General features: G+C 43.0%; 6 protein-coding genes and 5 pseudogenes across 69 annotated transcripts; 7 read left to right on the plus strand and 4 right to left on the minus strand.

Moving 5' to 3' along the window:
- The first annotated feature begins 3,517 nt into the window (after positions 1-3,517).
- MUC13 (mucin 13, cell surface associated) lies at positions 3,518-64,765 on the plus strand. 2 transcript variants are annotated; one of them, XM_054246254.2, is made up of 12 exons: positions 3,518-3,605; positions 8,571-8,978; positions 13,049-13,171; positions 14,855-14,961; positions 16,836-16,891; positions 20,604-20,767; positions 23,647-23,766; positions 24,056-24,185; positions 24,828-24,865; positions 26,457-26,541; positions 29,566-29,764; positions 64,695-64,765. In XM_054246254.2, the coding sequence occupies exons 1-11, from the start codon at positions 3,554-3,556 to the stop codon at positions 29,762-29,764; spliced, it is 1,482 nt and encodes a 493-aa protein (XP_054102229.2). In that variant the 5' UTR covers positions 3,518-3,553; the 3' UTR covers positions 64,695-64,765. The 2 variants fall into 2 exon arrangements, with proteins under 2 accessions (XP_054102229.2, XP_002758776.3); XM_002758730.6 differs by lacking the exon at positions 64,695-64,765 and adding an exon at positions 31,172-32,506.
- ITGB5 (integrin subunit beta 5) lies at positions 51,595-177,280 on the plus strand. Of its 2 annotated transcripts, none has more exons than XM_002758724.7 (15): positions 51,595-52,028; positions 64,695-64,780; positions 77,406-77,610; positions 87,825-88,074; positions 98,398-98,566; positions 118,274-118,435; positions 119,923-120,018; positions 121,919-122,008; positions 130,888-131,022; positions 142,959-143,388; positions 166,137-166,359; positions 170,899-170,999; positions 173,878-173,997; positions 175,675-175,841; positions 176,512-177,280. In XM_002758724.7, the coding sequence occupies exons 1-15, from the start codon at positions 51,959-51,961 to the stop codon at positions 176,605-176,607; spliced, it is 2,400 nt and encodes a 799-aa protein (XP_002758770.3). In that variant the 5' UTR covers positions 51,595-51,958; the 3' UTR covers positions 176,608-177,280. The 2 variants fall into 2 exon arrangements, with proteins under 2 accessions (XP_002758770.3, XP_054102228.2); XM_054246253.2 differs by lacking the exon at positions 51,595-52,028 and adding an exon at positions 52,310-53,364.
- Positions 177,281-199,072: 21,792 nt separating this feature from the next.
- UMPS (uridine monophosphate synthetase) lies at positions 199,073-234,278 on the minus strand. 8 transcript variants are annotated; one of them, XR_013527582.1, is made up of 8 exons: positions 233,867-234,058; positions 221,593-221,746; positions 218,687-219,358; positions 216,384-216,559; positions 214,437-214,551; positions 212,185-212,468; positions 201,349-201,586; positions 199,073-200,591 (listed from the first exon to the last, which is right to left on the minus strand). XR_013527582.1 is itself a non-coding variant. In XM_002758725.7 (6 exons), exons 1-6 carry the CDS (start codon positions 234,020-234,022, stop codon positions 212,299-212,301), a joined length of 1,443 nt encoding a protein of 480 aa, XP_002758771.2. In that variant the 5' UTR covers positions 234,023-234,058; the 3' UTR covers positions 208,525-212,298. The 8 variants fall into 8 exon arrangements, 2 of the variants coding, with proteins under 2 accessions (XP_002758771.2, XP_017820666.4); XR_013527580.1 differs by lacking the exon at positions 221,593-221,746 and having other exon boundaries at positions 233,867-234,278; XR_013527581.1 differs by lacking the exon at positions 199,073-200,591 and having other exon boundaries at positions 201,022-201,586.
- LOC103788356 (huntingtin-interacting protein K pseudogene) lies at positions 222,019-222,511 on the plus strand (annotated as a pseudogene).
- On the plus strand, positions 230,764-231,563 carry LOC118147792 (large ribosomal subunit protein eL8 pseudogene; annotated as a pseudogene).
- Positions 234,279-238,120: 3,842 nt separating the features above from the next.
- KALRN (kalirin RhoGEF kinase) lies at positions 238,121-897,696 on the minus strand. Of its 50 annotated transcripts, none has more exons than XM_035274781.3 (61): positions 897,499-897,696; positions 831,266-831,501; positions 755,180-755,254; positions 747,975-748,089; positions 717,261-717,453; positions 711,822-712,334; positions 673,603-673,725; positions 645,197-645,388; positions 641,078-641,209; positions 636,798-637,028; positions 619,530-619,652; positions 585,171-585,362; positions 575,145-575,314; positions 572,037-572,211; positions 557,535-557,730; positions 548,105-548,271; positions 540,045-540,164; positions 533,330-533,521; positions 528,877-529,026; positions 525,632-525,746; positions 521,460-521,575; positions 520,843-520,965; positions 512,155-512,337; positions 510,785-510,903; positions 504,919-504,985; positions 504,230-504,339; positions 492,280-492,349; positions 489,345-489,434; positions 484,007-484,099; positions 478,577-478,688; positions 476,051-476,241; positions 475,512-475,613; positions 474,060-474,202; positions 470,562-470,664; positions 402,111-402,357; positions 332,428-332,711; positions 331,060-331,164; positions 327,633-327,728; positions 311,930-312,060; positions 307,500-307,566; positions 304,750-304,853; positions 304,498-304,567; positions 303,786-303,872; positions 302,916-303,008; positions 301,207-301,257; positions 300,238-300,315; positions 295,857-296,042; positions 295,314-295,485; positions 290,669-290,907; positions 287,755-288,008; positions 284,079-284,202; positions 282,869-282,928; positions 266,512-266,539; positions 265,861-266,032; positions 264,081-264,202; positions 262,514-262,645; positions 260,495-260,659; positions 258,427-258,505; positions 250,012-250,212; positions 246,171-246,309; positions 238,121-245,245 (listed from the first exon to the last, which is right to left on the minus strand). In XM_035274781.3, exons 2-61 carry the CDS (start codon positions 831,444-831,446, stop codon positions 244,700-244,702), a joined length of 9,009 nt encoding a protein of 3,002 aa, XP_035130672.2. In that variant the 5' UTR covers positions 831,447-831,501; positions 897,499-897,696; the 3' UTR covers positions 238,121-244,699. The 50 variants fall into 50 exon arrangements, with proteins under 50 accessions (XP_035130672.2, XP_078208031.1, XP_078208030.1 ...); XM_078351905.1 differs by having other exon boundaries at positions 287,755-288,005; positions 331,060-331,161; positions 533,330-533,548; XM_078351904.1 differs by having other exon boundaries at positions 287,755-288,005; positions 533,330-533,548.
- LOC118148158 (U6 spliceosomal RNA) lies at positions 563,064-563,159 on the minus strand (annotated as a pseudogene).
- On the plus strand, positions 695,028-696,560 carry LOC118147793 (transducin-like enhancer protein 7 pseudogene; annotated as a pseudogene).
- On the minus strand, positions 761,580-762,369 carry LOC100396613 (SERTA domain-containing protein 3). Its single transcript, XM_078351922.1, is given in 3 exon segments — positions 761,580-761,975; positions 761,977-762,196; positions 762,198-762,369. Coding segments are annotated over 3 exon segments (606 nt in total). The 5' UTR covers positions 762,251-762,369; the 3' UTR covers positions 761,580-761,642.
- Positions 897,697-992,964: 95,268 nt separating the features above from the next.
- Positions 992,965-993,077, plus strand: LOC118148214 (small nucleolar RNA U13; annotated as a pseudogene).
- Positions 993,078-1,000,748: 7,671 nt separating this feature from the next.
- On the plus strand, positions 1,000,749-1,018,287 carry ROPN1 (rhophilin associated tail protein 1). 6 transcript variants are annotated; one of them, XM_078351924.1, is made up of 7 exons: positions 1,000,749-1,000,962; positions 1,001,469-1,001,599; positions 1,006,666-1,006,784; positions 1,009,595-1,009,706; positions 1,011,021-1,011,182; positions 1,016,942-1,017,114; positions 1,017,951-1,018,287. In XM_078351924.1, exons 3-7 carry the CDS (start codon positions 1,006,669-1,006,671, stop codon positions 1,018,015-1,018,017), a joined length of 630 nt encoding a protein of 209 aa, XP_078208050.1. In that variant the 5' UTR covers positions 1,000,749-1,000,962; positions 1,001,469-1,001,599; positions 1,006,666-1,006,668; the 3' UTR covers positions 1,018,018-1,018,287. The 6 variants fall into 6 exon arrangements, with proteins under 6 accessions (XP_078208050.1, XP_078208051.1, XP_054101998.1 ...); XM_078351925.1 differs by having other exon boundaries at positions 1,000,749-1,000,871; XM_054246023.2 differs by having other exon boundaries at positions 1,000,749-1,001,599.
- Positions 1,018,288-1,025,843: the final 7,556 nt, after the last annotated feature.

The following is a 1,025,843-nucleotide window of genomic DNA, read 5'->3' on the forward strand; positions in this document are numbered from 1 at the left end:
GTACAAAGATGGAGACAAAATATTACTTTTATAGAAGCTTTTGAGAACGTGGCTTAGGGCTTCCTCCTACTGAATCCTTAACTTCTTGGGTACAACAATCCTGAATCCAGGTTCTCTCCTCAATGGGAAAATGCAGGATTTGAGGTGAGTATTCCCAGTTTATTCTGAAATTACTCACTACATTTCATTAAGGGCAAAATGAATAAAGATGTGCCAAGAGACCAGGAGTGTGGCAAGAATTAAGCTCCCTCCACATGTGAGGAGACATCATCCCTAAGGATGAAGCAGTTCCCCTCATGAAAGCTCTGTGCACATTGTCTCTGTCATCCTGCAGTGCTGAAGTCCAGTGTGGATTGAGTTAGGAGGGGGCATAACAGTGATTCCTGATTTATACTTTGAGGAATGCCTGACTTTCTTGCTGCCCATATTTTTCCAGATGATAAGGCCAGGGAAGAGTCAGGGAGCCAGATGTGTGGCAGTCCTCCATGCCTTCCTGGTTATACTTTTCATTCTATGCTCAGCAGAGAAGTCATATAGAGAGCTGTGGAAATATTGACACTGTTGTAATATGGTGGCATTAGCAGACATTGGTGATAGAGCACTGTGGGCACCATTCCCTTGATATCTTGAACCTAAGGCATAATAGGGTGTGATAGGCTCCTCCCGGTTTAGGAGACAGGATTTGAGACCCTGCATTTGAAATCTTGCAGCTATTTATATGACCCCAGGCCGCTTTTTCAACTTTTTCTAGAAAAAAGTGAATATAGTAGGTTAAAAATGCCACATAAAAATGGCAGAAAAGGAGAGAAGATTTGCAATATATATATAAAGAACTTTTACTATTAAAATCCAAGAAGAAAACAAATTAAACTTTACAATGTGCAAATTATTTGAAAAAGTACTTTATAAAAGAAGAGATATGAGTGGCTAATATGCACATAAAAAATGTTCAGCATCATTTGTCATCAAGAGATGCAAATTAAAACCAAAGTGAGATGCTACTACATACCCTTTATGGTAGCTAATATAAAGACTGACAATACTAAGTGTTGACAAGGACAGGGAACAACTGGAATTATCATATATTGCTGATGTAAAATGGCATAGCAATTTAGGAAAACCATTTGACCATTTATTAAAAAGTTATATACCTACCATACCTACTATATGATGCAGCCACTCCATTCTAAATATTTACCCTAAAGAAATGAAAGTTTATGTTCATACAAAGACTTGTACATGAATATTTATAACTTTTTTTTAGACAGAGTTCCACTCTGTTGCCCAGGCTAGAGTGCAGTGGCATGATCTTGGTTCACTGTAAACTCCGCTTCCAGGGTTCAAAGGATTCTCCAGCTTCACCTTCCCAAGTAGCTGGAGTTATAGGTGCCTGCCACCACATCTGGCTAATTTTTGTATTTTTAGTAGAGATGGGTTTTTGCCATGTTGACCAGGCTGATCTCCAACCTCTGACCTCAGGTGATCCGCCTGCCTCAGCCTCTGAAAGTGCTGCAATTACAGGTGTGAGCCACCATGCCCAGCCTTATTTATAATATTTTTATTTGTGATAGTCAAAACTAGAAACAACCCAAATGTCCATCGACAGATGAATTGATAAATGAGCCATGGTACATCGATACAGTAGAATAGTGTTCAGATATAAGAAGAAACAGATTATGAATACACGCAGCATGTATGCCTCTCAGTATGATTAGTCAAGCTAAAGAAACTGGCCCCCAAAAAACAAAGTACTACATCTGTATGACTCCATGTATATAAAATGCTAGAAAATACAGACTAATCCGTGGAGACAGAAAGCAGATCAGTGGTTGCCTGGGTTTGGGGTGGATGGTAGGGATGCACCACTGCAAAGGGACAAGAGGAAAGTCTTAAATGTGCAGAGAATGTCCTATATCTTGGTTGTAATGGTAGCTACACATGCATATACGTCAATCAAAACTCATTTAACTGTGCACTGTAAATAGATACAGTTTATTGACATAAATTGTAGCTAATGAAGCTAGTTTTCAAAGAAAAGAAAAACAAGCCTTTGTTTAAATCCTGGTGTCAGGAGTTATTCAAGCTGAGAATAACAGCGCAACATGATGGGCCTTAGAAGTGTCTTTGCTTTGGAAAAAGTGTTTCAATGGACCTCTCAACCAGGTAAAAACAAACCCGCATCTTATTCTTGAATGGAGACTCTACGACAATAAGGAACTCATCTGCTGGCGATCATACAAAGACATTTTGTTTTCATCAAGATCAGAGTTAAAATTTAAACCCAAAAGCCAGGCTTGGTGGCACACGCTTGTAATCACAGCACTTTGGGAAGCTGAGGTGGGTGGATTGCTTGAGCCTAGGAGTTCAAGATTAGCCTGGGCAACATGACAAAACCCCTTCTATTCTAAAAATACAAAAATCAGCCAGGCATGGTGGTGCACACCTGTAATCCCAGCCACATGGGTGGCTGAGACAGGAGGATCACTTGAGCCCTGGAGGCAGAGGTTGCAGTGAGCCAAGATCACACCACTGCACTCTAGCCTGGGCGACAGAGTGAGACTGCCTCAAAACACAATAAAACAAAAAGAAAGAAAAATTGAACTCCAAACTCTGGTGACAACTCACAAGGTGTCATTGTTTGTATTCCTCTGGCTGGGGCTGAACACAGTAGAGTTGTGGCCCTGGACATTAAAGAGGGAGAACTGGATTAAAAGGACCCAAATCCAAGTAGTAAAGCTGCCTCCTGACACATGGTGAGAGATGAGGGGCTGAAGAACTAGAGAGTGAGAAAGGGAACTGAGAGATGGGGACCCGCCCAGTGAGTGGGCAGGAACAGGGAGATCAAATTGGCTGTTCTAAGTTTTCTCTTTTCTCTACTTTATTGCCCACTCCCAACACACCAGTCACCCACACGACTTCAGTAGCGTTAGGTTAAATGCCGTGGTGTGATGTTTTCACATGGGAACTTTACTGAGGGGCTGTTCCCAGGTAGAGTCACAGAAGCTTAGAGATGTGATTACAGAGTTGTGAGAAGTGACCATCAGAGAGTCCCGGGATGGTGGTCCCCAGCATACAGTGACAAAAGTTAAGCAACTAATAGTTTGGGGAGACATGTAAGTCCTCTTTGGGGATTCTCAGAACTGTAGCTGGAGGAAAGTGGGTTTCCTGCACTCAGATGCAGATGAGTAGAGCACAGTCTGTTACTGAATGTTTAAAGGAATGGTGGCCTCCTAAAAGATGGCAGCTTGCAGACGTTTGAGGTATCAAGATATTAACCAAACTTATGCGCCACTACCTCACAAGGATATTTGAAATGTCCTGAGTTATTTTGAGCTTTGAGCCAGAAAAATGATTCATAAGGCCAGTTGCACCTCTTCTATCTCAAAAGCTCAGAAGAGCCCTATGATATATGGCCACATGCTAACTATAATTGCCTTTCTTTGCTTTGACGTCAATTAATGACTGGACTTTGTACCTGAAAGACAGTTAAAACTAAGGGTAGCTGGGGAAGGAAATCATTTCCTCTTTGGATTACCAAGCAAGAACAGCTAAAATGAAGGCTGTCACTCATCTTACTCTCCTTGTTCTCCTTTTTGTAAACTCAGGTAAGGAATATTTTTACATTTTAATTCTTCCAATCATGTATGTTATCTTTGAGATAAAAGCAGCAGGCCAGCACACAGCCTATTTTATAAATGAAGTTTCCTCTCTAGCTCTTCTCAAAGACACAAGCATTTTAGCCTGGGATAAAGATGGAGCAATAGCGAAAGTGGTCCATGGGCTGGGTGCGGTGGCGCATGCCTGCAATCCCAGCACTTCGGGAGGCCAAGGAGGGCAGACCTCTTGAGACCAGGAGTTTGAAACCACCCTGTCCAATATGGTGAAATGCCATCTCTACTAAAAATGCAAAAAATTAGTAGGGCATGGTGGTGGGTGCCTGTAGTCCCAGCTACTCAGGAGGCTGAGGCAGGAAGAATCGCTTGAACCCAGTGGGTGGAGGTTGCATTGAGCCGAGATGGTGCCACTGCACTCCAGCCTGGTCAAAAGAGCGAAACTCTATGGGAGAGCTGGGGGAGTGGTCTGTGGAGTAAGATTTGAGGGCTCAGCAAACCAGAGGTTTGTCTTTGAGAGTTCCTGAGGGCAGATAAGGACTAAGTAGGTTCCAAGGACCCAGTTCTCTACTAGCGTTCTGGATCCTCTCTCACGATACTCAGAGAACTGACCACAGGAAAAAGCCTCCTTTCACAAATGGACTTGAATTCGAGAATGCTAAACCATAGGGAGTAATTGTCATGTTGGCGTCGGACCTGTACTCCCTGTTCTGAGTTAGGAAAGGTTCTATGGGCCACTTGTGGGTGAGGCCATCAGTATACTGAGAGGTAAGGGTTGTGGGGGCTGATTGGCCCCCTAACATTTTGCTGAAAAATCACTGGCATGATTGATTAATAGGAGAAAAGGCATACAGATGTATTTAATGTGTGTACCCAGAAGCCCTCAGCATGAACACCTAACTTCCTGATGACATATAGAAGCTTATACACCATCTTGAAGTTACGGAAAGAAAGGAGGCTTTGATCTTGGTAAAACAAGTTACGGGAGAGGGGAGAAGAGGAATTCCATTGAGGAGCAATAAGTGATTATTAGGGAGAATAATTGGATTTGGGAGCAAAAATAAACTGTACGTAATGCTCTGGAATTTAAAGATCCTTGGAGACAGTCCTGATCTTGATAAAGGTCTGCTCAGGGTGGCTGCCTTCTCGGTCTTCTTTTCTGCAGTGGATAATGACGTACCAGGGAGGGGAACAGGAGCAACTGTTCTTCCTTGGTGGGTCAGTCCTTGCAGTGCTTGTTGACCTATAAGGGTTTTTGATTTAAAAATACTCATTATATCAGGGAGCTATATTTGGGGGTAAAATATTTTGATTTCCTTCAGGTTCAATGAGTTGAAATCTAGAAGCTTCTTGCATCAAGGAAGAAAGTATTTGGTAAGGCAGATATATGAAGAGAAATTTTTAGAGAACTGGAATGAATGGCATCAGGATTAGAGTTTTTTGAGAGCTGGTTTCAAGCTCTTAATGCAGGAAAGTTGGAGAAGGCTAGCTGCATGAGAGTGGAGGGCTCACCAGATCTCTCCAGCCAACCCTGGGGGCAGATGCCAGGTCCAAGCCTTCAGGACCAAGGAAGAATTGGTGAGGCTCATGTGACTTTCAGGAACCACTATTAAAAAAGACTTGACTTTTAAAAAAATGGAATAGAAGGGTGGTGGAAAGGGGAAGGTTGGCTGGGAGGGGTCAAGGAGATGAATAGAGAGGTAAGGGAATCAGGAATCATTGAGGCTCAAGGTACCTTAGGGGAATGAAGATGTTTCTTGACCCAGAGAACCCAAGGGGAAGGGCAAATGGAGGGACAAGCAGGGATTCAGATGGCATGCCACCACTTATTAGCTGTGGGGTGTCTCTGACCCTCAGTGTCTCCCTGTGCAACCGTAGAGGGGAAATCCCTATACTGAAGAGTGACTGCGAGGATTAAATGAGACAAAGGCCTGATGTACCAGGGATACTGCCTGGCACATAGTAGGGGCTTAATACGTGATTTCCCTTTTTGTCATGTCTGCACTTGGATCTGATTTCCTTTTCTTTTCTTTTCTTTTTAATTTTATTTGAGATGGAGTTTTGCTCTTATCTCCCAGGCTGGAATGCAATGGCCTGACCTCAGCTCACTGCAACCTCTGCCTCCTGGGTTCAAGCGATTCTACTACCTCAGCCTCCCAAGTAGCTGGGATTACAGGCACCTGCCACCATACCCAGCTAATTTTTGTATTTTTAGCAGAGACAGGGTTTCACCATGTTGGCCAGGCTGGTCTTGAACTCCAACCTCAGGAGATCCACCTGCCTTTGTCTCCCAAAGTGCTGGGATTACAGGAGTGAGCCATTGCGCCCAGCCTGGATGTGATTTTCCAACTTTGTTTTTGATTTTATCTTCTTTGTTTAAAAAAAGTTATATAAGTAATGCAGACCCATTGTAACAAATTCAAACAGTACAGATGTGTATGAAATAAACATTGGGCCTCCAATCTGCCTTCCCACTCATCTACCTCCAGATATATTAGTATTGACAGTTTTTGGTGGCTATTAAGGTCTGGTTTTGAATAAAATACTTATTTATTTAATTTAATTTTATTTTTTGAGATGGAATTTTGCTCTTGTCACCCAGACTAGAGTGCAATGTCATGATCTTAGCTCACTGCGACCTCTGCCTCCCAGGTTCAAGTGATTCTCCTGCCTCAGCTTTCTGAGTGGCTGGGATTATAGGCACCCACCACCATGCCCAGGTAATGTTTTGTATTTTTAGTAGAGATGGGTTTCACCATGTTGGCCAGGCTGTTCTCGAACTCCTGACCTTAGGTGATCCACCCACCTTGGCCTCCCAAAGTGCCAGGATTGCGGGCATGAGCCACCGTGCCCAGCCTGAAAAATTTTTTTTAAAGTTACTTTTTTATCTAACGTTAAGGATTTTGCAGGTGTGTGTAAGGAATCAGTACTGCAAACACAAGTTCCGTCTCAGATTCTGAGCAACCAAGGGCAGAAGTGTGTCTTGTACACCTTTACGTTCCTCCTCATCCCCGTGCCTTGCATAGCACCTCGACTGCAAGAACTCCTGCACGAGCATGTACTGAAATAAATGAAAAAATGTGCAGGTGACATTTGAAGTGCCTTTAACAGGCAAAACATTCCAGCTTGTTTTTGCTTTCTCTGAGAGATTAAGGCTGCATTATTCCACAGAATCTGATGGGTGCCTTTGGGAACCAATATCTCACAATAATGAAGAATTTAGATCTGGGAGAAAGGTGTTTGATTGTGACTTTCAACTAGCTTTGAATAAAGCAGTTAGTAGATGTGTCCTGGACAAGGGTGGTGGTTATGGAGTGTTCCCCAAGAAAAACAGGTCAGGGCATATATTTTGCCATTTAAACCGATGGTTTGTACCTCCATGGGCATTGTGCTATCCTTGTGTTGTTCAGAAGCTTTAGGACCTAAGGAAATAAAAAGATTAAAGCTAGTTTTACTGCATAGATGCCTCAATTCTGCTACCTATAGATTGAACAGAATTGGTTATTTTACAATTCCTCTTGGGTATTTTTACTAGATAATTTAAGCCTGGGATATCAGCTCTAAGCCGTCTTCCCTGAAATCTGTACAACCCTCAGATATAACACATGTATATACATAGGCACACGCAAGTATATTTTAGTTTAAAAAAAAAACATATTGTAGCTATTCACAGCAATGAATTGCTGTCAGCTTGGAATGTGACTCATTTATTAAAACTAATAGAGCTGTGATGGCACAATTGCACTCCAGCATGCATGACAGAGCAAGACCATGGCCCTTAGAAAAGAAAAGAAAATGGATCACTAGATCACTAGAGTTTACTACTCCCTGTGTCCAGGGGTTCCTAAAAGTTGTGAAAATGCGACTTTTATACCCATCATAGCTCGGAGGGCAAAGATCATTTATTCATCTTACTCTTAGACAACGTATCTAGAATTGTGAATGGGAAAACACTACTAAAATAAAATTTTGGAAGAAGTGTAATAAGCACTTAATGAGGTACTTTTATTTCATCGTTTTTTGAATTACCCAACCCCAACCTTTCCCTCTCTCAATCTAACAGGGTAATGAAAAATTGGGGCAGTTGCCTTGAAGTGCAGAAAAGACAAAAGGATTCCACTTCTGGGTAGTCACAGCGCCACCTTGTGGCATTCTCAGTTGTCCTCACTGAGGACAGTCAGGCATATTAAATCCAGATTGACAGTTCTACAACTATAGGCATGAGTAATATGACTTCTTGGTACTCAACTTAATAAATACTAACTCCTCTGCAGGTCTGGTGTGTCATGCCTGCAATCCCAGCACTTTGGGAGGCTGAGGCAGAAGGATCATTTGAGGCCAGGAGTCAAGAGACCAGCCTGGCCAGCATAGTGAGACCCCATCTCTAAAACAAAGAAACAAAATCAGCCAGCCATGAAGCTGTTACAGCTGCAGACCCAGCTATGTGGGAAGTTGAGGTGGGAGGATTGCTTGAGTCCAGGAGCTCAAGGCTGCAGTGAGCTATGGTCACACCACTCACCACTGCACTCCAGCTTGGGTGGCAGACCAAGGCCTTATTTCTAAAATAAAAAAAGATTAACTCCTTATTTGTCATATTTTTCAATAACATTTTTTCCAGTTTTGTCTGTTTAATTTTTAATTTTATTTTTTGTGGGGGTTTTCGTGATTAGAAATAGCCATGTATTTTAATTTTTAATGTAGTTAAATATATTCTTTTTTTTTTTCCAGAAAAGAATGAGTTGAGGCTGGGCATGGCAGTTCATACCTATAATCTCAGCACTTTGGGAGGGCAAGGAGGGTGGGTGCTTGAGCCTGGGAGTTCACGACCAGTCTAGGCAACATGGGGAAACCCCATCTCTACTGAAAAAAAGAAAGAGTTGGATACTAATTAGTATTAAGTAACAGCCATTAGTTATTCAATGCATTGTCACCTCAAACTCGGTATCTTTGTTCCTCCAGCCACCAGCCAAGCCAACTTAACTGCTGCTTTATTAACTACCGAAACTGCAACTGCGCTTCCTGACGTGGCTACAACTGATGGCAATGAAACTGATTTCACTGAAATTGTTAGCACAACAACCACACCTTCTTCCTCAACTCCTCTTTCATCCACCTCCCCCATCATTGATACAAATAGTTCCTTCACAATTCCTACACCTAACGCTACAGGCAATGAGTCAACCACAGATGCAAATTTACTAAGTACACCTGACATCATTTCTTCATCTCCAAGTGATGTATTCACCGCAATGGTCACTTCTAAAACACAAAGCAACAATGAAGTGTCCCCCTCCACAAAAGACCGTCAATCATCAGGGCCTTCCACTAGCACCACTTCACTGAGGACCAGCAGCGTAAACACTACAGGTAAGGGTGACTCTCTCCCCAAGGAGGGAGTGTACCGTTGTGGAGGAAGGGAGGTGGGTGTGATCTGGTGGGGTAGGCAAATGGGTCTAAAGAGGCCCAAGGTTTCCTTGGATATGAACTGTGAGCTGGCAGTCTGGGTCATGATATAGTGATGGCAGCGGCCCTAAAAGATTACCCTCAGTTTCCTTCTCTTCTCCTTTCCTTCCCTCCCATCTTACCTCAAGTTATTTGCTAGCTGTGACTTTTTTTTTTTTTATGAACTCGGGCTTTGTGAAAGGTATCTCTATAGCTTTCTTCTCCCTAGGGGATTTTTAGAAATAGTTTCAGCTTCTCTGAGAAGACCAGGTCCAAATAAGCACAGACTGTCCAGCCCCACTGGTCTAACTCTCTGGTCTATCAAAGGAAGAAGTCAGTTCTACCCTTAAGGTAAGATGGTGGCTGATCACAATGTGGAATTATTTGAGCCTGAGGGATAGAAGGCAAAACAATAGCAGTGTTCAAACAGTCCTAGGCATAACCAGGGCCACTGTCCAAAGGACAGATGCTTTGGGAACACTAAGAGATGACAAGTGACCTCAAGCAGAAATTAATGAAACAAGAACCATTTGCTTCACTTCCCCAAGCTCAATCTGTAACAGAAATCAATCAAGTTTATCAGTAAAGGCTAAATGCCCCTGTAGGTCATGTCGGGTCTTTGTTGTAACTCCTATACTACTATTTTAACATGTAGGTAGCCATAGCTAACATGAGCCTGGTTGTGTTCCAATAAAATTTTATTTACAAAAAACAAAACGTTGGTCAGATATAACTCGTGAACCATAATTTGCCAGCCCCGATCTAGAAGAATCATCATACTTTAGAGTGTGTAGAATCTAGGTAAATCCTGTCATTCTCAGATGGGAAATCTGGGACCCAGTGAGGGCCATGACTCACCCAGGGTCAAAGAACAAGTGGATGTCTCCCTACCCTTAACTTCTGGAAGCTTCCGCAGTGTTCTCTGATAGATTGAAGAAACGGATGGTTAAACAAGTAGAGCGCAGAGTCTGTATCTAAGGCCTCATTCCCTAAACTTCTTTCATGCTTGGAGGAGCCACTCCGAAGGCGGGATCCACTGGCACACAGCTCTCCTGGAATGAGGAAACGGAGCTTTTCTTTACTTTTTCTTTTTTTTTTTTTTTTTTGGCAGAGAATAATTTATTAGGCAGAGGGAGAAAGAGAGAGGGAGAGGGAGAGACAGCTCCCATTGCTACCATGGGAGGGGAATCCAGAGGGGGTAGCCCGAAAGGGAGGTTTTCTAAGCTATTTCTGCTTCACCATTGCTGCTTCGCCAGCTTTGCTGGCTGTCCCCTCAGAGTCAGGCTATCTCCCTGTGTTCTGGCCCTACCATGAACAAACTGTGGGGCATGGGGCAAGGCAGTTCTCTCTTGGCTTCAACTTACTCATCTGCAATAAGGCAGGGCTGAACTAAAAATCCACCCAAATCTCTTCTGGCTATAATGTCCTATGACTTCATCAATTTCTGGCCATGACACAAACTAACGCATCTGTCCTTCATTGCTGAAGAAAAAGCACTGAGAGTCATTTGTCTGGTGTCTCCAGAAGGAGATACATTCAGTCTCTTCCCTAAGATTTCCCAAGTCATCCTTGCAAGGTGGCTGAGGCTTTTTTTTTTTTTTAAAGAAGCCATTAATTTTACTTAGAAAACTGGTTCAGACCTTGTCAGAGGGGTGACCCTTATTTTTGTTTATAAGATACTGAACTATACCTCCTTTTATCCTAGTCAATTTTTATCTCTTTAAAAAAATGTTAATGGAAGCCAGGCACAGTGGCTCATGCCTGTAATCCCAGCACATTGGGAGGCTGAGGTGGGTGAATTGCTTGAGCTCAGGAGTTCAAGACCAGCCTGGGAAACATGACAAAACCCCATCTCTACAAAAATTAACCAGGCGTGATAGCACGCACCTGTGGTCCCAGCTACTTAGAAGGCTGGAATGGGAGGATCACTTGAACCCAGGAGGCAGTGGTTGCAGCCAGCCAAGATCATGTCATTGTATTACAGGCTGGACAACAGAGCAAGACCTTGTCTCAAAAAAATGTTAATGGAGTTTATTTTTAGAGAAGTTTTAGACTCACAGCAAGATTTAGATGAAGGTACAGAGGTTTTGCATATACTCTCTGACCTGACACATACATTATCAACATCCCCCACCAAGTGATGTGTTTATGACAATTGATGAACCTCCAGTGACACATCATTATCACGTACAGACCATAGTTTACATTAGAGATCACTCTTGGTGTTGTGCGTTTTATGAATTTGGACGAGTACGTGTATAATGACATGCATCCCTTCCCCTAGGATCACAACTCTAAGAATCCTTTGCACTTTTCATTCTTCCCTCTAACACCTGACAACCACAGATCTCTTTACTGTCTCCATAGTTTTACCTTTTCCAGAATGTCATAGAGTTGGAAGCATACAGAATGTAGGCTTTCGAGATTGGCTTCTTTTACATAGTAGTGTGCATTTCCCCTATGTCTTTTCATGGCTTGATAGCTCATTTTTTAGTGCTGAATAATATTTCATTGTCTAGATGTACCAGTTTGTTTATCCATTCACCTACTGAATGATATATTGGTTATTTCCACATTGTGGCACTCATGAAAAAAAGCTGATATTAACGTGGTTGTGTAGGTTTTTGTGTGGACATAAATTCCCCACACCTTTGGTTAAATCCCAAAGAGGCTGACTCTCAGATCTTCTCGTGAGAGTAGGTTTAGTTTTGTAGGAAACCACCAAACTTTCTTCTCGAAGTGGCTGTGCCATTCTGCATTCCCACCAAGCAACGATGAGAGTTCCTGTTACCCCACATTCTCATCAGCATCATTTTATTTTTAATTTTTTAACAAAAGTGAAATTGGGCCCTTGATTATGGAAAAAGCAGCTCAAACAGGACAAAAGCATATGGAATAAAAAATAAATCTCCCTCTCATCCAGAACCCCTAGGACCCAGAGCCCCAGTTTCCTTCCTCAGAGGCAACTTCTGTGGCCAATTCCTTGAATCTCCTTCCTGAAATTATCTATGCAAATATAAGCATACATATTTGTTTGTGTATATTCCTCCCCTTCTTTTATTCACAAGACAGAGCATGTTATACACATTGTACCTTCCATACAGCTTTTAAAGAAATCAGTGGTTTCTACATATAGGTTTGTAAGACTTTCAAGACAGCTCTCAAGGTTGTCAAACACATAAGCCGTTCTGAAATCACAGCTCAGAATCATTCCACTTGACGGAGATGAAAAAAACTACCAGCCAAGATCACCACTGGATCACTGACCTAACTCTCCTCCTCAGATCTCATGCCTTCTCTGGAGAGAGAGAGATGCTGCACCCTGCCTGGCCCGGGAATCTCTGCCGGCAGTGTAGAGCCCATTGCAGTGTTATTTTCACCATTTATTAAGTCACCCACTCAGAAAGCCAGAGGCTGGAGTGTCTTCTCATGGTCTCTTAGGATTTTCACTGAGTTAATCCTCATTCTCTTCTTTACTATCCCATTCCTGTTTTTATGGCTATGTCTCCCAGAAATGCTTACCAGAATATGACATCTAGTTTCTTTTTGGAGCTCCTCGGCTGTTCCTCCCTATACGACAATTATTCATACCTTTCTAAACACAAGACTTTATCTAGGATGTTGTGGGGAGCCCTACCTAGTGTTAGAGGACCATGCTTCACAGTTCGGGAGGGACTTTGAGATGTGAAATTCCTGACTCCTTGAAGTTAGAAGACTGCAGTCTCTCTTTCTCTGGGCAAGCCCTCGTGTCCACTAATCTCTGATCTTTACTACTGACAAGTATTATATTTGGCTCTAGAATTTCAGCAACAAACTCTGCAGAAACCTAAGCAAGCAAACATTTGTTTTTAACTTTTCCAACAGTGTGCTGTGGAATAACACAACTAAGAAATGGAAAGGGCCCAGGAGGGAGGCGTGAAGATGACAAAAGACGTTTCCAGGTGTCATGTATTGTCATTTCTCTGGATTTCTAATCTCTTTCTACTCCATCTAAGGTCCCAGCAATCCTTGCCAAGATGATCCCTGTGCAGATAATTCATTATGTGTTGAGCTGCATAATACACATTTTTGCCTGTGTTTAGAAGGGTATTACTACAATTCTTCTACATGTAAGAAAGGTGAGTTACAAGGGATGAACCATGGTTGAGCTCTGTATCTCATACCAAAAGTGGAATCAAAAACCCAAAATGATGGCAAAAAGAGATTCCAGAATATGAGAGAGAAAGAAAATGTGGAGGCAGGCTGGGCATGGTGGCTCATGCCTGTAATCCCAGCACTTTGGGAGGCCAAAGCAAGTGGATCATGAGGGCATAAGTTTAAGACCACCCTGGCCAAGATAGTGAATCGCTGTCTCTACTAAAATTACAAAAATTAGCTAGGTGTGGTGGCGGGCACCTGTAATCCCAGCTACTCGGGAGGCTGAGGCAGAGAATTGCTTGAACCCAGAAGGCAGAGATTGCAGTGAGCCAAGATCATCCCACTGCACTACAGCCTGGATGACAGAGTGAGATTCCATCTCAAAAACAAAACAAAACAAAACAACAACAACAACAAAACCCAAGAACATGTGGGGGCAACAAAGGCGAACAAAGTAGAGAAAAATGCTGTTACCTGGGGACATTGAAGCAGAAGAAGGTGAACTAAGACCACACAGTCCAGTAAGCCTAGGAGCCTGGTCTTCAGCTCTGTCACAGAAGTGTTTGCTCCATAGCATCATCAGACACGCTTCTTAGAGACATAAGAGCCCTTCAGCTCTAAAAATGGATTTCAGGAGTACATTTATACACCTGTGACATGATGATGTTTTGATTAGATCACCAGGTTGCAATGAAGGTCTGAGGCCTGAGTTCTGTTATTGTTTTTTTTTTCTGTTTTATGAATGAGAAATATCTTCATTTTCCAGAACAGCCAAATCTATAAGAAATGAATGCACTGCATTGCCCATAGGGGTTAGGGATATACGAAAAGCCCCCCAAATGCTTATATTTTTAGCATTAATAATCTCACTTCTGGGGATTTACTCTAAGTAAGTGACCCCAAATACAGAAGAACAGTTTGTGTGTGAAGGTGTTCATTGCAACCTTTTTATTTTCCTTTTAAATAATTAAAAGCACTAAATCCAACAACAACAAAAAATGATTACATCAAGGAAGGGGACATGTACTTCATAGAATATTATGCAATCTTTTAAAATGATGGTTATGAGAGCAGGCACAGGAGCTCATACCTTAATCCCAGCACTTTGGGAGGCCAAGGAAGGCAGGAGGATCACTTGAGGCCAGGAATGTGAGACTAGCCTAGTCAACACACTGAGACTCCCATTTCTACAAAAACTAAAAAATTGCCTGGGCATGGTGGCATATACCTGTAGTCTCAGCTAATTAGGAGGCTGAGGCAGGAGGATCCCTCGAGCCCAGGAGTTGGAGCCTGCAGTGAGCCAGTTGTGCCACTGCACTCTAGCCTGGGTGACAGAGCAAGATCCTGTCTCTCTTCTAAAAAAAAGAATGGCTATGAAGACTAGGCAACGATTTGGAAAATACTCATTACATAATAAGAAAAAAAGAAATATGGCATAAACTTGGAATTACAACAATGTAAACTGTGAATGGAGAAATATACCAAAATGAAAATAGTTGTGCTAGGTCGGGTGGGATTATGGGTAACTTTGAAAATATTTCCAGATTTCCTGTAGTGTCACTATACAATGTTGTGAATTCTAAAAAATAATCTATGTTTTAAAACAAAATGGAATTGACCCTCTTTGCATTAAATAGTACAGAAAGATTCTGCTTAACTTTCAGGAAAGGTATTCCCTGGGACGATTTTAGTGAAAGTTTCAGAAACATTTAACTCAGAAGAGAAAAATTCTGTGGCTTATCAAGACTTCTATAGTGAAATTACTAGCTTCGTAAGTATTTTCCAACTTTCCTTTCTGTAAAACATTCTTTGTTCTAACACTGAGTTGCTGAGTGTAGAGCTGGTCTTCAGGTGGTTCATGCTGGTACCATTGTACCAGTTGTTCAAACAGTGAAATGTACCCTTACTGGTCAGTAAACAGCAGCTGTCCTGAGCACCTCCACCGGTGCCACCCCTTCTTCATTGCCTGGGACCCTTGGACCTCCCCATGGTCTTGCACCTGGAGGCATGGCACCTGGCCTGGCATGGCAGAGGGCCTGAGGAAGCTTGGCTCCAGCCATACGATACCCATTGTGATATAAGCTATTCACACAGTTTTAAATGGACAGATAAAGAAATAAATTATTTCCTAAAATGTTGTTTCTTTTTTATATTCAAATTTGCATAAATTTTCATTCTAGATTGGCTTTAAAAAAATGTCTAGAAGAAGAATTACATCTGAATACCTGTTACCTGTTTTTCCCATTGTCAAAAACGATGGCATGAACAATAGTTTCCTATCGTTTAGATTCTTGTGATCGAGTGCACACATGTGAGCGAGCATGAAAGGACAGTGTCTGCATTCTGCAGCCACAGACGTAGTCCTGGGAGGACTTGAAGAAAGTGTCCAGCCAATACAGCTCAAAGTTCAGTGTGAAAGGAAAACATGTTAGCCTTAAATATGTCTTAGAAGTCAAGGTAGAGGCTGGGCATGGTGGCTCATGCCCCTAATCCTAGCACCTTGGGAGGCTGAGGCAGGCGGATTACTTGAGGTGAGGAGTTTGAAACCAGCCTGGCCAATGTGGTGAAACCCCATTGTTACTAAAAATACAAAAAAAAAAAAAAAAAAAAAAAGCCAGTCATGGTGGCAGGGACCTGTGACCCTAGCTATTTGGGAGGCTGAGGCAGGAGAATTGCTTGAACCCAGGAGGCAGAGGTTGCAGTGAGCCAAGATTGTGCTACTACACGCCAGCCCGGGTGATAGAGTGAGAATCTGTCTCAAAAAAAAAGAAAAAAGAAAAAAACAAGTAGTAGAGGTGGAGAGACTTTTTTTTAAAGCTAAAGTCTATTCTATGACAAGGTCTGTGTCTCTCAATTTGAAATTGTGTCACTATTAGAACTGGTAACATGGAAAACACGTGTCATGGAAATGATTTTGCAGAAGGTGCAGCGAGAGAGAGTGCTTCTGACCACACAGCCAGCCAGTACATGGCAGTGCCAGGATAGAATCCATGGCTGCTGTGTCACAGAGTTTGCCCTGCCCCTTTGCCATGTCACCTCTGCCCCGTGGGCCAGCTGGCAGTGACTTGCCCTCTCATCTCGGATCTGCATTCAAATTTGCCAGCTCGTGCTATTCAGTACACTGAAGACAGCAACGTCGATGCAGTCCTACTTCCAGGAAACCTCTGAAGTGCTTCATGTGGCTTTACTGAGCAATGGTCACTTAGCACTACATTCCCCAAACTTGTCTTTGAGTGTGTCACAAAAGCCCCCTCCAGTTACAGGCCTTGTGCCCTGGTCTTCAGAGATTAGATTAAAGACTTGATCTCAGTCACGACTTGATGTTCCTAGGGGAACCAGTGAGGGGATGAAGCATTCTTAGAGTTTCTGGGAGATTCCTGATCCAAAAGGGATCCACCAGAACTCGCTCGCAACCACTCGAGTTAGGAAAATAGAGACAACTTACTTTCTTCCAGGGCCTCTTAGCAGCCTATGTGGGGGCGGTCCTGGCTCAGGTCGTAAGAAGTCTCTGGGGTCCATTTTCTACCCAGCTGGATCCTGTTAAAAGCTAGATAGAGCATCATTTTTTTCTGCCCCATTTGATTTATAGAAAATGTTAAAAAAATTTTGCTTTTTACTTGTTACTAAATCTGTTCTCCTCCACAGTTTGAAAATGTATTTGGCACATCTGCTTATGGACAGACTGTAATTCTTGCTGTAAGGTAAGTTTGCTATGGACTGCTGGGGTACTTTGGAGGCAGATGTGTGTCAGTCTAACTTCTGAGGTCTGCATGTAACATTAAGGCCCTCTGTGGCAAGTCACAAGTTAGGAGGAGAGGGTCAGTCTCAGGCTGAGCACTGCAAAGGGGACGGTGTGCCTTGGCCCTGCCTCTGATGTCACACCAACTCTGGGTGGTATGTGGCCTGGGAAAGACAAGATTCTGTCTGTGATTGGCTGTGCAGCAACTTGTGCACATGGTCCAGGACATCATCTGCATCATCGGGATCTCTTTGTTTGGCTTGATCCTATGGCTGCAAACCATACCTAGTCAATCCCTGGAGTGTGCATTCCAGCAGGCCAGGGGCAGATTGAATGGCCCATGATCATCTCTTCCTCATATGGCAAGTGTGATGGGGACAAGAACACCCAAATCACACATCTGGCTACAGAAGGGTCGGTGGTAAGCTCTTTCTGCAGTGAGAACAAGCACTTATTGAGCACTTCGATATGTAATGGCAAGGGCTGGGTGTTATTTAGGGACATAAAGAGGCAAAAAGCAGTTCCATCTCAGCCTCCCCTGAAGCACATTAATACACACATACTCAGGCTGAGGAAAGAATGCTGTAAGACAAACAAAGCTAGGTAAGAAAAGCGGCCCTCATGTAGCAATGCACTATTTACATCTTAAGTCTTACTATTGTATTTATCCTTATAAACCATATCAAATCCTTTGTGGCTCACACCTGTAATCCTAGTGCTTTGGGACACTGAAATGGGAGGATCACTTGAGGCCCGAAGTTCAAGACCACCCTGAGCAACACAGTGACACTACATCTCTACAAAAAAAATCTTTTAAAAATCTTTGTGGAATAAGATAAAGAGAGAGAGGGTGTATGTGTGTATATATGTATATAACATTTCAGAGAGGCCTTTTAAAAGTGATGGGTTTCCAGCTTGGTCTTGAATGAGGGGCAAGTCTGGTTGGCAGTGAAGAGGCACAGTTTATATGGTAGAAGGCTGGCAGTCAGCAGACAGGTTGGGCCCAAAAGGAGAGGCTCTGAAGATGGAGGTGTACAGCAGACAGCTGCCAGAGGACTATGAATTGTTTCTGGGGCTTAGGTTTGGTTTAGTGGACAACAGCCAGTTCGTGTGTAGGTGATGCCTCGATACAAACAGGAATGGTGAGGTTGGAATGGAGTCAGCCAAAGCTGTGCTTGAATCCTGGCCTTGGCACTTCCTCCCTGAGTGACCAGGCAGGTGTTCTAACCTCTCTGAACATGTGTCACTGCATTGGTATAATTGGGACAATCTGATCAACTTCCCTGGGGCCTTAGGAGGAGTAACTGAGGTAACATTTGGAAGATTCCCTGTATGCAGTGCCTGGCACATAGCTGATTTCGACACCAGGGACCTGCAGTATGATGGAGAGCTGGTCCCACAGGGTCATTTGGGGTATCCCCAAAACTGTGGCACTCCTTTGATTCTTAAGGAGTTACTGAAAGGGAGCCAAGGGTGTTTGGAGGCAAACCTTCACCTGTGAGCTCAGAGGCATGGAGGGAACTACTTCCCCCACCTCAGGGGCCTCTGCAGGGCAAATGCAACTGGGGCTCACCTAGAAAGGCATTTCTTAGGCTCCAGCCCAAAATTCTCTCTCCCCTCTGACTCTCCAAGCTCTTTCCTACTGTAGCAACGTTGGAATTGGAAGGATCCTAAGAATTTCTCTTTAAAACCTCTCTTTGGACAGAGGAAGAAACTCAGGCCCAGAGAAGCTGACTGATCTTGGGCCACAAATGGACAAATAGTGGCAGGCTTGGGTCTGGACCTCACGTCTTAACTCCAAGCCCAGTGCCCTAGTAATTTATACTCAAGTGCACAGTGGCTCCAATATTCCCTTTAACTGTTCCACAGGTGTAATGTCTTGCCTCCTGAATTAGAATATAAACTAGTAGGTTCTCTAAATGAAGAAATTATGGATGGCATTTGCTTTCCTAGCCCCAGTGCAAAGCTATGCCATATATTTCAACCAATATAGAATAATTTTTATCAAGTACACCTGTCTCACTGCCTTTTACATTCCACTGCCACCCACCCTCCCCACACCAAATCCTGTCATGAATGAATTATGGCAGAAAATATTAAATTATTGGGCCGGGCGCAGTGGCTGATGCTTGTAATCCCAGCACTTTGGGAGGCCAAGGTGAGTGGATCACCAGGTCAAGAGTTCGATACCAGCCTGGCCAAGACAGTGAAACCCTGTCTCTACTAAAAACACAAAAATTAGCCGAGTGCGGTGGCAGGCACCTGTAAGCCCAGCTACTCAGGAGGCTGAGGCAGGAGAATCACTGGAACCCAGGAGGTGGAGGTTACAGTGAGCAGATATTGCGCCACTGCACTGTAACTTGGGCAACAGAGCAAGACTCTGTCTCAAAAAATATATATATATATAACATTATAATGCTGAAGCCCATTTCATTTTTTGGACTCCCTTTTGTGCCTAAAAGTTGAATTTCATTCATATCTTGGATTTTCTCGATTGTTCTGAGGACCCAAGATGGATGCAAACATTTCCTAAGGAGGTTGGCTATATTTTTAGGCTTCTGCATTTATTTGAGAGTCAAAACGAAACATGAGCTGGGCAGGGTGGGGTGTGCCTGTGGTCCCAGCTACTTGGGACACTGAGGTGGCAGGATCAGCTGAGCCCGGGAGGTCAAGACTGCAGTAAGCACTCCACCACCTCACTCCAGCCTGGTGACAGAGCAAGACCCTGTCTCGAAAAAAAAAAAAAAAGTCAAAAGGAATATAAAAAAAAAATTTAGACAGCAAAATATATCCTGAGGCTTAAAAGCACAGAGCCACACATCAGATAATGAAGAAGTTTTTAAAAGTCCTTTCCCCCTATCTCAGTGATTGTATCACTTGACTCTTTTTGGACAATGAAATAATTGAACTTGGCACAGCTGTGCTTAGGGCTCTGAACTGCAGTGCTGATGAGAAAGAGAGAGAGAGACAGAGATGGAGATAGAGACAGAGATAGAGACTGATGTCTCTTGTCTTACTCATGGCAGGCCCTTCATATTGCCCGTAGGATCTGGTAGTACATGCTCATATTTCCAGCAGCCCCAGTCCTCTTTGTGCCAGTTCTCCTTTAGGTCATGTGTGTCCAGGCCCAATCATATTCCCACTCTGAAGCTGCCTACTGACTTCCTGGTCGTTTCTGGGAGTGATCCAGGCTCTCTATGGCTGGTTACTGCTTTCTCCATGCGCAGGGAAGGACACGGGCCCCTCTGACTCTCTCAAAGAACCAGTCTGAGATTTAACAGCTCAGCGAGACCTACTCTTGCTGTCCTGTAGAAAGTGACAATTTCCCATTTCAGATGTTACTTGTTCTAATTCTGGTTAGCTTCAGGCTCCTAGATCCTTAAAATAATGTTTTGCAATTTTTCAAAAAATCATTATCCACAATTTTCCTATGTTTTCTCCAACAGAACACTGTTTTCACCATAGACTTCCCCTGAATACACATCAAATACAGACCTCCAAGCCTATGCATTGCCATCTTTTGGCAGCCCCAGCCTCCATATGTGGGCCCCAGTTGTAGGGACAGGACAGCAGGTCAGGACAAGGGCCAAGACATTCAAGAGTCTGGGAGGTAGGAAGACTTATTTGTTGATTCTTAGTTCAGTTCATTAATGACAGATGTATTTCACTTTTAGCACACCTCCGTCAGCAAGATCTGAAATGCGTGCTGGTGACCTGGTTGTTAATGTAACAACAGTAACAATTTTGACAGAAGCCACAAATGAAAATGAGGAGAGTGTGGCTAAAATGATTGAAAACGCAATTAGAAGTAACTCAGGAAACATTCAAAAGTATAATTGTAAGTATTGTATAATTTTATTCCAAGTTTTTTGTAAACGTTTTCATTCTATGTGAAAAGGGGCCAAGAACAAGAACTACATTATTGAACTGACAAATGTGTCCAAATTTCCTTTTAACCAATTCTTCTTCCCTTTTCCTGCTCACTTGCCATCTGCTTCTTTCCAACCATCTCCCAAATCATCAAACTGACCAGGGTGTTCCTCTCTAGGAAGGCATAAATAACCAGACAAATCACTGCTGGCCAGGGAGAGAAAAAGGAGAAACAACAGGGCTTTGTACCGAGTTAGAGCTTTACAAACGATTACCTGAAGTTTTATCCATGGCTGGGCACAGTGGCTCACTCCTATAATCCCAGCACTTTGGAAGGCTAAGATGGGCAGATTCTTTGATCAGAGGAGTTTGAGACCAGCCTGGGCAACACGGCAAAACCCTGTCTCTACAAAAAATACAAAAAATTAGCTGGGTGTAGTGGTGCAGGTCTGTGGTCTCAGCTACTTGGGAGGCTGAGTTGGGAGCATTGCTTGGGTCCAGGAGGTTGAGACTGCAGTGAGCTGAGATCACGACACCACACTACAGCCTAGGTGATAGAGCAAGACCGAGCTTTACCTGTACTATTTTCCCCTTTAGACTGACACACAAGCCCACCATGTAGCTGTAGCAATTTGCATTTGCTGTGTTACAACGGTAGTGGCCTAAAACATCCACCATTTATTTATTGCAACCCTAGAACTCTATGGGTCTGAATTTGGGCTGGGCTTAACTGGATAGTCTGCTGATCTGGGCCAGGCTTAACTGATCTCTGCTGGGCTCACTTAAGTATCTGCCATTAGCTGCTGGGTCAGCTAAATTGTTTGTCTCTGCTCCACATGGTCTCTTATCCTTACCAGACCCATCCAGAGGATTTCAAGAGCAGCAAGAGGACTTCCTGGTCCTTTCTGGGAGTGATCCGGGCTCTCTATGGCTGGTTACTGCTTTCTCCATGCACAGGGAGGGACATGCCCCCCTCTGTCTCTCTCAAAGAACCAGTCTGAGATTTAATAGCTCAGCAAGACCTACTCTTGCTGTCCTATAGAAAGTGACAGTTTCCCATTTCAGGTTTCCCATGACTTGTTCTCATTCTGATTAGCTCCAGGCTCCTAGAGTCAATGCACAAGTGTTTCTCAAGTCTCTGCTTGCATCACAGTTATAACTGTCCAGTTGGCTAAAGCAATTCACATGACCAAGCACAGCATGGAAGGGCCCTGCAGAAGGGGTACAGAAAGGTGTGAATAAATTGATGTCATGACTGCAGTCAGCCCACCACAGCGGTCACCAGAAGCTCCTCACCCCAGAAGCAACACATCGGGGCCAGTCCCAGGAAGAGGTGTTCACAGCTGGTTCTCAGTCCTGCTTGCCAAATCCAGAATCCTCTGTTGAGCCACAGCTTATTTGACCTTTCTATAGCATTTGACACAGTATCCTTCCCTACTTGGTATTACCTTCTTCCTGGGCCCCCATCTACCATTCTCCTAATCGCCTTCCTGCCTCCCTCACCCTTCTTTTTGCTCCTTCTAAGACTCCTTCTTTCATCTCTTAAATGTTTGCTTTTTTTCTTTCTTCTTTTTTTTTTAGACAGGGTCTCATGCTGTTGCCCAGGCTGGAGTGCAGTGTGGTGATCTCGGCTCACCACAAACTCCAACTCCCGGGTTCAAGCAATTCTCTTGCCTCAGCCTCCCGAGTAGCTAGAATTATAGGCACGCACCACCATGCCCGGCTAATTTTTGTATTTTTAGTAGAGATAGTTTTTGCCATTTTGGCCAGGCTGGTCTTGAACTCCTGATCTCAGGTGATCTGCTCACCTTGGCCTCCCAAAGTGCTGGGATTATAGGTGTGAGCCACCATGCCTGGCCGGAAAATACTTTTTCCTGTTCTCCAGCTTCAGTGTCGCAAATAGATTGTTTTCTCTGTCCCAAATTGAAGAATCTCTTGCTCTAGGCTTTTAATTAGAGGTATTTGCATGTGGTAGGAGGATGGAGGCTTAGTTACAGTTTGGGATGTTTAGTAGAGAGGAGCCATATCACTCTACCTACTCCTATTCTTTCCCCATAATCCATTCTCAGACTCATCTCCCCCCACTCCACCCCCACCCTCCACCCCCTGGAGATGGAATCTTGCTCTGTCACCCAGAGCTGTAGTGCAATGGTGTGATCTTGGCTCACTGCAACGACCGCCTCCTGGGTTCAAGCAGTTCTCCTGCCTCAGCCTCCTAAGTAGCTGGGACTACAGGCATGCACCACCATGCCCAGCTAATTTTTGTATTTTTAGTAGAGACAGGGTTTGACCATGTTGGCCAGGCTCCTCTCAAACTCCTGACTTGTGATCCACCCTCCTTGGCCTCCCAAAGTGCTAAGATTACAGGAGTAAGCCACCACGCCCAGCCCAGACTCATCTTTTAACCCTAATGCCTTCCAATCCATTTTTATTTCCTTATTTACTTTTATTTATATTTTGATGCAAGCTCTCACTGTTCTCAGGCTGGAGTGCAGTGGTGTGATCATGGCTCACTGTAACCTTGAACTTCTGGGCTCAAGTGATCCTCCCACTCCAGCCTACTGAGTAGCTGGGACTACAGAACTTGCCACCATGCCCGGCTAACTTTTAAATTTTTTGTAGAGATGGGGTTTCACTGTGTTACCCAGGCTGGTCTTGAACCCCTGGGCTCCAACGATCCTCCTGCCTAGGTCTTCTAAAGTGCTGGGATTACAGTGAGCCACTGCACCTGGCCCCAAAACTTATTAAAAGGCAAAGTATAACAGCAACGAGGTGGGGTAATTTTCACAAATTACCTTATCCATATTGTTATGCTAACTACTTTTTAAAATCATTTGTGCTTCTCAGTGATCGTTCGCTGTGATTATTACGGTTGTAAGAAGGCTGCGGATGAATGCATCAATAGTTTAGCATGTGAATGCAAATCCGACCTGCTAAGGCCTAACCCACAGAGCCCTTTCTGTGTTGGTAAGTATTTCACCTGCTTCTAAATGTTCTTCACAACTCCCTCTTTCTCTCCTTTTGCTTAAGTTTCCACATTCATTTCAGAGTCCAAGTGACACGACTTCTGACTTTAGACATACGGACCAAGGCTGGGACCTTGGCTAACCCAGGTCAGCTTCACAGGGGGCACGTCCATCAGCATCTCCTTTACCTAGAAAAAGCAATGTGAAAAACACTGTCATATTGTCACATGTGACTTTGGGGTTAAAGAGATTGTTTCTGAAAATTACCAAGAAATCATCCTGTTTTGAAGCTTCCAGTCTAAAGTGTCCTGATACCTGCAACGCAGAGCACAAGCAATGCTTAGTAAAGAAGACCGGCGCGGACCCTGAGTGTGTGTGCGTGCCGGGCTACCAGGCAGATGCTAACGGGAACTGCCAAAAGTAAGAAAGTCACTTGTGTTTGTCTCGCCATAGCTGGAGCTAGGCAAAGAAGATAGGCCTTGCAACACGTAACAGGTGTTGAGTCAGGAAGTTGGTAAGCTGGCTTAGGTTGGTAGAGACAGAGTGTCGTCGTCATCATTGTTTTCGAGCATTCTCTATTCTCCGGGAAACACACTAGGTAATCCCTGTCGCACAGCAGCACCATCCGGAATGTCTTAGTTTCCCATTTTCAGGTGAGGAAACTGAACTGAAAGGAAATATCCCCCAGCTCACAGGACAGCAAACAAGTGGCAGAGCCATATGGCACCGCAGCCTGAGAGGGTTCCACTACCCTCCTGGCCTCTTGGGTTCAGCTTTACCTGAACTGCAGATTCTTCCTGGAGCACGGAAGATGGAGTGTTCATTCAGTAGCAAATGAGCCTACGTGGAATGGCGTACCCCCCTTACCCTTCCAGAACCCTGTGGACAGTGGTCTCCTGGAAGAAGGAGGGTGTAAGGATGACAAAAGAAAGGGGAAAGGAAGCAAGGGAGGACAGAATGAAAGGAAGGTGGAAAGGACGATGTGGAGACTGGGGTGGGGACTCTGACGTGCTCCCCACAGGGGCTCTTGAACACTGTTTCCTATCGCTCACTGTATTTCAGGTGTGCATTTGGCTACAGCGGACTCGACTGTGAGGACAGTGAGTATGAAAGTCTTGCTGTTATAAACAAGTTATTAAGCATCTGAGAAATCAACAGTGACCACATTCTATATCCTGCCCAGTCCTTCAAAGTCTCTGTCCTGTTTCATAAAGAGAGAACTATCTGCCTCCAGTTGGTATTCTGGGTCCTGCACTGCCATGCCCACCCTTAGGTTATGGACAGCAGCCCCTCCGCCATAGAAAATAACAGACTGCAGCCCAGGAGTGGGCTGGTGCCATTGGACTTGCTTGAGACAAGAGGAGGGAGTCTTAGCATTATGTTGATTTCCTACATTAGCTTACGTATGTATTATCTGCTGCTACTAGAGATAAAAGACAAGTACATTTCAACAATTCTGGTGGTTATGGAAGAGCAGACCTAGAAACCAGACATTTAAATACTCAAATCCTTTTGTCTCAGAGCTATTTACTGGTTTGGGATATTTTGCTGCAAATTCAAATTCTGTTCCCTCCCATGCCCCACCCCCACCAGATTAAGAAATACTAACTTTAGATTTTCAATTATTTTATATTTAAAAATCTACATAATGAACTAAAGATCCAAGGTGGAGGAAATATTACTGTCAGTCTTCCTGCCAGCCATGAAGATAGTGATGGGTGACATTCACCATTTCTACTGTATTTTATTGCAAGGAATAATTTGCTAAGTCTTCCTTTGGAGTTTTCAGTTTCCACGCCTATAAAATGAGAGGTTTGGACCAGACAAACTTCAAGATCTTTCCCAGACTTGCTAGTCTGGCCCCATGAATCCACGTTAAAGGTGGCATTTGTGGGAGTCACATAGAAGGAAGAGACAAAGAGGTCTAGAGCAGCATTGCCCAGTAGAAATATGTGAGCTACACATTTTATTCGAAATTTTAGAAATTTCAAGTAAATTGCTAAAAGTAAAAAGATGACATTGGTTTTAAGAACATATTTTATTTAACCCATATATCCAAAATATTATTTTAACGTAGAATCAATAAAAAAATGATTAACCAATTATTTCACATTTTTTTCACACAAACACAAAGTGTTTGCAATCTGGTGTGTCTGTTACATTGTGTCTCATAGCTGCAGTCACGTGTCAACAGTGCCAGCCAAGGCCGAGTTAGGAGAAGAAAATGGGTGATAATGAATGTCTAGACTCTTCCCTCATTGAAATTATCAAGCCATTGGCTGACTCCTCTAGCAGTGACATTTAACTCCAACCTAATTTCTTTAGCTTACCAGTAAGTCGAGGTATAGAGGGCAGGCAAAAGCAGCAGAGGTAAGGAGGGAGGTGTGGCCGTTGATTGAGACCCCACTCCCCACCAAGGCCATGAAGATCCTGCCACCATCGGCCTCCTTTGTATTTACAGTCTTTTGTCTGGCAAGGCTGCCCTTTCCCATTGCATGCTGAAGACAGTTTAGGAGGTGTGAGGAGGGGATGCTAAAGGAAATAGGCCATTTACCCAACCTAGCCTGGAGGGTTGGAGACCAGAGCCTGATGGTCCTCACAGCTGGGAGTCCCCGGAACACACATACCTGTGCAGTAGACAGTTGGAGGTCAGCTTGTTGGGGGCTGTTCTTATGTTCTTCTCCCTTTCAGATTTTCAGCTGATCCTCACTATTGTGGGCACCATCGCTGCCATTGTCATTCTCAGCATGATAATTGCATTGATCTTCACAGCAAGGTATGGGAAGAAAGTGTCCTTTTTTTTTAATTTAATTTTTAAAAACAAACAGCAGTGGGGGTCTCACTATGTTGCCCAGGTTGGTCTCGAACTCCTGGACTCAAGCAGTCCTCCCATCTTGGCTTCCGAAAGTGCTGGGATTACAGGCATGAGCCACCACATCTGCCAGAAGTGGCCCTTTCCTGGGACACAGCACCACCAGCATGACACTCTCTAGTTTCCAACACACTCATCCTCTCCTGGGCAAGAGAAGGGGGATAAGGGAAGGACTTTCTAATACCACTGACCTTTTCCTTACCTTAATTTTCTTCTTCTTATATAAGCTATGCATGATCATAGAAGAAAATTGAGAAAACAGAGAAGGGGGTAGAGGGCGAAATTTACAAATCACTCACAAAACCCGCCATCTTGAGACAACATTTTGATCTATAACTTCCCAGATTTATTTCTATCTTTTAAAATATTATTATATATGTAATTTTGTATCTTTCGTGTTTTTTAAATGTTAGGTTGGGTTTTTTTTTTTGTTTGTTTAACACTGTAAGATGACATCTCAACCATTTCCTTTTGTCATTAAAAACTCTTTGTTAATGTAATAGTATTTTAACTCCACTGAAGTTGTCAAATACAATTTTTATCAGATCCTGCACAGGACTCTGCTACAAATGGTCTAAAATCAACCTCAACCCCCTGGGTTTTTAAAAACTTTTTAAAAGAAAGGTTATCTCAGCCAGGGTTGGTGGTAGCACCCCTATAATCCCAGATACTCAGGAGGCTGAGGCAGGAGAACCCCTTGAACCCAGGAGGTGGAGGTTGCAGTGAGCCGAGATCGTGCCACTGCACTCCAGCCTTGGTGACAGAGCAAGACCCTAACACACACACACACATACATATACACAGAGGTTATCTCTGCATGAGTATTTCTTAGCTTGGAGCCGTAAGGTCCCTTTTCTTTAAGGAAGGGGCAGTAGAATTCATTCATTCAACAATATTTAGATAGACTAAATGTCCCCCAATTAACAGGGAAGCAAATGCTGTGATCTCTTTTCCATTCTAAATGTGCCAAGGGGGGATCCACTTTGATTCTTCTTAAAGCTGCTTTTTTCTAATATTTAGTTCATATCTTATATTTTGGCAGAATAGGTATTTTTCCACTATAATGTGAGAGGATAAATAGATCTTAGGTTCTTAAAATATTTTGTTGTTGTTTTTTTCTTTTTCTTTTCTTTTCTTTTTTTTTTTTTTTTTTTTTTTTTTTGAGACAGAGTCTTGCTCTGTCACCAGGCTGGAGTGCAGTGGCATGATCTTGGCTCACTGCAACCTCCACCTGCCATGTTCAAGTGATTCTCCCGCCTCAGCTTCCCAGGTAGCTGGGAGTAGAAGCACACACTACCGCGCCTGACTAATTTTTGTATTTTTAATGGAGACGAGGTTTCACCATGTTGGCCAGGCTGGTCTTGAACTCCTGGCCTCAAGTGATCTGTCCGCCTCGGTCTCCCAAAGTGCTGGGATTACAGGTGTGAGCCACCATGCCCAACCTCCTTTCAAGTCTTTGAATTTGTTTTACTCATTTTACCCACTGAGGTGATTCTTAGATGTTGACCTTGCTTGAATGAAATACTGTATCTCAAATCATTTTCTCTCTTTGACCTCTATTTTCATTTCTAGAAATAATTCAGAAGCACACTTAAGAATAACAATATGATAAGCAAAATATGAATGAGGCCAGTGGAATTAGATGGTTATGTTGGATCACCATTGAAGTCCAGGTTTTGTAGTTACACAGAGCTCATAACCTTACATTTAGGGAACCTACACTGAATAAAATAATGAAATGTTTTATTTTATTTAGTAAGGCATCAAGTCTGCAACTTTTTTTTTTTTTTGAGACGGAGTTTCACTCTTGTTACCCAGGCTGGAGTGCAATGGTGTGATCTCGGCTCACTGCAACCTCCGCCTCCTGGGTTCAAGCCATTCTCCTGCCTCAGCCGCCCAAGTAGCTGGGATTACAGACATGCGCCACCATGCCTGGCTAATTTCGTATTTTTAGTAGAGACAGGGTTTCTCCGTGTTGGTCAGGCTGGTCTTGAACTCCCAACCTCAGGTGATCCACCCCGCCTCAGCTTCCGAAAGTGCTTGGATTACAGGCATGAGCCACTGTGCCCGGCTGCAACTTATTCTTTTATAAAAAACTGTTAGTATTCTTTGGTTATGCAACTTAATTTGATCAGAAATGTTAACAATTGAATCTGGGTGATGAGGCGTGTGACAGAGAATGCTGTTTTATATATATGTGTGTGTGTACGCATGTGTTATATATATGTGTGTGTGTGTGCGTGTGTGATATATGTGTGTGTGCGCGTGTGATATATGTGTGTGTGTGCGTGCACGCGTGTTATATGTGTGTGTGTGTGCGCGTGTTATATATATATGTGTGTGTGTGCACGCGTGTTATATATATGTGTGTGTGTGTGTACGCGTGTTATATATATGTGTGTGTGTGCGCGCGTGTGTTATATATATGTGTGTGTGTTATATATATATGTGTGTGTGTGCGCGTGTGTTATATATATGTGTGTGTGCGCGTGTTATATATATATGTGTGTGTGTGCGCGCGTGTTATATATGTGTGTGCGCACGTGTGTTATATATATGCGTGTGTGTGCGCGCGCGCGTGTTATATATATGTGTGTGTGTGTGTGCGCGTGCGTGTTATATATATGTGTGTGTGCGCGTGTTATATATGTGTGTGTGTGTGCGCGTGTGTGTTATATATATGTGTGTGTGTGTGCGCGCGCGTGTGTTATATATATATGTGTGTGTGTGTGCGTGCGTGTGTTATATATATGTGTGTGTGTGCGTGTGTTATATATGTGTGTGTGTGCACGCGCGTGTGTATTTCATAACTTACAAATAAATGTAAAATTAGTTCAAATTTTAAAAGTATTTTTAAAAAGAACATTAATATTTACCTCAAGGAACTTTCTGCCATTGTCAAATCCTAATTCCTCTTACTGATTACAGATCAAATAACAAAAAGAAGGATATTGAAGCAGAGAACCTGATTGAGGAAGACTTTCAAAATCTAAGACTGCAGTCGACAGGCTTCAGCAATCCTGGAGCAGAAGGGAGCATCTTTCCTAAGGTCAGGATAGCGGCCTCCAAAGACAGCCATGTGCACAACCCCTACGCCAGTCACAGCGTGCCCCGCCCTGACTACTAGGTGAGTCAGTGCACTTTCCCTTCTGCTTTTGGGAGTGAATGCACCAGGGCAGGCAGAGACCTGGTTGTTGGATCTTCAGTCCTTGGCTGCCCTGCAGCCTTTCTTTTTCTTTTCCTTAATTGAAAGAGAGAGATCAAAAAGGAAGCTTCCTGCTGTTGGAAGTAGCCACAACTTGGTCCCTAACTCTTAACATCTATGTGACTTTAGACACATCACTTAATTTCCCTGGCCTTCTATTTTCTCACCTAAAAAAAGGGTAAAAAGGGCAGGTCAATTTAGATACCCTGCTAAGGTCCCTTTAGATTACCAGCTTCCATGGATATGTCTCCAGAGATGATGATGATGCTTCTCAGGCTGTTTAAAGGCCTAGGTCCTCAGCCAGGACCAGGAAGGACATCGGATGTAAACATAGTTCTGTGGGATCCTTTTCACCAGACCGTGTGAAGGCAATGCTTTCCTTCCCTTCCACTTGAACTCAAGGCTACTCAATCTATTTCTTTTTTTAGTTCTATTGGTTGTTGTTGTTATTGTGGTTGTTTTGAGACAGGGTCTCTCTCTGTCACTCAGACTTCAGTGCAGTGGTACAATCCCTGTTCATTGCAGCCTCAACCTCCTGTGCTCAAGTGATCCTCCCACCTCAGCCTCCTAAGTAGCTGGGACTACAGCCACATACTACTATGCCCGGCTAATTTTGGTACTTTTTGTAGAGACAGGGGTGTCTGCCATGTTGCCTAGGCTGGTCTCAAATTCCTGAGCTCAAGTAATCCTCCCACCTCGTCCTCCCAAAGTGCTGGGATTACAGGCATGAGCCACAGCACTGGGCCTCAATCCATTTCTAAAGACATAAAATGGGATTGGCTTATTGGCTCATCCCCATAATCCTAGCATTTTGGGAGACAGGCTGGAGAATAGTTTGAGCCCGAGTTCAAGACCAGCCTGGGCAAGTAAGGAGAACCCATCTCTATCCCCCACCCCCAAAAAAACTTTTTTTAAAAAAGGAGATAAGGCTAGTTAGGCTGGCAATACTATATTTCTCTAAGGAGGGCTTTCAAGGACAATAGCTTGTACCCACTGGGTTTGATCATAGCTGGCACTGCTTAGTGTGATTGAATGAAATGTTGAAAGGAAGAAGGCTGTGAGAGACTTTTCAAAGAAGAATGACAGGCTGAGATGGAAAGAAGGAAGATGGTGAAGGAAGATGGTGAAGGAAGAAGAGAAAGGGGGCTGGGAAGAGATGGGGAATGGAACAGACGCGAGGAGAGAAATGCTAGGGAGAATACAGGGGAGAGCTGAAGAAGACAAATAACATTCATAAAAGTAATGTTAATAATTTACAGGTCTAAATGATCGCATATGTTTCTGTTAGAGTATTTTCTAAGAGTATTATCTCTCCCTCTCTCGATCTAGAATCATAAAAATGTGGAACCCACCGCGGCCCCCACCCACTGTACAAGCTATTATTCTGAGTGTTTAGAAAGACTGATTGAGAAGTGAGCACCAGCAAAGATCTGGCCGCCAGGGTTTTTCTTCCACCTGACATCTGCCAGCCTCTCTGAACGGAAGTTGTGAATGTTTGCAATGAATACAGCTCGCTTGCTAAATAAGAGTCTGTGACATTATATGCAGTAGATGCTATTAGCATTTGTCAGATCGGTGGTTTTTTTTCAATCAGTCCGGAGTAGTGAGACCATGGTTAGGGTTGTTTTTTACAGTTTTTTCCTGGTAGGGGAACAAGAACCATCTCCTGTCTGGGGGAAAGGTCCCCAGCATTGCTTGCTCCTGGGTGAGCACTGCTGTTGAGTTAAGTGACTTCATTCCCCTGGGAGACTTCGCATCAGCTTGGAGGTCCGAGGGGATGAGAAGAGATACCTACCATCTTTTAAGGGTCACAGCTTACTCTCTGAAAAGTCAGAATAGGGATACTGCTTCCATCCCTCCGATGGAGGAATTTTGGCAACCTTTGAACTGCCCAGAGCTTGCAACCTAGCCTCACCCAAGAAGACAGGAAAGAGATATATCTCTCAGCTTTTTCAGGAGGTGTGAGTGGGAATCCAGGAACTTCCTGATGCTAATTAGAAGGCCTGAACTAGAAATGTCCACTACGAGGTACACTCTACAGTTTTTTAAACACTAGGTGGTAGAGAGGACAGAGAGGAGAAAAAAAACATGACCGGGTAGAAGGAAGAGAGGGAAAGGAAACTGGGCTGGAGGTGAATTAGAGAGGAGGCACCTGGGATCCACCTTCTCCCTATGGCTTCCTCCTCTATCAGTAAAGGAGCACTTCCGCTAATCATGCCCTTCTGAAGTCTGGCTGGGAGAAGGTGTAAAAACAAAAAGCCCAGGAGTAAGAGCCTTATGTCAGTTTGAAACTGGAGACATGCTCTCCGGCCAAGAGTGCGAGAGGGAGCTTGTGCTGAGGAGTCCAGCTGTCCAGACTCAGGGTGTAGGTTGTTTTTGTAAGAATCAAAAAGAACTGTTTGAATGCAAATGCAAAAGTGTGTGCCATTGGGACCTCAGCCTTCCCTGGTGACAGAGGCTTAGCGTGGCCACCAACACACACATGCACACACGCACACGCATGCACAGAATGGGGCAACCACATCCAGCACAAGCTTTTACAAATGTTATTAGTGTCCTTTTTTATTTCCAATGTCTTGTCTTCTTAAAAGTTATTTTATTTGTTGTTATTATTTGTTCTTGACTGTTAATTATGAATGGTAATGCAATAAAGTACCTTCGTTAGATGGTGTCCTTTCTGTGTCTGGGGCTTTTTTTTTTTTGAGACAGAGTCTTGCTCTGTCACCCAGGCTGGAGTGCAATAGTGTGAACATGGCTCACTGTAGCCGCAAACTCCTGGGTTCAAACAATCCTCCCATATCAGCTTCCTAAGTAGGTGGGCTACAGGAGTGTGCTATCATGCCCAGCTAATTTTTCTTTTTTTGTAGAGACAGGGTCTTGCTATGTTACCCAGGCTGCATTTGGGGGTTTTGATAACGTACACAGCAGCTAGTCTCATTTTAAATAGCAAACATGACACACGGTAAATGGGAGTGAGTGACATCTGCTGTCCTTATTAGGGGTTATTGGATTACCAAGGTAACGTTCTAACACATAGTAGACATTTGCTTCTCCCATGCACATCCCACTCCTACCCTAAATGAAGCAGCCAAGCATTTTGGGTGGGGCTGATCCTACTCCCAGCTACAGAAGTTGGCCCTGATTGGTTGAAGCTAACCAGTAAAATCCCATGACTCCTTGCCACAGTAACTGACCTAAAAGTGAACATGTGGCATAAATGGATACAATTAGAATAAAGCCTAAACTTTGGTAGGAAGCTTGGAAAAAGAGAAACTTTCTTTTTCTGGGAAGCAGGCTTGAGGGTGTGAGGCCTTGAACTGCTTCTGTTTTGCTGGGTACAAAGCTGACATAGGGAGAGGAGAAGAGCTGAGAGAACCAGAGATAAATGGACCTGGCACCTTGATCAAACCATACCTGAAGCCTCTGGACTTTCCTCTGTTACAAGGCCAGTTTGAGTAGTTTTTTCCTGTTCTTTGCAGTCAAAAAATCCTCACTGATACAACTTATGTTTATTCTTGTATTCTCATGGCTAGATGGTGAATGACACACAAGAAATGCCCATGCTAAAGACATTGGCTATAAACCAATCAGTTAGCAGCAGCAGAGTTAGTGCAGGCAGAACTTAAAATTGGCTGATCACTGTAATTTGTCATCACAGACTTTATTTCTGACCTGCATGTTACCCCCTTTATATTTAAATATGGTTCTGAATTTAGTACTAGCATAAGACTATTTGAACCTTATTTCTAAAGAGGCCTTTCCCCCTTCACAATCCCCCTTTGAACCAGAGCATGCCAGCTCCTGTCGCTTCTCAAAGGTCCTGAGCCATCCTAATTCTGGGCTTCCTGGGCCATTCTTCAAAGGCTTCCATTACTATTGTTTGAATAAAAATAATCTCCTAAACATGTATATGTATAATATTTATGAAAATGGCTTTTTCATTTGCATTCAAAAAGTTCTTTTTGGTTCTTGCACCATATGACCTATAATTCATTTGTTTCTGCTTGCTGGTACCTTTGCAAAGGCTTTCTTACTGATTGCCCTGCCATCTTGGGGGACTGTCAGAGTGAACTTTGTAAGATGCAAATCTGATCGTGACATTCCCTTGCTTAAGCTTTCAGGGGTCCTCCACTGAGAAATAGAGCTCATAGAATAAAGTCAGACTGCTGGTGGCATGGTGCTCCTGACATCCAGTGACTGCCGCTGATTGTGCTGGCTTTGCCTCATGCCCCTCCCCATGGTACACTAACACTTTGGCTGCACCTGCTGTTTCCTAAACCTACTAACTCTTTATTATTATTGTTATTATTTGAGACAAGGTCTGGCTCTATTGCCCAGCCTGGAGTGCAGTGATGTGATCTTGGCTCATTGCAAACCCTGCCTCCCAGACTTAAGCCATCCTGTCCACTCAGCCTCCAGAGTGGCTGAGACTATAGGCACATGCCACCACACCTGGCTAATTTCTGTATTTTTGTAGAGACGAGGTTTTGCCATGCTGCCAGGCTGGTCTCAAATTCATGAGCTCAAGTGATCCACCTGCCTCAGCCCCCCAAACTGCTGAGATTACAGACATGAGCCATTGCGCCTGGCCAACATACCACATTTTGATGCCTCCATTCCTTTGTTCATGCTTTCCCTCCACGTGGAAAGCCCATTTCCTTCAACTGCCTAATGCCCTAATCTGTTCAAGCTGCTATTACAATATACCACAGACTGAATGACTTACAAACAACAGAAGTTATTTCTCACAGTTCTGGAGGCTGGGAAGTCCAAGATCAACTTGTCAGCCAACTTGGTGTCTGGTGAGGACCCACTTCCTCATAGATGGCCATCTTTTTACTATAACCTCACATGTTGGAAGGGACAAAAGATCTCTTTGGGGTCTCTTTTACAATGACATTTAATCCTCATTGATGAGGGCTCTACTCTCATGACCTAATAACTTCCCAAATGTCCCACCTCCTAATAGCAGCCTAGCTTTTCCTAGTTCTTCCTTTCTTCCCCCAGCACTCTCAAGTAGAATTGCCCCCTTCGTGTCCCAACTGGTCCTGTAATGAGTTCCCCCAGGGAAGTGGTTGTGTATGGTTTCTTCTCACCCAGCCCAATGTCCGGCATAGAACACGTATTAAATAATTGTGAAATGGGAGTGTAAAACAGCACTCCTGCAGCTCAACCTTGAAGAATATGTTCATTATCTTGATTGTGGCACTGGTTTCACAAGTGTACACATATGTCAAACATTGTCCAATTGTACACTTTATAAATGTAGTTTGTTGTATGTCAACTACATGTTCACAAAGCTGTTTTTTTCTTGAGTGGGAAGTGAACAATATGTAGAGCTATCTCCAACCTTGAGGGTGGCACCTTTTAGGCATAACCTTAAGACAGCAGGAGACAATGCGCATGTGACACTGCTGGCTCTCTGTATTAGACTGAAAGTCCTCTGAAGTCGGCTTTGGGTGAAAGAGCACAGGATGCCCTCCCTGCCCTGACAGCATGAGGTCTTAGCTGCACATTGGGACCCCCTGAGGAGTTTAGTTACTGATGCCTGGGTCCCATTCCAGAGCACTTCATCAGTCTAGGGCAGACCTGAGCCTCAGGAGTATTTAAACTCCTATCTGCATTTTTGGGGGGAAGAGGGGATAGTGTCTCCTTCTGCCACCCAAGCTGAAGTTCAGTGCCGTGATCATGGCTCACTGCAGTCTCTAACTCCTGGGCTCAAGCCATCCTCCCCCCTCAGCCTCCTGAGTAGCTAGGATTCCAGCTCCCCGTGCTTCTAGGTGCTTCTAATGTGCAGTGGAGTTTGAGAACCACTGCTTCAGGTCCCCAAGTTGAGATCACATCACATCATTTCCCATTCCTTCCCCTGAGAGTCTAGAAACTAAGAGTCCACTGTGGACAAGAAGCCTCAGTGAGCTCCAAGTCTCTTAATGGAGAAGGTGATAAGGCATCCAGATTGTGTCAACGCCAAAACCGCTTGAGACTGAACCTTTTTGTGCCATTTTGCCCCCAGACCTACTCCGTCCTCCTGTGCCTTTCTACAGATGGGCAAATCTCAGGGCCAGTAGATGGCACTGTCTCCTATGGCTTGCGGAAAACTCAACTTCTGGCAGTGCCTCTCTGGTTTGAAAATCATTAAATTTTATTATTTTTTTCTTATTGAGACAGAGTCTCGCCCAGGTTGGAGTGCAGTGGCGCGATCTCACCTCACTGCAACCTCTGCTTCCCAAGTTCAAGCGATTCTCCTGCCTTAGCCTCCCCAATAGCTGGGATTACAGACATGCACCACCACACCCAGCTAATTTTGTATTTTTAGTAGAGGCGCGTTTAACTCTGTTGACCAGGCTGGTCTCAAACTCCTGAGCTCTAGTGATTCAACCGCCTTGGCCTCCCAAAGTGCTGGTATTACAGGTGTGAGTCACCAAGCTTGGCACTGAAATCATTAACTTTTAATGCACCATTTCTAAATAAGTTCCTTGGACGTTTCCTTGGTCTCTTTATTCCTTGTTCTTTTGCTGGGGAAACGTGAATGTTACGCTGTTCACTCTTGTTGAGATATTTGCATCATTTTTACTGAATCATTAGAGATCATATATTGTCCTCTTTATTGCTCTTAACCATAAATAATGTTAATGTCATATTAATGGTGCATAAAATTTCATACAATTGTTCAGAGAAATCAGCATTTTATTTAGTGGCAATTGTACAAAATAAAAAAGGAGATAAATCCATTTTCATTGAAAAATTCTTCAGTTAAATAAAATACTAAATGCCACCCATGGGAGGTGAGGTGAGCAAGATCTGCCAGGATTTTCCCTGAGACTTTCCAGGAATTCCAGTTTGCCGTTAATTGACAATCCACAGTACAAAGAGCAAGGCTAGAGAGGAGGTTGGAGAGAGCCCTGGAAGGCGTATGGGTGTTCTTCTCAACCTCAGGGCTGTGAAATGTGGTTCTCTTATTCAAAGACGGAAGCCTGGGGCAAACCATCAAAGGCCTCATACTTTCTGTAGGTCTGGTAACTTTTTCCTGAGCCCACAGTCATGACATGTGGGCCAATAAGGAAAGTCTCTGCTACTTCCAGATGACAGAACCAATTTGAAAACCAGCAACAATAACAATATTTAATATATTATGAAACACTCCGTATATGCCAGACATAATTCTTGTGCCTCACACATATCGACCCCTTTAATTCTCACGATAATTGTGAAGTAGGTACTATTTTGATGCTTGTTCAATATTAGGGGAAATAGAGGCGAGTAACTAGTCTGCAGTCACACAACTAGGAAGTGACACAGCCAGGACTTGAGCCCAGGTAGTCCGACTCCATTGCCCACCTCTCTGTCATTTAATGTTAAAATATTAACAGAGGTAGTATATTTCAATAGTTAGTAGGGACAATGTGACATGTATTTGAAGCTGAGAGTGTTCTGTATTTACCAGGACCTCATGCCTGATGCAAATAGAGTGGTGGTTGAAACAAAGGCTTCATCATCCTGGAGCTCACAGGTTAATGGGCCTTTATTACTGAAAGTGCAAAATTCTTTACTTATGTCACTGTTCAAATTCCATTAAGTATCTTCATATTCTCTTCAGTAAAGTAACTCATCTAAAATTACCTGCAACATGCCTGCAGTTTCTCACTTTTTTTTTTTTTTTTTGAGACAGGATCTTGCTCTGCTGCCCAGGCTGGAGTGCAGTGGCATGATCATGGCTCACTGCAGCCCTGAGCTCCTGGGCTCAAGCGACCCTCCCATCTCAGCCTCCTGATAGTGGGACCACAGGTGCTCGCCACCACACCCAGCTAATTTTTAAAATATTTTGGGGTAGCCGGGCACGGTGGCTCACGCCTATATCCCAGCACTTTGGAAGGCCAAGGCGGGTGGATCACGAGGTCAAGAGATCGAGACCATCCTGGTCAACATGGTGAAACCCCGTCTCTACTAAAAATACAAAAATTAACTGGGCATGGTGGTGCGTGCCTGCAGTCCCAGCTACTCAGGAGGCTGAGGCAGGAGAATTGCTTAAACCCAGGAGGTGGAGGTTGCAGTGAGCTGAGATCGTGCCACTGCACTCCAGTCTGGGTAACAACAGCGAAACTCCGTCTCAAAAAAAAAAAAAAATTTTGGGGGTAATGAAGTGTCACTATGCTGCTCAGGCTGGTTGCGAGTCCTGGACTCAAGTGACCCTCCTACCTAGGCCTCCCTAAGTTCTTGAATTCTAGGTGTGAGTCACCACATCTGGCCTGCTTCTCATTACCCCAGATATGGCTTTCTCTTTGTTTGGCGGACCTCCAGCTTTTCTCTCTAGTGTGAAGGCTCTCCATTCTCTAATCAGCTGTGGTGTTCTGCCCTTAGGCGGTGATGGGAGGACTCTTGGAGGCTTCTTTCCTTTTGGTGGAAACAATAGCCTCCTGACTGGGTCCAAGTCAAAAATGAATCCCCACTGGACAGCTAGCCCATTTGCTGCACCTGAACTTTCTGTGCAGAGAAAGAAATAAAACTGTTTTTATTTAAACTGTTTTTAAATAAAACAGAGGTTTTATTTCTTTGGTATGTAGAAAGCCCTCAACAGAAAATCCTCTGTTTTATTTCTTTGCTATGTAGAAAGCCATTAATGTAAAAGTTAAGTCCCTATTTCAATGAAGTAGCATCCTAGAGCAAAACATGTCCTGGAATATGAAAGCAAATAAATAGAGTTAGGGCCAAGAGAAAGCATCTCTTAGCCAGCCCTGAGAAGGGGGTCTTTACCATTTCCTTCCTTTTTTCTTTCTTTTCTTTTTTGACATGGGGTTTCACTGTGTTGACCAGGCTGGTCTCAAACTCCTGGCTTCAGGTGATCTTCCTGTTTCAACCTCCAAAAGTACTGTCATTTTCTTAATGAAAAGAATTAACTTATAAAATGTCCTCTAAATGGTGCATAAGTCTCATTCCATAATAGAGCATCTGTTATTTTTAACTAATCATTTTTTGTTGCTGTTATCCAATCTCAAGTTAAACACGAACAATAATAATAATAACAACAACAACCAAACCTCAAAGTGTCAGTGCAAATAGGTATTTGGACAATGGACCCCACCTGAATATTCTAATCAAGCCACATCTATTATTGCTCATGTGTCTTCCTGGTAAGCCCCCTGCCCCTGCCCGCTTAAAGTGGTGATTCTGGTCCTTCCTGTTTTGTTTTCAAGGCCATTACTTCTCTGCATAAATCCAGTACAAAGCTAAAGAGCATGGAGGATTTTGCAAGAGAGATGTTTTTATGAATCAAGTCTGGTGTTACCGCACCTCATTTCTCCCCACATCACGTTGGCTTAGACTTGTCACAAAACCACACCCAACACCCCAAGGGAGGCAGGGAAATAGAGAAGAGCTGCTTGTCCAGGACGGTAGCACTTTGTGAACTGCTATCTAGTCTCTGTTTCTCTCCCTTACTTCACCTCACAAAATTTCCTCATCCTTTGAGGTCCAGCATAAACACCATTATTTACCTCTAACCCTGGAACAGTATTTGACACATGGCATACACTCAATAAATGCTTGTTGAATAAATGCATCATTCTACAAATGTTTAATTTTTTTTTTATTTTTTTTATTTGTAGAGACGGGCTCTTGCTATGTTGTCTAGACTGGTCTTGAATTCCTGAGCTCAAGCAATCCTCCTGCCTCAGAGCCACCCAAAGTGCTGGGATTACAGGCATGAGCCTACTCTCAGGGAGTTGAATAATAAGTCAGAGATTAATTCCATAAGCAAATAACTTCAACCTCAACTCTTCCAATGGAGGCAAGGACCAAGTTCTCTAAGAACATGCAGGAAGCCAGCTGTGGTGGCTCATATCTGTCATCCCAATACTTTGGAAGGGCAAACGGGGAGGATTACTAGAGCCCAGAAGCTTGGGCAACATACTATGTTGACCAGCCTGGGCAACATAGCAAGACCTCACCTCTCTCTCCAAAACAACAACAACAAAAACAAACAAGAAGAACATGGAGGAAAACATTCTGTCAACAGTCGTTCTGGAAGGCTTCACAACGGAAGCAACATTTGAGCTGGGTATCAAAAGATGAGTAAGAGTTTACCAGTCAGAAAAGATCAGGGATAGGGCATTCGGGGGAAGAAACACAATCTGCAAAGGTAAGAATGTATCTGTCTGTGACAGTGGGAGTAGGGGCCAGGCTGTGAATGGCCTTGTGAGTTGTTCAATCTGATTCCTGGTCTACTTCAGTATACTTGTCTTTCAAATATAACTGGTATACGTACTATCTCCTTTTTCTTTTTAAAAATTTTGTTTTTCTTTTTTCATTTGTAAAGACAAGATCTCACCATGTTGCCCAGGCTGGTCTCAAACTCCTGGGCTCAAGTGATCCTCCCGATCCTCCCACCTTTGCTTCCCAGAGTGTTGGAATAACAGCCATGAGCCACATGCATGCCCAGCTGCTGCTGCTTCTCCTTTTCCCTTCTTCTCCCTTCTCCTTCTTCCTTTGTTTTTCTAAAAGACAAGTTCTCACTCTGTGTCCCAGGATGGAGTACAGTGGTCTAATCATAGCTCACTATAACCTTGAACTCCTGGGCTTAAGCCTCTCAAGTAGCTGGGACAACATGCTTACCATCACTGTGCCTGGCTAAATGTTTATGTTTTGTAGAGATCAGCTTTCTCTATATTGCCCAGGCTGGTCTCAAGCTCTTGGTCTCAAGCGATCCTCCTGCCTTGGCCTCCCAGAATGCTGGGATTACAGCAGTGAGCTGCCACACTCAGCCCCCTTTTTGAGGTGACTAAAGCCAAGTTTGGTTTCTGGAAGGCTCAAAAGTCTGTATAGTCTAACATAAGAAGAACCCTAGTGAGCTTTGCAGGCATCATGTTTTATTTTATGGTTTCTGAAATGTTGGAGGGGACAATGATCAACCTCCACTGAGTCTGGGAGAAGAGGAAACTATCCAAGAGTCTTGGGTTATAAGGAATGAAGTATTTGCTGATCGATGATTAAATAATTGGAGTGTTTTAGCTAGGAAGCTGAGAGAGGCCTCTTGGGACATCCTTTAAAGAGGAGAGGTGATCATTTTCAGAGTCCATCCACAAGACAGGCCCACATAAAGAACATGTTCAAGCAGGCATTACATCCTCTATGTAAGAGTAGTGGCTTTCTGTAGAACAATTTTTAGTTGGTAGATCAGGTTATGTAAACTAGACCCTGCTGCCAAGTGCAGAACACATTTGACTTTACAAGTGGTAATTATAGAGGTCCCTCTGGCAGGGACCAGGCCCTTTGCTTTCCAGATGAGCAAACTGAGGTCCAGAGGGCGGCAGACAGTTGCACGGTTGCTCACCTAGTTGATGGCATTGAGGACTGGAACTCAATTCTGATCCTGGGCCCAGATTTCTCATTTTCCTCCAACTAGCAATTGAATATGAGGGGCTGTATTCTACAAAAGGGGCATCAGCTGCTGCAAACAGGTGAAAGCTGGGTCCTGGGCTGGTTGCTGATGACTGAGCCATGGCTTCTTATGTACCTGGTCCTTGAGCAGCTGCTCAGCCTCCATTTCCCACCCCAGTCCCAAACATGACACCCCAAGAAGGGTAGGGGTCCAGAAGCTTGTCCTATCTTTTGAAAGGCTGCTGAACTGCTAGCTAAGCACTGTTTTAAAGGCTACTAGTATACCTAAGACAAGGTAAAGGCAAGAGGACTGATGGTTCACACCTGTAATCCCAGCACTTTGGGAAGCCAGGGGCAGGAGGATTGCTTGAGCCCAGGAGTTCAAGACCAGCATGAGCAACATAGGGGGACCCTGTCTCTACAAAAAATAAAATAATTAGTCTAGTGTGGTGGCACACACATGGGCCTAACTACTTGGGAGGCTAAGGCGGGAGGATTGCTGGAGCCCACGAGGTTGAGGCTGCAGTGAGCTATGATGGTGCCACTGCACTTCAACCTGGGCAACAGAGTGAGACCCTGTCTCAAAAAAAAGGAGTTCCAAGAAACTGGTGCCAGGGTGGCCAAGGAAGAATGCTGGCTCAGCTTCCAAGAGTGTTCCCATATGCTGGTTCTTCCATCTTCAGGCATCTCTGTCCTTGCCTGGAGCTGTGATATTCTGGGCCCTCTGTCTTATCACTCCACTCCTATAGCATTTTTCCCAAAGTCACATCTGTGTAGACTAAGCTTGTTCATGTGGCCCATGGGCTGCAGGCCCTAGGATGGCTTTGAATGTGGCGCAGCAAAAATTCGTAAACTTTCTTAAAACATTATAAGATTTTGGGAGGAATTCTTTTTTAAAGCTCATCAGCTATCGTTTGTGTTAGTGTATTTTTTTTTTTTTTGAGACGGAGTTTCACTCTTGTTACCCAGGCTGGAGTGCAATGGCGCGATCCCGGCTCACCGCAACCTCCGCCTCCTGGGTTCAGGCAATTCTCCTGCCTCAGCCTCCTGATGGGCTGGGATTACAGGCATGCGCCACCATCCCCAGCTAATTTTTTTGTATTTTTAGTAGAGACGGGGTTTCACCATGTTGACCAGGATGGTCTCGATCCCTTGACCTCGTGAGCCACCCGCCTCGGCCTCCCAAAGTGCTGGGATTACAGGCGTGAGCCACCGCGCCCAGCCTTGTGTTAGTGTATTTTATGTGTGGCCCAAGACTTCTCCTTTCAGTTGGCCCAGGGAAGCCAAAAGATTGGACACCCCTGGTGTAGACCATATCTGTTCTGTGTCCCTTCTCCATCTCCTGCCCACTCCTTTATTCCTGGCATCTACTTAAGAAGTCTCTAAACATGACTGGTTTAAAATATAGTGTGTGTTTATGTGTATTTGTGTTCATTCATTCTACTTTTTACTGAAATAACTGGAAAGGAATCTATGCCCTTTAGATGATGTGAGAAAACTTCTAGAAAAAGAGGAACGCATTGTGATTGCTTTGCTCCAGTGGGAAGCGGGCATTTAGAGAGAGAATCCAGGAGAGTTTCCTCCAGGTCTAAGCTCTACTGACAATTTTAAAGAAAATTTTAGATAAGCAATATCCTATATGGGGGAAAAAAGAAAAAGAAAAAGAAAATAAGCATGGCAGATTTAATTGAAAGATATCACAACTTTAATTTCTTTTTTTTTTATTTTTCTCTCTTTTGTTTATTTTATTTATTTATTTATTTTTAATTTTTTATTGGATTTTAGGTTTTGGGGTACATGAGCAGAGCATGCAAGACAGTTGCGTAGGTACACACATGGCAGTGTGCTTTGCTTTTCTTCTCCCCTTCACCCACATTTGGCATTTCTCCCCAGGCTATCCCTCCCCACCTCCCCCTCCCACTGGCCCTCCCCCTTTCCCCCCAATAGACCCAAGTGTTTAGTACTCCCCTTTCTGTGTCCATGTGTTTTCATTTTTCATCACCCGCCTATGAGTGAGAATATGCGGTGTTTCATTTTCTGTTCTTGTGTCAGTTTGCTGAGGATGACGTTCTCCAGATTCATCCATGTCCCTACAAACGACACAAACTCATCATTTCTGATTGCTGCATAATATTCCATGGTGTATATGTGCCACATTTTTCCAATCCAGTCTATTATCAGTGGGCATTTGGGTTGATTCCAGGTCTTTGCTATTGTAAACAGTGCTGCAATGAACATTCGTGTACATGTGTCCTTATAGTAGAATGATTTATAGTCTTTTGGATATATACCCAGTAATGAGATTGCTGGGTCAAATGGACTTTCTATTTCTAAGGCCTTGAGGAATCGCCACACTGTCTTCCACAATGGTTGAACTAATTTACACTCCCACCAACAGTGTAAAAGTGTTCCTTTTTCTCCACATCCTCTCCAGCATCTTGTTGTCTCCAGATTTTTTAATGATCGCCATTCTAACTGGTGTGAGATGGTATCTCAATGTGGTTTTGATTTGCATCTCTCTGATGACCAGTGACGATGAGCATTTTTTCATATGATTGTTGGCCTCATATATGTCTTCTTTCGTAAAGTGTCTGTTCATATCCTTTGCCCACTTTTGAATGGGCTTGTTACACAACTTTAATTTCATTAATGGATTTGTTTTAACATAGTTCACGAAAGCTGGAAAATGTCTATTTCATCTAAAATATATAATTAAAAATCATTTTCAAAATTAACGTTTGAAAAGTTGCCCTCAGAAAGACGTAATAATGAGTATTTTCAGAATTCGTAATTAAATGTTTGTGTGTGCATCTTAACAGCTTCAGAGAAATACGACATTCCTGTGACTTAAGCTACATTTGCACATTAAAAGCAGCAACACTGAACAGAAACACCTATCCCTATGTTGAAAATTTCTGTCAAGACTTGTTTGTTATTCTGTTTCTTGACGTGAAACTCCACTCCCCTCAAACTTGGCAATGATCACTATGCACACGCTGAACCTAAAAATAAGCCATCAAACAAAAATTACTGAGATCTACTATATGCCATTACCATAATAGGCTATTTTCACTAACAGGGAACACAGTTTGCTCCCGGGCTTGTCGTATGCTTGTCTCCTGTTTTCATCCATCAGCTAGATGTCATCTTTGGGTCTGCCCTCAGTAGTCCTGTATTGGCTGTGAACTCTCAGAGCTGGCACAGGGATTAATTTTTCCTAATGAGGACCCTCATGGTGCACAGGGAAAGAAAAACTTAGGGCAGAGCAATTTCCCACAAAAAGAAATATAATTGGGTATTTTTCAAATAAAAAGTTAATCATTTTCATTTTATTTTATTAGACAAAGTCTCACTCTGTTGTCCAGGCTGGAGTGTAGAGGCGCGATCTTGGCTCACTGCAACCTTCATCTCCTAAGTTCAAGCAATTATGGTACCTCAGCCTCCTGAGGAGCACGCCACCACATCCAGTTGATTTTTGTATTTTTAGTAGACATGGGGTTTTGCCATGTTGGCTAGGCTGATCTTGAACTCCTGACATCAGGTGATCCTGACTTGGCCTCCCAAAGTGCTGGGATTACAGGCATGAGCCACTATTGTGCCCAGCCTAAAAAGTTATTCTTAATATTAAAGAAAATTATATACATGTGTCATAGACCTATCAATTTCTACAAAAGAACTTTGTAATACTCTGTCACCAGAGTTAGTCATTTCTTGCAGTGTGACAAATCCGAGGCATAACTACTAAAAGCAGAGCAAATTAAGTGTCTTATCTAAACTAAGGAGTATACTTGTAGAATAGTTGTTTTTCTGCCCCTGAACTCTTTTTCTTCCTGCATGCTAAATTACAGGCATGTGTTACTATAATATTTCTGACCTGGATTATAAATTGAATTGTCCAATATAACAAGTCATTTTGGGAGCGGGAAAATCTGAATCGTCAAACAGGAAACTTAACAAATCTGATTTTTAAGTTTTGTTTGGCTGGGCGCAGTGGCTCATGCCTAAAATCCCAGCACTTTGGGAGGCCGAGGCGGGTGGATCACGAGGTCAAGAGATCGAGACCATCCTGGTCAACATGGTGAAACCCCGTCTCTACTAAAAATACAAAAATTAGCTGGGCATGGTGGCACGCGCCTATAGTCCCAGCTACGCGGGAGGCTGAGGCAGAATTGCCTGAACCCAGGAGGCGGAGGTTGTGGTGAGCCAAGATCGCACCATTGCACTCCAGTCTGGGTAACAACAGTGAAACTCCGTCTCAAAAAAAAAAAAAAAAAAAGTTTTGTTTGTTTTTATAGGTAAAATAGACATAACATAAAATTTGTTATTTTAACTTTGTTTTGTTTTTTTTTTGGATACAGTCTCCCTCTGTCACCCAGGCTGGAGTATAATGGCACAGTCATGGCTCACTGCAGCCTTGACCTCCTGGGCTCAAGCAATCCTCCCACCTCAGCCTCCTGAGTAGCTGGGACTACAGGCACAAGCCACAATGCTAACTTTTTTTTTTTTTTAATAGGGATGGGATTTCACCATGTTGCCCAGGCTGGTCTCGAACTCCTGGGCTCAAACAATCCACCCACCTGGGGATTATAGGCATGAACCACCATACCTGACTCATTTTAACCACTTTTAAGTTTACCATTCAGTGGCATTAAGTACATTCACCGTGTTTTACAGTTCTTACTATCATCTATTTCCTCAACTTTTCCATTATCCCAACCTGAGGCAGGGCATGGTGGCTCACTGCTGTAACCCCAGCATTTCGGGAGGCTGAGGCAGGCAGATCACTTGAGGTTTGGAGTTTGATTGAGACCAAACTGAAAGTATTTACATATTAATTTAATTAATAGTTTCAATTCTCTTCTCTCTAGGGCCTGGTAATCTCTATTCTACTTTCTGTCTCTGAATTTTATATTCTATATACTTCATATAAGCGGAATCGTACAGTATTTTGTCATTTTCTACAAGGCCTATTTCGCTTAGCATGTTTTCAAGATTTGTCTGTAGTATAACAGAATTTCTTTCCCTCCTTCCCTCCCTCCCTTCCTTCCTTCTTTTTCTTTTCTTTTTTTTTGAGACAGGGCCTCACTCTCTCTCCCAAGCTGGAGTGCAGTAGTACAATCATGGCTCATGGCAGCCTCTCAACTTCCCCAGGCTCAGGTGATCCAACCTCAGCCTCCCAAGTAGCTGGGACTATAGGCATGTCACCACACCCAGCTAATTTTTTTTTTTTGAGACAAAGTCTCACTCTGTTCCCCAAACTGGAGTGCAATGGTGTGGTCTTGGCTCACTGCGCCCTCTGCCTCCCGGGTTTAAGAGATTCTCTTGCCTCAGCCTCCTGAGTAATTGGGACTATGCCAGTTACTCATAGTCCCAGTGTGGTGGCATGTGCCACCACTCCCAGCTAATTGTTTTTGTGTTTTTAGTAGAGATGGGGTTTTGCCGTGTTGGCCAGGCTGGTCTCGAACTCCTGACCTCATGATTTGCCCACCTCTACCTCCCAGAGTACTGAGATTACAGGTGCGAGCCACTAAGCCCAGCCAATTTTTGTATTTTTTGTAGAGATGGGGTTTCACCATGTTGCCCAGGCAGGTCTCAAACCCTGGGCTCAAGCAATCCTCCTGTCTCAGTCTGTAATCCCAAGTGTTGGGATTACAGGCGTGAGCCACTGCTCCCAGCTGCATGTCAGAATGTCAGAATTTCCTCTCCTTTCCTTTTTTTTTTTTTTTTTTTGAGACAGGGTGTCACTCTGTTGCATATCTCACTTTAACCTCCAGGTATAGCGCTCCAACTCTAGGACTCAAGTGATTCTCCCTCCTCAGTCTCCCTATGTTGCTCAGGCCAGTCTCAAACTCCTGGCCTCCAGCAATCATCCTGTCCCTGCCTCCCAAAGCTCTGAGATTACAGGCATAAGCCACTGCAAAAGGCTTTATTCCTTTATAAGGCCGATAACAGTCCATTGTATTATCTACTACATATGGCATATGGAGACCTGACACTTACGAGTCCCGCTCCTATACTACCTGGTGGTTCCCTGAGCCCCTTACTTGCCCAGACCTGCCATAAGCTCTAAATCCTGAGTGATCCAGCCTCCAATATCTTAAAACTGGTTTGGAGATGCCTTTTCTTTTTTCATCAGTTGATGGACAGTTGGGTAGTTTCCACCTTTTAGCTATTGTGAATAATGCTGCTATGAACCCCTGCGTACAGATATCTGTTTGAGTCCCTGCTTTCACTTTTTTGGTGTATATACCCAGAGCTGGAGTTGTTGGATCATATGATAAGTCTATATTTAATTCTTGAACTCATCATATTTTAAGACTAACAATAACAAACATAAAATTTCTCTGAGTTATTCATGCTCAAACCCATAGTCAAACTGATCCAAAACCAGTAGCCTCCTTGGAGTCCAGAAGCTTAGCAGTGATCAGACATGGAATGTTCCAGAAGTAGCCACAAAGGAAACTGTTCCAGTGGCTGTGGGGATGTTTTGCCTTGAGGTGAGCAATCAGTGCCTGGTGAATTTAATAAATAGAGAAAGTCTAAGCATTTGAAGGGCATCTCCACTCTCCAGCTTAATTAAAAAAGAAGAAGATGAAGAAGAAGAGGAGGAGGAGGAGGAGGAGGAGGAGAAGGAGACGAAGAAGAGGAGGAGGAGGAGGAGGAGGAGAAGGAGGAGGAGGAGGGGGAGGGGGAGGAGGAGGAGGAGGAGGGGGAGGAGGAGATAAGAAAAAAGGCATAAACCAGAAAGTAAAAGCTCAGATGTGTTAGAAAAGGCATCTCCAAACCAGTTTTAAGATATTGGAGGCTGGATCACTCAGGATTTAGAGCTCATGGCAGGTCTGGGCAAGTAAGGGGCTCAGGGAACCACCAGATAGTATAGGAGCGGGACTCGTAAGTGTCAGGTCTCCATATGCAAGCCTGGAGCCTGAAAGTCTGAAGCCCTTCCTGCCTCCGCTGATCAGCTGATTGTCTTCCACCCACTGCCTGCAGTTCGCCATTGTCCCTGATCTCCCAGGGGAGCTTCCCGGGACAAGCCCTTCACCCAACCCTGCCATCTTAACTGTTCTTATGATAATGTGAATACCTCTCACCCATCCTGCCATCTTACCTACTCTTCTGCCTCATCCCCACCCGCCATTGTAACTGAATTTGTGGTCATGTATACTCCTTGCCCCTACCCCCCACCACTGTAACTGATCTTACTCTGCAACACCTCTGCCCCCCCAAAAAACTACCCCAACCTATAAAGCCAATTCCCACCTTACCCCCTTCGCCTGTCCTTTCTTGGATTCGGCCCACTTGCACCCAAGTGAGAAATAAAACAGCCTTGTTGCCCACACAAAGCCTGTTTGGAAGATCTCTTTATTAAATGTATTTAATATTCAGTACTATTGGATGCAAATATCAGTAAGAATGGAAGCAGGGGCAGGTTTGACCGCAGAAAGTTTCCAGGTGCAGTTTAGGTAAGTGGTGGTCTGTATTGTGTCTGAGTCTGAGACAGATCAAACTAATATTTCAACAGTTTGTAAAACACCATAGTTGGAGTAAGGAAAGTGACACACAGAGGATCTGCTCCACAGGGCCTAGGCTTAAAGAATGCTGGAAAATGCTAATTTTTATGGTAGTTATTAATGCAATTTACCCAGTTTCTAGGACTCCACTCTCCTTCCATCTAATCTATCCTACACACCCCTGCCAGACAAATCTTTTAAAATCACCACTTGGGACACAACATCTCATAGCTCAAGCTCTTTCAGAGCTTTGATTGATTGACTGATTGAGACACAGTCTCGCCCAGGCAGGAGTGCAGTGGCTCAATCTTGGCTTACTGCAACTTCCTTCTCCTGGGTTCAAGTGATTCACAGGCCTTAGCCTCCAGAGTAGCTGGGATTACAAGCACCAGCCACCATACTCAGCTAATTTTTGTATTTTTAGCAGGGACAGGGTTTCACCATGTTTGGCCAGGCTTGTCTCGAACTTTGGCCTCAAGCTATCCACCCGCCTCGGTCTCCCAAAGTGCTAGAATTAGAGGAATGAGCCACATGCTGCTGGCCCCTTTATTTATAATCACTGCCTCGAAAACTGGGATAAGAGTAGCTCCAAGGCCACTGACCTGAGGGGCAGGTAGCTCCAAGATAAACCCAGGGCAGTTCCTGTAAAATGTTTAGGGACAAGCATTTTCCATCAAAACAAGCATGAAGATATTAAAGAATATGTTAACCCAAAATATCTGAGACTGGTCTCAGTAAATTTAGAAAGTTTATTTTGCCAAGGTTAAGGATGTGGCAATAATGGGAAGTCCTGATATGTGCCCAAGATGATCGGGGGGTACAGTTTGCTTTTATACGTTTTAGGGAGATACGAGATACCAATCAATATGTGTAAGATGTACATTTGTTCGGTTTTGTAAGACAGGACAACATGAAGTGGGGGCTTCCAGGTTAGAAGCAGATAAGAGACAAAAGGTTGCATTCTTTTGAGTCCTGGATAAGCTTTCCACAGAATAATTTAGTCTGGCTCAGTGAATCTGTATGTTCACACAAACAATAGGGAGGAGGGAGCAATCGGATATTCTTTTGTCTCAGATGAGCCTCAGAGGGATGGCTTTGAGTTCTGTCTGTCCTTCCTCCACAAGGACTTCCTGTAGGCAAATTGTGAGGGAGGTATGTAGCTTCTTAACTTTGTAGCTATCTTATTTAGGAACAGAATGGGAGGCAGGTTTGCCTGACATGGTTCCCAGATTGACTTTTCTCCTGGCTTAGTGATTTTGGGGCCCCAAGATTTATTTTCCTTTCACAAATACTATAAAGGAGCTTGCTATGGACTGCTGCATCTTTGCACCCAGGCACACTATACTGTACTTCAAGAAGTTTACTTCCTCAGGAATTGAGGCACCACCTTGTTAGAGTTTGGGAGGAGGTGACAAATAAAGGTTAACATCCAAACTCCTTAAGCTGGGCAGGTAGGACAGTTTTCCACTGGGCCCTCCAAGCCATTCTCCCACCTGGTCCCTGACCTACAAAGGTGAGACCCCTTTGTTCTTTAGCCCTTACTGCTTCCGTTTTAGCCAAGCCATGCTGCACTTTTGAACAAGGCATCCCAGCTGTCACTTCCTCCAGCAGTTAACCCCTCTGTCCCTCCGTTTCCTCAACTGGATAACGGTAGGGTTTATCGGGAGGATGAAATGAGTTAATAAGGGTAAAGCACTTAGAACAGTGCCTGACTGGCAGTGAGCTCTCTGTACGTGGTAGGTATTCTATTGTAACTTCCCCTACCTTCTCCCTCTTGACTACAAACCACTTGCTGTAGCCAAGCCAAACCCAAGGGATCTTTTGCGGCACCAACTCAAGAAGACCCCACCCCACTCCTCATTGGCCAATTCAGATCCAGCTCATACGTAAATGATAAATTGAAAGCCTGAGGACATGCTTTTGAGTCTGTTTGATCATGGAAACTGACAGGTTATCAGTAAGGAAAACGAAGTATAGCGGCATATTGGCCAGTCTCAAATCCCTGAAAGGTGCAAACGTTAAAAAGTGAAAAGGGGCCGGGCGAGGTGGCTCACGCCTATCATCTCAGCACTTTAGGAGGCAGACACAGGAAGACTGCTTGGGCCCAGGAGTTCGAGATTAGCCTGGGCAACACAGCAAGACCCCCATCTCTAAAAACATGTAAAAATTGTCCGGGTGTGGTGGTGCTCGCCTGTAGTCCCAGAGACTCAGGAGGCTAAGGCAGAGGTTCCCTTGAGTCCAGGAAGTCCAGGCTGCAGTGAGCCGAGATTGGGCCATTGCACCCCAGCCGGAGTGAGAGCGAGATGCAGTTAAAAAAAAAAAAAAAAAAAAAAAAAAAAGGTGAAACCTAGGTTTTACCTGTGCCTCCACGCCCCACTGTGCCCTCCCTTGCCCATCCAGAAGTCGCCTTGAGGTTCCACGCACGGGCGGCTACGTCCCACCTTGGGCGAAGGCCGCCGGCCGTGCGGCTTTGGGAGGAGGAGTGGCCCCGGCCCGACCCCAGTACCTGCTCTCCCTCTCGCAGTCTAGCAACTGTCTTTGGCCCAAGTAATATCCGCTCCCTTCCCGTGGCGACTGGGGGCTAAGCAACCCGAGCGGGCTCTACTCAGTGTTTTCGAGCCCCCCACGCCTCCAGTGAGCCGCAAGCGACTTCCACCTGGGCCAGTCCGGCCTCCGCGTCCCGGGCCGGTCCCCGCACAGGGCGGAGCTGGCCCGGCCCGGAGCTCGCCCCGCCCCGCCTCGCCGTAAGCTGACCGTGTGGCGGCCGGGCGGGGGCCTGGCAGGGGAGAGAAGGGGAGGAGAAAGGAGAGGAGGAAAGTGGAGCCTGGCGGGCCGGAGGGAGGAAAGGAAGGGGCGGAGGCGAAGGGCAGAGTGTGCCGGCGCGCGGGGGAGCCTCGGCGCGGGGCGCGTCTAGGAGCCCAAGTCGCGGCCGCGGAGCGGAGCCAGCCCCTCCCCTGCCTAGAGCCGACCGCCAGGGCCGTCCCGAGCCGCGACACCCCAGGCGTCCCGGCCCGCCAGCCAGGGCAGCCGAGGCCCCGGGACTCGGCCGTGAGCGCTGCGGGAGGGATGGTGGCGGCGGGGCGCGGGCCAGAGCGGGCGCCGTGAGCCGGAGCTGCGCGCGGGGCATGCGGCTGCGGCCCCCAGCCCTCGGCCCCCGCGCTCCGGCCCCCGCCCGCCCGCACGCCCCCGCGGAGTGCAGCGCCCTCGCCGCCGCTGAGGCAGGCGCCCCACCATGCCGCGGGCCCCAGCGCCGCTGTACGCCTGCCTCCTGGGGCTCTGCGCGCTCCTGCCCCGGCTCGCAGGTAAGCCGCGTCGCCCGCGGTGCCTAAAGAAACTTTGTCGCGCACACAGCCGCGGGCGGGCGTCTCGGAGGGGCGGGGAGCGCCCCCGGGGCAGTCCCTGGTGGGCCAGTCGCTTGGGGACAGCCCCGCTGGGCTCTCCCGAACTGCGTGCGCCAACCCCGGCGCGCAGTCCCGCCGGGCTGTCGGGAGTCGCCTGTCCCCTCCCGGGCTGAGGAGGAGCTTCCCTTCCTGTGTAAACAGCCCGGCCCGTCTGCTGACCTAGCCCGTCCGCGCCCGCGCCCAGGGCACGGGGAGGACCGCCACCAGCCCTGACTTAGGGCCCGGGCTCTCCGTTCACGGGCACAAAGCGACCCTTGTGGCCGGCCGGGGACAGGCAAGGGGGGGTGCTGCTGGTGCCCGGTTCTCGGGGAAGCAAGAGAGACTCGAAGCCCCAGCCAAAGCCCGGGGCCACCTCCGCTCCGGAGGGCTCGTCTCCTGAAACGCGGGGGCACAGGGCCCCGAGCGAATCCTGGAATTCGCTGCGCCTAGACCAGCCGCCTTCGTTTGAAGATGCAGCCCTCTCCCCGCCTGCTTCCTCCTCACCCTCACCCAGAAAACCGCAAACCCGAGGGGGAACCTGCGTCCCAAACCGCGGCCCCACCTGGGACTGTATCATATTCCTTCTGCCCGACTTTCTCCCGAGATTTGCACACACTCCGAGCCTCACACTCCCCTAACTGTGGTGGATTCTGGAGCCGAGGACAGGGGCTGTGGAAATTGCCTTAGCCCGACGCTGTCGTGGGTTGGCATCTGCGAGGATCCCTCGGTTACCTGCTCTTAGTTTTCGGCGTTGAGAGAGGACCAGACGTGGCAGTTCGGAGGCCCTCGAGGAAGGATGCACTTGTTTGGGATGCGGACTTTCTCCTTTCCTTTGGGAAATAAGAGTGCTCTATTCACTTTCCAGCCGGAGATACTCGATTGCTCTTGTGAGCCAAGTGGTTGCCTGGATGCCAGAGGGGAGGACTGTTCCCCCAGGCTGTCTCATTTACATGAAGGCTGTGGAGGTTTAGGTTTAAGAGTGGAAGAGGGGTCTGAGTAAACAAAAAATTTGTTCAGACCCTACTTAAAACGTAATACTGTAGCAAGGTTTTGTTTTTAGTTTTAAATGGGAAAATAACTCCAGAGCTTGGAGTAGATGTGTGGATTCCAAACACCCATCCGGCAGCCAGTGCCCATCATGGATATTTTCATGGGTCCCTAGGGAAAGCAAAGAGAAGGGAGAAGTATCCCGCAACACACGGGAATGTATTGTTGTCAACACTTCCCTGCTCCACAAGGACTTTCCTTTAGTTTGAAAGTAGGCACTTTTTCTTTTTTGGGGGGAAATGTTCCTTTAATACTTTTTAGTGATAATAGATTTTAATTTTGGCAAAATAAGAAAATCTGGCAATCCTATGTTAACCTCCCCTTCTCTTTTTCTGTTTCTTTTTTGTTTTTAAATCCTAGTTTTCTTTGAAAATCAGAAGTTTAGAAACTGCCAAAGGAGATGGCTTCTAAGTTCCTCTCCAGCTTGACATTCTGTAATTCTGATAAACAGAATTATAATAATTTCCAGTTGCAATTTTTTTTTTTTAAGTCAGAGTTTCACTCTTGTAGCCCAGTCTGTAGTGCATTGGTGCCATCTCGGCTCACTGCAACCTCCACCTCTCAGGTTCAAGCGATTCTCCGGCCTTAGTCTCTGGAGTAGCAGGGATTACAGGCACCACCAGCATGTCTGACTAATTTTTGTATTTTTAGTGAAGTCAGGGTTTTACCAGGTTGGCCGGGCAGGTGTTGAACTCTTGACCTCAGGTGATTTGCCTGCCTTGGCCCCCCAAAGTGCTGGGATTAAAGGCATAAGCCACCGTGCCAGGCCGCAAATAATTTTAAAAAAATACATTATTTTCCACTTGCATCGTGCTTTCTGTTTTTCAAAGTTCACATCTTCACAGTGATGTCCATTTTCTCACCTGGGCTCAGGAAGGAAGTGACTTGCCGTTCCCCTGTACTTGGATCAGGAGTGGTGAACCAGGGACAGGGTTGGTCCAGTGCCCTTTGTCCTATCTGACTCAGCGTAGGGAGGAGAAAAACACTGAGCATAGTGGTTCATTTGCAACTCTTTCGGGTTCCCTTTTCCCATGGCTCATCTCTCTCTTTTTTTTTTGAGACGGAGTTTTGCTCCTGTTGCCCAAGCTGGAGTGCAATGGCACCATATCAGCTCACTGCAACCTCTGCCTCCCAGGTTCAAGTGATTCTCTTACCTCAGCCTCCTGAGTAGTTGGGATTACAGGCATGCGCCACCACACCTGGTTAATTTTGTATTTTTAGAAGAGACGACGTTTATCCATGTTGGTCAGGCTGGTCTCAAACTCAGGTGATCCGCCTGCCTCGGCCTCCGAAAGTGCTGGGATTACAGGTGTGAGCCACCACACCCAGCCTCCGCCCATTTCTTTGACCACCGGTTTTGATGGTGGTAGTGGAGCAAGCCATGTCACTGGCCTCCAGAACTTGCTGCTTACCTCTTAAGGCCGTGAAGCTTCTCAGGGTTAGCAGAGGCTGACTCACATCTGTGTGATGTCTCCTAGTTTCTCCGTGTTGCTGAATTAACTTCAACATTCTGGTATTTTTTTTCTTCCCTCACCTTCTTCTTGAAGCACTACGGGTACTTTATTCAGGGTGTGTTTCTGTCTTGCTACGAGAAACATGATTTGAAAGAAAAAAACTTACTCCGAGAAAAGAAAGATGACCCTCAAGGCCATGCCTGCCTGGGTGTCCCTGGACCAGTGGCTGAGTGGCTCTCTCTGTTACTCTAACCTCACTTTCATCTCAGTCAGATTTCCAACGGGAAACTGACCTTAGGTTTCAGGGACTTATTTCAAACAAGTCCCTGGCCGGCTGACAACCCCTTCCCGACCCTACCAAGGGTTATCTCCTGCTCTCTCTATTAACTTATGGCCAAGAGACTGCAGACCGAACCCTAGGACCTGGTCATCCCACAAAACCAGGGCTCTCACTGAGGTGAGGCTTTTCCACACTGCCTTTGCCAAGACAGAGAGGAGCACCGTCTTGATTCTGCAACACCACTGGAATTATGTGTGCTATCACATTCATTTCTTTTTAAAAAGCAATCAGGTGTTCTTCTAGTGAACGCCCTGCACATCCTAAAAAGCTCTTTGTTTTATTTAGTGGACTCTTGTTGTCAGCACCCTTCCCCTCCCCCTCACCCCCTACCACATTTCCTGTGATCTGTGATGGGGTTGTTGGAATCTGGCTGTGTCTGCAGCTCTTCGTAGCTAACCAGGCACTGGTTTAGAGCTGACAGGACAATGAAATGCAAACAGCGCATCATTGGTCTGTAGACTGCTGTTTATCCTATGGATTTACATTTTAACTCCATCATCCTTGAGTTGGGGGAGCTTTTTATAAAGGGGATGGAGGCAGAAGAGGGCAGGGTTTAATTAGCTCTAATTAGTATTCCCCGCCTGCTTGTTCTCCATGCTTACTTAGCTACTGAGGCAACGGGGAATTAAAATATCTAAGTAGTTTGGCAAAAGGCTCTTTGTGCCTGTGTGCCCTGGTAACTACTTTTTCTTCTGCAGCCTGGCCATGGAAATATTCTGAGATGCTTTAACGATATCAGTAATGTGGGACAATTACATGCCTCTTAATAATAGGACCCCTTTCACATGGCAGTGTGCAGCTGGGTTAATGGGATAGGGTCTCTTTTCACAGGTATTTCCAGTTGGCTGGAGCTGAGGGCCTTGGAGAGCTGACTGCCATGGTTTGTTTTCGTTCTTTCCGGTTGGAATGGGATTAATGGCCTCTATAAATGTAAAGGAACGCTTTATTTAGAGGCGCCCATTTGTTTCTAAGCTTCTTGCTTCCGTTGAATGCAGGGTTTGCTTCCCGGGCCACTTGGTGAAAAGTTTGTTCCAAGACAGGCTTGACTCATCCCTTAAGGCTGAGGCTTTGAAGGCACTGCAGGGTAGCCTGCCCTCTGTTTATGTGATTCCCTTCCCAACTCCAGCCAGACGTTTTCCGAGCTAGTTGTCTCTTGTAGAGCTGGGATCTACTTCTGCAACTTGTTCCCTTTAGTTATTCTCAGCTCCCACTCAGAGTGATCCTGAAATCCAGCTCAAGTCAGATCATGTCTCTCTGCTTAAAACCTTCGAACGGCTTCCCAGAGTCCTGCCAAGCTCTGTGAACTCTCCTCCGACTTCCATGGCTTTCCTTCCATGCGTCCCAGAAAGCTTCCTTCACCACTTTCCCTTTGCATCCTTTGCTCCAGCAGCATGGGCCTCCCACTGTCCCTCCAGCATGCCAGCCGTGCTCCCACCGCAGCCCTTCTCCCTGCCTGGAATACTCTTCTCCAGGATATCTGCATGTCTTCCTCCACCCTGCAACCCTTTTCTTAGCATCTCCTGCTCAGCCAAGTTTTCTCTGGCCACTCCCAGCTAAAGCTGCAGCCTCTTCCCTATATCCCATGTTCTTTTCATCTGCTTTCCTTCTTTAATTTTTGTCCTTAGCACGCATCACCATCTAATGTAATTACATATCTTACTCACTGTCTATTTCCCCTAAGTAGAATTCTCCCTCAGCCAGGATGTGAGCTTCGTGAATAAGGGAGTCTTGTTAGGTTTATTCATCTCTGCATTCTCCGTGCCTAGAACAGTGCCAGACACATATTTGTTGAATGAATAGGGGATGAACCTGAGTCTTGGTAATTGGGAGGTGAAGAGGGGATGCATCCCATCCTCAATTCCCTGCTGCCTTCTACAGCTAGCTTTGAAGTCAGGTACTATGAATGTGGCGTCTTAGGAAGAAACATCCTGGGAAAAAGAGATTCTGTTGGAATGTGTCAGGATTTTTTTTTTTTTTTTTTGATGGAGTCTTGGTCTGTCGCCCAGGTTGTAGTGCAGTGGTGCGATTTCTGCTCACCACAACCTCTTCCTCCCAGGTTCAAGCGATTCTCCTGCCTCAGCTTCCCAAGTAGCTGAGATTATAGGCATGCACCACTGCGCCTGGCTAATATTTGTATTTCTAGTAGAGATGGGGTTTCTCCATGTTGGCTAGGCTGGTCTTGAATTCCTGACCTCAGGTGATCTGCCCGCCTCGGCCTCCCAAAGTGCTGGGCTTACAGGCATGAGCCACCATGGCCAATCTTGTGTCAGGATTTTTTGAGCTGGTGTGGAGGCCATTTGGTCCACTCCCTGAATTGTTTGCATGAGGAAGCTGAAGTAGGTGAAGTGACTTGCCCTAGGTCATATAACCAACAAGGACAGAACAATTCCTTGGATCTTTTATGCCCAGGATATCCTGTTTTCTTTTCCTGCATCCGTGGGTAGAGTAGAACCATCTCGTCCTCCTCCTGCTCTCATGGCCCATTCCATTAGAGAAACTAGGGGCTGCAGCTGGTCTGTCTCACCTGCGACCTGGTGAATTGCCCTGGCCTCATTTACCTCTGTCCCTGACACAGCCACAATGCTTAGTGCTCAATTGATCCCTCCTCTCCTCCAAGGATTTTAATGGCCTTAGAAAAACTTTATTTAAAATATTTTGGCTAGGCACAGTGGCTCACACCTGTAATTCTAGCACTTTGGGAGGCCGATTCAGGTGGATTTCCTGAGGTCAGGAGTTCGAGACCACCCTGGCCAACCCAGTCTCTTCTAAAAATATAAAAATTAGCTGGGCATGGTGGCATGTGCCAGTAATCCCAACTACTCAGGAAGCTGAGGCAGGAGGATCACTTGAACCTCGGAGGCCGAGGTTGCAGTGAGCTGAGATCACGCCACTGTACTCCAACCTGGGCAACAGTTAGAGACTGTTTCAAAAATAAATAAATAAATAAATACCTTTACATATGTACCTCTTTTTCTTTTCCTTTTTTCTTACTTTTTTTTTTTTGAGATGGAGTCCCGCTCTGTTGCCCAGGCTGGAGTACAGTGATGTGATCTGGGCTTACTGCAACCTCTGCTTCCTGCGTTCAATCGATTCTCGTGCCTCAGTCTTCTACGTAGCTGAGATACAGGCATGCGCCACCATGCCTGGCTAATTTTTTGTATTTTTAGTAGAGATGGGGTTTCATCATGTAGGCCAACCTGGTCTTGAACTCCTGACCTCAGGTGATCTGTCTGCCTCAGCCTCCCAAAGTGCTGGGATTATAGACATGAGTCACTGTGCTTGGTGTCTCTCTTATTTATATATGTTTTTTAGAAAGACAGAATCTCGCTCTGTCACCCAGGCTGGAGTGCATTGTCACGATCGTGGCCCACTGCAGCTTTAACTCCTGGCCTCAGTTGATCCTCCCACCTGGTCCTTGCAAAGTGTTGGGATTACAGACGATGTGCCTGGTCCTAAAGAAAAGCTTTCTAAAAATTTAGAACAATTTTAGATTTCCAGAAAAATTGAGAAGGTAGTGCAAAGAGTTCCCATCTACCTCACACCCAGCTTTGCCTATTATTAACAGCTTACGTTAGTATGGTACCTTTATTACAATTAATGAACCATATTGACATATTATTATTAACTAAAGTCCATCAGTTTAGATTTCCTTAGTGTTTACCTAAGTCTTTTCTCCATTCTGGGATCCCATCCAAGACACCACAAAACACTGAGTTGTCATGTCACCTTGGATTCCTATGGCTATGACAGTTTCTCAGTCTTTTCCTTGTTTTTTTACGGAAAAACAAGGAAAGTACTGGTCAGATATTTTGTAGGTCATCCCCCTCTTGGGATTTGTCTGATGTTTTTTCCCATGATTAGATAGAATTTGGAAGAGGAACATAGAGGTAATCAATCGCCTTTTTAAAAAATTACCTTTTGATAGGTAATATATTCCCGTAATTTTTTAAAAGTATAACTGAAAGTGAGAAGCCTCTCTTCTTTCTTGTTGCCCTTCAGTGCAGGATATTTCTGTGACCCCTTTTCCTAAACAGATTATTCCTATATAAGTCCTATTATAAAGCTAATAAGCTTTCTTATGTATCCTGAGGGTTTCTATGCATATGTTACAAATATCCCTCTTCCGTTTTTATTCAAAGGCAGCGCAAAACACAGTATGATCTTGCTTTTTATTTTTAACTTAGCTTCATGTCAGTACGGAGAGCATGCTCATTCTTTCTTTAAAGCTGTGTAGTACTCCATTATGTGAATTGCTGTTTTAAAAATAGAAGTCAGATCTGTAAGGTTGGTATTGTTGAGTGTTGCACAGATGTCTGATGTTCATAAAGGCAGTCTAGGATGAGAACTGCTGGGATAGAACCTTTCTAGAGCATTTTTGCATTTCATAGTAACATGTAGACATATGGCTGTTTAGTTGCAAGAGTCTATACTGGGACTCTTTTGTCCATTGTGTGACAAATGTGAGGGCCTGATTCAGGGTGGGGGGAGAAGCATTCCAGGGCATTGCCAACTTCAAGGCAGAAAGGCCATTCTAGCTTCTGTATTCACTTCTGTTACCCCACTGAATATTCTGGATCAGGAAATGCCAATTGCAGGTATATGTCTGTTTTAGTGCTAGTTGTCTGATCCTGGACCTCTGGGGTGTACAGAAGTGGGGAGAGCCTGAATGGAAAGAGGCCAACTAGGAGGCTGTGGCAGGAATTTAGACCAGAGGGCCTGCCTTGGGCTGTTGGAGCTGGAGGTTGCAGACAGGAAGGGTTGGCTTAGGATAAACATTTCTTGCATCTTGAAGGAATGACCAACCGGACGTGGTGTCTCCCTGGATGATTGATAAACACAGGGGTGAGTCAGTAAGTTTCAGAAGAACATATTTTTAGATTATAGTTTGCAATAAACCTTGGGCTTCAGAGACATTAAGCAAAAGAGATACAGGGAGTTGCCACTGAACTTAGAATAGTCACTATGCAGCAGCAACGAAGATGAGATGTGGCCATCGTCTGGGCTGCTAGTTCCTGTTTCTATGACCTGGACTAACACTCTGACATTTGTGAACTTCACTGTTTAGTTTTTTATTCATTGCTTCCTTCCTTTTCAAAATGCTTATTGGTGCCGAGTGACTCATCCAACAAAGTCCAAACTCTGAAATATTAATAGGTGGAGAGAGGAAAGATGCCAAGGGAGTGAGTCTGGCACTATACGTATCAGCATACAGCCTGTGGTTTTGGATCTTGGAGTACCTATCTGGTACCTGTACCTGGCACACTGTGAGTTCCTGGACATCAAGGGCTGGTGGATTATTCACCTGTGCATCTCTAGCATCCCCCAGTCCAGTGCTAAGCATTTAGGGTTCGTTGAATGCAGAGTTTCCTGGATTTGAATCGCTGAGTGAGCCAAGTGTGGTAGCTCATGCCTGTAATCCTAGCACTTTGGGAGGCTCAGGCAGGAGGATCACTTGAGCCCAGGAGTTTGAGAGCAGACTGGGCAACATGGCAAGACTCTGTCTCCACCAAAAATTAAAAATTAAAAAAAAAATTAGCCAGGTAGGGTAGTGTGTACCTGCAGTCCCAACTACTTGGGAGGCTAAGGTGGGGAGATCACTTGAGGCCAGGAGTTTGAGGCTACAGTGATAGCATTACTGCACTCCAGCCTGGGAAACAGCCAACCCCTGTCTCAAACAAACAAGAAATCAAAAAAAGAAAACTCACTGAGTGAGTGAATTCATTTAAAATTAGAAGGTTATCAGCACAGGCAGGTCAAGCTGCCCAGTAGGTTGTGTTCAGACCTTCTTGGTCCACCTTTGGGCCTCGGATGGCTTTTCCTCTTGAAGTAAGGTGAGACACGGTGGGTGGGTCCCAGCAGCACCAGAGCCTCCTGCTGCAGGCCTCCCTGGGTGAGGTCATTGAGGATGAGGCTGAGGATTCTGGCTTAGGGCTGGTGAAAACCCTTGTTCTCACCCCCTGTGGGCTCTCAAAGCTTCTCTTCCTTTCTTCCTAGTCTCTCAGGTTCTGGCTGTTCCTCTCTCCTCTTCTGTCCCAGCTACCATCCTTATCTCAATTGGTATTTCTTCCTTCTAAAGTCCCTGGGGTGACATGGTAAAGCTTCCTTCCCCACTCCACCACCTCCTGCACCCACTCCTCTCCCAGTCAGCAATTATGCCATTTGCAGTTTCTGTGAGTTTTTGCTGCTAGTGACAAAGGAGAGGCAGGGAGTTAAAATTAGCAAATTAGGGAAATGTTCCAGTTACAAGACATTGATTTTTTTTTTTAACCCCTATTTTGGCACTTCTTCTCTTTTACTTTCTGAATGTTTCTTTTCTTTTTCCAGCTTTATGGAGGTATGGTTGACAAATAAAAATTGTATATATTTGATATGATGTTTTACTATATGTAAACATTTGCAGTGATTACTGCAATCCAGCTAATTCACATGTTCTTCACCTCCTATAGTTACCTTTTTGTGTGTGTGGTGAGAGTGTTTAAGATCTACTCTCTTAGCAATTCTCAAGTATACAATGCATTATTATTAACTGTAGTCACCATTCTGCATCATAGATCTCCAGAACTTATTTATTCTCTCTGACTGAAACTTTGTACCCTTTAACCATCCCCCTTTCTCCACCCCACCCCCACCAGCAATGGCAACTACCGTTTTACTCTCTGTTTCTCTGAGTTCAGCTTTTTTCAACTCCACATATAAATGACATAATGCAGTATATCTTTCTGTGCCTGACTTAATAGTCTTCTCCAGGTTCATCCTGGAATGATTTGCTCCATTTTTTTAAGGCTGAATAGTTTCCATTGTATGTATATACCACTTTTTTAAAAATCGCATTTTCTTCATCTGTCTGTTGAATGCATATCTTGGCTGTTATGAATAGTGCTGCAAGGAACATGGGGGTGCAGGTATGTCTTTGACACACTGATTTCATTTTCTTTGGCTGTATACCCAGAAGTGGAATTGCTGAAACACACAGTAGTTCTAGTTTAAGGAATCTCAATACCATTTTCCCTAATAACTGTACTAATTTACATTCCCACTAACAGTGTACAGAGTTTCCTGGTTCCCTTTTATCCACATTCTTGCTAGCACTGGCAATCTTTTGTCTTTTTGTTTTTTTGGAGAAAAAGAAAAGAATCTTGCTCTGTCGCCCAGGCTGGAGGGCAGTGGTGCCATCTTGGCTCACTACAACCTCCGCCTCCCGGGTTCAGGTGATTGTCCTGCCTCAGCCTCTGGAGTATCTGGAATTACAGGCATGTACCACGATGCCTGCCTATTTTTAAATTTTATTTTATTTTATTTTTTAGTAGAGATGGGGTTTCACCATGTTAGCCAGGCTGGTCTCGAACTCCTGACCTCATGTGGTCTACCCACCTCAGTGTCCCAAAGTGCTGGGATTACAGGTGTGAGCCACTCTGCCTGGCCTGTCTTTTTGATAACAGCCATTGTAACAGGTATGAAATGATAGCTTGTTGTCATTTTAACTTGCATTTCCCTGATGATTAGTGATGTGGGACATTTTTTCATATATGTGTTAGCTATTTGTATGTCTTCTTTTGGAAAATGTCTATTAGGTCCGTTGCTCATTTTTCTTTTCTTTTCTTTTTTTTTTTTTTTGAGACAGAGTCTCATTCTGCCACCCAGGCTGAAGTTCAGTGGCGCTCTCTTGGCTCACTGCAGCCTCTGCCTCTTGGGTTCAAGTGATTCTTGTGCCTCAGCCTCTCGAGTAGCTGGGATTACAAGGGTGCCCCACCATACCCAGCTAATTTTTGTATTTTTAGTAGAGACAGGGTTTGACCATGTTGCCCAGGCTGGTCTCAAACCCCTGACCTCAGGTGATCTACACATATCAGTCTCCTAAAGTGCTGGGATTATAGGCATGAGCCACCATGCCTGGACTGTTGCTCATTTTTCTAATTGGGTTATTTGTTTCCTTAACATTGAGTTGTTTGAATTCTTTTTTTTTTTTTTTTTTTAAGACGGGGTTTCACCATGTTGGTCAGTCTGGTCTTGAACTCCCGACCTCAGGTGATCTACCCACATTGGCCTCCAAAGTGCTTGGATTACAGGCGTGAGCCACCACACCTGGCCTGATTGTTTGAATTCTTCATGTATTTGGATATTAACCACTTATCAGATGTATGGTTTGCAAATATTCTCTTGCATATAGTAGGTTGTTTCTTCACTCTGTTCTTTGCTGTGCAGAAGCTTTTTAGTTTGATAGAATTCCATTTGCCTATTTTCATTTTTGTTGCCTGTGCTTCTAGGATAATATTCAAAAATCATTGCCTAGTCCAATGTCAGGAAGGCTTTCTCATATGTTTTCTCTTGGCAGTTTTACATTTCAGGTGTTACATTTAAGGTTTTAATCCATATTGAGTTGATTTTTAAAATACAGTGTGAGATAAGGGTCCAGTTTCATTCTCTGTATGTAGATATCTGGTTGCCCCAAAACCATTTATTGAAGGGACCGGCCTTTCCACATTGTGTTTTCTTGACCACTTTGTTGAAGATCAGTTCACTGTAAATGCCTGGATTTATTTCTGGGTGCTTTATTCTGTTCCATTGGTCTATATGTTTGTTTTTATGCCAGTACCATGCTGTTTTAATTATAGTTGCTTTGTAGTATATTTCAAAATCAGGTAATACAATACCTCCACCTTTGTTCTTGCTTACAGTTGCTTTGGCTATTCAGGTTTCATACAAACTTTTGTGCTTTTGTATAAATTTTAGGATTGCTTTTTCTTTTTCTGTGAAAAACACCATTGGAATTTTGATAAAGAGTGAATTAAATTTTTACACTGGATAGCATGGACATTTTAACAATATTCTTCCAAACCATGAGCACAGGATGTCTTTCCATTTTGGGGTGGTTCTTCAGTTTCTTTTCTTTTACTTTTTTTTTTTTTTTTTTTTGATCTTTTGGGACTGGGTCTCCCTCTGTTGCCCAGGTTGGAGTGCAGTGGTATGATCATGGCTCACTGCAACCTTGACCTCCTGGGCTCAAGTGATCCTCTTGCCTTAGCTTCTGGAGTAGCTGTAACTACAAGTGCATACTACTACACCTAGTGAAATTTTGTCTTTCTTAGAGACAGGGCCCCTATCTTGCCTAGGCTGGTTTCAGACTCCTAGGCTCAAGCAATCCTCCTGCTTTTGCCTCCAAAATGTTGGGATTATTATAGGCATGACAACATGCCCAGCCTTGGGTTTTTCTTATTTGACCTATTACTAGATATGTTGAATCAAAGGATTTCCTCTATCTTAATTCAACATTGTATTCCTGGGATACATGGCTTCTTTCAGTGCACTGTAAATTTTGACATGAGAGTGAGTATTTGATTTAGGATTTTCTTTTTTTAAAAAATGCCTGAATAAAACCAATCTGTTCCTTTTTCTTTTCTTTTTTGTACTATTTTTGTCATTTTGGACAGACTAAATGTAAAGTGGCCTTGTTCTCTCTCAGCGAAAGAGGATTTTCTGAGTCATAGGGGAAATGAAAATCTAAGTGGGCCCAGCAGAAGAAATGGAAGTTCCTAACACAAATGTGCATGCTTGGTGAATGCTTCAAAAACTCAACGTGCAGCCTCAGCAAATGAGCCTTAACCTGCAATTAGCATTGGGACCTGCACCCTTCAGACTCTGAGAGGTCTGCTGTTAAAGAAGGACGTGATTCCCCCCACTTATTCCAAGGCCTGATCCATGAAATTTATAGCCATGAACTAATTGGTGCATCTTTATCTTGCTTTAAAGGTCTCAACATATGTGCTAGTGGAAGTGCCACCTCATGTGAAGAATGTCTGCTAATCCACCCAAAATGTGCCTGGTGCTCCAAAGAGGTATGTGGGTGGGGGAGGGGAGGACAAAGAAAAGAAATGTTGCGAGGGTGATGGTGAGGAGGGGGCAACACGACAGCATACCAATTCGCTGTACATAAAAACCCTATGCAGATTCTGTAAGCTGCCTCTTCCCCATCAAGCCAGAGCAATGACAAATCCAGGTTTATGAAACAATAAGTTAAACTGGGTTTCTTAATAGTGTGGAATGTTAATTCTATTTTGGGGAAACAAGACTTTCCTTCTCTTTTGTTTAGAAACCAGTTAGGATTCTTCTGTAGTATTCCGATCTCTGGTATAAGAACTCCAAAAGACCTGAGCTTGCGAACTGAGTTTGTTGCATAATGATTCAAAACCTATCTAAATGGGTGGCATGTTGGTGGAGGCCAGTCATCTCAGTGGGCTTACTTGAGAATAAACATTAGGAATTAGCCTTTATGTAATGATTTTATTTAAAGATAATGGCTTCCATTTCTTTAAGCCTTGTAGGAAGAGATATAGGTTTGGGACAATGTTAGGTTATTGGTACTGTTAAGCAATGTGGGCTGGGTATGGTGGCTCACACCAGCACTGTGTCAGGGCAAGGCAGGAGGATTGCTTGAAGCTTGAGCTCAGGAGTCTAAGACCAACATGGGCAATATAGCAAGACCCTATCTCTACTAAATAAATCAGGAAAGAAAGAAAGAGAGAGGGAAGGAGGGAAGGAAATGTAACGTGGTGGGCTAATCAGAAAATGATCAATTTCTAAATTTCCTGTCTTGAGGGAAATTTCTGGGTCACAAACCCTCCCTGTATAAATGCCCCATTAAGGTTATTTGTTAAAGAACCCATGACTTGCTGTTTAGGACTGGCTCAGTCTGCAACTCAGTGTGTGGTTCCTGTCAGGAGGACAAAGAGATGGCTCTCGGGAGACTGGGGTTATTCTCCAGCATAGGAGCCTCAGAGGTCTAGGGATTCCTTTAATTTATGTGGCTAAAAATGATCATGTGGGGACTCTACTAGATGTCATACGCTTGTACATCATACAGTATCTCTGATTCTCACAACAGCTCTGTCAGGTGGGTGTAAGACACTTGTTTCATTGATGAAAATCTGAGGCTCAGAGCAGTAAAGTGATTCACTCAAGGTCACACAAGTGTGCTAAAGCTGGAGTTTTAATCTGACTTCTGAGCCCAAGCGTTTCCCTCCAGACTACATGGCCTCTTGCTTGCTATGTGAACTCTCTAAAACATCAATTTTAAAACTTTGAGGGTTCTCAGTTTACTTTGAGAGAGGAATCTTTCCAACATAGAAACCTTTAATTGCATTTGTGATTAGTTGTACCATCTTTGTTATGACTCTTTTTAATCTTCCTTTCGTCCTGTGTGACCTGCAGGGCAGATCCAAGCTCTGTGGCTCCTGCCTTCCTCCTACTGTCATCTCTTGCCTGACGGATATTTAGCCAGAGGGAACCACCTGTAGATCCCCAGAGAGCCCAGCTTGATAAACCCCTGCTTGATCTTCCCGGTGTTGCTCCTTCTCCCTGGAGAGCCTTCCTGGCTTTTTCTTTTTCTGTCTATCTTTTATTCATTCATTCATTCATTTAGAGACATGATCTTTCTTGATGTGTCACCCAGGCTGGAATACAGTAGTACAGTTGTAGCTCACTACAGCTTCCACATCCTGGGCTTAAGCAATCCTCCTACCTCAGCCACCAGGTAGCTGGGACTACAGGTATGTGTCACTATGCTTTGCTAATTAAACATTTTTTTTTAGAGATGAGATCTTTATGTATTCCAGTCTTGTCTGGAACTCCTGGCCTCAAGGAATCCTCTTGCCTTGGCCTCCCAAAGTGCCAGGATTACAGGTGTGAGCCACCATGCCCGGCCCTCCTTTCCTTGACTGATACCTTTTTATTGTTTTTAAGATTCATTTCAGGCCCATTGTGCAGTGGCACACAACTGTAATCCCAGCACTTTGGGAAGCCAAGGCAAGTGGATCGCTTGAGCTCAGAAGTTCAAGACCAGCCTGGGCAACATGATGAAACTCCATCTCTACAAAAAAAAAAAAATTAGCTGGATATGCTAGTACATGCCTGTAGTCCCAGCTACCTGGGGGGCTAAGGTGGGAGGACTGCTTGAGCCCAAGGGGAGGAGCTGTAGTGAGCCAAGATCGAGCCACTGCACTCCAGCCTGAGCAACAAAGCAAGACCCTGTCTCAAAAAAGAAAAAAAAATCAGTTTAACTTCATCTACTTCATAAAGACCTGTGTATCTGACTGTCTCCATCTGTCCATCCATCCATGCATCCATTTATCTTTATATCTATTTGATATGAGAATGTAAGCTCCCTCCACTGGAGTGTTAGGGGCAGGGGACTGTCTGTTTTCCTCATTGCTGTATTCCTGAATGGTGCTTAGCACATAGAAGTTGCTCAAAGGATTTTACTGGGTGGCTATTTATTGTATGTCTGCTAGGTGCAGGCCATGACCACCTCTTTGTTCCCCTGTACTCTGCTTTTTTCGCACTCATAACCTCTTTCTGTTTAATTTGTTTTCACGCCTGTTACCCACTAAATCATCATCTCCTTGAGAAACTAAAGTGTCTTATTCGTTTTGGATGCTCAGTATCCAGCCAAGAATCTGGCAGGAATTTGTATTTGATAAAAGAGTACTGTTAAAAAGACATGGATTTAGAAAACCAAAGTTTCAGTCAGCTTTGCCATGATTTACTCTTAATTTCTTGATATGTAAAATGAAAATGACAGTTCCAAACCTCCAGCGTGACTGGGAGCGTAAAATGAGATACATGAGAGGACTTATGGATGGGGCTGATTAGCTGGGCCTCCTGAATGGCTGCCACTGTCATCCATGAGTATTTTCTAGTGAGATGTGGCTAGAAAATCCAGAAGCCTGGATCCATTTTTACTTTAAGTAGCTTCCTTCCTTGTGCTAGTACTTCCACAAGTCAGACTTCCTGATGCTGACAGTAAATGAACGTGTCTCTAGGAGCTTGTTATCACCCCAGCCCACACCTGGGCTCCCTGTCCAGCCCACTGGGCTTCCTCTCTGCTCATCAGGAGCCTCATTCTTAGCCAGAGAAATTCCTATGATCCCTGCCGTGGAACGCAGCTTCCCATCTTCTTTGGGGGTGACCTTTCCCCAGAGCATGTTTTAGAGAGCCAGGTTAGGAGAGTTCAGGAATGGTTATTCATTATTCATTTCTTTATTTGAGGCAGTGTCTCACTCTCAGTGTCCAGGCTGGAATGCAGTGGTACAATCATGGCTCACTGCAGCCTCAACCTCCCAGGCCAGGTGATTCTTTTACCCAGCTTCTTGAGTAGCTGGGCTTACAGGTGTGTGCCACCACACCTGGCTAATTTTTGTGTTTTTAGTAGAGATGAGGTTTCACCATGTTGCCCAGGCTGGTCTTGAACTCCTAGGCTCAAGTGATCTGCCTGCCTCTGCCTCCCAAAGTTCTGGGATTATAGGCGTGAGCCACCATACCTGGCCATGAATGGTTTTGATCAACCCAGCCCCTTAGCAAGACAGAATAAGTGTGGCTGGGTGCCTTCTCAACTGTATATCCCGGGACATCATCAAAGAAGTAATGAGCATATGGTGTGTGTGTATAGTGAGTGTTGCTGCCCAGGAGACAGCCAGTGAGGGCCAGGTTGCCAACTATGAGGATGAATCCCGTGGCACATTCCATGGGGATTCCCCTGCTCTAGATCCCATTTTCCCCCTATTTTACTTGAGGTGGAAATGGGGACTCCTTATCCTTGCATTTCACATCCCTTGTAACCTAATTCCACGGCTCCTGGCTCCGTCTCCTCCCACAGATACCATGTGTGAGTTCACCCGTGTGCTTCCCCACAACCCCCTGCATGGTGCTCTCGCTGGTTCTCTCTCAGTTGGCTCTGTGCCACATCAGCCCTAACTCTCTTGGTTTTGTTTTCTTTTTTTTTTTTCATTTTTAATTATTTAGTTTATTTATTTTCGACAGGGTCTTACTCTCTTGCCCAGGCTACAGTGCGGTGGTGTGATCATAGTTCACTGCAGCCTCAATCTCTCAGACTCAAGTGATCCTCTCACCTTAGCCTCCCAAGTAGCTGCAACTACAGGCCTATCCCCCAACACTCAGACAGTTTTTAAATTTTTTTAATTTTAATTTTTGGTAGAGAACAGGTCTCACTATGTTGCCCAGGCTGGTCTTGAACTCCTGGGCTCAAGTGATCCTCTCTCCTCAGCTTCCCAATGTGCTGGGATTGCAGACAGTGAGCCACTGTGCCTGGCCTCTTGCCTTTGTTTTCTCACCATGGTTTACCTGACTTACTTTCTGGTTTTATGTCCAGAGTTTCAGACTTACTTTCTGCCTTTATGTCCAGAGTTGCCAGACTCTCCACTACTCTGAGACCAGGATGTGTGGTCCTCTGCTTGTCCTGGCCTGTCCACACCACCCCTGCTTCTCTGCAACATACTCCCTGCCTTGTTCTAGACAGCCTTGGCCATTTGTTTCTCAGCTAACTTCTCAGCCACTTGTGGTGCTGTTTGTACAGCACAGCTTAAGATGCATATATATTAGTCCATTCTCACATTGCTATAAGGAAATACCCAAGACTGGGTAATTTATAAAGGAAAGAGGTTTAATTGACTCACAGTTCAGCATGGCTGGGGAGGCCTCAGGAAACTTACAACCATGGTGGAAGAGAAGACATGACAACTTCACAAGGTGTCAGGAAGGGGAAGTGCCAAGTAAACGGGGAAGAGCCCCTTATAAAACTATCAGATTTCATGAGAACTCATTCACCATCAAGAGAATAGCATGGGGGAAACCACCCCCATGATTCAGTTACCTCCACTTGGCCTCTCCCTTGACATGTGAGGATTATGGGGATTATAAGGATTACAGTTGGGTGGGACACAAAGCCTAACCATATCAACATACACAAACCCCAGCAGTTTATGATCTATTTTATCCATCATTTTTTAAAATGGATATTTTGTCTTCACCCTAAGATTGTAAATTTTACAACCCAGTCAGTTGTCTTGAGGAATGTGCCTGGAAGAGAGTGTGCAGATGCTTTCAAGGCAGGGCCTAGGGGTTGCCCACATTCTTCCTACTCACACTGTTGCCTAAAATCCAGTCACATGGCAATGCCTAAGTGCAGTGAGAACTGGGAGACTTGCTTTGTGCCCCAGAAGAAAGGGAGAATGGGCTCAGCGTACTGGCAGCTTATGCTCGTGTCACTTGCAAGAGGACAGTGGTTTGAGAGAAGTGGGCAAGGCTGAGGGACGAGTGCTCCCTGTGAGAACAGAAAGCAGGGTTGGGGAAAGCAAGTGAGGAGGCAAAGGCAGGGAGATTGCACTTAGGGCTTGTAGAGGTTGGGAGGTTTTCAGGGTGTGAATATGAGGCTCTGTGAAAAGGTGTGGCAGTGGGCAGTACCAGCTGCTGTGAAATCCGGGAGAGGACCAGGTTAGGCAAGGCCACCACGGTGGAGCTGAAATCTCACAGGGAGAAGAACAATGAGGACTGAAGTATTTCGATGAGTGGAAATGGGGTTGGGCATGGCAGAAGTCTAGTGAAGCCTCGGCTGGGGTGAGTGGTCTTTGCCTGGGGAAGTGGATGTGGAGAATAAGAAATGAAGCATCAGTAGGATTGGAGGTAGGAGCATGAGGAGGGAGACAGCTGAGAGGCTGGGAAGCAAGATGGGTCAACTGAAATGAAAAGAATCAATATTCAATCCAGCTCACATAAACTATAGATCCCTTAAAGAACATCTCCTTGTGGTCAGACTAAATGAAAGAAATAATATTGGCCTACTGTAGACACTTCATAAAAGATTTGTTCTATGAATTAAATGAGTCCATTGAAAGCTGGCAGAGGGATTTCTCCATCCCCCAGGCAGGGAGTATATGTGGCAGTGTGTTGTTGGTACACATTTTGGTTGTCATCAGCTACCTTGCCCTCAAATCCCTGAGGGTTCTGCTAAGTTGGGGCTGCAGGCTTGGCTGGTCATGTGGTCAGACCCTGCCGTATCCCAGCCGGAAAGGTTAGCCTAGGCAAGAAGCCAGCTCCTCGCCTGTGTCCACTTCTCCCCTGGGCTCTCTGCCTGTTTACTAGTTTGTTTCTTCCCTCTTCATCAAAGGGATTGGGCATACCTGCCTCCTTTCTTGCTTGGGTTTCTTTTGTTCAAGTGCCTACAGTTTCTCAAATCTTCTACTCTGTTTCAGAAACAAACAAGAATTTGTCCTTTCCCCCAAAACAATCACCTTCACTTTTTTAGAGTTTTAGCCTTCAGCGATAGTAGGCACTCAAATAATGTAATGTCTGGTCCGGCATAGAGGAACCTGAATGCCCTGGCCATGATGCTGGGCAGCTGAGTACCCATTGAGCACTAGCCTTGACGGCAGGAAAAGAGATCTTGATTAGCAAAAAAATATATAGGGGAGCTGGGTGTCATGGCTGACACCTGTAATCCCAGCATTTTGGGAGGCTGAAGCAGGCGAACCCGGGAGTTCGAGACCAGCCTGGCCAACATGGCGCATGCATATATATGTATATATTTTGTTGTTGTTTGTTTGTTTTTGAGAGGGAATAGATACGCGTGCGCGCACGCGCGCATGCACATGCACACACACACACACACACACACACACACACACACACACGGAGTCAGGTGTTACATTGTTACAATAAGTAGCAAACCTCATCTTACCCTCCATGTAACAGTGATGGTGGAGTGAGCGAGCATGGTGGCTTACAGTAAGTTGCAAACACCAGTGTTCTAACAAGTATTCTTACCACTTAATGACTAAAGGCAGCAAAAGACCAGGTCTGGTGGCTTATACCTGTGATCCCAGCACTTTGGGAGGCTGAGGCAAGAGGTGCTTGAGCCCAGGAGTTCTAGAGCATGCTGGGCAACATAGCAAGACCTGGTCTCTACAAAAAATTAAAACATTAGTGGGGTATGGTGGCATGTGCCTGTAGTCCCAGCTATTTGGGAGGCTGAGGTGGGAAGAAACTTGGGCCTGGGAAGTTGAAGCTGCAGTGAGTGGCAATCACATTACTGCACTCCAGCCTGGGTGACAGAGCGAGACCCAGTCTCTCAGTAAAAACCAAAAAGCTGCACAGGATGCTTCAGGTTTCTGTTCTCATTCTGTTGCTTTTCTCCTTTGGAGAGTTTGTTGAGGGCATTTCTAGAGACCAGGGATCAGTGCTTTGTTTGTGTGCGGTAACCTCTTCCGCGTGGAGCATAGGGCCATCTGCAAGCCGTTGTGCTGTGTCCCATTAGAAGCCCATCCTGGAGCTAGTTTCCATTTTTCCTTGTTGAGATGTAGAAAAGTCCCCCCTCCTTTTCTATGGATTGAGGCCCCTCCGTACCTCAACCTGTAGAATATGCATCTATCCTTGTTCTATCCCTGTTCTCTGCAAGAGGATATTTATCCCTCCTGTTTGGTAGGTAACAGATCTGTGTATTTGGGCAGCAGAGAAATACTGCCTTCAGAAGGATGGAATCTGTGTGCCCAAAGTTTGTTTTCTGCTGTGAACTTGGCAGTGGCCTTGGCTAAGATGGGAGGCACATGTGGCAAAGAGCACTGGATGTGGACCCAAGAAGCCTGGACCAGATGAACTTTGACTTCTTGGGTGAACTTAGGCATGTGGACCTCTGATCCCCACCTGTGGAAGCCAGGCCATGGCACCAGGTGATGCAGTCAAGGGCCCTTCCCCTTGGAACTTGCTACGTCTGACTCCTGGCAGAGGGTCCAAATGTCGGGTCTCTGGGATCTGAAGCTCTTACACACTCAGACATCAGGATGTCATTCATGTGAGGAGGATTTTCTTTTTCTTCAACTTTTATGTTAGATACAGGGGGTACATGTGCAGGTTTGTTGTATGGGGATATTGTACTCAAGTAGTGAACATAGTACCCAACAGGAAGTTTTTTGACCCATAACCGCCCCGCCCCAGTATTTCACAGTATTTGTTGTTCCCATGTTTATGTCCTTGGGTGCTCAATGTTTAGGTCCCACTAATAAGTGAAAACGTGGGATTTGGTTTTCTGTTCCTGCATTAATTAGCTGAGGAAGGAAGATTTTCTAAGTCATGAGTCTGCCTTTTCTCCAAGGCTTCATGATTTGAGTTGTCTGTATTTATTGAATTCAGAGCTTAGAAATATAGGTATCAAGACATTTTCTTTTTTTTAAACCTTAAACTATTAAGGATTAAGGGACATTTTCTTGATTTATGTTTGTGTACCTTGAAGGTCTTAGTCATTACAAGATATGTACCTGGTCTCTGTCATTTTGGTTTTCTCTCTTTAAATATGCGTCTATCCTTGTTCAAGATTAAAATATCTAGGAGTTGTGGTTCACGCCTGTAATCCCAGCACTTTGGGCAGCCAACCTGAGGTCAGGGGTTTGAGACCAGCCTGGTCAACATGGCAAAATGCTGTCTCTACTAAAAATACAAAAATTAGCCAGGCATAGTAGCACATACTTGTAATCCCAGCTACTCAGGAGGCTGAGACAGGAGGATCACTTGAACCTGGGAGGCAGAGGTTGTAGTGAGCTGAGATCGCACCACTGCACTCCAGCCTGAGTGACAGTGAGACTGTCTCAAAAATAAAAATAAAAACAAAATTACCTAGAAAAGAAAACACGAAATAGAGATGAAGCTCTTGGTTTGTTGCCCATCTCCCTCTGTTGAGGTCTGCGGCACTTTCAGTTCCTTTTCTTGGTCTACATGAACCTACAGCTAAAAATCAGTCATGGCTTACTCCTTCCTTATTGAGCCAAAAATAAATCAATCAAAAGAAATTAGTCACAGCTATTTTTCAGACTCCGTAAAAAAGATCTTCACCTCCTGGGGGAATTCTCCTATTGAGGTAGCTGCCTTACCCTCAGAGCTCCTATGCCTCATGGTGCCTCAGCTAGTGGCTCTGAGTCCCTAGATCTCTGGGTCAATGACAGGACTCAATATATAGGTAAAGACATCTCAAAGTTGTTGAGCACATCAGTAAAGCCATCTAGCCTGCCCCAGGTAGCAAGAAAACGAACTTTGACATTGATGATAGAGGATAGAGATGCACGGCACTAAGAAGAAATCTCACTTTGGTCCACATGGCATATGGGGTGTCCCTTGCTGTCTCCAAGGCTGGAGCTGCTGAGAATGGGAGTCCCTTTGTACCATCATGTTGCTCACTTGGTCTGCACTTCTGAGGTCAATGCAACCCTGCATGTTGCAGCTTTAATGTGATTAACGGTGGTTTTCACACTGGCAACCAGAGGACAGTGCAGGAGCCCATGATTCTTGTTGCTGGTGCAGCTAACTTCAGGGAAGCCTCGGGTGCTTTGGAGCTGAGGTTTATCACAACCCCAGCTGAAGAATGTTTTTAAGGAGAAACATGGGAAAGCTGCTACCAATGAAGGGCATGAAGAGGCCTTCTCCAAACATCCTAGAGGATAAAGAAGCCTCAGAGCTGCTACAGTGTGCACTTGGGGAAGCCAGCAACACTCTTAAGGTTGTAATTGGCACTGACCTGGCTGCCTCAGTTCTTCAGTTCTGGGAAATATGATTTGGGCTTTAAGTCTCCTGATGGTCCCAGCAGGTACATTTGGCCCTGTACAAGTCCTTCATCAATGATGGGTAGTGTCCATCAAAAATCTCTTTGAGCAGAATGTTGGGAAGCTCAGATGAAGTTCACTGACAGTACAGGTATCCCAGCAGTGGGGGATCATCTCAGGAGGCATGGAATTGTGTACCTGCCTCCTGCTTAGGTAAAGCAGGTTGGCTCCTTGCCCTGGTATATTCCAGAGTATAAGCTGGTCCAGACCAGCAGGAGGAGTGTCAGGGGTTCCCATCACTCTGAGACTGACCGTGCTTCCATTGCCATCCTGGTGGTGGGGCTGCACTGGACTGATCAAAACAAGTGCACCTTGACAAACAGAACTGGGCCAAGTATAGTCAGCTCCTCAGAGCACAGGGGCTGGATTGCAGGGCTCAGTTTGCCAGTGAGAAATTCAGAAGTTCACTAGCAGAGTAAGCACTGGGCAGGCAAGCTCCTGTGCTCTTCAAGCTCTGGAAACCTAATTAGACATCTACTTCAGACAGCTCAAGACAGCAGACCCAAACTGGTAGGGCCTCAGGTGGTTACCCCTCCTTTCCCCAACAGCTGTGCTTTTCTCTCTGCTTCACTAGAACTGATCTATCAGAGCCAAGCTTGACCACCTGGAACCCCACTTGGAAAGCTCTGCTTTTAAATTTAAGGCCAGAATAATATGTGTGCGTGTGTGTGTGTGTGTGTGTGTGTGTATGTGTGTGTGTGTGTGTACATATATATATATATATATATATATATATATATATATATATATATATATGTACTTGAGCTCCTGAGCTCAAGCGATCCTCCTGCCTCAGGCTCCCAAAATGCTGGCAGGAGCCACCATATCTGGCCAGAAAACTCATTTTTCTAATCTTGTTCCACAACAAGTGTTTATGGAGCCACTTATGGTGTAGTCCTGGAGGTTGTTGACAGGCAAGATCCTCAGGGATTTAATGCACAAATAAAAAACTGTTACTTAAAAAAAAGGACACCTAGAAAACAAACAAACATACCATAGGCTTAGGACAATACATCCGGTTTTACTTATTTAAAACCACTGCAGAGTCTTCTTGACTTCTTGTTCTTTTTTGTGTTTGTCTTTTGTTTTTCTGAGAAAAGCTCTTGCTCTGTTACCCAGGCTGGAGTGCAGTGGCACAATCGCAGTTCACTGCAGCCTTGAACTCCTGGCTCAAATGATCCTCCTGCCTCAGCCTCTCAAAGTGCTGGGATTACAGGTGTGAGCCACCACACCAGGCTGACTTCTTTGTCTTGAATTTTACAAGGATTCTAAAGGGCATTGTGTAGTTCCAGGATATCTGAGACCCTGAGGGAGGGTGCATTCCTCTGATTTTTGTGCCTCTGCCAGCAGTCTGGCTTCTAACAAAGTGGTCAAGGGATGCTGACTCACGTGAGGCTTCTGGCAAAGTGTTCCTGAGGGAAGAGGAGGAGATCAGTGTCCTATCTCCTCCATGAAGGCTCATAAGACAGCACTGGCCTCCTGCCTGCCGGAGGGGGTGATCTTGTTTTTCACATTCGCCAGTGAAAAGGTGCTCAGAGAGAAGCCTGGGCTTGCTTTGCCATTAAAATCCCTTCTGCCGGAAAGGACCTGGGAGGCTTCATGTTTTATAACAAAGTATAGTGTTTCATTTTAAAATTAATACTTTAAACTCCTGGTGTCCCAAATGAGGTTGGGTCATTCTGATGACCAGCTTCTCCCAAACCCAAAGAAAGATTTTTTTTTATCAGTGTGTCATTATCATACAAACAACAAATATAAAAGCAAAAATGTTTTCGTCCCTTTACTGTAACACCTCATTTAAAATTTTTCTTTCAAATTCTAATAAATATAATTCTATATTCTGGGGTTTTTTCCTCCTTAGTGTAAATGTTTTAAATTTTTTCTTAAACCCCGTAATTATTAGTAATGACTGTCATCTATTGAAGTGATATGCTATGTTATTCTTATGGTAAGGATTTAGGTTGGCAAGTTTTAAAGATTATATTATAAATAATATTATAATAGATATCACATAGAATGCTTCCTTTCTCTTTGGCTGATTTTCTTGTAAGAAGTTTCTTGGAGTAGAGCACTAGGTCAGTGGATATGACCTGTACTGCCATGTTGTTCTCCTGAACGATGATTTAGCATCCAGTGGCTGAAAAGATAATGAGTGAACAGCTCAAAGGTTAATTCTTGAATGCCCGGGGTAAGACTTTTCAGCCACTTATATGTCATCTTATTTGTTTAACTATATATTATTTCATTTACTTATTTATTTATTTTTAGAGATGTAGTCTCATTATGTTGCCCAGGCTGGTCTCAAACTCTTGATTTCAAGTGATCCTCCCACCTAAGCCTCCCAAGTAGCTGGGATTATAGGCTTGAGCCACCACACCCAGCAATATATAGCAACTTTTTAATAAATTTAACTATACAACTTTTGATCGTTTCCATTTCCCTTGCTAATCATGTAGGCAGTTAGGAGCATTTTAACCATCAAAATAAGAATGAAACTGAACATTTTTTTTTTTTTGAGACAGAGTTTCGCTCTTGTTACCCAGGCTGGAGTGCAATGGCGCGATCTTGGCTCACCTCAATCTCTGCCTCCTGGGTTCAGGCAATTCTCCTGCCTCAGCCTCCTGAGTGGCTGGGATTACAGGCACGCGCTACCATGCCCAGCTAATTTTTTGTATTTTTAGTAGAGACGGGATTTCACCATGTTGGCCAGGATGGTCTCCATCTGTTGACCTCGTGATCCATCCGCCTCGGCCTCCCAAAGTGTTGGGATTACAGGCTTGAGCCACCGCGCCCGGCCTGAAACTGAACATTTTTCTTATGTATTTACAGTTTACAAAATCCTTAATATACAGCAGCTCAGTTAATCCTTACAATATTTGGTGAGGCATCTGGGATAGGGATAACCATTTCCTCCATTTTCAGACAATGAAAATGGAATGTAGAGAATTTAAGGTGAGCTGGATGGAGATGTTTTCTGGAGACATCCTGACCACCTCCTGCTCTCTTCCTCTGTTTCCCTGCCTAGGACTTTGGCAGCCCACGGTCAGTCATCTCTCGGTGTGATTTGAGGGCAAACCTTATGAGAAATGGTTGTGGAGGCCAGATGGAGAGCCCAGCCAGCAGCTCCCGTGTCCTGCGGAGCCTGCCCCTCAGCAGCAAAGGTTCCGGCTCCGCAGGCTGGGATGTCATTCAGATGACGCCGCAGGAGATTGCCGTGAACCTCCGGCCGGGTGAGTTGCCCACAGTAAGGGCTGGGTGCTCTGGGCTCAGGAGGGCCCATGGGTGAGGTGGAACTTGTTAATGGGGCAATGAGTCAGGCCAGGCTGAGATTGGAGCGAGATGCTGATGGGGAGGCGAGGCTCAGACCTCAGGAAGCAGAGTATGTTCTTATCAATGTGTCTGTGGATAGCCTTCTATGGACAGAGGAATATCTTTGCTATTTTTAAACAATTGTGGTGAAATATACATAACATTTGCCATTTTAAGGATTTTTAAGTGTATAGTTCAGCAGCATTAAGTACATTCACAATATTGTGTAAGCATCACCACTATCTATTTCCAGAACGTATTCATCATCCTGAACAGAAAATCTATACCCATTAAACATTAACTCCTCATTCTCTCTTTCCCTTGGTCCCTGGTAACTGGCGTTCTACTTTATTTTTTATTTTTTAATTTTGTTTAAATCAGGAAGCAACTGATGGTAGAAATTACAGTCATTCAAGGTGTGGTGGCTGCCCACTCTACTGTCCTACTCTGAACTTGACTAACCCAGGTACCTGCCTGCAGTAGAATCGTCCAATATTTGTCCTTTGACATTTGACTTATTTCACTAAGTGTAATGTTTTCAAGGTTTGTGCATATTTTGGCATGTGTCAGAACTTCATTCCTTTTTCGGCTGAGTAATATTTCATTGTGTGGGTGTACACATTCTGTTTATTCATTCATCTGTTAGTGGAGATTTAGGTTGCTTCAACTTTTGACTATTGTGAATCATGCTGTGGTTTATTCTAGGAGGTTGCTGGTAGATATACTCTCTAGTGAATGCAACTTGCTCAGGAAACACGCTACTTTTAGGAAAAAGTGTTTTTTCCTGTTAGCAAATTCCATTTGAGTCTGTAGCATTCTGAAAGAGCACACTTTTAGAGTGGAGATATTTTGTTTTGTGACCCTGGGGCCTTGCAAGCCTGAGAGCTGCTTAAAATAAGGAAATGGTAATATAATTACTTATAATGTAATATAAAGAAACAGTTTTGCACATCTACTATGTGCTAAACACTTGACCTACCTTAAGGTAGCTATCTTTTTTTTTTTTTCCCCAAGATGGAGTATCGCTCTGTCACCCAGGCTAGGAGTGCAATGGCACAATCTTGGCCCACTGCAACTTCCGCCTCCCGGGTTTAAGCGACTCTCCTGTTTCAGCCTCCCTAGTAGCTGGGCTTGCACCACCACCCCCAGCTACTTTGTGTGTGTGTGTGTGTATTTTTAGTAGAGATGAGGTTTTACCATGTTGGCCAGGCTGGTCTTGAACTCCTGAGCTCAAGTGATCTACCCTCCTTGGCCTACCAAAGTGCTGGGATTATACGCATGAACCACTGTGCCTGGCCAGGTAGCTCTCATTTTACACATGATGAAACAACCTACTCAAGGTCTCTTAGTTAGTTGGTGGTGAATCCATTCAGCCCCAGGTCTTGTAACCACAAACCCATGATTGTTTCTAGTTCATCACTTTTATTATCTAATATTCTGGATATTAGAAGCCTCGCAATGTCAAAAGGTTGTATGTGCATGTGGCTAAATTGGAAAGTATCACACTATTGGGAAGGGGCAGATTTTTTCACATTTCACTGAGTTTTAGCCATTTCTTCCATCCCATGGTCTAGGAAACCATTGACAATAACTGTTTGTAGATGGTTTATGTAGATGGTTTATGCCTCCAGAGCACCTCATAGCAGTGGAAAGATCATGGATCTGGCTGGCTCTCTTGGGTTCTAGCTCTGGCTCTGTCCCTAGCTCCAAGGCCCTGAGCACGTTACTACATCTTTCAGCATCTTAGGGTCTTTGTCACCTTTGTTCCTCACAGGCATGTTCAGAGGCTTAAATGGGACTTTTTGTATCAGTGAACTTTTCAAAGTTAAAATTATGTTTTCAAAGAGCAATGGCCAAGGGTACCAGATGGAGGTTTGACTGGGGGTGCTCAGTACCTCAAAACTGTATTTAATACAGTGCTGCATGTGGTAAGCACTCAGTGAAGCTCATTGTTGTTGCTGTGGCTATCATTGTGTGGTCTGCACCATGAGTCTTTAAAGAGCTCTGAGTCATCATATAGTTGAGAAATGTTTTATTTTGTCTGTTTTAATTGTCTTGAAAATGAGAAACAAAAGAAGAGTGTAAGATGGCCCAGGACTTTTGCAAACCTTCTCACTGGAAGCGGCACTCAGCCTTTTTGTTTGGTGAGATACTAAGTTGAGAGGGAAAAGGAAGGGAACTCTTACAAAGCTGTGTGAGTGGGTAGAAAAAAGTAAGCCGAGGCCACGTATGGTGACTCACGCCTGTAATCCCGGCACTTTCGGAGGCCAAAAAGGGCAGATCACCCGAGGTCAAGAGTTCAAGACCAGCCTGACTAACATGGAGAAACCCCATCTCTACTAAAAATACAAAATTAGCTGGGTGTGGTGGAGCATGCCTGTAATCCCAGCTACTTGGGAGGCTGAGGCAGGAGAATCGCTTGAACCTGGGAGGCAGAGGTTGCAGTGAGCTGAGATTGTACCATTGCACTCCAGCCTGGGCAACAAAAGCGAAACTCCCTCTCAAAAAAAAAAAAAAAAAAACAGAAAGAAAGTTAAAATGTCAGCTATGCCCTGAGCCCTTATGAGGAGACATGGTTGGTAATGTCCTCTGGGGAAACAGAAATATCTTATGTAAACACAGGCGCAGGGTCAAGGATTTGGACCTAAAGGGAATATCGGAGTTGTTGCAGACTGTCAATATATTGGAACACTGTGTTGTATAAGAATAGTGTATTGACTAATGTGAATGCCGTATCTTCTTTTTCTACTGTAGTAACAGTATAACAATAACATGAAATTCCAGAAAATAATCCACTTTAACATAATAGTATTTTTCATTTTTACTGTATCCTCTGCCTTTATTTACCTCTTTATATTTTTCATCTACTTATTATCATAATGTATTTATAATCATGTGCTATTTTCATTCAATAATCTTTGAAAATGAGGACAGAATTCTCACCTCCAAAGAGTTGGTAGTTTCGGAGTCATCGTGGAGGGAGGTTTTGGCTTACATTTTTGGAACTCGTCATCTAGAATAGCTCTTAAAGCCTGTGGTGTTCTCTCCAAGAAGTAAGTATCCCTTATGGTGGCAAATCTTTACTCTTTAGGTAGACTTAACGTAGGAAAGAGTTGCATCACACAAATCCGAAGATGTTAGCACTTTAATAATACCAGTTTTAAAATCAGAGTTAAGGTGAGAGTGTGAGCAGAGATGGTTGGCTTGATTATCAACTGGCCTTTACAGCAGCCCCCATAGAAGAGTTAGAGAGTGATTTGAAGGCTGGGTGCAGTGGCTTATGCCTGTAATCTCAGTGGTTTGGGAGGCTAAGGAGAGAGGTTCAATTGAGGTCAGGAATCTGAGACCAGCCTGGGCAACATAGTAAGACGCCATTGCTACAGGGAAGACTAGGGGAGACTGAGGTGGGAGGGTCCCTTGAACCCAGGAGTTTGAGGCTCCAGTCTGAAAATAAAAACCAAGCCATTTGAGTAATGGTTTGACCAGGTTTGTATACAATTCATATTTATGCATAAAACTTAACATATGCTCAATTAAAGAAAAAAATCATTCCTATTTGGCATAGCTACATCTCCTGCTAAGCACTATGATATGGTTTCTGGTATTAGAAATAAAATGGAAACCATGACCCTATGTTTATCCAAAACCACAGAGTGGGTGCTGTGTGCAGCTGTGTCTTGTAGAAGGTGTCGACGTGGAGAGTCCAGTGCTGGGGTTCATCCATGTTGTAGCATGTACTTTATACCTTTTTATGGCCAGATAATATTCCACTGTGTATGTATAGATATACTACGTTTTAGTTGGTGGACATTTGGGCTGTTTCTACTGTGGGACAATTCTTTTTTCTTTTTTTTTAAATAAACCCACAGTTAACATCCTATACTTTTGGGCAATTATGACTAATGCTGCTATGAACATTCATGTACACACTACTGTGGGTACATATGTTTTCAATAATCTGGGCTCTATAGCTAGGAGTGGAATTGCTGGGTCATGTGGTAATTCTATGTTTAACTTTTTGAAAGACTGCCAAACTTTAAGCAGGATCTTGTGTAAATATAGGATCATGTTTTCCATTTTATTTCAATACTGAAAACTACGTGTCAGGATAAGAACCTTAGAAAATCCCTAACAAAGATCGTGCAGTCCTTTAAAAAGTACATAAACTGGAAAGTAAAGCATATTGAGAGTGGTCAAAAGCTAAAGGTGGTTTTGAAACACTGAGCAATTAGGAAGAGTTTATTAAAGTCATTATTGGCCTCAATCCTTTAACCTCCTAAAAAATGACCCTTTATTGGTAGCTTTTTTAAATTTTGAAATAATTTTAGACTCACAAGAAGTTGCAAAAATAACACAGAGATGTTCTATATACCCTCCTCTGCTGCCCTCAATGATAACAACTTTTTAACTTCTTTTTTTTTAATAAAGACGGGGTTTCACCACGTAAGTCAGGCTGGTCTTGAACTCAAGACCTCAGGTGATCCGCCCGCCTTGGCCTCCAAAGGGTTTGGAATACAGGCATGAGCCACCCTGCTGAGCCAATGATAACATCTTAATATAACCAGAGTATGGTATCAAAACCAGGAAACCGAAATGGTTACACTTCTATTAACTAAACTACAGGTAATTGGTTGCTTTTAAGTTTCCTGCCAGCCCCTATATTTTTCCTCCTGTCTCCTTCCAGGTTCTACTTGGAAGTAGCCATTTTTAGGTATTGTTTTTGCAATAAAGTACCCTGGGTGACAGTGTGTATAGCTTAAATAGATGAAGAAAGTCTTTTGATGATGAATGGATAAGGGGTTATTTTAAAGGAAGCTAGAAGTATAGAGCCCTGGGCTTGGAGGCAGACACTGTAGAAAACAATCATCTCTTCATGTGACTTGTTCCTTGGTTCTATCGGTCAACAGTTACAATTTTGAGGTGGGGAGGGGGTGCAGTACAGCCTGGCAGCCTTGTTCCAGACCAGCGAGGCAATACTTAGGCTCTAGATCTGAATTTAATCCTGGTATACTCATTGCCTTCTGCTGTAGTGATTGGAAGAACTGTCTGCTCATTTATGATGTATGTACCAGGGTGCTAATTTTCTGTTCAGTTGTAGTCCTGTTATAACAGAGTTGATTTTTATGTTTCCCTTCTTTCTTTCAGTTTCCAGCACAGAAGAGTACTTCTAGGGAATCAAAAACCACTTGCATTTATTTTGGGATGGCAAGGGTCTTTATTTGCTGAGGTACTACTTTGTCTTAACACTTTGAACAAAAATAAGTCTTAAAAGCTTTTGGCTTAAAGGCAGGAAACCTGAGGGAAAAGAAGAAAGAAAAAATAAATAAAAGTTTTAAAAAGTTTATGAGGCTGGGCACATGGCTCACACCTATAATCCCAGCACTTTGGGAGGCTGAGATGGGAGGATCACTTGAATTCAGGAGTTTGAGGCCAGCCTGGATAACATGGCGGGACTTTGTCTCTACTAATAATTTTTAAATTACCCAGACGTGATGGTGCATGCCTGGTTACTTGGGAGGCTTAGTCCCAGTTACTTGGGAGGCTGAGGCGGGAGGATTACTTGAGCCCAGGAGGTTGAGGCTGCAGTGAGCCATGGTTATGCTGCTGTACTCTAGCCTGGGTGACAGAACAAGACCCTGTCTCAAAAAAAAAGTTTTTGCTGGAATTCTCAAGTCACCTCTAGAAATGTTTGTCATCTGAAATATATACCTAAGAAAAAAGCCAACTTTCCACTTTTTATTAAAGGGAGGGCAGAGAGAAGAAAGATTTAAAAATGCATTTCAGATGGAATGCTAGTTGATGCCTGATTACATGGAGGAATCTGTACTTACAAACTGAGCAGTACAAAGATTCTGCAAAATGCAATTGGAGCTGGGTACTCTGGAACCAGGAACAACCAGAAGGACATGAGAGGGGCTGCCTGGGGAGTAGCACCTCACAGGTGCCAGGTGATCAGCTTCTCTTTTAAGTTTGCTGTTTCTCTGATCCTGCCCCTGGTCCTGAGGCTGGCAGGGATTACATGGAACAGCCCCAAAGAGAAGGGGCATAGCCACAGGGTACACAAGCCTGTAGAGACCCTAGGTGGAGAGGAAAGGAGCAGAGGAGCATGAATCAGGACACATGGGCTAGAATGCTGTCACCAGAGACAGGTGAGACCGAGACAGGCACATAAAAGCAAGAAGTGCTTCCCACTCTGCTGGGCAGCAAGAGGTGGCAACTGGCTTAAAGTCTTGGGTGGCACAGGAAAGCAGCGTGGCCGGGAAAGGGTTGGAAGGGAGGAGAGTGCTTAAGCGTGTGTGGTTCTGGAAGTGTACCCAAGGGTGGAAAACATACCCCAGACCTCCTCTCAGCAGAAAGTGCACTTCACATGCAATAATGGCTTCACCTTCAAGCTGCTAATGTTAGAGGCTTCCCTTTTTGGGGAGTTGTTGGTACACTGGAAACTTAATGCCACAGATTTGACCAGGAATGTCAGTCCCTCCATGATCTGCTGACAGAACATTCTGTCATTGCCACAGCCTATTCAGGGGTCTGTGGCATTTAAAATCAAGCATACTAGAGGCAGCAATAAACCCTCATTCTGAACATCAGTGATGTTATCATCTTGCTTATACCCTCTCTTTCTGGAAAAATGGGAGAGTATTTCTTTTTAACAACTGCAGCCTTCCATTGGAAGGGTGTGTGTGTGTGTGTGCACATGTATGTGCATATGTGTTTTCTTACTGATCAATTTCTCTTAGAACGTAATGCCAAATTTCTTGCTCCAGAATAGATAGTCTCTTAGGATACAAAGGGACCTATATATCATACCTTCTTTCCCTCTGCCTTCATGTCTGGAAAATTTGGGGTTAAATGTATATGCTCAAAGCTGTAGCTGTTGAAATTCAAGTTTCTGGCAGGATTTTCTATCTCTCTTTTTATCCTCACAGGAAATTGCTTTAGTAATTGACTTTTGGGAAAACGGAGGCCAAAGTTTTCTTTGTGTAGGAACATTTGTGTGGTGTTTATCTCCTTTAATCCCTACAATAGTTAATATCCTTCCCACTTGACTGATGTAAAAACTGAGCAGTGTGTTGAAGGCAGCCTGAGTTCTCCCAAGTCCTTGTGACCAGGTCTGGATTCAAACCCAGCTCCCCTGCTTCCAAGCCTCTGTCCCATAGATGCCTCTCCACCTCCCAGAATCCAAGCCCATTCTTTGTTTCCTGGTTCTAAAATGCCCATCTGTTAATTTCTTAGAATTCATAAAAAAGTAGAAGTAGATTCTGGATAAAATAAGTTGTAACTGAGAACTTGGGGAGACAGGTGGCAAAAAATGAAGAAGACCTGCGAAAAGATCATGGCATCAGGTGGAGGAGATAGGATTGCAGGCTCTGTCCATCTGGGGTCTGTCATCTGCCCAAGGGCCAAGGAGAGATTTTCCCTTCCTCAACTCTCCCCTCCTCCCTGCCCCTTCCTCACTATGATGTGGCACCCAAAGAGTCTTTTGGCAGGACCTGCTGTGTCTGTCTGACAGGAGCCAGAGACAGACACTGCAGCAATCTGGAATTCATTCTGGAAGAAAGTCTTGAACATTCCTGTTTGAGTCAGACTCAGATGATTTTAAAAAGTAGACTTATACCAATAGGCAACTCAAACTCCATCAATTCCTAGGCGCCTAGAACAATACACACAAAGACAAGTCAGGGGAAGCAGGCTCAGAGCTGCCACACTGGCTACAGGCAGTAATGATCATAATCATACTTCATCTGTGCAAGCCTGTACTGCTCATAAAACACTGCCCTCCCTCCTGAGCACATCATAGGCTTAACTGATGCTGTGAGTGTTGTTGTTAGTTCCATTTTATATTTCAAGAAAACCGAGGCTCAAGTTGCACTCCTATTAAGGGACAGAGCTGGAACTTGAACCAAAATCTTTTGATCATTTTATTCTTCATGGTCTAGTTAGTGAAACATGCCTTGTTGTCCTGGTGGGAGGAGGAGAGGGAGCATGGAGGATTGAGTTCCCTGCAAGTTCAAGAAGGCTTCAGTTTGCTAGTTGTCAGCTTGAGATGAAAGACTGGTTGCTCTGAGATGCTGCTGGCAAGTCAGGTGTAGGCCCGCTGGGCAGAAGTGAGGCCACCTTTGCTGTTGTGACTCTAAATACACAAAGAATCTATCCATATTTCAAGTATGTATAGACGGTTCTACTGCAGGATAAATAGGACATCTCTTGGCATTCCTGAAAGGTTAATAAGCCCAAGGCAGATAGAATGACCTGGTATGAGTTGAGCCTTAAAGTTGGTTCTAGGTGATTTGATTTTTTTCTTTGTTTGTTTGTTTTGAGACAGAGTTTCGCTCTTGTTGCCTGGCCTGGAATACAATGGCGCAATCTCAACTCACTGCAACCTCTGCCTCCTGGGTTCAAGTGATTCTCCTGCCTCAGCCCCCCAAGTAGCTGGGATTACAGGCATGCACCACCATGTCCGGCTAATTTTGTGTTTTTAGTAGAGATAAGGTTTCTCTGTATTAGTCAGGCTGGTCTTGAACTCCCGACCTCAGTTGATCCACCTGCTTGCTAAAGTGCTGGGATTACAGGCATGAGCCACTGCACCTGGCCAGTGAGTTGTTTTTATAAATTATGAAGATCCTTATCTGGCTGGGCATCGTGGCTCACACCTGTAATCCTAGCACTTTGGGAGGCCGAGGTGGGTGGATCACGAGGTCAGGAGTTCAAGACGAGCATGGACAATATGATAAAACCCCATCTCTACTAAAAATACAAAAATTAGCTGGGCATGGTGGTGTGTGCCTGTAGTCCTAGCTACTCGGGATTCTGAGGCAAAATAATTACTTGAACCTGGGAACTGGAGGTTGCAGTGAGCTAAGATCACGTCACTACACTCCAGCCTGGGCAACAGAGCAAGATTCTGTCTCGGGGGGGAAGAAAGGATCATTATCCTGGCCTGGGTCCTTGCTCTGACTTGAGCCTCTCTTTGAACTCTATAGGGTGAGACAGTAAAGACCACACCTACTAGACACTGGCTTTCCTCTTTGTTCTTTTCCTCTGAATTAACTCCCCTCTTCTCTGCCTGTTGGCTGTCTTATTGTAACTGGTAGACAAATCTAGGGTGACTTTTCTCTTTCTTCTCGTTTTCTTTTTTTGATGGAGCTAGAATCTGGAATCCATCTTCCTGTATTTATATATGAAGTTTCTGATGATAACGAGTTGTGACTGTGATGTCCCAAAACATCAAATATGCCCCCCAAACTAAATACTAGTCTGGTAAATGGTGAGGCAAATAGAAACAAAAACAGGTGACATGGCATAGGCATGTGTATTTTTGCCCATTGGGAAATTTTAAACAACCATCTTTGTTTCTCTGCCCTCCCTTGCCTTGCATATCTCTGTCCCCAACTTGATTCTTCCCCACTCAGGCCCATATCTCTCTTACACACATTTTCATCGCACTGAGTGTTTTGCTGGAGTTGGTATGTGGTTGGTGGGCTACTCTCCACCTAGTTTGTGTCCATGAAATTGTCTGGCTTACTGTCTGCTGATGACCCAAGGGTCCTTGTTGCTGAGAAGACAGAACACCACCAAGGAGCCTGGTTGTTAAGGAGTTTCCTTAGAAATGCTAAACCCAGGCCGGGCATGGTGGCTGACGCCTGTAGTCTTTGGGAGGCTGAGGTAGGTGGATAACTTGAGGCCAGGTGTTCAAGACCAGCCTGGTCAACATGGAGAAACCCTGTCTCTACTAAATATGCAAAAATTAGCTGGGCATGGTGGTGGACACTTATAATCCCAGCTACTCAGGAGGTCGAGGCTTGAGAATTGCTTGAACACAGGAGGGAGAGGTTGCAGTGAGCCAAGACTGTCCCACTGTACTCCAGCCTGAGTGACAGAGCAACACTCTGTCTCACAAAAATAAAATAAAATAAGAAATGCTAAGCCCAAGGTTTGGGAAGTAGAACCCAGGCCTCCATCCTCAGCACCATATTCCCTTCAGGTGCTTTACTTCCAACAAAATCTTTCTTGTGGGAGGTACACAATCACTAAAGAAAAGTAAGAGGTAAGCCAGCTTTGAAAGCAAATCCCATCACTCAGCCTTCAACAGGTCACACAGCCTCTAACACACGTGGCCGCTCTGTTGGTGCAGGTGACAAGACCACCTTCCAGCTGCAGGTTCGCCAGGTGGAGGACTATCCTGTGGACCTGTATTACCTGATGGACCTCTCCCTGTCCATGAAGGATGACTTGGACAATATCCGGAATCTGGGCACCAAACTCGCAGAGGAGATGAGGAAGCTCACCAGCAACTTCCGGTTGGGGTTCGGGTCTTTTGTCGATAAGGACATTTCTCCTTTCTCCTACACGGCACCGAGGTACCAGACCAATCCATGCATTGGGTAAGTGACCAGTTGCCCTTCTGTTGGGTACTTCAGGGTGGGAAAATAGAGTCGCAGGAAAATTTAGCTCAAAGAAAGAATTACGGAAGGCATGGTTAGGAGGGGTGGCCAGGCTTAGGCGTTTAATTCGATTAATGATGAGCACACATTCTCTCCTTTTCTGACATGTGAATAAGTGAATGAACTATCACAAGCGTGCAAAGATAAAATGTTCATAACCCCTTGATTTTCCTGCCTGCCTTGCACAGCACCATTTGCTCACATTAATAGAATTCAGAAAATGTCCTTAGGGAGTGATGGACCCAGATTATCAGGGAGGCAGGGGGCAGGGCAACTTAAACTTTCCCCTTGCTTGCAGTAACTTGGTAGAGATGCTTGGAAGAAATGAATTCAAAATTTGTTCCTGTTGTTTTTCCATAAATAAGTATAACTTATTCTCACAAATTTAAATTAAAATTCTGTTTAAAAGGTAAGCATTTTTTTCAACATAAGTCAAACACCTGAACTAGAAAAGATTTGACATTTTATTAGAAAACAAGTGTCTCTAACTGCTGCAACAAGTCTATAACAACAAAGTGTATCATGGGTCAGACCTGCTGGAAGTTTATTAGTCCTGCTCGTCAAATCCAACTGGGTCTCTTCATCCATGCAACTTCTCCTGCAAGCAGGAGACCTAGTGCCTTCCATCTTTCAGCTTTACCATCTTCCACACATGGCTTCTAAGGTCATGCTGCCTGGAGGACATTGCATAGGAGGATAGGCTTTGGCCATGCCCACTTCCACATGCTACTAGATGGAACAGAACTGAGCCAGGAGGCTGGGAACTGGTGTAGCTGTATGCCCAGGAATGAAAAGAAATAGGATTGGTGAATGGGACTCCGCCATGGGGTGTTTGTGTGCATGTTGGGGGTGGACTCCGCCATGGGGTGTTTGTGTGCATGTTGGGGGTGGACTCCGCCATGGGGTGTTTGTGTGCATGTTGGGGGTGGTGGTTGTATGAGGGGATTGCATTCTTCAGCCCATGCAACAACCTCTACTAGGTTGGTTTCTTTTCTTTTTAGTCTTTCAGGAGTTTCTTTAAATGTCAAGATCATGCAAGTGATGACAGTGAATGGCAACTTCCAACTTTTGCTTCCTCATCTCCACATTTAACTTTAGTGAGGGTTTGGGATGTAAAGTCCAAAAGAGAGTAGGGAACAACTAAGACTTAAGTTTTTACTAAGTGTCAAGCCTCATACTAAATATTTTCTATGGATTATCTCATTTAAACTCATAACAGTCTGTTGAGGTCTCTAAGGTAAGTATAAGCCAGATTTTAAAATGGGGAAACTGAGGCCTAGAGAGAAAAGCTTACCTAATGTTATACAAATAGCAAGGGGCAGAGCTGGAATATGAATACAGACAAGCTACTTTTAGAGTCTGCATGTGCATTTTTTTTGAGACCGAATCTCACTCTGTCACCCAGGCTGGAGTGCAGTGGCACAATCTCAGCTTACTGTAACCTTCACCTCCTGGGTTCAAGCCAGTTCTCCTGCCTCAGCCTCCCAAGTAGCTGGGATTACAGGCTCATGCCACCACACCCGGCTGATTTTTGTATTTTTAGTAGAGATGGGATTTCACTGTGTTGGCCAGGTTGGTCTCAAACCCCTGGCTTTGGGTGATCCACCCACCTTGGCTGGGATTACAGGCATAAGCCACCTGCACCCAGCCTGCATTTCCATTTAATATAATGCCTTCTTCCTCATCCAAATCACATTACAACAGATACTTTACCTTAGGCTAAGTAATAATACCTGCTCCAAAAACCACCCTTCCCCCATCCCTTAGGGGCTTACCTGAGGATAATGGTAGGCTATGCTATACTGCAGTAATGTACAATCTCCAAATCTCAGTGGCTCAACATAATGAAAGGATTTTTTGTTTTTGCTTGTGCAAAATCTGATGAAGACTGAGCAACTTTCCTTGGCAGCCCTCCAGGCAGTAACTCAGGGATCCATCTCCTTCCATCTTGTGATACCATTCTTATTTCTTGGTCTTCCAGTTGCCACCAAGGGGAAAGAGCTGTTCTTAAACCCCTGAGCCCTCCTCTCTCCACAAGTCCTCTTTGGTAGCCTTCAGAGCTCCCAGCTCCAAGTTGGGCTGGGTGATGGGAGCACATCAGTGTGTTGGTGGCATGGGCTCCTCTGAATCCCTCCAGGCCCTCCTGTGCACTCTCCTAGAAGGTGCCTTAGATCTTCTCCAGGGGTTGGGAACTGGCACTGGTGGAAAAACAATAACACAAGAAAAAGTTTTAAATACAAATGAAACTTCAAATTCTTTAACAACAAAGAGGCACTAAGCGTCATTATTTGCTGGGTTTAGCTTCCTCCGGACGACAGGTGGTCACAGGAATTATTACTTTGATCCTGTCTCCAAGCCCCTTTCAGCTAAGTCTAGGTGCCAAGTGTTTTTTGTTGAAGTTTTGCTACTTACCAGGAGCAGCACCATCCTAATGCAAGCCCTCACCAAGCCTTTTTCAATCCATCTGGAGTAGTGATTTTATTTGCTTCTTTTCACTTCTGTCCTAATTGGGCCCTTTCTCCAGACAGATACGGTGTGTCCCCGCTTTCATTCTTCCAAGGTCCATCCACTGACAGATTCTAGATTGGAAGCTGGCAGAGAATCAAGGGCTGGCTCCAGGCGCTCAGCATTTAAATATTCAAGGTTATGACACATTACTTATTCAGAGCTCGCTCCCTAAGCCCTCAAAGGCAGACCCCCTTGCAGACAGTAAAACTCTTGACAGTGAGTACAAGGCACACCGAAGCTGATTGTAAGGCAGGAAGTGCAGTGAAGAAGGAGAGCGTGGAAGGAAACCTCGGGCCTGAGTTATGCAAAGCTCTCTTCTCTAAGCTGGGAGGCACACGCAGTGCGGGGCACAGTGTGGCTTGGTGAGGAGGCCGAGCTTTATCTCCGCATGTCCAGGCAGTGCAGCATCCTGCATCTCCTCAGAGATTTCCCACTGCTCCTCGGAGAGAAGGGCACACTGTTGGGGGTGTAATCTGGCTGTTCCTGGGCCTGAGCCAGCCTATACATGTGCTTTGTTTGTCTTCTGTTAGTAGCACTGTGAGATAGTTACCAACATTTTTTTTAAATCAGAAAATCTAATTGAGAATAACTAGGATTTCTAGGTTTTTTTGAAAAACTAGGAGATCTGGGAAAGCTGGGCTTGGAGCACAGGTTGTTTGGCTGCCACAGTTCCTACCACTCCCTCTTGTCTTGCAGCTGGCCGGTTGCACCTGCTTCCATTCCATGCCTCGGCTCAGGAATGTTTGTTCATCCTTGTCAAACTATCCCTTTCCTCCAGCTGCTGTGGAAAACCACAGCCCTTCTTAAGCTCCAATGGCGCCTTCGGTTAGGTGTTTCTTTCCTGTGGTAGAAGCAGCGTTAGCCCCCGGGCAGTTTTAAGGAGATAAGGAAGTCAGGAGAAGGGATTTAATCACTGTGCAGGACAGCTGAGAAGAGAGAGCCAGTGTGCATGGGACTGCCCTACTGTTTGTCCCTCCTTCTTCTGCTCCCAGTGTTTCTGCCAAAGGATCCAAATCCTAGACTCATCCCTTCCCGTCAAAGACTGCACCAGAAATGTGAAATCTGAAGAAGTACCAGGGCTGCCATGGGAAGAAAGGCTTAGAGTAATTTAATCATCAGATTAAGGAACTGCTTAATGCTATTCTGAGTAATAGGTACCATTTCACTGGGAAGAGTCACATGATATTCACTGATATAAGGTTTGAAGGATTAATTTGGCACATTATTTCCAGTTCTGAGCATATTTTCTCTTGTTAGAGGTATTGGGTTGTTGTTGAAATACGTATCATGTAAAATTTTGTGCAAGTGAGATGATACCTTTCATCCCTATTTATATTTTTACCTTTGCGCATTTCTCCCAAGAAGTCATCCTGTTCCTTCACGACCTTGAAGGTGCTATTCCATTGTCTTCTGGCATCTCTCGTGGCTGACATTAAGCTTTCTGTCTGTCTAATCATTTTCCTCATCTCTGGTGGGCTTTAGTATTTTCCTGTGCTTTTCTTATTCTATAATTATATGCACACCAGTGTATCTAGGTTGGATTTTTATTTATATTGCTAAGGCTGGGTGTGGTGGCTCATACCTGTAATCCCAGCACTTTGGAAGGCTGAGATAGGCGGATCACTTGAGGTCAGGAGTTTGAGACCAGCCTGGCCAACATGGCAAAACCCTGTTTCTACTAAAAATACAAAAAGTAACCGGGCTTGGTGGCAGGCACCTGTAATCCCAGCTACTCAGGAGGCTGAGGCAGGAGAATTGCTTGAATGCAGGAGGCAGAGGCTGCAGTGAGCTGAGATGGCACCACTGCACTCCAGCCTGGACAACAAAGCAAGACTCTGTCTCAAAAAAAAAAAAAAAACAACAACAGAGAGTTCTCTCCTATGGCATATAACTTGGTCTGCTTGTTTAACCTGAGAGTACAGGCATGATCTCTCTTTGCTTATTTCCTGTCTCCTATTTTCTCTGATACTGTTCGATGTCAGTTGAAATTTCTCATATTAAACCTCATGTCTTAATTTTTCTCCCATGTTTTCTACCTTTCTTTTTCTCTCTTAGCTACATTTCTTCCAGTTTACCATTTAACTCTTCAACTGTTTAATCCATATACTGAAATTTCATTTTTGAATTTCAGTGACTATGTTTTTCATTTGTTTAATTTGTATTTGGTTCTTTTTTAGACCCTTCTGTTTTTCATACTAATTTTTTTTCCAGAGCCTTCTGTTTTGTTTTTCTAACAATATCCTATCTGGCTTTTGGTTTCTATTCTTTTCTCTCTTTGAATGTTTTAAATATCTTTGTTCTAAAGTATTTTATTTTTATTAATTTATTTATTTATGATAGAATTTCGTTCTGTCGCCCAGGCTGGAATGTAGTGGCATCATCTCAGCTCACCACACACACACCGCAGGGGCACAGTGTGGCTTGGTGAGCACGCCAAGCTTTGTCTCCCCACATCCAGGCAGCGCAGCATCCTCCATCTCCTGGGATCAAGTGATTCTCCTGCCCGAGCCTCCTGAGTAGCTGGTATTATAGGCATCCACCACCACACCTGACTAATTTTTGTATTTTTAGTAGAAATGGGGTTTCACCATGTTGGCCAGGCTGGTCTTGAACTCTTGACCTCAGGTGATCCACCCGCCTCTGCCTCCCAAAGTGCTGGGATTACATGTGTGAGCCACTGTGCCTGGCCTAAAGTATTCTAACTTATTCTGTTTCTGTTTCTTGAATTATGGATCCTTCAGGGGGATCTACAGCAGGTCAGTGTATTGGACCTACTGACATGCCCTCATGAATTGTTTCTCTTGTGATTTACAAACTTTTCACTAGTACATCTTCACTAGGAGGTTGTGGGGGCATTCCCGCAGAGCAGTTTTATGTTTGCTGCTGTCGAGAATCTCCAAGTTCACCTTAGGACGAGTTTTTCTGTTAATTTTTCATTTGGGGATTTCTTTGCCATAAAAGCAGTGTGTTCCAATTGCTCAGGCCTGGAGTTACAGTATTTTTGGGTAATTCATCTCACTCATGGTAGATAGTCAGCGTGCAACTTTCCAAGAGCAGTAGCTGGAGTGTTTCCCTTTCTGGCTTTAGTGGCACACAGCTCTTTATAGTGCTCGGCTTTGTGCAGAGAGCCCTATTCCAGTGTTCAGCCCTGTGCAGGACTGAGGCTCAGCATCTGTTTATGGTAGACCCTGCTCCAAGCCCGTGGGGCCTCAGTCAAGGCCTGACACATTGTTGGGGGTGGTCCTTGGCAAGAGTGCCTGCTCATTTCCCACCTATTCTTCTTTTGAGACAGAGTCTTGCTCTGTTACTCAGGCTGGAGTGCAGTGGTGTAATCTCAGCTCACTGCAACTTCCACCTCCTAGGTTCAAGTGATTCTCCTGCCTCAGCCTCCTGAATAGCTGGGGTTATAGGCACTCACCACCACGCCTGGCTAATTTCTGTATTTTCAATAGAGATGGAGTTTCACCACATTGGCCAGGCTGGTCTTGAACTCCTGACCTCAGGTGGTCTGCCTGCCTCAGCCTCCCAAAGTGCTGAGATCACAGGCGTGAGCCACAGCATCTGGCCCCCACCAATTCTTTTAAGTCCATTCATTTGGTTTTTTGGTTTTTGGCTCCTTCTCTCTCTCTCTCTCTCTTTCTTTCTTTCTTTCTTTCTTTCTCTTCCTTTCTTTTTTTTTCTTTTCACCAAAACCAAATACTTCTGAAAGGATCATTCATTTATTGAACAGTTTCCTCTTCATTTCTGTGATTTACTTTCTAAGCTTCCAGTCTGGGTTATATATTAAAAAAATTTTAATTATATTTTATCCAGTGGTTCCATATGATTAGAGTTAGAGGAGAGCCTTTCCATGTCAGCTTGATCCCTGATATTGTCCTGAGGCATTAGATTATTTTCTGGATTTGCCTTGGTCTGGTGTCTTCAAATTGGATTCACTTTTTATACATACAGACACTCCCTTGACTCTTTAACCATGTATGTTTTATTTTTTTATCTCCCTTGTTAATAATCCTCAATTTAGTACTCTGTGTGCATGGCGCTTATCTGGGGTCCTATAGCACAGACACACAAGAGGGGTGGGATAGTCTCCCAGCATGACCCCAAAACATCCCTGGTCTTCAGGCCACTCAGATGGCTGTTCTGGATAAAGTCAGATAACTTGTCACAGGTGACATCCTGTCCCAGTGACATGGAGACACGCCTGGGGTCTGTGTGACGAAGCTCATACCAAATCACCTTTTGGTATGAAGTGACTCTGGCTTGGTTATAGTCAATTCTCTGCAATGAAGGCTACTCTCTGGCAACTGCTTTTCTCATTGCTAACATCTTAACAGTCATTCTTTGCAGTAAAAATGTATCTGCTCATTGGTATTTTCTGTTTGCGGGAGTGAAAGGGAGGAGGTAAAACATGCTGAGCTGTAGCCAGTTACTCACAGCTTTCCTGGTAAAACAGCAATTATTATTCAGTGTTTTTCCTCCCTGTTCACAACGGACCTGACCAGGTATAACAAAAACACACACCTGAAATCCTAAACCATGGGCCAGAGCCACATAGGAGAGTGCAGGATCTTGGAGGAAGAGAGACGGGGAGAGTTTGGATAGATTTACTTCCTTCTGGGCCTGTTATCCACTTGCCAAGTAGCTGCAGATGGGACCTCAGTTCCTCCTTCCAGCTGGGAATGTAATATCCATGATTGTTCTTTTTATGACAAAACCAGGAGGTAATGGAAAGTTTGGGTGGCCCGAAGATAAGGTTAAAAGTGAGTTTCACCTGTCCAAGCACAAGGCGTTCATGAAGATTTCAGGAAAGGAGAAGAAAGAAACACAAAGGAAAGCCAGGCAAGGAGAGCTCATCGTCCCTCCTGCCGGCCTTTGCCTCTAGAGGGAGAGCGGCGAGTATCACAGGAGTGGGACTGATTCTCTGCAGGGTGGGCCTGTTGCTGGGGATGCTGTGCTGTGCTGTTGTGACTGTGTGGATGGAGCAGGGACTGTAGTCCTGAAAGGGAATGGAATGGCCCCCTACAGAGCCAAAGATTGCCTCTTTACAGAGGGGTGCCTGCCCAGACCTGCCCTGGTGAGGCTGCTTTTTGATGGCAGTTAAGGCAGGGTCCTCCTAGCTGTTTTCTTTCTCAGGCATGCGGCTTGAATTAGATTATAGAGCCTTTCCCTCAGGCCTGTTAGTGCTCGTTTTCCATCATTCATTTACTCTGAAAGAGGCACTTCCTTAACACAGTTAGACACCCTGCACAGTCTGGCCGAGCCTGCCTTCTAGGCTCCTCGCCCATCCTCACCCCTTACTCTGCACCGCAGCCCCAGCCACCTTCTGTCCTTGGACTCTGTGCTCCCTCCTGCCATAGGACTCTTGCACATGCTCTTCTTTAGCTGGGACACTCTCACCTCCTCCCTTTACTTTGTGAACCTATTTGTGAAACAATATAAGCTCTCTCTTCCAATTTTGTTAGCTCTAGATCGAGCTGAAACTCTTAGAGCTGTAATGGAAAGTAACTTCCTTCAGGAATGGGGCCAGCTGTAGTTTCCACAGAAGACTGAAAAGGAGATCACCCAATATTTCAGGAGAAAGGCTTGGTATTAACCTATTACTGATAGGACAAGTTTAAATAGCAGAATGGATCAAAGCCTTGCTATTAACCTATTACTATATGCACAAGTTTAAATAGCAGAATGGATCAAGCAGAAGAAAGGATATCAGAGGTTGAAGACCAACTTAATGAAATAAAACGACAAGACAAGAATAGAGAAAAAAGGATGAAAAGGAATGAGCAAAGTCTCCAAGAAATATGGGACTATGTGAAAAGACCCAATCTACGTTTGATTGATGCACCTGAATGTGATGGAGAGCATGAATCCAAGCTGGAAAATACTTTTCAGGATATTATCCAGGAAAATTTTCCCAATCTAGCAAAGCAGGACACTATTCAACCCCAGGTAATAGAGAGAACACCACAAAGATATTCCTCAAGAAGAGCAACCCCAAGGCACATAATCGTTAGATTCACCAGGATTGAAACGAAGGAGAAAATACTAAGGGCAGCCAGAGAGAAAGGCCAGGTTACCCATAAAAGGAAGCCTAATAGACTTACAGCAGATCTCTCAGCGGAAACCCTGCAAGCCAGAAGAGAGTGGGAGCCAATATTCAATATACTTAAAGAACAGAACTTTCAGCCTAGAATCTCATATCCTGCCAAAGTAAGCTTCACAATTGAAGGAAAAATAAGATCTTTTATGAACAAGCAAGTACTCAGAGATTTTATTACTACCAGGCCTGCTTTACAAAAACTTCTGAAAGAAGCATTATACATAGAAAGGAACAACCAGTATGAGCCTTTCTAAAAATATACCAAAAAGTAAAGAGCATCAACATAAAGAAGAATTTACATCAACGAATGGATAAAATAGCCAGTTAACATCAAATGGTAGTAACCCTAAATTTAAATCGACTAAATCCCCCAATCAAAAGATACAGCCAAAACCTAACAGTATATCCAAAGATACACAAAGACTCAAAACAAAGGGTTGGAGAAAAATTTACCAACCAAATGGAGAGCGAAAATAAATAAATAAACAAAAAGCAAGAGTTGCAGTTCTCACATTTGATAAAATAGATTTCAAAGCAACAAAGATACAGTGGTAAAAAGATCAATGCAACAATAAGAGATCTTAATACCCAGATACATAAGACCCATAACATCCATAATGAGATTTAGACTTAACGAGACAGAAAATTAATAAGGATATCCAGGACTTCAACTCAGATCCGGAACAAGTAAACTCAAGAAATATTTATAGAGTTCTCCATTTTAAATATACTAAATATTGATTGGCCATTATTAATACCCATTTTTTAGAATGAAGCAATATTCCTATTCTCTCTCCCTCTTTTTCTTCCTCTTTCTTCCTCTCCTTCTCTCCTTTTTTTACTTTTCAACATCCTAGTTCTACTCAATACATTCCTCTGAACACCTGATTCCTTGTGATTCTCCCTTCCCACTGAAACCTCCAATCCAAAAAAAAAAACCTATTACTGATATGCAATACTTGCTTCTTTCCCAATTCCAGATGTCACTTTCCATTTGAAGATGCTTAGTTTCTAAATAATTTTTATTGCATTTAGCAGAATTGGTAGTTTGTCAGTACAATATTTAGAAATGGATGAAGAAGCAGATAAGATGTTTTCATTCGTGTTCCATTGAGCATTTGTTCGTGTGCCTGCACATCCTGGTTACTGAGTGGGTTGACATGATGAGGTTATGTGATCCTGTGATCCTTTGTCACGTGGCAGCAGCAGTAGAATCGATGTAGAAGCTGGCTGCATGGAGTAACTCCACTTACATCGCCCTCACTGAACATAGTCCCCGTTCCTTAGCCCAGAGGACATTTCCTCACCATTCTGCCTAGGCTGGCCCACACCTTGGGTCCCACACATCTTTCAAGGCCCATTTCAAGTCTTCCTCCAATCACTTAGCCTACTATTATCTCTGTTTCCTTTGAACCATTTGCCTGTACCATTCATTTACAACTTGGCGTATGCTGCCTTGCCTGCAGTTTAGGGCTGATGTTTGGAGAGTAAGGACTGTGTTATTTATTTTTGCTCGCTGTGCCTGTCCTATGGGCATGTAGTAGGTCCTGGGTAAATATTTATTGGTGCCTCTCAAGGCACTCAGTGAATGCTTAGAACACTTGGTTAAGATTTACAGACAATGATGGAAAAGTGACTATTCTCTTCTTTCTCTCTAGTTACAAGTTGTTTCCAAATTGCGTCCCCTCCTTTGGGTTCCGCCATCTGCTGCCTCTCACAGACAAAGTGGACAGCTTCAATGAGGAAGTTCGGAAACAGAGGGTGTCCCGGAACCGAGATGCCCCTGAGGGAGGCTTTGATGCAGTACTCCAGGCTGCTGTCTGCAAGGTAACTTTCCTTTCTGGTCTGGACCCTGCACAGGGAGGTCAAGGTAGAGAGCATCAGTGGGCGTTGGTACTTCCCTGCAGGAGACTTCGAATGCCCCAGCATGTGGCTCCTGACCCCTCCAAAGTCAGAGAGTGAGCTCAGTGGAACCTCTGGGAAATCTACAGCAATCAAATCAGCGGGAGCTTGGGAATGGATTGGGCTGGTGTATGTCTCTGTGTCAGGGTGTGGTTGTGTGCAATGGAGTACTGTCTGCCAGAAGACAACTGTTCTGCATGTATACATTGGCTTTTTGGTTTCTTTTCAGGGGAAAAAAGTAAAGGTCCAGTCATAGGCATAGAAGCTTGTAGAACTTTCTGGATCAATTTTGGCAAACCTTAGAGATTGCTCTTTTGGGAAACCCAGTTGAAAAAGAATTGTGTGGCATCTTTGGTTGCAATTCTAGTTTTTTGTTTACCTCCTGCTTCTCTGTGATATATGAATCCAGAGGGTGGGCCTAGACTTAGATCAGAAATGAACTCATGCTCTGAGAGGTTCCAATCTTAGCAAAATATATAAATGGACTGTTGATAATAACGTAGTCTTAAAATAATTTTCTACTTTGAAACAACCCAATAACAACAACAGAAAAAAACCCACTCTTGAATTCACTATCATAACACATACTTTAAAAATGTGTGTGTCTCTTCCTAGTCTTTGTGTATACATTTAGACTTTTTCATAGTGGTCATCAATATTGTGAATAATTGGTAATGCTTTCTTGGAAATTCTGGCAGATTCCTCAATAGGTGGGGACTCTTTGGAGGCCAAGGCCGGTGGATCACCTGAGGTCGGGAGTTCAAGACCAGCCTGACCAACATGGTGAAACCCTCGTCTTAAAAAAAAAAAAAAAAAAAAAATAGGTGGGGACTCTTCCATTTGGGGAGGGCAGGGTCAGAGGCTAGAACTCAGTCTAGAGAGCCTGCAGCTGCTATTCACTTATTAATGATAAGCACTTAATTGCTCACTTACATAGTTTCTGACCTCACAGCTTGAGTCTGGTGTGTCACACAGACTCATGTTTCCTCTCCACTCAATCCTTGACAAGATGGGAAGAAAACTGCACTTGTCGTTTTTGAAATAAAAAACCAAAATGGCAGACGGAAATGAATAAGGAGAAAGTAAGATGTAAAGAAAGCAGCAGGGCCATCTGCTGTTCTCTTGGTCCCACTGTGGTTCTGCTTGTCACAGAGTCCGTGGGCCCCTCCTGGAGAAGAAGATAGCAGTGGCTTCCTGTCCAGGATGGCTGCAGTATGGCATCTTCCCAGCTGCTGGCCAGAGCCAAATGGTTTGATTCAGAAGTCCCTGGTGTCTTTTAGCAGTCTGAGAGAGAGCCACATGGAACATAGCTAGAATGTATTCAGTTCTGAACCTTTCAAATTTTCACAAAATAGTTTGTGACATTGATTCAGAAAGAAAAATTATTGTTTTTGACTGACTTTCAAAATTTCAAGATATTGACTGTAGGAGGTGTTTTCTCCACAGACATTCAGCCAAATTCTGTTCCTTGGTATGAAAAAAAATAGTGCAGGGAAGACATAGGATCCCCTTCATCTCCCCACCTTGAGGATTTTATGGATTTTCTTTCTTTGAGAGAGAAATTCTTTTTCTCTGAAGAAAGACCCCAATTACAGGCCTAAGCAGTGTCTGAGTATATTTTATTTAATTAGATAAATTGAAAGGGCATGATTGATCGCTTGGACCACAGTAGTCTTTGAGAAGCCATTTGATCTAGTCTTATGTCTATGGAACCTTCCTGTGCCACCCCTGATGGATGAACTCTTCAACCTTTTGAAAACTCAGTATTTCAAGACTCAAGCATTTCAGAGGCAATGCTAGCAGATTTTCTTAATTCATCATCTGGACCTGGCGAATTATTGTTGACGAATAGTCACTTTGTGAGCAAGTTTCGGTGTTGTACCTGTTCAGATTTTCTCTTATACCTCACCATGACCTTTACAAAAGGGAATACCTGGAAAGTTAATAATTGCTCAGAATTATGCAGCCGATCAGCCTCCAGCGTCTCTCTTAGACTTTTCTTTTCCTTTGTGCTGTCAGTTTATGTTCAGGTGCATACTAAGCAATTTCTTTCTCATTTGACATCACCTATTCATAATATATATCATCCTTCCTGGCTCACCACAGCCTTTTGGTAACAAAAAATTGTAAGTAGTTTATGGAATACCTTTGGGATAAAGACTATGCAACAGTCATACTATCTAAAATATTTAATGACTTGAAAAATATGTAAGAGGCCGGGCATGGTGGCTCATGCCTGTAATCCAAGCACTTTTGAGGCCAAGGCGGGCAGATCACCTGAGGTTGGGAGTTCAAGATTAGCCTGACCAACATGGTGAAACCCTGTCTTTAAAAAAAAAAAAAAGAAAAGAAAAATATGTAAGATATTAGTATCAGTTGGCTCTCATAGTAACTTTGTTCTCTCTATGCTCCTTCTAGGAAAAATTGTCCTTAGGGAAGATACAACTCAATGTTTTAACATTTTAAGAATTTTTAGAATAATACATAAGATAAAGATGGGCATGGGAAGCTGGTTATAAAACAATATGGACAGTATACTTCTGTTTTGCAAACAAAAGAAAGAAAAATGTGGAAAAGATTGGAAATTGAACAAAATGATAACAGTAGTTGTCTTAGGTGACAGGATTATATTTTTGATAGGTGACAGGCTTATTTTCTTCTTGGTGGCTTTTTGTTTAATGTTTACCTAAATTTCCACAGTGAATACATATGATTTCTTTTTTTTTTTATTCTGGAACAGTTTCAGAATAAAGAACGGTGAAATGAAACCCCATGCTCTCACTGTTCGTCTTTAATGATTAGGAACTCATGACCAGTCTTGTTTTATTTGTATTCCCAACTACACCCATATTTGAAGCAGGTCTTGGCTATCATTTGTAAGTCCTGAGGATCCCTTACTTTGTTTACTGAATGCTGTGCCTCCTCCTGATCTGCCCAGATTAAAGGCCCTTCCACTGAATCCTGCAAACAGTGGAACAGAGGGAGAAGGCGTGGAATTTTGTGCAGCTGGCTCTGTGCCTCATAAGGGCTGGAGATGGCTGGGCAATTCCCCGGCAGCACTGCACGCTCTACTTCCCCTGACCCTGCGCCCTGGTTGGAGCTGATAACAGGCCTGTCTCCCAGTGCCATAGGGAACACTTTGTCCTGGCTTTATTCTCACTCTGGTTTCATTCTCATTCCTGTTCCCCTGGATGGGCTGTTAGGTATCAACTTGTTGGGATTTAGGATATGAAATATTCACGTCTGACTTTAAATCCCACCTCTGTGGCTTGCTCTTGGAATGCTGTTCTTTGCAAAAAGAAGGGAACTACCTGCTTCTATTTAGGATTCATTTCATTTATGATAAGGACCCTGCTTCTATGAGTGGAAGTTTTGAGTTGCCTTATTTATCCCCTGCAGGTCACATTGCTATGAGAGGCCATCGAAGAGCATCCATAGCTAAGGGACACCTCTCTCGTCAAGGCAGGCATTTTTTCTAATGCACTGTTCCTGGCTGGGTTAGACTTGGAGAATGCCACTGCGCATAATTTCTTATCTTTACCCAGAGCCTATGATTGAACCTGTTTGTACTTTTTTATGTTCAGAATAATGGTTTCTCTGCCAGAAATTTGACTCTAAGTTGTTTACTCTGAAATTGTACAGGCAGAAGTGTGATGTGTGGTTCAGATTGGAAATATGTCTGCTTTTCTATTCTCTCAAAACAGGGAGTGCCCTTGGCCTAGGGAGGACAGGTGAGCAGTTGCCTGGAAGCTCTGGCTCCCAAGTTGTCAGTGATCACTTTGCTGTTCTTCATGGCTCCCAGGTTAAAGAAGTTGCACATTTGAGTTTGAGCTTGGCTGGGAACTTGCAGGCTGCATAGTGTTCTATGTGCTGCTTTTTCTGGTCAGCCAGAAAATAAGATCAGTGCAACCCAGCACGTTTCCCTATTTGTCTTCACTTCTAGAGCCTTGGCACTTATCCTTCGTATTCTTTAGACAGAGTTTCCATTTTAATCCTGATTCTCTTAATTTTGCAGCATGTGTTCCATTTTTATAGCATTTATGTCCTCTCAGAAATTGGTGGATGAAGAAGTCTTAAGGTAAATGTATATGTTGAATAAAATTTTGGGGGCAGGAATTGAGACCTTCATTTCTTCCCTGGCCAGAATATCTTATCTACAATGAAGACAACAGCCTCAGAAGAGCTGTGATTCTTGTTGGAGGATACTTACCAGAGTCCTACAGCATATTGGTAGGACTCCAAGGGTTGTTCCCATTTTATAGGGGTGGAAACTGAGTACAAGGATTAATTGCACTTAGTAAGGAGTAGAACCAGAATGTGAACGGGTCCTGTTGATTTGAAATCCTGCGCCCTTGTTATTACTCAGTGACTGTGTGCTCTGGGAAGTAGCAATAATGCACCATAGAGCAAGGGGCACTGCATTTATTTATTAAAAAAAATTTTTTTTGAGACAGAGTCTTGCTCTTGTCACCCAGGCTAGAGTGCAATGGCACAATCTTGGCTCGCTGCAAACTCTGCCTTCTGGGTTCAAATTATTTTCCTGCTTCAGCCTCCCAAGTTGTTGGGATTACAGGCGCCAGCCACCACAGCCAGCTAATTTTTCTATTTTTAGTACAGGTGGGGTTTCACTATATTGGCCAGGCTGGTCTCAAACTCCTGAGCTTGTGATCCACCCACCTCAGCCTCCCAAAGTGCTGGGATTACAGGCATGAGCCACAGCACTCAGCATAAAAAAATTTGTTTTTCATTTTCTTTTTTTTTGTAAAGGAGGTCTCTGTTGCCCAGGCTGGAGTGCAGTGGCGTGATCATGGCTCACTGCAGCCTTGCCCAACTAACATTTTTGTATTTTTAGTAAAGACAGCATTTTGGCATGTTGGCCAGGCTGGTCTTGAACTTCTGGGCCCAAGCGATCTACCCAACTCAGCCTCCCAAAATGCTGGGATTATAGGTGTGAGCCACTGCACCCATCCTATTTAATTTTTTATTTTAATAAGACATTCCAAATCTAGGAAGGCACTGAATTTAGAATCATGTTTTCCTGACTCAAGCTCTGCCTCTTCTACTATCGGCTGGCTCCATGGAAGCCAGTTGACTTCTTCAGGCCTCAGAGAGCATGTCTGGGAGATGCAGCGAGGCATGGGGCTGGAGGGAGGTGCTCCAGCCTGCCTTCCATCTGTGCCAGCCAGTGCCACTTCTTGCAGAGGACTTGGTCACAGTCCTGTCCCCTTTGCCCAGGGCCTTTGATTTTGCTTTTTTGTCCCTTTGGTTCAGGCTTAATTCTCAGACCCAGTAGGAGCTGCTGCAGCTACCTGTAAAATGTGGAAAATTCCCCAGTCCCAGAGTCAGGCACGACTTAGGGTGTCCTCTTGCCCTGTCCCAGCTCCCAGTTCCTGCAGAATGGACTTGGTTTCCTTTGACTTGTTGCCTGATATCTTTTAGACCTCAGACTTGTGGCACTTTTCCAAGCATGAGTTGAGAAATACAGGAAATTACCTCTCTTTCCTCAAGGGAGGCATCCCCCAGCCCTCAAACCTCTGCACCACCTGAAGGGAGGGACCTGCCACATGTTCTGCTTCTGGGCTCTCTGGGTTGTCTGTCTCAGCATGTGTGAGCTGCTTCTGCTAGCACATTGCACCACAGGTTTCCGGGCTTGATCCAGTGCCAGCTGCCTGCTTTTCTTGTGCTGCTGTGTCTTTGGGAAACACCATTAAAGCACTGGATTTCCCTGGGCTCTGTGCCTGCAGGTGCGCTGACCCTCCGCCCTGCGGGGTTGTTGTTGGACAGGGGTGGTGCGTCTTTCCCTTGGCTTTCTATGTGGCAGAGGGCTGTTGTTTCATGTGCGCTCCTGAATCCTGCTTTTTTGGTCTTTGAGGTGACATCTCAAGTGCAGGACTCCATGGTTTCCTTGCCCTACTCTCTGCTGTGAGCCATGTTGTGGGCTTCGCAGCCTTGCCGACAGCTGCTGTTCTGGGTTGAGTGGTGGGAACTGGCTGAGTCATAACTCAGTATTGTGAACAGGGCATGTGGGAGAGTTTGCATTTCTTTTTGCCCTCTAGTGTAAACCAGCCACGTGCCTGCCCTCCACCTGTGCTTAGGAGGTGTCTGCACATGCTGGTGGCTCCCTTCACTGACCAAGGCCGGGGATAATTGTCCCGGGAAAGGCTAGGAGGCCCCTTTGATGGCTGGGGATCTATTTCTCTACCAGGTGAGAATGTTAATTTTTTATTTTAAGTCAGAGGTTCCTTCTTGCTTAGAGTGTCCACTGGGAAAAGATGAAAGGAGGCAGGAATTTGCTCTTGGGCTCATCTTGCACAGCTCTCTGCTCAGCCTCTCTACCTGTGGCCTCTGCATTCCAGCCACAGTGACCTGGATGGAGTCCATTACTCTGACTCAGGCAAGGCCTTTGCACGTGCTGTTTCCTCTGCTTGGATACTCCTTCCCTGTATTCCTGTTTTCTTTGACACTCCTTCCCTGTATTCTTGGCTGGCTTGTTGCCTGCCTGCCTGCCTGCCTGCCTGCCTTCCTTCCTTCCTTCCTTCCTTCCTTCCTTCCTTCCTTCCTTCCTTCCTCCCTCCCTCCCTCCCTCCCTCCCTCCCTCCCTGCCTTCCTCCCTCCCTTTCTCCCTCCTTCCCTTCCTCCCTCCTTCCCTTCCTCCCTCCTTCCCTTCCTCCCTCCTTCCCTTCCTCCCTTCCTTCCCTCTCTCTCTTTCTTTCTCTCCCTTCCTTTCTCTTTCTTTCTTTCAATAGATTTTATTTTTTAATAGCAGTTTTAGGTTCATAGCAAAATTGAATAGAAAATACAGAATTCCCACAACTTCCTTTTAACTGCCACACACAAAGCCTCCCTCACCATCAGGATTCCACATCAGTGTGGTATATTTGTTACAATCAGTGAACCAGTCAGTGTTGACATATCATTATCAACCAGTCCACAGTTCACATAGGGTTCACTGTTGGTGTTGTACATTTCTGTGGGTTTTAACAAATGTATGACAACAGGTAGCTACCATTATATTATCACACAGAGTAGCTTCCCTGGCCGGGAAGTCCCTGTGCTCCACCTGTTCATTCCCGCTTCCTCACTCTGAATCTGTTTTCCTTTTAATGTGTTTCGGATCTCAGCTTTACTGTCTAGTTGTCAGAGAAGCCCTCCCTGATGGACTGCCCTGACTAGATCAGGATACCCTGGCTCCAGGCAGGCCCTTAATCACTTCTGTCCCAGTTATCATCTTATTTTTGTTTATTTGAAGCATTCCTAGAATGCCTGCCTCCCTTTGAGATAGTAAACTCCCTAAAGGCCGGTACTATGTAGTTTTTTTTCTCGTAACTGTATATTCCCAGCACCACACACTGCTGGGCACATAACAGGTCCTCATTAAATATCTGGTGAACAAAGGCTTCTTTCTCACAGGTGCCTTTATGCTTCTGAAGCTCAGTAATACCAGGTTCTTCTGGTCCCTGGATGGGACTTCCACCCTCTCATCCACCAGGTTGCCTCTATGGAATTTACAGTGCTGCATGCAAATTCATTAAAGCAGAACCAGCAGTGCTGTACTTGGTAATACTTTGCCATTCAGGAGGCATTTACTGGCTATCCAGTAAATGCTCAGTGGCAGGTATGGCAGAGAAAACTAAAGATAGATGATAAGTCTCTATCCTCTGGGGTTTTATTTGAGCCTGCAGATCCATTAGAAGGGAAATAAAACAACCTGTTTGGAAACATTAGATTGAACCATAAAAATTATTGATATTTAACTATTGATGATATTTGGTATTTGCCTATTGATTTTTCTCCGCCAAAAATGGAAAATTCGTATGGTTCAACCTAGAATTCAGATTGGACCCTGTCACAGAAAGCACATTAGAAACGTTATCCTGCACATTGCTGGGGTTTGGGCTCAAAAGAAACGTCCATATCCTGGTCATAGACCAGGATTTCTTTTTCCCAGGGGAAGAATTGCTACACTTTTGGCCTCATTAAGTTTAGCCACACAACAGACTTTTTCAAAAAGATATTTCATTGCAAAGAGCGGATGGACGTAGGAGAAATAAACTAAACAAAATGTGTTTATTGTTATAACGGGATGGAAATATGCCTGAATGTCAACACGATTCAGAATACCAAGCACAGAGGCCATGTAACCTTGTTTTCCCTGATGTGCTATGTTCGAATTAAGACTCCCCTGTCCCCAAGCTCAGATCTACTGTGGGAGCTGCCCACTGGCTGGCCAGGTCAGTCCACTTTCCCTCCCCATTCTTGCCTTGAAACCTGTTCCCCTCTTCCTCAGGGCTTGCCAGAAAGGTTGCTGGATAGTGTTTTGTTACTGCGTTTGAAAATGTCTCAAGTACTTACTGTGTACAAGACGTCCTGGTAAATGCAATGGGGAATGCGGAATTTAAGTAGCCATGGTGCCTGTCTCCACTGGAGCCACTCTAGTTGTAGGACTGATGTGTGTGTGTACGACCTAAGGCACAGCCAGAAGACAGACTCTGGAAGGACTGGCTCTTCCGACCTGTGGTTCAGTTATAGCATTCTTCTCTCTCAAGGGGTCATCCTGGTCTCTTGCTTCCTGGTGATGCACTGGTGCTGATGATGCTGTTGATCGCCACTGGCTGAGTGCTTTTGACAGCCAGGGTCTGTACCAGGCATTTAGCAGGGTTTCTTTCACGTACTCCTTTGAAGGCAGCTTTACTGTCTCCTTTGATGAGGAAACAAGTCTAGAAAGGTTGAATAACTTCTCAAAGGTCTTACAGCCACAAATGGCAGCACCAGAATTGGAAACCATATCCCCCTGCTGGTATGGGTTAACCTTGACATTAGAGTGTCTGCCATCTTTTGAAGTCACATAGGAATGGAGAAGTGGGAAGGGTGTGCTTCCAAAGAGAGCACAGTCCCAGTCTGAGGAACCATCACAATTACCCACATGACCCAGTTTGCCACTGGAGAATGATACTGAAACAGTCTCAGGGCAAGACAGTTGCTTATGCCACTTTTTTTCTGGAGCTAAGAGTTTCCTCTCTATCAGAAACAGTTATCATGTGACTCTGTCAGCCCTCAGGGTTTTCCAGGGAGGCTACTGGTACTGACGCAAGTTTAGCATGCCGATGGATATGTGAAATGCTTATCTTTGCCCCTGGCTTCCCTGTCTGTAAAATGGAAACTCCAATATCAGTCTTCTCATTCCTAATTTGGAGGGTGTCTCAGACCCATTGGCTGTGGTCTCTTGGGCTTTCTCAGACAGCACTGAGGCCAGATGCTGCTTTTCACGTGGTGGATCTCTTCCAGCAAGAGAGTGCCTGTGCCTGGTGACTCTTCTGTGACAACTGGGGCCTGTGGGCTGCATTGATAACAGTCTTGAGGGCCACTTCATTTGGACAACTGTTAATTTTAATTAGGCAGATTGACCATGGGATCAGAGAACCTAGAAAACTTAAAGCTACAGTCTCTGGGACAGCACTTTTATTCCGGAACTCCCTTGCGTTTGAACTAGCAAGTCAAGGTCAGTGAGCCAGCCTGTGTTCAGGCAGGCCCCACTTGTGTTTTCTGACAGCTGAGTGAGACATGGGCTTTGCTCAGATTCCCAGGAATTAGAGGTCCGAGCCTTCCCCTGCACTTTCCCATGGGGCGTACTTGAATCTGCCTGTCTCACTTTTCATGCTCTGCCATCATCCATTTGTGTAAATAAGTTACTATGAAATGGACCTGGGGACTCCCAGGCTTAACTTGAGCCAGTAGGAAGACTCAGCTGCCAAACACAGCCACATGCTCCAGGTCTAATTCAGAGCCCACAGGCTACTTTTTCAGCCTAGTTCCTCTGTGCAGGTCAGATCACATCCAGGGAACTATGGCAGGCCTGCCTCTGGGAGCTGTGTTTAAGACAGACATTGACAGCCAGAGAGCAGAGGGCATGAGTGGATGGTGCCGGGTGTCGGAACCACATCCTCTGAGGAGAGACGCCATGGGAAGAAGCACAGTAACTGACCTCAGATATCGTTATAGAAGAGGGAATAGACCCTTTGGCTATTCCAGGGGATGTACTAGGGTAAGTCATAGGAAAGTAGGTTGGAGTCCAGTGTAAGGAAGACTTTTCTTCTCTTTTCTTTCTTTTCTTTTTTGAGACGGAGTCTCACTCTGTCACCCAGGCTGGAGTGCAATGGTGTGATCTCAGCTCACTGCAACCTCCGCCTCCCAGGTTCAAACAATTCTTGTGCCTCAGCTTCCTGAGTAGCTGGGATTACAGTCATGTGCCACCACACCCAGCTAATTTTTTATTTTTAGTAGAGACAGGGCTTCACCATGTTGGCCAGGCTGGTTTTGTACTCCTGACCTCAGGTCATGTACCCGTCTTGGCCTCCCAAAGTGCTGGGATTACAGGCATGAGCCACTGTGCTGGGCCATGGAAGACTTTTCTAACAAGGAGAACTCAGCAGTGTGGCAATGAGTATGTGTGTGGGTCCCATACCCAGGTGCTGAGTGCTAGAGAAAAGATCTCTGCACTGGATGGGAGGCTGTACAAGAACCTCTGGGGTTCCTTCCAGACTTCAGGTGCTACATGTTTTCTCTGTTTCTTCTACCCAGTCACCCATTGGTGCTTTTGTCCTGTTGTAGCCCCTTGGAGCCTGTCTTCTCTGGTTCTCAGCAGCACACCCTCTGAGCTTCCCCCGTATTTGTCTACAGTGACCACAAACTCTGCTGTACGTGCTCATTTTATCTGCCAAGTGCAGCTGACTTTGAGCTGGTGTCTAGAACATCTCTTCCTGGCTCCTGTGGCTTCCCATGGAGCCACCTTACCATGTGGCTGAAAGTTAGGTGCAACAGAGGCCAGGGACAAATTGTGGCGGGTGTGGCAGAGAAGGATGGAAGCTGTTCTTGGTCCTCTGAGTGACCTTTCTTTTTTGTCAGACCTGTAGCCACAGAGTGTGACTCCTTTCAGCCCTAAGAAGCCAAATTGCCCCACAGGATGGAAGTTTGTGTCGTCAAACTAGTGAAACCAGGTCTATTATTCCCTAACCATTTGTTTCTCTTCCTGTCAATCCTTATGTTCTCTGGGGCCCAGATGTTGGAAGTGAGAAAGCCAGTGAGTCTGTCTTCCCTCCAGGGAGGAGCCCATTTTTGTTAATTTTCTCAGGGACTGGGAAGGGCTTGTCTTCCATCTCATTCCCACCTCCCCTTTTCATGGATGACTAAGAGTAAGGTCAGATTTTAAGGAACCAAGAGGAGGAAATGGGGGTCAAGAGGAGGCTGAAGGCTTGTTATTAGTGGGCCATGAGCATATTTTTAGGCACATGAAAGGAACCAGAGGAGAGAGTGACTGATGGAATAAATTCTCCAAAGAGGGTGGGGTTTGCCGGGTTGCATGTCCTCAAGGAGGGAGGAGCACTTCTTCCCTTGGGATGGTGAGATCAGAGGAAGGCTGGGAGGACACGCTAGTTTGTTTAGAGGAGAGGAGAGTGCTGGCTGAAAGGCATCCTAGGGCCTAGGACAAGAACTGTGAGATCCTGGGAATAGGTGGAGAGGGAAGTCCTTTTACCTATCTCTGTGGGAGGTGAAACAGGCGAGGTCATTCCCTCGCATGAGTGTGGAAGTGGGAGCTGGGAACAGACCTCGTGGTGAATTTAACAGTGAACAAAGAGAAGTTACAGGACTTGCAGCCCTGACCGGAGCCCGGGCTTCGTGCGTCTGCGTCCAGTGTGTTTCTGCCCCGCGCACCCTGACGCTTTCATCTGAGGCTCACGTCTATTATGTTTTGTGAAATTGGTTTTGTTTACATTTTGGCTTTACTGAGAGACATAGAGTAAAGTTCAGCTAAATAAGTAGATTTTCTCCTTCTGTTAAAAACTATTTTTTGTAAAAAGAGAGTATATTCAACATAAAAAATTAGAAAATGTAGATAAGATGAAAGGAAAAAACATCACCCATAATTCTGTTAATACAATCTAAAGATAACGTGCTTCTGAATTATAGACATAAGTGACAGTTTTTCAATTGCATGAAAACACTATGATGATAACTATTAATTACTATTTATCCCATACCAGGTACTGAGTAGGGTGCTCAATATGCACCATCTTGTTTAATTCTCTCAACAGCCCTATTTTATCAATGCTATTCTTATCTCCCTCTTATAAGCGAGGAAGCTGAGCTAGGGAAAGATTAAGTAACTTGTTTAAGATCACCAAAACAAGATAAGGCAGATGCGGGGCCTGACAGCTGAGCCCATGCACGTAAGTTCTGTGTGGATACTGCTATTAAATAAGAGTCTTTGGGCCTGGTGTGGCGGCGCATGCCTGTAATCCCAGCATTGTGGGAGGCCGAGGCCGAAGCTGGGACGGCTGGAGCCTAGGAGTTCAAGACCAGCCTGAGCATTGAGGTAGAGCTGATGTACAATGAGCTACACATATCAAAAGTGTACAGTTTAACAAATTTTGACATTTATGTACACTCACGAAAGCAACTCCGTGATCAAGGTAACAAACATCCTGCACCCCCAAAAGTGCATTTATGCCCCTTTGTCATTTCTTCCTCCTCTCCCTCCTGCCTCCCTTACCCCTAGGCAATGAATTTGCCTTCTGTCACTACACACTAGACTGCATTTACTGAAATTTCATATGTCTAGTGTACACTTTTTTTTGCCTGCCTTATTTCCCTTGGCAGTTACTTTGAGGTTCGTTCATGCTGTTAGTGTATCTGTTCATTCCTTTTGTTGCTGAGTAGTACTCCATCACATAAATACAGTTTATGTATCCATTCACCTGTTGAGGGACATTTGGGTTGCTTCTAGTTTTTGCCTCTTATGAGAGAGCTGCTATAAATGTTCATGTTTATGTCTTTGTATGGACATATGCTTTCATTTCTCTTGGGTCAGTAGCCAGGAGTGGGTGGTTGGGTCATATGGTAGGTATTTAACTTTTTAAGAAACTGCAAAACTGTTTCGCAAAGAACATTTATCATTTTACATTCCTACCACAGGGTGTGAGGGTTCCAGTCTCTACATATCTTTATCAACATTTGATGTGGTCAGTCTTTTAAATTTTAGCCACTTTAAAGGCATGTAGTAGGATCCCATTGTAGTTTTGAATTAATACGAGGCTTTTACATTGTTTAGTACGTGATAATTCATATTCCCTATAACAGTTATGTCACTCCACATATCAGTTAGTAAAAGGAGAAAAGAAGAGATGTAAAAATTATTACTGGTCCTAGAATAATAGTTACAAGTTCCCTTTATAGTACCTTTTATGTGTTTAATACTTTTTAATACATTCTATCTAAACATAGCAACAGCTCTGCAAAGCAGGCTTATTTCTATTTTACAGATGAAGAACTGAGGCTAAGAGAGGTGAAGTGGCTGACTCAGGGGCCCACAGTTAGAACAGAGAGAAGATTTGACCTCAGAATCTGTTCCAATGCTAATATACTCTGGCCCTCATGCTATATTCCATTTGTAGTTCATTGTTTTCTTTTTCGTTGTTGTTGTTCAATCCACTTTCCCACTATTGCTTCCTTCCCCAGATGTGGAATACAGAACTCAAGCCTTCAAAACAGCTAGCTCTGCCAGCCAACCCAACAATAAGGGAAATTATTTTTAATGTAAATACTCTGTGGAGTCACCACTTGTAAAGCCTCCAAGCCTGAAAGCCTGGGTGATGAACAAGCATGTCCTGACTCATTCGCAGCAGCCCAACCTCTGGGTTAACAAACCAAGTTTGTTAACACCATGTACGTAACAAGAGGCCACTTCACAGAAAACAGAATTATTATTCTCAGGCTGAGCCATCCTTTACTTGTGGAGCTATTTCCACTTCAGATGCAACCTTCCATTCAACAAACATTTATTTTGGATCCAGCAGCCACAAGTTGAGAGCCTATCATGAACCAGGCACGTTTATGAATTATCCCATTTATTACATGCACAGTTCCTCTCTGTATGTGATTGTAGGCAAGAGTTTGGTCATCTGAATCTGGCTTCTCTGGCCCTTGCAAGTTGATGGGGTGGTCACTTCATCTCTCCTAACACCAGTTTCCTTACCTATGAGATTGCAATATATTACCTATGTCACAGGGTTGTAGTGAAGATTAAGTGGAATAATGGAAGTGTACAATACATGTTTTGTATTATTGTTCCTGTTTTCCTGATAAGAAAAAAGCTTTTGAGATGTTGAATAGTTTCGCTGAAGCTGCACAAGTAATTAGGGGCAGCAAGAAAATTCGCATGCTCAACAGAAGGCACCCAAGTTCCACATTGTCCTGTCTTCTCACTGCCAACCTACTTTGTGTCCCCACAAGGCCCTCGAGAAGCTGGCATGGTGGTCGTGCCTGTAATCCCAGCTACTTGGGAGGCTGAGGCAAGAGAATTGCTTGAACCCAGGAGGCAGAGGTTGCAGTAAGTGAAGATCGTGACAGCATGAGACTAAGCCTCCCAAGTAGCTGGATTACAGGCACGACCACCATGCCCAGCTAGCAATTTTGATTTATTTATTTGTCGGAGTCTTGCTCTGTTGTCCAGGCTGGAGTACAGTGGTGCAATCACTACTCACTGCAGCTTCCGCCTCCTGGGTTCAAGCAATTCTCCTGCCTCAGCCTTCTGAGCAGCAGGGACTATAGGCGTACACCACCATGCACAGTTAATTTTTGTATTTTTAGTAGAGACCGAGTTTCACCATATTGGCCAGGCTGGTCTCAAACTCCTGACCTCGTGATCCACCCACCTCGGCCTTCCAAAGTGGTGGGATTACCGGAGTGAGCCACTGAGCGCTGCCTTTTTTTATTTTTAGTAGAGACAGGGTTTTACTATGTTGACCAGGCTAGTCTCAAACTCCCGACCTGGTAATCAGCCCACCTACGCCTCCCAAAGTGCTGGGATTACAGGCGTGAGCCACTGCCTTCAGCCCTTGCCTGCCTATTAAAGACAGTTTGGAAAATAATGGGAAAAAGAAAAAGATTGTCTGTAACCTCAACCTCAGCCCCAACCACAACCACACTGTGGGGTATTTTGTTCTCTTATCCCATAACAAGGGTTATACTTGTTTCTAAAGTAGTTTGTAATCACACTACAAGTATAATGCTAAGTTCATTGTTTTCGGCTTATATTGTAGATATTTACACATAACTTTATACTTTTCTATATTCTGATAGCCGGAGAGGAGATATCTGAGTTTACTTACCTTTTCCTGCACAGTAGGATATTCATGCCTTTTCCTTTTTCTCACTATTAATAAAAATAATGTTGTATGTATTTCAGATTACTCCCTGTGGATAGATTCCCCTGAAGTAGAATCACTGAGTCAAGGATAATTCACACAAAGTAAAATTTACCCTTTTTAGGTATAAAATCTTATAGCCACCCTCACCGTTGACATATAGATGATTTCTATCACCTTGGAAAGTTTCCCAGCATGCCTTTGTCATTTGTCTCCTCCCATGACCCTAAGCCACTTTGGCAACTACTGATCTGTGTTCTGTCCCTATATTTTTGTCTTTTTCTGGATACCATATGAATGGAAGTAGCCTTTCGAGTCAGGCCTTTTGCCCTTAATATAATTTTTGAGATTCATCATGTTGTGCTGTGTTATCAGTAGTTTGTTGCTTGTTCCTTTTTATTGCAGCATAGTGTTTAATTGTATGGATGTACTTTAATGTGTCTATTCACTACTGATGGACATTTGGGTTGTTTCTAATTTTTGATGACTGTATATAACATTTTTATAAGTATTTGCATAGAGGATTTTATTTGAGCATAAATTTTCATTTCTCTTGAGTAAATACCAAAGAGTAGAATTGCTGGATTGATAGTAAGTGTATCTTTAACTTTATAAGAATCTGTCAAACTTTTCCAAAGTTGGTGAAACGTTTTGTAGTCTCATAGGTAATTATGAGAGTCCCAATCATTCCACAGCTTTATCAGCACTTGATACTGCCAGAATTTGTTGGTTTGCCATTCAAATAATGATCTGATGGCTATCTTGCTGTGGTTCAGATTTGCATTTCCTTAATGATGAATGATGTTGAGGACCTTTTCATGTGCTTGTTTCTACCCATATCTCTTCTTTGGTAAATTGCCTGTGCAAATCTTTTGACCACTTTTTAAATTCAGTTGTTTGGTTTTTTCTTAGTGACTAATGAGAGTTCTTTATATATTCCATAAACAAATCCTTTATCAGATTTTTTTTCAAATATTTTCTCTTAGTCTATGCCTTGTCATTTCCTTTTCTTAACAGTATTTTTCAAAGAAGCTTTTGAACAAAGAACATTTTGTTTTAGTGAAACCCAGTTCATCCATTTTTTATCCTATGAATCACCTTATCTAAGAAATCTTTGCCTATGCCACAGTCACAAAGATTTTCTCATAGGTTTCCTTAGAGGTTTTATAGTTTTAGGTCTACGTTTAGATCAGTGATCCACTTTGAGTTAATTTTTGTGTGTGGTGAGAAGTATGGGTTGAACTTCATTTTTTTTTTTTTTTTTTGCGTATGGATATCCAGTTATTCCAGTATTCTCTGCTGAATTGATTAGATATGTGTGGATCTATTTCTGTTGTATCTATCCCGTTCCACTGATCTATGCCTTCTGTCATTGCATGGATTTTGTCATTACCACAGCCTTGATTACTGAAGCTTTGTAGTTAAGTCTTGACCTAAGATAAGTCCTCCAACTTTGTTCTTCTTTTCAAAATTGTTTGGCTAGTTTCCATTGCTTACAATGTCATGTAAATTTTAGAATCAGCTTGCCATTTTCTCGAAAAGGCCTTCTAGGCTTTTGACTGCAATTGTGTCAAATCTGTAAGTCAATTTGCGGAGAGATGGCATCTCAGCACCTTTGGCTTTTCCAATCCTGAAATGATATCTGTTCATTTATTAAGGTCTCTGATCTTCCTTAAGGTTCTTAATACAATTTGTCAAATTAAGAGTTGGTTTTCTGCTTCCTTGCTGGGGTGTTTAGCCCATCGCTTGCCCTTGTGGATAACAGATTCACATGTTTCCTGCAAAAAACTCCATTAGTTTACACTTTCTCTCAATTGTGCTTTACTTCCCAAGCATCTGGGCCCCTCTTTTCCGCACTCCATGGCTTATAATGCATTGCCTTATTTATTTAATAGGTTTTAACTCTTTATCAAAATATACATACAGAAAACTATATGGTTATACATATATTTTTGTATATAGTTATATATAGTTTATATGTATATACTATACATCTTGATAAATGCTCACAAGGTGAAAATACCAGGTCAAGAAACAGAACATCACCAGCACCCTGGAAGCCTCTTTGTGACCCCTCCAATCCTGCCTACAAGAGGAGTCATTATCCCAGCTCCATAGTAGTTCTGTTATGGCTAAGCATTTATTGCAGTAAGTGACCTTCTAGGCTTCTCACTCCAGGTTCCTAAAATGTTTCCAGCCTCCTCATTGTGCTTCTTTCCCTTCTGAGAGTCTGTTAGCACCTAGAATGCTCACTCCTGCTTCTGCCTTCTCCTTCCTTATTTCTTCTTTCAGCTTTCTTTAAATTTTAAAAAAATATTTATTTTTATGTATTCATTTTTTTTTTTTACAGACAGGATCTTGCTCTGTTGCCCAGGCTGGAACACAGTGGCATGATTATAGCTCACTGCAGTCACAAACTGCTGGGCCCAAGTGATCCTCCTGCCTCAGCCTCCTGAATACTTAGGACTATAGGTGCACATCTCCATGGCTGGCTATTTTTTTTTTTTTTTTTTTTTTTGAGACGGAGTTTCGCTCTTGTTACCCAGGCTGGAGTGCAATGGCACGATCTCGGCTCACCACAGCCTCCGCCTCCTGGGTTCAGGCAATTCTCCTGCCTCAGCCTCCTGAGTAGCTGGGATTACAGGCACGCGCCACCGTGCCCAGCTAATTTCTTGTAATTTTAGTAGAGACGGGGTTTCACCACGTTGACCAGGATGGTCTCGATCTGTTGACCTCGTGATTCACCCGCCTCGGCCTCCCAAAGTGCTGGGATTACAGGCATGAGCCACTGCGCCCAGCCGGCTGGCTAATTTTTAATTTTTAATTTTTTTTTTAAATATGGGGGTCTCCCTATGTTGCCTCGGCTGGCCTTGAACTCCTGGCCTCAAGCCATCCTCTTTCTTGAGTGGATGGCTCAAAGTGTTGGGATTCCAGGTGTGAGCCATCACACCCTTTTCCAGCTTCCTTGAAGTGTCCTCCTCATTTTTCTAGCTCAGTTTAAGTTTCCCCTGTGCTGGGAAGCGTCTCCCTCCTCCTCCTCTCCCTGGCTTCCATTAGCATTGGGCTTTCCTTCATTAACACTCCTGTCATGGTGTATTGAAGTTGCTGTTTCCATTTGACTGTAAGCTCTTTGAGGTCTGCAATTAGCTTTTCTGTGGACCCAGTGCCTTCTATGGGGCCTGGCATGCAGTAAGAGATAAGTGATTGAATGTTGGGTGAATGTTGAGTGTCTGGGAAACTGATTCCCTTTGCTCACAATAGGTCTCCTGGCTGTCAGTCCTCACTGGCTTCTTTTCAGACTTCTTTTCCTCCTCATGTTGGCTGATTCTTTTGTGATTTATTTATTTTTTATTTCCATGCTGTCCCTGGAGCCAGTGAGAAAATATCATAGCTCTTTTGGCTGTTTTATCCACCATTATGATGATAAGTAAGGAAGGACAATACCCTCTACTCTTCATCTGTTGTAAGAGAAATAGCTTTTAACCTGTAAGGTCTGTGAATCCAGTCTCCTGTTTCAATAGCAAGTGTGCAGCATTTAAATCCTTCATATCTTCATGCTGCTACCGACACATTTTGGGATGCCCTCTCACCATTACTAAGAAGACAGCCATATCCCAGTATTTGTTGCTCTGTATCAGGATCTAGCTGTTCCTAAATATGATGACTGGGAGTGTTTTTGTGTAGAGTTGGCACCACAGTGGCTGAATATGAAAAATGCAGAGTCCTTCCTTTACAATACAGACTGTATTCAGCTGTGCCTCCGTCTGAAGACTGGATAAATTCCAGATAGTGGAGCAGTAAAGGGAGAAAAGGGATCTCATTGACTTTAAACACCACCGTGGCTTAAGTAACGATTAGAGTGGTTTATATCTACCAGAATAGATGGCAGGTTTTACCAAACCCTAAGGAGACAATCCCACCTGTTGGTCATTTGAGTGCTGTGTTCTGATTGACTCAGGTCTAATTGGGAGACTGAAGTGGTCACTTAACCATCATCTTAGTCTAGCCCAGTCAACCAGGGGATGTTGATGGGGGAGCAGGTGGCGGGAAGGTTAAAGGTTGTTCTGGGGAAGGAAGAATAGCTGAGGCTAAAAGGGGAAGCGTCCAGGAGGAGCAGTCCTCAGGGGTCATTGAAAGGAGCAGATCAGAGTATGATGGGTTGGAGGGAGGGGGTTCCAGGTGCATGGGCCAAAGTGGGCAAAGGCTTGGACATGTATCTATGTGCATTTGGGCTTCTTCAGTCCAGGCTGTGTCTCTTCAGAGCCTCTGTGGAATCCCTCCCCAGTGGTTTTGTGAGTATGCCCCAGGTACACATGGCAAGGGGAATGCCTCTGATTCAGGCCATGACTCCTGGAGATGGGCCAGTGCCCTGCATGACCAGGGCAGGACTGGGCAGGAAGACCGGTGTACCCATCCACATTATGTCCTTCAGGAGAAGATTGGCTGGCGAAAAGATGCACTGCATTTGCTGGTGTTCACAACAGACGATGTGCCCCACATCGCATTGGATGGAAAACTGGGAGGCCTGGTGCAGCCACACGATGGCCAGTGCCACCTGAATGAGGCCAACGAGTACACTGCATCCAACCAGATGGTGAGTGCGAGGGACCAGACCCCCCACTCCCCGATGCATCTCCTGTGACCCTTGGTCTGAGTACTTACCCAGCCTTGAAACCTTCCTCTGGCCCTCAGTATTCACCGGCTTTCTGATCCATTCTTGGTGCTGGGTTTCATTATTCCATCTTCTCCACCTGGTTTCTGCATCCCCCTCATTGACTTACAACATTTCTCAGGGATTTCTATAGCTGGTTCATCTTCCTGCCAATGTGCATCTTAATGGGGAGTGTTTGGTTGGGATACAGGTGGCCCAGGGGAAACAGGATAGATCTCATGGTGGGGAGGGGATCTTAAAGGAGGGTGGATGCTGTGCTCCTGCAGAGGTCACAACTGGGATAGGAGTTATAGGGCATGACTTCCTGACTTCTAGAAATGGCCTCCCAGAGGTGTGAGTTGCCTGTCAGCGACAGGAGGAGTGGACAGAGGTGTTCTGCACGGAATGGGAGGTCCCAAGGACCTTCTACTCCCAACGGCCTGTAACCACAACTATGCATTTTAAAAGAATTTGCTCAAAATTTCGAACATTCATATACTAGACAGACCAGTAAAATGAACCCCACATGCCTATCACTCAGACCCAACAGTGATCAAGATCTCGCATACTTACTATGTAATTTTTCCTCCAAAATCTGCACCCTTTTCTTTCTCAAATCCATGCTGGTGGCCAAAGAGGAATTCTTCCCAATTTTCTTTCCTAGAGGAGCCCATTTTCTCCAGTTCAACAGGTGGTCAGTGCCTAAGCCTTCCATCTCGTCTAGGAATAATGGAATCTGAGAAAAGGACTGTAACTGTAGGACCTCACCAGATGCGGACTCCCATACCCATCAGTCCTCGAAATCCCTTAGGACACTGTTAAACTGCCTCTCACCCTCCTCTCTTCCTCCTTTCTCTGCACCACTGCCCCATGGCACAACTTTTAGTCCAGAGCTTGGCAACCTCCTCTGCCTGTCTGAGCCACAAGCAGGACCTGCGGGGCATGTTGGCAGGCCTAATTTTTAGGCATGGGAGAAGGAAAATAGGGCAAGGAGGCAGGGAGGAAAAGTTTTAGAGGACAGAGGAAAGAGGTAAGAAACGCTGATGGCAGAGGGCCGGATGTGGTGGCTATTCTCTAGGGTGTCCCCACTCAGCCCCTTCCCTGCTGAAAGGATGGAGAAACAGACCAGATATGGAAAACCTCCACTCATCACCTCTCCACTCTGAGGTGGGAGGAGTGAATCTAGTTTGGTGGATGCCAGAGGGTCCTTTCCTTGAGGGTCTCCTTTACTCAGCTCCTCAGTTCAGGAGCTGCCAAGGAGGCTTAGTTATTAAGGGACTCTAAGGGCCCACCTAAGGAAAAGGTGCTTCCATGGCAAATGCTGGCTGCTGAGTGTGCATTGGAGCCAGGCATGGTGTGCTCATGTGAGATCGCTTCTTTTACATTCCTTGTTAGGAATGTCACAACCTTGACTTTTGCCTTTGCCCTAGGACTATCCATCCCTTGCCTTGCTTGGAGAGAAATTGGCAGATAACAACATCAACCTCATCTTTGCAGTGACGAAAAACCATTATATGCTGTACAAGGTATGCTGGGAGGGAGGGAGGCTAGTGGTGTAATTCCGGGGGCCAGGCTGACCCTAAGGTGACTGGGAGATTAGAGTGTGGGGTAGGGTGAAGGGGGTGGTGAGGAGTGTTGACAACCCTGTTCGTATGGGGGAGATTCAAAGGAAGGGTGGAATATAGCCCAGTCTTGGTCTAACGGAAAATAATAGGAGGAAACCATTAAGCATTCGTATAGCAGTGTATACCTTACAGGAAATTTGAACATATAGTGTCTAATTTGATTCTGAGAAAAACCTTGAAAATAGCATGAATTCTCATTTTTGGGTGATGACATGGAAACAGAGAGAGGCACACTCTAATAGAGAAGGAAAATATAAAATGAAGACATGCACAAAGAAAAGTAAGGCATCTCATCAGGCCGCATCACTAATCCCAGTATTCCAGAGCTTTATGCCTGAGCCTGCAGACTGTAGGAGACCAGTGGGCTAGTCTGACGCTAGAATTCCCACAGAAACCAACAAATGAATAGTCCATGTATGGATCTGTTCTGTCTAAAGAAACTGTTCCTGGGTCACCTCAGATTATCTTCAGAAACTCCCCTCATGAGAGTGCTCCTTCCCACAGTCACAGACGAGCCACGTTTGAATTACAAATCTCCCCGGTGTGCTCATGAAAGCTGAATGTAAGCTCGCCTTTTTTACATGGCGAGGCAATGAGAACTTAATCTGGAATCCCTCTCTGCCCTCCACCCACAGAACAGCTGGCCATAGTTCCCTCTCCTTTTTGTTCTTAAATGTTCACAAAAGAACCTTTGTCTGATTGTGTTTTTCTGTTACTCCTCCTGAGGTTGTCACTGATAAAATGACACTTAGATTTTCTTGAGTTTTTTATCCTCCTTTAGTACAAATCAATTTTAGAAGATGAAACAAGGGAGAAGGATTGTCTTTCTTTTTTGTTTAGTGGAAGATAGCAGGATAAAGCCTTTTCAGGGCATGGTGGTGCATGCCTGCAATCCCACCTACCAGGGAGGCTGAGGCAGGTGAATCTCTTGAACCCAGGAGGCAGAGGTTGCAGTGAGCTGAGATTGTGCCACTATACTCCAGCCTGGGGGACAGAGAAAGACTCCTTCACAAAGAAGAAAAAAAAGCCTCTTCACTTACAAATAATGTTTTACATTGTTAGAGGGCTCAATTGCACAGACTGTATTTCCAGAGGGAAGAAGTCCACCTTGGCTCAAGCATCCTTCCTCAGAACTAAATACACCTTGCTTGGGGAGGGGGCCCATCCAGTCCCAAGGCAGGCGGAAGGCAGTGGATGTGTCTACCACTGTTAGAAGTGGCAAACTTGGGAGTTAGTACAGATGAAAGAAGAAAGGTGGGTACTTCAAGGCTGCCCCTTTGCCACAGGACCTCAGAGGTCCTTCGAAGGGCATCAGTTGTTTCTCAGCTTCCTATTAAAGAGAGGACCTATACTTGAGACCCTTGGAAAAGTTGCCCTTTTCACTCCTTCTAAACAGATTGAGCAGATCCTGAAAACTGAACCTGGGAGTGCCTCAGACCCCAGGGCAGAGATGGCAGGAAACTCTCAGGAGCTGTCAACCTTAAAGGATGGGCTTTTAGAGAGCTGTCCATTACCGTGGGAGGGGCGGCATCTCAAGACATTATCCTGTAGGGAAAGATCTTGTGAGCTCCTTTCCTGTGGATCTATGGGGCTGGATATTCCATGGCCTACTGCAACAACTGTTACCCCATGCCATTTCTTCTTGCCGTTCCCTGTGGCATCATCTTCTTCAATTCATGGTGGGAGAGGGTGGCAGGATATAGTGCTAGGAGCCTTTACTGGTCTAGCGCAGTGTAGCAAAGCTCACTGATGGTTGGCAGGGCAAAATGAACTTATTTCTTTTCTTTACTTTTTTCCCAAGAATTTTACAGCCCTGATACCTGGCACAACGGTGGAGATTTTAGACGGAGACTCCAAAAATATTATTCAGCTGATTATTAATGCATATAACGTAAGTCACCAGTCTCTTCCCCCACTGCCACCTGCACTCCACCCCCCTCCCACTGAGGTCCTGCAGCCGCCATGGGCTCAGGTGGGCAGTTCGCTGTGCTGCTCTGCCTGGCCCTGCTCCCCCATCCCCTTGAGTTTGTTGTCTTCCTCTACTTCACTCCGGGTCAGGGTGGAGAAGCCCATCCTGCATGATGCGTCTCCCTCTCACCTCTGCCATCTTGACTCTCATCTGCAGATCTCAGTGAGCCAGGGAGTAGCTCAGACTCAGGCTGGTGGCCTGGGAAGTGCTTAGGTTCTGACACCTTATGTGGGCCGCAGTGGTATTCTCCACCAACCCAGTGCCCAGGCTAACCCTGCCACCGTATTCCCCACGTGAAGGAGCAGAGCGTCCGAGAGCCACAGGCCCATGCTGCAAGATGTGAAAAGCTTGCACACTGAGCTCACCTCCCAGTGGCAGGACAGGAGTCCCTGAGGCTCATGGAGCTCAGTGTAGAGCTGCAGACTAATATGGGAGAGGAGGATCAACAATCAGTTTTTTGTTTTTAATTTAAAAATATATAGAGAGAGATGGGGTCTCACTATGTTGCCCTGGTTGGTCTGCTCTCGAACTCCTGGAAGCAGTCCTCCCACCTCAGCTTCCCAAAGTGCTGGCTCTACAGGCATGAACCATCACGCCTGGCCAAAGAATCAATGTTTTGCCTACCTACCTAGGATGTGGTTGTAATCAAGTCTTTTCAGAGGGTTTGTGAGTGAGGCTGTTAAATTTTATGCTGTTGTAACATATTATGTGAAGTTGGCCCTAATATATTAAGTGCAAGTTCTTATAGATGTGGTTTAGGAATCACTTTCACACTCCAAGCCATGCATCCACACACTCACCTCCCAAATCTTTCTCTTTCCTACCCTCCTTTCCCTCAATTCATAACACTCCAGAAGTACTTGACTCAGATCTACCTTCTCTCAGGCAAATGGCAGGCAGAGCTCTTGTGCTGGGAAGTGTGTGCCCTCTGCTGTCCCTTCCCTTGTGGGCCCAAGATGGTTATGGCATCCAGTGCCTACCCACCCGCTCAAGGGGACAGGTCATTTCTAAATTGGCATTCAGAGTAAATCTTCCTGTTAAAACTAAGTTATACACAGACTAAGTGTGGCTTAAGTAACATTATTAGTCCTAAACTTAGGTAAAATAGGTTTTTGTGGGGTAACCTGGGAACCTAACAAATCACTGTGGCATCACACATCTGTGAGAAAAGTCATCTTGCCTTCCCAGCAGTGACTGGTTACAAATGAGTATGTGGAGCCCAGCCTTCCCCAGTGTTGATCTTGTCCACCTGCCGATGTGGCCCTGTCTTGAATTACAAAGTACTGCAGCTAGGGAGAACCTGGGGCTTGGGGTGTGGCCAGCCCTGCGCTTAGTCCCCTGGAGCCTCAGCATCCTAAAGGCAGCCAGGTGGGCAGCAGTGAGGATTTTTGGCTTGTTTTCCTTCCCTTCCTTCGCTGTTCCCACCACCCCCATCTCCTGTTGTAGCCAAGGGTCCTCTTGCTCTCACAGATTCTGATATTTCCAGAACTTCCTGTTGTGAGAAACTGAAGACTTCTTTCTCTCCTACCCCAGCACCCACATACTAACATCCTCTTTTCTGTTCTCTGACCTTTAGAACCTCACCAGATCCCATAGGCACTTCAGAACCCAGAGTGCAGTGAGACAGAGTTTCCTAATTAACTTTACACTGTAGTGACTTGCAGATTCCGTGGTGAGTGATCTGGTTTACACTTCAGCAAGAAGGAGAACACCTAAGCTGGTTATGTGGGCACAATAGGTCTGCTGAAGTGTGACACCGAGAGAGGGTTTGGGATGTGCACCTGCATGAGAAGGAGGAACCAGGCCTGTGAATGTCACCCTCTTTCCTGGGGTGAGCTGTGAGCCACTTGGGTCTCAAACTCTGGACACTGATCTAAGAGAAGCAAAGCAAGAGCCAGAACCGCTGCCCTGCCACTCTCTTCCCTCTGAGGATGCCAGAGCTGGGAGACCCCATGGGGCAGAAGGGGCACCGCTGCTGGACCCACTTTCACAGACAGGGAGGCCACCACTTGCCTCCTGCTGAATCAGGGCCTTCGGGAAGACATGGCTGAAGAGCAGCTCATCTGGGCTTTTTGGAGTGGGGTGAAGTCCCTCTTTAGGGCTTTTGAGGAGGGGCCACTTCTTAGCATTTCATCATCAGCCACCTCCTGAGTTCAGAGCTCTGGGCACCCCAAGAGCTTTGGCTGGTGAAGGCCCAGGCCCCTAGCTCCTGGCGGCGGTGATATTGGATGGCATCATGGTGCACAGTTCCATAGACCTGGTTGGGCTGCCTTGCAGCAGCAGGGAAGACACACTGCTCAGACAGCGTCTGTGTGACTGGCGAGTTCTGCATGTCTCTGCACCTGCTGGGAGCGCTTAAAATCAGAGAGCAGGAGACTTTATTATCGGTTCCCTGCATGGGATCTCAAAAGTGCTTAGTCCTGAGCAGGATTTCTTATATATCTACATTCATTTTCTTAGTGGAAATTCAGGGACCCAGGGTCAGGGAGTGAGAAAGGAAAACATTCCCTGTGTGGTAAGCAGAGGCCAGGAGAGGAGTGGAGACCTATCCCTGCTGATGAGGAGTCAGGTGCGGGGATGAGTACAGGGAACAATTGTTCTGGGCTGGAACTGCTTTTGGAACCTAGAATGAATTCCCAGAAGAACTGTGGGAACCTAGCACTGTCGCTTGACTCTGCTAGTTAAACTGGTTCCTGTAAGTAAACATGTTGTAAAATAAAGCTGATGACTTACAAACGAACTTTGAAACTCAACACTTTTAAAAATGAGTGATTATGACCAGCCTTGGTGGGTCACGCCTATAAATCCAGTGCTTTGGGAAGCCAAGCTGGGAGGATCACTTGAGGCCAGGAGTTTAAAACCAACTTGGGCAACATAGTGAGACCTAGTTTCTACAAAAAAATTAACTGGGCATGCTACTTGGGAGGCTGAGGCAGGAGGATCGCTTGAGCCCAGGAGTTCAAGGCTGCAGTGAGTTATGATTGTATCACTGCTCTGGCCTGGGCTACAGAACCAGACTCTGTCTCTTTAAAAAAAAAAGGCAATGATTATTAGAATACTCTCAACAATAACTATTCATATCCAGTGGAAAACAATTGTAAAGTTAATTGACTTTACATGTTAATTGACATATAATTAACATATAGCAAACTATACTGATTTAACGGTATAAGTGTTGACCCAGGTATGTACCTGTGAAATCATCACCACCATAAAGATACTGAACATGTCCATTACTCCAAAAAGTGACCCCTGATAATTCCCTCCTTCCACCTCTCCCTTCAGGTGAAATTTAAAAAATATATGTTAAATATAAAAATGTGAAACTGCAAGGTATTTGAAGCAAGTTCAGTTGGTTGAAGCCATGTTAGGGGTATATTGGTGTTCCATGTTTATTAGAACCTGTGATACTGTGGCATAGGAAGATATATATATCTCCATATATATATATTTATATACATATATATCTTCATATATATATTTATATATACAAAGGTTTTTAGTGGCTTTGTATTAGAAACTAGGGGCATATAATATACATACATACATATATATATATATACACACATACATACACACATATATATGTATATATATATATGTAGATTAAAAACCTTTGTAGATAAGGACACTAGGATTATCTTTTGTTATATTTGGTCTTTAACACTGGTTCCTGACACAGTTTCTGAGACCATTGCCATTTCCTGGGTAGTAGGAGCATCTTTTGTTCTAATGAGGTGACTCTTCGGGTTGGGAGGGTGCTCCTGGATAGCCTCAGGATGGGGGCTGGTTGCCGGGGAACCAGCCATGTGATTAGAGAGTCGGAACATTCAGCCCCCACCGTATGACCTCTGAGGAGGTGGAGAGGGGCTGAAATTTGAGTTGATTCAGTAGCCAGAGATGTAACCAGTCATGCCTATGTAAACGCCTCCATGCAAACCAAGAAGGCCTGGGTTTGGAGGGCTTTGGGAAAGCTGTGGACAGGTTCCTGGAGAGTGGCACCAGAGAGGACAGGGAAGTCCAGCACCCTCCTCATACACCTTTCCCTGTTTCTCTTCATCTGGCTGTTCATCTGCAGCCTTTATCTCTTATTAATACATGGGTAAGTATAAAGTGTTTCTCTGAGTTCTGTGAGCCATTCTAGCAAATTGATGAAAGAAGGAAGGAGGATCATGGGAACTTCAATTTACAGCTGATCGGTTGGGAGTATAGGTGACGACCTAGTACTTGTGATTGGCATCTGTGGTGGGGGCAGTCTTGTGGGCTGAGCTCTTCACTTATGGGACCTGATACTATGTCCAGGAAGATAGCGTCAGAATTGTGCTGAATTTGAAGACAACCAACTGGTGTCCAGTAGAGAATTGTGTGGTGTGTGGCGGGAAAAAAATGCTCACATCTGGTGTCAGAAGTGTTGTGTTGAGTGGTGTGTGAGAGTAGAATAGGAAAAACAGTTTGGGTTTTTTCTTCCGAGTACTCGTCTTACTTGCTGCTGTCCTGGCCAGTGGGAAGGGCTGGGCTGGGCTGGACTTCAAGCTACTTGAACTTGCACATTTCCTGACTTTGATCCCAGCACAGGCCCCTAGTGCGTGTGGGGTGTGCCAGGGCAGCAGGAGAGGCTTTCATCAGCTCTGCTATCTTTTCACCTGCTCCACGCCTGGCCAGAGTCCAGTCACAGCTCTCTCCAGACCGCTTGTGTTTCTGTCCCCTCACTGAGTGGTTTGTGTTGGATCTCATGAGTCAGGCAACACATGACTAAGTGTGGGTGTTGGCTTTTACCTCCCCTAGAGTGCTGGCAGACCATGTGTGGGGACATTCTGGGCAGCTTGGGGTTGGAACATATGTAACAGCTGCAATGGCTGTGGTATTTGGCCAGGCTGAGGAGGGAGCAAAATGGAAAAGGTATGTTTAATTTCATGTCTTTGTAGAATCAAATCTGGTGTACACATCTGTCAGAGTGTGAAATCTTCAACTTGGATTTATGCATGTTTTCTTGCTGTGCCAAATTCTTTGCTGTGAGAAATCACCAAGTCATCCCAAGGGAGGTTGGCAATGTGGTGCTTTGTTCTGTAAAGAGTACTGGTGAGAGACTCCCTTCTAGAACTCAGCCGTGAAGCCCTGGGTCCACATGTGCAGAGGAGGCTGGTCTCATGTTGCACCCAGAAAGGCCTCTTCTCAGAGTGGGAGTGAACGGAATGAGTTGGAAAGCACTGGCGCTGCATGTGGACGGTGATATCAGAAGCTGTGGTGTGATTTTCCCTAGCAGAGCACATGTTTCTCTTTCTGTTGTTGCCATAAAGTCTGCTCCCACCCACTCCACAGCTGGCCCGACTTAAAGCAATTGCAGATGTGACCCAACCTGACCGAGTATTTAATAGCCTTTAAACTTCTGACGTTCCTGAGGTTGTCTTCTTTTCCTACCAGAGGACTAAGGCGTCACCTTGAGGGGCAAATCTGGTAGGAGTTAATGGAATTTTAGGAGTCACACATAAAAGTCTTCCTGCATAAGAACTGCACTTTGACCCTCTACTATATTTTTATACTCCATCCATTCATTTATTCAACAGATATGTACTAGCAACCTAATGTATGACAGGCATCATTCTGCACCTTGGAAATAAAATAGTGAACAAAACACAGTCCTGCCCTCCAGGACTCATAGTTTCTGGGGCAGAGACCCTTAGAACCAGGATACAACCTGACAGTCTCTTTCCAAAGTAACAGAGCCAAATTCCTTTTTTATTTTTTTTCAATTTTTGTTTTTGACCTCCTCTGTGGACAGAGAGCCAATTTCCAAAGAAAGAAGTGCATATGAGGGGTGTGGATTAGAGAGAGCCCTGGGGTGGGTAGAGAATGCTTGCGTCTGGTTCTGTGCAGCTGAGTGGCCCTGGGCCACCTTTTCCTTGCCCGCAGTTCCAGCTTCCATACATGAGAGGTTTGGGCTGCACCATCTCCACGGTTCTTGCTGCCTAAAATGTCTTAAGAGTTTACGATTCCAGAGACTCTGTGGGTAGCAGGAATAATACAAACTTCATATCAGAACATGGGACCTACGGCCTGAGTAGAACATAAGAGTTCGTTTCCATCTAATTAGATGCTGACTCACAGAGTAGGAGTCCAAGTCCCTCTTGGTTTTTCCCAAATCCTCTCCCAGATCCTCCTTGGGTCTTTTTTATTCTTTTTCTTTTTCTTTTTTGAGACGGAGTTTTGCTCTTGTGGCCCAGGCTGGAGTACAATGGCTCAACTCAGCTCACCACAACCTTCGCCTCCTGGGTCCAAGCGATTCTCCTGCCTCAGCCTCCCAAGTAGCTGGGATTTCGGGCATGTGCCACCACGCCTGGCTAATTTTGTTTTTACTAGAGATGGGGTTTTGCGTTAGCCAGGCTGATCTCCAACTCCTGACCTCAGGTGATCCACCTGCCTCAGCCTCCCAAAGTGCTGGGATCCACCGTTCCCAGCTCCCTTGGGTCTTTCAAGGGGAAGCTTGGGCAGACCTTGCTGGGGAACACTGGTACTTCCTTACAAAGTTTTGTTTGTGAACCACAGCAGGGTAGGAGAGCCCCATAGTTCAAGTGACCGTTCCCAGGTAATTTTTTACATGTCTTCACTCTTCAGCTCTTTTACAACATACTGTTTTATCTCATCCACATACTTATTCAGTTGTAAATTTATTTTTAAATATTTACTTTGCTTAAAAAAATATTTTCATCTACTTGGCCTGAGCCCTTAGCATCACTGTTAAAATATTCATCTGTCTACCCATCCCTGCATTCACTCATTCGTTCAACAACAGATTGTGCTAAGTCCCAGAGAGATCTATGATACAGCTGTTGGACTTCACAACGTGGTAGGGAAGACAGATCTGTAAATAACTAATCACAGGCAGCAGAGAGTGCTGTGTGTATTGAGTGGCACTTTTGTAACCCTTGGCCAGTTAAGGCTGGCAAGTTGCAAGAGGAAGTGGATTTAAGACAGATCTTATTTTTAGAGTTGTAAAAGCACTTAGATAATTTGTTGCAAAGGGAGAGACTGTTTTTTGCAGAAAGTATTTTCAACAAGCTGTTGATTTGCTGGAAAACTGCATATTTCACTTATTCAACTTTAGCACTACGTGCTCAGCAAAAAAGGGAAAGAAAGAAAACCCACAAGAGCAGGAGGCAAGTCTGTCTGCCATTCTCTCCAACAGCCACGCTCCCTGGAGTGCACCTGAGAAGGGAGAGGGAATCTGCAGGGCCGTCTGCAGAGGTTGGGGTCCTTGTCTCTCAAATGGGTACATCTTGCTATACTGTACGTTTAGTGTGTAAACAGACAGTTGTTTTAAATTTTTCTGAGAAATATACCTCTGAATAAAAGCTGCTTACTTCAGTCTCCAAAGTGACACCTTCTTTAGAGATTTTCAAGGACAACTTTTTTTTTTTTTTTTTAAGACAGAGTCTCACTCTGTCACTCAGGCTTGAGTGCACTGGCACAATCATAGCTCACTGCATCCTTGAATGCCTGGACTCAAGTGATCCTCCTGCCTCAGCCTCGAGTAGCTGGGACTACAGGTGTGTGCCACAAGGACAATTTTTTAAACTAATAGACATAGAAAATTTTGCAAACTTTTCAGCACCCAGGTCAAACACGCAGAACCTTAGCAAGCCCTAGAGGTTCCTATTGTGCCCTCTTCCATCACAATCCCTCAAGGGCAACCATTAATTTTGCCCGTTTTTGAATTTCATGTAGAGTTATAAAATATATACACCTTTTGAATTTTATGTAGTTATATTGTTATATTTGTCAGATTTATCCATATGACTACATGTCATATTTTGTTATTTCTCATTACCGTATGTTATTTCACTATATGAACATACTACAATTTTTAAAAAATCCATTCTATTATTGATAGGTATTTGAGGAATTTCCAGTTTCTAGCTATTGCAAGCAGTATTGCAGTAAACATTCTTGTCCATGTCTTTTTGGTGGCGCATACACTTCTGTTGGGTATAATCCTGGGTGAATGCTAGGTCTGAGGCTAGCCTTAGCTTTGGTAGATATAGCCTAATGGGTTTCTATAGGGTTGCACCAATTTACACTCCCAGCAGCAGGGTAGGAGAGCCCCAGTTGCTCTACATCCTTTCCAACACTTGATGTTCTTAATCTTCATTTTTTTCTATTCTGAAAGGTAATTTTGACTTGATCTTTGTTTGATTCACTGTCTTGAGAATACAATCCACACGTAAGATTGGATTCTCTCATTTTGTAGCTTCATACTCATGCATGGACCTCATCTGACTGGGATAGGTATGGGTGTGAATGATAGGGTGGATTCCTGGAGAAATTGCCTGCTGAACTGATTTTGAAGGATAATAAGGAGCCAGCCAGATGGAGAAAGGGGAGGAGCCATTGTGCAAAGGATCATGACCCTGGGTGCATGGAAAGGCCCAAAGTCTGGAGTGCACACGGCAAGATTGAGGAGCTGCATGTCTGAAGCCGAGGACGGGGATGAGAGGTGCCTCTGGAGAAGCAAGTAGGGGACAGAGCATAACCCCTTGAAGCAGATGTTATATAGCAGGTTGACCATTATCAACTTCTCCAAGCTCACCGAGGGAGATCTCAGGCCGGGTCTCGAAAGATGTCATGTGAGTGCAGAGAGAAGGGAAAGGATGAGGGAGGGCCAGGGAACCAAGCCAACTGGTTCTTCCCTTGGCTTGGGATTCCTGAGTTACAGCAAGCCACGTGGGCATCAGAAAACCAGTGTGGGAGCACCTCAGTCATAGCCTTTATTAAATAGTTGGGCTTCATTTTCTCTCTCTGTTCAGAGTATCCGGTCTAAAGTGGAGCTGTCGGTCTGGGATCAGCCTGAGGATCTTAATCTCTTCTTCACTGCTACCTGCCAAGATGGGGTTTCCTACCCTGGTCAGAGGAAGTGTGAGGGCCTGAAGATTGGGGACACGGTAAGTCTCACTCCAAGTTTGTATGAACTCTTGTTAGTATTGATCATCAGTCTTTGAGTTCTAATAACTTTGTGACTTATTAGAGTCCTTTCAGAATTCGTATTCTGTTTTCCACTTCAGCTTCCCAGAGGAGTCTCCTAAACCTGCTATGTATTATGTGTTCAGAATCCCAGGTGAAGTTGTTAAAGAGCCCAGTCAATAGGCAGCCCTCAGTGCATTGCCACCAAAGCCTTTCTCAAGTTGGCATTGTGACTTTGGTGTTTTAAATAATTATCTTCTTAGCTTGACACAGTTGTAATCGGGAGGAAGAGCACAGGTGGGAATCGAAGAGACCTGGCTTTCATTCCTATTCTTCTGCAAATTGCTCTGTGCCTTGGATAATCTGACCCTCATGTTTCTTTTCCGTAAAATATAAAGAAAATCACTCCCCCCATTCTGTTTGGTAAAATAGAACGGATGACTCTACAGCAATGGAGGACACAGACACCTTGTCCAGATTAAGTTTATTCAGATGATGTGTGAAGATGTGTGCCTATGCACTAAACCAAGGACTTGAGGGTGGGAGCAGGAAGGAGGATAGGTGGGTTATGAGAACACAGACACAGACATGGGCACAGAGGCCAGCAAGTAGTGACACATCCTCTGGAGGTCGTGCCGCTGGAAGCAGATTAGTGGACATGTTTAGTGCTCAGGAAACAGAAAATCAGTGAGGGATAATTCTCTTCCACCCTTAAAAGAATCTATTAAGAAACAGGAAAATTATAGTGACCTTACAAATAGATGGCTATGTCCTCTTGGCATTCATAGCACTAATGACGGCCAAGGCGGATATAAGCTGACTCATCCCCTGGCTTCATGGAAAGGGCTTGCAAAGACAGGGAATGGTCACGTGGCTGGTAGCAGTAGTCTCCTCCAGCTTTTCCACATTCCACTGTAGAGCTTTTCCCATCCCCACTTTCACAACACACAGACATACCTCTCACCCTCCCCAAATCTTACTGTGGTGCCTTGCTTTCCCAAATAAAGTTCACAATATCATATCGAAGTTGAGAAAATGAAAGCCTCTCATGACGGGCTACCAAGGCCTTTTCTAAGACACGTTGTTTCCAAGTTTCTTTTGCTTTTAACAAGCTTGAAAGAAGGGCTAATCAGGCTGTCAGACGATAAGTCATTACAAATGATGATGATTGATTTATTGATTGATTTTTTGGAGACAGAGTCTTGCTCTGTCACCCAGGCTGGAGTGCTGTGGTGCAATCTTGGCTCACTGCAACCTTTGCCTCCCAGATTCAAACAATTCTCATGCCTCAGCCTCCCAAGTAGCTGGGATTATAGGCTTGCACCACCACACCTTGCTAATTCATACATTTTTAGTAGAGACGGAGTTTCACCATGTTGCTCAGGCTGGTCTCAAACTCCTGGGCTCAAGGGATCCTTCCACCGCAGCCTCCCAAAGTACTGGCATTACAGGTGTGAGCCACCACACCTGCTCACAAATGATTACTTATGGCTTTGAACTCAGAAGACACTCAAAGAACAAGGTGACATTGCTGTAACAAAACTCTTGTTCCTATCTTTCTATTTATGGGAACTTTTTTGGTGCTTAAATCTCTACAAATGAAAAATAGAAATATAATTGATGCTGATCCCTGCATTGTTTAGCAATAATTAATATTATTTTACATCTGGTGGGAAGCCCAATCTCATCAAAGGGGTACTTCCAGTAAAATTTTACTGTTTATTTTTAATAATTGTCAAAAGTTGCAGTGTATTTATGTTGTTTTCATCAATTATAATAATTAATCTAGATGATTAAAAATAATTAATCTAGATGATTAAAAAAATAACCACTAAATCTTTGCAGTGACAGGACAGGATTTAAAGAGATAGTTATAAAAAATGGAATGAGGCAGAAATAGCCAAAAACCCTCAACAACATGTAAGTGAATTCTATAGATCTGTGGGTGGAATGTTTGGTACGGCATGTCAGGAAAGCCGAAGGATGGTGTGGGAAATATACCCAAACAAGGAACCCTTTACTTGGAGAAATAGGTATGATGGAAAAGAGATGGGAGAGGGATGGACTATTAATCTAGCATCCGCCAGATTTCAGGGAGGATCTCGACAATTTCTAATGACATCCTTAAAAATAAAGCAAATATTTAATAATATGTGTTGACAACAGCACAGTTAGGCAGATTTGTCACTCTCTGAGAGTGTTGATAATGCAGCCAGAGGGAAGTGTTGACTGAAGTTCCAATGTCTCTTGTCTTCTGTGTCATTGTTTTGGGTGGAACTCATAGAAGACCTGCTTATCAAATATGGGAAGGTCACAGAGCTGGAGAAAACAGCTTATCTTATAAAGCAGAAAAATGAAGATTTAAATGTATTTTTCAAAATTGAGCTGGATTGAATTAATGAAGATTAATGTCTGACATTTTAGTTCAGAATATTGCTAGGATATAGGAACTTAGTTTGATAGTAAAAGAAAAGCATCTGGCAGATTATAATGGCTCAAAGGCTCAATGCAAATCAACAGTGATTAAAAAAAAAAGTCTGCCGGGTGCAGTGGCTCATGCCTGTAATCTCAATACTTTGAAAGGTCAAGGTGGGAGGATTGCTTGAAGCCAGGAATTTAAAACCAGCCTGGACAATAAAACGAGACCCCCATCTCTATAGAAAATAAAAAATTAGCCGGGCATGATGGTGCACACCTGTAGTCTCAGCTACTCAGGAGGCTGAGGCGGGAAGATTGCTTAAGCCTAGGAGTTCGAGGCAGCAGTGAGCTATGATCACACCACTGTACTCTAGTGTAGGTGACAGAGTGAGACCCCATCTCTTAAAAAAAAAAAAAAAAGTAATGGCTGGGCACAGTGACTCACACCTGTAATCCCAGCATTTTGGGAGGCTGAGGCTTCAAAATGGTTGATTGCTTGGGCTCAGGGGTTCGAGACTAGCCTGGGCAACATGGCAAAACCCAGTCTCTCCCGAAAATACAAAAATTAGCTGGGCATGGTGGGGAGCGCTGTAGTCCCAGCTACTTGGGAAGTGGAGGTGGGAGGATTGCTGGAGCTCAGGAAGTTGAGGCTACAATGAGCCATGATTGGGACACTGCACTCCAACCTGGGTGACAAAGTAAGACCCTGTCTCAAATAAATAAATAAACAAACAAACAAATAAATAATATAAATATAAATAGCAGGCCAGGCGCAGTGGCTCATGCCTATAATCCTAGCACTTTGGGAGGCCAAGTGTTTGGCCTCCTGAGGTCAGGAGTTTGAGACCAGCCTGGCCAACATGGTGAAACCCACCCCTACTAAAAATACAAAAGTTAGCTGGGCATGGTGATGCACACCTATAGTCCCAGCTACTCGGGAGGCTGAGGCAGGACAAACGCTTGAACCTGGGAGGCAGAGGTTGCAGTGAACTGAGATTGCACAACTACACTCCAGCCTGGGTGACCAAGTGAGACTCCATCTCAAAAAATAAAATAAATAAATAAAAAGTAATGCCAGTTGAAGCTGTGTTAATAGAGATATTTTGAAACCTCACATCTGAAGTGCCTTGTTCAGTTATTTTTTTGTTTTTAGAGACTGGGTCTTGCTCTGGTTCCCAGGCTGCGGTACAGTGGCTTGATCATAGTGCACTGTAACCTCCAACTCCAGGGCCCAGGTGATCCTCCCACCTCAGCCTCTCAAGTAGCTGGGACCACAGACCTGCACCACCATGCCCAGCTAATTTCTTTGTTTTTTTTTTTTTTTTTTTTTGCAGAAACAGAGTCTCGCTATATTGCCTAAAATGGTTCTGAACTCCTAGTCTCAAGTGATCCTCCTGCCTCAGCCTCCCAAAGTGCTGGGACTACAGGCATGAGCCACTGTGCCTAGCCAAGCCCAGTTCTTTTTTGAAAAAGAAGAGTGACAAGCAACTGTCATGATGAATTGTTTAGAAGCTAGGAAGGGCAAAGGAACTAATGTTTGTTGATAGTAAGATTGTAAAGTCAGAACTCTTTTCAGATGCAAAAAAACTGAAGCCAATTTATGCTGTCCTAAGTGAAAAGGAGAAAGTCATTGTAAATATATTGGGGTTTCCTCATGGAATATGAAGCAGAAATACAGTTAGTCTTGGGAAGGACCAGAAATGATCTAGTCAGTGAGTGGTTCTGTGTCCACTAATTCCCTGTGAGGAAGACATTGTTATTCATGCTGACAGATGGGGAAGACTGAGGCACAAAGCATACAGGTACACAGCCTGTAAGTGTCAAAGTGAAAATGCAAAGCCAGGGCTTTCTGTTCTGAAGCCAGCTCCCTCACCACCTTTATCAGGCCTCTTGGTGCTCACGATTCTATTCTACCAAACCTATTTCAAAGGACTCTACCAGCGCAAAGTATGATCCTGAGGAACAGGAGCCTCCACAGGAGAGTGCCGCTGACTGAGCCCCCCTGCACCATGTGGGGAGCCCAGCACTTGCACACTGCTGACACAGCCTGGGATTTGAGGATGAGCATGACCTGACCCAGCTCACCCAGCTAAGAGGCAGTGAACTCACAAGCCAAACCAAGGTCTTTCTCCCTCTACACCAGGTCATCCCACTCATTCCACTCCCCATTACAGAGCAAATGGTATTTGTTAGCATGGAATAAGGATTTCCAATGTGCCCTGTCCATTGTGCCCCTTAACTGTGGTGGGGGCATTACTGCTGCGGTCTGCTTCTTATAGCAGCTTTATAAGGGAGCTATTCCTTCCCCATTTTATGTGTGAAAAACTAAGACTCAAAGTGGGGCCTGAGAAGCATGCCAGAACCCTCAAGCACCAGGAGCCAAGTTGGGGGCTGCTTCTGCGGCCATAGTGCATGTGTTTCCCCTATGCCTCACACACTTCGGGAGTGACAGCTTTGAGGAAGCATACGGTGGTGTCATGGCCACTTGTGGACGGACACTCTAGTGTACGGATTTTTATTTTTTGCTGGGATACCTCAGAAAAATGGGGAAACTGTCAGAACTTAGAAATCGATTTTACATGATTTTTCTTTTTTTTTTTTTTTTTTTTTTTTACATGAATTTTCAAATGCTTTGAAAATCTCAGATGTATCGAGATGGTTTTTAGAGCACACGAAGCGACACTGAAGGAGAAGGGAGCTTCTGCTCAGGCTGGCATGTTTTGACAGCTCTTCCTGTGGGATCGGATGGGCCGAAGCCCTGTGGGAACAGCAGGGGCCCTAGGCGAGTGTCCTGAGCTGGCCCTTTGTTTCTACTCACTGTCCTAGCGTTGTTGTCTTGCTGTCCAAAGGCCACGGTCACATGACCCCTGGTTCCACTGCAAGGGCTGTGGGGTTTTTGTTTTCTGTGGATGAAGACAGGCTGGCACAGGGCAGTGGCCACTCTCCTCCTCAGAACCAGACATGATTCTGTTCACAAGGGCCACCCAGGCCAGGAGAGGCAGCTCTTTTGCGGGCCTTGGAGGCAGAACTGGCTCCATCATTTGTAGTGCAGTGCACAGTGAAAATATGGGGTCCATGTTCAAAAATCATTAAGCATTCCAACACGGCAATCACAAAGCATTTAAGCATGGGCCCTTCTGAGTGGGGGCCCTCATGACCGCACAGGCATACAGCCCCAGAGCCAGTCCTGGCATGGGGAGCTGAGGGGCTTTTCCTTTTTGAGGAAAGAGAGGGGTCTGTCAGTTCCTCTGATCCCCAAGCCAGAAGGGGTGCACTTACAGCTGGGACTGGTCTGATTTTCCTAAGCCTGGTGCCCAAGAAGGAAAACTTTCCACCCCTTCTCTCCGGCTGAACTGTATGCAGAGCACTGACAGTTGGGCTCTGGCAAGCAGGGCTGCTACTGTGTGTGTGAGTGTTTCCCTCTGGACGTGTGTCCCAAAGTCACACATTTCAGAACTTGCCAGTGACTATGCTGACATCCACTCATGCTCGGTAAGTGTTTCTCTATCAAATCCCATGCTCACTCAGGATGTACAGATGAAGCTGCAGGTCAGGGACTTGGAGTCTGGTGGAGGAGTCAGCCCTGTAGAGGGTGACAAGTGCTGTGAGAAAGCCAGGTGTGGCACTGTAGGAGCCCAAGGACGAAGGCCCAGCACTGCAGAGGGGGCTGTTGGAGCCGAGGCCCAGAGCATCAGTAGGAGTTTCCCAGACATAGGAAGGGACGGTGGGCTGGTCCCATCAGTGGGCCTGCAATATGTATTATTGGCAAGGTGTGTCTGCTAGGATGTGAAGAGTATCGCCCTTAGGCCAGTGGAAAGCAGCTGATGGTGATGGCTGTTGAGGCAAGAGGAGTGGGCTGGGGACGGAGGGGAGAGAGGCTGGCTTGGGCCACAGTGGTGGAGCATACCTGCCAATCTAATGCGTCTGGCTATTGTCTGGCAAGTGTGTTCCATTCTTTGGTGGCAGGAGTTGGGAGGACTGTGGGCAGGTCAAGGGGTGGAGGCGGGGGTAGACAAGAGTGCTGAGCATAGCTGGAGGGTCTGGGGACTCTCCTGGAGAAGAGGTATTAGGAAGAGCAGGCAGGGTTCAGCTGTCATCAGGGATCTCAGTGTCTGACCTGTGGACGAGGACACGACCTATGTGAGGGGCAGCCTTGAGCCAGCTGGTGAGTGGCAGCCAGGTGGACCTCACCTCCTCATCATCACAGCTTCCTGCAGAGGTGGAAGGGGTGCAGGCTGTGGTTCTGTGACAACCCTGTGTGCTCTGGGTCAAGACAGATGTCTAGCAAGAAGCAGGAGAGGTGGCAGGGGCTGAGGGTCAGGGATGTCCTCAAAGAGAAATATGGCTTAAATCAAACCTTGAAAGCCCCGAATCCAATGACGTTCTCTTTCCCAGTGATTTCAGTTGTTTCCCTAATTTCCCCCCTTTATCCTACACCAACCACCAGGAGTCAGTTTACTCGGGAACTGGCTTCAACAAATCAGTATGCAAGTGGCTGGTTGTGAGGCTAGCACGGATATCCAGCACAAAGCAGCCAGTGAACCCCATCATGGGCTTCCCACAGCACCCCGTTCCTGCTCGTGTCTGCTCCCCAGGGCCCTGTAGCCTGTGCCCATCCCAGCTCCTTTTTTGTTGAGATCTGAGCAGATTTGAAATCTGCATAGGATAACCCTGGATTTGGTGGGTTCGGTGTGGGGGCTGGGCGGCCCTTTTGAAAGGGTGCATCTGGCCAGCAGCCCCACAGGGGAACCAGAAGCATCCCAATGAAGTTCAAATAACAAGCCCAGGCGGGAGGGCTGCTGTGTCTGTGACCTTCCTCTGGAATCTCAGAGCTGGTGAATGAAAGTCTCTAGGAACTGGTGAACCTTCAGTATTAGCTGGTCCTCAGGAATCAGGGGAGGGACTCAAAGAGGCCTCATTCCAGATGCCTTCCAGCCTCTCTGGATTCTTTCCAAATCCAGTAGGAAAAATGGAGCCTCTGAAAGGAGGGGTAAGTGAACAGATTTCCTTGCTGGTCCTGAAGTGCTTTTTATAGCACTTCCTGTGCCCAGCAGGAGCTGAGACCCAGTGGCTGAAATAGACAGAACATTCTCTGGTTATCAGGCATCTGGCTGCACTCCAGGCTGCACAGGGCCAGACAGATAGCACCTCACTTGGACTGAAGCCTTGTCTGGGGAAGGCCTCAGAACCTGCTTGAAAGCCTGACCCTCTTTGCTTGCCCAGCTGGGCAGACAGTGCATGAGTGTTTCTACATGCTGGTGATCGGGTGCCAGCACTTCAGGGGCTCCCTAACCTCCCACTTTTTCCCAAGCAAACACAGACATATCAGCAAGATTCATGAGACTTAACTCTCACTTTCATTGCTTTAACCCCAAGGCAGGCAAGTTTCCATGGGAGGTTATACTCACAGGTGTACACTCCACACAGTCTTTCAATAAGTAAATGTCCTTGGCTCTTGGTCCAGGTCATTCCTTTGTAGTCTATTCTATTTCTGACCTACACATGCCTCTGTGGGGCACAGCCTTTTCATTTAACAAGTCCAGTAAGTTGTAGCCCTAGGAGTACAGGGTTTCAGCTGTAACTTGAAGCAAGCTACAGGTAGCTTTAAGCATGTCACTGTTGTGGGAGCTTCAAGCAAGTAGTAAAAGGAGATGCAAGCAAGTTTCTCTCTGGACCTCAGAAGGGATGGATGGCTTCGGGCAGGCATAGTCCCCACTCCCATCCTGTCTACAAGCTCAAATCATTCTCAGCCCATGACAGAAAGATGTGGAGATGCCTCTGGCCACCATTTTGGGTATCACCATCAAGTGGTCCCTTTAGTAAGCCAGGTTGGCTCTCCTCTCATACCCTGATGAGGTAGAACTCATTGTGCCTTCTAGGAGCTGATATGTTAAGGAGGACACAGGTCCTGCTCTAGGCCTGGCCCCACTCCTCATCAGCTGCGTGACCATGACTAAATCCACTGACCCCACCAAGTATGTTTTTTTCTCTGATAAAATGAGGACTCTTCCTTCTGGGGCTTTTAAAAGAGATAATTGTGAAAATGTCCAGCACAGTGCCTAGTACATAGTAGGCACTTGGCAACTAGTAACTATTAGTGTGGTTTTTTTTTCTTTTTGAGGTAAGATCTTACTCTGTCATCCAGGATGTAGTACAGTGACATGATCACGGCTCACTGCAACCTCCTCCTCCCGGGCTCAAGCAATCCTCCCACCTCAGCCTTCTGAGTAGCTGGGACCACTGGCATGTGTCAAAACGCCTGGCTTTTTTTTGTACTTTCGGTAGAGATGGCGTTTTCCATGTTGCCCAGGCTGGTCTCGAACTCCTGGCCTCAAGTGATCCTCCCAATCTGCCCACCTCAGCTTCCCAAAGTGATGGAATTACAGGCGTGAACCACTACACCCAGCCTGTTAGTGTTATTCTTTAACCAATTTCAGTGTCCAAGTGGATTGAATCTTCTTTCCTTACCTTGAGAGCCTCCCTGTATCTCGAGACCTTGGAACTTAGCCTTGAATCTGTTGTTTGTGTCAATCTTTCCCCTTTGCCTCCCCCTATTTTCCCACCCCACAGAGATGGAAGGTGAGGTGGAGCTAGCCCAAGGAGTCTGCAGCTGGCCTGGTCCTCCCAGTGTCTTCTGACCCTGCACTCCTAGCTATCCTCAGCTCACTTGTCCAAAAGCATCTCCTGTTGAGCCTCTTGGCTAATGCTGAGTCCTGGGTGTCTGCTGTCAAGTCCTTTGAAACAGAAGTTTGCTGCCATGCAGGACTTGCTCCAGGACTTAGAGAGCAGGATGTGTCTTCCTGCTCAGTCCTATACCCTCTCCCCTTTCCCTGTGTCCCTAGGTGTCACAGCAACTGAGGGAGGCCTTTTAGAAGCAGTAAAGATCTCAAAGTAACAGGGATCTGTTACTTTGTTTAGAAACAGATATTTTTAATGTTCTCAAAAAATGAACATCGTGGGCTGGGCGCAGTGGTTCACGGCCATAATCCCAGCACTTTGGGATGCTGAGGCGGTGGATCACTTGAGGATAGCAGTTCGAGACCAGCCTGGCCAATACAGTGAAACCCCATCTCTACAAAAAATACAAAAATTAGGCAGACATGATGGCAGGTACCTGTAATCCCAGCTACTTGGGAGGCAGAGGTGGGAGAATCGCTTGCATCTGGGAGGCAGAGGCTGCAGTGAGCCGAGATGGCACCACTGCACTCCAGCCTGGGTGACAGAGTGAGACTCTGTCTCAAAAAAAAAAAAACAAAAAACATTGTTACCTGAAGATTGTCCAGTGAAGCAAGTGAATGATGACATTTAAAAAATTAGCTTTAATGGCCAGACACAGTGGCTCACACCTGTAATCCCAGAACTTTGGGAGGCCGAGGTGGGTGGATCATGATGTCAGAAGATCAAGACCATCCTGGTCAACATGGTGAAACCCCATCTCTAATAAAAATACAAAAATTAGCTGGGTGTGGTGGTGCATGCCTGTAATTCTAGCTACTCAGGAGGCTGAGGCAGGACAATCACTTGAACCTGGGAGGTGGAGATTGCAGTGAGCCGAAATGCATTTCGTGCCATTGCATTCCAGCCTGGTGACAGAGCAAGACTCCATTAAAAAAAAAAAAAAATTAGCTTCAGTCCAACCCAAATAATAGAATTAAGAATAGTAATAGCTGAAAGTGGTTTCTAACTCCTTCTGAGCTTCAGAATGATCTGAGGAGCCTTTAATAAAAACATTTGGACACAGAAGCAGTGAGTCCATTTGTGGGGTCGGGTAGGCTGGGCCTCTGTCCGTTTAGGGAGTAAGGGAGAACCCACCCCTGAGTAAGACTTCACTATCGTATTTCATCAGGGCACACCAGCCACCTGTCTGTGGGTTTTCATAGACTCCATAGTGCCCTGCTCCGAGGGCCCTGCTGGGCAATTCAAACCCTACATGGCTCTCCTCAGGGGAGTGAGGAGGAGAGGGTGGGGGAGTCAGACTCTAGTTCCTGGAAGAATCAGCCAAGCCTCATCCTTGATTTTCCTCCATCCTAGCCCTGTGGGCAGCTGTCAGGCATCCCTCCCACACTATCTGAAACCCAGCCAGGCCCACCTTGAGCCTGTTTCCTAGGCAGTCTGTGAGAAGCTCATGAGTTAGAAACACTTCCTTACATACTCTGTTTAAAAAGAAAAGGTCTGTTCCTGTGCATGGTGCATTCATCAGTCGGCAACTCTTTTTTAAGACCTCAAGAGCATGGGAGGATTGTGAAAGATGCAGCTGTGACAAGCACTCACAGAGGAGGAATTGAGGCGCAGGGGGTTTGGGCGTGTCTGAAGAGCAAGCTCTGGAGCCAGCTGAGTCCTTTGCCAGCAGGCACAGAGCCTTCTCTATGGCGGGCCAGGCAGGTGCTCTTCACCCAGTGCCCCATGAGAGGAGTGCCACCATGCCTCTGCAGCTAGCATCGTGCCTGGCACAGAGGCAGTGCCCAGGAAACATTTGTTTACCGAATGACTTTTTGTTGTTGTTGTTTGAGATGGAGTTTCGCTCTTGTTACCCAGGCTGGAGTGCAATGGCGCGATCTCGGCTCACCACAACCTCCGCCTCCTGGTTTCAGGCAATTTTCCTGCCTCAGCCTCCTGAGTAGCTGGGATTACAGGCATGCGCCACCATGCCCAGCTAATTTTTTGTATTTTTAGTAGAGACGGGGTTTCACCATGTTGACCAGGATGGTCTTGATCTCTTGTGATCCACCCGCCTCGGCCTCCCAAAGTGCTGGGATTACAGGCTTGAGCCACCGCGCCCGGCCCCGAATGACTTTTTAAATGAGCAGAGAAGAGGCATCTGCAGTGGGGCTGGGAAGAGGATAGGACAGAATAGAAAAGAAAGGGAGAACAAGAACTGTGTGAACTCAAGGAAGCCCTGTGCCTTTATGCAGAGGCTGGTTTCCTCAGGGTCATGAGGATGCAGAGATAATGAATGTTAAAGAATTCCCCTGGGCGGGGCGCGGCGGCTCACGCCTGTAATCCTAGCACTTTGGGAGGCCGAGGCGGGTGGATCATGAGGTCAACAGATCGAGACCATCCTGGTCAACATGGTGAAACCCCGTCTCTACTAAAAATAAAAATTAAAAAAATTAGCTAGGCCTGGTGGCGCGTGCCTGTAATCCCAGCTACTGAGGCTGAGGCAGGAGAATTGCCTAAATCCAGGAGGCGGAGGTTGCGATGAGCCGAGATCGTGCCATTGCACTCCAGCCTCGGTAACAAGAGCGAAACTCCGTCTCAAAAAAAAAAAAAAAGAATTCCCCTGTCAAATGTGAGCCCACCTGAGCATCCTCTTTTCCACGAAGTGTGAGAGTTGCTGGTTCTAAGGTCTCTTCCTACTCAGGCCACCTCGGTGGTTCTACCTGTGTGCACGGAGAGGGCTGGAGTTCACAGCTGCTCTTCATCAAGGGCCCTGCTCCTGGGTGAATGGGAGGCCTTGGCTTGCCACCGTCATCATATCCCTTCTCTTCCTTCTGCCCAGGCATCCTTTGAGGTGTCAGTGGAGGCCCGAAGCTGCCCCAGCAGACACATGGAGCATGTGTTCACCCTGCGGCCAGTGGGATTCCGGGACAGCCTGGCAGTGGGGGTCACCTATAACTGCACATGTGGCTGTAGCGTGAAGCTGAAACCGAACAGCACCAGCTGCAGCGGGAGCGGAACCTATGTCTGCGGCCTGTGTGAGTGCAACGCCGGCTACCTGGGCACCAGGTGCGAGTGCCAGGATGGGGAGAACCAGAGCGTGTACCAGAACCTGTGCCGGGAGGCAGAGGGCAAGCCGCTGTGCAGCGGGCGTGGGGAGTGCAGCTGCAACCAGTGTTCCTGCTTCGAGAGTGAGTTCGGGAAGATCTATGGGACTTTCTGTGAGTGCGACAACTTCTCCTGTGCCAGGAACAAGGGAGTCCTCTGCTCAGGTAAGTGTCACCAGCAATCACTTAGCTCTGAGCCAGGCCCAGATGCTGTTAGGACATCCTCCCAAAGCCCACCTTTCATTCCATGGTAGTAGAAAGTGTCACCACCATGGCTCTCCTTGGAGAAGACAGTGGGCAAGCCTTGCCAACCCTAGGCAGGAAGTGGGGACTAGTGTGTGGAATACAAAAGCAGAAGGCACTGCTATAAATTATGGACTCTGAGAGTTAGGGACCAGCCTGTGGGTCATCCAGCTTACTTCCCAGTTCATGCAGGACTGGTGTGCACAGCATTCCTGACAGGTAGAGATGTTCAGCCTCTTCTTGATTGCCTCCTGGGACAGGGAGCTCACTGGGGCTGGTAGTGGCCATCTGCCTCTTAGCTATTGGATTCATATCTTATTGCAGCTCCCACAACTCACAGCAAACCTGGTGGCTTAAAACAGTATACATTTATTCCATTACAGTTCTGAGGTCAGAAGTCTGAAATGGATCTCATTTGGCTAGAATCAAGCTGTGAGCGGGGCTGCACGCCTCCTAGAAGCTCCAGGGGAGTATCTGTTGCAGCCTTTTCCAGTTCCTAAAGGGCACCTGTATTCTTTGGCTTGTAGCTCCTTCCATTTTCAAAACCAGCGGAGTAGTATCTGCTTTTGTTGTCACATCCTTCTCCCTCTCCTGTGGACCCCTGTAGTTACAAGGGACCCTCAGTTGAACCCTGGGAAGTCTCCCCATCCCCAGGTCCTTAGCTTACTCACACCTGCACAATCCCTTTCACCATGTAAGGCCACACAGTGATAGGTTCTAGGGATTAGAATGTGGACATCTTTGGGGCTGCTATTTTTCCTGGCAGAATTCTTTTTTTTTTTTTAACTGAGATAGAGTCTTGCCCTGTTGCTGGAGTGCAGTGGCACTATCTCAACTCACTGCAATGTCCGCCTCCCGGGTTCAAGCAATTCTCCTGCCTCAGCCTCCCGAGTAGCTGGGATTACAGGTATCCAACACCACACCTGACTAATTTTTGTAATTTTAGTAGAGATGGGGTTTCACCATGTTGGCCAAGTTGGTCTTGAACTCCTGACCTCGAGTGATCCACCCAACTTGGCCTCCCAAAGTGCTGGGATTATAGGTTTGAGCTACCACACCCAGCCCAGAATTCCTCTTTATATTGAAGAGAAATTTGTTTCTTAATAACTTCCACCCAATGGCTCACATTCTTAAGTCCCCCTTCCACATGACAACCTGCCAAAAATCTAAAAGCTTATGTTTCTCTGTTCTCTCTTCTGATCTAGGTTAGACACCCCAAGTCTCTTCCTTCTCTGAGGGTGCTATCATTTGTGAAGAACTGAGCATGTTTCTTGTCATGCTGGATGATGAGGGCTTGGTCCATGGTGCTGCAGAGCTTTTGTTTCCTGTGATTTGGACATTCTGTTTCCACAGATGCACCCTGACAGTACCTATCTACCTACCTACCTACCTACCTACCTACCTACCTACCTATGTACCTACGTACCTTCCTCCCTCCCTCCCTCCCTCCCCTCCCTCCCTCCTTCCCTCCTTCCTTCCTTCCCCGCCTCCCTCCCTCCCTCTCTTTCTTTCTTTCTCTTTCCCTTTTTATTTTTTGGGAAGTCTCGCTCTGTCTCCCAGGCTGGAGTGCAGTGGCGTGGTCTCAGCTCACTACAACCTCCACCTCTCTGGTTCAAGTCATTCTCCTGTCTCAGCCTCCTGAGTAGCTGGGATTACAAGCACCCGCTACCACACCCAGCCAATTTTTTGTGCTTTTAAAATATAGATGGGGTTTCGCCATGTTGGCCAGGCTGGTCTCGAAGTCCTGACCTCAGGTGATCCACCTGCCTCGGCTTCCCAACGTGCTGGGATTGCAGGTGTGAGCCACCACGCCTGGCCCACCTTTTCTTTCTGTTAAATAGTCACAGAACACTCTTGAGCTTGTTTTTAACTGGGCTTCCAAAAGTTTGAGACTTTTTATTTGTTTTAATTTTTAGAACAGTGGTTCAGAGGAGAGGGACTTTTTAGTGTGTTGTGTTGGAGCACTGAATTTTCTGTATCTAAACAGAGGACTTTACATTGATTCCAGTTAAATGACGGGCTGGCAGTTCCCACTCTGGTATTGCATTCTGATTAAATACTTCAAAATTGTATCTCAAGTTTTATCCAATACCATGCCACCTGCAAAGGTAGTAAGTAAAACTGTTTTAGGCAGGGCTGTAGTTTCTTCTACACATTATTTATTCTGTGGTTTCTGGGGTTCTCTCCTTGAGAATGGTCTTCCAGTCGGGATGGGTGGGTTTGAAAGGAACTTAGGGTTCAACTGGGAAAGAAAGCCCACAGTGCCTCTGAAGCAAACCAGGACTGTGCAAGTACTCCACCATCGGGGAGGAGGAACTGTACCTCCACACAGGGTTGCACAGGTGTGGGTTAGCAAGGGAAGCTTCCTGGAGCAGAGCTTGCCGTGAGTACACCTATGGGTGCTGTGGGACCAGCATGTCTAAAATTAGAGCTGCCCTGGAAAGGGCGGGACTTAGGAATGTCATCACAGAGTAAAGCAGGTGGGAAAATCAGGATTCGACATGGCAAGCGTGCAACAGGGTCAACGCTTTCTCTATCAGAGTGATGATCAGTTGGTGTTTCAGCTGGGCGGTTCTGTCTGGTTAATAGAAAAAGTTTGGGTTCAATAGCGGCAAGCCTGGGCCTAGATCCCGTCATACCATATCTGCTAGTGTGACTTGGGCACAGAGTTGTTATAAGGAAAAAGAGATGTGTGTGAAGCACCTAGCACATTGCCTGGCACAAGAGGAAGACACTCCCAGTGCCGGCTCCTCTGTGAGTCAGTGCCACACCCTGCTGGGGACGGGTGCCCACAGCTGGTGCCCAGAGTGCAGGAGGGACCAGCCCTTCCCCAGACAGTCCCCGGGCTTTGCCTAAAAAATTCCAGGGTGGTGGAATGGAGTTTCCTTTCCTCTTGGTAGCCACAGTGAAAGCTCTAAGTAGCCTGGCAGTGTCTGTAATAGGCTTTTTTAGCAGTTTTTATCATAAAGAGATATTAGCAATCATGACAGTACTGTTCCCCCTTCCCCTTCAGGAGCCTGAAATTAACCCTCTGGTATGTCTTCACCCTAGAAGCCTGTGCGTGTCCATGCAGCCTGGGAGTAAGGGCTTCCAAGCCAGGTGCCGTGTGCACATTTCATCTCCACGGTTCATCAGGCTGCGACCTTGGTTGTCTTGCACTTTGGCTTTTCCTGTCTCATAAGATGAGCCAACACCACTTGTTTCTGCATCATTTTGAGAACTGAAGGAGAAGACAGAGAGGCATGTTGGATGATGCCTCTCTGTCTCTCTGAGACTGGCATTTCTCTGGGAAACACAAGATGAGTGGGAGATCAGGTACTAGTGACTCTCAGTGGGGAAAACTGGTCATTTTGGAAACAGGAATATTCCATAACTGAGTGAACTTTTTGGCTCAATCACCAGAACCCACAGTCCTGAGTTAATCTTGCATGACAGAATTCTGCCAGACCGCATATCCAAAAGCCCCCGCTGCTCTGTCTTTTTCTCTTTCTCTTCCCTTCACCCCATAGAATCCTGTGGGATCAGGAAATGCTCACATCATGGGGTAGAGAAACCAGAGGTTTGCCAAGCCCTTGAGGCTCCCAGGTAGATGATGCTTCAGGTTACTAACTTCCTGAGGTTGCAGAGATGGAATGTCTTTTTTTCTTCCCCACTGGAGAAGCCATAGACAATTATTAAAGAAAACTTGAAAAACACAGGGAAGTTGATGGATGTGTGGCCAGTTGGTGCTGTCCATCTTCTTGGTGACCAGGAGTAATTTGGACCATCTGGGAAACCAGACAATCAGCTCTTTTCACCCGGGCTGTTTCTTGTGCATCACTTCTGAAGCTGTGTGCTCATCAAGACCTTGCCACACAGCTGGGTGAGTAGCCTTAGGTCGAGAATATTCTGAGCAGTAGAAAGAAATTTTAAAATCATCCATAATTTCATCACTCTTATTTTAAAAGATTAGTTTATTTCCTTCTAAACTTTCTCCTAAGTTAGTGTATGTGTGTTTATGGCTGCATGCAATTTTGTATCATGTTTTTTCCCCTATAATATTATATCCTAAGGAGCACTTGAAGTCAAATTACTTTTAGTAAATTCTCAATGAGAACGTTTTGAGTGTCTTTCCATTGCACCCCCAACAAGCCTCCTCCACCTCTTCACTTTAAAAGCAACAACTAGTTGAAACATGACACTATCCAAGTCTTTCTGGAGAAAATAGTTTGTGGAGTGAGGTCATTATTGTTTGACAGTTTGGAAAGGACTTAAACTGAGCCCAGCTCCAGGAAAGACTTAATAACATATGTTCATGCCATGGCTTCTTGCACAGTGTTACAGCACCAGCCCTTCCTTGTCTCTCAAACCTTACAGCTCAGGAGGGGCTGTGAATGGATAGGTCAGGAATTCCAGTCCCTGGGTCCTTGGCACTTGTGGTCAGTGTGGGGCTCCCACTCCAGAACTGCATGCGTTAGTTTTGAGCTCTTGAGTCATGGCTACATCTGGAGTTTTTGTGGCAGGGAAGCCTGTTTCCCAGCCACCACTCTGCTCTTGAAGTTGCTGATTCAGAGACTCCCAAGCAGCTGACTTCAGCATTCCCTCACAGTTGTACACCCACTTTTCCCTGCAGCTTCTCTTGGAAGGAAATCGTGTGGTTGTGGTTTGTCTTCAGAGCGGGGTTGAGGGGTGCACTTGAAGAAGTGGCTGAGGCAGAGCTAGAGCCAGAATAGGTAGGGTCGCCCCAGAGAAACTCCTACTTCACTGGACTTTCTATCAATAGGAGGCTTACAGTCCTTGTCCCTACCAAGACAGGGCTGGGGAGAAGTGCAAGAGATTACAGGTTTGCAGTATGTTATCCGTCATCAAAATAAACAGTGAATCCTGCTGAGCAGTCTAGGGAAAAAAAAGAAAGAAAAGAGACAAAATGAACAGTGAACAAATCCGACTAAGGTCTGGAAGCAATTGAACAACTCTGTTATTTTGTGACACATTGTCACAGGAATGTGTGTGAGCTTGGGGCTCTTGTGTCTCCCCATAGTTTCTAGAGGCAGCTTGACTTAGAGAATGGTTCTGTCCAAAAACTGTCTGTGTGTGAGGAAAGCTTCCTGGGGCCATCATGAGGGTTGCTTTCCTTTTGAGTCTCGTATTGACTCTTCAGACTTTCTTTACTAATAAGTATGAGAAGCAGGGCATGTTCTGTTCATTTGTTTTTTAGTAATAGAAGATCCTTCTCAAACTTTGAGTTTCTTTGTTGGTTTCTATGCCCAAACAGTGTGTTTTCTGGGATTTGAGCTACTACCTTGTGGTACATTGCTGAGGTCAGTTTCAACCCAGATGCTTTCAGCCTTCTCTACACTTAAAATGACTGCACTGGAGCACACTGAATTATTTGCTAATGGTCAGCCTATTTCTTGGGTTCCACATAATGAGGAAAGTTAAATCAAATAGAAGGTAGAATTTTGAACAGAGCCCTTTTGGTCTCATGGCTGTAGGATCCCAAAGCACCTCAAAGTAAAAGGTCTTATGTCTCACCTTCATTTTACCCAGCATTTGAGCTGGGTAAATCTTTTATTACTATGTGGCAGGCAATTAGAAGTAAAGGGGCATCTATAGTTCTCTCCCAAACGTTACCAAAGAAAGGAAGCACAGCACTAGTAGCATAATTCCTAGTAGACCAGGGCCAGCATCCAAGCATGGGTTCTGGGTCTGGGCTAACAGTTCCCGGCAGACTTAGCAAAGTTCTGTTAACTCTGTCTGGTTAAAGGCACTCCTGAGATTAAGGCTACATTCTAGGCTTCTTGCCTCTTGCCAAACAAAACGCCCGCCATGGCAACAGTTATCCAGATGCAGTTTCAAAGTGTTTCTCACCATATCTATATTGTTTTCTTTAGAAGTGTAACTTTCACACTCAGTAGCCTGGCAGCCGTTCTGGGGCTCAGTTTGCTGCTGTATCTCTGTCATTGCAATTGGCATATTTCACAAGTGGTTTGCTACAGGACTGTCTTGAAGGTGACCTCAATGACAGAGGTTTCCAAAAGTACCATTTGTTTGTTTATTTGTTTTTATAATACAGACAGGGTCTCCCCACGTTGCCCAGGCTGGTCTTGAATTCCTGGGCTCAAAGGATCCTCCCACCTCAGTGTCCCGAAGTGCTGGAATTACAGGCGTGAGCTAAAAGTACCTTGTGAATGAACCTAGATTGGACATGTTTGATCTCCAGAAAAGGGACATCTTGGTAGGATCACCACCGCTGTGTGCCTCTGATAGGAGCACCTAGAAATAGCTTCAGGTTTTTTCACATACATTAATCTCTGCTCAATTTGTTGATGGTTACCCAGATGCTTTTAGCAAAAACAGGGATGCAAAATATATCTTCCAGAGAAAGGACCCCTCTCTCCCAAAAGAAGCCTCCAGGCGGAGCTTCAGAAACGAATGTAGCAATTTCCCTCACCTGGTAGCGTAGAAATCCTAAATATGTACATGACCATGAGGGCCAGGAGAGTCCTGTTCCATTTTGGAGTACTCAAGTATGATGGCTCTGAGAACAGAATTTGTTACAGATTTTTGTTTGTTTGTTTGTTTTTGTTTTTGTTTTTGTTTTTTTTTGAGACGGAGTCTTGCTATGTTGTCCAGGCTGTAGTGCAGTGGTACGATCTCAGCTCACGGCAACCTCCACCTGCTGGGTACAAGCAATTTTCCTGCCTCAGGCTCCCGAGTGAGTAGCTGGGATTACAGGTGCGCCCCACCATGCCCAGCTGTTTTTTGTATTTTTAGTAGAAACAGGGTTTCACCATGTTGGCCAGGCTGGTCTCAAACTCCTGACTTCATGATCTGCCTGCCTTGGCCTCCTAAGGGCCAAGGATTACAAGCCCTTAATCCTGCTGGGATTACAGGCGTGAGCCACTGTGCCTGGCCAGGATTCTTCAATAACTGTCATCATAAGGAATGAGACACCCGTGAGTGGAAGTGATATTTTGACAGGATACCATGTACAGGGTGGCTGAGGACAATGCATGTTCCTTGGGCAATGACAACACAGAAACCATGTCATCAACCAGCACAGAGATGTTTCTCCATGTGCCTTGCACAGGAGTACTGCAAAAGCCTTTGGAGGCCTCCTTATTGAATGGAAAGGAAATGGCTTTGGAATGAGACAAACCTAGATTTTTTATTATCTATCAAATAAGGAGGAAAAACCTACCCCAGAAGGGAGTTGCGAGGAACCAACAGGACAGTGTCTATAAAGCTCCTTGCACCAGGGACACTGAGTACATTTTTCTCCCAGGGCTGGGTGCAGTGGCTCAGCTATAATCCTAGCACTTTGGGAGGCCAAGGTGGTGGGTGGATTGCTTGAGCTCAGGAGTTCAAGACCAGCCTGGGTAACATAGCAAGACCCTGTCTCTACAAAAAATTAGCCAGGACTGGTGGTGTGTTCCTGTTGTCTCAGCTACTCAGGAGGCTGAGGTGAGAGGGATCGCTTGAGCCCAGGAGATGGAGGTTGCAGTAAGCAGAGATCACGCCACTGCACTCCAGCCTGGATGACAGAGCTAGATCCTATCTCAAAAAAAAAAAAAAATCCATCTGTTTCTAGCCACAGCTCAAGTTCACTTGAAAGGCAAAAAGGTACCAAAATGTAGGGCTTGATCCTATAATGAAATAATGCATCTTTTGAACTAGTCACATGAGCCAGCTGGGCTGCTCATCTCTGGAATCAGCCAGCCCCTTGCAGCTTGTGGTTGGAGAAACCACAGCTTTGGAAAAACCAGAGCTTAATAAGCATCTGATCTGAGACAATGTAGCTACAAATACAGAAACAATGATCTCTCATTGAAGGTCATTTTGTGCTAGGCAGGTTGCTGCATTCATCTCATTCAACAAAAGTTCATTGAGCATTCTTCATAAGCCAAATATTGGACTGGCTGCCAGGGATATACAGCTGGAGTTTCAGTCTTGAATTAATTTCTAAATTTTTATTGCTCCTGGAATTTTCCACTTTTTCTCTTGAAATTTTGTAGAAGTGAGGAATGGGAACATGAATCATCTTATGCTTCTGCCTTTACCATTCAGACTTCTTTGAGATCTTGAAAGACAAAAAACAGAGGGTTGGGAAGCATTTTTGAGAACCTGCCTTCTAGGTGCTCTGAGCTTAGCTTGGGAAATGGAGTTTTTCCCTGCTTTTGCTTGCTCAGATCCTGTGTCCAGAAACATCTTAAGCAGCAAATCACCTGTGATTCTGAAAATCTAAGCGTTGGACCTCCCCTCACTGTCCCCTTCCCTCTACTTAGGAAGAGAAGTTTGCAAACAATACTGTGCTGAGGGTTCTGTGCGTGCCTTTGAACTTCAGGCCTGGTCCTTAAGGTCATGAGGTTTGGCTTCTGAAGAAAATAATGACATTTAAAAAGCAAAGGAAAAGACTAGGAAGACCTCAGAATGCCGAAGATCAGATCTTAGTCATGTAGGCTTGAGGTGTGGGTGGTATTATTAGCCTTTTGATATTATAACATGTTGGAGAATTTCCCATGTTTAAACTTAAAACTGTGAGAGACCTCTGGTGGCTGAAATGGTTATTCTTAAGGCACCTTTTGTTCCATTTCTTAGGGGTTGAGCTGACACTTTGAGTTTGGTGTTGGCTTTAGGTGCTTCCACATAGTTGGTTATTCATTGATTTCTGCTGCTTAGTGCCTCTGGCGAGGTGGGGCAGGTCCAGATGGAGCTATGTTGATCTTTGGGGTGAGTGTCTGTCATGCTCAGAGCATTGACCTAAGAGCTCCACCCAGATCCAAAAGCTCCCTTGAGTCTGGAAGTTGCTCCAAGTCTGACCCACTCGAAGGTTTCCTTCCTCTTTCCAGGGCACCTTCCTGGGCTCTGACTGTTGCTCTCTGACCCAGAGGACGGAACCTGCTGTCACTCCACCCCACAGCCATCACCCCCCCAGTCTATCAAGTGAGTCCAGATGCCCCTAAGCTAAAGAAATATGCAACCCACGTTAGTATGTTACTTGTTGTCATGAAGTTGACCGTTAGCAATAGGCAAAATTATAATAATGTAAGGAGAATCTTTTTTTTTTTTTTTTTTAAAGAGACAGGGTCTTGCCCTGTAGGCTGGAGTACAGTGGTACACTCAATAGCCCACTGCAGCCTCAAACTCCTGGGCTCAAGCAGTCCTCCCTTCTCAGCCTTCCAGAGTGTTGGGATTATAGACGTGAGCCACTGCACCCAGCTGAGAATCTATTTTAATGGCCTTTTTGCTATATTGAGATCATTTCCTTGGAAACAGACAGGCTCATTTGTTAGTATTTTGCACTTATGTATCATGAGCAAGCCCTAACTGGGAGGATGTTTTTGCATTTCATGCCTTTCCTAGCAGAGCCTGTCCCACATGGTGTGACTCCTGTGCATTGCCTGCTTTGACCCTTCACATCTGGGGAAATTGAAGCCCAGAACCTATAGGGCTCCTTGTGATTTTTGATTATAGAGTCAGACTGGGAGAACCTTGCACTGCCTTTTGCAGGTAAACAATTAGCTCATTTCTACCTAAATCCACTATTTTTGATTAGCTTAAGACCCTTCCCACTACCCTGGCCCTTAACCCACATTTTTGAAGTCTTACCTTATAAGTATTCTTTCTCTCTGTCAAAATCTTAGGAAATATTTAGCCCCTGTTTTCCTAAGGGAGTTCCTCTGGGTTACGTAAGGATATGTCAGACACAGCGAAGCAGGTCTGAAGGACAAAGGTGGACCAAGTGATGAGCTGATGTGCTCATCATTTTGTGACTATGATCTCATGAAAGACACAAGCTCCTCTTAGTACTCAGTGGGTATCTGCCTGTTGTTATTGATGATGCTACACCTACAAGTGCACCTTAGCCTCTTCTCGTTTATAAAATGCTTTTGACTTGAACGATCTCATTTACTTGTTATTACTGTGCCAGGAGATTGGTGTGCTGTCACTCACCCTGCCCATGTGGGAGGCTAAGGCCGAGAAGACTGGCGTGTAGGCCCCACTCCCCACTGAAATTTTGAGCCAAAAGTCTTGACCCAAGAAAAGTCTACCTTCCCTAATCCTAGGGGGGCTGCTCTTCTTCTGAGCAACTGCTTCCCTCCATCTCATGGCTTGACTGGGGTCTGGGCAGCCAGGCTTCAGTGTGGCCTACACATGGCACATTCCAAACCACCTCCGTCCTTTGAGAATGCAGCTAGTCTCTGAACAGCGGCCAACCTGGGGTGGAATATGGGAAATGTTAACCAACCACAACACCATGACCATTTCCAGTTTGAAAATAGTAACCCTTGCATCCTGTTGCAGTGACCAAGAGGGTGGTGAGTTCACACTTTCCAGATGTGGTTGGCATGTCCCCAGAAGTGCCTGCCAGGCGGATTGGGCAGGTTAAGCCAAACCCGAGGTGTTGACCTGAAGCACCTCTGTTTCTTTTGGCTACAGCCTTCTGTTTTTCTTTCTGAATCAGCATTCTCAGGGTCCTAGAAGAGGACTATGGTTGATTTCACTCAGCTGGTTTTAGACTTCTTTGAAACTGGAAAGGTGACTTCATTAAAGAACACAGGATTTTTCCATCTCCCCTCCACTGCCTTCATCTCCCTGTGACACTGCAGCTGGGCATCAGCATTGATTTGGGGTTTTTTTGTCGTCGTTTTTTGAGACAGGATCTCACTCTCTCCCAGGCTGGAGTTGTGGTGACAGTTACCACTCACTGCAGGCTTTCACTCCCGGGCTCAAGCAGTCCTCCCACCTCAGCCTTCCAAGTAGTTGGGACTACAGACATGTGCCACCATGCCTGGCTAATTTTTAATTTTTTGTAGACATGGGGGTCTCACTATGTTGCTGAGGCTGGTCTACAGCTCTTGATTCAAGGAATCATTCCACCTTAGCCTCCCAAAGTGCTGGGATTGCAGGCATAAGCCACTGCACCCAGCTGGCATCAGCATAGAGAAATCAGGTGGCTAAGACCAGAAAGGCAAAGATAGCCTTTGAGACGGTTCTGTTGCCTTTTTTTTTGAGACGGAGTTTCACTCTTGTTACCCAGGCTGGAGTGCAATGGCGCAATCTCGGCTCACCGCAACTTCCGCCTCCTGGGTTCAGGCAATTCCCCTGCCTCAGCCTCCTGAGTAGCTGGGATTACAGGCATGCACCACCATGCCCAGCTAATTTTTTGTATTTTTAGTAGAGACGGGGTTTCACCATGTTGACCAAGATGGTCTCGATCTCTTGACCTCGTGATCCACCCGCCTTGGCCTCCCAAAGTGCTGGGATTACAGGCTTGAGCCACCACGCCCGGCCCTGTTGCTTTTTACAATGGAGTCTTAGCTTTCTAGCCAGTATCATCAACTCAGAAAGTTAATGTTGAGGTTTGGAGAACCTTGACTTAAGGCAACATCACCTTTTTTTTTTTTTTTTTTTATAGTAGTGGTATTTTGCCACTCAGATACAGAATGCCCCATGTGGTCCAGCTGATGAAGGACAAAGGGTGAGGGGCTTGTCAGGGCATTGCCTGTTGGGAAACACCATCAGCTGACTGCTGGTTTGTTGACAATATGCCACAGACAGAGGAGCAGCTGTCCCTGAGACTAAAGATGCAACATTGTTTGCGTCTCTAAAGAGCCTTTTGCTGGAGAAATTCAAACAATGTGCAAGAATAGTGGGGTACACAAGGCTGTGATTTCTGTGTGACTACAAGCATGTTCTGCCAGAGGAAAGATAATTCTTAATCAACGTTTTCTCACGTTACCCTGAAGTCTCTGGGTTTCTGGACATTTGTTAAGAATCTGAAATACCTCAAGAATCACATTTGCTCCTCAGGTATTAATAATACTCCTGTTTTTTCTAATGTCCAGCATTGGTTGTCTTCCCCCAGGATTTGAGGTTTGTCCTGACAATGTTCTCAGCCACAACCGACCACTAGCATGTTCTGAGCATCCTCTACATGCCTGACACCATGTTAGGTGTGGGGCACAGGCTTTGATTGTGTGGTGGATTTGTAGGCTGATGAGATGAGGCAGACCAGCAAACAAGTCCATCAGTGTGCTAAGTGATTCTGTAACTGTCTCTTAACTAAGTCTTTGGTCAGCTTTTGAACATTCCCAGGTCTGTTTAATCACCTTTTTTTTTTTTTTTTTATTGAGACACAGTCTCACTCTGTTGCCCAGGCTAGAGTGCAGTGGTACAGTCTTGGCCCATTGCAACCTCCGCCTCCTGGGTTCAAGCGATTCTCATGTCTCAGCCTCTGGAGTAGCTGGGATTACCAGTGTCCGCCACCATACCTAGCTAATTTTTGTGTTTTTAGTAGAGACAGGATTTTGTCACGTTGCCCAGGTTTGTCTCAAACTCCTGACCTCAAGTGATCTGCCTGCCTCAGCCTCCCAGAGTGCTGGGATTACAGGCATAAGCCACCATGCCCGGACTATTTAATCTTCAAATATTTAAAAAAAAAAAAAAAGAAAGAGAAAAGAAGGGATCACTCACTATGAGCTCCTCTTTCCTCCATAATTACAACCATATTCTTTTTTTTTTTTTTTTTTTGAGATGAAGTTTCGCTCTTGTTACCCAGGCTGGAGTGCAATGGTGCGATCTCGGCTCACCGCAACCTCCGCCTCCTGGGTTCAGGCAGTTCTCCTGCCTCAGCCTCCCGAGTAGCTGGGATTACAGGTACACGCCACCATGCCCAGCTAATTTTTTGTATTTTTTGTAGAGACGGGGTTTCACCATGTTGACCAGGATGGTCTCGATTTCTTGACCACGTGATCCACCTGCCCTGGCCCCCCAAAGTGCTGGGATTACAGGCTTGAGCCACCGCGCCTAGCCATATTCTTTTTTTTGAGAAGGAAGTTCACTCTTGTCACCCAGGCTAGAGTGCAATGGTGCAATCTTGGCTCACTGCAACCTCTGCCTCCTGAGTTCAAGCAATTCTCCTGCCTCAGCCTCCCGAATAGCTGGCATTACAGGCATGCACCAGCACACCCGCCTAATTTTTGTATTTCTAGTAGAGATAGGGTTTCACTATGTTGGTCAGGCTGGTCTCAAACTCCCAACCTCAGGTGATCCACCCAGCCTGTCAAAGTGCTGGGATTACAGGCATGAGCCACCATGCCCAGCCCACAGCTACATCCTTAAAACAATTGTCCATACTCGCTGCCTTCCTTCACTGCCCCGCTCTTAGTCTTTAACTCAGTCTAATTTGGATTCAGTCCCGTGACTCCACTAAAATAGATCTTCCCAGATGCCCTGTGACCTTGTCTGGATATATCTCATGGGCTCTCAGCCCTCATCGTACTTGAGTTCTCAGCTGTAGTGGACTCTGTTGACCATGCCCTCCTTGAAATGCTCTCTTTGCATAGTGGTTAGGAGTATGGGCTTCTGGTTAAACAGATGTGGTTTAAATTCCAGCCCTGCCACCTGCTTGCTGTGTGGCTTTGGATCACTTACTTGGCTTCTCTGTGCCTCATTTCCACATCTGTAAAAATTAGAGTAATAATTATACCACAACATAGCTTTATTACTGGGGGGACTCATGAATCAGATAAAATCCATGTAAAATGCTTAGATTCATGCCTAGCCTATTGTAAGAATTCCATAAAGTTTTACTATTATTAAGAGATTTTAATGACTTTTATCTCAGTGGAATTACAAGTTCCCAGAAGGCAGTAAACATTGAAGTAAAACATACATTTCTCTGTTGCACACTGACTAAGAATATCCCTGATCCTGTAAGACAGACAAGGCACTATTCCTCTTTTATTGGTGAGGAATGTGGGCCACTGCCCAGAGCTAGCAGATACGTAGGTGAAGTTGCATGGGAGCACCAGCTCAGAGAACTGGCAGGTCCGAGGAGTTGCACAGTGGAGGGACAAAGATAGGACCGAGGAGAGCAGGGGAGATGTTCCACCAAAGCTGAGTTCCAGGGATGGTTTAAGCAAGGGAGAGCTGTGCTTTCTTTGTGAGAGAAATAGCCTTAGTTGGCAAATTCTCCAGACTGTAACTCCTCCTGGGCATGATAATGCTGTGTTTACAGGCGCAGGAAACCTATAAAAGAACAAAACTTTTCCAGAGCAACTTCTCTCTTGTCCTTGGAGGTGTATTTAGTTGCTGCTGAGGTGCCGGGACCCAAGCTGAGATCCCTTGTGAGGGAGCTGGGAACACGACCTGTGCGTTTCAGAAATCTCTGTTCTTTACTTTTTCTAGAATTAAGGTCAGGGCACGGAGGGGAGAGGGAAAATAGTGGGATGGGCACATTCCCATGGGGACCAGGCTGGGAGACACCAGGCAGCACAGGCCGGGCGGGGACATATGAGGGCATGGGAGGACAAGGGGTCTGTTACGTAACCCCAACCTGCTTGTCAGCAAAGAGCCAGGAATAGCGCTTCTTAGGAGGGATTTCCCCCCAGGAAATCTTCAGAGCCCTAGACAGAGGCCACAGCCCTCAGCAGCTTATATATATGTTTGACCACAGACAGCCGTCCGGGCTCTGGCTGGCTCTGGTGCTCCAGAGAGGACTGTGGTTGACCCAGCATGTGAGCACCAAGCCAGTCTATTGCCGAGCTCTCCCCAGGTCTGTGTCCCCGAGCTCTCTCCCGCCGCGTCCCAGCTGCCCCATCCCGCCAGAGTCACATGCCCCCAGCCACACAGACACCAGCGACCTGAAGCACAGAAGTGGCTGGCTTGGCTTCCTGCTCTGCTTATGACAGTTGTTGGAGAGTTCCAGAGGCCGGGCCCAGGTTCTCACACAGAGTGGTCTAGGGCACACATGAAATCTGACTTTGGGTGATGGAGAAATTACCTCCTGTAGGTAAAGGCTTCCAGCTACACTCCTTCTATGTCTTTGAACCATTTCCTGTTTACATGGCTGTGTGTGGAGGGGAAGAGGAAGGAGGAGGGCATGCTGTCGGGGAGAGAGGAGGGTCCCCTGGGGGATGTGAGGAGAGTGGGGAAACATGGGGGGCAGGGAGCTGGGGACACTCTGAGAGGTGGAAACTGAAAGGAGCCAATGAGAGGAAGCAGGAGGAAGTGAGTGTGTGTGCAGGAGACACTGACCACGGGCATGGGGGAGGGGGACAGGCCGTGAGAAGAGAGAGAGGCGGCCCTCCTGTCTCAGGCTCTGAGCCCTGTCCTCCCTCCTCAGCCTTCTGTGAGCCAGAATGGACTCCCGGAGGGGATGGAGCTGCACGGAGGGAAGCCAGGGAAGCCACAGTACATTCCACAGCTAGTGGAAACTATTTTTGAGCCAGCTATGGAGAGATGATTTGTACCCTGAGGGTCTGACATCTGCCTGGTTAGAATGCTGAGCTGGGTGAGGAGGGGAAGAAGATAACTCCTCCTCATTTCTGCCCCATCCCAAGCTGGCTCCTTCCTTTCTCCAGCCCTGCTGTGTCCTACTAGCCCTCTGTGGTCACCCATGGCTGCCCTGGGCCTCTGCAGACCCAGAGTGGCGTTTGGGGGTGAATGGAGCAGTGGTTTTGTTCTGGGCCAGAGCTGAGGGTCCCCTGCCCTGCCTCAGAGGCCCCGCTGAGGGTCCCTGTACCCTGCTCTGGCATGCCTCAGGGAGCTCCCAGGCAGGGTCCAAGGGGTCCTCTGTGGTATGAGTCTCACTGCCAAGGCTCAGACTGGCCAAGCAGCTCCCTCAGGCCCTGAGTGTTTTCAGTCCAGGGTGTTCTTGCTTCGGACTGAGCATGGCCTAGGTAACCTTATAGGGCCCTTTAGCCCTGGAAGTCTCAGATTCAGGCTGAAAAAAAGGGTGCCCCTGTGCATCCTCCAAAAAGGTCTGTGCCATGCTCCCCGCACACCCCACCGTGATAAGGCAGTGATATTTACTGAGCCAGCACTGTTCTTTTTTTTAAGTTTTTTATATTGTACTTTAGGTTCTGGGGTACATGTGCAGATCATGCACTATTGTTGCATAGGTACATACATGGCAAGGTGGTTTGCTGCCTTCCTCCCCATCGCCTATATCTGGCGTTTCTCCCCATGTTATCCCTCCCCACCCTCCCCACCCCCCACTGTCCCTCCCCTAGTCTCTCCCAACTGACCCCAGTGTGTGATGCTCCCCTCCCTGTGTCCACGTGTTCTAATTGTTCAACAACCGCCTATGAGTGAGAACATGCAGTGTTTGATTTTCTGTTCTTGTGTCAGTTTGCTGAGAATGATGGTTTCCAGATTCATCCATGTCCCTATGAAAGACACGAACTCATCGTTTTTTATGGCTGCATAGTGTTCCCTGGTGTATATGTGCCACATTTTCTTTATCCAGTCTATTGTTGATGGACATTTGGGTTGGTTCCAGGTCTTTGCTGTTGTAAACAGTGCCTCAGTGAACATACGTGTGCAAGTGTCTTTATAATAGAACAATTTATAATCCTTTGGATATATACCCAGTAATGGGATCGCTGGGTCAAATGGGATTTCTATTTCTGGGTCTTTGAGGAATCGCCACACTGTCTTCCACAATGGTTGAACTAATTTACACTCCCACCAACAGTGTAAAAGTGTTCCTATTTCTCCACATCCTCTCCAGCATCTGTTGTTTCCAGATTTTTTAATGATCGCCATTCTAACTGGTGTGAGGTAGTATCTCAATGTGGTTTTGATTTGCATTTCTCTGATGACCAGTGATGATGAGCATTTTTTCGTATGTTTGTTGGTTTCATGTATGTCTTCTTTTGTAAAGTGTCTGTTCATATTCTTTGCCCACTTTTGAATGGGCTTGTTTGTTTTTTTCTTGTAAACCTGTTTTAGTTCTTTGTAGATTCTAGATATCAGCCCTTTGTCAGATGGGTAGATTGCAAACATTTTTTCCGGTTGCCGGTTCACTCTAATGATTGTTTCCTTTGCTGTACAGAAGCTCTGGAGTTTAATTAGATCCCATTTGTCTATTTTAAGCCAGCACTGTTCTACATGCCTTAGAAAGGTTAAGCAAGCTAACTCACACAATAGCCCTACCAGCAAGGCATTTTTACAAGCCCCATTTAAAAGCGAGGAAACCATACAAAGGGGTGAAACGGCAGCCACTGCTGAGAAATAGCAAGTTCAGGAGGCCTGGGCACCCTGATTCCAGAAACCCTGTGCTAACCACTGCACCCCCCTGTCCCCTTTTCCAGGTGGTTCTTCATATCCCAGCTCTGTTTTCCACCGCCCATGTTCCTTGGTGAACAGGCTCCTCTTCATCCTCAGCCTTATGCAGAACTCCCTGCCCCCTCCTTCTCCTGGGTCTGTTAGTCTCTGAGAGCACAGGGTAGGGAGAGGTTGGGGAGGCTGGTGACAGGCGGAGGGGGTGCCTCCCACACCCAGGTCCCACGTTTCTCGCCCCCCACCCCCAGCAGTACCTTTGGCTCTTTGCTTTGCATCCCCTTTGCTCCCTCTCCTCTTCTGAGGTTGTGCCATCCCTTAACCTCCTGGTCACTTAACCTCCTGGTCACCCCTGCATTCCCTGAAGACCTTGGTCTTGCCTCACACTCTTACCCTCTGCCCTGAGTTCCCTGTGGACAAGCTGTATTACATGTGGGTGTCCGAGTTCCTAGACCGTCTGCTCCAGTGGCACCCGCAGCAACACCAGCTCCCATGTCCTGATATTGCATGTGCCAGATAGCACAATATACTTGCAATAGCGCTGATGGTTCTGACAGCATTCCTGCAAGGGGCGCATTATCTCCACTGACACAGGAGGAAATGGGTCATCAAAGTTTGGGGACCTGCCCAAGGTGACCCAGGGAGCTGAACTAGCTCCAGCCCATGCTCTCAGTTTGTTGCAGCTGGTCACCGTGTTTCCCTGAACTCCTCTGCTGTTGGAATGTAAGACTTCGGCATCTCCCCATGGCCACACCCTAGCCCTGAGCCCAGCCTCTCCTTCCTCCCACTCCATCTCTACTGTGATCTCTTCAGAGTTTGCCATTCCCTTGATTCCTTCATTTCCCCACCCTGCCCGTACTTTCTCCTGAATCTCTTTAATCTGAAAATGTTCAAATGTATCCCATCTGCAAAATCCCCCATTCTCCTTGTGCCCCATCTCCCCCATCCCCACACAACTAGGTTACCTACGGGAGGTGCCTACACTCACTGTCACCACCTCCTCACCCGCTGCAGGCTGGATTCTGCCCTCACTGGTTTGTGGTGCAGCCTTGTAGCTGCTTTAGGATCTGCCTTCCTTGACCTCCACAGAGTGTTGATGGGGGCATTCCTCTCACATCTCCCTGGGCTTACAGGCCACTGGCTGCACTCCTTCCAGCCTCCCAGCCTGCCCCTTCCTCTAAATGGCCAGCATTCAATTTTATAAGAGGAGATGAGGGGCTGTGTCTTGGCCCATAGCCCACACAAGTGCTGTTTTGCTGATGGAAAGCTGTTTCTATAATGCTGAAAATCTGTATAAATAGACACATTTACAACTTCCTGTCCATTTGGCCATCGATCACTTTAACAAAGATACTAATAATAACTTGCATATGTAGCAATTCACAGCTTGCACAGGGATTTCACACATCCTTCAATATCCCTATCTATGTGTAATGAAAATATCTTTTCTGTGGGCATCATTAAATTTAACTCACTTTGCCAAGGTAGACGTTAGTTTTGTTTTGATGGAGGTCCTCTGAACACTGTCAGCCAGGATGTTATTCCAAATCCCCGTGATGGTGACTGATAGGTTATTGATCCTTGGGACAGGGCCAAATGACCCTGGTCGTTTTAATGACACCTGTTCCTCCTAGGATATTAGGAGAGGCCGGGCTGACCAGAAGATGCCAGCAATCTTTGAGCATGCAGGCTGAGGGAAAGGCAGGTTGAGGCCAACTGCGGGAGCTGAGACATTTGGATTAGGATAAAATGTGACCAGGCCTTTGTGGCTTTTGACTGTGTGGGTCAGGCTTTCTAAAGGAGTCTTGGAAGCTTGAATCCAAGGTGGCCAGTAGTTGTGACTTGATGGCCAGCTCCCACCACTTAGTAGAACCTACTTGGAGGACTGTGTTGAGGATTCTGAGGCCAAGCCCAGGCCCGTTGGAGAAGACTCCTATGAGGAGACGGTGATGTCTGCCACAAGTGTGGAGGAGTTGTGCAGAGGCTTTGCCATCGCTGCTGTAGGCTGTCTCTGAAAGGCAGGGAACTACCCAAGGTAAACTCAACTGGGACTATTATCAGAGTCACGAAGAACAAGTATTCTGGCGGCTTCAGCAACTGCATCAAGTGTGAAGCCTGCGGCTTATTTTCTGGTTTGGCTGTCTAGGGCTATGCTTTGCAGTCATCAAATATTGGAGGCCAAAAAGCCATGTAAATGAAGGTTTTTCCGATGTCCCATAGCCCCTCCATGGCTCCCACTGGCTCATCCCCAGAAGCAGGCTGGGCCCCACGCATTGCTGCTTTCCTGGCTGCTACTGGGTGGGCTCAAGGGTGGTAGGAAGCTTTCAGGAATGGCCAGCAGCTCTGGCTGTGTGTCCTGTCCCTCTCCAAGGAATGGTGGTGACCTCTGGTGAGTCACCAGCTCCCACCTTCTCTTACCCTTGACTCCTCCTAACTCCTCTTCTTAAGCCCTAGATTGGGGCACACTCAACCACCTTGACCTTGGGCTGTGCTGTGGAACTCTCAAGCCTGTAAGATATCAGACATACCCAAAGCAGCTAGGCTTCCCCACCCCCCAGCCATCCCGGGGGGAAGTGCAGAGCAGCAGGCACCCTGGCTGGCTCACTGCCCCTCTTCAGCCAGCAGGCCTTTACACAGGGAAGGCCAGTTACCTCAGCACACATGCCTCACCCCACGCCCAGGCCCTTCAGCAAAAGAATAGGCTACCTCCTCTCCAAACCCTTGACACTTTGGCATATTGTGCCATATTACATTTGGAAATTTTATGGTGCTGCCAACAACAATTGGAGTCGGGAAGAAAACAATGCCTGCCTGGCCTCTGTGCCATCTTTGTAGCTTGGGAATATAGCACTGAGCATGCCTCTTACTTTTTGTATGTTTGTGTTTATGGGATGGTATGATAGACAAGCCACTGGAGCATTCCAGAGCCGTATTAAGTATACCCCTGGCGTGCACCAGTGTCTGCAACTCACTGTAATGCATCTTTAAAAATACGATTGGTGGATGGGCAGACAGGTAGATAGACATGCAGTGATGCAATGTGTCACATGTGAAGGGAAGGTCTAGGTGGGGAGGAGATGTATGTGCACTGCACAGTCCTTTCAATTTTGCTGCAGGTTTTGAAGTTTTCCTAATAAAATGTTGGAGGGGAAATGATCCCCTGACAGTGAGCTATTTAAACCAGGCTCTTGGCCAATGTGGTCCCTGAGACCAGAGAGGGAGGGAGGTGGGTGGATTGGATCCATTTCACCTGTGAAGACTCCCTGTGGGGAGTTCCTGCTGCCAAGGCTCAGAAGTGGTGCTGGTCCCAGACAGGTAAGAGGGGCGGGGCTACCCTCTCCCTCCCGGGGATGAGCTGGTGCTGCCCATTCCCCCAGCCTCCGCTCTGGCGCAGTGGGACACCGCTCCTTCCAGTGGCTTACCCCTCATATTCCCGCATCCACGAAGTTAAGACTGCATTCCACAGCCACTTCCAGGTCTGAGTCTGGCTTTCCTCGCCTCTTCTGGAGGGCTTGCCATCTGCCTCAGTGCTGCCTGTGACAGGGGAGGGCACCTGCTCAGCACACATTTGCTGTGGCTCTGAGCCCTCTGGGTAAGCGAGAGGCTGTCTGAGCACGGGAGGGTTGGGAAGCTTGGCTGTCCAGATGGTCTTCCTGCCACCTACAGGTTCTGGACACTAGAGAGTGGACAGAACCAGGGAAAGCAAGGGCAGGAAGTTAAGTGGCAGGTGAAGAGGCTTTCTGGAGTTGAGTCCTGACCTACATTATTTTGTGGGTCCCACATGGTGGTGGTTCCAGGGAAGGTGCTGGGATCCAGTTAACAAGCCAGGTAGCTGACTCAGATATAGTAGTAAAATGTAAAGACTCCCCACCCCACCCCGCCTCTCCAGGTGGTGCTCAGCAAATGAAACTCTTCGTTGTATTAATATCAGCCTTCACATAATGGCATTAGGGAAAAAAATAATACAAAGTTGATTTTTTTTTAAAATGCCAGTTGTAGCACTGTGTTCTGCCTCTCACTGTGTAGAAAATGGAGAATACACTGTCAGGCCCTTGGTCCCTTGGAAGATGGCACTATCTAGTCTTCACAGTCCAGCATGCTCACACTCCAACACACACACTTCAACACACCCTCACACACACACACTCCAACATCATACACACTCAGACTCTCACACTGAAATAGACTCACACACACCCCACACACTTGCACTCCAACACACACTCTTGCAGCCTCAAACTCACACTTCACACACATGCACACTTGCACCCAAACACAAACATACACAAATACTTCCTCACGGACACTTGCACTCAAACACACACTCATACCCACACTCAGACACATGAGTGTGACACACACATTCTGCTGAGCCAAGTGATTCTCCTGCCCCTCACACCTTTGAGACAGTGCCTGCCTCTCCACCCTTGCAGACTATGGAGAGGACTCCCAAGGAAGGACCAGGACATACCCTGCAGGTTCTCATCCTGGCTGAGTGTGCTCATAGGAGGCAGTGGACCCTGGGATTTAGACCATGGACCCTGGAGCCAGCCTCTGGGTTCGGGCCCTGGCTCTGCTGCCACTAGCTGTGTGACTGTCAACCACTGCATCATCTTTCTGGGTTCACCCCTCATATAACAAGGACAATAATGCCTGCCCCATAAGTCGCTGTGCGGATTCATCTTTCTACGTGTAAGGTGCTCATACAGGAAACACTGGTGAGTGTTAGCTGCTGCTGCTGTTCTCAGCATCTGGTCCTAAATCATCGTCTCTGGGCTTGGGGTACCTGAGCAGGAATTCAGGAATTCCTAACCAGGACTCAGGAAGAACAACTGTGTTTTCTGCTGTGGCTGTAACAGATGACTGTAGATTTAGTGACAAAGCAACACAGATTTATTCTCTTATAGTTCTGGAGGTCAGAAGCCTGAAATCATTTTCACTGGGCTAACATGGAGGTGTCAGCAGGCTGCACTCCCCCAGAGGCTCCCAGGGAACATCCGCTTCCTGGCCTTTCCAGCCTCCAGAGCTGCATTCCTTGTGTTCCTTGGCTCTTGGCATCCTCCCCATCTTCAGGCCAGCAGCCAGCATCATGCTTCTGTTGTCTCATCGCCACCTTCCTCTGTAGTCCAGTCTCTTTCGGTCTCCCTCGCTCCCTCTCCGAAGAACCTCGGTGATTACATTTAGGGCCCACAGAGACAATCCAGGAGACTCCCCTATCTCCGAACCCTTAACTTAATCTCATCTGTGAAAGCTCTTTTGTGCTGTAAGGTAACACTGACATTCTGGGGATTGGAGTGGGAACATAGTTGGGGGCCATTATTCACACAGCTGAGGCAGGAGGAAGCTCCCCTGGGCCCTGGCCCTGTGGCCCAACTTGACCAAGTTCTGGGCCAACCTGGGGCACCAGTCTAGACCCAGCCTGGCTACACCAGCTGCCAAGGTCCTCTGCTGTCCCTTCATGCCAGTTCTAGGCCCTCTATCTCCCCAAATAGGCTCTGAGGGCAGAGTTGGTGTTCCATCCTCTGCTGAATCCCAGTCCTGACAGGTGGGGCACCAAATGGTTATGTGCTCATGTGTAAAGGTGAGCAGGCGCTGATGTGCCACATGTATCCTTTTAGGCCATGGCGAGTGTCACTGCGGGGAATGCAAGTGCCACGCAGGTTACATCGGGGACAACTGTAACTGCTCGACAGACATCAGCACATGCCGGAACAAAGATGGCCAGATCTGCAGTGACCGCGGGCACTGTCTCTGTGGGCAGTGCCAGTGCACAGAGCCGGGGGCCTTTGGGGAGATGTGTGAGAAGTGCCCCACCTGCCCGGATGCATGCAGCACCAAGAGGTACTGGTTTCACCAACAGCCCCACCTTACTTCTCACCCAGGCCAGGCCTGTGGTCCCTCTGGGCAGTCCTCAGGGCCAGCCAGCCTCCACTCCCCACCTCCGGAATCTCCCACCCAGCCAGCCTCACTGGGGAGCGGCACTCTTACTAACAGTAACTGAAACTGTGGCTTTCAAATGCTGGTTTCATAAGGGTTTTGTAAGAAAACAAAAACAGAACAAGAAATACAAAACTGCTACTCCATTCCTAAACATCTTTAGAAATCACAAGATCACAGAGTGAAATGAAATTCAGCTGGTGTTGGCACCAAAAACAGCACCTTCTCAGAGCCTTGAGTGTGTGCTACTGTGTGCTTTCACAAGAGAATACTTTCACAAGTGCAAGTCTTTTTTCAGATGAATTCAATCCCCCACACTGATATCTCCCAGACAGTGTTTCACAGAACCCCTGTGGGAAATGCTGACAAAATGTCATCAGGAAGTAAATTGGAGAGGGGCCGGGTGCGGTGGCTCACACCTGTGATCCCAGTACTGTGGGGGGCCGAGGTGGGTGGATCACTTAAGGTCAGGAGTTTGAGACCAGCCTGGCCAACATGGTGAAACCCCTTCTCTACTAAATATACAAAAATTAGCTGGGTGTGGTGGCACATGCCTGTAATCCCAGCTGCTCCGGAGGTAAAGGCAGGCAAATGGCTTGAACCCAGGAGGCAGAGATTGCGAGATGGTGCCACTGCACTCCAGCCTGGGCAACAGAGTGAGACTCGATCTCAAAAAATAAATAAATAAAGAAGAAGAAGAAGATAATTGGAGAGAAAGGCACCCGACCTGCATAAGGCATGCCGGAAACCACTGCAGTGGCTTTTAAATTTTCTGCTCCATTTATATAGATAATAGAACGTGGGCTCTGTGCTGCTGCTGAATGCACAGATTGTCTAGACCCGGGCCCCCACCTTCACTGACTCAGCCACGGCCTCCCATAGCTGTGCTGACCTCCTCCTGCTCAGCCCTGCAGGCTCCGCCACAGTGCTAATGAGAGGGAATTACAGAATGATGACCCTGGAAAGCAGAAGTGACATTTGCTCTTGGAGTTTCCTGGAGAAGCAGCTGTGTCATCATTATCCATGCTAAGGAGGCAGAGACACAGGATCAGAAACAAACCATAATACAAACGTCGCTTCTCTTTGGCTGAGGAACACATCTGTGATTTTTCTCTTGGCAGATTTCCCTTCTAAATGTCTGGCTCGGGCTGATAATGAAATGAGTTCATGCTCTCTGCGCCTCAGCGGCTGCTGGTCAGTCTGTGCTCAGAAACATTCTGGGTGGCAGAACCCCTGGTTGGACATTTGCCATAAATAATCCAGGCATGGGTAATTGAAAGCTGGCTGCAGATGGAGAGACAAGATAGACAGGGCTGAGTTTTAATGTGTTTAATTCGAGGGGATAGGGGAGAGTAAGGAAGAAAACAAACATCTGCTCAGACGTGCTAAGAGCAGAGAAAAAACAGATCCAAGTAGAAACAGCCCGGAGAGGGTTAGGACCCTGGATCTGGAGCCCGGATAGCTGTGGCTATCCCAGCACGGAGTCAGCCATTAGCCACGTTTTGTGCCTGAGGGAGGTGCCCCCACGTCCCGCAACCAGCCGCAGAACCTTTCTGAGTCTCTGCTCCCAGTCCTTGGGGCACACTAGGCTAATGGGGAGTGGGGGCCAAGCTAGGACAATACACATGGAACCCATTAAACGAGCCTTGCCTTCCTATGGAGCAGCGGGCAGTGGAGGATTGGCTTTAGATCAGCTGAAAGGCCCAGGGGGAACCAGCTATAGCTTTAAATGTTTAAAGCATCTATTTCCTAGAAGATGTGGACTTAATAATGTATTATTTATTACACAATGTCAAGGGAGCAAGGAAAGCAAAGAGATGCCATAAGAGAATGTCACAATTCCTTCTTTTTATCTTTTTTTTTTTTGAGACAGGGTCTCACCCAGGCTGGAATGCAGTGGCACCATCATAGCTCACTGCAGCCTTGAACTCCTGGGCTCAAGCAATCCTCCTGCCTTAGCCTCCTGTGTAGCTAGGACTATAGGCTGGCACCACCACACCCGGCTAATTTTTATTTTTTGTAGAGATGGGGTCTTGCTATGTTGACCAGGCTGGTCTCAAACTTCTGAACTCAAGCGATCCTCCCACCTCAGTCTCTCAAAGTGTTGGGATTACAGGCGTGAGCCATTGCACCCAACCTACTATTCCTTCTTACTTGTCTCTGGGCCACACTGACCCTCTGTCTCTTTCACAGCCTACTTTAAACTTTTTTTTTTTTAAACGAAGTCCTTTTTATGGTGACTTACATCAGTTTGTTTTTTCTACTGCTGCTTGTGAAGAGCCACCAGGTTTTGAATGTCCTACATCCTTTTTTTTCTGGAGGTTTCAGGGCAGCCAGTCTTCATTTTCTGGATCTAACCAACCACACTCTTCACTTTGGGTGAGTTCACTCTCAACCCCAGCTGATTTCAATTAACCTGCTCTCAAAGCAAAGTCTCTCTAAACAACTTAATTTTTTTAAAGAGCAGGCTTATTTTAGTACATGACTACAATATATTACAAGTTTCGACCAGCACATGGGACATACAAGTTAGACTGATATGTTCACATGGATACTGAGGGAATGTTTCCTGGAAGCGGCCTGGAGCTGTGGTTTGACAACAGAGAATCAGGTGGCAGGGACAGAGAATCCTGGCTGGGAGCGGAAGCAGCCCTCTTAGCCTTGTGCTAATCTGGGAGGCTGGTGGGGGTTGGGAGTGCAGCTGGGTCAGCATGAATGACTGAAGCTGGAGCCACCCCTTCCTGGCTCCCAGCCAGGTCTCAGCTGCCTGCCCTCTGGGCCTGTCACTGTCGGGAGAGTTAGTTACCATCTTGTTTCTAACTTCAGAATGTTTCCATAAAATTAGTCCCAGGAGAAGGGGATTTCGTGGACAAGTCAGGGATCGTTGAGCTCTTAAGCATATCAGAACCTCTTAGGAGGCCTAGTGTGAGAGGTGGGGCACCTGGCTACAGACCCTCAAGTCCTCTGTAAAAAGGAGATTTCATGAAATGGTCTCACAGCTTCCATCCAGCTCTGCTCTTCTACTTCACAGTTTCTGCACTGGAAACGTTTTGGTAGCTGGCCTCTGAATCCCACGGAGGTGATGATAAAGGCACCACATTGCATTTGCACATCCCTCTATATTTTGCCAGAGACCTTTCTGGACACACAGCCCCTTGGTACCCACAGGCCTGTGGAAACAGAGCAGCTGTCCCTCATGTAGCTGAGGTTCTGAGGTCACCCCCTGTACTCTGGTGGCCTCCCCAGCACACCTGGCTCTTGAGTCCTGACCCAGTTTTATAGGGGCCTCTCCTGGGGTCTCACCCTCCTCGAAAGCCACCAGTCACCACTGCGTCACAAAGTCCTTAAGAGCGACATGCCACAGCCCACTCCTCCCTGGAGCTTTGTGCTTACCATCCTATAGCCCCATCCCCCAGCCACCAGAGGAGCCGGGGACCTCTTCCCTTGCACCTCAGCTTTACAGCCCCTTAGGCACAGCTTAGCTCCCCACCCTGCGGCCTCAGGAATCCAGTTCTCCGGGATGTCTCCTATGATAGAGGGAGAATGCCTGGAACTTGGTTTTGACGATAGACCTATAATAATGACCACTTACTTGAATGTGGTAGTTCAGCATTTTCACCCGCTATCTGATTGAAACCATCAGGCTGAGGTAGGAGGAGGGGGGCTCAAGGTGTCACTTTTTGGCTGTCACCCATTTTCTAGAGGAGGTCCTGTGAAAGAACGAGGGTTCCCTGGGAGGAAGTCAGCACCCTAGAGCCTGTGCCAGGGCCTAGTGTAGACTGATTCACAGGTATGTGGGCAAGCAGAGCCCCAGGGGACCTGGCAGGTGGGCTCTGTCTGAGAGGGAGAAGAGGGCTAGAACCTGAGACTCTCTGGGACAGTGGTTCTCAGCCCTCAACATGCATCAGAATTGCCCAGGAAGCCTGGCCCTGGTTGTGTGGTTGGCCCAGGCACTGGGAATTTCTCTTGATAGCTCCCTGGAGAGTTGAATGTGAAGGAGGGTTGAGATCCCTGCCCTGGGTGATGAGCAGGGCAGGATCTGGGGAACTGGGACAATGTGGGGCATCAAGCTCTGGCCATGGGAGTGTGAGGACCTCTGGGAGGTTTTTTATCACCCAGAAACCTCTGGCTTGGAGCAGACTCCTCACCAGGCATTAGATGGACCAGAGTGCAGATGGATTTGGCTCCTGGTGTCAGATTTTGAAAGGTCTGCAACTTGACATGTAGGCAAGACATGCCACTAAACTCACACGTGTTCCTCCAAGAATGCTTGGGCTTCCACATAACAAGAAAGGCAGAGCAGAAACATTCCCTGAGGCTCAACATCTGTAGCTGGAAAGAAGTCAAAGCCTTCCCAGGTGCTGCACTGTCAGGAGGCTATGGACAGGTGTGAGGCTGTTCTACATTATCTGACACCCACCTTTATTTCCTTTTTTTCCAAAGAGATTGCGTCGAGTGCCTGCTGCTCCACTCCGGAAAACCTGACAACCAGACCTGCCACAGCCTGTGCAGGGACGAGGTGATCACGTGGGTGGACACCATCGGTGAGTGTGCCACCACCACCCGGGCAGCCGTGGTTTCTCTTTTCCCTGAGGAGGAGGGTGGTTTTAGCCTTGAGTCAGGAGGCACTGCCCAGGCTTCCTGGGCATAACTGTGGGCTCCCCATGAGGAGCCAGTGCTGGAACCTTCATCCACACGTGACGGGGATGTAGAATGGTGCAGACTTTGGAAAGCAGTTTGGCAGTTTCCTAAAGAAGTCAAACATAGTCACCATACTATGGTACCAGTTCCACTCCCAGGTATACAGCCTAGAGAATTAGGTCCATATGTCCACATAAAAACATGTCAGAAATGTTCACAGCAGCATTATTCACAATAGCCAAGAGGTAGAAACAAACCAGATGTCCATCAACTGATGAATGGAAAAGAAAACCAGGTGCAGTCTGTGTATATGATGGTCACTACTGACCACGAAGAGATGTGAAGTACTGATGCATGCCATGGCACCATGAGGCCTGACAACAGTGCGGAGGGAAAGAAGCCACGTATTCTATGGTTCTGTTCGTATGAAATGTCCAGCACAGGGAAAGCCATGGAGACAGAAAGGTTAGGGGTGGCGTGGTGCTGGGGGAAGGGAAAATGGGGATTGACTGCTAACAGGTGAGTGTTTCTTTCTAGAGTGACAGAAATATTCCAGAATTAGTGGGAATGGTTACACAACATTGTGAGTTCAGTAAAACGACTGATTGTACACTTTAAAGTGGTTTAAATGGTGGGAGGAAATTATGCACCTTGAAAGAAAATCTGCATCTCAAGCTCCGCTCATGGGCAGGCTTCCCCATCTTCATCTCTGGCTTCTGCAGACTCCTGGCTCCCAGTGCCTGTCTGCCTTGGTCCTGACTTACATCTTTTGTACACTTCCTTGTTCCCACATCCCTGGTTGTGACTGACTACAGTCGTGGCTTCTGAGGGATTTTTGTCTTTGAGACAGGGTCTCTGTCACCCAGGCTGGAGTGCAGTGGCACCATCATAGCTCACTGAAGTCTCAACCTCCTGGGCTCAAGCAAACCTCTTGCCTCAGCCTCCCAAGTAGCTGGGACCACAGGCGTGTGCCACCATGCCTGGTTAATTTTTATGTTTTTGTTTTTGAGACGGAGTTTCGCTCTTGTTACCCAGGCTGGAGTGCAATGGCATGATCTCGGCCCACCGCAACCTCCGCCTCCTGGGTTCAGGGCAATTCTCCTGCCTCAGCCTCCTGAGTAGCTTGGATTACAGGCACGCGCCACCATGCCTAGCTAATTTTTTGTATTTTTAGTAGAGACGGGGTTTCACCATGTTGACCAGGCTGGTCTCAAACTCCTAGGGTTAAGCAATGCACCTGCCTCGGCCTCCTAAAATGCTGGCATTCAGGTTTAAGCTATCATGCCTGGTTGCTTCTCAGTATCTGAGCTATGTATACACCCAACACATATTCACTGAGCACCTACTGTGTGCCAGGTGTCGTCCGTCTCCTTAGGAGACTGTGGGGAGTGGACTAGTCTGGTTCCTCACACGCCTGTCTTCCTTCCCCGGCTTCTGTCTTGCAGCTCAGGGCCTGGCCAACCTCAGGTTCTGCCTACAGACCCGGGCTGGTTGCCCCTAACTAGGCACACATGGTCAGAGAAGGAAAGTGTGTCTTCCTGTTGCCCAAGGACTGGTTCGCCTGGTTCACAGCAGTTACGGCCACTCATGCACAGCTGCTTCCCAACCCAGCCCTCTGAGACAGAGCAGCAGAGAAAGTTTATGTTCCAATCCATCATTTACCCTTTATCTTCCTTCTTCCAGGTTTTTTTCATACACATACGCTTACATGCTCACTCATACTCACCCAGCCCAGAAGAGAGCTGAGACAGGAAGTTCAGGCTTTCGTATCTGATAACCACACTAATCCATCTGCTTCCAGGTTACAGCTCGTTCAAGCAGCAAGGTTAAAAAGGTTAAAAAGGCAAGACCTAGAAAGCATTTCCCGCCCCGTTGCCCCCCGGGTTCCATTGCCATCGCTGCCACGTTTCCTCACCCCTCGCCTCTCTCCCGGGGAGCCTTAGAATGTAGATAATGCCTGGACAGGGGAAGGTGGGAAACAGCAGCTAGAGGGCAGGGAGTTGCTGAGGCAGCTCGAGGAAGGGACTTCTTAATACTGAGAAGGGAGGCTGGGTGTCGTCTGGGGCTGACCTCCACACTGGCTCACTTTATCTACAGGTGTGGGCACCACGGTGGGCACCAGCCTCTCTCCTGCTGTCCTCATCGCCCTGTGGTTCTTTTTGGTTTTGCATCCCAGGAAGGAGTTGCTGCTGCTTGGCCTCTGTGGTCAGCTCTCAGCCCCAAATAGCCTGGCCTATCTCCCAAATGTGAAGCTTCACTCAAGCCTCAAAGGGGGCTGGGATGGCTCTTTCTTTCTTTTTTTTTTTTTTTTTTTTGCCAATCAGTTTGAGCTTTATGAGGTTGCTCAGGTTAGCCTTGAACTGATGACCTCACCTTCGCGAGCGCCATGACCTCCGGCGGGAGCCACTTTGGACCCCTCTTTCTTTCTTTCTTTGGCCCTTTAATTTCCGTGGCCAATCCATTCACCCAACCCCACTCCGAAACCATTAAAACCTTCTGTTATTTCACATCACCCCTGACAAACACTTCAGAATCTTGGAGATCCTCTAATATGTTCCACGTGTCCCCAAAGCCATCTAAATTCAGCCCTGGGCCTGTATTCTTGGTGTGAGAAACCTGAACTCATCTTCAAAGGCCAGCCTCCCCTTAAGGCTTTCTGCCCACACCCCCACACCCCTATACCCCTTCCTTCTTACAGGAGCTCGGCTCCTTGCCCTGACTGTCAGTGGCTCTGGGCTGCTCAGAGAGACTCAGGCCACTTCCCTCTTGGTTTTCTTCCAGTGAAAGATGACCAGGAGTCTGTGCTTTGTTTCTACAAAACCCCCAAGGACTGCGTCATGATGTTCACCTACGCGGAGCTCCCCAGTGGGAAGTCCAGCCTGACGGTTCTCAGGGAGCCAGGTGGGTGAGGGCTGAGAGGGGCTCGGGTCACTCTGCCAGTTCTGATTTCTGGTGCCATTCCCTGCTCTGGGGCCCCTGCCCATTCTCTCCTCACTGGTTTTTCCAAACTCCAGGGAGAGGAGGGATACAATTTCTTATTTTTCTTTTCTTTTTTTTTTTGTTTTGAGACAGGCTGTCACTCTGTCACCCAGGCTAAAGTGCAGTGGTGCCATCACAGCTCACTGCAGCCGCAGCCTCCTTGTGTTCAGGTGATCCTCCCACCTCAGCCTCCTAAACAGCTGGGACTGCAGGCATGTACCAACACACCGGCCTAATTTTTGTATTTTTTTGGTAGAAACAGGTTTTCACCATGTTGCCCAGGCCGGTCTTGAACCCCTGGGCTCAAGCAATCCACCTACCTCAGCCTTCCAAAGTGCTAGGATTACAGGTTTGAGCCACTGCGCCTAACCAATACAATTTCTCATGAAGATCAGATCTAAGGTCACTGCTGCTCCACTCCTAGAGTTTAAAAGAAAGATGAATGTGCAGCTGGGGGCCCATTTTGGGGCAAAGCTCTAGGGCAGCATGAGTCAGGGCAATGGGAGTTATGGAAAGATAGGGCCTTGTCCCTGGAGAGGGTCTCATCTTGGAGGAGCACAGAGGTAAAAGCAACCACAGAACGAACCTACCCTGCACAGCCAAAGGCAGCAAGGAGCTGCTGTGTTCTGCAGGGAGGGGTACAGGGTGTCTGGACCACAAGGACTAGGCAGGGCATCACTCAGGTCATGGACCATCCAGCTCCACACACAGTCCAGGCTGGGCCACTGCTGCTTCTCAGTGTGGATTCCAAGGACAGTGGAGCGGTCAGTTCCACATTCCTGCTGCTGCCATGCTCAGCTCCCAGAACCACTGCAGAGCTCAAGCTTTAATCCAGATACCAATATTCTGCCTCTGCTTGGACCCAGCGGCCAGCAGCCTTTGCCTTGGAGTAATTGGAATTTCTGATATCACCCCTTACATTCTTCTTGGGGGTGAGGAGGCAGGAGTGGAGCAGAAAAAGATTTCCTCTCTTCACTTCACAGTGCTGCAAACTATTTTTCCAAATTGGGCCTAACCACATAATGTGCCTTACTGAGGCCAGAGGCAGAAGCATGGTACCAGCCTAGGATGCACGCCTGTAAGAATGAGGCTTTGTGTCCAATGCTGTCTCTGCGGTTCTTTGAAAATAAGCACATTTGCTCCAAAGGACTCCACACTAAAGGCTTACAGATGTTGGCCCCCAGCCCAGACCTTGTGGAAGTGGCTTCGTGGTACCTCCTGCCTGTTCAGTCTGCTCCTAGAACTATGTACATGAAAGCTGAGCGGGTCCAGCATCCCACACTGGAGACTGGGCAAGGCGGGGCATGGGCACTGACCATGAGGGGAAAGGCAGCCGTGCCCCTGGGCTCTCATCTAGACTTCACCACACTTGCTGTGTGACTTTGGAACAGTCACTGTCCCTTTTGACTCTTTCATTTTCTGTACATTGGGGGAAACTTCCTGCCCATGTTTCCCAGAAACAATGTGAGGATCTAAGGGAGAACCGAGGGGAGGCCTTTGAGAGGGGCACAACTTCATCTCCGAAATGCCTGCTGTTGGGTGGTGGGAGGGGCATGGGGATGCTGGTGGCTTTGTTTACCATGCTTCTGGTCCCCCAAGAGTGCGGAAACACCCCCAACGCCATGACCATCCTCCTGGCTGTGGTCGGCAGCATCCTCCTGGTTGGGCTTGCACTCCTGGCTATCTGGAAGCTGCTTGTCACCATCCATGACCGGAGGGAGTTTGCAAAGTTCCAGAGCGAGCGATCCAGGGCCCGCTATGAAATGGTAAGCCTGTGGAAAGTGGGAAGCAGAGGGGACTTCAAGCTTAGAGCCATGGCTGAATTCACTGCTACGTTAGCACTAACATCTTTGGCATTAAAAACAAAAAATCAATGCCAGAAAGGCTGTGCCCAGTTCTGGACAGAGAGAACTGCACAGCCCTGGTGCAGAGGGACCCGCACAGATCCCTGTTCTAGACCCAGGTCAGGAGGGTCATGGGGGCAGAGGCGCTGGGCACACCTTGGCAGGAGGAGTCTGACCAGTCTCAGAGAGACCACAGACCCACAGGAAAGGAGCTTAGATTCTTGTGGTCCATTACAGTACACACACCTACAGTCTGGTCACCCCAGGCTGACTGCAAACGCCCAAAGGACTGAGCACAGAGTCAGTGCCTTTTGAACTCCGGGCTTGGTTTCTGTTAAGGCTGGAAAAGACTTCAGAGACCTTCTGACTCAGCTCCTCCTTCCAGAGGTAGAGAGTGTAAACGTAGAGAAGGTGAGGTCTTTCCCGGGACACGGAGCTCTCCTGGAGCCCACGGCCATCTCCTCCCACCTGAGTGCTTTGCCTGCTGCTGTCACAGGGGGTTGACCTGGGAAGGTTTCTAGGGCTTGCGTCTGCCGGTTTCCGTGTGTGAGCTAACATGTATCCTCATCCTCTTCCCTGCCGTGTTCTGTAGGCTTCAAACCCACTGTACAGAAAGCCCATCTCCACGCACACCGTAGACTTCACCTTCAACAAGTTCAACAAATCCTACAATGGCACTGTGGACTGATGTTTCCTTCTCAGAGGGGCTGGAGGGAGGAACTCATAAAAAAGTCAGACTGAAACGCCTTGCATGGCTGCTCGACTTGATCACAGCTGCCTAGGTAGGCGCCACAGAGAAGACCTTCTAGTGAGCCTGGGCCAGGAGCCCCCATGGCCTGCACAGGAAGGTGCCTGGCCGTGTCACCTGGCTGCTAGACCACTGCCACTCCAGGCTGCATCCCTCCGAGCTTGGGATAAAGCAAGGGGACCTTGGCGCTCTCGGCTTTCCCTGCCACATCCAGCTTGTTGTCCCAATGAAATACTGAGATGCTGGGCTGCCTCTCCCTTCCAGGAGTGCCGGGCCCCTGGCCTGGCCAGACAAGAAGACTGTCAGGAAGGGTCAGAGTGTGTAAAACCAGCATGCGGTTTGGCTTTTTTCACACTGATCATTTTTTTATGAAATAAAAAGATCCTGCATTTATGGTGTAGTTCTGAGTCCTGAGACTGTTCTGCCTGTTGGCTGTGGCTTGCACACAGGTGTTGGTGATGGGGCTGTTGAGATGCCTGTCGAAGGTACTTCATTTGCAAATGTCCGTTTCTTCTCCTGTCTGTGTTTGTTTAGTGCTTTTGTAATGAAAAGAAACAAGATTGTTGGGGATTGAAAGTAAAGATTAAAACCAAAATAATTTGTGTTTGCCTGATACTCTGTGTATTTGTTTCTTTCTAAGCAGACTTGAAATGGTGCTTCTAGTGGGGATTGAAGCGGCGTGTACTTCCTCAGGGATGGGACACAGCCTGGTCTGATACTCCAGACTGGGTCTCATAGAGTAAGCATGAGGTGCTCAGGGCAGTCAGGGCTGTGCAGAGGAGCCTGGAGCAGGTGCCTTTGGCCTCTCCTAGCTTTCACTGACAGAGAGTTCCAGGCTAGACACCATGAAAACCTCTCCCTGGTCTCCCTCCCTTGTTCTGAGGTGCTGAGGCTGGAAATACATTGTGCAGACAGGAAGGATTGAGTGGCAGTTCCCACACAAAGTCACCTCTTAAACATCATTAGCACTAGCAGTTCCCTTCCAAGGCCTCCCCTCACTCCCAGAACACCTATGTCCCACACAGGCCCAATGCAAAAAACACGTTTGAGCTTTTTACCTGCAAAGCCATGAAGTCCCCTCAGGTTCCCATATCTGACATGGTTGTCTGATCCTCTTCCCTTATGCACAGAAGAGGAAAATGATTCTCAGAGAGAGGAAGTGGCTTGGCCGAATGTTAGGTTATGAATGACAGACTGGTCCAGAGACCCCATCTCATGCTGGCCGGAGGGCTAGCCGCCTTATTCCTGCCTGCTCTCAGAAAAGCTTTCGCTGATCATTTTTTGCCATTGGAATCACTTCAAAGTTATTATGTTTTCATTCCAAATGGATCTGTCCTCATCCCTGGACCAAATTCCCCTCACTTCATTTTGGCAAACTCTAAGTCAAATAGTCAAATGCCTGTCACTAAATAGAGCCTGTTCCCTGGGGCAAATACGAACAGACTTGAGTCTCCTTCATCTTGTGTAAATAGGATGAAATAGAGACCTGGTAACTTGGTGACACTGCCTTAAACCCTTTTTGGGATAAAGCCAAATGTAAACGAAAACATTAACATTAAATTTTGGCCTTGAGACTTTCTGAATTGAGAAAAATAAATGTAATTTTGGAAGAAACTTTGGGTTTCTCTCCTATTTAACTGTCAGTTTCCTGGAGACAAATCATTGACTGGCTCAGAATCTCATTTTCTATAAGCACATGCCATTCTGTTTTTCTGAGACATGATCTCACTGTGTCGCCCAGGCTGGAGTACAGTAGCGCAGTCTCAGCTTTCTGCAGCCTCAACCTCCTGGTCTCCTGTGATCCTCCCAGCTCAGCCTCCTAAGTAGCTGGGACTACAGGTGTGTACAATCATGCCCAGATAATACTTTATTTTTTGTAGAGTCAAGATCTCACTATGTTGTCCAGGCTGGTTGGTCTAGAACTCCCAAGCTCAGGCGATCCTCCTACCTTGGCCTCCCAAAGTGTTGGGATTACAGGCGTGAGCCACCGTGCGTGGACTGGGCACAACATTCTTGAGCCACAGATAGCAAAGGAAGATTTGTTCTGGTTCCACCTGATGCGGAAGGTGGGGGTGTTTCGTCTTGACGCCAGGGGAATGTTATAGAACCAGCGCTCACGGTCCTTTGGTGCCCTCTGCTGGAACTTCTTGGGATGAGCTGTTTGGAGATCTGACTCCTGAGATTCCGACCCAATGTATGATTTTTAAGGTTATCCAGCGAGCTGAAAGTGACCACAAAGACAATCTATTTCAAACGCTTTATTTCACAGCCCACCCTCAGATATGTACTTTTGTAATTTTAAGATACTTTTATCTTTAAAAAATACCTTAAAATTTCGGCCTTCGCCCAGGCACAGTGTCTCACGCTTGTATTCTTAACACTTGGGGAGACCAAGGTGGGAGGATTGCCTGAACCCAGGAATTAGAGAGCAGCCTGGGAAACACGATGAGACCCTTTCTCTACAAAAAAAGAAAGAGAGAAAGATAGAAGAAAAGAAGAAAAAGAAGAGAAGAGAGAAAAGAAAGGAAGGAAGACAGGAGGAGAAGGAAGGAAGGAAGGTAGGTCAGGGAATTCTGATTCTGTTTGGTTGACTAGTATTTTATTAAACTAAAGGAACCAATAGCTACCTCTTCCAGGGAAGAAATGTGATTTTTAAATTAGTTTAATTAGGATCAAAGCTTGAGGTGATTATCATGAAACCCTTGGGATGAATTTCAGGTGAGAGCAAACAGATGGGGAGACTGGCTGGGAGGACAGAAGGTCCTTCTCTGCTGGAGTGTGCTCTTTAGCTCCTCCCCATCCTGGAGGACATCCAACACCATGGTTCCTACTTGCTTCTGAGGACAGCCTTGTATACCCAGCTACTGTTATGGATTGGATTATGTCCCCCCGCAAAAATGCATCTGTTGAAGCCCTAAATCCCCAATGTGATAGTTTTTGGAGATGGAGCCTTTAAAGAATGAATTGCGATTAAATTAGGTACTAAAGTGGCACGCTAACTCAGTGCAGCTGGTGTCTTTATAAGACCAGGAAGAGACACCAGTGCTGCAGAGAGGAAGGGCTGTGTGAGGACACAGCGAGAAGGCAGCTGCCTACCAGCTAACAGGGGAGGCTTTAGGGGAACCCATTTCTACTGACACCTTAATTTTGAACTTCCACAGCCTCCAAAACTAGGAGAAAGTAAGGTTCAGTTGTTGAAACTACCCAGTCTGTGGTATTTTGTTACAGCAGCCTGAGCAGACTAATACAGCTAGTAATAAGCTGGCAGAGGGGGATGGGAGAAGAGGAAAAAGACACAAAGGCCTACAGTGACGGGTGCTGGGATGAGTCTCCGGAAGAGGTAAGTGTTATGCCTCTGGAGTGTGAGGTGCCTGAGGAAGCTGGGGGTTTGTCCAGCGTGCCCTGGAAATGCAGACAGGGCGTGCAAACGTGCCTGGAGCTGGGTCACTGCCTGCATGGAGGCTGTGAGCACTCAAGACAGCTGTGGTTTCCTCCTGGCTCCAACTCAGCATTGGGGCTCCTATGGAGGTCCCCCAACTGAGGAGCCATAGTTCGGTCTCTCCCACCTGACATCCAGCCCCAGTCCTGGAGCTCCAGGGCTCCAGACATCATGGTCAGGACCCAGCTCCTATTCAGGCCTTCAGACCCTCCAAGGGTGCAGAGATGGAGCTGGAGGGAGAACAGGAGAGACAGCTGAGCAGCACTCCTGCTGATGAGAAGGCTGTGCCTGAGAAACAGTTCTTAGCCCCCAGAGGCCCTGCCTGCTCAGTCTCTGCTTTGGGGGGGACCCATGGGAAGCAGGGAAGGACAGTCGTTGCCTGGCCAGCCCCATCTGACAGAGCCACCTTCAAGATGGGTTGGGTGATGTGTCAGTGAGAAGGCCTTCATATCCAATTTCTTTCTCTTGGATGTTAATGTCAGGAATCTCTCCCTGTGACTGATGCTTCATTCTGTCACACGATGGGGCCTGTACAAACGGTTTAGTATCTTGGTTAGGAAGTTGGGAACTGAATGCATTTAGTGGGCCAGACTGTTCATAACACAGGGACAAGAGAGAAAGAGCCTTGGGTTCTTAGTGCCACCCCTTTCTACCACCCCCTCCATTAACACCCCTATCCTCTTCCTACATTCCCCCTCCACACATCTCCTGATCCTTCTGATTAGATGCCCAACTACATAATATCTTCATTTTAAGGTGCCAAATTCTTGGTGCAGAAAGGCAAGCTATAAGCTTTAAGGGGCAACCCAACAGGGGCATCCACCCCACTGACCTTCTAGGGTAGGAGTTCTTGACTCTTTTGGCTCATGGACTGCTTTGGCATTCTAGTGAATGCTACAGACACCCTTGTCAGAACAGTGCCTATAACAGTGTAATAAGGAAGATGCTAAAAATCCAAGTCTATTTTTCAGGGTTATCATCTCAGTTTGATTTCAAAAACGCCCTCCCTGCAAGACTCATCATTGAAAGCTTCAGTGGTCCCACTCACATAGAATATCAGACCCCTGCGACTGAAAGCAAACTCCTCATTTGATCCTCACAACTGCCCACAAATACCACATTCAGGGAAGGTATTTCCCCATTTTACAAAAGGGGCGTTGAGAACAGTCACACTCTGAGTAAGGGTTGGTGAGACCCAAGCTCAAGGATCCCTTCTCTAGATTACTCTGCTCTCCACTTGATCCTGGAAAAAGTCTGTCTCTTCTTATCCCAGAATTCTGTGGGGAGTCATCTGAGTCTCTGTCTTGGGGGCATACATCTCTACTGAAATAAAATCAAGTGCTCTAAGAACAGACTAATATGTTATAAAATGTCTCTCCTTCCCCCTTGAATCTTTCTCTTTTGTCCTCATCACATGAGCAGTCTCTGGTATACACGTGGAGGTCAAGGCGACTCCATCTTGGAAGAGAATCTGCCATGTTGACTTCTGATTAACTCTGGTTCTGGAAAGGCCTCTAAGATTTCCAGTTTATTGCTCCTTGTGTAAGTGTAGGTACTTACTAAACAACCTTGATGTTATTGTATTTACCACAAGTACTGCCCTTAAGCAACGGTCCTACACCCCCATCTGAATCGCATCCATCCTTTTTCTCTGTGGTCTGTAGCCCTGGGTTTAGGGGGTAATAATGGCTCAGGGATCCAACAACTTGTCTCAACGCTGCCCAAGACACAGACATAGCTTCCATTCCTAAGTCCCTATTAAATATTTATTTCTGAAAAGCTGGATTTGTCAGCCTCTTTCTCTGACCTCTGACAACAGCACATGTCTGACAACAGCTGACATGTGCTGGTTGGCATTCATGTCCTAACACATGATCCTAAAACAGTTTTTTAGAAAACATATACTGAATGAAACACACGATCAGTGGGGGCTACACCCGGTGTGAGCCTCTCCAGGTGGGTGATCAGCTGCACTAAAAGCCCAGGAGGAAGAGGCCAGGGATACTTGGCTTTCCCTCCCACTCAGCACCTTTTCTTAGGGCTCTTCTCAGCTCAGCCCACAAGGACTGTAGGCTTGATTTAAGTTGGGAGACATCCCCCATTGGACGGCCCTTGAAGAGGGGAAGAAGGTAACCGAAGTGAGGAAGGGGTAATGCTGTAGTCCAAGAGGAGAGCACAGGGCCTTGGGGAAGTCAGAGGGAAGTGTTGACAGAGTCTCAAACTCTGTAAAATATTTGAAGAGATTTGTTCTGAGTGACCATGGCTCATGACACAGCCCTTGGTGCCCAAAAAGTGCCCAAGGTCGTCAGGGCGCAGCTTGGTTTTGTACATTTTAGAGATGCATGAGACATCAATCAGATACATTTAAGAAATGCATTGGTTTGGTCCAGAAAGGCAGAACATCTCAAAGCTTAGGGCAGGGGGTGGGGCGCGGGCTTCCAAGCTAAAGGTCAATTTAAACATTTTCTGGTTGACAATTGGTTGAGTTTGTCTAAAGACCTAGGATGGACAGAAAGGGAATGTTCAGGTTAAGATAAAGACCGTGGAAAACAAAGCTCTTTTGAAGCCTTACAGTGGCTGCCCCTAGAGACAGTAGCTCTTTCAGACTTCCTCTGGAGTGACTGATCTTTGACTCTGATACCGGATTGGCTACTTGGTCCACAACTTTGAGTTAAAGCACCCTCCTCCCAGAGTTTTCCACGGGCTTTTTGGACAAAGGAGACCACCTGGATTTCTGCACCTAGCCGGAGCAGGGAAACCCAGACAAAGAACTTTACGTTCCTGGATGGAGGGTGGAGCCAGGAAACTCTGGCCTTTGAAACCCCGCCCCTTGCGGACCCGGGAACAGTCCCTCAGTCCCCGCTCTGAACAAGAAAATCCAACTGCTGTTGGGATGCGGGTGTAGATCACTCTTTACTTCCTGCTGAATTGGGGCATAGAAGGGGCCCTACAGTTGAGGTTTCCTCCAGAGGGGAGTTTTCCAGGGGTGCAGGTTGATCCAGAGGTCCACGATAGAGCTCATGAGCCAAGGACATCCAGGGTTCCATTTGCAGGACCGCTTGTAGCCTCATGGCCTCAATTCTAGAAGAAACAAATTTGACAAGGTTAAAGATGAGAGGCCCAAAGGCCAGCAATAATAGAATGGTTATAAACGGGCCTAGAAGAGGGTAGAGCCAGGACAGCTAGTTGTTAAACAAGCTCCATTTCTTGAAGGTCTTTAGCCCTGCGTTTGATTGATCCCTGAGTTCTTTAAGACAATACTGGACTGGTTTACAAAGTAGCAGCATTCCTTTCCTAAAAAGAGACAGTTTGCTCCTTTCGCTGCTGTTAGCAGATCCAGGGCCCTTCTATTTTAAAGAGCCATGGCAGCTAAAGAGTTAAGCTGCTTTGGCAGAGAGAATCAGCAACCTTTTTTCATGTCATTATTTAACTCCTGAGATAGCCTGTAGTAAAACTGAGTAGAGATCGAGGTAGTAATTTCCCCAATGCCAGTACAAAGTCCTCCTATTATGCCGGTGCCCTGCTCTCCCCTCCCCACCACTATGAAAGGAATAATTGGAGTTTGAGTATGGTGTGGCCTTGGCAAGAGAAGACTCTGCACCTGAGAGTTGGTGTAAACTGTCAAGGGGGCGGGCACTAGGAAGGAGAGGAGAGCTATTAGGCCAATCCGTAGGGATAACCATAGAGCCAGTCGCAGATCCTGTTAATGCCAGGATGTAAGTTAGACTCATGAGTAGTTACTTTCCTGGGGCTCTTGCTGGAAGAGCAAACGCAGATCCTCTAATGGCTTTCAGGTGTGTGAAGGGTTGTTTCCTGGAACTTCAGGCTGTGGAGTGGATGGCCTATGATTTTCTTCAGGTGTCCAAGGCTTCAGCCGAGTGTGATGAATCCACAAGTCAATTCCCACCATCAGTAGAGAGAATAACTGAAAATGGTCCTTCCCAACATGGGCCTAGACAGGGAGCGTCTGAGGAGAGAGACTTAGCAAGCACTAGGTCTCCAGGGCAGAACAACTCTTTCCCCCTTTCCCTAGGGTGTCCTTCAGGTAAGGTCCTAAAGCTTGTTGGTACTTAGCTAAGGAGATTACATCTTTTATTAGATCTGCTGTTTCCTTGTCCAATACGAGATCATTCGTAAGAAAGGATTGTCCATAAAGCATCTGATAGGAGCTGAGTCCTATTCCCTGAGGAGAGTTTCAAGCCCTTAAGAGTGCTATTGGTAAATTGGAAGTAAATCACTCCTCAGCAATTGCATAGCATTCCACAGGTTTAAATGAAGTATTGGTTGGCTGCTTGTTTGTTATTTTCCTCCCTTATTCCTTCCTGTCTCCATTGTTAAGCACATTTATTGGCATAAAAGAGGTTTTTAATACCCATTTTTAGACTGCATTTTGGCCTGGGCAATAGAGGAAGATTTCCGTTCTCTCTCCCTCTTTCTCTTCCTTTCTTTCGTTCTTTTTTTTTCTTTCTTCTTTCATTTTCTTACTTTCTTCTCTTTCAAAAAAAAAAAAAAAAAAGAGTGCTATTGGTAATAGAGAAGGCCGTGGGAGGTGGGTTTCCTGTGTCAGTTTCTTTAGATGTCTCTCGAGAATTTCATTCATCTCTCCACTTTCCCCAAGGACTGAGACTTCCAAGCACAGTGGAGGTGATACTGTATTCCTAACGCCTTGGAAATTCCTTGGGTCACTGCAGCTTTGAAGACAGCAAGGGAGTCCTAATCTAGGGATTATTTCCTTGATGAGGACTTTTATTACCTCTTGGGCTTTTTCTGTTCTACAGGAGAAAGCCTCAACCCAGTTTGTGTAGGTATCTACACATACCAGCAGATATTGATATCCCTGAGACTTAGGCATATGGATAAAGTCCATTTGCCAGTCCTCACCTGGGTAATGAACCAGTCCTCACCTGCTTCACTGTTCCCAGGAGGAACTTTGCCATGTGCCAAAGGATTATTTATCTGGCATATTTCACATCTTTTGACTATTTGTTGGACAGCCTTGAAGAGACCTTTTTTCTGTAAATATAGATTTGGCCATTTGCTATGCATTCTCTATACCCATATGGAAGGATTGAAGTAGGGTGTTAAGTACTCTCCACCAGCTGGCAGCAGGTAGGAGTACTTTTCCCTCCTCAGTAGCTAGCCATCCTGAAGGAAGATTATGTCCTGGGAGATTGCCCACTCTACCTCGTGTGATGAGTATTGAGGTCTAGTTCCCTGGAGAGGGTTTTCCCATATTAAAGGTTCTTCTATACATTCTTGTCTAGCTGCTCTTTTTGCCTCTAGGTCAGCTCAGCCATTGCCCTCTGCTTCCTTCTCATCTCCTTTATGGTGACCTCGGCAGTGCAAAATTGATACCTCTGTGGGTTCTTGGACAGCTTATAATAAATCTAAAATTTCCTTATGATATTTAATGGGAGTTTAATATCATTCCTGCCGAGGTTAGGAACTCTCTTTCCTTCCATATGACAGCATGGGCATGCAGAACCAGGTCAGCATGTTTGGAACCTCTGTATATGTTTATTTTTTTCCTTTTCCTAATTTTAGAGCTTGAGTGAGGGCTACTAGTTCGGCCAGCTGGGCACTAGTTCCAGGAGGAAGGAAATTATTTTCAAGCACTGTTTGATCATTGACTACTGAATATCCTGCTTTTCGAACTCCATTTTCCAAAGATGAACTTCCATCAGTGTATAGGTTAAGGATAGGATTGGCTAGAGGAGTTTCTAAGAGATCCTCTCAAGCCGCATAGTTCTGGGCTATAACCTGCTGACGGTCATGTTCTTCGTCTGCTCCTTCCTCAGGAAGAAAAGGGCTGCACATGTGTGCAGCTGAAGTACAGGCCCTTCGAGCATTGAGGGCTGATATTTGAGTAAGCAGTTGTAGGACAGCCATAAGCCTCTTTTAGAGCCCAGAATTCCAGCTACCTCGTGTGAAGTCCCTACAGTTAGATTTTTCCCTTGCACTATTTTAACAGCTTTTGAGACCAATATAGCCGCTGTGGCTACAACCTGTAAACAGTGTGGCCAGCCTTTTGCTACCGCATCAGTTTTCTTACTTAGGTATGCCACCGGCTGTGGCATGGTCCTCTAAGTCTGTGTGAGAACCCCCAGTGCCACTCCTGACTTTTCCATAACATATAGGGGGAAGTCGTTCCCTGTAGGAAGGCTTAGAGCTGGAGCCTGCTGTACTGCCTGCTTCAGGGTTTGAAAGGCTGCCTCAGCTATAGGGTCCCATTGTATTAGGTGGGTGTTAGCTTTTTGGGGTTCCTTAATCAGAGTGTATAGGGGTTTGGCTATTTCACCATATCTGGGACTCCACAACTGGCAGAAACCAGTTATTCCCCTGTAGCTGTTTTAAGGTTTTTGGACAAGAGAAGGCCAATATGGGTTGGAGACATTTTCCATCAAGGGCCAAGTGCCCTTAGATAAGACAAGCCCTAGATATTTTACCTCTCACCTACAAAGTTGGGCTTCTGATTTGGAAACCTCATATCCACAATTGGCTAGAAAGTTGAGGAGGTCCTGGGCGGCCTGCTGACACTGGGTTTCTGAGTTTGCAGTTAAAAGTAAGTCATCCATATATTGAAGAACCAGGGTACCTGGATATGAAAAATGGCTAAGGTCCTGAGCTAGAGCCTGGTCAAACAGGTGGGGGCTATCTCAAAAGTCCTGGGGTAACACTGTCCAGGTGAGCTGAGAATTCTGGTCTAAAGGATCTTTAAAGGCAAACAGAAACTGGGAGTCAGGATGTATGGAACACAGAAAAAGGCATCCTTAAGGTCCAGGACTGTAAACCATTGTGCCTTTCTTGGTATTTGAGCGAGCAAGGTGTATGGGTTGGGTACAGCTGGTTATAAAGGGATCACAGCTTCATTAATAACCCTGAGAACTTGCACTAGGCTCCATTGTCCATCAGGTTTTTGTACTCCTAAAATTGGGGTATTATAGGGCTGTTATAGGACTTCACTAGACCCTGAGCTTTGAAGTTCCTTACAATATCCTCCTGTAGCCCTTTTTGGTGTCTGGTCTTAGGGGGCAGTGTCTTTGGTAAGGAAAAGAGGTGGGATCCTTTAGCCTTTTTTGAATTGGGCATGCCTTCTTTGCCCACCCATATTGTCCCTCCATTGTCCAAACCTCGGGATTAATTCCCTTTTTGAAATAATGGACAGCAGAGAGGAATTTCCTCTCTGATGATGTTCATATAGATAATGGCTCCTGCTCTGGCTAACAGGTCCCACCCTAGTAAGGAAGTGGGACTTTTGACATGATGAGTAAGGCATGGGAGAAGAGTATATCTCCCTAGTTACAGCTTAGGGGCTGGAAGAAATATCAGGAGGCTGCTTGTCCTAGAATTCCTCGGACAGTTACAGACTTGGAGGACAACTGTCCAGGACAGGAAATCAAAACACGGCCCCACCAGTGTCCGGGAGAAGACTGACCTCCTGGCCCTCTATGGTTAGCTTTACCCGGGGATCAATGAGGGTGATGGCTTGTGCTGGCACTTGCCCTGGGCACCCTCAGCCCTGCTGTTGGGTCATCTGGTTAGTCACCTCAGGCCCTGGGAACCTTCGTCCCCTGGGACAGTGTGCTTTCCAGTGATCCCCATGGCACAGTGGGCAAGGAGGAGGAGATGGTCCATTCCTCTGGGAACAATCTCTCTTAAAGTGTCCCAGTAGTCTGCAGTAGTAGCAAGCTCTGCCAGACTGGCAGCCAACCCAAGCCTTTCTCTCTTCTGAGCCCCTTGGGTCTGCTTGCCTGAAGGCCATGACTAGGGCTGTGGCTTTTCTCTGGTCCCTCCTGTTCCTTTCAGCCTGTTCCTCCTGGTCTCTATTATAGAAAACTGAGGTTGCTAGATTTAGTAATTATTCTAGATTCTGTTCTGGCCCCAGGGCCATCTTCTGGAGCTTCCTCATAATGTCCACTGCTGATTGTATAATAAAGTTGTCTTTTAGTATTAGTTGACCTTCAATGAAGTCTGGTGACAGAGGAGTAGACTTTCTTAAGGCCACCTGTAACCACTCAAGGAAGGCTGTTGGGTTTTCTTCCTTTCCCTGAGTTATGGTGGATAACATTGCATAGTTCATGGGCTTTTTCCTAGTTCACCTTAATCCCTCAAGTATGCAGGTCAAGAGGTGCCTACAACTCCGGTCCCCCTGTTCTGAGTCAGGATCCCAGTGAGGGACCATGCTAGGAACTGCTTGTCTACCTGTAGGGAATCTAGCCTTCTCCTCTGGTGTCATTTGGTCATGTACTTGGCTAAGGTACCAGGTGTCCCCAAACTCTTGAGCCGCTGCCAGAGCAGCCTCTCTCTCATTGCTGGTTAGGGTCTGACTCAGCAATAACATGGTATATTTCAAGTCTAATTCAAAGCACTGGCCCAGGCCCTGCAAAACATCTATGTAATTGTTGAGTCATCTAAAAATTTTCCTAAGTCCACCTTGATTTGCTTTAAGTCAGAAAGTGAAAAGGGGGTATGTACTTTGGTAGGACCAAATTCTCCTTCTACTTCCTATAGGTGGCAAACCTGGAGCATCCTAGTAGCCTGAGGTGCTTTGGCCACTTTGGCCTTCCCTGACTCCTCTTGGGTTATGGGAGCTGAGGAGACCTGGTCAGCATTGGTGGAGGGAGGAGCCACAGGGAGTCCTAAATATGGGAGTCCTGAGGAGGGTCCAGTAGGTTATAGGTTATAAGCCTTATATAGCTGAGGATTATCCCTTAGAGAAAAGAAAACTTGCACATAGGGGACCTCAATCCATTTACCTTCCCTCCTACAGAAAAGGTTGAATTGTAGGTGGTGTTATAATTTATACTTCCCTTAGAAGGCCAGGTTTCTCCACTCGGCAGAGGGTATCATGGCCATGCTGTTTGGCAGAAAAAAAAAACGAGCCACTTCTTCTTCAAAGATCATGGGTCAAATTAGTCCCAATTATCCAGGATACACTTTAAGGGTGATTTTTGCCTTGGGAAGAGTAGCACCCATCTGAAGTCGAACACAGGAATGCCCACATCCCTGGTTATTCCTTGCAACTGCTAGCCCTGGGGCATCCCCCAGTTATAGCACTTTGTAGTTTTCTTGCACCCTAGATGCATGATCATCTTCTGGCCAGCCCCCGGCCGCCCCCCAACCATGTGCTGGGTTTAATCACACTTACCGATGTCATGGGCACACGCTCATTGTCTGAAGGTCCTTATGGCCACCTTAAGGACATGGGGACTGCTGGGATTAGTGGCCCTGTACCAGCGCATCCTTGAAGAACTAGGCCAGTGAGGCTTGGGCAATAGGTGCCAACATTCCCTAGCAAGAGGTCAATTAACATAGGCCTGACCATAAAACTGCCCTAGGAGGATGAACTTCTTGAGAGGGGCCTCTAAACACAACAATCTTAAGGTCACAGCTGGCCGCATGGCTGAGGCCAGAACTACGCCCTCGGGACCAGGGCCTTCTCCCCCACCTGGCTCTCCATCATAGGAATATGCCCTAGGGTTGTGAGGCCTGTAATTATCTGAGCCTCAGACAAGGTCTGACTATGGTATTCTAGATGGAGAAGTTCTGCCATACAGAGAGCCAATTCTAGGCAAGACACATTGAACATCATTGGATTCTGGCACCACTCAGTTGGATTGGGAAATCGTGGGTGACAAAAACCAAAATGTCCTATAGCCTCCAGTGCCCACTGATAGATTCCAGTTCTGTTAGGACATAACCTAGCATTGCGGACTAAGGAAACTGGCCATGTGCCCTGTAGGAGGTCCTCATAGGCATAAGCCTGAGGGCACTAAGGGCAAGGGTCCCTGGACTGCCATCCCAAGAGCCTCATGTGTAGGAAATATCTTAGAGAAAAGAGCCAGAAAGAAGTTTGCATTACAGAAACCTGGACCCAGGAGGTTGGGGCCTGAAAGGCTGGGCATGGCTCACATAGGCAGCTTTTTCTTAAGAGGTTTAAGCGGGCCCCCAAACTCGACCAGACTGAACTGGGAGTTTGGGACTGCCCTTCCTCCTGTCGACCCTTGGCTTGGCCCAGAGAAAAAAAGAACAAGAAAGGGAAGCTGGTCAATGCTCCCAGTTCCTAAGAGCTGCAGTTTGGAGAGTCTGTTCCCAGAAAGCCTGAAGCCTGTGTTTTTGGACCAGCAGCTGCGCTTTTGAAAGGCTGGGTGTGGCTTGCATAGGCAGCTGCTGCCTCAGCTGCCTGGACCCAGCTGCTGGCTGCACAGGGCCCCACACAGGCCCAGCCACCTGGTGCTTTCTGTAAGCAACGCCCACCTGGCCTTGCGTCTGCTGCTGCTCCTCGCTGCCACCCCCTGCAACCAGTCTTAATCTTAACAAATTTAAAACAAGCAAAAGGACAGATTAGCAAGCAAAGGGGGTCCATTATCACTCACTGCTCTGGAGTCCGGTGTACTCCTGGCTGGCTTGCCAAAGATGTAACTGGGGTGGGGGCATCCCAAAGACACTCCCAGTTCCCCAATCCGAGGTTCTTAGCCTCTCTTACCCCAAAGAATGGGGAAAAGGGGCCCTGGAGGCATGGTGAGTTTGCCGTTCAAATAAATATTGTGGATGTAAGGGTTATTGTCTTGTAAGGTTTATTGCCGAGTTTAAAATGAGGAAACTGAGGCCAGCACAAGGAAATTAAATGCCAATTTATTTAATTCCCGGGTGAGGTTCTGTGGTCCCGGAGAAAGGGGCCAGAGAAGTCATGCCCGATTTCTCTCCGGCATGGGGGTTTTATAGGGAGTGAAGGCATTTGATTGGCTGTGGAGAAACAGGACGTTGATGGGGCGAGCTGCTATGGGTAGGTAGGCGGGGTTTTCCAGTGGTGGGCTAGGTGCGGCGTACAGAGTTTAGTGTTGAGTGCAGATTCTGGTGATGTAGTTTTCAGGTGTGGAGAGGGATGGGTGTATCCAAGCTCCCTGTGAGGCAACTGGCCTTACATTCCTATTCTTTTGATGATATAGGATGCCGCTTCTTTCTAGCTACTTCCTGCTGAATAAGGGTGGAGTGGGTGGAAGGGGTCAGTTGGCTGGTGCCTCGGTTGGGAGTCAGACATAGGGGTGAAGTAGCATCTGGTTTATGGCTACCCTGGAAATTTCCCTCATGCATGCCTGTTAAAATCTGAGGAAAAAAGGAGCTAGCATTAGAAGAAGACACAAAACAATAATGGGAGTGATAATGGGAGCTAGCCAGGTAAGCATGGAGGATTGCCACCAGTTGAGAGATGAGGCTGGTGCGCTCTGCTTCTTGCGGAGGTTCTCTTGGAGGCGATATTGAGTGTTGACATTTTCTTCCACAAGACCTGTTTCATTGATGTAATAGCAGCACTGCTCCTGGAGAAACAGACAAGTACCTCCTTTTTCTGCCATTAGTAGGTCTAGGGCCCATCAGTTCCGGAGAGTTACCTGAGCCAGCGATATGATTTGTCGCTCGAGGGAGGCTAAAGAGGTGGCTGATGCTTCGATAGCCACAAGGAGCTTGTCTTCCAGTCGAGCGGCTGAAGTGATGCTGTAGCCCATGGTGCCGCTCCCTATTCCAGCTGCTGCTAGAGAAGATGCTAAAGAGAGGCGAACTACTATCGGGAGGAAGACTGCTCATTTGCTCCGGTGATTAGCGGATGGTGTGATGAGGGATAGGAACTTGGCTTGTCCGTACACTTCTAACTGCGGGACTAGTGTGACGGGCCCACAGGGGAAGGGGAGGAAGGCATCAATAACTTTGGTTAGGGTTCCATTACACCAAAAGTAGCCTCCTGGGGGTGCATAAGGAAAGGATTTTACTTCTACCGTGGTGTTGCAACTGAGGCTGGGGCTGCTGGCTGTCCCATAGCAAAGAGAGATTTTGAGAATGTACTTTGAATAAGGGGATACCCGTTAAGGTGGTGTCAGGCCCCATGGGTGATTGTGACAGGTTGAACCCAGTCCAGAGGGGAACTGAAGCTAAGGGGGGTTTGTTAAGGGAGGCACATAAAAAGCAATTAGTGAAGTGTTTTGCTTCAGTTAAGCTCAACACTAGCATTAACCAAAAGAAAGTTTGGGGAGTGTTGCTCGAGGGCTTGAGTTGGTTAGTTAAGGTGGCCTCATTCTGCAGGATACTGTTGCTTAATGAGTTAAGTTGGTCTATTTCCACCAGCACAATGCGGGTATAGGACTGAAATATTAACCACGTACCGCTGGGGTGGCTGTCTGTAAACCTGGTGTATATTCTACCTGCAGTACCCTTTTCCCAGCGGGCATCCCAGGGATCGTGGATAAGGGACACTTCACCTTGGTCACTGAGGAAAAGCATTTTACTTGCTTTTGATGTCTGTTCTGAAGGTTCTGTGTATAACACAGGAAGCGTATGGGCATCCACCATAGGTTTTGTTCCACAAATAACAGGAATCTTTGGTTTGGTCATATAGGAAGCAGAGGCCAAAGTTATTCCAGGAGTTTTTGATAGTATTGGCCTTGGATTTTGGGAATTCAAGTTTTATGGCTGTCAGCCTGTGGGCTGGCGATCTGCTTGGGCAAGGTTTTGGGTTTTAATGGTGGGGCCTTCTGCCCAGGACTCCTGAAGGTAGAACCGCCAGACATAGTAGGAGTTGGCTTTAAGAGGGGACACCAGAAGGATTGTTAAGAGGAGAATTTGAAGGGTTAAGAGTTGATGGATAGGGGGTTATGGGTGAGGCAGAGGCGAGTGGGGCCCAAGGGTTCAGATTTCCACTGATTATTTTGGGGGGCCAGTTTGAGGTGGGACACATGGTAACATGGAGTGTGGCCTAGGAGTTTGGCTGCTGTGGGGGTGGTTAGGATAACAATGTGGGGTGCTGACCACCTGGGTTGCAAGGATCCTGGTTTGAGTTTTTGGAGGAGAACACTGTCACCCGGTTGGAGAGGTTTCACAGGGTGGAAGTCCTCTGGTCCTGGAACAACTGGGAGGGTGTGGTCTGCATGCTCCCTGAGTAAGTGGCAGAGGAGAGAGAGATAGGGGAGGTAGGAGGCTAGGGGAGGTGGCTGTACTGGGAGATTATGGGAGACCAGGAAGGGCTGGCTGTACAGCAATTCAAAGGGGCTGAGGCCCGTAGACCCCCATGGGGTGGCCCGGACTCGGCCTAGAGCAAGAGGCAGGAGTGTGGGCCAGGAGAGTTTTACCTTGATGTTAAGTTTGGCCAAATGGTCTTTGAGGATGCTGTGAGCTTGTTCAACTTTACCCAATGACTGAGAGTGGTAGGGGATGTGTAGTTTCCAGGAGATGTTGAGAGACTTGACCACCAGCTGGACTACCTGAGCTGTAAATGCTGGACCATTGCCTGACTGGATGTTTGCAGTTAAGACAAAACGAGGGATGATTTCCTGAATTAAGAGGGAGGCCACCATATCTGTGGTTTCCCTGGAGGTGGAAAAGGCTTCAATCCATCCAGAAAAGGTATCTACAAAGGTTAGGAGGTAGCGGAGTTTTTTTGTGCATGGGCATATGGGTAAAATCAATCTGCCAGTCTTGGGCTGGCAGGTGGCCACACATTTGGTGGGTAGGAAACTGGCCTTAAGCCTCCCTGAGATGAGACCTTAGAGCAAGTAACACATCCCTTGTGTACTTGCTCAATTGTCTGTCATAGGCCTGGTGAGAAAAAGAGGGGCTGCAGGAAGCAGTGCAATGGTTTGGGCCCTATATGTAAGGATTGGTGGATTCCAGTAAGAATTTTGGGGCCTGTTCCTGGGGAAGGGCGATTTTGTTGTCTAGGAAGATCCAGCCCTGATCAGACTTGGTCCCCCCTTTTAATATGAAGGCCTGTTTCTCTGATGGCAAGTAAATCGGTGGCGTGGCTGTGGTGAGGAAAATGACTGGAATGGGGGCTGGCCTGGTATTGGTTAAGGATTTTGCTGCTGCATCTGCCCTTTCATTGCCCTGGGAAACAGCATCCTGCTGGGCTTTGTGCCCTCGGTAGTGAATGACAGTAACTTCTTTGGGCAGTGACAGAATCTGTAGGAGATTAGAGATTTGGGTAGCATTGATTATGAGGGACCCCTTTGTGGTAAGGAATCCCTGCTCTTTCCAGAGGGCAGAATAACAGTGGGTAATAAGGAAAGCATACTTTGAATCAGTATAGATATTTTCTCACTTTCCCTGTGCTAGCATGAGAGCTCAGGTTAAGGCAATGAGCTCTGCCTTTTGTGATGTGGTTCCATCGGGGAGGCGGCATGCCTCAGGGGTGGCTAAATCTGTTGCTACTGCATTCACTGCCCCTCAGCTGTCACTATTGAACTCCCATCTACATAAAAGGTAAGGTCTGGGTTAGATAGTGGAAGGTCAGACAGGCCCTCCTGAGGCTTAGCAAATGCATCTATTAGTTCAGGGCAGGAATGGGCTGGGGAGGGGGAATGGGATGGAAGGGGAAGCAAAGTAGCTGGGTTGAGTGGAGAAGTGGGATGAAGGCTGACTGAAGGATTTTCAATAAAGAGTAGATAAAACTCCTGTAGGCAAGAGGGTCCTAGGTGAGCGAGAAATTTGTAAGAGAGAAGGTCGGTCAGTCGATGAGGAGAGAACACTGAGATAGACTGGCCTAAGGTAAGTTTTAGGGATTCCTTGGTAAGTTCTGTTGCTGCTCCCAGGGCCCATAGGCAAGGCTGCCATCCCCTGACTGTGGGATCAAGTTGTTTTGATAAGTAGGCTACAGGACGATAGACAGGACCTAGGGGTTGGGCTAGGACTCCAACTGCAACACCCTGTTTTTTGTCAGTAAACAAGTGGAAGGGATGGTTAAGGTCTGGCAGTTGAAGTGGAGGTGCCATGGACAGAGCAGTTTGTAGAGTTTTGAAAGCTTGTTTTACAACTCTGGGATGAGAGAGGGGTCCCGTGGGTGTGTCCTAAGCTGCCACATACAGAGGTTTAGCTAGAGTGGCAAAGTTAGGTACCCAGTGACAGAAGAATCCTACAAATCCTAAGAAGGAGAGAATCTGGTCTGCAGTCTCCGGGGGCTGCAGTGAAAGAAGTGCCTGCTGGCGGTCGGTTGTTAGGCTTTTAGTTTTGGGGGTGAGGCGAATGCCTAAGTAGACTACTGAGGTGACTGACAACTGTGCTTTAGAGGGAGATACCTGGTACCCCTGGGATCCAAGAAAGTTAAGGAGAGTGGCAGTATGCTGTTGAGACAGGGAGAGGGAGGGGCTACGAAATAATAGGTCATCCACATACTGGAGAAGGAGACTGGGTTGGAGGCAGCAGGAGCTAAGGTCAGCTGCTAAGCACTGTCCGAAAATATGGGGGCTGTCTCTAAATCCCTGGGGCAGGACCGTCCAGGTGAGCTGCTGTGACAGGTGGGTGTCAGGATTGGTCCAGGTGAAGGCAAAGAGGAAGTAAGACTCTGGGTGAAGGGGAATAGTAAAGAAGGCGTCCTTGAGGTCAAGAACTGTAAAATGAGAGGTAGTGGAGGGAATGTTGGATAATAGGGTGTATGAGTTGGGGACCACGGGGTGGGAGGGGTACCACCACCTCACTGATAAGGTGTAGGTCTTGAACTAGGCAGTAGTCGCTGGTTGACTTTTGGACCGGTAAGATAGGAGTATTGCAAAGGGAATTGGTGGAGATAAGGAGTCCTTGGGCTAGGAGTCAGGTAATGATAGGCTTTAGACCTTGGCGGTGGGTTTTGGAAATAGGAAACTGGAGATGTGAGGGAAAGTGGGTAGAATCCTTGAGAAGAATTTTAACTGGTGTATGATGTTTGGCCACTACAGGCTTGGAAGTATCCCATACTTGGGGATTAACCACATCAGGAGGAACGGGGGGGGGGGGGGGGGTTGAGGTGAGGAGTTAAGACAGGGCGTGGTGTCAGTTAGGAGTAGCAGTAGGAGATGGGAGGAGGATGGGCTTGAATGTGGGGGCCAGTGAGTTGGAGGGTGGCCCCTACAGTCTAAAGAATATCTCATCCTAAAAGGGGAACTGGGCATGAGGGTATGAGTAGAAAGGAGTGGGAGAAGGGGTGTCCCTCAAGGACACAGGCTAAGGGATGCATCTGGTTAGGACAGGAGGGCTTTCCATCAGTCCCTATGACTGAAACCTGGGAAGGCATGCTAGGCCCTGAGTAGGAAGGCAGTACAGAATAGGTAGCCCCCATATCCACTAAAAAGGAAATGGACTTACCTGCTACCTGAAGCATTACCCTGGGCTTGGGGGTCCTCGAGTCCAGGCTGTGTCAGTTGTCCAGAAGGCCGAGAAGTTCAGGTGAAGGGACTGCTTCCTGCGGACCAGCCTGCCCTCCACATAGAGGGGGGTAAGCCTGCAGCCCAGGATGGGCAGTCAATCTTCCAGTGTCCCATTGTCTGTCTGCAGCTTGGGCAGGGCCCAGGAGGTGGATGAGGACAGGGGCACTGCTGTGCCCAGTGTCCCTCCTGGCCACATTTGAAACAGGGCCCAGGCAGGGTCTTTGAAGAATTTTGGGAGGGTTTCGATGGACCCCCTTCACCAGATATTTGGTGGGTTGCCAGCCTCAGGGCTGCTACAAGAGCTTGGGTTTGGAGGCCTACCTTTTGCTGTAAATGGGCCTGGTGGGTGGCCTCAGCCTTTTCCTCTCGGCGATTGAAAACTTTAAATGCCATGTTCACCAGGTCCATATGGGAGTTTGCAGGCCCTCCTCAGCTTTTTAAGTTTCCTTCTTATATCAGCTGCTGACTGGGAGATGAAGTGGTTGGCTAGGACCATAGCCCCTGCTAAGGAAGCTGGATCCAGCTGGATATGGAAGATCATAGCATTAGTTAATCAGTCTAGGAAGGCAGCTGGGTTTTCATCAGGACCCTGAGTTATTTCCCTTAACTTGTCATAATTAACTACCTTTTTAGCTGCACTTTCATGCCTGCTAGGAGGCACTGTAGCATTTGGTCTTGACAGCAGCAGCCATCTTGACCGGTGTGATAGTCCCAATTAGGGTTGGCCTTGGGGACTGCCGGTGTGTCTACTGGCATTTGATTGTGTGATGTACCCGATCAGCATGTGCTCGGGCCACTGTAAGAATGTGCTCTTACTCCACTCATCTGGAGTAAGAGTAGAGAACAGGATCACATAGGTGTCATGGCAGGTGAGGTCGTACGCCTGAGTAAGGTAATGAAATTCTTTGGTATAAGCAGTAGGATTGGTAGAGAATAACCCTAGGTGTTTTTCAATGGCTGATAAAGACAAAAAAGGGAACGTGTACTCAGATAATGCCTTCCGCTCCGGCTACCTCATGCAAAGGGCAGAGGAGTGGGGGAGTCGTGAGAGTGGGTTCGAGCACTGACAGAGGAAGTCATATTAGGGCTTTGGGGAGGAGAAGAGGGAGGAGGGACTTGAGGCCTCGCATAAGGAGGGGGGTTGGTAAAGTGGGTGGGGCAGGTCTTCTGGTTTTTTGGAGAGTGCGGAGCTGGGCAGGGCTGAGGGCAAAGGCGGTGTTTTGGCTAACAGGAGCTGAGTGGAGGAACAAGAGGAGCAGAGGGCGGGTCGGGAGCACAGATGCCAAAAGGCCTGGACATAGGGTACCTCCGACCACTTACTGTTCTTTTGACAAAAGTTGTCTAAGTCTGTCAGGCACTAACGTCAAGTGAGCCCTCTGGAGGCCACTTAGACTGGTTGTCTAGGGGATACTGTGGCCAGGCCACATTAGAGAGGAAGAGCAGCCTTTTCTTTTTAATGGAAAGACCCAGTTCGGGTAGATTTTGGACTAGGCATCCTAATGGCGATTTAGGGTCTGGGCAGGACTTCTGATTGCCCATGGTTTACTTTCTTGTGGGGTAGTTAGGGGTAAGAAAGGAATATGGAAAGGCATTATACCCAACATGGGCAGAAGTACTCCTTTCCTGGGTGGGGGGGTGGCTGAGAGAACCTACAGGCTGCAATGATTATAACGAGAAAGAAAATAAAAAGAGACAGAGCTAGGGCTATCTGAGATAGAATCACATATAGGATTGACAGACAAAGGGTGGGTGCCCCCCCAATGGGAGATCAGTCTGATGCCTTCCTGGCCATGTCCCCAGAGGGATGTTTCAGGGCATCTTGGCTAAGGTGTACCAGTATAACCCCCGGGCCTGGTCACCTCAGAACTTTCAGTCCTGAGGTGAATCACCGTTATGCCTTATGACGTCCCCGTGGAACTGTGGGTTGAGGCCCACACAAGCCCTGTAGCTGTTAGGCCATGGGACTACACATAAACTCACTCACTCACTTGCTCAGGATTAAGAAGAGAAACTGAAAATACAGTTACTTAATTAATGGGAATTTATATGCCAAAGGGCTGATTTGAGATAGACGTTTTAGTACTGTAAGCCAGGGATTTGGTCCTGCTGTTAGGCAGGGCCTGGGTCTGCAAACAGGGCTTCTGAATACCTAAACCTCAGCTGCTGCTGCAGAGATGTTTGGAAGGCATCCTGGACTGCACTACCAAACACTGGAGAGGGTTCAGGAAGATGGGGATGTCTCCCTCAAATTCCTGACCCCCGGAAACCCCTCATGGGGAGAAGACAAGAGTGTAGGGACATCTTCTCTATGCTCAGGTCCTTGAGACGAGGCTGGGGCCCCGGGCCCATGGCGAGAAACGAGGAGTCCCTGATGCAGCCGCTATTATGAGCAGGGAGTCCACAAGATTACGAGAGGGTTCAGGAAGGTGGGGATGTCTCCCTCAGAATCCTGACCTTGAGAAACACCTCATGGGGAGAAGACAGTGTAGGAATGTCTCCTCTATGCTCAGGTCCTTGAGACGAGGCCGGGGCCCTGGGCCCATGGCAAGAAAGGAAGGAGTCCCTGACGCAGCTGCAATTACAAGCAGGAGTCCACCAAGCAGGCAGCGGGAGAGGCTGTGGGCAACAGAAATCTTACCTTGCGATGGAGCAGTTCCCTGGTCTGGCTTTGGGTGGAAGAGTCAGTTTCCCCCAGGAGGGGGTCTTACAACCCAACTCCCAGGTTTTGGCACCACTTGTAAGGGTTATTGTCTTGTAAGGTTTATTGCCCAGTTTAAAATGAGGAAACTGAGGCTAGCACAAGAAAATTAAATGCCAATTTATTTAACTCCCGGACGAGGTTCCATGGTCCCAGGGAAAGGGGCAAGGGAGGTTGCGCCCGTCTTCTCTCGGGCGTGGGGTTTTATAGGGAATGAAGGCATTTGATTGGCTGTGGAGAAACAGGATGTGGACGGGGTGAGCTGCTATTGGTAGGTAGGTGGGGTTTTCCAACGGCAGGCTATGTGCCAAGTGCAGATTCTGGTGCAGAGTGCAGAGGTGGGCGTGTATTGAGTACAGATTCTGGTGACGTAGTTTTCAGTCGTGGAGAGGGATGGGTGTGTCTGAGCTCCGGCAAGGCAACCGGCCTTACAGTGGACCCCAAGAGTTTTGTGGAGAAGTGATTTATTAGGCAGAGAGAGAGAAAGAGACACAAAGCTCCCACCCTCCTGTGGGAGGGGATCCAGAGAAAAAATCCATATAGGGAGGGAGCAGTGGGATTTTAACCCTTGAGTTATTCCCTCCCAATTCATGTTCTCTTCCAAAGAGAGTTCTTTCAAACTTCCTCTGGAGTGATTGATCTTTGACTCTGATACCAGATTGGCCACTTGGTCCACAACTTTTGAGTTAGAGCCCCCTCCTCCCAGAGCTTTAGGTGGGCTTTTTGGACAAAGGGGCCCACCTGGATTTTCCTACCTAGCCCACGCATGGGAAACCCAGACAAAGAACTTTATGTTCCTGGATGGAGGGGTGGAGCCGGGAAACTCCTGCCTTTGAAACTCTGCCCCTTGCTGACCCTGGAAGAGTCCCTCAGTATGACTTCCCAGACTCCTTAGATAGGAATTTGGGCAAGATAAAAGAAAATCAGAGTTTAGTCCTCAGAAGGAAGAAAGGATAGGGAGGAAAGGAGGTCAAAGACGACCTACGTTTGTTTTCCTTGAGCAAATGCCACAAGGCAAATTTGAACTTTTAGGCCATCTATTCAGGCTGCAAAGAACCCATAATTTTATGCTTTTTTTTTTTTTTCAAACTCAGCATCATCTCCACTTCAAGTATCTATTCAAGTGATGGCAGAAAACATAACATTACTAGGTTCCTGGTAAACAAGGACAGCATGTCTTATTAAATACCATCATCCATTTCAGGATCCTCCCCAAGTCTCACCCTGCAGGGCTGCTAAGTGCAGGGAGACAACCCAGTGTTAGGAGGTTGGAGGCAGGGCTGTGGAGCTGTCTGTGCAGAAGGGCCCACCCCCAACCCCAAAGACGTGGGTGTCCTCATGAGAACCTTGGTTTAACTGTCCATCTGAAATTTCCCACTGAAATGTCCTTACATGATGATGAAGACATCCAGGCCCACCAGGTCTGCTTCTCAGCTAACTCCCATTCCTTTTTCAGAAAGACAGAATTTAGCTTCTCTATGATGTCACCCTGGAGCCACAGGACGCTCAGGCTACCTCAGGCTCTGCCCCAGACACACATAGCCTCTGAGTCCACTGCCCTGCACTGAGCTGGAGTGAAGGGTCTCTGGATTTTCACTGGTCTCCTGGGCTTCCAATCCCAGCACTGAAAAACAAAACACAGGCCTCCTCTGCTGTCATTTCCCCACCCTTATTTTGGGTGTCAACTGCCTTCCTCCCACCTACCCTGGGATTCAGCCACAGCATGCAAGAGCCCCCACCAGGACCTGACTCTGAGGGGCCCTCTGTCTCTTGCCTAGAGGAAGGCTTTCCCCCTTGGTCGGAAGGAGAGGGCTAGGTATATGTTCTTCTAAACCAGACTTATGCCAAACCCTTGAACTTTAGAAGTTAAAAAATATTCTAATTATTTTGTTTCTTTTTGTATTTCTATTGTGGCCTTCCTTTCCTGAGGCACAAAGGCCAACTATGAACTTGGAAGGGCTATGGGAAAAACGAAGGGATTGCAGGGTAAGTCATACAAGGCCAGATTACAAGCGTGAAAGGCCTTAAGACCTAAGAAAATACAGCATTCTACATCCTGTAATCCAAAATAAAATCCGCATTTAATAAAACAGCGTTGACTATCAAATAAATGTAAAGAACTGAAACTGGCCAGGTGCAGTGGCTCACACCTGAAGTCCTAGCACTTTGAGAAGCCAAGGCAGGAGGATCACTTGAACTAAGGAGTTCAAGACCAACTTGGGCAACATAGTAGGACCTCTTCTCTATTAAAAAAAATTTTTTTAAATATAACTCCAATCCTGATTTTTCTGCCTTTTTGGTGTTTGTTTTATGTCATATTCTTCAAAAAAGAATGCCCTTCCTCATTCAGCCTTGGCTTTGAAGACACAATTCAAACCGACCTGTTAAGGATCAAAGGAACCAAGTTGCCACATCCATAGCGTTACTCATTGTCATTTTCAATGACTGACACTCAGTCCGCTGTGAAGTACAGGAGTCACAAAAGACCAAGCAGCTCTTTTGCTGAGAGACATCACTGACGCAGCCAGAGGTGATGGTTGGGAAGGCAGAAGGAAGGATGACTGGTTCTTGGTGGAGCCCAGCTTTTGTCTTCCTGGTAACCAGGCTGGATCCAAGAAGCTGCAGCATATGTTAAATGTATTTAGCTAGATATCACTGTGTAATAAATCACTCCGGAACTCCATGGCATGCACTACTAAGCATTTATCATGCTCCCAGGCTTACAGATAAGCTGGGGCTTTACTGCATTGGGCTGGGGTAGGCTCTACTCTACTTTCTGTCGCTCTTCAGAGGCCATGGGCTAACCAAGGCATGTTTTCCCCATGTGGTGGCAGAAGCCAGCAAATGATGAGCAGAAACATGAGAGTTTGTGCTCAGGCTCAGAATTGGTACTGAATGACTCCCACTCACCAGGTACAGGATGATAACTGTACCCAGGCCAGCAGTAGCAGCTAGCTTAGCCACCAGCACCCTCTGCAGTTGGCTCTCCTGCGGCTGTGACCCTGGCAGCTAGGTCTGATGACCCAGATGTCAACCGCTGTAACTGGTGTGGCTGTGGGCTCTGCTGTCAGGCACACACTGAGACAAGCCATCAGAGTGGCATCAGTGGAGGAAGTAATGCTGGGGCCACAAGGCCCAGCATCACTTACTAGGAACCTCAGGGAACTGAGCTGCATAGCAGCGGCAGCATTGCTTCTATGAGAGGAGTTTCTGGAGTGTGCCAGAACCAGGGTGACATAAAAATCTGTGAGGGTGTCAATGAGGTGCTGAAACAGTGTAGACTTGCAAGTGGATTGGCCTGACCAAGAAGTTCAAACTGGAGAGGTGGAAAATCAGCTCTCATGACCAAGTTAACTTAGTATAAAAATGTAATTGATGATGAAGGTATAAAGTGTAACCACCAGTTAAACTTCTGTCATTCGCAGCTTCCTTGCTTTGAATTGCAGTGGAAGATGCTGTTCTTACTCTGTAGTATTTCATTAGGATGGTGTAGAATTTGGGGCTGGGCAAGTGTTTGTGTGGCCAACACAATTAGCTGTTGTGATTTTGTTCTTTACTCAGAATATTGTCTTCCAAAAGAATAAAGGGGCAAAAAATTAAATATATCTACTCTTATAGAAAGGAGGTAAAAAGAATTAACAACAAAAATACCAAACTAAGTCAGGAGATGGAGATTCTAGTCCCTGCTCTGTCTGGAATGAGTTCTTAAACCTTGTGCAAATCATTTCTCAATTGGCCTCAAGGTCATCTGTGAAATGGGATGATGGGGTTAGATGAACTCTATGAGGCTTCTGACTTCACTTTCCTCAAATTCTAGATATAGTCACCCCTTCAGTTGCTGACAGGCAGATTCCATTTCTAGCGGCCAGTACTACCTGTGCTCTCCCAGCTTCCACTGGATGAGCCCTTTGAAAGGCACATGCTCAGTGCATGTCACTCGCTAGTGTGGACAGGAGCCAGAGCCCTGGGATACACCAAAAACATTCTTAAGTTCTTATCCTTGAAGTTCAATAATTTTACAGGATATGCCTAGGAGTATGTCTTTATTTGTAGCTCCCTCTTGGAACTCAGTGGGCCATTTTAATCTGCAGACTCGAAGTATTTTTTCAAACCTGAGTTTTTTGAATTAATTTTCCTCAATTATTTTTATGATTATTTCCTTTACTCCCATTTTTTCTTTTTGTACTAATACTCATGACTTTATCTGCTAAGCCTCTTATCTACTCCATCAATTCTACTTTGCATTTTTGTTTCAAATTTTGATATATTTCTTCCTCTTGGCCTTCCAGCCTGTGAGTGACTCTCAATATTACCATGCCTTTATAACTTTACCATCAAACTTTCAAATTCAGAAATTTTTATTTTAGTTCCCCAAACAAAACCTTGTAGTTATGCCTTCTTGTTTCCGTCAGTTTGGTCTTGGTAAATGGAGGGAGGTCTGTTTTCTCTGGCAGCTCACTTTCATCAGGGGCCACTGGTCCATCCATCCATTCAGAAACACTTGTTGGGCCCTGTTCCAGGGGCTGAGAACACAGCACTGAGCCCAACACAGTGGAAACCCCACTCTCTCTCCTGGAGCTTACACCTGTTGGAGGTGTTCTTTGCTTTCTTCCCTCATGTGTTGGGAGTTCCTTTGGAGCTGTTCTTTTGCCTATCCTTGGTTCTGTATGGTTGGAGGGGTGAATCCTCATGCAGCAGCAAACCAGTGGTTGCCAGGGGCCTGCAGACTGCATCTATGGCCAGCATTGCATTAACCAGAATGCTGCTGTCCCTCAGTCCCTCCAGAATCAGGAAGATCCATTGGTACTGAGGTGTATATAAACACACACACACACACACACACACGCACAAAATCTATGGGCTTATGTTCTACAGAATGCCCTGAGTGGCTGGAGAGGCCAGGAATGGTGTTCTCAACTTCATCAGTCTCACAGATACTCTGTGTACCCCATGGAGACTGTCCCTATATTCCGCACTAAGACCAGGAGTTACAATGCCCAGAGATCATGGTCTGTAAATATTCCTTGACTAAGAAAGGGTAAACTAATGCCTCCAAAATACTTCAATGCTGAAGAATAGTGCTCATATAGCCCAAGTTGTTCTCTGTCCGAATCAACTTGTCCTCTAAAGTTTTGACTCCAGACTGGGCTTCTGCTTAGGTAAAAGGCCTGCAGTACTGGGCTGACTCTTAAGAAACAGCCACATCTCTTGAGGCACCCGTTAGAAATGCACACACCCAGGCTGTTGGGCAAACCACAAATATGCTAAAGCAGAATCTCTGATGGTGTGGGGCACAGGACCTAGACTTTAAATAAGTGGCAGGGGCTGGGTGATTCTTTGAGAGCCTCCTCTCATTTTCCCTCAAGAAACCTAACAGGGGTCCTATAAAATAGAATTCATTAACAGGAACAGTGCCTGCATCCTGGAGATGGCAGGAGCCCACTTTTTTTTTTTTTTTTTTGGAGATAGTCTTGCTCTCTCTCTCAGGCTGGAGTGCAGTGGCATGATTTTGGCTCACTGCAACTGCTGCCTCCGGGGTTCAAGTGATTCTCCTGGGATTACAGGCATGTGCCACCACACCCAGCTGATTATTGCATTTTTAGCAGAGACAGGTTTCACCATGTTAGCCAGGCTCATCTTGAACTTGACCTCAGGTGGTCTACCCACCTCAGCCTCCCAAAGTGCTGGGATTACAGGCGTGAGCCACTGCACCCGGCCAGGAGCCCACATTTCTAAAGGAAGGACAAGAGCATGTGATTCTCAGCAGCAGGAGGAGGTAGACCTCAAGGCCACCTCACTGCAGAGGCAGAAATGTGAATGACCAGTGCAGTGGTTCTAAAGTCTGGTATCTGTGCAGGCAACTGTAGCATCACCTGGGACCTTTTTGGAAATGCAAATTCTCAAGCCCCATCCCAGAGATACCCAGAGTTAGAAACACCAGGGGTAGGACCGGGCACCTGTTCTGACAAGACTCCAGGTGATCTTGATGCCTGCTGAAGTGGAAGAACCACTGACATGTGGAAGTGACACCCAGGGAAGTGAGCATCTGAGACCTCAGCACATCACTCCAAAGGCCTCGCAACACTGAAGACACATAAGAGATTCTTGCAAGTTTTTGTCAGAAAATTCTCCTCCCCTTCATGAATTTTGGCTTCTCCAGTGTAGCCCCAAGGGCCAAGTCCCTTCGTGTTCCCTCTGGTCACTTTCTTGATAGGTGGTCTCTCTCCCACAGAAACAATTTCCCTGGAGATGCAGCACTGGGGACCTGAAGCTTAAATTGGACTTTAGAGCAGAATCTCTTGAAGGAATGTGAGTATGCTGGTACAGTCAGCACCAGGGTAGCCTTCACCCTGCCCTGCTCAAACACCACCTTGAATGTGGCCTTTCTCTTTATTATTAATGAAGGCTGACCTCCCCTCTACTAATGACAGTTGGGACAATTATGTGGGATCCTTAAGCAAATCCCCAAATGGAAACTTATACCTCCTGACTGTGAAGTCAGTCACAGGAAGCTGATCACTGGTGTTATCACTAGTCCATAATTGCTGCCTAGGTGAAAAAATGAGCCCAAACTCCAACTCCAGTCGAAATAACAGACAGATTATTAGCTCAGAAGCTGAGCTACAGTCACCTTCCCCTTCCTCACCTCCCCTCATTGGAGAGTGAGCAATGGCAGTTTTGGGAACCAGCCATGTGGATACCTGGACTGTCACTTTTAGGCTGGAGATGGAGAATGGCTAACATTTAGATATTATTTGGGCAACACATTAGACAGAGAACACAGGACACAAGAAAAGCTGTGTTGACTTTAGCCTCTTGGTGCCCTAAAATTTTTGTGTTACTGCAATTAAAAGATTAACAGGCTGGGCACAGTGGCTCACACCTGTAATCTCAGCACCTTGAGAGACTGAGGCAGGATTGCTTGAGCCCAGGAGTTGAGACCAGCCTGGGCAACACAGCAAGACCTCATGTATACAAATAATAAGTTTAGATGGTCGTGGGTGCATGCCTATAGTCCTGGCTACTCTGGAGGGTGAGGTAGGAGGGTCACGTGGGAGGTCAAGGCTGCAATGAGCCGTGATCTCACCACAGCACTCCATCCTAGGCAACAGACAGAGATCTCATCTCAAAAAAGAAAAAAGGAAAAAAGGACCTCTGCTGAGATGGCCGAATAGAAACAGCTCTGGAGTACAGTTCCCAGCAAGAGAGACTCAGAAGGCAAGTGATGTCCACATTTCCTAACGAGGTACCAGGTTCATTTCAATGGGACTGGTTGGACAGCGGGTATAACACAAAGAGGGCAAACCGAGGCAGGGAGGGGCACTGTTCTACCCAGGAAGTGCATCTAACCAGAGGCTCGGGGGCTCTCTCCCATTGCATTTGGGTTCAGATACTGCACTTCACCTAAGCTCTCTGCAACCCACAGACCAGATCTTCACTGGGCTGAAAAGTGCCCATGAGGTACCTGCACAGAGCTAAGCAGCAACTTTGGCCAGTGCTGCAGGTTGTCGGCACAGACCTAAGTAGATGTATTGGCTAATGCTGAGAGAGCCTGCAGGACAGAGCTACTCACCCCCCAGAAAGAAGGGGAGATGAAAGCAGGGAGTCAGGTGATATGGCTAGGCGGGTCCTACCCCCACAAAGCCCAGGCAAACTGAAGCCCTCTTGCTTGAGAGTTTCACAGCCAGCACATCCGTTCCAGCTCAACCCAAAATGATGGAGCTCAGTGAGGGGAAGGGCAGCTGCCATTGCAGAGGCAGGTCTAATCTTCCTGTGTGAACAAGAGAGACCAAAAAAATACACAGGAGCTGAACTGAGTGGCAGCCCAGTGGCACCTCCGCAGGCACACAGGGACAGTATCCTCCTCAAGCAGCCCTCTGTGATCAAAGCTAGATAAATCCATGAAGATAGAAAGAAAACAGTACAGAAAGGATGAAACCATCAAACACCAGAACGCTTCTCCTCCTCCAAGGGATCACAACTCCTCACCATCAAGGAAATAAAACAGGATGGACAATGAGTTTGATGAACTGACAGAAGGTGGGTAATAACAAACTTCTCTGAGCTAAAGGAACATGTTCTAACCCAATTCAAAGAAACTAAAAACATCATTGAAAAAAGTTTAGATGAAATGCTAACTAGACTAGAATAACCAGCTTAGAGAAGAACATAAACGACTTGATGGAGCTGAAAAACACAGCATGAGAACTTCATGAGGCATACACAAGTTTCAATGGCCAAATTGATCAAGCAGAAGAAAGGATATCAGAGACTGAAGATCAACTCAATGAAATAAAATGAGAAGGCAAGACTAGAGAAAAAAAGGAAATGAACAAAGCCTCCAAGAACTATGGGATTATATAAAAAGACCTAATCTACCCTTGGTCAGCGTACCTGAATGTGACAGGGAGAATAAATCCAAGTTGGAAAACACTCTCTAGGATATTATCCAGGAGAACTTCCCCAACCTAACAAGGCAGGCCAACATTCAAATCCAGGAAATACAGAGAACACCACAAAGATACTACTCAAGAAGCGCAACCCCAGGCACAAAATCGTCAGATTCACCAGGGTTGAAATGAAGGAAAAAATGCTAAGGGCAGCCAGAGAGAAAGGTCGAGTCACCCACAAGGAAAGACCATCAGACTCACAGCAGATCTCTCAGCAGAAACCCTACAAGCCAGAAGGGAGTCGGCGTTAAAGAAAAGAACTTTCAAACCAGAATTTTCATATCTGGCCAAACTAAGCTTCCTAAGTGAAGGAGAAATAAAATCCTTTATGAACAAGCAATTGCTGAGAGATTTTGTTGCTACAAGACCTGCCTTACATGAGCTCCTGAAGGAAGTACTAAACATGCAAAGGAACAACCAGCACTAGCCACTGCAAAAACGTACCAAATGGTAAAGATCAATGACACAATGAAGAAACTGCGTCAACTAACGGGCAAAATAACCAGCCAGTAACAAAATGGCAGGATCAAATTCACACATAACAATATTAACATTAAATATAAATGGCCCACATACCCCAATCAAAAGACACACACTGGCAAACTGGATAAAAAGTCAAGAACCATCGGTGTGCTGTATTCAGGAGACCCATCTCATGTGCAAAGACACATACAGACTCAAAGGGATGGAAGAAGATTTACCAAGCAAATGGAGAGAGGAAAAAAAAAAGCAGGGGTTGCAATCCTAGGCTCTGATAAAATGGACTTCAAACCAACAAAGATCAAAAGAGACAAGGGTATTATGTAATGGTAAAAAAAAAAAAAAAAAAAAAAAGCAATGCAACAAGAAGAGCTAACTATCCTAAATATATATGCACCCAATACAGGAGCACCCAGATACATAAAGCAATTTCTTAACGACCTACAAAGAGACTTAAACTCCCACACAATAGTAGTGGGAGACTTCAACACTCCTTTGTCAATATTGGACAGATCAACGAGACAGAAATTCGACATGGATATCCAGGACTTGAACGCACATGAGCTGAACCAAGTGAACCTAAGAGACATGTACAGAACTCTCCACCCCAAATCCACAGAATATACGTTTTTCTCAGCACCACATTGCACTTTTACTGTAAAATTGACCACATAATTGGAAATAAATCACTCCTCAGCAAATGCAAAAGAATGGAAATCATAACAATCCACACTGCAATCAAATTAGAACTTAGGATTAAGAAACTTACTCAAAACCGCATAACTATATGGAAACTGAACAACTGGCTCCAAAATGCTGACTGAATAAACAATGAAATGAAGACAGAAATAAAGATGTTCTTCAAAACCAAGAAGAACAAAGACGCAATGTACCAGATTCTTTGGGACACATTTAAAGCAAGGTCTAGAGGGAAATTTATAGCAATAAATGCCCATATGAGAAGCAAGGAAAGATCTAAAATTGACACCCTATCATCAAAATTGAAAGAGGAGCAAAATCAAAAAAATTCAAATGCTAGTAGAAGACAAGAAATAACTAAGATCAGAGCAGAACTGAAAAAGACAGATACACAAAAAACCCTTAAAAAAAAAAATCAATAAATCCAGGAGCTGGTTCTTTGAACAAAATAGACCACTAGCCAGACTAATAACAAAGAAAAGAGAGAAGAATCGAATAGATGATGTAATAAAAAATTATAAAGGGGATATCACCACTGAAGCAACAGAAACACAAACCACTGTCAGCGATTACTACAAACAACTCTATGCACATAAACCAGCAAATCCAGATGAAATAGATAAATTCCTGGACAACTACACCCTCCCAAGACTAAACCAGGAAGAAACTGAATCCCTGAATAGTCCAATAACAAGGTCTGAAGTTGAGGCAGCAATTGATAGCCTACCAACCAAAAACAGTCCAGGTCCAGACAAGTTTACAGCTGAATTCTACCAGACATAAAAAGACGTACAAATTCTACCAGAAGTACATTGTGAGTCTGATGGGTTTCCCTTTGTGGTACCATTCCTTCTGAAACTATTCCAAACAATACAAAAAAAAGGGAATCCTCCCTAACTCATTTTATGAGACCAACATCATCCTAATACCAAAACCAGGCAGAGACTCAACTAAAAAAGAAAACTTCAGGCGAATATCCATGATGAACATTGATGCAAAAATCTTCAATAAAATACTGGCAAACTGAATGCAACAGCACAATCAAAAAGCTTATCCATCATAATCAAGTAGGCTTCATCCCAGGGATGAAAGGCTGGTTCAACATAGCAAATCTATAAACGTAATCCACCATATAAACAGAACCAAAGACAACCACATGATCATCTCAATAGATTCAGAGAAAGTCTTCCACAAAGTTCAACAGCTCTTTATGCTAAAACCTCTCAATAAACTAGGTATTGATGGAAGGTATCTCAAAATAATAAAAGCTATTTATGACAAGCCCACAGCCAATATCATACTTAAGGCAAAAACTGTAAGCATTCCCTTTGAAAACAGGCACTAGACAAAGATGCCCTCTCTCACCATTTCTATTCAATATAGTATTGGAAGTTCTAGCCAGAGTACTCAGGCAAGAAAAAGAAATAAAGGGTATTCAATTAGGGAAAGAGGAAATCAAATTGTCTCTATTTGCAGATGACATGATTGTATATTTAGAAGACCCCATTGTCTCAGTCCAAAATCTCCTTAAGCTGATAAACAACTTCAGCAAAGTCTGAGGATACAAAATCAATATGCAGAAATCACAAGCATTTCTATACACTGACAAGACAGAGAACCAAATCATGAGCACACTCCCATTCACAATTGCTACCAAGATAATAAAATACCTAGGAATACAACTAACAAAGGATGTGCAAGACAACAAACCACTGCTCAAGGAAATGAGAGGAAACAAAAATGGATGGAAAAACATTCCCTGCTCATAGTTAGGAAGAATCAATATCGTGAAAATGACCATACTGCCCAAAGTAATTAATAAATTCAACACTATCCCCATAAAGCTACAATTGACCTTCACAGAACTGGAAAAAAACACACTTTAAACTTCATATGGAACCAAAAGAGAGCCTGCATAGCCAAGACAATCCTAAGCAAAAAGAACAAAGCTGGAGGTATCATGCTACTTGATTTCAAACTACACTACAAGGCTACTGTAATCAAAACAGCATGGTCCTGGTAACAAAACAGAGATACAGACCAATGGAACAGAACAGAGGCCTCAGAAGTAACACCACACATCTGCAACCATCTGATCTTTGACGAACCTGACAAAAACAAGCAATGGGGAAAAGGATTCCCTGTTTAATAAATGGTGTTGGAAAAACTGGCTAACCATGTGCAGAAAGTTGAATCTGGACCCCTTCCTTACACCTTATACAAAAAGTAACTCCAGGTGGATTAAAGATTTAAACCTAAGAACTAACACCATAAAAACCCTAGAAGAAAACCTAGGCAAAACCATTCAGGATATTGGCATAGGCAAGGACTTCATGACTAAAATACCAAAAGCAATGGCAACAAAAGCCAAAATAGACAAATATAGGATTTAATTAAACTTAAGAGTTTCTGCAAAGCCAAAGCAACAATCATTAGAGTGAACCAGCAACCAACAGAATGGAAAAAAATTTTTGCAATGTACCTGACAAAGGGCTAATATCCAGAATCTACAAAGAACTAAAGCAGATTTATTTCAAAGAGAAAAAAAAAACCCATTCTAAAGTGGACAAAGGATATGAACAGACACTTTTCAAAAGAAGACATTTATGCACCAACAAACATATGAAAAAATGCTCATCATCACTGGTCATTAGAAAAATGCAAATCAAAACCACACTGAGATACTATTTCATCTCATGCCAGTTAGAATGGCAATCATTAAAAAATCAGGAGACAACAGATGATGGAGAGGATGTGAAGAAATAGGAACACTTTTACACTCTTGGTGGGAGTGTAAATCAGTTCAACCATTGTGGAAGACAGTATGGCAACTCCTCAAGGATCTAGAAATAGAAATTCCATCTGACCCAGCAATTCCATTACTGAGTATATATCCAGAAGATTATAAATCATTGTTATAAAGACACATGCACACGTATATTCACTGTTTACAATAGCAAAGACTTGGAACCAACCCAAATGCCCATCAATGATAGCCTGGACAAAGAAAATGTGGCACATATACACCATGGAATACTATGCAGCCATAAAAAACGATAAATTTGTGTCCTTTGTAGGGAGGACATGGATGAATCTCGAAACCATCATTCTCAGCCAACTGACACGAACAGAAAACCAAACAATGCATGTTCTCACTCATAGGCAGGTGTTGAACAACAAGAACACATGGACACAGGGAGGGGAGCTAGGGGAGGAACAGCAGCGGGTGGGGAGGTTGGGGAGGGATAACATGAGGAGAAATGCCAGATTTAGGTGACAGGGATGGAGGCAGCAAACTACCTTGCCAAGTATGCACCCAAGCAACAATCCTGCATCATCTGCACATGTACCCCAGAACCTAAAGTACAAACAAAAAAATTAAAATAAAAAAACATAAAAGAATAACAAAGCAGTCTAGTCCCATGGAGAGATAGGAAGGATCCTCAAATGTGGAAGACCCAAACCTAGACAGGACTGTGGCTATATAACAAACACTAGCGTCAAAAAACACAAGCTTGAGAATGAACTTAATATAGTAACAATGCAGTGATTACAAATTACTCAGTATTTCCTAAAGACCATGCTTACACAAGCCCTGTGGAAGACTCCAAGCAGTAGTAAAGGCAGCTGATGATTTCCAGCCAGTAACTTTCAGGGGAACCACATATCTTCAATGTCTTCACAAAAATGTATCTGAAGCACTTAAACACCAAGTCTACTCAAATACGCTTCCCAAGCAGCTTTTCTGTACATCTCCGCTGCTTCCAGATGATTAGCTGCGGAGATTATGCCACGGCCTACGATGATGATATCAGAACCTCGTTTGCCAATAACTTCTTGTGGGTTATTGTACTGTTGGCCAAGGTTATCTCCTACAAGAAACACAAAAACTATTATTTAATAAAAATCAGAAAATCTGTCACATGACTTCTCTGAAAAGGATCCAACCAACTTTAAATAAAAATATGCTCCTAGGTCGGGCACAGTGGCTCATGCCTGTAATCCTGAGCACTTTGAGAGGCTGAGGCAGGCAGATCACCTGAGGTCAGGAGTTCAAGACCAGCCTGACCAACAAGGCGAAACTCTATCTCTACTAAGAATACAAAAATTAGCCAGGTATGATGGTACGTGCCTGTAATCCCAACTACTCAGGAAGCTGAGGCAGGAGAATTGCTTGAACCTGGGAGGTGGAGCCTCCAGTGAGCCGGAGATTCCGCCATTGGACTCCAGTCTGGGTGACAGAGCAAGATGCCCTCTCCAGAAAAAAAACTTAAAAAAACTGCTTCTATTTTCATTCCCCTTTTGTACAGCAAGTAGGTAAAAACAGAAGCTAAAGAGACTCACTGGGTAGGCCAGAGACCTCAAATGGAGAAAGATGCTCACCACCATCTCCTTTTCAATGGTAAAGTTTATTTTTATTTATTTATTGTATTTATTTTTTTGAGATAGAGTCTTGCTCTGTCACCCAGGCTGGAGTGCAGTGGCACAATCTTGGCTCACTGCAACCTCTGCCTCCCGAGTTCAAGCAATTCTCCTGGCTCAGCCTCCCGAGTAGCTGGGATTACAAGCACACACAGCATGCCCAGCTAATTTTTGTGTTTTTAGTAGAGATGGAGTTTCACCATGTTGGCCAAGCTGGTCTCGAACTCCTGACCTCAAGTGACCTGCCCACCTCAGCCTCCCTAAGTGCTGGGATTACGGGCATGAGCCACTGCACCTGGCCTTATTTATTATTTTTTTCAAGTAATTTTTTTCCCCAAAATCATAGATTCAAGTTGCCTTGAATATATACTTCCTCAATGTCAAATTTTAGATCATCTGTAGCTTAACAATATATTTTTTTGTTTGTCTGTTTTGAGACGGAGTTTCGCTCTTGTTGCCCAGGCTGGAGTGCAATGGCGCCATCTCGGCTCACCGCAACCTCCGCCTCCTGGGTTCAGGCAATTCTCCTGCCTCAGCCTCCCGAGTAGCTGGGACTACAGGCATGCACCACCATGCCCAGCTAATTTTTTGTATTTTTAGTAGAGACGGGGTTTCACCATGTTGACCAGGATGGTCTCGATCTCTTGACCTCGTGATCCACCCGCCTCAGCCTCCCAAAGTGCTGGGATTACAGGCTTAAGCCACCGCGCCTGGCCCAACAATATATTTAAAAAATGAAGTAAAATTCTTATGTTGCCAACAAAGTTTCAATATATAAAAAATACAAAAAAGATTGGCCTCACAATGTAAGAAAAGTTTAGCATACATCTCAGAATCACCACAATGCACTGTTGAGCACGTCTAACCTGACCACTACCATATACAAGAACCTTTCTGTCACAGCCCCATCAAGTGGTCACCAACTATGCATCAATCTTAACCCTTGAATTTTGCTTTTTTATTTTATTAAATTCTGCTGTTCTAGAAGCATTGTATTAAATGGCTTATTATCTTCCAAATCCAAGCTACTTTAAGTATTCTTAAAAGCCTAAATCCTAACTATAGTATCTAGTCTAAGAATTATGAGGGCTTACAGATAAGGGCTTACAAGTACAGAATATTTACTCTGTGCCAAGACAGTGTGTTAAATACCCTATATGTTCTCATTACACCCTCTTGATTACCTTATGAGGTCAATACTGTTATCATCCCCATTTTACAGATTAAGAAAATGAGACTACAAGAAGTAAACTGACTTGTCCAAAGATACACAGTTTCCAATGGGGTGATTCATTATTGTTCTAATCTAAGAAGGCTTCTCTTAAGCAAATGTATAAAAACATGCAAAGTATTTTGCCTGCAGTGGGCAAAGAAGCATTTTTGGAAGAGCCATGACCAGTGAAGAGATTTAGATTTACCTCTTGCTTCCAACTGAACTCCTGGAGTCAAGTGAAGAAATTCTGGTTTCATGCTTACTCGGGAACCAGAAATAAAACCAACAACAAATTCAGAGTGCTCCTCGGCCATTCTAACCTAAACGGAATGTAACCGGATATATTACAAGAAAACAGTTAATCACACAGAGTAAAAGTAAAAATATGCTCTATTTTTTTTTAAACTTAAAAAAAAAATAGACATAGGGTCTCCCTATATCACCCAGGCTGGTCTTGAACCCCTGGGCTCAAGGGATCCTCCCAAGTTGGCCTCCCAAAGTGCTGGGGTTACAGGTGTGAGTCACTGTGTCCAGCTTATGCTCTATTATCCAGTTAGAAACTTTGCTGTATTACAGACACCTTTTCTCATTTCATATATATAAACTCACTATATCTGAAACAGGTCATCTTAGATTGAAACCGTTATGAAACACATTTGCTTCATTAAAACTCTGAGATGACCCTTTCCCATCCTTTCCCATAATAAACCATACTTAAAACAAAAATCCTATACCATATGCATCTAAAGTCAACATGCTGCATAATTACTTCTTTCTAATAATGCTTGGTGACTCACCTACTTCCAGAATGGATCTGAGGTGAGTACTCTAGAATACATGATGATGGTATGAAACCACATTCAAGGCTGACTGACTACACAGACAGGGCACTTCATATCCAAAGGCTGCTGTCATGTAAAGAAAAGATACGCTTTCAAGAGCTTAAGAAATCTCACCTCTACCACTTTCCCTCTTCTATAACATCAACTGGTCTCCCCAGTTTCTATGCTATTATCTCACATTCATAAAAGTTCCCTTAGAAGGTCTGCCTGGCTTTCTGATTCGGTACTTCCCCGAGACCTAAGACTCATTTGATATATTCCTGCCATCAAGTACTACTGCCAACAAACAAGTCATGTCTTGTCCTTGAGCCAGACCCAGACTGCCAGAATGCCAAATATTAAAACTGACTCATGGCTCCTGTGCTTGTGAGAGTTGGGAAATCAGACATGTACAGTCAATTCAGGGATGGGGCTAAAATCTGACTGTAGAGCCACAGGAGTTCTATTAAGTCTCCAGATAGTCTTTGAAATAATATGAAAAAAATAGAAATCCGTTACTTCTAGAACTTTCACAAAGGATAAAAAATCATGGGGATTTTCTTGGGGATTTTTTTTGAGATGGGCTTTTACTCTTGCCAGGCTGGGGTACAATGGCATGATCATAGCTCCCTGCAGCCTTCATCTTGCAGCCTCAAGTGCTCCTCCCACCTCAGCTTCCCAAATAGCTGGGACTATAGGCATGTACCATCATGCCTGGTTAATTTGCTTTTTCCTTTTTTTGTAAACTTCTCACTCTGATGTCAAGCTGGTCTCAAACTCATGACCTCAAGCAATCCTCCCACCTTGGCCTCCCAAAATGCTAGGATTACAGGTGTGAACAACTGTGCCCAGCCCCCATACAATTTCTTAAAAAGTAATATTATATTCTAAAATATCTGACAAGAATAAGAGAAAACCACTGCATGTGGGCTGCTGTCATGAGAATGTGCATCTCTGTAGGACTCGGGAGATTCTGAGAAACTACATGTCTGGGAAGCTCTTACCTTTTCTCAACTCAGGGTGAGATGAAAAAAACAATTATCTTAAAGTCCTGGTAGATTTAGTAAGTGTTTGACTAATTATCTGGGTCTCAAAGTTGTTCTTGGAGTACAATACAAATTCCTAAAGTGTCCACTACACAATATAAAATGCTATTAACTATTAAGGAATTCTATCCAACTAGCATTAACATACTGTCACACTAACAAGAGTTGATTTTTTTTTTTTTTGGCAGAGGTTCCATAGACGCCAGATTAAGAGAGATTTTCTTGCCCTATAGCATACAGCATAGTAGCCCCTGCCTCCTCTTACCCTGTCCCTCCATCACTTACCGCTGCTCTAGTGTAGTCCCCAGTGGCCAGGGAGCCGGTGGAGCTCATTTCCGCAATGAGCAGGCACCCCCGATGCAAAGGCAGGCCCACTTCCTGAAGGCCTTTCACAACTCCTGAGCCTGGCACCACGTGAGCATTTACTAGATCTGCCCAGGAAGCTATTTTAAAGATACCTCCTAAGAAGAAGGGGGAAAAAGATTTTCAATTTTCAAACAAAAACCTCTAACCTCTTGTCCAATCAACCAACTACGATATAAAATAATCTTCTAGTAACATGTTAATGAGAGAATCACTTTAGGAACTTTAGTGATTATCAGCGGACCCATGGTTCCATCTGTGAAAAATTTATCTGTTATTCAGGTAAGCAGCTGGGTGAGAGATCACAATGAGGAAAATAACTTCCAAGGTCTGCACTTGGCTTATTGGGAACACTAGTAGGACTGTTTTTCCTTGCAGGCTGAAGCTCATGACCACATGTACAGCTCAAGCTATTAGAAAGGGACTCCAGTGAAGACAAACATTTGTTGACGTCAAGAATAACAATAATCTAAAATTCCTCACTGTGGCTCACGTCTGTAATCCCAGTACTTTGGGAGGCTGAGGTAAGTAGATTGTTTGAGCTTAGGAGTTCGACACCGGCCTGGGCATCATGGCAAAACTTCATCTCTACCAAAAACACAAAAAATTAGCCAGGTGTGGTGGCACATGCCTGTAGTCCCAGCTACTTGGGAGGCTGAGGTGGGAGGATCGCTTGAGCCCGGGAGGCGGAGGTTGCAGTGAGCCAAGATTGCACCACTGCACTCCAGCTTGGGTGACAGAGCAAGACCCTGTCTCAAAAAAATAAAAAAATAAAATTCTTGAAGATAAGTTTTCACTCTGCAGGGGTTTCTCAGCAGCTTTACTATCACTTGGTATTTCTATGTGTTCCTTAGGTCTCCTTAGCTATCTAATTTCAATAGGCCAACTATACTCCTTTTAAAAGTGGAAAGTAAAAGGCCTAATTTTTGAAAAACCTCTATGCAGACCTGAAGAGAGTTTGTATAAAACTCTTATACCAGTCAATTAGCTAAATTAAGTTGGGCAATGTGACGATATCTTAAGCATAGGAAGAAGTCACTTAAAGACAAATCTGTTGAAAAGAAATAGCTTCTGAATATGCACACATTAAAGAAAAGTTACCTCAAAGATGCCTACAAAAAATGTTAAATAACATCACCAATATCTGTTACAAGCTTAAGTGAAAAATGCATTAAAATACAGTCCAACCATAGTTGTAAAAACATAGACAGAAATTTACATAGAATAGGCAGTAGAACTAAGTATTTTTTTCAACCAACACATGCACTGTTTTATATAAAGAATGTTTATCAATAGAACTTTTTCTGCTACAAATAAATCTTTTCTTTTCTTTTTTTGAGATGGAGTTTCACTTCTGTTGCGCAGGCTGGAGTACAGTGGCACCATCTTGGCTCACCGCAACCCTGGGTTCAAGCAATTCTCCTGCCTCAGCCTTCCCAGTAGCTAGGATTACCAGCACGCACCACCACGGATGGCTAATTTTGTATTTTCAGTGGAGACGGGGTTTCTCCATGTTGGTCAGGCTGGTCTCGAACTCCTAACCTCAGGTGATCCACCTGCCTTGGCCTCTCAAAGTACTGGAATTATAGGCGTGAGCCACCACATCCAGCCAATCTTACCATTTTATACTTCTTTTTCATTGTGTCCTTTATGTGGAATTTTCATTCAAAACATCATATTCTGCCAGAGACATCTGTCATATTTGCTTGGCCAGACACACAACTTCTGGAGTCAGCATACCCATTTTCTTTAAGAAAACTATCCCTGCCTGGTTCTCACTTCAAAAAGGTCAAATAGGCATGTATGTGCCCATGCAACAATCCTGCAGGATGCAGGATGTGCACATGTACCCCAGAGCCCAAATACAATTTAAAAAAAAAAAAAAAAAAAAAAAGAAGGTCAAATAGAGTTAACAGCCTCACAACTGCAGAGCAGATTGTCCAGACTAGCTAATGAAGGTATTCTATATCCCAAGCTAGAGTGATTGGCTTGGGGTGAGCATGCTGAGTATGCCTACCTGAGAAAGAAGTCAACAGAGAAGAAACCAGAGCTGACAGATGGAGAGAAAGCAAGTCATGAAGACATCATTTGAGCTCCTGGATCCAACCATGCTTGACAGCCTGCTCTATGAATGGACTTTCAGTGACATGAGCATTTCCTTTTTTTTCTTCAGCCAGTTTAAGCTGGATTTCTGATTCTTGCAGATTCTTGAATAATACACTTACCTTCATACTGCTTTTTCACTGTGTTTCCTATATCTGCAAATTTTCGGTCTTCAAATATCAAGAACTCATAGCGTTTTGCCAGAGTTATCAACTCCTTCATCACATCCAGAGTAAAATCATTCAAAATATCTACATGAGTCTTGAGCATGCAGATACTGGGTCCTAAAGCATCTGCTAGCTGCAATAGCTCTCTGGCCTCTGAAACATCAGCAGACAGACACAAATTGGTCTCTTTCTTTTGCATGAGCCTGAGAAGCTTCGATGCAACTGGGTGGATCCTGGGCAGCTCTGCACGTGCCCCGAAGCTGAGTTCTTTGGGTGTTTCCTTTACAGAAAAGGGAGAACCATTTTGATTCGCTGCCACAAAGACATTCTCCTTAATAAATCTCTTCACTCTCCCAGCCATCTCAGTATCAATTTTTTTCTGCTGCTCGAGAATCTCCAGCATTTTGGACAATGTACACACTGAGTGGAGGCGAATCCCATGTGCCTGCAACTTGTCCTTGCCTCCCTGCTCTCTGTCCAATAGCACTATGGCATCAGTGACCTTCAAGCCCTCCTTCTGAAGAACCTCAACAGTTTCCAAAACACTAGATCCACTGGTGACAACATCTTCAATTATTAAACAGGTTTCTCCTGGATTAATAGCTCCTTCTACAAGACGCTTAGTTCCTAGAAAAGAAAAAATTCTGCTGATTCTAAATTTAAATAGATATGTATATGTGTATGTGTATACCAAACTTGCCAGTTACACATATAGTATATTTATAGTAAAACAAGTAAATTATTTTACATTATAAACACTGCTAAATGTGTTTTATGATCAAATTTTCAAATACGGAGTTTAAAAAAAATTTTTTTTGGAGTTTTTTTTTTTTATTTAAAAAAATTTGTTTTATCATAGAGATGAGGTCTCACTATGTTGCCCAGGCTGGTCTCAAACTCCTGAGCTCAAGTGATCCTCCCACCTCAGCCTTCCTAAGTGCTAGGATTACAGGTGTGACCCACCATGTCCAGCCTAAATACGGTTTCTTACAGTAAAATCACCTAGATCAAGGAAAGTTATGAAACACAGAATAATCCAATATCATAAATGAAATAATTCATTTTTCCATCTAAGTATTACAAGTTTACTATTCAAAATCAGCCAAACAATTGGCTTTTTGAAGATATAAATTCAGAAGGAAAAATATTCAGCAATCATTTAAATCCATTACTACAATCTAAAGAATGGTATAATGCAATGTGACTAAATATACACATCTCTACCCCAAATCCCACTAGAGACTATTTTTCAGATAATGTACAAAATGTAAATAAATTGGGGCTGTAGACTTTATAGACTCATCAAACCCCTTCCTCTCCTTGAATAATTGCAAGTTTAATTAAATCAGCTTAAGCTACAACACAAGACTGCAAGTACTTACAGTATATTTTAAAATGCATACTTTAATTCTAAAAACATTTTTTAATGTAAAATAATAAAATAGAAACAAGAGTTTTCTTATGGGCAGGGATTCATATAGAAAATTTTTTTTTTAGCTCGGAAAATCTCAGCTGGGGGTAGTGGCTCACACCTGTAATCCCAGCACTTTGGGAGGCTGAGGCAGGAAGACGGTTTGAGACCAGGAGTTCAAGACCAGCCTAGGCAACAGAGTGAGACCTTGTCTCAAAAAAACCCAAAAACAGAAAAATTAACGCTGCCCTTCACAGCAAAAACTCAATTAATATGTTTCTTTTTCTATCATAAAAACTTTTAGAATGCATCTGTAAAAGAAGGATGTGTTAAAAAAAAAAAAAACCAAACACTAATACCCCAACATAAACAAAAAAGTCCATTAATTCCTTACTATCATTAAGACTGCTTTTCAGGTTTTATTTATTTGTTTTTTGATAGTACTGCTCTGTCACCCAGGGTGCAGTGCAGTGGCGCATTCATACCTCACTGCAACCTTCAACTCCTGGGCTCAAGCCATCCTCTTGCCTCAGTCTCCTATGTAACTGCGACATTCAGCTAATTTTTTATTCTTTTTTTCAATTTTTGTAGAGACAAGGTCTCACTACGTTGCCAAAGCTGGTCTCAAACTCCTGGCTTCAAGCTATCCTCCTGCCTTGGCCTCCCAAAGTGCTGGGATTACATGTGAGTCACTGCGCCTGGCCGATTTTCAGGTTTGTTTTTTTAAAATAGGGTCTCACTCTGTCCCCAAGGCTGGAGTACAGTGGCGTGATCTCGGCTCACTGCAACCTCCACTTTCCAGGTTCAAGCTAGTCTTCTATCTCAGCCTCCCAAGTAGCTGGGATTACAGGGGCACACCACCACACCCAGCTAATTTTTGTATTTTTAGTAGAGTCGGGGTTTCACCACGTTGGTCAGGCTGCTCTGAAACTCCTGACCTCAAGTGATCCGCCCACCTCCGCCTCCCAAAGTGCTGGGATTACAGGTGTTGAGCCATGGTGCCTGGTGTGATTTTTGGGTTTTAAAGCAAGCCACCTGATAATCTATTGCCATGAACCCACAAAAGCATCTCTCTAGGTATTTACACTGTTTTATAAGAATAATTTTATCCATGCATTTCTTTTTTATGAAGTTTAAATACAAACCTACTGGGAAAATATGTGTTGTTACATTTTGCTGATGAGGGAAGAACTGGTGGGAAAAAAAAAGTTGGGGTTTCATAGATATAGTACCAGAAGAAGCACCTTTTATCAATCAATACAAAGCATTTCATCCCTAGACTCTAAAAAAAGGAAGGTGACTTATAGTAACAGGCACAATCCACCGGCAATAACAACTTAAAGGACTCAAGATGACTCTGGAAAAACATTAGTGCACAGAGGAGAAAAAAATTCTAATAGTATTATGTTACAGATTAATTAACTTAATGCTTATGTTACTTTTATTTTACCATAATCCTTTGTTTCTTTCCTTCTAATAAGCATTGGAATTTCATTGGTTGAACAAATAACTGCAGCCAGTGGCAACGCGGTATAAGGTACTCCACACACTGTGTCAAAACTGATCCCTGCATTTTGGGCCGTTTGGAATAAAATATCTGCAACCTGTAAGAAATGGACACACAAACTATGTTTTAACGATTTTAAATGGTGTATAAACATATGACAACATAACATTAAAGACAGTAATAACCTAGTGGGGTAAGTCTCAAACCTGATTGGAGAAAAAACCAAATGCCTATTTATTACCCTCTCTATAAACCCAATACACAAATATAAATCTAAAAACGTAAGAATGAACCTATTCAGCCAGATTTAGAATCTGTTCCAAAGGCAATCTGAGATGTGTTGGGAAAGCTCATGATGTTGACCCCAAAGACTAAGGATGGTCCCCTAACTTCCTGGTTTCCCTCAGGAACCCATTATGCTGAGTATCTAAACCTATCATCTTTTAGTTATATGTCCTGAAAGAAGTCTTCGATTAAGAAATTTCAGGAACTAGACATGGCGACCGAAGGGGATATGGAGCTGGAGTTATAGAGACTGAGACCAGTGGCCCAGAGCGACCTCCCGAGAAGCCACGGAAACATGACAGTGGTGCGGTAGACTTGGAGCTCGTCACCGACTATGCAGAGGAGAAGGGAATCCAGAGTTCCAACCTGGAGATGGCCATGTCTGTGATCGGAGACAGAAAGTCCCGGGAGCAAAAAGCCAAACAGGAGCATGAGAAAGAACTGGCAAAGGCACTGTCAGGAAGGAAGATCTGGAGCTGATAAGGACCGAGATGGAGCTATCTCAAGCAGCAACAGAAGGCAGCTTGGGGAACACATGGGCAATGTGTTAGAGGTGCTTATTGCCCTAACCAACTGATGCGTGCTTTCTCAGATATACCTACTGGATTAATTTATGACAATAAATTTTTTTGGTCTTTTATTGGAAAAAAAAAAAAAATTCATAAATATGGACCCTATTGTGTGAATTACTATTTTATAATCTCTCCTTTTCCACATAAATCATCAAAGTTTAATGTTAGAATACACATTCCCATGCAAAAGCACCTCATTTTTAAAAAAGAAAGGCAAACAATCACTGAGTTGCTTTGTGAACTAGATCGCAGCTTGACTCCAGTACTTCTAAAGAGTAACAAAAACTCTATGAATATTTTAAGTTGCAGAGAATGTAATTTCTAGTACAAAAAGTATTAACATGTTATCTCAGACCTGTTTTATCACTTTTTTTTTTTTTGAGACAGAGTCTTGCTCCATCGCCAAGTGCAGTGGTGTGATCTCGGCTTACTGTAACTTTTGCCTCCTGGGTTCAAGCAATTCTCCTGCCTCAGCCTCCCGAGTAGCTGGGTCTACACGTGTGCACCACCACGTCCAGCTAATTTTTGTATTTTTGGTTGGAATGCAAATGCTACAGTGACTGGATACCCACCATCTCCATTAAAAAACAAAACAAAACAAAACATGAAAGTGCTGGACTATGAAAAGTTTAAAACTTTTGACATCTTTTTCCAACCCATATTTTCACTCCACTGTGCACAGAATTTTACTCTAAATATGTAATTATACTTGAAAAGCTTTTCCTGATCCCTCTGTCACACTTGTCTATATTTATGTAAAATGAAAATTAAAATGGTAATTAAAAAATTTCCCATGACTGTAAGTCTCTAAGTGTCAAGAATTCTTCTGTAGCTCTCTCAGGTCCTTACTTCCAAGATGACAAAGAATTGTGCCAAAAAGGGCTGTGGCCACTAGTGGCACATTCTGCGTCCCACGCATGACCAAGGAAAAGGCTATTAAGAAGCCTGTCATGCAAAACATAGTAGAGGCCACGGCAGTCAGGGACATTTCTGCAGTGTGCATCTTTGCCTCCTATGTTTTTCCCAAGCTGTATGTGAAGCTACATTACAGTGTGAGTTGTGCCATTCACAGCAAGGTAGTCAGCAATCCATCTAAATCCCACAGGGACCAAACACCCCACCCTGATTCAAACCTGTGGGTGCTGCCTCATGACCCTCACCAAAGACCATGTAAGCAACTGAATCCTTAAGGACTGAAGAGAAACTATTCTCTGGAGGAAAATAAAATGGAAATTGTACTTTTTAAAAAAGAGAATTATCCTGTATATCATTACAATTATTATAAGCATATGATTAATTAAAACATGATTTGCAAATTTTGACAGAGGAGAAAAAACAGATTTGGAAAATGCATTTCTTAGTGGGTTAATGCTATCTTTCCTCTCCAATTACTTTATGCACACTAATGTACATATATATAGCACTGTAGTCAAATATCATTTATCACAAGGAAGTTAGAGTTTAGCATCAATTCTATTGCTTTTTGGGGTGTGTCGAGAAATCCTATTTGCATTAATAAGATGTGTAAAGGAATTCTGTCATATGCAAGTCTATATTTTGAACTCCTCCCCAATTTATCTCCAAAATGCACACATACACACAGACATACACACACACACACCCCCCCATGATCTGGTTATCAAAAAAACTTTCTCTGTCATTTAAAATAAATAAATCAATTTTTCACTAGAAAATCCTTAGTAATTCTCCACACTGCTGAGAAATATAGCAAGAATCTGGATGGTGAGAAATAGTCCAAAGTACTGCAACCTTAAATAGTCTGACCTACCTTCAATATTTTTATAATAACCACACAAAGTGGTGCCCAGTGAACATAAACCCTTAAGTGGGCTGAGGGAACTTACATGTCTTCTATCTATGCAGTCCAGTATGATAGCCACCAATCATATGCAACTAAAGTTAAAAATTCACAATGCTCAATAGTAACACGTGGCTAGCAGCAAAACTCTATTGGAAACCAATTATTCAGGGCACTCTACTCGGTGTAGTCTGCAGTTTCAGCCAGCACCTTGTTAGAAACGCACAACCTCAGATCCAGCCTCAGAGCTGCAGAACTGGATTCTGCATTTTAACAAAATTCCCAGATAATTCATATATACTCAAAGTTTAGAAGCACTGTGTTAGAAACCTCTAATTTGTAGAGAAAATTTCCTTATACTGACTAAAAAACTGCTTTCCCAATATGTCTACTTTCTGGTCTTCATTACTGCTCCTGGCCACACAGTGCAAAATTCAACTCCCCTTTCTAAACAGCCCTTCCAAGTGTGGAGCTAAGAGGAAGAAGCTGAGGCAAAATTAATATAAGTAGAACACAAATTTGTACCAAGTTCAAGGAGTGCAACCTGAAGCATAAATTTCAGTTGCCATTTTTCCAAGATGGCTGAGAGGAGGCAACACCAGAATGCAGCTCCCAGTGAATGAGACGCAGAGGGCTAGAGGACTTCACGATTCCAAGTAAGGTGCCAGGTTCCTTTTGGTGGGACTCATAGGACTCTGAAAATAGCCCAGGGAAGGAGGCAAAGCAGGGCAAGGCACATCCCCACCTGGAACGTGCAGCTGGCTCAGAGGGTTGGGGACTTCACCCCCTAGGTGCTCTGATTCAGATCCTGTGCTTACCTCATCCCTCATGCAACCCACAGTCCACGAGAGCCCTGCCAGATTGAAGGGCACTGGGGATTGTCGATGCAATCTGAACAAGGCTCCCATCTGGTGCTGCAAGTTGTCAGCATGGACCTAGGTGGAAGTTTGGACTAATGCCAGCAGGATGGAACAACCTGTCCCACAGAAAGAGGCAGAGTTGAGGGCCAGGCGTGGTGGCTCATGCCTGTAATCCCAGCAGTTTGGGAGGCCGAGGCGGGTGGATCACGAGGTCAAGAGATCAAGACCATCCTGGCCAACATGGTGAAACCCTGTCTCTACTAAATACAAAAAATTAGCCAGGCATGGTGGCACATGTCTGTAATCCCAGCTACTTGGGAGGCTGAGACAGGAGAATTGTTTGAACCCAGGAGGTGGAGGTTGCAGTGAGCCAAGAATGCGCCATTGCACTCCAGCCTGGGCAACAAGAGCGAAACTCCGTCTCAAAAAAAAAAAAAAAAAAAAGAAAGAGGCAGAGTTGAAAGCAGGGAAATAGGCCATAATGCCTAGCAGGCCCCACCCCCACAAAACTCAAACTGAAGTCTGCGCAGAGAGCTTGGCAGTGAATACACCAGTTTGACCCCAAGTGGGAAGATCAAGCTCAGAGAAAGAGAGACACCATTGGGAAGGTGGAGCTAATCTCACCTGCAAACAAACCTCAAGGGAAGACCACCCACCCAGCAACCTGACTGAATCCGAGGCAGATCAACAGTGCCTCTACAGGCCAAAAAAGATACAGCTCCAACCACTACAGAAAGGACGTCCACTCAGAGACTTCTCCCAAAATTACCAACTTCAAAAATCAAAGGGAAATAAATCCACAAAGATGGGAAGAAATCAGCACAAAAAGGATGAAACCATCAAAGACCAGAACACCTCTTCCCCTCCCAGGGATCACAACTCCTCACTATCAAGGGAATAAAACAAGACAGAAATGAGTTTGACGAATTGACAGAAGCAGGCTTCAGAAGGTGGGTAATAACAAAGCTCTCTGAGTTAAAAGACCATGTTCTAACCCAATGCAAAGAAACTAAGAACCTTGAAAAAGGGGTTGATGAAATGCTAACAAGAATGGACAACTTAAAGAGGAATATAAGTGAACTGATGGAGCTGAAAAACACAACACAAGAACTTCGCGAAGCATGCACAAGTTTCAACAGCCGAATTGACCAAGCAGAAGAAAGGATATCAGAGTTTGAAGATCAACTCAATGAAATAAAACGAGAAGGCAAGATTAGAGAAAAAAGGGTAAAAAGGAATGAACAAAGTCTCCAAGAAATATGGGACTATGTGAAAAGACCTAATCTACGTTTGATAGGTGTACCTGAATGTGACGAAGAGAACGAATCCAAGCTGGAAAATACTCTTCAGGATATCATTCAGGAAAACTTCCCCAACATAGCAAGGCAGGCCAATATTCAAGTCCAGGAAACACAGAGACAACCACAAAGATATTCCTCAAGAAGAGCAACCCCAAAGCACACAATCATCAGATTCACCAGGGTTGAAATGAAGGAGAAAATGCTAAGGGCAACCAGAGAGAAAGGTTGGGTTACCCACAAAGGGAAGCCCATCAGACTCACAGCAGATCCCTCAGCAGAAACCCTACAAGCCAGAACAGAGTGGGGGGGCCAATATTCAACATCCTTAAAGAAAAGAACTTTCAACCCAGAATTTCATATCTGGCCAAACTAAGCTTCCTAAGTGAAGGATAAATAAAATCCTTTACAAACAAGCAATTGTTGAGAGATTTCATTGCTACAAGACCTGCCTTACATGGGTTCCTGAAGGAAGTACTAAACATGGAACAACCAGTACCAGCCACTGCAAAAATGTACCAAATGGAAAGAACAACAATGCAATGAAGAAACCACATCAACTAACGGGCAAAACAACAAGCCAGTACTAAACTGGCAGGATCAAATTCAAACATAACAATATTAATGTTGAATGTAAATGGCCTAATTACCCCAATCAAAAGACACAGACTGGCAAACTGGATACAAAGTCAAAACCCATCAGTGTGCTGTATTCAGGAGACCCACATCACATGCAAAGACTCATATGGACTCAAAATAAAGGGATGGAAGATGATTAACCAAGCAAATGGAGAGCAAAAAAAAAGCTGGCGTAGCAATCCTAGTCTCTGATAAAACGGACTTTAAACCAACAAAGATCAAAAGAGACAAAGAAGGACATTACATAATGGTAAAATGATCAATGCAACAAGAAAAGCTAACTATCCTAAATATATATGCACCCAATGCAGGAGTACCCAGATACATAAAGCAAGTTCTTAACGACCTACAAAGAGACTTAGACTCCCACACAACAATAGCGGGAGACTTTAACACTCCACTGACAATATTGGACAGATCAACGAGACAGAAAGTCAACAAGCATATCCAGGACTTGAATGCAGAACTGGACCAAGAGGACCTAATAGACATTTACAGAATACTCCATTGCAAATCCACAGAATACACATTCTTCTTAGCACCACATCACACTTACTCTAAAATTGACCACATAATTGGAAGTAAATCCCTCCTCAGCAAATGCAAAAGAATGGAAATCATAAGTCTCTCAGACCACAGAGCAATCAAATTAGAACTTGAAATTAAGAAAAGCATTGCAAACTGCACAATCACATGGAAACTGAACAACTTGCTACTGAATGACAAATGGATAAACAATGAAATGAAGGCAGAAATAAAGATGTTCTTCGAAACCAACAAGAACAAAGACACAACATACCAGAATATCTGGGACACATTTAAAGCAGTGTCTGGAGTGAAATTTATAGCAATAAATGCCCACATGAGAAACAAGGAAAGATCTAAAATCAACATCCTATCGTCAATATTGAAAGAGAGGAGCAAGATAAAAAAAACTCAAAACAAGCAGAAGACAAGAGATAACTAAGATCAGAGCAGAATTGAAGGAGATAGAGAAACAAAAAAAACCTTCAAAAAATCAATAAATCCAGGAGCTGGTTTTTTGAAAAGATCAACAAAATAGACTGCTAGCCAGATTAATAAAAAAGAGAGAATAATAAAATAGATGTAATAAAAAACGATAAAGGGATATCACCACTGATTCCACAGAAATACAAATTACCATCAGAGATTACTACAAACTGCTCTATGTGCATAAACCAGTAAATCCAGAATAAATGGATAAATTCCTGGACACTTGCACACTCCTAAGACTAAGCCAGGAAGAAGTTGAAACCCTAAATAGACCAATAACAAGGGCTGACGTCAAGGCAGCAATTAATAGCCTACCAACCAAAAAAAGTCCAGGTCCAGACAGGTTCACAGCTGAATTCTACCAGATGTACAAAGAGGAGCTGGTATCATTCCTGTTCAAACTATTCCAAACAATACAAAAAGAGGAAATCCTCCCTAATTCTATGAGACCAATATCATCCTGAGACCAAAACCTGGCAAAGACACAACTAAAAAAAACTATAGGCCAATATCCATGATGAACATAGATGCAAAAATCTTCAATAAAATACTGGCAAACCGAATGCAACAGCACATCAAAAAGCTCATCCACCATGATCAAGTAGGCTTCATCCCAGAGAATGCAAGGCTGGTTCAACATACACAAATCTATAAACATAATCCAACACATAAACAGAACCAAACACAAAAACCACATGATTATCTCACTAGATGCAGTGAAGGCCTTTGACAAAACTCAAGAGCGCTTTATGCTAAAAACTCTCAATAAACTAGGTTTCGATGAAATGTATCTCAAAATAATAAAAGCTATTCATGACAAACCCACAGCCAATATTATACTGAATGGGCAAAAACTAGAAGCACTCCCTTTAAAAACTGGCACTAGACAAGGATGCCCTCTCTCACCACTCCTATTCAATATAGTATTGGAATTTCTAGCCAGAGCAATTAGGTAAGAAAAAGAAATAAAGGGCATTCAATTTAGGAAAAGAAGAAGTCAAATTGTCCCTATTTGCAGATGACATAATCATGTATTTAGAAGACCCCATCGTCTCAGCCCAAACCTCCTTAAGGTAATAAGCAACTTCAGCAAAGTCTCAGGAAACAAAATCAATGTACAGAAATCACAAGCATTCCTACACACCAACAACAGACAAACAGAGAACCAAATCATGAGTGAACTCCCATTTACAATTGCTACAAGGAGAATAAAACACCTAGGAATACAACTAACAAAGGATGTAAAGGAACTCTTCAAGGAGAACTACACACCACTACTCAAGGAAATAAGAGAGGACACAAACATATGGAAAAGCATTCCATGCTCATGGTTAGGAAGACTCAATATTGTGAAAATGGCCATACTGCCCAAGGTAATTTATAGACTCAATGCTATCCCCATCAAGCTACCATTGACGTTCTTCACAGAACTGGAAAAAAACACTTTAAACTTCATATGGAACCAAAAGAGAGCCCACATAGCCAAGACAATCCTAAGCAAAAAGAACAAAGCTGGAGACATCACACTAACTGACTTCAAATTATACTACAAGGCTACAGTAATGAAACAGCATGGTACTGGTACCAAAACAGAGATATAGACCAATGGAACAGAACAGAGGCCTCAGAAACAATGCCACACATCTACAACCATCTGATCTTTGACAAACCAGACAAAAACAAGCAATGGGGAAAGGATTCCCTGTTTAATAAATGATGTTGGGAAAACTGGCTAGCCATATGGAGGAAGCTGAAACTGGACCCCTTCCTTACACCTTATACAAAAATTAACTCCAGATGGATTAAAGATTTAAACATAAGAACTAACACCATAAAAACCCTAGAAGAAAACCTACGCCACACCATTCAGGACATAGGCACAGGCAAGGACTTCATGACTAAACATCAAAAGCAGTGGCAATGAAAGCCAAAATTGACAAATGGGATCTAATTAAACTTAAGAGCTTCTGCACAGCAAAAGAAACAATCATTAGAGTGAACCGGCAACCAAGAGAATGGGAAAAAATTGGCCGGGCGCAGTGGCTCACGCCTATAATCCCAGCACTTTGGGAGGCCGAGGCGGGTGGATCATGAGGTCAAGAGATCAAGACCATCCTGGTCAACAAGGTGAAACCCTGTCTCTACTAAAAATACAAAAATTAGCTGGGCATGGTGGTATGCACCTGTAGTCTCAGCTACATGGGAGGCTGAGGCAGGAGAATTGCTTGAATCCAGGAGGCGGAGGTTGCAGTGAGCTGAGAACATGCCATTGCACTCCAGTCTGGGTAACAACAGCAGAACTCCATCTCAAAAAAAAAAAAAAAAAAGAGAATGGGAAAAAATTTTTGCAATCTACCTAACTGACAAAGGGCTGATATCCAGACTCTACAAAGAACTAAAGCAGATTTACAAGAAAAAAACAAACCCATTCAAAAGTAGGCGAAGGATATGAACAGATCCTTTTCAAAAGAAGACATATATGCGGCCAAAAAGCATATGAAAAAATGCTCATCATCACTGGTCATTAGAGCATTGCAAATCAAAACCACATTGAGATAACTACCACCTCACGCCAGTTAGAATGGCAATCATTAAAAAATCTGGAGACGCTCTTTCTGCTACCCAAGATGCCAAAAGGAAAGAAGGCCAAGGGGAAGAAGGTGGCTCCGGCCCCTGCTGTCGTGAAGAAGCAGGAGGCTAAGAAAGTGGTGAATCACCTGTTTGAAAAAAGGCCTAAGAATTTTGGCACTGGACAGGACATCCAGCCCAAGAGACCTCACCTGCTTTGTGAAATGGCCCCGCTATATCAGGTTGCAGTAGCAGAGAGCCCATCCTCTATAAGCGGCTGAAAGTGCCTCCTGCAATTAACCAGTTCACCCAGGCTCTGGACCACCAAACAACTACTCAGCTGCTTAAGCTGGCCCACAAGTATAGATCACAGACAAAGCAAGAGAAGAAGCAGAGGCTGTTGGCCCGGGCCGAGAAGAAAGCGGCTGGCAAAGGGGACATCCCCACTAAGAGACCACCTGTCCTTCGAGCAGGAGTTAACACCGTCACCACCTTGGTGGAGAACAAGAAAGCTCATCTGGTGGTGACTGCACACGACATGGATCCCATTGAGCTGGTTGTCTTCTTGCCTGCCCTATGTCGTAAAATGGGAGTCCCTTATTGCATTATCAAGGGGAAGGCAAGACTGGGATGTCTAGTCCACAGGAAGACCTGCACCACTGTCGCCTTCACACAGGTTAACGTGGAAGACAAAGGTGCTTCGGCTAAGCTGGTAGAAGCTATCCAGACCAATTACAATGACAGATATGATGAGATCTGCTGTCACTGGGGAGGCAACGTCCTGGTTCCCAAGTCTGTGGCTCGCATCGCCAAGCTCAAAAAGGCAAAGGCTAAAGAGCTTGCCATGAAACTGGGTTAAATGTATGCTGTTTTCTGTAAATAAAAATAATTAAAACATTGAAAAAAAAAGGAAAAGAAGAAAAAGGAAAAAAAGAAAAAAATCTGGAGACAACAGATGCTGGGGAGGATGTGGAGAAATAGGAACACTTTTACACTGCTGGTGGGAGTGTAAATTAGTTCAACCATTGTGGAAGACAGTGTGGCGATTCCTCAAGGACCTAGACATAGAAATTCCATTTGACCCAGCAATCCCATTACTGAGTATATACCCAAAGGATTATAAATCGTTCTATTATAAAGACACATGCACACATATGTTCGTTGTGGCACTGTTTATAACAGCAAAGACCTGGAACCAACCCAAATGCCCATCAATGATAGACTGGACAAAGAAAATGTGGCACATATACACCATGAAATACTATGCAGCCATAAAAAACGAGTTTGTGCCCTTTGTAGAGACATGGATGAATCTAGAAACCATCATCTCAGCAAACTGACACAAGAACAGAAAAACCAAACACCGCATGTTTTCACTCATAGGCAGGTGATAAACAATGAGAACATTTAGGCACAGGGAAGAGAACAACACTCACTGGGCTAGTTGGGGGAGGTGGAGGGGAAGGGAGGGACATTGGGGGGAGTGGGAGGATGGGGAGGCATATGTATGTACCTATGCAACAATCCTGCAGGATGCAGGATATGCACATGTACCCCAGAGGCCAAAGTACAATTAAAAAAAAAATTAAGTTGCCCTGACTATAGGCTTTGATTACAGTAGTTACAAGTGGACTTTTAAAGCAAAAGAAGAGGCAGTTCCTATGTTCACCAATAATTTGCACTGAAATAACTGAAGTGCCACTAGGCATTTGTAGTCCCAGCTACTTGGGAGGCCATCAAGGCCAGAGGATCATTTGAGGCCAGGAGTTCAACACCAGCCTGGGCAATATAGTGAGACCTCCTCTCTACAAAAAAAATTTTAAATTAGGTGGGCATGATGGCACACACCTGTAGTCCCAGCCACTCAGAGGTTGAGTCAAGAGGATCTCTTTTTGTTTTTTGAGACAGTCTCCTTCTGTTGCCCAGGCTGGAGTGCAGTGGCTGGATCTCAGCTAACCACAACCTCCACCTTCTGGATTCAAGCGATTCTCCTGCCTCAGCCTCCTGAGTAGCTGGGATTATAGTAAAGGTGTGCACCACCATGCCTGGCTGATTTTTGCATTTTTAGTAGAGGCAGGATTTCACCATGTTGGTCAGGCTGGTCTCGAACTCCAGACCTCAAATGACCTGCCCGTCTCAGCCTCCCAAAGTGTTGGTTTTACAGGCATGAGCTACCACGCTTGCCTGAAGCAGGAGGATCTCTGAAGCCCAGGAGTTCCAGACTGCAGTGAACTATGATCACAGGGCTGCACTCCAGGACTCGGTGATGTAAGAGCCACCTCATCTCAAAAATAAAACAATAACACAAGCAACTGATCAGCTATACATTATTCTTTGTATCACAAATTCCAGGTACATGAATATAATAGGGGAGGCAGCTAGTCAGGGACAAAATTCCTTTAAATAATTGTCACCAGGGTTGCATGAAGGAGTATGGCCGAAGTCTCTCTGGGTTCTGATAAATTCTGCATACATCACATGGCTCGGATTGTTCTATTTTTCTTTTCTTACAAGTATTTTTCCAGCTACTGAAGTCTCTGCCCACCCACATTTTTCCGGTCTATATGCTTGTTTGTTTTTTGAGACAGGGTCTCAATGTCGCCCAGGCTGGAGTACAGTGGCACAACAACGGCTAACTGCAGCCTTGACCTCCCAGGCTCGGGTGATCTTCTCACCTCAGCGTCCCAGGCGTGCGCCACCACGCCCAACTAAATTTTTTGTAGGGGGGGGCGCGGTCTCGCCATGTTGCCCAGGCTGATCTCGAACCCCTGGGGCTCAGGTGACCCACCCACTTAGGCCTCCCAAAGTGTTGGGATTACAGTCGTGAGACACCACGACCAGCCGCAAGTCTAATTTGTTAGAGTTAAAAACACAGAATTCATCCAAGTGTGCTTCAGTGCCAGACAGGGTTCCAAACTGGGTTTCCCGACTTTTGCAAAACACGTGCAGTAAGCCTGTGGGTGAAAGTACAGACGGCTCTCTAAGAGCCCAACAACCCCTGGCCTCTGTGCTTCTCATGCTTACTCCCCAGACCAAGAGTAGCTCGGCCTGCCTGCTTGGCTCTTTTGCTCCCACTCACGGCCCAATTCCTGTCACCCTCTTACATTTCCTGGTCTTCTTTCCCGCCACCCAGCCCAGTCCTTCCCCTTCCTGGGCAAGCACCTGACTCAGAAGACGCGGTCGAGACACGATGCCCCGCAGATCGATGTAGATGGGGGAGGAGAGCCCGCTCTTCAGCACGAAGTCCCCAAACTTGAAAGCCTGCACGTCGTACAGACCAGTCACCAAGGGCCCCAAAGCTACACCAGCGGCCGCCATTGCCGGGCGCTGCCTGTTTGCTTCGAATTCCCAGGCGCACCGGGCCCCCGGCGCCCCGATGACGTCGCCCGCGAAGCCCCGCCTCTTCCGCTTGCCTCGCCGGCAGCTTCCCGGGCTTGCTGCAGTCACTTCTGCGTTTCCCCGGGCTCAAGGGTCGGCGGGTGGTAGCCAATCTACCGCCAATTTGTGCTTCTCCTGCTTTCTTCTGGATGGGGTCGCTGGGTTTCAACGCCTCGAACATCTGGTTTGACTGTAGTATCATTAAGTCCAACCTTCATGAGAGTTTGCATAAATTCTGCTCGTTTTCTAACAGCCAGTGCATTCTCGACTAGTTTTCTTAATTATCTCTACTCCTTGGCCTAGCATGTTATAATTTGCTAGTTATTAGCCACGATTTAACCCCCATGTTTCTCTAAATAGAATACAAGTTCTCAAAGACAGGGACCTTGACTCAATTCTTTTATTAACTTCATAGCATCTATTTTGTGAAAGTTTCATAGCAGTTTGCGCATAGGAATATATAGCACCTAGATCATTACAGTATTCGTTATCTCTTTTGTCTGTACTCTGCTTCCTGGTTTGGCATATCTCAAATGCTTAGGTAATAGGTGTAGAAAGGTAAGGGAGGGAGGGAGAAGAGTTAGAAACCATGAATTGATTGGTATCAGGGTTATCCAGGAGAGTAATATTGCTAGACAGTCTGAAAATCCAAATATATTTGGTCTTTACAAATAAATCCCTTAGAGAAGTTCTCCATTGTGTATATAAGGCAATACTTTATTCTAGTTTACGGAAAATGACCCTTAAATTCACATAAAGAATGAAATCTTGTCATTCACAGCAAGGTGGATGAACCTGAAGGATATTATGTGAAATAAGCCAAGAACAGAAAATCAAGAAAGATAAACAACAAATGTTGTCGCTTATATGCAGAAGCTAAAAGAGTTGATCTGATGGAGGTAGAGAGTAGAATAGTAATTACTAGAGGTTGGGAAGGGTAGAGGGTGGTTAAAGGATACAAATTACAGCTACATAGAAAAGATAGGTCCTAGTGTTCTATAGCACTGTATGGTGACTGTAGTCAACAATAATTTACTCTATATTTTCAAATAGCTAGAAGAGGGGATTTTGAATGTCCCCAACACAAAGGAATGATAAATGTTTAAGGTGAGAAATATATGAATTACTCTGATTTGATCACTGTACATTGTGTGTATTGAAATAGAACTATGTACCCAATAAATGTGTACAGTGATCATGTGTCAACTATAATACTTTTTTAAGAAAAGAGGAACAGATAAGGCATAGCAATATTGTGCACTGCAAAGAACATGAAGTTTCCAAACCAAAATATTTGGGTTCTAGTCTCAGCTCTACTTACTGGCTGAGTGATCTTTGGCAATGCATTTTGAGATATATGAGTCTCAATTTTCTCAAAAATAGCATTAAGATAATATTAACTTTCTTCAAAGATCACTATGAAGATTCAGTGAGATAGTTCACTCAAAAACACTGTATAGGGCCAGGCATGGTGGTTCACACCTGTAATCCCAGCACTTTGGGAGGCCGAGATGGGCAGATCACAAGGTCAGAAGTTCAAGACCAGCCTGACCAACATGGTGAAACCCCGTCTCTTAAAACACACACACACACACTTTATAAAAAGTTAGTAGGTGGCTAAGCATGGTGGCTCATGCCTGTTAATCTCAGTACTTTGGGTAGGTGGCTAAGCATGGTGGCTCATGCCTGTAATCTCAGCACTTTGGGAGGCTGAGGCAGGAGGATCATCTGAGATCAGGAGTTTGAGACCAGCCTGGCCAATGTGGTGAAACCCTGTCTCTACCGAAAAACACAAAAATTAGCCAGGCATGGTGGCACATGCCTTTAGATCCAGCTACTTGGGAGGCTGAAGCAGGAGAATCTCTTGAACCCCGGGCGGGGGGGGTGGAGGTTGCAGTGAGCCAAGATCGAACCACTGCACTCCAGCCTGGACAACAGAGTGAGACTCTTTCTAAAAAAAAAAAAAAAAAAAAAAAAAAAAAAAAAAAACAACTAGTGGAACATAGATTATACCAATTCATTTTGTATTCTCCATTTCATTTACTTAGGCCGAGTAAAGGATCTTGACTCTAACCAATATTTAGTCTTACAGGTTTAGGTATTTATCCTAAAGAGTTTCCTTTAATATAAAACTTCATGCAATAGTTCAGTCTAGAGCCTTTCCATGGACTTAGCTTTATACCGCTCACTGAATCCCTTGTATATTCTACTCTGATATCTATTTTAGACAGAGCTTGGGGGTTCAGATTATCATTTGTATTGGGGCTTTTGCTAATATTCCATAACTGAATTGGTCATTCCTCTCAACCACTCCCCGTCGAAAAAATACAGGCTGAAGTACTGTTATTTAATCATTTATTATTGTTTGGCCCACACTGTACAGACACAGGCACAGTGAAACACACAAATAGACATTAGTTTAAGTTATCTTCTAGGGCCGGGTGCAGTGGCTCATTCCGGTAATCCCAGCACTTTGGGACACAGAGACAGATATCTTGAGCCCAGGAGTTTGAGGCCAGCCTGGGCAACATGGTGAGACTCTGTTTCTTCAAAAAAATTAAAAAATTAGCCAGACAGTATGGCACACACTTGTGGTCCCAGCTACTGGGGAGGCTAAGGGAGGAGGATGACTTGAACCTGGGAGGTTGAGGCTACATACAGTGAGCTGTGATTGTGCCACTGCAATCCAGTCTGAGTGACAGAGTAAGACCCTGTCTCAACAAAAAATGTTACTTTCCAGTGAATGTCTTCGTGACCTTGAACAATCACCTAGATCCTGTGACTCAGTTTCTCTACTCCAAATGAAATGTTACTTCATAAGAATTTGTTGGGATTAAATGGAGTAATAATTACAAATGAGCGTTTAAGCTACATAGATGCTAAAATATATACAAATTCTAGATCTAAAAAAGCCCATAAGGGGCTTATGATTCTAATTCATCAACCTGATTCTGATTTCATTTCTAATATTCTTTATTATCTATATTTTCTCTTTTTTTTTTAAAGATGAAGTTTCATCTTCAGCCATGTTGGCCCTAGTCTTGAACTCCTGACGTCAGGTGATCTGCCCACCTTGGCCTCCCAAAGTGCTGAGATTACAGGTGTGAGCCACCGCACCCAGCCATATTATCTATATTTTCTCTAAGGAGATTGTGCTGATGAACCACTGTGAAGAACCCATGCTTTTGACAAGTGTTTCTCATTACAAATAAATGCAATAAAATCTTGATGAAATAGAAGCCAAATGTTAAAACATTTTTGACTTTTTTGGCAAAGTAAGCTAATCAAAACACTTTAACAGACTGGCTAATTGACAGTATACCATCAATCAGCCTTATTTACACTTGGGTGGCACATTTAAACTTTTAAAGCCTGATCATGTCTGCATAGGCTAACCTAGATTGCTGGAGTCCACACCAGAATGTATAAACCTGTGAGAACCAGCCCAAAATATCCTCCAAACATTCTAACAGTATTAGCACCTGAAACAGCCACCTGAGGCTTTTTTTTTTTTTTTTTTTTTTTTTTTTTTTTAAGATAGGGTCTCACTTTGATGCCTGGGCTGGAGTGAAATGGCATAATCACAGCTCATTTTAGCATCTACCTCCTGGGCTCAGATGATCCTTCCACCTCAGCCTCCCAAGATGGGACCACAGGTGTGCACCAACACACTCAGCTAATTTTTTAAACAATTTTTTAGTATGTGGGGTATTTGGGGGAGGTGGGTGTCTCCCTACGTTGGCCAGGCTGATGTCGAACTCCTGGGCTCAAGATCCTTCCTCCTCGGCCTCTCAAAGTGTTGGGATTTACAAGTGCTAGCCATAGCACCTGGCCCTGAGGTTTCCTTGGCATTTTTGGGTAAATGGCTTAGAATACTCCGCTGCTTTTTTTCTAAAATCCTGGGCCAAAAGTGAGTGTTGTAATAATTATGTGATATTTTTTACCTTTTCAAAGTCTTTCATATATTTGGAGAAAGAAAGAAAAAAATTACTCTTTTCTTTGAAGAAAGGTTTAATTAGAAAAAAAAGGACGACCATATAGTATCTTCAGTATAGTATATTTATAGGAATGCATAACATGTGAGATGTACATTTTGAAGTTTCATCCATAACTTATAACATTTACTGTAGCAGAAACAAGACAGCAGGTCGTCACTTTACAACATTACACATGAGTGGTTTTGACTTACAAATAAACTATTTACAACCTACCTTTACAAAACGACATTGTGTGCATACAAAATGAACAACAGCAGAAAAATTTAAAAAATAATAAAACAACCAAAAATCCAGAAGATACACTTAAGGCAGACCAGCAAGACACTGAAATAATTAAGGCTGTGGAATTCTTCTGCACCTTGAAAATATAGAGCTATTTATCAATACTGTGGAGTGATTTTAAATCAATTGTTACAAGCCTGGTGGAAGTATATACTTATATGTATATGTGTGATGGTCCCTATGGGGAAACCTGTCCACTTATGAATAAGGCCCTTTGTCTGAATGGCCAGTGAAGCCCACTCCAAATTCTCAAAAGACTTGGGGGCAGGGGTCACTCAAAACCAAGAGATGCCAATACAGTTTGCAAATTGACTATTGATAGTTCAATTATAATGATAAAGTCCAGATAAACAGAATAACCTAACTGATGGCCCCTTTATGTTTCACACTTTGTTAGCTTGGCTTTGTGGACATCAAAAGACGGCAAATTAATTCCCAAATGAGTGGAGTTTGTCTCCACAAATTAGCCCTCATGGTTTTGAATGGCCCTAAATGGTTTTCCAATAGAAAAATTGACCCACCTGGGCTGTCTACAAATGGATAGATTTCTGCATATGAGCAATAACATATACATACATATTATACACTATCTACATGTACAGATGTACATATATCCGTATTTTCCAACAGTTTGCACTTTGACCACTACTGTTCTCTGAACAGGATCTCATTCTGAAGAGTATGGTTAGTTTTCTTCACAGTCTTCTTCTTTGTTCTATTAGTTTTACTCACCTTCCCCATAGAGTAGGCTGAAGTTTGGCAGAAACAGAAGTAAAAGCACCAGGGTCAGAGAAATCAAACATAGAGATGACAGATATGGCTTAAGTTAGTAAGAGAAGATGTATGTTTTGTTAATTTCAGATTCCTAGAGACAGTCTTTGAGGTCATAGTAACAGTCTCCATAATACTCCGGAACGTGGACTCAATTCTTGATGGAAGTCAGATATTGATGGAAGCTCCTGTGCTGGCTATCCCTGGGCCAACAGATTAGCTTGGTTAAACTAAGCCTCAGGGGCTGATATTCCAAGAATTGTTATTTGCATTTCTTCTACCATGCTTCCTTTTCTCAGCTAACCTCACTATCTGAAATAGCAGTTATCTAGCTAAACTGTTATCTCGATCATTTGAGTAAAACCTAAATCTGAACACACTTTAGAATCTCACAGCAAATGGGCACATTTCTCACAGAAAATGCAATAGCCTGTGCGCATTAATTTCAGGCTTTTCATAATGTCCCTCAAAGATGAAAAGTTGCCTAGGAGTGACTGCTTTTTCCTCTCCTCTAACTTCTTTATATTTATTGAAGATGAGGAAAAAATGCCTTTCATAGAAAATATGTTCTTATGAGAATTCTGTGTTCTACTACTTCTGTATCAATTTTTTTATGTGAGTAATATTTCCTATTAAAAACATTTACTGCTATAAACAAATTTCAGCCCTTTTTAACCCTTTAGAATTAATGAAACGACTGAGAGTCTTACTATTTTTAGAAAATAAATATTAACATAGTAGCTTTCCTTTTCTGGATGAAACATGTGTGAGCTCTGTCTTCTGTAGGCTCACCCTGGGTTTAATCGTTCATCCTCAAATCATCCCTAGACTTTAAATAGTGAAGAAAAATCAAGGTGCAGTTTTATAAATAAATCCATGGAAAGGTCACATACTGTGTTTATCTAACCCAGACTCCACAGAGGTGCAACCCAGGAGAGAAAGGAAGGTCTACATTCCTCAAAACTCATCCAGCACAATTCATTGTCCACACTGAATAAGGACATGGTGAGTTTGAACTTTGCCCCCTACAAAGACCTCTTATTTACAAAATATTTCCTCCTCTATTAAATGCACAAGGCAAAGTTTTAGTTAATGCACAGAAATAACTAAAATTTAGTTTATATTATATTTACTTCCTCATATTCTCACAAATCTAAATTGCCATGCTCTTCTACAGAGGCAAGAAAAAAGTAATGCCTAACTCATGGGATCTAACAATCATGGGGGTTATGGGACAGCAAATATGCAACTCCTGAAAGACTAAGCCACCATAAAAAAAAGATTCAAGGTTTGTCCTCCAAAAATGACAGTCCAATTCATTTCTATGCATTTAACTTGCCTGTGCCTTTAATTTGCCTCTTATAATAGATTCCTGTGAGAGTGTAAAAAATAAATTGTGATATGAGAAGATGTTTTCTTCTTACTTTTCCCCACAGTGAGGAAAATGGTTGTCGGGTTCTTCTCTGTTTTTCCAGAGCATAAAGCTTGAGAAGAGAAGGTAGCAGCTGCTTTTGAGGGCATTTTACTCTTTGCACTTGCCATAAAAAATACTGGAGAAAACGGCTTATGGACATAAGACTTCATCAGCCCTCCTAACTCTTTTCGGTAGACAAGCTCTTAAATGATCGAAATTATAGGCTAAGACCAAATAACATTTAGACAAAGAGCACCTAATACTTCCAACTGAAAGCAATTTATAGAATTTAATCTGAAAGCAATTTGCAGAATGTAATCTCAGGAGTTTATACGTGGTATCTAAAGAGGTGAGTATTAAAAACCTGGAATGTTCAAAGTTACTATCAGTAAAATTCTCAGCACTGGCAGTGTGTAGCACTCTAAAAAATCAAAGTATTTTATAGATGTCCCAACCAAGGTTATTTCTCAACATTCCTGTAAGATTAATGTCCTCCGTCCCCATCCCCCAGTTCCCATTTTACCAATGGGGACATTTGGGGAAGAAAAAACAAAGACTTTCTGTAAGAAAGGATGAATCAGGAATAGCTGAAATTGAAGCTCAGAAATTCCTGGTTCCACCCCTATATTCAGATGTTTGCATTTACAAGACATTTTAAAATAAAGAAAAAATGCTGCAATATCAGTAAATCTAAATGCAATGAACATCTTTATCTCCTATCCTCCCCTCTGAAAGGCACTACTATTTATAAAGGCTTTGTGGATCACAAAGCTGTGAAGCTAGCGTTCTCCTCTGCTTCCTCTACTCCCCCTTACACTGTTTATGGCTGAGAGAGGCCTGAAGGACATCTCCACCATTACCATTTGTTTTCTTAAAAATGTTACCACATTCAGCTATACTTGGATATATATCTATTTAATTTGAACCAAATGCAAAAGATGTAGAAAATCATTATATTAATACTTCTTAAAAGTTATTATGGGTTGTCCCTGATCTTTTCATTCTTTCTGTGTCCCACCCTTATAAAACAAAACAAAAACCTCAGAACCCTATGCAATGAATATAAGCCAAGCAAGAAACTTGTGACCTTGACCTTTGTTTGTTTTTCTCGTTTCAGGTGGGAGTTCAGTCTCACTGTGAACCACCATCATTATGATAGAAGTGGACTATTTTCTCTTCTCTCCTCTCTTCTTTACTACTAAATCTCTCTGCCAAAACAGGAACAAGAGTGGTCCCTGATCCTTCTTCCCTAACCATGGTTGCCCTCAGAAAAACTTAAATTACATTTCCCAAGCCCATCGTCTGGAATTCCTTGTTGTTTCCAACTTGCTCTGGAGAACTCTTGAACCAAGACTACTCTCTTATCCCTGTTGGGAGGGACCAAGAGCTTTGCAGACAGGGAGCCTCCCTGTTAGTTTCCCTCTGTTATCAAACTATACAAAATATACACCCTTTCTCTTGGGACCTCTATTAAGTTCATTCTAGTCTAATGATTGTACCTTGGCCACAAAATCACTCTACTTCATTTCTAGGTCCCTCCTTTCCTGTCTTCTCACTTCCCCAGTATGTGTACTTGGGGGAATTCCATGCAACCCCACATTTGGATCCTCCCAACGCTGTTGTAAAAGCTGAAGAAAGCTTGGGTTCTGTCTAACGTTCTGTCAACTGTCCCCATAACGTAATTTCAACAACCCCCCCTTCCCCCCACACCCATCAGGGTCTGTGCATCACTGTCCTGGGCCCTGGCCTTCTCAAGAAGAAACTCGGCTTGTTATAAAAACTCAGACTGACTCAGCAGGGGGATCTTGATTCAGGTCATCCACAGTGGACAGAAGAGAACTTGCCAAGACAGACTTTATGGATGTTGGGAATCCTCAGAGCCTGCAGTCTGTCCCAGACAAATCCTACGGGCTGGGCTTTCCTCCTTTATGTGTATACCAGAATGAAGACATGTTTACTGAAAGGGTTTTAGTAAACATGTTTACTAAAAGGATTTTTAATAAAGATGTTTTAAAATTTTTAAGCATAATGAAAACATTTACTAAAAAAATTTACTAAATATGTTTTAAATTTAAAAAATTTCAGTAAACATGTTTACTAAAAGGATTTTTTAGTAAGTATGTTTTAAATGTTTATGTATTATATCATAGAGTGTTTGTACATACATAAAGGTTCAAATGAAGACCACAGGGGATAGTCAAGAGAGACCTCTGAGGGAGTGAGGCTTAATGACCCAGGGCCATTTGAAAACTAGAAAACAAATATAGTCGGATACAGTCGGAGTCGGTTTCCATATATTTGGTTAATCCCCAAAATACTAAGTGCTATCTAGTCTTATTGCTTATACTTTCCACTAAGGTATCAATCTATAATCTTGGATGGGATGAGGAAGCTGACTTTGAAACCAATAAGAAAATAAATGATGATTTTCAATTTTACATTTCCACTGTGGGAATAAGTGTTTTCTTTATATGTTAAAGTTCAGGCTTAGTTTCCACCATTTCTTTTTCATTTAGATTTGTAGTTCTGTTTGTCCTTCGTAAGTTCCCTTCTTGAACTTCGGTACTGTGAGATTTTAATTTTCTCTATCCCTTTATAGGAGCAAAGCAATGCCATTAAACCTGATTTGAACAAACACTTGAGTTACATTTTTAAAATCTTACTTGTATAATAGCAATTTCAACACACATTCTAGAAAACTAAGGATGGATCATGTACAAACACAAAAAAACAAACTCCCTCCCCCGCAAACAAACAAAAATAAAGAAAGAAAACCCATGAAATGCCCAGGTTTAATTTTTTTCCCACCAGAGGGAAAAAGAGCAGTTAATAGTAATCTTGTATGAAGAATATATACCAGAAAGCAGCATTGGCCTCAAAGTAAAATTAGTCCTTTTAGTTCAGAGAACTGTCAGTGGCTGAGTGGTGACAGGTATTGCAATCTCAGTTACAACCTAATGTTCCGTTAGGGTGATGTATCAGGTTTTGTTCCATGGCTTTAGAAAGGACTTAGGGCCAGGCCTTTAGAAGGCCTATATGGCTGCCTCCTTTTAGTAAGCACCCCTTAGCTTCAATAAGGAGTTAGAAATAAAGCCAGCCAACTTTCTGAAAGACTGTATTCTACAGCCGTAGAAGAAATCAGAAAGTATTGGTATGCTGTTCACAGGAACCATAGGAAAGGTTTCCATTTGCCCTTTTGTATGGATCTTTCATATTCGTTTACTTATTTCAAACCCGGTGTAGACACAAAAATACTCCCGCAGCTCATACTGTATTTGAACTCATTTCCTGGTAAGTTCAAATATACAAGAAAGCCAGAACTTATTTCTGGCTTTCTTGCCAGATTAACTCTGAGCTACCAGTGAATTTGCAGGTAGTGTTTCATACACAGAAAGAACCTATCTTAATCAAAAAACCTGTGGTTGACAGAAGAAAATCTTCTCATTCAAAAGGGCAACATTGCTTTCTCTTAATGCACAGGTTCTGGTAAAAGATTTCTATACAAGATTTATAAAATGCTCTAAAAAACTTGTCATCTCATTGTGCTTAGTCAAAACAATGTAATGCTTCGGTAATTAAATTAATGTCTTAACTGGAGCACTCGGTTACTTGTGATTGATTTAATATATATCTCTTTATATTAGAAAACTCTGAAACCTGAATGGGATGTATTATACTGTATGTGTATATGTATCCTATTAAGAAACTATATCTAAGTTATCTAACCCAGAATAGGTGATATACATGACATCTCCATTAAATAGAACTTTTTGCTTAAACTTTCAGCAAAGCCAGAGACATTTTACACTCTTGTGAGCTTAAGATTTGCCCAGTTAACCACTCATTTTGGAAGATACAGTTACAATTTCATAACAGCTAATATTGTTCTTATCCTTGCCCTTCTTCTGAACACTTCTGTGACCCTTTGCCTCTTTATTTCTTCAGAACAACTTTCTGGAAAGCTCCTGGATTGAGGGTGACTTTTACTGCTGCTCAGACCCTGAATAACTATTATCGAGGTTTAAGAGGTACATCTCTCAATTCAGAGAACTGCACGGAGTGAAATGACGAACAGAATTATTTACAGTCACATTCAGTCTTGCTTTGGTTCACACTGCACTTCTATGTGAAACCACAGGGGCTGGGGGATAGCTACGTCCCTTGGTTCACCCGGTTGACAATGTAGCTCTTGACATTGGGTATAGGCCGTACATCATTCTGGTGCTTGCGGCGTTCTATGAAGCATGCTAGGCGGGAGGTGTCCAGGGGGATCTTAGAGTAGCTGCCATTATGGGGCTGCAGCCATGGATGCTGTAGGCACGTGGCTGCTGTGGGCCGCCTCCGAAAGTCTTCCTGTAAGATCACATTGATGAAATCTCTGGCAGCATTGCTCACACCACAGAAGTATTCATGGGGAAAGCTGAAATCCACCCTGCATACGTTGATACATGTCTCCTCTTTGCTCTCATCCAAGAAGGGGGAGACCCCACTCAGCATGACATATGTCAGAACCCCGATGCTCCAGATGTCTGTCCCCAGGGAGACAGGGATGCCTTGGATGACTTCTGGGGCAGCAAACTCAGGGTTCCCCAGCAGGTGGTGAATGTGGAAGTGACCCGAGATCTGGACAGCATCCTCCAAGTCAATGAGCTTCACTCGAGGCACTGGAATCCGTAGGTCAATGAGCAGGTTTTCAGGCTGCGGAGATCCAAGAAGGCAGGGAGAAGAGAAGGGAAGTTCAGACCTCTGTTTTGACTACTCAGACCCCCTCATGAATTCAAACACGGTTATTGCTACTCTTTGACAAAGCCTACAGTGTATGGAAAATTCTCCATGCACTATCCGAAGTACATTGGAGACTTCAAACTATCATACTGAACTTAGAACTTAGTGCATATTGAGTGTGGTGGTACTTCAGAGACGTTGTTGGACATTGAAAGTCATGTCTTCTTAACTATGCTGCTTCTGCATTGAATCAAGGAAATAATAAATTACTCATTTTGGAGAACAAGGGCTTCTTTTTTAGCAGCATGGAAGACAAGGTGACATTTGTTGGCTTACTGCTATGAAGTTAGGTTAGGTAGGTAGAACTTCCCTACCTTCTCTCACACTGGATGCCATTGTGGCTCTGCTATATTCTAATTAATTCATGGATGATACATTTAAATTGTGTGACAACCCAGATTCTCTTTAATAGCCATAATGGGATGAGCGTGGCAGCTCACTCCTGTAATCCCAGCACTTTGGGAGGCTGAGGCAGACAGATGACTTGAGGCTAGGAGTTCAAGACCAGCCTGGCCAACATGATGAAACCCTGTCTCTACTAAAAATACAAAAATTAGCTGGGTGTGATGGTGAGTGCCTGTAATCCCACCTACCTGGGAGGCTGAGGCAGGAGAATTGCTTGAACCCGGGAGGCAGAGGTTGCAGTGAGCTGAGATCGTGCCACTGCACTCTAGCCTGGGTGACAGAGTAGGGCTCTGTCTCAAAAAAAATAAAATCATAATGTTGTACTCTAAGTAAATAAAAAATGAATTTGAATTTATATTCCTTGTGAGTGATGACTGGGAAGTTGGACTTGACCATTTAAGGTTTTCCTTTCAAGTTTCCCACTTCTCATTACCTTTATGTCCAAATGTGCAACCCTGCAGTTGTGAAGGTACTGCAGCGCCTCCATGATGTCTCGGATATAGAAAGCTACTTTTTCCTCCATCAGTTCATCATGATTCATAAGGTAGTCTAACAGCCGGCCATCATCCATCCTGAAAGTAGGCAGGGAAAGGCAAAGGAAATATGTTTGAAGTGAAGAAATAGAAAATAACTCATGTAAAAATCAGTTAAGATCTCTAAGCTCTCTCACACTCCTTGTTACACATGAAGACCAAATGCACAACACATGCACATTTTAGTTAGAGTCCAAAGTTAGTGTCATGTTCAGAACTAAAGCAAATATAATATATTTGGTGTACTGCAGGGAAGAAACCTGTATAATCTTGTTTAAGAAACATTCTCTTTCATTAACTCTAAAAATTGCTCACAACAAAAAAGTTGTGACACCCATTTAAGAGGTTAGATTGCTAAGTAAAGAAAGCCTTCACCAAGAGAGACTTCAGCAAAATTCTCATTAACCATAACCTAGTGGTCGCAAGTAGCCCCACATGTGTTTTGCAAAGTATGTCCTAATTTTATTTTATTATTAATTTTAGAAATGAGGTCTTGCTGTGTCACCCAGGCTGGAATGCTGTGGCACAATCATAGCTCACTGCAGCCTCGAAATCCTGGGCTCAAGTGATCCTCTTGCTTCAGCCCCTCATATAGCTGGGATTTCCGGAGGAGGCCACTGCACCTAGCCAAACTATTTTCATTTGTCAATTTTTAGTTGGGGAAAACAGTAAGTAGCCAAAGTTTGTTTTTTGCATTATTGATCCCCCCTCCAACTTTTTTTGTTTGTTTATTTTTGAGACATAGTCTTTCTTTGTTTTGTTACCCAGGCTGGAGTGTGGTAGCATGATCTGTGCTCACTGCAAACTCCACCTCCCGGGTTTAAGCAATTCTCATGTCTCAGCCTCCCAAGTAGCTGAGATTACAGGTGTGTGCCATCACACTCAGCTAATTTTTGTATTTTTAGTAGAGACAGAGTTTTGCCGTGTTGGCCAGGCTGGTCTTGAACTCCCGGCCTCAAGTGATCCACTCATCTTCGCCTCCCAAAGTGCTGGGATTACAGGTGTGCCTGGCCCTTGATCTTTTTTTTGAATCTTTTGCCTTCTGGGCAACTATTCCAACCTTGAGGACTGTGATTGAGAACATGGTATATGGAGCCATCCAGACCCAGATTTGAATCCTGGTTCTGCTACCTACCTGCTGAAGCCTAAGAGCAAGTCATTGCACTCTGTCTTGGTTTCACCAAAGTGAACCATCTTTTTTTTTTTTTTTTGAGATGGAGTTTCGCTCTTGTTACCCAGGCTGGAGTGCAATGGCGCCATCTCGGCTCACCGCAACCTCCGCCTCCTGGATTCAGGCAATTCTCCTGCCTCAGCCTCCTGAGTAGCCGGGATTACAGGCACGTGCCACCATGCCCAGCTAATTTTTTGTATTTTTTAGTAGAGACGGGGTTTCACCATGTTGACCAGGATGGTCTCGATCTCTTGACCTCGTGATCCATCCGCCTCGGCCTCCCAAAGTCAAAGTGAACCATCTTTAAAGTGGGTATAAGAATAGCAACAGCCGGGCGCAGTGGCTGAAGCCTGTAATCCTAGCACTTTGGGAGGCCGAGGAGGGTGGATCACGAGGTCAAGAGATCGAGACCATCCTGGTCAACATGGTGAAACCCCGTCTCTACTAAAAAATACAAAAAATTAGCTGGGCACGGTGGCGCGTGCCTGTAATCCCAGCTACTCAGGAGGCTGAGGCAGGAAATTGCCTGAACCCAGGCGGCGGAGGTTGAGGTGAGTCGAGATCACGCCATTGCCCTCCAGCCTGGGTAACAAGAGCGAAACTCTGTCTCAAAAAAAAAAAAAAAAAAAGCAACAAAATAATCGTTATTATTCATTATATTAATATAATGCATTAATATTTTCTTATAGTGGGTGAATATTACTATTCACCTACTTCATTATGAGGATTGTGCAAGGATGGAGGGAGATGATGAAGCATTTAAGCATAATTGGTAGCACAGGTAAGTGCTAAATAAATGATCGCTATTCTCAGGCACCCTCTGTCCTCTTACAGCAAGGAGTCGGGCAGTTATTCTTCAGTGTGCATTGAGCTGTTAAAGGCACATCCCAGAAAATGCCCATGCAGAGCAGCCTGATCCAGGGTCAGAAATGACTTTCAGTTGCAGCTGAAATCCTCCTGGCCAAGTTTCCCTTTTCCCCTCTACCGTGCTCCTTTTCACTGGTGTCTTCTGCTTTCCTTGACAGGAGCAAAGGCTAGGACCCATGCAAGCCTCCTTTGCTTTCCTCTGACCTGCTAGGGGTGAGGTAAGAGTGATCAGAGTAGAGTGGAGTAGGACTGGGCTTGTTAAATGTGTTTCCCTGAACTTCCTGGAGTGATTAAGGGAGCAATTAACAGCAGCACTACTCCAAGTGAGAGAGAATCTTAGCCACCAAATTCACCTTTAGAGAGTTTGGATAAGGCAGATGCCCACATCCCATCCTAGACTAGGGAATCCGAATCTCAGTTACCTGGTAAAGAAAAGCTCTCCCAGCAATTCTGGTGGCCACCTAAGGGGAGGCCACAGTCACATAATTGTCAGCATAAGTATGTGCCAAATAAGCATAACGTAACAGCATAATGAGATGCAGCACAGGGGTTAGCTCAGGCACTGCCTCTCCACAATCACAAACTTTCCCTGAGCTTCAAGTCCAACCAGGTACCTACGTTCTCACAGCAACCGTCTCCAGTGCCTGCCTGCCTGCCTGCCTTTCTTTTTTCCTTCCTTCCTTCCTTCCTTCCTTCCTTCCTTCCTTCCTTCCTTCCTTCCTTCCTTCCTTCCTTCCTTCCTTCTTCCTTTCTCTGTCTCTCTTTCTCTCTCTCTCTCTTTTTTTTTTTTTTGGACAGAGTCTTGCCTATCTTGGCTCACTGCAAGCTCCGCCTCCCAGGTTCAAGCGATTCTCCTGGCTCATCTGGGATCACAGGTGTGTGCCACTACGCCTAGCTAATTTTTGTATTTTTAGTAAAGACGTGGTTTCACCATGTTGGCCAGGATGGTCTTGATCTCTTGACCTCGTGATCCACCTGCCTCAGCCTCCCAAAGTGCTGGGATTACAGGTGGAGTCACCTCGCCCAGCCATATTCATTTCTTTCTTAGTATTTTTCATGTTATGTTAAAATCATCCATGTATCTATTGGTCTTCCTCATTAAACTTGTAACTCTTTGAGGGCAAAAACTATATCTTCCCCCTGACCTTTTTTTTTTTTTTGAGACAGTCTCACTCTATTGCTCAGGCTGGAGTGTAGCGGTGTGATTTTGGCTCACTGCAACCTCCACCTCCTAGGTTCAAGCAGTTCTCCTGCCTCAGCCTCCCGAGTAGCTGGCATTACAGGTGGTAGACTGGAGATGCTATGGTGGTCAATTGACACATAGAGCCCTCTCTTTCATTTCAACTCCACCCTGTCAACCAGCCTACTGTCAACAAGCTCTTCCCAAACTCCTGCCCAGCCCAAGAGTCCATAATAAAAGAAGCTAAAAATGGAAGTAAGAGAGATAGGGGTTCAAGTCCTAGCTTCTCCATTCCTATTCTTAAGGAGCTAGTTTTAAGGACCTCCCTTATCCCTATTATGATTTTTTAATCTTTGAAATGGAAATGACATTGATTATAAAATGGGGGAGAGAGTGCATGTTACATCAGCACTTTGCAATGATAGGACCTTGTATAAAACGTAACTATCTTTTCCATTAACTGTGGGCAAGAAATAACCTAAATGGATGAGGGCCACTTAAGAGAGGGGGCATCTGTACTTACAGTTCCAAAATCAGGATGTAGGATGTGGGGGACTCATAGGTGTCATGGAGAGTGATGTACTGGGGGTGCTGTAGGTGCTGAAGCAGGGCAGCCTCGTGGGCAGCCTGTTCTTTCTTCTTCATTTTTTTGCTAACAAATTTCACGGCCACATCTTTGCGGGTAGCTTTGTGGATGCATTTCTTTACTATAGAGAAACGGCCTCTGGAAAAACAAAAGGGAGAGTTTGCCAGCACTCGTCAATTAACTAGAAATATTTTATTCACGGATGTGTAAAGTTTTGTGTGAAGTGGTCAGACAGATTTTATTAGGAATCTTACTCTCCTATATTTTTAGTTATAATGTTATTCAGAAAATCCGTTTTTCCTTCTTTAGCATTTTAGGGTTTTGAGATGTGAAAAACTAATATTTTATATTATATATAATATAATTGTATTATAAATTACATTTTTATATATAACATAAGTCTTCTTTTTAGAGGCAGGGTCTTGCTCTGTCACCCAGGCTAGTTAGAGTGCAGTGATGTAATCACGGCTCACTGCAGCCTCAACTTTCCAGGCTCAAGCCTCTTGCCTTGGCCTCCCAAAGCGCTGGGATTACAGGTGTAAGTCACTATGCCTGATGTAACTAATGTAATTTTTTAAATTAAAAAAAATTTTTTTAAAGACGGGGTTTCACCATGTTGGTCAGGCTGGTCTTGAACTCCCAACCTCAGGTGATCCGCCCGCCTTGGCCTCCAAAGTGCTTGGATTACAGGCCTGAGCCACCACACCTGGCCTAATGTAATTTTTTTAACTAATATTTTTCTCTGCCGTTTTAATCATCAACAGCAGTTCAGTTTTCTAGGCAGAACATATATTTCTGTGAAATACAAAAGAGAAACAGCAATAATGTTAAAGAAGGAGGAATTCTACTCAATAATAATTTTAAACACATTTTTATTATTATTTTTCTCCTTCTCATACATGCCAGTTCTACTTCCTTCAAGGTCTAGCACAAATGCTATCTCTTTATGGGGCCCTGACACGATGAAAAGATCAAAGACTGTAGAGCCATTGCAAATTGGATTTTTTAAAATTTCAATACTTTTCTGGGGAACAGGTGGTGTTCTTTAAAGGTGATTTCTGAGATTTTGGTGCGTTCACACCTAGGAGTGTGCACTGTACCCAATACATAGTCTTTTATCTCTCACCCCCTCCCACCCTTTCCCCCAAGTCCCCAAAGTCCATTGTATCATTCTTATGTCTTTGTGTCCTCATCAGCTTAGCTCTCCCATTAAAAACATTTTTAAAGAGTCAATTGTTTCATTTTATGTTTGTTATATTTTTATTATGGAAAATTTCTAATATACACAAAAGTAAAGAAAATAGCAAAATTGATCTCCTATGCACCCAGCTTCAATAATCACGAACATTTTAATCGATTTTGTTTCACCTATCTCTTTTCTATCCCCTGCTTTTTTTTTTCCTGGAGTAGTTTAAGCAAATCCAGATAAAATGTCATTTCACCCATAAATACTTCAGTTTACATCCCTAGCGACAAGAACACTTAAAAATATATAACCACCCTGCCATTAGTACATCTGACAAAATTACCCACTCCTGAAATGGAATGGTTCTCAGATGCAGCTGTTGCCCTGTGGAAGGTGGCAAGAGAGCTCTGTAGGGGCACAGGTCAGCAATGGGGCAGATGAAGGGAGGGTCAATGAGGTGACAAGGCAGTGCCATCCAAGTCCTGCCCATGAGGTGTCCTAACCTGCAAGCAGAGGAGGGAACAGTCTGAAGACCAGCCCATTCCGCCAACAGAAATGGGTGTGTCATGGCTACCATGAAGATCATCCTCCTTGACCTGGCTCTGTGCTCTACAAGCAACTTTCTAAGTATACTTCTTTTCCCATCGTATATTTGAATAAAATAAAATAATGTGCTAAGGAGGCCAGGTGCAGTGGCTCATGCTTGTCATCCCAATGCTTTATGAGGCTGAGACTGTAGGATCGCTTGAGCCCAGGAATTTGAGACCAGCCTGGACAACATAGTGAGATCCTTTCTCTTAAAAACATTTTTTTAAAAAAAGAATGTATTAATCAGTAAAACAAGTCTTAGACAATTATTTATTATCTATCATTTTCCAAATATTCTTGGCACAGTAAACAAATATTTGTTCAAGCTGGCAGTTTTGTTTCACATCATAAATTAATAAATTGCCATCTGGTTTTTAACAGGACTCTCTTTGTGAGTTTGATTATTGAAGTCACTTCTTGCAGAGGAGTGAAATGTAGCGATGAAAACAACTGAATGCTGAGGCTAGCTCTCCTGAATTTAGTGGCTGTGTCAAGGTACTGGTAGCTTAATTTTTAGAAAAAGTTTTGTAATTGTCAAAGTTATGAAGCCCCATGGTCTAAAAAGACAATTATCGTTATGGGTTCATTATTAAAAAAAAATTCGCCTCCATTTTCCCTTTCCTAGAGTCTCATTCTGTCACCCAAGCTTGAGTGCAGGAGGGTGATCTTGGCTAACTGCAATCTCTGCCTCCCAAGCTCAAGTGATCCTCCAACCTCAACCTCCTGAGTAGCTGGGACTACAGGCGTGCACCACCACATCTGTCTAATTTTTTGTACTTTTTTTGTGGAGACGTGATTTTGCCATATTGCCCAGGTCTTGAACTCCTGAGCTCAAAGCATCCACCCATCTTGGCCTCCCAAAGTGCTGGGATTACAGGTGTGAGACATTGTGCCCTGCCTGAGAGGCAGTATAATACATCAATTTAATATAGTTTAGCAGATGATTGAAATACTTACTTCTATGACTCTCATTAGTATGCTTTGAGCAGCTACCTCTTGATTTTTCAGTTTTAGTTATTTCTGTTGACATCCCACTATGGAAGATGAAAGGTTAGCCTCCTTCCTCCCTCTGTCCCTGCCACATAACCACTATCCCCATCCACTGTCTTCCTAATAGAATTATAATCAACGTTCAGTGTCTACATTACGGCACTATGTCCATGCTATTCACAGTTGAGCCTCTAGGAAACCATGGATACTTTTCCTTTGTGTGATAGAATGCTGTCTTCAATCATTTCTGACAAAGAGTGCATGGGGAATAAATTGTTTGAGACTTGCATATCTGAAAATCTGTACTTATCCTACCTTTATCCTTGATTGTGAGTTTAGCTGAGTATAATCCAGTTGGGAAAATTTTTCATTCATGATTTTGAAGGAATTATTCTGTTGCCTTCTAACTTCTATTGTTATTGGTAATGTTAACTGTTAATGTCAGGCTGGTTTTGAACTTCTGACCTCGTGATCCTCCCGCCTCGGCTTCCCAAAGCGCTGGGATTACAGGTGTGAGCCAAGCGCCCAGCCTTCCTGAGAATTTTTAAAGATTTTTCTGCTTTTTGCAATGTTTAGCAATTTTAGATTGTATCCTGAACATTTTGAATGTTACGCTGTGAGACTCTGATTTTGCTAAAGTCTTCTGGAGAAGGTTGAGTTTGGGTTCATTTGTATGTTTTGGTAGGCATTCAACTTGGTTAGGTTCAGACTGCAAGTTCTGTCTCACCTTCTGTGGGAGGTGGTGCTATTGTCAGCTCAGTTTTCAAAGTGTTTACTAGGCTTTTAGGTCTGCCCCCTCGTGAGCACCACATGAAGATTAGTCTGAGACTAAACTGAGCAGTGATTTACATGGTAGTCCAGTTCTCAGAGCCTTGCAATATTTCAATGTGCCTTATACATGCACAGCTGGAAGGTGGCCCAGGATTTGAGTCATTTCATATAGAATTAGGAGATAATCTTTTGCTTTCTCCTGAAATTTCTCCCACATTCTTTACCTCCCACGGGCCCCTTTTTAAAGTTGTCTGGCCAGAAAGATGGGATTCCCTCGACGTTTAGTTTCCTGCACTGTCATCCCATCTCACAGGACTGCCCTCAGGGTGAGGCAGTGACAGTAAGGAGACAGAGAGAAAAAAAAACAAACAAAGCAGGAATTCCTCTGTTCTCTCCAGCTCAAAGGGTTCACTTTTCTTTGTCCTTTGGTCAGAAATGTGGGTTTTTCTTGGAGTTTTTGCTCTTTGTGCATGCTGCACAGCTCTTTGATTTGGCTCACACTTGCATCAAAGCTGGGGAGATAAAAGAGAAAAAAGGAAAGAAAAAAAGGGAGGAAGGAAGAAGAGAAGGAAGGAAAGAAGCGAGGGAGGGAGGAAGGAAGAAAGGAGGGAAGGAAGAAAGGAGGGAAGGAGGAAGGGAGGGAGGGAGGGAAGGTCGATCCAGTTTTTTCTTGGATGAACAAAGACAATTACACAGATACTTGAAGCTGGGGAGCAAATCTGGAGTCAGCTTATCCCTTGGGAATGCTGACCGGTTGCCGGTATACAATCTAAAAATGTAGCAGCACCAGGCCTCCAGGTAAGGATGCCAGGCTGAGCAATCATCAGTTTTCACTCCCTTCTGAGACACAGCTTCTCAAAAAAAAAAAATTTAGCCAATCCTTTCAATTTTAGCATCCTCATTCCACCTAGTTCCAGAGGTACTTGATGCTCCTAATACCTGAGCCTTTGGGTAATTCTGCTACAAAAATTACACTGGGACCCTTTGACCTCATGACTGATTGACTCAGGTCTTCAAGGTCATTTATCACTCTTCCATCTGTTTATTTGCATGTAATACTTTATTTTTGTCTTTTCTTCCAATGTCCTCTTTCTTATATGCCTACTTTAAAAAAATCCTTCATTGTAATTTCAATGAATTTTAGAAGGAAGTGAAAATGGATGCTTGTGTTCAACCTGCCATCTTACCTGGAGGCCTGGTACTGCTACCTTTCTGTATAGCAACAGGTACAGGCAATGGGGTCATCATTTCCAGTGACAATCCCCTGCCTTCTTTATACTGCATTGTTGCCCTTTTAGTCCATTCCTGGTTATCACGCCATACACAAGTGACCTCTTCTTCTGTGGATGTGCTGTAGGAGAGAACGTATTCCTTCCTGCACTGTGGTTTTTTACAACATATTAATTACCAGAGAGCCCCTTTTAACAGAATAGTCACATACGCCCAGAATTCCAGGTTTAAGTTTGATGAAGAAGGTTGGTTCACTTCCAGGGCCCTGGCACAGATATCTTTCCTGTGTCTCAAGTTAACATCTCCATGTATTATTTCAGCCAGATGCGGTGGCTCACGCCTGTAATCCCAGCACTTTGGGAGGCCAAGGCAGGTGGATTGATTGAGCTCAGGAGCTTGAGGTTATCCTGGGCAACATGGTGAAACCCCATATCTACAAAAAATGCAAAAATTAGCTGGCTGTGATGGTTCATGCCTGTGGTCCCAGCTACTTGGGAGGCTGAGGTGGGAGGATCACTTGAGCCCGGAAGGTTAAGGCTGCAGTGAGCAGTGATTGTGCCACTGCACGCCAGCCTGGGCAACAGAGTCCCTGTCTCAAAGAAAAAAAGAAGAAGAAGAATTTACATGTATTATTTCCAAGGATCTTCTGAAAATATGAGGACTATTCTTAGGAGAAAGGAAAAGCTTCAGGCTGTTAGATGCTTTAAAGCAAAAACATTCATTACTTTTCAACAGATAAGAAAATTGATCTTCCCTTTAAGAAACATCACATTGCTGGGCGCGGTGGCTCACACCTGTAATCCCAACACTTTGGGAGGCTGAGGCGGGTGGATCACGAGGTCAAGAGATCGAGACCATCCTGGTCAACATGGTGAAACCCCGTCTCTACTAAAAATACAAAAAATTAGCCGGGCATGGTGGCGCGTGCCTGTAATCCCAGCTACTCAGGAGGCTGAGGCAGGAGAATTGCCTGAACCCAGGAGGCGGAGGTTGTGGTGAGCCGAGATCGCGCCATTGCACTCCAGCCTGGGTAACAAGAGCGAAACGCCGTCTCAAAAAAAAAAAAAGAAAGAAAGAAACATCAAATCATCCATCTGTTTTAGCTAAAACCTGCCCTAACCTATGGCTAATAATAGCAAACACATGTCTCCCGGAGGAATTAACTGAGGCATCCAGGTGATGGAAAAATTTCATTTAGAACCAGCTGAGGATTTAATTAGCCCATTATTGGGGATCATGTTGAGCTTCACCAATTTCAATATAATAGAGCAAACGAGATTTCAGTTACTAGAGCTTATTTTGGACAATAATCGACATGATGAGAAACAACATACGCTAGTAAAACAAGCCCAGGCTTGGAGTTGGGTAGCCCAGAATTTTAATCCTGGCTCCACGCCTCCTAGTTGTGCGGCCTTGAGAAAGTTACTTAACCTCCCTGAGCCTGAGTTTCCTTTACTGAAAATATACTTCAGACCAGGTGAGATAGGTGGCTCATGCCTGTAATCCCACACTTTAGGAGACTGAGGTGGGAGGATTGTTGAGCTCAGGAGTTTGAGACCTGCCTGGACAACATAGTGCAAACCCCATCTCTGCAAAACAATAAAAATTGTTTTAAAAGTTTTCCAGGTGTGGTGGTGTGCACCTGTAGTCCTGGATACTTGGAAGGCTGAAGTGGGAGGATGGCTTGAGCTCAGGAGATTGAGAGTGGAGTGAGCTATGATACTGCCACTGCATTCCAGCTCTAGCAACAGAGACAGACCCTATCTCAAAAAAAGAAAAAAAGAAAAGACAATAAACTCAGCTGGGTTCAGTGGCTCAGGCCTGTAATCCCAGCACTTTGTGGGGCTGAGGTAGGTGGAAGATTGCTAGAGTCCAGGAGTTCAAGGCTAGCCCGGGGAACACAATAATACCCTGTCTCTCTGTATATTTTTTTTTAAAGAAAGAAAAATCTGTGCAAACAGTATCTTACAGTGTTGTATAGATTAAATTAAATAATATTGGTGTATTAAGCAGTAGAGCTCAAACAAATAAACAAAAATAACACTTGTATATAGTATCTGCTTAGTATCTGGAATACTATAGATACTGAGATCATCATTATCATCATCACATAACTTTCCTTGGCTTTTTTCTTCTGTCTGGCTACACAAAGAAGGCAGGCAAGGAGTGGTAGAGTTTGTTTTTGATGAAAGGTGCTGTAACGAAAGGCAGTGAATGACATTGTGACTCCTGCCCTAAGACACAGAAGTAAGGACCATTTTGGCTTCCTCTACAACTTCCGTCACAACCTCCCCACTTAAGAAGTGTTATGCTTCCCTGAGAGATGCCAATCAGAGATAGAGATGATGCCCATGGCCCATTGCTAGTGGGTGTTCTCTTATAGGGTGGATGATCTTTCAAGTGGACTACCCATGTTCCCTCACCCAGACCACCTGGAGACCAAAGCATGCTCAGGGATGGACCTCTTTTGTTTCTTTCCCATCAACTATTGTGTGGACCAGAAAATAGATTTAATTTTTCTGTTAAAAGTCGTATTTTTATCTGTTTTATTTTTGAGGACATACTAAATGTTCTCTAACCAAAATACTGAAAAGACAAAGAGATAGGTATGTATGTGTATATGTGTAGCAGGGGGTGGACTGGGATTAGAAATACTCATAAAATAATTAATGTGCTTGCTACATGGGCAGTATAGAGATCTATACCCAACAATTAGTGATTATACAGTCTTCTCAGGAACATATGGAAGTTTTTACAAAAATTAACCACGTACATAAAGCAAGTCTGAACACAAACCGAGCAATCAGTACCATCTAGATTCTGACTACAATGGAAATTAAGTTAGATATCAGTAATAAAAAGATACTTTAAAAACTCATATTAAAAAATTTCATATATATTAAAACATGTTTCCATTATAACGAGGTCAAAGAAAATTCATAGTTGAAGAAAATTACATATAACTGACTAAGGAAAATAGCGCATGTCAAAATTTGGGACCTATAGCTAAAACTGTACTTTGAAGAAAATGTTGGGCCTTAAATCCTTATATTAGAAAAGAAGGGGCCAGGCATGGTGGTCACGCCTGTAATTTTGGGAGGCCGAGGTGGGTGGATCACGAGGTCAGGAGATCGAGACCATCCTGGCCAACATGGTGAAACCCTGTCTCTACTAAAATACAAAAAACTAGCCGGGTATGGTGGCATGCACCTGTAGTCCCAACTACTTGGGAGGCTGAGATAGGGGAATCGCTTGAACCCGGGAGGCGGAGGTTGCAGTGAGCTGAGATTGCGCTACTGCACTCTAGCCTGGCAACCAAGCAAGATTCTATCTCAAAAAAAAAAAAAAAAAAAAAAGAAAGAAAGAAAAGAAAAGAAAGACTGAGAATTGATGAATGAAGCATCTGAAGCATCCAATTTAAGAAGTTAGAGAAGAGTAGAAAATACAAATAAATATTTTAGTTATTTTCTCTCTATGGAGAGAATTGCATTTGTAAAAGAAACAAACAAGTGACAACAACAAGCTATTATCCTTTTGTGATGTTGCTAGGGGTTCATGAATGAAGGAATAGAAAACCGCGTCATTACCTTCCAATTTCATTCAGCTCCGTGTAAGCTGAGTCAAAATTTTCCTTCCAAGAAATGGTGGCGCCATCAGCAGCAGCATCTTTGGAAGAGAGAGAATCCATTTACAATATCAAGGATGACACATAAGAATAAAGACGAGATTAACAGGAAAGCTCCAGAATAACCCCAAAGCAATTCTCATGACCAAATATGGAGTCTAACTCAGTGGGAAAATGCCATGATTCCCTGGAATGTTATTAAAAATCATTCAAGGGGAAACTGACATGACAGAGTCAGCCTCTCTCTCCTATCTAAAGAGAAAACTCAGGACAATCAGAAATGCGACTTTTGGATATTTTTAAATAGAAATTTGGGAGAAAAAGTTAAAGGGGGGAAAAAACACTTTGAAGGCCTAGAAAAGCCGGTGAAAATCAGGGATGTAAAAAGGATGCAGAGAGAGAAGAAGGGACGAGTTATATGGTCAAGAAAGGAGAAAAGGAAAAGATATTCTAGAAATTTCTCTTTCTAGCCTATGCCACACAGAAAGAGCCTGTCTCTACAAAAAATAAAAAATTAGTCAGGTGTGGTGGTGTACACCTGTAGTCCCAGCTACTTAGGAGGCTGAGGTGGGAGGATCGCTTGAGCCCAGGAGGTCGAGGTTGCAGTGAGCTATGATTGCACCATTGTACTCTAACCTGGGAGACAGAGTCAGACCCTGTCTCAAAAAAAAAAAAAAACAAAACAGAGAAGAAAAAAAATTCTCCTTCTTAACCCACTCTTCTCAGGCATTAATAGGCATTAATGTGCTTATCTGGTATATTGAAGGATTTAACTAAACCCACAATACATGCCTGAGTAGATTCTTTGGCAGTATTACCTTGTATGATGTGTCAATTCCTTGGCAATGATTCACACACACACATACATACACATACACACGCACACAAAGCATGCATATCAATACACATTTGTGTTGTCTGTTGGGGACCAACGTTCGCAAATAGCAAAACACACAGCATCATCTGGGGCTGGAGCAAGTTTGCAGCCTGGGAGGAGAGAGGTCACAGCTTGGCTCAGCTGACCCTGGAGCCAGTTCCCTCAGGTTTCTCAGAGCACAGCCTGGCTGAGACTGAAGGTGGCTTATCCATATTGAATTCTGAGGAAACAGAGACCCAGGGCCTAGGTTTCTGCATGAGTCACAGGCTCATGGGAACAAAGTCAGTGTCACTGGGAGAAAACTGGGCTGACAGCAGGGCTGGAACTGGAGAGCATTTCTGGATTCAGGTGGGGGCAGAGGTGACTTAGAGGGTTTCCCAATCCCCTTAACCCTAAGACACATGGGTCCATTATCTCCTGAGTAGTCCACTGCCCACTGCTCTTCCCAACACACACAGACCACTACCTTGCACTGCCCAAAATCTCACCATTTGGAGATTTCTTTAGAATAGCCAAGTTTTCTCTTTCAAAATGTCCCAGGATGAAGATGATTTGGGCAAAATAAGAACCGTATTTGTAAAATACTCCTATTTAGCTAGTTGTATGTGTATCTTAGTTGATTTTTCAACAAATCTACATAAAAGTATAACCATGTTGAAAAAAGAAATTCTGGGATGATTGGGGGTGAGGAAACAATGAAATCCTCATGTTGTACTGAAGTCTTCATCCAGGTTGCTTTTCTCTCCCCCATTTGAAGTGGGTAAGTCCCTCATGCAGGGAGGTATGTTTACGGCTGGCAGGGGTGCCCGGGTGTGAGGAGGCTTTGTATTACTGTCTCAGAAGAGGGGCAGAGAATATCCATGGGACTCGTGACTCCTGCCTGTAACTCTCCATTCCTGGAGACATTCTTATTCCCCGGGGAACTTGGCAGATGCAGGGGTAGGCATGGGTGCAGACCTAACATTTGCCCAAGACACTTGGAGCTATACTTTACAGAAACATTCTTATCAGGCCTCCAAAATGTGGCGTGACTGAAGCCACCAGGTGCCTCTTGCATGGTGGCCTGACATGTCAACGTGCCTGTGAGTCTGTGACAGGCAGCCAGGTGCCTTGCCCCCACTGCCTGGGGGACCGGGGCTGGGTTTGGACTCACCATATTCTGGAAGTCTCACAAAATCCGAGGGCTCGCTGGGAAGGCTGATTCCCCAGGGGTTACTGGCACTGACTCTGAACTGATAAGGACACCCGGGACTAAGGTCTTCAATGACGAGGTAAGTGTCCAAGGTCGAAGCCACCGACTGCTGCCAGATCTGAGAACCTAGTGCATGGTTTCCCAGGAGAGGGAAAGAGAAAAGCCAAAGGGACATTGTTTCAAAGACCTTCAGCAAACAAAGAAAAATGGACCCATTCAATTCAAGGGACACTTATGGTCACTGTGTCAGGCTCTGAAAGCCTGCGGGCCAACCGTGGCAGTTTGGGTTCAAGTTCCTAAATGATGAAATAAATGGTGAGAGGCGTGGAAGAAGCTGGCCTATAGATTTTGTCCACTTTCAAATGTGCAAGTGCCAGAGTGAAAAGAGATAATACAGAATTTGCAGGGGAGACATGGTAAACTTTTAATAAGGCCAGGGAGTATATTTTTAATAAAAAAAAATGAGAGAAAATATGCATTTGGAAATGGAAACAAAATGGAAATGAACATGTATTGAACACTAAGTACATGTACGATACTGTGGAAGATGTCTTCAACATAATTCTTTCATTTAACTTTCTCTCTTAAAACCATAGAAACTCAGTGAGGTAGACTGCGCTAATCTCATTTTACAGATGTAGAAACTGAGCCTCAAAAATATTAAACAATTTGCCCAAGAGAACTTAGTTAATGAGTGGAACTATGAACTGGATAATGCTAAGGTAAATATGAACTCTGTAAAATATGTCTCCCAGCTCACTATTAATACCTTTGTGCTGTCCTGGTAGACACAAGAGAGAACAGCTTAAGGATGCGGAAATAAATGGGTTTATAACTGCATAGGGCCTGCTTAATAAAAAAGAAGAAAGAAGAATTAAAATAATAAGCCTCATGGTAAGTAGAATAAAACAAATGTTTTGGTTCAGGGGATAGGGTAGCAAGCAATTGCTTTCAGTTCAGTTGTGTAATTCATAATGTGATTCAGAGTAATTGTGTTATTATTCTGAATAATTGTACTTGTGTTGTTAACAGTTAAGCTATCTGGCAGCTTCTTATTTTAACTAATTCTTGCTAACTAGATGGAAGCTGCAGTTGTTTCTAACTGCTGAAGAAATACATTCACTTGTAGCATGTAAATGTAACAAATTTTAACAATTTAAATTGCACAATTTTAAACTGTACAATTAAAAATATATATTATCTTAATTTTATCTGGGCTAGGGGGTATAGAACTCTGCCCATACAACAGTAGTTATTTCTCTGGGAGAAAGACCACAATTAGCAAAGTAGAGATCTGCGTTCTCGTGCTAGCTCTGTCTCTTACTAACTATAATCTTTTGTTTCTTAACTTTATTTAGGCCTTAGCCTCTTCTTCTGTAAAATGGGCCTGATTATCCCTGTCTGGGTGATGGAGCGTGTTAAGTAGGGATACAGGCACCTTGAAAGCTGCCCTGGGTCATAAATATGTCAGGGAGGTTTGTATCATCTTAGCCAAGACAGCTGCTCAACATCTGGGATCAGAAGGCAGCTGTAGTTTGACACTGAGGCCTCTGTGCTGAGTTGGAAGACACAGCAAGGAGCAACTTCTGAAACATGAAGAGGCTAATATGTTTATAATTCTGAAGGACCTCCTAGATATTAAGAGAAGAGAGAAAAAGAAGAGCAGGAGGCCGGGCGTGTTTACTCCTGTAATCCCAGCACTTCTGGAGGCTGAGGTGAGTAAACTGTTTGTGCTCAGGAGTTTCACAGCAGCCTGGGCAGCATAATGAGACCCTGCCTCTACTAAAAATACAAAGATTAGCTGGGTGTGGTGGTGTGCGCTTTAGTCCCAGCTACTCAGGAGGCTGAGGTGGGAGGTTGGCTTAAGCCCAGGAGTGTGCCACTTCACTCCAGCTTGGGTTGACAGAGCCACACCCTGGCTCAAAAAAATACATAAAAATAAAGGAAAAGAAAGAAAAAGAAGAGCAGAAGATAGTGCACCTTCCTCTCTGTACTCCACAGTGTAACCAGAAATAGTGCAGTTTCCTGTGCTGGAGGGGGGCAGCCAGCGGAGAATCACCGAGGTGCAGCTTCTCTCCTGGGCAATGGGGCGGTTAGGGGCTGCTGGAACACCTATGGAGACAGAAGTCAGGATCAGGTGCTATTTCTGCAGAATCAGGCATTTTACACCAAGGTATAAGGTCATCGAGGAAACATTCCCTAACCCATGTTGCAATTTTTTCCTATGACCTTCTCCACCAAGTGGCATAGCTTTCTCCAGGAGACACATCATGCTATCTGAGGATCTTCTTCGGGCTATACCCTGAAGTACTATACCCTGAAGATAATGCTTGGCCAGGAAATTAACATGTTGATGGGAGGTTTATGGTAGGCCACAGACACCTCTTAGCAAAGATTCGTTCTCTTCTCATTTGCCAGAATTTTAGTTTTGAATTTTTACAATGGACATTTTCTCCCCTGGGTTGCAGGGAATGCTTATAATGTTCATTTAAAATGTAGGGCCAGATGTGGTGGCTCACACCTGTAATCCCAGCACTTTGGGATGCCAAGGCAGGAGGATCTCTTGAGCACAGGTGTTTGAGACTTTATCTTTTCAAAAAGTTTAAAAAATTAGCTGGGCATGGTGGCACATGCCTGTAGTCCTATTTACTTGGGAGGCTGAGATGGGAGGATAGCTGGAGCCTGGGAGGTGGAGGCCGAGATGGGAGGATAGCTGGAGCCTGGGAGGTGGAGTCTGAGATGGGAGGATAGCTGGAGCCTGGGAGGTGGAGGCTGCAGTGAGAGGTGCCATGCTATTGCACTCCAGCCTGGGCAACAGAGCAAGACCCTGTCTCAAGAAAAATAAAAGTTTGACTAACACAAATTGATAGAGGCAGAAAGTAGAGCAGTGGTGGCCAAGAGGCACTGGGGAGGAAGGAATGGGGAGTCATTGTTTAACAGGTGAAGATGCAGTTTCAGAAAGATGGGAGATTAAAAAAGTTCTGTGGATGGATGGTGGTGATGGTAACCCCAAAATGTGGATGTAATTAATGCCACCAAACTTAATTTACACACTTATTTATATATTTTATTTATATACACTTATTTATATATTTTTGAACTGTATGTTTTAAAATGGTTAAGGTGGAATGGGCACAGTCGATCATGCCTGTAATTCCAGCACTTTGGGAGGCCAAGGTGGGAGGATCACATTAGCCCTGGAACATTAGACCAGCTTGGGCAACATAGTGAGAACCTATCTCTATTTGAATTTTTAGAAAATGGTTATGATGATAAATTTTATTGTGTGTGATTTACTGCAATTAAAAAATAAACGTTTTAAAAGGTATTACAGGCAACACAGTGAAATGCCATCTCTACAAAAAAATGAAAAAAAAAAATAAATTAGCGGGGCGTGGTGGTGCATGCCTGTGGTCCTAGCTAATCCGGAGGCTGAGGTAGTAGGATTGCTTGAGCCTGTGAAGTCAAGGCTGCCGTGAACAGAGACCATGCCTGAGCCACAGCAAGAGCCCGTCTCAAAACAAATTATTTAGGAATGTTTGACTACCTTGCACTTTGACTGTTGCAGATGTTGATGTGGTCCCGTGGTCATTTGTCGCTATGCAGGTATAAATCCCGCTATCTTGGGGCATCAGATTGCAGATCTTCAGGGTGATTTCTCCAGAATCACTAGGGACACCAAAAAGATGTTCTTTAAACTCCAGTGATGAGACACTTGACTGCTGGGTAAAAATCCCATAGGGTTGGCACATGGTGTGCTGAGCACAGAGTTTTGTGGCGAGCTCAGTCCCCAGTCTGTGAGCTACCTACACACCTTGGTGATCACCCTGTCTCCCTACATCGCCAGTTCTTTCCATTGAAAAAATTTTCTGGCCACACCCATCTCTCAAGTTTGTTATACATGAGGGATAGAATAAGAAATAAAATGACATAAGAATTAGAGCATGGTTTGAAATATATAAAGTCTTATGCAAGTTCTGGCTCACAGTATTATTAGTATTATTATCACTAGCAACTTTGTCCTAGAATATTTTCAGTTTCACAGATCGATAATGAATGATTGGCAAAAAAAGGAAAGAAGAAGAAAAATGTTTAAAGTATTTCAAATTCTATATGCGAGATCCTCAAAATAACCAGGTGAATTTCTAAGAAAGGGTAAATTCCATCACCTAAATGGTAATTTCCCCATTCATCCCAATATAAGTTCCAGGAACATCCCCAGGGGAGAACTGCTCTGAGACACAGAAGTCACAGTCAGCCATGCCCCTTCCCCAGGGTTATGATATACCCTGGAGCTCTTCATGATCCTCACCAACCACTGCCTCTCACACTAGGCTTCTTGGACCCACTGGTATTTTATGAACTGGCCAGGTGGTCTCTGCTGGGAATCCCAAGGAATGATGGTCTTTTTCTATTTCACATACATGCAAATTAAGTCAATGAATGAAAGTTTCTTGATTCTAAGGGCTTCTTCCACTAATGTTTCTTAAGCATCTAGGGCTTGCTACCACTTGTCCATTGTAAGCAACAGTACACAATCCAGTTCATAATCAGTAACGATAAATGTTGACAGGACGACTGGGAGGCAGTCAGCCAACTTTTGTTAAATGGACTTTTTGTGTAGAAGCATACCTGCGGCTTGATTTTCTATTGTGCATTTTGGAATGAGTCGTTTCTTTTTCTAATAACATTGTTCTTTGGCAAGGGATTAAACATCTCATTGTTTCACAGCATCCTGAAGGGCACAAAAAATTTCAGGATGTGCAGATTTGAGGACTACATTTTTACTGCAGGTCTGGAGCCTTCACCACTTCATCAGAAGTCTGAATCTTCTGACTTAGAGATTTACTTGGGGATCTGTAGGGAAAGGTCATCTACCAGGATGAATGTAAGGCAGTGACCATAAAAACTCTTCCTAAGTTTTCAGGTCAAGCATGGCACATGCTTGACCTGAGATATAAAGGTTTATGTTTTTCCCTATTTGTTTAATGAGGATCCAGATTGCAGTCTTTGCAAACCATTCTGCTGGTCCCAGGTATGTCTATGTGGTGCTGAGCGCCATGGGAAATGTGTGCTGGTGCTGCTGCAGGTGTCCATCAGGCTGCAGCCTGAGTGGCAGAGGCTGTGACTCTTGCAGCACTGAGTCCCCTCTCATGTTTAACTCAGTCTCTCTCCTAACCAAGGCCAAGCGTTTGAGCTAGAACAGGCTCCAGGGCAGCTCTTCTCTTGCAGAGCCCAGTCACCAGAGCAGAAGCTGCATCCTACATTCAGCCTCTCAGTGCTCTGCTAAGGGGCTGCTGGTGCTGGTGTTAGGGCAATCAGCTTACCAAGAGGAGACAGTGTATGTGGCTGAGCTGTTGTCAGTGTCAAGGATGTTCTGGTCTGGACCCTTCCAAGTGATGGTGGGCTTCGGCCGCCCACAGACTTTGCACTGCAGTATCACTGTGTCCCCAAGCAAGCAGGTCACATCCACCAAGGGCACAAGGAATTCTGGGGCCACTATAATCAAATCAACGTACATTCACATCATTCAGAGAAAACTTAGAACAAAACAGCCATTTTTTAACACATCACTCTCATTTCCCACCCATATCACATAATGATTCTAATAACCTTCAGCATAACACTGGAGAGTCATCTGGGTCTCTTTAAAAAGTATTAAAAAGTAATAACTATTTATTGTAGAAAAATTAGGAAATACAGACAAAAAGAAAAGCTCCATAATGTCATAATTCAGAGACAATTACTGTGAGCATTCTGGTATACATCCTTTTGGGCTTTATACAAATAGACTTCTTATAAAACTTGGATCCCATCACACATATTGCAAGTTTTAGTCTTTTTCAGCTAACAGTCCATCATAAACATCTTTCCTTGTCCATTAATACACAACTATATCACCATTGCTTCAATGCTAGGTTAACTATAATTTATTTAACCAACTTCCATGTTCCCAATTCTAATGCTTTTTAACTCACCTTCTTGGATGAAATTTGGATTTAAGATCTGAAAAACACAAAGAAACACAAAATTGCTTGAATCCTAAACTACTAAAACAGAACAAGAGACTTCACCCTATTGAGTAAAAAGAAAGTACAATTTAGGGAGGTGAGACCTGGAGCCCAACTTCCCACTTTGTTGTGACAACAAAGCCTCTCTCTCTCTCTCTTTTTTTTTTTTCATTTTCTAAAAGCTTTATTTATTAAAAAAAATTATTTATTTAACTTTAGGTGCCTACTATATCTGGCATTTCTCCCCATGTCTGGGGGCTAGGGGAGAGAACAAAACCTCCCTTTAGCAACAAATGGCACTTGGTTTCCTCTGTCTAATCTGGTTGTTCACATTCCTGCCTGGCAGTGTGCAGCCTCAGGCAGGTTTACTGACTTGGAGCTCTGCTAGCAGAGGCTGTTCTTTTTTTTCCCTTTATTGAGCCTTTTGCTGCAGCAGAGACCTTTCTGTCCTTCCTCCTCTCAGTTGCTTTTCTTCCCTTCACAGGCAGAAAACCCACTCTCCTGCTCATTACGCACGCAAGCAATGAGGTGGCATTGTTTCTTCTTAACATCACAAACTCAAAAATAGAGGACCTGAGACCTATCAAACTGGAAGGGTCATTGAAATTCACTAACCTAGTGTTCTCCTTACGAATGTCCTCTCTACCCTTCACCCATCCCCAGGCAGGGGAAACGTCTCTTCAAGCAGCTAAACACAGAGCTTCTCTGTTTGAAGGGGAATAAGAGAAGTCCTGTCTGTCTCTTCTTTCCCAAGCATGATCTCCTATAGCCCAGGCCTGCATGGGGCAACTTGAAGCCACTGACCCAACCATTCTATCCCTTTCCACTTCATAGGTGAGAAAATGAATACTAAGTGACTAAACCGACTACGTCCGGTCACAAGGCTGGTTCAAGGAAGACACTGCTAGGGCTCTTTGTATATACCATGCTGCCTGCCTCAGGACACCTTGGAGATTTCACAGCAGGGAAAACATTCTAGCTAACTAGCTGTTCTGGAAAGCTACCTCTTCTTGAGAAGAGGGTCACTTTCCCCCTGTCTTTTGTATTACTGCTAATTGTGCAAGTCCAGATTGTACAGCCTGGCATTGTTAAAAAAAGGCATGGGCTGGCTGGGCGTGGTGGCTCACGCCTGTAATCCAAGCACTTTGGAGGCCAAGGCGGGCGGATCACCTGAGGTCGGGAGTTCAAGACCAGCCTGACCAACATGGTGAAACCCTATCTTTAAAAATAATAATAATAAGAAGAAGAAGAAGAAGGCCGGGCGCGGTGGCTCAAGCCTGTAATCCCAGCACTTTGGGAGGCCGAGGCGGGTGGATCATGAGGTCAAGAGATCGAGACCATCCTGGTCAACATGGTGAAACCCATCTCTACTAAAAATTACAAAAAATTAGCTGGGCACGGTGGCGTGTGCCTGTAATCCCAGCTACTCAGGAGGCTGAGGCAGGAGAATTGCCTGAACCCAGGGGGCAGAGGTTGCGGTGAGCCGAGATCATGCCATTGCACTCCAGCCTGGGTAACAAGAGCGAAACTCTGTCTCAAAAAAAAAAAAAAAAAAAAAGGCACGGACTTTGGAGACAGGCTGAGGTCATCGGTTTTGTTTAATGTGATTATATGTTAATTACTTAATAACAGATGCTCCACTATAACAAGGGGATAAATAATACCTTAAATGAAATTATGTACATCAAGTGCTTAGTACAATGCCCAACAAATAACAGGTACGCAATACCTATTTAAAGAAAGATTATCTAATTTTAATCATCTTCCTTCTGCTAAGCAGCCTTATTAGAGTGGCTTATCTCTAATCATTCATTTGGTAAAATTCTTCTTTCCTTTGTAATGAGACCAGAAAACTCACATGCTTTACAAAATAGCCCAACTGGGGCCTTTGTCGTTATTTTCCTGTATTTATGCATATCACTTTGAACATGCATGGTTTCTGTGTGTTCTTCCCTTATAGAGGAATCCGTATAAGCCCTTTGGAAGAAAGATGTGGTTTCCTTCTTTGTTTCCCCTTTGCAAATCAAGTGCCCACTTATACCACCCAAGTTTTGCACAAAGTGGGCTGCAGAAAACCCTTGTGATGCCAAGTTCTGGGCTAAGTGTCCCAACTCGGGCCACTGCAATGCCCTCTGCTAGTCTCGAAAGACCACTTACACCTCTCCTTAGCCTGTCTTTAAATCAGTGGTTCTCAACACCTGACCCGGGCAGCCTTAAAAATACAAGAGGCCAATACCTGGGCCTCATGCCTAGAGTTTCTTTTTTAAATGGTGTGAAGTGGGGCCCGGGCATTGGGATTTTAACTCTCTAAAGTGAGTCAACATGCAGCCTTGTTAATAATGAACCTGATGAAAGCCCCCCTCTATCCCAGGGAACTGATCTTGAATAAACCAACTTCCTGCCTCAGAGGCTTTTCTGGGGTGAGGTAGGGGAGTGGATTAGAACATCTGGTAGGAGCTACACTTAAAAGAGTCCTCTGTGTGAAAAGATTTTCAAAGCATGGCATGAGGGAAGGATGGGAAGCGTTGCTCCCCTTGAGCTATTAAATCAACTATGAGGAGCACTGCACCACCTGTAGGGGACGCTAAAGAGGCCAAAGATTTCTCTTTCTGGTTTAGATGAGGCAGAGAGAATAGCATCCCAGTTAGTCATTTGACCATCAAAGAAAAGAATAATATTTTCTAAATGTTAATGGTGGTTACCTCAGGGTGGTAGGATTAAGGGTGGCTTCCTCTCCATTCAAAAAACATTAACAGAACTTGTCTTCTGCTCTAAGATCTGTGTACAGTTCTGTGGATAGAGAAATACTAAGACACAGGCTCTACCCTTGGGATTTATAAAACATCTTAATTTGGGGGTGACTGTTTTTTCCTTTCTTTTCTTATGTGGGCTTCCCAAATATTCTGCAGTCAGCATGTTTCACTTTCTTAATAATTATATATATATATATATATATATTTTTTTTTTATTGCATTTTAGGTTTTGGGGTACATGTACAGAACATGCAAGATAGTTGCATAGGTACGCACATGGCAGTGTGTTTTGCTGCCTTCCTCCCCTTCACCCATTAATAATTATTTTTGAAGGAAAATGGCACAGTCAGACCCACTAGGCGGTAAGCTCTTTAAAGACAGGGACTATTTGTCTGTCATTCACCTCTGTACCTCAGGCCCCTAGCCCAGGGTCTGTCACACAATGGTATTTAATAAACGCTGGTGAATACATATTTGACCTTTGACTTCATTTCAGACCTTCCAAGAATTTAGGACTGGTTCATAAATAGAACCTCAGAATAGGACCAAGAGGACCAATGTTATTAGTCATATACTCAGAAGACCCACTTCTGGGTATATGACCAATAATACTTGACTAGAGCTTGTTGGCAAACACAGACAGATGCAAACTTTTAGAAAATGATTTAAAAACAACAGAATCCGTAGCTTCTGAGAGGACATTCTTAGCAGCACGCTGCGCAGAAGAGAGCGGAAGCTCAGGGAGCAGAGAGAGCATGTAGTACCCAGACTCAAAGACCGACACACTCTCTTGCCTTGGACAACATCCTTAAGCAACTCCTGCCTCAGTTTTATCTGTGAATTGAGGATTAAAAATGTCTGTGTGGAAGGGTTGTTTGATGTAAGGACTCAATTTACTTGATGAAGATGAACTGAGTTGACCTTGGTGACGTGGCGATGACCGGGTGGGGAGTAAGGCAGACGTGCTCACTACCCTCGGTGGCCAACAGTCTCGTGGGAAAGATGGAGTTCAACAACATTTGCATTTGATGCAGCGCCTGACAGATGTTAAACAAACATGGAACATTACACTCCACCTGCTGCCCCCCACTCCATCAGAAGGACTCGGGGTGGACATGATTTGATAATGCTGCTAACTTGGTTCAGTGGCCTGTATTTCCCATCATGATGGGAACCCACAAGGAAGTAGGGCATGGAGTTCATGGCAAGAGTCTCACAGAGGAGAAAGCTGACAAAATGGAAGAGACAAGTGCTTATATGTGATACAATTTTAAGTAGGGCTTCATAAACCTACACTGTGGCACTTATAAAACCTACACTTTTATAAGAAAACATGCCAAAGTGCTGCTTAAATAACTTCTTGCCTTACTCCTCTTTTTCATCACATAACCCCAACTGTGCTAAGTATATTATTAAACAGACACACTGTTTAAAAAAGCAAGTATCGGTCAGGCGTGGTGGCTCACACCTGTAATACCAACACTGTGGGAGGCTGAGGTGGGTGGATCAGTTGAGGTCAGGAGTCCGAGACCAGCCTGGCCAACATGGTGAAATCCTGTTTCTACTAAAAATATAAAAATTAGCCAGGCGTGATGGCAGGAGCCTGTAATCCCAGCTACTCAGGAGGCTGAGGCACAAGAATCACTTGAACCCAGGAGGTGGAGCTTGCAGTGAGCCAAGGTTGTGCCACTGCACTCCAGCCTAGGTGACAGAGACCCTGTCTCAATAAAATAATAAAATAAAATAAAATGCAAATATTGGCCAGACGCAGTGGCTCCTGCCTGTAATCCTAGCACTTTGAGGTCAAGGTGGAAGGATTGCTTGAGACCAGGAGTTCAAGACCAGCCTGGGCAACACAATGTGTCACTAAGAAAATTTTTTTAATTAGCTGGGTGTGGTCCTAGCTACTTCAGAGACTGAGGCGGGATGATCACTTGAAACCAGGAGGTTGAGGCTGCAGTGAGCCACGATTCTGCCACTGCATTCCAGTCTGGGTGACAGAGGGAGATCCTGTCTAAAAAAAAAAAAAAAAAATCCTTTCTCTTTTTTTGAGACAGAGTCTTGCTTTTTTGCTCAGGCTGGAATGCAGTGGTGTGATCTCAGTTCACTGCAACCTCTGCCTCCTTGGTTCAAGCCATTCTTATGCCTCAGCTTCCTGGGAAGCTGGGACTATGGGCACACATCACCACACCCGGCCAATTTTTTGTATTTTTAGTAGAGATGGGGTTTCACTATGTTGGCCAGTCTGCTCTCAAACTCCTGACCTCAAGTGATCCGCCCACCTCGGCCTCCCAAAGTGCTGGAATCACAGGTGTGAGCCACCACACCTAGCCAAAAGCAAATATTCCTAATCTGAATGTAGTCCTTAGCAGAGACATTGGAGAGAAAGATTGCCAGTAAGTCTTCATTACAGGCTCTCCATCTGGAAGGGGGCTCATGGAAGTCTTTGGTCTTCATTCCTCCGCCTTTTGGCTGGCCCAGGTAAGGAGAGCCCACCTTGACAAAAGGTGTGGCTGATAATGGTAACAGCACCACTGATTTGGGTAGCATTATGTGGTTGGCATAAGCTACTCACAAAGTCCTTCATGTGCTCCTCCAAAACTTCCTCATGTGCAGAGCAAATGTTATGTATCCCCATTTCCTAGGTGAGATAGGGAAGTGAAGCGTTAAGATCACAGCAGCAGAGGACTGGATCTGAGAGCTCTTGAATTTTAGTCCACAGCGCCTTCCATCACAGCATTCAGCAAAGTGGGAGGGCCTTAGGAAAAGCATCGTGAAAGTTTGTCGTTGACATCAAAGGCCAATCTGCTTATCTTTGCTCTCCATCTCTTTCCCCATCCTATCACTACTCAGTCCTCTTCTTTAAAATCCTTCAGCAAGGACCAAGACCCTGGGCAAAGTCCACACTAATTTTTTTTTCTAACTTTGACTCTGGACTATGGCCATTAGAAGATTCCTCCCTCACTTTTTCTCTTTCTACTTTGAAGCAAATCAGAGTATGAACTGGAGGAGGATATCCTTCTCACACAGTAGACTACTTACCCATGTAATTGTCTATGGCTCCCTATGGACTACTGGGCCCATGAGGACAAGGACCATGTGGTTTTATTATTACTCTTTTATTATATTGTTAAATTTTTAATTTCTCTTTCTTTGAATTCTAATGGACCGCATTGTTTTGCTATGATTGTCTCCAAGCTCCAAGCTTAGCGTGATACCTAGCGCATATGTGTTCTGCTGATATTTGTCAAATCAATGAAAAGTGGTGGGATCATAATTTTGGGGAGGAGAGCTGAGAAAATGCCCTGCCATGAACTTGCCCAGGAATCTAATCAGTCGGTTAATGTCTGAGATGTAGCCAGTAGTGATCTTCCTCCTCTGCACTCTTCTAGGGGCTGGTACCTCTACATCTGTGACCACAAGCTGCCATGTGCCATAACGTCTTACTGAATTGTGTTTGCCCTACCAGACTTGTGAACCTTTTGAAGGTAGTAACTCTTTCCCATGTTTTATATACCATCAGTCGTGGTGCTCAATAGAACATCTTGCATATAACAGAAAATAAAATATTTATTGAATCAAATTAATTGAGATCACTCAATTAGTGGACTAGAAATTACCTTTCCTCACCACTTTGCCTAGCAGTCATTGCTGGTGCATGACTGAGGGCTCTATTACAAGACGCACCTTTTTCTTGAAATGTAATGTTTCCCTTTCTTAGAAACAGGTTGGAATTAATGTAAAGTGGTAGATGGGAAGGAGAAGAGAGCTGGAATCCAAAATAGTGGTCGTGGGCTTGGTATGGTGGCTCACACCTATAATCCCAGCACTTTGGGAGGCTGAGGCAGGATGATCACTTGAGTTTGGTTCAAGACCAGCCTGGGGAACACAGTGAGACCTCATCTTTACTAAAAGATAAAAAAACAAATTAGCTAGGTGTGGTGGTGCACAGCTACTCAGGAAGCTGAGGTGAAGGACTGCCTGAGCCCAGGAAGTTGTGGCTGCAGCTAGCCAAGAAAGTGCCATTGTATTTCAGCCTGGGTGACAGTGTGTCCCTGTCAAACACACACACACACGAGACGAAATAGTGGTCGTAGAGGAAAGATGACATTGTTCATATAAAATGCACATGTTCTCTCTCAGTGAGAGAATGCTGGGCCAAGTCCAAGACAGAGCTGGTGTAGACACCGTGGAAAAGAACTATAGGTTCCTAAAGCTGGTTTTATTTGACCAGCAGAGGGCGGCAGGTGGCAGCGCTTCCTCCCAGGTGAGAACGAGACCCACCACAATGTGATCCATCAGCAACTTCGTTTTCTTCTGGAGAGAAATCCAATCATTTTATTGTTTTTTCTTCAAAATGGCTGGGCAGTGAGGTAAGAAGAAAGAGTTACAGCTTAATAGCAACCAGCACTGAGTACTATAAGCTGAGCTTTGAGGAAATCTTGCGTCTATTTTCCTTGTCAGCCAATGTCTGACTGATTTTAAGACTTAAGAGTGAGGGTGAAATTCTGTCTAGAAAATGAGTTGTTAACCGATTCCAGAAGAAAGACCTCCACCCCATGTTTTCCAAATTCCTCATCATCAGTCGCAAAACATAGCTCAAAACTACGTATTGAGAACACCGAAGGAATAAAAATGGTCAAATAAACATAAATCAAATGCCCTAAACCCAGCTCATAGCTACCCAGAATATATTTATATATTGTTTCCTCTTTTTATTTCTTTTACACTTGTTTCATACGAACCTGTATTCAGAGTAGGCAGGAAAGGAATTTTAGACAATGAGATCTGGCAATAAAATAAAGATATAAGAAAAACTATTTTTAAGAATTTAGGTATAATATTATGGTTTGCAGGTTTAATCCTTTGTGTTTTCAATCTGGCCAAACTGGACACGAATTTCTAAATTTTTAGAAAACATTCCTACCTCAGCTTTTTTAAAAAAAATTTATTTTAGTTTTTAATTTTTTAGAGAGGGTCTCAAGCTGTTGCTCAGGCTGGGGTGCAGTGGTGCAATCACCACTCACTGTAGCTGCAAATTCCTAGGCTGAAGTGATCCTCCTGCCTCAGACTCCCCAAGGAGCTGGGACTACAGGTGCACACAGTCACCTGACTAATTTTTTTCTGTTCTTTCTAAAGATGGGGTCTTGCCATGTTGCCCAGCTGGTCTTGAACTCTGGGTCTCAAGCAATCCTCCTGCCTTGGCCTTCCAATGTGCTGGGATTATAGGTATGAGCCACTGCACCCAGACCCCTGCTCATTTCTGAATGAACATAAGACAAGCTATAATTTACAAAAAATGTAAATGCAACATAATCCCAATCAGCGAAAGACTTATCTCTGTCATCTAGTTCCTTTCTCCTCAAGTATTTTCACTCAGTTCTAAATGTTTTTCTTCAACTATGATTTTTTTTTTTTTTTTTTGAGACAGAGTTTCACTCTTGTCACCCGGACTGGAGTGCAATGGCATGATCTTGCATTGCCTCATCAGAGGCATTCTCAAGAAGAATGAGGGATTCTTCTGCCTCATCCTGCTGAGTAGCTGGTATTACAGGCATGCACCACCATGCCCAGCTAATTTTGTATTTTTTAGTAGAGATGGGGTTTCTCCATGTTGGTCAGGCTGGTCTCAAACTCCCAACCTCAGGTGATCCACCCACCTTTGCCTCCTGAAGTTCTGAGATTTCAGACGCATTGGTCTCCAGGAGTTAGGAAGGAACTGGAGGTGGGGGGCCGAGGAGGATGCAATGGTGGAGTTACAGTTTCTCCTTTTAAAATCACATTTCCAACCTATGCCATGATCTTGACTTTAGATAATGTCTTTATGTGTGAGTGTTTTGGAGTCTCATCCCTTAATTATTTGACCCTGATAATTCTCCCCAATCTCCTAAACTCCCTGAGTCCTTGGAGCTATATAACAGATCACAATTTGTTCTGAGGACCCAGTGCCATGGCTCATGCCTGTAATCCCAGCACTTTGGGAGGCTAAGGTAGGAGGATCACTGGAGGCCAGGAGTTTGAGACCAGCCTGGACAACATAGGGATAACCCACCCCTAAAATTTTAAATATTAAATATTTAAATCTGGGCATGGTGTCATGTCCCTGTAGTCCCAGCTACTCAGGATGCTGAGGGTGGGAGGGTGGCTTGGAAGGTTAAGGCTGCAGTGATCTGAGATCATGCCACTGCACTCCAGCCTGGGTGACAGAGCAAGACCCTATCTCAAAAAAAAAAAAATAAGTCCCGCCAGTGTTTGCATAGGTGCTGGTTATCTTCCTGAAGCACAGGATGAATCATATAGACTCTGCTTAAAACCTACGGCTGCTCCTTGCAGTCCATGGATCAGGCCCTGGCTTCCTAGCAGGCCCTTCTAGCCCTTTGTTGTCTGTCTGGTCTCAACCCATCTGCCAGGCTTTGTCCCTACAGCTCTTCCTACATAGCTAACCCCAGGTACCCAGACCATATACCTGCTCAGCATGCGCTAGGCACCCCCCACCTCAGGGCTTTTGTTCATGCTCTCTCCTCACCCTCTCCCTTCTCTAAGACTTGCCTACATCCTATTAGTTCATCCAACCCACACACTGCCACCCAGTGAATCAATGACCACACTCATAAGCTCCCTGGGAGACAAGCTACCTAAGAATACATAGCCTTGGGAAAGTCACTTAACCTTACCATACTCCAGTTTTCTCATCTATAAAGTGGGAATAATGGAATAGTACCTATGTGATGATGTTGTTGGGAGCTCAGGACAGAGCCAGTTACACAGGAAAGACTGCTAACTGCTAGCTACCATTATTGTGAGCCCAGTGCCTGAGTGGGTGCATAAATATCCACAGAATGAATAAAGGGCTCCGGGCAGGATTAATCAGTCCCTCACCATGACTGTTAGAGCAAGTTTTAAAGTCTGCTATGCAACATGGGTATTTAATTATACCTGCCTCCTTCTTATGCTTCTTAAGCATGGGAACCAATCTCACATTGCGAGTTAGCCCTCCATAATACTCACTGCAATTCCTTGTGTTAATCAAATTGTGTGAAATTGAACTGACTAGGAACTCAAATTGAGTAAGCCTACAGATGATCTTTGACAGCATGGGGGTGGGGCTGGGGGGTGATGGTCTTTGCTCCTCCATTAGCAGGCTCTTAGAGCAATTTCTGAGTCAATGAATGGCACCTTGTAATCTCATTAGTGTACAACATAAATGAAATGGATTAGGCTCCCAGTCTAGGGTGAGGGTGCCACAGAACACGCACGACAGGGTGTGCTAAGTGACTGTGTTGGCCTGAGAAACCAGTTCAGACGTTTCCAACCCATGTAATTGGACTTCCTTTCTTGGATGCTCTGGCCGGGCTCTTGAGTCATTGAGAAAGCGCGTGGGTGAGGCCAGGCAATTATCCCAATAGTCAAGGGATTTGAAAAGTTGAAGAAATTCTCCTAAAACAGATGTGGAAAAGAGGGCCTGAGGCTGACCCTTGTTAAGAACGTACTTGATGGGAGGCTGAGGCAGGAGAAATGCCTGAACCCAGGAGGCAGAGACTGCGGTGAGCCAAGATCGCGCCATTGCACTCCAGCCTGGGTAACAAGAGCGAAACTCCGTCTCAAAAAAAAAAAGAACGTACTTGAGCCAGAGTGAGTGGACTTTGTCCATAGCACATGCTCAGTATGGTCTCTCAAAGCACCACCATCAAGACCTACTCTTTTTATTGGTTGTATAACCTTGACCTCCCTGAACCTGTTTTCTGTAGGAGGGTGAGAAACTCCACCCTACTTACTTCACAGGGCAGTTGCAAGGAACAAAAAGCATAATAGATGTGGATCTGCTGTGGAAGATCTTATAATTCTCCTAGGAGAGGGAAGCAGCTGCTAAGCTCAGCTCCCTTCTCTTGGTGGTGGAATATAAATCAGTGCATGGAGAGTCAGAACAAAGCCAAGCAGAAGTCTTCAAGCCACACCATTCAGATACATTACAAAGAAAATATTTTGTAAAAATAAAATGACAGGAATGCGATGCTTCACTTTCTTTTCCTCCAAAGGGTTCTTTTCATGAAAAAATTCTTTTTATAAAATGCAGAAGCAGGCATCAGTGGAAATACACTGGGGATGCCAGGAGGTCGGTCACCTGGCTGGGGGTGGAAAAGTTTCCTTCAATCTGTCTTTTGAAGCTCTGGGATAAGGAGGCCAGAGCAGCTGATGTAGTGATGGGGGGCAGAGAGGTGCAGGGAGCCGGCTGGCTCTTCAGAGCTGAAGATAAGGTGGCTGGGGAACTGTGGGTTTGGGGAAGGAAAAAAGGGCCAGCTCTGGCTGCACCAACTTTCTGGAGCCAGGAGTGGACATTTCAGTTGAGTCTCAGGAGAAAATCTGCCCAGGCCTTTCCTGGAACACCCTCTGAAAAGTGAATTTCTGGGTAAGGCACAGAATCTTCCATTTCTTCTTCTGTTGTGATCTCAATGTTTTCAAAGTTGGAAGTGCCAGAGATCAAAGTCCTTTGCTAGCACCCTTAGACTTGCATGGTGCTCAAAGGGTTACATATCACTGCATAAACACCTGTATACTTGGAGCTGTACAACTTTCCAGGGGATCTTGAGGCTTAGAAAGGCTAACTGGCCCACATTAACATAGCCGGTTGTGTCCAAACTAGAGTCCAGGTTTTTGACTTCGGTTCCAGTTTTTCATGTGATATGGCCTTTGTGTGATTTTTGTTTAAATTACACTTCAGCCTTGGAAAGCCAAGATGGGCAGAAATGATATTCCTTTTTATTGAGCTGGAAAATGGAATGACACACTTATGCAGAAAAATTGGCACTAAGAGACAGGTCTCCTCAACTGCCAAGATCTGTGTTTTAGATTAAAACCAACCTGGAGATGGGGCACTCCAAGTTGCTGCAGGATGATATAGGTGGGGGAATAGTAACCAGGAAAACCAGAAGCTGCTTCAGAAACTAGAGCACCTTCTAGTTTTCAAACAGAAAAGCACAAGTTCCTGCGGCTCTGTTAAAGGTGAAGGGGCTGCAGGGATGGAGAGGAATAGGGCTTTCGTTTAGTGGTTCACTAAAGGATTTGTCTGCGATGATGTAAACGTTCTGGATATGGATGGTGGTGATGGCGGTACAACATCGTGAAGAGACTTAATGCCATTGAATCGCATACTTAAAAACGGTTGAAATTGTAAATTTTTGTTATGTATATTTTACTACAACAACAACAACAACAAAATAAATGAAGAGATTAATTAAATGTTTCCAAGGTTCCGTTGATTTCCATTTTTACTCCAATGGAAAATTTCCTCCAAAATCAGCTTCACCTTCCCAAGTGCTTTCTCTCTCTCATCTTTCAGAGCCCTCTCCTAGAAGATCCCAACACTGTTTTTGACTCCCTGAGATAAATATCTGGTGGTTGGTATATAACCGAGGATAATGTCTGCACTTAGTCTGTGTTGTGGATGAGACCAATACCACGTTGAATGGCTGGGGCAGAGGCGAAGTCTTTTTGAAATGACTTCTTACTCTGATGAATTGACTTTCTCTGCTACAAGAGGTATTGGGTTTTGTTTTGCTTTGGTTAAAATACATGTAATTACTTGAGCGTGGTGTAAAAACGGGCTGAGAATCCTTATCCTTGAAGGCCTAAGTCACAGAGGCTAGTTCATGTCTTTCAACCCCATCCTGTGATGCAAGGCAGGTGGCAGTTCTGGGGCTGGGGGGGCAGGTGCAAAAACACAAGCAAGCATTGACACAGTCCTCAGACAAGTTTTCAGAGGTGGAAACCTGTCTCACCTGGGTCCTAGGAAAAATCTAGTATAGCCCAGAAGCTGATCCTGAACACGTGGGCCTGGATCCAGCCTGGGGTGTCAGTGCAGACACCGGGCCAGAAGCAAGACTGAAGAAGCTGATGGGCAGGCACGTGGTTCTCAGCCCTACAAAAGGCACTCGGCAGTCTAACCTGTACTGGAAAAAAATGAATTACTATTAACCTGTTCCTAAGGCACCCTTGTGCTTGGTTTTCAGCTTGGTTTGACCCTTCTTCCATGTAGATACATCTCTTTAATGTATGATGCCCCCCTTTCACCCCTACCCAAAAGTTCAATCAGTGCAAGGTAAATAAGTAAGCCCAACTATGGATGATACTCATCATTTTTAGCACTTTTCTCCATGAGGTACAGTCACAGATCATCAGGAAACTTGGCCACGAGGGGATGGCACAGACCTAGAGCCAGTCTTGCAATGGTGCTGGTGTGGCATGTACTGCTGGAGTTGGGGATTGTACTTGAAAACATTCAGAAGCCGGGGAAGGAAAAGGATGTTAACATTAGAGCAGAATTACTTCCCTTTACATAATTGGGTATTCTTGGAAAGCTTTATAAATCTGATTCCTAGGATTCAAGGTGCTTTATTTTCCTCTTAATTAGCTTTCAAGGATGTGCCTATATATCTCTCCAAAACACCATGGTGGGACAAATGCCAGCCTGAAGGTTGCAAGCAGCCAGTGTGTAAGTAAAGACCCCAGGAGACTTCCCTTAAAGGAACTGTTCAGTCTACCCACTGAGAAAAAGTAAAGAATGTTTTGGTGACATCATTTCCCATGCAGGCAGGAGATAACAGCCTGTACATAGCTAGGACTGGGATCAACAGGCTGACCTCAGGTTAAGGAGAGTCAGTCAGTGGGGCAGGATTTAACATCTAGCACAGGGTGAACACACAGGGTGCATGGTCCCATTAGGTCAGCTGGGGTTCCAGGAATGGAGGCACTCTCAGCACAGGGTTCAGCTCACTAAGGGTACTGGACACACTCCCAGAGAGACAATGCCAGTTGCAGCATCAAGTTCAGAAGACAAGGGTGAGGTTGGGTGCCAGGCTGGGTCTGGAAATGATGCCCCAAATGATCACTTTAGTAGTAAGAGGCCTTCAAGTAGTGGCCCGCCCACCTGTATTTCAATCTGGATCTTTAAGGTAGCCTCTCTCTTCAGTATGCACTCCTGGCCGTTTTCTTCTTCTGCAGTGTACGTTGCAGTAAGATTCTACTTACATAGGCCTTGAGAACATTCTCAACTCATGTTGAACAGGTTGACTTTCTGTATCTTATTTATTTGTCTCTGAAAATGCCAAACTAGCAGGGCCAAGATGCCTGCTTTCCCTCTGGACTTGTTCATGTGCTCAAAATTAATTTGAAGCTGGCAACACATTCATAGAATCACTGAAGTTTAGGTCAGGTGCAGTGGCTCCCAGCACTCTGGGAGGCCAAGGCAGGCAGAGTTCAAGGCAAGCCTGGGCAACATAATGAAACCTTATCTCTATCCAAATTACAAAAATTAGTTGGGCATGGTGGTATGCACCTGAGGTCCCAACTACTCAGAAGGCTGAGGCAGGAGGATCCCTTGGGCCAGGGAAGCAGAGGTTGCAGTGAGCTGAGGTCCTACCATTGCACTCCAGCCTGCGTGACAGAGACTCTACATTAAAGAAAAACCCAAAAGACAATCACTGAAGTTTAGAAGGCTGTATATGGAACACATAAGGGCTGCATACACATGTACTGGGGATATTTGCAACTTCCAACAACATAACATGCCTCCTTGAGGTTCCAGCTACTTGAAAGTTTGTGCCTAAAGGAAAATTTGTGTCTCAACTCCTGTATTTGAAAACTTTTTGGACATGCATCAACACAATGTTTGGTTTTCCTCTGTTCGGCATGAATACACTAATGTCTTTGTTCATGCACTCCTTAGCACCTCCTGAGGACCCATCCCACGCAGCCCATGCAAAGGACTAAAAACCTTAGACAAATAAGAACCTTTAAAACGTGTTCAATTAGCAAAGTAAAGATGCGTACGTGCACACACATGCTTTTAATCTAAGTGCAGAATAGAGCCTTCAATTTTCTTAATGTGCGCTGCTAACCTGGCCCCACATCCCTCTGTGCCATTTCTCCCTACAGAGTGGGTACACCACTCTTCTCCCCCAGTCCACGAGAACTGGACAAGGGCCTAAATTGTTTCCTGGAACACAGATACCTGGCTTTTCCCTTGCCTCTGTCTGGCCTTCTGCTACTTGCAGCTGACGTCTATAATATGTGCTGGCAACACTTAGGTCTGGGCATACAGGTGCCATCCGGCATCTAAAAGCTGACAGGTGTGAGCTCCAGATTAGCAGGTGCTTATCCTATGAAATGCAAGGAAAACAGAGCCTGACATTTCCCCTGGCTTCCTTGTTCTCCAAGATACATTTAGGCTAGAAATGCCACATCCACTTTCTCCCATAGTGGAGTATATATTGAGCCACACCTACAGATTGATCTCTGTGACAATACTCACATTCACAGGGTACTATTCTATCCTGGGAGAACTCCCACTGTCAACTGCTTGCCTTGGGCCTGATTCAACTCAGTTGGCTCCCTCTGCAGCTGACTTACCAGTTTTTAGGTCTCATGGTCTCTCTTGGGTTTTGTGGTGGCTGAAATAACATGGTGCTGGATTTCTTTGGGATTAGGTCAAATTAGAATAAGAATAAAAGTCCATTTAATTAAGTGAAATGTTTGGGACTATACAAAGAAAAAGTTTTTCTAAGAAATGTTGTCTATTTTGAACTTAAATCTCTAAATTGTACCCATTACCGGGAATGGAGGCATAGATTTGGAGAAAAACATCACAATTTACTCTGAATGATAAAGTGGCAAGGAAAGTCAGCTCCAGGTTTGCCCTCATTGTCTAGGGTCTGTAAATTTATCATGGTTGTCAGTCAGTGGCAAACCACGTAAGAGCCATGTTTCTGTAACCCAACAGACTGGGAGTTGGAAGTGGAATGGGTATTCTTGTTGATACAGGCATTGGGTCCACTCCCACATCCCTGTAAACCTGGAGCATGAGAAAAGTCCCCTGGGCAGTGTTTTCATCTCACAGTCTCTGGAGAGGCCTCTGCCATGGCTCCAGGAGATGGGCCCTCCCCAGGGCTTCTTTCCCTTCACATGGTGGGCACAGCCACTGCTCACCGGCCCAGCACTGGGCTGAAGTGTGCTCTGGAGTTGCTACAATCACACCTCATTTGCTATAAATCAGCTCTACATAACAACCAGGTGCCATAATTCACCGATTATTTTGCTGGAACATTAACGGGGGGATAGAACCTAGTAGAAGAGCAAGATGAAGAGAATAAAGGGGGAAAGAAGAAGGGGAGAAGGGAAAACAAAAGAGGGAGAAACTAAACACGAAATGAGTCCTTGTCACTTAGCTGGGACTCACACACTCTTGATAGCACTGTTTTCTATGAAAAAATGTGTTCTAAGTTTCAAATAATGAAATTGGATATTTTCTATATAAAGCCAAAGCTGCCAAAGGAGAAGATATTTAGCAAGCATTCAAGAGAACAAGTTTTTGTTTTTTTAAAAAAATCTAGGTAGAGTTTTCTACAAACATTGTTTTTGTTTGTTTCTTTTTTAGCTGGGATGGGATACCCAGAGACCCTCCCCCACAACATCACAATTTATCATTGAATGGCTGGTCATTTTAGCAAGGTCACTGTCATAGACATAGCGAAAAAGGCAATCACTGTAGGAAATAGGACAACAATAGCTGCTTCTACCTCCATGCTAGTATTAGGGTCAAGATCATCACACTCTGATTCCTCGGAACTGTTCGTCTCCTTGATTGGCAGCATGAGGAAGGGGGAAGAAAGAGAACACAGTTAGAACACAAGTAGCTTTTGCTAGAGAGAGAGGAGAACTTCAGAGAAGCATGGGCAATGGGATATTGGGCAGAGAATAAACCAGGTGTTTTTAAAGTGGGGGTGAGAATCACCAGGGGCAGCAGCATGCTCTTTTCAGGGAGAGAAGGCCAGGGTTGTGGACAACTTGCTTATCTCATGGGAAACAGCAATGGAAGCATAATGGAGCATGAGCCCTGTCAAATTTAAACTGTTGTCTTCTGTGAGGCTGGACTTCCCAGATGAGAGTGAAGGAGAGCATACAATTTCTTTTCCCCAAGAAGGATGTTAGACTGGGTTTTAGTTGTTCTTACTTTGCTCAGGAAGGGAAACAAAGTAGATGATCAGGCAGATGATCACACATTATAGCACAAATAGTGATATAATAATCAGTGTCTAATTTCCATTGTCCAGAGGCAGATTGTTCCGGAGGATCCAATTTAAAGAAAGCAGATGAAATTGTTTCAAGATGGGGGTAAATAAGAGTCTGCCAAGCTTAGAATTCATGAGTTCAAAGTAGTAGATGGATCATTATAAAGAAATAATTTGGGCCTCACCAGTGTGGCCCCTACTGTATCCATGCATAGGGAAAGGCAAGTAAAATGGCCTGAAGTTGACATTGTCTGAACTCTGGGGAAAAGAAATGAAACTTTACTAAGGACACAGTGGCCCTTAAATTCCAAACCTCAGCCTTCACAGGGTTGGGGGTTTGGAAGGCATCTCTAATCGCTTTAACCTGTGTGTATTCTCAAACCTAGGGTACCAAATGGCAGCTTTGAGAAATTTAATATGAATAAAGCATCTCACATTTTTGAGAATGCTGCAGATAATTTTGCTGTAAAACATCTGCACAGTACAAAGAGAAAGGTATAAAAGAAAAAAAAAAGGTACTTACTTGAATCGAAGTTGCCAGGAGAAATAAAAGATAAAAAATAAATTGATCTTGCATGCAAAATCCTGCTAAACTACTCCCCCTCTGGTCCCCATACTGGGGGAAAAAAAGTCCCATCCACCCAAATTGCCTTGTGAGAATGCTGCAGGGTGGGAGTAGATGACAGGTGGGGACGCAGCTCCGGAATACCTTACTCACTTTAACAGAGACTTTGTTGCCCAGAATATCCTTGGGTTTACGAGACCCTGTGGCTTCATTTTTACCCGTGTTCTCCACTTCCGCCCGCTTTCTCATGCGTAGAGTATGCCATGAACATGACTTCCTGTTGTACCAAAAAATGCACCAATCAAAATGGTAGGTCAGGGACAGTGATGTTGTGGGCAGGCTGGGCTCACCACCCTTGGGTGAGTCAGCAGGTGAGATGCTCCATCAAGCCCAGGCTTCAGAGGCCTCAAACCTGCACACCCATGGTGGCTGGCAGCTGACCTCGCCTCCAGCTGGAAGTGAGCGAGGATGAACTCTGACCTCTCCTGGTAGATGTGCAAGGCTGACTGCAGCATTTGAAGAAAATACGAATGCTAGGTTACTAAACTCTAACAAGGGAGTTTGTATACCATACCCATGACGCCTCACAGGACTGAGGAACTCCTCTTGTGAAAGGCATGGTGGATGGGTGAGGAAATGGGGTGAGGAGTAGAACAGGAAAGACAAGGGAAGTATATTCTAGAATGCATATGCTACTGCCACTTTCCCAGGACCAGACACAAAGACCCAAAAGGATGATGCTGAGAGTTCCACCTCATGATTTGTACTTGGGCAGGGCCCCTCCCAAACAATGCTGATCAGACAGAATTTTCTAAGGCACTTGCTTAATAAACAGTTGAGCACCACTCATTTATCTGGATATTTTAGGGCAAAGAATTTTTCAGTCTGTATTTTCCGTATCACTCAGTTTTTGTGAGTATATAGCTCTTTCAGCCTCTAGAGGTCCTTGAGCTTCCCTGTTAGGACAAGACCTAATGTGTACTCCCAGGGAGGAGAGAGCAGCAATGGCTTTTCGATAGGCCTTTCATCCTAACATTTTTCTTCCCATAAAGGGTCCTGGGAGCTACTTCTTCATAGACCTATGAAGACAGGCCCAGAGCAGAGCTCTTACACTCCGTAAATACCAGATCTCAAAGACAGAGGTACCAAAAGCCAAGTCACAAGCAGTGTCAGTGACCCTGAGCACGCACCATCAGTTTCAGGTGAGGTCACAAAGCTTGAATGAAGTTCTATTCACTGTCTGGAATAAGTGGTGGCTTCCCTTCAGTATCTCCTTGTCAAAGGTGGGCCTATGCAGAGAGGGCTGCATGAGATGAGCCTCCATTATGGGAGAGAGGCAGGGGAGATTTAGGAAGAAGGAAGCTGCTGCAAAATACAGAGCATCTCCACAATACTCCACATACATCAGGGTTTTAAGGATATTTTGAGAAAGGTGTTTCAAAAATATTTATCCCCTAACACAAAGGTTCAACCTTCTGAGCAGGAAAAAACAGTCACAGTAATATTTTTGAATCTTTTGGGAAAGTGGACTCCTTCAAAAGCCCAGATCTTCTCTTGAACCTCCTAACTAGCAGGCTCCCTACTGTCCCCTGCCTACCAGCACCTTGCTCCAACCACTGTATCTGAGTGAGAACCAGCCATAGAAGCTAATCTTAGATGGCATCAGCCTATTAACTTCACACTTTTCTAACTTTACTCCCAAATCCACGTCCCTGGCTCCTTCTGAGAACAACTCGAGTCAGGGAGATCCCTGCTGAAAGGACTCCCAGGGCAGGCAGCCCTGTGTATGTATGCATCCATGTGGGGTGTGTTTCTACATTTATTAAACTCTCTGGGTTATTTAATGTGCTTGGTGAAAAACTAGAAATATTAACAACATTTCATGTTCAGAAGAAAGATTCAAAGTAGCGTAAGTGGCAGGGCAGGCCTGGTTTCACACTCTTCTTCCAAGAAGAACTCGTCATCATGGTTTGGGGAGCTTTCATCTCTGGGTTGCAAGCCTGGGGACCGATGTGGACACAAGGTTTCAGTGACGTTTATCCTGTAGGCATCACAACCGACTCTGACCCCTGTGGTTATGGCAGGCCTTGGGGATCATGTGCTGAGTGTCCTCCACTGGTAAATACTGACAGTTTCTTTCCGCCCATCGCTCCCCTCCTCACACACCCCCAGCCTTTGTGTAAGAGCTGTTGACAAGAAACCAAAATGACCCATTTGTATTCCAGTCTGTTTTCTTTTGCCCAGCCTGACATCCTTTTATCTTCCCTCCCATGGAAGGTATGAATAAGTGGCCAACAGAACCAAAGGTAGGGAGGAAGAAGTGTTTAGTGCATGGATATTTAGATAATACATCATTAAGTATTAGCTCTGTAAGTCCCTGATTAATAAAAACTTCAGTGCTTTGAGGGCCTTTATCCCAAGGCTTCCTAAAAGGCACCCAAAACATGTGTACTTAGGATGACATGCATGGAGGCTATTGTGCCCTAGGGGCCACTACGAATCTTCGGTTGGCCCTGAAGTTACCTAGTGAGGCCAGGGGGATGTCAGTAGCTGCTATCTCCTGACCTAGAGAGAGGCCCAGCGCAGTGCAGTTCTGCTGGTGTCACTGCTCAGACAGCTTGTGGGAGCCCCCTGCACTCCTTCCATGGATGACCATGCAGCATGGAAGGCAGAAGAGAATGCCAGCCAAGCACTGCCTTCTACTCTGGTCATTAATGTACGTCAGCACCTCAGGGCTGCCCAGTTGCTGGGAACCAGTTGGAGAGCATCGAATCTGTACCTTCCCTCATCTCAGAGATTAGGGAAAACCAACAGGGGCTGTTTAGGAGGAAAGAGCAGGGTCAGAGCTTTAGCAACAAAGGCACTTGTTGTGTAGAAACAAAATGCCAACGCATTCACCCAAGCCCTAAAATACAGAAGTGGGAGGAGGGGGAACAAGAGGAGGAAAAGAAGAACTGTTTGCACATTTGAAAGTCCAACATTACTGAAATGGGGGAAAAAGGGTCAACTAGTCTTTAACTTCGTTAAAACATGCTCATGGTGAAAATTTATTTTACATATTTAAAATAGTACATTTAAACTGATTAGTTACATTACAGGTACAACGATGAGCATCGTGACGCCATCATATTGCACAACCTGACTTCATCCATACGGGTTTCTTTAAATAGTGCAAAATACTTTATACAGGAATGTGTTCGGAAAGGTCTTTGCAACCAAAATAAGGAAAAGAAATATCTTACAAACTACTATGAACATGTATTCAAGTGATGGGTGGGGGGAATTTTTAAAAAGTTACAATCTGTACAGAAGAATTGCCACAGACAACCAAAAGTTCCCTCCCTTCTGGGAGGAGCAGCGGGCCTCTGACCTTTACAGGTCTGGCATTTGTGCCACGGTAATATTTTGGTGTCAATCAAAAATACATATATATATCAGTTACTTAATACAATATAAATAGAAGTCCAGTCCAGTGAGTCCTGTGGTGGGTCAAATGTGGCAACAGAAGGCACATCTTTTGTCACCTAGGGTTTCAGTAGGGTTCTTTTCTTATGAGTGGGGGGAAAAAGAGGGAAAAAGATAAACAGAAAATTACAAAATAAAAGGAAATAAAAATCACTGCCACCACCAACAAAAAAACGGGACCACTCCAGCCTGGATGCCCCACGCTGCGCGTGGTTCCAGCACTCAAACACTGGTTCAGTGGCACTGTTGAGAACAAGCAGCAGTAATTCCCTACCGTGTGTTTGTACTTTTGTGTTTTTTTGTTTGTTTCTGAATATTTTTAATCCTCATACTCCTCTCCCAGGGAAGCCAACGAGGCACTTACTTGATGCTCCCGTCACTACTTTCTGCTGCTGTGGCTTTGGTGAGGGGTGCCAGGATGCTGCCTGGGACCCAGCCCTCGGCGGCGGGGGAATGGTCGCTGGCAGGCTGGTACACCAGACACATGTTCTGCTGGTTGACGGCGAGGACCTGGACCACCTCACCTTGGCTCACACAGATTTCATTCTCCTTCAGTGCATAGTAATCTTTGATCACGGCCATGGACGAGGTCCCATTGCAGCCTCCCAGGTCATTCTGCTGGGTGACAAGGGTGAAGGACACAAACACAAGGATGCTAGCTCACATGGGCTTGCTTTGCACCCTACCTGGTGGTTCAAGGCCAAATCTCCCACTAGCAGGGTAAGCAGGGTAAGCAGCAGGCAGCATTCTCTCTTGAGTAATGACATAATATTAATAAATGTGCTCTGAAAGTGTATTTTTTAATAGCAACCTTAAGTATCAACAATATTATCATCCAGGGTGAATATGCTCCAGCACAGAAAGAGGTATAAACATACCTTCGACCTGGAAGCCCCTTCCTAGCATACAACCTTCCAGCCAGCATTCTCTGACAAGTGAAAGGAAGAACCTAGCACTGGCATAGGGATACGTAAGCACCTGGGCAGAGTGAGGTCAGGACAAGGGTCATGTCAGGGGTTATCATCCTTCAGTGGAAAGAACATGGATCGTTTGATATTAAATTTTTTTCTTTTTGAAAATGTGTTGGCTTTACTGTATGTTCTGACCCTCTTTGAGACAAGACTAAGAATGATACCTCTGCCCAATTCAAAGGCAAGGCCAGGACCTACATGCACCCAACTTTCTGAAGGCACCAAGTACCGTCCCCTACTCATTAATACAAGAGATGCTGCCTATGATCTTTTCATGAGAGTCTGCAGCAGGGCAACTGCTTCTAGGCAGACTTGCAACTCCCTAGGAGGCCTGGCTGCCTCATAGAGCATAGTAAGAGCCAGAAATTCTTCAGTATATACATACACATTCTGTATGTATATACATACATAATCTTACATATAGTACATACATATTCTTACATATAGTATATACATATATATCCTGTATGTATATACATACAAATTCTTCAGCATATACTTTTTTTTTTTTTTTTTTTTGAGACAGAGTTTCGCTCTTGTTACGCAGGCTGGAGTGCAATGGCACGATCTCGGCTCACCGCAACCTCCGCCTCCTGGATTTAGGCAATTCTTCTGCCTCAGCCTCCTGAGTAGCTGGGACTACAGGCACGCACCACCATGCCCAGCTAATTGTTTATATTTTTAGTAGAGATGCGGTTTCACCTTGTTGACCAGGATGGTCTCAATCTCTTGACCTCGTGATCCACCCGCCTCGGCCTCCCAAAGTGCTGGGATTACAGGTGTGAGCCACCGCACCCAGCCCGCATATACTTTTTCTTTTTTTGAGACAGAGTCTTGCTACGTCACTGCTGAAGTGTAATGGCAGAGTTATAGCTCACTGTAGCCTCGACTTACCAGGCTCAAGTGATTCTCCTGCCTCAGTAGCTGGGACAACAGGTGTGTGCTACCACACCTGGCTAATTTTTTTAAAAAAGTTTTATTATAGACGAGTTCTCACCATATTTCCCAGGCTGCTCTTGAACTCTTGAGCTCAAGCCATCCTCCTGCCTTGGCCTCCCAAAGTGTTGGGGTTACAGGCGTGAGCCACCACATCTGGCCTGATATGTTCGACAAAATGCCAAAGGGATTTCAACTTACTCAAAAAGGCAGGGTTGTTTTGTAAGGTGGAAAATCATTTCCAGGTGATGTGATGAAACAAGTTGGTATAGTTACTCTAACACAGGATTGAACTTGAACATCAATCATTTTTTAAATATAACCAATATAACTAATAATTTTGGAGAGAAATAAAACTATGAAATTGGAACATGTAGCTAAAAAGTGTGTTTCTATTCATAGAGCCACTGAGGCCTAATGAGATTAAAAGAAGAAACTGAGAAACTGAGGCCTAATGAGATTAACCACCTTGCTAAGGTTCTAAAGCAAGTGAGGCAGAATTGGGAATCGAAGCCAGGTTTGCCTGATTCTAATCTAGCATTTTTCCATTTCTCTCCTGTTCTACCTACCTTGCAGGGGCAGAATAGCTGTGTAGACTAGGTGTATGGTTGAGTCTTTGACTCTCCTTATGGCGATGTTTGAATTGTAGATTATCTATGAAAAACATTTAATCTAAGCAGGACTTCTGCCATTCACACGCTGATGATTGACTTCCCTTCCACATCAGCCAATGGATGGTGAAGAGCTGTGAACTTCTTTCAGTAGGCGCTCAACGTAGATCATCAGTAGAAAGGGTGATCTCTTTTTAAGATGTCAAGCACCACAACAGTGGCTTTTAGATCAAGATGATCCACACCACAACTATTCTATTTAGCAAAAATCATCCATTTTTTTTATTGCCAGAGGGAACTGGTATAACTCACCCCATTTACAGGGAAAGAAAAACATAATTGAGACTAGACTGTACTTACTGGGCTGTTCCTGCTCAAAGAATCAGCAAGCAGTAAAAGATGCTACTTCCTGGCCGGGTGTGGTGGCTCAGGCCTGTAATCCCAGCACTTTGGGAGGCTGAGATGGGAATATCACTTGGGGCCAGGAATTTGTGATCAGCCTGGCCAACATGGTAAAACTCATCCCTACTAAAAAATATAAAAATTAGCCAGGTGTGATGGGGTGCCTGTAGTCCCAGCCACTTGGGAGGCTGAGGCAGGAGAATTTGATTGAACCTGGGAGGCAGAGGTTGCAGTGAGCTGAGATCACGCCACTGCACTCCAGCCCGGGTGACAGACTGAGACTCTGTCTCTTCCTAAAGTAACTCCTGGGGCTGTGCCCTCATAGTGGCAAGGATGGGAATAATGAGTTGTCACTTACCTTGCTGGCTTCGAACTTGTCCCCAGGCTGGTGGTATTCAAACCCTGGACTGCCATTGGAGGTAGGTATCTTCAGGGGTGGCAGAGGTGGGTTATAGCTGGAGCCCTTTGGGGGCTTCTCTGAGCTCACAGGAGCAGAGGAGTAGGGCCTGGGACTGGCTTGGGGAAGCCTGGCAGGTTGAGACCTCATCACAGCTGTGCTCCTTTCTTTCCGCTGATACTCAATGGGCGACTGCAGTGCTGTGGGATAACAGCAGGTGGTTACTCTAAGCTTTGGGAATCCCACAAGGATTTGGAGGTCTCTTAGGTTTAAGGCTTTGTGTTAGATGTCATGTGGATAAGTGAGAAAAACACTGCCCTTGTTTTTAAGGCAATGTGAGAACTAAGACATCTACCTAAATAATAAAAATTAAAAAAAAATAGTGCCATATGTGAGGCACTAAGTGTAGTGCAAAGAGAGAGAAGGCTCTTTAATATGTGCTTGGTGGTGGTGGTAACAAAAGAGCTTTGGAAGAGAGCTGTGGTCAGACTCTGGCACTTGGGCTGCAGGAAGGAAGCAGGTGTGATGTGTTGGTAAGGGAAACAGGAAGTCGTCAGAGTGCCTAGGGCCTTGGGTCTCCCTGGAGGAAGGGGAAACAAGAAGGGTCTGGGAAGCGGGAAGTGCCATGGTGTGAAAAGTCTAGAAAGTAAGGCCAGTGAGTCTAACCGAATGTCATGACCGAATTCTGAAGGTCATGAAAAGTAATTGGATTGAATGAACTTTAAAGTTTTAAATTCAGAGTCTATCATCAGAGCCACATTTGAGGAACACTGACCTTGCAGTGGTTAGGAGGAGGGACTGGAGAGGATGAGACAGAAGGCTTCTTGTCGAATTCAGAAGCTGTGGAATAGTAACAGCGAGAGGCAGAAGGGCTAGGAGAGCGGGACCAGGGGGATGTGGAATGGATGAGGGCATGGCGAGGTTGGGAGAGATGAGACTGTGACAGCCTAGGTAGGAAAAGCAATGCAAGGATCGAGGATGGCTCAGGTTTGGAGACTCAGAGGACAGTAGTCAGTGGAACTCAGAAGACAAGAGAACAAGATGATGTGAAGGGGAAGACTGGAGCTTTGTTTGGTTGCAAGGTCTGAGAACTAAAGAGGTAGTACCAGGCAAATGGCATACAGGTCCAATTCTTTAAGAATGACTTCCAGGGTTGGCCCAATTATGTCATTTTTATCAGTTTGCACTGTAAAAACTAAGTGCGTTAACAGTTGGGGCCCAGAGAACTTATCAATTATAAGAATATTTCTACTGTGATAGGTACATACCTCAATAGGACTTAACATAGGGTCACACTTCCATTCTGTTTGAGGTCTCAGAAGGAAAGGCTGGCTCTGAGATGCCTGCATACATCTCTGTAGGTAGAAGCCTGGCTCTGGTCCATCATCACATCCTTGTCTCTTGCATGTGTTAAAGTAACAACAGGCCTGCCAGAGCACAGCCTCTCTCACTGGGGAGCATTTTGTGGGCATTAAGTATTTAGGAGATAACCTAATTTAGTAATACAGTTGGTCCACTGTATCTGCGGGTTCCACAACTATGGATTCAACCAACTCTGGATTGAAAATTTATGGGAAGGGCCAGGGACAGTGACTCATGCCTATAAGCCCAGCACTTTGGAAGGCCAAGGTGGGTAGATCACTCAAGGCCAGGAGTTCAAGACCAGCCATGGCCAACATGGCAAAACCTTATCCCTACTAAAAATACAAAAATTAGCCAGGCATGGTGGCATACATTTGTAATCCTAGCTTCTCGAGAGGCTGAGGCACAAGACTCTTGAACCTGGGAAGTGGAGGTTTGCAGTGAACTGAGATCATGCCACTGCACTCTAACCTTGGCGCCAGAGTGAGACTCTGTCTCAAAAATAAATAAATAAATAAATAAATAAAATATATGGGGGGAGAAAGGATGGTTGTAGTCTGTCAATCCATAAACTGTTATCAGTATAACAACTATTTACACAGCATTTACATTATATTAGGTATTATAAACAATCTAGAGATGATTTAAATTATACAGGATGTACATGTACATAGATCATCATATGCAAACACAATGCCATTTTCCTTGAGGGACTTGAGCATCGACAGACTCTAGTATCCTCGGGAGGCCTTGGAACCAATTCCCTGTGGATACCAAGGGATGATGGTATCTCTGTGATTCACCGTAATTAGGAGAAAGTTCTCTTGGAACTACATAAAGGTCTCAGTCATTGACTATGCCTAAAGAAATACGGTTCCAAGTTCTAAGTACAAAGCAGAGTTATAAAGTAGGCTTTATCAAACTGATTTTATGGATCAATTCCCATCACATGGAATTGTGATATTACCTGGTTATTTACAATGATTGTGCTAAAACATTTGAAAAAAGTATGCCTTCTTAAATAAGCTAAATAGCCTGTATTCATTCACCAGCCTCAATTTGCATAGCTTAGTCTCAGAATCAAGAAAACTGTGCATCCCTACAGGGTTTGTTTTTTTGGCTGATCTATACAGTGTCTTATGTCTGATCCTGTTTCTTTCTTCACTTTGGTTGCTAGGGATATCATAGTTAAATAAATGAGTGCCCTAACACTAGCATGTATACTGTATTCTGTGGTTCAAAACCTTAATTTGAAGTCCTATAGCTCTAGATTCAATTCCTGTTTCTATCACTTACTGTTTCTGTGACCTTGGACAAGTTCTGAGTCTCCTTTTTCTCATCTGAAAAAAGTAGGATGATAGTACTTACCTCTCCTTGTTGACATGAGGATTAAATGTGAAAAAACATGTCAAATGCTTAGCATAGTGCCTGGCACAGAACAAGGATTCAATACATGGGAGTCATTATTGTTATGTCAATAACTTCTTGTTTCAACTTATTTTATTTTTTACTTCATTTTTTATTTTGTGTACTTTATTTTTCTTTTGTCCCAGATTGACGAATTTTTAAATTCCTCATTTCAGCTTAGAATCTGTCAGAAACTCCTAACAGAATGCAATTTAAATGGGTGTACTTTATATATGAACACATTTTTGCATAAAATTATTTTATCAACAAAAGTGTTCATTCAAAGTTGTATATTCAGAAATCATACACCATATACAACTTTCACTACCATCCCTCAGGGCTGGGCTGATATTTAAGTTTAGATGTTTTAGAGTAAAATGAATCCTAGAGATCACTTAGTCTAGTTGTTTTTTACCAAAATATTTTGCAATTGAGGGCCAGGGGCCTGCTCCCAAAATACTTCCTGTAAGTGCAAAATTGCTTTGAAGCCTCATGTTCTATCTTAAAAAGTCATGGCATCCTGCTACATGATCTCCTTCTATTCATCTTTACACTGTGCTAAATCCCTTATCATATAGTGAAATTGATATTGTAGGGAGGACATGATATTTCCTGCTTCCAGGAAGACTGGCCCATCATGGTGCACGCCAGCATGGGCAGAGTAGTTCTACCTGAACTCTCTTTTTAATAAAACCAGCCACAAGGGCCAGAGAAATGTCATGACTTACCCAAGGTCCTCAACTCATATGTCACCTTTTATCTTTCTCTTCAGCATTCCGTTCCATTCTAGACACCCAGAAAACGCTGTTTGGATCAACTAAAGGAGTCTAGATCCTAGTACTGGCATGAAAAGCTGACACACCCGAGGGTGGGCCTGTATATATGTATGTGTGTGTACCTATGTGTGCACTCATTTGAGCACATATGGCCATGTAGTACTGCTCTCAGGACAGGGAGGAAGAGGTGATATACCCAACGCTGGTATTGTGTCTGTGTGTCTATATAGGCATATGTGCTTGCAGGTCTCCAGCTTTACTTCATTACTAATTACATTCTGCATTCATCCTCAAGCTCTATCTCTGCTTGGTTAGCTTCTGAGCTAACCAAGTCAGCAGAGATCAGCCACTAGTTTAAAACCGCACACCCCTTTCCGTGCCAAGCTCCGTGTGAAGAAAACCCCAGCAGGGGAAAAAAATAAAGAAACAAAGTAGCAACTCCATTTCACTCAAATTCACAGCACACATGAGGGAACTCCCGCAAGAGCCACAGAGAGCTAAGCCCTCTGTGTAACCACGAATTTCTTCTAGGAAGTTTCGGGATACTACAGAAATTTAGAGTTAGCAACCATCTCATTTAAAAGGAGTAAGGGTGACTAGCAACATGGCTTACCTAGGCTCTCACACTGTTGGGAGCAGAGGAGGGATTAGAACTGATTGGCTAAATTCCCATTTACCTCTAGTTAACACTGGAGAAGCTGTGAAAATTGGGAAAACACATGTCATTTCTAGCAGGCCCCTAAGACACAGATGATGTGCCTATCTCAGACTTTTACCCAAATCAGTACCAGGCAGTAGTGATGGCCACAGGACATACACCCTGTGACCTAAAAGAGAAATCTCTTCCATCGGAAAGATGGAGCTTCTTTTTCATACTCCATGTGTTCTACTTGTATATTCAGATTCAGAAGAATTCTAAAGTGTTTCTGAAAACTACAAAGATGGAGTTCCTTTCAAATGTGATCTGGGTTTATAACTGACCATGAGCTCAGACCCAAGGACGCTTAGAGATTGTGGAGTCCCCTGAAGTGGCCCTGCAAGAAACCAAGCCCAGGACCCACCATTCAAAAAGTCTCGCTGTGTTTCTAAGACTTGATTGATGTCCTGCACCCAGGCCTGCTGGATGTCAGCGTTGGCGGCTTGCAGAATGACCCTCTCGGAAGTCTCTCTGTTCATGAGTGCAAACTTGCAGGGATCATTGTCCACATTCTCCTCCAGGACCAAGTAATTCATCTGGAAGAAAACAAGTTGATCCTTTTTACATTTAAGAGATTTAAAAAAAAATCAGCAACACATTATCGTTCCTCAAAGTTTCTATTTCAGGACATGCTTCCAAATTTTGCCCTGGATCTGCAGGCCAGTACTTAGGTTTTTGTCTCTGGATGAGTGACTGATCCCAGGGAAACTACAAGATCATGCTAGAGACTGGCTCAGCCTGTCACTTTGGCTCACAGATAATCACTGTCATTCAACCTCCATGACCGAAGGTTATTAGGCTGAAAGATTTTCAGTGTTCTGGATGTCATCAGTGCCTTGTTTTAGGGAAGCACATCCCAAGAACTGGGCTCTTCCTTGCCGCTTCTCAACACCACTGGGATCCTCACCTTGATGCTCCTTTTGAACATGTAGCTGGGGGTGAGGGATCCCTTCCTGAGCAGTTCACTGAAGATGACAATCTGCTCAAAGAGGAACACGCGCCTCTCTTTGGTCCGGGACTGCATGCCCGCATCCAGGTCTATCACATAGAACGTGTCCTGTTGCAGCAGCTTCCCTTGAGCAGTCAGGGTGCCCTGAAGGAGAGAGGGGCTGGGGTGAAGTGAATGAAAAACAGGGAGATGGCCACTGCCCTCTGGGTCCACAGAACCTCCTCATCTGGGAATATGGACAACAGATCTGACACCAAAACTCTCAGGGCTCTAGAGACTGACTTAGAACCCACCCACTCATCCAAGGGCAAACCTTGGCCACTTTCCTGTTCACACAAGAGCCCTGGAGGGAAAGGGAAAGCAAGCTATGGGACTGCTGAGAAATAGCTCCAGGCAAACGCCGCCAAAAGGCAGGAAGTAATGTTATTAGCTGGAAAGTCATAATCCTGGCCCTTCCTGTTTTCTGTTTTTGTTTGTTGGTTTTTGTTTGGTTTTGGTTTTTTGAGAGAGTCTCACTCTGTCGGCAGGCTGGAGTGCAGTGGCACAATCTTGGCTCAGGGCAAACTCTGCCTCCTGGGTTCAAGCAATTCTCATGCCTCAGTCTCTTGAGTAGCTGGGACTATAGGCGCCTGCCACCACGCCCAGATAATTTTTGTATTTTTAGTAGAGGCCAGGTTTCACCATGTTGGCCAGGATGGTCTCTATCTCTTGACCTCATGATCCGCCTGCCTCAGGCTCCCAAAGTGCTAGGTCTATAGGTGTGAACCACCACACCTGGCCAGCCCTTCTTGTTTTTTATTGAAAGGACAATAGAAAGTGGGTGACACTTGGAGCTACAAGTGGCCTTCCTGTCCTCAGAGCTCTGAGAGCTGTGCCTGCCTAGCTCCTTTGCAGTACAGTCCAAGGACTTGGGGCATTCTCACGGCCATGAATCTTGAATTCACCTGTGTATAAGGGAAGTGATGAAGGCAGGTCCACAAATACTCTGATAAGTCACTCCCCTCTATTCTTCAATTATTTTAGGATGGGGAAAATTCTGAAATCTTAGTTTCTAGTTATAGGCCAACAGGTAGAGTTGGTACTATAGGTAAGTCCCCATATTATATAAGCTGGTAAATGCTTTTCTAGTTCCTGTGATTCTTCTAAAAATGACTCCAGGCCGGGGGCAGTGGCTTACCCCTGTAATCCTAGCACGCTGGGAGGGCAAGATGGGCGGATCACGAGGTCAATAGATCAAGACCATCATGGCCAACATGGTGAAACCCGTCTCTACTAAAAATATAAAAATTAGCTGAGCATGATGGGACGCGCCTGTAGTTCCAGCTACCCCGGAGGCTGAGGCACAAGAATCACTTGAACCTGGTAGGTGGAGGTTGCGGTGAGCTGAAGTTGTACCACTGCACTCCAGCCTGGGTGAGAGAGTGAGACTCTGTCTAAAAAAAAAAAAAAATAATAATAATAATAAAATAAAATAAAAATAAAAACAAATAAAATAAAATATTTCAGCTGCCAGGCCACCTGACACCCAGGTGAGGAGGTAGAACCTATTTGGTTTGCCAGTTTCTAATGAGATTTTCAGAGACATGTGCACAGCTTCAAAGGGAATATGGCCCAACTCAGAAAGCCTTCCCAGAATCTGTCAGAGCGCCTTGCATTTCTACTGCTTTGCAACGAGAAGACCTCGACATCAGAGACGGCAATCAGTGGACCTCCTCTGAAATGCAGGTCCTCCTGCTCCGGTGACGACTCTGCCCTTTGGTGCAAGTGTGGACTATTCTTTCCGTGTGATACCTTATTCCAAACACTACCCAGCAGAGGGGTCATTTTTCTGTTGTGTTCCTGAGAAGCACCTGCCCTCTGCTTGGATCATGGCTCCTTACTGCCAACATCAGCAGCCAAACAGGCTTATCTCTACCCTGGTCTAAAGTTAATATTAAGCCAGTGACCAGCTAGCCAGGAAAGCTCTATTAATATTACACAAGAATCTCTCATGGGTTATAGCTCAGTCAGCACCGAATGGAAAGCCAGAGGATTTGAAAATGGGATGGGGGGGGGGGAATTTAAAAGAGGAGGCTCTAAATTCTCTCAAGCCCAAAGCCATGGGCTGAGGGAATAGACACTTGCTCACTGTTCTTCCCAGTTGGCTGAAGGAACGCAAAAACCAGGTTCTGGTGGCTTGATGAAAACAGGAGACAACAGTGCTTAACTTAAAACTTGATTCCATGCATGTGGGTGCCCTTATATGGACACACACACATGCACATGTACAACACAGCTCCTGTGAACTCTAACTCGGGGCAGACAATACAATTAGATGCCACTCCTCCTGCCAGTGGTCACTTCCTCCAGAGACCCAGAGAAGCACAGCCAGACTCCTGTTCAGAAAACATGGGTCTTCAAGGCTGAAGTACAAAAGGGATCTCTTGGTTTGTTCAGAATAGCCTCAGACCTGATGTAATACCCATGGAAAAAGGACAAAACTGCACCCAGAACGACTAAGAAAAATGGTTAAGAACTCAGTGTGTGTCTATCGAGTAACCCTGCTTACGCTAATGCCTCTAGTCTACTTGAGAAGACCAAGAGCCTATGAAACATGCACATTAAAAAAAGAAACATCCACATAGTTCCTGCCACAGCAAAGAATGGAAACCAGACAGGGACATGCGGGATGGGCTGGAAGGGCAAGGAGGAGAAGGAAATTTGGCTCAAGACTGTCATGACTCCAACTCATGAATCCAAACTTAAATATACTATCCCCTAAATTACTCATATAGTGGTATGAGTATGAGTCAATTATATCTGTCTTGTATCTATTCCATTCTAGTTTAGCCAGAAAAAAAAACAAACAAGCCATTTATTTCTTAATTATCTCAAATTCTAGGAATCCCTTTGCCCCAAAAAGGAATAGTGAAAGCTTAGGTTTTAGACTGCTGGGAAATAAAAGATCCATATCTTTCTCTAAGGGGATCAACAGCTACTAGGTACCAATCAATAATTATCATATTAATCTTAAAAACATACCATATGTGGTTAATTTATTAGGTTTGGATATGAATTAATAACAGTTATTAGGTTTAAATTAGAAAGTCAATTTACTCTTCGAAGCTTCACTGTTAGGGGTTCAATTGTGTTTTCTCTCCTTCCATGTCCCTCATCAATTCCTTTGTTGAAGCCCTAGCTCCTAGGGTCCCAGATTATCAGCATGTGACCTTGTTGGGAAATGGGGTCTTTACAGAGGCAACCAAGTTAAAGTGAAGTAGTCATGAGACTCAGCCCTAACAGAATATGATTCACGTCCATATTGGAAAAAAAAAAAAACAACTTGGCCACAAACATAACACAGAGGGAAAGGGAATGTAAAGACACAGGAAATGCCATGTGAACATGAAGACAGCCATCTACAAGCCAAAGAGAAAGGCCTAGGACAGACCCCTCCCTCACAGCTCTCAGGAGGAACCAACCTGACAATACCTTGATTTCAGACTTCTAGCCTCTAGAAATGTGAGACAATAAATCTCTGTTGTTTAAGCTGCCCAATTTATGGTACTTTGCTATGGCAGCCCTAGCAAATCGGTATATTCACTTAAACAAAAATCTTTGGGACACAGCCATTTCCCTGCAGACTTGATCCCCCTCTTCAAATAAGAGATTGTATACTGTAATGTTTTAGAGCTTTAAGTATTCATTTAACTAATAAGCTAGAACCTCCCTCTCAACAAATAGGTGTTCCATTCTCCTGCTCAGCTCTACTTCTATCATATAGCCCTCCTGTCACTCACAGTCCCTGCATTTGTCAATCAAGAAGGGAAAGGAAGAGGTCACTAACAGGTCTAAACACTCATAAAGAACTCTGGGTCTTTCCCAGCCTGGAAAACATGGTGAAAATCTGTCTTAAAAAAAATATTTAAAAATAAGCCAGGTGTGGTGATGTGTACTAGAGTCCCAACTTCTCAGGAGGCTGAGGTGGGAGGATTGCTTGAGTCCGGGAGGCTGAGGCTGTGGTAAGCCAGGATTACACCAGTCTGCACTCCAGTCTGGGTGACAGAGTGGGGCCTTGTCTCAAACAAAATAAAACAAACAAACAAAAAACTCACTTTGGGTCTTTCTAATCTCCTTGGAATTCTGACCAAATGCTAATTTCTTATGACCTCCCTATTGCCGGACTTCCTAGAGAGATGTATCTTCCAGGACTGTGCACCAGAGGGGCCTGGGCATGAAGGCTTGGCGGTGAGTGAAGGAGCAGAGGAAGGACACAGGGCTTTGTGGGGAGGAAGCCTCAACAGCTCAGACTCCTCCTGTTCTGGAGAGAGCAGGTTTACACATATTCTTCAAGACTCACCTCAAAGCCCTGCAGACGTCCTAGATTCATCATGTCATTGCAACGTTTGGGAACAAGGCACATTAACTCCACTGCTTTCTGTGGGAAAGAACAGTTGTCACTCAGGAGGGGGAACAGCATTCAGGCAGGAAGCTCTTGGTAATTCAATGCTGGAAAACAGGGATTTCATCTCTTGTGGCTCCTTTATTCTAGGAAGGACACTGGTTATTTATTCAGCAGGATGCTGGTTCCTGCTGTCCACTCTCAGAGAGAGTGGGCCTTTCTCTTCTAGAGAGGGAGTGTTAGTGTTGATCCTCAGCACAGGGGCTCCATGTCAGTCAATGATCATATGTTGGGGGAATGTTACTCAGCCCCTCTTTTCCCTATGTTCCTGTTTTTGTTCACCAATTGCCTTGTCTTCTCAGACTTTCTTTCTTCTCTCTGTTGCTTCCTAGCTGCCCAGGCAACAGCTTAGTCTGGCTTGTGAAAATCTTAGAGGTTTTAAACTAAAATAATATATCAGAATGGTCTTAACTTCTCTGGCTTAAAATAATCCCATGGTGACATTGTCTCAAAGGACTTCACTTAAGTAGTCTACAGAGTTTGGATAGGGAGGTGAAAATGAAATACTTTGTATGTTTGACTCAAATAATTCTTGTCTTCATGAATAAAATTGCATACTGGGTTTTAGTGCAACTTACACCTAATCTCTGAAGGATATTAAAGGGTTACCCCTTCCCACTATGTGTCACTGCGAGCCAAAAGAACACCAGTGGGGCTAAGCTCTAGTCTAGCCCAGGACAGATTTCTCGAGTTCTAGAAAACACTGTTCATTAACACTTGCAGGTATGAAGCTGTTCACAGGGCCTCTTAGTGTCTGAGAGGGGTCTATCTGGATCCACGGTCCTCCTGAGACAATCTTTTCCCCTCTAGAGAGAGCTATCCAATATGGTTCCTAAGAACAGCAAGCATTACAAGCAGAAAACGCACCTCAATATCTGAACACTCCAAACCAGCCTTCTCACTGTATCTCAGGAAGTCCTAGAAAGTAGAGGAAGCAGGGAAGAATGTGGGAAGGGTTAAAATTAGTAAAATAGCTGGAAAAAAACTTATCATAAAAATACAGTAACACCCTGGAGACTTTCCTTCCCAGCAGAGGTGGCAATGGTTTAGAGTAGCTGAGAAATGAAATTATGAGTCATGTAAGATGTAATAACATAGAGAGAACTCCCAGAATATTCAAAATTTCTTTTTTCTTTTTGGAGGCAGAGTCTCACTCTGTTGCCCAGGCTGAAGTGCAGTGGCACGATCTTGGTTCACTGTAACTTCCACCTCCCAGGTTCAAGCGATTCTCTTGCCTCAGCCTCCTGAGCAGCTAGGATTATAGGCACCTGCCACCATGTCCACCTAATTTTTGTATTTTCAGTAGAGACAGTGTTTCGCCATGTTGGCCAGGCTGGTCTCAAACTCCTGACCTCAGGTGATCCACCTGCCTCAGTCTCCCAAAATGCTGGGATTAAAGGCATAAGCCACTGTGCCCAGCCCCAAAATTTCAATGTTATGGGAGAAGGAAGAGTGAGGGGGAGAGAGCATGGAAGGAAAGGGGTATTGTGACAAGAAAGACAGAAAGAAAAGTTAAGTCTTTTCTATTTAGCCTCCTAATGCCATGAGATGAATCAAGTTAAACCATTGTTTAAAATATAATTAGGCCGGGCACAGTGGCTAACGCCTGTAATCTCAACACTTTGAAAGGCCAGGAGTTTGAGACCAGCCTGAGCCATATAGTGAGACCCTATCTCTACCAAAAAACAAAAAGTTAGCCAGGAAGTGTGTTATGCAATTGTAGTCCTAGCTACTCGGGAGGCTGAGAAGGGAGGAACGCTTGAGCCCAGGCCTTTGAGGCTGCAGTGAGCTATGATTATGCCACTATACTCCAGTCTGGGGGACAGAGTAAGACCCTGTCTCAAATATATGTATATATATGACCCTATCTCAAATATATGTATATAATTTTAGGTATTGATTATCTAAGGTTTTTAAAGCCTTGCCTTTCCCTTTCTTTCTTCCTGTATTTCACTCTGATTTAATATTCTTATTATTTTTTAAAGTTATCAAGTCAACAATTGTGACAAAGTAAGAACATGAATTGAAGGCCGGGTGTGGTGGCTCATGCCTGTAATCCCAGCACTTTGGGAGGCCGAGGTGGGTGGATCACGAGGTCAAGAGATCAAGACCATCCTGGTCAACATGGTGAAACCCTGTCTCTATTAAAAATACAAGAAATTAGTTGGGCACGGTGGTGCGTGCCTGTAGTCCCAGCTACTCAGGAGGCTGAGGCAGGAGAATTGCCTGAACCCAGGAGGCAGAGGTTGCGGTGAGCCTAGATCGCGCCATTGCACTCCAGCCTGGATAACAAGAGCGAAACTCGGTTTCAAAAAAAAAAGAACGTGAATTGAAAAAAGAAAATCAAGTAACAACCCACCTAAAGGGCAGGGAGAACAGCCATGCAGTTTATCTGGAGGCAAAGCTGACAGAGTAACCAGCAGATGGATGAAAGTTCCCATGTCCCCACTACCCGTCCCACAGTTCACAGTCCTTTGGAACAGTGTGGCGGAGGCAGAACCCCTAGTTCTACTGCTAACCTGTTCTGAGCCCGAGGGAACCTTCTTCAGCCCTGACCCAGGCTCCCAGCTTCTTACCTTGAGGAGCAACTGGTATTTTGTTATTCTCTGAATGGGCTTAATGAGGAAGTCACTCAGTGTCAGCCTCTGATTTATCTCCTGTTTTACCTCCTGAAACACAAGAAGCGATATTAGCAAAAAAAGGAACCGAAGAACTGGGGTGCTCTGAATTAGGGTTCAAAGGCATGGATGTTTTCCAATGAAGTTGAAGAATCTTTAAGCAATATGAGAGATAAAATTGCCTAGATGACTGTTCACCTGTTATGAACAGCACATAATACACATCACCTTCTTCCTGTGCTTTTACAGCAAGTACTTCCACACCTTGGTCTTCACCCCAGTCCTGGGAGACAAGCTGGAAGAGCCTTATTCTCGCCACTGCTTCAGGGCAAAGGCAGGGAAAAGGGGCTTCTCATAGGACACACAAGCCTATGGAGCCTGGCCCTAAACGTAGATCTCCAAACACTCAGCTGAGCACTCTTTCTAAGTGATGGTGCTGCCCTTCTCCCAGCAAAATAAATCCTTACAGTCTAGACCAAGCAGAGACTAGGAAGGCTGCAAACCCCTCAACCAACAGAAGGCTCCTCAGTAAGCAGTCCCTGGGGGGACTGCTGGGCACAATCTGCTCCAGGGTCTCTTAAGAAGAACTGGAGCTTCTCAAACTGTCTCTGTGCTCAGGCTTATTCTGCAAATGGGGGGCTTCTCAAATCAGAACCGGACTGGGCCACCCCAGCTCCTCTCAAGCGAAGGTGCTCATGAGAATTTAGCTATGAAGCTACTTTCTCTGTTGAGGCAGCTGTGGATGGATGTTGTCTGCTATTTCTGAAAGTGGCTGTCCTGGCCTGAGTATTCCCCCCACCCCAATTCAGCAAAGCCTGCACAGCTTACCTCAAAGTAGGCGTCATACTCAGCAACGATGTACTCTGAGCGTGGCTTATTCTGACAATACCACACGTAGATGTGCAGCTTCCGCTCCTGAAAGAGCAGAGAGACATGTGGAGAGTCAGGCATCTTGTGTCTTTTGTTTAGTCTCAGAGTGCCGTGCTGGCCTCCATGTGGACAAAGGACAAAGGTGCACCTGGGGACACACCAAGGCAGCTGAGTATCAGGGATATAAATGTGGTGGGCAAGAGCCACTTTCCAAATCACCAAGAAGGTTAAAAAAAAAAAAAATACTCAGGGGTGAGGAGGAAGGTCAGTCAAGAACAGCAGAAGAGAAGAAATTGAAGAAATTTTATTTATTAACTTTCTGAGATGGGGTCTCACTCTGTCACCCAGGCTGGAGTGCAGGGTGGGGCCATCATGGCTCACTGTAGCCTCTACCTCCCAGGCTCAAGCGATCCTCCTGCCTCAGCCTCCCAAGTGGCTAGGACTACAGGCATGTGCCACCAGCCTGGTTAATTTAAAATTTTTCGTAGAGACAGGCATCTTGCTATATTGCCCAGGCTGGTCTCAACGCCTGGGTTCAAGCAATCCTCCCACCTTGGCCTCCTGAAATGTTGGAATTACATGTGTGAGCCACTGTGCCTGGCCAGAATTTTAAAGTGAATGTCAGTGAGTCTAGTGAAGGAGTGGGGAGGAGGTGATGGGAGACACTCACATGCTTAATAAAGAGCTGTGCCAATCTGTCTTGCTCCTGGATACACTTTTCCAGTTCCGCCAGGAAAAAACTAAAAGGAGAAAGAGGGTAAGAGAAGGAAGCCACATTCTTCAGAACTGTGTTATTTCTCAATAATAAGGTAAGTGACAGAAGACTCTCCCCCAAGCTCTACCCCTTGAGTCAGATGCAGGAAGAGGACTCAAGTCCTGGGTTCCCAGGACACTGGATCCTTGGGGCAGCATTCATACTTACTCCTTATGCCAGTCATAAATCTGATGAATATTTCCAAACACGATTTTGTCCTTTCCTCGCATATCCTCAGGGACACCCTTTTCTTCTATTCTCTTCATGAAGCCCTGCGGCAGCAAAGGCAATGGTTAGTAACATATTTTCACAGGAAAGCTTTCTGGGCCATGCCACATACCACGGCATCCCTGTGAGCCCACACTCTCTGCAGGAGTTTGAGGACAAATGCTTCTATCATTTCTCACTATTCAACCAGGCCTTTTACCCCCACCCCCCATGCAGAGCAATAGACAAAACTTTTACAAGTTTCTGGATCCCATTCTTTGTCTCCAGTTCCCTTAACAAAGCAGAGCACAAAGAAAACAATAATCTGTCCCTCTTCCTTCTCCCAATTCAAGTTAATCAGGTCTGTAAAGGCTCAGAACTAGATATGTCTGGCCTAGAAATAAGTCTTAATGGCTGGGGGTGGTGGCTCATGCCTATAATCCCAGCACTTTGGGAAGCCAAGCTGGGTGGATCACCTGAGGTCAGGAGTTCAAGACCAGCCTGACTACACATGGTGAAACCCAATCTCTACTAAAAATACAAAAATTAGCTGGGCATAGTGGTGGGCGCCTGTAATCCCAGCTACTCAAGAATCTCTTGAACCTGGGAGGCGGAGGTTGCAGTGAGCTGAGATCATGCCATTGCACTCCAGCCTGGGTGACAAAGTGACACTTCATCTAAAAAAAAAAAGTCTTAATATGTTACTACTTTAGACTCTATAAAATGTGATCATATAGAATTTCATTTCTGCTTTAAAATCAGGTTTTAAGGTGGCACAGGTAGCATTATCCCTATCTGACAGATGAGAAAACTCAGGCACCCAGTGTTAGATGATGACTTGTCTCATAATCGCACCACTGATGTCTCACTTCCCTGCATTTCAGCCTCCCAGTCTCCAGATTCTTTTGTCCGCTACTCCTGGGCTGGACTGCATATGGAAACTGTTGTAACTCTTCCACCCCGCAGCCCCACAAAAAGATGAGAATAACTTTCCATAACTTAGAATTCAGATCTTCTATATGCCTGGTTAATCTGCTTATCTAAGGTTCAGGATAAGCAAATACAAAACCCTAAGTCAGCAGATTTCACAGGATGGGGATTCAGGCCAAATGTAAGGAACCAGCGGGCAGTGTAGGCATTAGGCATAGAATTTTTAGACTCCATGTTCTTTCAGGATGATTAACAATAAGGCTCTAAGCTATCCAAATTATCCATTTACTTTCTCAGGCCTTTTTTCATCCAAGTGTCTAAGTTCTCTTAAGTGAATCCCTACAGAGTTACAGCTATTTAATGCATTACCAAGTTGACTCTCAGCTGTGGATCTATCAACCTTGCTCATTGGTGAGTTGTTCTTTCATCTGTCTTCTTGCTAGCTATAACACTTATCCTTAAAATCTATGGAAAAGTATAAACCCTACGATTCCACTAAAATTGTCCTGTTTGGCCAGGCATGGTGGCACGTGCCTGTAGTCTCAGCTACTCAGGAGGCTGAGGCTGGAGGATCACTTGAGTCCAGGAGTTCCGGGTAGTGCAATAGGGTGTCTGCACTAAGTCTGGCATCAATATGGTGACCTCCCAGGAGTGGAGACTACCAGGTTGCCTAAGGAGTGGTGAACTGGCCCAGGTTGGAAATGGAGCAGGTCAAAACTCCCATGCTGATCAGTAGTGGGATTGCACCTGTGAATAGCCACTGCACTCCAGCCTGGGCAACATAGCAAGACCCCGCCTCTTAAAAAAATAGGAAAAAAAAGAATGACCTGTTTGGCCAGGCGCAGTGGCTTCAGCCTATAATCCCAGCACTCTTGGGGGGCCGACGTGGGCAGATCACAAAATCAGGAGATCGAGACCATCCTGCCTAACATGGTGAAATCTTGTCTCTACTAAAAATACAAAAAATTAGCCAGGCGTGGTAGCTTGTGCCGGTAGTCCCAGCTACTTGGGAGACTGAGGCAGGAGAATTGCTTGAACCTGGGAGACAGAGGTTGCAGTGAGCCAAGTTCACACCACTGCACTCCGGCCTCGGCAACAGAGCAAGACTCCATCTCAAAAAAAAAAAAAAAAAAGGAATGACCTGTTTTATGCCTACATGGCTCATAGCTCTGAAGTCCACATAGATAAATACCAAAGAAAAGCTCTTAAGACAATAGCTTGGTCCCCTAAAACAAAGTGGAATGAGTTCCACTCTAACCAAGAGGCTCCCCAAAATGTTATAACATTTGCGTCCCTATTTCCCTTTAAATATCTTATTTCTTGGGAGGCCGAGGTGGGTGGATCATGAGGTCAAGAGATCGAGACCATCCTGGTCAACATGGTGAAACCCCATCTCTACTAAAAATACAAAAAATTAGCTGGGCATGGTGGCACGTGCCTGTAATCCCAGCTACTCAGGAGGCTGAGGCAGGAGAATTGCCTGAACCCAGGAGGCGGAGGTTGCAGTGAGCCGAGATCACGCCATTGCACTCCAGCCTGGGTAACAAGAGCAAAACTCCGTCTCAATAAAAAATAAATAAATAAATAAATATCTTATTTCAAGAAGAAAAGAAAAACACTGCCTACATATTTAACTTAATACCATTTTTTAGTTTCATTTCTGCAACTGCTTACACAGAGTAAAGTACATGTAACCATCAGATTAAAACACCTTGGCTTAGGTAGGGCCCAATGTGCTCCTGGTTGGATGACCACAGACCCACCCTACACCCTCTACTTACCTCCACCACAATGCCCAGATCCTTGACATAGTCTTTCTCTGTCTGAACCAGCTCATTCAGGACAAACCTGAGCAGGAGATTAAGAACAATGAGTGTTCCTCTTCATTTTTTAAGCCAAAATCTTCACTTAAGTTCACAGAAAAGTTACTTTGACATCTTTACAACAAGACCCCCTAAAACACCCACACTTATCTTCTGGGCAAGGTGCTTACGGATGCTCTCCCTACAGGAGGCCCTACTGAAGGGCTGAGGACACCAAGGCCAGAAAGGATTTCCCCGGATGACATGCAGCAGTCAGATGAAAAATGACACTCAGCACCTAGCATTCTTCTTTCTATTCACATCTTTCTTCCTCACTTACAACTGAACAATGGTACAGACAGAGGGCAGAAAGAATGACAACAATTTTGGCAAACGGAGTTCTGAAAGCTTTAAGGCCAAGGGGTGCACAGGAGACTCTTCCTTCATTTCAGTTCCACTCCTCACTTAACAAGAGGAGAAAGACATTTGTTTGATTACCGACCTGTGAGTCCTCCAAGGCACGAATAGATATCAAATGAAGCTTTTAAGATATAGAAGCTGCCATTATTCAGATAGGTTTCCATGGTAACTGGCCCGGAAAAGCCCCAGTCAAGGCCAGAAAAGACTGCAGACTTTCCAAAATCACACCTTTAATGCAGCACTGCCTTCTCCAGGTTGCAGGATTTAACAATTACAAGGACATTTGCTCTCTCGGTTTCTTTTTTGTTAATTCTTTCTACCATTTGCTATGTGCCACTCCCTTCATCTGGGTTTTCTCATGCTTATAATAAGGTAGGTATTATAAAGCCTATTTTATACAAATAAAAATGCAGAGACAGAAAGATTAGGTAACCTGACCACGATTACAGAGTGAGCAGCAGAGCTAGGATTTGAACCCAGTTGTGTAAGAGTCCAGAGACCATGCTCTTTCACAGCAGCCCCTGCCTGGTAAACTACTCTGACTGGCTCTTGGGAGTCCGCACAAACTCAAAACCCAAACCCAGAAACTCTTTGCTGTCTTCTGTCCAGACACTAAAGAGCTTGACATAAAATGTTAATGGTTGTGCACAGGGGCAAGGTGGTGCTGTGCAACCTACTGGAGTCAAATGCTTCCAATCTGATTTGAATGAGTTTTGCCTGGGACCACACCATTGCATTTTGGGCCCAAGTAGCAGAAGAGATTAAATTCTGAGATGTCAAAGTGAGACCCCAGCATCAGGGTTGTAACCATTTTGAAACCAGGAAGTAATTGTTCTGAAATTCTTGCTCTGTACAGCCCCAGAAGCCACCACATTCCTGGGGTCTGGGGCCTCTGGGCAATGGGGAGGAAGGAAGCAGAGGAGCACACGCTTCTTTACCAGTGCGCCCAGCACTTCCAGCAGCTCCCTCTCCAACACAGACAATCATGTGTTTTAGGCCACAGGAAGCAACTGGCAAGGCAAATAAAAGCATTTAACTATATCTTTACCATGGCCCAAGTTAAAGCCTGGTAGAAAGTGGCAAAAGAAAACCCACAGGAAAGTTAGAGTGAGAATGTGGGGCTGGGAGTGCCCTCTGGAGATGAAGTCTAGCTCTCTGTCTCCAGGAGATATTTTTATCCTAAGCTATTTGCTGACAGATGAGGGTTATCTTTGGCTTCTCAGCCTCTAGAAAAGGGAACTGTATTAGGAGCTGCTAGTGGACCTAGCATCTCTTCCCTTGAAGGGTTAATGAAGTACCTGGGGAGATCATGACATACTAAAAGACATTCTGAAAAGTGACATGAAGGATTTAAATTGCATGCATCACAAGGCAGGGCACAATTAATTGCCAAATGAATTGACAAGGCATTTTTTTCATAAGTTCTTATTAGAATTTATTTACAAACAAATGTTATTCTTTGGTCCAACTAAAATTATTTTAGCTACAGGTTAGAACCACTTCTAACCTCCTTTCACAGTGACAGGGGATAGCTGGCCTTCCACAGAAAATCCCTTAGATCCATTGCACTGGTGGTTCTCTCTCCTGAGAACACTTTTTCTCCATGGCTAATTCCTTACCTCCCCTGGTCTCCATGCAAATGCCAGGGCCATTTAAAGTTATAGCATGGCCTCATTTATTCTCTGAATCTCCCTTACACTGCTCTATTTTTTTTCTTTTTCTTGCTTCCAACAAACTACATAATTTGTTTATTAACTGATTTCTCCCACTAGAATTTAAACTTATGAGAGCAAAGACTTTTGTTGTTATCATTTGCCTTATTTACTGATGTATCCCACTGACGGTACATAACCGGTGTTTGATCAGTATTTGTTGAATGAAAGACTAAAACTTGAAGACAAGTAACTCCATTCTCAACTTCTTTCTTCTCCTGGAAAAATGACTACTTGTGTCCATCTTTTCTCCATGCAGGTGTCATTTAACCCTTTGATGTCCTACTGCCATCTTCTGGATTGAGTCTCGGTTCGCTACACCCCTCAGCCTCTGGCCTCACATATTTATAGTGAAACACCTGTATACCCACCCTTTCATCAGGGCCATAAAGTACAGCAGGATAGAATAAGGATGAGACATAGTAAGAGGAATGAGACACTCTAACAGCTGCATTTGCAAGACAGCTCAGGATGTGGAGAAGTGTGGATTTTGGCAAGAATGGGAAGAGGGAGAAGAGATGAGTAAAGTGGGCAAAAGAGAAAGTAAACTTTTGTGGTCTATTGTATCTGGGCAATGGCTTAAATGACTCCTAAAGGCCAGTTCAAGCTGCATGCTAAGAGTAGTGACTGGCTTTCCCAAGGTCACCTGCGACCTCAGAGGTTCCCTTTCTGACTTAAGCTTTGCTTTGGCTTGACGAAGAACTAAGACACCAGCTGCAACTCTGCCTCATCAGTAACAACAACCTGAGAAACTAAGGAGATTCAGCTTTGAACAAGTCCTAGGAAATTTCTCTTTGGGAATGGCATTTCTCAACCTCTATTCCATTCACCAACTTCTTGGGGCTTCCCCTGAGTACTCACAAAGTTGAGGGGGCAAATATGGAATTACAGGATTTACATGCTACTTGTTCATCTCCACTATGAAGTGATAGCCCTGCTTTCACGCCAGGCCTTCACTATGATGGTCTCACTTTTGTTTCCTAGGAAACAAAAAGTCATAGTCATAAATAGACACTTTGTACATTTCCAGGTAGCAGAAGGACCTAGCCTCACTTATTTTTGCTAGTTTTCATGTCTGTGGCCAGGCTAAAGGAGTGATGAATTTGAGAGAGAAGGGCAGGCTAGTTAACAACAGGGAGGGACCCTTCACACCTACCTTTCCAATTCTCACAACTACTTATAATCTCTCACATGCTGAGCTATGTCTAAGACTTATTAGTAGCTCTGCTTGCAACAGAAGCAAACTCTAGGGTTTTAGAGTCAAACCCTAAACAAGAAAACAAAAGTTGGCCAGGTGCGGTGGATCCTGCCTTTAACCCCAGCACTTTGGGAGGCTAAGGCAGGAGGATTATTTGAGCCTAGGAGTTCCAGACCAGCAAAGTCAACAAAGTGAGACTCCATCTCTACAAAAAAATACAGTAATTAGCCAGGCATGGTGATGCACACCTGCAGTCCCAGCTACTTCGGAGGCTGAGGCGGGAGGATCCCTTGAGCCCAGGAGGTCATGGTTGCAGTGAGCTATGAACAGGCCACTGCACTTTAGTCTGGGTGGCCAAGCAAGACCCTGTCTCAAAGAAAAAAACAAAAACAAAAACGAAAGTTTTGGAGGAATTCTGCTTTTGCACTAGTGGCATCTTGTATATTCTTGATCAGCTCAAATAATAGATTGACTTCATATCACATAGATAACTCTTGCATAACATGGATTTTTTTTTGCATTATGAATTATATTTTACCACTAACTATTCAAAGTGGAGAAGAAGTTCTCTTGGAACTAATCCCAGAAACAGATGCAACATTAAAACCTTTGGAGAAGGAGTAGAGACAGGATCTGCTTGGTGGTACAACAGCTCCTTCCTCTATATATAACTCGTACATTTGGGGATGTGATTTCTTGGGTGGCCTCTGTCAGACTTTCTGCCATGGCTAGAGATTCTCTGATTCTATAGGCCTTCAGTAATAGTCTCATGGTTTCCTCAACTTTGCCATTTTCCTTTTATCACCATGTTTTAAATTTCTAACAGGCCTATAGCCACACTTTGTCAGTAATAGCTACTATCTCACAGAATATACTTCAGCCTAAACTTCAGTCATATCAGTGCCAAAGCGGCTCAATATTTATCAGTACTATGCTGTACAGATCTGGGTCTCCTTTACATTGAATGAACGATGTCAGCAGAAACAGCATGGGGAACCCCTCTCTAATTCTCCCCAACCTTTGCCCCTGTCCACCACACTCACATGTGCACCAGGGAGGGATATGGGGAAGCCACTTACATCCTGCCTCTCAGGGCCTTGGCTTTCTGTTCTTCTTCCAGGTTTCTAGGGGGAGTGGGTGGGGCCATCCCCTCATTCAGGCAGCCTGCAGGGTCTTTCAAGCTTCCCCGGTACGAGCCTCCTTCTAGACTCTGAAAAGAGAGAATAAACAGCCTTAGAAAAGTGTACTTTGAAGAGTCATTTGGAATCCCTGTGTCCTCCAAGCCTAGCCACAGACAACATAGAAAATCAGTAGCCAAGGCTATTCTCACCAAACCACAGTGAAGCACTAGCAGACCAGAGACTTCATCCTCCTGCAGCAGCGAGCCCAGAGCTGCCACCTTCTCAGGCAACCAGGATGTACCTGGCACCTATGTGCTGCCAGTTTCCCAGACATAATGAAATTGTCAAAGTGACTATCTTAGGTAAGAGCTCCAGAGGTAATGCTAATTATTGCAATTCTGTATCAAATACGCAGTTAGAAAAGAGAACACGTTTTGAAAAGGGTGAATATGGTACTCTAGAGGGAACTAAGAGTAAAAAACCCAAATTTGCATCCCAGATCTGCTAGTCACTGAATGATTTATGTAAAATAGCTAAAACTGTTCCATGCTTCAGTTTTTCTGTTTTCAAATGAGAACTTCCCTCTCTACAGATTTCCAAGGAAAAAGCAGAGGTAATAGCTGTACAACCCCTTTGAAAAGTTAAAAACGTCCTATGATGATGAGATTGGTTTTTCCCTGGCCCCATGGATGGAACTGCCAATAATAAAAATACTAAAAATAGAGTCAATCTTAACACTTTTACAAGTGTCTTGGAAGAAGGATTATTCAGTGACATTTAGCATTTCATTATGCAAATTGACAGAAGCAATTCGGATACACAGTAAGGCTGGAGAGTAAGGTCAAGTTGAACAACTGTAAAACAAATAATAAGAGACAAATCTAAGATTATATTCTTCTTTATTATTATTATTTTACTTTATAGACAAGGTCTCACTTTGTTGCTCAGGCTAGTCTCGAACTCCTGGGCTCAAGTGATCCTCACGCTTCAGTCTCCTAAAATATTGAGATTATAGGCATGAGCCAATGCACCCAGCCAGAATATGTACGTATGCATGTATGTATGTATATACATATGCATGCATGCATGCATGCATGTATCTGTCTATCTGTCTATCTATCTATCTATCTATCTATCTATCTATCTATCTATCTGGAGAGAGAGTCCAACTCTATTGCCCAGGCTGGAGTGCAGTGGTGCAATCATGGCTCACTGTAGCCTTAATCTCCCAGGCTCATGGTTCACTGCAGCCTTGACCTCCTAGGCTCAAGCAATCTCACCTCAGCCTCCCGAGTAGCTGTGAAAGGCATGTACCACCATATCCAGCTAATCAGGTTTTTTTTTTTTTTTGTAAAGACAGGGTCTCATTACATTGCCCAGGCTGGTCTTGAACTCCTAGGCTCAAGTGATCCTCTCACTTCAGCCTCTCAAAGTGCTGGGATTACGGGTGTAAGACACCATGCCTGGCCCTAAACTGCTCTTACAAGATGCCTGTCTAAACAAGCCAGTGCTGCTAACAGAAACAGTTTCATTTAGTAATTGTTGGAAACATTAGCCCTAAGGTTAAAGTCACAAAGATTTTAAAAAGAGCAGTCCAAAAAAGGTAGTAGGAAGTAAAGGCTTCAGCCTAGCCTTCAGGGAGCTGCACTTGGAGTATTTGCCACAATGCTCTTAGTTGGTCTATTTTAACATGGACTAAACAGAGGTAGAAAAGAAAGGTCCAGAGAAATAAAAAGTGAAATGAGGTCCCTGATGGGCCATGGTATAAGAAAAGATGGAGAATATAAAGACTTGAATCTGAAAAACATAACACTAAGAAGAGATATCAAACTTCTTCCACCCCACCACCCCTAAACTGATAAAATGTACCAAGGGCTACACATGAATTTGTTACCAACACTAGAAACTGGAACTAAGAGGACAGGGTCTTCAAACTCAAGAGAGATAATTTCTTTTAACTTCAGATAAAGGTATTCACAGAAAATTAAAATTCAAGTAAAATTCAAGTAATCATTCATGGACATTGTTATATTCAGAGCAGCAGCATAGGCTAAAAATATGGAAAGGTCAAGAAGGGTTTAGTGAAATTTATAGCTACAGGATCTGTAACCTGTTATTAAGGAAATGAGAGTGTCTGGTGCTGAGGCTTGACAACCAAGCACACAGGCAGGCTTTCCAATGACATGTCTCCTGGTGCCATCACCAGAGACAGACTTCCGGGCAGATGAGTCCAGCTGGTGATTGATCTGATTACATGCCTTTTACTTCCCCTTTCTTTCTCCCCATTGTCCTGTTTCAGCCTTTGTTCTGCAGCCTGTTGAGTGTAGCACGGTGACTGCAATGCCTGGGAAACAAGTCTTGGTTTATAGACTCGCTTGACCATTAGATGTTGCTGAAATTCATTCACAGTTCCATCCCTTTGCCCTTAAAAGAAATGAATGTTTTCCTCTAGTGGATTGCTGCTCAGTGGTCTCCTCTGTGCTCCCGCCCCTTCCCAGGGTGACATCTCTGCCCACAGGCACTCCCATGGAGCATCCAGCTTTGTGTGGTCCACTTTCCACCTTTCTATAGAACAACGAACATCTGAGAAGTCCATTATGTCAAATGGGGAAATACATTCATCTCCTCCTACCTGACCTGTTCTATGAGCAAAGCAACCCAAGCTGTCTCTAGGGGAGGACCCTCTGGGATGGCAACAGTAAGAGAGAAGGACAAGAGAAAGAAAGAATTTGGCTGAAGCTACATGCTAGGTAGTCTGACTAAAACAGTGGGTTTGACTTGTAGTAAAATTCAAGAGTGACTGCCTCTGAAGACCTGGATACTGAGCCCCAGCTAAGGGCAACTAGGGTTGATCTAAAATTGTCTGTATTGTTCCTGAGAGAAAACAGGCAGTGGTGGCCAGGTTTCTGCCATAGTGAGGATTTCTGCCCCAGCTGGAGTTCAGGGGCCAAACAGTCTCAGAGGACAAAGGAAAAGGTATATGGGGATGGAGCAACAAATGTTCCCATAGTCAGTCCAAGGTTGGGGAATAGAAATGCAAATAGATTCAAATATGTGATGAAGAATGGAGGAAGGTCATCCGCATATTTAAGACGAGCACATTTCCTGGGCATTGGATCTCGCATCATGTACTCGTAACACGCCCCTCCTCTGGGTACCTATAAACACTCTTTACATACTCCCTGCACAGCATGCCTCACATAGTACTGTAATCACTGGTTTGAATTCAGGCAAATATTTATTGAACATCTACTACATGCTAAATATTTGCAAAGTGCTGGAGAAATGAGGATGAATAAGACAAAGCTCCCTGCCCTCCATAAGCTAAGACAACATGGGCATTGTTTTAGAGAGACCGGGAAGAACAAAAGGAGCAGGCGGCTCTACGGTGGGGTGGAGAAGGAAAGGAAAGACTTAATGGAAGAGGGAATGCTTGAACTGAGTAAGGATAAATGAAGAGTTTCACTGGATGTGCCAATGGGAGGACATTCCAGGCAGGAACAGCACTGTGAGTATAGGGTGAAGGAGCAAATGACAAGAGACAGCCTGGGAAGGTGAAAGCAGCCTGGTGTGGGCAGAGTACAGAGTGTGAGGGAAGGGGGTTGGCAAGGAACTGAGTGTTCTGAGAGTCTGGGTGGGCAGGTTTAACAGGAGAAGGTGAGGAGTGAAAAGAGAATCAGATCATAATGTAGGGATCAGATCATAATGAACCTTGTCTGTATGGCATTAAGAAGCAGAGACTTGGGGGAAACAATCCAAGATGGCCGATCGCTAACATCCCGGGATTGCAGCCCTCAGGGAAGGCGCGGAGAACTAGAGGACGCCACACTTTCAGACAAATTCTGGTCGCTCACGGAGCAGGAGATCCCCCAGTGGAGGAAACACACGGGTGGCCAGCGTGACTCTCGTGGCCGGTGCAGCGGTTCCGCCGGCACCTTGGTGCGGCAGCTCTCGGAGCAGAGTAAACAGGTTCGGAGGACCGGCCCGGGTCCCCAGCAGGACACCAGAGCCCGGCAGCGGCTGTGACGGCACCTCGGCGCGGGAGCGCTCGGCGCAGAGTAAACAGGACTGGTTCCCCTTCTGACCGAGGTTTGGAGCCCCGGGAAGGCAGAGTCGCCTACTACCGACACAAGAAGGAAGCCCGACAGGAGAATCCTGGGCAGAAAAGCACCATCAGTTTTAACGCCGCTGCTCTGGCCCTGGGAACTAACAACCTGGACGTCCACTCAAGAGACCTAATCTGAAAGTTGGTAATTTCAAAGACGGCAGGAGGATAAATTTACAATGACGGGAAGAAACCAGTGTAAAAAAGCTGAGAATACTCAAAGTCAGAACGCCTCTCCCTCTAAAGATGATCACAGTTCCACATCAACAATGGAACAAGGCTTGATGGAGAACGAGCGCATCCTGATGACAGACTCACTCTTCAAGGAATGGATAATAAGAAACTTCGGTGAGTTAAAAGACCATGTTGTAGCCCAACGTAAAGAAACTAGGAACTTTGAAAAAAGGTTTGAAGAAATCCTATTGAGAATAGACAACTTAGAGCAGAGTATGAGTGAATTAATGGAACTAAAGAATACAATACAGGAACTCCGAGAAGTATGCACAGGTTTAAACACTCGAATTGTTCAAGCAGAAGAAGGGATATCAGAGGTCAAAGTCCAACTTAATGAAATAAAACGTGAAGAAAAGATTAGAGAAAAAAGGATAAAAAGGAATGAGCAAAGTCTCCAAGAAATGTGGGACTATGTGAAAAGACCAAATTTACGTTTGATAGGTGTACCTGAATGCGACGGAGAGAATGAATCCAAGCTGGAAAATACCCTTCAGGATATTATTCAGGAAAATTTTCCTGAACTAGCAAAGCAGGTCAAAATTCAACCCCAGGTAATACAGAGAACACCACAAAGATATTCCTCAAGAAGAGCAACCCCAAGGCACATAATCGTTAGATTCACCAGGGTTGAAACGAAGGAGAAAATACTAAGGGCAGCCAGAGAGAAAGGTCATGTTACCCACAAAGGCAAGCTTATCAGACTTACAGCAGATCTCTCAGCAGAAACTCTACAAGCCAGAAGAGAGTGGGGGCCAATATTCAACATTCTCAAAGAACAGAACCTTCAGCCCAGAATTTCATATCCAGCCAAACTAAGCTTCACAACTGAAGGAAAAATAAAATCTTTTATGAACAAGCAAGAACTCAGAGATTTTATTACCACCAGGCCTGCTTTACAAGAGCTTCTGAAAGAAGCATTACACACAGAAAGAAACAACCAGTATTAGCCTTTCTAAAAATACACCAAAAAGTAAAGAGCACCAACATAAAGAAGAATTTACACCAACAAATGGATAAAACAGCCAGTCGACATCAAATGGCAGCAACCCTAAATTTAAATTGACTAAATCCCCCAATCAAAAGACACAGCCAAAACCCAATGGCATTTTACATCCAGACCTGTTTCACATGCAAGGATACACAAAGACTCAAAACAAAGGGATGGAGAAAGATTTACCAACCAAATGGAGAGCAAAAATAAATAATAAATAAATAAAAAGCAGGAGTTGCAATTCTCATATCGGAGAAAATAGATTTTAAAGCAACAAAGATATAGTGGTAAAAGGATCAATGCAACAACAAGAGCTAACGATCCTAACACCCAGATACGAGACTTAGATTCAATGAGACAGAAAATTAATAAGGATATCAAGGACTCGAACTCAGATCCGGAACAAGTAAACTTAATAAATATTCATAGAGCTCTCCACTTCAAATACACAAAATATACATTCTTGTCAATATCACATCACACCTACCCATAAGTTTAAATGAAACATTGATTGGCCATTATTAATACTCAATTTTTTTCAAAATAAAGCAATATTTCCATTTACTCTCCCTCTTTCTCTTCCTCTTTCTTCCTCTCCTTTACTTATTTTTTTTTTCTTTCCTTCTCTCAAAAAAAAAGAAATCAACTTGTAAACCTCTAGATCCAGGTCGGCAATGTCTCTCTCATTGCTTGATTTCCTTCCTTCCCTTCCCTCCTTCCCTCCCTCCCTCCCCGCTTCCTCCCTTCCTTCCTGCCTTCCTTCATCCCTTCCTTCCTCCCTACCGTCCTTCTTCCCTCCCTCCCCGCGTCCTCCCTTCCTTCCTTCATCCCTTCCTTCCTCCCTACCGTCCTTCTTCCCTCCCTTCCTGCCTTCCTCCCCCCCCCCCAAAAAAAAAAGTAAGCAGAGACTTGGCCAGGAATGGCGGCTTACCCCTCTAATGCCACTTTGGGAGGCTGAGGTGGGAGGAATGTTTGAGCTCAGGAGTTTGAAACTAGCCTGGGGAACACAGCAAGACACTATCTCTATTAAATTAAAATTAAAATAAAGAAGCAGAAACTTTACCTTCTAAGACTACTAATGGGAGGGTTGTAAGCAGGAAAAGACATGTTTTGATTTAAGACTTAGAAATGTCATTCTTGATGTTCCAAAGAAACTTTCATAATTTGGGACAATGCCTCTGATATGACAGTAAAGAGAAATAGAACTTAAACTTTAAGTATTCTATGATTATACTATTTTTAAAAGGGTCTAGGAGAAAATATACCAAAATTTCAACATTGAATATGTCTAGATGATGATTTATGTTTATACTCTTGTCATTTTTCCAAATTTTTCTGAATAAGCATGTTTCTTTTATTAGTCAGAAAAGAACTATTAATTAAAAAAAGAGAAAAAGGAAAAGAATACAGGTGCAGTGGCTCACGTCTGTAATCTCAACACTTTGGGAGGCCAAGGCAGGCGGATTAGCTGAGGTCAAGAGTTTGAGACCAGCCTAGCTAAAAGCACGAAACCCGATCTCTACTAAAAATACAAAAATTAGCTGAATGTGGTGACACATGCCTGTAGTCCCAGCTACTCAGGAGACTGAGGCAAGAAAATCACTTGAACCTGGGAGGTGGAGGTTGCAGTGAGGCGAGATCATACCACTGCACTCCAGACTGGGTGACACAGCAAGTCTGTCTCCAAAAAGAAAGAAAAGAAAGACCCTCTAGAAGTCACACAGAGAGATGCCAGACTAAAATCTGAGAGAAAATGATTGCCAACAGTCCAGGGAGGAGAGGATTTTGAGCATTAACCCTAGACACTGCAAGCTCCATATAAGGAAAACTGTGTTTGATCTCAAAGCCCGGTGCACAAGAGGACTCCAAATTAAATATGCTATGTAACTCTTGGAAAGAGATCAAAGCTCATGTGATGAACAGTGGGTAAGCTGGCTGGTCCACCTACCACACCAACCAGTCACCCCTTAGTTGCTCCTCTTTGATAAAAATTTGCACATCACAACTGTTAAGATGGCTATTATAAAAAAAATAAGAGATTGGGGTTTGATTCCCTGATGGGGAGGCAGCAAAAAAATAAAAATCAAAAGTAAGAGATAACAAATATTGGCAAGAGTGTGAGGAAAGTGAACCCTAGTACACATTGGTGGGAATGTAGATTTGTGTTGACATTTTGGAAAACAGAATGGAGGTTCCCAAATCAATTAAGAATAGAATTATCATATGACCCAATAATTTCTCTTCTGGGTATAGACACAAAGGTAATGAAGTCAGTTCTCCTTTTTTTTTTTTTTTAATTTTTTTTCTTTTTTTCAAGACGGGGTTTCACCATGTTGGTCAGGCTGGTCTTGAATTCCCGACCTCAGGTGATCCACCTGCCTTGGCCTCCAAAGTGCTTGGATTACAGGTGTGAGCCACCGCGCCCAGCCAGCTCTTCTTAAAATATCTGCACCTGCATGTTCATTGCAATATTATTTATGATAGTATGATATGGAAACACCTATTTAATAAATGGTATTGGGAAAACTGGCTAGCCATATGCAGAAAACTGAAACTGGACCCCTTCCTTATACCTTATACAAAACTTAAGATGAATTAAAGATTTAAATATAAGACCTAAAACCATAAAAACCCTAGAGGAAAACCTAGCAATACCGTTCAGGTCATAGGCACGGGCAAAGACTTCATGACTAAAGCACCAAAAGCAATGCCAACAAAAGCCAAAAATGACAAATGGGATCTAATTAAACCAAAGAGCTTCTTCACAGCAAAGGAAACTATCATCAGAGTGAACAGGCAACCTAAGGAATGGGAGAAAATTTTTGCAATGTGTCATCTGATAAAGGGCTAATATCCAGAGTCTACAAAGAACTTAAACAAATTTACAAGAAAAAAACAAATAACACCCCAAAAGTGGGCAAAGGATATAAACAGATATTTCTCAAAAGAAGACATTTATGCGGCCAACAAACATATGAAAAAAAGCCCATCATCACCGGTCACTAGAGAAATGCAAATCAAAACCACAACAGGATACCATCTCATGCCAGTTACAATGGCAATCGTTAAAAAGTCAGGAGACAACAGATGCTGGAGAGAATGTGGAGAAATAGGAATGCTTTTTACACTGTTGGTGGAAGTGTAAATTAGTTCAACCATTATGGGAGACAGTGTGGCAATTCTTTAAGGATTTAGAACCAGATATATCATTTGATCCAGCAATCCCATCACTGGGTATATACCAAAGGATTATAAATCATTCTACCATAAAGACACAGGCACACCTATGTTGACTGCAGCACTATTCTCAATAGCAAAGATTTGGAACCAACCCAAATGCCCATCAGTGATAGACTGGATAAAGAAAATGTGGCACATATACACCATGGAATACTATGCAGCCATAAAAAAAGGATGAGCTCATGTCCTTTGCAGGGACATGGATGAAGTTGGAAATTATCATTCTCAGCAAACTAATACAGGAACAGAAAACCAAACACCACATGTTCTCACTTATAAGTGGGAGTTGAACAATGAGAACACATGGACACAGGGAGGGGAATATCACACACTGGGGCCTGTTGAGGGGTTGGGGGATAGGGGAAAGATAGCATTAGGAGAAACACCTAATGTAGACGATGGGTGGATGCGTGCAGCAAACCACCATGACACATGTATACCTAGATAACAAACCTACAGGTTCTGTACATGTATATCAGAACTTAAAACTATTAAAAAAAAAAAAAAAAAAAGGAGATCCTGCCATTTGCCACAATACAGATGGACCTGAAGGACATTACGCTGTATGAAATAAGCCAGATACAGGAAGAAATATATTGTATGATCCCATTTATATGTGGAATATTTTTTAAAAGTTCAAAATATACGCAAAAATATATCCAAATAGAAAATAAAACAGTAGTTACCAGCAAGGTGGAGAAAGCAGCTGGGAAACTGGGACATGCAGGTCAAAGGATTCAAAGTGGCAAATCTGCAGCACGGACAGGTCTAGAGACACAGTCTATGTGAGAATCAGCATGAATAAAATTGTATTTGCAGTTTTTGTTAAATAAGTAGATTTGGCTACCTTTTAGGTACTAATTTTGACTTCCACCAATTAGTTAAATGTTATTTAACTAATTAAAATCTAAATTTTAGCTACTCTTGTCACACATATGCAAAAAAATAACTGTGTGAGATGACAGATATGTTCATTTGCTTCACTACAGTAACCATTCTACCATCTAGGTGTACCCCTTAACATCATGCTGTAAGCCTTAAACATAGACAATAAAATGTATATAAAAAATAACATACGGCCGTGACTGGCACTGTGGGAGGCTGAAGCGGGAGGGTTACTTGAGCTCAGGTTCAACACCAACCGAGGCAACAGAGCGAGACCTCGTCTCTGCTAAAAATAAAAAATATTAAAAAATCAGCTGGACATGGCAGGACATGGCAGGACATGTCCATAGTCCCAGCTACTCGAGAGGTTGAAGTGAAAGGACTGCTTGAGTCCGGGAGATAAAGGCTGCAATGAGCCAAGATCAAGCCACTGCACTTCAGTCTGGGCGATGGAATGAGATCCTGTCCCCAAAAAACTGAACAACAATAACTAAAACCTTATATAATATTCTCTAGACAAAAATATTAGATCTGTCATTCCTAGGCAAACCAGTGCTGGGTATAGGGACAATACAGAGTTGAAAACCTGAAGTCTGGATTTTCAAGGCCAATGACATTTCAGGGTTTGTTACGAGGTTAAAAAAAATGTTGTGGAGTCTGTGCATAGTGGCTCACCACCTGTAATCGCAGCACTTTGGGAGGCCAGTGCAGGAGGACTGCTTGAGGCCAGGAATTTGAGACCAGCCTGGGCAACACAGTGAGACCCTGTCTCCATAAAAAAAAAAAAAAAAGGTGGAAATCTAAACTTTTACCTTCTTGCAAGACCCTCAGGAATCTCTTCCACAGAAGAATGCTAGAAGAACCCAGTCCCTGGAAACATACACCTCTGCAATGGATATGATGGGGCCATTATTTTCTCCCATCTGGATTCTGAACTTTTGCTAGCTCCACCTGGCTATTAACAAAACAAGTTAATTCTTCTAAAGGACAGCAAAGCACACACACAAACACAGCCTGGCTTTGGCCATGTTCTTCCATGATCCACAAGGCTGACCCCAGGAGGAGCTTCTGCTATCAAAGCAGGAGAACCAGAGGGCGGGAAGTCTTGCTGAAGCAGGTAGGACACATTCTCAGGGTGCCGGGCCACCAAGTAGACTAAATGAGAGCTCATTCCTGACCAGTCTCTTCCATAAAGGCAGAGGATTATTAGCCAGCATCCAGTGGGGCCATCCTGAGCCCAGTGAACTATGCTGGTGTGCCACCTGATGACAAGAGCTCAGAGAGGGGCTCTCTTTCTAGAGGCCTGGTCTTTCATGCCAGGAATATGGTAGAATTCTAGGGCTCCAGACTTCAATTTAGAGATACACTGGATTCTCACATGGCCAGGAAGTTCTTGTTTCTCAAACTTGGGGAATAAAGCCAAATCGTATAGACTGTTAAGCTATTACCCTGAAATATTCACCCAACCAGTCTTTTTTTTTTTTTTTTTTTGAGACAGAGTCTTGCTCTGTCACCCAGGTTGGAGTTCAGTGGTGTGATCTCAGCTCACTGAAACCTCCGCCTCCTGGGTTCAAGTGATTCTGCTGCCTCAGCCTTCTGAGTAGCTGGTATTACAGGCATATGCCACCACACCCAGCTAATTTTTGTATTTTTAGTAGAGACGGGGTTTCACCATGTTGGTCAGGCTGCTCTCAAACTTCTGACTTCATAATACCCCCCTCCCCCCAACTTTGGCCTCCCTCCCAAATTGTTGGGATTATAGGTGTGAGCCACCACACCCAGCCACACCCAACCAATCTATCACTGGCAAATACTAAGTTTCCATGTGCCCAGCTCCATACCAGACTACGGGAGATAAGAATGACAGTTTCCTTTCCCTGTCCTCCACATGGCAGGTGAGATGGCTAAGAACTAAAATTTGCAGATGCTTGACTATCAGTTTACAAAGCCTACTCAATTATCATCATAACTCCCTTGGGATTAGATTTGGGTAGACAGAATCATCATCACTAATAAGTGAGGTAAAAGAGAACCCCAAGTAGACTAAATAATTTTCTCAGGACAACACAGTAAGTAGCAGAGGCAGGACTAAATCCTAGGTCTTCTGATTTCTTACACACTCACTGCCAGCAGCAACAGTCCACAGGTCTAGAAAAGACTTAAAAATCACACAGAGAAAGCAGGGGAGCCCTATTCTGGGCTTAAAGATAATACCTTAATGCAAAGCCCAGAAAAGTATGTTAGTTCTATCTGGGGAGGTGGGGGTGCATCCTTTCTTGATAAACAGAAGCACTGATTAAAGACCAAGGCTGGTGGTAAGACCACAGAAGGGTCCATTAATGTCCAGAAGGACTCGTGGGTGGGTGGTGAGTCTTTAGGAGTTTTATCTGCACTGTGGATAAACCCTGGTTTTGTTCCTTATCAGTAGGTCTTGTGCAGTGGAGATATAACTGTGGTATAACATGCAGAAGTTTTGGTATAACAATGACCGAGTGACCAAAAAGCAACAGGGGCAGCTCTGGGAGATAAGAACATGGGGGATTTCATGGCCTTTGGGTGGAGCCAGGAGGGGGCAAGTGAATTCTAAAGCAGAATTTGTTGCCATGGCTTGAGCAACCAATGAAGCAGAGAGACTTTAAGGACTCAATGAAGTGTAAGAATACCAGATGCTCCTGTAAGATGGACTTGAACTCTGTAAAGTGGAAAGGACTTTATAAGTTCTTCCTCATGTGGAATGAAAACAACTCCCACCCACAGGTCTAGGTTGTGCCCTCTGGAGTAAGAGAGAGTCTGCTCTTTGCAATTTTATTCCCATGGCAGTGCTTCAATTACTAGAAGACAGCTCTCATGTGTCTTCTCCTAACTTCTCCCCATACTTCACCTTGGCTTCTTCAAGTTTCCTTCAAATTACATGGACCACATGGTCTGGTTACCTCTTCTGGGCCCCTCAAATTTGTTCAAGAATGCTGTAAAAGGTTGAATTTAGAATAGACTACATTGGCCAGGCATGGTGGCTCACGCCTGTAATCCTAGCACTTTGAGAGGCCTATAGACCAGCAGATCACTGAGGTCAGGAGTTTGAGACAAGTCTGGTCAACATGGTGAAACCTCGTGTCTACTAAAAATACAAAATTTAGCCGGGTGTGGTGGTGTGCGCCTGTAATCCCAGCTACCCAGGAGGCTGAGGCACGAGAATCACTTGAACCTGGGAGGAAGAGGTTGCAGAGAGCCGAGATCATGCCACTGCACCCAAGCCTCAGTGACAGTGTAAGACTCTGTCTTACAAAAAAAAAAGAATAGAATACATTATTCACACACATCTCATGACGTGTGTGATCTGAATACCTTTCAACACTATTGCTTTGCTTCATCTGTACATTGTACTTTCATTAACCAAGCCTGTGATAAAACTAGCTATCTTAGCAGCTATCAGGAAGTTGTACTTAGTCAAATAAATAGTCCAGAGCTTTTATGGGCTATGGATCTTTTCTTCTAAACTGAAGAACTGATAAGGAATAGGACTAAGAGTCTTGAAGGTGAAAATGCAACTTACTGCTCCCAAGCATGGCTGAGACATTCTCAACCTAGTATTGTCACACTGCTGTCCCATGTGGGTAGGGAAGGAAGTGGTAAAAAGGACCAAGAATCAAATTTTGGTAGGAAGATTCTAAGAAACCAAACCACTGCTCCCTCTTTCCTTTCTGTGATGTGAGCTTGGTTGTACATGTTAAGTTAAAGATATCTCTAATTCTGGGCTTACTGTAAGTCCTCAAAATTAGTAACTGATGGAAGAAGTTAAATCCTTCATTATGGCAAATTCACCACAGAAAGGAAATCCATTCAACAGACATTTATTGAGCGCCTGTAAGAAAGCCAATCAACACCAATGCCATCCCTCATCCCTTCTTCTCTAGAAAATTTGCTTTGATGAGACTTCTGTATGTCTTTGCTTACCTGTTTAATACCTAACCATGTTTAATGCCATTGACAACCCAAATTAGAGGCCCAGGGACTGTCAGCAGTGCAAAGGTTAGCAGTAGAAGTAGGCAAAAGGTAATCCATAATATAAGAACAGCCTTTGGAAACGAGTGTTCATGAAAAACCCACTAAGTGTAAGAGACTTTTTTAAACTAATAGAGCAAAAAATAACGATATCCTAAATGACTTACCATCTAGCTACGGAGGAAAAATGCAAATGAAAACATTAAGATATTTTAACAAATTACGCCACAGCCTTAAAAGCTGTCCCAGACACCATGTGGCTTTATTAATTACCATGGGATTACAATGGAAATTTGGGCTGGGCTGGTCAGAGAAGACCTTGTAGAGAAGAGATTGAAGAGATTTGAGTAGGACCCTGAATGATCATTATATTCTAGATAAGCTAACACAAGAGGAAAAACATTCCAGAGAAGTGGGGCCATATGAACAAAAACTTGGAAGGAAGAAAGCCACGTGTGAGTTTGGGGACAGCAAAGAAAACCATTTGTTTGGAGCAGAGTTCATCAACCAGATAAAGAACTAGATGCTGAAAAGGTAGGTTGGAGAACAGGCTACAAAAATATCAGAATATTAGGTAAGTGTGGACTTCATGTATAGGCCAGTGATTCTCAAACTTTGATTATACATCCCTGTCATTGAACATAACTTTGTTCATGTACCCCAAAGCATGTAACTTATTTATAAATTCTACATCTATGCTACTGTACTATTATACACATAATAAAGCATACATGAAACCATTTTAAAATGATATAAAGAGGCTGTAATATTTTCTTCCCATACCCCAATAAGTTGTCCTATGTACCCAAGGGCACCCCCACATTGGAGACCACTACTTACATAGCCAAGAGGGAGGCAATAAGCAGTGCTTACGGAAGACCAGTTGGTGGTGGAGACAGACTGGGTGGGGAAAGAGCAAGCAGTGGCTACTGCAATAGTCCAGGAATGAAGGCAGGGCCCAGGCCCAGATGGTAAAAGAAAAAATGCCAAAAGAACGAAAGAAAGAAAGAAAAAGGATGACTTCAAGAAAAAAATTAAATATAACATTGGGAAAATGAAGAGGGTTATAAGGGTTGGTGTGGAGAGGGAGTGACAGCAAGTGAGCAGTCAGGGAGGCGTCTTTGAAAAGTCAATGTGGTGCCCGTAGGAGTGCTTAATTCCTGCTGGTAGGAAAGGGAGAGATGGAAGGAAAATGGACAGCCTTCAAGAGTTTGACACTAGTTATGTGAAACAGCAGGATTTGTTTTTTTAATAATTAGAAAGGAAAATTTAGTAGGAAAAGAATAAAATCATATGTATTAAACCCCATTTATATATCATATGCTGAGATATCTGAAAAGGAAGTTACTATAGTCAAAATTATTAGATAGCTTTCCCTAGAGAGCACACATCATTTTTCTCTAGTTCCTGGGCCAATGGATGAGAGCGAAAGAAAGGAAAATGCTTCCAACGGTCATCCTGTGGTGATACACTTAAATGCAAAAACACAAGAGTGGAGGAACAGCTCTATCCTAATGAGCTGTCCAAAAGGGGGCTCTTTCATCAGCATCATGCCAAAACCCCAAACCTGCTCAGACTTATCTCCTGTCCCTCCAATGGGCTGATGGGTCCATAAGACCGGCACAGGCTAGACAGGTTGCCAGTGGCTTATGTTCAGTTTTCCCCCTATGGGCTAGGCACTGGCTCTCTTTACTGTGGTGAGGTATCCACACAGTCTTGCCCATTTCCCTTTATAATCAGCAGTCTACTTTTGTAAGATTTTGCAAGCTGGAAGGCTACTTGAGGTCCTCAGATAAAATCTTCTGGTGCTTTCAAAGATCCAGTCAGCGTGTTCTGTGTCTCAGTATCACAACATACTTGCTTCTGGGCTAACCAAATACACGTCAATCCCTGACTGAACGCCACTTGCCTGTGGGCCACTGGATCAGGCTTGCAATGAGGTAAGTTTGTCTTGGATACTTTTCAACTTTCATCAACATTGCAACCCCCAAATGGTCTATTAATTCCCTATGCCCATTCCCAGACAAAGTCAAAAAGGACTCTGGGGTACAACTTTTTAGAAACCATCATAAGTTTTTCTTTTTAGAAACAATCACATAGGAGGGATGAGGACAGGAGGAAAGGAGAAAACGGCAGGTAGACGCAAGGCCGGAGCGGCTTGGAGGCGAGACACACACAGAACTGCCTCCAGGACGCCCACTTACCAGCTTGTTTTTGACCAACTTTTCTATTGCACTGACAAGGTCTGCAGCAGTAGGTACTTCAGTGGAAGCCTGCCGGGCTGCTAGCAAAGAGGAGGACTGCAAGACATCGGGCAGCAGAGGAAAAGCAGATTAACAAGGAAATAAGGAACAGTGATCAGGAATTGAAACAAAGTCCAAAGCTCAGGAAGCAAAGGAAAACATAGAACTTAGCTGTTTAGAGGGAAGAGATTACAGAGGGAGATGGGTGTGGGTATAGTACAGGCATGCCCAACCCCTCGTCAGGAATCTAGCCAGCAGCAAATGGATGGGACTAGGCTCTCCTTAGGCAAGCCTACAAAGGAGGAGAGAGGAGGAGTCACCGACTTCCCGGGAGGCCTACAGGCCAGGCTGTACCTACTGACAGGAACGGCTTGCAGGGCAAGGGCTACTGCTCTGTGGGCAAACAAGACTTTGGCCACTACACAGCTGCCCATTGCTGTCTCGGGGTATGAAGGATTCAATAAACCAAGCCTCAAGTGTGTCCAAAAAAGGGAAACAGTCCTTGCTTTACTATAGCCTTAGATACAGATCTTTATTATGTGTCAGGTCAAAACGCTAGGGGCAGGACTCTTAGAGACCAGCAAGCTAGATACTTCCTCCCTATATTCTCTTCCTCTCTCTTCCTCTCTCCCTCCTCCCCTCCCCCACATGCCCCTTTACCCCTCCGCAAAGCACAGCTGGCTCTGGTGAGGCCCCTGAACTGGAACACTAGGAAGTAATAAAAGGCTTTAGCAGGAGTCCGGAGGCAGCCAGGGACTATCCTGTTCATAGTAAAATGAGACGACTCCAGGCCCTCCCTGTGTCCCTCTTCCCCTGCACAAGCAAGAAAGACTTGTTCCTGTGGTTGTCTGGTCAATGGTTTGGGGCTTCCTGCTCACTGAGGGATGGTGGTTTTTTGTTTGTCTGGCTTTTTCTTCCTTCTTCTACCTGAGAAGAAACCGGGGAAGAAATGGTTAACCCTGCACAGCATGTGTGTGCTTCACTTCCAGCTTATCAGAGCAGAAGGCTGTGGTGTTTCCAAGGCCAGGACATAGGCTCCTTCAAGTTTGTCCCTGAGGTTAGAGAAGAGTTTCAAAAACGCAGCATTTGAAACTCTTTAAGTCTTTGCTTAATCTAAGTTGCTTTAAGTCTTTGCTTCTGAGATGGGAGGAAAAATAATTATAATTAAGGAAGACATAACAATATTCTTTTTCTCCTCTTGGGGGATGCAGGAAAAAGCTTAAGTCTGTGTGGAAAATCAAGTTATCCTTTTTTTGATCTAGTAATCCTACTCCTGGGAACTTATTCCAAGGACAAAAGTCGAAAGAACAAATCTCTATGGACACATTGATCTGTAGGTAGCGGTATCAGCCGTAGTAGCAAACAATGGAAATCCACTTAGGATGTCTCCAACAGGCTGATCGAACACATTATGCAACAGCAAAGAAGCAAAGTTTTCTCCCGCTATTAAAATTACAGCTAGGAAGAAAAACAATACAATTTTAGGGAATGGTAGTAAATAAAACATTGGACGCATCATATGTATATTATAATTACAAAAGTAAAACATACATGCATATGAAAAACATTAGAAGAAAACATGGAGAAGACAATTGCACAATATTACAATGGTGAACTTTAAAAAATTCCTTTGTCAGTATCTTAAAAATTGTTTTAATAAATCAAACTCCATTTGCTAGATGCTCTGAGGCTCATCCCACTCACAAACATTTAGAAAAACATACAGAAATCAAACAGGCAGCACTGAGGAGAGTTCATGTGTCTGAAAGGAGGCTGTTGCCATCTGCCCCATTTCCTACTCCTGGGAACTTATTCCAAGGACAAAAGGAAAGGGCTACACAAATAGGGGCAAGTCAGAATTCTCAGTTAAAAATTATCCAGAAACAATGTAACATCCATTTCTGTAAACAGGCTGTGTTTGAGGGAATTAGGGAGAGAGAGGGTGGTGACCTCATGCAAGCGGGGCCCTTCGATAGAGGGCTGTGTGGGACATGGGTGCCCTACTCCTCGGGCCATGATTGCTGTTTATAAAACACAGTACAAGTAGGCAGGGTCTCATTTCCAACTCAAGGTGAAGCACTAGCACTTCTGCCTCAGGAATCCAGGATGGTGGAACACAAGGCTTCCTACTATGTTTCTTCCCAACAGTCCAAAATCAAAGAGCTGGCCCTGAAGATGGGGGCCACCAATATCACCTAGGAGGGGCTACAACTAGGTGAGTCACATGATGAGGGCAGCTGCCACATCTCAGAGTCCCTAGATTCTGTCCTTTCAGCCTAGCAGAGAGGAAGACTTCGGTTAATGCCAGTGGGTTAACAAACCAAATGCAAATCAGAGAGAATAAAAATAAGAACTGAGGTGTCACCAGAAAGGACACATCAACAGACGGTGCTTTTTGAAATGCCTGCTCCATGGCATTACAGAGATTTGTTTCCTGCTTATATTTGCTGGGCCACCTCCTGGAAGGAGGCTGTCCCACTGCAGGGCAGAGCAATAGAGAACACAGGAGAGCCTGGAGAGACAGCTAGGCAAACCAAGGCATCCACCATCGCCACTGCAACAAAACGTCACTCGGGAAAGCAAATGGGAAGTGCTCTACAGTCAAAACCAGAAACCAACGCTTCCACATCCAGAGTCTAAGACAAGCAGCAACAACAAGGCAAGAAAAACATAGTGATGTGAAAGCAGAGCTGCAAGGAGACTGAGTGACAAGTGAGGGAGAACACAAAGCTGCCCCAAGCCTCGGGTTGGTACCTGCAAGCATATCTAACCTACACTTCTGCTCCAGAACAACTGGGATGATCACCAGGTGACTGGAGACACAGGGGCATCGATATTTCAAATACCGCTGAGCCTCTGTATACCAGTGAGCTGGGGAATCTTGCAAAGCAAAGTCAGGCAATTTCACAAATTAGGTTTGCCCACCTTTGTCAAAACTTTTCCTCATATAGTCACTGCAAAATCTGAACAACACTGGGCTTGATTGGTAGCTGCCATTAGTTAGAGTATAGGGAAAACAACTAACAGGTAGGTTGTACAGTCAGGCACGACAAAACAGTTGTGGCCTGCAACTACCTGGAATTGCTCCTTTTAGGATTTGCTGCTTCCAAAGACAGAGCCATTACCCTTTATCAACAGGACTGGACACCAGGAGATTCCCACTTTGAGAATTCTACACACACACCTCCTTCACTGTCTAGTATGAAGTTGGACCTCCAGGGTTGGGGAAAGGACACCTACCAAATAGACACACAATTAATATCACCATGGATTCATGTGGAAGAAGAGATCACATGGGAGACAGAGTATTACTACCCCCATCACACACAAAAAACAAAATCACGCAGTGCACGTTGCTCTTTTAAGTGAGAAAATAAAGAAGTTCTACCATTTCATCCTGTGTAGGGTCGTTGTCAAAAATCTTCATAGGTGGTGGGAGGGGTGTGTGTGACTCTTCATCCGGCTCATCTTCACCCCAACCTTTCTTGCTCTTCTAGAACAAAAGAGCAGCATTAGTTACTGTGTCACAAGCTAAACATGCTTATGGTTCTGGACTTGACATTAAAAAAAAAAAATACATAGGAGGAGAATTCCTCTCTCAACTCACTCCTATCATTTCATCTACAGTTTCCTCTTTTGTAACATGGATATACCTGCTTATTTCAAAGGAGAGCGAGCACCAATGCAGAACACACACATACCCCTCAAAAGAAGCAAAAACAAAAACTATCTGTCTTATCAACTAGCAAGAAAAGAGAAAGCTGGAAGTAGTCAGAGACAGCCTAACTTTTACATTTTTGTAGGGCTATGAAATCATAGCCCAAATGCTGCCAGGTTCAGCTGCCAATTCTCCAGAGGGAGAAATGGCAGGTAGCATCAAATCACAACAAGAGGGAGTCCACTTACACATCACAAAGGATTTCTTAGCCACATCAGTGATCACAGCAGGATTGTGTGCCAAATAAAACAGGCATCTTACTTCCCCAACCAAAACATATCCACTGTCTTTTGGTTACAGAATCTCGGCTTCGTCCAGCCTCACTCTGGCTATGGTCTCTCAAACCTTCCAGTGTGGGTGTTCCTGTTCATTAGTTTCCATGAAGGCCCACTTTATCACTGACTGACCCCCTGATTAAAGTTCTTTTTTGAGCTGAAAGCCGCCTATTGTAATCTTCATCTGTTCATCATAGTTATCTGGAGTAACCTGGGATGGTCTGTTTCTTTTGCTGTGTGGCACTACTTAAGAGACTTGAAAACAGCTATAATCTCCCAGCACAGTCCTGTGTTCAAAGGGAAATGATCTTCACTCTTTTATTCTAAATCTAAACAGGTCTAGCTGGTTTTAATGTAGTCCTTAGAAGAGGTAGGGAACTAATGACCAAATGACTCCCCTCAGGCCCAGGTCCTACTTCCTAATCTGGCAAATACTTTCTATCTGCTGCATGTCCTAGGCGATAGTCTCTAGATTGGCCATAAATCAAACTGGCCAATGTCGTAAGAATAAAAAAGAATCCAAATCACTTAGTCTCAAGATAACACACTAGTGGAGACTTGAGATGACCTAGGTCATGGGAGAAAGAGTATTACTACCCCTATCACACACAAAAAAACAAATCACGCAGTGCATGTTGCTCTTTTAAGTGAGAAAATAAAGAAGTTCTACCATTTCATCCTGTGTAGGGATGGAGACACAACCCCGAGGAAGGAGACATGTCAGAAGGCCTCCTGATGTACGGCTCGGGCCCTGTGTAAGTACCTCATCAGCGCTGTCTCCCTGAGGGGTTGTCTCATCCCCAGGCTTGGGAGATCCCAGGTCAAAGCTCTTCCGACCATCGCGAACTTTCTTCTGCTTTTTGATGTTTCCGTCTGCTTTCCCGCTGTTGAGGCGACGCACAGGACTTGTCAGCCACTTCTTAAGCGTGTTGGTGGAGCGCTTGGGACCTGGGGAACTGTGGATGGAGTTCAGGGAGGGCTGGGCCTGCAGGTTGGCCACAGACTCGGATTTGCCTCCATTTTCACTTGAGGAATGAGAGTATGTATCTGAGGAAAAGGGACAGACAGACACAGCCATGTCAGAGGCAGTGAAGGCAGGCCACCAACCTGGGAGTGAGGCAGCTCCATCCTCAGGAAGCTAGGGCTCAAGGCAGAATGTCCAGGCCAGCTGTAGACCCCAGTCCAGCAAACCCTCTCAAGAACAGCAAGAAAGCCAAACACTCACTCAGTTTTTAATGTATGAAGCACCATTCCAGGTACTATGGCTAGAGGAGTGGGCAGAAGACAGAGACTCCTGCCTTCATGGAGTTTACATTCTGGTGGGAAATACATATAATAGACTCTAACAACAAAATAAGCAAAATGAAAGGTATGACAGGTGGAGAAGTGCTACATTAAAACATAAAGTAGGGAAAGTGATTAGGGAATGCTGGGGTTGGAAGAGGGAGTGCAGGTTGAACAGTTGGTCAGGGACAGTCTCATGACATGACATGTGAGCCAAGGCATGGTGGTGGTGGTGGTGATGCCATCTGGCGAAGGGCATTCTAGGCAGAGAAGCAAACACAAAGATCCCAATGCCACCATGGAGTAAGCCAGGGGGAACAACAAGAAAGAAAGTCAGAAAAGCAGCCAGGAGCTGGGCCAACAAGCTTGTGGTGGGCCAGTGTTATGCCTCTGGTTTTTACCTGGAGTGAAAACCCACTAGAAGACTCTGAGCCAGAGTGATTCGATCTGGCTTATATTTTTTAAAATCATTCTGGTTTCTACATTGAGCGCAAGTGGAAATAGGAATACTGGTTTGGAGGCTACTGCACTATTCCAGGTGAGGGATGTTGGTGGTTTAGAAATAGAGTGGTCCCAATGGTTGTTAGAAGTGATCAGATTCTGGATATGTTTTGCTAGAAGGGCCAATATGATTTGCTGACAGACTGTGCACAGGATATGAAAAAAGAGTCAAGGATAATTCAGGTGTTAGGATGGGGTTTCTGAGATGCAGAAGAACATAAGAGGAACAGGATTGGGGGAAGGAACAGAGGAGTTTAGTTTTAGACATGTTTCAGATGCCCATTTGGTGCCTGAGTGGAGAACTGAATAGCAGCTTGCCATCAAGTCTGGAGCTCAGGGGAGAAAGTGCTGGTGAGCTGGAGATAATTGGGGAGCTGTCAGAGGAGAGACAGGGTTGGAAGCCATGAGGCTGGGTGAGATCAGCAAGGGGCGTGGATATGGATAAAGACAAAGAGCAAGGACTAAGCCAGGAAGATGAGAGGACAAGGAAGTAGCCAGCGAGGTAGGAGTAACACCAGGAGGGCGGGGTGCTCTGGAGGCTGCATGTGGAAAACGTCTTACAAAGGAGGGAGAAATCAGCTGTGTCCAATGCTACCTGATAGGTCAGGGGAGTTGATTGAAGAATGAAGTCTTAAACTTAGCAACATGGAGGTCGTTGGTGACTTTGAAAAAAGCAGCTGTAGTGGAAAGGAGGGGGCCACAGCCTAATTAGAGAGGATGCAAGAGCATGGGCTTGAGAAACAAGACATGGAGTATAGAGAATTCTTTGTGCTGTTTTAAAGGCATAGTGATTGGAGATCAAGAGTTTGTTTTGTTTTTTAAATCTCAGCATGTTGTTTGTAAGCTGTAGGCCATATATTGACTATTTGCAATCCTATAATGTGCTTGCAACAGCCTAAACATTTTATGTGGACTATCATTTTGTTCTCTGTATAACTCTATGAGGCAGGTTCTGTCATTATTCTCATTTTACAGAAGAAGAAACTGCAGACTTAAAAAGTTAACTTGCCTAAGAACATGCAGCTCATACGGGCAAGGTGAAATCTGAACTCCAGAGCCGACTTGAGCACTAAACTCCACTACCAGAGCTGGGTGTGGCGGCTCATGCCTGTAATTCTAGCTACCCAGGAGGCTGAGGCAGGAGAATCACTTGAACCTGGGAAACGGAGATTGCAGTGAGCCAAGATCACACCACTCCACTCCAGCCTGCGTAACAGAGGGAGACTCCATCTCAAAACAAACAAACAAGCAACACTACTGAGCCCTTTCATGTCTATGGCAGCCCGGTTCTCCAGGCTCCCTCTGAATATGGGGTTAAGAATGCGGGTGGAGGAAGAGCAAGTTTAGGGAAAGCCACACTGCCGTGATAAAATAGAAAGGCTAGAAAAGGCGAGATGTGGGCACGCAGGAAAAGCACATCAAGCAAACTTTAATTTTCCCTAAATCCTTGATTTCTGAATACTCATTAAACTCAGAGGAGATCAGCATTAGAATCTACCTACTTTGGCTTTATAGAATGGTTTTGAGTTTTCAAAAGAAAGCCCTTTAAGTCCATTTCAGATGTCTTCCTAGCTCTCACTCCGTGGGTATGCTGTTGTTGTTTCTATTCGTATTGAGAAAGCTAGGATTCCCCAATGTTCAAAAGTTGCACAGCAGCACAGAAGCATCAGCATGCAAATTAAGATCCTCAGTGAGAATTCCTAAGTAATAATTATGTCATGGAGCACCAATTAGGTCATCTATTCTAAAGATATATAAGACAGATTTTTATTTTCATAGACCTCTTATCTAGCTGTACACAGACATTCACACACAATAGTAGAGAGAAGCAGAGAGCGAAAGAGAGAGAGAGAGAAAGAGAGAGAGACAGATAAAATGAAAAAGCAAGATTGAGCACTCAGAATAAAGACAAATTCACAAGGCTGTATGTGATTAATTGCCAGAAGCCTGGTGTGGACTTAGCTGACAAGTCAGCAGAGTTCAAAGGAGGGTCAGATCAATGTAGGCAGGATTGATCTGAAAAGATTTAATGGAAGAGCTGTATGTCAATAGAAGGGTGAAAAAATTCCAAAAGGGAGAAACAGCAGGAACAAAAGCACAGAGGCAGGAATAATGAAAAGTTAGTTAACAGCCAATAATAGATCCTTTGGATGAAATAAAGATTACTGGAGAAAGAGAACCTGGATAGAAACATTAGTGAGGACATTCAATAATAAACCAGAGGAATATAAACTTTATTATGAGACTACTGGGAAATGACATGATAAAAAGGGTTTTTTTTGTTTGTTGCTTTGAATTTAACTAATCTTGGCAACTATATACAGCACAGCTCTGGGCAGGAGGAATTAGAACCCAGAAAGCCACACGATGGCTATATGCACAGGGAATACAAAAAAATGAATGTGAGACACCTCAAGGCAAGAAGTGAACCATTAGTAGTATCTGGGCAAATCAAAGGTGAGTTGTCTCTAGGTATGCTGCTGCTTCTCATCATCACCATGGTCTTGGGAGAATACCTGACCAGCTCCACCTCGCCCACACACAGGTCCCCTGACAGTGCCAGTTTGTGTACTATATTTAAATCAAACACAGGTCTAGGTATTTAAACAAATTATTACAGTGGCTTTTCATATCTACTCATAGACTGAGTCACCTTTTCCTGTAATGACTTTGTCCTAGACGTAGACTAGATGTCTAACCTGCCTGAGAGGCCCTCTGGCCCACATGTAGCCAACAGAGAAGAAATAAAATCCTGAAATAAGGTGAAAGGATGTGGCTGGGCATGGTAGCTCACACATATAATCCCAGCACTTTGGGAGGCAGAGGTGGGTGGATCACTTGAGGCCAGGAGTTTAGGACCAGCCTGGCCAACATAGTAGGACTCCATCTCTACAAAAAATACAAAAAAAAAAAAAAAAAAAAATTAGCTAGGCGTGCTGGCACATGACTAAAATCCCAGCTACCTGGGAGGCTGAGGCATGAGAATTGTTTGAGCCTGGGTGGCAGAGGTTGCAGTGAGCTGAGATCATGCCACTGCACTTTAGCTTGGGCAATAGAGCAAGAGAAAAAAAGAAAAGAAAAGAAAAGGAAAGGAAAAAGAAAAAAGGAAGGGAGGGAGGGAGGGAGGGAGGGAGGATGCTTTTGCTAATAGCCAGTTGTCTCCAGTGGCTACATCTGGCTGGTCTCATGGGCACAAATCTCAGGCTTTCTGAGCCTTGACCCTGCTGGAACTTTCTTAGATATTGCTAGAGTTTTGTGCATACTTTGGAAAACAACAGCAGAATATTTGTATTTGGAAGCATAAAATTGAGCTTCTAAAATTCTCTGGTATGAAGGATAACTCACAGGGTTGCTATACTCAGGGAATATTAGGAGATTGGCTAACTTGGTTGGCATCCCTTTAAGGAAAAAGCTGTAATCTTATCTCAAAAAATGCCTTGCTGGCTGTGGTCTTGGGTGTGTTGACATTGTTTCTGAAGTGTTTGGTATGGGTCAAACTACTGTTCTCAGAAAGCTGGGTGATAAACATCTTCAGAACACTGGTAATAGAAGCAGGGCCTCTCTGCTATCTTTCTGCTGATAAGCTTGCAGAAGCTTTTCATTCACAAAACCCCAGTAATTCTATGTGGCTCTACTGAATCCAAGCCTTCACAACTTATCAGCATATGTCCTGTCAGCAGAACTAGAGGCCCAGCCACATTAACTGTGCCTTGTGTTACCAGACAAGACAGATGACTAAGATTTCTGTTCCATGGCACACCACTGCCTGGTTTTGAGATTCACAAATGCACATTTTGAATGAAATTCCTCTCACCTGTTGTCATTTACTTCTGCTTTTTTTGCTTTCTATGAAAGTTAATGGCAAGAGTGTAAAGTACAAATTAAAAACCAAGAGTACTCTCCATTTTGTTGTTTCAAGTTTGTTTCATGCAAACAACTGGAGGCATGACATGATGGCCCAAGTAATGGGAATCTCAGAGCTGGAAGCAATGTAATTCATCACCTAGTCAGTGTCCTGTCTTGGGACAAGACCATTTCCAAGACACTACTTTAAATGCCTGGTTATAAAAGAATGCGGCATCATTTAGATTAGAAACATCCACTTAGTTAATCGCCTCTTCAGAGGGATGGGCATATTATGCTCATCCCATCTTTTTTTGGAAAATGACTGCCATGAGCTGCTGGAGAACTTATTCTACTGTCTTTCCAGATAAAACAGTTAAGTGACAGCTTTGGAACAAATACAACAATCCTATTGTTCTCTCATCAAATCATCCCAAGTCCAGGCAGGTATTATTTATCAGGATTCCCACCTTAGGAAACAGAAAATGAGACCATTTTAGGAAACTGAGGCTCATAGTGATTGGCAAAGGCAAGACTTAAACCCAGATCTGACTCCACCACACATGTATTTAATCTTATCTCTATATCCAAATTCTTTCCATGTATTCCTGTCACCTTCATCATTATTTTTAAAAAGGAGCATCAAGTTGTTTAAAGGTTTATATGTGGGAAAGCGATGGTCACAAATCAGTAACAAAACTAGTACGAGCATGTAGGCATCCCTAGGCCTATTCCAGGGCTCTGAAACAATGCATCCTCTTTAGCAAAGAGGCTTTAGAAACTGCCCGGACTAATGACTGACATTAAGTAAATGGGAAGACAAATGGATCCCTGGACACTGCAGATAATAAAGAGCCCCTAATGTCCTGGTATGTACAACTGGCTTTCTAGAACTAAATAAATATTTTCTGAAGATAATTTTATCATGAAATATTTTTTAAATACAGAAAAATATAGAAAACAATTGACATCTATGTACCCATCACCTAGATATAAATGTAAGCATTTTTCCATATTTACTTCAGGTTCTTAAAAAGTAAAAGATTACAGATATAGTTAAAGCCTTTTGTGTTGCCCAGTTGCAATCCTACTCTCTACTTGCCCTCCTCAGAGTTAAATTCTCTTCTGAAGCTGGTGTGTGTCTTTCTTATCCGTGTTGTTAGACATTTACTTTTAGGCAAATATAGTATTATTTTATGTTTTATATTTTATATGAGTATCATAATGTAGGTATCACTTTGCAACTTCATTTATTCAAAACTATTTGAGATTTATTCATGTTCATATATATAGATCTAGTTCATTCATGTTAATTTTTTTTTTTTTTTTTGAGACAGAGTCTTATTTTGTCATCCAGGCTGGGGTGCAGTGGTATGATCTCGGCTCACTGCAACCTCTGCCTCCTAAGTTTAAGTGATTCTCCTGGCTCAACCTCCGGTGTAGCTGGGATTACAGGAGTGTATTGCCTCTCCCTGCTAATTTTTGTATTTTTAGTAGAGATGGTGTTTTACCATGTTGGCTAGGCTGGTCTTGAACTCCTAACCTCAGGTGATATGCCCCCCTCAGCCTCCCAAAGTGCTGGGATTACAGGTGTGAGCCACTGAAGCTGGCCTCATGTTAATTGTTGAACAATATTCTTTCATAGGCTACTTCATAATTTTTGTAATACCTTTTCCTAATGATGAATTTTCGGACATAGGAGGATATAGATAAGACAGATATAGATAAATATATAATGGTACAAATCTGTTTGCATAAGTGTGAGAATTCTTCTAGGCCAGTGGTTCTAAAACCATCTGTGGTAAAAAATGAGTTTTACTTGTTTCCAATCTATTATGACCAGCACTTTTTATTTTTTTTTTAAGAAGAAAGAGATGAGGTCTCACTATGTTGCCCAGTCTGATTGAGAAGGGCTCAAGGGATCCTCCTGCCTCAGCCTCCCAAAGTGCTAGATTCCTGGCATGGGCCATCATACCTGGCCAGACCAATACTTTCATGAAATACATCACACTCTTGGATGTTGTGGAACTGTCAAAACACTCTCATTTTCTGCGCTTATCTCACTGTAGACTGGACTTAGTTCACAGACCTTTGCTGCCTGCAGGTCACACACTGAACAGCATTCTTTCACTCTAAAGCATAAATCTCCAGGTGGAACTGCCTGGCTCCACCACTGCGCAACTGTATGACTCTGGGCAGGTTACCTTGGTTTCTGTATCTCTGTATCTTGGTTTCCTCATCAGTAGGAAATACCTCATAAGGTTGCTCCTAGGATTAAGGAGTTAATAATTGTAAAGTATTTAGAACAATGTCTAGAGCCATAGAAGCACCATTTAAGCATTTAATAAATAAAAATTAATAAAACCATAAAAACCTCCCCTAATTCAATGGCTGACTTTTTTTCTGTGTTCATTCATTCCATCTGTGCGTTCTTCTACAGGCTAGTCTTGAGACATTAAGTGTCAAAAGTTTTAGCTTCAAAGTTCTATGTCTCATGAAAGCAAAGAAAAACCTAATGAACCAGTTACCACCCAGGGATAGATTCACCCTATTTCCAGTACGTAATCATATGGTAGCTCTTCAACCACTCTTAAGACCGATGCCTAAAATCTCTCCCTAGAATAAGGTAGGCTCGTCCTTTGGCTATCAGGTAATTGTCCCCCTCCCTCTCCATCTGGAAGTTTAAGCAGCACAAGTTATTCCCTGAAGATGTCACCTGCCTCCTTATACCTACAGGGGTATCCCTCAGAATGGGAGACTCTGAAGGACTCTATGAGGAGGTAATTGAACAACTGTTGAGATGATGGTCTCAGATACCATCCTGGGGCTAGCATAAGCATGTCCATGTTATTAGCCTAAGCCTTGGGGCAACAACTCCATGATTTCAGGTATTTTAATCACAGTACAGTAATCTCCTCCTTATCCATGAGGGATACAGTCCAAGATCCCTAGTGGATGCCTGAAACTACAGATAGTATCAAACTCTATATATATTCTGCTTTCTACACATATATACCTATGATAGAGTTTAATTTATAGATTAGGCACAGTAAGAGATTAACAACTAATAATGAAATGGGACAACCATAACGACATGCCAGCACCACTACTCTTCCACTTTGGGAGCCATCATTAGCAAAGCACAGGTAACTTGAACACAAGCACTGCAATACCACAACAATTCATCTGATAACTAAGGCAGCTATTAAGTGACTAATGGGCACGTAGCATATACAGCATGGAGATGCTGGACAAAGGAATAATTCAGATTCACATCCTGGGCAGGACAGAGTGGGATGGTGTGAGATTTCATCACACTACTCAGAACAGTGTGCAATTTAAAACTTATGAACTGTTCATTTCTGAAATTTTGCATTTAATATTTTCAGACCTCAGTTGACTGTGGGTAACTGAAGCTGTGGAAAGTGAAACCACAGACAGATGGGGACTGTTGTAGCATGTTTTCATACAGCACAGACAAGTGCTACCTGCTTCATCTGAAGAAAAAAGTCAAAATAAAGCCTCGGAGAGCCTGGGCACTGAACATATCCTAACCAGTCCACTATCTATGTCTAACGCTGTCCTTCTACTTAGGTAGCCTTTCATTAGTGTGATGGTTAATACTGAGTGTCAACCTGACTGGATTGAAGGATGCAAAGTGTTGATCCCGGGTGTGTCTGCAAGGGTGTTGACAAAGGAGATTAACACTTGAGTCAGTGGGCTGGGAGAGGCAGACCCACCCTCTAATAAGCTGCCAGTACAGCTAGAATATAAAGCAGGCAGATAAAACATGAGAAGACTAGACTGCCCTCATCTCCCAGCTTATATCTTTCTATAATATTTAATAAACTCCCATACATATATCCTATTAGTTCTGTTCCTCTAGAGAAGATACTTGCATATGCCAGGGGCATTGGCCTGTAATCCCAGCACTTTGGGAGGCTGAGGCAGGAGGATTGCTTGAGACTAGCCTGGGCAACACAGCAAGATGAAAGAAAAGAAAAGAGAAAGAGAGAAAGAAAGAGAGAGAGAGAAAGGAAAAAGAAAGAAACCTGTATAGACATTGGTAGAAACAGAATATACCAGAAATTTATTATATCTGATTTAACTCATTTAGAAATTTAATTTCTTGTTTTAAAGTTTCAACTCATATTTCAATGTTACACCTAAAAAAAAAAATGCTTCTGTCCTTTCTGCTTTAGTATAAAATTTGCCAAACTGTTCTGAAAGCAGAACACACTGCACACAAGTCATCAAGGAGTGCAAACAGGCCGGGCGTGGCGGTTGAGGTGAAACCCCGTCTTTACTAAAAATACAAAAAACTATATTTAATAAAAAATTAGCCGGACATGGTGGCACATGTCTGTAATCCCAGCTACTTGGACGGCTGAGACAGGAGAATCACTTGAACCCAGGAGGCGGAGGTTGCAGTGAGCCGAGAATGTACCGTTGTACTCTAGCCTGGGCAACAAGAGCCAAACTCCGTCTCAAACAACAACAACAACAAAACCCTAAGAGTGCAAACATAGGCTCTGGCGAATGCTTTATGGCTGCATCCACAGGACTGTCACTCACTATTTTTCTAATCACAAAATACTGACTTGACCTTTTTCTATTGACCTCAAGGCGATTGGAAGTAGACAAGGACTACACCTTCCAGGAGAAAAAGAAGATAGTTCTAATAGTTTTAGGAGATTAGTGTCCCCAAAGACCAGTAACAGTGTCTTTGAAAGGGGTAGGCTAGGACCCTAGACAGCAAGAATATGTGCAGGTGGCATCTAAGGATTCCGTGGATCGTGGGCATCCCAGATAAATGACTCATGAGACTGGCTCACTATTTTCTATACTGATTTGAGTAGCACAACTCAAAAATGAAAAACTCAGTTTCTTTCTTTTTTTTTTTTTTAAAGATGGGGGTTTCACCATATTGGTCAGGCTGGTCTCGAACTCCTGACCTCAGGTGATCTGCCCACCTCAGCCTCCCAAAGTGCTGGGATTACAGGTGTGAGCCACTGCGCTCGGCTGAAAAACTCAGCTTCAATCCATTCTTCTGGAGTTGAGTGATGGTATTCCAGCACACCCCAAAGGCATGTCTTCTATATAACACATCATGTGATTATTAAAAGACATGGGGTCCAGTTACTCCATAGAAGCATACCTGTTTTATCTAGATGCTCTATAGGTCTATAAATGTCCACCTGGTGTTCATCATAATATTGAATTGGAAACTTTGACTCCAATGGCTGAAATCAGAAGAAACCACAAAGATTTCTAATATCTACTAATGATTACCTTGACCTTCTGTTTTTTTCTTTTTTTTTTGATATGGAGTCACGCCCTGTCACCCAGGCTGGAGTGCAATGGTGCAATCTTGGCTCACTGCAACCACTGCCTCCTGGGTTCAAATCATTCTCCTGCCTTGGCCACCCAAGCAGCTGGGATTATAGGCACCTGCCACCATGCCCAGCTAATTTTTGTATTTTTAGTAAAGATGAAGTTTCACCATATTGGCCAGGCTGGTCTCAAACTCCTGACCTTGTGATCTGCCTGCCTCGGCCTCCCAAAGTGCTGGGATTACAGGCATAAGCCACCGTGCCTGGTGGCTGACCTTCTGTTCTTTTGTCTTGCTTTTAGCTCCAATTGTATGGGAATATTGCAAACTGATCCATATTGCTTTCATATGGCTTGAGTTGTATAAGGTCAATGTACTTCAATAAATCTGTCTGAAGGTATTACATATTCAAACATTCCTGTTTTCTCTGCTTTCCAGAGAAAATTTGCTTAATATAAAATTATAGAAATATCATATATATGTTTTTGTTCACACTGGAAATTGTATATCTAGAGAAGGGCACATGATGGGAAGGCCAAGGGTGAAAATCTTCTGGCTAACCAATAGACAAATGCATGTTTGCTCATAAGCATTGACAGCACAAGGCCTGCAGTATTATTAAATAATATGTCCTGTATGGATGGCGTACAATCGTACTCTGGCAAGTCTTTTAGCAGAACACAAGCTCCTGGTTGCATAGCTGAGGTCTTGAGGCTATGTATGACCAGGTCCTGGCCTGGCTTGCTTCTCAGCAAACCATCCGGTTAGTCATCTTGGTGCCTGGGCCACTTAGTGCTGGAGAATGAAGATAGCTGCTATGGAGACAGCAATAGGAAATGGGGGAGGGCTAGAAATACTGTTGCTTGACACTAGGAAACTTTTTGCCCTTGCAATTACTCTTACCATAACTTTAGACTAAACTTGGCAGATGCATCTTGGCTCAGAATATTCCAGCTTCCATCTCTTAGTCATCCTCAAGTCTCAAATGCATAATGCAGACCCCTGCCTCCCATTGACTATGCCAGTGCTTTTAGACCTAGTTTAGGAGTCTCTTCTCCAATGCATTCTTTACCAACTCATCTTCCTTTACTTTACCACTTTAGTCAGACTTAACTTTGTGTTTTTATAAATTTTGTAGAACTAAAGCCTTAAGCATTTAGAACACCTATATCTATTTTTCCCATTAAATTAAAAGTACAAAAGCGAGGGCCACATCTTAGTTCATTTCTACTTATTGTCCCCCTTCTTTTCCCAATACTGCTATTCCTATCCTGTCAGAATGTGTACAGAAATCTGAGCCACACAAATGATTCCTGATCCAGTGGCGTCCACACAGGGCAGGGATCCTTCTCATCTTCAGAGCCCACTGGGACATTGGCCCTCACTAGGAATATCTCCAACAGACAATCTCCACAGACTGAAAAGTCAGCATCTCTGGCTTCAAATTAGAAGTCTGCTAAATTTTGTTCTAATTCAGTGCAGATCTCCCTTAACTACCGCAGGCTCCTTCAGTGCTGTCCTCCCCACCACCCCTGGCCTCATGCTTTGGCTCCTGTGGAGATGGCATTAGAAGCAGAGGATAAAGTGAAAGTTCTCAACTGACTGTCCTCAAGGTCTCCTCGACCTCAGGTTTCCTGTGTGATCCTCTCTCTGAGCCATACACAGGAGGAAAGCCCTCAAAGGGCAATGAACTCCACCCACTGCTCCTAGATAAGCAGATAGATAACACAAGGCCTGCTCTGATATACTGCCATGCTGACTCACTGGAATCACTACCCCATCTAGCTGCCTCTGGAAGTTAAAGGCAAGAAAATTTTCACTATATTCTGAAGGTTGATATATGGGAACAGGCAAAAGTCAGTGAAAGCAGATCTGCTGCTCTTCTAAGAGTAAATATTCTAGATGTTATTTCAACATACACATCCATTTAATTCTGCTAGATTTTGCTGCAGCTTCTGGAGAGAAAACACATTTTTTCTAAACTGTGGAATATAAAACTTTCCCAAAAGACTTCTGAAGAGTTCAAAACATAACCATCAAGCCCAGGATCAGTGGCTCATGCTTATAATCCCAGCATTTTAGAAGCCTAAGACAGGAGGATCAGTTGAGCTCAGGAGTTTGAGACCAGATAAGCAACATAGCGAGGCCTCATCTCTACTAAAAATTGAAAAAAAAAAAATTAGCCTGGTGTGGTGGCGCATTCCTGATGTCCCAGCTACTTAGGAGATTGAGGCAGGAGGATTGCTTAAGCCCAGGAGGTCAAGGCTACAGTGAGCTGTGATTGCACCATGGCACTCCAGACTATGCAACAGAGTGAGATCTCTGTCTCAAAAGCAAAACCAAACCAAACCAATAATAATACTCGGGAGGCTGAGGCAGGAAAACTGTTTGAGCCTGGGAGGCAGGGGCTGCAGTGAGCCAAGATCACGCCATTGCACTCCAGCCTGGGTGACGAGAGTAAAACCCTATCTCAACAACAAAAAAAAAAAATCATATGACCCAGTGATCACTCTTTTGAGTACGTATCCAAAGGAAATGAAATTACTACCTCATAGAAATATCTGCACCCTTATATTCACTGCATCATTATTCACAAAAACCAAGATACAGCAACCATCTAAGTTTGCCAACAGACCAAAGAATAAAGAAACTGATGTATACATTTATATACATACACAATAAAATATTACTCCATCTTTAAAAAGAAAGTAATCCAGCCTGAGCGATAGAGTGATGCTGTCTCAAAATAATAATAATAAATAAAAATAAATAATAAAATAAAAAGAAGGTAATCTTGCCACTTGCCACAATATGTATGAACCTGAAGGGCATTATGTTAAGTGAAAGAAGCTAGACATAGAAAAATATTGTATGATCTTGCTTGTATGTGGAATCTTAAAAAAAAAAAGTCAAATATACAGTGATGAAAAATAAAACACTCGTTACCAAGGGCTGGAGTAGGGGAAGAAACAGGGAGATGTGGGCTACAGGATACAAAGTAGCAGATAGCTATTTACGTAAATCCTATAGTATCATGTCGTATACCTTAAATATATACCATAACATTTATTTTAAAATAAACAAGAAATGCTTTCTATTTTCAAGTGACAGTCAGCAAGAACTGGTGGATAAGTAGAAACTGAGATTGCCTGAACTCTGCACTCACCTATGAAGACACCACAAGCACAAGGAAGGTTATCTGCTTATGACACTGGCACCCATCAAGTTCCAAGGCTGGAGTGGGCACCTTGTCCCAGATTTCTCTCTCCACATGCAGCCCTCCCAAGCTCCATACCTGGCAGGTAAGTGAAATTTCCCTATAAATTAGGGCCGCTCCTGAGTCTATGGTATGTCTTAGGCTTTCCAACAAGCCCTTAATGAGTTCTGTAAGGCACTGTTAACTCTATCAGCTTACCTAGTAACATTTTCTCCTTTTCTTTTCAGATGGTATGAACATAAACAAGTTCAGTCCTAGTAAAAATCACAAAGAAATAGCACTATACAAATGACTGTACACAACCGAAGACTCTCCCACAGAATGGGTAAGGCTAACTTCCAGTTTTGCTCTCCTACCAGTGGAGTTTTAATTCACTAAGATTTCTGCACTGATATTTTCTTTCCATTCCCACTGTCACGCAGATAGTTTAAAACTATTTGCTTTAATTACATGACAGCTCCAGACTGGTCTTTCTGCCCCCGTCTTTTTCTCCTGTCCATTTGATGTATCTCTGCTACCATAGCAACTGTATCACTTTCTTCCAATCACATTCAAAACTTCATCAATAGAATCTAATTTGTCAGTCTACCTTTTTATGGTAGTTCCATGGTCAGGCCTGATCTCACCTTGCCAGTTCTCTGAGTTCCACTTTTTTTTTTCAAACTGTGGTCCCCAGACTAGCAATATCAGTATTATCTGGGGACTTGTTGGAAACGAAAATTCCTGGCCCCTACTCCAGAGCTAGTATATCAGGAACTATTGGGGTGGCTTAGTATCCTGTGTTTTAACAAGCTGCCCAAGTAATTCTGAAGCGTACCAGAGTCTGAAAACCAGTGTTCTCTAAGAACCCTTCACTTTAGCCTGATTCTTCAGTTCACTGCACTACGTTGCATTCCCCACTGCTCAGACACCCTTTAGCCTTTCGGCTTTTCTGAAGCTTACCGAGGACTTCTTTGTTGTAAGCCCAGCATGTTCTCCTTTTGCTCTGAGTACCTTCTTGTGCCATTTGTTTGGCACTGATAAATGCTTGTTTATATCTTTTATCTCCCTAAGGAAAGTCGTTGAGAAGAGGTCTCTTCCATTTTTGTACTGCCAGCACAAATTCTTTTTTTGTGAGACAGGGTCTCACTCTGTCACCCAGGCTAAAGTGCAGTGACTCAATGACAGTTCACCACATCCTCAACTTCCTGGGCTCAGGTGATCCTCCCATCCCAGCCTCCTGAGTAGCTGAGACTACAGGCTCACACCACCATGCCCAGATAATTTTTTGTGGTTTTTTGTAGAGGAGGGGTTTAACCATGTTGCCCAGACTGGTCTCAAACTCCTGGGCTCAAGTGATCCACCTGCCTCAGCCTCCCAAAGTGCTAGGATTACAGGCGTGACCACCATGCCCAGCCAACACAAATTCTTTGGTCATTAAATAGCTGGTGATGAAACACTAAGGACAATATTAGCAATATAACTATTAATATAGGCTAGCATTTCCCATGTTCCTTAAGAAGTTCTAAGTGCTGCCCAGTCAATTAAAAATGAGTGAAGAAAGCCACCTGTTTCTTTACTGCAAGACTTCTGGGAATCTTTAATATGCTAATGTAGATGACTGCAGAGGGAACATAGAGCATTTACCAAACTTCATTGAACTTGGCTATTATTCCCTAGATCTGGAAGAAAAAGGGTGAGTGAGACTCCTAGAGATGGTATCCTGACAGCAGGGTAGTCAGGCAAACTCAAAACCTGTTATAAATGCCAAAGTGGGAGCTAAGTTGCAGTCCAGCCCAGTTATTTTAGGCTTATGTGCTATCACATCAAGTATACCCAGAAGCCAGTGGGAAGCCTGGCTGGGATTCAACTCACAATGTGCCCTTCAGTAGTAACCTTAACCAAAGGTAACTTCAGCAGGCTTAATTATAGAGGCTGCCGGGAAGAGTTAAGCAGGTTGACTTTGGAAAATTTAAGACTGTAATTAAGTGCTACTTAACTGGAAATGTCACAGTGGAAATTCTCCTAGGAAACCTGAAGGAAGAAGCAAGGAGAGGAAACTGCATTTATGGAGGAAGTAACAGGTAGCTAAAGATCAAAGACTGCTTATTTTCAGTGTCCTTTTTTGGTAAACTATACTTTTGTGTGGAACAGGAAAGAAAGTGTGAAGGTTTAGGGTCTCTTGGACTTAAAGTAATAGGAGGCTCTACAGTCTTAATCTGTTCCTGCTTCTCCCAAGCACCTGTGTGCCAAGTGAGTTTTCTTCTGGATCTTAACTACCTGGCTTAGGAAAAAGCAGGATACAAACAAGATTGGGTTCAGTCTAAGCCACCTGACTAAGTGTTTCATCCTACACTTCCCAATTCTGCGCTCTTCACACAGAAGTCTCTCCGTGGTTCTCCTCTCTGGCCTCCTTACTACCAGGGGCACAGATTCAACACTAAGGATACACAAGCTAGGAAAATGAACTGCCTGGTTCACCCTGTGATGGGATTCATAAGCATGATCCCATCGGCATCAGTTCTTTTGTTTGTTTGCTGTCTCTCAAACACTGTTCAGAGCACCAGTTCTTTAAAACTTTTTATTTTGACATAATTTGAGATTTGGAGAAAGGTTACATGACTAATACAAAGAATTCCTATACACTCTTTACTCAGATGCCTCCAATATTAACATTTTACCATTTGCTTATTCATCTCTCTTTCTCTTTCCAAACTGAGAACAAGTTACAGAGAAGATTCCCCTTTATTCCCAAATATTTTAGTGTAGGTTTCCTTAAAACAAGGATATTCTCTTATATAACGACAGGACAATGAGCAAAATCAGAAATTTAACATTGATATCCTATTTTTTTACAAATATTTTTTCCAAATGTTGTTATTCCAACAACATTCTTCATAGAGAAAGATCGTATCTTTTATGATCTGCACATCTTTTATAAGTACAGGGAGTTATTTTGTAGAATGTCCCTCAATTTGGTTTGCCATGTGTTTCCTTATGATTAAATCTAAGGTGTGTTTTTGGTAGGAATATCCCCAAAATGGTGCATCAAATCAGGAGCCATACAATATTGATTTGATTAGACTATAGCGATGTTAACTTTGATCCTCTAGTGTCTGTCACTGGCACAATGTTCCAGTCTACTAGGTAAAACCGCATATCCACTTAGCCCTGCTGTTTTAAAATTCTGATATAATTTTGGCTTGCCTAACTCTGGTCATATATGTGACAAATTAACCATAAGTAATGTTTGAGCATAATTCTATGTGAAATACTCAACTGCATTCATGAAACAATTTCCTGATCACAAACATGAGAAGAGGATAATTTTTTACTCCATTGAAGACAGACTGAACAGTGTATAATGAAGGTGTATGGCTGGGTGTGGTGGCTCATGCCAGTAATCCCAGCACTTTGAGAGGCTGAGGTGGGAGGACTGCTTGAGCACAGGAGTTTAAGACCAGCCTGGGTAACGTAGAGAGACCCCATCCCTACCAAAAGAAGAAAGAAATTAGCTGGGTGTGGCAGTACATACCTATAGTTCCAGCTACTTGGGAGGCTGAGTGGGAGGACTGCCTAAGCCCAGGAGGTTGAGGCTGCAGTGAGCCATGATTGTGCCACTACATTCCAGCCTGGGTGACAAAGTGACAACCTGTCTCTGAAAAAAAAAAAAAAAAAGGCCAAGTGCAGTGGCTCATGCCTGTAATCCCAACACATGGGGAGGCTGAGGTGGGTGGATTGCTTGAGTCTAGGAATTTGAGACCAGCCTGGGCAACATGGCGAAACCTCATCTCTATAGAAATTAGCCAGGCATAGGGGTGCATGCATGCCTGTAGTCCCAGCTACTTGGGGGGCTGAGGTGGGAGGATTGATTGAGCCTGGGAGGTCAAGATTGCACTGAGCCATGATCGGGCTTCTGCACTCCAGCCTAGGCAACAGAGTGAGGCCCTGTCTCAAAAAGTAAATAAATAAATAAAAATAAAAGAATTTTAAAAAGAGAAAGTGGTAATTATTCTAAAGACTAGAACTAGATTTTGTTAAAATTTTATAAGCTGTGCTTTAACATTTTATTTTACAGAATAGAAGTCTAAAAGCTGATTTTAGCCTTTGTGGGCATACAAAAATTTATCCAGTTTAAGTTTTCACATGAAACACAGATTCCCAAGTGAGGATGCTGAAAGCTAGTCTGGGGCCAGGTTTATACTCAAGCCCTAAGTCTCTCCTATAGATCTGAAATTGTCACTGAATATGGTGTTAGAGGTTTTGGGGGAAGGCATAAATCCAGGCTGGCTCTGCTAACTACTTACAATATGTTACTACTAAATACAAGACGATCATCAGGACATAGAATGCTGACTGCTCTTGAGAATTGAGTACGGTAGCTGACCAGGAAAGACCAGAGGCTGAAATGGAAGTAGAATTCTAGGACCCTGGTAGACAAAAAGGCACTTCCAGTCTCACAAATCAAATTTAACAATGTTAAAGAAGAGAGAAATGGCAAGTAGGTGAGAGAGTACGTCAGTGAGAACCTTAGAATCTCATATGCTGGCTTCTAGTTTAGAAAACACTGGATTAGGTTACCTAACTGTTGCAGCAAGTAATAAGCCTTCAACTCAAGAGCTGGGTAGAAAAGCTGGATTTGAAAGATGCCACAAGATCCTGGAGAGGTCACTTCCCCATTATAACGAGTAGGTTATTTGCATAATTGGGACCAGAAACTCCCTTTAGCAAGCATCCCCTGACCTTTGGGCAGTTAAAACAAACTGAAATCTTGCCCTGTTACCATGAGCCTAATTCTGAGACTTACTAGCAGTATTTCAACTTTCCTTCAATCAGGAAAAACATCCAATGTACCCACTAAGCTGCTGGAGAAAGGGGCACTTATACACCTAGGGTAAGGGTCAAAGCTCAGATGTCTTCAGGGACCAACAGAAGGAAAACATGAGACGATGGATACAGAACAATCAGGAGAGGTATAGGCTGTGTCAGACTGGGGAGTGTAAGTCTGCTAAAGATACATTTTTTAAAAAAGAATGCAACCACTCTGCTGCCAAATAGTATACATCTGGGACCAAAGGCCCAAGGATTGCTACTTTGCCTTGCCTGCCCAGTGGTGGTAAGGCCACTTTTTCTTTACTATAGCTAAACACCCCGGCTCCATAATCAGCAATGATTGGTATGAAATGTCACCAGTACTACAGGTATCCCTGCAGACAGCCTTTGAAGGAAAAATAATCAGACTATTTCCATAAGAATGTCCTTTTCCCAGAAGCTTGCAGAGACCTTGCATCATTATAATGGCTCTTTTATTATTTAAGTGGGTATCCCATGGGCTCGATTTATATAACATTTTATATTTCAAGATATTACATTATTATTTATGCATCAACATGTTTGTTGAGTGCTTCCTATATGCCAGGAGCTGCCCCTGATGCTGGGCTATAGCAAGTGTAGGAGACAGAGAAAGTCGCTGACATTAGAAACTTGTCATTCTAGCTGGGATAGAGAGGGAGTCAGATAAGAAACTGACAAATGAATGAGAAAAATTTCCAGTAGTATTGAATAGTTTGAAAGAATTAAACTGGCTGGGTGCAATGGCTCATGCCTGTAATCCCAGCACTTTGGGAGGGTTAGGCAGATAGATCATGAAGTCAGGAGTTCAAGACCAGCCTGGCCAATATGGTGAAATTCTGTCTCTACTAAAAATACAAAAATCAGCTGGGCGTGGTGGCAGGCACCTGTAATCCCAGCTTCTTGGGAGGCTGAGGCAGAGAACTGCTTGAACCCGGGAGATGGAGGTTACAGTGAGCTGAGATGGCGACACTGCACTCCAGCCTGGGAGACAAAGCAAGACTCTGTCTCAAAGAAAAAAAAAGAAAAGAAAAAGAAAAGAAACTAATGGCTGGGCATGGCAGCTCACGTCTGTAATCCCAGCACTTTGGGAGGCTTAGGTGGGTAGATCACCTAAGGTCAGGAGTTCAAGACCAGCCTAGCCAACGTGGTAAAACCCCATCTCTGTTAAAAGTACAAAAATTAGCTGGGCATGGTGGTACATGCCTGTAATCCCAGCTACTCGGGAGGCTGAGGCAGGAGAATCACTTGAACCTGTGAGGCAAAGGTTGCAGTGAGCTGTGCCATTGCCCTCTAGGCTGGGTGACAAGAGCGAGACTCCATCTAAAAACAAAAAACAAACAAACAAACAACACACAATTCAGCTGACTAATGGGTTAGAGAGGGCCTGATGACTTCTTCAGAATGAATAGCTGGTAATGGTTTCTCCAGGAAGTGACATTTAAGCTGAGACCTGAATGATGGGAAGGAACCAGCTACATGAAGGTGGAAATCAGGTTTTCTGCCAAGGGCACAGACTGCAGAGATCCTAAGGCAGAAATGAGTTTGGGATGTTCAAGCTTCCTGAAGGAAGTTCTTGTGACTGGAGAGCAGCTGGTGGGTGAAGGGACATGAAATGCAGTTGGAAAGTAGGCAGGAACTAGAACCAGAGCCTTGCAGGCCACAGCAGGAAGCTGGACTTTATTCCCAATGCAATGGGAAGCCATTGGAGTGTTTTAAAACGGGCTGGGGTGTGGCATAGGTGACAATATGATTCATTTTCATTGACAATTTTTAATTTCTCACCACCCCATGTTATAGAGCCAGATAAATTTCCTCCCTATTAGAATCACCTTTACACCAAGAATCACCTTTACGTCTAGTGATGAGTACAGATATGGGGAGAAACAGCTTACTAAACACCAATAAATAGGAACCATCAGGATATTGAAATCTAGTCTCTGGATGAAACACTCCATATCCAGCTCACACAAGGCCATCCTACTCCTCCTTACTATATGCTCATGTTTCCCACACCCAACGTGTCACCTGATATCTCAACTTAATTCTTTCTGCCATGGTCTAGGGTGGGTTGACACAGCTTTAGGTAGCATTATCAATGAGATATGCTCCCATCTCTCATCTTCTTTTTTTCTCTACCTAGACAGTCCTTTCCCAGATCCCACAGAGCTCATTCACTCTCTTGCTTTGGGTCATTACTAAAAGGCTGCCTTACGGTATAGCCTTCCCTGATACCCTATTCGGAACTACAACACCCACTTCCACATGCTGCCACTCCGATTCCCTATCCCTGTTACCTTCTCTGTAGGACTTATTGCCGTCTAGCCAACTGTATTTTTTGTTTGTTTGTTTGTTTTTTGAGACAGGGTATCATTCTGTTGCCCAGGCTGGAGTGCAGTGGCAATGCATGGCTCACTGCAGTCATGATTTCCCAGGCTCAAGCAACCCTCCCACCTCAGCCTCCGGTAATTGGGACCGCAGTGTGTGCTACCACACCTGGGCAATTTTCTTTTTCTTTTTCTTTTTGTAGCCTACTATGTTGCCTAGGCTAATCTCAAACTACTAGGCTTCAGCCATCTTCCCGCCTCAGCCTCCCAAAGTGCTGGGATTGCAGGTGTAAGCCACCCTGCCAGGTCAAACCAATTGTATTCACCAAGTCTGCACATTTCCTGTATTATTTGCTTGGATATCTGGGGTATATTTGCTTTGATCCTGGAGGGATAGCTCCTCCCAGGGTTAGTTAATATCCAGAGAGAGATGACACCTTTCCTATGCAAACCCACCAATCCAGAGCCCACACCCCCAACTCTTTATCAAGCTTTCATTTTTGGGCCAATATCCACCTGCCCTAATCACCCCAGGACTAGGTACCAGACAAGTAGGAACAACCCCTTACCCCCTAGAGCCTTCTACAATTACTCAAACTAGCCAGTCCTAATCCTGTTTACCTTGCCTCACCTTAAAGACCTCAGCCCCCTAGTTCCTTCTCTTTCTGCCTGCATCCAACTTCAGTGTTTTCTTCTGTGGCCCGGTGTGGTACACCTCATCCTCTTGGAGAACTGTAAGTAATAGACTATCTTTTCAGTAGCAGTCGCCTCTTCTGTCGGCATGACTGAATTTCAAATTTCTATTAATATTAATGTACTATATTTAAAAATACTTACTATAAAATTTATTTATTATCTGTTGCTCCTACTCCCCTCACTAAAATGTAAGCTCCATGAAGGCAGGGATTTTTTTTTTTTTTTTTGGCCTGTTTTTGTTCATTGTTGTACTTCTAACAGCTAAAAGATTGCTTGGCACAGAACTAAAGCACTCAATAAACATTTGTTGGGGAAAAAAGATTTCATAGAAAGTGCATAGTAAATACGTTCTAAATATTGAATGAATAAAAGGAAGCCAAGATGCCTGTTTCTGTGTGCATGGATGAATACAGAAGCCAATGTAGAGTGAGGTGAACTTGGGATTTGAATTCCAGTTCTACCTCTTAACCTTTCTGAACCTGAGCGTACTCATCTATAAAATAAGGATAACTACCACCCACCTCGAGATAACAATACTTACTTAACCCAATAGTGAGAGGTTATTACGTGACAATAAATGACAATGACAACAATGACTACTGAATGGCAATGAACAGTATGTGTTGTAATACAGAAATGCCGGGGAGACCTCAAGCCTGCAAGACAGCCAGCCCTTATCCTCAGACTGCAATGCCTTGAGTCATCTGCTGGAATGGATTCACTCTCTTTTTCCTTCCCAGGCAGCAACAAAGGGAGAATGCATGTCTCTCTTCTAAGCAGCTCTAAAGCAGCTCTATGCTCTTTACTCACTTTTCTAACCTGCTGTTCCTCATCAGTCACAAATGCAGAAGCATCCTAGCTAGTGCAAATACATGTATACACTCATAGGTGTGTCTGACAAGCGTGAACACATGAGTTGCATGACATACTTAGGACTTCCACGATCTCAGGTCAGAGACCCCAGCACTATGAGGCTCACACGGAAGAGGGGATTTATGTGTTTCATAACATCACACACCCATTTCTTATGCCAAAGTAGGAAGTACTCCATGACCTCAACAAACAAAAACACTTAGATCAACAGGAGGACCTTGTTTAAAAAGTCAGGACTTCAAAAGTAATATGTAGTCATTATAGGTTAAAAAAAAAAAGAAGAAATGAAAAGTCTCTGTAATCCAACTATTTCTGATCTTTAACACTTTAGAACATTTCCCGAATTTTTGTGTAGCTGTGTACATGTGTAGCTGTAAAGCAGTATACTTGTTAAATAAATGAACAAAACTCAGTCCCAGATTTTCCTCAGTCCGCTGATCCTTTGGCTAAGTCTCAGGGCTCCAGCCTGCCTGAATGCTGCTAAGGTCCCTTTCATGGTACCTTCAGTGCTAGGCCAGGCCTCAGGCTCCCAGTGCTCTAAGAAAAGGAGTACAGTGAAAGGAGCACTGGCCCACACAAAGAACCCCATGTGTGATTTCCAGCTTAACTCCTAATTTACTGCATGATCTTAGGTAAAATCCAATCTTGCTGGCTTTTAATGTACTAATCTGTCAAGTGGAAGAACAACTCTAGGTCATCCTCTCCAGCACTTTTACCTTTAAACCTTGGAAATACAGAAGATTCAGTTATGTATTCTAAGCAGACTTTTAAATGCCTTTACTGCTTTTAATGGTGGAAGGGCCACCATTTCAAATCCTGCTTTTTTTTTTCCCAACTCTTAGGCAGGCCTGCAGCAGAGAAGGCAGCTCCCAGAAGCCAGAATTATAACCTGAGCTAGGGAGAAGCAAAAACATAGGGTCCGCAGATTATCAGGAGGGAAGGCAGGAAGGGAGACAGGACGCTGTAAGGTTTCCACTGACTTCCAACAATTAGTCTCTGGGTACTTGGGCTGTGGCTCAGCTGCCTTCTACTTATCACCACTATTCCTGGGCAGACAGGGCGAGGGGTGGGTCTCCAGATACCTGCTCATCATGGCCCTTGAAAAACTTAATATCTGTCCGAGAGCCTTAAAGTGTGAATTTATAATAAACATGTAAAGGCTGCATGAGAGGTTATAAATTTGTGGCCGGGCATGGTAGCTCGTGCCTCTAATCCCAGAACTTTGGAAGGCCAAGGTAGGCAGATCACTTGGGCCCAGGAATTTGACATTAGCCTGGGCAACATGGTAAAACCCTGTCTCTACCAAAAAAAAAAAAAAAATCAGCCAGGCATGGTGATGTGTGCCTATGCTCCCAGTTACTCAAGAGGCTGAGCGGGGAGAATCACTTGAGCCAGGAGGCAGAGGCTAGAATGAGTGGAGATCATGACACTGTACTCCAGCCTGGGTTACAGAGTGAGACCCTGTCTAAAAAAAAAAAAATTTAAAAAGAAAGATTATAAATTAGTAAAACTGAAGGGAAATGCTTAGATAACATTAAGTGGAAAAAAAGCAGCATACAATGTTAAATATAAAAACAACTAGCTGTGGATATATATTTTTTATCTTTATTACATGTATTACATATATAATGCACACATAGAAAAAAGAATGGAGGCTAGGTGCCGTGGCTCACATATGTAATGCCAGCACTTTGGGAGGCTGAGGCAGGTGGATCACTTGAAGCAGGGATGGCCAACATGGTGAAAATAAAAAATTAGCCAGGCATAGTGGTACATGCCTGTAATCCCAACTACTTGGGAGGCTGAGGCATGAGAATCACTTGAACCTAGGAGGTGGAGGTTACAGTGAGCTGAGATTGTGCCATTGCACTCCAGCTTGGGCAACAGAGTGAGAATGGGAGTTGAGTAAAGTCAAGGTTTCTAGGATTATAGGGTGATATATTTTCCTTACTTTGTCCTGTATCTTCCAAATTATCAGCTACAAGTATATATTACTTTAAAAAGTATATCATACATGAATACATGCTCGCAAAATTTCATAAAATATGTTAGAAGATTACAAGGTAGAAAGTTCATGTCTCTCTAACTTCTTCCCAGTTACACCCCAATACCCAAATCAATTCTACTGTGCTACCTAGAAGTAACCACAGTGATTCAGTGTATATCTTGGATCATTTTCTTTTTCTTTTTCTTTTTTCAGAGATGGGGTTTTACCACGTTGGCCAGGCTGGTCTCAAACTCCTGACCTCAAGCAATCCACCCACCTCAGCCTCCCAAAGTGCTGGGATTACAAGCATGAGCTACCATGCCCAGCCTATCTTGGCTCATTTTCAATGCATTCACCCACAGAGACGCACAGTTTGTTCTCACAAAAGGATGTTCATACTATGTCGTTGAACGGTTCTATACGAATTTTTTTCCCACTTAACAAATGGGAGATCTTCCTATGCTTGGATCTTCTATTTTGCTGTTTGTTTCAGATGGCTGAATACACCACTGTAAAACTATACTGCAATCATTCTCCTACTGGAAACAATGCCACTGCCCATCTTCTTGTTCGCCATTACAAAAATCATCACTTGAACATCCTGCAACAAATGGAGACCTTCTTTAGGGTACAGTAAGTACAAGAAGTGGTACTGATGGGTCAAAAGACATATACATTTTCAATTTTTATAGATTTTGTCAAATGGTCCTCAAAAAACAAAATCTATAGATTTTGTCAAATGGTCCTCAAAAAAGAAAATCTATCTATCCCACCAGTGGATATCTATTTCTCTATCTCCTTACCTAAAATTTTTTCAATCTGAATGGTAAAAAATAATCTTATTGTTTTTATTGGCATTTTTTTTATTATTAGATGTTATCTTTTCAAAGTTTATTGCCTTTTAAAAAGTCCTACATTTGCATATCGTTTGCCCTTTCTAAAAATATTAAGTTATTAGCTTTTTTCTTACTAATTTCTAAGAACTCTTTATACATTCTGGGTCTTAATCTTTTATCTATTATGTAGGTTACAAGTGTTTTCTCCTAGTCTGTCATTTGTTTTAACTTCTTTTATAGTGTCTTTTACATTTGCCTGAAATCCTTCTGAAATTTATTTTTATGTATAATGAGATCTGGGGATATAATTTACCTGACTTTAATGTTAAAGAAAAACACTTTAAAGTAGAAACTTCAAAGAACCTCTGCTTTATATTTGTCTTTTACGGTTCTCATATTTTATAAGCAAATTTATGGAATTTTTAAGGAGATAGGACTATGAGAAAGGATTAAGAAGAAGCCTTGCCACACATCACACAGCATGGGCTTTTTCAAAGCTAAGTGACTGCTTCAAGCTGTGCCAGCACTGAGCTTGTCAGACATATGAGATTTCAGGCTCTAGCTCTTGGGCAGTTTCCATGCTCCCTTGGGTCACCAATGAGGACTCCCATCTAAAAGAGGATAAACTCCAGTCTAAGTAACATGTAAGGCCAAATAAATGCCCCAAATGAGAGCAATATAATTGCCCTAAAGTATAATTCCCCTTGTATACACGCTCCAATCAATGTGACTTTATTTCTCTCTGTGTTTTCTGCAACTGTGAGCTTAAATTTCAGGATGTTTAGGTTCAATAAAATTTGCTGAAGATGCATGAATATGTGAAGTCAAGTCTTTAAGCCATTCATGATGAAGATAACCATGAATGTCAGCAGTGGACTGAAATGGTAAAGGAGGGTAAAGTTGGTGGTTAATCAGAAGTAGGTTTTTCAATAAAGCCTTCCTCTTTGAAGAGTTGCAAGAAGCTGTGACAAGAATAACGTTTTGATGTGTGTGTTGGGGTAGAGCGGATTTCACTCATGTGAAATGGAAGGGGTGGTGATGCAAGCAGATACAACTGCTACTCTGCTCTTGGGTGTTTTGACAAATCACACTGCCACGGGTGAAGCACAGTGGCTTAAAAACCTGGGTGCACATGCATTTTTATTAGATACATGACACCAAAAACCCCTAAGGTACTAAAGCTGTATAATCAGGGGACAGAAACCATATCCAAGACAGGTCTATGGAGCTTCAAAGTCTATATTCTTACAGTTTTACCCCATTTGGATAAAGGACCACAGTGGGATGAAACTATCTTAATGCACCTATTATCTCTCTCTCTCTCTTTTTTGAGACAGAGTCTCACTTTTTCTCCCAGGCTGGAGTGCAATGGTGGGATCTTGGCTCACTGCAACCTTTGCTTTTCTGGTTCAAGTGATTCTCCTGCCTCAGTCTACCCAGTAGATGGGATTACAGGCATGTGCCACCATGCCTGACTAATTTTTGTATTTTTAATAGAGACCAGGTTTCATCATGTGGGCCAGGCTGTTCTCAAACTCCTGACTTCAAGTGATCTGCCCGCCTCAGGCTCCCAAAGTGCTGGGATTACAGGCGTGAGTGACAGTGCCCAGCCAATGCACCTATTATCTCTATACCCACACACAGAAAGGAATTTAGGCCAGGCATGCTGGCTCATGCTGTAATCTCAGAACTTTGGGAGACCAAGGCAGAAGGATCCCTTAAGGCCAGGAGTTCCAGACCAGCCTGGGCAACAAGTGAGACCCTTGTGCAGTACAATAGTGTGATCTCAGCTCACTGGAACGTTCACCTCTTGGGCTCAAGTGATCTTCTAACCTCAGCCTCCTGAGTAGCTGGGACTTACAGGTGCACACCAGCATGCCTGGCTAATTTTTGTGTGTGTGTGTGTGTGTGTGTGTATTTTTTTGTAGAGATGAAGGTTTTGCTATATTGCTCAGGCTGGTTTGGAACACCTGGGCTCAGGTGATCTGCATACCCTGGCCTCCCAAAGTGCTGAAATTATAGGCATGAGCCACTGTGCCAGGCCTAAAATTTTTTTAAAAAATTAGCCAGCATGATGGCATGTCCTTTTATAGTCCCAGCTACTTAGGAGGCTGAGACAAGAGGATCGCCTGAGTGGAGTAGTTTGAGGCTGCAGTGAGCTATGGTCACATGACTACATTCCAGCCCGGGTGACAGAGTGAGACCCTGTTTCTAAAATAATTAGTTAATTAATTAAAATTTATAGCTGGGCACGGTGGTTCACGCCTGTAATCCCAGCACTTGAGGCTGAGGCGGGTGGATCACAAGGTCAAGAGATCAAGACCATCCTGGTCAACATGGTGAAACCCCATCTCTGCTAAAAATAAAAATAATTAGCTGGGCATGGTGGCGCATGCCTGTAATCCCAGCTACTCAGGAGGCTGAGGCAGAAGAATTGCCTGAACCCAGGAGGCGGAGGTTGCGGTGAGCCGAGATCGCCATTGCACTCCAGCCTGGGTAACAAGAGTGAAACTCGGTCTTAAAAAAAAAAAAATTATAAAAAGAATTAAAAAACATCTACTCCAAATTTTGAATCAGGAAAATGTCTGAAAATTTCTAACCCAATAGAATGGAAATTGTACAGTCATAATTGTACCCATAATTTAAGGGTCATAAAAATATTTATAGGGCTTTCATGAGCTCATCTCCCAAACCCATTTTCCAACATTAAGCACCGTAACTTTCAATTCTGTGCTCACAAGGTTATACAGAAACAACCTTTGTGGTTTGGGAAGAGCAATATAGTCAGATAGCAGTACCACGAGTGGCTCTTGTCAGGCTTGATGTGTAACCTCCATGCCCTCACTCTGGAGAACACACTACCCAAAGCACAGAGAAAGCTTAAAAACCAGGATAGCAGTCCGGACCATCTACTTGTTCAGCGTTCTTACTTTGCGGGGATTTTGGGTCGACCATCTGTGTGTTACCCCAACTGTTTCAGAGAAGGGATCTCTTAGTGATAGAATCCAAGTCCAAAGCATGCAATACAGAATCACATGTGTGGGCTGATGTTGTTCACTTCCCCTATGCTAGTGATGGCTCTGAGAATGACCTTCTCAAATAAGATCACCAGGCTCCATCTGGAGCAGTTTTTCCTAGCCTGGTATGATATATTATTCTAGAGAGGTGATGGGAGGGCATAGTTAGATACTATAAGGTAAGTAAGCACCTTCATTCTCCCCCTTTACCCCCATTAAATTCCAAGTCAAAATGAGGCAACCTTTAAAACAAAGGAACCCCATAGTAGCATATGAGAATATTGACTTTCTCTGAGACAGAACCCCAAAGCAGGGACACACATTTTTTTTAATACTAATTGGTAACAATGTTTTATGTTTTATTTCTCATATATATATATATATATATATATATATAGAGAGAGAGAGAGAGAGAGAGAGAGAGAGAGAGAATTGTACTTTAGGTTCTGGGGTACATGTGCAGATCATGCAGGATTGCTGCATAGGTACATACATGGCAATGTGGTTTGCTGCCTCCATCCCCCCCGTCACCTATGTCTGACATTTCTCCCCATGTTTTCCCTCCCCAACCTCCTTAGCCCTTGCTCTCCCTCCCCTAGTCCCCCCAATAGACCCCAGTGTGTGATGCTCCCTGCCCTGGGGACACACATTTTTAATATCCATGCTGGTGGGAGAGTTGTGGGGAGAGATGCTCCATTTCAAAAACGGACTGGGTCCCTCCCTACAGGCCAGACACAGCTTGGCCTTTAGGCTACTTTCCTCTGAGGAAGTTGACACCGCATATTGTCATGGCCTGTGGACAGAGCCAGAGACAAGAAGGAAGAATAGCTGATGAACATCTCAAGGAGAGCCACACTTCAGTTCAGTTCCCTGAGTCAACTAGTGGGCTCTGGGAGGTAAAATCCAATACTCTCACAAGGAGAGGACTGTGAATTTTAAGGAAGGGTTCAGGAGTGTTGACATAGGGAACAAGAAAATTAAGTGAGTCAATTAGAAGCTGCCAAGGCTACCAAGAGGAGGCAGGTGGAAGGAGACAGATTTCTGGGAGGGCTCTGATGACTAGAAACAGCCTCCTCTGGAGAGTCAATACTATTTTAGGAGACAAACAAATGTGACTGTGGTTAAAGATAATCACAGTCAGATGTTGGCAAAAGTAGACAAACATTTCCAGGCCTCTGCTATTTAGGGTATAAAAGTGTGTGTGTGTGTGTGTGCCAGGCAATGCTTGTGTTAAGAGCTTTGGCGGCAAAGGGTTTATATATGCAAATAAAAACAATATGCCACAAGAAAAGGCTGCTTCTGGAAGTGCTAACCCATCCCATGGTATCAGGCACATGATGTGGAATTGCACTAGATTCCACTGCAGTAATTTCAAAAAATCAAAAAAGCAAAAACTGGAATGAACTGGGGCCAGAAGAGCAAGTGAGAAGAAACCAGAACTCAACACACAAACAAAGTACTCTTGGGAAAAATCATTTAATCTCTCTGAGCCTCAGCTTTGTCCTCTGTGAAATGTATTAGGCTGACTCCCAAAGCTGAAGACCTAAGACGATGCTACAGTAACATACCATAAATTGCTATATGTTCATCCTTTCCATGGATATTCCATTCCTATCCAGGTCTCTATGTCCTTCCTGGTGCCATTTTCTTTGCCTAACTTAGACGAAGAACATCCCTCCTGACCCTCTAAGACCCAGCTCCGTGTCACCTTTCCACAAGGCCTCCCGTGAACACATCCTCCTCACTCCTTCAGAAGAGCTGCTGGTTCTGTCCTCTAGGCACATACAACAGGGAAGGCAGAGGGATATCAGTTCTTAAACTCATCACAGTTTCTCATTAGACTACAGGTCCTAGGTTGACACTTGACACAGAGGACATCTGTTGCAGCCTCTCCAGCATCCATCTCTCTTCATGAGAGCACACCAAATTTCACAGCTTTGTGAGTTGAAGCCCTGTCCTTGCTGAGTCTCCATCCCCAGAGTGGGTTCCACAATAAGAGAAATATTTCATTCAGAGGACTGTTAATTCAAGGATGGGCATATGACCTAACTCAGGGTAGACAGCACCAAGGAAAGACAATTTGGGGGACTCCTGACTTCTTCCTTCCTGCTGAACATGAAGGTCTATATGTGCTTTTCACTATTGCAAAAACTCTACTGCAAACTATAAATCTAACCAATCATATATTTAGCCAACATGTCGTTTCTTTTTGCCTAAAACTGGTATGCATGGTTACACAATACAAGAAGCTTTGATGGGTTGCTGACAACAAAATAGAAATTTCTTTTCTGTTTTTTTTGTATTTGTTTTTGAGACAGTCTTGCTATGTTGTCCAGGCTGGAGTGCAGTGGTGTGATCTTGGCTCACTACAATCTCTGTCTCCCATACTCAAGTCATACGGCCCCATCAGCCTCCTGAATAGCTGGGACTACAGGTGTGTGCCACCAAACCCAACTAATTTGTTTGTTTGTTTTTTCTCTAGAGATGGGGCTTCGTCATGTTGCCTAGGCTGGTCTCAAACAATCCGCCTGCCTTGGCCTTCCAAAGTGCTGAGATTATAGGCATGAGCCACTGCGCTGGCCAGAATAGAAATTTCTGAGCCATAAAAGGCAGATACTTACCAGAGCATAGCAGATAATTGTAGTAACTACAGGAATACATCCAAGATCATCAACTTTGAACATGAATACAGGATAATAGCATTAACTAAACTAATAAATAAATATAAAGGTCCTTAAGAGTGACCTGCTGAAGAATTACTTAAAAATCCAACACATTGGCCTCCTAGAACAGGGAGGAGACCGTTCATCTCTTTTTAATAAAAACTGTCACCGTGAATCAGCCGTAGTATCTACCAGATCAGCAACTTGTTTTGAACAGGGACACTCCCAGGGCTCAAAACCTGGGCAAAAGGCCAGTAGTTTGAGGCCTACGTTACAAGTCTGTTTCCCTTAAAAGTTCTGAGAAACAGTCACTAATCAACTCCCATCCTACATAATGGCTCATTTAAAACTATTACCCTGTAAGTTAGAGAAATGTCTGATAATGGGAAGAATGTTACTGTTCTCGAGCTAACACTTACTGAGTCCATTCCAGGTGTCAGGGAGCCAGGAACTACTGTAAGTGATATCTTCACGACCACCCTCAGGGATAGATGCCTGTATTTCCCCAAGTGTACAGATGAAGAAATCTGTTCATAAAGTTAGGCCACCAGACTAATGCCACACATGTAGTAAGCTCTAATGTCAGGAGGGGGACTCAGTCTGACCCTCCCAATCCGTGCTTGGTGCTTAGAGATCTGAACTAAAGACAGAGAATTGTCCATAAAAGGCTCTAGCTTACTTATAGAAAATGACACGTGAGCACGAGAGGGCCACCTGGCCCATGTTCCTTCTTAGTCAAAGCCCTGTTTGTGATTCTAGCCTGGGCACTTTCAGAGAGTGCTAGAACCCCAGTTTCAGAAGCTTTGGGATCTGGTTTTCCTCTCTACTTCGAGCTGGGGCATTTTAGAAAGACGCATGCACTCAAGGTAGCCTCTCCAAACCTGTCTCTAGGCTACTTCGAAAATATATGTTAGCAATCACAATCAAACAGAATAATAAAGATTGCTCTATTTCAATCATAATCTGATACTACTCTAAAGATGTCATACATATATAGTCACATATATGATATCATATACATAAATTTCATGGTATGGGATGCTAATCACAAACATAAATACAAATTGGAGGTGTGACTAAATCATAATGAGCTAAATGTTACAAACTAAATCAGTTTCTACGCTTTGCAGTTTCACTTTTTACTACCTGACTTGGCAAAGATATTCCACAAACAGAATTATAGACGCTGCCCTGTCCTGTTTTTGAAATACATACCCATTGATACAGAAAAACTCAAAGATGTGAGCCAGGCAACCAAACAAGAGCTGAAACCAATGTAAATAATGTGCAGATTATAGCCCATAAACCTAGGATCTGTGACATTGAGGGGTAGTAAAAAGACTTGGTAGCTATGTTAGTTCCTCAGGCGGGGTCCCGATTGCCCTATCTAAACCCCACCCCCACCTCACGCCTGTCCCCACGTATTCTCAGAGCACAAATGAAAGACAAAGGTGAGCATGTAATTGTGCCATCATGCTTGGCAAGAAGCCATGGTAATGACAAACCCAAGTGAGTACTTTACACTGAAAGGAAACAGAGTGGATGGAGAGTTTGGCTGACTTTCTCCAAGGGACCCAGCCATATTACAACGAACTCCAACAGTCCCTTGGGATAACTACACTTATCCCCACCCTGAACTCCTGCTCTTCTTCCCCTGGGGCTGGTCTACCTTTTGGGAAGCCTTGTTCACTTTCTCTTCTAACTCCTACACACACATCTCCCTGAGAACAGTCCAGTTTTGATTTTGCTCTTGCAGCCCCGGCTTGCATATGCTGGCAGAAGGGTCATAGTTTAAATTTAGACTTGACCACCTCACTGGGAATTCACTGGGAAACAAGCTGTGTGTGGAGCCCATAGACACTCTGGTAGAGTTGGCTACTAAATTCTAAAATGGAAGCACTAGTTGGTGGTGAGGCTATAAGTTAAATTGGGAAAAGCGGTAGAACTTCTAACCAAAGCCCAAAGAAATGGGAACTTCAAAATTAGAAAGGCTGGAAAAAACCTTAAAAGGTTATTAAGGTCTTCTGCTTTGAAGCAGAACCCAAGTAAACAAACAGGATTATCTCTGGTTTTTAAATCCCTTTGTGTTACGGGAAAGGATCATAGAGGCCACTGAGTACAATGTCCCAAATGTTACAGAAGCAGGTCGACGGCATTGCCCAAAGAGGGTCATGCAGACTCAGCTGAAACCTGCCAGCACACCCTGCATAACAGTTATCGCTGCAGGAGGCAGCAGCTGCGGATGTCAATGCCTCAGAACAGAAATGAGAGTCAGGTGGGAAAGGGCAAGATGGGTTGTGAAGAACGGGACTAAATCAGTTTCTATGCTAATCAGGAAGTAAGGGCTCTGGCAGTGATACTTTGTGACCAAGGTACAGGTTCCTTAGAGGTCCTTATAGACCAAAGAATGGCAGAAGAGCTCTTGAAGCAAGTCAGCTTCAAGCAAGGTACTAAAAAATGTGAGCATGATAAAGCTATCCAGCTTTATGCTTTAATTCCCTACCTTATGTTCTCCCATAGTAGTTAGCAAAACCTTTTGGAAATACTTTTTAAACAAATAATACCCACTTGGGGGCCAGAAGAGAGAGAGTAAAAAGACTCTTGGTAGCTGTGTTAGTTCCTCAGGTGGGGTCCCAATTGCCCAATCTAAACCCCACCCCCACCCCACGCCTGTCCCCAAATATTCTCAGAGCATCCTGTTCTTTTTCTTGAGAGTACTTAGAAATGTGTGTGTGTGACGCATGGCACGGTGGCTATGCCTGTAATCCTAGCACTGTGGGAGGCTGAGGTGGGCAGATGGCTTGAGCCCAGCAGTTCCAGACCAGCCTGGTCAACACGTTGAAACCCTATCTCTATTAAATACAAAAAATTAGCTGGGCATGTTGGCATATGCCTGTGGTCCCAGCTACTCTTGAGGCTGAGGTGGGAGGATGGCTTGAGCCCGGGATGTGGAGGTTGCAGTGAGCTGAGATTGAGCCACTGCACTTCAGTGTGGACGACAGAGCAAGATCAAAACAAAAACAAACACAAACAAAAACCACGTGTGTGAGACAGAGGGGGCAATGAGGGGAAGAGAGAGAGAGAGAGAGAGAGAGAGGCACCTATCTATGATACCCCTCTACACCATAAAATTATGACAGCAGTGCCTTGTTCCTTTTAGATTTCTGATTATTGAGGGGACCAGGAGTCAGGAGGCCTCTGGTAAGGCCCTGGAATACTCTGGCAGTCACTGACCTCACTGGACCTCCGGGAGGGCTTCATAAGACTTGATTAAATTAGAGGACACTGGTAATCCAGGTCTGGCTTCAGGTCAGTCTTGACCTTCCACCTGGCCACAGTCCCTTGGGATGTCTCAAGAAAGTCTTCCAGCCTTGCTTGGAGAATCCAGGCCATTGGAGTAGACCTTGATTTCATCAAGACCAGCTGGACCTCTCTCTCCTAGGCTCTGGAAGCCAGGCTGTGATTTCAGATGGACTCGGGCCTCCAGAGCAGCAGCTGTTCTTCCTCAGAATCCCTCTGGACATTTGTAAATAGCAGAAGCAAGTGGCCACCATGGGACAGATTTCTGTTGAATCAAACTGGGGCAGGTGGCTAAAATATAGTTCCAGGAACCTGAGAGTGATTTCCAATTCACAGGGGTCCCTGGCACTCCAGATTCCTTCCAAAGAGCTGGGTCTTCCCTCAGACTAGATCCAGTACTCCACCCTCTCTGCTCCCCGAAACATAGGGGACAGGACCATCCTACATTTCACTATCTTCTCTATAAAGATATATAAAATTTTCTACAGATAGAATAATATCATTTCACTCATTATTAAAAAGTAGAAACAAACAGGTGAAATTAGTTTTATTGTATTACATTTAACCCAGTTAACTCCAAAGTTTTTATCTCATATTTCATTTCAAAACAATAGCTGCCAATATCATTTCAACATACAATCAATATAAAAATTGAGATGCTTTATATATATATATATATATATATATATATATATATATATATTTTTTTTTTTTTTTTTTTTTTTTGAGACGGAGTTTCGCTCTTGTTACCCAGGCTGGAGTGCAATGGTACGATCTTGGCTCACCGCAACCTCCACCTCCTGGGTTCAGGTAATTCTCCTGCCTCAGCCTCCTGAGTAGCTGGGATTACAGGCATATGCCACCATGCCCAGCTAATTTTTTGTATTTTTAATAGAGACCGGGTTTCACCACGTTGACCAGGATGGTCTCGATCTCTTGACCTCGTGATCCACCCACCTCAGCCTCCCAAAGTGCTGGGATTACAGGCGTGAGCCACTGCACCCAGCTATATTATTTTTTTGTACCAAGTCTTTGAAATCTGGTGTGTAATTTACACATACACCCTATCTCAATTTGGACTAGCCTTGTTTCAGTTCCTCCATAGCCACAAATGGCCAGTGGTTACTGGATTGGACAGTGCAGCTTTAGAAAGCAGCTCTCACCTGTTTTCCTCTGCAGTCCCCTGAATATCCCTGCTGCTTTGCTCCCACTATGTCCTTGGCCCTTTAAAAACCCCTTCCTGTTCTTCAGTGCGTAGTGAGAACCCTGCATCCCCTGGGAGGTCCTCCCAGATCACCCCAGGCCACTACGCTCCCGTCAGCTTCTGCGTAATTATTTTAGTCAGCAATCTGGCAGGATCTCGCAGCACTGTTTCCCTATTGTCTTTTGCAACTGATTTTTCTTTTCTTTTTTCCCTGTTTTTGTTATGACTGTTACACACTTAGGGAATAGCTCCTAAGTTGGTCTACAAGACCCCTGGAGGCAGAGAACTATCTCAGGTTTTCTGTGTCATTAGTTTAATATCTATCTGCCACATAGTACTCAAATATGTGGGAATCAACACAACAAGTACTCAGCCTAATTTCCTGTTTGATGAAGGAATTAATGAAACCATCTGAATGTGATGGTTGGTACAAGTACACATAGACATCTATGTACTTATTTTTGTTGTTCGTTTTGTTTTTTCTTGAGACAGAGTCTCGCTCTGTCACCCAGGCAGCAGTGCAGTGCCATAACTCAAACTTGGCCTCACTGCAACCTCCATCTCCTGGGTTCAAGGATTCTCATGCCTCAACCTCAACCTGGAGTAGCAGGACTACAGGCATGCACCACCAATGCCCAGCTAATTTTTGTATTTTTAGGAGAGACGGGGTTTTCGCCATGTTGGCCAGGCTGGTCTCAAACTCCTGACCTCAAGTGATCCACCCACCTCGACCTCCCAAAGTGCTGGGACAGGTGTAGGCCACCTGAACTGACCCTATGTACTTATTAATGATGATAATAATACAACACCTACCTGGATAATAATACAACACTTACTCCTGTGATGCATGTAAATCACACACAGGCCAGGTGTGTGATTTACATACATCAACTCACCTAAACCTTGCAAAAACCCACGAAGAGATTCCGTGGTCATTTCTATCTTCCAGATGAAGAAACTGAGGTAAGCTGAACAAACTGTATCGTATGTGTAAATTACACACAAGATTTCAAAGACTTGGTACAAAAAATAAAGCATCTCAATTTTTATATTGACTGTATGTGGAAATGATATTTGGAGCTACTGTTTTGAAATATGAGATGAAAAAACTTTTGGAGCTATTGGGTTAAATGCAATACAATAAAACTAATTTCACCTGTTTGTTTCTACTTTTTAATAATTAGTGAAATGATATCATTCTATTTGTAGTATCATTCTATCTGAGTTTATGTATCTTACACAAGGTTACACAGGTAAGGAGCGGAGCTGGGATTCAAATTCATTCTGGCTCCTGAGTCCAAGTTCTTAATCATCATGATCTATTGCCTCTCATTCCAGAACACCACAAAAGATACTTTTAAATCCGCATATCAGTCTATATCCTATGAATTAAAGGGATCAGCTTATACTTTCAGCCAGGGTATTTCCTTATATAAAAAGAATTCATTCAGAAAATGTAAACAGAAGTAAACCGTAGGAGAGACATGAAATTCTTGGTACCAGAGGATGTTTCTCATAAATCCTCCTGAAACAAAAACAGTACTCTCTTCCTTTCAAAGGGTGTGAAACTGAGGGTACTTGGTAACAAGTTCTTGTAATTCCAGATACCCTTTGATTCTGGAGCTCTATTTCAAGAAATTTATCCTAAGGAAGTAATTATGGATGTCTACTAGGACACAATACATATTGTTTATCATAGCAAAAATTAAAAATAACCTAAAATAACCAATAGTTAAAACAGGGAGATTATTTCAATCAGAACAAATCATATTTACATGATAAAATGTATTATCTAGGGGTACGCTAATAAACCCGCTCTCTGAATAAAACAAAAAGCCCCAATTCACGGTGTCTCGTAACTTCTATGGTATAAATACTCCCATCATGGCCAATCCAAGCTACCAATAGTTTAATAATCTGCTCTGGAAATCCTATTTAACAATCCCTATCTAAGCTGAGCTGGCTCCAGTATACCATGGAATGCATTCATTAAAATGTAGTAGAAACTGTTTGATACGTTAGGTGAAAAAAGTTTGTAACACGTCTGTATCATATTTCTGAGAAAAAAAATACGCTCATGGAAAAAACAAACCAAAATAATGTATTTTGTGTTAATGCTAATTATCTCTAAGTGATATAATTTTATCTTCATTTATCTGTATTTTCAATTTTTTCCCCATTTATGTGAAATTTTTCTCAGAAAAAAAAAACCAAGGTTCTCTTTCTTAGTTGCAATAATTTAAAAATGAACTATTTTCCACAGCATGTCTCAAAAAAAAGAAAAAAGGAAAGAAAAATCCCTGGACCTGCTCAGTGAGATCAGCTGCACAATGAGAAGCCCCCAGGGTGAGAAGATTCCCAATACCTCATAACTAAGAAAAAGAGAAGGTAAATCCTGTGGGGAGGAGAAGTAAAGGCTGGTCATTCACAGGTCCTGCAGAAAGGCAAGGTGGGAAGTGGGCCTGGAGATAAGTCAGTCCCAGGACAAGAATTAGTCTATTTATATAATCTGATCCTGGAAAGAGCTATTTTTTAACCCAGGACTCTTCCTAGGACCTTCCCACCAAACTCTTAACCATTACATTAAATACTAATAGTTGTCAAGTTTAAGTCTTGTCTGCAATGAAACACGTTACAGTCATCAAAAATATCCTGGAAATGCATCCATAGGGAAAGATGTTCAGAAGATTAAATGAAAGCAAGTTATAAAAGCAGCATGTAAAATATGAACCTGTTTAAGTAAAAAGGGATAAACATCAGAAAAGAATATAGTAAGCGATTAGGTAGTGGTTGTCTCTAGATGGTTAGGATTATGCTATTTTGGTATTTTTGGTTGCCTAACTTTTGATTTTTATTCTGTAGTGAGCACAGTTATTTTTAAGAGCAATAAGGAGGCCGGGTGTGGTGGCTCACACCTGTAATTTTGGAGGGCTGAGGCAAGAGGATCACTTGAACCCAGGAGTTAGAAACCAGCCTGGGCAACATGGGGAGACCCCATCTGGCAGGAGAATGTGTGTGTGTGTCGGGGAGGGGGGAGGGAGTGGCTAATGAGGAAAACAAAACAAAAGCAAAGTAATCTTAAGCGAGAAGAAAGATGCAACAACCTCCCTTACTGGATCTTCAGGCTGCTAAGCTTGTGGAAGACACAGACAATTCCTAATTCCTAATTCCTACTCCCTGCCACTCCCGGGAAAGTGAATAGCAAAGGGACCTCTATCACTTCTCAAAGCAAGAATTCCCCAGGGACACAGGGAGCCTTCCGTTATGAAAAGCTTTTGCTGGAGCTGAGGAGACGGGGCAGAAGGTTAGGGGAGGGTGGAGAGAGGAAAGAGAAAAGAACAAATCAAAGAGAAAAAACACAAGGCTGAGAAGAAATCTGCCTTTTCCCTCCAAGTCAGCAGCACTAAGTCAGTAGTCCTCAAACGAGCGTGTACCAGAACCACCTGGAGGGCTTGTTACAACACAGACTGCTAGAGCCTACCCCTGAGTGTCAGGGTGGTGGCAGTCAATGGTGCCAGGGAATCTGTGTTTCTAACATCTCCCCGGGTGACCACACTTTGAGAACTTCTGCTCTGTCATTCTCTGAGTAAACAATGAAGAGAAGGAGCACTGCACAGATATGAGACTGAGATAAAAAAATTTGTGGCAAACCAAGTGTTTGCAATTCTGTTAAACAACAAGGCTTGGTTTCCCCTTTGGATGGGGGAAGAGAGCATCCCTGTCTCCACAGGAGCAATTATGACGACTGTCATGAAAAGAGAGAAGAAACTGAGAATATCCTGACAGCTGATTATACACCAGATGCTGTAAAAGAAGAGATACAAACTGGCAACTAATCCTGCCCTGGGAAGAGCAGATATCTGGAAACAGAAACGTTTTAGGAAGTACTGCTTTGACCTAGCAGCTGAAGGGGTTTCCCTTCCCTTCAATTTGACAGTTTCCTTACTGTGGTCACCAGAAAGCCAAGAGGAATGTGGAACAACCTGTTTTAGTAACTCTGATCTTTGCTCTTTCACTTGGCAAAAGCCGCCTGGCAGCCTTCTGGTTGCCTCACAGGTGTAACTAGGGTTCCCCTCCTTCCAGGAACTGTAACACAGATAGTTCTGCCAAGAGCAAAAGATGCAAAGGATATGCTCTATTAGTCACTGACTAGAGCAGGCAGGGAGGCAAGCCACCCGTGGACCTCACCTACAAGGGAGAGGGAAGACACTGGCAGAGTCTCAGTGAAACATTCAGCACTACGGGGGCTGGAATAATGGCCTGAGGGCAGCCGGTTATGATTTTTATCTGGGCAAAAATAGTCTAAAGAACGAGCAAAGCCTCAAACTTAAAAGATGTGTAGTAGGCCGGGCGTGGTGGCGCACCCCTGTGATAGCACTTTGGAGGCCAAGGTGGGCGGATCACCTGAGGTCGGGAGTTCAAGACCAGCCTGACCAACATGGTGAAACCCTGTCTTTAAAAAAAAAAAAAAAAAAAAGATGGCAATAAATATTGGCCAAAAAGAAGAAAAAAATGTTTCTGATGAGATTGCTAGCCAAAGTCAAGGCACAGTCAAGAAGAAACAATTAGCCTTTTTTTTGGAGGGAGGGGGATGAGGTAGGTCCTCAGGATCCAAACTTCAAAAGTCGGGTTGCTATTCTCTAGGTCTTGTACCTTGTGTTGCCCCTCACAGAAGGATAACTAGGGGATGCATAGGCTTCTTGCCAGTATCGTTTTTCTTTTTTTTCTTTTGAGATAGATTCTTGCTCTGTCACCCAGGCTGGAGTGTAGTGGCACAATTTTGGCTCACTGCAACTTCTGCCTCCTGGGTTCAAGTGATTCTCCCGCCTCAGCCTCCCCAGTAGCTGGGTTTACAGGCATGCACCATCACGCCCAGCTAATTTTTATATTTTCAGTAGAAACGGGGTTTCACTATGTTGGTGAGGCTGGTTTTGAACTCCCAACCTCAGGTGATCTGCCCGCCTCGGCCTCTCAAAGTGCTGGGATTGCAAGCATGAGCCACTGCATCCGGCCTCGTGGTAGTATCTTCTGTTGAATCTCCTTTTATGTAACACAACTAATTATAATACTAGAAGTGTTACATGGTTTTTTATTAATTTTTTTAAAAAACAAAATTCCCACCGTACATCTAGATCACAAGTTGTCTTCCCCAACAGTGACAACTCCACAGCACTGGGGCACCGCTGACAATGGTTTGAGCCATGGCCATTAAATTGCTTTGGAACTTACATTTACAGTGTTATCACCTAGTGGATCCACAGATATTTAGCTGCCAGTCCCCTGAGGATGGGGTCTCTGTCTAGTATCACAATTGCTGCTATGGTTCATAGCTGATCTTTTTTAAAGCACTTTATATGCATGGCATTGTGCTAGGCCCCTTACTTACATTGTCTTAACCAATCTTCACAACAGCTCAATGGAGTAAACACCATTATGATTCCTTCTTGTCCACTCTCCCAAGCACGTAGCACAGGGCTGGCATGCAGTCAGCATAAACATTTGTCAAGTAAATTAAAACACTGTTACATAAAAAGTGATGTTCAAAGATGGAATGACTATGAAAGGGTAGGCTTCAAGAACAGGGACATGGCTGGATGGTGGCTCACACCTGTAATCCCGGCACTCTGGGAGGCAGAGGTGAGGGGAGCGCTGTGTCCAGGAGTTCTAGAGCAGCTTGGGGAACACAGTGAGGCCTTGTCTCAAAAAAGGAAAGGGAAAGAACAGGGACGAAAAGTGGGGGGAAAGGGGACCTGAATTAAGTTCAACCGGAGAGAAAAACATGAATAAATATTAACAAAGAAAAGATGTACAAGCTGCTCTGGGAGAGACAGATGTGATGATGGACTCTGCCTTCTTCAGTCTTGGGACAGAAGAGTCCCTTCAAAACAGACCAGGTAGGTTTAATTCCAAATGGCTCCAGACAGTGCAGTCACCCCCAAGAACATTCCACAGTCAACACCCGATTTTCAGTTTGGGTACTATCTCTACCCTTCTCAGTTGGGTCAGTCCTGCCTCTGTTCAGAGGAAGACAAACCACATGCCCAGGAATGAAAAAGTTGAGAAAAGAGTATCAGAAAAGGATGCTAGTTCTGATCCAGCTACTAAGAGTTTAGATCTCCATTTTCTCCTGTATGACAGGAGGACGTGGAATTAAATGATTCCTGGTGTTCCTTCTGGCTCTAGTTTTCCATGATTTAGTCCCTTCTGAAAGAGTACTCACTGAAAGAGGAGGAGCACTTCAAAAAGATGGGCAATTGCTTCTTAGCCTTTTGGCTAAGGTCAAGTGCAAAAAGCTGGGCAATGTTTTTAGGGTAGAATAGAACAGTATCAAGATTCTCAAAAGGATTACCACAAAGCAGAATACTGACAACACCACTCCAGAAGGTGTGCCCAGTGTTGTATGGGCTCAAGAGTAAAATCCCCAACATTCAACTTGCTTTTTTTATTTTTAAGTTATTTTACATTAAAAAATAGACTCATAATTTGAATCTTTTTATCCCAAGGTAGGACTTATGAACCTATACCCTCTGGAACCATTGGGGCTACGTGCCTACAGGATTAGCAGTGATTGTTGGACATGCAGCTGTACCACAGGATGGATATTCCGCTTCAGTCTCCAATCTCCACCTCACCCCACCACCATCAGACACTCCCATTTCTACCAGGCTGTGGTTTGACTGGCAGTCAGTACTCTTATCTAGGCACTACTAATTGATACTGTATCTAGGTAATAAATGATACACCTATTACCTACCATTGAGTAGATCAGAGAATCAGACATGGAAAGAGAAGCATAGGATTTGGGTTGAAAACAATAAATATGTGTGCTACTTCTTCCCATATTGAGTATATCCCTGGTTGATTCTGCTGAGACATTTAATTAAAAAGAAAAGAAAGAAAGGAATAGAGTACATCCCTGTGAAGCAAAGAAAACCAAGACACATATTGCAATAGCATACAGCAGGCCCTCTGTATCCACAGGTTCTACATTCTTGGGTTCACTAAACTCTGATAGAAAATACTGTATTTGTGGGATGTGAAACCCATGGGCACAAAGGTCTGTCTGACTTTTCATATCTGAAGGTTCAGTAAGGCCAACTATGGCACTTGAGCATCCTTAGAGTTTGGTACCTGCAGGGGGTCCTGGAGCCAATCCCCTGTGGTTACTGAGGGACAACTGTACATGCTAAATAGTCAATTCCGTTTTCACCATCACAAAGGCACTTCCTAGAAGATGAAGAAATAAAAGGATACAGGTCAAGGGCCCAAGAACTTTATCCCCTGGATGGTGAATTTTTATTTTTGTTTTTATTTCTTTTTTGGATACAGAGTCTCACTCTATCACCCAGGCTGAGTGCAGTGGCACCATCATAGTTCACTGCAAACTTCAATTCCTGGGCTCAATTGATCCTCCCACCTCAACCTCCCACATAGCTGGGACTACAGGTGCATGTCACTACCCCCAGCTAATATGTTAATTTTTTGTAGAGATGGGGTCTCCGTATGTTGCTCAGGCTGGTCTTGATCTCCCAGGCTCATGGAATCCTCCTGCTTCGGCCTCCCAAAGTGCTGGGATTACAGTGGATGGTGAATTAAAGTCAAAAACTGTGAATGCCACAATGGTTTCTCTTTGAAGTCACCAACACCTTTCTAAAGGAACTTGGTGTCATAGTTTCACATACTAAACTCTGTTTATAAAATGGTCTATATTAATTTAAGGGCCAAGGAAGAGACATTTACCTCAAGTCCTAAAGTTGCTGGTGGGGAATTCTAGAACAAAATAGGGTAAAAGAAAGTTATATAGATAAAAATGACTTTGGATGCCCTGTGACTCCTCATAACCCTTATTCGTACCCCATGACATCAGAGTCAAGCAGGAAGCACTACCCATGTAAAGAAAGAATCGTAGAAACTGATCCTGCTCCCAGTGGAGTGATTCAGCTTGGGTAAGTCCCACCTCCTTCCTCTCTTTACCTCTGAGATGTTCAGGCGGCTGGACTATCTTAGTCTAAATGTGACGACACAATGGCACATGGGCTTGGGATGCAAGGACACTCAACAAACAAGTAAAAATAAACCCCATGCACACTGTGGGGTAGCAGAGGAGGATGGTAATCAGGAAAGGCTTTCAAAAGGGGACTTTTGTCCACATGCCTAAAGTTAATTAAAATTGACTAGAAACTTAAGTCTCTTGGCTGGGCATGATGGCTCACACCTGTAATCCCAGAGCTTTGGGAGGCCAAGGGGAGAGGATCGTTTGAGGTCAGGAGTTCAAGACCAGCCTGGATGACAAGGTGAAATCCCATCTCTACTGAAAATACAAAAAATTAGCTGGTTGTGATAGTGCACACCTGTAGTCCCAGCTACTCGGGAGGCCAAGGCATGAGAATTGCTTGAACCTGGGGGCAGAGGTTGCAGTGAGCAGGTTGTCCCACTGCACTCTAACCTGGGTGACAGAGGGAGACTCCATCTCAAATAAAATAAATAAAATAAGTCTTTATAACTGGCTTCTACCTAGAAAGGTCAGAAAAATCTCTGGGATCCTTGATCACAAATTTCAGTGCAATTCATAACTTAGTAAATTCCAGGTGATCTGAAATCCTTTCTAAACTGACCCACTTTTTCAGGCTTGAAGGACAGTCTAGCTAGTCAAAGCAATCCCAAAACCAACTCCCCACAGAGTGCGACATCAGTGATTTATCACCCCTTAGACACATGCATGCCATTATCTTGCTTTTAGTTGTTTTTCACCTTCAAAAAGACAGTTATAAATGCATTTGCCTTCTTTCTTCCTTCTCACCTGATATCTATTTCCCTTCTATCCTTGGTTTTCAGTTTTCCTGCCTTTCAACACCAGTTTCAAGGTGAGGAAGAAATACCATCTATCATCAAACCCCCTTGCTGTACTCATACTCAATAGAATCAGAAAGGCTAAGTGCAGTGGTTCATGCCTGTAATCCCAGCACTTTGGGAGGCTGAGGCAGGAGGATCACTTGGGCCCAGAAGTTTGAGTCCAGACTGGGTAACATAGTAAGACCCTGTCTCTACAAAAGATAAAAATATTAGCTTGGTGTGGTGTCACATACCTATGGTCCCAGCTACTTGGGAAGCTAAGGTGGGAGCCAGGAGAACCATGTTGCAGTTAACCACGATCACACTACTGCACTGCAGCCTGGGCAACAGAGTGAGACCCTGTCTCAAAAAAAATTTGGGGGCAGAGGCGGAGGGAAAAACACAAGATAGTTGCTTTCCATACTCTTCCAAATCAAAATTCAGTGAAATTCATCCATATTCTCCTCAAATGATATTTAAAGACCACATAGGTACTTTATCTAAAACCCCGATTCTGACCCTAGTTATGACAATTACACCCACTGAGGATTTGTCAGAGAAATTCCAGTATAGTTCACTTAGCTTCAAGTCAAAAATAGCAAAAACATTCCACTTCCTCTTGGTTCTTTTACTTTTGTCCTTTCCTCAGACTTTAGAAGGAGGTATTCTTTAAATCCCGCATGACTAGAAGCCAGATGGCCAAGGCCCCTTGCCTTGGGAACTGCAGCAGTGGGCTCTGAGTCATTGCCTCAGAGTAAAGATACTCAAGCAGCAGGAGACAGCCAAGTTCTCCCTGAGAGAGAAGGGATAGAGACCAAACAACCAGCAGCCTTTATCTAAAAGGTGGAGTGGGGAGGCTGCCTTTCCATTGTATTTTCTCTAAGACCAGAGGAACTGGTTCAGCTGAACAGGGAGGCAGTCAGTCCCTTGCTGGATACACCCTCCACTTGAGGACAGCTTCAAGACTCTCCCCTCAGCCCTTCTGGGTGTTGCAATTGGGCAAGCCTCTTCCCAAAGAGTCCGTGGGCTCTGGGCCTCAAACTCAGGCTCAACACAGACCTTATCTTTGCAATCTGCTTTCAAATTGATGCCTACAGGCTGAGTGGAGACTGTTTTTGGTTGAGGTGAGCCCGAGGGAGCCCCAGGGCATGCCCAACACCTCAGACTCCAGACCACCCAAGCCTAGCCACAGGCAGGAGTTTTCTTGTAGAGTGGCTAACTCACCTCCCACACCATCGTCCTCTGATGAGCCCATTTTTCACCTTCACACGTTTCAGATCTAGGGGAGTGAGGAGTAAAGCAGGAGACGGCCCCGGGTACCCACCTTGCCACCCTTCTTTCCCCTTTTAAACTGCTCTCATTGCTTGGACCTCTGACTGCCTCAGTCTTCATCTGAGGGTCACTGGCCTTCTTCAGCTCCAGTTCCTATGATAGCCACACGCACATGTCCTCTCCTAGCCACAGAGTCAGCAGGCAACGCCTTCACAGATCCCAGGCAGGAGGCTCCCAGCAGGCCCTGGAGCCAGCTCCCCAGCCCCTCCCCTGCATCACAGCCAGAGGGGAAATCGGGGCAATTCCCCAACAAAGCAAGAGTTACCCCTCAGGGCAGCTGGGGCTGTCACACATCTGGACCCAAGAAGCCAGCTGCAGGGGCTTCAGATAAGCACCACCCCAGCCCCCACATTCTGTCTGACAGGAAGCGGACTCCCAAGAAATCCTGCAGAGAAACCCTTCTAGGGGAAAGCAGGACAGCCTTCCAGCAAACCCACCCACTCAGATTCCCTTTGGCCATTTCCTGCTTCCTCTGTGCTTCATTCCTCCTTTCTCTCAATGCCCAGCCTTAGTTTTGAATGTTTCTGAATCAGACTGAGGAGGTCCCTGGCCCCTCACATTCCTTCTCCATCTGAATTCTGGTTTTTAGAGCTCAATACCACATGGTTCCAGGCTGTTGTAATTAAGTGCAGAGACTGAGACAATCTAATGCTAAGATTATGACCTTAATGACTTGGAGGAAAAGTCCTTCCGATTTAATCAATTCTGGTAACTTTAAATCTGCTCAGGCCAGAAAATTTCTCAGGGATATGTTGTGTGTTTGTGGCACAGAGGATGGTGAAGGGTGGCCTACATTAAGTTTATTCACCAGCAACTCAGCCAGAAAGTTCCATCAGGATTTTACATAGATGAGGATGGGATGAGAGACCGGGATATTGTAAATGGGGGTGGAGGCCAGAGCCCCAATAGGTGAAGGTTTCTAAAAGGGCAAATATCAAGTAGAGGCTATATTCTCATTTCTACCCACACAAAAAGTCTTCCCCGACTCTCCTAGTGTGTGTTAAAGTGACACCAACAGCCTTAGGAGCATCTGCTTATTCTATTTGGGAAGGTTCTGATTTCTTTTTCAGGAGAAGCTACCCAATTGAGAACCCTCCCTCTGTGATCCTTCTCACCCTCCGGTTTGCCGGCTGCTCTGGGGGAAATTAGGTGCTTCCTGCAAGTCTCTTCCACAACATTAAGATTAGCAGAATAATTAAATACAGTCCTAATTGGGCACAGAGAGAGTTCCTGGTTAATTAATGAGCCACGCTCCTGCCCAGAGCTGCAAATCCACGCTGGTCTGTGAAAACCCAAGTAGAGAAAAAATGTGCTACAGTCCCATAAGACAATTGTCACTTGGCAAAAATAGTTCCTGGTGTAGAGACAGGTGTCAGAAACATTCCTGTAGCCAGGAGTCACACCTTAATCCCGCAGCTGAGACCCATGTGTAAATGAGAAGTGAGGTACTTCTCCTCCACTACAGGGACACACGAGGCTCTGCGTCCCCTTCCCACCTCCGCGTCCGCACCCCACTCCCCAGCAGGCCGGCGCCCTGACATCCAAAGTCGCTGCTAAGTGACTTCCCAAACTGCAGCTCCGCATCCAAGTCAGATCCTCACCGCGAGCCAGCGACCGCGCGCGTTCTGCCTGGGAAACTGTGAAACAGATCACAGCAAACTCTCTCCCTTCGCCGCCCTCCCGTCCCCGCCCCCATCCCCATACCCCAGAGGCCTCCCCTGTCACCTTCCCTCGCGCCCAGCGCGACCAGTCTGGCTAAGAGAAGGCACCCAGGCCGCCGGCAGCCACTCACCTCTGCATGGGAAGCAACAGCAGCACTTAGCAAAGAGCCACCCCAAAGAGGGACCACGGGTGTAAGCCCGGTCGCCGCCCTTCATGCTGCCCCGACACCCCAGCGCCTCTGCATGGCATGGGGCGTCAGCCCGGGGTGAGAGCGCGGCGGGAAGGAAACTTCAGCGCCGCCGCCGGAGAGCCGGCTCCCGCGCTCGCTCCTGCCCTCCCCGCTGTGTTCTCCCAGCACAGCGGCCTCAGCTCTGACTTACTGGGATCCACAGCCACCTTGGGAAGCGGGGAGGGGCCGGGCGGGGAGGGAGGGCCTAAGGGGCGGAGTTCTAAGGTCCAGTTGTGTGCAAGAGACGATCCTTGTGCAACGCTGCCCGGCGCTGTGGGCACGGGGCACACAGGTGGAGTTTGAGCCCCTGGCACCAAACAGGTACTCCTTCTTATGTGCAACTTCCTCCCCTCTAAGGCCACCACAATGGGCTTCGGCTTAAAAAATACAACCAGATGAGGCCAGAGAGGTGAGAGAGGGGCAGCCTCAGAAGGTGCAAGACTCAAGGATGCTCTTTCTTCCTTGTAGACTCACTCGTTTCCTCCCCACAGCCTCCTCTGTATTGAAAACACCGCCCCAACCCCTTCCTTTCCTTCCGTGTAATGCTGATTACTAATAATGATAACAGTGCCTCATCTTGATTGACTCTCCAACTGTAACGATGTGAAAACACACTCTGGGTTTGGAATCAACAACCAATGATCAAAGTTCAGTTTTGCCGCCTGCTAGCTGTTTGACCTTGGGCAAGTCACTTTTATCTTCAGTTTCCCTCCCCCCCCAAAAAAGGTAAAATAATTCCCATATTACACAGTTGTAGATTTTCTTTCTGAAAACTCTTTTTAAAAATAGAGACAGGGTCTTGCTATGTTGCCCCAGCGAGTCTTGATCTCCTGGGCTCATGTGATCCTCCTGCCTTAGCCTTCCAGAGCATTAGGATTAGAGATGTGAGCCACTACATACAGCCAATGGTAGAATTTTAAAATATCTATGGATATCTGCCAGAGTTGCTGATTTAGTAGGTAGGAATTGGAGCCCGAGAATTTGCATTGCTACAAGTTCCCAGGTGGTGCTGATGTTGTTGGTACAGGACCACACTGAGACCTACTAAAGATTCGGACTTTTTCCTTGCCTATTTGGCATCTGTGCCCTTTTCTTTTTGTAATAGCACCTTGACTTGTCTTTGAGGAACCAGCCCTCCTCCCTTATCAGGCCATGTTTCTGGGTATGGCTAACAACCTGCTTCAGAGGTGAAGTTTAATATTTCCAGGTGAATGAGTGCCTACAGAGAAACTTTGAACATCTTACTTATGGTGCAAGACTTTCATTCACCATCCCCCCTCTCCTCCCCTCCAAATATGCCCAGTAGACCTATCATTCCTTTACTTGTATCCCTATCCCTATCTTTCAAACCTTTTCCACGTTTCAAGGCCAAGCTTGCTTTCCACAACCCCCTTGAAGCCTACTTGGACCACATCAGTGGGACCTTTCCATGAACCACTGTATTACTCACAGGGTGTCTCTCCCATTCCTTTGTGTCCAGCTTCAGGGCAAAGCGCCTTCTGGAAACACACAACACTCATAAAGAAGGCCCATTCATCAGAAAAAAGGGAACTTTGTGGGAGGAATGAAAAATAGAAGCTTGATCACCCAGGTAACCAATGCCTTCCTGGAAAGAAACATAGTCATGGGACAAGGCTTTTAAAAGTTACCAGGATTGGCTGGGCATGGCGGGGCGTGGTGGCTAACACTTGTAATCCCAGCACTTTGGGAGGCCGGGGCAGGCAGATCACAAGGTCGGGAGGTCAGGACCAGCTTGTCCCATATGGCAAAACCCCGTTTCTACTAAAAAATACAAAAATTAACCACCGTGGTGGCACATACCAGTAGTTCCAGCTACTAGGGAGGCTGAGGCAGGAGAATCATTTGAACCTGGGAGGCAGAGGTTGCAATGAGCCAAGATCATGCCACTGCACTCCACCCTGGGCAACAGAGTGAGAATCCATCTCAAAAAAAAAAAAAAAGTTTCCAGGATTTGGGGCTTTCTTTCCCATTTGGAACCATGATTAGATTTGTGCTTTATTTATCTATGTGACAGCCAGGCATGGTTGCTCATGCTTGTAATCCCAGCACTTTGGGAGGCCAAAGCAGATCACTTGAGCCCAGGAGTTCAAGACCAGCCTGAACAACACAGAGAGGCCCTATCTCTATGAATAATAAAAATACATAAATGAATAAATAAATGAGTGGGGCTTGGTGGACCATGCCTGTGGTCCCAGTTACTTGGGAGGCTGAGGTGGGAGGATCACTTGAGTCCGGGGATATCAAGCCTCCAGTGACTCATGATTGTGCCGATTGTGCCACTGCACGCCAGCTTGGGCAACAGAGACCCCATCACCCCCAGCTTGCCCTCCTCTAAAAAATATTTGCCAAGGCATCTGCCACATGGTTAAGATACCAGTAAATGATTGAAGCATCACCTAATGAGTAACAGTAGCTTACATTTATTGAGCATTTATATGCCAAGCAGTTTCCTCCATGTTCTCCATATATTACCTCATTTATCCTCATAAAAAACCTTGTCAAGTACGGTCCTCTTTTACCTTTGAAGAAACTGAATTGATGAACTATGATGAGGCTTTAATGGTTTAATTCTAAAGAGAAACTCTAAAAAGCTTCACCCCTTCGGAACAGCAGAACCTAAAGTCAAAAAAATCTACCCTCTAGTTCTACTACTGTCATCTCCCTGATGGTTTTCCCTGGCAAGGTAAGAATGTCACTGCCAAGCAGGAAATGTGCCTCTGGTGCTGTAACATATACAAAAACAGAAATGACAGTCCAAATAGCTCACATTGGCTGGTGGCTCTTGACCGTAATCGCAGCACTTTGGGATGCCAAGGTGGGTGGAATGCCTGAGGGCAAGAGTTCAAGACCAGCCTGGCCAACATGGTGAAACCCCGTCTCTACTAAATATATAATAATCAGCTGGGCATTGTGGTGCATACCTGTCATCCCAGCTACTCAGGAGGCTGAGGCAGAACTACTTCAACCTGGAAGGCTGAGGTTGCAGTGAGCCAAGATCGTGGCACTGCACTCCAGCCTGGGCGACGGAGTGAGACTCCATCTCAAAAAAAAAATTGCTCATGTTGCCTGCACCCAAGATTCCTGATTCACTGATCATCCCCTGATGATTGATCAGTCTCATCTTGGTCAGGCTGAATTAGTGCAGGATCCTTAATCCTCACACAGTTATCCTAGGTTCCAGTTCTGACCCACAACAATGAGCACTATTATTTAGTTCTCTCTTCTGTATCACCAAAGACAATACCTATTTTGTTTTTCTTGAAAGCCCCGACCAAAAATGTCCATACGATTTAACTTTATTTGCTTGTGATCTATAGTATGGATGCTATGGTCTAAGGGTCAATATTTGGTTTACCCACCAAATCCATCTCTTTTTACAATTTGAGGACATTATGATAGAAATTCAAAGATGCTTCAAATTTTAAGGGGAATAACCAGTTTGTTTTTTACTGAAATCTTCCCTCTTGGTTTTTGTGTTCAGGTAACACTGTATCACTTTTTTGTCGCAATTCTTTGCAAGAGATGAATGACATATTATCCTGCAGAAACTGGCTTGAGTTAGATGTTTGAGGAAGACCCAACTCTTACTTTAGAAATCAATACCAGTAGAGTAGTCTAATATATACAAAATGGATCCACCGGGCATGTTTCCACTAATACTTTTTTTTTTTTTTTGAGCAGAGACTCTGTCACCCAGGCTGGAGTGCAGTGGCACGATCTCAGCTCACAGCAACCTCTGCTTCCTGGGTTCAAGCAATTCTCCTGCCTCAGCCTCCCAAGTAGCTGGGATTACAGGTGCATGCCACCTCACACAGCTAATTTTTGTATTTTAAGTAGAGACTGGTTTTCACCATGCTGGCCAATCTGGTCTAGAACTCCTGGTCTCAAGTGATCCTCCTGCGTTGGCCTCCCAGAGTGCTGGGATTACAGGCGTGAGCCACCACACCCGGCCTCTACTAATTCTTATAATCCAGGAATCCATCCAACTCTCAATTTAAAGGCATAAAACCATTAGGAACCTCTTCCTATCTTAAGTTGGTAAGGTCAGTACGTTTTTGGCCATCCTGGAGATTGATTCTGGGGTTAGACACCAATAACCCAAGAGTCCCATTGCCATCCTCACATGCCTTCCAGAATGAGACTAGCCAATGTCTACAACCCAAGAAGGAAATCTTTTGTTTCTTTTATTTTCTTTCTTCTTCTTTTTTTTAAAATGGAGACAGTGTTCTACCATGTTCCCTGGACTGGTTCCAAACTCCTGGGCTCAAGCGATCTGTCCCCATCAGCCTCCCAAAGTGCTGAGATTACAGGTGTGAGATACCACACCTGGCCCTCAGGGAAATCTTGAACAACATGGGGACACTGTTTGTGGACCTATTCATTAATTCATCAAATACTTATTGAGTATCTACTCTGTATCAGGCTCTGTTTTAGGTACTGGGTCTACACTGGTGAACAAAAACAATTTCAGTCCTTCTGAAGCTAGCTACTAAGACAGACTCATCATGAATGTGAGAGAAAAGTGAATCCATAACAGATATGTGACCAAGTTTATGAGTTGAGAGGTTTAATAGAGGCCTAGATCCTCTAGCCCGCTGCTAGATGTTTTAATATTCTCAAGACAACTTAGAAGGGATGGTGAAGGATATGGTTTTAAGAAACATTGGTGCTGACAAGAATCAGGAGGGAAGCATTAAACAATTTTAGGCACTAGCATTTTTTTTAGTTTCTGGGGTGGAACCAAGTTTGAGACCATTGCTGCCTGAGTCTCCCCTCCTCCCCACACACCGTGAGATTCAGATCAATTGACTTTGGGTGCAACAAAGCATGAGTATTTTAAAAGTTCCCCAGGTGTTTATAACATGCAGCATAGCTTGAAAACCACTGGTACAGTATGATGGTTCTCAAACTTAAGTACACAACAGAATCACCTGGAGGGTTTGCGCAAACACAGATTATTAGGCTTCACTCCCAGAGTTGCTGATTTAGTAGGAGGAGTTGGGGCCTGAGAATTTGCATTGCTACAAGTTCCCAGGTGGTGCTGATGTTGTTGGTACAGGACCACACTGAGACCTACTTGAGATTCAGACATTTTCCTTGCCTATTTGGCATCTGTGCCCTCTTGTTTTTGTAACAGCACCTTGACTTGTCTTTGAGGAACCAGCCCTCCTCCCTTCTCAGGCCATGTTTCTGGATGTAGCTGACATCTTCCCCTTGTCCACCCTCCACTTTAAGGATGAGCCCATGACCTGGGCATGGCCAGGCAGCCACAGGGATTGGTTCAGATTTAGCACATGACTTGAGTTTATGGAATGAGTATAAACCTTGAGATCTTAGCAAGAACCTCTGGGAAAACAGCAATCTCTTTCCACAAGATTTCTAAGTTGATGGAATGTTAGCCTAAAGCAGCTGGGAGTATTTTGCTATAACTGTGGGAAGAAGCTGTCCGAGAGTGAAGCCAACATGGGAAAAAGATGAGAGAGAAAAGGGAGGTAGGTTTCTTGTGATATCACTTCAATAACTAGATGGGCTTTTTCCTAAAGCTTTCTTTATTCCTGGACTTTACCTGCACTTGACCTTCGTTTATACAATCCTTTTTATGTAAGCCAGTTGAATGTCTATCATTTCAGGGTTTTCAAATACCTATCTACCCACCCCCAAAGTTCAGACTCAAAACCCCTGAGCTATAAGCAGTGTCTTTAGAGTAAGTAGTCTTAATTTTCAACTAGATGGCTGAGTCTCATTTATATTTTTGGCAGACTATGTCTTCAGTGATACCTGTAGCCTAAGTCCATTTTACATGAATAAGGCTTTCTACCTACCTATGTGACCACTTTATGTCCCACTCTCATTTCCAACAACAAAATTTGGGATTCTGTGGATCCCAAAGAATTCCTGGCATCAGCCTGCAGATGTAGTGGGCCAGGCGTACCACAATGCTAGGCCTGGCATCAGGCACCAGTGTGACTGCCTCTCTCTCCACATGGTCCAGTAATACTGGACCATGACCCCAGGGACCTGTCTCTTCCACCAACAGATATATGTCCATTTTTTTTTTTTCCTTTAGGGTTTTTCTCTTCAGATGGACAGGAATAGAGTTTTACTAAATCACAACCATTTCCCCACATTTCTTAGTGAGAGCTCAGGATAGAGACAGAAAAAATAGCAACCATGCCCCAATTCAGGCCTAGAGATTCATGTGAGACCCTTCCTACTGTGACAAGTACTGAGACCTTTTATAGAACATAGGCTCAGTGAGCTGTGAACATGGTTCCCGGTGAGTGCAGAGGCCAAGCCCTGCTCTCCTTAGCTCTACTCCAGTCATTCTCTTGCTTGCCTTTCCTCACAGGGGTGATTCTCACTTCTAGCGCTCACCACCCCCCCCCCCACCCTAATTCTGATTCTATAGGGTTTCTGTTATTTTTTTAGATGGAGTCTCACTCTGTCACCCAGGCTAGAGTGCAGGGGCACATCTCGGCTCACTGCAACCTCTGCCTTCCAGGTTCAAGTGATTCTCCTGCCTCAGCCTCCTGAGTAGCTGGGACTACATGCCCATGCCATCATGCCCAGCCAATCTATAGGTTTTAGAAAGCTCTGCAGGGGATTTCAATGTGAAGTCATGGCTGAGAACCATTGACCTTGGGGCTCAAGGCCACTCACACTGTGGATGAGTTCCTACATTGTAGAGTTTAGGTAACACTTGGACACAAATGGTTTTACTTTCTCAAACTCTGAAAATCAGTCCCTTGACCCATTCTTCCATCACCTGCCATGCTCCCTAGTTGCTAACTGCAGGTTCCTGAATTCTCACCTTCCCTGTGTAGATTTCTGATCTATCAACTGCCTGATTGCTGATACCAGGATAGTTCATACATTTTCCCAAATTACCAAGCCCTGGCCTCCATTTGTGGCTATGGCTTAAACATCTAAGATTCTTGCCAAGTACTAATCATTTATTCAACAAATAATTCATCTTGGAACATTTACTATTTGCAAGTCACTAAGCTAACCTATATATGGGAATCTATCAGGAAAAGGTAAATTAAAAAGCCTGTTCCCTGAGAAAAGAAGGACAGGATTAATTCTAACAGAAGTTGGTTTAATTTTCTGTGGCAGATAAAAGAAATAGAGCAGGACTGGACATAAGATAGACGTTTCTTCTTTATGTGAAAACGAGGAATTGAGACAATAGTCATCAGTAACCAGAAACACTTCAGATTAGAGAAAGGAGGTACAATGTATACATTGTGTCTATATTTAATTTGAACTCCAGATATTTTAATTGAAACTCCAAATATGGTGGGTTTTTTTGGGGGGAGGGGTTATTTCTAGAGACAGGGTCTTGCTGTGTCATCCAGGCTGAAGTGCAGTGGTGCAATCATGGCTCACTGTAACCTCAAAATCATGGGCTCCTACCTCAGTCTCTCAGATAGCTGGAACGACAATCATGCACTACCACGCCTGCCTAATTTTTTAGTTTTATAGATATGGGGTCTCACTACATTGACCTGACTGGTCTTGAACTCCTAGCCTCGAGCAATCATCCTATCTCAGTCTCCCAAAGTCCTGAGAATATAGGCATAAGCCACCAAGTCCAACCCAAATATGATATTTTTCAAAAGTGTGTAATACCTTTGTGGGTAACTATTCCCAGGTAATATGTGTTATTTTGACAGTAATTTCTACAGAAAAAGTGTGCTTGCCAGAATCATGCATAGTAATCTCTTCTTCTTATCTCTGTTTAGTGTGGTCTGACCACTGCACCATCGCTGGCCCATGGGTACCATCATCCACCTGGTGACAGACAGCTCCTGGACTCTAATGACTGAAACATTACTGAGCTCAGCCCGTATGTCTTCACCTACTGGGCTTTAAATGTGTAGCTCTGCACTTGCCCACCTGACACCTGTTTGCCTTTTTCTAGCTGTCTCACTTATCCTCAGGAGAGTTAGGTCCCACCTCAGCCTGCAGTCACACTCTTTTTTTTTTTTTCAGGAAGTATTACTTATCACTGTCTGGTCTGAACCAGGTTCAAGGGACAGGGGGTGGTCCAGGCCATACTGATGAAGACTGTAGGATTACAGAGAGGACCCAGATGTCTCCCCAGGATGGCCAACATTCCTCTTCTGTGAGGACAGAGAGGAAGAGCTGCTGGCAACAAGGACGGGTTCCTGGATATCTGTATTGAGCAGCCGCCTGAGTTGGCCTGAGCTCAGGAGCAGATGAGCTATTTATCGAAGTGAAAGATGGCTGCAGCTGGAGTTGCTAAAAACAAACCACTCCAGGTTTTATCCACTTCCAAAAACGTTTACTTCTAAGTAGGTCAAAGTGTTCCCAAAGCAGGGCAGTAAGAGAGTGCCAGTCTATCACTCTGACCGTTTCAATTTAGGTAAGCTTACAATCGCTAAGTGTCCACTCTGAGGGATGGCATTTTAATTCTGCCAGTGCCATCTTCCCTCCTGCGGGCACAACAGCAGCTGCAGCAGCGTGTAGATTCACAGGCAACAATGAAGGGGTTTCTGATGAATCAAAAGGAAAGTGGATTTTGTCTTGCTTTAACTCAGGTGAGTTTATTGAAGATTTCCAATAATAGAAAGGATGTGCATCTGCCAATAATGGAATGTGGATAAGGACTTGCTCATCCTTCAACCAGTCCAAATAAATGAGAGGTATTTAGCCCATACATTCCCAGAGAAGACTTCCTCAGTCAGGACGCCTCGCATTGGAACATGACTCCCCATTTCCGTCCTCAGGCCCTCCTGCTAAAGCTTAAGCCAGTTCCCTCTACGGTTCTACGTGCTGAGCTGGTACTTCACATAAGAACTCTGCAGAGGTCCTTGATGCATGATCTGTCCTTCCTTTCTATAAATATTTATTGAGAACTTTACATGGCAGCCACTGTTTTAGATATTGAGGATAGGGCAATGAACACAATAGACAAAATCCCTGTATTTGTAGGGGGGATTTGCAGAGGAATATTAACGAATATATCAGGTGGTCATAAATGCAATGAAGAAAAGTAAAACAGAGAAGGGAGTATATAGAGTGATGGGAGAGGGTGGGAATTAGGGAAGACCTCTCTAACCAGGTGACATTCAAGCAGAAGGCAGTGTAACAGCAAGCCAACCAGTTATCTGAGGATCTGGGATATCTGGTGTGTTCCAGGCAGAGGGAAGAAGAGGTCAAGCCCTGAATGACAGTATGTATGGCTTAGCCAGGCGTGGTGGCTCATGCCTGTAATCCCAGCACTTTGGGAGGCCGAGGTGGGAGGATCACTTGAGGTCAGGAGTTCGAGACCAGCCTGGCCAACATGGTGAAATCCCATCTTTAAAAAAAAAAGAGTATGTATGGCTTGATCGGTGAATGGCTCAGTCAGGCAGGCTGTTCAGGTGAGCGGTAGACAGAATAATGCCCCCTAAAGATGTCCACAACCTATATATGTTACCTTATATGGCAAAAGAGACTTTGCAGATGTGATTCCATTAGGGACCTTGAGGAAGGGGGATTACACTGGATTGTGCTGGGGGGCACAGTGTAATCGTTAAGTATTCTTAAAAGCAGAGAACCTTTCCCAGTGTGGCCTGGGGGAAAACATTACGACGGAAGTAGGATCAGAGAGATGCAACCTTGTTGGCTTTGAGGATGGAAAAAGGGAACATAAGCCCAGGAATGTGATGGCTTCTGGAAGCTGGAAAAGGCAAGAAATAGCTTTTCCCTTCGAGCCTCCAAAAAGGAATGCGGCCCTGCTTGCTGACACCGTGATTTTAGCCCATGGAGACTTGGGTTGCACTTCCAACCCACAGCACAGTACGCCGAGTTGCTGTTGTTGGAAGACACCATGTTCATGGTAATTTCTTACAGCGGCAACAGGAAATGAATACATAGGCAATGAATCAGAGAACAGGCTCCAGAAGAGGTACTGTAGAGCCACTTTGCAGTCAGAAAGGACTCTGCTTTTACTCAAAGTGAGACAGCAGACACTGGAACATTTTGAACTGAGAAGGGTCTTCAGCCTGGGCTGCCTCCCTGCAGCTGGGGGCAAGCAATGGCAATCATCTACTGGCCCTCCTGTGTACAAAGGTGAGAAGCCAGATTCCTGTGGCCCAGAGGACTATGTGGAAAAGTAAGGCAAGTGAATGGAATTTTAGAATCAGAGATTCTGGCAGGAGCTGGTAGATATGGGGAGAAAACTAGACAACCCGGTCCTACCACAAGGGCAAAGCAAGGGCAGAGTGTTCAATAACGGCCTATAGTGTAGAGGGCTGGTATTCAGAGTGGCAATTAGTAGTAAACAGGTTTCTCATGCTTGTTTGCAGGGTTTGGGTTAAGGCTGCAGTTTCACCCCCACATAGATCCTCAGTGAGGAGTTGTTCTCAAGGAGCAAGTGACACAGGGAAGGCAATGTGGCAGTGAGAGGAGGGTCCTGACCACTCTGTCCTGCTCAGCAGCATCAGAATCAGAATCCTGTTGCTGAGAGCTCCTCCAGTCATGGCCTGCAAGGGCTGCTCCTCAAGGGCTTTGAAGTCCTCCCATTGCTGCCTTCCCTGAGCGGACAGGATGGGCACATCACAGGATGTCCAGACCACTGCCTTTCCTTCTCTTTTCCTCAAGCCAAATTCAGTGCATGTCATTCCTGGGTCCCTGTATTCTTTTAGGTGGAAAGTGCTTTCAGCTTAGCTAGCTGTAAGCAAGAAAACTGTACCATCTTTCCTCTGGGGGAACATTCTGTTTGCTGGGGTAACCTCCTCTCCATCATCTCCCGCTTCTCAGAAAGCACAGTCGATGGCAGCCTTTCTTCTGTAGGATCAAATTCTGAAGCTCTCATTTTAGCTCTGAGCTCCATCAGCTGGTTCATGTGGCTCCAAAAAGCATATTCAAGCTTCCGCCTGACTTCCCCTCCAGATGATAAGGGGCATCATCATCATGTAGATGTCACAGATTTACAGTGGGCACCAGCAGGCATGAAAACATGCTGTTGAAATTGGCATTTAACATAAGCAAAGTCTCAGCAGGCTGGCTACAAAAAGGAAAAATGCAGGATCTCTGCAGAGGGACCCAGAGAGACCAGCTCCTTCCCTGGACACCTGGGTCTTCCTGCTTCAGTTCTACCTGGAGGCAGCATGACACTGAGTTGTATTTAGAGAAGGATGTGGCCTGGCCTGACATATTCCTGTTTGAGGCTTTGATTCTAAGCCCTTTCATGTCCTAAATAGTATTAGATGGATATAGCCACAGGCAGGACATCTCAACCAGAACAAAGTAGGCCTGAGGCTGTTTTCACGAAACTCTTCTCTGTCCTACTCTTCTTTGAATTAAAGAGTGGTATCCTCATGTACACCCAGCACTGACAGTATCAGCACAGCCTCCATCACCCAGGTCAGCCCATCTCCTTAATGGTGTGGTCCCAATGTTACCTTCAGGTACCAGAATTAGTCACAGAAAGAGAATAGGTCATGGAGAGGTGCCAGAGGTACAAGTCCAGGAAAAACTTGAATTTTCGGCTCAAATACATCAGATTTTATCTCAATCCTCTGGGTTAAAGCCAAAATAAAGTTATGAGAATAAGTCATTATTTCCTGGGAAATCACGGAGCCAGATGGACATGCTGTTGGAGGACTGTGGAAAGGACCCAGGGTAGGTTACAAATAGAGACTGAGGGAAGGAAGTGGGTGCAGACAGGAGGTTATGCTGGGGCCTCTGAAAATCTATGGAGGTACTTGTAGTCCCAGCTACTTGTGGGTTGCTGAGGCAGGAGGATCACTTGAACCTGGGAGGTCAAGGCTGCAGTGAGTCCTGATCATGCTACTGCACTTCAGCCTGGGCAATAGAGTGAGACCCTGTCTGCAGGAAAAAAAAAAAAAAAAAAAAAAAGAAGAAGAAGAAGAAGAAAAGAAAGAAAAACCAATGGAAACTAGAAAGAGAACCTTGACCCCTTGAACAATCCTGGGGATGATTCAGGCTGGAAACACCCTGGACTCAGCCCTACAGATGTATAAGAACTCAGACAAAGGGCAGGCAGGGAACTTCACGTTAACTGACCACCTTTGGTGAGGCATAACTGGGCTAGAAAGTCGACCTTGTTGGAGTTTAAGTGCTATTAATCAATTTTGCAGATTTTTTTAAAATTAGAAGTTTTGGAAATGGGGTCTTGCTCCATTGCCTAGGCTGGAGTGCAGTTGTGCAACCACAGCTCACTGCAGCCTTGAACTCTTTCTTATATGCAAGCCATCCTCTCTCCTGTCTCAGCCTCCCAAGTAGCTAGGACTACAGATGTGTGATTATATCCAGCTTATTTCATAGATTTTAAGTGTCTTACCCAAGGTCATCATCTAGCCAGTAGCCAAGATTCAGACTCAGGTCTGGCATCCCAAGACTTGTGTTTGGAAACAGGGTCTCGCTCTGTCACCCAGGCTGGAGTGCAATGGCTCAATCACAGTTCACTGGAGGCTTGACCTCCTTGGCTCAGTGATCCTCTTACCTCAACCCTCCAAGTATCTGGGACTACAGGCACGACAATGCCCAGCTTTTTAAAACTTTTTCCTAGAGATGGAGTCTCACTCTGTTGCCCAGGCTGGTCTGGAACTCCTGGGCTCAAGTGGTCCTCCTGCCTCAACCTCTGAAAGTGTTGGGATTACAGGCCATCTTTTTATAGTCTAGTGCATACCAAGGTAAAGCCACAGACAACTTTTGTTTTATCCTAAAGAGCCTGTGCACATAATAATAAGACCAACCTCACAGTTTAAAAAGCACTTTTACTTAACATTGCCACCTTGGAGCCTCCCAGAAACTCTGTTAGATAGGCATTTTTATCAGCTTCCTTTTGCATAAATGTGGAAGTGACTTTCCATTTAAAATAAGTGGCTTCTCATTCCATACCCTGTCCTCTTCCCGGCCCATCTGATTCCCTGAGAACTAAATTCTCTTCTGTTTTTGCAAAGATTTGCCAGTACCCTTTAAAGGAAAACACAGTAGATTACAATACATTACATTGGGCCATTTGAAATTGCTGACATTCAACTTTTTTTTTTTTGAGATGGGTCTCGCTTTGTCACCCAGACTGGAGTGCCGTGGCACAATCTAGGCTCACTGCAACCTCTGCCTTCCTTCCCATTGCAGCCCTTCCCCCACCCCCACCAGCTGGGACCACAGGTGTGTGCTACCACGCCCAGCTAATTTTTTGTATTTTTGGTAGAGAAGGGGTTTCACCATGTTGCCCAGTCTGGTCTAGAACCCCTGAGCTCAAGTGATCCACCTGCCTTGGCCTCCCAAAGTGCTGGGGTTAAAGGTGTGAGCCACTGAACCCAGTCTCAACCATTTTTTACTACGAAAAAGGAGATTTCAGGCAGTCCAAACTAATAAATTGGACCTCAAAATGAAGATATTTGTGCTATGCTTATATGCATCAAAAATAGGATACTTTGGCTGGGCATGGTGGCTCATGCCTGTAATCCTAGCATTTTGGGAGGCGAAAGGCAGGCAGATTGCTTGAGATCAGGAGTTCGACACCAGCCTGGGCAACATGGTGAAACCCCATCTCTACAAAAAATAAAAAATTAGCTGGGCATGGTGGCAAGTGCCTCTTTTCCCAGCTACTTGCTACTGCACTGCCGCCTGGGCAAGAGTGAGACCCTGTCTCCAAAACAAATAAATAAACACAGGATACTCTGGTTAATCCCTTTAGATTAACAAAGGTACCTACTTGATACAAAGAGAAAAAAGCACATTTTTAGAAGTAGAAGGGATCCTAGGGGTAATTCAGGAAGACATGAATAAAAGGTAATAAAAATGCTACTTTAGAACAAATAGCAATATGAATGACTGTAGGAATAACTAGGAAAAAAAGGCCAGCCTGCAGGGAGTCTCTGAGTGGAAGGCACTTGCCTCTAAGTTCTGTGCCCAAAGAGGACAATAGATCAGGTGTCTGGGAGTAAGGAACCAGGGGGTACGCAAAGCCCAAGGGTAAGGACGGACTGTGAAGTTCTCAGATCCAAGGACGTCTGAAAGGACTATTAATCCATAAACACAAACAATCACTTTAAACAAGTCAGGACTGAATTTAATTAAAAACATTTTGTTCTGCTGTAAGCATTTAATAAAAGGATTTACAGAGAAATTACTAGGCTCTTATAGCTTAGAAAAGAAGTGTCTAACATTTTATCTGGAAATTGTATTACTTTCTTCTAAATAGGGATCAGAAAGGGAGGGAGAATAAGAATTAGCACTGCTGGATTTAAACTGGGAGCTTGAACGCGGGAGAACAGGAGAAATGGGTAGAAAGTATATGAATTTCAGTGCTATAGATGAAGAATATTCTAGCCATTCCAATTGCACTAAAATCCAACAGGCTTTCTCTAGAAGTAATAAGCTCCCAGTCCCTAGAAGTACTCAAGTAATGCTTGGCTAACCACTTGTCAAGGACACGGTGGAAGGGGTTCCTTTTATTAGGAAAGAGAGTGAGCCAGAACACTTTTCACCTGCTTTTCAATTCTAAAATCCCAAGAGCCAAAAGAAGCCAATGTTCTGGAGTGAAATTAAATCTAATCAAGAACCGGTTTTATCCAGTTATAAAAAGAGAAAGTTTCAACTCTAACTTTTTATAATTCTGCAAAATGTCAAGGAGCTCCTTTTAGAATCTTTCCATCTATCTTTAAACACACTTTTCTTCAAAAAGTATCAGCACTCAAATAAATTACAATATTTCTTATTCAATGCATTATTTTTGGATTTTAGTTATTCTTATCCAACAGTATTGTAATTTTTAAAACACACTGTACCACCTTTTCATTGCAAACATACTGTAATTCAGGTATGCTATTATAAAGGAAAATGTTGTGGGCTATTATGGAAACTTGTTCTCACCCTCATTGGTCATACTCTCATGTATACTTTTGCTTCTATGAGGAAGTGAGCTCTGAATCTCAAAGGACTACCTCATATCTAGTCAATTACAGATACAATCCTGTAAGAATGAAGTAGAATTGAAAGATCATACTTCAGTCCTGCAACTGAGGATTGTATGATGAAGTCGATCAGCAAATTGTAATTTATAACATGTCACTTCATACCTGAAATAAATGTTTAGTGAATGTTCATCCTCCAATTATTAGCCTCCCATGGTGAAGCCACGTTAGGAATTATGGAATAAATGAAAAACCTGAGGGTCATGCTTCTAACGCAGAATTATACTTAAAAGTAAGAGGGAGAGAGAGACCTTTGGAGGACTCTCCTGGTAGGCAGAGGAGCCTTTAAGTCCCTGGATTTGACAGCAGAAGGGACAGGAAAGGCAGGAAGCCTGAACTTTTTGGTGTTTTGGCTCCTGGCAGCAGAAAGTGTAGGGAACTTCTACCCTGCAGACAATCTGTTGAGCAGGCTGGACCAGCACCAGGGGTTGGCAGGCCACTATCAGAGCTGCACCAAGCCTGCTGTCCAGAGTGCTTCTTGGAGTCATTCTGCCCTCCCACCCCCACCGGGGACATAAGAATCTTATTAGTGGCAAAGCAACCACAGGACAAAATTTGTCTTTGATTGCTGCTACTCCTCCTAGAGAGTGGGGCATTTGAGGCCAGAGGTAAGAGGGAGTATGGGAAGGTGGGTATGTGTGACTATAATGGGGTTGATGCTCTTTAGATTCAGCTAGACTGGTTAACAAAGGGAGCCAAGTCAGATGGGAGAAAGAACCAAAGTGCCTGTCTCAAAGGCCTTCAGACTTGGGAGGGTATAGAACCGTGGTAAAGTGAGATGCTGAAAGATGGACAGGCAGGGACTCAAATTTAGGCCCACTGCTTGTCAGCTATGACTTTGGGTATGTTACCTAATCTCTCTAAGATTCAGTGTCTTTATTTGTAAGATGAGGAAAATATTATTTTTATTAGCATTAAAGCAACCCAGAACCCGGCCCATGGTAAAGCTCAATAAATGTTAGTTTTTATCAGTTGGTGCCAAACTTAACCCAAGTTGACAGTATCAAACTTGCCCAGCGTTCTCACGCTGTTGCTTAGCATTCTCATGCTGTTGCCCAGTGTTCTCACGCTGTTGCCCAGCGTTCTCAAGCTTTCTCCACTGTTTGCTACCACCTTCCACTGCATGGAGAAGCTGTTCCTGGGGCCAGGTAGGTGATAACAGCAGAAATCATCAGGAGGCCCCAAGGGAGAGGACTCCTCATGAACAAGCCAGGGGTGCCACAGGCTACTGCCCCTCTCCTCTAGAACAGCTGCTTCTGAGGCTCATGGGGCTTGGTTTCATAAACAGAGAGGTACTTCCTTACAGCTTCTCCAGACCCTCAGCCCAAGCCAGAGAAGAAAGTGCACAGGAAAAGGAACACAGGTGTCCTATATAGCCAGGTACAGAACAACCTAGACTGGTTATTGGAGTCTGGGGAAGAAGTACCCAGCACCAACACTTTTTAAAAAACCATCCTCACCCTTTTTAAGTGTACAGTTCAGTGGCATTAAGTTCATTCCCATTGTCGTGCAACCAACATCACCATCCAACTCCACAACATTTTTCGTCTTGCAAAACTGAAACTCTGTACACAGCAGGCACTAATTCCCCATTCCCTCCAGCCCCTGACAATCACCATCCTTTCTGCCTCTATGAAGTTGACTACTCAAGGTATCTCATTTAAATGGATCCTATAGTACTCGTGCTTTTGTGTCTGGGTTATTTCACTTAGAATGTCCCTAAGAGGCTGGGCGCGGTGGCTCAAGCCTGTAATCCCAGCACTTTGGGAGGCCGAGGCGGGTGGATCACGATGTCAACAAATCGAGACCATCCTGGTCAACATGGTGAAACCCCGTCTCTACTAAAAATACAAAAAATTAGCTGGGCATGGTGGCGCGTGCCTGTAATCCCAGCTACTCAGGAGGCTGAGGCGGGAGAATTGCCTGAACCCAGGAGGCGGAGGTTGCAGTGAGCCGAGATCGCGCCATTGCACTCCAGCCTGTAACAAGAGTGAAACTCCGTCTCAAAAAAAAAAAGTTCCTAAGATTCGTTCATGCTGTAGCATGTGTTAGAATTTCCTTCCAAGGCCCAATATTATCCCATTGTATGTATATGTTCCATTCACCTGTTGCTGGACACCGGAGTTGCTTTCACCTTTTGACCATTGTGAATAATGCTGCTATGAGCATGGCTGTACTAATTTCTGGTTGTGTCCTTGCTTTCAATTCTTTTTGGATACATGCCCAGTTGTTAGATGGCTAGATGATATGATAATCTTATTTTGACTTTTTTGAGGAATCCCATACTGTTTTCCATGGCAGCTGTACCATTTTACATTCCCACCAGCAGTGTACAAAGGTTCCAGTTTCTCCAAATCCTCACTAACACCTGTTGTTTTCTGTGTGTGTATGTTGGAAACAACAGTCATCCTCTGCAGTCATTGTGGATGTCATTGTGGTTTTGGTGTTGAAAAGATGTTAAGTATCTTTTCATGTACTTATTGGTCACTTGTATATCTTCTTCAGAGAAATTTCTGTTTAAGTCCTTTGCCCATTTTTAAATCTATTTTGTTGTGGTTGCTGTTGAGTTGCCAGAGTTCTTTATATAATCTGGATATTAACCCTTAACCCTTCTAATACAGCTTTAAGTATCTCCTAAGCTTGACACCCTGGGGGTGCTGAGTCCACAAAGCAGTAGTTCTCAACCCTAAGGGAACATCAGAATCACTGAGTAACTCTTTTTTTTTGAGCCAGAGTCTCACTCCGGCTCATTGCACCAGGCTGGAGTGCAATGGTGCGATCTTAGCTCACTGCAACCTCCAACTCCCTGGTTCAAGCAATTCGTCTGCCTCAGCCTCCCAAGTAGCTGGGATTAAAGGTGCCTGCCACCACACCCCACTTGTATTTTTAGTAGAGACAGGGTTTCATCATGTTGGCCAGGATGGTCCCAATCTCCTGACCTCGTGATCCACCTGCCTTGGCCTCCCAAAGTGCTGGGATTACAGGCATGAGTCACCTCGCTTGGCTGCAACGTTTTTCATTTTGTTTATTTCCTGAGACAGGGTCTTGTTCTTTTGCCCAGGCTAGAGTGCAGTGGCATGAACACAGCTCACTATAGCCTTGAACACCAGGCTCAGGCAATCCTCCCATCACAGCCTCCTGAGTAGTTGGGACTACTAGTAGTGTATGCTAATACGCCCAGCTAATTTTTTTTTTTCATGAAGGAACTTTAAAAATATACTGATGTCCACATCCTTAGCAGCTGGATTAATTGTTCTGGGTGGGTGTGAGGCAGCGGTATTTTTAGAAACCTCCTCCAGGTGGTTTCTAAAGTACACCCAGAGTTGGAAGGCACTGCTACAAAGGCTTGCCTCTTGGGAGGTGCTGCCCTCCACCACTTGCTGCTGTGAAAATGAGAAGAGACTGTGGAAATGGGGGACTAGCGCTGGAGGGCCCAATCCCAGTGAGAAGCCCTAAGATGTCACGGTGGCAGTAAAGTATCGGGAAAGGCAGCCCTACCCCAATTGTGTCACACAGCCCCACTCTTTTTCACCAACCCCATCATGAGGGACACCACAGACATATCAGGAGGAAATAGCCAACCACTGCTCCCACAGAAGGCAGAGGAGGGAAGGGCAGAGAGGAGCCCCAACACTACCAGAAGCCCAACAGGTGCTGGCAGCCCTGGTCTGTGCCAGCTTGGCCACAGACTTCCCTGTGGCTTTAGGAGGTCACCTTGTTTTCCTGAGCCTGAGCGTTTTCCTGGAAGACAGGAGACCAGGCTGGTGCAGTGGTTCTCAACCCTACCTGCACCTTAGAGTCACCTACGGAACACTTAAAAATACTGAGCCTCAGACCCCATCCAGAGATTCTGATTCCATTTGTTCTAGAGTGGTCTGGACATTGTCATTTGGAAAAGCTCCCAGATGATTCTCATGTGCAGCCAGGGTTGAGAACCCTGGTCTAGTGGATTATCAAGAACCATCCTGTGGTTCTTTTGTTTCCATTTCTGGGGTGACAGTCATGGCCGGAGCACTCACAAGGTGCTTAGCCATCACAGTCCATGCTTCACACAGCCTGTGAGAGTACTGACTTGGTGCTCTCTGCAAATGCTAAGGAGGCCAGCTCTCTTATAGCAATTGAAAAAGGAATTGATTCCAACCTCCCTGACACCAGATGAGACCATTCTGTCCTATTCCACAACCCCCGGAGGAACGTTTTATTCTCAATCTAGTTGTGCATAACTTATAAGGTAAAGTACCCACTGGAGACAAATTACTGCTGAGAAAAGAAAAGGCGGTTTGCCAGCTGGAATAGGAGAAGGAACAGCTTATTGGGTCTTGGCTAAGGCCAGCGCTCTGGGCACACTCCAAAGAGAGAGGGAAAGGGCTTTGAGGCTGTGGCATGTGCAGTGGGCATAAGGGCATAAAGAATGGTCCATGGAGAATGCAGACTTAGGTCCCCCCTCCTTTTTTTCTAGACAGGGTCTTACTCTGTCACTCAGGCTGGAGTACAGTGGTGTGATCATGGCTCACTGACGCCTCAGCCTCCCAGGATCAGGTGATCCTCTCACCTTAGCCTGCCAAGTAGCTGGGACTATATAGATGCACACCACGCTGCCTGGCTAATTTTTAATTTTTTTGTAGTGACAGGGTTTTGCCATGTTTCCCAGGCTGGTTTTGAACTCCTGAGCCTGAGAAACCCACCTGCCTCAGCCTCCCAAAGTGCTGGGATTACAGGAGTGAGCCACTGTGCCTGGCTGACTTAGGTCTTTGACTACTGGGAGTTGGGCACCTCTGTATCCGGAGCCCACAGGGATGAGAAGATAGTGAGACCCCACAGGTTGCCGTCTGAAGGCTCAGCATAACTGGCCTAAGCTTGGGGAAAAACCAACCTGGAAATAAAAAGAGCCAAGGAAATGGGTGAGAGGCACTGCTGGTACCTTTAAGAAGCCACGCTAGTTGGCAGAGTTAACTGGAAAGTTCTATGACAGCCTCCCTCCCAGGTCTGTCTCTTGCCTCTATTTTCCATCCCTGGTCCTCAGCTCCTATTTTTAGTTAAGTCTCCACTAATCTGTTCTATAGTAGAGAGAACCCCCAGTCCTGTGCAGTTCTCACCCTGAATGATTCCACCTCCCGCCTGGGGATCACAGATTAACTCTGACACTGCTCTCTGATTTTCCACCTTGGATTTCCTCCTGCCAAGCTGTACATGTGGCAGCCCCAGCAGCAGTGCACATTTACCCAGCCTCGGGCTAGGACGGCTGGGCCTAGGTCAGGAAGTTTCCAGTCTTCCCTTGAAGCTGAGTCCCTCCTGATGGAAACAACCCATACCTGGGGATCCAAGAAACGTTAGCCTTTCTTGGCAAATGAATTGCTGCGCAGATGGGTCTCTCAACTGGACTTGTGAGAGTGTGTAGTTATTTTGCTGGATAATCTATGGCAAATGATATAAGAGCAAAAACTTATCATGACAACTAAGGTGCATTAAATGCCAGGCACTGCTGTGTTTTGTCTCCATTACCTCATTTTACCCTCACAATAATCTACCCTCTGTGTACCTGTTCTCCTCTTGGCTAGACTTCAAGCGGAACCAGATTCCTGAGTTCCCTTGATTTTCCTCTTGTGCCCGCAATTTCAAATTCCCATACAACTTCTTGACACAGTCCCTCCTTAGTCCTCAGAGGACAGCGGGGAAAGCAGGCAATAACTAAATTGGGAGTGGACGGCACGAGGAGAATCGGGGGGTGTGGGGCGGGCGGCGTTAGCTGACATTTTTCTCCTGGTGGAAAAAACGCCCGGAACTTTGGATGTAGCACAAAAAGTGCAGCCTGCTGCTGCCATCTAGTGGAGAAAAGGAAGTCAGGCTTCAGAGGTAGACCAGATGGCAGTCCAGACACCAGACCGTTTTAAACATGTACCAAGTTCATGGCAACTATAAGGATACCTGCAGCAGGTCTCCATGCTGACTCTTGTCCCCATCTTCCTCCCTAGAATGATCTAGCACAGGTCTGCATAAAAGGCATCCCTGATGCTGATTATCTGGCCAGTTACAAAAATAAGCCCAGAACTAAGACCTGGCTCTGCATCCCTCGGCTTCCTCAGTGTAAAATGCTTGGCTGCGAGACCTCTGCCACCTGGACTTCTGAAGTCAGTGGAGCTCAAGCTCTAATGTGCATCATAGCCACCTAGAGGGCTTGACGGGCCCCACCAGCTCTGGAGGGGCAGGGGTTCTGATCATTGGAGTTTCTTTTTAAAAACTAAATTAAAAAAAATTTAATTTAATTTAAAAATTATATTTAAACAAAACTTTTTTTAAGGCAGGACCTTGCTGTCACCCAGGCTGGAGTGCAGCAGTGTGCGCATGGTTACTGCAGTCTTGTCCTCCCAAACCTAAGTGCCTCAGTCCCCCACTGAGTAACTGGGACTGCTCATGTACTACCATGCCTATAGAGATGGGGTCTCACTCTGTTGCCCCGGCAGGCCTCAAACTCCTGGCCTCAAGCCAGCCTCCCTCCTCAGCTTCTCAAAGTGTTGGGATTACAGGCATGAGACACTGTACCTGGCTTTTTTTTTTTTTTTTTTTTTTACTTTTTTTATTTTTAGAGGTGGAGTCTTGCTCTGTCAGTCAGGCTGGAGTGCAGTGGTGCAATCATAGCTCACTGCACCCTCATCATAACCTCAGCCTCCCAGGTTCAAGTGATTCTCCTGCCTCAGTCCCCCAAGTAGCTGGGACTACAGGCATGCACCACGTTGCATTTTTAAATTTTTGTAGAGACAGAATCTCACTATGTTGCCAGGCTGGCATCTGCATTTCTAACTGGTTTGCAGGGCATGCTGATATTACTAATCCAGAGACCACCCCTGAAGAACCACTGTCATGATTAATTTAGTCTCCCTGGTGTGAGAAAGTGAGTAAACAGGCATGTGAAGGGAACACAGAACACAGAGCTTCTATACAATAACAGCCAAGGCTGGAGTACTTCATCTGCTGAAGGCACATAAAGGAATCATAGACCTCAAACCCCAGCGGGCTGAGGGGAGGATCAGATCTGACTCCGTTGTGGCTCCTCCCTGGGTCTGCCTGGTGTCTCCAGGTCAGCATGAGAGTACCTGGTGGGGGGTCAGAGCCAGAAGTTGCTGTGGAGGGGGACTAGGTCAGTGGAGAAAGGAAGAGTCTAGGCCATATTTGGCCAAAGGTAGAAAAGGACTTTTCTGAATGGAGTGTGATACCCTGGGGAAGCTGTAAGAGATCTTAGAGGTTACCTTATTCAACCTTCACTTCTAAGATGAAACTGACTTAGGAAGGCTAAATGACTTTCCCAAAGTCACACACAGTCACTTAGTAGCTCTTGCTCTCCAAGTTCCCAACCCATTCTTTTCACAATCGGGTCCCAAAGAAACCCCACAGGGTCTAAATGGGTCCATGAGACAGGTTGCTTCCATGGTGGCCTTCAGTTAGAGTTAGGCCAGCGCTCATGGCCTCCTTGGTCTGTGCCTCCCACCCACTCTGTTCTCCTACCTTTCACCAAGGGGAAGAAGCAGTCCATCTCCACGCTACTTCGGGAGTGTGAGATGCACAGGGCACTGCTGGGGACCAGGCCCTCCAGGGGCGGGCTTCGTTCCGTGGTACGGACCAGACACCAACCGGGCCGCTCGCTGGGCCGCTCCAGCAGCTCCACCGTCTGCCCCACCTGGATGGTCAGCTCGGTGCTGTGGCCAGCACTGAAATCCTGGAGGACCACGGTCAGCTCACATCCACCAGAGAGCTTTGGTAGGTGGTGGTGGAGGGAGTAGAACAGGAAGGCATGGAGAAAGGGGGAGAAATATGGGAGAGGGTTGGCAAGAGGGGATGAAGGATGTGTGAGAGCAGAGGAGAGGAGGAAGAAAAAGGGGAAAAAGGGTGAAAATGGTGTGTAGGGTGGGGAGATGGCAGAAGATGAAAAGGAGAGTTGAGAACAGAAAAGAAAAGAAGAAAAAATGTAATTAGCACAGCGCTATTCAATCACTCAGGCTTTCTAGCTGCAGCCACAGTCTGAAGCCTGCCCAGAACCAGGGCTTTGATTCGAATTCCTCTTGCTTCGTTAGAGCTCATTAGTCCTTTGTCAAGCTTCAGCTAATTGTGCCATTAAACCCCTTCCCTGTATGCCCCTTTACCCCTTCCAAGGGTTCTACCCTGTGCCCTGTCTCTGCTCTGACTACCATCCCTCAGACTCCTATTGTAGGGGCATCTATTTCAACTCACCCCTCCCACTAGATTCTCACTAGTCGATAGGGAATAATGGAAGAGGGAACCTTCCTTCCTTCTAACCCCTGCAACACCTCCCATCCACATTCCTTACTGGAACCATCAGCCTAAAATTGAGGCTATGAGGGCTTCAACTCAAAGGCAGAAGTAAAGCAATGTCTATCTGGGAGGAGAAGAGCCTCAAAGGCTCAGCCACTGGGGACCAGGAGGAAGAATGAGAAGGGAAGAGGGGCCACTTCCCACTTAGGAACAGTCTCCAACCCCTCATGCTCCATGCTGGCTGTGCTCCACACTGGCATTTTCCTACTGCACTGATCCTAGGACACAACCAATAAAATGGGTTGACAGGAGCAATCCCTACTGGCTGAATGCTGAGACTTCTCACTTTTTCACCCTGGGGATTTGGCCCCACTTCCTCCCTTTCCTCTGGCTTCATATTTCCACAAGAACCTATTTGGTTATTAGTTTGTCTCCTAGAACTAAGCACAGTCTCCCTCTTGGAAGAGCAGCTGCACTTAGGGGAAGAGTGACAGGCAGGGAAGGGAAGGAAGGAGGAGGCCGAGAGGCCCAGCTTGCTAGCCTGTTATCCTCTAAAGTTCACCCCAAACAGCAGTTTGGAGGCAAAATCCCTGCCCCACCTCCAGTGAACTCGACTTCAGTCTGTGCATCTCTGATTTAAGCCTTCGGGGCCCAAATGTTCTGCACCAGTGCCCATATTAATGTACTAGTCCAAATATGTCGTGTAGCCATCTCACACATATTCTGGGAAGCTTCTGCCCAATGGCACACACAGTGAACGTCACAGTGAGTAGAGAATTAACAGTCCCACCAGGACCAAAAGTTCAGCATTAAGGACCATGAGAAATTTCCACTAAAGGGACGTCGATGTCAGAGGGGGCTTGAAAATGTTAAAATAATGCATCAGACTGATGCTGGCAATAAGCATCACCACCAGTCACAGGGCAGGGAGTCATAGGACCACCACTGGGATCAGATCAGGACATCTGCAGGACAGAAGGTAGAAGGTGGAAGGAGACAGAATAAAACAACATTTTTCCATTTAACTTTCCTGGTTCCACTAAATGCACAGTCCTCCCCGTCCCCTACCTGACTCTTCTGGTGCTATCCTCCTTAAAAACATCATATAGAGAAGGATCTTGTGGGATGGAGATATTTCGAATCTCTAGAGTGCTTTTACAGTTAGCAAAATACCTTTACTAAATTAATTATCCACTTGGTCCTCACAGTAACAAGGTGGTACTATCGTTTCCTCCTCATACATCAGGAAATTCAAGCTCAGAAATGCCAATATCAGTGGTTGGGCATTGAGTGTACATAAAAATAATGTAAAGAGCTTATAAAATGAAGATTCCCTAGCTGTTCCTTCTCTTGCTCCACCTCCCAGTCACGCATCATGATTCAGTAGGTCTGGGTAAGGGTCCAGGAATGCCTTCCAGTGCCCCAGACAGGGTCTCGTTCTGACACAGGCTGGAATGCAGTGATGCAGTCTTGGCTCACTACAGTCTCTACCTCTCTGGCTCAAGTGATCCTCCCACCTCAGCCTCCTGAGTAGCTGGGACCATAGGTGTGCAGCACCACACCCAGCTAATTTTTTAATTTTTTTGTGGAAACATGGTTTCACTATGCTTGTCTTAAACTCCTGGGCTTCCTGTTTCAGTCTCCCAAAGTGCTGGGATTCAGATCCCAGAGTGCTCTGTAAGAAATACATTTCATATTTTGACAAGAGAACATTACATGTGAATAGATATATCACTGAAACACAAGTTCCATTCTGACATTCTATTTTATGTTTCTCTCAACTGCTGTTGACATCCCACTAAACTGATTCCACCTCACTAATGGACTCTGTAGAATGCTGGCCTAGATGACTGAAATTCTTTCTCACGGAGAGACTCTCCATCACTGAGCTTCTGTGTCTCAGTGGAGCTGTTCCTCTGCGACAATGCCAGGGGCTCAGGGTCGTTTCTTGAGGCCAAGCTCACACATGGCCAGGGATGCAACTTGCAGCGGGCGACATGGTTGGGTCCAGGGATGAGCATAGTCCTTTTGCAGACTGTTAGAGCAGAAGGGGCCTGAAGCTCTAGTCGCAAACAGCCCAGCATGCCACCCAGATACAAGACCCACTGCCCCCTGGGACGGGTTACCATCAGACTGACCCATGGGCAGGACAGAAGAGGATAAAGAGCCAGGCTTGTGTCTCTACAATTCAAGATCCAGTTCCTGGAGAGAAGCCTGGATACGCCACTAGATGGCAGTGTTTGCCTCCTGTAGGCTGCCTAGTCCAGACAAAGGAACAAGTGGAAACATGATCAACGGACAATTTCTTCCACGCCACCCGTTATAGATAACTGGGCTCAAGCTTTATATGCAGCCTGAAAGCCATTATGGTTCAAATATAGGATACATATCCTGGTGTCCTTCACCTCAATGGCTTGATCAAGAAGACCAGGTCCCAACTCGACAAGAAGGAAATTCCAAAAAATGGCCGACAAGGGAGGGTGCTGGGGAAATGAATGAGTGAGGTGTCAGGCAGAGCTTCTCCTGCAACAGTCTCTTCGTATCCTCTCCTGCAGGGAGGCTGTACGGTGCAATGCTAAGACCAAAGTTATTCCTACTCAGGGAAATGCTGGGAGCTGAGTAGGTAGCACAGAATCTCAGCATGCATTCAGGTGATGTTTTTGATTCTTCTCTGATCTTATACACCTGCTTCTGGAATCTTCTCTCATCTTATTCCCTTCACTGTGTCCTTCCATTCCAGCAGTGAGTCCCTGCCTGCCTTTCATGCCTGAGTCTTGGCTGCCTTCCTGGAGCTCTCAGATATTTTCTCTGCATAGTTCCCTAGAACCCTGCCTAAAGCCTGCGAAGCCTTCTTGATGCTAATTGTCTGCCTGGCTTCCCTCCAAGTGCCTGCTGCTGAGTCACCATCTAACTCCTTGTTCTTACTTTCCCAGTCTCTCTCCTTTCTGAGCCCTGGCCATTCCCCGTGGGGCCTGTTCCCCTGCTGACCAATCCCTGGGAGGACATGGCCTCTTCCACCCTCTGTGATGTTTCCCAGTGGGACAAAAGTAGCTCCTCTGTTCTCACTTTCCTCTAGCTCCACATTGATAGCTGTGTTGCCTTCTTTTCAGCATGGACTACATACATAGGGGACATTTTGTAAGCACTCTTTGTAACTCCATCTGCCTTTTCAAAGTTCTCATTTACATTCACCAGAAATGATCACTTTCATTTGGGTCTATTTTTACATGATTAATATTTGGAGATTAACTGAAACTCCTTCTTGTATAAACTGTGTGAGCTAGATTGTCCCTATGAACTTTTTCAGGCTATGGAAAAGACACAGTTATTCCCTGATGGTTTCCCAATGGTATCCAGAGAGAAAGGCCAGGACGCCTGAGGAATTCTCCTGCTGTCATTTCAGAGCTTCCATTCTCTGAGGCAGCATAGCCTAGTGGTTTAGGACATGGACTCTGCAGCTCCTCACCAGCTGTGTGACCGACGGCAAGTTACTTCACCTCTTGGTCTCAATTTCTTCATCTGTCAAATGGGCATAAAGACAGCACCTACTTCATAGCTTACCGTGAAGATTAAATGAGATAATACTAAAGCATCTAAGACAGTGCCTGCAGCAGAGAAAGCTAAATGATTGTCTGAAAAATACATTCCGGGCTGGGTGCACTTCAGGAGGCCGAGGCAGGCAGATCAGGAGTTCCAGACCAGCCTGGACAACATGGTGAAAGCCTGTCGCTACTAAAACTACAAAAAAATTAGGCAGGCATGGTGGCACATAACTGTAGTCCCAGCTAATTGGGAGGCGGAGGCAGGAGAATCACTCAAACCTGGGAAGCAGAGGTTGCAGGGAGCCAAGATCATGCCATTGCTCTCCAGCCTGGGCATCTCAGTGAGACTCCATCTCAAAAAAAAAAAAAAATTCTGAAGATATTAGTGAATTATTATTTAAATTTGGGAAGAAGGGAGTAAAGAAGACATCTTAAACATCAATTTTGATGGCATGTGGTGTGAGAATAGACTGTATCAACTGTATATATAAATATATATATTATGTAAATGAATCCAATTTTTTTTCTTTTAAGTAATCATCATGGAGTTTTTCCCTAACTAGAAGAACTGACCCTGAAGCTGACTAGGGAAGGTGACTCAGAGCTCCCTCAAATCAGAGCTCCCTCAAATTTCCTGTTATGATAAAAACAAAGGCATGGCAGAACCAAGGTTTCCCTTATGGAAAATGAGGATTCACTTTTTTTTTTTCCCCTGCCAGCGCCAGGGAGAGAGGATTCACTTTTGCCTCTTCATTCTGCATTGCTGTCCAGGACGCTTCCATGTGAAGACGCTCCCTTACCCCTGGCACTGATACCTGCTCTCAATACTTGCCAACTGAGCCTTCCGATAACTGTGAATACTGACTTCTGACACTGCTTTGCAGAGCACTTGGATCTGATACTCCCGACAGAGGGGAGCTGTGCTCAGGAGTGCCCATCAGTTAAGTCCAACCTCTTCCTTCTCCCCTGGCTGCCTACCCACCAACTTCTTCCATCTGATTATCTGATTCCTCCATAACTCTTAGCCAGCCCAAGGCACCAAGTTCACATAAATTAACACTACATATGAACAGCCTCACAGGAGGCCAGAGCTGGCTGGCAAAAAATGCAAAGCTGGAGCATGTCTACTTGGCATGGTCTCAAGGGCACTGTGAAGTTCTGCCAATTCCTGGGCAAAAACTGTCTTTCTCTCCTCCCCACAACCCTCCCTGTACCTGCTGCTAATGCCTGGAATTCCTCTGTCAGAAAGTAATTTCATTTAATTAGGTAACATCCCTTACCAAGAAACACCTCAAAGTGGAGTATTACGATGGCCTTCCAAATGCAAAAAGATGAGATGCCTCACACGAGTGACATGCAGCTGTACTTTAAGGATGAAAATACTCAATAGCATTTTTGCAAATTAGGAAAATTTTACAACAATAACATACCCGTCCCCACACAGACATACTAAAATATAAAAATCTAACCAGTGGGAAGGGGGTGAGAGTTTGAAAATGACCTATTGGGTACTATGATCACTACCTGGGTGATGGGATCATTTGCATACAAAACCTCAGCATCACACTATGTACCTAGGTGACAAACCTGCACGTGTAACCCTTGAATCTAACATGAAAGTTGAAATTATTTTTAACAACCCAACAGGAAGGGAATTGTTAAGTAATTATGATACATCTACTATGTGTGTAGTTAATTATGCAGCTATTAGCTTATTTACAAAGCTTTGCAATAGCTTAAAGACTACTTCTCATATAAAGTAAAATTTTTTTAAAAAAGGACAAGATGTACAGTTGTATGTATAGCTGTGTGAACATCATCAACAACTTAGCAATCCTATTCATAGGAAACAGAAAGAAGATTCGTCAAAATGTGAACACTGGTATTGTCGGATGTGCACTCTGGGTGACTTGCTCTGCTTTCTAATCTCCCGTGTTGCCCAGTGTTTCTCACATAAGTGCTGTTTTATAATGAAAGTAATGATAACATCAACAATAACAACCTCTACAACAAATGAACAACGGTAATGAGGGAAATGCAGATATTTCAAGGAGGCATAATGCTTTGGGGGGAAAAATGGGGCAGTGGATGGACAGTTTCCAGGTTTGCTCCAGGGCCACTACAGAAGCTCCAGGAAGGCCCCTAACTGCTGATGATGCTTCAGCATAGCTGCTTGAAATCCTTCCTCTACTAAACCTCAGTCCCTGCCCTACTATAAAACTCTGAAGGGCTCTCCAGAAACTAGGTCCCTTTAAAAGAGCTTGCTGCTGTGCTTTTATCTTGAATTGATTGTAATTTTTTAAGCAAATGTGTAAAGCAATGTCTGGGCATTTAGGAACATTGTCGTGGAGTTCTGGGATTTCATCAATTTGTATGTTGGAAGCTGATGGAGCTGCCAGGTCCAATTAAGAGGCAAAGCCTACAATTTACTTTATCCCTTTTTGCTGGAACTGTGGTTTCTACTAACTGCAACTGAAGGAGCTATTTTGTTTAGTTGTTTCCCATGGTGTGTAAATGAGCACCACAGTCTCCTTGTCCTGTAGGTCTTGTGAACCGCATGGTAATTAATGGTGGGAAGAATGGAGGAGTGGGAATCAGGAAGCCTTGGCGCTGGTGCAGGTTTTACCCATGCATGACACTGAGCAAGCCCCTTCCCCTCTTCATACCCAAACTTCCTCATTTTTAAGATGAGGAAATTGGACTCCAGGGCCACTTCCACTTTTAATATTTGATAAATTGAGTAGTTTCTATATTGACTCTCTGATACACGGCACTATTGAATTTTCTTGAGCACTTCTCATTAATGTGTTGCCTTGTTTACTAAATTATTTGTTACTCTTATCCTATGTAAGATTCAAAAGAACAGAGCATTCTGTCTTGTTCACGGTCATGTCGCCTGAGTTTAGAGCAACGCCTGGCACACAGCAGGTGATAAATACCTGTTGAATGCACGAGTGAATGAATTCCATGAATTACTGTCTGATATGTAACTGAGATGCCTAGTGGTCTCTCCCATTGGCTGCCCACCTATTCCTATTAGTATCTTACAGATAACTTAATTTTTTTCCTGAGCCCCTTTGCAACCAAATTTATCTTGCCGTTTAATCATGTGGCTATACCTCCATGAATTCCTAAACTGGACTAAAACAACAGAAGGTGTTAGTGGGGGAAGACATAAATTTGCAAGAACAAAGAGAATGCGAGGTAGTGAATAAGAACACTTTTTTTTTTTTTGATGACAGAAAGCAGATGCAAGAATGATACTGACTTAGTAGAATGAGAAGATGAGATTCAAGTTCCTGCCAGTTATCTCCGACCAACCCTCAGAAAGGCCCAGGGAGTGGAAGCACCAGATGGTACTGAGGGTGGACCTACAGGTGGGGCTAAAACAGGAAGATGGGACCCCTAGATCCCTCTTCTATCCTATGCACACTTTTCTGAAAACCTGAAATTCAGTGAAGGCTTCAATGTAGAATGGAGAGATGGCTAGCATCCTTGTCCCTCTTGGATCCCAGAATACTAGCAGCCACGTATAAACATCTTAGGCAGATTTTAGAATCATTCATGGAAGAAACCAAGAGATGTGCAGATATTTGAATGCAGGCATTTAGAGATCCCTCTCTGCCCCCACCTTCAGTGTCCTGCCAGATCATTCCACAGTGAGAACTTTAAGTCAATGAGTTCCTTCCTTTACATAGAATATTGAGTCAGCGTTTATGCCTCATTCATAAATGTGAATATTCAGCTATAGATTACCAGACTTTTCCCAAAAACCTCTCTAACAGAGACCAAAATAAACAAACAGAAAGTACCAGGGACTCAGGGGAAACAAAATGCAATCAGGACAATAAAACATCAGTAACACTATAAAATCCTCAGAAAGATAAGAGAGGATATTGTATCCATGAAAAAAGAACAAGCTGTTACATAAAGGGAAAAAGTTGTAGAATGAGAAACAGCTCTTAGAAGTTAAAAATATTATGGCCAAATGAAATATTTCATGGATGAGTTGCAAGATCATGTCAAGGAAATTTTCCAGAGCAACACTGAAAAATGAGAATAAGAAAATATAAGAAAACTAGAGACTATATCTAATAAGTTCTAGACAGACAGAAAGGAAAGAAACAAATTGCAAAGAAAAAAATTCCAGGCTTAAAAGGCAGAAATTGCCAAATTGATACAATATTCCAAGTGTCTGGTATAATGAGTTTTAAAAAGACTCCCTCTAAAGCACAGTACCGGGACATACCGACAGTAAAAGGACATTCTACAAGTCTTGACAGAGAGAGAGAAGGAAACAAAATCAGGTAAAATTCAACAAATCAAGAAATATAATGACAGCGGATTTCAACAGAAACGTTAGAACATAACAGAAAACAGAGCAATTCCTTCAAAATTCTGAGTGAGAATTATTTCTAACTTAGAACTTTATACCTCAACAAACCATCGGTTGAGAGTAAAGATACAACAGAGGCATTTTCAGACTTTCAAAGTTTGCCTCAATATGATTCCATAAGTATTAACTGTTAGGATTATTATTTGCTGTCTCTCAATTTTTCCTCTTTTATTCTCTTTTTGTGTATGCGTGATTCTGTTAATGTGATATGGCTTTGGTCGGGTGCAGTGACTCATGCCTGTAATCCCAGCACTCTGGGAGGACAAAGCGTGAGGACTGCTTAAGCCCAGGAGTTCAGGACCAGCCTGGGCAACATAGGGAAGAAAATGCTGTCTCTGCAAAAAAAATAATAATAATTCTAATCTGGGCATGGTGGCATGCACCGATGGGTCCCAGGTGGCTGAAGTGGGAGGACAGCTTAGACCTGGGAAGTTAAGACTGCAGTGAGCCATGATCCTGCCGCTGCACTCCAACCTGGGTGACAGAGCAAGACCCAGTCTCAACAACAACAAAGTGACATGCCTTGGATCTACACAAATCAGTATTGATCCTTTCATTACTCTTTAAAAAAATAAGTCGATACAATTGAGATATGCCCCAACTACAAAATAGGCTTTGATTTTAGCAAATTATTCTTCTGAGCTTTACATGACAATATTTTAGCCAAAACAATGAAATATGGGCTGAGATAACAGTACTTTAAGGTGGATTCCTGACCTGCTGGAAGTTCATCTAATCCAATTCCCTTATTTGACAGATGAAGAAAATGAGTCCCCAAAAGAGAAAGGAATTTATTGTGTCTGGAAGACAGAACATAATAAATATTTGTTGAACAAATGAGTGAAGGAGTTAGTAAATAAACAAGTCAGGGATTATCTAACCCTTGAAATTTATAGGTAGAGATGCTAAGGACCCCAGCTAGAGGGTGACAGAGCCAGGAACACACTTGGGTTTTCAGATTCTAGGCTCAGAACACTTTTCAGTAAACCTTACTGATAATGATTGTATCAATCTAGAATGTCACAGAGCTCTAGGTCTGTGTTTGCACCTAGTGTATTGATATGTGGGTTAGTGTCAGATTGTATCAATCTAGAATGTCACAGAGCTCTAGGTCTGTGTTTGCACCTAATGTATTGATATGTGGGTTAGTGTCAGATTGTATCAATCTAGAATGTCACAGAGCTCTAGGTCTGTGTTTGCACCTAATGTATTGATATGTGGGTTAGTGTCAGTGTGGAAAGAGAACTTACAAAGTCAGGCTTGACAAAGCTGCAAAGGACACAATTGTAGCTGGCAGAGGCAGCTATAATTACAAACCACAGAAACCCGGGAACTCTCCTGGGCCTTAGTGAGTGTCTAACCTCCTACTCAAGGCAAGGCCCTTTCCAAAACATCTAAAACTCTCCACTTTATATAGCTGTTTTCTCCTAGTGGACAGCTGTGTTTTTAAGAACATTTTATTTATTTTTATAATTTCTATCCACTGCTCTTAGTGTGCCCTCTAGGGTAATACGGAACAAATCTCTTCAATAGAGCTTCGTATATGTGAAAACTAGAACAAGAATTCCTTAAGACTGGCTGGGCGCAGTGGCTCAAGTCTATAATCCCAGCACTTTGGGAGGCCGAGGCAGGTGGATCACGAGGTCAAAAGATCGAGACCATCCTGGTCAACAAGGTGAAACACCGTCTCTACTAAAAATACAAAAATTAGCTGGGCATGGTGGTGTGCACCTGTAGTCCCAGCTACTCGGGAGGCTGAGGCAGGAGAATTGCTTGAACCCAGAGAGCTGAGGTTGTGGTGAGCTGAGATTGTGCCATTGCACTCCAGTCTGGGTAACAACAGCGAAACTCCATCTCAAAAAAAAAAAAGAATTCCTTATGTCTTCTCTTTTCCAAAATGTTTCTTTAAATGCCTCTCAAATGTGAGGTTTCTAGTATTTCATCATATTCCCTAAATTTTCTGAATAAACATGAGTCTGTCACTGTCATTCTAACATGGAATACCCAGAGCTGAACCCAATGCTTTAGATATGGTCACCAACTAATCAGATGCTCATTGCTCACGTCTTGACACTATATTTCTGTCAGTGTAATCCGAGGGCCTTTTGGTCAAGTTGTTCTGCTGGCTTCCATTGAGCATGCAGCCCACTAAAAACCCCAACTTAATTCACAGGGGATTCTCAAGCCATTTCCTTACTTGGGTACCTGAGGCTCTTAACTAAGAGCATCTTCCTTATTTTATTATATTTTATTTTATTTTACTTTTTGAGACAGAGTCTCACTCTGTTGCCCAGGCTGGAGTGTAGTAGAGTGATTTCTGCTCACTGCAACCTCCACGTCTGGGGTCAAGTGATTCTCCTGCCTCTGCCTCCCAAATAGCTGGAATTACAGGCATGTGCCACCAAACCGAGCTAATTGTGGTATTTTTTGTAGAGATGGGGTTTTTCCATGTTACCCAGGCTGGTTTCCAACTCCTGGGCTGAAGTGATACTCCCACCTTGGCCTCCCAAAGTTCTGGAATTACGGGCATGGGCCATGGTGCCTGGCCTCTGCCTGTTCTTTATTTCTCTACTCCCTAACCTAGGCTTCAGAAAACATCTAGACTAGACACTGACTTAAGTATGTGTGAGAAGGGCAGAGCCATCCTCTCCTCAGGGATAGAAGAGGCAGTACTAACAACTGGTATTTCACCTCCCTTCTGTCTTCCTCTCATTGCCCCTGGGAACCCACAAAAGCTGTCAATAGAGATGAGGCTGGGAGGATTAACTCCCTGGCAATGAACTTTGCCTCTGCAACACTGACCCTTAGCCTGGAGGTGAATGTCCTATCTACAGGGAGGCATCTCCTGGCTCCTTTGTGCTTGACTGAGACTGTCTACACTGCTGTTTTGATTGTGCTTGCACCGGAAGGCATTTCCTGCAACCCTACAGTTTGGGAAGGAGGAAAGAACTCACAGAAATTACTCTGAAAATCCCAAGGCAACCTGCAGAAGAGGGAGGAGAGGTGGCTGAGTGAAACCTGAGATCAAAAAGAGCAACTACCTGAGACCAAAAAGAGCAACTCATGGTTAGAGGGAGGTAAGTTACAGGCTTCTCTGAAAGCCCCGGGCGTTCCTGCATATTGTCTACTGTATGGACTGTGCAACACTGGAAAATTGAGCTTCAGAGGAAACCAGGCCAAAGACTGGAGATGATTTTTACAGAAGTACAAAATGTCATCAAACCTCAATTATTCAGATGTGGGTAACCATCTCCCTTTCTGTGGATTATTGCGTCTGGAGCCAGACTCCTTAGGTTTGAATCGGTCTCCATCATTACTATCTGTATCATCTGGAGCAAGTTAATTAGTCTGTTTTTGGCTCATTTTCCTTATCTGTAAAGTAGGAATCATATTAATTCCTACCATATAGAGTTACTGAAAGGATTACATCAATACAGGCAAACTCTGATGTGCATTACATGCTCAGTAAATGTTATCTATTGTTTATCTAATCATAACTTGGCATGCACTTGAGATGTGTTTTCTTGCGCTGATATCTTGTATTGAGGAAGTACAAATCCATTTCCAGGGCTGGGCACAGTGGCTCACACCTGTAATCCCAGCACTTCAGGAGGCCAAGATGGGTGGATCACCTGAGGTCAGGAGTTTGAGACCAGCCTGGTCAACATGGTGAAACCCCCCGTCTCTACCAAAAACACAAAAATTAGCCTGGCATGGTAGTGGGTGCTTGTAATCCCAGCTACTTGGGAGGCTGAGGCGGGAGAATCACTTGAACCCAGGAGGTGGAGGTGGCAGTGAGTTGAGATTGTGCTATTGCACTCCAGCCTGGGCAACAAGAGCAAAACTCAGTCTCAAAAAACAAACAAAAATAAATCAATTTCCAAATCACCCTTAATAACATATATTGAGGTAATCTGGCAGACTGGAAAAATATAAAAAGTAAACTATTCCCAAACCCAGGTTCAAAGACTTAGTACCCTACATTTAGGCTATAATTCCCCTTTGTGGGGCCATGGGTGTGACTTTCTGCTCTTCCTATACTGGGGCCTCCTAGAGAAACGACAGACTGAAATCAGACTGGGAAGAGAATTCTTGAACTGGCTGCCAAATCAGGGTAGATAATACATGCTTATTTACACTGTGGCTGTAGAGTGGAGGTGGAGGGATCCAGTCACATATAGAAACCTGGCGAAGTAATTCCTGGAAAGAGGCCAAGCTCCCCTCTGGTTGACCAGGAAACTCTCATTGGTCTAATTATTGTTAGGTAATCTGGGGACAGGCAGCCTGTCTGCCAGGACTGGAGATGGGAAGAGAGGGTAAAGGCGGAGTACCTGAGAGGAGAACAACCTGCCTCAGTAAGGGGTCAGGCTGGGAGTGGGGTGCATTACAGGTTCATGTTCAGAAGAAGCAGCACATTCTAAATGCTTTGATTCTGAAAGCAAATACTCCAGGCCAGAAGAAATACCAGCAGACATCTTGTTAATTTTTCATCTTCAGACAGACTAAGATAATAATTAACATCCGTATGGCCCTTTATAGTTTATAAACTCTTTCACAGACACCATCTGATCCTCATAGATCTCAAAGATTGGCATTATCAACTGATTTTATAGATAAGGAAATGCAAGCTCAGAGAGGTGAAATGACTAGCTAAAGATTGCATTGTAGCTAACTGCAAAGGCAGGACTCCAAGCCTAGTGAATTCAGCCTCCTCATCCAGGCACTTATTCTTCTTCACCAGCCAGCTGCTGTGCTGGGCTTGGGGCACACAGCAGTCAGGGAGACAGCTGTGATGTCCCTGCCTGCACCACGCTTACAGTCTCTAAGGAGACACACACCACATGTATGCATGCCGAATGTGACAACAGGAGAAGTGCAGGATGCTGGCCCAGGGATGGGGAAAGGAGTCCCTCAGAAACTGCTTTCCTCTTCCCAGTGCTGCCTCGCCCCACTACTCCACTTGATACTGCTGTGGTTGTGTCTTCTCAGAGATGTTTATATAATTAGTTTGTGAGCCCTCCCTTGGCTGCAACAGTCAATAACATCTTCACTCCTGCTTAGCTAGGAGCCACCAGGACCCCAGAGCACCTGCCTCTTTCTGAGTCAGCTGCTGAGCTCCACCAGCATGAGGCCATCTCCAGCTGTCCTGGCACCACCCTAGATCCAGCACATGTGCCCAGCAATGAGTAGAATTGGCAGTAGCAACAGAAGAGGTTCCCAGCATGTTAAAGCATCTTCGTGTCAAGTTTTTGCCCTCAGCCAATTATTGTTAGGGTTTCCCCTTATCCCTGACCTTATCTTCTTCAGTTTAAAGACAGAGCTTTATCTATGACCTCATACTCTTTACTTGCTCAGGTTAACCCACTTACTGGGTGAGTCCTAATGTGATTCTCTGCTCTCAGCTGCTGTGGTTGGTTGGTTTTGCTTTGGGAATGACTGCTACTCCATGCCTCACCTCTGGTTCATGACATCGTGCCTCATTTATCTCCTCCTCCCTACCACACTGTCTGGATACCAAATATCATGACACGCCCTCTAAACAACACTTGCTACTGTTCCCTTGACCATGTGCATGGTTTATGATCCAGCTCCATCTTTACTTCTTAATTTTCAATTCAGACCAGCTCTCGGGGTGGGGGTGGGGGGGTGGGGATTCAAAGGCAGAGGTGTAGTGGCATGAAACAGCCACTAGAGGGAAGCAAAAAGCTAGGCTTTTCTAAAGGAAACAGCTGTGCTTGCTTGGGTTCCTTAATCAGAAGACTGGTCCCACAGAGACTCGCGCTGCCACCAGCCCGCAGAGGTAATACAAGACAAAAAAAATTGCATATAGAAGGTGGCACACATTGGAGCTCAATACATGTTTCCTGGATGAAATTCCTAGTTTTAGAAATGAGAAAGCAGAGACCAGGGCAAGTAATGGGATCTGATCACCAAACCAGGTAGCGTCAGGGCCCCGTCTTGCAGATCCTCTTTCCCTCACCCTGCACCAGGCCTCCTCTTCTTCCTCCCTCCTGGCTCCCTCCACTATAGCTCAGCGCAGATGAATTGCCTGTCCATCCCCATCTCAAAACAATTTTGGAGAAACTGGTCATTTGAGACTCTGTTCTCTACCCCTTATATCTGGATATATCACTTAGTCCTGCAAAGGTACTAAGGCGTTCCTTTGTCTCTTGGAAGCCCCTAAGCTCCTCCAGGTGCTCATCACCCACCTCTACCTTTCTGCAGATGTCTTCTTGTCAACTAGTCCTTCACTTGCCATTCTCCTCATAACACTCTCTTATTTCAGAATTCACATGCGCTCTGCCATCCTCATCCTGGCATTCAAAGCCCTTTGTAACACTTCCCCACCCACTTCTTCAACCCCAGCTTCCACTACTTGTCTATGTATTTTATGTGCTTGATCTCTTGATGGTGCCCCAAATGTGTTCTGGTCATTTCTGCCTCTGGACTTCTGTGGATGGGCAATGTTCCATTTCAGTTATTTCCCTTTTCCTCTCCAGACCCTGTCTTTCCCACTTACGGAGGACAAGCACGGCTCTCAATTCCCCACCTCTCTCACATTCTTGGACAGTGATCTCTACAGTGGGATGTCCCCTTCCTGGGACTACTTTTGTTCATCCTATACATTTTAACACTGAAGCAGTGAGAAGGGCATATTTTGGATGGCTTGTGTGTATATATGTAGATATTATAAAACTTGTGTGTATATGTTATAAAACTAAAACAGTATTCCTTACTTAGTGTACTGAATAGTCATTTTTAGGGTGGCTTCTTAGTTTTATCACTTTTCTCCTATTTTATGGCATTGTTTCAACAATGGGGCATCCCAAAGCTCTGTGTTTGGTGTTAGAAGGACGTGTGTGTGTGTGTGTGTGTGTGTGTGTGTTGGCTTCTTGGAGTTTTTTCCCTTTAAAAAAAGTATTTCTAGCCCATAATCTGCGTTTCAGTTGGTGGTGGTGAGATAGGGGAGGCAGAGGGAATTGGTACGTCTAGGAGCTCACTAGACTATCTCACAGCGATTCATAAGCTGGGTTTTGAACCCAGCAACCCTAAGTTTGAATTCAATTTCCACCACTGACTAGCTGTGTTACTGTAGAAATGTTAAAGATACAAGTCCTCTTTCTAAGCTTCAGTTCCTCATCAATAATATTAGCACACTCAGTTCAGTTCCTCATTCAAAAAGATTGAGATAAGTACCAACTTAATAAGGCTGCTGTTTCAATTAAAGATTATAAGGCATGGGGCCGGGCAAGGTGGCTCATGCCTGGAATCCCAGCATTTTGGGAGGTTGAGGCAGGTGAATCACCTGAGATGAGGAGTTTCAGACCAGCCTGGCCAACATGGTGAAACCCCATCTCTACTAAAAATACAAAAATTAGCCAGGCATGGTGGCACACACCTGTAGTACCAGCTACTCGGGAAGCTGAGACAGGAGAATCACTTGAACCCAGGAGGTGGAGGTTGCAGTGAGCTGAGATTGCACCATTGCACTCCAGCCTGAGAGACAAGAGTTAAACTCCATCTCAAACAAAATGAAACAAAAAGATTATAATGCATATGAATACCTGATACCTACTTAATGGCTGCTGTTGCTATTTGGTGTGAATGAGTCACTTAGGGCACATGGAATACTCCCTTCTAGACTGTCTGTCTGTCCCACTGTGCTGCTGAATGGCTCAGTGGCACTGAGCAGAGAGGGTTCAGAAGAATCAGTTTTGACAGCTGTAAGAGGTGGGGCTAAATGTTATGGAAGATAATTAAACTGTGGGTCCTATTAGACTATTGGGCTAGATTTAAGATTTAACAGCTCAAAGTCAAGATGGCAGACTCTCCAAAAACTGGGAAAAGAGGGGAATTTTATCCTCTTTTACAAATAAATCAACCGTACCAATCATGGATTGAGAGCAGCCAGATAGTTTCAGAGAAAGCAGAGAAAGTTCTACTTTTAAATTTTTACAATTCTTTCTTTCCTGTACCCCTTCCCTGTAGTTAGGAGTTTGGTAGCTAGAAAGAGCCAGGTTGACTTGAAATATGTCCTGGAGAAAATACTATAACAAAGAAAGTGATCAAGGACTTGGTGATGAAAGCCTAGGCCTTTGGAAACACCAACCACCCTCGCTGAGAGTTCCTCGTGGCAGTGCTTAGGTGGAGAGCAAATTCCTTAATATCTCTAGGAACAAACAGAACCTGGAGGAGCACTTGGGCAAGTTATAGAAAACCTGGAAATTGCCCCTGTGAGAAGGCTCCTATGCTCACATTTTAGCAAGCAAGGAGAAGAATGAGCTCTTAGCTACGGAGTTGGTCAATAGTATCAACCTCACAACATATTTGGTATATCTAAGAGAAAAAAAAGAGAGTCCCTTGCTTGAGCCAAAAAGTCTGTTAGGCATAGGCGTAGGGGGGGTGGTTGTGGGGTGGGGAGGGGCGCAACCATAACCAGCATCATGATAGGGGAGCCACATTTTGACCATCAGATACCCTTTCTCCCTTCCTGTTCTCGTGGGACTTCATCTACAGGCAATGTATTTGATTCCAATCTAGAGACAGTCACTCTGGGTACGGGGTTGGGCATGGTGGCTCACGCCCTATAACCCTAGCACTTTGGGAGGCCTAGGCAGAAAAATTGCTTCAGGCCAAGAGTTCAAGACCAGCCTAGACAACACAGCAAGATCCTGCCTCTACAAAAATTTAAAACTTAGTTGGCATAGTGGTATGAGCCTGTAGGACTAGCTACTCAGGAGACTGACATGGGAGGATTGCTTGAGCCCTGGAATTAGAGGCTGCAGTGGGCTATGATAATGCCTGTGAACTCCAGTCTAGATGACCAAGTGAGACACTGTCTCTAAAAAATGCTAAATAAATAAAACTTATTTTGGCCTGGCACAGTGGCTCATACCTACAATCCTAGCACTTTGAAGCCCAGGCAGGAAGACAGCTTGAGGCCAGGAGTTTGAGGCCAGCCTGAGCAACATAGTGAGATCCTTGTCTCTATAAAAATAAATAAATAAAAAGAATTTAAAATAAATTAAAATGAAATTTAAAAAAGAGGTGCTCCTCTCACGGTGCTTTGACCACCCCTTCTGGAGGATTTTGGTTGACTTCAAACCAGTTTGGTTTCTGAAAGGAAGAGACTGTGAAGAAAGTTCTCCTTTAAGGTTGACCTCAAGTTCTTTGTTCATTCATTCGCTCATTCATTCATTCAACAAATCTGCATAAGTACTCTGCCTCTGGATTCATAGCCAGGAAAGAATGTAGTTCCCAAATACCTGCCCCAAGCCCACAAACATGTATCCCCAGCAGATATGGACCAGGATGTCTCTGTATTCTTAAAGTTCTCTCATGGCTGAGACTTTCCTAAACTGCATTTTCACCAACCTCCCCAACCTGCTTCCCATCTCCCTGAAAAGCCTTCAGTAGACTCCGAGACCTACAAGAGAGCCTTCTGAGATGCTCCCTACCTTCCTTCAGCTGCATCTAAGATAGATCCACACTGGGCGCTTTTGGCTCTAAAACCATCCCCTATATCATGAAGGTGCAAGGTTTCCAAGGTGAAGGAGGCATTTTGATTTTGTACTTCTCTTTCCCTAACCCCCAACCCGACTTCCACAACAACCCTCTTCTATATTGGAGCCCACATGAAGTCATTGTTAAAATCACCACTGTCTGCCTTTCTCTCTCTCTCTCTCTCTCTCTCTCTCTCTCTCTCCCTCTCCCTCTCTCTCCCTCTCTCTCTCCCTCCCTCCCTCTCTCTCTCTCCATAAGGTCTTGCTCTGTCACCCAGGCTGGAGTGCAGTGGCATGACCATGGTTTACTGCAGCCTTGACCTCCCAGGTTCAGGTGATCCTCCCAGCTTAGCCTCCCAAGTAGCTGGGACTACAGGTACATGCCACCCACAGCTGGCTAGTATTAAATTTTTTTTTTTTTAGCTGGGTGGGTGGGCCTCACTATGTTGCCAGAGCTGGTCTTGAGCTCCTGGGCTCAAATGATCTGCCCACCTCCCAAATGACTGAGATTACAGGTATGATTACAGTGGCCATACCACTGACTGAATCACTAAGCACTTTGACAAAGTAACAGAATTGTCAACAAAAAGGACAATGGTGGTTATCTTCTTTTGAAAATGACCATTTTATTTAAAAAATGGGATTCATGGCTAAGTGCCTTCCTTTTTCCATGATAAGTTACTTTCCAGGTTTTCTAGTTTCTTCTGTTTATATTAAGGGAACTAGAACAAGGGAGACAATTTAGGGAAAAAACTACTGTGTGTGATATCTGCTTTCTCAACCACAATGTGTCTTTTTTCATTCAGGTGTGGGCGGGGTTATGTTCTGAGCTTGGGCTGAGAGAATTCAGAGTTAAGATAGTTGCTGTCCTTATCTAAAATAATGTTCCTTTAGAGAGCTCTGGGCTTTCTAGGACATCAGAGAAGCTCCATCAAGGTGAGGCTGCGGCATAAAGTCTCAGCCAGCATACCATACCTTCCTTAATGGGGATGGCTGAACAGAGGTTAAATTATTTTAAATTATTTTACCTACAATTAAGGTGGGATAGCCCCCTCACAGCAGGTGGGGCCCAACCCCCTGCCCTGGCCTGGAGCAGAGACTCCATCTCTTCTAGCAAAGGGCAGGAAGGAGAGGTCCCTCACCCCTGGGCTCCAGGACAGCCATTTCCCTGTGTAAGCTCCCCACACTGCCTACAGTTGTTGCCAGCAGCAATAAAATGGATTCTTGAAAGAAATCTCAGCATATAAAATTTGAGAAAAGAAAAATACCCTACATATCTGGGAATCTTGAAATTACAGCAATAAATTTATGATTCATTCCCTAGGCATGAAACTACTGTGTTACAGCCACCACCAATGCCATTCAATTTCCCAGGGTCTGATGTTGACCTGAGGCTTGCCAGCAAAGGAGGAAGAACAAGAGACCTCAATATTTAGAAGAGTTTTACATTTCTTATACAAAAAAAAAAAAAAAAAAAAAAAAAAAGAGCAAATGAAGACTGAAGAGCTAGCTGGTAGAGTAAAAGATGTAGGATTATTGGTTCATGTGCAGCAAATCAAATGTTAAGTAACATAGGGATCGTGGGAACCTTCCTGGTAGCATATATTCTTAAATACAGCAAGACTATAGAGAAAAAACATGGATATCACTCCTGGTCCTAAAATTTACGTGGGTTCCCTTTGTGTATAATAAAATCCTAACTCCTTCACGAACATCCTCTAGTACCTGTCTTTCTGATCTCACCTTCTTCCACAGCAACTACAATCTACAGGCCCAGCCACACAGTGGCTTTGGTCAGCTTCCCCTCTGCCTGGAGCACCCTACCCTCCAGTCTACATCTGCCAAGTTGTTCTGCCCCTTTAGGACTGAGCTGTTTCCACACTAACTGATTAATTATCTCATTGATTCATTGAACAAATACTTATGACACTTAGAAAGTGCTTATTATGTGCCAGGCCTCCTTTAGACACGAGATACAGCATTGAACACGACAAACACTTCTGCCCTTGTGGAGTTTGTATTCTTGAGGATGTAATCAAGATAATGGCAAAATAATCAAAATGCTGCATAGTGATGTGTGTGTGTGTGTATATATATACATACACACACACACACACACACACACACACGTGTATATATATATATATATTTTTTTTTCGAGACAGAGCTCTGTCACCCAGGCTGGAGTGCAGTGGTACAATCTCAGCTCACTGCAACCCCTGCCTGCTGGGTTCCAGTGATTTTCCTGTCTCAGCCTCCTGAGTAGCTGAGATTACAGGCACTCACCACCAAGCCCAGATAATTTTTGTATTTTTAGTAGAGACAGGTTTCAACATGATGGCCAGGCTGGTCTTGAACTCCTGACCTCAGGTGATTGGCCTGCCTTGGCCTCCCAAAGTCCTGGGATTACAGGTGTGAGCCACCGCGCCTAGCCCCCTTGTGATAAGCATTGAAGGGAAAAATAAAGCAAGGAGAGGGTATAAAATTGCCAGTGTTCATGTATGGTAGTGGAGTGGTTTGTGTATCTTCCGCAAGACTTTACAAAACCCCACAGCTACAGAATTATTTCCTTCCTTCATGTTTCGAATGCACAAGACAGTTTCCTTTATTACATACAGTATTTAACATAAGTTTAGGTAGCTCCATGACAGTATTTAACGGAAGCTTCCTTGTTGTTTATATTTTGGCTAGTTACAAACCTGGGTCATGCTCTACAACTAGAGTTGGGGTACCTAGAGCTCTGTACCTTCAAACCCCTGCTCCGAGACATGATTTACATGGAGTCTGTTCACTCAAATGACTGAATTGAAAGAAAACTCTGCTCATAGAAGTCAGATTCAAACGCACCCTCGATTCTGTTTCTCCCCCTTGTCTTTCTTTTCTTACACCGTTATCTCCTTGTTTTACCCTTTTGTTTGCAACAGAGGCTTTCTCAGTATTCTTCTGAGAAGACGGCCTCATAAATTAATTTCTCTTCTAATTACCACTGAATGAGATTATCTTTCATCAAGTAATTGAAAAAACCCTACTGATTTCTGATTGAAACTCATTTGTAAAGAAAATGCCATATTAAAGGAAACCTTCTATGGTGTTTTGAAAGTATGTCCACAAATTTTTTAATACTTCACTCTTCAGGGATTGGTGGAATTGAATTCCTCTCCCCTCTACTTGAGGGTAGGCTGGGTTTAGCTTCCAATGAATAGAATATGCATGACCTCTGAGACTAGGGGATACAAGGCATCACCCCTTCCTCCTTGCTCTCTAGTGGATCACTCACTTTGGGGGAAGCTAGCTAGCTGCCTTGTCATAAGGACATTTAAGCAACCCTAGAGAGAGGTCCGCAAGGTGAGAAACTGAGAACACCTGCCAACAGCCAGGTGAGGGAGCCACCTTAGAAGTAGATCTAGCCCCAGTCAAACCTACAGATGACTGCAGCTCCAAGCAATACCTTGACTACTGCCTCACAAGAAACCCTGGGTCAGAAACGCCAGGCAAAGCCAATCTTGGATTTCTGACCCACAGAAACTACTACATAATAAATATTGTTTTAAGTCTCTAAGTTTTGAAGTAATCTGTTAGGGAGCAATAGATAATTGAGTGAGTTCTACTCTAGTACTATCAGTGACATTGAGGAAGTCAATTAACCTCTCTCAGCCTTAGTTCCTCTTCTGCAAATAGAGGGAGTTTGGGTCAGAGGACTCTAAGGAGTGCCAGAGCTAACACCTTATTCTCTCTAAACAAAGCACTCTAGGAATAATGCAGTTTGGGTCAGCTAAGTGTAAAGGGTAACAACCTTCAGCTCTCTAGGCCATTTCTGCAGATTCTGACTAGGGGTCATCATCTGAACCCAGAGGTATAAGGTTTGTGCTGGAAAGTGATATTCAATTTAGAAAGGAATATCCCCAAATCCTCCAAATTGAATATTTTATGCTTCAGAGGGACTTATAGGAGGTAATATAATATGCTTTACATGGGTATATGGTGCTTCATAGTTGATAAAGTGTTTTCACATGTATCATTTCAATTAACCCTTATAAATCCCCATTTTACAGATAGAAAGTTGATGCTCAAAGTTGCTCCAAGTCACATGGCTACTAAATTCCAGAGTTGAAAACTGAACCACGAACTCTTTGTTGTTAAATTCTGTTTTCCATCACTTTCAGCTGCCTCCCTGATGAGTTACTCATTTTATTTTGATTATATTATTAAATTAAGCAGGCCAAGGACACTAACATTGCCAGAACCCCTTCTACAAGAAGCTGCCCTGCTTATAGCTGCTGACAGGGCAGGCCTGAGGCAGCAGCATCTTCTATCACATAACACCAGTTCATTCTATGCCTACAGATGATTGGACTAGGGTGGGCACTTGGCCCACGAAAAGCTACCCTAAAGTCTGACCAGTGACGAGTGATATGGCCTGGGACAAAAAATCATCTGGGTTATCTTTTTTTGTTTTTGAGACAGAGTCTCCCCTCTGTCACCCAGGCTGGAGTGCTGTCTCCATCTCAGCTCACTGCAACCTCCACCTCCTAGTTTCAAGCAATTCTCCTGCCTCAGCCTCCCAAGTAGCTGAGACCACAGGTGTGCACCACTGTGCCCAGTTAATTTTTGCTTTTTTTTTTTTTAAGTAGAGATGGGAGTTTCACCATGTTGGCCAGGTTGGTCTGACCTCAAATGATCAGAAGTGTAATCCCAAAGTGTTGGGATTATAGGCATGAGACACTGCACCCAGCAGATCTGGGTTATCTTGAGCGAGCTCTTTTCTTAACTAAAGCTGGTAGGACTGATGTAAAGTTAATAAAATAAAACTGTGTGATTATACAGGTCCAAGAATCATAAGATTTTTCTATTTTTTTAATTTTAATTTTAATTTTTTGAGATGCAATCTTGCTCTGCCACACAGGCTAGAGTGCAGTGGTGCGATCTCGGCTCACTGCAACCTTCACCTCCTGGGTTCAAGCGATCCTCCTGCCTCAGCCTCCTGAGTAGCTGGGATTACGGATGTGTACCACCACTCTAATTTTTGTATTTTCAGTAGAGATGGGTTTTCACCATGTTGGCCAGGCTAGTCTCAAACTCCTGACCTCAAGTCAGGATCCACCTGCTTCAGCCTCCCAAAGTGTTGGGACTACAGGTGTGAGCCTGGCTGAGACCATGCCTGGCTGAATCATAAGGGTTTTCTAAAACAAAACACATATACACGAAGACCTTGATGAATTCTGACAGGTAACAAAAACAGTTCTGTCGCCAAAGACTGCTTGTATTTTATGCCACCAAAACACAGAAAATAAGCTCCACTCCCTCACAGAACAAGCTGTGACTAGAAACTAACCAACTGTTTTTCAGTTTTTAAGAAACTGTTCTCAACTGTGCTAAAGAGGTGACAATCAGCCCAGAGTAATAGGCAGACCAATTACATAGCTCCTAAGCTCTGCTGCACAGCTAGGGAACATTATCATGAACCCCTCCCTAAATGCCGTTTGTGATGGACATAAACCAGTGCCTCACGTAAGGCTTTGTTTTGGTAAGTGGTGCCCACGGAGTGGCCCTTGATCTGCCAAAAAATTGACCTTCACAGCACCAGGACAGAGAGATACAATGTCAAGAGATCTGGACTAAAAATGAAGAGCCCTGGGTATGATTCCCAGCTCTGTGCCTTTAAATTTCTAAGCCACCATTTCTCCAGCTGTAAAACAGAAGGGTTTGACTGAAAGATTTTCAAGGTCCACTTCAGCTCTAAATTTGTGTATACATATGATTCAAAGTCTCAGATACCTGGCTATCCACCCAGCTAGCCATTCACCTTCCACCTATGGTAACCATGTTATCATATTACGTCTAAAAAGTCCCAGAAGAAAAACCAGAACACATGATCTAGCTACAAGACAGATTTCTTTAAAATCAGAGCTGTTCCAGGCCGGGCGCGGTGGCTCAAGCCTGTAATCCCAGCACTTTGGGAGGCCGAGGCGGGTGGATCACGAGGTCAAGAGATCGGGACCATCCTGGTCAACATGGTGAAACCCCACCTCTACTAAAAAAAAAAATACAAAAAATTATCTGGGCATGGTGGCGCGTGCCTGTAATCCCAGCTACTCAGGAGGCTGAGGCAGGAGAATTGCCTGAACCCAGGAGGAAGAGGTTGTGGTGAGCCGAGATCGCGCCATTGCACTCCAGCCTGGGTAACAAGAGTGAAACTCCATCTCAAAAAGAAAAAAAAAAAAAATCAGAACTGTTCCATAAACTATTTTATGTATAGACCTGGGTGAATGGCTACCCTAACATATATTTTTCTTCTAAAGGGGCCTGGATGAATGACTAAAAGTAAAAGGGACTTCTTTGCACAGCTCATTTATGACACATGCACTGATAATAATTTTAAGTATTAAATGTGGCTAGGTGCAGTGGCTTACACCCGTAATCCTAGCACTGTGGGAGGCCAAGGTGGGCAGAATGCTTGAGCATAGAAGTTCGAGACCAGCCTAGACAACAGGACAAAACCCTATAAAAAATACAAAAAATAATACAAAAGTTAGCCAGGTGTGTTGGTGGGCACCTGTAATCCCAGCTACTCAGGGGAGGCTGAGTCAGGAGAATTGCTTGAGCCTGAGAGATGAAGGTTGCAGTGAGCTGAGATCATGCCACTGCACAACAGCCTGGGCAACAGAGTAAGACCCTGTTTCAATAAATAAATAAATAAATAAATAGCTGGGTGCGGTGGTGCATGCCTATAACCACAGCTACTGGGGAGACTGAGGTGGGCAAATCACTTGAGCCTTGGAGGTCAAGGCTGCAATGAGCCAAGATCATGCTATTGCACTCCAGCCTGGGCAACAGAATAAGACTTGTCTCAAAAAAAAAAAAAAAAAGCCACAAAATGATACAAATAAAGCCATATGCACAAAATTATACACAATTCTGACTCTTGCCCCTTTTTTCTTTACTCCCTTCCTTCCTTTAAAAGAATCTGGAAAACCCAAGCCTTCTCTAGCTTATTTCTCTCAGGTTTTCCTTTAAAAACACCAGTGGTCATAGTCCTTTACTCAGCACCTCACTAAACCTCTGGGCAAAGTATCTGCATTCCCCTCTGTTTTGCTTTGTGCTGAGCCCTAGAGCTCACAACCTGCCGGGGGTGTGCAGTTGTGTCTGGTGGGTCTCAATGAGATGGGTGCTCAGCTGCTGCAAAAGTTAGATAATTATTGTCATGCTCATCCTTCCTAATGGAGCAACAGTGAATGTTTTAAAGCTCCCAGCCTTCTACCTCTCAGATGGGAGAGGATTTGGAACTTTGTGGTCTCCTGCAGAGGATCAATGCATTTTAGAGAGAAGATCTATCAGTCCCCAGAAGGCACAGAAAGCCTAAGTGCATGTGGGAGGTTGGCACTGCATTTTAATATCCCTGAAACAGGGTGGTAAGTAGATTTTTTTCCCCTAAAACCCTCTCAATATCCATTTTAGAGTATTTCTGGAAATCCCCATCTGACTGCTTCCCTCGGCTCCCCTTCATCTGGCAGGCTACAGATCATGTCCTCACAGTTGCATCTTTGGGAGTGACATGTGATGCCGTTGAAGCCGCACAGATCTCAGTGGCTCTCTCACAGTGAACTGCACCAGCCCCCCAGGCACCATGTGACAGCATAGTAGTGACGGCGGGAGGAGCACTGGGCTGTGAGTCAAGAGTCTGGATGGCCATCTAGTTCTGCCCCTATGTGGACAGTAATCATGGGCAAGCCATTGACTCTCTCTGGACCTGTTTCCTCATCTATAAAACAAGAGCTTCAAAAAAAGATCTAGAAGCATTCTTAAGGTCTAACTTTGTGTTCCAATTTGCAGCTTGCCCCAGGCAGAATCACAAGGTGAAGATGTCAAGACTCACAGTGGGTGTGTGGTGGGAGAGTTGCTCCAGCCACTGAGCTTTGTGGCCTTTTGGGGCCCCACTATTTGCTCTGTTACAGGGTTGTCATTCTGGAAGTATTCTGCTTACATCTCCACATTCATCTTTAATGTTACAATGCCCTTGTGAAAGAAGTGAGAGGAAGTCTGTCTCCCTTCTGCTCCACTAGATAACAGCTCTTAGGTTATCATTTAAATTTCTCTTTGTTCAAGTTTCTCTATGGAAAATTCTCTTCTCTTCTTTTAGTGTCATTGTGCCTCAGAATACTCAGCACTGCTTTAAGAACTCATCCAAATGTCAGCCACCTATTCACAATGCACACGCATAACCTTCTCCTCTGACCAACAACTACCACCCGGTGATAATTTCTTCTTAACTACTTAACTAAGACAAATAGTGCTCCTCACCATCTCTTGCTTTTGCCTCCTGTCTGTCTTTGCCTCTGTCTCTCTCTCTCTCTCTCTCTCTCTCTCTCTCTCTCTCTCTCTCTCTCTCTCTCTCTCTCTCTCTGGCTCAATATCACCTTCTTTGGTTCCTATATTAAGTCACTCAAAATCATCCTGCTGCGCTGAAAGAAGGCAGTGGTGAGAGAAGGTACATACATTTTTGCCTCATGGTATATGTACTTGTGCTTGTCAAAAGTCAAAATGTTATTTAATCTAACACATTTGCCCTTTAGCTTCTGTCAAAAACGTGAAGACAAATTCACTTCCAATACTTCAGTGGGGACTTTGAGGTTTCTCACAACCCTTTTGCTTGTTTCTTCTTCAATTCCTTACCATATTATCCTCTTCTAAACCCTTTACATTATTTGCAAACTAACAAACATCTCATGAACAGCGCCATTGCTTACTACTTTCTGAGAAAATAGAGGTCATAGAATGTGAGCATGTTTACCTTCCTTCTTCTATTCCTCTACTGCCCAGAGAACCAGGTCCGAACCCCTGAGCATACCACATAAGGTTTCTCAGATCAACCTTTCAGTCTTGCCTATGCATCTGCTACCAAAGGGACCCACCCTGCACTTCAAATCACACCTATGCTTCAGACAGAGCCAACATTTTCCCAACTCCTTGACTTTCATTCATGATGTTTTCTCAGCCTAGAATAGTTTCTTCCTTCTTCTCCCAAACCACACCTCTGTCATCTTCTGGAAATCCTTTTCTACCTTCAAGTCTAGTTCAAAGGCCACCTCATCCCCAAACCCCCTCTATAAGCAGCTCCTGTCTGCACCATCACCCCCAGCGGTTCCCAGTAATGTCTCCCCACCTTTTCACTCCAGCAGAATGATATCTGCACCTCTATTCCAGCACATTTTTTTGCCTTGGATGGAATTTGTCTACATTCCTGTGCCTTTCACTGGATTGAAAGTATCTTCACCATAGAGACTGTGTGGTTTTAAAAAATTTCTCTTGGACAGGTGTGATGGCTCACGCCTATAATCCCAGTACTTTGGGAGGCCAAGGTGGGTGGATTAGCTGAGGTAAGGAGTTCAGGACCAGCCTGGCCAACATGGAGAAATCCCATCTCTACTAAAAATAAAAATATTAGCTGGACATAGTGGCGTGCTTGTAGTCCCAACTACTTAGGAGGCTGAGGCACGAGAATTGCTTGAACCCAGGTGGCAGAGGTTGCAGTGAGCCGAGACTGTGCTACTGCACTCCAGCCTGGGTGATAGAGTAAGACTCTGTCTTAAAAAAAAAATTCTCTTATGGAGTAGGTTTTCAATTATTGTCAATTGGAATTTGCTGAAGTACCTGGAAAGTTCTGTACTCCACCTCATCATATATTTGAAACTTCTACATCCCCTGCTTCTTTCATGTGGATTCTCTTGTTTAATTTTTAAATTTCACATCTTTTTTAGTATTTTAATTAAACTCTCTCAAGTTCTTTCAGAAATAAGTGTTGAGTGTATATTTTAAATGCCTTTTACTGGTTTGTAACTTTGGACTTTTCACTGTGCCAAATCATCAATTTTGAGGAAAACATCTCATAACTCTTTAAAAATTGATCTGTCTTAAAATACATTTAAATGTTAGGAAGAAAAAATACAATGCTTTTTTATGATATATGGAATAAGGAGTTATGAGTCTCAAGGATACCTTTGCTATACGTTAACACTCTTCTGCACAAAATAAGTGACATCTTTTTCTGTACAAAGTAAGTACACAATGTGGAAGAGGGAACCAATTAGGTATGTACAATGGATTGTTACCAGCTGTTTTTCTGGTAATAAGAGATAGTATGGAGGCCAGGCATGGTGGCTTATGCCTATAATCCCAGTATTTTCGGAGGCGGAGGTGGGTGGATCATCTGAGGTTAGGAGTTTGAGACCAGCCTGGCCAACATGGTGAAACCCTGTCTCTACCAAAAATACAAAAATTAGCTGGGCATGGTGGCTCATTTCTGTAATCCTAGCTAATTGGAGGCTGAGGCAGGAAAATCACTTGAACTGGGAGGCAGAGGTTGCAGTGAGATCGCACCATTGCACTCCAGCCTTGGCTACAAGAGCAATACTCCCTCTCAAAAAAAAAAAAAAAAAAAAAAAAAAAAGATAGTATGGATGGCAAAGATTTCCAAGTGCCTCCCGGAGTCCATTGTGCCCTTATTTCTTAGTGATGAAGACTCATTTTGGGTGGCTGGGGGAGATACATCGTTACCAAGTAAAAAAGCACATTTCCCAGGTTCCCTTGCAGTTATTGTAGCCATATTATCATGCTCTGACCAATGGGATGTAACTCTTAGTGTTTGTTGTAATGGCATTTTTAATATGGGGGATGGCATATCTTCCCTTTTGCCCAACCTGCTCCCTGGAACAGCATACATCTAGGATATGAGAATTAGACTAAACCTGGGAATGGTGGAGGAATCAGTTAGAAGGAGCCGGGTGCCTGGTGACTTTGTGGATCTTCTTTACCAGCCCTAGACTGCTTACCTGCAGTCGTCTGTTATGTAAAAATAAACTTCTCTCTTATTTAAGCCAGTGTCACCTGGGGCTTTTCTTTTATATGCAGCCAAGCCTTCTGATCCTGATATAGATGACAGAGTCTTATGAAGGTAGACAAGGGAAGGTTGGTGATGTTTTTTAATCTCCATGTTTTTCTATTCTGATCAGAAGAGAAAAGAAAATTCACAAGCAGCTTGGATCAAAGAACTATGTCTCATTGACAAAGGAGATAGAGAGTGAGGGGGATGCTGGAGAGTGAATTATGAGCGCTCAGCCAACAGCAATGCCTGCGACATGCCTGCTCTGAAACCCAAAAGACCAGACAGATTGAAGCAGACTGAAGGGGCAAGTTTTCATATCAGGTCATGCTGTAGGATTCTTGGAAAACTCAAGTAAAGCTGGTATTAGCAAAGCCCAGAAAGTCTCTGCCTAAAAGAAAAGATGAGAAACAAGCTGTAAATTGGTGTAAGAAGTAAATACAGGGCAAACTTGGAGTGACTGACAGTGACTGAGTTTTGTGAATATATCTGCACATAACCTTTCTTTTCAAATTTATTCATTTTATATATTTTAATATATTCAAGAGTGTTTGCAAGTTGATAGTATAAAAAAAAAGTCCTTATAGGAGATATCCCTCTACCAACCTCATTGACTATCAATCATATACTGTTTTTTAATTCTAATTTTTATATTTTGTGAGACAGGTCTCATAGGCAGAAACAGAGCCATGTTTAGTCTAGGATCTATTATTCCCCACTACTCAGAAAGACCCTTCTGAGTATTCTTCCTGATTCCTTGTGAATCTGAGGTTTTTTACTCTGGCTGGTGGAAAACACGCACTCTACCTGTCCCTGCACAGACACCTGGAAACTCAAAGCAGTAGCTGGGGTATCTGTAGGATTCACTTGGTTTGTTTATTGTCTTTCAGGGATCACACTGTTCTTGTTGTCTCATGTCCAGTGTCTTGAAAATTATTGTTTCTTATATTTTGCCCATTAAAAAAATTGTTTTGGGCCGGGCACAGTGGCTCACGCCTGTAATCAATCCTAACACTTTGGGAGGCTGAGGTGGGTGGATCACGAGGTCAAGATATCAAGACCATGGTGAAACCCCGTCTCTACTAAAAAAAATACAAAAATTAGCTGGGCGTGGTGGTGTGTGCCTGTGGTCCCAGCTACTTGGGAGGCTGAGGCAGGAGAATTGCTTGAATCCGGGAGGCGGAGGTTGCAGTGAGCCAAGATCGCACCACTGCAGTCCAGCCTGGCGCCTGGCAACAGAACGAGACACTGTCTCAAAAAAAAAAAATTGTTTTGAACCGGGAAGTAAATCCGGTTCTTACGTCTCTATCTTGGTTAGAAGTAGACATCTCATATTTTTCTTCCTTATCACACCTTCCTCTCCTTCCATTTTGCTTATTCAGATACTCATACCTTTCTTTCACCCCACTAGACCTCCAGTTCACAGAGCCCATTACTTCCTCCCAATCCATCAATACTCTCTCTTCATCACTTTCCTTCACATGTAGCTTAGATGCCATGACTCATTATTTTATTTATTTTTTATTTTATTTTACTTAAGTTTCCAAGATACATGTGCAGAATGTGTAGGTTTCTCATATAGGTATACGTGTGCCATGGTGGTTTGCTGTACCTGTTAACCCATCATCTAGGTTTTAAGTCCTGCATGCATTGGCTTTTTGTCTTAATGCTCTCCCTCTCATCGCCTTCCCATGCCCCAACTGGCCCTGGTGTGTGTTGTTACCCCTTCTGTGTCCATATGTTCTCATTGTTCAACTCCCACTTATGAGTGAGAACTGTGGTGTTTGGTTTTCTGATAAATAAAGCAATTTTAACTAAAGTTCATATGTTATTCAGATCCCCTTAGGTTTTACTTGATATTCTTTTTCTCCTCCAAAATACCATTCAGGATGCCACATTACCTTTAGTGTGTCACTTTAGAATCCTCTTGGCTATGACAGTATTTCAGATTTCCTTGCTTTTGCATATATTGAGTTTTGGTAAGGTATGTTGTAGAATATTTCTCAACTGGAATGTATCTGATGTTTTTCTCATGAGTAGACTGGAGTTACAGATTTGGGGAGGAAGACCACCACACCATATCAAGGGTGCATGCTATCAATGTGACTTCTCACTGTTGATGTCTGATGGAGGTAACCTGTTGATAACCTGACTGAGGTGGCATTTGCCAGATTTCTCTGCTGTGAAGTTACTCTTTCCCTCCCTTTCAACTGTACTCTTTGAAAATTAGTTTCTATATACAGGCAATACTTAAAAGAGTGGGGAATTATGCTTCACCTCTTGGAGAGTAAAGCGCATGGCTCATTATTTCAGTAATGCTCTTGCCAGTATCCTCAATGTCCTTGCAACTCTCTGGTCACTTAACCCAGCTGATTACGTGACATATGCTCAGCAGTTTTCTGTTTTTGTTATTTTTTTTTTTTGACACAGGGCCTTACTTCTTCCATTACCCGGGCTGGAGTGCAGTGGTGCAATCTTGGCTCACTGCAGCCTCGACTTCCCAAGCTCAGGTGACCTTCACACCTCAGCCTCCTGAGAAGCTGGAACTACATGTGTGTGCCACCATGCCAGGCTAATTTTTTTATATTTTTAGTGGAGATGGGTTTTTGCCATGTTGCCCAGGCTGGTCTCAAGCAATCTGCTCACCTAGGCTTCCCAAAGTGCTAGGACTACAGGCATAAGCCACTGTACCTGGCCTGGCTCAATACATTTTTAAATGAATGGACAAATAAATGAGAGAGAAAATTGAGCATATATGTTAATTTCTGAAAACATCTTTTCCTGTATTTCAAAACTAAATAATTTTAAAATTAATTTTTATTTTAATTTTTAGTAGAGATGAGGTCTTGCTATGTTGCCCAGGTTGCTCTTGAACTCCTGGACTCAAGTGATCCTACCACTATGGCCTCTCAAAGTGTTGGGATTACAGGTATGAGCTACCATACCCAGCCATAAATAATTTTTAAAATTACTATTGTACAGTATCTATGTCTCTTTTATCAGAATAAATAATTATATATAAAATTAGGTTATTTATATATAAATATGTGTTTTTTTCCAATTCAACATTAGTTAGGATGTGTACTTATTTTTTCCCCCCATAAAAGTAATGGAATTATTGGTCAGAACTCAGCCAATAATAGGAAAGTATACAACCAAAAAACAAGGAAATTTTGACATCAATTTCTATTACTTTCCATTATTACAGATTAGGAAACAGTTTTTGTTTTGTTTTGTTTTGCTTTGCTTTGTTTTGGAGATGGAGTCTTCCTCTGTCACCCAGGCTGGAGTGCAGTGGTGCGATCTCAGCTTACTGTAACCTCCGCCTTTCAGGTTCAAGCAATTTTCCCGCCTCAGCCTCCTGAGTAGCTGGGACTACAGAGGTGTGCCACCCTGCCTAGCTAAGTTTTTGTATTTTTAGCAGAGATGGGGTTTCACCACATTGGCCAAGCTGGTCCTGGACTCCTGACCTCAAGTGATCCACTCACTTCAGTCTCCCAACATGCTGGGATTACAGGTGTGAGCCACCGTGCCTGGCCTAGGAAACAGGTTTGGATAAGAGATGCCTTGGCTAACATATTTTTCAAAGATCATATAGCTGATCAATAGCAGAATTAGGACCAAAGCTAAATTTCCTGATTCTAACCCAGTGTTCTATGCCATTACAGTGCTACATTTTCTTGCCCAGGTCTGCTTGTGTCCATTATCTGAATGAGATTTGCATTGGAATTTACCCTGGCAATGATACCACAAACTACGTAATAATAGAATAGCTAGGCTGGGCATGGTGGCTCACACCTATAATCCTAGCATTTTGAGAGACCAAGGTGGATGGATCACAAGATCAGGAGTTTGAGACCAGCCTGTCCAATATGGTGAAACCCCGTCTCTACTAAAAATACAAAAATTAGCCAGGCATGCTGGCACATGCCTATAATCCCAGCTACTTGGGAGGCTGAGGCAGGATCGAGGTCAAGAGATCAAGATCATCCTGGCCAACATCGTGAAACCCCATCTCTACTAAAAATACAAAAAATATCTGGGTGTGGTGGCATGCACCTGTAGTCCCAGCAACTTGGGAGGCTGAGGCAGAAGAATCACTTGAACCTGGGAGGTGGAGATTGCAGTGAGCCAAGATTGCGCCACTGTATTCCAGCCTGGTAACAGAGCGAGACTCCATCTCAAAAAATTGTGTGGCACCTCCCTGCTCACTCTCTCTCTCTCTCTCTCGTCCTGCTCCTGCCACTTAAGTTTCCTGAGGCCTCCCTAGAAGCCCAGCAGATGCGAGCACAGCCTGTGGAACCTGTACAGCCTGTGGAACCATGAGCCAATTAAACTTCTTTTCTTTATAAATTACCCAGTCTCTGGTGTTTCTTTATAGCAATGTGAGGATGGACTAATACAAAGATTAACAGAAAGCAAACCATGAGCTAAACATAAATAACCCTACTTCAACGTATAAGTTTGAAATTTACACACATACGTCTGTTAGGTAGAGCCAAAATTTGAAAATCTATTTGAGTTAAAGCCAAAATATAAGTATTGGAGTCCAAATGTAAATCATCTGCAAGTATGACTTGACGTTAACTGCTAAGGCAGTCATTCTGACACTCACCGGATATTTCCACCGTCTGGATATATAACTCAATTGCTTTTCCTGGCCTCCTTGTGATTGAGTAGGACCATGTGACTAGTTCTGGCCATTGGTATTGAGCCATTTCCAGGTTGCAGCATTTAATTGTGGGAGTAACAACATTCAGCATTTTCTTTCTGTCTAGGATGGTAACTGGCAACTTTAGAAGCTGGTCCAACAGCCAGAGAGTCCCTTGAGGGCTTATAATAAACAGAGCCCCCTGCTATGGATAACACTACATTACAAACATGTAGCGTTAACAAGAAACAACTCCTTGTTGTTTAAAGTCACCAGTATTTTTAGAGTTGTTACCATAGCAAAACCTGGCTTATCCCGACAGATATATTCACTTTTGTTCTTGACAGAATTGTCTTAGGGATGAGTATTGGTAGGAATCCAGGAACTTTAAAAGAGTGGCAGGAAAAATAAAGTTAAGAAAGGGAGAGAGTTATAATGGGGCCATACTAAGACAAACACAAATTGAATACAGTTATAGCCAAATTATTGAATTTTATTATTGTTGTTACTACTACTATCATAATTATCACTAGTAGGTCTTAAAACAACCTGGCTTGAGGTCAGGAGTTTGCGACTTGCCTGGGAACCATAGAGAGACCCCATTTCTACAAAAAAGTACAAAAATTAGCTGAGTATGGTGGCACATGTCTAGTCCCAGCTACTCAAGAGGCTGAGGCAGGAAGATCACTTGAGCCCAGGAGGTCAAGGCTGCAGTGGGCTAGGATTGCACACTGCACATCAGTCTGGGCAACAAATAAACAAACAAAAACAACCTGAAGATGGCTGCCATGACATGCAATGACTCATCTTCAGTGTTGGATGGAGATAAAAAGGGAGAAGAGATCATTCAAGCTTTTGGACTTCTCAGGATAATTCAATGGCGATTCCTATCCCACATGGTATGAATTATGTTCCCTATTTACATTTTCTTTTTCTCAAATGGACTATATGATTTTTCTAATTAAGGATATTTTATATTCCTTTCATGTATTTTTGGAACAGTCCTAAAGCTCATTAAAATCAAGCTGAAGACCAGCTTCACTTGCTACCAGGGAATTGGCATCAGACACCACTGCTGACCATTTCTTGGGCTGACTCACAACAGATGGATTGATTCTCACATTTTCATTTTCTGGAGCTTCAGGAATATTGAATGAGATGGGGATGGGGCAGGCAGAGAGAAGTGCATTTGCAGTCAACACTGTCTTTGAGACTTCGGAATTTCTCATTGGTAACCAACTCAGTGAAACAAACCAAATGAGGGACATTTTTCAAATCTGACTTCTCATAGCAGTTGTTTCTCTTTTTTTTTATTTGACATGTGCCCTGTTGGATTTATTCTCCTGTTCATTGTTCCTGGCCTTTGGTGCTTTCCTTTTTTTCAATCCTCTAATTTTCCATTCTTAATTAGAAATGGTCTACAGAGCCCCAGAAGTCAAGTAGTGCATTAAAAAAACTTGTGCACAATAAAATCGTGTTGAGAGAAGAGTTGGCATTTATCAGAATTATTTGAATTGTCAGTGACCAAACCACCCTGTAATTTCCCACAACTGGCTGTGCACCTGGGTTCCACTGTCCACTTTTATTATGGCCTTAGAGCTTCTTTGAAAATCTAGCAAAGAAGCTCCAAGGCTGTAATTTGTTAGGTCGAACAGGTCCTACCTGTTAAACTATCCTGGCCCTTGATTTTGGATTTGAGTTTTGCCTACCAGATCATGCATCAAACCTGTCTTCCATCCTTGCATTATCAAAAACCGGAACTCAAGCAGTATGCTCCTTGTTTTTGTCAAGTATAACATCATTCTGAAGAACTCCTTCTACTCTTCAGCAGTGCAGCAGAGGAGGTCCACATCTACCAGTATGGTTGCACTAAAGATGGGAAGTATTTCTCTCTGTGTTTCCGTACTCTAAGGAGACTGCACTTGCTGTGCATACTATGCAATTGTACTTGCATTACCTACAACGTGTCAGATACTAGCACAGGTACTGGGGATATAGCAGTCAAGATCACAGACAAGAATCCCTACCCTCTTGGAACTTATTCTGTGGCAATTACCAATTCAAGTACTAGTATGATTTGACGTGAATTTTATAAAACTATACTGGTTCTTTACCCAGCTAATGAGCTACACTTACATGTAAGTTCAAAAGTGTTTACAATCTATAGATGAGTCTGAGTCATGTTCAGAATTAAATTTTTATCAGGCTAGGACAAAAAGATGGTTGACCTATACAGGTATGTTTAGAGACCCCCCTGCTGAGCATAAGTGTAGATCCAAGAAAAGAGAAAACTAACAAATAACCAAGTAGCACGTTTGATTTCTCATAGCAACATAGAGAATGCGATTTTGTTTGCCATTACAATATTTGGCTATGACAAGACCTGAGTTGGAATGAGCCTGCCCCATTCAGCCCTCATCTGGAAATGAATTACTATCCCAAGAGTGTAACAGGAATTCCTGCATCTCTTCACTGGGTTCCCTGGGATCCTTTCCCGTTTGTGATAAAGCAAACTGAGATTCTCTCTGTCCTTGCACTAGTTACCACAGTGAGTCTCCAGGCAGGAAGCACCATGCTTCCTGCTGCTGCTGCTGCTGCTGCTGAAACCTTATCAAACTGGACTGAAGGGACCTATAGTCTGCTGGGAATCAGGGAAAGTAACCAAATGGAATTAATATTTTTAAACCTTTTAGGGACAAAACAAATAAAATACCTATCACATTACTCAGAATCTGCAATGCCCCTTTAAGCTTCCCTTGATTTATGAATAGTGTATGAATAATATGAGTTCTTGGCTCCCAGATTCATATAGAACTTGGAAAAAACCTTGATTTGTTTTTAAGAATCTCACCATGTGAACTTAAAAGATGTTAAACCACACCATAGATGAGGTCATTGTCACTTTGAATGGAATCCCAGTTCCTCAACCCTAGGCTGATGTCATATCAGAAAGGCTTCTCTTGACTGCTGGTAAAGGATGGGGGACTAGTCCGCGATTCCCACTTGATTTCTGGGGCACATTTCTGGGCAACTTCTTCACTCCAGTGGAGGCATGAAGACTGGGGAAGAGGCTATCTTACCTGAGAGCTCCTACTTGCTCCTAGATAAAACTGCTCCTCCCCAAGTTTTCATGTTTTTTGTGTGGAGTAATAAAGAGAGATTTATAAAATCTGTGTATGTTTCTTGAAAAACCCTCACCTCTCCATTTCCTCCAAGACTCACAGACTCATTACTGCTACCTGCCTTGAGATCATCTGGACGAATTTCCTAGTGCCCTGTAGCCCTGACTGTGCCAGTCACCGGATCTTAGTTTCTCCCTGCACTCCTTCCTCATCCCCTGCCCTCCATACATTGCTTTGCAGCTGTATTTTTCACCGTAGCATGCATCATCATCTAGCATTTTATATATTTTACTTGTCTATATTTCCACCAGAATACAAACTCCACGAGAGCAGGAATTCTTGTCTGTGGTTTTTGTTGCTTTCTTTTTGCTGTCTTGAATAGTTCCTGACACGTAGTAGGTATCTTATCTGTTGGATGAATAAATTAATGAATGTGATAGATACCCAGTACTTCTTGAGAGTCACTAATTATTAGCAATACATTCTTCTGTTTTGGAGACACAACCCCTTCATTGGCCTCTGGAGGAGGTATTAGCCAGTTCTATAGTCTCTGAAAATGAAGGGACTCTCCAGAACCCCAGTCATTATATTATTTTGGGCATAACCCTTTATAGTCCTCCTCATGTCAAATATTTACCAAAGATGTGACTAGTGGTGCTACTCTATCTAACCTTCAACATCCTTAATCCTCCTACCCCTGCTCCCATATGCATTTTTTTTTTTTTTTGAGACAGGATCTCAATCCATTGCCCAGGCTGGAGTGCAGTGGTGTGATCTTGGCTCACCACAACCTCTGCCTCCTGGGCTCAAGTGATCCACCCACCTCAGCCTCCCAAGTGGCTGAGACTACAGGTGCATGCCGCCATACCTGGGTAATTTTTGCATCATTTTTGGTAGAGATGGGGTCTTGCTATGTTGGCCATGCTGGTCTCAAACTCCTGGGCTCAAGTGATCTGCCCACCTCAGCCTCCCAAAGTGCTATGATTATAGGCATGTGCCACCCCAACTGGCTCCATCTGCATTTTTATAAGACTTTTAATCCAGAAAAAAATAAGTTATCCAGATTTTTTACTATTATGACAAAATTTGAGGTCTGAGGCATGTTGGGAAACTGGCAAGTAGTGATGATCTAAGCAGTCATCTTTGAATGACCATCACACTGACTGGGCTCATTATTTTTCACTTTAATTCCTGAATCATACACTCCTCAGAAGCCAGAAATGCTGGGTTGATGGCTTGATGGCCTCTCTTTAAAGGCTGTGCATGTGTGTAGCACTACAAGCAACATTTTGCTTGCCATTAAGCTGAAATGTCATCGCTTTTATTCTACAGCGCCAACCAATCAATCAAGCACTGCAAAGACCACCCCCAGCCCCCACTTTAATGACTATTCCATCTTCAAGCCTGTCTATGTGGCTTTGCAGGGTAGGCAGAAAGCACTTAGATCGTTTGAGTTGGCCTGGCTTTGGGGGTTATATCTGTAGCTCTCCTACAAGTTTATTTGGTTGAATAGCCCCAGAAATAACAAAACAAAAAAATATATATCAGCATCCTCAACAGCAAATGAGAATACAAGAAAGTCTGAGAAGTACAAAGCCTCCTATTTTCATTGCTAACTTCTAGCTGCTCTTGGAAAAGTTCAATCGTGCCAATCAATTTCATCAACCACTTGCTTTTCGCAGGGCCAAGATCCCAGCGAGTCCTCATGGATCTGTAGGCAACACTTACAGTGCTATATTTATGTGTCATTCTTAGAGTATGAGTGCCACCCCAATAAAATCTAAACCCTCTTCTTACATCAATTATTTTTTACCCCCACCCCCATCCTGGTACTTCCCTTTACTCAGATGCATGCTATAACAACCACCCAGCAGAACTCAGCACAGCCAAATCTAAAAACTCCATGTTGTAGGTATAAGGCTGATTAGAAGGTCACCATTAATAGGCAACAGAATCACCGGACATCCTTACAAACAGAATAACATTCCTTATTCCACCATCCCAGAAACTTAAAGGCAGACACATAGAAACCCCTTCTCCCATCACTGCTATTTCTGAACCCTTTAAATTCTAACTACGGCTACCATTATCCATGTCCACATTGACTCATGGTAGGCCTGGCTGTATTGTCATGACACTGGCAACTTTGATGGTCATTAGTAAGCCTGGATATAAGCACCTGTGCTGAGAAAACTCTCTCCAGGGCCAGGTTTGCAGAACCAGCAAAAAAAGTGTTCAAAGGACAGAACTGAGAACCAGCTACATATCTTTCCTGAACCTCTGGCTTGTCATTCTACTTTTCATGAAGCCCAACCTAAGAAAGGGTGTTCAGAGCCTGAGCAGACCCTCTAAGCTGCTGAGAGTGTGAAAGCTGCTAGACCTTCAGGTGGCTCCATACAAATAGGAGGAAGATGTGCGATATTCCTTAAACTACTTGGTCACCCTAACAATCTTATCTTTAACTCTGACTACATTTTTGGTTTTCTAAACTTGTCTTTCTTTCCGGATTATAAGTCTGAGATGTATTTAAGAGACTCATCCTCATAAAAACTGGCCTTTGACTCATTTCCTGTGCATATGTATTTGTGTACCTATATGCACATACACACACATTGTTGGATTAGGGTCTGAATCTTTCCCATGGGTTCTCTAATACTGATTTAGCTCATTGAATCCTCTGCATTCCACTCTCTCTCCCACAACTCAACCTGTTTTCTCATATGTTCAGTCCTTGTGTTGCAATGAACATTAATTTTTTTAAAGTGATAGTCATTTTCACAGCACACTTTGAAGTCTAAAGCTCAGCACAACCACATTCACACTGGATCTTTCATCAATATGAAACTTCTAGTCATCCAAGGCTTATGATCCACATATATCAGTTTCCATGGTCCACACATGGAATGTCTACAGCAGATATTGGATCCTATACTGCTCCCTACTTACCATGCTTTTGGGCTGCTGATGCATACCTATCTCTGTGTGTACTCAGAACTGCAGACCAGTGCTCCTTCCTCATCTCACTGTTCTCTTCCCCAGGTATATGTTCTTTCCTAATGGTGCTTATTTTATGTTGAAGCTGAAAAAACCTCATCAACTAGCTTTCTTTAAGTATAGAGTACAGAGAATGAAAATGGGGAACAGCTTGCATGGGACTGTAACCCACACAGAGAATACATCTGGATGTTTATGATTCTTTGTGATTTAGGGAGTGGTTCTATAATATGCCATGTTCTTTGAGGATAGGATTATTTCAAACTCATTTTTGCAGCCTGTTAAGTGGCTCTTAGAATTTCTGATACGTAGTAAATGCTTAATAAAAGTTTACTGAGTAAATGAATGGTCCCAGTGGCAGTACAGAAGGAAGATGTCAGAATAACAATGTATTGGGTGACAGAAGAGTGCAGATATAGAAATTAAACTTCTAAAGCCCTGGGCTGCTGGAGAGTCAAAGACAGTGCAGAAGTAGAAGGAAGACAGCTCTTTGTGACCCATAGGGTTCCTACTATGAGATTCAATGGGAGAGTTCACTGTCTCACCAAGATGAGACAGTGCAGACATGGAGAAAATGACTAGAAAGGACAAGAACTGGGAAAAAGAATCTTATGCTTCATTTCCATTGTGTGTGTGTGTGTGTGTGTGTGTGTGTTATAGTTAAGTACTCAGGAATGTGATTCACCAGCCATCAGATCTAACAAAATCTATTCTCATTTTGCTAGGTACTTTAGTGAAACAGAAAACTTTCAATTGTCTCTACTAATGGAATGAAAGCAATGGTACATATAATCAAATGTCTTTTCTGTTTGCCTTTGGAAAGGATCATGTGTGTTTTCCCCAGTAGCTTTACTTTCAAGTTCTAGCTTAGGCTAATAACAAAATGAGTTAGCATTTTCTTCATAAAATACCTGGTAGGAGAAGATCAGAAATGTGTTTATGGCAAAAGAAACTCATTCAGGGCCTAGGACATGCCTTAGTTAATTACTTATATGAATAATCTACTTGTAGCAAGTGGGATTCTAAACAGGGCAAAAGGCCAAGAGCAGCTGTATGTCCTGGATTTTAAAGACCCCAGAATAGATGTCCCAGGAGAAAGCTACAGTTAGTGTAATGACAAATGTCAATGGAGGAAGAAAGATGAACTAGGAGTAGGAGAGCTGGGATTCTTAGACTTAATAGCCCAAGAGAAGCCATATAAAACCTTTGTGTCTCAATTTTCTTATTTATAAAATGTAATAATTCATTTGCTCTGCCTATCTACTAGGTTAACTGGTCAAGGTAAATTGGTGGACAAAAGGGCTTATAAAAGTATTACGTTATGAAAATGTAAAGCATCGATAGACAAATAATGAAGTAACTGGTGGCACCTCCTTTCAGGACACATCCCTTGTCTAACTCCTCCATGCTTGGAGTCTTTGGCTGTGGCTTCTGAAACTTACCCCTGTTAAAAAAAAAAAAAAAAAACTCCAATTTTTAAATGATTCTGCTCTCTAAGGATAACTACTTTCATAATGTCCATGCATCCTGATAAATGGATGCATCATTTCTCAGATAATAGCTTCGTTTTAACAGGAACCTCCCAGCTATAATAGCTTAATTTAGTGGTTCTTAAAGTGCAGTCCCTGGACCACAGCATCAGCATTACCTGGGAATTTGTTAGAAATGTAAAGTTTTGTATCCACCCAAACCTTAATGAACCACAAGCTCTAGGGGTGCAGCCCTGTAGTCTGTGCTTTGACAAGCTGTCTAGGTGATTCTGATGTACACTCAAGTTTGAGAACTACTACTTTAGTGCCCCATAAAAAGTGAATGCTAGGAATTGAGCATTGGTACATGCTATGAAAAGCTTTTTTTTTCTTTTTCTTTTTCTGGAAGGAGTAGGAAGCAGCTTGTGGGACTTTTCAAATTATACAATATGCTGGCTATTCAGAGCTAGGCCCACAGCAACATGTTAAACCATGTTAAATACAGTCACACTTAAAGAGATATATTTATCACCAATTCATTTGTATATTTGTATATATAGTGAAAATGTATGTGTATATGTACATATATATACATATAATGACAGTGCATTTTCTCAGGAAGGTCTTATATATGTATCTGTATTAAATTTATGTACATATGCCTATGCATATGTACATGTGTATGTATATACACACATTTATTTGTCACTAAATAAAGAAAATGACTCAGTACATCATTTTCCCAGGAAGGTCTTTTTCCTGATTACCCTATTTAAAATTGCATCTCTACCTCTGGCACTCCCTATCTTCCTTTCTTATTTTTCTTTTTAGGATTTATCACCTCCTAATATACTGTGTTATTTGTTTTGTTTATTGTCCGTTTCTCCCAGCTAGAATGTATGCCCCATGAGGGTGGCCTGTTTTGTTCACTACTGTGTCCCTAGCTCTAAGAACTGTGCCTGGCACCTAGCAGGCACTCAGTATATATTTGTTGAATTAATGAGTGAATGAGCAACTGCTAAATCTGGGAGATGAGAAAGTGTTGGGGTCAGACCAAAACACTGAAACACCTGTAAGCACCCTTATTAGTCAGTGTCACTTTAGCATGGGAGCCTTGCCTCTCTCTGTTTCTGCTCTGGGCTCTGAGACAACTCTGCAAACAAGCTTTGATAAGTACCACCCTCAGGAATTTAGTTCACTATATTCTTTGATTTTCATTTCAAAATACACTGTCTGGTTTTCCTAAAAATGGGAACAGTGTCCTGATTGATCAACATGATTATATGGCTGGCTGGGGCTTGGGGGCAATCTATTATGAATATGCAACAGAATAGAGTGTGTCATATTGGTGGGAAAATAGTCTTAAGTATGAAAATCAAGAGTTCTGAGTTCTAGTCTTTATTGTACCCCTAACTTGCTATATGGTCTTGGGCAAATTGCTTGGGCAACTAGCATTTCTGGGTCTCAGTTTCATCAGTTGATCTCATTGATCTCCAAGGTCCCTTTCAGTTGTATTTATATATCCACTCATGTGTCACTTGACTACTATCTTTCTCCTCTACTGGTAAGCTCTGTGAGAACAGGGACTGTTTACTCACTTCACAATGCCCAGCACTTAGAGGCACTTGAAAAATATTTTCTAAGTAAACAAATCCCCATGAAAATCAAATGGTGATTTCCGCCTCATCAGCTCGTGTTCTACACAACCAAGGCACGGGTACATGGGTGTGTGCTGCAAAGACCCTGGCTGTTCAGGGATCCAGTCACACAAGGAGGAGCATCCAGAATTGCACAGTTCCTTGATGTGAACATCTTGGGAGGTGTGCAAGGAAGACCCCAGGCTGGGCACCTGGGCCATCAGCCCAGTGGCTTGGAAAAGCATGGATTTGGGGATGAGAGATCTAATTTGAATCACAGATCTGCTATGTTCTAGCTGTGAGTTCAATTTATCTACCTCTCTTCGTTTGGAAAACAAAGTACTACCTGCCTCTCAGGATGGCTGTGAAAATGGAAGGAGGATATCACGTCTTCCTGGTACATGGTGTCAGAAAAGTGCCCAGTGAAAGGAAGCCTCCTTGACTGGGTCTGCATCCCCTTTCCTTTGCGAAGTCTTTAAGCAATGAGGTTTCTAATGATGTCTCCTTTCCCAAAGAGTTGGCCTAAGTTTGTTACTAGCTCATGGGAGTTCCTTAGCTTAGGGGTCCCCAACCTTTCTGGCATCAGGGACTGGTATCCTGGAAGACAATTTTTCTATAAATGGGAGGGGTGAGGGGGTGGATAGGGGATGGTTTTGGTATGAAACTATTCCATCTCATATCATCAGGCATTAGTCTGCAACCCAGAGGTTGGGGACCCCTGCCCTAGGTAGTCTTGGCTGAAGGGACATAAAGATTGGGATAAAAAGTGTTTCTCAAAATAGCTACCTTCTGATATATATATATTTTTTTTCTCCTTTTGCTTCCAGTTTGCCTAATGAGATTTTGAGATTTGCAACTTGCTACAGCTTGATAGCAAAGGGTTTAATTTTATAAATAAAATTTAATCATTGATTATCACTTGAATGTGCTGAGGACTAGCACTAAAAAGAGCAAGTTTGAACTTTGCCTGTCTCTCTTTTTGGCTGCCTTTCTTTCTCCTGCTACCTCGCTCCCTCACTCCCTCCCTGGTGGAGTCAATTATGCTTCTGTTCCTGCCCTGCCCCCTCCTCTGCCTTCCCCCCCACCACACTCATCTTCTACCAATGATTATCTTTATTCTGAAAACAAATTCTGTTGCTAGGCAACCAGAAGACAAAATTGCTGTGGTTGATATGATTCTCATTAGTGCTGCAATTGCAGTGGTGCCGCCATCATGCCGGACACACGCTTATTGCATCTGTCCCCAGCTTGACAGATCTTTCCGGAAAGTGGGATGGGGTGGATTCTTGGCAGAGAATTAAGGGCCTCAGTACTCATCAGAAAGTATTTATAAATCACTGTATATCAACAGCCTGCTTTAGAATCATTTTATTAGAACACATTCAAGAAAGTGACATACGGAAAAAAGACAGCAGCAATTCTCGGTCATGCAAATGCCCGTGTTAAAGTTCTCCATTGGATTTAAATTCAAGTACAAAGACAGTCCTTTCCTGAGCCAGGTGCAATTCCAGAGAATGACACTTTGCATTGAGAGCACGTTTCCTTCAAAAAGTTCAGAACACTGAACAAGTCACATCCTCACAATAAGATTGTGAGATACATGGAAGTGTAAACTTTTAAGGATCCCTTTACCCTGCCCTCCCCCATAACCCAGCCAGGGAAGTAAGCTCAACTTCAGGACCCCTCAGAAATCAGGTTTAATCTATTGAAAATAAAGCAGTGGGCCTTTAAAAAAAGTTAGAAAATGAGTGTATATATGAAACGGAATCATCATCTCTGACTCTTGCCTTGGTGTGGGGTTTCCATGAAACTCTGTGTTTGGGGTTAGGACTCTCTCTTGAGTATGGTGGAAACTGGAGGACTTTAAAACCTTTTTTATTATGAAAAATTGCAAACATATACAGAAGTAGAGAGAATGGTATAATGAATGTCCATGTGCCATTATCTAGTTTCAGCAATTACCAACATCTGACCAGTTTCACACTTCCCACCCACCCTTAACAGGATAACCTGAAGCAAACAGGGGCTGGTTAGAGTGGTCTTTGAATCAGAGACCCAGGGAGGGAGTGAGGTTAGGGAGGAGCTAGAAAAACATGAAAAAAGTCTGGGTAGGCTGAAGCAAACAGAAAAATTGTGGAGGAAGTGGTTGTTGCCAGTGTTTGGGAAAGGATAAAGTTAAGCCTCATTTTTTTTACCACACATCATCCCTTCTTCCTCCCTCTTTCTCATGATGTGGGGAGGCAAGCTAGATTAGAATGATGGGTTTTTCCAGATTGGGGGCCACTGATAATAGAGATGTTCAGCCTGGAGAAGAACTTCAGAGACAACCATGTCCCTCTAATTAACCTGTTCACTCATGTTGCAGACCTCCAGGGAGCAGGGGCCTGGGCGTACCTGCTGTTCTGAGTGGGATCTGGGGGAAGTACATTGGGCCATGGGGCCTCTCACAGGTCCCTACTGCTCCACCATTTTAGACTTTGGAGAGAAGTTCAGCAACCTCAAATTGCACCCAGTAGAGAAGAAGGGAGCCCCGAGGGGTGAGCCCATGGCCCAGGTGGGGAGATTTTGCTTGGAACATGTTGTCCTCTGAGCAAAGGCTGCACCCCACACCAGCCCTGCCAGAGAAGTCTCAAGAGAGGTGGGTGATTGGAGTCCTGGTGGGAGGTCCCAACGGTGCCACGGCTAACCTGGTGAGCTGCAGGGACAAGTCCCAGGATGCGCGCTAAACGTAAGTGGAGAAAGGATCTCCAGGTCCCAGGTGCCACCGAGGAACAAGGTTGCCATCCTGTTAAGAAAAGGGCTGGGCTCTGTGATTTGCATATGACTTTGCAAAAATCTGCATGAGATCCCATAGCCCTTTATAGAAAACAGAGTTAAATCATCAGTGCAACCTACTGTATTTCCAGTAACCCAATGCACAGAGTGCAACCTAGCAAATACTCATTTTTTAGAAGAGGATATGGAGAAAACAGAGTGTATATAAGACTTTCCTTGGTCTGAAGGTTCAGAAGGAGCCCACCAAGTCCACAATCCAGAGAAGAATCACTGATGAACCACTTTTACTAACTTTGTTGGAACTCAGATCCACATGCTTTCATCCCATTAGACGCCTGTAGACCAGTCCTGCAGCAGCTTCCCAATGTTACATTCCAGACCCGTAAGCAGGAGTAGAGTCAGGAATAATAGAAATAGGGATGCATTAAATGTGCAGTCCTAGCAACAGTGACCATTAGTGTTTATTTTATACCCTTTATTTGTTTTCTTGTTTAAACTCCTTTAGGGTCCCTGTGCCCTAACCAGCAAGTCTTGCTATAATATTTAATTGGGAGAAAGAAACTGAGAAAAGTTTACCCATTTACATAGTACATCTTTGACAGTAAAGGACATAAAATTCATGATTTGTCTCTAGAAACTATGAGAGATGGCAATCTATAATTTTTCCAAGGCATGCAGTTGGTTTGGGCAGACTGCAAGGCTGGCTGAGAGAGTAAATTCCTGAGTGGGAGAGTGAATGAGTGGGAATCCAAGCTGAAGACCCAGCTTCCATATCCGGCATGGCTTATGCCATCTTTACCGGGCCATCTGAAGCAATGAAATCATTGTTTCTTTAAGAAAATTGACCTTTCCAAGAAGGTCAACTTGTAGCACTCTTGGAAGAGTGATCTATTCTAAATAGCAATGGCTCTTCACCAAGAGAGAAGTTCAGGATCAATTCAAGAGTAAAATCTCACAGACTCACATTGACTGGTTCAGCTCCATGATGTGAAAGGTTCTATCACACTTGCTGTATGGAAATGAGAAAAACAGTCTGCAACTCTCTTAGTAAGAACTCCAACTGGGCAAAAAACTGTTCATTTAGTGAGAGAAAACACTTCAGCATAATGCTAAAGTGGTAGTTACCCTGAGCTTTGAGGAATATAGGGTATACTTAGGATTCAGAGAGGAGATGCAATTCTGAAGAAAGCCAGGAGCTATGCATTTGTGAAGTAACTCACGGCAAAGGAACTGGTGCACCCACTGAGCCTACCTTTACCAGGGCAAAAATGGCTCAAGAATTTTAAATCACATTTTTCTGTGCATAATGTCATTTGCATGGGAAGTGGCATCAGCTGTCCTGATGAGTTAGACCCCAAATCATAATTCACTGTCTTTACCAGGTTTGTTTACAGATGTGCTTCAAGGCCTACAGAATTTATTTTAGTAGCAGGAGTTAATAGTCTTATAAATGCTAAGTTTGGCATTCTCTTCTTTATATGGTTGTTAAAATTCTGAAGGGACAGCAGTTTAAAAATATTTTTATTATTCTTATTAATAGCTAACATTTATTGAGTGCTTACCACATGTCAGACAAGGTGCTGAGTGTTTCACACGCATCATATCACATGATCTACACCACAACCTCATGGAGTGGGTAATACCATTACCCTCATTTTGCAGACTGAGGCGGAGAGAAGTCTTGCCCAGGATCATACAGCTGGCAAGTGGAGAGGGCGAGATCTGAACCAAGGTTTCTGTGACTTCAAAGCTGTTCTTAACCACTGTGCATGTTGGCTCTTTTAAAGGAGAATTCATCTTCTAAATAACACTTGGACATTTGTATGTTTGTGGGTTCTAAAAATCTTGGAAAGCATTCCTCACATAAAAATCTATCCTGTTCCTGAGGACCTAACCTGAAGTTTGCGTCACTTCATTATATATATATCCATTGGGGGTTAAAGAAAATTTCTTATCCCTTTTAAACCTTAAGCCATGATTATCTCTGTATACTCACAAATCTTTCTGATGATGGTTTGATGGGTGAGAAATAGAAAATAGGAGATAAACCCATGTAGGTGATACTGAACACTTGCTCCCTTAAGCCCTGAGAAAATACATATACCGTTATGCAGGAAGCCATTATTTTACACAGCTCCCTTGGTACCTCAAAAGAGTAGTTAACCTAAATATCAATGCATAGCTCTTAACTCTAAAAATGATAGTCATTCATGATATTATTGAGATGATTTTTTAAAAAATCTGTCCAAGGGCAAGGACTACTGGAACAAGTTGAAGTGGAAGTGTGAAAAAGAGACCACTAAATTTTTTTGAAATGCCAATAATTTCTCTTGTTTAGAAAACAGCTCTCAGCTTAGAATTCACAGATACATTTCATTTTCAATAACTCTATAGTTTGGCTTTCTGATTCCGTAGGCCAGTGTAGAGCCTGAGATCAACTTCTTGAAATATTTGCCTGGTAATACTAGGGGTCACCCGCCTTGGAATGCTTAGCATAGAGGTCTTTTTCATATGCCAACCACTCCAACATTGGAAAAGCTGAGTTTTGCAGGGTATCAACTACATTTTCACGTTTTCCAGCACACATTGTCCAGAAGCACTTGTCTTTGGCATTTTCCATAAGGGGCAAGAATCAATGAGACCCACTTGATAGGACAGTGGCTTTTATTAACCAAGCCTTCTCAGCATTCTTTTTCATGAGGGGAGCGTATGCTGAGATTTCCCCTATCTCCCCCATTCATGTACAGACCCCTTCATATAAATGATGTTCATTTAATATACTGTAGGCCCTGTTCTAATGTTAGACTCTTAGAATAAGAGCTGAGCTACGGTGAGATGTTTTGCATTCATTGGACATCCAGTAATAGAAAAATAGCCACAAAAGGAGAACATGTTTATTACATTACACCTTTTCTTATTCCACTAAGAATTTGAGGCAGGTATTTTGCAATAGATTTTCAAATGCATCTTCAGTTGACTATATGTTTCCAATGTTTTTGTCTGATTGATTAGAAAACCACGGAGGCAGGGATGTACTTGAATTGCTATTCGTATGGCTAAGACACAATAAACAGCCTCCTCTAAATTCCTGACTCATGCCATGCTCTGCTAGGCACAGAAGACAGTGACCGATTAACAGACAATACGTGGAACACAGAATTTTCTTGGTTTTTAAATTCAGATGTGTTTTATTCAGCTGATGAGAAGAGGGAACTGATAGAATTTATATTATTTGGGCCAAAATGTTGCTTTGAGTGTTTTTTGCCTGAATCATCCAATTGTTTTCTCTAGTGGACTTGGCCAGTGGAAGGCAGTATGTATAATGGGTATCAGAAATACCTGGGTTCAAATCTCATCTCTGCCACTTTCTGGTCGTGTGACCCTGGGTAAATTATTCAACCTCTTGGATTCACATTTTTCTCATCTGCAAAGTGAGGATAACAATACTTACCTTGAAGAATTGTTGCAGGAATGACAGGAGAGAGTACATGTAAAATGCCAGGCTCATATTAGGAGTTCAGTAAGAAAGGCAGTTGTTACTGTCAGTTGCTTAACCTCTGGAGGGCTTGCTTGCAGGCAGCCTTTGTGTTTTTCTCTGCCTGCCCAATTATAGCAGTGACTTCTTAGGGAAAAGCCTGTATCTCTTCCATTAGATGGGGTGGGGGATTCTGTTCTTGGCAGGGACTTTATGTGCTCTGTGTTCCTCCATTACCTACAGAGGAACTCTGCGAATACTATATTAACTGGTTTTAAAAAGGCTTTCTCCACCTCAGGTTTCAAACCAGAGCCCAGAATGGAAATACTGCTTAGCAGCCATCAGAATTAAAAGCTTGAGATACACAGTAACAAAAATATTTAATACTGCATAGGGAGAAGACATAAATTAAGACCATGAAACATGCTTTGAGGTCAGCTCTTTTCAAGGACTGATTTTGGTGACCTTCTTATTTGTTTTATCATGCATCCTACTCTGCCTGAAGGGTCTCCTTTTGGATCTAAATGTCTGGGTTTGCTGTTTATGCTGACCCTGGGACTCTTCTTCCCAAATTCTCTAAAGAGGTGCTGATAGAGAGAGGCTGGCTGAGCAATGCAGTGATGAGCAGGAAGGCCTCAGAGGTGATGCTGAGGTATGCCCACCTGTTATGCTGCCTCCTGAGTGACAGGCTGGGCACGCCCACTGCCACGCCCCCACCCAGTGCAAAGACATTAACCACAGTCAGTGACATTCAGTCTCTCTGTTTTTCCTCTTTCCACTTCTCCCTCGGCTCAGGGAACCCTCTGAGAGAACTCTGAACCTAGAAGTGTGGGAGAAATATCCTGGAAAATACTTGTTTCATTTCACTTTTTGTTTGTTTGTTTCCAACTGAGAAAGGTTAGAAATAGCTTCTTTACCTGAAAACTTTCCCTCTGTTCTTAGACTGTGGGAGAGGAGGGAAGAGAGGATAACCAGGTTGGGGGAGCTATCTTGGCCAACCTATTTGAAAGCTTGCTGCTCACGCAGTGGTAAATGCTTTCCCTAGTGGGTGCTCTCTGTGCTCTCCTGACCTGGGTCTCTGTGTCCCCATGCTGAGTCACTCTAGGAACCCCTCCCTCTGGAATCACAGAAAGTGAACACCAAATTGGAAACATGTCTGCTTCTCTCTACCACTGCATGTCTTTTCATGAAAACGCCTCATAAATTTGAAGGTGTATTTCAAGCTTTTCTTCACCTTTTCCACAGGTCTCTAAACTGCTGAGTTTTGGGGAAAACCCTGAAGGACTTCTTATCCCCTTCCTACTCCCCACTTCCTACCCCCTGGATTTTCCTTCTCTTTCCTTTCACAGACCAAAGCTCCTGACCTTCGCAACCAAACAAAGCTGCCAGTTCTTCAGCTCACAACCTTCACCAGTTCTGCAAGTCAGCCTGAATTCACTGTCTGACGCCTTCTTGAATCTCAAGGTTCTGAGAAGTGGATCACCCTGTTCTCTGCTGGGCACCTGCTTGTCCCTCACCCTTGGTACATGCAGAGGGTGGACCCCAGCAAATATCTGATAATCTTGTTTCTTTCTGGTCTTTAAAAAATAATCTATTAGGTTTTTGTTAAATTTATTATGTCTTATTGTAAGACATAACACAAGAACTGAAAAAACCACCACCCATTACTTACATTTTGGTGTATTTTCTTGATATATACATATATGCACATACATATATATGTACGTATGTATAGGTAGATAAGCACACATACAAACACATATGTGCACATACATATTCCCCCTTCATGTTTTTTTTCTATTTTTTTTTTTCCAAGACAGAGTCTGGAAACTGTTTCCAGGAGTTTGCTCCGTTGCTCTGTTGCCTAGGCTGGAGTGCAGTGGTGTGATCTTGACTCACTGCAACCTCCACCTCCCTGGTTCAAGCAATTCTCCTGCCTCAGTCTCCTGAGTAGCTGGGATTACAGGCATGCACTACCACATCTGGCTAATTTTTTGTATTTTTAGTAGAGGTGGGATTTCACCATGTTGGCCAGGTGAAACCACCTGCCTCAGCCTCCCAAAGTGCTAGGATTATAGGTGTGAGCCACCATGCCCAGCCATCCCCTTCATGTTTGACAGCAAAACTGGTCTTTCATATTGAGAGAGAACAGGAAGTAGGAACAAAAATAACTCCAGGATACAGCTCAGATAAGCCCTGTATTGTGCCAGCAACCGTCATGAGCTTTTGGAGGACCTGATTTACTAGTTTATGTCACTGGCCTGATGACCAGACAAAATATCCACGTCCTTGCCCCTTAAACCACATAGATGAATACTTCTTAGAGAGTATATGGGAAACACACTGAGGAACACACACAAATTCATAAATATACGCAAACCAGAGATATATACATAAAACATAGCATTCAAGTTATTTTTGTGCACTTTCTGTGCAAACCTACTTCTACCTCAGTGTGCTGCAGTAGCAATCCTAATCCTAACACACAGTACCAATCCTCAGCCTGTCTTCCTGGATCTTGTAACTCAGTGGTTGAGATTGTTTCCATGAGAAACAACAGCAAACCAGAAAGAGATACTGTCTCACAAAGTGCTGAGGGATGGGATTCCAGTAATCATTCTAACAATGAAGGCGTGTTCCAGCAATACTTTCCTGAGGTCAGAAATGTACCTATCAGGACAGATAAATAATTCTGGAGACACAGTGATGCAGTATAGTTTGGTAGATGAAAGTGATTGTGAGATCATTGTATGTTACTGAAGCTGATCTCATACACATTGGAAAACACACATTGGAGGAGACGTTTGTAGACTGCCTGAGACCCAGGGGAGAGGCAGGGGCAGAGGTAAGGAGCCTGCTCATTGGAGGCTCTAGGTCCTAGAAAGCTCTATGTGGTTTGGGAGCCATGCTCTTCCTCTAGAAACTCCCAGGAACAGACCTTGCCTATTACACAGAATATGGAGGAGGCTGAGGAATGTACTATCATGGCAGTCCTCCAATGGAAGTCACCTGAGCAAGAGGATAGAGAGTGAACGAGGGCCATGGTGTCTACAGACAAAGCTGTGGACAGAGTCTGAGGAAGGAGTAGATCAAGGATATGGTATAGGATGAATTTAGTTTCAGTTCTGTCAAGTAGTATCCAAGAGGTCATCCAAACAGTTATGTCACAGACAGTTGGAAATACAGTGCTGGATATCAGCGTGAAAGGCAAGGGCTAGGAATTGAGAATGTTCAACTTGTTAAGAGTACAGCTTTATGCTAAGCAATGTGGCAAGTACCAAGTAAATTCAGGGCAATGTATGCCCTGAATGTTAAAGAATAATGTTTGACTAGGGGTAGGGGAGAGGAGAGGGGCAATATTAGTGTAGGTGGCTCTGTGGGGATGGCAGGCAGGGCATGGATTAATGGGGAGAGCAGTGGGCATTTCCACATATGAAAATTTCCAGAAATGAAGAAGGCACAAGTCAGGCTGGCAGTGAAGATGGGCAGTACATAATTAGACAGTCAGTTGGCATTTCAAGAGATGGAAGCAGCAGGAGCAACACGTGACATGGGGCAGGGCAGTCAATGACCATTATTGACCATGTTCCAGGGGCTGAGCAGTAAAGAAACAGGCATCATGAAGACCAAGATGTGATTGTCAAGGAACTCACAATGTAACATGGGAGAAGTACATACAAGCAATCAATTAACTGATAAGTGCAGTCAGGCTGAAACATAATGATCAATATTCAACCATTTTGGGTTGACAAAAGGGGCAGTTTCATATGATTCAGTCGAATGTAGGTGCATTAAAGTGTGGGTGGGAAAACTGCATAAATGCCTTTGGAGATGGGCCTGTACTTATATCCTAAGTAACTGTGCTACGGAAGGCTTTTAACAGACAAATGAAATACTGAAAAAATGTTTCAGTGAGATGAACCTGTTGCCAGTAAAAAGGATAAAATGCAGCACAAAATCCCAGAGAGCAGGGAGGCCATTTAAGAGGCTACTGAAATAATTTAATTCAAGAGTAACCAGGGTCTGCCCAGGGCAGGGTGGCAGAAACTTTGAGAAATCATGCTCAGACTTGTCAGCAGACTGACTGTCAGAGAATGTGCCAAAAATGAATCCAGAGATACAAACCTGGGTATCTGGGAAAATGACGTTGATTTTGCCTGAAATAGGGAAGTCAAATTAGGTTCATAGTTTGAGAGAAAAGGAAATATACTGACACCAAGAATCAAAAACAGCAAGGCATCAAACTGGAAATGTCTAGCAAAAGTACTGCCAATTTCGTCACCATTGGGCCTTATATTTGCCTGCTGATCTTCTGGTTCTTCAGCAGAACAGAGCGTGCATAAGGGTGAGGACTGGCCTGTTTTGTTTCCCTGCTGGGGGTCTACCCTAGAACAGTACTTAGCACCTAGTAGGTACTCAGAAAAAAATACAGCGAATGAATGGGTAAGTGCATATGAAATTGGCATTAGAAGTAAAATCACTTCAGAGACACACTCTTGGAATTCTGATCATAGACATCAGAAGTGAGGCACCAAAAACTATTGTTGAAGGTGGGGGCAGTTCTAAACAAAGAAGATTCAGCAGAAGTTCAAGCACAGTTCTCATTGGGAGCATGAGATAACAAATAAGCATTAGATGGCAGAGGAAAAGGAGGTGCTTGACAATATGAGAAGGAGAAAAGGTATTGAGTTGATACACTGAAGGCAGAAACAAAGGACAAGATCCAGAGGCTTGTGGATGGGCTAATAATAGACTGTTTTGGAGGCTAGAGAATGAAAGAATAAAAACAATGATGTATCAAGGTGAAGATAAACGTAGTTCTATAACCATCTGCTAAAAAACAACAACGAAAAAAACCTTCAGTGTTTTTTTCTGTGTGCTACTCAATGAAGTCTAAATTCCTTTGAATGGTGTTCAGCATCTGCCATGATGTGACCCAGCCAATCATTCCAGTTTTACGTCCCAACCCTTAACTCACAAACCCTGAACTTCAACCAGGCATACTGACTCTTCATATTACCCCAAACTTATGCATATTCTCCTTTCTTCCTTACCCCTCGCTCTTGCTGTCTGGTCTATATGGAATGACCTTCCTACTTGCTTCCAACACTAATCCTGCCTAGATAAATTCTACCAACTCGATAAAGTCTAATGTGGAACTTTCTCTGATCTTCCCAAACTGGAAGCTTTGGTTTTCTTAATTACGTTTGGTCCCAGTTTCTAGATCTCTCGCTCTCTGTTGCCCACAATGCCAGACACATCACATTGTGCTTGTTTGTGCTGGTGTAGTACAAAATATAAGCGATGACCTCAGAACACACCCAGCCATATAGCACTCCTGATAGCTTCACTAAATAGAACCACACTATTGGAGTTAGTTCCTACATCAAGTTTTGCTTTCATAGCTTTTCTGTATCCTCCACTGCTAACAACAGTTCAGCCTCTGTGGCCATCCATGTACTTACAGAGAAGTAACTTTCTCGTCTTCCAAAATCCTTTGGGTTGAGTAACTAGATGACAAAGATCATAAGGATTACGTATAAAATTAATTGCAAGGCTTTCCTGTGAGCAACAGATGTTTAGTTTTGCTAGTTTCTTCCTAGATTTTGGCTGTTTGTCAGACATCTAAGATACAAAGCCAACAAATTTAACATCTTTTTTCTAGCATATTTCATGACTGCATCTCTATTACCTGCATATAATGTATAGAGTGAAATGTAATAAACATAAATTTTTAAAAGTCAACTTATTCCTTCATTAAAACAGAGGCATACTTAAGGATTAACATAAACTTGCCTTATATACTAAGTTTCGATGTTGGTACATTGTTCTATGGAGAAATGAATGGCGAACTGTACCTTAAAATACTAAATGTGTTGGGAGCAGTGGCTCATGCCTGTAATCCCAGCACTTGGGGAGCCCAAAATGGGTGGATCACTTGAGGTCAGAGTTTCAGACCAGCCTGACCGATATCATGAAACCCAGTCTCTACTAAAAATACAAAAATTAGCCAGGGAAGGTGATGTGCATCTGTAATCCCAGCTGCTCTGGGGGCTGAGGCAGGAGAATTGCTCGAACCTGAGAGGTGGAGGTTGCAGTGAGCCGAGATTGCACCACTGCACTTCCAACTTGGGTGAAAGAACAAGACTCTGTCTCAAAAAAAAATAAAATAAAATAAAAAATTTAAAAAAAATGTGAGGTATCACATCACATGAGTCTCTAACTTACCACCATGTTGTCTTCAGGATATCAAATTATTTATGTTTATCAAGACACAATAAGGAGAATGAAAAGACTTGCCACAAGGTGAAACATATTACATATATGACCAACATGAGTCTAATATCCAGAATATATGAACTTCTAAAAATGAATAAGAAAAGCCAAACAACCCACTGTACACACAGGTAAAAACTTGAACTAGAGACATTATAAAAGAGAAAATCCAAAGGCCCAATACAAATATGAAAAGATGTTCAACCTGATTAGTAAACACGAATTAAAGCTATAAGTAGATATCAATACACACCCACCAGATCTGTAGAATTTTTGAAGTCTAACAACACAAAGTAGTGGTGAGGATCTAGAGCAATGGAAAAGTTTATATATATTGGCAGAAATGTAAACTTGGTAACAGCACTTTGAGAAATAGTTGACATCTTCATGTAAAGTTGAAAATATATACATATATCCTATCACCTAACAATTTTACTTTTAGTTTTACACCCTAGAAAAATTCAAGTACACATGCACAGGGATAGGTATACCAGAATATCCATAACAGCACTGTTCACAATTTCCCCAAACATTGCATGTACAGAAGGGATAAACTGTGGTATACTCATACAATGGAATACTACATAATGATGGAAATGAATGAACTATACACATCAGCATGAATAAATCCCATAAAAGTAAGTGTTGAGCAACACAAGCGAGACACAAAAAAATATACGTAGAATGATTCTAGTCATATAAAAAGAGCCACATTGAGATGAACTTGTTTAGGTATACCTGCATAGAAGGTAAAATTATAGAGAAAAGTAAAGACACTATTATGCATGCAAGGAGAGTGGTCACCTCCAGGGTTGTGACCAGGGAGGGGCACAAAGGGGGATTCTGAAAAGCCAGAAATGTTCTATTTCATGACCTGCATGGTTTTTACATGTATGTTCACTTTATCATTACCCTTTAAATTGTTCAGTTCTGTTTGTGCATTTTTGCATATATATTTTGCATTTTGAAAAATTTAGAAAGTTCGACATAAATCAGATGTTTAGGAATATATTTTATCTATAGAAATAAGATGATAAGTAACATTTAATCAGATTGGTCCACAACTTTCATTTAGGAAATCTAAGTATGGTACATTTCAATAAAAATAATATAGAATAAATATTTTGGGGCCAACATTGATACAAAGAAGTAAAAACAGAAAGGAAGATGAACTTCAAGGCCAAGCTCAAATTTTGCTTCTGAAATAAAAGTCTTCTCTAGTTCCCAGGCTAAATTTATCTTTCAAAGTAAGTATGCTTCTGGTATAAAATGTAACATATTGGGTGGTAAGTGTGTATCTCATCTGGCACATTTATCTTTGTAACTTCTCTGATGGCTAGCACAACAACTGGCTTAAAGGAAGTGCTAAGTACAACTGTCTCACTTCATAAATACATATAACATGTACAGAGCCACCCTATCATCATATACTATCACATATTATCAATTGGGGTGCGAACTCAGAAGACTGGGCAAAACCAGAAGTTGTCTGATATACTCTGAACCTACGCAGTATCTGGTCATCAGTGGACACAGTGAAATTTTGTTGAATAAAACAATAAATTCAGTGTACCAATATACTTGAAATAATTTTCTATTCTGCCTCATTTCATTCTTTGGTGTTAACAGAGCTTTCTGTTTGGGCATGTATCAGTGGTAGTTCCTAGTAGTTTGCCCTCCAAATAACAACAAATTTCGTGGTTTGGACTTCATATTCCCGTTGGCAGTACTGCCTTAAATTTAAACGTCTGAGAATATATTCTAGAAGGTTTTTTCTTTTGAGATTTTTAAAGAATATTTTAATAAATACCATAAACATTCCGCTTTAAGAGCCTGTGTGGAAAAAGGCCTAAGAATTGTGACTGTTCTCATTTTGGGGGTGGTGGGATGAAGTGGGGTCGGGAGGTAAATAAGTTATAGATTTTGGGTTCCATGATTTGAAGTCCCTCTCTTTAACAAACTACACCCACTCCATATGCCTTCAAATCCTTTAATATGAAGAATTTTTCTTTTCTCAAACAATAATCTGAAATATCTCAAAATTGAGCACATTCAGGCTAATAGCACAGCAGAGAAAGATCTGACCAGAAAACCAAAGTGCTGTGTGTGTTTTCCTCATCACCGTGTCCTCTGTATCTACAATAGTGCCTGGCACATGGTAGAACCACAAAAAATGCCTGATGAATTAATTAGTAAACAAGATAAAAAGACAACCTATGTAAAAATCCCAAGTAAAGGAAAAGATAATGAATTTTTAATACCTTCTGTTGCTCACTAAGTCAATCTGTTTTCCACATGCAAATGAGGAACAGCAAATAGTAAATGAAACTTTAAAAACTCTATTCTTGCAGAAAGGACCCTAGCTAGCAGGAGACGGTACAGACACAGCAAAAGATAGAGCCTGGGTTTTCCTCCAGCACATCCTAACATTCAGAGAGGTGTATGAGTCCTTGCAGTTGCCACAGGGCAGAGAGCAATGTATATAGGAGCATTCACAAAGCATTCCTTAGCCAGGATCAGCAATCAGCAGGGGTCATGCAGAAAGCATCTCTCCTGAAATTCTAGTTAATGTGTACAACTCTCTGCAATTAGCAATTTCAAAAAGAACTAACTAGAGTCTTTAAAGAAAGAAAAGACTACCTGAACATTCTGAACATGTAAGACTCATTTTTTTTTTTTTTTTAGACAGAGTCTGGCTCTGTTGCCCAGACTAGAGTGCAGTGGCGTGATCTAGACTCACTGCAACCTCTGCCTCCCAGGTTCAAGTGATTCTCCTGCCTCAGCCTCCTGAGTAGCTGAGACTACAGGCATGTGCCCCCATGCCCGGTGCATTTTTTGTATTTTTAGTAAAGATGGGGTTTCACTGTGTTAGCCGTGATGGTCTCAATCTCCTGACCTCGTGATCTGCCCCCCTTCATCCTCCCAAAGTTCTGGAATTACAGGCATGAGCCACTGCAGCTGGCTAAGACTCAATTTTAAGTTCCTACAAATGGGAGAGACTGAAAACAAACAGCCAGCCGGATATGAAAACATGAGTGATCAACACAACCAGGGCCATATCTGCATGGGACATGGCGGGAGAAGAATGGGAAGGCTGATTAGTAGTAGGGCAAGGGTCTGGTTGAAAATAGGAGTGGACATCTGTCCTGGTCTGATCTATATGGTTCTGCATCTTCTTCTAGCAGTTTTCTCCCCAAAAGAAGACCTCTCAAGCCTAAGGCAGCCTGCCTGCTTAACTGGCATCTGCTACTGACTACTCCAGGAAGAAGCCCTGAGCCAAATGTTACATCCTGACTGTTTCACAAGGATTTTCAAACTTGTTTCTCTTGACAAAGCCAGCTTTCTAGCAACAGGGAAGATCTCACCTAGCACACCTGTGTATTCACCCACTCCCATCATCCATCCACCACATTGGTTGTAGCAGACAGGTTGGCAGTAGTCACCAGAAATAATGAAGTGACACTGAACTGTCAAGTAGGTGAAACCCAAGCAAGAATTTTCAATCCAAGCTCATGATCACAAAAAGAGTTACATTTCCCTACTTGGATGCTCAAAAAGATCTTTCCAAGAATTCTGTTATGGCCACAGACGACATTGTTATTATATACCATAGCACACAGGGTAAAGGGAGCTCCAGCCAAGGCAAAGCCACAACTTCAAAGCCACCTCCAGCCTGCCTCACCTACTCCCGACTGCTATGGCTCCAGAGGTTCCTGTCTAGCAAATTTTTGCTTAAAGTTTTTTTTGTTTGTTTTTTTTGAGACGGGGTCTCACTTCAGGCTGGAATACAATGGTACAATCACAGCTCACTGAAGTCTCGATCTCCTGGGCTCAAGCAATCCTCCTACCTCAGCCTCCCTAGTAGCTGAGATTTAAGGCATGAGCCACCATGCATGGCTAATCTTTTTTTTGTGTGTGTATATATATATATCTACTGTAGAAATAGGTTTCACCATTTGCCCAGGCTGGTCTTGAACTCCTAGACTCAGTTGATCCATCCATCTTGGCCTCTCAAAGTAGTAGGATTACAGATGCAAGCCACCATGCCAACTCCTTCTGCTTAAAGTTTTTAAGTTTATTTTCATGGCTACCAGAAGAGCTTGCCTCCAGGTACCACACTCCCAGTATCACTTCTAGTCATCCTGGAACTCAATTTTGAAGAACAAAATTTCCCATTCCTGTTTCCCTTACCATTAGTTTTGACAAGGTGGATTCAGTCATTTCATTCTGTATGAAAATAACTTTTCTCTTTAATTGATACAGAAGGAAAAAAGGGTAAGTGATATGTCAAAAGGTCTATGCAGAACAATCCAGTAAAATCCTTGCCCTGAAAGCTACCACTTCTCTATCTGCAGCCTCCCAGCTTTGCTCTCCCTTTCCCTCCCTCCATCTATGCCATCTTATTTCTTGTACTCCTTCTGCTGGCAGATCTGTAAGTGTACTCACTTGAGTCTTGTTTGCCTTGGACTATCTCCAGCTTATCCACTTTAACATCTTGGCTTGCTCTCAGATTTGCTTTCTCCTTCCACCAAAATTTTAATAATGAAATAGATTTCAGTTTGACTTGCGCTGTGGCGGGACTGAACTGGTTCTGGCAGCTCAGTCCTCCCAGGCAGCTCTGAAGCAGGGATAAGCCTTGCCACATCCCAGTACTCACTGCCAAGCTCTCAGAGCCAAACCAGAGTTTGCTGGAGAGGCTGGAAGACTCTGTCTAGGGCAGAATCACACTCCCACCAAGGTTATGATGTGAGTCACGAGTACTTGGCATCAATGAGTATGTGACAGGGATTAATACTTGCCACATGCCAACCCTGGAGCCCCTGGATTGGGCTATAGAACCACTTTGTAATTTACTTCGGGTTGCTATGGATTTGCTGGGGCAGGGTGGGAGGTGTTACAAGGACATTCGGTGTAGGGGGTGGGAGGGTAATAGTAGTGTTGGCTTTCTGCTGAAAGGCTAAACAAACTGAACTATCAAGGTTACTACCAAAGTACCATTTTTAATCCAACTTACCAGGAAGGAGACTGACTTGGTATTGAATCTTATGTCTGCTGTTAAGTGGCTCTACAACTCTGGGCAAGTCACTTTTTTTTTTTTTTTTTTTTTTTTTTAATAGAATGATGAAAGAGGGCTAGATGATCTCTGAGGTTCCTTTCCTCCCTAAGAATCCATGATTTCAAATTCCAAACTCACTCTGGATCAGATCTAGTCTCTGGTTACCCTTGTAGCTATTACATATATAGATCTATTTAATCTACTGGCAAATCACCTTTTCCAGTGTTCCCATTTCTGTAACAAATACTTGTATAAACCTGCAACAATTTTTTTTTTACGCAGATCCAAGTGCTTTGAGTACCACAAAAGCACTTCTGAGGTTTCCTGCAAGCTGCCTGTGTTCAGCAAACTACTCACTGGCTGCCATTTTTTATGAAACTGATTTGCTTTTGCAGACGATTGGCAATTTTAATGATGGGTTTCTCGAAGGAGGTTTTCAAGCTATGGAATATAAATCAAAATATTAAGTAAAATAATGCTGATATAAAATATTTTGCCCTGTGAACCTAGGTTGTGTTTTCTAGCGAAGTGTATTTTATACCCTTTGGTGGTATGCAACAGCTGGAAGCCAGTCATTTATTTGAGGAACTTTCACTTAGAAGAAAACCTGTGACTTCAATTCCTCATACTTTATCAATTTGTTCTGAAAAGCCCACACATTTGTACTGTGTTGAATGTCTCTGAGGAGAGGATGGACTTGTGCTTCTGGGAGGTGAGAGGGCAGCCAGAGGCGGGGAGCTGCAGGCATCCTGAGGACCACAGAATCCTCTCCTTTTTGTTGCCCTCTGCTCCTCCTCCTCATCCTCCTCCTCCTCCAACCACCTGCCCACCACAGATAAAAGTAACAAAGGATCTATACTAGGAAGAAAGTTTTTTTTTCAAACCTAACCCTGGACTTGAATTATTAAGAAAGCTAAAAAAAAAAAAAAATCACAATTTGGGCTTACAGTAGAGATGGAATTTTTCCTACTTTAGAATGACTATTGAACCCTTGAGAAAAATCAGCTATCTGGGATTTATCTAGCAATTCTAATCCTATATGCTATCAGGTATGGGATGTGACTGAGACTCAAGATTATGGAGCTATATTATAAAGCCCAAGTTTAGATTTCAGATATATCCACCCCAGGACCTGGTAACAGGAAGTACAATTACATATGCTTTTCAGGTATTTATTTAAGGGTTTGAAGTATTTTGTTACCAAATGGGAGGCAGTATAGTATCTCCCTAATGAGAAGTATTTCATGGGCCCCTCCAGCCCCACTGAGACAAAGGGCAGAGTAACAGAAGTGCTGAGGACTTTTTTCCAGAGACCTATCCCATTTTTCCTGCCTTTAAGATAGCACATTTAATGGGCTGGATCTCCAGTGTGTGGTGTCACTGCCCGGGGACCAGAGCTAAACCTAACATGCTGTCACAGTGACATGCTGGAGACCCAGTCTTGGATGGACCATCTTGATGGTTTTTAAGGATGTGTCAAGTGAAAAATATTACCATGTGAACTGCTAAGATTTTTATCAATCCTGCTGCTGCTGAGTCTCCACATTTCCAGAGGTTTGGTTTTCTCTTCAGTGGCAAAACACAGTGGTCTGTGACCCTTTGAAACTCTAGGGAGCATGTTGCTGCCTGTTTTCTTGCACAGGAGTGTCCTGCAGTCCCCTGAACAATGACCTATCCCAGGTCTTCTGTGCACTTTCATATAGGATCTCGGCTAGTCCTTCAACATCCCAGGAAGTAGAAATCACTGGCTTCATTGTACAGATGAGGAGACGAAGGTATGAAGTGATTAAAGGACCAGTCAGGTCATGTAGCTGGTACCCAGTTGGGGATTGAATCCATACCTGATCTCAAAACCCAACCCCTTTCTTCTATATCACATTTCCTCCCTGAAGCAGACACTACTGGCCCACCCAGATCCCTTTCCCTGCCAGGGTACCCATGTCCCAGCTCTTGTGCCTGTTGGCTGTTCACAGCTTAACAACTGACACAAAAGGTTGGCCTCCTTGACTTAAGGCAGGACAAACTCCATGCAATTCCTACTGCAGAGCTCTGGGAGGGACTAGCCTTCACTCCTTCCCCACTGGACCCTGCTTTCCTTTCCTCTTTTCCCCCTCAGGAGCACATCCTCAAATCACATACATTGGAATCTCAGTTGAAGACTACTTTTAGGAGATGGGACTTAGGGTGCTTTATTTTCAGCTTCTAGTTATCCTAACTCCAACCCTTTTCTCTGGGGTTTTTTTGTTTTGTATTTTTTTTCCTATTTGTGAACCCATTTAAGTAAAGACATTCCATTTTTACCTCAGTCATCTGTTCTCCAAAAGCACTAATCCCTATAGGGAAAATAATTTCTTACATCTAATTCAAGTCCTTTCAGTTGAAAGCATCAGCCCACTTTATCTCAGAGAAAAACCAAGCAGTCTTTTATCTCTGATGCATTTAGCAGAAGAATAGAAATGGCCATCCTTTCTCTTTCTGGTTTTCTACATACCAGAATATAAGCTGGAAGATGGCAGGGCCTCTTCTCTTTACTGCTGTACTCCTAGCAGGGAGAAAAGCATCTGCTGTAGAGTAGGTAGGGCCTCTGCACAGTTCATGAACGAAGCAGGTGGGAATACGCCAACACAGGAACTAGGCATTCCCCAGTGTAGGGAGTAATTCTTCTCTCTGGCTACTGCCCTTGCATCTAGTGGCCTCCCAGTGTGCAGATGCTGAAACTGTCAGTTCTGATGAATCAGGTAAGGCTCTGCAGGAGGTCTGCTCTCAGAAGGTTCTGGCAGCCAGGCTGCACTGCCTCTTGTTAACTGGCATCATGCTATGGCATGTTATTAAAGCAGCAGTGACACTGCAGGAATCCTTTGAATTTTTCCTTAGTTGGACCCTTACGATCTCTGACTCAAGCGTTCCTTCCCAACTGGTAAAACAAAACCTTGGTCATGAGCCACTGCATTGATATGATAATTCAGGGTTTAAAGACCACTGGGTTATCTTTGAAAACATCCAGGGTTTCCAGGTATTTCCCCGTTCTTCTTTAGCATATCACTATTATTAGCCCACATTGCACCTCAGCTCACATTAGCTTGTTACTGAAGTTCCTCTTCAAACCACACACCAGTTTGAGAGGTTTCAGCAGCATTCCTTCACTTAAAATTTTTTCAGAGAAGAGTACCAGAAAGTCAATTTCACTTCAATTTCCCACTCTCCAGCCAACCTGGACATGTCTGGAAATTTATAGTGATTTTTGGATGGAGAGTATCCGTTCTAGGATAGGCTTGTAATGTTCCATTCAGTAAGTAAGCATTTATTTTATGTTTCCAGCATGCCTAGGCTAAATGGAAAATGTATGTACTGGAACTATTACAGTGCAGATGATTGCTTTTCTACCATTAGCTGGAAATGATTCAGAAGATATCCATCATGTTAAACAACAAGATATTTGGCTGTCACCTCATTACTCAGCCCTGCTCAACTAGAATTCTATAATTCTAGATTTCTTCTAAGTGTGACTGCAAAGCCCCAAGATTTAGTAACACACATATAGTCAAAAGACTTTACAGTAGAATGACCTGTTCAGAAAAGTGTGAACTGACTCCTGTACAGAATAGGGAGGGGCTCAGACCACCATGGAACAAAGTAAGCACACCTGTTTGCCCCTTAGGGCACGACCGCTTTTGCATTAGACAGGTGTAAGGTAGAATCTAATTATATAGACCCATTTAAGTGTTGAACAAAAGCAACCCTGGGAAAGCTACTATTGCCATTTTAAGGCATCCAAATCGTGTTGTCAGTGTTAATGTAGGATTAAGAATATTACACTGTTTTCTCATCAAGAGAGGATTTACAGCATAAGAAAACAGTTCAGCTTCTCTCCTATAGGGAAAAGTGGTTGGATTTCCTTCCCTGGGGATGTTATAGAAAAGTCAGACAAGGAGGTTTCCAAGTTACAGACCCTAGGTGAGAAAAGGAGGAGGAGTGTTGGGCATTAGTCTTCTGTTCCCAATCTTGTCTTTTTAACAAGAACCTGGATGAAGCTACAGAAGATGCATTTATCCAATAATGGAGACAGATATGGCTAACACACTAGACAAGATAACTTGTATTCAGTACCTGCTAGAACGCTGAGATGGAACTAAATAAGGGAAAATCTAATAGACATAAAGCAGTCCTACATTCAGGTTACTAAGTCACCTGCCCGAATAAGAGCAGTCTATAAAAAAGGGCATGGAGATTTTATGAGCCAGCACTGGACACACATGCTAAACATGGTGCATCCTTTTAGGAATGATCTGCACATAGCAGCTAGACCTAGAACAAGGAGCCATGTTTACATTAGTTAGAATATATCTGTAGTATTATGTACCTTTTAGATGTATTTATATTTAAATGTATTTATAAAACTCATTTTATATAGACATTACATACTAGAGTAAATCTAGGTGAAGGTAACCAGGATGTGTAAGCATCTGAAAAATATACAAATATGAGAAACAGCCACAGAAACTGAGGACTTCTAAACAGATGATTTGGAGAAAAGATGTGACAAGCATCTTTCAACGCGTAAAGCCTTACGGGCTGCCACTGGCAAAATGTGGTACAATTTGAGCATTAGAATTAATACCTGATAGTAATATACTATAACTAATTAAATAATAAAATAACCCATGAGCCAATGCTAACAGCAAATATCTAAATTCTAAGGGCTAGCAGATGGAAAAGAGAGTAAAGTTCTTTTTAATAGACAGTTGAAGTTACATCACTTTAGGTCTAGTACAGAGAAGAACCTGTTGACAGTTAATAAAACCACAGGGCAGAACTAACTCAAGTATTTTTAAAGATCTTCACAGTCTGCTAAATAATTGTGCGCTCTTATTCATAGAATATAAACCTTTGCTTCCCCTCTAGTAAGAGTGGGAATTAACATTTACTGAATGTCTAATGGTTATCAAGCAAATATTTTACATAATCTTTCCAATAACTCAGTGAGATAAGTATTATTATCTTTGCTTTAGAGAAAAACAAAGGTGCAGTAACCTATCCAATCACAAATAGTGTCAGAGCTGGGATTTGAACCTAGGTATATTGAACTCCTTCCACCACACCACAGCATACATAACACACATGGAGTGGTTGCAGGAGACCCTGGAGCTGCCACAGCTCCTCAAGTTGGTGTGTCATGGCCCCTTAATGGTTATGCATTCCTTATCTACTTGGCCAGAAAGGGAAACTATTACTGTCATTCCTCTGGATTGTAAGAGGAAGACTGAAGTACTCTTCTAAAAGTCTATTGTTACATGAGTCTGAATTGGGTGAGATGTCTCCTCTCCCTTCCCTCCCACAGCCGCCTTTCTTTGCCTTTCTGTTGAATGAGTCAGTTTACGTGAATCAGTCCATTTTGTTATCTTCTGCTTTTTCAGAGACTGTTTACCTGACCATTTAGGAACCAGGGTTCCCTGGCCATCTAGTATAGTTAGGGGAAAACCTGACACTGCTGATAACATCTACAAATTCAAACATACCAAATGAGTGATTTCACAGATGAAGGAAAGTGCAGTCATAGAAGACACATGGCTGTCCTGTCGTCACTGTTTCGTGTTAGAAGAGTAAGAACATTTAAATTACAGTGCATAGTCCTAGACTGATCTTCCCTTATTTTAAAGTGTGACTAAGTCTAAGGAACTTTCTAGGTTTTGTGTATAGACAGAACATAGACTCTTCTGAACTTCTGTTCATCATGTCTCCTAAGGCCAGAGAAGGTAGTTGGGATTTAATCTTTCTTTAGCATTTGTAAAAATAAAATATTCATATCTCTATTTGTTTTCAGACCTGGTTTCAGCTGCCTCTTAATCCTGGAGTTTCCTGAGACCAGTCACTTTGTCCCCTCTATTTATCCATTTCACAAGTATCTCCTGAGCCCCTGTGTGCTGTGTGTCAGGAGTATGGCAATGAAACAGACAGACACAGCAGTTGCCTTCATTAAGGCTCAATGACCCGGCTCTAGAGACAGACATGAAACAGAAAATTATACAAGCAGAGATTCACACTCAACAAATAGTCCACATCTCTCTACAGCATCCAGCACAGAGCTTGGCACATGATAGGTGCTTCTACATGGATATGTGAGTGTTTCTGTGACATATGCAGAAAAACTGACCAGCTGAGTTCATCCTAGCATCAAGAACTCAATGCTTTGACTTTCAGAGTGGGGGAAAACATGAAAAATCAGATCTGTGTTCTAGTTCCTGCCTTTCCACTAACTACTAGAATTTTCTTGGGTAAGTCACTTAGTTTCTCTGAGCCTGCTTCCTTACTTGCAGAATAAATTCTAAGTACCAGGACCCCTCATTAATAGTAAAATGGCTAGCCCAGGTTTACCTACCTTGCCAGAAAGACAAGGAATAGCTGGAGCTGAGGTCCTCCTTAAACAAATGTCTCTAGCACAGGGGTCTGTGTCAAAGTCAGCTGCTGGGAAGACGGATTGGCACCTGGAAGGGATGAATTCCCTGGACCATGACACTAAGAGTCCATGTCTGAACACGGGAAACACTGCACTTGACTTACCACCCACTGACTATTTAAAGAGGAACGAACACGTTTTACACACTAGGAACACTAGGTTATATTTCTAGACAACAGGTCAGAGGAGACAGAAAATTACAGAAATGTTTTCTGTTTGTATGTTTTTACAAGTGGAAAAGAAAACTAATTTTCCATCCACTCCGATAGTCAGTAGAAAATGGCTTAAAAACTTGAGGGCAGTTGTAGGAACTACCTCTAAATAACCTTAAGCACTAGTCTAAAGCATGATTAGGGTGATTTGGCACCATCATTTCAGCAAGTTAGGGGCACAGTCCCCACACTAAGGTCTCAATGTTTTTTTTTTGTTTTCTCCTAGCAAGAAAAAATAGAAAAAATCCTAATGAATGCAGATCATCTTTAAAAGACATACCTATAACTTAGAAAACTAAAAGGAAGCAATGACACAGCCAGCTATCTGAACCTGAAGGAGCAGGCCAAAATACTAGGTCTGGATAAACTAGGGACAAATAATCTTTGGAAAACCAGAACTTAATTAATAATATCACTAATATGCAGCAAAAGATCATCTCATACTCTTTGGATTCTGGAGTAAGCAAAGGAGAGTAGGCTCAGACATGGACCCTTTCTTCCCTCTGCTACAAATTCCGGCGGTTGCATTCCTCAACTAGCTGGGACAAATAAGCAGAACCTTTGCTACAGTTTCTTGTCTTTTGCTTTCCCATCAGAGCTACTAACTTTTGCTTACTTGCTACAAAATGTTAGAAAGCAAGTGGCCAGGCTTTCTTACACAACAACTACATCCTTCATATACAACTGTCTGGTCCTCCTGTCTCTCAGCAACTGAGCCCCCGTAATCTGGCCAGAGGAAAGCATCATTTCCATCAGAGACTGATGCCAAGCAGCATCTCTGTGGCCATTTCCCAAACCATTAATTTTGGCCTAACTTTGAGATGAGCTCTTTTTAAATCATTGTAAGTTGAGCCAACCATAGCCACTAAGGTCTCAGGACACTATTCCAACTTAACCTCCCTGCGATCCATCCTCCAAGAAGGCATAACAGCCCAAGAAGCCCAGGTGGGACATCTCAGAAAGAGAAGAAACCTAGACTCCTCTACTACTCAGCCTTTCTACTTCTGTTAAACTTTCCCAATGTGAGAAGTCAGCCTCAACCACCGCAGTCTTCCATCCCCTCAGATCAGATCTCATGCTGGGACATACCTCCTCCAGCCCTGTTCTTTCCCTCTTGAATGGCACAAAGAGACAACTGTCTCCTGAAGGTAGGATCCATAGTGAGAGAAATTCTCTAGGGGTACCTCTCCAGGGGTGGTTGAGCCAACAAGAAGTCTCAGGGGAAGGAAGGTTAGGACTTTGTCCTACCTTGTCACTGTCCACTGTGTTCTGAGAGGTCCTAGAAGCAATGGAGATGGTGTCTGGTTGGCTGCTCCCATCCCCCTGGCTGTCAATATCCTCCACTCCATCCCTGCAGGAAGAAGAGAAAAAAAACAGGGGTGGGGGTGGGGGGAACCACTGTGGGTTTAGAGCGCACAAGGATTTCCAGCTGGGTGGGCAGAGCAGCGCCTTAGTACTTTCTAGCAGGGATTTGTCTAAAATTATCCTGCTAAAGAGAATGGCCCTATGTGATTTTCAGTGATGTCACTTCTTGCACTTAGTAAACACATAATCACTATGTTGATAACTAAATGCAAAATGACCCTCTTCCCCAAAACTTCTCCAGCCTATGCTGCAGAAGGGGTGTGTGTATATGTGAAAAAAGAAATGTGTGTGTGTGTGTGTGTGTGTGTGTGTGTATTTATATTACTGGGAATGGGTCTGTAACAGGCAGTAGGAAGATATATATCCTACTTAGAGCCTAGGCATCTAACCAGGTGATTAGGTAGTTTTCAATAATTACAAGTTCAGGGTATTCAAGTTTTTGTACAGACTGTAATTAGGATGAGGGTTCATTTACAGCTGGCCTACAAAGAAAACAGAAGTGATAAGATTTCTTTTTTTTATTTTTATTTTTTGAACAGAGTCTCATTCTGTCACCTAGGCTGGAGTGCAGTGGCGTGATCTTGTCTCACTGCAACCTTTGCCTTCCAGGTTTAAGCAATTCTCCTGCCTGCTCCTCCCAAGTACTTAGGATTCCAGGCACCTGCCATCGTGCCTGGCTAATTTTTGTATTTTTTTGTGGAGATGGGTTTCACCGTGTTGGCCAGGGTGGTCTCAAACTCCTGACCTCAGGTAATCCACCTGCCTTGGCCTCCCAAAGTGCTGGGGTTACAGGTGTGTGCCATTGTACCTAGCCAAGATTTCTTTTAAACTTGTGTTTCTTCTGTTCAAGAAAACAGATTGAGTGGAATATTGTCTCCAGGGAATATTATCATTGGGAAATTCCTGATATTGGACCCTCAACTCCTGGGTGTGGAGGAGGAATTTATTGCCTTCCTCTGGGTGAGTTTTGAAGATCTCATGCATATTTATAATGATTTCTTATCAATACAGAAGGCCAAGGCATTTTCTCAAAGACTGGAGAACAGACACAGGTTCCACAGCAGCTTTGGAGCCAGCTGTGCTTCTGAGTCTCAGCTAAGAGTCTCCTGAGTGCACTCCTGGCATTTAGACCCCTTGCTGGGCCCTGTACCATACAGCTGTCCCACTCCCATGTTCTTTTAGCTCTCCAGCTGTAGAACTGTGCCCCCATCCTATACCGAGCCCACAGCCATGGCCAAGAAGGACTGGATGCCTGGAAACTAATGAAGGCTGCAATGTCTGTGCCTGGAAAAGCTGGTGGCAATGTAGGGTTGGGGTTGGGTGAATTAGCACAGGAAATGACAGCTCTTCCCATGGGTGCTTTTACAGAAGACACCCTGATGATGTCTGTGGAGAACTAATGGCTTCAGGGGACAAGGAAACTGACAGCCTGAGAATCCTACCACATGAACAAAGTGACACAAATAATGAATTCACCTCAAAGGGTCTAAATGATTATGCTCTGGTGTATGTGTGAGTGTATGTAGATACGTGTGCATGCAAACACCCACGTATGTGCACATGTATACACACAACATCTATTCATCATAAAAAAGTATTTTTACCCACCCAGAACATTCTAAGTCAACTGCTCTCTCACCATCATTTGTGAGCCTAGGAAATGCCAATTTATTTTAATAACATAAGCCACACATTCGTAGGAAGGAAAATCTGCTGTAAAAGGAATTTATGTGACGCATTTCAAAACCAAAAATAAAGGACTTTTAGATCATCTGTTGTTTTGGATTATCTGGGTGAGCGCTCCCACCATGTGTAGACAGTTGAGAGCTGGCTGTACTTTCTGCTTCCCACTAGTATGGCCTATTGTGGGCCCTTCTGGTCTACCCCAGATGTAGCCACTTCTGGGGGAGGTGGGGAGCCCCCCTAGGAGTGTAGGTAGTATTCCCCAACCAATGCACTCCTCTATAAACTGTCTCCATATCCAGGAACCTAAGCTACTGTAATTAAAGATTGCCTGGCTATTCTCTGAAGAGTATGCCAAGGTTTCTCACCCACCCATCATAGGACAGGAGAAAAGGTGAGAGAAGAGAAAAGGGCATTTCCAAGATATGCATTTTCCATGTTCTAGAAATGCACAAACTCTCCTACTATAGGAAAAAGAGGCTATTGCCGGGTAAGTAACCCTAGAGAGCCTCACCTGAGTATCCTCTCTATGGTCCTAGACCATAATTTCTTTATAACTGTTTCCTTTCTAACTGCTTTATTAAAGTAGGGATTCCCTGAAGCATGACCTGTCTCCACTGCCAGACTTTAGTCCACCCGCTCCTTACCTGGACTCTGGACATAGACAACTGAAGTCAAAATGACCCCTCCCCCAGAATAGTAATAATTCGCCCTTGCAACACTGAGGAGGTAACCTTATCCTGGTCATGTAGGTCTTGAGGCTTCTGTCCTGTGGAAGTTTCTCTACCATAGTCACACCCTTCTTTTGGCTACCACCTTGCTCAGGACTGCTGCTGCTTCATAGGCCCTTAAATGGCTCCCTACCCTGCTTGTCCTGGTTGGTGTCTAAGGGTGAACTAAATCTTCCAGATTTATTCCATTCATGTACAGGGGAGGAGGGAAGAACCTGTTACCACCAATGACCATCTCTGCTAGAACCCTGGGCTTTTTTTTTCTTCAAAATTTATGTGAAGTTTTTGTATGCTTTCTTCGGAAGTGTCCCCCAAAAGACTTATAAGTGTAGGTGTCACATGGAGACTTGGGAAAGAAATACTTAAGAAGTCATCCACGGGTTTAGAGGAAACTGGGATTCAGAAGGGTCCAGAAAGATATAAGAAATATGTCCTTTTCTGCCCAATGACATTGCTTATCACAGGTGAGTGAAGGTGAGGTCTCTGGGGGGGGTTGCAGTAAGAGCTGCAATGAAACCACCACCCCACACATTACAGCACACAAAACCCTTTCACTATCTAATATCTAGCCAGCCCAGAGGGATACCCCACTCTAGGGCTCATCTCAAGTTCCCTTTCTTTGAATTCTTATAGAATTTATAATCCCTATAGGTGGTTCTGGTCTATTTCATTTGTGAGACATGACTATTAGATGGCTCTTAAGGGAACTGACTCATCTTACACTTCCTTTTATCTTGCAGCACCTAGCAGAGGGTTTGTTAAATAAGAGGTGCTCAATGAAGCCCTGCTGAATTTGACATTGGTGAGATGCTTAAAGATGAGATGACTCATCCTAGGTGGAACTCACAGGCCTTCCTGGAGAATGCCACCTGCAGGGCACATGCCCCTCCAGAAGCAAAGATTCATCCCATTCCCGCACCCAGAAGCCTGGGAGGCAGGCAGTGCTGGAGGGAGAGGCGCTGGTTACCTCTTACTATTGTTCCTCTGTTTGGCTGGTGTTTTGGGGAGCTGAAGTGGCTCCTTTAAAGCTCCTTTCAGGTGAATGATCCTTTCTTGAATCACTTCTCGAATGTTCTTGATCCACTCCTGCTTGGTTTCAATGTTGGAGGCCTGGAGTGCCACAGGGAGAAAGACTGAGAACCCCAACTCCCATTATCTTGCCAAAAACAGTTCTCAACCCTCCACCTACAGTTCTCATCCATTATTTTCAAGGATTCCAAATGTTTAGGGAGTTTTTCATTTCATACTTATGACTTTTCAATACTAGAAACAGGCTTCTTCAACTCCCAAGGCAGTGCTCTGACCTCAAGACTCAATGCAGAATTACTTGTATGGGAGTAACTGTCAAAGTATTTCATAACCCAGAAAGCACTGACCAATCCTGATATCTGCCCTGGAGCTGGACCAGTATCTGGAGGTTCCCCCGGGACAGGGATTAACACTTGGGTTGCTAGATCCTGGGAAGTTCTAGCGGGCACTGGGAGAGGCAGTATCTACTTCCCAATCAGTATGGATATACGTCAGGATGTTCACCTAGCATGGACACACAAACTTGTACTGACTAGAAGTCAACCCTGGGTTTGTGGCAAGCTAACTCTGTTAATTGAAGGCACTGCTATCATTTTATGATGATCCCATTTGTCTCGGTAGAATTTTTTCTGGTAATTCTGCCTCACAACAGGTAGCAGCTATGCTGGCAATTCGGAGTGAACAAGTGTGAAGATTTTGTCAGGGCTGGACCATCTTCTCCTTGGTGATGGGCACTTTCCTGACAAGTAAATGACTGCTGGGAGCTCCATTATCTGCATGATCGCTGCTCAGCCATGTTACCATCACTGCAGCAATGACCCAGAGAGCTGCAATGACTCAAGGCCGTCCTCTGGTGAAAGGCCCCTCTTGACATTTCTCTCCATCATTATGGTCCCCATGCTAATGTGATTTACTAGAGGTTTAAGAATGTAGGTTCCCAGGGAATAAGGCCCATATCCTGTACAGTTATCCCCTGCTACACTAGGCACTATACCTTTTATACAGAAGCTATTTAGGAAAAAATGTCAAATTAATGTGGAGCAAATCAAGGTGACTTTTGTCAAAGGGTCAATTGTTTTTTGCTATCTGAAGGAAGACATGGACATAGCACAGTTTAAGTGGGCCTTGCTGAGGTGGCCCTGCAGGCCACTCCCTGCTCTCTTCCCTCTTGATCATACATGCGCATGCACTTGAGGAGACCATGCGTCTTTGAGATTCTGGCCTTCATGACAGAATTTGTTTCTCAATACTCATGGGATGCTGCCATTCCCAAGAGAGGCCCATGGCTCAGTAGAGTCTCTGGGCCTTAACTTTCAGGTGTCAATTGCCCATCCCCCACCTTCTACTACCTCCAACCCTGGTCTTGTGCCTAGCAGAGAGCAGTACTTACTTTCAGCACTGTTTTATTGTCTGAGGATGGGGTGCGCCCAGACCACAAGGCAAATTTGCAGGGGTCGCCCTCCACGTGCTCGGTCACACCCAGCTCTGAGGTCTGTAGACAGGAAATGCCTGTGAGAGGCGGGGAAGGGGAGGGCAGTGGGGAAACTTAGGGCTGGGGTGGGAAGGGAAAGGCAACAAAGAGGAGAGGACCGAGGGAGGGGCTTCTGTCAATCAAACTTTAACAGATTGGATATTCTGTTCATCTACCCAGGATGGAAGGACCTACAGGCACGTGCCTGATTAGCAGGTACCAGGGAGGGAAGGTGAAGAGGGAGGTGCTAAAAGCAAACAGAAAGAACTGTGAACTCTAAAATGCAGACGTGGGAGGTGAGGGGGGGATGCTTTCCAAATAGGAGGGATTTTCATTTGTCCAGGATGGTCTTGGTGTGGAGGGCAGGGAGGAGATGAGATGAGTGTGTCCAGATCCCTTCCTGCCCATGGGTTCTATGAAAGCAGGGAGTCTTGTCTTACCCCACCTGCCCCACCTACCAGTAGCTTGTTCTTGTAAACATATTTCGTGTGTCCTGTAGAGTCTTTGATCTCCTTGCTAAAAACCAAGGAGATCTCAAAGAGGAACAAGTGCCGCTCCCGCCCCTTCCGGATCAGCGACTTTGGGTCCCACACTTGAAAGGCATCCTGAAGAATCAACTCCCCTTGCACGTCCAGGTTCTCGTCGAACCCTGAAAAACACCCATTTCCACCCTGTGGAGTTTCTCTACTGCCAGCCAGGGACGATGTTACACTCCCCTTTTGGAGAAAGGCCTCTCTTACTTTTAATCCTCAGTTCCTACAGGGTTTCTCTCCGCTAACTCCAGAGACTCCGGAACACTTCCATAGACATCTCTGAGAACTGCAATTAGATCTCTCCTGCCCAATTCCTACACCATGACTTTAATATACATAACTAATGTTCATGGAATCTCCCGCAAATGTCCTATGCAACCTCACATCCTCACACACTCACTGTTGGCTTCCTGTAAGGGCAGATGCCATAGCTCCTTTGTCCTCCATAGCTTTCTACTGTTCCTGACTTGCAGCTGTGAGTGGGGCTGAAGACAAACACTGCCTGACTGTCTTCAGCTCCTCTTTATTTGTCATTACCTTAATTCTTTTTTTTTTTTTTTGGAGACAAAGTCTTGCTCTGTTGCCCAGCTGGAGTGCAGTGGCATGATCATGGCTGACTGCAGCCTTGAACTCCCAGGTTCAAGTGATCCTCCTACCTTAGCCTCCCACCTCGTTGGTCTATACATACGTGCTACCATGTTCAGCTAATTTTTGTAGTTTTGGTAGAGACAAAGTCTCCCTATGTTTCCCAGGCTGGTCTTGGGCTCAAGTGATCCTCCCACCTTGGCCTCCCAAAGTGTTAGGATTACAGGCATGAGCCACTGTGCCTGGCCCGCCTTAATTCTTATTCCATTTCTAGAATTCCTCCCTTTGCACAAGCGTTTAACAGTTTATATTTACACCACTTTAAGTTTTTAAGAGAGGCTCTCAAATGTTAGTGTGCATAAGAATCACCTGGAGGGCTTGTGAAAACACAGATTACTGCCCACCCCCAACCTCCCCAGATATTCTGATTCAGTTGGTGTGGGGTGAGTCCACAAATGTGCACTTCTGATAAGCTCCCAGGTGCTGTGGCTGCTGGTGGTAAACAAACCACACATGGAGTAGCTGGATCCAGAGCATAGGTCAGGGACAGACTGGAGGAGCTGGGTACTTGCAGAGGATGACATCCAGGTTGGGGTGGAGGGGGAGGTACAAACAGAGAGGAAAGGAGTGGAGAAACTGTGTCAACAGGAATACATTCAGATGGTTCCTGCTCAGTCTAGGGAAAATAACCAGGGCTCCTTTGCTCTAAGAATTGAGGCTTCTGGTGCTAACGATGGACCAGAAGTATGGAGACCACATCAAGAGTATTGGTGGTACTGGCAGAGTAGGATGGAGTCCAGTAGAGAAAAAAACAGCCCATGCGCATACTTGCAAGACTATACACATTTCCTTTAGCACCCATTAAAAATGTAAAATCTTTTTTTTTTTTTTTGAGATGAAGTCTTGCTCTATTGCCCAGGCTGGAGTGCAGTGGGATGATCTCGGCTCACAGCAACCTCCACTTCCTGGGTTCAAGTGATTCTCACACCTGAGCCACCTGAGTAGCTGGGATTCCAGACATGTACCACCATGCCTGGCTAAGTTTTGTATTTTTAATACAGATGGGGTTTTGTCATGTTGGCCAGGCTGGTCTCAAACTCCTGACCTCAAGTGATCCACCCATCTTGGCCTCCCCCCAAAAAATGTTAAATCTTAACTCATCTAACAAATTCTGCCCCAATATGTCTGCTCTGCCCACTCATTTTGCAGTGTTAAGACCACTTTACTGGAATCTTACTCTATAGGTTTCTCATCCTAAGAAGATAGTTCCAGCTGACTGAAGTCTTATCAGAGTTTCTTGGCTGGACTTACTAACCTTCTAGAAGGACAAAATGCTAGTTGCACGAGATGTGAAGGTATTTAATGCCACTGAACAGTACGTTCAAAAATGGTTAAAATGGTAAATGAATGTTATATATATTATGCATATTTTACCATAATAACGGAAAAAAAGGACATAAGGCCAAAGATGGTATGTTTTGTGTGTCTATGTGTGTTTATGTGATCAGGATTTCTATTCATTGTGATGACCAAGGCAATGCAATGCAGATGCTATGCAGACTAGGAAGACTGCTGTGGGTTGGGGGCTCTCGCACACCAACAGTGAGAATGATGGTCTGTCCTAGACTCTCCCATGTCCACCTAACCTCCAGTGGCTTAGGCCTGGTCCTTCCTGGAAGCAGGGTGCTAGCCAAGTTGGTTCTTGTGGAGCCCCTCTCCTATGACAAGGGTCTATATAACTAGCTGTCCTTTCTTCTCTCTTCCAGTCTCGTACCTTGTCTAACTTCATGCCACTCCCTCCCATGATGCAAGCCATCCCATCTTAAGGAAGACCAGAGGCTTCCCCAGTGCTGGGAGGACAGCTACCTTCCAGCATGCTGACGTGCATGGCATCATTGGCTTTCTTTGGGACACTGAGCATCACTTCCAGGCCATCCTTGAGCTCCCCTTTCCCTTCTTCACAGCAAGTTAAAAGTTCCTGGGGAAAAAAAATTCCAGACACAATTAGGGACACCTCCCCCAGCTTCCTCCCACCACCTAACCCTTCAAGGAAATTACAGACCAGCTTCACTCTCTGTAATGGTTCCCTCTGAGCTAAAAAGAAAGTGAGGTGAGGTGGGGTAAGGGGTTATCTCCAAGAATTCAACCACTACTTTTCCCCACACTGAGCTTTCTCAGCCCAAACTAGCCCAAACTAACTCAATCCAACCTAACTCCCAAATTGACTGACCTATAAGTCAGCAACTGAGGCCTTCTCTGTCACTGGACTGCCTTCTTAGAGAGGCAGGACTACCCCGGCAAAGCACAAGAAGAGAGGTACAGTATTGTATAATCCAATAAAGAGACTAAAGAGAAGAATGAGGAGAATAAAGGGAAGATAAAGTGTGCTACACAGCACTTATATATCCCTGCAGGCCTACTGCGGACACGACACCACTTTTATTTACAAGCCTCTACAGCCTGAATGCTGGCTTCCATCTTACTGGGAACAATCTGAGGTTGGAGACTTAATAGGCTGATGACATTCCAGAATAATAAACTATTTTTAGATCATATGGATCAGGAATTCCTAATCTGGGCCAATAGATGGGATTCTAGACTATTTCATTGTCAGATGAGGTAAGTGCGATTAAGATAGATGAAGTGATTTTCCTCAGGTTATATAACTCTGTGGAGGCTACGCCGGGGCCTGAATTCAGGTATCCTGAATCCAAATCTGGCACTTTATCCACCACATCAATCCTGTGTCTCCTATATTCCGTCCCCCACTGAGACTTCCAGGGGCAATACCCTCCTTCTTTTACCTCCTGGGGAGCTGGGGAGCTGGGGAGCAAGTCCTTTCTTTTGTATTTCCTCATTGGAGACTCACCGTCACCACCCCCAAAAAAGATACATAGTATCTGGCTGGTGAAGAAAAGATCATTTCCAACTATCTGGAGAATCACAAGACCATTTGGAATGATTTTTGCTCAAATCAGAATGTTCACTTTTCATTTTTCCTATTAGGGTCACTGTATCTTGCTCACTTGGACACTGGGAAAGGAATGGTTAAGCAACAGATCTGCAAACTATACTCTCTCCTGGAGGGGGCAAGGGATGGGTGTTGAGTGGAGGTGCCTTTCCTAGAAGGAAGTTCACCAGATCAAATCTAGTAAATATGCTAATGACAGACCTCCTGACAAATAACCTAATGGTACTTGCTAGCAAGAGAGGACTTAACTAGGAAATGCTTTTTAATAGGATAAATGTGGTCTGTCTAGGGCTTCTTACAGTAAACAGTCCTAGAATCTGTGGCTTTAGAGACATGGTTCTCTGGAAGATGTCACATAAGCTATTCAACTATCTAAGTAAAAAGGGAATATCCTTAATGAGCAAATGGCTCTTTTCAAGGCAAGCCATACAATGTGACGCACATAATTTACAGACCTTATAGATCAGTCTGGCCACAGCATGTCCTGATGCCACAAGAAAGGACGTGGAGCTGCCCTGGTGGTCCTGGCCCTTTTCCCTGTGTCATCTCTGCCTTGGAATTACTCGTATCCTTGATGAGTAAAGCTTTATACTTGGTAAGATATCTAATTAGTGAGAGTCTGATGTAAAAATCTAATCCTTAGGGTTATCTTGGATACATTTCCATAGGGATAAGGGAGCTTTGAGTGTCCAAAGAAGTGTGCCACCTAGAGCACATGTTTGGGAGGGAGACGTGATCAGTTCTCAGCTCTGTCCTTGGCTCCAGTCAGTATGTTATCCTTGTTTGGAAAGTGGTATTTACTTCTGCCAACCTTAGATTCTCCCACCCCTTTCCTTATTTTAACCTTCCCAATCTTATTTTCATATATCATCAAAGAAAATCCTGAGGCAAAATGTAAGGGAAAAAACAAGAAATATGCTTCAGTTTGTGACAGAAAACACGAATTAGTTTAATCCTCCCTGCCCAAAACAATTTCGCAAGTCTACCAATCTACCATCAGGGTCAATAAATTTTCTCTGATCCTTGCTATACTTTATGATAAGGAGAAGTCTCCACATTTAATTTAGGATCCTTTCGTAAAGCCACAGCAGATTTACATGAAGAATGTTGAGCACCCTGATATAAAGTTTCTACTTTCATGCCATACCTAAAGTAATGAACCCCAGAGGATACTGATAATTCAATATACATTTATTTGAAATAAAACTGACTTCATGAAAATAAATCCCCTATTATTTATTTATAGGAAAAGCTCAGCAAACTGTTTTTCTCTTACTCAGCAGGCACTCTGCCACCAGCACATTTAAAAGAGACCAAAATTATATACTTCTTCTTTTTTTTTCTTTTAACACAGAGTCTCACTCTGTCGCAGGCCTGGAGTGCAGTGGCATGATCTCAGCTTACTGCAACCTGCACCTCCCAGGTTCAAGCAATTCTCCTGTCTCAGCCTCCCAAGTAGCTGGGACTACAGGTGCATGCCACCAAGTCTGGCTAATTTTTGTATTTTTAGTAGAGGTCGGGTTTCACCATATTGGTCAGGCTGGTCTCAAACTCCTGACCTCAAGTGATCCACCCACCTCAGTCTCCCAAAGTGCTGGGATTACAGGCATGAGCCACTGAGCCCAGCCTATCTTCTTAAAAAAAAAAAAATTTTATAACTTCCTCACAATCAAAATCCTGCCACTTTTTCTACTTCTTAGCAGCCTCCGTAGGCACCTCTTCCTTAAAACACTCAATTCTAGAACAAAGGTCCAGAGCCCAACCCTTCAACTGCCTTCAGCAAAACACAAGCCTATTCCGTCCTCAACTTCCCTCCCTTGTCTGTGCCATGTAACTCATCCTAGGGGGCTTAAACCTTACAGGATTCAAGGGAGAGGTAAAAGCCATATTTTTTAGAAATGCATCTTAGTTGATGTAAGACACTAGCAGTGTGGACAGGTGAGTCGGCATCAGTTTGTCTTTTTTTTTTTTTTTTTCTTTTTAAATTTACAACCCAACCAATTCTTGAAAAACCTTTGGGATACATACATTTACTTCTGTGGCCTTAGAGGCATAGCTCTCTTTAAAAACCATAAAAACTTTTATGGTTTTTAAAAGTCTATTAGCACAAGGAAAATAATTTTATTTTTTATTTTATTCATTATTTTTTGAGATGGAGTCTCACTCTGTTGCCCAAGCTGGAGTGCAGTGGCATGATATTGGCTCACTGCTGCCTCCACCTCCGAGGTTCAAGCAATTCTCATGCCTCAGCCTCTGAGTAGCTGGGATTACAGGCACACACCACCATGCCCAGCTAATTTTTGGGGTTTCACCATGTTGACCAGGCTGGTCTTGAACTCCTGACCTCAAGCAATCCACCTGCCTCGGCCTCCCAAAGTGCTGGGATTACAGGCATAGCCACCGCACCCGACCAACTAAAATAATTTTAAAAGTCCAAGCATTTAGTGGAACACGAAAGAAGACAATTATACGCAAAATTTGAGCTAAGGAGAGTCTGCTGTAACCAACCACAAAATTCAGTGCTAACTTTCGAATAGCCATAGGTAAACAAGGGCCTAAGCATCTGTCATTTAAAAATAGAAAGGGCACTCATTTTTCAGGAGAGAGGATTCCTTACACCTCTGTCCTGAGATCTCACAAGAATTTCTTGTGAGTCTTTATATAAGACATTTCAAAAAACAAAGAAGGGAAAGCAGTTTTGCCTGAACAGCTGAGATGTCAGCACACTCTTTTCTCACACTAGTCCTCATAGAGGCCGAGGGTGTGATATCCGATTGTAACACTTTAAGCTGTTTCTGCAGGGTTGGATGGCTGGAGTTCTGGAAGCAGATGCCTGTAGCCTCTTCTAGGAGATGAGGAAGCAGAAGAATTGGAGAAAAGACGCTGAAGGGAAATGATAGTGCATGGCTCCACCCTGACTCAGAGGACAGAAAAACCCACCAGGGCACAGGCTCCTGCACCTTCACTTCTCTGCTGCCCTCACGCCTCTCATCATGGAACCCTAAGTGCTAAGCGAGGGAGATTACATGGGCTGGGAATGGTGGAGTCACTCCAGTATGACTAGAATGGTGGATTTGAAATTAAACTGTTTTTCAGGTTCAGTGAAGCAAGATTAGTTAAGTTTTTGTAGGCATCTCTAAACATAAGCTGAATTACATCAGTTTTCCTCTGAAATTACACAATGTACTTATAACATATCCCCTACTATCCCTTTATCTTTGCATTAAAGGAGCAACCAGCAGGATATTCCAAATGAGGGAAAACTCTACCCCTAAACCTTGAGAGTATAGATGGGTGTTATTTAACTACCTGTGTCAATCCCCCAGGCTTTCTGTGGAAATGACATTATTTTCAGTGCATCAATGCGTTATTATACAAGAAGGATCAACCCAAATTACTTAGCGTTTTATATATTTGGTTATTTCACTTTTAAAGAAAATATTTTGAAGGAAATTCCAAATCTCTTGGTTGGCTCCAGAAGAACCCCTAACATGTGAGAACCTATAGATATAAGAATACCTTGTGTTTTAATATGTACCCTTTGACTATTTTCCCTCAAAATCTACATCATTTTGACATTCACAAATGCAGAGATTAAGGCAATGGTAGGTGCCACCCTGGCCTCTACTACCCAGGTAAACTAGCACTGCCTTTAGCCTTTTTTTTTTTTTTTTTTGACTGAGTCTCACTTTGTTGCCCAGGCTGGAGTGCAGTGGCACAATCTTGGATCACTGCAACCTCTGCCTCCCAGGTTCAAGTGATTCTTCTGCCTCAGCCTCCCGAGTAACTGGGATTATAGGCACACACCACCACACCTGGCTAATCTTTTTGTGTTTTTAGTAGAGATGGAGTTTTGCCATGTTGGCCAGGCTGGTCTCAAACTCCTGGCCCCAAGTGATCTCCCCACCTCAGCCTCCCAAAGTGCTGGGATGATAGGCATGAGCCACTGTGCCCGGCCAGACTCTGATCCTTGATTTCATCAAAAGCAGGGGCTACCAGCAGGAATCTGCTTCTGGAAGGAGGGACAAGAAAGCATCTAGGGGCCAGCCATTGCCTGAGAAGGCAATTGCTGTAAGTTGTGCAGTGGTAGGTAGATGAGAAAATGGTCACACTTATTCCTGCTCCCATTTCTCCCTCTTCTGCCTTAAAAGAAGCATCTGGAATTCCATGGGATAGGACAGCATTGCCAGTGTGGGCTGAAGTGCTGCTCTAGGTAGAAGAAAAGTCTTCAGGCGGAAGCATTCCCATCCTTAGGGGCCAAAGCTGGGACTCCCTTGGCCCAGGCAGTAGGCAATGGAGGGGGAAGGGGAGGAGAGGGGAGGTACCTTCAGGAGCAGTTGATATTTGGTGATCCTTTGGACAGGCTTAATTAGGTAGGAAGAGATGGAGTTGGCCAGACCATGCCGCTGCTGTATCTCCTGTAGGGATGAAAACAAGATGTAATTAGACACAGAGGGGCAGGTGTATGTGTGTGTGTTCTGAAAGGAGAGAGGCAGGAACCAGAAGAGAGGAAGAAAGAGGAAAAGGTAGGTAAGTATGAGAAAACGATCTTTGATAGGGAGAGGGGAGTAAAAAGAGAAACAAAAGAGACCAAGATGCATGTAGAGAGAAAATAGGAGAGAGAGTAAAAAGGGAGAAAGGTTAGAGAACGAAGCAGTGCATCAAACAAATAGAAATTGGGCAAAAATGGAGAAAAAGAATAGAAAAGAGAGCAATAAGGTAAATAACAGAGTGGAAGGTAAGGAGAGATGAAATAGGAGTGAAAGGAAATAAGCTTCAAAAAGGGGGGCAATTACAGGGAAGGCAGAGAATGAAGCTTCAACTTCTACTCTGATGGCTCCTGATGGGCCTTTCCCTGCCCTCAGTCTCCTTAAAATAGCACAAAGATGTATCTCTTTTATTAATACCATCCTTCTTTTTAAATTTAACACACCCCAACTTAGGGTCATCACTTTCTTATAAATGTTTCATTGTGATCAATGGCACCTACTTCATTCTTCAGGTCTCTAAGCTAGAAATCACAGAGTCAATTTTAGTAATTTCTCCGCTGTTATTTCTGGTGACAAATCTTTCCTTTCCATTTCCAAGGATATCACCCTCATCACTCATTCCCAGGCTAAGGCCATGGTCTCCAACTGCTGTTGGTGCTTCTAGTCTCTCCTTTTAATCTACTCTCTAACCTACCTCCAAAATAATCTTCCACTCCCCAAAATCTAGGGGTTATAAGGGTTAGAGAAAGGTATATTTTTGTCCCTGCCCTCAAAAACCTACAGTCTAGGTGAGAATACTCAACGCACATGAACTAGAGATCAACAAACGACAATAAGGGAAGTTGTACAGCTAATAAAAATAGAGAGAGGTTACGGGGGTTGGGAGTGACCAGGTGGTTAGCAGAGATAAGCCTCAACCTCACCTGGGGCTTAGAAGTGATGTGGGCAGAGGGGGTGGGTTAAGTAAAAGATTAGAAGAATGACATTTACTCACATCAAACACAAAATGTACTGGCTGAAATAATCATTGTATGGTTAGGTGATGTTGAGGATCACAACTGAATGGTACAGAGGATGAACACCCACCTTCTATAAGAAGTGAAAAAATATAGTTAGATATGCAAAGTTGGGTCATTGATGGGTTTGAGTTAGGAAAGAGTTAAGATATGATGGTAATTTTTTCAATAAAGCACCACAGATCTTAAAGAGAAAAAACAACCCAGGCATGGTGGCTCATGCCTGTAATTCCAGCACTTTGGGAGGCCGAGGTGGGAGTATCACTTGTGTCCAGGAGTTCAAGACCAGCCTGGGCAACATAGTCAGATCCCATCTCTACAAAAAATACAAAAATTAGCTGGGTGTGGTGGCACATGCCTGTAGTCCCAGCTACTTGGGAGGCTGAGGTGGGAGGATTACTTGAGCCCAGGAGGTCAAGACTATAGTGAGCTATGATCATGCCACTGCACTCAGCCTGGGTGAAAGAGAGACACCCTGTCTCAAAACAAACAAACAAAAAACAACAACAAAAAGAAAAAAACACATGAGAGATAGAGAGACAAGTTATGAGGGTATTGCAAAGGCCCGGGTGTAAAGACATAAAGTTACCACATGATCCAGCAATTCAAGTTCTAGGTATATACCCAAGAGAAATAAAATATATCCATGCATGAACAACCCAAATATATATCAACTGATAAATGGGAAAAACAACATGTAGTATATTCATACAATGGAATAATACTTAGACATAAAAGGAAATGAAGTCCTGATACATGAAACAAAATAGATGAACCCTGAACACATTATGCTAAGTGAAAGAAGCCAGTCACAAAAGAACATGTATTTACTCAATTTTTATGAAATGTCCAGGCAAGGCAGATCTATCTGCAGAGACACAGGTAAATACCATTGGTTTTTTGGGGGTGGGAGTTTGTGGTGGAGAGCTGAGGGGTGAGAGCTAAAGGATACAGGATTGCTTCATGGGGTGATAAAAGTGCCCTACAATTGACTGCAGGGATGCTTGCACAGATCTGCCAGCACACATAAAAAACCACTGAATTTGTACTTTAAATGGTCGAAATGTATGATATCTGAAATCATCTCTCAATAAAGCTGTTATTTTAAAATAGGTCCAGGTATGCAATGTAGGGGTAGGCTCTAAGCTAGAATTAGTGAGAATAAAGCATTGGGTAGAATAAAAGAGATATTTTCTTTTTTTAAAGATGGGGTTTCACCATGTTGGTCAGGCTGGTCCTGAACTCCCAACCTCAGGTGATCTGCCCACCTTGGCCTCCAAACTGCTTGGATTACAGGTGTGAGCCACCATGCCCGGCCAAAAAAGAGATATTTTAAAGATGGACTAGATAGGACTTGTTATGTGCTATGAAGAATAGTAAAGGAGAGAGAATAATTTTAAAAATTATTCCATTTCCTATCAGAAGTTATTTCTATCCCAGAAAGCAGTAATTTTGTCACCATTTGCCTCTTCCCCAGAGGTGTGTGGTTACAAGACTTGTTGAGGATGATGGGCAAAACAGCTGCAGCTTGACTCTCTTCAGGCAACTGAACCTGTGAGCTTATCTGGGGGTTTTGGCAAGACAGCACAAGCAACAATGCACCTTTGACGCTCTTCCCTCTCTGATGAGAAGCCCAGCTTCAGGAAGGCTGCATGTGGAGCCGCAAGGAAGGGGCCTACATCAGTCAAACCAAACTGAGACATCACACCCACGCTGTTCTCGCATTTAGGGTCAAATGTTCTGGATCATGTGAATGTGTAACGCTTTCTAGGACTTCAGTTCTCTGTGCTCTCTTTACAGTAATGGATATTAGGAGACTCCCTTTATTAAGGGTTTATCTCATTTATAGAATGAGGGCCTAAAGCAGATGGTTCCTAAATGTAGACATTAGGGAAACTCTTCTGATGAAATGAAAATAAGTTGCAAATATTATACCTTTTGGCAAGTTTTGAAAACAATGGGAGAGTTTACTCTCCTCCTTCCCCACTTCCAGGGAAGACTTGAAGAACTCCTACTGGACTGTTTTTCTGGCTTCCATCAGCTTTTCCAACTAAGGTAGAGGTTCACTAGGCACTACATTGGAAATGGGGGACAGGGTAGGAAATTTGGAGATATACCTAACTTATCAAAGCCTAGAAATTGGCTAGAAATGGAGACGTGAGGCATGTAGGACTAAGGGAAAACACAGTCTAGTGCCAGGCACTGAGATTTTTACAAATATGAATCAGGCATAAAGTCTCAAGGAACTCATAGGTGGAGGGAGATAATGAGTAATAAAAAGGTACACTGCTAACCTGCCCAAAGGAAAATTATTACAAATGCTATAACAAAGATACAAAGTACAAAGGAAAGGATTCATGCAGGAAGCAGCATGTGACCTTTAAAGAATAGGAAGAATTTAGGAGAGAGAGATAAAGAAGGGTGTGTGTATATGAGTGTGTGTGTGCGTGTGTGTGTGGTGTGGAGGGCACACAATCTATCTTAGGCAGAGAGAGCAGTGTGAGCAAAGATATGAAGCAGGCGAGTTTGAGGCACGCTCAGAACACAGGACATGCATGTCAGAAAAGTGCTAAGTGGAAGACAGGTCATGATACATTTAAAACTTCAGAAAGAACCTTCTGGATACTGTTCATGAATAGTCAACAGAAGCATCCGCATCCTAAGGGAAAAAGATTCTCAATCAGAAGTAATGGTGGTATAGAGCATCCAATATGATACCCAATATCAGGCCAAAGAAGTACTTTTCTTGGGTTTTTCTTTGGTACCAAATCTAACCCCAGATACTCCAGTGTGGGACACATAGAGCCATTTCCAGATTAATGCTCCATTAAAAAAATATGTGTGTTTCTTCATCTGGCTTTCTCTCATTAGAGTGTCATTTCTTTAATGAACATAAGACATTTGTAGAATCACTTCTGTTGAGGCAGTGCCAGGCTAGAAAGATGCTCAGGGAAGGTTTCTTTTGCACACCTGAGTACAGGAACCCTGTTTAAATGTCTTGTATTCTCCATGGGGCCTAGCCCATTACCTTGCATACAGTGGACATCCAAATACTTATGAAAAAAAATGAAAACATGAAGGCGCAAAGATAGATAACCTTTAAGAAGTTCTAAGTTTCTAGTTTGTCACTTCTGATATGACTACCAAAATGGCTGTCACTGCTACAGTCTGCCTCTCTTACTAAGGTAGGCAGAAAGATAGATAACCTTTAAGAAGTTCTAAGTTTCTAGTTTGTCACTTCTGATATGACTACCAAAATGGCCATCACCGCTATAGTCTGCCTCTCACTAAACTTTCTTTTTTCCCCAATTTCATCTTTCCTTCTTATTCATCCTTTGAATCCTGCAGAGGCCCCTTTGATTTTGCTTACTGTAAAGCCAATACATCATTCTCTTTGGGAACCAGCACTAGATAGACAGATCTCACCATTCACCAACAAGATTGTATCATCATTCCAAACCAAAAGATCTGACAAGGCACACCAGCCTCACTCTTCTCTTGGCTTCCATCATAGCAGAAGTGTTCAGTCCCGGCTGCATATCACTCTCACCAGAAACTAAAATATCCCAATGCTCAGGCCATAGTTGGGCCAATCATAGCAGAACCTCAGGCATGGGATTCAGGAATTAGTTTTTTTCAAAGCTTGCCAGGTGATTCCAATGTGTAGCCAAAGTCAAAACAATTGCATCAGAGAAGTAACTTGAGTGGACTTCAGTCACCCAGAGGCCTCCTTAAAACTCCAGTTGTTGGGCTCCCCCCGAGAGATTCTGATTTAATAGATGTGGACTGAGGTCCAAGGATCACACTTTTGGAAACACTACATTTGTGAGAGCTGTATATGAAGCAGAAGTGAAATATATTAGTCGACAACTGCATCACAGTGGGCCTGCTCTAAACATGTGCTTTATGGCTACCTAGGTTTGGTGTGGAGGCATGGAGACAAATTTGCCTCGTCAAAAATCACATTGGTTGACACAGGATGGGGTAAAACAAAATACAAGCATATACCATTTTTGGTTTTTTTTTTCGTGGTTAAGGTTTGGAGTGTCCAGTAAAGAAAAATTAGGAACAAAGGATAGCTAAATATCCATTATGTTAAAGCAGAGAAGCATTTCACCTGCTCATCAGCTGCTCAAAAATGGAAAACCACAGCTTACATCAAAGAAGGTGCCCGCATGCTCCAGGATAAGCTGGTTGGAATCAGGCTTGTTTTTACAGTAGGTGACATACATCTGAAATTTGTCTGCCTAAAAAGAAAAAAGATAGTAACAGATAAGCATACATTAGTTGATCCCTTCTGTCCACAATACTAAAGGCCCCAGCAAGGACCGTAGAGTTAAAACCCTCAGATACCAAGGGCTAGATTTTCTATGGCAAATGTTCTGTGCTCATCCGGTCCCCATGGTCCCCTAACAAACATGGAAATGTCCTTCTCCTGTCAGCATGTAGAAAAAGCTTCGGAAACTGAGCTCATTTTAATACTAGTTTGTGCTAGGAAGAAGCAGGAAAAGCAACTCATATATCCTGATCTATTCTGAAATTGGACAGAACTTAGTTACTGATTTTACTCTTTTTTAGATTATCTACAATTGTGCTCCCCATCTTGAAAAAAGACAGCATTTGCTCTGAATACAAAAACAAATAATGAAGATAAAGTACGTTCTCAGAGGTAGATCTGCTTGTGCTCTAAATGTCTCCATTGGAGAGAGGTAGAGGGACATGTTAAGCAACGATACCATCCCGAACTTCCCAGAGCAATGATGGGGGTGGGTGAGGGGAGAGAGATCAGAGTGACCCCCTGGGGCAGAGGCTAAACAATGGTTCCTAACCAGATTTTGTTACTTCAAGCCAGGAACCTTATGGCTGGGTGAAAATACGAAATGAATTTTCACCCAGCCATAAGGTTACTGGGAAAGGCATGTATATTTTGGCCACCAAATGCTTTTCTTATTTGGTAAAATGCTACTCATCTCAGAGCCTTTGGAACTTTGTGTTTGCATCCTCTTCTGAGACAGAAGCCCAAATATGTGTTTATTACAGCAGACTTCATTTATGCTAGCACTGTGCTAACAGTCTCACATGTATTCACTCATCTCGTCCTCATGAGACCTCCACACAGTGAATTCTATTATTATCCCCAGTTTGCCGATGAGAAAACTGTGGCACAGGCTGGTTAAGTGACTTCGAATTCCCACAGTTAGCAGGTAGCAGAGCCCTACCAGCTAACTGTGGGAATTCGAAGTCACTTAAGTAAGCAGGGTATCTGACTTTAGCCTTCTTGGTCTTAACCACTTTCTTTCAATACATTATAAACAATTTCTTCTACCCTTCATTTCGACATTACACTCATATATTAAGATTATGAGACTTAAGAAAGTCACCTTGGGATAATTCTTGGCAAAAGGTGAATATTTTATCCAATCACAAAAATTTTCTGAAACCAATTTTCGGGGCTGTATACTACCTAGGAGGTTATTCGTCAACCTGAGGAGATGATGATAAATCATTCTTATGACTGATTGTAAAGGAAATCCACAAATTTCATGAAACAAGATGCAAAAGTACCCCTTTACTTATGGGTCAATCTTGTCATTATGTTGGCTGTGCAAGGAATCATAAATTATTTATCAGCATTAATATGAGCTTTGCATTGGTTCATCTATTTAGAGGTAGAAAATGTACTAGAACAAAATAAGATGGTAGCTGAGCTTTCTGAAGAAACAAGAGTGCTTGAAAGCAAGCATTAAGAATTCATGAAAAAAAGCTTGTCTGGGAGTGAGGTCTTGAGTTGTGGGACTGGCTGTGATATTTATTACATGTCAGTGAACTAGTCAACCTCTTTTCTCATCTGAGATTTTCCCATCTTTAAAATCTAAAACATAAACCATAGTCCTGCCAACCACATAGGGCTGTTGAGAACATAAAGCCTCTGAATCATGAAGACACTTTGAAAGGTAATTAGCCCATTATGAGTGGAAGTTATTATCAGGTAATTATTAAGTAGTAGAACACCTGACCTTGGGGATTTCCATGTTTGCACTCAGTGTCCTAAGTGGACTTCGCAGGAGATATTTGCATTCATATATTGTACATGAGCCTGAGTTCTGAGTGGAGAGCCAATGAAGACTAATGTTTCAGTTTGTATAATTAGAACCTGGTATAGTCAGCCCCTTTCCTTGGCCCACGACAATAGTATGAAGGAGGCTGACCACTCATCTTGTGGGTCAGAATTGGGATGGATGCCCAAAAAACATTTTTCTGTATGAAAGAAGAAAATGTAACCAATGGTTAGGTGGAACTCAAAGGATAAACATTTGAGGAGATGGACACCCCACACATTCTCCATGATGTGCTTATCTCACATTGCATGCCTTTATCAACATATTTAGTCTGCCCCATAAGCATATACACCTACCATGTATCCACAAAATTAAAGATAAAAAAATGTTTTAAACAGTTAGGTGGCTTCCTAAAGGTTTGATTTCCTAATCCGAATCCTGTAACAATAGCAATGGACTGAGCAGTAGCTCCTCTGCCATGAGTGATAGTCTTGTTCCACAATTTTTCTTCTTCTTTTTTTTTTTTTTAAAAAGAGTTTTGCTCTTGTTGCCCAGGCTGGAGTGCAATGGCGCGATCTCGGCTCACCGCAACCTCCGCCTCCCGAGTTCAAGTGATTCTCCTGTCTCAGCCTCCTGGGTAGCTGGGATTACAGGCATGTGCCACCATGCCCGGCTAATTTTGTATTTTTAGTAGAGATGGGGTTTCTCCATGTTGCTCAGGCTGGTTTCAAACTCAGGTAATCTGCCCACCTCAGCCTCCCAAAAGTGCTGGGATCACAGGCATGAGCCACCGCGCCTGGCCTTGTGCCACTCTTCTGATCTCACAATTTTAGAAAGTTCTTAGACAGTTTAAGAGGGAGGTTAATCTTGATGTCTAAGAACTTTTCCCAAGGCTTCTCTCAGATCTATTCATGGTCTCTCGCAGGAGCCCCTGGTCCTGTGTGAGACTGGCAGTGACACCAGTCCTCAGGTCAGGCACTGAAGAGTGGTGCCACATGTATGGGCAGTGGGAGGAGGATTTCAGGTTGGTTACCCAGGTAACAAAGCAGTGTCCCACATCTTCAGGCAGCTGCTCATACTTCTCCAGCTCTTTGAGGAATATGCTGCAAGAGGAGAAAAAGACTGAATCAGACACCTCTGTGCAGCTGACCCCCCAGAGGATTGAACCGAGGCCAGCACAACCATAACTTCTCAATTATTTGAATATGGCTTCTCTACTGTGTAAGTGATAGATGGTGAGGTACAGTTTTTAATGTTGGAACTAATTTCATTAAAATGTATGTTAATTGATTAATTAGTGCTACTTAAAATAATATTCTTTATCCTGGGGTGAAAACATCTAGGGGTGAAAATAAACAATGAAATATTGTATTTGTGTTGGACTTTATCAGCAAGTATGAATCTACCTTTTTACACAAGTAATCTGAGCACATCATAAAGATTTTAAATAATACAGATATTTCAAAGAAACAAAATAAAATATCACATTATCCCAGAGATAAAGTAGAAAAAAATTCATCCTACACTTGCCTCTTTCTAATTGTTGGCCTCCGTCTTCCACCAGGAGCCAATTTGTACTAAAAACTATGTGTTAAACAATGTTTTATAATACAAACACCATTAGGAAAGAAAATTTAATGGGTAAAAAGTCACAACATATTCCAAAGCTGAATTGAACTACAACTGAATTATCTGCCAATGTGGTTATCTGTGCCATGGCTCCTTTCCATGTTAATAAACAATAAATAATTATACTGACTTCAAAATAATGTATTAAATCATTGGTTTGGTTTCAGAGGATATAAATTCTAATAAGCCAGCATTATTATTAGAGTGGTATTTGCTTTAAAAAACACAGAATTTTTCCAATAAAAAATAATGATGAGGCTTTGGGGATACATACTGACAGAAGTGGAAATGCTATGATCTTTACAAGGAAAAATTTGACAGGATTGATTAAATAATGAATGTGTTTATTTTTTGACTCTGCAATTTTAATTCTGGAAATTTTCCTGTAGTTACATCTACATATATAAGATGATGGATACACATGAGTATTAACGATAACACTGTTTATACAAGCAAAAGATGGTCTGTAAAAAACAAGGCATTTAAACTATGGTACACCCACAGAACTAAATACCATGTAGCTATGAAAAAAATACACAGCTGTCTATGTTTTCATATGGAAGAATTCTGGGAAAAGCTAAGTGGGAAAAGGTACAGAAGAATGTATAGAATATACAACTTTTTGTCTATATAGGGATGACATATTCTTATTTCCAACCCAATAAATGAATAAAAGACATTACCACAGGGAAGCAGGTGAAGGAACAGAATAGAAGACAGTGGTAGGTGATATTTCTCAATGTTTACTTTTCTGTCTAATTTTGATTTTAAAATTGTGAGAACGCATTACCTTCAAAACTTGAATTATAAGATATAAAGTGGTTCTGCTTAACTCTACTACTTACCTGAACCATAGAGGGGAAAAAGGTTTTTGACCAACTCTACCTAGCTTCTATTGCTCACATTTTGGCAGTATGTTATAATTAATTACAAGTGGTTATGGCTTTCACATAAGCGTTGCATGTGTTCCTCCTTCAGTGACATAGATGACGTTTCAGAGCTTAAAATTATATATGTGCAATTAAAAATGTTTGGAAGGTCCTATTTGCAAAGCAAAAATGCTAATGATAGTTGATGCAGTAATAGGTGACTTATTTTTCCATCTGTAATTTTTCTACAATAAATGAGCACTGCTTTAATAATAAGAAAAAAAGCCATTTAAAAAAATCTGGGGGACTCCCAAGTAGTATCCAGTTGGTGATCATCATCTTTGTCCTTATATATGTGATTTTAGAATATTCTGATCTGAATCATAGAGGAATTATAATGCAATTTGGGCTTCAGAAATGCCCAAATATGTAGTGCTCAAGGTCAATAAAGTGTCATATTTGTTGCTACTTTTTAAAGAACTACAAGTGGCTGGGTGCAGTGGCTCACACCTGTAATCCCAGCACTTTGGGAGGCTGAGATGGGCGGATCATGAGGTCAGGAAATCAAGACCATCCTGGCCAACATGGTGAAACCCGTCTCTACTAAAAATAAAAAAATTCGCTGGGCGTGGTGCCACGTGCCTGTAATCCCAGCTACTCGGGAGGCTGAGGCAGGAGAATCACTTGAACCAGGGAGTCAGAAGGTGCAGTGATCCCAGGATATGCCACTGCATTCCATCCTGGATGACAGAGCAAGACTGTGTCTCAAAAAAAAAATTATATATATATATGACACATTTAAACTAGTATATACTTAATATGACCATTTAAATGCAAATTTTAAAAAGTGCTATATAATGTTACAATTGAGGATCACACTTAAGACCCAAAGGGAAAAATATACTCTTTTTTTTTGTTGAGAAAAGAATCAATCTGGCTCATTATCATATATACACACACACAGGTACACATACATTCATATATATACTTATATATATTTAATTTAAAATTTAAAAAATTTAAATAATAGAGATGAGGTCTTGCCATGTTGCCCAGGCTGGTCTCAAACTCCTGAGCTCAAGCAATCCTCTTGCCTTGACCTCCCAATGAGCTGAGACTACAGGCATGAACTGCCGTCCCCTGCCTGGGCTCTTCTCCTTGAAGAGTAGTAAAATAAATGGTAAAACAGCCTGGATCAGGACATTCCACACAGGACATAAAATTGTTTTATTGTTTCAGAAGTTGCAAGGACACCCATCATGACTCACAGAGAGTCATTACTTACGACCCAAGAACAGTTGGCCTCTCACTTTAATTTGAAGTAAACAAAGATCATTATGTCTAAAGAATTGATCAGTGATAGAGAGAAAGAGTGCTAGTAATTTTATTTAAAATCTTACCAATTTAAATAGAGCAATACCCTGACTTTTGTGATAGCAGCTACCAAAAACCTGTGGGAAGATGCACAATTTGAAAAACCTCAGGAAACAAAAACACTATAACCAGAATTAAATGTACAGCTTATAATTTTCATGATCAATGTCTTTCTGTAAAATGAAGGTTTTAACAGCAGCTATTACTAGTTCACCCATCTACCTACCCCCAGGTCTCACTTTCTTCTCCTCCCACAACTAAGCACAAGTTAAAGAACCAGAGTTCACACTTGGTCACAGTTGCGAAGGGGTCTTTCCTTCCAAAGCCTCATTCCCCTCATCTTTAAATAACAACTTTGCCAAGGCAGATGGATCACCTGAGGTCAGGAGTTCGAGACCAGCCTGGCCAACATGATAAAACCCCATCTCTACTAAAAATACAAAAAATCAGCTGGGCATGGTGGAGGGCTCCTGTAATCTCAGCTACTCGGGAAGAGGCAGAGGTTGCAGTGAGCTGAGATTGTGCCACTGCACTCCAGCCTGGGCATTAAGAGCTAAACTCCATCTCAAAAAAGATAAAAATAAAAATAAATAACAACTTTGTGGGAGTGCTTTTAAGGATTTAGTAAATCCACAGGTAAAAAGAACCCAATCCAGTGCCTGGAAACACAGTAGACATTAAGTAAATAGTAGTTGTTCACGATCAGTGTTTCTCAATCTTAATAAACTCACATTCTCTTTCATAAACACATATATCTGACACTCTTCCCCACTCCTGGAGACACATCTAGGGGGAACTCCCTACCAAGCCCTTGCTGAAAAATCTGCAGCAGGTTACTTTCTCCTAAACTATATCCTGGGAAAATCTTGATAGGTTATTATGCAAAAATTGGATTCCACGGTGACCTATCACTTGTTTGGGAAATGTTGGGCTAAGCTGGTTTCTTTCCTGAAGAACTTCCAAAATTCTATAATATGATGAGTTACACTATAAACCACTGAAGTAAATACAATATGCAGTGCTTCCCAAACTTATTTGTGAGTGCAACACTTTTGGGGCGAGTATCAGACTTTGTCTCAGGAAACATTCTTGGAAAACTCTAGTTAGTGGTCCCCACACCTGGTTGTGCATTGCCCTCTGGGGTTACTATCTGGGTAAATGCATTGTTTAGAAAAACTTCCTGGGTAATTCCCACACATCCAGTCCATAGATCAGGATTTAAAGGCAACTGTCCTGGATTCCAGGATGCTTCCAGATGGCAAATCCTACCTCGGCTCTATAGGATTTAATTTAGGAGGAGAAAGGAAAGAATTTAAAAAATAAAACCTATTCAGCTTGTGTCAGGCATATCAATTGATAAGTCTGAATAAGATAATTATCACCATCTCAATGTAATTGTTGAAAGTGGCAATATTAAACTCTGTTTTGCTTCTTAATTTGAAACTTATGAAGATTACAGATTATGTAAGTCTGATCAATATCATTCCACTTATCTCAAATAGACATGATGAATTTAAAGTAAAGCATAACAGCTCACAACTCTCTTCACAAATGATGGAACATTTCACCTTAGCTGTTCTTTAGCAACAATCTGGCTCTTACCACTCCAATAATTACATGTAATAAATTGTGAAAGAATGAGCAAAGCAAGTCATTTGTTTGTGTTAATGTCTAGGGTTCTTTCAGAAAGGAACAAAACTTTTAAAGAAATGTCAAGATCAAAGCAATGTCATTACTCTATTAAATTATTACAATATAATATATTATGCAGTTACTTTATGAGGAAAATCCTTCCCTTTGGCTTTGTACAGAATCCCAGGAAATGAAACTGCTGGCATTGATTAACAGAAAGCTTACTGAGTTTTGTCATTAAGTATTATAGAAGCAGCCCTCTTCCAAAGGTACCGGAGTGGTTTTGTTATTCTCTCTCAAGGTGAATTTAGTCTAGAGTCTCACTGCTTCTGGGGAAGTGTATCCTTCATTGAGGGGCTCACAATCTTGTCAGCAAACAGACTTTACATCAAGGGTGCCGTCTGCATCTAAATGGAAATATCTGTTTGATGACCTTGTGCGTCAATGTGCATTTACTTGCTAGAATGCCAGAGGTGGTGATAAGGGGAAGGGGCCTGTTGTGGTGATGGGAAAAAGAGGAACAATGTGGAGCATACATTTAAAAATTAAGTTGGAAATGAGGCGGGGAGAAAGGTGTGAGGTTCAGGTATTTGCAGGAAGCCCAGGATGTTGCCTTCTTTTCAAAGCAAGGCTGGGTTACTGCTTTCATGCAAGTAGAGCTAGAGATTATGTCTAAAGAATCCAATAAGGCCGGGCGCGGTGGCTCAAGCCTGTAATCCCAGCACTTTGGGAGGCCGAGGCGGGTGGATCACGAGGTCAAGAGATCGAGACCATCCTGGTCAACAAGGTGAAACCCCGTATCTACTAAAAATACAAAAATTAGCTGGGCATGGTGGCGCATGCCTGTAATCCCAGCTACTCGGGAGGCTGAGGCAGGAGAATTGCCTGAACCCAGGAGGCGGAGGTTGCGGTGAGCCGAGATTGTGCCATTGCACTCCAGCCTGGGTAACAAGAGCGAAACTCCATCTCAAAAAAAAAAAAAAAAAAAAAGAATCCAATAATGACCAGGCAGATTCAGAGCCTAGAATACAAGAGGCTCTAGACTGTAGGGGCTAAGATAGCTGGTTAGCATATTGGAGCAGATATCAAACTAATGGAGAGTCATGTACACCCAGGGAAAGGTGCTGGCTCTGTCCCTTCATTTCACACTTGACACTTTAGCCCAGGTTAGGGATAAAGAGGAAAGGTCTGCAGGGCTGGACTCCCATTCGGCCCATCACACTCAGCCTCCAACCACAAGCAGCAAAATTTACCTTGCTGCATGGCTACCTGTTGAATATGTCTTTGCCAATATTTTCTCACTTTGTCTAATTTGTGTAACAAGATGAATAAAGCTATTTGCACAGAATTATACCAAGTTTAATGTTAAAATAAAATACAAAAGTTTTATCTTATACTTAATGTTACTCATCTCCATTAAGGTGCCGTTTAGCAAGCAGGCGTGGATGCTAAGAAATTAGTGTGTAAAATTAACAGACTTTGATACATCCAAACAAAATGTTTAGACTTTGTCTTGCTTTGGGTATTCCCCAATGTCTATAATATGCCCCAATGTTGACAGCTTACTGAAAATACAAACAAAAACACAGTAACAAGACCACAGCTACATTTGCATAGGGCTCCTCTGATGAGTTCTGCAAGTTACCTCTTCAAATGTGGGTTTGGGGAACCAAAGAAAAATCACAACAGGTCTTCCTATTCCTCTTTCCTTAACATTTGACTATTAAGAAAATGACAGCTGGATTCTTCAGCTGTGTCACTAATTGGTTTGGACAAATCACAAATCTTTTTAAGTTTCAGTTTCTATAGGGCAAGGGAGAACTATATTATCTTTAAAGATTTATTTTGGGGTTTTATATTTGATAATTCTATGATTTTCTATAAGTGAGAAACCACTAATATCAAAGGCATTTTGAGTGGGGGAAGAAGCTTAGAAAGCATAGAACATACACATTTTAAGCAAGGGTATGTGTGTTGGGAAGGGGTAGGAGGGGCAAAGAGGGAGGAAAAGGCAGCAGTAGTCTGGCACGGTGGTCTTTCCCTGGGGGCCTGAGCTACACATCCCCTCTCTCACCACCTGGTGGTGCCAGCGCCTCACCATGTGGCCATGGATCAACTGGGTAGCAACCAGAATTTTAAAAAAGAGGAGGAAGAAATAAAACCTAATACCGAATATCACAGTGCATCACCCATAATGCAGGTGTTGTTTTTCGAATTTTAACTTCCCTGTTATATATAGTAGATATGCATATATATATTAGGGCATAATGTACAGTCTTTTTCTTTGATTCATGATAAAAATGGTTTGAAAAACACCACCTTGCTCTTTCTCCTGCAAGAGGATTGTAACTCTGGGAAAGTCTAGGTCTTTAACCATCTCTTTCCCTCGCTCTCTTTTTCCTCATTCCCTCCCCTTCTCCTAGGGCTTCTTTCCCCAGATGGATCTACCTATCTACCTCCCTCCCTGTCTACGTCCCCTACTTATCTGCCTTCTCCCCACTATTGCCTCCCTCTTGCTCTCCTACTTTCCTCCTTCTTTACCTTTCCTTTCTCCTTATGATCTGCCCACTTCACTGTTTTCTCACTTATCCCTATCCATATAGCTCTCTCTCCTCCTTTTGTCTCTCCCCATATTTCCGACTTGTACTATCTCTGTAAGACATGGTTTGATAAGACACAACCTACCTGGGAGTGTGACAGTGGGACCTCTCTCTGCTTCCCATGAACCAGGATGGAGCCCCACTCCCAAACTTCCTATTGCCTCTCTCCAGCTCCCTGCTAGACTTCACCACTTTTCTCCCTTGCAGGGCCTTCGTTCAAACTTTATTCCATCATCAAGGAAGCCATCTCTGCCTGTAAAAATCCCCCCTCTTATTTAAATTCTATCTAAAACGCCCCCTTCTCCAGGAAGCCTTTCCTATTCTTCAACTGAGGCTATTTTCTTTGCACTCCATTTGTGCCCACCTTTAACCCTTATCACAGACAGGTATGTCCTTCTCAGTACTCAGAGGGCAGAGGCTGGGTTTGATCACAGGGTACCAGTTTCATCTCCAATCTAGTACATCTTTGGCCCAAAGGAGGAACTCTGGGAAGATGACCCAAATGTGGCTGTGGTTCAGTCTCTCATTGGAGTGTCCCTCCCTAAATTTCCCAGCCTTGATTCTACCCCTGCTGCTCACCCCTCACAGCTCCTGGCTGGCCTTGGCCTGCCCAGTGCTCCCAGCTCAGCCTCACACAGCTCTGGTCCTGTTCCTTTCACCTTAGGCAGGGAACACCCGGCTGGGAGGGCAGTGGCTGGTAGCCAAGGCCAAATCTAATAGTTTCTAGCCAAGCCTGAAGAGAGGGAGTATGCAGGAGGGGCTTCTAGCCTTGGTGGTTGGTCCCCAACTTGAATTTTTAGACCTTGTTGAAAACTGATTCATTTCAGGTAATTGTTGTAGGGGTGTGGCACAAGAATCACATAGCTCTGGGAGAAATGGGTAGAAATATTCATCAATTTTTGAGATCCACAAGGAACCTAGTTAACTATGAATTAAACCAGCCAGATGTGGCAGCCACCATTGGTGGTCTAGGGAGTGAGAGAAGGGGAGAGAGTATTGAAGTGGGAGACCAAGTCCTGGAATCCAACACCTGACCTTTAAGGAAAGGGGAGGGGCATACACTGGGCAAGTTACAGGTTCCTCTAGGTTTGTCTCTTTATCTGTAACCAATACTGTCTGGGGATCTACTTATGGAATATATTCTCTTGTCTGAGTGCTCCAGGAATGCATATAAAATGCAGTCAAAATAAGTCTAAGTCTTGTGTAAATAAGTAAATTTCATGATCTATATAGTTACTTCTGTAGGAAAGAGATGTAGTACAAAACGGGGAGAGTAAAGGGCAAAACGAAGTATCATTCCACTTCAATTTCTGTTAAAGCCAATGTTTGCAGGTATTAAATTCTACACATCAAACTGTTTTTAAAAGAAGTTTTGGTGCTTGGGAATTTCCCCATTCAATACCTATAAAAACAAAGGTCCTTGAGACAGATCACACACACACGTGCGTGCACACACACGTGCATGCACACACACGCATGCACACACACACACACAGAGCAAGAGAGAGAACTAATCCTGGTTGCAATTTTTCAAAGTGACACCATTTAGACAGATCAATACTATCTAGCTAAGATATGTATTCACCACATAACCCTTGGTCTAGGTGCTAATTTTCTAGTGACTTAGCTAATTAAGTTAGCAAGGTAGTGTAAATCTCAATCCTTTTCTCAATCTCTCAGTCACTCAATACGTCTCCCTCCTGCTCTCCCTCCCATAGGCTCTCTCTCGATGACAGGCACATAGCCTGAGCTATTCACTAGAAATGAGAGGAGCATGTTTCTGTTAGACAGTGCTTAATTGCAACTTTGGAATCATACAAGCAATTGGGGTTAAAAAGTACCCTTTGATTTTTTTATTTCATGTTGAGAAGTGACCGTTTCAGAGAAGTATTTTTGAAGAATAAATAAGTATTAGGACAACTATATGGTCCACCAGTAAGAAGCTTCCAAGAAACTGCATCACGTAGAAATTAAATGACTTTGCTCTTCCAGACGGTTCTTATAGTGATGGGGGAAAAATCATACCTAATGGTCTTTTCAGTTTTAGGACTTTTACAAACAGAAGATTAAATTATGACTTGAATGGTGTTAGCCATAAGTCTTCAAATTGTAATCTTATTTTTAGTTTACTCATCCATGCATTCACCTACCAAACAAACATTTACCCAATGGTTACTTATGTGCCAGGCACCTGATTATGCAGTGAAAGATGTTCTCCCCTCTAAGCTGTCCCTTAGTTTACAATTCTTGCATTTTGTAAGTTGGCTAACTGCCATTTTATGTCTTATTTATTAGAGATTTTAGAGGTGTTATATTTTCTTCATTAATCAAAATTTGCATGACACAAGTAGAAAGCATACATTATGAGTATAGTAAAGCCTCAGTCCACAGATCCTGTAGGAAATTAATATGAAGCTTGATTTTCTTAGATGTTTCCTTAAATTGTGGATAATTTAAACTATTAATTTATTTTTGGTCAATAGCTTTCTAAATACACTAGAGTTCTTTTCCTTTAGTGTAGAACATATTAATGACTCAAGGTTACCATTAATATTAAATATTATGCTATGCTGTAACACAGTGGCTGTATTAGGCCCTTTCATGGAATATAGAATGATTTGCATCAATACTGAGTAGGCCTTGACCACTGTGATTTCTTTGGTTCTATTGCCTATTGCTTTTGCAGTTTATCTGTCTTCTTTCCTGTCAGGTCTTACTTTATGTTGCTGGTATCTATCCCACTACTCGCTCAAGTTCTTGATTCTTATTTGCTGTTTTTAAATTGCTGTAGGCCTCCAAACTATATAATCAAGAGGCAAAGTGGTTGTTAGGGAGGATAGAAAGATGCTTCTATCAAAACGTAAGAACTTAATTTTTGTGACATCTCTTCTGGTTGTTGAGAGGCTAGTTGTTATTTTCTTCTTGTTTCTTCATAATGTTCTAAATGTGCTGGGTAGCAGTGTTCTTGATAGTTAGATTTATTCTGTATTTACAGCATAGGGCATTCTCTATGGTTTAATTTGATTTTTTAAAAGGATTTCTTAGAACTATATATTGTAACTGGTAGGCAGATTTTAAGCTATTTAAAAAACTACAAAACTATTTACCATGGCTTACCAGTGATATCATGACAGCAGAATAAGGCATGATTATGTTAGCTATTTTGTTACAAGAGGTCAATTTTGAAACATATATTAATTCCCCTTATAATATGATTGGCAAGTATAGAGCTCCCAGGAAGTGTATGCTGTGATATCTAGGTTTCCATATTTAGTCAGTTTGCTAAGAACATGGGGAAAGTGAGACTTGTTGACTAAATCCAAGAGACCAGAAGGCAGAAAAGTAAAGTAACATGACTTACCGTTTGCCAGTTCGATGTCTTCTCAGATATCCTGAGGGAGATGGGATGATACTGAGCTGGGCTCAGATGATGGAATTTGGGATCAATGGTCAAATAGTTTTATTGGGATCTTATCAATGATAAGCATTTCTATGTCTGGAAATTTCCAGACAAACCAAATGGATAGTGTTAAAATTTATGATTAAAAAACAAAAGACTGGGAACTTTTATCACATATTTCAGAAAATCAAAAGGTTGTTTTTACCCCTAAAGTTTATTGCTTTAATAATCTGACAAAGTTTGCATGTCATGGGAGCTACATACATTATGTTCTCTTTAAACTGATGCCATCTGTTGACATACCAGGAATTAATAACCAGGAGTTGATAAGAGAGGAATGACTCTCCACTCCTTATCTGGACCTATTACAGCCCAGGATCCTTTTACACCCAATTCTTGCTTTCCTCTTGGTCATTCTTAGCACAGGGCTATTCCAGAGCTGAGATACCAGATATGGCAGCCACTTGTTACTTGTGGTCTATTTACATCTAAATCTATTAAAATTAAATAAAATGGAAAATTCCATTCCTTAGTAGCACTGGCCGCATTTCAAATGTTCTTTAGCCACCCATATCTAGTGCTGCTGTACTGGATGCTGCAGATGTAGAACATGTCCATCAGTGCAGAAGACTCCATGGGACGGTGCTGTTCTGGAGTCTTGCCTCAAGGTGGCCGCTACACCTGCACACATGGTCCTCCTATCTTCAACAAGCCTACACAACTCAGTAAATGCCTCAGCTAGGCTGACTTAGCACTGCTCTGCAGCAGGGTCCTGAGAGAGCACTAAGACTTCATGCCAATGTTCTTCTTTGTGTCCTGAGATTCTCTCTATTTGTGTTACGTATTTTCATTGGTTAGTTATGTAATTAATCATGCCAATTTTTTGCTGATCCTCTGTTAACCATGGAACATACTGTTTTGCACAGCGTGGGAAAGATTCTTAAATCAAGTTAGAAACAATGACTTGTGAAGTTTTAGGGCTCTACGATTCTACTTATTCCAACAAAACAGAGTGTCAGTTGATGTTCTTCCCTCTAAGCTGTCAAGGAATATGAAATAAAATGAGGATGGAGGAAATATTTAGGTTGAAAGAAAACTTCGATGGAATTCAAAACCCCAAGACCACAAAGTGGAATTCATTAGCTTCCGATGAATTCTAACGTCAGGATTTCCCACAAGATGTAATGCGGAGATGCTACTTTTTTTTCTTCAAAGCTGGGTATTGCTTCTCAATGAGTACATGAGGATGCTGAGGAGAGATGGAGAGGATCACTGCTGAATATGTGACTTCACTCTCCACTAGGACTTTTGGACAATTACAGAGAAAGGGGAGTGAGTAGGAAAGAAGTCTGACAGCAACTGCCTTAGAACACTGACCAGGTAAGATTCACCTATCACCTTTGATCCACTTGTTGGGAACCCTGTTGTCTGGTATTTACAGCCCTAAGTGTGCACCTCTGAGACCCTCCACAAACCTACTTGTTATGGAAATCGTAGATCTCTTGGATGTTGCCAAAGATGATATGCTCTTTATTGAGGATCCCAGGGGGGATCTCCTCCACACCACTGGTCATTTCCCACAGGTAGGTCTGTAAGACAGTAACAGTTTCATCACTGGCAAGTCTGGCATGCCATATAAAATACAAACAAAATAAACAGGTGTTCAAACTTGTGGGGCAAGACTCAAACTGTAAATGCATGTAGAGGTGAAAAAGTGACATGTTAAGTAAACATAAGAGAAAGAAAAAATCTGAATATTTCATTACCCTGAACTTTAGCAAGGACACAAACTCCACAGTCTCTTGTTATTTATTAAATGTGTGTGGATTTGAGTATGTGTGTATGGCGGGGGGACAGGATGCAGATTTTCATGCCCAATTTAAATTCATTGACTGTGTCATGGTTTCATTTTGAATTGAAGTGCCTTATATACTTCTTTTTCCTGGGTCTAGCTCCAGTCTGAGAAAAGTTTAGACTTTCTTTTCAAAAGTACTTTAAACTCCCATGCAATTATTATTGACTTTAGGAGAAAGATTTCCTCTGGCTGGCTTTTTAATTCATTACTCTCTGGGAGAAGACCAAGAGCACCAAGTTCCAGTAGAGGACTTGATGCTGGCAAGGATGTCATTTTTCCAATACAGCTGTGAATGGATTACTGGAAGACTCACCTCTAAGCACTCATGTAAATCCCTTACATAAGCCTTCTCTGTCTGGAGTAGTTCAGCCATAATAAATCTAGAAGGAAACAAATGGCCTTTTAGTTAGTTAGAGATATAATGTCTCTCTTTGTTAAAACTTCCCTTCCCCACCCCAGCATGTATGACATTCTAAAATGTCCTATTTTTCTACTTCATCAACAGGTCTTTTCCTTTCTTCAAAATTCCTTTCCTCTCCTACAAGTATCTTCCTATGAGTCACTCTTAACTGTGACCACTGGCTCTACATCCCTTTAGCAGGTTTGTGCTCAGCTAGGTCCTTTTCCACCCAACTCCTGCTATTAATACTTGTGATTCTATGGTGATATTCATGTGAGTACAGGCATGCAGGACTGTTCATACTCTGTCTCACTAACTGGATAGCGTGAATCTCAGCTTTCCACATTTTTCTTACAGCTCCCAGAATGATGATTCCTGATCAGCAGAGTTTGTAGATGTATATCAAAACAGTTCTTAGTACCATAATATACCAGGTTTCAAAGCCAAGAAAGATGTCCAATATGCCAGATCAGGGGTTAGCAACTTTTCTATAAAGAGCCAGATATCTCTGTGGGCAATTCAGTCTCTGCCGCAACCACTCAACTTTGCTGTTGTCATGTGAAAGGAGCCCTAGACAATGTGTAAAAAAAAAAAAAGTGTGGCTGTGTTCCAATAAAAGCATTTATGGACACTAAAATTTGAATTTTATCTAATTTTCACGTTACAGAATATTCTTCTTTCGATAATTCTCCCAATTATTTAAAAATATAAAAGATAATTTTCGTTTATAGACTATATAAAATAGTTGGTGGGTCAAATTTTGTCTATATTTTCTGACCTCTGACCTAAATTATCCTTTTAGCTATTTCAATACTATTTCCAATGGGACTTGTTTACAGTATAAACAGATGTATAGAAAGCAAAACATGCAACCATAAGCACAGTATAAATTAATAGTAAGTGACTGCTTTTCACTCCCCAATAAAGAAAAGTGTGTGCTATGCAGCTTTAAAGAGAGGGTTCTCGGCTGTGGCTCACGCCTATAATCCCAGCACTTTGGGAGGCCGAGGGGGGTGGATCATGAGGTCAAGAGATCGAGACCATCTGGTCAACATGGTGAAACCCCATCTCTACTAAAAATACAAAAATTAGCTAGGCATGGTGGCGCGTGCCTGTAGTCCCAGCTACTCGGGAGGCTGAGGCAGGAGAATTGCTTGAACCCAGGAGGCGGAGGTTGCGGTGAGCCGAGATGGCGCCATTGCACTCCAGCCTGGGTAACAAGAGCGAAACTCCGTCTCAAAAAAAAAAAGAGAGGGTTCTCTTCCTCCTTGGGCCTCTAAAGAACACAATGTGCTTGGGCACTTGTTAAACTTACGGCGCTTGGCCTCATTGTGGCGTATTCTACTTTATTTTCATAAATTTTTATTAGAAATTGTGCTTGCCAACTGGCATATGAAATGTAATTTAGCACGAACTATCTATTTATGCATATGTCTTACATTTTATATATCAGTTTTTCATGCAGTTCATAATGAGCATCCCTATTTCCAGGTGTCCCACCACATGAACATTTTGAGAAATACTGTCCCCAAAGTGTCCCCTTTTAGAAATTTCATAAGAAATATTAAATGAGCAGCATCTTCTCCTGGACTTTTATCTTTGTGGGACTTTTTCCTTAAAGCAATATACATTTTCTTTCAGTTGCCTTTCTATTAAAATTGAAGCACCGATTCATCATACTAAGTGAAGTAACTCAGGAACGGAAAACCAAACAGTGTATGTTCTCACTCCTAAGTGGGAGCTAAGCTATGAGGACACAAAGGCATAAGAATGATACAATGGACTCTGGGGACTCAAGGGAAGGGCAGGAGAGGGGTGAGGGATAAAAGACTACACACTGGGTGCCGTGTACACTGCTCACGTGATAGGTGCACCGAAATTTCAGAAATCACCACTGAAGAACTTATTCATGTAACCAAACACCACATGTTCCCTAAAAACCTACTGAAATTTAAAAAAATAAAGTGCTAACTCAAAACTTCCCTTTTATAGAAGTTAATTAGCCACTATTTTTCTATTCTTTGAATTGAATTCTATTGGTAGAATAAAAAGTGTATAAGCTTTGGAGTCAGACAGATAGGAACTGAATTACAATCAGAGATAGGACTTGCCCCTCTAGTTCTCAGACTCCTTACTTATAAAACAGCTGATCACACAGAACTTAGGGCAAGTATGAAACAAGATCACATAAGCAACATGCCTAGTGCATGGTAGGTGCTCAGGAAACATTTCATGATTAAATGAGCTGTAGATTGCTATGAAACTAGGACAGAAGGGAGACCAGAAGGCACATAAACTGGCGGGCTTTGAAAACGTGTCTTTGATTGTATTGCCTTAGGTTTTCTGGAATTGTTCTTTTGCTTCCATTTGCTTCCTGCAGTTTTACCTGTCTTTCTGCACAATTCAGCGCTGCTATCCCCACCCCATTTTGCTTTATTTTTCATCCATCCTTTAATTTCTTCTGGCTATTTAGTGTCACAGAAGGAACTAAGGAGGAAGATCTGGCCAGGTGTAGTCCCCTCATTCCCCTCTCAGGTATGGGCTGAATTATGACCCCCCTGAAATTCATATGCCAAACTCCTAACCTCTAATACTTCAGATTTTAGTTTTATTTGGAAACAGTATCGCTGTAGTACCAGAGTTGCCCCTGAATCTAAAGACTGATGTTCTTATAAAAGGGGAATTTTTGATATAGGCATATATTCTGGGATTATGCCACATTAGCACAGAAACAGCCATGTACAAGCTAAGGAGAGAGGCCTAGAACAGATTGTCCCTTGTCTCCTCACTGCCCTCAGAAGGAATCAACCCTGCTGACACCTTGATTTTAGGCTTCTAGCCCCCAGAACTGTGAGACAACACATTTCTGCTCTTTAAACAACCCAATCTGAGGAACTTGGTTACAGCAGCCCTGACAAACGAATACACTCCCCATATGAACAAGCTCTGACTTCACAGAGCAACTTCAGTTTCTTGAGCTCCAAGGAACCTGTGGTCCTACTTCATCTTGATCAAAGAAACTACACAGAGCTTTTTAATCTTAGGACATACTATTTTTCTTTTCTAGTAATTCCCAAACAGAGTTTCAAAACATTCTTCATAAAGTCCTCCAGAAAACTCTGGATATGTGTGACTCTGTAACCACAATATAAAGGAAGCAGAGTGTCAAGAAATGGTTTATAAGATTGGCACGGTTCATTGTTTCCTCTTTCCAATGCCCTATAACTTTTGATTAGAGTGAAGTATTGGTAAACAACGCCCTACCAAACAACCAAAGAAGAAAAACGTGTTTTGCCTACCTGGAGTCAGGGCTTTTCTGGGAGTGGAGCTGAGATACTTAGAGAGCAGAGCAGGAATCTAATGATAAGTTGGTTCCAACTCACTAAATGAATTCTGGCCCCTATTCATTCTTATTCTGAGAAAACAGAGTTCGATTTATGAAAACCTCTGGCAACTTCAGATTCTTCCAAAATGTTTGAATCTCAGCATCCTCTCTCTACTCTCTTTTTCCCTATTTTCCTCTGCCTCATCTCCTCATGTGCTAGTGCTGCTGACCTAGGAGTAAACTTAGGTGGCAGCTTTACATTTAACATCTACAATTCACTCAGTGGACCAATTCCCAAGTATCTATTTCTTCCTTTTGAAATCTGAATACCTAGACCAAGTGAGGGGAGGGCCCGTCTGGCATTGGAATGCCTCCTAAAGCATGCCTTATTTTCTTCCGGCCCAATGGTATATCCCCTCAACTTCAAGTTAAGAGATTGATGTTACAGTCCTTACTTATTGTGTGATTTTAGATAATGTCTTGTCCTTTCCTCAAGGTTTCAATTTCTATATCCAATTATATTCTGTAGGATTTTCTTTTTCTTTCTCTTCTATTTTGAGATGGAGTCTTGCTCTGTCGCCTAGGCTGGAGTGCAGTGGCATAATTTTGGCTCACTGCAACCTCGCCTCCTGGATTCAAGGGATTCTCATGCCTCAGCCTCCCAAGTAGCTGGGATTACAGATGCGCATCACCACACCCAGCTAAGTTTCATATTTTTTTAGTACAGACAGGTTTTTGCCACGTTGGCCAGGCTGATCTTGAACTCCTGGCTTCAGGTGATCTGCCCACCTCAGCCTCCCAGTTACAAGCAAGAGCTACCATGCCCTGCCTGACTATGAGCTTTTCTTGATCAATAATTATGTTATCTTTATTATTCTCCTAGTCCTTTGATTCATACAAGAGAGTATAAAAAACTTCTTATTTTTAAGGAGTCTACAATCTAGTTAAAGAGGTATGCTTATGAACTGGTTGAATAAGTAAAATGGGAGTTGGTACAGAAAAGAAGTAAAGGAGTTTATAAAACAGATGGGCCAATGACAGTGGGAGTTGTAGATAAAGAATTTATAGAGGTATATGATAGGAATTGGATTTTAAAGAATTAATAGGACTTACAGAGAGCAAAATAAAACCAAACAGAAAAAAAGGAAGGGAAAAGAACAAACAGAAAGTACAGCATTCTCAATTACATACAACTTATTCTTAGACCTGAGAGGAGTCAGTAAAAATGATCTGACTGAAAGGTGCAATCTCAACTAGAAAGTACTTTGAAGTAAGATTGACTTAGGTGAGGCCAAAAGATAACACCTTGAGGAGTTTTATCATTATTCTGGGGGTAGAAGCAAACATTTAAAATTTGAAACTGGTGAGAGACATAATGGAAAGAAATCAAAGAAGATTGAAGAGTCAAAGCTGGATTAAATTCTGGCTTCAATACTCACCATCTGTGTGGTTTGGGGAAAGTTACTTGGCTTTTCTAAGTCTGACTATATGTAAAATGGGAATAATCATAGCTACTTGAGAGAAGTGATAGGAAGATAGAAAGAGAAAATGTATGTGAAGGCACTTAATGTAATGTTTACGACATAACAAATGTAGGTGCTTGTGGTAAGAAGAGTATTTGGTATTAGCAATAATAAAATGTTAGTCCAGAAAGGTAAACCTGGCATCGCTGTGCAGGTGAACTGGGCAGGGACTAGCACCAGGAAAGCTATGGGAAGTTTTTGCAAGTAATTCAGATTTCTGATAAAAGCTAGAAGGTTAGTGACACTATCAATGGGAATTAGAAAATCAGAAGGGAGAGGCTGTATGCGGTGGCTCATGCCTATAATCCCAGCACTTTGGGAGGTTCAGATGGGCAGATCACTTGAGATCAGGAGTCAGAGACCAGCCTGGCCAACATGGTGAAACCCCATCTCTACTAAAAATACAAAAATGAGCTAGGCATGGTGGTGCATGCCTGTAATCCCAGCTACTTGGGAGGCTGAGAATGGAGAATCACTTGAACCTGGAAGGGGGAGGTTGCAGTGAGCTGAGATCATGCCACTGCACTCCATTCCTGGATGACACAGTGAAACTCTGTCTCAAAAAATTAAAAATTAAAAAATATATATAAAAAAAGAAAATAAGAAGGGAGAATTAAATGTAGAGGAAAAGAAAAAATATTTGGTTTGTTCCATGTCATTTCGGGATTGTGAAGTAAAATGTGATAATCCATGAGGAAGGTTTTGTCTAGGAAGTTACTGATATATGAAGAGAATTCAGGTGAAGGGCAGGCTGGAGAGACTTAAAAGCCTTCAGAGGGAACCCATATTCTCAATGCAAACATTATGTCTATCTATCCCAATCCCTGTAGGTGGTCACGAGGACATATTAAGCTATCCAAAGGGACAAGTGGTGGTGAAAGCCCAGCATAGTCACTGGAAGCCAGCTAGCCGGGCGGAAGCCAACACGTACTCTTTCTTCCGGGCTGACTTCCGCTTCTCTTCATTGACCTCATGGTTGGCATCCCGCAGCTTGACCTCCCGATCCGAAAGGCTTGCGGGGATGATGTCCAGCTCCAGGTCCTTATTATCCTGCACATGGAGGGATCACAGAGGTCACCTTGTGATGCTATGGGAAAGCAACTCACTCGAGGTGAGGGAGGTAGTAAAAGGGGGAAAAAAGATAATGGAGAAGGATAAAAACATGAGGTCTCTTGCAGACTCACACCCATAAGCACTCTTCTTCATGGGATCATTATTATTTTTTCAAATAAGAAAGAAAGAAAACGTTCAGATCAAATGTTTAGGGTAAATATCCACAGTAAGAAAAAACTATAAACACATTTGATAATTAGTTGTCTATTTCCCCAAGGCCTTTGGTCCTAATTAAATCTAAACACACACATCCATAAATTAGTCTAAGACTGATTCTTAACCATTTAAAATATATGCGAAATAAAAACACATACAGATAAAAAAACATCATTCATTTGGCAAAAGAAAATAATCAAACCAAATATATTTATTTAAACAAGTGATTTCCCTTGGAAACAGAAAGCTAAATAACAGAACAATGGCTGACCTTTCTCATCACTCATCCCTGCTAATTTTAACCACCATTTGGTATTTATATTTGATGGAACTTCCTAGATAAAAACTCACAGATTAAAACCTGGGGGAGATATTAACTCTCTTAACTTTAGGTGGTTTGGCCACTTCACTCTCCAGGCTGCTCTGCTTCAGATCATGAGCCTATTTGATTTAAGAACTAAACGTCCTAGGATTAAATTGCCAGGCTGTATTTAGCTCTTAATTCACAGGTTACTAACCCCTATTATAAAGAATAGATTAAAAGTCCATCTGCCCTGGTTCATGGCAAATTGTACCTCTGTTCAGTTGAAATGTCAAATAAACCCTTGTAAAAATTGTACCCCTTATTCTTGAAAGAGTACTATTATATATACTGGGGACTCTAATCATTTGCTGATTAACATAATTGGGTAGAAGATGGCACTTATGAAGCCAAGATAAAGCTTTTATTTCTCAAAGTCAACAGTTAACACTATACAGAAAAAAACTGTTCTGTATCCATAGGCCCCAACAATGGCCAGTCAATTTTGTAACATATAGAGTACTAATCACAGAAGGCTGGAGGTTAATGGATCAGCAAGATCCACCCGGCACTCCCCACTAGAAAAGCCACACAGGGCAAGTCCTCTAGGGGTCAACAGTACAGCTCAGAAGTACTGCTGTGGAAACATGCTTTTCTTCCATGGTGACAAGGGCAGTGGTGCTGAAGGAGGTGAAAAGGGAGGATGTCCCAAGGCCAGTGCCCCTGCCTACCTCTGTGTTGACTCCCAAGGCTTTCTCCAGGGAGTACCGGTACTTCCCCATCCTCAGGGAGAAATCTCTGTAGTGCTTGTCCACCGTTGTCACCCATTTCCTTATCTCCGTGGCATGAATGTGGCCTTTTTCCACAAAGCTATCGGCCAGCTGAATCAGAAGCTTCACCTTCTCCTTTGTTTGCTGCCCCAAAAGATGGCCGTAAGTTATTGGATTATATTTATTCTCCTGCCCCTTCACCCCAAATCCTCTTTTTCTGTTCAGAGCATCCATAGATACCTCATAGCTGGCTACCTGGGTTTGTATCCCAGCTTTGTCATGATTAACTGGGAGATTTTGAGCAAGTTATTTAAACCCTCTGTGCCTCCATTTCTTCATCTGCAAAAAGGGAATCATAATAGTACAGTCGTCCCCCAGTGTTGCTGGTGGGGTGGGGGACTGGTTCCAGGACCCCCCATGGATACCAAAATCCAGATACTCAAGTTCCTTATTTAACAAATGTTTGCTTATAACTTACCCACATCCTTAGGAACACTTCAAATCATCTCTAGATTACTTACAATACCTAATACAATGTAAATACTAAATAAATAGTTGTTATTCTATATGGTTTAGGGAATGACGACAAAAATGTCTGTATATGTTCAGTACAGACACAACTATCCATTTGAAGAAAACATTTTCAGTTCATGGTTGGTTGAATCCTGTAGATACAGAGGGCTGATCCTACTTCAAAGAGTTGGTGTATTAAATGAGTTGATAAATGTAGGATTCTCAGTACAGTAGAACATAGTAAGAACTCAGTAAGCCATAAACAGTAGCCATTATTATTGATGTAAGAATCTCTTACATTAGTATGCTTTGCATACTAATTTGCATAATGTGTTACTGTTTCTGAAAGCCTTTTGAGATTTGACACATCCTTAGGAAGTAGGTGGAGGGAAGTGATGCAGGTCTCTTTGAACCACAGATGAAAAAAATCTGAGGCTTAGAGAGGCTTAGGGTTGGTCCAACTTCATGCTACCAGTAAGCAACAGAGCCTATTTGTCTCTGCCCTTTAGTTCCTACTTCCCTCCCTCCACTGTATCAGTTCTAAACATCATGTCAGTTGGCACATGCCAGGATCTAAATAAATATAATGAGCAGATTTAAGAGTTAACTCTGTCCCTGTCACTACCAGAATCTTGTCTTTAGTTTCCATTTGAGAGCAGGAGAAAGAAGTTAATGAAGCCACCATCTGTCACAGGACTAGGTAAAGTAGAACTCTGATGTTTACCGGGTTAATTTCATTTTTAGCAAGACTTTGTTCAATACCTAGTTGGTCAATAGTACTGTGTAGAGAGCTATAGGGCTGGGCTTGGGGGTTAAACAAAAGGAAAAAAATGTTCATTTCATACAGAGTACTTAAACAACTCAGGGCATTATATAATTGAATGTCAAAATGGGAGAATGTAGAGTTAACACTATAGGAATTTTAAAAGGAGGAAATGAAGGTGGACAGGCATGGGTAGGGAAGGTCTCACGAAGAGGCAGTACTTAAGCTGGGTAAGACATGGGAATGAGAGAGACAACCAACAACAGACTGCTGCTCATTTTTTTTTTTTAATCTCAAGTTTGGATTTTCAAACTCTAAAATTGCTCAGGGAAAGGAAAGAATATTAAAATACCATTCTAAGAAGAAAAATTATCTTTTGGACTGGAGGCAAGTAGGTCCAAGGTTTAAACCAGGCTAAAATCTAGCTAACAGGGAAACTGAGGCAGGACATCACTGGAGCAATAGGGGAAAAAACAAAAGAGCCCTCCTTTCTTTATTCTATTATCCTCACCCTACCTGCTCCTTCCAGGCTCATCTACAGCTCCTCCCATGAGAGACCAACGCTCCCAAGAAATGCCAGAAAAAGAGGGTTTCAGAGAGGCGAATGAAGAGTGCTCTGCCTGCTGCATGCATGGCCAGGGATCAGGGATCCAGCTCTCCAGGAGCTCACTCAGCATATAGAAGCCTCTTCTATCTCGGGACAGTAGGCTGGTACCTGACATTAGGAGATAAAGGCCAAGACAGCTTTGGTGTGAAGGAAAGGAGGTGGGTGTGAGGATAGCAGAAACATCTCCTCAGCCATGTAAAGGTAGAGTAATAACAGGGAATTGGTTAAGAGAGAATTAGCAGATTATATTCAAAATAGAATCTACTTAATTCTATCTAAACTATAATTACTCAACCCCTCTTTTTAATCATCTTATTCATGTGTGTATCTCCAGTGTCTAGGCATCCTGAGAACTTTCATCTTACTGCATGTAGGGTGTTTTTTATTTTCATTTTTCCTGAAAACAGTTTTCTTTGGCTTTATATTTACTTAAAACAAACATCAATTTTTTTTTTGAGACGGAGTTTCGCTGTTGTTACCCAGGCTGGAGTGCAATGGTGCGATCTCGGCTCACTGCAACCTCCGCCTCCTGGGTTCAAGCAATTCTCCTGCCTCAGCCTCCCAAGTAGCTGGGACTACAGGCGCGCACCACCATGCCCAGCTAATTTTTGTATTTTTAGTAGAGACAGGGTTTCACCTTGTTGACCAGGATGGTCTCGATCTCTTGATCTCGTGATCCACCCACCTCAGCCTCCAAAAGTTCTGGGATTACAGTCGTGAGCCACCGCGCCTGGCCCACAAACACCAATTTTTATGAAAAGTCTTGGAAATACATATTCTCTGCTCTTGGTAAAGTGACTCCACCTATGAGAAAGGGTTTTACAGCCAGTTGGTGGCAGCAGCCATACTAGGGCAGTTCTATCAGAGAAAATTATATCCTAAAGCATCAAAATTGTGATTGAGAGTCAACAAAGCAAATGGTTTGTGACCAAGAGTATTCTAGGTATGTGTAGGGCCTAGAGAGGCAAAGAGACAGTAAAATGAGCAGTGTAGACAGGACTTTCCCCATGTGGCCCCACTTACCTTTGTAGCAGCCCTGTCTCCACTTCTCTCCATTCCCTACACTGCAGCCGTGTTCAATGTCACATGCCCTTCCTGCTGTGATGAGTGGTTCCTGCTCATCCCCACTCTTGATCCAATGCCCTTTTTCCTCTCCTCTCCTCCTCACAAGCTAAGTGGGTGAGGCCCTTCCCAGTGGTCCCACAGTATCACATACATGCCTCTATTTTAGCATATAACACCTTATTTATGTCTCCTTCATTAGACCGTGAACCCTTAGGTATTACATCTTATTCTTTTGTGTATCTCCAGTGTCTGGAAAATAGTAAGCATACCATCAATGTTGTCTGAATAAACGAATGAGTAAATCTTGTGTTTGGAGGCGAGTAAAGCTAGATCAGCAAGAGTTGAAGGTTTTTTCTTTTTTTTTGGGAAGAAGTAGATGATAAATTTGGCCCATGCATTGGATAAGCCCACTGAGACACCAGCCATGGCCACGGTCCCCACTGGGGGTATTCTAAAATGTTTTCTTATACATAGATGATTGTGGTAGCAGCACATGCCCTGCTAAATGCCTGGTCACAGCTTTTGAGATCAGAGGTAAAAACTTGTCTTGTAAGGGCAGCCCATCAAGATGTAGCCAGTAACTTCTATCTAAGGTGTGCTGGCCTAAAAGCTATGTCTAAATAGGGGGTAAGAAATACTCTGGGTTAATTGAGGTTGTTTCCCTGAGGATTTAAACTGCACAGACAGGGATCTAGGTGATTGGTTGTGAGTAGAAGTGAAATCACAGAAAGCAGAGGGGAAGAAGAAAAAGGAAGCTGAGGGATAGAAATGGTAAACATTACACAGATTCTGGTCCTCTGCTCTCATACAATGACCAGATGATGTGACTGCTTGAGCTGCTCTTGGTCTCAGGTGACATTCCAGTTTTCATGTCCAGAGGTGACACTATGCCACATTTCTTGTTCTTCACATGGGGCTGAGTCACTGAGCTTTTTCTGGGTTTTGGGGAGGTTCAGCCATGTCGCTTCTCTCTTCTTTATTTCCACACGTGGCCATACAATATCTTTTCCCTTTCAACCTAAACCCATTTGAAACTCAAATCTTTCCTCCGAAGACAGTAACTTATATAAACTAGTATAATGCGGATCAGACTGCAGCAGTTCTTGAATGATGGGTTCAGAAATATGGACATGATCTTGTGGCCAGAAGGGAAACTTTGGGTACCATAATTCATCTGGGCCTGGAAATCTAGACCTCCCTTAATTTATGTTTTGCCTTTCCATTTTGAATTCTAGTTATCTGCTGGAAAAGACAGAGGTTCAAAAGAGGGATTTGGTAATTCTATTTTTTCTATTTATCCTTCTCTCTTTCCCTCCCACCCCTCTCTTTTCCTCCTTTCCTTTCTTTTTTCCTTTGGTTATAATCTTCCTCTAATCAGTGAGCCTCACTCTGAATAAACTTTTTTAAAGCCCTTTTGACTTCAGCACATTTTATAAGTCTTTTAGATTTTGTCTTCTTGATAGTAATCTTATAATGTCATTATAATCTTCCATGTTTGCCTTTTATTATTGATACTCCTTATAATGAGATCATCATAATATTGATATTGATATTCCTTATCAATGTATTTTTTTGTGACATGAATTTACTGAGCTCCTCATGCAGGTGAACAGGTTTCTTGAAACACATATTCTGATTCATTCGGCAGAGGACTGTTTGTTATTATACATAAAAGCACCAAAATTTTCCATCACATACAAGTTACATTCCTCTTAAGAGTCTCAGAAAGGCCAGGCATGGTGGCTCCGCCTGTAATCCCAGTACTTTGGGAAGCCGAGGCAGGTGAATTGCCTGAGGTCAGGAGTTTAAGACCAGCCTGGCCAACATGGTGAAACCCTGTCTCTACTAAAAATATAAAAATTAGCCAGGTGTGGTGGTGAGCACCTGTAATACCAGCCACTTGGGATGCTGAGACAGAGAATCACTTAAACCTGGGAGGCGGAGGTTGCAGTGAGCTGAGATCACACCACTGCACTCCAGCCTGGGTGATAAGAGTGAACCTCTGTCTCAAAAAAAACAAAAAGAGTCTCAGAAACAGAATCATGCCTGTCTTTTACCTGAACTGTTTAGATTCTATCTCTCTCCGTCTAAAGTACCATCTGACATCCCCAGTGTTCCTTTTCCTTACTATCTGAATCACAGGAAAACAAAATTTAGTTAGCTAAGGCTCCAGTCGTTTTCATTACTGCTTAATTTTTTTTTTTGTCAAGATGAATTAAGTCCAGTTTATCTCATGGCTTCTTTCATTTTCAGAGATGAAGTCAAAAGTATTTTCTTAACATTATTAGTTATTGGCAAATGCAAATCCAAACCACAATGAATACCATTCCATACCCTCTAGGATGGCTATATAAAAAGACACAATAACAAGTGTTGGTGAGGATATGGAGAAACTGGAACCCTTACAAATTGCTGATGAGAGTATAAAGTGGTATAGCTACTTTGGAAAACAGTTCAGCAGTTCCTCAAAAAGTTAAACATATAACCCAGCCATTCCACTCCCAGGTATGCACATAGGGGAAATAAAACATATGTTCATGCCAAAATTTGAATATAAAGGTCTATAGCAGCATTATTTATAATAGCCAAAAGCTGGAAACAACCCAAATGTCTGTCAACTGATGACTGGTAAACAAAAAGAAGTATATCAATCAAATGACATGCTATTCAGCAATGAATAGGAAAAAAGGATTAATACATGCTATAAGCATGGATGAATCCTGAAAGCATTAGGCTAGGGGAAGTAAGCCAGTCACAAAAGACCTCACATTGGATGATTCCATTTCTATGAAATGCCCAAACAGGCAAGTCCATAGAGACTGAAAGCAGGTGAGCAGTTGCCAGGGATTGAAGGGAGTAGGGAATGGAGAATGACTGCTAATGGGCTAGGAGTTTCTTTCTAGGGTAATGAAAATGTTCTGGAACTAAACAGTGGCAATGTTTGCACAACCTTGTGAATATAGTAAAAACCATGGAATTTGAAAAAAAAAAATAATAATCTAAAAACGTTTTAATTTTAGAAGAAATGGAATTCTTCCAAATGTCATGATGACTAAGCTTTTCAATCCCCATGTGCCTTGACCCCGATACATTTTTAAACCCATAATAGGAAAATACCATTTCTATTCTTTTAATGGACTGTCTATAGGCATACCACAACATGAATATTATGTTTTCCTTTTTTCTTCATCCAAACTCTTTTTATTTCATTTTTATTCTATTTGTAAACTTTTATATAGAAAGTATCTTTTTATATATAATGTTTCTTCTACTTGATCTGTTCCTTTGGATCAGAGTATCAAATTTAATGAACTCCATTGCCCTATTCAACCATAAGGGCCACCATATGTATTCTCTCGTGGTTAAAGGTCAATTTGGTTTCCATTTCAAATTCATTTCATTGGTTATAAAGATTATAATCAAAGACAGCTGATTAGAAGAGGTTTACCTTTGGAAAGTGGGGCTAGGGTGGGACAGGAGGCTGCAGCCTCTAATCAGAAGCTCCTCGGCTGGGTTTGTTATCCTATAGATAGTCTGATATGAATAACCCTGAGATTTGGGACATAATAGCTATGTCGAGAGGGACAGAGAACATAGAAAGCCAAAGTAGAAGATTAACATAAAATCTAAGTGAGGGGGAGTGAACCTACTCAAACTTCCTTTTTCCCTATATTCCTGAATGGTTGTAGCCTCCCTTGAATGTGTAAGATGCAGTCAGGTAACCTAGGGAACTCAAGATGAATAGTGTGGTTCTTGTCTTTCAGTATCCTGTTGGCTTATACAGGAGATAACATTGCATAGATTACTGGAGGAGAGATGGTCTGTGCCAGGTGAAGGGTTATATGGACAAGGGCTGCAGTGCAGGGACGAGCCAGGACATATCCTGGTATGTGGGCAGGATCATAGAGGAGGAGGCTCTAGACTGGAAACGGGGGTTCCTCTTAAAAAGACAAACTGGAGGGAAGGATAGTGTATTCCAGGCAGAGAAATGTATGAAAAAGGCACATAGACCAAAAAGTATATGATATATCTCTCAGAGAGCAAGAGAATACATCCATTCAGCTGGAGCATAAATCCTGAATAAAATAATAATTGAAGATAAAGCTAGGGAGGTAGGGTAGCACAGCTGTAGAATTGTGGAGCATTATCCTAAAGGAATTGGAAAATCATTAAAGTTCTTGATCTGGGTGGTTATATAACCAAAGTACCATTTTAAAGATGAACAGCAATGAAGGGCAGGAGGGATAGGAAGGAAGGAAATGCCAAAGGCATGCAATCCAATTAGGAACCTACTACAGCTTAGGATAGTAGCTATGTGAATGTGAAAGAGGAGAAACCTATGAAGAAGGTTACAAAGGAAGGATGAATAAAATTGACTGAATAATTCTCCACATTACCACTTTGATTACGGAAAGATTTTGATCCTATGAAATTCTGGGTATCTGCTGTGATCCATCCTATGCTGACAGAAACACCAATGGATCTGATACTATTCAGCCTGTTAATGGCTCATTATCGACCCTATTTGAAGAGGGGTGGATAGAGCCAAACTTGTTAATTCACAAGCCATTTTAATTTGGATTTGAATAGGGTTCTGTGCATCTGCCACTTTCTTTGTGCTGTTTGCTTTTTGCTGGTATTGAAATGAGTCTCTTATCTGAGCTAATAGCTTTTCACATTAGGGAAAAATGCCCAAAGCTCACAAGGATGCAAGGAAAGCCTCCCCAGTATTGAGAGTCCATAGGATAGGATTCATAGAGTGGATAATCCCTTCTGAAATATCAGTTCAGGAATGAGGCTAAGGGCCTAATTTTGTCACACCAAACTAGAGAAACATTCCTTATAGTGTCCGAGGGATCTCTTGGTAGGATATGTTTCCCACCTTGACCTCAATGAGAGCAACCCTCAACCTGGGGTTGAGTGTCTGCTATGTGTAGAAGAGATATAGAGTGTCTGCCAAAGAAGAGATGCCAAAAAAGGCTCCTATGTGGCAAGGAGCCCTGTGTGGGAGATGAGGACATGGCAGAGGAATTTGAGACAGATCAGATTTTCATTCAAATCCAAGTATCCTCAGATCAAATCCTGGCTGTGAAAACATGAAAACCAGGTTTCCTTCTATTACAGCCTTCCCCACAATCTTGGTAAGAATTGGTATGTACATCCAGCTCATGAGCAGGTCCCTGGAGAGCAAAACATGTAAGGATGTACATACTAGCTCATGAGGAGGTGTGAGGCCAGATGGAAATAGCTCAGAAAATAAGAAATTCACCTGTTTGGGGTACCCATCGTTACTGGCCCTTCCAATAAGGTGGACTTCCCAAGCCACTCAAATTGCAAGAATATGTGGATATGTGCAGTGTTCACATGCACATGCAACATTTTTATGTAAATACATCCTTTTCCCTGATTTGGTCTGAAAGAATATGGCAAATTCCAGAACCTGGAGGATGAAGATGAATATTTGGAAGCACAGTGTACAGCAGTTGACTTTCTGCATACAGCTGCTCTACCCAGCAGTGGCATTTCTTTGGGTATTCAGGTTTCTAAGCAGACAATCCTTTAGGACATTTACATGCTTCCTCCATCCCCACTGTGACTGAGCATTTTTGCTTACAGAAGCTGTCTTTGCTTCCAAAATGTGAAACTGGCCAGAATGAAGAGTTCTGGGTGGATTTGGGAAAAGGTTTGGGATGTTTCCTACCTTGGCAGGCACCCTGAATTCCCCATATTCTTTCAGCAGTTCCTGAGTCTCCTCTGTGGTCTCTCCAGCGGAGGTATGTGTTGAGAGGTAAAATTCACCTGTTTCTTGGATCCAGTCCAGTGCCTATGGGAGGAAACAACCCATCCAGTTCCCGGAAAGGCAGCTGTCAGTAGGAAAACATGCCATACTATAATGAAGGTTATTGTTGGGACAACTTAATGGACCCAGGAAACACTGACACAATTTGATTGGTATGTAATATGGGAGGTTTTTTTTTTTATGATTGAACCCTCCCCTGATTTGGAACATCCCACAAAGAGAGGGTCTCCTCCAGTAGACTGGGGACTCTTCTAGGCTAGGCCTTATATCATCCACGAATTAGGGGCATAGTGGGTGATCTAGCATTTCTTCACATCTCCTGGTACCAAACTCAAAACAGAAAGCTTGGTAAATGCTGAATTGCTGACAAGTGACAACCTACTTTCTTTTCCTCTTTACTTTCTCCCTCCTATCCCCAATATGCCTGCTGCTGTGGCCCTTTTCTGGACTAAGCCTTGGTGATGGGCCTCTGTATGCTCTAAAGAACTGAGGTAGAGCCAGGGAAAGCTTTGGACCACCTGCTTAGCGCTGCGCTCGAACACCACGTATTGCTGGCACTGGTCTAACCGACGCTTCTTCAAGGTCCAGAAATGCAGCACACGATTCTCCCTCTGCAGGAGCTCACTCAGGATGGCTGTGGGCAGAGGAGATGCATCATGGTCACAAGAGGCACTGAGCAAATCCAAACAACCTCTTCAGCCCCATGGCCCAGGTGCCAGGTGACCATGACTGTACTTCAAGCCTCCTCCCCATGAGACTAATACAGCATCAGAAGAAAGGAAGCAAAAGCTGGATATAGAAATGATGTCTTAGAACGGAGCAAGATCGAATAGACTAGGGGGAGAGCCAAGTGATGAGGGTTCCTTCAAGTAAGGTGGGAAGAATATGACAGCAGTGACTTACAAATGACCCCGATTCTCTTGATAGCAAAATCAGTCCTCAGTTCTAAGAAATCTGAAGAAGGGTCAGTTCCTAAAATAGCAATTTATTCAACTGGCCCCCAGAGTACAATGAGCATGGGTGGACCTTGACAGAAATCTTAGTCATTCTTAAGGACTCACTGGAAGAGAGGCAGAAGACTTACAGTGGAATGAGGGCCAGTGTCATTGGCTTGACAACCCACATCATGAACCATGTTCTTGGACCTGCCCAAGAGGTTGTGCACACAGCACTTTTAACAGCACAGCCTCAATTTAAACACTTCTAAATAGTGGGCATAGGGAAGCTGTGTTGGAATTATATCTTCATGTTTTTTCTGGGCCCGTGTTGTTTTGGATCTGATCAGAAGAAAAGCTAAAAGTGATGTTAAATGAGACAGTATATGCAAGGCATACAGCACTGCAAGTGGGCCAGGGTTAGGTATTCAGCCCATGCTATTTCCCTCTCTACATTTTCTTTTGTTTCAAGAGTAGCTGCGTACATGGGTAGATGTCTTAAGTGTTTTAAATAGTATGTTCTATGCTGGAAGCAATCAAATTAATTTTATTATATCTTCCTCCTGCTTCCTGCTAGCCATATTAGATGGTAACAAAATAAACCATAATAAGCATATGAATAATATTTATCACAAACTCAGTATGTGGAAGACACTCATTTTTATAATACCCCACAATGCATGCACCATTATTATCCCCATTATACAGATGAGAAAACTGAGATTTAGAGAAAGCTTTTGAGAAAGCTCAGGGAAGGTAACTAGCTCAGGGTCGTTCAGATAGGAAAGGGAAGAGTTCAGATTCAGGTCAGACCTGACTTCAGAGCCTGAGTTATTAGTCACCTTGGTCTCCCACATTACTGGGATTATAAAGTTTCTGTGCTTTATGAAGATGGAGCTTTTGTTGATTTTATATACTTTTCATATCCCTTCATCCCTACCTCCCTGGCCAAGTTTGCCTTTCTGAGGATAGAATCTGTTTTTCGTCTTTTAGGCTGAATGCCCTTTTTTTTTTTAAGAGACAGGATCTGGCTCTGTCACCCAAGATGGAGTGCAGTGGTGCAGTCATAGCTCCCTGCAGCCTCAACCTCCCGGGCTCAAGTAATCCTTCCACCTCAGCCACCTAACTAGCTGAGACTATTGGCGCATGCCACCGCACCCGGCCAATTTGTATACATTTTTCTGTAGAGATGGGGGTTGCACTATGTTGCCCAGGCTGGTCTCAAACTCCTGAGCTCAAGTGATCCTCTTGTCTTGGTCTCTCAAAGTGCTAGGACTACAGGTGTGAGCCACTGTGCCTAGTCTTTTGTGGGTCCAATTATTCACCTTTTCCTGTATCTATGCCTTTATCATGTCACTTTTTCATTCCTTCCCAAAGAGGCAAGTACGGTTTCTCACTCCCCAGTTGATCTCTGGCTTGGCCACATAACTTGCTTTGGCAAATGAGCTGTTAACAGATAAAACACAAGCAGGGCCCTGAAACATACTTGTAGACTAGACTTTGTACCTTGCATCACCACTATAGGAACTCCTCCTGGAACTGCTGCCCCTTCCACCCAGGTCCCAAAATAAATACATGTGGAGCAAACAAGACCTTACCTGGAGTGAAGGAGCCAAGCTAGCTAGACTTACAGCCTGAAGCACAACTGCACTGCTGAGCCCAGCTAAGATGCTGCTCCCCGGCCAATGCGCAGCCACTTGAACAATATATGCTTAAAGCTGGATATCATTGAATTTTGGGGTTGTTATGTAGCTATATATAACAACCAGCAGTATAAAGAAGCCAAAAATATGTGGCACTGGCTTTGAGTCTAAGTAGTAAGTGAAAAGGGAACTGATATAAAGGTAGTATAGGTCCCTGCTCAGGTGGAAGCTTCAACTGGGCAAGGAAGGAGTGGAAACCCATTTTCTCTAGTCTTTATATTCCCTTGCCAGAGGTTTGCTCCCTGAAGCTCCCTCTGTGGTGTGGCTAAGGGAATCAACCTAGATCAGGCAGAAATCCTCATTTCAGGATTCTTTTTCCTCTCTCTTCTTGAAAGCTTTCACATGGGCAACAACCTCGTCTTGCCTCCAAGAAGATGTAGGCATTTCCCACTGTCTCTGGGTGCCTGTTATTCTTCAGCCTGCAGAGGTGTAGGTGGGATATGTGGTCTCTCAGTAGGCAGCTGGCCTCACCCAAGCTCCTGTCTGGATTTGGAAGCCAGAACATATGCTTTCAAATGTGCTAGAAGGAGAAGTGACATAATACCAGCTCCCCACAGGTCTCCGACCACAAATAGAATATCACATTTGGAAGAGGAACTCTGCTCCTTCCTCTCTGTAGGGAACTTTGATTCTAGATTTAATTCTTTCCAATGGCCTCTGTTCTCTCCAACTCTTGAGCTACCTGAGCAAAGAGGGAAGAGCTTCTTAAGCAGACCACATACCCTACTCTGTCCATGGTGTCTCCAAGCCCATACCACTCCTCACTCCAAGTCGGCTTGGGCTCCCTCTCTAGCCTCACGCTCCAGAGTTTTATTTCTCTGCCTTGGCAAGATGACATTTGCTAAACTCTTTACCCACTCAAAGACTAATTTCTGCATGGTCAGAATAATTTCACAGATAATGATTTAAGTTTCACGTGGTCAGATAACAAGCAATTGTTTAAAGTCACGTATTTATTATCAGAGACTTTCTAGAATTCAGAGAGATTATTAAAGATTATGTAGAACAGCACTTATCTAAATTTTATGAACACACAAATCACCTGGTTGGTAAAATTGGGCAGTTCTTACCAAAATGCAGCATCTTTGTTCTTTTTTGTCGTTGCTGTTCTTTTTTTTTTTTGAGACAGGGTCTCATATTGCCCAGGCTGGAGTATACTGGTGCAAACACAGCTCACTGCAGCCTCCAACTCCTGGGCTCAAATGATCCTTCCATCTCAGCCTCCAGAGTAACTACAGCTATGGGCATGCCACCATACTAGGCTATTTTTTAAATTTTTTGTAGAGACGGGGTCTCACTATGATACCCAGGCTGGTCTTGAACTCCTGACCTCAAGCAATCCTCCCATCTCAACCTCCCAAAATGCCAAAATTCAGTTCTGACTTAGTAGGTTTGGGTGTGGCCTGAGAGTCTATGTTTCTTATACTCTCCCAGAGATGTCAATGTGGCTGGTCTGAGAACTACAATTGGAGTAGCAAGAGTTAGATGCTCCCCTCATTTTAAATAAGAAATTAAGTTTTAAAAGGTTTAATCAATCTGTGACAAATCCGGGGTTAGCATTTGGTTTTAGGATTCTCAGTCTACATTCTGTTCCTAGGCTATAAGATACCCTAGTCTTGTGCTGTTCAATTTATTAACCATGAGCTACATTCAGTAATTTACATTAAATTAGTTAATATTAAATGAAAGTTAAAATTTGGTTCCTCAGTTGCACTAGCCACATTTCAAGTGCTCTATAGGTGCTGTTTTGTATAGCGTAGATACAGGCAATTTCCATTATTTCAGAAAATTCCACTAGGCAGTGCTGCCCAGACTCTAAGACAAAGGAAAATGCTTGGGGAAATTTTATCCTTGTTTTTGCATTCCAGATCTTGTTGCATGTTTAAAAATTAACCATGAATCACTACTGCCCACACCATCCCACATCACACGCTTTCTTCTCCAAGGAGAAGCATCAGGAAGTTTGAGATTGTGTGAAAACTGGGTACATGGAAGATTTCAGGGAGGGGCTGTTGCTGCAGTGACTGGCGGCTGGGCAGGTCTCTCACTGACCTTTCACTTGTTGCTCGGGTCCCCGAGTGTGGCTGGCGACACTGGGCATGCTGACGTTGTTCCTGTGGATGTACTTGAGAAACACCTCAGCGTTCCGCCGAGCCAGGGTACAGGCCTGAGAAAGACAAAGCTGTAAGGCCCCTGTCCCAGCAGGTGGCAGATGTATGGAATCCAAGACACTAGAGAAGGCATACTCTCCTTTGACATTTTCTTTTCCTTTTTTTTTTTTTTTTTTTTGTTTTGTTTTTTTGAAACAGAGTCTCATTCTTTTGCCCAGGCTGCAGTGCAGTAGCCTGATCATAGCTCACTGTAGCCTTGACCTCCCAGGGTTAAGGAGTTCTCCTTTCTCAGCCTCCTGAGTAACTGGGACTACAGGCACCCACCATCACACCTGGCTAACTCTGTACATTTTTTGTAAAGTCCAGGTCTCACGATGTTGCCCAGGCTGATTTTGAACTACTGGGCTCAAGCAATCTGCCCACCTTGGCCTCCCAAAGTGCTAGGATTATGGGTGTGAATCATGGCACCCAGCCTCTCCTTCTACTTTTTGGGAGGCTCAAGAACTCTGAAGGAATCTGGAAGGAGCAGAGCTCTGAAAGTCACCACTGCTTCATGGAGACTATAATTCCAATTTATGGAGCTAACCCTTCTAAGCTTTCCTTTTGTCAAGTGAAGAATTACTCCTTGCGTCTCTGCCTGTTCCATCTCAGATAAAAGAAATCAGCCATCCCTTGTCTCGATGTTGACCAAGCATTACTAACACTTACTCTTACCCTACTTTTCCTCAGACACCAGAATGCCTCTTACACGACCACTGGTGTAAGTCAGGAAACATAAACCTACTTTAAAATCAGTGTGACTTAGACTTGAGCAAGTAAATTTGTTAAACATATCTATTAACCCTACATTCCAAAACTAAACAGAAAGCACCAACATTTTTCAAACTTATTTGCCCATCAAGTCCCCCTCATCTAAATATCACTAATAAGCATCCTATTGTTGAGAAATGCCAGTCTGCCTAAAGAATTAACAGCTGTTATATCAGCTACTCCATTTATGATTCATATTGGCTGTGGGGGACAGAGAGAGGGCTGGTCACATTCTCCTTGTTGTACTGATGGACAAGACTGAAGCCCAGAAAGGGCAGAAGTCAGAAAGCAACTCAGATGTAGGATCTAGGATGACTGACAGTATCTCTTGTTCCTCTCAAGCCTAGTATTTTCTGGATTTCTCTACAAAGCAGCATTTTGTTTTCTGTTTGTAAAGTAATAAATACTAGCATACTAATTTTTAATCTATAGCTTTCAGGACTAAATTATCTCTAGATAAAACTGTGAAATTTTATTTTATATTTTTCTTCTACATACCCTGAAGTGTTAAATTTTAGAACCTTATATTTTCCCTCTGATCCTACAAATTATATAATTAAAAATTATTATACAATTAATAGAAACATAATTATAAAATTTTACAATTTTCTGGTTATATTAAAAAACCAGCAACAAAGGCATCTGGGGATATCTGGTACACAGACGCCTGCTAGTGAGTCCATGACCACAGAGGCTCCTGGATACAACAGCTTAATGGTGGTCTTAGCCTAAGGGTTTTCAAATAGATCAACTCATGAATACAAATAGCTCATATTCTATCTGTTGGTTGGGCATATAATTCCCACAGTGATAGGGAGCTTCTCACTATGGTTTTAGGGACATATGGAAAACATCGGACCAGAGGATTTTCTTATTCTTTCTTCAAAAGAAACATTTTCTTTTAATTTTATGAAGAAATACTTTTTACTTCTATTTGAGACTTTTTTTTTTTTTTTTTGAGACGGAGTTTCACTCTTGTTACCCAGGCTGGAGTGCAATGGTGCGATCTTGGCTCACCGCAACCTCCGCCTCCTGGGTTCAGGCAATTCTCCTGCCTCAGCCTCCTAAGTAGCTGGGATTACAGGCACGCACCACCATGCCCAGCTAATTTTTTGTATTATTAGTAGAGATAGGGTTTCACCATGTTGACCAGGATGGTCTTGATCTCTTGACCTCGTGATCCACCCACCTCGGCCTCCCAAAGTGCTGGGATTACAGGCATGAGCCACCGCGCCCGGCTATTTGAGACTTTTATATGCTCTACTTAAATTGTTTCATTTTAAACTTTGCTTTTTAATAGAAAAAAACTTTCAAAAATCATCATAAGCCCTGCACATAAGAATTTCTATTTAGTCTTATTAATAAGAGCTGATTACTAAAGGTTCTGACCAGTACAGGTGCAGATACTGGATAGTTGGTAGGAGGGCAGGGAGAGGCCAGCTTAAAAAAATAATAAAAATTAAGCTCAAAGTCATGGTCAAGTAGAGAAAATCCCTAATAAAAGAAAGGCAGTTAATTACAGAATGGGATAAAATCAGTGGCAACATGTCAGGGTATAAAAATGATCTCTTCTATTCCCAGAAACCTGAAAGGAAGCAGAACATGAAAGCAAGAAATCTGACAGCAAATGGAGCCTTTGAATGAGCTTGAACACAGAAGAGAGGAGGCAATCAGAGGAGAAGATCAAAGGCTGGGGCTCACAAGGACTTCCCACACCAGCTGACAGTCTGTGCAGAGCAGGCCTGTGCTTCCTCCCTTGGAAGGCAGGGCTCTAGAAGAATACCCAGAATAAGGCATTTTTCTCTTAATACAGAAGAATGAATAGTGTTATGTGTATTGGTAATTGCTAGATTGATAAATAAATAGGGCAGCCAAATTCATTTCTTTAATTCTTACCCTAAATTTTGTATCTTCCATTTATAAAATATTTTAATCGTGTTTTATATTTAAGCTTATATCTTTTCAATATTACTATAAAAATAATTTAATTAGCAAAACACAACTGAATGAAGCATGCCTTTTTCTCAGTTAACAATATCCATGGGATATTGGGATATCTAGATTGCAGCAGATATCCCAATTATTGCCTAACTACACAAAAAGTGATTGCCTAACTATACAAAAAGTGCTAAGAGAGAAATAAATGTTGGAAGAATAACCTTTCACCCTTTCACATTAAACAGGCAACATCTTCACTATACTCCCTTCCCCCTTTAGAGAAGAGTCAGAAAAAAAGGGGGGGATAGGAAGCATGTTTGAAGCTCTGTGTGTTTGTGTGTGTGTGTGTTTGAGTGTGTGAGTGAGAGAGAGAGAGAGAAAGGATGGAAGAAGGCCAAGGCCAGGAGTCTGAGCTCTTGCATGACAATGTGCTCTGACCTTAAGAAAAGCCTCCTTTTGTTCCAAATGTTTGCTGATGAGTGGAATGACATGGTCGATCTCTGCTGCTGGTCCCAGCTTATCTCGTCCACCACACCAGTCCTCATCTCTTCGGTATTCTTGCTCTAAGCTCTCCAGGACACTACACACCTAGTGGATCATGGAAGAAAAGACTCAGTAAATTAATTAGGCAGTATTCTCTGAGGACCTTCATCCTATAGAACCCTACACATGTGACATTTTTCATTTGAAGTTTAGTGCCTCTGAGACATCTAAGAGAAGCCCAGGAGGCAATGACAGTCCTGTGTCTGAAACCTGGGAGATATCATGACTGGAGATATGGATTTCAGAATCTTTTTTTTTTTTTTTTTGAGACAGTCTCACTCTGTTGCCAGGCTGGAGTGCAGTGGCACAATCTCGGCTTACTGCAACTTCCACCTCCCGGGTTCAAGCAATTCTCCTATCTCAGCCTCCCAAGTAGCTGGGACTACAGGCGTGCGCCACCACGCCCAGCTAATTTTTGTGTTATTAGTAGAGACGGGGTTTCACCATGTTGGCCAGATGGTCTCGATCACTTGACCTCGTGATCCGCCCACCTCGGCCTCCCAAAGTGCTGGGATTACAGGCAAGAGCCACCGTGCCCGGCCCAGAATCATCTTTTTATGAAGGTTGATGACATTACCTAGGAATAGTGGGTAGATTAAGAAAGTAAGACAGTCTACTATCTTTGGAGTTTCAGTGTTTTTATGTATTATATTGTTATAAACTCACAATAACTATAAATTAGGTAGAACAAGAAATGAGGTTTGGAGAAGATACTTGACTTGTCCAACCAACTGTACTTGTCCCATAGTAGCCTCAAGCAGAGGCAAAAGAGGAAGTTGCCTATGTTGTATGGTTTATGGGTCACAAGTGAATGTCATCTCTTTCCTTCCCTGGGGAAAAATGTCTCAAAAAATCCAACCATAAGACATAACATCTCCAGGACCTCCATTATAAAATACACATTTCCTGCGGAAGGATAATAAATTTGGGTTAACCTAAAAGACAATTAAGAATTTTTAGTTCTAAAGATGCTGAGAGGTCATGCTAAGTGACCTTACAAATGAACTCAGAAGACAGCAAAAGCATTTTGAAGGGGGTTTGGAGGGAAATTCAGACTGGGTCCCATGGCGTAAAACCCAAGGCAGTTTAGTATCAGGACCTATGGGAGGATGCAGAAAATTGAAACTCATATTCCTACATAGCCATCCCTCCTCAGCTGTGGGTTCTACATCCATAATTCAACCAACTATGGATTGAAAATAGTCAGTTAAAAAGTACAACAATAAAAAATAACACAAATGGCTGGGCGCAGTGGCTCACACCTGTAATTTCAGCACTTTGGGAGGCCAAGGCGGGCAGACCATGAGGTCAAGAGATTGAGACCATCCTGGCCAACATGGTGAAACTCTGTCTCTACTAAAAATACAAAAATTAGCTGGGTGTGGTGGCAGGTGGCACCTGTAGTCCCAGCTACTCTGGAGGCTGAGGCAGGAGAATCACTTGAACCTGGGAGGCAGAGGTTGTAGTGAGCCAGGATCGCACCATCGCACTCCAGCCTGGGCAATGGAGTGAGACTCTGTCTCAAAAAAAATAAATTAAAAAAAAAATACAGTATAACAACCATTTATATATAGCATTATTTATAATACTTAAGCATTATAAGCCTAATTAATATAAGTATCTTATAATATTTAAGTATTATAAGTAATCTACAGATGATTTAAAGTACCTGGGAGTATGTATATAGGTTATACACAAGTACTATGCCATTTTATATCAGAAACTTGAACATCTGAAGAGTTTGGTATCTGTGAGGGGTCCTGGAACCAATACCCCATGGACCATGGATATTGGATTTCCTTCAATAGACTTTGATTACTTGTTTGGATATGGCAGCAGAGAAGAACAGCTAGGACTATCCTTGGCCTTCTCTGAGAAAATCTTTTGATGAAAGATGTCTTTGATGTCTTGTTTTTTCTTTTTTTGAGATGGAGTCTAGCTTTGTCACCCAGGCTAGATAGAGTGCAAGTGGCCCGATCTTGGCTCAAGGAAACCTCCGCCTCCCAGGTTCAAGTGATTCTCCTGTCTCAGCCTGAGTAGCTGGGATTACAGGCAACTAATACCACATCCAGCTAATTTTTGTATTCTCAGTAGAGATGGGGTTTCACCATGTTGGTCAAGCTGGTCTCAAACTCCTGACCTCAAGTGATCTACCTGCCTTGGCCTCTCAAAGTGCTGGGATTATAGATAGGAGTGAGCCACCGTGCCTGGCCAGATGAAAGATACCTTTGGATGAGCATTCACTGTGTTATGAACTGAGCTAAAAGACGTGCTAAAAGCTGTCCCAGAAAGAACACCCTCATAGCCAGACATGCTTCTCATGTCAGAAGAAGATCTGTCACTGAACTTGAGGTGACTTCTCTAGTCCCATCTCCAGCACCACACCTTTCTTTCTGTAAGGCCTGAGATGTGCAGGCAGGCTCATGTTTTGAGATAAAATAGCTTATAGACATGCAAAATTTTAATAAAAAGAGTACTTGAGATCTGTCCCATGATAGGATTGAACGTAGGACCAAACAATTTGGGAGTTAGAAGAAATGAAGAGCTTATTAGGTATAAATACTTTAATTTAACATGTGAGGAAAAAGAAATCCAGAGGGGTAAAGTAACCATCAGCAGGGTCACTTCAGGGTAAAATTTCCTAACTCACTCCAGTGCCCTTTACCATCTTGATCCATCTCAAATTAAAATGTGTGTATAATAATAGACAGAAATTAAGCCTCATTTGTTTCCATATGGATATTCAGTTGCCCAGCATCCTTTGTTGAAAATATTTTCCTTCATTCATTGTTTTGTCAAAAATCAACTGACTGTATATATGTGGATCTATTTCTATAACCATTATTCTGTCTCATTGTGTTTATTCTTACACCAACTACCATTGTCTTGATCCCTGCTGCTTTAGAATAAGTCCTTAAATCAGTCAGTGTGACTTGTCCAACTTTGTTCTTCCTTTTCAAAATAATTTTGGCTGTTCTAATTTCTTTGCATTTGTATTATTTGCATTTGCATTTTATTTCCATATAAATCTTAGAATCAATGTATCAATTTCTACAAAAAAAAAAAACTTGCTGGGATTTGACCAAAATTAGGTTCAATCTATAGATCAACTCAGGAAGCTCTTTATCATCTTAGTCTGCAGTTCCCCTCTTCTGTGGCCATCAAAGGAGTCATCCCTCTGAAACAATAGAAAGTACTGGGAGAAGGGATGGAAACTCTAACGCTGGCTACAGGGACCTCTGATACACATGTTATATTTGCTCCAAGGCAGACTTTCCGATGGTCCCTGTAAGTCACCCAAGGAGAATGATTCTGATTTATTCAGAGAATTCAGAGGAGGAAATCATTGTACACTGAATAAAATTACTCCCGTTTAAAACCTCTGTTTCATAAAAAGAATTCCCTAACAGCATCCAAGTCATTGAAACAATCCTTGTAGCCCTATGCATATTGCTGTACAGACTGAAGGGAAACAGGCTGCATCTTTATGGCCCTGCTGTTCAGCTCCTGCCTTTTCTCCCACAGCAGCACCATCTTACCAGGTATGTTCCTAGTTCCCCAATGACAGAGAGCTGTGTTTCCTCCAATAGACTGAGGGCCCCAGGAATGAAAGAACCATGTGTTTTTCAAGCAGTGCATAATGCCTAACTGTGATAGATTTAATTATTGTTCAGCAACTATTCATTCTCCTCTCCTAACCTTCATAGGAGGTATTGCTGCCTCACTGATGTTGGCTTGGCCATGTGACTTGTTTTGGCCAATCAGAGGATAGAGAATATGACACAAGCAAAAACTTGAAATGCACTTGTATGGTAGATTTTGGATTCTTTCATTCCTGCCTTTAACTGTAAGTGTGCCTGAGATGGCTTCAGGTCAAGAAGGACAAGAGACATGGTAATGGATCTAGACCCAATCTGTAGCTCAAAGCCTAGTTCTACCAAGCTCAGCCAAGATCAACTGAACCCTAGATAATAAGCAAAAAAAATAAATGCTTACTGTTTTATAACACTGAGTTCTGGGTGTTTTGTTACACAGCACTATGGTGGTAACAGCTAACTAATATACTGTCAAAATCGAGAATTCAGTATACACCCAATTTCTATTTCAACATCTCCCTTTAGATCTAATGAGTTTGAGAAATTTATGAAAAACAAATCACAAGGTCCAGTGCTCAAATGGAAAGGATGATAAGGAAGCCAACTGTGGTGTTTCCAGAAACCATTCTTCGTATGTTAGTACTGAGAGGACTGGCTTCTCGCTGACCTAAGGACTGGACATTTATATTACAAGGCAGAAAATAGCCCTCTGTCAACCTCAGCCCCACAAGCCCCACAGCCCTTTCCCTCACCTGTTCAGAAGTTTTGTAAAAGGCCACAGAGGCATTGACCAGTTTTAGCCGGTCTTCCATCTTCAGCATGAGCTGCTGCCAGTGGAGGGCCACCTTCTCAGCACATTCCCGGATGGCATCGGCATCGTAGTGGCCGGCCTGGAGCAGCACCTCGGCTTTCTGCTGTACCTGCAGGGCGCTCTGGTGCGTCTTCTGCAAGGAAGTGGCATGAAAGAGGGACTGGGCACAAGGGGAGGAAAGAAAGGTCCGTGGGAACAACCCAGGCATGGTATGGGAGGGGGTGGAGTGAGGCGTGAGTGGAAAGATGCAGAGAAGTTAAAGAGCTTTAAATGATTGATCCATGTTGTCATGACCATTAATACATTATTATTTTTAAACATATTACAAAATCATACATTTTTATTAGCTAATTTCTCACGACCCTAACTCCTGTCCCCATTTCTTTTTCCTTGCAGCACTCTAGATTTTAAGGACGTTGCAGTTTCTATAGTAGAAAAACAGAAGTTATGTATCAATCTGCTCCCTAATTGGCTCATAAATTAAATTTCCTTTACAAACAGAAAAAAATTGTACATTATGCTTTCACAGGAGGTTACTACCACAGTCCCATTTTATAGATCAAGTACAGACAGCACATGAAAAAAAACCATGTAACACAAATCTCAGCTAACAATGCAATCATTTAAAACATTAATAATCAGTTGAAAAGGATTCCAGCTAAAGGAATAAATTTGGCAGGTTAATAAAGCCAGAGAGTAACCTCCTACATTATCCCTTAATTATTTACCAGGAGGGCACAAAAGTGCAGGAGAAAATTCACTTCAATGTTATTTACACGTGTGTGTGTGTGTGTGTGTGTGTGTATGTGTGTAGAAGGTCTATTTTCTTTTCTTTTCTTGTCTTTTTTTTTTTTTTTTTGAGGCAGGGTCTTGATCTGTCACCCAGGCTGGAGTGCAGTGAAATGGTGCAATCATGGCTAGCTGCAGCCTTGAACTGGGCTCAAGAGATCCTCTTGCCTCAGCCTCCAAATAGCTGGGGAGCTGGGACTACAAGTGTGTGTCTCTACACCTGACTAATTTGTTACTTTTGGTAGAAATGGGGTCCTGCTGTGTTGCCCAGGTTGGTCTCAAACTCCTGGCCTCAAATGATCCTCTGGCCTCAGCCTCCCAAAGTGCTTGGATTACAGGCAAGAGCCACCACACCTTGCCAGAAGTTCTATTTTTTTTTTTTATGCTTTCTGATTTAAGCTAAATATGCCATGTGTTCTCTGAGTTTATATTAACTGTAGGAGGTGGGGAGAACTAGGGTGGCAGGGAGAGAACCAAATGGAATTAAGAATTACTAAGACAAAATACTGATGTGAATGATTCATATGAGAATGTTAGAGTCCTAATGACTTGAAAGAACTACTATCATTCCAACCTCAACTGTTGGGATTGTTCCAGACTAATGGTATAGTACTAATTTGGCCTTTGCACTTTGAGAAAATGATAGTTCAGCTGGCAGTGAAAAAGAACAGCTAGAACTCAGTAACTTACTCCAGAATTATTTTCTACCCTTCTTCTTGGGCAGCAATTCTGGACAGTTCCCAAGAGCTAATCCACTCTGCACTCCTTGTGTGTCTAAGGACAGCCTCACTCATTTTCACCTATACCTCTCCCTGATTCCCACCATGATAGCCCCTCACCCTCATTCCAGATTGCAGTCTACGCATTCTCATTTACCTTCTCCAGTCTATCCCCCACCTCTGGCTTCTCTTCACTCTCTCCTGAATCTTTATTCAGAGTTAGCAATGTTAGCATGACCTCCTCTTACGACCTAGACTCCTTCATTGCCTGCCTGTCCACTAAGTCAGCCCTCAATCTCGATGACTACATCAGCATTGGGTACCTAATTGCTGAATGGGGCTAGAGAGAGTAAGCTAGTGGGTAGAAACGATCCACTACAATCCCTGGTTTTCTTTCTTTGTCTTACTTATTGGCATCATTTTCTTTTCCTGCCTCCTAAATGTAGAGTATCAAGGTCAGTTCTCCCACCCCTCCCACCCACTGCTGCAGAGCTTGCATCTATTCCATTGGTTTCTATTATCTTCTCTTTGCAGATAATTCCCCAGTCTATGTCTCTTGTCTGACATCTGACTCTCTTCTTTAGTTGCTCTCAGATGCAAGGGTGAGTTGCCTGCACAGATCTCACCCTAGTAAGCAGCACTGATTCAGTTGATTTAGCTGTCTGTCCCATGTCAACCTGGCAGAAAGAGGCATTCTGTAAAAGTGACCTTCCCGGAGAGAGGAGGGGCCTTTGCCAGTGCATGGGAAGGGCTTCACTGCTCTATTAGAGCCTCTACCTCCCCCAGACAGCTTCTTAAATTCCACAGCTGAAACTAAACTCTTCTCTTTAAAACAGTTTTCCCATGGTAATCTGCCACTTCTGTTGGCACTCCCCTTCTCTCTCCTCCTAGGATTACAATCTTGACATCATTCTTGCTTGCCGTTCCCCTCTCCCCAATCCCAGCCCAGCCCTCTCCACTTTAGACACAGACTGGTGTGGTGATGACCTAATGCATCTTCTTGCCTTCCATTTCTAATCCAAAAATTCATTCTTGACATCTTTAACAGATCCCTTTAATTCTCTGTAATGGAAAGTACTAGCATTATGTAACTTCTAACATCTTTTCCAGTTCTAAAACTCTCATTTTACGCCATAAATGTCACTACCTTCTCTCAGTTCAAGTCTTCAGTAGTCTTCCCATTGCTAGTCCAAACTTTGGAGCCTGTCATTAAAAGGCCCTCATTGCAACACGGTCCCAAACTACTTCTATAACATGACCCCCAATTCGTTCCTTACAAAAACCCTTTGAAAACACACCATGTACTTTCTTGCTTTTGCTACCTTCATTCTTCCTGCCTTTAATGAATGTCCCAAGTCTCTCCCCAGATATGTTCCAGCTTTCCTTTGAGACTCAGCTCAAGTCTACCCTCCTTAGATGAGGCCTTTTCAGACAGCCCGAGACTCACAGTAAACCACCCTCCTCTGAACTTCTACGTCACTCATCTAACACTTGGCTGATTCTCCTTACGTAGACTGTGACACTCTCAAGGCAAGGATGGTTTGGAAAATCATAAGCACTGTGCGTATGCATATATTTTCTTGTTCTCTCAACATGACTACAAGGTGGATATTATTATTCCCATTTCACAGATTAAGAAACTGAGGATCAGCTGGCTAAGTGACGTGCCCAAACATGTACAACCCAAAGAAGTAATGAAACCAGAAATAAGACTCATATTTGACCCATCTCCAAACCTGTGCTCTTTCCACCATATCACATCATTTTATCTCTAGCAATTAGAACAGTATCTATAGTATCTCATTTAAAGGAAGGGTTCACCAAATGAACATTAACAATTATGATAATTATCTGGCCTCTTCTCAATATCTAAAATGAGCATATAATTGTTATCATAAATTAGTTACATATTTTTCTGTGACAATGGAGAAGTAAATCTTGATTTTCCTACAATATATGGAAATATATTATATACATAAGATATATACAAATGTTCTTTCTTACGTTGAAACTCATTATCATGTAACAGTCCTGGGACCACCTTCCCCCTTTAATTTCCTAAATGATAAACTCTTATCCATACGACATAATCTTTGTTTTGCTAAGCTTAACTCATTATTTTGCACTTATTTCCGCTCCCCATTAACTAATCCTATTCAGTGCTACATTCTTAAGACATGGATTATCAAGGACATTAATATTTAGTAGGAGTACTCGGAAGAAAATGGAACTGAATCAACTGAATTTATTATCCAGTTTTAACTACTTCTGCTGACATAATGCCTATTCTTAAAATAGGATTTCAAAGAACGATAGATTTTGAAGTTCACAGTTCATGAAGATTCATCAGCTACATCTTGGATACTAACAACATTTCTGGGTTTGTCTGACAAAGCTAAGTTTCTTTCAAATGCTCTGTACTGATTTCCATTCTGAATGGCTCTGGGGAAGACTTCTTGAAATCAAGGCTACTTCAGGTAAAAATCCTGAACTTCCTTAGAAAGACCAAAACCTTCAACCTGATGGGGTCACTCAAGATATTACAAGTTAGCAAACATCGTGGTTTGCCCATCACAGTTCTAGTATATGCCTATTCTTCTGGCTTAGTTATTAATAATTCTCTCCCTCACTTTTAAAGAATCTCATTTAAAGAATAAATTATATGATCATCGCTTTTCCAACTTTTTAATTTTCCCTGTGGAACCCAGGGTTCTTTCTGAGGGTTCAAGAAGTCAAATTATGCTCCCCACCAAGAATCACTGTAAAGGCCTCCAGTAACACTGTCAAAATAAGTTAAACCAAACCCAACTGCTATCACTACCTTTGAAATAGCTTATATCTTCTCTGGCATATTTTCCTTCTGATGGAGAACCTAGTCTGAACTGACACACTTAAGAAGAAGTGCAGGCCACCTGGAGAACAAGCATATGTGGCAATTCTAGTTCTGTTCCCTTCATTGTTCTAGCCAGCACAGACTCTGCCTACCTTTCATTCCCAATATCTTCCAGAAATCCTAACTGCTCTGGCATGCCTTCTCCAGACCAAGTGGCCTATATCTCAACATCAACTCCAAGAATATTTGATCAAGTGGTATCCATATAGAAACCCAGAACTGATTAAGAGGTGTTCATGCTTAGTGAGCCTCTATTCTGTAAAGATGCAACAGCATCTACCACAAATGAATACATATTGCATATGTAGTCATGTGGGATGTAGTCATTTCAAGCACTATGAATACATTTACCCATGCTTCCTCACAAGCTCATTGAGATGCTCAAGGGTGTTATGACACTTGGTCTTACTTGTCCACCATTGGATTAAGACAAACCTTTACCTTTTCATTCAAGATAAATAAAGAGGAGGTATGGCCAAGAGCTGTCTTCATTCTACCCAGCATGCCTCATAACTGTGCTATACCTCTAGTCTGATTGCTCAGCCTTCATTTTCTTCATTGCTGCTTATGACTATGGGAACTGGACCACTGTGTGCCCGATTCTTTTTTTGTTTCTGAGACAGGGTCTCACTCTGTCACCCAGGCTGGAGTGCAGTGGACTGCAACCACTCAGCTCACTGCAACCCCCACCTACTGGGTTCAAGCAATTCTCCTGCCTCGGCTTTCTGAGTAGCTGGGATTACAAGCACCCACCACCACACCTAGCTAATGTTTTTGTATTTTTAGTAGAGACAGGGTTTCACCATGTTGGCCAGGCTGGTCTTGAACTCCTGACTTCAAGTGATCTGCCAATCTTGGCCTCCCAAAGTGCTGGGATTACACGCATGAACCACCATGCCTGGCCCCGATTCTTGATTATAACCCCAATCTTACTTTTTCTTTATAGTGAATACATCCTAACACTGTGACATTTGGGTGTGTCAGTTAGCTACAATAGAGACAGCTGATGATAATAAAACTTACTTCTTCTGGTTAATTCCTCCTTAGAAAATGATTTGCTGATACTGTGTGCACAATATAAAGTTGGTTTTTGAATCTCAAATCCCAGACAGTTCTTGTAGTACTAATAATGGTTCCTAAGAAAATATCATGCATCTTAACACTATGTTTATATACCCAGGATAGTTCTAGGAAATTAAATGGCTGCAATCAATCAATACTAGTTTAAAAATGGTTAGCAATCAGTTGGATTACTGCATAAAAAGACACAGGCAATTAAAATTTTATTGTTTGCCATCATTGTTGTAGAAATGACTCATTAACAATCTTTTTTTTTTTTTAGTAAAAGGTATTAACCTTTGCATTTCTTACACACTCAAAAGTGGGTTAAATTCTATACTGAACCATAAGTAATGAATGTCTTCGAAGTTCTCATTCTGTCTCTTTTCCCACTGGTAATGAACTTATTTTATTTTTAATATAGTTCTCATGTCCCATTTCCTACTCTTTTTCCTACACCACTATAAAGCAATCAGTTCAAGTCTCTCTGGGAAGGACAATGTCCCAGTAAAAAAGGATAGTTAAGGGTACTTAAAACAAAATTTATATTAGATTACCATAAATGAAGTTTTATTTTTAAATAGCCTTCCAAATAGTCCCTGTTGATTAACTTCTTCTGGTTGCAGTTTATTTTTAAATATTGTTCTACCAGCATGATTGAACAACTACTTTCAGCAGGGTAGACTACATCTAGTGCAATCTGCTCCAACAGTCACGATCCTTGTTAAAAGGCAGATACACATGATATCTAAGGGTTACATGTAAATCTAAGGTTTAAAAATAGGATCCTAATTTATAATGACGTTTGCACTTGTTTATCCTCAATCCTGAGTGATCTTGACTGGAAATGACTTCTAATTTTTTAGTTTTACATTTCCTCACATGGTACAAATCTAGAATGTATGAAAAAAAAACTAATGTACCAGTGGCCTTAAAGGTTGAAGGTACAGATATGTAACAAAGATTCTCATACGAAGTGTGAATACTTGTATTCTAATACCAGGCCTCCCTGGGGGATGAACCCCTGCATTTGCTTCCCCATCAATTCCTGGGTAAGATGAGGCTCCCTGGACCATCCCACTAGAAGGGGTACAGCCTTCACTGCCTGAAGGGACACCCATACCTGAGACTCACTCTGCCTGAAGTACAGAGCAGAAAGGGGAAGAAAGGACAGTGCAGCCAGATTTGGGTGTTACCTCGATGGCCAGTTGGAACTGCTCATGCTCCCGCTGCAGCTGCTCTGCTTCCGACAAAGAGCTGGCATTGACCAGGCTGGCGTTCAGCATTGACTCTCCATTGCGGATCCATCCCAGGACCTAGGGAGATGGGACACGCACACAGGTGAATGGCCTTCCGCAGCTTCCCCAGAGCTGTTGACTCCTTTCACCGGGACTTCAGTCAGAGAGAGCTTACTATCTTTTATCTTCTGTTGGAGAGAGACAGGAAGGGTCTCCACAATTAAAATGGTAATTCCCCCAATCTTACTGAGCACCTGGGCCATGAAGTACTTATTTTTTGTACCAGCTTCATTCCCAGCTCCACATCACCCTTCTGTCGCAATTTCCTTACCCACTTAGTTTAAACATTACTTAACCTGGTTGTACTGTATGGATGTCTAAACTTCTTTCTGGAACACAGAATGGTATAAATAAATAAATTCCATCTGTTGGCATCCTTTTCTTTTTTATAAGGTCCCATTCAAGTAACAGCAACTTTGTTGTTACAAATCTTTACAATCTCTTCTTCATCTAGTGCAAGCATATCATTTTGTATGTACCACCTTTATGGTATTCACCACAGACTTCTGGTTCTGTTATTTCAACCTATGGTTCATCCTCTCTTGAGAACACAAACTTCCTGAAGTCTGGGACAATATATTAGTCATATTTTAGTCTCAGAGTACCTGGCACATACTTTGCATATAATGGGTGTGGTGTAGTAATGTTTTTGAAGTAATGGAGAATACCTAGGTCACCTGAGCAGTGAGTCTGATTTCCTCTACCTTGCAAAATAACTAAGAGTAGGCAGGTTTGAATTTCAGTAGGTAAACAACCCAAAAAAGGAGACAAGAGAAAGAAAAGCAAAATAACAGGAATAACCCATATTCTGGATCAGAAAAGGGGGAGCAAGCTGTAATACAATTGACCTACATTATTTAGAAGCCATGGGTAGGCTGAATGAAACTTCTATGTGATGTTAACAAGCACTGGGAGAAAGAAAACTCAACAAGAGATTATTAGGATAGAAGAAGAAACAGCTGACACTGTCTAGACAGTTCTAGGTGAAATGGGGATGTGGCAATTATCCAGCTAATAAAGTCAGAGCAAATAATGCAACTGGAAGAGTTAGGCTCTGAAAACCTACCTGGTGTCTGGTCACCAGAACACTGTCAAATACTCTACTTATTAGGGAGTCTGAGAGTTTGCTTAAAGAAGAAATAAAAGCTATTCTGAAATTTCAAGATCAGTAAATACCACCCATATGTCACCTCATGCCAAAGGAGAAGACATCACTATGTGTTTCAGATTTGCTTTCAGATTTTCCTCCCCTCTGCTTCTTCACATTAAACAATTAGAAAATACCAAGCCCATTCTCATGCTCCATAACTCATAGGCACCTCTCAAGTTTCAGCTCTGGGCAAAAAATGACTCGTGCCTTATTGTACATAGATAACGTCAGGGCATAAATCCCACTGAAGCTGGGCTACTTGGATTGAGACATTAATTCATGGCCAAGATGGCAGATTGTAGATGAAATGCCAATCTGTAAAGCAATTAGTTACAAGAAATAACTGCTCAGAGTGTTCACATGAAATCCCTGTTGTCACTGGTGGACTGTGGCTGGCTGACTAGAGGTACTAATGTTTTTGAAAAGTTGCCTGTAACTTTGGGGACATGCATTCATAGACTGCATGCCCAAATGCCTCATTTCTTTGGAAAATGGAGCTCACAAGGTCCCTCTGCCATGATTCATTGCATTTGGTTTGGTCTGAACATGCATTTGAGGCTGTCAGAGAAACCATTTCTCCAAGTACATCACACATCAACGCCCATGGGACAATATGACTCTCTTTGGGCCTCTTCAGTTTTGTTAGAATATTTTTCTCTCCAGTTTCAGCCAACAGGAAACATGAGTTATAGCTATGGTGGTGGGATCCCTATTTACCAGCTTTTCATTTAGAAACATCATGGGTTTCAGTACCTACTTTTTAAAGTACATTGCATCATTTCCCTGTTCATTTTTATTTACTAAATGCTGTTTAAAAAGGCATCCCAGGACTTTAAAGTGGGAGATTTGACTTTAGGAAGCTAAAAATGCATGGTAGTTTATATCCATGGCTTAGTTCCAGGGTGGGACTGATCCGTATGAATGAGTCAGTCCCAGAAGTAGAACTGGCACGGTAGAGAAATAACATAAAATTTGGAGTCAGATTATCTGGCTTTTTTTTAACATACCTGGCAAAATCACTTAACCCCTCTGAACCTCAGTTCTGTCATCTGTAAAATAAGGATAATTGTACCTTCCCTTTATGCATTATAGGGTTGATGCAACAATGTGTACAATGTAAAGTCTGATGATTATGATGGTACTGGTGATGATTTTTAGTTTGGAGCAAAGCTGGGTAATAATGTGATTATTTATACCTCTCTCAATGAGAAGAGAGATTTATTCCAGAATCTGTATGAGCTTATTGGCATATTCTGATGTGATGTAGCTTCCTTAGCTGCTTTGTTATCATTATTCTTTTACTCGGATCACTGATAACCCTTGTTGGTATAATTTTCCATTACTACTGTTTGTCATCTTCCAGGTTCACAAAACTGGCTAGTTATTCTTCTGTGTGCATACAAATGCGTGCAAGTTAATAAATATCATAATTAAAATGAGAAAATGCTGATTCTACTAATCTTGAGCTGTGTGACCTTGCAAATATCATTTAAGCTCCCTAAGGCTCAGTTTTCTCATCTGTAAAATATGAACACTTTCCTTATATAAGGCACCAGGTAAAGAGAAAAGAAAATAATTAATGTAAAATTATTTTTCAAACCATAAAATGAATATTGACATTGATCAATCATTTTAGGCAACAATTTACCCAATGGGCTAGATGATCTTTAAAGATAATTTCCAGCTCTAACATTCTACACTTCTTTCAAAACCCAAAGAGTGCCCCTATATCCATAGGGTATCCAAGAAAATCAGTTATGTAGAAATGAAGGACTGAAAGAATATCACTGCTTAGAGACTTAAGAGCTAGGAATAAAAGAGTTCAGCTCAGTCTGAGCTTGAGGGGGGAACTGCACATGCAGATCTATTGCTTCTTCAGGCCAGGGAAGTTCAGCTAAGTCCAAGTCAGAAGACTGGATTTGAGTAAGTGGATGTGGATGTCCACAAATGGTGATGCCATTTAAGCTGGGCAGACTGAGCCTTGTAACTATGTAGGCTGGGAAGCCACCCATAGATGGCTATGTTCTCAAGGTCATACCTACAGCAAAGCTATGAGGCTGTACTTAAGGCAACTGACTCTAAGGACCGCTATTGTAGATGATTTATCACAAGGCATAGTTGTTTCTGAAACTCTAGCCACGGGAAAAATAATCAGCTCTTCAGATGGTAGCAGGGAGCCCGTCATATGTCCAGTGTTGCTTAGTTCTAAAAATCCGTGGTCCATGAGACTGCACATGTTCATCCTTCACGGTTTTATAGATTGTGGCCATATGTCCTCTTAATTATCTCCATTTTGAAACAAAAGGATGGTTCTTGTCCTGTTGGCTGCCACTCTTTTGGATCTACTACAATTCCTCTCTTTAATATTCAGTCAACAGAACCAAACACACTATTCTCCACAGGAAAATGAGGACAGGCTGATATTTTCTCCTTTGTCTTAAATGTCCATCTTGATTGTATGCAAATTTTGGCCAGCATTTGGTGCAAAGAAGCAAATTAAGCCAATGTCTTTAGTAATCAAATCAATATAACTTATTTCCTCATAGCTTAGAGACACAACATTTTATAAATCCATTTTAGCTTATTTTCCGCTAAATGCACTACTTTGCAGGAACACATATGGAAGTTCATTTAGTTTTATCCTCATTAGATAGGTCTTTCAAATCTTTCTGAATTATCTAATAGATGTGAGGTCATCTTCACCAGAGTAGTAATTTTCCCGGTAGCTATCAGAGCCTTCTGTGGGGTTTGGAGAATAATTTGGCATTGTGTGGTCTAGGGATCTGCACCATGGTCTGTAATTATGGAGTGGTTTTCCTTCAAGGTCCACCATTTCTCTAGGGGTGTTTGATATAAAGTCCTACATAAACCCTCAGAAAGAAAATCAGTTGCATCAATCAGTTTCATTTGTTCTGAGTCCATGAACATAATTTTTAGTTTAATATCTATGCCTTGCTTTTCAGTGCTTCAGTTTAACATAATTTTGGTAAAACTACACTTAAGGTTATGAGGAGCCATGATCAAATTTAAACCTTTAATCTATGACCTCTAATGACGTAGTTGTATCATAATCCATTATTGTCCTCTTCCTTTCTGCCCCTGTTAATGGTATCTCAATTAAGGTGTCCTTTTCTTTCTTTCTTTTTTGAGACTACATTCAAAAGAGACTCTCAAGCTACTGTCTAAATTTAGCCTCACTGATCAATACTGACATCTAAATTAACTCCCTTTTTCCAAGAGTCAACAGCTTCCAAATCAATATTTCCTGCTCCACCAATTTCCATCAAACACAAGTGTCTTCTCTGAAACTGGATCAGAGGACTCCCTAAGGAAAGGGCCTACACTGACAAGGAAAACAAGTCTGTCTAATGAGGCATGGTGGCTTAACCAAGCAGCAGTCCCTTAGCACCTCGAGGGCCACTGCCCTTTGCAAAGGGTTTGGTAGGTTTCCTGAGAATCTGATTTGAGCAACTTTGTAGTCCTGAACTACAATCCTACGGTGTGTCATTTTTATCATGGTAGGGATAAGGAATTTTCCCACCCCCACAAAAGAATTCCTTTTTGTCTTCCCATTCATGAAATTATAAATGGGAAAGTATATAGATATTAGTCCACCCCAGATTATTTATATAGAGACAGTCTAGTTCCCCATTTGAAAAAATACTTATCATCAGCCCAGTCTCCTCCTATACAGAATGTGTAGCTGGAGAATGAATATATTTCTATTTTAATATCAGCCAAGGAAAAGAGAATTAGGGAGTTGACTCTACCACTGATGCTGGAGAAAAATAAAAACCAAGAACAAAAGCAAATTAATATATTTCATTTCAAAGTCAAATAGGAATGATTTTTCTGTTATCTGTTTTGTTCAGATGGTCATTCCTACCACCTTCCATTGATGGGAACTACCAAGTAGGAGCAACAGAGGACTCCGATGACTTGCTGGAGCCCTGCTGACCTCAGACAGGTACCACCCTCTCCATCAAGCTTAGGCCATGCCTGCTCCTGTCTTCTCAGAAATGGTACTGCTGCGGTCAGGAAAACCTCAGACCGTTCAGTTAGAGGGATTTTTTTCTTTATTTTATTTTTTCTTTATTTTTAAATTTTGAATTGATAAACATAATTGTACATATTTATGAGAAACGTGATATTTTGCTACAGATACACAATGTGCAGTGCACATTGTAACTGGGATAATTATCACCTTATTTATTTGTGTTGGAAACATTCAAATTCCTTTTTTTAGCTATTTTTGAAATGAACAATAAATCGTTGTTAACTATGGTCACCCTACTGTACTATACCACACTAGAACATATTCCTCCTAACTGTAATTCTGTGCCCATTAACCAACCTCTCTTTATCCTCCCCTCCTTTCTACCCTTCTCTACTCCTGATAGCCACTACTCCACCATCTACTTCTATGAGATCAGCTTTTTTGGCCCCCACATGCATGTGATATTTGTCTTTCTGTGCCTGGCTCATTTCACTTCACATAATGTTGGAGGGCTTTTATTTCTCCTAGGACCACATGGCAAGACTTGTGGCCAGAAGAGGCAAACTTTAGGACCTTGGATTTAGGAGGGCCTGGGCTAAAGTTTCAGCTAACTAGTCAAGAATCCTTGGGGAGCACTCATCCTATGGTACCTTAGTTTCCTCATTTGAAAAGCAAGCATAACACCACTTCTCCCCATGGGTATGTTCTCTTAAAATGAGATCATAAATGAGAAAGTACTTCTCATATGAAAACAAAGTCCAATCTCAACTACTAAGTTGCAGAATGTGCATGCTCATTACTGTTCTGGGCCTGCTAGGATTTCCACCAAGCCCTTAAAATAACAGTTCTCTCTGGAGACTCAGATGTGATCCCAGTGTCATTAAGCAGAAACAACCTGGAGGGCAGCACTGTAACCCCACCTTGCTTAAGGCTCAGGAATTTAATCTGTGCTCAATACAGATCTTTAGCATGGCGTGGGTGGGCTGTGGCTCAACACTGATTGGAAGAGATGGGGAGTGGAGAAAATAGTTTTTTCATTATAACAAATAACAATATGATAACTAAGACATAGACATTAAAGCAAAGAATATCCTTACTATAAGGAATCAAGCAACAATTAAACAAAATAAAATGGTTTTGGCCCTCATGCTAAATCAGTAGGCTTAATTCTAAAAGTGCCAGCATGGAGAGGTATGGTTTTCTGAAGAAAATAGGTAAAAGCTCTAGCAGCTGGTACAGACAAGAAAAAAAAATGTTTAAAGGAAAGATGTTTCTCTGCTTAGGATGGTAGAGTGCGGCAGAAAGGGGCAACCACAGGAGTGATGGGAAGCCCTCCGTGACCCGTGGAAAGCGGTGGAATGCTCTCTCCTCAGGGTGACCATGGTCTGTTGACCTCCTAAGCTTCAGTGGCCTAATCTATAAAATGGGAATAAAGTCTACTTCAGAGAACAGTTGTGAAGACTGATGAAGATGTGTATAACAGGCCCACAGCACTCAACAAATGGAACTATTATTATAATTTTACTTCTTTAATGCACCCTCCCACATGGTCCAAATAGTAATTAAAACAATTACCACTTAGTCTGTTCTTTTTTTTTTTTTTTTTTGAGACGGAGTTTCGCTCTTGTTACCCAGGCTGGAGTGCAACACCGTGATCTCAGCTCACTGCAACCTCCACCTCCTGGGTTCAGGCAATTCTCCTGCCTCAGCCTCCTGAGTAGCTGGGATTACAGGCACATGCCACCGTGCCCAGCTACTTTTTTGTATTTTTAGTAGAGACGGGGTTTCACCATGTTGACCAGGAGGATGGTCTTGATCTCTTGACCTCGTGATCCACCCGCCTCAGCCTCCCAAAGTGCTGGGATTACAGGCGTGAGCCACCGCGCCTGGCTATCTGTTCTTCATATGTGTACTTTTTGTTTTTTTTGAAACGGGATCTTTCATTGTCATCTAGGCTGGAGTGCAGTGACATGATCATAGCCCATTGCATCTTCAAACTCCTAGACTCAAGAGTTCCTTCTTCCTTTGCCTCCCAATTAGCTGGGACCAGGAGCATGCACCACCACATTCGGCTAATACTGAAAATTTTTTGTGGTGTCTTACCATGTTGCCTAGGTTGGTCTCAAATTCCTGGCCTCAAGTGATTCTCTTGCTTTGGCTTCCCAAAGTGTTGGGATTACAGGCATGAGCCACCATGCCTGGCCTGCTTGGTCATTGTGTGTATGTTCCCACAGACTCCTAGAGATCTAGGTATGTCTTTGGATAAAATGTCTAGCATAATGCTTCATCAGATAAGTTACTTTTTCTTTCTGAAATCAACTTTAATATGGTGAGAAAACTTTCCTATAATATTCATACACACTTTGAAAACAGTGATGGTAATTGCTACTAGTTATTGAATATTAACTATGTTTCAGGCACACAGGTGCCCCAAATTAATTAGCCTGACTCTATAGCCTATATATGTATATTGATAAATGATTTGTATATTTCCCATGGAGTGCTTGACAGGATTGAGGGCAGAAAGAAAGAATAGATTCAGTGACTGAGGACAACTCTGGAATGGATTGTTATATAACAGATAAATCATGCATTTGTTCTTTGGGCTATCGCGTCATTGGGTTTATTTGTTACTGCAGCCAAGCTTTCAGAAACTAATACAAGCAGTCCTTAATTTACCTATTTTTGAAGTGCTGGTTACTTAAAGGGGGACCAGTGGCTCTGTATGCCCTACTTCATACCAGGAGTAGGTCCAAGGTCAGGCTCAGCTGGCTGAGAAGCCCATGCTGAAGGAAGAAGGCCAGGGCTTACCTGTTTGACTTCAGCCTGGAGGTGCCGTAATTGGAGGCACTGCTCTAGCCGCTTATGAGTTTGCTCTGCATTGAGCTCCAATTCATGCTGCTTCTCATGGAGAAATTCCAGTAACTCTTGTACCTGGGCTGCCAGATCAATGTCCTTTTCACAGATCAACTCAATTCCTGATTTAAAAACATGTAAATAATTAAAAACCAGCTAGTACCATGAAGGCTACATTTCCTTCAATATGTAAAAGAAAACTGGAATTCCAAACTCTAAACATTCCTCTGTGAAACTGGGTACCACAATGGGCCCTTGTTTGGGATACTAAGATTATGACATCTCTTTTGTATTAATTAATCCTTTGCTTAAGAATTCCTTTTCAACAGCTGATCAGTTCCTTATCATCAACAGAAATTAGAGTTATCTAGAGGTTCATCCCTAGACATGAAAGCACCCAGCAATTCCTGCTGGGGGATTTGCCAACACCCAGAATATTCACAAACAAGCCTCTAAATCATATTGGAAAACAGAAACCAAACCAAAACACTGTCTCAGTACTTCTGCCAACAACACACTTTTTTTTAGCTGGTCAGATATAATTTATCATTAGATGGTAAGTTCACTCCAATGAGAGTAGATGTACAATAGTGATTTTTTAAAATTCCTTTTAAATTCCCTGCAAGTGTTGCACAGGTACAGTGGTGATTTTATTAGCCAACTACTTAGGTCCTCTAAAAAAGGAATTTTTAGAAATATATGCTAGCTCTCATATATTATTTATAAAACTCAGACAAACACACCTAATAAATATAACCCAGCAATACCATGAGGATAATGAGAGCTTATTCATTTAAAAAAAGCTTCATGTTGAAGTTGTGCCCACACAAGGCGCGTTTGCTCATTGTTTTTCTACTGATTTATAATTAGAGTAAGCTCAGTCAGTCACTGACAAGTGTTCCCAATGTTTATGTATAAACATCCAACATTAATAAACTGTCAACCATCTAACCTACAATGAAAGCCTTGAGTCAATATATGCCAGCCAGAAGCTGCGGCCCCACTTGTTTACCTCCTTGTCTTACTTTTCCTGTATACTTTTCCCAATTCATGAGCACAGGTGCGCACACACACTTCCTCTCTTCACCCTGCCAGTTCTCCTACTTATACATTATCACCAGCAGGCCTAAGGTAGCCTTCATCAAATGAATTTCTGCCTCGGAAATAAACAAACAGAGAGAGCAAAGGAACTGCTTTAGTAATCAAAGTCATTCTCTTCACTGGTAACTTGAATTTGATTTCTTACTTGGCTCTCAAAAACTACATGAAAAGTATACTAGCTTTGATTCCTTACTTGGCTCTCAAAGACTATATGAAAGTGTACTAGCTTTGGAACAGTCCTGAGTTGGAATCCTGACCTTGGGTAAGCTACCTAGACTCTCAGAAGCCTCAATTTTCTCATATGTAAAATATGAATTTACATACCTACCTACCTCCTAAACTTGTGGTATTAAATGAGAGGATTCATGTAAAGTATCTCACATACACACATACTACTGTGTATACATGGCACACAATAAATATAGATCATTGTTCCTTAGACGACCTGTGGCTTTCCTGACTCCTGACTCTCACCTTAAACGTTCAACTTTCTGCCTTCTTACATTCATACGCTCTCTGTTTCTAACTCTCTCTGACTTGTTGCAAGTTGTGACCCATGTTGTTTCTTGATTTGGATTGTCTACATGTTTCTTATTCAGCCTTGCTTAGATCCTTAGCTCTGGGAAGGTCCTAACTCTGGACTGCTTGCTTATTCTGATCCCTGAGTCCACCTGGCTCTGCAACTTCTTAGTTCTGTCCAAATCCTTTCCCTGGCTCCTCATCCAACAATCTAGACCCAATGCAGCTTTGGTCCTGATGCTGGCACTTTGTCTAGGATGCTGAAGAATAAGATCCCAACCAATGATGGGGTTCAGACTCAAAAGTCCAGCAAATAAGTCACCAAAAAGGTAGTGTACTTCCATAGGGAGCCTGCCAATCTCAACATATAGCTACCTAAAAAATAAATCCCCTTTAGGAGATTTCCTCATCACTCTAACTTACACCATCAGAAATGCATCACTGCCACCACCAACACACCTGCAGCATATAGTCGGGGGAGTATAAGAAAAGTCTGTACATGCTAAGGGAAATTCATCTCTGGAGGCAAAAATAGTGTTTTATATAAGGACAATATGGGAGAGTGGGAACACTTTTTTTTCTGGTGTTACATGGTAATAATTTCAGTATCTTTTCATGTTTATTTTTTGTGTCTGTTTCATAATTCCAAGTCCCAGCTCCTGAAATATCTGTGGGAGACAGAAAAGAACGGCTTGTTCTTTTGGCAGCCAACTCCTTCCAGTTACTATTTTTAGTTACCAAGGGGATGAGGTAGAGCATCGCCTCGACTGAAATAAAAAGTAGGAATACAAAAATGTCTACCTCTGCAGTGCCTGGCAGAGTACGATGACCCCTGACCCTTATCTTTGCTTTCTGGAAATGCAATTTAAGATCCATCTACAGAAGCAGACGCTCTTCCTCACTTCCAGTCTCAGTGTGGATTTGTTGCAGCTCATATTCATTCTGCATGTGTCTCTGGTGTTCAGGATGCTGGGCTTGGGCAAAATGTCTTTCTAAGTGAGCCTCATGGCTCACCTCTGCCACACTACATTACTTATCAAAGAGGATAGCCACCTACTCAGGACGCCATCCAGGGCAGGCTCCCAGCATGTCCTGAGAGTCATTCCCTGCGTTTTCATCCATCTAATTTGATGTTGTTTTATGTGAGATGAATGTAGGAAAATAAAATGGATGAAGACAATGCTTATTGCACCTCTGCACTCCTTAGCAACATATCATGTTGTGGACGGAATAAATGCAAGGAGCACGAAGAGTTATTCCAGCCACACCTAGAAGAATAGAAATTATCCCCTCTCCCACTGCCCCCAAACACATTGATACGAGTCCCAGTCAAAGCCCATCAAATAGTAAGTATCTGTCAATCAGCAGCAGGCAGTTTAGTTGTGTTGACATTACCACTCTCAATCTAATGATATATCTATTTGTTTTTCTTAGAGGCTATCAGACCCGCGAAAAGACATGTTTTCTCTTTCCATCAAGTAGTGGATATATTTGTGATGAAATCACTTGTCAGGCTCTTCTTAAAAAGTTCTACTGAGACTTCTTTCTGTTGTGCCCCCACAATTTCCTGGCCCCATACCCCAGTCAGAACACTTCCATTGATGTTAGTTCCTTATTAACTTGCCCATGTTGTCCCAGGAAAGCTGGACTTCTGATGCTAGGGCCATGTCAGTCTTATCCATCTCTGCCTCTTTAAGCCTTAGCACAATGCTTCACTCATATCACCCAATAAATACCTAATCAATGAACAAATGAGCCTCTTTAGAGAACTAAGGTCATATGCTGTGGAGGAAAGTACCTAAGAGCTTGGGGGAAGAACAGGCTTAAGTTTGCTCTGCATGCTGTGAATGGTGAGACTCTGGGCTCCTTCCCCTCTCTGAGCCTGAGTTTCCTTGTCTGTAAAATGGAAATCACAACGAGGACTTTTCAGGATGTTGTGAGAACTATGTGATATTTAATGTATACAGTGCCTAATATCCAGTAGGCTCAAATATTCATTTTCTCACTTTTTCCTCTCCCTCTGAGAAATTGTAATGAATACACTTTGCTGATGGAACTACTGAATGGCTTGTACGAAATGTAAATATAAAATCTTACTGACAGGTGTTTATATACTTGCCTACTGTATATCATTGGAAACGATAATGCTGTTAGACTAACTCTCTTAGGTACTTTCCTCCTGGCTCACATTAGATTCAGCTGAATAATTTTTTTTTTTTTTTTGAGACTGAGTTTTGCTGTGTCACCCAGGCTGGAGTGCAATGGTGCAATCTCGGCTCACTGCAACCTCTGCCTCCCAGGTTCAAGTGACTCTCCTGCCTCAGCCTCCCAAGTATCAGCTGGAGAATTTTTTTAAAAATCGCCACATCCTGACCACACCCCAGACCAATAACATCAGAATCTCTGTGGCTGGGTCCCAGCTGTTAGTAAGTCTTAAAGCTCCAGGGGTGATTCCAACATGGATCCAAGATTATGAACCACTGGATAAGATGGTAAAATAGCCAGAAACATGGGGAAACAGATACAGCTTCTGCTACACTCAGCAGAATGCTCTTCATTGCTGTTTGTTTAGGGCTCAAAGTTACAGCTAACAATAAGCCTTAGTTTGCGTTCCTTTGTTGCCAGATGGGGGTACCACTTTAATTTCCTCAAGGAGAGAGGTGACTGTGGTCTAGAGTAAGATTCAGATATTTCTGGCTATGCTGCCCCTACTTGTAACATGTTTCCAAAAACTGTGCTCTTTAACTATTGGTATCTGCCTTGGATACAGAACATCTTCTTTTCTCTTTTCTCTTCCTCTCTGCATTCCTCTTTCTGTGTCACTACCTCTACCTAACAGTTCAGAAATCACTAAGTTCGTTAATGAGGTTTTTAGATCAGTGTTCTCAACTCTGGTTGTACCTTAAAATCACTTGGGAAGTTTAAAAAAATCTGGGCCCATTCCAGACCAATTAACTAAGACTCCCTGAGGGATGGGGCCCAGACACTGGTATTTTTAAGAAGTTCCCCAGGTGATTCTCAATCTACAGCCAGGTTAAGAATCACTGTTTTACATCAAGGCTGCTTCTTCCCCTCCTCTCAGCCCTGCAAGATCCACATTCCTATTAACCCCAGAGTAGCTTCCATTTTGGAAACACACACACACACACACACACACACACAGACACACACAGATCTTTTTTCTTTCCTTTTTGACACTAGTAAAATTTTTTGTGTTCCATTATTTTTACCTACATCTGTTCCACCCACACTGATGTTCATTCTTGATTAATTCAGCAAACATTACTATTGAGAACTTGTTAGGCACAAGACACTGGCTCTGCTAGATGCTGGGAATGTAAAGAAGGAAGAAAGAATCCTACCCTCATGCTACTAGAAAAACTAGTAACTTCAAACCCAAATAACTTCAACAGAATGCAGCATGTGCTAGAATATACTAGTTGTCAAGCTTCACTGAACCCTTTCCACCCTCCCATGTTATCCCACTTCATCCTCACATGACCCTATGTGGTAAGGATTCTGATGATCACTACTTTTCAGAGACTGGCGAACATGTACAAGAACATGTACAGGTCCTAAGAGGTGAGGCTGGGATTTCAACCCAGGATTTCCTCCTGATTTTGTGTTCTAGCCTCTAGGTTCAAGGGGAAGAGTGATCCTTACAAAACTTAGTTTAAGAATTTATTTATTTTTAAATGTAGAGGTTGGGCTCTTCTCAGGCAAAGTAAATTTTAAGCATCATGACCACGGACTCCAGAGATATTTATTTCACTTGCAAACCTCGTATAAAGAGAGAATTTGATGCTTTGAGTAAATCGCAAAAACAACATATCCATAGGGTACACGTCGCTCTTGTTTTATTCCTGAAGTCAAGTGTAACAGTCACATGGTCAGCTCTCATGGGAGAGAAGAAGTATGTCCTGGTCAGTGAGGGCAGTTAGGCTGAATTATGGAAAGTAAGAACTGGAGGGAACCTTAGGAATCAAGGCCTGCCACACGAGACAGAAGAAGAAACTAAAGTCTAGAGAGAAAGAAAAGGGACTTCCAAAATCAGACTGCTAGTTGCTGGTGGAACTGGACCTTGAATTCAGCCAGCGTATTTCCCCCAACTTCTTTCAGCAAAATCTACCACCTCACAACTTGAGGCTCAAATAGATGATTCCATAGTGAGGAAAGAACAATGAGCAAATTAAGAAGCTGTTCCTATTTACCCTGTTCCTGTGACTAATGTTAAGTTAAGCAAAGGCTGTTGCTTTGGTTAGAGTTGTGGGCACACCAGAGGGATTTAGTAAAGCCTGGCTCAACATCATAACCTTCACCTTTGAAAAGCAGCATACAAAAATTCCCTACTTCCATTTGCTACTATAAAATCAAAGCATAAGCCCTGCCCTTAATTTAGCATGAAGAACTAAATACCAAAAAAAAGTCTTAATATTGCTAATTGTCTTTTTTCTAAGACAACAGTTTATTTTACCTTTAGTCCAAATACAGTCCATTAAACAAAGACTATAAATGCCCAAGCCATTTATTGCCTCAGTCCTGTGTCTCTGAAGTCTTACATTCCTTAGCCATTGGGGGACAAGGCCCACTCTAAGCCCACTTACTACCAGGGTGCTGACGTGACCCATGAGGGCAGTTAGGCTGAATTAAGGAAAGTGAGAACTAGAGGGAACCTTAAGAATCAAGGCCTAACATACTAGACAGAAGAAGAAACTAAAGTCTAAAGAGAGAGAAAAGGTACTTACCCCTTACCCCATTCCCACCCTCCAGCTCTGGTGTGAATCTACCCTCCATTTCTCTGAGCCCAGAGATGAGTTAGATGCCTCCGCTGCAGAACCAGGCATTCAGCCATAAGACAGGGAGTGAGCATTCCTAAAACCCCTGGATTCACTCTCTTGAAAGCCTCATAGGCTATGCCAGACTGAACAGGTAGCTCTGGTAGGAGCAGGAGAACAGCCAGTCTCAGTAAGAGGCACAGAAGAGGCCCATCAAACCTCTTCTAACAAAGCTTATTTGTAGAACAGGATATTGTGGGGGTGGGCAGCCCATATGCCTGGGGTGTTTTCACCCACTCAGCCCTCATGGTTTAAGTGGATGCCAAGCTCAGCCCACCTCAGTCATAAGCAGTCTTCAGGAACTTCCAGCTCCCGACAGTGTTTCTGTTACTATGGATACTTGGCTCTTGGGACAGAGGTTGGCTTGCCCATGGTCACGTCAGCACCCTGGTAGTAAGTGCTGCAGGTTTCTAGGCAGACAAGGCTCCTCTTCCTGCTAGACACAACCACCATGAGGGATGAAGGATGAGCATGCCTGCATAGCTTCTCTGCCCGTCTCTCTGCTAGATACTGTGTCTGCATTCTCTTATGGTTCCCAGTCGTAGCTACATAGACAGCCACAGAGAGCACCATGAGGGCAAGCCATGGGTCTAGATCCCAAGTCCAGGTAACATTCCCAATCACAGAGAAAGGATTGCGGTTTCCCCTACTTCCCTAATAAGGTACAATCCGTGTCCTAGAACACTGACTCCCAAATTTTAATGCACACATGATTTACCTGGAGATTTTGTTAACATGTATGTTCAGATTCACAAGTCTGGGATAAGGCCAATAATTTTGCATTTCTAATCTGCCCCCAAGTGATGCTGGTGCTGCTGGGCCCAGACATGCCAGGTCAGTGGTGCATAAAATCACTTGAAGGGCTAATCAAACCACAGATTGCTGGGCCACACTCTGCTCTCCCTTAGACTATTAAAGCAACACGGCCTTATTCACGAATCCACCCCTCACACCAGCTTTGCTTTGGAATTCTTTGACCCTTAGACTATTTAAGTAACATTGCCATCTACTCTTGTGTACACAGCTTTAAGGGCATGCTCTGTTTCAATGCCTATAGCGACAGCAAAGGAATCTCAGCAAACATTTAGATAATTCCATAGTGAGGAAAGAACAATGTTAGGAGATTCTGATGTAATGGGTTCAGGAATGGGCCCTTGAACTTGCATTTCAAACATCCTCAGGTGATGCTAATGCTGCTGATCTGGGAATCACATTTTGGGAGCCACTGTCTGGGTCATTCCACAGATGTCGGCTGCTGTGGTTTAATTGCCATGATTAAAAGCAGTGGTTCTTGGCCCTGAGCACACAGTTGAATCACCTTAGGAGCTGTTTGCTGTTGCCCAAGTTCCATTTAGAGGTAGTTAAATCAGAATAGCAGGGCATGGGGCCTGGGCACTGTCATTTAAAAAATGTCCCCAGACAGACTGCAAGGTGAGTAGCCCTTCCTGGGACTATATAGAGCACCAGCTGCATACTTGTTAATAGGCCTGAGTTTCAGCTGCCTATCAACAGGCCTGGGTCTCAGAGGCAGTCTGTTCACAGCACAGATGAAAATTCAAGGACAGACTACGCTGAAAAAAGTGAACAGAACTTACTAGACTGTCTCTCCTCTGGTTAGGAGTGAAGTCCCTTTGAATGCTGGTTTTTACTCTTTCAGGTCATTGAAAGAAACACAATACTTAAGTTCAGTAAAACCGCTAAGGTCCCCCTGACAATCTCAGGATTTCCATATCCTTCGGGATAAGCAGAAACATGGCCCAACTATGTTTTAGAATTGATGGCTTTAGCTCTTGTGTACCTCGTGCTGGACAGTGAGGAACCTGAGCCAACAAGGACCCAGGTAGGAGGGCAGGGGAATGGATGGAAGGTAGAGATCTGGGCTCTAGCACTCCCCTGGGATGTGACCAGCCATGTGACTTCTTTTCCTCTGGATCAGCAGTTCTCAGGATCACCATGGTGCTCTCTCATCCTAACATCAAAGGCTGACTTGGGGAGTGGACTCACTCATTTGTTAGATAAATTTTGAATAAATCTTGAGCAAGAAAAGAAGTTAAATCTGAGTAACTCAGCTGTGTTTTTCTGAGAAGTTATACAATTATATGATCTTGTCATAAATTTTTGTTAGAACTGCTTATATTCACCCACAGACCAGTGATTAAAAATTGAGGAGACTGAGAAACAAGAACAGGAGACAAGAAGATAGCTTGGGAGCAGAGGATAGGGCTAGAGAATGTATGGTGGCAGCAGGGGTCGGGGAGCAAAAGAGGAAACCACTACACATGTGAGTACAATCCACATGGATGTCTGACTGCTTCTGGTTTGCTTTTCCAGGCCACCATTTTTCAAAGTAATCTGTGCTATTTGCCATCATCGGTTCTCTCACTCTCTCTGCAGACCAGAAAACCCTGGCCCTATTCCCATCTTTAGCATAACCTAACTGGATAACCTTGGGTATTATTTCAGCTCTCATGGCTTCCATTTCTTTTCTTTTTTCATCTCACTCTTTTGCCCAGGCTAGAGTGCAGTGGCATGATCTCTGCTCACTGCAATCTCCATCTCCCATGTTGAAGCGATTCTCCTGCCTCAGCCTCCTGAGTAGCTGGGATTATAGGCATCTGCCACCACACCTAGCTAATTTTTGTATTTTTAGTAGAGATGTGGTTTCACCATGTTGGACAGGCTGCTCTTGAACTCCTGACCTCAAATGATCCACCCGCCTCAGCCTCCCAAAGTGTTGGGATTATAGGCATGAGCCACCACACCTGGCCTCGTTTCTCTCCTTTTATTAAAAAAACAAAGAATAAAAAATCCCTGTTCTTTGTATCTGTAGGAATAAAATGAATAAATGATGTGGCAGTGCTCCTTGCAGGCTAGCTGGTATTCTCGTTTTCATCATCTCCCCTGCCAGGAGAATGAGTGAGGTCACCCACCTGATGCCTGGACCTCCATGATGTATTGGTGCAGATCCTGGCCCTGCTGGATAACCTCAAAGGTCATGTTGTTCATGGCTAGCTTCCGTTCTGTGTGGCGCTGCAGCCGCTGTTCTGCCAGGGTTAGGTCCTCTGTGTTGAAGTCATTCATCTGCCGAAGCAGGTCTTCATTCCAGGCATCTAGCTCTGCTGTCACCTGTGAGGGAACCACTGTCATCAGCACAGGCTCACTAGGTCCATGAAAGATGGTTAGGTTAAGGCTCACGATTCCAAGCCTTATTCATGAATCTACCCCTCAGATCATTCTCTGCCTTGGGATTCTTCAACCTTAGACTACTGAAGCAACACTGCCATGCACTTTTGTATACATGGCTCCAAGAGTGCTCTCTAGGTGTTTCAATGCCTATAGTAACAGCAAGGGAACAGGAGCAAACATTTATATTATGAATTATGGCTTATAAAATTTCTGCATACTCCTTGCTGTTCAGTCCTCACAATAACTTAGTGAGGCAGGCATGGTGGAGATCTCCAGGTCCATTTTCTAGAAGAGGAAGTTGACTCTCACATAGACAGATGAGGTGATTTTCCCTGCTAGAGAAGGACAAAGTTCTTCTATTGATTCAAAGACTTTTTCTACCATCCCACAATTGTAACTGTAACAATTTTCATAATTAAAGAGGTCCCCAGTAATTAAGTAGTGAATCTATTTCAGAAACAGAAACTGAGGGCTAGAAAAGCCTGGTGAATGGCCCAAAGTTACATAATCAATTAAAGACTTGGTGCCTATGAAACCCAGGGGTCCTGCTCTGGTTCCTGAGTTCTGTGCAGGATTCTGTCCTTTTATTACAAAGGCTGACACCTAAAAATAGTGACTAAACAAAGTATAAATGTGTAGCATTACCTCCAGAAATTCAAGCAGATTATAAACAATTGAAAGGCAGTAATGATTCTAATGAATACTAAAGCATGTAATGAATGGAAACATTGCCCTAATAGCAGCTTGCTAATTGTTCGTTTCTCTACACCTTAACTCACATGGCTTCACCTGGTCTGCTCTCAGTTCTCTGCAAATGGAGACGAAATCCTACACTTCCTTTACAATCTCTGCAATCACCCACAGACTAGGAACTCAGAAGCACTGAACTAGATAATTCCACCTGTGTGAATCAGAATTAAAACGGTTAAATGTGGTTTTCAGATCTGTTATCTCATGCTACCCCCATGACAGCCCTGTGAAGATGATAGCATGGGTACTGTCATATTCTTTTCTCAGAAGAGGAAAGTGTCACTCCAGGTCACACATTCCCAGGATGGCCCAGGCCATCTAAGCATATATCCCAGGGCTCTAGTTGAGTGGTTTTCATGATTCTGGGTCTCATGCCAGCTCCCATGTGGCATAACCTTCCAAATTATCAAACACTGCTGCTCCAGAAGCGTCAGGAACACAGGGAGACAGAAGATAGATTGAAGCAAGTGAGAGCAATGCTCTTATATCCCATGCTGGGGGCATTCACACTGGGATGGGAAAGCCAAGCAGCCCCTCACAAGGGGCTGCTGTCTGGATCACAGAATTTCATTTTTTGTCTAACAGCAAGACCTTTCTTCAAGCAAAATAGACACAGATTAAATTGTACTTGCTCTCTTTGAAGCAGAAGTAGGGAAACTGTGAAAGTATCACCCTCACTGCCCTAGGTTCTCACTTCATACCCCACATCTTTTCAGGTCAACTTAGAGAACTGCTGAGCTCAGCAGGAAAACCCAGTATTACTTTTTGTGGGGAGTTGGGGGATCTGGAAACCAGTGGGTTGGCAGGCAAAGTAGGTTTTTGTTGTAGCCCTATCTTTGAAAAGTACTTCATTCTCTAACTAAAGAAAGGGGTTAGACTGAGGAGACTAAAGAGATTATTTATAAAAGATAATTTAGCCTGGCTGCAGTGGTTTGTGCCTATAATCCCAGTGCTTTGAAAAGCCAAGGTAGGAGGATCACTTGAGGCCAGGAGTTCAAGACCAGCCTGGTCAATGCAGTGAGACCCTCTCTGTACAAAGCAAATAATAATAAATTAGCCAGGCATGGTGGCATGCACCTGTTGTCCTAGCAACTTGGGAGGCTGAGGCAGGAGAACCACTTGAGCCCAGGAGTTCAAGGTTGCAGTGAGCTATTATTATGCCACTGCGCTCCAGCCTGGGTGACAGAGACCCTGTTTCTTAAAAAAAAAAAAAAAAAAAAGCATAATTTAAAGTATAAGTAGGCTTTTATAGAACTAGGCCTGTAAATATCTTTTTCATTACTGTATTTTAAAAACTAAAGCATAATTTACATATAAAATACACATATTTTAAGCATTCAGTTCTGAGTCTTGACAATTTTATGCACCCGTGTAGTCATCGCCAAAAATAAACTATAGAGCTTTCCATCCCCCTAGGGAGCCTACATGTATCCATTTCTCCCCTCCTCAACCCACAACTAGGTATCACTTTCTGATTTCTATCATCATAGATGTAGTTTTGCCTATTCTTAAATTTCATATGAATGAAATTATACAGAATATTGTTTTTCAACTTCTGGCTTCTTTTGTTCAACATGTTGTATCAACATTCATCCATGTTGCTGTATGTACCAGTAGCTCATTCCTTGCTATGGCTGAGTAGAGTACCATTGTACAGATATGGCACAACTTGTTTATCCACTCTCCTGCTAAAGAACTCTTGGGTTGTTTCTAGTGTTTGGCTAATATGAATAAGGTTGATGTGAAAGTTCTTATACATGTCTTTCTGTGGACACAGGTTTTCATTGCTCTTGCATAATAACTAGGGGTGGAATTATATATAGGTCATAGGGTAGGTGTATGTTTAACTTTATAAGGGAACCATCAGAGTTTCTCAAAATGATTGTAATATCTGACATTCCCAGTAGCAATGTATTCAAGCTCCGGTTGCTCTACATCCCCACCAACATTTGCCATTATCGTTCTATTTAATTTTAGCCATGCTAGTGGGTGTGAACTGCTATCTCATTATGGTTTTAAGTTGTATTTTCCCGATGACTCATGATGGTGACAACATTTTCAAATGCTTATTGACCATTTGTATATCTACTTTTTTGTAGAATGTCTTTTTAAGTCTTTTGCCCTTTTAAAAAAACTGAGTTAATTAACTTTTGATTATAGATTGGTAAAAGTTCTAAATATTTTCTGGATGTTAAGTTCTTTGCCAGATAATATATTTTCCAATAGCCCAAATCACAAATTTTAGTCCATTTTCTGGCCTACAAACTAAAGGGAATTAGAATAAAACTAAGACAACAAGCATAAAAGGAAGATCCTGCCTTTTTCTTTTGATTTTAGGTTTTGTTTCCGTGAGACTGAGTCTATGATGTATCTATTTGTTGCAGTAAGATCCGAGGAGTCCAGTGGCCAGGAATCTACGGAGTGGAAGGTGCTGACGGTCCTAGTGAGGGAGAACAGAGTCAGGCTGGGAGGCTTTAGTTAAGAGTGATCTCAGAGGTCTGGGTTCTTGGGAATTCAAATCTAAGCTAAATGTGAAGTATGTCCAGGATTCTACATCTGGTGCTTCTATATTCTTTCCTCTCGTCTCCTTACCTTTCTCCACTCTCATCACCTGACACCATTGGATTGAGGAACCCAGGTCTGTTGTGAATCCTGAAGAACAAGAATTTCCAGGGCCTCCTCCAAAGGCTGTCCTCCCCGGGTCCACAGGCTCTCTCCTTTTTCTGTTGGACTCCCCCTCCCTTCTCTCCCCAGGAACTGATGCCCACAGCTTTCAATTAGTCTGATTTGTGTGTTTTTAATGTATACTGGAGTTTATTCTCTCTCCTAAGTATTTCCTGTTTCCTTAAGGAATGTTTTTTCATTGGGTTCTTCCTTCCTACCTTCTTTGTGGGGCCAAGGCTGGAAGACAAGAGGGCCTTATTTTTTAAAAAGGAAAACAGTTGTTTTCAAACCTGAAGTTGACCTTATTGCTAATAAACAAACCTAGCTTTCCAGCCTTACCTTGTGTTCTTATGAATCAGTCAGATGGTTTACTTGTTGATGCTGAGAGCAAGTTCTGCCCTCTCCAGCCTTCTTCACTGGTCTAAGAGCCCTGAAATGCCCTTGTCCCTCCTCCCAGTCTGCTCAAGCCCTGACTACCCTTCAAAGTGAACCCTCTGGCATGAAGAGCTTCATGACAACTCCCAGATCCAGATATTTTTCTCTGACTTATCTAATAACATAGGTCATGGGTTAGTTTGCTAATGCAGAGAGACACTACAGAAAAGAAAAGCCTGCACCAGAGAGTGTATTTAGTAAGTCCATTTGGAGAGAATTTGTTCAGGTTAGAAACTAGGGCCTGAAGCCAGTGAATAAAAGATGAAACACAAGGTTCCCAGAGGGTATTCTGCTGTCAGTCAACCTATTCTGCTTTCTCCTTCCACTCAGCTACCTCCATCTCAGCTCCTGGCCTGCTCAGTTCCCCTCCTGCTCTAGTGGCCTCTGTCTCCCCTACTCTCCTGAATTAATTGGAGAGTTAGGAAATGATGACTTCTTGGACAGGTATATTGGCAATATTTCTATTCTAACAATGGCCTACTCTAGAGACATCAATAAGAGAAATCAGAGAAAGAGCCAAAATTTAAAAAGGGTAAGAAGCAGCGGGAAATGGAAAATGGGAAGTCTCACTTCAAAAAGAAGGGCAAGGTGTTCCGGCCAGATGAGATTCACCAAATACAGTATTCTGCCATCAAAATTTGCTCTGTAGGAGTTGGTTTCACAGTCACTTTGAGCTCTGTTTTCAGAGAACCCTCTCCATTGGTTCCTCCTGTTTTCTCAGTCTTCCCCAGTATTTATGTGTAGAGAAAACTATAGTCCCTCTTCACCAGATGTTTTGATCTGTATTTGCCTGAATCACAATTCGCCTACCCCTTTTGTTCCGTACTTCCTGTGGTCTATCCACTTCAACTCTTTATCACCTGCAACATTGGAAATCTCACTGTGTAGTTCTTTCTTTAGATCAGTGTTTTGATGCTGGTGATGATTATGAAGAAGATATGATTGAAGAAGACATTTTACTTTGTATTGTGCATTTATTATGGGACAGGCAGTGTGTTAAGTGTCTGATCAACTTTATTTAATCCTCATAGCACTATAGGAGGAAATGAAAGCACCGAGAAATCATACTTTTTCCCATGGTTTCAGAGCTGGTGGTGGCAGAGCTGAGCATTTAACGACCAGATCCAGTATTTAATGACCAAATCCAGCACTCTTAACCATGGGGTTACATGAACAAGCTGCTCCAAGAATTGATTTTCGGGGATGGCCTTCTTTTTACTAGTCTCACTTCAGAAAAGTTCCAGTTTTACCCTTCCTGTTTACTCTTTAAAAAATGAAGTTTTCTTCACTTCACATGAGCCTTTTAAGTTAATCACATATTTTTGAGCAGAACAAGAAATTATGTGTTTGTGGCCTTAGATAAATGCCAGGGATAATTTATCCTTGCAAGAAAACACACTGCCTTCCTCCAGAATTTTTTTGTTTTAATTATGGAATGCTTCATGAATTTGTGTGTCAGAGGCCAGGCTAATCTTCTCTGTATTATTTCAGTTAAGGGTATGTGCTGATGAAGTGAGCACAGTACAGTATATTTTTAAAGAGTATGATAATTTCTTCTAAAAAAAAAAACTGACTGCCAGATTGCTCAGTATAAAGGTAATATTAACCTAACTAGATTTCTCTGGTTACCCAGAGGCCTTTGTCATAAATAGGAGAAACATCTGCAATTTTGTACTGAGACTAAAATTGCAGCACATAGAAATGTGATCTGTTCCCCACACAGGCAGGGTCTCTGTAAGGCAAGAGCGAATGCCTTTGACTCCCATAGCAGGTGCTCTACATAAACATTCAGGGACCTCCTAACAGGACTCAGTAATAAATCAGAAGAGAAACAATGAGAAAGAATAAGATGGGATGTTTAACTGCTTAAAACCTGGAAGCAAATATGTATATAAAAGAAAACATATTATGAACAATAACAACAATGCTGACTACAGTGTATTAAGTGCTGATTAACTTCCAGGAGCTTTGCTAAAATGTTATGTGTTAACGTATTAAATACTCACAGTAACCCAACAGGCTGGGAAATATTATCTCTTCTCCATTTTTCAGATGAGGAAACCAAGGCTTCAAGGACAACTTGTCTGGCTGGGCACAATGGCTCATGCCTGTAATCCCCGCACTTTGGTAGGCCAAGGCAGGCAGATTACCTGAGGTCAGGAGTTTGAGACCAGCCTGACAAGCATGGGGAGACTCATCTCTACTAAAAATACAGAAATTAGCTGGGCATGGTGGTGCACACCTGTAATCCCAGCTACTCAGCAGGCTGAGTTAGGAGACTCACTTGAACCCAGGAGGTGGAGACTGCAGTAAGCCGAGATCATGCCACTGCAGTCCAGCCTGGGTGACAGAGTGAGACCCTATCTCAAAAAAAAAAAAAAGCTGGGCGCGGTGGCTCACGCCTGTAATCCCAGCACTTTGGGAGGCCAAGGTGGGTGGATCACGAGATCAAGAGATCAAGACCATCCTGGTCAACATGGTGAAACCCCATCTCTACTAAAAATACAAAAAATTAGCTGGGCATTGTGGCGCGTGCCTGTAATCCCAGCTACAGGCTGAGACAGGAGGATTGCCTGAACCCAGGAGGTGGAGGTTGCAGTGAGCCGAGATCGTGCCATTGCACTCCAGCCTGGGTAATGAGCGAAACTCCGTCTCAAAAAAAAAAAAAAAAAAGGTGGTGAAACAGGTTTCAAACCCAGGCAGACTACCTCAAAATACTACACACTTGATTACGGCTCTACTGTCTCTCAGCAAAGGTGATTATATATATTATTAATCAACACTACATATGATGCACATGTTAAGATTCAATCTCATTCCAACTACCAGTAAGAAGGAAGAGTCCATGGCATTTTATTGTGATGGGATGCCATTGACATACCTGGGCTGTCAACTGCAAAACGAGCATCTTTCTGTTTTATGACATCATTAGTTTTGTGAAGACGAGGAAAGTGGAAGACAAATATTCTCCACTGGCCTACAAATGCTGGCTGATAGGGAAAGACATATCATAGCTGAAGAGACCATCTCATTGCATGGGAAGAGCTATTTTATCTGTAATGTATTGATGTAGGTTGCCACAATGAAACTAAAATAGCTAAAGTACCATAATCATTTACTCTTCTTGTTCAACATAGTGTTGAGTTCCTCGCTATTAATCAATTCCTAAAATAATAAGATTAGTGAATTCTAAAGCAGATTATTTAAAGTTATCATAGCATTTCCATGTTTGAGAAATATGTATAAACTCTCTGAAGAGTTAAAATATTTATTTAAATAGCTAAAGACCTTTGGGGATATTGTAAGAAATTTCCAGAAAAGGAAAGGGACTTAGCAGTAATGAAATCTACTCAGTTGCTTTTAATTTTTGGCAAAATAATGTGAGAACATATTGCAAAAATGCTGTAATTGATGAGTTCCAATGTTCAATTACTTAATTTCTATACCAATTGAATAATTTGGATAACTGGATAATTTTTATGGCCAATCTCATGTTCTTTTCTTCTCTATCATTATGATTAAAACTGATATCCTTGATATAATCACAACTGTCAGTTAATAGGGTTGAGAGGGTTGGTCATTCCTTTTAATTGTTTTGTCCATACCTTTGCCTCTTATCATTTTGAGATGTGTGGAACTCTATTCTCCTTTTAAAAGACCTCTCTTTTGTTGAAGAGCTCCTATAACGTATATTGCTCACTCATTTTAGAACCGAGTTATGCTTGAGTGTCAGAATGTTCCTTTCCCCCCATGTAAGCTGAACAGTTTCTGCTGTAACCTTACTAGAAAGGAGGAGCATACGGTGTTTGAACCTTGATAATGTTACTTGAGCTCAGATCCACAGCCCCAAATCCACCCCATTACAGAGCAATCTAAAAATTTCCATGACGGATTTTTGACAGCCCTACTGAAAACAGGTGACTTGCCAGAATACTAAAGCTGTGAGAATAACCTTGATTTTTTTTTAAAAAAGCACGATAGTAGAGAAAACCTCCTAATGATCCCGAAATTAATTTGCCAAAAAGTCTAGAGGATACTATGAAATAAATATTTTGTGAGGATTAGGTTTACTTTATTGTATTCATTCTACATGTCCTTCCCAAACGTTTTGGGGGTACATTTAGAAAATGTGACAGTGATTACTAGGAAGAGTCTCAACTAGATCTTGGCTTCTTTCTTGATATAATTGCTATGTTGGTAGATTTGGCATGCTAGAAATGTGGAGAGCAGCAAGGCCTTGCAATCTCTAATAGTATTTGTGGAGGAAAAAAAGTGGTGAAATTGGACTAGATGATGGGCCTTTAGATGATCCACATCTGACAGTGATTATGCAGACTAGTGGCTCTGTGTCCCCAGAGAAGAACCTGTAGTGACGCACCAGAGAGCCCTGTCTTACCTGCCCAACTTTTCAAACAGCCAAAACATTTATTGATAGTAATAATAAATTAAATTTATATCTATTTTCATAGGCAGAAGAATGGTGCAAAAAAAAAAAAGAAAGAAAAAGGCTAAATTTGAGTGACAAAATAGAAAAGCTTCTTTTTCTTTTTTTTTTTTTTTTTTTTTTAAAGTCAATGTACTGGAAACACTTACTTTGAAAGTGAGAAAAGTCCAGACAAGACAGGTGATGTCACTGAAAAGGTACCTATCTCCTGGGCTGCACCAGAGCCAGTGTTCTTAATAGGACACATCCAACCCTGTTTGTGAGCCAGGCTAGGTAACTAGGGTTCGTTCAGCAGAGAGTGACCAACAGAGTCAGTGTCTTGAGATCATGTCCTGTCCAGAAAGAGGTGTATAAATAGGGGATATACAGCGCAGAAGGCTGGCACTAAGGAGAAATCATTATAAAATTTTTGTAGAAATAGCTCATACTATCTCACCATTTTTCAGGAATAAAGATCTATGATAAGGATTTTCGAATATTTTCAAGGCTTCCAAATAAGAGGGAACAGACTAGTTTTGTTTTTTTTTCCCCAGAGAGCAGAACAAATGTAAAAGGTGGAGATTTTGGTTCAACACTATAGTGAAATCCTGAGCTCCCTCTTTTCTTCTCCCTTCCCTGCTAAGCCCCTTTCTGGGCTCTGGAGGTACTCTGTTAGAGGCTGGATGGCATCCTCCAGGGATGCCAAATTCTAGCCACCAGACTCTCCATGGGCATCCTAAGAATCTGCCCCTTCCAGTGTTCTCTGCAAAGCAGGAGGCTCTATCGTAGAATTCTTAAATTGTATGATGATCCTGTTTCTGTGTCTCCCTGTTATGTCCTCAATGTCCAACCTAGTTTTTTGGTATTTAAGTAGGTGGTCATCAAATGTTTACTGAGTTGAATTTCTATATAGGTAAAAGGCTGACTGAATGGTCTCTTTCTAATATAAAATGCTAAGGGCCTCTGTGTACAACTAAGTAAAGAGCTGAGACCACCAGTAAATTGTAATCAGCTTATCTTCTATAGGCAGAAGTTTCTTCCTTGAATACCATTTCTTCCCAGCTGTAGCCTAACCCCTATTTGTTTTATATCAATCCCATAGATTTAGAATTGGTATATCATTCCCTACTCAGGTCAATTACTCAGATAAACTTTCAGGTGTATTGAGCACACTTTGCTTGCAATTACACAGAGATTACAAAGAAAGACCATAAATGTGGCCCTTATTTTTCGCAAGTTCCTTGTCTATAATACCTTTCTTAGTGTCATTTCTAGGACTTTCCAACATGAGTGTGGCCACTGCAGAAAATGCCCAAAATTATCCATCGATAATAGAGAGAAAAACTGTTTTGATAGTTTAAATATGCATGTATGCATATATATATTATATTGTGCACATATATTTTATCAAGTCAATACAAAGTATATAAAATTTCCCAGGATTTTCATTAGTAGGCTGGTGCTGGAGTCTCACTCTGACCACATGGCAGATGGTTCTGTGTAGTGCATGAAAAAGAGGACTCCTCAGGGAAGGTAGGAGTATCGCAACTCAGTGGGGCTGACTGTGGCTCATTTGTTCATTGCTTTCAGCTTATTTCAAATTACTGCTTTTTTTTAATGTGTCCAGTTAAACAGATTTATCTACTATCTAGTTTTAACTAAACTAACCTTCACAAAAAGATGCAATGAGATTCCTGCAAAGAAATTGCAGTTTGAAGATAATACTAATTATGAAAGCATAAGAGAACTTTGAATTCTTTGTCAGCCTCATATGGGGAAAGGCAACAAGGACAATCTAATAAGATCTGTCAAGAAAACAGGCAAAAAATAATTGGAAATTATCAGAAGACTATTTGAAATATGGAACCCACAACTTCTAATGAAAAAGCTAACTAAACCTCTCCCAAAGAGCATGTTGAGTTTTGAAATAATTAGCCAGTGACTGAACATTTTTATAACTTAAAAATGAACAAATATTTATATGTAGGGGGTTGTAAGTTCAAAGACATTGAGAGGGTACACAATCAAAAATGTTTGGAGACCACTGGCTTATTCTTGCTTCTGAAAATATTTTCCATTTATTTCTGATTATCCTAATTGTAGAAAACTTGGAAATGCAAGAAAGCATCAAAAAAAAATAAGAAAAAAAATCACCCATATTATTACCACCACAAAATAAACATTTGTATCTGCTGAAATGTCTCTTCTATCACAACCAGTTTATATAAAATATCTTTCATAGAGGTAGGCTGAACCTACAGGGAAAACATTACAGAACATGTTCCACTGTAGGTCACTTTGGTCTCAGCTATGGTCCTGGTGTCGAACATCTGACTAGCAAACTTAGGATATTTCACTTTAAGTGGGGGCACCCTATCATCTCATTCCAGGTTATAATGTGAGCACCATTATTATTGAGTAAAAAGAGATTGGTGCAGCAACCCATGTGCTATCCTAATGATTACATTAACTGGTTCATCTGGGCTCTCAGTGATACAGCTAAGGAGTCACTCTTAGATGTCTCAAATGCAGGGTAGCAGGCCTCCTCCAGTGTACAGTAATCCCAAGGAATTTGGAGCATGTCTATCAAATGCCTTCCTTTAGGAAAGAAACCACACTGTAGGTCCTATAATCACAGATCCTGCCCTGGCTTATGTCAGCATCGACATGCCTCTCGTTACCACCCTCAGTTTCACAGTCAGAAGCATCTCTACAAGTTTGTTCTTCATCGCACAGTGAGACATAGCTGGTATTTGAATAATCTCATCACCCTCAAAAATAACTTCTGACAATCTGACTTGAAGCAGAACTTTTCCATAGGTTTGGCAGGATTTCCTGTTCTAAGATTAGATGTAGCATACTCCCCAAGCTTTTGGGCCTCCCCCACAAGACAAGGGAACAAGACCCCTTCTAAAATCTGAATGTGATAGTCTACACCAGAGGATATAAAATCCCATCATTTTTTTTTTTTTTTTTTTTGCGATTGAGTCTCTTTCTGCTGCCCAGGCTGGAGTACAGTGGTATGATCTCAGCTCACTGCAACCTCTGCCTCCTGGGTTCAAGTGATTCTCCTGCCTCGGCCTCCCAAATAGCTGGGATTACAGGCATGTGCCACCATGCCCGGCTAATTTTTGTACTTTTAATACAGACAGGGTTTCACCATGTTGGCCAGGCTGGTCTCAAACTCCTGACCTCAGGCGATCCACCTGCCTCAGCCTCCCAAAGTGTTGAGATTACAGGCTTGAGCCACCACACCTGGCCATTGTGATTTTTCTCTCCCTTATTTTATGAGGCCTTCACACTCTTGCTCTCCTGCATACCAGGTTGTCCAGTTGTTATCCAGTACTTGGGGCAGGAAGAGGGATTTTTATATAAACAAAGACTGAAGAATGCAAATCCCATAATCTGTTTATTTTTTATTTTTTTCTGAGACAGGGTCTCACTCTGTCACCCAGGTTGGAGTGCAGTGGTATGATCATAGCTCACTGCAACCTCCATCTCCTGGGCTCAAATGATCCTCCCATCTTAGCCTCCCAGGTAGCTGGGACCACGGGTGCTCACAACCACACCCAGCTAATTTTCTGTATTTTTGGTAGAGATGGAGTTTCACCATGTTGCCCAGCATGGTCTTGAGCTCCTGAGTTCGAGTGATCTGCCAGTCTCAGTCTCCCAAAGTGTTGGTATTACAGGCGTGAGCCACCATGCCCGACCCCACAATTTAAGTATCAAATTCCTCTCTTGTAACATTTAAGCCAGATCCAATTTTAATGTATTTGATTTAAACCCACATTTTTAAAAAGGATATTTTCTCCATATGTTTTGGATTGTTTGTTAGGAGCGGAACTGGACTTGCCTAGAATCAGTCCAAGCAAAGACACCCTTATGATGCCCCCAGCTGATGTCAGCAGTGTAGCCAATGCCAAAGCAAAGCTAACTGGTCCGTTGCAGCACCGAACCAGCAACTTTGACTTCCAGGCTATAGCCATCTTTTCAAATAAACTTAATCCAAACCCTCAGATGACTTCCTCTCCCTTAAGCATGTTTTGAAGTAGACCTGGAATGACAGGAGAGTAAATAAGAAGTACAATTGCAAAACCCCGACACCTGCTAACATAATTTCCTCCCTGGATACATTCACTTCCAGAGGGCAAAATGGAGCTGATGGATGATTGCAGGACTGCCTTGAGCTACTTTAATCAACTAAAACTGTATTTATTTCTGTCCATCTCAATCCAAATTACTTAAGAATAATGACCCACATACCCTTTCTTTTTTTTATTACCTTGTTGCCCCACCTTTACAATGTTCACTATATACGCTCTTCACTACATGTCAATATCTTTATTTTTCCACTGGCATTTTTCAAAACACGTTTTGATACTACTTGCCACCTGAAATCCTGAGAGTAGATTCAAAATAAATAAAAAGTATAAATAAATTCACCTAGGTTATGAAATCAATTGGAAGCATAGTTAAGATCTAGATTTAAAGGCTTATCTTCTCCTTTGTTCCAGGACCTGTCCAGAAAGCACCTTTTAGAACATGAAGTCTTTAAGCGAGAAATTACAAGAACTCCCAAGGAGGCAGGGGTAGAGATGTGCTTCTAAGACAGTAAGGGACAGAAAGATGAATACCTTTACAATTGCTTTTCTTTTACATTTCAGATTCTCAACATGAACATTTTTGGATCTGGGATTAAAGCAACAGGGAGCTGTTCCCAAGACAGTCTCTGGCACTGAGTTGGATTAGGATGGGATATTGGAGCTTTCAATATATTAAAAAAAAATAATTTTCCTTCCAAAGCTGTTCCATTGAAGTTTCCACAGATATTATTGGGAAGATCATTCTCCAGAAACCCTAACTCCAGAGAGATGGTTGGAATGGAAAACAAAGTTAAGAAATGGTGGGTGGAAAGTTGGCTTTCCCTCCTACCATACCAGCCAGGAACAAAGAGAAGACATGCCTTTAATTTAACCCTTTGCCAACTCTGAAAAGGAAAAAGTGCCTTATGTTAGATATTCCTTATACCACAGAAATCGTATGGACGTGGCTACATTACTAATTGATATGATAAAGGGGCCATAAATATACCAGAATATGTGATTCCAACCTTCCAAAAATGAAAATAAACTGAGGAGTTTATGAGATGAACCAACAAATGGTCATATCACAGGCTTACTTTCTTAGTAGGTAGAAATCAAATTGCAGATGCAGGTTCCCATTCCTGTGACACCTGGCTTCTTAACTGCTGTGTGATTGAATCTAATGTGTGATATATATTATCAGCTCTAAGGCGGCCACCTAATTTTAATGTCTACCCATTCTTAAAGCTGTGAAATTCAATAACTCTACTCCAATCATCAAACTACCAGCTCATAGTATTTCAGGAACCATAATACCAAGTAAGAGTCTAATGGATAGCAATAAAAAACTTCTTGGCCGGGCACGGTGGCTCATGCCTGTAATCCCAGTACTTTTGGAGACCGAGGCAGGTGGATCACTTGAAGTCAGGAGTTCAAGACCAGCTTGACCAACATGGTGAAACTCCATCTCTACTACAAATACATTAGCCAGGTGTGGTAGCACATGCCTGTAATCCCAGCTATTCAAGAGGATGAGGCAGAAGAATCACTTGAACCTCAGAGGTGGAGGTTGCAGTGAGCTGAGATTGCACCACTGTACTCCAGCCTGGGCAACAAGAGTGAAACTCCATCTCAAAAACTAAACAAAACAAACAAACATTTCTCAACGAAGTAATCTACAGACAGTAAGTAAAACAGAGGGGCTCTGCACAGCATTGGGGATGAGAGGGACTGTAAGGAATATGTCATAATGGACTGGGAGTTCCTTGCATTCTAAAAATGCATGCTGGATGCTCTAATTTCCTTAGGCTACTGCCCTGTCTCTGGGGCAGTGCCCTTGGCCAGGAAGCACTTCTTGGCCCCTCTCCACCTCCCCTCCTGGCCCCCAGTACCTCGATGGTGTACTGCTCAAAGATGCGCAGTTGCAGGAAGATGTCCAGCTTGATCTTCCGCTCATGGAACAGCTCTTCCATCTGCACCTGGGCATCATCAAGCTGCTGCAGGACTGACTCAATGTGGCTGATGGAGCTGGTGTGGGGTGTTTTGTTGTTGGACACAGCCGAGTCCCTGTGGCAGAGTGGGAAGAAAAAAGAGAGGGAGAGGCCTTGCCATATTAAAAGTGACAGAGAAGAAGGTGGACCTTTCTCATCTGAGCAAGGTGGATGTGAATCAGTTGAGTCATTCAATCAACAGACATTTATCAGACTCCTACTGTGAGCCTGTTGCTATCTGCTTAATGGATGAACCAAAGATACATGCATCCTTTTTTTGGGTTCACGAGTCTATTTCCAAGACTAGATTTTTTCCTCAAGCAGAATTGTGAAAGAAAAAAGATGAAAAATGTATGAGAAAAGCTCTACAACACATAAAATATCAGAGAAATGGAATGGTTCCACATATATATGTAGTCTAATATGTATAGTTTCAATACACACACATATACATCTATCAAAATACATACAGATGTATTAAAGGCATATTTTAAACAAATCTTCCTAGTTTTACTTCTCAGACTCTTTGTTAAAACGGATGATGTCATGGTTGTCAAAATTGTAAGCATGCACTTTATAAAGCTATGCTAAAATTATGGGGTTATTCTACTAAACAGGCTCAAGCCATAATTAGGAAAGCATAGGATATGGAGCCTGCAAACCTGAATTAGGTCTCTGCTCTCATACATTTGGCAGGTGGCCCTGAGAAATCACCACTCTGAGCCTCAGCTGCCTTATCTGTCAAGTGGACTTAATAGTAGTGGACTTAACAATTTCTGCCTCCTCATTTCACAGTTTGCTTTTAAATAAGAGTGCACACAACCTAAAAGCAGTAACATGTTGTATGAACAATTATTAATCCTGAAAGGACACAAGAGCAGTGTCAAGTGCTGATCAGGAGAGTAAATGCTAGCTCATAAGAAGCTGGGACAAACAACAAAGGTTGCAAGGAGTTTTGATTTCGGGGTTTGAAGAAATGGATGAACACAGTCAAGTAATAGGAGGGGGTGTGACCTCCTCTGAGCAGAGAGTCTATACACAAGTAGTAGGGAGAGGTGATGCCTTATAGAGGGGAACCAAGAGATAAACAGATTGATTTGCTCAGCAAAATGAGGTGATGGTAACTATAATGGGAAAACAGTGGAAGCTAAGAAGTTTAGATTCCACAGGGCCTTGAGTAAGCTAGAGCCCTAAAACTTGAAATAGGCTGGCACATTCATTATCTTGTGACATCTTAGCTTCTCACACAATTTAAGGAGTCAGAGGACAAGGGCAAAATAATTTATTTCCAATCATCTCATCAGCAGGCTTTCTGAAAGCCATGTCCTTTTAGCCTGTGTTTGTCTCAGAAGCAATGGTATCTGAGCTCATTCTGTCAATGCCCACTAAGCACCATTTACTTATTTTTCTCTCTGACTTGCCTTGATGTCAGAGGGGAGCCTGGGCTAGAGTCAGATTAGTGGCACAATGAATGGTCATCAGTGGCTCTTGGTTATATGCCTATGGCACTCTCTGAAACCCATGGAATTTAATTTTACCGAACAGGCATCACCCACATTGTTGCATTTGCCACTGTCAAGTAGCCTTATGCCCTTAGGCACTGTGCAGGTTTACAGTTGTTAAGAACAAGTGGCATCTCCATAGGCCTAGCCCCACAGAAAGTGAAGCCAGCCAAGCCTGTGAAAAGTATTTGAATAGATGACACAAAGCCATCACAGAACTCTAGAGCTGCCAGAGATCCCGGAGTGAACCCCTTAATGACACAGATGAAGCAGCTGAGGCCCAGAGAAGTTAAATGACTGTCCACTATTTGGAATTTTCTTCAGAAGCAAATGACAGTGGAGTTTCCTAGGGAGGCAGACAAAGCTGTCATGTATTATATATTCATCAAGATGAATTAGGGGAAGAAAGAAAAGAGGCCATCTTGTTAGTATGCAATAGGAGGATTTGGAGCATCTCATATGCATGTTTGGAATAGAAATTATTAATTTCCAACAGAAAAACATGCCAGGGCCTTCTAAAGGTAATTTCTCATTGTTTATTTAATTGGACAACTGGTTTTGGGGGGAAAAAAACCCTCTCCAATTGAAGTAATTCCCTCAGGCCGTAGGGCCGGCCTGGGACTTGCTGATGAGATTATTTCTGTCCAGGGCTGGAAGAGGTCCCAGCACTCAGTGATTTTGGGATAGGAACAAGTCCCTGTGGGCAGGCATCATTAGCACCATCAAATCCTATTTATACAGCACCTGGGCATGGGGTTGGTTGCTGGGGGCTTGCTTTAGGCCTCATGACACTTTATCTAAGGAGCTTGACGGGGGCAGAAAACTAGATATTGAAATGGAAAGGAGTCAATGGCCTGGGTCATTCTAAACAAATGTAAGATTTTTAGACAGGATTTGTCTCCTTAGTTATGTTTGTTTAGGTTGATGCAGAAGGAGTTTTATTTTCTGGGCAGCAAGGAATGGTGAAAGGTTATAATTGGGTAACAGGGAATCGGTAGGACAACACCACACTTTTTCTACGTCTTCATGGGTCCAAAGTCGAACATCAGCAAAATGCTCCAATTTTGCTGACTGAGGCAGTGGAGGTCAGAGTTTAGCCTAAGACCCAACGTCAGCATTATATTCCATAATGTCTATTTCTCTGCATGAGCAAATATGCCCTAATTCTTAATGATTTTTTACTCGTTAATTTTTTTGTCTTTTGTTAATTTTTGTTGTATTTATGTTACTGATTGCTGAATAACATCCTGAATGATAAATAATGCTTTGAAATATTAAAGCCTTTCCACTTAGTATTCATTCTAGACTCAAGTTGGGTATGGTGCAGGCATTTTTACATATTACAGATAAAGAAACTGAAGCTCACACAAGACCACAAAGCAAGATTTTGCAGAGTCAAGACTGGGACAGGACTTATCTCACGTCTAGCCCGAGGCATTTCACACTGGAAAACTCTGCCCATGCTGACCTGGCCTCGCTGGGCTCCCCCAGGGAGGGAGGCGCTGACCTGAGCTGCTGGATAAGGTCTTCGCCTTCCTTGATGACATTGAGCGTGGCATCTAGAGTGGCAGTCTGCTGCTGCTGGAACTGCTTGATCAGTTCCTGGACTGCATCCACAGAGTCTGCACATACATCCTCCAACATCTCCTTCTGAAGATCTTCCATCCATGTCCACAACTGTAGAGAGAAAGCAGAGACTCCACTCAGGGCAGATGGAGAGGCCAGGGCTGGGGTGAGGGCAAGGAAGCTAGACTGGAATCACCCAACTTACTCTCAACCAGTCAGTGCCATTCTCATGAGCACACCTATGGGTCGGTTTGTGTTTTTACATTTATATTCATTACCAATCTTTGCTAAGTTTACTCCACTGGTGTTGGCCTTCCATAATGACAGGAATCACCCCTGGCTTAACTTCCCTGTGGTTCAGGGAAACCTACAGGTGTGGTCTTAGAGCAAGGCGATCAGTTATTTTTGAGACACTTGAAGAATAGGAGACTAGAATGAACGAATATTATTTCATGTTTCAGATAGAAGGAAAGGGAGCAATGTGCTCTGTGCACATTGATTCTTAGAAATGTGTCATGATATTGCAAATACACAAAGAATGCAGTGCTCAATAAAAACTAAATGCACATTAATTGAGCATAATCTGTACATATGCCATACTATTTTGTTCCTTTTAAAATTGCTAGATTGGTTAAAAAGTTGAATGCTAAAGATGTGGCTTAGCACATATACACCATGGAATATTATGCAGCAATCAAAAACGATGAGTTCGTGTCCTTTGTAGGGACATGGATGAACCTGGAGAACATCATTCTCAGCAAACTGACACAAGAACAGAAAATGAAATACTGCATGTTCTCACTCATAGGCAGGTGATGAACAATGAGAACACATGGACACAGGGAGGGGAGCACTACACATTGGGGTCTGTTGAGGGGAATAGGGGAGGGACAGCGGGGGGTGGGGAGTTGGGGAGAGAGAGCATGGGGAGAAATGCCAGATACAGGTGAAGGGGAGGAAGACAGCAAATCACACTGCCACGTGTGTACCTATTCAACTATCTTGCATGTTCTTCACATGTACCCCAAAACCTAAAATAAAAAAACCCTTAAAAAATAAAAAAATAAAGATGTGGCTTATCTTAATTTCAATAAATATGAGACATTTTCCCATGTTATTCAAGATGATAAAATGAAACTAGGTATTACTGGCCAGACAACTTTAAAAGAGTTAAGCATAGTGTTTTGAAAAAAATAAGCACTGGAAATGATGGGGAGTTAAAATGAAATTACTAAAAAATCATTTATTGATAGCTTTTCCTCATCATACTGAATACAGTGGCCTGCCAGAGAGCTTACTTTTGACTGCTTTTATTGAGAATTTTCAGAAATGAGAGAGAGGAAGGTAAGTCTGACACTTGCTTTGAAACCAGGAGTCTTCACCTGACTATCAGGAAAGATAAGCTCAGGGCTCTACCAGGAAAAAAAGCCAGTAAAGAGGGAAAATTGACAGATGGAGTCAGAAGATGCAGATTTTGGCTTCTGTTCCTCCCATTACTCGTGGTGCATTTGCACAAATCACTATACCCTTTGATCTCCATGTGTAAAGTAGGTTGGGGAAAGCATGGAATAAAATGATTAGTTTCCATCTAGTTCTAACATCTTAAAGCCTTCCCTGTTAAAAATGTAGATAAATGTCTACCTCAAGAACATTATTTCATGGAGTTAGTTCTTAGTATAGTAAATTATAGTATGGCCTTTTCAATAAGGGAAGATTAAAAAAAATAAATAGAGACAAAAATAGCCTTCAAGATTTTGGACAAGTTATTCTGTGTTCCTTAGATAAAGAAGCCCTAGATGTGGCAGAAGAGGTTAACAGGAAGATTAATAAGCTTTGGAGGCCATAAATAAAGTATAAAGAATGTCTTTTTTGATGGGGTGCGGCCAGAAAGGAGGCCACCCCCTTAAAAAATATGTCTTTTTTATAAAGGTGAGACTGCCTGAGCCTCAGTTTCCCAATCTACAAAATGGGAAGAAGAAGATTTGCCCTGCTCACTTTGAAGACTGTGAGGGCTGAACTAGTTCCTTATGATTAATGCTTTAAATAAGCATTAATACTTATGGAGTATTAACATAATACTAATTGGAATATTAATAAGCCTATAGCATTTTACTGATTGCTATAGGGAATGCAAATTATTATTTGACATCCCTGACATTTATCAGCTTGCAAATCTGGTTTAATTAGTCCTGTTTATTTCCTTTCCAAATAAAACACCAAACAAGTTTTCCAGGCCATATAAGCTGGGATACGTGTTGCTGTAAGTGTGAATATACTAATTTCAAATCAGCATAAACCAGGAAGTATAGGATATTGGTAATGATAGCTTAATGTCACTGCATATTTTCTGGCAGTAGTTTTGTCTAGAAAGAAAACACATTTTCTAAGTGTACTTAAGTCTTTAGGGAAGAGGTGATGGATTCTCTGAAAAATTACTGTACAGAGAGGCAGTGTAGCATAGTCTTTAAGAGTTTCAGGGGCCGGGCACAGTGGCTCACGCCTGTAATCCCAGCATTTTGGGAGGCCAAGGCGGGCAGATCACCTGAGGTCAGGAGTTAGAGACAAGCCTGGCCAACATGGCAAAAACCCTGTCTCTATTAAAAATATAAAAATTAGCCAGGCCTGGTGCCAGGTGCCTATAATCCCAGCTACTCAAGAAACTGAGGCAGGAGGATTGCCTGAGCCCAGGAGGCAGAGGTTACAGTGAGCCAAGATCTCAGCACTGCACTCCAGCATAGGGGATAGAGCAAGACTCTGTTTCCAAAAAAAAGTTTCAAATCCTAGTTCTACAACATATTAGCTATATAATCTTGAGTAAGTTCCTTATTTTCTCTGCACCTTGGCTTTTCTTATCAGTAAAATGGAGATAATAACAGTGCTTGCCTCCCAGAGAGTTGCCATAAAGATTACAAGTAAATTTATGTGTGTGTGTGTATACAAATAACTTATTTACCTTACTTATCAACAGTTCCTGACGTATAGTCAATGCTGTATCAGTGCTACATATTATTACATTTAAAAGATATTTTTAGCCTAGACAATATGGTAAGATCCAGTCTGTATAGACATTAAAAAACACACACACACACAAAAAGCCGGGCGCGGTGGCTCAAGCCTGTAATCCCAGCACTTTGGGAGGCTGAGGCGGGTGGATCACGAGGTCAAGAGATCGAGACCATCTCGGTCAACATGGTGAAACCCCGTTTCTACTAAAAATACAAAAAATTAGCTGGGCATGGTGGCGCGTGCCTGTAATCCCAGCTACTCAGGAGGCTGAGACAGGAGAATGGCCTGAACCCAGGAGGCAGAGGCTGTGGTGAGCCGAGATCGCACCATTGCACTCCAGCCGGGGTAACAAGAGCGAAACTCCATCTCAAAAAAAAAACAAAAAAAACCCCACAAAAATTAGATGGGCATGTTGGCACATGCCTGTAGCTCCAGCTCCTTGGGAGGCTGAGGTGGGAGGACTGCTTGTTCCCAGGAGGTCAAGACTGCAGTGAGCTGTGATTGTGCCACTGCACTCCACCTGAGTGACAGAGCAAGACTCTGTCTCAAAAAAAATTTTTTGCTGTAATCCCAACACTTTGGGAGGCCAAGGTGAATGGATCACAAGGTCAGGAGTTCAAAACCAGCCTGGCCAAGATGGCAAATCCTCCACCTTCTCTTAAAAAAAAATACATATATATATATACGTATATATGTTGCAAGTCATCTCCAGTTCCCACTAGAGGGCAGAGGGAAAGTTTGAAGTACTCCTTCATTTTGGAGTTTGTATAAGATCAATATCGAATTTGGTTCTTCAAGCTACTAAGTTGTGTTGGGCTTCTCTTTTCTGTTTTTTGCCACTTTGTCTCAGAATGATTGAGGAAAGCCTAGAAAATGTGCTAAAAGAAAAACAGATGTGAAGAGAGAAAGGTGAAATTGTGGACATGGAGTACACAGTCACTGCCTGGTGGCAGCAACTTTACATTGCAAACTCCTAATTTTGAATAAGCACCTCTGAGGCTTAGCACTGTAAGGTAGATAGAAATAAAAGTTGGTGTGCTAAACCATGAGTAAAGGTCAATAGCCCATTTCTTGGGATGTAATTTTTCTAGCTCTCAGTATCCCATCAGTTTCCTCTGTGTATGTCCCTCTGATTTAGCCCTGAAGAATATGCTTTGAAAAGAGTCCAAATTAGAGGGACACTTCTGCTACTACATTACTGATTATTAAGCAGTCAGTGAGACCCAGCCAGAATGATCTTTTCTGTCAAGCTACTATAAGCCAGTGTTTGCTGGAACTAATTAGGTAGAATCACGGAGTGAGTGTGGTAGCTTGGCAGCAACAACCACATGTATTTTCTTCCCCACTGTCTTCCGTCTTGGTTTCTCTCCTTTGGGTGATCCTCTTTACCCTCTGCTTAACTAAGGTTGAACATGATAGCACTATACATTCTCCATCAACCCACCTCCTCCCCAGAAAGAAAAATCCCATGTTTCATCCATTTCCAGACCCTTTCTTCTTGATCAAAATGTATGTGTACTATGACCCATTCTTTCAGGGTACTGTTCTCTTCTTCGCAATGGTTGCTTACTCCATATTAACATATGCATGTAGATGGTTTTGTGCATTCTTTTTTTCAGAAAACACATGTGGTAGTGGCCAAAAATACCTACATCCAAAAGAATGGATCCAATTTGAGAATTTCTAGAACCTTGACAGGAATAGAGTTATAAAGGAGCTTTTTCATTCTCTATATCAGATTAGCTCTAATAGTGAACCAGTGAGTTCAGGAAGGGCCAGCCCATAGACCCTCTCCTACTTGCATAGTGGGGCAGCCTGAGAAAGGACAACTGAAAACATAGAAAGGAAGGGGACAAAAGAGGAAGAGCTAGGAGGTTTGTAGGAAAAATAATGAGGCTTACAAACCAGTGGTTAAGGGAAGAGGTCATTTTATTTCATCACTTTCTCCTGCTGATTGGCTGTTCCATTTGCATGGCTTGGGCAGCCATTGTCCTGACAAAACTGATTCACAGCAATGGTATCAACAATCTTTAAGGATGTTAAAAGGCACACCATTTCCACAGGATGAATATCCTCCTCCCTCATTTTGAAAAGATAATTTTTCCTTGGCATCAACCACCAGGTTGTTTCTTAAATAAACAGTACAACAGTACAGCAAGTGAAACAGCGGATGAGGCTATTTTGTTCTTAAGGCCATCATCCCTCTTAAAGACCAATTTAGTTTTGGTTCCAGGGTGGGTAGGTAGAGGAGCATGTGTATATGGGAGTGCCTGTGGTGTGTTTGTACCTATTTGAGTAGGAAATGGTGCGGCAGAATGATTCCACAAGGTGAAACAAAGAAGTGGGTATTGAATTAAGCTAATAAAGAGCAGAGGTTGGTTATTTTGCCCACACTTCTTATGTAACTTGACTTATATTTATACTACAAAAACATCCAGAAATGGATATTTTGCAAGCCAAGCGACTGTGGCATTTCCTTGGAAACAGAGCAAGAAAAGAGAATTCTGTGATGACTATTTCTGCAGGGCAGGTGCTACAAATGCCATATTCCTGAACAAAGAGAATGAGGACTTGAGTCAATGCTTCTCCCTACACTTGCCCTAGCCCTCATGGCCCCAGGCAAAAAGAAGGTATTTGAAAATTCAGCACAATTTGTATTAATAGTAGAGGCTCTAAATGTATAAGAAAGTCCCAAGTACATGTTTGTCACCTTTCTTGAGTAATTCATCTCTATAAGTAGGAATGAAAAGTTTTGCTTTTGAAAAATAACATTTATTGGATTGTCCCTGATTATAAATTTAAAATATCATTCAGAAAAACTTGAAAAATGAAAAAGAATTGCCAAAAAGATTAAATCTACAAAAGGGGCTTTTCATAACACTCTTAAATTGTTGGTATATTTCCTTCTAGACCTTATTCTATATGTCTTATTAAAATTGTGGTCATATCGAATGTACACTTTTTATATGTTATACAATAAGCTCTTCCCCATGTCATTAATGATCTTTGGCAATGTGATTTAGGATGACTGTGTAATATTTTGCTATATAAATGCACTATGATTTTAATGATCACCCAATGTGAAATATTTAGATGGTCTCTATTCAAGATGATGACTAACACTGTGATGAAATAGTTAGACATTTTTAACCCTCTAGGCTCCTACAATAAATAAAGAATTCACAAAGCCAATAAGATTAAGCAGACTTGAATTTGCAGAAGAAATGAGCCTGGAGGTTATCTTTTTATATCTTCCTCCTGTTTCCTCTCTGATCTTAATTAGAATAAATCTTTTGATGTGGAAAGCTGGCAAAAGTAAAATTATGAACTTTAGCTGGGGGAGTCATAAAAAGTCTGGGTTAAATCATTTATGAAGGTGGATATTCAGTTCACACCTAGAAATCTACAAAAGGGGCTTTCATTCCATGAAAACTATAGATTATGATGACATTTTGTTACCAACTGGCACCAAGACAAACATTCAGCAAATTTTTATAGGAAGGAAGAAGTAGAGAAAGGAAAGAAAGGAGGAGGAAGATAGCCATAACGAGGCAGAAATGATCTATAACAATATTTATCAGCAATATCCAAGGCCACTTTTGTGAAGCTGCCTTTTCCTTCTAGCCACTCTATTCATGGTAAGAGGGAAAAACAGGCCAGGTGTGGTGGCTCACGCCTGTTATCCAAGCACTTTGGAGGCCAAGACGGGCGGATCACCTGAGGTCAGGAGTTTAAGACTAGCCTGACCAACATGGTGAAACTCCATCTTAAAAAAATAAATAAATAATAAAATAAAAAAGAGGGAAAAACAACCATGGCAACTCAGAATTCCCTAACAGACTACTAATCCTGTCTTGAATAAAAAGCCAGAAGTTTGGCTATAGAGTCAAGAGGAAGGAGTCAAGAGTTAATTGACTCAGGATCAAGTAGGACCCACACTTGGTGATGTTTGAGAGATGATGAATCCTGAGAGGTATTAAAGAAAGGACTGAAAAACCAAACCACAGGAGTTCTTTCATGAGAGCATTCAAGGATGCTCATTTCTGCCTCCTTAATAATCCATTTCTGCCTGCTATTTATAGGCCCTAAAGGAAAGCTCCCATCGGCAAGTTAGATTTCCCACCCAGCCCCCTTTATTTACAATATATGGAGAGCTCAAGTCAAAGAACTGGAGAAGATTAAAATGTGATTGAAAAAAAAAGAGGGCTCTTCCCTCTTTTCTCTTCTTCTTTTTCTTTTCCTTTTCATAGGAAAAGAAGCATCAAAATATTGATTCAGCATCTCTATGTATCAGACACAGTAGTATCTCTATCTACACATCTAATGCCACCTGTGTAGTACACATTTAGCACTTCCAATTTAGTGAAGGAGAGAATCACAGCTCAATGTGACAGTGGCACCAGTGACGGAGGAATGTACAGTGCTCTGCTTTTGTCTGGGTGGAAGTTGGAAGCACCAGGGAAGAATTTCGAGCAAAAGAAATGATGCCTGAGTTGAGTCTTTGTGGCAACGGAGAGAAAAGCACGACCTTTAGAGTCAGAAAGACCTGGGGTCAGTTTCTATGCTTACTACAAACTAGCTATAAAGCCATGGGCAAATTAGTAATTTTTTCGGAACCTTGGTTTTCCCATTTCTAAAACTAGAATTTTTAAAAGTGACAATTATCATGGCTACCAACTAGCCAGCTAGATAGCCTAGCACATAGTTTGTGCTAAATAAATTTCAGCTCCCTCTCTTTCTTCACCTGCCCCCTGTATCACACCACTCCTTGTAGTAGTATTTCACATGAATGTCACTTTCTAGCTGAGTTTCAGTGAGGAAACAAGCCTCAGGTTCAAACAGGACCAAGCTTAGCAAGATTTGAGAGCTATCCGGGAAAACAATAGTCAGTAACTTCATCCCTGACCATTTCTGCCTCCCACACCCCCAAACCTGGCAACACTGTATATTTCTCAGCCAAGATCTGTCCTCCTCATTAAGCCCCTGATTTGGGGTTTATAAATGTAAAAAAGAAAAGTGAAAGAAGGAAGAACAGAAAAGAGGAGACAGTAAAGGATAAAAAGGAGAGCGTAGGTAATAGGAAGACAGGTAAAATCTCTGCTGTACTGCTGAGAGAGGCTGTACCCTTAGACAAGTTGTTTTTTGAGGCTTAGCCTCCCCATTTAAAAATGTTTTTAATAAAATCTATCCCATAAGATTTTATTGGTATAGATAAAATCTATACCAATAAATTTTATCTATTTGATAAAATGATATGTGTGAGATGATATGTGTGTCTGGCAAGTAGTAGGAGTCCAATTAAAAAACTCATGTAATATATTTTGAGTGCTTACAATAAGCCAAATCTTAGGCTAGGTAAATCACCTATACTACTTCAGCTTAATTAATATTATTATTTATTATCAACACAAAGAAGAAGAGAAGAATGGAATCTTGTATTTACATTAGAACCATAAGGGGCCTTAGGGCCACGAAGTCCAACTGCATAATTTTGTAGATAAGGAAACCCTTAACTACAAAAAAGGCCAGGGACATAGTGACTTGTACAAGCTCATATGGTTATTTAGAAGCAGAATCTAGTCTAGAATCCCAGCCTTCTACCTCTGTGTATACAAGGTGGGAGATGTAGCTGGAGCAATTCCTGGAAGCCATGGTCACTCTTTTGGCAGTAGTAGTTCCATGAAAACTGACCTGATCCACCATTTCTCCATGCAGCCAGCACCCCCACAGCCCTCATGAGGAACATGACTCCTGTTCATTCATACTCCATTCTGTCACCCACAGGCTCATAATTAAAAGGGAATACACATGACTTTGGTTTCTGAGACTTTCACTAAGAATTGGGTGAGCCACAAGCAAGCAGACAACCAGGCAGGAAACCCTGGATTAATGCTAATCCCCTTGCTTTATAGATACTCATCAGAGAGTGGCTACAGGTCCCGCAGAGAGGAAGCAAAGCCAGCTTCAGGGAGCTTGCCAGCCCTTCATCTGCCCGGGGAATCTCAGTTTAGAGAACATTATCTTTCCATGTTTTTCTCTGATAGGCATTGCAATGATTCACATTCATTTCCTCGGTGTCAGAAAGGACTGTGAAGCCGTAAAAGCTAAGATTCTTAAGGCATTCCCAATATTAAAATTCAACTTAATTAAGTAGGGCTATTTTTTTTTTTTTCCTGAGCAGCAATCAAGCTTTAATTAATACTCTATTAAAGTAAATTCCTTGGGGGAAGGGGGATACAATCATGCATACACCTAATGAGTTCATCTGCCAAGGGTGTTATTATAGATGATGCTAAATATGCCTCCTTGCTGGCCACTTACTCAATTTCAGCATGTCCCCTGTTAATCAGAAATGAAAAGCAATCATAGGTTTGCTACCGTCCTCCTCTCAATGAGGCCCCCCTGCCCTTGCAGCAGCTTAACGTAAGCTATCCTTCCTTCCTCTTTCTTCACTTGGTAAATTATTCAGGTTGGGCTTCAAGCCCAGCCAGCTTCCTTGGTGGAGGGCATCTCTGTCCCCTTTCAATGCCTGTCACTCCACATTCAGGCAGAGTGAGGACCAACTTTAATATCACCCCGCCACAGTGAAAGGAAACAGCAACCAAGAGAAATTAGGTGTGGAGTGGGAAGAGAGTCTCTTACATTTCTTCTTGCGGTGACCATTGCTCTATCAGGGATTCCCACATTTCTCCAGCTGCAGATTGCATGCTCTAGCAGTTGCCCCAAAACCCCTGTCTCCATGACCGCTTTTCCTCACTAGATATTATGGGAGGAAATTTTGCCCCATTCTGAGAGACCTAAATGCAGGTTATCGGGAACAAATTGTTAATATTACCAAAGTTAAGAGGTTAGCAACCCCAAGACTACCCAGGACCCTGGTCAGACCTTCAGGATCATTTTACAAGGAAGCCGACCCGACCCTGGCAGGACCAAATGCCCTCTCTCCACTAGCTCCCCTTACCTCTTTGGTGTGTGTGTGGAAGGAGACAGACATGTCCAGGAGAAGCTTCCGCTGCTCCACCCTGCGCACGAAGTCTTGGATGCGCACCTCCAGGTGTCGAGCTGCCTTGTAGATCTCCTCGGGGTCACATTCCCCGGTCTGAGCCAACTGCTCCGCTGCTTCTAGGAGCTTGTCCGCATTGGTGTACGTATTCTGCCAGCAACAACAGTGAGACAAAGTCAAGTTGCAGTTGCGACTTCCAGCAGCCCACCCCGGGGCTCCCCCGAGCTGAAGCGGAGGGCGTGGGCGCTGAGCCGACAGCTCCCTGATCTGGCACTGAGGCGCGGTACGCGGAGCTGGCACACCGCCTCTCAGCAAGCTAGCAGCCTGCCTGACTGCTCTGCACAGGCGGGCATCAGCTAGGTGCCTCATCCACCCCTGGGATTTCTCAGAGGTACAGTGTCCCTAGAAAGAAGTGGGGAGAACTTGGAGAACCTCCATACCCCAGATGCTCCCTATCCCCTGCTCTCAAGAAAACCCATCACTGCCCTCACATCTCGGGCTGTAACTGCCAGGATCAGAAATAGCACTCCGACAAAGATGGTCTGTATTTCTATGTGAGAACACCAGAAAAACAGTAACTGGGAGACTCGCTTTGCTTTTTCCCTCAAGTTCCCTGTAACTACTGGTGTTTATCTTTTTGGAACAGAGCAATTTCTTTGGAGGGGAAGGGATCAGCAACTCTAGGGAGCTGACAGAAGGCAGCCGCCACAGCCAGAGGGAGGAGATGCAGACAACTCCCAGTGGGCACAGGGAATGTTTGTAGGAAGGTTGGGGAGGAATCTAGTGATTTTGTTCATCATAAGCTACTGCACACACACATACGCACACATAATCGTTCAACCCCCTATCTGTACACATCATAGTATTCTCCAAAGCATTTTAAAAGGCAACTAACTTGTAATTATTATTCATTAGGATGGGAGCCACTGTCTTTAGAATAGTTACTACATTATATGCCACAGATACAGCTTTTCCTCAGCAGGCTTCTCATTTTGGAAGTCTCCTGATATGTCCTGACTTAGATCTGGTGACTCAGGTGTGCTATATTACTTAGTATCCCTAGAGTTGGCACAGAACTCTAGAGTGGCGAACAAGTAGAGCAGTCAATACCAAACACAAAGTGAGTGGATATTGAAATGGATTCATGAGCAATGACTGTCTGGTGCTTTGTTTGCTTGTCTGTAAGGAGTGTTTTAGACTCATTTGAAGACCTGGGTGTTATGGACTGACTTGTGCACCCCATTCATATTCACATGTTGAACTCCTAACCCCCGATATCTCAGAATGTGAACTTCCTTGGAAACAGGATAATCGTAGATGTAATAAGTTCCATTAAGTTCAAGTCATAGTACAGTAGAATAGATCCCTAAGCCAATATGACTGGTGTCCTTATTTTAAAAAACAAAACGCCATGTGAAGAGACAGATATTCACACAGGGAGAATGCCATATGAAGATGAATGAAGAGATTGGGAGATGCATCTACAAGGCTAAGAATGCTAAAGACTGCCAGAAAACTACCAGAAGTTGGAAAAAGGCACAGAGCAGTTTTCTCTCTCATATTCCTAAGAAAGAACTAACTCTACTGACACTTTGATCTCAGATGTCTAGCTTCCAGAACTGTGAGAAAACAAATTGCTGTTATCTAAGTCACAGTCTCATGGTACTTTGTTACGACAGCCCTAGGAAACTGACACTCTAGGGTTGAAACTTTCAGAGGCTGTGGAGCCAGCCTCTTGATTGTACTGGCATAGGACCTGAGGAAGATGGGCAGGCAAACACTTGTCTTGGCTTCTAGGAATTTGTAGAGAGGCCCCAGGGGATCCATAAGGAATGCTGCTTGAAAAGCAACTTCCCAAGGCAAACATTGTTCCAATGCTGGTGAGACTGAGTTGAAAAAGTCATCTGCATTGTCCCAATGCTTGAAAGACAGGATTGAAAAACGAAAATCATTTCACCCCAACTTGGAAATTCATGTAAAAACAGCAGCTTCATATAAGGAAATGAGTTTTGCCACTGGGTTAAAGCAAGATATGTCAATTCTGGAGAGCAGATGAAGGAAGTCATGACAGAAATGCAGGGAGACATGGGGGATGACAGGCAAGGGGAGACCTCTAGGGCTGGGGGTCAGGTGAAAGAAAGCTCTTATGGGACTGCCTGCGATTTCTAGTATATACACCCACAGCTGATGGGAGAAAGATATTTTAGGAATCCCTCAAATTGTCCACCTTAAATTCTAGAGAATCTCAGGATTCCCCCACCAAAAGCCCCAGAGATTGTAAATTTATATTCTGTAGACAATAAAATTTGTGGCAAAGCCAAAGTGAGCTTGCTTGCAAATTAGGTTTGGGTCCAATAAGAAATAAGTAAAAAGCCCAACTGAAGTGTCTGCTACATGTAAGGTGATCAATTTGTCTAGTTTGCCCAGGACTTTCCTGGTTTTAGCATAGAAATTCCTGTCTCCCAGAAATCTCAGTCCTGGGAAAACTGGGATGGCTGATCACCATAATACATATCCAATACTGTTAAGTACCCCAAAAGTACAGATATATATATATATAATGTATTTTGTCTCAAAGAAAAATAAAATCATTCTTGAGAGAAAGAACATGACAATACATAAGCTGGGGCAAGCAACAAACTAGCAGATAATTAGGGGTTAAAATTTCTCAATATGATATAGATGCTGAAAAAAAGGAGTAAAAACTGAGAATAATGGTAGCTAATAATTATTAAATATTTTCCACATGAAAGGATTGTTCTAAAGGATATTATGCATATCATCTCCTTTAATCCTCACAATAACCCTATGAAGTTGGTGCAGACATCATACCCATTTTACAGATGAAGAAACTGAGGAACAAAGAACTTCTGGCCAAAGTCACATGGCTAGTAAGTGACAGAACCAAGATTAAAACCCTGTTGGCAGGCTTCAGAGGCCAAGCAACAACCCATTAAACACCCTGCCTCTATACAAAATACAAGCAGGAGCCTGAGGATGGGTAGGATTTAGCAGAGAAGGAGAAGGGCTTTCCACAGCCAAGCCTGTCTTCTTTTTGCACCCAGGTACTCTGTATTTATTCCACCACACAGCCATAACCATACTTTATAGTAACAATGTGTCTCCATGGTACCTCCACACTGGTCTGTGAGCTCCTTAAAGGCAGGTTCTGTGTCTCATTCCTTGGTCCCCCAGGCCAAGCACTGTGGATGGTATGTAATAGGCATTTACTAAGAGTTTGCTGAATAGACAAGACAAAAATGAGTAGACCTGTTTGAATAAGTTGAGTCAACCTGACTACAATTGGAGAGTGGCAGGAAATCAGGTTGGATAAGTCAGTGAAGAGCTATGGAACAATAAAGACACGTGGAAAGGCAATAGGGTCAGTGTTAGAGCTGGGCTTCCAGCTCTGTCTCTGCTCAGCTGTCTTCCCCATTACTAGTAGAAAGAGCTTCTAAAATTCAGATCCGGTCACAACTGTCTTCTTAAAACTGTTCAGTGGCTTCCCACTGCCTTTGAGGTAAAATGTCTTGGCATGGTATATCAAGCCCTTCTTCATCTGACACTTATTTTTTCCCTGCAGCTTTAACTCACATCACTTCCCCACAAACAGCCTACGAAGTAAATTACTTGCATTCCCCAAAACACTGCACTGAATCTTGCCTCTGTGCCTGAGATGCCCTTCCTTTCAAACTTCTATTTACTCTTTAAGACACAGCTAGCACACTGCTTCTTCCAGGAAGTCCACCCTCATATCCTCTTCTCTCCCAAGGCTAGCTCATATACCCTCCTCTGGGCTGCTAGATTGATCTGTACCAACCCTCTCCATGGTACCTCCCACTTTCTAGTGTAAATGTTTGCCTCTGTTATCTGCTTAGGGGCAGATAATGTCTTTCATCTCTTTCCCTTAGTGCCTGACACCTAGTAAGTACTCCATAAATATTCAGTAAATAAATGAATTAAAGAATATACCAACCTCCACCCATCTTAATATTCAACTTGCTCCTCATCAACTACCTGGTACAAGACCTTTCATCCTAGAATTCATGTTCAATTTTCAATTTTATTTGGCATATCTTACCTACTGGCACAACCTTGAATTGGTATATCCTACCTTCTGGAACAGCCTTAAAATAGAAATGTGTATGGAGAATATCAACTAATGTATTACCAAAGCAATACTTTGGCTCCTGTCAATGCCCCCAAAATGGGGCAATGATCACAACAGGCTTCTGTTCACTTTCTGACCAAATCAACAACAGCTTTTGACCTAGGGCCAGAGTCTGACCTTGCTCTGAACATAGTTTCTAGACATTCTTTGGTTTCCCAGCCTCCTAATCTCTGCCTTGGACTTGACCCCTTATTGACATTTCTCAATGGATATGTAAAAAATGGGTTATGAGTGCTGGGGTATAGATGCCTCAGCTGTTGGAGCTTTCAGGTAGGACCTATGGTAGACAGAGCCCGTGATTCAGAGATAAAGGCCACACGGATGGCTGTGGTTCCTGTTCTTCCCTCTCCAACACCCCATGACTGTGCCAACCAGGTATGATGCCCTAGATAATTCAGTCCTTAAGTCTAACTTCAAATGCTCTATTGAAGCCTTGGCCCATTAATTTTAGCTTTTCTCCCCAGGGAAGAAACAGAACATTCTAGGATAATTTGTCTCTAAATATACAGGAATTCCAGCAATACAAGGTATGTTTTCAGATTCTCTAGGCTGAAGCAGAGAAGGAGGAAGCAAGCTTTTTAAAGGCAAGGAGTGGGAGAGTGGCTTCCCACTGCCTTTGGAAACACTCAAGTGTCAGGTCTCCATATGCAAGCCTGGAGCCTGAAAGTCTGATGTCCTGCTTGCCTTGGCTAATAGTCTCCCACCCCCATCCCCGCCAGTATGGACCATTGTCCCTAATCGCCTAGTGGAGCTTCCCCAGACAAGCCCCTCACCCCACCCTGCCATCTTAACTGTTATTATGATAATAGTCTTATCCCACCTGCCATTGTAACTGAACTTATGGTAATGTATACTCCTTCCCCCTAGCCCCACCACTGTAACTGATCTTACTCTGTAACTTTCCACTGCCCACCCCAAACCTATAAAACCAACTCCTATCCCACTGCCCTTTGCTAATGCCCTTTTCTGCCCTAGACCACCTGACCCAGGTGAATAAACAGCCATGTTGCTCACACGAAGCCTGTTTGGGGTGGGGGGGGTGTCTTCATTCAAAACGCCTGTTTTCAACAGTAGGTAATATGAAGTGAGGATTTTTGCTCTCTATGCCCTGGGAATAAGGAAGAATGAGGCCTGAAAGTCACCCTTACAATTCAAAAGAGGCAATGTAGACTGAAGAATGAGACTACCAAAGGACCTGGAGAAAGTCCCCCTCACAGCGATCTTTATTTCAGGCTGGCATGGCTGAAACCAATAGGTACTGAGATAAAAGGAACAAAATAAATAAGCATTAAAGACAAAGGAGACACCACAGTGTAGGCACTGGGGAGGGCGACAGTCAAGATAACACCCAAAACCTTACATTTGCATAGTACTTTACAGCTGACAAATATATTTCACCTTCCTTCCGTATACTTTGAGGAAACTACTTGAGGCTAGAGAAAGAACCACCTGAAAGAATTAAAGATAACAGTGCCTAGCGCTCACACAGTTAGAAATAGCACCTGCTCCCATCAGTCAGCCTAGAAAACCTCATGATTCATGGGATGCTGGATGGAGTATCCAAAAGGGTCAGAAAGGTAAATAAGTAGACTTAAAATGAGAACTGCTCTGGTCTTGCCTAGTAAATTTTAAGACAAAGACCTCAACAGATCAGTTTTTTCCCATGTAACTTTATTGTGTCTCACAATAAAGCTTAAGAACATTTATAGGAATACAGAAATATCCACAACTGACAAGGTAAAACTCATGTCAGGTATCTAGTAAACAATTACCAGGCATGCACATAATCAGGAAAATCTCACCTATGAAAAGGAAAAAAAATCGATCAATGAAAACTGACCCAGAACTGAAATAGATGTTAAGATTAGCAGACAACTATTTTAAATGGTTACTACAGTTGTTTTTCATATGTTCAGAAAGTTAAGACAGTTTTTAAAAAATTTAAAAATCCTTGTACTTCTAAAGATGAAAAACATTAGGCTGTATTAACAGTAGGTTAGGCTTTGCAGAAGATAAAATGTCTGAACTTGAAAACTGTAATAGTAACTATTTAAAATACTGAGAGAAAAAAGAATTTATTTATTTATTTATTTTTCTTTCTTTCTTTTTTTTTTTTTTTGAGACGGAGTTTCGCTCTTGTTACCCAGGCTGGAGTGCAATGGCGCGATCTCGGCTCACCGCAACCTCCGCCTCCTGGGTTCAGGCAATTCTCCTGCCTCAGCCTCCTGAGTAGCTGGGATTACAGGCACGCGCCACTGTGCCCAGCTAATTTTTTGTATTTTTAGTAGAGACAGGGTTTTACCATGTTGACCAGAATAGCCTCGATCTCTTGACCTCGTGATCCACCCACCTTGGCCTCCCAAAGTGCTGGGATTACAGGCTTGAGCCACTGCGCCCGGCCAAAAAAAGAATTTTTTAAAATAAAGCATCTTCAGATAGGCCAATGTCCATGTAATTGAGATTCCCTAGGAGAAGAGGAGAGTATTGGAAAAGATACCTAAAGAAATAATGACCAAAAGATTTTCAAATACAACAAAAATGATTGAACTCAAGAAACCCAACAAATCCTCAACACAAGAAACACAAAGAAACTATACCCAGGAACATGAAAGTAAAATAAAGTGGCAAAAAAGGGAAAGAAAAGAAAATCTTTAAAGTAGACAGAGGAAAAAAGACAAGTTATATACAGAGGAGCAAAGATAAGGATGACAGCCGACTTGTTACTGTAAACAGTGCAAGCAAAAAGGCAGAGGAGCAACATCTTTAAAGTATTAAAAGGAAAAAAAAAACTCTTAAACTAGAATTCTGTGCCCAGCACAAATAGTTTCAAAAACAAAAGCGAAAAAAGACTTTTGCAGATATACAAAGATAAAAGAATTCTTCACTAGCAGATTTACAAGACAAGAAGTGTTAAAAGAAGCTCTTCAGGAAGAAAGAAAATGGTATTAGATGGAAATACGGATCCATATACAGGAATCAAGTGCACTAGAAATACTATCTACAATAAGTTTTTTTCTACTTATTATGTGAATCTATTTAAAAATAATTGATTGTTTAAAAACTAATGATAACAATGTAGTGTGTGATTTATGGCACATTTATAAGTAAGATATATGACCACAGCACAGAGACCAGGAAGGGAGGAATGGAAGTATACTATTGTAAGGTTCCTATACCATATGTAAAGTGATATAATACCACTTGAAGTTAAACTGTGATAAGTTAAAATACTACAAACCCTAAGACAATCATTAAAATACTAAAGAGTTATAGTTGATAAGCCAACAAAGGAAGTCAAATGGGATCATAAAAATATTAATCAAAAAAGGAGGAAAAGCAAGAGATGAAACAAGTAGAAAAACATAACAAGGTTACAGATTTAAATCTAAACATATCAGTAATCACATTAAATATAAATTGTATAAATACCACAATCAAAAGACAGAGATTGTCAGATTAGATAAAAAAGCAAGTCCCAATTATATGCTGCTTACAAGGAATGTACTATAGATACAAAGACCAAAGTAGGCTAAGAATAAAAGGCTAGAAAAAGATGTAGCATGAAAACACTAGTCAAAAAAAGCTGGGTGGCTATATTAATATCAGACATAGTAAATTGCAGAGTGAATAATATTACCAGGAAAAAATGAATAATACTATCATTTGATAATGATCAAGGAGTCAATTCATCAAGAGGATGTAATAATCCTAAACATTTATGCCTCTATTAACAAAAGTTCAAAATATGTAAAGACTGATTAAACCTACAATGAGAAATAGAGAAATTCATAATTATAATTAGAGATTTCAATGCCCTATCTCAGTAATTAACAGAACAAGTAGATAGAAAATTAGTAAGGGCATAGATTTGAATACTCTCAACCAAGTGGCCTAACTGACATCTACAGAACACTCTATTCCCACCCCAGCAGCTGAATGCATATTCTTTTCAAGTGCTCACAGAATATTTACCAAGATAAACCATACTTTGGGCCATTAGAATGAGTCAACAAATTTAAAGAGATGCAAGTCATACAATGTATTTTCTCTGACTATAATGCAACTAAATTAGAAATCAATAATAGAAATATCACCAGAAGAATATTCACAAATCATTGGAAACTAAATAACACATTTCTAAATAACCCATAGGTCAAAGAAGGCAGCACCAGTGAACCAGGTGTCCATAATATGCTAAGCATTGTGTTAGGGTATTTATTGACATTATTGAGGAAGGAGACCCAGGCATCTGGGATCACCTTCCCCTTGACTTACACAATGCATTTCAATAGAAGAAAAAAGCAGGCCAACTGGCGCCTCCTGGTCCACCTTCCTGTAAATAACACACTTGGTATTGGGGAAACTTTCCGGAAGATACTGTTTTTACTTAAAACAAGATCAAACCCCCACCCCACTCCTCCATCCAGAGACCAGAGCCTTTTCACATGTGATTTCTAAAACTGTAAACGCGAAACCCTTTCATATGTGATTTCTAAAACTGTAAACCAAAACCCTTTCATATGTGATTTCTAAAGTTGTAAACCCAGAAACCTTTACACATGTGTTTCCTAAAGCTGTAAATCCAAAACCCGTTTCACTCGTGATATCTAAGGCTGTAAACCTAAGATTCTTCCATGTGTAATATTTAGAGTGTAAGCCTATATAAAGGCAGAACCTTCCTTTGTTAAGCAAGCTGGGTTTTAGACAAATCATCGCCCGGCTCCCGGCCGTAATAAACCCCTTTTCCTCCCCATTCGGTGTTTGAGAGCTCTGTTTCTCTCAGGTGCTCCTGCTACATTATCTCTAAGCTTTGGGATCAATCATAAGATAGGGATCATTAATTTCATTTGTCAAATGAGCAAACTGAGGCTCAGAGACATAACATGGTTAAACAATGTTTTACAACTAGAAAATGGTAAGCCAAGTCTCTCTAACTATAACCTTCAGTACTTTTCACTGAAACATGTTCTTTTCCAGAACTCACTATGAAATCTCCAGCTCTTCTGCTTTTTTATTACTTTGAATTACATTCACTCTTAGGCCTTTGGTTTTTAAATTATGACACTGTAATTGTACATGTGTAACAGCCTCTCTTTTTTCTTTTGCAATACACTTCTTGGGTGTGCATGTTGTCTTCTAAAGATAATTGTATTCACCTTAAGGCAAAGAGTCCATCTTACTCATCTTTTCTATGTCAACTATTCATCAGTATAACTAGTGAGCATAGTGCTCTCATTTCAAGTCACTCAACCCAAAAATGCTGCAGTTTGGCAGCTTGTCAGCAGGAAGGTGTCACATTTCCCAGTTCTATTTAGCACTGGGAATATATTTGCCATGTAAATGAAGGTTAGGAGTCCAGGATGAAATTCAGTTGAGCACATAATTATGTTTAAAATATAGTACTGACATATTAGCACATTGTCTATGATTAAGGAGGGTGATACAGAAAACTGTTTTTCAGTTTTCATCCTGGAACACCAGGAATATATTTCCCCTCCATCTGCTGGCTCTTGTAGTGGGGAAGGGGATGAACTCCGGCAACGGCAAAGTGGTCTTTAGTGGGAAAAAGTAGGAAGGAACAGAGGAAACTACTGCTGGGTACCAGTGATAGTCTGACCCACCACATTACAACCACTGAAAGCAAAGTATCTTCTTTTTTCTTGCTGTTGTTGTTTTTTGTTTTTTGAGTTGGAGTTTCACTCTTGTTACCCAGGCTGGAGTGCAATGGCGTGATCTCGGCTCACCGCGACCTCCGTCTCCTGGGTTCAGGCAATTCTCCTGCCTCAGCCTCCTGAGTAGCTGGGATTGCAGGCACGCACCACCACGCCCAGCTAATTTTTTGTATTTTTAGTAGAGACGGGGTTTCACCATGTTAACCAGGATGGTCTCGATCTCTTGACCTTGTGATCCACCCGCCTCGGCCTCCCAAAGTGCTGGGATTACAGGCTTGAGCCACCGCGCCCGGCCGTATCTTCTTAGGTACCCTGAATAAGGGAACAAATAAGTTGCCTCCATTAGAACAACTTTATGTCTAAATAAGGAATGTCTAAGGAATATCCTGACCAGATGCTCCTTAAAGTTGAAGACTATCTATATAAATCTTCAGTTACTAACTGGGACTGATACTAAAAATAACTATTGCAGGTGCCAATACCTCCCAACACAAGTAGTTTTGGTGCTGAGATTATCTCTGGGGATTTAAACATGAACGTTATCACATTTACCTATGTAATCATCACCCTGTCCATTCTCACACATCTCTACTTGCTGGAGACTATTTTTCTTTATATCTAAAAGGCTTTAGCACCTTTTCCTATAAAAGGCATATTTTTAGAATTCCACATTTTTTTTAAGTTTTATTTTCCTACAGTCTATGTGTTTAGGAAAGTACACAGGCCTAGAAATTGTGAGAAAATTACAGTAGTTGTTCTTTGCTGGGGTGTTCTCTTTCACTGATCCCTTTTCTTTCTTTCTCAATAACTCTTCATTTACATATTATTGCTTTAAAGGACCTTCAAAATATTCCCTCCTGACTATAAACTAGAAGCTAAATATCTAGTCATTCTCAGGCAAGAAAGCAAAATAAATAATTATAATTAACTATTAACATTTTATCCATTTAACAACAACAACAATAAAATACCTTGTTTGTGGATTAAAAGCAAAGTCAATCCTAGAGGTTGCCAATACAGGACAAGGTATAATTTTATAGGTAACAGCAGGTCCAGACTGTAAGAAAAGACCAGCCCAGATTTCAGAAAACATTGTCACCCTCTGGGACCTGAAACATAAAGCAGGGAAAGACTTTGTCCCTGACCACTCCCCACGTAGCCCACTAGGGAATAGGGAGCTGTGGAAGGCAGAGTCAGGGCTATAAGCTGGGCCTAGGGAAACCAGGACTTGTGCTTAGAATGGGACACAAAGAAAGAGGTAGAGAAGGTAAGGAGACTAGAGGCCAGAGGTTGGCCCAGAGCTGCTTTCTGGTACAAACCAGAAAGAACAGTATCTCTATAGCTGAGCAGTTAGGAGACCAAAATGAGGCATGCACTATGCAGACACAGAGCTCTGAAGACTGAGGAGGAAGGCTTGTTCCTTTTCCCACTAAGCAGGCCCCGGATGTAGCCAGCTGGCATTCATATTGCTGCTGGGCAACAACCCATCACTCCTGGAATTTGATAACACAATCTCCACTCCTCTGGTCACTTACCCTAACTTCATTCAAATTGGCAAAACAATGAAGGGGGACATGTAGCCGCAACAGAAGAATGCGGACAAAAATATTTTTAAAGTGAAGAAGAGAGACTTAAATATTCAGATGTGGATACATAGAATGCCCAGTGGTCCTGTCCCAGCAGAAATTCATTCTTGCATGGAATTCCTGAAGCCGAAGAAACAAGCAGTTGGTGAGACAGCATCCCCATGGAATAGAATAAGGCTGCCTGCTGCAGGGTTTGGCAATTCAAGAGTCCTGGGGGGAAATGTACCTACAGCAATGTTCTCTCTCAAAAGATGTAACTTTTCAGCATTGCTGTTTTCCTGTTTTCTATATTCTATGTTTGGCTGGCAGTGGGAGGGAGTGGGTGTGAGAGAGAGAGAAGACTGGGCTTTGGAGAGACAAGACAGTTGGCTTCAAAATACTGCTGAAAACTGTGGGGCTTGTGGATTTATTTTTCTCTCCACTTCCATTCCTAAAGGAGGAAAAGAAGAAAAGGTTATTCCTGACATGGAAAGTTGGGTCAGATGATGAAGTGACAAAATCAGAGGGTTTGGCCCACACTGCTGCTTCCATCCCTGTTACCACAGTGCTCTTCCAAGTCCTTTCACTGTGATTTGGTCACATACATCTCTGTGGCCTCAGGGTTTTCCATGTCTATATGCATCTGTAGGGAGCCCACAGCCTCTGACATAAGAGCAAAGGTCCCTGACCCTTTTAATGATGATGCTCTGCTCCCTTTCTGCCTTCTCAGACTCTAGAGTCTTTCTAGCTTAGTCCATTCATGCTGCTATAACAAATGCTTTACCATGGGTGGCTTATACATAACAAATTTATTTCTCACAGTTCTAGAGGCTGAGAAATCCAAGATCAAGGTGCGCAAAGATTCAGTATCTGATGAGGGCTCCAACTCCTGGTTCATAGATGGTCTTCTCACTGTGCCTTTACATGGTGGAAGAGACTAGCTAGCTTTCTAGGACCTCTTTAAAAGGGCACTGATCACCTCCCAAAGTTCCCACCTTGTAATACAATGACATTGGGAATTAGGTTTCAATATATACATTTGGAGGACACAAAAACATTTAGACCACACGCTATTTGCCCTGGGTTTTACCTTAAACTCTCTGGGCTTGGTCCACAGATTATGTGGAACAGAGTTACTCAACAGTAACACCATTAGCGTTTTGCATTGGATAATTCTTTGCTTGGGGGGCTCCTGTGGGTTGAATTCTGTCCCCCAAAAAGATATGCTGTAGCTCTAACTCCAGTACCTTAGAATGTAACCTTATTTGGAAATAACGTTGTTGCAGATATAATTAGTTAAGATGAGATCATTCTGAAATAAGGTAGGCCTATAATGTGATATGACTGGTGTTCATTCATATAAAAAGATGTCCATGTGAAGATACAGACATACAGGGAGAGTGACATGAAGGCTGAGATTGGAGTGGTACAGCCATATGCCAGGAACAGCAAAGCAAGTCACCGGAAGCTAAGAGAGAGGCCTGGAACAGATTCTCCCTCCCAGTCCTCAGAAGGAACAACCCTACTAATTCTGCAATCTCAGACTTCTAGTCTCCAGAACTGTGAGATAATAAATTTCTGCTGTTTTAATCTACGTGGTTTGTGGTACTTTGTTACAGTAGCCACAGGAAACAAACATGGGCTGACCTGTGTACCAGAGAATCCTTAGCAGCATCCCTGGAATCTACTCACAGGATGCCAATAGCAACCTCTTTCCCAGATGTAATAATCAAAAATGTCCCCAGCTACTGTCAGATGTCCCGGTGGGGTAGAAGTCAGGGGTAGACAAAAATTGCCTTTTAGTTGAGAACCACTGTTTTAGACCAGAAGACTATAGAGGAAGCCTTATTGAGAAAGATCATACAACTGCCCCAGCTCACAGTATTTTTCTGATAATCCTTCAGATGGCAGAAACCTTAAAGAATCTTCTAATCCTGTGGTTTTCACTGGACAGGGGGAGGAGGTTAGGGGGTTGAGGGCCAAGGGGTATTAAGTGATACATAAAGGAGCTTGGAGGGACAATGCAGTGCCCAGGCTTCGCTCCAGGTTATGTAAATTAGGATGGGATAGGGGAGGGAGTTGTGGGAATGTCTGGCAGCCACAAGTTTTAAAAGCTCCCCAGGTGACTCTAATTGTAGCCACTCATCTACCATTGAAACCGCTCATCTAAGGGAAGGGCTCAAAGCTTGGGCTGAAATTCCAACATGAGAGAAATCTAGTCTTTTGCCTTGAAATGGATCAGAACTTAGGACAGTAAAATATTTAACATTTTGTCAGTTTAAATACAGTAACTGTGGGTTATAGAAATGAAAACCAGAAATGACCAAAACATTCAACAATACAGAATGGTTCACTACACTATGGTACATAACACATGATAGAGTATTACCCATTCACTACAATTATGTTTTTGAAGAATATTTAATGACTTAAATAAATGTTCTTAATGTAATATTAAATGAAGTCAGAATAAACCAAAGTATGGTTCTAATTTTATTATCAAAAAAACCTACTGCTGATAATGATAATGATTATGCTATTATTTGATATTACAAATAAAAAAAAAAGAGGCTTAAAAATGTAAAAGAACCACAGAAAGCTCACATAAATAGTTGATGTTGATCTGGAATTCACATTTGTTTGATCCCAGGCAAAACAATCTTAGTATTTTGCTTTCCTAAATGGAAATTTATCAATAAATATTAGCAGTGATTATGTCTGAGTGATACTGGAGATAAATTTTCTTTTCCACTATTTCCTTGTTTCCTAATTATTCCATGGTGAACATGTATTGATTTCATAATTAGGAAAAATGGAAAAATTCAAATATAAAAACTACATGCAGGGCATTGTTTAGAAATTATTTCAATGAAGAAAAGGTGGTAAATATACACAATGGAGTACTATTCAGCCATAAAAAAGAATGAGATCCAATCTTTTGCAAAAATGTGGATGGAACTGGGGGTCATTATATTAAGTGAAATAAGCCAGGCATAGAAAGACAAATATCTCATGTTCTCACTTATTTGTGGGATCTAAAATTCAAATCAATACAACCTAGGGACGGACAGTAAATGAATGGTTATTAGAAGCTGGGAAGGGTAACAGGGAGTTAGGGGAATGGTGACAAAAAAATAGAAGGAATGAAAAACACCTACTATTTAATAGCACAATAGGGTGACTATAGACAATAACAACTTTATTGTATATTTTAAAATAAACAACATTAGATTGTAACTCAATGGCTAAATGCTTCCCCATATTGTGCTTATTTCACATTGCATGCCTGTATCAAAACATCTACCATTGAAACATGGTACATCATAAATATATAGACCTAATATGTACCCACGAACATCTAAAAATTTAAAAAAAATATTTTTAAAAGAAATTATTCCAAAAAGTAAGCAGAAATATTTGTTTTGCAAATGTTTCCTTATTTTTGTAAGAAGAAAGATGTGTAAGACTATTGGTAGGAAGGTAAATTAGTATAGCCATTATGGAAAACAGTATGGAGCTTCCTGAAAAAATTAAAAATACAATTACTGGCCGGGTACAGTGGCTCACGCCTATAATCCCAGCACTTTGGGAGGCCGAGGCGGGTGGATCATGAGGTCAAGAGATTGAGACCATCCTGGTCAACGAAGTGAAATCCTGTCTCTCTCTACTAAAAATACAAAAAATTAGCTGGGCATGGTTGTGCGCGCCTGTAGTCCCAGCTACTCAGGAGGCTGAGGCAGGAGAATTGCTTGAACCCAGAAGGCGGAGGTTGCGGTGAGCTGAGATCGTGCCATTGCACTCCAGTCTGGGTAACAACAGCGAAACTCCGTCTCAAAAAAAAAAAAAAAAAAATACAATTACCATACAACCCAGCAATTCTGCTACTGGATATACATCCAAAGGAAAAGAAATCACTATGTTCAAGATATGTCTGCACTCTCATGTTTACTGCAGCACTATTCCCAATGGCCAAGATATGAAATCAACCTTAGTGCCCATCAATTAATAAATGGGTAAAGAAGACAAAGGGTCTTAAAAAAGTTCATGGGAAATGTGTATTATTAAAAAAGAAACTATGCATGGATTTCAACTTTTTTACACAAAATTAAATTTATACTAACTTGTCATACTGTACCTGAACAGGATGTAGTTTGAAGTACTAAGAAGGATAAGACATCAATTTCAAATAGCCCCAATCAGAGCAACATGAATTCTGCTAAAATTGAGGCAAGGATGAACACATCAAATTTATGGCAAAGCTTGAGTGGAAGAATGGTAAAATTATTTATGCTTTACAAACACTTTACGGGGACAATGCCCTAATGGAATTGGCACTTTACAAACAGCTAACTCACTTTAAGAAGGAATGAAATAATTTTGAAGATGAAGCCCATAACGGCAGACCATCCACCTCAATTTGTGAGGAAAAATTATTCTTGTTCATGTCAGTGATTAACAGCAGAAATGATAGCCAACACCATAGACATCTCAGTTAGATCAGCTTACAGAATTCTGTAAGTTGAACAAACTTTCCACTCAGTGGGTGCCAAAATGGTTGCACCCAGATCAGGTGCAGACAAGAGTAGTTTTTAATGAAGACTGTAAACAAGCATGATCAAGATCCTGAAGTATTTATTTGGAAAATTGTAAAAGAAATGAAACATGGCTTTACCAGTATGAGCCTAAAGACAAAACACAAAGCAATGGCTACAGGGAGGTGGAAGTGGGAGCCTGTCAAAGCAAAAGCAGGCTGGTCAAGAGCAAAGACCATGGCAACAGTTTCTTGGGATGTTCAAGGCATTTTGCTTGTTGACCTTCTGGATGGCCAAAGAATGATAATATTTGCTTACTATGAGAGTGTTTTGAAAAGAATTACCCAAAGCTTTAGCATTAATATGCCCAGGAAGCTTCATCAGAGAGTCCTTCTCCACTACAACAACGCTTCTGCTCATTTCTCTTATCTAAACAAGGATTTTATTTTTTTATTATTAGAATTTTGATGGGAAATCATTAGGCATCAACTTTACAGTCCTGATTTGGCTCCTTCTGATATCTTTTTTATATCCTAATCATAAAAAAAATCTTTAAAGGGCATCCATTTTTCTTCAGTTGAGAACACACATTGACCTGGTTAAATTCTCAGGACCCTCAGTTCTTTAGGGATGGACTAAATGGCTGGTATCATCACTTACAAAGGTGTCTTGAATTTGATGGAGTTTATGTTGAAAAATAACATTTATATGTGTATATATATATATTTTTAATTATTATTCCATTTTCTATAAACTTTTTGAAGTGCTGTCTTTATATATATATAAATGTATTACATTATATATATATATAAAATGTAACACTATTCATCAATAAAACACAATAAAATGGAAGGCTATTCAGCAATAATAAAAGAGATCTTGTCATTTTTCACAACATGAATTGACCTATAGTATGTTGTGCTAAGTGAGATATGCCAGGCACAGCAACATAAATACTACATGATCTCGCTTATATGTGGAATCTAAAAAAGTTGATCTCACAGAAGCAGAGAGTAGGAATGATAGCTAACAGGGATTGGGATAATTGGGGTTGCTGGGTGGGGGGTCTTGAGGCAGAGATGTTAGCCAAAGGATACAAAATTTCAATTAGATAGAAGAATAACTTCAAAAGATCTATTGTACAATGTAGCATCTATAGTTAACGATATTATGTATTCTTTCAAAATGCTGAGAGTAAAGTTCTCTCACCACAAAAACAATAACTATGCAAGGTAATGCAGCTCTTAATTAGCTAGATGTAGTTATTCTTCCATGTATATATACTTTAAAACAATATGTTATACACAATAAATACATATATACATGTTCCTGTTGATTAAAAATAAGAAATTTAAAAGAAAAAGAGAGAGATGTGCAAGATAACTGATTACCTTAGGAAGGTGAAATTGGAAAGTGGGAGTGGAGGAATAATTAGCTCTTTATTTCACATCTTTGCAATGTTCCACTTGTTATTACAATAAACAGGACTTCCTCCAAAATTTGAAAAACACTAAAGAAATTTTAAAAGGGAAAGATAAAGATTCAATATATTTTTGTCAATTGACAGGTGAAAATGTGAGTGCATTCAGAAATATAAATGAATTTCATTTCAAATACATTTATCTTAGAGATGAGTGCATTTCCTACTTATGTAGATCCTGAAGACACTAATGCTTGATGAAGTACAATAAAATATACAATCACAAAACATGTAAAATGTGTCTGTAGCCCCAATCAGACATTTCACCTTTCTCAGTTTGGATTTTATGACACTGCTTATCATAGCTTAGAAGAAACATATTAGTATGACATATATATGTAAAAAAAAACTCATTAAAAATAATTACCTATGAAGTCCTATAAATCATTCTCCCTGTGTACAGTGCTAGCATCAGTTACTCATAACCATGAGTTGTTTTCCTCAGCCGTCAGAAGTAAGAAACATGTCAAATTTGAAAGTACTTAAAATTGAGGCAGGTGCTCCAATAACACCCCTAGAGCCTATGTCTGAAGTGGCCCTGCAACTTTTGGTTGAAAGCCTTCCTTACCACCGTCATATAAATATCAAAGGCCTTAGAGCTATGGCATAGAGCTAACAGCAGCACAGAATGACAGGCAGGGGTCTGGACGTTGGGTTCCTCCATGTGTGAAACTGACAAGCTGATGTAGATTGAAATGCTTAGGGTCTTTTAAATGAGAATTAGCAACACAAAGGTAGAATAATGCAAAGTGAAAGGGTTAACAGGTAACACTCAGGTCTAGAAGAATCATCCTCTCTCCTCTAGTCTCACTGGTTCACTCTAGGATTGGGTTCTCAGCATGGCTTTAGAAAGCCGAGTCCTCTTGTACCTCACCTTCCCTAGGTATACTGTTAAAATCATCATCATCATCATCATCATCCAGAAGAAATGTAGGTGTCAGGCACAGGGCTGCTCTAGAGACTGATTAGGCCCCATGGAATGCAGATTAGCCCTAGAACCATACTGTAGTGTTGGGATAGACCCAACAGTGAGTAGAAAAAGAAAAGCTTAGCTTCTGCAGTGGCTCTAGGGGTGTCTCTACTCATGATTGGGATTTGTGGACATTGCCATAGGTACTCCCCTTATTTTTAAGGGGGTGAATTAATAGTTTAGAATTCTATCTATATAAGGCATGGATTGAGAGATTTGCTATAGGACAGACACTATACATCCATTAAGGACTGTTCACCATGCAGTGTCAGCCAAAACCCAGGGCATCTGGGACCTCTAGATCCCCACTTTCAAAGCAGAAACATGTTCTTCCCATTTCCTTTCCTTAGGAGATTAAGTGAAGAGACAGCCATTGGAACATTTCCTCAGAGCAGAGAAGCTGCAGGAGATCAAAGTCTCCCCACATAAAGCTCTTCAGGGAAAGGGCAGAATCCAAATAGCTGAAGACTAGACCACGAGACAGAGAAGGGTCATGAGGTTCAGGCTCCTATCTCATCATTAAGCTAATTTTCCAAAACTCTTGACTATTCCTGACTTTCATAGGTTAAGAGCTATCTTCTATGACCACAGACTATACCCATAATTCTCAGTCACAAAAGCCTAGACAAGAACAAGCCCATCCTCAATATGAGAAAAAGAAAATTTAGCAATAATGTTATGTGGACAGTGACATACTAAAACAAAAACAAGCTGGCTTGGATGCAGGATCTAGCTAGGAATAAATAATTTCACAGAACCCTCAAAAGGTAGATATAAGAAGCACTGTAGACCCCCTTGCTGTCTTGAAATGGGGCAACACTGCTTGCTATTGAGAGGTCACTGGGCAGGGCTGCCCATTTTTCTCTGATTAGAAGGGCAGGGAAAAGAAAATGACATCATTTCCATTTACAATTACTTTTGCCCCCAAAGTTCTACTGACCTAAACTTATATAAACAAACATCAGAACAAGGGAGAGATTTTGCTCATTAAATCATTAGCTTTAGCTTTAGAATGTGGAAAGCTTCCCGGGTAATACTGCTACGCATGGGAATCTGGCCCTCAAACAGTGAAATAAGCTTGGGGAATCAAGAGTTCATTTAAAGTCAGACTGGTCAGCACATTCCCTCTCTTGGGAAACTCCTGGGACGGGACAAAATCATCAATCTCTACTACATCTTTAGTTCTTCTTTTCTGAGTGTGTTCCAGACATGATCTCATCCACTGTCACCATATTCTCTGAATGATAATGATGGTAATTTACATTTTCTCTGTGCTCTAGACTTAAAGTACTTTTAAGTACATTATCTTACTGAATGCCTACTTCAACTAAAATGGAATAGATATCATTCCCATTTTGTAGATGTAGAAACTGAGTCTTGGCAAGGTTAGGGGAACTGTACACATGGTAGCTCTGGCCTCCCATCCAAGTATTCTAATACCTGTATCCTCACTGGATCTTGTTGCTTCCCACAAGGAAGAAGGCAAGAAGAATCTGTGACTCCCATTTTGTTGATGGGGAGGTTGTGGTACTTATTTTTCAAGTAATCTTTGTACGAGGCATAGAATGAAGAAAGGGAAAATCTAGGAAATTATCTTTTGTTCAGGTCATCTGGCACCCTGAAGTCATGATGAAATGTAGTTTCTTGGAGTAAATCCCAAATTTTAAACTATATATATTTTTAATTCATTTTTTATTGACATAATAGTTGCACAAATTTTTTAGTAATGTGACATTTTGATACCTGTATGCAAGGTATCATGATCAAATCAGGATAACTGGGATATCCAAACCTTAAACCTTTCTAACTTTATAAACTTGCAAAGTTTCATCAGAGTGACAGCTACAGCAGGTGGGTCAGACCCAAGATATGCATCCAAAAAATCCTTTTCTCTTAGATGTATATTTTGAAGCAAATGAAACTGACATTGGGAATCCCCAAGACACTAAAGAGTCCATAAGTCCAAGCCTCATTAAGAAAAAAAAAATGAAACATGTCTGTCATATGGATTTAGAGTTCCCTTTTTAGTCTCTTCCATGGCTTCCTTCCCTTGGTGATATTTTATTTTATTTTTTTGGAGACAGAGTCTCACTCTGTCACCCAGGCTGGAGTGCAGTGGCACAATTTTGGCTCACTGCATCCTCCCCATCCCGAGTTCAAGAGATTCTCTGCCTTAGCCTCCTGAGTAGCTGGGGTTACAGGCACCCACCACCACACCTGGCTAAATTTTGTACTTTTAGTACAGACAGGGATTCACCATCTTGGCCAGGGTGGTTTTGAACTCTCATCCTAGTGATCCACCTGCCTCTGCCTCCCAAAGTGCTGGGATTATAGGTGTGAGCCACTGTACCCGACCCTCTTGGTGATATTTTAAAATTCTAGGCAGGTGATGAGCCAAAGTCCACCAGAGCTATTTCAGTCCACATTTGGCATTGTTGAGGCTCAGATATATTGTGCAAAAGAGCCCATGGTGTGAAACACCATGGAGATATGTAATTACAGCTGAAGTTGCCAGTATTTTGTTTTGTTGGCTCCTAGATTGCGGTAGGACAGCTGTACCAATCTCTATTTAAATCCAAAGGGCAGTGCCTTGGGCTAGCTGGACATATGCCTTGTGCATCCCAAGACAAATAAAGGCACCAATCCTAATGAGGCTTGGATGTCCCCTGGTATCTGCGGGAGGCCATAAGATCTCAGCTCCCTCTGCCTCAAACCTGGCTTGATTTCCAGGTGGAATAACTCAGATGTAATGATCTGTTCCTGTCATAACTTGGCAGTGGGCTTTTCTCTTGTTAAAAATTTATTCTGAACAAAAGTGGTTTATGAAAATGCCTCCAGTTGCTCATTGGCAGAAAAAAAGACAGATCTGCCTGGTGGGTTGCTCTTGTTGGTGATGTGTGTTTATTTTTTGGTTTGCTTAATATACTGCTTAAAGCCCTTTTCCTCAGGGCTCTTTGATGCTGGTTCCCTTTCTTCAATGCCTGCACCAGCTGCCTCGTCTACCCACATGTTCTCAAATCTCTTACCCTTCAGCCCCCACAACCTGATTTGCCCCCACTACCCCCACTGCCACAGCCAGGAAGTACTCAGGGAGCCTGGAAAGCACTGCTTACCTTAAATCACACCTGGACCAGAGGTAAGGGATGGAGGAGAAAGAAGATGAAGGAGGATGGAGGAGGGAGGAGAAGGAGGAGGTGGAGAACGAGGAGAAGGAAAGAGGCTACAAATGTTACTATTCTGAAGCTCTCTCCACCACCACCACTGCCACCTTCACTACTCTCCACCCCCGCCAGTTTTATGGACTCAGAAGGTCCTCGTAGCCCTGTAATACATGCACACCTACAATAAGGAACTGGAAAGGCTTGGGAGGGTTCTTGCAAATTGCCATTCTCTCAAGTTTTCTCTCGGGGAGAAATTCTGAATGCTTGGCTTAAACCCAGCCCTCTGTCTTCAATGCTAATGTTGCTTCTCTTTACACACTTAAAACTGTACCAGGTTTTAATAGCCTGTAAGTTATTAGAATCCGGAAAATAATATGAATTTTTAATATTAAAAATACCACCAGCAAACAAAAATAACATTGTATATATGCATCTATTACCATGGCTATATCATTAAGTGACAAAAGCTGGTTACTAAATGTATCCATATACACATAAACAGAGGAACAGCTGGGAGAATAAACAAAGTATTAGCAACTGTTAGACAGACAACCAAGTGGGTGGATTATTTCTGTTTCTTTTTGCTTGTCTGTATGTTTTATATTGAAAAATATGCAGCTTTGTAATTAAACAAAAAAAAAGACAAATAGAAATAAAATAGAAACTTCCCTTAGAAAAAAATCAAAAGGAAGATTGACTAAGCCCAGTTTTTTTTTTTTTTAATTCCTCTGACTGTGTGTGTGCTAGGTGTGGGCTCTGAAGTCAGCCTACCTGGGTTCACATCTCGCCTCCTCCACCTGACTGATCCTCTCTAAGCCTGATTCCTCTTCTGGAAAATATTAACTGTAACTCTATAAAGCTGTTTCAAAGATTAAGTGAGGTATTCCTTGTAAAAGTGTGCTTTCAATAAATGGTGGTTATTATCAGTTATTCTTGTTTGTAGCATAGGTTTAAAATCTTACAGATACTTTTCCAAATCTTTTCATGAAGGCAAAATAGTCTTGTGGAATTTGCATACATTCCTCCTATATGCAAATTCATGACATGCTCCCTCTTCATTCAGAATCAACAAATGCTGGCTTCCCCAGCAGCAAACACACTCCTGAGGTCCATCCTGCTCAGAGTGTCATAGAAACAAAAGAAATGGGGCAAGGAAAGGAATTTGATTCTGTTTCTGTTAATCTGGGCAAGTTGACCTGTGTTGAAATTAATTATTGGAAAACATGGTAATAAATGGTTTGCTTTCAGAGTCAATACAGGGCAGACAAGAAAGCTTTCCTCTGGAATGGCTTTCCCTGTTTCCTTTGTAAACCATGCCAATGCTCTCTGAGAGACGGTAATTTTATTCTTCCTGTTGGTGTGTTACTCTCACCGTACAAGGTAAAGTATGTTGTCACATTTGTGAAACTTGAGTGATTACACTCTTGGTACCCCTCTGAGGAGAGCCTCTGGGATGAAAATGAGGACCCCGCCAGGCCTGATCCCAGAGATATCGAAGTTATTTAGAATCAAGAGACTCCACAGCAGGGTAGTTGACAGCCTGGACTCTGGAGCCAGAATACTAGGGCTGGAATCTGAGCTTCACCACCCACTAGGTCTATCAACTTGAGCTACTCATGTAGTCTCTGTGCCTCAAATTCCCTATCTATAAATGGGAATTAGAAATGTATATTAATAACTTATGGGATAGTGTGAGAAATAAGAAAAATAATTAAAATAATGCCCAGCACATTGAAGGTACTCAGTAGGTGGTTTTATTAATATGGTTGCTGTTATTAAGGCCATTTCCTTGTCAAAAAGAGAAGGAAAAAATGGCAACCAGTGAACATGCTATATTGAATCAAAAGAAGTCTGTGACTGGAAGAGTTGTCCTGGACTCAAAATCAGCATGCTGAATACAAAGACAATATACAGTACACCACTTCTGTCTAATTTTTGTTTTGTGGTTGCCTTTCAGATCTCTTTGAAGAAGGCCAATCTTACTCACCTGTAACAACAGTGAGTTTTTAAAAAGGAAATAAAATAAGACTTCCTTACATTTCAGCTAACAGAGTGAGAAGGTTAAAGCCTTCTCTGGTTGTCAGGCTCAGTGTGATGATAATGATCCCAGCTGGAAAAATCATGGAAACTTAGTGGGGCTAGAAAAATGGACACAGTAAGGACTGCCATTTGTTCTTGCCAAGAGTGGTTTCCTACAGCTTCATCTGAAATTCTTTTTTAGTTTTCTTTAGTTAAAAAAAATATATAAAAGAGTTCAAAGAACTCACTCAAAATGTGACTCAAAAGATGCTTCCTCTAAAGTGCCAGATTCTGGGCTGGGGCTATTCAGGGTGACCCCCAACACAGGGCAGTCTCGCTAATCCTATCACGATAGTACTCAGTTATATTCCAGGTTATGCGGTTCTGGAGCCTGTGTTCTTATAATATTCATCTGTTCTACCTCTCTTGTCATTCTTAGAGTTGAGAGGGACCTCAGAGATCATCTGGCCTGATATCCGCCCAACAAAGGCATTTGCTCCATACCACTCATTCATTTATCTTTCAAGTGCCCACTGCATGTCAGGGTCACCACTGTGCTAGGCATTGGTTTAAAAAGACTGGGACAAAATTACTGCTCTGAGGAAAGTCACAGTCCAGCCAGGTAGTGAGTATAGCATAAAATTGATTATGGCACTGTGGTAACAGAGATGTGACCAGAGTAACTAGGTGACTAGAAAAGGGGCATCCAATTCAAACCAAGGAGGCCACTGAGTGCTTTCTGGAAGAGGTGATACCTGAGAGGAGTGTTTGAAGGTGAATAGGAGCTGGTCAGTTAAAGGAGTGAGAAGGATTAAGGAGACAGTATTGAGACTTGAGAGCATGGCATGCTCAGGAAAACTCCAGGACAAGAGGAATACAAGCTGGGATAGAGGGAACACAGGAAGGGTAAAAGGTAAAGCCAGAAAAGTAAGGGGCAGGTCATAAAGGGTTTATGTTATCAAGAGTTTGAACTTTATCCTGAAGGGAAGCCATCTATAGGTTCCATAACCAATGAGGATCATGACGAGATTACATTCGAGGAAAACCACTTTTGTGGCAATGTGAGGATAGATTTAAGACAATGCCGGGAGTCAGGGAAAACAGAAGGATATTACAGTATTCCAAGCAAGAGATACTGAGACTCTGATCTAAGGCAGTGGCAATGGGGGTGGAAGGGAAGAAACAGATGAAAGAGGCAGCACCAATAAGACTTTGCAAAAGGCTCAGTGACAAGGAAGTGCAAGGGAGGAGTCAAGAATGACTCTCAAGTTTCTGGCTCAAGCAAGGAGGTGGTTGGTGGCCTTCACTGGCACGAGGAATGCAGGAATAAGAGTACACCAGAAGGGGTGGGAGGCGATATAATAAACTGTGGACACATTGAGTCTAGGAACCCTCTGAAAATTGCAGTGGAGGTGTCCACAGAGCCAATGGGTTTATAAATAAGGAGCCCAGGGGGGAAACCAGAGATGAGATATGGATTTGGAAGCTGTCAGAGTAGGGGTGGCAGTTGAGACCTAGAGAGAGTCTAAATTGTTCAGGGAGTGTGTTTAAAGTGAGAAGAAAAGACCTGAGAAATAAATCCTGGGGGAAAGGGAGAAGAGTTTAATCAGGACCAGCCAGAAAGTCATAAGGAAACCAAGAGAACACGATGTCAAGGAAGGCTTGGAAAAAGAGGCCTTTAAAAGGCAGAAGTGGTTTATAGGATTAAATGCTTCGGTACTGCCAATCAAGATCTGATAAATGGCCAGGCTCCGTGGCTCACACCTGTAATCCCAGCACTTTGGGAGGCCAAGGAGGGCAGATCACCTGAGGTCAGGAGTTCAAGACCAGCCTGGCTAACATGGTGAAACCCTGTCTGTACTAAAAATCCAAAAATTAGCTGAGCCTGGTAGTGGGCACCTGTAATCCCAGCTACTCGGGAGGATGAGGCAGGAGAATTGCTTGAACCTGGGAGGCAGAGATTGCAGTGAGCTGAAATCACTCCATTGCACTCCAGTCTGGGCAACAAGAGCGAAATTTTGTCACAAAAAAAAATCTGTTAAGTGTCATTTGAATTTAGCAATAAATAATAAATTAGGCAAATATAAACCAGAGTCTTCTGTTGAAGTCTCTGCTAAGATTAACCTCAGTGGGCCAGAGAGAACAAAAGCTCAATGGCAGGGGTCAAAGGGAATGGAGGAGGTGAGGAAGTAGAGGTAGCAAATATAAATTGTTCCATCAAGAACCTGCACTACAAAGGGAAGGAGAAACAGAGGGTAAAGTACGTTCAGAGGAGGTGTTCTTGGTGGCTTGTATTTGTATTAATTTGTTTTTAAGATGGGAGAGGCTGGGTATGGTGGCTCATGCCTGTAATCCCAGCACTTTGGAGGCCAAGGTGGGTTGCTCCTTGAGGTCAGGAGTTCGAGATCAGCCTGGCCAACATGATGAAACCCCCTTTCTACTAAAAATATAAAATTTAGCAGGACGTAGTTGCTCATGCCTGTGATCCTAGCTACTCGGAGGGCTGAGGCAGGAGAATCACTTGAATCTGTTGGACAGAGGTTGCAGTGAACCGAGACTGCACCACTGCACTCTATCTTGGATGACAGAGTGAGACTCTGTCTCAAAAAATAAATAAATAAAATATATTTTTTTTAATGAGACAGACTTACTTGAGGGTGTTTAATCCTAAGGAAAAACCTAGGCTTGTCTCTATTGAAAAACCTCCAGTGAGAAGCGGCACATTGCATCACAAGGCACTTTAATCTGGTTTGGACAGCTCATAAAAAAGCGACCTGTGGTTAGAAGTTATAACTGAATTAAGCTAAAATTGGCTTCACTATACCTTTTATTCTTATTTTATCTATAGGAAGCCATCAGTTATCAAACCCACCACCCCACCTTCCATAAAACACTCTTTACTTGAAATGGAACATATCCAGTTACTTCAGCTTCACAGTCCTGGCAGCCTTCCAACAACTGTGGTGTATTTTGTCAATATCTTTTTAAAAATATATTTTCCAGAATTAGGCATGATATTCCATATGTGATCTAAACAGTGACAGTATACAAAAATTATTTATCTGGTTTAGATATATTTTAATTTATATTATCACTCAAAAGCCTTTAACATTCCTCTCTGCTCTATGAATAAAGCCTAAATCCTTGCATCTACAGGTCAAAGTTCTTGGGAGTTTAGACACAAACTACATTTTTTGAGCTTTTCTACAATGATTCATATTCTACCACATAGAATTGCTCTAACCTACTTAACTGATTTCATTTACAGTGTCACGAATTTTTCCAGGAAATTCCAGGGAGCTTGAGGATTCCTATTATAAGCATAGTTTTCCTTGACCAGAATTGAAATAATCTCAGAACAGCATTTTCCATATCTTCCATTTGATGAAGTAGACTATGGTCTTCTCCAGTAACATGACGGTTCATTTCTGTGTTTGTTTTATCTTCATATTATTTCTGCATAGGGTTCTACCCACAGGTTTGTAGATTTCATACAGATGTGAAGTATCCTGATACACTGTCACTCCTCCTATTGGAACAAGTCCCTTCAACAAAGAGTATTCTATTGCCATTTTCTAGTTATGAGCTCAATATCCTGAAGTCTCAGAACTACCTATTATATTTAGCTTTTTGTGTTAAAAGTTTAAGTGCACTACTTGTTACACATGATTTTTGTTGGTTTATTTATAAAGAAGCTTAAAAATATTGTTTGCAACCTGTATTCTTGGTAGGTACTTTTTAAATCTAAGGTTATCTAAGCACATTTTATTTATATCACACTTTTTCTGTGTCACCTGTATAAAGCCTGACATATCCGGTTTGGCTTCACTGTGTTAATTTTCTTCCTCAACTTTAAAATTCATTTACATTTTTCTATATAGATCATCAAGGTTTCTGCCAATGTATATCCTTCCCAATCCTTACAAGATGCACTCCATTCCTTGCCAGAAGCCCATCATCCTGGCCCTGTAGAACACAGTCCAGAAAACTTTTTAAAACACCATCTACATAGGCAGGCATTTGTTTCTCAAAGCTTCCCTTCTTTGCTATAGTTACTGCCATCACATGGAATGAGAGATAGAAACACCACCTGTGCTTTCAAATCTTCCAGTTTGTTACTCAGAACTTAAGTCATTAGGAATAAAGCCCCAATTTCTTCTGAATATCCTATTTATTCCCCAAAGGAAGCAGCAAATGTGGATGACAGTTCATGGGGTTAATAAAGGTTCATAGTAGGCTCTCTATAATATCCTGGATATTGGCTTCTGCTCTCTCCCAATTTTCTACATCAAATACCGATAAAGTGACCTTCAAAACCCTCAGTTAGAAGTAATCCACAAGATGTAACATTTTTTCGTCCTGAGTGTGATCACTAGACTTGTCTCTCATCAGCTTACATGAGTAACTTCTCCCTAGTGCTCCAGGGAAGGAAGGTTCTGAATCCACCCCAATGGCAAACATGTCATGCAAGATCCCAAGGGCAAGATTGTCCTTTATTTCTCTGCTGCTTCACATCCCTCCACTTGCCCACTTCATGACATTAATTTTTCTGCATTTTCCTGTATGCCTTCCTCACTATTTTTTTTCATTTGCTTAAGAATCTTTCAGCCTGGCTAAGAAGCTGGAGTGTGAAAAGCATCTATTTAAGTTCTCCCACCTTTTCCTTCTGCTTGTATTTGCAGCTGCTATAATTGGTCATCATCTCTGGCAAGAAGAGAAAGAAGGAACTTTTTTGAAGGTCACCGCCTCACTGCATATTAATTGAATTGCCACATGAACCAGCTTTCACTAGAAATGCCCCTTGAAAACCCTAAAAGAGCAAACATATGTCTCCTTTCTTGCTATGGAATTTCTTAGAGGGTTAGAACATGTTTGATACATTTTTTTAAATTAGGTTTTGAGTTCTTCAAGACAGAAACTGTGGAACTCTAACTTTCCACAGTGCCCAACACAGAAACTTGATGGGAAATGAAAACTGATGAGGGCTATTGTTCAACTCTGAGGGCACAGACTTTCCATCTCTGTGGATTACCCTATTTTATTTTGCCCTTATTACTATGGTAGGTTTGCTGATTATATTCTGAGTAACTTTGGCGGGCAAGGTCACTAAAATGCCTTCCCTCTATTCTTACCTATTTTGACCCCAAGTCTCAGAATGACTTTTTTAAAGTGTTCTAGTCAAGTTTGATGAAAACAAACAAACAAACAAACAAACCACAAGGGCTGGATAGGGAAACAAGTAACCAGAGATTGAAGTTCTTAATTATGCCCATGTTCTTCTATTTCTTTGAGTCTTTCGTTAAATTGTCTGCTCTTTCAAAAATGTTACACTAATGCTACTTAATATGCCTAGCTGCTTAAATGTGATTTGGTGCTTTGAGACTTTAGATAATATATATTTGAATGTAAACACTTGCTAATTTTTTACTAAATTAGCGTGCAGAAAATCTGGCATTTCAGATAATGAGGCCATAAAGCAGACCACTACCAGAGCAGGCACAGCTGTTATGTAAACCACAGGCACTTGAGTACTTGCCTACCTCCTAACAGCAAATATCTCAGGCCAATATAAAGTACCACATTCTATTCTACCACCTGGGCAGATATGGACACATCTATTCCCTGACAGCCAACCTATTATGAGCAACTCCATCTTACACTTGTTTATACTCTTGATGACACCTAATGTGCCACAAAAAAATATGTGTCTCTTAAAAACTGTTCTACTCTCTGGCCTGAGTCCTTTGGTGAGATTATAGGCAAACTGAGTCCAGTATTTGACCTAAGGACCAGGAGGGGTTACTGCCAGTGCACAGACATGTCTTCTATTTGAGCACATACAACCTCAGCATCTTGGACTAGAAACCTGTAGCCACAGACCCCCTGAAGTATTCCTTCCTGGACCTTCACTCTGAATGTTGGATTCCTCCCTAGGGAGGCTGTCATGACTGCAAAGCCTTTCCCCAGTCAGCTCAGCTTCTATGTTGACTATTCAAAGAGTGCCACCTGCAGGATGAACTGAGGACTCAAATATTTAATTCATCTTCAAATACCACTTGAAGAATTTGTTTAAAATGTGTTCAAGAGCTATTAAACACAAAAGTTAAAGTTTAATGAAGGATAATGGATTGCCACATAAATTCTTCAAAGTTATCATTTATGTCTATTTTAATAGCTGACTTAAATGTCTTTACTCCAAAGACTGACTACTGGTAAGAATCACAGATGACTTCACTATCCCAAGAGTGGAGATGTATTTGTTCAGAGACTTTATACTGCCTCAACCCCTCCCTGTGGATAGCCATTTCCTCTGCCACTGGCTTGCTTTTCCTTGCAGAAGGACAAATTTCCAGGAGCTGTGACAGATGCAATAGCTCTCTTTCTGCTTTGATTCAAGACACTTTTTTTGAACCTAAATACAAAGAATGGGTGCTCAGAATTCCTTTCTCATTACCAGCCTCGAGTAAAGGAATCCTAAATGATAAGGCTAAAAGAGGTCCCTTCACGGAATCATGACCCTTTAGAGTATTGCTCATAATTTACCCCAGCCTCCTACCCCATGATATCTACAGCCTTCCTGACCATATCTCAGAAACAGCAACCCAAACAAAGAACAGGAGTGTCCATGCTTTGGCTTTCTGTCATTGCTCTTCTTACTCAAGAGCTTTTCAATTCCTGATTAAATCCACTCCTCTTCTCCCAATGGCCCTCACTTAATTGAGAGAAGAAGCAAGAGACAAAGAAAACCCTTTCCTGCCTAGATTACTCCGTTTTCACCACCTATATATGGCAATCATGTTGTACAGAACAAAGCAGGTCTCAGGCAGGTTGACTATCAGTAGCAGCCTGCCCGAGACTGCCTTCATTGTGGTCAGCATTGGTTTTCCTACGTAAACTAACAATCCCAAGATGCTGGGTAGCTCCATCCCCCAGAGTGGGGATGATGGAATAAGGCAGGATTAATTCCCAGTCTACAAGATCCAGCTCTGGAGGTTAATTTCAGGGTAATGGGATGGCTCATGAACCCTAGGTAAAGGGCTCCCTTTGTAGCTCACATCTGCTTTTCTCCTTTCTGGAGCAAACACTTCTCCTAAAAGCATGAGCCTTTTGGAAGTTAGAACTCTGTCTTCTCTTTCAAAAAAAATACAGTCTTATGAGAAAACAGAGTCAGGGGAGATGTGGATTATGCCAGTTGATTACTCATTGGAAGGACCAGAGAAAACTCATAATGGATGTCAAAGAAGGTGGCAACATCCCCACCCTCACCCGCTTTGTCCCACACTTTCCATATGCAAATGGCCACTCAGAAATGAATTTTATGTCCAGTTCCTACACCTCAATAAGGAGGGACAGCATGGAATTAGGATAAAAACATGACTCTGGAACCCAACAGACCTGGGTCTGAATCTCTGCAGAGCTCCTGACAAGCTGGATGACTTGGGCACATGGAAGAACTTTCTGAGCCTCAGTGTTGCCTTCTATAAAACAAGGTGAATACTGTCTAGCATTCAGGATTGGTATAAGACAAAATATATAATGGAAACAGAAGCTCTCAAAAATGTGTCCATTCTTTAGTATGAATTTAAGTTCATGTGTCTTTGTTGCTGATGGCAAGGCATTGTCCCACTTGAAAGGAATATCAGGCACCAGTGAGAAAGTGGAGAAGCGGATGGGCACAATGGGACTAGGATGGCCATGGGCCTGGCTTGATTATAACAAAATGCAAAAACTGTAGCCTATAACCAAAACATGGGGCTATAACTAAGGTTGACATTGCCTCTGAGGCCACATGAGGTAGAGGGAAAGGGGAATTGAGCTGGGTCAGTGCTATGGGTGGCTTTGGGAATGTCCTTTTTAAGTGAGGAGTGCTGAGCCATAGGACAGCCCACAGACAGAAGCACCAAAGCTATGGGATGGCCCTATTCCAACAGACCACCCCAAGTACTACAACCTCCACTCTTAGCAGTCAGGGGATACAAGTGGCTATCTCCCATCCTTTGCCCCCTAACAGCCTAAAGAGGACCCAGGGTGCATGGCCACCCAGATATTTTGGGTCTGCGTTGCATCTTGTCCATCACAAGGTACATCAAGACCTGTGACTATTAGAATGGCAAAGTCTACCTCATTCTGCAGAAGGTCCTCATTGGCTATAAGGATTTCTTTTTTTATTGTGGTAAAATAAACAATATTTTAGAATTTTAACCATTTTAAAGTGTATAATTTAGTGGTATTAGGTACATTCACAGTATTGTGGTGCAACCATCATTATCATTCATCTCAAGAACTCTTCATCTTGCAAAACTGAAACTCTGTTTCAATTAAACCAGCTGTGTCCAATCTTTTGGCTTCCCCAGGCCACACTGGAAGAAGAATTTTCTTGGGCCACACATAAAATATACTAATGGTAACTGAGGAGTTTTAAAAATCACAAAAAATTCATAATGTTTTAAGAAAATTTACAAATTTGTGTTGGGCCACATTCAAAGCCATCATGGGCCACATGTAGCCTATGGGCCACGGGCTGGATAAGCTTGCATTAAACAATAGCTCCCCATTCTTCCCTTCCCCTCAACCTCTGACAACCACCATTCTACTTTTTATCTCTATGAATCTGGCTACTCTAGGTGTAAATAGAATCATAAGCTATTTGTCCTTTCTGTGACTAGCTTATTTTACTTAGCATAATGTCCTCAAGGTTTATCCATGTTGTAGCATTTATTAGAATTCCCTCCCTTTTTAAGTCTAAATAATACTCCATTACATGAATATACCACATTTTGTTTATTTGTGCATCTGTCAGTAGACACTGGAGTTGCTTTCACCTTTTAAATATTGTGAACATGGGTGTATAAATATCTATTTGATGACTGGGCATGGTAGCTCCTGCCTGTAATCCCAGCACTTTGGGAGGCCAAGGTGGATGGATCACTCGAGGTCAAGAGTTTGAGAGCAGCCTGGCCAACATGGTGAAACCCCATCTCTACTAAAAATACAAAAAAATTAGCCAGGTGTGATGGCAGGTGCCTGTAATCCCAGCTATGCTGGAGTCTGAGGCAGGAGAATCACTTTATCCCAGGAGGCAAAGGTTGCAGTGAGCCAAGATCACATTGCTGCACTCCAGCTTGGGCAACAGAGCGAGACTCGGTCTCAAAAAAAAAAAAAAAAATCTGTTTAAGTCCCTGCTTTCGATTCCGTTGCGAATACATGCTGAAGTGGAATTGCTGGATCTATGGTAATTCTATTTGTAATTTTTGAGGATCCACCACACTGTTTTCTACAGTGGCTGCACCATTTTACACTCTCAGTGCACAAGGGTTCCATATGAGACTTTCTTTATCCCACAGGTTGGGTCCAGTCCACCTATATTCCCTGGGCTCAGGTTGCTGCTGACATGGTCTTTCTGGCTCCTGTAAGGCCTTTCACTTTTCAGCATATACTTGCAGCTTCCCTAAAGATACAGTAATGCTCCATGACTTTCCTGTTCCTGCTTGGTTGTTGATGGGCCATCTCTTTTTGCATCCATAGCACATAGTCTGTCTGGGGCTCAATGCCTCCCTGGGTGAGGCCTAGGGCTCTGCATAATGCCCAAAGTAGGACCCACATTGAGGGCTGTCTGCCTGGTGGGACTGAAGTCAGCTCTGGCTAAAGCGGTGATGTGGTAAAACCTAGCTCTGTCATCCTCACTCCTTCAGCAACACCCACCCCTCTGTCCCATAAGGGCACCCTCCCTGCCTTATTCTTCATCATTTTATTTTACACGGCAGCTGATCACGCCTGACAAAATAACTGGAGAGCAGCATTTCATCTTGAAAATGAAAATTTTCAGGATCCATCTGGAAAACTCCCCAGTGGAGAAATACAACAGAGTTAGGACAACATTTTTGAGGTAGAGCCTCTAAACAAAAAGACTTTGAAACAATTACACTATTAGACAAATGATCAGGACCTCTCTCATACAACATATTTGTGTAAATTCAAAAACAGTGCCCTTTTTGGATCAGGTGTGCAGCTCAGCTAAAAGATCGAACATTACATAAATGGCAGTTTAAATATTGGAGAAATGACACCAAGGCACGTTCTCTGTGCACATTCTGCCCTGTAATCGCATGGCTGGTGAGCAGGTGCCACCTATTTCTCCAGGTCCTGGAAGGTATGTGACTTTGCAAGTAGAGCTGGGACTGATTTTTAGCTCTCACTCACTGGCAGTGACAATCATAAGCAGTAGCCCTGGGTTGATGAGGAATCTAGAAATGTCATTCCCTCCTGCCAGCACCATCTTGTGGACAAGGCATTTTTAGATCACACCAGTTGGAAGATTTTTGAAAGACCATAAATGTGGGCATCTATTTTACCACTTATCTAGACTCCAAAAAAAGACAAAGGACTCCTTGCATCAGGCAGGAAGACAGCCCAACAGCCACAGGTTATCAACCCAGCATGCTTCACCAAACACCAAAGCTACAGTCCTGGACGCACACACAGATGCGCGTGCACACACACACACACACACACACACACACATGGCATCTCACCTGAGCCGCCTCTTCAAAGTCCACAGGTTATCAACCCAGCATGCCTCACCAAACACCAAAGCCACAGCCCTGGTCTCCCTCATCTAGACACACACACACACACACACACACACACACACACACACACAGCATCTCACCTGAGCCACCGCTTCAAAGTCATCATGCTTCTTCTGCAAGGTACACACACCACACACACACACACACAAACATCTCACCTGAGCCACCTCTTCAAAGTCATCATGCCTCTTCTGCAAGGCCCGGGCTCGATGTAGGGACTTCCCAACTCCAGTGTGTTTGCTAAGAAAGGCCTCACCATGGTTTTCAATCCAGTCCAACACCTGGTCAGAGAAGGATAACAGCAACAATGACTTCCTAGCAGAAGAAAAGATACGTGACAACATGTGCAACTGCTAGAGTCCTAATCACTCCCATATCCCATCCCTATTGAAAAGCAGAAGTTCAGGTGGACATGTTCAATCCACTGTGGGTCCATGTGATTTCATTACTGTCATTGGTAATATAATAGTCCTACCCTTAACTAAATTCAACTTATCCTTTTTGATTTCCAGATTATTCTTTCCCTACTTTCTCCATTTTCTTAGTTCATTATTTTAAACAAGCTACACAGACCATCAGGCACAGTTTAACCCCCTCACCACTTCTACCCAATGGTATAAAGATATTGACAGGAAATTAGGTAGCAAGAGTTTGGGCAGTATCTTTGCCCTCATTACTCATCCATCACTTTGCCATAAGAATACCCACAGCAATGGTGATCAGTCATGGGGATCCTGTCTCATTGTGCTCCTGGGATTCCCCTTCCTAATCTTGAAAGAAAAGTCCAGGGTAGTCAGTCCCCAGTTGAATGCTCAAGATATCTGACCACTAGGACAACAGCCCCCTCTGGCTTCTTTCCATCTCTCTCCTCCAATCAATACCAACCAACCAAATAAATTAAAGTATTTGCATCCTAAGTCCTTTAGTATCTGAGTCTCTTGGGAAGCAGTGGAGATTTCATGTTCTTCCAGGCTAAAGATCTAGTGATTTGGCTTTAAGACAGTTTCCTTGATATTTAGAGACTTTGGAAAAGAGGAGCCTGGGCAATAGAGGAGTGAGAGAGAGGGGATGCTAAGAAGGGTAGAAAATAAGTTTTTCTGAGGGGCACTTGAGAGGCAGGATGGAAATCTCTTAGTAAAAGCCTTGACGTGCAGAAAGGACCAAAGCCTTTTATACTTATTTTGCATTCCTGCAGATGGCCTAACAAAAATGTATGCATCCCAGAGATCACTTTTTGATCTCGAAGAGTTGTTGCTCAGTATATCAGGTGGTCACAATTAAATCAGAATTACAATGTGAACACACTTGTTATAGCTCCTGCTAAAACTCAAGCAAGCTCACTAAATGCCTGCAATATTAATCATGAACTAAACATTTCGTTAATGATAAGCTAGCCTTTCCAGATTTTGTAAGAGCTTACTGGAAAATGACTTAGATGAACTAGGTCTATTTAAAAGGATGCTTTAACTCATTCCTGTGTCTCAAAGGGATTGCCCTGTAGCAAACAGAGGTAAAACCAAATCATTCCAAAGACTACACGCACAGGAGTTCTCTGACATTTGGGATATTTTAATATCTGCAGTGTGCAAAGTATGGACATTTTCAAAATCTTTGGTGACAGGATCACAAAGCCCACATCATGATTGTGCTAGTTCAGAAAAAGGAACATATGAACATAAAAATGAGGCTTAACAAACATCCACTTAATGAAGACAGGTGGAGTAACTGTCCATCACCATGAGGAAAATAAGATTTTTATTAACAAAAAATGAATTTATCTAAACATTATCTATTGAGATTTTAAACACTTTATGAACACTTTATATTCTGACTATATATATATAATTTTTATACATATATAATTTATATACATATATAATTTTTTTAAGTATTCCAGAGGCACAACCCTAAAAAGAAATTGTGGTAGTGCTAGATTTTTACCTTTTGCAAACACTGAAAATGTGGCACTGAAAGGAACTTTACATGTTCCTCTCTTAGAAGAGCCTATGTTTCTCTAGAATTACAGCAAAACTTCAATCAAAAAAATCAGGAGAATGTATTTTTACTTGGCTTGCCACAGTTAGATCTCACAATTCTGTACTATAACAGGAGTTATGAGCTCCAGCATGCAAGGTCAAAGGTAAATACTTCTAGTCACAAAGTTTTCCCTATATTATGTGCCAAGTCTAGTAAAGTTTTAGAATTTTAATGCATAAACTTCCATTAATCCCTTTTGAGAACAAATTGAGGTTTGAGGATAATTTTCAGCATATAAAAGAACTACCAGTGGTCATTTATAAATGTATTGGAATTTATAACAGATTTTTCAGACTACATTTTTTTAAATTTAGTTTTGAGCAATTAAGTATGACCTGCTTGTCTGGCAATGTTTTCATGAGTTTATTTTATTTCACTTTTAATCTCTAGCTTTAAGAAAATTGGTTATTCTAAGGCAAATTGGTTGAAGAGGAATATTTTTCACCTATTAGTTTACCCACATACAGTGTTTGCACTCCTCAAAAATGATTTCACAACTTTAAAATATTTTTTAAAAGGCAATTTGTTTCCTTTTTAAGTTACTCCACTTTCTTTAAAATGTCGATATATTTTTGGTTACTGGCACCTAGTTTTACTTAATTGGCTATGCCTTCATCACTTAAAAACCTATTTCTGGGCCGGGCGTGGTGGCTCACGCCTGTAATCCCAGCACTTTGGGAGGCCAAGGTGGGTGGATCACGAGGTCAAGAGATCGAGACCATCCTAGTCAACATGGTGAAACCCCGTCTCTACTAAAAAATACAAAAAATTAGCTGGGCACGGTGGCACATGCCTGTAATCCCAGCTACTCAGGAGGCTGAGGCAGGAGAATTGCCTGAACCCAGGAGGCAGAGGTTGCGGTGAGCCGAGATCGCGCCATTGCACTCCAGCCTGGGTAACGAGCGAAACTCCGTCTCAAAAAAAAAAAAAAAAACCTATTTCTTTCATATTTGAGAGGCTTTTTACTTCATCTTAACATAACTTGATTGCTCTGTGATGTTATGGTACCATCATTTAGTCCAATTTCTACCATTAGAATTGAAGCTGTAGGAAAAATATGTGCAATCTAGACAAAAGTTCAGGAGCTATGCAGAAATCAATATAACAAATCAAAAAGCAAATACTTTAGGAAATTAACAAAATGACTTTAGTAATCCAGTCTGAAGAAGTACTTGAGGCTAGATAAACAGTCAATATATGAAGTATTGTTAGATATTCTAATTTTTGACTATTTTTTTCAGACAGTTCACTTAGAGCCATTGTTGTGTGATACAAGTGTTTAGACCACATACTGTCTTGACCCTGATTCCACGTCCTGAACCTCGGAAGTACAATCTGACTTTCCATGCAGATCCTGAAAACCAGAGAAATGTGTTCCTGAGCAGTCACCAACAGTGCCTGACAATTGTATTACACACTATAAATGTATGGGTGGCTTCAAATTCTGGATATTTGTTGGTTTCTAGTGAGTTCCATTAAGATGAACCAGGCCGCAGAATCTGAACATCACTGGTTAAAGAATAAATTTTTCTTTTTTTTTTGAGATGGAGTTTCGCTCTTGTTACCCAGGCTGGAGTGCAATAGCGCAATCTTGGCTCACCGCAACCTCCGCCTCCTGGGTTCAGGCAATTCTCCTGCCTCAGCCTCCTGAGTAGCTGGGATTACAGGTACGCGCCACCGTGCCCAGCTAATTTTTTGTATTTTTAGTAGAGACGGGGTTTCACCATGTTGACCAGGATGGTCTCGATCTCTTGACCTCGTGATCCACCTGCCTCGGCCTCCCAAAGTGCTGGGATTACAGGCTTGAGCCAAATCCTGTACCCTACCTAAGTACAAGTACCCATCAAGGTACTCATAATCTTATTCCTGAATGATTTATCCTCATCTACAAGGCATATTTAAAATACTCAATTGCAAATCATAGTCAGAGTATACAAGATGACAGTCATTTATACCTATTGATGGCTCTGAAGTGGTATTTGAACATCTCCAACTTGGGAGGTTTAATCTTTTTGTTTTTGTCTGAAGGGTCCTCAGGCAGCAGAGAAGCATATGTGGGTATATAAGTATTAACATATTCAGATATTTATTTGATAGTCTTATTGTGCCCTAGTGCCAGGCACTATAGCACCTCTAGAGGTGGGGATGCAGCAGTAAACAAGGCAGGCATGGTCTGATGCTAGGAACTCCATCTTATAGGGGTAACAAGCACTAGACACTAAATCACACAATTCATCATTCATTGCAAAGGTGAAAAGTGTCAACAGCCAAATGCATCTTCGCTGGGGAGTCACGGAAGCCTTCTTAAGAAGAAGTGAGGTTTAGCTGAGATCTGAGAGAGAGTAGGATTTAACCAAATTAGGAATTTAAAAGACCAGCATGGCTTGCACCAGGGATAAGTATAAAATGGACCCCAAAAAGGGCAGGAACCAGATTGTGGTAAACCCTGACGTGCTGAAAGGGAGAATCCAGTGCTCATCCTAAGAGCCACTGAAGGGTTGCAAGGAGGATAAAGACTATTTCATTTTTAGTTAAAAATTATTGGTCTGACTGGCAGTGGTTCACACCTGTAATCCCATCCCTTTGCAAGGCAGAGGAGGGTAGATTGCTTGAACCCAGGAATTTGAGACAAGACTCAGCAACATGGCAAAACCCTGTCTCTACAAAAAAATACAAAAAAAATGGCCAGATGTGGTGGTGTACACCTGCAGTCCCAGCTACCCAGGAGGCTGAGGAGGGAGGATCCGCTGAGCTTAGGAGGTTGAGGCTGAAGTGAGCCATGATATCACCATTCCAGCCTGGGCAACAGAATGAGACCTTGTCATAAATAAATAAATAAGGCTCTGCTTGCTTTGTGGAGGATCAAATGGGGAAGGCAAAAGTACAGAGGGGAAAACAGGAGGCAGAAATTATGACAAGAGGTGATGGTGACGCAAGCAAAGCCAATGGCAGTATATATGGATAGACAGATTGGGGGAAAGAACTGCCAGGACTTGGTCATTGGCTAAGGGGGAGATGGAGAGGTAGGTGGTAAGCCTGCCTCCCAGAGGCATGTCTCGAACAACTGAGTGGAAGGTAGAACTAGTAACTGGTATAGGCACGAAGGAGTTATAAGGGGTAGCAAAGACATAACATTTTTTTTTCCTTAAGATTTTTTTTCCCTTTCCATGCTCATGCTCTTGCTTTGAGTATGAGCATGGAAAGGGATACTCAGGGGCATAAATGTCAGTGATTTGTGCCCCTAAATTTGAATGGGAAATAGTACTCAATAATAGTCAATCAGATTCCGGAAACATGTGCCTTTGGTTTCAAAGAAGGAATTTATACAATAAAGCTTAAAAATAAATTATAAATTGTTAATCTAGCTGAATCCCAATAATAAACCAGTTAGGAATATCAAATCCACTTTAAAAACATAACTTCAAACTAAGCATCCATCAATGGATGACTGGATAAAGAAAATGTGGTATATATTTATAATGGAATACTATTCAGCCATAAAAAAGAATGAAATCATGTATTTTGCAGCAACATGGATGGAACTGGAGGCCAATATCTTAAGTAAAACAAGTCAGGCACAGAAAGACAAATATAACATGTTCTCACTTACATGTGGGAGATAAATAATGCATACACATGGAGGCAGAGTGTGGAGTGCTAGACAGTGGACACTGGAAAGGGAGAGGGGTTGGTTGATGAGAAATTATCTAACGAGTACAATATATGTTATTGTATGGGTGATGGATATCCTAAAAGCTCTGACTTTACCACTATGCAATCTATGTATATAACAAAATTATACTTGGACCCCGTACATTTATACAAAAATAAATAAATAAAGGCATACCCTCAGACTTAAGTGAAATTAACCCATGCATTCTTGAAATGGCTTTTCACCGGGGTAAAATTTTTGACCAGTCCCTTACCATGACATACAAAGTCCCACATGCCTGGCCCTACCCCCTCTTAACCCTACCTCAAATGAATTCCTGCCTCACCCCACAGCACCCTAAAAGCTGCTTCTCATCTCCTAAGCTTTGCTGTATTTCTCCCTTCACTTTCCATATCCTTTCCTTTCGTGTATCTACTTCCCAGGCTATCTCCTACTTATCCTTTAAACTCTGCCACAAAATCATTGGCTATGGAAAGCCTCAACTCCTTAATAACCCATCTGGGCTGGAGTGGGTGTTTCTCTTCTTTGATTCTGTTCAAACCACAATTATTGCCCACAGGCCTGTCTCTCACACTAGACTCCAACCTCTTTGTACTCCCAGGATGCAGTGTGATACTCAACACAGAGTGGTTGCTTAGTACATGTTTAACAGAACTGAACTCAAACTGACCTCTCTAACACAGAACTTTGGAGTGAAAGACCCCTGCTCTGCACTCTCACTGTAACTCTATCTCAGTCTGCACTCAAAGTTCTCTCTCTGTGCATCTCCACCCTCTCCACTGCCCCACTTGGCAGGTAGTTAGTTCCTAGAGGAAGGTAAAGAGCATGGGTTTTTCACCACTTGTATCCTACCCTTCCTTCTCCTCTACCACACAGCATCCTTGCCTGCATCTTGCACTCTAAAGATACACAATAACTGTTCATAGCCATGAATTGCCAAGTGCATATGTGGCTGAGGTCCCTGCCCTGCTTATCTTGAGAGGAATTTTGCCAACTCATTCAGGAATGCCATCATTAGGGATAACAGTACAGGTGAGCCCAGGCTCCTTGCCACTACAGCAGGTAGGCGGTCTTTTTTTTTTTTTAATTGCCATTTTAGGTTTTGGGGTACATGTGAAGAACACAAAAGAAGGCAGGCAGTCTTAAAACAACTTGTAAGGATCTTCCTTTCTCCGTCTTGACTTTTCAACCAGAAAGTAGTCCTTTCTCAGAACAGTCTTTTCCAAAAGAGACGTTCACATCCTGAACTAGATTTGAAAGCTAACCTAACAGCCATTATGCATAATTCCCTAATCACCCCCTTTCTTCCTCATCTAATTGTGTTTATTCCAACCAGCATTCAATCAAGATGCAATGCCTTTCAGCACAGGAGACAGTCTAACTGCCAAGGAGAGGAAATTTTTTTTTTTTTATATGAAGTCTTGCTCTGTTGCCCAAGCTGGAATACAGTGGCGTGATCTTGGCTTAGCAAAGCCTCCACCTCCTGGGTTCAAGCAATTATCCTGCCTCAGCCTCCTGAGTAGCTGGGATTACAGGCACACACAACCACACCTCGCTAATTTTTTGTATTTTTAGTAGAGATGGGGTTTTACCATGTTGGCCAGGCTGGTCTCGAACTCCTGACCTCAGGTGATCCACCTGCCTCGACCTCCCAAAGTGCTAGGATTACAGGTGTGAGCCACCACACCTGGCTGGAAAATGTCCTTTTGAAGAGAACTATTAACAAACAATCTCTGTATAGTAGCCATGAAGGCATCTGAGCTCATGGAAAACCACTCAGGTCTTAAGGACTTTGTAGGTACCATTCCATGAGCCAGAACCTCTTCTTTTTTTGGAGACAGTCTCACTCTGTCACGCAGGCTAGAGTACAATGGCACAATCTTGGCTCACTACAGCCTCCACCCCCTGGGTTCAAGCAATTCTCATCCCTGAGACTCCTGAATAGCTGGGATTATAGGCACACACCACCACACCTGGCTAATTTTTTTGTATTTTGGTAGAGACAGGGTTTTACCATGTTGGCCAGACTGATCTTGAACTCTGAGATCATGTAATCCACTTACCTTGGCCTACCAAAGTGCCAGTATTACAGGCGTGAGCCACAGTGCCCAGTCCCAGAACCTCTTATTAAACAGGCCCCACTGCTCATTCATTCAGCTCTCTACTAACACCAGCCATCGCCATCACCAGCTATCGCCATATGACACATGGCATACTTGCTTGGTTTGGGAGTTGTTTTATTTTCACCCTCTGACTGTAAGCTCTATGTGAACAGGGGTTTCATTTGATTTGCTGCTGTGTTCTTCTCAGAGTATTTGCTGAATAAATGGGTAAGTGAATAACAAATATAATTTGAAAACTTCCTGTGCGAAAAGGACAAAAATCATGAAAAGAAATGGAGACTTTTGCAAACATATGTGGACTCAGAATTCCAAGTCTCTGATCTCTCACCTGGCTCTCTCTGATAAATCATCTTATTTGAAATATGTTACTCAGCTTGTGTCAAAATTTGATCCATGGAGTAAAACAGCAAGATGCTTGATATTTTAAGTAAACTGAAGAATTCCTCCGTCTTAATTCCTCCCTCTCAGCCCCTAGCTTCCTGCCCACTTAGAAAGCCATTTTTCTGAGGTAAATGAAGGAGCATTTATAAGCCATCAGGCATCTGCAAGACATTTTAATCTGTTAAAGGTTCAGGTACACACAGTGCGAAGAGCACTCTGGAGAGTCTACCTCATGATTCTTTCTGTCTCCTCACACAGCACACTAAGAACTAGTCTGAAGGGGAGCAGCTCCTATGCTGCCTGGACTACCCAGCTCCCCACTGGTTACAACTGGAGAGCATGCAGGTACCACTTGAAATGCCCAGTTACTAGCAACTCATTTTCCGTCCCCTCTTTGGAACAAGTATGATCAAAATAAATGTCTTGCTATGGCAGGAGAAGCCATTAGCTTTCTGAGAGGGCTCAGTGGAAACTCATTAGCAGATGTACAGACTACTTCCTCTGAGAGCTGCAATCCTGTCTCCTGGCAGACTCGATGTTGGGTAGAAGCCAGCTGAGGGTCCAGAGACCCAAAATCTCAGCTGCCCCCAACCTGGGCGCCTCCAGCCCCAGCCTGACTGCACCCATCGCCTCCCAGGAGAGTGGAGGCTGGATCCTCCCGCCTCCATTAGAGAATCTCCTCTGCCTGGTGCCTTGCTGCCTGTTTCTGGAGGTGCTGTACTTTTTAACACTAAGGCCTCAAACTCTTGTCAGCAGTTTTGAACTTTAGAATGCTTACTAATCACCTGGGGTTCTTTTTATAGTATGGACTCCACTTCATTCCCAAATTCTGAATCAAGAAAAATAGAACAGGGCCTGATGATCTGTGTTTAAAGAGTCCTCCACTCTGCCCAGATGATTTTAATGCAGGGGTCCAAGGACGACACTTTGAAAAATATACTTATATATTCACATGTGATGCCTCCCTCATTTTCTATAACAAATGGGAAATAACTTTTAGCCATTTTTTTTTCCCGAAAAAAGCTCTCAAATCTACACTTGCCCCATTACCCTTGTTCATGCTCTCTGGCCACACACCATGCCTATGGCTTCCAGTCTCCTCCCACCCCAGCTCAGCCCCAAACTGGCACTAGATTTCCTCAGACCTTTACTCTGATTACATGAATCCTTCAACAGCATCACATAAGTAATCATGTATGAGTTCTTTATCCTTTAGCCTAGTATTCAAGGCACCAGAATTAGCATGTAGAGATCAAGGACATGCTCAGGATAGGGACTGTCAGAAAAAAGATACCCTGGATGGTCACTGTCTTATTACTTGTTAATGTAACAATAAAACAGGAATTGAGGACATTGAACATGTTAAAAATTGCTGTGGATCAATAAAGCCCTGAGGTTCAGTATCTCCTGGCAAGAGACTTCTCACTGCCTCCCCAGGCCCCATCAGCCTCCCAGCCCTGCCAGATGAGGTGCCCAGGTCCTTCTTTGGAAGGTGCTCACCACTGAAGAACCACTCTTCAGTCAGGACAGAGGTTGCATTCACAAAATCAAAGTAAATACCAAAGTAAACATCAAGAGAGAAGCCCATGGTGGGAAAAGGAAGAGAGGTAAAAAGGAAAGTAGGGCAGAGAACAGAGTGGCTGGGGTATAAAGGAAATGGGGAACCAGGAAGAAAAGGCACTAGAAGCCCATGAGGTTCCAGTCAGGAAGGGTGTGAACATGCCAGAGGCAAAGCCTCTAGCTCATCCCTGAGCCCTGCAGAGACTAGAGAACACATGGGGAGGACTGGAACCCATAGTCTTCGGTACTAGCCTCCTACCACAGGGAAAGGGATGGAGTGCTTCCTCTAAGATCAGGGACACTAAAAAGGCATATGGGAATGTTTCCCTCCCTCTCTTCATTTCAATCGGAAAGCAACCCTGACAAGCAGGAGCCTCCCTCTCGATCAGTACCAGCTCAGCGGAGTCTCAACCTTGTGTTCCTTCTGGGCATTCATGCTTCCCAGAGATTCGCCTAATACCTACTTGAAAAATATCTGAATGATTAGATTATCACCATCAAAAAAACTTATCTGAGAACTTTAAAATTGCTAATTATGGCCATGGGCAGATGGATATTATTCAAGATATATACCCTGCAAAGAATAGCATCAGTAACACTAAGTTAACATAATTATAACTGTGAAAAATAAATGAGAATGTAGTGCCTCTTTTGGGGAAATCTGTGTTAGTGATAAATAGCTAGAGAAAGTATATGAAAAAGGTTTTTGGGTATGATAAGGACTACCTTTTTGAATCTAACTGGACAGGTAGTTTGAGATCAATCTCAGCTGTCAGCAGCTACATGATGTTAAGCAAGTCTCATCCTGTGGGACCAAGTAATTTATCAGGATATTTGGACCAGAGATACTCTGGCACTAAATTATAAATCTCTCAAGGGCATGATCTGTGTCTCTATTCCCATCACCCAGCATAGGGCATATGGTATAGTAGAGAGGCTAAGAGGATGGAGTTTGATATTAGGTGAACTTGGAATTGAATCCCTGATCTGCCACTAGCTGTGTGACCTTAGGCAAGTTTACTTAACCTTTCTAAGCCTTAATTTCCTCATCAGAAAGACAGGAACAAAACTCTCATCTGCCTCACAATGATGGAACATTAAACAAAAGGCAAGTGAAGAGATTAGATATTCAATCACATTTACTCATAAAGATGATGAATCCTGAGCTTTGAATAATATAACTTCTAAAGACACATTTAATTGTAGTAACAAAATCTCAGGGTTGGAATCCAATCATCCCTCCGATATTTGAATCCTCTTCTCAATGTACCCATCAAGTAATCTGTTGCACATATGGTTCCCCCATGAGTGCATTTCTTGATCCAACAAGGTGCAGAATATGCCCTGACCCTTTCCTTTTTAGATGTTTTAATCCTTCTTTCTTATAGGAAGGGGTAGTTTCTAGATCTGACATCATTCTGGTTACCTTTTTTTTTTAATAACTAATCATTTTGAGAGCAACCTGAAGTGCTCATATTCTATGATGCAAAACTGTCAACTGGATTACAAAAAGACCAAACTGGTTTAGTATAATTAAGAGATTATAATCATTGGAGCTAGTAAAAGATTGACTATTTGGAATTTTTAGAAAATTACAGTCAAATCCCTTTCAGATAGTCTTTGGCAAACTAGAGCTGACATAGTAAAAGCTGTAATTTTCCACCTGAGGGTTCAGAGAAACTGAAGGAAGCAAGTAAAATCTATTTATAGTACAGGAACAATGGACTTTAAATGAATATTAATTTTCATTAATTCAGAATGGAAGTCACCAAGGCAGATATATTCGGACATCACTGCTCTTCCCTAGTTCACCTGACCAGACTGCTTAAAAACAAGACATAGGAGCCTCAAATGTGTCACTGACCTATTCACTCCAACAAGACCACTCGCTACCCCTTCAGCCTCACCTCCCATTATCGCTGCCAGGAGTAGGTGTCCGGTTTGATTTCTTCATCCTTGTGCCCTGCCTATAACTTAGTTCTCTGCTTTCTGGTCTTTCCCAAGAACATCACCCCCATCTCCCTGACCCATGCTCAAAGGACTGGTACAAAGCCCACCCCAACTGGAAGGAACTCTCTCTGCCCTGAATCCAATAAGCTCACTGTTGTTTTTTTGGCTCTGAACACAGATAGCTGTGTGCCATTAATATATCCTAGGGTGTATGTGTCTACTCTCAAAGGCAGAGACCATAAACTTCTAGCACAAAGCTGTACATACAGAAGGTGTGCCAAAACACTTTACCGACGTGTTCTTTTTTTAATTCTTTTTTACTTTTTTGAGATGGAGTCTCATTCTGTCACCCAGGATGGAGTGTAGTGGCACAATCTTAGCTCACTGCAACCTCCGCCTCCCAGGTTCAAGCAATTCTCCAGCCTCAGCCTCCTGAGTTGTTGGGACTACAGGTGTGTGCCACCATGTCTAGATAATTTTTGTATTTTTAGTAGAGATGGGCTTTCACCATGTTTGGCCAGGCACGTCTTGAACTCCTGACCTCAAGTGATCTGCCCGCCTCAGCCTCCCAAAGTGCTGGGATTATAGGCGTGACACACTGTGACCGGCCTCTGTCAACTGGCATATTTTTTATTTGTTACAGGAAAACTAGAATTATTTTATAATTTAAAAATAGAGGTTGGGGCTGGGCACGGTGGCTCACACCTATAATCCCAGCACTTTGGGAGGCCGAGGCGGGTGGATCACGAGGTCAAGAATTCGAGACCATCCTGGTCAACGTGGTGAAACCCCGTCTCTACTAAAAATACAAAAATTAGCTGGGCATGGTGGCGCATACCTGTAGTCCCAGCTACTTGGGAGGCTGAGGCAGGAGAATTGCTTGAACCCAGGAGGCAGAGGCTGCAGTGAGCTGAGATTGCGCCATTGCACTCCAGCCTGGATAACAAGAGTGAAACTCTGTCTCAGAAAAAAAAAAAAAAAATAGAGGTTGTGGGTGGGAGGGTTAAAGTCAAACTAAAAGACAAAAATATGGAATTATATGATTTAAACAATCAATGGAGATTATTCCTATGTTTGTGTTTTATTTGCAAATCCTACCTACTATCTAGCAAAGAGTGTTGTCCCTTGGATTTGCTGTCAGATAGACTCATTCTTGAGAAAAATACAGAGTGATGAAGAAGGGGAGGCAGTCCAAGGTGGCCTGCCTGCAGGGGATGCTCTGAAAACAGTTGCTCTAGCTAAGGAAAGATAGAATGAAATTCACATCTCCCAGAAAGAGCAAGAATCTAGTGACTCCTTGTTCTTTCCTCCACAATTCAGGTCTATCTGGGCCTAGAAGTAGTCCTTTTACATACATGGGAAGATAGAGGAGTTAGGGGAGAATGAAAAACAGATGGTGCATTGGGATTCCTTGCATCCAATACAGGAGCACCCAGATTCATAAAGCAAGTTCTTAGAGACCTACAAAGAGACTTAGATTCCCACACAATGATAGCAGGAGATTTTAATACCCCACTGTCAATATTAGACAGATCAATGAGACAGAAAATTAACAAGGATATTCAGGACTCGAACTCAGCTCTGGACCAAGCAGACCCAGTAGACATCTACAGAACTCTCCACCATAAATCAACAGAATATACATTCTTCTCAGCATCACATCACACTTATTCTACAATTGACCACTTAATTGGAGGTAAAACACTCCTCAGCAAATGTACAAGAACAGAAATCATGACAAACAGTCTCTCAGACCACAATTCAACCAAATTAGAACTCAGGATTAAGAAACTCACTCAGAAACCCCACAACTACATTGAAACTGAGCAACGTGCTCCTGAGTGACTACTGGGTAAATAACAGAATTAAGGCAGAAATAAATAAGTTCTTTGAAACTAATGAGAACAAAGACACAATGTACCAGAATCTCTGGGACACAGCCAAAGCAGTGTTTAGAGGGAAATTTATTGCACTAAATGCCCACGGGAGAAAGTGGAAAGATCTAAAATTAACACTCTAACATCACAATTAAAAGAACTAGAGAAGCAAGAGCAAACAAATTCAAAACTGGCAGAAGACAAGAAATAACTAAGATCAGAGTAGAACTGAAGGGGATAGAGACACAAAAATCCTTCAAAAAAAATCAATGAATCCAGGAGCTGGTTTTTTGAAAAGATTAACAAAATAGATAGAACTCTAGCTAGACTAATAAAGAAGAAAAGAGAGAAGACACAATAGACACAATGAAAAAGGATAAAGGGGATATCACCACTGATCTCACAGAAATATAAACTACCATCAGAGAATACCATAAATACCTCTAATGCAAGTAAACTAGAAAATCTAGAAGAAATGGATAAATTCCTGGATGCATACACCTAAACCAGGAAGAAGTCAAATCCCTGAATAGACCAATAACAAGTTCTAAAATTAAGATAATAATTAATAGCCTACCAACCAAAAAAAGCCCAGGACCAGATGGATTCACAGTCAAATTCTATCAGAGGTACAAAGAGGAGCTGGTACCATTCCTTCTGAAACTACTCCAAACAATGGAAAAAGAGGGACTCCTCCCTAACTCATTTTATGAGGCCAGCAGCATCCTGAAACCAAAACCTAGCAGAGACACAACTGAAGAAGAAAATTTCAGGCCAATATCACTAATGAACATCAATGCGAAAATCCTCGATAAAACACTGGCCAACAAAATCCAGGAGGACATCAGAAAACTTATCTACCATGATTAAGTCGGCTTCATCCTTGGGATGCAAGGCTGGTTCAGCATATGCAAATCAATAAACTTAATGTATAACATAAACAAAACCAATGACAAAAACCACATGATTACCTCAACAGATGCAGAAAAGGCCTTTGATAAAATTCAACACCCATTCATGCTAAAAACTCTTAATAAACTAGGTATTGATGGGACCTATCTCAAAATAATAAGAGCTATTTATGACAAACCCACAGCTAATATCATACTGAATGGGCAAAATCTGGAAGCATTCCGTTTGAAAACCGGCACAAGACAAGGATGCCCTCCCTCACCACTCCTATTCAACACAGTATTGGAAGTTCTGGCCAGGGCAATCAGGCAAGAGAAAGAAATAAAAGGTATTTAAATAGGAAGAGAGGAAGTCAAATAGTCTCTGTTTGCAGATGACATGATTGTATATTTAGAAAACCCCATTGTCTCAGCCCAAAATCTCTTTAAGTTGATAAGCAACTTCAGCAAGTCTCAGGATACAAAATCAATGTACAAAAATAAGAAGCATTCCTATAAACCAATAATAGACAGCCAAATCATGAGTGAACTCCCATTCACAATTGCTACAAAGAGAATAAAATACCTAGAAATACAACTTACAAGGGACATGAAGGACCTCTTCTAGGAGAACTATAAACCACTGCTCAAGGAAATAAGAGAGGACACATACAAATGGAAAAACATTCCATGCTCATGGATTTACAAACAAGAAAGTAATGAACTGATAGGGTCTTCATTTCAGAAAGGCTCTCATTTTTAAAAGCATGATGTAGAACAGCCACAGGTGTGGTTTTATACTTTTTCTTAGCTTTAGTTCAGATGTCGTGGTGGCCACAGAAAAGTCAGATCACAGCAGTTCCCTGATGGTTGAAGTCTGGAATGCACCCTCCGCTTGGGAAGGCCTTTCACCTACCCTCCTGGCAGCCCCTCTGCAGCTCTCCAGAGCCCATTCTAGGACAACAGCTGTAAAATCAGCACAAGGGTAAAGAGGACACCATGGATACAGCACAATTCATGGTCCAGATCATCTCTGAGAGTCATGGAGAATTCACTGAAATAGCAACGCCTCTCCTTTGTGCCTTCAGAGGCTGGCACCTCACTCTGTCTCAATCACAGACTGCCTCCTGTGGTCTCCTGTGCTCAGGAATGATGTATTCATCAGGATAGCTCCAGATGGCAGGAGCAGGCAACTGATTCATTTACCTCTCCACTCCCAGCAAGCCCCACGAGGGCTTCAGAACTGCAGCCAGCACGCCAGTAGTGCCCATTTCTCCTGGGATCGAGGTATTTCCTCTGATGACTCAATTGATGCTCCAGTCAGAAGAGGACTCTGCAAAGGAGTTATGGCAGCCCAAGAAGTGGGGACATACCGGAAGGCCCATCTGCTCCTGGGACTGATTGCACAGTGACTATCCTCCTATTCACAGGCTGTCACAGTCAGTGAGATAAGAATGCCAACTCTCTCCACTCTGCCTGACTACTTCAGGCAGCCAGCACCAGAGGCTCCTCTAATGACAGCTGTGAAAGGAACCAATACTCCAAAGACATGTACAGTTGCTCTCAATTTTCCATGTGTATTTCACTACACTGGAAATATACAGTGGATTATGTTTTATTATATAATACAGTAAATATATTAGATTATACTTGGATTATACCTGGTTGATACCACAAAAGAATGAAAGAAGAGTGAATTATTATTTTATATGTACAATCTTGGAGTTGCATGGTAGCCACAGAAAAGTCAAGCAAGTGTTTGAACACAAGTGCGTCCACCCCAGCAGCTCCTCTGCAGCTCTGCAGAGCCCATCCTAGGACAACTAAGCCCATCCTTAGTTCTCCCATGGTGAACTAAGAGGGAGATGACAGTGAGCCTCGATCTCAGTACCCATCTCCCAACCAGCTCCCCCAACCCAGTGTATGAGTCCTCCAGCAAAGGTCCCAGGGTCCCCCAGAAGACAGAAACAGAGAAAGTACAAGGAGGAAAGAATGAGTAATTTCATCTGAAAGGGCATTTATAGTAAGACTCTCCTTTTGTGGTCAGAAACAAACCATATCTTTATTATTAGTGGTAAAGGAAAAAGCCAATACTAATGTCGTAATACAAAAAAAATTACATAAAGTCAGAAATAACCTGTAATCATGAAACATACACTGAACAACAGCCTATGTTTTAAATCTGATTTTCCTGGTCCAATCTTGTCAAGGAATCCTCTGAAGGTCCCTGTACCCCACTCCACTCCCACTCTGGCAGGCCACCTGCATTCCAGATGGACCATATGTGGGGTCTAAGCCTGACAGTGCTCGGATAGCCCTGTACCCCTGGGCTGTCTATCAATCATCGCCTGAGTGTGGATCAAGCTCACCAAAAGAAAAATGTGCCATATTGGCCCTAACCCTAACCCTCACCTATACTGACACTTTGGGAGGCCAAAGAGGGCAGGCCACATGAGGTCAGGAGCTCGAGACCAGCCTGGCCAACATGGTAAAACCTCGTCTTCACAAAAATACAAAAATTAGCTAGTGTGGTGGCACATACCTATTATCCCAGCTACTTGGGAGGCTGAGGCACAAGAATTGTTTGATCCCAGAAAGTGGAGGTTGCAGTGAGCCAAGATCATACCATTGCACTCCAGCCTGGGCAACAGAGCGAGACTCTGTCTCCAAAAAACAAAACAAAACAAAAGAAAAATGTGCCATATGACTATAAGGAATTGCAGTTCCTGAGACTGAATCTCCCTTTCCAACACTACATGGTGAGAAGGCAAGTCTATAAAGTCACTTAGGCAAGAAACATGTAATTCACAGGTCCAGTTTTTGTTTTGTGTTTTGGTGGGGTTCTATGGAGCAGTTGAGAGCTGAATTCCATTTTTCCCTCTATAAATCTGGGTTCTAGAATGGATGATAGGCACTGGGACTCTGAACCTGTTACCTGCTGTACATCCTGCTGGAAGACACAGAGCTGCAGCCGCTGGTGGAGTCGCACCTTGCGGTGCTGCCAGATGCTCTCCAGTCGTCGCTGGTGGTGTAACACCTCATGCACCACGTCCAGCACCTGGTGCACTGCTTTGGAGTAGTTGGCTGTGGCTGTGAGGGATTCGGAGTTCCCAGGGCTCAGGGGCCGCTGCAGCACATCTAGCAGAGCTTTGCCATCCTGGCTGACCTGCAGGAAAGAGAGAAGTTTGGATCAAGGGAAAAGAGTGACAGGCAGGGCACAGAGAGAAACAGGAAGAGTCTGCCTGAGGGTCCTTGACTAGGCCTTCTGAGAATCTCAGGCCTCCCACACCCAGACAACTAACCAGCCAGAGTTTCCATAGGGCCCAGCCTCCAGCCTGGTGGAGGGCAGAGCAGCTGGAATCCTGGGATAGGGGAGTTGCTGGAGTGCTGGACAGTTGTCTGTGAGACTCTCTCCCTTCCTGAATTTCAGCTCTGTGAGGGCAGGGACCCTGCCTGCTTGCTGCTCTCCCCCCAGTGCGCAAAACAGTGTCTGGCACACAGTACGCACTGACTCACACCAGGTGAGATAGTATAACTTCATTTCAGAAATGAAGTCAATATAAGTTGCCACCATAACCCTCTCCTGCTCTTTCTTTCCCAATTTCCTCTATCTGGCTCCAAACTTCTAGATGTGTGACAAGAGGCAAGTTATTTAACCCCCTTGGTCCTCAGTTTCCATGTCTGTAAAAGAGGGATAATTATGTACGTACTTCATAAAGTCATGGTGAGGATTAAATGAGTTAACACACATGGAGTCTTTAGAATAGGGCCTGGCATGTGATACTGCCTACCAATTTTATCTTCATCATCATCACCATTGATATGGTTTGTCTGTACCCCCACCAAAGTCTCATCTTGAATTGTAGTTCCCATAATCTCCACATGTTGTGGGAGAAAGCTAGTGGGAGGTAATTGAATCCTGGGGGCTTTTTCCCATGCTGTTCTCATGTTAGTGAATAAGTCTCATGCGATCTGATGGTTTTATAAAAGGGCAATTCCCCTGCGCACACTCTTTTGACTACCATCAAATAAGACATGACTTTGCTCCTCCTTCACCCTGCCATGACTGTGAGGCCTCCTTGGCCATGTGAAACTGTTGGTCCATCAAACTTCTTTTTTTTTCTTTTTTTTATAAATCACCCAGTCTCACATATGTCTTTATTAGTGGCATGAGAACAGACTAATAAAACCATCATCACCATCATCTCTCTCCCATTTTCTTTATTTTGTCTATATTCTTTTGAAATATTTTGGTCTTACTCTATACCCCTTCTTTCTCCTGAAAAAAACAGTAAAATCCCCATTTTTCTAGAACATGCAGAGAAAGCCTGGGACACTTAGACTGTGGACACACCATCCACATTCCTAGGTTGACTCGCCCTCAGTCTGAGAAAAGTGAGATGAGACTCTCTGCCATTCTTCTCATTGGAGTCCTGGCACAATCACAGGCATCAATAATTCTGGAAGGTGGCATCATACAATCAACACCCGTGGCCCTTCTGTGCTTGGCAGGGTACCCAACAGAACATGTATCTTTTTAATTTAAAACAGGGATAACTGGGAATTGATAAAAATTTTGAGTCTCCAAATTCGGTTACCAATTAAGTCAAAGTCGGTGTGGAGTCTTCCCCAAAAGAAGGCCTTTGAAGAAGAAAATGGTCTTTTATCCCACCAGCAAGGTAAGGAATGAGATGTGCTTCTATCGCCACACCTCTGACGATGAAGCTGTTTGCCAGGTTTGCATCTTCCCCTCACGCCTCCTTTGGCCCCTGATGATAGCATAGCTAGGGGTCAAGGATTACAGAAGCAACTGTTACTCCTGCCCATGGGGTCACAGAAATGCTTTCAAGGCTGGGTGGGTAAAGGGGTGCTGGGATAGAAAGCAACAGAGGCCAGGAGAGTAAACCACTACTACCCACCCAATCCCCCTATCCCCATCTCCCATAATTGACTGCCAGGGGAGTAGGGTAGCGGAAGTGACTTATAAACAATGCAGAGGTGATGCCCACCAGAGTCATGAATAAGACAAACATCCTTGTCTTTGGCTAAACCCAGGAGAGCTCTCTTCCTGAAATTCTGAGCAAATGCTGCCTTTTGACACTATCCAGGGCAGGGTGGTTAGAGATGGAGACCCAAATCCTAGAAATCCACCCTGATTGAGCTCCAATCCTCTGCCTCAGTCTCCATATCTGTAGGAAGCAGGGACAGCTCACTGGCCTCTGAGGCGGGCTTGGAGGGAGGGTTTAAGTCTCACAATGCTAGGGCCTGATAATTAATTGAGAGAAATATTATATCTATATGTATAATTATACCCACACCTCACATATGTGAAAGTATAATATTAATCTTATTTGTACTCTCTGTATTTGTATTTTGCAAGGAGTAAATTTAAAGATTCTTGACACATGGGCAGAGGTACAATTCTAAGTGATAAAGCATTGGGCCATATGGATCACAGCTGATGAAATCAGATTTGGCTCATAAGTCCTCCGTTGTGCTTTCTACAATGACAGAAGACATTACCATTTTTTGGTACTTATTGCTGTCAGACACTGGGCCAAGTGCATTACATACATCACCTTCATTTTCATTGTTTTAATTTTTTGTTGGGTACGATGTTTTTATTTATTTAAATAGTTTTGGGGAACAGGTGGTGTTTGGTTAGATGGATATGTTCTTTAGTAGTGATTTCTTAGATTTTGATAGACCCATCATCCAAACAGTGTGCACTATACCTAATGTGTTCCCCCTACCTTCCCAAAGTCCACTAGATCATGCTTATGTCTTTGTGTCCTCACAGCTTAGTTCCCACTTATAAGTGAGAATATGCCATACTTGGTTTTCCATTCCTAAGTTACTTCATTTAGAATAATGGTCTCCAACTCCATCCAGGTTGCTGTGAATGCCATTATTTTGTTCCTTTTTATGGCTGAGTAGTATTCCATGGTGTATGTATACATTTTCTTTCTCCAGTTGTTGGTTGATGGGCTTTTAGGCTGGTTCCATATTTTTGCAATTGTGAATTGTCATGTATTACCTTTATAACCTCAACACTAGCCTATGAGGCAGGTGTTACCACTTTCATTTCACAGATGAAACGAGGTTCAAAGTGGTTAAGTAACTTGCCTGAGGTCACACAGCTAGTAAACAGGACAGCCAGGATTCAAACTCAGTTTGACTATGACAAGAACCCTTACTCTTACCTAGAAGCCATTGGTTCTTAGACTTCAATGTGCATCATACTCACCAAGGGTAATAGTTTTTAAAATGCAGGTTCCTAATCTCACTTCTCAACATTCTGATTCAGTCTGGGGCGAGACCCAGGAATCTGTATCAGGTGAGTCTGATGCAGGTAGTCCAGGAAGCCATTTTAACACTCTTCTAACTAATCCTGCCCCAGAGGAAACACATGGCTGGATGTGAATTCACTTCTTCTCCTCATCCAGCTTCCCTAATCAGCCTATCTCCCTCCATCTCTCAGTCCCCTCTCTCAGAATTCATGCCAGTTAACAAACCTACTAACTTGTGTATATCTACACAGATATACATACATAGCTGTTTCCTTTTACTTTGAGAGGACTGTTAAGAGGTTCCCCCACCCCCTTTCTTAACTTTGCAGTAATCCCCCTGCCTTTGATTTTGTCAATGGAAGAGTAATTGTCCTTCATATCCATGGTAGCTTCTTGCTCCTGCAAACACTTATCTCCACCCTATGTGATTTCCTCTGGATCTTCCAGTATTAAAATTAATATTTTTTAACGAGCTGTTTCATAAAAAGGTGGCAGGGCTAGTGCGAACATGTCCATTCACCAACCAGAAAGCAAATTCCAGATAAGCACAGCTTCATTTCCTTTTATTCCTCCCCCAAGAGGAGAAAGTCCAATCTTCACACACAGGATGAGGCAAGTGTATATATATGTATATATGTATATATGAAGGGAGGGAGGGATGGAGGGAGGAAGAGAGGGAGGGAGAGAATGAAGGTGAGTGCAACAAGGTGGTGCCTAATAATGGCCCCAATTTTTTTCTGTTTCCTGGCTGGAGACACCATAGTTCACAGATCAAGGTTCTTATAGATGTCACCAAAAAAAGAAAAACAGCCTCTCTTCTTCTTAGTCCCACCCAGGCTATTTCACAGTGTGCAGGTCAGTGCCCTCATCACCCACCCACATGCAGACATATGCAAGACCCATGGCTGCCCTGCTCCATTCTCACCTCTGTGTAGGCTTGGGTCACCTGCTCATACAAGGTCTGGTGGTGGTGGATTGCCAGCTCCAGGTCCTGCATCTCAGATGGCAGACCACCTTCACTGCACATCTTGCACCAGGCGTCCACTCCAGACAGGAACTGGAAGGAGATGTCGGGTGGGTCAGTGGGGGAGCACTGAGGGTGGGAGTTGGGTGGATTATGGAGAGAGGGTCAGATAACTTGGGAAGAAACATCAAGATGTCTGAAAGCCTTCGGAGAACACTGCAGAGGGTAGAGTTTTCTAATTCTACAAACACTAACCTGTAGTAAGAAATCAGACCCAGGCACCCATTTAGGAAGTATAGTCTCCACAAAAATGACTATTATGAGGCTGGGCATGGTGGCTTATGCCTGTAATCCCAGCACTTTGGGAGGCCAAGGCAAGTGGATCACGAGGTCAAGAGATCGAGACCATCCTGGCCAACATGGTGAAACCCTGTCTCTGCTAAAAATACAAAAATGTGCCAGGTGTAGTGGCACATGCCTGTGGTACCAGCTACTCAGGAGGCTGAGGCGGAAGAATCGTTTGAACCCAGGAGGCGGAGGTTGCAGTGAACTGAGACTGCGCCACCGCACTCCAGCCTGGTGACAGAGCAAGACTCCGTCTCAAAAAAAAAAAAACTACTATGAAACTGTAGGAGGCAGGTGAGTCGTCAGATGTTTAATAGGTTGTGGCTACACACAAACTGTAATGTCCAGGTATGGAAACAGCTCACCCCATTCCACGAATACATTACGCTTCCTGTCCCATGCATACTCACAGGTATACGTGAAGGGCTGTGTGTAACGTAAGATGTTCCACACCTGTGCTTTACAGTGTGTACATCCAGTTGTGAAGACAAGCAAAAAAGACCTCACACAAGACCATCAGGAACTCCAGGGAACTTGCAGAGACCATTCCCACAGGTGATGGAGACTGTCCTCAACAGGACTCCCACTATTGGGTCAGTCCCCTGAGGGGTGGAAGCAAGAGAGGCAGCCTAGGGGGAAAGACTGTGCTACACCTACTGCATCCATGGATATGTAGACATAGATCTTGACAGACATCAAATTATTTAAAAATTAAAATTAACAACTATGGAAGACTATGGGTCTTCATGCACAAAGGGTGAGCTAACTGAAATCACTCAGATTTATAGGGTGGAAAAATGCACCTTTAAAATGCAAATGATTCACCCAACAGTCTGGAATTGTTCTGTCTATGATTCCCCTCGCCTGGGTGCACAGCTCCATTTAAATTAATTGCCTAAATATCTTTTTATCCCATTGCCAAGAACAGCCCATATGAGGACAATAAAGAGCTGCCTAAATAAACACATAAAAAAAAAATAGCCTTGAGACAGTTTTTTTTTTCCCAGTTAAAAAGAAGCATGGTTTATGAGTGTCCCTGAAGGACTAGTAATACCTGTGGAAATCACATTAAAAAATAGATACAAATGAAATTGCTTCTGATCCAAACCAGTCCAAGTCAGGAAATATGACACAAACATGTACTTCTCCTGTTTCCTCAGTTCCGGCACTGCAACTGCTTGCATTCTAGTTTTGTTGTCACTGTCAGCTTTCAGTCCCTGACCTGTTGATTGTTATGGTTGACTTTTCATTCTGTATGTTTTGTAACACATTAGGCCATTTCTTAGCAATTCTGGAGGAGTGCCAGGTGCCATCCAGTATCAGATCAAACAACATGTACATGCTGAAATCTTAGAAGCTTCTTTGCTCCACCAATAAATACTTTACAAATGACCCTGGGAGCAACTTGACATTCTTGTGTCAATCATGAGGGAGCACTCCTTCAAGGCCCTTGGGATTTCTCTGCAATATTCTAACAGGGGTCCTGTAGCATATCCCACAAAATGTTCACCTCAAGGAGATAATGCCAGAGAGACAAAGAAAGAAGCAGTGGGTATTCCTTAACCAATCTGCAAAAACCTAGAACAAAGTATGTAAGTGATAACGTTGAAGAGAGAACAGGAGATTGAACATCAATATTCTCATGAACCAGAGAATGAACCAGTCACTAACAGTCCCTACCACCATCAACCTTAACAACAGCAACAAAAAGATATGGCCAAATTCCTCTCAAAGTATAGGGTTATGCTTGACATAAGTATTATGTCAGTCTTTGGGAAGTTCTCAGGTGGAAACAGACACAAGCGGAGGAAATAAAAAGATACCAGGATAGCATGTGGAGCAAATACCTATAGTAGGAACATCCACTGTTTAGTAAGCACACGAGGCACCTTACATGTTCCATCTCTCATGCTGTATCCTTAGCATAGCCCTGTGCCATTAATGATTAGCTCCACATTGCAGATGAGGAAACAAGCTAAATATGGTGTCATTACTTGCCCAAGAGTCAATGAATGGTAGAGCTGGGATCAGAATCCATGTGTCTTGCCTTAAAGTCTAGACTCTTAATTATGCTGTGTTGCCTTCCATGCTAGACAGGGTAACAGAGGGAGAGATTTAAGGTGTGACCAGGTGTCTGACTCTCCCTGGCCTATGTTACCCAAATGTGATGCAAAGAAAGAAATGTAGAGGTTAAGAACACCGGCTTAGTGTAAAACACACCTGAGTTGAAAGCCTATCTATTCATAGATTGTGTGATGTTAGCAGTGGTGTGTTAGTAAATGTTTAACAACCAGCACATATATGTATGTTATGACTGTATATTACACATACATAGGTAAGTGCATTTACAAATTCTACCGATATAAAGAACGTATATCCCACAACTTACAGAGAATAATAACATATACAATGCTCTGTATTATATATTTAATGTAGCCAGTTGATTCTCACAGGATGCTTTTGACCTATGGTTGCAACTGGCAAATATGTATAGTTCTGACATACATGCTGGTTGATATATTCACTATGTTAAGGAGTGAAACAAAAATGAAAAACACCTGAATACTTATGCCAGAATAATACTTGTTCACCCAGGATGTCAGCAACTTCTTTGCTGAACCAAATAACAGTTTTTTTAATATTGGAAGAATATTTCCTTGATGTTTGTGTGTTATTCACAGTGTAACAGCTATATACAGAGTACATTTTTAAGTTCAGTCTGCATTTTAAAACACTTTCTCCCTCAATTTCTTAAGACTCTGGGTAATAATAAAGCAATAAACCAATTCCTGGTTTGTAGCATCTGATAATTTCTATAATATGAAACTCCTACCATGGTGTGTTTTAAGCTACCAATGTGACATCACCAACATGGAGCTGGGAAGAGGTGATCCATACACAGCACACAATTGTATGGTATTTCCACCACGGAAAAAAATAAATACATAAAAATGACCTCAAGAACATAGGTAATAACAGTATGTGGCAAAATACTCAGGAAATGATGACTTTTGAGTATTTATTAACTTTGCTTTTAACATAACATATTTAATTATAAACCTACATAATTAAGCAATGGCTAAATGTGATAATCAGCTCACAAAATTTCTGAAAATTTAACTGTCTCTCTATAAGCTGGTTCAAGACAGGCTTCAATACATAGTGGGATCTTAGGCAGGTCAATCACTTAATCTCTCTGAGCTTCAGTGTTCCTCTTTGTACGATGGGTCAGCAGTGTCACTGGCCAATGCCTGGCCACTTAGTAAGTACAAGTAATTATTATCTTGATCCATTTTATTATTATTATTATTATATTACTATTATCCCTAGCAAATGCTTCATATAAAATTAGTGTCCCCCTGCTCTCGGCACCTCAATGATCATTTTACATTCGCCCCTTTGATCTGTGTTCAGCGAATGCATACTAAGTGGACAGTCAACATATGCACATATGCACACGCAACCACTACCAAGCAAAATGTAAACAGACTCTGGGTGCCCTCTTATTTGTGTGACAATCAAAGTCACCAAGAGTTACCAGTGTTTCTTTGTGCACACAGGAGTCATGAAAGTGATAGAACACAGGTTACTGTTGCAACAACTCAGCAGGGTCTTCAGTGTCTCAAAAAGACAGGCAGAGCTCTCTATAGAGTATGTGTGCTCCCACCTAGCCTTCCCCTGCTTGTGTGCAACCCTTCCCACCAATAGCAGCTGCTGTGGGTTTTTGGGCCTTACCTGCTCAGCCTTCTGGTGGAACACAGCAGACATGGCGAGGATGGTGCTGCGTTCATCTAGGGCAGCGGCAAAGCTCTTCCACTCCTGGTCTAGCTGGGTGGAGATCTGCTTGATTTGTTGTGTGGCATAATGGCCAGCCTCAGAGAGGCGGGATGCCACAGACATGATGCGGTTGATGTTGACATAGGCATTCTAGAAAGCAAAGGAGAGTGCTCAGTGGGGCAAGCTCAAAAGACATACAATGAGCACTTTTGTGGGGTACATATCTGGGGAAGGGAGCTACCCAAAACAAAAAGTCTGAGTGAGAGAGGCTGGTACAGGCTATATTAGTGTATTTGTTTTGGGCCCAAGGGAAATCTTTTTCTACAATTCAATTTCAGGAGATAGCAGGGACCTTTCATTGTGGGGAACCAGCATAGATTTTGTGCCCAACTGTTAATGCACTTTAAGCAAGTCACTTAACATGGACTACCTTTATGTAAGCCTCACAACCATTATACGAGGTCATTCCCGGGGATAGCATATCACTCCCAAGAGCATTCTTTGGAAGTGATGGTTCAGATAAGGGCACAGCTAACAGAGGCAGACACATCTCTCCTGCTCAGGAGAGGGCTGTACCCAGGGCATTACTGCCACCTACATACAACAGGGCAGAAGTACTCATCGAAGAGGGCAAAGGAGACATGGTAATTCTACATCTTCCTATCACCTAGCAAAGATGTTCCCACCTTCCTCCGACCTTCTTTAGCCCTGCCAAAAGAGCCGAAGCACTGGTCATCAAACAAAGTTTAAATAAAGACGGCATTTGAAGACAATCACTTTTCCAGGCTAATAATAAGGTCGGTGAAGCCCTTTCTTATTCCTGCTTTATTTAGGAGGATTTCCCCACCTGATCCCAAAAGGCATCTGTGGGTACCCTAAAAGGCATCCAGGAGGGGCTCTCTTGGCCCATTGTCTCCTGTCATCTTGTGTTTTATTTACTTGTTTTGTTTACATTCATTTCCATCTTTGCTTGCTAATTAAAAATTCATGAACATGTATGCTGTTTCCTATTAGGTCATCAAAAAACGCTCCAGGAAGGAACAAGACAAAAGAAAAACCCCACAAACATAAGACAGTAGTGATTATGGCTATTTTTAACTGCTATCTCCTGTTAGTTGTCTGAGGTGTCAAAACAATCAGGTAATGTGGCATGAACAGGGAGCTTTTCTGAAGCACACAATGTCTGCATGAAGGAGGAGCAGGGAGGCACCTTCATTCTTTGTTACAAATCTTCTCAAATGATTATACATATTCTTCAGTAACATTTTCTCTAGGTTCTACTAGCTCAGGTATAGTTTATTAATACTCAGTAGTTTTAACGAAGATTCTTTATTTTCCTCTCTCACTTCCCTCATGGTCCCCATTTGTCTTAGCTGTCCCTGACCTCTAAGCACTCTGTCCAAAACCTGGGCCAGGTTGATAGGATCTCTCTTAATTTAAAATGTCTCTGTGGAAGTTTAAAAGGTTAAGTGAAGAACTTCCACACAAATCCATCCCGATGTCTAATGACCCCCATGTATCATCTTTTTTTAGTCTGGCCTGAGACCTTTCTGATACAGTGCATTTTCCTAAGAGAACTGGGATGTTACTGATTCTTGTTATGGGAAATAACTGTTCTCTAAAGATGTTGGATTCATTCTCAGCCTTGTTTTCTGAGTTAGGACACAAATTCTACTGAAAATTAACCTCTATTTATAGAACTGACCGAAAAACCACTCTGCACTTAGAAATAGAGGGAAAGAAGGGGGAGGGGGACGCACACACTGATTTTGACAGTTTTATCTTCTTTTTTTTTTTAAATTCAAGAGAAATACAGTTTTATTTTCTATGGGAAGAATAGTATGGGGAGTCCCTCAAATCTCCTGCTCCTGTCATTGTCTTACTTTCGATTTTCCTCAAAGCGACATTGAGACAAAGATTTGGGGAAGAGAGTTTACTTGGGCATGGTCCCAGGAAGCATAGTGAAAGGGAGGGGAAGTCAAAGAGGAAAGGAAGAGAAATGAATAACGGATGTGTTAAGTGTTATGAGCAACTGGGGTTCAATTCCTGTTGAGACCTTTTGGGAAACCATAAAACACACCTCTGAGCTGTCCCACTGAGAGGTGAGGAATCTGGGTTTCTGATGTACTAAGTCCCATAGATCTTTGGTTGAAGGTCCTTTCCTGGGGTAAGTTCCTGGCATTTCCAGCCGAATCCACAAACAGACCAAGTACACTTCTGAGGTTAGAGAGTGATCACTGCAGATAAATGCAGGAAGCTGTCAGTTTGTATGAGAATCACCTGCAGATGACCCCCAGGGCAGGATGAGGCCATATGGGTGGGATATTGACAGTATCTGATAGAGCTGTCCTCCCAAACTGGATTCAAATCCAGGAATCCATGCCCCTGTCCCTTATCCAGATCTATCTAGGTTTCTGGGTTTTCCTGTCCTGGAGAAAGGCCTTGTGTACTTTGGCCAGAAGGAATGCAAGAAAAGCAGTAAGAGCAAGGCATTACCCTGTCCCCAGATATATCCTCTGGACACCCAGCCCTTTGTCATCATTGCCAGCTACATTCTCCTCCCACCCAAGGCACACAGGGAGGCATATTTCTGCTTACTTTTAGGAAGAACTTTCTAGCTATTAGAGGTATCCAACTGTGGCTGCCTCTGGAGACTCATAACGCCTTGTCACTCATTCAAATATTTATGGAGAGTGGGCCAGGCTCTGTGTTAAGGAGATCAAAGAGGAATAAGATAGGATTCCTGCCCACCTACCCCCTGCCCACAGTGGCTCACAGCTGAGACTTAAGTCCTCGAATAGCTGGAATTTAAGGCAAAATGAAGCAAGTGCTTCCACAAAGGTAAAAGTGACTCCCTGTGGGGATTCAGAGGGAAGGGACCTGAACCACTGGCAGGGCTGTTGGGAAGAGGCTCCCTGCATGAAAGAGGGTGGGGAGGCTAGCAGTCCTCCACGGTCCCCTTCAACCTTTAAGCCTCTAATCATAGATTAAAACTAAAAGCAAATAAACAAACAAAAAAAAGAACACAGCTTACAGTTCACATTCTAGACTAGGACTAGCACAGTAAATGCCTTTTTTGTTTCCTTATCAGCAGGCAGAGAAATGTCTTGCTAAAACCAACAAATAATTATGGCTCACAAATGAAGTAGAGGCAGTACCCCTCACAATAGAGGGATAAATATAATGTTGATTTAGGAATTTGTTCATTTTTCTTCCCTATAGCCCATTTTCAGAATATCAAACACTTCAGGCAAGTCACATCACCCAAGTTCATCATCTTTTTCTCCTTTACCCCAGAACCTGAGAGAAATGGGCAGATAGATTCTAAACTACAGTTGTCTGTGGGTACAGAGACAGTAACACAACAAATAAGAAGGGAGTAATGGCAAGGAAGGTCTGCAGTGACTTAAGAGGAAAGAATGAGGCTGAAGAGCTGCATTAGGAGTCTGAATAAATAGGAGTGCTTACTCATTAAGCATAAATGACATTTCATGGCCTTTGGTTAATCTATTTGTGTGGTTCTTCTGGGTGACTGTTTATGTCCCTATTAGGAACATTTGGAAGTTATGTTTCTCCTTGGAACATGGCCAAGAGGAGGAATGGATATTTTGGCTTTTTACAGCCTTCCCATTTCCTACCAGCTGCCCCTTCCACTCTCTTCCATCTGCCTGGCTCTCTCATTCTTCCCTGCCAGCCTTCAATGCCCTTCCATTTGCAGAGCTGCCTGTCAGTCAAGGGCATTAAAATCATGGGGCCAGGAATCAAGAGCCATGAATTTGGTCCTAGCTCTGGCACTCACTTAAGATGCCACTTGAGTTCTCTGTGCCTCAGTTTCCTCATCTGTAAGGGAGTTGACCTAATGATCTCCGACATTCCATTTCTGAGTAAGTAGTATCAGTTCCAGGAGACCAGGAGCATAGTGCTGCCTACTCCGGAGGTCTATGTAGCCCAGGCCTGCTGTCCATGGCTCAGCACCTCATACTGGCTTTGCTCACTGCCCAGTAGTGTCAGGACCAAGGCTGGAGCTGGCACCCCTGAGTCCTTCAGCTTCCAGGTGACCAACAGCCAGAGGCCCTTCTTCTTCTCTCCTCTTCAGCCCCTTCCCCTCAGCTGAGATACCCAGACTAACCAGCTTCCCTGGCCAGAAGGTAATAACCTAACTAATAATTCTAGCTTGATAAGTATCTTCTTAAATTCTTACCTCAAAACTGATTTATTAAATTTAAACCCCCCATATATATGCAGCCTGCTGTTATTAAATTATTATCATTATCCAAAGTATGGCACAGCCCAGGTATAAACACAATCTACCCTGCAGGAGGCAATGTACCTGCAGCACGGTCTGTTGCATCATCTACCTCATCTTACTTCCCCCAAAAGCCTCTCCTCCCATCATTTTGGTCATAAATAGAAAAAATAACTAAATTCCAACAAAATCTTTGTAACTCAAAAACCATGTATATTGACACCCTGCCCTCACTTTTGTTACCCACAAAATTCTCTTTCTTTTTTTCATTTCTGCAGTCATTAACTGGAGACCACAGGATGGAGAGTCCCTTCTTCTGAGGCCTCGTCCCCTGCTGTGATTAACTGAAATCGATGGAGCAGAGTCGTTGTCGTGAAAAACTGCTTGGCAGAATCTTGATCAAAGTTTTCAGCCCTGCCCAAATGGCTCCTACTTCTAACCTGATTCCTGGCTTATGCCTAATGGCTAGAAAAACAAGATAATGATAGCTTTCCATTGAAAACCTTAGCTAAATTTTCTCTTTGTGATTTCCTATGTGGTATACTGAAAGAAATACTGGTTATTCTAGAAATAATCAGTTGATGCAAGTTATCATTTTGGTAACCTTAAGCTATGTGTCAGGGGCTGATTATAAGAGAAGATCATTGCCAAGAGAGGGTATTATCTGAATCCCATTCAGTTCACTCCTAAAAGCAGAGGTGAACTTTACACTCCTGTGGTCACAGGCCCCACTCTGAATTAGACACTCTCTCTGTGGATTACATGAGATAACATAAAGCATCCAACCGGTTGCCTGACACAGAACCAACAGTGTAAAGAATGTCTTATCTTTTCCCTCATTCAGTTCCAGAAGATTAGCATTAAGCCCCCAAGTGAAGTGCATACCAAATAAAGTGTCTAAAAAAAGAGAAAATCTAGCAACAATTCCAACGAGAGGCAAAATAAGTAAAGTCTCATTGTCTTTCAGAGAGAGCACATTCCCTACTATAGCTGTTAATGCTGCCCTAGCCACTTAGCAGGCTATGCCCCACATGCCACAAACCCTCTGCTGCAGACACTCTTCCCCTAGGAGTTAAAAGTCTAGAGCCCAGAATTGTCTGTGTTTTCCCTTGACCCAGAGAGATCGGAGGATTCAGAATCAGCCAACAAGGTGCTTTCTGAGCCATGCTCTTTCAATACAATGTCCTTCCATACCTTAAATTGGAAAAATAGGATCTTTGTGTCCTGAGATAGTTTTCTTGGGGTGCCTCCACCACCTTGGCATGTGTTAGTCATATCCAGAGCACTCAGAAGTGGGGCCATCATACAAGGAAACAGATCCTTCTCCTTATCAGGAACTGTATTACAAAAGGTGACAGAAGCCTCCTCCCATGCTGGGTGTTGGGGTTCTTCACTTTGTGGTCTACGGGCAATATGACTTGTCTTCAGCTCGAGAGAGGCAGAGGGAGCTCATCAAAGAGCTGTTTCATCTCTGCAAGGAACAAGTCCTGAGCACAAGGTTCTCAATTCCTTTCCATTTAACGAGGCTACAACTTTTTAATCATTATTATGAAAATGAAAGATGTGATCTGCCTGTCAGATCTTCAGAGGAGGCAAGGTATAACCACCACTTAGGAGACACTTTTCCTAAAGGGGCTCTGTCCTCTCGACAAGCTCTTGAGACCTTGACTCTCCAAATCCAAAAGCCAAGGGAGGGAGGCCAGGCAAACAACCAGCTGAGAGCCAAGGTACTCAGCAAAATCATTCAGGTCAAATGCAAATCAAATGCTCAACCAAAAAGCTAATACAAAATATAAACAGTATTGCTTCAACTGAGAAAACATGCCAAGGAAGCACACCCAAATGCTACCAGGTTATTGAATGATTTTTTTTTTTTTTTTTTTTTTTTTGAGATGGAGTCTCACTTTGTCACCCAGGCTAGAGTGCAGTAGCATGATCTTGGCCCACTGCAACCTCCACCTCCCAGGTTCAAGCAATTCTCCTGCCTCAGCCTCCCGAGTAGCTGGGATTACAGGTGCATGCCACTGCGCCCAGCTAATCTTTGTATTTTTGGTGGAGAAGGTTTTGCCATGTTGGCCAGGCTGGTTTCAAACTCCTGACTGCAAGTGATTTGCCCACCTCTGCCTCCCAAAGTGCTGGCATTACAGGTATAAGCCACAGTGCCTGGTCTGAATGCTTATTTTGTACCAGTTATACATGATGGTGGGAATTTTTCTGTAGGACCTTTTTCTCATCTCTGTTCTCTTATACATAGAAGCATTAAAAAATAATTTTGGTGTATATATATATGATATATATATATATATAATTTATATATAATATAATCAGGGAGAAACAGGTTATTAAAACTATACAGAAGAGACTCTCCCTCCCCATTGAAGTTAATAATCAGAATATCAGATGTCAAAACACCTGATGGAATTAGGGAATTTATGTTCAAACTCCTACTTTTATCAACTCACTCTTTTTATTCAGGCAGGTTACTGTTTCTAGTTTCTTTCTTCCTCACTATAAATAATGCTAGGAGTTTATTGGTATTTGTAACTTTAACAGATTTGGTTTTTTAAATTTACTTTTTCTTATAGATGGAGTCTAGCTATGCTGCCTAGGTTGAATGCTAACTCCTGGGCTCAGGCAATCTTCTCTCCTGGGATTACAGGCATTTGGTATTTTTAATTTTAATTTAAAAATAATTTTAATATATCTTTAATACATTTAGCTGGGTTGCACTCCATCAAAGCTGAAATTACTCAAATTTCCCCATCTCTTTTGACTTCAGCAAAAAATATACATATTTTTAGGTGAAATACAATTTACATATAGTAGAATAAGTAGGTTCTAATGACCAAAACTGCTTTTTCTAAGGAAAAGAATATAAAATCACTTTATTTAAAGTTTTTAGAAGCCAAATTCACGCAACAATCTCATTTTATAGTTAGGAAATAAAAAAAGGAACACAGCCATTGCTTGTATCTACCTACTGTGTGTGATATCAGTCAAGCAACATGTTCAAAGAAAGAGGAAGAATGAGACTAGAACCCCAGCATCCTGATTTCCTCTCTACATGGCCCCTCCGCTTATTGCTATCTTTTTCTAGTGCCCTGAAGCTTATATTAACTTAAGTTTTTATTTCGTCAATCTCAAAGAAAGTGCTGAAGAATAGTATCTGGAGATTTTCTCATACAGTTTTCAGAGACCTTGTGAGTAACACTCAGAATCAGTAAGAAAATAAAGAGATTGTGTAAAAGCAATGGAAAAAGCTCAGCCTCACTTCCTTTCTCCAGCTTAATAACACCATATGTATTACTTACATCTTTGCCAGTATCAAACTCACTTTGGGTCCTAAAGCTGTTAAATCATTAGTTTATGATTAATTAGTTTAGCATTACCATGTAAACCTGCTGATCTCACCTCAAAACATATGGATACTGGGATAATAACATCTGGAATAAGAACTGTGCATGCTTGAAACTATACTACAATAGCTAGGAGATGTGATGAGCTCTAAAGGAAACCTCCAACTTCTGCCTCCCATGACCCACAGGGTGCCCTCTGGGGGGCCAAATGGGGCAGCTGATTGATGACTATCAGATCAGGTCTGGCCAAATAGTAGTTCAAACCATGTGGAAGCCATCTGTCACTGCCGGATGGAGAGAGAAAAAAAACAGGAATAGCCCCGGTGCTCAGCAAAGATAATATTGGCTCATGAGTCCTGTGTCTCTGGCCTGGCTTGCCTTAGCAATGTTTCCTCCAGCAATTGCTTTACAAATCATTAAGCAGCTATGAAAACAAGCACCTGGCCATATGTCCAAAGGCCACAGGAAACCTAGGAACAGGTTTAAGAAAAAAGAGAAGCTCCTCTCTCTCTCCTTTCTCAGCCCTGAGTAAACCTCCTTGGGCAGGGTAAATTTTTATGTATGAGGCATCGTTGCAAAATTTAAATGGTAGGGAAGGATGGGTACAGCTGGAAACAAATTCAGTGAGGCAAGTGATAAGGAGAAAAATGCAGATTTTCTTGGTTAGGATGTAGTAATTTTAGGCTACCTTTAAGGTTGAAATTAGAGCCACTAAGACTTCCGGGAAATTTATCAGCATTTTATCCCCAAACCACCCCCTCCTTTTTTAAAACAGGGCCGGACTACTCAGAGCTTGATCTGTGACAACAGCTTCACCTAGGAGCTGGTTAGAAATACAATATTTCCTTCCCCAACTTCCTGAATCAGAATCTGCATTTTAACAAAATTGTCCCAGGTGATAGGTATGCATTAATGTTTGAGAAGCTCCAGTTAGGAACTCTGAGGAGCTTCCCCTGAACAAGAACTATTTCTTATAGCACTCCTGATCTTAACAACAGCTGAACATTTGCAAACATCACGCCAAATGCTGTGCCTAAAATGCACAAACACATTTCACCCTTATGCCATCCCTGACAAAGGCACTATCATTATCCTCTATTTACAGATGAGGTGGTAAGGTTCTGAGAAATTTAAATAACCTGCCTAGGATCACACCACTGAGAAAGAAGTGCAGAGCTACAGTTAGCACCTACTGCCCCAGCTGTTTTACCTTGCTATAAATGCAACAGCTGGGGCACTTCCCTCTCCCTTGAGGGAAGACAATGAGAAATTTCTACTGAAGAGCTAAAAATCACAGCCCAGATAAAAAGGGCTACTGGACAGAGAACTCAATAAGCATGTTTTCATCTCTGAAGCTTGCCCCTTGGGCCCTCGACTTGCTCTTGGATTTTCCAGAATAGCCTAGCTCCGGAATGGGCAGGGGGTCTGATAGGTTGACCTCTCTTGCACCCTCCTCACTTGGAGCAATAATCTCTACCTGTAAACCCCAGGCCAGCTGCCCTGAGGAACAGGTCATTGTCTCCACAGAACCACCAGAAAGTTCAGGATTAAGGCTACACTTTGCTTTCATCAGTATCTTGCCTTACAGCTGAAGTCTTAAATATGTCATCCTATATGTTTATTCATCCATTTATTAATTCAACAATACAAGACATTGTGCAAGCAAGGTATAACACAAAATTCCTATGCTCTCAGAGCTTACCTTTTAGTACAAGAGTCAGACAATAAATTAATAAATATTTACTATATGTTTATTTCAATGTGCCTGGCAAAGAGACAGTACATGAAGGGATTGGAGAGAGCTACGTAAGATAAGAGAAGCCAGGGCAGGGTGACACCTGAGGTTGGCCCTGAATGAAGTAAGAGGGTGAGCCCTGTGGCTATCTGCAGGAAGAGGAGCAGCAGGGGCAAAGGCTATGAGGCAGGAATGTCTTTGGTGGGTTAAGAAACAGCAAGAATCCCAGGATGACCAGAACAAATGACTAGGCTGAGATGTGAAAGGTAAGTGGGGTTCAGTCTATTGGAGCCCGGTAAGCCATGGGAAGGGACTTTGACTTTCATCGTGCAAAGAACAGGATGACAATAAGGCATTTTAAGCGGAGGAGTGACACAACGTAATGGACCTCACCTTTAGGCAGGATCACTCAGGCCGTGGGTTCAGAATGGACTGCTGGGGAGCAAAGGTGGAGGGAGAGAGACTAGGTAGGAGGTACTGTGGCAGTCCAGGCAGTAGCTGATGTCAGCTTAGATCAAGGGGATAGTCATAGAGGTGGCAATAAGAGGCCAGATTCTGGATATATTTCGAAAGTAGAGCTGAAAGGACTTGAGGAAGAAAATCCTTTAACTTTTCCTCATTTCCGTACCTCTGACTGTGAAAGGAACTGTGACTTCTGCTTTTTGTACTGGTCCTTTCCCATCTGCCCATCTGGTCCTGACCTCTTGCACCTTTTCAGTTTCCTGACTTGCAAACATCTCGCCTGTAATGTCTGCAATCAGTCTCTGTCCTTCGTCTGGTACTCCTGGCTGGCTACCATGCTCTCCCCACATGGCATTGTCACTGCTTATTATCAACACTTCATATTTGTGTTCTGCTTTACAGTTCAAGACTTTTCACAAACATATCTCATCTGACATACTAGGTTTCACAGACCATTTCATGCCTTCCATTCACCTGCAGGAGACTTCAAAGAAAGGAATAAGTCAGATTTGGCTGAATTTCAGACAAATTAACTGCTTGGCAACTGTAAACCTGAAAGAGAGCAGGTAGTGGCCATAGATGAGTGTGTATAAGTGGCGGGTCAACTGAGCAAGAGGGCTCAGGGGCAAACACCAAGAGGACACAGCAAATAGCCAGGGTTAAGGAATATGCTGACAAAGGACCTCGGAGAACAGTGGACAGAAGCCAGAAAAGAGAAGGTCCCAGGATTGTGGGTAGAGAACCAGGAGTAAGAGAGGAAAGGAGGGAAATCTGGGGCCTGAAGGGGATAAGTAATCAAGATAGATGGTTAAGCCAGGCAGGGCTAACCATGAGTCAGAAATCTGAGTCATCAGCCAAGCCCCGCTGGTCAGCTCAGAGGAGCCTGGCAGAAGGGACCCAGGTCATGCGTGCATTATAGCAATACTGAGAAGACTGCCTAAGTCAAGGGGCTTCCCTGTGTTTCCTGTTTGAATAGGAACCAATCCCCAAACATGGCTGATTAGAGATGGTGGGTAAAAGCAAATGGGGTGTCTAGAAAGGCTGGGGTGGTGAATAAGGAGTAGGGAGTAAAAGACAGCCACGCTTTCTCCTTGAAAACTCTTGACATTGGAGAAACATCTGCATCTTCTGCTAAAGTTTAGATGCTTGATTCTCCAAACCTCATGTTGAAATCTGATCCCCAATGTTGGAGGTAGGGCCTAGTGGGACTTGTTTTGGACAGGAGGACAAATGCCTTATGAATGGTTCCTCCTCAAGGTAATTAATGTATTCTCACTCTGTTCATTCCCACAAAAGCTGGTGGTTAAAATAACCTGGGCTGGGTGTGGTGGCTCACACCTGTAATTCCAACACTTTGGGAGGCCAAGGTGGATCACTTGAGGCCAGGAGTTTGAGACCAGCCTGGACAACATAGCAAGACCCTGCATCTACAAAAATTAAAAAAAATTAGTCTGCATAGTGGCACACACCTGTAGTTCCAGCTACTTGAGAGGCTGAGGCAGGAGGATCGCTTGAGCCCTGGAGGTAGAGGCTGCAGTGAGTCATGATCCTGCCACTGCATGCCAGCCTGGGAGACAGAGCCAGACCCTGTATTCTCTCATGCCATATGACCTCTACATGCCAGTGCCCTGCATCTTCCTTTACAAGTAGAAGAAATCTAAAGCCCTCACCAGAAGCAGATGCTTCTTGTATTACCTGTAGAACTGTAACCCAGATAAACCTCTTTTGTTTATTAATTGCCCAGACTCAGGCACTCTCTTATAGCAACAAAACGAACTGATACCTTCCAAGTCTACAGGCTAATTATTTGGTAACTTTAGAGTTTGACCTCAGGGCTAATATCAGTCAGCTTATTTCCTTCATCCTGGACCAGCAGTGATTTTCAACCTGGTTCTTAACCTGGTACAGATTTCCTGAGTCACTACAGTACAGTTAAATCAGAATCTAGAGTGAAACACATAGATGATATTTTTGGCATTTTTAAAAAGCTTCCCAGGTGACTCTGGTGGGCAGTCAGAGTGCACAACTGCTGCCTTAGGGACATGCACTAGCTTCACCAGAGCTGAGTTCAAAGCACATCCCTCTTTCCTTTGGGTCTGGTTTAATGCTGACAATGGTGCCAAGAGCAAGGGTCATAAATTAATCCTGAGAAGATCAGAACATAAAGCCTAATGTTCCTACTGAGTCAGAAGAAAAGGGAAATTTCACCCACCAGGCTGCCTGTGAGATAAAAACTCTGTATCCTGTTCAACTTGATTGATAAGTACAGGTCTTGCTGGGGATACATGCAGTACTTTGCAATCACAGGTTCCCTAAAGAACCTTAGGAAGCCCAGGGTTAACAGCAACCACTGGATGTAATTTTTGTCAGGGGATGGGGGTTTGCTTTTTAGTGGCTTTGCTTCTGCCTTTAGGATGAGAATCCCAAAAGCAAAGATGTTTGGGATCAGTGGAACTTGAAAGATCATGAAGTCTGGTAGTTCCTGGATGTTAGTGGGTGTCACCTGGGGATATGTAAGCATGTCCACCCCTGATGAAAATCAGTGCTCTCATTTACCTTCTAATTGGCAGTTGTTCAGCTTCTGCTGGAGCCATGCCTTATTGGGCTCCCTCAAAAATAAAGGCCCTACCTTCCTAGTTCTGCATCTTTGATGCTCAATGTTCAGGGTTGGTAACAGATGCTGTGATATGCTTAGCATCATCATTCATTCAACAAGTATTCATTTAGGCACCTACTAAGTACCAGGCATTGTCACAGTTCCTGCAGATACAGCTGTGAACGAGACAGATAAAGCTCTGCCCTTAGGAGTTTATACTCTAGTAGGCAAAATTCTCTTTGCGTTAGATACATGAATTTTGGAATGACTAAATTTCACGCTCCTTGAAAATAGCTTTGTGTCTTGTGAATCTTCCTGTTCTCAGTGTTTAGTTAAAGGCACAGACAGCAAAACTTTGTTGAATGCACAAATGAGTGAATACCGAGTGGTACACACAGATCTTCCTACTTCAGCTTCCCTAACACCACCAGGGTTGACGTTCACACTCTGTCATGGCCATTCCCTTTAATGTTTAGTAAGGTTGTATCTTCAAGCAAGTAAAAACCTACTTGCTTGAGTGTTTTATAAAACACTCACTCTTCAGTTGTCTTCTTTTCTTTTTTTCCAACATACCATACAATTTGTCTATTTAAAGTATATAATTCAGGCCAGGTGTGGTGGCTCACACCTGTAATCCCAGCACTTTGGGAGGCCAATGCGGATAGATCACCTGAGGTCAGGAGTTCAAGACCAGCCTGGCCCACATGGTGAAACTCTGTCTCTACTAAAAATACAAAAATTAGCTGGGTGTGGCGGCAAGCACCTGTAATCCCAGCTACTTGGGAGGCTGAGGCATAAGAATCGCTTGAATCTGGAAGGCAGAGGTTGCACTGAGCCAAAATTACCCGACTGCACTCTAGACTGGGCAACAAGAGTAAAACTCCATTTCAAAAAAAATAAGATAAAATATAAAGCATATAATTCAATGGTTTTTAGTATATTAGCATTTAGTATATAGATATGTACAACCAACACCACAATTTTAGAACATTTCCACTGTCTCAAAAAAAAAAAAACCTCTGTACCCATTAGATATAACTCTCTTATACCCCTTTCATTCTAACTCTAAGCAAAAGCGAATCTACTTTCTGTCTCTAAAGGTTTGCCTATTCTGGACTTTTCAAATAAATTAAACCAAATAACAGGTGGTTTTTGGTTACTGGCTTCTTTCACTTAGCAAAATGTTTTCAAGGGACATCCATGTTGTAACACACATCAGCACGTCATTCCTTTTTATGGCCAAATAAATATTATTCCATTATATGAAAATACCATATTTTTTTCTATTCATTCATCAGTTGACAGAAAGTTGGGTAGTTTCCACCTTTTGGTTATTATAAATAATGTTGTGGCAAACATTTGTGTACAATATATGGACATATTATGTAGACATATGTTTTCAAAGCTCTCGAGTATATACCAAAGAGTTGAATTACTAGGTCATACAGCAACTCTATGTTTAACTATTTAAGGAACTGTCAGACTATATTCAAAGCAGTTATACCATTTTACACTCCTGCAGGCATATTATGAGGATTCTGACTTCTCCACATCCTTGCTAACATTTGTTATTATCAGTGTGTGTGTGTGTGTGTGTGTGTGTGTGTGTGTGTGTGTATTTTTTGGTTGTTTCAGTGAGATGGAGTCTTGCTCTGTTGCCCAAGCTGGAGTGCAGAATGGTGCAATCTCAGCTGGCTGCAACCTCTCCCTCTTGGGTTTAAGCGATTTTCCTGCTTCGGTCTCCCCAGTAGCTGGGACTACAGGCATGAGCCACCATGCCCAGCTAGTTTTTCATGTATTTATAGTAGAGACCAGGTTTCGCCGTGTTGGCCAGGCTGGTCTTGGATTCCTGACCTCTGGTGATCCACCTGCCGCGGCCTCCCAAAGTGCTGGGATTATAGGCGTGAGCCACCAAACCTGGCCAGAGTTTTTGATTACAGCCATTCTAGTGCATTCTAGGGGTAAGAAGTAGCATCTCATTGTGGTTTTGATTTACACTTCCCTGATGACTAATTATGTCAAGCATCTTTTCGTGTGCTTACTGGCCATTTGTATATATTATTGAAGAAATGTCTTCAAATCCTTTGCACATTTTTAATTGAGTTGTCTTTTTATTATTGGGTTGTAAGAGTTCTTTATAGACTGCAGATACAACTCCCTTATCAGATAAATGATTTGCAAATATTTTCTCCCATTTTGCAGCTTGTCTTTTCATTTCTTGACTGCCATTTTTGATGCACAAAAATTTTTTATTTTGATGATGTCCAACTTATTCATTTTTAATTTAGTGTAAGGGGAGGGTCCAGCATCATTCTTTTGCATATGACTATCCAGTTGTCCCAGCACCATTTGTTGAAAAGACAATTCTTTCCCCATTAAATGATATTGGCACTCTCGTCAAAAATACGTTGACCACAGACAGACACATGGGTATATTTAAGAACTCATAATTCCATTCCATTGATCATATGATCATATCATATCCTTATGCCAGTATCACACTGTCTTAATTACTGTTGCTTTGTGTTAAGTTTTGAAATTGGATAGTATGGGTCTTCCAACTTTGTTCTCCTTACACATTATTTTGGCTATTCTGCATCTCCTGAAATTCCACATGAATTTTAAAACCAGTTTGTCAACTTCTACAAAAAAATCCAGTCGGGATTCTCATAGAGATATACTAGATTTGTAGATCAAAGATTTGAGGAGTATTGCCATCCTAACAATATTAAGTCTTCTAATCAATAAACATGAGATATTTTTTCATTTACCTATATCTTTCATTTCTTTCAACAATGCTTTATAGTTTTCAGAGTATAAGTTTTATGCTTTTTTCATTAAATTTATTCCCAAGCATTTTATTCTTTTATGCTATTGTAAATGGAATTGTTTTCTTAATTCAATTTTCAAATTGTTCATTTTAAGTGCATGAAAATACAACTGATTTTTGTTTATTGATTTTGTATCCTGTAACGTTGCTGAACTTACTACATACTAGTTCTAATAGTTTTTTACTGAATGCCTTGGGATTTTTCATATTCATAATTAGGTCACCTGAAAATATAGTTTTACTTCTTTTTTTCCAATCTGGATGACTTTTGTTTCTTTTTCCTGAATAAATGCCCTGAATAGGGGCAACTGAATAGACCCTCCAATATTGAATGGAAGTGGCAAGAGCGTCCTTGTCTTGTTACTGATGTTAAGGAGGGAAGAATCCAGACTTTCACTATTAAGTATAACATCAGCTGTGAATATTTGTAGATATCTTTTATCAGGTTGAGGAAAGTATCTTCTATTCCTAGTTCGATGAGTGTTTTTATTATAAATAGGTGTTGGATTTTGTCAAATGCTTTTTCTCAGTCTGTTGAGATGATCACATTTTTGTTTTTTTCCTACTGAAGTTAAAACAAGCTCACAATTCTGGGATAACTCCCACTTGGTCATGGTCTGTAATTCTTTCTACAGGTTGCTGGATCTTCTTTCGTTTTGTTGGTTTTAGAGATGGGGTCTTGTTCTGTCCCCAGGCTGGAGTGCAATGACACAATCATAACTCACTGCAGTCTTAAAACGCCTGGAGTCAAGCAACTCTCTCACCTCAGCCTCCCAAGAAGCTGGCACGACATATTAGCACCAAAATGCCTGGCTAATTGGATTTGGTTTGATAGTATTTTGTTGAAAATTTTTGCATCTATATTTATAATAGATATTGGTCTGTAGTTTTCTTGTGTGATAGATTTATCTGGTTTGGTATCGGGGTAATACAGGCCTCTTAAGCTGGGACATGTTCCCTCATTTTCCTTTTTTTTTTTTTTTTTAAATAGAAGCTTAAAAAAAATTAGGATTAATTCTCCTTTAAATGCTTGATAGAATTCAGTGATGAAGTCATCTGGGCCTGGGCTTTTCTTTGAGAATAGTTCTTTGATTACTAATTCTATCTCTTCACTTTTTTATCTATTTCTTAAATCAGTATCAGTTACTACTATCTTTCTATGAATTTGTCTATTTTATTTCATCTATTAGCTAATTTATTGGCTTACAATGATTTATAACATTTCTTTATAATACTTTCTATTTCTGTAAGGTAAGTAATAATATCCCCTTTCATTTCTGAGTCTAGTAATTTTTTTCCTTGGTTGTTCTCCTAAAGGTTTGTCAGATTTGTTGACCTTTTCAACAAACCACCTTTTGGTTTCATTAAATTTCTCTATTGTTTTCCTACTCTGTAGTTAATTTCCACTCTAATATTTATTATTTCCTTTCTTATGCTTGCTTGAGGTTTAGTTTGCTCTTATTTTTCCAGTGCTCTTATATTAAAGTAGAAGTTTAGGCTATTGAGAACATTTTTTTTTTAATATAGGCATTACAACTATATGTTCTCTCTAAGCACAATTTCAACTATATCACTTAAGTTGTGGTATGATGTGTCAACATTATCATTCATCTCAAATTATTTTCCAATTCCCCTTTTCATTTCTTCTTTTAGCTGTTGGATATTTAGGAGAATGTTATTTAATTTCTACAAATTCAGGATTTTCTGAAATTCTTTCTGCTACTGATTTCTAATTTCATTCCACTGTGGTTAAAGTAAATATCTTGCATTATTTCTATCCTTTTTCTTTACTGAGGTTTGTTTTCTGGCCTAGTGTATGGTCTATTATGGACAATGTTTCATGCCCTGGAGAGACTGTATAGTCTACTATCATTGGGTGGATTGTTTTGTAGATGTCTGTTAGTTCAAGATAGAGTTCACTCTGTCTTCCTGATAGACTGATGCTTATCTCCTTTAAAAAGTCACTCTTTTTTTTTCCTTTTTTCTTTTTTTTTTGAGAGAAGGAAAGAAAAAAAAATGAGTAAAGGAGAGGGAGAAAGAGGAGGAGAAAGAGGGAGGGTGAACAGAAATATTGCTTTATTCTGAAAAAAAATGGGTATTAATAATGGCCAATCAATATTTCATTTAAACCTATGAGTAGATGTGATGTGGTATTGACAAGAATGTATATTTTGTGTATTTGAAGTGGAGAGCTCTATAAATATTTATTAAGTTTACTTGTTCCAGATCTAAGTTTGAGTCCTTGATATCCTTATTAATTTTCTGTCTCATTGAATCTAAGTCTCTATGTATCTGGGTGTTAGGATCGTTAGCTCTTGTTGTTGCATTGATCCTTTTACCACTATATCTTTGTTGCTTTAAAATCTATTTTATCCAACATGAGAATTGCAACTCCTGCTTTTTATTTATTAATTAATTTATTTTTGCTCTCCATTTGGTTGGTAAATCTTTCTCCATCCCTTTGTTTTGAGTCTTTGTGTATCCTTGCATGTGAAACAGGTCTGGATGTAACATGCCGTTGGGTTGTGGCTGTGTCTTTTGATTGGGGGATTTAGTTGATTTAAATTTAGGGTTACTGCCATTTGATGTTAACTGGCTGTTTTATCCATTCGTTGATGTAAATTCTTCTTTATGTTGGTGCTCTTTACTTTTTGGTATATTTTTGGAAAGGCTAATACTGGTTATTTCTTTCTGTGTGTAATGCTTCTTTCAGAAGCTCTTGTAAAGCAGGCCTAGTGGTAATAAAATCTCTGAGTACTTGCTTGTTCGTAAAAGATTTTATTTTTCCTTCAATTGTGAGGCTTAGTTTGGCTGGATATGAAGTTCTGGGCTGAAGGTTCTGTTCTTTGAGGATGTTGAATATTGGCCCCCACTCTCTTCTGGCTTGTAGAGTTTCTGCTGAGAGATCTGCTGTAAGTCTGATAGGCTTGCCTTTGTGGGTAACCTGACCTTTCTCTCTGGTTGCCCTTAGTATTTTCTCCTTCATTTCAACCCTGATGAATCTAACAATTATGTGCCTTGGGGTTGCTCTTCTTGAGGAATATCTTTGTGGTGTTCTCTGTATTACCTGGGGTTGAATATTGACCTGCTTTGCTAGTTCAGGAAAATTTTCCTGAATAATATCCTGAAGGGTATTTTCCAGCTTGGATTCATTCTCTCCGTCGCATTCAGGTACACCTATCAAACGTAAATTTGGTCTTTTCACATAGTCCCACATTTCTTGTGGACTTTGCTCATTCCTTTTTATCCTTTGTTCTCTTAATCTCAATAGGATTTCGTCAAACCTTTTTTCAAAGTTCTTAGTTTCTTTACGTTGGGCTACAACATGTTCTTCAAACTCACAGAAGTTTCTTATTATCCATTCCTTGAAGCGTGATTCTGTTATTGGGATGCACTCGTTCTCCATCAAGCTTTGTTCCATTGTTGATGTGGAACTGTGATCATCTTTAGAGGGAGAGGCGTTCTGATTTTGAGTATTCTCAGCCTTTTTACGCTGGTTTCTTCCCGTCATTGTAAATTTATCCTCCTGTTGTCTTTGAAATTACCAACTTTCAGATTAGGTCTCTTGAGTGGACGTCCAGGTTGTTAGTTCCCAGGGCCAGAACAGCGGCGTTAAGACTGATTGTGCTTTTCTGCCCAGGATTCTCCTGTCTGGCTTCCTTCTTGCGTCCGAAATAGGCGACTCTGCCTTCCCGGGGCTCCAAACCTTGGTCAGAAGGGGAACCAGTCTCGTTTACTCTGTGCCTAGAGCTGCCGCGCCGAGGTGCCCTTACAGCCGCTGCGCCGGCCTCAGGAGTCGTGCTGGGGGCCCGTGTGGGTCCTCCAAACCTCGGTCAGAAGGGGAGCCAGCCCTGTTTACTCTGCTCCGAGAGCTGCCGCGCCGAGGTGCCAGCAAAACCACTGCGCTGGCCACAAGAGTCGTGCTGGCGACCCATGTGACTCCTCCACTGGGGATCTTCTGCTCCGTGAGTGACCTGAATTTGTCTGAAAGTGTGGCGTCCTCTAGTTCTCTGCTCTTTAACTGAGAGCTGCAATCCCGAGATGTTAGCAATCGGCCATCTTGGATCCTCCCCCTAAAAAGTCACTCTTTACCTTTAGTTGCTGTTGTTTTAAAGTCCACTTAAGAGTCTTATTAATATAGTCACTCTGGCTTTCTTGTGATTGCTATTTGCATAATACATATTTTCCTGTCCTTTTATTTTCCATCTATTTATATATTTGAATCCCAAATGTGCCTCTTGTATACAGCAGTTAGATTGGGTTTTATATTTTAAAAAATGTTTTTCACAGTGTTACCTACCAGTGGATCCTGGTTTTTAAATCCAGTCTGATAATTTCTACCTTTGATTGGATTATTGAATCCTTTCACATTTAATGTCATTATTAATACAGTTTATGTCTGCCATTTGACGTTTTTCTATGTTTTTTATACTTCTATTACCTATGTACTGCTCCTTTTGCATAAGTGAGTATTTTGTAGTGTAGCATCTTAATATCTTTACTGGCTGATTTTTTCACTATACTTTTGGAATTACATTCCTAGCTATTTTCTAGAGCTTACCATACATACCTTAACTTAACAGAATCAGCTTCTGCTGTATGCTAACTCAATTCCAGTGAAATATAAAAATGTTATTCCTAAAGATCTTTACTCCCTTTCCTTTTTGTGATATTTTATATATATTACATTTATAAATGTTACAAACCAAACATTAGATTATTATAATCATCACTTTCTATAATTTCATGTCTTTTATAGAAGCTGAGACAAGAAAGGAAGATTACTATATGTTTATAGCTTTTTGTCATATTAGTGTTATTTATCATTTCTGAATCACTTTATTTGTTCCTGTGGATTCAAGTTAATCATCTGGAATAATTTCCTTAGCCTAATACAGATGTGCTCCTACCAACCTCCTTTGTGCTATCACTGAAAAAATCATATTACATTTTTATGTTATAGGCCCAATAATACATTATATACATATTATTTTATAGGTTTGCTTTTGAAATCAATTAAGAGAAAAAAGGAGAAGAAATGTGTGCTTATGCCATATTTTATAGTCACATAATTACCTTTTGTCTTTTAGTATAGAGTCAAATTACCATCAAGGTTCACTTGCTTTTAGCTTGAATAACTTCCTTTATTATTTCTTATTTTTCTAATAAGGTACATGTGCTAGAAACAAATTTTCTCAGTTTTTGTTTATCTCAGTTATTTCACCTTGATTTTCGAATGATAGTTTTGTTGGATATAGTATTCACGTTTCCTTTGTTGCTGTTGCCCAGTTGTTTCCTCTGAGCACTTTTGAATATGTTGTCTTACTTCCTTCGGACCTCCACTGTTTCTGATGAGAAATCACCTTTTAATCGTATTGAGGTTCCCTTGCAACAGAGAAGTCATTTTTCTCTTGCAGTTTTAAAGATCTTCCTTGTCTTTGGCTTTCAGTGTTTTTGCCATAATGTGTCTGCTTGTGGATCTTGTTGAATTTACCCTACTTGAAGTTCCTTGAGCATCCTGGCCATTGATAAATATTTTAAAATAAATTTTGAAAGACTTCAGCCACTATTTCATCTAATACATTTTTGTTTCTTCCTCTCTCTCCTCTCCGTATGGTGTTGCCATTATGCATAGCAGTTGGTGCACTTAATGATGTCTCATGTTTTCTGAAGCTCTGTATACTTGTCCTCATTCTTTTTTCTCTGTTCTTCATATTGCATAATTTCTATTAGTTTATTTTCAAGATTGTTAATTCTGCCTTTTGCCAGTTCAAATCTACATTAAGCCTCTGCTAAAAATTTTTTGTCTGTTATTGTATTTTTCAGCTCCAAATTTCCTTAAAAAAAAAAAAAGCCTCAGCCTGAGCAACATGCACAATCCTGTATTGACAAAAAATACAAACATTAGCCAGGCATGGTGGTATGCATCTGTAGTCCCAGCTCCTCAGGAGACTGAGGTGGGAGGACTGCTTGAGCCTAGAAGATTGAGGCTGCAGTGAGCCATGATTGTCCCACTGTACTCCAGCCTGGGTGATAAAGCAAGACCCTATTTCAAAAAAATAAATAATAATAATGTCTTTCTCTTTACTGATATTCTGTGTTTAATGGGGATGTTGTCATCATGCTTTCGTTTAATTCTTCAACCATGGTTTATTTTTTTTGAACATATCTATAATAGCAACTTTAAAGTCTTTGTAAAATCCGACATCTGGTTGCTCTCACAGGTGATTTCTGTTGACGGTTTTTTTTTTTCCCTAGTGTATCCTTTTAATCCTTTTTTTTCTGTTCATGTTTTCCTGTTGCTTTGCGTCACAATTTTCTGTCGAAGATTGGACATTTTAAGTAATATAGCAGCAATTCTGGGTACTGGTCTCCCCCACTTCTTTCAAGAGCTTGTTGTCATTATTCACTTACTTGTTTAGTAACTGACTGAATTATTGTAGTGAAGTCTATTCCCACTCCCCTACACCTCTACAGTAGGAAGCCTCCGATGTTACTCCTGAGGGTAGTATAGCATTGGGTATGCTCACAGGAACCCTGCAATGACAGTGGCTTTGGCAGTGTTCTGATTTTCTCTTCCGCTGACCACACCCAGCTGGTACCAGATCTCATACTGGATCTGACTTTTCCTTGGTGCTGTCAATAAAATTAAATTCCATTAATTGCAAGCTGATGGCTCTATTGTTTTCAACAATGTACTGGGGCGTAAGTGGTTCCACAGACATATGCAATCAAATTTGGGTCTCTGAAGAGATAGTTCCTGAAGTCAATGCTTGAAATTTGTTTTGGCCCCATGAGATCTCTTTCTCTGATTCCTCTGGCAAACTAGCCTGCCTGAAATGTAACCTATGTCGCCAATGAATCTATCAATCTTCTAATTTCCTTTCACCAGAACCTCCCTAACAGCATTTTTGGAAGTGGCTCGAACTTTTCCATCCTCTGTTACACATGAAGTCAGTTCCTTTGGGGAAAGACTTGGAGCTGTCTTTTTACAGTTTGTTTCTACCCCCGAGCAAAATCTCTGAGGTATGGCTCTGGAGCTGGGGTTGGGGACAATGGTGTGTTTTCCTGAATGACACCCCCACTTTAGGAGCTAAGTGGATAGTGGAGATGAATAGCCTCAAGTCTTTCTGGCTTACCTCTCCAACATGGAAATTCTGCCTAAGGGTGATTGGGGCCCTGGCACACATGCACAGCCATGAGTGAGGCTGTTCCATGAGTGAGGGCTGGGTAGAAGGGAGTCTCCACCTCTGGGCCACATTCGCCCAGAACTTGGTTTCAGCAACTGGGAGCTAGGGTGGAGGAGAAAGGAACCGTGTGTTCTTGGTTGAAGCTTTCTGGAGTGGAGTTTCTCCTCCCAACTTACTGAGTTGGGAGGAGAAAAGAAGAGAGTGGGTCTTGGTTCAAATACCACAGGCTCACTGTTCTTATTGTATTTTAGTGTACGTTCTTGAATAAATGTTTTTCATTTGCTGTATGCATTCTGAACCATTTCCAGAGACTTTAAATGCTTGTTTTACAATATTTCACTAGTTTCAGTGGATAACAGGTTTGTAGAGTTCTTCACACTGTCATGCTGGAAGTGAATTGTCCTTCAAAACTTGTAATGTTTTCTTTTAGAGAGTGACTATTTGATACATATAGATCTTCATAGAAAAACAGTTTTCTTATTTAACATGCATACAAATGATTTGGGGAACTTGTTTACAATCCTGGGGTCCTACTCCCAGAGATTATGATTTTCCAGAACTAGGGTGGTAATCAAAAAGAAATCTGCATGTTTAGCAAGCTCCTTCTGTGATTCTTTGAGAAAAAATTATACTAAAAAGACTAACACTTACCAGATAAGATTGAACTCTTTGTCTTCATTTTTTAAAAGCAAGTTCTATGTCTACTAAGGGGCTTTGCAGTTATGGCAGTGTCAAACACTGGCTACTTAAACATTACAAGTGTGTGTGTGTGTGTGTGTGTGTGTGTGTGTGTGTGTGTGTGTGTTTATATCAAAATCTAGAAATTCTGTCCTTCTAAAAAGTGCTGCCTGTTTGGAGATGGGAAGTAACACAGAATCACGGTTTGGGGATGACAAGAATCAAAGATGACAGAGGGCCCAAGGGCAAGGTTTCTCAGATTAGAGATGGGAGATTAGAATTGGGAGACCACCTGCCTCAGAATTTTGAGTTTTCACATACCAGATCTGATTTTTCCTTGGTGCTCATTTATAATCTTTCCTCAAAACAAAGAGAGAACACTGTAGTCTTCTCTGCAACTGGTCTGATTTCCACACCATCAAGGGGCAATGTGTGCCTTTGTTGAGCAAATTAATGGGATTAAAACAGCTATCAAGCATGCTGCAGCAGAAGGAATTCCTCTTGCCCAGCTGCACATTGTTATCACTACTGTGAATCCTCATACTCATAATAGAAAATGAATATCATTTCATATTTTAACACTCTAGACAGAAGCCATTAGCAATTTATTTTTCCCAAAGAACCAGCTAATTAAAATTGTAAATAAGATTGTGTTATGTTTGCATGTATTCCTGTGAGTCTCATGAAGAACCAGAACATAGATGGCTATATGACTGTTCTGTGAATATTACCACCCAACTTCACTTCCATCTGCCCACACTCCAATCAGAGAAGAAGACCACACTCAGGGGAAGGAAAATTTATGTGAAAGGCTTCCACAACAGAAGGCAGAATTTAAAAAGAGGAAGGCCTCAAAGAGTTCAGGAAAGGTGGTTTTCTGAGGCACTGTAAGAAGCAACAGAATATTTTCCTACTGCGTTTAGGTAGGTGGGTTGTTATTGTTGTTATTATTATTAATTGAAGATCAAAAGAACAGGATTTCCCAGTGGGAAATTCAAAAACACATGTTATGACAAAAAAAATCTAAAGATCAACCAATTTTAACTTTTTTTCATTTTATTTATGTACTACATTTAGTAAGGTATCACTCCCACACTCTTGGTATGTTAATAATTGATGGCCTCTCCAGGTACCAATTCATAGAGAAAATTTAGCAAATTTCTGATTTTTCTTCTGTGATTTAATGATATGCAATTATTTCTTTGTATTACAGACTAAATTGTATAACCACAAAATTTATATGTTGAAGCCCTAACCCCTAAGTACCACAAAAGGTGACTGCATGTGGAGATAGGGTATTTAAAGTGGTAATTAAGTTAAAATGAGCCCATTAGGGTGGGATCTAATCCAATCTGAGTAGTATCTTTATATAAAAAGGGGAAATTAAGACATACAGAGAGATACGAGGGGTGTGTGCTCGCAAGAAAAGGCCATGTGACAGCACAATGAGAAGATAGCCATTTGCAAGCCAAGAAGAGAGGCCTCAAGAGAAACTAAACCTGCCATCACCTTGATCTTGAGTTTTTAGATTCCAGAACTGTGAGTAAACAAATTCCTGTGGTTCAAACCACCCAGTCTGTGACACTGTTACGGCGGCCCTAGCAAATTAATACTCTCAGTAATGGTCACCTTTGCAGGAGTTGGGTCTTTAACTAATGTATAAACACCTGACATGTGAAAATAAAACCGAACAGGTAAGTTATTAGTTGATCATTTTCACTGACAAATGATATACCTAGGACTTCTTTAAATTGTAAGTTCTTTGGTACTTTATAGAGTCACTTCAATTCACAGGCCATTAATTACTATCAATGAATGAACAATCAACATTAAGTCAATGCAGATTGTTGACTGAAAAATGTACATGACCACCCCCCATCTAAATTGGGCCCTTTTCTTAAACTCTGTCATAACATTCCTTACTCTTCCAACATAGGACTTATCAGTTTGTAATCATGTATTTATTTGTGAGATTATATCCTTCACATCTATCTCCCCAATGGACTCTCCATGAGACATAATCATCTCTGTCTTGTTCACCACTGTATGCTCAGTATTCAACACGATGTCTGATCCTTTATTTGTTGAATGAGTGAATAAAGAAGTGATAAGGTTCTTAGGACCTTAAGTTGGGGAGGTTGACTGACGTGTTTTAAGATTTCTCTGAATCTCTGGAAACTGCCTAAAAAATGTGTTTATGCATATATGTCTCTCAAGAGAGGATTCATAACCTTCATTTGATTTCAAAGGGATCTGTGAACTCCCTGAAACATAAGGAACGGTTGGCCTATTTCCCTGTGGTAAAACAAGATTCAATACCAAAAGACTTACCTGTAGCCTAAAACAAAGAATGCTATATTTACATTTACGTGAATGGATGTGTGGGCATATGTATATGCATGTGTATAGTTTCTAAGAACAGAAATGCTGCAGTGAATTTACAGAACAATCTGCATTCCCACTTCCTCTGAGTAACTGATCATTCCTGTAGTCATTGAGCTTGAGTAACAGCCACTTGCATACATCTGTTTCTTGGCAGCTCAGGCCAGAGAACAGGAATCTGTAACTCCCTCCTTTCACCTGCTTGGGATGCTGACATCCCTTTTTGCAGGAATTTTCTTTTAATAACAAACCTTAAACCTCCCATGTAATAAAGGCACCAGGCCATGTTTATCAAGCACAGGAGCCCAGGAAAGTTGATCCAACAACACTGGGATTTCCCTTCCCTCACCCTGAAGCCACAAGGAGATCCAGCCTAATCAGGCCAAGGGGGCCTCTGAGTGCTGTGTGCATTCACAGTGAGGGAGGCTACAAGATGGGCTGGGAAACACTCATTGGCTGTTGTATAACATCTCTTCTCTTCTCTTTCCCAGTTCCAGAAGTTACTTCCCTTCAGTAAATTTTCTCCCTTATTTTTGTCCTAAAAAATGGAGACTTCAACAGTAATCTGTCAGAAGAAAGGTTTTTGATGTGCTGTTAACTCTGTTATCCATACTATCAGAGAAGAGCAGTTGTACAGATAATTCAAAACCAAAGGCTCTTTTAACTTTGCAGTCGCTGTTTCTAGGGGCTGGTGGTGATCTTACCTCCCTAATTATGGATGTCTTTGTTTCCCTAATTATGGATGTCTTTGTTTCTTATTAAAATGAGTTTGTCTGCCTTAGGGCCAGGTGGTTGGGTGATGTGAAAATTCTGTCACAGAATTTGTAAAACTCACCAGGGAAAGTCCATAGGGCACACAAATAATCAAACTTGACTAGATTTGAGTTCACGTTCTTAATCACCTATGATCCACTGCTTTGCTACTCTACACTAAAGTGAGACAGAGATAAGAAATATCCACAGGAGACTAATGGGAAGAGAATGAGTCTTTACTTTTAGATGAAGACACAAGACTGTTGTGGCCAAGATTGATAACACAATCAGTGTTAATGATTTCCCTCCCTAGTCTCACAACCTTCATCTCTGCAGCCAGAGTGATCTTTCTATGCAAGTCTCACAATGTTCACCTCTACCTAACATCCTTCAGTGTGGTAGTCATTAGAGCTGTTCACAACCATCCTGCTCCCTCCTTCCCAGCATGTGATAGAACTGCACGATGTCCCGAGCCACTTCAAATTAGACGTAGTTCTGTGATTTGTGTTGGCCAATAGAATGAGAGCAAATGTGTCACTTCTAGTTGGAAGTTTTCAGAGCCAGTGTGTGTCCTTGGGTACATGCTTTGTCTGGCAAGGCTTGCAGCATCTGAGCTGGCAAATCTGAGCTGGTGGTTACACCATCAGCCCAGGTCTCCCTGGGTGGCTATGATAAGCAGAGCTCCTACAAGCTAGGGATGGGTGTGTGGTAGGAGTGATAAATAAACCTTGGTCGTTTTCAACCACTGAGATTTTAAGGTTCTTAGTTAACTCAGCATATCTATTACTGCACATATCAAGCTGCACCATGATTGTCTGAAGTTTTCCTTCTCTAGCTAGACACCAAACAACTTGAGGCCAGAATTATTTAATTAAAAGTAATGGCAAAAGCACAATTACTTTTGCACCAACCTAAAATATTCCTTCTCCAGTGTGTGAACTCCAGTGCATAGCATATTTAAAAGAGCTTGGTAGAAAATGAAATTCTCTTCCTTCTTGGCCTTTGTGATTCTCCTTGTTTCTGTTTTTCTAATATTTGCCCCACTCCCAACATCACCAGCTATAATGATAAGGTATCTTTGTTTTTCAGATATATGAGGAATGGTGGAGGTATTCTTCTGCGCCAAGAACTCAAGTAGGAAGAGCTGGCAGACGAGACAGAGAGAGGCATTCTAAGGCTGCAGGAGTTTGAAATATAATGGCTTCAAGGAGCAGACACAATTTTGAAATAAAATCTTGGGGTAACCACTCAGGAAAACAAAAATATATCCCAAAGTGTTAGGTTTATGGGGTATAAGAGTGGTCATCTGGACTGAACTCCTCCATCCTTATTATTATCGTAACACCAGCATTTACTGATGACTCACTATATGCAGGTACCATTCTTGTTTTAAAATTAACACATTAAATCCTTACAACAACCTTATATGATAACTATTACTATTTTCATTTTATAAATAATGAAACTGAAGCAATGAGAGACAAAGTAAATTCTATCCAGCCACACAGTTAGCAAACATCCCTCTCTGAATTCGGCATCTGCCTGAACCCTCCCCATCACAGAGAGCTCACTACCTCCCACTGCATCCCACCCCACCTCCCGCTCTGAGCCTCCCGCTCAAACTGCCATCCCCTGAACATTTCTGCCTTCTAAAGAAACATAGAGCAATTCTACTCTTTTCTCTTTAAGGTAGCCCTTTAAATATTTGAACATGTCCCCTAGGGTTTCTCTTCCCCAGTTTAAACAGCCCCAGGTCACTCAGCCATTTCCAATGTGCCACAGCTTGAGGCCCCTCACCATCCCAGCTCGGTGACTCACACATGCTGGGGACCAAAAAGGGTTGGCTTAGTGAAGTGGAACTGGTACTCCCCCTTCTAGACTTGAGCTGAGCCAGTGCATCCTACAACCCCAGGTCCATTCTTTCACTGTGTAAAGCAGGATCTGGAGGCATAATCTGCAGGAACAGCTGACTGGCCACATGCCCTACACTCATCCCAATTCCAACAAACAGACCAAAGGGTTGGCATGTTCACAGTTCTTCATTCTTCCTTGGGTGGAAAGTCTGTTTCTGTCCCTCCTCCCCCTTCTCCCCACACTCCCACTCCCAGAGGCAGTGCTAACAGCCCCTCAGCTCACCATGGAGTTCATGGCAAAGTGATTGTGCTGCGTCTGGAGGTCTAGGGCATACTGGTAGCTGACTCCGATCTCCGTGTGGCTCTGGAGGAATAACTCCTTGTTGTGGCTTATCCAGTCGAACATCTAGAGGGGACAAGAAGGCACAGCGTAATCAGAATGGTCATGGGTCAAATAGGGCAAAACTGTCAGAGCAAGTGGAAGGGAAAAAAGCTCTCCTCCTGGTGCTCAGTGAGAACCAGTTATGTTCTGAGTCTCAGAGTTGTCGTAGGGGTGGACCACAGCCTCATTTCTCAGAAGAGCCCTCACTTTTAGCTTAAGAACCCACCAGCACCCAGTGTGTTGCTTTACAGAGCCTAAGGGAAAAAGAGAAAATGAGTGAGGTAATTGGCATATGGGAGAGGAAGCTGTTTACCATTCCCAGCATGCTTGCTTTAGGGACAGGTGCTGAGGAGACAAGCTGGGAGGCTTAATGTATCTCCTACTGCACTAGTAGAAGGGAGAAATCCTTGAAGCAAGCAACAGGGACATCCTTGCCTGCCCCTGCCCCGCTTATACACTGCCCAGCCACACACAATGTTGAATTGATTCCGAACTGAATCAACTTTTCTCATAACTACAGCCTCAAAATTCCAGGTTTTCTGCTATGACCCACTGGGAACCAGAAGATGAGAGTTTTAAAGGTAATATAAGTACTGCCTGGTGCTGCCACAGTGGGCATTGAGCCATTTTACTCCTCCTAGCTCTGTACCCTGTTTTCACTTAGGTATCCAGCCCTCTTCCAGGCAGCCTGCATACTTCAGTGGGAGCTGACCAGAACCTGTGGCTCTTCAGGACACCAGACCTAAGCCAACCAGTGCATGACATTTCCCAACCAATGCGACTGTCTCGGATATAAGGATGTGATTCAATTTAGTACAATAAAACATGAGTGAAGTTTGCTAGAAACTTCTAGGAAAACAGAATCCTAGTTTTTTAGTTATGGCTTCTCTCCCTCTAGTATTGTATGTAGCTCTGACCTCAAATTGCTGGAGCCATTCTTCTGGCAGCCTGAGGGTGAAGCCAATGAGTAGAGAAGGGGTGGAGCCAAGACAACTGCAGGAAGTAGGCAGAGCCCTGGCTGAGCCTTGTCTGGTCTCCACTTTGTCTCTGGACTTCCTTGGACCTAAACCAAGAAATCTTCTTTATTATTCAAGCCAGTTTAAATTGGACTTTCTGTAATTTTCTGTCCAGAGCAGAAAATTCTACTTTTTTCGCTTTAAGGCAGGCTTTTAAATATTTGAAGGCAGCAAACACATGTCCCTTACAGTTTCTCTTCCCCAGAGGGATGTGAACTAGAAGGGAAGAGAAAATGCTTAGGAGGCTGCTACAGAAATCCTGGTGAGGGCAAGGACCTGGAAACTCAACCATTTCCAATGTGCCACAGCTGGAGGCCCCTCATCATTCCAGCTCAGTGACTCACACATACTGGGGGCCAAAAAACATTGGCTAAGTGAGCGAAAGCCAGGAAAGGTGTGAAAAAATACATCTGGAAAAGAGAGCTGCACTACTTAAGCCTCACACTCCATTTGGGATGGACTAAAGGCTGTGGCCCAGTTGCAGAGTATAGCAGAAAGGAGCTGAGCACAGAAGCAGGCTAAGCAGCAGCCACGATTGCGCCAGCTTTCTGGAGCCAGAACTGCAGGCTTATCCAATTATGTCCCTTTAACAGAGAAGTGAATTGACTATTTCAATTACATTCAACCAATATTTATGGGACACTTGCCATGTGCCAGGCACTGCTGGAGGTCACATGAAGAAAAAATGACGAAAATATGGTTCTTGAGTATTGGTGGCTTAAAGGCTAATGTGGAAAGTGGACATGGACTCAGATACAGCTTTAGTACAATGTGGCACACAATGTGATTAAAATTACAGCTAAAAAAATCTACTGATAAGTTGAATATTGTCTGTTGAGGGAGCACAGAGGAGGGCACCTCACCTATCCTTGAGGGAGTGGGATGGGGAAGAGCAGAGAAAGCTTCCCAGAGGAGGTAACATCTGAAGTGAGCCTTGATTCAGGTAGTAATCAGCTAGGTGAAGGTCAGTGGGATGCATGCTCAGACAAAGAGGCAGAACTGGGGGAAGCCCACTGTGTCAAGGACAATGAAGGCTCCTCAGCTATGTTTCTGGAGCCTGGTATCAAGGAGGTAGGTGGGACAGGCTGACCACAAAGAGCCCTGCACACAGGCTTCAGGAAACCTGCACCACACATTGTTGGCTGCCAGGTGCTGGTGGAAGGTTTTAAGCTGAGTAGAGAAGTGTGAAGTGAGCTTTGACGGCAGCGAGGGATGTGGACTGGAAAGGAAGGGGAAATGGTTAGAAGGCTGCTACAGAAATCCTGATAAGGGTGCAGACCTGGAATCTTGGATTAGGAGAGTGGCAGTAGAGTCTGAGAAATGGGCAGATTTGAGAGCTAGTCAGAGCATTATTGAGGACTTGGTTGTTTAGAGAGGAAAAGGTGGGGAAGAGGCAGAACAGACAGGTTTCTGGCCATGACAAGAGGAAGATAAAAAGCTTGGGTGGGAAATACTATGTTCCGTTTTAGATGTGCTGAGTTTGGGAGGCCTATGAGAGTTTCAAGGGAAGGTACCCAGTAGGCAGTTAGATTTGTGTCTGAAGGTCAGGAGAGAGACATCAGGGCTGTAACAACTCACACCTAAATATAAAAACATCACCTTCCACAAGCAAACGCGCATGATTTGGAGATTATTGTCCCTTTTGAATTACACTTCCATCAACCTACACCAACAGTAAAGAAAGGAGGAAAGGACCATTCTTTACTTCTGAGTGCCAGAGGATTTATTTCAGGCCGGGGCTCCTGTAGAGGCTGGGTCGATATTTGTGCTGTGTGCACTATCCTGGGTCCTCCAGCCTCCGCCACCCTCACATTACAGGCATTTGGTCATGGCTTTTTTTTTTTCTTCTTTAATTATTATTAAGGACAAGAAGGAACAGAAGGCCAGTGCCCCAGGAGTTTAGAGGACTCTCATTCTGTAACTTTTATCTTTAAAATTCTGCCTCCCAGCCCCATTTTAAAATAATTTCTCATTTCTTTTCTTTATTGACAAAAGAATCAATAAGGCTAATGAAAGTCTGAAATGCCTGAAGTCCTTGGAACTTGTGATGAAAAGCACTCTCTCCATACACTTTCTTGGATATCTCAGTGGCCGATAAGTGACCTTTCCTGTATTTTATGTTAAAATGATGATTTAGATATGCAAATAAGCAGCTGAGTTATGTGCTGGCACCAGAATGATTAGATTGCTCAGCACCAGATCACAGGGTAGGGAAAGCTGAGCATGGGCCAATTAGGGTGGAAAGGAATACAAAAATGAGTTAAAGACAGGTGAGAGATGAGGGTGCTGACAGAAATGTGCACTTTGCTGAATCAGCTTCTTACAGAATGAGGTCTGCACCCATGCCATCCCAACTGATTTTGCCTCCTACGTTTGGAGCATACAAGCTTCTCGCTGGGGTCTGGGACATTCTGGAAAAGTTTAGCTTTCACTGGAGGTGGTGCTCCAAAGAGGTGACACACATCTTAGTAAAGAGAAAAAGACCCGCTCTGGGAACTAGATGGTCTCATGTGATGTCAGAAACCAGGGTTTCCTAAGAGACAATCACAAGTATTCTCTGGGCTTAAACTTTTTACCTACTTACATATAATCCTCACCCTTGCAAGCCTGACTGTCTGTAAGGGTCATAGTCATCTCTGTCGCATTCAGTGGAACTGGCGGCAGAGGCAGAATGTGTGTGTGCATCCATGCATGTGTGTGCATGTATATATATAGTCAAGTGAGATGAGGACTAGGCTAGTTCCAGGCCCAGCTCTGTCACTAACTCCACATGAGACTGTGGAAAAGTAATTTCATTTCTGTCTTCTCCTCATTTGCAAGAGATTGTGGTTTGCAGAATGGAGGTAAGCATCCTGGTTTATAATAGGCTCAATTTGGAAACTTACAGACTTCATTTTTTCACCACCCAAAATAAAAAATAGTTTCGTTGATTCTCCTGGATCAAAAGATACACTCATTGCTACCGCTTAAATTTTTATCTTTTTGAGTAAAATAATGTCAGTGAGAAAAATGACATTGTTTTATAGTCATAGAAGGGAAGCTTCTGGGCATGGTAGCACATGCCTGTAATCCCAGCTACTCAGGAGGCTAAGACAGGAGAATTGCTTGAATCCAGAAGGTGGAGGTTGCAACGAGCTAAGATCGTGTCACCGAACTCCAACCCAGGCAACAGTGCAAGACTCCATCTCATAAAATAAAATAAAAAGAAAGGAAGCTTCTTAGTCTCAACCCCGACAATGATGCTTTAGAGTTCAAAATGTCCATTCACCCTTCAACATTACATTGCATCCATAAAACAATCCCACAGGGTACAATCATCAGACCCACTTCACAGGCAGGAAAACAGGTTCAGGGATGTAAAGTCCAAGGTGTAGATTTAATTTATTCTACCCAAGACCACATTCACTGAGTGCCTACTGAGCCAAGCTTTGGGGACACTGCCTGCCTACTGTTCATATGGCTGTAAGACTTTCTCTGCCTGGGCTCCACAGGGCAGTTATCCCTAAAAGGTAGCTGCAAAGGCACTGTGGTACTCCGCTGGTGTAAGGTGCTATTCCTCAATGGGAACATTCCCCTGCCAATACCTAGCCTGCTTCTCCTCCTCCACCTCCTCCTTTTTCTCCCCTTCCTCCACTGCCTGCCCCACCATGATGGAGTGCCAGGTGTCTGGGGACAATTGATTCAAATAGCTCTAGTTCTCTCAATAAATAATCACTGAATGAATAAATGAATACTATGAGTTGGTCATAGGTTCCTCCTTTGCTTATCTCCAGATAAGTGGACTCTTTCTAAGCTCCCTTCCAGCTAGGACATTTAAACTAAAAATATCTCCAAAGTGCCTTCAAACTTTTTGATATGTCTTTGTTTTTTGAGAAGCTACGAATGGTGGGTTCAACAAAATGTAATATAACAAAAAATTCTACAAAGAGGAAAGTTCATGTCTAAATAATAATATTGTATCTCTTTGAAATCAGATTAGTTTTGTCTCATTAAGAAGATAGATGTTATGTGTAAGCCATTTGAGTTTTTTTTTCCCTTTCCTTTTGAGGTTTTGTTTTTAACCAAGCTAAGTATTTTTTTTTTTTTCCTCCTGGCTAAAATCCAGTGAAAATATACAAATCTAGTCCTTAATAAACAGTAAATGTTAAATGAATCTATTTAAATGAAAATTAGGAAAACAAACAGAAACCTTTTTCTCCTTTTTCTTTTAATGATAAGAATAGCTAAAATGTTATTATTGTTCTGTTTTTAACTAAGCATGAACTATTTCATAGGGCAAGTATATTAAGAATCTTGTGTTTATTTGCTAAATTTAGTAATACTATCTGATTTAGAGTTTTAACTTTCAAACCACCTTACTATCTATTGTTAGTATCTTATACTCTAATTATAGATTAATTGGTATTAAAGAGGTTCCTACTCAGCTTTGATGAGCTGATTAAGAGGACAGAAGACAACCAGTAACTTTTCTTTGCCTAAATATGCACACCCCAATATCAATCATGTTTACTATACCCTCTGTACACTACAGTTGCCCATCCATAAAAGCTTGTGCCCTAGAGAGCACTAAAAACCTCCGTGCAGGTGAACCTTATTATGTCTGAGAAACCAGCTGTCCAGTTAATTCCAAAATAAAATTTTATGTGTGTTTGAGTGCAAGGAACAGAATTCAAATCAGTACAGACTCTGCTGTATACACTTTGGGAAGTTTTATCATTGGTCTGAAACTCAGTTCCTTATCTGTAAAATGTGGGTAACAATTTTTTTTTTTTTATTTTTTATTGGATTTTAGGTTTTGGGGTACATGAGCAGAGCATGCAAGACAGTTGCGTAGGTACACACATGGCAGTGTGCTTTGCTTTCCTTTTCCCCTTCACCCACGTTTGGCATTTCTCCCCAGGCTATCCCTCCCCACCTCCCCTTCCCACTGGCCCTCCCCTTTTCCCCCCAATAGACCCCAGTGTTTAGTACTCCCCTTTCTGTGTCCATGTGTTCTCATTTTTCATCACCCGCCTATGAGTGAGAATATGCGGTGTTTCAATTTCTGTTCTTGTGTCAGTTTGCTGAGGATGATGTTCTCCAGATTCATCCATGTCCCTACAAACGACACAAACTCATCATTTCTGATTGCTGCATAATATTCCATGGTGTATATGTGCCACATTTTTCCAATCCAGTCTATTATCAGTGGGCATTTGGGTTGATTCCAAGTCTTTGCTATTGTAAACAGTGCTGCAATGAACATTCGTGTACATGTGTCCTATAGTAGAACGATTTATAGTCTTTTGGATACATACCCAGTAATGGGATTGCTGGGTCAAATGGAATTTCTATTTCTAAGGCCTTGAGGAATCGCCACACTGTCTTCCACAATGGTTGAACTGATTTACACTCCCACCAACAGTGTAAAAGTGTTCCTTTTTCTCCACATCCTCTCCAGCATCTCTTGTCGCCAGATTTTTTTAATGATTGCCATTCTAACTGGCGTGAGATGGTATCTCAATGTGGTTTTGATTTGCATCTCTCTGATGACCAGTGACGCTGAGCATTTTTTCATATGATTGTTGGCCTCATATATGTCTTCTTTCGTAAAGTGTCTGTTCATATCCTTTGCCCACTTTTGAATGGGCTTGTTTGTTTTTTTCCTGTAAATCTGTTTGTGTTCTTTGTAAATTCTGGATATCAGCCCTTTGTCAGATGGGTAAACTGCAAACATTTTTTCCCATTCTGTTGGTTGCTGATCCACTCTAGTGACTGTTTCTTTTGCCGTGCAGAAGCTGTGGAGTTTCTTTAGGTCCCATTTGTCTATTTTGGCTTTTGTTGCCAATGCTTTTGGTGTTTTGGTCATGAAGTCCTTGCCTACTCCTATGTCCTGGATAGTTTTGCCTAGATTTCCTTCTAGGGTTTTTATCGTGCCAGGTCTTATGTTTAAGTCTTTAATCCATCTGGAGTTAATTTTAGTGTAAGGTGTCAGGAAGGGGTCCAGTTTCTGCTTTCTGCACATGGCTAGCCAGTTTTCCCAACAACATTTGTTAAACAGGGAATCCTTTCCCCATTGCTTGTTTTTGTCAGGTTTATCAAAGATTGTATAGTTGTAGATATGTTGTGTTGCCTCCGGTGCCTCTGTTTTGTTCCATTGGTCTATATCTCTGTTTTGGTACCAGTACCATGCTGTTTTGATTACTGTAGCCTTGTAGTATAGTTTGAAATCCGGTAGTGTGATGCCCCCCGCTGTGTTCTTTTTGCTTAGAATTGACTTGGCTATGCGGGCTCTCTTTTGGTTCCATATGAAGTTCATGGTGGTTTTTTCCAGTTCTGTGAAGAAAGTCAATGGTAGCTTGATAGGGATAGCGTTGATTCTGTAAATTACTTTGGGCAGTATAGCCATTTTCACGATATTAATTCTTCCTAACCATGAACATGGAATGTTTCTCCATCTGTTTGTGTCCTCTCTGATTTCGTTGAGCAGTGGTTTGTACTTCTCCTTGAAGAGGTCCCTTACGTTCCTTGTGAGTTGTATTCCAAAGTATTTTATTCTTTTTGTAGCAATTGTGAATGGCAGTTCGTTCTTGATTTGGCTTTCTTTAAGTCTGTTATTGGTGTAGACGAATGCTTGTGATTTTGGCACATTGATTTTATATCCTGAGACTTTGCTGAAGTTGCTTATCAGTTTCAGGAGTTTTTGGGCTGAGGTGATGGGGTCTTCTAGGTATACTATCATGTCGTCTGCAAATAGAGACAATTTGGCTTCCACCTTTCCTATTTGAATACCCTTTATTTCTTTTTCTTGCCTGATTGCTCTGGCTAGGACTTCCAGTACTATATTGAATAGGAGTGGTGAAAGAGGGCATCCTTGTCTAGTGCCAGATTTCAAAGGGAATGCTTCCAGTTTTTGCCCATTCAGTATGATATTGGCTGTTGGTTTGTCATAAATAGCTTTTATTACTTTGAGATACGTTCCATCAATACCGAGTTTATTGAGGGTTTTTAGCATAAAGAGCTGTTGAATTTTGTCAAATGCCTTCTCTGCGTCAATTGAGATAATCATGTGGTTTTTGTTTTTGGTTCTGTTTATGTGGTGAATTACGGTGATAGACTTGCGTATGTTGAACCAGCCTTGCATCCCCGGGATGAATCCTACTTGATCATGATGAATAAGTTTTTTGATTTGCTGTTGCAATCGGCTTGCCAATATTTTATTGAAGATTTTTGGATCTATGTTCATCATGGATATTGGCCTGAAGTTTTCTTTTCTTGTTGGGTCTCTGCTGGGTTTTGGTATCAGAATGATGTTGGTCTCGTAAAATGATTTGGGAAGGATTCCCTCTTTTTGGATTGTTTGAAATAGTTTTAGAAGGAATGGTACCAGCTCCTCTTTGTGTGCCTGGTAGAATTCGGCTGTGAACCCATCTGGACATGGGCTTTTTTAGAGTGGTAGGCTCTTAATTGCTGCCTCGACTTCTGACCTTGTTATTGGTCTATTCATAGTTTCAGCATCCTCCTGGTTTAGGCTTGGGAGGACACAGGAGTCCAGGAATGTATCCATTTCTTCCAGGTTTACTAGTTTATGTGCATAGAGTTGTTTGTAATATTCTCTGATGATGGTTTGAATTTCTGTGGAATCTGTGGTGATTTCCCCTTTATCATTTTTTATTGCATCTATTTGGTTGTTCTCTCTTTTTATTTTTAATCTAGTGGTCTGTCTATTTTGTTGATCTTTTCAAAAAACCAGCTCTTGGATTTATTGATTTTTTGAAGGGTTTTTCGTGTCTCAATCTCCTTCAGTTCAGCTCTGATCTTAGTTATTTCTTGTCTTCTGCTGGGTTTTGAGTTTTTTTGATCTTGCTCCTCTAGCTCTTTCAATTTTGATGATAGGGTGTCAATTTTGGATCTCTCCATTCTCCTCATATGGGCACTTATTGCTATATACTTTCCTCTAGAGACTGCTTTAAATGTGTCCCAGAGGTTCTGGCATGTTGTGTCTTCGTTCTCATTGGTTTCGAAGAACTTCTTTATTTCTGTCTTCATTTCATTGTTTACCCAGTCAACATTCAAGAGCCAGTTGTTCAGTTTCCATGAAGCTGTGCGGTTCTGGGTCGGTTTCTGTATTCTGAGTTCTAACTTGATTGCACTATGGTCTGAGAGGCTGTTTGTTATGATTTCAGTTGTTTTGCATTTGTTGAGCAGTGCTTTACTTCCAATTATGTGGTCAATTTTTGAGTAGGTGTGATGTGGTGCTGAGAAGAATGTGTATTCTGTGGATTTGGGGTGGAGAGTTCTGTAAATGTCTATCAGGTTTGCTTGCTCCAGGTCTGAGTTCAAGCCCTGGATATCCTTGTTGACTTTCTGTCTGGTTGATCTGTCTAATATTGACAGTGGAGTGTTAAAGTCTCCCACTATTATTGTGTGGGAGTCTAAGTCTCTTTGTAAGTCATTAAGAACTTGCCTTATGTATCTGGGTGCTCCTGCATTGGGTCCATATATGTTCAGGATCATTAGCTCTTCTTGTTGTATTGATCCTTTTACTATTATGTAATGGCCTTCTTTGTCTCTTTTGATCTTTGTTGCTTTAAAGTTTATTTTATCAGAGATGAGAATTGCAACTCCTGCTTTTTTTTGCTCTCCATTTACTTGGTAAATCTTCCTCCATCCCTTTATTTTGAGCCTTTGTGTATCCTTGCATGTGAGATGGGTTTCCTGGATACAGCACACTGAAGGGTTTTGGATTTTTATCCAATTTTCCAGTCTGTGTCTTTTGATTGGTGCATTTAGTCCATTTACATTTAGGGTTAATATTGTTATGTGTGAATTTGATACTGCCATTTTGATGCTAAGTGGCTGTTTTGCCTGTTAGTTGTTGTAGATTCTTCATTATGTTGATGTTCTTTAGCATTTAATGTGATTTTGGAATGGCTGGTATTGGTTGTTCCTTTCTATGTGTAGTGCCTCTTTTAGGAGCTCTTGTAAAGCAGGCCTGGTGGTGACAAAATCTCTGAGTACTTGCTTGTTCGCAAAGGATTTTGTTTTTCCTTCACTTATGAAGCTCAGTTTGGCTGGATATGAAATTCTGGGTTGAAAATTCTTTTCTTTAAGAATGTTGAATATTGGCCCCCACTCTTTTCTGGCTTGTAGTGTTTCTGCCGAGAGATCTGCTGTGAGTCTGATGGGCTTCCCTTTGTGGGTGACCTGACCTTTCTCTCTGGCTGCCCTTAGTATTTTCTCCTTTATTTCAACCTTGTTGAATCTGACGATTATGTGCCTTGGGGTTGCTCTTCTTGCGGAATATCTTTGTGGTGTTCTCTGTATTTCCTGCATTTGAGTGTTGGCCTGTCTTGCTAGGTGGGGGAAATTTTCCTGGATGATGTCCTGAAGAGTATTTTTCAGCTTGGATTCATTTTCTTCGTCCCATTCTGGTACACCTATCAAACGTAGGTTAGGTCTTTTCACATAGTCCCACATTTCTTGGAGACTTTGTTCATTCCTTTTTGTGCTTTTTTCTCTAATCTTGGTTTCTCGTTTTATTTCATTGAGTTGGTCTTCGACTTCGGATATTCTTTCTTCTGCTTGGTCAATTTGGCTATTGAAACTCGTGCATGCTTCGCGAAGTTCTCGTATTGTGTTTTTCAGCTCCTTTAATTCATTCATATTCCTCTCTAAGTTATCCATTCTTGTTATCATTTTCTCATATCTTTTTTCAAGTTCCTTCGTTTCTTTGGTATTGATTTAATACATGTTCTTTTAGCTCACAAAAGTTTCTCATTATCCACCTTCTGAAGTCTAATTCCGTCATTTCGTCACAGTCATTCTCCATCCAGGTTTGTTCCCTTGCTGGTGAGGAATTTTGGTCCTTTCTAGGAGGCGAGGTGTTCTGGTTTCGGGTGTTTCCCTCCTTTTTGCGCTGGTTTCTTCCCATCTTTGTGGAATTATCCGCTTGTCGTCTGCGTAGTTGCTGACTTTTCGATTGGGTCTCTGAGTGGACACCCAGATTGTTGATGATGAAGTATTTCTGTTACTTGGTTTTCCTTCTACCAGCCTAGCTCCTTTGCTGTATGACTGCTGAGGTCCACTCCAGGCCCTGCTTGTCTGGGGTGCACCTCTAGCAGCTGTGGCACAGCGAGGGATGCTACCAGTTTCTTTTTCTGCTATCTTTGTCCCAGAATGATGCCTGCCAAATGTCAGTCTTTTGGATATAGAGGGGTCAGGGAGCTGCTTGAGGAGACAGTCTGTACTTTATAGGAGCTCAATTGCTGAGCTGTGAGCTCTGTTGTTCATTCATGGCTGTTAGGCTGCTATGTTTGATTCTGCTGCAACAGAGCTCATTAAAAAAATCTTTTTTTTTTCTCAAATGCTCTGTGTTGGGGGGTTTGCGCTTTATATTTGGATGTCCGTTGAGGTGTCCTGCCCAGCTAGGAGGCAGACTAGCCACTGTTTGCCTGCCAAGGCTCCGCCCTGCTGTTGTGTGGTTCGCCCTATTGCTGCAGGCTCTGCTGTTCTGCTGTGGTCTCTGCCACACCCTGCGGCGGAGTCTCTCTGTTGTAGCAGGTTGCCTCAGCAACGGCAGGCTGTGTCAGCAGTGGGCATGTATCTCAGTTGGGGCGGGTTGCCTCGGTAATAGTGGACACCCCTCCCCCACAGAGCGTCTCGGACCGTCTGCTCGGGATAGTTTGAAATTGTGGTTTTGTTCGTCCCACTGGGCTACCCCAAACGCTCTGTCCCTGCAATCCCCTGGGCTGGCCCACTGTCCAAGTCTCATCAGTCTCAAGTCCAGCCCTCTCAAGTCTCAGGTTGCCGGTTCAACAGGGCACCCGGACAAGCGCGCCCTGTGGGGAGTGCTGGGTGGGGCTGGCTGCGGCCACCCCAGCTGCCGGCTTCGCCAGGCAGAGGTACTGCCTGGTGTCCCGTGTCTCCTTTATACTTGGGAATTTCCCCATTCTGTGGGCAACAAAGATCAGTCTGGAAATGCAGCTCCGACTCACCTCTCCGTGGATTCAAAGAGAGCTCCAATCCTGGGCTGTTCTCACAGCGCCATCTTGAGTCCTCCCCCGTGGGTAACAATTTAAACTACTTAAACTTTAGGATATCAGGGAGATTCAAATAAAATGATGGCTATAAAAATGCTTTGTTAAGTGCTACATATATGATAGATTTTAAAATCTACATATGAGCATATTCTATTGCACATATTTCCCAAATGTTTTTATTATAGTAAATAACAGATGAAAATGTGAATTTAAGATTGCAGTAGATGGAGAATCACATTGGCAACTCATATGCAAACACATCCAAAGCCTACCCACCTAGACAAGCACCTCCAGAGTGACCACAGGAAACTGCACAGACATAGCCCAAAGGCACCTGTCCATCCTTCCACCATCTCCACTTTCACACACTCAGAGGCATGGTGGGTTCCCTTGCCCACAGGAGACTCAGAAGCCCACACACTCTCTCAGGGCTCTGCCTGAGGACACTGGTGCCTTCCTGCTGTCCCTGAGTGGCCTGACCAGGGATCTTACTACCTCTTGCCTTGCTTCTAAACTCTCCCTTCCCCACCCTTTCTGCCACACCTCAACTCTCACTATTAGAGACTCAGTCCCTTTGGCTCCTAACAGTTTTTCACTCAGGTGAGATGCCTATTAAAATGCAATTTTTCCTGCAATCCCTCCTGGAATTAGTTTATCCTGAATATAGAAACAGTTTAGTAAGGGGACAAGGCCCTTTGTGAACATGGCGCAGGAATGAGATCCACCAAGTGGCAGAGAGGTCCTAGAGAGAAGGAGAGAGGCCCTAAAAATAGAAGTGAGAATCAAAGGCAAAATTCCCCCACTTCACAATTTTGCCTTCATGGAACTTGGACTGACCCAGGACACATGTTCTTGTGCAAATAGAGCAATATACAGACCTCACATGTGTATGATCTGGTCCAGGACCCTCAAGACCCTTCTGGTTTTCAGGTATCCACTCTCCTAGAATTGAGCTTTGCTAGTTTCCCCCCCCCAAAAAAAAGAAAGAAAGAAAAGTAAAGAAAGGTGGAGAAGGAGGAAAAAACCATAAGGAAACCCAAAATGTGGACTTATCTCTGGGTTCCAAGAATTCCTCACTGTAGAATGTGATACCTCACCTTTTTCATAACCTGCAAACTCTGTAGGCCACAGGGTATTCGGGTTCTGAAGAGATCATTACACGACATCTACAGACAGGGAAGGCAGCTGGGATATGGGCCTGAGAAGCTGTAGGGGTAACGAGTATCTCTTGAAGCTCTGTTTCCTTCGTGTTTTTGGCATGTCACTTGGCATACTTTCATATATTGTGTAAAAGAGAAGCCATTTTTGTCTTTTGTCATAAATCCAGTCTGCTCAAGGAAGGACAGCACAGCCTGGTTACCTGGGAGACACTTTCACTGTATCCTCAGTAACTGGCCAGGACGCCAAACATTTCACTGACCAGGCCGTGTCTCTGACCTGTAAACATGCTACGGATCCCCTAACTCATTTCTTACACCTTCCATACCCACATTCCTTAAATCTCAAATCCCATGTCTAACACCCTTACATGTTGCTCACAATCTAGAACAGGTCTGATTTCTCTGTAAAATAGCCAAATATCCCACTATGAGCAAAGAGTTAACAAAACTCTTTCCCCTCTTGCATGCTAATTTGACCTTCATTTAACATCCAAGTTCAATTTCCCCGAAAACAGGTAAAAGATGGTATGTGCCAACATGTCGCCAAATCATGTTTCTTATGGTAAAAATACCCTGTTTATCTGGATTTGGAGGAACTATAAGAGAACTGCAAATACCTGATGGGTACAACATATCTTGGACATCCTGAGGTGGTGATTTTTATAAATGCAATGTTCATTCCAGAAACTCTGGAAGCTGTGCCAATGGAGTTGTTACCAAAAATACTGGTTCCTATGAGGCATGGAGCACATAAGCCATGGCAGCTCCTGCAGTTGCCCAATGCAGATCTTATCTCCTTGCACCTAGATCGATGGCTGAGCTGAACTGCTGCAAGCCCTGCTCTGCTGGCAAGCTGTGGTTCCCATCTTATATCACTCTCAGTAGATGAGTACCCAAGATGGCCCATGGTAGTCTCTTAGGCTGAGTGTTTAGTAGGACCTAAGAAGACTCCCTGGTAGGTGTTGTGTTCATATTTTAGAACCAAACTATACCTACAACAGTACTAAGCCTCTTGTCTTCTTTTTCTTCCTCTTCCCTTCTCTCCATAACAATTTATCTCCATGGCATATGTTAGTGTTACCTCCATAACATCAATAATGATGACGGTTACGATAATTGCAGCAACTAAGATTTGTTAAATGCTCACTATGTGACAGGTACTGTCACATAAGCACTTTATATATATTAACTCACTTAATCCTCTTAATAACCTCATAATTATCTCCTCAATATTAACCCTCGACATCATCATCTCTATTGTATGAATTAGGAAACTAAGGCACAAAGAAATTAATTAAGTTGTCCAAAGTCACACAGCTAATAAATGTCAGAGTCAAAGATTCAAACCCAGGAGGTCTAGTGTTGATGCTCTTAACCCAGCTGCTACGATCCTCCAACGAGCTCAGAGCTTCATCCTGTCTCTCTTTCTCTTCATCACCAAACTTTCAGAAGTGTGTTCTGTCCCTGCTGCCTTTGTTTTTCCTCCATCCACTTCCTCCTTCGGCCCTTAAAATATGGTTGCTTTTACTACTTTCTTGACTTGACACTCACGATGAAAACCAGTCACCTCCTAGTTTCTTAATTCTTTATTCTGTCAGTTCTCATTCACTTTGACCTTGCGCAGTCCTTTCTGAAATTCCACCCTGTCTGCCCCCCAAGACCTGGCAATTTTCAGCAGCAGCCCATCTGGCTGCGGACATGATGAGCTTCTCTTCCTGCTTTCACAAGTCTCTAGACTTGTGAACATTTTCTCTAGAGAACCAGTGCTTTCACATACTTAAATTTTCTTCCTTGACACATCATATCTAGTCTCAGCATAACAAAAATGATAGGAAAACTCTAATTTTGAGAGCTTACCAATCCTCCAATCCTATACTGACTTATCTAAACTTACCTCCCACTTCCCTGGCTGCCCCTTTGTGGCTTCCTTTTGTGTCCCTCACAGCCTACTGTAAAAATCTAAAGATGGTCCTCAGCTCTTTACCCTTTGTCCATCAAACCCTGTCCATGTGAATATCCACCTGGGCCTGCAACTTCACACTATTTCCTATTTCATGTGCTTATGCCAAGAGTCTTCATAGTTTATGTCACATAATCCCTGTAATAATGCTACAAAGACGGTATTGTTAGTTCCATTTTAAACATGGTGAAAATTCAGCATTAAGAGGTCAAATAAATTGCCTAAGATCACAAAGCTTATAAGTGATAAAGTATCCATCTGAACCTAAATCCCCATGCAATTTCCTGCTTCATGATACTGTGTAACCATAACTTCCCAGATAACTGACAAGAATAAATACATGCCAGGATCTACACAATGAGGGTTACACATATTATCTCAATCCTCATAACAGCCTTATGAGGAATAGAGACCATAATCACCATCCTTTTTTTTTTTTTTTTTTTTTTTTTTAGGTAGAGAAACAGATTCAGAGAGATTAAGTAACTTGGTCATGGTCACATTCTGGATGGCATACTGAAGACTCAAATCTAAGTCTGCATAACTCCAAAAGTCATGCTTTTAAACCATTAAATTGTTTCCCAAATATACACTTAAATCTTGGACTATCCACAGTCACATTGTACCTGCTATGGTTTGAATGTGCTCCCAAATTTCATGTGTTGGAAACTTAATCCCCAGGTTCATATGTTGATGGCATTTGGAGGGGAGGCCTTTGGGAGGTAATTAGGATTAGATGAGGTCATCAAAGTGGGACCCCCATGATGGAATTAGTGGCTTTAGAAAGAGAGGAAGAGGAACCTGAGCTAGCACACTTGCCCTGTCTCAACGTGTGGTGCCCTCTGCCATGTCATGATGCGGCAAGTAGATCCTCACAGGATGCTATATGCTCTTGGACTTCCCAGCCTCCAGAACCACAAACTAAATAAATCTTTCTCTACAAATTACCTAGTCTCAGGCATTATTTTATAGCAACAGAAAACAATCTAAGACAGTATCTATGGGCTCAATATGAATATCCTCTTGATATTCCACAAGCATCTCAAAACTACTTCCTTTTCCTGTCTTCCCACATCTTTGCGTCATCCCTCAGAGCTCAACTTTTTCTCTATTTTCTCAAATAACTCTGGAATATGCCCTTTACTTCCATTGCTGCTGCTATTTATCCCTCAGCCCACCCTGCCTAGATAATTACAAATACTTGCCTATTGGGCCCTCTTACTCCATTCTGTCCCTTATACTAAGCCATGTGACCCCATCAGGTTCACTGCTGCAATATATTTCTTTCCCATGTCATTCCCTCAGTCAAGATAATAAAAATGAAACAAAAGACAAACCCTGTTGTTGCTGATGCCTACAACAAAAATCCAATCTTCTTAACCAGGTATTCAACGCCTCTCCCACCACAGACTGATCCAAATCTGCCTTATTCTTTTATTTCACATCACTGTTCTACACCAAGTATGTTTTGCAGCCAAATTGCTTTATTCACTGCCATGTAAACATACCCTATTATGTTCGTTCCATCCCCATATTGGTGTCCACAATTCCTCCCACCATTAAATACACAAATCTCCAGATTATTCCCATCCTTCCAAATTGAAGTCTCATCTCCTCCTGATGCCTTTCTTTACCAAATAAGCCCATACTGACTTTCTTCTTTGAAACTCATTTCTCTAGTGTTTACCATAGTAGTTCACAAACACAGCCTTAACTTAGAACTATCTGAAATGTTTTTTGTTGTTATTGTTTTTTTTAATATAACTTCCTAGCTGGACATGGTGGCTCATGCCTGTAATCCCAGCACTTTGGGAGGCCAAGTCAGACAGATTACCTGAGATCAGGAGTTCAAGACCAGCTTGGCCAACAATGAAAAACCCTGTCTCTACTGAAAATACAAAAAAATTAGCCAGGCACAGTGGCAGGTACCTGTAGTTATATATTGTCCCACCTACTAGGGAGGCTGAAGCAGAAGAATCACTTGAACCCAGGAGGTAGAGGTTGCAGTGAGCTGAGAACACACCACTGCACACCAGCCTGGGTGACAGAGTGAAACTCTGTTTTATATATATATATAAATTTTATATTTTTATATATTTTATATATATATAAAACTTTCCAGGCCCTACCATTAATGTTCTGATTCCATAGAAGCTCTGCAGGTAACCTCAATATACTTGCATTTAAAATGTTCATGTGGAGACTTATGTATGGTCTGTCCATGACTGGGTAGCTACTGTCAGATTTAACTCTACTGTCTATTAACTATCTGAAAGACATTGGTCAATAACCAATATAGAACAATGATCCTCTAACGAGGAAAAACATACCATGTTAAGTCCCATATTCACCTCTGCTTTCTCCCTGAGGATATTTTCCTAACTGTAGAGCAGAGAAACAGAAGCTGAGCAGAGGGCAGCAAGTCTTGATGGATGTAAAAAATGGATATTACCGTTCAAGTGCTGGTAAGGAGGCTGAGATTGGTAACAGAATATTACAGAGGAGGGGGATATAGAGGAGCTACCTTAAAATCTTCAGCAAAATTTCTCTCAGGTCCTCAGCCAAATTCCAAGCTTTGCATATGCAGGACAGGACTCCAGAAAGTCTAGCAGAGAACAGCTATGAGAGGTGGGGCATATTGAGAGCTAAACAGAAATTTTAGAGGTCACACAATGCTGGGGAAATGTGGGGAGCTGTAATTCACACAGAGTAGATAGGCTTTCATGAGCTCTCTGGGCATTCATTTGGGACCCCAAAAACACCAGGCTATAGGATTAAGAGCCACATCTTAATCCTATACTGACTTTGATTAATAAAAGGTACAAATATACCTACCATACCAAAATCTAAACCCTATGATTAATAAAAAGGTACAAATATACCTACCATACCAAAATCTAAACCAAGGCTCAATGGGATCAAGATAATCTTCTTGTAATTTAATTGCATTCTAGATTAAGGCCTTAAAATATTTAGGGAAAGATAAACTAACAAGAGCCTCTACACTGTATCATCATCAATATCCACTATACAATGTAAATTACAAGATATATAAAGAGACAGGGAAAACTTACTGATAATCAAAAAATAAGTCAATAGAAGACGATACTAAAGTGAATTAGCACACAAGGCTTTCAAACTAACTGTGATTTACATCTTAAAGAAAATGGGGGGAAAGTGACAAAATGGATTAAAAGATGGAATGCTGCAATGGAGAATAAGAATCTATAAGAAGAATCACATAAACATTTTAGAACTACAGAATATAATACTGAACTTAAGAATTCATTGGATGAGTGTAATGGCAGAATAGATGCAGCATCAAGCAGGATGAATGAACTTGAAAACAAATCAATAGAAAACAGCACACTGGGCTGGGGGCAGTGGGTCACACCTGTGATCCCAGCACTTGGGGAGGCTGAGGCGGGTGGATCACGAGGTCAGGAGTTTGAGACCAGTCTGGCCAACATGGTGAAACCCTGTCTCTACTAAAATTACAAAAATTAGCCAGGTGTGGTGGTGGGCACCTGTAATCCCAGCTACTCAGGAGGCTGAGGCAGGAAAATTGCTTGAGAGCAGAAGACGGAGTAAGCCGAGATTGTGCCACTGCACTCCAGCCTGGGCAATAAGACCAAAACTCTGTCTCAAAAAAAAGAAAGAAAGAATAAAAGAAAGAAAGAAAGGAAAGAAGGAAAGGAAAGGAAAGGAAAGGAAAGGAAAGGAAAGGAAAGGAAAGGAAAGGAAAGGAAAGGAAAGGAAAGGAAAGGAAAGGAAAGGAAAGGAAAAAGGAAAGGAAAAAGGAAAGGAAAAAGGAAAGGAAAAAGGAAAGGAAAAAGGAAAGGAAAAAGGAAAGGAAAGGAAGAAAACAGCACACTGAAACACAGATTGAAAAGCAAATAGAAGCACAATGAAATAAGAGAGGACACAAACAGATGGAGAAACATTCCATGTTCATGGTTAGGAAGAATCAATATCGTGAAAATGGCCATACTGCCCAAAGTAATTTATAGATTCGACGCTATCCCCATCAAGCTACCAATGACCTTCTTCTCAGAACTGGAAGAAAACCACCTTAAACTTCATATGGAACCAAAAGAGAGCCTGCATAGCCAAGTCAATTCTAAGCAAAAAGAACACAGCAGGAGGTATCACACTACTGGACTTCAAACTATACTACAAGGCTACAGTAATCAAAACAGCTTGGTACTGGTACCAAAACAGAGATATAGACCAATGGAATAGAACAGAGGCCTCGGAGGCAACACAACATATCTACAACCATCTGATCTTTGACAAACCTGACAAAACAAGCAATGGGGAAAGGATTCTCTGTTTAATAAATGGTGTTGGCAAAACTGGCTAGCCATGTGCAGAAAGCAGAAACTGGACCCCTTCCTGAAACCTTACACTAAAATTAACTCCAGATGGATTAAAGACTTAAACATAAGACCTAACACCATAAAAATCCTAGAAGAAAATCTAGGCAAAACCATTCAGGACATAGGTGTAGGCAAGGACTTCATGACCAAAACACCAAAAGCATTGGCAACAAAAGCCAAAATAGACAAATGGGACCTAATCAAACTCCACAGCTTCTGCATGGCAAAAGAAACAGTCATTAGAGTGAATTGGCAACCAACAGAATGGGAAAAATTTTTGCAGTTTACCCATCTGACAAAGGGCTGATATCTAGAATTTACAAAGAACTAAAACAGATTTACAAGAACAAAACAAACAAGCCCATTCAAAAGTGGGCAAAGAATATGAACAGACACTTTACAAAAGAAGACATACATGAAGCCACAAACATATGAAAACATGCTCATCATCACTGGTCATTAGAGAAATGCAAATCAAAACTACATTGAGATACCACCTCACACCAGTTAGAATGGCGATCATTAAAAAATCTGGAGACGACAGATGCTGGAGAGGATGTGGAGAAAAAGGAACACTTTTACACTGTTGGTGGGAGTGTAAACTAGTTCAACCATTGTGGAAGACAGTGTGGCGATTCCTCAAGGCCTTAGAAATAGAAATTCCAATTGACCCAGCAATCCCATTACTGGGTATATATCCAAAGGACTATAAATTGTTCTACTATAAGGACACATGCACACGAATGTTCATTGCAGCACTGTTTACAATAGCAAAGACCTGGAACCAACCCAAATGCCATCGATGATAGACTGGACAGAAAAAATGTGGCACATATACACCATGGAATATTATGCAGCCATAAAAAACGATGAGTTCATGTCCTTTGTAGAGACATGGATGAACCTGGAGACCATCATTCTCAGCAAACTGACACAAGGACAGAAAATGAAATACTGCATGTTCTCACTCATAGGTGGGTGTTGAACAATGAGAACACATGGACACAGGGAGGGAAGCACTACACACTGGGGTCAGTTGGGGGAATAGGGGAGGGACAGCGGGCGGTGGGGAGTTGGGGAGAGATAGCATGGGGAGAAATGCCAGATTTCTCTGAAGGGGAGGAAAGCAGCAAATCACACTGCCACGTGTGTACCTATGCAACTATCTTGCATGTTCTTCACATGTACCCCAAAACCTAAAATGCAATAAAAAGAAAAAGAAAAAAAATAGAAGAAACAGCAGAAGAGATGTGGGACACAACTAAAAGATCTAGTACAGTGCTGTCCAGTACAACCTTTTGTGATGACAGACATGTTAGGTATCTGTCCTATCCAGTTGGTTTGCCACTAGGTATGGGTGCCTTTTGAATACTTAAAATGTGGCAAGCGAAACCAAGAAACTGTGTTTTAAATTTTATTTTTAAGCCCAGTATGGTGGCTCACACCTGTAATACCAGCACTTTGGGTGGTCGAGGCAGGTGAATCACCTGAAGTCAGGAGTTCAAGACCAGCCTGGCCAACGTGGCAAAACCCTGTCTCTACTAAAAATACACAAATTAGCCAGGTGTGGTGGCACATGTCTGTAATCCCAGCTACTTAGAAGGCTGAGGCAGAAGAATCGCTTGAACCTGGGAGGTGGAGGTTGCTCTGAGCTGGGATCACATCACTGCACTCCAGCCTGGGCAACAAGAGCGAAACTTCATCTCACAAAAAGAAACCACAAAAAGGGTTGCCCCGAGGAACCGCAGAGCCCCTGCCACGTCTCACTCTGTCGCCCAGGCTGGAGTGCAATGGCATCATCTCAGCTCACTGCAACCTCCCTCTTCCGGGTTCAAGAGATTCTCCTGCCTCAGCCTTCTGAGTATCTGGGACTACAACATGAGCCACAAGTGCAGCACCAACTGGGAAGTCTATTTGGAGTGCCCTGGCAGCCCCCCAGCCCCCCGACATGGCATGGCCCTGCTGATCAAGAGACAAGCATGGTGACCCGGCAGCACTGGCATCTCCAGGGCCTGGGTAGATCTGAGCTCCAGGCCGCTGGTTCCCTGAGGCACAACCAGGAGAAGCAGCAGAGTCCGGCCCAAGCTTCCTACCGGGTTCTGAGGTTGGCCAGCCTTGCTCTTCCCCTCCCAGTGAAGAAGTCCAGTCATGGCTCAGAGCAATTCCCCCCATTCCAGATGAAGTCGTGGTCAGGCAGAAGAGGGCCCCACAGGGCTCCTGGAAGGTCGGCACACTCCGCCATGGAAAGAGAGTCTACACCGTGGCCATCAGCAGCTCAACCCACCACGTGTACACGTGTGGCTCTGGCAACATCAGGGTGTGGGATGAGGGTGCATTGCATGCGGGGGGCAAGGTCCCTCAGGCCCAACTTTCAGGACCGCCAGGACTGTGTCGTTACCTGTAAGCTGTTCCCCGATGAACAGAGCCTGATCACAGGGGGTGCCTCCCAGGCTGTGACTCTCTGGGACCTGGCACCTACCCCACAGGTCAGGGCACAGCTGACCTCGACAGGCCCCACGTGCTATTCCCTGGCTGTGTCCTCCGATGCCCATATCTGTTTGGCTGGTTTCCAAGGATTTGTTGAGATTTGGGATTTGCAGAACCAAATCTTGATCAGGAAGCACCAAGTTCCTGTATATGCGTCCCGATGTGTTGACATCACAGGCAATATGTTCTGGACGGGAGGTGAAGATACCACCCTGTATTCCTGGGACCTGAGGAGCTACCAGAGGCTGCACCAATATGACTTAGAGAATGAGATCCTCAGCATTACCCATGACCCCAGTGAAGAATGGATATTGGCAGGCTTGAGAACAAGTGATATCGCATTCCTTCACACTCTTCGGAATGAGAAGTTTAAGGTTGTCATGAAAAAATACACCCGCCACCACAGCCTCAAGTTTGCCTCTTGTGGGAGCTATTTTGTGACTGCGAAAGATGCGTGCACCAGTGGCTTGGAGGCACCTTCTCTACAAAAGTTGTTTCAGGTAGAGGAGTCGTCAGGTATCCTGTGCTGTGACGTGTCCTCTGACAACCAGTATCTGGTCATGGGCTCCAAGAGCAGTGCCATCATCTACCAGCTCTTGTATTAAAGGTGGCATGCTATGGTCCTGCCAGTGAAGGCTAGTCTTTGGGCTGGTGTGCCTGAGAGGATGGCTTCACGGTGCTGGACATCTCTAATGCTGCCGCCTCCTCTGCCTTGGCTTTAGTGGCAGGTCATCCCTCCCCTCCAACACACCATTCTCAGCCCACACTCCCAGATTTTAATCAAATAACTTGGAGCTTTTTCCTTTGTTATCTTTGTACCACTGATTTCTGGGTTTTGGCAGGAAACTTGAAATCCCTTTGTAATGAATAAAATAGCAAAGCAGAAAACAAAAAAAAAAAAAAAAAAAAAGAAACCACAAAAAAAAAAAACCAACAAAAAAATTTTATTTTTAACAAATTTTTTTTTATTTGAATAAGTTTAAAGGGTACAAATGCAATTTTGTTACATGGAGAGATTGCATAGTGGTGAAGTCTGGGAGCTTTTAGTGTATCCATCACCACAATAGTGCATGCTGCACCCGCTAAGTTTAATGAGCCAGATGTGGCTACTGACAGCCCTGTTGGATAGTATAGTTTTAACGCAGGCATACTTAGAGTTCCACAGGAAAGGAGAGAGAAAATGGAACACAATAGACTCTAAGAAAGCTCCTTTTAAAGTAGTATATTAGACATTGATTCCCTAACTTTTCACCCCAGATCATGTGTTCAAACCAGTCATACTAATTTCACTCCCCTTTTCATTTACAAGTTCAAAATTGGGCAAATCTTAGTGAGTACGAACCAATGAAATTGAGGAGAAATTTGCTTAGGGATTCTGGGAAAGAGAAGCCAGTGTCTGTGTTTCTCCTTCCTTCTGCTACTCTGTCACTTGGGAATAGTGAAGCATGTTTACTCTGTTATAACTGGCAGCTGTCTTAGAACCATGAGGGGAAACAGCCTTGCAAAGAAGCTCTCGGCAGAACAGTGAGATCTCAGCAGAGGAGTGAGATAGAAAGATCCTGGTCCCTGAAGATGGGCATGCACTGACTCATCAATCTTGAAGCTCATATTATCTCTGAAAGACAACTTAAAATGTGAAATACTTCCTTGATATTTAAGCCAATTTTAGTCCATCTTCTCCTTCTTGCAGCCCAAAGCATCCTGATGCCAAGAATTACATGCTCATGATGTTTAGTGTGATCTTTTTATTCACTTATTGAGTACTCTTTGTATTCCAGACATCGGATTAGACACTGGTGATAAAAGATCAAGGCCATGGTCTAGTGAGGGAGACAAACACATTTAATATTCTGTTAATGTTAGTAAATGTGAAAAGTACTATAAGAGATGTATATTGCAGGCAGAGGAGCACTCGGTCCAACTTGGCAGAGGTAGGGTTAGGGAAAAGCATGGATAGTTTCTGGGTGGCAACACCTGGACAGCATTTAAAACACAATAGGATTTAGTCAGGCAAAGAAGGTGTACTTGGAAAGGGCATTTTGATGAGAGAAACTAGCTTGAGCAAAGGCCTGGAGGTTTAACAAAGCAGCATAAAATGAAGGATAGTAAGAAGGGATAGGAGAAAGGGAGATACCAGATCACAAAGGGCAAAAGATGCATTGGGGAACCACTGGAGGGGAGTGATAGCTCAGATTTGCTTTTAACCCTGAAGTGAGTATCTAGACTGAGACCCTCCCAGATATACAGGCATTTATCTCCTTGCAAAGGTGAGACTAAGCCAGCCTTGACCTCACAGAACAAAAATCAACTAGCACATTGCAGACTTCTCACCAAATGGCAGTCTCTGCCTCCACTTTCTCCTCCTTTTTTTCCCTCTTCCACAAACTCTTCAAATGTCTGGGTCAAAGAAGACAAGGATCATAGTATGATAATATGTGAAAAGTGCTGAGTATAGCATATGATACATAGCAGATCCAGAATGCATGCTAGTCTCTTTTCACCTTCCCTGGGTTTAGAGAAGATAAACTAGCAGGCACAACAAGTAGTTGCTGTCTGATTAGAGAAACTAAGACTGCGAAATTTCATGTGAAAACCACACACTGTTCTTGACAGATGAGCTGCAGCTCAGCTCTGTCTGGAGACGCACACGCTCAATGCTAATAAGCCTTAGAAGGCCACTCTTCTTTCTCTTGCCCTCCACATGTTAAGTGATATAATAAAACATCTCACCAAGTCATTAATATAAATATTTTCAGACTTTAAACAAGGTGTTTTTGCATTTTATTTCCAGCCCGTGTGCCTGGATGCACTTTATTCCCTGCAGCACTAGCAACACAGCCATTACCCTCCTCTGGGGAAGGAATGGTCATCCAGGAGCCAGCAAGTCAAGCAGATGAGAAACAGAAACAACCAAGCCAGGAGTCAGCCCAGACAGCCCCAGGATATTGACTCTGAGTGGCCAAATTCCTTCCATCTGAACCACAAATGCTGATAAAATATTTTCAGGAACAGAGTGAGGGAATGTACTTCACTTACTTCCCAAAATGTAGACTTGAAGAGGTCAAATACTATTTAATCCAAGCTCAGAAAATAATGCCCAACTTTATCCCAGAGCTAAATTTAGGCATAAACTGAGATCTGGCCCTTGGCAAGTTAATTTAGATGAGCTAATAGTTGTTCCTGGCATACGGGATACACTCAATAAATGGTAACTATTATTGTTACTGCAAAAATGGAGTGTCTGTTGGATGTTCTCATCTAGTCCTCCCACACATCCTAAAATCAGCTGTGCCAATCACTTGCACATCTGGGAACAAAGCCCCACATGCAGCTAACTAGGAGGCAGCTTTTTCTTTAGGAGCTCCTCTCTGGGAGGAGGCAGGCCTCCCTGTGGGAACCCTTCTCTTGGGGATAAGACCACCACCTAGCTATGCTGGTATTTGCTACGTGGGCCTGACCTTGAGCTTAGGAGGAGGACCAGGCACCCCACTCTGCCCCTTCTCCTCTCTTCCAACAGCAGCCTCTGCAGTGGGGCTCAGGCAGGTAAGAAAGGGGACATGCAGGGAGCCAGGCTGGGCACATTCACAAAGAGAAGCTTGGCAGTGTTTTCAGGTTCCAGAACCTGCAGGGTATACTCTGCAGGGCTTAGGAAGAACTTAATGAAGAGCCCCACCACTCCTCAAGGCTGCCAAGGTCTAAAGTGAATGCCTGTGTTTAGATAGCACCCATTGTCCCTAAAAGTAGGGCACAAATGCAACAACCAGCTAACACACGATAATGTTTTTAGCAATCTTCATAATCACTTCTTTCATTTTTCTGTGCCTTAAAAGAAATTAAAATTTAAATTTCCTTTAATTATCCATCCTTATTCCAAAATGTCCTTGGGATTTGTTCCCACTCATGTCCCACTGCTAATCCTCCTAACATGAAGGCCTTGGTGCTGCCTTTGCTCCCTGACATCCAACCAGTAGTTACTGGTCCTGTTTTCTTTCCTTTAGAGTGTCTCAAGGGTTTGCCCCTTCCCTTTCTACTTTCACTACCACCTCATCTGTTCCCACTTGCATTAGTATAAAAGGACCAGAATGGGTTTCCTGCCTCCAAATCACTCTCTCCATTGCAAGGTGAAACTTGCTAACTCCCCAGTTTTCAAGTGAGTGCATTAAAGTAGCGTTCCTAGAAACCACTTAGCAGTAGGTGGTGCTCTTGTGCCAGTTCAGTGTTCACAAAAGTTTTGTTCTATTCTCAAGCAGCACAGCGAGTACAGACTGTGTCACGGTCAACTACTTATTTATTTGGTACTATGTGCCTCTGGTCAACACAGAGTAATTGAAGACACTGGTCCTGACCTCCAGGAATTTTCAATACAATTGGGGGAATGAGGTCTTTGAGCATCTAGCTGTAATGCTAGATGGGATGGAACAGGGAACAGGGACAATTTGAGGGTGATGGACAAGGGCTGCAGGAAATGCTCAGAGGAGAGAAAGAACACCTCCAACAGGAGAAAACAGAGAGAGTAGCATCTGAGGCGGACCTTCAGCTGAGGGAGGTCTTTAATAGGCACATACAGTGGAGCAGACATTCCAAATGGGAGGAGTGTTGGCATAAACAAAGGCATGAGAAGGTGGGAATGTGCAAAGCACAGAAGAAAATGCACTGAGGGATGGCAGCTGATTGCTCAAGTCCAGTCTCACTCTCTATTCTAGGGACCTCATGTTTGTACCCCTCTTGCCTCCTCATGACAAGGTCATCTCCCCAGGGAAATCTGGGACAAGCTTGTCAACCCAATCTGCAAAGAGGGTGGAGGAAACCAAACCCTCTTTTATCTCACCATCAGAAAGCATATGTTACAGAGTATATCTTACCACATCAGCAGTTGTCCCTATACTAGGACATCCTTATGCTAGAGAAAGCTTACTAAGGAGAGGCTGGAGGTGAACAAGCCAAGATATTGGGATTTCAACGGGGCCATGGAATGGAGGACTGGGGGAAGAACCCTTCTGGGATTCCAGCTACAGGCAGATTTCCTCCAAGGGATTAATATATTCCTTTGTGTATTTTACTAAAGGTTTTCCAATGCTTTCCAAGATAAGACCATGAGGCTTTGGCTCTCCTTGGGAATGATCTCAGGAAGAGCCATGGGATACAGGAATGGGGTTGAACAGTAGATCCGCTTGAGTTGGGGCTTTTCTCTGAGAAATAGTAACTACTATTGACCTTGGCACCAGAACACTTTAACTCAACACTTTCATACTGGAAAATCTCTCGGTGCTCAAATGTGAGAAGACATCCTCCTGTATTCATACATGAGATGGTGTCTCTCTCTATTTGAGTGAGAGAACATCATTCTCTGGGTGAGCAAACTCTTGGGGTTTCAGATCAGTTAACCTGGGCTACAAAAAACTGGTGTACCTACACATACAAAATCTCATTCTCACCTGCGCAAGTGGGACCAAGAGCTGCAGGCTCCTCCTGTATCCCCTCACACATTTGAAAACCTGGTCCCAGGAAAGCTGCATTAAAGAGTTTAGAGCCGATGTCAAATGAAAATAGGCTGAAAGAACTCACAGAACTTTTTCTGGTGGAGAAAACATGGCCTCCAAGCAACTGTCTCCAAGTTGTGGGAGAACTGTCCTAGATGGGAAAGAAGAGAGTATTTCCCCAGGGACCCCTGGAGACAAAGTTGGGACAACAGGGCATAACTCCAGGAGGGTAAAATCTGGCCTGCTGGAAGGAGGACTTTCTAACAACTGGGGCTACAGAACAGCGCAATAGGCTGCCTCACAAAACTGTGGCTTCCTCAGCCCTGGATATGCTCAGAAGAATCTGGAAAAATGCACATCAGTCAGGGATGCCAGAAGGGAGTTCTGCCCTGGGTAAGGGATTGGACCTGAATCAAAGACTCTACTATTCTCAGATGCCCCTGGCAAGACCTAAACCATTCACTAGAATCCAGTTTTCCTTGTGGGCCACTGGTTATTCCACAGACTTCTGATTATCTGTTGTGCTCTAACTCCTGGTAACCCACATGGCATGAACATGGACCTCCTGCACTCCTCCCCGTAGAGCCTGTGCTCCAGCCACACCTGACTGCAGACATTCCCAGAATCCAGCCTGCATTTTGAGGCTGCTGTGCCTCTGCACACACTCTTCCATCTCCCTGCATCCCAAATCCTGGCTGAACATTTCTCCATCTACGCTCCCGTAGCACTAACAGATAACATTATGAACTTACCTTTGCAATGGCTATTTGTTTGCTGGTGCCCTCTGCTGCAATGTGGCAAGGCCTGAATGCAGCTCATCTTCCAACTGCCCATCCCTGGCACAGTGCTTGGCACAGTGATTGGCTTATCTTCAGCAACAGTGTTCTCTAAGATCCTATCAGCCTGGTTACAGCTTCCATTTCCTTTTATCCCTGCTAGCAGCTAACCTTGTGTCTAATATCCACTGATGAGTTCCTCCTCAAGATCCCTTCTTGGTTTCTCCAGCCACCAGGTTCTACCTCACCTCCATGCTCTGCTGCCACAGGCTGTCCACTGTACACTCTGGCATCTTTGCTGTATTCCCCACCCATGCCCCACAAGAGAGCCTGCCTGGGCACCTATCCACTGCTGATTCCACTCATTTACATGGGCTAGCACAAGTCTCTCTCCACAAATCTACCGTTTTTTTCTACGTGCTGAGTGCCTTCTAGGCTCCAGCCATACTGGAAGATTTATTTACATTTTCTTTAACTCATGCAATAATCCTAAGGCATGTATTAAAATCTATATTTTAGAGATAAAGAAATCAGTGTTCAGAGGGGATGAACTGAACACAGTCACTCAGCTACAAGTGGCCCAACAGGGATTCAAACCCAGGTCTCTCTAATTCCAAAGCTAGTGCTCTCTCTGCCCCTGACAAGAGGACTGAACTGTGCATGGGGCTCTTCCTTAACACTGACCAAGAAAGGAAGCAGGAATGGAAAAGCAAGGCCATGCAACAAGTTCAGAGAAAACAGGTGCACCGAAAGTAAGGACAGGCCTGAGGAGATGGCAGGGCAGGGACCAGGAGGGTCACAAATGAGAAAGAGTAGAAGGGGAACAGGGGAGTAGGGTAAAAGGTAGAGAAAAAGAAGGAAAACAGGTTCTTTAAAGTAAAATGCCTGGGAAGAAACCTTGGAAAAGCTTCCCACCCCAAACAGACACTAAATTTGTTTTACTTTATAAATTGCACCTGAATGTCCTTCATTCTTCAAACAGGGTACCAAGACCTTTCCCCTACTTCTCCTACTGGGGCAAAGCTGACATGTTTTCTTTTTGCTTGGGCCACCTCCATTCCTTCTCTCTCCTGTATACTAGATACCCACCCCCACCCCAACCAGCCCGACCCCCACCCAGAAAACAATAGAGACCTTGATATCTTAACTCCTTAACTCACCCAGGTTCTAGTTACTGGAGTGAAACTATCTCTAAACCATCTTTTCCTTTCAATGTATCAAGAATTACATTAGTGCTAACCCTGATTTTCCCTGCACTGCCCTAGACTGTGCTCCAACCAAGGCCTAGGGTAAGAGTAGAGAGACATGGTACCAGCAGAAGGCAGGGCACACAGTAGACACTCAATGTCTGTTGATGAATGAGTCAATGAACCTTTCTCAGTTACTGCCCTGAGGCCCCTCCACCCTCCACCACACACACACACACACACACATTTCATCTCTGATCAGACCTTCTTTTCACAGCTCACCTCAATTGGTACAGACAGTCAGCGTGACAACCTAGATTCTGGAAAGTACTGTTAAAACAGTTTCTTAGTTCTCAGTTCCAAAGAGTCCCTGTGGGGTCCACAGTTCTATGGGGTCCATTCATAAGCAGGGGCTGCATAGGCAGACTCTTCACACACAGCAGTTCAGGTCTTGGCACCTTCCACCCTCTTGAGAGAACCGTGGAAGGGAGCCAAGCCTCATGCCTGAGCATTCTTCCCCATCCTTCCTCCATTCTGTTCTCCACACCCACACTCCTCCTGCAGGCCTGCTAATCTCAGGATACAAATGGGGCTGAAAATGCAGGAGAGGGAAGAAAGGAGAGGGAGAAAGGATGTAAGAGAGAGAAAAACAGCTTTGGGAGAAAACACACATGCAGCCTGTAGAACATTGTGACTTAGATTATTTTTGGAATCTAATGTTTCTAATGTTCAAGGGGAGGAAATAAGAAAAAGTAAGTCGAGATTCCCAGGACCAGCAGGCTGGAAATAATACAGGACACTGTGTTCTGTGTCAGGGGGCGGGATACAGACACACTTCCTTGCCCTGAGCCCAGTCAACAGGAGGTGGAGGGGTTTGGTGGTTAAGGTCTCAGTAGGAGGGGGGAGGGCAGGAACAAGAGGGCACCGGAGCCTTTCTCCAAAAAAAGCAGGAAATTACAACCACCCAGTAAAGGCCTTGCCCTTCTGGCCACCCCGAAGGTCACAGCTCTTTGAAGCCTCCCTCCCAACGTGAAGAGCTCAGGCAACTGAACCACACAGAGACGTGACACACCCTTCTGGAAGCCTGTCCAGTGCTTGTTCCTTCATCACAGCACTGAAGAGGACACATGTCAAGTGACCCTTATCCTCCTAGCCCCCAGCCCCTCCAGCCACCTCCTAGGTTGCTGGCACATGCCACATCTGCCCTGCATGGCAAGGAGCCTCCAAAGAGAGGGAGGGAGAGGGTGTGTGTATGTGTGTGTGTGTGTGTGTGTGTGTGTGTGCTGGGAGAAGAGGGAGGAGCACCAGCCTCAAAGCAAAGACTATCCCAAGCAAACCTCACAAGCTCACCAAGTCTCAGCTTTCCCGTCTGTGAAATGATGCCCCTCTATGTGCCCATCTGTCCTACCACATATAGTACATGGGAGACTCAGATGATAAACTGTGGACTGGATGACTTTGACTTTGGGTGGGTCTCTGCTCTGGGTCAAAGATTATTATGTGAAAGGAAGGGCTGGGCCAGAAAATCTCTAAGGTCATGGGTGTGAGAATACTTTGAACATTCCCAAAAGAATTACATATTGTAATTACATATTGTAATAGTGCAAAGGCACTTCATTTTGATAAATGACAGTGGAGTCGTGTTACTGCTGCCTCATGGGGCATGGGGGTGTTGGAGGTGTGGGGAAAAGAAGAGACAGTAGGCCAGGATCCACCAGGGAAGCAGGATTTCTCTACAACCAGCCCCACTGGTTCTGGTCACCCAGGCAGCATAAGACTTTGGGTTCTGTTTTGGGCTCTAGGGAGTGACCAGAACTGTTTATATCTTGGAGGGAGAGGACAGGAAACAGCACTGGATACTTTGCCCAGTGATGGGGCATACTGGGGATGTCCTGCAATGCTAATGTGGCCCACAGGACATACCAACCCCAAAATGCAATGACCACGTCACCCTTAGCACAGTGCTCTGCACCCAGTGGTGCCCAGTGTAGATTTTCTCACAGTGATTAACATATAAGCAACATTATTTTGTTTGCACAGACTTTCAAGAATGTTAAAATACATAAACATTGCCATAGGAAGTATTTCTGGCCCCAAGTTTATAAGCGAATAAGACAAATACGCTCTTAGTTATACTGTGAAGCAGAAGGTGACAAAAGTCTCAGATGTAGAGGGTGCATGGGGACGAGTGGTCACCTCTCCTGGGTCACCGGGAAGAATCACTTTCCTCTGGGGCTGCTTCAAGGACAGACCTTGTTTTTCCAGAGACCCTTCCCTGTGGAGGATCCCTCTACCCTGACTCCTCAGGTGTTACCCCAATTTGACCTATGTGCTCCTCTCTTGTGCCCTGCCCAGGGGCGCTGCATAGCCTGGTGACCTGCGGGGCCCCCATGAATCTACATCATAATTTACAACTTCTCTCAAAAATCAATTCTTAATTTTGTTCCATTAAGGATAATTGAAAAGGATTTAGAGCAGGTTCATTTGGAAGATAGCATTAGTGACACCCTTCATAGTCTCAGCAGGCACCCATGACTGAAGAGTAAATCATAACTGAAATAGTGCAGGGAGAAGGAAGGGAAGCCAATGTCCCTGGAATAGCTATGCTGGGCCAGGCACCATGCCAGGCACTGCTATGTACATCACCCCACTCAATTCTCAAAACAGTCCTGGGAAGAAGTTTGTCATTTTATTTAAGTAAACAAACAAACAAACAAAACTTCAAGGGAGTTAGGGTTTTATTTGCTGAGAAGTTTCTTATTTTTCATAATTACCCAAGGCAACAATGCTGAAAAGAGAAGAAACCACTATAAATATATAGAGGAGAATGAAAAAGCCAAAAAAACCACAAAGTATTATACAATTGCTCAGCTGTAAAAGGGCTTAGATATTTATTTAGTGCAGCAAGTCTCAAAGGAAGAGGAAGAGGAATGGATTGGGGGGGGGGGGGGCTTTATCAAACCACTCTGCAGATTCTGGTCCATCTCCTCAGAAGTTCATTCTCTATCATCACCACCTCCAAAGCTACCACCACCCACCACCATGGCCATGGCCATCCCACTTCTGTTAAAAGATGTTTTCATGAAAAGAGAGTATTATGCATGAGAACAGCGTAGTGTGGAAGCAGAAGAAAAGTCAAAATGTGCTGAAGTAGTACAAATTCTTTATCTTTGATTTGTCAGTAATATCACTGGGGGTCAGAAGTTAAAGATGTGCCTAATGTCTCACAACTGGTAAGTGTCACCCTAGGACAAATCCTAAGCCCCACTCACCACAGCTCCATTTCAGCATGGACATGGCACCCATGGATGTGAATAGAATTTCACCATGCAAAAACGAATATGCAGCAAGCCATTTAAAAATTAGGTTTTCCAAGGTGAGCTTTCCCATGGTGATAAGGGCAGGCCCAAGCAGCCACTGAGGCCACAGTCTCCTCTGAACACCTAAAACAAATGAGAGATTCTCAACTGGGCTAGATGTCTTGGTCACGGGGAGGTGGGCGTTAAAATATCCTCTCAAGCAGGGTGATAAAGATATTGTTTTAGGCGTTTCCCAAACATGCATTTACAAATGAAACAAACACAATGCATTGCATACATCAATAATAGGCATGATTCTAATACTGGAAGCCTCATTAGCCAGCTTTGTTCACTCTTTTGGGGATTCACCCAAAGTGAGAATATCTTCCTCCTTTCCAGAATAGTTTTGGGCAAGACTAAAAAACAGGTCTCCTGGGTAGACATTGATAGAGCTTCCTTTATGCAGAAACGAAGTAGACAAAGATTTCTCAATCAGGTAATTCTAGTTATGCACCAGAGCTCTTCGAAGCACTGCTCCTTCCCTGAAAAGACTGGAAGACTGAGGGCCTTCCCCAGATCAGAAGGCAGACGATGTGGGAGTTTCAGTATTTTCTGATACTTATCATTGGCCTCAGCACATAGAAATCACAAGGTTTTAATGACTGTTATCAGATGGCAAGGCTGAGATTTCTACAGTGTGTGGACCTCCAGGTTGCGTCCAGTTCTGTCACCGTAAGATGTGTGCTAGGTACTCAGGAAGAGCGGTGTGTGGGGAGGATCCTCCACTAAACAGCACTCACCCTTCCCTTTTCCAAAGGCATATCTACAATGAGTCTACTTAATGACCTTTAAGATCACACATGGCCCGCAGTAGTGAAGAGGCCCATCCCTTCTCTTCTGTAATAAGTTGTATTTGCAGGGCAGACCCTTCATCACACAGGGTTTACTGCAACTGGCAGGGTAACCGGACGTGAAACAAGGCTGCACAGAGAGCCTTAATCTGCACCAGGCTAATGAGGAGCCACCCAGCTTGTGCTCTGTGAATACAGTAGAGGACAGGCCCATTAATTATAGACCAGAGGGTGCCCAGCCGAGACTGCAGTGGTTCATCTAATATGATCGTTGTTTGAATTATCTCTGAGTTACTCTGTGCTTCCACAGATTGATCATTAAGACTTTCCTGTCATTCCTGAGCTTCACTGTTTGCTCTTCTCTAAGTCTCCAAACACAGAGGCTGTGCCTAGGACAGCACAGGGTGCACAGAAAGTCTTTAATAAGTAAGAGTTTATATAAAGGGAAACAAAAAACTTTGGAGGTATGGCTATGTCTATTACCTTGACGGTTTCATAGGTGTATGCACATGTCCAAACTCATCAGATCATATATGTTAAATATGTGCCATTTATTATATATCTATTATACCTCAATAAATCTGTTTTTAAAAATAAAAGTAAATAAGTGAATACACAGAAGCTTATGTGCTCACTTCCTTAATTAGATGGCGAGCTGCTCCAGACAGAACTTCTGGCCTACCAACCCTTGTTTGGAGCTCACAACAGCTGTTCAACATTGATTATTAAATGAATGAGTGACTTGCTTTATGAATTATCTGTGGAACAGAGGCCCTACTCCATACTTAATTGGGAGAGAGCACGGCCCGGTTCCCAGCACCTCCTAGATGGGAAATGTAGGGGGTCATCAAAGGCATCATGGGAAGAGGTGAGAGGCAGCTTCACTCCCCAAGGCCAGCTGGCGAATGGAGAACATCAACTCATTTTCAAGCCCTTGGGAACAAGCTGTCACCCTGCAAGGCCAGGGGTGAGACTGTGCCCACCCCTTTTACAAAAATAGAGGCTGAACTATCACCAGACTCCTCTGACTGCCAAGAGCTTCCCAGATCTGGAATTAGAGGCCTCCGCCAACCAGCCTCCCACCAGAAGGGAGGCTAAGACTTGGCTCAGGCAGTAACTACTTCCTCAAGCCCTTGTTTAGATGTGGATCCACACTCACAGCCCTTATTTCAAACCATCACCTACTTCACCCCTTTCCAAAGCCACCAAATAAGTCAAAGGCTGAGGCACTTAGCTCTGCACAGGTATTTTAAATTAATCTTAAAGCAACTTAAAAGGACTGTTTGTCTAGCCTGTCCAACACGCAGCACATTTTCAGTGGCAGCTGGGTCAAGCCTGAGTGGCATTTTTACCACTGACTCAACCTCAAAATATTCCTGGGCTGCCCTCATCCTATCTTCCTTTTTGCTCCCTTGTTATATTTTGAATATTCTCTCCCTCTCTCTCCCCGCCCCTCCACTCCCATGCACATGCATGAACATACACACGTGCACATGCACACACTCCCCCACACTCCTTTTTAAGGTATGAGCTCATCACACAACAGGCATTCTAAACTTAGGGTTCATGGATAGAATTCAGGGATCATATACTTGGACAGAAAAAAAAATTGTATCTTTATTTTTACAAACCTCTAACCAAAATATAGCATTCTCTTCCACTAGGAACACAGTCAACAAACTGCATTAGTGTTAGCAATGCTAGTGTCTTTGACTCCAACAGAAACACACACATTTTCACATCAATCACATCAGGGTTGTTGCCCTGAAACATCATGTATTTATGTTCATCACTACCTCAGGATTATGGTAGCTATTAGACTTCAAGTAGATCTTATTAGCATGTTAATTAAGAAGTGCATATAGTGCTGCTATTTTTTAAATGTAACAACTGTATTTCTTTATTTTTAGCTTTTATTTTAGATTCAGGGGACACATGTGCAGGTTTATTACCTGGGCATAATCCTATCACCCAGGTACCGGGTGTAGTACCCAATAGTTTTTCAACCCTTAGCCTCCTCTCTCCTTCCCATCTCTAGTTGTCCCGTTTCTATGTTGCCATCTTTAAGTCCATGAGTATCCAATGATTACCTCCCACTTATAAGTGAGAACATGTGGTATTGGTTTTCTGTTCCTACAAATAACTGTGTTTAAATAATTGCATTCCAAGCCTATGTATATTTTTTGTACATTTTTAAATGTTATTCTGAGAAGAGGTCCATCGGCTTCACCAGATGAAAAGAGTCCATGGCACAGAAAGAGCCTCTGCTGTGGAATAAGCATTAAAAGGTAGGATTTGAGATTTTTCTCTAGGGTCATCAGGGCATGTGCCAGGAGATCTAGGGGCTAACAGGTGGTGTTCAGTGGTAGCAGGAGGCAGGTTCTGGGAGCAGAGAGACAGGTGAGCTATTGGATAAGAGCTTGGATGGGCTTTGGAGACAGACTAAAACACTGGCCCTGGCTAACCAACAGTATGACCTTGGGCCAGCCACTTCACCTTTCTGAGTTTCCATTTCTTCAACTGTAAAATAGCAATTATCATATACTATATGATTCTCATGAGCATGAATTGAGGGAATAAATGTGTAACAGCAATTACTGCCCTGTTGAATGGAATTTAGCTGGCCTTAGAAGGGCAGTTTCCTTGACCTGGGAACTTCCGGGGTTATGGTATACTGTTTGCTTGGTTTTTGAGACAGGCATTATCTGTGCCCTATGCAGGCTTCCCGTCCTTGAGCTTCAGGGATACCATGAAGTCCCCAGAACTCTAAAACATGTCTAGGCAGATCTAAGTTCCCCCACCACCTTTTCTGTCCCTTGCTCACTGAAACACACACCCAGGCCAGACTACAAAGTAGATTCCCTGCCCCAGAGCAAAACTGGCCTCAAGAAAAAAAAAAAAAAGAGATGTTCCACATCTTTCCAAAACTGGCAACAGAGCCAAAGTACCTGATTCTGGTTTCACAGAACAGCTGGCTCCTGCCCTGGCATCTCATCACTTGGTGAGCAATGCAGGAATTCTGAGGTCTAAGCTGCCCTTTGCAGAGCAAGCCAGGCCAGGGTCAGACCCAGGCTGCCAGGCCACCAGGCAAAGAGGCCCGAGAAAGGTCAGAAGTTCCCAAAACTTGTTTAAATAATATTCAAAAGGTACATAAAAAGGGAATATACATTTTTTAAAAAACCTGCATATGCTGATTTTCTTTTACTATATATAATAAAAGATTAGAAAACATTATAAACTTATATAGAGAAATTAAAATCAACCATAAGCCTGCCTCCAGGAAGCAAAACTATTACCATTCTGGTAAATTTTCTTGCAGTTATATTTAATACATAAATTGGGATCATACTGACACAGAGAGTTTAAGCTCTCAATTTCATCACTTAAAAATTCCTGGAGACATTTTTCAATATGAGCTCCTAACAGACAGAAAACCATCATATCACACACCATTTGTAAAATTCACAGGTTACTAAGAGATGTCATGGCATCCCTAAGAATAGTATTGTGCATTTAAATATAAGTTACACCCAGAAAACTGATAGGAGGAAAGCCTATTTTATTCTTCTTAAAGTATATATAATAGTAAACTCTCCTTTCTTCTCTTAGCTTAAAGAGAATCTAGGAAAGATATCTTTATGTCCTCAGCAAAGAGGCACTATATACCATTTTCCTTTTTTACATTCTCATACCTTACTTTCCCTTGATAAGGGGAAAGCTTTGAAAATTCACTGCTGAAAAAAAAATGCTGCCTTACTCAAGACAGTGCTTAGCAGCTGAAAAGAAATCTCTGGAAACAAGCGGGTAAGACAAGAAGAGCCCTGGACTTGGAAACAGAAAAACACTGCATTCAGATGTCAGTTCTGTCACTGTAGGCCCCAAGATCAAAGAACGTCATTTTCCCTGAGTGTCAAGAGAGATGCCACCACTCAACCCGCAAGGATCAAAGGATTATGCAGATTAAATAAGACGGTGTGAAAGTGGTTTGTCAATGGTAAAATACATTGCAGGACCATAATCACCAATTAATATTATAGTGGCTGCTAACAGTACTGTTTTTGTTCCTTAGCTGGCTTGAGCCACTCATTGCAGACACTCAGGACAGTGTCTAACAGTAGGTAAAAGCATGGACCCTAGAGCCAAACCGCATTTCCCAGCTTGTTGAATTCTTTAACCTCTCAGTTTCTGCATCTGTAAAACGTGATTATGATAGTACACCTACCTCTTAGAACTTTTGAAAGGATTAAAATGAGTAAATTTACACAGTGCTTAGAACAATACCAGGCACATAATAAATACTATGTAAGGGTGAGCTTTAAAACAAAAAAAACTTACACTAGCTAAAAAAACAAACGACAACAAAAAAACTTACACTACCTAAAACTAGTAGGCACACTGTTTTAAAGCTTTCCAGAAAAGTACTATCATTAATCAGAAGGTTGGATGTGTAACCTCTGCTCCCTCACCCCCAACCCAGTTCGGGTTTAACCTGCTCCCTCCCTACCTTCTCAGCATCCTGCTCGAAGAGCCGCAGCTGAAAGCACTGGTCCAGCTTGAGCTTGCGTACGTGCCACATCTGGTGCAGGTGCTGCCGCGTAGAATGCAGCTTGTCTAGGAGGCTGGTGATCTTAGGGACCAGGCTCTGGAAGTCGGCACTGCCTGGGATGCAGTTGCGTCCTGAGAAACCATCGCTGCAGCGGATGCACTGCAGCAGCCGCTGCCCTTCTCGGTCCAGCTCCTCCACAGGGGCCTTCAGCACCTTTTTCTTCAGCTGTGTGTGTTCATCAATGAGCCGCCTAGAGCCCTCCACATCCACAGGAAACTCCTTCCGGGCTAGCATCTCCTGGAGGTCCTCAAGGCGCGAGAGCAGGTGCACGGCGCTGTTGAAGAACTCCTCCAGGGAGAGCCGCAGTTCAATCCACTCCTCATGGTTGTAGTCTAGGGAGCCGTCAAACTCCTCCGTCAGCTGGGAGGGGTCCACCAGCTTCGTGAGGCCCTCCACAGATACCATGCTTGTCTGGAAGGGGCAGACACAGACAAAAATACTCAGTGATGTTGGGGGAAGAACAAAACAGAAACAGGAGGAGGGAAAGACAAGGTAAGTCCACATAATAATGACCAGAGCCTCGGGAAGGGTGAGTAGAGACCATGGGACTCACTGGTCAGAAGTCACAGATCAGCCAGGATCAGCAGTTTCTACAGACTGCTGACTGCTTCAGCAAGCCTCTCCAACTGCCCACCATTTACCCCCCAAGAAGAAATGCCTTTGTGTCCCCACTCTCCTCATTTTCCCTCCTCCTGACCCCAAGTTCACTTCAATAGGGCTTCAGATGCTAGAAGCAGAAGCTGGAAGAAAAACTGACCTAGTTTCTGGGAGACAATTTTTACAGCTTTAAAACCAAGGCCAGTGGACCCATGATGCTACCCCTTATATCATGGGTATGATGATATAAGAGTATCATCATAAGTATAAGTTGGAGTAAGCAACGTGGGCCAATGCTTGGGCTGTAAGGATTTTGTAGTCTTATCTTTTCCAAGACTCTCCCTAATAGCTCTTCTGTGGTACAGTAAACAGAACTAGGGATGGGCAACAGGTGAGTCTGGGCCCTTGGTTTTCTCTGTGAGGCCACTACAAGCTCCTGGAGAGCAGAGTGGAGAATGTTTGTCTCCAGGAAACAAAGTGGCTCCAGCAAATGATGATGCAGGCAACCACCCCAGTTTATCAGTAAAAATTGTTTCTTTCCTACAGGGTTTCAGGCTTCTCTTCTTTCTTATGAAAAATGAGAGGCTAGCAAATTAATATCTGGGTTTGGGTCCCAGCCATATGCTTACTAACTGTGCGACCCAGGGCAAGCTATTAAGGTCTCAGAGCCTCAGTCTCCTCCTCTGTATAATGAAGATAATAATTCCTTTCTCATGGGGCTTGCTGGGATTAAATGTATCAATGTGTGTAAAGCACATAGGGTACGCAGCATGGAGTACATGCTCAATCCCTGTTTGTGCTCACTGTGATGATCTGAAGGCTGCATCACTACTCAAAACCTGAAAAGCAATTTATCTCTTTATGTCTTGCTACTTACTCTCTGAGCATCCCCTCTTTGTCCCTCCTCCTTCCACCTCTCTCCTAAGAGGAAGGAAGGAGTTGCCATAAGCAGGAGGGCTGGTCTCAAACAATAGTTGTCAAACTTGTCTGGCCATTAAATCCTTTGGGGAGTGTGCAAAAATGCCAATGCTCAAACCCCATTCCTAGAAATTTTGATTTAATTGGCTACATGGGAGCTTGGACATGGGTAGGTTTAAAAGCCCTTCAGGTGATTCTAATATGCAGCTACAGTTCCAAACTCCTGCTGATCTTCATCCTTGCAACTCAAAGCATAGCTCTCAAACCAGCAGTATTGGCATCACATAGGAGCTTGTTAGAAATGCAAAATCTTAGGCCTTACCCCCAGACCTACTGAGACAGAATCTGCATTTACAAAATCCCCAGGAGACTTGTGTGCATTAAACTTTGAGAACCCCTATTCTAAAATACTTTCTCCTTCAAATATGGCTCAAAGTTTACCGCTTCTGGGAAGTCCTCCATCATTATACTTACCAATTATGTATGTTGTTGAACAAGCTTATACTCTCATTTCTGTATCACTGTCACCCCAGTCTGCACTTAGTAGTAAACTCGCTGTTCTTAAGATATTGCCTTATTAATATTCCTTTGATTGGAAGGCCCCCAGCTATCTCTCCTATACCTCTTATTTAGGAGGCAGAGACAAGCTTGCTCAACTTAGAGCAAAGGAGGTGCAGAGAGATGGGACATGCAGGCCAGAAGTGCTGAAGCAGAAGTATCAAGACTTACTGAAAAGATTCTTTTCAGTCTCTTCAGGTTACACATTTATAAGCTTGTTGTCACCACCTCTGCATAAAGAAGCCAAAATATAAAAAGCATTTCCCTACAGGACTCCTAGTGTTCTGGAGGGGTGCTGGGAGACTATCATAGGTCACTGTTTTTATACCAAGCCAAATTTCTTGTATTATTTACACAGAGTGAGAATTGCCTGCATCAAGTGTCAGGTCATTGTGCTCAAATCACAGCCTATTTGACACCACACACAGGCGCTCCTGGCTCCCAGGGTACAAAAGTCTGGAATGGGAAGCTGCTAAAGATTAAAAGCAGCTCTGTGTTTTCAGCAAACACACATTTAAAAGTTCATCCCCTTGCACATGAGGGCTGGAATTCTGAGCAAAGGAACAGTTCAAATTTGGCTGCAACAAAGACGCTTAAATCATTGATTTAATCTGATGTATTGTCATTAAAAATTCTCAGGGGAAACATGGACCCTCTAGAAAATTTAGTTTAAAAACAACATGCTTTATTTGATTATAAAAGCAATACATCACCCTTGAAAAAAATAAAAATATATGAAGTAAATAAAAACCACCCATTATCCAGTCACCTAGAATAAACCAGTCACCTGGAATGAACCATCACTAACTTTGTCACATGTCTCAGTCTTCTTCTCCAGGCATACACTTTAAAAATAAATCTCAGATTATACTCCCCATATTAACCTGCATTTTTACTGAACATTAAAAATTTTTAATACTATTTTTCTAAATATGGATTTTAATGGCTTCATGGTATTTGTGGAGTTTCTTTTAAATTGTACTTTAGATTCTGGGGTACATATGCAGATCATGCAGGGTTGTTGCATAGGTGCATACATAACCAGGTGGTTTGCTGCCTCCATTCCCCCTTCATCTATATCCAGCATTTCTCCCCACATTATCCCTCCCCACCCTCCCCACCCCCTGCTGTCCCTCCCCCAGCCCCCCACAACTGACCCCAGTGTGTGATGCTCTTCTCCCTGAGTACACATGTTCTTATTGTTCAACACCTGCCTATGAGTGAGAACATGCAGTGTTTGGTTTTCTGTTTTTGTGTCAGTTTGCTGAGAATGATGGTTTCCAGATTCATCCAACTCCCTACAAAGTACACGAACTCATCGTTTTTTATGGTTGTGTAGTAGTCCATGATGTATATGTGCCACATTTTCTTTGTCCAGGCTCTCGCTGATGAGCATTTGGATTGGTTTCAGGTCTTTGCTATTATACACAGTGCCGCAATGAACATACATGTGCAAGTGTCTTTATAACAGAACAATTTATAATCCTTTGGGTATATACCCAGTAATGGGATTGCTGGGTCAAGTGGAATTTCTATTTCTAGATCCTTAAGGGATCGCCACACTGTCTTCCACAATGGTTGGACTAATTTACACTCCCACCAACAGTGTAAGAGTGTTCCTGTTTCTCCACATCCTCTCCAGCATCTGTTGTCTCCAGATTTTTTAATGATTGCCATTCTAACTGGCAGGAGATGATACCTCAATGTGGTTTTGATTTGCATTTCTCTAATGACCAGTGATGATGAGCATTTTTCCATATGTTTGTTGGCCTCATATACGTCTTCTTTTGAGAAGTGTCTGTTTATATCCTTTGCCCACTTTTGAATGGGTTTGCTTTTTTTAGACAGAGTTTCACTCTGTTGCCCAGGCTGGAGAACAGTGTGCAATCTCAGCTCACTGCCTCTCATGTTCAAGCAATTCTCCTGCCTCAGTCTCTCGAGTAGCTGGTATTACAGGCATGGCCACCATGCCTGGCTAATTTTTGTAATTTTAGTAGAAATGGGTTTTTGCTGTATTGGCCAGGCTGGTCTCAAACTCTTGACCTCAAGTAATCCACCCACCTAGGCTTCCCAAAGTGCTGAGATTACTGGCATGAATCACCATGCCCAGCCAGTATCTGTGTATTAATGTCACCAAAATTAATAGCTCATAAGGATAAAACCTATATGTGAATGTATATGTACTATATATGTATACATATTTATGCACATGTGGACATATACTATTGTATAGGAACATATGAGCTGTGATGAACATTCTTGTAAACATTTTTTGTTTGCAATTTTACTTAACTTTTTACCTTTTGTTTGTAGAAATTTTCTATTAAGACTATTTTCTTAAATTAGGCTGGGCACAGTGGCTCACGCCTGTAATCCCAGCACTTTGGGAGGCAGAGGTAGACGGATCACCCGAGGTAAAGAGTTTAAGACCAGCCTGGCCAACATATTGAAACCCCATCTCTGCTAAATATACAAAAATTAGTGGGATATGGTGAAAGGTGTCTAAATCTGAGCTACTTGGGAGGCTAAAGCAGAAGAATCACTTGAACCCGGGAAGCAGAGGTTGCAATGAACCAAGATCATGCCACTGAACTCCATCCCGGGTAACAGAGTGAGACTCCATCTCACACACACACACACGAAGAATATTTTCCTAAATTGTTTGCTAGGTATAGAAATACACTTAAATAGAAGAATAGAAGAAATAAGTTCTAGTATTCAATAGCACAGTAGAGAAATTACAGTTAACAATCATTTATGATACATTTCAAAGTAGCTGGAAGAAAAGAATTGCAATGTTTCTAGCACAAAGAATTGATAAATGTTTTAGATGATGGGCATCTCTTTTACTCTGATTTGATCATTACACATTGGATACAGGCATCAAAATGTCACATGTACCCCAAAATATGTACAACTATGATACAGCAATAAAAAAAGAATTGCTAGATCAATGGACATAAACTCTTCCTAAGATATTTGATACAAATTGCAAAGTTGCCTCCAGAAATAAGTTGTTCCAACTTACACAACTATCGACAGTAAATAAGACTGTCTAATGAAGGTGTACATTTGGGACAATCTCATGAGCCTCTAGTTCCTCCCCACACTCTACATGGTAAAGCTGTGGTGGCCAAGGAATCCTGAAATCTCAGCCCTTGATGCGTCACATACTGTATGGTAGATGGAGAAGAGGAAGTGAGAAATGTGTGGATGGCAGAAGAGGAAGGAAAGAAGATGCTAAGAGAGAGAAGTCTGGCTCACCTCAAAGATGAATTTGGAGCTGCCAAAGTTGGTCTTCTGTTTCTGCCAGAAGTTGTCGGGTTTGATGATGAGGGCCACATGGATCTCAGCTGGAAAAGCTTCCTGCAGCGTTTTGAGGAGGGGCTTGATGAGGTCCCACTTGGAGCCCCGCATGTCGATGATGACAGTGAAGCCACGTTTGCACACGTCCTCACTGTGGGGAGGTCAGAGGTCGGTATGGTCATTCTGTGTAGCTAAGACTTTGGAGTACACAGTCAAAATGCACCCGGAAACCTGCACTCCCATTGATCAAAATGACTCCTTCAACTTCTCGCCAGGTTTCTTGCCACCTTCAAGCCCAACTCAAACTGTACTGCCTCAGAAAACCTTTCTACATTTGACCAATGGTCCTGGAATTCTGCCTTCTCCCAGCACTTGGCAAATAACTTGTCCTTCCTTTTACAGGTTGGGTATCCCTAATCCGAAAATCCAAAATTTGAAATGCTCCAAAACTTGAAACTTCCAGAGTGTCAACATGATGCTCAAAGGAAATGCTTACTGTTGCATTTCAGAGTTTGGATTTTTGGATTAGGGACCCCTTACCTGGCAAGTAGAATGCAAACATTAAAAAAAAAAAAATCCGAAGTCCAAAACACTTCTGGTCCCAAACATTTTGGGTAAGAGCTACTCAACCCGCAGTCAACTATACTTGTTGGGATGTTTACAATTTAAGTATTCACAATTATATTTGATTTTTTTCTTTACCTTTTGCCTCCTTTTCTTATTCCTAAAATGAATCATGTTTTCCCCATTGAAATTCAAGTTTTCTAAAGACAAAGACCCTGTCGCCTCTTAAACCTGAGATGGAAAGTCCTTGACAGGAGTGTTGTTCTTCCCTGTGCCCACATCAATGACAGACACTGGTACATTTTTACCACTGAACCAAACTGGACCAAAGAATACTTTTTAAAAAAGGGTTCTAGGTTGATTCTGCCAGTCGATTAGAGATGGCACACAAAGTATTAATAATATGTATTTACCACCATTGTATTTAAGATGTATTACTTGCATTTTTATTCCTTCTTTTTACTTTTTTTTTTTTAAAGAGTCAGGGTCTCCCTATGTGCACAGGCTGGAGTGCAGTGGATATTCCCAGGCATCATAACAGTGCACTATAGTCTCAAAACTCCTGGCTTCGAACGATCCTCCCACCTCAGCCTTCCAGGTAGCTGGGATTACAGGCTTGCACCACCATGCCCAGCTTTGTGGTTTAAAATGTACGTCAACTTAAAAAATCAGGTCGCTGAGTCATGCTGATCACTCAGAGACAGCCAAGAGTGGAACTGACTGGAACAGAAGATGCAGACCAGTTGTCTCATGTATTTCCATTATAAGAGGCACAGTGTGAAATGTGTATTTCAGGCCGGGCGCGGTGGCTCACGCCTATAATCTCAGCACTTTGGGAGGCCGAGGCGGGTAGATCACGAGGTCAAGAGATTGAGACCATCCTGGTCAACAAGGTGAAACCCTGTCTCTACTAAAAATACAAAAATTTGGGCATAGTGGTATGTGCCTGTAGTCCCAGCTACTCGGGAGGCTGAGGCAGGAGAATTGCTTGAACCCAGAAGGCAAAGGTTGCGGTGAGCCGAGATCATGCCATTGCAGTCCAGTTTGGGTAACAACAGCGAAACTCCGTCTCAGAGAAAAAAAAAAAAAAAAGAAAGAAATGCATATTTCAAGATGTTAAAGGAGGTTGGGGGAGGAGTAACTTTTGAAATCAAGGCAAGTTGAAGGGACAGTGACCATCTTGAAAACCAAGCCATAGGCAGGCTAAATAAATCAAGATGTTTCTATATAACTTAGTAGCAAAGTTTATTTAAACATTTGAACTTTGACTGTAACTCCTGAAAATAGGAAGGAAAAAAATGAAGGTCAGAATAGTCATAATATCTCAGTTTGGAAGAAAGTCTATGTTTGGGTAGTTAGGGGTCTTTTCTTCTCTCTGTTTTTTTAAGCCAATCCATTTATTTTATAATTCAAAATAGACATTGGCTAATCCACATTTTAAAATATAAATACCAGTATAGTATTTCCTTAAGGTCTTCCACTTAAAAATTCCCGTTTCACAGACCGCACTTGTTTAAATCACTATGTATGCTACATGACCCTCATATGTGCCTACCATGTATCAGTTACTTACAGCTGCTGGCAGTAAGGCGATGGTTGAAGGATTCAGGTCACAAAAAAATAAAAACCTTTTTTTGGACTTTATTCTCAAATTTCAACCAGTGATGAGAATGTTACAGCCTCATGAAGAGACTGCAGCTCCTGACTGTGTGCGTGCCTCAAGCAAAGGGCAGCTTATTTAGGCTTCCCTGGTACACAGAAAATTCCCCAGGAGACAGAACTCTCTTTAGCATGAGAGAAAGGCTGAGTATTCTCCCCAGATCCTGCATCTGAAAGGAACGGAGTTGCCTCTTCTTCTCTGACACTTACTGAAACAACGAGTGGCCAAAGTTTTCCATAAATAATTTTTCTACCCACTTGTCTGAAAGCAATGTGACTTTTTTCCTAAATTACAGGATTTCTTTCCCATCATAAGAGAAACACACTATAATTACAGAAAAGTTAAAGTAGTCAAAGATCCACACAAGAGATACTAATGATAGGACTTTATAACACCTAGGCCTATTTCCTTTCCACCTTTTCTGTGCATATAGTTTTCGTACCATATACTGTTCTACTTTTCACTGTAACATACAGTTTTTTCTCATGTCTAAAATTTCTTCCAACCTGTTGGTTGCATTTAGTGATAGTCCATCTTATGCCTACACCATAATTTATTGAGTCATTCTCATGATTGCTTTACAAAAAGGTAGGTCAACAGTACCCCCATTACGGTATCCTCACCAGCACTGCTCTTTGAATTTTAAATTGTTGCCTATTTTATTCAAAAATATGTTATATTATATTTAAATTTACATTTTTTGATTACTAGCTATTGCTTTTTGGCCCACAAATATTTTTTCTGTGAATTACCTGATCAGCTCTTTTATCCATCTTTCTACTAGGAATGAGTGGCTATTGGGATTTAGAGGTTTTCTCACTGAGCATCATTTAGTTTAGCTTGACTTATATTTGTTGCATGCCCACCTATGTCAGGTTTGGCAACGTTAACTATGGTTCTTGCCTTTCCTTAGAGATGATGGTCTTCCTTATTTCCCTGCTCCTCAGATTCCATCTCTGTGGCCATTATTATGTTGACCTGAGAATTCTTTGTCCCTAAGAACAAATATTCCATGTTGCTACCAAGAGCTAGAGGTTGACAATCCCAGCATCTAAAGGTGGTGGTCAGTAGCAGGTTATGCCCTGTTAACTAATCATTTCTGACAACTAAAAGTAGAAACTAGGTACTAATATTCTCTAGGAGGTTCTCAATAACTCAGGAGATGGAAAAAGAGGCCCAGGAGATGAGTGCTGTGACTTAACTTAATAGACATCTGTCTGTGAAAACAGGCTAATCTTCCAAGGTGCTTTGTGTGTGCTTTGGTTTTAAATAAGGGGCATAGCTGGGAAAGGAGAAACAACTATTTTGTATGTGCTCATTCCATGCTGGGGCTATCACTTCATTATATCCTAACAATAACTTCATAAACTAGGTATGGTTATCCGCATGTGAGAGAAGATGAAATTGAGGCATAAAATTTGCCTAAGATCACATAACTAGTAAGTGGCTAAGCAGAAATTCAAAACCAGGACTGTTGACTTGAAAACCCAAGCTCAGGCTGAGTGTGTTGGCTCACATGTATAACCCCAGCACTTTGGGAGGCTCAGGTAGGCAGATCACTTGAGGTCAGGAGTTCAAGACCAGCCTGGCCAGTGGGGTAAAACCCCATCTCTATTCAAAAATACAAAAAAAAAAAAAAAAAAAAAGAAAACTCAAGCTCAGGTCACTATATCATACTATACCCCACCACACTGATACTATGTATGGATGTTTTGGTTTGGGGACAGGAGTTGGGGGTCCCCAAACTGGGGATTAAGTTAGTGGACTCAGAGGACATGGGGTAAATTAGGGCAAGGAGTCTAAGTGAATGACCTCCATTCTGCAGTCTATGTGAAATCACAGTTAGAGAAGCAAAACAGCATGGCATATTGTGAAAATTCAAGCAATTAGCTCTGGTTCAGGTCTTTGAATACAACAAAGTGCAGCTCTGAGTGCTTTGGAGAGCCCCATTTTGGGCTCTGTCCCTCCTTTTGCCCACAAACCCCCCAAGGAGCCAAGATGACTCACCACATAGAGTCTGTGCTGCACCTCCCTCTTTTCCTTCTAGGCCAAGCTCCTAGTATCTGAAACCCTAACACTCTCTGCCCAAAAGGCCCTTAGCCTACCTCCTGGGCTCATGGGTATCTCTTTCCAGGGTCCAATTCCCAAGGGCAAGTAACACCACCTACGCCTGGAGGGTGACAAAGGGCTGCTATTTGCAAGGATGTGGTTAGAATATAAATGTGCGAGCTGGGGTGCTCACTTGCATGCATGAGGCTCCCTGCCATACAGAGCTGAGCTGGGGAGTGGAGAGAGAAGGCAGGCAGAGCATGAGTTGGGGGCTGATCTACTGTGCTGCCACATTTAGGCCTAGGAGCTCAAAGGAGTCCAACAAATCTAAATTTAAATTTGGCCTCATAGGTTGCTGTGAAGATATATTTGTCCAGGTAGAAGGACAGAACATGTTTTATTTAACAGTTTGTTAGCTTGCTACATTAATTTTAAATATTCAGACAAAGGGTATGTGAGCTGCCATTTGTACTCTTGCCCTAGGCACCACAATGTTAGAATCAGGCCTTGCAAGAGAAGAGACTGGAGTGGATATAAGCTTCAAATCAGAATGCTCCTCATATGTGAAGGCAGGAGCGTTGGATTTGTCCTAAAGGCAATGAGGAACTACTGAAGGGTAGGATTCAGAAAAGGAACATAATCAGGTGATTTGGAGAGATTATCCTCCAGCTGTACAGAAAGAGAGTAAGTTGGGGTCAGCCCAAAGGAGTGTAACAGTAGAAGGGTCCTTGCTAAAATGACTCTTCAAGGAAGTCGTCCATGGACCATCCTAGTTAAACCTGTAACTGTCACCTGGCACTCCTAACTCCCCTCCTCTTTGTTTTTCTCCTTGGCACTTATTACCATACGGATAATACATTTTATTTATTTGCCTACCATCTTCTCTCACTGGAAAGTAAACTCAAAAGGACAGAAAGTTTTTATTCATTTCACTGTTGAATATGCAGTGCTTGATGCACAGGAGGCAGGGAGGCAGCAGTTAAAGGTATAAAAACTGGAACTAGCTTCCTAGGCCTGAATCCTGGCCTCATCATTTACTTATTGTGGAACCCCTCTGTGCCTCAGTTTTCACAGGGTAAAATATGAATAATAATTACAGGGTTGTCTTAAAGGCTAATAGACATAAATCACTTAGGATGGTGCCAGACACAGACTGTTCTATGTAAGTCTAAGCTGCCATAGATGTTACTGGTGTCTACCCAGGGTCCCTTTACTAACCACGATGCCTGTTCTCCAATTCCAAGAGTGCTGCAACTACGGGCTGATGCCTGTAACCATCTCTGAATGCTTGCTTGCTTTAGCTGACGGCTACTCTTCTCCAAGAGAAACCTGGGAAGTTACATCCCCACACCTGGGCTGGCGAGTGCCTCTCCGGTACAGGTATATCAGACCCTAGTCCTTTATCTCATGTCAGAGTAACTATGAAGTGTAATGTATTTTCACCACCTCCAGTCTCCCCAGAAGGCTCCAGCTAGACTTCACCTGAAGTCCTCACATATTCTTAATTGGTCTTTCCCCTTTCCTAACTCTGCTTCTTTCAGTACCTTACAAGTTCTTCCTGAATAGCAGGCCCTTAATAAATCATTTGTATCCAAATCGCTGTCATATTAAACACAGCCTAAGACAGTTATTTTTATGACAATGTTATGAATAATAATGTAAATATAAATTGTACATAGTCAGCCCTCCATATTCAATGGGTTCCGCATCCATGAACTCAACCAACCTTGATGGAAAACATTTGCAGTCAGATCTCTGTATCAGTGGGTCTCAAACTTAGGCTGGTTGAATCTGCCAATGTGAAACGAGCAGATAAAGAGAGCTGACATATTTCATACATATATGCAATTCTGAAGACAATTTGATACATGGTCTGCAAGTTAAAAGAGAAACCTGGTGTGGAAATTTTGATTAAGGAGTCACACAGTGCCTGGCACATAGTAGGTGTTCAATAACATTTGCTGAATGAACAGATCCCCGAATGGGTGGTAGCTGGTGTGTACACAAGTGAGTGAGATCCCCCAACAAAACAAGGAAGAGGAAAAGAACCATCTTCTGAGTCAAGGATAGAATTGGCAGGAATAGCAGTGTTTAAGAATGGGAGAAGGAAGTAGATGACCCTGAGGAAAAAATGGAGAGGTTAGAGAGAACCAGGAGATGAATGATGTCAAATAAATAAGGGAGGAGAGGAACCACAGTGTCAAATGCTGCAGAAAGATTGGTCATTTACTGAGACCAGAACTGTTGCATTCAGCAACAGTTACATATCTGCATTCGGCAACAGATACATGACCAAGAGGCCATGGTCCCATGAGTCAGGGAAATTTCAGTGAAGGTGCTGGGGCCAGAATTAATGCTGGAGCAAGGAAGCAGTTTTCCTGGTTAATCTCTGTAATGATTAGCAGGAAGTGTCACAGACATCAGAGGCTGCTTGTGGGGCACTGCCACCCCCTGCTCTGTCTCCCTGACCCCTGAAGTGGCCAGAGTCTGCATGGTGCTCTCTGGCCAACCCAACTCCCACAGCTGTTCCCCAGACTGCCCTCTTCCCCAAGGCTCCACACGCCCAGACCTCGTCTCTCATTCAGGATGCTCAGATGACAGCAGTTTGAGCAGACCAGTTTACACTGGAACATAACTAACAGGTAGCCTGCTTTATCCCCTTAGGTAATTTACCTTTTAAAATATATTTATTAGCCCAAGTCAGACTTTCAAGGGCAGAATTTTGCACTGTGTATGGTGAGAATGGGAGCATAGGAGGGTGAAATTTGGAGCAGCAAACTTTTATATCCTTATTTTTTATTTAAAAATATTTTTTAAAGCAGACCTATAAATCCCCTAAGGAGGAGAAAGAACAGGGGGTGATCCCCTTCCTGTCTCCCACACCTGCTACTTGACAGGGAGAAGGCAGCCACTGTCCTGTCTCCCCTGTCCCCACCCTGCCCTATAGCTTCCCATCTGGGTCATGGGTCCCCTGAGGCCCCGTTGGCCAGGTTCTCACCCTTTGTAATATATTGCAATCCCTTCAAACTGCACTGTGTTCTGTTTCATACACTCTCCAGGGCTCTTGGACCCAGAAGTCATAAACGTATACTGAATGACTGGATGATTGATCAGCTGTTTCTTGTACTCAGTTCTAGACCATTTACTCTTTTGTTCATTAAATGTCACTGGGGCTGGTAAGCCTTTGCTATCTCAGAAAAGCACTTTCACCACTTTATACCAATGCTTCTCAAACTTTAGTGACTCTCCTTATCACCTAGGATACTTGTTCAAAAATGCTGATTTTTGGGGAAGCATTCCAGATATTCTGATAAATGCTGGTCTGGGATGAAGCTCAGGATTCTCCTCATAGAGATTCAAAGGGCAAGAGGCACTCTTAGGTGTGGTTTTTCAGAGTTTAATGATAAAAACTCACTTTATCTAAATCAGACATTACGATATGCATTACTAAACAGTAGGTTACACACAACTACATTAGATACAGTAACAATGAAATAAGTCAGAATAACATTTGCTAGGTGAACAACAGCTACACCATACAGGAACCTGTTGAAAATGTTAGGTTCTCTCTTCATGGCCTCAGGCTCTCTCCAGTGTAGTCATTTATTGCAAGAATACACTTAAAAGGATTTCTCCCACTGGAGTAAATATCTGGTTCTTTCAGAAAAAAACTGAGCTCCTCCTCTTGACCTAAGGAGGCTTTCCCTGAAGACATTGGCATGTGCTCAGTCAGAAACCTGCTGAAAATTTGCTTTCCCTAGCTCCCCTCTCTACTTCTAAATTGCCATGAAATCACTGTGAGGTTTCTGCTTATCATACACCTGACCTGGCAGCCACACCTCAAACTTCTGGGCAAGTTCCAGTGTCTCTCTAGGTATATGTTAGGTACTGCCCACATCTGATGCAGACAGAGTCATCTCCTGACCCACTAGGCTGGCTCCAGGTCTGATGGATCCAGGTGTGGAGGGCCTCTGCAGGTGGGTGGGTAAGTGAGGAATGAATGAATAGGTGTGTCACAACTGACCCTTTTCATTCATAATAGCCTAGCAGAAACCATAATTTAGCAGCCCACTATTGAAGCCAATCCCCCAAAGTGGTTTTATTAGAAAAAGTTGTTGTTGTTTGTAATGTTTTTACATGTCTTTGGAGGAGGCTTAAAACCACTCTTCAAGCCACTCCCAGCTCATTTACACACTTACATGACAAGTTTGTTGGCATTTGGATTTGCCTTCTCTTAGTTGCTACTATTATCCCATCCCTGTTTCACAAGTGGAGACTCAATTACCTCCACTTGAGGGGCAGGGGACAATTAGGGTACCAGTACCTCAAGCCACAGGTCTCTCTGGGGCCAGACAGCAGGGCTGGGCACCTGTCAATGACAACCCCAGGCCAAGTACAATCTGGCCTTAAGGAGACAAGTGCCACTTTCTCCCATCTTGTCTTCCCATTTCTGTCCCCTGGACTTCTTCCCAGGTCCCTGCCTGAGCAAATCCCAGAATGTCTCTCTGGATTCTTTCCTGGCCACATGAGCGAACCACCCTGCATACCACCCATTATCATCTGACCACAGGGTTGAATTCAAATACTATCTTCTATTCTTTCCTGAATCTTTCTTTTACCTTATTGCCTCATCTTCCTCTGTCAGAGCAATCTCCTGCTGGCTAAAACAGAAAACATACTATCCATGCCTCGTTTAATGCATTTATTAGTTTCAATTTTATATTCAGTTTGCCCTCTCACGCCTCTATGCCTTTGTGCTTGCCCATGCCAACTCCATCTTTGCCTGGATAATTTCTATTCACATTTTAACATTCACAAGCCTCTTCTTCCAAGAAGTCTTCTCTTACAGATACATTCCTTCCCTACTCTGCTCCATCCCCAGTGGGATAAGGAGCTCTTCCTATGCATTGCCATGACCCTGTGCTTACCCACATGGCAATTGTCACGGCTACTGTGGGGTATCTACAGCCAGGGTCTGGTTGACCAATTTCTATAGTCTTACAGAGATTCATATGGCTTCAAAAGGAGAACCTCATTATGAAGGTGCTTCATAAATAATATAGTATCACATAAATGTACCATATCATCTATTAGTTCATTAACTTATTCATCCAACACATATTTATTGAGCATTTACTTTGTGGCTGGCCCAGTGTTAGGCACCAGGGATATATAAATGTGGACAAGACAGAAACAAGAAAGTTTCATTTTAGAAGGAGAGGTGGACACAAGACAATGCTAGATAAAGAGAATAAATACAAGTTATGATAAGTCTTAAGAACTTCTCAGGACAGGCCACATGAGGAGCAAAGACTGAAACTATGAGAAAGAATTTGTTAAGGGAACCCTAAAAGAATACTTCAGGTCACGCATAGTGGCTCATGCCTGTAATCCCAGCACTTGGAAAGACTGAGGCATGCACATCACCTCAGGTCAGGAGTTCAAGACCAGCCTGGCCAACATAGTGAAACCCTGTCTCTACTAAAAATACAAAAATTAGCCAGGTGTGGTGGTGTGCACCTGTAATCCCAGCTACTAGGGAGGCTGAGACAGGAGAATCGCTTGAACCTGGGAGGTGGAGAGTGCAGTGAGCCAAGATTGCACCATTGCACTCCAGCCTGGGCAACAAGAGCAAAATTCTGTCTCAAAAAAAAAAAAAAAAAAAAAAATCATACTTCAGACAGAGGGAACAGCCTGTGCAAAGGCCCTAAGGAATCAAAGAGCCTCGGTACTGGCTACTTCTCCACTGCAGCCAGGGAGGAAGCAGAAATCACGAACTTCTGTAAAGGAAGTAGGAGACCAGCAGCCACATCTGGGTTATACCTATAAACTGTGAGGACCTCAAATCCTCCAGCTGATTAGACATATAAAATGAGAGTCAAATTACTGAAATTTGGGGTAACCATTTTTTGTAAAAATGAGATTTATTCATATATTAGTGGTGAAAGCTAACTTACTGAACACACGAGGCGCTATGTATATTAACATTTACATACATTATGTTTTTAATTCTTCACATGAAACTCATACATAGCTGCTATTTATTATCCTGCCCTATTGTTAAGAAAACTGAGCCTCAGAGAAGTTGCTTACAGTCATGAGAAAGGTGTAAAATTGAATCTTGGTTTGTTTGACTCCAGTATCCGTGCATAAAATCACCATGCTACCTTGCCTCATAGGTGCATATAACACTTGATCCTGAAGAAATATTCATGCTTATGCTTGCTAGCTCCTCCTGTTAGAACTGAGGGTAGCAAGTTTCAAAGGCAGGAAGTGACTTACTCTAGTTTACACAGTCTGCTGGGTACCTTAGCCATTTGGGCCAGGCATCTAGTTGTCAACTGCCTTACTCCAGCCAGGTCTTTTATAAAACCATGAGAACTGTTTTCTTTTTAAAAGAAAAATCCTCCCTTGAAGAAGCAAATATCAAATAATCTGGCTTGGAGGCCCAGGGTATCCTGTGTGAATACTAAAGCCCCTAACTCGGGAATAAGGACCATCCTTCTCATGGTTTCCACTGTACTCTGGCAGAGAAATGGCCTGACCTTGTTTGCCACCACTCCTGTGAGGCCACCTGAGATCTGCTCCATTTCTATGAATGTCTGGCAGATTCCTACTTAAAACAGCTGTTGGAATAAAGACCATATTAATGCATTCTGATGGCAGGTGGGGGAGTAGAGACCCACACAAGCAGCAGCACTCCAGCAGACCAGCCAGGGAAATGAAAATTTCAGCTTACCTCCTTAGAGTGTGCTGCTGGGGCCAGTTCCATTGACCTGGGTGTGCAGTTTAGGGTGTCAGCAATGTGAAGATGTCAGAATCCTAGTGTGAGGACCAGGAATGCCTAGTACTTAGGGTGTGATGAAACAGAATTAATCTTCAAATAAGACCTATTCACTAGGATGTCCAGGGAAGGTGAGAAATTGAACATGGGTAGAGGGCTAGCCTGGTCACTGAAGAGAGGCTGACAGAGAAGGACAAGCAAGGCAAGTTAAGAGTTCTTCATTTAATGAGGGTGGCACTGGCCCTGCCATAGCACAGCTTTGGTCCTACAGGGCTGACAGTGCAGGAAGACTTGGAGGGATGATCGGGAGAAGTTTTATCTATGATGTCTGGGCAGCCTCTAGTACCTGCAGACTGTTCACCATGAGCAGACAGAAACCAGAAAAGGGAGGAAGAAAAAGTAGTCCCAAGTAAGTATCTACATCACACTTTCTCCCAGAACTGTGCTGCACCCATTTTCCCTGAATCATTACATGAACTGAATTCTTCCGAATTTGAGGAGAAAGAAAGTTGACTGGAGTTCTGCAGAAAAAACGATTCCCCTGACCCATTTGTGCCAGAATTCTCAAGCCATTCAGACACGTGGAAAGTCTCTGGCTGTAAGATCTAGACTTTGTTCAAACTTTTGCCTGTGACTTACCTGTGTTAAGCTACTTTCTGCTCCTCAGGCCTATTCCAACTACCTTAGCAGTTCTCTGATTGCCCCAAGCCACACCCACTTTCTGAAACACCAGAAATCAGCAGGTGTTAAAGAAAAGTGTTAAAGACACATTAGCACCTGCTTTAAACTCTCTAATTGGTACAATCAGAAGTAGTAAAAAGAACATTAAAGGAGGCAGCATCTTATAGAGAATGAGCCACTCTCTGGGAATGGGTATTGAACAAATGTTTGCTCCCACAGACAGTTCTCAAACTGGTCTGTTATAAGGGGGAGGCCTCCTCGATGGCTGGGTGTCCAGAAGGCAGGAGAGAGGTGGTGGGTCTCCCTGTGCTGGTCATGCACTCTCCCCACAGTCAAGGGTGACTATTCTCCAACAGCTGGCTCTCTGTCAAGCTATAATCCAGCTGCCAAAAGCCCTCCTCAGGATACACATTAATTCATCCAGAGGTTTGTTGTTGTTTGTACTGGAAATCACCTTCTGAACTCTTTCTCAGGTTATTATTCCAAAGGCTTAGTGTCTTTTCCACCCATTTAACAACACATCTTTTGCCTCTGCACATCTGATTTGTGATGCCAGGGCTGGTGGGGGTGGTGGGGTGGTGCAAAGGCAGTATTTTATCCTAAATCTAAGTTTTAATTCCTCCTCTATAAAGCAGTTTGACTCCAGTATCTGTACATCAAACTACTGTGCTATCTTGCCTCATAGATGCATAGAACACGTGATCTTGAAGAAACATTCATGCTTATTCTTGCTAGCTCCTTCTGTCAGAACTAAGGTTACCAAGTTTCAGAGGCAGGAAGTGACTTGCTCTAGGTCACACAGTTGACTGGATATCTTAGCTATTTGCACCAGGCATCTTGTTGTTAACTGCCTCGTTCCAGGTCTATAAAGCGAGAAGATTCTGATTAATTGTTCTAGGGGTGGACTCAATCGTTTTTAAAAGTTCCCTCCAGTGATTCTAATGTGCAGCCGTGGGTAAGTACCACTGAAAGTAAAGCTGTAGAGAATTGTTTTCCTACTTCTAGGTCTAGGAACTACTCCTTGTCATTTCCTCACCCTCCAATGTGCCAGAAGCAAACCCAACTCTTGCCTATCAGAGTCCCAGGGAAACCCTAACTGGAGACCAAATGAGGAAGGTTGAGTTTCCACCTTTTTAAAGTCTGCTATCTAATTCTACACAAAAAATACTATTAAAAAACAAGGCTAGGTGCAGTGGCTCATGCCTGTAATCCCAGTACTTTGGGAGGCTGGGGCAGGTGAATCACAAGGTCAGGAGTTTGAAACCAGTCTGGCCAACATGGTGAAACCCCATCTCTACTAAAAGTACAAAAAAATTAGCTGGGAATAGTGGCAGACACCTGTAATCCCAGCTACTCAGGAAGCTGAGGCAGGAAAATCACTTGAACCTGGGAGGTGGAGGCTGCATGCAGTGAGCTGAGATTGCCACTGTACTTCAGCCCAGGCGACAGAGTGAGACTCCATCTCAAACAAACAAACAAACAAAACAAAAACTCCGAAAACCAAAAGACCTCTCATTGCAAACACCTGGAACAGGGATGTGGCAGTTTCTCTTTTTCTCTTGTGGGCAGGGTGTGGTGAAGTATTCAATAGCACAGACTCAGGTCTCAAGGTTACACCGAACAGTCCCAGGTATAGCCATAAAGTGACAGGTCCAGAGGCCTGAAATCACTCTGCATCCACATACCAGCTTGTCTTCAGTGCTGCCTTTAAACAAAATATTCTAAAAATCAAGTCTTCTCAGAAAAAATACAGTAAAAAAATACAGAAAAATACAGCTCATGTCTATAATCTCAGCACTCTGGAAGGCTGAGACAGGTGGATTGGTTGTGCTCAGGAGTTTGAGACCAGCCTGGGAAAGATGGCGGAACCCTGTCTCTACAAAAAACACAAAAATTAGGCAGGCAAGGTGCTGCCCGCCTGTAGTCTCAGCTACTAGGGTGGCTGAGGTGGGAGGATGGCTTAAGCCCAGAAGGTGGAGGTTGCAGTGAGCCAAACTGTACCACTGCACTCCAGCCTGGGCAACAGAACCAGACCCTATCTCAAATAAATAAGTAAATAAATAAATAGCAAAGACTTGCCATGCCATGCTGTAAATAGTCAAAAGAGTATGCCACAGCTGAAGGGAGCTCCCAAAGAGAGCTCCAGGAATGGAAGAGCTGACAGCAGGATTGGGCAAATGCACAGTCTTCCAAAGGACATACACCTTTGAGGAACCGTGTGGGCCAGCTACATAAACCCTCATGTGTTTGTCAATCAGTAAGGTCATTTTATAGCCTCACAGACTAAAACACAACTTCTGTTCACCAAAGGAAGAGACCCATTTTCTGAATCAGAGTGGCTTGGGGACACAGGGTTTGTTTGGAAGGAGCTTCTCTTAGCCAAAAGAAGATGTCAAAACTGTGAAAGGACAAGAACCATTGCCCCTAAAAATTTGGCCTAGCTGGCTAGGGAGAGAGGGTGGCAGAGAGGTGGGTTCAGGTGGGAGTGGGATGGAAACTGATATCCATTTCAAGACAACAGCTTCCTGTCGTATTTCCCATCCTCCCTCATGAGCTGTTCATCCCTTCCTTCTGGGCCATTCAGAACATGAGGCAGAAATGAAATGAAAACCAAAGCACTAGAGGGAAAGAATGAACTGGAATCAAAACCCACATAGCCCTCCCATTTCCCGCAGCCCTCCTCAGACAAACCTCAGGGTCTCCTCTGGCCTTCTCTACCCTTTTTCCCACCCACCCCCCACACCCCCCTAGGCAGGCTATATAAAAAACAATTCATCTTTTAACTTTTTTAAAAGTTTCATTATGATCACAGCACATACATCTGTGAGCAACAAAGACTGTGACCTGTCTAAGCACGGTGTCTCAGCCACCCGATCGTAAGACACAGGGAGCCTTTCTAAAATGCAGAGTAAGAGAAGAGAGCTGAGGGGACTCAAGAGAAATGGCAACAGTACAGCCATGGGCTGCCTCCCATTCAGGTGCTGCCCCCAACCTGGCCAGGAGACAGAGCAGTAACTCTCCAAGGCTTGGCCTCCTTCTGTTGCCATCACCACTCCTCATTCTCTTGCCACAGCCCCACCTCTCCCTGCCCTCTCGAGGGAATCCCCACTCACTCTCCAGCTGGGCTCTGGTTTCCTGTCAGGGCAGGTGGAATCATCATTAATAAACCACATGTTTCCTCAAGGAAACAGCCTTTGCTGTGGCCTGTGTACACCTCCTCTCTTTCCCTCCTCCTCTTTCTCCTTAAGTAGCATCATGTTCTCAAAAGCCCAGTGGTCTTCGCCTGCAGCACACAGACACATGCACAACCATCTCCACCAACACACAATGCAACACCCCACACAAAGTCACCCTCCAGGCCATGCCCACTGCGTTTTACCAACCAGTGCAGGAGTTCTACTTCCTGCAGGGCAGGTGGCCGTTATCCTCTAGCTAGCCTGCCTTCCCTGTGACACCCAGCCAGGGTTGCCCTGGAAGAGGGAACTGATGAGATCCCATGGTTTATATGGAGAAAAAACCTTGTGATGTCTCAGACACTAGTGGGAACCTGGGGATTACAAGGGAGGTCAAAGAGCCACAGTGGGGGAAACCCTGTGGGAAGTGGAAGCACACATGTTTGGATATTGAAATGGAACAGGGAGCACCAAGGGCTCCAGGTCTTTGCTCCAAATCAGAATAAAATAGGCTGCCCCATGCATAACTAGCTCAGAGGCTCAGGAAGCTAATATATAGGGTGGAAGAATCACTCCACACATGACTCCATGGAGGTCCTTATCCTGCACATGCTGCTCTAGGGACCCTGCTCTCCCACGGGCTTTGTCTTATGTTAAGGGGGCAGTGTATGTATGGTTGCAGCAAGCTCAGAACTGGTACCCTGGCCCCATCAATAGCACCAGCCAACTGGGTGGCCCTGGGCCCATGACTGTACCCCTCTGGACAGCATTCCACTATTTTTAAAAGAAAGAGTTGGCCTGGCAGACCTCTACAGCTTCTTCCAGCCTTTAAGCTCCAGAATTCCAATTTATTTACTTCCTTTACAATCCGAATCAGACTTTTACCATCAGTAAATTGTCTGTGATTAAGTCCATTTAACTGATATCCTTGTGTGACTGCTGCCTTGGAAGCTTTCAGTTTTTGTCTTTCCCTGTGTATCCTGAAACCTTAACCAGACCACAAACCTTCCTAAAGGCAAGAACTGGGTCCCTCCCCCACTTCCCACCCCACTAATCTGCAAGTTCAGCCAAAAGATCATTTGACCATTCCCTCTGAGTTGGTATGTATGTAAGAACTAAACAATTGTCCTATGCATCCACAGAATTAAATCTGGAGCAATGTGCAATCTTCCCAGTGGAGCACTCCATCACAGTCAGAGCTGCAAGAGGGTGAGGGGAATGGTCTCTCCCTCCAAGTCCAAAACAGGGAGTTTCTCTTCATCCTATGAGGGTAAAGCCTGAATTTCCTGCAAAGGAAAACAGCCTATGGTCTGCAGAGCCAGGACATTCTCTTCCTGTGTAGGGAACCAGGGTAGAGTGCATCACAGGACAAGGTTCAGACCTTATCTCAGGCACCAGGCCAAAACCTGGCACATGCATTGCTAGTGATGGAAACAGATAAAATTCCAGCTCAGGACAGAACAATCTGGGAGACGCGAGGGAGAAAAATGTACTGGGATTTTAGAGTTTTTTAGTAGCTCTCAAAACCAAGGCTGGTCCTCACTTGACCTAGAACAAATGGGGAATGCAGAGAGGAAGGAGGCTCTGAGACAAAAGGAAAGAGGGGCCAGGGCCATCAGGACACATGCTTGGATTACGTCAGTAAATTATCCAGAAAAACATTCACCCTTGCTGAGTCACCATGGCTGACAAAGTGCTCCCATCTAAGTTCCAGGAGAAATGGGGCTGGCTGTCATACCTGCTTAATTTAGAAACACGAATGCACCTCCTTGGTGAGACTGAGTCCACTCCTGGTTCTCTTGCAGGCACCACCATGCTCTGTCCCCTGGCTGAAGACTCTGCCCGCCTCTCTGCCACAGATGCCAGTCCACCCACCTCTGGCCTGGGTACCCCCTGTGGTCACAGCCCCTGACAGAGGAAAGAGGATATCCTGAAGAAAACCTCAGTCTGGCTTCAGGTACTTCAGTTCTGAAAGAAAGATCCTGGTATTGGCCCTAAGGAGTCTGAGGGGTGAAGCCCTCTCCTTTTTCCTTGGGGAGCCTCCAGTCTAATTGAATTCAGCCAGTAGGCAAGGTGGTGCTCCACATCCTCGGGGCAAGAAACAAAACCAACCATTCCTACCTGCAAAAGTTTCACTACCTATCAGAGAGAAAGCTGTGTGGTTTCCCCCATGACACTCAGATCTCGTAGAAGGGATGGGATGCACCCACATTATATAAGTTTTCTAGATTTAAAAATAAATTTAAATGCTATTCAAATCATTTGTTTTGCTTAGGTAATGCTAGACTTTTGAGAACAAAATTCTGAATAAATCTTTTTATCTAAAGCAATTCAAGAAGTGATGAGATGGGATGGAGAAAGCGAGGGGGAGACTTTTTTTTTTTCAATACACATGACAGTGTCAAACTGGTACAGAAATCTTCTGCAACTGACAAGTGCCAACATCCAAGTTATATTCTCAGCAACAAAAACCCTACATAGCATTGTTTTTCTTTTACTCATCTTCCATGTTCAGAGAAAAAAAATACTGTCTGTAAAGGAAGGTCTGAAAAGACAAATTATCTTTAATGTTTTATCTTCAATGTTTATGGCTGATCAAAAAGGTCTAGGGGACAGCAAGAGCTCCAAGAGGTAAGTTCTCTTGGGGCACTGCAAGTTCAAATCTACCACAGATGAAGGCAAAACCAATAGGAATAATTTTGTTAGGATTTTGGTTCTTTTTAATTTGATTTTATTTAAAAAAGAATTATTATTAACACACCACATTATTTCCCCAAAATAGCATTATTATAAAATTCCCAGTTTCAGCTAGCAATTATTACATACATAGGTGAAACATTTTCACAGACATTAGTTTATCTATCATTACTACAGTTCTTTGAGAAAGGCTGTACCAAACTCGCTTGTAGTTGAGGAAGAGTAATTCTTGCTTATTGGTTACTTAGATTTCAGTGTTTCCATAAAATTTTAAACAGTAAGGCCTGGAAAAATCCCAGATTTAATGAGGAGAGAACCAGAAAAGAACCTTTGGAGCCTCTGACAAAACTCATCTATTTCTTCTTGGGCAGCTGATCTCAGGTACTCTCCCACTTGGTGGCAGCATACGTAAACTGTCAGAAGGGTATGTACAATAAAGTCAGTCTCCACAAAACTGAAGTGTCATAACACAGAGTGTCAGTATCAAATATATGCCTGAAAACATACGCAACCCCAAAAATCAGTGAAGGGCACATAATCAGACTTAACCAATGATAAGAGAGAAATAGAAAACACAGTGAAAATGATATGTAATAAGGGAAAGAGAAACAGCCCCAAATTTGTATCCCACTAAGTGAAAAACACATCCTTTTCCCCCAAAGCCGCGCTGTCTCTTCAGCAGCATCTATATTCAGGGAACTACCTTATTTTCAATATTCCAGACAAATGAATCCCAGCTAAATTTAACTCATCCTGATTACCTGGCATGAACTCCAGAAACACCTGAATGCATTGGATCTTATTTCACCTGACACTGAAGTTGACCTAATCAAGGTGACACCAGACACTTCAGCTTCCTAATCAGCCTGTCTTGGTGAGCCATAGACCTCTCTTTTAGCCAGTAGCCTAAAACAGAAATTAAATGATCATACCTAGGCTTTCCAGGCTCACTCAGCATTTCTGCCCAAAGGCCTAACTAGCTCCATAAAAGACAGATAAGGACATCAGTTGTGATAAACACAAAGAGGTTAACCACTTTAAGCCATGCCAGGAACTGACTATACAACCAGCCAAGGAGCTGAAACATCCAGAGGCAAAACTAAAAAATCACCAAGGGCAAAAACAAGCAAGCCCTTTTTAGATTTCATATCAGATCCTAACTTTGATGTGTGTTCCCCATTAAGGGGCCATATTAGTTTAGGAAAGTAAAAGGAATCCTTGCCCAGGAGACCCCATAAAACAAGCCCTGTGACCAATCCCTTTAGTCTTTCCAAAGTCAGGATCAGGTTTAGGTACACAATATATGGCCTTAAGTTAGGGTCACTGATGACGGTGATAAAAATGTTTGTACAGTGGTGCCTGAGCAATGATAAGCAAATAAATTTAGGGAAATGCAAAGAATAGGAAATCTCATTAGAAAACAGTATGGAGATTTCTCAACGAGTAAAAATAAAACTACCATGTGATCTAGCAATTCCGTGGTTGGGAATATGGCCAAAAGAAAGGAAATCATATGGAGTACTAATCAGCCGTTAAAAATGATGAAATCTTGTCATTTGCATGACCATGGATGGAACCAAAGGACATTTTGTTAAGTGAAATAAACCAGGCACAGAAAGACAAATATTGCAAGTGATACTGGAAGTATAATTGGTAAATTCAGAAATAAATTTGGTGATTTGTCCCACCAGCTTTAAAAAAAGACCATAAAATAAGTAATCTGATGAAAACATGGGCAAACGATTTGAATAGACATTTCTCAAAAGAAGATATACAAAATGGCCAATATGTACATGAAAAAATACTCAACAGCACTAATCATCAGTGAAATTCAAATTGAAACCACAGTAAGATTTCATCTCACCTCAGTTAGAATGGCTATTATATTTAAAAAAAAAAAAAACAGAAAATAACAGATGCTGAGGAGGATGCAGAGAAAGGGGAACACTCATACACTGTTGGTGGGAATATAAGTTAGTACAGCAGCTATGGAAAACAGTACAGAGGTTTCTCAAAAATAATAATAATAATAATAAAACTACCATATGATCCAGCAATCCTACTGCTGGGTACATAGCCAAAAGAAAGGAAACCTGTATGTTAAAAAGATACCCGCATTCCCATGTTTACTGCAGCACTATTCACAATAACCAAGATATGGAATCAACCTTAGTGTCCATCAATAGATGAATAAAGTAAATGTGGTATAAATACACAACAGAGTACTCTTCAATAAAAAGAATGAAATCTTACTATTTGCAGCAACATGGATGGAAGTGAAGGACACCATGTTCAGTGAAATAAGCTAGGTACAGAAAGGCAAATATTGCATGTTCTCACTCATATGTGGGAGCTAGAAAAACACTAAACTCACAGTGGTAGTAAATACAATGATAATTACCAGAGGATGAGAAGAGAAAGGAGAAGGAATAAAAGAGGGTGATTAATGGGTACAAAAATCCAGTTATATGGAAAGGATAAGATCTAGTGTTTGATAGCACAGTAGAGTGACTCTAGTTAACAAGAATTTATAGGATATTTCAAAATAGCTGTAACAGAAGATTTGGAATGTTTCCAACAAAAATAAATGATAAATGTTAGAGATGATGGAAATCTCAATGCCTCTGATTTGATCACCACACATTGTATACATCTATCAAAATATTATATGCACCCTATAAATATGTACATTATGTATCAATTTTTAAAAAGCAAAATAAAAATAAATTATATGTGTAAAAACTAAAAAAATCCATGATTGTTACAGATCTATCCCAAAGAAATCACTTAAGATGTTGACAGAGGTTTATATATGAAGATTTTTTTTTTTTTTTTTTTTGAGATGGAGTTTTGCTCTTGTTACCCAGGCTGGAGTGCAATGGCGTGATCTCGGCTCACCGCAATCTCCGCCTCCTGGGTTCAGGCAATTCTCCTGCCTCAGCCTCCCGAGCAGCTGGGATTACAGGCACGCACCACCGTGCCCAGCTAACTTTTTGTAATTTTAGTAGAGACGGGGTTTCACCATGTTGACCAAGATGGTCTCGATCTGTTGACCTCGTGATCCACCCGCCTCGGCCTCCCAAAGTGCTGGGATTACAGGCTTGAGCCACCGCGCCCGGCCTATATATGAAGATTTTTACTGGGTTACTTATAATACTGAACTTCTGGAAATGACTTAGATGTCTAGTGATAGGGTTGATTAAAATATGATGCATCCCAAGACACACTATTATGCATGAGAAGTTTTTAATGTTATGAAAATATTCCTATAGTATAATGCTAAATGAAATAAAGCAAGCAGCAAAACTGAAGAAACAATATAGTTCAATTCTGTATTTAAAAAGCTCTAGGCCAGGCGTGGTGGCTCAGGCCTGTAATCCCAGCACTTTGGGAGGCTGAGGTGGGCAGATCACTTGAGGTCAGGAGTTTGAGACCAGCCTGGCCAACAAACTGAAACCCCATCTCTAGTAAAAAATACAAAAATTAGCTGGATGTGGTGGTGGGCACCTGTAATCCTAGCTACTCAGGAGGCTGAGGCAAGAGGATCGCTTGAACCCAGGAGGCAGAGGTTGCAGTGAGCCAAGATCACACCATTGTACTCCAGCCTAGGTGACAAGAACAAAACTTCATCTCAAAAAAAAAAAAGGCTCTAAAAAAGACAGGAAGGAAGTATGTCAATATATTGTTATTATCTCTAGGTGGTACCATTACAAGAGCTTCAAAAAACTTTAAAAATATTTTTTCTGCACTTATTTTCTCCAGTAAAAGAAATAGCTTTCTGATTTAAAAATATAGGCCAAAACTTTATCACACTGTTAGGCACATATATTCATTCACTCATTATGCATTAGAAGCCAAACGCTACTGACCTATGGCTGTAACTGCTATCACTACTAGCTTCAATCTTAAACTTAAGCATAACCCTAACCCTAACTTTAAAAAAGCAGTGGTAGGAACAATGAAGGACTAGTGACAAAACAAGGTCCCTACTTTCAAGCAAGGGAAGGGAAAGAAACTACCACTTGTCATCAGCCCCTCTGTGAGCTAAATAATGGGATAGGCACTTCATATATGTTACCTCATGGACTCCTCACTACCAGTGTGTTGGGTAATATCTTTATGCCTATTTTATAGGTAAGGAAATTTTCAGCAAGCATGCACATTTCACCTTCCAGAGGGGAGGATTCTGGGATTCATTCTCCCCGGACTGGAATACTCTGCATAATTTCCAGGTGTCATTTTGCCTGGAGCTCATTCTTTCTCTGCTATATAGTTCCATTACCACCAAGTCAATGCTGAGAAGTCCCTTCTGAGAGTACACACAGAAGATACATGTGAAGGAGACATCATACTCTCACTTATTAGGAATTCTTTTGTCCAGTGCTGGGTGGGTCCTTGATTTACTGCTAAAGGCACTTACTGGTTCCTGGAATAACCAGGGCTGCTTCTCATAGTTACCTCATGACCAAGTGGTTTCCGCTTCTGATTGCTCCAGTTATTGTTCTCCAGGGAATCGCAAATGTGTCACTCTGCATTTGAAGCATGATAGCCAGCTCTTTCCCACTCCCTACAACCTGTTCCTGTTCAGAGTGTTTCCATGAATCCCTGTAGCCCCTTAGCCCCACATGGACTGTGCAGGCCCCACAGACCTGCCAAGTCCTACAGTGGTGGCATGGCCATGGAAGTGAAGGAGCCTCAAAATGTGCATTAACTGAGCACTAATTCCAGAACTGCCCTTCTGACATCAGAGCAATGCTAATATAGAAACAGGCAGGTGGGTAAGGAAAGAGCTCAGACTCAAGGAAAGCAAACAAGATGACCATCACTAGAATACAACAGAGACTACCCCACCAATCTAGGCATTAAGTTCTCTGCTACTGATAGTCTTTTATTAATCCCTTTAAATAGTTTCTATGCTTTTGTTTTCTCCCTACATCGCTTGTTATAATTTGGTAACTAAATCATGGTTGACTATCACCCACAGATGAGCATAAATGAGAGTTAACTCATCTAAAACTGAACACAAACACCTGGGGGAGGAACTGTGATGGACTCCCTCACCCCACCACCCTGACCACCATTGTCCTGCATATCCACAGCCGCCATGGTTGCCTTGGCCAATAGAAGCCCAAGACTGAGGCCATTACCACTTGCATTTCTCACCTGCAGCAACCTTCACACTTAGGTTCCAAAGAGAAGCTTCAGGAAAGCAAGTTTGAAGCATAGCGGCCCCTGCCCACCATGGTAAGATCTGTGTGTTGGCAACCTCCCCTACCACCCTCTTTCATTGTCCCTCTGTTCCAAGTCCAGTCTTAGCCCATCCTTCAGAGTTCACCTTCTTACCCTCCCCAAATCAGTCCTTTCACTCTGCCACCACTGCCACTTCCTTCACTTTGGCCTTCTCATCTCTTCACTGGATAAAACCTTAGGCTCTGATCTAGACCATCTGGCTCCAAATCATACTGGCTGTGTGCCAGTAGGCAAATACTTCGTCTCTCGGAGTCTCAGTTTCCTTATATGTAAAAGGGAAGTAATAACAATTCCCATCTCAAAATGTTGTGAGAATTAAGTTAATGCATGTAAAATACTTAACAGTGCCTAAAATTGAGTAATAAATGCTGGTTGTCATTATTACTATCTTTAACCCAAATTATTGCAACTGCTTCCTCATTTCCTAACCTTCTCCTCCATTCCATCTTCCACTCAAGTTGCCAGAGTGAATCTTCTAAAATGCAATTTTAATTGTCGTTATCCTGCTGAAAAGCTCTTCAATGGCTTTTTTATTGCCTATTAGTAAAACTTCTTAACTGGACTCATGGAATTCTACATGCCTCTCTGCCCCATTCTCTGCCATTCTCCCAAAAGACTATGTGTTTCTACATCTTGAGTTTCTGGAACTTAACCTGACACACCTTTACCTCCACTGCCCACCCCCCAGCCTTCCTCTGAGCCCCTACCTCTGCCTGGCCCACCCCTACCCCTTTGTATACTTTCAGCAAAATTCTCTTAGGGCTTCTAAATGCTGTTCACGTCCCTTTTGAAGTTTCCCCACTCCCAGTCAACAGTGATGCTGCATGTTTCACATGCTGGGAGGCCAGAGCACTGGGTTCAATCCTCCATTTTAGCACTTAACTCGGGGTGCTACCCACAATTGTGCACATTCCAGACTCCCTCAGACCACAGAAGGAGACACAAGCTAATGTTTGTGGAATCTACTGTGTGCCTGGCACTATCTAAAGACTTTACATACTTGACCTTACTTAACACCAACAATTAACAAATTGAAAAGATTTTTACTTGTTCTTTGATATTGATATCAATTATCATATCTAAAGTACTGAGAAAAGTCATCATTATTAATTTTCCTTATTTCAGTTAACTAAGAGAAACTTCTCAAGAGATACTTTAGCACTGTATTAATCTATTAATAATTTGGTTTGGAGTCCTCAGAGTCAAAACCTAAGCTTCTTTTTCATTCAAAATTATGTTTAAAGATTCATCCATGTTGTTGCATATCACAATGGTTCAAAAATGCTAGTCACAGTAAACTACGTAACATACAATACTATTCTCATGAATCTCAAAAACAAGAAAACTAAATAATATATGGTTTAGGAAAATATGTGCTGAACTATACCTCCCAAAAAGCAAGAGAAGGATAAACATAAAACCCAGGACAGTGTTAGTTTGCAGGGAATTAGGGAAGTCAGATTGGGGAGGAACCCTAGGTAGCATCAAGGATAGAGGTGATGTTCTGCTTCTCAAATTGGAGGGTAGGCTCTCAAGTGCTCACTTTATTATTGTGCTTCATAACCTTTATAAACACTGCATCTATTCCCTCATATGTAGCAAATATTGCTATCTCTGTATGTTCATTATATATATATATAGTTGATATGATCATTATTACTATTACTCACCTCCTTTAGGGGAAAGACTAACAATTACTGAGCATCTGGGTGCTAGAGAGATACTGCTAGATAATTCCTCACAATACCCTTATAAGATAGACCTTCTCTTCCCAAATTAAAAATTAGACTATTAAACTCAGAAATGGTGAAACATGCCCAAGGTCTCCCTCTGTGCCAAATATCTTCCATTTGTACCTCAAATTCATTCTGTATCTTCTCTCCACTGACCAGTGCCCTGCGAAGCTGACCTACATGGACTGCATCAATGGGCTCCCCTGTCATCTGGCTTCTCAGTACATTCAGTCAATGATAATGACAGGAGATGAGAGAATGGGGAGAGAGTGGGGGCCAGGTACTGATTCCCCTGCTCCCCGTCACAGAGACAGCATGAGTTGGTGGCATCTTCCACTGAAGGCCACAGTTCCTGTAAGGCAGCCTCTCACATAGCTCTCTTCTCTCTTAGAAGTGGTCATGTTTCCCGTCTGTGCTGTTTCCAGCCCTGCAATGCCTGAGGAATCCACACCTTGCTGGTTTCCCCATTCCCTGCCCACAGCTTTAAAAATTGTCTCTTGGTTAAAGTTTCCCAAATTACCCAGGTTGAGGAGCCACATGTTTCCTGACTGCAGAAAGGTAGAGCTGAGATCTGAAGCTCAGAGTTTTCCATCTAGACTAAGATGCCTCTTCACCCTTTGCTGCAAAAGCTGATATGACTATAGAAAGGTGATTACTAACAATTGCAATTACTACTGCAGCTTTATGTTTCTTAGCAGCATAGTAGAATGTGATTTGCTCTTCAGGGTTGGGGTAACATACAGCCAACAATAGGTATACTTAACTGGTATTGCTGAAAATGTGTATAAAATGTATCTTGTTTATACACATAAACTACAAACTGTTTATACACAGGGTTTAAATTTAAAATGGAGAAAGAAATTAACAATGATCTTTCAAAGGTATAAGTTTAAGGGAAATATAACTGATAACAATGTGCCCTAAATGTTCTCATTGGTCCTATTTTCTGGCCCTTCCATCACCTGATCCGTCCCCTTCCTCCCCACATCCTTCTTTTATTGATCCCAGAGCAAAGAGCAGGGTGCCAACAACACATCTCAACAGGCCCTTACAACAGAACACATTTGATGACAGTAGTCTGGATAGTTCAGGCTCTCTCATGCAGAAAATAGAGCAAGGAAACCCTTACAGTTTTTACCCCTCTTCTTTCAACTGTCTTCTTGGTTGTCTCTGCTTATGCCTATTTTCTGGTGATGCCGCACAAGGACAGTGCTGGCCATAAGCCCAACTTATATTTTGCTGAAATCAATAGAACAAGAGCAAATGTTATCAAATAATAAGCCACAAGTAAAGGCACCTTGATTTGACTGACATTACAGAATAACTCATCCTAATTTCTTGTCATCTTTCCTCTCCAATATGATTCCTGCATTCCTTGGCAGAACACTCAGTATCTCAGTGGCACTACTAAGAGCAGATTAAGTGTCAGATACATCAACTGGTGCCCTTAGGAGTCACAGAAAGAAGGTCGTGACAAAGCAGGCTAATAGTGATGAATTTCTTTACTAGATGTAGTACTTAGAAATTCCTATTTCAAGCAGTTCATCAATTCCCAACAATCATAGTAGGTAGATTATCCACACTGTGGGCTAGGCCTGGATAGTTGTTTACTCTCACGCTGGATTTTCTATCCTGCCTCTCAATTTCTAGGGACATTCATCAACTGATCATATCTGAGTATTTTCTTTTCACTCCTTTCATGTACAAGTAACTGCAAGCAGATAGCAGACCAGGACAAAAAAATGTTAGATAAGTGTAGGTGGATGACAGTAAAGATAACATGAGATTTCATCAAGATTCCTATCCAGGACTTGTCTCATAGCAGACACTGAGTAAACATTTGTTGAACTGAGTGGATGGAGTTATTGAAAAGTTGAAATAGAAAAATTTTAAGGTTTCTTCCTACCCTGTTACCTATGACTCCTCAGAAAGATGATGGAAAACCTGGAGCGACCTAGGAGACAGATGCCCAAACTCATCAGCAGCAAGACAGAGAAGTTAAAATGAAGGGACTCATCTCAGGCCAAGATGGACCTGAATGAATAAGACAGGACTGATTCAAACTGTTACACCCCAGCAGGATCCTTGGTCCTAGGTAATGCCCCAAAATTCCAACCCAGAGTCTAAGGGGACTAAGAAGTTCTCTTAGGATTTAAGGTATAGACAAAATCTTAAGTGAAATCCCAGACCTTAACTTACTTAGGATGTCTGAGAAGAGAGTGTGTATGTTGGTGGGGGTGGTAATACTCTGTTTTGAGGTCCTAGATTTTCTGATGTATTGTTTTTTCCAATGTCACAGAAACTTGGAATTCGAGGCAGGAAAGATTCTTAGAAGTTATCTAAGCCCACTCCAACCCAGTAGAGGAAATTTTTCTACAGCTTCCCTAACAGAGCGTCATCTGTTCTCCAGTGACAGGAAGTTCACTTTCTCCTGAGGCAGCAGCAATGTTACTAGACAGCTCCCACGTGGGCAGGTTCTTTCTCCTGATTCTAATGTCTATCCATTGATGCAACAGAGACCAGCCCTGTTTCCTCATTTGTGGGGCAGCACTCCTGACACCTGAAGTCAGGAATTGCTTCTTTTTTCCCTTCATCTTCACACCTGCCAGTAAACATTCCTCATTCCTTCCATTGCAGAAACATGGATTGTGGGTGCCTTAATGTGCTGCTCCCTTGACAGCACTCTAACTGAGCTATGTTGCTTTTAAAATGAAGCTGGCCATATGAATGTTGCAGAGTTGAATGCAGTGGTCCAGATATGGCCTGGCCTACAGAGAGGAAAGTGAGACTACTTCTTCCTATTCATTTTTAAATTAGCAACACTATCTGCTTAATCAGCTATTCTAAAATGGTGCCCCAAATGGCCATTAAGTTGGCTGGCTCCTTAAATTCCAGGATCCTCTTTCACCTCTCACTTGTCCTTATTTGTTTGTCTTCTGCTGGCTGGCTCATCTCCTATGCTACCAATGCACTCCCATCTTTGGGTGCCTTTTACTATTACTTGTTTGGCACTGGGTAGGGAGATACCCAGGTTTCCCCTAACTTTCTCAAAATGTCTGTTCCTGTTCACCACAAATCCTCAATCTACCTGGCATAGAGAAGCTCTAAATACTTGTTGACTACATAATGGATAAATGCATGAATAAATTAGTAGCAAATATTGGTTGGGCATGGTGGCTCACACCTGTAACCCCAGCACTTTGCGAGGCTGAGGTGGGTGGATCACTTGAGGTCAAGAGTTTGAGACCAGCCTGGCCAACATGCTGAAACTCCGTCTCTACTAAAAACAAAAAAATTAGCCAAGTATGGTGGTGGGCACCTGTAGTCCCAGCTACTCGGGAGGGCAAGACATGAGAATCACTTGAACCTTGGAGGCAGAGGTTGCAGTGAGACGAGATTGTGCCATCGCACTCCAGCTTGGGCAACAGAATGAGATTCAGTCTTAAAAAAAGAAGGGGCGGGGCGTCAAATGTCACCTACAGGCTTGATCACGCCAGCCTGTAACAATCTGCCTCCAATAGGAACCTGTCTTTTTAACATCCTGGATCATAACCCAGATAAATAATTTCTTCTCATCAGTATCATCTACTGAATCTAACTATTCATTTTCATTGTTCCCCTTCTCTTCCAAAGCCATGACTACACAGAAGAAAGTGGCAGATACTATCTGACCTGCTAAGTTATTTGATTTTCCTACCCAAAACTTCACTGTCTTTAGGACATTCATGTTCCATCCAACAGCCATTATGTGTGACATGTGGCCAACAGAATTAGGAAGTGACTAATGGGCATGACTAGGTGGACTCTGTGGTCTGTCAGATGCTTACACTCCTCGTGAATGCAGGTCCCTCGGGAGGCAGGGCAGCAGGCCTCACAGAACAGTTCTTCCCACTGGCAACGGGGTTCTTGCCTGCCCTATGAAGAGCCTTCCTATTCTCAGGAACACAGGCTGCAATTATGTGACCACCTTCTGAGAAGCAGAGAGCCTGCATCTTTTGTGTTCCTTCAGTGATAATGTATTATTCCACCTTTTTTATGACCTTCCTCTCAGCCCCTCTTGGGTTTTGTTCCCCTTCGCCCCAGTGGAAATCTTTTCTTTTTAAATTGCTTCCAATCTGTTTTGTCCCACTCTTTGCTTAACAAGTCAGAATGAAGGAAAGTATTCTTCCAACTCTCTCTCTTTATTCTAAAGAAAAGATGAGCATGAATTAGCTAGCTGCAGGTATGTGATGAACATGCAAGAAAGAAAAATGTATCCTTTATATCTTCTGGGATCCCAATTTCTTCTGTTTTCAAAAGAACTGAGAGTTCATCATGGGTCCCTATGAAAAAAATCTATTGTAAATTGCTTCAGAAAATTCCAGGTTTTATGCCTGATAGTCATATACTTAGGAAAAGTGCTTTAAAAAAACTGCTTAGCTCCTAGATAGCTAAATTGCTAAATTACCTATATCAATCATGAGTTATTTAGTCCATCTCCTTGCCTCTGAGACAGATAAGAGTATTTCTTCTTTATAATGACCTCCAGGAAAAAAAAAAAAAAAAAACTTTCATCCTTACATTCATGGTCTCATGCACTCAAAGTTTACAAGTTCTTCTTTAGATATAACCCAAATCCCTTTTACTGGAGCCTAAGACCTTTTTATATTTTTTCTGTTCCCAGCGGCTATCATAAAGAAAAGGAAAAAAAAAGACAGACACTATTCAGTATCTATTTGTTCACAGTCTTCTGCCTAAAGTTCTTCAGGGCTCACTGTTCCATTCAACATCTTTCCAAGCATGTGATGGCTGCTCTTAAAATCTCCTTTACCACCTGCCCATTACCCCTCAACCCTCCCATTACACTCTTCCTTCTTTAGCAATCTGAGATGCAGTGCTTGCCTCACTTGACACCTGCTTCAAGAACTTAATCAGCACATTCAAAAATTATCCCAAGTCTTCCAACAAAGGCAAAGCTGGGTATATAGTTCCCTTCTGTAATTCACTAAATCTTCTATAAAATGCAAAGAGACAAGAGGACGGTTTTGAAAATCCAAGGCACCATTTCTTATTTGCCACAACAAACATTTCACAGGCTTTGGCCCCACTAAGAGACAGAGTAGTGCTGTTGCTGCTCAAGAACAAAGATGGTGAGACAGCACCAGGGCTGGACTCAGGAGGGTGACTTCTAGGCCAGGCTCTGCCACTGACGCTTGGGAACCTCACACTTCCCCTGTCAGCCCCTTTCCCTAAGCAGGACATGACACATATCTGCCTAGTTTGCTCCTCAGTGCTCTCCCAATTCTCACATCCTGTGGTTCTCTGATCAAGTGAACACCTCTTCTCTCCCTTCTCAAAATACATAAACCTTGTCTGTGGCATGTCTCCCATACCCACCTGTGGCCAGTACTACCTAGACCATTGTTTCTCACACTTTTAAAAATTATCGTCCTAGGCCCTGAAGGAGCCTTTTTAGATCTTTTTACCCCAATCACCTTACCTAGTGAAAATTTAATACCACACATTTACTGTACATTGGTACAGTATGTATACCTGTGCTTAATACATGAGAAAAATTCTTTTGCTATCCCCAAGAACCAACTTTCACTCTCTTTGGGGGCAACATCACTCCCACTGAAAATGCATGACCTAAATTAAGCTGAGTGTGTCCTCTAGCTGAGTGATACAAGTGGAGGTATTTACCCCAAACCTCCAAAGCCACAAATCTATCCACAAGCTAGAGGTTTTGAAAACAATCGACTGCCAAACCAGAGTAAAATCAACCAGAGGTCCCATTTTACAAGGCAAAAAGCAGCTGCCTATCCCTACTTCTCAGGCCACACTGTCTCCCAGTGCAGGCCCAGTGCTGGTCCTCTTAGCCTGGGACCCTCCCCTCTGTCTAGAGTTGCCACTCCCTGCTCCCACCCCACTCACATGAATCCCAGCAGTAACGAAGGGAATGATGGGAATGAGGCAGACAACAGTGTTCCAGAATGGTTAGAATCCACTCCAAGGGTAGAAACCACCAGGGTCCCTGGCAGGGATGGAGGCTCAGCCCAGCTCCCCTCCACCTCCTCTGCAGACCATTCCCCTTCCCCTTACCTTGGCACGCTGGCCAAATACGTCACGAGTTTCCGCAGGTCTTCCTGTCTTATTCTGTCATGATTGCTGCGAGCAGGGAAGGTCAGGATGGGTCCGCCTCGCTTATCACGACCCCCTGCAAAGAAGAGGAAAAAAAGTGTGTTTAAGAAAACCAGCCACAAAGGAAAGCCACTGGGAGAAAAGACATCGGTCTGAGTGCTAAATGAACAGACAGAAAGAGGGTATCCAGAGAAATCTGGTCACTGCTTAGCACAAGCTGTGGGGGTCTAGCTGTAGGTAGCACATATGACTGAGGGCAAAAAAGACGTGCCCTCAGTCATATGTGCTACCTACAGCTAGACCCCCACAGGGAAGCCCCAGGGCTTCCCTTGTGCCTCATCTGTAAAAGGCAGATGAAAATAATACTGTGTACATTACAGAGTTGCTACAAGAAATGATGAGTTGGTACACGGGGATGCACTTGGAAAAGTAAAGCTCTCTACAAATATGAGATGATAATGAAAGTGGTGATAACTGTTCTTATTGAGAAAACAAGCAGGTTGAAAGTGCTATGTTCTCTGGAAATTTACAGAGGTCTGTCTATAAAAAGAAGTAAATTAGTCTAGAAAGAGGTGGAAGGGCTTGTGATGAACTGACTACTACGGTGAGATGACCTCAAAGCATCCATCCCAGGACAGCATTACTAGGAGGCTTTTACATTCATAGAAAAAACATTAAGTATTTTCTACACAGCCAAAAAGCCACCCCTGCCTGTCTGCCTGAGGTGCCACCTGTCACTCCTGCTGGAGGAGCACATGAATCTTATCAGAAATCAGGGTGGTTTTAATCACTGCAAATGCATATGTACATACTAGGATTACAAGTGTTTTCTAAATATCACATTTAAAATAACTGGAAGGAGTATATCAAAATGACAATTGCTGTTGCTATTAGAAGGCCAGGATTTTAGACTGTTGCTTTTTCTTTCCTCTACTTTCCAAATACCCTATTCACTATTTATTGAATGAGTTTAAAATTTATTCACTAATGGACACGAGGCTTAGGAAGGGAAACCAAGTTTCTCAGGGGTGTTAGACTGGAAAAATGTTAAAGTTAACTATGACCTTACTGGCCACTACACAAAGAAAACCACTGTGCCATGATTACAGACTCCTCACACCGCATCTCAGGTAGCCACCCGACATATCCCAGAGTAGGACCACAAGGGGATCTAATGAAAAAGAGTGAAGAGGTGCGGCCTTCACCAGTGCTGGAAAGCAAAGATCTCTTACACAGAGAGCAGAGTCTCCCAGGGATCCTGCCCAAGTGTGAATTCATGAATAAGGTTTCCCTCTGATTACGGGGTCCAGAAGCCACACAGATAGAGGGGAGGCTTGACAAAAAAATCAATCCAGAAAACCCTTGAGGAGGAAGTAAGAAAAGGATTACAGGGAGAAAAGGATTACAAAAGGATTGCAGGGAGAAAAGGATTACAGAAGGCCACTGTGAGATTCAGCCCTGATGAAGTGTCTCAGCACCGCTACCACTGCCCAGCGCCCCCAACAGGGCAGATTCACACAGATTAACTCAGAGTTGGACCTTTCACACCATTAGCTCTGGTTCTTTGAAGTGATGACCACTCTTGTCTCATCTGCCTTGGAAATGATCCCCATCTCTCCACTGCCTTTCACATGAGGAAAAGGAAGCAAGAAGATTAAATGGAAGGTTTCCCAAAAGCAAGGAGGTCCTCCCATACTCTCAACCTTCCCTTCTTGACTTCACCACAAGCATTTTCACTCTGGCAGTTTATTTGTTTGCTTGTTTTACCATAGCTGTTGGTTTTTTCCTGACCTTCCTTGGACATGTTACAAGTAGACAAATAGAGCCTTGGAACCACAAGGAACCATAGCTCTGACTGGCAAAGGGTGGCTTGGAGGGCTGGCTGACACTGTCCCTCCCAAGCTGCAGCCAGGACTGACTCTGAGGACATGAGTTGCAGGATGTAGCTGGGCAGGTTTTCAGATGGCTGGAAAATAGTTGCTTTTTCTTTCCTCTACTTTCCAGACTTCCTATTTACTATTTATTACATGACTTTGTGTGTGTGTGTAATGGAGTCTTGCTCTGTCACCCAGGCTGGAGTGCAATAATGGCACAATCTCGGCTCACTGCAACCTCTGCCTTCCAGGTTCAAGTGATTCTCCTGCCTAAGCCTCCCGAGTAGCTGGGATTACAGGAACATGTCATCATGCCTGGCTAATTTTTGTACTTTTAGTAGAGATGGGGTTTTATCATGTTGGCCAGGCTGGCCTCGAACTCCTGACCTCGTGATCTGCCTGCCTCAGCCTCCCAAAGTGCTGGGATTACAGGTGTAAGCCACCGCGACTGGCCTATTTATTATATGATTTTAAAACTCATTCATTAATGGACACTATGCTAAGGAAACAAGAAACCAAGGTTCTGCTTTTTTTATTCTGTCTAATACTCCTGAGAAACTTGGTTCCACTTCCTACGCATAGTGTCCATTAATGAATGCGCTTTAAAATCATATAATAAATAGTGAATAGGAAGTCTGGAAGGTTCACATGGCAGGGAAGGAAGAGTGAGAAGAGAAAGCCTGGGGAATTCTAACTCCCCACATCCAGAAATGTATATAAGGAGTCAATAGGAGGCAGCACAATCAAGTCACGTGATGTTGAGAATGGAAGAGGCATTGGCAGATTATAGAACAAAGGAGGGGAATGAGCCTAGAGGAAGAGAATCTTTATGCTGGGAAGGGTAGAGACAAGAGTGAAGCAAGGCCTTAGGGCAGGCACAAGAGGAGGATCTAGCCCACAGTGGATGGGGCTGCCCCCTCTCTGAGGTAGCCTGCAGAACTCCAAGAGGAAGGAGGAAATGGAGATAGGTGATGGAGAGGGAGGCGTTCAGCCTGCCTGAGGGACATGATTCGTTGGGTGGAACAGTAGGCAAGAGCTAGTCAAGGGTCAGAATAGGCTCGGGGTACTGAGGAGAGAGAAATGAAGTCATGACTGGAGAACTTCTCTCAAGAATGACAGTAGGACAGGGTAGGACATGAGCTTCAGGGTTGCTGACAGTGTACTACAACACAGCAAAAGCTCTATTGAAAGCTTTGGCCGCAGTATCTGTGCCAGGCTCCAAGCTGAGTGAAGGCAGAATGGAACTAATGCACCATGTAAATGGGGTATGCCCAGGGAGGTTGGGAGAGGTCCTGTTGGGTGAAGAGATCCCAGAGAAGAGGGAAAGGTATTGATTTTGTTCCTTTCACATCCATCCTCCCCCAAATGACAAGAGGATATCAGAAAGGGTCAAAGTAAAGGACTAACACCAGAGACAGACATATCAAGGGTCAAAATCTCGGATGTGCATAAGCATGGTAGGGAGTGGAGACCTTTGGGACCAAGAAGGCTGAGCAGCAAAGAAGCTGTAGGATTTGGTCAATAATTGACATAGAGGCTGAAATTACAGAGGACAATAAGCAGAGATGAAGAATAAGGACCCCCGATAGTCAGTATAACAATAGATCTGCAAAATGTTAATGGATACACATCACAGACACATACATTTTTAGGGAATGAGGTTATTCTACAGGAAAATGCTAGATTAAAAAAAAAAGATAATAAAGTTCTTTACTGCAGGACTTCCCAGAGTCTTAAAATGTTAATGTACTTTAATGGACATTGTAATTCTCCAAGAAAGAGAGCTATAATATCCAGAATTTCCCAAACTTCTTTGAGATTAGAACCCATTTTTCTTTCTAGAGGATCATCCTGTGGAACTGTTCTTGGAAAACACTTTGAGAAATGCAGGTCCAGGGTACAAAAGATTGTGCCACAGCAACACAGAGTTTCCCTGAGAACAGTGGAAACCAATGAGGAAAACACATTGGTGGGGGATAAGGAGGCAGAGAGGAATCAGGAAGAGGTGTGTATGCACAGAAAGATAATAGGGTGAAATGGATCCTACATGGGAAAGCTGGATAAAAGGGACAATGGGTGCTATGACTTAGCACAAAGGATGTCAGAGAGGCCAAGGGGAGCTCATGAGCTGTGAATGACAGAGCAGAATGGGGCAGTGCTAGAACAATGGAGGCTCACTGAGAGACAGCCCCAGATCCTGTTACACAGATGTGCACATGCCCACATGCAGAAGCTTCTGGGCTGCCCTGGATTATTCCGATGTACGTTCCCATGGCAGCATGGCTCTCCTTTCGCCTGGCCAAAGCTGGGTGCTAGCAGGAGAAGGCAGGCACAACTAACAAACAGCCTGTTTCTCCACTCACCACCTTCCTTACAGTGCTTTCTTCTCAGAAAGAAATCCAACTGTTAAACTGCATTATTTAATTCTAGGTTTCTTTATTCTGTTTTATTTTTGTGTTTTCTCTTTTATCTTTTAAAAGCTCAGGATGTAAGAGTTGGTTAGTGTGGGTTTCTTGTTGTTGTTCTTTGTTTTTTGTGTTTTTTTTTAAGATGCAGCCAGTCATTATCTTCCCAGTATATTCAGTGTCCTTCTCAAACATGGAAGGGCAATGTTCCCTAAGTCCAGAAGTTCCTGGCACCACAAGTGCAGATGCAGTTAAATAAGGCTCGCCCAGGCTGGTCGGCTTACACTGGCAAATGGGGGAGAGCTATATGCCCCCAGCCCCCTTCGTCCTGCTCAGGGAATTTTCTACCTGCCTCATTCCTGACTGCCGTCCTGGCCATGTTGCTTCTATGAGCTCCATTAGGACAAGCCCGAATCACTTGAGAAGGTTTTTTCTGGGGCTTTGCCCCAGGGTTCTGACTGAATTTACATGAGAAAAAATAAACACAAACATCAAGCAAGGGTCTCCATGTCAGAGTGTACTGGGCATGCATATGCCCCAAACTGATGTGGAACAGGATGATGCTCAGAGGAATGCATTAGATCCAGGAAGGTCTCCTGGAGGAGGCAAGGTAGGAACTGACTCTGGAAGGAGAAAAGAGGCTCAAAAAACTGGCAGATGGTGCAGAGAAGGCACTGCAGAGGGACAAAAGTGTCAGGAACAAGGGAAATGGGAGGATTGGCAGGATATCGAGGGAAAAGGAAGAACATTAGGTTAACTAAAGGCCATAAAAAGAAAAAAAATAAGATTGAGCTCCCAGAGGGCTGTGGGCCACATTCTTGGGAGTCCAAGCTATGGGGATCAGCAGAAATCAGAGGGCTAGCACTGCTCAGTGGCCTCTAGGACTTCTGCACAAGGTTTTCCCCTATGCTTAGCAAGCAATCAGAATCCAAGTTTACAAAGGTTTTGGAGGTTGTCTTACCTACTCTTCCATACCCATATCACTGCTGCATAATGCTGCCAAGGAGTTGTTCTGCCTGTACTTCAACATCTTCAATGACAGGGGGCTCATTACCTTGTAAGATATACTGTCCCCTAATGGGAAGAGGCAGCTGCCAGGCCACTCTCATCTAACAGCAATGACAACAATAAATTCCTATTGCTACTACTGCTAATAATAATTATAATAATATAGAATACAATTGGTCCTTACAAAGTCTTCTGCGCATTCCCATTGCATGTCTGCCCTTACTTCCCACATCTACACTCTGAATCATCGGGCTTTCGCCTTTTCTCTGATGAAGAGAGAGACAGCTGCTCCTTAGCTTCCCCCTTCCTTTATCCCTCCCCTCCTCCTCTTCTCTCTATTTTGGCTGTCGCCTAACAGCCAGACCAACAGTGCCTGTGGATGAACCTCTGCTCTACAGGACTGGACTAGCTCTTGCTCTGTGACTCCATTGCTACTCCTTGTAGATAACCAAAATCACCCAAAAATTAAGGTTTGGTCCATGGGGTATAAGCACGTGGAATGTTTCTCAAAATACAATCTTTGGCTACTAACACTGTGTACCCCAGCCCCTGCCTCAGACCTTATCTGAAATTCTGATCCAGGAGACTTAGCATGGAGCTCTGGAACAGGTACCCAGAGTAATTCTGGCATATCTTATTGTTTGAGAATGACTGCCTTAGGGGCTCTGGCCAGTCTTTGGCTTCAATTATATCAGGGGTCACCAGGCTTTTTCCTTAAAGGGTCAGATAGTAAATATTTCCGGCTCACGGGCCAAATGGTCTCTGCAATAGCTACTCAATTCTGTTGCTGTAGTGAGAAGGCAGCCATCAAAACTACCTGTAGTAGGTTAAATAATAGCCCACAAACATATCATGGCAAAGACTTCACAAATACCATTAAGTTAACGGTCTTGAGATAGGGCAATCATTCTAGATTATCTAGGTAGGCCCTAAATGTAGTCAAAGGTATCCTTAAAAGAGAGAGGCAGAGAAAGATTTGACACAGATGCAAGAGGAGAAGGCAATTTGATCCTGAAAGTAAAGATAGGAGTGATGTAGCCACAAGCCAAGGAATGTCTGCAGCCATTGGAAGCTGAGAGAAGAAAGGAACCGATTTTCCCTTAGAACTTCTGGAAGCACAGCCCTGCTGACCCCTAGATTTAAGCCCCTGAAACTGCCTTCTGGCTTCCAGAACTGTGCAATAATACGTTTCTGTTGTTGTAAGCCATCAAGCTTATGGAAATTTGCTGCAGCATCAATGGGAAACTAATACACGCTATAAACAAATAGACATCGCTATATACCAGTAAAACTTTGCTTACAAAATCTGGTGGATTGCCCACCAGCTATGGATTGCTGACCTCCCAATGAGATATTAAGAGGTCCAGGTGCAAAAGATGTATGGGAGAGAGAAGTCAGATATAAATATTTGGAAGTCATTATTCAGAAAAAACAAAAACCAAACATCTAAACAGGAATCCTCACTTGAGTTCCCTTTGCCGGGACAGAGAGATAAAGTGGAGACAAAAACTCTAAAAAAATCTCCTGTCCTTGATCCATTCAGAAATGAGCTCAAAACCTCAGGAATGTGCCAAGTGCACAGATTCTCCAGTTGGAGCAACTCTCACAGGGGCCCTTAGCAGCTCCTGCCGGGCCAGGGGGCTGAGATGGGGTGGGGTTTGGGGAATGGCCCTGTGGTTCTGCGTGTCCTTTAGAACACCCCACTATGGCCAGAGTCCTCTTTTCTCTCTCTCTCTGCCTCAGCAGAAAGGAAGCAGCTGCCCCAAGCATAACTTCCACCCCTACTTCTCCCTTAGTAACAAAGAAGTGAGCCTAAATACATGTGCACGCACCCAACTTCTCTAGATCCTCTACAAAGGAAAGTCCCACAAATACTCACCAGACACGAAGGCCACTTTTTCCTTTAGGATAGGAAGGACATCAGAAGCTTTCAAACCATCATTCCGAAAAGACCCTGTGAGACAACAAACCAGAAGGAATCAGGGTGAGAGGAACCAGCTGGCTGAATCGCAGGGTCCCATATTCAGCCTCCCAAGCCCATCATCAGTCAACAGGTCCCGCCTTGTCCAGGTCCTACAGCCCAGCTCGATGGACCAGGAGAGGGTCCACAACAGAAGGGATACTTCCACATGATCCCAGCCATGGGGAGTAATCAGGGCTGCAATCCCCTGGTCCTTCTCAAGGAGAGGACAGTCCAAGTCACCCTCCCTGCATGGACAAACCTCCATGCCCTGGGGGCAAAACAACAACTCTTGCTGTTGAAACTTGAAGATGGAGACCTTTTTAAAAATCATGTTTGTACCTCTAGTGCCTAGCACAGTGTCTGGAACACACTCAGCACTCAGTAAATACCTGTTGAATTAGTTAATTGATAGCAAGATGGATTACAAAGTTCTAAATAATCCTTCCCTTTCCTCTAAGTGGCACAGCAACTATTAGTCTTCATTTTACAGACAGGGAAGGTAAATCACAAGACTCCTACAAATGGAAGCAAAGTTGATAACAGTACTCCTCTTACCACTTCTTCCTCCTCCCCTCAATGTCATCAACATCCGTCCATGACAGACAGGAGAGATGGGGAGACACAAATCTCCTGGGAAGGAAATGCACTATCTTGTTTAACTCGTTCTCTTTCTGAATCTTGCTTCTCAGTTGGAAAGTCCTTTCTATGTTCTAGCTGAGTTCCTGTTAGGGGGCTAGGGGCAGAAGCTTGGGGCTCACAAAGAATGGAAACTAAAGATGTCCCTGGAGGAACAGTAGTCTCAGGAGGGAAAGGACAATCCAGCCCAGTGTGAGATGTGTGGGAAGTCAGAACCCAGCTTCCACATAAACGAACCCTAGGCTAGCCCAGTGCACCTTTATCATTTAACCTAAGAATCCCACAAGGACTCTCAGGGAAAGCCACCCACACTCACAGCCCTTCAAGCTTAATTGGGATCTCTGTTAAGTATCACCACTAGGGACATGACACAGATAGACCCCAGAAGGCGAGCAGTTGTATGTCAGCTCAGGGAGACAGAAGCAGAGACCACGGATACCTGCTCTGGTTCCTTTCTCCACTTGGCTTATACCCTTGGGGTCCAAATCTGACAATTTACAGAGGAAAGCAACATGCTGGGCAGGACAGTCCCATTCAGTCCTTCAATCACCAAAGATTGAATGTTTCAAGAAGCCCATCTGGAAATTTCGGCAACAAAATTCCAGGCCAGGCATAACATCACTGGCCCAGGGAAGTAACGTGGGCCAACTGCACACTCAACCAAGAAGGAAGAGACGTGTCCCCAGAATGCCAGTTTCCATGATCAGAAGTCATACCCTAAACCTAAAACAAATTTCCTAAGTGTCTCTGACCATTTTGCCTATTTCTTCTCTTTCATTTTTCACCAAATGAAGACTACGAGTCTTTTTATGCATCAGTTGCTTCTCTTTACTAGCTCACAGAGAACCAGCTACAAGGCTCACTTTGAGAAGACCTTGAGCAACAGAAAAAGTCACACCATAAAAAAAATAATACTCTATCTTCAAAGCCTAAAAGCATTCTTTTGAACTTTCTATCCTTAGTTTCTACTGATATTTATACTCTAATTTTATCTTCTCCACAGAAAAACAATTAAGTTTCACTAACAGAGGCTAATTAGGATCAATATAAATTATTATAGAATTTACAAATGGATACATGAAGTATTTTTTCATCCTTATGCAACAAGGAGACATTTCAGCTTCCTTGGCAATCTATTAGGCTTTATCTCTTAGACAAAGATCTTTAATACTTGACTTGTTTGTGAAAAATAATGCTTCTGTATCAAAATACATTATTTCCTTTGTGAAATATATTTTCTATACATTAATTTTTAAAACATTTTCTTCTATATTACCATGCACTCTACTAATTTCTATAGAAAAAATATTATATGAAAGTCAAATTTCAGTCCTGTCTTCTTTCAGATTATTTATGAGTTCAAAAATAGCAAGGCCCAAACTAATGAGATTTACTATATAAAAAGAGGCCACATAACCCTCTTCTCTCCTAAACTCTTGTCCTGTTTTTTTTCTACTGCTCTTCCTCTTGTTCCCTACTGTGTTGCAGTAAACAAAAGGGTCCTAATTCTAAATAGCTCTAAGACCTTAAGAAAGAGTTTAAAATTTGTTATAATGGAAGCAAAATGTTCCCCATCCTATCTCCTCCCAACTCCCACCCTTGGAGAGGAAGAGGAAGCTCCCAGTCTCATCCATTACGCCCACTCATTGTGCCCCACCTCTTCCTTCTCACCAGGGCCCAGGAGCTGAGAGAAAGCATGCAGCTTGTCCATGCAGCTTACAGTCACAGGCTCCAGTAAATGCCAATACCTTGGGTTGGGCTGTTCTAAGATTCCTAGGGCTCTCACTTCCCAGGCCAGGGTCCTCTCCAACCCTGTAGAGGCCACTGCTGGGCCTGGTTGTGTGTCCACCATAAGAAAACCTAAAGTGTCCAGATTTACAAAATCCATAACTAGGGGACAAGTCTTTCCAATAACAACAAACAGTTTCACATTATAAAAGGGTCTGCTCCACAGTCTCTTCAAATAAAAGTCCCCTTAGTGATTCAAATTAGTTTTTCATTTGCCAAAAATTAAATTACAAATAACTTTTCAACGATGTATGTATTATGTAAAGCCAAGTAGAACTAATTAGCTCAGCAGCTCAGAAATTGGTGACCCTGCATATGAAACCTATTTGCACTGGCTAAAGATCCTATGTATCAGACCAATTCCCTCAGGGCCCTTGAGAAACCAGCAGTTGGAATATATAATAAAGGAGAAGTTCATTGAATGCCAATTCAAACAGGACCAATGAAATTTTCACTATCAGGTACATGTCTTGTTCGACTCATGGTAAATATTTGATGAAAGAATAAATAAATGAATAAAATGTTGACCCTTCCTAAAATGACTTATACAAGGTCAGTGACTTCATCTGTCACACCAAGCACTGGCGATCTGAGTAGATGCCTCCAGGGTACTACTCAGCTCTAACACTATATGACTTTCTAAACCTTCTCTTCATATTTTTTGGCCTTTAAGATCCTCAGGTTATCAGATCAACATGCTTTAAAAAGAAGTACTGGGAATAAATTCCCAAACAAGATTCATTGCACCTTGGGAAGATAAAACAATTCACTGGCTTCCTGGCCCATTCCCCCACCCTGCTCAAAATCAGTTTATAGATGCTCAGGGGCAGATCACCCCATTTTGCAGGTAGCCCAAAATTCCAAAATGGTAGAATAGTGATGGAAGAACTTCCATGAGGCTTAACCTCTTGAAGGAGGCAAGCTTACCTTGCCATTGCTATTTCTGAATAAGGTATATTTGATAGAACTACTACAAAATAAACTCTAGACCAAGCTTGTGCAACCTGTGGCCTGTAGGCCTCATGCAGCCCAGGACAGCTTTGAATGCAGCCCAACACAAATTCGTAAACTTTCTTAAAACATTATGAGATTTTTTGCAATTTTTTTAGCTCATCAGCTGTCATTAGTGTTAGTGTATTTTCTGTGTGGTCCAAGACAATTCTTTTTCTTCTAATGTGGCCCAGGAAAGCCAGAAGACTGGATACCCCTGCTCTAGACCAATCATAGACCTATTTCCATCTTGGAAAAAAAAAAAAAAGCCTATTGAGACAGACTTGCTACCTCTAAAGAAGGCCTGAAAAAAACAAAACAAAACAAACAAACAAACAAAAACCTTAGCCCTTGGAGGTACTGTAGGAAAAGACCAAAATCAAAATCAAGGGTGGCACCCTCATGGATCTGACCCAACGTGGGTGTGGTGCATCTTCTTAAGAACAAAGGCATGCTTCTCTGGCATTCAGTGCTAATCCTACCCCATTTGTGTCCTGCTGCTGTCAGAATTACAAGCCTGCTGTTCCGTTAATTAGCAAAGCTGAAATACTCCACATCTATTAAGGAAGTACAAATTACCCCTGCTATCTCCCCAGGATCCTTCAGCATGGGTCTTCTCCAAGCCCCACTTTTGCTTCTCCTTGCTCCAAATGTGTTATGCTCACATTGCTTCTAGTCATCATTTCCCATGTTGGAAAATGTCAATCTCCTCACTGCGGCTCCCAGGCTCTGTGTGACCCTACGTGACAATGGTAAAACTGGCCCTTGAGCCACCGGCCCTCTCTGTGTGTCTGTGGGTCTAAAGTAGCAGTATATCCCACAGGGAACATGAGTGACTTGTATTCTATACTAACTTCCTTCAGAAAGCAGTCCTGATTTCAACCAGTGAAGAAACAAATAGAGTGGGCATTTATAGAGCATTTAGAGGTTCAAGCTTCCAGAGTATCCATGGATTATTCTTTGTTTCCTTCTGGTTCTCAGTCACACCCCTTTAATGCGCACTTATTCAGAAGCTACTATGTAAGTGTTCTAATTTTGCTTCAAGTGGGCCTGAGCCCTGTCTCTGCACATTTCCCTATGCTCAGTTTCTGCCTTCTCTTTCTACATCACCCCTGTGGTGTCCAGAATGAGAACCTTGCTCAAAATGGCACTGAGTAACTGACTGAGAGAATGCATAAAAGAGATCTGGCTTACAGTTGAGAGGACAAGGAGCTCATTTGGCTGGACTTTAGTTTGGTTGTAATTTTGACATTTCCCTATTTTTAAGGTTCTTTCATTAATTCTATATTGAGCACTTATTATGTGCCATACCATATGTCAGGCTTTGGTGATAGTAAGACAAGAAATGGATCCTGCCCTCCAGGGGGCTTCCAAGTGCAGACAGACAGGTTTCCAAATAGGACAAATAACTGTTTTCAGAGATAGGACATCACCTTTACACAATGCAAGGAGGTACAAAAAAAAAAGAGCTTCTTAAAAATGAGTCCTAAAGCCTTGCTGCTCAAGGTAATAAGCATACACCTAGAACCTTGCTGGAAATGCAAAATCTCAAGTTCCACCCCAGACTTACAGAGTCAGAGCCTGCATTTGAACAAGAAACCCAGATAAGGCCAGGCACAGTAGCCTATAATTCCAGCACTTTGGGGGGCTAAGGCAAGCAAGACAACTTGAGGCAAGGAGTTTGAGACCAGCAAGGGCAAGATGATGAAACCCTATCTGTACAAAAAATACAATAAATATTAGCCAGTCATGGTGGAATGCATCTGTAGTCCCAGCCACTCAGGTGGCTGAGGTGGGAGAATTGATTAAGCCAGGGAGATTGAGGCTGCAGTGAGCTGTGATCATGCCACCGCAATCCAGCCTGGGCGACAGAGCAAGACCTGTCTCGACCCCTCCCCCGCCAAAAAAAAAACCCCAGGTGATTCATGTGCACATTACACTTCGGGATGTTGTGTATTAAAGTATGTCTTTCCATTCCAGAGTTGCCTCACTGGGAGAAGATGGAGAAAAGCATCCTGTAGCATGGCCTAAACAGGACCTCTAAATCTCATCTAACACTGCGCATCACCTCTCCGGCCTCCACCATGGGAAGACCCCTCTCCACTGCCCAAAGATTCCAGAGATTCAGCCAATATCCTATAATCTATTACTCAAATTCAGCTCTGGAATAAAAAGGCTATCTGGAAGGTAGACAATTTACTCCTCCAGGGCATTAAGACTAGACCACATCTTACTTTTTGGTGCCAGAGTGTTTATGGAACACCTGTCCAAGCTTCTCAGGTGGTTTAAACCATTCCTTCATACATCAGATGGTTTTTTTTTCTTCCAAAATACTTTTATTAAAAAAAATTACAAACAATAAAAAAAAAAAGCCACCACAAATTCTGCCTTTCTTTTTAAATAACGTGGCATGGAGCAGTTTTGTTTCCACCCTATTGCATGTGGTCCGGCCAGGCTCTGAAATCAGGTGGCTACTGAGACTGGGGTCCTGCCAAGGAAGTAGGGTTCAGCCTGGAGGGAGGAGACCAGCCCCTCCCACTCCTCAAGGTGCAAGAGGCAGAGCCTGGGTTTCTACAATGTCCTGGAGGCACATCCCTGCCATCCTTCTACAGGCCCAGCTTTCTTTATCTTCCCTGAGGCCCCAGTGGTCACAGGGGAGTGGGAACGAGCGGGAAAGGTGGAAGAAATGTGTAAGTGGAAAATCAGACTCCCAGGAACAGAGTCTCATTAAGGCATTTGGAACAGATAAATTAATTCAAGAAGACCCACCTTCACAGAAGGCCGGGGTAACCAGACACACCCACACACACACATGCAAGACAGTTTGTGGAACCCTGAAATGGGAAGAAAGAAGGCCATAGTCAATGCTTAGAGCTCCCCCCACCTACAAAAACACACCCAGAGTTGCATTCAAGGATCCAGGCCCCCTGAAGATGACACAGGAAGGATCCCCTGCATCACAGTTTTAGGATCCCAGGATGATTTTCATGATGTGATCCAGTTCATTTCACTCCCAGGAACCTGGGGCACAGAAGAGATTGTGAGGAGGCTCTGGCGGGGCCCGTGCAGGCTCCTTTTCCACCACAGATGTGTCAATATCCAGAAAGAAATCGTCCAAGCCAGAGTCCCCCAAGTACCCGGAGCTCAGAGCTTCTAAGAAGACTGGATCAGGCTGGGGTGGCACTTCATTCTGGAGGCTCAAGGGAGCCACTGGATTCTGAGGGGGCTCAGTCTCATCCATGGAGGTCTCCAGCTCCCTGAGGATAGAGCCAATGGTAGCCGACATCAGGAAGAGGGGCTTGGGGGGGCAGGGCAGGGGCAGGAGCCAGGGGAAGTGCGGGCTGCAGCTGCTGGAGGGTGTTGTGGATGAGGACATGCCTGCGGAGGCTGGGTGCTTGGGGGCCCAGGTTGCGCTGGACTTTGTCTAGGGAGATGCGGAGCAGGGCTTGCTGGTATCTCCAAAGGCCTGCTGGACTCCACTCCCACCTCTCCTCCTTCTCCTCCTCCTCTTCTAAATCAGTATTTCCGCTTCAAGCCTCCCACCATGATGCCTTCAGCTGCCAGGTTCGCCATGACCACCTTCAGGAACGCCCGTAGCGTCGTGACCAGCCAGTGCCGGGACCCACCACTGACGGGCTAGGCCTAGCTCACCACGGCAGGGCCTCTCTGCCGGGCCTCGGGCCCACCCATTCCTGCCCCGTAGCCGAGCCCGGATTGGCTGGAGGCCTGCCCGTCGCGGGGCGTCGATTGGCTGGGCGGAGCCACCGGCCCCTGGCCCGTAGACGCCGGACCCGCCTACATCAGATGTTTTAATTTCACCACAAATCTTCCTTCCTATCCTCAGAGCTTTACCTTCTCTAACTACTCTCGGTACCATAAGTACTGTCACTAATAATATTTACAGACCAAGATGCCATCTTTAAGATAGCCCTGGAGGACAGAGAAGCCAGTCAATTTATTCCTCTTTATCCCACCTGCATCCCCACCCACAGGTGCAAAGCCCCGAACACTGGAAAATGCTGGACAAGAAACAGGAAGGAGAGGTGCTCCCACCTGGGCAGCTCTGCATCTGAGAACACACTGCCCATCTCAGGCAACTCTCTCCCTTGGAGAGGAAACCCAACTTCTGCTCTCTGAGAGTTTCCAGCCTAGTAAAATACCCAGTGTCAATTTTCTCCTGATACCAGGAAGCTACTGGACTGTATGTATGTATGTATACATATAAAAGTGAAGACTCTGAGATTCTGATAAAAACTCTCCCACCTTGCCCCCAACCTGATCATCCTATATCCACTTAATTATTGGTGCCATCATCCACTGAGCTAACCAAACAGAAACCTGGGAAGCATCCTAGACTCCTCCCCCTCCTCCATCACATATATTGATTCAGCTGCTCAGTTCTGTTGATCCTACCTCTTAAATCTCCCTCAAATGTGTCATTTCCTCTGTGCAGTTTCCTTGGCCTCGCCATCAAGCTGAGCTGTCTCCAGTTGTACTTCATACTCCATCACTCCTGAATGGCATTTATGTGTTTTCATTTACTCCCCATTAACTGATCCTGATGCCTTGAGGGTAGGGACCATGTAATATTCCTTGTTCTACCCCACGACCTAGCACAGTGCATGTTAGAAAAAAGAGTCAAGAAAAACTGAAACTGACCACACACGGGCACAGAGAGGACAGAGAATGTCAAGGTGAGGTGATCTATCAGGTCAGTCTTCCTAGAGAAGATGATCTTCGAACTAGATTGTAAATAAAGGAAGAGGCAAGGGATGGTGGAAAGCAGTACATGCCAAGGCAGAGAAAAAGGGGCAAACAAACTGTATGCCATGGGTGAAGAGATTTTACTCAATGAACAGAAAAGCAGAGTTAGGGGGTGATGAAAAGGAGTGCATGGAGGAGGGTAAGCTGTAAGCTCTGTGGTCTGATTCCCAACAGGGTGGATACCTCGGCAGTCATCAGCAAAGATGCCACTGCAAGTGCCAGTGGAGACTCAGAGAGCCAGGTCTGTGCTATAGCAAGGGGCAGAGCTGGGTGGGATCTGGCTGGTCCCAGAAGAAGGCTGTGGTTGCTAAACAGGGCTTGGCCCAGCAGGCTCTGATCGCAACCTCCAGGTCACATTCTGCTTTATCACTGAGGATAGGGGGAAGTTGGGACTTGGCCCCTGCTGAGGCTAGTGGTAGAACAGTGGATAGGAGCACTGAAACTTTGTCTCTTTTGAGCTACTCCCTAAGTCCCAAGAGAGGCAGGAAGCATGTTTGTGGGTAACCTCCTGGGATGTGCTGGGATAGTAGCAGGCTGACAGTTTGTGTGAGACGCCATGAAAGTACAGTATGAAACTGAATCATAAAGGAAAGAGACTTAAGGTCCTGCTGTCTTCTGTGTAGAAAATAGATGGGTGAAGCCCTTAGGAAAAGACACTGGCTGCGAAACTGGGGTTGGTAGAGAACCCATTAGATGCAAGATTTTCATTCTCCCTTATCTTATCCCCTCCTTTCCCACATTAACACAAGAGAAAGAGATAGAGGGGGTAAGAGTGGAAGAAAACAGTAAGAAAAAGGGATAAGAGCAAGAAATAAAGAGGTAGACAGAAAGATACACACAGAGAGAGAGAGAGAGAGAGAGAGAGAGAGAGAGAGAGAGAGAGAGAGAGAGAAATGGAGGTGAATGCTCCTGTCTCCTCTTTACAGACACTAATGAGCTATTAAGGAAACTGTTGAAAAATTCCTCCAGTGACTATAAAATATGTTCCTTAGAGTTCTCCTTAAAACAACTACCACTGGCCTTGTGTGGTGGCTCATGCCTATAATCCCAGCACTTCGAGAGGCAGAGGTGGGCAGATCATGAAGTCAGGAGTTCGAGACCAGCCTGGCCAACATAGTGAAACCCTGACTCTACTAAAAATACAAAAATTAGCCAGACATAGTGGTGCGCACCTGTAATCCTAGTTACTCGGGAGGCTGAGTCAGGAGAATCACTTGAACCTGGGAGGCAGAGGTTGCAGTGACCCAAGATCACACCAATGCACTCCAACCTGGGCAACAGAGTGAGACTCCATCTCAAAAAACAAACAAACAACAAAACAGAACTACCAAGAAGACAGGAAGTGTGTTCTTAGAGAAAGGAATAAACCTGGCAGAGAGAGAGAGAGACTGGGCAGCTTTATGTCAGCAACCAAACACACAGCACAGTGTGGAGACCCACTTGCCTCTCCCAACTTGGGAATCCACCTGTGCACAATGGGGCCAACACCCCACAGTCATCCCTCACTACTGACACCCACAAACATCAAATAAACCAAGGAGCATCCCCCTCCTTAGGTGGCAGTTATGCAGGAGGGATGGTGCGGCAGAGTTCTCCTTGGCCATGGGATTTCTAAGCAAAGGACACCCAGGAGCCTCTGCTAACCTGACTTCAACACAAAAAGGCAGAAAACAACATGTTGTTCTTTTGACAATTGCTAAATACCGAGCTTTTCTAAGAAAACTGACCAGGTCTCCTGTAACATGAGGTAGCAACCAGGGACCTGGCTGATAAGGGCAGCCTTTATACTGGAGAAAAGCAATGTCTACCTTCTCTTGACTCTGATATGCATTTGAACTTCCTTATCATAAATGACCATCTTCTGCCCTGCACTATAATGAGCTGGATAGCTTCCTTAGGGTGGCTGCCCTAACTGCTCCATCACCATCTGGGCTGGACTCACTTGTCTGCCTCAGAATATCACTGGCATGTACTTCCCTGTTCTGCTATTATCCACCACTGTATCTGGCTCCCTCACTAGACTCTAAGCTCATTGAGAGACTGGGTGCTTCTCTCAATAGGTTTAGTACTTCGCATACAGCTGGCACTTAATGAGTGACCCAGAGGCAGAGTCTTTCACACCCCAAGTGTCATGGCACCGTTTGCATAAAAGGGGTTTAGTAACTGCCATTTCTCTTCCTCCCATGGTCTTTCTTTGTGCTTATTTCTACCTCCATCTTCATCTTTCTCCTTCTCTCACATGAACTCTAATTGAGGCCAATTTCAATATTAACTTTCTAAAGTCAATATTAGCTATAAAGTCCTGGCTAATGGGCTACCTTTGAGGAACAGAAATTTGTAACACTTTCCATTGCTAAATTAGCTCCATTAAAGATCACTAATAATTAGCACTTCAAACATATGGGTAACGCCTCTCTAAGCCCAGCTAATGAGCAAACCATTTCTGTTTATTCTTCACAAGATTTAATATTAGCTCGAGTTGAGACCTCAGCTGCAATACACACAGGCTTATTCACTCTTCCTCCCTCCCTCCCCAGAAAAGTTGACATCTTGAGTGTAATGCAGACACAAGAAAATGGCCACTTCAGAAGTGATTCTTTCCACCCACTGTGTTTGTTTTGAAGCTGATTCTTTTCTAACTCACCAGGCTATCTAAAGTGCTCATACAGCACAGGTAGTGGTGATAGTGGTAGACTTATTGTCTTTTTTGTTACTTTAAGCACTGCTCTTGGATGGACCCTCAAAGTTACCCAGAACATTAGCTTGTCAGTGATGAATATGATCCAACTGTTGAACATTAGCTATGTATTTGCTATTATAATATATTTGGAGAGAGTTACAGAGATGTCCATGGGTAGAAGGTGTGCGCTGTGCAAGTTCAGACATAGAAAAGCTTTGCTCCTTGGGACCCTCATCTCAGTCCCACCTCCGTTTTCCCCAGCACCAATATCAATAATATTAATACTTAATTTAATCAGGGCATAAAGACTAAACATGAAATTACTGATTTGAAAAGCCAGGTTTGGGCTATATCATTATGGAAGGCACTCTGGCAGATATCTAAATATGATATTGTCAAGCACCTCTTGGATGCCTCTCCCCTCACCCACCTCTCCAACCCCCATGTGGGTGACAGTAAAGTAGCAATGGCTGACCACAGAGTTTAGGTCAAAGGACCCTCACAGGCAGCTCCTGGAGCAGATCCTCTCACCCAAGCCCAGAGCTTCTCCCCACTCCCACTTGCACTCTTCCTTATTCTACAACCATGCCACTCCTGCTCCAGGGTCCTCCACCATGATCATCAGTGAGCAATGTCACAGGGATACACTGGCACAGACTGGGCACAGGTCCACCACATACATGGAACAACTAGGACCAACATAACAACCAGGTTTGCAGAACTGTAGGTGCGGTCTGACAGCTGAGAAGGACACATCCAAAGGTCATCTTACTGAACAAAGTAGCAAACTAAAGCACCCTCTCCCACTGCCAGGACATGTGTGCCACTGTCCTTGGTCCTGAACTAGTGAACTAGTACTAGCGTTTGGCTACTTGGAGTGGCTGCTGTCCATGCTGTCTTAGGATATGTCAACCATAAGAGAAAGAGGCAGAGATGAAAGAGATGTTAAGATATATCAGGGAGATAAAGAAATGTGAAGATACATTGGAGGGATATTCATACACAGAGATTACAGAAGAGAGGTTTGTTTGGTATTGTTCTGCAAGGGGTTTGCAGAACAATACCAAACAAACCTCTGCCCCTTGCTGTAGCACAGACCTGGCTCTCTGAGTCTCCAATGGCACTTGCAGTGGCAAATTATTGCAGTAACCAAGAAACAAAGGTCTGTATACCTACCCCTCCACACACACACACACACACACACACACACACACACACAAACAGCATAAGCCCTGTATGTCCTCTGATACAATGCTCATGTTTCTAGATAAATTGGCTTAACCGTATCTGATTGGTTAGCCATGAAAAGATTCCTGGAGTTTTAAGCAATTTTTGAGTCCCTACTTAAGTTATTACCTTGGGTATCCAAACATATACAATTCAATTCAATAAACATTTATTGAGCACCTATGTGTCAGGCAAAGTTACAATCACTGTGGGCACAAAGGCAAACAACATAGAGTCCCTGACCTTAAGGGACTTTAATTTTAAGGAAAGAGTCAGACAGATAGACATGCAAGACATGCATATCATGCAAGAAATATAATAAGGAGGTATACATAGAGGACAAACATTCAGATAATTCCAAAGAGATACTAAAATTCCAGCTCTGAGGAAGTCTCTAAAACATAAAAAAGCAGTAACTAGAACAGAGGCAAGGGGTTGGTTATGTAATCATCACATAGGTCATTGATTGGACCAGACAGGTGGTGAGTCTCTGGTGGGTCTAGAAGAGAGGAGAGTAACTAAGGCACAATGGAATTTTCTCATGACCTAGACCCTATTCATAATAACAAAGAGATGAGTTAATGTTTGTTGAAAGATAAACAACAAAGCTTCCCCTGTGGTCCTAGCATAACCAGGGCCCAGCATAAGCTAGAAAATTTGCCATGATCAGGAAAAAGTTTGACTCCTGATGTCTGCTATTTCTTTAGAAAGAAGCAAAACAATGTTAAGTGCTAAATAGGAAACGAGAAGTTATCTGAATATCTCATGAAACTATAATCCTCCAGAATTCTGGAGGGAAAACTGGGTAATCCTCAACTCTACTCACCAGAGGACAGACTAGGTTATACTTTTCACCTGATAAACCAAAGCGGGCCTATAAACCCTGCCTCAAAATGTATGTGGTGGGGGAAAGCCATGAATCTCATGAAACCGTATGCAAATCATTTGCATATCCACCCATATGTGTCTATTTTTCTGGGAGACAATCTGTTTAAGTGCAGTTGTCAACAGCCTTTCAAAGGGATCTATGATGTCCTAAATCATTGAGAACCACTAGCCTAGGGAAGCCACAGTGAGATTCTACAAGTTATCTTGGATTCTAACCACTAGACCCTATTATTTAGGCTCTGCCTCTCTCACAGACTACTTTATGACACTTACGGTTTAGGTGGAACCCAATACCATGGTTGAGCTGGCAGAGAAAGAAAATGAAATGATTTTGATTCCTTACTGAGATAAATGGAAACTGTGACAGAGGGTAGAAGGTGAAGGCTATGTGAAGGATCCTGTGCTGTAAGAATAAGCTTTAACAGAGGTGATTATCCCTTATTATGTAGCTACTAAAAGCTGGAAGAACTAAGGTTAGCTGAACACAAAATGAGTTTTGTAGGCACCAAGGCAGTACATTGACAGTACACCTTCCAAACTGATGACACCCCTGCCATTGGAAGGATGACAACTTGACCCCAGATCCTTCCTCAATTAATGACACTGTGGCAAGGTTAGAGCCAGCAGAAAGAGTCTGCAAACATGTTTAACAAGATCTGCTGGAGCCTGGATAATGGCAGGATAAGGGTTCTGGAGTATTACTAGTGAGGGAGGCACCACAGGACATGCCTGGCCATTACTTGCTCAACATGCTGTCTTCTACTTAAGACAGCAAGCTCTCCCAGGACAGGCATGTCTTGAGAAGAAGGTCACAGCCCTGAGTCAAGCACAGGCTTTGGACAGAAGTCTGACTCCCACCTCCAGCACTTACTAGACCTCTCTGAATCTCTGTTTCTTTACATGAGATAAGAATACCTATACTTTATAGGCTGTTGTAATGATTAAGGGAGAAAAACTGAAAACCAGATACCTAGCTGATACTAAGTCAACATAATGCTCACTCTTCTCTGTTCATCTTGGTATCTTCCTTCATGGGGCCTGACACATGGTAGATGTTCAATAATAAGTGCTGATTATATGAATGAGTGAGCAAGTGAATGACTAAGCGAATGGAGTAAACTCAGAAAACAGCAGCAAAAAACTGCCTCCTCAACTTCCCACTGTACACCTGTAAGCCACACGGCTCACACCCATCTGTGTGGTTCCTTTGAATTTTTATCGTTTCCCTCTGCTACCCAATCTGAGCTATTTGGCGAGCATTACAACTACTCCTGCTCCCCTTGCCGGGTGCCCCAGATGTAAAGGAAAGCCTCCTGTTACCAAAGGAAGACCATTGTGCGTTTGTTCCTCCTCCTGTGGCCAGCAGACTATGGTCATGGGCATCTCCGTGACTACAGGTGCCAGCAGCTGGCAGGGCTTGTTCCTTCTTCTTACAATGCCTCTTCTCCATGCCCTTATGAGACTGGATTCTACACAAAGATCTGAGGTCCAGGTGGCATTTCTGAGAAGCATGCCTGCTGAAAACACATTCTGAGAGTGGAGCCACCATCTGAGATGAAGAAGCCCCACATCTACCTGTAGGCAGCCTTCAGAGCCCCATGGGGAGAGGACTGGGGAGAGTCAGAGACCTGTGGGTCTGTTTCTTAGTTGGCCTTGAGTTGTCAGGCTGTTGTAGGTAGGGGGAGTTCACAGAGAAAGAAAAGCTAGAGAGGTTACTTTACCCTTAACACACAGAGCTAGGTGTGAAGGCACAGAAAAGTGGTGAATACAAATCTAAGTGAGCTGGATCCTAAAATCTCCTTGCTACATGTAGAATAAATGTCCCCAACATTGCTTAGATTCTCAGTTCCATGCTCTCTGAAATGATTTTCTCACCAATTCCCCAGCACTCAGAATTTTCTCCCAGTAATCTTAGCAGAAGACCTCTAGGAGAGAGGCTGGGATACCTGGTCCCCTGCTCTTTTAGCTCCCTGGAAAAGAGGAGTCCTTGCCATGACTACAGAGCTATGAAAATGTCTTGTCCATGGATCAATGTGCATGTGTACTCAGAACACAGCCTATATGCTAATATAAGAGTAATTTTTAGTTAAGGAGCAAAGAGGTTTGTGATAGCTTTATATATTTCAAAAAATCAGAAACAACCTCAAATGTTCAGCCTCATGGAATTGCTTAAATAAACCACGGTAAAACTCAATGTACTCATTAAATGTGACACTATAGAAGTATAATACCCTTTGGGAGGCCAAGGTAGGTCGATTACAAGGTCAGGAGTTCAAGGCCAGCCTGGCCAAGATAGTGAAATCCCACCTCTACTGAAAATACAAAAATTAGCTGGGCGTGGTGGCAGGCACCTGTAATCCCAGCTACTCAGGAGGCTGAGGTGGATGAACCTGGGAGGCGGAGGTTGCAATGAGCTAAGATTGCACCACTGCACTCCCGTCTGGACGACAGAGCAAGACTCCATGTCAAAAAAAAAAAAAAAACAGAAGTATAATACCTTGGGAAATTTCTTGGTATATTGTTAAGTGTGAAAATGATTATAAAACAGTTATGTACAACCATGCCTCAATTGTACACATAGTGTCTGTGTTAATATATGTATAAAAACCGTGTGTGTGTGTGTGTGTATATATATATATACACACTCATACACAGCAGTTATCTCTGAAAAGTTGGGTTACAGATTTTGTTAATGTTTCTTTAATTTTTTTCTATGTTAGATTTTTCTTATTTATTATTGAAATAATTGGTAAAGAGCAAATTCCCTCCTTTGTATATTAATCCTTCATATCTGGAATATTTGTAAAATATTCATACACTTAACAATAAATTTAATAATTAGTTTAATAATTAGGTTGTGGCTATGGTAACATGTCAAATAGCATTGTAAGAGCATCCTTATTTAAAGTTTAGGAAAACTGTGTTACACAGCTGTTCACTCTGCAATGTGATCCTGTGGCAAATAAAAAATGGCTACCATTCATCACAGATAAAGTTGTTTTATGACTAAAAGAACCGAAGTCCAAATGAGCTCTAAAAGAAAACTCCATTTTTTAGTAGGTATAATTTTCCACATATGCAAATAGGGTTTATCCATTTGAAATGCAAGACATAGAAGATTCATGTAAAATAAAATTCAAATAAAATCAACATGTTTTTGGATTAAAAAGCTAAACATTATAGCGGATATCTGTTGAATAAATCTTTAAGTACCTGCTATGTGCAAAGGAATTTTCAACTAGATTTTTACCTAGAAAAACAAATAGACGAAATAATTTAAAAAAATTTTAACAAGATAAATGTGTTGGACTTGCCCTACCAGATATGAAAGTATATATTTTTTAAACTCAAATTATTAAAAGGTGGAGCAGACACAATAATTAACATACAATGAATGGAGCCTGAAACATAGCCCTAATACAGATCTGGCATATTTTAAAATCTAATGCATGGTAAGGAAAGAATCTAAAGCAATTCAGAAAAGATAAAGTAGACAATAAATGGCACTGGCAAAACTGAGTATTTGAAAAAGAAAAATCAAGTTAATCCTGACAACTGCATATCATACACCAAAATAAAATAAATTTTAGACAGATTAGAGTCCAAATCTTTAAAATCACATTTTAAAAAAAAAAAAAAAACCTTAAGAGAAAACATGCATGGTCATTTAACTGATCCCTGCATAAGAAAGAGCTCTCAAGGCACAAAAGTCTTTAAAGAAACCAGAAAGAAGAATATTGATGGTTTTTTAATGTAGAATTTAAACTGTATGTCAGATTATAAATAAAATTTAAAAGGCAAATGACAAGCTAGGAAACATGTATAACAAATATGATAGAGAAAAAAATATTCAAAAACTTTTGAAAAATTAGTCAAAAAATAGGCAAAGAATATAAATATACATTTCAAAAAAGAGGGAAAATGGATAATAAACATAAGAAAAAGTAGTCCATCTAATTATTAATAAAGAAAATGCAAACTAAACAATGAGATGTTTTTAAATCCATTAAATTTGCAAAGATTTTGAGAAGGCAATAATTATCAATGCCAGCAAGGGTTCAGCATTAATTACCTCTTCCTGCCAATAACCCTGTTAGTACAAGTAAAATTGCTTCAGCCTTTTCAGAAAGTAATGTGGTAACAATACAGTGATCTAGTGATATCCCTTCTGGATGTCTATGTGAAGGAACTCAGGAAAAATGAGGACAGATATTTGCAAACAAGAGGTTTCATGCAACACTTTTTAATGTGTCCCCAAACTGCAAACATCCTAAGTATCCGACAAAAAGGGCATAGTTAAAATAAACTTGAAATAGGTATAAATTAAATACAAATCAGCCACTACAATTTATATTTTTGAGTAATTTTTAATTTCATGAAAGAATGCTCACACTATGTAAAATAAAAATTAGGATACTAACGATATACACACTATATAGGTTAGGTTAAATCATGAGATTGCTGAGACTCAACTTTTTTTTTTTAACCTTCTGAAATAGTGATTTAGATGTGATCCCAAATATGAACATAATGTATTTCTCGGTTTTGAGATTATGTGGACTTTTTTCTTTACTCTTTTCTATAGTTTTCAAACTTTCTACAATAAATATGTATTAAAATTAATGTTGTAGAAATATATAAAGACCATATTTTAAAAATACCCCAAATTTAAAGCTATAAAACCACTTCTCTGGCTTCTCTTCTCTAGATTTTATAATCCTCTGCTTCTTTGGTCTCTTAATGCCATGCCTTTCCTCATTTTTGTCTGTTATTCTTTTTATTTGCATGTTTTATAATTCACTATTTGAGGTTAATCCCCAGAATAAGAAGGAGAACTCTAAAAAGGCTCTGACCTCAGCTGTGAAATCTGTCTCCCTCCAGGAAGCCTTCCCAGAAAGGCACAAGAGTAACATAGTTTCTATCCCCAGAGATGGCCTTATGCTTTTCAGTCAATAGAGGTACCACAGAAGGGGAAGGCAAGTAGCCTCATCTCCACTCGTGTTGCCACCACTACTCTTAAATTGAGAGGCAAAGGAGAGCCCCAAGAAGCACTGGGAGAAGACACATCACCAAGAGGTATAAGTCTTCATCATGTACAGATAAAGACTCCAACAAACATCCAAGTAGAATCTACAGCACGATGAGATGCTAGGTTGGGGTACCTGGAATTACTTCTCACCAGTGTGCTCCTGGAGAAAGGCTGCTACTGCCCTCTCCCAAGCCCATGGGCCTGTACCTTTTACCTGTGAGCCTACTGTGGGACCGGTGAATTGACTGATACAATTAAAGTTTACAGCTAATAGATCCACAATGAACATTCTGTTTCTTTTCTGTAGGCGATGGACATATTTCTGTATATGTTCACATATCATACTATAAAATAATTCATATTACTATTTCAATTTTGAGCCATTTTTCTTATAGCAAAAAAGTTATCTCTTCCTTTGAAATGCCCTATTCAACATCTGGAAGATTCATCAATGTCCAACTCAAAAAAGTGTAACTTAGCATCACTATTTCTTAGTTTTTCCATCTGCAAAATGTAAGTAACAACTCATAAGGCTATCATCAGAATTAGTTGAGACTACGTGTATACCTTGTGTCTGGCAGACGGCAGGTGTCCAGTAAGTGTTAGGTGATGGAGTGAATGAATGAATCAATGAAGTGTCTGAAATGTGTGACTGATTTGCCGCTGGGCTCAGCTGTACAAACCTGGGAACAGCCAAACTGCAGAAACCATTCACAATTCAAGACACAATCATCCACATGCTGTCAGCTCCTGAAATTGTAGACATAATAACTTAGAGAAAATGTGCTGCCTCCAGAGAGCATGCTTTGCAAATTCAGACTACAGCAAAGGTGAGAATATTATAGTTCCCACAGGAAAAAAATTTCTTCCCTTCAACTCTAAAATTTTACAACTCTGTGTTTGTGCAAATGGAAAGAGTAGTCAAAATCTATTAATTTCCAGCTTTGTGGCTGTAGGATTAAAATCTTTCCATTAAAATCTCTGTTAGATTTGGAAGCATTCACCATCCAACCAGGGCCCATGGATGCTTGTGGGATTGTTCCATGCTAATAACATTGCTGATGGGGGAAAGGGCACTGGATCAGGAATCTGAAGACCTCAGTTCACTTTGTGTTCTTTTCTTATTTCTCTACCACATTCTGGCCTCCATTTCCAACACCAGTGAAATAAACGAGCCAGACAAGATGATGGCTGAGGTTGTCACTTCCCCAGCTGTTTCATTCCCTAAATCTGCTTTGCTGTAGAAGTGATAATGGCCTGCAAAAAGTTAGAGAAAGGAGCATCCCAGAGGAGAAATGAGAACCTCAGGGATAAGAATCATGCTGGGGAAATACCGTATTTAATGAATTGCAAAATGTATCATTAGTTTATTTGCCATTTAAAAAGAAAAAAACTACTGCCAATTAAACTACTGCACACCATAAACTATAAGATGCATCCTAACTTCAGAGATGGCAAAATGTAGAAAGAAAAAGAGCATCTTAGAATCAATAAGTATCGGAACTAGTATTTACTGGGTGCCTTGTCATATTCTAGGCACTGAGCTAAGTGCTTTATACATACTATTTCATTTAACTCTAAAACAACCCTGTGAAATAAATGAACATATTGGAAAGACTAGTATTTTATAGAGGAAAAACTGAGATACAGTGAGGGTTTACATAACCTGCTTAAGGTTATGTAGGGAGAAGAGGTAAGATTTGAACCTACAACTATATCATTCCAAACTCCATCTTCTTAACCCTTTACTCTCTGAAGAAACACTAGGGCATCTGATACCAAATGAAAATGAGTTATTTCATGGTTGTAATACTAAAACTGTCAGAACATACTAAAGGAACTTACGAGGATGAAATACTTTGAACTAGAAGAACCCTGAAGATGATGTAATACAAGCACATACTTCATAGACAAGGAAACTGAAGTCCAGAGGGATAATATAATTTGCCCAATGTTACATAGCCAGTTAATGCAAAAGTTAAGATTCTAGAATTTTCATAGGTCATGAGATTAAGTTTGCAAGTCTGGAATTTCCAGAATCTACTCATTCCTATCTTTTTAAGTTCTAGGCATTTTACTACCTCTACTTTATAATTTCTTAGTGGTTTCTCTACAACCACACAGGCAAGTTTCTTTAGCATTTCAGAATACAGTTCCTTCAGGCCTGAGATACAGAGCTATTCTCAGAGAGGTCAGGGTGGGCAGACACAACAGTTAGACATGAGCTCTGTTGCCCAGACTGAAGTGCAGTGGCGAGATCTCAGCTCACTGTCATCTCTGCCTCCCAGCTTCAAGCGATTCTCATGCCTCAGCCTCCCCAGTCCTACTAGCTGGGATCACAGGTGCACACCACCACTGCCCAGCTCATGTTTTGCATTTTTAGTAGAGATGGAGTTTTGCCATGTTGCTCAGGCTGGTCTTGAACTCCTGAGCTCAGACAATCTGCCCACCTTGACCTCCCAAAGTGCTGCAATTACAGGCGTGAGCCACCATGCTCAGCCCAGACATGGTTTCTAATCTGTCTAGTTCTAAGAACACAGTATGTTCATCATTCTGTTCCTGTGGACTTTTAAGTACAATAAGGCTAATAACACCAACCTCATAGGGAGACAATGTAGATAAAGTCCCTATAAAGAATCAATTGTAGCTATTTTAAGCATGACTGTTGAAGGAGTTTAGGGCTTTTACTATCCCCTCATTTTTCCTGACTATTGGTTATTATTATTATTATTACCTTATTTTGAGAAAGGGTTTTACTCTGTCACCGAGGCTGGAGTACACTGACATGATCATGGCTCACCACAGCCTTGATCTCCTGAGCTCAAGCAATCCTCCCACATCAACTTCCCAAGTAGCTGAAACTATAGGCAGGCCCACCACACCCAACTAATTTTTTAAATTTTTTATAGACATGAGGCTTCCCTATGTTGCCCTGATTGGTCTCGAACTCCTAGGTTCAAGTGATCCTCCTGATTTAGCCTTCCAACATGCTGAGATGGGTATGAGCCACTGCACCTGGCTGGCTATTGGTTCTTATATAAATCAATCTATTTTGCATGTTCTGATCTGAAGTGCATTTTCTTGGCTGGAGGCAGTGGAAGCAGGAGAACAGGGTTTCTTCATCTCCCTTTATAACAGACCATCTTCCCCAAGCAGAGAGCTAAAATCCTGCTCTATCACAACTGTTCTCAAGCTCACTTTAGTTGTTAGCTTTAGTTAAGCTATCTGCCCTTCCATTAACTTTTTGAACAAGGACTTTAAAAATCAAGATTTTTGAAGAAGTCCCTTTCCTTTCATAATTCATCCTACTTGTCTTAAAGGGAAGGCTAACCTTTTTCCAAGGCATGCACAGCCCTCCAGACTTCACAGCATTTGAAGCTCAAGGTCAAAGCAATTTATGTTCAACTTTCCAGCCATTAGGGGCTGAGTGCCAGTACAGGAAAAGTCCCTTCCTACCATTATAGGGACCTTTGTGCTTCTAGTTACACACGTGCGTGTTAGAAGACAATGTGTGACAATTATGCTTCAGGCTGCCAGGAGAAAGTGTGGGTCCTCAAGCTGAGATGGAAAGTACCAAAGAAGCTGCATGGCCAGGATGTGGGCTGACTTAGTAGTCCTACTTTCCATTTTAAAGACACTGAACTTGTGGGAAATGCATGTGCCCAACTTGACAGTTAACAATGTCTGTGGAAAGCCCAGATGGTAAAGCCAGCAGGCAGACCAAGGTACCCCTGCCCCACTAGCAATCACTTACCTCACGGAACACAAGCTTTGTAAATCAAGCATAACAAGAACTCACTTTTCAGCTCCTGCCTTCCCAAGGCCTGCTTAGCTGTTGTTTTATTCTTGCTACTTTTGTGGGATTTTGTGGTAGATGCTTGATACCATTTATTAAGGGTCACTTCCTAGGTGCAGGTGGCTCCTAAGTGCTTTATATGTCTTATATTTTTTAATTCTCTCAACTACCCTAAGGGGTACATATTGTCTCCCACATTTTATGGGTGAAAAACTGAGGATTAGAGGAAGCAAATAATGTGCTCAAGGTCACAGAGCTAGGAAAGGATAAAGTCAGGATTTGAATTTGGGTCTATCCTATTTCAAAGCCGGTACATGAAGCCTCATACATATAGATCTGTCTCATCTAGCTTTCAAGTCACCCTGGACAGGGCATATCCAGAACTTCAATCTCTCTAGGGTTGGGATGTAGCTATGTTTGGTGCAGCCTCAAACACAGTATTTGATGTACTTGGGATGAACCTCCAGGTCCCGAGTTTCTAGGCAATTATAAGACAGTTACAGGACATAGGCTTCTAACTCAGTTTCCTGCTGAGCCCTGTAATTAGCACCTCACAGCTAGCACTGTGTTCTGAAATCCCATCTGTCTATTTAGGGCCTTGTCCATCCCTTGCCATGCCCCTTTCCTGGCAGGGGAAGAAGGGAAGGATGTCTCTGTGCTGCTAGTCATGGCCTGGGGCCTGCCAGGAATGCAGTGATGGCCCAGTAGTGTAGGACCACAGACTAGTCTGACCCTGAGCATCTCCCCCAACTTGCAAACTCTGGTGACTCTCCCTTGCAGAACTCCTCACCTTGGATGATGATGCAGGCCTGAGGGAAACTTGTTGTTGTGATGTTCCAGTGGGTGTCATGTATTTCACTGCTGATGCTTGCCTTTCCAGCTAGCCCAATAGTCCCTTCACTCTCAGCCAGACATTCTACCAACCCCTCAGAAAGTGACAACATCAGTGGTGTTCTGAGGTGGGAAATCAGTTTTCTTCATGTAGGCAAGTGACTAAAACAACCCATAGGAGACTGTCTGAGGCATTTTAGACAACAATAAGTGGGTAAATGGAAATGGAGTCCCATGAAATTCCCCATCCCACTGACTATTAATGATGTGGTCATTATAAACGCAACAGCAAATATTATTACCAATTTCAAGTGTTGACTAAAACCAGCTGATATACTCGGTAAAGCACTCCAGTCCTGGAAAGTCCTGATAACTCATGTAACGCTGTAAGTTCAACTTAGATGAAATCTTAGTCTAACTACGGGAATGAAGCTATATTTCTCAACATGCAACACTATCCAGAAAACTATGCAATAAGCACAAAAAGTCTTCTCTGGTGACCTGGACTGACCTATATCCATAGTGGTGACTATTTCCACCAGTCCATATAAGATTGGTGCAGAGACTGGCCAGATGCTTACCAAGCTCATTCCCTCTTATGAAGCACACGACTGTTAGATTTCCCAACCTCCCTTCCAGTTAGAAGCAGTTGTATGACTGAGCTCTGGTCAATGGAAGGTTAGCAGAAGTATCACATGCCACTTCCAGAACTGGCTCACAAAATCATCCCACAAATATGTCCTCCACACTCTCTCTTCTCCTCCATTCTCCAACGGCTGGGTGCAAAGCGTCCGGCGGAGGACTGCAAGGCCCTATGAGCAAAGCCTCTGAATGGAAAGGTTAAGTCCTGGGTTGTCACCTCCCAGGAACATCTGTAGGAGACTATGACGTGAGCGAGAAATAAGCTTTTATTATATGATCTCTAATATTTACTGGTTATTACAGCCATCAATCTATGCTGGCCAATAAGCAGAGAACACTCTCTTCTTAATATCAGGGTAGCAAACTGTGAAGACTGAAGAAATTACTTTCTACCTCTATCTCAAAATCTTATGTCAGGTGTTAATGTATTTTATAAAGGATACACATGGTTTCTTTAAAAGCAATAGGAATATGTCAGTGATCTAGATACAAAAACTGCAGGAGAACTCAAAGAGAAACAGAATAATGAGCACAGGGGAGGGGAAAACTTGGAAGAATTTAGATACCAGCTGCCAGGGATTTGACAGGCCCTCCATTCTTCTCCCTAAGAGTTCCTCCACTCTCACACCTCTTACAAACACATGTGAAAGTATCAAGTAAATTTTAGAGAACGATATGAACATAAGGTACGATACTATTATTGTTCTGATTCCCAAACGTAAATCGTTGGCCTTGTTTCTCATCCGATCTATCTCCAGTTGCATCCCCAACCTCCAGTAGGTGTTTCCATTAAATGGTACCCAAAGTTCAAAACTCCTGCTATCTTATACTCTGTGTCTCTAAATGTGCCTGCATTTCAGGGAGGTGAAGAATTATTTGCTACATACCACATGGCAGGACCATTATAGTAATTACCTCATGAAATCCTCTCATTTTCTTTCATGAGATAGATATTATTGTCTACATTTCATAGATGTGAAAACTGAGGCTCATAGAAGTCAAATGATTTGCCCAAGGTCACACGGCTGTTTAGGAGCTGTGAGAACGACTTTCATTTGTGTACAATATTATACCTGATTGGAGTGCTCCCTAAAACATTTATCTACACCTGGTGGTGTGCTAGAGGCTGCTTGTTCTGGTTCCTGAGAACCAACTGTAATTTTCAGAAGTTTTGCCAACCCATTGTTAAACTGGTTGGTAGGTTGAAATCTGCTATGATAGGAGAAAAATTACACAATAGAAATCAGCAAATGTTACAAACACCACAACCAGAGCTTTTATTCTTCCCTGGAAACATTACTAGCATATTACTGACTATGCCTTCCTATTTGGACCAGTATGGCAAGGCAACAAAAAATGTCCTGATACTGTTTTGTTGGAATTTCAGGACCAATAATAAGGAAATAACTCCTGGATTGCAGACTTTGCAAACAAAAACTTGAAAGAGTAAAAGCAAATGTTACAAAAACACAAAGGAATGAGGAAGAAGTATGTCTCCCTTAACACAGCTCAACCTCTGACAGTTCCATGGGGAGTTCTCCTAGTAAGCTGGTAAGAAATAATTTGGAAGGACAATACTAGTTTTAGGTGGGGAGACAGTTAAATTCTGGAGCAGTGTGGAGGACAGCTTTGGAAAGAAAGGCCTTAGAGATTTAGTTTTTAAACTAAGAGGTGGGAGAGACATCACAGGTCCCTTGAGGTAAATTCTAAAACAGGGATTATTTTTTTTTTTTTACAAAAAGAAGAACATGCAGTTAGCACATTAATGCAGCAGCACAGATAATCCAAAGCTGAAGATAAAAATCACATGATGAATTCCAAAGCCAAAGATAAATGACTGGAATTTTTTCTTTGATCTAGATAAGATTTACCTTCTTGAATCAAAGTGCACCTTAATTAGATGAGTATGCACCAATCCAATATCTGGGGAAAGGAGCATAGAAGCTTATGGGAGTGGTTAGAGGCAGTCAGCCTGCATTTGTTTCTTTTTCTTTTAAAGTAAACATTCCACATGTGAAGAATAATCCCCATGTGAAAAATAAAGAAATTAGTGTTTTAATTTGTAGCCCACAGCAGTTTGTTTCTAAACCTGGATGATCATCAGATTGGTTTAGAAGATTTTTAAAAATAAAAAACTTGGTGTTATATTTATATTTAGATTCAATGAGTCTAAGGAATTCTGTCTACCAGAACCAAACAGACTCATAAAACTTTAAGAGCAAAACAATTAATTGCTGCAACTAAAGGATCCTATGAAGAAACCTACATAAGGTTGACCAGCCAGAGAATATGAAAACACTTAGAACAGGGGATTCCCATTTTTTCAAGAGGTTGCAATCACAGTAGCCCCTCAGTATATACAGCAGTTTGGTTCTAGGACCTCCACATATATCAAAATCCGAGAATACTCATGTCCTTCAGTTGACCATGTGGAACTCACATATTTGAAAAGACGGCCCTCCATAAACAAGAGTTTCACATCCCTCAAATACTGTACTTTCAATTTGCATTTGAAAATTGCAAATGAAATTGAAAAAAATTCATGTATAAGTGGACCCATGCAATTCAACAGAGTCTAGCAGGACTCTGCATGCAAGATAGAAAGAAAAAAGACTAATTGCCATTTACTAGCTACCTTTGGAGGGCAATTACTTAATGTCTCCGAGTCTTAGAATCCTCATCTATAAAATGGGAAGACTTCTGAATTGGTAGGTTACTGGAAGACAGAAAGCACCTATCATAATTCCGGGCACAGAGGAGGTCATTGTTAGTTATTGCCCTATTATTATTATCATTATTATTTTTCTTTATCACTCTGCTTTGGAAACGTTACCCCAAGCCAATATATATATAAAGCTATGGAAGCTGCTCTCTGGGTCCCTCCAACCTCTCTCTTCCAGCAGAAGCCCATGGCAGGCTCCTGACCCAAAACCAGCTCCTGGTTCCCTTGGTCTTAATTTCCATTCCTGACAAATGGGCACAATCAAATCAAACCTGTCTTGGCCAGAAATGCTAACAAAGAGCCCAAGAGAATAGGTTAACGAGAAGGCTGACACTCAGCTCAGGGATAACAAGCCAGCCTGTCACTGTCCCTGGGAGCTTTCCCTCCCTGGTCAGGGAGAATGTTGGTGCCCCAAACTGCTGCACTGAGCTTCAGCTAATTGGAAGTTTGATGAAAGCTGACACCAGGTTTCTGGGAAACAAATGATCTCTCCAGCCTCAGAGTTCTGCAGTGAGGAGGAAGGAGGAGTGGGAACTTCCCCAGAGTACTGCAACCAAGGTTCCTGGGGGCAGCACATAAAACATTAATGGAACTCAAGCCACCCCAGAACTGTCAGGGAGGAAAGGAAACAAGCAAAGCTACGAGTGGAGAGTGCTGATGGCCCAGCCTGGCAGCTGGCACGACACACTGCAAATGAGATGCAGCCAGCCAGAAGGGCAGCAGGACAGCCTCAGAGGACCACAGCCACATTGAGGGCTCCAGAGACTCTACAAGATTCTCAGGAATTAAGGGAACCACACTTCGTTCTCTCCAGAGGGGAAGAAGTATGACTTGAAGACAAGGTGATGAAGCAAAAGTGTGGGGGAAGGGCCCTCATTGTATCTGTTGTAAGAAATAATCACAGGAGAGACAAGAAAATACCACACATGGAGGAGGCAGGCTTGTAAAAAGGGTAGCGGTAGATGGACAGCCCCACAGAAGGTGAAGGAGAAGAGACCAGGAGAAGGAAGAGGAAGGGTTCAAAGAAAATTAGGTTACCCAACTTCTCATTAAAAAACTAGGATGGGCTGTGTGGTGGCTCATACCTGTAATCCCAGCACTTTGGGAGGCCTAGCCAGGCAGATCACTTGAACCCATGAGTTTGAGACTAGCCTGGGAAACATGGTGAAACACCCATTTCTACAAAAAATACAAAAATTGGCTAGGCATGATGGCATGCACCTGGAGTCCCAGCTACTTAGGAGGCTGTGGTGGGAAAATCACTTGAGCCTGGGAGGTTGAGGCTGCAGTGAGTGTGATTGCATCACTACAATCCAGCCTGGATGACTGAGTGAGACCCAGTCTCAAAAAAACAAAACAAACGAAAAAACTAAGGTGAAGTGCCTGCCACTTCTCTACACAAAGAGGGAACTTTCCAGATCTTCATGCTGATGTTTTTCCTAATGTAAAATTTCCAAATCACTTCCATGCCAAGCACATAGAATTTCATACTTGCAAGCTGAGCTAGCTCTGAAGCTGCTGTGCTTTCCCCTGCAAGTGAAGGTAGGTAGAAGACAGGAAGAAGTGGGACTGATTAGATTTGACAGGAAGTGCTTCCCACTCCGCCCCAGCATCTGGCCCAGCCTGGCCCCATCACAGGGCTCCAGCTGGCCCCAGACTGCTGAGTGCATGAGCCCCATTTTTCAGCAGCTGCTGCTCACAGCTCCAAGGGCCAAACCTAGCTAGAGATATAGATGTGGCCCAAGTAAAAGCCACTTCTCCCCCAAGACAGAAACCACTTCCTTGACTGCATTTATTGATTTAATTTATAAGTCTTCAAAAGTTAAACATTCTCAAAAAGCAAACACTGCCAGGTCTATCACTTGTTTATGCTCAGTGTCCTCCATTAGATTAGGAGCACCCAGGGGGAGATCTATACATCTCCCTTCCCACAAGGGGCTCTGGAAGGATGAAGATCACATCCATCAACTTGTACAGACCCCAGTATAGCCATCATACACCAGGACTTTATAAATGTTTTTTGATGAGAACAGCATTTGAAATCCTTTTATTCCCCCAAAGAATTATATTTCAGGAAGGGAAAATTTCTGAATACTAGTGATGTTTTCTTTTTTTCTAAGAAAAAAACATACACAAAGCTCCAGTACTCCAGGGAAAGTGCCAAGACACTGGAGTGACCAGGAGCTCAGCCAGATGGAGTCAAGGAAAGTCATTGTTCCTCCTGCAAGGAAGGATGGCCTGTACCATGCAGCGTCTCCACCACCCTCTGAACCCAAGTTCAGCTGGGACTTCCCCGGCTTCAGAATCCTGCATTAGGATTTGGTAGAGAGTCACACAGAAAGCTCTGCAATAACGGCTTAAACAAGTAAGGTGCTTATTTGTCTTAAGAAGTTGGAGCTGGCATTCCAGAACTGCCTCAATGTCGTCTTACCCCACAATCTTTATACATGGCCTTTGTCTCTTGGTCACAAGATGGCTACGGAACCTCCTGGCATCATATTCCCATTCTAGGAAGGAAGGAGGGTGAAAAGCAAATAGCTGTTTCGTTAGATGGCTTTATCTTTATTTAGGAAAAGAAGATTATCCATTGGCTTGTGCCTGTATATCAATAGTCAGAATTGTGTCACATCTTCCTCAGTGCCAAGGGAAGCTGGAAATTTAAATATTTCACTCTCTGTCCTTGATAATAAAGGAAGGAAAGAGAGGTTTTTGGAATAGATAGTAAGTACACTAACCTGCATTATCTATGCCATACACACAGATTCACAAATCAAAAGGACACTTACACCACCCTCCCAAGAGGGATGATATAAGGTGGCTCTTAATTTCTACTCTCTCAATGTGAAAAGCTATGAAAAAACATATCCCAGACTTAGAAAAGCCTCTCAGACTCCTAGATGTAACCCCTCCCATGTAACATGCTGAGTCACTTTTATGTGCATTCTCTCATGTATTGTTCACCACGATTCTCTAGGGCATGAGCTACAGAATGAAAGTTTCTGTCACCCTGTCCCAAATTTATATGTTGAAATTCTAAATGCAATGGGATGGTTTTTAAAGAGAGGTCTTCGGGAGATAATTAGGTCCTGAGGGCAAAGCCCTCATGAATGAGACTAGTGTCCTTTAAAAAAGACCCCAGAGAGCCCACTGGCCCCTGCTTCCATGTCACACAGAAGGCGTTGTTCATGAGGAACACACCCTTGCCAGACACGGAATCTGCAGGCACCTTGATCTTGAACTTCCCAGCCTTCAGAACTGTGAGAAATAAAGGCTTGTTGTTTATAAGCCACAGTTTGGTATTTTGTTATAACAGCCCAAATGAACTAAGACAGCAGGGATGATATTTCACTTTTACAAGTAGAAGAAAAGGCTCAGAGAGAAGTTACTTATCAAGTTTTCCATGGCTTACTAGTGGTAGAACCAGGTTCTGAACCCAGTTTTCTAGTGTCAACCCAGTGCTCTTTTCATTACACCACTGGCCATCTTCTCACCCTGCAAACCTGAGTTTTGCTGTCACTGCTGCAACTACCCACCTTCCTATTTATGATGCTAGTTTCCCATTCCAAAATTTAGACATATGCAGAAGAAGAGGATCAGTCATGGGGAATCTGGCAAATGCCATAGAAGGCTGAAAAACCTTTTCAGGAACCTCTTACTGTTGCCAACAGAACATGCATCTTGGTAGGATGCGCTATCAAAGCTCACCCACAAGAGGTATGAAAAAAGCAAATCCAGTAATAGATGATGCCTTCCAGCGGTCATCTCATCTATCTTACCTCACTCCACCCACCTCAAACAGCCAAAACAGATCTTGACATTCTCTAAAGCTTCTACAATTGTCGGCTTGATGATGTTGCTGTACAGGGTCATATTGCTCAGGCTAGCCACATTTTCCTCCAATGGAGCACTTAGATCGCTGCATGGTAATTGCCTGGCCACTGTTCTGACTGTTGTACAAGATGCTTTACTCCTTAAGAAAAAAGGATTGCATCTAATTCAGTATTATTTTCTCAACATTTAGCATGATGCTTAGCACACGTAAGTTCTTAATAAAAATTATTTGAATAAGTGAATGTCAGTCTTTCTTGTTACATTTCTTTTTGCCCTCTCCAGAGTATAAAAAGAAACTAGCTTGTTACTCTCCTGGCAGTGCCCAATTTAAGACTCCACAGATCACAGGGAGGACAAAATTTGGGCTATTCAACACAAATCCAGAAACTCTTTAGGATGCAAGAGTCCAAGAAGCCAGAAGCCTAGGGCATTGGGGAAGATCTTTCTGCATTTCTGGGATGGGGTGGGTATGGGAGAAGTTGAGAATGGGCCCTGGAGCTCTGGCAGGTAGGATTCTTGGTGAAATAAAGCAGAGGAAAGGGAAATGGGAAGAAGCCTAGTCTGGGAGCAGCAAGAGTGAATGCCAGGTTTGCACTGCAGTCTCAATGCTCCAACCTGGGTCCCCCACTCTGGAACTCAATTCAGCAGTGAAACAGGCAGCCTGGGCTCAGCATCAACATCTCCCTCCCTATCTCTAGCTTTTCAGGCCTTTCCCATGTCTTACTTTGACCCCTGGAACCTGTCCCTTCCTTGCCCCTGACTCTCTCCTAGCACTGACCCATCACACAATCCTGGCCTCTGGCTTCCGGGTACTTCCAGATTCTGGATGAGGCCCCATGATCCCTCCCCAGGCTCTGCCCTGGATCCCTTATTCCTGCCCACTGAAGTTGGCAACCACTGTTGATGGAAGAAAATAATGCACGAGTCAAAGGAGCTTCTACAGCAGTGATTCCTAACCTCTCTGGAGTAAGTGACCCCTATGAGAATCTGATGAAAGCCACAGATTTTTGTCTTTGTAAATTGTATGTATGCATACATGCACAAAATTTCCATGCAATTATAGAAGCTGAATAGACCTTCAAAAAAGCCCACTCGTAAACCCAGAATAAGAATTCCTCATCAAGAGGAAGTCATACACTTTTGTTTGAGGGCTGTTGCCCTCCCTTGGAGAAGCCCCTGGTAGCTCAGCCAGGCAACTCTCAGCTTGTCCTCCCCTCAGGGAAGCATTTGCAACAGTGAGAACACAAATTGTCTCTTTGAGCCCTCCCACCTCAGAAGCCTTTAATGAAAACGATATTGAGCACTTACTGTGCAGCAAGCTGTGGAAAGGCAAAGAACTTGACATGCATTTTCTGGAAATTTAATATTCACAATAAACTTAAGTTGCTGTTACACCAATAACAGATGAGAAAAATCAGGCTTAAAGAAGTTAAGAAACTTGACTGTTACACAAATCGTAGTTATGGAGTGCAGAGTGAAACCCAGTATTGTCCAAGGTCCATGCCTGCTTTTCTCAGCACCATACTCCAAAGACTTCCCAAGGTTAGGTGACTTCTAGGAGTAAGCAAAGGAAAGTTCCTCTTGTCATCCAAAATCTACCCTTCTTTCCCCATCTAGCATGAAGCTTTTAATTCCTTGATCAGAAATCTCACTAAAAGTAGAACTAATATCTCATTGTTATGCATCTGTTTCTGTGGGTCTGTATAAATGTGGTATTGTTTTTTTTAAAAATCATACAGTGCCTGAAGAATTGCATATGGGTACAGAGAATGAATCCATGGAACTGTCACTTGAGTCACTAAGTGAGAGCCAGAAGAAAGCTGTAGGTAGCACTCTGGCGAAAACCATCGGAGAGTAGCTGAAGGTGGAAACAGACAGAAAAGAACGTGCAGGGGAACATGTTTGGAGATATGATGAGGAAAATCAGCCTGCAGATAGAAGGAACATTTCTAGATAAACTGCAATGCAAGAAAAACAGATAGGAAGGCTCCCAATAAATCCCTTCCTCTGCAAGGCAGTGTAGGGTCGGGGTTCAGGGCAGAGGACAAGCCATGCCTGTCACATTCCTGCTAACGGTCTGGAGCAAGAGGCAGCCCATTGAAAACAGCATTTGAATGACCTGTCTTTACAAGATGGCCACGAGAGACATTGAGGTTGGACTGGAGGGTGAGCCAGGCAGAGAACATGCGGAAAAGTTCTTGCCCACAACCCGAAAACTGCTCCAGCTAGAAAGATCAAGGCTGAGAATGAAGGCAAGATGTGATTTGGTAGAGTCTGGAATCTATGAGACGAGATCAAATGAAGACAGGATAAACTAAGGAAGAAGAAGACTGTGTTCTGGGTGTTTGTTTGTAAGTAGCACACAAGGCTTGCTTTCAGAGGCCAGAAGCAAGGGCTTGATTAGCAAGAGGGCTGCTCTTGAATAATGCACCTCCAGAAATTGAGCTTCTTCTTCCCAGCATCATGGATGTTCAGGAAACCAAATAAAAAGTTACAATACAGAATACAGAGAAAAAGTTCAACATGAGTCTGGAGGTTACCATGTTCTTCCAAGATAGTAGAATAATACAAGGCAAATCTACTCAAGAAAATCATTATGGATGTATGCAAAGGGTAAACCACAAAGGTTTGCAATCTTCTTAAATTAAAAAAAAAGTCCAAAATGTCCAACACTAAGAGAGTAGTGAAATAAATGATAGCAGCATAGCATAATGGTTGGGTGTGTGGGGTCTGAAATCAGAATGCTTAGGTTAAATCCCAGCTCTACCACTCAAGAACTGTGTGACTCTTAGAAAATTACTTCAATTCTTTAAGCCTCCATTTTCTCATCTGTAAATGAGCATGATGATAGCACCCGCCTCCTAGTATTATTACTTAGTACAGGGCTTGATATATTCCTGATAACTATAGAACAAGAAATCACTCAATAAACATTCACTATTAGCATTGTTGCCATGATCAAGATGCAGCCATAAGACATAATACTATTAAGTCACTGGAAATAATTTCCAGAAATGTAGTAACATTTAAAGATATTTATGCTGGGGGTGGGGAGTTGGGGAGAGATAGCATGGGGAGAAATGCCAGATACAGGTGATGGGGAGGAAGGCAGCAAATCACAGTGCCATGTGTGTACCTATGCAACAATCTTGCATGTTCTTCACATGTACCCCAAAACCTAAAATGCAATTAAAAAAAAAGATATTTATGAACAATGTGTTTAGGTTTTAAAAAAGATTATGAAGTGTGTAAGCTTTATTTTTGTCATATATATTTATATATGTTACATGTATGTGTGTTTAGATGATCAAGAAAACAAGATGAAGATTTAGAAATAAGTAGCCAAGGAGAATAGGAAATTACTTTTGCCCTCAGAAATGAGGAAAAGAAAGACCAACTTCAATACGGCTCAAAAGAGCTCTAAGGGAAATCTGTTCCTGAGGAATTTCTTTGATGTGAGCTTATAAAAAATTCCTGGCTATCACTGCTGCCCCTCCTCCACCCTGCCCTTCTTTTTTCTGTCTGTGAACCAGACAGAAGGATCTGAGCCTCTCCAGTCTAGGAAATGGCAGCAGCAGACCCCATTATTATTATAATACCAGCAGCAAGACTTCTCATGGAAAAGCACCTCACTTTTTGCAGAGTCCTCACATACCTAACTGGCCTTTAAAACAACCTCAACAGTGAACCTGAAAAAGAGCCCACCTGCATCTTGTCTCAGACTAAGAAAGACAACCTAATAGTTGCCAGGAATTAAATGATAAATTAGGGATGCTTGCTTTGACCACAATAATCAGAGGGGATCCCATACTTTGTGCAAACATCACTGAGGGGCAATTCCAGGGTTTCTCAATTAAGACAAATGGGGTCACTGAAAACACCCTAAACCTTTCCCATTTATTCCCATTATTCAGAGTGGACAGTTGGGGAAAGAGTTACAAGCCCTGAGGACAAAGCTGGTGATTAAAGATCCCTGGTGTTCCCTCTTTCCCTCCGTGAATTTCCTCCTCTTCCCAAAGCAAAAGAGCACTTTTGACAAGAACCAAAACAATTACGGAAGTGCACTAGAGTGCAGGTGACTTGATGCAAGTGTCTGAAATTAGATTTCTGGCAGGTAGGCAGGCCTTTGCAGCCTTCAGCTACTCTCCTTTTGTGCAGAAACATGGACAAAGCACCCCATACTCAGCTGCTAAACTCAGCTCCTCATTGTTATCCAAATAATGGAGTCAAGAGATAGATGAGAGTGGAGGCAAAGATAGGCTCTTGTGGAGTCAATTCTATGCTCAGGAATGAGGTGTCCAGGGGCATGGTTCAGCGACGCTCTCATTTCAAGACCTTCCCATTTAAGAGCAGGCTGGACAAGACGGGTGATTCCACATGGCCCTTGAGGAGGGGAAGGAAAAGATTTCTTCCCTCCTCTCATCCTGCTGGTACATGGGAGTTTCAGGAGGAAGTGCCACAGATGTGGACTGCTTTATTGGCTAATAGAAAGTCAGACCCAGCTCCCTAGGACCCTTTCCCCACCACTGACAAAGTAGTTGCACATGATCCATCCTTTGATCCTTCCAACAGAGGAGCTGGCAACCTATCAGTTTAGCAAAGGCAGCATCCCAAGAGGTTGGTCTCGTAGGAGGTCTTAAGAAAAACAAGCTCATCTTTGGAAGAAGGAATGAGGCCTTGTGAGGTCTGGCAAGCCCCCATCAGCTTGGCTAAGCTCCAGGAGAGAAGTTCATTAACGTGGGGCTAGAGTAAAAGTGCCCTCACACCCTCTGAGACAGTGTATGTGATTTCTCCCTCTTCATTACTTCTTTTCCCCAAATATCTGCTGGTAGTAATAAGCCAACTTTGCAAACAGATTCCAAAGGTATTTGGGGACACAGACATTTATACCAGCCTGGAATATTTACAAAAATACATAAATGTTCTCATACTTGTCATTCTCCCAACCCCCCACTCCTACCTTCACTGCCTTCTCTTCCTAAAACTCAGATCTACCAGCGCAGAGTCCTCGAATATGTGTCCTCAGCAAAAGTACTTCATTTCTCATTAGCACACAACTCTCTTCTCATGGAGCAGCAGATGAGGGCCCACCCAGAAAGGGAACAGGGCCAAGATGAAATCTGAGAAGCCACACTGATCCAAGGGCTCTGGCAGTACCTGGCATACAAGGAGCACTGGGAGAGGGCTCAGTGCCATTGAGTTGAGCTGCACCAGGAGATACACCTTCAAATACTACTCAGATACTAACTTCCCCTGCGTTAGTAGGGCAAGCCATTTATGCTTTCAGTGACATAAAAATGAAGTTTTAGCTACAGGTAATAATCAACAGCAAGTGTTTACCTGGAAGTTATTCACTTCCATCCTCACCTGGGGGAATGTTTAATCCTTGCAGGAAGAAATACAATTGAACTCTTCTGACTAGAGCATTTCATTCTATGCAGTAGGTAGTTATATCACTACCACCAAGAAACTAAAGCCTAGGGAGGCTCCTAACTTGTCTATCATCAAACAACTAGTAGAGATGGCAGAGCCAGAACTAAGACCCAGGTATGCTTAAAAGCCTCCTAACCCTGGAATTCCTTCTCTCTCCTCCAGAAGTACCAGAATCCTGCCCATGGTTCACTTGCTATTCAGATCACATCATAGGAAGAGATTTTTGGGGCGAGTCCAGCCCACATTGATCGCTCCCTCTTCTGCTCTTTTATTATACTCATTGTCTGGAGCACTCCACCTAGCAATTGATTTTTCAAAAACCTTCTCTTGCTGTCCAATTGCCTCATATGTGTTCTCTCGGCTTCCTAACCAGTCTCTGTCCCCAGATTGTTTCTTCTCTCAGTTCTCCCACCATACCAGGGTTACCGTAAACACTCAGTGAATATCTGTTGAGCAACTAGTTTGAGAGATACAGATGCAAAGCCTAGTTGGAACACTCTTTTTGGAGTACAGAATTTCGTAAGTCAGAATCCTCCCTAATTCTACCTTTTTAGTTCCTTTCACAAGTTAAAAATGATACTTATAAAGAGTTCTTTAAAAAATGGGAAAATGCTTATGATAAAATGTCAAGCTAAAAGAGACTGGATGCAAAAATAGATATACTTTGTGAGCTCAAACTATGTAAAAATTGCAAAAAAAATTGGGGAAAATATCTTTTTTAAAAAAAGTAAAATAAAGACTGAAAGGGAATATACCAAAGGTTAAAGAGGGGTTGTCACTGGCAGGTTGGACTCTGAAAGATTTCTAGTTTTTCATTTAGTTTTGTGTCTTTCTTTTGGAAATGCTGTAAGTTGCACTGTAAAGAAATTCCAGAATGAACATTAAATTCGATTCTATTTGTAGAAAGTATAGTGGGAGTGAACTTGGAAATGGGGAAGTGTAAGTGGTTCATTAAATTAGGAGAAAATTTTAAAAGAGTACATCACTCAGAGTCTACTCAGGAAAACAAAAACCATACTAGAAATTAAAAACATACTGAATTCAATGCAGGAAATAGCTTATCCAGATGATAGGAGGGCTAAGAAGAGAATAAGATGTAGAAAAAAACCAGAGATGACCAGGAACCAGGGTCATACCATGGAAGCTGGAACCAGGGCAGCTGAGCCCCATTTCCTCACCCAGAAAATGTGGGAGTCACAGAGGCTGAGGAAGGATACTCCATTTCCCACTTTCTTTCCACTCTTCAATCTCCCAACAGTGCTTTCCACTGGCTAAACTTCACCAGCAGGCAACTTGCATGGAGCCTGGGAAATGCAGTCTGCAGGGACTGGCACCTGACAAAATGGCAGGGCAGGAGAAGTTGGGATGGATCTGAAGGCAAACAGGCCCAGGACCAACAGGAAGTGGGTAAACATGTGATCAAATACCAGATAGATCCTAGGTCAGGTCAATAAGGAAAAGAAGTACACATGCTGACAATTTTTGGAGAATGTTTTATGCATATGTAATTAACTCGAGGCAAACAATGTCTAGTGTAATAGTTAACTCATGATATCAGTGTATTAGTTTGTTAGGGCTTCCATAACAAAATACCCCACAGACTATAGCTTGAACAACAGCATTTATTTTACACAGTTTTGGAAACTAGAAATCCAAAATTAAATTAAAAGGTGTCAGCAGGTTTGGTTTCTTCTGAGGCCTCTGGTTTGCAGATGGCTGGCCTCTTGCTGTGTCCTTCTATAGTCCTCCTCTGTGCACGCACATACATGGTATTTCTTTGTATGTCCAATATCCTCTCTTTTATTTTTATTTTTCTGGGTAGACAGTAGGTGTAAATATTTATAGGGTATGTGAAATGTGGATATAGGCATGTGATGTGCAGTAAGTACATCACGGAAAATGGAGGATCCATCCCCTGAAGGATTTATCCTTTGAGTTACAAAAAAATCCAATTATATTCTTTAAGTTACTTTAAAATGTACACTTGAGTTATTATTGGCTATAGTCACCCCACTGTGCTATCAATAGCAGCTGTTATTTATTCTTTTTTTTTTTATACTTATTAACCATTCCCACCTTCCCTTCCTCTCAAACCCCTACTACCTTTCCCAGACTCTAGTAACGGCCTTGTACTACTCTGTATGTTCATGAGTTCAATTGTTTTGATTTTTAGATTGCACAAGTATGTGAGAACATGGTATATTTGTCTTTCTGTGCCTGGCTTATTTCACTTAACATAATGACCTCCAGTTCCATCCATGTTTTTGCAAATGACTAGGATATGAATCATATTGGATTAGGGCTCACTCTAATGACCTTATTTTATCTTAATCACCTCTCTAAAGGCCTCATCTCTAAATATAGTTACATTTTGAGGTATTTGGGGTTAAGGCTTCAACATATGAATTTTAGGGGGGACAAAATTCAGCCTTATACAACTAGTATCTCTCAGGCTTCCCTGATAATAATAGTCCCCTAGGGTCACTTGTTGAATACACAGGTTCCCAGGCCCTTCACCTAGAGATATGGTTTGATCTGCTCAGACCTGGTGTTATAGATTAAAAATGGCCACAAATTGTTCACTAGTCCTCCTATTAAGAAACAGAATCTAATTCCCATTCCCTTGGATCTGCATTGGCCATGGTGGCTTCATTAACCAATGGAATGCAGTAAAAAAGACATTCTGGGTCTCCTGAAGTCTTGCAGCCTTTTCCCAGTGCCGCAGGAACATGCACATTTGGGAAAGCCTGCCGCCATATAGGAAGTCTGGCTACCCTAAGACTAAAATGCTGTGAGGAAGCCCAAGCTAGCCATGTAGGGAGACCATACAGAAAGAGAAAAATAAAGAAAGAGAAACAGCCAGCCCAGCTGGTCCAGCCCAGGCATCAGATATGGTATTAAAAAAACCATCTTAGACATTCCAGCCCCAGCAGACACATGTAGAGGGAGAAAAAGGAAGGCAGCTTGTCATATTGCAGAAATATTAATATATTTGGTCTTTGTCCTACTTTGTGACATACAGCTCCTAAAACCTTTGGAATCTCTGAAGTGTTAGTATCTTTTGTATGCTAACATGACTGGTGGCTGAGGGCCCATAAGCAGCTTCAGGATGGGGGCTGGCCACTGGAAAGACCAAAGCATAATGAGAAGGTTGGAACTTTCAGCCCCACTCCACAACTTCAGAAGTGGGGCACGGAGAGGGGATAAAGATTAAATTGATCATCAATAACCAATGGTTTAATCAGTCATGCCTACATAATGAAGACTCCATAAAAAGCCCAAAGGGAGCTTCCATAAAAAGCCTCAGGGAGCTTCTGGATAGTGGAACATGTGGAGGTTCCTTAAAGGCGGCACATCTAGAAATGACACAGAAACTCTTTCCCATATGCCTTGCTCTCTGCATCTCTTCCATCTGGCTGTTTCTCTGTATCCTAATAGTATCTTTTATCATAAACTGATAAACAGCATCTCCCTGAGTTATCTGAGCCACTCTAGCAAATTAAGTAATCTGGAGAGAGGGTCATGGGAACCCCAATTGTTAGCTGGTTGGCCAGAGGCACAGCTTACAACCTGGGGCTGATGACTGGCATCTGAAGTTGGGGACTCTTACGGACTAAGCCCTTAGTCTGTGGAATCTAATGCTGCCTCCAGGTAGATAATGCCAGAACTGAATCAAATTATAGGTCACCCAGTCGGTGTCTGCTGAAGAACTGATTGGTTGCTGGTGGGGAGAAATCCCCACACTTTTCTCTGTGTTGCATGTTTTGAGAGTAGGAAAAGCTTTCATTTTCCTGTCTCTACTATAACCACAGACAGGACTAAAGCCCCCTACATATGGTCCTAGTACACCTGTCCCACGCATGCCAACTGTTAGAGCCATCTCAGCTAAGGTTCTGGGCATCGTGGAGCAAAGATAAGTCATCTTCACGGTGCCCTGCCTGAATTCTTGAGCCACAAAATTATGAGCATAATAAAATGGTGGTTGTTTTATGCCAACATGTCTTGGGGTCAGAAATAGATAAGTGAAACACCTTGCTAGTGTTCTGGCAGTCTTCAGAGGAAATCTGGTCAAACCCTAGGCTTAAGTCTGTGCTCCAAGTAATTTGCCCACAGGTGAATGCAGAATCAGTTATGGAAAGGAAGAAGGTAGGATCTTGAGGATAAATGATGGTCCTCAGACACGTAAGTCCACTGGGAAGAACATCGGAGGCCCTGGAAGGGTTCAGGGGAACAGTGGGGGGCCAGTCATATGAAGCTCCCTGCTTTTTTCAGCTTCTGGGCTTCCACACAATTATTTGCCTAACCAAATGCCTTCTCTTTCCTTCTCTTCTCTTCTGCATCCCAGTCCTTTGCTGTCTTTCAGCCCTGTTCAAGAGTTGCTTCCTGGAGTAAGTGGTATTTCACTTGTTTCTAATTAGTCTCCTTTCATACATTCTTCAGTGGCCTAGACACAGAAAATGGAGAAATAATTGAAATAACTGTCATCTGGGAAAGTACTTTGTGAACTGTAAAGCTGTTTATAAACTCTTGCTTCTATGTTGCTTTTTTTTTTTAGATGGAGTTTTGCTCCTGTCACCCAGGCTGGAGTGCAATGGCATGATCTTGGCTCATTTCAACCTGTCTTCCAGGTTCAAGCAATTCTCCTATCTCTGCCTCCTGAGGAGTTGGGATCACAGGTATGCGCCACCACCCCAGCTTTTTTTTTTTTTTTTTTTTGAGACGGCGTCTCACCCTGTCGCCAAGCTGAAGGGCAGTGGTGTCATCTTGGCTCACTGCAACCTCCAACTCATGGGTTCAAGTGATCCTCCTGCCTCAGCCTCCCAAGTAGCTGGGATTACAGGTGTGGGCCACCATGCCCAGCTAATCTTTGTACTTTTTAGTAGAGACTGGGTTTCACCACGTTGGCCAGACTGGTCTGGAACTCCTAACCTGAGGTGATCCACCTGCCTCGGCCTCCCAACATGCTAGGATTACAGGCTTGAGCCACCTCACCTAGCCTTCTATGTTGCCTTTTACACAATCTTGCATATATGACACTTCCAGAGTCAAGAACTGATGGTCAGAGGGAGGAGTATTTCCACTTCCTGCTTCATGTCCCTTTTTCAAAACTCCTGGCATCCACTGCATGTTCTGAGGCACAAGCTTACATCACACTCAATAGCAACACTTTCAGACTTCGACATTTATGTGTACTTTATTAGTCTCGCAGAACATGCTCCACTCCATACCAAGGCTAACTGGCATGTTCAGTCTTCCCTGGAACATGTGGTACACAGTGAGAAGAGCTGAATAGCTTCCACTGCTGGGAGACCTTACGTGCTAAATGTTGGGAGACAGTTCTCCATGGTCTCTTACATTTCTGCACATGTTATAAGCAAAGATCCTGACAGCTTTTGTTCCAGATTATCTTTTCAAGGATGTTCATATAGTGAACAGACTTGAAGACAGAGATATTGTTTCCCTCTGAGGCAAAGGGCAGATTTGTTTGCTAACAAGTATAAGAAAGACCCAACGCCCCCACCCCAGGACAAAGTTTGGGCAGATTTGCTTGTATCCCCTTGTGAAAACTGGTATTTCCTAAGCTCGAAGTTCCTCAACTATAATGCAAATCCATGACATGCATTATCTACCTGGGCCGCTCTGCATTGCTGCTGTGGGACTTGGGGGTAAGGGGTACCAATACAAATATGCTGAAGTTCATGCTGCTTGCTTTGCTGCGAGTCATTAAGTCCTTCGTCTCTGATCCAGGAGTCTCATAACTTCTGTCAGCATCAGTGCAATTGTGGCAAGCTAGCTTGTTAGCTAGCAGGTAAAGTAAATCTCAGACCTTGACACTTTACAGTTCTTGACATCAGAGTATACAGAATAGAGTATACATGCCTCCCCTCTGAAACACCTGCTCCAGCCCCTCTCATTCTCCCTGTCCAAAGTACTTCCTTCTGTCATACTCTTGATTACAAGACCCACTGCTTGTGATGGCACAATACAAGAGAGGCTGAAGATAAATGTAATTAAGTAATCTGAGTGCTAGACACCAATTTCTGTCAGAACCAGCCATGCTGAGAGGATAATGATATTAATGATAGCAGCTTTTGCTCTGAAGGGAAATCTTTTCAGAGATGTCCTTTTCCCTATAGAGCTTCCCTCCTCCACCACTCTTGCTCACTCCTCACGACTATTTTCTTGCTCTCTGGAATGTTCATATCCTCTAATCCAGTATCTCTATTGCAGAATCTGAATTATTTGGGGAGCTTTTAAAACATGCAGACTCTTCCTCCCTTGCCAGACCTTCTGAATAGAGTCTCTGGTGGTGAAGCCTAGCAATCTACCTTTTTAAAAAAGTGCCCCAGGTGATTCTTGAGTATGCTTTTATTTGTTCTAAATGCTGGGGGCTCAACTCTAGCTGCACATAAAAATATGATGCCTGGCTACAGCCTGAAGAATCTCAATAATTGTTCTAGAGTAGGGCCCACACATTGGTTTTTTGTAAGCTTGTATGTTATTGCTTTGCTTCATTTCTGGGGTTTTAAAAAATGTTTCCCTAGGAGATTCCACTTGCAGTCAGGGTTGAGGACTTCCAGTTTATTTACCCTACTGGGAACAGTAACCAGATGAAAATGCATATATTGAGGACTTTTCCCTAATATTCCTTTGCTACGACATCCTAATTGCCCTTCAACAAAGCCATTTAGTCTTCCTCCTTCAAATGTAAGTCTTAAAATCACTCCCTACCTTGTAACTCTCTAATAATCACTTACAACAGAAATCTACCCCCACAGTATAGACTTAATTGGCCTGTTCCTTTTCTTTTATTTCACCTTGGCACTCTAATTAATCCATTTATAGTTCATCTATCCATCAATCCATGTGTACCTTGCTAAAGATACTTTCAGAAACAACTGGGTTTCTCCTGGCTGATTACTCTGCCATTCATGGCCTCCCTCCTCTCTGCCCCTCCCCACAGCATCCAGATCTCCAGGGGAATGGAAGCTTAGGTGAAGATAGCCTTCCATACCAGAGGCTTAGGAACTTCTGCCAGTAGAGACTGAATAGCTGCTGAAGATCCTTGCCTCACCTTCCTGACACGAGCCCTGTGTTTGGATGGTATATTAGTCTGTTCTCAAGCTGCCAATAGACATACCCAGGCCAGGCATCATGGCTCACGCCTGTAAATCCCAGCACTCTGGGAGGCTGAGGCAGGTGGATCACCTGAGGTCAGGAGTTCCAGACTACGCCGGCCAATATGGTGAAACCCCACCTCTACTAAAAATGCAAAACTCAGTTGGGTGTGGTAGCTGATGCCTGTAATCCCAGCTACTCAGGAGGCTGAGGCAGGAGAATCACTTAAACCTGGGAAGCAGAGGTTGCAGTAAACTGAGATCAAGCCACTGCACTCCAGCCTGGGTGACAGAGTAAGTTTCTGTCTCAAAAATAATAAAAGATAAAAAACAAAGATAGTGCAATCTACATGTCCAGGTCCTAATTACTGTCTTTCAAAAAGATACCTCACCCACACCAAGGTGAGCTTTGAGCAATGCTGCCAAGTCATCAAGATCCACCTTTTAAATAAATCACCAGCATAATTCCCATCTTCTACCCCTCCCATCAACTGGGAAACAAGTGTCCCATCACCCCTGTCAAAAACCCCACTGAGGAGGAATCGGATATGCTCAGGCTTGGAGGACTGATGAGGCCTCAGGAGCAAAACATCTTAAGTCAAAGAAATGAGTTACTTTAATGGTTGAAATTTGGGCTGTGTTGAACTGAAAGGAATGATTCCCTAGGGGAACTGTGAGGGGGTTTTTACTCCTAGAGAAAGAGGAACATGTTTATCAGTCTTAGCTCCTCCCTGATGAACACATAAACTGGAGAAGTTGCAGATCTCCGTATTTCATCTGGTAAATAACTGGACACCTGCTCAGGACAGGCTCTGGTTGGGCACTGCGTGGATTCAGTAGCATATAAGACAAGGTCTTGCCTCTAGAACTTTCCATAAAAGAAAATCACACTTGTAGATTTTTAAATAACATCTGTTACTCACTTGCTAAGCATGCTTCTAATCATCTTTAACATATTCACTCATTTAATCCCTACTACAACCCCATGGAGTTCGCTGCTGCTATTACCCTATTTTTCAACTGGGAATGCTGAGGAACAGAGAAGGGAAATAACAGAACCAGGACTGAATTCAGGAGGCCTGGCTTGAGAATCCGTGTACCTAACCACTGGGGTAAATGTCTTCAAGAGACCCCTAACACACAATACCCAGGCATGCTATGCTCCTCAAGGGTGTCCCCATCGGAGACTGAATTATTCTAACGGCATTGTTGTTGCTCAAAGGAGTCCTGTATCCTCTCTCTAGCAACTTTCCTTGAGGGTCTTATAAAGATACTCCACTGAAAACATCCTTTTTCTCTGATGAAGCAACCATGGTAAATAAGCTGGACCCTAAAGCCAGGTAACCTGATTCTAGCTCACCACCAAAGCGTGACTCTAACAATTCCCTTGCTGCTCCTAAGCTGATTCAGAGAGCAGTTCCCACAGGTCTCGCTCTGTCTCCCAGCAACTGGCACCACCCAGCACCTGCCTGCTGCACTGAACCTGCTTGTAAATCAGGTCAAAACAAGTATACCAGTGGCCTCGACAATGAAAAAGGAGGGCAGTAAGAGTAAAGGAGGGGCACTATCACCCACTCAGAGCTAGACTGACAACCCTTGAGTGGCCTTGGTCTACCTCAGATCCTCTTCTCCCTCTCCTCACCTCCCTTGCAGGTTTATGAGGCAGCTCCCCAGAGCAAGGCAGAAGACAACTGGTACTATCTATGCACTAGGTTTGCCTGAGTTGAGGGCATCTCATGGTGAGACTCTGATCAGAGGAACAGGAAGGAACACACTCTAGGGCAATTACTGGTCACTGCAGAGTCAGCACCAGACAGACCTGCCAAGGCAGGCAGGTCCTCAGCCTTGGAGGATCACAGTGGATAGAATCCAGCACAGAAGCCCCACAATCACAACTTTTTAAAAATGTATGTACTTTAAATTCTGGGGTACATGTGCAGAACATGCAGATTACACAGGTATATATGTGCCATGGTGATCTGCTGCACCCTTCAACCCATCATCTACATTAGGTATTTATCCTAATGCTATCTCTCCCCCCACTCCCTATGCCTCCCAGGTCCCAATGTATGACATTCCATTCCCTGTGTCCATGAGTTCTCATTGTTCAACTCCCACCTATGAGTGAGAACATGCAGCATTTGGTTTTCTGTTCTTGTGTTAGTTTGCTGAGAATGATGGTTGGTTTCCAGCTTCATGTTCCTGCAAAGGACATGAACTCATCCTATCGTATGGCTGCATAGTATTCCATGGTGTATATGTGTCAGAATTTCTTTACCCAGTCTATCATTGATGGGCATTTGGGTTGGTTCCAAGTCTTTGTTATTGTGAACAGTGCCACAATAAACATATATGTGCATGCATCTTTATAGCAGAGTGATTTAGAATCCTTTTGGTATATACCCCGTAATGGGATTGCTGGGTCAAATGGTATTTCTAGTTTTAGATAATTAGAGCTTTAAGAAAAAGACAAAGATGGCAGGAAAGAGAGGAAGCCCATGGTGGTCCCTTTTCTAACTAGAAAGGTACAGAAATTCAAGAAGCCTAGAGTAAGTAGGGGACCCAAGAACAAGCTTTGGCCTGAAGCTTGAGATAAGTTTTGGTAGTTGCATTTTTAAAGACTCCATAAATGGAGGTCAGGTGCAGTGGCTCACACCTGTAATCACAGCAATTTGGGAGGCTGAGGTAGGCAGATTGCTTGTGCTCAGAAGTCCGCAATCAACCTGGCCAACATGGCAAAACCCACTCTCTACTAAAAACACAAAAATTCACCAGGTGCAGTGGCATGAACCTGTAGTCCCAGGTACTTGGGAGGCTGAGGTAGGAGAATCACTTGAGCCAAGGAAGCAGAGGTTTCAGTGAGGCAAGATCACACCATTGCACTCCAGTTTGGGCAACAGGAGTGCAACACTTTCTCAAAAAAAAAAAAAAAAAAACCCTCCATAAATGGGGAAAAAAAAGATGGTTGCTAGCTATACCCAACTGGCTCCTCCTCTTCATCATTTAAATGCAACACCTGCTTTCAGGCTCATCGCCACCCATCTGCCCTGTCTCAGACATACTGTGGCTGCATAGAAATCGCTATTTGTTCATTTTCTTTTTTTTTTTTTTTTTTTACATAGTATAGGTTAGAAATTTTTTTTTTTAGGGAGAATTTTTTTTATTGCATTTTAGGTTTGGGGGTACATGTGAAGAACATGCAAGACTGTTGCATAGGTACACACAGGGCAGCGTGATTTGCTGCCTTTCTTCCCCTTCACCTATATCTGGCATTTCTCCCCATACTATCTCTCCCCAACTTTCATTCAACAACCATTTACTGGGTACCCAGTATATGCCAGATGATAAGAATATAAAACTGGCTGGAAAATACATAGTTTCGGTCTTCAAGGTACCTCTGGTCTATTGGAGTAAATGAATAAAAGAACTAAAATATATTGGGTCCGTATATTTAGGATCGTTAGCTCTTTTTGTTGTATTCATCCTTTGACCATTATGTAATGTCCTTCTTTGTCTCTTTTGATCTTTGTTGCTTTAAAGTCTATTTTATCAGAGACGAGAATTGCAACTTCTGCTTTTTTTTTTTTTGCTCTCCATTTGCTTGGTAAATCTTCCTCCATCCCTTTATTTTGAGCTTTTGTGTATCCTTGCATGTGAGATGGGTTTCCTGGATACAGCACACCAATGGGTTTTGGCTTTTTATCCAATTTGCCAGTCTGTGTCTTTTGATTGGTGCATTTAGCCAATTTACATTTAGGGTTAATATTGTTATGTGTGAATTTGATACTGCCATTTTGATGCTAGCTGGCTGTTTTGCCCGTTAGTTGATACAGATTCTTCATTTTGTTGATGCTCTTTACCATTGTTTTTGGAGTGGTTGGTACTGGTTGTTCCTTTCTATGTGTAGTGCCTCTTTCAGGAGCTCTTGTAAAGCAGGCCTGTTGGTGACAAAATCTCTAAGTACTTGCTTGTTCACAAAGGATTTTATTTTTCCTTCACTTATGAAGCTTAGTTTGGCTGGATATGAAATTCTGGGTTGAAAGTTCTTTTCTTTAAGGATGTTGAATATTGGCCCCCACTCTCTTCTGGCTTGTAGGGTTTCTGCCGAGAGATCTGCTGTGAGTCTGATGGGCTTCCCATTGTGAGTAACCTGACCTTTCTCTCTGGCTGCCCTTAGCATTTTCTCGTTCATTTCAACCCTGGTGAATCTGACAATTATGTGCCTTGGGGTTGCTCTTCTTGAGGAATATCTTCGTGGTGTTCTCTGTATTTCCTGGACTTGAATATTGGTCTGCCTTGCTAGGTTGGGGAAATTTTCCTGGATAATATCCTAAGAGTATTTTCCAGCTTGGATTCATTCTCTTCATCACATTCAGGTACACTTATGAAATGTAGATTAGGTCTCTTCACATAGTCCCACATTTCTTGGAGACTTTGTTCATTCCTTTTTGCGCCTTTTTCTCTAATCTTGCCTTCTCGTTTTATTTCATTGAGTTGATCTTCGACCTCTGATATCCTTTCTTCTGCTTGGTCAATTTGGCTGTTGAAACTTGTGCATGCTTCATAATGTTCTCCTGTTTTTCAGCTCCATCAATTCACTCATATTCCTCTCTAAGTTTTCCATTCTTGTTATCATTTCGTCAAATATTTTTTCAAGGTTCTTAGTTTCTTTGCATTGAGTTAGAACATGTTCTTTTAGCTCACAGAAGTTTCTCATTACCCACCTTCTGAAGTCTGATTCTGTCATTTCATCACACTCATTCTCCATCCAGCTTTGTTCCCTTGCTGGTGAGGAGTTGTGATCCCTTGTAGGAGGAGAGGTGTTCTGGTTTCGGGTGTTTTCCTCCTTTTTGTGCTGGTTTCTTCCCATCTTTTTGGATTTATCCCCCTGTGGTCTGTGTAGTTGCTGATTTTCAGATTGTGTCTCTGAGTGGACATCCAGATTGTTGATGATGAAGTTATTTCTCTTTCTTATTTTTCCTTCTAACAGTCTGGCCCCTCTGCTGTAGGACTGCTGAGGTCCACTCCAGGCCCTGCTTGCCTGGGGATCACCTGCAGCAGCTGCAGAACAATAAGGGTTGCTACCAGTTTCTTCTTCTGCTATCTTTGTCCCAGAATGATGCCTGCCAAATGTCAGTCTGATCAGTCTTTTGTCAGGTGACTCCTTGGATATACAGGGGTCAGGGAGCTGCTTGAGGAGACAGTCTGTTCTTTATAGGAGCTCAAGTGCTGAGCTGTGAGCTCCATTGTTCATTCAGAGCTGCTAGGCAGGTACATTTAAGTCTGCTGCAGCAGAACTCCTAAACCCCCTTTTTTTCCCCGGGCCCTCTGTCCTGGGGAGTTAGGGCTTTATTTATGAGTATCCGTTGCGCTTCTGCCTTTTTTTTTTTTTTTTCAGGGCTGCTCTGCCCAGCAAGGAGGAAGCCTAGTCACTATCTGCCTGTAGAGGCTTTGCTGGGCTGCTGTGGGCTCTGCCCTGCTGCCGTGTGACATAAGGCAAGTTCTTAATGACTCACAAAGAGACTTAGACTCCCACACAATAATAGTGGGAGACTTTAACACTCCACTGTCAATATTAGACAGATCAACCAGACAGAAAATTAACAAGGATATCCAGGACTTGAACTCAGACCTAGAACAAGCAAACCTGATAGACATTTACAGAACTCTCCACCCCAAATCCAGAGAATATATATTCTTCTCAGCACCACATCACACCTACTCTAAAATTGACCACATAATTGGAAGTAAATCACTCCTCAGCAAATGCAAAAGAACGGAAATCATAACAAACAGTCTCTCAGACCACAGTGCAATCAAGTTAGAACTCAGAATTCAGAAACTAACTCAGAACCACACAGCTTCATGGAAACTGAACAACTGGCTCTTGAATGTTGACTGGATAAACAATGAAATGAAGGCAGAAATAAAGAAGTTCTTCGAAACCAACGAGAACGAAGACACAACATACCAGAATCTCTGCGAGGCATTTAAAGCAGTCTCTAGAGGAAAATATACAGCAAAAAGTGCCCACATGAGAAGCAAGGAGAGATCTAAAATTGACACCCTATCGTCAAAATGGAAAGAGCTAGAGGAGCAAGATCAAAAAAACTCAAAACCTAGCAGAAGACAAGAAATAACTAAGATCAGAGCAGAACTGAAGGAGATTGAGACACGAAAAACCCTTCAAAAAATAAAAAAAAAACCAGGACCTGGTTTTTTGAAAAGATCAACAAAACAGACAGACAACTAGCCAGATTAATAAAAAAGAAAAGAGAGAATAACCAAATAGATGCAATAAAAAACGATAAAGGGGAAATCACCACAGATCCCACAGAAATTCAAACCATCATCAGAGAATATTACAAACAACTCCATGCACATAAACTAGTAAACCTGGAAGAAATGGATAAATTCCTGGACACTTGCATCCTCCCAAGCCTAAATCAGGAAGAAGTCAAAACCATGAATAGACCAATTACAAGATCTGAAGTTGAGGCAGCAATTAAGAGCCTACCACACAAAAAAAAGCCCAGGTCCAGATGGGTTCACAGCCAAATTCTACCAGACACACAAAGAGGAGCTGGTACCATTCCTCCTGAAACTATTCCAGATAATCCAAAAACAGGGAATCCTTCCCAGATCATTTTATGAGACCAACATCATCCTAATACCAAAACCCAGCAGAGACTCAACAAGAAAAGAAAACTTCAGGCCAATATCGATGATGAACATAGATGCGAAAATCTTCAATAAAATACTGGCAAGCCAATTGCAACAGCACATCAAAAAGCTTATCCACCATGATCAAGTAGGATTCATCCTGGATATGCAAGGCTGGTTCAACATACACAAGTCTATAAACGTAATTGACCACATAAACAGAACCAAAAACAAAAACCACATGATTATCTCAATTGATGCAGAGAAGGCCTTTGATAAAATTCAACAGCCTTTTATGCTAAAAACCCTCAATAAACTAAGTATGGACGGAACGTATCTCAAAATAATAAAAGCTATTTACGACAAACAAACAGCTAATATCATACTGAATGGGCAAAAACTGGAAGCATTCCCTTTGAAATCTGGCTCTAGACAAGGATACCCTCCTATTCAATATAGTACTGGAAGTTCTAGCCAAAGCAATCAGGCAAGAAAAAGAAATAAAGGGTATTCAAATAGGAAAGGAAGCCAAATTGTCTCTATTTGCAGACGACATGATAGTATATCTAGAAGACCCCATTGTCTCAGCCCAAAAACTCCTGAAACTGATAAGAAACTTTGGCAAAGTCTCAGGATACAAAATCAATGTGCAAAAATCACAAGCATTCCTATACACCAATAACAGACTTTTAAAGAGAGCCAAATCAAGAACAAACTGCCATTCACAATTGCTACAAAGAGAATAAAATACTTAGGAATACAACTAACAAGGAACGTAAGGGACCTCTTCAAGGAGAACTACAAACCACTGTTCAACGAAATAAGAGAGGACACAAACAGATGGAGAAACATTCCATGTTCATGGTTAGGAAGAATCAATATCGTGAAAATGGCTATACTACCCAAAGTAATTTACAGATTCAACACTATCCCCATCAAGCTACCAATGACCTTCTTCTCAGAACTGGAAAAAACCACCTTAAACTTCATATGGAACCAAAAGAGAGCTCACATAGCCAAGTCAATTCTAAGCAAAAAGAACACAGCGGAGGCATCACACTACCAGACTTCAAACTATACTACAAGGCTACAGTAATCAAAACAGCTTGGTACTGGTACCAAAACAGAGATATAGACCAATGGAACAGAACAGAGGTATCAGAGGCAACACAACATATCTACAACCATACAATCTTTGATAAACCTGACAAAAACAAGCAATGGGGAAAGGATTCCCTGTTTAATAAATGATGTTGGGAAAACTGGCTAGCTATGTGCAGAAAACAGAAACTGGACCCCTTCCTGACACCTTACACTAAAATTAACTCCAGATGGATTAAAGACTTAAACATAAGACCTAACACCATAAAAATCCTAGAAGAAAATCTAGGCAAAACCATTCAGGACATAGGAATAGGCAAGGACTTCATGACCAAAACACCAAAAGCATTGGCAACAAAAGCCAAAATAGACAAATGGGGCCTAATCAAACTCCACAGCTTCAGCACGGTAAAAGAAACAGTCATTAGAGTGAATCAGCAACAAACAGAATGGGAAAAAATTTTTGCAGTTTACCCATCTGACAAAGGGCTGATATCCAGAATTTACAAAGAACTAAAACAGATTTACAAGAACAAAATAAGCCCATTCAAAAGTGGGCAAAAGATATGAACAGACACTTTACAAAAGAAGACATATATGAGGCCAATAAACATATGAAAACATGCTCATCGTCACTGGTCATTAGAGAAATGCAAATCAAAACTACATTGAGATACCATCTCACGCCAGTTAGAATGGTGATCATTAAAAAACCTGGAGACAACAGATGTTGGAGAGGATGTGGAGAAATAGGAACACTTTTACACTGCTGGTGGGAGTGTAAATTAGTTCAACCATTGTGGAAGACAGTGTGGCGATTCCTCAGGGACCTAGAAATAGAAATTCCATTTGACCTAGCAACTCCATTACTGGGTATATATCCAACGGACTATAAATCGTTCTACTATAAGGACACATGGACACGAAGTTCATTGCAGCACTGTTTACAATAGCAAAGACCTGGAATCAACCCAAATGCCCATCAATGATAGACTGGACAGGAAAAATGTGGCATATATACATCATGCAGCAATCAAAAACAATGAGTTCGTGCCCTTTGTAGGGACATGGATGAACCTGGAGACCATCATTCTCAGCAAACTGACACAAGAACAGAAAATGAAATACCGCATGTTCTCACTCATAGCCAGGTGTTGAACAATGAGAACAAATGGACACAGGGAGGGGAGCACTACACACTGGGGTCAGTTGGGGGGAATAGGGGAGGGACAGCGAAGGGTGGGGAGTTGGGGAGAGATAGCATGGGGAGAAATGCCAGATATAGGTGAAGGGGGGAAGGCAGCAAATCACACTGCCACATGTGTACCTATGCAACTATCTTGCATGTTCTTCACATGTACCCCCAAACCTGAAACGCAATAAAAAAAAGCACTAAAATATAAACATAAGTGCTACAATTTAGATCTACATGATATAATTATAGAAGTGAGGGTAATATATATATAATTATAGAAGTCAGGAAAGGCTTCAAAGGGAAGTAGAAAATTGATCTGTGTCTTTGGGAATGTGCAGCTTTATTTCAGCAGTGGGGAAAAAATATGATAGGAGAAGATGTAGGCATTGCTGTCTTCTGGAGCTAGAACACAGGGGAAGAGGCTGGGAATCAAGGTAGAGCTTTGCTAAGGAGTTGGGAATTTATTCTACAGACTTACTACACAAACACTGAGAAGTTTAACTCAAAGAAATGACAAAAGATTTGCATTTTTGAATTATAATACCTAATGCTTATGTAATACTTACATTCTTCTAAGCTCTTCACCCATATTAATTCATCCCATCCTTGCAACAACTTTATGAGGAACTATTACAACTAATCTCACTTTACAGATGAAGACATAAGGGCACAGAGAGATTAAGTGACTTGCCCAAGGTCACAGAGCTACAAAGTGGTAGAGGAGAATTAAAATCTAGACTCATGTGACTCTAGAGCCAAAAATGCTCACACTATGCTCTTTCTAGCCTCTATGCCTTGCCCAGTTTGTCTAGACTGGAACAACCGTCCTCCTTTTCTGAGAACTCCACCCTGTTTTTAAGCAGCAGCTCACCTGCCACTTCTACAATTTCTTCAACATATAATTGCCCCTTTTTCTGTTCCCATAACACAAAAGTATGGTGATTATGGCAATCATCACTACGTTCTAATTTGTTTTTATCTTTCTTGACCTATAGGATTCTGAAGGAGCAGGTCCATGTTTTAAGTCCATAGTCCTTCCCCAACACATTTCCTGGAACAAAAATGTTTATTTTTGTATACAAAATGTATACAAAAATTAATGAACACTTTAAAACAAAAATGCCCTGTGTACTAGTTTGCTAGGACTGCCATAACAAAATCTCACAGACTGGGTGGCTTAAACCACAGCATTTTATTTTCTGTTGCTCTGGAGGCTCTAAGTCCAAGATCAAGGTTGAGCAGCGTTGGCTTCCTCTGAGACTCCTCCCTTTGGCCTGCAGATACAGATGGATGCCTTCTTGTTGCTTCCTCACAGTCATCCCTCTGTGTCCCATAGTGTCTGATATATTTGGGTATTTGTCCCCACTTAAATCTTATGTTGAAATATAATGCCCAGTGTTGGAGGGAGGGCCTAGTGGGAAGTGTTTGGATCATGAGGGAGGATCCTTAACGGCTTGGTGCTGACCTTACAACAGTTAGTTCTCATCAAATCTGGTTACTGTAAAGTGTAGCACCTCCCCTGGCCTCTTGCTCCCACTCTCACCATGAGAGATGCCTGTTCCCTCTTCACCTTCTGCCCTGATTGGAAGCTTCCTGAGGCCTCACCAGAAGCAGATGCTGGCACTGTTCTTTCTAAACAGCCTGCAGAATCATGAGCCAATTAAACCTCATTTCTTATAAATTAACCGGTGATTATAAAATTGCCCAGTAATTAATTAAATTATAGCAATGCAAGAATAGCCTAACATAGTCTCTCTCCATGTACCCTAACAATCTTCTCTTCTTATAAAGGCCATCAGTCAGATTGGGTTAGGGCCCACCCTAATGGCATCATTTTAACTTAATCACCTCTTGAAAGCTTTATCTCCAATTACAGTCACATTCTGAGGGACTGGGATTTAGGACTGCAACATATGAATTTGGGGAGGGCACAATTCAGTTCATAATGCTCTGTATACAATATACAAATACTCAATATTTTGAACCTTCAGCTCCTCTTCCCCATCATTTTTTCTTTTTCTGTGTTTTCAGTATGAAAATCTTTAATGAGAAAGAACAGCTGGGAAGACATGGTTTTGGTCAGAATAGATGAGCAGCACATGGAACCCAGGCAAAAAGCACATCTTTCAGGACTGGAGACTGATAGTGAGATGGTTAAAGAGGCACTAGATGAACCAGATGGGTCTGGGCCACCAGATCCCTCCAAGTCTTTTTCTTGGTTAATGCTCCCTGTCTGTAGCAAGGAGATTCTGGGAAGTTCCCCAATGATCCCCTCTCCTTGAGCATACACTGGTTTTGTAGCTTGCTTCTAGTATAATATGGCAGTATAATATGGCAAAGGTATGGGATATCACTTCTGTGACTAGGCTATATATGACTGTGACATCCATCTTGCCAGAGGATTCTCTCTCTTACAGGCTTTGATGAAATGAGCTACCATGTTAGAGAGGCCCACAAAACAAAGACCTGAGATCAGCCTCTCCAACAAGAAACTGAAACCCTCAGCCTAAAAACCAGTAAGGAACCGCCAATGACCATGTAAACCAAATCAGCCTTTTCCATGTAGATCTTCACATGAGACCCCAACCCTGGACAATATCTTGATTGTAGCCTCCTAAGAGATCATGAAGCAGAGGACCCAGAAAACTGTATCTAAATTCCTGAACCACAGAAACTGTCAGACAACAAATGTGTGTTATTTCAAGCCATTAAGTTTTGGAGTAACTGGTTGCACAACAAAAAATAACTAATATATTTCCCAAAAAGTCCTCTAACCTCCAAATATTTGCTGCCCTATTGTTTTAACTTCTGACCAACTAACATCTTCCAGCATCCACATTTGTACTTAATTCCCTTAGGATAATTTTATGTTGTATATAATTTTCATCAGCTTGATTTTGCCTACTGCAAAAGGATAGAGTCACTATAAAGGCACGCCAAGGACACTAACGGTCAATATGGAAATATCAAACTGAGGGTGGTAACAAGATGCTCATCCCTGGTCTGCCACAGTATCACTGTACCTAAAACACATGGGAATACTCACTCTCCCACTTGTCTTGGCTTCTCTTTTCTATTTCCTCCTTCCCCATCAGAGAAGAGATGCTGTGCTCCTGTCCCTCCTAGGAACCACTTCCCACTATAAAGTGTTGCATAGCACATTCATATCCATCCTAGGCCTTTCTGCCTTCCTTCTTTCCTCCCAATTCCTTCCAAACGACTGCAGCAAAAGTTTCCTCTCCCTCCCCTCCACATTCTCCTCCCTCCTTTGGTCTGTTTTAGAGCCAAAAATAATCCTAATCATAACAGATAAGTGCAAGATTGGTGCCAGGGATTTACACCTGCATCAGGAAAAAGGGAGAGCCATATATTTTGTAGTAAATTAGAGCTAATAATGAACCAAAGCCAGCAACTTTTAAAGACTTTAAAAGCACCCCAAACCTTACTTCCTCATCCTCTAATGTAATTTAACCTGCTTCTGATTATGAGCAGCTTTCCAGAAGAAACAGAATAGGACATTTGCTTGCTGTGGTTTTTGCTATATTATTAAAACAATGTTGCACTCTCCTTTGTGTTTTTCATTGTAACTTATTAGTTATTTTGGGTCTAGCCTGGGAATGTTTAACCATCATACATAAATGTGGATTTTTAGAAATATGCAAGTGTAGTCTCTGTTGCCCAGGCTGGAGTGCAGTGGTGAGATCTTAGCTCACTGCAACCTTTGCCTCCCAGGTTCAAGTGATTCTCATATAACTCAGCCTCCCAAGTAGCTGGGATTACAGGTGCACATCATCACACCTGGCTAATTTTTTTTTTTCTCATAGAGATGGGGTTTCTCCACATTGGCCAGGCTGGCCTCAAATGCCTGAGCTCAAGTGATCAGGTGTGAGCCACCACTAGAAAAACACAAGAGTAGTTTTGACACCTGACTTGTTAATGGAATCTTAGATATAATACACTTGTAAGTTGGTGTCAGATACATACAGAGTGAAGACAGTGATGTTCATTACAGGAAGTGAGGTGAAAGACAGAAATGAGTAAACATGGGCAAGAGGCTATGCAGAACAGGGAGGAAGGAGAGCAGAGAGAGAAGTAAGCTGTGTGGGAAAAGACAGGCAAGGGCAGGGGCATAGGACGGCAATCTTTACTGAGTAGCTAATACATGAGGGACACGGAGAGATTTCTCATTTGTTGTAGTGAATCCTCATGAGTCCTATGAGGTAGGTCCTCTTCTTCCATTTAAAAGAGGTGACAACTGCTTCTTAGAGAGTATATATGATCTGCTGAAGGTTACACAGCTGATAAGTGGTGGGCCAACATTCCAACATGGGTCTCTCGGAAGATCTGGGAAGGACCTTCTTGCCACTTCCCTGTGCACCTTCTTTTCTTTTCCCTTTTTCTAGGTTAGGGAAGAGGGAGAGGTGTAGCTTATTCTATTTTTCTTCATGAAAGCTGGGGGAAGGCAACATTAAAGCTCAAGAGTAAACTAGCAGAGGAACTCTGGGGAACCAGGTTTTATTTCCCAATGGAAAGGTCTGTGGCCTTCAAGGTAAGAACTAGAGGGCTGGAGACAACAGGTCTAGAAGTGCTCAGGAGCACTAGAAAGAGAAAGCCAGGAACTCCTGCCAAAAGCTGCTGCAGCCTCCTTTGGCAGGTGAGAAATAGAATAGCCCCAGTGGGGAAGGATAAAGGCAAGGTCAGCAGCTGAGAAGAGCCACAGCTATGAAACCAAGAAAGGCTGAACATACCCCCACCACACACACAGAGCCCAGGCTCAAGCTCAGCATCACTCTGACCAAAATTTGCATCAGTGATTATGGTTAGGGGACAACTGGTAAAAAAGGAAGCTAAACAACTATGTATCTTGAGCACTTCTTTCTTTAAAATGTTTGCTCAGAAAGAATTATAGTAATCTCCCCTTATCCACAGTTTCACTTTCTGCGATTTCAGTTACTGGCAGTCAATCTTGGTCCGAAACTCAGTAAGTCCAGTACCATAAAATACCATGAGAGTGAGAGAGACCACATTTGCATAACTTTCATTGCAGAATAGCCATGTACTGCATAACAATGTTTTAGTGAATGACAGACCACATACATGACGGGGGTCCCATAAGATTATGATGGAGCTGAAAAATTCCTACCACCTAGTGACATCATAGCTGCTATCACACTGTAGTACAACACACACATTACTCACATGTTTGTGATGATGCTGGTATAAACAAACCTACTGCCCTCCCAGTTGTCTAAAAGCATAACACGTGCAATTATGTACAATGCATATTTGATAATGATAATAAATGACAATGTTACTGGTTTATGAATTTGTTTAAAAAGTTAACCGTGAAACAGTCTAAGCAGGTCCTTCAGGAAGTATTCTAGATGGAAGTATAGTTATCATAGCAGACAACAGCTCCACATGTGTTATTGCCCCTGAAGACCTTCCAGTGGGACAAGATGTGAAGATAGAAGACAGTGATAGTGAGGATCCTGACCCTGTGTAGTCCTATGCTAATGTGTTTGTGTATTTGTTTTTAAAAAAAAAAAAAAAAGAGTACAATGGCGTGACCTTGGCTCACTGCAACCTCCACCTCCTGGGTTCCAGGGATTCTCTTGCCTCAGCCTTCTGAGTAGCTGGGATTATGGGCCTCCACCATCGCACCCGGCTAATTTTTGTATTTTTAGTAAAGTGAGGTTTCGTCGTGTTTTCCAGGCTGGGATTACAGGCTTGAGCCACCGCACCCGAACTGGAAAAAACCACCACGAACTTTATATGGAACCAAAAGAGAGCCCGCATAGCCAAGTCAATTCTACGCAAAGAGAACACAGTGGGGGGCATCACACTACCGGATTTCAAACTATACTACAAGGCTACAGTAATCGAAACAGCATGGTACTGGTACCAAAACAGAGATATAGACCAATGGAATAGAACAGAGGCATTGGAGGTAACACAACATATCTGCAACCATACAATCTTTGATAAACCTGACAAAAACAAGCAATGGGGAAAGGATTCCCTGTTTAATAAATGGTGTTGGCAAAACTGGCTACCCATGTGCAGAAAGGAGAAACTGGACCCCTTCCTGACACCTTACACCAAAATTAACTCCAGATGGATTAAAGACTTAAGCATAAGACCTGGCACCATCAAAATCCTAGAAGAAAATCTAGGCAAAACCATTCAGGACATAGGAGTAGGCAAGGACTTCATGAACAAAACACCAAAAGCATTGGCAACAAAAGCCAAAATAGACAAATGGGACCTAATCAAACTCCACAGCTTCTGCACGGCAAAAGAAACAGTCACTAGAGTGAATCGGCAACCAACAGAATGGGAAAAAATTTTTGCAGTTTACCCATCTGACAAAGGGCTGATATCCAGAATTTACAAAGAACTAAAACAGATTTACAGGAAAAAAACAAACAAGCCCATTCAAAAGTGGGCAAAGGATATGAACAGACACTTTACGAAAGAAGACATATATGAGGCCAACAATCATATCAAAAAATGCTCATCATCACTGGTCATCAGAGAGATGCAAATCAAAACCACATTGAGATACCATCTCACGCCAGTTAGAATGGCGATCATTAAAAAATCTGGAGACAACAGATGCTGGAGAGGATGTGGAGAAAAAAGAAAACTTTTACACTGTTGGTGGGAGTGTAAATTAGTTCAACCATTGTGGAAGACAGTGTGGCGATTCCTCAAGGCCTTAGAAATAGAAATTCCATTTGACCCAGCAATTCCATTACTGGGTATCTATCCAAAGGACTATAAATCGTTCTATTATAAGGACACATGCACACGAATGTTCATAGCAGCACTGTTTACAATAGCGAAGACCTGGAACCAACCCAAATGCCCATTGATGATAGACTGGATTGGAAAAATGTGGCACATATACACCATGGAATATTATGCAGCAATCAGAAATGATGAGTTTGTGTCGTTTGTAGGGACATGGATGAATCTGGAGAACATCATTCTCAGCAAACTGACACAAGAACAGAAAATGAAACACCGCATATTCTCACTCATAGGAGGGTGATGAAAAATGAGAACACATGGACACAGGGAGGGGAGTACTGAACACTGGGGTCTATAGGGGGAAAAGGGGAAGGCCAGCAGGGGGGAGGTGGGGAGGAATAGCCTGGGGAAAAATGACAAATGTGGCTGAAGGGGAGAAAGGAAGCAAAACACACTGCCATGTGTGTACCTATGCAACTGTCTTGCACATTCTGCACATGTACCCCAAAACCTAAAATGCAATAAAAAAATATGTACAATTATATGTAAACAATGTGTACACAGTAGGTATGTACATGTGTACAATATGTACATTTATTGTAATACCACAATATCATACAATCACAACAGCATATTAAATCACAATACACAGGCAATACGTAATATTAATGTACATATTGCACACATTTTATACATTTACATTTATTTTGATATTATATGTACACATGTACATCATGTACCCATTATGTACGGATGTACAATATATAAACGTGAATATATGTGGGCACAGTATGTACATATGTACACTATGTACACATACGTATATATAATGTAGACATGTATCTTATGTACACAAGTACATAATATGCACAGTATGTACATGTATAAACTATGTACACACATGCATGTACCCCCACTTAATTAAAGTAATTTCTATCTAATATGCTAAAATATTTCAGAATGTATTCATGTGTACATTTATTGGCATATCACAATAAATGCATAAAATAGGAAAAAAAAAAGATGTAAAGGTTTTTAAAAAAATTTAAAGAAAAAAGCTTATAGAAGAATATAAAAATATTTTTGTGCAGCCATATACCTATTTGTGTTTTAAGTTATTACAAAAGAATCTAAGTAAAAAAGGTTACAATAAGATAAGTTTAAACAAAAAATATATATATATTTTTTTGGAGACAGGTTCTTGCTCTGTCACCCACGCTAGAGGGCAGCAGTGTGATCACAGCTCACTGTAGCCTTGAATTCCTGGGCTCAAGCAACCCTCCTACCTCAGCCTCTCAAGTAGCTGGGGCTACAGATGTGTACCACCATACCCAGTTAATTTTTTTTTTTTTATTTTTTATAGAGACAGGGTCGCTATGTTGCCCAGGCTGGTCTCAAAGTCAAGTGATCCTCCCTACTAGGTCTCCAAAGCTCTAGGACTATAGACATGAGCCACTGCATCTAGCCAATAAAAAGATTAAAATAAATTTAGTGTAACCTAAGTGTACAGTATTCATAAAGTCTATGGTAGTAAACAATGATGTGGCAGGCCTTCACATTCACTCGCCACTGACTCACCCAAAGTAATTTCCAGTCCTGCAAGTTGCATCGTGGTAAGCGTACTATACAGGTGTATTATTTTTAATCTTATACCATATTTTAACTGTAACTTTTCTATGTCTAGATATGTTGAGATACATGAATACTTATCATTGTATTACAACCGCCTACAGTATCTGGTATAGTAACATGCTACACAGGTCTGTAGCCAAGGAGTGATAGGCTATACCATACAGCCTAGGAGTGTAGTAGTCTGTACTATCTAGATTTGTGTAAGTGCACTCTATCAGGTTTGTACAAAGAAACTGCCTTATGACACATTTCTCAGATTGTAACCCTGTTCACTAAGTGGCACATGACTAAATTGGTTATAGTTGTCCTATTTTTCATTAGTTATTGTTGTTACTCTCTTAGGGTGGCTAATTTATAAATTAAACTTTATCATAGGTATGTACATACAGGATAAAACAGAGTATGTAGGATTTGGTACTATCCATGGTTTCAGACATCCACTGAGTTCTTGGAATGTATCACCCACAAAAAAGGGAAGCTACTACATCTTCCTTTTACCACTTGCTTACTATTCCTTAAACTTCACCCTTTTAGTAAAGAGATATGTTCTAGATATGACAAAAGGGCTATGAAACACATGTTCATCTTTTATCTCAGGTAGGCATTTAGATGCCACTGGTTGGACTATAAATCCAGGTAGAACCCAAATTTCTGCCCTTTGAAAGAGCACCCCAGACAGTGCTGATGCAAGTTGTCCAGATCACGCTTTCTAAAACACTTGCATGGACCAAGTAGCTATGGCAAAGTTCACCTGTCATCCAGAGTTCTATGGATTAGACTGGGGCTCATTTCCAAAAGATGGGGCTTAGAAAACTCTGGGAAAAACACAGAGGATAAAAAGAAACTTTTGGGCTACTGGCCACTAAAATACAGCTATCTTTAGCATACTAGGAACCTTCCCTCCCCAGCATATCACAATCATCTTGTCAATGACTCCTACCCAAGCTTCTGACTCATTTGGAACCCCCAACTCCCTAATATTCCTCCCAATTAGCTGCCATTCCTGATGCTTTTACTAGACTATGGGTGTGATCAAGGTTACCCTGAATATTTATTGCATTAAAAATGCAACAGAGGGCTTTGCTTGAGTCCACACTTGCCAAGCAATAGTCTTGCCCCTAGTGTTCGAGAAGTGGCAGGCCTGTTCCTAGAAACAACACATGCACAGTTCTCCATCCTGCACAGAGCAGAGTCCCCAGACTCCCAGGCCCCATGAAAAGGAAGACAGAACAAAGAAAGCCCATTACCATACTTGCCCCAGAGAGTGGGGTCCACCAGGCATCCTCTCCACCTCTAAGAAGAGACTGACCACTCTCTGTCTCTTAGTCTTCTTTGTGTGCCTCTTCTCAGGAAAGGTCAGGTGATCTTTGCTAAGTGCTCTGAGCCCTTGGGACCCAATGGGCCTCTCTGCCCCAGGAGTCTGACAGGAAATCAATCTGCTGTCTCCTTTGCATTATGAATAGTGTGGATGCCCATCAGGTAAGAGGTAATCTCCAAGTTCCCTCCCAACACCAATAGTCTTTAATTCCTTTTAGCCAAGACCTAAGGATGCCTATTTAACATGAAGCAATCTACAGCTAGAAAATACATCTCTCAAATTTCCTTGAAAACAGGAGAGAGCACTGGTATGAATAAACCAGACAAGCAGTGAACCTAATTGAACCTTGTTTTGCATCAAAAGAAACTGAGGTCAAACTGGAAAATACCGAAACATAAGGTGATATAATTGATTATTGAGCTTGAGTTGGAGCTGGGACTTCTAGCTTCTCCTGCTTGTCTCCCTCCACAGTCTGGGTCAGCCACCTTCGGCTTGATGGTTCATGCCCTGACTTTAGGCACCAGCAGCTGCTTTATCCTCTTCAGGGTATTTGGTTCCAGTTAATATCCCAAAGTGTCAAAATCTCTGAGCACACACCAGTTAATGGTGAGGACTGGGATGATGGCCACAGTTGGGTGGCAGAGAGAAGCCAGCCCTGGATTTTATAAGACACCAAAAATGTATCACCATGTGGGTAATCTGCGTGGATATTACCAAGCCTGAAAATGATCACTTCATCAAATACTACTGGGTGGCCTCCTCAGGGTGGGTTTCCTGATAACTCCAGTCATCCCATTCCATCTTCTCCAGGTGTGATCTTAATATAATCCAGGCTAAGTCATTGTTCTAGGAGGTGAAAAGTGACTGAAAACACTTGCTGTTTTAGGAAGATTGATCTGGGGGAGCTAAAAAGGAGTAATGTCAGACCAGAGAGGCTGGTCAGGGGGCTTTGAAGGCACCTATACACAAGGTAAAAAGGCAGGGATGGGTGGAAAGGAAGAGATGCAGACAAGAGGTTATAAAGGGCTACTGGGTCTAAAAACTAAGATGAAAGATCCCCAGAGGAGAGAAAATCATGAAAAACCTCCAGATTTTAGGTCTTGATAAAGAGGGGCAATGTATATCTTGGAAGGAGAGGCTGAGTTTAATTTTAGACATGTTAAAGAAGATATTCATATAGGGTCTCAGAGAGGACAGCTAGAGAATAGAGGCTGAAATCTTAAAAACATGAGCAAGGCAGTCATGTCTGTGCTGGGCCTGGAGAGCAGGCCTAGACACTCAGTAGTACACATCTCCACATCCTGGAGAGCCCACCTGGACCTGGGCAGAGCACACCTCCACATCCTGGAGAGCGTGCCCGGACACTGAGCAGAGCGCATCTCCACATTCCAGAGAGCAGGGCTAGACACTTGGCGGAGCACATCTCCACATCCTGGAGAGCGGGCCCAGACCCTGGGCAGAATGCATCTCCACATCCCGGACAGCAGGCTGGACCCTGGGCAGTGCGTACCTCCACATCCTGGAGAGCAGGCCCAGACCCTGGGCAGAATGCATCTCCACATCCTGGAGAGCGGGCCCGGACACTGGGCAGAGCACATCTCCACATTCTGGAGAGCAGGGCTAGACACTCGGCAGTGCACATCTCCACATCCTAGAGTGCAGGCCCGGACCCTGGGCAGTGCGCATCTCCACATCCTGGAGAGCAGGCCCAGACCCTGGGCAGAATGCATCTCCACATCCTGGAGAGCAGGCCCGGACCCTGGGCAGTGCGCATCTCCACATCCTGGAGAGCAGCCCTGGACACCTGGCAGTGCACACAACGCTAAATGCTCTGTGCCTCCAGACATGCATCTCCCATTCCTTATTCCTTCATCATCTTGAGTGCAGAGAACTTGGTCTGCTGATATCCCATGTGCCTCACCATACATAGCACATGGCACATGGGAAGTGCAGAACCAAAGCCTCTCTGGATACACATGCGGGCTGGGCTGTGCGTGCCAGCTGCAGGATCCCACACATCACCTCATCCTCCACATTAAATTTTTATGACAAAAGAAGTCAGGCTAGCCCAGGGATATGGAACACTGGTCCTGCCAGATGCCCCTTTGGAAGGACAACACAAGGTCCTGACATGGACTGACCAGGCATTAAAGAAAGCCCTGCTATGATTTAAATTCTGTACTGTTTTCTCAGTTCTGAAGATGGTGACTAGCTCACAGAGCCTGAGCTATCCTCAAATATCTCCTGCCAAGGATTATAAGAGTTGAAATCAAGAAAGGAAGAACTCTCACAGACACAGCTTTCCCTCCTGTGGGAAAGCTCTTCTTCTCTGGATATGCTCCATTGAGAAGGGGCCTGGTCAAGTCAGTCCTGCTCTATAGGAGGAGAGGAGTTGGCAGAGACTCAGCTCCAGGCCACAAGCATGGGGTCCTGACGGGAATCCTGCACTTATGCCCTCCTCCTGGAAGACAGATGCGATTACGGATTTCTGGGCACTTTCCCCAATGGCCTAACATCCTGGGGATGGAGGTGTGGCCCAGCTGGCTGGAAGAAGGGAGCTTGGCTTGGGAGTTTCCGGTAGAAAGGCCCAAACCTGATGGTAGATTGGCAGCAACTGACAAGCTAGTGAGCCTGTGCATAAAATGGACAAATGCTATACTTTTTTTTTTTCTTTTTTTGAGATAGAGACTTGCTCTGTCACCCAGGCTGGAGTGCAATGTCATGATTCTAGGCTCACTGCAACCTCTGCCTCTCAGGTTCAAGCAATTCTCCTGCCTTAGCCTCCCCAGCAGCTGGGCCTACAGGTGCATGCCACCAGGGCCAGCCATTTTTTATATTTTTAGCAGAAGCAGGATTTCGCCACATTGGCCAGGCTGGTCTTAAATGCCCAACCTCAAGTGATCTATCTTCCTAAGCCTCCCAATATCATGCCAGAATTAGACATGAGCCCCAACACACAGCCCAAATGCTATACTTTTAAGAGTACCCACCTTACCGCTGCAGGAAGTCTGTGGAAACACCAGGGATTATTTGGCAATGATAAATGGTGGGACATTTTGTATTTCACAGTAACAATAACAAGTTTTATATATTTTCTTCCAAAGCTCCTGGAGTGAGCCTCATCCCTGTCTGTCCTGATGGGGATTTCTGAGGACTTGCCCTGATCTTTCTAGGTAGCCCTGACACACGGCCATTCAAAAGCATAGGAAACATTGGTCCCTTTCCTCTCACTCCTGCTTCTCCCAATTATCACTAGGCCAAGGCAAAAGACAAAGTAGAGGAAACTTCAATACAATGATTTGTTGACCCTCTACACTCCCCTCTTCCCTATCTCCCACATAACTTCAGATTAACCTCAGCATTACTTCTGCATGGTAGTTCCATCTTCAAAGCCTAAGAGTCAGTGTCTACTCCCAATTCTGTCTGTCTTTTGTTCACTACAACCTGTCTGGAATATCCAGGTCCATAATCTAGCCATAGGCCATCATGTAGGCTCTGCCCTCCCAACCTTTCTCTTTTTAAATTTACTTTTTTTAAAATCAAACTTATTTTAGCCTTATAAAAGCAATACATGTTCATCATAGAAATTTTGAAAAATAAATATAGGAAAGAAAGTGACCTAACGTCTCAATTCTACCCCATTCTCCATATATTAACTATAATATTTTTAATGTACTTTCTTCTAGTCTACTTGCTGTGAATTTTTCTTTCCACCATCCCCAACCCCCAACCACCAATCTGGACCAGACATTCTGGTTCCTCGGCTCTTTCACTAACTAGTTGTATGACCTTAGGCCAGTTATTATTTAATCTCCTGAAGCCCAATTTCCTGGCTAGAATGATGATGCAGACTGATTGCAGCAGCTCTGTTCATTTCTATTATAACTGTTTTCCAATGAACTCTTTTCACTGAGATTAATAATCAGATTGGTCAATGAGGAAATAGGACTCAATTTATAAAAATCTACATACAGCACAACTTTAAAAAAATATAGCTATTGAGTCCCAGGAGATGGGTCATTAAAAGCCTGGATTGGTCTTACCCCATTACTTCCTGTGGACAACAGAGCTACAACATGCAGGGAGCACAGCAATAAGAAAGTTGAGAATAATCATAAAGCTACCTTTTACTGTGCACCTATACAGGTCCAGGAACTCTCTATGTTCCAGGAACACCCCTGACAAATTTCCTTCTCCTAGTCTCATAACAAACTTGTAATACAAAATTCTGATTTCTAGGGTACAGATAAGAAAAGCTAGGCTCAGTAGGTTAAAAGCCTTGCCCAAGACTTCAGAGTTAGAAGGCTCAGGGCCTGGCCTCGTGCATCCAAATCTCACATCCTAACAGTGACAAGATTCTCTGTGCATCTTTTCTGGCTATTCCATTCAGCACTCTGGCAGGATTTGTTATCTGGAGCAGACTTTCTGGCTGGTTTTCTTAAACTCCCTTCCTCTTCCTCCTTGCACACTTATCCTATTGGGATAAGCCCTGCTCACAGCAATTATGACAGATTAAGACAGGAAGACCTTAGGAAACTCACAACCTATTTGGCCAGCAAGCCAAAGTAAGGTGAAAGGGAATGGGGTAGGGGAGGGATGGGCTGATTCAGGAGTCTAAATGAGAGGCCTTGAGCTCATGCTACCCTTGGAAGTGATTTTAATTATTATCATCTATTGTTGAATGAATGACTCCTCAAATCAATCATGTAAAACAAATATACTTATTTTATGGATAACGAAAATAAGATTCAAAGAAGTCAAGTAACCTACCCAAAGCCACATAGCCAGTCAGAACTAAGACTGAACTGGCTGAATCCATGTCTGTCCACCTCCCAAACCCCTGCATTTCCATTCCTCCAAGATGTCTTTCTCACCAAAAATCCAAAAACCTATGGAGGTAGTACAAGATCTGTGGGGAGAGAGCTTAGGACACCCATCAAAGCCTTTCCCAGGACCCCTAGGAAGATGATTTTATTCAGGGACTCTGAAGGCAACTGCTTGCAGTTATTAAACCATCTGCTGAGAATCCAAATTCTAATTTGATCTCCACAGGCAGGAATTCCTCAGGGAACATGTAGTTCAAATTTAAGGGAGGATAAGAAAAACAGAAGTCTTTCCGTGGTAGGCTGTTTACAAAGACGGCCAAATCAAGCCCTTCTATCCTTATATGCCCGCCCCTTTATAATGTGACTGCCTTTTCTCTCGTCAAGCAATAGAGTCTATTTTGCTACCCCCTCCATCTGAACTAGCCCATGACTTGCTTTGACGAATTCAATAGAGCAGAAGAGAAGCTGTGTGACTCCTAGGCCTTGGCTTCAAGAGGTGTTGCAGCTTCTGCTCTCATCCTCTTTCAACACATCTGCCATCATGTAAAGAAACTCTATCTGGTCTTCTAGTAGATACAATATCACAAAAAGATGAACAGAGTTATTCAGCTGACAACCAGCAAAACCAGCACCAATTGCCAGACTTGTCAGTAAAGCCATCTTAGACTACCCAGCCCCAGTCAAGCTGCCAAATGACTGCAGCTAAATTAGTAACTCCCAGTAAGTCTAGCAGAAAAACTGCCCAGCTGATGCCAACCCAAGTTGCGAATCCAGTAAACAAATAGTTGTTTCAAACCACTAAACCTTGGAGCCTAATTTCTCAAATTATCTTACATAGCGTTATTCCATGACTTCTGAGAAGAGAGGCATAAAGAATGTGGAAATAGGCCAGGTGCCACGGTTCACCCCTTTAATGCCAATACTTTGGGAGGTTGAGGCAGGCAGATCACTTGATGCCAGGAGTTTGAGACCAGCTTGGCCAGCATAGTGAAACCCTTTCTCAACTAAAAAATACAAAAAATTAGCTGGGCATGGTGGCACACACTTGGAATCCCAGCTACTTGGGAGGCTGAAGCACGAGAACTGCTTGAACTACACTCTAGCCTGGGTGACAAAGGGAGACCATGTCTTTTGTTTTTGTTTTCGTTTTGTTTTTGTCTTTGTTTTGTTTTTTCTTTAACTTTAATGAGGTCCTCAGAGACCATGTCTTTAAAAAAAAAAAAAAAAAAAGAATGCGGAAGCTGAGGAAGATTATAAAGTATGTCTTAAGCAAGCAGCTGGTATTGTTTGTGCCCCGAGACTCTTCAGGCTCCAAAAAACCCCAAGACTGGAGCCAGACAGCATTATGAAGTCTTGACTGCATAAAGAAGAATCAAGCCCAAGGGCCCATAAAAATGAGAGAGGTTTAGAGGCTGCTTGTATTGATCTACAACTTCCCTGTGTGTACTCAAGAGGAAAATGTCTTCTCTCATATATCAGCATGCTAGTCATAGCCAACAACTCCCTGTTGCCTTTTAAAAGAATTCCAAACTCCTTAACCTGACATTTAGGGCCTCTAAATGATCTAAATTCAGATCTGGGGTTCTAATCCAATACTGCCACTTCTTCACAAGCCATGTAACCATGGGTTAGATACTTCACATCTCTGAGCCTTGGTTTCCTAATAAGTAAAACTGGGATAAGTAAAACTGCATGCATAGATCATGCAGTTGTTAAGAAAACATAAATTCCCAGCACTTTGGGAGGCCGAGGCGGGTGGATCACGAGGTCAAGAGATCGAGACCATCCTGGTCAACATGGTGAAACCTCGTCTCCAGTAAAAATACAAAAAATTAGCTGGGTATGGTGGCGCACGCCTGTAATCCCAGCTACTCAAGAGGCTGAGGCAGAAGAATTGCCTGAACCTAGGAGGTGGAGGTTGTGGTGAGCCGAGATCGCGCCACTGCACTCCAGCCTGGGTAACAAGAGCGAAACTCCGTCTCAAAAAAAAACAAAGAAAACATAAAGTGTCCAGTACTGCACCTGGCTGGCACACAGTGGATGCTGACTAAATGTAAAGTTCCTTCCCAATGGCTCAACACCCTTCATCACACTCAGAGAAGAGAGGACCAGAGAAAAGTTTGTGAGATACCAAGGAGGAGCTAAAGGTTCCTTGGGGTAAAGCCATATCTAGAAGTCTTGATGTGGTTGGTAAGGGACCAGAGTGATGGACTGGGTCCCTGTGTCATTGTTTTTGTTTTTTATCACACATCCTAAGTACATCTACAGCTAACTAAAGCATTTCCAAGGTATTTTCTGAGGAAAGAACTCTGAAATTCTCTTGGTTGAGTTTCAACCAAGCCAGCCCTTCTCTCCACCTTAGATTCTCATATCTAACACTGGGCATCTGCCTCTTGTATTCAAAACATTGATCCTACCTTTGGACTAATCTTACTTCCGTCTCTAGTTTTAGTAGAAATAACCTTGCAACCCTAATTTCTTTAATCCCACTCCAGCAAGTCACTGCTCCCATGTTCAGGACAACTGAGAGTCCCAGAGAAAACTGTCCCCTCTTTCTTCCCCTGACTATTCCTCTATGGTCCACTGTCAATCATAACTCCTTCCTCTGTCTCTCTCACAAACACATATAGTCACATTCTATAGTGAAATAGGAAAGTGAACTAATAGAACTACATCTCCATCAGAGACCAATCAATGCCATTGATTAGAACAACATTTCACTGGACATGAGGCACCAGGGGATCCTCCTTCCCTTTCCCTATAGTACACACACTGCCCCTCTGTCAATCCCTGGGATCCCACTGCACCAGTGGTTGCAAATGTCCCGCAAGTATCAACCCCTATGCAGCTAGAGCCCACAGCTGAAGAGAAGCTAAAGCTACCAAAACATCAACCACTGGCTCAGGATTAAAGAGAGACAGGCAATTTCATTCCTGTGACCCCTTATCCTATAGGGAGGACCTCCCTGACCCTGTAAACCAAATCCACCCCCTCCCTACCCTATTATTCAAACCATCAGACAGCCAACAAGCTTGGTAAAATGCCGTAGTTTCCATTCTCTAAGCATGGACTCTCCATAGTCACTCCATCATTCCCCTCCACATCACAGCACTGATCCCTCAGAAAGGGAAAGGAAATAATTTGTTATGTGCCTCAATGTGCAAAGCGTTCCACTCAGTCCTTTACATATGTGTTCATCATTCATTCCTAGAACGTCCCTGTGGGTAAGACATTATTATTTCCAGTTTACATGAGTAAACAGAAGCTCATAGAGCCCAAGACATCACAGTCAATAAACAGGATTTAGATCAAGGTCCATGTGACTCAAATCCCATGTCTTTCCGCTTGAGTCAACATTTAGAGTCGTGCTTAGTATATACTCTAAATATACTAGCTTGTGTTTGGGTGTTTGTCTAGTCATGTGCCTTTCACTGGTTCCTACAGCTCCCAGAACAGTGCCATGTGCTTGGAGGTAGTGTTGACAATGAAGACACATGGAGATGTCTTCCAAATCACTCCCAGTGTCCTCTTCCATGAGAGGTCCACTGAGATCTAATTCAAATCTGAGGCATGTGGCTGTAGTTACCATGTTTGGTGCCTTTTCTACAATATTTAACATAATACGTTGTCACAACAGGAGTTAAAACTATGATGCAAAGACATGAGAGGAAGCAGAAGGAAAGCTGACCAAGAGATATGCAGAGAGGGTAGAGTCATCTCTTCTATATACTTCATCTGGGAAAGAAAGTGTAGGTACCACTGAGCCTCTCCCCAGGAAGAATCCCCTACTTTTTCAACTAGGCTGAGTTGCTGATCCAGACCATCCCAATGACTCTCACCAGCATTCTGGGGACTCCCTTAAAGTCAAGGTAAACATGACTCAAACCAGCAAAAGCCAATACTGCTTGCTCTGTCCTGAACTTTCTCATAGTTTCCCTAACCCAGGTTGCCAGAGCTTGGACAAAGTAGAGAATTAGTTGCCAAGGGCAACCAAACCCCACCACTTCCAACTTCATGTTGATTGGCTTAGAGAGATGGAAGTCAAGGAGGGTCCTGGAGCAAGTTGCCTTTTATATCTAATGCATTCACTTAACAATCATCTTGCCTTATACTCATGTAACTCTTCAACTTTTTAAAGGGCTTTTCAGTATCATTTTATAATCTCTTACTGTCACTGCAATTCTTGAGGTGAATGATGATCTCTTCGGGCAGACAGGAACTCCCTGCAGTTGTTTTGTACGTCTCCACCAGCCTCAGCACTTTTGGAAACCAAAAATCTTTTCAGCAAAGAAAGAGCAGGAATATGGTCTTCCCAACACAAAGCCACAGAATCACTCAGCCTTAGAGATGGGTGGGTCCTTAGCAGCTCCCTAACTATACAACTCTTACATAAGGGCAACGGTGCCCTCTAACCCAGTATTGCACAGAATTTCCTGTGATGATGGAAATGCACACATCTGCTCTGTCCAATTGAGAACTGAACTGGAAAGAGAAGAAATGTGCATTTTGATCACTTGAAATGTAGCTAATATGACTGGTAAATTGAATTTTTAATTTTAACTAGTTTTAATGTTAACAGCCACATGTGACTTTTGGCTACTCTATGGGAGAATGCACTCTACAACATCCCAACCAGACTTTGCTGCAATAGTAATTTACTACCTCAATTTGATATACAGTGTCCACAAAGAGAGTAATGCAATTTTACAAAGAGAATATCTGGTATCTGTGCTGAAAGAATTACGAGATGAAAACACCTTTTGCATACAGTTTGAATGCTGATTACTTCGATAACAAAATGCTCACAAACTCTTACAGATTACAGGTTGGAAACAGAGAAGCCACTAAAGACCATCTAGCTCAACCCGTTTATTTCACATATGGAAAAACAGGCTTGCTACATCTTTCTCCTCAGGTTATATCTTAGAGATCCTGTGTTCTCTAGAGAGTTCAGTGCTATTCCATACTTGCTCCCAATGTTTCTGACAACTTTCCCAATCATTCTCTACCTATAGGTATTCCAAGGCAAGAGCCAAGTTGGGAAGAAGGAATTAGAAATGTCACCACCACGACTAGCAACCAGCGTCCCCTGCTTACCATTTCACAGGAGCCACGGGAATGGCTCCTGTGCAGGAATCTAAGGGAGTCCTGAGTGCAGTCACTCAGGCAGAGCTCTGCAAGGACACAGGGTTCACTCTTGGTCTAACCACTCTCCATCTTCACCTGTCCAATCACCTATTTGGGAAACCCCCAGATTTGTTATTTTTTTATTTTTATTTTTTGAGATGGAGTCTTGCTCTGTCGCCCAGGCTGGAGTGCAGTGGCATGATCTTGGCTCATGGCAACATCCACCACCCAGATTCAAGCGATTCTCCTGTCTCAGCCTCACAAGTAGCTGTGATTGCAGGCACACACCACCACATCTGGCTAATTTTCTGTTTTTTCTTTTCTTTTTTTCTTTTGAGATAGAGTCTCGCTCTGTCGCCAGCCTACAGTGCAGTGAAGCGATCTTGGCTGACTGCAACCTCTGCCTCCTTGGTTCAAGTGATTCTCCTGCCTCAGCCTCCTGTGTAGCTGGGACTACAGGTGCATACTACCATGCCCAGCTAATTTTTGTATCTTTAGTAGAAATGGGGTTTCGCCATGTTGGCCAGGATGGTCTCAATCTCTTGACCTCGTGATCTACCCACCTCGGCCTCCCAAAGTGCTAGGATTATAGGCGTGAGCCACCACGCCTACCCTTGTATTTTTTCTTTTAAGTAGAGATGGGGTTTCACCATGTTGGCTAGGCTGGTCTCAAACTCCTGGCCTCCAACGATCTGCCCCACCTTGGCCTCCCAAAGTGCTGGGATTACAGGTGTGAGCCACCACGCTGGGCCCTCAAAATTTCGATGTTCAAAAAAAAAATCTGTTTCCTCTTACAGTGGCTCAGAGCAGTGGTGTCAGTTCAAATTTTGGACTCCTAGGCAAAACTGATTTCCAGAGGAATCCCTTTCCCTTTTGTTATTTTCTGAACAGACTCCTGGAAAGAGGGAGTCTCTATAGGTGTGGGTACTAGAAATAGGGATTTTTAAATTAGGAAGAAACATATATAATTTTATTATAAAAAAACATTTATTTTCTCTTTTTTAAACTAAAAATTAAGAAAACACAAATGTAAATCAGCCTAATATTTTGAGTATTATTTGGAGCTCTTTAGTGGTCCTGCTTCTGAAGGAGAAACATCATTCATGATGCACGTAATGAATACCATCTTCCCAGTCACTACACTAGGCATTGCACTATCTCATAAGGGAGACAACCTACATCTGTTCAATATTTGTTAAGCCCCCACTAGACAAAGTCCCTATCTTCATAAAACTTACATTCCAGTAATGGAAGACTTACAAAAATCATGTACACAAAACAATATTACTTGAGATACAAGTTCTACAAAGAACATAGAAGCAGTAGGATGGGGAGTAATGCTGGGATGGTAGGGTGGGGACAGACTACTCTAGCTAGCATGATTAAGAAAGTCTACTTTGAGGAGATGGCATTTGAGTGAGGGCCTGAATGCTGAGGAGGAGGCAGATGGAAGGATGAGCGAAGGAAGACAGAGGAATCGCATGTGAAAATGTTCTGAGATGAGGACAAATATGGCATGTTTGAGGGTCAAGAGGCTTGTAAGGCTGAAGTAAAGTGAACAAGCAGGAAGTTGGTAGGAAGAGAGGTTTGAGAAAGAGGCCATGGTGCAGGGAGAGGCCCATGAGAAAGAGATCGTGTGAGGCCTTACAGGCCAAGGTAAGTACAATGTGAAAGCACTTAGGCAGGGGTGGGCATGAAGCACAAGAGACATGATCAAATGTATGAATATAAATACATATAATGGTGGATAAAATATTTACAATACAGGAAGAATGAGTGCAAGGCAGGCCATTACAGTATAGGAGCTATGCTAATAAAGAAATCTATACTATAGGGAGGGGCTCAAGAAAGGCTAAGCCTCTTGGGCCATGATGGCACTCCAGGCTACAATAGAAGATGCAAAGGTAGAGAGGTGTGAAATGACATGTGTGAAACATGACAGCATGTTTGAGAGGACCACACGTGGTTGCTATGGAAGGTGGGTAGGTACAAGCCATGCATGGGAGCCATGCATATATCAGCCTTGGGAATCGAATGTATTTTATTCTTAATCTTGTCTTTTAAAAAATACTGGTACCCAGACCCCACACCAGACAAATTAGATGAAAACTTCTGAGGGTGGGAGGGCAGACATTGGCGTATTTGAAAGCTTTCTATGAGATGCTAATGCACAGTTAGGGCTGATAACTGCCGCTATAGGCGATAATTTGAGGGATCCTAAAAAATTTTAGACAAGGAGTAACGTTTATTTTTCATAACAAATTCATTTTTCTAAATATTGCATTTTATAATTCAGTATTTTAAAGTATAACATATTCAAGCAATGATGACAAATTAATTACTTGTGTTTGCATTTAAAACTTCCAACAATGTTACAAATGGAGTAACAAGTTTCCATTCCTCCTGACCTCTGATTCCTCAGTTTATGAGAAACCTAGAAACTCTGAACAGAAGAAACCTTCAACAATAAAAGCTGATAGATTTTACAGCCGGAAGGATACTGCAGAGAGCCCCCCTCATTTTACAAATATAAGAAGAGGCCCAGAGAGGTACCATGATGAGGACAAAGATGCCTGGGGTTAACGCCAAAGCTAAGAGCTGGACCCCAAAGATAGAGCTCTCTCCACAAAACCATGCTGCCTCTTGCATGTGACTCAAATAAGAAAAACCATCCTAATGTCTAGAATTGGACATTTTCCACGATACGAATTAGAGAGTGAATGATCACTTAATTTTAGAAGAAAAATATAAATATAAAACAGGAAAGGGATAGGAAAAAGAAGTCCAAACTAATCAGATACAGTTTTTAGCAAATACAACTTTATTTTTCAGGTTATCTCCTTAGTTAATGACCTCTACAGTTACTGCTCCTTCTGATGTTTTGATATTTCCATAGATTCCTGTAAACAGAAAGTTTACTCAATGTACAAGTTTTCAATAGGTCCATAATTCTTGTTCAAGGCATATCTTTTGATATAGGCCCACATCTTTCTCTAGTTTCCAGAAAATAGAGAGTTTGAAGCGAGAGACACAGAAGAGTGGGTTTTCTCCCATGCTGCAGAAGGCATTTACAGGACAAAATTTCCAGTTCTATTCTAGAATCAAACACCTGAGGATTTTTTGAGTCTATATTTGGAAATGCCATTCCAACCCTGCAGGCTTGAAACGTGCTGCTTAAAGGTGTGCCAGGAAAATATGGCAGCAGCACCATCTGCATTTATACTGCCACCTTTTAGCCCTGGGTCCAAGATTTATACAGCAACCATGGTCAACTATTTGGCTCTTCTCCATTTCTTCATGAAGTCTTTCACTTTACTTTCCCCGGCAGTGCACAGAGATTTTATATCCTGGCTAAATTGATCTGAAACAGAAGTAAAGGATGTCTCAGCCAAGGTCACTGCCCAATCTGGATGCAGTGATAGCTATAAAAACTGACTCCGTACATTTAAGTGTGTGAGTTCTGGAGTAAATCCAAAACACAATGCTTCTTGCTACTCCAAATGACCAAAGAGAAGGTTGGATTCAAGCTGGACTGTTTGTGAGCTATGAAAGCTGTGACAGCCCTCAGCAGGGGACAGATGTTGTAACTGAGTAAACAGTGACTTGGCTAAGGCTTGGTCATGCTGAGGTGGAAGCAAATCTCCAGGCATCAAAAATCAGTCAGGTGGCCTGGGAGCAAGATTACATACAGGTAAGTCTGGAAGGAGAAAGAGAGAACTTGGAAGTTAGCTCAGAGAAAGCCTGTAGTGAGAAATATGAGCAAGATCCACGGTGAAGAGCCACCCAGCTCAGTATTCTGTTGTAACATTTATACATTTATTCTTCTTATTCTTTATATCCTTTCTTCTTACTTTATGCAGATCCATTCTAGAACCTATTATGTGTTCAAACTATTATGTGTCCAACAAAACATATATTTTTATGTCACCAACAGATTTAGGCTACAGAAATGCATGTCCTAATGTGGCATTAGATGAACTGCTTTCACATTACTTGCAATGTGATTTGTCAAAACAAATACCTTAGGAACTCATCTCTGTTAGACTTCGCATACTCTACACATGGTGGTTCCCTTATATTTTCAATACTTCTGGAAACACAAAAGCTGGCACAGGTGTCATTATCATGGAATCCATGGTTCCTTCCCTCTGTGCAAGGGACAGTTATCTGTTGGAAACTCTTGCAGGAGCTGCCTGCCTTTCATGGATGCTTCCATTGCCTGTTCAACATCCTCACTCTCCAGGAGTGTCTTCTGGACCCCAGGGCTGATGCTCACATGAAACCTTCCAGTCAATGTATACTTTCAGGCACTTATACTAGGATACAAGGAGAACAGAGCGCTCTTTAAAAAAAAAAAAAAAAAAAATTGTTCATATTCAAATTTCATCTTATCTATGAAGTGTTGTGAATACAGCTAAAGGGACTTCAGGTATCATGCATTTGTTCCCTGTGTGGTCCTGGTGAGGATGCTGCAGTTTCAGAGACAGCAGTAGTAAATATTGGGAATTTAGAGTGCTAGAAGGAGGTACTGGTATCATCTCCATCGGGGGCCTCCTCTCTATCATGAAGAAGTACTTAATGTCAACAGACACTTCACTTCCTACACATGAAGATGTATTCAGTCATCCTTGCCTTCTTTAGATATGCGTATATCGTTAAATGGCATTTGGAAGTCATGTTTACTCTTCTCACTTGGAGTAACCGACAGTGAAGAAGGGGCGCACTGTGCAAGGAGCTTCCATTTTGCTAAGGAGAAAAACGGTAGGACTGTAGTTAGTACCCCTCTAGGTTCTAGAAAATCTTCTCCATTGCATATAAATCTGATGATGGCCCCTGCACAGGGCACTAAGCACTATTCCAGCTCTTATGGCCTCACCTCAGGACTAAGACCATGTGTTTTGACTTTGCCTTAGAGCACGGATTTGTGATATAAATACATTATGGAAATATGCCACTGGAGCCAAAACAAACTATAATATTCAGAGTTCAGATAAATTTTAAACTCTTACCTTTCAGCGAGGAGACATCGCTTTTTTTCTTTGTGAATCTCAAGTTGAGAGGCCAAAAGAAGTTGAGTTCCAAGCTCCTTCCAACTCCCACACCTTCACACTGGCTGTCACTCCTGCCTCTCCTGATCACATAAGGCAGTGAGCTCTTTGTTTTATAATCTCCACAGGCTCCAGCAAACATCTATTCCACCTAGCTTTCAATGCCTCATTAGGAAGACTGGGACCTGTCTTCTAACCTGTGGAACAAAATTCAACAAGAAGCGGCCTACAATGAAGGCACTGAATTTCTCCTGCCCCCAGTCCCCTCTTAGGAAACTGATTGCCTGTTAGAAACACAAGTAGCCATCATATTTGAGAGCTGTGCCTGGCTCTGTATGTGACTCAAAATCATCTGGCACCATAGGCAGTTCTACATTGAACACTGTTCTTCTGCTTCATTTTCAGGGATGATTTGGAGGAGGTCCAATACATGTCCCAGTATTTAAACCCCAAACCATGAGTACTTTATCTTGTACTGGAGTAAAACAATTTCTCAATCCAAAAGGTGTCTATCTTTCAACCCCTTTCTGAGTTACTTTCTGAGCCTATGGGGACTCCTCAGAAGTGCAGAGACCCTCAAGCAGTATTCATACTTCGGGTTCTGATCTTCAAAAGCAGCTTGGAGCTACAGAAAGGAGAAAATTGGGGGTGATCCTGTTAGGCTTTGATGTGGATGCCCACAGGCCTGGAGAACGAATGATCTGGGAGATGTGCAAATAGTTCTTGCTTCTTTCTGGGAGCAAAGTCTCGGTCACAGGACCGGTGTCCATAATAATGAGGCATTTTTAGTAACATACAGGAGACCACATGAGATTCACATGTTTCTGTACTATAGATGCAAATCTGTTTTCACCTTGACCTACTGGGATAAGGAGTAAATTGGGAAACAAAAAAAAAGTAGTGCTAAGGCAGGAGAATAAGGGGACAAGTGATCTCAGATCATGTTACTAAGTTCAGTTTACACTTCATTACCATTTCAATTATTGTGACAAAATTTGTCACAATAGAATTGTGACAATTCCCTCCCAACAGAATTTCTAGAGTCATCCAAAAGCACTAACAGTAATACATTGTGTTGAGTCCTGGTAAACAGTCCTAATTCCTCACAATGATTGCACATACAAGTATTCACCACAAAATGTTAATAATTGCTCTGTAATATCTGGACCTTTAAATTTACTCACGTATCAGTTTTGTCCCGTATGTACATTACTTTTTGTGGGGAGGGATGGAGCTGTGACTTTTCTATCATGGTAAAATATGTAGCACATAAAAATGACCATTTTATCCATTTTTAAGTGTACAGTTCAGTGGCATTCAGTGCATTCACATTTTCACATTGTTGTGCAACCAACACCACCATCCATCTCTAGAACTTCATCATCTCAAACTGAAACCTGCATTACTTTTCAAGCAGTATGTGAGCCTCCCTCAAACCCCAAAGGATTAAGATTACACCTATCTTCCTTCTGAGTCCTTGAAGAACTATAGGATACAATATTATGCAGCATTTTAAGGTTTACAAAATATTTTTTCTCAATGCTCACATAAACTTTGTAAGCCTTCTGTACAAGGGAGAAGACCAAGGGTCCAAGAATGGGACAGACTTGCTCAGACAGGGCACTGACAATGCAGGGATCCAGGGAAGGCTCCCAGTATGCATCCCATTATCCCTCACCACCTCCTACACTGAGGAGAAAGAAGGTGCTGGAGTGGTGCCTAAGGAAATCCTCCAAAGGCCAAGCTGCCTCTTCCCCAACCCTCTGCCTGGTGTGATTCCATCTGACAGACAGTCAGAGCTACCTGGTGGCCCAGAAAAAAAAACGGCCATTTTCTTACACATCATTCATTCATTTCACACTTCGTTTCCTTCTCTTCTCTTTTCACTCACATCAAATCAAACCCACATCCCATCCACTTTTTCACAAAACCACCACAGTATACTCCCCATCACCCTTCTCCCTGCACAGACCTCTTCTATCACCCTTCTCCCTATACAGACCTCTTCTATTCCTGATGATCAATCTAACCAGATTCCTCTGCAAAAAATGTGAACATTCAAGAGATCCCATCTGATGTGATTTATCCATCCTGCACATTGCAGGGATGGCTCAGCCCATGGCTTCCCATCATGCTGAGGCTACCCTGAATGCAGGATGAACCCCTCCATCTAAGCCAGCATGGAAGACATGGTCTGCTTTTCTGTGTATCCTCTGTTCCTCTTATAAGAACACCAGTCTTTGGATTTAAGGCCCACCCTAATGCAGTATGACTTTATCTTAACTAATTATATCTTCAAAGACCCTATTTCCAAGTAAGGTTACATTCTAAGATTTCAGGTAGATATAAACTTTCAAGGAATGCTTTCTCAATCCAGTATACCCACCTTCCTTCACTAAGGTATGTCAAATTCAATTTCTTGTTTTCTTTGGGTTATGTTTTTTTCACCTAGCACCTGCTCCATCTCAATCCTGTTCATCATCACTGCTATGCTGGAAAATCCTGCTTCCATCTCCCCCCATCCCCATCAATACCTCTAGTCCTCACTTTAAAATGGGTTCATGAACACCAGGTTAAGAAAGAAATGCTGCTAACCTGTCCAGAGAGAATTCATTATTTCAGGCATCCATCTCTCCTCCTTTACCCAAGAAGTAGCATGTATTCATCTCACACGTTTTGCCCTGATCTGGAGGGTTTAATTAGCTCCTGCTCTCAGGTGTTACACATCAGAGAAATGGGCTACTGCACAGCTAGGGGAGCAGAGAAGGCAAAATGTAACCAGTTAACTTTAAAAGAGATGGAAAGTTAAAATAAAACAACAACAACAACAAGCCAGCCAGGTGCAGTGGCTCATGCCTATAATCCCAGCACTTTGGGAGGACCTCAGAAGTTCAAGACCAGCCTTGGCAAAGGGGCAAAACCCCACCTCTACAAAAAATGCCAAAAATTAGGCATGGTGGCAGACACCTATAGTCCTAGCTACCTGCAGGGCAGAGGCAGGAGGATCACCTAAGCAGAGCTCAAAGCTGCAGTTAGCTGAGATTACACCACTGCACTCCAGCCTGGGTGACAAAGACCCTGTCTCGAAAGAAAGAAGGAAGGAGGGGAGGGGAGGGGAGGGGAGGGGAGGGGAGGGGAGGGGAGGGGAGGGGAGGGGAGGGGCAAAGCCATGTGGGCCAATGGTTAGGGAGGTGTGGCATAAGCCAAGTACACAAAGAGGAACTGAATTTGAGCAGATGGAGGTGAGCTCAGAAGACATGGGGAACAACCTGGGAAAAGCATGGAAGTACAAATAAGCCTGGAATTTTTAGGGGACTATGAGAAGACCCCCATCTGACTAGACAGTAGGTTTCATTGCAGAGGGCAGGCTTATCAGTGACAAGGTTGTAAAGGCAATTTTTAATAGATGTATACCTGATCCTACAGGGCCCTGAGTCCAGGCCAAGAGAACCTGTTAAGAGGTTCTGAGCAACTGGGGATTGTGACTAAGAGATGTTCTGGAAAGCCAGATCTGGTTGGGTGTGCATGATGGACTAGGGGGAGTAGAGGGATGGCAAGGAAGATCTGGCTGGAAGCCCAGTTAAGATGACAGGCTCCAGAGACGGAGCTTTATTTCTCCACTGTCAGTGGCCTTGCAAAAGCCAAGTGAATCCCCATCCATCGCCATAATCTTCCGTCAGACTCTGCAATCAATATAGCCATCCTGACATGGCTAAGGGAGGGGGTACCCTGGCTGGCCTCCAGCCCTTCTTTTCCATTAACATGATGAGTTGCAGAGGGCATGTCAGGGATTTGCTTTCAGTGAATTCTAGGAATGGAGATCCCCTTGCATAAAAATCCCTAAACAGGCAAAGAGAAACTCAACAGTGTTTTGCAAATCAACACATGAATGCCTCTTGGGGACAATGGCCTCTCCAGAGGGGACAGAATCATCATCTCAGCTCAGATCCTGCTTCTTCTCACTGATGCACTAGCCTACAGCTGGTGCTGGCATCTGAGAGGTACTGAAGAAACTCAGCTCCGGCACCACTTTATACCAGAGGCCATCACATAGGCAATTATTGTCTCCTCAATAGGCTGGGAACTTCTATAAGGTTCCCATCCAGCTCCTTCTAGTCCCCAGACACAAGCCCAGAAGAGGCTGTAAACACACTCCCATCTACTCCACTCCCCTCATTCAGCCACATACATCCCTGCTCCAGGGGCAGAGGGTAGGGTGAAGGTAACACAAAGCAGGCAGGAATAAACCTCGAATGTGGTGAATGGATAATTTCTGAAGTTTACAAGGCACACCTCTGAGCCTCTCTGCTTAGCTCAGTCCATCCTAGGAGAAAGATGGGCGGGAGAAGGGGAGCCCCGAAGAGCTGGCTCTAATGTTCCCTTCCTCCTTAAGGGTGCTCTGTACTCCATCACAGGAGGTTCCCACAGGTCCCAGACCCACAGCCACTGCTGCCTGGCTATAGAGTATCTGGAGCAACAAGCCTCAGGAAGGAACTGGGACCAGAGGCACTAGCAGAGGAAAGGGACAGAGGTGGAATTTTCTCAATGCAGCTAAGGAAAGGGAAGAAAAGACACTCTGCTCTTCTCTTCTGCTGCATTGGAAGTTCAAGCTTCATCAGAAATATTATACAGGACAGCAGTCCACTAGGAAAAGGACCCTCCTGCAGATGGTTTTCCTTTTTTTAGTGATCAATGTAATTCGAAAGACGTAACTTCCACCCCCCTTATTTCTGAAAGGGATGCAAACAAATGGTCTATGTATACTAAAACTAAACTCCCTCTGCATGTAACTTCTCAAAGGTATTTATATATTGAAATCTGACTCACACTTTTGATGTGGAAAAGTTTTATTAACATAACTACTTATCCCACTCCACTCCCACTGGGATTCATGGCTCTTGCCCAAAAGTCATTTTGGCTATTTCTATGTTACCTTAAATCCTGGCAGTGATTAGTGTTTCATGACAAGCACATTCACAGATTCCATGAGAAACTCCTGGATGTCTTTGGGTTACAATTAGGAAGTGAAATTGGAAGTGAGAAGCAGCCTTGTCTACACAAACAAAGAGCCCCAGACTGAGGGTCTGGAGATCCAGCACCCTATCCCACCACTGCCTGTGTGGTCCAGTCACTTGCTTTCTCAGGGTCCTTGTCTGCAGAATGACATTGCTGGCCTAGCACAGTCCTTAGTTGTCTTCCAGCTCTAACTTCCTGTGATTGTACAAGAAGTTTAAAAATATCTCTAGAGAGAGAAATCTCACAGTATTATTTAGTCATGAGAAGACTGAACTAATGGCATCTAATATCTCTGGCTTCTGAAAGTCTGTGACTCTATTACATACAATGGTTTTTAAATGTCCCGAGATTAAGAAACATAAACACAAAACAAAAGAGTCTCTTTAAAAAGCAATTTTAAAAGAACAGACATTAGAGAGCCTTTCTGGGTACACACAGAGCCAATGGGTGAACAAGATCAAAGTTATGCAACGTCTAAGGTGGTAGAGGCTTGTAGTGACTGGGACTCTTTCCTGATGAAAATAAGGCAGTAGTAGGGACATTATGTCACAGTTCTAACTCCAAGTCATTGTTGTATCTTTTGTCATTGGACACAGGGAAAACACAGGACCCCAACACATGGATGGCATTACGCAAAAAAGATTAATTCTCTCTTGACAAGTGCACTGCTTTGTCCTGAGGTCAATGGCAGATCATGGGGCAGCAGTGAAGCATCTCAAGATACTTAAGACCTTAGACTTAAGCAAAGTTGGAGTCTTGCTGGTTAATAGGACATGGATTCACTCAAGTTAAAAACTGAGGTTCAAAGTAGGGTATAATATACAGCAGGCAGATGAGATTCATCACAAAATACTCAGCTAACAAGGCGGGGAACAGGAATGAGCAAGACTTGAGGTCAAGTGATCAAGCATTGGTAAAGTTTGTCAGGCCCCAAGTTTAAGTAGAGGCTGTTAAAGGTAAACTAAACCTCTCAAGGACTGGGATTAGATCTTGAGTGCTAGTATACAGAAGGTACTCAACTGCACTTGATGACCAAATGGAAACTTACAAAGAAGCTGTTGCTCCAGTGAGGTTTGTTTGCTGAACAGTGTTTCTCATTCATGGCAGCTGAGACTTTCAGGCCAGCCCCAGGAAAGAGAAGCAGAAGTGGAGGGAAACTCCCTAAACTTAAAGGTGCCTAGGAGGAAGGATTCCACTTCATCCACCACCCTGGATTTTGCTGACAGAAGGAAACTGTATTCTCTGGATGAATGAGGGCCAGAAAGTTAATGTCCTCCACAGTTTAAGCTGGATGGGGCCCTTGGAATCAGAGTGCCCATCTATCTAAGAAGACCCTGCTCTATCAGCATCCCAACCCCAGATGAATCTTAGAAATCCTGAAATCTTTCAGGTTGTCAGAAGCAGCTGGACACAAACAAAAGACCCTTCACAGAGTAATTAAAATAAGCAAGAAGGTAAAGGCTCTGTGTGTCTAATTCTCCACTCAGCTGAGGGAGATAATGATGGATGACCCCAAGAAGTGGACACTAGCCAAGCCTGTTTCCAGAAAAGGCTTTCCCGTATTGTGAGAACAGGCATTAGACAAAGTAATAGTAATTTTCAGTTTAATCTTGTGAGAAACTGAATTCAACTTAAAAGCAGGTATTGCATTTTTTAAAATTCCATTTCATATGGTTCCATTCCATATCCATCTTCTAATGGAAAGGATGGTTTGTTAACTGTCTAGTTTGTGAACTCTGTGTTCATACTATGATTCTATTAAAGTCATTTTATATGGAGAAGCACATTTAAACCTAGTTTGTGGAGCAGTGGATCTGGAAATTTTCTGGACCTCTGATCCTGTCCTAGCCTTTCTTAGTCATCCCTATCTATGCCAAGAGATTAACCACTTATTTAGTACAATCAAAGTCAAAGTAATATCAACTACTTGGTGGCACTTCAACTTATGACAAAAGTGACATTGTAATGCTGTGAGGAAAGAATGGTATTTTCAATGTCTTCAAGTTCGTTGATGACAAAACAGGAAAAAATAATAATCTGTCTCTCACCATACACTAAAAGCATTTCCAAATGAATTACTGATCCAAATGTGAGAAGTAAAACACTGAGGCTTTTAGTAAGAAATACTTAAGAGTAGATAAAAATTTCTTAAACAGGACACAAAAAGCACTAAATATAAAAGAAAAAATGATAACTTGGACCACATTAAGGTTAATAGCATATGTTCTTTTCATTAAAATGCATCTTAAGGAGTATAAAGAGACAAGCCACAGACTATAAGAAAATATTCATAATACATACATTCCACAAAGGACTCATACTCAGAATACAGAAAAAACTCTTACAACTTAATAAGGAGGCAGATAATTCAACAGCAAAGATGAGGCAAAAGATGATTCACATTACAAAAGAGGATATCCAAATGGCCAATAAACACATGAAGATGTTCTGGACTTCATTAGCCATCAAGGAAATGCAAAAAAATAAAAACCAAAGCATAACACCCACAATGTGACACTACCACATACCTAGCAGAAAAGCTGAAATGAAAAAAACAAATAATACCAAATATTGGCAAAGGTTTGAAACAATGGGAAGTCTTCTATCTGCTGGTGAAGATATAAATCATTATAGCAGTTTGGGAAACTTTCTGGCAGTGTTTATTAAAACTAAACACATTCATACCCCATTGCTTGGTATTTTCTCTTAGGTATATACTCCACAAAACTGCGTGTATATATTCATCAATAGACATGTACAAGAGTGTCCACAGCAGCTTTATTCACAACAGCCCCAAGCTGAAACAACCCAAAAACCTTGTACTGTAAAATGGACAAATTATGGCTTATTTATATAATATAGAAATAAATTGCTATATACAACATGGATTAATCCGTGAACAAAACAGGACAGACACAAAATAGTGTGTATTTTAGGATTCTACATATACAAAGTTTCAAAACAGGCAAACCTAATATGATGCCGGAAGTCACCATAGAGATTATCCTTAAAAGGAGGAGGTAGTAAATGGAAAGGATGCTCATAATCTTCTTGATCCCTGTGCTGATTGCTCAAGTGTGTTCACTGGGTTAAAAATTCATAGAGATGAACACTCAGAACTTGTGCACTCTTCTGTACACTTGTTATACTTCAGTGAAAAGTTTATAACAGGAAAATAAAAATACAAAGTAAATTTAAGGAATAAAGTCCATGTGGGAAAATAGAAAATCCATGAAAACTGCTTTGTGAACTCAAATCTATAAATGGCAGCAAAATGGATAGCTTCTAACTGTCCTGATTATTCTCTTTTAAAATGAAAATTTGCCTTTTTATTTATTTAGGATATAAGTCCCACTTTCAAAACTAATTTGAAGCCATGATCTTATTTGTTGAACAAATACACATGAGGGGATTTTTAGTTTTCAGTGGAAGCTTTTAGGACATCAAAGTTGTTCAAATTTGCTTGGTTTACTTTTACTTTTTTCCCCATGTTAATATATGGGTTTTGAAAAATACAATTTTTCTTGGCTAACACCCTCTAATGAAGATTAACAACCCTAATATTTACATAACCAGCAAGCAAATTAAGCTGAGCAGAACACAGTCCACCCAATCAGGATCTTTGGAAGGCTTCAGCCAGTGGCTGTAGTTCAGGTCTAACAGCTTGGCATTTGTTGGAAAGGGAAGATTGGGAGCAATTATTTCAATAATCCAAGCCAAGAAACACAGCCATGCTATTCAGGAAAAAGAGGAGGCCACACAGACCAAGTCTACCTCTAGCAAAACAGAACCTGGCTGGCCAGTAAAAGCTGATGTTTTCCTACCCTGCCGTGTGCATTGGCTTTTGTCTCTTCTGGAGGAAAACTTTTGCAGAAGAGAGATTGTTCTCTTATATTTGTATGTCACCTTATTATTTTTAAAGTTTCCTAGATACTAACAGCATCTGAATCTCATGCTCACCTTAAAATGAAAATAGAGAAGGTTAATGTTACCCCTTTTTATTGGTGAAAGAAGTGAGACTCAGACAGCTAAGAGACTCTTTAAAACCACATGGCCAGCAAGTGGCACAGCATGGATAAAACATATTTGTCATGTGTTCTGTTCTTTGTACCATGAGGTCTCTTGGCTTCTTCTAAGCTGCTTAAGAGAATGAGAACACACTCCCAAAACTTGGGAAAAAATGAGGCTTATTAGACATTGGGCAGCAGGCAAGCTGGAAGCTGTGCCACAGTCAAAGGAAAGGACAGTGTTCATCTTCAAGATCATGCATTATGTAGGTACTGGGTGGTACAGGGAGATAGATAGGTGCCAAGACTCCTATTTGTAGCAATGGTATGGATGCCTGAGTATGACTCTACTATAAAAGGTCATCAGCAATGGTGAAAAAGTCTGCCATCTGGGCAGGCTTTGCTACAGACAGGGAACTGACACCTGGGGTTTTGAGACATACAAGTTCTGAAATTGATTCATAAACACAGTCAGTTTGGATTCTGCTAGAGTTGGCATGCTGCCAGTAGTAAACAGCATAAAGAGCACTGACTTTGGAGTCTGGCAGACCTGGCTTTCAGTCCCAGCTCTATTTTTCACTTGATGTGTGCCCCAGAACAAGTTGCTTATCTGGCTCTGAGTTTCAGGATTTTTTTGGTCATAAAATAATAATGATAAAATATATCCATCAGAATCATTGCGAAAATTAATAAAATAATAATATAAAGTTCTTGGCATATAGTAGGCAGTAAATACGTTTTTGTTCCTTTCTCTTCTCCCCAACTAAGAAAACAACAAATTTTCTGTGAGCTTTTAAAACACCTGAAAGGAATAATTTCTATCTTTCTTGCAGGCCAGAATGAAATAAAAACATAAATCATTTAAATTCATACTTTATGGGTAATCATATGTGAATACGTAATAATCTTCTCAGATGGCCTAATTTAAGAACCTTGACCGATTTTTTTCCTTTTTCATCTGGAAGTAATCTAATTAACTCAGTGCGTGCTTCATTTCCTGGAATAGAAATTGCAATAATTTTCTCCTTAATTTCAATAATTCATTAACATGACAAAACCATGTCACCTATAGTAAGAATCCAGCACCCACAATTTTCTCTAGAACTGATATTGCCAAATGCTACCTAGAAGAAAAGCATCTGATTTCCAGGTTAACTCTAAATGTTCCCCTTGGCAAATTCCACAGGTTACACAGAAACACTAAGAAAAGGGGTTTTATACCTGGCTGCCTATGACCTTCCTTTTAAAAAGCAAATACAGTCTTTTTGAAATCTACAGGTGTTCTTCCATGAGAACGTTTCACTGTTTCCTCAGACTCCATGAAGACCCCTTCCATAAACTGGTCCACCTACCCAGTCATCCTATTTCTATTCATGAGTGCATGTTCTTAGAATCTCAGAAACAAGAAACCGAAAAAGACTTCCATTAAAGCCATCTGGTCTAGTACTTAAAAAGAAATGCATTAATCATCCCATTGCACCCTGATGATCTGCTACTGACTAAACACGACCAGTAGAGGGGAGCTGACTGTGTCCCAGCTGCCCTCCCATTGTTGGTCAAATCCTTCCATACATCTGGCTGGGATGTTTCTCCTTCCATCCTTCCCCCTTCACTAATCCCAGATCTGCATTCCAGAGCAATAGGGGACAGATAAATCTCACGCTTCTTCGTCACTAGAGGCCCCACAACATGGAAGCCAGCCATTATTGTGTACACAGGTTTTACACTCTTGAATCATTCAATCCAAAAAAACATCTGAGGATCAACTGTGTGCCTCACACTGTTTTAGGTGCTAAGACAGGAGATTTAAATAACACACAGCATCTATATGCAAGCTCATACTAGACCCTTAGAACTTCTGGATATGACCTGGCTTCTAGAACAACCACCCTCTCCCTCTTCCAGATGTACTTTGGCTTAGTGATACTTCTCTTAAAATGTGATACTCAGAATATGGGAGCAAAAATGGATGGATGAGTCTGTGGATTATTTCCTAGTTCTGATATTGTACTACAGTTGTGCAAGACATTAACAGTTGAGGATTCTGAGTGAAGGGCAACAGGACTTCTGTGTATGTTTCTTTGCAACTTCCTATGAAGCTATAATTATTTCAAAATAAATTTTTTCTAGTGGATGGATGAGATGCCACTAACATAGGCTACTGATAGGACAATTCAAAATCTAATAAAAGGCTCAAACTAGGGTTGGTCTACCTACTCAAATATTTCTGGAAATAACATAGAGAAGAACATAGAGCAAGAACTGTCAGATAAAAGTCCACGCTCTGCCTCTCCCTAGGAGGCAAAGCATCTTCTATAAGCACAGAGTTGTGCTTATAGAAGATGCCCCATGATCTGAATCTGCAGGGCCTTCTCCTCATTCCTATTCTGGAATGTCCAGATGGGCAGAGCCTATTCCCTGTGCTCCCTGTCATCTGGAAGGACTGCTTGGGGCAGGAGTTATAAGCCATCATGCTTTGGAATCCAACACACCTGGCTTTAAAATGCAGGCCCACCACTCACTACCTGTGATAGCCTGGCACATTACTTGCCCTCTTCAAGCCTCTGCAAAACAAAAATAATAACAAGTGCTATTATCACATAGTGTTGTAAGAGCAAGCAATAAAAAATAATTTATATAAAGTCATGGTATAGTCCCAGTATCCACAAATAATTCAATAAATATTTGTTGTTTTAAAGCTTTGCTCATGAGTAGGGTCTGGGTTTCCAGGATTTACTTACTCTTCACAACCCCCCCACTCCCAGCTGCTTTTTTTTTTTTTTTTTGAGACAGAGTTGCTCTGTTGCTCAGGCTAGAATGCAAGTAGTGCAATCTCGGTTCACTGCAACCTCTGCCTCCCAAGCTCAAGTGACTCTCCTGCCTCAGCCTCATGAGTAGTTGGGATTACAAGCATGTACCACCATACTAGCTAAGTTTTGTACTTTTAGTAGAGACCAAGTTTTACCATGTTTGACCAGGCTGTTCTCAAACTCCTGGCCTCAAGTGATCTGCCTGCCTCAGCCTTCCAAACTGCTGGGATGATAGGTGTGAACCACTGTGCCTGGCCCTTACTCCCTTTTTAATATTCGATAGAACATCTGCCCTTTCCCCACCTTCTAGTACCTCTCTAGCCTGCCAGGATGTCTCAGATTTCCAGTCCAGTGCTTCTCAAGCCATTTGCAGTGAAGGACCAGTGAAGGACCAGTTTGGGTTTTTTTTTCTGCTTTTATACTAGTATGTTATAGACCTGTACTTTAGTAAAATACAATAAAAATGAATTATCAGCGAAGTACAGTTTTAAAAACTAAAGTTCCAATTTTTAAATTTTTAGATTCAATAGACATAAAATTACCCTGGCAAACTGCTATAAAGTCTCTAAATGCTTCCTTTCTATTTCTGTGCTTCTCATTACTGACTGACAAGAAATGATTGGCAGAGCAGTTCTACGGACCACACTTTAGGGAGCACTGCTCCATTACCCCCCTTCTCCAAGCTCGTAAGAATCTTATTTTCAGTGAAACACAACTGAGGGCTTAAGATCTCTGTGTTTTGGATGTTGGTTTTCATAGCTGAGCAGGATTGCATGCTCTCTGAGTGCCAGGGTCGTGTCTACTGTGCCCAGCCCAGAACCAGATGCCTCATGGGGGCTCAGTTGCTTGCTGATAATCCAAGTACTCAAACAGGCTTATTATTTCCTTTTGCCTTTCCATGATTTCGCCTCGATGGTGCATCCTTGAAAACCTGCCTAAAGAGAATGCTTTGTCCCTTCAACATCCCTCCCTGTTTGTCTGCATTCCATCTATTTCTGCGTGTGTCTTTTTTACTGCCTGCTCCATCTCCATTTAACTGAAATGTACCAGATACAGTCATGGTCTCTTCTACAGAGGGAGAAGACAGGACAAATCTCAGAAAATCCCATTCATCAGAAAAGCTAGCTTCTGGCTCACCAGATAAACTTTCAAGGAAATGGAGCAGTTACATTAATTTACTTCCTGGGGATACTGTTAGCCTCATCTCTGTGTCTCTGTAATGTTGGGCACATGCTAGCTGCTCAGTAGACGTTTAGGTGAAGTGGGCACAGAGTAGCTGCTGCAGTGACTACAAGTCACACCTTCAGTCATGTCACTCAGAAAAAGAGGGGCAATGAGTGGCAGTGCCATAGGAAGGAGCCTTGGGGGCCACTGAGACCAGTGCCTGTCTATCCTGGCTGAACAAAATCACCTGGGGAACTTTAATACAATACTCACGCCTACATCTCAGACCCAGAGACTTCTTTTTCTTTTTTTTTTTTGAGACAGAGTCTTGCTCTGTTGTCAGACTGGAGTGCAGTGGCGCGATCTCGGCTCACTGCAACCTCTGCCTCCCGGGTTCAAGCAATTCTCCTGCCTCAGCCTCTCGAGTAGCTGGGACTACAGACGCACGCCACCACATCCAGCTATTTTTTATATTTTAGTAGAGATGGGGTTTCACTATGTTGGCCAGAATGGTCTCGATCTCTTGACCTCATGATCTGCCCGCCTCAGCCTCCCAAAGTGCTGGGATTACCAGAGACTTCTTAATGTCATTGATCTGGGATGAAGCTTGGGCATCAGTATTTTTCAGATTCCATAGGCAATGTCAACATGTGGCTAGGGTAAACTCACTGATTTAGAACACTCTTCTATCCACACAGGTACTTAGCAGAGTTCCTTAAATGTTTGTTAAGTAGATGAATGAGTGAGTCACTGGATCACCAGATTGGTAAATGGAGGAGGATGAGTCTGGGGCAAATGTAAACATGGCCTTGACCCCTGTCTCCTCAGATCCCTCACCTCCAGCTGCTCTGCATCTTTTCCCAAGGTCCAGCCTTAAGCTCTGGCCAGGAAGCATCCTCTTGCCCCTCTCCTCTAACACTGGTCCCTAGGAAAGCACTGACTTAGTCCACTCTCACCTTTTTCAAGCAGGAAACTCCTGGGCTTTCTCGAACATATACCCAAAAGTCTCCACAAATACCACTAGTCTCAACTCCTATAGAATAAGAACACTCTATCTCATCTATTTCATGTTTATTTAATAGCTGCACTTGTTTTCCTGGAGGTCCACAAGTCCACGATGCCATCTCAAACTACAGAGGCCCAAGAACACTGTAAAAAGTGACTAGTTTATGAAAGTCTAGAAAATGGATGCTGCTGTGGTAATGCTGCAGAGGGACAAGAGGGAAGGGGAGGGTGAGAAATGATAACCAGGAGGAGGAGGACGAGGAGGACAAAGAGGAGAATGAGGACAATGACAATGACAATGAAGTGGTGTGCATGACTGGAAGGGGAGATGCTAGCTGCCCACTGTAGGCAGGCACAGATGACACACAAGATCAGGCAGTGCCCACTACCTCCTCCCAAGGAGAGGGACTTCTCTGCTGGGAATGCGTGCCTGGGGCTGCCCAAGCTTCTGACCTCTGGCTGCTCCCTTAGCTGCTGCTGCTGCTATTTTTAGCTAAACAGTGGCCCTCTCCAGCCTCCTCCCCAACCTCTAGTTTCAGGATCTCAGAGGAGCAGTTAGACTTGTCATTCTCCTGCATCCTGGACTTCCAACTCCATGAAGCTATAGCTGAGTCAATTTGGGATGCTCTGTGGGGATGTTTGGAAGGAGATGAACACAGGGTAGTTAGGGATTCAGTTGTGAAATCCAACACTTATTTAAGCCAGAAAAAGAAAAAAGGTACATACATTAGGTCCAAGGAGAGTACTCCCTCTGGCCCCAAAAGAGACACTCCTTAGGTCCCCCACTGAGTGCCCATCTAAGAGCTTCTAATTGTTCAGATTATTCTGTTCTAAAATGAAAACTTGATTTTTTTAAAAAAAATTTAGGATATATGCTTCACTTTCAAAGAGAATTTGAGGCCAGTCTTATTTATTGAACAAGCATACATTAGAGCCTTTTCAGTCTTTTATTGGAAGCTTTTAGGACATCAAAATTGTTAAATTTCACCTGGTTTATCTTTGTTTGCCCTGCTTGCCTATGTATTGATGGCATTCCATCACTAGCATTAATAGGTATTTTCTGGTATGTTTCTCTCTCTCCATTTAAAGGGGAAAAACAAACACACACTATTTGGACACTCTTGTTCGCTAGTACTCTGTGAGGCTCTATTAGTTTTCCTCATGCAATTCTTACAACCCATAAGCAAAGTTAAGGGACCCACCCAGAACCACTCAACTTGCAAGTAGCAGAGCTGGGGATTCAAATCCAGGACTTTGTGACTTCAAAGCTCATGGATGTCCATCTTCCCCTGAATACAAGGCTCATACTCCTGTCATCAAAAAGAGCAATCTGCTCCCAGCCCTTTAGACTATGAACTTTTCAAGGTAGGAATCATAAAGCCCCATTAGACTGGTATTTACCATTGGGCTTAACAAACCATGTAGATTGCCTGAACCACCAGCTTCCAGAAAATAGGGAGGGAAATGCATTCACCATCCACATGACAGTGAGATAGGGAAAAAATATGTGCCTTTTCTTGCTACGTAAGCTTCTTTGGTGGCTGCGGAAAGAAAGGAGGGGAGGCACCTAGCCAAGAGAGGTGAATTATGGATCATCCCAGAGTCTGTAACAACATTTCCTCTTCCCAGAAGCACCACTTAACATCAAGAATTCCAAGAAAATGATTCATTCATTAATCATTCAATAGATGTTCAGTGAACACCTACTATGTGCCTAGTACTAGGAAGTGTACTAGGTGTTGAGGGTAGAAAAGTGAAAAAGCCATCACAGTTTCTGTCCTTCTAAAGCTAGAAGCTATAGGGGAACAATGCTGGGGTTCGGAGGCATTTGTGGGGTGACAGCAACTCCTGACACACTACCTTAAATTTAGCACTGAGCACTTTTGTGGGAGGAGGAGAGGGAGGAGTAAAGGAAACCAAACTCGTTGCTATGCAACAGTGATGATTTATTCTTAGAGCAGGGAGAGCAGCAGCATGGTGCAGCGAGTGGGTGGGGGGTGGAGATGGGAAGCGGGGAGGCTGGAGGAGTACAGAGTGGAAGGAAAAGTGGTATAAGCAAGCATCAAGGCTACACACACAGGCTCTCCCCATGGAGCCACTTGCAAATGGGCACTCTACAGAACAATGCTCTCCAGAGGTAGGCAGAATATTGTAGGGACAGCCCCAGAAACCACTGAAAAATCCTGGTTCTTGGGTCTGAAATTAACCTTCAGGTATTGTAGCTAGTCCTGCACTGAATACCACAAACGGACAAACGCTGAACATAACAGTCCTTACTCCCACCAGGGAAGTAGGACTCACACACATAGCTGACCCACAAGTATTTATTAAGCACCTCCTCCATGTTCATTCAACATTGTGCAGGATGCTATGGGGATACGGACAGCCCTCAAGCTGAAGGATCCCATGTGTTGGCTGGGTACAGAGACAGACACCTGCCTGAAAACCAGGACTGAGTGCTGGACCTGGCTCAGCTGCTTAACCTGCTCGGGGAAGCCTGTGGCAAGTCGCTCCACATCTCTGGACCTCAGGCACCTGCTCTCTAAGTTGAGAGACACAAACAAAGCTTAGCCCCATGTCTCTGACACTGTAAATGCCACAGGATCTCAGTGAGAACAGAGTTGAGTATAAGATAGGGGTACTTGGGAAGGATTGCATGCTGAAGGAGGAACTGAGAATTAAGGGGAGAGGGGAACAAATGTTTCCTGAGGGCCTACTATGTATTTTACCTAATGATAAAGAATAGTTTCCCGAAAACGATCCAAGATGGCCGATCGCTAACATCCCGGGATTGCAGCTCTCAGGGAAGGCGCGGAGAACTAGAGGACGCCACACTTTCAGACAAATTCTGGTCGCTCACGGAGCAGGAGATTCCCCCAGTGGAGGAAACACACGGGTGGCCAGCGCGACTCTCGTGGCCGGTGCAGCGGTTCCGCCGGCACCTTGGCGCGGCAGCTGTCGGAGCAAAGTAAACAGGTTCGGAGGACCGGCCCGGGTCCCCAGCAGGACACCAGAGCCCGGCAGCGGCTGTGACGGCACCTCGGCGCGGGAGCGCTCGGCGCAGAGTAAACAGGACCGGTTCCCCTTCTGACCGAGGTTTGGAGCCCCGGGAAGGCAGAGTCGCCTACTACCGACACAAGAAGGAAGCCAGACAGGAGAATCCTGGGCAGAAAAGCACCATCAATTTTAACGCCGCTGCTCTGGCCCTGGGAACTAACAACCTGGACGTCCACTCAAGAGACCTAATCTGAAAGTTGGTAATTTCAAAGACGACAGGAGGATAAATTTACAATGACGGGAAGAAACCAGCGTAAAAAAGCTGAGAATACTCAAAGTCAGAACGCCTCTCCCTCTAAAGATGATCACAGTTCCACATCAACAATGGAACAAGGCTTGATGGAGAAGGAGCGCCTCCTGATGACAGAATCACTCTTCAAGGAATGGATAATAACAAACTTCGGTGAGTTAAAAGACCATGTTGTAGCCCAACGTAAAGAAACTAGGAACTTTGAAAAAAGGTTTGATGAAATCCTATTGAGAATAGACAACTTAGAGCAGAGTATGAGTGAATTAATGGAACTAAAGAATACAATACAGGAACTCCGAGAAGTTTGCACAGGTTTAAACACTCGAATTGTTCAAGCAGAAGAAGGGATATCAGAGGTCAAAGTCCAACTTAATGAAATAAAACGTGAAGAAAAGATTAGAGAAAAAAGGATAAAAAGGAATGAGCAAAGTCTCCAAGAAATATGGGACTATGTGAAAAGACCAAATTTACGTTTGATAGGTGTACCTGAATGCGACGGAGAGAATGAATCCAAGCTGGAAAATACCCTTCAGGATATTATTCAGGAAAATTTTCCTAAACTAGCAAAGCAGGTCAAAATTCAACCCCAGGTAATACAGAGAACACCACAAAGATATTCCTCAAGAAGAGCAACCCCAAGGCACATAATCGTTAGATTCACCAGGGTTGAAACGAAGGAGAAAATACTAAGGGCAGCCAGAGAGAAAGGTCATGTTACCCACAAAGGCAAGCTTATCAGACTTACAGCAGATCTCTCAGCAGAAACTCTACAAGCCAGAAGAGAGTGGGGGGCGATATTCAACATTCTCAAAGAACAGAACCTTCAGCCCAGAATTTCATATCCAGCCAAACTAAGCTTCACAACTGAAGGAAAAATAAAATCTTTTATGAACAAGCAAGAACTCAGAGATTTTATTACCACCAGGCCTGCCTTACAAGAGCTTCTGAAAGAAGCATTACACACAGAAAGAAACAACCAGTATTAGCCTTTCTAAAAATACACCAAAAAGTAAAGAGCACCAACATAAAGAAGAATTAACACCAACGAATGGATAAAACAGCCAGTCAACATCAAATGGCAGCAACCCTAAATTTAAATTGACTAAATCCCCCAATCAAAAGACACAGCCAAAACCCAATGGCATTTTACATCCAGACCTGTTTCACATGCAAGGATACACAAAGACTCAAAACAAAGGGATGGAGAAAGATTTACCAACCAAATGGAGAGCAAAAATAAATAATAAATAAATAAAAAGCAGAAGTTGCAATTCTCGTATCAGATAAAATAGATTTTAAAGCAACAAAGATATAGTGGTAAAAGGATCAATGCAACAACAAGAGCTAATGATCCTAACACCCAGATACGAGACTTAGATTCAATGAGACAGAAAATTAATAAGGATATCAAGGACTCGAACTCAGATCCGGAACAAGTAAACTTAATAAATATTCATAGAGCTCTCCACTTCAAATACACAAAATATACATTCTTGTCAATACCACATCACACCTACCCATAAGTTTAAATGAAACATTGATTGGCCATTATTAATACTCAATTTTTTTCAAAATAAAGCAATATTTCCATTTACTCTCCTTCTTTCTCTTCCTCTTTCTTCCTCTCCTTTACTTATTTTTTTTTTCTTTCCTTCTCTCAAAAAAAAAGAAATCAACTTGTAAACCTCTAGATCCAGGTCGGCAATGTCTCTCTCATTGCTTGATTTCCTTCCTTCCCTTCCCTCCCTCCCTCCCTCCCTCCCCGCTTCCTCCCTTCCTTCCTTCCTTCCTTCATCCCTTCCTTCCTCCCTACCGTCCTTCTTCCCTCCCTCCCCGCATCCTCCCTTCCTTCCTTCCTTCCTTCATCCCTAAAAAAAAAAAATAAATAAATAAATAAATAAATAAATAAATAAATAAAAAAAAAAAAAGAATAGTTTCCCCATTTTCAGCGATGAAAAAGCCAAAGCCTCACAGAAGTCGAGTGACTTGCTCAAAAGCACAGGGCAGAGCTAGGATTCAAATCCAGATCCTCCCAGCCCCAAAGCCTGAGCACTTCCCACTGGTCCACATTGCTTCTCTAAGACGGTGAGATTTAATAGAAAAAAGGGGTACGAGGAACGCTGGAGGCAACACAGGCAGACATAGTGACAGGCTGAAAAACAGCCAGGATTAACAAGGGCAGATTCCTGGGGTGAAGACAGGCCGTGACCGAAAGGAAGATGAGGGAGTAAAAAGAATGAGAACTAGGCAGTCACTAACCAACACCCTTCATTGCGCCAAGTGCTATGGAAAAAACAATTTGCAATCAAGGAGATAAGATGTGAAAATTAACAATTAGTGAAAGCCTACAAAAAGTGCCAAATGAGATGTACAAAAATAAATCATAGTACAGTTTAATTGGGGGAACAGTTGCTTCCAACTGTAGTGGTCACAGGAGATTCTGTGGAAGAAGGAGTTTGGATGTGAGCCTTAAAGGATTCAGGGGGAGGACAGGTGAGGAGAGGATGAGAAAGGTAATGACATTTGGAAAAGGAAAAATCTCACCCACATGAGAAAAAGCAAAAAATACGCTCTGAGGAAGCCCACTTTGCTTAGAAAAGAGAGCTGGTGGGAAACAGTATAGAAAAGTTGGGCTGGGTGAGGCTAGGGAGTTGTGGCTGACAGAGTGAGGGCTCTAATCTTTGACCAAGGCTATGAAAACCATCGGCTGTTTCAGTCAGGAAAGACATGATGAAAAGAGGAGTTGAAGTAAAAGAAACTTGTGGGGTTCAGAAAGCCAGGGAAAGAACTATTAGGCATGGGATGAAGAGAGTCTGAAGTAGGGATGGCATTGGGGGTGGCAAGGAAGGACTGGTTCCCTGGGTATTTCAAGGATAAACAGAAAAATCCTGGTGCCTGGGGAGCTGTAGAACAGGGAGTCAAAGTCAACCCAAGCTTCAAGAAAAGAACACGATGGTACCATATTCGGAACTAAAGAAGCCCAACAAAAAATTGGGGGAGAAAGTGACAATGAGGTAGATTATTTCCATTTTATACATTTTTAAGATTTCTCTAAGATATCCACATGAAGTAATCATGAATCATAAACTCGAAAGAAGGAAACCTGAGATTGGGGAGGGGAAGATGGAGTCATCCACGACCCAGGGTGAGACTACCCCTCCCCTACTCCCTATGCCCCCCGGGGAAGGCAAGACTGCTGCTTTGAGAGTTGGAAACATATGTCCCGGAAGAAGAAATCACAATGAGAATGGGAATGGAATCTCAAGACCAACACTTACCTACTCTCATCAGTAGTGAGTGAAGCTTTCCAACAGGGTGAAGGCCCTTCTCTGTCCAAGCAAGAATTCCTTCTCTGCTCTAGTGAGGGGTCATCTAGCGTTTGCCACAGGCAGGGAGTCTATCACAAGAGACCTCAGCCAGTATCTTGCTAGACACAGTGGAAATGATGTTGGAGTCAGAAAGACCTGGGTAAGAATCACAGTTATTCCATCTAAGTGAGTGTGGGCAAGTCACCCAAACTCTCTCAAAAGTAAATAAGTGTCAAATACCTGGCATAGTGCGGGGCATATAGAGGGTGTCAATGAAATGTTAAATACCTTCCACCCCCACCCTAGAGGAGGCCTTTTAGTCACTACTCCATTGTCATTGATACAGTTTGTCCATTAACATATGCTCAGAAGGCCTGTTATACGCTCTGAGAGAGTAGAAAAAATAAGTCAATTTCCCCTCCCACCTGTTAAATATTGATCATGTTTCCCCTGAAGCTGGGTTTGGGGCACCTTGAACTGAATTCCATCCTCAAGATAAGGTCTGACAGAGATAGAGAAAAGCTCTATAAATGCCGCTCAGGGCCCCTAAAATATCACCTCTATTTGCTTGTCAGTGGCAGCTGAAATTCTACCATTAGAGATTTATTTCTCTAGCTTAATATGCTTCTTTTAAACTACAAATTCTCCTGTGAGGCATAACTTATATAGTTATTACCAACTATAAGTACAAGAGTGTGTATTCATTTATCAGATGCCTTGGGGTGCCAGGGTTTTAATGCTTCGGAGAGAAGGAGAGGGGCAATGCAGAGGTAGAATCACTGGCCATATTTGGGTAGGCTACTGAAGTGAGTCAGTGACTGACCAGACTAGCAAAGGGACCTAGAAAAGCAGGTTTCACAGCTTCACAGGGGATCAGTCCTAATCATCAGATAAAAGACATCACAGAAAAGATAACCCTGCTGGTGGAACGACCATATGACAGTATGGGCTCTTTGGGGTACAATATGAAAGTTGTGGGGGGCAGGACCTCTCCAGACAGCACTGCAAAGCACAACAGAAAAGCCACCTCTACCTCCTGTGGAGGCAATGTCAGAGAGATCAAGGTGTACCAGGAGAGAGGAGGTCTGAAACCAGAAAGCTCTTTCAAATGACACAAAATCACCCCTTGTTGCTCACCTATGCTTTCATTCTGCATTACCCTGTCCTGAAACTGTTCTTTCCAAGATGACCATGATCTCCTAACATTCAAGCCCCATGGTTCTATCTCACTCTCCAATCCTTGACTCTAGTGACCTCTCCTTCCTTGCAACCCCTGATACGGGAACCCCAAGGTGTCCTGGCTTTTCTACCACGTATCTGACCACTCTTGCATTCCCTCTCACACTGCCCTAAGGCTCTGACTCTCTCCTCTCTGTACAAAGCCTCCTTGTCCCTAACAAAAGAAAGGTACCACTGCCCAGCAGTTCCCAGCAAAGCAGAAAGGAGTGGTTCAGAAGAGGCTATACTGTGCAGGGCCTAGCACACAGCTAGTACACAATAAACTACAGGTGGAATAAAGAAACGAATGCATTAAAACACTAATCCAAGTGGGACTCAAGAGGATCATGCCGTAGGCAGCCACAAAATACGTAGTATTTTGTTCTGTTTCTGTAGAAGCTTCACTTACTTAACATACACACCCAAACTTTGACACTCAAGCATCCATTCAGCATGTTTTCTCTAGGGAACAACTTAAAGAGAGTGTCGTCAATGTCAGAATCCCTTTGCCTCCTCATTACTCTGGTATTTTGCATCCAAGGAGATATGGTTCTCACAAAGGACCATGTAACAGAAAAATATAAGAAAGGATCTGGGCCCTATAGATGGAACCTGAGAGGAGAAGTCTTCTCTACCACAAAATGACTTTTCTCCCTGGACCAGTTTCCCAAGCATCCTGATGCAGGTTCTCCCATATGCTCTCCAGCCCCCATTCTTATACCATTTATCTTTGCAATGAGCTCTTTCTGTGGCCTCACATCAGTATCACATGTGCCACGATACACACATATGTAAACAATATCGGAGAACACCATCTCAACCTTTGGGCTCCCTCACATTAATAGCCTTCCTTCTCCCCCCAGCAGAAGTGTCATGGTTTCCTCCAACAAGCTGGAAGCTCTCTGAGGACGAAACCTATGGTTAGGAGTCACCCCCTCTGTAATTCACCATGCCCTTTCAGGGTCCAGGGGAAGACTGCCATACAGGCATCCTAGTTTAATATGAAGACTGATCAACAAAGAGGAACAAAAGGCCTGGGAACTCCACAGAAAGGAGGAGGAGAATACACTGGGAAAGGTGGAGGGAGAGAAGATGGGAGAGGGGAAGAACTTAAGTGAATCCTCTGTGGCCTCGGTGGCTTTCTTATATCCTGCCTCAGTCACTCTTTTCATCTTTGACCTTGGCACTGATCATTGATATTTGCCCTTTGATCTGTTTCTCCATCTCAGCCCACTGAGTGTGAAGCATTGCTATTTGTCAGATATTCTAAGCACCAGAACCCATGCAAGAAAGTTGTCAAGGCAACAGAACCTCTGGTATAAATACTTGTGGGTGACACCACTGGTGGCGTAGAATGCAGACAGCCTCCCCTCCCCCTCCTTTAGTCAGAGTGGCTGACTTCAAAGTTGGGGGAGTGGAAAAGAGTAGGTCTCTCCAAAGACCTAAATTGATATCTTACAGCGATCCAGCAGAGAAAGAGAAATTTGCAGTTCTGATTAGCTGCTCAACTCCCACTGAGCCCAGAGGTGGCAGTGAGGGCCAAAGAGAAGGCTGCAGGAGGGTATTGGAAGTACCATAAACTGTGGGAGATGCCTGAAACCACAGTGCCAGGATGCAGAACCAAGGACAGGCTCTGTGAACCTTGACATACTAGCCTGCTGGGGTCCACTAGGGATCCCTGGGAACGTCCAGGGCTTTAAGCTCTGATTAGGGCTGTTCTGACCTCCCTTGTTCTCTATACTTCCTCCCAGATCCACATACACTTTACAGAAGATTCTTAGGATCAAGCATCCACATCCCAGTGCTGTTCAGGGAAAACTGTGCCCTTCACCCCTGCCCTCAGAGGACACCATTACATTCAAATTATCATCTCAGCCATCTCCCTGCATCCAACCCACATCCAGAGCACCATTTTTAGCCTTTTCCCTTCTCTAGACCTCAGTAGTACCATTTCTAAAAGGAGAGAGAGTTTTCCTTCTCTTCCTCCAACCTCCAATATTTCTGGAAAGGATAAAAATAACATAAAATTTGCGTGGAAGGACTCCTTGGAGAAAGTTTTTGAGAAGTACTTGGTTCCAGTAGCCCCACTAGTCAGGAGGCTTGCATCCTCAGGTTAGCCCCAGCCTCACACTTGGACAGTGTGGTCCCAGATCTCACACTTGAAGAGAGAGAAGGAACAGCAATCCAGGACAAGGTGGCATTTATTCATTTCCCCTTTTCAACCACATCCTTACATCCTCTGCACAAATGCTGTGTTGCTCCCATAATGAGCTGTCCCTCATTAGGAGCCCCACCCTATACCTTTGCTTACCCCATTGACACAGCACATCTCACACTCACTCATCCTGCTAGGCCCAGCAGACTCACAGCCTTCCCAGTCACACAGCCAACAGGACTCTTCTCCCCACTCTTATGGACTTGCCACATGTAACATCACTTAACGCTTTACCTCATTCTGCATTTCCTCATTAACCAGTTTTTGGCAGTCCTACAGCTTCTAGAACAGTGTTGCACACGTAAGTAAATATTTGTTTTAAGGTTTGATTTTTTAAAATTCATTGTTCAGCAAAACCAAGTGACTCCAGTATCCAGGTAACCAAGCATGTCCCCCAGAATGAGAATCCAGACTCTCCATGTCCTCTGCTATATGCATCAGCATAGCCTCTTCCTACTCTCCCAAACACACTACTCCTGCTATGGCTTAAAACATTCTTTCCAGTTGCCCAAACTCTCAAAGTTGCTCTGCCCCATCAACCCTGTCCCCTACTCATCCAGGTCTGGTCAGGGCCTCGCGCTCCCTGCCTCTGACATCATTCAGCCCTGTTTCCATCACCAGTGCCTCCTGAATTTCCTGCAGTACACAAACAAGAAGTAACTTTAAAAAGCAGTGTCACCAGCTTTGTCACAAACACTCTGGTACATGCGCATCTATCATCATCTTTTCCCAGGTCACACTCTGCACCAGGAATCTGTGTCCTGGATTAGGACTCTAGGATCTCCTGGCTGCCTTGAACCTCTACCCAAAATTTCTGGCCCTCTAACAGCTACTAGGTTTCCTGGCAAGAAGCTGGCATCATTTCTCCCTGTGAGGAGCGACCCTAAAGACAAACTCTACCCTCCTCCCAGAGGTTAGATAAGCAGGCCCACCTCACTTTACCACCCAGCCTCCCCAAGAGCCAGCCTACTTGCTACCTAGTAGGCCAGTATTCAAATCCTGATTCCACTCACTGGGGGACCTTGGCAATTTAGTAAAATTCAGTCAGCATTTAGTAAACAAGTAAGTGCCTCCTCTCGTTCTAAAGGATTGGGTTTCTCATAGCGAGGTCCCCAGACCAGCAACATCAGCATCACCTGGGAACTTGTGAGAAGTGTAAATTCTTGCGCCCACTTTAGACCTGCTGAATCAGAAACCCTGAAGGTAGGGCAAAAAACTTGTGTTTTAACAAATCCTCCAAATAATTCTGATGCATGCTCAAGTTTGAGGGCCACTGACTTAATCTCTGGGGATATAAAAAAATGAAAATCCCATAATCTAAACAATGAGTTCTTAGCCCTGGCTGCACTTAAAATAAGCTTGGGAGCTTTTAAAATAATACCAATCTGGACCCCATCCCAGACCAAGTTTATCAGAACTTCTAGGACTGGGGAAGTCATCATAATGCAATATACTGAGTGCAAAGACTGAACAAGGTGCACAGGCAGCTGAGAAGGGAGCCTGCAGAAAGGAGATCAGGACAAGCAGCTGCACTATCTGCGCCTCCATTTTCTCATCTGTAGAATGGAGAGTGTAACATTCCCCTTGAAGGACTATTGAGAATTACATGAAATAATATATGGAAATGCCTGGTATATAGTAGATGCTCAGTCTTCATCAGTTCCCTCCTTTACACAGACTGGGCCCCTGGCTGAATCTGAATTGAGCAGCTGAGCTGCTGTGTTTAGAATGTCCTCTACACTTCCCCTCATCAAGGATCCCTCCCCATCAAGAAAAAAACTTCATGACTATTCATTGTTTGGGGCAAGAGTTCTCTTCAGCAGCCATCTCTACAATCCCAGCATCTTGATTTGCTGTCCTTAAAAACAGGCTGGCTCCTTCAGAATCAGATTTTCCCTAAAAGGCCGCTCACAGTGCAGACCCAAGACCTCTAACACCCCCACGCCCTTTCAAAGAATGCCTGTTTTTTAATTTTATTTTTCCATAAGTTGTTGGGTACAGGTGGTACTTGGTTACATGTATAAGTTCTTTAGTGGAAGTTTGTAAGATCCTGGTGCAACCATCACCCAAGCAGTATACACTGCACCACATTTGTTGTCTTTTATCCCTCACCCCATTCCCACTCTTCCCCCAAGTCTCCAAAGTCCACTGTATCATTTTTATGCCTTTGCATCCTCATAGCTTAGCTCCCACATATCACTGAGAATAAACGGTGTTTGGTTTTCTATTCCTGAGTTGCTTCACTTAGAATAATAGTCTCCAATCTTATCCAGGTCATTGCATATGCCATTAATTGATTCTTTTTTAATGTCTGCGTAGTATTCTATTACACACACACACACACACACACCCCGTTTCTTTATCCACTCATTGACTGATGGGCATTTGGGTTGGTTCCACAATTTTGCAATTGTGAATTGTGCTGCTATAAACATGCATGTGCAAGTATCTTTTTCAAATAATGACTTCTTTTCCTCCAGGTAGACACCCAGTAGTGGGATTGCTGGATCAAATGGTAGTTCTACTTTTAGTTCTTTAAGGAATCTCCACACTGTTTTCCATACTGGCTGTTCTAGTTTACATTCCCACCAGCAGTGTAGAAGTGTTCCCTGATTGCCATATCCACACCAACGTCTACGGTTTTTTTATTTTTATTTTTTATTATGGCCATTCTCGCAGGAATAAGGTGATATCACATTGTGGTTTTGATGTGCATTTCCCTGATCCTTAGTGATGTTGAGCATTTTTTCATGTTTGTTGGCCATTTGTATATATTCTTTTAAGAATTGTCTATCCATATCCTTAACCCACTTTTTGATGGGACTGTTTATTTTTTCTTACTGATTTGTCTGAGTTTGTTGCAGATTCTGGATATTAGTCCATCCTTTGTCAGATGTATAGATTGTGAAGATTTTCTCCCACTCTGTGGGTTGTCTGTTTACTCTGCTGACTGTTCCTTTTGCCATGCAAAAACTCTTTAGTTTAATTAGGTCTCAGCTATTAATATTTGCTGTTATTGCATTTGCTTTTGTGTTTTTGGTTAGAAAACCCTTACCTAAGCCAATGTCTAGAAGGGTTTTTCCAATGTTGTCTTCTAGAATTTTTATAGTTTTGGGTCCTAGGTTTAAATCCTTAATCTATCTTGAGTTGATTTTTGAATAGGGTGAGAGAGGAGGCTCCAGTTTCGTTCTCCTACATGTTCTAGCCAATTATCGCAGCACCATTTGTTTACATAGGTCTCCCTTCCCTACTTTATGTTTTTGTTTGCTTTGTCAAAGATCAGTGTGCTGTAAGTATGTGGGTTTATTTCTGGGTTCTCTATTCTGTTCCATTGGTCTATGTGCCTATTTTTACACCAGTACCATGTTGTTTTGGTGACTATGGCCTTATAGTATAGTTTGAAATCAGGTAATATGATGCCACCAGATTTCTTCTTTTTGCTTGGTTTTGCTTTGGCCATGCAGGCTCTTTTTAGTTCCAAATGGATTTTAGAATTGCTTTTTCTAACTGTGTGAAGAATGATGGTGGTATTTTGATGGGGATTGCATTGAATTTGTAGCTTGCTTTTGGCAGTATGGTCATTTTCACAATACTGATTCTACCCATCCATGAATATGGGATGTGTTTCCATTTATTTGTGTCATCTATGATTTCTTTCAGCAGTCAAAGAACACCTATTTAAAGTAACTTAATAAAGGCCACTTGAGCTACACTAGGAACATATTGCCCTATTCCAGCTGCCCTCAAACTCTTTTTGCCTGTGGTTCCAGGCAAGCGGACAGGCTCAGGGTGAATCTCCGGACATTAGGCAGCCTTCCCTAAAGCAGAATCTGTCAGTATTCAATCTCCTTCTCCAGGAACATGTGAATAATAGAGGACTTGGCAAAAGCTCCAGATTCCTCTAGCCCCTCCCTCCCCATAAGGCACAGGAGTAAGTCTGCAGTCACAGGCAGTGCCCTGGGTAGGCCCTCCACAATGCCACAGATCCTGTCCCTGTGGCCTCCTGAACTGAATGCAGAAATGAGGGCTGTCCTTGTTAGCTGCCTTCAGGGCTCTATCCTTATCCTAGCAGACACTAAACGTGTTTGGACTTCCTGAAAATAGCCTCAACTGTCATTCTAAAATTTAAAAACAAGCAAACTGTGTCATTACATTATAGACAAACCTTTTGTTTTTTTTTTTTTTTGAGTGGGGCAGAGGAAGGTTGTTGTTTTGTTTTTTAAACTAAAATACTGTCACTCAGCTTGCCCAGATTTGATTCCCTCTTCCCCAGATTTTCCCAAATGGAGTTGGGCTGTTTCCAAAAACCAAATTAGTATTCAAAACCGTTCTGAAGTTTCATCACCATTAAGGATAATTTTTTTTAATTTTTAAATTTAAAAAATAAAAAATAACCCCGCACCATCAGATTGATGGGCTGTTCCCAGAATGCAAATCCACAATGGCAGCATTCCTGGCATGAGCTCCCTCAGGGGCCTTCTGTGAGGAGAGTACCTCTCATTTGGAAGTGGTCAGCGATGCCATCAGTCATGCTATCACCTATTAGGTGCCTCAGAAATCAAATTCCCACACCAAATAAGAGGGTGGGAAAGGGGACAGAGAGGAAGACAGATCTGAGTTCAGAGAAAAGGGTATAAATGTCCCAGCAGCAGGAACTAGAACAACTCCCAAAGATACAGGGGCTGCCAGGGAAGAATTTGTGTCTTCAGAGGCCAAGGTCTGGCCTAGTCCCCTGCCTCTGACCCACAAAACTCTCATGGAAGAACTTGGATTGTGAGACAGAAGCAAAAATCCCTGCCAAAGCAGTCATGGAAGAGCAGGAAAAATGAAGGTGCCACAAAGCTTTTCCCCAATTCGCTGAGTTACAAGGACTTGGTTCCTTCCCAGACACGACAAAGTCACTTTCTCCTGGCCTCATTGTCCTCCTTTTCCTTCCCCAAATTCTGCCATGTGTAAAAGAAGATCTCTTCCCAGGCTGGCCAGAGGAGAGTAAGATATTTTCTTCCTGGCTTGCATGTTCATTCAGCCTTAAAAAGCTCAGGCCAACAAAGAAGTCCAGGAGTATGTGTTGTGTGGTGGTGTGCTCACTTCCCAGTGCCGGAGGCTCCCTCTCACTAGCTTTCTCCTCCTCCCATCAGTGTTCTTACCAGCTCAGGTGCCAGGCTCTGGGCTCTGGAAGTGATGACTGAGCTTCCTTCACAACCCTTAGGAAAATGTGGCCCCAAACTTAGCATTACCAATGTACAGCTTTGCTCATCAAGGCATATCAGGCTGTCAGGCATGTCAGACGATATCCTTAAGATTCTTGCCCCTGAAACTTCTTGTGAATTTTAGCTTATTTTTCCTGCTTCCAACTTGCTCTGGAATGAACTGGGGTCTGTGACTCAGAAGTCCTCTGCTATAGTCTCACAGCCCCAGTTGCCAGCTGTGTTTACTTAGGGGTCAGTTCTTCAAGGAAATATATGACCTGGACTGTTGGACTCCAACAGGGTAGAGGAGGCTGGAGGGACATGAAGTGGTTGTGTAATTCAGGCAGCACTTAGTCATCAGCACTAATGATGGAAAGAGATACTGGCTCATCGAAATGATGAATAATCAATAATACAGAACAATGGATATTATTTGCTAGGAGACAACATGATTTTTGGCAGCTGAGTTGTTTTCTTAAAGATCTACTTATAGAAAATAGCCACATGAAAAGAAGACCTTTCCAGATTTAAAACTGACCATACAATACACATACAGAAAAAAAGTGAGAACTGGCTGTGTGGGGAAGACATGGAAGAAGTTAGAGCTGCTAAGTGAGACACTAGTAAAAAAATAAATAAATAAATAAAACTTTTTTAAGAATTAAATTTAAAAAAAAGAAGTTAGAGCTTAGAAGGACCTATGACATCATTTCCCCCATTTTACAGATAAGGAACTAAGGTCCAGGGAAGTGAAGAGATTGTCTACTATCACATAATCATTTGGTGGAAAAGCCAGAACTGGACCTGGGTTATCTTAATAGGGCGCTGTTCACTTGACCACAGTAGTACAAGGGCTTCACCTGAAAAAGAACCATCAACCTAAGCATGTGATGCTGACCTCCTGGCAGTGGATGCTTCTGTAATCACCATAATCTCCCAACACACAAGTCACCTCATGTGTTCCTGCACCCTGATGTCACAGCTGCCACTGAACAGCCCTGGGCCAAGTACCAAGATGATTCATAAATCACTGCCCAATTATTTAAAATCACAGCATAGTCTTTGTCAATAGCACCTTATGTGATTCAAATCAGCAGGTGTTATCAATTTCATCAAGTTCAAGTACAATCTTACTTCTTAGTATTTGGGTGGCCCTTTTGATTTTTTTCAAAAATTCCTTGACAGCTTATACCTTATTTTATGTCCACCAAATCCATGGGTCAAAGGTAGAGGAGTGATTGGGATGTCTAGTTCATATATTTCCTTGAAGAACTAACCCAGAAGTAAACACAGGGGGCAACTGGGGCTATGAGACTATAGCAGAGGACTCTTGAGTCACAGACCCCAGTTCTCTCCAAGCAAGTTGGAAGCAGGAAAAATAAGCTAAAATTCACAAGAAGTTTCAGGGGCTAGAACCTTAAGGATATTGTTTGTTAACCTTCAGACATACCAGAAGACACTGAGGTTTGTACAAATTACTCACCAACACACTTCAGTAACATTTCCTTTTTTGCTTTTTCTTTGCTTTTTCATTAAAGCATAACTTGCACAAAGTATACACATCATAAAGGAACAGCTGGGTGAATTTCTGCATATGTTATATACTAATGTAATCACCAAACCAAGATTTAGAACATTTACAGCTACCTAGAAGGCTCCCTCACGCCCCCTTCCAGTCAAGAATAGCTAGCTATTATTTAGATACATAATGTATGTATTTCATAAGTTAGTTTTGTTTGGTCATGTAAATGGGAGAATACAATAGTATTGTCTTAGGTTTTGCTTCTTTTCTCAATCTTCTAAGATTCTTCTATGCTATTAGTGTGTCAATAGTGTGCTCTTTGTCTTTTCTGTATAACATTCTGTGGCATTGATATACAATGGATTTATCCGTTCTACTGTTGTCGGAAACAATGTTTTGGTTGCTTCCAGGGTGGGACTGTCATGAATAAAGCTGATATAAGCTCTTGTACATTTTTGGTTTTGAGATGGAGTTCAAATCTATTGGATATATCCAGGCATAGAATTATGGGTTCATAGAGTGTATATAATAGATATCATGGAAATTCTTTTTAAAGTGCTTACATAAACACACACTCCCACCAGCAAAGTAGGTTCCAGGAGCTCCATAGTCTCACCAAAACTTGATATTATTGGTAAATATTCCTTTTAAAAGTATCACTGCGAAACATAGTACCCCATATATATATATATCCAGATAACTGACGTTAGTCTTTAAGCGGTTTTTTTTTAATCTAACAATTATACTTCTTGAAGATAGTAAATCACCTAATCATTGCAGACTACAATGAGATGTCCAGAGAGCTCTGAATATATATTTAACATATTCAAAGATATATTAAATAGCAAGGGATTTCACTGTCTCCTCCTTCATGGATACTTTGTGCTGATCACTAAGGTATCAGCAACCCAGAGTACCTCCCTCTGAACTCTGTCCTGGATAATATTAAAGATGGCCCAATCGGGAACTTTAATTCACACACTATCATAAGCCAGTAAGCTCTGGTCACAGAAGCTTTCCACTGGAAAAGCTATTTCTATGTCTTGAATGGTAAAAGTTATCCCTAAAATAGGTATGTGAGTTGTTATTCATTTCATTTGTTTTTATGTGGCTTGGCAAATGTTAATCAGTTATCAAACAACATACATTTATAAAGCACATATTCTGTTACTGAGCTAGACATTCTGGAAGTGCCTTGGTTGGGGGCGGGCAGGGCTCCAGGTCCCATCACATGTAACGTTGTCATCTACCTTCTTTTCCTCACTTTACCCATCCAACCCCTTTCACAGATGAAATGAGGTTAAAACAAACATCAATGATAACCTTGGCTTTAGAAAGGAAAGCAAGTCCTAAAAGAGGTTTCCTGGGGAATGAAAACAGAAGAGGGGAGAACAGCTCTGCCCACAGGGCCATGGTGATAGAGTGAATGGATGATTGAAGGTGAAATGATTACTATAACCTTTGCTCTTCTTTACAGCAGAAGAAAGACCAAGCTCTACCCTATCCTTTCTCCAACCTCCACTCATCACAACCTTCCTTCCTTGCTACTACCTGTTGGTGCCATTGTCCAGGTGACTGAAGTAGAGCATCACATCTCATACCTAACCACCAAATACAGTGCCTAAGACAAGACATATTCCCTGACCTTACAGAACATACCAACCTTAAGGAATATATCTCTAGTTAGGTTGGTAAAGTGAGAAGGGGCTCTGTTCTAAATGCAGGGTGCAATCTAGAGTAGGAGTTACTGTGGACAGGCATTGAGTTGATCCTTACAGCAGACAGGACTTAAAGCAGAGCAGTGAAGTAGACTTGGAGAGTGCTCTGCCCGCTAGCAGAGCAGAAGACAAGAGTAAGAAGAAACATGAGGCCCTTGGGATCTGTGAATAGACAGCACAAGCCTGTCTAAGTGGCTTTCCATGCCATGATGCTGGGGCATCGTTCTGCTAATGTTCCTGAATATGGCTGACCTCCCTCAAACAAAAGCTGGCTGAGCACAATGACTGGACTTTTAGGAATTTTCTAAGGAACACTCAAACATGAGCATGCCGGATATGGCTGTACACAGTTTTACTCGTAAACCTCTATGCCCTCAATTTCACAATTCATAGTTTCTGCTTGGCTTTCTAGACGTCAAATGCAAATGTCTGAGAACAACTCCATGGTTTTCTGAGTTGGAAAGCTGCTTCTATCCCGGTACAGAGGTATAACCAAAGCCGACAGCGCAGCTAACCTAGGGGAGGGGACAGGCAACAAGCACAAAACATTTAGAACAATGAGGTAACTCTGGACCACAGAACTCTTCAGGACCAGTTGAAAAGGACAGAGTGAGCATCCGAGAAGGAGGCAAGTTGGAACACCTCAGCACCATAACAGAACCACCCACATGAAGTTCTTGGATTACAGTGCTCCCCTGCAGAAAGCTCACTTCTCCAAACAGCTTTTGGGGCCTAAATCAAGGTTTTTCAGGGCTCTGTAGTCTTATTCCATCATGAAGGACCTTCACTTCTTGTTACTTGGTTTAAATTTTCATTCCATTTTCCTGCTTCCCTGTATTGTCAACTCAGAGGGAACACTTGCTCTCTGGATGGGGCAGAAGTATAACTATCACATTTGAATTGCCAACAAGTAAAATGGCATTGAGCTGAGACTTCCATTCTTAGCCCAAAAGTTTATTTCCCCTCAAGCTTATATGTTTGCTATCTAAATAGTCTCTATGGGAAACCCATCTTTTTCAGGTCCAACTATCTCTTAATATATAAAAAGTAGCAAGTGGAGAGAGGGGTGAGGAATGGCCACCACATTGGTTGAAAGAATCTATGTCTCAACATCCCAGTCTTCTGGTTTTCTTGTTCATAAACTGATCTTATTCCACTGATAAACATGACTGTAGTAATAATGGATTAACTTGAGAAAAGTTAGTGTGACATGTCAGCAAATGCTTCTTGGGGGTGGGAAGTCAGCTTTAGTCATTGCTAGCACCTACCTAGATACACCTGCCACACATGAAAGTACTTAATAAATATTGAGGGAATACATAAGTGAAGAAAGGCAGTAACCGAGTAACTTAAAACATACTGTACACGTCAAGGACATAAATTCTTAAGAGACACAAAATAATGAAGAGGTTTAGCCTCTAAAACTGTGGAATAAGTAATAAAGTAAATGAAGCATAAGAGAAAGAAAAAAAATAAGGAGACACAGATCAACCAAAAAGTATAACACACTGCCAAAAAGACTGTGTGATAGTAATAACTGCTGTCCTCAATTAGCCAAAGGACTTCAAGTAGAAATGAAATTGTATAACTTTGCATTACTCTAGAGGGTTGAAATAAGATCAACACACCTATATTAGACAAAGTCAAATTTCAACTACATAAAATAATTTACTAACAATTAGATCTGCCCAACAATAAAAGTAGCTGTCTCATGGAGTCATAAGCACTTTGTCACTGAACATATGAATCACTATCACTCAAAGACCATCTAGAGGCAATTTCTGCCTCAAATGGAAAGTTAGACTAAATGGACTCTAAGATGTCATTCAAAACTAAGTTTCCACTAATCTAGAACTCTTTGGTCAAAGTGGGTGATATCAAGCAAAGCAGTCTTCCTGACAGGGAAGTCTGAGGTCAGATTGAGAAGGAGGTAACAGAATGGTAAATTAGTGTTTAGAAACATAAGTACATATTGGAGTGTAGGGTGTGAAAACCTCACTAACGGGAGGAGGATTAGAAAAAAAAACCACTCTGTATAACTTGTCTCAGGGACACTTTAAGGTCCAAAGATATTATTCTCAGAAACATCTATTTAGAGCAAATTGGAGCCTTCCTAAACTAGTAGATAATCCTAACCTAAATCAAATTGAAATGGGAAAATCTTATCAGATATTTAACAAGTTGAGGCAATATGGAGAGGCCATAGAGTTGCAAATTAAAGAAAGCCAATAACAAAGCAAGTTTAGTCTACAAATCTGCAACCAATTTGAAACTTGTGAAGGGTGATTTCTGAGCTGCAGTGCCACAAAAGTACCCATGCTGTCAGCCTTGGGCTCCTGTCATTATCAAACCAGGGGTCATTATTTTATGAATCCCATATTGTAGTTGAGCCAGATAGACAACAGCACCTTCTTTCATTTCACTTGGATAATGGCCAAATACAAGTCACTTTACTATGACTTAAAGAGTACTGTGCCCATCTGTTCACAATCTATGGGAATAATTGAGGGGTGGAATGTGCCAGGCACTCTTGGACAATCCTACGGAAGTGGGCTAGGGGCTTTCTTGGCCATTTGCCATGTGACAATGATTCCCTCCATCTGTGAACACAGGAAGTAGATGAAACTCACTTGGAGAGCATGATACAGCAGAGCTTGGACCATTCAATTTCCATAAGAAACTGTATATGAGTTATAGCAAGGAAATAGCCTTTACATCTTGTGTTACATCATGAGAAATTCTTCCAAGCTTGCGACTGTGTAATTTCTCTTAGGAGAATCTGGCCTTGTGCCCCAAATCAGAAAGAAGTTGTAATTGGTTGTCATCCCTATCCATCATGTTGGATTTTAAACATGGAGGCAAATCACCCCAAAGGAGAAGAGTTGCCAGAGGATGATGTCCTGAGACTACAAACAAACCTCCATTTTCCACCTCTCAAGGTGCAGCAGTGATGGGGAGCAGGAAGGAGCCTCAAATATTTGCTCAGACTTTGCAAAAATTTCAATGATTAAAGGAAAGAAATCTCACCAACAGTAGTTGAGAAAACAGTTGAGGTAACACTGGTGTACAAGTATTTCGTAACATAATTTTGAGGGAAAAAATTAATTCTACTGAAAAATCCTTCTGATATATATCAAGTTTGGAAAATTTCATTCATGAATAATTTTTTTAATAGAAAGAAAAAAAAACAGAATCCTTAATTTAAGGACTGGCGAAAGCAAGGAAATCTCTCCCAATTATTCAGACATTCACAAACCATGATTCTCTTCTATTCAACATTTCTGTATATCAAGGCAAACCATGAAGGCAAAAGAGACGTTGCTAAAAGGCAACCTAGAGTCAGAAGGAAATGTTAGTAGATAAGCTGTCGAGATTTAGGGGTACAGACTGGTAGAGTCATCTCCTTTTCCTCCAAACCTCCCTCAGAGTCGGAAGGCAAACCAAGATGCAGCCTCTAATTCACCGGACCACTCCTGCTCAAAGCAGAAACACCTAATCAGGACAGCCCACTTCTAATTAAGCTGAGCAGCTGATGGCCTAACTCTGAGTCATCCAGGCTCTGGACAATCCCCCTTTATACCTAAGTATTTCCCTGCTGCTCACAGGGGAATCAAAGACAAGGAATAGAAGAAATTCACTCCAAGTCATTTTGCTTTTTGTGGGCAGTTGTGCTGAAACAATTTCTAGGAAAGGAGGGTTATGCTATAAGTTAAAATGAGGTGTTTGTGTTTCCTCTGGACTTCCCCAGGACTCCCTCAAATGTTCAGGAATAAGGAAGAGTGGGCCTGGATGACAGTGCCTGCCTGCACTGCCAGGCACAGCACCACAGCCTTCCGTCTACCATATCATAGCTTCCTCTCGTCTGCATGGCAGCTCAAGGTCACCAGCTCCTGGAGACTTGATCTTTCACTACACTGCCTCTAACCTTGGGCTACCTCCTTTCTTTCAAACTCTTCTGTCATCATGATATCAGTATCTTGGAGTCATTTCATGTGTAGCTGTCTGTTCTCATGATTAGAAACTGACAACATGAAAGAACAGAGCAGGAAACTCGAAATCCGAGGTCCTAGATTTAAGGCTTGTTGCTAGGAAGTCATGGGCAAATCTCTTCACCTTTCTGGATTCAGTTTCCTCATCTGTAAAAGGGCAATGGTAATCCTTGCTTTACCTATTCAGAAGGCTACTGTGGATTTCAAATGAGATAACCCTTGTGAAACCTATTTCTGTTGCTGATACAGAGGCTATGTCTCTTCCTTATACTCCAGGTTCTGAACTAGGGTTGTGCCCCTCTGCAGGCTCAGCAAGATCTGGTTTAAGTGTCACTGAATGCATTGTCCCTACAATGTTAAACACAAACCCTCTCCCAAGCATTATCATATATAGGTGTACCTCAGAGATATTGAGGGTTTGGTTCCAGACCACTACAATAAAGTGAGTCACATGAATTTTTTGTTTGCCAAATGCATATAAAGTTATGTTCACATTATGTTATAGTCTATTAAGTGTGTAAGAGCATTATGTCTAAAAAACAATGTACATATTTCAATTAAAATAGTTTATTGCTAAAGAATGCTAACAGTCATCTGAATCTTCAGCAATTCATAATCTTTTTGCTGGTGGAGGGTCTTGCCTCAATGTGGATGGCTGCTAGAAATCAGGATAGTGGTTGCTGAAGGTGGGGGTGCCTGTGGCAATTTTTTTTTTTTTTTTTTTTAATTTTTTATTGGATTATAGGTTTTGGGGTACATGAGCAGAGCATGCAAGACAGTTGCGTAGGTACACACATGGCAGTGTGCTTTGCTTTTCTTCTCCCCTTCACCCACATTTGGCACTTCTCCCCAGGCTATCCCTCCCCACCTCCCCCTCCCACTGGCCCTCCCCTTTTCCCCCCAATAGACCCCAGTGTTTAGTACTCCCCTTTCTGTGTCCATGTGTTCTCATTTTTCATCACCCACCTATGAGTGAGAATATGCGGTGTTTCATTTTTTGTTCTTGTGTCAGTTTGCTGAGGATGATGTTTTCCAGATTCATCCATGTCCCTACAAACGACACGAACTCATCATTTCTGATTGCTGCATAATATTCCATGGTGTATATGTGGACAACAATGATGTTTACCACATTGACTCTTCCTTCCATTAAAAATTTCTCTATGGCATGTGATGCAGTATGATGGCATTTTTCTCACAGTAGAAATTCTTTCAAAATTGGAGTGAATTCTCTCAAAAACCAGCTGCTGCTTTATCAACTAAGTTTACAGAAATCTTTTATCATTTCAACAATGTTCACAGCATCTTTACCAGAAGTCAGTTCCATCTCAAGAAACCACTTTGCTCATCATAAGAAGCAGCTCCTCATCCAATTTTCATCATGAGATTCCAACAATTCAGTCATATCTTCAAGCTCCACTTTTAATTCTAGTTTTCTTGCTATTTCTACCACATCTGTGGTTATTACTGCCACTGAAACCTTGAACCCTTTAAAGTCATCTATGGGGGATAGAATCAACTTCTTCCAGACTCCCATTAATGCTGGTATTTTGACCTCCTCCCACATGTTTTTTTTTTTTTTTTTGAGACGGAGTTTCGCTCTTGTTACCCAGGCTGGAGTGCAATGGCGCGATCTCGGCTCACCGCAACCTCCGCCTCCTGGGTTCAGGCAATTCTCCTGCCTCAGCCTCCTGAGTAGCTGGTATTACAGGCACACACCACAGTGCCCAGCTAATTTTTTGCATTTTTAGTAGAGACGGGGTTTTACCATGTTGACCAGGATGGTCTCAATCTCTTGACCTCGTGATCCACCCGCCTCGGCCTCCCAATGTGCTGGGATTACAGGCTTGAGCCACCGCGCCCAGCCCACACACAATTATTAAGTTGGCAGTTTTTTATGGGCATGGTTTGTGGTGCCCCCAGACAATCACAATAGTAACATTAAAGACCACTGATCACAGGTCATCATAATAGATATAATAATAATGAAAAGTTTGCAATACTGTGAAAATTACCAAAATGTGACACAGAGACATAAAGTGAGCACATGCTGTTGGATAAATGGTATTGATAGACTTGCTCAATGCAGGGTTGCCAAAAAAACTTCAATTTGCAAAACATGCAATATCTGTTAAGTGAAAGAAAGTAAAATGCAACAAAGTGAAGTATACCCGTATACTCAGAAGTCAAGCTTCCATGCATATCATTATAAAAATCCCCACCAAGGAGGCTCCAGCAGCCTGGCCTTCTGCACCCCCACATGTGAGACAGGAGAGCAGATCAAGACCTCAGAATCTGCTGAAGGACACAATCACAGCAGCACTGCAGGCTATACTGGTACATCTAGCTCCACTGCCCAGAAAGCAAGTATCTTCCATGACAGCCAGGAATTTTTTCTCTTTCTCTTTAGTACCATCACCTGCAGAACTTCCATCAAAACCACTGCAGCCAAACTCACCATTTGGCAAGTTAAAAGCCCAGAATTATCTCACTGGGACTTGTTTTTAGAGTCATAACTAAAAACTCTGATTGCCCAACAGAAAGCACCAGGGAGACCAAAGGGAGAAGAATGCCATGTGACATCTGAAGTCACTAATTTCCCACCTTCCCTGCAGCAATGTGCTGACAGTATCCTGTCTTTTTTTCTGAGTGTCTGTTAACAGGTCTTCCTGTGATTAGGAGGAGCACTTATACTGATACTAAGTCACCCTGCATCTTCAACTGCTGTCACCTATAAGCAGCTCCTTTGTTTACAACAAAGCAAATTCAGTAATTAATGGCCTTATGGAGAATTCAATCCACAGCCTCTTTCAACAGGGTTCCAAAAGCATCTCCAAACTGTAAAATTCATTCTTCAAGTAGAAATAAATCACCGCTTCTTGTATTTTATCATACAACCAGGTGCCACGGGCCCCAGAGTCAATCCTTCCCTATTGGTCTAATAAAGAAGATCAGAAATAGCTGAGTACTCATGAGCAACTTGTGCAATATTTTACAAATATGAGAGAGAAATAAATAACACAGTTCTGTGAACTTGGCAATGATATCCCCTGAAAAACTTAAAATGCCCTCTCCCAATTTCTATCTGCCACCCAATTTCTATCATGTTTTAAATATCTAACTCAAACTTGGCTTCTTCCATGAGGTAGGTTTTCTCCAATTACCCTAGCCTAGAAAAATTTATTCATTCAACATTTCTTTATTGAACATCTATTGTTTACCAGACCCTGTGCTAGATCTGGAGATAGAAAATATAAACATTCAAAACCTCTATCTGGTGGTTATTACATTCTCTAGTCTACTAATAGAAGTACTGTTTATACTCCTGCATCTTTCACAGATAACATTTCCTGGAATTCATACTACTCTCTCTTCACTTTACAAAATAATTATTAACATGTCTTTTTTTTTTTTGAAACGGAGTTTCGCTCTTGTTACCCAGGCTGGACTGCAATGGCACGATCTCGGCTCACCGCAACCTCCGCCTCCTGGGTTCAGGCAACTCTCCTGCCTCAGCCTCCCGAGTAGCTGGGATTACAGGCGCGCACCACCGTGCCCAGCTAATTTTTGTATTTTTAGTAGAGACAGGGTTTCACCATGTTGACCAGGATGGTCTCAATCTCTTGACCTCGTGATCCACCCACCTCGGCCTCCCAAAGTGCTGGGATTACAGGAGTGAGCCACCGCGCCCGGCCTAACATGTCTTTTTAAGCAGCCTGAGGACAAAAGCATTTCTGACTTTTTTTTGAGATGGAGTCTCAACTCTGCTTCCCAGGCTGCGGTGTGATCTCAGCTCACTGCAACCTCCACCTCCCAGGTTCAAGTGATTCTCATGCCTCAGCCTCCCAAGTAGCTGGGACTGCAGGGTGCACCACCATACCTGGCTAATTTTTTACTTTTATTTTATTTTATTATAGTACAGGTGGGGTTTTACCATGTTGGCCAGGCTGGTCTCGAACTCCTGACCTCAAGTGATCCACCTACCTCAGCATCCCAAAGTGCGGATTACAGGCACATTTCTGATTTCTTTTATATTCTGCTAAGAGAAGGTGCTGCATAAATATACACTGAATGAATAGTTAGCTAATTATGTGAATACGTATTATATATTCATATATAAATATAAATATATATTTAATACATAATACATGTTAAATATATATAATAATAGCTATATTACCTACATGTTATAGATTTAATTTTCCTATCTGGATTGTAAGTTTCTTCAATGGCAGGGATTCTTCTGTTCACATTTCTGTATCTTCTAGAGCATCAGCACAGTTCTAGACACATAGCTCATTCTCAGTACATAATTAAATTCATTAATTCTGCTAGAAATGGGAGTTCGTATTCTACATTTATACCATTAATCACACTCTAGATTTAGAAAATGGGAAGTCTAAGGCAAAGAAAATAATACGGTCAGTCCTAAGTGACAGTCCCCTCAACATGCTGGCTAAGCTTTCTCTCTGACGAAAGCACTGTGTTTCTGAGAGAGGAATAGTCATATTTCATCTGTGAGGATTTACCTCAACCACCTGTAAACTGCAAGAAGCAAAGAAGAATGGAACTAGAACAGCAAGACCACCCATGGAAATATCCATCATGTGGCCCACACTGGATCTTCCTGCCAAAGGACCACGAACCCAGGAGTCAAAGCCCCCTGCCCTGTTGGGGGAATGGCTACAGCCCAAACCAGCCCAAACCAGTCCTCATCATCCCATGTACCCTCACTGCTATGTTTGGTTTCAGCCTCTTGAAATCCATCTCCTAAAATAGCCAACTTTGCTCCAATAAACCACAACTAAGAAAGTCAGTGAACTTGGGGCCGACCTCTTCTACTACCCTAGGTGAGATCAGGTGGACTGATGTTGTTCTCTCAATCCCCAAGGTGCAAGCACATCATTAGCATTGGTAAAACGTACCCAACCAGCAGCCCAAGAATGGCATCAGGACATCCATGTGTCACCCCCAAAGGCATTAACCTGAATCAGAGCATTCTAAGTTCTAGACACCTCAGAAGCTACCTTGGGATTTGCCACCTGAAAATTCAGAGGACTTACCCTGAAGCCCATCCTCCCTACTCCTCAAATTAGAAAGTACCCCAGGACCTTCAAAATCAACATTAAATGACCAAAAATTAGATATCCTTTTCTATTCCAGACACAATGCCAGACCATGCTTCAATCCTACCAGATCTGAACAATCTGATCCCTGCTCATGTTGGGACAGCCTGGAAGTAGTCCTGCCTCCTCCCCCATCCTTGCGATCTGAGAAAGGAAGCTGCTCTTGGAAGCCAGCAATGGCATTTAGTCATACAAAGCAGTGAGCTGACTTCATTTTCCTCAATAAATATTTCATTGAGATTCAGAGAAATAACAGAAACCTTATTCATGAGATTTATGTTTGTCTTAATGATTCACAGCATAATTTGTTCCAATTAAATATTTATTTTAATATCTTCTTGGGTCTGAAAACTTCTGTCCCTTCATCAGTGAGTCTTTGTACCATCAGTCCCCTCATAGATGTGAAGACATTAGAAACAGTTTCATTCTTCGCTAAAGTGGGAGTTTTTCCTTTCCAGCTCCCTCTTAATGAGGAGCCTGCACCACATCTGTGCCACAGTTGCACTGTCTCTGACACATCCCCCAGGGTCCTGTCAGTCAGCTTCCATTTCCTGCTGCCTCTCACCTTGCAGCTCTCAACCCTATACACATTCTTAAAAGGCCTACCTGCTCAAATACCTCTCCTACCTCTCCCAGCCACAGAATCCCAGAGACACCCTCTGTAAAACAAGAAGGTTGAGGAGAGAAAGAGAGCTGGGCTCTCATTACAGTATGATGAAAAGGAGACTGGAATTGGAACAAAGAGCTTAGAGTTCAAGTTCCAATGTCACTAGTCCATGGACATACAGTCTTAAGACAGTCACTTATCTGGCCATGTCCTACTTGTAAAATAAGGATACATATACTGTTAAAAGACTCAAGTGAGATAGATGGTGGACATGCTTTATAAACTGTAAAGAATGACAACTACCTCCCAGAGTTGTAACAATCAAATGAGAAGATGGATTTCCTGTGTTAGAACAAATCTGGCATAGAATAAATGTTCAAGTAAGACATTGTTATAAAAATATGAGAAATGAAATATGTTTACTTTTTTTAGAGTGCAATGACTATTTAAGTCTCACTGCCTGGCATTTACATGTGGCCTAAGGGCTACATTACTCACATAGAGAGATGCACAGAAGTCTTAGGACTCTCCAGAGCCCATGTCAAGGACAGAGGGTTTCTGTGGATGCATGGAAGTGTCTCCTGCAATTCCATGGAATGCTTCTGGGGGCTGGAAAGTTGTACTTTTTAAATGTTCACATTTACATACATCATTTCAGTCTCCTGCAGAAACCCTCTCTCCCACAGAGATGGCATAATCCTAACTCAGTTGCTAAAGCTTCCTTAGATCCTAAGAAAAGCATTCCCTGTTTATTTCACAGGGAGTATAGTCTAAGCCACACACCCCCCTCGGCCCCAAGAACAGCCCCCACCAAGTGGCAGTCAGAGCCATCTGCCATCTGTGGTCCCTCTGTCCTGTCCCCCAGCTGCGAGTCGCACCACGTAGTCTCCCTGAAATCTGGCCCAGGCACAGATGGAAGTGTCTCCTGCATCTCCATGGAATGTTTCTGGGGGCTGGAAAGTCTGACAGTCACCCTGAGGGAAGACACTCTCCTCTGCCTACCTCTATGCCAGCCCTCAGGGACGTTTCCTGGATGATCCCTAAAAGGAGGCAAGATGGGCCTGGGAGGAGGGAATAAGTAGATTCCCAAGACAGCAAAGAGATTTTACATTCAACATTAATTAAATGTCGTTTCTAAAATTTTTAAATCCCTAGCACTCTGAGGAAGATTTACAATGCTAAAGCAAAAAAGGACTTCTAAAAAGTAATTATAAAGGCTTATAAGTTAATAATGGCTTTGTACCTTGTACTACTAGAGCTAATTCCATTATCTGAGAAACTAAAAACTAATGTTCAGTAACTTGGTGAATGCCTCAATCCGAAGCTCCTGAAAGAATGGTGCCAACAGCCTTCTTGGCCACCACATCATGTTAAGTATTTCTCTCCTCCAGGAAGCCATCCCAGAATATCTCTCATCAAGTCTGAGTCATCCATTCACTCTAAACACCACCCACCCCACTCCCCCGAAACACACTGCCTTAATGTTCCTCTACTTCTTCCGGAAGAATCTTAAATTAACACAAGAGTGCATTATTTAAGCACCTATAAAAGGATCACTGAGTGATATTAGCCAAAAGGAATGAATGAACTGTTCAAGGAGTCAAGGCACTACAGGGGTCAGAGTGGTTCTGAGCAGGGAGCACTTTTCTAGCATCTTTCAAATCATACCAATTCTGTCTTCTCCAGAGATGACCCTTAATAAATGTTTTAGTTATTTAAATGTAAAATAATTTGCTGGTTCCCCCCTATCCCCAGTATGTTCAAAAGAAAAAAGAAACACTGTTTTTCTTTTCCATAAAAGAGATTCCTAGTATAGACTCCCAGTTCAGGGCAGCAGGTCAACAAAATACACTTAACCACACACCAGCCAGTCCCTCCTTCTCTCCCTCTGAGCTGATGCAGATCAGAAGGAAACCTGCAAGGTCTGAAATCTGACCTTCCATCTGCCACTTGGTCTTCCATCTGCCACTTCCCCAATTCGACGGGGGATAGGGGCTGGAGGACAGAGCAAGTGAGATCTCCAGGGATCCACTTGGTGGTGAGCAGATGTTAATTTGGACTCCAAACAGGATAGAGGTAACTCTGTTTCAAAGCAAGAGGCCTAAGATCATAGCCAAAGACACTTTGGTGGACAAAGGAGACCCCAAGATATTACTGAACAATCCAATCTCTGACTCTGCCTCTAGGAACCTAAAGTATAGGTACAGTAGCCCCTCCTTATCCGTGGTTTTATTTTCCACAGTTCCGGTTACCTGTGATGCAGTATAATAAGATATTTTGAGAGACAGCAATACTACAGTGACATAACTTTCATTATATTGTTATAACTGTCCGATTTTATTATTAGTTATTGCTGTTAATCTCTTACTGTGCCTAATTTATAAATCACACTTTATTATAGGTATGAACATACAGGGAAAAAAACATACTATATTTAGTATTTGGTACTATCTGTGGTTTCAGGCATCCACTGGGGATCTTGGAACCTATTCCCCTCAGATAAGGGGGAACTACTATATTCTCATCATTTCCAGATAGAAGAGAGGAAAGGACATGAGATTTGAGATAAGAAAAGCTAGGTTAGAATACTAATTATGCATACCATTATCCAAATTGAATGACTCTGTCAAGTCACTTAACTTCAGCCTCAGTTTCCTGATCTGTAAAATAGGATCTAACTATTTTGAGGGTTGAGATAAGCACCTAGGACAGTTCCTGGTACATAGGAAGTACTTAATCAATGTCCAAATAAATAAAAACAAAGAACTAAGTTATAATATGACCATTAACAGGCAATATTGTCTAAGTTCTTTTTCCAGTAGAAGGATAAGATTTTTATTCTCTGTCTATGCTATTTTCCCTGGTCTTTGCATGACTAATAAAATGCTACTAAAATACTACTAGTTGGAACAGAAGATGTGGTCTCTAACCATGACCAGAGAGAAGTTATTTGTCCACCAGAAAGAAGAGAGCTGGGCTGTAGCCTTGGCCTCATGAATATAACATCCAGGCCAACTAAGCCAGCAGTACCATATGGATATTTTTTTTTTTTTTTGAAGATGGAGTTTCACTCTTGTTACCCAGGCTGGAGTGCAATGGCGCAATCTCGGCTCACCGCAACCTCCACCTCCTGGGTTCAGGCAATTCTCCTGCCTCAGCCTCCTGAGTAGCTGGTATTACAGGCACGCGCCACCATGCCCAGCTAATTTTTTGTATTTTTAGTAGAGACGGGGTTTCACCATGTTGACCAGGATGGTCTCGATCTCTTGACCTTGTGATCCACCCGCCTTGGCCTCCCAAAGTGCTAGGATTACAGGCTTGAGCCACCGCGCCCGGCCCCATATGGATATTCTAAAACATCACTGTCACTGAAAGATAAATATGCACCGTACCCTTCATCTGAGTACAGAAGTTTTAAGTCACCAAATTTGATTCGTTGTGGACCATACAGTGATCACTAGATCTTATCTTTAAAAATTCATCCCCATTTTTGTTGACAATCCTGTCTCCCACAGTAAGAAATGTTCCCGGAACCAGGGTCTGTTTCAGGAAACCAATTTAAATTCATGAAGCTTCTGGTATTTATGACAAAATGAAAGTAAATCCAGCTGAAGCAAAGACCTATATTCCCAAGATAACTGACCATTCATTTATTCGTTGCTACCCCTAGCTAACACTCAAATCACAAGCTGCCTTTGCTCGACCTCCCTGCAGGAACCCTGGTCATTCAGAAGTACGAGGGCAAAGCTGAAAAAGAAGGGGAAACAAACAGCTTTAAATCAGGGCACACACCCTCTAGAGCCAAGGTCAACACCCAGGAGGGGCAGTGGGGCTCAGACAGTGGCGGAAAGACTCCACCCATACAGCACTTTTAACAGAAGCTCTCTTCCAACTGAAGGCATAGAGCTAGCTGCTAATCTGACGCACACCCAAAACAGAGAAGTGGGTAAAAATAAAATTACGACTGCTCCCATGAGAAGGCCAGGAAGAGAACATATTGAAATAATCATGGCCTGCAACTCTGCCTAACACCAGTGCTGCTAAGTGACCTCAGCCAAAGGCAGGAAAGGATTGATCAAGTTACTTTTCTTGCTCAAAATCTCCCAATGGCTGCCCATAGACTCCTGAATAAAATCCTAGCATGGGATCTGAGGCCCACCCAACCAAACTTCCCAGCTTTCTCTCTCAATATTCCTAATATACTTCATATACACTTACAATGTATATAAACACATGTCCACCACATAAAGACTATTTCCCAAACTCTCCCTTCTTCTGTGGGCCTCCTCTAACTCCACAAAACCAGCTTTTACCCATCCTTTAAGGCCTTTCAAAATCAAGTTCACAGCTGAAATTCTCCTTCTTTTCTCTACTCCCATGGCACTTTCTAACTGGGTAATGCCTTTCCTTCACTGTCATTCCCATGAAGACAAAGATTCTGCCTGTCTTGTTCACACTCATAATAGTGTCTGCACAGGGTAGGAATTCAATAAATATTTGTAAAATTGGGAGTACTACCTCACTGACAAGAAGTTTCTTCTGTGACTTCAGTTTCCTGGCCTTTACCAGACAAGAAGTCCCCATTAACAGAGGCAATTCAAATTCCATGGATTTGGCCTGATATTGTTCCTCAAGTTGCATTTCAGCCCCTGAAAAGTTTCATCTCATTATGTCAGGAGCCCCACTCATATCTCCCTGTACTCATTCCCGCTCACAAGACATTGTCAGCCGTACCTGCCATGTCCTTCCTCTGCTGCTCTGGATGCCCGCTGTTGGTAGAGGATGCCTGAGGTGCCCTCTATGAGGACACCAGCACCCAATCCAGGATACTGGCTCCAGGTTTCTCAAATCCCCAGTATTCCAAGTGCCAAGTTGCCTGAGTTCCTGGGGTCTTCACTATGCCAGGACCAAGCCCTGATGGAAGCTAAGTCCATCTTCCCCACTGTGTTCACAAGATCAGCATCATCAGTCCCCATATGTCACACGGGGCTCTCAAGAAAACAGTAGATGGCTTCTTCAACTTCTGCACAGGGTTGCTCTTCTCAGGGCTCAGATGTGAGCCCACAGCACTGGCTAAAGAAGAACCGAGAGCTGGGAACCAGAGCTCATGGTGTCCCCAAAACTAATTTCTCCCTTCCTCCCATCCAAATCCATCATACAAACAGGTGTCAAGGGGTGCTTGCCTCTCTGATGAAATGGCCAGAACATGTCCAAATGCTGATAGTGGCCACTGTGAAGACTGAAGCTACACTTCAACCTCTGACATAACTATTCTTCCAACCTGCTCCCTCAGGTCTGGTGTCCGGCTGCCTGAGGTGGTGACAAAAGGCTGCCTACAATTCCCTTTTAACCCTTTTCTCTTACCTTTCTCCTTTTAAAAATATTTCCACCCAGGACCTACTCTCTACCCTTCCAGCACTACCAAAGACCCTGTTCTCTCAGCTCCTTTCTCTCTGGGTTGAGACAGATATCCACCACGGCCCTTGGATCCTGCTCCCTGAAATGGTTGATAAAAATGGATTTCAGCAGCTATTGCCCAGAGCATGAAGATTTACTGATGCTGAAGCCTTCTAATACCTGCTAATTCATGTGTCCATTATTCTGGGCTGGGCCACTCAAGCCCTTAACCTACTTTCAAAAAGGAACTCCAGTGAGGCAGGATGTACCTTGAGCCTTGCTGGCTGAGCCAAAAGGAGACAGCAGGACAACTGCCCACTCTGAGGCAGCCCAGCTCAGCTATCTGGCCAGGAGTCTCAAGGTGAGGAGGCAGGGCCTTAAAAGAAACTACCAGTAGCTTCACTCCTGCAGGAAATATACCTAGTCACAATCAGGTACACAGGTATAGACTGAAGCTGAAGTTTCCCCCAGGGCCTTGGGCCACACTTCAAGAGAAATGGAAGTTAATTTTGACTCTCTTCCCCTAATCCAACTTTTGATTATCCTCTTTCAAAGCCCAGATCGTCACATGCATATTCTGTCTCCCCATCCTTTCAAAACCTGCCTTCCCAAGCCTTCAGCCCCAAGAGCACCTTGTAACCACTCCACCATCCCCTTCCCATCCAAGAGTTAGATTTTTGGCAAGACAGGTTAAGAATCAATAACTTTTATTGAGTCTTTAATATATGTAACATCGCCTAATCTTTCCTTACAATAAAACTATGAAGTAAACATAGGATATTACTGGTATCTTACAGATGCAAAAACCCAGACCTAGAGAGGCTGTGACATGCCCAATGTCAAGCAATAGTAAGAGGTGAAGTTACAAGCTAAACCAGCCCATTTATATTTCAAAGCCTCCTCCCACTTAACTACTCAGCATACCGCCTGAAAAGCAAGCCAATCAGCTAAATAAATTTTTTCACTGGGCTGATATATCCAAGCTTATTAATTTTTTTTTGTTTTAAAGGATCCTCACCACATAAATCAACAGCTTTAACTTATGGGATTGAAGAATGAAATGGTATGGAGGTCATCAAAGAAGACACGTAGTTATGTAGTACATGAAAGTATATCTACAAGTACATGTAGATGTACTTTCAATTCACTTTTATCCAACTTGTCCCCACCCTCCCTCAAAACCCAGCTGTACTCAGCTGCTCATGACCAAAAATATCAACCCATGTCTACTTTCAACCTGCTTGGCACACTTTCTTTGGGTATCTTCTTTGAGGGACTTTCAAGAGCTATCAACTAGGTAAATGACAAACTAGGAAGGGAAACTTCTAAGATGAGATCAAACCACAGAAACAGGATATGGAAAAGAGAAGGAGGAAAGATGGACTCCAAACCTGTGAAAGGCTAGTATTCAGAAACTGGACTTCTTCTCATCAGACACTATGGTGGGGTAGTTGGGGACAGGCAGGATAAATTCCTCTTTCTCTCTGGGGCCTCGTGTCCAAACAGGAGGATCTGGTTTCTGAAAGTCTGGGAGCAAGCCAGAACTTACAAAAGATTATCTCTGTACCTTCATAGCTTGCCTTCTGTGGTCCCCTGCTCCTACATAGCAAAGGCAGGTATATTAGGTCAAGAAAAGCCTTCTAGCCCTGCTAGGGAAAGGATGCTCATGTTTCCAAGGTTTGGGAGGATCCTTTTTTTTTTTTCCTTACTCTGTAGCCCAGGCTAGAATGCAGTGGCATGATGAGACTCACTGCAATCTCTGCCTTCCAGGTTCGAGCGATTCTTTTTTTTTTTTTTTTTTTTTTTGAGACGGAGTTTCGCTCTTGTTACCCAGGCTGGAGTGCAATGGCGCGATCTCGGCTCACCGCAACCTCCGCCTCCTGGGTTCAGGCAATTCTCCTGCCTCAGCCTCCCGAGCAGCTGAGATTACAGGCATGCACCACCGTGCCCAGCTAATTTTTTGTAATTTTAGTAGAGACGGGGTTTCACCATGTTGACCAAGATGGTCTCGATCTGTTGACCTGGTGATCCACCCGCCTCGGCCTCCCAAAGTGCTGGGATTACAGGCTTGAGCCACCGCGCCCGGCCTCGAGCGATTCTTATGCCTCAGCCTCCCAAGTCACTGGGACTACAGGTGTGCACCACTGTACCTGACTGATTTTTGTGTTTCTAGTAGAGACAAGGTTTCACCATGTTGTCCAGGCTGGTCTCGAACTCCTGACCTCAAGTGATCCACCTGCCTCAGTCTCCCAAAGTGCTGAGATTACAGGCATGAGCCATTGTGCCCAGCCAGGATTCTTAAGCCTTAATATTTTCTTTCTTCTGCTAACTGCAGCCCACCTCTACCAGGAGCATTTGGAGGACCCAGTTCATCCAGTGGAATCATGAGTCCATCAGATCTATTCCTATTTTATACAATATGCATTTAGAGAAGTAATTAGTAATGTGATTAAGTTTGAGGATTAAATTTCCAATAAACCCATTCTTTCTGCTATATAATTTTATTTTTTCATATTTTTGAATTTATGTTTTGATCATAAGCTATCCCAAATTTTTACAGTTTTTCAGTTACAGTTTTTAAGTTATAAAATGTGTTTTCATTGAACATGCCCCTATATTTCTGAAACCTTTCTGTATTAGATTTGGCTCTGTATTTTCTTACATCATTCAGAGCACATAGGTCTCCAAATAGAACAAGAGCCATGACTATGCTTCTTAATCTTTAATCCTGAGCGTAGACTGTGATAAACACAGTTGGTTACCCACCCAGTTGCCATTTACCTCCTTCTTTCTTGCTTACAGACCCACATTTTGCTCAGAAATCAAGCATCCATGTGCTTCAGGGGAAGTAAAGACAATTCCAGTCCCACAGGGTAATGCTGATTACATTACACCAATCACAGAAATTGAATCCCCTTCAAGTGACTTGTTTTGGAATTGGTGGTAAAATAATGGCCTTTGAGACATGAAGAAACATCTCCTGGAGGACATCTGGTAAATGTTTACTTGCTCTTAAATACATGCATGACAAAACAGGCTCTTTCAGTTGATGTTGGTTTGGCATGTAACATATGGAGGTATGGCAGCTATCTTGGGACTATCAGGATGGTAGAATGAAAAGACGTAAGGTATTGGACTCCTAAGATGTCTTTTCTTGTAGTGGCAGGCTAGGTGATTAAGACAAACCTTCCCACTGAGGACAATCATTTATAATTGTTTTTATTTTCTCAAAAGCATTAAAGAGCTAACAACATAAAGAATTTCTAGGCTGAAACTTAGGAGAAGTTGAAAATCCAAAGAGGTAGACCCAAAACACAAAAAAACGTTTGCCCTGAGAGCATTTGCCAATCTGCAAGAAACAATACTATTTAGTTTAATAGCAAAACTAAGCTGTGCTTTTGGCAATGTAAAGGAGAGTAGAAACCAATGTCTAGGCCTGCCCCAGAAGAAGACTTTGATAAACAGCATCCACTTTAAGCTAGGCTTCCTCTCAGAGGGGAAGCTTCACCTTCAAGATAAAGGTAGCCTAGAAAAGCTAGTTCTTAATGCAAACCTGAAACCCAGTTGTCTGCAACCTAGGTCAAAGGAATCTGAAGCATTGTGTTAATGAACTGGACAGGTAGTATCCCCAGGGGGCTGTCAAAAGAAAATAAAAATCATTGCAGAAGAATGGTATCATTCTTGGCTTCAAATCATTTTCATGATATCTTTTTCAAAAATAGTCATCAAGATACAAAGATAAAAACACAAGGAAAAAGTATAGTGTGAAGAAGGACCATCAGGAACAGCAGAATTCAGAAAGAGACCTGCATCTGTGGTAATTATTTTACAATGCATACATCTATCAAAGCATGATGTGGTACATGGTAAATATATTCAATTTTTATTTGTCCATTTTATCTCAATAAAGCCAGAGGGGAAAAAGACCCACAAAGACTTTAGATAATAGAATTATCAAACAAAAACTATAAAACAAATATGTTTACTATGCTCAAAGAAACAAAAGATAAGCTTGAAAGTATTTCTCATAAAATTGGAAACTAAAAGAAAGATGATCTGGGAAAGAATTAAATAGGGATTTTAGCACTAAAAATACAATAACTGAAATTAAGAAGTTAGTGAACACATTTAACTGCAGATCAGACATACCTATAAAGAGGGTAAACTAGAGGATATGTCAGAGGAAATTATCTAGAATGCATCATAGGGAGATAAAAATATCTAGAATAATAAGAAATATAGACTATACAGTGAGAAACTACAACATACAATCAGTTGGGATCTCAAAAGAAAAGAAGAGAAAGAACAGAGATAATACCTGAGAATCTTCCCAAGCTGATGAACTGTAACATTTTATAGATTTAAGAAATCTAATGACCTAAGCAGACTAAATAAGAAAGAAGTTGGTGATGATGCAGAGCTTCTAATTTAATTGCCCAAATTCTGAACTTCTTGTTAAGAGAAGCAGGAGAAGGAGAAGCAGGAGGAGAAGTGAAGGCAAGAGGAGAAATGCATTTATTGTTTATGCATTTTGAGTATGGGCTGAATTAGCTGCAGCCAAAAGCATCCCAAATTATATTCATGGTGAGAATAAAGTAGTCACCATTTATTGAATGCCGAGTATGTGTACATTCACATTTTGTGTAATCCCTTACAAAGCCTAATGAGGTAGTGTATATCTGCCAAGATGAGCTAGGTAAGCTAAAGAAACAAATCACCCCAAAATCTTAGTAACTTCACAGAAAATAAGATTAACATTTGCTTATACTAAATGTTCACCTTGGTTCAGCAGAGAGCTGTGATCATGAAAGTCACTCACAGTCCCAGGCTGATGAAAGATCTATCCCAAAAGAGCTACAATCAATTAAACAATGAAAGGAAGTAAATAGTATTTTGTCTTTTAAAGTTTCTGCTTGAAAAAGAAATACCTGACTTCTGCTCACATTTCATTGGCCAAAGCAGGTCACATAACCACACGACCAAGGATGTAGAGAAGTACAATCTGTGTGCCCAGAAGGTAGACAGCTAGAAGTACTTACTAAATGGTACTAATGACTACCACAGATAGATATTGCCCTAATTGTCTGAATAAAAAAAACTGAGACTCAGAAAGGTATTTACTTAACTAGTCACTACTTAAATGAATCTAGAATGTACTAATTAATACATTTTCCTGAAGGAGATATTATTAACCTGACTATCTGCCTTTTGGTGGTTGGAGTAGGGAGAAATGTACGAGTGATATGATCTCTAAGGAGCCAAGCAGAGTGCCCACTGGGGTCTTATCCTCAGCTATTCCAGAATCACCACCCCCAGGGCAGAGTATGGAACTGAGGCAGAAAGGGGAAAATATCCTAATCCTTCTTTTGTTCCTTGTGCTAACTGGAGCCTTCCCTGCAAGGGTAACAGTGGACTGAAATTGGCCAAACAGAAAGGCCATATGTACTATGCATATATGTACTATGGGCTCCCATTATCTTCAATATTCCAGGTATTCAAGATGTGGTTAAGAGGGTGAGGGGTGGGGAAGCCACATAATCAGACTGGTCATGCCAAGCTTAACTCTGAACTATGCAGGTTCAGAAAGCTTGCCAAAGCAAAGGAGACCCATTCTGTCCAAACACAAAAGGGGCTGTCTTGCTCTCTTAAGTCCTCAAGACCTTCCTATGAGCTGGATTTTCCACCATGTAATGTGCAGAACATTCCCTACCAGACATACCTAGTGATGACACTTGTCCACCTCCTCCCTCCCAGAACCCCATATCTGTTGGCAAGCTCTCTTGGCTGCCCTTCCTGCTATGCATGTGCTGCCTCTGCCAGCGCAGTCCAGCCTCCTGCAGACACAGCAGCATTTGTCTGGGATTGTCTCCCTGTGGTAGGGAAAGAGTCAACACCAGAGTTCTTATTTATGTGTTGGTTTATTTCTTCCCAAGGATGAGGCGGCAGTTAAGGGCAAGGGGATGGGGAGGACAAGTCCTAGAAAAGGAGCTATGGTGGGCCAGAGACTAGTGGGGGAAAAGTTTCTATAATTTCAACTGCTTTCCAACCACATTGCTTCTAGCTGAGCCCTCTGGATGAAAGGTCTATATTACAGAGGAATGGGAGATTGGAGCCTTCATCATCTCTTAAAGCATTTGGCTATGTTCATCCTGAAACTTCCAACAGAAAAAAAAAAAATGTGGTTTCCATTACAGTATCACTGAGGGACTTAAACTGGGGTTGGGATCATTAAAATGAAAACACTGATGAGTAAGCCATGGCATTTTGTCTCTAAGACTTAACGTCCTTTCTCCACCCCTAGCCCTGTACTTTATTTTGAGACAAGCTTAAAATAGTCTATAAAATATGGAGCTCATTATCCCATCTAACAGATTTCACTTAGCATGAAAGTAGATTAAAAGCCCCATGCCAATTATTCCTCCTATCCTGGGTTTATAAGGAAGATACTGCTCTGGGTTCTTTAGAGCACAATTCTGCAACAGCCTGGAAAGCCAAGAGGTGCCACTTGCAACCCCACTCAGCTTATTTTTCATAATGATAACAAGGAAGGACAGAGAAAAAAATTCAATCCTGCTTTTGGGGCTTCTTAGAAATTTTGCCTGGAGGCTTTAAAAGCTGAACCCAAACTAGATAACTCTCAAACACATGAATTCTCCAGTCTGTCCATCTACAATGACTACATCAGGGCTACTGAGCACATTAAACAGGGTGGAGTTGAGTTGAAACCATAGGGGAATATAATGGAAAGAGGCCTCAACTTGGGAGTTTTTTCATTCTGGCTTCACATCCAGGCTCAACCGATAACTAACTCTATCACTTTGGGGAGTAAAATCATTTCTTAGAGCCTCAGTTTCCTCATCTCATCTCTTCCTGCTTCATCTTTCTTATTTGCCATGTGTAGGTGTCATCTCCTCTCTACAGTCTTCCCCAAGATCCAACACAAGGCTTTGCATAGGAAAAGGGAGGAGGAACGGATCTCTTGATTGCACTGACAGTCCCCTCTGAGCTGGCCCTTGGAGGTGAGTTCAATGATGGAGAATCCAAGTGAGGCTCCTCCCCCTCACTCCTATACTTTCCAGTCATGGGTCCTCTCTGAGTCTCCTCAGTTATCTCATGTATACGATGAGAATAACACCTTCCCACAACATCACAGGGTCACTGGAGGTTTGAATGAAGCAGGTAAGCACCTATCCAAGGTCTTAAACTATCCCACCTCTCCAGTCTGAGCTCATGACATTGGCTGCTCTTTTTTAAAAAATATCAAGACCATCTGAACTGCATTTCCTCATTTTTCATTTTTTCTACTCAAAAATCATTTTCTAAGCACTCCTTCTTCCTTCCTTACAACAGAGGAAGTGTTTCCCCTCCTCCCGTCTACCACTTCCATCTGCACTTTTTATTCAATCCATTCCTCCCTCCTCCAAGCCACTGCTTCACTTTAAAGCACTTATCACAAGCTGTTATTACAAATTCAACTGTTGCTTGACTTGTATATTGTCTGCCTTACTCACTAGAATGTAAACTCCATGAAGATTTCATGCCTTATTCATGTTGTATCCCTAGCAAATAGCACTGTCCCTGGAATACTGTCAGAGCTCAATGAATATTTATTAAATGGATGAATAAATCCATTTCTGTTCATCATCTTTAAACTTCGCTGGTCCCTTCCCCCAGCTTCAAACACATTCAGGCCTTCCTTCTTTAACAAAATAATCACTTAACCCTAATGTCCCACCAACCACCATTCTATTTTTACCTTGCATTTTCTGACATATTTCTCAAACAAACAATATGTGCTTGCTGCTGCCTCATCTTCACCACCTCCTCCCACTACAATCTGGTTTCTCCTCATTGAGGTGCTGAAACAATGCTGTAAGTAGTCACCAATGCCTTCTGTCACCAAACCCCTCAGCATTGCCTCCTCTCCCTGCACACTGAGCTCCCTAACTCTCCTTCTCCTCTACTCCTACGAAATTATTGTATCCTGGCTCTCCTCCTACCCTTAAGGAATACTCTTCCTAACTCTTATGCGGTCTCCCAACATCAACACTTTCCACAAACAGTCTACACTACTCTTACTTTTCTCTATGCTGTCTTCCTTGATCTAATATCAGTTTCACCATAACTTCTTGGCAAATAACTCAAAATATTCATCTCCTATTCTCCCTAGAAACGCAAACCTACTTTAACACATGAATGAATCAGGCATCTTGTAATTATCTAAAACTCAAAGTTTCTAAATCCCTTTACCAACACCCCAAGTCCTATTCCTCTTTTCACACTTTTGGTGTAACAGTTGCCACTCATCAAGTCAAACCTAATTATGAAAGCTTCAATCATCCTTTAATATGAAGAGTAAGAAATCCCTGCTACTCTCTGACGTTATCTAGTACATCCTTCTCTTCCTTCCTCTCCACGGGCCAATGCTTCCTTCATGTCCATTTTCTTTTTCTCCAGTTCTGTTTATGCATTCTAATTCATCTTTAAAGTCCATTTCCAGCACCAGGCTCTTATGCTCAGAAGTTCCCCATGATCCTTGCTCCCTCTTGTATGCCTTACCTTCCTGATCCACTGACCTGCCCCCTTTTCTTTAGCTATCATCCCCTTCAACCTACTTTGTGCTTCTGCCCATGCTTTACTTACTAGAATGTTTGGCCCCACCTTCTCCACCAAACAAATTCCTATCCATCCTGCACCCCAAGCTAAATTATCAGGTATTCTGAGAACACTTCCTTCTCCAACCCCTCTAGGCAATTAGTTGTTCTGTCCTCTGTGATCCTATGCAGGCCTAGGTAGTTGCACTTACCAGTTTTGTTATAAGGTGCTTTTTACACATCTGAGTCTCTCCTTAAACCATATGAACCCAATAGTACTTAGTCTATTCGCTGGTATACTGGTACCATTCAATACCTTTTTTAAATTGAATGCTACAACTCTGGCACCATTTGCTCTTAACCCAACATGCCAATGCAAGAATTTTCACAAGGTAGCCCCAATCTGTCTCTTATCACACAGATGCTCCAGGCAGTCTGATTTAGTCTTCATTCCCCAAGCACATTCTGTATTTGCTGATTTCCATCTTCATAATTAAGGGCTACCGAAGCTTACCACTGTTCTCTCCTTTTTATTCTCATTGTATTATCTATTGTGTTATTTGTTGTTGTCTACTTCCCCCATTAAACCATAACACTTCACAAAGACAAGAACACTGTCTTCTTTAGCATTGTATTCACAGAGCCTTGAGTAGGGCAAAGCACATAATAGGTCCTCAGAAGATATTTGTTGAATAAATGAACATTTCTTCCTTCGTTCAGACCCAATTATTTCTCTCCTGTGAATTCACAGCACTCATCTAGCAATTTAACATGAAAGAGTGCCTGTGGCATCACAAAGATGTATTATAGGTGTTATAGGAAAATATTTTGTAGGTATTGTCCACATGGAACCATCAAACATTAGAGCTAGAAGAGATTCCCCCTTATATGTAATCAATCACTTGAAAGAGGGCCAACAGAGACACAGAGATGTTACTATTGATTCTTTTTTTTATTTTTTTATTTTTATTTTTTGAGATGGCGTCTTGCTCTGTCACCACATCTTGAGAGCAGTGGTGTGATCTCAGCTCACTGCAACCTCCGCCTCTCAGATTCAAGCAATTCTCCTGCCTCAGCCTCCCGAGTAGCTGGGACTATAGTCGCACACTGCCACACCTGGCTAATTTTTTGAGACAGGGTTTCGCCATGTTGCCCAGGCTGGTCTCCAACTCCAGAGATCAGGCTATCTGTCCACCTCAGCCTCCCAAAGTGCTGGGATTACCGGTGTGAGCCACTGCACCTGGCCTTACTGTTGATTCATGATCTTTCAGGAGTTTGAATTTTCAGGAGGTAGGCAGGAATCCCTACCTCCTACCCCAATCACTCCCTGGACCCTTAGTAGAATGAGTCTATTACTACTGCTACTAATAATGACAACAATATTACTGCTTTGATATTTTGATAACAAGCCACCTCTGTCCACAAGGTGAAGAGCAAATCTATCACTTATACTGGGGATCCAGCTAGCCTTCTGAATATTCAGGGACACAGCTGTCCCACTGCTCCTTGGTTCTCTGCAACCACTGAGTATGCCACCACAGAACAGGCCCTGGGAGGACACACTGTATCTGGGCAAGTGCTGCTTTACTGTTCTCACATCACAGTAATCTCCACCCCACTGAACAGAAACACCACACCAGGACCTCACAAAGCAGCTATCAGTGTCCTTCCCTCAGGACTTGGCCTAGATACATCTTGTCTGGGTAGCTCATACCACAGACAAGACATCCCAATGATATGCTCTACTACCTGCTGACAGGGAAGGTGGCTGGACACCCAGTTTAACATGCACGTTGGACAGAGAGACAGATGGAGTTCTTCCCATCTGTATGGCAGCAGGTAGAAGAGGCAAGCCATCCTAGACAGGAGTCCAGGGTCCTGAATCTCGGCTTTTCCCTTAGCAGTTCTCTGACTTTAACCAAGCACTTACTCTCTACGAGCCTGTTTTCTATCTGTGAAACAGGAGAGGCATAATGAGAAACAAAGGGGTAAGATATTTAGAATTATCAGATAATTACATTTCTCTTTTTCCTCCTTAACAATGCTATGATAATCAACTGTTCCCTGGAGAGTTCAGATACTCTGGTAGCCAAAGTTATTTATTATGTTTCCTATTAGGATATAACTTTGAATTAGGTATCTAGGTGAAAATACAAAGGATAGTGAGGACAAAGGCTTGCCCTCAGGGAATCTCTACTCTCAACAGAGGGAAATGATCCTCAACAAGAAACTAAGATTTCTAAAGCTGCAGAAACTCAGAAAGACAAGAACATACTTACTATTTATTGGTACCAAACACGGGTTACATATATTAGCTCCTTCAAGGCTCACAACAACCTCCTGAGGTATGTATTATTACTACTCATATGAGCACACTGTGAATCACAGAACACTAGCCATGCACCTAGTGCCCATGAGTCTCTGAATGGAATCAGGTATAGTCAGGGGAGCTTTTTCTGGAGGACATCAGGGCTAAGAGGTTTGGAAGGAAAAGAATGTGAATTAACTACAAGAAGAGAAGGCTTTGGCATTTCAAGAGAAAGCACAAGAAAACAAGAATGTTGCTGGTGAGGCTCTGGTAACACCATGATGGTGTTTCAAGTGGGTAAGTGTTCAAATTGTTTATTAGTCAAGAAGCCTGGTCCCGTTAGTAAAGTGATTGTGTGCCAAAAGCCAATTAAATAACTGTAATGGGGGGGTATATATACACATATACATATATACACACATGTATATGTATGTGTATATATGTGTGTGTGTATATATATGTGTGTGTATATGCATATATGACTTTAAAAGCTAATTTAAAGTAACTTCTTTATGTATTACCTGAATATTCGGCTCAAATGAGAAGGTGATTACAATATAAACTCCTCTAATTAGAAAAACCCTCGTACAACAGAATCACCCAATGTGCTTTTCATACATATGCTGTGTGCTTTTCTTTTTCCCACTGAGAACAGGAGAGAAGGAACAAGTCATAAGGGCTGGCACAAAGAACCCACACATCATGCTGGGCACACATATGCAACAGTTAACAAGAATAGGGCAAGCCAGACCACAATGGGTATCCAGAGTCCGTGGCAGGCTAGGAACCAGTCACAAGCAGATGGCCTAAGGAGAGACAGCGAATCTGACCTGGTTAGGGGCCAGAGCTGTGCAGATAGCTGAGAAGCAAGCAAGTCAGTGACAGAGCAAGTCAAAGACAGGGCATCTATCAGTAATAGAAGACCAGGAGCCAGAAGAAGGCTGGAGGCATGGTGAGGATGAGACCAAGGAAGAGGAAAGCACAAATATTGTCAGGGTGCCCTGACAACCAAGACCATGAGGTCCAGCTGCCTCTTGACTTCTTGCACCTAAGCAAAATCAATCCTTGAACTGGTATGTCTGAGAGATTTAAAAGTTGAGACAACAGAGAGTGGCCAGTCAGGGGGAGGTAAACTTTAATGACAAACCCAAGTAGATTCCTGGCCAAAGTAGAGCCCAACACCATGAAGGCTTGAAAACAGTTATTCTCTTTACCTCCCATCTATCCTTAGGGAAAAAATTATGTTTATTTCTCTAATTCTAGCAGAATATGGACAATGCCCACCTAATGCCTTCTATTACGAGTTATAACAACCAAGGAAGGAAAGGCTTTTGACACCTACAGTGACAGACCATCACCCTTCCAAACCCCTCAGCAGCCTGAACTGAGAGCAATAAACCCAAAGCAAGCCAGGGCCAAATAACCTCCTGGGACACAGGTAAACTGCTTTTCTGGGAATGTGAAGGAAAGTCAAAGTTTCTTTAGAAATTCATAGAAAATGGTTGAAGTTTGTATAGAAAGTTGCATGAGTTGTATCCAAAAGATTGCGTTCTTACACAGATGGTTCCCTAACATAGGGAGTACTTATTGATACCTGTGTTTACTCCTTTGTTTACTACTCCCATATAGTGACTTGTTTTTCCGTTCATTTTGTTATTTTGAAACAGAGTCCCTTTTGCCTTTACTCTCTGACATCCATGTTAAAAGATGACAACAAGCAGTTCTCAACTCTGGCTGCCATTAGAATCACCTACAGAGGTCTTTAAAATGCCAGCGTCCAGCCCCCTTTCTAGCTATTCCAATTTAATTGGCTAGAGGTGGAAGCAGGGGTGTTGGAAGGGAGGAACTAGGCATTACACTTTCTAAGAGCTCCCAGATGATTCTAACATACATCAACAGATGAGAACCGGCTACAGGAATATGGACAGTACCAAGAAGATAATCTCATTTGTCTATTTTGGTTTTGTTGTTTGTGCTTTTGAGCTCTTAGCCATACAATATTTGCCAAGACTAATATCCTGAAGGGTTTCTCTATGTTTTCTTCTAGTAATTTTATAGTTTCTGGTCTTACACCTTAAGTCTTTCATCTATTTTGAGCTGATTTTTGTATAGGGTGAGAGATAGGGTTCTAATTTCATTCTTCTGAATATAGATATCCTATTTTCTCAGCACTATTTATTGAAAAGGATGTCCTTTTCCCAACATATGTTCTTGGTACCTTTGTTGAAACTAAAAAGCTTCTGCACAGCAAAGGAAACAATCAACAGAGTGAAGAGACAATCTGTAGAATGGAAGAAAATATTTGCAAATTGTTAACCCAACATGGGACTGATATACAGAATATATAAGGAATTCACATAACACAACAGCAAAAACAACAAAGCAAAACAAATAATCCCATTAAAAAGTGGGTAAATGATCTGATTAGCCCTTTTTTTTTTTTGACTGAGTCTGGCTATATCACCCAGGCTAAAGTGCAGTGGCACAATCTCTGCTCACTGCAACCTCTGTCTCCCGGATTCAAGTGATTATCCTTCTTTAGCCTCCTGAGTAGCTGGGATTACAGGTGTGCACTGCCATGCCTAGCTAATTTTTGTATTTTTAGTAGAGATGGGGTTTCACCATGTTGGCCAGGCTGGTCTCGAACTCCTGACCTCAGATGATCCACCTGCCTTGGTCTGCCAAAGTGCTGGGATTACAGGCGTGAGCCGCTGCCCGGGGCCCAAATAGGCTTTCCTCAAAAGAATACACACAAATTGCCAACAGGTATATTGTTTAAATGCTCAAAATTATTAATCATCAGGTAAATGCTATCAAAACCACAATGAGATATCATCTTACCCCAATTACAATGGCTATTATCAAAAAGAAAACAATAAACAGATGCTGGTGAGGATATGGAGAAAAAGGAATTCATATACACTCTTGGTGAGAATGTAAATTAATACAGTTGTTATGGAAAACAGTATGGAGGTTTCTCATAAAAACTAAAAACAGAACTCTTATACAATCCAGCAATCCCACCACTGGGTACTTATCCAAACGAAAAGAGATCACTCAGTATATCAGGGGATACCTGTATCCTCATGTTTACTGCAGCACATTCACAATAGCCAAGATAGGGAATCAACCTAAGTGTCCATCAGTGGGTGAATGGATAAAGAAAATGTGTTGAATATACACAATGAAATACTCCTCAGCCATTAAAAAGAAGGAAATCTTGTCATTTACAGCAACATAGCTGGAACTGAAGGTCATTATGTTAAGTGAAATAAGCCAGGTACAGAAAGACAAATATTACATGTCCTCACTCATATGTGGAAGCTAAAAAATTTCATCTTATGGTGTAAACAGTATAATGATACGTTGGTGAATGGGTACAAACATACAGGCTTGTACACACAGACAGAAAGAGTAAGTTCTAGGGTTTGATAGCACAGTGGGGTTATAATAATTAACAATATTATATTGTATAGTTCATAATGGCAAGAAGAGAAAAATTGAAATGTTCCCAACATAAATAATAAATACTTGAGGTGATGAATAGCCTAAATACCCTGATTTGATCATTACACTTGTATGGATGTAACAAAATATCACCTGTACCCATAAATATGTACAATTATTATGTGTCAGTTTTTAAAAGCATCAATCAGAAATTAGCAGCCTAATTCAGCATATCACTTAAGTACAACATATCACTTATGTGAGATGTTGACAAAATCACAAACATCAGTAATTTTTGTACTTCTATCACCATTTAAACCACATTCACATACCTCCTACACTGTTGTTTTTTTGATATTGTTTTAAGTTGACTCTTTTTTAAACTTACTTATTTGGAAAACATATTTGTAAAAAAAAAAAAAAGGCGGGGGGGCTGGAGACATCTGGGGCCAAGAAACTAAGGCAGGGCCAAAGGTGAGGCCCAGGCAGCGATGCTGGAAGGGGAAGAGGGAGACTAGAGGTGGGAATGAAGGGAGAGCTGAGGAATGGGTGGGATTAAGGAGGGCCCACAGCGAATGGGTGGGGCAGGGGTGAACAGCCCAACAGAAACAGATGTCAGGTAAAACAGATTGTCTTCTGGACTATGCCAGGCAGTGACCAGCAAGAGAAGCTCAAGCAACATCTGTAAATCATGTAAAATCATCTCATGTACTACTAGTGATGGACATTCCCACATGCTGGGAAACACTGCCTGATGCTCTATGAACAAAGAGCAGCAGTCTTTCATTCTTCCCCTTTCATTATCAAAAACAATATTAATATAAACAAAGGAATGTAAAAGTCGACCTTACTTGGCAGGTCTCCATGAATACACCAAAAACTCAACAACAAAAAGCAATATGACTTCTCTTCTTTTATATACAACTCATGCTTCTTATCTCTATGAGCTCTTTTATTTTGATAGACAGTCCCCACCATAGCAACCGGCTCCTTAGTCAACGTCTATAAGCACAGAATACAATCAGAAGAATTGACAAACGCCCAGTAACAAACAACCATAAAAACAGCATCTGTTATTAAGGAGAATAAATCATCAAAATAATTTCTGAACAAGCTGGTAGTACACTGTCATATAAATTCTTGCATATAGTTAAGTATAGCTCTAGAAAACAATACCCTTTATTTTTTAAATCCTTACCCTTAGCTGAACAATGATAGGGGAGACAAAAGATTAGTCTGCAATCATCAAGCCTACGCTGTTATTTCTTTGTAAAGTTTATTTCAGCTCCATGATGTGTTCTAATGTTTCCTCCCTTTTCCTAGGTGTGTCAGATCACAGATTTACTTATCCTCCTGTCACAGCCAAGTGAGTGACTCAGGCCAGCACACAGCTCATCGATTATTTCAATTTCCTGGGCTAAACTCATCAGTTCCCACTTCTCATTTCCTATCTCCTCCTTACTTTTTTGAGGCCTGTTACTTTCAAGATGACATAAGGCCCGACAATGATAAGGGAGGGCAAAATGATATAAAATCTTAAAACAGATCGAAGCAGTTAATTCTGTTACACTTAAGAACGATCAAATCTAAGGAAATTCTGTTCACTGCCCAGAAAGGCAGGTTCATCTTTTTGTCATTTATTCATTCATTCCTTCAACAAATATTTATTGAGCATCTTTCATGAGCTAGCTCAGCCTAACACCCCACTGTAAAGCATGCCATTTTCTATTCAATGTTAGGTAACATTCGTTATGAGAAGACAGTTGCTATATCTGAAAATTCTTTTTGAATATGGATGTGGGTATGCACACATGTTTAATACTTTAATACCAATTAACCAGAACTGGGCAACATAATCAACACCCAACCTCCAAACACCTGGAAATCAGACACCCTACTTAATCAAGAGCTACTAATCTAAAACTTCACATTAAGGAAAACACTATAGATTGAAAGACACATAAACTTTCAAATTACAGCCATATGTGGTAATCAAACATGCATGGAAGACCATATAATTCTTGCAACCAGTTTTGCTATCCAAGGGGACAGGTTAATCTATCAGCCCATAAATTCATCAACCTGGCATTTCCAAAATGACTAATGCTATATATACACTAACACCATAAATTTCCCCCAAATTCTATGACATGGGTATTATTATTAATATTCCAATTTTTAAAATTTACAAACTGAGGGTTGGTTAAGTATAGCCCTAGAAAACAATACCCTTTATTTTTTAAGTCCTTACCATTAGCCATTTATTCAAGGGCACTTAGAAGGCAATGGAGCTAAAACTTGAGCCTAAGTTTGATTCATGAATTCAAGCATTTCTAAAAGATAAAAATAAATTTGTAGTATTATAGCTTATACATTAACATCTAGTTTCTTCTTATAATTAGCATCATATGGTCGTGTGAATCTTGTTTTAATTCATGTAAGTATAAATTGTCTCTAAGCCCCTAACCATTCTTAATTGCACTTTTCTTAGTTCCTGGTTATTACATACCACCTGTTCCTGTCTTTCCCGGGATGTTTGTTGGAGAGTGAAAATTAACTGTCTTGGTAATGAAATCTACCATTTAAAGAGTACTTTGTTTGTGCCATACACTGGGATAAGTATTTCACTTATATTTTCTCACTGAGCCCTTACAGCAACCCTCTGAATTGGTACTACTATTATCCTCATCACCTCCTTTTTTCTTATTATACTTTAATTTCTGGGGTAAATGTGCAGATCACACAGGATTGTTACATAGGTATACACATGCCATGGTGGTTTGCTGCATCCATCTCCCATCATCTACATTAGGTATTTGTCCTAATATTATCCCTCCCCAATCCCCCCACCCCCTGCTATCCCTCCCCTAGCTCTCCCACCCCCCACAACAGGCCCCAGTGATCATCACCGCCCCCCCTTTTTTTTTTAAACAAAGGAAGGAAAGCAGGTACAGAGAGGTAAAGCAATTTGCCTGAGGTCACACAGATAAGGAGGATTTACACCTGGTGGTCTCTTCTCCCTTCTCCCAGTCCGTGATCGTCAACAGTATGAAGTTCTGGTTCCCTTCTTAACACCCTCATCTCAAGTCTGGGCTCCCACTGGCCTGTTTCTCCGTGCTAGTGAGAAACTGCTTTTAGTGTGTGCTGGTTTGGTTTCCTCCATCTTTGATTTCTCCCCTGATAAGGGCCGTGGTTCACCTGCTCTTTGCAGCACTCTGCTTTCACCTGGTATTGATCTCCCAGCACACTAAGACTATTCCTGATAGAGATGAATTCACCTTGGTCTGTGTAGCAAGGCTTCCCCAGGGCCATCTTTCCCATCAGGAGTTTGATCTCATTCTTGCCAAAACCTCTTAAAGAAGCCAAAGCTTTTTAAAATAACATTCAACATTTTAAAAAATCAATTACCAAAACAGTTCACAGAACATCTGGATTTGTGTCACATTATCAGGAGACTTTAATTGCATTAATACCTGATGGTAAAATGTATTAAGGTCAGATTAACCTGAGGGATAAAACTGATTTTCTCTTTTCTTTCCACTAACTGCAAATTCTATACCAGCTCTTTCTACAGATAATCAACAAAGGAAGTAACCTTAGGATAGGTGGGTGTTAATAGTTCCATGATGCTAAGAGGTGCGCAGGGAGGAACTCAGCATTTACTAAGCACCTATTGTGTGCACCAGACATGATGCTATATATTTTACATGTATGAATTAAACAATAGCTCCAGAGCAACCCTAGCACATAGGTTTTACCATGCCCATTTTACAGATGGGTAAACAAGCTCAGAAAAATCACGTAAATCAGACTAAAGTCAGTGGCAGAGCTGAGACTTGAGCCTGAGTCTGTTTGCCCCCAGCTTCTGGCTGCAGGAACCATTTCTCCGTCTGCATTGCTTCTTAGAGAGTTCTATCAAAAGCCCTGCAAGAATGGGCTTAACTTGTACTTGACTACAGTACTGAGCTTGATGAGAAACCCATCAAGAAATGAGATCCTCTTATACAGATGCTGCCCCAAATGAACCCTGTGCTCCCAATTCCCAGCTGGGTCATACATGTCCCCAGAAAAATAGTCTTTCTTTACTTTCCATGGGTTTGCTACTTGCCTCTGTTTCATTCCTTCTCTCTCTTCTTGGCTCTCCCCTCCCCTCTCTGTTGTGTCTTTCTGCATGTCTCTTTACGTCTCTGTGTGTATCCATCTCTCTCAGTCTCTCTTTCACACAAGCATACACACACTCAGGATACCTCGATCCAGCAGCCGGAGCAAGCGGAGATACCAGAGATACCACTGGTCCCAGAAGCGGTCCGTCATCCCACCCTGAACTCATCCTTCACAGCCAGTCCCCTCGGCAGAGCCTCATCCCACCACCGCGGACTCGTGGAGGCCGGAATCACTTGACGCTGGGCTAGCACACAGCCTGCTCTAAGCAAATGCCTGCCTGCAAAGACAGCTACAAGTCCTCCCACACAGAGGCTGACTGTGCCGGGAGCCGGTTTCACAGCAACAAAGGAACAAGTGCAGAACAACGCCGTGTGCAGACCGAGCCTGCCTGGACTCAAGGGGAGGTCGGAGATGCGTGGGAGGGAGTCAGGAAGGGCTTTCGCAAAGACGCTAGGTTTGCAGTGGTCTTAAGAATGAAAATCCACAATCAAGTCCATCTCTTAAATTTTATTCCAGTATCTCCTGCCATTCTGGCTTCCATGATTCCCACACCAGAGGCCAGTGGCTCCTCCAATAGAATGTGGGATGGGAAGCCAAAAGCTCAGCCATTTTGGACTTTGAGGCCAGTCCCGAAGCCTGGGAGCCTTACTGCCTCACTGTCGGTCCAAGGGCTCTCTCCTTGCCCGAGACTGTAGGGCCCACATGACCAGAAAAATGCCACAGATCCTTTTTTCCTATGTTCCTTCATGGAACCTCTGTTACAGTAGAGACAGCATGGGCTCTAAAGTCACACAGTCACAGGAGCAAATCCTGGTTGCCACTTAATACTTGCCTGGCCTGAATCAAGTTATTCAGTTCCCTGTGCCTCAGCTTTCTCCTCAGTAAACCAGAGAGAACAGTATTTGTAAGCCTCAAAGCAAAATAAGAATATAATGTTTCTGGTGTTGCACCTGGTAGATAGTGGCAGATAGAAGGTTCTCCCTTACCTCTCAACCCCTCTCCCTCTTGCCAGACTCTCAGTTCCCCATATGTTCATACATCCCATGATTTTCTATTGCCAGGCCTTTGCTCCTGCCCTTCCTGCCAGTAGTATGCTCTCCCCACTCTCTCACCTCATCATGGCCAAATCCTCCTGATTTTTCCAACAAATAACTCAAAATGCCACAGAATCGAGGCAGACTTCCTGATCTTGCTTTATATTTTATTTTTTCATTCCACTTCTCATTTGTATATAACTCTTCTCCCTTACTTGCCCATAAACTCCATGAAGGTAGGATCTGCTTTTTAATCATCTTTGTGTCCCTCAAAGAACCCTGAACTTTGCAATTACTCAAGTGGTTACTAACTGGACAAATGAACATGCAAGGGAGTCTGAGTCTGTTGTTTTCAGGGAAAGGAGAAGAGTAAGCTGCAGAGACCTCAGCCTGGGGGCATTGTCTAAGGGGCTTTGGGGGATGACAGGGTGTCCAGTCCTTACCCTGCTCACAGCCCCTCTTACAGTGGGCCAGTCTGTGACCCATGTGACTGGAAGTGCTGTTCACAGAAATGAAACCTGAGGAGTCCCCAGGTCTAGGACGACCTTGTTCTCCAAGCCTAAAAACTACTCAACAGCCACCTGCACATTCATCACAGCTCTGTGCAGCCTAGGCCACACCAGAAATGCCTCCCCAATCTCCTAACAGAAATGGTGGTCTCTCAGGCCTCCTAGCCTCCATCAGGCAGCTGGTAAGGCATGTCTCCCTCAGCGGCAGCTCTTCCTTGGAACTTATGCCTCCAACATGAGACAGGCTGCAGGTTTCTGAAGAACTCAGATTGGGGAGGACGCACATCCAGCGGGTAGGAGCTAGGAGGGAGAGGGAGAAAGCGAGCAGAGCCACAACCTCCACCACCTGCCCCTGCCTGCCAACTGCCTTGTGGTTTCTTTTTAAAGGGCAGCATTGGGTCTGAGTAGAGACAGCCCCACCACAGAAGCTACGTCTCAGGCTCTGTTAGCGTTATTTTCTTATTACCTTAAATGGACAAGACTCCAGTGTATAGTTAACACAAGAATGGAAACCCCTCCTCTTCCCTCCAGAGAGAAGTAACCCGGTGTTTCTCCCTTCACAAATAACAAGAATCCATTGAGTGTGACCAGTACTTTTTTGTTCACAAAGTACTTTCACAACTATCATCTCCTGTGTGCCCTGCAAGATCTGTGGATGGGAATCACTTTCTCCAGTATACAGAAGAGAAAACCCATGTTCCAAAAGATTAAATAACATTTAAGGTCACGTAACTCGTGGGTGCCCATCTGTCTCCTCCCTGAGAGTTTCTGGGGCTCTAAGAAATTCCCTGGGAAATTGTGACATGTTTCACTGAGACATGGAAGCCCTCACAGTAGGGCAGGACCTGGGAAAATACAGCTGTTTCCTAACAGGAATCCTGAGGGAGGACCCTCCAGGGCAGCACTGATATGCCATGGGCACAGGTTGAGTGGAGGGTCCAAATGTGGCCACTTATTAACTAAGGGCCTTTCCTCTTTTTCTTTGGCCCCTGGCTTATAACTGCAGAGAGAGTGCATCTCCAAATAAGAATGCCAAAAAGGCTTTTTCTAACACAACTTGGAAGAAATCTGAAAGGGAGGCTCCCACAGTGGCAGGAGACCTAGACAGAGAGGGGCAGGGAAGAGCGTCTCTCACTGTGAGGCAGAAAGTCCCAAAGAGTGCTCTAATGGTGCTAGTGCTACAAGTCTCATAATTGGGCCTGGAGAAAGAAGCTGGTCCTGTTTCCCTCCCTCCAGTAATCAAGGGCAAAACATTCCACACTGTCTCATTTGCAGAGCAAAAGGGAATAAAGACTATCAAGAATAACATGGGTGTGAGCACTTCCCCTGCAAACAGTGAACCTAAGAACATAAGCAATACCCATCAGGTCAGCCCCAAGGTGAACCCATTTAGCCTGGAGTTTTACTCAAGATTGGCTTCAACCCATCAAGCTGGGCTCCCTGGAGCTCCCCAGCCCACCACTGCTCATTTCTCCAACTCCCACAGAGCCTCATAAGTCTTACTTGAAATGCAGACCCTCCAGAAGTTGAATAAAATGTTCCAAGAGACTGTCAGCATTGCCATTTAACTGTAGTGCAATTAGAAAGGATATTGGCCAGGACACAGCCTTATTAGGAGGTTTTTGTTGTTGTTTTTGTTTTGTCTTATACAATGCTTCCACAGTGGCTCCTTCTTTCATCATGGTCAAAGCAAGCACAGCTATTCCCATTGGCATGTTTCCTCCAGCCCACCCAGATGGCTACAGAGACATGTTTTCCAGGAACAACAGGCTGTGTTACCAGGCCAGCAACAGCCCATGTCACCAGGCCAGCAACAGCGCATCCACTCCAGAGGGCTGATGCCCATCTGGATGTTCAGCATTTACTTGATATTATAACATGGATGTGTTCCTTTCTCTTTGACGTTCCTTCTTCTTTCCCTGGCACTGTTCTTTCTCCCTCTTTTCACCCGCCCCAACTTGAAAACACTGTGTTCCCAATCAGATAAAGCCAGCACAAGTGTACGGAGCAGAAGGCAAGCAGCACAGAGGGAAGAGAGATCCAACCCTATCCCAAAATCTTTCCCACTCATCTCCTGGGACAACAATGACTGCTGTTCCCTCAGCAGCACTGGCCAGCTCCTCAGACACATTGACCTATCTGGCGAGTGAAGGCAACACAAGAAGTATCATAGTTGCTGGTGTCTGCAAACCACGGTGAAGACCATCCACAGACATACAAATCTCCCCACCCTGCCCAGGAAGTGGGCTCCACTTGGCTGCCATTTTGCCCTGCAAGCTGTGCTTCAGTTGTAACATGAATCAAACACTCCAGCAGACAGCATCCTCAGCCATCTCCCACACCGCTTCTGTCCCCTTGGCGATTAGCGCCCAAGTGGTAGAGTGGAGCCCGTGGCAATACATTCTCAGGGAAGTCATTTCAAGGGTGGGTTGAACCCCTGCCAGTCTCTCCCATGAAAGCTTAGTGTCCCCAGGTGAACGGGCCTCTTAGGTCCACAGCCAAGGACCGTATCTACAATAAGAAAGTATCAACTAGACACTGAAATTCAAGTCCACCTCTCCCAAGAGGCTGTTTCCAGCTAACCTCACACATTCTCTATCTCAGAGGTTCTCAAAGTTTAATGGGCAGAATCACCTTAGAGGGTTGGTTATCCATGCAGATAATGAAGTCTCACTCCCAGATGCCTGCATTTTTAACAAGCTCCCCAGAGAATTTTGCAATGGTGATCCATCCACTTCAGTCTCTGCTCTCCTCTCCTACCCTCAGCACCAGCTTTGGTCACTATCCTGAATTCTAATGTGTACCCCACCTCACTCAACACCCTTAAAGTGCAAAAGGGAGGGAGATTCTGAGCCCCCCATTAGACTAGGCTCACCTGGAAGGCAGAGGGGGCTCTCTCCTCTCAAGGCCCAGTAGAGTATCCCACATGGAGGGGTGAGAAGCTATCAGCCAGGAGACTGAGAAAGCCTCCCCAGGCTCCAGAAAGCCTTCATTCGGTCACAGTTCCACTCCACATCTGTACAATGGCTTTAAATGTCACCTCAAATATCAGGCCAGGTGGAGGGAAAGACAGATGCTAATTATTCTACCTTGCCTCAGCTTTTGTGTAGCTTTCATCTTGCTCACCTCCAACCTCTGCTGAGATATTTAACTCTGCCTTGGCCAAGGCATGCCCAGCTCATGGAAGACAACCTTTCACTGCCCTGGGCTCTAAACCACCTTGTTAGGTGGTAAAAACCTGATCCCTCCTTACCCCTTCTCTGAGGGCTTCTAGTTCCCCCAGAAGTCAATAAAACCCCAAGTTACACTGAATCTCTAATACAGTATGCCACCCCAACACCCGCCACTGCCACTGCCCACCCAAGGGCCAGACCCCACTCCTCTTTCATGACCTTATAAAGCTCACCCATCCTGAGCCCCATCCCCTCTCCAGTAAGTCCTGTGAAAAGTACCTTGACAACCTTATCCCATCCAAAGTATTTATGATGCGAGCTTAACATTTAGGCCCTCAGAAAATGTTTCTATTTTGGCAAAAAATAAAGCCTAATAGGCTAGTTGATAGATTTTATTTATTTCTCTTTTTTAAACTTTGACTTTTCTTTAGATCAAGGGGTTACATGTGTATGTTTGTCATAGGAGTATATTTTGTACTGCTGGGAATTGGGCTTCTAATGTTCAGATTACCCAAACAGTGAACATTGTATTTATAGGTAATTTTTCATCCCTTGCCATGCATCTTCCATTTTTTGAGTCCCCAGTGTCTATTATGTCTGTTATTTTCAACTTTATGTCCATGTGTCCCATTGTTTAGCTCCTACTTCTAAGTGAGAACATGTGGCTCTAGCCAAAGATTTTGTCTTTGAATTTTAATTCAGGTGTTTGAGATTAGTTCTTTTTCCCTCTGATACATTGGAAAGAGAACTGGACTAGAAGTCTACTTGCTTTGACAAATAAAACGAGGTATAAGTGATACTGTACAAATGTCTGAACCTAGAACTCAGGAGACCTTGCAGCTGTCACCTTTTCCTCTTTGTATCCCTGAGACTATCATGTTGTAAAGAAGCTCAACCAAGTCTTCTTGAGGATAAAAGACTACATAGACAGAGGGCCCAGTCATCGCAGCTGCCCTAGCTGGGCACAAGCTCCAGCTGGCAACCAGTGGAACACAGCCACAGGAAGACATTCAAGTGAAACCAGCAGAAAAGCTGCCCACCAACCTACAGCATTGTGAAAAACAATAAAGCTGTTGTAAACTACTAAGAAAATAAATAAAGCCTACGTCAAAGGAAGGCACAGAGGAGTTCAGGCCTTAGGTAAGCAGTGGTGGGGGTGGATATCTGGAGTCAAGGAACAGAGTCCATGACTCCCTTCCCCAGGTCTTCACAGGCATGTCCCTGTGAGGCCATCCTGTTGAAGTCAATCACAGGAGTTGGTGCTCCTTTCATCCTCCCTCCCTCACTGCCCTGACCTCCCATTTCCTACTCAGCAAGAACACCTGGTTGGCTGCCTTCCCCAAGGCACCTACATTGCAAAGGAGTTATTGGGGGGGAAAAAAAAAGCTGGTAAATATTTGGAGACACCATCTCAGAAATGACCCATGAGGCCTCTGCAATCCAGAGTTCACTAATACCTTCTCTGTTTCCCTCACAGCCAGTCACACAGTTCCTCCATCTCCACCAAGAACTGTTTAGCTGCATATCAAAGGAGGTGGTGTTACTTCATCACTGACAGGAGGCTGTTCACCCCTCAGGAGGTATGGCTTCTCCTGAATGTTCCTCACATCTCTCAGTCCCTGAGCTAACCATCAGAGAGTCAGGAAGCTAAGTTGCCAGTAACCACGGCTGAAGCCTCACTCCTCAGCCCAACCGGAGCCCTCCTGTGAACCTTTACCTGTTCTCTCCATCCCACACCCTTCTCCATCCCCTCCAGGAATTTTTCCAGATAGCCACCCTCAGCAGGTCTGCCCAGTAAAATCAGGTACTGTACCCTGAGGACTGGAATTGATAATAATGAATGTGAAGTTCAACCAGATCAAAAGGAACCCACTGTATTGTCAAATAAATGCTAAATTTTCATTAGCGTATATCTAGAGCTCAACTTTTTTTTCCTACGTAGTCCCTTTTTTTCTACAGTCCCTTGCGTATATAATTTGTGTGTGTTCCACAGGGCCACTCACTGTTAAATCAGAATATCTGACTCGCCTGAATGCCCTGGCTCCCCACATGCATACACATCCAGCTGGATAATGAAATTACCTGCATACTAGCCAATTTGAATTCTCTCTTCCTTGGCTCTTATTTTCAAAAAGAAAAAAAAAAACTATATGCAAAGATCAATTTGCTTTTCAACAAATGAACTCTGCTTATGGTTCTTAAAAATAATTGAGTCTCATAAATTCTATAAACCTCTTTGTACCTTTTATACCATTAATTTACAAGTCTTTGGGGTATTGGGAAAGGGCTGAGGCTTTGGAATCAAACCAACCTGATTCATATTCTAACTCTTTTTCTAGCTCACTGAATAACTTGGGGCAAATCACTTAACTTCCCACATCTCAGTTTCTTCATCTTTTACATGAAGATAAGACTAATCCCATCAAACTTGAACTTTTCATGAGGATAAACAAAACAGCATATAAAATGCAAAGCACTGTACTTAATACATAGCGGATACTTAAAAAAGGTTAGTGTAGTCTCCTGCAACAAAAACAAGCTCAGATCAGGTTGAAATTCTCAATTCATGGGACCTGAGTTAGAATCAAGTCACTGCTCTAAGTTTCCCCAAGCTTCTCTACCCGTCCTTCAGGAGGGGACAGATTCTTAGATCTTATATTTCCTCTAATTCCTGTGACACTCTTCTTTCCTCACTAGGGAAATAAAAATGTCCAACTGCCCTACCTTATCTGATCTCCTCTTTCTGACACAGGTTGGAAAGTTCCACCGGAGATTCAGTTAAGAAACCTGCTTTGACTATACCTTGGGACAAACATGGCTGACTCTCAGCACTGAGGAGAAGAGAAACTACGAAGTTCTGACGGACCATCCACATAGTGAACAGCAATAATTTGGCATCCCAAGAAGTCCATCAATCCTGGCCTCACATCATGCACTCAGTAAAGCCCAGTTAAAGATATCCATGGGGGACAAAAAACTATAAAACTTCAAGAAGAAAAATTTCTATAGTCTTAGGGTGGGATGGTTTTCCCAAGCAAGATGCAAAACTCAGTACATTGGCTTATATACACGTTTATCAAAGTACGTGCAGGATATACAAATCACCAAAGGAAAACAGGAGGCTGAACAACAGTAATAGAAGGACTACCTTTTACTGTAAATCTTCTTACACATTTTTAATTATGACCCTTGGACTGTATCACCTAACTCTCTAAAAGACATTTTAAAATAATGAAGTCAATAATAGATACAACTGTTCTGGGAATCAAGCTGCTCTGTTGTGAGAAGGCTAAGCCACATGGAAAAGCCATGTTGACGAGAACTATGGATGCTGGTTAAGACCCCCAGCTAGTTCTAGCCCTCTCCCAGCCATGAGAAGAAACCCACCCTGGAGCTGCTAGCTATCCCAGCACCCCAACAGACACCACATGGAGCAAAAGAACTGCCTGGTAAGCCCCATAATTATGAGAATGATAAACTGATGTTCTAATGATAAACTGAGGTGTTTTGTTACAGTGTAATAGGTAATGAAACAGGGACTCATTGGTGCATACAGAGCAAAGTAAAGGCCCATCATCTGATGAGATTGCCAAAGAGATGTTGAAAATGATCATGCCTTCTTTCATCTAGAAGGCAAAAAGCATGGTTAGTCTCAGGACCACACCTATTTATTAACAGCTTCCTCTCTGCTCTTCCTAGAATTCTGAAGCTGGGGTTGTCACAGAGGGTGTCTAATTAACATGCTTGCTTGAATTATAAAAATACGTTAGACTTTCTCTAACAGGAAGTAAGTATGTCTGATTTGGCTACTTGCTTTGACAACCAGATTTGCCTTTCCCAATGCATGTAAATCCCTAGCTCCAAGATTTTGAAGAAGATATGTTTAAAGCCTATTATGCTAGAAAATATATTATTTGCAATCATTTAAACTCATAGTAAAAATGTTTATATGTCCACTTAAATGTGTGAAGGGTCATAAAGCTTTCAATATTCTTTTAGAGGATACAGAAGCAAAAAAGTCTGATGTTTATTGAATGACAGTACACTTTCACAAAGGAACATTATGCAGCTATGAAAAAAGAACGATTAGGCTTTCTGTGAATGAATAATGAAAAGATCTTCAAAACATACTGTTGGGTTAAAAATGCAAGGCATAGAGCAGGACAGTATTCACCTGCTTTTGATCAGAAAAGGATAACATAAGTAGGGATTCTGATTTGCTTATATTTATAGAAAGAAATACTGGAAGGAATTCCAAGAACAAATACTGATGGTTACCTATGGGAAAAGTGGCTTGGTAGACAGGTATGGGGGTCACATAAAGACCTATTTATTTTGTACTAATTTTTGAAACTGTGAGTACATTATATTTTCATATATTTAAGTCCTTACAGCATAAAATAGATAAATGTGAACATTAAAAGGTAATCCAGGAGGTAAATATTGGCCATGTTTGCAACAATAAATTATACAAAGGGTTAATATCTCTAATTTATAAAAAGTTCCTAGAAACCACTAAGAAAAAGTTAACAACCTGGTATAAAAATAAGTAAAGATTATGAACAGGCAACTCACAGATAAGGAAATACAAACAATTGATAAAAAGTAAAAAGATGTTGATCATTACTAATGATCAGGGAAATATAAATAAGCAATCACAGCATGCCACATTTCACCCATTAGACTGTTCCTTCCCCCCCAAAAAATACAAGAAAAACAACCAACCTGATAGGAGAGTAAATTGATGTAATATTTCATAAATCAATTTGGCAGTACCAATCAACATTTCTAAAGTATATAGTCTTCAACCCAGCAATTCTTATTTTTTTTAATTTTTCTTTTTTCTTTATTATACTGTAAGTTCTGGGGTACGTGTGCAGAACACACAGGTTTGTTACATAGGCATACATGTGCCATGGTGGTATGCTACATTCATCACCCTGCCATGTACATTAAGTATTTCTCCTAATGCTATCCCTCCCCTATCCCCCCATCCCCTGCTATCCCTCCCCTAGCCCCCCACCCCCTGACAGGCCCCAGTATGTGATGTTCCTCTCCCTGTGTCCATGTGTTCTCATTGTTCAACACTCACTTATGAGTAAGAATATGCAGTGTTTGCTTTTCTGTTCTTGTGTCAGTTTGCTGAAGATGATGGTTTCCAGCTTTATCCGTGTCCCTGCAAAGGATATGAACTCATCCTTTTTTATGGCTGCACAGTATTCTATAGTGTATATGTGCCACATTTTCTTTATCCAGTCTATCACTGATCAGCATTTGGGTTGGTTTCAACCCAGCAATTCTTCTAAGACTCTCACCTACTGAAATAGCTGTACTTACACACACTTTGCAGTGTATTCTATAATATAAAAAAATAAAAAGGAAACAAAAAACCTAAATGTCCCACAATAAGGAAGTAAGATAAATTATGACACAATTTACATTATACTTAGAAACTATTAACAAGATAAAGCAGTTTTATATGTAGTAACATGAAAGGATTTCATAATCTATTATTGAATGAGAGAATATGATTTGTGAAATAATTTGAAACAATTTGTATTATCCATAGATACAATTTGTATCTATTTCACTTCTTGTGAAAATAGATGTAAGTATACAGATACACACTATTAGTATACATTTCACTGTGCACAGAAGAGTTCTGGTAGGATATACACCAAACTATTAACAGTACTTATCCCTGAATAATGAAGAAAGGTAATTGGAGAAGTGTGTTTTATAAAATTGTATGTTGTTATAATTTTTTGCCATAAGCACTTGCTACTTTGGAATTTTCAAAAGTAGAGAAAGTGGCAGCTCGAATCTCTTCTGAAAAAGGAGGGTCCCCCTCACAGCCATGGCAGCAATTTCCTTCTCTACCCACTACTCATAAGGTCTCAAATGTGAGAAGGACTTCAGAGAAACCACAGGTCATAGTAAAAAATTCACCAGACTTATCTATCTCTTCAAGTGGCTGGCAGATGGAGTTCCATCACTATATCATGAGAAAATGCTATTCATTCCGCATTCTGTTCCACATCCCTTACCACAAGAGTCAGGATTGGTTCTCCATAACAAGCATTCGGGAAGAACCTCAACTCCTCTCAGACCATTCATTTATCGGCCACATAGACAGACACCTTATGACACTTTGGTCAGCAATGAAAACTATGTTTCATCCCAAGTTACAGCTCTAACCAAGGGGCAGTGATTGTCCAGACCTTTGTGTTAAAGAGTCTGCAGCTACTTACAGGATGGATGGGAAAAGAATCATGCCGTCAATTAGTGATGTCTGCCAAGGAACTGTAATACACAGAACTGTAATACACAGGCTTTCAAGTCAGTCATCCCTGCCCTTGTTCAATGATCTCTGACTCTCTAAACCTCAGACTTTAAAACCTGCCAACTCTACTTAGAGTGTTTTGCTTCAGGTGGGGGAAGCTGAAGGTGGTGGGAGATGGCACAGGGTAAAGTAAGGTGAAAGCTGACTGTGACTGTGTCATTATGTGGTATGTCTATCAGAAGACTATGAAGATATGGGGTGTCTGAGGAAGGAGAAGGGGGCCCTCACAGGTGGATCTTTGGCTCCAAACAGTTGCATATGGAAGACTCTGAACATCTGGTTGCAGTGCTGGTCTGAGGTAAGCCCTGAGCCTGGATTCCATCTGTCACGTTTAACTGAGCTCGTATCCCGAAGACTCAGCAATTATGCCCACATAAGAAACATGCCTTTCACAATTTTGAAACCTCTAAGTGCCCTGTTAATTGGCAATTCACTCATTCCCATAACCAAAAACAGAAAAAAGAAGCCAAAGCCAAAAAATCACAGAACTTCACGTGTTGTAACTAAAAACACTCAATAAACAAAGCTAGTCCTTAGGATCCCTTGGGGAGTAATTGTCTAAGCATGCTTCTTTCTTTCAGCTGGTGAGACAGACAGACGTGCTAAGACTGTATGGAGCTCATCTTGAAAGCATTAATTTTTCCAAACACTTATGTGCAGCTCATGTGCTTTTCCTGAGCAAGTGGCAGCAGGCAGTGAGGAGGCTGCTGAGGACACTGCTCCATGCTGGGTCTGACTGCAACAGCAACAGGGATTCAGAGGAAGTGGTCATACTAAAGCTCGGGGGAAAGTTGGGAATTTGGAAGGCAGGGGCCAAGGCCCAGGCACCATGACCTGTCACAGGGATGGGCTGCACAATACCTGTGCACTAATAGATTGGATTACCACTTACAAACTGGAAGAAAAGAAAGCAGAACCAATACCTTAACCCCCTTTGAGGCCCATTCCCTTGGAGCCAAGTTGGCAATCAACCAACTATTCTTCCTCACAACCCGTAGCTCCAACAAACACACACAGTGGCCGAGCACCAGGAGAGGTCGGCCTTTTCTGGGTATTGGTCTTTAAACCATTTTCCCCTTTTTTTCTCCCCATTTAGCAATGGGGATCTACCGTGGAGAATGTGATTTGGTCATCTACAGTTAAATTGTTGTTTGAGCCCTAAGTCCCTTCTCACTAAGAGGTCGGGACACCCTCCCTACAGTCTGTTCACATAGGATAAGACACAACAAAACCAACCACTGAGGCAAGGAATCTCATCATCTGCCTAACACAGACAGAGTCAGCAATTAGGGTGTGTCAGAAGTTGTCAGGCTTAGCAAGACAATCTCCAAATTGATTGTTACCACAAGGCCCAGGCATATCCAACATGGTGCCAGGATTATCACTGGGAATCAGTGCTACACACACACCAGCGTTATTGTTTCGTCACCACCAAGGCTCCGCAGCCAACTGCCTTCAAAAGCCAATTCTAACAGTTGTGTGAGATCAGTCAAATTACTAACCTTCTTTGTGCCTCCGTTTTCTGTAAAATGGGGATGATAACAGTATTTAAATAACTTCATAAATGTACGGGGCTTAGAATAATATCTGGCACACAGAAAGCATTATATATGTGTTTGTCATTATCACTATGTGGTCAGCCTTCACTTTTCCATGCTAAGCTATCTCTTCCCTTTGGACCACTGCATATGCTCTTCCTAGGCTTGAAACATTGTTTCCTATCGGGCCTTCATCTGGCTATCTGCTAATTCTTCAGGTCTCCAGGAAGCCTTCCTGGCCAACTCAGCTGGGCCGGCCATTCCTGCATCTGCACCCACCACATCTTGTGCCTTCTCAACCCCATATTAGCGTCCCCATATTATCATGTGTCTCCCCAACCAGGTCCTGTTCACTGGTGTATCCCTAGTGCCTGGCACAGAGAAGTCACTCAATAAATATGTACTGAACAAATGAATGGGAAATAGATGAAGGGCAGCTTTCATCACTCAACAAGCATTTACTAAGTGCCTACAAGATGTCACACCCTGGACTATGCCTGGAAATACATGATGGAACAGAACACCAAGGCTGCTCTCCAAGAGCTCACAGAGTTTCTGCCTTCTAGCAGTAACTCCAGAAAAAAGTGGACGTGGGTGTAGCCCTGCCCAAGGCAGGAGGTCAACCAAGTACCAGAAGGAAGAGGTAATCTCAGAGGGGAATACAGGTTTACCTAGGATAGGCCTGTTTAACCGGAAGCAAGCAGCAGAAGCTTTATTCTGTTTATCATGCCTGCATGTGAAGAATTAATGTCACTCTGCACAGATGAAAAACAAAAAGTGGACTCTTCTTTATGAGGGTGATTTTTTACCCAAGCATCACTCTCTTTCAAGAGAAACACTGGTTAGTTCATTGCATTCATGTTGTCTGCAGACTGTTTACCACACTGTAAACTCCTCTGAACAGAAATCATTGTTTGTCACGATCATATAGTTCTATCCCACCCCACTGCTGCCTTCCATCAGCAACAAGCACCTAACGTGATGCTCAGAGTAAAGGGACACTGCAGAATGCAAAAGGGGCACAGCTCACTCATTTGGCATCACTTCTACCCTTCTGCATTCCTCAGTATGTTTTTTAGGATTGTTAAAGGAGCATTTGTTTCTTCTTTTCTGAAGTAGAACTGACGCCACCACCACCCCACCCCCCAAAATCAGCCAACTGTGGGATTCTGGAGAAGAATTACTTGGTGGTAACTTTGCCAGGGCCTTTGACAGCTCAGACCCACTGAAGGAAAAATGGGAAACAGAATTTCTACTTATAGTAAGAAAAAGTTGGAGCAACCTTTCCCTTGGAGATTACATCAAAGATATTTGAGGTTATGTTTTCCATACTGGTTGCCCTAAAAATGAGGGAATGCAGGAACTTTTCCTCAATGAAGGCAAGCCTGGCTACCTACAGAAGAGCAATGGTGCTGCCAAACCCCAGCCCAGGAAGCCACGCAGCCTGAGGCAACTGCAGCTGGGCATCCAGGGACAGACACACTGCCTCCATCCTCCACAGTCCACCCAGAACCTCGAGGCCACAGGCTCACCTTCACTACCGTTTTGAGGGTCATCTGTGGCATGTCTTATAACAAATTTCAAAGCTAAATAAAAGTGAGTTAGAAATTACCTGCCTATCATTTCTATTCTTTTTAGGATAGTGCAAAGTAAGCCAATAAGGCTGTGATACAGGGAAAGTCCCTTTACCATGTTTACAGAGGCAACTCTGTGAAGATGACTGTGGTGTCAATGCACTAGGCCTGTGGATGTCTGTGTGAGTATACCTCTGTCTTTTTGTTTTATTTTGTTTTTGTTTGGGGGGGGTTGTTTTTTGTTTGCTTGTTTTTTCTGAGACAGGGTCTCTGTCCCTCAGGCTGGAGTGCAGTGGATTGATCTTGGCAGACCAAGGGATCCTCCCACCTCCGCCTCCTGAGTAGCTGGACTACAGGTGTATGGTAACACATCCAGCTAATTTTTACATTTTTAGCAGAGACAAAGTCTCCCTATGTTGCCCAGTCTGGTCTTGAACTCCTGGGTTCAAGCAATCTGCCTGCTTTGGCCTCCCAAAGTGCTGAAATTACAGGCACGAGCCACTGCACCCAGCCCCTTTGCCTCTGTTATGTTGGGGTGGGACGAATCAGCCTGAATAATATTGGAAATATAACTTGTGGGCTTGTCACTAAAGCAGCTATGTCTTAGCCATAAGACAGTTTCCCTGGGAGACCAACTGGACTGAGAACATAGAGGTAAGGCAGGCGACTAGGAGTGGACAGCTTATTTTTTCTTGATGTCTTTGAGACTGAATACACTCTTGCATGGAGGTACATAAACACATTGCTCATTAAAGTGTTGCCAGGATCTATTTTAAATAACACATGCCCGGGAGCAATGTGTGCTGTTCTCATTTCTCTCCATGACAGTCCCGCTAGGGAAGACAAGAGAATGTCATAGAAGGTGACTCTGAATTTCTGCTAAGCCTTTTGCAAATGTCCATGATATTCTTACATATAATATGGTGAAAAATGAATGGGATGAGCATATAGCTAGGTAGAATTGCTGTAGATAAACTGCACGGACCGAAGTGTTTGTTAGGACAATACAGTGAGCTTTAGGTGGAATACAGGTCTCTGGTAATGGCCACAGAGCTCCTCCCTTGACTGTTGTGTTTAACTTTTAAAACAATCATTTCCTTAGATCATGAGATCAAAGATATGCTTTTAATATGGGCAGATGATGCAAAACTGGAATAGTGGGCTTCATATCATAATAGATGACTGAAATCAAGACGTAATATTATCTGGGCAGATTTGAACACTAGGTCAAGATTAACAAGGGCAAATTTCATGTCTGAGATCTACATTTTAAAATAAAAATATAGTAATCACCCAGTCTTTTGTATCTACCCTAGAGAAGTGCTTATATGTACAAGGAGATGCTGTTTATGATGATTTTGAAAACCAGAAATAATCAAAGAATTGCTAAAAAAAAAAAACAAAAACCTGTGGAATCTACTATGCAGAAAATTTCTAGGATGTGTTGCATACAGAAGACTTGCAAAATGATGTAAACCTCAAACACATATACACAAATTCACACATTTATGCTGATATATATCTATATATATAAACTAACAAAAACGTCTGGAAAGACCCCCAATAACTAATACCAGGATCTACCTTCAAAGAGACACTGAGTTGACATGGAATTCAAAAATGCTTTGGCTTTACAGGTAGCCTATGAACTTCAGAATGTATTTGTGTTAAACTAGTGTAATTAAGCTTTCTTTTTAAAGTACACCGTTGCTTTTAGCTTTTTTAAAAAAAGTTTTACAATGGAGGAAAAGATACAAATTCTTGGGCTTCCAGTTACCACAAACCTAAGAGGAGTCAGCATTGTGGAAAGACTACAGAAAGCTGACTCATACTCTACAGACCGTGTTAGAAGTTTGGTGTTCAGAGAGCCTGCAAGGACTAGAGTTCATTACGCTGATCATGTCTGGAACACGGGTTGGATCCAGTTTTGGCAGCAGGAACATTGGCAACACAGAATGCAACTAGAGGAAAGAAATACTATGGGGATTCTAAAAAGCATGACATCAGAATAATAAATACGAACTACAACTGTTTAACCTGAAGACAAAAAGATTACGGAAAAACAAACAGGTTCCTTCAAATATTTGAAGGCTTGTTATGTAGATGAATCACTAAACTTATGAGTTTTTCCAGAGTTAAACATGAAGACAGATAAATACAAGTGATTTTCTTCTATTAAAAAAGAAAAAGAAAAACATTCTAACAGGAACGAATAACAAAATAGCCTATCAGGCCAGGTCATGAGCTCCCTGTCATTGGAGGTATTCAACTAAAATACTGTATGTAAAAAGATGTTGGGTTTTATTAGAAGAAAACTATATAATGTTTAATATCTCCAACAATTCTAATGTTCTATGGTTCCATATGTCGACTGCAGAATCAATTTTCAATCAATGTGGAATCTCAATTCCAAATCCCACAGGTGGTACACTCTACCACCAGGTGGCAGTAGATGCCTTGGGCTCTGGGTCCCAAATGTTAGGTGTGGTTAAAAAGAAGTTAGCATAACACTTTTTAAAATAAAACAATAAAGAACAGAGTCCAATCATTAAGCCAAAAGAGTAATCCCTTTTAAAGAAACATGTAAGTATAATTCATAATCTTTCTGATTATTCCATCACAATTGTTAATCCATTGGCTTTCCTGCTGAATATTTCTTTTGTACAGGGTCTAGAGACCCCTTACCTTGCGTGGGCTCTTCTCTCTGGTGTCAAGCTTCCTGACTTGTTTACAGTTCCTGATCCTTGTGTCTGTTCTTGATGCAAAACTCCCCTCTGCTTCCTCTGCAGTTGAAGATCACGTTTGCCACTACAATCTTTCTTCCTGACCCAAGAAGAACTATTGGAGGGTCAGAAAAACACCCAGCCCCTTCCTGCTTCTAGCCTTCCTGCTCTGTATCCACACAGCCAAAGCCACAAAACAAGCAATCAACAAACAAAAACAGAATAGGCCCTACCCTGACAGAATGAAAGTATATGATTATCTTTTCCCAAATACAAGAGAATAATCTTCCACCCAGCTCTTAAAGAGAAAACTTTCCTTCTCCAGCCACAGCTGTTTGGGTTGGTGTTGCTTAAAATTTGAATATAATCAACAACCCTTGTCCCAGTCCCTAGAAACCTTTAAGTGCTAACAATTGCCTTGGTTGAGAGTGAGAGATCACTTCAAAAAACCTAGTACTAAGGAAGTATTTCTGTAAGTGCTTGCGAGTAAATACAAATGAAACAAGATTTATTAAACTGAGACTTATAGCAATTTTACTGTGTACCTGAGTCAAGGATCTACTCATCTTTCTAGTCTCAGGTGAAAGACCTCTTCTTCCAGGAAGCCCTCAGGACTTTAGGATATGCTTGTTGTCTCTGCTCTGTGCTCCCATATCCTCCTCGGTATCTCCCATCACAGCCCGGCACCTGCCCTGTCACCATCCTTACCACATGCATTATGGCAGCTCTACCAGCCTGTTTCCCCGTTACACAGCAGGGCCTAGACTGTACCTGATGTTTTTACCACTGAGCCCCTCAACACAATAGAACCCAATAAACATCCAGGAGACCATGATAAATAAATACATCATCAATTAACTTATTAATGTGGAACCCAAGTCTAGGCAGCTGTTTCACTGAGGAAAATATCCACTCCACAAACACTTTGTGTCTCTTAGGCCAGTTATAGTTCAGAATGAGTCAAACCCAGGTCCTGCCCTCAAACAATGTACAGTTGAGTCAAGAAGTCAAAACAAGTACACAAATCTATAGCACAAAATATATACAGGAGCACCACAAAAAGATGACTATCAGAGGATGGAAAAACAGGATCAAAGGCACAGAGATCACCAAGTAGTTCAAGTAACTGGAGCTAAGCCTATGGGACAGGTATACCGGGGCCAGAGCCTAGAGGTCCCTGAACGATACCTTTGAGTACTCAGTACACGTCAGGCTAACTGCTTTACATTCATTATCTCATTTATTCTTTAAAGCAATTCCATGTAAATTCTATCACAAAGAAGCAAACGTGTTCACAGAAGTCAAGAAAATTTACCATGATGTCAGTCGGTAAGTGGCAGAGCTGCGACGCACACCCAGGCCAGCCTTTTGACCATGCAGCAATGCTATGGTGCTCTGGAGCCTGGGATGCCAAGTAAAGGAGTTGCTTCTTTATCCAATGGGAGCTACTTTGAGCAGCAGCATGGCAAGGTTCAAAGATTGTGCTTGAGAAGACGTATCAGACAGTAATATGGAGAACAGATTGGGAGTCAGGTTTGAAGCCTATTGCAATTGCCCCAATGTTGTATCCTTAAGCTTCTGAACTCAGAGTGTGGCAGTAGGACTGGCAAAGGATTAAGAGTTGAGGAATTTCAGAGGAAGAGTGGGGACAATCAAGGATGATCCCAAGGTATGCACCTGAATGACTGGAAGGATGGGGGTTTGGAAGTGGCTCTACATATGTGCCTGCCCATGGGAAAGAACAGGAATGAATGGGTGGGAGCATAGCAGATTTAGGTCCTCAGGAGCTGCAAACCAGGGAGCAGCCTAAATCCTCCCTACTCTGTTTCTCTCCCTAAGCATTGCTGCTCCCTGCAAATGCTTCCCAAATTCTCTTAGCCTCCCCACCCATTTGGGGCATCTGAGCCCACCAACTCACAAAAGCAGAGGGACAATAATGTGACATGAGTCATCACACAACCATGTCTACCCAGGTCTACTCTCCTCTGGCCAGCCTGACCCAGCACAGACAATTTCTGGTCCGAAACCAGCACCAAGAATTGGAATAGCAGCAGACAGGAGTTAGAGGCTGCAGGTAGTGATTCTGGCCCCTTCACTGACTCCCTGTAACCTTGGACCAGAAGCTTAACTTTTCTGGATCTCAGTTTCCTAATCTGTAAAATGAGGAGTTTGAACCAGAATCCTAAGTTCCAAACTAGGGGCACACAGGACAAACTCATCTTGTAAATGGACTTTGACCAACACTATATTTTCTAGTTAGCTTCAACATTTAAAAACCAGGCCATTTCACAAAGAAAGAGCATATTTGCAGCTGTTCTTGAAGCAGGAAGGTCTGGCAACATGGAGCCCATATTCCTACATGGCATCAATCAGCTAGGGCTGAGTAGCTGCTGGGATACCACGCTTCAGTTTACCACAGTCCCCACCACTCCTACTGTCCCTGATTGCTGCCACTCCTCATCTATACAGGGCCATTTTGATGTTTTATGTTAATGGTCTGGCCCCTGTAGGGATCTGAGTTCACAACCTCTAGAGAAAATGATCTAAAATATCATCATTTCAAGACTCAGGAACTGGGGACGTTAAACAGAAGCACAGGGGAATTGGCAGTGATTTTTCCTCAGTGGAAGATGTGGGCTCTTCAGAGGAGCAAGGACTTGCTACAGTGGATGAAGGCTCATTAACACTTGTGTCAGGCCTGCCCACCGCCCCACATCCCACGCTCAATGAGGCACAAGACCAGATGACATCAGCCTTGGACACAGTCAGAGAAACCCCATCATGAAGCAATTTGCTTCCCCAGCCACTCTAATTTAACAATTAGCTTAACAACTCTGGTCAGGCACTTGCTGCTGGAGTGGAGAACTGATCCTGATCTGTAGAAGCTTCAACCTAGAAGCTTCAGGAACTCCCCTCCTATCTCCCCACCCCAACTTCCCTTGCTTTCCTTGGGTCTGCATATCCTGCTCACACAGATATTCTAAATATCTCCAAAGAGGTTCCACCTTCTCCTTGAGCTTCCCAATTGGGCTCCTTGGAAATTCTCCAGCAAAATGAGTTTCTCCAGCTGCCATTTCAGCCCATTCTCTCTTAGTATGTCCTGCAGATATTCCGGCCTCATCACAGGAAGCATGCCAGGCCGGTATGGTAGATGGGGTGTGGAGGGAAGCCTAGCATAGGCCACACTGCAGAGACGGGCACACTCACAAGGCTGGCAACCTTCGGCTGTCCTTGGTGCAGATCTTGACTCAGAGCACAAGCCTCAGGAACAGAGTTCAGCCTGACTCTGACAGCATACTCAGCTCTGCATCTGCATTGCCAAAGGGCCTCTTAGTAAGAATGCACAATACTTCTCTCTACAGCTTGTCCTGCTGCCTTAAGCTGTATCCCAAACTCAAATGCCAAATATCAGAGAGAGTGAGATTATTAAGGGGAGATCAAAAGGAAAAGTTTATGAAGTCACAGGCTATTATTTTTAAATACAGTATTAGAATTTGAGGATAGATGGGGGTGAGGCCAGAGCCTAAAACAGCAGACCCTCAAGAAGGAAAGTATCCCTGCATGACTAGATAGAGATTTCAAAGAGACCGTGGAGAAATAAATGCCTCATAAAAATGGATAAACACCCAGCAAAATAATCAGATCAAAAATAAACCTGAGAGATGACAATGCAAGGGTCAATCACAAAGGTTATTTTGTTCCAATTGGACCAAATCAGTGGAACCAGTTGATGATACTCTTAGTACAAGTGGTGTCCTCAAGAATAAAAATCCTTCCCAACTTGCCCTCCTTGATGGACAGCAGAGAGGTCAAGGTTGAAACTGCACTGAGGGCATGGGAACCTGACTGACAAATGAAGTATAAATAAATCACCAGAACCATATGGCATCCACCTGGGAGTCCTAAAGGAATTCAAGGGTGAAATTGTGGCAAGGCTGCCCAAAATGTGTAACCTCTGATTACAAAATCACTCATGCTCTAGAACTGTCAGAGTGCCCGTGTAGCCTCCATTCATAAGAAAGGATCCAGGGAGAATTCTAATTTTCACACCAGGAAAGTAGGCAGGAGGACATAGCTTCAGAATAGGACTACTGAGCATGTAAGCAAGCATGAGCTACCAAAGGAAAAGACGGTACAGCTCGTATAAAAGCAAAGCCTGTATGTAATAGTTTTTGAGAGAGTAAATATGAATGTGAACTAATGAAAATCTGTCCATTTACATAAATTTAATTTACATAAAATTTCCAAGATACTATAGTAAAAGGCTTTTTTAAACTGAATAACAACACAACAGGAAAAACACTTTTTCAGTGAACTACTTGGAGGCCAGAAACAAAATGAAAAAATACACTGAAATGTCTCCAAATTAAAGAAATTTTAAAAGTGGGGTTCATAAGCCATCATGGCTCTAGAACTTGTCTTATATAACATTCTTATAACCTGTAGGAGGGAGCTTACAGTGAGGTACTCTATGAGTCTACACTCTTCCAGGCAGGAGAAAGAAACACTGATCAAGAGAAATGATAGAACAGTCTTTCCAGGTTCTAAGAGTTGATGTAAAGAGGCGACTGAGTTTCAGTTGATGGGATCTATCTACTTCATAATAGTTCTTTGGTCTCCTCTCTCCAGATAGGACAAATATGGGCTCCATTCCCTGGACCTTGTGACTGTGGGCTCCAAAACTTACATATGCCTGGAAAACCGGAACAAATCTAGATTTAACTCACAGAAAATGCTTCTGACTAGACTATCAAAGAAATTGTCCACTGCATTTGGTTAAACCCTGACCAAATGGCAGTCAAGCCTGCTATGGCCCAGCCCTTCCTTCTTCACTTACAGTGCCCATTCAATGCATGGCTCTCCAGATTTATAAATTTAGGGCAAACATTCATAGAAAAGTCATTCTGAAGCTATGAACCAAGAATTCTAAAACAATAGAGTATGATTGGATTTACCCATTTCTTCAATTTTTGTTATTCATCTCTATCTTGGGCATATAGCAGGGAGCTGACTGTAGAAATGCAAACCCGAGTAAGCTCAGCCCCCTGCCTAGCCCCACTGTTCACTTGTAATCCATCCCATCCATCTATTCTGTTTCTCCTACTACCTGCAATCTGGGAAGAGGCATTGCAACATGTTCTTAGCCTGTATCTCCGCTATCCAAGTCCATTCATTCCTTTAAAACTACAGGCAACAGAACTTCTCCCCTCAGTCATCCTACAGCATGATGGGATCTTGAAATTTACTTTACCATTCTGGGTTTGAGATAAGTACCTGAATGGAGAAGTCAGAGACAAAACACTTCTATGTTGTGTCACCTGTGGAAGCCTATTCCAATAAATTACGGTAGCTATGTGCATGGGTTCAAATCCTGGCCCTGCTAATTACTAGCTGAGTGAACTCAGAGCTCAATATCCGCATTTGTCAAACAGAAAAAAAAATAGTGTTTATCTACTTAAAAGGGCAGTTCTGGGGATCAACTGTGGTAATGCTAATAAAGAGCCTGATACAGTAGCTAGTGTATAATAAGCAACCCATTGATAGTAGCCAGTACTAACATCTTCCTAAAGAGAAGACTTATTCATTTTATTTTCTCCTCAGTCTAAATGCAGCTTTTAAAAAGCTACTTTTAAAAAGTGGGGGTGACTTATGCTAGTTCTCTGTTCTACAGCTCCTTGGCTCTCAGTTGTCCCTGTAGTATCTTTTTGCACAGTATTTTCTTAGGCTTTTCTATATATTGTTTTACAAATTGTAATGTCTTTCCTATGTATCAATGTCATTGCTACCTGTTCTTGAGTAAAGTTTGCATGGAAAAGGCAGTATGCCTGCAACTTTAAAAGGAGTGGGCCATTTACTGCTTCTAAGAGGTTCTCGATTAACCCACAGGTAAAGGGTGTGTACTCTGAAACTAGACTGGGTCAGTACTTTGAGAACATATCTATCACTGGGTGAAGATTCATGTTAACCAAGTTCACAAGGCTGATGTATAAGCCAGAAACTCTGTATCTTGAGTGCCAAAAGTAACAACACAACACACTGCCACAGGACCCTGCAGTGCTCAGTTCAGTATAAGCAGTGTAGGCTGATGCACTGGGGAAGCCAAGCCATCATCAGAATGCTTCATGATGAACATGTAATCAAGGCTTGGGAAGTCTGCAGGACAAGCCATGGTTCAACATCAGCAGACCATGATGGGATGCACCAGCAAGAATAGTGCTAGTCCTGCTGGAGAACCAGAGGGCCCTGGAGGGCAGCCAGAGTCTGAATGGGCACCACCAGCTTCTGCTTCAACTTGCCTTTCAGAAGTGCCTTGGCGGGCCAGCACCTTCTACACAGTCTTTCTCCAAATTGCACTCAGAGCAATTAAATAGGTTTTATATTGCTAAATTACAATCACATTTCAGCCAATATTCCTGATATTATTTCCAGGTCACATTGATAGAGTCTTTTGCTTCACATATTTGCAAAACACCTCCTGGTACATAGCAAAACACCTCCTGGTACATAGCTACAGATGGTAGATCACATCCATGTGGCATACATGGATGGACCTAATTTAACCCTCAGAGGCAGCTTCATATCTATTATTTCCAGGTTCCTGGGAGTGTGGAAGGATGGGCTTCACTGTTACCTCCAGCAAACCTGTATGGGCTAAATTTCCCCAGGCCAGGATCCCCAACTACTCTTTTATTTCAAGGTTATTTCACAAGTAGAACAGGGATTCATTTGCAACAGCCACCTTATCAATGGCATTGATTGATCTGTCAGGTGAAACTGCAGATATTTGCTTTATTAACAGGAAGAGGCCACTTACAAGTGTTGGTTGGAAAGAGGGAGAGAGCCAGACAGAGGAACAGAGAGAGACACAGGCAACAGATCAGAACAGAACAAGTCCAGGAAGAAGGGTGCACTGAGCTGCTGCCTTTATAAGGACTTGCAGAAGGAAGTGTAATATGTTCCTCGATTGTATTTAGAAAATTGATGTCCACTACCTAAAAAGGAATAGCTTCTCTTCCACTAAATTTATCCTGGCCAATATCCTCTTTTTCTTCCCTTGTGTTAACAGGCCATGGAAGAACATCCAGCTTTAGTCCTTAGAAGAAAGAAACTTGAAACCTGCCATAGAAATGCATCATATTCCAGTCTCACTCCTTGGGCTAGAAGAGATCTTTAAGAGGTCTTTTAGGAACCTTTCTGACTCACGAACTGATGTGCCTAAGGGGAAGTCTAACAGAGGAGACACTGCCATTTGGGAAATTCTCACCTTCCTACATAGTTGTAATATGGACATCTTCTGCTCTTTTTCTCTGGGTTTAATTGAGGAGCAAGGCAATGAAGATGAAAAGATGTATCATCCAGATGTATCACCTTCAAAATTCAGATGTTGAAACTTAATGGCCAATGTGATGGTATTAAGAGGTAGGGTTTTTAAGAAGTAACTAAATTATGAAGGCTTCTCCCCTCATCATGAATGAGATTAAGGCCCTTATAAAAGAGGACGCACTGTTCAAGGCACCATCTTGGAAGCAGAGACTGAATCCTTGCAACAAACATTTTAGCTCCCTGATCCTGGACTTCCCAGCCTCCAGAACTATGAGCAATAAATTTCTGTTCGTTATAAATTACACATACCAGGTATTTTCTTATAGCAGCACAGATAGACTAAGACCGATGTCTTCAGCTCTCCTCTTTTGGGTTGAGTTGCAAGGCAATCTTGATGAACAGAACCCAAGCTTTGGAGCCAGACAGCCTTAGGTGAGATCTTCATTTTCAGTATTTCTGGCAAATCGCTTAACCTCTCTGGGTATGTTTTCACAGCTGTAAATGGGAGTAACTACTACTTTTCAGAGTTGTTGGGAGACATAGAGATTACATTTGGAAAGTTTCAATGGCTGCTTTTATTATAAGTGAATTTCCAGCAAACTTATACCTGCAACGGATGGGATGACACCATTACAGAAGTCACCCACCAGGTAACACCTGACTTGGCTCAGATCACCAAGCATCCCAGCACATCTAAGCAGGCGTGTACATCATGCCCCCCATGTCATCTAATCAGGCACAAGGCTGTCTCCCTCCCCTTCCTGATCACCTTCCACACAGAAATGCTAAGTCTTAAACATGAGGTTTAAACATGAATAGAAAGCTTTCAATGGCAGACATCAGTGTGCACATGTGCACACACACACACGATAGCTGGAGAGGGCAAGACAAGGCAGAAAACATACCTAATTAAGGCAATTTCAATCACACAAATATTATATATGTGAAAGAGACTTTCACAGTCATTTAGTGAAACCCTCTCTTTTTATAGGTGACAAAACTGAAACCTAGACAGGAGAAAGGACAGAACCACAACAATGACAGAGGAGTCCTAAAACCAAGACCTCCTGACTGGGCTGAGGACCCACTGAAACTGACACACAAGGCAAATGCCAGAGGAAGGGAAGGTCAAGATTACATTTACTTAGCTGCTACTTTATAAAGAACACTGATAGGCACTAAGACTTAGGAAACACGTTTCCAGCTGTCCTCCAGGAGCTTAACATTTATCTAGCTGGGCAATAACAATCTAGCTTAACATCTATCTAGCAAACACCTACCATGTGAAACAGCAGTAATGAAAGGAGGTTTGTGATGACAAGTCATGTGTTCAGGGAGATCAGAGGTGGAAACAGGGTGATGTGACAGAAGATCTCTTCCCCACAGGTAGTGGGACATGCAGCCTCATAAAGACCATGGCTTGGAGGCAAAGAACATTCAAGAAAAGGTTCCAGCAGGAACAAAGTCTTGGAATCTAGACTCAGTATGGCATGTTCTCAGTAAAGAGAGAATGCCTGCAAGTTCTGCAAAGACCTACTACTACCAGGTTTCCATGTAGTCTATGTATGTGGATGCTTCCTGGACCTCTTACCATCGAACATCGAGCTTGGTACTCCGCGCAGAGACTTTCAGGAGTGCAAGTTTTCAGCAATCACCACTTCACAGTGTCTGCCTTCACTCCACACATGCTATCTTTAACAGTATTCTCTGTCCATAAGCCTTAAAGAGCAAGTCCCCCGAATACAGGGATCAAATCCAGCCAACTGTACTAACTTTAATCCTATCTTCATCTCATTTTTCCTACCTTAATTTTTCCTCTGCCTCTATTTCATCACCTCCTTATTTTTCTTTGTTTTATCTTGTTGTGGTACATTTTTTAAGCTGCTGTAAATCCCTTTCAAAGCAAGATGGTATCTAAATACATGCCTGCTAGTCTAGCCCATTTGCACAGCAGCCTGATGAGAGAGCCTCTCCAGTCTCGCCTCCAGAAATATCTTGGCCTCCTCAATCACTGACTCATCAAATTCATCCTTCCAGGCCCAGGTCAAATGTTCTACAAACCACTTCCCAACTCCCCCAGGCAAAGCTCACCTCCCTCTCCTCTGAGCTTCAGCTGCATGTGGTATCTACTCATTTATAGCACTTACCCCAGTCCACTCTGAAATCCACTCTAAACATTGCTAAAAAACTAATTTTGCTAAACCAAAGCAGTCCTATCATATAATTCTCGCATTCAAAAATACTAAATGGTTTCCCATTGCACAATGAAGGACTCTCTCACTTTACTATCACTTTACATTGTTTGATTTTCTATTTTTATCCTATATACCTAAAAATCCAACCTGCCTGCTTTTCTCAAGCATGCCCTGTCCCCTGCTACAAATAAAAGGTAGAAGCAGATTTCATGTGATTCTCTCTAGCACTATCCCTGGGCAGTGCATAACATAGAGGGACATGTGTTGACTCAGCTCTGGGAGATCCTGTCTCTTAGACATCTTAACCATGTTCCCTCAGTATTTCCTCCTATAACTACTAGGTTTCCATGAATTCCTTTTTCCCCCAAAGTGATGCAAAAGAAAGAATGTGGACTCTGGAAATAGACATATAGACTACTTGGTTCAACTCTCAGCTCTGACACTTAATAGCTGTATGACTTTAGGCAAGTTCCCTAGCCTCTCTGAGTCTGTTTCTTTACCTTAAAAATGGGGACCACAAAGGTCATTTTAAAGATTAATGAGATATTTGTAAAAATGCCCAACTTTATACCAAACGTGTGGAGGGTGTTCAATAAATACTAGGTATGATTACTAATGGTTATTGCCCTTGCCGTTACTCATGCTTCGACATCCAGAAAGACCAAAGCACCTACTTTACATCCTTAGTCTTCACTCTCAATGTAGGCACTGCCAGGGCCTGGAGACCTTTTTCACATCAAAAATCACATTGCCACCTCGTACATCAAGTGGAAAATGTCACATCATTCCTTCCTGAGACCATCACTCAGTGAGGGCTCCCCTTTACCCCTCCCCAACTCCTCAAAGCTCCATGATATTTTTTTTCTTTTTGTAAAAATGATATGTCCCCAATGCTTCTGTCAATAAGCATTATTCAGCTGCTCGGGAAACAGTGTAAATCAATAAATACTTAAAATCTACCAAGCTTCTCTATCATCTCCAGACATGGCAGGGCAGAGGCCTTGATGTTAGTCTGTGATGAAGGCAGATGGGGAACGGAGTTTTTAGTTGCCTCTTATTTCTATCTCTGGCCTCAGCACAGATATTGAGTATGACAGGTAGAAAAAGAGGAGAGTGGTGCTAGATGAACTCCAAAGGTTATATGTCACTCTACAGCACACTCAGCAAAAAAGAAGCCTCCAAAGAACCTGAAATATAGATGGATTTGAGACTGTCATCAGTGTCACTGGGCCAACCAGCCTTTTTTGGTTTTAGTTCCAATTTCACAAAGTGGTCTGGATGCTCACATGCTGCAACCTCACAGGATGTCACAAAGGCAGGTTACACATGCCTGTTGGTGAAGGCTGACAAGAGACCAGGCAACTCAGTATACTGAGTTCCAGAGATGGAGGTGGGTGCTTTCCTCCCAGAAAGAAGACTATATCCCTAGCCCCAACTTCTAGAACTGGGATCTAGATCCAAGAACTGGGATTTGATCAAGTTATCCAAACTTTGTCATCCTGCCCCCTCAATGGTGAGATTTTCAGATTAGTCACTGAGGGTTAAAGGAGTCACTGCCTATGGAGTAGAAGCCATTTGTTCCTCTGTGTAAGTCTAGCTGGGCCCCATAGGAATCGGACCCATAGTTTGACCTCCTTAAGGCCACTGCCAACCAGCTGAGCTACAGAATAGGGCCTGAGAAGACATGTGCAGTATATCGGGAGGCAGGTGGGTAGTTACAAGACTATGTGAAGAGTCTCTCAAACTGTGTCTTCACATCCTAGTTAGGCCTCACCAGTCTTCTGCCCAAGCCATGCACCCAGAACCCAGAGCAGTTCATCAAGATAACTGATGAGTGGCTCCCCTGGCCAGCAAAGCCTCCACAGTTCCTCTCTGAAAAAGTGAGTGTGTGTTGGCAACAGGCACCTCCTACCTGCTGTGCCATCCTGCTCACTTCTCAGTTCTGGTTTCCATAAACACATCACCAACAGAAAAGGTTGGCATGGCAGAGAGATACACAGGACATAGACTCTTAGATGTAACACGGAAGTCAGGGATGTGATCCTTCTCCCCATTGTACCTTATCCTAAGTGCACTGGACCTATCTCATATCTTTCTTCTTGCGGTTTTTTGTTTTGTTGGGGTTGTTTTGGGGTTTTTCTGTGTGCTTTACATTAATTTAATAAACCATGTGATCTGAGCATCCTAATTGGACTGTGAGCTTCCAGTTCCATGACCTCTGGTTTGGGTGTCAACTATGTGTAGAGCATACTTAAAGGGCACCACTGCATCAGAGTAATACCCCATCACAACAGGGGTGGGTGGGGTGGGGTGGGATAGGGTAGGAAAGAACAGTCAAGGTCAGGGATGTAGGAACAGAAGATAAGTGCTAATATCATATCTGACGACAGAGTAAGATTAGGGCCTCAGAAAATATCATTTTACTGAGAGCCTGGATATGAGCATCCCCTTTCTGGCTCTGCCACGAAGAAGTTGTGGACTAATCACTTTGCCTCCTGAGAACTGTTTTCTTATCTGAAGGAATGAGGCAAATAGACTAAATTATCTCTAATGTCTCTTCTGGAGCCTTCTGGATCTCCCATTTGGGGATTTAAAGTCTGCTCCAGTCTGCACTGCAGCTAACACTGCATCCTTAGAAAGTGGAGTTTGTATAAAGATATTGGAGCTTATATAGTGAGAGTATGGAGGTTGCCTAGCTCACATATTAGTACTGGGAAACTAATTGAAAGGGAGGTTGGGGAAAATTGTTTCTCCTAAAAGCCTCATCTTCTCCCAGTCAACCTGGGACTCCTGTTGTTTTCATCACTCTCCACTTGTTCTGTGCACACCCTCTGTCCTTCTCCAGCCGGCTGAGTCCCCAAGGCTGACCTATATGGACCACATCAAGGCTCTCTTGCCCTCTGGCATTCTGCTGAGCTCAGCCTTTAGAAAGCTGTGGCAGGATATCAGAAGAAGCAAGGAGGGTGAAGCTGCGGTGTTCCCTATTCCTGACATTGTCATGGGTGCCCACGAGCTCGCTATGTCCCTTAACCCAGGTCACAGCTCTTTTTGAGGTTTCTCTTTCACACACATTCTGGTAACCACTCACATCCCTCACTCCTTCAAGTCTAAATCCCTCTCACACCTTTATAAAGAGTCCCTTCATTAAACCTTCCTCAGGTTACCCAACATGTCTGGGCCATCTGTTTCCTACTAAAGCCCTGACTGGTACATCTAATGAATGCATTTTCACCCTAGAGTCATCTCTGAACAGTTGATTTACCCTGAAAATCTTTACACCATGCAACTCAACACATTCAGGATTCTCTCTGGTGCAGCAGAATTTCCAGACAGAAGCTGAGTTCTCTTTTCTCCACAGCCCTCTTCATCCCTACCTGCAAAATTTCCTGTGCAACAAGGAAAGAAGAAAAAAATCATAATGGCTACAATTCTCAGTTCTGAGCATAGATGAGCAACACAACACAATGTTCATGTCATTGTCTAGTATGCTCTCCCACCTAGACCGATGACTCAACATCTCTACTGAGAGATGACCAGCTGCCCTTATCCCTGACAACACTCAGGCACCCTCCCAGGGAAAAGAGTGTCATCAGGGATCCTGGATTCCCATCAAGCCCAGCTGTATTCCTGTTCCCACCAAACTCACCCCAACTAGAAGGTGAGCTGAGGTGGAGATCTCTGACTGGCTTCTGGAAAAGTCATGTTCTCTCTCTGCCCCAGTCTAAGCTTGAAATCTCAAATTGTTGAGATGGTTTTTCATAATAATAAAATGGTTGGTGAGAATTTATGGACTAGATACTGATCTAAGCATTCCACATGTTATACAATTCCATCTTCACACAACCCTATGCAGTAGGAACTTTTATTATCTCATCTTATTTTAAAGAAGAGAAAATGGCACACAGGTTAAAACCACATACCAGGATTTGGGCCCATGCAGTCTGGCTTCAGAGCCTGTACTCTTTTTTTTTTTTTTTTTTCTAAACTAAGGAATGTTTTAGTCATGTGGAAAAGTAGAAAGAATAGCATAACTAGTCATCATAACCTAGATACCTAGATTTAACAATTAGCTTATTGCCATATTTGCTTCATCATTTTTGCTAAATCATTTTGAAATGAGTTACAGACATCCTAACATTTCACCTATAAATACTACAGTATGAATTTCTTAAATATGAGGGCACTCAGCTACAACACCATTACCACACCTAACAAAATTAATAATTCATAGTTTCATCTAATAACCATCCTAAATTCAAATTTCCTGAACATCACCCTAAAATATGTAACCCTTCTGAATTCACACCTCCTCCTTGCACAGCACTGGGCTCACCTTGCTGATATTGTTGCTGTGTTAGCTCGTATGCTGCTGCTAAAGACACATCAGCACCCAGCCCTGTCATCACGATGCTCTATGTTCCTTGCTATGCTTTTCTTTCTTAGTCTTTGAAAATAAGACACCTGTCTTACTCCAGAACTCCTTCCACTCAATTCTGGTATAAACTTAATACAAAGCAGTCTTTCCTGAGTGGAAAAGACCCACCTTCCCAATGTAGCTCCTGCCCCACTGTAGCCAAGACCACGTGAGAGACACAACACACACAGGACACAGCACTGCCCTTGTCCACTGTCAGCTACTCAGGGAAGGGGGAATAGTGGGCAAGCTCCCAAACACAAAGATGAGGGGGTCTTTCTGGGGAGAGAGTCTTGAGGGGTCAACATGTTGTCCTTATCTTTGTCTGAATACTCTTGTTCCAGAAACTATGTATGTGTAGCTCAAGGAGTATCAAGTCAGAAAGAAAAGCAAGGCTGGGCCATTCCAGATGCAGACAGCCACCTTTGAGATTCTCAACTCCAAACCAAAAGGCTGTCCTGGCCGTGTACAACAGCTCACGCCTATAATCCCAGCACTTTGGGAGGTCGAGGTGGGCGGATCATGAGGTCACGAGATGGATACCATCCTGGCCAACATGGTGAAACCCCATCTCTACTAAAAATACAAAAATTAGCCAGGTGTGGTGGCATGTGCCTGTAGTCTCAGCTACTTGGGAGGCTTAGGCAGGAGAATTGCTTGGCAACAGAGCAAGTCTCTGTCTCAGGGGAAAAAAAAAAAAAAAAAAAAACTGTCCTAACAGACATACATTATCTTCCTCAGTGCCCAGATAATCTGCTCATACAATGGCCGGATTGTGTCTTTGGACACCTTTGGATTTCCTCCTCAGCCCTGGGTGGGCAGTGTGTGTGGCGGGAGGTCAGCAAGGGGAACGGGCCTTAGTTAGTTATTGCTTTTCTTACAGACATGAAAGAACAGTATAGAGAAGAGGTCATCCACTGCTGCCCTGCCTGCTCTTCAGGAGCTACAAGTCCTGAAAGTTCCCTAGCAGACCTCCACAAACCACAACCACAAGTCCCACCTCTAAATGGCTGCCAAAGAGGACTCACATCATCTCGTTTACTTTTTGTTGTTTAAGTCTCTCAGCAGTTGAAACTCCTACTTGTTCTTTAAGGCTTGATCAGAATCACCTCCTGAGCTCAGTCCCTCTGGTTTATGCTTCCTTAGCATCCAGAGGTGACCCCATTGCAGGATGTGTAGGATAAGCTGTAATTATGTCTTCTTGGTTGTCTCCCCTGCCAGCCTCTAAACTCCTTGAGGCCAAAGCCATCTTATTTATCTCTGTAGCCTCAATTCTTAACATGGGGCCTATCAAACCTCAATCATTTAACAAATGTTGGTCAAAGTTAACTGAATTCTAACAGTTCCCTAAAATCACCTTCTCTGTCTTGCTAGTGGAACTAAAGTGTGTATTTTTCTTCACTTATAACAAAATTCCCTGATTGCTTCTCAGTCACTTGATAATCGAACTAACTAGAAAGCAACACACATTCAGAACCACATCTCCTATAGGGCTGGGCCAGCCTTTTTTGATCTCTGCTAACCAAAGTCAATGCTTTACATGTGGAACACCCTCAAGACGTGCTTGTTGAATTGACCTGATGGTGCCGGGATCTCAACTCCCCAGAGAAGTTGACCATCTGCCAAATATAGTACAGTGTGTCTGAATTATGTTAAGTAGCTGACAAAGTTCAAGTGAGGAAGAAAATTACCAATCCCTCCTGGAAGTGAGCTGAAAAGAAGGGCTTTCTTGCTTCCAAAATGTCCTAACATCTTGCTAAACACTGACATCTGTTTGCCTCCAGCTTGCTGCTCCTAATGTTTGCCAACTGGCCAAGAATGTTTGTGTCTTTACCAACCATCTTCCCCCTTCGCACCCACATCACTTCCTTCCTAAGCTGGCAACATCACAGGCACTACCTTGTAAGCACTGTACAGGCACCAAGGGTGAATACATATCCCTCCACCGAGGAGACCACGCCCCTCAAAATGACCCAGTGTTTCCCCTGTTCTGCACAAGTGTGAGTAGTATGTCACCACAATCACAGGCCCTCCCCTCCTCTGCTCCTCTTCCTGTTGCCCTCTTAAATCACATATAATCTGGCTGCCATGGCATGATTAAAGACACTGAACCCTCATTCCAAGTGCACAAGTCCTTCTGGAGACAGACTGGCTGCTAGTGTTTGACTGACTGACCACCTCCATGCTCTTCTCTCCTGCTGTTCTCACCTCCGGCTGTCATAGAGCTCCTCTGCCTCTCCAAGCTCTCCTGGGAGGGCTCACTAACTCCTCTCTTCCTCTCACCGTCTAACTCTGAGCAGTCCTCAAAGCTGAACCCTTAGGTCTTCTGTGCAGCTAGCTCTCTCCGCCCACTGCCCAAAAGACTGCTGCCGTTTTCAAACACGTTTTCTTACACTTAAATGTATTTCATTATTTATCCTTTACATACCTCAGTGCTCCGAGGTGACCAGGTTCCCAGTCCTACATCAGGGCCCCCCCAAACCCGCAGCTCGCTGGTTCTCTATGGTATACTTCAATACCATAGCCTGGTATATTTTCTAGACAATGTCATTCAAATCACCGGCTGTCACCACAAATTCAACGTCTCCGCTCTCCAAGCTAGCTTCCTTTCCCAGCATTCTCCTTTCTTCCATTGGACCTCCATTTTTCTAAGACACCAAGGAAGCACACGACTTTAAAAAACAAGAGAAAGTGATGAGAGAATAAAACACCTAGTGACCTTTGTATTTAGAAAGTAGCAAGAAAATGTTAATACCAGCACTCTAATGCAGAGGTTAAAGATGTGGATTTCTAGGACCTGTTCCCAGAGACTCTGATTCAGGAAGGCTAAGCTGTGGCCCAGGAATCTGCATTTTCACAATGGCCTTGAGTGAGTCTGATGCAAGCAGCTGTAGGTCACATTCTGGGAGACTGGGTTTTAGCAGTTGGATATAGGATAAAGCAGACAAGGCTAAAAATGTGTAAATGCCCAAAGGTGGCTTTAAATAGAAGCAATAAACTGTTACAAAGCTCTGTTGCTTAGGGATTTTTACTAAAACCATAGAACCAAGATAGACCACAGAGTTTATCTGATCCAATGTCTTCATTTAACAGAAAAAAATCTGAAGCTCAAAGGAGTTCAGGTGCCTACAGAAGGCCACAAAAGCCCAAAGCAGAATGTTTAACCTCAGTGACAAAGGCTGTCCTTCCATTGAAGTAGTAAAGGAAATAATCACGAAAATACACACTCAAAGGCTTAAAACAGCTTTTTACAAATGTGCAAATGAACTGCCTGAGGCTTTTGTTAATATGCAGATTCCGATTCAGTAAGGAGGGGCCTGAGATCTGTATTGCTAACAGGCTCCCAGGTGATGAGCTTGCTGCCAGGTCACCATCCACCCTTTGAGCAGCAAGTCTTAGAAAGTAAAATAACTGCTCTTCCGTTATTCTAAATAAATAGTCTACTTCTTTACAACAAGTGCTTGTGCCGTAGAATGTGGTCTGCTCCTGGTGTCCTCAGCTGCACCATGTGGAGAGAGTGGACTCGCTACAGTGCTGCCCCTCAGCCCCCCAATCCCCTGTTGACAGCCAGCAGAGATGGCACCTAAAACAAGGTACTCACACCAAACCTCAGCCCCTGACTGTTACCATAACAATCATGTTCAAGTGTCACAGCCTGATGAAAACTAGGGATTTAAAAAGATGTAGCGACATACTGTTCTTAAAAACATATTTAGAAAATTAGATTATTTCATTTTGAAGAAAGCTTTCAAATTAAAAATAAATGTCCTTGTCTGGAAATACATGTGGAACCAAACAAGAGGGTTTTATTTGGAACTAGGAAATAAAGAGGCACTTAGTGCCATTGTTATGAACAAAAGCTGGATGACACCCAGAAAAAGAATGGTGTCCTGGCGAGGAAGTAGGCTGTAGCGCCATATTGCCTGGCTTCAAAACTTGGCTCTGTCACTTACACGCTGTGGGATTTGGAGCGAGTCATTTGACCTCAGTTTTCTTATCTGTAAAATGGAGTTCTTGTGAAAATTAAATGAGTTACTACAGAAAAAAGTACTCAGCATGAAGCCTGACACATGGTGGGCATTCAGTTCAAACTGGCCCTAAATACTACCAGAGATCTGAGCCCAGCAATGAACCAGTTTAGTTAATTCGACAACAGGGAGCTCAGTCCGATCAGTCACAAGGTAGAATTCTCTCCTGTATCTGCCTCCCCAGGGCCAGTGTCATAATTGTGTAGTTGCACAGGGTCTTCAGAAGGCCCTGTGTTTGGGATTTAAGGCCCTATGGTCACTGTCTCAAATTTCTTAATAATTTAATTTTTGAATCTATGTTTTGTAAGTGAAGTCTGCTAGAATGAAGGAGCATGTGCTGGGGGTTGGGACCCAGGCTTATTGAGAGTCCACCTCCAGCCACCTGCTAAGGACAGGCTCTTGGCTAACCATTTCCCCAATCACTGGGGTCCCGGGCCTTGCTTAGCTTCCCACCCTTCCACCTAGCAGAGGGAAGGTGGAGGTCAGGAGCACATACCCCACAATGTCTCCAGGGAAGTCATGGTGTCAGCCATCCCTCCCTTGAACTGGCAGCACCATCACAGCATGCTCAGCAACTCAGCAGCAAGCCTCCTGCCCACCCACAAACCAGGTGGCTAGCACTTCCCTGTGCTTCCAATATCCTTGGAGATTGTCCACTCTGGGTTCAGGCAGCAGGCCCATGGAAAGAGAGACAGCTGGAACAATTTCTCTGCTCCTGGCCGGGGCTCAGTCCTGCCACTGGGGGAAGCGGGAACCCAGCAGCCAGTAGGTCATGTGCACCAAATCACAAAGTAAGAAAAGAGCCAAACACCTGTGAGGTTTGCACTGGCTCCTAAGTAGCTTGTGCACTAAGGAAGCACGACATCAAATAGCAAATATAACACACGGTGACAGGTCAAGAGAGAGACAGTGAAAGAAAGCATTTTATATATTAACACCTACAATAGTACTTTTTTTTTTTTTTGCCATTTTTGAACAAGAAGCTTCACATTTCCATTTGACCTGGGCCCAGCAAATTATAGAGCTGATGCTGACTATGAACATCTGGCCCACACCCTAAATGCTCTACCTGGTGCTGCTTTCACCTCCCCTTCATCTTATGTTTGGTGGACCAAGACCTAACCCTTTCTCAGAAAGGACTCCCTCATGTGGACTCTAATAAATACCAGTCAGCCTCAAAAATGGTCACCAAAGCCAATAGAGAATGGAGAGAAAGAGTCCCTTGAGAATCAAGGCCACTTAGAAGCTAAGAGATTCTCAGGAGAAGTCTGGCAACCTAGATAATGGCAGCCAAGCTGAGTGTGGATAAAAAGCACCAAAACTGCTCCCAGAAAAGATTTATTCCATTAACCCCATGGTTCCCAAACTATGCACCAAGACACCCTGGGCCACCATAGAAAATTCATAGGGGCTCTGTGAATATTTAAATTTTTGAGGGAAACACATCAATACTTGGCATCTGTCAGATATTGCATAAGATACTAGCACAAAGTAGTTCTCAATTTCAACCTTAAATCACACTCCAATCCTTTCAATGACATCTTATCTTTGCAAAACTGGATTTGGGGCAATTTCTATGATAAAAAGCAAGCACAGCACAAAAATCAATGGAGAACAGGAAGTAAAGGAAGCAATATGCAATCTGACTCCAGCCTCTGAGAAGCTGTGCAGTGCCCAACAGGCACACACATCTCATTGATAAGTAACTGTGGTTTGTTAAAAATGAAATAAAAGTACTTTTATTGGGGAAACTGAGGAGGAAATGCTGGTCACAGACTACAAAATTTAAGTTAGCCAGAAGGAATACATTCAAGAAATATATTGTATAACATGGTCATTATAATTAATAACAGTATATTGTATACTTGAAAATTGCTAAGAGAGTATATTTTAAGTGTTCCCACCACAAAAACAAAGATATTTGAGGTAGTGTATATGTTAATCAGTATAATTTAGCCATTCCACAATTTCAAAACATTATGTTATACACTACAAATATATATAATTTTTATTTGTCAAAAAGTAAATAAGAAGAAAAAATACTTTTAATTTATATGCATAATTTTTTCAAATGCCTATTAGATTGTTAGAACATTAGTACTTGTTGTTTGGATCTAACTACCTAATCAACAGATCTAATAGGTATTCTGTTTTACCTAAGGGTGCCACAGAAAACTTACTGAGATGTCAAGGTACTGTAAACTGAAAAAGTTTAAGGACCTTCACACTATATAATTCCTTTTTTTTATTCTATAATGAGAGTCTCAGGAAGGAAGGGACAAGGAAGAGGATTACAAGGAACACATAACCAATGAAATCAGAGCTAGTCTCAGTCAAGTATAAATCAACAATCAACACAGAGTGACATTCCTCACAATTATGTTTAAAGAAGCTACTTTGAAGATTCAAACTTTAACTTGAATGTTTACAATATAGAAATAATATAGTTTTTTAAATATATACAAATATATAAAATAAATCTAGACTCTTTCATCTTCAGCCTGGAAGATGACTGATCCAATTTGGAAAATGTTAAGACAGATGTAAAATCTATGAGTGAAGGGTGAAAAGACAGATACTAGAGGGAAGCTTACTGATTTAATTGGGCTGAATCAATTCTAGTAAGAAATTCCCAGAAAAATCCAATTGTAGGTCAAGGCTGAAGTCTGTCATGCTGAGCAAGCCACAGATAAGGCTTGTGCTTTCAGGCACCATAGAGAGATATGCAGATCCAAAACTTTCAAGCTTGAGAAGGAAGAAAAAGGTAATTGGAAGAGAACTGGATCAAAAAGCAGGAAGGGCTCCTCTTGGTTACCGATTAAAAGCACAAAGATAAATAGACATCTTTAGTTTACAACCTGTTTTACTTGTGGCCAGAAGGACTCTTTGGTCCACCCAACAAAATGAGTTAACTCATCCCAAGGACTCAAGAACACAAAGATAGGGCATCACCAAAGACACAGAGAAAGATATATGGGCAGCTCTGTTACTATGAACTGAAGAGGGGAAATCACACATCTAAAGACCACCAGGCTAAAGGATAATATTCTGTGGGGAATTTGGATGCTAACACAGTTTGGCTGTGTCACCACCCAAATCTCATCTTGAATTGTAACTCCCACCTGTTGTGGGAGGAACCCAGTGGGAGGTGACTGAATTATGGGGGCAGGTCTTTCCTGGGCTGTTCTGGTGATGGTGAATGAGTCTCACAAGCTCTGATGATTTTAAAAATGGGAGTTTGCCTGCATAAGCTCATCCATGTAAGACATGACTTGCTCCTCCTTGCCTTCCACCATAATTGTGAGGCTTCCCAGCCATGTGGAACTGTAAATTCATTATAAGCCTCTTTTGTAAATTACCCAGTCTTGGGTATGTCTTTATCAGCAGCATGAAAAGGAACTAATACAGATGCCCAGTCTCACTTTCTTAATATATCAGATAGGCTGACCCCTCAAGTTGAAACCCCAGGCCTAGGGAATAAACCTGGACACATGCAGACTCACTGAATGGAAAGGACAGAGGGTCCTTGAGCAGCAGAAATGATGAAGCCTCACAGGATGGCTTGTTCCAGAGAGAAGTAAGGAGGCAGCAGCTGATGACATCAAGAACTGCGCCTCGGCCAGGTCCTCTCAATGGACTCCACCACCCAGGCCCAGGCTCCTTCTGCTTGAGACTTGGCACCCATACAAGTGCTGGCAGAGCCAAAGCAAGGAGACTCCTCAATCAATAAGGACTGCTGCAGCTAAACTCACATCTTCTTCCCCTCTGTCCTCCGGCTCCTACTTCTGCAAATGCCCTGGATGCTGAATGCATCGTATACTGCCTTCCATGATTGACCTTTCACCATTTCATCTTCTTGCCTTTATCTATTTTCCTGACTCCTGGCCTATTGCTGGCCTGACTCTGGCCAGGTTTTCCCCTCTGGTTCTGATTCTTGATCATTCTATAAACTATAAGAATGTCTTGACCTTTAAAACCTGCTTTTGTTCCCTCAATCCCAGTTCCTCACTCTCTGCCCAGCTTCCAGAAAAATGTACTCATACCTGAAGACAGAGTGGCAAAAGAGGGGGTGGTGTGGTGGGAAGCACTAAGAAAAACAACAGGATACGGTCTGAAGGCCTAATCTCCAGAGGAAGAAGCAGTCTGAGGATCATCCTCCCCACCAGCTCTTCACAAAGCCAAATGTGGTAAGGGATAAATCAATGGCAGTTAAAACTCCCTCTAAGAGAGAGGAAAAAGATCTGGCAGGGCCAGCCATTATGGATAACTCTGGGGAAAAAGATTTGCCAAATATCCAATTTAAAGAACTTGGAGTTTCTGAAAAAATTCAAACAAAACTTTTCTCCTTTCAAAAAATCCTCATTACAGACCAAGAGAGGAAACAAATCACGTTAAAGAGTAGTTGTTACATACAGATTATAGCTACGCTAAAATTATTGACTGAACTTTCCTGGGAAGCCCATAAATATTTGGTGGCTCCTATAAAAATATAAACTAAGGATACTGTAACTGGCTCAGAAGTTAGCTTGTACAGCTCATCCAGACTGGCAAGACTGGGGGTTTGCTGTGGCTGGATTTCCAATGGCTAGGGACAGATACCAGCCAGTGGCAGGTTATTGTACATTTCCTGTGTCATATCTGAGAACAAGGACCCCCAGGCATAAGATAATCATTATCAGATGCATTTTCCCAGTTGAGATAAAATTATCAGAGACCCCATAGACTCTCAAGAGATTAAAGGAACATCAGTGATAATCCATTTCAGCACTTTCACTTTACAGTGAAGAAACTCAGGCCCAGAGAGGTACAATGGCCTGCCCAGAATCACAGAGGAAAGCAGCGCACAATAGCTGAGAACAGCATACAGGAATCCCCTCTCCAGGCTGGGGACATTCCCTTTTGCACCACGCTACAGACATAGAACTGCACAAGGCAGCCAGATGACTTGGGATGTCCACCGACATCCAAAGAAGGACAGACTTCCACTGATCAAATTTTGGGGGATTCCTCTCCCCTCAAAAGAAGATAAACACAAATTTCCTTTCAAAAGCTGAGCAATGCCTGCAAAATGCCCCCTCACCTACAGCATACACAAGACGTGCAAGGCAAGGGGCTGGCAAAAAGTTAAACAACCCTGAAAGGGAGGTTAAAATACAAAGGATTAAAAGTCCTGACACTTGAAGAGATAAACTGCCTCCTTTGTTCTTAATCTGCACAAAGGCTCCCCAGGAATTCAGAAGGCTCTAACCATTCAAGCTGACATATGCGAAGGTCACATTAAATCCAACAGCCCAGAAATGGAAAAGAGAACAAAGCTTCAGTGCTGGGGGTCCTGGAAGGAGTGAATGAATAAGGTGTGTGCCTGGGTGCAGAACCACTGCATAAGAATGGAAAAGACTTGGCATGAGGAAAAAACGGCACCTACTAGAGTGCCTGAAAGAGATTGCCCTCCTCCTCTGTATTAAAGAGATTTAGGATGGGATTTTAGAGTGCCATCTCTATAGTCAGATCTCATCAAATCTGGAGTTCCATTGCTCTATGGCCTCCAGGAAACTAAAGTAGCATGTGATCACCCACTCAACCCATGAGTCCGTCAGAGAGGACCTCCACTGGAGAGCTGCCTTCGTCTTTCTCATAAGAAAAAAAAAAATCTATGGGGGGAAATCACAAACAGGCCTATTCAATGCCTAGAATCATGCTACATAGAGTAACTAAGGTGGTCTGAAAATATGTCTCGGAGAATGACTTCTATGCATAACAAGTTGAATAAATACTTCAAAACAAACTTGATAGAATACAGCGAATAGTTGTCAGTGCTTAGAAACTAGGCCAGGATAGAGAGAAGAAATTAGATGACCTCCTTTTGGATTCAAGAGGTGTATCTGGTGGCATCAGGAGCAGGGAAGAGGAAACATTCTCGCTAACTGTTGGCAGACTTCTGTGAACCCTGCGCCCCTCCAACAATCAGTTGTCCCAGCTCAAAAACAAGACATTACCATCAGATTCTATGAAATAACAGAAAATTAAATTGTATAACCAAGTCCTATGCATGCCCTCTGCTAAAAGTGATACATTACAAAATCTGTTGGCAAATGCTAAAAATCATTTCTGTTATCGATTTATGTAAAAGTTTTTGGCAAATGAAATCCAAAGCCCCTTCCCCCAAAAGTAACTGTTAACACCAGACACAGTAGAAGGTTAGCATTTTACCCTCTGAAATGAGGAATTCACCCACTTTCTTCTTAACGTTCAAGGGTCCTGATGGTTAATGGCTGAGTAAGCTATTTGCCATAGCTTCCACTAATTAAAAAACTGTTTTCAGCTAGATTATAGATGATAAACTCCTAGAGATTCTTTGGTTGGAGCTACTGATAATCGCAACCCACACAGTTAAACTTCAAGTTAATGGATGTAAATCAGGACTTCCAGAAATCCAGGTTACAGGAAAAGAATATATAATCATTCTCAGCAAAACTATATCATACAACTCACAAAGCTCCTACTGCCGAGATACAAATTAGTTCATCAGTGGACAAGAGAGTCTAGACTACCCTGTTGTATAGGTCAGTTGGCCAAAGTTTCCACTTTAGGAAAGACAGTTTGAAGGTCCCTTGTCTGGTGTCTGGAGTCAGGCAAAATGTGGTAAGGATGGCTAACTGAGCACCATGAAGATAGGGGCCACCTGTTAGGGAAAGGCCTTACAGGTACATCCTGAGGTTCCACCCTAGCTTCAGGGAAGTGTCAGGACTGGAACTGAAGGAAAAATTACCCCAGAGTTCTGTGAAGTTTGCATGGCAGTCAGGTAGGGAAGGAGGACATTTGGCATGTTCTCCATGTGCCTCCAAAGGCTTCTGCAACATTTTATTTTATTTATTTTTAAGTGATTGGATCTTGCTATGTTGCCCAGGGCTCAAGCCATCCTCCCACCTTGGCCTCCCAAAGTACTGGGATTACAGGTGTTAGCCACCACACCCAGCCTCTTTAGCCTTTTAAACAAAGCAGCAAAAGGAAGATACAGAGGAGGGTGTGGTACTGCAGCTGATGCTGAAAAGACCCAAGCCTCTCATACGCAGCCATCTCTACCTAGTCTAGGGTTTTCCTGTTGCCTAGGAAACAGTCACAAAGCATATTGGGAAGGTTAGCTTAAGTATCCAGGTGCAGGTTCTATGGCTTATCTAGGACAATTCTTGACCCAAGCCTGACTTTACTCCTATATCTGAGCTTTGTATTTGGCTAGAAGCCTGGGGATTTCCCCATTTTGCACACTGCAGACACTGTCCCTGGGAAGGGAAAAAAATTAATTTGACACAAGCAATCAATCCCACTGGAATGTTTATGCACAATGAGCCAAGTGGAAACGGATCTTAAAGAGAACATTTCTGCTAGGTGATGAGAATTTTAATGCTGGAAAATGACATTGTGTCAAGAACCCAACACAATCAGATGAGCATACACATTCATATCCAAAGCATGAGCAACATCATGTGCATGCACACAGCACATATAAGCATAGATAAGCATGCAGACTTGCCCCACTTGTGGGAAAAGTTGTCTGAGTATATAATTGTCCAATCATCAGTCACTCTGAGTTTTCTTTTTAATGTTTTGCATTCAAATATGTAAAGAGTCTGAAGAATGGAGCAGTGCTAAACCCTTTTACAGTAGAAGCTATAGCAGCGTGTCAAGTGTTGCTATATTCCTATGTGATTCCTATGACGTCAGGCTTGGTCCATCAGCCTTTACCCACAACCCAAAACCTGAAGATTGTATGAGACTTCACCCACAGTCTAAGCCAAAACCTGGAGATTATCTGAGACTTCACCTCTCCTTCAGTCCTGACATCAACTAGACAGTAAATCCTGCAGACGCCCCTACCATTACATTTCTTGTATCATCAACTATATTTCAGTAGTTGCCTAACTAGAATTCCTATCTCCAATTTTGCTATATTAACCCTCTAAATTAGATTTTTTTAATTCCATCACTTCAATTCTTAAAATCCTTTGTAACTCTGTAGTGCTTAAAAAATAAAACCCAAATCCAGAGTCAGGCATATGCCTGGAGTCGCAGCTACTCAGGAGGCTGAGGTGTGAGGATCGCTTGAGCCCAGGAGGTCAAGGCTGCAGTGAGCTATGATTGTGCCACTGTACTCCAGCCTGTGTGATACAGTGAGAGCCCATATCTTTAAAAATGGAATCCAAATCCTAGAATATAAAATCCAATTCCTGAGAAAATCCAAGTCCTCATGTGCCTCTCCAGTCCCTCTCTCCCTACAATCCTCTAATTCTCCATGATGTTTACACAACTCTCTGCCTTTGCTCACCTTTCTTTCTCTGCTAGGAATGCCCCTTCCCATTTGTCACTGTGGATAATGAACCCCTCTTCCAAACGCCACTCAATCATCTCCTACTCTATGACAATCACCATATCCACCAAAATAGACTTAATTCCTTGTTTATGTCCCCATTATCCACTAGTATAATCCTATACCTAGAAGGCTTTAGTGTACTTTTTAGAAATCTAGTATGTTTCTCTCCACCAAAATGTAAATTCTCTAAAGCTCTAGAAAATGTGGAAGAAAGGAGAGTTCTGTGTGGAAGAAAATGTAAAGGAAAGCCAAGATGGCAGCTTACCCTATTTCTCTTTTTGAGATGCTGGAGTTGGGCTAGGATTGCACATGCCCTAAGAAAAGAAGATTCTGGATTGCTTTTTACCATTTTCTCCATCTGACACAAAAGAAGAAAAGTTCAAGGACATGGGCTAACAGGAAGATCAATAAGTTAGTCCTCCCTGTACCTTGGAAGAGCCAGAAGAAAGGCAGTCCCTAATGAAGGTATTATCTAGGGTGTTTAGACACACAGACTTGGAATCCAAAAGAAAAGGCTGAGGAAGTGTAGGCTTTTTAACACAGGCCCAGAAATCCCAGAAACATGATCCTTCTTTGAAAAGATTCTAAGAACCAAAATAGTTTGAGGCCACTCATTTGCTGACCATCAGGATGATTCTCCCCAAGGGGATTAGTGCCCCTGTTCACCATATAAGGATGCTGGGTCACTTCTGAGTTCTGGCATCAGGGGAACTGACCAAGCAGTCTTGAGCTGCAGAGATGAAAGACCTCAAAAGGGTGAAGTCTCCAGAGAACCAGGCATAAAGGTCCTGAAACCACTTACCACTGGTTCCTATGCCCCTGGGCTTCCCTTTCCCCCACTGCTATCCATTCAGCTCATAATATTGTAGATGGAAGATGTGTTAGAGACTTTCTAACTCGACACTCTCTTAAGCCTCAGAGAGGGAGAGACTTGCCTAAGTGTAGCAGTAACAACAGTGTTCCGAAACCCAGCCTATGGCACTTTCCACTTGAACCCAAGTATCTGACTCCACCACTTACCTGTTGTGTTCCTTTTGCTTTGTATTGCCCCTCATGGCTTGACTTGCCAGTCTACCAGTTTCTGCCCCCTTCACAGGGGACAAAGTTCCCAGTTTCCCTGGTCAAAACAGAAATACTGCTCATAGCTCCTGTTTGAACTCCATAGCCCTGGAGTAAGAACAGTGTATAAAACACAAAAGTTTTCCTGCATCAAAAGAGGTAAAAGAATTTTGGAGAAAAATAACAGCAAGCAAACAACTCCACTACTACAGAAGCACCAGAGCAGCAAATCTAAGTTGAGCTTCATTTTTTCCGTTGATTTATTACTGATTAAAATTGGTCTTATTTACCACATCCTTTCTATAGAACATATGTTCATGAAAATCCAGACTGATTTTAAAGGAATTCATTTTATTTGAGAAAAACAAAAGTGACTAGAACATGTAATTGTAGAAAGCTGAAGAGACTTGAGAAGTAGATCCGAGAAAGGTAAGGAGAAACCAGACCCATTAAAGGCCCCCAGCTCGACCATTCATCATATTTATCAGACCAAACACCAACCTCTCAGAAAGCAGAATTCAGCAATGCAGCTCCATAATGTAATCCACTTTCACTCTATTGTTCTCCTAAGATCAGGAGCTCCTTGAAGACAGACACTGTACCATACGCCCCTGCGTACATGATCTGTAACAAGTGCTCACTAAATCCTTGCTGGAAGAATCAATAACGTCACACTCTTGCATGTTTACACGCACATAATCACATACATGTATATACATGGAATCCCAGTGAAGGCAATCTCAGGAGCCTCATTTCTAAACCTTTCTTCCCCCAAATTATTCTTTTAACTAGGGTAATACTTTTTAAAATATAATGTACTTTCCTCTTTTGCATGTCTTTATATATATTTAACCTCCTCCTTACTCTGCCAGAAGCATCTATTTGCCTCAAGGAAGTTTAGGATAGTTATAGCAGCAGGCAAAAAGAAAGCGTCAATGTTCAGCTGTTGACATCCAAAATAGGATTTTTTTAGTATGCAGCTTGAATTCTCAAGCTCCCACTAACATATTAAGATACAGCCTGGGTGGACCTGACCATTAAGGTTTTCTTTAAACCAGAGACAGAGTACTGAAGATATGACACAGGGGAGATCCCTGCCATAAGGACAGAGGGAAAGCCCTTTTCCTCAGGCATCTGGGGAACATAGGAAAAATTCAGTCTAGATCAGATACCTGGGTCTCAGGCTCCACTATATATACTCCCACTTTAAGGCTCAGAGCTTGGGGAACAGTTTTAGAAATATCCTAATAGTTGTGATGGCACCTGAGAACCCTAAGGGACGCCTGAGGTGTTGCAGGCCTGTAGAAAAATGCCTACCTTTTCACCAATTCTGATGTGCAGAGGAGAGGATGGTGGTGAACAGATGAAAACACAGCTCTGGCCAAGGTGAGTGTCTAGTTAGGGAGCCAAGTGCAGAGGTTCTATCTTCTCATAGTTGGCCCCGAGCAAGCTGGGATCCATACACTGCTTCATTCCCTGGTGATGGTACTCAGTCAGTCACTAGGCAAAGGCCTGGAGTCAGGACTAAGAGGCTGCCACAGGTAGGGCCTTTGACCCCATAGGTAAAAAGTAGGACATAAATTTTAGTGCTGGGTATTAGCACAATATTCCAAAAAATGAGAGGTCAACAGACCAGCCCTGCCCTGCATGAAGCAAAGACTAGGGGAATCTAGCTATCTTGCCTTGGCTTCAAGCACCGTTCTTTTGCTCCCATCACTACCACCACATGTTCATGTAAACACCTCTACGTACCCAGACCCCCCTCTGAAGAGAAGTGGAGGAATGTGAGAAAAATCTGAGCAACTGAGCAATTTACCTAAAAGAAACAGTCATCCAAAAGAGAATAATCCAGAAAAAAATAATAATATAAACTAGCAAAATGGGGGTGGGGGCTTATCAGAAAGACTGGCTCCTCTTTAGAAAATTTGAAAAGCTACAATTTCTTTGCACATCTGGGTAACAAGAAGTAAGTGTGCAACTGAACTACACTGTTACCCACCAGAAGGAAACTTCAGCCATTCTGGGCAGTTAGATGAGCTACTTTTCCACTCTCATACAAACATCTCTTTTCCAAAAGCAAATGGAACATGTCATGAAAAGTTTTACTCCATCTCTAGTGCTGCCAATTTCCTTTCAGACATGAAAAAAATGTACAGTCCTGAAGTGCAGTACGGGCTGTCACTCCCATCTGAGTTCCCCAGCTCAGCTTTCAACCACACTCAAAACTAAAGGAGACCCCAGAGAAGCAGCTGACACAATCCCTTTTCATTTAGTCAGCAATTTTGTCTTTCCAAAGCATTTTCTTTCTATCATCTCACTTTATCTCATACTATTCCTATGAGGTATGGCATGGCAAATATGTTTACCTCTTTCTTCGAATGAGGAAAGAGAGATCCCATCTGTAAAAACAGGCACATTACTGGGTTTGGCCAAGTCACAGAGCTATTTAGTGGTGGGTAGAATTAGAAACCAAGGTCTCCCAAATGACATCCTTGGAGTCTCCTAGCCAAGAACAGGCTATAGCTTTTGCACACACAATCCAAAGTGCTGCCATAGCTAACTGTGGTATTGGAATTATCTTACATTCAAGCCCAAGAACACATGTCGCTTTTTAGGCTAATTGAGACTACAAATCTGGCTCCTAAGGCACACTGAAAAAGAGGTCAAGAATGGTCTCTACCATTTATTTAAATGCCACTAACAAAAGTGTCCTTAAACATTACACAAAAAGTTATCCTTCAGAGAACAGGGACTGGTTGTTCTTCCTCTCTCCTGAGGATAAAGGCAGAGAAAACAGCCCAAACCTACAGTTGTCCTACAGTCACCTTTGAATAAGATCAAAAAACTGAATGGCCTTTCTTGCTACTCTTTGGACCAAATAATGTCCCAGAACAAACACCAGTCCACAGAAAATCTGGGTTATAAATGTCTATCATTAGGAGAATGGTTTAACAAAATAACACATCCTCACAATAGAATGTAACACAACTGTTAAAAACAAATGAGGTAAAGCTATAGGTACTGACATAGAAAAATGTCTCTGATTGTAAAATGATAAAAACAAGTTACAGAATAACAGGTAGAGCATGATCTTTCTATTAAATGAAATAAAAGCTATGCATTTGTTTAAAGATGTATATGCAACAGGTACATGCATGTATCTGTTGAATTTATCTAAACATAAGGGAGGAAGAGGGAGAAAGAATATTCACTTTGACCATATATGTTGTACTTTTGTTTGTGTAAATATTTTTTACAATAGTGTCAATACCTTTACCCCTCCAAACAATGAATGGATCCTCTGTCTTCCTATATTGCCACCATGTAAAGGTCAATCAGCTTATAAATGTCTTACTTTGTTCAATAGATATATGTGCAGGAATGTATCATACATTTAAGTTAGCAGGAAAAAAGTGACTTCATTTTGAACAAATTCTAACCCCTCCATTTGTTTTTCGTCTTAATTCAATAATCAAAAAACAAACCATGAATCAAGGGAGAGAATCCACATAGGAAAACGGACCAAAAGGAAATACTTCATGTCAGCAAACAGGGGTTCTCTCTGGGTGATAGAATTACAGTGGTTTTTCTATCCTTTGTATTTTATCATATTTTTAAATGCCCTACAGTTAGCCAGAATTATAATAAGGCTTTATATTTTTTAAAACCTCAATATAAAAAGTGTTCCATGAAGGTATACCTAAAATTGAGTCTTTCCAAATAAAACCTTGTTTTACCACTTATTTTATCTCTTAGGGCTTATAGACAATAAATATACATTAAATGAATCAATGAATGACAAAAACTCCCTTTTTGATTATTCTCCAATTAGCCATCATTTTCCTAATCCAACAAGATCACAAACTTTTCAAGGACAAGGATCATGTGATAGCCATTTTCAGTAGCCCCCTTAGTATCTGGCATAATACTAGGCGCACGGCAGACACTCACTAAATATTGATTAGTTGGTCCATTTGCATGATTGGACTTTCCTATTTGAGTCTTTCAAAAAGAAGAGTGAATCTTTATTTTTCTAGTGCCTATGAAATATGTGAATATTTATAAGCAAGTGATAAAAGGAGTCACCTCTAATTAATCCACACAACAAATAGCCTATTTTACAGTCCGTGTTGACTTCACAGATCTTTTGTTTAAAGCGGAATTGCCTGTCCACAAAAAAAAAGATACATTTCCTTATCACAGTGTTTTATTATAAAACTCCCAAATAGCCTAAATACCAATAAGTAGCTTTTTTGAAAAACAAATCAGGCCAACAAATACTAATGGAACAAGTATTATCTGCAAGGCACTAACCTGGGCATTGACAAAATACAGACAAGTCCAAAGCAAAGGGTGTGTACAACCTACCTGGAGAAACCAGCCATAAACATTTTCCAAAGTAGGGCCTCCAAAAGGCCTTAAAGCCATTGATGTTCCATAGGTTTGGGGAAGAGAATGGTATTCAAACAAGTCAAATGCACACCTCATCCTCACCCGACATATCGTCCAAATCACCAGCCAAAAACAGTTTTTAGCCCCATTCCAGAGCCTCCAGGGCTGAGCAAGAGTCGGAACCAGGCATACTCAGCCCAATCTGAAATTAACTGAACAGATCGTTTTTTTATGCAATTCCCACTCATTCTCCAGAGAATGGATCCAGTCTATCTCCTCTCTTCCCAGGCTCCCAGCATCTCCCAGTGCTTGCAGATGACCATGGCTCCCATTCAGGAAGATGACTGAAGTCAGCTTAATAAGAGCTCTAGCAACTGACTTGAAAAACAACTGGTCTTTCCACATAGCCACAGAAGAAAAGGTGACTATCCATCCCAAAGATAACCTTTTTGCCCAGGAATCTCATCCTTTTCTGACTTTTTGGGAAGCTGGTACCCACCCTGGTACCCCACTCACACATATACCACCTTCTAACATTTTAAGTCTCTACCATCGTCTCTTCCTATGACTTTTTCAAACATTCAAAGGTTTTCCTCTATTTGAAAGAAAAAAAAACTTCACTGGACCTAATAACCTTTCAAAATTTTTGAATGAAGAATAATACAATGCATAAAATTGCATATAAGTTTACAGCTCATTAAGATTTCACAAAAGGAACACACCTGTGGTCTAGAAGCAGAACAAGATCAGTATCCCTAAAATGTCCTTTTTATTACCATCTTATTTTTCTCCTTACTTTCATTACCAAGCTTCTTGAATAGTGGTCTATGCTCCTATTCTTGTTTGCACCACCTTTTCATTTATTTCAGCCCAAGCACTCCTTCTTCAATGAATCGTCCCCACGCCCATCCGGGTGAGGTTGTTGATCCTTCCTCTGTATATTAGCGCACATTTCTCTTTACTGCACTTACCATACCACACTGCAATCATGTTTATGTATCAGGCAACCCCCCTCCCCCATTAGGCTGTTAATCTCCTTCTGGGAAAGATTATTTCCGACTTGTCCGTGTACCTCCAGCTTCTGGCCCTTAGTAGGTGCACAGCTGGTGTTTGACGCCTCAATAAATTAGTGTAAAAATAAATGAAGAGATCTGCTTACCAAAACCCAGTACTCCGCTAAAAACTGATTAGCTATTTGTCCAATTCCCATCAACAGGAATGATCCTTAGCTGTCAAAACTCTGGTTGGGATCATGAAGAAAGACTAAAAAATTGTATTGTTACAATCTTTGGTTAAGCATCTCTTTACATCCAAGTATCTCAGCATGTTATGTGCCAAAGCATTGGTGTACACAGAAGAGACTTAAAATCTTACACCTTCCCTCTGACTTAATGCTGTGACATTACTCCCTATAGTGTGCTGTCCTTCCACTGCCACACCCTGACATGGAGTCCTGCCAATCTTTTCCCCAACTGTTCCTGGAGCCACTCCTCTCTTTCCCCACCACCTCCTTTCAGGACAGTAAGCAGTCAGAGACAGGATTCCCCTAGGAGCCCACACCCCTCCTCCTAGCCCTCTTTTGTCACATCCAATTAACCATCTGCCAGTCTCCCGGCTCTCCTTCTAGGCCCACTGTCCAGCTGCCAACTCAATACTGTGCCCCCACCCATAGATGCCCATTGTCCCTGGGCTGAGTAAAAGTATAAAAGATGGAGATTTTAACCTCATCTGTAGTCCCTGCCCATCATGCCTTGGAATAATTGTAAGTACAAGTTCAAAAATCTTAATCCGATGTATCTCTGCACTGTTACCAAAGGAAGGAAGCAGGGAGAGAGAGGGGGAGGGAATCAGTTTTCATGATTTTGAAAATAAAGGAGTTCACCTAACTAGTAATATAATCATAATAGGTTATACATGAAATATGTCATACTAGTAATATATAATACCATATTACATTACTAGTAATATAATCCTATTTATATTACTTTCCATAACATGAATATCTATTAACATGAGCCATCCTCTTTTTTTTTTGGAGATGGAGTCTTGCTCTGTTGCCCAGGCTGGAGTGCCATGGCGAGATCTCAGCTCACTGCAATGTCTGCCTCCTGGGTTCAAGTGATTCTCCTGCCTCAGCCTCCCAAGTAGCTGGGATTATAGAGGCCCACTGAAAAGCAAGGATTTTTTTTTACCCATTTTACAGGTTTATAAACTAAAGCTTGAAGTTGTTACAGAGTCACAGAGCTAGTAAGTTCCTGTTCCAAGATTCTATGATTCTGGAACTGGTCTACACTTAAGGAAACTCCCACCTCCTTGTGTTTTAGGGAAGATAAGCCCAGTCCCCTACAGTCCACCCTTTGATAGAAGCAACACCCAGATTCCTACTCCCCAGTCCTCTGGAGGACTGTGTGAGGCTACTAAGGAATACCTGATGAAATGGGGCTTTTCATCTTGGGTTGGCCCCTGAAACAAGGGGTGGAGGGAGTGTTTGGGGCAAAGAAAAAGAGTATGGCATCTTCTCTTTTATGTCAAGGATTCCACTTCAGGGAGAAGAATGGGCAAGGGGCTCTTTCATGAGCCCTAGCCTGCTTCCAGTTTCTTCTAGGACTTCTAAAGACACTATGGAAACTGAAAATTCATGAGCAAATCCCATCACTAATACAGCACCTTGATGGCCAGGCACAGACCCCTCCTCAGTAGGTTACCCAGATACCATCTTTCCTGTCCCTCCCTCTATCTTCTCCTCACTTACTTCTTCCCCCACTTGCCTAACTCATACACTGTAGGAGGCAATTCTGCAGGCCCCACCACAGCCTATAGCAGTCCCACCTCAGCTTGCAAAAGAAAGCCACCAGCACTTTTAAACAGATTGCTAACTTCAGATCTCCCAGCCTTGCTTCCTAGCTTCTCTGCCCAAGAGCCTTCTAGGGCCACAACAGCCCAGCCCAACCATTTCACAGTTGCCTCAGCTTGTGCTACCCTTCCCAAGCATGGCACTACTACCCCTGAGTCTTCCTCAGCTAGATGATGCTCTCTCTGCTGGAGCTGTCAATCTAGAACATTGTGCCCACTGGTCCTTGCCAGCCAGCTTCTTCACTGAGATCTGCCTTCCCTCCAGTGTCCAAGAAAGCGGCATCCTCCTCCGGCACAAAGCTGACCTCATGATCCACCCCTCCAGGCTCATCCAGGATCTTTCTCTATCAATTATTTGTCTCTTTTCTAGATATTAAGTCTTTTCCTCATGCCTGCCTTCTCCCTCTTCCCCATCCCTAGGTATTCATATATCTTCCCTCCTTAAAAAAACCTCCCCTCAACTCTGCTCCCCATCTCCAACTACCTTGCTATTTTTAATCTTCTCTTCACAGCCAAACCTTTCCAAAGAGCCATCTATATGCACTCCCACCACTTCCTCCCATGCGCTCACTCTTCATTCCCCTTGGAATTTGAGTTCCACCTCCCATACACAATTGAAACTGTTATTTCAAAGATCACCAATGATCTCCCAGTCTCCAGAACCAATGGTATTTGCTCAGTTCCCATCTCCTTCAATTTCTCTGCAGCATTAGACCCTGTTGATCACCTGTTGTTTCCAAGTATTGCTCTCTCCTGATTCTCCTCCAGCCCTTCTGCATCTGTTCTTCTATATCCCAACTGTAGAAACCCCTGTATCTACAGTTCTGTCCTTGGCACTCTGCCCTTAATTCTGTGTAAGCTTATCATTTATTAGATCATCTATTTTGATAGCTCCAGCCACAACTTCTTTCAGATAGCTCCTAAATCTGTATTTGCAGCTCTGGCCTTCCTCCAAAGCTCCAGACTCCCTTCGTTAACCGCCTACTGAATCCACACCTCCCTTAGCTATTTCACTGACACCTGAAATGCAACATGTCCCAAAGCAAATTCTCCAAATCCCCCATCTTCCCCTTTCTCCCCACAGCTGCTCCTCCCCTTCCCAGCTCCTGACTTTCATTAAGGGTACCTCTGTTCTTCCAGTCACTCAAATTCTAAACTTTGGAGTAATGTTGGGTTCCTACCTCTTTCTTAACACATCGACATCCAAGATGCCAGGTCCTATAGACTCCACTTCCTGAAATAACTCATATCCATCCCCTCCTCTCCATTTCTGCTGCTGCTTCTCACATTCAGACCCTCCTACCCTACTGCAGTAACCTCCTAACCCATCCCCGGCCAACAGTTCCTCCCCTACTCCAATGGGCCCTCCACAGGGCTGCCAGATTTGTCTTTCTGATCACGTCACTTTTAGCAGCTTCCCAAAGCCAACTCCAGAAAGAACAAATTCATTGGTCTTCCATTCAACACGTTCATCACCTAGGAGCCCAATAAATGTTTGATAAAGGAATCAACTAATCAACCTAGTTGTCGCCTCCTGAGTCTCATCTCCCATTGATCCTCCACCAGCCTCCTCTGAGTCACATAAACTGGACCATTTACTGCCTCTAAATATGCTATGAATATTCCTTCCAATGCTGTTTTACCTGGGATCACAACACTTTCTGTCTTCCCCATCCAAATCATACCCAGATCAAGGAGAAGTAGCCTCTTCCTTAAGTGCACAGAGGAAGTGCACTGCCACTTTTCACTCTTACACTTGTTTAACTGTTGCATCCATGTTCCCTAACTAGTGTCCAGCTTCCTTTCATAATGGTATGGGGTAGATGAGGAGGAGACAAAGCTAATTATCCTACAGTTTCTTCTTTATCTCCCTGAATTAATTCCTCTGTCCACCCAGCTGATTCTTTCTGTTCCCTCACTCCAAGGCAGACACAATTTCAAACAGCTCTATTGATCCAACAGCTCTGTGGCTGTCAGTCATTTCCTAGTTGTTTTTGCTGCCAGTCATTCATGCACAAAGGAGCGGCAAGAGGAGTCTGAACTGCACACAGACACAGAAGGAGAAGGAAGGAACTGATTCTCTGTGTGCACCTAAGGCTCAGCAGAAGCAAGAAGCAAGAACCTTCTCCAGGTAGCATCAAGCCACATGGCACAGGACCTGGACAGGGGCTGGGGCACTGGCATTCTTCGACTTATGCAGAGGAGGAGAAAACAGGGGTGCCCTGACCTGTAAGACAGTGCTCCATCCAGTCCCCTTGGGAAACCAAAATGAAAAGAACGACCTCTCTTCCTGGACTGGAGAGGTCCCACGAAAGTCAGATTAAATAAGAAAATACTTGTAAGAAGAGGCACTTAGAGTTACAGAATGTTCAATTTGGAAAAATCTACATATATTTGGATAGCATTGTACAACTTATAAAAACTTTTCAGATATAGTATCTTATTTGAGTCTCTCAGCAGCTCTATAAAGGAAGGGTCAGGGCATGGGGACTATTATCCTTATCTTACACAGATGTTAAAGTCACTTGCCCAAGTTATTCATATAAGTAGAGGGCAAAAGAGAGTGTTTATCTCCTGCTCTACTGTCTGACCTTCTCAGCCTTCTTCATAGACTTTTCCCTCCCCTTTTAGCCCCTTATATCCAAGTGCTCCCAGAGGTGGGTTATTTACATACATTTCCATTCCTGTTCTACATTCTTTCTTTTGAATGGCTTTATATACTCCCATAGCATGGTACATGGCGATAGTAAACACTCAATAAATATTTTTCAAACAAATGATTAAATGAATGAATGAAAGAGAGCCGAGGTCTAAAACCTGGCCTTCCGATGCCACACACAGGCTCCCTGCACTGCATCATGTTGCCTCTCTGGCACCCTCTCACATCCATGTCAAAAGCCCTGCCCAGCATGCCTTCAAGAGACCTTCAGCCTCTGGCCATCACATTCCATTAATAATTAAAACAGCAGGAACAACAGGGATAACCAGGATTTCTTGTGCTCCTACTGTGCCAGAGACTGCTAGATACTCCATACTTAATCTTTTCTTTTTCCTACTTAATCCTCTCAACCTGTAAAACAAGCTTTATCAGTCCGATTTTGCAGATATTGCAGGATGAGAGATATTAAATAATTAATGCAATATCCTACCCCTAGTTAGCGCTGAACCTGTTCCATCCAAAGCCTATCATTCTCTGGCTATACCAGGGTTTCCGCATTATTGACATTTTGGAGCTGGATAATTATTTGTTGTCCTGTGCATTGTAAGATGTTTAGCAGCACCCTTGACCTCTACCCACTAGATGCCAGTAGCAAACCTCCCAGGTTATGACAACCAAGAAAATGTCTCCAGGCATTGCTAAATGTTCTGTGATGAGGGGTGGGAGGCGGAGAATTGCCCCTAGTTGAGAACCACTGGACTATAGCATACTGCCCACTTCGAGCAGTAAACTATCAAATACCAGAACCAGAGAAAACTTTAAAAAGTAAAAAGTGTTCATTTTGCAACATCTAAGATCCTCTAGTTCACCCATTACAGTGTTTTATTGATATTTACAGTCAGGAAGATTTTCTTACTTCTCAGCTAATTTCTTTCTGTAGCTTCAGTTTATTCTAAAACCTCCTTTCATCCCCTAAGGGATAATTAAATATGACTGGACAGAATGTACCAGTAATAGAGTTATCAGTGATTTGTGGCACAAGGATGAAGCAAAGCTTACCAAATCTTACAGAGGTAGACCTGGATGTCACTGACATGTTCTAAAATATATTAATAGGAGAAACAGCCTCTAAAAATACAACATTAGAAATATTAACAACGTTCCCTCCCCAGAACAACAAAGTCTTCCCAATACTCCCCCAGAGGCTCCTAAAAAATGGTGTGACCAAAAGCCCAATTCATAATGGGTGAAAGTGGAGGAGATCAAGAACGGACAATAAGCATTAACTTAAGCATCATGTTTATACTCTGGAGAATCAAGCATAACTTAAAAAAAAAAAAAAAAGATGTTTTTCCTTTGCTGCAAAAGAGAGCTCAGGAAGTAAGAGACTCCTCCCTTTTCAGGTACCTGGCAATGTACAGAGTGGTGATATATTTACACGAAGAATTACATACAAACATAGATTGTTATTCCAAAATCTCCCTTCTATATGATCTGGACATAACAACAATTTAAATTTCCCTGTCTAGGTGTGATGAGGTTATTATTTAAGAAAAAAATTTAAGGAATCATACAGTGAATATAAACATACCATTACTTAGATTCAATAGCTGCTTATATTTTGCCATGTTTGCTTTATATTTTAAGTAGGTGTTTTTTGATTAATCACAAGCTTTTAAAAAGATCCTTTTTCTTACCTCCAAAGAACAAGTAACTTCAATGGGGGAGACAAGCCCTTCCTGTATGAAAAGGCAAAATAACAATACAATACTGATGAAGTGAGAAAATGAGTACAGACAGTGAGTAATTTAAAGTGCTGTCATCATGAGCTGTGAAAGCTCCCAGAAGAAGGTAGGGCTCAAGTCTTTAAACAATGTGTTGGATTTGGAGGGTTCTGGGGTGGATGATCCAAGGGTACTGTGAATGCAGGCACCCTTGGGCAGTGTGTGGAGAGCTGCCTGGCTGGAGCTGAGCTGTGAGGTGGACACTTGACCCTGAAGGCACTAGGGGATCACTGAAGGTTCAAGCACCAAGCAGTGGTGTGATGAAAGTAGTGCTTTAGGAAGTGTAATGTGTCTGCAGGTCCAATTTGGAGTGAGGCTAAGGAAACAGCTTCCACGGGATGCGAATGAGGGCCAGGAAAGGAGTGCATGGGGGGCATATTGGGACTGGCCTAGGGCCATGCCCTGTGGGTGAACAGCAAGGGCTAACTATGAAAGATAATTCAACAGGGTTTGTTGGAGGAGAGAGATTCCTCACATGACTGGGAGAGTGAAGATGTCACTTACAGAATTAAGAAAGTCAAGAGGAAGACCTAGTTTGGGGAGTTGGAAAGACATACAGAGTTGAGTTTGAGATTGGCTGAAGCCCAAGTAACCACACTTCCACTGAAAATGTCTAGATGCACAGAACCAATGCTCAACAGAAGGACAGAGGTAGAAAATATCTATCTCCACATCTCTTTAAATTTATCTTCTTACGTTTTTTCCTTTGCATCTTAAAGAAAAAGGTTTCTCTGCCACTCACCAAAGCTAACCTCTTACTTTTGGCAGAGAACCTATTCTTAGCTCATTTTTTCAGGTATCGAACTCTACACTCGTTCTAGTCTCCTCAGTTTTTCCTCTCCAGACATTGTCTCCCTGCCACCTCCAAACCTGCTGTGACTCTGACATAAAGCAAAAATTCCTTTTCTGGATACTAACATCCCTTCTGGCTAAGCACACACCTCTTTTTCTTTTCATTGATAAATTCTACAAGTAGCTCATTCCCACTTACCACCCCAAATTCCTCCTGTGGACACCTCTTCTAATCCTGTGCTCCTGGAGCACGCAGGGTCTTTCTTTCATCACGCCCCAGCACTCCTGCTCAACCTGTCTGCAACCTGTCATCACATCAGAGCCCACACTGACTCCCTGGGGTCTCGAGGATCAAGTCTCCTCTGCTACCACTTCTGCGATAAGAATTTCTACCACAAAATCTAACTTTTGCCATTCCCCTTCTTCCTCTACTCCTTCCCTCTGAGAGCCAATGCATTCACAAAGCTTCAGCTGCATCCAACCTTCCAAATCAGCATCAACAGCCCTAGTCTCCAGCCCATGCTCCTGTCTCAAGTCCTACATTTCCAACTGCTGACAAAACAACTCCACCTGGATTTCCCTGAGTTGCCCTCCATGCTTCATATCCAAAGCTAGCATCACTATCTGCCCTGCAAAACCAGTTCCTGTCTTCAACCAGCCCACACCTGTTCATCAGCCAGACACTGTCAGTCCTCTAGGCTCTTCAACCCAGCTACTTCAGTGTCCTCATGGGCTTCATTTTCTTCTCCCCTCTAACTAGATTATCAACAAGTCTTCACATTTATACCTCTAAAAATGTGTCTCAAAGTCATCCCTGACTCCCTATTTTTTCTGCCACCAACTCAGACCAAGGTTCCTCCCCTGCAGCTCTGGATCACTTTTGCATCTCTCTAGATTCTATCCTTCTTTTCTCCACTTAATCAATCATATTACCCCAGATTAACCTTTCCAAACACCACTTTCTTCATGATGTGTCATTGCTCAAGAATCCATAATGACTCCCTACTGCCTCTGAATCAAATCCAATCTCCACTCTTGTGTTCTCAAGACTCTCCCTATTTGACCCTGCTCCCCTTCGCCAATCCTGTTTCCCACTCCTCACTAACCTACATCTTCCCCTGTGTCAGCCCAGGCTCTTCAGTGCCCTAATTCCCATGTGCCATTGCCCAGTCTCCATTCACCCTTCAAGGACCACCCTAGGTTCCACCTCCTCTGTAGTTCTGCCAACTTTTTACTTATAACCCCACAACACCTAGCAATTAATCTCTAATTGAGCAGTAATTAGCCATCTTCTTCAAGAGTTCTTTGAGGACAGAGACCACTCTGAATATTTCGTTTGTGTTCCACAGCACCCTGGACAGCAGAAGGTGCTAGTGGGAATTGAAAAGTTATTTTTGATTGGCTGGTCAATTTGTTTCTGGTCCCAATTATCAGTTCCCATATCTCCCCTCCTCTGCCTCATGACTATGATCAATAAAATTATTGTAACACACTTTCTCAGGCTTGGAACAGAGAATTCCCAGGAAGACAATCTGGAGTCTACCAATCTAGAATAGTAGGCTGGGTCAGGTGGGGTGTCTGTGTCCATATGCACACAGGGAAGTGAGATTTAGGGAATCTAGCTTAACCAATTGGTCAAGGGAGCTGAAATACCAAAATAATCAGTAGAGGACAAGTAAGGAACCAAAATGAGAGAATAATTTCAAATATGCCTAATTAGAAGCACAGTATGCCAGAATTTTAACAAAGCAATTTCCAGTCTGGTCCTTGGGCATACAAAATTTTCCATCAGAAAGAAAGGATAACCTGGTGGTGGGACTTCAAAACTTTGTTTGAAGGTTTCTCAGTTGTTTAACTGAATACATTTATAATCTATCCAGCCTATCAGCTACAGTGCCATATTCCATAGAGATGGGGAATCAGAAGGAAGAATGTTTAGAAACACAGGTTTTCTAAGCTTAAGAAACTCCAGCAATGCATATGTTCACTGCAGTACTGTTAGCAATAGCAAATACATGGAATCAACCCAAGTGGCCATCAGTGGTAGACTAAAGAAGATGTGATACATATATACCATGGAATACTATGCGGTCATGAAAAGAATGAGATCATGCCCTTTGCAGCAACATGGATGGAGCTAGGGGGCCATTATCCTAAGCAAAAGAATGCAGGAACAGAAAACCATATACTGCATGTTCTCACTTCTAAGTGGAAGATAAACAATGAAAACACATAGACGCAAATAGGGGAACAACACACACAGGAGTCTACCTGAAGGTGGAGGGTGGGAGGACAGACAGAATCAGAAAAAAATACCTATCAGGTACTATGCTTATTACTCAGGTGATGAAATAATCTGTATACCCTGTATACCCCTGTAACACAGTTTATCTCTATAACCTGCACACGTACCCCTGAACCTAAAATAAAAGTTAATTTAAAAAAAAAAAAAAAAGAAGAAGAATCCCCAGCAAGAGCCTAGGCTAGAGACCAGAAGTGTGATGAGAGTCAGTGAGCCAAGCATAGAGGGCCACTCAGTGGGTGCAGTCCTTGACATACCCTATCCTGAAACATGTTACAGATCATCAGTCATTTCCAGCCTTATGCACCAAGGACTTAACCTTTCTCTGACACTAAGGTCACATCAGACTTAGCTCAGCCACTGGGCTGCCCAAGGAGGAAGGAGAATATCCCCAACACAGGAGTCCCACAGGAGACTGACCCCAGTCTGCTATTTATTCTGGGATTTGAGCCAGGGTTAGATAATATGCACCACACATTGTGTTTTGAAAGTCCCTGGGTAAAGTAACACATTGGTCCATTATTGGCCATTAACACCATTAACACTGTGAATTTATTGTCAGAAATATGCAAGCCTACAGATACCGAGCCCTGCTACAGAGGCCTGGGACAGAAAATAAACAGGACCTAGTGTTTGGATGATAGGAAAGGAGAAAGAGAAGTGGGCACCAAAAGGTAAGGTGGGAAGGCTCACACTTCAAGATTTTCCCCCCAGAGCTAAGAAAATGCAGACTTTTTCCCAGTTGGGAGGCATGGGGGGTTAGCTGGGTTTTGGTCAATTTGTTTCCAGTCCCAGCTATGAGCTCCCATATCTCCCCTACTCTGCCTCATAGGGAATATTTCTGGATATCAGCCCCCAGAACCTTTTCCCTACGTTCCACCTCTTTAGAGTCCATGCTTTGGTTGCTGGGGTGTGTGGGTGTGGGGGTGTGCATCTGTGAGAGAAAGAGAGAGAGAGAGGAGAGAGAGAATGAGAATGAATAGAATCTATGTCTCAGGAGGAGGAAGGAGGGAAGGAAGGAAGAAGAAAGAGAGGGAAGGAAGGTTTAGACCTGGAAGCAGAGTAGAATGACAGGGGCTCCCTCTGATTTCCCCAGACCCTGGCATCAGCTCCTGTCCTCCAGTTTTTTCCTCTGCACATCAATCAGAGAATGAACTTAAGCCAATCAAGTCTTGACTTTCAAAGCCACAAGTCTCCCCAGAAAAGCACCCCACCCCCTTCTCCAGAGTTGACCTCCAGGGCAAGGCAACAGGGTTAGGAAACAGATGGATATGCAGAGATCCTCCAGAGCTAACCTGACCCCTGACCCCCACCAGTTCATGTCCTCTAACCCAACTTTCCAAAAGGGAGAGCAGATGCATGGGGCCCCGGTAACTTACTGGGCTCCTTGTGACAAAGATTCCAGACAAAATGGTTTCAGCCATGTGGGGAGATGGGGAGTTACACATAGAAGCTAGTGGAAGCCACAGGTACAGAGAGATGGGGAATCCCTGGCCATCAGAGAAACAGGGCCACAGGTGGTGGAAGGTGAGGGTGGTCAGTGCCGGTTCTAGGGAGGGACTCTGTAGCCAGGGAGCAGGAGGAGCAACGAACCCGGGACATGGGCGATGACAGGGGCGCAAAGAACTAGAAAGACATCTCAGGGCTCTACACATCACAGCAAGCAGAGACTTAGTGGGTGTGTATGAGAGGGACGCTAACTCACACTTCCAGGAATGAGTAATTCTTATGAAAAGCTCCTCCGTTCCCAGAACTGAAGAGGAGGAGGACAAGGAGGAGGTCCGAGGCGCCCACCGCCCTCCCAGCCGGGTCTGCCTCTCAAGTCAGAGGGGCTGGCTCCCTACACCCACCAGGCGAGACCGCAGTCGTCCTGTCAGTCCGCGGCCGGCGCGGCTCCGGGTCCCCACCGCCCCTCTGTGCACATCAGGGCCCCGGGCCCCCGACGGGGAGGAGGGGTGCCGGCCCAGAGTGGCCGCCGGGAGCACCGTTGACAGGCACGGGGGAGGGGGAGCCGAGGGAGGGGCCGGGACGCCGGTAGCCCGAGCGGCGCGCCGCAAAGTGAGCCAACACCGCCCATCCGCGCGCTCCGGGAGAAGGCGGCCCGAGGGGACCGCCTCCCGCCTCCCCAGCACAGACTCCCGCAACTGGGATGAAGGCGGAGGGGCGCCCAGTTCCCAGCCCCCATGCCCTCCCCAAACGCAACCGGCACTGCCATAACAACCCAGAATCTCCGCAACTCCAGCCCCGACGCCGAGGGGGCACTGCCCCCCAACACGCACGCGGCGGCAACAGCCCTCCTTCCCCAAACTTGTCCGAGACGCCGCGTCCGAGGCAGCAGCCTTCAGCCCCGGCCCCCCGCGCTCCGCGCAGCTTACCTGTCCGGAAAAAGGCGTCCACGTCCGAGTCGGCTGCTCCTCCTTCCTCCGCTGCTCCCTCGGGGGGGTTCATGACTGGAGGAGGGCGTTCGCCGGCAGCCGGGGGCCGGAGAAGCCTGGGCCGAGGGCTGCTCGGCGTCCGAGGGGCGGAGGGCGCGGGTGGCCGCGGGGCTTCGAGGGTGGGCGCTGGGCGGCGGGGCAGGGGCAGAGGACGCCGAGCCTCCCTCAGGCGGAGGCGCGCGGCGGGCTGGGGGTGCCTGCTGCCGGCTCCCCCATGGTACCCCTTCCCCAGGGCGCTGGCCGCCTGCTGTCTGGCTGTGGCCGGGGCCCGGGGCCGGGGTGCGGGCCGCCTGGGCGCCCGCTGTCCCCCAGCAGCGGCAGCTGGCTCTCCTGCTCGCCCGTCCGCCTGTCTCTATTGTTCAGCCCTGCTCCGCTCTCTCCTCTTTATTTTTCCTCCTCCCTCCCACCCTCCTGGTCTCCCTACCTCCTCCCTCCCTGGCTCACTCGCTCACTAGCTACCTCCCTCCTTCCCTCGCTCGTTCTCTGGCTCCCCCTCTGGCTCCCGCCGCCGCGGCCGCCGCCGCCTCCCCAGCTCCTCCCCCGGCTCCCGCTCCCTCACTCGCGGCCAACAATGACCCCGGCAGCGCCGAGCTGAACTGAAGCTCCTGCCCAGGCGGACGGCTCGCTGCGGGCTCCCGGCGGCGCCAAAGCCTCTCGTCCCAGTGGCCCTGCGCCGACCTCCCGGGGAGCGGAGCCCGAGTCCCCAGCTATTGTTCGAGACTTTGCTAGGCCGGCTTCCTGAGCCCCGCAGGAAAAGCCCGGGCCGAGGAGGCGGCGAGGAGGGGGCGGGGCCGCCGGGCGAGCCCGGGGCTGCAGGGCGCACGCCAGGCTCATCCAGGGGCTCTGCGGCCCGGGTGCTGCGCGCTCAGCTTCTCCGCTCGCGCCGCCAGTACTCCTCCCGGCCCCGCGGCCACCTCCTCCGCCCACTCCACGCCCAGGTGTGTGAGGGGAACACCAGGCTGCCCGCCCGCGGTCTGCAGAGTCCCCAAGCTGGACTGACCTGTCCCTAGAGGCCGGCCTTTCTTCCCCTCCTTCCTGACCCGCTCTCTCTCCCGTCTCCCTGCCCTCCTGAGCCGCTCACATTTTCCTCACCAGTTCGCCACAGTTTCTATCCTTTTTATCTTTTCCGGTCCTTTTCCCGTTTTCAGCGTCCCTCTAAACATCTCCGCCTATCTCTGTGACTCTTTGTCCAGTTTAATGCTCCTGTAATGTCTCCCTGCCTAATCTCTCCCTCCCTCCGTCACTCTCTTGCCCCTCGTTTGTCTCGGTCCTGCCTCCGTACTTGGCCCGTATCTCCGCGCTCCTCTTGGACAGCTGTCAAAACTCTCTAATCCCTGGGGCCTTCTCGGTTTTGTTCTTCTCCCTTGTGTGAATGGAGAGATCCATTTGGCCAGGAGAAAGGAGGTGTTACAGCAAGCTGAATTTCAATTAAAGTGGGGAGAGGGGCTGGGGAGGATTGGGGAAGACGGCAAAAAAAGAAAACAGATGCTCTATGGGGTAATTAATGCGGTGATTGTATTGTGCCCATCGGTTTTTAAGCAATAATTAAACAATAATTCGCCAGTGGTCTGTTTATGGTTCCAGTGACTGCAGAGCCCACGAAACAGAGGACCTTTAGACCTGAGTACTTAATAAGGTCTGTTGACCGCTGTATGCTGTTGTCTCATTCAAACAGACGGAGAGGTGGTGGCCTGACTTAATGTGTTAAAACACGCCTAATAGGAAAACTAGGTGCTGGTCTTAAGCTGATGACCTGCAACCTATCAGACAGAATCTCCTGGATCTATTTGTCTCTAGTAACCTATTTGGTTCTACCTCTCTCGGGGCCAAGGCAACTGGGACCTACGCAGATCCACCAACTGAGTAATCCTAGCAGCAAATAAAATGAACTAAATAAGTCTTTAGTGAACACTTTCTGGCTCCCTGTACTCATTACTTTCTTCACTGACACAAATAGTCTATTTTTTTTTTTTTTTACCCATTAAAAAAAAAAAGCACCTGTCCCCAACCTTGAGTAGATCTATCAGACCTGTCTCCAACCTTGAGTACATCTACCAGACCTCCGTAGTGACTCTGACATCACAAGTTCACTGCCCGAAAATCTAATTCATCTGGCCCTGGTATCTTGAACTGGCTTAAGATGCCCCTTTGCCTATGCCTCTTCTAACAATGAAAATACTTCTGAATTGTCTTTTCAAAATCTTCCTTCCCCTTAACCCTGTACCTAACCCTGGTCTGCCCTGCTACCCTCGCACACACATATTTGATGCCAGAACTGCTATTAATTGCCACCATTGTGCAGCTAAAGAACCAGTGGCCGGGAAAGGCATTAGCTCAACCCAATTCAGAAGAAACATTACGTGTTTAGAGAAGGTTCATATCAAAATCTCAAGATATACACAAAATAGGGGAACACCTTGTGTAATGACACAGAATTTTTTGAGAGGAAATTCAGCAATTTCTATTAAAATGTTAAATATTCATGGCTATATTACTATCAAAGAAGATTTGAGAGCAAAGAATGTGACCAGGGATAAAGAGGGACATTTCAATTCATCAAGTAGCCATAAAAACCCTAAAAGTGTTTGCACCTAATAAGAGAACTTCAAACTACATGAAACAAAACTGATAGGACTCCAAGGAGAAACAGAAAAATTTATAATTATAGTCAGACAATTTAATATCTGTAAAATGCAGTAACTAACAGAATAAGGAGACAGATCATCAGTAAAGCTATGGAAGACTTAATGCTATCAGCCAACCTAACCCCATGGACATTTATAGAATATTCTATTCCATAGCAGCAGATACACATTTTTTCAAATGCCCAGGCAGCTTTTATCAAGATAAACCATATGCTAAGCCATAAAACAAAGCTCAATAAATTTAAAAGGATTAAAATCAATGCAAAGTGGTATATAAAGTATACCTTAGTTTTTTAAAAAAAATAATAATAATACAGATTACATTCTCTGACCACAATAGAATTAAACTAGAAATCAATAACAAAAAGAATCTAGAAAAATCTCCCAAATATTTGGAAAGGAAATAACACACTTCTAAATAACACATCAGCTACTAAGAATTCAAAGGATGGGCTGAGTACTGTGGCTCATGCCTGTAATTTCAACACTTTGGGAGGCTGAGGCCAGCAAATCACTTGAGGACAGGAATTCAAGATCAGATTGATCAACATGGTGAAACCCAATCTCTATTAAACATACAAAAATTAGCCCGTCATGGTAACACATGCCTGTAACCCCAGCTACCCTGGTGACTGGGTTGCAAGAATCCATTAAACCCAGGAAGCAGAGGTTGCAGTGAGCCAAGATTGTACCACTGTACTCCAGCCTAGGTGACACAGTGAGACTTTGTCCCCCTGTGCCCTCCCCAAAAAAAGAATTCAAAGGGGGATATTCGAAAGAATGTCAAAGTGAATAAAAATGAAAACACGTTATATAAAAATCTGTGGGATGCAGCTGAGGCAGTGCTAAATCTGCAGGATGCAGCTAAAGCAGAAAGACATTTATAGTGCTAAATACCTATTTTGAAAATAAAGATCTCCCATCAATAAGCTCCTATTCTACTTAAGAGCAAGTGAAATCAAAGTGGAAGAACAGAAATAAAAAAGATCAGAGCAGAAGGCAATAAAATAGTAGGAAAACAAAAGAAAGAATCAATGAAACTAAAGTGGGTTCTTTGAGAAGATCAATAAAATCAAAAAACCTCCACCCAGACTGATCAGAAAATAAGAGAGAAAACCCAAATTACTATTAGCAGGAACGAGAGAGGTGACATCGCTACAGATTCTATAAATGTAAAAATAATAATAAGGGAATATAATGAACAACTTTATGCCAATAAATTTGACAACTTTCATAGGATGGACACGTTTTTTGAAAGACACAAACTACTAAAGTTCACTCAAGGAGAAATCGCTAAGTTAAATAGCTATTTATCTACTAAAGAAATTAAATTTGTAGCTTAAAACCTTCCCCCACATACACCCACAGACAGAACAACTCAAGATTCATATGGCTTTCTTGGTAAATCTACGAAACATTTAAGGAAGAAATAATATCAATTCCACAAAACCTCTTCCAGAAAATTGAAGAGGGAATATTTCCCAACTACTTCTATGAGGCCAGCATTATCCTGATGCCAAAACTAAATGAAGGCCATATAAGAAAAAAAAACTGTAGACAACTATTCCTTAGGAATATAATGCAAAATTCTTAACAAAATTTTAGCAAATCAAATCCACAATATATGAAAAGGATAATACATCATGACCAAGTGGGTTTATCCCAAGTATACAAAGTCAGTTTAACATTTGGAAAATTATTCAATGTAACTTACCATATGTTATGGGTTGAATTGTATTCCCAAAAAAAATCTGTTAAAGTCCTAACCCCTGGTAGCTGTGCATGTGGCCTTATTTGGAAATAAGGTGTTTGCAGATATAATCAAGTTTGGATGAGGTCACTAGGATGGACCCTAATTCAATATGACTGGTGTCCTGATAAGGGAAAAAAAAAAAAAAAGAAAGAAAAGCTCCATATGAAGACAGAGACACATAGGGAAAAATGCCATGTAATAGCAGAGGCAGAGATTGGAGTGATGCAGCAGCACCAAGAATTGACAGCCACCACCAGAAGCTAGGAACAAGCAAAGAAAGACTCTACCCAGAGTCTCAGAGGGAGCATGACCATGCTAACACTTGATTTCAGAACTGTGACAGAATAAATTCCTATTATTTTAAGACACCCAGTTTGCACAACTTTGTTACAGCAGACCTAGGAAATTAATATCCCATATTTAAAAAGCAATACCAGTCCAAGCATGGGGCACACACCTATAATCCTAGCACTTTGGGAGACCAAGTTGGGCAGATCACTTGATCCCAGGAGATAGAGACCAGCCTGTGCAACATGGCATAACCTATCTCTACAAAAATACAAAAGGTAGCCAAGCATGGTGGAACAAGAGTCAGATCCAGTCTCAAAAAATAAAAATTAAATTTAAATTTAAAAAAGCAATACCATATGATCATCTAACTAGATGCAAGAAAATAATTTGACAAATCCAATATTCATTTCTGACCAAAATTCTCAGCAAACTAGGAATAGAAGGGGCTCTCTTAGCTTAATAAAGGGCAACTAACAAAAATCTATAGTTAACAGCAAGCTTTTTCCCTAAGATCAGAAGGAGGCAAGATGTCTTCTCTTACCCCTATTCAGTGTACTGGATGTACAATGCAATAAGAAAAAGAAATTAAAGGCATCTAAATGGGACAGGAAGAAGTAAAACTGTATTCAAAGATGATATGATTGCTACTTAGAAAATTTCATGAAATATATTTTTAAAAACTACTAGATATAATAATAAGTTTAGGAAGATTTCAGGGTATAAGATCAATATAAAAATTAAATTGTATTTCTATAACCTAGCAATGAAGATTTAGAACTTGAAATTTTAAAACATCACTATAGTGGCATGGAAATACAAAATTTGAAGGTTTAGTCTAATTTGTAAAACATGTAAGAACCATACACTCAAAGATAAAATACAATGCTAAAGGAAATTAAAGAAGATCTAAGTAAATGGAGAGAAATACTGTGTCATGGAATTTTGAGAACACTCAAAATCCTTAAGACATTCATTTTCCCCAAATTGATTTGTAGATTCAATGAAATCCCAATAGGCTTTTTTGTAGAAATTTGCAAGTCAATTCAATGAACAGAACCTAGAAAAGCCAAAACAACTAAAAAGAAGAGAGTTGGAGGATTTACACAACCCAATCGTAAGAGTTTTTATAAGGCTATAGTAATACAGACAATGTGGTATTGGTGTAAAGCTAGACAAACAGATTGATGGTTTTCCTGAAACAGACCCATACGTACATATATCATCAATTGCTATTGTTGATTTTCAAGAATAAAAAAAATCAAAGGGAATTCAGTACAAAAATTATAGTCTTTACAAGTGGTGCTTGAACAACTGAAAATCTATGTTAGTTTTCTATGACTACTGTAAAAATTTACCACATAATTTGTAGCTTAAAACCACACAATTTTATTACCTTAGAGTTCTAGAAGTCAGAAGTCTGAAATGAGTCCCACTGGGCTAAAATCAAGATGTTAGCAGGCATGCGTCGTTTCTGGAGGATCAAGGGGAGAATCCATTTCTTTACTTTTTCTAGCTTTTAGAGGCCACCTGCATTTTTTTAGCTTGTGTCCCCTTTCCTCCATCTTCAAAACCAACAATAATGGGCCAAGTCCACCTCACACTGCCATCATTCTGTGTTAAGAATATATAAAGAACTCTCAGACCTTCACAATAAAAAAACAAAGAATCTTACTTTTTTTTTGAGACGGAGTTTTGCTCTTGTTGCCCAGGCTGGAGGCTGGAGTGCAATGGCGCTATCTCGGCTCACTGCAACCTCTGCCTCCCGGGTTCAAGAGATTCTCCTGCCTCAGCCTCCAGAGTAGCTAGGATTAGAGAAATGCACCACCATACCCGGCTAATTTGTATTTTTAGTAGAGCAGGGGTTTCTCCATGTTGGTCAGGCTGGTCTCGAATTCCTGACCTCAGGTGATCTGCCCACCTCAGCCTCCCAAACTGCTGGGATTGCAGGTGTGAGCCACAGTGCCAACCTAACTTTTAAAAATTGGGCAAAAAAATTGTCTAGACACTCACTTTAGCAGATATACAGGCAGCAATAAGCATTTTTAATGCTCAATACTATTAGTCATTAGGAAAATGCAAACTAAAAGCACAATGAGATGCCATGATTTATTGGAATGTCTAAAATCAAAATGCCGAAACATATCAAGTGTTGGTGGGGATGAGGAGAGGATGCAAAATGGAACTCCCCTACACTTTGAAAGTAAAATGGTACAATTACTTCAATAAACAGTTTGGCAGTTTCTTAACTAGGTAAACATACACTTACCATGTGACACAGTCATTCCACTCTTGGTATTTACCCAAGAAAAATAAAAGCACATATCCATGTAAAGACTTGTACACAAATGTTCATAGCAACTTCATTTATAATAGCCAACACCAGGAAGTGATCCAAAAATCAATCAACAAGTGATCAGATAAACAAATTATGATATATCTATACAATGGGTTACTACGCAGGACTTGGATGAATCTCAGAATAATCATGGAGAGTCAAAGAGGTCAGACAAAAAAGATATATTCTAGATGATTCCATTTCTATAAAATTCTAGGAAATGCAAAGTACCTATACTGACAGAAAGCAGATCAGTGATTGTCTGGAGATGACCAGAGTTGGGGACTGGGAGCTGAGGGGAGAGAGGGGGGAATTATAAATGAGAATGACATAACTTTTGGAGGTGATGGATATGTTCTTGACCACAGCGATGGTTTTTATGGCTGTACAATTATGTCAAAACTGATCAAATCGCACACTTTAAATACATGCAATTTGCCAAACGTCAATTATACTGCAATAAAACTGTTTGAAAAGCAATTTTTAAGGTAAATGGGATAAAGCTATATGTGCTTACAAGGAAATACCAGTTATCTTGAGGGGATTTTTATAGTCTATAAAATATTGAAATTTTCGTACTGTGGATTTGTTACAATGATGTGAGAGAGAGAGAGAGAGAGACAGGGAGAAAATCACCACCTGGAGAAACTTTTTCACATGATGCATAAGAATGCCAGAGTGGAGGAAAGAAGCGCTATGTTCAGGTCTGTGTATTTAGAAAAAGCTCCCAAGCCATCTTGACAGATACCCCCTTTCCTCCACCCCTACTCAAAGACCTAAAGGATGGAAGGGACAGGATAGGACAAGATGGAAAAAGTGTTTTCAGAAGGCAGATGAGCTAGAATACTGGAAGAAGGAGTTTGGAGTCTGTAGAATAGTGTAGACGTGCTTCAACGAGCGTGTGGGAGTGACTGAAATGGAAAGCTGTGGAAGGCAATGAGAAAGGAAACATAATAGCATGTGTTGATGCCTTATATATGGAGAGAAGCAGGTGTGGGCAGGAAAGAAGGAGTGGGGGTGAGCAGGACTCTAAGAAGCCTCCTAGGCTACACTATGTAAGGGAGAGAACAATGGCATAACAGAAAAAATTGGCTTCTAGAGGAGAAATGTTTCCTCTAGAGAGAGAGGAGAGAAACCAATATGGGAAAAGTGATTAAGATATTACTTAATCAGACCCCTCTTTTCAACAATGAGAAGACTGAAAAGTAGAGAGTAAAGTGACATGCCTGAATTCCCACAGCAGACCCAGGAATTCATGAGTCCTAGGCCAGTTCCCATGCCGTTTCCCTATCACACACATTTCCTCTCCTACGTTAGGAGCCTGAAGTGATGATGGGCATTCAGGTGGTAATGTCCAATCAGCAATTAGTAACGTCCAATTACTCTGGTGATGTCCAATTGGCAAAGCACCTGAAAGAGGGCTTGGCAGCTGGAAATATTGATTAAGGGGCTAGGAGCTGGCTGAAGCACCAAGAACGAATGAGATAAAAGATTTTCTATCCATTCCCATTAACTTTCGTCTTTGGATGAATTATCTATTTCTATGTCCTGTTCTACTCAAATCAAATGTGCCTCAGAACCAGCACCTCTCCCCACTTTTCTGACTTCTTTATTCTAATGTCACAGACTAGAATCTGAGAGACTTGCGGGGTCCTCCCCTTCCTCTACTCCCTGCATGCATGCTATCATTAACACTCTGTTTTCTTTAGAAAGAACAGCCGTTGCCCTCTTTTCCCTCTAATGCCATCCTAGCCCAGCCTTCAGCTCTATGATCTTGAATTTCTACAACAGCTTGCCAACTGGCTTCCCCAGGCAAAATGGGGAAGTGAAGCCAACTATTTAAAGAAATAATAGGCCAGAGAGACAACTCAGGGAAATATGTTGGCCATGGAGACTAGGGAGAGGGTGTCAGGAGGGAGACAGGGGTGAAACATGTCAGACACCACAGGGAAGTGAGGGGCAGAGAGGATTAAGACGTGGATACAAAATTTGGGTAAGTGGTGGGTTTTATGTGATCTTCAGCAGAGGAAGAGGAACACAGAACTGAGTTATAGGAGACAGTGTGTGGTAAGGGAGCAAAGCAGAGGATAGAACCACACCGCAGGCAGGACAGGGGCCAGTGTGTGGTGAAGGGATGGAACAGCAAAGAGGAATCATCTCTTCATGAAGTGTGGGCAGTGAAAATGAAAATAAGACAGTAGCTAGACAGGCTGGTCAAGTTTCCAAACGTTTATTTTATTCTGTTGTTTTCAAAATGGAGCAGCTGTGCATAGCTAAAAAGCTGAGAGAAAGATACAGCAGAGAGAAAAAGAGAGGAATAGAGAATTCTGAAGCCAGAAGAATATCAGTGTCATTCAGAATGTGGAAAGATGGTTGTCTTCTCCGCTGAAGTGAGCAGCCAGCACCCTGAAGGGTCTGCATAGAGGAAGCTGGTGGAAGATATTTGGGCCTCAAATCTGGATTCCCAGCCCTCAGTCCATACTGCACAGGAAATTTCTAACAGAAAGCTGTTTCCTTTGTCACACTATTTTTCTGTTTAGAGTGAGGACAGGAAGTAATCTGTCCTCTTCTTTTAACAATTCCAGGGGAACGCCAAAAATCCCCTGGTCTTGGCCTCGCTTGTTATACCGTTGTCACAGCCCCAAAGTTCTTCCTGACCTCTACTCTTAGTCTTTCCTGCTGCAATGGAAGCTCATTCACTCTCATCCTGTCTTTGGGGGAAGCATGTGGTGACCAAAAAACCTGCCTGAATGAGGAAATCTGCAGGAGGTAAAATCATGTCAATTTCCTACAGATCCTCAGGAAGTTTCTCTTACAGACTCCACACCCATGTTCCCTGTCAGCCTTCACCTATTCGGATGAGATGGGGAAACACAACAAACTAAAGGACATTCAAATATGCCTCAGTTTCCACTGGCATTTCAAAACAAAGACCCCCTTAGTCATCTCAGAGAGGCAGGTCCCAGGAAGCCAAAGGAATTATGCAGCTAATAAACTAAAACATATCTTAAGTTACCCACAAAGAGTTAGGTGTACTTAAGAAGTGGCCAGACATGCAATTCAGTCATCCCAGGAAACTCTGTCACCAAGTAGACCCAAGGAGGAGTGAGGTTTCCTTTCTGATGTCATCCCACGAGTCTAGGAGGATCTGCCAGGCATCCTGGAGGATATGTCTTGCAGCAAGTGACAAGAAACGAACCAAGATGTGGAAAAGGAAGTGAGAAAAAGAAGTTATGATGAAAAAGGAATAAAGACAAAGGTGGAGGAAAGATGGTGATATGAAGACAAAAATAAGAAACTGAGGCAAAGAGCATGCTCAAGGGAAAGAATCTCTGCTGTTCACTTAGAGCAGGGGTCTTATAAATAAAGTTTTATCAGGGCTGGGCACAGTAGATTACACCTGCAATCCCAACTTTGAGAGGCAAAGGTGAGTGGATTACTAGGGCAGGAGATGGAGATCATCCTGGCTAACAGGGTGAAACCTCATCTCTACTAAAAATACAAAAAATTAGCCAGGAGTGGTGGCATGTGCCTGTAGTCCCAGCTATTCAGGAGGCTGAGACAGGAGAATCACTTGAAACTGGAAGTCAGAGATTTCAGTGAGCCAGGATCTTGCCACTGTACTCCAGCCTGGGCAACAGAGCAAGACTCCATCTCAAAAATAAACCAAAAATAAACCAAAAATAATAATAATAAAGTTTTATCAGAACATAGCTATGCCCGTTTATTTACTTAATGTTTATGGCTACTTTTGTGTTACAAGGGCAGAGTTGAGTAGTTGCAAAAAAGACCATTTAACCTGCCAAGTCAAAAATATTTATTATCTGGCACTTAAAAAAAAAGTTTGCTGACCCCTGACTTAGAGTAATAATGAGCTTGTAACTTCCCTTAAGACTGATAGGCTCTCTGTGGTTTTTCAACTATTCTTCAGAATAGTTATCTTCGGAAACTATTGCCTGAAAGAAACCAAAACTGGAGCCAAGCAATGGGAAAATTAATCAGAGCTGTAGCTTAGAGAGTGACCAAAGTAAAAGTGCTCCGAGATACAGAAGAAATTGCCAAGCTAAAGAACAAATCTGACTCTCGAAAAGACTGCCCAAATGCCCATCAGTGATAGACCTGATAAAGAAAATGTGGCATATATATACCCTGGAATACTATGCAGCCATTAAAAAGGATGAGGTCATGTCCTTTGCAGGGACATGGATGAGGCTGGAAGCCATCATTCTCAGCAAACTAACACAGGAACAGAAAACCAAACACCAAATGTTCTTGCTCATAAGTGGGAGCTGAACAATGAGAACACATGGACACAGGGAGGGGAACATCACATACTGGGGCCTATTAGGGGGTGGAGGGCTAGTGGAGGGACAGCATTAGGAGAAATATCTAATGTTGATGAGTGCAGCAAACCACCATGGCACATGTATACCTGTGTAACAAACCTGCACATTCTGCACATGTATACCAGAACTTAAAGTATAATAATAAAAAAAGAGAAAACTATAATACTGACAATAAAATAAAATCTCAATATCTATTAAAAAAAGAGACTGTTATAGGTGGAAAATATATGCAGGAGAGGAGGGGGTATGTGTGTGTGTGTATAAAATATGATTTTAGATTGATAAATACTAATCAGATATATATAGAAAAATATATATTGTATTTTCTGATTAGAATTGTGTTTCTGTATATGTATCTTTTCTCCTGATTAGAAGTTAACAGAACTAAAATCACAATTGTTTCATGCTGAAAGGTTGATATTGTATGGCACTAAAGGGAAATAAAAGAGTCAATCACTATAATATATACATAATAATGTAAAATTGAAATATAGATAAAAGGTAAATTTGAGGGAAAGAAAAGGATATGTTTCCATCATCTTCTGATACTGACATGAAGGTACAGGTGTGACAGTGGCATTTTTAATACAACTATCCAAAGTTCTTCCCCCTACCCCACACTGTAGAAACAGAGTCTCCCTATGTTGCCTAAGCTGGTCTCAAACTCCTGGGCTCAAGCAATCCTCCTGCCTCAACCTCCCAAAGTGCTGGGATACAGGCATGAGCCACCACATCCAGCCTATCCAAGGTTCTTGATAACATGAGACTGAGGAGGGAAGAGGATGGGAGTAAAGGATGAACACCATCCCATCAAACTTGAAACAGGCTGATCTGGAGCTTTTGCAGAGAAATTCAAAAGACAGGTTAAAGCCACATATCTCTAGCATTTGGCACATGTTTTTCCACTATTTTCTTCAGATGACTTCTCCCCACACCTACAAATCCATCCCATGTCATCTTGTCCTGTCCTCTCCTCAACACACACATGCACACACACACACACGCACACACGCAAACCCCTGCTCCATTCCAGGCACAAGATTCTGCTCTTCATTCTCCCATTTATCCAGTAATCCCTGCCCTGTCTTCATCTCTAGGCTTCTGCTCAAAGGCACAAACTCTGCTGGGTACCTACCCTAGATCTATTCTTCCCCTCTTGCTACTAACAGAACTATAATAATATTCAGGAGGGCAAGATGTCCAGCTATGATGCTCACCTGCCCGGAATCCTTTGCAGCTAGGGGTGGCCATGTACCCTGTTTCTTATCATGAGATACAACTGAAGAAAAAGTCTGCTAGGGATTTGGGGAAAATTTTTGCCCTCCTCATACAGGCTCTGCCTTCTCCCACCATTCCTTCCTTTCTTTCCTTCTTCACTTTCTTTCCTACCTTTTTTTCTTTCTCCTTTTTCCTGCCTTGCGCACAAATGAGGTTTGAGGTGGAACAACCACTTGCGAACACAGATCAACAAAGTCACAAGCTAAGGATGGTGGAGCAGAAAGAGAAAAGAAGCCCAGGGCATTGATGGCTCCTTAATATCCTGCATTAACCTTGGGCTTCTTGTATGTATGTCTCCGTCTAGCTAAGTTCCCATAGTCAGGTTTATGTGGTAAGTGGCCTAATACAACTAACTCCCATGCCCTTATTCTCCCTTCTACCTGGAGAGAAATTCTCCCCACCCGATAGCCAACTTTTGAAGTCCTGTACTTCCTTCAAAGCACACCCTAAATCCCAACTCCTTCAAGTGGACATTCCACAATGCTTCAAAATCAATTTCCCTCTTTCCCATAGTCATATAGGGCACAATTAAAGTCATTAAAATAGTATACCCACCTGCTTCATATCATAAATATTCATGTCTGTTTATTCATACATCCTCTCCCTTGGCTGAGAGCTGCTAAGGGCAAGGATCCTTTTTCACTAATTTTGAATGCCCTGCAGCACCCAGCACAGTGCCCAGAGCAGTCACTCAGTGAAGGATTGTTGAATTTCTTTGATTGCACAAATATTCCTTCCTTACCAAGTGTATGTTATGGATCATATTAAAACACCCGGCTTCTATGTAGATAGGATGGGAAAGTTAATAATTAGGAAAATAAACTTGATAAATCCTAGTCATGTTTGACTATGTTTTGACAGTATGAAACTGTGTGGCCCTGTTGCTAATTGCCCAGATATACACACTAAGGTTAAAAGAAGGAACAGAAATGAGAAGGTATAGAAAGTCCAAAACTGGTCTAAATATAATTAAATTAGTATGCTGGTTTCATCAAACTTCACTTCAAACTGGTATCTATTAGAAACTGATTCATATCCAAAGTAGATAATATAGCTTATTGCCGTGTAATTCCAGTTACACATCTGCTACTTATTTAATGCATTTATTTTGGTTGGCAAAAATTTATTGACTATCTGTTATGTGCCAAGTCCAGGTGACCAGCCATCCCAGGTTATCTGTGACTGGGCAGATTTCTGAGACACAGAAATTTTCATTGCTTAAACTGGGAGAGTTTCAGGCAAACCAGGATGGTTAGACACCCAAGAAGCTCCGTGCTTCCTGCTTGATATAAAGCAGTAAAAATGATAGCTGTTGTCCCTGCTCTACAATATATTGGTTTTTATTTGGGGTTCCTAGCAATTAAAAGTAAGTTTGTATCCTGTAACTACATTTTCAAATCATACATGTTAGAGTTTATTAAACAGCAATCAAGGAAATCCAACACTTCCAGGTGCTAATACCATAAATCTCCATAGTACAGTTGTCTGTGCATGTTGAGGGAAGAAGATGGACTTTGGAACAGGAGGGTAAGCCGAAGTTTAGTTCGTTAATGTGGTCATTGTTCTACAGGCTGTGAATTCCAACCAACTTTAATCACAGCCTGAGCCAGCTGTCTGTTGTTTTTGGATCAGCAGGCACGCTCCATCTTCAGGTTCTCAGCCCTCTTTGTGATACTAATTTTGACCTGTTGGTGGACTGCCTTCTTCGGAAAGGAACAGGAGATATCAACTTTTCCTAGGGGAATGTGGGGGTAATCTGATGGTGGCATCTGCTGATATGGCCACCTCAGCTAGTTGGAGCTGACTTTTCTTCCTCATTCTTCCATATTCATATTCATTCTTCCTATAGCTGGGTGCTGGGCCCTCCCATTTTTGACATATGAAAGACATATTTCCCCTTTTAGAATGCCTGTCCTCCCGGATAGATAATACCTACCTCTGAGTTTACTGATCTGAAGATCCTGCCCTTCCATAGGAGTCACCGACTCAGCAAAGACTGAAGGTAGGTCCTCATTCCTCATTCCAAGAATAAGTGGAGTGCTTCTTACTCTACCGCAGACTTTCCTCTTTAATCTCCAGGCTTCACCTCTGCTAGGCTTTCATAACAGCCACCATTGCTTTTCTACTATTGGCTAGGCATTTTTATATCCATTTGGTGTTCGTTTTATTTAACCTGCACAACAACTCAAAGTAGATGCTGTTATACCCACTTCCGGATGAAGAAACTGAGGGACAAAGAAATTAGGGATCTTTCCTTGGTCACACATTATAAATGGACACGGTAGAAATGGAATCTCACTCTATCAGACTATTTTCTGAGAGTTGATTTGATGACCTGGAAGGGAACAGATCTTGTATGCTTGAAAAGAGCCTGTACATCTTGAATGCTTGAAAATAAGTGTGCGGATGATTTCAAGGGAGAAGCAATTTTGTGTCTGTTGACTTCTAAATTTTGCTTAGTGAGGGGGTGGGTGTGCCAGGGAACAGTGCAAATCAGGGAGAAAGGCCTGACAAAAACCCTGGTTTACTGCCTAGATCAAATGTTAGTTCATACCTCTGCGTGAATTTGTAGCTTGAAGCAATAAGAATGTAATTTTAAGATGGTTTTAGGAGGTTTTTAAAGGGTAGTTTTTCAACAAATAAAACTAAAATGCTTAATTTCATTTCCATGAAATGTTTATGGCAAAGATGCTTTAAGTGATCTGGAGCCACTCTAAAAAGATACAGACCAAGGAAGTTGGAGAATCTTCTCTTTTATATTGAGACAGGCTCAACACTGAGGCACAGCACTGAAGGTCTCAGAGCCTGACCCCATCACTATCCACTGTTAGCACAGTGGTCAAGATAATCCAGGGATCCCAGAATGAGCATTTACAGATGACGAAAATGAAGCCTACAGCAATGTATCATCAATGTCTTGGTGATTCAGCAGTAACCATGCCTGCCCACCTGCACCCTCCAGTAACAAGTGGATCCAACTAGTCTTGCAAACTGCCTGGTTTATAATAGGTCCTGAATAATTTTATTGAATAAGGGAATAAAGGAACAAATAAATGAAACAAGTGATTTTCCAGAAGGTCACACAAACAGGGACAAAAATCCGGTGTTCTAAACCCTCACTCCATCTCTGAATCTATTCATATCATCCTCTGGGTGAGCCTAGCCAACTTTAAAATGGATATTTGGATGTCGGAATGAATAGAGCAGTGTACCTGACTTAAGTAATATCCACATTTTAGAGATGGAGATGATGAAGCTCTCCTGTCATCCAGAAGCCTTAACTATTCCATGTGGTTGGTTTGATTTCTAATGTGCGCCTGCTCCACCTCACCAATTGCTTTGCGCAATATGCAGTTCACATTACAGAGTCAACAATTCTTTATCATCTGTGTGGTCAGTCACCCTTTGTTGTTCCTTCCTTGTAATTGTTTGATCTGGCCTCCCCTGCCACATTTTTTGGCTGCCTACTCTCCCTGCTCCTGTCAGTCAGGTTGTACTCAGAAACTGCAAATGATCAGAGAAAGTCCAGAGTCAATTATAACTAATTGGGTGCTTTATCTGCTGCTTTGCGATATCTGTGCCCTCTGTGGATACACAGCATAGGCTGGTTGAACAACCACCCCTGGACTGGGGAGTGTTCTAAGATGCACACACAGCTCCCTATTGTCTGTGCTAATGGAGGTAAAGGGTGGCGTGGATGTACAACAGAGACATTTAAAAACTAAGGTATAGTTCACGCCCATTTTCACTGTACATTTTAGTGAGCGTTTACAACTTTATATACCTGTGCGACCGTCACAACAATCAAGGCATAGCATACTTGCAAATCAGAAAAAGTTTTCTTGTGCCATCTCTGCCAATATGCCCCTACCTTGGCCCCTAGCAACCACTAGTCTGCTTTCTGTCACTATAGATTAGATTTTTCTTTTCTAGGGTGTCACATAAATGGAACCATGGAGAATGTATTCACAAAAGTTATTTTTACTTGACTTTGGAATGGTTTCTCCAATTTCCTCCCCAGTAATGTCTGGTTCAGGCTGATATTAAAATGTGTTCACATTCCCTTCATCTACCCTGATTTAACAGGGTGGGCAGAGCTGGGACGTGGAAGAAAGGTGAGAGGCAAGACATGGAGGCTGGTGAGCATAATTATTGGCAATGAGAAGAATGTTGGCTCTCACCACTGTCTGTAGAATATGACAAAGTGTGTGTGCCCATGTTGTGCCCTGAACCAATTTTCAAGGTCGTTCAATACGGAGTCTCCTAAATTTAACTGCCCAGGAATTGTGTGTGTTTTGCCTTGAATGGACATTTGGAAACTCCAGACTCTAGTCAGCCCCTCTCAGCCACGGAGTCATTGCTCCCTCTGGTGTAAATACAGAGATTTGTCACCCTGTGTCATGAGGCATTCCCACCCACCACGCCCCTCCCTAGACTGAAAGGAGCCAAGGGCAGGCAAGAAAGCTTCAGGTTCCCTCTGGCTGCTGTTGGGCTCATGGGTCAGAGGCTGAGTTTGTGAACATAGAGGAACACCAAGAGATCTGCTTGAAAAAGGGCAGAAAAAAGAGAAGGGAAACCCCAGAGTCAGAACTATCTAGACATGCAAGATAGAGAGGTGAGGGAGCAGAGGCACAGCCCGAAAAACAAAGCAAGAAGCAATTGAGGAATGGGCTTTTTCTCCATTTATGAGACCTCCTAAAAATTTACTCCTCTGCCCAAAATAGATTCAGATCCAGGGTTTGAGAATCCTTGAGAAGGGAATTTTAACATGGAAATAACGGATAGCTCTTTTAAACAACTTATACAACTCCAGGTGCTGCTGGACCTGCCTAATCCCTTTAAACCTCCAGTAACTCCAACCATGGTGTTTAAAGTCTCATAAATCTGCAGAAGCTAAAATAGGGAAATATAAGTCACGTTCAGGAGCTTAGGGGTAGGGACAGGAGATAGGCATCCCAATGCCATTTAAAACCACAGCACAGGTTTTTCATCAAGCTTTTCCAAGAAAAGCTAAAATGAAAAACATTCAGGTCTCTCGGTTGTGGTTTCATAAGTTCTCAATTTGTTCTTTTTCCTTTTTTCAGGGGGGTGGGCTGGGGTTCAAAGGAACATTGACCAGCTAGTCAGCGGGAAAGAAAAAAACTGCAAAGACCCGTCTCACTTGGTCCTTTTACGCAAAATAAACCAAAAAGAAAAAATAATAACAAGCGACTACCAGAAGCAATTAGAAAACAGCAATGTTTCTGATAAAGCACCAACAAAAATAATGTCTGTTTTTTGTTAAATTGTTAATTTATGCCAGAAAATGAAGTTATGGATGCTATTCTAGTAATAGCTACCTTTTCTCTTTTCTTTTTCATTCCTACTACATGCCAGGCACCTACCACTGAGCTGAGGACACACACAACCACCTCCTCCTCATCCCCTGCTGCAAAGGCTGTCAGATTTTTTCTGGCTCCACAGTTGTAATATTTCTCATTAGAAACAGTGATTCTCAACCGCTGTTTAAGGAGGTACTGGAGAAGCCACACTCCCCTAGAAAATCCAGGGAGTACATGAGAGATCCAGGGGGGAAAGCTTTTCTGTGTGAAGAGTTTTGGGTACATAATCTAATTTTATCCTCACAGCAGCCCCATGAGAAATATTATCTCTGTTTTATAGATGAGGAAGCTAAGGTTCAGACTGCTTAAGAAATTCACCAAAAGTAGCATGGCTGGTAATGATGGAGCAAAAATTCCAACCCCGAGTCTGCTTTGGAAGACCTGATCTTATTCAGGATGCCATCTACCTTCCGTGGGGCAACAACAGACCCAGTCCAGAGAGGACTTGGAAGAATCCCACATATCACACTCTGAGAATTGATGTGTTCTCTGCTTCCTCTTTTCTGGCCTGGTCCAGTGACCTTTCAAACCCCAAACTCAGAAAAATCTACTGTGTTTACTGAGTCTTTACTGAAACTTCAGTCCACGTAGACAAAATAAGAGTCTCCAGCGTGTGTCGCTTGCTTCAAATTCCAGCTGGCCTGCAGGGATGTACCACCAAGTGATCCTGGGAAAACAATGGAACTTTAGTTTCCTTACCTACTGAATAGGGACCTAGAAGACCTGTCTCTGGGGTTGTTGTGAGGGTTAACATGTGAGAAGGCCATCTCGAGACTGCAAAGGCCTGGCAGTTGCTGGGTCATGTGATGAGTATGGTGCCTGAAGTATAACAAAGAGGAAAAGCCTCCCTAAGGTCTGTCTTCACAGGGCAGAAATTACATGGGGGAGAGCACGTCCAGTACAGCTCACAGATCTCAGCACAAGCCCCACTGCCTTGGATGTGAGGAGGGAGAAGTAAGAAGAGAAGAAAGTATCTCTCTCCCTTAGCAGCTCTCCAGCAATGTGCGTTTAATGATGCTAACTTATACTGAGCCTTAGTTTGGGGTCTTCCAGAAGCTGACTTTGAAACAAGGATTTGAGAACAAGTGGTTTGTTTGGGAGATAACCCAAGGAAATGCCAGCAAGAGAGTGAGGAAGTGAGTCACGGAAAGGAAGACAGCCAATAAAATGTGAATTATTAAGCCAACTACAGAGGACAACTATAGCTTAATCCTGCAGAGAAACTCTGGGAAACAGTCTAAGACACACACCTCAGAATTATTCCACCCAAGGGATGAGGTTGTTGGGATATTTATACATCATACCCCACCATTCATTGGTTTAGGGATATTCCTGGGGGACAGGGCAGTTAATTTTCCAGCGCTTCTTTACTGCCATGTATCTTAAGACCTCGTGACCCTCCAGGGTTCCAGTCCTCAAGCACCGAGATGCAAATGTTGGCAGATGGGAGATGTCTGGCAATGATAAGGCAGCCTGAAGGATGTGCATTCAGTGTTTGTCATACTTGCTCCATATTTCCAGATGAGAAAATCCAAATTGGAAGGAAGTTAAAAGTACCATCACTCACTGAGCAACTGTCCCAGGTATTTTTGAGGTGCAAGGTTGTGGTGCACATGAGCTTGAGTTCACAGTCCAGGCTAAGCAGATAACTGAGCTGAGGACACACACAACCACCTCCTCCTCCTCATACCCCTCCTGCAGTGGCTATCAGACTGTTTTCTGGATCCACATCAGTAATATTTCTTGCTGCAATGAATGATTCTCAACAGCTGTTTGAGAAAGTATTGGAGAAGCCGTATTTCCTTAAAGACTCTACGGGATATATGAGAATCCAAATGTAAGGACAAAGTCTATATTTAAAATACATATTTACAACTACCCCACTCCCTCATCATGTCAAGTCCTTTAACACTAGGTTATTGTAATGAGTGGTAATAGGAATATAGGATAAACTAATTCCTGATCAGATGCAGTAGGTCAATATCCTCTGAAACAAACCACTATTCAGCTAAAGGCATTGCCTCTTTTCTAAACCTTTTTGAAAAGATGCAATGAGGCATCAAAGGAAATGGTTTTAACTGTGTGCCAAGGATGGTTTGATTATTTCAAGAAGTTGGCCAAAGACCAGAGTTCAGGAGAAGCTGCAAAGTTGTGAGTGGCTCAGCTTCTGTTGGTTCAGCATGAGACCCATCCAACATCCAGTTAAGTCAGAAGCCAGAGATTTCTGTTTTACTTCAAGAGATTACTACTTTCTGTTCTGTTATCCCCAAGTCTCACCTCTACCCCGGCCCTTCCCTGAGCTCATCTGTATTATAAAATGTTTACAGAGTGGTTAAATCGGGAGTGATAATGCCAAAGCAATCTCAGTTACTTTGTCTCCATAACACTCCAAATTACAGGACCTGAATTATGCCTATGATCTGAACCTCTGTTTTGTCAGGTTATAAAAAACGAGTTAAACAGAAGGAAAGGTAGTAGATGATTCCTCCAGGTAAGCTGTGCTTCTTTTAACTTTACATCATGTGATTCTTTGGCTGTTAATGAAAGCCACCACTGGTACTTGTAATTTTTTCCTCTGACTGCCTAAGCATTTTATTATAGCTCACAACATCTCCACTTCTAGCTGAGGTCTTGGTTGCTGGACACAGCCTTAACGAGGTCAGCAACAGTACCGCTTTATCAAGTACTAACTTCTCCAAGTTGGAGCTTCTCCTTTTTGCAGATCCTCTAAAAACAATGGCTTCCACATCATTTATGGCAGTGCTCGAAATTCTTACGGGGTGGGAGGGTGGCCATCTCGTGCTTACTATCTAAGTGCTTCAATCTATCTACCTTTGCCTCCGAGAAAAGAAGAAATTCAAGTCATCTTCCTTCGTCCCCATGCCCCTCACTCTGTACCTCAACTTGGTGGAGCGATTTCTCACACTGAGTGGGCATCACTTAGCTAAAGGTGGTGTCCTTTCTCTGCCACTCTGCTTTCCTCCTCTTTCCTCTGCATTGTTGAAGAGGCTGTATGATTCTCAGTTCTCTTCCCTCATGCTTCCTATAGTACTTTTATTACTTTTGGGATCTGTCCCATGAAGAAAGTCTCTTACCTTGGGCTTATGCTTAGGGGGAAAGAGAGGCACAGGTAAGCCTCTGGCCTAGGCCACATGCTTTAGGCCACTCACCAAAGAGGGCACTTATCTTTCAGACACAAGCTCAATGAAGAGCTCCTTTCCTTTGTCATTGCTCCCTGTGCATATATGGATCATCCTTAGGAACTTTATGAGGAAGACAGAAAAGACTACGTCCCCTGCTTGGGGACATGATTTGACCATCATTTCCTGAAGTCTCCCGGCCTCCTTCTCCTTTCCTGCTCCCATGTTTTCTGTAAACATTTTCAAGGAGACAGAGAAAAGTATAAGAATAAAATAATTAATACCTGCTTACCCTCTTTCTAATTCACTAGTTATTAATCTTTTGCCACATTTGCTTATCTGAATGCGTGGTGTGTACGCAATGTTTTTGTTTTTCTGTTTTTAATTGTTCCAAACCATTTGAAAGTAAGTCACAGATATAAGAGTACTTTATCCCCGAATAGTTCAGAAGGCATGTCCTAAGAATAAGGACATTGTCCTTTTTTTATATAATTTATATAACCCCAATACTATTATCACACCTAAGAAAAGTAATAATTCCAGACTATCAGATATCCCCAGTTGTTTCAAGAATGCCTTTTATAGCTGTTTTCATTGTGCTACCATTTTAATCATTGTTAAGTGTACAGTTCAGTGGCATTAAGTACAGTAACACTGTTGTGCAACCATCACCATCATCCACCCCCAGAACTTTTTTATCTACCCCAACTGAAACTCTGCATTCAGTAAAATACTAACTCCTCAGCCCCTGGCAACCATCATTCTACTTTCTGTCTCTGTCAATTTGATAACTCTAGGTATTTCATGTAAATAGAATCACACCGTATTTGTGCTTTTGTGACTGACTTATTTCACTTAGCCCAATGTCTTCTAGGTTTATCCATGTCGTGGCTTGTGTTAGAATCTCCTTCCGTTTTAAAGCCGAATGATATCCCACTATCTGCGCATGCCACATTTCGTTTGTCCATTCATGCATGGATGAACACTTTGGTTGTTTCTACTTTTTGGCTATGGTAAATAATGCTGCTATGAACAGGGCATACAAATATCTGTTTGAGTCCTTGATTCCACTTCTTTGGATGAATATCCAGAAATGGAATTGCTGGATCATATCGTAATTTTTGTGGTTAATTTTTTGAGAAATAGCCATCCCATTTTTCACAGCAGCTATACCATTTTACACTCCCACTAGCAATGTGCAAGAGTTCCCATTTCTCCACATCCTTACCAATACTTGTTATTTTTTGTTGCCTTTTTATTTTATTGATGGGGTCCTGCTTGTTGCCTATGTTGGAGTGCAGTGGCTAGTCACAGGCATGATCATAGTGCACTGCAGCCTCTAACTCTTGGTCTCGAGGGATTCTCCCAACTCAGCCTCTTGAGTACTGGGACTACAGCATCATTGTGCCTGGCACTTTCTTTTTATAATAGCCAACTTAATGTGTTTTATTTCACTGTGATTTTAATTTGCTTTTCCCTATTAGTCTTTTCATGTGCTTATTGGCCAGTTGTACATCTGCTTTGGAGAAATGTCTATTCAAGTTGTTTCCCCATATTTTAATCTGTTTTTTATTTTATGGTTGTGGAGTTGTAAGGATTTTTACATATTATGAATATCACTTTGCAAATATTTTCTCCCATTTAGTGGTTTGCTTTTTCTCTGTGTCGATTGTGTACTTTGATGCACAGAAGTATTTAATCTTGATGTAATACAATTTATCTATTTTTTTCTTTTCTGTGCTTTTGGTGGCAACTAGAAAATTTTAAATCACATGTAGCTGAAATTATATTGTTATTGGACAATTCTGGCCTAGAAGTTTGATTAAATTTAGGTTAACCAATTTTGGCAAGAATACTTCATAGTCTGGACACAGTGGCTCGCACCTGTGTTCAGGAGTTCAAGAATAGCCTGTGCAACATGGCAAAACCCTGTCTCTACCAAAAATATATATATATAAATTAGCAGGTGTGGTGGCACACATCTGTAGTCCCAGCTACTAGGGAGGCTGAGGTGGGAGGATCACTTGATACTGGGAGGTCAAAGCTGCAGTGAGCTATGATTGTGCTGCTGCATTATTAAACTAGGTGACAGAGCATGACCCTATAAAAAAAAAATACTTCATAGTTGATGTGTGTACTTCATAATCTATCACAGCAAGAGCTATATAATATCTAGTTGTCCTACTGTTCGTGATGTTAAATTTGATGATGTGGTTAACTGCCAGATGTCTGGATTATAAAGTACACTGTCTCTTTGCAATTTCTAAATAATTTGTGAGATGATACTTTGGCACCAGAATGCTTTTTCAGATATTATCAAACCTTGACACAGGTTAGCCCTCTTAGAGAAACCTACACAGCAAAATTAAGGAAAAGAATCAGTGAGTCAGATCCTAAATGCATGACCCTCCAGGAAGGCAATTCAGATAACTCCCTGCCTTTGTACCTTGGCTTTTTGGTGGCTGCAACACTCAGAGAACATGTCTTGCCTACCCCATCTGCCTGTCCCTCTTCTATGTGATCCGTATCACTCCTTTGGGCCAGTCATTTCCATTGTAAGTATACTTCAGCTTACCCAAGCCTCATTTTCTGCCTTGCTCCTGGCAATAATCCAAGCTTGGGCTACAGCCTCTGCTTCTGCATTTCTGAGAAATCCCAAAGGGAATCTCTCTTGCACTGAATAACCTGTCTTTTCTTCATCTCTTTTGCTTTCTGTGATGACATTAATATCTGTGCTAATTAATATTAATATTAATATCTATGCTCTTGGAGGAACCAGAGCTGCAAACTCCCACAATGCCAAAGTGGCCCTAGACTTCCCAGAATGTTTTCTGGCTAAAACCATGCTGAGTCTATGTGAAGTGGGGAAAAGTGTCTTCTTCCTCCTGCTTAAGACACTTTCCTCCCAGGTGCCAATGTGGTGCCTCTATACTCTTCTGTCTCACAACAGCGGTTATGAAATCACATCCTTCAGTTCCTGCTCGACTTGCTAGAATTGGGCTCATCATGAATATCCAGGACAGACACCTTGTTCCCTCCTGGGCCCCCTCTTCTCCCGAGGTATTTCAGCAAGAACATCTTCCCTCTTCTTGTAGCCAAATCAGCTCCTGGCACCCCACCCACTTTTATTCAGAGTGATATAGACTCAGTTTAGGCTCCCAAAAGGACAACTAGTCATATTCTCTATTACAGTACTTAAGTAGGAGAGAGCTCTCCTACTGAAATTTTCTTCAGTATGTTTATGTGATTGCAAGCCCAAATGGTTGATCATGTAATCAAAGGTCTCCAGTTAGGTCCTAAAGTTTGCTCCCATTACAAGCAAAAAGACATACTACTAAGCCTTCCAGAATAGCTCCATGGACCCAAGGATCCAAGACATCAAATGCGGAAGTTAAGAATAAGCACAAGTGATGTAAAAATCTAATAGTACTTCTAGAAGGTAACATAGAAGAAAAGCTTTGCAATTTTGAGGTAGGGAAAGACTTCCTACTATGCAAAAAGCATGGACAATGAATCAAAAAGTTGATAAATTTGACTTAATTAAAATTTTAAAATGTTGTTCTCTGCAAGATACTACTTTAAAAGATGAAAAGTTAGGCAGGAACAGTGGCTCATACTTCTAATGTCAGCACTTCGGGAGGCTGAGGCAGGAGGATTGCCTGAGCCCAGGAGTTTGAGAGCAGCCTTGGTAGCATGGCAAAACCCTGTCTCCACAGTAAAAAAAAAAAAAAAAAACCAAGAAAGCCTGGAGTATGGTGCACACCTGCATTCCCAGCTACTTAGGAGGATGAGGTGGAAGGCTAGGAGAAAACATTTGTAATACACATATCTGGCAAAGGATTTATATCTGAATAGAAAGAATTCTTACAATTCAATAAGAACCCAACACAATTTTAAAATGGGCAAAATATTTGAAGAGACACTTCACCAAAGAAGATATATGAATGGCAAATAAGAACATTAAAAATGCTCAACATGATTAGTTGGTGTTGAGCATTAGTCATTATGCAAATAAACCACAAAGAAATACCAATGCACAGTCACTAAAATGGCAAGAAATTTAAAAGACTGATCATACCAACCCTTGACAAGAATGTGGAAGCCACTGGAATTCTCCTACAATGCTGTTGAGAATGTAAAAGGGTACAATCACTTTGAAAAAGGGTATGGCTAGTAAAGACAGGGTTTCGCCATGTCAGCCAGGGTGGTCTGGAAACCCTCATCTCAGGTAACCCACCTGTCTCACCCTCCCAAAGTGCTGGGATTATAGGCGTGAGCCACCACGCCCAGCTGGTAGTTTCCTGCAATGTTAAACATACACCTGTCATATGACCCAGACATTGAACTCCTAAGTATTTATCTAAGAAAATAAAAACATATGTCCACTCAAAAGCTTATACATGAATATCCATAGAAGCTTTAATAATAGCCCAAAACAAACATCCCTCAACAAGATAAACAAAATGCCATATATTCATGCAATGGAATACTATTCAGCAATAAAAACAAATGAATTATTGATATGCCAATAAAATGAATAGATCTCAAAATAATTATGCTGAGTGGAAAAAGCCAGACACAAAAGAGTACATACTAAACAATTCCATTTATATAAAATTCTGGAAAATATAAACTTCCCTGAAGTGACAGAAAGAAAATCAGTAGTTATATGATGCTAAGTGCAGGAGGCAAGATGCACTGCAAACATATACAAGGGAACTTTTTGGAATGATGGAAATGTTTCACGTGTTAATAATGGTGGTTTCCCAGGGTTATGCATCTGTTAAAAGTCATTAAATCACACAAATTTGTAAAGTGGCAAAGAGGAAGTTAAAGCAGAGAAGGAGTTGGAAGCTGAGTCAAGAGAGCTCCTCACGTGCCCAGGGAAGTTAGGCGAAAATCTCAGGCTGGAAATAGAATAGACTGAGTTCATATAGCTGTAGTCAGAAGAAGGGTGATCTCAGTGGTGATAAAGACCACTCAATGGTGAGCCACACATACATCCTTCTTGCCTGGAGGGCTTTCCTCTTCCCAGCCACAACTGTCCTGCTTGTAAGACTCTCTTCCTCTAAGAATTATTTTTTAACTTTTCCCTGCTCATTCTGCATTTACGGCATGATTTCTACTAAGTCACTTATGTAGCACCTCCTTTCATAGCTAGTTGTTGCCATTGCATATCACTTGTTAAGTCAGATATTACCAAGCATTGGCAAAAATGTGAGGAAAGAGAATCCTCACCCACTGCAGGTGCAGCCATTCTGAAGGACAATTGTGCACCTTGAATCCACCATACCCACTCCTGGGTATATATCTGGGGAAATTCTTCCCTGGGAACACAAGATATTCCTAACAAGCTTCACTATCACCCCACTGGAGGGGTGTCCATCTCTAAGGAATGTACAGGTAAGATGTAGTATGCGTATACAATAGGATAATGAATTATATTTTCATTTAGAAACCTGGATTGATCTCAAAAACTGAGTTAAGAGAAAAAAAGAAAAAACAGAATGGGATTTGTTGTATAATTCCATTTATGTATCAAACACACACATAAAGCAGCCTTGTATATTTTTGTAAGGGCGCTCATATATCTAAATAAACATCTGTTGGATGGATTGGAAGAATTACATTAAATGTATTAGAGTGGATGCCTATGGGAGGAGGGCAGTGGGATTAGGAATGATAGATGAAGGAGAAAAAAGAATAAACCTTTAAAACATGTTTTCACAGAAAGGTTGGTTCTTCTATGAATATATGATAATATTCCACAAACTGAGAAGGAGGATTACCTCAAACATGTGCACCTGAATTCCAAAAGATATAAACAAGAAAAAAACTAGGTATAATTCTAGCATTTTGTCTGTTTTTCATATTCAAAGCAAATGAACTGTTTCCTGCATTGGGAGTTTTCTATTGTTGCCATAACAAATTGCTATACACTTAATAACAACATAAATGTATTGTCATACAGTTCTGTAGGTAAGAAGTCTGCCACATGTCTCATTGGGCAAAAATCAAAGTGTTGGTAGGACTGTGTTCTTTTCTGAGGGTTCTAGGGGAGTTTCATTGCCTTCTCTAGCTTCTAGAGATCACCCACTTTTCTCAACTCACGGCTCTCCTCCTGTCTTCAAAGCCAGCAAGGGCAGGGCTAGTCCTTCACACATCTCCTACTCTGACTCTGACCTTCTCTTCTGCCTCCCTCTTCCATTTTTCAGGCCTCTTGTGATTATATGGGGCCCACCTGGATTGTCCAGGACACTCTCTCTATCTTAAAATCAGCAGCTTGGCCGCCTTAATTTTTTCTGCAACCTCCACTCCCCTTTGTCATGTAAGGTAACATTCACAGATTCTAGGGATTAGGACATGGACAGTTGGTCACCTGTTATTCTGCCCACCACACCTGAGCATAACGTTTTTTCTCATTGCAAATCAGTTATTCAGCCAGATGACAAAAGGAAAGTTGATCCTACTACTTGCTAGATTCCCATGGTAAAAGCTGAAGTTACAGTAGTGGTCAGAAGTTGGGGGTTTGGTGATGTTCTGTTCCTTGCAACAAAAATTCCCATTCTGGCATATTTTAGCTAAGGGAAAAGTGAGAAGTATTCTGATTAAGCTATCTTATTACCATGTAAATGACTGGCCTCTAGAAGAGATATTTACGTTCTTTTCAAAAGAACGTATGCCCTAACCCAGGGCCTCTTAAACTTTAATGGGCATACACATTGCCTGGGAATCTTGTCAAATGGAGTTTGGATCCAGTAGGATTGGCATGAGGCCTTTGTCTGCTTTTTTACAAATTTTCAGATGATGCTAATGCTACCTGTCCAGGGCTGCACTTCTGTTTGAGTTAGGGAGCAAGACCTTAACCCAAACAGGGCTCCAATTGCAAGCCATAGTCAGTTTAACCCTGCTATCAATCAAGCTTTATAATGGATTTACCTCCTTCTAAGAGGTGATGGTAGTTGATCAGCTTCGCAAAACACCACACTTTGTCACTGTGACAAAATACCCCAGCAGAGAGGATACTGCATACTGGGAATGCCCTCGGTTTCCCACAAAGATGGTTTCTGACCAAGACCCACATTCATTCCCAGATATAAGTGTGCTGTATACAATCCTTAATAAAACAGCAAGTCTCCTGTTTCCCCTGGCCAGGACTCCTAGCCTCCAATACTGATGTCCCCCAGAGAGTGTGACCCAGTGGCCCAGTGTCTAAATTTGTATATATTGTCAGAAGTGTATTTGATTGGGCAAAATCAGGAATACATTGGGACAGATTATCTGAGCTATTTGAGAATTATCTTACTAGATAAAGTCATAAAGGCTGATAAGGTTCAACATTATCTCTCTAGTGGGGATGGGATTTTGCATACTAGTTCCTTCAGGGCTGAGAAATAGATGAGCAGAGAACAGAGCAGAAGCCATAGAATCTCCATAGGTAGGTTGGATTCCATTTATAGTGACCTCAAGGGAACTCTGGACAAAGAAACTACCTTGGTAAAGCTCAAGGACCAATGGGAGGACACGTTATTGCATCAAGGTGAATTGATAATGTAATTTGTAAGGTAAAAGAATGCAAGTTCCTATATATACCATGTGGCTGTTCCTGATTAATGAGTTTGGGCAGTAGCACTTCATGCTACACTTTTGAACATTAATGTACTTGTGTGTTTTCTGAACTGCAACTTGTTTGGGCTGCAAAACTTTGATCACTTTGGGGTAAAAAGCAGAACCATACCTGCAATTCCATACCTTCTACTTACAAAATAACTAGGTGCATCTCATATCCTTAGCAGAGTGCTGTTATAACATTTCCCCTGAGGATTCCTTGAGAAACCTCCATTTTATGGCATCTATAGGCCTTCTTCCCAAATTACTCTGGGTGAGAAGCTGCTAAAAGCCCTCTTGTATGAACAGACACTGTGGGAGCTCCCCCACTCAAGCAGCACAAATCCAAAGTTGGTACCCCTACAACAGAGCAATGGTGGAAGGCATGGATCTCTGCCAGGTGAAGAGGAGACTTAAAGCTATCATTCATGCCATCTCAGCTGATTGACCTCTGTGAGAGCTGTTTCCTATTGCAGAACAAATTAAGTTAGGGATCACTGTTCTCTCTCACCCTAAATATTCATTCAAGTATTAAAGAGTAGAACTTTCTTCAGGTAGTAGCTTTTAAGACATAGAGTCTAATATCCATCATTTTATGGATTTGAAAAAAATGAAGACTAGCTAGAAAGGCCCAGGAAACAAACTTACCCACCTACCCTTATGTTTATGTCTCACTCCCATCTCTATACTTTTTACCACTTTTATACTTTTAATTTCTTCCTTTCCTTCCACTTACCTTGGGATGATGGTTCCTGAATTTCTTGCCTCCACCAAAACTGGATGGATGGTTTTTCTTCCTCTGCTGAAGGAAAGAAAGCTATGACAGCTCAAAGTTAAGGGAAGTAAATAAATAAAAATCAAACAGGTAGTTCATGGTAGAGATGATATCCAAACCCAGCTCACAGAGGCTAGTCAGGTGACTTGTTTGAGGTCACATGTCTAGTTGATGGCAATGCTAGGACCAGAACCCACCTCTGACTTCAAGACTTTTTCCCACTAAGCTTTCCTCAACCATAGCTAGAACACTATTCCCCATACCTGATGGAATGACACCTCATTACAGATTCAAAAATACCTTTGAAGATATTGACCTTGAAAGCCGAAGGTCAAGGTCTGCTTTGGGGAAAAGGGTAAATGGAACTGCCTGGAAATGCTACTGATCAGGCCTGGGTCTTTTATCTCACAGTCATATTAGCCTTCCCACCATTCCATTTTTAGGGCTTAAGCTTTTAAATTCTTTTCTAACCCAATCCCTGTCTGGCCATGTGTTATTACTATCTTGCTATTTCAAGTTTCTCTCCAGCTGGGTAAATCTTCATTTTGTGTCCTAGCCCTGGGTTCTTCTCTCTGATTTTCTCTCATCTGCCCAGCAGGCCAATTTACCTTCCCACTCCTCTGTTCACATCTCACTCAACTCTTCCCACTTCTATACTTTTCACCCCTTTCATACTTTCTAGTTCCCCCCTCCCTTCCACTGCTCTTGGAATGATGGCTTCTGAATTTTTTGCCTTCACCAAAACTGGATGACTTTTCTCCCTCTGCTGAAGGAGATGGGCGGGGGGAAGCCGTGAAAGCCCAAAAATGCCATCTTTCATCTTATTTTCTATTTCTAGCACATATTCTATTTATAATTCTGCCTCCCTCATAGCAGATTGACACAGCACTCTGCTTAGTTCCCAGAATAAATGCAATTCAAGAATGAGAGGCAAGTCCAGGCTCCCAGGATTCTTCTGCAGTCAGGCATTTGTTAGCGTTCTTTTCTGTGAGCATTTGAAGAGTGTCTCTGCTGGTAGCTGTGCTTTTCTGAACCCATCTTCCACTGTCCCAAAAATGCCTTCCATACAGGATTTTCTTTATGGCAGATTTCCTTTCCTGATTATGTCTGGACTAAGGTTATATTAAAGGCAGCCTTTATTCCCCACACATGCATTGACTGTGCCATAAAATATATTTAAATATTTGTTGGATAAACAAATGAATGCTGGCATATTAAATGATAAGTTATAACCTGAGTTTGTGGGAAGCCAATTTGGATTAGTAGTTAATCCACAAAGTAGACAATACATGTACAAATTTACATTTTCAAATTAAAAACCAATTTTATATGACACTCAATATCTCTGATGTCCCCATCACCAAATCATCATAAAACCTCATGGAAGAAGCAACATTTACAGAGTAAGTTACACTTTAGGAATTGTGCTTTGCTTAAATAATTTCACTTATTCTACAACGTGTGAAATAGGTATTATTGTCCTCACTTTGTGGGAAACAAAACTGAGACTCATGCAAGTTGAGCAGTTTAGCCTAGGTAACAGAAGAAGGAAGTGGCAAAAAAATGAATTAGACCCAAGTTTATCTGACTTCGAAGCTCACTTTAAAAACCAAAACAGGACTTGGGATCTTGACACCCAGCATCTGATGTAGCACATGCTGATAACTTCTGGTGCAGACTGTGTTCCCCTTGACTATTTCTTTCCTGCTTAGCACACAGTATGCTCAAACAGATAGTGTTGAATTAAATTATTGAATGTACCATCTAGACTCAAAGTTCCTTTATCTGGTGGTATTCTAATATTCAGGGCATGATATAGCCACTTTAGAAGAAAACCCAGAAACAAGTTTTGGAAGGTTATTATGTCAGGATGCACAAGCCAATGTTCTCTGTCTTGTCTTAATCAGGAAAAATAGACATGGAATGATGACTTAAGTAGGCAATATTAGGTAAGAGCTAAGGGAAACATGGTAAAACACTGGATCAAGCCACTGAGGAAAACAAAATACTTTTGTCTGCAGATGCCTGTGTCTCTCAGATAAGCTAGGCTTGAGTGGCTGCATAGGCACCAGGATCTGCTTTTCTGCATTTGTGGCAACAGTAAGAAGGGTCTTCTAGCAGAAACTGACCTTGTTCAGTAGCATCCTCTCCATGGTAATGTGGAGTTGTTAGTTCCTTTCATTGATCTCTGATGTGTAGCTTTAATTGTATCTTTGCTTTTATGTAGATAATAGATTCATGTTCCCAAGAAGATGTCTGGGAAAACCCACTGCCAGCCTTGAACACAAATAGAAGCCTGAAGAAACTTCTGTTTCATGGGTGGGCACAAGGAAGAGGAAATGGAAGAGGACAACAACCTCCAAAGGTCTGAAGTTCAGGCATGGAGAGATCACAGTTCCTCTTGCCCTCTTCTAAGGAGTGCAAACAGGAGCAATTTTATTCAAAGGAAAATGAGGAAATTGCCTTCTGGGGGATGTTACGTGGTGCTGAAAAGCTACCATCCCCCCAAAAAGCTGTTCCTCACCCATACAAGAGCTCCCATGGCTGAGGGACAGCTAATACCACTGTTGATACAATTATCTATTACCTTCCTCAATTTTTTATGCATGTTTCTCCATACTTGAGATCATATTGTATAAAAATTTTGCAATCTGCCTTTTCCAGCTAACATTGTAGCTTGTAAGCATTTGAAGGGAGAATATTATAAAATCCAGCTATTTTACAGTTGAGAGAGACATCAGACAGAAATAGCAGCAATGACAGGCACTTCTGGCTGGCTCCCGGAAGCTTAAATAGTGCTGTCCCACCTGTGGTATGGTGTACCCATTTATACAACCTCATGAAGCAGTTAGCAGTGGTTGTTTCTGGGAGGCAGGATCAAAGGAGTTGTTCTTTTTTAAAAAATCTCTCAACTTCTTATATTTTTTAAAATTTCATAATAAACCAGTATCACTTTTATAGTCAGGAAAAAAACATTTTAAAGATGTTTCCTTCTTGCTGCCAAGAAAGCAGCAAGGCATTAGAATCTGATTCAGAGGAAGAAGAGCAAGCTACCCAGGCTCATCTCACCATGCTTGAGCCTCCCCATCTATGGGATGGAGACAGTCACCCTGGACCCTCCCAGAGTAGAGACTATCACACTATCTGTCACCTATGGAGAAGGTGATGTCACTCTAGGACAAGGTGAAGAGCAGCCCATATCTGGGAAGTGGCCGAGCTTTGTGGGTCCACAGATACCCACTCCTTCAAAGCCCCCAAAGCCTCTCAGAAGAAGAACAGGAATTTGCCTTATTTGTGATTATAACCTCCCAACTCAGCCATCATTCAGAACAGACTGGAACCTTGGTATCTTTAGACCCTGGAAAAGGAGTTAAGCTACATTCTTTTCCCCTTGCTCACAAACAGGACTAACTCATTCATTAGGCACAGGAGACACAGTACCTAGGGACCAAAATACTGTTAGGGGTATACAAAATGTTTTAACATATTATATTCATGTATTTACCATTATGCCAACACAGTCATAAAATATGAATTTTTTCATATTTTTAATGGAGGAAGGGGTCCAAAAAGGCAAAAGTTCCTACTGCCCACAAAAATCACAGCATGGCCCTTGTCACTTAGCCTCTATTTCAGCTTCATATTTTTCAAGCCCTTCCATGAAATTATCAAGGTGGATTTGAACCAGAATGCCTACTCTTCCTCTCTAATCATCCTCTTCATCATTCTGGTAAAGAGCAAACAGATTTTGGGTGTAAAGTTTGGCATGAAAATAACCAGAGCCATAAGATTAAACTGAGACCCTCACAGCAGAATTAGGCAGACAGAGACATATTTGCAGAGAGCAAAAGGAAAAGCTTTTCAAATCACTCCCACAAAAACCATTACAACACTGATGGATAAGGCACAATAACTCTAGGAAATGATCTGGCATTGCCCCCTTTTCCTAGGAATAATTGTCCCTCATTCCTTAGGATAACATTTCTGTGAAATGTGAACACCCCTTTTATAACTCTGGTCCTTTTAAAATTAGAGTTATAAATAAGGACAATTTGCAAACCATTTGATTACATCCCTGTACTTTACCAATATTCCCTAAGGGGGCACTTACACCACTTTTTACATCATTAAATATTTAAATAAAAACTCATTGAAGTGAATCATGGGACAGAAAGGCATTATGAAGCACATGTTTGGGCACAGTGCAGCAGCAGCCTTTAGACGTACGGAGCACATGGAATATCTGCTCCCTGCAGACCAGGTATAGCATAACGCAGCAAGGGGCTTTGAAGGGAGAGAATACTGGTTTCAAAGAAGGAAGCCAGTAGAGAAATTACCAGTTTTACTTAGAGTTCCTTATGCAGCCGCCACAAATACACAGCATGCAATCAAGAACCAGGAAGTAAGCAAAACAGCATTGGAGTAGCGGAACTCAAGTCCCAAAGCACATGCCGGTTTAGAAATGTCATGGAAAAGTTACTGTGTTCAAAATCATTTCATTCCTCTTGTAGTTTTAAGCATGATGATTGGGTGTTCACATACATGTATGAGATGTGACGTCCTCAAACCTTGTTAGAACTTTTTCTTCTCATGTCACATTACCCATCTGACATGAGAAGAAAAAGAATCACCTCAAATAACTGGTACAAAAGAAAATAAATCCTTTAAAGTCACTTTTTTATAAAATCATGTAATTTTTCAACACATTTTATTTTATTTATTTATTTTTTGAGACAGAGTTTCGCTCTTGTTACCCAGGCTGGAGTGCAATGGTGCGATCTCGGCTCACCGCAACCTCCACATCCTGGGTTCAGGCAATTCTCCTGCCTCAGCCTCCTGAGTAGCTGGGATTACAGGCACGCACCACCATGCCCAGCTAATTTTTTGTATCTTTAGTAGAGATGGGGTTTCACCATGTTGACCAGAATGGTCTCGATATCTTGACCTCATGATCCACCCTCCTCGGCCTCCCAAAGTCCTGGGATTACAGGCTTGAGCCACCGCGCCCGGCCATAACACATTTTATTATAATTTCTATTGGTAAACATTGATTGAGCAGACACTATGTGAGGAGAGTGGAAATGTTGTATTAGATAGCCCTAACCCACAGGAGTTTGCAACATGGTTAGAAACCATGAAAATACTAGATGTAAGTGGAACACAGCAGTATCAAGGTGTACATGCTGAATGACAGAGGAGTGATCCGAACTGTAAGTTTTGTATGAGAGCCAAGAGAAGAGAGAATCCTTAAGTGACTGAGCATTATTGAGGATCCGGCAGGAAGCAGATGGCATACTCAAGAGTTTGCCTATGGAAATACCAAAGAACGGGCAGTTGAGTGAATGAATCATAGCAGTGAACTTAGGGACTAGCAATTGTGGAAAGCTGTTACCATCCCTAGACCTGAAAGGGCAAGGGACGGAATGCTGTTATTGAAGCCACATGAGAACTGGTTCCATGGAAGACAGAGTGCTGGACAGTAGCTGAGGCTATGGAGGCAAAGCAAGAAGCTCAGTTTGGGAGCTGGGAAATACATACCCAATGTATGATCACCTGCTGATACCGCCAAGAGGCCAAATCCAACCAGCTACTAGAGAGCAAGGAAGCCCAGGGGATACAATTCTGGTGCAGACACCAGGCTAGAGAAGGGAGACTAGAGAGTCGACCTAGCGAGACAAATGGTGACTAGCCCAGCACACAGGCCCGAGAGCTTGCTATGGGCCTTAAGAGAAAGGGAGGATGCACTGGCATAGAAAAGGAAGGGGGAGATCATCTTAAGCAGAAGTAGACATGTGGATATAGGAAATGGGAAATATTTTTTTTTCCAGTGAGGAGGCAATATGTACACAGTGCATTTTCTTAAGAAGAGTAAGGCTGTAACATTCAGGAAGCTTGTAGGAATTGGCATAGGTCAGAGTTTCTTTGTCACAGGACAACTGACATTTGGGGTAGGATAATTATTTGTTTGGGGGACTGTCCTCTCCTTTGTAGGATGTTTAGCAACAGCCCTGGCCCCTACCCTCTATATGCTAACAGCAGCCCACTCCCAGTTGTGATGCTAAAAAACATCATCACACATTGCCAGATGTACCCTAGGGATGCAAAACTACCCCCAGGTTGAGAACTACTAGGAGAGGAAACGGAGGAGACCATGATCAGAAAATCATTGAAACACAAGGTGAATGTAAGATGCTAAGGGCTTAGTTCAGTGTGGAGCAGTGAGACTGGCAAAAAACAGACAAAGGCACGGGGCCTGCAGGTGAGAAGCAGATGGGCTGTGTGAGAAGAGGCAGAGGGGAGCGGCTAAGGGTGATTCTTAGGTTTGTAGTGAAATAACAGGGAGGAGGATGTCTCCACCGACAGCACTATGGGGTTGGCCTTGGGGAAGATGATGTGCCCTTTGTGAGCTTGTTTGAATGAGGTCCAGGACATTTGGACAAGGGACTGAGTTGAGCAGGGAGGTGAGACTTTAGGTGTAGATTGGAGTCATCCACGCAGAGAGCCAGGTGGAAAACTTCTATCAATAGGAGGATAAGAATTCTCATGAAGGGAAGATAGAAAGAAAGCCAAGGACTGAGGTTTTCTTTTCTTTTTTCTTTTTCCTTTGGTGATGGTGGGGAGCAAGAGAGTGTTGTACATATTTAGAAGATGAATAATGTGGGATAGAAATAGAAGGCTCAGGAGGCAGGAAAACCAAGCAGTTTTCTGAGGGTGAGAGTGGGCTGAAGTTCAGCTCCTACCCTACTTCTCAGGTCATATGCCCAAGGGGCTACATCTACCCTTGAGCAACCACCCTTTGCTAATGTATGCAAAGGTGCCATATGGGTCAGGGCAGTACTAAGGAGAATCAGAGCAGCCATAGAAGACACAGGTGTTAAGGGAGGAATCTTGTCCACACAACTCACCCCACCTCCCAGTGGTAAATATTCTCTTTTCTTCCCCCAATCACTCAAGTTCTTAAAGAAATAGACTTCGATTGGGTAGACATTTTCATTTTTGTGGAATATTGTGGTTTGTTCTTCATAATTGAGTTATAGGAGGTGTTCCTCTCCTAAGTTCTGGAAAAGGACTACACACAGAGGTCGCAGGAAGAGGAGGGAATCCACAACCACAATGAGTGGCTGTGCTTGTCACCTCACTGGTTCCAACTCTGAAGACAGATGATGGACCTTCTCATCATTTTCTCTCACAAAGAGGCATATTGTGGTAGACAGGACTCTAAGACGGCCTCCAACATTTCCACCCCATGTTGTATGTGCCCTGTATAAACTCATCATCTCTGTGTGGGTGAGACCTGTAAATATGAGAAGGCATGATTATTCCCGTGATTAGTATTATGTGGCAAAAAAGAACTTTCGGATGTAATTAAGGTTCCTAATTAGTTGACTTTGAGTTAGTCAAAAGGGAGATTATTCTGGGTGGATCTGACTTAATCAAGTGAGCCTTAAAAAACAGACAAAAGAAAAAACAGATGACTCTGCTGTCCTGGAAGAAAGCAAACATCAATGTTGTAAACTGCCATTACAGGGCGATAGGACTATGAGGGTGGCTTCTAGGTGCTGAGAGCTGGCCAAGAGCCAGCAAGAAAACAGGGACTTCAGTCCTACATCCACAAGGAACTGAATTTTGCCAGCAACCAATGAATATGGAAGAGGACCCTAGGGCTCATATGAGAGCACAGCCCTAGCCAATACTTAAGATTTTAGGCTCTCAAGACCCTTAGCAGAGAACCCAGCTAGCCTACCCAGACTCCTGCCCCATGGAAACTGAGACAATAAATCTGTGTTGCTTTAAGCTGCTAGGTATGTGGTAATTTGCTACACAGCAAAAAAACCCCACAAATATATATATATGTGAAAGGAGTTTATGTACACGGGTAGATTGGCTCCATGGGGAGTCTAACAACCACACCCCACAGCTAAATCCCAGAATTGTGCTGAACCTGAGCCAAGGTCCCGACTGTGGTATACCCACCATCACTGCTCAGCCCCAGCCTCATCACGATCCAAGCAGCAGCTGGGACAGGGTCGCTCTTGTTTCCTCCTATGAAATGGCACACTGAAGATCTGGGGAAAGTGAGCCACAGCATAAACCACATGGGATAGGGAGAGTGCCTTTCTGAGCTCATAGCTGGTATGAGACAGTTGATATTTATTATAAGGCTGAGATAGTAGAGATGACAGTCAGGATTCCCACTCTCTGGTGCCAGACCTGTCGTTATTTGGCCAAATATAACTTTAGTCCCTAAGACACTGAACATGCAAAGCTGAAAGGACACTGACGTATCATTTTTCAGAAGGGCCTCTTAGAATAAGGAAGGAAGGGGAAGCAAGGTGGAAAGAGAGAATAAAAAAGAATTTAATTCAGTAAACAAATATTTATGGTGCCCACTATGTGCATAGTTCTGTTCTAGCTCCAGAAATACAGCAGTGACTAAAACAAACAAAACCCCATGCCCTCCAGTGAAGAAATATAGAGAAATTAATAAAATAAAAATTTAAAAATACATAGTATGTAATGACTGTAAAGCAAGAGAGGCGTCGGAGGGGATATTGGTGTTCCACTTAAAAGCGTCAGATAAGACTCCCTCAGAAGGTCACATTTGGATATGAACCAAAGGTGCTAAGGAGTGAACCGTGTGGATATCTGAGGAATCATGTTCCAGGCAGAGGAAATGCAAGTGTAAGTCTTGAGGCAGGAGAAGGTCTGGTCTTTCTGAGGGATAGCAAGATGGCCAGCATGGCTGGAGGGTAGTGAAGAAGGAGAAAAGAGAAAATTATGTTCAGAGAGTTTAAGGGCTTGTGGGTTACTTTCACTTTTACTCACATAAGGTGGGAGCCACTGAGAGTTCTAAATAGACGAATGACATGATCAGTCTTAGGTTTCCAAAAAAGTGATCAGGCAGCTGTGGTAAGAACAGGCCACAGCAGGGAAAAGGGCAGAAACAGGAGATGGGTTAGGAAGCCACTGTAATGGTCCAGGTGAGAGATGAGGTTTGCTTGGACCAAGGTGATGGAAGTGGAGAGAAGTGCTCTAATTCTGAATGCATTTTGGAGATAGAGCCAATAGCATTTGCTCTGATTGGATTTAAGGTGTGGGAGAAAAAGCAGCCCAGGATAAGGCCAAGGTTTTTTAGCCTGAGCAACTGGAATTTACAGTTGTCATTTGCTGCTGCAGGGAAGCCTGGAGGAGCTGGTTTGGAGAGGAATCTTGGAGTACACTAGTGGGGTATTCAGCCTGAAAAGCCTATTAGACATGCGATGGTGCGAAGTAGACACTTGGATGTTATATTGTGGTGTTTAGGAAAGAATTAGGGCTGAAGACATAAAGTTGATATCCAAAACATGAGACTGGATGAGATCAAAAAGAGAGTGCATATAGATAGAGAAGTCCAAGTGTAAATCCTGGGGCACTCCAAGATCAAAATGTCAGGGAGAGGAGGAAGAACAAGCAAAAGAGACTGAGAAAGAACAGCCAGTGAGGAAGGAGAAAAACCAAGAGTGTGACATCCTAGAATCCAAGGAATGGAAGTGTTTCAATTATTCGAAAGTTATCAACAGAGTCAAATGCTGCTGATAGGTTGAGCTGAGGCTGAGAGATGATGTTGTATTTAACAGCATGTAATTGAGGACCCAGACACAAGTCATTTCAGTGGAGTGATGGGGATGAAAGCCTGTTTCAAGTAGATTCAAAAGAGATTTGGAAGAGAGAAATTAGAGATGACAGGCATGGGCAACTCTTTTTAAAGAACTTTGCAATAAAGGGAAGCAGAGAAATGGGTCAACGGTGAAGAGGAAAATGTTTGTATGCTGATGGGAATTATCTAGTAGAAAAAAAGGAAATGATGAGAAAGGATATAGTCAATTTTCACTTGTACAAGAAAATAGCAGAAAACAATGTAACCTACTTGATAAAAGATTTTATTGTAGTATTTAAGACAGGTTTTTTTTTACTGAAATATAATAAACACCCATGCAACCACCATGCACCCCAAGAGCTAGACCACTACCTGTAACGTCTATGTGCTCCTCCCTTTCCTACTCTTAACCTCTGTTTTAGAAGAAACTTTCTTGAATTGTGTCATTATCATTTCAGGATACAATCAACATAATTTTATTCTCTTGATTGTATCTGTTATATTCATTGGCTGATAGATCCAGGATGATCTAACCTATGCCTCTCAACCTGGTCTCTTACTCAAACCACCTCAGTCAGACAGTGTCATGAAATTCCTCCCTTGTGTTTAACCTGCTACACTAACATTCTATTTTATTTCATCTTCTATCTCCTGCTGCTAGTGCTTTGTCTGAAAACCCATTCTGCCCAAAGATCATTATTATTCATTCCTGTCGATATTATTTACTCTGCATGAAAGCAGCAATAGACTGGCACACCTTCGTCCCATGTGCATACACAGAACAGACCCCAGTGGCCAGAGCATTCTTGTTATCCTGGAAGATACACCTGCAGCCCTCAGGCCTCCAGCCTCTCCCTCCTATCCTAAGGCACACCCTGTTGGTCAGGTGCCTACACCAGCACCTGGCAGCCCCTCCACAGAGGTCTCAGAAAGGCAGTTGAGAGTCAGTGACTAGAATTTCTTCAACCCCAGATCTTGCCTGTGGACAGTGGCCATCCCCGTATCATCCAGGATTCTCCAGGTGTGCAAGGACTGCAGGATTTTGACAAATGCCAGCAGAGTGGCCTCTTTACAAATGAATAGCAGCAGGCTGTGAAAAGCTTTCTGCATGCATAAACCAAAAATCTACTTCCCCCACTTGTTCACTGATGCTTAAAATTGCTTTAAGGAGAGACAAAGGCTTTCATCTCACAACCAGAAAAAGCTTTGAAGGCCCTGGGTGAACTAATTGATTTAGACTAATACATACTGTTGTATAAAAGGACTGAAGGATTAGATGATGCAATGGGCACCTTTAAAATGGGTGTGAAGTGACAAGAGTTGTAGCAAAGAAAGATGGGGCTTTTCTTGTCTCCTTGGGTGCTTAAAAAGAACAGTCCTGAGGCCGGGTGCAGTGACTCACACCTGTAATCGCAATACTTTGGTAGACCAACACAGGTGGATCACTTGAGCCCAGGGGTTCAAGACCAGACTGGGCAACATGGCAAAATCCCATTTATAAAAATATAATATAGAAATTAGCCTGGCATGGTGGCATGCACCTGTAGTCTCAACTACTTGGGAGGCTGAGGTGGGAGGACTGCTTAGACCTGGGAGGTTGAGGCTGCAGTGAGCCATGATCATCCCATTGCACTTGAGCCTGAGTGACAGAGCGAGACCCTGTCTCAGAAACACACACACACCCCAGTCTTGAAATCAGAAGCCCTGGAGCCAGGCTGGGTCCTGGGCCCTACTGCTAGCTGTTTGATCACAGGCAAAATTACTCGAAGCCTTGAGCCTGCTTTTTGTTTCTAAAAGGAAGGCAATGCCTACCTTCAGAGTTACTGTGAGACTTTCTCATCATGTTGGTAAAAGTGCCCAGCACAGTGACCACATTCTACCCAGTAAATATTTTCTGTCTTTCCCTGTTGTTCCCAGGAGGTATCTCAGGCTCTGTTCCTTCCCACTCCATCCCCCTTACTTACCATCAAGAGTGAGGAATCTGGGATCACGCAACCCAGGTTCAAATCCTGACTCTATCACTTGCTGACTGTCATCTTGGACAAGTTTAACCTCTCTGCGCTCAGTTCCCTCATCTGTAAAAATGGGGATAACAATAGTACTTGCCTCGTGGGAGACAGTAAGGACGAAATGAGTTCATGTGTGTAATGCAATCAGAACAATTCCTGGCACCAAAAAACGCGTTTTAAGAAGTCTTTGTTACTATGATTCTCGAGGACTTCTCACCTGTCCACTTTCCACAAGCCAAAAGATCAAGTTAAGCTCCACTTCCCCTCTCTCATCTACAGAAGCTCACAGTCTATGGCTACACATTCCGCCCCACCCCGAACGCCCCCAGCCCGGGTTTCCTAACGCCCCCACCCCTATCCTTCACCCTCCAGGCCATCTGGTCCTTCCACCACCAGCAAAGCCCAGAGCAGCTTTCCGCTTCCCCAGCAGCGCCCTAGCGCGACCCTGAGAATGCGCCTCTGCTGAGGGGGCGGGGCGGCTCCGTGACGACCCTGGGAACGCGCCTCTGCTGAGGGGGCGGGGCGGCTCCGTGACGACCCTGGGAACGCGCCTCTGCTGAGGGGGCGGGGCGGCTCTGTGACGTCACACCCGGCGCGCCCCCGGAGACCTGGCAGCGGAGCCCGTGCGGGGGTTGCCAGGAGAAGGCGGAGCGCTAACGGTCCTAACGCTAACGGCCGTCGTACCCCGCCGCTGCTGTTCCCTGCCCCCCGCCGCTGTTGCCCTCCCCGCCTAGCTTCTACTGGTCTTCTGCCAAGGGTGGTAGGCACTGGATCTCTCCCCACATCTCTCCCTTGAGGCCAAGCGCAGGTGTCCCCTCAAGCCAGACAGCCGGTTTGGGAGCGAGCCTGAGGTAGCCACCCCGGAGGGGAAGTGGAGGGAGGGCAGGGCCCTGAGCGGGTTTGAGAGAGGAGTCTTACCCGACGCCCCTGGATTCTAAGCCTCTCCCTGTTTCAGAGCAGGGGGAGGGAAGGCAAGGAGATCTTTAAGAGAATGTGACTGGGGGGGATTATGGCTTTCTGGTCCAATTGTGTGCGTATTTTGTACCCAGAATGCTATTATATGGTTTCTTAACCGGAGGACTCTGGTTGGGAGACTCGAGTCTGGAAACAGAGCCCTTCACGGAGGAGCCACACCTCTGCCTATTCATCAGAAACATGGATATAGAAATAGCTTTGGGGGAATTGTCATGAGGACCAGTGGGCATACCTAGCACTTCATACCTAGGCGTACCTAGACTACTATCACTGATACCTTTGATAGCTAGCACTTCATACCTAGGCGTACCGAGACTACTATCACTGATACCTTTTATAGCTAGCACTTCATAGACTGCTGTCACACGTTCATTTTTACTAGTATCTATTGAACACTGAGTTCCAGGCACTGGGCTAGGCATTGGGAGGGTGTCACAAGCAAAAACTGACCCTTCCTGCCGTGGAGTTTACTGGGGGAGGCACATGTTACTGAAAGAATCACACCAACAATAGGTAAGTGATGCTCTGTAGGGTATGTGCAGTGGAACTGAGGGTGGTCAGGGAAGGCTGTGCAGACCTCCAGAGGAAGAATTAACCTGTTAAGAGGGGGAGAATGCATTCCAAACAAGAGCAGCCGCATCCCAAACCCAAACAGGGATGTGCAGCTGCCTGGTGCTTGGTTCCAAGTGCCGCTCATAGAAACTGCCTCTAAAATTCCGGCCTGGAGCCTTTCATTCATGTAACTGGAGACTTTCATTTATGAAACAGAAGCCCTGTTTAGCCCATACCAATAAAACCGAGTGAGAGATTCCAGAAACAAGACTATAGTCTATTTTCAGCACTTGGCAGGTATATGTTGGCCTGTCGTTTCACATTGGGAGGTATGTAGGTTCCACTTAAGAGGAAATTTATTGAATTGGAAGAGTTGGGGGTATGGATGAGCCCTGTGTAACTGAAGAAGGCCTACCATCCAATAGATTTAAAAATGGAAAAGAACTTTACGAAATGTTAGAATTGAGGAATGTTTAGAATGGATCTTTCTCCCACTTCTTTGAGGTGAACAAGTGGCCAATATTGCCTAAAGGCAGAAAAGCTGGGCTTTGGTGCCTCTTTAACTTAGAGAATCTATGATTCCAATTCTTCATGACTCAAAACTGCATGGAACTCCTGAAAGTAAATGGGAACATGGGAGGATAATTTGACCTGGCCCCACTTCAATGTTTTCCATTTCTACAAGGGTGGCAGTACCGTGCACCCAGTCATCCAAGCTTGAAAACTGATAGTCACTCTAGACACTTCTGTCCTTCACCGCCTCCTCCTTCTCCTCTACTTTCTTTTTCTTCTCCTCCTCTACCTTCTCTTCCTCCTCCTCCCTACATAGTTACTAAATCCTATAGATCCTATCTCTTAAATACCTGTCTCTTCTATCTCTCTCTATGACAACTACTTTTCAAGGCAGTGAAGCTCCTGAGAGTTGTCAAAAGTGCTGCCACATTCTCCTAATCTGGCTCCCTGCCTGAAGGTTCACCACCCTCTCTTCAGCCCAGCCACACAGCTGTCAGTCAACCTATGTTTCAGAGTTCAACAAAGAGAAATAAATCATACAGTAATTTTTGAGCATATAGTAATTTTAACAACCTCAATATAAAGAATTGTTTGATCCTGAAAGATTAGCTTCTCCTGGTTAAAAAAAAAAAGAATTGTTAATGACGGGAGTGGAGTAATGAAGGATTGGTTAATATGTCAGAAGAGATCTAAAATATACGGGAATCACAGATATAAGGAGCAATCCCTCCCGCTAAGAAGATCACCCAAGGAGGAAACCTTTCCCAGAGCTTGGTGCAGAGGATATGGCCACAGCTGACTGGGGAGCAGAGAAATTGCTGAGGTGCCAGGCAGGCAAAATTTACTCTCTGAAACACCAGAGAAACCACTCACACAAAGGTGACTCACTGGCAGCACTCAGCTACAGAGCTACCCAAGAGGTGCCGGGTACACTGCTAGCCACGGAGCACTGTTGGCCGCTGTGTACCGCAGCAGTTGGGTACTCAGAAGATCACACACTGCATGAACCAGATGCTGGAAAAGCTGTGTGCCACAGAACCTTAGCGCGAGAGAAACTACAAGTTCTGGATCCTAGCAAGAAGAACACCCCTAAATTCCCAAGAGAAACCTCTTCCTCCTCCAGTCCTTCCAGTGCCCTGTACTAACAAAGCTTATCATTGAGGTGGCTGGCAAGGGAAAAATGTTAAAGGACCTAGTTCAATTGTTGCAGAGGAGGCAATACAATGTGAATTTGGAGCTGAGAGGCAAAACTTGATAACTGGCCCCTCAAGCTAACACTGATTGTGGGACTCTTGTACTTAAAATTTCTAGTGGCTCCCCATTGCCTTCAAGAAAAAGTTCCAAAGCCCAAGCCTGGAGCTGTATTTAGCTGTATTTCCAACCTTAGGCCCAACCACTCCTGCTTTTCCCACTTTAGAACTCCGTAATTACAGTTCCCTGAACTCGTCACATTTCTGACAGCTACACATCTTTGCCTAAGTCCTTCTAGCTACGTGGAATTAGCTTCTTACTCTCATAAGCAAGCATATGCTTATTGAATACCTACCTTGTACCTGGCACTCTTCTGGGTGCTTGAATACAGCAATGAACAAACCAGGTTTTTCCAGGTCTCAGTTTGGATATCACCACTCTCTGAAAAGTATTTTCTGACCTCCTCCTACCTCCAGATGTTAGATACCTCATCCAAGAGTTTTTCTTGCCTCCAGATGTTAGATACCTCATCCAAGAGTTTTTCTTGTGTTCTTCTATATCTAGCGTAGGCTTCTTGACACTTATTATGCCTTATTTGAATTACTGATTTTCCTGTCACTCTCTTCCACTAGACTGTGAGCTCCATGAAGCAGAGTGTGTGACTTATTTATTTAGATATCCCAGTATTCAGCACAATTCCAATAAAACACATAGGTTTTGTTGGATTAATGATTTCCTAAGGATCACATGATTAGTCAAAAAGAGACCCAAAGACAAAATCCTGGACTCCAGCCTCACAGTCAAGAGTGCTTCTTCACTATAGCTTCATCTGCCCTCTGGATGTTATGCCATAACTAACTGTGAAGGATAGCAGCTCTGTGTTTTGTTTTGGAAAAGGCCAGTGCAGTGTTGAATATCATCAGGAATGGTAGTGGAAACTCAAGAGAAACATAGCCCTAATCTTATATTGGAAACTATGGTGGATTCACCCCTCAGAGCCCTTGTTTGTATGTTTTGAATCTCTGAATCATGGGAATGCTACAATGAAATCAGCCTGACCAACATGATGAAAACTCATCTCTAGTAAAAATACAAAAACTAGCCAGGTGTGGCAGCATGCATCTGTAGTCCCAGATACTCAGAAAGCTGAGGCAGAATTGCTTGAATCCAGGAGGTGGAGGCTGCAGTGAGCCAAGATCATACCATTGCATTCCAGCCTGGGTGACAGAGGGAAACTCCATTAAAAAAAAAAAAAAGTGGGAAGGACAAGTAAAATATGAAAATGGTGTAGGGTATTATGACACTTACTCTTAATAAAGACTCTCAAACACTTATATAAGACAGAGCTAAGGTTACCCCCAAGTGTGTACACCACATCTCCAAATCAGGGAATCATGTGCAACTTTATGGGACATAGTTAACATGCCAGTCTGTAAATAAGCCATGTGTCCCTAGAATTGTGGACGATGAGGTGAACATGGGGGAAATCTTTGAAATATGAGCATGGCTAAGTTAAGTCAAAAGTGGTGCCTGCCTATTCATTTGTTAAATAATCAACATGTAGAACTCATGCTTTCAAGAGGTAACACTAGCATGATACATAAGCAAGGTTATATGACCAAGGGTTAACTTTGTTATTGTTGTCATGGAAGGTGTTTTAATTAGGATTGGGGCATCTTTTCATTTACATGAGATTATCTGAGACTCCAGGAGAGAAATTAAACAATTGCACAACAACTAAAAGATCCTGCCAAAATACATGGACACAGAAAATGGTGCAGCCACTGTGGAAAACAGTATGGTAGTTCCTCAAAAACTCAAAATACAAGTACCATATGATCCATCCATTCCACTTCTGGGTGTATATATACCCAACACGATTTAAAGCAAGGACTTGAACACATTTGTACACCTATGTTCATAGCAGCATTATTCACAATAGCTAAAAGGTGGAAACGATCCAAATGTCCATTGACCTGTAAATGGATAAAATGTGGTACATCTAACAAAATATTATTTAGCTTAAGAACGAAGAAATTCTCAGCTCAGGACCAGGGGTGCAATGGATAACGCATCTGATGATGGATCAGAAGAAAAAGGAAATTCTGACACATGCTATCACATGAATGAACCTTGAAGACATTGTGCTAAGTGAAATAAACCACACACAAAAGGACAAATACTGTATGCCATATGATTCTATATGGTAGAGTAGTCAAATTCATGGAGCTAGAAGAATGGTGGTTGCCAGGAACTGTGGGGAAGGAGAATAGGAAGTTAGTACTTAACGGGTACAGAGTTTCAGCTGGTGAAGATGAAGGTCTGGAGATGGATGGTGGTCATGGTTGCACAACAATGTGAATGTACTTAATGCCACTGAACTATACACTCAAAATGGTTAAAATGGCAAATGTTACGTATTTCTAACACAGTCAAAGAATATATATTTACATATGTGCAGACAATATGAGCAAATAAAGCACTGCTCTTTGACAGATAAAATGGGTTGAAAAGTCATCAGAAACAAAAGAGTAACTTTTTAAATTATGAAATATTTCATACCTACAAAATTAGATAAACGATGTAAGTATATGTACAAAAATAATAAACATCTAGACAGCAACCATCCAGCTTAAAATACAGAACATTACGACTAGTCCCGAGACCCTTGTATCTCCCTGATGACATCCCTCTCCCTCCTCCTCCAGGGGTAACCACCATTCTGAACTTGTATTTATCACTCCTTACTCTTTTTCATAATATTATACATCTGTCTCCATAAACAATATATTGCTTTTCCACCTACATGGTGAGACTCCTCCACAGGGATGTCTGTGGCATTACTCATTGAGAACTGTTGCTATTGTCTTAACAATTACAGCTTTCATCATGCTGTAGTGACCCTCTTTATTCCTAATTGTGCATTTTGCCTTAAAGTATCTTTTGCTTGGTATTAGTATGTCACCTTAACTTTTTTGGTTATTATTTACTTATTTATACCCTTTTTACCTCGAATCTTTCTGTGTCTTTGTTTTTTCAGGCGTACCTAGACCTGTATTTAAACTGGCACATTTAAACCCGTATATTTTTATTGTGATTACTGATATGTATGCATTATTTTCTACCATGTTATTTGTCCACTTTTCCTGTTTTCTCTGCTCCTTTATTGCCTTCTTTTTGATTAAGGTTTTTTGTTTGTGTTTTTAAAAAATTCATTTTTTCCTCTATAGATTTAGTGGTTATATCACTGTTATAACTTTTCTAATGCTTTGCAAAGTCTAAAATTAATCATTATGGTATCCTCCTTTTCCTCCAAATAAAAGAAAATGGCTCAGACAGATGAGCAAAGGTGCATCCCGCTGGAGCTGCCAGAAATGCTGAAGAAGTTTGCCAGAGCCGTCATCCTGGCGCAGCCGGAGGACCTCCTCCAGTTTGGGGTCGAGTAAGTGCTCCTTTCTCTCCTTCACCCCTTAGAGGACCGGCCAGGAGAAAAGGTCCTGGACAACCGTGGAGGTTGTCATGGCTGCAGCCTGGGATTGGGACTAACTGGTATCATCTTTGTGGGTTTTAGGTCTTGCATTGCTTTGATGCTTTAAAATCCACTACATCTAACTGGGTGAGGATGGGATGCCTCCTCTAAGCAAGCCAGATTGAGCAGTAGGACGCCAGGTCAATATGCCGTGTCCTGGGGCAAGCAGCAAGAGTTATATGACTGGTTTCACTCCAGCATATGCACACCCACCTCCTCCCTGCTCTCCTTTTCCCAGTCCCGGTGGAAAGAAGCGCTGGAATCTCCAAAGCTTAATCTGCCCTTTCTTCATTCTCCTCTCACCACTGGATGGCAGCAGTGAAGCCTGGGAAGGGAAGGCAGTGCTAGGTGGATTGGGTGGGACTAGTCCAGCTAGTTCACCCTTTTAAGGAGACGTTTCTTCTCCTGCTGTTATACTTGGACCCAGCCAAAGACACTTTGAATCTTGTCTTTGAGGAAATTATGGTTATTTAGTGTTTCTGTCAAGTGATTTGTTCTGCCAACATCAAGATGTTCGCACAGTACACGTTGCATTCTGGAGAAAGGCCAAGCAGAGTTTTGAGGTCCTCAGGCATGGCTGGAAACAGTGTGCCTCAAACCTGGGTGCCTCCTTTCAGGAGAGACCTCCAAAGGTTGCTTAGTAGATGGAGCTTACACAACAGTTGCTACAGGCCTGGCTTGAAGCAGCTTTGCACAGAAAGCCTCTCAGCTGTGAAACTGCTTCTTAGACAAACTTGCTTGCTTGAAACTGGGGAATGAGGACTTGAGATAGTAGTAGGAAGATCACTAGACCTCACGGACCATTTTCAGGCTGTTTTTACTGTTTGATGAATCCCTGCTTAGTAGGGTTTCAGTGGGAAAGGGAGAGTAAGGGAGGCTGTCGAGAGAAAGCCAGTGAGTTGGGGAAGCGAAGATGCCCTCAGCCTGAGGTTGTGAGTGGGTGCACTGCGCAGATGGTAGGGAGAAAGTGTGGACACCTTTGAGAAGACACAAAATGTCACCTTAGAGGGGCCTTTCAGAGTCTCTGAGCCAGCGCTGTTGTGTTCCTGGGTTGGATTAGGATGCAGCTTTGCAATTAGAAGGAAAACAAGCCAGTGGTGCTCATAAAAAGAAACATAACTGGGGGTTGCTTTGCCTAGTAATGAGCCCTGTTTAGTTTTCCTTTCTAAATTTTATATATTGCCTCTAAGATTGAACTTTAGCATCAGAAGACTAATTTATTTTGGCATAGTCAGATAGACAGACTTTATCTTATCCATTAGTTTCAAATCCATTTCCTTGTTCTTGTGCTGCTGTTTTATAGTAAACAATTGCTTAGTATTGTCCCTGACATTGATGTAAGAAGGAATTCCACTATTGTAGCCTGCTTGCCCGCATATTGTATCATGTGCTATACATTTTTTAGACATCTATGAAAACTTCATTTGTAGTTTAAACACAATGAAAAAGGAGAGCATGACCTAAGAGCCCCTCCATTCTATACAGACATGAAAAGCACCTCTCAGATGGTTTTAGGTGACTTACTTAAAACCTGTAGCATTTCAGAGAATAAAACTCTACAAAGTATTTCCAAGACAAAATATGCATTTAATTCATTGCAAGTAAGAATTTCCCTACATATGTGTTGTCAACGAAGAAACCTGTGATCAGCCATCGGCAGAACATGTACTTATTTGTCCTCTGGTGGGCATGTGTTATAACACAAAACATTTGTGGTTCACGGATCGTCAATAACCAGGCTTTTGATGGAGACAGACCCTGCCATACAGTACTGGTGACCCATGTCAACGGCTCACGTCTGTTCCCTGCTGCAGGCAGCCTCTTTTCATCTTATCTCAATGCTGAACAGAATTCAGTACTTGTTCCACATTGCCCCAAAACAAAGTCCACTCCACAAAATATTGAGGAGCAGGCATATTTGACTGAAAATTTTGAGAGAAGATAAACAGTTTTCTTTCACAGGCCCCACATAACTTAAGATCATCTCAAACCTTCTTTGGCTTGTCTTCTCTCCTGAGCCTCGCACAGTGCCCTGCCAACCCTTCTCCCTTCCCTCTTGAAGCCCTGAGTCTCACCATCTCCAGCCAGAAACCCTTCCTTATTCACCCCTAGGACACTTCCATCTCTTCCTCTTCCCTCCTTTTTTGTTTCTTCAGAGATGGAGGCCTCACTGTGTCACCCAGGCTGGAGTGTAGTGACACAATTACAGTTTGCAGCAGCCTCAAACTCCTGGGCTCAAGTGGTCCTCCAACCTCAGCCTCCAGAGTCACTGGATTACAGGCTCTCGCCACCATTCCTGTGCTGTCTTCCCCGTTCTTATGTACATTACTTTAGTTATCTTCCAACTTCTCTTCCCAAGGTTACGTATACATATGTAATATACTATCTATTTGTGTGTACAAAACACTCAGAAATGACTGGAAAAAAAACTTGACCCCAATATGCTCCAGGAATTGCATACCCAAACCTTTGGTTCTTCCTCATCCTTAGAGAAGAACAAAGCTTTGTATTCTCAAAGAATTCTCTATGCCCTAAGTGGAAATTAACATATTTAGGCTTTTCCCAGATGTAAATGAACTAAACACACTGACACATAGAAGCCACACAACGAGGGTTCCTTCTCTACCTCCTTCCCTCAGAAAAAGGGGGAAGGATTGCTAGAACAGCCAGAGGCCACTGGCATACAGGATGCTCCTCCTACTCTCTGACTTTTTTTCTTGTAGTTATTTTGGGGCCCTGTGCCGTGGAGAGAGTCCTCCGGTGAGAGAGCAGTCTGAGCAAGTCGGTAACTGGACACAATTAACACCGGAGCTTTTAAAGATCCTGCATTGTCAGGTAAGGGCCCTGCTGCAGCATTGAGGGGAATGTAGGGACAGTGTTGAGGCTGGGTGGGTACAGACGAAAGCCCACTGTTGTTCTGCCAGTCAGCTGACCGCTTAGAACCAGCATAAAATACACTAAACCATGGACTGAAAGTAAATCTTCCCTTAGAGAAATGGGAATAATTTTGAAATAGGCTGTCGGCTGAGTCGCTGGTGGGGTCATCCCAGATTTCCTTGAAGCTGGCAGAATGTACAGGGGTTCAATGCAATGCTAATCCCATCTCTCTGGTTATAGGTCCTCAGTCACTCGACAGTGTCTCCCTTCCTGATCAAGACCAAGATATGATGCCAGTCACAGTTCAGGGAAGGGCATATTTTAGCTCCCCAGCTATCCCAGGTCCAGACATAGTTTTTAGCTTTTAGGGAGAGGCTGTGAGACTCTTCACAGCCACATCATCCTAGGAGCTGCCTGTTGAATGGATGCATGAGGAGGGTCCGGCTTGAGAAAGTTTGTGGTTTGGCCAATTCCCAGGAAATATGGTTGAGCATCACCATACCCTGCTTTATGATCCAGGACAGAGAGGTTTGGAGTGATTTAGGACTAGCTTGGCTAACTGCTTAGTCCCAGAGGCTTAACATTTCACTAGAATCAGAGGGTCAGGAAAGCTGTTGGAGCACGTCATTGGGGCATCTGTGCCCTTATTACATTGGTGGCCAACAGCCACTCACCCTCCTGCCCTTTATCCACCAAGTACCTTGTGCAGTGAACATGACAGAGCTATAAAGTACCTGGAATCGAGCAATAAAAGGCATCCAGACCAGATCCCCGCGGGTCAGCCACATACCCCATATCGCTGCTGGAAAAGCATGAGGGATGCACTTGAGGTCTAGAGCTAAGAACTCAGCGCAATCGGAAAGAAAGAGACCTATGTCTTGTTGTGGTTTTACCATTAGTTAGTGGTCTCAGGTAAGCACTCTACCTCTTGGTTTTGTTTTCAGGCTGTTCTACCTGTCATATAAGGAATAAAACAATTTAGGAATACAGTAAGAGATAAAAGCATCACAGGAAAATTAAAATATCATATAAATGTATATCTTTTGCATAATTCTAACACCTAAAGTTTAAAAATTAATAAATTATGTATCAGCACTAGGATTTGCAAAGATAACTGCCACACAGAGCTATCTTGTGCCTTCCTATCACCCCTTTCCTGCCCCTTGCCATGTGCTGGGAGATGTGGACCTGGCCTGGGGGCAGGGTGTTCCCCAGGGTCTTGCCTCAACTTCTCCCACATCCTCTGTGTTGTGTCTGTCCCCTGCCCTGCAGGTTGCCGGCAGACTGATCGTCCGTGCAGATGAGCTGGCCCAGACGTGGAAGGCGCTGAATCTCCCAACACATCTGTTTAAGAGTGTGATGAACATGGGTCGCTTCACGGAGGAGATCGAGTGGCTGAAGTTTTTAGCCCTCACTTCCAGTGCTCTGGGAGTTGTAAGTTGGCCTGACTGATTTTTGTTCCTGAAGGGGAAAACTCCCTCTGGGCCTGGAAGGGCAGTGCATCTGTACACACGGTCTACTCTCCAGAGCTGATGATAAACACGCCTCTTCTCATCTTGTCCTTCTTTCTAAATCAAAGTCATTTCAGTGCTCATCAGGCAGAAGCAGTGTTTAGAAGGAGGAGAGAGAGAGGGAAACACTATCATCAGGCTCTGGGGAGAACTGACTACAGTGTAACTTTTGGATTATTTATTAATATTGCCCTCAGATGTCTTTTTTTCTTTGTTTTAGCTTTTGTTTTGTTTTTTCATTTTTTTAGACTTTTTGCCCTCAGATGTCTTTTAACTCCACTCCCTCCATTCATATTCCCAGAGACAACCAAGAGCCAGCTGTAGAAGAAGACTTCCAGACACCTAGAATATACATTAATAGACACTTTTTAAAAGGGGTACAATCTTATAGAAAGCTACTGTGTAATAAACAGAATTGGATGCAAAACTCAGACATAAGGAAGCAAAAACAGGAGAGATGAGACTATTTCTGAATTTAGTCATGACATCTCCATGGATGCAGGATGTTCATACAGGTTCACGCCTTTTCCAAATTTGACTTGTTTGATATTGGAAAAGCCATTTTACTGTTTTGAAGCAAAATGTGCTGAAATCAGTTTATATGTACAGACATTTAAAGCCTGGGTATCTTAGATGTGGACTTATATCGTTAGACATTGTTAAAATAACAAAATCAATCAAAAACATGTTTTTGTAAAGGAATCCCTGAGATACACACAAGTTTAAAAATTATTGAGAAAGTAATTATCTCTGCCAAAACCAATTTTTATAATGGTATAAAAATGTAGTTGGAATCATTCAGCATTTCTAAACATCATCTTGTTCTCAAATATGCTTGGATTGCATATTTGACAGTTTGTTCCTGAGAAAATTTAGCAGAAATCTTGTAGCCCAACTTTTCCTATAGATTCCCCTACAGCCTTCATCATAATCATTTCTTTAGAGAGGAATAACAAGAGTACATTTGTGGCTCTTTTTTTCTTCATTGTCCTTTATAGCATTTATATACTGAATAAATCACTATCCTCCAAGGAGGAAAGGAAAGGAAGCAGCAGAGGCCTGTGAGTTTTCAATCGGGACTGGGGAAAACCACAAATGGGAAGATAAAAAAGTGGACATATTTTATTAAATTCTCACAGGGTTACAGATTTTTTCACAGCACATTTGGAGACGTTTTAGGGGAAATGTACCTTTAAAATTTTATCTGTAGTTAATTCTGATCTTCTTGATCTACCTCACCCACAAAGGGTCAAATAAGAAAATAAATAAATTCAGTCCAGTCCTGAAACTTTAGTCTAATGCAGTAACTGAAACAGCCTAAAGGTAAATTTCCCAATGTCTCAGGTTTTTCTTCACCGTGCTCTCTTCTCCAAGATGGCAGCTGAATGTAGACAGAGAGAGGTGACTCTAGGACCACAGAGCAGTCGAGTGAAGGGTTTCCCACATCCTCAGTCTTCTCTGGCATCTCTGGTCTCCTTGGCAGTGCCCATCTGTTTTGTCGCTCACTGCTTGCAGCTTAAGTTTTTGGTCTCATCTCTCCCAGATTGGTGAAAACCTGACGATGCCTCCCCCACCAGCTCATTTCAGTTCTCAGTGGTGTTGGCGGCCTCCTTGAGTCTCTGCCAGGCTCACCTATCTGCTCCCTGGCTCTGGTGGTTTACTTCACAGCCCTGACCAGTTAGTGATGTGTCTGAATCCTTCCCTTATCCTCATACCTCACAGTAACAAAGAGTGACTTTGGAAAGTCAATTTCCAACCCTCCCTCTGCTTAGCCCACTGTGTAGATGCTAGGTTTCCTCTGATGTAACTGTCTCCCAGACTGGAATGGGGAAACCATGAGGTGAATTGCATCTTTTTACTTTTCTTCTAAAACAGGGAGGTGGGATTAAATGTTACATGAGGTTCTTCTACCTCTGACATTGTGATTCTATCCCTGCTTCTCTGCTTCCTTTGAGATACCCTAAGGCCTACCTCTGAATAACAGTGAGCTCTTCCAATTCCAATAGGCCTTGAGATATCTGACTTTGCTCCTCATCATCCCCATGTCAAAGAACCCCTAGAAGTGGCAGGGCACAGTGGCTCATGCCTGTAATCCCAGCACTTTAGGAGGTCGAGGGGGGTTGATCACCTGAGGTTGGGAATTTGAGACCAGCCTGACCAACATGGAGAAACACCATCTCTACTAAAAATACAAAAAATTGGCCAGGTGTGGTAGTGCATGCCTGTAATCCCAGGTACTCAGGAGGTTGAGGCAGGAGAATCACTTGAACCCGGGAGGTAGAGGTTGCAGTGAGCCGAGATCATGCCATTGTACTCCCACCTGGGCTACAAGAACGAAACTCCATCCAAAAAAAAGAACCCCTAGAAGTAAAGTCAGCCTGGAAGTTAAGTCTGTAAATAAAGGGTGCCCTACAAAACCAGTAATCATTATATTTATTTGCATCACATTGGACTATTTCTGGGATCTTAAATGTGGGGCTGGTCAGTGGTATGGTCTCAATGTTTGTGTCCCCTCAAAATTCATATGTTGGAATCTCAACTTCCAAGGTGATGGCCTTAAAAATAGGGCCTCTGGGAGCTGATTAGGTCATGAGGGTGGAGCCGCATAAATGGGAAGTGCCTTTATAAATCAAGTTCCCCCTCCACCAAGTGAGGACACATAGAAAACATCATTTATGAGAAACAGGCCCTCACCAGACAGCAAATCTGCTGGCACCTTGGTCTTGGAGTTTCCAGACTTCAAAACTGTAAGCAATAAATTTCTGTTGTTTGTACATTACCCAGTCTAAGGTATTTTGTTATAGCTGAGACTAAGTCAGGGGTCACCATTTGGTGGAGATGTTGCCTCCTAGTCAATTCATATATCCTTAGAGGCAAGCTCAGAATTTCTCTTTCCTTTGCCAATTCAACAGCAAGACAGGATCTCTGTGCCATCTAGAAAAGCCAGTTTGTTCCTTGTAGAAGAGTCTAGTGGCAGGAATTTTTTACTCTGATAGGTAATAGGCACATTTACTCTTCTTTAGCTCTCTGGGTCTGACAGACATTATTGAGAATGCAATGGCATGCAGACCTGTATTCCTCTTCCCTTCAGCACTCCTTCCTCTGGACTGGTCTATGCCACCTCCTATTCCACTGAACTGATTAAAAAGGAAGAGACCACATATGTAGCAAATAATCATGTTCACTGGAAGGAATGACATATTTTGTAGGCCAGTGATTCACATTTCAAGGCTTTCACCTCTGACTTTGAAAATGAAGCTCGCAAGATGCTCAAAGACTACCTCTGTGAAGTGGATTCCAAAAAAATATTGTGCAGGAGAATGAAGATCTGTTTACTTTAGATTTATGTCAGTTTACTAAATACCTCCAGTCCAAAGAGTTATTTATCCACTCATCCATTTATTAAATCTTAAAAATTTAAAAATCTTATGAGAGCAATAGAATTTGAAGGTTTGTTGTTTGAATAATCAATAAAAGATGATAATGTTTAGCATTGAGAAAGCACCTATGTTAGTTTGTTAGGGCTGCCATGACTTGGTGGCTTAAACAACAGAAATTTGCCGTCTCACAGTGCTGGAGCACAGAAGTTCTGAGAATGGCCGGGCACAGTGGCTCAAGCCTGTAATCCCAGCACTTTGGGAGACTGAGGTGGGTGGATCACGAGATCAAGAGATCAAGACCATCCTGGTCAACATGGTGAAACCCCATCTCTACTATAAATACAAAAAATTAGCTGGGCATGGTGGCGCACACCTGTAATCTCAGCTACTCGGGAGGCTGAGGCAGGAGAATTGCCTGAACCCAGGAGGCGGAGGTTGCAGTGAGCCGAGATTGCGCCATTGCACTCCAGCCTGGGTAACAAGAGCGAAACTCTGTCTCAAAAAAAAAAAAAAAAAAAAAAAGTTCTGAGAACAAGCTGTCAGCAGGATCGCTTTCTTTGGAGGTGTTTCTCCTTGGCTTAAAACTGGCCAGCTTCTCGAACTGTTTCCCTCTGTGCCTACATGTCTGGTGGCTCTCTCTTCATGTCCTAACTCTTCTTCATATAAAGACACTACTGACTTCATTTTAACCTATCTTTTTAAAGGTCAGATTTTCAAATACAATCACATTCTCAGATTCTGGGGTTAAGGTTTCAACATATGAATTTTAGGGTGAACACTTCAGCCCATACCAGGACCCCATGGGACAGGGCAACAGAACAAAGCACTAGGTGTGCAGATTTTTTTTTTTTAACAGAAACAGAGAGGGTGAGCTGGGTGGAAATAATGAAGTTCGGAGTGTGCTTCCAAATCTGCTCCAAACCATTCTCCCGCTGACCTCGTCTCACATGCATGACTTACCATCCTCCCAGACAGCCTCATACATACTACTTAGCTCCAAGCCTGCCCTCTCACCCGCTCTCAATTAGGTGGAAGTGCCTAGAAGATGCAGTGTTACACAACACTTTCCATGAGAGGACCCCCAGGGGCAGGGGAGAGGAAAGGAAGGTGGCCTGCTGCAAACTCCCCATTTTTTTGACATCATGTGGTTTACTGAATAATCTATTTATAAAATTACCATGCTTATTAAATGCAAATCAACAAAATTTAAATATTAACTCATTAAAAATTAATAATTATTACACACCACAGTTAGAGAAGCGCCATCTAGGCAATCATTCTATTCTGGGAGTGGATGAGAGGAGAAGAGCAAACATCTACTGCTAAGGCAGGACAAGTCTCCTCTAGCAATCATGTGGGAAGATACAGCAGCTGCTTTTTCATTCACCCAGTCACACCTGAGTCACCACTCAGGCCTGCTCTTTCACTGATTCCTGGAAGAGTGTGTGTCAGGACGATCTGTACATCTTCAATTTCAGTAAACCACCAAGATCTATATGCTGACCTTCATTTCACAACTGTTTCACCTGTAAAATTTATTCCAAGGGTGGGTTTATTTAAAAACATGAGATTAGTTCTGAGCATGACCTTTTAATGTTCAAGTTTCACTGTAAGGAGGGTTTGCATCTGTAGTAACTCTTTTATTAAAATTCCTGGCACTCATTGTCTACCAGTATTTCCCCAGCAATAAAAGGGTTAGTATTATGCAATATAAAATAAGGCACTAGGTGATTCTATTTAGATAGACCCGTATGTTTTAGAAGAACATTTATCTTGATGCTGAAGACCATTTTTCCAGTATCTTCCTGGGACTCTATCTTCCTGGGGAAATTACCCTTCTCTTTCTTACCTTCTTCTCCTCTACTGTGGCGTTGCCACAAGTATCTTGCTGCAGTATATAGGCTAGACTATTTATCTCAGCCCTTTAGTGATAAGATTGGGGGGTAATAATAAGAAATAATTCTAATTATATAGAATGCAAATCAACTTCCCTCCTTTAGTGTGAGTTTATTTGGACTAAAGTAACAAATATCTTAAAGTACTTAGGAATTTATAAATTTAATTCCTTGAGTAGTCTTCCAACAAAGAAAGGAGAGAAAAAAATAAAGACACCCAATACTTAATATTTTTTAGAATGAATTAGTGACATTTCAATGTAAAAATTTCAAGCTTTCTAGAATCTTAAATTGTTCCCACCTCATTTTATAAAAGCAGTATTTTTGTTTTCTTTCTTGTATCTAAACAGATCTCAGGACTATTGCCTGGAAGGGTAACTTCTCCTCATTTTATCTAACTTTTATAGACTATCACAGACACTCTCACGTTACTGTGTGAGGTCTTATGTGACCACGATGGTGGGCCACCCCGGATACCTTTCAGCACGTTCCGGTTTCTCTACACGTATATTGCCAAAATGCTTGGTGAGATCTCTGCTTCACACGTCAGCAGGATGCTAAACTACATTGAGCAGGATGTGTAAGTTAACTTTTACAAAGGAGAGGTGAAAGAATACCAGGATAACAAATCTAACAGCTCAAGATAGAGTGAGATTATTATATTATATTGCTCTGGGAACAGAAAAGTATTGTGAGGAACACGAAATATGGATCTGAAACAAAAGGGAAAAGGGAAGGAGAAGAGGAAGAAAAAGAATTATATAGGACAATAATTCTTTGAGTGCTACTGAGACTAGCAGTAGTGACAGCAGCAGCACCTGAGAACATGTTAGAAATGCAGAATTGCAGGCTACACGCTGGACCTATGGAATCATAAACTCTAGGGGTGGGGCCTAGGAATCTCTGTCTTTATAAGCCTCCCTAGTAACTCTGACTCATGCTCTGCTTTGACCAGTGGAACAGCAGTGGAGGAGGAGGAGGAAGAGGAGGATGATGATGATGAGGAGCAGCAGCAGGCAGTCAAGGGTTAAGAGAAAAAGAGGCCAGGCATGGTGGCTCACACCTGTAATCCTAGGATGGGTGGATGGCTTGAGCTCAGGAGTTCAAGACCAGCCTGAGCAATATGGTGAAACCTGGTCTTTACTAAAAATACAAAAATTAGCTGGGTGTGGTGGCGTGTGCCTGTACCATTTAATTGGGAGGATGGCTTGAGCCCAGGAGGTAGAGGTTGCAGTGAGCCAAGATTGCACCACTTACTCCAGCCTGGATGACAGAGCCAGAGCCTGACTCAGAAAAAACAAAATTAAGAGAAAAAAGATCAACAGCAGAATTTGAAATGAGAGAATTGTTTGTACATTGTCTTTCTTAAGATTAACTGTCAATGAACTAACTGCAGATAAACCTTTTTCCAAACAGAATTGGTCCTGATGGTATCATCAGAGTGAATGACTTTACCCAAAACCCTAGGGTTCAGCTGGAGTAAAAGCACAATTTTGGCAGTTTTAAAGGAAGATGCAGAGATGACTGTACTTCAGAATGACTGAAACCCATATGCCCTCCAAAATCAATCATCAGAGTGAATGACTTTACCCAAAACCCTAGGGTTCAGCTGGAGTAAAAGCACAATTTTGGCAGTTTTAAAGGAAGATGCAGAGATGACTGTACTTCAGAATGACTGAAACCCATATACCCTCCAAAATCAATTATCTTGTACAACTGGCACACACGAATAAACAATTAAACAAACATGAAATCAGAAATGTGTGGAATTAAGATGTGAAATTGTTGGAACAAAACATCTTCATTCCCAGGAGATTAGTATTCCTCCCATGTGGACACTGAGTAAAAGGGGCTGACAAAGCATGGATAGAAATGCATCTCCAATCAAAGCCAGACAGTCCGATTTTAAAAGGTAGACTGTTAACCAGACACAGTGTGTTGTTCTGTGATTGTTAGGCATCATTTAGATGAGTGTCTTTCATGTGGCCGACTGAAGTTTTTACCAGTTTATTTCTCCATTTGTTGGTACTGTGCTAGTCATTCATTCATATTCTCACTCAGCAATATTTATTGAAGTTAGCTATGTGCCAGGAATAGGCTTGCCAGAAAAAATACAGGACACCCAGTTAAACTTGAATTTCAGACAAACAACAAATAAGTTTTCTTTGGTTTTTGCTATACCTGGCAACATTCCAGGAACTATGCAGGCTTCTGAGCACATACAAATAAGTAATATCTGAATTCTGCCTTCAGGGAGCTCACAGTCTAATGCTAACATAAGATGAACATAAATCACTTTCATGCAAATGGCTTTGAGAAGAACTAACAGTATTAGAAAGTGTCAGTGTCAATGGACTTTTCTGAAACCATATACAGATGTCATGGAACCCACCGGAGAAAATCCCCTACACGAGCCTAAGACCTTCTGACAATGTCTGAAAGATTTTCCTTTCTCAAAGGAAACAGATGAGATTAACAGGCTGTGATTATGGTTCTCTTTTTTTTTTTGAGACGGAGTTTCACTCTTGTTACCCAGGCTGGAGTGCAATGGTGCGATTTCGGCTCACTGCAACCTCTGCCTCCTGGATTCAGGCAATTCTGTCTCAACCTCCTGAGTAGCTGGGATTACAGGCACGCGCCACCATGCCCAGCTAATTTTTTGTATTTTTAGTAGAGACGCGGTTTCACCATGTTGACCGGGATGGTCTCGATCTGTTGGCCTCGTGATCCACCCGCCTTGGCCTCCCAAAGTGCTGGGATTACAGGCTTAAGCCACTGCGCCCAGCCCTGATTATGGTTCTTAATGTCAGGTGTGCCAAAGAGGCTGGGTCAGTTCCTTCTATTTGTTATACTGTCCCCTCTTAAAAGTTGCTTTTGCTCAAAAATCATGTTATATGCGTATATCTCTCTATATCAATTGAGGAGAAATTTGTCTATTGTCTAAAGGTAAGAGGAGATTGTGATTGGATGTTACCATCGTCCTCGATTTCTGACTAGAGTGAAACAATAAAAGGGAGTGAAACAAACTCTTCCCCCACAGTACTGAGCTGCACCTGCAGGGATGGGCAACAACTAATCCTAGTGGCTGTCTACCTTCCTAGCCAAAGCGGCCCATCATTTCTCTCTGCTCTGGAACCTGAGGCTGTTTGAGAAGGCTGAAGCACTACAGGTGAAACCTGGCCCTATAATAAATCAGGATTAGAGAATGAGCAAAATCCTTTAACCTGCCCCAGATTCTTGGTGTCTCTCAGTTTCTCTTTCACTGTGGCCAAAGAACTGACATATGGTCTTGTCTGCAAATAGGGAATGACGGGGTATGAAGAGACAGTCCAATTTGAAATACTGTAAATAACAAATTAGGATCATAAATGTAACAAAAGCGAAAGAGTCCTTTGTACATTGGAAAACAGGTTGAAATCAGAAACTAAGTCCTGGTAGCCTTGAACACAACCACTCAAGAGTGAAGCTAATGAAATTCCAACAAAGTGTATACTGGACACAGACACGAAGTTACTGGTGCTGTAGCTATCTGTGCTTACCAAGACTAAGCACAATTGGCAATACCATTGTTGCAAAGCCAATTGCTCTTCTTTTAAGCCACCACTTTGGTGTGCACCATCTTCCTCCTCTCCTACCACGGCAATGCTTGCTCCAAGCTATTGATATTGCTATGCCACAGCTGCTCACCAGGGACACAGTATTTACAGGACATCTGCGAAATCAAGCTGCAGTCACCCCAAGAATGGAAAACAGCTTTGTGCTTTGCCCTCTGAGTTATGCTGTATTAACAATATTACAAACACTGTATTAATGATAATAGCCAACATTTATTAAGCACTTACCATGTGTAAGGCACTGGGTACAGTGCTTTATATACATTCTCAAATTGGTCCTTACAATATGACCTTATGAAGTCATTGTCTCCATTATCAAGTCAGTGTCATCTCTAAGAAACAGTCTTAGATAAATTAAGTTGTTCAATGTCACTGGTGAGAAGGAATCTGAATCCAGATCTGTCTGACTCCAAACCTATGATGCCTTGTATACATCCTCAGTGCCTAAGTATGGATTCCTCCTACCCTCCCATCCCCACCTGAAATAATCCCTGGGACAGAGATTTACATGCAAATAGTTTATTTCGGAGGCGATCTCAGGAACAGTGGAACAGGGATAGGAGTAAGATATAGTGATGGGAAGAAAGCCAATAAATGGTGTGTTGTCCAGCCAGTTACCCCTGTGCCCCAATACTGCTGAGGAACTCTGGGAGACAGCATAGAACACATCTCAGAGTTATCCCAATCAAAGGGGTGAGGAAGCTCTTCATCCATCACTGGATAATCCCCACCTGTCATTGACTGAGGGCGTCTTCCAGGGGCATTAGTGTTCTGCCTTTCCAGCTTGCCTCAGCTTGCTCCTTTTGCTCCAAAAAAAAGGCTCTCAGGCAGGAAGCCACCCACATCTGCTACACTGCCTTACAGATATTTTAATAAAACAAAATCTTAACATTTTAGTCACTGTTAATGTTTCTCTTTGGGTCAGGCACAAGTCTTCAGGGTCTGCAGGGCAATAAGTGACTGTCATTGTGCTGTATTAAAATTCATACCTGACCCACAAACATGGCACATTGTCCCCAAACACTTCTTCCTTGTGATAAGATTATTCCAAAGGGGGTCTCTTGATCCTTGCTGCCAACAGATCCTTGTCAGGCCCATCCCACTGGCTTTCCTATAATAATCAGCAATATCTATAGAGTCCTAGAGTGACCCCAGTTAAACTGTCAAATGACGGCCCTTGTAACATATGGTTTGTATTTCTCCTTTAAAAATTTTTTCAGGAAGCAATAAAATCAGGATTTTATGGAGCAAAAACAGTGGGCTCTTTCTTTCCTAAATTAAGCTGTTTTGATTAAAGTGAAGACTGCAGATACATAAGCTTCAGTGGGAAATGCAAAGATTATGTCTTAATTCCATTTTGTCTATGCACCATGCCCTTCTTATCCTTGATGCTCTTTCACCAGGGACCTACCATCTCTAGTTAACCGACAACTTTCAGGATCATCAGCGTCCTGCAACAGAAGGAGCTGGACAACCCAGTGTGGAAGGCTGGTTTCAAATTAGGTTAGAATAGGAATCTTAACCTGAAATCCTTGGAGAGGCTCCTGAACGCCTCTGATAATATATATATATATATATATATATGTATGTCGACAAAATGTGCTCATTAGCATTTTTCTGAAGAAACAATTATAAAGCTTTGAGCAATTTCTCAAAGTTATATATTATCTCAAAAGGCCAAGAATCTCCAGGTTCAAAATAGCCTCAAAGAGCACTAAGGGGCTTGGGGAAAGGCAACAGCGCAGGCCCTCAGATCTTTCCAAGCAGAACTGAGCTCATGCTCCCAACATGTGGCTTCTTATCCACAGCCTCTTACTTTTTGAATCTTAGATCCTGGCCATAAATCTGTGTTTTTAGTTTAGATCTTCATATACTTTCAACTTTGGTCATTTCCTATAAACTGGAACATGGTCAAACCTGAATGGAGACTTTCACACTTCAGAGGTGAGCCAATTGGCAAAGTCATCGGTCCAATGTGCTGAACTATGAAAGACTAGACAGATAAGCAGAGTTGTGTATCCATGGTACTAGAGGGACTAAACCTCCAGACCAGGCTCAAAGGGCTAGTCCTGGATAATCCTGAGCTTCAGACATTCAAGTAGCTGTCAGCCCTGATGCACCAAAGCAGTCTAAATAATGGTGATTCATTGATTTATTCAACAAATAATTAAGAAATTCCTACTATGTGCAAGGGACTGGGCTAGGCACTGGGGACACTACTCTGAACAAGGTGAGGTCCCTGTTTTCATAGAGATTAAATTCTACTTAGCAAGACAGACATTACATAACTAATCACAAGTTTATAACTGTGAGAAACGATGCTACTACATAGTAGTATGGGGCACACAGCTTATTTGCAGGGGCAGGATAGAGAGGTTTTCCTGAGGAAGTAATATGAGAGCAACTTCTGAAGCCACAGACAACTAGAAAGATGTACTGCAGTCCACACGTCTTTGCCAAGCTCCAGGCTCAACTATCCAGCAGCTAACTTTTCTTGGATGACTCCAAAGTACTACCTAATTTAACATATCCAAAATTGACTTTCCTGGTTTGCATTTTTTCATAATGAAATGTTGGAGAGAAATGAGTTCACAAGCTTCCTTCCTAAATGTGGATCTCTCCCACCACCCACCAAGACACAAAACCCAGAAACCAGGGTCAACAAATACCTCCCCTTTGTCTTACTTTCCAACTCTATCAGCAAGTCCTCTCCATTTTCTATGCATCTCTCAAATATGGCTTCTTCATATTCCCTCACCACCACCTCCCTTAGATCCCCTCATCCCCTCCCAGCTACCAATATAGTTCATCTGGATTTCCTACCAGTCTGGTCCTCACAGGAAACAGAAGACAATATAGATTTTGAAGATAATTAGAAGGTTTACAGAATAGACAAGGAAAACAACAAGGGGGTTGAGGCACCCAAGGACTAGCAAACCATTATCACCCCTAAGACTAAAGGGACAAAGGGAAGGATGTTTTATTAGAGTGTGAGAAAACTGGAACTCCAGGGACTCCCCTAAGGATGCAGAGGGTGATGGATCAGCCGAATGTGCTGAGATAGAAGTATCCCATTCTCTCCCTCTTCTCTTCTATTGACTAAACAGAACCTGAAGCTGGAGGGCATGTCTGAGTGATGTCAGTCCCTGGGGCACAGAGAAGGGCAGAAAATGGATGCAGGAGGAGAGAACTTGCTCACACCCATGCTTGCCTTTCACCCAAGCACCCTCTATGCAAGGGATCAGCAAATGTTTTCTGTAAAGGCCCAGATAGTACATATGTTAGCTTTGGCAGGCTAGATGGTCTCCATTACAAATACCCAACTTTAGCAGTTGTAGCATAGATAATGTGTAAACACATTAGTGTGACTGTGTTCCAATAAAACTTTATAACATTGAGATGATTTCCATGTAATTTTTCACATCAGAAAATATTATTCTTTTGACTTAAAAAAAAACTACTTGAAAAAATGTAAACATTGTTCTCAGGCTGTATCAAAGAATGGCAGACTGAATTTAGCCAGGGACTGTAGATTTCGGATTCCTGCTGTACACTACAGCCATGGATCTTTGTAAAACACCAGTCAGTTCACTGTGCCCCCTGCTTGAACTTTTACATATTCCCAACGGGCTTAGGATAACAACGCAAATCATGTAGCCCATAAGGACTGCATAGTCTGGCCCCTGCATACATTTCCATCCCCACTGTCTACTTCAGCAGCAAGAGCCTCTTTGGGTTTCTCTTTCTCAACATCACGCTGTCTCCACATCTTTAGAATACTCTGCTCTCCACTCTCTAGTTAATTTGTAGATCTCAGCTCAGTGCAACATAATTTATAATAACAAATACAAAATGAAAAAGACGGTGGGAGCATAGCATTCCCAACACTAGGGAAATGAATCATGGAACACTAGGCAGCCATAATATAATTGTAGATTAATGAGAAACAACGTTGATTAGATATTAAAACACTCATGTTACAGTAATACCTATTATTTCATATCGTTGTAATACATTTATACATATATACATAGGTGGAAAAAAATCTTGAAGGGAATGCACCAAGCTGTTCAGAGTGATAACTCAGGAGTAATGAGGTCTTTTCCTTTTTGTTTACCCATATTTTCTAAAATACACACGTATTAAGAAAAATCAATACGAATTTAAAAAAATCAACTTAACCAAAAGAAAAGCCCTTAATTTTGGGTGAATATGTTAGAAAGTTATGAAGTTATGAGAGGGCTGGGGAAGGAAAGGAGAGGTTTTCACAGTTTGATCTAATTCGAAACTAAATCTGTGAAACACTCAAGTTTCCTAAAGTCAATCAGGACAAGTGTGTGATACATTGGTGGACATATTTTAGTTCTTGGGTTTTTTAAAAATTTTTTTATTTTTTATTGCGTTTTAGGTTTTGGGGTATGTGTGCAGAACATGAAAGATAGTTGCATAGATACCCACATGGCAGTGTGTTTTGCTGCCTTCCGCCCCTTCACCCACATTTGGCATTTCTCCCCATGCTATCCCTCCCCAGCTCCCCCGCCTGCTGTCCCTCCTCTATTCCCCCCAATAGACCCCAGTGTGTAGTACTCCATTCCCTGTGTCCATGTGTTCTCATTGTTCATCACCCGCCTATGAGTGAGAATATGCGGTGTTTCATTTTCTGTTTTTGTGTCAGTTTGCTGAGAATGATGTTCTCCAGATTCATCCATGTCCCTACAAAGGACACGAATCCATCATTTTTGACTGCTGCATAATATTCCATGGTGTATATGTGCCACATTTTCCCAGACCAGTCTATCATCGATGGGCATTTGGGTTGGTTGCAGGTCTTTGCTATTGTTCCTGGGTTTTGACATTAATTGTAACAGATTTTTAAAGGGTAGCTCTTTTCTCTATTAAAACGAAATGACTCACGCCTGTAATCCCAGCACTTTGGGAGGCCGAGGCGGGTGAATCACGAGGTCAAGAGATCGAAACCATCCTGGTTTACATGGTGAAACCCCGTCTCTACTAAAAAAATACAAAAAATTAGCTAGGCATGGTGGCGCGTGCCTGTAATCCCAGCTACTCAGGAGGCTGAGGCAGGAGAATTGCCTGAACCCAGGAGGCGGAGGTTGCGGTGAGCCGAGATCACGCCATTGCACTCCAGCCTGGGTAACAAGAGTGAAACACCATCTTAAAAAAAAAAAAAAAAACGAAATAGGCCGGGCATGGTAGCTCACTCCTGTAATCCCCGAATATTGGGAGGCCAAGGTGGGCGGATTACCTGAGGTCAGGAGTTGCAGACCAGCCTGGCCAACTTGGTGAAACCCCACTAAAAATGCAAAAATTAGCTGCACGTGGTGGCACACACCTGTAATCCCAGCTACTCAGGAGGCTAAGGCAGGAGAATCGCTGGAACCTGGGAGGCGGAGGTCTCAGTGAGCTGAGGTCGCGCCACTGCACTCCAGCCTGGACAACAGTTGAAATGGAATCAACTGAGTTATCTCTCTTCAACTTGATTTAAATCATTAACCCAAAACCTAATGCCTTAAAAACCAATGACTAAAATCTCCATTAAAATGAGTGCAGCATGAAATGCTAGGAATGTTGTGTCATTCTTCATCAAAAGTAACTGCCTCATCACAAGAGGAGACAAGGACACATGGAAGTAAACCCAAAATCTCAATTAACAATACCGTTCTGAGATCAGTGG

The sequence above is a fragment of the Callithrix jacchus genome, chromosome 15, assembly GCF_049354715.1.
Source record: "Callithrix jacchus isolate 240 chromosome 15, calJac240_pri, whole genome shotgun sequence".
In the NCBI taxonomy this organism is placed as follows: Eukaryota; Metazoa; Chordata; class Mammalia; order Primates; family Cebidae; genus Callithrix; species Callithrix jacchus.

Coding starts and splice junctions, on each gene's coding strand:
- MUC13 (XM_054246254.2), top strand. CDS start 3,554: ATGAAGGCTGTCACTCATCTTACTCTCCTTGTTCTCCTTTTTGTAAAC. Junction 13,172..14,854: donor TTCTTCTACATGTAAGAAAG/GTGAGTTACAAG, acceptor CTTAACTTTCAG/GAAAGGTATTCCCTGGGACG. Junction 24,866..26,456: donor CGGACTCGACTGTGAGGACA/GTGAGTATGAAA, acceptor TCTCCCTTTCAG/ATTTTCAGCTGATCCTCACT.
- ITGB5 (XM_002758724.7), top strand. CDS start 51,959: ATGCCGCGGGCCCCAGCGCCGCTGTACGCCTGCCTCCTGGGGCTCTGC. Junction 120,019..121,918: donor ACCATTATATGCTGTACAAG/GTATGCTGGGAG, acceptor TTTTTTCCCAAG/AATTTTACAGCCCTGATACC. Junction 131,023..142,958: donor GCCTGAAGATTGGGGACACG/GTAAGTCTCACT, acceptor CCTTCTGCCCAG/GCATCCTTTGAGGTGTCAGT.
- UMPS (XM_017965177.4), bottom strand. CDS start 234,263: ATGTTCGAGGCGTTGAAACCCAGCGACCCCATCCAGAAGAAAGCAGGA. Junction 214,552..216,383: donor GGGACTACACTAGAGCAGCG/GTAAGTGATGGA, acceptor CATTCCGTTTAG/GTTAGAATGGCCGAGGAGCA. Junction 212,469..214,436: donor AGTTCAGTTGGAAGCAAGAG/GTAAATCTAAAT, acceptor TGTTTCTTGTAG/GAGATAACCTTGGCCAACAG.
- KALRN (XM_035274775.3), bottom strand. CDS start 831,446: ATGTTTGCTGGAGCCTGTGGAGATTATAAAACAAAGAGCTCACTGCCT. Junction 529,027..533,329: donor TTTACAAAACTTCTGAACAG/GTGAGGGAAAGG, acceptor ATGATCCACTAG/GTGTGTAGTGTCCTGGAGAG. Junction 284,203..287,754: donor AGTAGTGACGGGAGCATCAA/GTAAGTGCCTCG, acceptor TTGGTACAACAG/GAAGTCATGTTCATGGCATA.
- ROPN1 (XM_054246023.2), top strand. CDS start 1,006,669: ATGGCTCAGACAGATGAGCAAAGGTGCATCCCGCTGGAGCTGCCAGAA. Junction 1,009,707..1,011,020: donor TAAAGATCCTGCATTGTCAG/GTAAGGGCCCTG, acceptor CCTGCCCTGCAG/GTTGCCGGCAGACTGATCGT. Junction 1,011,183..1,016,941: donor CTTCCAGTGCTCTGGGAGTT/GTAAGTTGGCCT, acceptor TAACTTTTATAG/ACTATCACAGACACTCTCAC.